The following is a 1,007,420-nucleotide window of genomic DNA, read 5'->3' on the forward strand; positions in this document are numbered from 1 at the left end:
GGCAAAGCATGTCTAAGGTATTAGAAGTCAAGATAATGGTATCTCTTGTCGAGGGTTGGGGAGCAGATTGTTACAGAGAAGGGGGCTCTGTCTGAATCTGAGCAGTGGTTCCATAGTACTAGTATGTTTACATTGTGAAGATCATCAAGCTGTATACATATGTGCCCTTTTTGGTATGAATGTATACATCAATATACAAGGGCAATGGAAACTAAAGAGAAAATAAACAAATGGGACTACATCAAAATAAAAAGCTTTTGCACAGCAAAGGAAACCATCAACAAAACAACAAGAAAGCCCACTGTATGGGAGAACATATTTGCAAATATGTTTTATCACTGATAAAAGTTTAATCTCCAACATCTACAGGGAACTTATACAACTTAATAAAAGGAAGATAAATGATCCAATTAAAAAAATGGGCAACGGACCTAAATAGAATCTTTTCTAAAGAAGACAGAAGGAAGGCCAAGAGACATATGAAAACATGCTCAAAGTCACTAATTATCTGAGAGATGCAAATCAAAACAACAATGCTGTACCATCTTACACCTGTCAGAATAGCAATCATCAACAAATCAACAAACAACAAGTGCTGGCGAGGATGCGGAGAAAAAGGAACCCTCGTGCACTGCTGGTGGGAATGTAGACTGGTGCAGCCACTGTGGAGAACGGTATGGAGTTTCCTCAAAAAACTAAAAATGGAACTCCCATTTGATCCAGTGATCCCACTTCTAGGAATATATCCCAAGAAACTAGAAACACCAACCAGAAAGGATATATGCACCCCTATGTTCATAGCAGCACAATTCACCATAGCTAAGATTTGAAAACAGCCTAAATGCCCATCAGCAGATGAGTGGATTAGAAAACTATGGTACATCTACACAATGGAATACTATGCTGCTATAAAAAAGAAGGAACTTTTACCATTTGAAGCAGCATGGATGGACCTGGAGAGCATTATGTTAAGTGAAATAAGCCAGGAAATGAAAGAAAAATACCACATGATCTCACTCATTTATGGAAAATAAAGAACATTATAACCTGATGAACAAAAAGGTAGATACAGAGGCAGTAAAGCACCAAACAGACTGTCAAATTACAGCAAGAAGGCTGGGGAGTGTTGGGGTGGTGGGGAAAGAGATCAACCAAAGGACTTGTATGCATGCATATAAGCACACCAATGGACACAAGACACTGGGGGGTTGGGATGAGGGCATGCGACAGGGGGTAGGGGAGGCTGGGGGAAAGTCAATGGGGGGGGGGGAAATGAGATATATGTACTACTATATGTAATACTTTAAACAATAAAAAAATAAAAATTTTAAAATAAATAAAATAAATAAATATATGTGTGTGTGTGTGTGTGTGTGTGTGTGTATACACACAAGGTTTTTAAGTCAAACACACCAGAGAATATCTGCAATCATCTTAGCTGTTAGAAATTATTTGAATCAAATGTTAGAATCCGGAACATAAAAAAATGTGAGTCCACAAATAAATATGCTTTTAGAAATAATAAATACACTTTGTGAATTCAAAACCATGCTATTAAATTCCAGCAGGACCCTGCTGCCTGCTACACCTGCCTGATCACTCTTGGTTAAAAGGGTAAATAAGGAAGTGTTCAAGAAGCGGTTAAGATTTACCACCACGCTGAGATTGCTTCTTGGTATATAATGAAAATAGGATTGAAAAAGAAATTGCTTTCTCAAAACGTAATAACATCCGTTACTATATATCACCTGAAATCTCTTGGCTAAGCACCAGGGCCCTCGCCCACACTGTGGGACACACTGGCTTATTTGATCCCAAAGTTCCTTTCGCGCTGACCATCTGTGACTTGCTGATAGAAGGCCGCAGTCAATGAAAGCTACAAATAGTACTAAACTTTGAAATAGTTTCACAAGGAAAATTGAGTCAAGTCCATTGGTTACAGGATTTATTAAAATCGGTGTGCATCTATCAATACCCACCATGACATCACCACCCCCTTCACATACAACAAGTCTAACCTTGAGGGGAGAGGAGCTCCATTCTAAAGGGTTCCCTCTCCTGCCCCACATCTGAGCTATCAGCTAAGCTGTCAGCTCTACCTTCAAAGTGCATCTGGAATCCAACTGCTTCTCGTCATCCTCCAAGTCACCATGACCCCTCACCTGGTGGCCTCCTGTCTCTCCGTTCTTACCTTTGTCCTTCTTCAATTTCTGTCAGACTCCAAGTCAGACTTTGGCATGCCTCTGCTCAGACCCGCCCATCTCACACACAACAAAAGCTAATATCCTTGCGGTGGCCCCCCAGGCCCTTCATGACCGAACAACTCATCACCTCCCTCAGGTCACCTCCTATTGGTCTTGCCCACCTCACCCTGACCCAGCCACAGGGCTCTCATGTGATCTCCAGCCATGCTAAACATGCTCCCACCTCAGGGCCGGGCACTTGCTGTTCCCTCTCCCTGGGACACTACCTTAGATGGCCCCTGGCTCGCTCCCTCACCACTTCGTATCTTTGCTCAAAGTCCACCTTATTAATGAATCCTTCTCTGACCTTTCACGCAAAACTGCACTTCCCCTCAATACTCCCACCCCCCTCCCTGCTTTATTTTTGTCTCAGATCCATCACCATCTAACATCCTATGCATTTATCTACTTACCTTATTTAGACCTTGTTGTCTCAACTCTTTACACCAGGAGATTTTGCAACAAGGAAATCAGATTCTGGGAATTGAAAGGCAAGAGATAGTTTAGACACAAACTTGAAAAGACACGAACCCCCCCTTCTAGCTTTGGAGCGGGAACTGCGCCATTGGGAATGGTCCGCTCGGGTAACAAAGCCCGTTTCTTTCCGTCTTTGGGGGCTGATAAAGCCAGAAGGAGAGGCAAACTGCTGACAGGAAGCTGCTGTTTACCCTTCAAACCATGACATTCTGTCCAATTCTTCTCCCTACTGATTCTGGAGGGCTTCCTGATTTACTGGGGGCGGGGGGGAGGGGGACAGTAATCCCTCACTCTCTCACTCCCTCCGGCTGGGGGAGCACAGTCGTTCATTCAGCAAATATTTATCAATTACTATTTATGCACCAAACAATGAGCTGCATGCCAAGAAGAGAAGAATCTGGCACAGCCTTTGCCCAAGGGAAGCTTGCCTTCCAGAAAGCAGGGGGGAGGGAGGGTCGGGCGGGGAGTGGTTATCGCAGCACCCTGGTTAAACCCACAGAGGCATGACATGCGGTGTCCTGCTGGGTCCCCACAGATGTCAGGCTGCTGCCAGGAATTCGCAGGTAATGATTATTCAAGCTTGCTATCATTCCATTTTTATTTATAATTGAGAGTGGTTTGAAGGTTGTGCCTATATCACTCTCTGATATGTTCCCTAACAGAAAATAAGGTACAGAAATTAAACACTGAGCCTGGGAATGCCCACGGAGGGGATGTGCCATGCACCAGGTCATCAGTGCGCAGACTGGAAGCAGGTTGAGAACCTCTGCCAGAAATTTTCCGCCTCGGTTTACCTCGCTTAAATTCATGGTGGCAATAGCAGTGGCAGCTGTTTGCTGCCTGGGCACTGGGACATGCAGGGGCGGGAACAGGCGATGGATTAAGTTAGCTCATTTAATCCTCACGGCAGTAATAGATGTAGGCGTTAATTTTTTTTTTACTTTCAGCTTTGTTGAGATATAATTGATGTACAGTACTGCATGCGTTTAAGGTGTTCAGTATAAAGACTTGACCTACATGTATTGCAAATTATCACCACAATAGTTTAGTTACCTTCCATTATCTCACATTGATATAAAAAAAAATACCTTTTCCCTAATGGTGAGCACTTTTAGGACCTACTCTCTTCGCATCTTTTAAATATACCATACAGCAGTGTTAACCATAGTTATCGTGTGGCACATGACACCCCCAGTTGTATGCCTTCCGGTTATAACTGGAAGTTTGTACCTTTTGACCACCTTCATCCAAATTCCCCCCACTGCCCCGCCCCCCCACCTCTGTTAACCACATCTGATCTCTTTTTCTATGAGTTTGGGTTTTTGGTTTGTTTGTTCATTCATTTGTTTTTTAGATTCCACATGTATATGATATCATACAGGATTTGTCTTTCTCTGACTTGTTTCCCTTAGCAAAATGCCCCAAGGCCCTTCCATGTTTTCCCGTGGCAAGATTTCCTTCTTTTTTATGGCTGAGGTGCGGGCATTATTTAACCCTCTTTTTATGTGCAATAACTGGCATTGGAGTTTGTGTTAATTCTTGTTTAATTTAGGGTGTTTTTCCTTAAAATGTAGGCCCACCTGCAATATCTTTTCCTAGTGGAGTCCCATTGTTACCGTTTTATTTGTTACGTAGCCATATTAAATTATTTGGGGTCTCATCGCTGTGAATAAGTAAGGCATCCAGAGCTCTGCTAAACAAGTAGTACCCATGTTCTCCCCACATCAAACCCCCTGCTAAAAAAATAAGGAAAAAAACCCTGCGGGGTCACACATTACTCAAGCCCCTGGCTTTGGACCCACCATGAACCTGGCCAAAATCTACCTTCTGTAACCTTGTCCCCAGCCACTAGTCCACATGCACCCTCCTTTAGGGCCCAAGCTTTCATGTCATCTGCAACCCTACATGCAATTGTATGTTCACCCTACTTTTGTACATGCTGTCTCTGCTGCTGGAATAAATGTCCGGGACACATGGGGATTGAGAATGGCCTCCACCTCTCTCCTCGTGCAGCTTACTGTCACTTTTAATGTCACTCTTACTGTCGCTCTTGTATGAAGCCACCCAACTTCTAAGTCTCTGCCTCTGCTCTGTCACCACAGCCGTGTGTAGGTATGTATATGTATGACTATACATATATATATGTATATATATGCATATATATATACACATACATCCACACACATACACACACATGCAAGGACACACATACTTTTTACAGCACAGACTACATTGGATTCTTCCATAAGCCTGTGATTCTTTACACTCAGGGATTACAGCTCATTATTCCATTATTGTAATTAGATCACTCAGTACTTTCCTTCTAGAGGAAATTCAAATGAGCATTTACGGAATAGACAAATGAGTGACCATCAGAAGGAAAAGGTGCTCTGGGAGGTGTTTACCTCCGTTCTCCATTTTGCAAACGAGAAACCTAAAACCTGACAGATTCAACTACTTATTGTGCCTATTCTGCCTCATGCGGGGAGCAGTGTGGTCCCCCGACTTCAGGATCAGAAGGGGGACTGTTTTACATTTTAAGTACAGTTTCTAGTTTTAGAAACTTTATTTTGCATTTCATAAAATTTTAACTGGGCAAAATACAGTACCTCAAAAGTGATTAGAAATTGGGCTTCTGAGCCAGACAGACTTGAGTAAAATTCAGGCACTGCTTGACCTTGGGCAAATTATTTTCACCTCTACAATAGAGCTGCCCATCAGTACCTGCCAGGACACGTTGGAAGACTTAAAAACCACAGGGCTTATGCCTTAAAAATGTGTAATACATGTAAGCTATTATTTTTATCATTATTATTTTGCTACTAATTTAAATGATACCTGGCAAATGGTATTAGCTAAATGTTTAGAGGTTCAAGTCTAACCATAGTTATATTTGAGGCGTCTTCACAATTGTTGCTATCTTAAGTTGGTTACAGCAAATCTCTCTGCAGTTATTAAAATGTTGAGTGTCTTTTTGTCAGAAATTTCTGATGGAGTACTGCTTTTTGCCACAGGATTTATGCCCAAGAATTAAAGCATTAGCATGGGCCCTGAACACAAGGAAACGAATGCATTGCAACGTCTGATGGCAAGCCCAGTATGGCAAAGAGAGTGATTCAGATGCTGTTGCTGGACTAGCTGAACCTGCTTTTAATGGCTGGAAGATGTTCATTTCCTGAGGCTTAGTTAGTACACTGCACAATCCTTTTTTCCACGCATAAAAATGGAAATGTAAAGGCCATAACACTATGGTTAAGGATAATTTTCAACAATATTTTGTGGCATGTGAAAGCAACCCTTTTATCTTTTGCATCTTCACTTTTTATTGTCTGGGCTTTTATGAGTTGTGTGCTTGAACGAGGCCCAAATCCTGGGTGCCACACTCAAAATCATATGGTACATCTGTTTCTGACTGAGGATGTGGTGGGATTCTGTATATCAAAATCTTCCTCCCACCCCGACATCAACACACTCACATTCGGTAGAAGGAAAGGAAAACATGGCATCCATGCCCTCTCTGGAAAGGGGGTGTCTTGTTCACAATCCAAGAGGGTATATATAGGACAGGGCATAGCCCGAGTCACCAGGACGACCCTTGAAGAGAGCGTCCTGTATGGATATTCACATCCAGGAGGAATCTTCAACACCCGTGAGCACCTGAGCCTTAGCTTTACCATAGGTATTTACATAGCACCCCTGTGTGGAGCTTGAACTTGGCTGGCACTCTCTGGGCAAAAGAAAATGCTCTGTCATCATTTCAGAAAGCAAGCAAATACCTTTTAGCATTTTTCCAAACACAGGATGGATTTCTGAGTAAAAACACTATTAATTGTTTTAAATTAATACAAAGTCATGTGTTGAAGCAAGAACTACAGTGGTAGGGGTCCCGCTGTTCTTTGTGGAATGAAGTGAACTTCATCTGGCAGACACAGTATTCTCTTCCAAAAGGAACTCATATTTATGAAAATGTGTGCCAAAAGTTGACTGAGAGCCATCAGTGTCTTCAGCCTGTGTTCAGTGGTGCTGTCCAGAAGGGACCCAAACCATCTCATGATGGCTGGATGAAATGTGAGAAACAAGAAGTTGAGGAATGCAAATGGCATCATTGAGAACAGTGTAGTTGGCACGTGGGGCCAGTGGAAAGATGTGGTTGGAAATTATACTAGAAAGGTATGTTACGGTGAAGCTATGAAAGGTTTAAATGTCAAGCTAAAAAAGTAAGAGTCTAGAATTAACACTCTGAACAATGGAGGGCCATTGAAGGTTTCCAGCGGATCACTTTAGAGTTCACAGGGGCCCCTGCCCCTTTTAACCTTACTGAAGGCCCTCACGATCACCTGCAGTGAGTGAGAGAAAGTCCTACCCCCAGTTTCAAATACTGTACCTGGACTGGCCAAGCATGTGGCCCAGTGCACACCTGTTGGGTGTTTTCAGATATTTCTGTTCTCAAGCCCATCAGATGCCCTGTTGCTACCCTCTCCTCTCTGCTGCATGGATGCTCAGACCAGGTGGGTCCTACAGCTCTTAATGGCTTATCCTTACTCCTTCCATTTGGGAGTTTGTAGAAATACCTCTCTTGGAGCAGGGGGTTAAAATACTTGCTTGTTTGTTAAGTTTTGACCACTTGCTTCAGGCTTTGCTGTCCAGTTTTTTTTGTACATAGTCCTTTCTGCATGTAGGAATGTGGAGAGATTTTAAAAGATTCATTTACTGCCATTTTTCCAGAACCTAGAATTGGGTTTTGTTCTGCTTTTAGGTAAAAATCAAAGAAATGGGTGAACTCTACATCTGGTCTGACCTAGAACAGAATGGGGTAAAAAGAAAATGTAGGACAGTAAGACAATACACTTTAAAAAAAATAAATTCAAAAGAAGAAATAGCTCAGGCCTAGAGGTGACCATGAGAAGGGTAGCCCCAGGGAAAACAGTGTCTGTGAGGGCTCCGGGCTTTCTCAAAAGGTGCCCTGGGAGCCGTCATCTGACTAGTCCAGGTAGGAGCTCCTGAGTCCTCACCCTCAGTGATAAGTGGCAGGGTTGATTATGTCTCCTTGGGATGTCCCACAATCTCCTGGTAAGAGTTCAGACTCAGCTCTAATGACCACATGAAGGCTAAAGACATGTGAATAGATGAAAAAATGGGAGTTTAAAGGGTCGGCCTAACTACTTGGAAATGAATTCCACAAGATGAAAATGGCTATGTTGGTAGGGCTGACTTGGGATGGAGTCCTAGTAGCAAGGTGACTACCTACCCATCATGGAAGGAGGTGTGCTCCCCTTCAGGGAAATATCTGCCCTAATGTCTGAGATGTGTGCTGAGGACCCTTGTTCCTCGAACTCTGGAGTCCCAGGCACTGAAATGAAGCATGGTGCCTCCAACCCGCCTTGGCAGTCTGTGACAAAAGCCTTTCTAAGACAGGAAGCAAGTCCTTCCCTTTCCCTTGTCTATGAAGCAAAGTCCAGAGAAAATTTCAAAACCTAACAACATGAGAGAAACCCTAAAGTACAATGTGAGCTATGTCAGAGACTAACCTTTGACCTGTGAGACAGAAAGGCAACTTCGTGGGAGGTCAAAGAATGCAAACCAAACCAGAGCTTTGGCCTCCTGGCAGGCCACACACTGCCAAAGGGTGGGACACGTTGTACCCAAGGATGTGATCTGACAGCTGGTGATGAGGCACATTTGAAGCAGTGGGTCAGTGGACTTTTTCAGCCATGAGCCTTACCCCAGATACCTTCCAGGCCAGAGTTGTTCCTGACAAAATCATTACATTAACAAAGTAGCATTGGGTTATTCCTTGTTCTATCCTCATTCAAGGCCTCTCCCACTCTTTCCTCAGTGACATCCCTATCCTGTTGACTTCAGGAGCCCAATGACTTTCTGCCATGAAGAGATATCAAAGCACAGACTTCGAAGCAAGGGACCTTGGGAATATTTCTTAACTTCTTTTAGCCTAAGTGTCTTCTTCTATCCGATGGGGAGGATACTTAGCTTATCATTGCTACAAACCTAGATAAGATAGATCCATACATGGGGAGACATGAAACCCTGTTAATGCAATCCACTCCCAGTGTTTGCCTATTGCCCTGGCACCCCATCAAATTGGCACCTCCTTTCACTCTCAAAAGCATCCTAGCTTGGAGGGTAAATTCTGTGGTTGCCCTATATACAAAGCTCCTAACACAAAACCCAGCAAAAATAGGCAACAGGCCATTTCAACCAAATGTGCTTTCATAACCTTCAGTCACAATGAATGGTAAATGTTTAATAGCATTTAAGTATTAGCCCACCAGAAATCTTACACTGAAAAGATATGTCTCTTGCAGTAGAATCGGAATTACCAGTTTATTTGCTGAGAAGATACTGGGGGAGGAGGGATGCTGGGGCCATCACACCTCCCATGCATAAGACTGACCCCCAGTGGTCATTCAGAGCTTTGTGAGTATTCTCAAGCCTTAACTATCACCCCCAACCCTACCACAAAAACTCCAGCATCAATGGCTAGACACCACCAGAAGGCAGAGGTCTCAGCTGAAAGGTGGTATCTCCTTGGCAAGTACTTCCTCCTCAAGGTGGTTCAGAGGCTTCTCTCTGAACAGGATTACTAATGCTCCAGACACCCTTGGAACATCATTTTTTTTTTTTTTTAAAAAAAAGTAGATCTAATAGAGCTTGAGTTTTTATCTCTCTTCTCCTTTATTCATGTAGGTCCTAAGGCAGAATCAAGCGCTTCATGGTCCCATGACCAGAGAACATTCTCTCTCCCCTCAACATGCACACAACCATCTTCCCACTCCAAGAACCACAAAGCTCTGGGAGAAAAATACCCTGTGTGGGGCTCTTATTTTGAAGAAATGCTCTAACTGCAATTGTCTATAGCTCTCTGTGCCATTTGCTTGCAGGAAAGTGCCAAATCCTGGAGACACTTGGCATTTTGAGTTATAGGACAAACTACCTGCAGAAGGCAGAAATCGACGGGAGCTGTAGCTCACTGTGAATTCTGACATCTGCTCACTGGTGATTAATGGCACCAGGGAAAACAAGCCAGCAGGCACCGATGTTAAGAGAGAAAGCTATTTTAAACATCCCCCAATTCTAATTAAATAGTCCTTCCTATAACACTTGCAACTTAAAAATAGGTTTGATCTGTCCATTGGGGGCCACTTCAAGTTGACAGGAGAAGTTTAATTAGATTGCCTCAAGCGGGAAGGCTATTCTCCAAGGTTTTAGAGACTGGCATTAACTCCAGGACTGAAGTCCCACTTACATGTGTATACGGTGCCTGCCAAAGTAGAAGATGGGATTTCCTACAAAATCCTGACACCAGAGGAGGCTAGAGGAAAGGTACATTCACATTTGATCTAGTAGGCCCAGAAAAATCTAGCAAATGGTGACAATAAATACGTTTAACGTTTAATACAGACAGTGTTGCATATGCTTGGGCTCCAACTCAGCATAGAAGCAACAACAACATACACAACATGAATACTTGAGGGAATAGAAACACTGCAATGATGCCTTAAGGCATCATTTTGATTGAACTAATGTCAACTTAGTCAAACAACTGGTAGGTAATTCATGAAACTGCTGGTCATTTGGCAACCTCAACTATTGACATATTTAAGAAACACACCATGGGTGAACATGGAGAATATCTCCAATATGTTGCTACTCAACACATTTTAATATCCTTGACATATATTTCTTCATATTCATTCAGTCATCCATTCTTTCTCCAGTTCCTATCAAGCACCTATTAGGAGCACACAAATGATGACTAAGTCAGACAAGGTTCCCATCCTTATAGTGATAAAAATCAAGGAAACTCTCCAAATACTGTGTGAATCTCAATTTCTAGAATAGCACTGTTGAGTTTGGGGTTTTGGATGCACATGGCCAAGTTGCTTCACCAACAATCAACCACACACCATCATTCATTTATACCTTTGCCAATTTGACAGACAGAACACAGTATCTCAGGGTTATTTTAGTTTTTTAAAAAATTACAAACTAGATTAAACAGTTTTTTCAATGTTTGTCAGCTATGAACTTATTTTGAGAGTTATCTGCTATGTCCTTTACTCATTTTTCTATTTACATCCTTTTATATACTCTACACACTTTTCAATTGGGTTTTTCCCTTCATGATTAAATAATTTTAAATGTTAAAGAAATAAACCCTGGAGAAACCAAGATGGCGGCATAGGTAAACACCTGAACTTGCTGCCTCACACAACAATTCAAAACTACAACTAAAAGACAAAACAGACATCATCCAGAACCACAGGAAGGCTGGCTAAGTGGAAATTCTACAACTAGAAGGGAAGAGAAAAGCACACTGAAACTCAGAGGAGCTGCAGAAGTAAAGTGCACAGGTACAGAGGCACGCGCTCAGAGAGGGCTGGCAACTGAGTACGCAGCTGGCTTTTTCAATCTGCAGAGAGACACAAGCTCCCAAATGCTCTGAACTCCAGTTCCCAGCGAGACTCTGGGGACCCAGACTCACACCAGGGAGAAACTGGACTGTCTGGCAGCGGGCGGAATTCGAGGGCAGCTTTCTCTCAGAGGTGCTTGCAGCCATTACCAAGGGACACTGAGACCTGGGGGCCTCTTAGGGCAGGGCTGATGGGAAGCCATTGCTGTTTGCTCCACCCTGAGACTCCGCCCCATCCAAGCTGTGTGCAGGGGCTTTTGCATATGAATGGCCTGGTCCTTTGAAATCTAAACTTACCTAACAGCTGAGTCAGAGAGACCCAGAACATCCAAAAGAAGGCCCAAGTCCCCACAGCAGCTTGCATTGCTTCACAGCTGGGCCTCATCTGGGCACCTCCAAAACCCAAACAAAGAAGAGGAATCTGCAGATCTCTCCATAGCTCCTGCTGGGTGGCCTCAGGCAGAGGCTAAATTAGCACCTCCTTGGATATCCAAGAGCCAGTGTACCCCAGGGGTCAGAGTAGGACCATCCAGATTACAACTCCTCAGATCCATAAGTGACACACTCAGGGGGCAGACTCAGTGAGCACCAAAGCCCCACTGAAGCAAGTCTTGCCTCATAAGGGTATCTCCAGCACAGAAGTTCTCCCATCGTAGACACAGCTGATCCTCACAGCCAATTGGCCTGGAGGTCAATTCCTCCCAGTGATACCAACAACAATCAGGGCTTAACTACAATAATACTGTGCACACAGCCCACAAAGGGGTGCACCAAGAGTGTCCACCTCAGGTAACTGGGGAGGCTGAGCCACTGGGCCCTATAGGACACCTAGCACACAAAGCCACTCTATCAACTCAGGGAAGCAGCCAAAATGCGGAGACAAAGAAACAGGTCACAAATGAAAGAAATGGAGGAAAGCAAACTAATGGATATAGAGTTCAAAACCACGGTTATAAGGTTTTTCAAGAATTTTCTAGAAAAGGCTGATAAACTTAGTGAGAACCTCGAGGATATGAAAAAGGACCAACTAGAAATTAAGCATACACTGAAATAAAAAATAATATACAGAGATCCAACAGCAGACTAGAGGATTGCAAGAATCAAGTCAAAGATGTGAAATACAAAGAAGCAAAAACACCCAAATGGAAAAGAAAAAAGAAAAAAGAATCCAAAAATATGAGGATAGAGTAAGAAGCCTCTGGGACAACTTCAAGCATACCAACATCCGAATTATGGGGGTGCCAGAAGAAGAGAGAGAGCAAGATACTGAAAACCTATTTGAAGAAATAATGTCAGAAAACTTCCCCCACCTGGTGAAAGAAATAGACTTACAAGTCCAGGAAGCGCACAGAACCCCAAACAAAAGGAATCCAAAGAGGACCACACCAAGTCACACCATAATTAAAATGACAAGAGCAAAAGACAAAGAGAGAATATTAAAAGCAGCAGGAGAAAATTAGTTAGTTACCTACAAGGGAGCACCCATATGATTGTCAGCTGATTTCTCAACAGAAACTATGCAGGCCAGACGTGAGTGGCAAGAAATATTCAAAGTGATGAATAGCAAGAACCTTCAACCAAGATTACTCTACCCAGCAAAGCTATCATTCAGAATTGAAGGTCAGATAAAGAGCTTCACAGTGGGGATGGGAATGGGGGGATAAGGACAAATATGTGACACCTTAATCAATAAAGAAATAAAAAATAAATAAATAAATAAAAATTAAAAAAAAAAGAGCTTCACAGATAAGTAAATGCTAAAGGAGTTCATCACCACCAAACCAGTATTATATGAAATACTAAAAGGTATTCTTTAAGAAGAGGAAGAAGAAAAAAGAGGTAAAGATAAAAATTATGAACAACAAATTCATATCTATCAACAAGTGAATCTAAAAATCAAGTGAATAAAAAAATCTGATGAACAGAATAAACTGGTGAATATAATAGAATCAGGGGCATAGAAAGGGAGTGGACTGACAATTCTCAGGGGGGGAAGGGGTGTGGGGGGTGCGGGAAGAGACTGAACAAAAATTGTACACCTATGGATGAAGACAGTGGGCGGGGGGGGGGTAAGGGCAGAGGGTAAGGTGGGAACTGGGTGGAGGGGAGCTGTGCAGGGGGGCGGGGGGAGAAGAACAATTGTAATAATCTGAACAATAAAGATTTATTTTTAAAAAAAGAAATAAACCCTGCTTAACATAACTAATCCTCAGGGAAGTACAAATAAAAACCATAATGAGATATCACCTCAAATCCATTGGAATGGCTGTTATCAAAAGATAAGAGATACAAATGCTGACTAGGATGGGGAGAACAGGGAACCCTGTATTATTGTTGATGGGAATGTAAACTGGTACCACCAATGTGGAAAACAGTATGGAGGAATTGAAACAGATCTAGGAATTAAAATAGAATTACCATATGATCCAGCAATCCCACTTCTGGGTATATACCCAAAGGAAATGAAACCATTATCTTGAAGAGATACCTATACTCCGATGTTCATTACAGCATTATTCACAATAGTTAAAGTATAGAAACAATGTAAGTGTTCATCAATGAATGAGTGGACCAAGAAAATATAGTACCTATGTATATGTGTGTATAGCTATAGATATTATTCTGACTTAAAAAGGAAAGAAATCCTGCCATTTGCAACAACATGTGTTAACCTGGAGGTCATTAAGCTAAGGGAAATAAGCCAGACAAAGACAAATATTGCATGGTATCACTTATATGAGAAATCTTTTTTTTTTTAAGTCAATTTTATAGAAACAGAGGGTAGAAAAGTGGTTACCACGGCCTAGGGTTTGGAGAAAATTAAGGGCAATTACTAAAGGGCAAAAACTTTCAGGTAAAAGATGAATAAGATCTGAGGATTTAACATATAACATGGTTGCTATAGTAAATAACACTGTATTGTATAATTGAAATGTAATAAAAGAGTACAATTTAAATATTCTCACACAAAAAAAATATAAATAAAATTTTAAAAATAAATTAACCCCTTTGTCACCAAGCAATTCTGTAAGGTTGTGGTTTCTCATTATTTTCTTTAAGAGATCTTGGATGCACTGAATTTTATTTAACTCAAATATAATTGTCTTGATAGTTGCTTCTGTCTTTGGTAACATGTCTAGAGACATTCACATCCCCAAAATTATGTGTTTTAAATGTTTATCCATATTCTCTCCTTGTTTAAATCTTTAACTCATCCAGGATTTTGATATGAGACAGAATCTAGTTATATTTTTCTCCAAATTCAACCAGTTGCCTGAGTTTTCTTTAAACTTGCCAAATGTTTCTACTGGTGTCCAGAGACACAGCCCAAAGGGGGCCTCAATCGGCAATCCAAAGCATCAAATGACCGCCAATGGAATGACCGCAAGGCAATAAACAGGTTCCATCAGAAATTATCGAGGAGAGAGCCAAATATTTTCCCTCTGAGAGTATTATGTTTTTAAAATGTATTTTGTCTCAAAGCGATAGCAGGGGGGACAAATGCTATTAGAAGAAAATCGGAGAAAGATTTATCCTGATCCAGTGGTCAAGAAAAGTGAACACTAAATGGGACATAAATGGTACAAATGTTAGGTGAAACTCAACAGTTGATTCTTGTTTTTAAAGATCAAGAATAACTTTTCTCATAAAAATACATAAATTTTAATTTATTCAGATGGCAACGCTCTGTGCCAGGACAAATGTCCATGACCTTTCCATGGGTTAGACTTCTGACAGCCTCGTCATGTTGCCAACTTCCTCGACTTGGAAGCTTCCCTGGACCTAGAAAACACGGACCATGGGTGCTCCATTGCTGCCCTGGTTGGGGGCAGAAAGACGGACTTAATGTCCTGAGCTTCCTGCAGCCAGGTCTTCAGACACCCATCTCTCAGACTGTCCTTCCTTTGTTTATTTCTTGTTTTCAAAAAATGATGGTCCAATTCGCTCCAGATATAGTCTCCCCTGCCTTCTTCTATTCCTCAAATGTTTAATAAGCACTTTCTACATGACAAGCACTGTTAGACCATCGGGATCCTGTGATAGACAAGACAGACAGACCCCTGGCCTCATGGGCCTCACATTCTAGAACGGGGTTGGCTGTCTGCAGCCTGCAGGCCAAATCGACCCCACTGCATATTCCCACAAGGTCCAAGAGCTAAAAATGGTTTTTACGTCCTCAAATATATCTTTAAGTTAAAAGGAGAATATTTGATTACACATAACAATTATATGGATTTCAAATTTCTGTGTTCACAAATAAAGCCCTGGAGCACAGCCACATCCACTCATTTACATCTTGTCTAACTGGGGTTGAATCATTGTGACAGAGGCTGTATGGCCACAAAGCTTAAAATACTTTCTATCGGGCCCTTTACTGAAAAAGTGTGCTGTTTAGAAGGCAGACTAAACAGGAAAATAGGATGATTACAGACTGAGGGAGACACTTGGGAGGACATCATTGGGGTGAGAGGCAGGGAGGCACTGGTGCCAGGACATCAGGGAAGGCATCACTGGGGAGATGTGATTTGAACTGAGACCCCAAGGAAGAAAAAAATTAGCTTGTGAAGGGCCACGGGGGTGGGGGGAGAATTCCAGGCAGTAGAAGTAGTAAATAAAGAGACACTGAGGCAGAAAGAGTCAAAACCAGCATGTGCTGGGGCAAGTGGGAATAGGAGGTGGGGAGGCCCAGGGGATGGGATGGGATGGGATGGGATGGGATGGGATGGGATGGGATGGGATGGGATGAGATGAGATGAGATGAGATGAGATGAGATGAGATGAGATGAGATGAGATGTCAGGCAAGACCTGATCACTCCAATCACAGGAAAAAGACTAGAAGCAGAGGGTAGCTGACTGCTCTAGAGGCTCCGAGAGAAATGAAGGTAGCTCAGACCAAAGCGGTTACATGGAAAAGCAGATACCAGAAAGAGTCAAGATATACAGGGGTGGGCAAAAGTATGTTTATAGTTGTGAGTGCACGAAACAGTTTATTCTTGTATTATTTATTACTGTATTTTATAATAATAATAATTGTTACCATCCCTGGGCATAATAATAATAACAATTATTATTATTATTATTATTATTATTATTACTAACCTGCTTTTGCCCACCCCCTGTATTTTGAATGTGAAGCCCACAAAACTTAGTGCTGGGTTGGATGTGAGGAAAGGAAAGAGTCAAGGGTGGGGCCCAGATGGGATGTGCAGCTCAAACTAGGCAGTTGAGTGCACCATCACTAAACTGAGGGGGGCGGGGAGGGGGGACTGGGAGTGACCATTTGTGGATTAGGGGGAGGAAAAGAGACCTTGTCTTTGAGATGCCCAAGGAAAGATGTCTGCGATTCAGGGGAAATGTTGGGGATAGAGACAGAAAACCTGATCAGCCCACCCTTTGAGGTTTTATGTTTACAGCGACTCACCCTGAAGATCCTACTCAGGAATTGGCCATTCCCTGCCCACAGGCCATGGGGCTTCAAGGGCCACCAGCAGCCAGATGCTCCACGCATGCCCCCCTTTTTCTCCTTCCCCCCTCCTCAGCCAGAAGAACGCTCTGTGCACATCCATTTGGCCATCTGACAAACATTTATGAGCATCTTTCTAGTCTTGTTATCTCCTGAAGTCACACATGTCAGTCACTGCCTACCATCCCTGGGCATGAAGCAGGCTTCCTGGGGGGAAGACGCGTTTTCATTACAAGAGGTCGCCACACCTCATTATCCGGGCTCATGAAAAATGTGGCCTGCTCGACTCAAAGTACATCTGGCCTGTGAAAATCTACCTCCTGCTCTCAGGGGGAGAGCTCGGCTTGGAAACGCCAGGGCGGGTAGGTAGACAAGAAGGCTCTGTGCACTTCTGCAGGCATTTCGACTCATCGGGGTCACTGCAAACCATCAGCAAGGTCACCTCTCAGGCAACACTGGCACCGGCTCCCACCGCCTTGGCAAGCCCCATCTTGTAAGTATGCAGGCATAAAATTACTCGATTTGCACCCCCGAGATCCCCTCTGAGTTCTTCCAGGCTACGAGGACCTCCCCAAATCAGTTCGACAGAAGTGGTTACCAGCCCCCTGGTGCTGAAGGCCAAGTGCAGACTCCAGGCACTCAATCTCCACCCCCACTCCATGGCCTTAAAGTAAAGACATTTCAAGGACAAGTGAAACCGTCCAGTGACTGTCTTGACAAAATGTAAGGTTTCGTGCAAACGTGCACTGCCATGGAAATACCACAGGCTCCATAATGTCAGTGGCTGCTGTGAGGGCGAGTGAGGCCACACACACACAAAGGGGTGAGCCCCATGCCTGGACACAGCAACCCCCCCTATTTACTGAGCACCTCCTATGTGCCAGGTACAATTCCAAGTGCTGTGATCCTCCTTAGCAACCTGCTGGCTTGGTGCTATTATCCCACTTTTCAGGCAAGCGAACTGTAGTAAGTCACTCGCCCCGACTGCTCAGCTGGGAGCTGGTGAAGCCAGGATTCCACCCATGCGGTCCAGCCCCAGATGCCTGAACTCTTCCTTGTCAAGCTCTGCTCCGGTCTGCACCTGGCCTCAGTGCTGTAGTAGAGCCAGCACCTGCGGGCACCACTGGCATGCCTTCTACCACACAGCAAGGAGTCCTTGGCAACAGCTGTGGGATGCGCAGGGAAAGAGGCCACGTGTTGGAAGGTCATTCTGTCCGGGAGGCGGGAAACAGTCATTCCAGGGCTGACAGCACTGAACGCATCCCAGCTGGGCAAGGTCCCAATAGCCCAGGGGCCAGGGAGAAAAGGCCTGGATCCCCATTCTTGCAATCCATCCTCAGGTGAACCCACTGGGGAAAAGGCCCGTTGGGTGGGCTTTGTGGTGTGGCCAATGTCTAGAGAGGGCCCTACCTTTGCAGATTCTGCAGAAGCAAGTGTCACCGCATCGGAAGGGCTGTGCCCAGTCCGGCCCTCCACAGCCCAGAGGCAGGCAGGGTTAGGAAGGTCTGTTCTCTTCACCGTGAGTGGCCTCTGTGTGCTCCGAAGCTACAGAACCAGCATCATTTAGAGCCACTGAGCTTGCCTACCATATCTGTGTCATGTGTCTCCTTTCTAGTGGCTTCCCACTCCTTCTGAGCTGGGTGATGTTATGGCCGTCCCTCTAGCTCACACCCTGTGCTCATCTGTGTGCTTCAGAGAACTAACCCATGGAGAACGGCAGGAGGGCACAAGTACATCACATTTTCCTAAAGTGGGAGAAAGGGGTACAGACCATAGATTTGCACTTTTCTGACTTTATTTTTCCCTTCTGGTTTCCTTACTAAGATTGAAGGATAATCCATTTGGGTAACTGTTCTTTCAACTCCAATTTCCCCATCACAGAGCATGTGTGAGCACAGCCCAACAGCTCCTCGTCCAGGATGCACAGAGGAGGGGTGATCCGGGTACAGACGGGTCAGTGGACATCTCCTGAATCACATGGGACTTTAAGCCAGATGAACCGCTAGGCCTGCTGCCAGTGCTAAGGTGCTAGGCTTCCCACGGCCTCAGCTGAAGTGCGGAGGGTGGGATCAGCATCCCTCTTGTGAATGAGGCATGTGTCAAGCCTTATAGTTAAGCCCTACAACTGCACATATGACTCATTGAATCCCTACAATAATCTTATGTGGTAGGTCCAAGGATTATTCCTATTATAGGGATGAGGAAACTAAGTCACAGAGAGGTTGAGTAACTGATCCAAGGTCACACAGGTTGTTTATAGCAGAGCTGAGATCTGAGCCCAAGCAGACAGGCTCCAGAACCTGTACTCTTTAAACTCTAGGCAGCACAGCCTCTTACAGTGATTCAAAATGATGAAGTGGTCTGCCCACAAGATAGAGGGAGGGAGAGAGAGAGATAGAAACATCCATGATGAGAGAAAATTATTTAATGGCTGCCTTCTTTCCACCCTCCACCGGGGATTGAGCCTACAACCCGGGCATGTGCCAGGACCAGGAATTGAATTGTGGCCTCCTGGTTCATAGGTCAATGTTCAACCACTGAGCCACACTGGTAGGGCCCATCCTTTGATCTTAACAACAAACCACAGTGGGTTAGAGCTCAGAGTCAACTGGTGTGATCCACCACTGCACTGGACAGCCAATCCCTTCCCAGCCTCCCAACTGTCCAAGTGCCCTCTTCCCACTCCCCCTAAGCCAGCGGTCCTCAAACTTTTTAAACAGGGGTCCAGTTCACTGTCCCTCAGACCGTTGGAGGGCCGGACTATAGTTTAAAAAAAACTATGAACAAATTCCTATGCACACTGCACATATCTTATTTTGAAGTAAAAAAAAAACAACACAAAACGGCAAAAACACTCGCATGTGGCCCGCAGGCCGTAGTTTGAGGACGCCTGCCCTAAGCCAAGAGGCCTCTTGCTTCCAGACCTTCAAGCCCCCTGGCCTTCAGCCTGGTACATACACCTTCTCCTGTGCTCAGAGGACCCCTGCTCATCATTCCATACTAAACTGAAACCTCCCTTTCCAAACCTGGCTTGTGTGCCCTCTTATATGAACACATATGAAACCCAACCCCCCCATCCCCACATCTGCCTATAATGCTGCTGGGGATGGCATGTGCTGTGCCATGGCAGACGGTCAGCGCCAAGAGAAAAGAGCTGGTGTCTTCACTTGGCATGCAACAGCATCTCAACAAGTTCTTAGTGGCAGGAATGTCAGGGGTGTGTGGAGCTTGTAGCTGCCCCAGTGTACCTGGGGCAGGCGACTCACGGGGTCTTCTTTCGGCTCCTCTAGGGTATCAGCACTCTCACACCACTGGGCCTTTGGACGTGCTCTGCCCACAGTTTAAACACTCTCTAATGTTCTTTCTTTCTAGTCACCTGACCCAAGACTGGGTTGAGTTGCCTTGTTTTAAGCTCTCATAGTCCCATGTGCTTTTCCTTTAAAGCAGTAATTCCCAAAGTGTGATCCCTGGACCCCTAAGGTCCCCAAGACCCTTTCAGGGCGTCCATGAGATCAAAAATACTTTTATAAACCACTAATCATTAACAAAATACAGTACACCTGAAACTAAAATAATGTTGTGTGTCAATTACATCTCAATTAAAAAAAAATACAAATCATAGTAGGTACTCAATAAATATTCAGAAAATGAGTGAACCAAAGCCTTCCTGAGGGGTCTGAGGGTCAACGCGTGTGCCCGAGGCAAGCCCCATCTCCTCAAGGGCAGCTCTAAATGCCACACGTGGGCAGGGGCTGCTGCACACTCCTCCTTGAGGAAAGAGAGGGAGGAGAAGGAGTAGAGGCAACCCCTCCCCTGGAACAGGGTGCCCCCTGGCAAAGCCTTCAGGCCCAACACGGTGCTATAAATGTGCGACTTCCCATTTGGCTCTGCGTTTTTCCAGTTTCTCGCAAATGCATCTGGAACACATTAGAAAGGGGTCAGACTGGTTTGGAAATGTCTGGGTAACACTGGACACGGGAGGTGGGGCTGGAAACCTGTGGGGAAGAGCATGACTCCCCAACAGAGTTCATGGTTAAGGCCGACTGCTGCTGCCGCCAGCCCAAAACAGCTCCCGGGCCTCCCCTTGCCTCTCCCACTCTCTCCCTACCTGTCTGGAGGCCTCTGACTCCACCTTCAACCCTCAGAAACCCCTTTCGGACTGGCTTTGTAAGGAGACAGCCCTCCCCCCATTATCCTCCCATTGGCTTTCCTGACCCAAACCACAGACTCAGCCCAGGCCCTTCCATGAATAATAATGGTAATGACAGTAATCGTAAGCCATACATCATTTCCCATCTATTGAGCCCTCATGACCCAGGTAGAGAGCTTTACACACAGTCACTCTTTTTGCCTTTGAATAAACCATCAAATCATGCATTTCTGTTCCCACTTCACAGATCAGGAAACTGAGGTTGAGTTGCCCTGTTTTAAGCTCTAAAGGCAACCTAACCCTCCTATGGTCATAAAGCTGAAATTCAAACCCAGAATTATCCAGCATTCAAGTTTGTTTAACTCCCATCCCACATTCATACCCCAGGAACAGAAAGGAACCGTCTAGCAGCTGATTCCTTTCTCCTGGATCCAGGAGCTACCCACAGCCAAGAGGAGCCTGGGGGCAGAGGGAATTCCCACGGGGGACCTGGTTACCTGTGCTGGCCAGCTCCTGTTTCACATTCGCCTCCTCCACCCTCAGCTGTAGCCAATTCAATGCTAGTTTCCAAATTAAATTGCCAGCACTATCCCCATGAGGTACCAGGACGTGAGCAGGTAACCCACTTCCTCAGCCCACCCACTCCCCAGAAGACAGGAGGACTGCAGAATAGAGAGAAGTTAATTTTCTCAAAATAAGTTCCTTCGCTCAGACTATCCTGGAGAAATCCAGGCTTGATGTTTAATTCCGGGCGCGGAGGCCAGCGCAGCCCACAGGCTCAGCATTGGAGAGCAGGAGGCCCCAGGGGCTGCCTTGCCATGGCTCTGGGCGGAGGACGCACAGCCCTCGAACCCTGCAGGACAGTCAGAAGGGAAACCTGGAGCAAGGGCGCTGCTGCTATCACCTTCGCACGGGCTTTTCCTGGATCCGGACCTGCGCTGGTCCATACAGCAGCCACGGCCAGCCGCGACTATCAGAACGTGGCTCATCCGAATCTAGAAGTCCTCTGTGAAATACACTCCGGGTCTCAAAGGTGTAGCACAAGAAAAATATGAATCATCTCAGTAACGATGTTCATATTGATCTCCCGTTGCAATGATAAATACTTTTGATATATCAGGTGAACTAAATTATCGAAATTCATTTCACCTCTTTCTTTTCGCTGTTTTTAATGGGCTATTGGAGGATTTTTGACTTACACAGGTGATGAGCATTACGTTTCGATCTGACAGCCGGGCCTGTGAGAGAAAGCGCCGTCACCCCCAAAGTCCAGGCCTGGGCACAGCCACCAGGGTGCTTCTTCCTCCCCCTACGGCCCACTGCTCAGTCACCAGCCGCACCTCCCTCCCCTTTGAAGCCCGCCCTTCCTTGTTCCAGAGCCCCCCAGGGCTACCATTACAGTTCCTTTCAACCCTAAGCCACCCTCCCAGCCTTTCAGGCTGCCCTGCTTGATTCACTGGCCCTGTCACCTAGCTAGTGACCCTGGAGGCCATCTCCCGCCTCCTTTCATCCCTCTGCCTGCCTGGCACAGCCATGGGCCCAGGTAGAGAACGCACGCCCTCCTGCGCCACCCTTCCTCGTGGTCATTACCTTCAGAAGTCTGCACATAATTGCTCCTTCCCCTCCTCTTTAATGAGCTCCTGGCTCCCAGGGCGCAGGGGACATGGGCCCCGACTTGCCCTTCCACTGGAGCTGGTTGCTGCCCGGCCACACCCACCTTACCTGTGTTCATGCCCAACAGGTGTGGGCCCACTGAGCCCAGGCTCTCACCCCGAGCTGCTTACCTGTTAGGAAGTGACAGGGACTGGATGCTCCCTGCTCCCAGGACTTCTCCCCAGGAGCTCCTTGCTGGCAGTGATCGCCCAGCCTGCCCTTCCTCCAAGAAGTCAGGCTCCACCCCCCGTGGAAGCCCCTCCCACCTCCCCAGACTTCCTTTCCATCCACTCAGTGAGTCCACCCGTCTGCTCTTATGAACCCCAAAAAACTTTCCTGGGGTGCAGAAGGAAGCCCCTGTTGTTTGCATCTTGTCCAGGCCTATGAAGAGCGAGCCCTTCTTTAAGATTCTCCCGGAACTGAGTTCAAGCTACAGTACTCTTCCATGTCCTGCCTCTCCCCTTCAATATTCCATCAGAACTCTTCCCCTTGTCATTGAAAATTTTTTTGTAAGCCACGTTGTAAGGATGGAATAATATTTCATCATCTGGTTGTATCATAATGTATTTAATAACGTCTCCATTGTTGAAATTTAGGTCATTTCTAATAGCACGCTACCATAAACACTGATGCGATGAACATGCTGTGACATACACTTTTGTTCACCTACCTGGCCCTGAGTATTTCCTTACAATGGATTCCTAGAGGCAGGATTACTGAGCTTGACTACATGAGCCCTTTTATGACTCAGGAGCCACACTGACTGGCATATATATGTGAATACCTGTCTCACCCCATACTTACCAGCATGGGGTATTATCTCTTTTTAATCATTTGATAATATATTATGCTACTTCTTTATACATTACTTTAAATACTAGTGAGGAATAATCAGCACAGGTTTAGATGATGTAGCTCTGGCAAAAACAAGTAGGAGAAATGTTCTACTGAATTTGACATCAGCTGGAATTAGATACTTGTTTTTGAGAAATGCAGTATGATTATGTTTAACCTGAAGTTTGTGATTCTAACTTGCGGCTAGCAAAATAATGCAGAGGCTTGAACAGCCCGGCTTTATGGAACAGGTAAGCAAAAGGGGAGGCAAATACCAGTATTTGAGTGGTTCCAAGTAACTTGTTCTTAACATGCAATACCATATGCCATCTTAAACCCCACAAAGGAGTATTAGTCCAAGTTCCGTAGATATGCAGACTGAGACTCAGAGAGGGTTTGTAAGTGACCTGGGTCACTCAAGCAGTAGCTGTGCAGCCAGGACTCAAACCCAAGTCTTTTTGCTCTAGACTTGGAAGTAAAGGTGGCTTAGTCTGAAGGTCAGTTCTCTTATATAGAATAAAATAGCCCCACTCCATCTGCTTATTTTACTAAATTCTTCAGCACACTTTTTCCCATAGGAGGGAAAACCTCATTTAGCAGTCACCTAAATTATCTTCTACTGAAAATCTAAACAACCTAACACATTTGCATGTGTGATATCCCTCAAAATGTAAATGTAAGAAAACAAAACAAAACAAAAACCCTAGCTGAGTTGATTCCGTTGATTGGAGTGTCATCCAATGCACCAGAAGGATGCAGGTTCGATTCCCAGTCAGGGCACATATGGGAGACAACTGATGTGTGTTTCTTGCTCCTCTCTCTGTCTCTCTCTTCCTCTCTCTCTCTCAAAACAATAAACCTGTCCTTAGGTGAAGATAAGATTAAATAAATAAATAAATAAATAAATAAATAAATAAATGTCCAACAAAGGATGAATATGTGTTAATGAGGAATTCCATTCACAGAGAACTAAAAACAAAACAAAAATGCCATATTTTAGAGTTGTAAATGGTTTGTGAAACCTCTCAGTGCTATGCAACACAGACAGGATTATTTACAATATACCAAAATATACAAAACCCTGGCCTGCAGAAAATAAAAATCAATTTCTCAGAACTGATTGGGTAGCACAAATTTGAGTTCAGTCATGTACTTTGAAGTTACGTTCAGAAGATGGAAAGCACTGATGATAGCGTGGGGAAGAGGGGCATTGGTGGTGGTTATTCAGGAAGGGAGCGAGAGGGAGCTCAGTGAAGAATGGAACAGATCAACGACACCGACTTTAATACGTTTCACCAACTACTTTGAAAAATTGGTCAAGAAAAAAGGTGGTTATCCGTTTTCTCCTCTTTTCATAAAGTGAATGCCTCAGACAGGGCGCTTAGGTATATTCCTGCCGAGTGTGAGCAGGACTTTTCTTTCGGCAATCAAGCCTGTCTGTCTGTCTGCCTTTCCTCCCTCCTCTCCTTCTTCAACTTCTCTACTATGAATTACAAATAGAAATATAGCATTTTGGTATAAAGCCAAAAATCTCCAACATAATTTGAAAGCTCTTAAAGGAGTGTATGAATAATTGTCCATTTTGTATCCAGAAAAACTTCCATTCAAGATTGATGGTCAAATAAGAAATATTTAATAAAATAAAAACTGAGACAATTCTCACCAACTCACTAAAGGAACTTCTAAAAGCTATACTTCCAGGCACTGGGGAAAATGCATTGAAATCATAAAAGGTCTAAGAGACAAGATGCTGGCAAATATGTTAGAAAATCTAAACTAACATTGACTATATAAAATAATTACAAAGTCTATTTTGGGGTTTCAAACAACTAATATACTAGTCAAATAAGAGCATATATACTAGGAGGAGGAAATGGAATTATGATCTAAGAACCTCACATTGTTTGAGAAGAGTATCAAGATCCTGATTAGACTTTATAAGCATAAATATTTAGGTAATCTAGGGTATCTACTTTTGAAAAAATACACAGAAATGTAGCTTCAAAAAAAAAAAAAAAGGAAGGAAAATGGAATGAGAAAAAAATCATCCAAAAAGAACAAGAAAGGCAGATAAACAGAAGAAAAAAAGAGCAGGACAAATACAAAGCTCAAAATATATCAATGATCATAATCAACATAATGAACTAAACTTTTCAAACTAAAAAAAATCCAACTCTGAATGTTTAAAACAACACTTAAAGCCTAAGGACTCAGAGCAGTTCAATAAAAGGATTGAAAGAGATAAATACCAACCAAAAAAAAGATGTAGCCATATTAATGCCACGCCCAATAGACTTCGAGGTGCAAATCATTATTAAGAACACTATGTAATAAAATTTCCCATTTGCAAGGAAGAGATCAAGTGAGGAAATGAGTGAGATGTCATCAATTTACTTTGCACCTTAACCACATCCACAGAAAGGGAGCAGTGCTCTCAAACCCGAGGGGCAAACTCACCCATTGGCTACGCATGCATCACCTCTGGGAGCACGTGATGCCTTGCCACCTGCCTCAAGCAGAAAGCTCTCCCCAAGCTCACCACGGCTTCATTTCCCTTGACTGCTGGCCAAGTAGACTGACTTCCAAACTGCTGTGTGGCACAGTTCCTCACGCGCCCCAACTCAGTGGCCCCTTGCTTTTCCAGCCCCAGGTGAGAAACCTAGAGGAGCACAGATGCTCTGTGTCAAATAAGCATCTTCCAATTCTCCCTCTCCCCCAAACCCCACCATGGGAGTCTTACTGAAATTCTTACTTCATTCATGTATTCAACACTTCTGCATACTTACTAGGTGCTGAGCACGGTCCCAGGTACACAGGGAAAACCCCCAGAGGCCCCAGTGTGACTCAGGAGCTGCTTCTATCACCTCCTGGGAGGGCAGTGTGTGGAACCCATTGACAAGCTGCTGAAAAGTCCTCCATCCTTGGAAACCACAATGCCTGAGCTTTAAGTGTGAAGGTAGCCCACAGAGACCCTTTTCCACAGTTCTTGCGAGAGGTAATTACACACGTGTCAACCATTATTTTATGTATCTATTTTTATATGTAAAAATGGCCTTCAATTATTGCAAAAGAAACTCATGTTCATCATAGAAATATTAGAACATGAAGATCTAGACCCTTGGATATCAACAAGCACCCCTTAACAGTCACAAGTTCCCAGGATTAACTATCCATTTTTCACTGAAAGTTGCAAAATTAACAGGACGCTAAATAGCTAGAGAAATACTTTCAAATGGTTTCCCCAACAGAAAAGAAAGCATAGCTCTTTGTATCAGTTATCTATGACTGTCTGACAAACGGCCGGCCGCCCCCCCCCCCCCCCAGATGTCACAAAAGAAAGCAATGAAAATGGCACCGTACCCTCACAGGAGATGTGTCTGAACTCTCTGAGCTCATCAGAATGGTCTCCTCTTTCTCTCTCTCTCTTTTTTTTAAATTTTGGCAAGAACACTTAACATGAAATCGACCCTCCTATCAAATTTTAAGTGTACAATCCAGTATATTGTTAGCTATAGGCGCAATGTTTTACCTTGGATCTCTAGAATTTCTTAGTCTCCCACGACTGAAGCTTTATACCCATTGAACAGCAACTCCCTGTCTACCCCTCCTTCCAGTCCCCTGACAACCACCATTCTACTCTCTGCTGCTAGGAGTTGGACTATGATGGATTTCTCAGGGCTAATTTCACGCAGTCTAACGTCCTCCATGTGACAACATCTGACGGGGTCTTCTTTTTAATTGAAGGCTGAATAATATTCCCTTGCATGCACATTCCACATTTACTTTATTCAGTCATCTGTTGAGGACCATTCTAGGTTGCTCCCATATCGTGACTCTTGTAAACAATGCTGCAAGGAGCATGGGAGAACAGAGATCTCGTCCTGCTCCTGATTTCAGTTCTTCGGCTCCATAGACCCAGAAGTGACATTGCTGGATCATATGGTGACTCTAGGAATCCAGACCCCAGGAGTCAGGCTTGAGCCAGTTGTGCTGATTGAGCAACGGACAACAGGTGGGTGAGTCGAGCCTCTCCCTTTGGATTTCGGCATTCGTTCTGATAACAAGATTACTAGGAATACAGGCCAGGAGAGCAGAGAGCACAGGTTGGCTGGACACAGGTTTCCAGATGGCCGCTTACTTCTCACCTGAGGAGCCTAGAAAAATACAGATTCCCAGGACTCACTCCAAGCACAGGGAATCTGAAAATCCAAGGGAGGGCCGGGAATCTGTACTTTACAACTATCCCAGCGGATTCTACAGCTCCGTCACACAGGGCAAACCCATGAATTTCTGTCTTGAGATTCCCCAGAGCCACCCTGATGGCTGGAGGCGTCCTTGGAGTCCAGGAGACATCTCAACATCTTCCAACAAGTTTGTGTCTGGTTTACTGCAGCTGGAGCTAGACTCTGTGACTGCAGTTAAAAAGAACCTTGACTAATGCGGCCCAGACAGCGGGCACCCGGAGTGCCTGCCGCACTGCAGCTGTCCATCTGCATTCTGTAGTCTCTGCTGTTCTTGTGTTGTACCTGCCTCTCTGTGGACTGTTTGCCCAGGTTTGGACACTACGTACTAGAAAAGGGGTCTCCAGAAAAAGACAGCTGATCTGCGAGTTTCAGACTCTAAACTCTGGGGAGTGTGCTCTAGGTAAGGTATTTTTCTGCTTTACTTCAGCCCCCTGTTGACCACAGGTGCTTGTGCTGTCACAGGGCGTGGAGGCCGCTGAGCAGGCGGGGTGCTGGGCCAGAGCTTCCGGGGAACGGCCCTCCACGTGGGAAAGTTCCATAGCTTCTGTCACTTCAGAGATGTGGCTACTGAAAGGTGGCTAGTGCAACTGAGGAACGGAATCCTTCATTTTATCCTAATGAACTCAAATTCCAATAGTCAATTGTGGCTAATGGCTCCTGGGTTCGACAGTGCCGTTCTAGATACTTCTCATAATTCGTTATGCAAGGCAAGAACGCCAGCTCAGTCTTACAGATGGGAAAAATGACATGCCTGAGGTCACCGAGGGAGACACGGCCAGGATTCAAACCCATATTCAACCCACCATGGAACTGCTTGCTGCACATACCCCCCCATACACACACACACACACACACACACACACACAGTGTGTAAAACATTGATAGGGTATAAAATAAAAATTAAAAAAACAAAACTGAACATCCCATCGCTGAGACTTCGGCTCTGTTTTAGTTACAAAACCAAAACAAAAAGGAAAGCCACGAAGCGGGACACACACTATCAATTCCGCCTAACCATGCATGTAGACGCCGGCCAACGGCCTTGGCTTTCTCCTCCCGCCGTCCTGGCTCAACACGGCCTTGTGGTCGAGTGTGTTTTATTGCAGGCCCAAAACTGCAGCTATCTCCGCCTCCAAGAACAAAAGTGATCGCGGGGTGAAGAGGGAAGGGGGCCAAGAGGCTGTCCCTCCAGGCTCCTGGGGTGGACACCACGTCCCACAAGCCCATCCCGGCCTTCCAAACCCGCACCGGTGCGCGGGCCCCACGCGGCCCTGGGCAGCGTCCCCAGTCGCCTCCTCCACTCGCTGCGCCCCGGGGGAACTCCATTTCTAACAGTTACGGTCAGCCATTTAAATCACATTACCCTGTAAGTGGATATACAAATTGTCAGCCTTAATGAAATTTAGGAGGAAGCAGTGGGAGAGGTGAAAACACTTAGAACTGGTTTCTTGGTTTTCGAGACCCAAATTCAAGTGGTTTCAAGTGCGCGCTGGGAACGTGCTTGGGTGCGGGTTCTCTGCCAGCGCGCCGAGGCTCCCCGGGAACTCACGGTTATCTTCTCCTGGTTTGCCCTTGACTGCACCACGTCGCCGACCTCCATGGAGCTCCTCGAGGCAGGAGAGGATCTTACTCATTACTCCACCGCACCAAAGGCCTGGCACTCAGGCGCATTTGGGAAATGTGGGAGGAAAGAGTAAGAGCTGGCAGCCCTGTGCACAGCCTGAATCATGAGAGTCCGAGGGGCCCTGGGAAAGGAAATCTACCTCCGAGATGCCAGAAATCCCTCCCTAGACTGTGGGGGGCAGGGAGGGGGCGTCATAATTGCCCCCTTTCAGTCCATTCCTCCAGGAAACATACTCAAGAGAATGTGCTGAACCCCCTAGTGGATTAACCAATGCCTTATCTGCCCCCATATAATGTATCAGGCCCCTCTCTCCAGAGCAGAAGGGGTCCCGCCGACATGTAGGCTTGTGGATTAGGATAATAATATAATAGCTTCCATTTCTTGAGTGGTTGCCATGTTCTTACACTGCACACTTTCCTGTGTAATCCACACCAAACCCCTGCACAGTGGACAGGGTTCACCCCATTGATAGATGAGGAAATAGAAGCTCAGAAGGGTCAAGGAAGTTGCCCAAGGTTGTGCTGGTGTTTCTGATTCCAAAGCTCATACTCTTTTTGTTCCCCACCCCCCACCGCCATGCTGGATGGGGCACCTGGACAGGAAGTGTTGGGTATGTGGGTGTGTACAGGACACAGCAGAGTTTTCCCTTCATCACCCTCTTCCTGGCCCAAAGCAGCATAGGCCAGTTTTTTTGGCATTCCTTTTATTGCCAAATATCAGGGCTCGGGGTCCTATTCTCCACCTCAATACAGCATCCATTTCTTGGGACACAATATTGCCGGACAGGAAATCAAACTCGTTAATGTGACCCTGCCCAAACCATTAAGCATGTGTCCAGGAAGGAGGCCCGGAGAAGAGAAGGGATTTTCCTGAAGTCACACAACAAAGTGGTGGCCAAAGTAGAGCCAGAATCCAGACAGAGAAAGTCCTGTTGGGCTGGTCAAAAATTCGGACCCGGGATTCTCCCAGCCCTGGTCCATGTGCAGAGGCAAGCCTGGCCTGACCCCCACCCAGGCTCTCCGACGGCACAGTTTCAGGACTTAGAGGAGGAGCTCTGAGGTGATCTCAACTTGAAAACTAGGACAAGTGACTGTGGGTCAGAAATGGAATATTAGGTTTCTACCATTTCCAGCCTTCATTTTTCTCTTCCCCGCAACCCTGGAACACAATTGTAGAGGGCCGCCTGGGAGGCACCTGGGCATTTCTTTTAATTATTGTCAGCTGGACTCAGGGTGTAGGCAGAGCCACGCCCTGGGAACATGCTTCCCCAATAAGGCTGGACATGTTAATCACTTCTGACTTCATAGCAGCCCAGGTGTCAGCAGGGGCGGGTCTAGATATGTAAATCCAGTAATGCTAGGGTCTAGTTAAGAATGCAAATAAGCTCCTTTGATCCTAAGTTTTGGTGTTACTTCCTAGATTTTGGGGATATAAAATAAACCTGCTGTGTGGCTCAGGGTCGTCGTCATGCTGCCTCTCCATCAGAGAAAATGGCGGCCCACCCAGCTCCCAGCTTCATGAATCTATTTCTGCCTCTTGGTCTCTTTCTTCCTTTAATTTCTTAATCCCCAGCTCCTCCACTCAGCAACCGGACCAGTGCCTTTTCTGTGATGACGCGGAAAAGAGAAATACCACTACATATCACCTAGTGCAGTGGTCGGCAAACCGCGGCTCGCGAGCCACATGCGGCTCTTTGGCCCCTTGAGTGTGGCTCTTCCACAAAATACCACGGCCTGGGCGAGTCTATTTTGAAGAAGTGGCGTTAGAAGAAGTTTAAGTTTAAAAAATTAGGCTCTCAAAAGAAATTTCAATCGTTGTACTGTTGATATTTGGCTCTGTTGACTAATGAGTTTGCCGACCACTGACCTAGTGGATGAAAACAAGGGCTCTCTAATCAGACACCTGGCTTTGCTTCTTACCAGCTCTGAGTTTGGGGAAAGATATTGATATTCTGGGGCTTCTCTTTCTTCTGTAAAACGGATGACATGAGATGAAACAAAATAATATAATTAAAAATACCCCAGTACATGCAAGTGCTTGGTAAATGGGACCACTTGTTAATAAATCTGTGTTTCTAGTTGCATGGGTCTTACTATTTCCACTTTATAGACGAGGAAACTGAGTCCCAAAGGAAGCTCGGAGGCTTGCCCAAAAGGCACTGCTTGCTACCCACAGGAAGCAAAATGGGGTGAAGGGTGTGCCTAGAATTCAGGAGCCCAGGCTGCTCTTCCCAGCCTCAGAAACTTACTCCATAAAGAGGAGGTGAGTCCCCACCTTGCTGGTGTCATCGGTCTCTCCTAAGACGTGGGAAAGCGTTCCTCAGAGTTTCCCAGGGGCAAGGGAGGATTTGGCATGTCTGAACTAAGGCTAAGTCCATCTTCTGACTCCCCACCCTCTGCTTCTTAGCCTGAACCTGATCAAGAACCTTTAGGAGCCCCCTCCCAGTACATCCAAGGGAGTGTACTGCAATTTGCTGAACGGGGAGGCTCATGAGTCATTGAAAGCTGGTGATGGAAATGTGACTGGTTTCTCCCAGGCCAGCAATCGCCACCACCACCATCATCTACATCTGCTTGAGTGCCTGCTCGGTCCTCACCATCACCCTATAACATTATCAGATCCTCATGATACACAGGAGAATACTGAATGAGTGCAGAGAGGTACGTAACTGGACAAAAGACACGTAACTAATAAGAACAAAGCTTGGAGGCAGGTTTTCTTGCCGTCAAATTCTTTGTCCTACCCTCTGAACCATGTTGACGGTGGGTTTTGGGGAGTGGGAGAAGGGTTTCCTCCTGCAGGTGCTGTCACAGGAGAGAGGAGAGGTGGGGTGCCACTCAGTCTTGTGGCATCTTTCCCATGGGAGAGGCTGCTTGCAAAGATGCTATACTACTTCTCCCACCCTTTCCAATGTGACTGCCAGTCCTGTCATTGAGAGGTGGAGTCTACCTTTCCACCTCTTTGAATCTGGGCTATCCTTGGGCTTGCTTTGAACAATAGAAGGCGGTGGGAGTGATATGGTAAAAATTCTGACTTCAGGCCTCAAGAGGCCTTGAAGCTTCCAATCGCACCTTCATGGAGTGTGGTGTCCTGAAAGATGAGAACTCGTCAAGAGAAAGGCCCAGCCAATAGCCAGAATCAACCATTGACTTGTGAGTGAAGCCACGTAGGATCATCCAGCCCCTAGCCTATTTGCCAGGTCCCAAGCAATAGCATCAGAACAACACACTCCCCATACCCCCTCCCCCACCTAACACAGCCCAAACTGTTGACCCACAGGATTATAAGCAATTACAAAAGTTATTGTTTTAAGCCACTTAGTTTTTGTTACTTGACAATAGACAACTGATCAAGTGACCTAATTTCTCCCAGCCTTGATTTCCTCATCTGGAAATAATGCTCACATTCTTGTTGATAACTTTGTTATGAAGAATAAATTGAGATGAAGCCTGTGAGTCATGGAGAAGTGGGTCTGGCATCAGGGTTTACCCTTGGCAGCTCTGGTTAGGGCCTCTGGGGCAAGTGACTGGAGGTGAGCCCTTCAGTGGGTGAGGCAGTGTGTACAGAGAGGGAAGCCCCGGGACAAGAGTATGAGGTCGACTTTAGAAGAAATCACACTGGCAGAGCAGAGGTGGGCATCTGGCTAGAATTGTCTCAGCAACAGGGACCTTAAGTTGTCTTGAATTAGGCAGGAAGCTCAGGATTGCAGGGGTTTGAGCCAAGGCAAAGCAACACCCAAATGTCCCCAAGATCATGGATGCCTTCAGGAATTAGGAACTAAGGGACTGAGGATACAAGTGTCTACAAGTTCATTTAGGTGGGTCCCGAACATGTCCCACCCATGCTGAATAATTTCCCATAGCTCCCCATTCCTCTAAGGGGGTGACTAGGACCTTCTTGACTGCAGCCTGGACTGCAATGCACCCCACCTCATCCCCCACTTTCCGCTTCACTTTCACATTCCAGCAGACCTCTGGACCCATTGTTCCTGGGGATGGACTACATCCTCTCCTACCTCTTGGCCTTTGCACAAGCTGTGCCCTATTTCTTAAATGCTATTACCTACCCACCGAACACCCCCCCCCCCACACACACACACACACACTTAACCTAGATAACCTCTACTTGTCTTTAAAAGCTCAGCGAAAACATCACTTTCTCTGGGGAGCATCCTTGATTCCCCAAGTGTGGGTTTGGCTCTCCTCTCCAGGGCTACAGTGGCACCCCATCCTTCCCCGATGCTCTGCCATTGTGACTGCTGGTTACTCCAGAAGGGCAGGGGCCCAGTTTGCTTTGCTCACCTCTGTAACTCCAACACCTAAATCAGTGCCCAGAACACAGCTGGTGGTCATTAAATACCCTTCCTACTCTTTAAATCAGGCGTCCTCAAACTACAGCCCGCAGGCCACATGTGGGTGTTTTTGCCGTTTTGTTTTTTTACTTCAAAATAAGATATGTGCAGTGTGCATAGGAATTTGTTCATAGTTTTTTTAAAACTATAGTCTGGCCCTCCAACGGTCTGAGGGACAGTGAACTGGCCTCCTGTTTAAAAAGTTTGAGAAACCCTGCTTTAAATGGTAAATCAGTAAATGAGTTGGATGAAAAAGCAACAACAACAGAAAGAAAATCAAAGGCTCAGAGAAGGAAGAGACTTACAAGAGACCTTCCAATCTGTTCATCCTCTGAGGAGGGGACCCTCCCCCCACCCCCACACACACACTTGTGTGTGGAAACTCAGTGATGGCCCTGGGCCTCACCATGGGAGCATGGCAAGTGGACTGAAGTGCCGGGAGAAGCAGTGTGCTGGGTAAAAGAACTAAGTGCTGCATCAAACTCCAAAATGCCAGTGACTTGACCCAATAGAAGTTCATAAGTTAGTCAAAGGAAGGAGTTTCTGATTAACTCACGGCTTTCCTCCACGTGGTGGGTGAAGGACTCACATTTCTCCCATATTATGGCTCCGTCAACCCCTAACACTTCAGAGTCCTCTGCTCCCAACTGGTGGATGGGAAAGATGCAACTGAGAACTCACCAGAGCTCCAAAACCGACATGACTTCCGGTCACCTTCCATTTATAGAAACTACTAAAGGGGCCATACCTGGATGCAAGGGAGCCTGGGAAATGTAGTCTTTGGTTAGGCAGCCATCTTCGAGTATGAATGCACAATAATAAAAGGAGATCCTGAATTTGGGGTGGAAAAAATGGGTTCTTGAGTCAGGTTAATGCTCTCCAAACTTGCATTTCTTCCTCTATAATATGCATATAACACTATTATCTCAGAAGATTCTTGGGAAGCTTACTTAAGTGGGTGAAAGATAAAACCCTTAGCAAGTAACCAGATGCATGATAAATGCTTATCAAATATTACCTTCCCATCCCACTTTCTTTTTAACTAGTGGAAATGAGATTTGTCTGAAGGTGTTGATCATCTCTGCTTTTCATACCTTCCTCTTTTCCTCTTTCAACCCTTTTCTGGTTTTCCTCCCTTTCTTTCTCATTCCCACCTCTGTAGTATCTTTATCTTTTTCAAAAATATATTTGAATTAATTTTAGAGAGAGAGGAAGGGAGAGGGAGAGAGAAACATCAATGGGCTGCCTCCTGCAACCCCGGCATATGCCCTGACTGGTGTATGGGACGATGCTCAATCCACTGAGCCACACCAGCTGGGCCTCTGTAGTATTTTTATACCTCAGGACTCCATGGTTGCCTCCCTGAGGGCCTCCTTTGCCATCCCAATCACCCAGGCTGCAAAGTGGATTATCTGCCACTTAGGGCCAGCCCCTCATTAGCGAGAGAAGCAATGCCAGCCTTCTAGACAGGACAAGTTACCAAGGAGCACCCCATCCCCTCTGCAGCCATAAAAAGGCAAGCCAGACAGCTCTTGACCTCATCCCCACACACCTGCCAGAGAGAGGGGAGCTCCATGCCAGGGCTCCCGGATTTGCCCGGAGGATAATAACAAGTGTTAAATGAACAGGAGTCAAACATTCCAAAGAACCGTGAGTTCAGCAGCAGCCTTCTTTCCTGCCGATCTTTGATTTTAGCGCTGCCAATATGCTAATGCACAGCACACATCTCTCAGCGCAGCCATGATCCGCCCTTCATCCTTTCCCAAACTTGTTTGGCAGTGAAACGCTTTCTGTTGAGCATCCCCTGGGTCTGTGAGTGATGGGATTGCAGCTCAATAACGAAGATGATAGAACGGAGCGCATCTTCATTTAGCTGTGTGGCAACAGGCTCACTAGGAAAATTTATTACTGTATATTCATTTTTAACACTAATTGCCCCTCTGACGTTGCTATTATTGTTAGGCTTCAGAGCCCCTTTCAGGTTATGTCAGATGCAGGAATGGTGGTGGGGCTGATGGAAATGGATGTTTTTATTCACTCATTAAATATTTATCAAGTTCCTGTGATGTGCCAGACGTTTCTTTACAGCAAGAGACTAATTTTTATTTATTTTACTTCTTTGTTTTAATCTCATAGGCTAGCTTATGAATACAGATCCTTTAGTTTAGACCAAGGGTTTGAACCAGGGTGATTCTGCCCCCCAGGGGACATTCAGCAAGGTCTGGAGACCTATGTTGTTGTCACAGATGGGAGGATGCTATTGGCATCTAGTGGATAGAAGCCTGGGCTATTGCTAAACATTCCATAATGCACTTGACAGCCCTTCAAAACAACGAATTATCGAGCCCCAAACATCAGCAATGGTGAGGTTGAAACTCGGACTCAGGGGCAAAACATCTTTAACAGCCATCACAAGTGCATGAGCCTGCAGGGGTCAGCTCAAGGACATAAATGGCTCACTAATCGGACATACTCAGCCCTGTCTCAAAGGGTCAATGCTGCCTGGACCAGCTGATTGCTGCCCCAGGGGACTCAGGATGCGATGCATTCAGGTGGCCAGCTCTTCCCAGTTTCCAAACCAGGAATCCACATTTGAAAAGTGAAAATACTGATCTTTTCTATGCTGGCAGCTAATTTGAGTGCTTTTAATACTTTGCCAGTCAAACAAAATACATCTGGAAATGTGATGTAGACCGGCCACAAGTCTGCAACCTCCCGGAACACTGGGGGTGCCTTCCTAGCATTGAGCTAACCACCGCTGGGTATGTTAAACAACACTGGCCCGCACTTCCTGGGTTTGGTCTTCAGACTGACTCTAGCCTTCCTAGCTACCATTTAGTGCGCTCTTACTGTGGACCAGAACCTCCTCTAAGCATTCAAAACACGTTAACTCATTGTATCTTTACAACAACCCAGGAGGTAGGTGCCATGTTCTCTCCCATTTTTAAAGACAAACGCTCAGAGAGGCTACACAATTTTCCCAAGATAACACAGCAAATGGCAGTACCAGGATTTGGCCCCAGGCAGACTGGCTCCAGAGCCCATGTTATTGATTGCTAAGCCAGTCTGCCCTGTGGAAGATGCTACATCTCCGCCTTCTACACAGGGAAACTCGCAAGGGACACCCCTAGCTTATTAGCCAACCTAGGCAAGTCGCAGTCCACCACTGGGGTTAGCCTGCATTCCCCGGGTGCACAGACCTCAGTCCCTCCATCTAAAGCAGTGACTCTCAACTGGGGGTGATTCTGCTCCCTGGGGCGTATTCTGCAATGCCTGGAGACATTTCTGGTTGTCACGAATCGGGGGTACTACTGGCATCTAGTGGGAAGAGACTAGAGATGCTGCTAAAAATCACGCAGGACAAACCCCCACAACAAAGAATTACCCAGCCCAAAGTGCCAGTGGTTCTGAGGCTGAGCAGCTCATCTAATTGAAACACCTGGCTGGCAACCCCTGCAACAAGTAAGAGACCACCTGCAGAATATTCCAGGTGGTTCTGTCCGTGTATCTAGAACCTTCTTTTCTCTCCTCACATCATTTTCTCCCCTTGCCCTCGAATGTCATCATCATCTCATGTCACTGTGCTAAATGTCCACACTGAATAGTAATCTCCTAACACAACTCTTCTATGTCAGCAGCAGCAAAACACATAAGAAATGGAAAGATTAGCAATAGCCAACAGGAAAATGAGCATTAAAATACAAAATAAATCCTGGAGATTCGACCATAATGATCAACTCCATGCCTGGAATGTGAATGTTCTCTTCTGGAGGCCCTAAACCATAATTGTGCTCCGTGCCCACACGCATCAGACTCCAATGGCCATGCACACCATCTCTGCTAAACACACACATGACTGCGCCGATTTCATAAAATGATTTTAATAGAAAAGTACAAGATGTGAACAAAAATAAATAATCTTTATCTCATTTCTAGCCCAGCAAATTGTACACTGCATATAAAACTGGTCTAAGATGCAATTTTCCTCGCTCCTTTTTTGCTTTTGAAATACTGAGACAGCATTTGAATTAAATCTTCTTGATTCAAATTGATACATTTTTGTCTTAAAAAATCATACCCAAGCTTTAATCATTCCATATCCATTTTTTAAAGTTGGCTAACAAGATGAGGTTTCCCTGAAATAAAATATCATCCAATCATCAGATTTAAGCTTAAAGTTTGTACGAACAGGTAAATTAGAAGATCCCTTTACTAAGCGGTAATTCCTGCATTGCTGAATGTTTCCTGTTTTAAAAACTTATTTCATCATCTTACTTCCAAAACATGGAATCTGTTTTTCACCATCCCATAGAGAGAGGGAAGACTAAAAAATACTTTCTAAAAAAATAAATATTTTAAAAGTACCATTTACAGTGATAAAGCAGTATTTTAGACCTATGCCTTGGTGCGTATTTGCATTACATGCGTGCTTCAAGTTCCAAGTACCTTCTCTATGTCGCTCTCTCCTTCTATTGAAACCACTCAGCCTTTGGGGGCTGTTTTTGCTAATGATCTCTTGGATTCGGCCAGTACCAGCTTCTCATTTGGAACAGTTATCCTGCAAAAGTGTCATATTGGATCATTCCAGTGGCTTGCAAAATGGTTTGCAAAAACAAATTGAAACTTGGTATTGGCAAAATTGTCTGAGCCAAGGGTTTGGGTAGGCTTCTAAAATATATTCAGTCAAGGAGGTCAGCAGTGAACAGATAAATTGAACCAAAACTTAAAGCAGTCTTCCTCTTACGTGAGTCCATAATTACTATTTTGAACATGGCTCTGCTTGCTGCTGCCTATAAATAATTTTTTTTGTTAATTTTCCTGTATTGGGAAGATCTTGAATGCGTTCCAGGATGCGAAGGAAAAAAAATATGCTGACGCTCCTAAATCAAGTATATGTTTTTGCAATAAAGAACACTGGTCAATATACAACTGAGGAAAAACTGAAACAGATGTGAGGCCTAGAACCACAAGTGTTTGAATTTGCCCAGAAATGCTATTTTAAACACTCTATATGTTGGTCTACTGTTTTTTTGTGGAATAATGCATTCTTGGCATCCTTAAAAGGTTTCAATATGTTACAAGGTTATCCAGAAAGAAAGAAAAAAAAAAAAGCAAAGGGCTAACGTATCAATCTGGGCAGCGCTGGCCAGACTTCAGCGTGCCCTTTTGGAAAGCACGAGAACCCGTATTAATTGCACTTCACACAACGAGCCTTTAGTTTCCCATGAGTTTTCATTCTCTGCAGACTGAGGCTTGCTTTTCACGAAATGACTTTCAAAGGGGAACAGAGACACTCAAGTCCACAGTCACTTCAACTAGCGAGGTGCAATCCTTGCAGTGGTAAACACAGATACCCTTCTGGGGACTAAAACTCTGGTCCTGGGGAAAGCATGTCCCTTTCCGTTCTCTGAGATGCTACAACAGCAACGCGCTCTACAACAATTAAGTTACATGCATAATGCTAAAAGAATGCGAGCAATCCTATACCCAGCTTTGCGCCATCTGCTTGATTTTTTGAGGAACATATATAGGAAAAGAGAATTCCCCTCTTGTTCTGTTACATATAGAAATCTTTTGAAGCTTCCAAATAGTTTGGTTTTTGGTTTAAAAAAAAAAAAATTCTCCGCTCTTCTGCTATGCTAACATGTAGTCACCCTAAACTCTCCCTCATGGTTTCTCAAAAAATCTCCACATGAATTATCTGAACGACAATTGAAGCCACTTACCAATATACAAGTAACGTTTTATTTTATATTCTATCTTCCATTTGGCATAAGCCTTTTGATGTTTGTTTTTTAAACCAGTGAAATATACAAATCACGCAAGACAGAAATATGTACATTAAAAGTACAGAATAAAGGCCATAGAAGATATACATAATATCTGAATGACAAGTAGAATATTTTACATTAAATAGTTTCTTTTAAAAACTAGGATTGTTAAACTTAACTCTCTTCATAAACATGAATCACTAAGAAGGAACAAAATCTGGTTTAGCAAATAAAAACTTCATGGTTTTTGTATAATAAAAACCAAAAAAGTGACATTTTAAACTAATTAGTGCTTTTAAATTTCAAGATCTTTTGCTTGCAATTCACTGCAACTGAGGGGAAGTGAATATCCTTGTGCAATAAATTAAGAGCCCCCTATGGCTGAGGTGATGTGAAGGCCACCAAGCCTATGACGGCTGTAGGAGATGTGTACCTTTCCAAACTCCTTAAATCATGCAAGTCTGAGATAAGAACACGTTGGATGGCACTTTGTGGAAAGAGGTGTCCGGTTTTAAAAATCAGTTGTCTGTGTCATGGGCTGGATTTTCCTTAGGGGCTCTAATAGGGACTACTAAATCTACCAGGCACCGGTTTCCACTCTGCAGAACGAACTAAGGAGAGAGAAATGATGACTATGCTTCCTAGTTTCGAATCTCTCTTCATTTCCAAGACTATGACGAACTAGTAATGCCCTTTCAGGAAAGTGTACAGAAATGGAGGTTGGAGAAAAGGGCGGGGGCGGGGAGGGAGAGAAAAGAAACCTTCAAACCAACATGCATTATCAGGGAGGAAGGCCTTCCGGATGCCTCAGACACGAGGCTGCTTCGTGATACTCAAGGTGGCATCACACCAGGGCCGCTGCCCATGCTCAACTCGAAAACCCCTTGTTAAAATCCCGATGGATCGCAACGAAGGACAACCATGTTCTAGACCGAGAAATACCCCCAGAGGAACGTGTAATTCTAAATCACTGGCTGCACTGATATAATAATATTTATATTTATATATACATATGTATGTATATATATATATATATATGTGTGTGTGTGTGTGTGTGTGTGTGTGTGTGTGTGTGTGCGTGTGTGTGCGCGCGTTATGTACAAAAGACTGAGATATCAGGCACCATTAAACCACATTCCCCAACCCCTCCCTTATACATGCAACTGCTCAGGTCCAGTAGGAACAGTTTTAGGGTTCACCTGCAGTGTCCCAGGAAAAGCTCGAGGGCAGAGCCTAAACACAGGATCGTAACAGTGACACGCTGCAACACCCCTGTGGACTCCATCAGCCAAGGAATGTCATCAAAACATAAAACTACGGCTCCTCGGAATCCAAGTTTTAGGGGGGACAATCCCTAAGTAGCAACTGTGTTCCAAGTGGAGCTCCTAACGGTGCATTTCCTATCCTGCAATCCAAGGGGACCCAGTGGAGGTGCCTTTGGATATGGCCGGCCTCACCTCCGCAGCGGGGCAAGGAGGGCTCAGGCAGGGCTGGGGGTCAAGTGGGAGGGCGGGTTTCACTCTTCCCCTGCAAACAGGTTTTCTGCTCTGGTGCAGCGCTGAACGGCATTCAATTACCTTGGTGTTTGGGCGGAGGGTCTGTGAATGGAATCCATTTATTATTTTGATTATTATCATTTATTAACCAAGTATCCCTAAGAAAATTACAGTATATTTTCCTTTAGATTCAAGCCAACCTCCCCCGCCCCTCTCCAAACAAAACGTCTACAACCCAGAGTCATTCGGGGATGCTTTCCCAATCTGATAACCTAATTCCTGTAACAGCTTCAAATCAGTCTTAATATAGGAGTTTTTAAGTTTTTTCTTTTTTTTCCTTTCTGAGGCTTTCCTCCCTGCTCCCCAAGTTTCAGTAGCTGTTAGAATGGGACCATCTGCGCATGGAATGTTGGAGAAGCATGAGATACATGGCATACTTTTTTTTTCTTTGAGGGAAATGAGATTCTCGCTCTTTAAGTTTTAAATTACCATTTTGAAAATGTTTCAGGCTGGTAGCCCCTGGAGAAAGGGGAGGGGGCCTCATTTTGTTTGTTTGTTTCTCAAGACCTTTCACCAGAGCATTTACAATTCATTCTGGCTGAATGGAGCATAGACTTGGACCAACCCCTTCCAGCTGGATGCTACCTGCCCTGTACAACCCCACGGTTGACAAAAAGAAAACGTATTTCCTTTACCCTCTTGATGTGCACACACCTAAGTCAGGGTATGTGTTATTTCCCCCTCATCCTACACCGTCAAAAAAGTCTTACCTTTTCAAAGATCCACAAAATAAATATTTTCTTGGTTCCCACCCTCCATTATTGCCAAATAATAATTATAATATTAATAATAAACCACAGAGTTCTTAGATGGGAACAGAAAAAAAAATGGTTCCGGTTGCAATTCTCGGGGGAAAATAAAACAATATTAAAAAAAAAAAAAAAAAGAACAAGAATCACTGTACTTTCTATAAATAAGTGGGTCCTGGGAACGGGGCTGGGTGACAGGCGAGCGGCGGGCGCCCACTATTTGCACACGAACTGGTCCACGATCTCCGTGCACTTCTTGCACTTGACGTAGCAGCACCAGTGGAACTTGCAGTGGCAGCGCTCGGTCTGCACGGTCTTGAACTGGTCATAGCCGCGGCCGCAGCACATGAGCTCGCAGCCGTCCATGCCCTCGGACGTCTTGTTGCACAGGCGGCCCTGCGTGCCCAGCGAGCCCGTGCTCTCGTTGCGCACGCAGTAGTCGGGGCTGGGGTCGATGTAGACCAGGTCCTGCGTGGTGGGCGAGTTGAAGCGGCTGTTCACCTGCACCAGCTTGCCTCGGCCGTTGAGCCGCATGGCCGCCGCGCTGTCATACTTCTCCTTCAGGGCGTCGCCCACCTTGCGGAAGTCGGCCAGCTGCAGCCAGCACGTCTTAAGGCTACAGGAGCCGGACACCCCGTGGCACTTGCAGGCCACATCGGCCAGGTTGTACACTGTCTGTGGGGACATGGGACAGTCAGTTGACAAACGCATGGAGGAGCCCGGGGGCAGGCAGGGCTATGTTAACAAAGCTCCCCTCCACCTTCTGGCTGGAGCCACGTTCCCCCCTAAACTAGGGGCTGGGCGGCTTCCTCCTCATTCTCCACTACCCAAAGTCTGTACTGCTTTCTTTAGACCTGGGGCGGGGAACCTTTTTTCTGCTATGGGCCATATGGCTCTTTATCACATCACTCGCAGGCCATGCAAAATTATCAACTGCTATATTTGGTCAAACATTTAATTAACTCACCCCTCGCAGGGCCAGACCAAATGATTTCGTGGGCCTTATATGGCCCCTGGGCCGGACGTTCCCCACCCCAGCTTTAAACAGTCAACAAAATAAATATGTTCTTAGCCCCTCATTATTACACATCATCATCATAAACAACCACAGCTCTTTAATAGGAACAGGAAAAATGTGTTCCAGTTGCCTCTGTTTTGTCGGGGAAAACAACATTAGCAGCAACTAATGCAGCCTGAACGCTCTTCCCAGAGATGGTGCGCAACTCTTTACCTGCGCCGCCGGGATTAATCCCCACAACCAGCCAATGAGGGCAGTGCTATTATCGTTCCCATGTCACAGAGAAGGAAAATGAGGCCCAGAGAGGTGAGTTACTTACCCAACCAATGGGAAGTAGGGGTACCAGGATTTGAACCCAGGCAGTTGGGCTCCAAGCTCATGCTCAGTGACTTGCCTATGGGTACCCAACTGATTAAGTGGTACGGCTGGGAGGGGTCCAGCCCAGGTGGGATTAGGGCTCAGACCTTGACTCACTATGACTATTAGTGCTGTGTACCACGCACCGTATTAAGAGCCTTTACATTCTTTTCTTTCATTTAATCCTCCCAGCAATGTGATCACACAGGCTGGATTAGATGGTGACACAGGGGCACAGAGAAGGAAAGTAGCCTGTGCAGGTCACACAGCTAGAGTGTGGGAGAATTGGGCCCGGATCTCAGATCTTCTCCCTCCTGCTTCCTGGACCATCCCTACCCCTCCCTCCACTGCCTAGGCTAAGAGCACCCACCTGGACCCAGGCAGACCTGGATTCTCTCCTGCCTCTGCCTCTGAATTCAAACTATGGGCATCCCCTCTCGGAGCCTCCACTTCCCATCTGTGTAGGGGACCGTGGTGGCACCAGCCTCACAGCACTGTCGTCAGGATAAAATTAGAGGATGCTCGGAAAGTACTTAGCGTGCAGGATGGAAGCAGTAAATCTGGTCTTTCTCCAGGGTGACAAGGGCATGGCATCCGGGCCCTTCCCAATCACCTTAGCCTCGGGTCTGGCCTCAGAGCACTGTGCCCAGCAGTCTGGGAGGTGGCGGCTGCCTATTTATAGCCCTGACAGCCCACCGTGCCTGGACCGGTTACCCTCCAGAGTCCCAGTGCTGTTGGCAGGAACTGGAGAGAGTGAGAAGGCTGCTTCCACCCAGCACAGCCACGACCTTCCTCCAGGGGGTCTGCAGGGGCTCTCTTAAAAAGGGGGCCAGGGTGTATCCCCTTGGCATAAAGAGTTTCAGGCACAGCTAGTCTAAGGAAGGGTTTTGCAAACATATTTAACCTTCACTCCCCCATGAGGAAAATAAAAAGCTATGTCCCGAGGAGATGCTAATGGGATTTCCTGGCACAGTGTCCAAATTCCCTGCCCCACCCCCACCATCCTGGAGAAAAACTGTCTTTTATGTAACCTCATCCGCCAGGATACACGCTCAGCTCACTGCTTGCATTAAAAAACTTAGGGCAGGGGGGAGAATCCCTCAATATTAAAAAATGCAGCTGTTAAATGAAATTATAATATTAAAGGTACTTTTTCAATTCTGCAAAATTCCCTCCCTTCACCTGGAAATCCCTTGACCTGTTCTCCTTGGTTGCTAAGCCCCTGATGACTTTTCTACGTGGGAGAAGTGTAGGGAATCTTCAAAGATGGACGGAAGCACCTAATATGGGCAGAATGGGCCCAGAGCAGCAGCCACATCTCTGTCCCAAGGGCATGTCCTGTCTGAGAGAGTCAAGGTGTACGTCTCTGATGAGCACAAGAGCAAGGTCTCTGGGCTCCCAGAGAGAGCAGGGTTGACATGCCCGTTGCACAACCTGGGGTGGGCCACCCTGGGGAGAGAGAGTTCAGACACCCTACGGTGGACGACCTGAGGCAGGAGAGGCCACACTCCCTCTGGAGCAATGATCTGACCCCTCAGGGCAGCACAGGCGAAAATCTGCAGAGTTCAGTCCTTCCCCGACACCACCAAATGTTTGGCATCAAATCCGAGTAGATAGGACAGCTGGCATGGTCTATGTCTTCTCCTTCCTAAGGTTTGGTATTTATCAAGCACTTTACTACTGGCCAACACTAAAGGAAGACCTTCGGTGGAACCAGAGGAAGTTGTGATTTTGTAGGTAAGAAAGAGTCACGTATTGGTATTTCACATGATCCCCCTTAGTGCGCAAGATAACCTCAAGCTAATGCCATGGCCATTTAACAGATGTGGAAGTGGGGAAACTGAGGCTCAGAAACAGAAAGGTACAGACAGAACTGGATTTTAGATTTCACTGTTTCCAAAAACTATATCCCTTCATCCCTAAGCTGTGATGCATGAGTTCAATTAAGAAAAAAAAAAAAAAAAAGCACAAAGCACAAAGCACCTGGTTTATATCTCACTCCATTAACTCTCTTCCACAGCCATGAAGTGTTTCTCTAGGCCTCAGTTTCCCAATCTCTAAAATGGGGGTGTGCAGACAAAGGGTCCTAAGGCTCCTTCCTTCCAGTTCTGGATATTTTACTTTGTGATTATCTTCCCTTCTCCTCACCCCAAAATACAGAAGGGTGAAATCTCTGACCAGAAAGTCCCTGGCACCTACCTTTCCCAGGGGCTCTGTGAAAAAAAATAATGACCCTGGTTTTCAATGCTGCCAAAGAGAAGTTTTCACCCCTTCATTTTAGAGCAGCCATAAAGTGCCATGTGCTTCCCCGCAGGGAAAAAGGGGTCCTTTTAACTGTTGTGGAGAAGCATTTCATGGCCCCACCAGGGGAAGGAGGGAGCAGAATGGGGACACTCAGGAGGGCCTGCAGATTCGGTCCCCTCTGGGCACTTCTGAGTGGCCCTCTCATCCCTCCAGGGGCACCCACAATGGGCCTGATGGTCAGACTAGAAAAAGGCTGTAGTTTTCCTATAAAAGCGCTCTCTCTCTCTCTCTCTTTTTAAGAAAAGCCTTCAGTCCATCAAGCTTGCTCTCTAATGACATACTAATGACATAGGGAAGAGGAAGAGAGGTAAGTCCTGGAGACTGGGGTGAGGGTTTCTCAGCTGGGCACTCCCTGGAGAAGGAACTCCCTCTCCCCAAGGTAAGCCCAGCCACAGGCCTGTTCCAGGGAGGAGGGCAGACACTGCTAACTGTTTTACTTCCAAGCCGGGCTGGCCAGTGGCCCTGGGGACTGATTAAAGGGCCGAGAAAGCTCTTTGTCTGGCTCCTGCAGAAGCACCTTGGCTGGAGGGGGCCAGGTAGCACTGACCCCCACGAGGCCTTTCTGGGGGGTGTGCCCCTCTCCAGAGAGGCCTGAGGTCTTGGGGTGGGGGGTGGGGGGTGGGGGAGTGGGAGAGAGCAGGAGGAAGGGGAGAGAAAAAAAGACAAACAGGGAGAGAGGGAAGGAGACCAGAAAAGATAGAAAGGGGGTTGGAGACAGAAAGAGGGAGACAGAGACACAGAGAGACAAAAAGACAGGAACCAGAGGCAGAGGGAGGGGTGGAGAGGCCGGAAGAGGCCCGGCTTGGTTGGGGGGAGACAAAGGGAAGCAGCGTGGACCCCACGGGCACTCACCCTGCGGCCGGCCTCGTTGTTGTGCAGGTTCATGAGGATGCGCGCGCTCTCGTAGGAGCCTTTGGCGTGGATGCGCTCCCGCTCGCGCGCGTCCACGAACTCCTTGGCGAAGCGGTAGCCGTAGTCGATGTTGTCGCCGCAGCCGCCCCACAGCCAGTCCCGGGGCAGGTCCTTGGGGCGCGCGGCGCGGCTGCAGCCGCAGGTGGACAGCTCGCCCTCGCGGCACGCGCGGCTCATGGCGTTGACCACCCCCGCGGCGCTCACCGCGTACGTGAAGGCCGTCTCGCGGCTGCCTGCGGGCGAGGACGCGGGTCACCGGGCGCTGCGGAGGGCCACCCCCCCCCCCCCCAACTCACAGCAGCCCCTGGCCCGGGAGGGTGTGGGCGGGGATGCTGTGGAGATGCTCGCACACGTGCCGCCCCTGGACGGGGACCACGGAGGGCCCCATCCCGAACACACGCTCAGGCCCTGCGCCCCCCCCCCCGCCCTGCTGCTTCCCCCCAAATAACAAAGAAGTAACCAATGACGCCGCAGCAACAAGTAACAAAGGAGTGGCACATCCCCGAGACCTGCGCTCTTGCCTTTCAGAGCCAAAGGCAGGATTCTAGGCCGTGCTGGCCTGATTTTCTCTCCAACTCTTTTTAAAATATTGGAAACTTCTTATTTCCAAAAATGCACAAGAAAGGAGTCATTGAGGGGAAACTCAGAATTTGGGTAGACTTCCTCACATACATTTTAGTGTTTGTATGATTTTCACATGGCGGGCGCACAGCAGTTGCCAGGCTTGGAGCCTCGGAAAGTTTGAGGCCCCAGTGGGTGGCGGCCACTGCAGCAGCCACACGGTGGCCACGCCGGTTCTAGCCAGGTCCCCTCCTCCTGCTGCTTGTCGCCTGGCCCTCCCGCAGCACTAAGTGTGTCCCAGGATGAGGCTCTAGGCTTTCCCAGTGGGCATTTTCTAAACCCATCCCTAGACCGTTATCACTGAGCTGCTTCTTTCTGAATCCCAAGCTGACTGGACTGAGACTTCTCATCTAGGTGAGTGTCTACTTTGAAAACAGCCTGCTGGTCTCGGGTGCCACTTCTGCGACTCCCTGCCATCCCGCGCCTCAGTGTGAGAATATGACAGCAAGAAGGCAAAAGCACAATCTCAAGGGAAAAGACAAAAAAAAGCTTCTTCCTCCCCAAGACTTGTAAAGAATACACAAACCTGAAACAGGTTTCCCCTTCCCTAAAGCTCGCAAAGACTGTCCCCCTGTAAAACAGGGGCCCTGTCTGTCAGGAGAAAAATGGAGGTCATCACAGACCGCCTTAATCTCCACTTGTACGTGAGGACATTTCTAGGCCTATCAGAAGCCACTCAATAAAAAGCTGTACTAGGAGGGAGAAAGGGTTAACACCAGCAGGCCAGCTGAAGCTGGGTCTGGGGGTGAGCTGAGGGGGGCTCACTTTCCTCAACTATAAAATCAGAGTATTGAACTTGAAACCTGGGGGGGGGGGGGGAGCCCCCTCAGACACTAGAATCCTTGCACCAGAATCAGTTTCTCCCGCACTGCAAGTGCTGGCTGATTGTTTTGTGAGGAGCAGAGAGGGGTGGCGATGCAACCCAGCCCCAACCAGAAGGGTCCTTCTGCAGGGGGACGGCTGTGCCCCTTCGAGGACCCTTCCTTTTCCTGGGACCTCTGCTCCAACCCCATCCATGGCCACTTCTGACCCCACCCCCACCCCTGCCAGGAATGGCGATGGTTCCCATTTACCACAGACCTTCCCTCCCACATTTTAAAAAATGAATAACTTGAGGCGTGTGCTGGTGGTTGGCAGGAGGATCCAGAAAGTTCCTGTGGGGTGTGACATCTATCTTGCTGGAATTAGTGAGGCAGAGAACATGGGAGGGAGTGGAGAGAAATGAGGAGGGAAGATAGATTCTAGGGAGTTATTTAAGGATGAGCACATAACACAGAAAATGCTGTGGCCCTGGATGGGAGGCTGATGGAATAAAGAGGTAGCTGGAGGAAGAGGAGATAAACAATCCTTCAGAGATACGGAAAATCAGACCCTGTCTTGTGAGTACACAAAGCATAAAAGGTCTTTCATACCAGACACAATCATGCTGCTTGTTTCAGAAGTCTATCTTGAGCAGTTCTTTTTTCGCCCCAGAATACGAACCTGGTAGAAGTCTCCGAGCTAATTGGTCACTGCAGGGGAAACGTGGGTTTGAAAGGGGCTCTTTGGCTAACAGCCTGTGGCTACAGTCATCCTGGAGGGAATACTGCTGCTTCCCCTGGGTTTCCCTCCCTGTGAACCTACCTCCTCTCCCATCCTCACACTCCTTAAAAATGGTGCCTTCCTGACATATCTTTTCACAGCGTGGAAACAAAGAAGGGACAGAGACAAAAGCTGGAAGAAAGGGTAGCGTGATGAAAAATGAGCAAGTTTCCCAAGTGAAGAGCGGGCCCTTCACCAGGCGATTGTGTACAGTGCCTCCGAGGCCATTGGTACCCTAGAAAAATGAGTTGGGGAGGGGGGTGGAAGTGGCAGCCCTGGGTTTCTCAGACACTGGCCCCATCACAGGGTCAGATTCTCACGGACAAGAATGGCTCTCCATGTCCCTGATGTCCCAAGTGCTTTGGACAAGAATGGCTCGCCATGTCCCTGATGTCCCAAGTGCTTTCGAGCAGGCAAGTGCGCGCACACACACACCTCTCATTCTTAAAGGTGTTCTGAACTTTCCCTCCCAAGGTACCCTTAAATGGAAAAGTGAACACGAAGCCACTTTCCCACGAATGGGGTTGGGTCCATGTTCCTCTTCTACCAAAAGCTATTCTGTTTTTTCTTCTCTCCAAATATATTTTAAATTTGAGAGAGAGAGAGAGAGAGAGAGAGAGAGAGAGAGAGAGAGAGAGAGGCGGCTCTGTTGGTGCTCCAACACAAGCCACCCAGCAGCAGCTTTCTGCCCTGAGACCCCAGGCACCTGGGGAACTGTTGGCAAGGGAGGCGCGGCATCTTCCCAGAACAGCAGCTGACTTGGAGATCCTATCGAGGAGGGCTCCCTCAGAGGCGGTCCCACCCACTTCCCATGGACCCAGACAGCCAGTACCACACAGCTGAGGACCAGAGAATGTACTTGCAAGGGACAATTAAATATAGGCCTTTGTACCAAGGGTTCTGCTTGTTCCCCGAGGAAGCAGGCTCTTTGAATCTTGGACCACATTTTAAATAAATCTCCAGCAGAACTCAAATCCACTTAGCAAATGATAGCTTATTCTGAACATGTTGGCCCAAAACAGGCTGCATATACAGACAAGAAGAGGATCTTAAATCAAAGCTGTGTTCCAGTGACTACACAGAAAAACAGTTCCAACTGCTGTTTCCCTGTCTGGTTACCATCAGAGGTGTGCGATTTTTGCTAACTCATATTCTTGTGAAAAAGTGGCCCCACAGCTGGAGAGGAAGGCAGTGTAGGGGCACGCTGTAAGCAAATGTAAGGGGGGAAGGCTGACAACAGGCCATTCTGCTATCACTTTAAAAAGAAGTGTCTAGTTCACCCACAATATCAAAATGCAGGGGAACCGAATCTCCACCACACCCCCTGTTACCTACATAAGGCAGCCTATATTCAGGGAAAACTGTGTTTCTGAGGCTGAACTCCCAGCTCCTGATCCAGTATATACATTAGCACATTTTAATCATTAACAGGAAGGACAAAGCCCTAGGAAACTTTGCAGGCTGGGGCTTCAGACCATTTTCCCATTCAATTAGAGGACTGGCTTCCAGACCTGTATTATTTTAGTTTATGAAGCCGCTTGGCTCAAACATCCACTGACAACTCTTTTTTGTTCTCAATGAATGCACTTTTCAGGGTTTTTTAAAAAAGCATTTTATCCATCCGTGACGGATATTAAGCCAACTTTTTATCTTCAGTCAGTATAAACAGTTAATTGCTTTGATAGATTGCTTCTTATTTTAGGAGTTACTGCAGTCATATTAATTATAAGGGCTTGTTTTGCATAAAAGAAAAGAGGCCTAAAATATTCACACCAGAAAACGGACACAGGACCTAGTCTGTCAGACAGTACCCTGTGCTATTAAACCAAACCAGAGGCAAACCGATGTTTCAAATTCTTTGCCTTTTGTCCAGTTTTAATGCCATCTCCTCCCTGAATGGAACAACAAGTTCAACAACATATTTAAAATAAAGAGTCGGATTGTGAGTGATACAATTAAACTTTTTCTTTTAAGTTGCTAGGTTGAGGTCTGAATGAAGGATGTGCTTTTATATCAATTGCCAAAATCGCAAATGTAAATTGAACCATTTCTAATTAAAATTCTTTCAGGGACTAAAAGGAAAGCTTTTAACTTATAGATCTCTATAGCCTCAGGGACTATCTATATTAGGAAAATTAGAACCTGATTCATTTCCAACACACCCAGCATTCTGAAAGATGACAACTTTTCGTTTGCTGCTTGGGCCATTTGAATTGCGGCTTAAGTGAGAAAACTGTGAACAGCTAAAAGAGTTTTGGAGCTTAAGAGAGTATAACTGACTCAGCTTTCCTCGTCTACTTTTGAGAAACCAAAATAAGTGTGCTGCTTCTATTGTAACCAAAATGTTTCTTAGAAAAATTACACGTTCAGAAAAAATAATGGCGTCTTAGATGCTCCCCTCCTGATTGGGTGAAGGAAGTCCAGAAGGTTAAAAAAAAAAGGAGTGTGGGAATGGGAATTAACACAGGCAGCAATAAGGACACAAATCCCTAAGCCACTATTCTGCTGGAAGATTCCCTGGGGATCAGGCTGGTTAGGAAACACGAAGGACTTTTTCTAGGAGAAAGGTTTATATATATATATATATTTAAAAATATGTGAAGTGGTCTCCTACCTATCTGCATAACCCTGCCAAACACGGAGGTGTTATCCACAGTGCTGCAGTTCCATCGCCGATGCCGGAACTGATACTGGCATTCCTTGATGCCCGTCTTCGCGCCTTCGCCAATGTACTGCATGTGGTCCTGGTACAAATGGCAGAGCTTCTTCTGTCCTTGAGAGAGTCCTGCCAGCTGGCTGCAGAGGGGCTGTGCTCCTATGATATATACTTCTGACATCTGAACAGGGTTATTCATACCTAGCGACCTGGAAAGGGGTGGGGGGAGATGTGCGTTTAAGATTTACGTGAACTCTCGAGGTGGGCCCCCAGAAAGCATGTCAGCAAGACATAGTTCTAAGCACACAGATGCTTTTCTCTCCTGCTTGTCCTCATGACAAAGTATGAGAAGGGCTTCATAAAACTCCTCTGTTTCAGCTCCACTCAGAAAACGGAGGTATTGTGTAGTCCCCATCCCGCCAGCTGGCCCCTCAGAGTTTTTAACTCCCGTCCTTGCCCCCACCCCTGCCGTATACCTGAACCAGTATTTCCGAAACCCACTCAGAAAAGAGGTCAACAGCGGTTTCGGGACAAATCTCTGACCTTAGAGAAAGTGACTCACTCACTTTGCCCCACAAATTGGACCGATCTGCCTTGAAAAACGTATGAATGCCGAGGAAAGTAGACACAATTAGACACGGGCGGCAGATAGCAGCTCCTTTTGACTGATGGAAGAACAGTGGGACAAGTATATGGACGGGAGAAACTTCACCAACGCTCTGGACAGTTTAAAAGGGCTCCTTATATATGATTGTGAAGGACCCAAGACAGGGTATCCAGTGAACAGCAGTCATGTTTGACAGTCAGAAAAACACTGCTCATTCACAGGGAAAAATATCCAGAACGCCGTCAAAAATAATCCTCTGGATATACTGCAGCCTATCTGCACGGGCCCTGCCAGAAAGAAACCCTCTCATTCAGGGACATTGGACTACTTCAAGTTCACCTTTTCTTGACCGAATTTCGAGCCCAAATACTTCTCGACTTGAAGTTCAGCTCTCTTCCTAGAACTCTCCCTACAGTAGACCCTGAAGGTTAATAACCTCAAGTGACAGAAAAATAAAAGTTGGAACTCACTTTGACTACCTAGAGGTGGCAAAAAGTAAAATGTAGAGATAGGCTTCCAGTGATTAGAGAAGAGACTTTTGGTTCCCTTTTATTATATGATGGACTACAAGCATACATCTGAACAAGGGCCTCACAGAAACAGGTCTAGATTTATAAGTTCTGATTCCCTAGGGAGCTAAAGATAAGCTTTACAATGTTAGCAACTTCAAAGAAAATTCTTATTTGAAAATACATGTAAATAAAAATGCATATGTGTCTTAGATAAATGCACCCAAGCTCGTGTTTTAGCTTTAAATATGGCAGCATCATACAAATGTATCTTTTTTAAAAAATAAAATAAAATATGCACATAGAATGAACTTACCACCAAGAATTGGCTTCTATTACAACCTGGGCGAAGGAGAAAAATATGGCCAAAGCCATTAGGAAGAACTTGGAAGACATTGCACTTCCAGCCGTCCCCAAAGCAACTCCTGGGCTTAATATTCCAATGGGCTTCTGGAGAGGGAAGAAAGGAGCAGATGTTTATTGCCTCTCAGATAATTTTCAAGCATACAAGTTTAAACAACGGAAGCATCCGGGTCTCTTAAGTTTACTGTTGATGGACTGCGCTTCTCCTCCGTGAGCTGTTTGATGAGAAGATATAGGCAGTTTCTTTTTCCAAATTAATCCACCCACGCAACCTCACCAGGAAACCTGATTTCTCTGGGATCCTGCGCGCGGGGCACGCCAGCGATTACAAACATGTCTCAATGCTGTTGAGTCAAAGCCCGGGTGCCAGGCGCTGCCTCCTTCCTGCTCGCTCGCTCGGGTCCCGCACCCCCTCGCTCCCCTCTAGCTCCCGCAGTGCTAGGTCCCTCCATGGGAATTCACTTGGGACCCCGCCGCCACCCTCGCCCTCTCCCCGACCTGGGCCGAGCAACAAGTGGAGCCGGAATTAATTCCAAGGGCGAGAGGAGCGCGAAGGAGAGTGGAGCGCGCCGCTGGCGGCTGCGGAGGAGGCGGGGTGGCCGGCGCGGGGGTGGGGGGTGGGGGCAGGACGCGGGAGGGAAGGGCAGGGGGTGGGGGGCGAGGCCCGGGGGAGCAGCGCGCGAGAAAGTGCCCAGCTGGGAAATGCAGCTCTGAATTAACATCGTATGTTTCATAATCAGTTTACGGGCCGCTTTGGGCGAAGCCACTTCCAGAAGGGGGAGGGCAGCCTGGTTTTCCTCAGGACGCTCCTCAGCCAGATTGGAGCTGGAGGAAGGAGATGGGGGCACAGGAGTCAATGGAGAGAGAGAGAGAGAGATCTGCTCTCCCAACCAAGGAATCCAGAAAACAGGGCGCTCCCTGGGGCTCAGCGTACTCTAGCGTAAGGATGGCACCCCAGAGGAAAGAAGGGATCTGGGTCCCGTTGTCCCCGGACAGGACCCCTTCCCTGCTCTCCCCACCACCCTCCTCCAAATTCCTTTTCACTCCCTCCCGACCCCACTCCTGGCAGCTGCCTGGGAGCAGGGGGAAAGGAAGCCAGGGGGGACTCCAGTTTCCTTTGGTCCTGATCTGGAGTTGTCCGCCACTTCGCCGTCGTCGCGGCACCGTGAGCCCGGCCTTGGAACACCGCCACCCCACCCTCCAGCCCAATTAAGACTCGGCTGGGTCCGTTCTGAACGGCGAGGGTGCAGGTGGAGGCCAGAGCTGGTTCCAGTGAGCCCCCCGACGGGGCCAGAGATGCGCAGGCTCGGGCGCCGCCGCCGCGGAGACCCTGGATTCCAGGGCGCAGAGGGCCTGGCGGCGAAGGTTCCAGTCGTCAAGAATTTCGGGGCGGGGGCGGCCTTGGAAGCTTCCGCTGCCCTTCCTCCCCACTGGTGACTTCTCCACCTGCAGGCGGCAGCGGAGCAAAGCGGCGGCGGCTGCGGGTGGGAGGAGCAGGTTTCCAAAGTCCCCGTTTACATCTCTGATAAGTTTAACCCGGACGCGCTGCGCCTCCCGCAGCTCCCAAGGGACCCCTTCCTCGGGAAAGGATAGGGGAGCCTCTTCCAGGCGACAGGAGGGCCTGGCCGGGAACCTTCGCCATAGAAGGGGCTGAGGGGACCTAGGCAGCTGTGGAAACACGCAGGGGCTCAGAAGCTTGCCACGGCTTTTCCTGGCCAGCCGCCCCTCTGGCCCGGACACCTCGGGGGGCTTCTTCGAGAGGAAATGCTTATGTGGTCCCCGGTGCCCGCTACCCAGGGCTCCGGCGCCCGTGGCACACTGGTCCTCAAAACGCCCGTTAAGCTGGGGGCGCATCCCAGAGAATAGAAACCTGGGGTTTCCCCGGCCGTGGAGAGAAGTCTTCCCTCCCCACCCCCGCCCGGAGTGTCAAGTTTCCTCCAGGGGAGGGGGGTGGGCTGCGAGGTCTGCCTTCGCGCGCGGCCCCTGATGCAAAGTCGGCTCTCGCCATAGGCGGCCGAGGCCGCGCGCATCCACTCCGGCACAATCACACTCACGCACGTTCACACACTCACACGCGTGCACAGATACACGGGCTCCGACGTGCTTCCCAGACGGCGGCGCTGGTCGCTGCTGGCCACGCGCACTTTCCGAGCTTCCCGACGGGCGGGGCGCGCGGGGCGGGGCGCGGGCAACGGAGAAATTGATAACAGATTCGGCGGATTACAGGGGATCTCTTTGTTAGAGGGGAAGCCACACAAACCGAACCCACTCTCGGCCGACGACCCCGAGAAAAGCCCACCTATTCCCAGAGCTGGGGCCAACTAGTAGTGGGTCACGGGGTCTCGGCACGCCGGGTCTCCCCAGCTCCAGGCTGGGGTCAGCCAAAGGTATCCCCAAGGGGCTCCGCAGGAGAGCCGGGCGAGTCGTGTCGCCACTTAACCCCGCGAGCTTGCCCGGAAACACCTTGGCCCTCTTCCCCCATCCAAACCCCGAGCAACCCAGAAAAGGCCCCACAAGTCTGAAATATTTAAGGAACCTACCGAGAACTCCCTAATAAATACATCGACTCTGTTGGGTAAACACCCCTGCCTTGTTTAGGAAGAGATCTGATCCGCAAAGACAGTACGAAAGGAGACCTCTCCGGAGACGGGGACACCGAGCCAGGGTGAATCAAAACTCCTAGGCAGAAGCTAAGTTTACCAAGAATGGACTAAAGGTTTTCAAAAGCTTTCAGAGCCCGGGAAAGCTGGCTTTGCAAGGACCTCGGAACCTGTTCCTTGTGTGGGATGGGAAGGAGGGTGCATTTGAGAGTTTCAAGCGCAGGGGAGGGGTGAGGTTGCGGGTGAGAACCTTAGCGCGCCCTTGTTTCCAGCCCAGAGCAGCTCATCGTAGCGACGGCTGATTCTGTCTCTCCTCCAAAGCTTTCACGTTAGATTAAAGGTGTCCCTAACCCTTCTTTTCAACTGGGTTGCGGGCGTGGAGTGATAGGAGGTAAGAGAAAGGAAACCATCAAGCTGTTTGTTAAACGTTCGCGTGCCACGGAAAGCACCGCAAGGCACTCGCAAACCTCCCCGAGTCCTCCGCCCGCCGCCCCTAAAAAGAAATTCCACAGAGGCAGGGCGAATAACCCCGACCCTGGCCGCTGGCGCTACCTCGCTCAGTTTGGGCAAGCCCTTCCACCAAGCTCTTTGCGTCCAGCACTCCCCCCTCACCCCCCCCCCCTCCACCCTGCGCCCGCCCGTCCGCAAGTCTCTGGAAGTGGAAATGATGAGGGAGACCAACTTGGAGGAAGTGAGTTGGACCTGGACTCACGGTGTCGAAAGGGGTAGGAAACTCCAAGAATCACAGCTCTTGGTGGGAAATAAACCTTGTTTTCCCCACTGCGATCTCTCCCCAAAGCAAGGAGAAAGATGGAGAAAACTGCGGGAGAAAAACTCGATTGTTGTGTTGGGCTGTCCTGCTTCAGGAACGCCAAGAAAGTGGGAGGGGAGGGGAGGATGAGCCGGTCAAGGCTGATAGGAGGTCTGCTTTGGGGGGGCAAACAAGGAGCCAGCGCTCCCCCTTGCCTCTAGCCTGGGTGCAGGGCGGGTGGGTGGGCTGCGGCCGCCCCGTGCTGCCGGGATGTATCCAAAGCGCTGTGGCGGGATGGGGGTGGGGGTGGGCGAGAGAGGGTGGAGGGAGCTTTCGGAGCCCAAATCATTGCAAGGAACGTGAGCAGCCTGTGATCGCCCTGACGCAAAACCAACAGCAGGTCCAGTAGCAAAGGGTCTCCAAGGGAGGACTAGTAGCCAAGTCTAGTTCTGTCTGCTCCCTGCCTTCCATTGTCCACCCCTGGGACAAGGCTCTCCAGACCGCACCCCCCCCCTCACACACACACACACACACACACACACACACCCCACTCCTACCTTCTCGCACGAAATGTCTAACTCTCAGCACAGGCTCTCAACTTTATCCAGAGGAAGAGCAGAGTCCGGAGGAAGGAGAAAGAAAATGAAACATCAGTTCAACCCCCACCACCTCCCTTCGGAGGCAGTTTCAACTGCACTTTTTAATAGACAAGAAGCTGAGGACCAGAGAAAGCAACACTTGTCCTCGATCACAGAGAAAATTGGTGAGAGCGCCAAGACCAGACCCGAGGCCTCCTAGAGGGCAGCGCTCTCGTTCCAACGCCTTGGAGAAGAGGTACCAACTCTTGCTCCACCCGCCCCAGCCCCGTTGGCTGGGTTGCGCCCTTGGCCTCTTCCGCATCGCGGTGGCGGCGCAGTGGAGCGGGTCCTCTGGGGGCCTCGGAGCGGCCCTCCCCGGAGAAGGTGGGGTAGAATGTGCGCAGCCAGAGGTGGGAGCTAGAGGCGAACCCACTCGCCCCATCGAACTGAATCTGAGGTGTCCTACCTCCAGGCAGCCAACAGGGGGCAGCCGGCACCGCGCGGCAGGGAAGAAAAGACTGCGGGGAAAAGCTGAGCTCCCGGCGCACGGTGCTAACCCCTTGTGCACTGGAGCGCTCCAATGAGGGGAGGGGAAATGGCAAGAGAGTCTTGGGTCGGCCTTCCGGAGGGGAGGGACGGTTCTCCTTGGTGGGGCGGTGCGGGACCAAGGCTTACTAGACCCAAGACCCAAGAACAACTGACCTTTTTACACGCAGGACACAAACCCACATACCCGGACACACAATTCCGCTGCCTCTCCATCGTCTGCGCGCTCTCAGCATTACCCTCTCGGAACTCCCCTGACAGAGGCGGTCCAGAAACGGAATCTCCGCATCTGGCTGAGCCACAGAGAGCGTTGGCGGCAGGGCAGGGGCCGAGGAGGTGCGATCGCACCGCTGGCTACAAGCGACTTCCAAACAGCGAGTTGTCCATTTAAAGAAAGACGAGAGGAGAGGGGGCCCCGTGCCGGACTAGGTTTAGAAAGTAAAACAAGGCCGCGGGGGTCTCCCGGTTAGCGGGTTTTTAAAAACCCTTTGGGGAGGGAGAATTTGCTTGCTTTTAGGAAACATCCTCATTCCAATTTCAACCTTATTTTCTGGAAGACTGAAAATGGGCGAGATCACCAAAAATGGGAAGGAGAGAAGCTTGGAGGGCAGCGAGAGGAAAAGTTATTTGAAAAGTAGCAAGTTATATTGCAGGAAGAAATGTTAACTTTTCCTAAAAGTGAACTCTCGGTGACCCTCGGGGTGTGTGACTCGGCTTTAACATACAACTGACAATTAAAACAAACAAGAGTTCACAAACTGCCCCCCGCCTGCTCTCCCAACGCAGACGCCCAAATGTTTCCAAAGGACTAGGCGGGTTCCGCTCAGGGGGCCTGGGCGCGATTTCCCCGCGGACAGGATTAGAGCCACCGCCGCCAGTCCTCCCCGCCCCCATCCCCGCCGCTAAGTGCCCAGCTCACCCAGTGGCGGCTAATAATGCTAATAACGCGACCCTGCTCCCTAAGCCGGGGTGCGCACTGGCCCCCCGCCAGGCACTCTTAAAGGTACAGGCCTGCAGCACTAGGGTTCCCTGGCCTGGACGAGCCTGCAACCTGGCCTCTCTGGCTACAGAGGGCGAGGGGTGCGCTTCTCTGGAGCAGCTGGCCCCTAGTCCAGCTGCCCAGCCTCCCAACCAAGGAGGCCACTTCCCCTTTCCAAGCCCTGGCCCACACACCTCCTCGGTGCCCGCGCAGTGGGCACTTGGTAAATATTTGTTGAATTGAATCATTATCCTGTTACTGAAATATACAGAGTAAGTACACTCGAGTTTCTCAGGGCCAAAGGGAAGTTAAGTCGTCTGTGAACCGCACTGTTTTTCTGCCTTGGCTCTTACTAACCTTTTCTCCAAAGTCGAAAAGGTTTACAGAACGTTTGGTGAGACAAGAAGAGGTCTCAGGGAGACAGAAGTAGTGCGCAGGGGGTGGGGGGCGGAGGGTAGGGGTCCCTGCGAGCCCCGCGGGAGTTCCATTCTCTGGAGGCGAAAGGAGAAATGGAGGAATAGGAAGGGGTATGGGGGTTGGGGAGGAGGGGGATTCAGTTAACTTCCATAAGAAAAAAAAAGGAAAGGTTAAAAAAAAAAAAAGTGGCGAGCGTCGGAGGAGCAAAGAACACCTACCTTCATGGCGAGGGGGAGGGGGCCCGAAGAGGAAGTCGCCACCAGAGCGAGGGCAGCAGAGAAATCCAAGCGGAGCGGCCGGTTAAGCCTGGGGGGACGATACGACACCGAGCTGCGGGATCCCACTGGGCGCGTCCCGCAGGCGCAGGGAATCGGAGCCGAAGCGGTTCCTGGAGCCCGGGTCTGGGGGCCCGAGCCTGAGCAGCGCTGGGATGCGCCCGGGATCCGAGGGGGCGCGGAAGCCCGGCGACCCGCAGCAGAGACAGGGCCGGGCCGAGGCGCAACAAGGGAGCCGCGGGTCCGGCGAGGGCGCGCAGGCGACTGCTCCGCGGCGAGGCGCTCCCTCTCCAACGTCCATCAGCGACGGCGGTAATTAGGGCTTTCCAACCCCAAATGTGGGCGTGATTGTGCAAAAGACTTTACAACAAATAATAAAAAAAAATTCTTCACAAGAGGGTGAAAAAAAAATGCCCCACTACTCAACTATGGCCTGAGGCGAAGGGGGGGGGGTGATCCGTGCGCCCAGGTGCCCCCAGTTCATTCACACCACGGATTCTGCAAACTCCTGGCGGCTCACGCCCTCCTGATCTCCAGCTCCTCCTCTCCAAGTCTGTGGCCGAAAAGTCTGCTTCCAGGCGCTGATCCTGGGGCCGCGAGTGTGCGGACGTCTGTGTACACACAGACACACACCCAAACACACACACACACACACACACACACACACACACACACTCACACACACACACACTCTGCAGCGCTGGGGCCCCAGAACAATCAGGCGCGCACGGCTTTTTCTCCGGGAGATGCCGCTGAAAACGCACAAGTCGCCATCCGAGCTGTAAGAGTCAGCGCCAACTTTTGTCCTTTCATTTTAGGGTTTGGCAAAAAGGGAGCGCAAAATGGGTAGTCGTCCCCGGACGTTCTGCCGTACGGTGGTTTCGGGGGGCGATCGCCCCAGGGGAGACACGGGCTCTCCCCTCCCCACCCCCTTCTTTCTCTCTTCGGGTTAATCCCCCTCGTTCCCCCGCCTTTCCAGGGCGAAGGGCGACGCGAAGCGAGGGCACCGAGGGCGTGGGGCTGGGGAGGGGCGAGGGGCTCCGCGGCGGCTGTTCAGCTCCGGAGGTCCATGGCCGGCGGGGCTGCCCACCTCCTCGTTTGGCGCCCGGGCCCGAGGGGCGGGAGAGCGGGCGGGCGGGCGGGCAGGGCGGCGGGCGGTCGAGGGCCCGGCGGCGGCGGCGGGAGGAGCTCGCTCGGCGGCGGCCGCACGGAACCGGACTCTGGACGGCGGAGGCGGCGTCGTGGAGCGTGCAGCAGCCTTCCACGCGATCCTGAGCCCCGCAGACAGGCTGACCGACCGCCGCGACCGCGTCCCCCCCACCCACCCCCGGCCCTTCTGGCCAACTGCCGCACGCTCTCCCTCCCTCTCCGCACTCCTTTCCCCTGGTGTTCTCAGAGAAGAAGAAAAAAAAATTTTTTTTTTTAAGTTGCAGAACCAAAGGCTGCTGAAAAGAGAGAGGGGAGGGGGGGGGGGAGAGAAAACTCAACTTTGCCTATGCGCATGCGTGGTGAGGCCGGCCTATGACAAACTCCGCAGGATTTTAAAGCCACACCACGGGCTGGGGTGCAGGGGGGCGGGATACAATCCCTGCTCGAGCCCCCTTCCCCGGGCTCCCCATCCCCCAGGCATCTGCTGAAAGAGAGAGGTCCGCTCCGCAGCCGCCGTCTGCCTGCAGCCGCTCTCTTCGCTCCTTCCAACACACCAAGGACCTGCAGGAGGCTGAACCCCAACTTCCCGGGCTGGACTCTTGGGCTTGCCTGTCCCAGGCCGCTTCCACGCGGGCTGCTGCCCTGGCACTGAACCTCTTGGAGGATTTCCTCTGCATTCTTGCCCTGGAGGGGTCCCTGAGACAAGGGTGGGGGCTGGAAAATCGGGTAGGTAGGCACACGCATCCTGCAACACGCTCAGGGGAGTAGATTTGTATGCTTGGGAGCGAGACTGAGCATCTGACTAGGACGCTGGAGCATCCTGATGTGATGCCTGGTCTTGCCAGGTGGATCTTGGTGAGCGTCCTAAGGTGACAAAGAAGCCTGCAAAGTTCAGCAAAACTGTGTTCCGGGCACTGGGACTTCTGAATACTTCCAGACACCTGGGCTCAGGCAGGGCAGGGTTGGTGGATGAGTGACCAGCACCTTAAGGCCTCCAAACAATGCCTCACACTGGAGCGCAATTCTTGTTCTCAATCCTCCCCATTCTCCAGACATCCCCGGTGGAACACACACACACACACACCTCAATGTCAGTCATCCATGTGGCATGCACTTGATCTAGGGGCAAAATCCATAGCCAGGGGTACTTGGGGTGGTGGCTGTTTTGTTTTTCTACTTCCCTGCCCTTGTCCTACCCCTGGCTGAGCATCCCAGCCTGTGCAGGGAGAGATTCTGGTGACCCGCCACACCCTTGGCTGGCCCTTCCTGCTCCTTACTTGTCTCTGCTGACTGGACCCCTCCACTGCCCTGGCCCAGGGCCACCCTGGCCTCCCTTGCTGGGCACATCAAAATGTCAAGTGTGGGCTTTCCACGAACTGCAAGAGATGCCCTTGCTCCCAGGGGCTGGCTTTCTTTCTCCAGGGAAGAGGGAACCCAAGGTTATCAAAGATCCCCTTGGGACCTCTCTCCACCTCCTGAGTCTACTTTCCTCTCATTCTCTCTAGGCCTTCACCGCTTACCCATCAGGTGGGCATTTTCCAGTTTTCCAGTCTTTCCTGAGATCTGCCCATGGGAGATGAAGGCTAAACAAGAGGGCTCTGTGCCTGGCAAATCCATCCTCCCCCAGTCCCTCTCCCCACTCGGTTTTGCCCAGCCACTGCCACCTGGGGTTCTCCTGGCTGGGGAAGCTCAGTGGCTCTGGGCAGGCCCCGCAGAGGATGCCTCTAGAATCCATTCCTTGGACCCAGTTCCTGGGCGGAGGCACTGAGAGGTGGCAGGAAATGAATTGGTTAAGAACGCAGCTCCCAGAGGGTGCTGAAGCCACTGGCACCTGAGTGCCTGGAGGCAGCACGCTCAGATGATCCTGTTCCTAAGAAGGAAAGGGCCCTTCATGTAAGAATTTGCTCCATTCATGCAATCAGCCCAGAAACACTGGCTACTGAACTGCAGACCTTTATTATTTGCTCTGATTCTGAATTATCTGGATAATTTTCTGTTTCTTTCCAATTGCTTTTGCTTGTTTGTGTTGACACAACCCCAACAGTTTCATTTCCTGCTTTGTTCTTTCCCTTTGCGAAGGTGGTGTTAGATAGTGGTGAAGAGTTTGAACTCTGACATCTGCAGTTGCAATCCCCTCTCCCTTACGTCCTAGCTGTGAAAGCTTGGACAAGGCATTCAGCCTCTAGGTGCCTCAGAACCCCCTTAAACACACACAACAACAATAACAACTCAACAAACAAAACCAGGGGGAGACAATGACCTGTCACACAACAAAGAAAAGCAGAAAGACAATGACCTCCCTGGTAGGGATAAAGTGATGCAAAGGAAGACCTTGAAAATCAGGGATGTGGGGAGAATGGACGGGCATGATCACGAAGCACTTAGGGTGGGTCGGGCACTAATACCTGCTCTTCTACAGAAAGCAGCTCTGACAACAGACGTTTTTGCCACTCCTTTGGTGGCAAAACTAGACCTCACGTGACAAGGCCATTTATAGTCTTAATTTACCCCAGTTGGCGTGAATGTTCGTACTGTTCACAGAAGAAATATGAACAGTGTTGGATTACTGGGTCCTTCCCCAGACCTCACGGAGGCTGTTTGCAAACGAAATAATCGTATGCCCTATTTTATCTTTCAAGAAAAAAAATCCCAAAATTTCTGACAAACCTATCGACCCCGAGGACTTCAGGTGGAGGGTTGTGAATTTGATCTGATGATATGAATAATGGGTGTGCTGAGACGACACGGTGAGAATGGAATGAGCTCTGTGGCCGTGTTTTCATGGCTGTAGCCCCATGCCTGGCACTTAGTAGTTGCTCAACAATATTGGTTGAATGACCAAATAAATGCATGCCTGGATGAAAAGGTTATTTCCAGAGAAAAATGTCAAGGGGAATCAACAGGAAACCCACTTTGACCCTTCAGTCGGGGGGGGGGGGGGGGAGGGGGCGGGCTACTTAGAAAGCCAGGCTCATTTGCAAAGCTCGTTCCAAGATGGGCCTTGACTGCTTTGGCCGGGCAATGGACAGTGCGAAGGAGGGGAATCCACGCCTCTCCATCTCCCTCCCCAGAGGCTCTCTTCCACAGATCTCCAGCTCCTGGATCCCCACCTTTCCCCATGCGCACCTCGTGTGTATCTGGGTGTATGTCCACAGATTGAGTCATCTGCAGACACACTAGCAAGGCATCACCACGCTCCCCTCATTAAAAATGCTTTTGAGTCTGTGGAACAAATAAATCAATATTTTTGGCTGCTCTCCCAACAGGGTTATTTCACAAAACAGAGTGCAAGATAAGGAATTTATGAACCATCTCATCCCTGTGCCGCCGTTCCCAGTGGGAGAAAGCAGAGCCGGGGTTGACATTCTGGGAAAATCCCCCCCCCCTCCTTTTTATGCCAGGCAAATAATATTTTATGGCCCTGGGTTTTATGGCGGTGTTTTAATGATCCGCTGTAGAAAGCGGGTTTTCTCTCCAGTCGCTAGAATTTGTCAAGAAGGGCTGGAGGCCATAAAAGTGGGACGGGCCCCAGGGACAAACAGGCTCCATCTTCTGAAATAAACTAATAAAGAGTCCCAAAATGTTTACTCCTTCACCTCAGAGTCAAGACCAGCCAGGCTGCCTGGGAGGGGCGCCCAGATGGAGCACTAAATGGGACAAAGAGGCCGGAAGGGGGACCACCACATGGCCACAGTCAAAGTAATACGGTCACATTGTGTTCTCACCGGCCACTGGCCTGGGAGGTACAGGGGCTCCCTGCGCTTCCGGGACATTTTTGGACACTGACTCAAGGAGGCTCCTTGAAAATCTCAAACTCTCCTGGCACTAGGCCTAATCACGGTGACCTCCTAACTCAGAGCCCTCTTTATTTGTGTAGTCAAGTGCTTTGGGGCTGCGGGGAGGGGGAGGGCCTGCATGGATACTAGAATTTTTTAGTTTTTTTAGTTTTAAGTAATTTCAAAGTCCAACAGAACTGAGTCTGAACCCCAGCTCAGCCTCATACTGACTGAGTGAGCCTAGCAGGGTCACATGCCCATCTAAGCCTTGATTTCCCCACCTGTGAGGTAGAGTATGTAGGGGTCTAACAATTGAGGTAACGTTCAGAAGGCCCTGGTGCAGCCTCCGCTCGTGGCAGCGGCTGCTGTGATTATTTCAACACTAGGCATGTTGGTCCCTGGGTCCTGGGCGAAATTCTGAGACAAATGAGTTGCCTGAGGAGGGAGGAGGCAGGGGTCCCAGGAAAATGGAGGGAAATGTGGGAGGCAGTTATGAGATTATCTGCCATGTCTGCATGAAAGAATTCAGTAAGGATGAGGCCAATCAGTGCTGAGATAATAATGAGTATTACTTCCAAATAAGAATCGCTGGTAATATTTACTGAGCTCTCACTATGTGCTAGAGGCCAGCCTACTGTTTAACTCTTCATGTCATTGCTATGTTTCATGCCTGCTCCTTCATAGGGTAAATCCTATTATTTGCACAATGTGGAGAAAAGGAAAGGTTCAAAGAGATCACAGTTTCTATAAGCCCAAGGTTTCTGTGCTCAAACCCAAGAGTTAGAACCCTGGTACTCCAACTCTAAGTAACAGAGGCTCAGCCCCCATCCTTTATCTACTTACTAGAGGCCTGGTGCATGGATTCATGCACCAGTCAGGTCCCTCGGCCTGGCCTGCGGGGATAGGACCAAAACCAGTCCAGTGCAAGAATTCGTGCATGAGGCCTCAGTATGCATATAGGATCCTCCCCCCTTCTCTCTGAGATTCATCAGTCTGTTCCATGTTTCCATGCCTGTGCATCGAGCATCTTCCCCCTGGTGGTCAGTGCACATCATAGCTACCGGTTGAACAGTCGCTTAGGCTTTTATGTATATAGATGACTGAAGACAAAACTATTTTGTAAAAGGTGTTTCCCTGGTTCCCAAATGCACCCACACTTTCCCCTTGGCCTCTCCTATGCAAAACTGATGTTAAGAGGAAAGAGTCTTTCTTGAAAGCTCTGATTTACTCCAGGAAACACCAAGCATGACACCCACCAGAATCGGCCCCACCAGGAAAGCCTGATTCAAGTCCAGTTCTGTGGGGCTGTTAAGATTTGTCCTGACTTCACTAACTGCCTTACCACGAAGCTATGACTTCCCTGCCCTCATTCCACCACCACCGTCAGGAACCACAGCTTCCATACTGAGCCACCCACCTGGATTCTGACCTTGTATGGGCAGTGTCCTTTGAATTCCCTGCTCTCTGAAAAGGGCTTGGTCTGGTGCTCCAGGGTTAGCCCTGATGAGGACAGGGGTCTCTCTCCCCCGTGCAGCTCAGATCATATCATTCCTCTGCTTAACGTCCTTCAAGGACGCCCCAGTGTACCAGATAAAGCCCAAACAAGCCAACCTGCCTGCCAGGCTCCTCAGAACGCATCCTTTGCCTCTGTGGCTCCCTCTGCCTGAAAAGCTGTTCTTCTGATCGGGGCCCCCTCACTCCATCAGGTCAGCACCTTCATGTACATACTAACTTAATGCAGCCCCCACCCCCCTGCCAGTGACTCTGTTTGATTCTCTTCTTTCATCCCAATCTAAAATTATCTTATTTGCATGCATGTTTATTTATTTACTAGAGACCTGATGCACAAAATTCGTGTAAGAGTAGGCCTTCCTTCCCCGGCTGCCGGCACCGGCTTCCGTCTGGCACCTGGGTCCCGGGCTTCCCTCCGGCTGCCCGCAGGCACCCGGGACCCAGGCTTCCCTCGCAGCCCGGCTTTGTCCAGAAGGTTGACCGGAAGGACATCGAGAAGGTTGTTCAGCTGTCGGGTCTAATTAGCATATTATGCTTTTATTATTGTAGATTTGTTTGTTTTATTTTTCCTCTCCTAAAATGGGGCCGGGGTTTCACCTTTCTTGTTCAAAGCTTTAACCTCCAATGACTGGCACAGAGAAAATGCTCAGAATGAATGAATGAATGATCATGCCCATAGCCAGATAATGGCTAAGCAAGGGTTTAAACTTCGGCACTTTGACTCTAAATAACTTAACCACCATAGTTTATTTACCTATAAATAAAGACAAAACTTTCCTAAAAGGTGCTTCCCTGGATCCCAGAATGTGTCCACATTTCCCCCCGGCCTCTCCCACACAAGGCTTACCTTAAGTGGACAGGGGCTGATAAGAGAAATAGTTTTCCTCTGAAGAAAGACAGTATCCCATTACTCTCCCCTCTTGTCATGTTGTTTTTTTCTGAAAAGTTGTTTTCCCTTCACTGGCCTTTTCTTATAAAATGGTCAGTTTCGTCAGTTCCATATTTTATGTGGGCCACTGGGCATCTAGATGCTAGATTTAGAATATCGATTTACCATTTTGGGGGAACACAAGTCCCTTTACTTACAGGAAAGAAGCTTTCTTATCCGAGGGACAGAAAAAAATGCTGGAATTTTTATTTTGTCCTATTTTATCCATTGTTTATAATTTTCAATATCTTGTGCCTAAATCTGTGTACCAGGATTTAGAAAGCTGCGTCAGGCATTCTCAATAATTACTTTTGTTCCCAAGCAACCCATTACACAGCCATCTCCTTTGGGTATGTAAGAGCAGGCTTTTAAAATTTTTAGTTAAGTTCCATTTTCTAGAAAGAGAATCCAGAAAACTGTAATATTTCTCCCAAATTTTGGACTTATACTTTGAAACCAGCTGGCAAAAGAATAAGATGTCGTTAGAAAGCAGCTGGGTAAAGCACATGTTTGGTTCTAGCTAGATTCTAAAACACATCAAATCGATCCCTTTCCAATAGGAAGTAAGGACAGGCCTCCTTGCATGACCTGGAAAGCCGACCTGGAGGACACGTTGGAATGAGGGCTACGATGGACTCGCCCTGAGAGAAAAAGTGACATCTCAAAACTGAGTAAGAATGTGACCATCCCTTCTGGTCAGTTTCAGCTATGAGACACTAAATTTTTAATATCAAACCAATAAGCGATAAACATTTTAAGTAAGAGAGAATCAGAATAGCCAAATAAAAAAGCCAGAGTTGAGCTATCTAGTCAATTACTTGGTCTGCCTGACACCAAACTGTGCACAAGAAGCTGATGGCATTTTTAAACTTTTCAAGAATGTTCTGACATCATAACAATTTCACATCTTATTGAATTTTAACTGGAGTGACTCTAATATGATATCACTCTTCTATGCAAATGGCCTCAGCCTACTTAAAAGGGACCACAAATAATTCTAAATAGCAGAATTAAATCCCAATTCTTTTTAATGTTGCATACTTTGCTGCTATAATCATCAATGCTCAGTAAAGTGACACTGTTATGATTTCCCAAACCTGTCTCAATAAATCAGTGAATTTTGGATAAAGGCTTTTTTTTTTTCTTCTCCACCCAGTTAAACCCTTGATTCGCTGTTCTGTAAGTGTCCATTAAGGTCCAGTGACAATTCATTGACTTTGAAAAACATGAGAAACACTCCCAGGGAAAAAGATCCCAATGTCACTGAATGTATTTAAAGTAAGTGGTTTTGACTTAAGCAAAGATTTCTACTTAACCCAGAAGAAAAGCAGTCATTCCTTGGAAATACCACAGAATTGAGGAAAGTGAAATGAATGATGGCAAAGGATTAAATTTACCTATTCCAGCCGGTACATATATCTACTGAGTATATACAGGAACACGATGGCTCCACTCACGTGTCATTTGTGGACAGCCCTCTTCTTCTCAACCCAGGAGCATGATCCTCTCAGTCATGCAGATATGTCATAACAGAGATTAGTTGGTACATAAGCGACATCCCTTCCTCGTTCTGCACGCTCATTTCAAGGATGTTTGAACATATCTCTTTGCTATTTAAAATAGGATTCAATCCATATGATAACAGCATCTATTTCAAAATTCAACAACAGAAAACAGAAACAAATCATAAATTTTGAGAGTCTGTTTATTGGGACTGAGTTATAGCTAAAGGAAATAAAGAGCAGTTTAACACACATGGAGGAAAAGCACATGAAAAGTAATAGCTGTAAGCTTAACTGATAGGCTACTAATTCATTCATTCATTGATTCATTCATTCATTGCATTGTTTGCTCATTCAACAAATATCCATCGATCATATACTATGGATCATCAACCACTCATTTAATAAGCATATGGTACACCCATTCATTCCTCAAATTAGTATTGTATATACCGGATCACGTAGGCTTTTTCATTTTAGTCAACAGATAATTATTGAGCACTTACTGGGTGCTAGACCTGAACAGGCTTCACAAGAAAGTCCCACATGGATGGGTGAGATGGGAGCCCCCGAAACGTTTTTGTCCACCATCCTGATGTTACTGCTGCTGGCTCAAGGTCACTGGGCCTGTGGCCTCTTGGTTCAGTGGGTTTAGAACAGGGCTTAAAGGGCTTCAGAACCAAGTTCAACATTAGGGATTTCTCCTTGTGCTGGCTAGCCACCCTAGAAGCCCCACGAGTGTTCAGCAAGAGAGAAGGGTTGCCTCAGAAGAATCATTTGCATATTGCCATATGCCTGATGCTTTTTTGTTTTGAACCTAGCTGTGCAGTCTCATAATGGTACATTCTTCAGTCTGCTTCCAAACTCACTGTTGTGATGGAGAGTTTTCACTTGGGCCATAAAACGGTGAACATGTGTTTGAATGGTGCCCCCCTCCCCCACAAGACAGGAGTTTGAATCACAGGTGGTTCATCTGTTTCTTCCTTTTTTTGTGTTAAACTTTCCTCAATTACCTACTATATGCCAGGAATTATGTAGATATGGAGAAGCAGAAATGAAGGAGCCATGGCTCCTGCTCTCAAGGGTTCACAGTGAAGCAGGACATCCAGGCACGTGCAATAGTGATGTGCAGTGTGGTGCTTATTAATGCCACACAATGAGTGTGTGTGAGTCACAGCAACAGAGGAAAGCAGGCCTGTTATTAAAGAAAGAAGATACAGGCCTGTGTCAGCTCTGGAGACAGGGCACCTCCTCTGAACGCTTAGAGCTGTTGCATGTCTAGCACTATTTTCTCCTTCCTCTGGTAGGAGCACCTAATTATCCTTTGAGGTTTCACCTACACTCGCCTAACAGGCCACGTGATTTAGCAGGGCTGGCTTCATCCCATGAGTCAAGGGTATGAGCATGTGACTCAGGCTTGGCCAATCAGAGAAGAGTCATGTGACACAGATCAGTTTTTTGTTTTGGCTATAGTAGGATAGAGGAACCAATTTTCCTTTGAGGACACTAACCTGGTTGGCTGTACATGTAGAGTTTCTGGGTGAGGGATTGGGAAGGACCACATTATATAAGCAATGTTTGAAGTGAAGGCAACAAAAATAAGCCGAGTCCCCAAAATGGAGGGGAAACAATACACTGGTCTTCTGACTTTGTTGGAGCCCTTGGATGAGGCCCATATTAACCAACCTTGCCAGTCTTCCAGGAAATCAGTCTGCATTGGTTTTATCACTTTCAGTTCAAAGAGTTTTGACAATATACAGCATTTGCTTGTTATAGAAAATTCATATTTAAGTAAAAGAGGCAAAGTTGGGCATTGGGTTAAGTGGCAGATAGCCTGTTCCCTGCTGGGTTTGGACCAGCTTCCAGAGACCAGAGACGAAAGGAGATGTGATCTGAGACCATCCTCAGTTACTGTGAGACAGAGCATCTAGTCAGGCCAGGAAGAAACATATGGGAGTGAACATTCAAGTATGAATGCTGTGGAGTGGGAGGAGATTCCATTGGCAAATCAAGCAGGGATTTGGGGAGCACTTTGAGGATACGCTGGTGAGGTCCAAGCCAGGAAGAGAGTATGTGAGGGGTTGGTTTCTCTTGGAGACAAAACACTCGGAAGCTGGGTGAAGGATGATGCAGCCCATGACCTGCTCCTATATCTATGGGACAGCTGGCTTGCATATATTGGAGACTATCAGTGGGAAAGTCAGCAACTACCTTGTAAAAGTAGACCTTGAATGCTGTGGTCTCTCCATACTGTTTCATTGGGAAACATAATTAAATAATTTAAATAAATTAAATCCATTAGGGTTGACTTTGAAACTTAAAATCCAAATATTCACGAGGGGAGAAAAAAAAAGACCATAGATTCACTATGCCCATTAGAAAAATAATATTAAATAACTACATTTTCAATGTGGATTCATCAATTATTCCAAAAAAATACTTCTTGCAAGCTCGTGTGCCTGGCACTGTGCTATGGGAAAGGCTACAGAGGTGGGCAAAGCTTAGATGAAGTTCTTGCCCTGATGCTGCTAACACACCTTCCCTGCCTAAGAGATCTCCCTCTTCCCTGGTAGTGAATATGTTCATTCATTTAGTCATCCATTCCATGGCTATTTATTTGCATCAAATTGTATAAATATACACATTTATATAACAAAGTAAAAGCTAAAATAGCAGAACATTTCAGGAAATAGCTATCCTTTCAGGTTAAATGAATTGTTTGGTAAATTGAGAAGGTAAAAATTAACATGCAAAACCCCTGCTGTGCTTCTAAAACTCCCATTTCATTACCTTCATTAAAAATGGAAAACCTGCTCATTTCTTCTTCAGTAAATACAGGGGTAAACCTGTTTGACACAGTCTTCAAAGAGTCAGCATGCTGGTGCAGTGGTTAGAGCAGTGGTTCTCAACCTTTCTAATGCCACGACCCTTTAATACAGTTCCTCATGTTGTGGTGACCCCCAACCATAAAATTATTTTCGTTGCTACTTCATAACTGTAATTTTGCTACTGTTAATGAATCATAATGTAAATATCTGTGTTTTCCAATGGTCTTAGGCTCTACAGCAGTGGTTATCAACCTGTGGGTCGCGACCCACAGGTTGAGAACTGCTAGCAGGGTCGCCTAAGACCATCGGAAAACACAGATATTTACATTACGATTCATAACAGTAGCAAAATTACAGTTATGAAGTAGTAACAAAAATAATTTTATGGTTGGGGGTCACCACAACATGAGGAACTGTATTAAAGGGTCGCGGCATTAGGAAGGTTGAGAACCACTGGTAGAGCGTCGCTGTCTAGTACCGGGGTCGTGAGCTGCATGTGGCTGTCGAGCACTCGAAATGTAGCCAGAAATGCAAAATATAAGCTGAATGTCAAAGCCTTAGGACAAAAAAGAGAGGATTCTAAAATACCTCATTAATAATTTCTATGTTGAAATGATAATATTTTTGATATATTGGATGAAAAATATATATTCTTGAAATTAATTTCTCCTGCTTCTTTTTACTCTTTAGAAAAATATGGGGCCTAGCAAATGTAAAATGACAGATGTGGCTTGCATTATGTTGGAAAGCACTGGGTTAGAACAGGACTCTGACGTCAGAGCGAGGATTGAGATCTGGCTTCTCTATTTAACAACTACATGGCCCTGGATGACATAACCTCCCCAAGCCCTGGCTCCCTGACCACCCTGTGCAGGGGCCCTAACAGTCCCTGCCTCGCTGGGCTGTTGCGACCACTAAATGAGAAAAGACATTTGCAGTGCTCAGCACAGGCTGGACACGTCCTTCCTTCTGAGTGAAGGTCAGCTCTTCAGAGCCACTGCAGGACTGCACCTGGGAAGCCAGGACACTGGGCCAGGTCACCAAAGACAGGAAAATATGCACGAGAATTTGCATACATCCCTGACACTGAGTTGTTTCCTTTGGATTTGCCATCTCCCTAAATCTCAAGTGCTGGAAAAATGAGGGCACTCTTAATGGACAGTCGTAGAGAGCTGGGTTCCGGGAAAGCACAAGGTCTGATGGTTAGGAGTGGGTTGATTAAGGGCTAGTACTCACTGGAACTCCTCGCGGTACTGGGAATGCATGAATCACTGTTAACAGAGGTGATGTCTCCTGAGAGCCGACTGTGTGCGGGACCCGTGCTAAGCATTTCACCTGAAGGTCGTGCTCCCAAGGCCCTGAAGCACAGGGAGGGGGAGAGGTTTGCTCAGGGTCCCCCAGCCACGGGTTGGCAGAGACAGAACTCAGCACAAGTTTATTTTACCCCCAAAGTCAATCTCTATATGACTGGAGCAGAAAATCCCGGGTGATGTTTCATTCCCTGTGACCACGAAGTCATGCAGCCTCTGTCAGAGCTCCGAGGACTGCTTAGAGGAGGAGGACTGGTTTACCTCAGAAGTTCCAGATGATTGCACCAACACAGGAGAACCTGAGATCCCCCAGTCATGCAACGGTCTGCTTTCAAAGGTTTCCAATCCTTAGTTATAAGGCAGCAAAGAGCATCCATCTATAATAACGGCCCCATTAAATGCAGCCCTTCTTCCCTACGATTCTACAACATTCCCGGCCAGAACTGCAAAAGTGGTAGAACTTTTCCTCTTGAGAATTTCCTAGGACCTTACAAACATGACCCCATTAATCCACTCAATACCCGGATGAGATAGGTAGTTGGAAGTTATTATTATTGCCACTTTCAAGATAGAAAACCTGAAGCCAAGAGAGATTAAGCAATTAGTCCAAGGTCAAATGGTGAGCTAAAGACAGACCTGGAAATGAAACAATTATCTTGTGAAATTCGACTCAAATGCACAAACTGATTGGCTAGTTACCACCACGTGCTACTATCCGGGTAGGTGCTCTCCGTGCGAAAGGACTGGCTTTTCAGCGAGATTTCTGCAGCTGCACTGGACTGACTTTGTATGGAGGGTTTTAATACCAATGTTCAAACTGACATCAGATTTTCCCAAAATATTGTCTGAAGGAAAATACAGCTCTTTGCTCCAAATGTGGTATCCATTTTACCTAGCTCTGCTACATTGAATCATACCTATGAGCACAGTTGGGAAGAATAAAGGGTGAATTGTTCTACCACGAACTCCTGCTTCTGCTTTCTTTCCTTCAGAGACAATCGGTGGCACATGAGAAGGTTTAGGTGCATCTTGTCATTTACTCTGATGTTGAGACTAAGGAAAGATGACCATAAACTATCTCTGAACTGTACAAAATCTGGAACCCAACTACTCACCTTTGAGCTTCCCATCACTTTACAGTCAAATATCCTTTACTCTTTCGAGCTGTACACGTTTGACACCCGGTGAATTGTTTGAACCCAAGTTGGGGAAAGAGAAGACTTCCTGGTGAGGAACCCATGCCTTAACAATTCCAAGGGCACGTGCACAGAAACACGGCGTACTAGACAAAATGCCACTAATGATTCCTCTCTTCCAACTTTGGAAAAGGCCCCGCCCCTCCAAACACCTGGAGCAAATTTTTATTTCTCTCGGCCCACCTGAGTCTTTGGTTATTTAAAGTCAACTGCTCCGTTATCAATGTTGACTGGTTTGGGGCAACATGAGATATAAAATGTTGGGAGGAAAATAAGGCCCATTTCGTGAACTCGGTAGGAGGGCATCTACCCTTTCAGAAATGCCACGTGCCATGCTCTGAGCTTGTTCCTTAAGAATTCACAGTCATCACTTTTGGACTTGTTGAATCCTGGCTTCTTCAACTAGTTAAATCAGACTCGTGGGCAAATTCTTCTGCCATGACTTGCCAATTTCTGCACGTCCAGGAGATTTGGAACAGATCATTCTAAGAAATTCCAGTTATGTCCCCTAACACAGCTTAACCTACTCAACCTTTCCTCAGCCCCCTTGGTCCTGTGCTGATGTGGACAGCTCCTTCCAGAAACAAACTCAACTCAAGCCTACGCCAGGAATGTTATGTTGCTAATGCACAGACACTGCTGCAGGGGCGGGAGGGGGCGGGGATTAAGCTTATCCATTTTCTTCTTTCCAAAAATCAACACTTCGGGGGAATCCAAAGGCAAGACAGTTCCTTCTCTGTCACGCATGTCCACCTCCTTTCTCACAAACTGAAAACATGATGCTCAGAAACCGAAGCATTTTCCATTAGAGTGTGGGGTCCAAGCCCAACATCTAGCAAAGGACTGTCTTGAGCATTTCCAACTGAAGTTATGGTGTCTTAATATTTCCTAGCTTGTTGCTGTCTTGGGATATTTGCATGGAGCCCGTGAAGCTGCCCTGTTTGAAGGCTGGTGAATAGCATGGCATTATTTGCAAACAACCATGCTGTAAAATAAACTACGAAAGGCAACTGCCTTACCCAAGGAACACTAAAGACTAAGGCCATGGATTTTGGCCACAGGCAAGGTCACCGATTCCCAACCAACCCCTGGCTAATTCTAATGTCTTATTCTTCTTCGAGACGTGTGCGGCATTTGGGAGGAAAGGGGAAATGAGCCTGTCCAATGCAAAGTCTTCCGATGGCAAACAAATGCTTTGCCAGGCCGGTATGAGTCCTTTTTCTGTTTTTCTCACCAGGCACACATTTCTTATCATACAAGTCAAGCAGGTCTTTCCTGCATTTTAAAAAGCCGGTGCTTTATTGTCCAAAACCCTTGCTCTTGAGTGCATGTGTTTTGTGGAAGTACAAGTGGTAATTACACAAGTCTTTCCTTCCCTGTCATTGGCAACAGTCACCAGGGAAATTTACAGCCCCCAATATCCAGATCTGGAAACTGGTTATTAAACGTGGTCGAGGAAAACCCTGACGTGGCAAATGGCCTCCGAGCAAGCAGCAGCTCGGCAGCAGTGCTTGCGAGCGTGGCTGGGAGTCGGCAAGGGACTGTCAGTTTTGTTTCATTGAACATTTTTGCTATTTATGATAATGTTACCACTACTTATCGTTATCATTTCCATTTGCTTAGAATACATTATGTGGATGGCATTACATTAAGTGGCCACTTGATCCTGGGGTGTTTTGTGTGTTTTTTAAACAATCTCCTGGGAATGTTTTATAATTTTAGAATGAGGAAACAAACACGGAGAGGCCACGTAACCAGCCCAGGGTTGTTGGTCTGGGACGTGGTGGGGTCAGGGTTTTAACACCTCCAGAGGCTTTGAACTCAGGTATGATCAAGAGTCAGGCAGGAACACACCGGGTGAAGCTGGCCAGGGGTAGCCTTTCAGAGAATAAGGAGGACAAGGGAGAAATGGCAAGTGTATCTAACACCTCCCCAGGCTCCCAGACTCCAAGCTTACCTCTGCTGTCCTGCCAAAACATTCGGAGGCCTAGTGCTGGCCAGAAATATCTGAAGCCCGAATTCATCCCACTAGCCCTTGAGTTCCAGTCTCTTTAATTTGAAATTTGATTCATGCTTAATGGCATTAAAAAAATCTCAGGATGCCTTAGCCGGTTTGGCTCGGTGGATAGAGCGTCGGCCTGTGGATCAAAGGGTCCCGGGTTCAATCCCAGTCAAGGGCACGTACCTCGGTTGCAGGCTCCTCTGGCCCAAGCCCTGCTCAGGGTGTGTGCAGGAGGCAACCAATCGATGTGTTTCTCTCACATCGATGTTTCTGTCTTTCCCTCTTTTTCACTCTCTCTAAAAATCAATGGAAAAATATCCTCATGTGAGGATTAAAAAAAATATATATCAGGATAACCTTTTAAAATGAGATATAACATACAGAGAGAAAAGTAAAGAAATCTTGAAAATATCACTTGATGAATTTTCCAGAACTGAACAAAGCCATGTAACCAACTTCCCAGGACAAGCATCACAATAGTGCCAGCATCCCAGACACTCTTTTCGCCTTTCCCAGGCATTAACATCCAGAAGGTTAGCCACTGTCCTCACTTCTAACCCAGCAGATGAACTTGGTCTGCTTCTGAGCCTTGTATGCATAGATTATATAGTATGTCCTCTTGTGTTCACCTGCTTTCACCTAACTTCATGGGAGATCCATCCATGTTGTGGCATGTGGCAACAGTCTTCTCAAATCTGTTGTTTGAGACATTCATGTTGATATGTTACACCTGAGTGCCTGAGGAGGAAGAGTTCCTTCTCTGAACACAGGTTCTAGAAAATGAAATAAGTCACTCTAGGACCTTGTTAGAGCTATGAAGGGACTTTGATAGTTAAAAGATTTTTTCTAAATATTTTCTCATTTTTCTCCTCTTATAGCCCATGTCAGGTAGTTAGGAGACAAAATTCCCATTGGTTAGATTGAGAAACAGAGGGTGCCTGCAGGTGTGCGAGCGCATGTGGTTATACAATTGAGATTTCAGCTGAGCTGCCTTGATTGCCAATGTGATGCTGAACGCACACCGTGGTGCTCCTCTCTGGGCCAAAGGCCTTTCAAAGGAAAAATGAACCGGTCTCTAAGGTTGTTTGCTGTGTGCATTCAACGTTTCCCTCCTCAGAATTCATTTTCTTTCTTATTCCAGGATCCACCTTTCCCCTTCTTGATTCCAAGATTGAGGTGGGGTCCATTCCTAGCAGCAAAGAGCACATGATTCCGCCCCTTGGCAGAGAAACATAGGTTGTGGGGTCTCACACGCAACCTTGAGGGAGCTCGGGAATGCATTACCATGAAGGGTGCAAAACCAAGAAAAAAGAGTGAGAAGTCATTTCAGTTTCTGGAACAAGCCACACCCGAAACCCACTACCTCTAAACTATTTATTGCACGAAGCCATGCATGTATATACTTATTTTTGCTCCAAGTATCTTGTGTTAGTTTTTTTTTATTATTATTCTTTTATTCTATGGCGGGGGGGGGGGAGCTTACAAAATAAAAAATCCTGAAAGATACATTTATTTAAATCCTCACATTTCTCCTCCCCAATTCAAGGAGCCGTAGCGTCCTTATCCAGTGAGTGGCAGCTATGTAGACATGGAGGTTTTGTCTTGAATTTATGCAAAGTTGCTCTCCTGAGTTCTCCCTAAGTGAAGTCACTGTGTTGACACAGACAACGTCTGTTTTGAAACCATAGAAATGTTGGCTTTGCCTTGTACTTGGGAAAGGGTCTATACCACCCACATCGACCATTCCTGCCATAGATGCTCACATAACCTAGCCCGGGAGGGCAAGGCTAAGGGAGGCAAAGATATTGTCAAGGGGTAGGGGAAACTCGTCCAAACAACAGAGCTCAAACAGTCTTCATCCAAAGGCTTTTGGAATTTCTTGCTCTCTAGCCAGTGTATCATCTACACTCTCCACAGAGTGACAGAGATTTATTCATTCATCTTTGCACGTTAGAAACCCATCATGGGGGTGGGGTGAGGGGGAGTAACTGCAGTGGAGACTCCTGACAGCATGCCTGAGCCAGGTGATCAAGGCCAGGACTCACGCTGAGAGTGCCGGCACCTGAGATGATGTGGTGAGAAGGGTGCTTTACCGCTGTGGTCCTCCTCCCGTAAACCAAACCCCAGTCTAATCACGAGAAAAAGATCAGACAAATCCCAGAAGATGGGCAACCTACGATAAACCAGACCCGTGCTCCTCAAAAATATCACGATCTTCAAAACAAGGGTGGTGTGAGAACCTCACAGCCTAGAGAGCCTACGGAGGTGTGAGTGGTCCCTGGGTGAGATCCTGGAACCGGAAGAGGACATTAGGTAAGACTCAGGGGATCTGAGTGAAGTGTGGACGTCAGTTAATGACCATGCATCAGCGGTGCTTTCATCTGTGAGCCCTTACTAACGAAAGGTCTAAATAACAGAGGGAACGGTACGTGTGGGCAGGGGGAGCTTATCTGAGAACTCTCTGCACTACCTGATGCATTTTTTGAAAATCTAAGACTGTTCTAAAAATAAAGTCTATTAAAAAATGAAGTTTATTGAAAAGTCCATCACTGGATTTCTATTGCTGCTGGAGGCTTTCCTAAAATTCAGAGACCCCAATGGGTCCTTGCAATGATTTTAGGTAGTTCACGTACAGTCTTCAACAACCCTGAACCACGTGGTAAATGTTCCTTCAGCGACCACTTCCGAGTCCTGATTCAGTAAGAAAGAGGGATTCCCCGTTTAGCCCTGGAAACACTCCTCCAACCATTGCCAGCCTCCCTTTCAGCAAAGAGAAAGCTTCAGGCTCCGAACTTTGTCCTCATTATTTTATTGTTCTTATATTTGGTGGTGCCTGTGTACTGAAAATGATCCTACTTTCTCATTTCTGATAGTGGTATTTCTTTACATAAAGTAAGCTTCTTAAAATAAAAATGTGAGCCCGTTTCGTTTTTTAAAATTACTTACCTCCAATGACATACTGTCTTCAGATACATAAAAAAACCAGGAAAGTGGTATTCTAATGACTGAGGATGGGACCCTGTGGCCAACAGCCCACACCCCTCAGCAGGGCACTCCAGCCCTCTCCCACCTGGGGACACCTGTCCAGTCTCTTGTCCCAGATGCTCCACCCTGCAAACCCAATGAGCTAGGAGGTCCGAGGTGCTGATGCCCAGGGCTCAGAAGAAATCAGAGGGATCCATGGATAGCAAGCTTAAATCCACGTACAGCTTTGTCTGGACTCTTTTTCACAGGTGGCTTCATTTCCATCGGGATCCCTGGCCATTGTCCCATCATATGGGTCAGCTGTGGTATTGATGAAGCAACCAATTCCTTTAGCCCCTGTGAGCTCTATAGGTGTGTTAAAGGCCAAACCTACTCCAGGGAAAACCTGCTGGGTGGGTGTGGCGAGCCTGCAAGGCCATGGCATACTCAGCCCCAGGGCGCCTTATGTGCCACACCAGCTCAGTCAGGTTCAGTGACCCTGAGAGGGGACGGTGAAAGATTAGAAAAGACAGATAAGAGAATGAAAGCTGGGTCTCAGTGGGACGCTGCCTCTCTGATGGAGGGACAGCACCACGGACTACAAGCTGTGTCTTTATTTTATAGCAGATGCCACCAGGCAAAGTAGGGGCGTGGTCAAGATGTTTACAACATTCTCCTGGGTTTCGATCCTACTCAATTACATGCACCTGATCAAGCTTTGTTTACTTGCAGCCCATATCACTTAGGCACGTGGGGTCACGTGTTCGGACCATAGGTTCAAGCTTACAACTACAGCTGTTGGCTATAATTGTGCTGGGAGGCTCTGCCCTCCAAGCTGGGACTTGCTCGTGGCCATGAGAGGACTGTGCCCTCTCATTAGTCCAAGGCTTGAACCTGTCCAAACTCTGTAGCCGCTCTCCACAGGTGGGTACCAGTGGGATCTGAACCCCAGCCCCATACGTCCCCTCCCATCTGAAGTGGGGCCCGATGCATCCCCGAAGCGGAGGAGCTTGCTGAGCTCTAGGTCCAAAACCTGACTCCTCCTCATCTAGGGCAGTGGTCGGCAAACTGCGGATCTGTTGACTAATGAGTTTGCAGGCCACTGACCTAGACTCTTGATTCCAATAATTACAGGCTGTTGTTGTTCCTTGTGATTAAGCCCATATCCCAGTGGTCGGCAAACTCATTAGTCAACAGAGCAGCAAACCGCGGCTCAAGAGTCGAATGTGGCTCGTGAGCCGCAGTTTGCCGACCACTGATCTAGAAGAACTTGGTGAGACATGTAAGCTCCCTGGACCCCCTCTTCCTTGTCTGTGAGAATAATAGTTCCTACCTCCTGGGGTTACTTTGAGGATAAATGAGTTCACGTAAGCACAGCACTTACCACAACGCTGGTTCCATGGAAGTCCTCTATAAACACCCACTGTTGCTGGTCATCTCTGTGGTCCCCACTCTCCTCACTGTCAAATGTGGGGCCTGGCAGTGCCCACCTCCTGGGACTGTTGTCAGGAATAAACGAGCCGGTGCACATTAGTCCTCAATGCTGTGGTCTGGCTCCTAGCAAATGCTCATGTTTGTTCATATTTACTTATTAGAGTAGGATTATTCACATGGATTAGTAATTCCAATAATTAGAATGTCTCTCCAGTCGTTTGCAACAGCAGTTCACAGATACTAGGAGTAGTCAAGGTTGATTTGCAAGGTCAGAACCTCGGGTGCACCCAAATCAAATCTGTATGGCAGGACTAGCTATTGCTTCTGCCTGCCCAGCGTTCCTCTAGAAGACAGCCCATTTCCCGCTTTGGAAACTGCCCCTCCCACATGCATTAGGCCTGTCAATCACTAGGCCTCACCCTCCAACTCCCTTATAAGGTGATTGGATGCATGCTCCAAATGAGCCAGTGAGAGTCTCTTTAGGGGCTGATAGGGATGTTGGGGAGAGAGGGGCTCTCCTCTAAAACCCAAAGCTGTTGGGAGTCAACTTTGCCACCAAGAGAGAACCTAGCAGAGTGGCGTCAAGCCCCTGGACAGTGCAGAGGACACAGGGAGAAGAGGAGGAATGGAGAGAGAGAGGGGCAGAGGGAGAGAGATGAAAAGGGAAGCATTGAGAGAGACAGGCAGAAAGGGAAGAGGGAGGGAAGGAAGACGGGAGACACCGTCAATGACTCATTTTTTTAACATGAACCTCTAGATCCAGCTATGCATAAAAGGGAAATTTATGCCTTGGCTGTTCATAACTCCCCTTTTCCTTTTTATATTTTTCTTCAAGTCCATAGGTTCTTCAAATGGGGTCCCAAGAAAATTAGAAACCACCACAACTGGAGCATTTATTAGAGATGGAATGAACTCACTTCAGAAAGAAACAAAGTTTATTTGATGAATATAAATAAGGCGATCAGCACAAAGTACTTCTCATACACATGGTAACAAATTTATGAACTGTACAGACCTTGTACGTTGTACTTCTACTAGACACGAGGTTACAATGACTGGCTAATACATGCCCACTGGTAGTTTCTGAGGGTTCCTTAGTTTTATTTATTTATTTATTTCATATCGAAGTCCATAATCACATGGTCAATATCACAACCCACATGCCACTCACTTGAAGAAATATTACAAGAAGCACTATCGAACGAGGGTCTCTGGGAAGCAGATACACTGACCCCTGGCAGCATTCAAACGCCACTCGACACAAAAACTTCTCAGATAGAACTTATGTCAACACATTGGAGGTCTCGTCATAAACACTGTTTAAAAGTAAATCGAAACCCGCTTTCAAATGAAAGTTGACACGCTGTTCACGTGCATACTGGATACACAAAAATCATTAAATACAAAAATTGAGACTGTACATGGAAATCAAATCAGGCATAAAGGACAAGTCTGCTTTTGCACAAAGCAAGAAGACCAACTTCTCCCAAATGGTAGCCTCAGCTTCTCTTTTTTCCAACTTCATTAGGATTAGGGGGGACCTGCTAAAGTTCGTGCAAAGGAAAGAGCTTCCCAACATCACAGTGTTTGTTGTAAACCCAGAGACTATTTTTAATATGTGAAAAGGGAAATTTTTTGTAACCCCCAAACATCAGGAATATTACAAGAAATGGGAAAAGATGCTATGTTAGAAAAATTAAAATTTTCAGGGACTAAATGACAGGCCCCCATCAATGTAGGCTCAATAATATCGTTAATTAACAAAAGTGGGGCAAAAAATGATCCCCCAAACAATAGCTGTGACAAAATTGGCACATACTTAGGAAGAGCTAACTCTACACGTTTGGTTGCTTTTTCTGTTTCAAGGACCCCATTTTCCGTCGTGGGTTTCCTGCTTCCTACTTCAAGTTTTCAGTTGCAGAGTTCAGGTCGGGACTTGGCTGTAAGAGACAGCGAGGACCTCCTGGGTGAGGACATCCACGCTGTTCATGGGGGCATGTTTGTGGCCTGGGCTCTCCGTGCAACATTGTGTGAACATGTGCTAAATACACTTGCGAAGAACTCTGCTCACTTTTCCAATCAAGACCTACATCCCTTTGATAAAGGACAGACTTTTTAAACATGAATGTATTTGGATGGTTTATGCAACACGGAAGCTTGACAGAGCTCACTATTACTTACAAGGACGAAGCCAGAAGCAAGAAACCGGCTTGAATCTATGACTCCTAATGCACCGAGAATGAACAGTGCAACCCAGTTTCATCTTTCCTGACAAACGGGGTAGCCTGTCTTTTAAATATCTCTATGGCTCACGGGAGAGGTCCAGTTAGTTGCACCAACATTTAAAAAAGTAATAATAACGACTAAATTCAATGCAAGATTCAGAAACATCGGTTTAGAATCCTTTTCACAGCAGCAAAGAAAGACAACTATATTTATTAAGGCCACTCATGCTTAAATTCACTGTTTGTCCTTTAAAAATGCAGATTTTAATCTTCCACTTGCATACACGTGGAAGGGTTTCTTCCATTGACAAAAAAAAAAAAAAAAAAGGATCAATACAAGAGCTGCACATGTTTGCCAGACTTGGTCATGAGCTTTATGAAGTTATAACACTTTATTTTTTTTATCTTCAGAGGAAACAGTAGGAGTTTAATTCTCCTTAGTACCATGTCACTGTATGTAAAAGACCTCAAAATTTGGTCTCTTTCCCTGGCATGTGCTTTAAATAATGACTGTACCCACAAACATGTTGTGTAGAGCTATATACAGATACACAGCTTTTGTGATTATTTCTCATTCATCAATGTTTCCATGTTTGATGCTGAAAATGCTTTGGAATCCATGTTGGAGACTTTTTTTTTTTTTTTTGAAAAATTGAGAAATGACCCTTCATTTACAGAAGATCTAAGCTTGTATTGTTTGCACAGCATTTGGATCTTGAAATGTGAATGAGTCCCAGCTTCTTCATGGAGACCTGCGCGTACGGGAATAGTAAGAGTCTGAGGCTCAGCCACACCCCGGCCACGGGATGCGTGGACCACGGCATAGAAATGTGCAGGTGCCTCAGGCTTTTGCCACTCTCCAGTACAGTGACAGGGCAGATAAAATCATGAATGACCAATTTAGATGTGCCATGCATTGTCAGAGACACACACCACATTCTCATAAGGCGATTTCTTGGCAAGTATTAGTGGTTTAAAAAATTGATTTCATTTCCAACCTGGCCCAGAGGTAACTACTGGTTTACACCATCAAAATGTGGTTCTTCGAACAGCGGATTAAAGAAATAGAGGAGGGTAAAGGCTCGCCATTTTTTGGTGTTTTGGTTTCTTTGTCAAACACTCCATGCACCTTGATATACAAACACTGCCAACACCACTCACTCACAGAACTCATCCTTTTTGATAATCCAATGCATTCCGAACGACCTCTCAGACTGAACAGGCAGAAAAGCTGGAGATGAAGCTTGTTGTCCGACAGAAGCTGCATCCACAGTTAGTAAAATCCCACGGAGTTGAAATTTATCCAATGATGTTGATGTAACAAATAAAAAGTTATCAAATAATGATATTCAGAAGAGATGATCACATATTTAATGCCCAAATCCTGACCAAAAAATAAAAATTAAAAAAAATGGAGGATCTACCCTTTTCCTCCTCTGCCACGTTCTTCCTTTCCAACATATGAAACGACATGGGATGATGAAGGGAAGATCATGTGGAACGGAACCGTGCTCAGCAATGGAAGGGAGACTCCTTTTCAGTCCTGATGAGCATTCCACGTGGTGATGGACGGGGGCGTGAGCCGCACGGCAATGGATTATCAGAATATTGCTGCAGAGCTGCGATTTCCCTTTAGTCAGCCCTTCTGATAGCTGCAACAAGAAAGCACATCACTTAGCATCCCGGGGACTGGCAGTGATATTGGAGACCATCCTGCCTGGGGCTCCCCACCTCCACCCCTGCACCGACCCTCCTCCACTCTCTAGGGTTGGGGTTGGTTGCGATTGGTGAGGAGAGGGGTTAGCAATGAGGAGGAAGCATATAGGAAGGACAAAGTGAACAGAAAGTTAAATTATGTCCTGCAAACACATCTGAGAAAGAGCCCCTTTCAAAACATGTCACACGTAGGTCTCAGCTATCTCCTGATACGCAAAAAGAAACGGAAAGGAAACGTTTCAGTGGTTATTTCGATGTGATCAAATTATGTGCCAGTTTTTCTCTCTCTACACTTGTCTACAATGAGTATGGTGCTTTTTTTTTGTTTTGTTATTTTTTTAACGGGACTTTATAGAGATTAGAGAGTTAAAGATGGTTAAGACCCCAGAAAACTTAACATTCACTTACAAACCATGTGCAACCACTTAAAAGAACACTGGACTCGGAGATTCCGCATCCAGGGATAGAGCCAGAACCCATACACCAATGTGCATAGCAGCATTCTTCACAAAAGGTGGAAACAACTTGCAAGTGTCCGTCAACAGATGAATGGCTAAACAGAAAGTGGTGATGTGGAATACTGTTCGGCCCTTAGAGGAAAAGAAGTTCTGACACATGCTACAGCATGGATGAACCTTGAAGACATGCTAAGTGAAATAAGCCGGCACCAAAGGACAGATACTGTATGATTCTACTTACATGAAATATCCGGAAGAGACAAAGTCACCGACGCAGAAAATAGAGGAGAGGGTCCCCGGGGCCCCAGGGGAGGGGCAGGAGGGGCTGTTGCTGAGTGGGTACAGGTTTTCTGTTTGGGGTAATAAGAAAGTGCTGGAGAGGGATGGTAGCGTTGGTTGTACAACTCGGCATGTGTACTTAATGCTACTGAATTGCCCACTTTCAATTGGTTAAAATGGTAAATTTTATGTATATTTTACCACGATAAAAACACATTTTAAAAAAGAATATTGAGCCCGGCCGGCGTGGCTCAGTGGTTGAGCGTCACGGTTTGATTCCCATTCAGGGCACATTCCCCGGGTTGTGGGATCGATCCCCAGTGTGGGGTGTGCAGGAGGCAGCCAATCAATGATTTTCTCTCTCCCTTTCCCTTACTTTCTGAAATCAATCTATATATATATTTTTAAAGAATATTGACATCTCCTTAAATAGAGCAGATTGTGGCACAGTTGGCTTTCATCCCCAGATCTCAAGGCCTGTGTGTAAGCTTAAACCCAGCCCTAAACGCCACCTGCCACCATGCGTTGGCACTGCTCATGCCCTGGGAGCAGGTATCCAGAGAACCTTAACTTTTCTCACTGTCCCCAGGAGAGGTCCTGAGTGTGGGATACACTGCAGCCGGGGAAGAAGCAGCGCAGGGGGGAGAGGAGAGGACCATCCCGCATCGACCCTTCAGATGATGGCTTTCTTCCCCGCTGATGCTCAGCTTTGTGTGCCTGCCTCATTATCATTCACATATGGCCTTTGAATACTTCGGGAGTTTCCGGGCATATGGCAATAGTGCAGCTATCTGGGGAATATGGCGGGGCGGGGAAAGATCAAACAGGCGCACACACTCACACACGTGTGAGCCATTCTTTATACGCGGCCTGAGCTGTCTGATTTGGTGGTGGATGCGCGGCGCTTCTCAGGCCACACTGACTAATGAGCGGCCAAAGGTGCCCGTGTCCACCCAGGTAGGCCGCTATCCCAAGCCACCGTTAAACGGTGCTAATGAAGTATGTGGCTTGGATGAACTCTGCTCATTCAGACTCTGAGGAGTTTGGTGGAACCCTTCTGGTTAAGAAACTTGAATCAGAGCAAAAAAAAAAAAAAAAAAAAATGACTTTTGCAGAGCCAGAAAGCTAGGGAGTTCCTAGAGCAGATCATATTACTCATTCTGGCACATAAAGTCTCTGCAAACTCCGTATGAAAATTGTAAGTCAGAGCACGCTTTCGGCTCCATGAGCTGTGCATAGCTCTAATTCTTTTGTGCATTAAGCATTTCTTAATCATCCCTTTAAAAGGCTGACCAATATATTAAAAGGGCAGGTGATTAAAAGGTGGAGAGAAACCCGAAGTAGTACGAAAATGCACCGCTACTATCTAACCGACGGGGAAATGAGTGAAAAATAATTACAGTGAATGTCCGATGTCCTTGATGTTTTTCCAAGATAAAGTAGCAAAGGACAATCATTTATTCAGTTGAGAGAAGATGTCCAGCTGGGTAGCAGGTCACAAGGCAGAACACAGTGCCTTGCAACCGCGGTGCAGTGTTTGGGGGTGCGGCTTGTGCTGCGGAAGAGGAGTCTCCAGCAGCGTTGCGCCTCCTTCAATCAGACAACCCGTTTGCCAGGAGGCCTAAATGGATTTGAGAGAAAAAGCTCCAGTGACGTCGCCAGCAGCTGGACACGCAGATGATCCCTGGTTGAGGGACAAACACGCATATGCTTTAAAAAGATGTTGAAAGGAGGTGAACTGGGCAGCCACCCACCGAGAGGCAATCTCCCTCACCTGGAGGGCCACACAGGCCCAACCTGTCCCCACGCATCCTCTTTTGCAGCGCCCAACTCTGCACCCTCCTCGGTGCAGCCGGCGGGGCTATTTCCATCATGGCACCGACTTCATCTTCATCCCAGGGCTACAGCCCTCATTTCCAATCCCGTTGCCTCGGGATGGAGGATGGAGGGTGGACTTGGACCATGCGGGCCAGGGCCACCTGGCCCCTCTCTCTCCAGCACCACCTCCATGTCCCACCTCTGCTGAACCTGCATCTGCAGGCCTAACGCTTCCCCTTCTCCCGCCTCACAATCTTTCCTTTCTGACATGCATTGACGCCAACCCTTGACCTGACCCATCCCTACTTTTGAGTCCACCTCAGTTTAGATGTTGCGTCTTCCCTAGAGGCCTTTCCTGACCCTCAGGAGTGTAGGATGCAGCACAGGAAGTCTCGCACATGCCGCGCTGTCCCCTTCTGGTGACTTGTCTAGACTTTTATTGACCAACATGACAGCCGCTGGCCACGTGCGGCGACTCCGCCCTTGGAACATGGCTAGTCCAAACTGAGATGTGCTGTAAGTGTAAAGTCACGCAGGGTTTGGAAGACTTAATATGAAATTAGTTTTTCATACTGATTTTGAATGAATATAAATCAACATTAAATTTTAGCTTTAGTATGAATATCATTTTTGTGTCAATTTCATGTTAAAATGGCATTTTGGATGTACTGGATCAAAGTAAATATCCTTATATAATAAAGAGATAATATGCAAATTGACCATCACTCCAACACACAAGATGGCTGCCACAAGATGGCCAGCAGGGAAGGGCAGTTGGGAGGGACCAGGCCTGCAAGGGAGGGCAGTTAGGGGTGACTAGGCCCGCAGGGGAGGGCAGTTAGGGGTGACCAGGCCAGCAGGGGAGGGCAGTTGGGGGGACCAGGCTGGCAAGGGAGGGCAGTTAGGGGTGACCGGGCCAGCAGGGGAGGGCAGTTGAGGGTGACCAGGCCGGCAGGGGAGGGCAGTTAGGGGCAATCAGGCCGGCAGGGGAGCAGTTAGGTGTCGATCAGGCTGGCAAGGGAGTGGTTAGGGGGTGATCAGGCCGGCAGGCAGAAGCGGTTAGAGGCAATCAGGCAGGCAGGCAAGTGGTTGGGAGCCAGCAGTCCTGAATTGTGAGAGGGATGTCCGACTGCCTGGCCTAAATGGGCAGTTGGACATCCCTTGAGGGGTCCCAGATTGGAGAGGGTGAAGGCTGGGCTGAGGGAAACAAACACACACCCCGTGCACGAATTTCGTGCACTGGGCCTCTAGTATTATTATAATTAATTGTAGCCCTTAGTACTCTTGTTAATGTGGCTGTCGTTTTGTGGCTCAGACGTGACTTGCATTATATTTCTATTGACAGCACTGGTCTGGGCTCGACCAGGGCCAGGGCGGGCCAGCCTCGCTCAGTTAGGGTCCCCCGTGCCTTGCAGTTCATGGACCGGAACAAGCCGATTCCCTCTTCCTTCCCCACGTATCAGAGAGCACCTAGAGTAGGCAGAATCCTAACATCAACCTCTGGCCAAAGACTTCCTGCTCTTTCCCCGGCATCCGGTCTGTGACCATCCCATACCAGGATCATGCCTCCTGACAAATGTCATTAAGGCTACTAATCACTTGACTAAATTAATCAAAAGAGAGGTGATCTGAGTGTGCCTCCTTCAATCACAGGAGCCCTGTAGTAGCAGAGACATTTCTCGCATTGGTAGCAGAAGGCAAAGTCAGAGCCTTTCCTGGAGGGACGTGCTGTGCCGAGATGGAGGGAGCCACGAGGCAAGGACTGGAGCGTGTCCTGCAGGAGCCGAGGGCAGCCCCCCCGCCCGCAGCCAGCGAGGAAACAGGACCTCAGTCCCACCACCACAAGGAACTGAGTTCTGCCAACAACCTGAATGGGCGTGGAGGCGGGCACTTCCCTGCAGCCTCCAGGTTCAAGTCCACCTGGCTAACACCTTGACTTTCACTTTGTGAGACTACGGAGACAACCCAGGGGAGCCTGGCTGGTCCTCTGACCTACAGAACTGTCAGATAACCCATGAGCATTCTTTTAAGCCACTCATTTTGTGGTGATGTTGTTATGCAGCAGCAAAAAGCTAACGTAGCTCTTCACTGTACTGGACAATGCCCGTGGTGCCAGGGACATAATGCTAAAAAAGACAAAATCTCTGCCCCCACGGAGCCTGTATTTTCGGGAGGAAGATAGACAACAAACAGATGCACAGATAAATAAAAGCACGAGGATTTTAAAAACTTGTGACTTGAAGGAAATGAATAGAGAGCTGTGATAGGGATGCTTAGAATTTATTCAGCGACTACATGACAATCACGAGGTAGATATCAATTTCATTATATGGAGAGATAGCCACCATTGTTTCAGTGAAAATAGATTACAATTCTACTTGTATAATTCCATCTTGCATCATCACACACATAAACACTTGCAAGTGTAGGTAGAAGGGTATTGTTAATAATGATCTCTGGGTGGTGTTTTTAAATTTTCTTCTTTAAATTGTTATTGTTGTTGTTGCACTGTTTGGATATTTTAAACCAAAGAATGTGTAACTGGTGTCACAGGAAAATAGAAAGCTATTTCCATTGTGAAAAAGCTTGACTTGGTTCTTCTGAAGGGAGCCCTGCAGTTGGTGTTCTGGGTGGGGGTGTGTATGGGGGTGGGGCGCGTGTGGGGGTGAAGGTGCCTGTGGGTGTAGGGTTGCATGTGGGGGTGGGGGTGGGGTTGGGGGTGGGGGTGGGGATGGGGGTGCGTGTGGGGGTAGGGGTGAGCTGAGCCCAGCAGTGAGATTCCGCCCCCGGACCAGCGCCCCCAGGAGACCAGGCTATAAATGTGTGGTGTCTCACAAATATGCCTTCAGACTGTTTTTCTTTGGAATAAAGACACCTGCCCGATTATGGCTTTCTTCTCCTGGCCATTCAGTAGTGATTTGCAGAAACAGGCTGGGAGAAAGGGGTCTTTGGTAAACACGGAGGGGTTAAAGGGGAAACTGTTTAATAACAGTAGTAAAACGCGGGCTATTTTTGACATCTGGGTTAATGTCCATTACGCTCCATGTGCTTTCCAAATGTGTGCACTGTGCCCCAGGTACAAAAACAGACACCCATTCACCATGGCCTGGACGCCCCGACCCTGCACATGGTGCCCACATAAAAGCGAGCCCCGGATAGGCTCATTAGCAGGGGTCTGAAGAGGCGCGCTCTCGCGCTGGGGCAGCGGGCATTGTGCAGAGCAACTCCACTAAGTGACTCCGCGCACAGGAAAACCCAATAGAGTCGTTTCTGCTAAAAAAAAAAAAATAAAAAAAATCTATAACTACATCTGTGTTATTACTTAACATCTTTTAAAACGGGCCGGAATGGGTTTCCCATTTTCCTCATGAAGATTTATTTATTATTGTTGTGATCAAAGTGGCAACAAATTATGTTAAATCATTTAATTTTCTTGATAGGAGCAACCACCTTGAAGCCATAATTCAAAAATATGAGTGGAGAGCAGCATTCTACCTTGCGAGTGGCCTCCTACAGCTCCACGGGGCAATAAAATGTAACACTTCAGAGCCCCATGCTTGGGGGCGGGGCGGCCCAGCAAGCCTGGGCTCGGAATTGCAAACTGCTGTTTGGGATGAGAGCCTGAGGGTGGGCAACTGAGGGACTCCAGACCTCATCTGTGGTTTCTGTCTGCTGCCGCAACTACTCACAGTATCTTATTTATTAATTTATAGATTTAAAAATTTTTACTTATTGATGAGAAAGAGGAAGAGAGGGAGAGAGAGAGAGAGAGAGAGAGAGAGAGAGAGAGAGAGAGAGAGAGAGAGAAACATGGACTTGTTTTTTGGCTTATTTATGCAGTCGTTGGTTGACTCTTACATGTGCCCTGATGGGGGATGGAACCCACAACCTTGGAGTATTTGGATGACACTCTAACCAACTGAGCTACCAGACCAGGGCCAGAATTTTAAATGAAGGAAATCAGAAGGGCACACACTGCCGAGTGTCCTTGGGATTGATTTTTGACATCACTGTGGTCAGAATTACTCGTGGCTAATGTTTAGCGCATGCTCTCTGCCACGGCGCTCTGTGCTTTTGCGTGAATTCTTTCAAACCAGCTGGACGATACCATGACACCAACCTTGTTGCTAGCCTGGAGCAGATATGGCAACTGCAGCTTAAGGGAACTGAATGCTTTGGGTCAAATTCCCACCTTCCTGGCATCTGACTGAACCCACATCTCCTCCATCCAGAGCCCATTCTCTCTACCACGAGGATTCTCGAAGCCTTGGTCTTTCGTGTTCTTTCCACAAAAGTACATTTCTTTAAAAAGCCTTGGTCTTTTGTAAGCTCTCCATAACACCTGCCACATTTAATTAATATTTTTCTTTAAAATACCTTTTCTAAAAACTGAAATTTCCTTTTTAAGAAAGATTTACTTAATACCGTAATGGTGCCAGTATTTGCCGACTAGACATTCTAATAATCGCACAGCTACTGAAATGAAAGTGCATGCCCACCTAACACCTAAAACTGTCCCCTGCGGGCGTGCGGCGCCCTGCCTGCCCTGGGCCCTGCCCCGGAGACCGTGCCCCTGCCCAGCGGTGCCCTTCTCCAGCGGGCTGCACCTGGCCCGTGTCAGCTGGGCTTGCCCATAACCTGGGCCGCCAGCCACCCCAGCAGCACCTCAGGAGACAGTTTCGGCTCGGCGAGTATGGACCGGGCTCTTTTCTTCTCGAAGACAGAGGCAGCAGAAGTGAAAATCGGAAGTCTGCCACCCAACATCAGCGTTAGGTATTTCATGTAACTTTGAAAACCTTGGTTGAGAGGAAATGTGCTTTTAGTTGTAATTTTTTTTCTTAAAATAACACCTTCGTTAGCCTGAGAGACTGCCCACAAGCCAAAGGTGTTTGTCATTCTACTCTCAGGTTTCTCATTCTTGGTCCTGTGGACCCTTGGGGCTGGACGGCTCTTTGTTGTGGGTGCTGGCCTGTGCATTATAGGATGTGTAGCAGCATCCCTGGCCTCTGCTCATTAGATGCCAGTAGCATCACCCTTTGCCCAATCATGACAATAAAAACTGTCTCCAAATATCCCCTGTGGGACAAAATCACACCCTGTTGAGAACCATTGTTCTAATCTATTTTATTTTTGTATTTAATTGGTTGATTGGGCTGTTTTAAATATAATTATATTTTAATAAGATGTATTTGCATACATGCCTCTACCAACCTGTATAAGATACAAATAATTTGCAGACAGAAAGCTCAATTTCCAAGCTGCCATCATATTATTTCAGACACGGCTGCAGAGATTTAAATGTCCTGTGGAAATGGTTACAACCTAAGCAATAAAAACAATAAAAATGTACAACGTATCTGACATAAAATAGAAATGCCACAATCCTGAGATAGCAAGACACCTAAGACACTTGCTGAGCTAAGTGAAAAGGTAAAATCTAGTTTAAATTTATAGCATTCCTTCAGTGTCCCTCCAGGAGTTTGGCATTTTGCCAGGGTTCCTTGTTAAAAATTTGTTAAACGTGTTTGGCATTAATGCAAACACAAAGTGGTCATTTGTTACAAATTCTATTGGAATGCATTCATTTAAGGCAATGAAGTAGTTACTAGAAAAGAAAAAAAAATGTTCATTAAGTACATTTTAAAAATACAATGATGTATGCAGTGTGTAACTGTGGCGCCCTCGTGGCTATATAAATCGCTGACAGAATAACCACACATTGTGTTTAGTTTGAAATTGGAATCTTTTAAACATAACTGATAGAACAAAAACTGGTTTTGTTTGTTGTCAAAACCGATGTTAGTCTTTCTTTTCTGAACTAGTTAAAATAACCAAAAGTTTGGCATACAATTTCTAACATCTCAAACCAGGGGAACGTATAGGTTAAAATAATGCTTTGGGGATCTTTGGGGGGTGCAGCGAATGACATGGGAGACAGGGCTGATTCAACAAACAGAACACCCGCGCCCCAGAGAGGGGAAAATGCCCGAGTCATCTGGGGGAACCCCCAGGAGAACCCCACTCGGGCGGGCCCACACCTCAGCGCTCTCATCTGTTGTCTCAGGTTATTAGGTTACCTGCAGAGGGAGGACCTTCTGCTTTCATCAAGGAGACAATGGAATCCTATGAGCAAATATCCTAAACCCGGTGTACAGAACATCCACCTTCCTGGCCCACCCTGAGTCCACACAAAGGAATTATTGCTGAGTCATGGTGACTCCTCAGCTCCTGACTCAAGGATTCTGAGCTCAGCTTTGGGAGAAAGGGGGCTATGTGACATCACCACAGGGCCCCTAACTGCTTGCTAAAAGCTGATCCTCAAGGTGAATAGGAAACTCACACTTCACAAGACTATTCAGAAATTACTCACAGCTTTCTCCTTACCCCTCCCGCCCCATTCAGACATACTTCTTGCCCTTACAATGTCCAGATAATAGAATCCCAGTGGCTTGGGAGCCCCCAGCCCAAATCCCCACAGCCCCTGAGCCTCTCTTAGGCTGGCCTCTTCTGCCATCTGAGGTGTGTATTACCAGGCTGCCCCGGAAGGGGATGGATGCAGGGTCTCTGGGTCCCAAGCTCTTGAAAACATTCTCTAGTTCAAGGGTAGAAACCTTCTCTAGTCAAACTTAGACAACACCTCGCACCCTGCACGTGGCCTGGAGGAGTTTGCCCTTTCCCTTCACCTATGCCATACAGAACCAAGAAGCAAGGAGTCAAAGACCAGGGAGAACATACTTAGCTCCGGAAGCAACGGGATACAAAAGGTGAGAAACACACCTGCGCATTGCAGAGCACACCCTGGTGTTCCACTAGAAGAGTGGTTGGCAAACTCATTAGTCAACAGAGCCAAATATCAATAGTACAACGATTGAAACTTCTTTTGAGAGCCAAATTTTTTAAACTTAAACTTCTTCTAACGCCACTTCTTCAAAATAGACTCGCCCAGGCCGTGGTATTTTGTGGACGAGCCACACTCAAGGGGCCAAAGAGCTGCATGTGGCTCGCGAGCCGCAGTTTGCCGACCACGGCACTAGAAGAGGGGTGGGCTCTCTTTGAGAAAAGGGATACAGAAATAGTTGGCTGTTCCAAATGTGACGAAAGTATACGGCCCCATGTACCCATCGATAGGGCCTTGCCCTTGTCTTGGGAAAGGTCTGTGTACTTGAGGGGTTCGAGGTGTAAGCCCCATTAGCTTCACGACAAACCTGTCTGCCTGAAATTAAAGCTGATTTTCCAGACAGCATTTTCACATTCCAGTGAGAATAACGTGGAACCCATTTCAGTTCCCTTAACTGGAAACCATTCAATGCTAGGATGAGCGCGCCAGACAAGGGCGTCTCTGAGGCCTGGGTGCTAAGAAAGCTTCCTGGGCCAGAGCGAGACGCCCCTCCTGGGAAAAGGAGCCGGCGAGGCGTTTTGGAGAATGCGAGACACGAAGGCACAAGCTGACATCTCAAGTGTGCCGACCAGAAGTGACTGGGAGGACAAGTGTTTACCACAGGATCTTCCTGGAGCCAATAATGGCAATTAGTCCCCAGGATTCGAAGGCGCCCTTCCCGCCTCACCTCGCTCGCTCGCTCGGTGGAATGCCATTTACTCTTGGGCCAGGGACTAATTAGGGGTCTCTTTTGAAGATCAAGGTTTTGCGATCCCTGCTTCTTAATAACATGGTGTGCCTGTCGGCCACCTGGGTCCAGGCGAGACCTCCCTTTCCCCCCTCCCCAAACAACAGGCACTGCCTTAGGCCAGGAGCAAGTGTGGGCAGGAAAGCACACATCCAGGCGGTGAGCAATTTAACCTCTTCCCCGCCAAGGTCCTGCAGCCCGGGGCTGGCTGGGCTGCCTAGAAATGGAGGCAGTTGGCCTGGCTTCTCAGGCAGGGCCGGCGGGCTGCGGGGCATGCAGAGGAACCGCGGGCAAGGGGCAAACGCCAGGCAGGCAGCTGTGTTCTTGTACGGAAGGGAGGCAGGAAGACCGCTTTTCCGGACGAGCGGTAAGTCAAGGGGCTCTTTGCCTTCGCTGCTTCACCTTGGGCCGTTTCCAGAACGAATGCTAAACGTGACTGGCTGAGGAAGGCTGCAGGCAGAGGGGGAGGACACTCAAGTGCACCTTCTGGAGCCCTGGCCTACCTGTCCCCAGACCAAGAGGCTGAGGCGCCGGCCTCTGTGGCCCTCTCGTCAGGGCCATGGCCTTGCTGGAAGGAGGCTGGGCTGGCTGCTATGCTCTTGAAGACATGGCGGCGGGGGCGGGGGGAGGAGGGGGCAGGCCAAAACAGCAGGAAAAGTAAGCTGCAAAGAATTAGAGTTGTAACAACTTGGGCAAAGTACAAACAGCCAGCGAGGTCGGTCCTTGGGCTGTTGACACACTCTGGCCTGGGTCGGTTGTGGTCACTAAACCCATTAGCGCTCCGATGTGGCAACAGCGAATGCAGCGAGTTCAATGTGTTTTTGTTTAATTTCTAAATGCTGGGTGCACGCCGGCAATGATGGCCGGGGAAGGCAGGCAACCTCCCTGCCATAAACACAGTCATCGTTGTCAGCAATCTGAAAATCATTGTTTAAACTATTTATTTCTGGCAGATAGGGGCTGCACGGAGTTTTGCATTTGATTAGCTGTGCTTTAATTTTAACATGCTTCAAACTTTTTTTGTGTGTTTTCTAAGCAACCACCAAATCAGAGTTTCCTGCAACAAAAGGAGGAACTGGCCTTGTTGGGGGAGGAGGAGACTCCCTGGGTAGGTGGGAAGGGAAAAGGAAAATGTACAAACTCAAGCCGGCAACCAGCTGAGGGAAGTCAGGCTCTTTAGAGAATCCAGGGCCTCTGAGTCCTATGAGCCCCAATTCACACACACCTGAAAACAAAGGCGTGGGAAAAGCTACCCCATTTTGCTCTGGAGAACTGGATGTGAAATGGGTTCTTAAAGGGACACAAAGGCAAATTCAGTTTAGGTTTATATTGTCTTCGAACTATGTTTTTTAAAAGTATGAGAATCAATCTTTCTTTCCTTCTTCCCTCTCTTCTTCTCTCCCTCCCACAATGTTTAAAGCATCTACCAGGAACCATGCTAAGTCCTCGGGACTGTGGTTGAATGAGGCAGGCACTGGCTCTGACTTCATGGAATACACGTCTAGTGAGCATGGAGGACAGGGGTGGGGAACCTTTTTTCTGCCGAGGGCCATTTGGATATTGATAACATCACTCCCAGGCCACACAAAATTATCAGCTTAACAATTAGCCTGCTATATTTGGTCAAACATTTCATTAACTCATCCCTAATGTCTTTGCAGGGCCAGGCCAAATGGTTTCGTGGGCCTTATACGTCCATAGGCTGGACGTTCCCCACCCTGATGTAGGACATTACATTCAACAAATAATTAATCTGCGCGTGTGATTAATTCATTAGAATTGTGCTAAGCACCGAGGAGAAGAATGACCTGTCAACATTCACTGAGCACCGACTCTTGTTTTATGGCAAAACTGGTCCTTACACTCCGAAGAGGTCGCTATTATGAACCCATTATGTCGCTCCAGAAACAGGCACAGAGAGTTCAAGATAGACACTCAAAGTCACACAGTTAGTATGTGGTGGGACACACGGAGATGTCAAATTTCCAGCTTATGGGAACACATTAGGGCCCTGGTCTGACAGGAGGGTTGGAAAGAATTTCCAAGGCAGTAACATCTCTGATGGTGTACAATGCCTACTGGACGAGAATCTCCCCTCCTCCTCCTTCCTTTTCCCCCTCTCCCTTTTCTCCTCCTCCTTCCCCTCCTCCGCATCCTGCTCCTGCTCCTCTTTTGCACAGTGCTAATTGAAAAGTAAGTCTGAGGATTTCTACGCATTCCTAGAGTTTTGTCCAGACTCTCTCCTTTCAAATGGGTTTTTAGCCTGTGCTTTGTGTCTTTCACCATGAGCTCACCTACAGCCTCCTTCAAAAGCCTCCACTTTAGAGCATCAAGGCACAGGCATCCTCCTTCCCCTCCAAGAGTCTGCACTGTGGCCTTCCAGCTTCACGGTATTTGGGATGATTAATCACTTTTAAATATGAAAAAAATTAACATGTCTGAAGCATTCTTCTCCACTGTCAAATGTTTCGCTATAACTTAGATCCAGAAGGTCTCCTTTTCCCAGTGATTCCAAGGCAATACATTTTCTGTTGAAAATTCAACGGCAGAAATCCCATCCAGAAGCCCCAAGCAATATATCTTAACATCTTAATTTCATTTAGGAGGAATGCAGTGATTGATCATGCATCATCCTGAGATTGAGTGAACTATCTGGAGGATTCCAATCTATTGCTTCTATCCAACTGATGGGATATTCACATGTCTTCTGGCTGCAGGAGGCCTTTGGGGTCCAAGTTGTCTTTGAAGGAGTGGGATGCTAAAGAGATTACTGAGGGAGGGTCTGCCTTTACCAGCAAAGTGTAACTCCAAGGCTTGACGTGCTCAAAATCAGAGCCTCCCCCAGTGATGACCAGGAGGTGTGCTGCTGAGTTATCTCCACTCCTCCATCCCTGCGCATGGAATCTTACGTCCCCGCCCTCACCTTTTCATCGGTAGCCTGGAGAGGCCTGGGAAAAACCTTGACATGAAATCTACTTGGCTCCTCATCCAGGAGAGTTCTAGTTAACCTCCAGCTGTTTTGTGAAAAAGGAATTTGTACTGCGGTATAAACAAAATGACGCCTTCCTGGGCCAGGTGGGCCAGGCCCTTGGCATTGTAGCTGCCATTTCGGTTTCCATACAGGACATCGTTATACCCTCTTCTTGTTGGGTAGGGTTGCGTGCTCAGCAGCATAACTGGCCAGAATGACACTGAACAAGATTCTTGGAGTGCCTACGGTACCACTGCTCTTGTGAGAGATGTGTGGGTGGGAGCAGGCAACAAACACATAGCCCTCGGACCCAATTGTCTGTCTCATAATGGTAGATCCCAATGAAGCACCTAGTCTGTGTGTTACACAGTTAGGTTTCACGAAACACACACAGAAGAAGATGCCTCTCACATGGCAACCAATCTCTGCAAACATGCACAGAGTTTCCTCAAGAAGCCCACGGACTAACGGATCACCTTAGCGGGACACAATGATGTCCCCTCCAAAGAATGGGGACTTGGAGCAAAGCAGAGGTCATTGCTAAGGGAACCTAAGACCAGTCACACTGGCACAGTGCTGAAAAGCAGGCTTGCCCTCTGGACTGAGCTGACATTTAAATCCCATGCAGAAGTCTGTACTTGTAGGTCTGCAGGAGGCACAGGGCCCCCCAGTCCTATCTCCAGCTCGGGCTTAGGGATATAAGCGAACTCCGTAACCTTCGTGGGGAATGATGGGCTCCACGTGTAACCGGGGGAGTAGCCATGGGCCGTCAGCTGGACCCATTCTCCCATCTGTTAGGAGGTTCCTGGCTATCACCCATGCTTCCCGCTCAGGTGTGGAGGCGCCCTCAGAGGAAGTGCCTGTGCTGCTTTTGTCAGTGGTCACTTTGAAGATTAAAGAGGGGGAAACTCATTTTCGTAATTCGTAACTGACTGGAGGTTTCCCTATTAAATCCCGAGGTCCTGGCAGGGGGCTAGCTTAACTCTTCTAAGACGGACCTGGCCTCCAGGATTGAGGACTAGGAAATGCCCTGGGGAAGAACTGGGTCCGAGATCAAGGAGCTAGGCCATGACAAAGTGGCCACCTGAGGCATGATAGCAGCAGGTTCCTGAGGCCCCCTCGGAGCCACTTCCAAAGCCCAGTGCAGGAGGACTGCCTATTTCGCTAGCAGTCACCACGTGACCCAGGACGCACCAGGGTTTCGGCTTTGCGGCAGAGGACTTCCTGGGGACCCAGCCCCCTCTGATTTGTTTGCTCCTGTTAGAGTTAAAAGACACACACACCACGCCAAGAGTGGTTAAGTATCCTGCCCAGAGACACATCTAAACTGGCAGAAGCTAAACCAGGTCAGAGGCAGTTCAGTTGTTCCATTTAAAGAAGTGTAGGAATGAGAAGGGACTGTCCCAAGGTCACTTAGGTAAGAGGTGACCAGCGTAAGAATGGGACCTTTACCCAGTGAGCTTCCTGGCCATGGCCTTGGGCTGCATTTCCAGACTCTTCCAAACCAGGGCTCTCACTGGGATGGGGCGGGGTTTCTGGAAGAACTCCCATGGATTGGCAGTCGCTTCTCTTTCCCTGGATCAGCGGCCAGTGCTGCCCAGACCCTCGGGGAGCAAGGCTATCAGAAATCAGCAAAGAGAGGTCAAGGGCACCTCACTCCTGGGCCTGGGGAAGCCTGGCTGGCATGTGCGGGGGCAGCTGGGACTCAGACCCCTGCAGGTCTCCCTACATCTCACCATGGCAGGGAGCCAGCTCCAGCCTGCAGCCCAGCTGGGTGGCAGTCCAAATTCAGGCACCACCTAACTTCTGCACTTGCTCAGGCGACTCCATTCCTGGGCCCTCAGACTGTCACCCAAGGATGGAGGGGAGGGATGACGCTGCCCACCTGCGAGGGTTGCCATGAGACAGGGCCTGACAGGAGCTCTGCACGTGAACACCCATCACTTCCCCCCTCCCAGGTGGGTGAGCTCCGGTAAATCATTTAACCTCCGAGCCTCATTTCATCTACAAGGAGAGGGAAATATGCTAACCTGTCCGGGCGGCGGAGAAGATAAAATACAGTGAGCTGAGCCTACAAAGCAGAGCAGCACGAGCACAGTGACATGCAATAGGTGTTCAATGACCATAGTTCTTATTACTCCTTCTCTATAGTAGCCCAGACAGAGCGGGCATCAGGACCGGCTTGATCCAGAGTGCAGAAAGCACCAGCCTAGGTTCTTGAGAGAGAACATCTCAGGGGCCTGGAAGGAAAAGAGGCCAAAGCACCCACACCTTCCCCCAAACTGCAAATTCCACGCGTCCGACCCGCGGCACGTCCGGCAGCCGGCCACCTCGGCAGCCTCCCCTTTCTCTCTGGGCCCTTCCTGCTGGCACAGCCCACCCGCTTTTACAAAGCCCCAGTCGGGGTTTTTCACGGCTCCAGCTGTTAGATAAACTTTCAAGGATATTTCTGTGGCAGGTACAAACCTGGACAGGAAGCCTCCGGAAGAAATCCTAAATTAATTATATGTCAACATTTAAGCCACAAGAAGGAGCAGTTGTCATAAATTTTGGGGAGGTTAGAATCCAATTTTAGTTGTAAATGCGAGCGAGCTCACTGACTCACTTGTGAGCGGTGCCAACAAAATGATATATTTTACATTCTTTCACAGCTTGTTTTGGCAAAACACAATGAAAAAAAAAAAGGGGGGGGGGAATTACCGTTTTTATTCTTCAGTGGGCCAAAATTCAATCATGCAAAAGAGCTACACCACACATGTGCCAAAGCAGAAGAAGTTAGCTCAGTTTACCCACGTTTCCCATTGCCTTCCGACTTGATTGAGAAGGCGGGGGGGCCGGCGGGGGGCTGAAAACTCCCCAGGAGGCCACAGGTCTGCAGTCCCCTTCAGCATGGCCCAAGGCTGGGCGCTCCCGACAGTGACAGCGAAGCAAGCCGGCCTCAGGCTGCCCTCCTGGTTTATCCCAGCCCTGACCAAACCCTGGCATAGCCACAGTGCCCTGGAGCACACTTCCCTGAGCTCTGGTTCCCGGTTGGGTTTGGTGGCAGGTGTCATTGACAGAAAGGCAGGAAAAAAATCTTCCATTTTCACAAAATTAGGAAGGCAGCTAAGCTCCTGTTATCCCTTTTGCTTTCTGCTTACTTTCTTTTATCCAATCAATTATTCAATTCAAAAAGCACTTATTTTTGCTGCCCATGAGCTGGGCCTATGAGGGGAGTAGGATACAGACCCTGATCTTAAAGTGCTGCAGCCAAGTCAGGGCCATGGAGGAGCAGACAGCTGCCACACAGTGATGTGTGAGTCCCGCGGGCGGGCGGGCGGGGAGGCAGAACAGGGAGCCGGGCACCTGCTCACGTGTCAGTGAGGCGCAGCAAGGACTCCTCCTAGGAGCTGCCTTCCAGGCTGAGAAGTGAGGAATAAGGAGGGGTTAGCAGAGGAAGAGGGGAGGGAGGAGCTTTCTGACTAGAGCAGCAGCTGATGTAAAGGCCTGAAGCATTCAGAACCGGAGGGAGGCCTCCTCAGAGAGCTGCCAGCGAGAAGGACAGCTGAGTGCAGAATGTGAACAGGGAAATGGTAGCCACAGGGCAACAGGAAGCAAGGCCCGGCCACACGGGACTTTGTGGCTACATGGAGGAGACTGGATGCTTCCCTGAGGTGGTGGGATAGCACCAAAGGGGAGTGATCGGGCCACACGTGATTGGGGAACATGGAGGCTGGATGGAGGCAGCTGAAGAGGCTGTGGGGCGGTGTATAACCTTGCCTTACGGGACAGACAACCCATGGGTGGGGTGTAGGTTGAAATGTATCCCCTAAAAAGATATACTCAAGCCCTAACCCCAAGTCCCCGTGAATGTGTCCTTATTTGGAAACAGTTTTTACAGATATAATCAAATTAAGATGAGGTTATACTGGATTAGGCTGGGCCTTAATCTAATGACCCATGTCCATGTAAGAAGAGGGAAATTTGGACACAGGGAGAATGCCACGTGGCAATGGAGGCAGAGATTGGAGTGGTACATCTACAAGTCAAGGAACACCAGGGGTTACCGACAAGCTAGGAGCTAGGAAGAGGCAAGGGAGGATCCCTCCTAGAGCCTGGGAAGAGAGTATGGCCCTGCTGATGCCTTGATTCTGGACTTCTGGACTGCAGAACGGTGGGGAATGCATCGCTGATGTTTTAAGCCACCCAGTCCATGGCACTTTGTTACAGTAGCCCCAGCAAGGAGGCAGGGTGGGCTGCTGTGTCAACACTCCCAACCCTCTCCCCACAACCCCAACACAAGCTGCCTGTTCACTGACACAGCGGGGTCATCTGAGATCCAAGGAGCATCGCCACTTGACGCTGGCTCCCTGGGACCTACCTGGTTGAGCAACCACTGCTCCGTAGCCTGACACGGGCCTCTCCCAAGGGTGGCCAAGCGTGAGAGTTAGCCCCAGAAGTCAATATTTGTCCACAGGCAACAGTTGTGTTTGCATTATGGAAGCCCCAACAGGTTGTTTTTGTTTTCCAGAAATTTCAGTCTGTGTGGTCTTCAAGCCAGGGAGTGACCTTGTCCTGAGGAGACCCCTGAAGATGAGCAGGTTCTGGCAGGCAGCGGCTCAGGAAGTGTGGGGACTGGCCCCAGGGCCGCGAACTTCGGGGGGCCCCTGCAGACAATCCCCCGCTTGTGCTGCTGGTGGGCTGGACTTCCTCATGCAGCTCAGCTGAGCCTCCCGGCCGGCCCTCGTGCTGACCCGCTGTTCCCAGCTGGAAGCGCTAATGTCATCCGCTTCCCAAGGACACCAGCTGACACAGCTGATGGGACTGAGGGCCAGCAGATGCACACATGGCCCCACGCCTCCTGCCGCCCTGGCTCTGCCTGAGGGGGGGTGGGGGTTCGGAAGGCACCTGCAGGGTGACTCAGAGCCTAGAACAGTGCCTGGCACTAGGAGCGGCTCAATACACAAACAAGTAAATGAATGAGGACCATGGGTTGTTTACTCCAATTGAATTGAGTTCAATCCTGGTCTGGCTCATGGGTAGCTGTGCAACCCTGAACAAGGGATTGTATGTTTCTGGGCCTCAACTGCCTCTCCTGTGAGATGGAGATATTAAAAATATAGAGGTACTGGGAGGATTAAATGAGATCATACACATACGAGCTTAGTGGAGTGCCTGACAGAAATCAGGGCTTAATAGATACTAGCCATCACAATTATCATTATGTTTCTTCATGGAATCATGTGCCAATATAACAGAAGTGCTAATATTTGCCAGTTCTAGACTCAAAGCTGGGGGGCAGGGGGAGGGGAGAGAGAAGAGACGGGGCAGAAATCCTCATAAGTACTGTTTGCAAACTCCCTCTATTGCCTTGACCACCGCTGGCTGTCGTGACAACTCTGTGACATAGGTCAAGGCTTGTCACCTGCACTTCCTATAAGAGAATCTGAAATTCCCGGCAATTAACTCAGGCAAATACTTCCTAGTGATGTGGCAGAACAAGACCCAAACGCAGTCTTCCCATCACATCCAGACAGAGCACAGAGGCACTCAGGGACTCTTTCCTGAATGAATGAGTGAGACCCAATTTCAAAATGACCTTCAGGAACAGGCAGGGACGCGAGGGCTGAAGAAGTTAAGATGGAAGCACCTTCTTGGCACCCCTTCCTGCGTGGGTTTGTACAAGTCAGCACCCTTCTCTGACCCCTGTCCTTAAATCTCATGGAGTTCTCAAACCCTAGGAGAAGGTGATAAAGAGGAACCAGAAGTTACTGACTAGCAGTTATTTAGTTTCTGGAGCCTCAGTTTCCCCACCTGTCCATGGATGAGCGCACAGGCCTGCTCTGAGGCTCCGCCGAGATCCATACATGAAAGGGCTCTGCTCTACCAGCAGGGCTGATACTAAAAAGGATGAAGCAAAATATGATGGCAGGTTGGAAAAGAGAATCGGAAGGAAATGGCCCAAGATAAGAATGCATTAATATTAACCAACAGGTTTCCTCAGAACAGAAAGCAATGAAACAATAATTTTAGGGAAACAAAACCCAGCCTTGGGAAAGTCTGCCAGAGGGAGCGGAAATGAAGGCACAACCAAGTGGCCCTTGGCTTACCTATCTGGAAAACACAAGATAAAAAAGATTCTTTGTAAACCAATATTTGTAAAAGCCCCACTGGGCTTTTTGCCTGCACAGACTGCCTATTATCTTGGCAAAGGATGAAAACAAGTGACTTCTTATTTAAAACAAGCGTGAGGCAAATTCAGGTAATCGTTATCGCATCATCATGAGCTACCATTTACTGAATACCTACTATGTGCTGGGCACTGTGCCAGGAGCTGTGCACAGCTACTTTATTTGGGAAATTATTTTAGCACTCTTATAAGTCAATCATACATAAAGTCACATATTTTTATAAATTTGATGAACAGCTATTTCTTAACATGTTCAGTATGTGCCAAATATGGCACTGTTTGGTACACATATGATGATAAACAAGGTCTGGTCCCTTTCTGTAAGTCAAGATTTCTCAATGTCAGAACTTCTCTAATTCTGGAGCCAACAATTATTTGTTTGAAAATTCTTTGTCATGAGGGAGTGTGCTGTGAATTGTAGGAGGTTTAGCAGCATCCCTGGCCTCTACCCACGTGGATGCCAGTAGCACCCTAGTTTGATGACCAAAATTGCCTTCAGATCTGGCCCTGTCCCGGGGGATGGGAGTGAGGGGACGGTTCCTAGTTGAGAACCACTGCCTTAACTAAAAAGATGAAGACAGTGAATCTCAGAGAGGCAAAGTCCAAGGCTGCCCCATTAGGAAGAGCGTCATAGCAAAGGCAGAGCCAGAGCTGATTTTTGGCACGGACATGACTTTGTCTCTGCATGCAGAGATGGGGAGGTGGGCGTTCCCAGGCCAGAGCCACCGTGATCTTGTCTTGTTTACTATCGGTGCATGTCCACCCTGCAGCTCTACCTGTGCATTTGTTGGCTTTTTCTCTCCCTATCTGCTAGATCACATCACAAACATTTAATTCTTCCAAGTTGGAGAAAACTCTAGGTAACCCACATTCTCCATCCAAGACATCCTTGAGTACTGCCGGGAACATAGATCAGTTCTCGAGTGAGCCCCCCCTGGATGGCCCTTTGGAACACAGTGCATGTTAGATTCCTTAAACAGTAACCCAGTGGGGGTGCGCAGAAAGTCTTAGAGAATTTTCAGACTTCAAAGTTTGTGTCTCTGTTCCAAGAGTAGCCTAACCTTTGCAAAGGTTACTCTGCAAATACATGCGAGTTAAGAATTCCCTGGGAGAATGTCTGCCAGGATCCTAAGCCTACATTCATATCTAATTTATAATCTCCCTGGAAAAAAAAATGGGTTCCTTTTACAAGGAGCTCACATTACCCCTGGTCTGGCGTTGTGCAGAGGAGTGACAGGTGCAATTTATGTGAATAATCACCGCAATCAGCCTCGCTTAAGAAGCAACCAGGGACTTATCTCCAGAGAGAGCAACAGTCAACCGTCGCTCTCCAGAATGCTTCCAAGGCTACTGGTCACGATTGACCCAGTTTAAGGAAACTTTCGGAGCAGCGGTCGCCAACCGGTGGTCCGTGGACCACTGGTGGTCCGTGAGGTCCGAAAGGTTGGCGACCGCTGGTTTAGAGGACTCAGCAGAAGTAATGCAGCTGTCTATTGAGATCTCGGATCCCTGGCTTGGGAGAGTAGCATTCTAGTTCCAACCTTGCCATGAACTCATCATGTCACTTTGGAACAAGACTTCCCCCTTCACTGAGCCTCGATTTCCTCATCTGTAAAATGAGGTCACTGAGCTAGATGAGAACAAAAGATCTGTCTTGCTTTAAGCATTTCACCATTTCCCACTGATTTGCCAGAAGTGTCCTCTTCTCCATAGTAGTCGTGGCCTATAGCCTGGGAGTTCCTCAGGGGAAGGACTATGGAGATGATGACATTGATAATAATATCTCAGGGCAAACATTCCTTGAATGAATGACTCAGCAGCGAATGTGTGTGGGAGTGCTTTTCCTGCAATTTGAGAACGGAGCTGCCTCTGCCATCTTATTTGATCCCAAACCAAGGATAACTTACTCTGGGGCATAAGGATTTACAGGTTTGTGAAAACCATCGTGTGGACCAGGGGTTGGCAAGTTAGTAAAGGGTCAGAGAGCATATACTTTAGGCTTTGTGGGTCTTATGGTCTCTGTCACAACTACTCACTTCTGCAATTGTGGCATGAAGGCAGCCATAGACAGTAAGTAAATGAATGGGTGTGGCTGTGATCCAATAAAACAAAAATAGGTGGCAGGCTGGATTTGGCCATGGCTGTCGTTGACTGGTCCCCGTGTGTGGCCAAAGCCTCTGACATGTGTCCTCTCCGTCTTGATCAGCCCTTGGTGCTCTGGGAGTGGAGAACAGCACAACCATCTCCTGAAATATCTGCAATAATAACAGCCTCCTCTCTCCCTCCGCTCATCTTCCTGTGCTCAGAGCTACCAACATATCCTTGCCCAAGATTATTGACATCAAAAGCCACCCTGTCTCCCTGCATTAGGCTGGGGCCTCAAGAGCAGGGGAATGAGATGGAAAGGATGGATAGAAGGGAGCACCCATGCTTGGCTTATCCTCCCTAGAAAATCAAACCCAAGTGTGAAAGGAGTGATGATGCCCAATTACTGCAGGCAGAGGTTGCAGGTGGGGTGGGCTCTGCTCCCACCAGAACACCTTTCTAGCTCACACGTGAGCAGCGTTTGGATTCTAACAGGACTACGAAGGAATAGTTTGATTGCGAGGTCATCACATGGGGCTCCAGAGCCCAAGTGACCTTTGAAGTCTGCTCAGGGAACCTCATTATGTTGCATTTCTGAGTCTATTTCTGCTCTGATTTTTTCCAAGTCTCTTTGCCCTTGCATTCCTTTGACTAGATTTTCGCCTCGATAGAGAGGCACAGGTGAGGGGAGGGGAGCTATGGAGGGAACCAGGAGGAAAGACCTGATTGTAAGTGAATAATCCACCCTGGGGCCGTGGCCTGCTACTCCTTGGGCTGGACGTGCTAGCCAGGGTATCTTTAAGGAGCACTAATTCTCCAGAAGGCAAGACTCCCATCGCTTACCAACACAATTTGGAATTAATTGATGCAACCCTCGAGTTGCAAGCAGGAACCCCTGCCAAAGCAAGCACAATGTTTCCCATCTTGTAAAGCAGTCACTGGGAGTAGCTTCTAGGGAAAGGAAGCCAATCCCTCCACATGACAAGCCACCCCTCCCTTGCCCCTTGAACATGAATGTGTTTGCTCAGCCCACGGCCTGCCCCTGATGTGCATTTGCGTCGCTGCTGCCATTTTTCATAGTAATGACTCTCGACTTCCTGCGAGCAGAATGTCAGAGCACAGCCAGGTCCCCAAAGATTCTCGGTTCCCTTTAAAAAGATGATAAAGGGGGGCTTGGCGTATAACCACACGCACAAATCACCCACGCTCATGATCTAGTCAGGAAAGGAGGTAATTCTCCCCCTGATTTCAACCTGCTGACGGGAACGCTCAGCCAGGCCCCCACTTCCCGCTCAGGGATAGAAACCGCTTCCCCTGCCTTTCCTAGAAAGCCCGGCTTTCCCCGAGCCACCGGCGACGACAGGACACAATGCCCCTCTTCTCTCTTTCTCCAGCATCAACGTATTGAAAGAGTTTTAAGGCACAAAGCAAACCTGCGGGGCTCCGCTCACTTGTTGAATGAGAGGCTTGGAAATTTCACAGTCATTAAACATGCTTGTAAAAAGGTTGGCAAATAAAGCCCAGGGCACTGTCCTCTGGGCTGCAGCCTCTGCATGCTGATGTCCCGTATCCAAGGCTGCTTCAGCCCAAGACTCCTGGGCCATTCCAGAGCACTGCTTGGGCCCAGCACCCCTCCATGGCAGCCCTTGATCTCTATGGGGTTTAAAGACAGTCGAGGCCATTTCAAAGTAACTGTGACTCCCAGGAGCTGCCACAGGAATGGAAGGACCACAGGGCTAGTGTCTAGTTGTTCCTGGACCTGCGTCCCTGTCCCAGCTTCAACATGAACACGTAGGGCGACCTGGGTTAAATTGCTCAACTTTTTAATGTGTTGATCCGGGCCCCTCCAGCTATACGGGTCACTCCCTCTGACTCAAGGACCAACCCAATATCATTACTTTCCCTTTATCATGACAAACATCACCTGCAATAGGGTGTCCTATTATGTCCTAGACATGAGCTAGTACTGAGTATAGAAGTCAGTAAGACCCATCCCTGCCCTCAAACAAGCAAACAAACCTCTCCGTCTACTCTCTTAAGTGTGATAGCGACGATGATGCTTACACTGAGCACAAACCAAACGCCAAGAACTCGTCAGTTCTTCCCAAGTTCCTTTTAAGGACGTGCTCTTCTCATCCTACTTTGAGATATTGGACCAAGGACCTAACAGGTCCAGACACAGGGTCACACAGGTGTTGAGTGATGGAGCCAGGACCAAACTTGGCCTGACTGTGGGTCCCTCCCAAGCTGCACTCCCTCCTCAAGGACACAGAGGTGGCATGCGTGCCTTCCTCTCCTGAGGGTGCTCTCAGGTCACCATTGCACCTTTGCATTCATTCCAGAACATTTTACTAACCCCCCCCCCCCCCCCAGGTGCCAGGTGCTGAGGTTATGGGGGCCCTGCTCTCACAGGGCTCACCATGGAGCAGGAAAGATGCTGCGCACACACACACACCTGACACCTTTCTTCCCAGCTGACAGGACTGGCTAGCCTGGTCAAGGTTGGAAGGAAGGCCCGTTTTCCCAAAGTACATTTCTCACCTGATGGGGGACTTTCTTGGTCAGCAAAAGATGTGTCCATCAGGGGACAGAGTGAAGTCTGGCAGGGGAGTCACAGACCGAAGTGGCCAGGCCTCCTAGGCATGGAGGCTGAGGCCACGTTCAAGCAGCAAGCCGAGGTGAGGGGCGGGGCCGAGGGGGAAGCACGGGACCGGAGATTCTAACCAGGCTCAGGACTCCTCAAATGTCCCCCATCTCCCCTCTATGTCCTTACTGATAATGGCAGTTTTCATGGGAGTCATATTAGGAACCACCAATGGTTCAGTGCCCTGGGCTAGACATCAGGCTGAGTGCAGGCTGTGTATTTTGGTATTTAACCCTCACCACCACCCTTTTTGGTGGGTGACCATATTCCCATCCCAATTCCGATCCTACTCTCTGCATGTTAACAAGAGGAGGCAAAGGAACCAAAGAGCAGAAGATAGGTGGTAAGGCGAGAAGTTGGGGGTGAGGGGAATAGAGAGGAGACCCAGAGGTAGTTTCTACCCTTTGCCTGGTGTGCAGAGCAGCTAACAATACAATGAATTGTGTGACCCTCCTGGGAGGAAGTGTGTCGCAGGACCTGGTTCTGCTTACCCTGGATGCTCATGTGCCCACATTCCCTCCAGAACAGCTCTGAATTTTCTCTCTTCTATGTTTTGAGGTTCCTTTTTACAATTTCCTAGGAACTAAAAGTTCCATATGATTTTGTTAATGTACAGAAAGTGAAACCCTGAGAGGGTAGGTCACCCAGAGGGTGAGTGGTGGTGCAGTGAGCTGGTCAAGAATATGGCCTTGCCCTGGCCGGCGTGGCTCAGTTGGTTGGGCATCTTCCATGCACCAAAAGGTTGCTGGTTCAATTCCTGATCAGGGCATATGCCTAGTAGAGGGTGTACAGGAGGCAGCCGATTGATGCTCTAATCTCACATTGATGTTTCTCTCTCTCTCTTCCTCTCCCTTTCTCTCTCTCTCAAAATCAATAAAAATATTTGTTTAAAAAAGAATGTAGCCTCTACAAGCAGTGGCACTGGGTTTGAACCCCAGCTCTGCCACTTCCCAGGTGCCTTGGGCAAGTTACACTGTCTCTCAAAGCCCAGTTTCTTCCTCCTCTGTACACAGAGAGGATGCACTGGGTGGGTGGGAGGATTTGCTGAAAACCTGAACTAGAGAACTTATCACAGAACCTGGCGCAAAGTCATAGCTCAACAGACAGTAGCAAGTATTATGTCCAGTCTCATTCAAATGCTCACTCTTATTCTTGGAGTCAGGCTACAACCTCAGGTTAGTGCCAAGCAATGACGTGAGGTTCCCAGTCCTTTGAGAACCAGGACCCAAACAGAATAGTGTGGCCCCCAAGCCTTTGGAGAGAAAACAGTTGAACATCAGGGTCAGTGGAAGACATAAGGGTGAAAATGTGCGTGTCCCCAAGGAATCCAGCGACTGCCGTCCAGCCTCTGAGTCAGCCTGGGGGAATGTAGCTTCATCATGTGTGATGTTGGCACATGAATGGGGCTGTCCATACCCTCTCCAGGCCCATGACCTGGGAAAGGGTTGGGACCATCTCCCCCATCCCACAGCCTCTCCATCCCTTGTTATTAAAAGAAAACAATAGCTTAAAGCCCCAAATTCCAATCCATTGTCCCCAGTGTGGCCAGAGTGAACGTACTAAAACGTGAAAGCCATGAAGCCCTCTCCTGTGTAAGAGCCTGCAGCGGTCCCCACTGTTCTCAGGAGAAAGGCCTGAGGCCAATTCACCCACTTCCTTCCCATCCCAGCTGCCTCCACTCTGCTCTGGCCTCGCCTTTCCTTAGCACCTGACAGACTACAACTCACCCTCCAGGTCTCCGGGTAGACAGTGGCTCCTCCTCCTGAGTCCCTGGTCTGAGTCAGGTGACCCTCATCCCTATTCCCAAGGCCCCCTTCCTCTCCTTCCCCTTCCTGGCACTGCCCACATGTATCTGCCTGCTCTTCCCAGCCCCACTGAGAGCCCCTGGGGACAGGGACCCGGTCTGCACAGCCCACCACTGCGTCCTAGCACTGTGCCCAATGCACAGATGTGCCCACTAAATGCTTGTTGATTGACTAAGCTGCCTTGTTGTAGGGTTTAGGGTAAGGTCTTACGGGATCCAGATGTTATCAGTCTTTGTCTAAGGCGCTGAAGTCATAAAGTGACACATTGTGAAATATAGAAAGTGAAAGAAGTTTATTCTAGTAGTCATGAATCTGAGCCTCCTGCCTCCTGTGAAGGGGCCACAAGGGTGTGGGCAATGGCTGGAGCTGGAGCCCCCCACTCTCCAGACTCGGGTGTCAGGAGACCCTGCTGGCAGCGAGGCAGGCCCTCCATTGCTCTGGCAGCAGCTGCTGGCTCCCGCCCCTTCTGCCCAGTGCCTCAGCCCGACCGGAAGGGACTGTGAAACCTCAAGCTTTTGCCTTGAAATTAGAGGCATCTAAACCTGTAGCTTAAGAACTTTTGCCACATGTAATTATTGACCTGAGACATCAGTCACCTTCAAAAATTCTGCGCTGACAGAGGGCAGAAGAAAAGCGTCTAGAATATCAAAAGGTAAAGAAAGGGTCCAGATTAAAAAGGGAGATGCTAGGATGGCTTTTCCCAAGCCCTAGCCTTTAATTGACTCCAGTCTCTGTGAGCACCTCGGCCTCCTTTGTCAGCATGCTGGGAGGTGGGCTCCCCACGGGTAAGTCGCTGCAGACCTGTGCGCCAGCAGTCACATGTCCCCGAGGAATCTCCCCCTCCCTGCCATGCTGGTGCCACGAGCAATCAACGTCTAGAATGACATGCGCTGAAAGAATACTCAGAGAGGCTGGGACAGGTTTGGAGCATGGAGGTGGAGGGCAGTTTCCCTCAGGAGCGATATCAGAGGGTGAAATGCCAGCCCTGAGACCCCACGAAGTCTGGGCCGAAGGGAGGTGCGGGTTGGACTGCATTTGTCATTCCAAGGTCAGTTGAGCAAACTTCCTAGTTGGCTCATTCCTTCAGGTTCTGGCTTAGCAATCTGTGAAGTGGTTCTAGAGACAATCATGTTAGAGCAGAGGCATATTTTAAATAGAACAAGGGCGCCTGCAGTTGGGTGAGCCTCCAGTTCAATAGGGATGCAGGTTGGGACTATTTCAGAGCTCAAGACAATTTGAAAGACAAAGCAGAGTACTTCCCGCAGAAAGCCTTAGAGACCAAAGTCCTGCTTCTTCTGAACAGAGAACACACGCAGTGGGGACAGACTTCACAATCTTTTTGTTATGTTTCATTCGCATTTTACTTTTCTGCAAAGGAGCCCCCAAAAACAAACCGATGGGCTTTTGAACCACAAATGCAGCCCTGCCTATTAGTCTAGCACCGTGGTCGGCAAACTGCGGCTCGCGAGCCACATGCGGCTCTTTGGACCCTTGAGTGTGGCTCTTCCACAAAATACCATGGCCTGGGCGAGTCTATGTTGAAGAAGTGGCGTTAGAAGTAGTTTAAGTTTAAAAAATTTGGCTCGCAAAAGAAATTTCAATCGTTGTCCTGTTGATATTTGGCTCTGTTGACTAATGAGTTTGCCGACCACTGGGCTAGCAGAACACTGCATGCCCCTCTTACATTGTGGGGGAGCCCAGCACCGTGGGTGTGTCCCTCTGGTAGGTGTGTGGGAGGCAGTAGGGAGGAGATGCCGTGTATGACCAGCCTGTCAAATCCTTGGAGTTCATTTAGTATAAAAACAGGTATCAAAAGGAATGTCAAGCAGAGAAATCTAAATACTAATTCAAATTTGTTTAGGGACTACAGACAGACCATCATCCCTTTCTCTTTGGGTTTCTGTCCCTAGCTCTTTCTTTTTTTCTGAATTCCCTACCAACCCGTGGGACTGCTGGGCAAAACCCAACTCTCCTCCGGTTGCTGGGCTGTGCTTATTAAATGTGGATGAATGTCAATGTCACCCAGCTCATTAATAATTGATTTCCAGCCCTGTCTCTATTTGCAGAGCAGAAGCCACTTACACAGTCTATTATTCCAACTCTGTGTGCGGGTCACGGGGCCAAAGAGGTTCCACCAGGGGTAACCTTTGTTGACAGCAATCACCATGGCAACCCCACACATCTCCAGCCTCAACTCAGACGCCCCAAAAGGTGCACCGTGGAGTCCTGTCTCGCACTGGGGACTGGGCTGGAGTTTGTGGAACTAAACAGCGATATGAGCAACTTTGCTGGCAAAGTGGGATTTTTCTCTTTCAATTTTTTATCTTTGTCAAGCAGAGTTAACAAACGCTTTTGGAAACCTTCACAGAAAAGGGCATTTTCAGATTTAAAAAACAAAACCCTGTTTTTCTTTCTGTCTCCTCGGGCAAAAAACAAAGACAAAGTAAACCCCCTCTGGCTGCTTTTAGGTCATTTTAAGTCAATGAAACCTATCTAATCCTGGAATAACCGAGTGTTTCTTTTCCACAGACCAAAGGCTGCAAGCTTAGACGGGAAGAATTACTGTTTTGCTTTTAACCGCCTATTAATATTTTGTCCTACCAGCCATGCTTCCTCTATCCCTCTACCTCTTCTTTGAAGATTTCCCCACTAAATTAATGTTTAACAATTAAATGAAGCCAGCGGAGAGTTTTGAAAGATCCACACAATTACGGATTGGGTGGGCAGGCAAAGCCTTTAATTTAAGTGGGAAATGTTTCCCAAATTATGGCCTGAGACCTCACAGCTAATTACATAATTTTCTGCATCTGAAAAAACATAAGCTGAGAAAACGCAAACAGAATCACACTGATAATGAGAGAGAAAAACCTGGAAGTGGGTCCATCTATTATTTTAGAAAACAGAGCTACTAGGCATATTGAGGAAGAGTGAAAAAAAGAAGCCCAGTGCTAGAACTCCGCAGGGTGGGCGAGATCGGCTATCCCGTGTCTGTCAAGTTGAGGCAGGGCACCTGATTTAACCAGGCTTGTGGCCAAATACATTTGAGAGATAGTGTGTATTTCATCTACACTTGGAGGTTTTCCAAGGCACATTTCCATATTTAAGGCTCTAATAAGTCCTGCAATAAAACAACATTTTATTTTATTCAGAATTGGCCAAATTGATGTGATTTTCTAAAAAGAATACTTAAGTGATGTTTATTGAGATAAATTAAAGATACTTAAAAATACTTATTTTTAATAAATAATACTGATTTAATACATCCCTGGGAAATTTGTGTGGTTTTTTTTTTTGTGTGTGTGTGTATGTTTAAGTAAAATTTTTGTGATTCTGTGGGACCTGTATTTCTCAGAATACACTCTCGGAAACGCTGATGGAGACCCATACCTTATAAATAAAGATACTGAGTCCCAGAAAGAGGAAAGGATTTGCTCAGGTCCCAAGGGCATCTTAGGGGTCTTGGAGGAAGAGGAGGGTGAGTGGCTGCCTTCCCAGCCAGTGCCCTGTGGACTGGCTCTCACTGATGCCCTACCCGAGAGAAGAGACTATAGCATCGAGACACAGGCCGGATGGCCTTCAAGTCCATGATCAGGGTAAGTCAGTGTGCCTTTCTGCGGCATCTTTAAAAGATGGCACTTTATAAGTGAGAAGGCAGGATGCACTTGGGGTGATGTGCACCTGGGAGACTGGGTGCCATTCATGAGAGGAGGGGCCCCGTGAGCACTCATGCCACTCACTGCACACTTTTCTCTTCTGCTCCGGCTGATGCTAGCTCCGTGTGGTAGGAACACTCCAGACAGCGCTAGGAGTAGGTTGGTGCCCTTTAAGGCTTATCCTTGCTACAAAGTATGAGCGCTGAGGAGGCTGGGGACTTGGGGTAAGAGGTAGCCACTCGGGAGAGGAAAATATAAGAGCTAATGAAAGCCTGGCCTCCGACGTGCTGTTTGGGCGCAGGACGTGCCTTCTTATCTGAGGGCTTAGATTTCCCGGCTGTAAGACGAGGGAGGTGAAGCCCCGTATCTGGAAGGTGCCTCCCAGCTTTAACATTCTTTATCCTATTCTCCTGGGAGTGACACTCAAAGCCACAGTCACACAAAGGCTGTGCCAATGAATAGCTGCTTTTAAAGTCAAAATCCTCTTCTCTGGGAAAGAATCCTCTTTGTTCCTGTAAAGAGCAAGGTCAGTTCAGACCAGCACCCCACAGACCAAATGCTTATGCAAAGCTCATGCTGTTTCTGGGAGGCACCTAGGCCCATCCTGGGAGGGGCTGGCTGCTCCTTGCTCCCCAGGGACTGGGAGACCTTCAGATAACAGCTTCTCTTCTTATAGTCTGGCTCCCACTCCCTACAAAGAAAGCAAGAGGTGCAGATATGCAGAAGCCAATAAATATATACATAATGATATATCTAAAGTTTTCCTTGGGAGGGAATTTCAGAAACTCAGATAAGTTAGGTCGCAAGTTTGGGTTCGGCTCAGGTCTCTCTCCTGATCAACAGTCCCCATTCCTGAAATGCTATCTGATAGAAAACAACTTCATTTAGGACATCAAGCGGTGAAGTCATCAACTTTTGAAAAATATCAACCTCCCAGACCACCATCTGTTATGCAAGCTACATGCAATGTACAAGGTTGCTAATTTTTTTGGCCAGAGCTTCAAATTCCATGCTTTTAAAAATTAAGATGACAAACAACTTACTTTTACAGACTTTACGCCAGCCAAAAATACTCCTGCTCCCCCTCAGGTCCCAGCGAAACCACAGCTGTGATGAGAGTCAGGCCAGGTGCTGGCTGGGGTTTGGACCCTGCATCCCCGCTGATAAGAGCCCTGGTGGTGGGGAGTCTAAAGGGTCAGTCATGCCTTTGCATTGTAAATAAAAGGTAGGCATGGTCATTCCCATTCTTGGTTCTTATCTGGCTTGTGCATCTATTATCTCTGGTAAGAAACATTCACAAGACAGTTTAATGATTCATCAAGAGGAGCTTTCACATCTTTATGTTGCCGTCTCCAACATGAGAATTGGACATTTCTCAGCACATACCATCGACAGAATGCAAGAATTGTGCAGCTAAGTGTCTACACAGAATGGGTTGTCTCGAAAACCAGACAAAGACTCTCATTAGATTCCAGATAATAATCCAAGCAGGAATGTTTTTGCCCTGATTCGTTTCACAAACATTGAAAATAGACAGGTCAATGTGCTCATGCGCCAAGCCAATGCTGTTTGAATCAGCCCAGTCCCAAACACACGAAGTCGAGAGGGTAGTCTTAAAAGACTTTTAAGGGTTTCCTCAATTTTTGTGCCAAGTACCCTTTGCTGAGCACCAACCATTTTGTAGGCACGGTGAAAAGCAATGACAAATACCAACTTTATTCCTCACAGCAATCCTGCATAAGTCAATAGTTTAGAGCCCATCTTATAGTTGGGGAAATTGAGAGTCAGAAAACCTAATTTATCCAAGATCACAGGGCTTGTATATGATGAAGCCAGCTTCTCTCCCCTACAGCCTGCAGGAGACGCCAATTCTGGTTCTTTTCAGTACAGCTAAACAGGGGTCACCACTCTCTTTGCCCCTTTACCGCTAAATCGAAGGCTGTGGAAGATTGCATTCAAGAGAGGACACTGCTGAAGATGGTAAATAGGTCTCATCTGAGAGTGCTCATCGAGAGATGAGCTGGCCCTGGCTGCCTAGTGAACTCTATTCACCACGGCTCAGTGAAAAGAGAGCTGGGAGGTATTGGTGACACCAGCTATGAGAGAGAAGAGTAATGGCATCTGTATCAAATATTTTCTGACTCCTAACTATAGATGATATCAGGACCAAAATTCATCTCCTTCTCTCTCTCTCTCTCTCTCTCTCTCTCTCTCTCTCTCTCTCTGTGTGTGTGTGTGTGTCATCCCTTGAAAACATGACACTCAGTGACTCCATGACATGCCTCCAAACTTTACTTCCCCAGGGACTTACTCTAGCAGTGACATAGCCAAGAACAGGAAAAAAAAAAAAAAGATGGTGCACCCAAATCATTTTCTCACTTGCCCCTTCTCACTGATAGCTGCTATGGGCCACCTTTTTCATCCAAATTGTTGTCAACTTCAAGGGGACCTACACCTTGCCTAACAGCAGACCAGATATCTCTTCCCTGACGCCAAAAGGAATGTTCAAAGACTTCTCCAAGTCTTCTAATGGATTCCACTGTGGCCAGTATTTATCTTCCTTTTGCATCCTATTTCCATCCAGAAAGGCAGCTGGTCTTCCTACTCAATCATATACAGTCACTCTCGGCTTCTGTCCCTTAGGAAAAACCCTCTAGAGGGGTCCCTCCTGGGCTTTGGCCACTGGGTGGTCTCCTAGGTCCCATATCGGCTCAAAGCGTCTATATCCCCAGTTACTAGTATACTTTGCAAGCTGGAGAGGGTCCCCCCTCTCTGGGCCTGCCTTGCTGACTTCCTGCGCCTGCTGTGTCTAATCTGTCCTTCCATCTGTCCCTGAACTCCATCAGACCTCCGTCTCTGGGAGGAATGGGGGAGCAAGGCTGAGAAAACAACAGAGGCTGTTGAGGAGTTGTTTGGGAGGAGAGAAATAGCAAAGGGCTGTCCACGCGTAAGCAGTCAAAAATCTGAACTCTGAGGGAGAGCTGCAGGGAGACAGGGTTCATATCAGCCAGAAACATCGAGGGCCAGAGCTTAGACTAATAGGAAGAAATAAAAGATGGGAATGCTTCGGCTGGACATCAAGAAAAACATCCTGATGAAAAGGGAAGGCTCCCATGTGGGGGACGTTCTCATAAAGATGAGTGAGTGGCCAGGTCACTGCTGCGCTCCCCGACTCAGCTCCAGAGCGGTATAAACAAGGCCGCCCTGCCTCGGCGGGCTGGAGGCTGGCCTCCCTCCAGCTTCCCTTCCCTTGGAGAAGACCAGGATGGTGGGGCATGTAGGTGATGCAGCTTGAGGTCAATTTTGGTTGGAAGAGTCAAGGAGGAACTTCAGCTAAATCGAGAAAAACAGGAGTTTGGGGAAGGACATTGCTGGTCCAGAGGGCCTGGAGAAGCACGGGGACTGAGGACTGTGGGGAAGGATGCTCTGGTCCAGAGGGCCTGGAGGAGCACGGGGACTGAGGACTGTGGGGAAGGACATTGCTGGTCCAGAGGGCCTGGAGGAGCATCGGCACTGAGGACTGTGGGGAAGGACATTGCTGGTCCAGAGGGCCTGGAGGAGCCTGGGGGACTGAGGACTGTGGGGAAGGACATTGCTGGTCCAGAGGGCCTGGAGGAGCCTGGGGGACTGAGGACTGTGGGGAAGGATGCTCTGGTCCAGAGGGCCTGGAGGAGCACGGGGACTGAGGACTATGGGGAAGGACATTGCTGGTCCAGAGGGCCTGGAGGAGCACGGGGACTGAGGACTATGGGGAAGGATGCAGCTGGTCCAGAGGGCCTGGAGAAGCGCCAGGAACCGGGATAGCATGAAACTCTTCTCTACTGCTGTGTCTCTGTGCCTTTTGGACGTCCCTGCTGACCCAGTTCTGGTGCCTCACTTGTTCTGCAACCTCATAACTTCAGCTTGCATGTCATGGCTGCCCTGGCCTCTCTTGCCTCGCCAACCTTTCAGCCTTACTTCTCACTGCGAATCCACTCTCTCTCCTCAATTCATATGCCCAAGGACAAGAACCTCACTGGCCCACTTCGTCAGTTCCCGGAAAGCCAGTTTGCAGGTCACTATCCCGGTGATAAGGTGGCCAACCCTCATCCAGTCAGCAATGGTTGGGCAAGGCTGGGTGGTGGGGTCTACACAAGACTGTCTACACAGCAGGAATTACGGGCAGGGAAGAGGTTTCTTTAGCAAGTGATGTGGGCCTTTGGTTACCACCAGACCCGTCTGGGACTCTCGGTCCTCCAAGCCCCAGGTTTCAGCCTCCCCATTAGATCCAGACCCCCTCCTGAGCTCCAAGGCTTTCTGGCTTGGGCTGGGCTAGTGCTCAGCAGATGGGAAAGAGGCCACCTTCCCACTCACACATCTGGCCTGGTGACCAGCTACTGGGTTTATTGGGCCTCAACGACAGCCTTTTATCAGTGACGGATGTGCCATTTGTTCCCCTCCCCCTGCCCAGTTCTACCACATCCACCCTTTGCTGCTGGCTGTGAAGAGGTCAGTCCTTCCCCACCTACCAGGTCCCCGACTTCCCCCACCCCCATACCAATCCCTCTATGAATTGTCCCCTAGGGGTTGTTTTCCTCTCACTATCAGAGTCATTCGGGTAACATCTGAATTCCAGAATGTTTGCCAAATGCTGGCTCCTTGCTTGATAGTCCTTGAATTTGTTAAAGAAGTCATTTTAAAGTCAAGGAATCACTTCTGAGACCCTTACTGGGGCAAGGAGAGTGGCGTAGTGGGTGGGGGGGAGACGATGCAATAATGACCATCACTCAACACAACAATGTACAAAGCATCTTAGTGCTGTGGCTATGCCCAGATCCGATCCTCAAAGGACCCTAGGAGATAGGACTCATTGTTATCTCCATCAAGCCAATGACGAGATACATCTCAGGAAGTGTAACTGCCTTGCCCAAGGGTGGGATTAGTTCCAGACGTTAATTGGACATCCATGCTAGTCTTTACGACAGGTATATACTTTTGCGGTTGTCATTGTTATATTTGAGCCAAACAGTCCAGGATAGCTCCTGCTTTTCTGGTCCGTTGTATTGCACCTTCGTTCGTTTGTATTGCTGGTTTCACTTTTATGGCTAAAGGAGTGTTTCCTCCAAAGGACTTCTCCTCTCTCACCTCACCAGTCACCAAGTCCGGCTGCTTTCATCTTCAGAATGTCCCCGGGAAGTGGTGCCTATTTCTCATGCTCACCGCTGCCACGTCTCTGTCCTAGTCTCCCACATAGCTTCCTCACGGGGCTCCTGTCCTCCAGTCTCACACCCTCCCGGTGCACACTCCAAACTCCAGATCCTATTCTGTAACTGCTGGGGAGGGACAAAGAGGGCATGGTGAGAAGCAGGGAGCTGGAGGACATGCTGTGGGCACGGATGTCCTGCTGCATTTCTGCAAAGCAGTGAAGGCTCGGGCTGCGTGCCTGGGGGCAGGCGGACAGGTCACGGAGAGCACCAGGCCTGAGCATCTGAGGAGCAGGACATCCTGTGGGTGGGAGTGCCAAGGACAACTTTCTCCCACTGGCAACTCTCTTCCCCAAGGAACACTCGGCATCAGCAAGTCGCTGCCTCCAGGAGGGAGTGTCTGTGTGTCACGTGGAACAGAAACGGTACAGAGAACGGGATGAAGAGGAGGAGTCCCATGGAGAACAGCGGATGCGAGATGGACTCATGCCCGCGGCGCCGAGGTAGGACCCACTAGGCGGGGCCCTCCTGTCATTCTTATAAGAAGCGTAGCCCCAGGTTCCGGGTTCTGGTTCAGAGCAGGGCTAGGGAGCTGGGAGCCACCTGTTCCCAGAGGAATCCATGGGGCAAGGGAGCTAGAGAACCCCATTTAGGGGGCCCCGAGTCTCCTCACCCCATTTCCAGTGCCTTTCTTAGGGTCTCCGAGCACGCACAGCGGCCCTCCTAATTCTTTCAGAAGGGGATGGAGAGAAGGAAGGTAGAGCAGAAGTGGGGACCCAGTGGGCTGGAGCCAGGCAACACCACCGCCTCCCTAGGGAAGGTGGCAGGAGAAGCTTCAGATGGGGTGGGGCTCCATTGTGAATTAATGCAATGAAAACAAGAACAACAAAGGCAGCAGGTACTCAGGGGCCAGGGGCTGTGCAGGGCGCTTCCCGGTCTCAGGGCTGCTCCTTCCAGACCAGGCTGGCTCCTCGGCCGGAGCACCCTTCCCTCACCTCTGCCCAGCCTCTGCTCTACGTAACATTTCGACGAGACCCTCCTGGTCACACTAGTAAGGCTGTTCCTCACTCCCACCCCCACCTCTTCTTCTGGGCTGCATTTTCCTCCATCGCTTACACCGTCTTCTGACATTCGGACGTCATTTCTTTATTTCTCATATTTAACTGTCTGTCTCCTCCATGAGATTCCAGGCCCCGTGAGGGCAGGGATGCTAGGCTATTTTGTTCACTGCTATATCTGGCGCCGACGTCTCTCAATGAACATTTTAGAATGAATCTTACTTAACCATCACAATGACACTCATCAAGCCAGGTGTTGGGGCTCTTCCCATTTTCTAGATGAGGAAACTGAGGCTCAGTGGGGGTTCGGAACCAGCGAAGCACAGACAGCCAGTGAGTGGAGAGAGAGGAAAGTGTGTGTGTGCCCAGGTCTCTGAAACCCGAGAGCAGTCTCCCCACCCCCAGCTCTGTCACTCCAACTTATATGGGACATGAGGACTTTGGGCTCGATTATTTCTCAGACTCTCTCTCCTGAGGCCTAAGAGCCAGTTTAAGTCCATACTTACTTCCTCAGAGGAGGCGGGCTCACAGGTGGTTGGGGCGCTCCCAATGGCATGAGAGTCCCGTGTTTTCCATTCAGTAATGGGACCTGGGGACACTTCTCAACATCTCTGAGCCTCTGTTCCTTCTACTGCGAAGGGAATGATAGTGCAGGTCTATCGGAGTCAGGAGGTGGCCGGACACAGGCAGAGGGCTCTCAGTGCCTGGCACCAAGCCAACGCTAGCTGTTCCTACCTCCGTCTGCTGCCACCCGGGACCCTTGCCCCACTCACCCGGCCCTGTTTCTGTACAGTCCCCCACCACTGACTGTCCTGCCATGGGGGAGCACCCCGGCTTTCCTATGCTCTAGGTCTGCCTGGTCCCAAGAGTTCAGTGTCCGAGAGGCAGGGCAGGGCCCAGCGGCTGTGTTTGCTGCCGGCAAATGTTCCTGGAGCCTTGTTTTTTGTTCTGTTGCTGGGCCATTTGTTTTTATAGCTTATCGTTTCTGCAGGGGGGCTTTGAAAGGCTGCCATTGCTCCAATGGATGTTTCCGGTTCGCCTCCATCAAGCCCCCTTTAATGAAAACCAGTTTAAGGTCTTCTTTCTCATAAAATGTCTCATTGTTGCCCCAGCAGCTCCTCTTTGGAAATAATGAAGATGAACGCTCCCTCCGCGGGTAGCACACCAACCCCTCCGCGGCAGGAGAGCCTCGCTCAGTCCCCAGGAACTTCCCGAGACGGAGAAAGGAGAAAAACCAGGCAGCGCAGCCTCCACTGGGAGCAGGCCTGGAGGCCGGCTGCTGCAGGCGCTGGGCATGGGGCGTGGGTCCTTGTCCAGCCACAGGAATGGTCAGACCAAAGGGTTTCTGCTGTGGAAGGAGGTCTCCTTTAAGCCCCTCTGCAAGCACGTGAGGCCGAGACCTCGAGTCACACACAGCGTTGGGCTCCTTGGGGCGCAGCTGGAAAGGACGCCAGTCCTTCTGGGTCCCCGCCCAGAGCTTTCTGTTCTGGAGGACTGGGCGAGACGAGGACCTTCAGGTTTGTGAGGCCTCGGCCAGGATGGGATGCCTGAGGAGGACCTGATGGGTCTGCAGTGGGGCCAGGGAAGCAGCTCGTGGCCAATTTCACAGACAGCAGGAGGCCCCGTCTGAATACAAAACGCAGGATTTCAGCTGCACGTGCCTGACCGCCCAGGCACTCCGGCAACCGGCGGATGTGAGCACCCACAGGAGACCGGTCCTCTGCAAGCAGGCCGCGTGGGGAGGGCCCTGCACGGCCAGTGGTGCCTCCTGGAAATACGCCCATTGTCCTCCTTTCGGTTACCCTTGTGCTAATAAGTCATTTGGAAGTACTCTGCCCATCAATAGCTTTGTTAATCGTTTCAGGAGATAAAGGCGTTAAATATTGTTGACTGACTTGGGTTCTCTGCATAAGTGACGTGGACTTCTCTCCCTTAACTGGGTCTCCACACTTACTCCTGATTTGCCCGTCCCTCCGTCTGCCACATGTGCGCCCTTCTCTTCCGGGCAGGAAAGCCAAGAACAGAAAAGGAATGGCCACGAGGGAGCCTTGCTCGTGTGCCAGCAAGGAGGTGACCTGGGGCTGAGCCAGGAGTGAAGGCACCCCAACTCTCTCTCTGTGCCAAGCCTCGCGTCCAAAAGCTGTGTGTCCTTTGATGGGTCACGTGGCCTCTCTGGGGTCAGTGTCCCCGCTGCTAAGTGAGGAAATCGGTTGAGATTAGGGTGACACACGTATGTGTTTACTTGGGCACCAGCGGTCCCATCGTGGACGTGGAAAGGCCAGTGGGAAGCTGGGAGAGTGCCTCACCCACTACAGGGCAGCCGCCGCCCTGTCCCAGCCAAAGTCGCTTCTCAGAAATGGGGATCCCCAGGGGCCAGACTGTCCATTTCTCAAGAGAAACTAAAAACCTCGATTTTTTAATATGAACCACCAAATTCTTAAATCTTGGCAATAAGATCACACGTTTAAGACACAGTGTATGCAGGCCAAAAAGAAGAAAAAAAAAATCCATTTGTTGATCTCTAACGGAGTCCCGGGTTTAAAACTCTATGATCCACACTTACTTGTTGTAAAACAGAGATCTCAATTTGGTTGCGCAAGACAGGAGCTGGGGCCTGGGCTCCCCACGATCGCCCCGGGGTTGGATCTCTTTGTCTGGGAAATGAGAATGCGATGTCTGGCCTGCCTCCAGCGTGGCCTGACTATCAAATGGGGTTCCTTTTGCAAAAGGACTCAGTGCTGGGTAGAGTGTCACTCCCCGGTTATCCTCATTATCTAAAGTTATTCTCCTTACCGCGGGGGACCCAGGCCTAACCCCGGAGCTCAGCAGCCGCCTTGGAGGCTGCACTCCCAGCGCAGAATGCCTGAGACAATGTGGGAGCCAGATGCGCAGCAAACACCGCCTTACCTTTCCCCCCAGCGCTTTTGTAACGTTTCAAAGTCATTCCACATTCATGAGCTCTGATATCACTAAACAGCTGCCCTGCAAGGCCCTTAGGTCAGGTACTCTTGCATTCCAGATGGGGAAACTGAGGCTCAGAGATAAGGGTGACTGGGCCAAGGGCCCAGAGGAAGTAAGTGGCATGAGATGGAGGTCCTGTGGGCTGCTGCCTGCTGGCCATGCTTTCTGGGGGGCCAGCTGCTTACAGATCATGCACCTTTCTAAATACAGGCTCAGTGCACGGGCCCTGGTCTGGGCGAGCAGCAAGACAGCTGAGGAAGCTTGGTAAAGACTACTTTTTGTGGCAGTAAGAACAATGGTAAAAGCAGCAGCTACTTCTAGCCACTATCAACACACACACACACACACACACACACACACACACACACACACACACAATGTTAGTAAAAAATCTTTTCCATGGCATTTTACTGTCACTCAACAGCTGCCCTGCAAGGCCCTTAGGTCAGGTACTCTTACATTCCAGATGGGGAAACTGAGGCTCAGAGATAAGGGTGACTGTCCTCAATAACAAGGGTGGGTTTCATCCAATCAGTTGAAGGCCTTAATGGAACACAGAAGGCCTTAATTCTTTCCGAGCAAGAAAGAATTCTGCCTGTGACTTCAGCCTACCGGCCTCTAATCAGATTTTAAACTCACATACTTTTCAACAGGACTTCCAGCCTGACCTGGCCCGGTCCCTGTGCGCCTCTGGCCTCTGTGATCTCACTGGCCTCATGCGCCCTCCCGCTCCCCAGGCCTTCTTGCCTCCTTCCCTCTGTCTTCAGGGCTTTGCACCACCTGTTCCCCCGCAGTTCAAGCATCACTGCCTCCAGGGTGCCCTCCCTGAAGACCCCGCTCTTGGTCATATTTCTTTGCTCTGAACTCTCGTAGAATCATGGTCTTTACATCAAACTCCTTATTCCAGTTGGTGCTTATATGTTTGGGAGTGTGATGATCCCACTTAGTTCCATCTCCTCCACGGAAATCTAAGTTGTTCGAGGGTAGGGGGTCTCATCATTTTGTATTCCGTGTCATAACTACAATACTAGGGATGGTGTACAGTAAATACTTGTTGGATCAGTGCATAAATAACTATGTGAATTAGATTATACCCATCGCCTCATGTAATTCTCTCCAAACTCCATGAAATAGGTACTATGAATGGTCCCTTGTTGCAGGTGGGGAGCCTGAGAGTCCGAAAGGTCAGTCATTTGCCCAAAGTAACACCTCTGGTGGGAAGAGGACAGGATTCGGCCACAGGTCCACCTGCTTTCCAAATGTCCAAGCACGCACTACTCAGCAAAATAAGATAGTGAGCCTCTGTATAGTCAAGGTTCTCCAGAGGAACAGAGCCAACCAGGTGTGTGTGTGTAGAGATTAATAAAGATAGGCAGAGAGATGGTTAGAAAGACATATTTTAAGGAATTTTCTCATATGATGATGGAGGCTTGGAGAGTTTAAAATCTGATGGCAGAGGCTGACAGGCTGGAGACTCAGGCAGAATTCCTTCTTGCTCAAGGGAGGTCAGTCTGTGTTCAATTAAGGCCTTCAACTGACTGGATGAGGCCCACCCTTGTTATGGAGGACAATCTGCTTTATTCAGAGTCCACTTATTTAAATGTTCATCTCACTTGCCCCCCCCCCCCCACAAAAAACAACAACAAAAAAACAAAGAAAATAGCAACAACAAAAATCACCACCTTCCCAGAAACATCCAGAATAATGTTGGAAAATACCTGGGCACCATGGTCCAGTCACGTTGACACATAAAATTAAGCATCACAATCTCCCTGTGCCCATCCCTATCCATTGTTATCAAGAAGTGGCTACACTTGCTTCACATACCCCGCCCCCCCCAACCCCGCCTCCTTCCTCTTCTCCCTCGTCTCCTACTTTTCCTTCTCCTTTGTCTTCTTTTTCCTGTTGGTGAAGTGTTTTGAAACATACCCCCTGGTCCTATATCTGTATACCCCAATCTACTTTTGCCCTCAAGCCTACCCAGCTTTAATGCATGCCCATGTTCTGTGCACCTCAAAGAGCGGGCTCCTGTCTTGGAGGAATCGGGCCTCTCAAAATATGGAGAAAAGGCATCATGGTGCTCAGGGCCCAGTCTCCACAGTCTGAAAGCGGAGCTCTGATGTGTGCACAATTTCCATGGTCTTAGCAAATCTGCATACAAGTTGACCTTGGCCAGGGGTGGCCTTGGGGGGCAGGTCTCAAGGCTTGCTCCTTCCACTCCAGAAAATCCCTCTCTGATTTTCCACAGCCACACATTGTTTTCATGCTCACATTACACCGTCCTGCTCCCCCGTCCGTTTATTGCTTTCTCCTCCCTCTTCCTCCCCCTCATTCTCCTCTTCTGGCTTTGAGGAGTCTGGACGTTTGCACACTAGAGAAAGGGACCCATTTAATCTACCGTTTTTACAAGCTTTGTAAACAAGGTACAGTGACTGAATCATGGAAAAATGCATTTTATGCGAAAAAGTTCATTATATGACTTTGTTCTATTAAAATAGCCTGGTGGAACCTACCCCACCCCCGAATGAGAGAGAGAGAGAGAGAGAGAGAGAGAGAGAGAGAGAGAGAGAGAGAGAGAGAGAGAGAGAGGAGAAAGGGACCTCTGCAATGCCTCATGGGCACGTATGTCCCATAATGCCACATCCACAGCCATATTTCTGTCGCTATAGAAACACTCGAGGGGAGTTTTCCTCTAGGCAGGGGCTTATTTTTTGTTGCTTTCTAAGAATCTCTTCCTTAAAAATTATTTTTTAATTGTCAAACAGATTTAGGAACTAAGGTTAAAAAGCGACCAACTGAATGAATTCTTGTATTGAGTGGTTGAATAATTTGCAATCATTCCTCTACTTTAGTGTCATTTGTTTTGACTTTTGTAACTTAATAATTCTGTGTTGTTATGATTGTGGGGCTTCCAGATTTTTTCTATTTTTCTTATGATGATAACAATGGCAAGTTATTAAAATGCACCGAGCGCGGTGCTGAACGCCCCACATTAATAATTCTGCTTAATCCTCATGAGAACCTGATGAGGACACAGGAACGGAGGCTGTTCGGGGTTAAGTAACTGGTCACAGCTAGAAAAGGATGGTGCGGAGACCCAAACCTCACAGCCAGGCCTCTGCAGCATTTAAAGTCTAATATTCTAAGTTTAAAAAAAAATGAGGACAGGAGACCAAAATATACTCATAGTCATGGGATTGTCTTTTTTAGGAGGTAGGAATCTGGATGACTTTTAGTTTCTACTTTAAAGTTATTAGCATTTTCACGAACCTCGTCCAGCACGGCCAGTGGTGAACCTGAGGGGGTTAGGGGTGGTGGTGAAGGATTAAAGAAAACATACAAGAGAATATAGCTGTTCTCGGTTGGAGAGACAATGACAAGCCTGCAAGCCGAGTATCTATTTTACAGTCAGATCCCACGAGGCAAAGCAAGGGCGTGGTCAAGATGTTTACAATGTTCTCCCCAGTTTCGAATCTACTTAATTACATGCACCTGAGAACTCTATCAAGCTTTGTTTTGGCAGCACTTGCTGCACCTCCCGCAGCCCACATCACTCCGCCACCTGGGACCACAGGTTCGGACCATAAGGTCAAGCTTACAACCATAGCCTTTGGCTATAATTGTGCAGGGAGGGCTTTGCCCTCCAAGCTGGGACCTGCACGTGGCTTTGCCACGAGAGGACTGTGCCCTCTCATTAGTCTGAGGCTTGAACCTGTCCAAACGCTGTAGCCGCTCTCCACATTTTCAGATTTTCTAAATCTGAAATCATGGAAGAGGGTTGTTATCACTGTTTTGTGGAGGAAATCATGTAATCCAGCCTAGCCTTTGGCAGGGAAGACTGAATGTCTTCCCAGAAGTGCCTCAATCGTTCCGAGAGGAGAGAACACAAATTATGCCAGAGTCTGTATACTGAGCGAGAATGCAGCCTTCTGGGCCTGGCTGAGCCAGCTGTCCACTCCTCACCTGTGATCCTGTGGGCGAGCTCCTCCCTTTTCCTCCTCAGTCATTCCATCTGTAAAATGGGACTGGTCTACTGAAGGACACTCTGGCTGTAAACTTCTTTGACCTCTTAAATTGCTTGTGAAACAACTTAGATGGCCTCTTGATCACCAAACATCCAAAAACACTGCTGCAGGGTAGCTGGCCATAACCTCATCAGTAGGAGGGAGTTTCAGGCACTTCCCACCCTTTTATTACGGTTTTGAAGCCAGAGGTTCAGAGCAGCAGGCCTGATGGGATGAGAGGGGCCTCTCAGGGCTGTGGCAGCGGACACGGGCCTGTGTTCAGGAGACACCGAATGGATGACACCCTCTCCCGGGTAGGAAGCATCTCAGGCTACTGTGATGGGCTCTTTCTTCTCCCGCTCCCGCCTGGGCAGCCTTGGAATCTCATCAGTGCAAAATAAAGGCACTTGCAAGCTGCACGGTTGTGATTTCCCCCCGCTGCTTCCCAGGAAGCTGGGTTTCCACACATGTGCTCCATGCTGCAGGCCGCCCTTGTTTTCAACCAAGACGTAGGGCTGCGCCCAGGGGCATGGCCAGCCTCCTCTCGGACAGCCTGGGTTCTCAAGGCCCGCAAACATCTCTCGGGGGGGTTGGGAGGTGGGGTGCAAGGAAGGCTGCAGCTCGCTACTCTGCCTCTAAGCCTTTAGCTCCCACAGCCCTGGACAGGAAGGGAGCCTGCGAGGCGGGGCCCCAAGCCAACCCAGAGCTCTGGCTCCCAGACAGAACCTTCACCAGCGACTCTGCGGGTCCCACTCCCCGCCACCACACCAGCCACCTTGGGGAAGTCGGTACCAGGCGCCACGGAAAACAATCACAACGCAGGCACAAATAATGGGAATAATCCTAATAATCTGAGACCCGCCGCCCTTGCTAACAGGACCGTAAAGGGCATTTGTTTCTAATTAAACACCAAAACCCTAAACCTTTCAACTCTGCATCCACAACTACTGTAAATGTTTATGAAAAACGGGAAATTCTCCTTTAATTCAAACCATGCCAGCAATGCGTTTTCATTGTCTCCACCGGTGCAGAAACCCTATCAGCTCCAGCTTGAGCACATCTGAGCTTTAAATTAAGGAAGGAACAGGCCTGCGCGTAGAGCGGAGCCGGGCAGGACCCGCGTGAGCAAGCCCCGTCCCCTCTCCACCGCCAGGCGCTCAGACGTGTCTCAGGCAAAAGCCAGAGCGCCTTCCGGAAAGAGAAGTGGGTACCAGAGGTGCTAACATTTTGATGGGAGGGTTAGGCTTCCCAGCCAAATGGCTGTGAGTGGAAGTCCCAGAACCCGACCAACTTCTGACCACCTGGGTGACCCCGGGCCACGTGGTCCCCACTTCCCAGTCTCGGGTTCTTCAAGGATCAGTGTGATCCCTGAGAGGAAGCCCTCAGCACAGCAGCCAGCAGACCGAGCAAGCGGCGCCTCTGGGCTCTCTGCACCTTGTCAGTGAATGCCTTAGAGGGGCCGAAACGTCCCCCGTCACGGAGAACATGGGTCGGGGAGGAAGGCTTCAGCAGGAGGGAGCAGTAATTCCCACATCACTGAGCCCAAGAGCCCTGGAACCTTGAAAGCCTCCCCACCCGATCTTACTCTGCAGGTCACAGCGCCCGGAAACTGTCACCTTGATGCCCACACTGGGCTGTGGAGTTCCCAGAGCAGGAAGAACCTCTGCCTCCTTGATCGGAGGGTGCCAGGCCGCCCTTGGAGACAAACATTGCACATCGGCAGAGAAAGACAGAGCAAGAGAGAGCCCGAAGGACTCACTCAACAGCATTTCCTAACTCTTCACCCAGCCTTAAACATTGCGGGGTCTCCTCTGCAGGTCTTTGAGAGGAAGGGTTAGGGCCTAAAATCTAGGGCTGAACCATCCTTTCTCTCACTCTGGATATTCCCACGCTTACAAAGCCAGCAGCAAGTCCAACACAGGGCACCTTGCTGCCCTCTAGGCTGATAAAGGGGCCTGGGTGTTCACCCCATAGCCTCCTGGGTGTTCACCCCATAGCCTCCAGTGACCTTACCTCCAGGAAGGTAGCCCGAATTCTCATCTCGCCTCTGTCCACATGCTCTAACCCCAGCACCTTCCACAGAGCATGTGACTCAGCTCAACCAATCACGGCATCACACACCCTGGCCCACAGTGACTCATTCAGATCCTATGAGGTGTACTGAGAGTTTTGCTGAACTATTGGAACAGAGGAGCCTTTTCTTTGCCAATGGACCTGAACCTGAAAGGATGATGCTGGTCGCCCTGGTGCTGCCAGGTGGAGCCTGGGGAAGTAATCAACACACAGGAAAGTAAGGCACAGAGTGGAGAGAAGTCAGGTCCTCACCGTATCAATCGAGCCCCTGGATCTCAGTGCCTGAAGGTGGCTCTCAATCATCCAATTCCACAAGCAAATACATTCTCTCGTTTGCATATGGGATTTCTGAGCTGTTTTTTTTTTCTTTCACTCACAACCGAGAGAGTTAAACAGAGCTGACTATGTGATGGAAGGAGGCAAAGCCCATCAGCCACATCCAGCAGTTAGTGGAAGCCCACTCTGTGCCAGGCACTGTGCTAGGTACACTGATTGCAGGATATAAACACACACAGACCCAGGGTTTACAGTCTTTCAGGGGAGATGAGACATGAGCTTGAGTGACGGAAAGACAAGAAAATATGTGAATGCTGCGAGAGGGGGACAAAAGTTCTGTGCACACGCGGCGAGCGAGAACTTTCCTCTGGCGAAGGGCCTGAGGCGGCTGCATGGAGACGGCACTGGAGCGCCACTGGGAAGAAAGTTGGGGTTTGACAAGCAGAATCTGGGGTGGGAAGTGACAGGTGGCACTCCTGGAGGGGAAAGTGTGAGCCAAGCTGAGGGAGACATGTTCTGGGATGGCAGGTGTCCACGCTGACAGGCAAGCAGCAGGGAGAACAGCGGGCGAACAATGGAAATTTGGGGGGCACAGCCAGGGCCTGCCTCCCTCTCAGGGCACCTCTCACGTCTTTGTCTCCATCCTGCAGCAATTCTGGCGGAAGTTCTGCCATCTTGGGCTGCTGAGGGCAAAGGTTTCTACAACAGACCACAGCCTGCAAAGGAACCTAGCTTTTGCTTATTTTAGCCGCTGCTGGAGGGAATACTTTATGCGTCGAGTAGTGGCCACTTGAGTTCTGCTATCTCTGAGAGGGAAACAGCTCACTCTGCACGCCCCAAAGGCTGCTTCCAGCTTAAAGGCACGCAAGGTGGAAAGGAAACCCATTTGGAAGAAGCCTGAGGGGAGGAGCACGCTAGTCAATGCCCTGTATGGTCTGGCCACTGCCAACTGCTTCTCACTCTACCATCCTCTTTGCTTTCTGCATTGGCTATGGCCTCCAGCCACAGGGCCTTTGCACAAGCTGTTCCCTCTGCCTGGCTCCAACTTATCCTTCAGACCATGATTCAATTGCTACTTCTTCACGAAGGCCCCCCCTCATGCTGCCCCCCCCCCCACCGGACCTCCAGGGCTCAATCCTCCTTCTGTATGGGTTAATGACCAGGATTTCAGAGTCAAAATGTCTCGATTTGAGTCCAGCTCTGGTGTTTACTATGCATGTGACCTTCCTGTGCCTCTTTTCCCTCCTCTGTAATATTGGCATAATAATGGAGAGGCTCTATAATGGCAACAGCGCTAACACATAAAACCACTAAACATGAACCATCATCATATGACCTCAGAGCACCACATCCTTCGACCTCTCTGCCTCTTCCCAGATGTAATTTAATATATTCATGTAATCCTTTGATTGACATCTGTCTCTGCCAACTGACTGAAGGCCCCACGAGGCAGGGGTAATGTCTGGTTTTGCCCACTGTTACACCTTTAACACTTAGTGCACTGCTGGGCACACAGTAGGTGCTGAATAAATATTGCAGGTACGAGTGAAAGAATTCAAGTGGAAAAAAGTTGGACCCCAAATCGTCTTATCATTTGCAGAGACCCTGATCTCAAGAAGTCCCTCCAAGTAACTCAGGAGTGATGTCTTAAAGTTGCAAACATCTGTGGTTACAAAAGATGAGGAAAACAGGTTCCAGAAGATGCTCCCGCCACTGAATTCCCCCTAAGCAATTCATTTCCTCCTTCACACTGGATACAAGGCTGCGAGTGAACATGGCCAGCCAAACAGATGCAACACTCCGAAGTCAGCAGAAGTCCGTCTGACGTTCATCAAGTGACTATAACTCCTTTGCTAGCATCCCTCACAGTTCCAGGGAAGTTTCTGTGTTTGCGACCTTTGGCCCAGATTTTAAATAATATTATGCTTTGCTCTGCAATGCTATTGTCTGAGAGTTTACATGTTTGGGGTATGTTTTTAATATGCGCCTCATACCACGGGATGGGCCAAAAATCTCTGAAGTATGGAATGTGTTAGAGATAGAGGGGTAAACAGTGGTTTACATGCCAAACTTTTGATCCATCCTTGCTCTGTGGTCCTCCAAACAGGCGGCTCAGATGGAAATGACCAAAAGTGGGCATGGCTTGCAGCGGGGACGTGAGCCTTTCCCCTGCAGAACCCCTCGCTTTAGTCCCGCAGCAAGGTCTGGAGAGGCAGATGCGCAGGGAGCACGGGCCGATGGAGGCAGAGGAGGCGGAGGCTGGAGCCTCACCTCTGGATCGCCCGCGGCACGCAGCTCCGTCTGGCACGGGTTTCCCCGCAGCAGGACTCTCCGACCCGCTTCCCCCTCGTCCCGAGTGTCTGAGCCAGCCCAGCTGTGCTCACTCCACGCATCCCTCTAGGTCTGAACCACATAAATGTTTCCCTTCCCGGATTGTTCTGCCTTCTGCAAGTTTTCTACATCTTCCTTCCTTCCTTCCCTGAAAGAAACCTTTCTCCAACTCAGGTTCCGATCGCAGGCAGCGTCCCTGGAGTGTAGTTCTGAGCCACAGTCTCCTCTCAGAACTATACTCCAGGGGGCTTACTGGGGGCACAAGGTGAAATGCATGCACACACCCAACGCCCACACACCACCCTGGGACTGAAGCCACAGCTCCGGGCGCCCGTAAAATCCAGCCCCCTCATATCTTACCAACCCGAACTCCCACCTCTCAGGGGGTCCTCCCTCAGTAGCTTATTTTAGGTCTCAATCGCCACCTGTTTAGCAACAAAGTTGTTGGAAATCAATGCTAGACATTTAAATTAGCCACGTCAGACAACACGTGTGTCCCGAGAGACCTGGCTGATGAGATGAGGCCCGTGAACGTCCCTGATGGATGGGCCTGAGCCCTGGTGGGCGAGGTCTTCAGGGTGCAGCCTAGATTCCTCCAAGCTCCACCCAGAGAGGCCTCTGAGGACAACACCCTCGGTCCATCCATCAACGTCCTCCTTGCCTTTGGCCTCTCTCCACTGGAGATGGCGAACAAAGAGAGAACAAGAGAGATTAATTTCTTTTTAATCCTTCCCTTCCAGCAAGGGCCTGACCCCAGACTTTGGCCTGTTTTAGCTCGGTCCCGGGCAAGGCCATATTTCATGCTGAATCATCAGTTTCTAGGGGAACAAGGCACTTACCCCATGGGGTATGGATGGCCATCCTATCTCCCAGGAGCTCACGGGGGCTGCTCAGACATGATCTCATCCATCCCCACCCTCTGGAGCAAGGTGGGGGCAAAGAGCCTTATCTCGGCTGGGCTGCTGAAGAAACGTTAGCCCAGGGGTGAGGCACCCCCTGGAGTCATGAAGTACCAGGAGCGATGCCCACGCCACCCCTCCTCAGCTCCGGCAAAGCCTCACCGCCCGGCTCTTCTCTGGCAGGAGGTCAGCATGGTGGTGACAAACTCATTGGACCTCCAAAGCCGCCACAGCTAAATGAATGGGTATGACTGTGTCCCAATAAAACTTTATTTACAAAAACAGACTGTGTTCAGCTCACAGAACAGTTTTGCCAACCTCTGTCTTAGTATAAAGTGTGACAGAGATAGAGTTCCCAGTAAAGAAACTACCTTAGAATGTCAGGCTGGATCTCACACTCAACGTGGATACTACTGACATTGGGCCCCATCGTTGCTGTGGGGCTGTCTTGTGCATTTGTTAGCAACTCCCTGGCCTCTAGCCCTGAGCTGCCAATAGCCCCCCCCTGGGGAGCAAGATTGCTCAGAAGTTGAGAACTACCGGGTGGAGAGAACTTAAAGAGATCCTGACATGTGAGTCCTTTCAACAGCTGTCCCTGCCCAGGGCTACCTAGCCTCGGTTTGCATACCTGGAGGCAGAGGGATGCTTGATGCTTGACACTCTCACCTGAACAACCGCTCCGCATGGAATCAGAATACTCAAAGGGGTGCCACAGCTCCCACTGACTGAGCACGTCCCAGAGCCCTGCTCTGCACTGCATGCCCTGCACGGGCCATCGCACCAACCCTATGCAATGGGCACTGCTTTCCCACCTCATCAGGGCAAAGCCAGGTGCCCCCAAGCTACACTCGTGCAGAGTCCACGCTGGTTCTGGCCGGTGCCCAGTCTTCCTGAGGTCTCAGGCTCCTGCTCAGGGACGTAGGAATGATGACAGCACTGCCCACGAAAGGCTGCTGGAGGCCCCAAGAGATGGCTATGGGGACATCAGTGCCGTACTGTCACTGGGGCTGACGGTCCCTTTCTATAGGGAGCCACTACTTCTGGGTGGCTGCCTCCCTAGCTTCCTCCTAAGTCTGCATTTTTTTATTTTGGGTTCTGGGATCCCTAAGTCCTTCTCTGAGGTTCTCTTGGGAGCCTTTGGAGGGTGGCAGTTAGCCAGATGCCAGGTCCCTGAGTGCCAGTCCCTTCATCCAGAGCACCTCTGCTTTTATCTTCTGGACACGGAGTCTCAGCATGCGATTCCTTTTGTAAAATGGGCTCAGCTGTTAAATGGTGCTAAAAACCATCACTCCAGGGCCTTCTTCTCTACTTGTGGGCCTTGAACCCACATGTTCTCAGGCTCACCTGGGAGACTGTCAGATATGCAGAATGTCAGGCCTCACTACAGACCTGCTGTGTCAAAGTCTGCATTTCCACAAGCTCCCCCGGGGAAGCACATGCCAGGGAAGTCCGAGCAGCTGTGCTCCAGGGGCCTCTGACGCAGAAATTCACCTTATTTACCCTCCTGGGAGCTCCTTCACTGGACAAGGGGCACTGCTTCAACCAAGTCAATCCAAAGCCGAAGTCCAGAAATCCTTTAAAAATGCACAGATTTCTGCAAACTGCAACAGAGGACAGGGCCCAGAGCAGAGCACCTTGTGGATGAAAGGTGGCCCTGAGAAGAGGAGGCCATTTGCCCTCCTGATTCTGCTCTGGCCTGTGACTGCTCTGACCAACCGAGTATGGTGAAAGGGATGCTCTGGTCCCGCCTCCATAGGACCAGCAGCTTCGGCCTTGGTTTCCTGGTGCCCTAAGTGACCACGCAAGGAACCAGACTACCCAGATGGAGAGCCACAGGGAAGGCTCTGCCAGGACATGGAGAAGCAGGGCCCTGTGAGACCAGTCTCCAGTGGTCCCCACCAGGGCACAAGCATGCACTGAAGCCTTCTTGGACTTCTTCCAGCCCAGCCACGTGCTGAATATCCTTCGGTGTGACCTCAGTCCACACCACACGGAGCCAAACTGCCCAGCTGAGCCCTGATGGAATTTCTGAGCCACAAAATTGTGAGACATAAGAAAATGGTTCTTTAAGTCACTAGCTTTGGGGTAGTTTGTTATGCAATAAGAGATAACTGGAAACATTTCAGAGAAAAAGCTATCATATGGTCAAGTCTTAGACGGACATTTGTTAGAAATATGATCAAAGAGGAAACGGATGATCAGAAAGCCATTGCTGTGGCAGGGCGCTTAGGCCATGGTCGTGGCAGACTGTTGACCCCTTAAGCCCTAAAGTCCCCTTTCTGAGACACTGAACCCTTTCCCCAAGCAAGACACAGGGAACCAAAGGTCAGAGGGTGTTCCAGACCGCTTCCCTATAGCTTAGGAAGCAAACTTGAAAGATTGGCTCATCAGTGTACCAATGGCTACAGTAAATATGACTTCATCAGTTCAGGCAGATAGGTTATCAGGCGTACTCAAACTACGGCCCGCGGGCCACATGCGGGTGTTTTTGCCGTTTTGTTTTTTTACTTCAAAATAAGATATGTGCAGTGTGCATAGGAATTTGTTTATAGTTTTTTTTAAACTATAGTCTGGCCTTCCAACGGTCTGAGGGACAATGAACTGGCCCCCTGTTTAAAAAGTTTGAGGACCCCTGGGTTAAGTGATATAAGCACATTCCCAGTAGAAAGTACACCAAACTATTGCTTCTTTTCTTAGAGAGAAAGGGCGAGAGGAGAAAAACATTGTGTTAGAAATCAGACATCTTGCTATTTAGAAGCAGCTCCGTCACCTTGGAAGGTGATACGCTTTTGTTCTTGGGCAAATTCCTTTACGTCCCTGATTTCTCATTTTTCCATCTGTCCATTATGGTTTTATATGAACTCAGAGATGATCATATATAGGTCTTGGGAGTTCGTGGAAGACCCTCCAAGATGGGTTGTGCTTATGTGGGTAGAGAGAGGTAAGAAGGAAGGTTCAGCGAACTGGGGCTGGGTCCTTCAGCTTCAACTCAACCAAAGGCATTTGGCAGAGTATTTAATTTGAAAACAAAAGCTAAAACCATTCCTGAATCTCACCAGTCTTCACGATTTGTGTGGGTTCTTCTAGAATCCTCACCCTGAAGTTCCTGGCTCCACATTTTGAGGGGGTGTGGTGTGGCCACTGCACCTTTACAAAAGGCAGGCAGAGCGGACCACTCTTCTTTTTTCCTGCACAGCATCCTCCACCTTCTTCTAAAAACAGCACCCCAAATGTGGGGGAAGAAAACCACCCATCCTCCATTCCCAGTCTATGCCCAATCGAAGAGGAAGCACGTGACCAGGCATGGTCAACCAAAATGCAGCATCCTCTTGGCTATGGCCTATTTTTCAGCAATAGATGGCACAGGTCCCGAACCACCCCCATGAGAGTTTGCCCTGGACTTGCCCTGGAACGGCTAGGAAAGCAGCCATCTCTTTATGGGGCTGTTGGAGGCCAGCCTGGTGCTGACAGCAGCCCATCTTGCCACCTCAGTGTGAAAGCCAGCCGAAGAAGGCATCCAACCCAGAGGAGAGCAGAGCAGAGCCACGAGATGGAGAGGAGCAGTATCTTGATGACATCCTATGTGCTTCTGGACCCAGCTATATCTGAAGTCAATCAGCCCCTGGACCTCATGGTTATTTAAGCTGAAAAATCCCCCCCCCCACCTTCCTTTTAAATTAAGCCATTTGAGTTGGCTATTTGTCTCTTGAAACCCAGAGTCTCAACTAACAGAGTACGTATATACAGCTTCACTGGGTCTGCGGATGTCATGTGAGAAAAGTGTAAGTGGCTGCACGCCCTGCCTGCGGAGAAAGCAGCCGCCCAGGCCGGTGGTGAGAGTGTAGGTGACACTGACCAATACCCAGCTCACTGGCCCAGTTGCCCTCCATCCCTTTTGTCCCATTTCTTCCCAGCTGCACCTTCACTTACCGAGCTCATCTTTCTCCAGCCAAGACATCCCAAATGACATGCTATTGAAAGACATTTCTGTCCATGCTAATACCTGCATTTAAAATTTTTTGTTGTGTTTTTTTTTTAAAAAAAAATGATCATGATGTGATAGCAAATGAATGTTGGCAAATTACCAACTGACAGGCGTAAAATTTTATGAACATGCACATTCCAAAGGAATGTGGAAATAAGCCATCTACTGTAGTCCAGTTTGGCAGAAATATTACAAAAATATAAGTTTGGCATATATTGTAATTCATTTAAAGATGCTTAAAAATACATCCATCAACCTTGCACGGAAGGTCAAAGAAACATATGAATCCCAAATAAACAGTAACTGATGTACAAGGAAACGGCCTGAATCTCAGGCCCGGATACCAGAGAGAATGCACACATGTGAAGAAGATGAGGTTTGCTTGGAAGGCTGAGCTTCTAAAACCTTCATCGATGTTTAGAAAAGAAATAATAATGACTTCTTAGCACTAAGTAGGGTGGACTGTTTCCCCCTAAGTGGCCATCTGAATTCTGCTCCTCAGAAAAAATTTGCTAACGGACTGCTGAGTTCCACCCTTAGAGTCTATATTTTTTACTTCAAGGACCTTATCTGTAAAAAAGAAGAAAACGAGCACAATAGATTGCTCTTGCATGTGTGGTATCCGGATCCCCTCCACCTCATCATGTACCTGGAGGGGCTCACCCAGCCCCAGGATGGATTCTTCACTGGGACCTTGCTAATCGAAATATTCAACCCCAAGTCATGGTGATGGGTTCAAGCATGGCAAGTGGGCCAGCTGAGTCTTCCAAAAGACCCTAAGGTGAGAGAAAGAGAGAGAGAGAGAGAGAGAGAGAGAGAGAGAGAGAGAGAGAGCTCTTTTACTCCAGAATCCAGAGCAGAAAGTACCGTGAGATTTGAGGAAATTGCTACCTTTCCCCCAGCCTTCTGTAGAAGAAGGAAGGGAATGAGGCCAACATGCTGAGAGAAGCAAAGAGGAGAGATAAATGCAACACGGGTGGGATATATATCAGATAAGTGAAGAGAGAGAGAGAGAGAGAGAGAGAGAGAGAGAGAGAGAGAGAGAGAGAGAGAACCTGAGATCCAGCTGTGCAGGCACACAGAATCACCCTTGCCTGGACTTCTCAGGAACGTTAGCCAATAAAGATTCTTTTCAGCTCCAGCCAGTTTGAGCTGGGCTCCTGCCACTTGGAACTGAACTAATTTTGACTGATACAGTTACCCACAATATTTGCAGCATGATCAAGACCATAAAAAAGTTGGATACAGGAGAAGGATGACACGGGTCTTACTTCAAAGGAACTCACAATCTAATTGTGCTCAGTTTGGTAATGGTTTGCTAAGCATCTATTCTGTTCCAAGGCCTGTGTGAGGTGCAGGCTGATCCTAAGATGAATATGACACAGGCCTCCTCCTAGAGGATCTCCCAGTGGAGCCAAGAGGTGGCTTTCTTCTTGGTGTTTTGAAGGTGGAGAGACCTGTGGCTATTTGGGACCAGGAAGGCACCGTTCCGCTCCTGAAGAAGGTGAGCGAAGTCTAGGGAAAGAAGGAAAGCTTGGGGGATATGGAGTAGAGTGTTTTAGTACAGTGGGAAAATATTCAAGAAAGATGCTTCCTTCATAGCTTCTAATCTCCCAATTGTATGTGGCCTATATTTGCACACATTTTAACCATTTGTGAAACTGGGGTGTGCCTCATAAATTGCTTCAGTGCTTGAGTCTCAGCTTCCCAACTGTCATGTGGGAATAACAATATCCACGTGCAGGATTCTGTGACAGAATCACTGCTGGTTGTCCACCTACTAAGTGTTAGACATTCTCCTTAGTCAAAGGCCCTCTGACTCTGAGATAGACACGTGGTGACTAAAATAATGGCTGTATTTCCCAGCCTCTCTGCAGCTGTGTGTGACCACTTGTCTAAATTCTGATTGACAAAATATAAGCAGAAGGGTTATTTATATGCAATGCCTAGGATGTGTCCGTAGGGGGAGAAGGAGAGTCCTTTCTTTCATCCTTCTTTATCCAGTTGCCCAGAATATAGCCCTGAAGGCTGAGCTTGAGTGGCCATTTTGCATCCAAAGGCAAAAACCTGTCCTGGGACAGGGATCAGCAAATGTTTTCCTTTCGGGGTCAGATAGTAAGTAGTTTGGGCTTTGTGGGCCATATGTTCTTCGTGGCAGCTACTCAACTCTGTTGTAGTGAGAATGCAGGCATAGACAATACGTAAATAAATGAGCATGGCCGCGTTCCAATAACACTTTATTTACAAAAACAGGCGGTGGGCTGCGGGCCAGTTTGCTAGGATGAAAGAGCAGCAAGTTAAAGAAACCAGGGTCTCTGATGACATCATGACACCCCTTACCTGAACACGGACTGCCTCCGACCAGACTTACTTTATATGAGAAAAAAATAAATTTCACGATTGTTTTAGAATGTCTGTCATTCTAAGCCAAACCTAATTCTAACTAACATAGTTGTTTAAGGAATGAATAAATGGTGCATGTAAAAGATTCAGGATAAACATTAAAAGACAAGTGGATATTAAATAAAATGGGTATTTCATAATAATAACCAGATAGCTCTGTTCCAAAGAGCTTTAACCCACCTCCAAGCTGAGGACTCCGTGGGAAGACAGGGAAGGAGTGCGGGCCACAGGCATTGTGCGCGGATTAACCCTTTCTGCCCTGGCGGTGTTCTCTGTTCCGCGGGGGTCAGGGAATGTACTCTCCTCTGCTCTCCCCAGCTGGGGTTCCTTCCCAGCCCGCTGAGATGCTGCCACCAGGACGACAATAAACCACTCAGACAAGAAAAAGTGCCCCAGTAGATTAAACATAATAAAAAAGATGTGACTGCTTAGGCCGTGTAAGCTCACTGGGTTAGAGCGCCCAAGCTTGGCCGTAAGTCACCCTCTGGCAACTGAAACCACATGAAGCACAGTGTTGAAAACTTGCTAAATCATTTGTCACTCAAAGGCTTTTAAAATAAAATCCTTTCAGAAATAATCATTGGATTTCAGGCTCTGAACCGCGGGCTGCCCTGAGCTGGATGGAAATGCTCAGCCTTCACGGGCACGTTCAACAGCGACTGAAATCAGGGCCAGGCAAAGACGTGCTGTCGAGTTTCAAATCCCAAAATACACTCCTTTCAAATTCCAAATTTTTTCCTCCTTATGACTCAAATGAAATCATGGCACCCGGTGAGGAGGCAGGCAGAGGTCTCTACATCTGGGGAAATGTCCTGGTGCTGAGTTTTCTGGCTCTGGATTTAGGTTTGGTTTTTGCTCCATGAAATGAACCTCCTACTGTGTGTCAAGAGCATCTGCTCTATTCTGACTGCGCGGGTCGAAATCCTGGCTTCCTCACTTACCAGCTGTGAGACTTCTCATCTGCAAAATGGGTGGCATGAAGAATTAAATTCACTCATTCACTCATTGTAAAACAAGAGTTTTGAGCACCTATTGTGCGCCAGGTACTGTGATATGTGCAGGGAACAAAGTGGACAAATGCCATGGGTGTATTATGCAAAGTAGCAACTACTCAGTTAAGGCTTGCTCTTACTATGCTAATAATCCACTCACATAAAAATATGTATGTATATATATTAGACCACATTCTAGGTGCTAGAAACCCAGAGAGCAATGAAAGAAGTCCTTCTTCTCATAGTACTTGCAATACGAGTGCGGAAATCAGACAATATATAAGCACATAGCCTAGCCCAGTGGTCGGCAAACTCATTAGTCAACAGAGCCAAATATCAACAGGACAACGATTGAAATTTCTTTTGAGAGCCAAATTTTTTTAAACTTAAACTTCTTCTAACGCCACTTCTTCAAAATAGACTCGCCCAGGCCGTGGTATTTTGTGGAAGAGCCACACTCAAGGGGCCAAAGAGCCGCATGTGACTCGCGAACCGCAGTTGGCCGACCACGGGCCTAGCCCATGTGCCTCAGTTGGTTGGGCATTATCCTGTGCATTGAAAGGTTGCCGGTTCAATTCCTGGTTGGGGCGCATGTCCGGGTTGTGGGTTTGTGCAGGGTGCATGCAGGAGGCAGCCGATGGATGTTTTGTTCTCACATTGATGTTTTTCTCTCTCTCCCTTCCTCTCTCTTTAAAAAGCAATGATATATCATATATGATATATAAGTACACATAAACAAGATCTTTTCCTATGGTTATAACTGCCATGAAGACAATGGAAAGTAACCAATGACAGTGTGGGCAGGGGGCACTCCAGGCAGTGGGCTGGGCGTGTGCAAAGGCCCTGAGGCCAGAAAGAGCTTGATGTGTGTGATGAACAGACAAAAGACTAATTAAGCAAATGGAAAGGTGGTCATAAGTGCAGTTGAAGAAGTGGGCAAGTCCCCCATTATGTGGGACTGGGAAGCCCTGAAAAGTTCTGGATTTTATCCAAATGAAGCAAGATCCACTGAAGGATTTAAATCTGATTTTCTCTTAAAATTCCGGTCTTTATGAATGTATAGAGACGAGACGGGGTAGAAAGAGGATGACCAGCTAGGAGACTGCTGTGGTCCAGCTGGGAGACGATGGACTGGTGGTAAATGGTGAGATGGTAAGAAATGGACAGTGGGAGGCCTGGCATACTGGGTGCAGGAGGTGAAAGAAAAGGAAGCGATAATAATGATTCCAAGGTTTTTCAGGAGGACTAGATCTGGAACGAGGGTGAGAAGACACTGAGATGGAGATTTCCCAGTGGGGTCTGGAGGCCTGCTCTGGGCTTTCGAGTCATCACCCATGGATGGAAGATGAAGGCAGGGGGACGGATGAGGTCACTCCGGTGATTAGTGGATCAACAGACAGCAGCCTGGAAAATCTCCTTCCGGCCTTTTCGCTCACAACTGTTTTATCGCTATCTGGTGAGTTTCACTCCTGGTGATGGCTTCCCTCTTTGGGCCCTTCTAATCTGTTTCCTTTTAGAAGGTGGCTGTTTTCAGTGGTTTTTCATTTCTTTCTCTGGACTAATTTTATTGCTCATAGCCTTCTCTTCAGCTGCCTTGGCAGGGAGATGCTGTATATTAAAATAGTTATTATTTTATTTTATAGTCCAGTCCAATCTCTATTCAGCTCATTACAAGTCTATGGGCCCCACTAGCCAAGTACATTTCATAACGGTGAGCTCTTCTTGAGAGGGAAATCTCATGTTCTCTTGGTATCTCCCAGAAGGCTGCCTTCTAAGTTGTGAAGAATCTCATGTGGACACAAGAGGCCCACAGTTTGGGTCAGTTCTACTCAAGCCATTGTCCTGTTCAGCTAAGCAAAGCTTATAAAGCTGGAACCCATGTGGTCTACGCTCAGAGTGTCAAGAAGGTGAGAGAAGAATCATCCAGCAAACAATGGTTAGGAGGCATCTCAAAATGAATGTTTCCCACACCTTGCTCCTGATCATCATCAACCGTCCCCTCCTGTAATCTTCCCTGTAGTCTGTGGTGGCAACTCCATTTTTCTAGCAGCTCAGGCCAAAATGTTGGAGCCTTCACTGACTTATGTCTTTCTCACTCCACATCAAATCTTTCAGCAGATATTGTCATTTCTCTCTTCAAAGCACATCGAAAATCCAACCACTTCCCTTTGCCTCCACTGTCACCACCTTGGTCCAAATCCTCAACATTTCTTTTCTGAATTTTTTTAAACTAACCTTCCTGCCGCTGCCTCCATCCTGTCTCTTCTAAAGTCAGCCAGAGAATTTCCATCAAAATGAAGTCAGATCATGACAAACTCTGCCCCAAACCTTCCAATGACTTGCCTTCTCACTCACAGCAAAATCAGGAGTCCTTACTGTGGCCTATGAGGTCTACACAGCCTGTCTTTCTTCCCTCTCTCACTCACCCTCCTGCTGCTCTCCCAATGCTCACCATACTCATATTGAGAGTCATGAACACACGGCAGACACACACCCACCTCAGCATGTACTGTCCCCAGCAGCAAAGCTCACTCCCTCACCTCCTTCAAGTCTTCACTCAAATTTGACATTCTCACTAAGGCCTTCCTAAGTATCCCTATCTACAATTGCAACTGTCCTGCATGTTTCATAGCTTCTGCGTTTGTGGCTCTATTCTACTTCTTCATGATATGAAGCAGAAGCACTTATCATCAACAGACAGCTCACATATTTATCTTTTTCAAATGGCCTGGCTTCCTGAACTGGGATATAGCGCATGGATTTTTATTTTGTTGGTTGCTGTACCTCCAGTGCCTGGCATACAGTAGGTGCTCAAAACAACCTTGTTGAATAAATAAATTAACTAAAAGACTCTCTTTAAAAATTAAAGTTTTTTTATTGGATTGTCTTTGCTACTAGGAAGGGCACTGATCAAATATAAGCCAGGACACACTATGCTGTGCTGCAGTAACAAAAAAATTGAAATCTCATTGGCTTTACACAGCAGAGTTTATTCTTCCTTCATGCTACGTGTCTACTGTGGGCCATCATGGGGTCCTGTGTGTGGTGGTGACTTGGGCCCCATTCTGGCACATGCTCCCACAGTCAGGAAGGCAGGAGGAAAGGGGCAAGGTGAATCACAAGAGGCCTGAAAGCTTCTGCCCAGAAGTGATACACATTCATTAGTCAGGGCAAGACACAAGTGCAAGGCTGACTTTAAGAGGAAGAGAGGAGGAATCCTGCCTCGTGCCCAGAGTGAGATTGGGGAAGGACCCGAATGACCACCCCAGTCCAGAAGGGCACAGTAAAATTCCCTCCATCTGCATTTACTTCCCCCATTCCCTACAGACTTCCCATTTCCTCCTGCCTCATCCCCCAAAGCTCCTCCAACACACAACTCTCCTTTTTTTTTCTCCAAGGACACCCCTCTCCAGCCCTAACTCTTCCCCTGGACACACACACATCATTGCCCAGATTTTGCATCACAGAAGCCAAGGGCTGGATTCAGCAGGGCTGGCCTCCCCAGAAGGTGAGCCTGGTGACTCAGCTGGCAAAGCCAGACCCTTTTAGGAGGCTGGCTGAAGGGCAGGTCTGGAAAAGCTCACGTTATTAAGCTTTGTCCAGTAGCTCGGGCCCATGGCACCCTGCCCACGAGCCAGAGCATAGTGCTGGCTGATTTCCACATGGCTGACACCAGGATCTTAAAGGGATTGAGGAAGATCCAGCCTTTTGGCATTATGTGCCTTAAAAATATATATATACCTCTTAAGATTATTTTTTAAATGCATGGAACCTGCGGTGGCTAACCAGACTATTTGACCAGCAGAAACACCTATATCCTTTCCTTTTCCTTTTAATAGAGATATTACTACATCAATAACTTCATGAACGCTTCAATCTCCATTCGCCATTTAACAAATTTCTGCTGACTGTCAACTCTGTGTCTGTGACATAGTGAAGAAGACAAGGACCCTTGTCTTCAGGAGATGAAATCCTCTCAGAGGTGACAGTGAGCAAGTGAGGAGATGGTAAGTGATATGGCAAGAGTAGAGGTGAAGCCGAGGGAGGGGCTGGAATATGGTGGGAGGCGGGTCTGTTGTCCCAGGCCATGGCCAGCGCAGTGGGCCTGCAGGAAGATTATGGCACCCTGTCAGGTCACCTGCGGCCCAAGCAAACAGGATGGAAAGCCAGTGTCCCAGGGACGCGGTGGGTGGCTCTCATCACCCCCTCCCCCAGGGACCACTTCTGTTTCTTATCCCCTTCTCTGCAGAGTGATGAAAAAGGCCTGGGTTCTCCATTTTCCTCACCTTTCATTCATCTCTCCTTGGGACCATTCCAGGAACTTCTGGGTAATGTGATTGAGGGAGAGGGGCTAGAAGTTGCCTCTGGACCCACTTCAAGGAAATGCCTGTGAAACCCCAGAATTCATCTCACTTCAGTGAGCAGGTACCCTTGTCTCCAAGGAACCGAGCAGGCAGCAACTTTCCAACCTATCTGATTAAACAAACACACAAGAAGACCACATTTGGCCGCAACAAAAGATTCCAACTCCCTCCATGATTACGGGGCCAAATCTGAAGAAGGAATCTGCACTCATTCCAATAACCTGTTAAAGTGCAGTGGCTGAAAAATCTGCGGAACAAGCCGGGTCCCGGCGTGGAAGGGGCAGGGAGGGAGCACGCGCTCACGCTGCCAACGGGGAGGGAAAAAATTTTAACGAGGGCGAGATAAGAGCCAGACGTGTGGAAATATTTCTCTTTGAGGATATTCTTTGTACCAATTACTCTTCAAAGATATCACGTTAGCGTTTTTGGCACAACTTGACAATTAAATTAGACGAATGGTTTTCAATGTTTTTGCATCTGATGGGCCTGAAACTCTTCTTAACGTTGACATGTTCAGCCTGTCACACACGTTTTAAGAACTTTGGCAAGTCGTATAAACACTGATTTCAATTAAGTAAAAAAATCTAAAAAAACATCTCACCATTCACCTTATTTTAAAAATGACACGACAAGTAATTAATTGGGCTTGATTATCATTATGTGGCGCCCGAAGTTTCGGGATAGAAAGAAACACAGCCGATACGTTTCTCCTGGGTGCCTTCCAAGATGGCACTGCTTCCGGCACTCCTTGACTCTCCTCTCCTCTCCTCACAAAGGTCCATGGTGCCCCGAGTCACCCCTCTTTCCATTTCACGCTCCAAAACGGTTCCTATCTGGTGCGTTTGGTCCCGACCCCATCGCAGGAGGAGGATGCTGTGCTGGACATCGGGAAGGAGAATGTGAACCTCAGCCGGAGGAAGAGCAAGTTCCAGGTCTTCTCTCTGGGGCTCTAGTTTCCTGGCTGCTGATGTGACAATGTCACTCGACAAGACGATGGTTTCCAGGCTGGTTCCAAAGGGCCTGGGATGGGAAGGTGCGTGTGGACAGAGGGCCAGGTGGAGCCGCAGCAGCCACAAGACGCAGGCACTGGAAGAGGTGGCTGACTCCGCAGGACATCTCTCCTGGGAGTTCAAAGAGCTCGGACCATATCCTCGAACGCATCGCTACCCACCCGGGGGAAGAACAGATGGCCTCTGGGCTGATAAGCCATCAAGGCTGGGATGTGATAAGGAAGTTCAAGGAGAACTCTGAAGCCCTGGAGCGTCCCTTTTCTTCTCTGCCTTCCCCTCACTTCCTGCCTTTCCCCTCACACAAGTCATTCTTCCCTTCTCACTCCTGACATGCCCCATTCTCAACCAGGTTAGTCAGTTCGACAACACCACTAAAGAGCAGCAGTGCTCCCGTCTGCACACCCACTGTCTGGGCAGAGGTGCTTCCGGGCCATCGTGATAATTGCTTGTGAAAAACCCCACAGAAGCCTGCTCTTACCCTCTTTCATCGCTCAGTGCATGTTATCATGATCAGTTATCTGATGTCTTGTTCCTCGCTGGATGGAAAATTCCATGAGGACAGGGATCAGGTACCCCCTCATCGCCCCAGAGCTGAGCTGCATTAAACATGTCCTTTTATTCGGATGTTTTGACATTGGTGCCTTATGACCCTAGGGGGACTGCTCCTCCCAGGGTTAGCCAATACCTAGAGATAGAAAATGACTTGTGTTCTTTTCACATGCAACCAACTAACCAAAGCCCATACCCCCAAAGACCTCCTTCATGGGGCATTCATAGGGCTCTTATATTCCAAGCCTAATCGCCGCAGGGCTAGACACCAGACAACCCTAGACAGCCTCTACCCACCCAGAGCCTGCCCGAATTATTCCAACTCACCAATCCTGAGCCAGTTTCCCTTCCTTTCCTTTCCTGTAGAAACCACAATAAAACCTCTTGCTCTCCCTCCCCAACTCCTACCACCACTCGACTAACCCTGGGGCTTCCCTCTGTGGCCCCGCAGGACATGGCATGCCTCCTCTTCTTGGGAACTGTGAATTGCCAATTATTTTTTAAATGACAGCTGCCTCCTGATCTGTTGGCCTCACCAGACCGCCATAATAATAAAGCTTGCATTTTAAAACACTAGCACAGTGCCTGACACATAGTAGGTGCTCAATTAATACTTCAGGGGGACTGACTAAAGTAGATGACTCTTCTGATCCTTCCTCCAAACGTTAAAAGTCCACAAAAATTCCTGTCTATTGTTTCCTCAGATTCCCTCACAAGATAATGTCAACACCAGGCCACCCACCTCGGCCAAAACTCAGCCGGTCCCTCCCAACGCAGGGAGTACTGTTCTTCCGGCCATCTGCAGGGCTTGGGTGGCTCAAGGAGGTGAGCCTGAGAGTGTTGCTGAAGGGAGACGCTGTTGGGACCTTGAAGGGCTGTCTCTGGCTGCCCGTCACCGTGAGACGTTCCAGCCTGCAAGGAGAACCAGGACCTCAGCCAGGGAGCCTTGCCTTTTACGGTTCCATCCTGGCAGCACTTCAGGAACAGCCAGAAAGCAGCCTGGGGCCAGGCAGGCTCTGTCACCCACTTATGTGTACCTGGGCCACCGGCCTCCAGCTAGAAAACCACTCCCCACAGCACGGGGATCTGACATAGGAATGTGGTTGTTGAGGGGACACAATGCCCAGCAATTAGCTTTCCTTACGTGCATCCCCAATCGTCTCCCATAAATGCTGTGTGGCATCGGAAAGAAAGGACTGAAGCAATTCCATGCTGCAGTAACACCAGAGACCATTTTTGACCCCTGGGGATATTTGGAATTTTCTAGAAAATAATAGGTAATGTTAATGAAGCAATTTGTATGGGTGACAACCAAACCTCACAATAACCCTGCAAAGGGGTCTCACTACCCCCATTTCCAGATGGGGACATGGAGTTTAACTGGGGTCAAAGGACTTGCCCAAGGTCACACAGTGAGGGGGCCAGGTTTAAGCTGGCGACATCTAGCTTTAAAGTCTGTCCAGTACCCTATGAGACCCCCTTCAAACAGCCAAATTCTAATAAATGTTAAAAGTGGGTGACTTCTCAGGGTCTCAGTTTCCCTCTCTCTACTGTTCCCCACTAAGGGGCTTTTTACCCTCTATTATTTTGACTCAACAAGTGGCGTGTTCACGCACTGAAGATTTTCCTAGCTGAGGAAGCTGAGAGGTGTTTGAAGCCCTGTGTGGTCTGTGTGACTTTGAGCAAGTTGCTTAACTTCCCTGAGACACATACACAGGAACAATTTGGTCCTCAAGAAGATGTGACCCCAGAACCCCAATTGCTTTCTAAGTATTTGCCACCTATACCACCTCCTTCCTCACCAGTATTCCTGTCTCAAAGTATTTCTGGAATGTTATGGAATTACAGGTTATGGCACATAGAGGTGTAGGTAAGAAAGGTCTTTGATGTTGGACAGATTGAATCTTACATCCAGTACTTAGCAGGGAATATTTAGCTTTTTTGGTGCCTCAGTTACAGAAAATGGGCACTGACAATAGTCATTGTTCCATAGAGTCATCTGAGAATTTTTAAAAATATATTTTTATTGATTTCAGAGAGGAAGGGAAAGGGAGAGAGATAGAAACATCAATGATGAGAGAGAACCATTGATCAGCTGCCTCCTGCATGCCCCACACTGGGGATCGAGCCCACAACCCGGGCATGTGCCCTGACTGAGAATTGAACCGTGACCTCCTGGTTCATAGGTCGATGTTCAACCTCTGAGCCATGCCAGCCAGGCTGAGAATTGCCTGAGGCATTTTGCATGGAGCTGGGCAACCAACAGTAAGCACTTCATAAATGTTGGCCATTAATATGATCTTTATGACTGCACTTCATGCTGACTCTATTCTTTGCATGCCTCCTACATCAAGAATGATGATGTGAAGAGCAATAAATGCAAGGGCAGTCAGCATGGTGGGGTCCACAGCAGCCATCTGGCAGTGAGCTGGAAGGCAGTGCCAAGAGCCAATGTCACGGCTAGTTGGAGGCAGGCTGTAAAAGGGAAGACTGGCAGCCAAGCTGGGTGACCCACTGGGCTACCCCCCATTGCAGTCCCTCACAGTTGCTATTATTTCTTCCTCCATTTGCTCAGCCAATGTCTGTCTGTCCCGTCTGTCTGTCCCTCTGTCATCTGCTTGCCAGAGTCAGCTGCCTGGCCCTTCCCGAGCCCATGTGTCCCTACCTTATCTTCATCCTGTAGGCACACACTTCAGTCACTGGCAAAGCCTGGCGTAGGTCATCAGCTTAAGTAAAATCCATCCTGTCTACAAACTCTTTTGGAGTGAACTGGAGCCAGGAATTTCCATAGTCCTAATGTGCACTGTTATTCTATCTTTAAACTTTTCTGAAATGAGAATAGTTTACATTTGATGAGTGCACCTGATATGGGGTTTCTTCTTATTACCAAAGAGCTGTTAATAAATGGGAGGGGCATTTAGAATTGAGGGAATATATTTGTTTGTCTTTGCATTTTGTGAAGAGATTAAATATTGTCCTGCTAGGGTTGGTAGTAGTAATGATCATCATTATTACCATTCTTAGCAGCTACTTTGTGTTGAGTTCTTACAAGGGCCCAGGGCTTTACATGTGATATTTTTAATCCCCATAAATCGAGCTCTGAAGTGTAGGTTCTGTTATTCCCATTTGACCAATGAGGAAATTGGAGTCCATAGAGGTGAAGTGACTTATCTCAGGCTTCATAACTGTATGGCCAAAGGGCTTGAGTTTGAACTTAGGCCCACTTGTATCCCAGATTTATCGTGTTTCATCTACACCATTTGGTAGTTACTGTTTGTCTCTCAAATCCCTCATCAAATTTTTGATAGGATCTTCCTTTGCCAAAGTCCCTTGAGGGAACATTGCAATAAAATAAACATTTATCTCCCAAGTAATCTGGCCAATGCATGAACCTAAATAAAAGGATGCAGAGAATAGATCGGTTTTTTGGTGATGAGCCCTCCACCACTAGATAATGTCTGAGAGGAGAAAGATGCCCCTGATGGGGTACCAAGTAAGATTCCTGCGGCCTGGGGTGAATCACTGGGCCTCTCTGAGCTTCCACTGGCTCTGTATTCAGCAAGTGTGCCATGAGAACTAGAGTCTCATAGAGCCATTGGGGGATTCCAGATGTTTGCAGGGATCCACATAGGAGAGCTCAAATGATGGTGGCTCTGGTATCACAACTGTCCCTTCGTCATGGCTGTCCCTTCAAGCTTCAAAGTCCCGTAACTTCTCCTCAGAGAGTCAGAGCCCAGATTAACTATCGCCAGTCCCCACCGGACACAGGTCACAATGGGACCTCTGTTTCCGTGGGGCCAGTTTTAAGACCTTCACTGATCCCCACTGCCACACAATCACCCACTGTCCATCATAGAGAAACCACACATGAAAGGAGTGGCAACTTGGGGGTCCCTCTTGTGAACTACTGGCTCACAGGGGGTCTATCTCCCTATCCCTTTCGTGGTCTGGGCAGCCCAGGGGTCTTCTGGTGGACAAAGCACAGTGGACTAATTGGGGTCCTGTGCTGGGTCCAAATCTCTGCTGCCTCACTCTGACTAGCCTATGTGACCGCTGGAAATCATGCAACCTCACAGTTACCACATCTGCGAAAGGGGATGATGGAAAGAAAACCACCCAGCAGGGCTGCTATAAGAAGTCTTTGGCAAGGATGTACATGCATTAAGTACACACGGATGTCACCACTGTTCTGATGCTCGCCAACCAGGATGCCACACCTGGGTCCTGGCCCCAGAGGCCTCCACCCACCTCCACCCCCCACCATGTGTTGGCTCAAGAGCTTCTCTAGCGCCACTAGGGGCCAAGGGCAAGGCAAGGAGAAGGAGCATGGGCGCCCTCAGAACATTTCCAGACTAAATTCTACCCCCAAGGCCCTTAGTTGAAAAGTCAAGCTTTAGAGGACAATCAGAATAGCAAGAGCAGCCAGGCTGTGCTGGAACTGTGCTCAGCCCGGGGCTGTGCATTCGACATGTCTGATTGCATTTAATCCTGACCGTAAACGTGCACACTGGTACTTATACTTGTCCATCTGACAGAGGAGCAAGCTGAGACTCAGACAAGCTCCTGAGTGGTCTGCTTAAGGTCACATGGCTAGTTAATAACAGCCAGAATTCAAGCCCAGGTCTGGGGGAGTCTCAAGGCCCATACCTTCACCTCTCTAGAGCCCTACTCTAACATATAGACATTGATGGAGTCCCTGCCATGCACCAGGAACTACTGGCTATTTACACCCATTACCATATTTAATGTCCTGCATGAGTGCCCTTGATGCAGCATTTTCCCTCATAGTCAAATTGCTGTTAATAAATGGAATGGGGCATTTTAAAATGGAGGGAATAGACTCACTTGTCTGTCAAAATTTTGTAGAGTTAAAGCCCTTCGAGGGAGAGATACATACTTTTACAGATGAGGAAACTGAGACTCAGAGCGGGGAAGGGACATGCCCAAGGGCAATGATACACCAGGACTGGAACCCAGGTGTGCTGGGCTCCAAGCGGGGGGCCTGAGGCATGCTGTGTGTTGCCACCCTGGGGCTTCTCCCGGTGTCCAGTGCAGAAACAGGAGCAGGAGCAGGAGCAGGAGCTGGGCTTGCCTTTCCAACTCTGAGCCAAGATGGGAGGCAGAGGACCGGCTTTGAAGAAAGCCTACCACCTTTTGGTCCTCCCACTGGCTGAGAGCCCTGTCAGTCGCGCTACAGCCTCCGCTCTCTGCTACTGGCCTCTTCCTGGCTCTTAGCTCTCAGCTCCTGTCCTACGAACCTTGTCGGAAAATTGTAGCTCCCATGTGATAACACATGTTAGCAACACAGCATCATGTGAGGCTCAGGCCAGAATCTCCTGGCGGGGGCCGGGGGTGGGGTGGGGTGGAGGGGTGGGGATGCCACATCCTCAGGGCCCCTGGCCTTTCCTGAGCCCCGTTTGGAGTCTAGGACCAAGGCTCTGGTCTCTCTCCAGAGGAGGGGCTTGCCACACTTGGTCCTAGACAGGTGGGTGATAAAAGATCAAAAGGCGAGCTCAGGCTTCTGGCTTGCCAACCACCTCTGTCTGCCCTCCCCAGAGCCGCCCTCCAGGCCTCAGAGGCCCAGAGCAGCCCCTCTCCACCGGCCACCTTCTCTTTCACAAATGATTAAAAAAAATCCCCTCCTGCTCTTAATTGCATGCTGTGTGTTCAGATTTCCTGAAGTTCATGAACTGCTGTGAAATTTAAGACAAGTCTGCCTTCCCGCTGCATTGCTACTTTTTAATTCTAAATTCCACCCACCCTCCCTAGGAAAAAAAGAAGAAGAAAAAAGTCAAGCTGATTCAAAGAAAATGCATGCCAGTTGAAAGGAGAAAGCCAGCCCCAAATAATTCTACTAAAAGAGCAGTGAGAGACAGGGTACAAATAATGAGGTTATATCTTCATAAAGTCCCTTTATTTATGATTCCCAAGGCATTGGAGGATGCTGGCCCATCAGGGCAGGGTCCCAACTAGAGCATCTCCGCCCAGTGGTTGCCTCCATTGCTCAGGGTGCTCCATAGACACCGGATCCCATGTTCGAGGGCCTTCGAGGTGGGTTGGTGGGCAGCGTAAGTTAGAGGGGTTTTATAGCAGGAGGAAGAGGCGCCAAACCCCTAAAGACTTCCTCATCATCCCCTGACGAGTCAGGCTGAACCTCAAGCAGAGCCCAGGCTCACACGGCACTCCTGGCCTTGGAGAGGAACCCACTGGGCGGTGGCCACAGGCCTTTAAAAGATGCTTTGTGATAACAAAGACCATGTCTGGGAGCTTTATGCGGCCTCCACAGTCCTGTGTAAGAGAAAGAGCTCCCCTCCCAAGCACCTCTCTGAAGCCAGGTGAAAGGAAAGGGGAGAGATTGGATAGGACATCATAGCAGGAGTTAGGGATCGAAAATTCTAAGAAGAGCTTTCCCAAGGCAGGCATTTACCAAGGCCTTGCTGGGTGTGAGGCAAGGGAGATGGGGAGACAAAGGAGCTGTGGTCTTCCCTCAGGGACCTCGCCATCACCTGATGAGAGCACAAGTGGGTCAACAGCAGGCTCTAACAAGGGAGTGTGTGCCGAGTGCTGTGGCAGGGATGCAGCGGGTCTGCCCATGTAGATCCTCCTCCTCTGAGTCGCCAGCATCTCTCATCCGACTTCTGCTGTGGTTAACAACTGGTTTCCTGCAGCCCCTCTGCCACGACACAACAGCCAGAGAGTGGGAAAAACAATACAGAGCCAGTCCCCTGTATCAAAGTCCTCACTGCCGTCTGCAGCCTCCACAGATCTGCCCCTGCCCCTCTTCCAGACATCTTCTCCTATCATTCCCTTCCTAGATCATTATCCCCAAACCCTGCCTGGGGCCTTCTTTGTTCCAGGAAAACCCTTGCCTCAATTGTTCCCACAGTCAGCGTCCTCTAATAGCTCAGATCTTGCCTTCCCTGTTTCCTTCTCAGAAAGGCCTTCACTCAGCTTATATGCAATAGCCTGTGCAAGTCTCTCTTTATCATGTGACCCTGTTTTAATTCCTTCAAGGCAGTTGTTCCATGTGAACTACTTATTCTCCCCGAATTTGTTAACTGATATATCGCCAGTCTCCCTGTATTAGTTAGCTATTGCTGAGTAACAAAATACCCCCCAAAAGTCAGTGGCTTAAAATAGCAACAATGTATTACTTTCATGAGTCTATAGGTCAACTGGGAGATTCATCTGGTTTTTGGTGGGTTCCTCATGTGTCTACAGGGGTTAGTCAGTTGGCTCTGCTGATCTTGGCTGGGCACTCTCACAGGGTTGGAGGTTGGCTGGTTGTGACCTGGTCTAGGTGTCTTGGTTGAGACAGCTCAGCTCTGCTGTACATAGCCTCTATTCTACCAGCAGGCTAGTGTGGGCTTGTTTCCATGTGGCTAGAGTTGAGAGAGAAAGCGGGGGAGGGGGGGGGTCACAGGATTTCACAAGGTTTTAGCTCAGAACTGGCATACTGGCATTTCCACTGCATTTTGATGGCCAAAGAAACTCTCAAGACTAGTCCAGATTCAAGAGGAGGCAAAACAGAATTCCACCTTTTTACCAGAGAAGCTGCAAACCACATTGTAGAGGGTGTGGATATATGGATCCTGAAGAAATGGGGACATTTTCACAGTCAATCTACCACATTCTCCTTCTCCAATGTAAGTCCCACAAGAGGGAAGGCCTCAGTGAGCACTTGCCATGCACCACACACAGCTTTAACCACTCCCTTACACAGTATACATAACTCATGATCTGTGTTTGTCAATTTCTTTAAAAATGGCACAAACCCCTTCACAGCACTGGATTCTGGGACAAGGTTGTGTTCCGGGTGAGACAAGTTACAACAGGCATCTGCTGTATGGGGCTGTGCTACGCTGGGAGACGTATTTGCCCCATGGGATATCAAAATCCACGTAATAACAGGTCATGTTATAATGAGGTTTCGCTGCACATGCTTGCTCTCAATTTAGACAGCAGGGCCTGCCAGGTCTTCCTCCAGCTGCTGGCTTCAGACCTCTCTTTCCAGAAGGATAAGAACTACCTGTCAAAATGCAAAGCTCTAACAATGAAATATACAGCGCATGCTGTGGGAAAGCCCTCGGTTTACTTCCACAGGCTACAGCTGGTGTGCGCGGCTGAGATGATTCATTCCTCCACCCAGCAAAACAAGTCCGTTTACAGGGTCTCCCCAACAGAACACATCCTCGGCCTTTCACAGGCTGTGCTTTCGGCTCATGATTTAACCTCCTCTGCGTCGAAGAGTGGCAGGCTCGGCAGACTCGTGCTGGAAAAGGAGGCTCCTTCCTGAATTGCTCTCTCTTCCAAGGCAATATACTGTTACATTTCTAGGAAACCAGAACTTCTTTTAAATCCTGCTTCAAGTATCTACACATTCCACGCTAAGCTGCAATGCTTAATTTAATATCTCCACAGCAGTGCTCACATTTTACACAATAGAGCCCACAGCCTGAGGGACCCAGGAAGAGAATGCAAAAGGTGATACAGTAGTTTGGGATGATTGTACATAAGATGAGGCAAAAAGACCGAAAAGCAAGAAGGGTTTTTGCCACAACTGTCAAAAGTGGATGTAAATGGCACTTGAGAGAAACCCCAAGGTCATCTTTTCTCCCAGGGAAGCTGGAATTGTACCGGGTTCCACTTCTGAGAGGCGGGTGCTGCCAGAGGCTAAAGAATAAAGACATCACTAAGCTGAGAACCTGAGGGCAAGAAACGATTTCAGCCACAAAAAGCAGCAAAGGCTTTTCAATGTCAGGAAATCTGGAAGAAAAGACAGAGGAAGGAGACTCTAAAGAGGCCAAGTTCATTTCCTTTGGAAGTCACTGCCTGGACCCGGGGTCCTCAGATTGTTACCTATTCCCAGGAGAGCCTTGAACGCATTTTTCCAAATCCAAGGTGCTAATGGCTTTCATAAGGGCGCTGGCTGCAGCGGAACCGAGAGCATGGCAAGTGTGATGTCCTCATTTCCCTGGGCCTGAGCAGTGTTGGAAGGTGAGCCTCTAGATTGACTACATACATACTCTGATCCCCGTGATGCTTGTCTTCCTCAAACCCACCCAGGAACATCACCGGTTTATTCATTCATTTAATGTAGATCGAATACCCCTAATATATGCTATGTATTGTTCTAGGCTGGCCTGCATGGGACTTCCAGATAAAATCAATAGTGAAATACAAGAGTATGTTAGAAGATGATGTGTCAAATAAACTAGCGAAGGGGGTGGGATTTATTTCTAAAGAGGGTAGTTAGAGGAGGCCTCCCTGAGTAGGTGATATTTGAACAAAGGCTTGAATGAGATGAGTGGTTATCTGGCGGAAGAGAATTCTAGGCAGAGAGAACAGGCAGTCGGCTGATTCTCATTTCAAGTGAGCTCTTGAGCAAGCCCAAACTACTGACTGCCTTTGTACCATATCTGTCTTCATAACGCCACATGATAGTCCTGAAGGGCTGCACGTGGAGCCTTCCCATGCCCGAAGGAGTAAATGCTGAGCCTGACCTTGAGAGTGTTTGCTAAAACAGACAGGATAGCATAGGTACCCTGAGTTCAAGTTTAGATTTTATTATAAACCAGCTGAGGGGACTTGGCAAGCTATCTAGCATCTCTGAGCCTCAGTTTCCTTGCCCTTGACCAACTCAATGTAGTACATGGTGGATAAGAAGTGTGTGAAGCTTCAGAGGCAAAGCTGAATTTGAAAAAGGACTAACACTTGTTTGCTGAGTGCACGTTACAGAGGTGCCTTAACTTTTGTGGGCTGTAGTTTTCTCATCTGATAAATAGGACTAATAAAGGCTCACTGCAAAACTATTAACTATCTATCCCAGAGACAGAACATAGTCAGTACCAACTAGCTATTGTGCTATTTTCATGGTTGCTGTTATGTTATATAGACCAGCACATAATGAGACAGATATTCTTTTACTAAGAATTACCCAGGGCCTTTAGAGTCAAAGCAAAATGGCCATATTCTTACCCACCAAATGCTGACCTTTAGTCTCGTTGCATTAGTGAATGTGAATCTAGAGAATTCATATGTGAAGTTAAGTATCTCATAGCTATTGGCTAGTGTCCAATGCAGAAGCATGCGTGTGTCCTTTGTTCATTCATTCATTCGCTCTGGAAAAAAGGCAAGGATGCACCACCTGATACCAGCTTCCCTAACAATTTGGTGAGTGCAATTCTGTCAGCTACTATGCCCGGTCCTAGACTGGTATCAGACAATATGCTATGGTGGAAGCTGGGGAACCTGCTCAGCACAGGTGACAGAACTAGCCAGGTGTAAGATGGGAATGTCCTGACTCTTCTACATATGCCGGGTCTCGTTGAGCTGCCTCTCCCCTATGGCCCTCAAAGGGCAGCAGAGGGCCTAGTAGTAGTCCTTGGCAGCGGGTCCACCTCACCCCTTCTCTCTAGCCTCCTATCCCAACACAGGCCCAGGGGTTGGGAGTCCGAGTTCCCAAGACTGCCTGGGCCAGAATCTCGGCTCTTCCACATAATTAGTTAAGCAATTCTGAGTAAGTCACTCCACTTCCCCAAGCCTTTGGTTTTTTATGTGTAAAAGAGTAGTCACCACTGTATCCACCTCGGAGAGGACTGCAAGGATTAAAGGAGATAATGCGGGGAAAGTGTTTCTTTAATCACGCCTGGCCCTGGGAAAGCGCTCAGTAGACAGCCAGTATTATTATTGTTGGCAATCATGGGAGCCTCAGAGACCCCACAGTGTAGCTCATGCTGGAGCCAGATGACCCGGGTTTGAAGCCTGGGTCTGCAGCTTCCTAGTTGTGAGCCCCTGGGACCAGGTGTTTAACTCCTTGCCGACTCAGCTTCGCCATCTGCAAAATGGGATCAATAGCAGCACCCACTTCCTGGAGCTTTGATGAGGACTCAATGAGTTTTAACAGGCACGAAGCTCTCAAGCCATGCCTGCGTTCCATCAATGTGCACTAAAGACAGCTGCTATTGCTGTCAGCTACTCATGCCAGGTGTTCTGGGCTCCGTTCCTGGCTCTACCCCATGTGTAGCTGAGACTCAGAGGAAAGGCAATTGCCGGCCTTGCGAGGAGGTTTTGAAACCACACCTCTCCTACCTTCCCATTCACTCCACTCAACGCGGAGACCCTGAACACAGAGCAGACTTGGGGGACTCTCCACTCTCTCGCCCACAGGTCACTTAAAGGAGCCTGCTACGGCCTCGCTCTTGACTGCCAAGAAGCAGCCCCAGTCCACATCTCACGGCGAAGCCTGCCTTTTTCCAGAGCCCCCGGAGTGGGGCTAGAAGGACATGTTCAAGGACAACATAAAACAGAGAGCAGCAATTCCTCACTGAGCTGGGGAGACTGACAGGGGACGCCACCTGCAAGTTGGAATCACCCACAGGGCACTTGGGCATTCCCGTCCGAAGAGGGAGTGTCCAAACAAATGGCTTATTTCAAGCTGAGCAGACCTTTGATTTTATCGCCAAGTCAATGGACTAGGAGAACCAGACTTGCCTGCGAACGCCCGGGGAGTTACAAATCCAAATACGGCCTTCTTTGCTGTTTCGGGAGCCTGATGTGTGTCAGTCCATTTGGTGGTGGGGGGTGGGGGTGGGGGGGGGGCGCGCAGGCAGACACTGGGCGCTTTTGAGCTGCCTGCACTGCTGAAGTCCCCGCAATCCGATGGAGCTCCCCCGTTTACTGTAAAATTCAAGTGGTGCCGTTTATTCAGCCCAGATTCCCTGGCTTGTTCTAAGTGGCATCCAGTAGTCTCCACAGCGGTCTGTGCTGTCTGCTGGGCAGCACTTAGCAAGTGGGGTAACAGCCTTAGAAAACTTTAAAAGGGGCCTCTATTCCGTTTCCTGTTTCTTCTCTGTCAGGGCTCAGGGTTTTGCACCAGTAACTGTCCTGGGGCATCCAGTGGCCTGGTCCAAGGCTAGGCCCCTGGGGCTCCGTTGAGCCCAGTGCTCCTCCAGCAAGCAACTCCACAGCCGTGACCTCAGGCCCTACATAATCCAACTAAGGGTCCAGTTATTAAGATATGAAGAAAATTCCCAGCATGCCCCTTTCCCTTACCCCTGCAACTGCTGGGGTTCTAGACTTTACAATGCGATCTTTGTCATATGGTGTTGCTGAAAATAACCAGCAAGATTTCTACCCAAATGCCCTTGTTAGAGAGCTCTTTGGGGGACTTCACCCTGGAAGACAACAAAACCCCAAGTCGTGTCAGTATGTTTAATTGTTCTTCCCAGCCATCCAGGCCCAGGGCAGGGCTACCGAGGGGCCACTGTGGGTTTGAGGTTTCTCTGACCCCAGTCCTTCCTCTGTGGCCATGTGAACCACCTTCTTGATTATTAAGAACACAGAGTGACCTAGAAAAACCCCCAGGTTTCATGGAAATGAAAGATCCGCAAACAAACACAGCTGGCTTGGGCTTTGATGCCGATAAACAAAGCGAGGCAGAGCAGAACCGCAGAACGAAAATCAAAAAACCAGACTGAAAACAAGACAAGAAAATCCTTTCCCCTCAGCCTGTAGTGGTGGGAGGCAAGGCGCAAGGAAGCTTTGAGAGAGCAGTGTTTGAGAGCAAGGCTTCCCCGAGGGGAGGCGGGAAGCCCCTGGGCTGCGTCCCCGGGTCACGCACAGGCCCCCCCCCCCCCCCCCCCCCCCCCGCTGCGGGCCTGACATTCTGGCACTGGTGCACCTGAGGTGACCCTGAGCTGGAGAAGAAACAGTGATTATGGGGGGTAGAGGAAGAACTAAGAGGAAACCAAGTGGGGGGTTGATATTTCCCCAAAGGGAGAGAATTGGCTGAGGGGACCACATTTCCAAAGGGAGAGCAGTGTGCTTGTAGGAGGGAAAAGCAGGCGCCCACAAGCTCTCCGCAGATGCAAGCAGAGGGCCCTGGTGTTACATGGCCCACAGACGCCCTGGAAAGATGTGTGGAGTGCCTCTTGGACTGCGCATCTCTCCCTGCCTTTCCAGGGCTAATTCCCAGCCATCCCAGGCCAGCCGGAAGGAGGATCCCAGCCACCATGCTTAGAGAAATGCTATTCATAGATCCCACGCTACTCTGGGAAAGATTTTATAATTAAAGTGTAACTGTATGTTACTGCATTTGAAATGCAACTATTACCAAATATATCCCCCCATTCTGCGTTTGCAGACAGAAACACAGTCATGGTTGTTAGCTATTTTTAAATATCCTAATGCTTCACATGTTTGTGACACAAAATGAAGTTCCTTAGCGCCCACCCCCTCCCCAATCACATTTTGCTGCAGGAAAAAGAGAGACAAACTCCTGGAGAGGAGTGTTGTTGTCACTGTATCATTTCTTCTCTTCCACAGACTTGATTTTGTTTATTACAATTTTTACCGTGAAATATTTTAAACATGTAGAAAATGAAGTATTTAAAACACGTATATTCCCACCATCCAGTGGAGTAAATAAATCTTAACATTTTGCCATCTTCCCTTTAAATCATTTTTCCAGGAACAAAAAATACAAATATAATTTAAGCCCCCCACATCCTTGATTTCCGTCTCCTACCTCCCCTAATCCCAAAGTAAACACTAATGGAAGTTGAGAGTATTATTCCTGTGTTTGTTATACATCTTATTGAATGCTATACATTTAATGCTGCTGTTCTCTATGTTTCCATTCATTAATATATGTAGAATAAATCTTCAAGTTTTGAAATTTTAAAGAAATGTTATCATACTATATTTATCACCCTTAAACTTGCTTCATTCATTCAACATGATGTTTTTGCTATTGATGCATGTGAATGCAATTGGTCCCAGTGCATTTTAATGCTGTGATGTCTCCCACTGCATAGATATACCAGAACTCCTACTAATGAACATTTAGATGAACATTTTGAGTGCCATCCAAATGTTTGCTAAAGCTTCAGTGACACTAATTGCACATGTCCCCTTGTACACAGATTCAAACAATTGCCTAGGGTATCTACCTAAAAGTAGAATTCTATGTCATAGCAAATGTCTACTTTCCACGTGACTAGATTTTGCCCAGTCATGCTCCAAAGTGGCTGTCAAATCCATAGCAGAGCCCTAACTGGTTTGGCTCAGTGGATAGAGTGTCGGCCTGTGGATTGAAGGGTCCCAGGTTCGATTCCGGTCAAGGGCATGTACCTTGGTTGCGGGCACATCCCCAGTAGAAGGTGTGCAGGAGGCAGCTGATGGATGTTTCTCTCTCATCGATGTTTCTAACTCTCTATCCCTCTCCCTTCCTCTCTGTAAAAAAATCAATAAAATATATATATATATATTTTAAAAAATCCATAGCAGAGCCAGGCCATCCACGTCCCCTGCGGTCACAGTGCCTTGTCTACTGCGCTGGTAAGAATACTGCTCAGTGGTTTCCATGTGCCAGGCCCTGGGCTAAGCTCTTCACACGTGTTATCCCATGGATTATCCCATGTAATCCTAGCAATGACCTTATAAAACAGGTCTTATCAACCCCATTCCACAGCCAGGAATCGCAGGGAGCCACTCACACAGGGTCAGCATGACAAGGAGTGCTGGTTGGTAATAGCAACCAGCTGTCTGGCTTCAGAACTCTTAAAAAGTAAATACTGTTGCCTTCAGACCTGCAAAAATGCCCCCTGTCACTGACCAGACACATGATTGGAAGCCACAGAGAGAATAAATTACCCATGGGACTAAAAACATGGTCTGCATTCCTAGCTGAACCCAGAGCTCTGACTCCTTACTCCCCACGTGAGCCTGGCACAAACATCGAGGTTGTTTCCTCAATGGTTTTCCTCAAGGAACCAGCACGAAGCTCCACGCTGAATGGCATTAAGGGAAGACATCCTTGTTTCTGGAGCCCGGCTGTGATGGCATTCACAGACCCCAGCCCCTCCTTCCAGGAACGTACCTCCAGCCAGGGCCTCCCCACCATCAATCAGGGTGCCTTGGAGCACATCAGTCATGCAAACCATTTGGAGCACTTTTCCAAGAGCGGGAACAACATCATAAAGCCTTGGCAATTGAGTCAGAACAAATGGATCCTAAAGACGACTTTCCACTTAGGCCCCAGTAAGCCGATGGAATATTAAAAAGACACATGAACTTCAGAAGTGAAAGCAGAGAACGAGAGGGAAATCCCTCCTCCTGATGAATCAGTTCCAGAAAAGCCCTTTCACCAGGTCCGGTCCCCATCCATCAGCACCATCGTCAGAAGATGGGAAATGTTGGCTCTCACTCTTAGCACCTCTGTGTTACTGTTACCCATACTCTGAGTGTGGTCAGAGAAAATGGGTCTTGGGACAGAGAGCAGGAAACCCTGACTGAGGAAGATGCACATCAAAAAAGGGGGCTCCTCCTTTCCAGGCGAGACCCAGAGGTGCTGACCTCCGGATGAGATTGCTGTGGGGCAGCAGCTGGGCCCTCAGGCTTCAGTGTTATTCACAGAAAGGCACCGTTGGGTCACCAAGGTCCCTGAGATAGTTTCAAGTTCACCCACTGGCCACACCGCCCTTCTAGAGAGTTGTAGAAAGAGAGTGGTGGACTAAAGCCAGTGCTGGTTCCATAACCATGGCTTGGGGTATTGCAGAGGACTCTTTGGAGGTAACAGGATCCTAATACAGAGGAAGGGCAGGCCAAGAGTTGAGCACAGACTTTGGGAAGAGTTGGACCCGAGTTCACTTATTAGCTGTGTGTCTTGAGAAAGTAACTTCACCTCTCTGAGGCTGTTTCTTCAGTTTTAGAGGGGGGAGGAGGTATAATGTCATCAACTTTAGCAGGCTATTGGAATGATTAAAAAAACGAATGTGTTTAGAGCACATAGCATGGTGCTTGGCACATCATTAACCTTGCTGCCCACTATTCTAGAGATTCTGTATAATTTTTTTAAAAGGCACCCTTCTTCAAGACACTTTATAGCCATCAGGCAGAAATAATTCTGCAAATCTTTAATGACTATGCAGTGAGTGGTAACCCCCTCGAGTTGTGCAATGGACTTGACCAACCATAGCATTGGCCTTGCACATGGTAAGTGCTCAAGAAACAGTAACTAATTTTTATTCATCAGAATAAAAACTACCATCACCCACGGGCCTCACGAGGAGTCTTTCAGATGGTACCAAATTACTAAAGGAGGTTGTAAAGGGTTCCCAGGACTCTAAGAAGTGTGCAGAGCTCATGTGGGATTTGGGAGGGGTGGTGTGCGCAGGGCAATGAAAGGTTGTCAGGCAATAGTCCCAGCAGGAGACAGGCAAGCAGAAGATTCGGAATTCTCAGGTCAGGCCCAAGAGGCAAGCCTCATCAGTCAGGGGCAAGGTGAAGGTCTGACAGCTAAGAGGTCATCCGGAGCTCAGCCTACCTCCCAGGACTGCACTGAGGAGCATATGGGGGCAATAATACATGTGAGAAAAAATGCCTGTGAACTACACAGCACACCGAAGGAGTTATTACTACCTTTCACTCACCCACTTCCACTCTACGAAACCCTCGTCCTCCCAGCAGCCATGGGAGGTCTTGCATTCTCAAAGCAGTTATCAAAAAACCACTTTATTCATTTCTTAATCAATTATAATGAGAGACAATACATATTTTTTAAAGACAATTTCACTTAAAAGGATACAAATGGGCAATTTTTAGGACAAAAATGGCCAGTGAAGACATGAAAAGAAATTAAATCTAAGTAAGAGAAATAAAATAGAAACAGTGAGACAGCTTTCCACTCAATAGCCTGGGAAAAAATTAAGATTGATGATGCCCAAAGCTGGCAATGTTATGGGGCAATGGGTGCTCCCCATCCTATCGGTGGGTGCATAAGGTACTTTCAAACGTTGTAGAAACCAATGTGGAAGTCTCTATTGGAATTTAAAGAGAGTATACCCTCTGACTCAGAAGCCATACTTCTAGGAGTTGATTCCACAGAAGTAAAACCGCCATAATACACAGCAAGTCATAAACGTCCATTTGCTGCAGCCTCCTTGGTACCAACAAAAAGACTGAAACAACCTATTGCCCATCGAAAGGGTGTGACTGAATAAATATGGCTTTCCCACACTATGAAACAGGATGCTGGTTAAACACAGGAGGGAGATTTACATATACTGACCTGAAAGGATGAACTCCATGTAGTATCAGTGAACTGCAATGACCCCAAAATGCAAATTGCGGACCACAGTCCTGTAAAAAGTATGTATCCAGGTCTGTATACATGTAAATAGGGAAATGTGTTTCAAACTGAGGGGGAGAGTGGGAAGGACAGACACCAAAATGCCAAAAGGAGCGGGTGCAGAAAACTGGCTTCCTGTTTTATATCTCTATGCATAACTAGAGGGGGTAGAATTGTGGTTGATTTTCACTTGTGTTTTTAGCATTTGCAAACAATTTTTTCAAAGCATGTGCTCTTTACAGAGCAGTATTTTCATTTCACTCTTGTGTTTTGTCCCTTCTCTTCCTTAGGATTGTGTTCTATCACACATGACCCCTTGTGTCCACCTCTGTGGGACCTCGCACTGTGATCAGGAGGGAGGTCTCAGATGTAGAAGGTCTAGAGGACAGTCTCCAGACATCGGGGCTGGAGTGGCACCCAGAGGGGGTTAAAATGAATCAACATCGAGTTTACACCCTTTGTTTTCCAACACAGACACAGAGATCCAGGGCCCAGGCAGAGCCTGCAGGATGTGGTTACTCATGCAGACTAGGAGCTATTTACAAAGAGAATCATCACTCAAAACATGAGCGTGTGTGTGGTTCTGATGGAAGAAGCAGCTGACTGAGGCCCAAACCAAACATCCCCAACAAGGATGAAAAGCTCATGTCTTGGCTGGGTTCTGGGGGTCTCTCCAGCCAGGTTCACTGCCAACACTGACCTTCTCTTGGCCAGACCATCTGTCAAACACCTCATCTTCATTATCCTCATCCTCTCCACAGCAACGGCACAGGTCCAATTTGTCCCATTTTACCAAGAAGGAAACTGAGGCTCCGAAAAGGTAACCCAGTTGCCTAAGGTCACACGGCACATAAGTGGCCGAAGAGGATTTTAAATCGAGTTATGCCTGTCTACTCCTCGGACACACAGGTTCTAAAGAAAAGATGACTTTCCTGTCTCAAAGGCTTTTTGTAAGAAATATTTGTGGGAAAGAGCAGTGCCCAAAAAGATGCCAGCCAAAAGCGGGCCTTGTGAGGAACATCTCTTCAATCATGCCAGGCTGACTGCCAATGAATGTCTGGGGAGGCTTCCCCGGGCGGTTCCAGAGGGTGGGCCGGGCAGGAAGCTGGGATTCTAAGTGACCCAGCAAAACCGGAAGGGTGGCCGGGCCAGACGCAGCCTTCCTAGAGCATATGACGGGCTCACTGGTGAATCCTGTGTCCTCAGAAGCTGCCGCCAGACCCAGGAGGACAAAAGCCACTCGTGCTGACTCAGGAGCCCGGGCCACTGAGGGCAGGCCCCCAAGCCCAGGCACAAGCTTTGCTCGTTCCCTTTTCCTCATCTGTTGAAAAATACCTGATCTGTAAGCTTTTGTTTTGAAAATAAACACCCTCTAGGATTCTGCACACTCTGGGCCAATCCCTTTAGCCTTTATTGATGCTTCCATCTCTCCCCTCTGCCCTCTCCTTCTGAAGACATATTTTTCTTTTATTCTTTGGGGATTTGGCTGACAATCGATTTCTCCATGCTGGTGGGGTCCTGGGGAAAGGTAGAAAAAGATCTTATTTAGCAGGGAGGGTGGAGAATGTAGAAAGAGTGGATGAGAAGGAAACGCTGCTTCTTTATTTAGAACCCATTTTCATCTCTTTTTGCCTTGCCCGGACCATAGCTCTGTCTATAATGACAGATCACTATATACTTTTAACATTAAAAATAAGAAATGACTAAATCACCTTGGATCAGATTACTGAAGAAGTAGGAGCTAATTTATCTGTAAGCCAAACCAATAGATGAAGACATTAGGTGGCTAAATCTAAGCCATTCTGTAAAGCCCTGCTAAAAGTATCTCCTTTCACTGGCCCACCAGCGGTAGCTGACATTCTACTATTAGAAAGTCATTCCTTGGAATGATATTGTGCTGCTAAAATGCACATCGGAGTAATGGTCCCTCAGACTTGCATAGAATAATGGGATATTTGAAGATCTTTATCTCTCTCTATTAACCCATTCAAATAAATTCTATGAGTACCTCCTATATACCACATAGTAGATAACAGGCTAATGATGGAATGGCAAGCAAGAAAGACATGACATCCTGTGCTATAGAAGGGCACAATAACAGGGTAACCAACTAGATAGACCTGGGACTACACTCCATGCCCTTGACTCTTGAGCCTGTGCTCCTTCCACTCAACTACCTGTCACACTAATGCCTGGGTGGGATGAGACATTACACCTTTGCAATCTTCCTCACCTTGGTGCAGATCATCCAGTGATTTATTTCTATGTAATAACCATCTGAAAGCTGGGCTGGGTATGGGGAGAAGGAAAGGGAGGGGCCCATGGGTGAAGTGGGAGCAGTATAGGGCCATCTGTGGGATTACAGGGTATTTATGGTACACAGAAGATCCTAGGGATAAAATCCTTGACCTTTAAGTGTAGGGGACAACACTCAACCCAAGTGAGCTATACCTGCCAAGGCTCACCTTGTATCAGAAGGTCAAGGTCATTTAACATGAGCCTCACAGATTACACTGTTCCTCACCCATCTGTTCACTGGGGATGTGTTGGATGCTTTTATGGGCCAATCAACTTCTCCTCCTCCTTTTCCCATTCCTCCCAGGACTAATATCTACTTGCTTTTGTATTTTCATACTCAGCTTCCCTTGGCTCCTTCCTCTTGGTCTAAACATATACTTTATTCTCTCTTATCTAAAAAAAAAAGTATTTCCACCCTGCAACCTCCTCTCTCTCTTCCATGTCTGTGGCCTCCATGCCCTCACCTCCCAGGTACTCCTCCATCCTTCTTCTTTCACTATCCCAGTGATTTTGTGTCCCAATACCAAAACGGAACCTTCACAGACAAAAGTATTGGTCTTGTTCAACCTTCCTCATCCTAACCATTTCTCTGATATTCAAAATTACTGACCTTCCCCCTCTACCTGGAACTTTACCTTTCTTTGCTTCTGTGACATTTCAATCAGCTTCTGCCCCAACCTCCCTGTTGGCCCTCTCTACACTTCCTTCTCTAAGTTCCACACTCATGTACCCAAATGACTAAAGAAAGAGAAGTTGGCAAAGAAATGGCAGAGAAATGTTCAAAGAAACAGAAGAACTCCAGGACATCTAATGCCATAGATGCCAAGGAGTGAGCAAGTTTTAGGAAGGAAATGGATGTCAAAAGGATCAGATGACTCAAAGTAACATTTCTTAGCCTTTTAAAAGACAGGTGCAGGCCTGAAAAGAACGTTGTATGAGTGAAGTAGGCATTTGTGATTTTCTGTCTATAATGGATTTTTATTCAAAAAGAACCTCCTAATGACTGAACGTATCCAAGTAGAAGCTGGGGAACTATAGGGCAGGTAATAAAAGATAATTCTGCCTTTTCTCAAATTATTTAATAAACGTCTCTCAGCCTTTTTCAAAGGACTCCTAACATCCAGTTATTCCCACTACCACCACCACCATCTTCACCACCATTATCACTACCATCATCAACATCCTCATCACCACCACCATCATCTCTATTACCATTGTCTGTACCAGCAGCATTGCAGCATCATCATCATCATCATCTTTATCATCTTCATCACCAAATGTCATTAAATGGTCCCCTACTATGTACCAGGTTTTGTATTAAACACTTTGCATATATTACTTTACTTGATGTTCATATCAACTCTGAAAAGTTGATTTATTATTTTAATTTTAAGGAAAAGAAAAACAGAGCTCAGAAAGGTTCATTAACTCATCCACTATCACACAGTTAGTAGATCCTAGAAGCAGAATTCAAATGCTGATCTGCCTGACTAGGGACTTTGCCTCCCATGTTAGGCTGCTTCTCTTGAAATGCAAAAGTAGACAAACCTGCCAATGACATATTCAAGGAGCTAATACAGAAAAGGAAGTTCCTTTAAAAATAAGCAAGAAATCTTGCCATAAATTGCAAACTTGTTGATTCCAGGAAAGTTAACATTCCCGGCCCTTTCAGCACACGCAGTTTCCAGCTTGTTAAAATGAGAAGACTCTACATTTGTTCATGAAGAATTTGGCATCTTCTGAAAAAATGTTGAAAATATAGTGCAATGATCAGAAGATAAAAGTCTTCTCTTTTCTTATTTGCTTAGAAGGACCCAGCCGTTTAAAATGTTTTCTCTGCTAATATACACAAGAGAGTGTATTAATCCCAAATCAAGATATCTGTTTAAATGTAGACCAAAAGATTGAGGTCAAAAAGACATAGATATAACTTGCTTATCTTTAACAGGATACACTGAAGCTAAATAGTGGTTTAATAGCAATTTCTAACATTTTGTCTCTTAATGGACTCTGCAGGATATTTTTACATTGAAATTTTTCCTGTCCAATTCTGAAGTTCTTCAAAGACTCTCTTCTCATCCCTTACCCCTTTGGGAGATGGCAGGGGGAGCTGTGCAGGGGGTAGGGGGGGCAGCGAAAAACAAGAAAAAAACCCTCTTCAAATCCTTTTCCAAAAATCTTTGGCTGAACAAAGACTTTCCCATTTAAGAGCAGGTGACAGTAAGATCTCTCTCATAGGCAGCACATTAAGACTCTCTGCAGAAGTAAACAAATCCATTATGATGAAAGCCGGACACTCCTCGGGGCCAGGATCTAATGAAAATGTCAGTGTTTTATGCAGTTTAAAACCTGACAATTCAACAGTTTTACAGGAGCCATTTAACGTTTATCATCACTTACAAGAGCTGAAATGCAGACAAGGAGAAGGGCAACAGAAGAGACTGTTTGCTTAGAAGCCACACTGTTACCCATAACCCATGAGGATTTTACAGTTTGTCAATGACCAGGACCCTCAAGTAACAGGGCACAGGTCTTAGCAAAGGCAAGTTGGAAATCCATACTCCAAGATATAATCTTCACACTGACCATGTTCTACACTTGCATTTACACCCGTGCCCATTAAAGAGAAAACCACTGGGAGTTAGGACACTAGAGAAAGCCATTAAACCAACTGAAGGAGGTGCATTTAAGGGCCTGTGAGTGTTTTCCAAAATCTGCAGAAGATAATATCGACACTATGAAGAGAAGACAAATAGAATATGTAACTTCCAAATCAGTAGAATAGAAAATAAAAAGAAATAGAGAAAGCACAGTCAATTCAAACAGAGCAGTAGAGGAAAGAAAAAGAAAAACACACCCATGATAATAGGACACACAAAATAAAAAAGACAAAGTTAAGTGCAGATGGATTAATTACAATAAACATAAACAGCTTAAATTCACTCAAAAGGCAGAGACACAAGATTTTCAAAAAGCTTTATGTTATTTATGAAATGGAAGAAAAATGCTGAAAAATAAAAGGATGGAAAAAAGCATAATCACACATATTAACCCAAAAGGTATTGCTACAGCAATATTAACAGATAAAATTAAAATTATTTCCCTTGCCTAGAAAATTGTCTTCATTTTCCAAGGCTTTTGTGTGTGTGTGTGTGTGTGTGTGTGTGTGTGTGTGTGTGTGTGACCTCCTCAGAGAAGCCCTCTCTGATTATCTTAGGTAGAGTACCTCCTCCTATCCCTATTCATTATTATACTGCTCTATTGCATATTCTTCATGCAATTAGCTGGTCTCTGAAATCACCTTGTTTGTTTGTTTACTGTTTTACTATCTCCCTCCCCCCGCCCCAAGTGAAATTTATCTGCAACCTCTCACTCCTAGAATGGAGCCTGACACATAGTAGGTACTCAATAAGCATTTGCTGGTGTCTGCCTGACTAGGCAGCCTGCAGTGCTCAGAGCCCCTCATAGAGGTAGAGATCTCTCTTCTACAACAGATCACATTACTTGAGGATTATTATTATATCTGCATATCTAACAGATGCCAAATAAATGGTTATTACATAAACTATGACCTGCTGTGTGCCAGAAGAAGTCTGAAACCCCGAGAAGCCATATGATCAGCTAAAAGCCACATCTTGTTAATGAAAGTGCCTGATTCTTGCCTGGAGGATCACTCTGGTTCCCTGCAAGTGACCGCTGTATCACATCCTATCATGCGTGGAGACTGCAAATGAGGAGAGAAGACAACTTGGAAATACTTTTCTCATCAAACTCAGTGTTTCTGTTACTGTTATATATATAGTAGCCTTTGCCAAATTTATTAAAATGAACTCGAATAATCATTTCTTCTAATAACTGTATATTTATAAGAAATGCATTTTTCCAGTTAAAAAAACAAGGGATAGAGATTAAAATAGTAGCTTGTTGACTCAAAACCAGCAGTGTGACTGTATTATCAGCCAAATGGTTAAAGAAGAAGGAATCACTGTGTGACTTTGGACAAGTTGCCTAGTGAGCCTCAGCCTTAGATTCTATCTCTATGAAATAGTCATAAGATCAGTACTGACTTCATAGCTTGCTCTGAAGACTAATTAGATTAATCCAATGAAGCACTGAATATAGTATGTGTCCCGATGAGCCTGATAAATGTCTCTAAGATTTCAGATTTGTGCACAGCCAACTCCATTACTTTGCGTTCGTCGTTTGCAAGATTTGCTCAAGAAACTGGTTTTCGATCATCTGCCTTCCGGAGCTCTTCCGGAGATGCAACACTGTTATGGAATGAGTCTTAAAGCTCCTTTGAATCTGATTAAATCCATTCCTTGTTAGAGCTGAGCTAGAACAATCCGGGCCGATGCCAGATGTATTTGTTGAATGGCCTTTTTACTGAAGATCTCAGGAAGACGAGGCTGCTGGAGGGGCAGCCAAGATGACAGCACTGATTAGCAAAAGGGGCATATTGTCTGGCACATTCTTCTCTGACCTAACCCTCCTCCTGCCTCTGAAGGAACTATTCTAGAGTGGAAAGTTTCCACCAGAAACATCTGCTCGCCAGATCTGCCCCGACACCGTAGCCACTGGTGAGAGCCATCAGGCATTCAGGGTTTTTTTTTCCTTTGGGTTGGGAGCTACTTGACAAAGGCACAACCGAACTTCACGTGTATCATGAACAACAGGAGCAGCACAATTTCGATGGGGACTCCTTTTCAAGATCAAACAATTTTGCATACCCCTCCCCCCAAGTAATAGTATTTCTCTTGTCATTTGATTCAGAAAAACACCTGATGATGAAAAGCTACTAGGAATTCAGTAATGTTTTAAAATGAATTGTTAATTTAGAAGTCTCAGTACTCTCTATACACATAATCAGAAATTGCCACACGTATATTTATGTGGCATTGTGTGGGTGGGGGGTGGGGGGCATTGAGCTGTTTAGCATGGTCCGTGGCCTCTGCCTTTTAGATACCAGTAGCACCCTCCTCACATCCGACCTGAAACAAAAAATGTCTAAGTCTCAGGGGTGAGGGGTGGGCAGAACTGCCCCCAACTGAAAATCACCGTGTTTCACTCTCTCCACATTCTACCTTGCTCTAAGGGAAGCTGTTTGGCAAGCTATGCTGGAGAAGAGGGGGTGGGGGGTGAATATGGGGCAAACAGTGCTTAGTTGGAATAGGTGCGAGATTTTGATTAGGTTGATGACAGTAATGATTTTTGTCTATGCAATTACTTTGTACCTCAGAGTTGATCTTGTAAGTGGAGTTTTGAGGATAAAAAGGGCCCTGGACTGTAGACCAGTGTTTGATTCTCACCCTCACCAGGAGCCAATCATGCAACCTTTTGGCAAGTCACTCCCTCCCCTGGCCTCAGTTTCCCTATCAGTCTAAAAGCTCACAGGGGGCACTGAGGCAGAGGATGGACAATGGAACGGGACGTCTACCACCCACCACCCCCTAAACATGTAATAATGGCCTCACAATGGGCAGCAGCAGCAGCTAAGAGCTCTGTCACCAACACCAAAAATACACCCGTGAAATAACGCACACAGTTGCGCGTTATCCCAGAATATAGAGATGTAATGTATGAAGGGCAGGATGATGGATATGGGCATTGGATAGTGAAGAACCTGAGGATAACAGATGCCCCAGAAGAAAAGGCTGAAACTATGAAAAGAAGCAATAAATTCATGTAGATGGAAAACATATGTAGCAGGTTAAAAGGGCTTAGTGAACACCAGGAACATGTAAAGGAGGCAAATACTAGATATAGTCTGGCAAAAGTATTGACTTGTCTACATAAAGAAAAACACAGTTCACAAGCATCCAGCAAGAAAATAGCAGGCTGCCTGGAGCAGCACCAACCTGACTGCCCCGGGACCCGGCAGACATAGCAGCGCCTCCCACTCCCGTGTCTGAGACAAGGCAAGCGTTTGTGTCTACCATCTTCCCCACCCAAGTCCCATTTTTTTGTTTGTATAGATGGGATTTCAAATCAAAATGCTTTTGGTCTTTGCACTTTACCCCTTTTATTTTACAAGCCACTTTGGCATGTGTGTTCTTTGAATCCGTGGTTTATGACCGTAGTTTGTGATGGTCAAGACCAATCCAGGAAGAGGACCTGGGCCAAGAAGAGTGCCGATGGGAGCAGAACACTTGTCCAGAGTGCAGGTGAGCTGGGCACAGACCACATGGAAAGCTTTCCAAAGTGCATGTGGCACAGCCCAGAGCAATTGAGTCAGAATCCCTGAGGTGGGGCCCGGGGGGGTGGTGCCCACTTGGTTCTCATGAGAAGCTCGGGTTGGGTGGGGACCCATTGACATTGACCCTACAGGCCCTGGCATGTGGCATCTGGACAGGCGACTGGAGAGGCAAACCTAGACATCATCCACGCTGCCGCTGACCACAGCCAGCCCACCACCTGGCCCTCCTCTGCAGGTCCCAGTCAGCGCTGCTCACTGTGCTGACGGTGGCCAGGCAGGTAACAGGAATGAGGGGCATGAGGGGTGTAAGCAATGCAGACATTAGTAAGCATAAACTGGAGAGGGCAGTTTACAAAGGGGATTGCTGTGGACTCGGGGAATATGGCCTTGTGTAGCTGGGTCACCTAATCCCTCCCCACCCCCAATCCAGAAAGCTAGAGTTAATGTGCTATTTGCAGGTTTTGAGGACCCTGTGGGGGCCAGCCAAACTGGCACCAGGGCCACAATTGACTTGTAGGTTCTGTTTTGCATCACAGGCGCAGATTTTTCAGGTCTGCAGAAATGGTCCATTCGCTTTACTCAAAGAAACCCTCTATCTTCTCAGAAACAGCAGATAGAAACCTAGATGTTTCAAATGACTTTCATCCTTAATTTGTTAAGTTTTTAAAAATCCCATCAGAACACCCAGAAATTGAATTGCTCCCTATCAGTTCTGTTCACCCAGGCTCTGTGAAGACGGCCAGTGAGCCGTGCTTGGGCACTCCACATGGCAGAGCACATGCCCTGAGTTTCCCCCTATGTGTCTGAAGAGAAGCAGACACACTCAGAACCTGGTACCTTGGAATGTCGCTTCTGAATGGCAGGAGAGGGTGGAACAATGGGACTCCGGCATGTTCAGTGGGACTAGAACATGAAGGGACCCAGACGCCAGAGCTGGTTTTGTACCTTCTCTCTGCTAATCACGATGGATGGTGAATTTACCATGTGCCAGGCATGGTGTTTCGGTACAGGGTTAAGCAGTAAGTCCTCCAGAACTGCCTCTGCATGGGCGGATGATAAATAGATGAATCAGGCATCGGTTCTATTTCACATTCTTGAAACCAAGCCTCTGCACTACAAGGGTATTTGGATTTGCAGAATCCCTTCTTTCATTTGTCAACTATTTCTGAGAGCCAGGTTTGTGCCAAGTCAGCGTGCTGGGCACCAAGAACAGACAGAGAGCCTACCCTCAAACTGTGCTCTGGCTGGGACAGATGCGACATGTGTAGTGACGACTCCCGGTCAAGAAGGCAATGGGCAGAGGCAGTTCCTTCCTTCTAGGAGCTGCTGGTCACACTCAGCAAGATTCTCTTAAGATGCTCAAATGCCTCGCCAAAAAGCCATGTTAGCTCCAGGGAATAATACATGCCCCCCCCCACCCCCACCCCAGTAAGCTATGCTCTCAAGAAGGAGACCAGCAGAGGCTCCCCCAAAAGGAGGGATCTCAGAGGGGAACCAACAAAAGGAAGAGAAATACATGCCCAGGTGCTGATGTCACACTTGGGAACCATGCACATGCTGATGTCACACTCGGGCAGGGTGCACGTGCTGATGTCACATTCGGGCATGGTGCACCTGCTGTTAGTGGACACGGGGAAATCGCAGTCCCTGCAGCTCATCCTGCAGGGAGACTGTGTGTTTTCACTGCAGACTTTCTGCTGTGGCAGCTTCTATGGACAGAGTCCTGCTAGTAAGGGAGGTGGTGCCAGCTCCCTGGGGACACTCTCACTTACCCACTCCCCTAATGCCACCAATCTAGACACATCCTCCAGTTCTCAACCTGAGCCCACAGAGAGAGCCTGCCCTCCTCTCTCCTGTCCCAGCTCCCTTAACCCTTCCAAGTGTGCAAATGCATTTGTGGTTGTTTGCTGAAGTCCTGGCCTACGGGCTGTGGGATCCTGGGGGCAGGGACAGGGCATGCCTGTCTTGTTCACAGCCACCCAGGGCAGACTAGCTGAGGGCTTCCTGGCAAGTCAGGGAGCTCCCGTGCTGAGGAGACCTCTCTGGTTTCCTGGAGGAACTGGACGAGGCAGGGGAAGCTGAGGCGCCGGGAGCCAGCACTTCTCACCGGCCTCCCTCCTGGATGGCTCCTTCACACCGGCCTCCCTCCTGGATGGCTCCTTCACACCGGCCTCCCTCCTGGATGGCTCCTTCACACCGGCCTTCCCTCCTCTGCTGACCATCTCAAATGAGAGGCCTCCTAAACAGCCGGTAATATCCCAAACTGCATATGCGACCCTCAAAAAATACTGCCGGGGACTGGGAAAGAGCTGTGGGTAGTCAAAACCAAATCCAGACCCAAACCCAAACCCAAACCATGGCCCCTGTTCTTGGCTCTACTCATCCTAAATCCTTAAGACACCCTCTGCCTCTATTTCAAGTTGGTTTTTCTTTAACAGATCCTATTTAAAATGTGTGTTCCCTTCTTATTGTAAAGAGAATCCCGAGGGACCATTTTTTTCACACTTAATACAGATCCAAACAGCTGCTTTGTTCCCAAATCACATGGCACATTTACTATCCCAAAGATCAAAACTGGCATTCATCAGTAAGTTTCTACAGAGCAAAAGCCTAACGAACACGGTTACTGTCTCCCCTAAAAGTAAGTGAAGATACCAGGAACCATGCATTTGCTCTGGGGATGTGCTGGTGCCACGCAGGGGAGTTCACCCTCAGCATCTCATGCCTCCAGCCACTTTACTCAGCTACATTGTGTGGCTGAGCACTGTGCCTGCGGGATTGACTCTCAACAAGAGAAATCAATACAAGGACATTATGCTAACACTCAACTACATTTAATAGTTCTTTCATGACCCGTAAGTCCTCTCAGATGGCTACACTATAAGATGAGGCCACTAATATTCATTATCACATTAACATATGATCCCAATATATGCAAGCATCAATATCCTATCTAATAAAGAGAGAATATGCTAATTGACCCTCATGCCGTCACAAAGATGGTGGTGCCCACAGCCAATAAGGCGGGAATATGCTAATTGACTGTCTCGCCCTCAAAGATGGCGGTGCCCACAGCCACAAGATGGCGGTGCCAAGTCCCTTCAGCCCCGCCGGGGGGGTAGGCGCACTGCATGGCCGGGCCTGTCCCCAGATGGGTCCAGCCACTCTGCGAGCCTGCCTCCGGAGTCCCCCAGTCTCCTCAGCCCCCCAGCCACCCAGGTCTGGCCCAAGGTACAGGCAAGCCTCGGATGGCAGCTGCCCAGCCACCCATGGCCGCCCGAGGCTCATGTAACCAGGCCCGGCCAAGGCTTGTACTGCCGGCAGCGGCAGCAGCAGAGGTGTGATGGGGCGTTGCCTTCCCCTTATCACTGGGTCGCCTCCTGTGCCTGAGGGCCCCCAGACTGTGAGAGGGGGCAGGCCGGGCTGAGGGAGCCCCCCTCCAGTGCATGAATTTTCATGCACTGGGCCTCTAGTAGTAATATATTAGCCAACAGGAACATTGGTTTAGAAATATTGTGCCATAGGAAAAAATACATCAGTGACCAAGCCTATTATTTAACCTTTGCAATTCTCTCTCTTGTTCTTCATCTTCCTCAACATAGATTCCTGCTGAAACCACAGTCAGTGGGGGTGTCTGGGGAGCAGAAAGGCCAGTGTGAGTGGCAGAGTGCCAGGGCAGGGAGGGAATGCACCAGCTGAGGGGGGCAGGTAGGCAGGGGATGGAGCATGTTAGGCCTTGTAAGCCTAAACCACACATTTACATTTATTCCCGTACAAAGGGAACTGCCTGGAGAGACTCAGGAAGTGAGTGTATGCAGTAATTCACATTTCGTAAAGGTCACTCTGCCCAACTGATGGATGATGCCCTCTGCCCTGACTGGATCACAAGCCCCTCTATGATGGGGATAGTGCACTCGCTTATTGCCCTCACCTCACACACTCACACAGGTTTCACACCACCAGTTCTCCAACTGTTGTGTGCAGCACAATCCCCGGGAAGCTCTTCCAAACCCAGCTTACTGGACCCCCCACCTGCAGAGTTTCTGATTCAGAAGGTCTGGGCGGGGCCTAAGAATCTGCATTTCTAACAAAGTCCCAAGTGATGCTCAGAAGCCCTTCCTGGTCCAGGCAGGGCACTTATCCAGAGACACAGAACCATAAACAGACTGATGAATTTCAGAGGGAAGGTGGGAGTGGGGAGAGGCAGGCGGGGAAGCAGGAGAGGGAGATATTAGCCGGGGAACTTGTATGCATATATGCAGAGCTCATGGACACAGACAAGGCCTGGGAGAGGTGGGTGCTGGGAGGAGGCGGGGGTCAATGGGAAAGAAAAAAATAAAGGGGACATCAGTAATACTTTCAACAATAAAGACAAATTTAAAAAGAAAGAAAGAAAACTCCATAAGTTAAAAAAAAACAACAACACACCAATCTGTTCGCTGAATAAGTAAATCAGTCAATGAAGGGACATGAAAGTGCTTTCTCCAACAAAACAATAGAAACGACCAGCGGTTTGAGTTCGACCTACGATGGCAATCATTGACTCTAATTTCCCTTCTTTTCTTAAATGAGTCCTTCACCAGGTGACAAGGGACTACGCTGCATGCAGAGGTACTCCGAGGGGAACTAGATGGCGATTACACAGGATGAGACGCTTCAGACACTGCATCACCAAGCTTAATCATAAATCAGATGTCACACAAGGATTTTTTTGTTTGGATGGTAATTTCTGTAGGCAGCAATCGCCTGCCTCAGTCCAGAAAGGATGTGAGATGGGAGGCATCCCTGGTGCTGTTCCAAACCGAAACGAAACGCACTTTGCCTGGAATTCATGGCCAAGCCCACCGTGGCCCATCCTGCCCTGGTCAAAGTGCACAGCGTTGGTGATCACACCTGCTCTAAGAAGAGGTCTCCTGTAACGTTTCGACAACTGTGGGTGGTGCAGATGGGTTACTGGGCATATCGGGGGAGCACTCTGTAAAGACTATGATTGTCTAACCACTCTTCTGTACACCTGAAACCAATGCAAAATAATATTGAAAGCAAACTGTAATGGAAAAATAAACATAAATAAATAAAGACATTGAAAAAAAAAAAGTGGTTGTTCAAGCTCTCCTTCTTGAAGGAACCCTCAAAGGTTCCAGTTTAGATGTTTATTACGCCAAAGCAGAGATGTTACTGATGGATGTAAAGTAAACAGAGACTCAGAACCAGCAGAGGAAGAAAATGCTTCAGATTGAGGAGAGACCACGCTGCAAGAAGCAGCCGGACTCTGAGAGCTCCCCCTGCCCACCACAGTGAGGCTGTGGTTGCCACATGCAAATGCCCACCCACCCAGAAATGACGATTGCGGCCCCACCGACAATGGGCAGTCCAAACTTAGGGATGGCTGGGGGTTGGGGGGCTCCTTAGGAAGCCCTCTTGCCTGAGGCCTTCACGGTCATCCTATCCTATCTAATAAATAGGGAATATGCTAATTGGCCCTCACCCCGTTGCAAAGATGGCAGCACCCACAGCCAATAAGGAGAGAATATGCTAATTGACTGCCACACCCTCAAATATGGGGGCACCCACAACCACAAGATGGCGGCGCCCAGTCCCCTCAGTCCCGCCAGGGCGGCAGGCATGCGGCAGGCATGTGGCAAGGCTGGGCCCACCCCCAGGAGGGCCCTTTTGCTCCACGCACCTGACTCCAGAGTCCCCCAGTCCCCTCAGCCCGCCTGGGCTGGCCCAAGGTGCAGGCAAGCCTCGGATGGCAGCTGCCAGTCGCCCAGGGCCACCCGAGGCTCAGGTAACTAGGGCCGGCCAAGGCTTGCGCTGCCGGCAGTGGCAGCAACAGAGGTGGGATGGGGGCGTCACCTTTCCTTCATCACCAGGTCGCCTCCTGCCCCTGAGGGCTCCCAGACTGTGAGAGGGGGCAGGCTGGGCTGAGGGGACCCCCCCCCCCTCCAGTGCATGAACTTTCATGCACTGGGCCTCTAGTAGGTTCATATTCTGCTTAGGAAAAAAGCTGGTTAGACATACCCCAGAATTGTGCAGAGCTATAATTAAACACCGAGGCATGGTCCTAAACAAAATCTCATCTATTCAGTAGTTATTCAGGATCTCATGGTCTAGGAAGTTGACCTGGGAGCGGGGATTCAAAACATCAAAAGCCAACGAACCAAAACAAGAAAGACCACTGAAAACGATAGATGTTAAAGAGCAAATAACAAATATAATAGTCATGAAGCAGGAACCAATGAATGAACCGTACTCTATGTCCACAAAGCAAGACACAAACAGCATAAGGCCCATGTGACAATTTACCTCATGTGGATGAGGAACCTGGATTCTTGTTCTATGCTGGTGGGAATCATGGAACAGTCTATGAATTAAATACAAAAATAGCAGTCCCTACACTCCAGGAAAAACTGCAGTGCGTGTGAGCCCCCGAATCCAAGGTCAGAGGCAGATTCTCTCCGAAAGCCCGTTCCCCACGGCATGTGCAGTTACCCACCTCCAAAAGGGTACAAGTAAACACTGGACCTGCTCTGGCGTTACACTGCCACGGCTCCTCCCGCTGGCTCCCTCCTCTTCTTCTTTAAGACAGGTAAAGGTGGATCTCTTGAAGGAACTGGGGGCTCCCACTCTAGGCAAAGGTTGGACAGGTGATCAATGTACAGCATGAGATTTGACTGTGCCTCCGTGCCTCCAACAGAGCTGGATCATCTGGGGCAATGAAAATTATAAGCAACAAGAGAGTGGTATTAACAGCCAGGGTAGGGAAGCCCACGCAGCACACACCACGATGCCCTACGACACCCAGTGACCATGCCTCTCCTAATTCAGTCATTCCAAACATACTCATCAAGCACTGTGCCAGGCTCCGGGGATATAGGAGTGACAGAGATAAACACAAGCACGGTCCTCATAGAGATCATGGGCCGTTTTAAACAAGGAGACAAGCAATTAAAGGACAAAGGAACTTAGAGGGAGTATAAAGCAAGGGCAGCCAACCCAGACTGGTGGTCAGTGATCATGGAAGGCTTCCTGGAAGAAGTGACATTTAACACGGAACCCAGAGGGCCCGTTTAGTTAGCCAGACAAGTCTGGGGTGTGTTCAAGAGTCTGAGAATGTGCAAGAATCTGAGATGAGAAAGCGTGGCTGGTGTGAGGGGCTGAAAGCCCTTTGTTCTCAGCCATTCTCCAGCCTGTAACCCTCCACCCAACCAGAGCACCAGGCCTGGGGTCTGCAGCTCTCATCACAGGCTGCTCCTCCAATCCCCATAATCCAGTTGTGTTTCGACCTCTTCAGTTGGGATCTCAGGAAAGGAAAGAACTTGGAAAATAGTTTGTTCTATAAGAAGATAGGAAAGCAACCACAATGCGGAGTTGAACACCACACAATGGACCCCGCCATCTGCTTTCTGCACACCAGCATGGCGGGTGAGTGGCCTGCCATGCTCATTCCAGGCAGTCCGAACAAGACCCTGGACTGCACTTTGGCTTCTTCCCTTCGGCTCTCACTTTGCCCTTCCCTTTCCTCCAAGTCCCCAGGAAATCGCAGAGGAGCACTTGGCCGCTCTTCCCCCTGGTGTGTTTAAGGCCACCACACACACAGGATACCTCCCCTGCGCCTGATGCCACGAAGGAAACCCAGAAAGCTGATGGAGCCAATCTTGTCAGGGGCTTCCATGCAGGAGGACACAGCAAAATAAACAAAAAACCCGTGAAAGTCCCAGTAGCTTGAGTGTTGCCCGGGGTTCTAGCTGCCTTTGCATGAAAGAGACCACGGAAGGGGGTGGTTTAAGACATAACAATAAGTACGCTGTCATTTTACCAAAATGCACAGTCCAAAGTAGCTTCCCTTTACATTTTCACATTATCATATCATTCAAGTCCTGCAAACACGGAGAGAAACAAAACCCTCACTTCTAAAACGCGGAGCACGCAGCTATTTTTCAGACAAAGAAAGGATGTCTTTTTTAACCGATGACAACACAAATTTGTTTAGGTTTTCCCTCCACTAAGCAAGTAAGCAATTAGGTTTTTTCCAATAAAAATATCCCCGTGCATGTGCAAACACCAGAGGCAATCATATAATTACCCTGCCCAATCAGATTCAATTGCTGACAGTTGAGTTCCCACTGCTCATTAACTTCAGATCACAATGGGGTCTTTACGGAAGCCCTTTCCCGTCTCTTTACAAAGGTCCCTGTGATGCTGTGAGCAGTCCCAGCACTACCTCATGTAGGATAATCATCCCAAAATGGCCAGGGCCAAGGCCAGCCTACTCTGACTTCCCTCTGAAAAAATAAAAAGAGAAACTCGAAGAAAGACTGGCTCAAACACCCTGGCTTCATTTGGGGATCCCACTTCTAAATATAATAGTAACCTTTCACCCCCACACTTTAAGTGCCGTAATTATATAATTAAAACCAATTATGTCATTTAACAGAGACTTTTTCAAGATCCACAGCAAGCCAATTACCTCACTCATTGACCTCAGAAGATTTCCCTCACTGACCTGCAACAATGAGGATTGGGATAAATTTAGAACCCGGCTTCCGAAGTGACAGCCATGGACCAGCTGGGTGGGTTGTAGCTGGTCTAGATTCTTCTGGATTCTAAAAGCTGAACTGAATTCATTGGCATCTAAAACAACTACTTGTGTGCACTTGATTTTCAGAACCACCCTAAAAGCATTACTACTTCCATGATGCAAATTATAAAAAGCAGGCAGGGAGAGAGTTGTGGGGTTATCTCAAACTATGCAACCAGTTCACGGCAAAGCCAGGCATTAAGGACGAAGTCAGGGCAAGGACTTCAGTCTTCCACTGCAGAATCCAAAGCCTCTTAACAGCAAGTAGTGTGGGGGTGGGGGGGTGGGGTCTGTGGGGTATGTGTTTATTGTCCTGGGCATCCATTCTTCCTATTCTGATGATCTCACCCCAATTTTTCTTTAAGGCAACACATCTGCCCCACTTCCAGCACACATGGGTCACAAGAGGCTCAGGGGTGTCACCTCAGCCTCAGCCAGTCAGCTCCTGGCACCCCCCTGGCCGCAGCATTGGTCAGGGATGAACAACTGACCCAATCAACACCAATGAGAGACACTGTGACTTTGCTGAGAATCCTGGGAAAGAGTCTCCCTCTTCCTCAGGGGGCTTGTACGCGAGAGGAGGTGAGATCGGCTGGTTGAACAGCCACCGAGTGAGGGAGAATGGAGCCGAGAGACGCAAAGAGAAACTGGTTCCAGGAAACTCCCTGAATCCTTTCGTGTGGACAGCAGCAAGCAGCATTTAGAACACGGGCAGCATACAGAGCACCACCACCGATAGCTCCATTGCAGGGACGGAATTCATTGACCAGGCTCTGAGTCCTGCCTCCTGCTCACCACACAGTCACATGCCTCCTATTTCTGAGTTATTTAAAGAACATACCATTTTATGGGCAAGAGGAAGCACTTTAATCTGCAAAATGATTTTTATCACAAACTAAACATCCTTGCAATGTTTTGGTCCTCTCTTTGGTCAAAGTTGTCTCTCCTCGGAGCTGAGACAGCTGTTGGTGCGGAGAAGGCCTGCCTCGACCTTGCACTTTGCCCTGCTCAGTGGTACTCTTCTCCTCTCCAATTCCTGGATCCATAGGGGATGTAAGACACCAGGGCGTGTGTACTCATCAAAACGGAGCACTTTCTTTCTTTATTCCCAGGCCTTGAGGAAAAAGAAGAACAAGAATTCCTCTAACGCAGGATTTGCAACCTTGGCTCTACTGAAGTTGGTCTTGGAGCTGCCTTATAGGATGTGCAGTAGAGTCCTCTGGCCTCTACACACCAGAGGCCAGTAGCACCCCTCTCCCCGAGTTGGGACAACTAGAAATGTCTCTCACATTGTCCAATGTCGAGGAGTCTGGCCCAGATCACCTCTGGTTGAGACCCACTGCTTTAATAGAACGTTTGAGGTCTGTATTGGATTTGCCTCGCAGCATCTTTGAAAATATAAGTCCCTGGAGTGCTGTGGTGCCTTCTACTTAAAGTGTGAGGAGTGAGGGAACCACACCCTCACTAGAGCTTTACAAGAGCATGTGGGGTACCCACGGAGGAGCGCTGAAGGAACAGGAGCTTCCACTATGGCAGCACTGCTTTCCATGGGGTCTCTGAAGCCACGTAAGACAGTTACCCCTTAAGGACCAGGGTGGGAGGAAGCTGTACCAATAGAAATACTTTTGCCTAAAGACCAGAAAGTGGAAAAGGAGAAAGTTAGAAATGAAGAACAGGCATTGATAGTGAGAGAGTTCCAAAGTGGGCATTTGAATTCTCATTTCCACAGGAAAGACAATAAAACCTTAAGACTGTTGCTGGGTTTCCTGGACTCAGGTTCACCCAAGAGAGGAAGAGGCTGGAGCCAAACAGAAACGACCCTCGAGCAAAGACCTAAAACTCACTCCGAAGAGAAAAAGCCCAAAATGGTACGGCCTCACTTATTTGGACAAATGTGGGTAAAGACACTTAAAATAAGCAACATTTAAGGATTTATAGATATTTCCCCCAGGAAAGGCATTCACTTTCTTTGCAGGGCTCCTTCCTTGGAGAAGTTAAGATAGAATTCAGTTAATTAGCATATGCATTGGCTAGCCTTCAGGAAGGCCTTTGAATTGGTTTGTCCTCTCCAATGAGCTAATTAGTTATATCCTCACCCAAGCAGCACCCAGGAACTCCACAGGGGACTCTGATGAGGCTCTGCTTCAAGGCACAGACTTCTGCACACCCCCGAGTACTGATTTCTGATCAAGTCTGTCTGAAGAATCAGGTTGGTTTGTGTGTGAAGACTGGTCTTCGGTGGGGCTTCACTGGAAAATGTTTGGGTTCTAGCAATTTCCCTCACCAGAAGTTCCAACGCCCTGGGGTTGGACATGTGAATTAGGGAAGTTAAGATGATTAGAGTTAGGTCAGCACAGCTTCCTCAGTTCCCAGGCAGCTCCCCCTCCAGCCAGCCGGCACCCTGTTCTGGCTGCCCTATCCTCTGGCCCTGCATTCTCCAACCACTCTCACTTCTCTCCTTCCACCAGTGAAATCTGGCTGCTAGGGTGTGACTATGTCTCAAATGGAGAAAGAACAAGAACAAAGGAGTCTCTGAGGAGACTTGGCCCTCTTCCCATTGTTATTTCAGGCTTATTAATTTTTGTTTTGGTGAAGAGGTAATGTTTAAAACAAACAATAACAGAAAAATAGAAGTATCCATCTGGAGGCTCTGTAGAGGTCAACAGGGACTCTTACAAGCTGAATAATGAGCTGTTCTTTGTAGAATTTAGTAAGTAAACCTGGAGGAGCTAGTCCTCAACTCTTGATACATAGAGAATGAGTTTCTCAGGGCATCTTCCTATGGCTAAGCACCCACAGCCCACCCCACTCTACTGGTTACTCATTCCGTGATCAAAGAGAAGAGCAGCCCCCTTCCAGTCCAGCTAGCACTAAAGCCACAGGATGGGTTCAGGGTGTTTTGATGGAAGTGCCTCCTGACTGAGTCCACCCACTACCCACTTACTTTTTTATTCTGAGTTGCAGACTAATTTGAGGATATGATAAAAACCATAAATCCACTCCTCAGAATAAAGCATGAAAGTGCCTAGATCAAATATTTTGTTTGTACCAAAGACATTAGTCAAGACAGGAACACGGATCTGCTTGAGCAGACATGTGCCATTATTTCCTAAAAAACAAACAAACAAACAAAATAACCCAAGGCTCTATATACAGCTTAAGACAAGTGCTGCCCTCCCCATGTCCTTCTCAACATGAAATATAACAATATAATAGTGTTAGGGTAGCAGGTGTCACCACAGGTCACCCTCATAGTCAGTGTCTGACCAAGATCACCAAGAGCAGCAACTCCTTCCTCCAAAGGTCCAGCAGAGGATTGTCACAGTGCTGGAATCCGGGTGCCCTGGGAGGTGGCATCTAGAGATGAGCTTCAGGAGATCTAGAAGGTTTGTGCATGATTTGATCTAGGCATTTTCATGCTTTATTCTGAGGAGTGGATTTATGGTTTTCATCATATCCTCAAATTAGTCTGCAACGCAGAATAAAAAAGTAAGCAATCGTTGTTATAAAGCTATCCCTTAATTTTTTAAAAAACAATTGTCTTAACTATAATTAACACATAATGAAGTTCATCCATTTTTCCGGGTGAAGTTCAATCTTGAGTAAATTGATAGAATTGTGCAACCATTACCACAAACCAATTTTAGAACAGGTCTATCACCTCTGATCCCATGCTTGTTTAGAGTAAATTTCCCTTAATTTTTGCAATAAAAGTTCCACGGTTGAAAGAAGGCTCTGCATATCTGCAGAGCTGATCCACTTCCCCTTCTCAAGAGCTGTACCAAAAAATGACTGGTTCTTGATCTGAAATTCAAATCTAAGTAGGTGTGCTGTATTTTTATTTGTGAAATCTGGCAACCCTAATCAAAGACCAAAGGCAAATTTAAGCAAGTAAATCAGTATTTGTATCTAAAAATAAATGCACTTTTTGGGAGCACTGTAAGTAGACATGCGTAATTGTATCGACTTTAAGCCTTCTGGGTTCAAAGATGGCTAGAACCTAGTTCCAGGGAGAGTTTAGACTGAGAACTAAAGCTGCAGGAACAACCTGAAGAATTCTGGGCCCGACTGCTGTTTCACAGCAAGCCTGGGCCTTGGGTCCTCATTAGGTTACGTGCTGCATTTGCCTTGAAAGGCTAAGAAAGTGAATGTACTGGTTAAACTTGTTAACCTAACCAGAACTTTAGGGGCACAAATTATAAGGAAATCATTTTTAACCCTTTGAAGGCTCACAAACCCCTTTGACAAAATAGGATAAAAGTGAGGAACTTTCTCCATAGAAAAATGCATGTATACACATTCTCAACATTTTGCATAGAATGTTTTTGTTGTGTTTTTTTTTTTTTGGGGGGGGGTGTCAAAAATTCTGTGACATTAGAAGGGTCTAAGAACTCCGCAAGGGCCTGGGCAAGTTGACTAAAGCCATCCCGAATCAAGCCTTGCTTTTCTTTTCCTTCCATCTGAGTGGGAAGGGAGGGGTCAGGGTGATGGGAAAGGAACTGGGGAAGGCAAGAACACTCAGACATCAGGGGTGAGAATTATAGCAACTCACGGAACGCCACAGGCTCCAGGTTCATCGTCCGTAAAATGAACAGATCAATGTTCATCGTCCGTAAAATGAACAGATCAACCAAGTCCGTTTTCACAGGTTATGCTGCTCACGCGGATCTAACTGGCAGGGATCCGAGAAGGGCCCTTTCAGATCCTGGAGCACTGCATGAGGTTTTGTACCAAAATCAGTTTCAAACCCACTGGACTATACGGTCCCCAAAGTCATCAAGGTTCTAAGTCATCAGGTTATCTGACTGCAGACTCTACAGAACAGAGGTCAGGAGACAGCTGGGGAGGAGCTGGGGGTTCTTCTTCTTGGAGCCCAAGGGGAAAGGCCTTTATTTGGCAGGGACAGCGGGAAGGACAGCCTGGTCCTTCCCGCTGCAGTTCTGCACCGTGTCTTTCCTCCTTTGTGCTGCTCCCCCTTCCTTCACGTGGAAAACGCAAACACTGCCCGTTTTTTTTTGTTTTTTTTTTTTGCAAAACAATAATTTTTCTCCAATTCCATGAACTTAATGTATTTAATATCCTATTGGGTAATAAAGATACCCAATGATCTCTTATATCATTATATTATAACACACCAACTACAATAGTACTCCAAATGGATAAAGGACATGGATGCCCAGCTCTGTGCTTTAAAAATAGTACCTTTTTTTTGTGTGCCTTGGAGCACTTACAAAGTAGGTCCCAGGAGGATCGTGCCCATTTTTCAGAAGAGAAAACTGAGGGGGGGAAGTTAAGTGACTTATACAACTCACCCAGCTAGCCAACGACAAAAAGGGATTTCAAGTCCTAATGTCTACACTCACGGCCACTCTACTATGTTGAAGAGATTATTTATGCAACTATGCCTTTAAAAAGACAAGGTTTTATTCATTTATTTTCTCTCAAAAACAAATAATCTACCACTTTAAGCAGATCTACCATGTGCATATTTATCACCTCAAAAGAAAAGATATTGAAGTTTGGTCTTTTTATCTTATCCACCCTTGGTCCTTGAAACAGCACAAGAAATGTGTACAGGCTGTTATTATTTGTTGTCATAAGATAGTAGTGACACGCTGGGAAAAGCACGCTGGGAAGTAATGCTCAGGACTCTGTGTTAAGACTTTTCTTTTTTAAACAGAGCTTGTTAAGTCACAGACAAAGTTGACAAATTTCATGGCTTAGTCATGGCTAACATATCAGATTTCACGGTTTGACGGAGATTAACAAGAAAATCATATTAGAGTTACAACTATTAGTAGATTCTTAAGATATTTGGTAAGGAAACTCCAAGCTCTCTAAACTCTCCAACTCCATTGCCCACTGCACACCACGGTCATCTTTCCTCCCCCCACTCCCAAAAAAGCTTCGGTGAATCCAGGGAGAGCAAGTGAGGCCCTCTAGTGCCCTCAGCCCCCTCCTGGCTCCCTTCCTCAGCGGTGAGCCAGTGCCTGATGGGCTCCAGGGACAGGTCTAGCCTCCGTGGAATAAAGCAAGGTTTGCACTTATGACTCAATCCCTAAGAGTGCTGGGAGAAAAACTCACACGCACCCTGTTTGTCCATAGCACAGGCAGCGTGCCCTACCATCGCATGCACTACGGAGAGGAATGAATGATCACAGTTGTTGAAACTAAGATATTTTAGGTAAAAATTAAGTCTTCACTTGTTCGGGAGGAGGCAGTTCAGCAGAGGCCTTGTTAAAAGGAGTGGCATGCAAGCCGACATCAAAAAGCCTGCTGCCTGCCCAGCCATTTGGCCGGAGGGCTCTGCATATCCTCTTTCAGGTAGGAGCCCCACTAGCCTGTCAACTTTGCATAAAAGACAGCCAATTTGTCAGCCATTTGCTTTAATTCTCTTTCCCAGTCTCCCTCATGATAAACTCCCCATACCTTCTGGTCTTCAATATCATATATCTGACTGGAGGATGGAAATTCACTGGCGGCTGGGACCGGTTTCCTCCCCCGGCGACCCTCCTGGGTCTTATAGGATGTCCTTAATCAGAACCACATTCCTGGGCTAGAGGAAGTCCTTGCACAGACACTATGGCAAATTAGTTTCAGAACCTGGAGGTCAGATTGGGAATAAAAGCTGCAGTTATCTATTGTGTTTTCTTTAGTTGAAACAATTAAGGCGGGTGCCTAATGCGCAGGGAGACAAAGGCCCGGGAAGTAGCAGCCCCTTAGGAAGGCGCTGCATGGACTGCGGGGCCCAACAGGCAGCTGTGGAAACGGAGAGGCTCCCGCTCCAGGCATTCTGGACTGGAGGAGGGATTTCCTCATTTACCCAGAGAGGCTTGTATAGTTCAGCAGCACCCTAGGTTGGTGAAATAAAAGGAACTTAAGTTTAGTCAAAAAATATAGTTGTCAACTAACTGTGTGTGTGTAGACATATATACAAATCTCTATTGCAATACATATGTGTGTTAGGTAAAAAAGCATATTTAATCATAATAACAGTCATAACAGCTACCATTTATGATCTTATGTGACAGGCACTGTGCTGAACACTCTCTATGCGCTATTCCATTGATGCTCTCAACAAACTAGCATGGCAAGGACTATTGTTCCTATCTTACTGATGAAAAACCCCTTCAATTAGCCACAAAGTTAACCACCACCGCGCCATCGTTTGAACCCTGAGCCGGGGTTTGGAACCACTGGGGCACACTGAGCCCTGGGCATTCTCAGCAGTTCCAAGGTGTCTCTGAGAAGAAAGACAAATTTCCTGGTGGGTGGGGATGAGCCGTACATGACTTCACTAACACGCGGGTGTGAAAGAGCTCTGCCTTCAAGACTGGGGGGTGGAGGGTGAGAAAAGAAGACCTTGTTGCAGATACCCAAGACCCACCTCCTTCCCAGCTCTGCCCAGGACTAGCCTGCCTGGGGACACGAAGAACCAGAAGGGCCAGGGCTTAGTGGAAATCTGTCTCCCAGCCAATTTCAAACGGACAGCCTGCCCTTCTCATGAATGGAATTGCCCTGGAGATTTGAGGCCAGAAACATTTCCAGTGTGCCTCTACCTTAACTAACACCGTGGGGGCAGTGGACAATTACAAAAGGAATGAACTTTTTCATCAAAAGCCCTTCCATAAAACCATTTCCCAGGAAATGTAACACAGCATGGAGCTAGCCGACTGCAATTTTCCACCAACAATGAGCATCGTGGGGCACAGGTACTATATTTAAACGATTTTCCTCCAGCTTTTTGGCAAGACTCCCTCTCAAGGAGACTCGGGGTTGGGCTGAGGTCTCCTTCCCCTCCAGCCAGCAGGATTGGAATGTTTAATACAGCCCTGTGTCTTCAACACCCATGTGTAAAACGCCAATAAACAAGCCGGCAAAGACCTGCAGGCCTAATTGCCTTTTAACTCCACCAAGATGATAAACTCCCAGAGCAAGGAAGGAAAGACTCCCAGGGATTTAACAAGTTTATCTGCCTGCCACTTGAACATTTTCTGTCTGCCTACACTTCAGTGAATTCGCCAATAAAAGGATAAAAGGGCCCCGAACCTCAGACCCCTCAATGGCCCAAAAGCCCCAGATTCAAAACGTATGGCCAGCAAAAACTAACCCAATAACGGAACCCTGTTCCACGTGTTTGTGAGGTCTGGAGCGGGGAGAGTGGGGCCGCTTGCCCGTTTCTAGCACCCGCCATTTCCTGTTTATTGACCACGGCCTACAAATCTTCACCGACAATAAAGAAAACTGTTCTCACAAGGAAACTGGGAAAAGCAAGTCATCCAGAAACCTCTAAAATTCAGGCCAGGGGACTGTACCAACCAGAGAGAAGCCATATGGGTCCCGGCGGTGAGGAGTGGAATGTGATCATTGATGTGATGAGCATCGAGTTCACTTGGGAGGGACATTTTTCATCTTTCCCTCCCTGAACTGCCGTTCAGGGTCAGCATTCTAGTTGCTTTTGTTGCTCTGCACCCTACCACCCAGAAGAGCAATCCTGAGAACTCTGTACCAGTTGGAATTAAACTGGAAAAGCAAAGGAAAACAAAACCAAAAGACTTGGGGGTAGCACAGCAAGATGGTGCCATTCAAGACATAAACATGGGGTGAATAGGCATAACCGCTCTGGGGCTACTTCAGGATATTTACCAGTATACATGTGCACCTTCCTTTGTGGGAATTTATTCTAAAGAAATTATAGGATAAGTGCATAACGGTAAAGCCCCAGGAGCTACAGCATCCTAACAGGAAACGTTTTAAAAGAACTAAATGCTCATCATTAAGGACTGGTGAAATAACACAAAACGGCTATGCTCTGCAGTTACAAAAATGATACTGTGGGTACATATCAATTAGTGTAAAAAGGTGTCCAACATACAATGTTAAGTTCAAAAAGCAAGTTTTAAAGGCATTTATAATATGGCATCATTTTTTTTTTTAAAGAGCCTAGATATAGGTAAAAGACTAGAAAGACATATAACCTCGTCAAAATCTCAGTATTTCTAGATGGTGGAATTCTGCAAAGACATTGTGGCATTTGAAATTTTTAGTAATAAAAATGTATTTCCTTTAAAATCAATGAGGGCACTAAAGCTAAAATATAAACTATCTCATCATCATAAACCACCACCATCACCACCACCACCACCACCACCACCACCATCACCACCACCACCACCACCACCACCACCACCACCACCACCATCATCACCACTCTCTTGATCAACTGGAAGAGAATTACAATTCAAATAACTTATGGAAAGGAAGATCCAGCTTTCCTTTCTCAAAGAACATTAAAAGATTTGATCTTGATTTATTGGCACATATAATTGTTGTTTAAGTGTATTGTCCGATGAGTTGAGAATGAATGGTAAAACTATAAGTGGGCTCAAAATTCCAAAGGGTGTATTTCCCAAGGTGGCCCAGGCTTCTCTCTTTCCTCAAATCAGGATACAAATGCCGAGAGCTCCTCTATTAAGCCGACCTGTTCCACTTAATAAAACAAGAGCAGCCCTAGAGTAGGGTGCTTGCCAAATGAAAAATCTGAAGCACTATTTTTCTATTAAAATCTCGTCCATGTTTTTCCTATTGGAACCTGGAAACTGGACAAATTCTGAAGGAATCCAAAGGAATTTCTTTAGAAAGGAATTCTGTTAACACCAAAAGCTCCCCAAGCACTACACAAAGCAAATGCTAGATTGCATTATGCTGAGATGTAAAAGCAGGGGTTCAAACCCAACATGACCCCAGAAGGCAGAATGTGTCCTTCGCACAGGCTTAGTGTGTATCGGGGCTTATGCGTCTGTACACTGATCCCCGTGCATTTCTGCATCTCCCTGCTTCATAATTTCATAATCAGTTCCAGATTTTTTATTTCTCTCACAGTGTAAGGCACGGAATTCTGGATTGGGGAGATGCAAGGTTTAAGGGTATGGAAGTGCAGTGGAAAATATGATAAAAATAAAACCAAAACTGCAGTTTTGTTTTGTATCCACTGAGAAATAACAAATTGAATGCACACCTCGGGACCCATTAGAAACTGTCAGAACACGGGATACATATTAGAACATGGACACATGTGCGAGCATTTCATGTGTAAAACTGTTAGAACATGGACTCATGTGCAAATATTAAAACATGGACACATATGTAAACATTTCATGTGTATAACACAGCCTTTTTGGGGGAGTCCTTACCAATGAATGGAGCTATGGGGAGCTAAAAGCCTTGCTATGTGCTGTAATACATCAATGATAGGTCCGACTGCCAAAGCACTATAATGCTTCTCTCAAAATTCACAACTCCGTCCCTGATACACAGAGTATGAAAGGTCAGGTTAATCCAGGGTAAGTTCATCTCTCCAGTTCAAAGACACTGGTCTCTCTATGGGTTTCAATCGGAGGTTTCTTTGAAGGATTGTTCTCAAATTCATTAAAGAAATTTCACAGACTTTGTCATTAAATAGATAACCTGAGCTCTTCATTGCCCTGCAAAATGACTGTTCACCTTTGAAGCTCTGCAAATTGGGATTAAGCTGGCTGCTTGCCTTTTACCCGGAAGATGACTCCACGCCATGGATTCCTGAGCCCTGGGCAATCACCTGGTTGATCAATGATATCAAATGTATCGCTTTAACGTGTCTCTTTCAAAATGCACACCCTTTCGTGGGTTGGCTTTGGTGTAATTGTTGCTTTGGATGTAGTAGTACTGTTGGATACTAATGCCCTCCCTCAGTAAAAATCTTCACAGAACTGCATCACGCTTTGAAAACCCAAGTCTAATTTTCAAGCACGTGGAATTATTCGATGCATCAGCTCCCCATTCAAAGGCCCAGAGGCTGAGGCATCTCATCAGACCCTGGCGGGCTCTTTGGAACAGCATTTACTTGCTTTTCCCAATGACTCTGCACATTCCAGAGAGGGCTCGGTATAAACAAATACCCCAGCCTTCAGCTTTCACCCTCTAACCCCACCGCCTGCTTCCTGCGCATCCCGTAATCTAAAACATCTCCTCTTCACAGGTATATGGTCTTGGATTTGTCACGGTGAACGGGAGACTTTACAAGACCAATAAAATGACAGCTGCACGGGGGGACGAGGTGGCTTTTACCGGCTCTGAAACACCACTGCCTTTAACTCCCAGGGATCAGGAACTTGAAAGCACTCGGATTCACTTAGCTCTGTGTTTGTCATAAAGTTAAGGCTAATCAGATTTCCCCCAACTTGCAGCCCTATCTTAAATCCCCAAGCTTCTCCTCTGCAAACTTAACTGATGGAAGATGTGATTATGCCTTCTCAGGCCGTAAATTCTAATATTTGCAACATAACTGTTGTCATTTAGGTCAATTAAGATGCTTTTACTGGCTCCGAACAACTACCTATGGGTCCTGCCCAATACCCTGACGGTGGTTTATGACCCCAGGGTGATTGTATCTCATAGGGATATGAAAGATGGCTGCACGGAAATGGTCACGAGGCGCTTGAAGCATTTGTCCCATATGACGGTCAACCCGTGCCCATTTCCAATCCATGTATCCCTGGAAGCTCAGAGCCCTTCCTTGGCCATAAAAAACACTGTTGGATCTAAGATTCCCCTTACAGTTGGTTTCTTTGATCACCTTTTCTCTCCCAGAGACCTGGGAGGGGGAGATACCGCCTGAGACACTCCGTGATAAAATTCCCCAGGGATGGGCTGGCCAGACCCAGCCGGGAAGCGCCAGGCTTTCGCACGTACGCATTATACCCCTAAGGACAAGTGGGCTTACTTTCACCTGGGGCAGACCGCTTCCTCGTGACAGGCAGAATAGGCTGACAGCGAAGAAAGAAAGGAATATATTTGGGGATTCCAAATAGACAGGTTGCAGCTTCTTTTCCCTGGAGGAATATCACTTATTTACCACCATCTTCCTCATGCTGTTTCTTCTTTCAACAAGGCCCCGGGACCCCCACTGCATCCCAGGCACTGTGCTAGGTGAGGATGCAGAGATCCGGGAATTCCCAGGCTAGCTGCAGACACAGAGGCACGTGAATAACGAAAACACAAAGTGCTCACAGACACAAAGTGCTTTACAGCCGATTCTGAAAGCACTGAGAAGTGGCATGTCCACGTTTGCGTGGGAGGGAGGTGGTCAGGGAAGGTTCCTTGGGAAAAAGGATTCCTAGCCTGAAGCTTAGAAAATGCATGAGCCCTGCCGGTGTGGCTCAGTGGGTGAGCGTCGACCTATGAACCAGGAGGTCATGATTCGATTCCCAGTCAGGGCACATGCCAGGTTGTGGGCTCCATCCCCAGTAGGGGATGTATAGGAGGCAGCCAATCGATGATTCTCTCTCCCTCTCCCTTCCTCTCTGAAATCAATAAAATATATATATTTTAAAAAGATGAAATGCAAGAGACATCTGGGCCCATTGGAGGAGAAGAGCATTGCCAGCAAGGAGAACAAGAGCAAAGCATGGGTCTGGGAAAGGCACGAATGGGTGCGAATGCAAGCAGGCGTGTGTTCCGGGGCCTCGCATACCTGACGGGCCATGGGGAGCTGAGGCTGGAAAGGAGAGCCAGGGCTAGACCTGGTAGGGCTTTGCATTCATGCTCCATAAGCTATTACCTTTCCTGTTCCAAGGAGACCTGGCATAATGGCACCCTTTTCACAAAACCAACTGATATAGTTGAGGAGGAACTTCTTTTTCCCACCCAAATATGTTTGCCCCATACCTCCAGTAGCAGCTAGCATCGTAAAATCCTCCAGTCTAACTTGACTGACATAACTCTTTGAACCTCCAGTCACACCTCCCTTGGTAGAGGACACTTTGCTTTTGATTAGTATTTGCAGGAGCCAGGTCAAATATCTCAAATTCTACCCGGCAAACACATACTAAGCGCTGACTCCAGACAAGGCTCAGTCCTTGGATGAGTCAGAAATGTGGAGGAGGAGGAGGGGTGACCTCAGCACGCAGTGTGATTTTGAGGTGCACAGCGACACACCTTGAGTCTTAAGATTTAAAGGGCTTTTATGAATTGGATTTTTTCCTTGCGTTTCTGATGATGATAATTTGGTTGGATTTGGCCAAAAACACCCAAAGAACACAACAGGAGGGTACCGGTGTGACAACTATGCTCCGGCAGCAGCCATTGAAAGTCTGCTGTTGGGAAAGTGCAAGCTATCAGCAATGCCCCGAAATTAGCTGCTTAAATGAACTGCAGGGACCCAGGGTCAGAAAGTGACCATGTGAGCCAGGCAGTCACAAGTTTCTCAAATCGATCCAATCTGTAGCTCATTTTCAAGAGGAGCAGTTTTTGCTGCTGTTGAAAATTTTAAATACTTGACTTTGCTTGTTTCTGCATAATATCTACCTTGTTCCCAAATGGATTTAGGTACCTAATACCCAATAGAAGAGGCTCTTATTACTGGAGAAGGGAGGAGTGAGGGCTTGAGTCACACACCCTCCCAACTCCCCCCCCCCCCCCCCGCCCCCGTGCAAAGATCCAACTTGTTCCAAGTGGGACTGGGATAGCGCTGATGAAATTTGTAACGCTTTTCTAAAATAGAATATTCTGACTCAACACATAACTCTCCAGGTGCTGTTGAGTGACAGGGGAGGAGCCGAGAACCCATTTCTAGAGGAAGTCTGGGAACCATGAGCTTCATGAGCTGCATAAAAGTCTCAGCTAAAGAATTCACGCTCGCTCATTTGTTCTCTGTGCCCAGAAGGGCGTTTACCGGTATCTGACCCACAGGATAGTGCCAGGCAGCACAGTGCAGTGTGGCCGAACTGGCCCTACTGTTGATTGGCATTTCAGTTTCAGCATTTGGGAAAGTCACCTGATCTTTCAATTCCTCAGTTTCTCCATCTGGATATATAATTAACAGCAGTCGTCACCTCAGAAGATTATTGTGAAGAGTACAAGAGTTAATACATGTAGACAGTGCTTGGTGCATTTTAAATGCTCAATACACATTAGCTATAATGATTAATTTCTGGACCTCTGTTAAGTACAGAGAGAACAAAAGAAATAAAGAGCATTACTTTGTCATAAGGAACTTATAGTCTAGATGGAAACAAAACCACCATAAAGGAAACCATTGTGATCAAGACAAGGAAATTCTGGGGTAAATTAAGTTAGGACTCTAAGAGCCCCCAGAGGTCAGGAGAGAGAGATAATGACATTTACAAAATTTAGAAGTGGCTGGATCCAATAGGTGGTTTAGACAGAAAATAGGGCATTTCAGATAACGGCAAACAATAGGCATGAAGACATGGAAAAAGAAATAAACAGTATATATTTTTAGAAGAGGAAAAAATACCTCATTATCTGGGAATAGTGGAAAATCCATAAAAACTGCCCAGGGGACCTTCGGGAGGAATAAGGGGACAGGGCAGAGGTATTGAGCCTCATGAGGTTGAAAACAGGAGGAGCTGGCCATCTGTCCTAGGAGAGGGACACAGAGAAGGTGGTGTTGCAGGTGAACCTGGCTGAGGCTTGCAGGTTAGATGAGCTGGGAGAGATCTGACTCAGGGAAACCACCGAGAGGCCGCTGGAGGGGTGAGGCGATGTGGCCCGCACCAGACCAGTGCTGAGAGGACAGACAGAAAGTGGAGGCAGAGAGAAGAACCGCTGGTCTTGGCCAGTGACCAGACATCTGGCCCTGAGGTATAAATGCACAGGACCTGGGGTTCCACGGGAGGGGTCTGAGGCCCAACACTGCTGCTCAGCAGGCCTGAGCTCAGGGCACCGACTCAGTGTGAGTTCAGCTTCCTCCTTTGCACAATGCATGCGAGTGCTTACTTCACATGAATGACTCCTGGCTCATCCCCAAGTGGTCAAAACATGGTAACCATTTCTTTGGTGTTGGTATAAAAAAGAAAGAAAAAACACAAAGCAAGAAAACAGACGTTCTTCTAAGCCACTGCCTGAGACCCAGGCCTGGTCGCTTCCTGGAGACCTCATTAACGTTTAACATCAGCCATTTAATGCCTCAGAGACAAACAGGTGTCCGTATGAATGAAGACTCGTTTATTGTAGCTCCTTCAACACATACCGAACTCACACTCATGTCCATTTGACGTGGAAACCACGTCTTTCCGAAATTATCAGACCAAAAGAACATGGCGATAACTTTGCTTCATTTAAAAGAAATAGCTCAAGATTAAAAAGGTAAGTACTTGGCACTTTGTTTCATAAGAAGAGGGAGGAAAAGGGATGACACATTGTACCAGTGATTACCTGCCCGTTTTAAGCCCTGTCAGCAACACAAAGACTTAAACCGAAGCTAAATCCAGGGCCCATTATCCCTCTAAGCCCCTGTGTTAACTCCAGGGACTGAGAGGCTTGTCTGCATTTCTACGGGAGGTTCGTGGTGGGTTCAGAAAACATTTAAAGAAGCGCCCTATTATCTCAGGTAGGTGTGTTCTGAAGAATCTAAACTGAAAGTTCTTTTGTTTTAGTTCCTGAAAATGTTTCTCATCCACCTAAGTTCCCGAAGTCCAACTTGCACAATGCAAATTGCAGAGGTGGGTTGTGTTTGACCTAATCAGCCTGGAATGAAACGCCAAGGAAGCGGGTAACACAGGGAAATTAAATTCTTCATCAGCATGCCCTTTTGACCCTCGCACCAGCGTCCTTGATGGCCCTGCGTGTGCCAGCCTTCGCTTCCCTGGTAAGCTGTGAGGTATTTGAAAACAAAGTTTTGAGAAAAGCCACAAAATCAAAGAAGAACAGGCAGAACGACCTGCTGCTGATTAGTGCTGATAATCAGCTCTGGTGGTCACCAATGGAAGGACTTGTGACCCTTCCAGGAACCAGCAGGAGAGGAATGATAGAGTAATGTCCCTATTTCTACTAAAGCATATCCCCTGAGGAAGGCCCCGCCAGTCCACAGACTCTCCTGAACTATGGCATGCCTGAGCAATTATTTTTTCCATCGTTTATACATGCAACTGACGAATACTATGACATAAATGAGCTTTTACAAGCCAGCCCTGCTTCCTTAATGAATAGCCCAAGCCAGCGATTGCTTTGATTGCGGAAGGAAATAAATGGCTTCTCAAGGTCCGTTGGATAAGGTGGCATTGGAAAAGGAACCCCTCAGATGCATGGAACAGAAGAATTGCTACTGCTCCCCAGAGGCATAAAACCCAACGAGAAATACCTTTAGCTACCACAGAAGTTCCACAAATACTCATAACGTGTTGCCTGTGCATAAGAGCACAGGTTGTAGGTTCTATGCATTATTTAAGACCCACGTGCCCTGGGGCAAGTAACATCTCTGAGTTTCAGTTCCTAGTCTAAAATGGAGCCAATATTTACCTACCTCACAGGACATCATACAGGTCTCCAGAATAATGCCCACGAAGCATTTAGATTTCGCCTGACATGTGAGAATAATTCTGGAATATTAGCTATTGCTATTAATGTAAAATCCAGAAAAGCACAACCTTTACCCACTGGACAGTGTTGTTACTCAGGCCCAGCAGTAAATTCTTTTCCGTGGAGAAATCCTCCCTGAATGAGGCAGGAACAAATCAAAATTGGGCTTCAGCTCCATAATAATGATGGGTCAACTGTTTCTTAAGAAAATTCTCTTTTCTCTGGCTCTATTTAACAATCATCTTTAGCACAGGAACTCAGACTGGCCACATGGGTGATCCAGTATTGTCACTTCAATACTTTAAATACTTTAAATGTGTAGACAAGAGTAGAGGGAAGACAATTGGGGCCAAGGAGCTGCCCAGGCCCTTGAAAACCTTTCAGTTTAACTTCCCCATAGTAAAGACACCAGGAGGGAAAATGTCTTGCCTTGGGACACAGGTCATGAAAGGGAGAGGAAGGACTAAAATCCTCAATCCAAGACTTTCTGGTCACTGCCACTTTCCATTAAGAGATGAGCTGTTCCTTGGAGGTCTAGTAGGAATTAACTGTAAAATCATGTGGACTTGGTGCCATTGTTTTTGGTGGTGAGGAAGATGGTGGGGCCATATTTTAGCTACTGATTCAGTTCTTTGGTTACTACTGTATTCAAACTTGCTTTCTATTTCGTTTTGCGTCAGTTTTGGAAATATTTATCTTGTCAGAAAACTGCCTATTGTATCTGGTTTTTAAGATGTATTGGCACGCCTGGCTGGTGTGGCTCAATGGTTGAGCACTGACTCATGAACCAAGAGGTCACTGGTTTGATTCCTGGTCAGGGCACATGCCTGGGTTCCAGGCTCCATCCCCCCACCCCGCCCCCGGTAAGGGGCATGCAGGAGGCAGCCAAAAGATGTTTCTCTTTCATTGATGTTTCTATCTCTTTCTCTCTCCCTTCCTCTCTCTAAAATCAATAAAAATATATTAAAAAATAAAATGTATTGGCACAGTTATTCATTACACCTTTTATAATAAAAATGTCCATATTGTATCTGTAGTTGTCCCTGGTTTTCTTCCTAACAAAACATTTTGTACCTTCTCTACTTTCTCTGGTTTATTAAACCTAGATGAAGGTTAGACTATGGAAGGCACACCCAACGGAACTTGCTGCCACAATGGAAACCTCACATCATCTGCTCTGTACAATATGGATGGACCTGCCCTGTCCACTAGCCATCAGCTCAAGTGAATCCTTCAAATATGACCAACAAGACTGAGGAACTCAAGTTAAAATTTAATTTGAATTCATTTAAATTTAAATAGTTACATGTGGTTGCCACATTGGATCTTTTCAAAAATCAGCTTCTTTTTCAGCTTTTTTGGTAGATCAGGTCTTATTATTTATTATTGTTGTTTTCAATTTTATTTATGTATGCCTTTGGCTTTGACAAAAAATGTCCTTCCTTTCACTTTGTTTACTCTGTTTTTATGAAGACCAGTCATTCGTCAAGAAACAGACTTGAAGCAGCGTTCTTTCAAGGCCCGAATTCCTTCTTCTTTGGATTCGAGTCCCAAAGGCTTGGTAGGAAAGGTCCGTGAAAAGGTGATTGAAGAGAGAAGATGAAAAGCTAAAGGCCTCCCAGATGAAAGCCAAGCCCGAAACCTGGCTGTTAAGAATATTTTCTCTCCTCCGAAAAATGAATGAGCTGAATCCAATGTGACACTAAAGGAAAATGAAAATGCTTGACGAGCAGGTTGTGGACCTGAACTCCCATGTAACTGGATTCCTCCTTGGGACTTCAGGCTCCGACACATGATCCTTTGTAGAGAGGGTCCTGCCAGCCCTGCTGAAATCTGGACACCATGGGCCTTTTTATTTGGGGAATTTTTAATATAAATGGAGTTGAGAACCAGGAACTTAGCTCTCTGGGGATTTCTGCCATTTGGGACGAAGAGGTGGGGATAGAAGCAACAGGAAAAAGAAGCAGATGAACCACTGTAAAGGGACAAAAAGAAATCTCCCTCTGCCTGGAGGGAGTCGGTCTCCAGGCCTGGAGATGAGAGCCCCCACCATAAAGCAAGAATTCATTACACTTCCCGTCCCCCCGGCCTCACAAGAGCTTGAGCCAGCATGCAATATGTATTGTGAAGCTCGGTATCAGAAGGGATGCCAGGGCGGGGGTGACGGCGAGGCCGCAGCTCCCAGAGATGACCAGAGCCACTGAGCGATGAACTCTGGAAGGCTTGGACTGCTGCTGCTTTGATGCCTGGGGTTGGGAGGAATGGGAGAGGCTTACTCCAAAGGGACTCTAAAATGCCAGAGATTAAGGGAATGAACCTGAAACACTCGGAAGCTTGTGGAGAGCACTTCAAGCAAAGTTAGTCTACCATTTGAAGTTTTCCTGGTGATTTTACTACAGTACTTCAAGGCTTAGAATATTCCTTGCCTCTTGCTACTTTGGATCGTACTCTAAATGGCCAAAGAATCCTAAAAACTCATGTTATGTAATTATACCCAGAAAGCTACAGACTCAGGTATTAGCTGTTCCATGATAATTTATCTCATTAAACAACCAATTACAGTTCCAGGCAGTAGGCCAGGGGTTGGGCTCACAATGGTAGCCCGTTTAGATAAAGGTACTTCTCATGAATGGATATTCTACTGAAGACAGGCAGACATGTTCGCAAATAAATAACATAATTCACATGGTGACAAGTGCTATCAAGAGTACAAAACCGAGGAATGTGATAGGGAGGGCCTGGAGGGCAGGGGGGAACTTGAGATTGTGGGGTCAGATAGGGACGCTTCCAACAGTCACAGCCTAGCTGAGACCTACATGAAGAGAAGGCATTAGTCTTCCACAAGGAGCGGGAAATGGGTTCCAGGCCCAGGAGACAGCAGGCTCAGAGGTCCTGGGGTGAAAATACAGTTGGGATGTTGGGGGACAGAAAGAGAGCCAGGGTTCCAGGAATGCAGTGAACCAGGGAATGTCGACAGGAGGGAGATACAGGGGCCAGACCAGAGGGTCTCTCAAGAGCCAAAGTAAGGGCTGTGGATTAATCAAGGCTCATGAAATATTTAAGGCCACTCTCCTAACACACATTGTGAGCTAAGACAGTTTTTATCCTTCCTTAGTGACTCCAAGTAGAATAGACCTTGATCTGGGCAAGATTTCCTCAAAGAAAGGGCAGATCACACGGGTGCTTTGCACTCAATTAGTTGGGCAAGAAACCAAGTTCTTCCAAGAACTCCCCATGTTCTCTGACCACCAAAGACACTAGTATCGGGGCTTCACAGAGCTCAGGGGCCTCCCTGGTGGGCTCACGGTCAACTCGGGGAGGCCCGAGCCCCTTGGCAATCATCCCTGCTTCCGCCTCTGGGTTTTGCACAAAGATTTTCCCCCTCCTCTGCCACTGGGAAAAGTACATAAAAATAGGTGTGCCACTTGAAAATTAAACAAAGAGTAAGTCTCCAGGCCAGCTGGGCTGTGATCTAGATAAAACTGGAGAATCTAACAGTGGGAAGTCACGTAACATAAAAATAAGAAAGCAAGAAAGAATCGTGGCAGTAATGATCGGTTTGGAAAAAAAAAAAAAGAGAGAGAGAGAGAGAGAGAGATGGAAAGAATTTGGAAGGTAACAACTTCCAGATGGTCCTGGTGGTGAAGATAGCTATATATAGAGAAAGAGGGGCTAATTAGTTCCTGGGCCGAGGCCCCAGTTTCTGTTAAGTGAGTGATTGTCTTGTGGTGGTTTAGTTCAATACTAGGGGACACACACCACATCGCGAGTAAATTAAGTATTTGGGTTTTTTTCTCTCTCTCAAGCAATAGGAATTGCCCAACCTTAATACAATTAATTAAGACTCAATGAATGTTTAATTTAGTTCTGGTGCTTGTACCGGGGACACAATGGGCTCTTTGTTTTGGTCAAGGCTCCTAAATATTGGAAAAAGGGAGACAGGCGGAAAGAGAGCAAGGGTTGTCAACAGCTTTTCCCCAAATGCTCGGATGCACAAGTTGGTTTCCAAACGTAACAGCCAATTCCATGAAACCCAAGAGAATGCCCTAGAAAGAGGCTGCGGGCCTTCCAGGAGAAAAGGAAAAATATTGCCTCACGCCTCTGGGTTGGCACCGAAAGTTACAAGCTAGTCTTTCAAACACCCTCTCCCAAACTCTCGCTCTGCCAACTAAATGGACCATCTTTACAGTGCATGCTCAACTACACTCTCACTTGGTTTCTTCCTGTTTTTGAGTCAGGAGCTCTTGGCAGCAAAAAGAAGGTTTGAGAAAATGTGGGCGGTAGGAAGAGTGGTTGGAATGCTCCTTCCAGAATACTCTGACCGAATGGGCGGCTTTGGGCCACCAACTATCAACTGACAGGCGGCTGGACAGCCATGTGGGGATTTTTATCACAATTGAATCCACACTATTGGCTCCTGAGAGAATTCCACAAAGAACAACAATAACAACATTAAAAAGCGCTTCTGTTATTTACTGTGTGTCTACTGTGCGTCAGCCCTGTGTGTGGTGTTCCATGTAGATTATCTCACTTAACTTTCGCAACAACGTTGAGCGGTCAGAGTTCTTATCATCCCCTACAGAACACTTGTGGAAGCTGAAGCTTTGAGATGTTAAGTCCTTTGCCCAAGATCTCATAGCTAGTGAGTGGAGGAACTGGGATTGCAACCAAGGAAGCTTGATCCTGGAGCCTGCACTAGCTCTTGCTCACGCCTGATACAGTGCTAAGTTACTCGCTGAGTGAACTCCCGCTGGGTGGATGAGTTAGAGGGGTTGCCAAACAGCTGGCTCTCTCTATGCACACCAGCAGAGGAAAGTTGGACATCTAAGCCAGAGGGCAAACGTGTGCTGTGTGCCATTTACATACCAACTTGCAGAGCTGGCAAGTGGTGAGAACTACTGATGGATCCACAGAACAATGGCTTCCCATCTTGGTCAAATTGGGCCAGAAAATTAACTGGTTGGAGAAGAGAAGCATATGAGGCTCAAGTCACTTTTTTCCTGGAATCTGGTCCTGTTTACTCTTAATCCACTGCTGGAAGGCTGTCAGGCTCTGGGAGACAGGGTGAGATGGAGATAAGGAAGCAAGGATTATTGTCCCAAATTCCCATCTCTCCTTCCTTTTAAGTTTGGTTTCAGTGAAAGCCCAAGGGGTGACCCAAAGACAACTGATTTGGCTGTGTTAATTGTCTCCAAGCCTCACCCTGTACTATAGGACCTTTGGTAGCCTGAGGTGATTGTAGTCAACCTAGAACTTGAAGTCTACTCAGAAGATGTAGCTCATCTAAACTATCATTACAATGTAGATCTCTTGGGGATAATTTAGACCAATATCTTCTTACTTCTAATTACCACCACCTATAGCCAAGACCCTCAATACCATTCTGTGGAAGAAAGGAACAGAAGAAAGGAAGTTGGTTAGCTAGCTAAGTTTCTAAGAAATTAAATGACTTATAAAGGGTCACCAGATTATCAGCAAAATCAGGACAAGAACAGAAGTATCCAAATTCCTAGTTGTGGTCTTTCCATTATAGCATCCTGAAAATCTACAAGCTGATCATATGTCCATCTATACATCCAGTAAGAGAATCCTTATTGCTTACTTTCTGCTAGGCATTGAAAAGTGCAATGATGAGCAACTCTCTTCTTTTATGGGCTTTAAGAAAAGAAACCAATTCCTGTACAGTGCCTGGCCTAGAGAAGCCCTCAATAAATGTTTGCTGCAGAGAAGGTACTCCATAATATTTGTTGAATGAATGAATGGATGGATGGATGAATTGGTGGGTAGATGAATGAATGGATCAACCAATCAATCAATCAGCAAGTAAAGGAACAAATAGAAGTGAGTCCAGCATAATCTGCACCGCTGGGCTTTAAGAACACTAGGCAATAGGGCCTGTGGAGGAATTACTCCTTCACGTGACCTTTCCTAGGGGGTCTTGTGTTAGTTCAGGAGCAAAGATCTCAGAACTCTGGAATCAGAAAGACTTAAATTAGAATCCTTCCCTGCCATTAATACATCATGTTCTCTTGGACAAATCAGTATTTTGTCCTCTCTGATTCTTGTTCTTTAAGAGGGCAAAATAATAGCACCTTCCTACCTTCCTTGTTAGGCTGCTGAGAAATGAACTTGGTAAAGTAAAATGCTCAAGAAATACAAGCAATTCCTACCAGGAGTTCCTATAGGTCCCAACTAATAGCTTCCCTATTTTATCCATCCATTCATCCATTCATTTCTGTATCAGCACTTCCTATTTACCAGGCATTATCTTCACACTCTGGAAATATAAACACCCTCAATCTTCAGAACAACCCTCCGAGTCAGGTACTATTATCTCTCATTTTACAGACAAGGAAAACAAAGAGCAAAGAGGATAAATGACATGGCAAAGTCACATAGATAGAAAGTGGCCGAGTTGGGATTCCCAGGGGAGCAAGCAGCCTGGCCCCGGAGTCCATGCACTTGGCCAACACGTGCCCCTCCCCCCAACAGTGGAAAGAGGCTCACTTCCTGTCCCCTGAAAACATGAACGGTCTTTTCACCACTATTCCCACGTGATTGGAAACTCGGGGACTGTAAGTTTCAAGAGATCAGCTCCTTATGCTTTTAAAAGAGTGTGATCACCAAAATGGTCACGTGAGACCGAGCGACAGGTTCATCAACATCAGGCCCCCGGCGACTGGACACGCACCACCTCAACCCGGCGCACCACCAGCTGTGCCAGTGTGCTTTCCCATACACAATACAGCTGGGTTGGTCTGCACCTGGATATGGTGCCAGGGAAAGCACAAGCTATCCAGATAATGCTGGTGGCATTTCTCGCCTTGGTAGGCCCAGTCCCTTCTGAATTCTTTCTTACACACTAATTCTTCATCATCATAATCATATTTTTAGGAATGATAAAAATAATAGTCTTTACATTTTAGCATGATAAGCCAGAAATTTCACGTTATCTCCCTTAGCCTTGTGACAAGCCCATGAGTTACGTGTTGCTGTCCACGTTTTAAAACAGCCTGGCTGGTGTTGCTCAGTGGTTGAGTGTTGACCTATGTACCTGGAGGTCACAGTTCAATTCCCAGTCAGGGCACATGCCTGGGTTGCGGGCTCAGTCCCTAGTGCGGGGCATGCAGGAGGCAGCCGATTAATGATTCTCTCTCTAAAAAAATAAAATAAACATATATATATAAAAAAAGATATACAGAGGGCTTCCTTTACTTCTCTATCTATCCATCTGCCCAGCACTCTGACATGCCAGGACTGTGTCTGGCACCGGGGCTATGCAGACAAGCAAAACCAACTGCCTGCTTTCATGAAGGTTAATTAACTAAATTCCACAAATTGTGGTAACATGACACAGGATATGAGGAGTAGGAAGGACAGGAGAGCACAGAGGAAGGGGACCGGCCCAGGCTGGGTCCAGGGAAAGTTTCCCTGGGGGAAGGCGAGGGGGGAATGGGTTGGAATGAACTGGGCCAAGGAGGTGGAGGTATAGATGGTAATACATGGAATGACCCAGGCCCGGGAAAGAGCATGTGCACAGGCTTGATGGGAAAGAGAATCATGAGACCTTCCCGGGCGGGCCCTTGCCTGCCTTGCCCATGGTTAAGCAGCTGGTCCGGCTGGGAGTGCAGCGCGGCCAGGTCGCTCCTTCCACCACACGTCTTCCTGCCCTTTATATAGCGCGCAGTCCCATGACCCTCTCGTGACAGTATTTTTAGAAATTACACAGTGACTAAAAGGATCAGGAACACATTAACCTTTGAAAATAAAATATAAAATAATATTTTTTCAGCCATACCAAATCTACATAAATCTGAAAAGTAGTCAACTGTACTATATTATTTATTTATCAATCCAGTGGACAGACTGGCGCATTTCAGATTTTATAAAATAGCTCCATTCCCTCGCCCACAGGTTCTGATAATGCAGAAGCCATTGGCTGGCATATGTGTCTCCCCCTGCTGGGCTGTGAGCTCCTTCGGGACTGGATCCTTACTTCAGTGCTTTGCATGTAATAGGTGTTTAACTTAACATGTGCTGATGCAGCAGATACACACGTGGGCACTCAGTGGCCTGTCACTCATTCAACAAATATTTATTGAGTGCCTATTGTGTGCCAAGCACTGGTCTAGAACCCGGGACTGCAGCGGTGAAAAAAATGGGTGAGGTTTCTCCTCTTTTGGAGCTTACATTCTACCGAGTCCACAAAGAATTAATCATTCATTTCTCCTTTGACCCTTCATGCAAAAGTAAAGCTAAACCTTAAATGATTTTGTCCTTGAGCCTTTTTAATTAAAATAAAGATAATTCAGATAATACACCTCTCGAGTCCCCTTTCCTTGGTGACTAAAGGCCTCACCATGAAATATACCACACCTGGGGTCAAAGGTCTCAAATGGGAAAGGCCACATGCTCTACCCGCCTCCCACGTGGCCCGTTAGAGGCTTCATTTGTGTTCCCAGACCAGGCACCCCTTCAGGCGTGGTGAGTTTGTCAGCATTTATCAAATGCAACAGAGATCTCTGCCGGCTTAGCACAAAGGGCCTGCTCCCTCCTCTCCCCAGGTATGTGGTTTTTACAGGGGATCTGAACGGGTGGCTAGGAACTCAGGTCATGACTGCTCCAGACACGCAGACCGTTTATAAGAATCTGCTCCTGCCATAAGTAACAGGCAGAAGTTGAGGTAATTTATTTTCTTTCAATATTCCAATTTATGTATCCATGCCTTCTCCCAGGGTATCCAATCCACAGACTGCCTTGAAGCTAGTTGGGATGTATGTACACCATACATCCACATTCTATTTATTGGGACCAGCTTGCTCCATTTCTACAATCCTCTCTGAATTCTACCTATTAAATATTGTCAGTCCCGGCTGTAACCTAATCCTGGCCGAGCTTCACATGCAAGATGTAATCTTGACAAGCCATTTGGAATCTCTTCTTAAAAAAAAAAAAAAAGTAAAAGCCTGCATTCTTCCAGAGGAATGAATCAGTCAGATAAAAATGTCTACAGGGGAAGCCTAATCAGTTCACATGAGAGCTTGTCAGTAGAACCTCTACTTGGACTGTGCGATTACACCGTCTCCATAAATTGTCATTAGCGGGAAGCGTGGTCCATTCAGCTAAGATGCTCCTCTCTTATTTCCAGTGAGAAGCTCGGGTTTGCATTTCTCGGATGAGGATGCTGGCAAAAGCCACCACTAGAATGAGCATCAAAAACAAATGTCACTTTTGCTCCCTGATAAGGGTTCATTATTAACCTGCAGGATGGCATCTCTTCTCTCTCCCACCACGGTGTGGGGAGTTCTGAAAAGGAAAACTTGCCTCACTTTATTCTTTCTTTCTTTCTTTCTTTCTTTTTTTTTTTTTTGAACATCCTTTCTCTGACCTCTTATCCAGATAATCACCGGCTGATTATTTTAAAGGTATGCTAATATTTAGACAAATCCTCCAAGATCTCTTTCAGGTTGGAACAGGAAATGCTTTATGTCATTTTAATGTTTATCAACATTAATGGTGAAATCATGTCATTACAAGGGAAAACATTTTCAGATGATTTTTTGATACCGTATAAAGCAATTAGTGTGTGAGCTCAGGACAGCGCACAAGGAAGAGCCATCTCAACAGAGGCTCTGCCAAGTCAGTAGTGACTCCATTCCCGCATCACGTTAAATAACAAGAGTTTCCATCAGCGATTTGTAAAATAAATTGTTTTCAGCATGTTTATCTTTCCTTCTCACAGCAATCCATACTAACGGGGGAGGATAAGAACCAATGTGATTCTAATCCTGGTTCTGCCACTTGCTGGCAGCATGACCTTGGGAAAGTCACTCGGCCTCCCCCAGCCTCGACTTCATCATCCGCAAAATGGGACGATGACCTCATCGACTCATACAGCTGTTACAGGGATTGGGCACAGCACCTGTGACATTTTGTGGGCCTAGCACAATGTATAGAGCACCTGAGATGAATACTTATTTGTTCCATGAATGGATTGATGAATGAATCTATTCCTACCAAAACTATAATGTTCAAGATCAGGGGCTGGCAAAAGTTTCCTGCAAAGGGCCAGAGAATAAATTTGTAAGGCTTTGGGGGCCATATGGTCTCTGTCACAATTACCCAACTCTGGGATGTAGCATGAAACCAGCCACAGACAATAAACAAATGGGCGTGGCTGTGTGCCAATGAAACTTGATTTGCAGAGGCAGGCAGGGGACTGGATTTGGCCTGCATGCCATAGTTTGCAGACCCGTGTTCTAAAGGCCTAGGCTGCTAATGACAAACCAGACTAACGCTCAAAATGAGGGCTCAGTCATGACTTACCAGCCCAGTGTTAGGTCAAGTCATTCAAAGGGAAGTAGGAGGCAGTGAGAAGTCAGTCCCTCCCAGCTTCACTCCAACCATTTGTTGGTCCCGTCACACTCTCCCTCCCCATGGTCAGAACCCTTCAGTTACCACAGGTATGCAGGGGTCCTTCCAGACATCTGGGGACTCTCCATCCTGTACACCAACCTGTTCCACCCAATTCCTCCTTGGGACCAGGCCTGTGGTGAGGCCCTGGCAGGTCAAAGGTCCTACTGGAATGCACCCCTTCTTTTCCTACCCAAACCAATGATGACCCTCTTTTGTCCCAAATCCTCAGAGCTGGAGATGGGAACTTTCTTGTCCACACCCAGGCAAAGAAATGGAAAGGATGGGCCACAGATGCCAGATGCTAAAAGAAGGGCTAGAGCCTTGTTAAGGTAACATTTCTACGTGCTGAGTGCCTACTGTGTTCCAGTCCCTGCTCAGAGTCTCCCACTGCCTACCCTCCTACCCCTGGGTATAGAGGGAGAATGAGAAGCTCAGAAAGCATGGATGAATTGCCCAAAGGCACAGGCTGGGCACAGGGACTGGCACCCAAGCAGGATGAACCGACTCAAAAGCCCAAGTTATGAAAAACCACTCTCTGCTCATGGGTACAGTGGCAGCTCTAACCCAGTGAGTTCTCACTGGAGCAGGCTTTCAAAGTCAGTCCGACTTGCAGGCATTTTACTTACTGATATCTTCACTCGCTTTTTGGCATTTCTCCCACTAGACTCTACATTGGAAAGAAACTGATCTGCACCCCAGCACAGTTTCTGGCACACTGTTCATCAGACATTTGCAGAATTAGTTAAGACAGAATAATAATGAGACCATTAGATAGTAGTTGCTACTATTAGAATTTCATGGGAGGGATCTCATGGCCAGGCACTGGGCTAAGAATTTGACATATTATCTCAACAAACCCTCCAAATCCACAAGTTATTTTTCCCAATTTATTGATGATAAAACTAAGGTTCTGAAAGGTTAACCCTTCTAGCTCAAGGTCAGAAAGCTAACAAATGGCAGAAGCAATAACTGAACCCAGGCTCTTAACTCAGATTCCTCTTACTCCATTCAGTTCCCCCCACACAATGATCGCCCTTGTCCCAACCCAGACAGCGAGCCCCTTGGCCCAGGGCCCTGTTCCTTCCACAACAAAAAGTCATCTTTTCCCTTTCTCCCCGACCATGTTTGTTTCTAGTGTCTGAGAATTGCCTTCACCTATAAAATCAGGATAATTTTCCATTGTCAACATACATCCTAACCTCCTCCATGGGGTTTTTGTGAGCATTAACTCCATTTGCAGCTATTAATTAAGTTGTTAAAAGTACAAGTAGCTTTTTCTCCATTTTTACATGGCTTCCCAAATGGTTAATGCTGATTTCTTTCTTGGTGCAAACACAAGGAGCTCATAACTTTTCAATGGATTATGAAAGTTCTCCCCGCAGGGGCTCTGCAAGGCAGTCATCACTGGGCATAGCTCTGACATGACGTCAGTGAGTTCAGTCCTTCCCGTGCTAATGGTGGTTCTTAATAATATTATTGGAATTATTATTACCTTCAATTAAAAGGTTGGCCATGAATGACTTACGACTTCAGAGAGATTCCCCAAAGAATCATGCTGGCCGTTGCTGTCTTTTTGCCAAAGGGCTCCATAAGAACGGGCACCAGAGTCCTCGCCCATCCCCCCAGTAAATATATTAATTAATAAATACACTGCATTCAAATATTTTATGATTTTTGGCTGGTTACCAGCTTTTAAATTGACTTCCTTAAAGGTGGATAGGGCTGGCTAATCACTACCACTTTGTTTTGAAAACTAAAAGGAAGTCAGGAAAACTTTAATTTTTTTTTTTCATTTTTACTCACCAAACAACATTAAAGTATATTAACAGTGCAGCTGCAGCCTTCACAGAAAGGCCCACCTCTTATCTTGCTGGAGACAGGGAAACACAGGAGTGAGTTTCAAAGACACTATGGTGAATGTCCCTGGTGAAAGCACTGCCTATCGCAACCCCCTGGACACTACCCGAGGCCTGGAGAAAGGCCTTCGCAGCCAGGAGAACTCTTCATTGGGTCCAGGATCGGGGAGCTTATCTGACACTGCAAATGAGCTTAGAGCGGGAGGTCCTTCTCAACAAAAAAAGCTGGAACATGTAGGTGAGGCCAAAGGAGGGCTTTGGCTGTGTCTAGAACCTGATGCTCAGACAGCATGGACACATGTCACCCAGATCTGGGAGACTAGGTCTAGGCGCCAGGACAGGAATACTTCCTTCATCTCTGGAGTAGTGTTAGCATCCCCTCAGCCCAAATGCACAGAGAGGAGAACAATCTCAAGGGTATGGGGACAAACACTGGGGACCCAGATGCAGAATTTCAGCGGAGGAATCTCTGTGTCCGGGAAAGATGGTGAATTATCCCCAGGAGAGAGAGCCAGGAAGCTGGGGTGCCCACAGAAGGGAGAGAAAGCACAAGCTGGGGCCAAAGAGGAGGAAGATGCTGGGACACAATGTCTGGTTTATCACAAGCACATAAGCGCTTGTTAGACTAATGAACAAATGAATGAATGACTGGGAGAGGCCTGACATCCTGCTGGGCCTGGAAGCTCTGTTGACTTACATCAGCGTCAGCCGAGAAAGATTGTCTGTGTGCAGCACGTACGCTAATCTCAACACATAGTCAAGAATGTGCTCCTTTGCTTTCAACCCAGCCAAACCCAAGGCAGTCAACTTGCATACATTATGGTACTTTTGTTCCTGTGGGGGGTGTGTGTGTTTAATCTTTGTTTCGAATAAAATATTTACTTAATCCCCTGGGCTGCTCATGAGTTTATCAAGAGCAGGGAGAGGTGTTTTGACCCCTGGGGCCAGGCTGGGAGAAGTGGCCCATCACTGGTGACCAGGCCCACCCACAGAGGGCGGTGCCCCAAGGACAGCTATGTCAAACCAGGAGGAAGCAACTTTGGGAGGGCTTCCCTGGGAAAGCCTGGTGGTAAAAGATGTCAGGATTCACCCAGCTTGTCTGGCTCAGTGGTTGAGCATCGACCTATGAACCAGGAGGTCATGGTTCAATTCCCAGTTAGGGCACATGCCGGGTTGCAGGCTTGATCCAGTGTGGGGTGTGCAGGAGGCAGCTCATCAATGATTGTCTCTCATCATTGATGATTCTATCACTCTCTCTTTCTCTCTCCCACTTCCTCTCTAAAATCAACATATATATATATTTAAAAAGATGCCAGGACTCACAAGTAAATCCCCTGGCTGCATTTTACCTCCCTGGGGGATGAAATCCATGGCTGTGTTGGAACAGCCAAGTCCCAGCCTTGATTCTCTGTATCCTTCATGACTAATATAGCCTCCTGCTTGCTTCCTTCATAGCCAGTCCTTGTCCATCCTCCCTTGTCAAGGAATGAGATTCCAGACTTTTCACCAAGACTCCCATTCCAGAAATGGCCTTGCAACCTGATCCTGTCCAAGTTTCTGTGTGTTCTCGACACTATTATTGCTTTCCCAAACATAAACCTCCCAAACAGCTTGATCTGCCCTAACTTGCTAGAGTTGACTGTACCCAGTGAGGTCTCCTACTTTAGGCAAATCTATACTAATAAAAGGATAATATGCTAATTAGACCAGACATCTTCTGGACGTCCTTCCTGACAAAGCCAGGGGTGTGGCTGGCCGGCAAACCCTGTGACCCCTGTCCTGGTGGCCCCGCCCCCCAGCAGGGACTCCCCACCCCGATCTCGGGCCCCCTTCAGGGTAGGCTAGCTGGCCTCCACCTGTGCACCAGGCCTCTATCCTATATAATAAAAGGGTAATATGCAAATTGACCCTAATGGTAGAATGACCAGAACAACCTCTGGACCAGTCCCTATGAGACACACTGACCACCTCTCGGTTCCTTCCCCCCGCCATCAGGCATTGATCACCCGATAGTGAATGGGGAACCAGGGGTGGGTGGCAGTGGGGGGTGGGGCCGGCTGTGGGCAGCTGGGAAAGATGGCCCTGATTGCAGGCTAGGCCTAGGGACTGTACCCGCACACGAATTTCGTGTGCCGGGCTTCTAGTATGTCTATAAGTCTGGCCAGAGACCTGTAGCTTGTGGCCTTGTTCTGAGATTGGCCAATGAACTTTGCTCCCCTAGGAATTGAGAAAGAGGGATTCCAACAGACTGAATCAGTCCTTGAAAAGGTTGTGGGGACATGCAGGCTATGGCAAGAGTATAATGAAGGTGGAGGAAGTTGGCTGACAGGGGAGAAAAGAACACACGAGAAACAGGAGACAAACATCCTGGTTTTCCCCTCTCCAGACCCAGTCCTGTGCAGCTCAGCTTTCTGGAGGCTTTTAACAAATTTCTGCAGGAGACACCCTTCTGCCTGCTCATCCTTCAGTACAGTTTATTTTTGTAGCAGTATCTTGACTTAGATCCTTCAGAGAATCATACTTTGCCCATTGACAGCCCCTGGTGACCAGGCCCATGAAACAGGCTTAATTAATAAAATATCCTACTTCTTAGCTCCATGGTGACTGGTTCATGGATGGGACTGTGGCAAAAGTTGGTGCAATGAGTTTCACTAGGGGACTTCTGCTGGAACTATTAGGGAGCAGGCTCCCATGCTTCTGGAGTATCTCTATTATCTATATATATAAAATCCTAATATGCAAATAGACCAAACAGTGGAACAATCGAACAACGGAACAACCAGTTGCTATGACGTTTGCTGACCACTAGGGGGTGCGCGGAACATGGCGGGCATTAGCTGTGGTGGGATGGTGGAGCAGGTGAGTGGGGGCGCCAGACCAAGGCGGGGTGCTGGTCGCTGTCACTGGGGCGAGCCTCTGGTAGCTACTGGAAATTCTTTGCTCCCGCATGCTGTGGTCCTGTCCAGCACTCGCACCTGCCATGGCGCCGGCCCTGCTTGCACCTGCTGCCAGCCCTGATCGCCCCTCAGGGCTTCTCCACCTCCCCCTGCTCCTGAGGGGTGATGGGGGCAGCAGCCACTGCTCGCACCTGCTGATGGTGCCAGCCCTGCTGGCACCCACTGCTGGCGCCGGCCCCAATTGCTCCACGCCATCAGCAGGTGCGAGCGGAGCTGGCGCAGTCAGCATGTGGGAGCAGCGGTGGCTGCGGGAGCGGGTCTGCTGGCAGACAGGGGACCAGGGGCCATGGTGGGAGGGGCCCAGCAGGGGCGCAGAGGATGGGCCGAGACCCTCCTCTGTGCCCACCGCAGCTTCGCGGCCCACAGTTCCTTTCAAGGTGCACGAATTTGTGCACTGGGCCCTTAGTCATATGAATATATAGGGATGTCAGCAGCTGTTTTTCTATCTTATGGGGAACCTTTTGGTAGAATTCTGTTAAAGAATAAAATATCTTTAGGAGAAAGCAAAGCCAAAAGGTGGTGAGAGACAGAGTCCTAATCCCCTGGATCCAGTGATACCTGAGGCCATTACACCTTGACTCTTCAGACATAAGAGCCAATATGTTATTCCCTCCCCTTTAAAAACTAGTTCGAGTTGCTGCCAGAGTCCTGACTACATCTATTCCTCTTGGATGCAGACAGCCTGGATAGGGCACTGTCTTGGCATCACAGAAACCTTCCCTCTCAGTCCTGTCCCCTTTCCCTTCCACTACTTAGCTTCTCAGGAAAAGGTGTTAAAAGAAGAGCAGACATTTCTGCCTTCAACTACCGTGGTGCCCTTGTAAGCTCCACACTCCCTATCTAGCCATCTTTCCTACCCATCTTGCTATCTCATGACATTTCTCAGTCTGATTCAAGTAGTCTTATAGGTCTTCTGAGAGCATAAAAGGATCATGAGGGATATTTTATAGTGAAGAATAGAAGTGTTGCCCCTTACTTCCACCCAAATTCCATTGGCCAGAACTGAGTTGCATGTTGGAGAAATGGAGTCTTCCCTTATCTCCAGGAAGAAGCAGCAGCGCAGGTGAGTAGCCACTTTCTGCTGCACTGAAACCCACTGGCCCATAGCAGGCCCTCACTATTCATTGAATGAATAACCAATGAGGAACATGTAGAGCTGGGGTTTGTGGGAGATTCAGAGACTCCTTCTCACACTATCAGGGAAAGAGGAAAACACGTGGAACCTGTTGGTTTTCACTGGTGAGCACTGTCTCCTGGGAGGAGCCTGCTAAGTTCCATGGCTGCACCTCAGACCTTCTGCAGACCAAAGCTTAACTGACTTATTTTGTTTCCTACTCTGTTATGTGCTCTTCTTGTAAGTACATTGTACCATTCCTACACCATCCCAGTGTGTCAGAGAGCCTGTCCGGTGCGGTGAAGAAAGGAAGGGAGGGGGGAATTCGCTTGTTACACATCCTGTATGGAATTAGAGGTGTTTGACTCTTAGGACTCAGCAGTTCAGAAATAGATGAGGCTCAATGTTTTCCTTGACTGGAAAAAAGATATTTTTACCCGGAAAGTCACGGACATACAGGAGCATGTATGCCTCTATGTGCTTACAAAGGAAATAATTATGAAATCTTGTTGCCACGTGATTTACCTGGGTTTCTATTTTTATGATAAAATATGGCACAGAAATGTACTCTTGGGGATTTTAGAGACATTTTCCTGCAGTGTTGGTCACTTGTGCTCGTGGGTGGGTCTCTGCACACACGTGCTGCTCACACTGTTATGGTGGGTCAGCAAGTGCACACGTTAAGCAAGAGGTTGTTTTTGTCATGGGTATAAGGCAGGTCTGAATGATAAAATTTTTATGCTTTTCCCTCCCATCAATGGATGTCTTTCAGTTACAGATTAAGCACTTCAGCCTTTTATTTTTATTTAATAATAATTTTCCCCAAAGTGACCCCCCCCTTTTTAATGGATTACCTTCTTGTAAAGTTAAATTTTTAAATTTCTCCCTAAATATCTTTTAGGTCAACAAAGAGATCAAAATTACATGTATATTGATACAGTAAACTATTTTCCGATAGAATCAAGGTGTTTTGTTTGAAGAGATATTATCAGACAAGTTTTATCAAGGCAAATAATGGGATTCGCGATCAGACTGAGAATGAGACTTTTTAAATACTTTTAATAACACATCCTAGATGATTGAGACGATTTCTCAAAATCTTATTCTGCCTTGAGGTAATCATTATGAGCATCAATCATCTTGTGGATTCAAAATTCTGGTAAATGCAATGTTAGATAAAAGAGGGTCTCTAAAGCCGGTTCTCAGATACGATTCTCTGCTCAAGGCACTTGAAACTATATCAGCAAGCTGAATTTTACTGAACTGGGAGGGGTTTGCACACATATTCCTTATTGGAGCTACAATCTTGAGCAAGTGACTCAACCTCTCTGTGCTTGCGTATCTTCATCTGCAAAATGAAGATAATAATAATTCCTACCTCTTATGTTTATCAGGAAGATCACACAAGTTAATACACAGAAGATACTTAATAGAGTACTTGGCATAGGGTCAGCTTTATTGCTATGATTATTTACTCATTAATTTTCACCATATTACAGGGCAGGCTGATCTTTCTAGAAATTTGTGGCTGCCATTCATAGTAAAATCAGATTTCAGTCACCATCTAATATTGAAAATAAAATATTTAGAGAAAAGTGAGTGTTACATTTTAAATAAAACGGGACTCTGAATTATGAATGCAAAGCAGTTTTTACTATAAATATTAGGTCTCTGGGTTTCAAGATATGTGGAAACAATAATGAAAGCCAAACTCGCTAATGCCCTCCAGACTCTGGGATGCTAGGGTAAGCAAAAAAGTGACTGTGGACATACAATGATAAAGGGGCCTTTGTGGACAGGATGAAGGGGGTCAAAGAGATGTCAAAAGTAGGGTGGGGTGTGAGAGGGCAGCATGGCCCCATGCACAGGCTCCAGGCCCAGGCCAGGCAACCTGCGTTAGAGCATCCGTGAGCTGCCAACAGGTCGGTTGATCTTGGCAGGTCATTTAAGTCACAGCACCTCCATTTTAGCATCTATAAAATGAGAAGAATAATAACACCTCCTCTCTCTTCAGTCTAACATGAAAAAAATGAAGAATGGGGAGCACTTCAAAAGTGAAGAGTTAAATGTGTAATTGTTTTACTACAAGTATGCATTTCTTGTGCAATAAGGAAAGACTTTGTAAAAGTTACTTCTTAAGAAAAAAAAAGTTAGTATAGTATGTGAACATACAGAGTTGACTTAATGTTACAGAAAAAGTGAGGGTTACACCTTGGGAAACCCCAGTGTTTGAAATGCAAGAGTAGGCACTTACTATGACCTTGAGTGCGTTTCCTAATTTTTCTCAATGCTCAGTTTTTCCTTATGTTAAAATTAGGATAAGCCCTAGCTGGTTTGGCTCAGGGGATAGAGCATCGGCCTGCGGACTGAAGGGTCCTAGGTTTGATTCCGGTCAAGGGCACATGCCTGGGTTATGGTCTTGCATGCAGGAAGCAGCCGATCAATGATTCTCTCTCATCATTGATGTTTCTATCTCCCTCTCCTTTCCTCTCTGAAATCAATAGAAATATATTTTAAAAAATTAGGACAATACCACATACCCCATAGGATCACAATCAGCAACAACAACAACAACAACAACAACAACAAAAGAAAACAAGATATAAACTGCTCTGGCTCTTAGTAGGAGTGTGTGTGTGTGTGAAATAAATAATATATGATTGGGAGGCAGGGGTACAGATCAAAGGTGGTTTATATCTATGATCTGATATCTATGATCCATGGATAGACATCTAAAGGGTAGATGAACCCCTTAAAATTTGATTTGTGCATTTTCTAGAGAGAGACTCCCCAGTTATCATGTTCCCCATCCAAGGGGTCCAGGACCTTGAGAAGATTACACATCGCCAGTGTAGACAGGGAGGTAGTTAGGCTGATGGATACTTGCTTCCCATGTTGCCCACTACTCCTACTCCAGAGCGCATGAACAGTGGTCATCTGGAGCAAATACACCAGTTACTCCTCACTGGAGGAAAACTGGGACCTGGAGAAGTGCACCCCTTTGCCAAGGACCAAAACATCATAGTAAATAGCGGAGAAGAGATTTGGGACTTTATCTTTAAAAATGAGACTGAAATTTTTGGAAATGCGTGTGTGTGTGTGTGTGTGTGTGTGTGTGTGTGTGTGTGTGATTTTTTAAAATAAAATGTGGGTTACAATTTCAACAACTCACTAGATTTTAGAAAGTAAGTGTTGATTTACTTGGCCTATTTTGTCTTAACCTGGTTGTATGAGTGCATGATATGACATCCTTCACTTTCAATCAGCAGAGTCATTAAGAAAGAGCATGACATTCACAAAACTACGGAACCTTGTACCACTTTCCCAAGGATCTGTCATAAGCCTCTAACATCCAATCATTCACTTTGAAGCCCCATCTCTTTTTAATGGATAACAAGTTATCTTTATTTGGTAATGAATTTGCATGTGACACAAACTGGATTTCAAACATCAACTTGATAAACTGATTGGGAGTCAGGGGTACAGATCAAAATTTGAAAAATTTGCTACTTCATTTTGTAAGTAATGTATATTTTCACTGTATTTCTGGGTGCTTGATCATTCAGAAAAGACAGAAGCACAAAGAATTGACTCTCAACATAGTGGGAGGCCCAGCATGAAATAGGGAAGGTGTCTAAGTGAGACTAACCTCATAGGTGGTCAATTAATTCCTGAATGTTTTCAGGTTATGACAACTTCGGCTTTTCTGCAATCTTTGAACCACCAGCCTCTGAGAGTGAATTTTCGGATAAGGGGAAACCCTACAAAATGAGTACAGACTGGCACTGGGTCGGTACAGGGACAATGGCCCCCCTCAGTGCATTCTCCCATCGTTGCCCTAGAGGCTGGGGAGGGGGAGGAATACAGTGTGTGTTAGTACACGTGAGGATCAGCCCATGCACTCCAGTCTAGTGGGAAATGAGGCCCACATTCCAAACCAACTTCACAACCCGCCTTTATCTTAATAACAACTCGTTTTTACGTAGGGGAGTGCCTATCCTGCACTTCTGTGAGAGTGAAGTTCCGCTTATTGTGCTTCTGGATAGCAAGGTGGGCCTGTGTCTCTCTCTTGCATATCAGTTTGCAGAAAGTAATTGCCCCGCGATTCTTAATCCAACCCCTTCACGCATTCCTTTCTGCGTTGTTCCAGTTTGTCATGTCTGAGCTGTCACCTGGGCGCTGACCTTCCTTTGCTAAAGTCCATTCAAGAAGCATCTTTATCCTTTGAGATGTCTGGGGCAAAGATGGACTGTTTTGACTGACCTGGCAAAACATACACAGATCATCTTTTCCCCAAGTACTCGCGTGTTACTTCCCAAAGAAAATCAATTTTTAAAATAAAATGGTGGAATTTAGACTCATGACTTGTTTTTTTTGGGGGGAGGGGGCGGGGGGAGGTGTTATTATTTTGTAAAAATAACCTAAAAAATAATAGCATTTGTTCTTTTTAACCAAAACCTTCTGTGCCAGATAGTGTGCTAAGCGTTTTCTATGCACAATCTATTTTAATCCTGATAATAAACCCTCCCTGTGAGTTTTGTGTTCCCCAGGGGAATGGAAGTTTCATAAGGGCAGGTACGTTTGTTTTTTGTTTCTTGCTGCATCCCTGGTGCCTAGAACGGTGCCTGGTAGAGTAGGCACCCAACCAATATCTGCTGAATAATGAAGTATTCTCCATTTTCAGAATGGGAAACCGAGGCACTGTGAGGCCAATTATAAGTACTGCGCCCAAAGCCACAGAGGCAATAAGTGACAAGTGATACCTCAAACACAATCTAACGCTAAAATGTACACTTGAAGATAGGCTTCCTCCCATCCAAGACACACACAGACACCCACACATTCACACTCCAATGCACGCAGCCGACACACACACACACACACACACACACACACACACACACACACACAGACACAGAGGCTGCCCCAGCTCATCTGCTTCCTCTACCTTCTGCTCAGCACTGGTCCATTCCTGAAGGAACCCCCTCCCCGGTCCCCCAACTTGTCCTCCTCCAACAACAGTCTCCGAGGATCCTTCTGTGGCACTGTTCACCAGCAGTTGGTGACCTCCCTGCCCAGTTCTCATCCCCCATGCTATACCCCCTGCCCCCCAAAGTCTTGTTAATTATAACCACCACACAGTCTACACCCGCCCGGGAGAGAGGCTGCTTGGCAGCAGCTGCGAAAGCTGAACTAAGTTATTTGGGGATTAATCCGCTGCTGAATGTAGTCTTACAAGTATGGCTTTGGGAGAAAAAAAAAAAAAGATAAAAGGAGCTAATGCTGTTCGTATAAATGTGAACTTATATACAACACAGACACAGGCACACCCACAAGTACGTTGACTAAAAGTTAAAATATGATTATCAAAGGATAAGAAGGACTTACAACTGTAATGTAAAACATTAAGAAATACGTCCTGGCTTTCTGTGTTCTGCAGGGATACGAGTGTGCTCTGAGCCAAGGAGAGGGGAAAAAAAGAAAGATAGCAAATTGAAATATCTTTAGGTAGACTTAAATATAGCTTCGGAGATTATAATTCAGATCAAGGCTAGAGCTTCATTTCAACATTCCTTTACTGCTAGTAATATAACAAAGGCCTGCAAATTGGGAGGTACGTCTGCTGGGGAAGAGATGCTTATCTGATCTCAGCCCATCTTTCTTCATGTTTCAATCCCCGAACAGCTGCCCTCCGCTTGGTGAGAATCCCAGCAGTGGCACATAAAACTCAACAGGCTGGGAGCCCGGCTGACTCAGATCCAGCTGAGCCGCCTCGCCCTGCGGTGTGCGAGGGGTGGATGGATGTGGGCTCCGGGCAGGAAGTTCCGGCGGCTGCTGGCAGGTAGCTGCCATGCTCCATAATTACACAGTGCCCCCTGTACCCTGATGGGGGTTGGGGGGTGGTGGCAAGACAGAGAGAGATAATGAGGCCCTAAGAAGGTGGTGGCCCAGGGCCAAGCATGCTTCTAGAAGCTGGGGGTTAGAGAGGGGTGTTCATTTGTTCATTCATTCATTTGTTCATTCATTCATTTAAATATCTATGGAGCCAGTGCAGTACAATCATCAAATGCACAGGCTTGGGGGACAGACTCGAGTGGGACTTCCAGCCTCCCCATGAACGGGCTGGAGACTTCTGGAAAGTTCCTAAGCCTGACCAAGCGTCAGTGTCCTTGTCTGCACAGAAGGAATGATAGAGAGTCCACACCGCATAGGGCTGCTGAGGGTGCTACCAGTTAGTGCAGGCAAGTCTCTTCATACACCGCCTGACTCACAGTAAGTGCTCAATAAATAGCAGACATTAGCATGATGGGAACAGTCCCGTGGAAGGCATTAGGGACGCATCACACTGGCTCCTGCCTCCTAGGTCACCTTGAAACAGTGTCCAGGGGAAGTTCCCAGGGAGAAGGAGGGACCACTGGGCGCGAGTTTGTCTACCAAAAGAGCATCGCGTGTCGGAGACCTGGCCGCTGCGGCCCAGGCACCAGGCAGAGGCTGGAGCACGCAAAGGGCTCCCAGTGGCTCCGACACCCAGAAGCCGTGTCTGTCCTCAGGCTCCTTCGGGAGGCAGCCCTTGTGGTCACTGGACGGGAGCAGCAGCTGGGGGTGAAAGTGGGCAGGGGAGGGGACACACGACCGACACACCGAACAACCTGCCGCTCTGAGCCGCTGATGAGGAAAGTGGATCAGAGACTTGAAGGGAGGTCCCTTTGATCTCAGTGTCTCAGGACCTCAGGCTTATGTCCGAGATCAGTTCCCTGAGGGTGTCCTGGGAGCACGGGTTTGGGAGGTGTCCGCCCTCAGAAGCATTCCAGGGCCATGTCCATCACTACACCTGTGACATGCATCAGACTGTTTCCCTCTTGGAGCCTGGCAGTGCTCATCAGCACAGTAAAGGCTCTGAGAAGTCCTGCAACAAACCATCTGTTTGACTTAGTTTGGTTCAAAATGATTCCAAGTAACTTTTTAGTAAGGCCTATGTCCCAATCCTCTCATTTCATACCCCAAAGAGTGCAGGTCCAGATCTCAGGATCATAGTCAGGGCACCCCTAAACCTAATCCTAGCTCTGGTGAGCAGCTCTTTGCCTTCCCCCTTTCCCCACGCAGCCAGGGCACCGCAGGCCTGTGCTGCTGCTCCTTGGAGTAGGTGGTGACAATACTGACACTTCTGTCAAGCAGAAGTCATTCAAGGTGACTGCCTTTTAACACACTACTAAAAACAAATCACAAAAGCCCTCTCTGAGATTCCTGATGGGGAACAGATTTTAAATGCAAGTTGTGGGAAGATATGCTTGTGGGTTAGGAGACAGAGGAGGTAGGCAGGCAAACACTCAGGATTCGGAGTCCCAGCTCCTGAGTCCGGGCCCAGCCCTCCCACTGCCCAAGCCGGCCACACGTGTTGACTCTCTGAGCCTCAGTTTCCTTATTGTAAAACAAAAGGATTGCTTTCTTTTAGTTCTGGCTGTCTACGTTCCTAAAAGCCTGGTGGAACCCACGTGGACTGCCTGGCATTCTGGGAGTCCATCCACCTCGGCAACTCCCATCCCTACCTGGGTGACGCTTATGCTTCTCTGCCTCCTCACTCTGGCCGCACGGCACTCTCCTGCTCAACAACTCCCCAAGGCGCCCTCGTTCTTTAAGAAGGACATTCAATACTGACCCTAGACAACCGGCCCTGTGCAAACGGCCTGCTGCCCACCTGTCCAACTTCTCCCACCGCCTTCCTCCATCCACCACCCGGGCCTTCTTTGTGCTGGCTCCTCGGCCCAGGGTCACATCCCACATCAGACCGTTCTATCTGAGGCCGCATCCTCACCCTTGGGCTTGTCCACCACATCACCTCATCTGCTTCTTTGCATATATCACTATCTAAAATCATCTTACTTATTCATTTATTTACCTGTTTAATTTCCGACCCCTCCCAAGAGAATGTAAAGTCCCCAAGGGCAGAGTATGTTTACAGCTCTATTTTTACTGCTTGTTTAGCCGCCACAAAGACAGGCAAGAAGTAAATTTTAATGGAATGAATGAATGAATGAATGCAGTGTCAAGTACAACCCTGCTTACCCCTTCAAGACCCAGGTCAAATAAATCTCTTTGAATTATTCCGGTAGAACTGAAAAGCCACCCTCTTTATAGTCCCAAATCCTTTGTCTGGGTCTCTCAGAGGACACTGAATGTGACACTGCCTCACCGCTTGGAGGGCAGGGACCTGTGTGTGCCGTTCTCTAAGTCCCTGGCCGTGGCTGGAGGCTGGCCATGCAGGTCCAGTGCACAGAATATTAATGGACTGTTCTTCTAGAACCCGAATGCCTCTCCCTATTCACACAACCAGGGGTCTGCTGCCTCTCCAAAGGAGATCAGTCACGGGAGGTTTAAAGGTTACCTTTCAACTGTTTACATGTGTGTCCCCCATGAGAAAGATCTGGAAGTCACGTGATCAGTCGAAGGAGCATTTAGCAGAAGCCTTGAATCCTGGGTTCTAGACACAGGCCTCGCTGAGGGACCTTGAGTCCCCTCTCACCTCCCTGAACCTTCCTTATCGCTTTATCATATGGAATGGATTGAAAAACATGGAGCCTGATTACCCTCCGGCCCTCACCTGTTCGACATTGAGGCTCAGCCCTCCGTATTCTCCCTCTGACAGCCCATCCACAAGATGGGATAAGGGCTCTGTCTCCTCAGGGTAGCACAGCAAGTATTTAGCCAAGAAAATCTTATGCTAAGAGAAACAGGAGATCATCCTTTGTGCTCTAACTGGCGTTTTAATTCAGACTCAATCTGCCAAGGACCAAGCAAAGTGATTTTCGTATCTGTTCAAGATTCAGACTTTTCACAGATTGCAAAAGAAGTCAAAATCACAGCGGCTCCCAACCCCATTGCATTTCATTGTACCCGCCCTTGCAGGTTAGCTTAAAAGCCTGCGTGGTCGGCAAACATTCCTGCTGGCCTGGAAAAGCTCTTCGTTTCCCCCAATCAATACCTACCAGCCTGTGAGACCACAGCTCTGAGCAGTGGGCGCGCCGTTCCCCACTCCTGTGAACGTTTCGGGGCGCGGAGCCTGCCTTCTTTCAGAGTCTGCGGGCCTTTGCTAATTTGTATGACAGCTTCAATGTAAATAGGACACATCTGCGTGGGTTAAAAAAATAGCCCCTCGTTGTAAAGGGCAGTGAACTGTGTTTATTTATCATCTACAACTGGAAATCGGGTTCTGTTTCTGGTCTAGAACAGATGATGGTTTGCGACAACCTCTGAGGCATTTTGGAATCGTTTTAGTTGACTATTGACTTTAAAAATAATTTTATACTCATTTTACTTTCCATGATTCTTTCTCCACTGCTTAGCTGGGGGAAGACAATGAGCATGCGTAAAGGGGGTATTTATGTGGATCTCATGTATCCCATAAGGTATACACACCTGCCAGCTGTCTGCTGGTGAGCACGCTCCTCTTCCTACTACTAACGACCCCGGTCTGCTGGGCAAGTACTTAGTGCCAGGCAAAGGCCCCCTACATTTTCTCTCCTTTGGTCCCGTCAAAGACACAAGGACATACTTGTCATTTGCTCTGAGAAATGAGGGAACTGAGACACAGAGAGAGTTAAGCACACTAAAACTGTAAGCACTGAAGTTGGTATCTGAGCCCACAGCCTATTTTCCTAATCATCTGCAATATCTTGCAGGAGTCTCACACTTAGCTACTGAGCTGGGCTGCCAGTCAAGGAATGCATACAAGCCTAACATTAAATCTTGGCTGGTGAGTGAAGGAATTCATTCAAGACAAGTAACTCAGGTATAGAAGTGACATCTAGTTTTACTTAGACAATTATCTATCTTAAATTTTATTACACTTTACACATACACATATTTCATATATATATATATATATATCCAAAAATCATATATATATGTATAAAATCACTATTTCTGTAACCATTTTTTCTGACTTCTTCAATTCTTCACTTTAATTCTCTTGAATTCAAGAGGTAAAATAATAAAACATTACTCCTGCTGGAAATAATAATATGAGCCATCAGCTGGCAGCATTTTCGATTGCTTACCACAGGCTGGCAAGTTTGGAAGCACTCTGGGAAGTCCCCTTGAAAAGTGTAACAAATTACTGTAATCTATCAAAAGAGCACCACAAGCAGCAACAAGGGTTATACTGGTGTGGAAAGATGTCCCAAATCCGTGAAGTGTAAAAGGGGGTAATTTACATAGTACAAGTTCCTTCCTTCCTTCCTTCCTTCCTTCCTTCCTTCCTTCCTTCCTTCCTTCCTTCCTTCCTTCCTTCCTTCCTTCCTTCCCCAATGATGCTTTATTGACTTTAGAGAGAGAGAGGAAGGGGGAGAGAGAGAGAGAGAGAGGAAGGGGGAGAGAGAGAGAGAGAGAGAGAGAGAGAGAGAGAGAGAGACCTTGATGTGAGAGAGAAACATCCATCTGTTGCCTCCCGTATGCACCCCAACATAGTTATGTGCACTGACCAGGAGTCAAAACCGCAACCTTTTGTGTATGGGGCGACACCCCAACTAACTGAGCTGGGGCAACAAGCTCATTTCTTGTAAAAACGTGTTGTGTTTGTGTGTGTGCAGACAAGTCTGGAAGAATCTCTGGAAGGACAAAGAGGGGCTGGATTGGGGGGCGTTGAAGAGGGTCCTTTCATTTTCACTTCATGAATCTCTAGCCTGTCTTTTTATGAGCATATACTTTTACTTTAAAAAAAGCAATAAAGATGACATTTACACACATTCCCAGCCAGCTGACATCGGCAGCCCCTACCATTGTGAGCCTTTGAGGTGACTCTGCCATTGAAGCCATATCTGCTTTCCTGGGTCACCCACCCGCTAGCTGCAGCTCTATCTCGGAATGCCATTCTGTCTCAGGCCTCAGGGCTGGCTAAGCAGCAGAAACACACAGAGCATCTTACTGTGATATTTTCGGTCACCCAGGTCTCCCTCCTCTTCCTGGCTACCTCCCCCCGTGGCCTCACCCTCTGCATGCAGCAAAGGACAACACAGGTGGAAACTGCTTGTGCCCCGGACAAGGGTGTGGCCTTAGCTGTCTTGATGAGGAAGGTTTGCTACGACCCAGCTGGTCAGGAGGAGATCAGGAGGAACACACAGATTGCAGCACCTGTGCTGAGCAACCCTCCAAGCTTGATTCCGCCTTGGCCCCTGGCCTGTCCAGCGAGCAGCCACACTACGCTCACGCACTGGAACGAAAAACTCACACGCCTGGCTTTTCAGAAGGCGCGCGGCCTGGCCTCGCTGCAGGACACACGTCGGGTGCTGGGTGGCAGCACCTGCCAATCAAACAACGTTTCCATGTAAGCCTCCTTCCCCCCAAACTTTGAGAATGTGGTTTTCAGTCTGACTTCCATGTTTCAGGGCTGAAGTTTCAAGGACGCATCTGGACAAAATATGCTTTCCATATAGGCCAACAATTTATTTATTTATTGCTTATGACATTGTACTTGGCAGCTAAGGAGATATAAAACAATTTGAACCACTCTGCAGAAAACGGTTGCAGAGTTGCCACTGGAGACCCCGGTGGAAGATAATGGGGGAGAACGGAATCTCGTAGATCTTTCTGTAATTGACAGGCAGATCCTCGAGAGGCGAGCGCGGTGAGCAGGCATTCCTGTCAGGAGCTCACATCTCTTTCCAGCCTCAACTCCTGCTTTGGCACAAGCAGGAGACCAGAGCCATGTGTTGGGAGCCTATTCTGATGGGACAAATGAAGCCAGGGTGAAGGTCTTCGCCATCCACCCCTGTTTGCGGGGGTAGAGGGGACATTTGAAGGGCCTCTTGCACTCTTGCTAGTGCAGTGGCTGGTACTGGCTGCTTCCTTCTGCCCCTCTCACACTGCCACTCTGGGGGCCCCACCCACCTCCAGCTGCTGACCATGGCCTGTCGCTGCCCGAGGGCTTCTCTGGCCCCCAGGGCCCACCCTGCACAGGCTCCCGGAGCAGCCCTCAGCCAGTGACTGACAGGAGGGTGTGCACACATACCCAGTTCCTCACCCTCGAGCAGGTGACTCTGTGGCGCGTGTCTGACACTGATAGCCCCCTGCAGGGGTAAGCTCCAGTCACCAGTCACCAGTGATGACTTGAGAACACCCCTTTATTGGCCTTCCCATCCCTATCCCACTCCCCTGTCCCACGCCCTATTGATGTTTTCTGGGGTCCCATCCCAAAGAATCTGCTTGTACTGCATCCTTGTTGTGGGACCTGCTCCTAGGGAGACCCAAACTCAGCCCCCAAATCCTGCGCAGATTTTAAGGCAGAGATGGTAAAGAAAGATCCAAGACAGTTTCTGTTACATAGGCTGGTTGTTTGGCCTGCTGAGTCTTTAAAAGAATTCAAATGAGTTGCTCTCATGTAAAAATGGGATGTTTCACAAAGAAATTGAGAGCACAAGCTTTGGAGCCTTAGTAGACCACACCCATAGCCTACCTCTTCAGTGACTAGCTATTTTTTATTCTTATTGTACTATTGGATGTATTTCTTAATCTTCCTGGGTCTAGGTTTCCTCCTCTGAAAAGTGCAAGTAATTCAAAGGTCTGCTCAAAGGATCAAATAATGCAATGTGCGTAAAGCCCTGAGGAGTGTCTGACAATGGGAAATGTCCAATAAATGGAACAATAATTATGGCTGTGATTATATCATGCCGTGTGTGTCCCCTGCAGCTCCGAGGTATAGCTCCCATCATAGATCTCAAATAATTGCTAAATTGACTTGAACCAGGACTCAATAATGGACACAATTTCTATTCACCAGGACTCAAACCGGCTTACTAAAAAAAACATTTATTAGTTCTTGTAACTGAATTATTCAGGACTAGTCTGGCTTTAGGCAAGATTGATTCAGGAAATCAAACAACGATTCCAAGGATCTGTCTTTCTCTCTCTCTCTCTCTCTCTCTCTCTCTCTCTCTCTCTCTCTCCCCTTTCCTCTCCTTTTTTACATCCTTCTCAGGCAGGCCTCTCCTCATGCTGTGGCTCAGGGCACCCCAAACATCACTATGCCAGCTTATGGCTCTACAGAACAAGCATTTCTTTCTCCAAACAGTCCTAACCCAGTCTCAGAGCTGAGACTCACTGGTCTAACTGGTCATGTGCCCATCCCTGAATCAATCATAGTGGCCCAAGGGATAACTCCCTCTGAGTGATCAAGTCTGGGGGTGGGGTAGAGGATGCTGATTGGCTGGCTTGAGTCATGTGTCCTTATCTGACACAGTGCTGGGCAAAAAGGTAAACTGCCCAGAACTGCAAAAACTGAAAGGAATTCACCAAAGAAAATCTGACTGCTGATATCAGAAAATAGGAAGGCAGATTATGTGCAGAACAAAGCAGTAGATGGTAGCTGGATTCCATTGCTAGGCATTGAATGCATTTCATATACTTGCTCAGGAAAATCTCCCTTCCTTGCTGCAGAGCCATAGTCATAAGAAATGGGCTGAAGGCCCATCACTGTGCAAGTGGATCTGTGTGGTCCTGACCCATCAGCCTGTGTCAGGGCTCAGCTGTGAGTTCATAGCAGCCACAGGTGTTTAACCAAGCACATGCCACTAAGCCCCAGGCTCGCTGGCTCTTCCCAGAGCCCAGTCCCAGCTGACTGGCAGTCCTGACGTGAAATGTCAATACCAAGAGTCAAGAGCCCTGTTAAGACATCACAGAGCCTTAGGGCACATGAGGTGGGCAGATGATAGCTGCACTGACCCCTCCCGGGGCCCACAGAGCAACCTGCACTGCACCTTCAATAGGAAAGGCATTCTTCTTGGCAGAAAACAAGGGCCGGGGACAGAAAGAGAACGTTTGAAACTGCGTGTCATTTCCTGTTTTGTTAAGGGATCGGGACTTTGTTTTCTTGAAAGCTTTTATCCTTCTGTCAGCATATTCCAAACAATCAGGAGGCATCATCTGCTCAGAAATCCCGACACCATCCTCACGGTGCTCGGCCCCAGGCAGCCGAGGAAGATGTGCTTCCTGGCTGATCCCCTCCTTCTCAGGCCTCCACACACGACGGACTTAATCCTCTCTCACCTCTGCAGACCACAGCTCGGGCCTGTCAGCCAGAATGATATTTGGATGATGATTCAGCCAAGGCAGGCCTGGCTGTCATCCTAGACTCCCTTTTCCTTCCACCCTGCCACCAAATCCCTTTGACTCTTTCCCAGATATCCATGGAATCTCGCTGCCTTTCTCCATCCTTAATCTCACTCTCCTTTACACATCCCACATTCTCTAGCCTCCCAGTGGTTTCCCTCACCCCTTTCTAACTCTTCCACCAGAGAGATCTGTCTAAAGCACCCACATCTGATCATGTCTGATCAGCTCCCCGCCCCCATTGCTTTCCAAGTTTACATATAATAAAGTTCAGCCCCCTTAAAATGATAGAAAGCCTTTCTAACCTCAGTCTCTACTGATATCTTCAGCCGAATCCTTTGTCATTCTGCCGCTTTGCCTTCTATACTCCAGATCAATTTATGGACCTATGCATGTTTCCAGATCAGACCTCCATTATGACATCCCTCCATCTGGGACAGTCTCATATTTATCTGGCTAACTCCTACTTTTCCTTTAGGCCCCAGTTTAGGAGCCACTACCTCTGGTTTCTGAATATGTGGTTGGCATTTCTCCCACATATTTTCATGGCATCCAGTACCTTCTCCACCACAGCATTTCTCATACCAGCCTGCAATTGCTTGCTTATGCATTCTTCTTTCTCTAGCCTGGAAGATTCATGGAAATCATCTTATTCATCAATGTATCTTCAGCTTCCAATGCAAACTCTGGCCCATGAGAAGCTTGGTTCATATTTGTTTAATGTTTGAATATGTGAGTGAATAAATGCAAGAAGGAATTTGTTGCATGCTTAGACTTTGCATTGACTGAGTTTGAGGTCATACTTTCTGTACAGACAACTGAGATCAAATCCCGCACACTGCCCTTCCCAGATAAACTGTCAGTTATGCACCACACTTGCTCCACTTGATACTCCTTTTGGCTCCTTATGTTTATGTTCAAGGTATAAAAATGTCTCCAGCACAACTTACACCTCTGGAATTGAGTGCCTGGTGCAGGGAAGAGAGTGCAATCTTTGATACAATCTAGAGCAAGTGGGACCTCCAAGGATTTGAAGAGAAATATAAGAGTGTGCACTATGCTTTGGCTTGAAGAACCCGGGGGCAGGGGAGAGGAGTCTCTTGTTTCCTTGACCGCCCAACTTTGATTTTTTTCCTCCTTGCTCAGCATCCGACAGGATAGGATTCCAAGGGCACCGAAACAAGGTCAGGGGGCCTTTATGTGACAAAAGGCATTCCTGGATGTGAACGTTTAGCAAGAGTTTAAATATCAGTGATTTAGCCCCATATTTTATGGGGGGAGGGGTGTCACAGTGGTGCACTGTGAAATAGTGTTGATGTGCATAAACTTGGGCGTATGCCCCATAGAGACGGGTTTGAGTCCCCCTGCCATGTATAAGCCATGTGACCCCTGCCTATGGTCCTAAGCTCTCTTAGGCTTGGCCTCTCATCTGTAAAATGTAGATGATGATAAAAGCACCAATCTTTGTAGGACTATTGTAAAAAATAAGGTAGCGAATGTACCTAAAACACCAAGCACAGCACCTCTCACGTGGTAAGCATTAAGGAAGTCTGAGCTCTTCTTCATATTATAACATTGGTCCCCACCCTACTTCAGATGCTAGGGAGTAAGCAATGCACCAGCCGCCCTACGGGCACATTTCTGCTGTTCAACGCATAGATGTCAGTTCAGAGAGGTTGGTTTTCTATTGTTGCCATGAAAAGTCACCACATATTTAGTCATTTTCTGATCTCTCTTCCCTGGGTCTCCCAAGACCAAAATCCATGTGTTGGCAGGTGGCAGTCTTTCCTGGCCCTCTGGGGATGGATCCACCTCCAAGCTCATTCGAGTCCTTGGCAGCATTCATTTCCTTGTAGCTGCAGGACTTTCCCCTGTGGACTGTTGGCTGGGAGTCAACCTAGGCGTCAGGAGGTCTCTTGCATTCTCTGGCTCGTGGACCCTTCCTCCATCTTCAAAAGCCTCTGCTTACACAGAGTGTCCCTCTGACCTCTCCTTCCGCCTCCCCTCCCATCCCGCTTTCCTATTCCTCCACAGGTCTCTGACTCTCCCGCTTCCCTCTTCCACTCCAAGGGCCCACTTCATTACACTGGGTCTGCCTGCATAATCCAGGATATGCTCATTAGTAACCTTAATTCACCCCACGCCTAGATTAGGTTTGACTCCCCGGGGATGGGAGTTTGGGGAGACATCCTTGAAACTCCGCCCACCACACCCTGTTAGTTACACTTTAAAACCTGCAGTAAAATTCATGTCAACACAGCACACTCACTAGGTTCTAAGTTTTGACTATTTTGTAGATTTGGCTTAGCAGGGAAGAAAAACATGAAAAAGTTACTTTCAAAAACAATGACCACCCTTTCCTAACAGATTCATCTTCTGTTCACTATCGAGGTGTTAAGCCATTTATCAGGGAAACTCCCCTGATTCTTCTCGTTTCCACTTTCTGCTCAGTGAAGTCCATACCATTTTAAGGCATTTAAATATTGTAACTCTAAGGTTTTTATCTACGAGGCTCAGCTCCAACTTTCAAAATCTGAGCCAGCAGTGTCCAAACATGGAAGGCTCTCAGGCAATCCTGAGTTATTCCAACAGGACAGCGTGGGCTCAGAAACTCGAGACGCAGGTTGGAATATATTTGCCAGTTGGCAATGAATCCTGTTCTCATCAGTTTATCAAATCCATCTGATGCAGAAAATTAAAACTCTGAGTCTCTAATCTACAGCAATACTGGCACATCTGCCCAAAGACATGTACACAACATTATTTACTGCAGTCTTATTTGTCATAGCAAAAAATGGCAAATAATATAAATATCCACCAACTGTGGTAGTTAAATGAACCTTGGCAGGGGAACGCCATGGAATACTCCTCTAGCTACTAGAAAAGAATGAAGTAGACTCATATATACTAAAATGGAAGGTTTACCAAGATACGCTGTTAAGTGAAAAATGCAAAGCACAGAAGCATCAGTTTTGCATGATCCCATGTGCGCTACAAAGGACACTTATAAATGTGCATATATTTATAAGTGCACACGAAAGGCACATCTATATTGTTCTGGGGAGAAGTGTGCAGTTGGGGAGCAGAGGGAGAGGGACATTTGGGTTTTACATTGTTTACTTCATTGTCTTACAGTGAGAACTGAATCATGAATTAAATGTAGACTAAATAATACATGGGACATACCACTGAAAAATGATCTTATTTTAAAGCATTTCATAAATTAAAGCGCACCAATGTGCTACAGTGAACAGCCTGTGAACATCTCAGCTGACAATGCCATGCTTACTCACGGCCGTAGTAGAGCTAAGCATAACACAGGCTAGACAAGAGAGGGCTATTTGTTCTCTAGTTTCTGAATGACTGTGGCATTCCACAGACCTGGCACATTATACTTGTAGAATAAAACTACTGGCACACTATTTAATTTGGGAAAGCATGGTGTCTGTCTTTGACGAATTAAAGCAAGCATACTAAAATCGTGGTAGAGATGGATACAAGATTCAACCCAGTCTCCAAAATTGATGGACAGAAGGGAAGTGGTTTCTGTTACAGAATACAGGCAAGGAGGATTTGGAATATAGATAATCCTGCTCTACTTTAAAATAGAACAAAACAAAGAAGCCCCTGAAAAACAGATCCTAAGAACCTGACTCCAACCCCATGCAGCCCCCTGGGATAAAGCTCTTACAGAGTGCAGCCCTGGGCAGCCAGAGAAGGAGAAAGGGGCTCAGAGGAGGGGAAGTTCCCCACAGCTCTGCCCCTCCATCAGTGGAATTCAGGGGCTGGAATACATGATTGCTAAGCTGCCTTTCAGGGCCAACCTTCCGGCAATCTGTAAGTGGCTGCTCAGGTGGCTCAGTGGCCTCAAAGGAGCTGGAACCAGTTCTCTGAGCTTCAAAGGAACAGAGAGCCTCGGGTTTGCATGTCAAATGTCAGAGTAAACCTAAGCCCCGGCCCCCACTTCCTCTGCAGATCACCTGTCAGGGGCTGAGCTGCAAGAGGAGTGGCCCCTCCATTGCGAAGGGCAGGCTCGGAAGGGAGGCAGAACGTGGCGAAACAAGCCATCCCCAGGTCAGCACACAACTGCATTGTCTTTAGCTCTCTCAGGCCCCGTTTTACTCCGAAAGCCACAACTGCACTTTGGATTTACCAACAGTAAATAAGTGACTAAGCAAATAAATACAAAAAGCAAACACGAGGACTCCGGGCCCGGGAATGCAGGGAACCCCGTTTCCAGAGCTGCATGTTCATTCTTAGCCGCTATTGGTCTGTTTCTGCCAATAACCGAGAAACATGCTGTAGTGTGACTATCCTGTGAACCATGAGCTTGTTTTTAAATTGTACCAGATGTGCATCCACTCACTCAGCCTGTGTTTTCATCCAATTTTTATGTTTTGATGATGTACACTCTTGCCACTCAAAGTGCGGTCCACACACCAGCAGCATTAACCTCGCCTGGGAGGAGGGTTGCCAGATAAAACAGAGGAAATTCAAAGTTAACTGGGCAAGCCAGCTTTTTCCTCTCCCTCTCTCAGTCTGGCAAGCCTACCTGGGAGCTTGTCAGAAATGCAGACTCTCCCGCTCCACCCAGACCTGAGGACTCAGATCCGCCTTTCATAGGATTCCGGGTGGTTGTAAAATTCAAGAGGCACCACTCTCCTGGATTCCTGCGATGTTAACCTTTTACTTTGAGGCACATTCTGAGCTCACATCTCCACCAAATGCAGATGAAAAGAGGAATCCGTCAACAACCACTTCGGCTTGTGTGTCTCCCTCATCGGAGAGTTTCATAATGCATTCTGTGTGCAGACGGGGGTGTCATTCCACCTGGGCACACATGGCCTCCCACTTTGCACCACTGATCAGCCAGAGCGGGTCCTGGGAGGGGAGGCCAGGCTGTGTTAATTGCTTGCTGGGTGGTGGGGAGGAGGGGCGGGGTTACCATCTCGCCTTTGATCAGGAGGGAGAAGTAATGGTTTTACTTACATCCTGCTTTGTCTCCACACAGGCCCAGCGCCCAGGATCCATTTCAGGCTCTCTCTTTCTTCCTAGTGTTCCCTTACTGCCTGCATACTGCAGCCCAGGGCCTGGGGGAGGGGGGAGGGAGGCGGGGGTAATAGGGGACACACCAAACGCTCTTTGTGGTACACCCACATGACAGCCTTCAAAATGGAAACAATATTTAAGTTAAACCTGAAAGATCACGTCTGCTCAGATCTCACAACACAGGCAGCTTTGGAAACAGCAGCAGGTCTGCGCTTGATGGGGAGAGGCGAGGCCCCGTTACCAGCCCGAATCCCCATGTGGGAATCAGCATTTCCCTTCATTCCTTAGGAATAATAAGGATCATGTAATGCACCCAGACAGAACCTGGAGAGTTTCAGTGTCTTTACAACCACATCCCTCTTCAATCTGCACAACCAGATGGGGTGAAGGTGTAGGAGGCGGTCATCGTAGACAAGGTCCAATCAAGTAGAGGCAATGGAAAAGTAAAATAAAACCAAGACACTTCCTTTGACTGGCACATTCCCCGACTCCTAAAACAGTGCTCTTTCCCCTGCTCATAGAGGTTCATGGATTTGGTCACCCCAAACCGCTCAGACCTCAATAACCCCTCGTGAGACTTCAGAGCTGGAAGAAACCTTAAAAAGATGCACAGAATCCTGTTATAAGTTCAACTGTGCCTCCTCGAATTTCATGTTGAAGTCCTAACCCCCAGTACCTCAGAATGGAAAACACGGTCATTCAGATGCAATTCGTTAAGATGAAGACCCTGATCCACCACGAATGGCATCCTTATAAAAACGAGAAATCTGGACACAGACACACCCGCTCAGGGAGGACCCCATGTGAAGACAAAGGCAGAGACTGGGGTCTTGCATCCACAAGCCTCGAAATGCCACGGCTTCCAGCCAACCAATAGGAGCCGAGGGGCAAGAACTGGATTCTCTGTCACAGCCCTCAGAAGGGACCAACCCTGCCGACCCCTTGACGTCTAGCCTCCGGAGCTGTGGGACAATCTATTTCTGTTGTTTAAGCCACTCCGTGGGTGACACTTGGCTGCAGCAGCCCTAACACACGAATACGCACAAAGCTTAAGGTGGGAAGACTCCACACTCTGTGTGCCCCGCTTCATGGCCCCCTCCCACTGAATCTGGGAGGTAGGAATGAGAAATGAAGCCGAGGCTCACAGAGACTGAGGCACTCAGTGGAGATGGCACAGCTAGCAGGTGGCCAAACTGGATTGACACCTGGGCAGTCTGAGTCCAGATCCTGTCTTCTTAACCACAAACGTCGCAGCCTCGGGTGCAGTGGCCAGGACAACCGATTAGCATCTACTGAGCCCTTTCTGTAAATCTGCCAGGCACTTTTAATAACTCATCACACAACCATGTGGTTTTGTAGAGGAGGAAACAGAGGCAACGAGGTTAAATGACTGGCCTGAGGTCACACAGCCCATCAGTGGAATAGAGGTTTGAACAAGGCCTGTGAACTCTAGCAGAGGCCCAGCAAACAGATTTTCTGGGTTCTCAGTGGTAGGTGTGTGTCCCTTCCCAGATCAGCATCCCTCTCTATGTCACCGGCAGCCATCACCTTTCTGAATCTCTACCTGCCACAAATGCACGCACAAGCCTTTCCGACATTCATTTCCGCCCCACCTCTATGAGAAAGCGTCGCTTCCCCCAAGTGGTGCAGAAAGTAGGTTCATGCGGCAAAGTCTATGAAATTGCTTCAGTCTGTGGGTCAAACTCTGATAATGTCCTAAGTCAGTTCCAGGAATTTTCCAGGGCCACACACTGAGAGCGTATCTGGGTGTGGAACAGAGGTTCTCAACCAGGGGCAATCCTGTCCCTCAGGGGACCTTCACCATTGCTGGAGGCATTTCTGGTTGTTACACCTGGGGTGCAGGGACGCTACTGGTCTCTAGAAGGCAGAGGCCAGGGGTGCTGCAAACATCCTGCAATGCACGTTTGCACAGCACAGACGTGTCCAGCCCCAAACGTCAATAATGTTGAGGTTGAGAAATCCTGACTCAGAGTGTGCCCAGCAGAGGCAAATTGCCCACGTGTGAATTCCAGCTCCATGGCTCACTATTCCACAACCTGCGGCAATTTTCTTAAACTCTCCAGGGTAACGAATTCTTATCTCCAAAACGAGACTCATAGTCCCCCCACCGTGCCTGACACAGTGTCACCCTCAGGATAGTCACCCTCATTATTTCCAAAGCTGGGAGCGAGGCACCTGGCCACGGGCTCCAGTAGCTGCTGCTCAGTTGTCCCAGCTGCAATTTTAGCTGAGGTCGGCATTCTCGGATTTATGAATGGCTGACTTAGGCACTTAGCACACGCACAAAAGGCAAGGTGCAATGTACAAGGAAACTCTTGTTTCAAAGTAAAATCATGCAGAAGAAGTAATTTAGGCCATCCCTCTCTAAAACCTTTTTAGAAGTATTTAAGAAACTCCTTTTGGAATCTTTTCCAAGGTCTCCATTTACCTATGCCGCTGGCATTTACACAGCGCTTACAGCAGGCCAGACACTGCATGCTTTGGTGGAATTAATCCTCAAAACAGCCTCGTGCGATGGGCACTTCCTTTCCTTGTTCTTTTTTAAACAAAACCACTTCTCCTGAAGCATCAGAACCCAAGATCAATCAATGCCTTGTTAAGTTTTCATTCTATATTACTGTTCTCCTTATTACATTATAGCTTTTATCTTCTAATGGATTCCCCAAACCTCCCCACGAACATTGGAACTTTAGCAATGTGACAAGCCTTGTGGTTCACCTTGGACACCTAACACATGGTTTAACATGGACAATATGCATTATACAGTATGTACAATCCATAATCAATCAGATATATAACCACTCTTTGATTTCTCAACCCTGAGTCAGCTGACGTATGAATTCTTGGAACTTAACCCACTTGGGGAGAGACTTCGGTGTGTGGTTTTAGGAGCTGGGTCTGAAGAGCGCTTTGCCACATGGCAGCCACATCATACTGAAACAAGAGCATGGCATGGCGGTGAAGGACAAAGGTGGGCTCCAGCCTGGACCCTCCACCTCCCAGCCCTATGACCTCGGGGCGTGACTTAGCCTCTTCTCTGTAAAGTGGGACACCTGAGACCTGCGTGTTAGGGTAGAACAAGACTAACCGGAGTTACATGAAGAAGGAGAAGACATTCGATAATGGCCGCTCTCCATCTCTGCTCCTTGTCTTGACTCGGATTCCATGGCCACAAGGCTCATAAGACTCCATTGGCATCTGTTAACTGACCACAACCCCACACTTAAATGTCATGGTGTCACTTTCCTATCTTCTTTTAGTTCCTTTGTGTGTTACCCATCTTGGCTCCTGACCCTGGTGTTCAGGCCTCATCATACAGCCCTATGTCAGCCAACTGAACTGCCCGTGCTAACCTGCTGCTATCCAGAATCAATGGCAATGTGGGTCATGCAAGGTCAAGTTGCCCTGGGCTAAAGTGCGGAGTCCTTGGACTCTTCTTAGATCCTCATATTGACAGATAATGAAGACTATATCTGACTTGGGTAAAATGACTCAGGAGAGCAGGGCCTGTTTCTGTCCAACTGCTGTGGAATTGTACATAGTAGATATTCGAGAAATATTTGTTGAACTAATTGCTAAACGGGTGAGCATTAGTTAAGTGCTACATAATGAGGTATGTGGCGCTCTTCCCTCCCAGTGTCTTCTTTCATTTCTTTTCAAATAATCGGAATAATTTGTAGGCAGGAGCACGAGAGCTTAGCTTTTAATCTCATCAACAAAGAACTTTTCCAAAGAGGAGACATTCCTTTGGCCTTGGTTGTTGGCATTTCAGATGTAATTACATTTTTCACCCTAAAATTTCCCAACAAGATTAAGCGTCACACACAAAGTTTCCTTAACCCTCTACTCAAAAGTTTGCAAAGGAGCTCTGCCCACTTTTCACGGACTTTCTGAAAGATGCCAGCTGCCGGCAACCATGAAACATGAAACACAAAGGCCTCGTAATCCCCTGGAACTGCGCCGCCTGCACATCTCTAGGCCTCTCTAAGAATGCGCCAGGGCCTACAAGTGTGTACACGCTTTTCTGCAGAAAGAAAGATGCAACCTTGCCTTTCTCAGCAAGCTGTTTCTGATATTTCCTTTATCTGTTCCGGATCAGACAAGATAAAATTGTACACATATCTAAGCAAAAAGGCAGCGTTAGCATTTCTTTGTACTGTCACTTGCTTTATGGCCTCTGTGGGAGTTCCTCCTGACTTCACATCATGGTGATGGTTCTGGTAACAGCTGAGAAGTTTTAAGCTTCTCCGGGTACCTGATTCCAATTGGCTATTCACCATACTAGTTTATTGGGACTGTACACGGAGGGCTTTTGAATTTGTGGGCGTAGATTTTTTGTTGCCTAGGCTGTTGCTGGCTCCCAGGAAAGTTAGGTCCAACCCCTTCTGCGAAGGGGGCTTTTGGTCCAAAGCATGAGAACCCCAAAGAGACCGATTGCATTTGTTTCTTTGAGGATGTGAATCCACGTAAAGTAGCGACAGTGGTCAGACTGGTGCTCAGTGACCCCCCCCCAACCCCCATCTCGGTTCAGGAGACAGTCACTGACCAAACGTTTACATCTTTATAATGAGCAGCACATACTTGATAAATAATTCCAGAAATCCTGATGCTGCAAGACTGTCAGAGGTGGTCAGTGAAGAAGGTATCAAAGGCGGGGGTAGCGGGAAGAAAATAAGACAACACGGGCCAGTATTTATTGAACGCTTACTCTGTACCAGCCCTGGGCTAGCATGTTAAGTCATTATTATTTGATCTTCACAAGAACCCCCACTTTGCAGATGAGAACTCTGAGGCTCAGAGAGAGTAAATAACGTGCCCGAAGTCACACAGCTACTAAGGGACAGATCTGGAGGCAGAGCTCCCACCCTCGCTCCATGAACTCCCATGTGCAAGATGGACATTTTATTCATGAAAAATGAAAGGACGAGAGGAGGAAGATGAGGTGAAAGAAGGTGTGAGGAAAGTGAAACATCCCGAGATGGAGAGGAGGCAAATGGAGCCCTTGTTGGCTGTCTTCATGATTTTTGGAAAACAGGCCCATCTTCTCTTTCCCATGAGAGGGTACTGAGTGGGGAGCTTGAAGACTGAAGCAGAGATCTGAAAGAGTCACCCTGGGGAATGCAGTGTGACTCAATACAGACAACCAAGAGTGCTGGAGAGGGGCTTTGGAGTCAGATGCACCTGCTTCAAATCCCAGCTTCGAAATCCCTGAGCTGTGCGACTTTAGACAAGGAACATCCCCTCTCTGTGCCTGTTTCCTCATCTGGCAGGACCTACCTAGTTATCACACTCGGAGAGAAAGAAAGGGTTGGCTGGGGTGGCTGCGCTTATTGTTCCTGGCCCGTTTCTTCCCAGACCCTCGTATAGAATTAGCGTCCCCAGAACATATTTGGGGACAGCTTTGCTGCCACCTGCATTCTCTGTGGTCTTTAAGATGGGCTATTGCCCTAGCAGGAGGAGCTACCACCACTGTTCGGGGTAGTTGACTAGGAGCCCCAGGACCCTATGCCAAAGGGATGAATGGCCTGAAAAGGAGAAGGCACGAGGCCCAGCACCACTGAAGCTCTCATTTCCCTTCCTATGTGCGGCAGCTATGTTTGCCCAGTGTTTACCTGAAACTTGATGGGCATCTGGTGCAGTATCTAATATGATGTACAAAGAGAAATTGGGACCTTTAGCCAGTTGCCTTCAGGAGGGAAATGGCGCTGGGGCTATGACGTCAGTAAAAGTGAGAGCTGCCCTCTCCTGTACCATGCTGCCTTCCTCACGCCAGCCACTTCCTAAGTCTGGGCTCAGCAATTTACTTCTATAATGGCCAGATAGTAAATCGTTTAGGTTGTGGGCCAAAAGGCAAAATCAAGAATATTACGTAAGTATTTATTTATATAACAAGAAAGAAAACACATTTTTACAACATTTTTTGTTGATGAAATTCAAAATCTAATGAGTGCATTTTTATTTTTGGTAATACATGTCTACTAACGAGAAGGATGGGATTTTTTGGGGGGGGAAAAATCCTTTTCATTTAATTGTTCTCTGTCATCAAGTCTATTGCAAATGTTGAGTGCTTACCATGTTCCAGCCCTGGGCTAGCATTTTAAGGCATTATCTTATTTCATCTTCACAAGAACCCGCACTCTGCAGATGAGGACCCTGAGGCTCAGAGAGTCGAAGTAATGTGCCCAAAGTCACACAGCTACGAAGGGACAGATCTGGGAGGCAGAGCTCCCACCCTCACTCCATGAACTCCCACGTGCAAGATGGACATTTTCCTCATGAGAAAGGAAAGGACAAGAGGCGGAAGATGAGGTGACAGAAGGTGTGAGGAGAAGGGGAGAAGTGAAACATCCTAAGATGGAGAGGAGGAAAATGGGGCCCTACTTGGCTGTCTTCATGATTTTGGAAAACATGAATCTGTCATCAAATCTATTGCAAATGTTCATGCGTTGCTATTGGCCTGGAGCGGTATTTTATGCATTTCACCTTTGAAATGTCTGTCCAGGGCTGGTACAGATGGGTGATACACATGGCGTGCGGCATGCTATCAGGTCTCCCTGCCCTGCTGCCGGCTGTACTGTGCTGAGCGAGGTACAAGGCTGTGAGCATGCCCCATGCTGCCTAGTCAGAGCCACTCAGCGGCCACTGCAGTCCAGAAGCAGCAAAAGGCAGCAAAGAAACTAGTGGACACGGCCATGCTCCAATATGAATCATATTGATAGACAAAGGAATTTCATAAAATATTTCACAAACTATTCTTTTGATGGTTTTCCCAACAGTTTAAAAAGATAAAGAGAATTTTAGCTTGTAGGTTGTACAAAAGCCGCTGGGGGTGAACAGGTGGGCCATCATTTGCCCAGCTCATCTATGCCTGAGGACACTGGCCTATCAAAGGCTCTGCGAAGGCCTGCAATGAAGAAACCTATTTCATTCTGCGTAATCCAGATGTTTTCAAACTGATTTGAACACAGAATGCTTTCATAATTTTTAAAAACGAGTGTCTCATCCAATACCATCAGCTCTCTAAGGAGCATCTTAAGGGAATTACTACTACAGGGGAAGGAGCAGCTGACCAAGAGTCAGATGTTTAAGGTCATGTCCTACCTTCCATATCCTATCTCTATATCTCTGGAAAAATCTCAACGGTTGGAATCTCACTTAAAAAAATATAATCCTCATCGAGGATATGTTTTTCATTAATTTTAGGGACAGGAAGGTAGATAGAGAGAGAAAAAAAACACACACATTGATCATTTGCCTCCCGCACGAGCCTCAGGGATTGAACCCACAACCTGGGTATGTGCCCTGACTGGGAATTGAACCTGCCACCTTTCAGTGTATGGGACGATGCTCCAACCAACTGAGCGACACTGGCTAGGGTGCAACCTCACTTTTTTACATTATAGAAAGGCATGGTGCTACCTGCCTGCCACCCTCACAGAGCTGAGGTGGGATCAGATGAAAATCGGGGGTGGACAAGGGTATTTTCTCTGAACTGCTAAGGGAGCTGTCAGTGACACAGAAGTGGGAGAAGCAGCAGTGTCAGCCCTCAGCGCTTTGAGGACATTCCCAGTGATGGTGGACTGGGCACAGAGCTACCGGCTGAGGGCTTCCCCTCAGCTGTCCCTGCCCTCAGTGTTGGTGGCATGGCAGTGACCAGCCGAGGGGAGATGGAGAGAGCCCACCCTTCCCTGTGCCCAGTCCCTGCCCAAGCTGAGAGGCCCACCAAGGAGAGGTACCCAGTTACATAAAGCTCCCCAGGGCCTCCAGGAGTGGGAGTCCGAGCCTCCAACCAGGTGCTCGCGCTCACCCACGAAGCGTGGAAACGGCTTAACAGTCTGGCCTCGGCAAACACGTTCGTGCATTTGCAATTTTCAAAAATCACAACATGGAGAAAATTCCTCCGGCGCGTCTGGGCTTGCGCCCTCACCCACAGTCACCGCCTTATCTGCCATATCGGGTTTCGCACCGGAGTGCTCTGGGCTCTGAACACTTCCTCGTTCTCCCTCGCTGTCCTCCACGTTCCCTCCGAGGGAAGGACCGCTCTTTCCTGCCACCGGTCCCACTGAACGGCCTGCGGGCTCAGCTGAGTCTGGGAGCTGCTGGTGGAGATGCTGTTAGCTGGGCCTGTCATTGAGTCATTTCTCTCTCAGGAGAAAACAGAGGTGCTTTCATTCCCTGGTGTGTCACCTGCCTGCAGACAGAGAGGGCGCGAAGGCTTTCCTCTGATGTGATTTCATCCTATCCCCAAGCCAGTGCCCGGCGCCAGGGGATACAACAAACACATGAATAAACCATACGTGCACCCAACGACGGCAGCAGGATGCTCTACCTGCAGACCCTCGCCAGGACCCAACACCACGGCCACGGGACTCCCCTTTTTAATCACGGCGGCCTTTCGTTGCAGTACAGGGATTTCTACAGAGACTCATCTCCAATAATGCAGTGACGTCAGAGGTCAAAGGGCACTGAAAGAAGAATGATGCTGGGGTCAGCAGGGCTGCTAATCCCACCGGCTGTCTGGGGGCAGCCACAGGCACCCGGCTCCCTTGCGGACACCTGAGTGGGAAACAAGCAGCCTCACACGCTGCCAAGAGCAGTCGCACTGGGGCAGCGTTCGCCACTCCCACCCTCCCCAAGGGCTGTGCTGTGCCCGCCCAGCCTGAGGCTCTCCGACTGGCCAGGGCAGAGCAGACATCAAAATCACACGCAGACGTCGGCATGTCCACATGGAAAGACAATCATGGGGCACTGAGTAAATAACAACAGTAACAGCCTTGAGCTTAGGCCAGCACATCCGAGTGGTGGAGCAGCCCTGGCCGGTGTGTCTAACTGGTTAGAGCAGCGGCCAGCACACCCAAGGGTTGCAGGTTCAATCCCGGGTCAAGGGCACATACCTAGGTTGCAGCCAATTAATGTGTCTCTCTCACATTGATGCCTCTCTCTCTCTTCGCCGCCCCCCCCCCCCCCCCCCCCCGCTATCCCTTCCTTCTACTGTCTCTAAAAATCAATGGGGAAAAATATCCTCGGGTGAGGATTAATTAAAAAAAGAAAGAAGCAGTGGTGGAACCAGTATGGGAACTGGGTCTGCTTGACTCCAGAGCCTGGTGCTCCCCACCCACTCAGCACCAGAAACCGTGCAAAGTCGGAGTCTGTGCCGTCAAGTATATATTGGCACGACCATCTCCGTATAGGAACATGTGCTTTAAAATGGTACTTTCTCTAAACGAGCATTATGAGACATGTTTTTTCTTGATTCCTCATCAAACTTTCTAAGTTTTCTAGAAAAGTAATAAATGGGGGAAACGAAGCGGTAGCTATGACATTTAGGTTTCCGGTGAAAGTGGTCTTTGTGATATTCATTTCAGACCTTGTCCTGTTTTCCTCTGAAGGATGAAGGTACAGTGTACACAGAGGGCTCTTTAGCCACATGTGGGCTTTTGCTTTTCATTCTAGGTCTAACAGGTTTCACTGAGAAATGATCTTCCTTCAAAGAGATGATAACACGCTTCCTTCTGTATCATTCCAGCAGTTCCGTTATCAAGCCCTGGGTGTGCACAGTGACCCAGGCACTAAGGAGATGCTTGGAGAAGGACCGGATCCTCAGCTGCCCAAGCCCTGCGACCACAGTCATTACTGGAGGAGCCTGACTCATGAGGACACACAGTGGGGTCACAAAGAGCCCAGCTGGCCCTCAGGCTCTGGAAAGCTCCTGAAGACGGAAAGAAACCACAGGCAGGGCTGTTCTTCATGCACAGAAGCATCCCAGAGATCCTGTCACCACGGGAACAGCCCTGTGCACTGCAAGGCAAGTGGGACCCAGTGCAGGAGCTGCATGGGAGAGCTGGGCAGCCTAGACCAGGACCTGGCAGATGTTTTCTGTTGTTGTGTGCTGCTAATCCCAGCATTTGCATTATATTTTCTGGAAAACATAGCTACAGGGAATGTATATTCCTGTCCCCAAATCTCTGATAGGCACATTCCTAGGAAGGGGCCTTTGGCCACCCCAGGCACAATGAGATTGTAGAACTGATTTCCTGGGGTCATCTGACAGCCAGGTGGGCCGGCAGGCTCCCTGCAGAGGTCATCTTACTCTGGGAAGGCATGGATGGGGAAGCCCTGAGGATAGAGTTAAGACGCATCTGGGCGTGACCAATGGCCTCCAGCCAATTGATGCCTCAGTGGCAGAGAGGAATACAGCCCTTCCAGTTGGTGGTGGCCATAAACATGCACTCTTACTTTGGATGTTGCTGTCTGGTTTCCCATTTTGTTGGGGCGACGGAGATGGTTGGAAAGAGACAGAGCTGGACTTCCTCTCTCTGTAACACCAAGGAAGTTCTGGCTCAGCTTGTTAACATCACCCATCAATGGATGGCTTCCCAAAGCCGGCCTCTGAGGAGTGTCTACTCTGGGTCCACTGGTCTAGGAAGGAGAACTGAGCCTTCGCCAACCCACATTGACATGACCCAGGAGGAATCTCTCACGCGCTCCCTGAACAGGCCTTGCTGCCCTATGTTGGAATGCTGGGTAGGAGGAGTTGTGAATCAACACCTGACACTGAACAGTGTCCTGACATCACTTAGTGGTTGAGTTCTTTAAAAACCCTCCCATCTTCCTGGTCACTGTGGGGATCCTCTGGAAAAGAGGGTGCATAACCTTGTGATGTCCCAGGTGCAGGACACAGGTTACGGGTGGGATTGTCACAGTGGGTGACGCATGTCCCGGCACCTGCTAACATCCAGACAGTGCTACCTCCCATTGGTGCTGTCTTCTCCCTGCTCTCACCCACGGCTGATGTCCCGAAGTCTACTTGGCTTACTATTTTTCTTCTAGCTTTCAGTTTTCCATACTCCTCCCACCCATAGCTATCTGATTAATTCTCACCAGATGGGAGTGTCTGGACTTCTCCAGATTTGTTATTTTCCCTCCATGTTCCTAACCTTCTTCGGGCCATTTGTGTGATTTCTCTGACCTCGCTAGTGTTTGCAACACCTCCCAAATTAGTGTCATCTGCGACGTTCCTTCACATGTCCTTTTCTCCCCTTTACAGATCATTAATAAAGAGGTTAAACAGGACCAGACCAGCACCACAGTGTAGAGCAAATGACAAAGGGGTGGGAGAGGCTGGGCTGCTCCCGGGGCGCCAGCCCTGGCACGGGGAGGACGCGATGCGATGCAACAGCCCTCGCTGGACTCCTCCCGCGTTCATTTATCACCACTGTTTGTTTATGAGTTCCCGGCCAGCTCTCAGGTCCTGAGAGTGTGGTCCCATCCAAGCCAACAGGCAGTGCTTTGCCAGGTAACTCTTCCAAGCTCCAGAAAAAACCCCACGAGAACTTATTTACTGTTCTTAATCCAGCTTAAACGCTTCTACCCAGCACCTGAGTCCATTGGACTTGAGAGCAGAAAAAGGTGGACTGAGACATTATTAATATTACTCTTTTCTCTCTTCCAATTCATCAGCTCACATTGTCTATTAAAATTTCGTTGGCTTTTCACTAGATTTTTTTTTTTTTTTTTTTTTTGGCCAAAAGAAACCCTCTGCTAGAGATACAGACTAATCTGAGGTCTCCAGGCGTCAAACCTGCCTTTGCTATTCCCAGGTGTCATAAAATTAAAGGTGACTGAAGAGGGTGTGCTTTTAGGGTACACATGCTTGCTTGCTCTATCAATCTATCTATCTATCTATCTATCTATCTATCTATCTATCTATCTATCCATCCATCCATCCATCTATCTTTCATCTTCACCCGAGGACATTGTTTCCAATGATTTTTAGAGAGAGTGGAACAGAGGGAGGGAGAGAGGGAGAGAGAGAGAGGAAGGGAGGGAGAGAGAGAGGGAGGGGGGGAGGGAGAGAGAGAGAGAGAGAGAGAGAGAGAGAGAGAGAGAGAGAGAGGTGAGAGAGTCACATCAATCGGTTGCATTGGGGATTGAACCTGCAGCCCAGGTACATTCCCTTGACTGGGAATTGAACCCACAACCTTTTAGTGTGTGGGCTGATGCTCTAACCACTGAGAAACACCAGCCATGGCAGGCTACACCTACTTTAAACCTGCTAGAAATTGTGTAGCTGGCTTATATAATTATGGTCCTAGGAATAAATTTCCCCTTTTTATTTTTCTTCCTTCTGACTTTTCTCTTACATCACCCCCCACCCCCATATTAAGATGCAAACATACAGATACCTTCCAGAGGAGCAGAGATGCCAAAGAAGAGGCACCAGTGGCAACAGGGGAAGGCAACAGAGCAAAAGCACGTACCCCAGCAAAGAATCCTGCCACTGGTGCTTCTGAAACAGCTCATGGCTACTTCTAGATCCTTCTCATTGTAACTCTCTAAAACAGGGTGCTGAGAGCCTCTCTTAGAGAAAATTAGCAGCTGATGCTTGAACAGCACAAGTTTGAACTGCACAGGTCCACTTATGTGAGCCCCAGCCGGGACTCCGTGGATGCAGAGGCCGCCTGTATGCATTGTTCTGCGCCATCTTATATAGGGAACTTGAGCATTCTCAGATGTGGGTATCCACAGGGGGTCTGGGGCCAATCCCCATGGACACCAAAGGACAACTGTAAAGTCTTGGGGGGGTCAAAACTTTTATGTAGATTTTTGACTGTGTGGGGAGTCAGTTACCCTCATCCCTACATTATAAAAGGGTTCACTGTACATTCAGAATTTCAAGATGGGTAGCTATTCATTATAAGCAGCCAAAATCTCACAAGGCTGCCCCTTAATTGACAGAATTCTTGATTCCTAGGTAGTTCAGGGGGTGCAAGATCCAATGGCACCGTCCTACTCTCTCGGTCCTTTCCAACCTCCTACAACTTCAGGAACATGGATTTTTATAGAACACTATGCCCCACACATCTCCGCAACCTATGATTTTCCTTTGCAATCTTTGATGCTCAAGCTCTCTCCTTTCCTTTGAGAGTCAGAGGAGCTGCACACTCTTGACGGTAGGCTTCATCTTTGCTGTAAACTCAACAGCCTGTATGTCACTGCAGTGAGAGGCCAGAGACACCCTCCTTCCTCCCCGCCCCGTGGGCAAACAGGCAACTGGAAAACAGGTTAAGTCAAAGTCTGCCTCTCCCTTGGCCAGGCCAACTGGACACAGTGGGAAAACTGGACTCTGGATTCCTTCCGAGGCCACACCCAATGGCCTGCTCTGGCTTTGACACCCATGGTCGAAATCTGGAGGCATTCTCAATGTAGTCCTTTCTCTTACCTCCCCACCCAAGTGCTCCTGGCTTCCTTTCCTAGTCTCATCTCCAGTTTATCCATTTGTCTGCATCTCTCCCACGGATACCCGGGTCAGCACCATCAGTTCTCTCACAAATGACGGAGCAGCTCCTACTTCTGCTCTTCCTGCCATGACCATTCATCTTCTACAAAGCAGCCAGGGTTTCTACAACATAAATCAAATCATGGCGTGTCCCTGCTTAAAAGCCAATGATTTCCTTTTCTTTTTTCTTTTTCTTAGGCTAAAACCCAAACTCTCTCCCTTGGTCTACATGATCTGACCCCTTCCCACTCCTTCATCTTCATCTACTGCTTTATTCTTTACCCAGAGTCATAGTCTTCAAGCTCTTTCAGTCCATAAAGCTCTTTCCACCTCCAGCCCTTTGCACATCTGCCTGGGACCATCTCCTGGGTGGTCCACATCCTGGCAGAGATACCTCCTGGCTCTCCTCCTTTCAGAGCCAACATAACACTCATTTCCTTGGAGAGATGCTCTACGAACAACCTTTTGGAAATAGGTTCCTTTTGTTAATCTCAATATCTTTCTGTCTTCCATGAAAGCAATCATAAAAATATAACAATTCCATTCATATTTTTAATTCTATATGATCTGTTTTCCTCAACCAGATTGTAAGAGTCACAGAGTAGCAATCACATCTTCTTCATCATTGTTTTCTCACTATCTAAACAAGAATTTAGCCATTTGATGCAAGAGTGGATGAGGAAGTAAAAATGATTGACTGGACGAGTAAATAAATGAAAGAAAAGTCTCAGTAGCCAATGGCAGGAGGAGGAGATGCTTAGTCATAGGAGGTGTAGGCTGAATTAAAAGCAGGAGGGGTAAAGGAAAGCCTCCACTCCGTAGACAAGCCAGGACTTTGGTGGAGAAGACTAAGAGCCCCGGGCTCCTTCCGAGACTTCCTTCACGGCCACAGGATTCCTCTTGCCCCAGGGCAAGCGCAAGCCCAGTGTCTAGACCCTGTCTATGAAAGCATCAACTTTCAGGCCACAATAACACACACCTCGTCCCAGTTCTCGCTGCGGGGAGGCACACAGGGAGTTCCCAGCCTCTAGCACTGCTCCCGTGTGCACAAACCCCTTCCGGGCCAAGCGCTCTGTGCCACACACTTGCCCTCGGTAACATGGGCCACGTGCTGGTGGCACGGAGCTACCATTTTTCATTTCGAACAGGATGTATCTACTGGCATGACAGCCCCATGCCAATACTTGTTAATGCCCACATTTGTATTTTTAGGAATCAGGACCAAAAAGTTTGCATGTGTTTTCAATCTAAAATGACGTTTTCCTTTCTAGTGATTTAAGAAATAAAAATGACCTTGTGCACTATGTCCACCCAATTACGAGAGTTCACAGTGAAAGCAGGAGCGTTCAAATGTCAAGGCCGACGTGGCACTAGGTCTCACAAGGTGACTTGGTTTGGTCCCTCACTGCCCCACCTCATTAAATGTTCATAATCAAGGTGCTCTTGGGGCCGGGGCGGGGGGGGGGGGGGAGGGGCGGGGGGCAAGGAAAGTGCCTCCATTCAATGGAAATGAAGAGTTATTTGCCCACACAAATAATTGCCACATCAAGTGGATTTTCCCAAATTAAAATCATGGAGAATTAAGTATCTGCTTTCCCGTATTTTGCGAAGCAAGACAGAAAAGGCAGTGAGGGCTCCAGGAGCACATTTTCACGCTCAGAAGTGGGGGGCAGAGGACAGTGTTTGAATATGCATCTCGGGGAGGCCCAAGAGGGAAATGTGATCCCCTGGGCTCTCTGTAGGAAAATCATGACAGCAATGCAGGCCAAAGGTCAATTCCAGCCTCCAGAAAAGAGGAGTAGGGATGAGCCAACAGGGCGGGGAATAGAGAGAATTTGGAGGCAGAGTATATGGTGGATCCACGCAGCACCGACTGTGTAATTAAGAGGACCCAGTGCAAAATGAGACTGTTGGCCCCCTTGGTCAAACATTATTAAGAATTTCACAGCAGTGACAATCTCACAGCAGCCAGCGTGGCGTCTCTCTGAGCTGGGGTTCTGTGGACTACATGGGTGACATGCAGATAACGCCCAGGTGGGGTGTGAGGTTGGGGTGGGGGAGGGAGGCCAGCTCTAGGGGCTGTCAGAACTCATTAGAAAAGCAAACTTTCCCCAGTCCACTTTGCTCTCGGAAAACAGCACCCCTGAATAATCACAGTGAGGGAAATAAATCATGTCTCAGCCCTAAGTGGCAAAAAAGGGAGGGGCTGGCAGGGTGGCTACACTAATTCTGATTTGTTGTCATTTTTGGAGCTACTTTTCCTAAATTATGATTCATTTTAGCACCAAAACACCAGATACTTCAGATACTATTATAAGCATATTGCTGATGCTTTAGCAAAGTAACGTCTTGTAATGTTTCCTTTATAAGGGCCATAAATCACAATGTTCAAAACAGTTAATTTTTAATGTGTCACTATTATCCATCCTCAGTTGTAAATTTAACGTCTCCTCGGGCCCCACAGATTGTAATGTGACTCAGAACGTGCAACGGCTGTTCAAAATAGAAGGTTCCCCAGCATCTCATTATTTCAGTCCCTAAGACACGGTTTTAAAAGCCTGAAGTTATCTGAGTAAACTTGTTTAAGGGAGCCATAAAGAAAGATAAGTAGTTTTCCTCAGAAGCCTATAAAGTTTATTACAACATATTTAAGGGGGATTACATATTGACTAATTTTCAGAAGACAGTAGTTTTTCTGGGGTTCAGGGTGTTGGGGGAAATGCATGAGCAGAGCTAGGTCTTCTATGGGCTTGGGCACGAGTCCCCCCTGAGGATGACAGCACAGGTCCCATCTCAAGGGATGGCAGGGTGGATGCCATGAATCTTACGAAAGAGCAATAAAAATCTTTACGATTCAGGAAAGACAGAAATGCAGCCTCGCGCCCTAACCTCTATGATGCAGAAGCAGCAGTATCATAGAAATGCTGCAAGTAGGACCCACACTTCTCACGCCAACCCCCCAAACTCATAGAGCCTTCCTCTGCCTACCCCATCCGTGCATGTGGTGGGCAGATTAGACACCTTTGTTTTTTAATATTACAAAACCTTTCCTTCTCATTTAATATTGTTTTAGGTCAATTTATTCTCTCTCTCTCTCTCTCTCTCTCTCTCTCTATATATATATATATATATATATATATATATATATATATATATTATTGATTTCAGAGAGGAAAGGAGAGGGAGACAGAGATAGAAACACCAATGATGAGAGAGAATCATTGATTGGCTGCTTCCTGCATGCCCCCCATTGGGGATCCAGCCCACAGCCTGGGCATGTGACCTGACCAGGAATGGAACCATAACCTACTGGTTCATAAGTCGACTTTCAACCTCTGAGCCATGCCAGCTAGGCCAATTTATTCTTTTATTAGCTTTTCTAGGTGCGTAAATGTGATATTTCTCTTAAAAATTTCCCTAGACACAGGGAGAATTTCTCTGGTTTCCCCAAGTACTCATACCTACAAGCTTTCCTTTGGAGCCACTTTGCATGGAAAAGACACAATTCTGGTACCATTCTTCCCTTTACCCGGGAAAAGGAGAAGCAAGGAGATACTACGAAGTCACCAGGAGGAAGGTTCTATTGGCGGCAAAAAGATCCAGAAGGTGTTACATCTTTACTTCCCAGAAAGCTATTGTTTCTGAAAATCAACCCCCATGCCTTTCCTGCCTTTCCTGCAGGACCAGAGGAGGGGGCCTGACTCATTGGTGGGACCTAAGACAGCTTCAAACCAAGCAATGAAACACACCCACAGGCAAAACACAGCAGCGATTGTTTTAAAATTCATCCCAAGCCCCACTGCCATGAAATAGGGAGCAAGACTTAAGGAAGGGACGCCTGTTAGCTTATGCAGAGAACTGCCTCTCTAATCACAGACCCGGTGGTGCTCCAGCTGTGACAGTTCATGTTTGTCCCGGAAAACGAACTACACATTCAGTACTCTGACCATAAAAAAAAATCACATGGCACACAGTCTAGCACAGGCCTACCATAGTCCATGTCACCATAGGTCTATGCAACTCCAGGGAGCTGTGGCTTGGGGTTAAGCAGCCTGCTGTGTCCCGGAGAGATGAGTCCCAGCAGCAAATGTCACTAGAGTTCAATGTCCCGTTTATAACTGTGGCAATACATGCACCACCATTCCATTATAATGCACATAGGACGGAAATAGAGGGTGGGTTCTTCACAGCTAAAAGCCAACCTTTAAAAGAGCAAAACATCCTAAACAATGCAATGCGTGACACTTATAATGCAAAGCTCGGTAGAAGTGCAATTGTAAAAAGGCAACAGATATGGCACTAATTAGATCTGTCAACATTAATATTTCTATTCTAATTCATTCAGAGAGGTCCAGTTACCCATCCACCATTACTATGCCTTGATCCTTGCGTTCTCTTCAGAACTGCCAGAGAAGAGGAAGCACAATCCATCAAATGGGCTTCTTAGAGATGACAATTTCAGCTCCATAAAAATGTACGTAGTTCTGTTTTCCTTATTCCTTGTCAAACATTTGACACAACCAGAGAGGTGTGAGAGTCACACCACACTGGCAGATCTGGCAAAAGCAAACAGTGCTGGAGAATGGTGACAATTTCTGAGCCCACGGCCACGCTTTTAAAAAGTGTATATAGATTCTAGCAAGGGCAGAGTTTACATCTTAAATAACACAGAAACATTGGAATCGTGCTTGACCCAGCCCCAACAAGGCAGAGCAATCACGTGGTTTCAGGGTGGCGGGGGGTGGGGGTGGGGAGGAAGGAGAGGGCTCTCAGGGATGGTCACAGAACACAGAAGCAAACACAGGGCACGGTCACAGGCATCAGCAAGCACGATCGATCACGCACACAATACAACACCAGAATGCAATCTTTTAAAGAAAAACGATATAAAAGATGGTTTCTCACCCCTCAAACAAAACTGGAACTTTGGTTTACAGGCCCGGCTATGCCCATATGCCCTCCTCGTCATCCTGCGGCCGGCCCGGGGGAGGTGCACGGAGAGGGGGGGAGCACGGAATGAAAGAAGAGAAGGTTAGTTACACCGTGATGCCCTGGAAAGGCACACCGATCTTCACTTTGCTTTTTCATCTGAAAGCACCAGAAAAAAAAAAAAAAAATCCATAGTAACTTCAGTTCCACATCACCGACTTGTCAAATACATAACTGAGTTTTGTATCTATGGCAACCCCCACACAAAAACATTCCGCCCACCCAGCTCTGACTCTGTGTCAAGATTGGATTAGGAGATTAAAATTAGTCTGCATTAGCAGATGATTATTTTTTGGGAAAGCATGCCATCCGAATTGCATATGCCTAAGAAGTAGATTAAACCTGTTAAGTAAGCAGAGAAGTAATTACAGTCATCAAATACCCTTAATTTCTCTTAAGCATAAAGTATCAATAAAGGCAGGAGAAGAATTTTTTATCAAAAAGATCTACTTGGGTGGAACAACTTTGGTAGCATGCGATAGTTCACACTGGCTCAGACCTGCTGTGGACTCCATTCCTCAGGTCTGTTTTGCTCTCAGCATGAAAGAGGAAGTGCATGCCACGGAATGATGATCCATTTGCAACCAAATAAGTTTCAAAGAGAAGAGTATCCTTCCAATTTGGTGCAATGCTTGCAGAAAGGCAATGCTGTTTAACTTAAAATTGTATTCAACTGTGGGTAAACGGAAACTTATTTGGTCTGCATTCTTGTTGTTGAAAACATTTCCAGAATGGCTCTGGCCACTTTCCCCACTTAGTGAAGTGGCAGATAGGCAGGGGAGTTTAATCTTTGAAGACAGAAGTGTTTTCACAATAAGACCAGCATCACAAGGTCTATTTTGAACAAGAGTGTTCACTGTTCCCTGCAAGGATCGAGAGTGTAGATGACCCAGTGGTTCAACTCCTGTCCCACACGCACTTTGGGGAGCTGTGTCTTTTAACAGGTCCCTGACGAAACCAGGTTTTGCCAGGGCGTGCTTCTTGGTTTTAAAAACCAGGACTAGAAAAAAAATAACTTGGAATATTTTCTCACTATTTGGAAACTTACTGCTTAGGTTGTTGCAATATTAGGTTGAATCATATGAAAATGCCAGTATTTGGCCATTTCTGATCTAGAAAAACAGCAATTTCATACAGTTCAATCTAATCTTGCCAATAGGCAAAGGTATTGTGCATCTATTAAAATATTTAAATCTGTGGTCTTGAACTGAATTTCACATAATTTATTTCCTTTCTATTTCTTCATATTTTATTTTATGTATTTAAAAATATTACTTGGAGAAGAGGTTCAGAGAGTTCACCAGACTGCCAAAATGGCCTATGGACCAAAAAGGGTTAAGAATCCCCACCTGATATGAGTCCATTAGGAGATTTGCACGCAGTCAGAACTGCATAATTTGGTATGGATTTGCACTGGACAGTTTAGAAAGGAATATTCTGGTAACAACAACAAAAAAAAGGTACAGTTGATAATTTTTGGCTGGGTCTTCTCATGTAAAATTGACCTTGCTTGTCACTGCCCAGTCTAGTAATTACTCTTGACAAAAAAAAAAAAAATTTCCTTTTTTCTACATAACTTGAGAAAAGTGTGTTTTTACATTCATTAAATGTCCTTTCAGTTCCTGGAGAAAAGCTAAGTTGGTCTCCCTTTCTTATGCTAATAAAGAAGGGAAACTCTACAGCACCTACAAATGGGTTGCCAGGGGTCTAGCAACCCCTTGAACTTCACTGCAGAACCTGTGGGGATGTGTGGAAGTGTAGTTCTCTGGATGGAGGCTTTCATCACAAGGTTCCTGAGCCCCGGAGTTACTGCTGTAGGGAAATTTCAGGCCCAGAGAGATGCTGCCGTTTGCCAAAGTCAGAAAAAGCAACGCTTTCCCTCTAAGGCAGCCTGCAGCCTCTCCTGACGGCTTCTCAAAGACTACAATCATTCTCCTTGCAGAGCAGTTTATTTCATTTTGCATTTAAAATCCAAGAGCACGTATACATTCAGTTTGTTTCAAATCCATCCCCACAGGGTTTCAAATTTTTAAAAAAGAAGAAAGGAATAAAAGGGGAAAGCCACTGTCACCAAAATCGACCACTATTTTCTTAACAGTGAAATGTGGTCGAATGCAAATCACTTTTAGCAAATTAAATGCATTAAAAAGTGGTAATTAATTATGATTGAATGAGACAGGAGCTGTAGCTTGAAAATATACACTGCCAATATCACTACTGTGCCTCGTCCACCGTAGGGATAAAAAGGAGCTCCCAGATGTCGAGGGTTATTAAAAACCAGATGTTGAGATCGACGTGTTGTATGCCGGTGAATAAAGTAAAGAAATATGACAGTCCAATATAAACTTTGCTAACATTTAACATGGCAGAAATGTGGATAAATTCCTTTACTGAACTTGTAATATTATGCTTTTTTTTCTCAAGTTTTTAGTGTCTAAGGTTTAAATGTTTTTTTTTTTAAAGAAAATACAAAGGGAAGTGGTGGCCATTTCTGCTCTCTCTAATCTTCAAAGCTTCAACATGAATTGACCCTAATCACCGAGTCATCTGGGTCAGAGCGAGTGTCTGCTTGGGGAATAAAAAAGAAAACGCAGGAGCTAATCAGAGAGGAAGCACCAAGGAGTTCCAAATGCTCGCAGCTGTTAGACTCCTGCACTGCCTGCATCTTGGGATGAAATATTAATTCGCTCAGCAACCTTATGGTATAGAAATGTAAATTCGGGGACCAAAAATAAGAAACAGATAGGTATCACTTGATCACTAACTTTATGTCAAGTTGTCTAGCAGTACTTGGAGTTTTAAAGTGTGCCTCCCAGGCCTGGGAGAGTCTGTCTCCTCTCCTTGCACTGGTTGTTCCAGATGCTGCCTGTGTCTGCTCCCTCGTGTGTCCTTCCTGAGTGATGGCTATGCCAGGAGCTGCCAAAGTTTCCGGATGGAAAGAGAGCCTCTAGTCCATCAGTCATCCAAGCGCCTTTGTCCACAGCATCTGGGATGGAAACATCCAAGATGGGCAGAAGCCCAGAGCGCAGTGACCACACAACAGCAAATTTTGAAGAGAGGAAGCTTAACTATCAAATAACCTCCGGATGTATCTATGGCTACAGAGGTGATATGAGGCCTTGATGGCCATCCTGCAGTCCCAAATGCTGGGCCCTAGAGGGATTCTCTAAATTCTGAGATAAAACAAAATTCCTCACCAGATGGGCCACTCACTGGGCCATGCTGATGACAAGATCTAAGGGCAAAGGACGGAGTCATCGCTGACAGGACAGGAGACTCACCATTATGGGGAGCATTTATTAGCCCCAGAAAAAAAAGAAAAAAAAAAGCTCGGGAAGGAACTCTATAATCTGGCATGATGAATAGCCTGGTGTAAACCTTTAATTGGTATCTATTTTGAAGCTTTAGGTACAACCAGCAGGCAAGCCCCAGCCATCACTGGATATTTAAAAAAACAAAAACAAAAACCACAACAACCCCCCCCCCAAAAAAAAAAAACAAAACAATAAACAAAACCTGGCAATTCTCTTTGACTTGATAGCCAGCCTTTTTTTCCTGAAATCAGAGGATGAGGTTCTTGATGGGGACCTTACTGTCACACCTGTTCTATATGGAAATGAGAGTGAAATTATGGCAGTATCACCTTCAAATCAGCCCACTGCCCCTATGAGAAGTCAGCCACTATTTCTGTCAGGAGGAGATGGGAAGAGATGCAAGGAGAGTGTCCTGGTTGTAACAGGGACAGTCACCGGGCCCACCCCTGCCCCCAGTTCAATTCAGGGCTTCTCTGACATTTCCTGAAAATTAAAAAACCCAGGACTCGGCAGACTTCAGCTGCATGAGTCATGAAAGCAGGACCATGGTGTGGGATTTATGATGTGCCCTGCTCCTGGGTGGGACCAACCCCTCTTGGCATATCCAACTGAAGGTGTGGCCAGAGCTGGGGAAGACGGGTGCATGTGAAAAGGAAAACAGGGGCCCTGAGACTCTTCAGGGCACTAGTAAGTTTTCCCTCAGGGTCAAGTTCAAACCTTCCCTTTGAAGACCTCCCATTTATGTCTGTCACCTCTCCTGCCTCCTAGAATGCTTAGCCCTTGGATGGGTGCCTTTGTTCAGGTGATAAGGTCAAGAATGGCCATGAACTCTTATAGGATTTGTATTTATTACAGCCTCTGGGGCCCATTTGCAGACAAAGTTCCCCCAAATAATAGGAAAATCCTGTCCAGGTTTAAATACCTGATGGGTGCTCTGTTTAAACATAACTGTTGCCTTATCTCTGACCTGGACTAGAAATGAGCCAGCAGGTATCAGAACCTGACCCAGGTTAGAGGCAGTGTGAGAGCTCTCTGTGCTGCTTCCCTGAGTCTCACCGCAGCCCCATGGCAGGCTCTCCGTGCAGACGTGGAAAGGAAGGCTCAGGAAGAAAGTTCTGGTAGCTTGCGACCAGACACCTGGAGCTGTGGAGCCAGGGTCAAACGCCAATCTGTCTGACCACAAAGCTCTACCCTCTCTTAGAGGGGGGCTGTGAAGATTGAGAAAGAAGAGCTCATTTTGACCTCGGGCATTTGCCGGTTCTCTGGGCTCAGCTCTCAAGTACTTTGTACTCTGCAGGTCTCTCTCCAAGCTGTTGAAGGTTGGGTTGGAGTTGGATGGTAGGACTTAGGGTGGGTCCCTCTGGCTCTTGGAAGAAAGGGCACATGACTCTTCAATGGGCATGTCACCAGCACCCCAGAGGTGCTTCCTCAATTTCTGGACCATCGTTGTAGGGTGACGAAAGAAGTGAGTTTTCTATTTCCTTCAAGCAAAGCAATCCTGACAAACCAGGGTTTGGTGCATGGCGCCAGCTCCCTCAGCTGAAAGATATCAGAGACCCAGCTGAGGTGGAAAGGCCAGAAGGTTCTATGTTGGCCAACAATACCATTCCGGCACCCAAAGTCAACATCTGCTCCACGCTGAGCCATTGCCAGATAGCCATAAAAAGGGGTAGCGGTGGACACAGGATTTACTTTCGCTCCCTCGTCCATCAGTCATTAGCGCTCGGTTTTGTTAAACACAGTGAACATTATGTTTTCACCATGAGTCTGGTTCTGCCATTTCCTGGCTAGTGGGCAACCAAATCCTCAGGCCCCTTGACCGTGGTTGCCTTAAGAAAGAACATGGGATCATATCCTGACCTGACACATCATTAGGCTGCCAGGTGAATTAAATTGGAAAATATAAATTAAAGCACTTTGTGGACGTTACAAGCGCATATAAATATAACTGGACACACCACCCCTGTTGGTAGCATTTGATAATTTGTTACTATCATAACAAGCTATTTGATTTTGCACTACGGTCAAGGGCAAAAGGGTGTGTGAGAAAAGACTCTGGTACTGTATAAAACCATCCTTAGACATTTGAGCATCGCTGGGCTGTGTGAAGCTAGAGTTTATTCAGGTCATTCTTTAGAAGCTGAAGCAATTTTTTGAATGCAGTTGTTCTGTAAGTGAGGCAGCTTTCCGAATCTGAGTGTGTGCAGGGTACATTCGAGAATGTTTCCAATCCCTCTTCCTCGGCTGTTCCCTTATCTTCGGAGTGTGGCGAGCGCCTGGAGTGTGTGATTCAAACATGATCCTTATTACATCAGTTCCAGAGAAGAAGAGAGGCAACGGTATTTAGCAATAGAAAATGGATTTCCCTGCTTTGAGATGTTTCAGGGTTGGCCACCTCCTTTCAATGGGGGAGCTGCGGCTCTGCCTCATAGACAAATGTGAGTGGATTAGAGCAGCGAGTTGAAAAGGCATCAAGCCGCCGATGTTGCCAAGATGAGGTACATCTACAAGCCGGGGAGTGCAGGCTGGGTCTGAACACCCCTGCTGACTCAGAAGATGCTGCAACAAATCTCTTAATGAGACCCTAATACTGCAAACTAGGTTTCAAACTAAGAGGAATCAGTAAAAGGGGGGAGAAACCTTTACCCCAAATAGAGTAAGACTGGAATTGTCAATAGGCTCAAATCTCCTGTAAGGAAATACCCTTTAACAGGAGGAGCCTGATGCATTAAGCAGCTCTGCCTCTTTCCCATCGGTGATGGCCCTACCTGGCAGGTTTTTCGAATCGTGCCCGCCTGTGCTTACAGGTGAGGAATTAACATCACACCCAGATTAAAGAGATTTGGCAATGACCTGCTCATCTGCAAATCCACCCTCCCAAAGGCTGTGTCACCCCCGCCGCCTGAATCCTCTTCTGTGGCTTGTAATGGTTGGGTGAGCATGTAACTGCTCTAGAGGAAGGAGCGGTTAAATAGCTCTCACAGCAGCTTAGACATTTGTCCTCATTTCCTTCTCTATCTGTGGCCTCACAGAAAGCCAGGGCAGGGCCACTCCAGAGTTTCCGCTCTTATACGCGGGCAAACAAATGCCTGCCGCCTCCTCCCCAATGCTCAGAATCACATAGGCCTTCTGGCTCGTGTCTGAGTAGCTTTGGGGATGTTTAGTAGTCTTCGAGGCATAAAGGAAAAAGTAACATCTGAGTTATCTTTCTATTTCAAGTACTTAAAAACATGTGTTGCGTTGGAAATGCAGCATCTCCCCATCAACTCTATGATTAAAAAAAGTCTCAGAAAAGGGGAAAGAAACAGGAAAATAACAACTTATAACAATGTGTGGTGATGGATGTTAACTAAACTTATTCTGGTGCTCATTTCACAATATATACACATATCAAATCATTACGTTGTAAAACTAAAACCAATTTAATGTTAAATGTCAGGTATAAATTAGCCCTGGCTTGTTTGGCTCAGTGGATAGAGCTTCAGCCTTGTAGACTGAAGGGTCCCAGGTTCAATTCCGGTCAAGGGCACACGCCCAGTTTTCAGGCTGGATCCCCAGTAGGGGGTGTGCAAGAGGCAGCCAATCAATGATTCTCTCTCATCATAGATGTTTCTATCTTTCTCTCCCTCCCCCTTCTTCTCTGAAATCAATAAAAATTTAAGAAAAAATAATTGATTTTTTTAAAGGAAAGAAAATAGGCAAATGGCTCACAATATTTATTTCAAAATGTACCCAGGATATCTTGGGTTCTAGTTGGCAGGACTGGCCCAGAATGGGAATGGGCGACATCTCTGAACCCTTCTCCCATCCGTAAGCATCAGCCCAACAAGAGGTCTCTTCATGGGCTTTTTACTTTGGCATCTGCACATGAAACCAAAGCCCAAGGCTTCTTCCAAGAAGTGGGTCAGGAAATTAGATTTGCAATGCAAAAACAAACAAACAAAAACCCCAAACAAAAACAAACTCCATTGTCCCTGTTGCTCTGAATGGGGCAAGCTTCAGCCATCCTAGCTTGGATGGGAAATGGATATTAAAAGCCTAACACATGTAATTTTTCTTATTAGGTTACTGGCATGGGGAGCTAACATTTTCTGAGTGTGTTTTTTTCCCCCCAGTTGTTCTGTAATGATACTGTAGTAAGCTCTGATACGTGGTAAGTTTTCTTATATTCAGGAAATGTGAAAATGTATTTACACATACACACACATATATGTGTATATATAATGTATATTCAAACATGCACTCCGGGGAAGTTAGGGAGAGAAATTTCTAGTTAAACATGATCTTGAGAAATTCTTCCATATGTGGAAAAGTCCTCAGTTCATCTGACATATAGCGATACATACATATACACACTCGGGACACTGTGTATACATTTATCCCACATTCATTTAACCTCAAAACATAAAATAAATTTTTTTCTTCCCGAAGCAAAAGCTAGGCATAACAATTCTATATACAGAATCCATCTTCTGGGGGCCATGAAGCAAGTGAAACCCCTCGTCTGCTTGTTAGAATTCAAAGGGCTGCACTTTGGCTAATCTGCGGTGCCCAGAGAGCAGGGCATCCATCACAAGCCCAGCCCAGCACTTCACGGAGGAGGGGTCTAGGGTGGGTGTGGAATCAGGGCCTGGAGTTGGCTTACTGAGAAGTAAGGGGTCCGGGGAGGGGCTGCTGTGACCCCTTCATTTTCCTGGTGGACCATGTGATTCCACCAACTCTTTGTTGACCAAACATAAAATGCAGGCCCCAGGGAGGAGGAGAAAAGCAGGGAAGTGGTTTACCTCACAGTCTGGGGCCAAAAAATACATGCGGCTTGCAAATATTGTCAGTCAACTCTAGCCACCACCTCACAGAGGCCCTGATTGTGGGCATGGCTGGGAATCCCCCTCGTCTGGGAATGCTCTGCAGGACACTGACAAATTCTACCCGAGAGCAGGTACCCGGACTCAGGTGTGTGCAGTGTGGACAAGGGTGGCAGAGAGAGAGGGCAAGAACCCTGAGTTGACTTTACCTTATGGCTCTTTTGTCTGTGGGAAGAGGGGAGAGGGTTTCAAACCAAGGTAACCAGGGAGAGGTGCGGGAAGCCACACTGTGTCTGGCACAAGGACAACAGGAATAGAGAAAAATAAAGGGGAACAGGTGAAATGGGGGGGGGGGGGAGTGAGAGGAATAAAGTCACAGAACAGACAAATGGAAACAAAGAAAATAAAAGTTGAGGCAAATGGAAAGAGAACTGACATGACATTTTAATTCAACTTTGAAAAACAAAAGAAACAGGATTAACATTTACTATAATTTAATGGGAAAGAGAAAGGACATTTGCACTAGAGGAAAACTTGCTATTACAGCCATGCAACCATATTAATACATTTGGTTGCACAAATGCATACATACTAACATCCAGAGAGGCTGGCCACCAGTGTACAGAACCCAGGGACTCGGGTCCTCATTTGGGGCCTGTTGATTTTCTGGGTGTGACCCTGGATAATAGACAACCTCTCTGAGCTCCAGGGTTTTGTGTGCTTTTTGTTTGTTTGTTTGTGTTTTTTTTAAATCTGGAAATCCTTTTCTTTACCTTGGAGATATTTCCATCTGCCCTTCCTAGTTACCAGAGGTGCTGAGGAAACAATGTACTCAACAGACATTTATGTTATATTACATGCCAGACAGGTGTGAATATGCTTTGCAATATGAAAAAAAAAGAATATGAATAACATATCAATTATCAATTTAAAAAAATACTATGCCTTCATGCTCCCAGACTTTAACTCTTCCTTAGAAGTAGGATTTCTGAAGTAAAATGTGAAACGTAACTTTTAAATGTGGTCCAAAAATCTCCTGGTAGTGAACATGTGTGGAGCTTCCCAACTCCCCTCAGGGAGCATTTCATTGGAAGGAAGGAGAAAGGAGAGGTGCGTTCTGGGCTTGTAAGTGACCACATGCTGGGGGTTTCTAGCCAGAAATGTTTAGGCTCTTTGCCAGGTAGGGCTCTACACATTAGATTCAGAAAGGCAGATGCTTTAGCAAGTGGAAGTGACACTGAGATCCAGGACCTAAAAGGCGCAATCTCCAACCCAAAACACAAGCACAGAAATGCAAGTCCTGGACCCAAAGGGGGACTGAACGAGACCTGGCATTGTGTGTTGGCTGGAGTGTGGGTTCACTCTGAGGGTCTGGTTTTTTTTTATCTACAGGTTAGCTCATACCTGGGAGCCACTGGAAGGAAATGAATGAAATATGACTTTTTTTTTTTTTAACAATGAAAATCATATAATGCCTGGAAAAAGGACTTGACATCATAGATAAGGCAAGGAAAGATACTACAGACAATAACAGGTGATACTGATGATGACAGGTACACAGGGCATTGAGAATTTAAGTTTCCACTTAGCTTTTCTAAAATCGGTCTTGGCACCTTCACTAAAAATAAAATCACTGTGTCCCCAGCCTGTTCCAGTGACCCTTTGGTCCTTACTGTTTCTCAAAGCTCACCAGCAGCTTGTCACAGGAAATATTTGTTGTCTGCCCTTGTGCTCACTTCTTGGTTGGAAGGACTTCCTGCAGGCATTACTGGGATTGTGTCAATGTTCTACTTGGACATATTCAATGACTATGGCCATCCTGGGGGTCACAGGGCACACCGATGGTTAACTGCTCCTTTCTCGGCCACTGGACTGCCACAGCCCCCCTGATTCCTCTTACATGTCCTCCAAACCCTCCTTACCCTCATCACACTCATTTCAAATCCCCGAGGGCTTGCCCATTTATTATTATCCTTGCTTTTCTGGGTCCTCATCCTTAGAGTGGCTTCCTTAGTTCAGCCCTATTGGGCTTTGGGTGGAATAACACATTCTCAGATGTTATACCTTTGAAAAAGGCATCCCAGGAAATAAATGAAAGGGGCACTCTCATTTTCTGCTATGCAAAGCATAGGGGAAATTGCTTCAAAACTCCACCTTAAGATGAAAAACACTGCTGGAAACTAGATCAGCCATGTTTTAAACTGGATAGTCTCCTTCTTCACCTGATACTCTGAGAACAGTATTTCTCAGAGCACAGATGTTACTAGAAAAGAAAAAAACAAGATTCTATGATCAAATAAATCTGGGAAATGCTGGATTAAATAAAATTGGAGAGCTTTCTTTCTTATATGACTTTTTCGATCCTTTGATCTGCTAATTGCACCAAGATTCTCCAAGATTGAGTTATAATATGCAGCACTTTCCCGAAATTCTCTGCCCAATGAATCTCTGTTTCAAGACTTTCCTCATGGGACTAATGTTCCAAAGTTACTTTGGGAAATGCTAGTCTAGACTTACAACCCTTGGATTCAGTTTCTCCCGAGGAGAAAGCAAAACCATAGTGAAGGAGAGAGGGACAGGGAAGAAATGGAAAAAGAATCTAATTCTGCAAACCTGGCAATACTTAAATTGAATTTCCTAAGGAAAAATGAATTTCTCTGGAAAAGTAGCAAAGTGACTGACTGTTTATAGTTCTTCATTTTCATGTTCTGATCTCTTAATAAATCTCAGAAGATAATGTCAACATTTGCAGGCCCTCTTCCCGAAGACAGTGACGGTCAACCTTCGGGGCACAGGAAAGTCGGGGCTACAAGATTGATGGGAAAGGAACTGGGAATCCTGGAAGCGATATCTTCCTGTTAAGTTAGTGCAGTGAACATGGGTCCATTATGGACATTTAGTTCAAATCTCATTCATATCATCCATTATTTAGACTCCAGTGTTGTCACACACTGATATAAGTCTGTCACATTCTCTGGAGAAGTAACTCCACTCCATGCATATTAGCATATATGCTTGAACAATTATGTGTAGAGTTCATAATCAATTGGGACAGGCTTCCCAGTCTTTTAAGACTGTTACACTCTGCTCTAACCGGTTTGGCTCAGTGGATAGAGCACTGTCCTGCAGAATGAAAGGTCCCAGGTTCGATTCTGGTCAAGTGCATGTACCTTGCTTGCAGGCACATCCCCAGTAGGAGGTGTGCAGGAGGCAGCTGATCGATGTTTCTCTCTCATTGATGTTTCTAACACTCTATCCCTCTCCCTTCCTCTCTGTAAAAAAAATCAATAAAAATATATTTCAAAAAAAGGACTGTTACACTCTGGGACTTGGATTTATAACAATGCATATATTGATATAAGAGTTTTTGATGATTCTGAATCTCAAATCTTCAGTATAGAGAGTCATTTCCCTAGACCTCAGACAGCTAGTCAAAAAGGGCAATATTGTCACTGGGGTCAGCCTCCTCATACCAGGTCCTTGCTTAGCTCTTCTCTTCTAACTGAAAATGTGCAAAAAAGGAGCCTACTGCTTTGCTGACTCATCTTCCTACCAGTAGCAATGAGAAAGGTGTGTCAGAGGTCCTGATGACATACCTTAGCCACACTCCTCAAGGAATGCTAGCTCTTCTGGAAAGGGCCCCCGACCCCGAGCCATGACCCTGCCCTATGACAACCTCTCATGTCAATGGACAAACATAAAAGGGTCAACCAAGCAGGCAAGTACTCTAGTTTATGATTAAAGACCTCTGGAAAAGTAGCAAGAGATAAGCTTTTGTAAGAAATATCATTCATAAGGCAGATAAATTTGATCTGGTGCCCTGCGGGTATCGGGACATATTAGCATGCAAGTCTCCATGATGAAACAAGCCTGTTTGCTATCCCACCAGGTCCTTGTGCAATCAACTCCCCCAGTTTGGCTCCAAGTTCTTCTTTATGCCCCTATGGTGCATTTTATTCCTGTCTTTCTCGGGGGAAGCCCATGTGGCCTTTTAGCACCAAATAAAGCCTCACACTCACCCCTCATGGGGGAAGGTTGAGGAGCAAAGTGTAGGGACCAGGAATCAGAATGAAGAGATGCGATTAGCAGGATGCCAGTTATACTGGGGCAGGTGAGGGTGGTGGTGGTTGTGAGGGATGAGAAATGAAGAAATAAAACCAAATCAAACTAAAACCACAGTCATACAAGATAATGACACAAAAATAATATCCCTTTCCACTTTGCTGGTCTCCAAATTGAGAACTATTTCTAGCTAATGACATGCACTCGTGCCTTTCTGTACTTGGCCTCAGAAACTGACATGTCCTGTGTGTGAACACCTTCTGCAGGTGTTCTGAAAAAGACATTCCAAAATAACCCGCCAGTAGACACTAAGCCAGCAATAGTGTGCATCTATGAAAGAAGAAAAGAGGGGAGGAAAGAACATGCATAACATAAATAAGAACAGACAAAACCTTGAGGTGTCTGAGGGCAAATGGTTCCTAGTACAAGGGTAGGGCCAAGCTTGGATTGGGGGTAGGGAACCTCCGGTTTGAGCTACCTCACTACAAGCCCTAGGGAGCCCTTTTTATGTTGTAGACTATACAAATGGCTCCCCCTGGAGTTGTGCTCCTGGTAAAATATATTGAAGACTTGTAATCTTAACTTCTCTTTTGGGATGCTAGTGGTATGAAGTGAGAATAAAACAGAGCCATCTGAAAAAAAAAAGCTTAGGAGCATATTAAGCACCCTTTCCTCCAACAAACAATTAAAAACCTCTTCACATAGGTCATTCCAACAAGTTCACCCCTCACATATTCAGAAATACATAACAAAGGCATTCATACTTAACAAGATGCTTCTATTCCATTACCTCTGTCTCTGTCCCTCTTGAAATTACCATCTAAGTTATGCCAGGATCATAAAGGGAAGGTCCTAATAGGCGGAAAAAATGCTAACATTGACTATCATCCTGCTAGCCTGCATCGAATTTAATCATTTCCATGAAACTCACCTTCGAGAGTTTTAATACTAAATGCTGTAAATAGTTTTTGCATTTGGTGGGTGAATGCAAAATAGTTAAAAAACCACAGGAGATTCTTGTGTTTGTCAATCCATCTTTTCACTGGCTTTACTGAGTCAAGGGAGAAGACAGGGTCCAAATCAAAGAAACCGGATCCCCTTGCCGTCACTGGGTGTGTTGTTTAGCCCCACTGCTACTTTGCATCACTAAGGAATTCTCTAGGAAAGTGCTCAGCAAACTCAAGGCCTCTCTGGTTGCCAAGCTCATGGAAACAAAGTGCTTTCTCTTAAAACTGAAAAAGACATTCCAAAGTAAGCCACCAGTAGATACGGAGCTGGCAATAGGCTGCCTATCTATGAAAGAAGAAAGGAGGGCAGGCAAGAAAATGCATAACATAAACAAGAACAGACAAAACCTTGAAGAGGAAGGAGAAAGGAAAACATTTAGATTCCTTGAGTGATGGAAATAAATACCAAAGCTATTAGTTTCAGTTCAAAGAACGTATCACTTTATGCTGTTTATTATTTCTTGAGGATGATTTATTTTATCTTAAAATATCCAAAGGGTAGAAGGGGTCCTGGAGGTAAGTATGAGGGAACTGACCTGGTCGGGAGAGGGCCTGTGATTGGAATGCTGCGACCTCCCAGGAGACCGGTGGTGGTGGTGGTGGTGGTGGTGGTGGTGGTAGTGGTGATCCTCGTCGTAGTTGTCTGCCATCAGCTTCATCCTGTTCTGGGTCTGTTCAGAGCAAAAGCCAGGGAAGACTCTGTCAGGAGTGAGAAGCCCAGCCAAAGACACCCAGGGCATCATTATAGAACCTAGAGGGCTCCCTTTGCTCCTAATCCACAAGTTTCCATTTGTAGGCACATCGAGACTTAAAAAGGAAAGCATCACGCTTTGGTGAAAGAGGCTTCACCACATCCTTGATGCTGCTTGGACCTTAGATCTGCATTTGTAGATGTAACTGTACTTTCCCACTTGGTTTAAAGGGGAAAGGATGGACTCATCCAAAGGTGCTTTGTTTTACATTGTCAAGCGATCACAGAGACCCAGAGTAAGCTTGCCACCATAGACTGCCAACAATCACATCCTATGCTCTAGAGCAAGCAAGACAAGGAAGCCCTGCATGAAAAGATGGGAGAGGACTGGGTGGAGACACGGAACCACAGACAAACAAGGGTCTTGCAGGACAAGGCAGGAAATCCACTGGAGAGCTGCCAAATGCAAAAACACTAATGGAGATGGTTTGTTGCCATGATGACTTATGGCGAAAGAGCACTCTGTGGACGTTTTAACTGATAGAGCTTTGGGGGGAATTGAGCAAAAGGGGCAGAGTCGATGGAGAAGAGCTGACCACTGTCATTTACTCCCCACTATGACTGGCACAGGAGGCAAGCCACAGGTGTCACAGTGAAACCCCCAGGGCCGTAGAATTGTTTTATTGTCTTGTTTCACTATGCAGGGCAATAACATACCAGCGGCGAATTGACCTAACAGGGTCACAGAATCTAGAATAATGCTTAAAAGGCAGATAAAATTATCCAACCCAGAAAGCTTTTAAAGATGGGTTTAGAGATAAGACTAACTGGATTCAAGTCCTGCTGCACTTCTTTGCTGGTTTATTTAACTATTTCTAAGACTCAGTTTCCTCAACTCTAAAATGGGAGGGAGAGTGCCTCCCTCTCTATGATGAACCTCACAAAATACGGGCTTGCAATAAAAGGCAAATGCTGTTGTTATTATTATTATTGTTATTTATTGTAAGGCACTTCTTGTTTTAAAACATTTTCTTATTGCTCTTTACAGAGAGAGAGGAAGGGAGAGGGAGAGAAAGAAAACCATCTGCCTGTTTCCACTGGGGATGGAGCCCATAACCCTGGCATGTGCCCTGACTGGGAATGGAACCAGCAACCTTTAGGTGCATGTGATGACGCCCAAGCAACTGAGCCGCACTGGCCAAGGCACCACTTCTCCTTCTTGATCCGTGTTTCCTTTGCCTGAGACAACTCCCACAGACATCTTCCCTCACCTCTAACCTGTGTGTCTGGCTAACTCACAGCCTTCTCCTGACCCCAACCTGGAGGCCAGGTGATGTGTGCCTCCTACTTACCACCACTCTGTACCCACAGACTTATCTATCCATCTGTTGGTAGACTCGCGGCTGTTTCTCTCATCTGCCTCTCCCCAGAATCCAGCCCAGGGTCTAGACAGTGTATTCTATGCCTGTTGCTGCAATGTCTGGCTGAAGGAAAGAAGGGACCGTGACTCTGAGGGATGCTGCCATTCTAGAGGCACGCTGCACCATTGTTTCAGCCAGAGGAGGTCACTGAGAGGGGAGGCTCTCTCATGAATCACGTAACAATCTCACTGGTAGCTTGAGATGACGACCAGCCATCAGCACTTTAGGAGAGCTGGACGTCAGAGGCGGGCAGAACCTCCAACTAGTGGGAATTTTATTATGTGATATAAATAATGCTCTGATAATAATTCTGGACCTCACACAGTGTATTCTTGTAGTATTTTCCACCCACAATCTAACTTACCCTCAAAACTTTCCTGGGACATATTATTACTCTCTCCTTCTGCAGCTAGAAAATTAAGGCATCGATTTCAACCCCCAGAGCCTCTTTCTTGACATAGGGCTTGGAGGTTTTCTGGGTCCTCCAATTCTGAATCGTTAGGCTTTCCCCCTTGCCCTGCTGTTAGCAAAAATGGCAAACAGCTGAACAGGTAGAAACCGCTTCCCATAAATGCTTCGATTCTGTTAAGTCTTGGAAACACCTCACATCCCAGTTCTACCTGCCAAAGAATGTCTCATGATTCACTCATTCCATTTTTTAAAATGTGTACAATATTTGAATGGCCCCAGAGTAGATGTAAAAAAATGCATTATATGGATGAAATCAATAAAATTAGAGGGAAAGATCCACCTAACAATTAAATTAAAAATCCCAGGAAACCTTTGGCAGCTGATAGCATGTCTGTCCTTCATTCACCCCCTGACAGTATCAGAAGACCCAATGGACAAGGTATGTCTTGGGAGAAACAGAAGGTCAGTTGCCGACTAAGTCCTGAGATCTCCCAGATGTCCCTTATTTGGCCAACCCTGGTACAGGAGATACTGAAATTCAGCGTTCACACCTAAAATTCCAGTATTGTCAGGAGCCTGTTACTTTTGAACTTGTGAACTAATAAATCTGGAATTGTGTCTTCCAATAGAATTCCTGGGCCTAAAGGGAGCTATAAAATCTGCTCTGGCCAATAAGGAAGGGACTTGCCCAAGAATGAACGATGGAGCCTAAATGAACAAATAATAATGGCTATTGTAAATATCATAATGTTCTTACCCTTTGGGGAAGCTCCTGTGATTTTATGAGATTATTTTCTTACCAGTGACAAGCCTAAAGTTCCCTACCTTTGAACTGTATCCCATAAAAGAATGTACAAGCTAAACAAGATGCTATATGCAGCCCTAAATGTGTCTGCTGAAATGAGGTGTTGGAGAGTAGGCATGTCATGGGATAAAGACTGTAAATGAATGATGTCATCTTTCCAATTTGGTGCTGAAATATAAATAAACCACATTGTTCATGTGAATACCAGATCTGGGGGAAATGTACACAGAGCAATTGTGAGCGGAAGAGGCTTCTTTTGATTAGTCTGGGCTGAAAGAGAAGAGTGTGAAACGGAGATGAAAAATGAGAGTTTGGCCTGATACTCTAGACTACTTTTATTTATCTTGCTTGTAACATATCCCCTAAACTGTGAGCGATTTCTTACAGGCTGGTTGCTAGTTTTTCTTCTATAAGAAAGTTTGACCAATCCTGCTTGCTTAATTGTCAGATTGGAAATAAACCTCCTTTAATTTTTTTTAATCTACACTTCCTATCCTCTTTACTACCCAACTGTATGTGTTTCCTAACACACCAAGAATGGTCGGGAAGGATAGGAAACCATGAATAAGACTCCCTAAAGGCTGATGGGGGGGTAGAACAAACAAACAAAACAACACTGAAGAAAATTGTAGCAAGCTTTGGTACAAGGATATTATTCATTCAAATAACTTCAGGCACGTTTATTGGGTGATTCCATGCATAATGGTTCATATCCCTGTAGCCATCACCTAACACGAGGTGCCTACCACAAAGCCTTAAACAGTAAATCTGGGCAGTCACAATTGCATTCCCAGGAAAACTAATATAAAGTTGGAGAGGGTAGCTTCCCCCTGCTCTGCACTTGGGAACTCATGGACTCACTTAGCAATCCACTGAAGCCCGTTTTTATTTCCTTTCCAGTGTCTACCAAATGGCTGACCTGACACTTTTGCTTTTGGCTAACAGTGTTTCATTGGTTTTACGATATTATGTCATGGCTGCTGAGACCAATGTAATCAGATTTCATTTTCTATTTCCCTTTTCTTCCAGGCACCACCTTATTTCTCCAGGGCAATAGGATCCTAACAGCTCTCCTGCTGTACTCTTGCCTTCCATGGAGCACAATCTGGAGCCAGAGTGACCTCAGACCCATGGACTCCCTGGCTTCAAGCTCCTCACAGGCTCCCACGGCCGCAGGAAAAGAGCCCAGCTCCTCCGCAGCTTACAAGGCTCTTGGGAGGTGACTGCCGTTCACCTCCCAGCCTCACCGCTCATCTCCTCTCCCCGGCCCTGGGACATGCGGTCTCTGTTCTGTCATGCTGTCATCCTCTACCTTTACTGAATTATACCCTTCAGTTCTTCTCCTCTTAGCTCTGACACCATCACTTCCAGCAATGCCTTCCCCAAACCCGCCTCAAAAGGGAGTGAGTGCTCATCCACTTGCCTTCCCAGAATCCTGAGCCCTCCTTCAACTTCTCACTCATCACGGCACTTACCTCAATGAATGGTAAATAATCATGTGCTTCCTTGGCTTCCTCCACCACTAGGTTGAAAATCTCTGGAGGCAAACACTACGTCCGAATTACCCTTGTACTCAACACCTAGCCCAGAGTCAGGTGTATTAGTAGTAACATGTGTGTGTTGAATAGATGTAGGAATGAATGAATGAATGAATGGAAAGGGAATAGGCTACTCGGGAACAAATGAAAGAAAAAATACACAATTAGGGCCTATGATGGGCCAGTTGACTATGTAACCCTCCATGTGATAGTTTAACTTTCCCTGTCGTATATTTGTTTTTGGTTGTTGTTGTTCTTAGACATGGGGAGAGCAAGATAAATGTTCTTTTTCAAGAAATATTCCATTCTTTAGGAAAATGGATCCAGTGAGATACTCCATGATGTCCCCGTTGTTTTTTTTCCCCTCATTAATAATGAAGGGGTTGGAGGTGTTATGGGTTAATTTCCTTACTATACCCTAGCCTTTGAAAAAGCAGGGGCCACTAGAATACTTTTGTTAGCACCAAAGTCAACCATGGAAAACTGAAACTTTCTCCATTAACGAAAATCCTGATGAACACCATCTGTGAAAAGGTGCCATATATTCCATCTCTCTTGACATTTCTGAAGAGTTTATCCAAGGAGCCCTTGAAACAGAATGAAAATCCTTGATTGACTAGTAATAGACTCAATAGCTTAATGGCAATATGTAGCTATAAAAGTGTAATATTAAAACTGCCTTTAAAAATATTTTAGCAAGGTGGCAATAACAAACTATGCTTTGATCAGTCATCTGGATCAAGTTAACAATAAAACCTTCATGAATGTGGTTTTAAATAAGAAAAAATATAAGATCTGTTGCTATGGGATATGGAGATAATACCATACAATAGCAATTACACTTTATTCTATCAGGTTTTCCTTTCTCCCTCTTTCTTTCCAGAAATATCCAAAATAGTCCAGAACTATTCTACTGATCTTATCTTTGCTAATTCAGAGCAAGGTCAACAGTTTTTATCTCTGAGTAAAAGATGGAGAAACCAGATAACAAGTGACAATGACGAAGGGAGGGATTTCCTGAACATCATCAGGCCCACAGGGCAAAGAATCATAACAGAGTGGGCCTGGGTTCCAATGCCTGAGTCACTCTTAGAGCAGTGATGGGCAACCTTTTGAGCTTGGTGTGTCAAACTTCGCCAAAAAACTGAGCATAACTCGGGTAGTGTGTCACTTTGAGAAAAAAAACATTATTTCGCAAATGTTTCATCCTCAGGAGCAGCAAATGTTTCATCCTCGGCATGCGGCCGCCTCAGCGGCCACGTGTCATCAGAAATGGCTACGCGTGTCAGTGCTGACACGCGTGTCATAGGTTCGCCATCACTGTCTTAGAGGATAAAGTGGGAGGATACAGCAGTTATCAGGAGATATGCTGCCTTGGGGGCTATATGAGAGTAGGAATCAGTAATGGAAAAGATTCTACTGAGGACCCTGCGCAGAAATTCATGCAACACTCACTGAACTTCTGCAACTACGAAGACAAGTGCAATGTGTGCCAGGCTAAGTGCTTGACCAGTATGCTTTCGTCAAATCCATGTCTTTGAGGTAGCCATTCTTATGAGGAAACCAAACCCATTATGGCTCAGCTAGTAAGGTAAAGGGCAGGACTTAAATCCAGATTTCTGACTGCACAGTCCTACAGTGTGATATGAATAATCAGAGGACTGACTACAACACGATATGGGAAGGAAATCGAGAGGGAAGGACTGTTTTGCATCAGGGGTGGGGAATGTCCGGCCCGTGGGCCGTATAAGGCCCGCAAAAGCATTTGGTCTGGCCCTGTCAAGGCAACCGTAGGTGGGACTCGAAATTCAATAAATCTAAGAGCTTTTTTGATAGCAACATAAATTTATATTAAGTGAACTATATTAAGCAAATGATGTTATAAATATCCAAATGGCCCTTGGCAGAAAAAGGGTTCCTCACCCCTAGTTTACATGAATGTCCAGAGGCAGGAGGAATCCCCTCCTAGCTGAGGACAGGGGATTCAGATAAGTCTCCATGGGTCAGGTGCCCCGTGAGCTAAAATTTGAAAGTTGGCGTGGATATGGGTATAAGGAAAAGTGGGCTGGGAAGATTCCATGGTAAACTCACCTTCTAATCGCCTTGAAAGGAAACACAGGTCAATATGGGGGGTGGGGGGTGCATACGCTGCATTCTTCATTGCTTTATTGGATGTGGAGAGAGTAGAAAACATATTTGAGATAATTCACTTTCTTACTTCTCAAAAGAACTTAAAAACTTGGGTCATTTTGGAAGGAATTTAGGACAGCCATAGTCATATACTCATATGCTCACACTTGTCAAACTATGACATTTCTGGGAAAAATGCACCAGTCTCTTGACATTTATGCTTTCACAGATATCTACACAATCCACTGCTTTTGCATCAGCCCCGTTTCAAAAATTCATCTGACCTCTCCCAAGTCATTCAGCCGATCAGTCCTATAACCAAACAGAACATTGATGAAACTCTGCCTCCCAACTTTGTTGAAGGCACCTCCCTTAGTCCTTATTTATAGACAGAAAATTAGTACTGGTAGGTCACCAAGGAGGGTTCAGCTGCTATTTTTGTACCTACTCTTTATGTAGCCTTATTTTATTTTAATTGTTACAGAGAATCTCAGTGCCTCTCCACAGCCCCTTGTTCTACCCTGGAGGCCACCTGCAGCTTGAACAGAGACTCTCACTGAACTTCTGCAACTGCAAATGTGCTGCTGTCTTCCCACCTCAGCACCCTACATCTCTCTCTGCCTGACATCTTCCTCTGGCCACAGGTGCAGGCTTGGCCAGGGAGCAGGGCAGACCAGAAGTGCTGGGGAGCTCATGTCCTCAGAACAACTCTCGATCTGTGAGGGAGGGAGGTAAGGAATAAATAACCAGCATCCTCGCACCTAGTGGGACAACACTACAGTGTGTTCTGGAATGTCCCAGTAGGTCCTCAACAGGGTGCAGGCCTGTTGGTGATAACAGAAAACTGCCCACAGTGTTCCTTTTTTTTTTTTTTTTTTTTTACCTTTACCCTTCCCTGTCTCACTTCTCCATTTTTTCACCATGCTTCTTGGGACCACTACCCAAATAAACCACCTGCTCTAAATTGTTGTCTCTGGATTTGTTTTTGTGGGAATCCCAGCTCAAACCCTTGTTGAATGATGGACAAGCATGTGCCTAAGTTTTGTATCGGACTAACGTTCCTGTGACCATCAGGCCTTTCCATGCTCAACTCCTGAGATTTCCCATCACCTACGGAGACAGATCTCTCGCTTTCCTTAGGGAAGTGACGCGGGCCTGGCACTAATTCTTTTTCTGCCAAATATTCATTCTGAGACTCAGAATGAACCACTTTTCCATGAGCCTCTGTCCCTGGAACAGAGGTAAATGGGAGAGGTAGGGCAGAGTGTCTTTAGCATGTACCAAGCTCCATATGGACAGATGCTGGTCTGCTGTTCTTATTCCTGACTTCACATTTTGTGGAGGTTTCCTTCCTCCCTTCCTCCCTCCCTCCCACCTTCCCTCCTTCCCTCCCTTCCTTCCTTCCTTCCTTCCTTCCTTCCTTCCTTCCTTCCTTCCTTCCTTCCTTCCTTCCTCCCTCCCTCCCTCCCTCCCTCCCTCCCTTTTCTTTTCTGATAAAATCAGGGGAAATACATTTTTCTGGTAAACAACATCCTGCTGTCACTTTAGAAACTTGAGGAATTCCACAAGGGGTGACGGACAACGCCTGTCGCCAGGGGCATCACCACTTCTGTTGTGCGATCAGCCAGTGCAAACCGTGGGGGGAAGTTATTTATAGAGAAAATTCTATGTACTCTGCCGATTAGTGTGGAGACTGGGATCCCGAATAGTGGCAGAAAGAAGACTGGCACTGTGAGAGGGAGCAACCTGCAAACATCAATGATAACAACCAATGCTTGCCTAGTCCTTCATCCTGTCATCTCAGGGAGTCAGTCCCACCAACTCCGTGATGTAGGCTGGAGAGGGCTGTAGTCGGAATCTTTAATAGCTGTTATGACAGAGGCAGAAACTCCTAAGAACCAAGAGTGACTCAAAAATACCTGCCCTGAATATGAGCCCTACACAGAGGCTGTTATTATCCCCAATGTAGAGATGAAGAAACTGAGGCTTGGAAAGACTAAGAAACATGCCAAAGATCACACTCCTAGCCAATTTGGGACTATCATTCCAAAGCTTCCAAATTAACCACTGCACTCTGCTCAGATCCATAAAGACTAACTCCTCATAAAATTAAGATTGATCTGGAAATGGGCCCTGACTCTCTGGACAGTGACCCCAGTCGAAGCTGAGAAGAGAAGCAGCTCACTTTGATTTTAAAATGCGATGTGAAAAGGATGGAACTCAGACACATTATAAATCTTGATCAAGTCCCAAGGGAGTCGAAGTTGGTGACCTCTCCTAATACAAACTCAATCGTCATTATCTACCATCCACGTTAATTCTGAATGCTCCAACCAAGGAGACAGTTTCGAACACATCAGCAATCACAGACAGACAAGGACTTTCTGACATCCTGCACACCTCATGATGGTGGGGTCTGGGGGAAGGGAAGGCCCCAGAAGTTTCCACCCCAAAGTTACTCAGTTAAGCACAGGTCTGTTTAATTAAGTAGTGGGCAGCACATGCTATACTTAGCTTTTAAACACTTGTAAAGTCCTCTTCATTCATTTATCTTACTTGTCACTGACAAGCTCTTCAAGGACTGTAACAGTATGCAGAGCATGAAGAGCCTGGGTAAACAACACATATTTTATGTGGAGTCTAAACTGTTTCAACTCGGAGAGTCAATAGCGGGTTTCTGAAAAAAATCCCAGACTCTCCCAACAACCGAGGGTGCGTTCTGAGCATGGTTTATGAGGCGCTTCTTTAGAAAGGGAGCTTCAAAACCAAATCCCAATTTTTTAGCTAAAAGGGAAAAAAAGAAAGGAAAAGGGGGAGGCCAAGAAGATAGAAAAGGAGGGACTAAGGAAGGAAGGAAAAAGAAAAGAGAGGAGGTAAGAGCTCAGCTGGCATGGCTCAGTGGTTAAGCATATTCCTATAAACCAAGAGGTCATGGTTCAATTCCCAGTCAAGGCACGTGCCTAGGTAGTGGGCCTGATCCCCAGAGTGGGGCATGCATTAGGTAGCCAATCAATGATTCTCTCTCATCATTGATGTTTCTATCTCCTTATCCCTCTCCCTTCCTCTCTGAAATCAATAAAAACATTTTTTTTTTTTTAAAAAAAGAGAAGAGATAAGAAAGAAAAAGAGAAGGCTGTTTGTAAGCATTGGAATTCAGCTCTAAAACTGGGCTGACAAGGGAAGGAAAGTTCTTCATTCCATTGGTACCTTCAACAAATGTTTACTACACTGGCCTAGCCAGAGCTGGGATCACCAAATCATCTCCCCAAACAATGAATTAAAACAAAACAAAACACCGCAGGGTATGGCCTAACAGAATGGGCTGCTGGACACTGACAGTGTGGCTGCCTATTCCATGGAGAACTTAAAGCGTTGGTAGCCCAGCAGCACCCCAGGAAGGGGCAGAGAGGGTCATGGCCAGGAAGAGGCGTGTCCACATACCTGAACTGATTCACAGGGAGTAAATGGACTTTCAATAGCTGTGGATTGACTATGCAATGTAATTGAATAAATTAGAATGAGCACATCTGAGAATGCATAGAAAGTACGTCATAGGGCATGGAAGGCATTGTGACGGTGGTTCTCAAAGTGACAGAAGCTTGAGACACTCATCAGAAGGAAGGAGCTAAGCAACTGGGAATGGCCTTGCAAACAGCAGAGACCGGACATTCAGAGCAGCCCAGGGAGAATGACTGGGCCTGAGCTGGAACGGTCCGAGGCCGGAGGACGTTCTCCCTCTGGGGCCAGTGAAACCTGGGCCTGCTCCCAGTTCTGAAGCCGAGTGGAAGGGCACACATCCAAGACCTCCTCGGCACCTCACCTCCCTCAAAACAAACAAATGACAACAAAAGAGGGAGAGACAGGAGGGTGTGAGCAATGCAAAACATGTGGTGGGGCTGCTGGCCCTGCAGTGCACTGAGAGAACCCCAGGGAGAGGGGCGGTGAGACCAAGAGCAGAGGTTTGGCAGGAAGGAGGGGGCCTGGCAGCTGGGGGAGTGAGAGGCAGACAGGAGAGACAGCTAGGGCCCTGGACAGAGAACAAACCCCTCTCCCAGCTGCTTTCACACTTGGGTGAAACAATTGGAGAAAATGTAAACACCCTCATTAGTCGGTTTCCAATCAGTTGAAAAACAAATGGGAAGAGAGACATGGCAGTGGAGTGTCCCAAATACCAAATCTATGAAACATTCCCCCAGGCGTCTATGTACCTTCTCCTCGGGCTGCTGGCCCTGCTGCCCTCCCTGTGTTTGCATTTCCGTGCCTTTACTGGCTTTCAATGGGATGACCTAGGACCAGTTTAGTTATACGGGGAAGGAAAGTCTGCCCACATATTCCACTCTGGATGGAAGATCTCCATGAACCCTCCGGAGACACACAAACAAGACAGATATATCATTACCACCACTTCTCCTGTGAAAACTCACCCCAAGAAGAGGCAAAGTGGGACTCGGGTGTGGGAAGCTGACAGAAATCCAAGTGTCAGAAAGGATGAAATTACATTCGAATTCCATCTGGAAATGCCCAGTGTGTTGAATCACACTGCTTTTTTACCCCTTCCCAACATATCAGATTAAATTCATCAATGGATACATATTGAAAATCAATTTCTCTTGGTTACCTGCTTAAGGTAGACTCCAAAACGCCTCATTTTCTATGACCCTGCAGTTGAAACAGCGTTAAGTACAAAACATCCAAATGTATTTACATTTGAATCTGCACAAAAACAGATATGAAAGCATATCACTAATGTTTCTTCAGAGCACTAGGAGAAGTTGAGGTGATTTTCTCAAAGACTCCTGAGGATTTCAGGGGCTATCTCAAGTTTCTCTCCTACAAATGAGGATTGGCTAGAATGACCCAGATGCACACCATGTTGGTTCTAGGCCACACCTTAAAGCAATGAATCCAAGCTCCCTATTTCACAGGAGAGCCTGAGACTCCAAGGGGCTGAAGGTTGGTCACAAAACCCAGGAGAAAACCCCAGATACCTGCCGATGAGTCAGGCCCGGCCCTCCCCTGCCCCGGGCTGTCTTCCGATTTGATTGGCATGCACAGACAAGTCCACCTGCCCACGACCAGGAACACCAACCCACCTCATGTCTTTCGCGTTGCATTCCAAAGCACTGTGGTATTCATTTCCATTCTTGCAGTCTGAACAGCATCAAACACCTAATCATTTTGGTCTCAATGCCTACAGATAAGTTACGGAATTTTCCATTTTCTTTCAGATAGAAGCCTTAGTTCTCTAGCAGAAGTACTGATTTAGCTTTATGTTTCTTCTTCTTTCTATTAACACCAGTAAGTTTTTCATTCTAAAAAGCATAATCCTATCTATGAAATATTAAATAGTACAAAAGACTTTATTTTAAAAAAGCTATTCCCTTTCCTTCCATCCCAATAGCCAGTCTCATTGTTAAGAATTTCTCCCAGTCTTTCTGGAAAATTTTATGCATAATGCAAGTACAGACACACGCAAATAACCTTTAAAAATGAAATGTCTAATATTTCTCAGACATCTTTCCATGTCATGATCATGTTTGACTACCTCATTTTTAATGGCAACATATTATTCCAGTCTATGCATATATTCTCTTTATTTACAAGTCTTCTGATGTACTAAAATAGTAGGCAGGAAACTTTGTTTATTTTTTGTTGATTTTAGAGAGAGAGGGAGAAAGAAAGAGAAAAACATTGATTTGTTGTTCCACTTATTTATGCATTCATTGGTTGTATGTGCCTTCACTGGGGATTGAACTCATAACCTTGGCATATTGGGGTGATGCTCTAACCAGCTGAACTAACTGGCGAGGGCCTCTTTGTTTGTTTTGTTCAAAGATGTATCCCAAGCACCTAAAACATTGTCTGGCACGTAGTTAATGTCTATTGAATGAATGAATGAATGAATGAGTGACTGAGTGAATGAATGATGGACACTTAGGTCATTTCCAATTTTCCATTATTCCAACAATGCTTCAGAGAACACTTTCCCAAAGGAAAGCTTTGCCTGTCCTCATGAACTTGTTTTCAACAAGGATGGATGCTTAAACATATAATAGCTGTTTCTATAATGTGCTAAATAAAGAGATTTGGGAGAGATCCCTGGAATAGAGTATACATATTTTAAACTTTGAAAGATATCACCAAATTTCCCTTCAAAAATGTTGGCCAACTTCCAGTCTGCGCCTCTTCCCTTATACTGTGCCAACACGGAGTCTTTTCAAATTCTTTAATCTTCAAAAATCCGATACATGGAATACTGCACCCCATTCACATTTCCCCAATTATAATTGGAGGCTGAGTAGCTTTTCAGTCATTTATTGGCCATTTCCATTTCAGTATCTGTGAGTCTCCTTTAATGTCCTTTAGTCCATCTGGGAGGGGGAAGGCGTGGAAGGCTTTTTTCTTACTGTGTGTGAGAATAATTGTATAGATAAAGAGAGCAGTGAGCTGCTTTGGGGAAGAGAAGAACCTGAGTAAAAGTGGGAAGAGAGCAAGTGAAGCAGGCTAAGTGGAAACAGGAAAATGTGCACAGACTGGACAGATTTGAAGAGGCCGCAATCAATGGAACACATTAACATCTGACATGTTCACTGCAGCAGGAGAGAGAAAGGGAGAAGCGGGAGCTAGTTGGTGTGCTGGGATGCAACAGAGCCAGCCCCTTCCTTTTGTGCCACAGCCCTAGCAGGTGGTGGTTATAGGTGAACCATTGGCAGGAGAAGTAAAATTATGCTTTACTTCTCTGCAAAAGATTTTCGTTCTTTTACAAAGCCTGGGTCATTCATGGGAGAGTACTGAGCATGTAATGCCACTCATCATGCGTTGTTGGTGGAAAGAACCTAGTGCAGCCTTCTTACCCAAACAGGACTTGCTGTGCAGCTGTCCTGGAGGATGCATGATCACAGGAGAAGGAAAACTTAACCGCTTATGAGACACGCGTTAAATGGCTTAAATGGGATGGCCCCTAACTGACACATTTTGAGCTGTGGCTGCAGTTTCAGTCTACCTGCCCTAATTCTGCCTTGTTGGAGGTGCCCAGGTTTTGAGACATTTAAGTACAGCTATGCCTATGGTCTCGAGCTTATCTAGCCTATCCTCTTGACTGGTCATTCTCCACTTTTCCTAGTCCCCGCTCTGGACCCCATCACATATGGGGTCATCGCAATGTGTCAGGGCTTTTCTTAGAGAATAATTCCCTGAACAGGGTCTGAATGCAAATCTTTACATGTATCCTTCCCTGCACTAAACACAACTTTAAAATAATTTACATACTCCGACACTGCATTGATTTCTTAGCATCTGCTGTGCCACGATGACTTGTTAGATTTTCAATTAATTAAATACATAACCTGGTGGCCAGTTTCCCTGCCATTCTGTCTCTCTCTCTCTCTCTCTCTCTCTCTCTCTCTCTCTCTCTCTCTCTCTCACACACACACACACACACCAGAATTTTAAGTTTAAATTTCATTCTTTTCCTTACGCATATTTACTTTAGACTTATCCTAACAAATCTGGGTTTATAGTTCCATTCTGTTGAGGTATTTCTCAGTTCTAATGATGTCTCCCATTGTTTTATAACCTCAGCTTTGAAGCATCACACTTTCAAAGGCTGCATATGTAGTTGACCTTTGAACAACACGGGTTTGAACTGCATGGGTTCACTTATATGCCGATTCCCCCCCAGTAAATATACAGGCATCCCTCCATATCTCTAAGTTTGGTGTCCATGAATTCAAATAAATGAGAATCAAAAAGAGTGTTTTCCATTCACGGTTGGAAATACCAGGATGCAGAGGGTCAGCTGTATGCATCCTTCTCTACACCATTTTATACAAGGGACTTCAGCATTCTTGCGTCTTGTTATTTGTGGGGGTCCTGGAACCAATTCCCTGTGGATACTGAGGGACAGATGTGGCTAAGTTTATAGGGGAGCCAAAAGTTCTACACAGATTTTCTACTGCCCTGGGGTCGGCACCGCTAACATCTGTGTTGTTCAACTGTAATCGGGTCTGTGCTCATTTTGGAAGGACAGAGCACAGTGCCTCTGGCAACCTCCCCAAGAGGTGACAGGATTCCCTATTCAACCTGCTGGGATGGAGGTGTTCAATCCACTATAAACCCATCTTGCTGACCCACCATTCAGTCCTAATTTCTCTGTTTGGTAAAAGGATAAATGAATAAAAAATCCGTGTGTGTGGGAGTTTGTTGTGTCAGATGCCTCACTGAAGCGCTGGTGCCTGGGCCTCCGTCACCCTCCCCTGCCCTGTCCTACATTAACCTTATGAAAAACAAAGTGAGTTCAGCATTGCTTCATTTTAGTGAACAAATAGAGGATCTCAGCAACTGCTGATTTTATTGCAACTTCATGAATGCACTTGTCATTTAGACATTTAGAGGCAAAGTTCCGGAGGCAGGTAAAATTCAGAAAAGCTAAGAAAATGGAAAGTTAATTTCCCTATTCTTCAGGTGCTTTCATCCTGTTGGCAGGATTGTGAACTGGAATAAGTTTTCTCAAGGGCAATTTGGCATTATGTACTAAAATTCAAACTATGCATGCCCTGGGGTCCAGCAATCTCCTCCTGAAAAGAAAGCTGGACAGGTACACAGGGATGAAAAAGATAAAAAGGTATTCACTGGGATGCCGATCCCAGTAGCAATTAATGAGAAGTAAATAAAATGTCCATACATCTGGATTTTATTTAACAAGTTACTAAATATCCATTATTCATATAAATAAAATCCCCAGGAGCCATTTGAGAGTGATAGATATTCTGCTCGGGCCGGGTGGCTCAGTTGGTTGGGCATCGACCAGAAAGGCTGACAGTTTGATTCCCAGTCAGGGCACATGCCCAGGTTGTGAGCACAATCTCCAGTAGGGGGTGTGCAGGAGGCAGCAGATCGATGTTTCACTCTAACATCGATATTTTTCTCTCTCCCTCTCTCTCTCTCTCTCAAAAAAAAAATCAATTAAAAAATCTTAAAAAAAGAGTGATGGATATTTATATTTATTAGTAGGAAAAAGTATCACATATAATTCCTGGAAGTAGTAGATGATAGTAAAACAACATGTTCATACAAAATAACATAAATATCTATACATAAACATATATAAATATCTGCATACACACACACACACACACACACACACGTATGTATACATGCATACGTGAATATGTGAGAAAGACCCAGAAAGATAAACACAAAATGTTGATGGTTATTGCTGGGTGCTTGGATTTCATGGAATTTACATTCTCCTTTATTCCCTTCCACATTTCTTGAATAGTCAAGAAAAGGAAATAATAACAAAACACTAAAAATGTTCTTGGCTCCATATATAAAAATCCTGAGCTAAAGATTATTTCTGAAATTAGAAGGAAATGGTGTTGAAATCCTTTCAGTTCAGGGCAGAGACTCCTGAGACTGGCCTTGGGGTGCTGGGACGCCCGCGGTCTTTCATGTTGACCTGCAGCAGCCCAGGATTAACCGAACCCTGCTTTAAGGCCACAGCTCTCCTCCCTCCAGCTTGATCCTCTAAAGTCCTTGGTACTCTGAACAACCAGAATCAACAATCTCTCTCTAGCCTAGCGAGCTAACACAGTAACTTCTTCCTCCAGAAGAGGCAGTTAACAAACCTGGGCCCTTTCAAATACTGAGGAATGCGAGTACCTCACACGGCAGTGAGAGCCGTGGCTGTGGCTGTGCACCACAGCTGGATGGAAACGGAGAGGCTCCCAAGTCCCTGTCAGGCTCAGAACCAATACATTGGTGCCAAATTCAAGTCCTCCCCCAGGAGCCTCAGGGCCCTCAGCTGGATCAAGTCACTGTCCATCTGAGTTTTGCATCATGGGCCAAAGATTGGGAGTATCTCTTTGCTGGGTCTTTTCAAGTTGAGAGAGTTAATAGTACAGCTTCAAGTTCAGGAAATATCTTGTAATAATACAGTGTTTGCAGTAATGTATAGGCTAAAGTCATGCAAAAAATATTTGTCTCATTCCCACACACTGAACTTGGTAATTATATAGGAGTTTGGACATTAAGGACCCAGACATAAAGGAGTAGGTTAAAAGCATAATTATGGCTCAGAAACAGCATGTGCCTGGGGACATTTCAGGCCTACTCCACAAAATAAGAAAATAGAAAATAGCACCCAAAATCAAATAGTAGTCTCTCTCTCTCTCTCTCTCTCTCTCTCTCTCTCTCTCTCTCTCTCGGAAATAACCCATTAAAAGAATAATGCACCATAATGATTATTTAGGAGTAGACATGAGTGCCTTTAGTTCTGGGATTCTGACATTAATGGCCCAAAGGACTTCCCAGTTCCTGAAGCTTTCAGGGCACTATTTGAAATGCGGGTCACAGAGGAAAGACTGCAGATCCCGATGTCTCACAGACTGTATAATTGAAGGAAGCTGTTATTTCATCCTTGGTATGGCCGGGGTGGAGGTGCATTAATGAAAGGCTTAGATCATCCCTGACCAACTACTCTTAAATATGCAGAAAACAAGAACAAGCCCTAAGAGGTGCCCACGACTCAGCCGACCCAGGGCAAGCTGCACGCGCAGAAATGACCTAGCCACCAAATCTCAGAAGCCATTTTGTCATTCATAAAACAGGTTGGTTCTAACTTGCTTCGTGTTGACAGTTTTCATATCATACTCCCCTTGAATACACAGTGGCTCCCCATGGTCTTGTGTGTCAGAGAGAAACAGTTCAGTCGCCAGGCAAGGCCAACCTCTACCTTTCCTTCTGAACAATCTACCTCCTTCCAGCCTCCTTCATAAAAACTCTCCCCAAACATGGCCTGTCTGTAACCCCATGTGCACACAGATCCATCTCTATCCTAGCCAGAAAGCATCCCTCCCTACTAAACCAGGCCCTACAGCGTCCATCACAGCTGGGCTCAAAATGGATCCCATTAAGATAAATTCCATAACTGAAAGTGTCCTGGAGAGTGAGGAAAACTAGAAGTGGGATCAGAGGGCCCGGGTCAAAGGGTCAAAGTTAGGCCACTTACCAGCTGTTTAACGACCAGCAAACTATTATCCAACCTCTCTGGTTTTGTGCACAGGGCACCTGCAGGCTGCTGGATATCAAGGGAGGTGCTCTAGGTACCTGAGCACAGTCTGTGGCTTCTGATTCCTTTTTATAGCCCTGGAATGCCTGGACCGGGGCTCGGACCCTCTTTGTGCTCAACAGGGCCTGTTGACCAACTGTCTCTCTTACCCGTTATCATTGTGTGCCCTGTGCTGACAGGCTTATCTCTACTCCAGCCCTCACCCTGCTACATGGTCCTGTGACCACCTTCTCTTGGCACAATTGCAGCCCAAAGACACCCCAATTCTTGCTATTTATTTCCAGTTGACATTTCTGAATTGCAAGGCTGTCTACATATATATAGAGAGAGAGAGCAGGCATTTGGTGACACAACGATTTCCACCTTTGGAGGTTGATCACTTCCTACATTAGATCAAAGCCTCCAAAATTCTGGGCTATCAATCAGATCCACTGACTTTTGGTGTTTCTCCCCTGAGATTCTGAACATGTAGAGGTGGAAAGGCTGGCCCTGGAGTTGGTATTTAATGAAGGTGGGAAGAAGCACACCAGGCCATTCAAACACAGGCAGGTTTAGCTGCAGTTGATACAACTATTTTGAAAATTAAGATACGTGTAAATTGCTTTTGCGAATTTTGCCATGGGATAGCCAGAAACACTAGAGAGAACTGGAAGTTAAAATAATAATCTCTATCCTCTTTACTATTCTTTTCTTCCCCCCCCCCGCCCCCTCCCCCCCCCCCCCCCCCTCTCATTTACGACCTTCCTTCTTCCTCTCTGAATGGATGAGGCATAGCACTAAGCCTTTTGGAGTTCTGAGCTGGGGATCACTAAAGCGGAGAAAGGGTCCCTGTTTCTCACCCTCCCCTCTCAGTAGCCCTTGCTGATCAGAAAAGGATCCCTTCTACCTCCTTTTCACATTTTCTCTCTTCCTCCTCAGCACTGGGAACCTTTCATGCCTATAAAGATCGTGGTGAGGTGGGTATGAAAACCAGCATGAGACAGACCAGCTCTGCCCCTGAATGAGTGTGTGGTTTTTGGTTGGTTTGTTCCAGAAGCTCTTTCTTTGTGATTTCAGCAGTGTGAAAGGTCTGAGAAACCCCCTCACCCCTGGCAATCCACCAGGAGGATATTGCTTTACCTGGAGGAAAAGACCCCTGCCTTCCCAGAACTTTCCTTTGCCGTCTCTGAGATCCACAGAAAACAAAATATAATAATTAAACAAACAAACGAGTGAATCAACAAATGAACACTAGAAGTGATACCCAAGACTTAACTTCAGCTGGTCCAAGGTAAGGAGAATGACCTCCTACCAATCAATCAGCAGACGGAGCAGATGCTGTGCTGCTTCCTTGATCCCTATCTGGATTCCCAGAGTTCCACGGAACATTCCAAAAGCAATTTGGCTTTCGTGAGCAGTGCACAGGGACTAACGTTTTTCAACAGAATTTCATAAGGAGACAGGGGGATGATTTGGGGCCCTGGTCTCGGCAGAAGCTGAACATTGGGTGTGGCTAAGAGGAGAGAACTGGGCTTTTTATATGAGCACTCTTCTGAAAACCACCCCGGAGATGAAAAATCACCTGCCCGAACCTCACGGAAAAGTAATGGTGGATCTGCCCAAGAGGGTTCCTGCTCATAAAACTGCAAAACAGACCTGTTAATGCAAACCTGCAATTACGACCAGAACTTGAATCTCACTTAAATAATTTTGCGGCTATAACACAACTGATTAATAACCCCTCACCTGATCAGACTTGACAAACTTGACAAGATTCGAGTCCCCTAAAGATGACTACAACCAAACTGTGTGGGAGGCTGAAAAAAGAATGGAGAACAGGACAATAGTTTTCAACCCAAGCAATTGAAAAGACAAGACAATGATTTTCAAGGAAAAACTGTTTGGCAGGGAGAAAAAAGAGAGAGAGAGAACCTATAGTCAAGAAGATTTTTGGACTAAATTCCAGAAATGGAAGTAAAAGGACAGGATGTGCCCAAGGTCATGTGGATGTGGATGTGGGTGACCCAGGAACGGAATGTGGAATGCCTGACTTCTAGCCAACACGTAGCTCCTTCCGCTTGGAGGAAGGAGGACCAAGATTGAGAAGGATGCTCAGTGAATGCTTGGGGCTGTACCTGAATCCTCGCTGACTCTTTCATGCTCAGTGGAGTTATTATTAAACTAAAGCATCACACATCACTCTAAAATTTTCCTCAGAGAGAAATTCTAGCTTTCGACTTCCTCAATTCTCTTGGTCTTGCTCAGAACATTAATATTTGTTGGACAGCCTGTTTTTTGTTGTTGTTTTTTTTAAGTGGGAAGATATTTCAAAAATCAAATATTCTGGTTTGTTTCAAAGAATATGTTCTCAGCTAAAGTCATGTTTTCTTCCTGTGGGGGTGAGCCACAGTTGGCCACGATTCACCAAAGTTTCCACCAGCTAACAATAAAAAATGATGTCCCATTCTCAAGAAATAAAAGAAAAATTACAGGAAAGTTGTGCATTTCCGTTCCAGTCCCCAAAGACAATCTGAAGAAGTGGTCAACATGCCAAATTAAGCCATGCGAATTTATCCATATCTAATAAGGATTAGCAAATGTCACAACACGGAACATGGCCTTGACATAATTTATATTCCAACTTCTAAGGCGCTGGGTTCAGCGTGGTCTTATTCCAGCCCGGACCTAGGAGGAGAGGTGTCTTTGGAGAGTCCCAATCATGTGTGTGACAAGCAGGAGGGCTCTTCACGTGACAAAAGAAGGTTTCTTGACACAGAAACAGCACCCTCACAACCAGAATGTGGTGACTGAGCTTAAAGAGCTAACCACCCAAGGGAGATGCAGGCGTTTCTCCCCTCCCGCCCAAGATAACTCTTCTGGAAGCTGCAGAACTGGTGATGGAAGCCGCTCTGCCTCTTGCCAAAGCTGGGTGTCCACCTGCAACTTGAACAGCTTTGGAAACAAGTCTACGTTACATATTTGGAGCGAGGAAGAGTAAGACTCCTGAACTTTGGGCTAGCCAGCTCTGATTGGGTCTCCTCCACCCCATTTCTCATCCATCCTTGCCAAAAGCACAAAGAGGCAACTGGGACTTTTGCTCAGAGTATCTGCTATTAAGATAAATCAGCAACACTTAAGTGTCTTTGGTTCATAAAAAATAGTCCCCTGGAGATGGCTCTTCCCCTCCAAAATATCAGCTTTTCGTTTCCCTGCCTCACCGAGGATTGCATCACGGGAAGGCTCAGGAACGCAGCTCTCCCTGAAAGCCCGGCCTCATCTGGGAAGCCTCAGAAGACCCTGGCCCCAGCAGACCCCCCAGGAGTCTGGACAAGCAAGACTGGGGCTGGGAGGTCTGGACGCTCCTTTCCTGGAAGGAAGCTTTCTGAACCCACTCTGAACTGGGTTCTTTCAAGGCAATGTTTGTACCTTCTTCACTATTTATTTTTCTCCAAGGATAAATCAGGGTCTGGCTCCCAGAGAAGCAGCAGAGGGGGGCCTGTTTATGAACATTGCCACTCAAGTTCTTTCTTCTTTGGCCTGGGGAACAAGTCCTGTAGAGCAGGTTTGTGTCAATGGATTGTCACCAGAGACAGTTTGGGACCATCACTCCTCAAAGCACAGTGCTACCCTGTGGGGAACCATAAGATGGCCCTGTCCTTGCACTTCAGAACTGAGGTCAACCTCCTGCACATTTGTGCAGCCCTCAGGGTAGATCCTTCATGATAATGCTTTTCTGTGAGTCAGGTAGAAAACAACATACCCATTTTAGAGGAAGGCATATTGACCAGCCACCATCATATATTAATAAGTGGAGATCAGTCAGGATTCATTACTTGAGCAAACTTCAGAGCCTTCCTTCCTCCCTGTCGCCTTTACAATCTAGAATTCTCAGATACTCCCTGGTGGGAAAGTGGGAAAACAAAGGGGCTCAGAGTGTGACTCCTACAGGCAGATGCACTGAGCATCTTTCTCGACCACTCACCAGCTCTGTGACTTGGTTTGTGAGGATTGTAATAAAACAACCAAACTATAAAATTGTGCTTAGAATATAATTTCTTCAAGAAATGATAGCTGTGTTAATGTCCTATTGAACAATGCACCCCTCTACTCAATGGCAGGCTCCATGAAAGCAAATACTGCCATTTGCTTGAGCATCCTCAAAGTCCTTGGTGTAGATCAAGTACTCAACATACTACTTGTGAATATGCTGGAATAGCCTGTGACTATGAAAACTAAAGGAGCTTAGAATTCTTAGTCCACTTCCTTCATTTTACAAATGGGGAAACTGAGTCTGTGAGAGAGAAGCCAAACGAGATACCCAAGGTTTCTTAGTGTTTTGGGGTCAGAGTTGAGCTGGAACTCTGACCCCCATATCCATTCTCAGACCCTGCACCTTTTACTGCCTGCACGGGCGTCCCTGCCGAGGCGAGCTGCCTTGTTTTGTTTAACGTTTAACATCCTACTTTCTACATGGCTGCTGTGTCAGACCGCAGAGCATCGGGCCCCCACACCAAAGACAGACAAGAGAAACTCTGCCTGGCCCTGTGGCCCCCACACCTGCTTCCTCCCCTGGCACCCAAAAGGGCTTTGGCACAGCCAATACAGCCCAAAGCAATAGGGTGTCTGGCTGGCTTCTGAGCTGGGTTTGTAATTTTAGGAGTGCTGGACCATGAGAGAGAGGAAATAAAGCAGCCTCGAGATGATCAGTGAATCGGAGGTTTCTGGGCATAAGAACCACCCTGGACTGAAACCTTCTGAGTTGCCGTTTGTGTTCAGTCGATTTTCATTGTTTTCTGAAATGACAGCCTCTCTGTCCAGTCTGAACTTGTAACCTCTTTGCACAATTCCGTTCCCAGACTGTGTCAGAGATCACCCGAATATAGATTTGCTAGCTGTGTCCGAACAGGCATTTCCCAATGGCCTATCAGGGCAGAGATAAGAGAGTGGGGTTTTGGTCCTTGTGTGTTTATTTTATTTTTTTTAATACTCGCATCTAAACATTGGTGTTGTGGGGTTCTGGCTCCCCCACCTTGTCAGCTCAGCAACTGCACTTGGGACTGGGCCCCGAGGACAGATGACAGCTCTCCTGGCTGGTCTGTCCTCACAAGGACTCCCTTCCTCCACAGTGCTCCCCCAGGCTCACCCCGGCAAGTCTTTGCTCACATGTCCCTTTCTCAGGGGGAGTCCCAGGGACACCCTATTCACAATTACTTCCAAGACACCTCACAGATCATTCAAATTTCCCCTCACACAAATGATTGCCATCCATCACACCAGGTATTTGATGTCATTGTTTCTCACATGTCCCTCATAGAACACATGCTCCCTTGGGACAGGGATATGTTCATTGCTTTGTCCCCAGTGTCCAGACAGTAGATGGCACATAGTATATGCTCAATAAAGATTTGCAGAATGGACTGCTCCTGTTTTCCCATGCCTACTCCCCTAAGAAGTTGTAAAAATCTCCCTCTGCCTTCTGCTCTCTCAGCTTACTGACCATTTACATTCCCTGTAGTAATACTCTGCCCCAAATCTGAGTGGCATGTTATCACACTATAGCTTCAATGAACTTAACACAAATAGGTGGCGTTTATGTAAAAACTTACAAATGTCAAGCACTTTGTAGGAGAGAGCTATTTCTTAGTTCTCTAAAATCCTCAAAATGCCCAGAACTCCAATATTTAAACTCTGGGGTATTAATCCTAAGAAAAATAATGAAAAAAATATTTATGTACAGAGATGTTTATCCAATGTGATTACAAAGGTGAAAAACCAGGAATTAACTGAAATCACAACAAAGAGAAGAATGATAAAATTAATTATGGCAATGATGGAAGTCATACAACCAAGATATATATTTTTGAAGACTTTTAAGGATGTGGGAAAATGCATACCACATTAAATGTTTATAAGGCTAAAAAATCTTTATTATGCAGTATGTCATGTCTTTGTGTAAATATGTATATAGACAACGGAATGTAGGAAACTATAAATCTTAATGACAGTTACTTCTGAGTGGCGGGAATATGGGGGATTTTAGTGTTTTATTTACATTTTCCGAAGATTCTTTAATGAACACATATTATTTTTATAATAAAGCATTTATTTATATGCTTTCAATTATGAAAAACTATCATTTACATAATAAGGATGGTTAAAATTAAGTCCTTCTTATTATTTTTTTAAATATATTTTATTGATTTCTTTACAGAGAGGAAGGGAGAGGGATAGAGAGTTAGAAACATTGATGAGAGAGAAACATCGATCAGCTGCCTCCTGCACACCTCCTTCCACGGATGTGCCCACAAACAAGGTACATGCCCTTGACCGGAATCGAACCTGGGACCTTTCAGTCTGCAGGCCGACGCTCTATCCACTGAGCCAAACCGGTTAGGGCCAGGCCTTCTTATTTTTTTAATATAGTTCATTATTATGGGTTGAATTAAAAAAATAAAACAAGAGTAAACATGGGAAATTCTGGAACTTTTAACTCTGCCGTTAGCATGTCACAGAGATGAAAAAAAAAAAAAAGTGGCATCTTCCCGAAAAGAATATGGATCTGAGTAAGAGTAAAGAAAGACTTGCCCTAGCTGGTTTGGCTCAGTGGATAGAGCATCGGCCTGTGGACCAAAGGGTCCTGGGTTCGATTCTAGTCAAGGGCACATATGTTGGTTGCAGGCTCCTCCCTGGCCCTGGTCAGAGTGCGTGCAGGATACAACCAATCGATGTGTCTCTCTCACATGGATGTTTTTCTCTGTCTTTCCCTCTCTTCCACTCGCCCTAAAAATCAGTGGAAAAATATCTTTGGGTGAGGAATAACCAAAAAAAAAAAAAAAAAAGAAAAGAAAAGAAGATAAACTACTGGCAATGTTAAATTCTGTGTTTGAGAACTATCTTCCTCTAATGAAAAATCCGTTTCCTGTTAAATTATTACTTGAAGAGAGAGAGAGAGAGAGAGAGAGAGAGAGAGAGAGAGAGAGAGAGAGAGAGAGAGAATTGTGAAGCTGGAAAGGGCGAACTGGGTTTGCAACTCTGCTGATCAACAACAAAATCACTCTGATTTGAACACAGCTATTCAAGGGCCAGGATGAAGTGAAGAGGGAGGGGGAAAAGGACTTTTCTTTCATTTTGAAATTCAGCATTAGGAAGACACAAGAGCAGGAAGTCGGATCTTTTTTCAATTCATTTGAAATGATAAGGTGAAGACAGCCTGGAAGGACTTTTAATTATATGATGAGAGGAAAGAAAGGAAGGAGAGAGAGAAAGGGACCAGGAGAAACCTGTTTTTATATGTTCAATGATGAAGAAGAAGATGGAAAACTAAAGGGAAAAATGACTTTCAAGCAGATATCTTGAGAATGAAATACAAAGGTTCCAAGAAGCAAGTGCCAACATTTCATGCTGGAAAACAGGAAATGCAGCACGCGGATCAGCTCCCAGCCCTTCTCCCCAAGGCAGCTGGAATGCCTGGCGATGCAGGAAGAGATAAGTCTCTCTCCCCAGCCTGCACATGTGACCTCAGGTCATGGCAGGAGCCTCGGGGCCCTGGGGAGGGGCTGGGAGTGGTGCTCAGGATCACAGAATAAAGCCTTCTTCTTATGCTACCTTTTAGCCCCATTTCATTGGGGCTATGACCTGAACAAGGTATTGCCCCAACTTGGGGGCATCTGCTGAGAAGAGCATGGGAGAGCCTTGGAGTGAGACCCCCCTCACTGGCTGTGGTATCAATTCCTGGACCTCAGTTTCCTCATCTCTGAAATGGGATTAATTACATCTAGTTTACAGAGCTGCTAGGATTGAGATAATATATTTAAAATCCCTACCTGTGGTCAGGTATGCAGTAAGAGTTTAAAAAATTGTTAGTCCCTCCCACTCTAAAATGTGAGTAGCAACATTATCATGAGGAGCAAGAACACTGGACATGTTACACTCACACTTGTCCTCATGAAGCTATGCCTATCTAAGATCCCCCAAATCTACCCCGTGCAACAGTGGGGTCCCTCTCTTTCCAGAATGAGATGGCTCTGGTGGTGGACACCTTGGGAACCTTCCCCATAGACACTCCCTGCTTTGGCGGTAGATCTGAATGTTCTCGGAGGCAGTCATGAACAGGTTAAAGTGGAGGGGATTTCAAACATGTCTAATCCAATAAGAGGCCTGGTAAAACATGCGTTATCACTTAAAGAATAAATGTTTAAAAATAGAGCACAGATGTGAAATTTGAATAAAAAAAAGAGAGAGAGAGAGAGAGAAAGAGAGACAGCGCGTGAGAGATCTTCTTGGCACTTGTACGCCCTTCTCTGTTTTGGTCACCTTCAGCTAAGCCTGCTATTCCGATGTGTTCTGCCAACTGCTGGATGCTGTGGGGGCGCCTCAAATCACCGAAGCGAAGTTGGCAAGTCGCGCTGTAGCTGAAAAGTCAGACCCACCTCTCCTTTTTCTGCAGTTCTGAAAGCAGGACAGCACAATGGTAAAGCTGGTCTTTCCAACATTTTCACTTAAAATGGTATGCTTGAAAAGCAAAGAGTAAGTTCTTCTAAAACCAGCACCATTTACGCTAGGGTTCTTGAAAACTTAAGAGAAAGTATCACAGTTCCACAAAAAGATAGGCTACGGATTGCCAATCATAAAATTCTTAAGAATACCTACTTCTGTATGAAGCATTCCCTGACCCCTGCGATGCAAAGACTTCTGAAAGCTGGTAACATTTCTGCAATCCCCAAACAGCAGTCTTCTGTTTCGTGAACTGTCTTTTACCGGTGGGAGAAATGATAAAAACTCAAGGCTCGAGAGCAAAGCCAATACCTCCTTCTATAGCCAAGAGTGCCCAGCACAGTCCCACCAAAGGTGCTCAGGGAAGAGAACAATTTGAATAAAAAAAAGATAGGTTTTAAAGGTAGGTTTTAAAACATGGCTTCATTCGATTGATAGACTCAGAAAGTAGTCCATCGGGGTCAGCCTGATGTTTTGGGAAGAAGGACTCCTAAAGGGATTTGAGAAACATGGAATTGCAGAGAAAATACTCTGCCTCTGAGATCTTTGAGTATTATTTTATGGAGCAACTAGCCAACTGAATGGATTCCCTGAGCAGCAGGGTTGAGGCACGAGCAGCCTGGAGTAAGTAAGGAGTGTCTCCAAGCTAAGAGAGCAGACAAGTGTCCTGACCAAGGACTCGGACACTCGGAGGACACTGTTTTCAGTAGCACAGAGTACCTTTACCTCCATGAGAAAGCCCTGTCCCTGGTCTGCCCAGGAGAGATGTAAGTATTTCTGTTTGCAAAGGGTATTCTCTACAACATACTGTAAATATCCTTGGCATTGAAGGCAATGATAAATAGAGATGTGGCTAGATTTTACCAGTGGGACATGAAAAGCTTAACCCAAAGTGAGTCTGCAGTGAAAACCAATGCATTTGCATTTCAGCAATTCGATCTGGGCAAGTCTGCGATGCATTACAATGCTGGGATCAAATCAAGCTTTTCTGGAGCTCATCCAAGGACAACACGAGGCTATGGGAACCCTACTTCATGGAGTTCCTCCACTGCTGTTTAATTGTGCTCACCCCCTGACTATCAGCGAAATTCAAAGTCATCTGCATACAATGCCATGGGCCTGTCAATAGGAAGCACAAGTAGTAGTGTGGCCTCCAGTAGAGGGGGAAAGAAATGCCTGACCAACCATCCCACTGGGGAGCTTCCCACCTCCCCTGACAGGATGGTTCTACCTCTGCCAAGATCCAGTTTTGACTAGGATCACACCCTTAACCACCAGCTGTCGTGAGCACTTTCAGGGTCAGCTCTGCCTTCTCCTTTTCTTGGCCACACCTGTCTGGATAATTCTTGGAGCCAGTCCTATGACCTCTGGACAACTTGGTGGTGGTGGTGGTGGGGGGGGGGGCGGCGGGGGGGTGGGTAGGAGACTACCCAAATAGATTTCACTATGCAGACCTGGCATAGCCTCCAGAATGTTGACCTGGACATAGGATTATTTTTTTTTTCCTCTGAAAACTCTGGGGGAAAACATAGAGAACCAGTGGCCTAGTCTCCCGGTCTTAACACTTTCCTGCTACCAACTGACCAGCGTTTTTACTGGTAGCCAAACTCAATGGCCAAAACTGGCAGGGAAGGAAAAAGAAAAGAAGTACAATTTATCTCTGATCACAAAAGTATTCTAACCAGTTCTGAGAAATAAGCTGGTTCTAATTTGAACTAAACAACAGTGTCTGGCCCTCATTTTAAAAAGGCATTTTCATCAAGGATGTGCGTATCACTCCTTCCACACACAGGGGAGCATTTGGGAATAAGGCTTAGGGGGTAAGATTTAGTTTTAAGCTTTCTTCAAAAACCCTTTAGCAGCAGGAAAATGCAATGATTTCAGAATTAATTATTTTGATGTCAGTCCTTTCTTCAAGGGTGGAGGAAGAGCTGGAGGGATTGGATCCAAGACACAAAAGAAGGAAAGATGGTAATTTTTAATAATATTTTTAGAACTACTCTCCCTAGAGCAAGAACGCAAACAAACAAAAAACTTCACTCGTTCTCAATTGAGACCCTCTCCAAAAACTGCAAAAATCTGGAAGCCAGATTTTTTTTTTTTAGAAAAAGGTGGAGTAAAAGCATCAGAGGTGTGTGCTTGTGAAGAAATGGGATTGGGAAGAAGAGAACAGATAGTCTTATCTGTCTACAAGAAACTATGATTAATGCTTTATCTTTTTTTATGCAACACGTAACCGAAAGTTAACCTGTACTGCTCTTACCTTTCCACTGTGCTCAGCCCACAACCGACGTTGGCGTCAACACGTGAAGAGTATCATAAAGATTCTTTTGTTGTTAGGCATAGTTGGAATTTCTGAGCTCATTTCATATCACCTTCTCTGGCTCTCCTGACAGATGCTTAACTGAGTGCAGGTATTTCTAGGCAAACTGATTTATGAGATGCTCAGTTTTCAGGGATAAGATGGAAGGGCTCCCTTCATAAAAGTAATCTCTGCCACATCCGGAAACTCACTGACAGTTTAGTCAAGAAGAACCCCCCAAATTGGAGAGGATTTGAACTAGAATATGATGAAGAAATTAAGAGAAAAGGTTGAAAATGGTCATGATTGCAAATAATTCATATGAAAAAAGGTGTTTCTGTAAAGTGTCTTGCGACATGGTAAGAAAGGACACGCACCATTCTGTGGTCATCATTTGGCAAACGGGTCTCATCTCTCCTACGACTCCTATAGGTTGGTGGTGGTGTCTGCCTAGAATACTGGGATAAGAAGAATTATGCAGTTAACTCTTGTTAAAAGTCATAATTGATCAATGATGTCTCTTATTTTAAAAATAAGCTGCCCTGGAAATTCATTCATTCATTCATTCATTTATACATTTCACAAATAATTCCTAAATGCCCACTATATGCTAGCAATTGTGCTAGGCCTGCGGATAAATGGTCAGCAGAAAAAGTCATGGGTCCTCATGAAGCTCATAAACTAGCAGGGTGAATAATTACTACGTAAGTACTCACAAAAACAAATGCAAAATTGTTTCTATTGCAGTGTAATTAAGTGATGTACATATGCTATAGGAGTGCCCCACTGGGGGTTTGACCCAATTGAGAAAGTCCCAGAAGGCTTCCCTGGAAAAGTGATGTTGAGCTAAGATTGAGAAGATGAGGGGGCATTGACTAGGTGAGAAAATGAAGGAAATGTGTGCCAGGCAGAGGGAATCACATGTGCCAAGCAGAGAGCCCATGGGTCTGAATTTGCCTTTATCCCAACAGCGAAGCAAGCCAGGGAAGGTTTTTCAGACGTGAGGGCTAGAGGGTGATGAGTATCATAAAATGTATCTTTAGATAAGATCATGCTTCTGTGGAGTGAGGTCTGAGAGCCTCCGGCTTATCCTGGAGGCTGGTTGCATTTCTCCAAGGCACAGCCATCACCTGAGTAGGCCAGGGCTTGGTGGTGGCCAGTACTGTCCACCTGCGTGCCTCCTACAGCACACGGCGTGCAGGATTTTGGAATCCAGTGGTGTGTTGTTGAGACTGCCAGAAAGTCCAGGAGGGCGTTTTGTCCTAGGGCCTGTTGCTACTCTATTTGAAAATCTCATCAGCGTGACAAGACACTCTGGCTTTAGCTCTTTGTGGCTCCAAAGAAAGTGGCAGTGCTTATAATAATAATTATTATTATTATTTTAATCTTCACCTGAAGATATACCCTTTTTATTGATTTTAGAGAGATAGGAAAGGGAAGGAGAGATAGATAGAGAGGAACATGATACATTGATGTGAGAGAGAAACATCGATTGGCTGCCTTCTGCACGCACTCCAACCTGGGATCAAACCCACATGAATCAAACCGTGACATTTTGGTGTACAGGAGGACTTTCCAACCAACTGAGCCACACCAGCCCGGGTGTGGCAATGTTTTTTAAAATGCAAGCTAAGCTCTGGGACTCCTTGGAGGCCGGAGCTGGGGGATTTGGAGAGTAGGCTCAGTTGGGCAGCCTTAAACAGGGCACTCAGAGTGGTACCCAAAAGAGACCCCCCTGTTCTAAGGCTGCATGGCTGGTGAATCCTGCTTTCTAACTGCAGAAATCATCTGCTCCAAAATATACCACGCTTAGAAGATTTTTGCACTGGCTATTCTCTCTGCCAGAACACTCTTCCCCTAGACAGCCACAGGGCTCACTCTCTCACCCACTTCAAGTTTTTGCTCAAATGACTCCTTCCCAAGGAGGCTCACCCTGTCTACCCTATTTTACAGTGTCACCAGCCCATCGGTCCTATTCTGGAATGCCTGTTCTCCCTTATACTGGTCTATACTCTTCTTTTTCTATCATATAATATACTTGTTAATTATGTTCATGATTTATTGCTTTTCTCCCCACCACCCATTAAAAATGAAACTCCATGAGAACGGGGACTTTGTTTTGTCACTGAGGTATTCCAGAAATGCCTAGCATGTTAACACAGAAAACACCCGTAATGAATAGCTGCAGCTACCCACCTCTGCTCATCCTCGTGCCCCTGGGCAGCTTGGGAGGCACAGGCTGATGCATTGGAAATAGGTTCCTCTGATGGCTTCTGTGAGGGGGCTAATCCATGGCTCACAGTGTTGCCACGGGGAGGTAGTATTTAGCCAGCTAAAAGCAAAGTATTGGCACTCCTACAGCAGTGGGGCACAACCCTGCACTGCTAGGTGTGAGTGGTATGATGGTAGTTGAGTCAGCTGGTCTCTCAGAGCCTTGGTTTGATCAACTCAAAAACGAGGGTGATGCTTTTCTCATTGGGGCAGGTAAAATATCTATGGGGATGAATCCCCAGCACCTGGCACAGACCTGACACATATAGGTATGCAATACATCGGTTGGTTGACTATGAGGAAAATGTGAGATAATGTTTGTAAAGTTACATATACATAAAGCACTTGACACAGAACCTGGCATGTGGGCATTCATTCACACAATAAATAGTTTCAAATCCTACTATGTGCTTGGCAAAGTGCAATAACTATGGGGATTATTGTATGAGCTACTCATGTCCAGTCACTGGGAATGCCATGGGCAGTGTAGAGGCCTGCATGAGATGAAACAAGCTCAAAAGGCAGTCTGAAGAGGGTGACACCTCTTGTGACCCAGTCTGCCTCAGCATGCTTGCAGAACATCAGGCAGATAATACCCACATCCATGGCTTTCTCTCCTGTTAGCCTGGGCGCCTAAAACAGCTCTGCTCACTCAAGCCAGTCACACAGGTGATGATAACTGAGGTTTGGGACCTTCCCTCCCAGAGACGCCCTCTCTTATTGATGTCTATGTGGGCTGGATACACAAACCAAGTAAATTTAATAATAAGCTTGTTCAGTGCAGGCCGGAAGCTGAGGTCTAGAATTCCTGACTTGCCTGCACACTGCTCCCCAAGTGCCTGGATTTGAGGGTTGGGAGGACACCTGTATGCTCTTTCTCCCACAGTTCCACAGTATATTCTCCTAACTGTGCTCTATGAGTGGTGACTCCCAGGCATGTAAAAAGCAGCGATAATGAGGTCAAAACCAAGCTGCCTCTGAGGGTTGGTAGTGATAAAATCAATTATTATTAGCAGTATTAATAGCAAGAACACCTCACAAATAAGCAGCACCTATTATGTGCTAGTCATACACAAAGCACTTCTATATTCATTACATCTCACAAAAACCCATTGCATTAGGTTATTAGCCCAGTTTACAGATGAGAAAACTGAAGTTCAGGGAGGTTTAGTATCTTGCCAGGATTGCTCAGGTAACAAGAGCTAGAAGCGAGATTCACTCCAGATAGCACCTGCAAGATCCATTTATGGTTGTGCAAATGGATCAGAAATGGCCTCTGGCAAGGGTCTCTTCAAGCATCACAGTGTGCCCAGCTGTAAAGCCTGAGCACGGCACCCGACCTCTTTGGACCTCTGGTCCCTTCTTGGTAAGAGCATCAGTCCTTCAGCTGTGTTGGGAGCTCATGAGTGTATGTATGTAAAGCTCTCAGATCCATACCTGGAGCATGGTAAGAGCCTAAAGTATTAGTAATTACTGATGTGATTAAAGAGCCTAAGTCTAAGAGCTCTGGGCAGAACCCACTCTTGGTGAATGGCTGGAGAACATTCTTAAGTGGGGATTTGGGCATCTAAATTCAGGTTTACAAAGGTAAAGGGACCTCACACTTTCTGCTATACCCTTCTGCTTGTCACTCTGAACTCTTTCCTGAACCTGGTGGGGCATGTGTGGACGGACTCAGGTGGGCCACCCCAAACCCGAGCTCTATTGCTTAAAGCTGTGTGTCCTGGGCTGGTTCTTCCACACTCAGAGTCTCAGTTATGCTCCTAGAAAAGGGATGTAATCCTGGTACCCACACCACAGGGCTACTGAGAGGATGGTAGGACAGCATCCTCTGGACACCGGACATATCCTGGCATTGAGTAAACACTCAGTAAAAAGAGGGTGCTTCATGCGCAAATGGATCATTATTCTTAGAATCATGACCATTTACAAGAAAACAATCACTGATGTGCTCTTCCTTGCTCTGTGGCGGGGAGGGTGTGGGAGGGTTTCAAACCTACATCACTGAGGAGCCCATCCTCCTCCTTTGCTGCCTCTTTTCCCACAGCAGCCTTTCAGACCTGCCTCAGCCCAGGCAGGAGCCTAATTCTGCATGGCTGGGGTTTCCCAAATGTGCCCCACAACACCCAAAACCAAGCCTGTCGTGAAGAATGAAGGCTTTGTGCGGTTTCCCAGGAGCACACTGAAGGCCTACACTCAACCCTTCCTGGAATCCTACACTCAGAATCATGCATTTCCATGATACTGAGCAAGAAAAAAAGGAGCCTTAAAAAAAATCCTTATTGGGAAAAGCACGGGGGTATGTGGGGGAGCAAAGTATCTAAGGGACAGAAAGAAAAACCTCGTCCGCTATGCCTGACAGGAGGCCTCTGGCAGCCTGGGCTCTGCAGTGATGCAGGACCATTTCAGAGGGGCTGGCCCTGTAGGGGACTCACCAAGTCTGGAACCCTGGGAAAATGTGTAATAAATGAAATTGCATTACAAATTAACACATAATGCTATCATTTATGGTTCCAGACTTTATGGCTACCAAGTCCTGGAAATCACCAGAAGAGGTGAAGGTCAAGATAGGATGTGGCTCTCACGCACCCCCACCCTCCATGGCGGGGGCAAATGTCTCCTTAGCCACTGACTGACCTGAGACCTTTGGATCATGTGTGCATCGTAGCTGGACCCGTGGTACTTGGCCGTAATATCTGGGCTGTAGCAAGCATCACAAGTGCATGGTATATTCGAGCTCAGGGGCTGTTTCCTAGGTCTATAAACCTGTGGGAGAAAGCTACAATGGTTAGGTGCAGGAGGGGAGGGTGCAGGGCGCACGGGGAAGGAACTAGGAGAAATTAAAGAAGGAGGCTCATCTTGACTTTCTGTGGCCAAGTGGGTGAAAACCCCAGAGTAGAAGATGCACAGCCCCAAACAAGAGGTCAGATGGAAGCGGCCCCCGAGCCCCGGGGCCAGCGCTAGCAAGGCATGCCGCTCTGTGGAATGACCCCCATGACTGGCAGTGCCTGGGGCCCTCCCTCTGCAGGAGAAGGTGCCCAGGCGTGGTGGTGGTCCCTCTCTTTCAGCAAGGCAGCCCCATGAGAAATGGCCTCTGGTTGAGGGCCAAAGGATGCCTTTTCCTTCCTGAGGAGGAAGGGTTGGCCCAATTGTGAGGAGAAGGGACTTATGCCTTTGGGCTTCCCTTCCATTCACCTTGCACCTTGTGCTCAGCCCAGATCAGCCTAGCAGGCAGCGGGCCAGTCCTGGGGGCTGAAATCAATGTGGACACACTCCGCGTGGTACCATGTGGCATTTAGAGGATTTCAGAGCCACATGGGGCCTGAGCTAAGATGTGGCAGCCACCTTGTGAGACCACAGAGCATTGAGCCATAACAGTTGCTAGGTTTCATAATGAAGCTAGGATCTGAGTGAACATTTGAACCATTGCTTCCAAAAGCTCCCGAGTTATATAGAGAGGAGAAATAATGCCTGAAGATTTCAGGGATGACTTTGCAATATGCTTCAGGTACAATTATTTCCAATGAAGCCACTTCCAGAAGACCCTCCAGAAAGCAAATAACTTATTGTTTGCACAAATTAGGACTTTGACCCTCCTTCCTTTTCCCTCAGAAGAAGTACAGTGGCCTAGTGAGGAGGAAAATCAGGATAATGAGGTAAACAGGTGATAAAAAAATATTAGACTAAATAATGGTCTGGGAGGGCTCCAAGCATAGCCTGGTGGTGCCAGGGGCTGGGAGATGTCCCTCCGCCAAAAGGTCCAGGAGGAAACAGTTAAAGAGCCAAAGCTGGAAGTCTGGTGAGAAAGAAATCTAAAGAACTGGATGAGGGAAGTTATTTATAGGCCCAGAGAGTGAGCAAGACAGAAGATAACGGGTCCAATGGGAGAGAATGTGCCCAGAATTTAATTAGTAGTTCCTAGGATTTAGTCAGAAGTCACACAAAGTCCACTGGAAGGAAGAGAGCTGAGAGCTATTTCTGGGGAGATGAGGCTAACACAAAAGAAAGGAAAACAGCGCTGCTTGCAAACCACACAAGCCCAGGCACATGCAGCCCACACAGAGAAGCAGTAAAATGGTGTTCCAGTGACAACTCAGGTCATTTCACTCCTACCTGCTTTCAGCTGCTTGAGCCTGCAGGATGGACATGGGAAAATGAAGAGCTGCTAAACCCACAGGAAGCATCCAACGGCCCAAACCCAGCAAAACACACCTGACGGGCAGGAGGCCCCACCTGCTGCTTTAGCTGGTGCACCAGTCGGTCTTTCTCCCGCTTGAGGGCCATCACTTCTTCCTGCGTCTTTTTCTTTTTGGAGGCAGACAGTTCCAGCAGGGCAATGTTTGCATCTTTCTCACTGATTGCCGCAAGCAGAGCTTCCTGTCTGGTAAAATAAAAATTATTGTGATGATGTGTATAAAGTGGGGAAAAAAACACCATTTGTCATTTATAACTGAAATGAGCCACGGAGTATTGTCTCAATGAGAAGGAATTATGGATAATGCTTAAGACAAACTACCTCCTTGACTCTCAGAATAGACAAAGTTGTGTGGGTCAGAATCCCTGAGACCCACACACTGTATCCTCTAAGAGGTCACTTTCAATGGCTTCACAGATAAAGCGGCATATAAGAAATGGAGGGAGTCCATATGAACATTTGCTTTTAAAACACCTTCATCCATCTACCCATCTATCCATCAAGTCATTCATCGATATGCCTGTCCATCCTTCCTTCCATACATCCATCTCTCCATCTACCTATCCATTCATCCATCCATCCATCCATCCATCCATCCATCCATCCATCCATCCATCTATTAGCCAGGTAATGTTCTAAGACAACTGGACAAAATTGGGCAGCAACTTCAATATCAAGTATAATTTTTTCCTGTAAGCTTTCCTTTTGAAGGCAGGCAGAGATATTTACTAGGGTTCCCTTCCCATTTTCAATGCAATTAGTGAGGCTTTCTTGCCATTCCACCAAAAATCATTTCTTCCTCGGTATTCCATATCTCAGTAATCACAGCACCATCTATCAAGTAGCCCAAGCCCCAAACCTAAAGTCGTCCTTGATTCCTTTCCTTCCTTCTCTACCCAGAGCCAATTAACAACCTCATACATTCCTTATCTAAACTAATCTATTGCTAGGAAATGTTTCCCAACCACCAGCATCTATTCACATTGCTCATTCACTAGTCTCCCTGGTACAGACAGAGGCCCAGTAACCTTTAAATACATTCTAAGTCCGGATTCCACCACCCAGTTGCATGAAAAATCCATTGCATCACTCTTTAGACTTCAAATCCAGAGCCTTTACTGATGCCTGCAACTCGTTACACCAACTGGCCCTAACCACCTCTGTGAGGTCATCTTTTTCCATTTCTTCCTCCTCAATCATTAGGCTCCAGCACATTTTGTTCCTGAACTCTTTTCTAGTCCTTGAAAATGTTACACTTGTTCTCACCTCATAAGCTTTGTCTTGCCATTGCCCCTGGCTGGAATGGCCTCACCTCGCAGCTCCCTATCCTTCAGGTCTCAGCTCCAATGTATCCACTTCAGATAAGCCATCTCCAGCTGCTTTCCTTGGCAGTGCCTCTCCACCTGGCACCTGGTGCCCAAGCCTCTGGCCGGCTACATTACCCTGGCATTTTTTGTTTTATTTCATACAACTTTTCACTATTAGAAAGGATCTTAGATATTGATGATTTTTCTCTACTTGACACTCCATGAAAGCGGAAGCTTCTTGGTCTTAGGCAGCACTAGTTCTCCAGCTTCTGGCAGAACACTGAGCACATAGTAGGTGTCTAAAATGTTTGCTCAAGCAATAGAAAAGTTCACTTTATACTTCTCAAAAACGTTGACGACACCATGTACAACTCTTCTCATGTAAAAATAATGACAATGAGTTGACTCCTGACTACTCTCTGGTCACTGCTTATTCAGAAAAGTATTAAAAGTTGACTCCTCTAATTTTAACAGTCCAATTTTATTGCAACATCTATTGCAGATTTTAATCTGGAATTTTCTGGGACCATTATTAACTAGGAAATGGTTCACCTGGTGTGTTTTATTGAGTTCTCCTTTCCACTGAGGGAAGTCTTGTCCCAGCCATTGTGTCATTTCAGCCATTGTTTAGATAATGACCCCACAATCCCAGGAAAGCCTCAATATTGGGTACTTTTTTTGCACACAAGTCCCAGGACTAAAACCTGTTTTGCCTTTCTTTAATCCCCACCACCAGACCAGACCCTCCCCAGATGACTGGACAATATGGTCATTATTTAGATCTCGGGTATCCCCCACCCCTGTTCACTGCAGGGATCTGTATGGACTTTTCTGGGCCCCACTAATGCCAGGCAGTAGAAGCTGCTGACTGAGGCTCAATCAGATGTGTGAGCAGCAGAAATGTCAGGAGATAGCCCTAACCAGTTTGGCTCAGTGGATAGAGCATCGGCCTGCGGACTGAAAGGTCCCAGGTTCAATTCCAGTCAAGGGCATGTACCTTGGTTGCGGGCACATCCCCAGGTGGGGGCGTGCAGGAGGCAGCTGATTGATGTTTCTCTCTCATCGATGTTTCTAACTCTCTATCCCTTTCCCTTCCTCTCTGTAAAAAATCAATAAAATATATATTTTTTAAAAAGAAATGTTAGGAGATATCTCCATTTTCCAGAAGAAAACCAGTGCAGGCTGGACTATGAATAGCAGCATTAATATCTAGCTTTACACAGCCAGTTTCTTTCTGGGTAGCATCCTTAGACAATAGACATGCTTGTTGTTGATGGCCAATGCATATTTATACATAAGGCCAAGCTGAAGAGTCTGCATGGACTTCAAATCTCTACTACAACTTAGCTACAACATACCCAAGGTGATTGCAATATTTTACCACACTCTGCCCCAAATGAAAATTTCCAAGTGAAATTTTTCAATGGAAAAAAACTTAAAAATAATTGGGAAAATTGGGAGTTGATAGCAAATTATGCTACATCCCTATGACTCACTCTTTACAGCTATATGCAGCCATGTAAAATGTTGATAAAAAATAACATAATATGTGAAAACAGTTATGTTTGTTGAGAGACAATTCTCCATGAGTCTCGTATTTTTGTACACTCTTTGTGAGCATAGGCACTATCTTCTTTTCTCACATTTTTTTAAAGGATGTTTGTATAACAAATAGCCTTGGAAGATAGAGGGAGTGTCTCTGTTAGGATCAAAGACTAGCCATGCTTACAGCCCTGTATAATAGTGTCTCCTTCCAGAGCAAGGGGCAGGCATGTTACTGCCTATTATAAAAGGTTTGGGCTCCCTAAGCTCAGGGTTGCCCTCCTTTAATGCAACCCACTGCAGGTGTAGCTATTCATCTGGCCCATCTGCCTTGCCTTCATGGAACTTGGGGAAAGGAGAATTGATATAAATGTGCTGATGTTGCTGTTTGCACCTTGAGCAATAAAGTCCTTTGTCTCTGACCTAAGTCTCTGGTTTGCTGCCTGAATCCATGACACTGAACCAGGCTGACCTGTTAGCATACCATAGGGAAAAACTCAGACCCTTCACAGTTCTTCACATGCAAATATCTACACAATAAGATCCCAAAACATAAAATTCTATTCCCAGGAAAAACAAAAACAGAAAGAAAATGCTAACAGTCATTATCTCATAGTGGTAAAATGAATAGGCTATTTTTAATTCTTTTTCTGTATGTACCTTTTTGCATTATTCTTCCCTTCCACAAAGTATCCTAAGAGTAAAGTCTAAAAAATTGTAAATGAAACTTACAAGATTGTGCCTTCTAAACTCCTTTTGCCCTATAATCCCATAATTTAATATTTTCAGAATTTAACATATATTTCCCCTGTTATAATACTATCAAAAGTTCCAATACATTAATTTCTAATATCAAATTTTTATTGATCATATAAAAACATATCAATTCCTAACTCTTTACAGATGTTATCACTAAATACAGCCCCAAATCTAGTTACATTTAAGTCATTTTTATAAAAGTACATTTAAAAACACTCATCAATATTAATATAAATATAAAAGAATCAATTTTGTTCTTCATAATCTTTTCCTCAGTGTCTTTTTTATTTTGTTTTATTTTGTCTGCTTTTGGGTAACAAATCTATTTATAAGCAACAAATCTACTTATAATGATAGAACTCTGTATAAAATTAGTGTAAGAAGGGCTACATCTATTTTGAAACCCTCATTTAAATATTGACCGTTATTAATGAAAATTTACCCTAAAAGACCTTGATTGAACTCTACATTTAATAATTCTAGTCTATTTAAATCAAAGAGTAATTGCCAGAAGGTAATAAAAGTATATAAAACTAGACAAAGATGATCATTTCACACTTAGAAAGAATTTACGATGCTTTTAAAGCTATGTCTGGCCATTACCTATTTCTACAGGAATGCCAGGTAGAGCAAACTCTTAATTCTAGGGTGGCAGAATCAATACATTAATTTTTTTTAAGCAACAAGCTTTATAAAATGAATTTTAAAAAACTCTTTATCAAGATGATACATTTTAACTAATAATTAAATCACTGAGAGCTAATTCTGAAGTTATGGACTTTCATTAGCTCTGCTATAAAAGTCAGGGTATTTTTTTGTTTGTTTGTTTGTTTGTTTTTAGGGTGAGGATTTCTGAACATCAGATTCTACACCTTTACAATTCCCATAAGCCACTTTGCTGATACATACTTAGAGCACCTAATGATGAAGACTTTACTGACAAAACACAGAGGTCTATTTTGAGAAAATGGCAAACACTGGAATAAATTAAGAAACGTAAATTGAATCTTCCTGCTTTTTCTTTTTCCAACAGGGAATTTTGATCCAGCCTTTCCCATATTGGGAAAATAAAAGAGGTGCCGTGTCAAAAGAATACCAGGGACAGGGCACTTGGATATAAATTGGAAACACAAAGAAAAATCCTCATTCTTTTCCCCAGCAGGTGAATCACCTTCTAGATCCAAGGCCAGATGGACATCACTTCAGAAATTGTTACTGTCCCGTCTACCTGAAGAAAGTGTCCCATGAGCCTGAAATCGCGTTAAGCACTTAATCTGCCCTCTTTGCTTATTCACAGACAATGCAGAGAGAACATACATACTCATCTTTAGAGTTAGTGAGGTTTAAGATATGCCAAAGGCTTGCCACCTTATCTTTAGAAACTGCAATGTTCCAGTGCACAACTACTAAGGTGATCTGTCTATGCCCAAAAATGCAGCTTAAAATATAAAAAGGGAGCCCAAATACGCTAGGAAGGAAGATAAGATAATGCAAAGAGAAATAAATCTATAACAGCCTGCTAAATGCCAAGCTAAGAAAGCGGACCATGGACAGCATTTTATCAAAGTGCAGCCTAAACAAATGTCAAGGGGAATAATTTCTTTAACAAATATGGGCAACAATGGAGTGAAACAGGGGGCAATTCTGTGCCCTTGCGTGCATTTAGTCAGGGCTAACAATGGATAAAAATATGTGCATGGACACATTTAATAACCCTAAACTGTCATTCAGTTTGTAGGAGGTAGTCAAGATATAGCTAATAAAACACCAAAAAAATGGTTTTAGCCACCCTGGGAAAAAAATCCTCTATGGAATAAAACAAAAGAGGGCTGAAAGGTGGCTCCCACTAAGATAAATGCCTTCTTTTGAGTGTTGGCGGTGGTTAACCTTCTCAAAGAGAACTCCAGAATCCGGATGGTAATACATCGCTACTTCACTTATCACAGTCAATTTAAAAGGGAGCTTTATAAACATTTCTATTTCACTCCCTGTTGCTGTCTTTCTATTAATGATGACTTGGGTTGGGGGGGGGGGGAGGGCATCTAAAATTAATTTTCCAATTTGTAAATGAGGCAGGCTAATTAGGAAGTTATAAATTGGTTGGGGGGAGAGGCATTAGCACATTTTTTTTTCTGGTGGGATTTTGTTTTAGTTAGCTGACCCATCTTTAGGAACGCATTCAATTACAAAAGCAGATGCCGAAAAAAACGCACTCCATTAAGAAATGTTTGGATAATGACATACGAGGGAGAACCTACATTATGTATGGTGCTCAGCCCACAGTCATGTTCTAATCATACTGTGGGGAAAAAAAAAATTCCGCTCAATCAACTTTGCCAGTTAATTACTGTTTTCTTTCCCTCATGACCCTGAATCTTCCACCATAAGTTCAGTAGGAGGTGACTTAAGACAGCCGGTGACGAAAGATCCTGTTCAAAACAGCCTCTGTCTCACCCCTGGGGTGAGGGTAGGTGAAGGTTTGCTGCGATCAACCCTGGAGAAAGATGCTCATTTGCCCACATGTTCAAAGCTGTATTTTCACATGGCATCTTGAGAACGAAAAGGCTTTCGATATCAATTCAGATCAACACTCGCCACCAGTAAAACGATGCATTGTGCAAGCAGAGGGGGCCATGCAGAAAATGAAGCCGCTCTCCTAAGGTGGGGCCCACGGGGGAGATGCAGTGGAACAATCATGAGTTTTAGCAAGGACAAAGAACAGACCAGACTTGTAAAGGCCAGGCTTTGGCAGCCCAGACTTCTTAATGCGGTTTGCTCTCTGTCGCCCACCTAAAACTGACCTCAAGAAATAGTTTACTCCAATTACGCAGAATTTTGTCTTTGAAACCTAATAGCACATGACTGGAATTTCCTCACACGGGGGCCAAAGAGTCTTGTGGAAGCTCTTTGCTCCATGCACTAGCCCCGGCATGACTCGGGGAGGCAGCTAGCCCACCCTAGGGTTCCTCTAAGTGCAACTGGAACCAGAAACTCAAAAAGGCCTTCAGGGCACTAAGATGCAAATGCTAGCGCCACTTGGCATTCTGCTACAAAGGGGTGTTGGTGAGAGTGAGGCCACAGGGAAAGGCCCCAGGCCGGAGGAGGGCAAGTGCCAGGAAGAGCTACTGCTCCATCCTGAAGTGCTCTCTCCATTCCCATCCCTTCGGTCAGTGGTCAGCAAACTGCGGCTCGCAAGCCACATGCGGCTCTTTGGCCCCTTGAGTTTTTAGCCAAGGCCAGCTTAGGAGTACCCTAATTAAGTTAATAACAATGTACCTATCTATATAGTTTAAGTTCAAAAAATTTGGCTCTCAAAAGAAATTTCAATCGTTGTACTGTTGATATTTGGCTCTGTTGACTAATGAGTTTGCCGACCACTGCCTTCGGTGAATTGATGGAAAGGCAATGAGAGATGAAGTGACCACTGCCCAGGTCCAGGCAGAGGACATGTGCGAGGTAGTACTGTTACTGTGTGCCCGATGACCAAAAAACTTAATTTTAAAAATAGAGGAAGATAAAATACTTCCTTTGATTATGTTAGCCTATATAATTTCTGCTTAACTACACAAATAAAATATCATTCAAGTCCTAGACGGTTTTGCTTAGTGGATAGAGCATTGGCTTTTGGACTGAAGGCTCCTGGGTTCAAATCTGGCCAAGGGTACATGCTCGGGTTGTGGGCTCGATCCCCAGTCTGGGGCGTGCAGGAGGCAGCCGATCGATGATTCTCTCTTATCACTGATGTTTCTATCTCTCTCTCCCTCTCCCTTCCTCTCTGAAATCAATAAAGAAATACACACACACACACACACACACACACACACACAAACAAACATATATATATATTAAAAGCGTAACATGCTAATTAGACCGGACGTCCTTCCAGACGACCTTCAGGATGAAGCAGGGGCTGCCAAGGGAAGCCCAGGTCCTAGGTGCCAGAGGGAAGCTGGTGCAGGCAGCCGGCGGAAGGAAGGCCTACTCTTGCATGAGTTTCGTGCATCAGGCCCCTAGTACATATATATGTATCATTCAAGTCCTTCCTTAAGAGGAAAAGGTCCTGGTTTAGTGTCTCAGCATTGGAGTTGAATATACCTGCGTTTGAATCTCCTCAATACCTTTTGTTTCTATGACCCTGAGCAAGTGACTTAATGTCTCTGCAACACAAATTTGCTCTTAAATGGACTAAGAAGGATAACAGGAACTCTCTCTTAGATTCTTGTGAGATTTAGATGTGATAATGCATGCAAAGATTTTGTTCAGTGCTTGACATAACTATACAAAGGTTAGCAATTATTATTTCATCATATGGGCACCACCAAATGTAAAGATTCAAAAGTTTTGTATTATTTTCTACCGGACTCCCCTCTGTAAATGTAAATGTGCCAGTGGGTCTCTTAATTTAAAGACAGACTCTCAGAGAAGCCTCTGAAATTGGTTTCTGTTAAGCTGCACATATGACTTCCATGAGCTGATGTCTGTTATGCAAACAAACTTAAAGAAGAAAACAGAGTTTGCGTGTGAAGAAGAATCTGTCTATCATAAAAGCATCCCCTACCAGCCAGGTCCAACTTGATCAATAGCTGTTCAACATCATTCCATCCAAACTGCTAGGAAAGGCCACTCACAGAAGTGGGCAAGGCGTGATTTCATGCAGTATGGGAAATGGAAACATGTTCTAAAAGGTGACCCTTTAAAAGTCAAGGTCAAGTGCAAAATCTAACCAAAGTCAAACAACTTCAAAACAAAAATTCTTCCATTATAAAAAACTTTTTAAAAAGTTGGTGAATTTGGAAGGCAGGGAGGGCAAGTGAAATGAAGGGGCTCCGTGATCCATCAGCAAACCTGGCTGCGGTGTGTGCTGTGCTGATGCACATTCATTCTTGTTAATTCCTGCTCAGTGACAAGAAGACTTCCCTGTTGACCAGTGAACTCTGCCAAGGTAGCTGTCTATGTAAAATACACCCAGCAGCCAGACTGCCTGGGAGGGTTATTGATGATTGATAATAAGAAACCAAATTCATCTGGGCTTCACTGTGAGCCGGAGCTTTGCCCAACATTCCCCTAACTAAACCTACTGGCCATGGATAATCAGTTAGTATCAGGAGACTTGCCGCATCACATTAAATTTTTCACTGGAAATGAACAACTGTCAGAAAACAGGTCACTGACTTCAAGGTTTAGCCCCCGAGCCATCTGATCGATTATTTTTTTTCCTTATCGGTGAGATGAATGTGCATGTATGCAAGTGTGTGTTTAAGTTTCCAAAAGAGAGTATATTTTAATTTTCTCTCTAGTATATATTGAGGCGACTAAGATTTGCTAGTAAGTCTCTGCACAGAACAGCAAATTGCCCTCCTGTATCTTGAACTAAAAACTCCCCCTCTTAATTTGACATTTTTGTGCTAAATCAAACCTCCCTTTGTTTATGTTTACATGAAATAGAATATTGCCATCGGCTAAATTATAATGAAAAACACAACAGATTGTCATGTCATTGCTGCAAGAGGGATACGAGCAGAAGGGGGCACATTCCAGAATTTCGTTAACACAACATTTGAAGAAAATCAAATTAGGGTTCTGTGAAGCAGATCTTTGCTGAGAGAAATACAAAAAATTGAGTTCGTTGGAAGCGGCTCCTCTGAGCGAGTTCCTGTTCCTGGGGAGAAAAAAGGCCGTGTGCTCCTGCTCCGGGGAAGGAAGCAGAGTGGCGTGTCTGCATGCTCCGTGGGGATGGCAGTGGCCAGGCAAAGCAGGCTTTTAGCAGGGTCAGGAAGGCATGATACTGCTAACCAGATTCCCATCGACCTGACACTGTTCTTCCTGGCTGTGCCTGCCACAGAATTGAACCACAATTCCGGGAAACCAACAGGAGTCTTCCTTTGGGATGCTGATGGCTTTTTGAGCATCCTGGGCCATGCAATTCCTCACCTCAATGTCTTAGTGACTTTGAGAAGTCTAGCCTTTAGGTCTGCCATCTCGTGGCCATTGCAATAAATACCGCCCTTTGCTATTTTTCCCAAAGTAGTTACACCTCCATAATCTATATTCTAAAAAGTTGCCACAAAGGGTGCTTATTAAACAAATGAACTTTAGCCACAGGAGGGCTCCACAAGGCAGAGGGAGCTAGGGCATTTCACATTCCAATTGCCTTTCTGCTCTAATTTTTCATTCCTGATGAAAGCCTTGATTCAAATGATCATTTATCAAATTACTAAATAATCATTTGGCACAGGGTTGGGCCTGCTAAGAAATCGGGTATGAGGTAATAGGCATGTTTTAGGTGCCTTTTTTTTTTTTTAATGGACACATAGCTGTTTCCAAATGAGTGAGTCTCTGCATCTCTGTACTTGCCATAGACTTGCTAAGAGAATATTCAGAATAAAACAGATTATAAATGCAAAGGGGCTTATTGCCTGAAAATTAGGAGGGTATGTTTTCCTGGCAGTAACTTAAAGTCCAAATGACAGAGTTCAAAAATACACACATCAACCTTCTGAGGACAAGAAGTAAGACCAAATTTGTCACAGATCCAGGTTAGAAAGAAATTGCTAAAATGCCCCCAGGAAAACACACTGAGCCAGCCTAATGCGCACTCAGCACTGCACGTGGCCATCTACTCAGCAAGGCTTCCCAAATGTACCATAACCCCTACACCAGCAGGAGGTGCAAGAGCAGATTTAATGACCTTAAATTAATTTCAGTATAGAACTATACACTTGATGTATTGCATTGCTAAGCAACTGATTAAAAAATCATATATATATATATATATATATATATATATATATATATATATGAAAAAATCAGCTAGTGAACCCAGAAATAACAAGGTATATCTGTTAGTTACCTGAAATTTCTGGATTCCTTAAGACAGTACGTGGGACACTACCAGCGTGTTTCTTCTCAGAGGGTGAGGGAATGTGAAACCAGACAGCGGATGCAGAATGAAAGAGTCTGGTAAACTACCTGAACGCACTCCACATCTGGAAAGAATCGTGGGGGAACCAACCCGAGACACAATGGTATAGAAAGCAGTCTCAGATTTACAGTATGGGTGGCCTTGTGGCTCATGGAAGCGAAATTTCCACTCTGGGAGGAGCAGTCGCCAGAACATTTCTGGAGTGAAATTAGGAAGTCCAACCGGAACCAACTGAACTGTGCGTGTTCCTTTGGGTGGCTGTTCACTGGCCATATAAGCAAATCAACCAGATGCGCAGAGCCCAGATCTCCAATGCCTTCAACACACATTTACTACGCACCCACTGTATGCCAGGTCCCAGGGACAAAAGCACAAACCAGACAGGCACCACTCCTGCTTCTGCGGAGCTTATAACACAGAGGACTCCAGAGACTCTCCAAGGTCATGAGCTGGCTGATCCTGATCCTACAATGACACCGCCCCCCCCCTCCCACCACCACCACCACCACCACACACACACACACACACACACACACACACACAATAAAAATAAAAAAGAGAAAGAAAGAAATACCCTTCTATTTCCATCAGGAACACATATCAGATCATCAGCAGTAGCATGTAAAGAAGATACTCATGAATCCCGTTTACCAATCCAAAGTCTTGGCCTAAGAATCCACACAGCATTTCCACCGATATGTATCAGATCCTGGGATAACTGATTCAAAAGCTCCCTCCTATCCCTTCCTCTTCCTTCTGAATGTCTAGTGCAAGCCAGCTGCAATCCAGAAGCTCAAACACCAATAAATACATAGAAACACGAGACCTCATATTCATAGCGATTAGGCTGAATGATAAGTGCACTTTTTGTGTGAATCAGAAGCAAACGAATGTCAGTGATTTCATACAGTTCAACCTTCCATAATAATAGCAACTTTACTGGTTTCTTTGTTTGTTTATAATATATGCCCATAGATAATTTTAATTATTTATCACTTCCATGGGCAAAGATTTAAAAAGTTGAGGTAATTTCCTCTCAATATCCAACTATTATCCCCCATGTACCCAAGACAAATCACTCAAGGCAATTAACCCAGGAGAGAGCCTGCTACACAGATCACAGGGGAAGGAGGTCCCAGCAGCCCAGGATGGTAACAGGGGCCCCCAGACCTGGAAAACCACTTAGTGAGACGCTTCCTGGTGACCAGACTCCAATCTGACACTGATTACCACTCCCCAAGATACTGACCTGTTGACTGATTGCTTTGAGATCAGATCATCGATCTCCCAGGACAGCCTTGAGGCTGCCCAGCCCCACTGAGCAGCTATGGAGCCTCTTCCTTTAGATTTGAACTTCAAGTCACAGGACATAAGGCAGAAGTCAAAGCAGAATGGGGCTGCAGAATTCCTAAAGGGTTTTTCCGAAGTCTCATTGATGAGAGGCTCAATAACAAAAGCATTCTTGAGGACAGCAACACACTCATGGTGGCAGCCTAAAAGAGCAGTCGAATGTCAACCAGCGTCTTAATATCCCCCCATATCTGAAGAGACTTTACTCTGGACAAAATACTGTGCTAGGTGCTATGAGGGATTACAAACTTTTCTGGTAACGAAAGCAAATGCAAAGGAAAACTTTAATCACAAAACAAAGATAAACAATTGTTGATTAATGACTCCATTGTTAGAAGGGAGGATAAACAATTATTAATAGTTATCACTTTGTTTGTTATAGGCATATGTGAGGCCTGAGTAGAGCACATTGTTTCATTTAGTCCTCTCAAATTATCCCCCAAGGAGACAGCTGTTATTATTCCTATTGTGAAATTGAGTGAACTGATGCTGTGAGATTTAAGCAGATTGAACAGTCACATTGCTTTTAAACGGTGGGACAGGAATTTGGATCCAAATCTGTGTGAACTGGTCAGTTCACAAACATGCTTGGTTGGAGGAAGGAAGAGACATCAGTTTGGTCTGGGATGACAGGGCTGGGCGTCTCAGAGGACAGAAGAGATGGCTGGGGGTGAGGGAGGGCTGGACTGGCGGGGTTCTGGAAGGACAAGAGAGACTTCCTGGTGGGGATAAGTGTCTGAGGAAAAGCTAAGAAGATTCAGTCATTTAAAATTATTTCTGTCTTCCTTATTTACATCCTCATTTCCAGCCGCATAACTTCCATGGATTAGTTAAGAGACACTGTGGCCAAATTAAGTAATTCCTAAGTGCCAACCCAAGGACTGGTACTAGCTTGTGCTGAAGTCTTCATACACACATACACACGTACTTACACACATACACACTCATTGACACATTCATTCACATACATGAAAACATAGATAAATATTGTAGGAATAAGACTGCCAACACACCCTTTCTAGGTATCAGCAATTGAATAGCCTTATGTAACTTAATAGCTTAATTAGGTTGTCAAGCTTTATGTTGTTTTCAAAAATGTTTTTTCATATTATTGGCCCATTATATCCAAAGTCTAGAAAGCACGCATTTGATTGCCAAATAGTATTATACTTGGGGTGTGTCTGAGGAACACCTGGGGCATCCCCTTTGGTCCTTTACTGAGCACAGGTGGGGGCTTACTTGTCTTTTGGAAAGTGCTTGATGTTTCCCTACTGCTGAGGCTCCCAGGCAGGCTGTCCCATCAATGTCATGCCGCACCCCAGTTCTTCCTGCGAAGTGACCATTCCTTTGGCATCTGTATGAGATAGCCTATGTCCTTGGGATCTAGGTGGAGCGTCATCTTTAATTTCACAAACAGGCCCTGTTAGGTCTTTCTGGGGCCTTCAGTGCCCAGAGAAGAAGAAGAAAAGCTGAGTTGGTCAACAGGCATCCTTCGGAGAACCACACCTACAGGTGACCAGAGGATCCAGTGGGAACTATGACATACTCTGCCTCTCCTTCCACTGTCCCTTTTGTTGGGATGTGATGCAATCCTTATATGGATAGAGCCCGTGAATGTGGGAATAATCAGTGTCTGGGAAGACTTGGGAATATGGTAGTTATTCCTTTAACTATCTGCTGAGAATATAGGTGAGAAGTGCTCCAGGAGAAGCCGAAGATTTGAACTAGGACCTAAGGATGGAAGTCACAGGTAGTCATACGGCAAATGCCAGTCCCATAACAGGAAGGACTCGAGCCAAGTCACAGCTGTCAAACAATAGAGCGGGCTGCCTCGTTCGCATCTCCGAAGGCACTGGTGCAGACAACAGAAGACGGTGCTGAGCAATTCCCAGAGAAAGAATTCTCACAAACAATAAGTGGTGAGACTAAACACATGTTTTGGTTAGGTTTCTTTGAATTGCAAGTAACAGAAACTGATTCTGGCTAACTTAGCAAAGAGAGGAAGTATTACAAGGATACTTGGATAGATCAAAGGAAAAAAAGAGCTAACAAGTGAACTTTGGGAAGGTCAGTAAGCAAGTCGCTCCAGGACGCTCATAGCAGGAAATCCCAAATTTTTCATGGGAAGACATACCATTTATGTAATAACTCTGCTACAACCTTCAGGCCTAATGTAAAAAGAATGATGTTTGACCTTCCTGGAAAGAAACAGATTGACCCAATCCAGGTTATTCAGTTATGGCCTGGGGTCCCCGTCACTGGGAACCCACCCTAAATAATGAAGTCACATTAAAAAAAACAGGGGGGGGGGGGGGCGATAGCTATGATTTGAGGGCTATCCTAACTGGCAATTACGCTAATGATCTATAGCCTGAAGGGTCTGTTTCAATGGTGTGCTGGAATTGGTTTTTACTGGCTAGTGAAAGTCAATTATATGCATCTCTTTCCAACTCCAGGGCAGTCTGTACCTTGGCCATGGTAGAAGAATTTATACCATAGAAATTGGCAAACACTATGGATCAGAGTTTTTTCTTTTCATTGACCTGGTTTATCAGCACACCATTGGCCTATTTCAAGATTGGACAGTCTTTCCAAGACTGTTATACACCCCAGAGGACATGCCATAGATCCCACGATAGGGAATATATAGCTAACACTCACCAGCACTTTTTCTATGCCAAACACTATTCTATAGCACTACTATAGTAACATAACACTATACTATATGCTATACTGTTCTAACTCCTTTATGAATATTAACTCATTCAGTCTGCACAAAAATCGTATGAGGCTGGTACTATTATTTCCCCAGTTGACAGGTAAGGAAATAGAGGCAGAATGGAGTAAATTAATGAAGTGCAGATTTGAACCCAGGCAGTCTATATATAATAAGTCCTCAAAATAAAATAGACAATGCGTGGCTGTTGTTCTGAGTTGTGATACCTGTGACCCAGAAAAATACAAGCAACTCAACCACTTTGAACCCTCGGCTGGATTCCAATAAGAGGATCACCCCTCAGTCTCAAAGCTGATGTCAGCGAGAACGGCCCGGGATAGCTCTACTATTAGTGCTTGGATGTTCGTTCCTTTCATTACCTGGGATGCTGGGAGACTGTATCCAAATCCAAAAGCTACACAAATCCAGGGCGATGAGAGTGGCTCATAGCATTCAGTGCCAGAATCCCCCACGTGAGTGACAGCAGCATTTGAGGACTCAGTGGGAAGTGCACATCCCATCAGTGTTCCCCAATGGGCCATGATGCCACCACCGCAATGAGAAAGGACAGAAAGTCTGAACTTCCCACCTACCGCTCCCACTAGTCCGACTGGGAGGCAGACATGGAAAACTGCAAGCAGGGGCCTAATAGAAAGGTCGCCACCTGACTGTAGATGTGTGCCTTGGACAAGTCACTTGACTTTACGCATCTTAGCTGTGGGACCTGTGAAATGGAAATTATGTTATCTACCCCTAAGGTCACTGAGAGCTTCAAATGAGCTGGCCCCCAGGAAAGCATCTGGTAAGCTGTGCCATGTCACCACTGGGGTGAGCATTGCTATCAGCAGTATCCCTACTCACATGGCAAGTGGGCTCTGAAGCCCGGGCTGCGACAATGCAATTTGATTCATCTCAAACAAAATGTGATATGATCCCACTATTAATTAACCCAAACTAGCCGAGCCGCTGTCAAATCATCAGTCCAAATGGCTGATGGGAGTTGCAGCTGGGACAATGGTAAGTTCGTGAAGGGAAAATGACGATCAGAAGGAAATACAAGCCAGCTTTCCTCTTCCAATGATTCCTTGAGAGAAGTGACCATAGTCCATTGGCAGGCAAGACAATCGCTGTTTCTAAACAGACTTTAAAAATTATTCATTTTGTGTGGTGAAGGCCTGGGGGAGGAGTGGTGCGGGTGCAGGGTGGAGGGTGTCAATGGAGGGAAAAGAGGACATCTGTAATACTTTCAGCAATGAAAATAAATTTAAAAAATTATTAATTCCCATAATGAGAATTTCCATAAAACGAGAATACCCACTGAAGATTTGTTGAGTTAGTGAATGTGATATAAACCCTAGTTCTGCAGCACTATCTGTTGTGTGATTTTGTGAGGTCAATCGACTCTGCGAATCTCCGTTTCTTAACCCATAAAATGCGAATAATAACCCTCACTACCTGGGGCAAATGGGGAAGTATTTTGGACTTATGTTCCTGAGAATTATATGAGATAAAATATGTAAACCATTTAACACATTTAGTTGGACACAGCAGTTATTATGGTAAATGTAAGCTGTAGTTATTATGACTATTATTATTCATTTACTTCATTAATTTACTATTATTATCAGCTACAAGATAAATATGTTCAAATCACCAATTGCCAAGGGAGTAATATGAGTATTCCCAGCTGCTAGAGACAAGAAGAGAGAGCTTTTGACTTATTTATTTTTTTAACAAAAAGGAATGTTGAGTAACGATTGTCTCAATTTTCTGTATTTGTAGCGAAAGACTCAATATGTTCCCAGTGTTTACCATGGTCTCACAAGTCCACTTCCACACACTTAAGCAAATGTAAATTGGAAAGTGGAAATGCATTTTTCTGATAAGTACAAGAAGAACTGCATTATAAAACTGACAGTATTCCAGACGGCATTTCCACTCTCGATTTGGCTTTCTTTTTTTTAATCACTTAGCAACTCTTTTGAATATCCAAATCCAATATTTCAATGGATCTTCAGAGCCAAAAAGCTTTCTGCAAAGGATTAAAGAAGTAGCAAAGTGTCATGAAGAACATGAATTCGATTCCCTTGAAGGAAAAATAAAAGTTGTGGCTATTGCCAGGCCGGTGTGGCTCAGTGGTTGAGCATCAACCTATGAACCAGGAGGTCAAGTTTGATTCCAGGTCAGGTAGGGCACATGCCCAGGTTGTGGGCTCAATCCCCAGGTTGGGGGGTAGGGGAGGCAGCCGAATAATAATTCTCTCTCATCACTGATGTTTCTATCTCTCTCTCCCTCTCCCTTTCTCTATGAAATCAACGAAAATAAATAGTTTTTAAAAAGTCATGGCTATGACAGTTCCCCGTTTTTATGTAAAGCATTTTTTAAAAATTCCACAAAATTATAACAGGAAAAATATTAACAAACTTCTATGGTCAAATAAACGAAAGTCCCATCAATTTATTTGTAGTCTCTTTGAATCTCAGATAGTCACAGGTGCTAAATGTCTTTCTTTGTCCTGTTAAAGAAGTCTGAAATTCTTAGAAGTTTCTATGGTAAACAACTCAACATAAGCCAGGACAATTCTTTGCTCAAATGGGATGAATTTAACTTCTAGCTTAAAACGTATATAAAGTATCTATAACCCACAAACTGTAATAATATAGCAAAATAACTTGTATTCTTAAGTGACAGCTGCATTCTTTAAGTCATTCCTTCCTCTTAAAAAGGGAGGATGAAGGAGATACAGCAAATGTTCTGATATGAAGACCAACTCTCCACTTTTACTTTAAAAAACTAATTAGGAACAAAATGCTCAGCTAATAATTGGCTATTCATCCTCTTTTTTTTTTTTCTTCAACTTAACCATTTCCTCAAAGATCAATCTGCACTTCATTTATTTATTTCCACATAAAGACGGCTTATAATTCGCTTAACCCAAGTTTGAAATACTGGGTTGTCTGTAAATATGGAAGCGCCTGGAAGAAGCCCCGGTAATTGGTGCTTTTAGCCGCCCACTTAATCTTGCTTAAATTACCAGCCATTCACCATGAGGAATGACCGAGAGGCACAGGTTGAGTAACCACCAGGATGGCAAATGCAGGGGAGGAGGTTAATAAAGATTATTGTCAGGAATCTGAACTGCTATTCCAAATCGCGGGAACCAGCAAGTCACAAATTAAGAGCACTTGCTAACTAGCAGCGAGGTGACGGCCAACTGCGGTAGTTAAGATATTATTGCTTCTGTAAATGCTAAACTCCAGTATAAAGTAGACGTGTAATCTTCAACTCCCCAAACACCCCAATTTGGCCACTAAAGATGCTGTTTTACATTTCCAAACATTTTCCCCTGTCACTACTTTTTATACTTCAGTTCTCAGGTTGTAAGTATTTGTTACTTGCAAAGAAGCCACCTTTGAACACTGAATCATGGGAGGCATTTGTAACGAACCGCCAGTGCCGCCTGCCAAACAAAAACTCCCCGCTGGTGACATGACCACCTAGTGACCTCTAAAAATGTTGTAACAATGTGAAAAATAGCTCCCTCTTGTAGGAAACAGCAATTTTTTAAATTAAACGTACATCGAACGTTCGCTTACATACAGATAAATGGTGTTCAGAGTCACCTTCTCTGTTTCCAATTTCAATCTTTTGAAACCCAGCCCAAACCTAAATAAATAAACGTTGATACTAAGAAGAAACTAAGAGCTCAAGAGCCTTGTGATTTTGCAAACAGCTTTTTTCCATTTTTGAAAATCTAAACTCTGGGCCAGACACTGAACAGGTAATGAAAAGGAACAGGCCTGGCAGTCCCTCTGTGCTTCTAAGCTGAAAACTACGTCAGGCAGAAATAAGTGGCTATAATTTGGCAGGCTTAATGTCTTTAAAAGTTTGCAGCTTGCTAGAGAGAGAAAAAAAGTTTTTTTATAAAACAGTTATAACATTTACAAATTGAAACACAATCACTAAGCTAAAAAGCCACCTTGACATAATTTCATTATGCTCAGACTTTTAAACATATTTTTATCATCTTCAAGTGTTTTGTTTTGTGTTGTTTTTTTTTGCACCTAATAAAATAGCAGGCACTGATAATTATTAAAACTGGGGCACCAGGAGGCTTTTTGATGCGAACATAATCTTAGGTGACTGTAATATTGGAGAATTCCGTTTATACTGTTTGACATCCAAATATTCAGGGCTGGTCTCACTTTAAAAGGTGCAACGGAGCTTCCCATACACGCCCAATGGGACACAAGGAATGGGAAATTGGACTTGACAGTAAGGATTTTTAAGGCTGAGGATCACTGTTTTTCCGGTTAGCTTATCTTTCTAAAATTTCAAAATTAAAAGTCTCAGAGCAGCAGGAGTACGACATGTCAAAGGCTGTTTGACTATAATGTGTCTGTTGTTCATCCTGACATCTCCGTCTGATGAATTATTTCCAAACACTGGCCCAGGCCACGAAAAATCAGATCAGCTTGAAAGCAAAGTGGCACCAGCAACTGTTTGTTTCCAAGCCATTAAAATCCTGGGAGATCACTCATGTTAGAAAGGGTCTAGCCCTTGCCTCTTTGAATCTCTCTCACCTAGCCCCACACTGCACCCTGCTCCTCTCTTGGTTCCGAACCCCTCAAAGCAAGTGGACCTACTTTTAACTGTGATTTTAAAAAATAATAAAATGCATAGAAGAAAGGGAAAAAATGCATACCCCAATCTATGTTAAAATATGCTTCTACCTTTCCAAACGTTAGCTTAAAACCCACTTTGTTTACATGTGAGCACACCGAACTTAATACTCTGGGTGAAGTGCTCCACTCTGAACTGAAAACGATGCCCCTTGAAACTAAGTGCATCTTGGCAATCAGGAAAGAACACCGAGTGATGTGAGTGTGGAGCAGGCTGAAGTATTGCCTTTTCCCACAGAGGGCGGCTTCTCCTTATTTTGTGACTCTTTCCCTAGCTCTAATTAGCAACTCCATCATATGCAAGTTGTTCTAGAAAACTTATTCTACAAAAGAGCACTGTGATGTTACTGAGCACAAAGCAAATCAGATTTCTGAAGAATCCCGGAGGTAGCAGACGACCTGCCTTGCGGACCGACCGCTCTGTCCCAGGCTTTGGGGTGAGGCAGTTCACACCAGCAGTGTGATTCGAGCAGAGATAAATCCGAATTCATCTGCTAATCACAATCATGAATATAAGGTCAGTGTAATGAAATTGTAATAGGTGGATCTACAAAAAAAAAATTCTAGTGTCGGGGAATGTTCACCCCACAAAAGTGACAATATCAAAGGATTCAACCGAATAATAAAGTGCCTTACTTTCTTTTTTTTTTTCCTTACTTTCTTTATCTGTGAAATGAGTCTCATAATAAGGATCTCACAGGGTTGTTGTGGGACGTCAATGAATACTGTAAGCCAGGGACTTAACACAATGCCTGGCACATGGTGCGCATTCAGTGACAGTAGGAGGAGGAATTATAAACTATAAACAGTGCTCATTTTGAACATTCTAATAGTTTTCGGTGATTGCCACTTACATAAGCAAGCACTTCTTATGAAATAGCTTACAATTTAAGAAATGGAACCACTCCTCTTAGTTGATATTAACTAAGTGTTTCCAGTCAGTTTAATATCTTTAAAAGTCAATTTTATTCTAAGTTCAGATAACACTTCTCTTTTGTAAAGGACAATTCTATTAAATCAAGGTAAATGTATGTATGCCAATTTTATGTCGTTTTTATTTTCTGTATTCAAATAAAAATAGGGACCCTTGTTTATCATCTGCAGAGAATGACATCTGATCACTACCAGTGTGGCTAAAATATTAACTCTTTTCCAATCTCTTGGCTATCCAATATTTCCCAGCAAGTCCCTGAACTGTGCCAGGTGACTCTAGGAATCTGCCATTGTCCCCCAAACTAACATGGACTGTTCTAAATTCATGAGGAAGAGACAGAGCTCCAAAGTTTGTTTCATCTTCAAACCTTCCATGCAAAAACTGCATCGCACTAACTTATGCAGTTGTGAAAACGGAAGGGATTGGAATCTACGGCTGAGACGGTCTAGGGCTCTGACATGGGTGGAAGCCAAGTCCTGGAGCTTGGACTCCCCACTTCCAAACTACGCACACCACAGGCACGCCGCTCACACCCAGGAAAATCACAGAAACCTGTCTCCTCTTTCAAGCTTTTCCTAGAGATCCATCATTCCCGAAACCGCCCTTCTCGGATTGGTCTGTGACAGAACCCGTCAGTGGCAACAGGACCTTCAGGAATCCTTGGACTTTAAGATCCCTGCCCCCATTTTACAACTTTCTGAGTTAGATTCCCTTGTCACCCAGGACATTGCCAGCAGCACACTGTGGGCTGGCACTCAGACAACGTGGGCCATGTCTTTTGCCAAAAGAAATTCAGCCATTGAATCTAAGAAATTGTGGATATTGGATCTTTCTACTCTTCGTCTTATACATTGAAAGGCAAACCAACACCCTTGCAAAAAGCTCAAACTATGTAGTAACATTTTCCAAAAAGGTTACAGTGGGTTTATGTCAATGAAGGTGAATGGATGAAATATATTCTTCAGCGGGGTTGCTACCAACAAATAAGGTTTATGTATATTAAAAGAGAGTCCATTTTGGAAATTCAAAACACTTGGCTTGCCAAGGTGAGGGCTAACCACCGAATTCCACCAGATAAGGTGGTTTTATATTTTTCTTTTTAGATTATAGACTCTGACTAATTCTTGATATTTTTAGCTCTTTGCAGTGGAATTTCAATTTGGAATACGATTTTACTCCCTAACAATTAAGCCGAACCTCAAAAGCAACTCTGTTTTACGACATTTCAGGCTCCCCCAGTTACCTATCAGTGGAATGCCTCCTTTTATACCAATCCAGCAAAGCATAAATTATGAACAGTGTTCTAACAGAAACAGGCTCCCAGTTGGTACACGGTTGTGCCATTTCTCCTTCTCATTTTGAAAATTACAATCACATTGCAATTTTAAGAAATAGCTTTCTACCATCTTTATGAATATAGGATGACTACTTCCCCAGTTCACCTACATCCCGGATGTCCCACTCCATCCTTGGACATTCCCTCCATCTCCTCCCCCTCCCTGGCAGTCCGACCAGCTGGGACATTTTAGTCTCTTTCATTAAAAAAAGAAGGTTAAGGTCAAAATAAGTATGATAAACATGGTAGTATCTATTCTCAATACTCAAGGACGAAAGACTAAACAACAAAAAATTGTAACATTCAAATTCACTAAATGTATGACGAAGATTGTGTTTTCTTCCCTTGCAACATAATCATGAAGGAAGAAGGGGTTTTTGGAAAACAGCAGACTTTACCTTCAGTAAATCTAGTCTTTTAAATGAATCCAATCATTCATTTTACAGCCCGCATTCCTTAAATTTATGTTTCCAATTATCTGAGTGACTGACACTTTCAAGTTTTACAGTTGGCTTTGGAGAGCAGCGCACGTAAACTTACATAAAGAATATTTCCATATACTAGTACACCCACAAAGAGTAAGGAAATTGGGCTCTACTGTAACGAGTTCATCTTTGAAGTTTTAGCATTTTGGTGGAAGGTTCTTTAAAAGTAAATTCCAACACTGAGACTTTCCACAGCGCAAGCTTCATTATGGGGTGTAGCTTCTTTCCCGACGATGTCAGCACCCTTCCCTGACATCAGCCCCTGCCAAACAGTAGTCTAGTGTCAAGGTTATCACATGAAAACAGACCGTGGGCTTCAGTGTCATCCTTTTCTAATCGCTGATAAAGGCACATTCACAGCACCCACAGGGTAACGCATGGACCGCAGAGAGCCTGTGACAGCACAGGTAAATTAATGTGCCTCCCACCGCCCCGAGTCAGGGAGCAGCCCGGACTCTTCAGCAACACATTCGGAAGCCCTTTTATCTTCCAATCGCCTTCTTCCTCGAAGGTAACAGTCTACTGTCTGTAATGTAAGCAAATATCTCAGGTTGTAAAAAATTGATTGGGGGCCCTTTGCAGACCTCAACCCAGTGTTTTTCATAATAGTCACATGGATCAGCGCTTTGATAATTCTGCATACAGCTGCAGAAATGCTTTCTTCTTTACTTAGCTCAGAAACACTTGACGAATGAGTAGCAAAACTTAGTTGCTATGCAAAACATTATTAAAGTATTTTCACATATCTGCTGGGAAGAAAAGCGAGTGAACTGTGATGCACAATTAATACATCGCTTCACAGTTAGAGGACTGGATCACAGTAGCAGGTAAGGTTGGGAAGACTGCCCCGAGAATATCCCTACTAAATGCTCGTTCCCATCAAATCTGGCTTCACACAGTGTGTCTGCGTGAGAATGTGCCAGGTAAAAACAACTATCACATAAAATAATCCAGAAACAACACCACTATTATTTGACACATATAATAAGCAAATGGCATCAGTTAACGGAGGAATGAAATACAGCAAAGGATAGTGGTTTGGGGGTGCCTTGACTTGTTTCTGGAACAACAGAGGCTAAAGAATGGGAAAAGAATGATGGCAAGTCATAAACCCGCCCCTGAAAGAGAGTCCGTGGGCCCAGGGTGCACGGACATGCCAAATGAGGAGACAGGTGATGCAGATTAAGCACCCCACATGCTCACTGTGTGACCCAGAGACTCTGCCAACATTAAGGAAGATGCTGTGAGGATCAAAAAGATAATGCACTGACACCGATAATGCAAATAAGAGAGTTCGCTGCTATCACTACTGCGATTGTTCTTATTCCTGCTATGCCCTTGCTATTATTGTTATTTATTACTATAACTGGGTGTCAGCCAACTTATTCTGTAAAGTTCAGTAAATATTTTAGGTTTTACAAGCAGGAGTGTCAGATTCCTCAAATAAAAGTATAAGAGTCCCTTGAAATTTTAATTTCAGATAAACAGTAAATATGCATCCACTGTTTATTTGATTCTTTAATAATGGAGGCTCCTTATTTTGTCTGGCAACCTGGTTTACAGGCCATGGGTTCTCCACGGCGACTTCTTGGTTCTGCTGTTGTGGTTTGAAAGCAGCCCTGAGAAGACATAGACAAATGGGTGTGGCTGTGTTCTAATAAAACTTTATTTATAAACACAGATGGGATGATGGTATGAGTTGGCTCATGGGAAATAGTTTTCCAACCCAGAACACAGTTCAAAATTGAGCCTATACTTAGTGAAATGATCAGATGTTAAGAAAAGGATGGACTACCCTAAACATGATAAATGGAACCTTTTTTATTATTATTATTCATATAAACAGTATATGCCTTTGCCACTGTCTGGATACAATTCCTAGGTTTTTCCATTTGCTACTGTGTCCAGGAAAACATTTCTAACATTGCAATGCACCTAAGAATGTAATTATTGGAAACCAATTACATGTCCCCAAATCCTATCAAGTATAATAGATACACACATGAATGAGATCTTGTCCCTGACTTTAAGGGTCTCTAACCCAGATCATGAGAATCCTTTTCTTTTCTTTTTGAGTCGTATTAAAGGCCATTAGTATTATAAGCTAGTTGGGTCAAGCACTCCTTCCAAGGGGCCAAGATTGGTAGAAGAAACTAAGGGGCCTCAGCTGGCTCAAACCTCAGCAGGCAATGTGGCTTATGCAGACAAATGGCATCTACTCAGGTCATTCACCTAACTGTGGCAGAAAAACATAATCCAACTGGGATGCTTAGTGAAAGAAGAAAAGGCTATAGCCCTGGCCAGTATTGCTAAGTGGTTAGAGAGGGTCTCGGGTTCGAATCCCAGCCAGTGGCATGTAGCTGAGTTGCAGGTTCAATGCCCAGCCCCAGTTCCAGTGCATGCGGGAGGCAACCAAGCAATGTATCTCTCTCACATTGATGTTTCTCTCTCTTTCCCCCTACTTACCTCTCTGCCCCTTCTAAATATCAATGGAAAAGATATCCTCCGGTGAGGATTACCAACAACAACAAATAAAACAGAAAAGAAAAAGTTACAATAAAGGGAAGCAGAAAAGAGTGGCTGAATATTCAAAGGGCTATTGTGTGGGGGAGAGACTCAGTTTATTCCATATAGATTCCAAGGGACCTGAATTATTTCATGTAGCTTGAAGTGGCAGAACCAGAGGCCAATTCAGTTCAACATCATAATTTTCTACTGAACAAATACTAAGGCAGCCAGCTGGAACCTGACCACAGGTAGGTTACAGTCTATCTAGGAAGATAGAGGTAAATGCACAATTAAAGAGGGCATCAGGGAGGGGACTGCTAAGGAAATGGCAATATCGGGGGATTTCAGGAATGACCAGGATTTGGCCAGAAGAAAGGGTGGCAGACAGTCTGCAGGCCGATGGGAAAGCACTGGCAAGTGATAAAAGTATAGAGACAGCTTGGGAAATAGAAGGAACAACAAGAAGTCGGTGTGTCTAGGGTGTGAGGTAGGGAATCAGAGGAAAAATTAACTGTCTCCTAAAGATGCTGATGAGACACTACAGAGTGCAAACTAATTAGCAGGTAGGTATTACTTTTACGGAATTAATTTGGCCCAACTTAAGGAAGAGATGCTTACTGTTGAGGGAATGCTGCCCACCCATCGAATTCTCCCAGAAAGGGAAGAATGGACATCTTGACAGAGACTGTGGAGAGAATTCCTGCTCTCGGCAGGGGACTGCACTCACAATGAAGATATATTGTGTGTGTCTGGCATTAAACAAACCAGATTCAGAGTCAGACTCTGCCTCCTACCAACTGGGTGACCCTGGGCTTCAGTTCTGCCATGTTTAAAGGAGGATGGTTTTATTGTCCTTGCAGGGTTGTTGTGAAATTTAGACATGATGGATATCCAGTACCCAGCGGAACTGTCTGGCACATAAAAGGCAGTCAGTAAATAATATAGATTTTCTGACTGTAAATTATGGACAATTTTAAACATACAGAAAAGGAGTGGAGAAAAGTATACTAGACACCCACAAGCCCCTCACCAAGACTTCACAGATATGCCATATTTTCCCATCTTTTATTCCTGAAATATTTTAAAGTAGTAACTTGTACAGCAAGACATTTCTCTCCTACACATATCAGTGTGTGCTTCTGAAAAATAAGAACGTTTTCCTATAGAACAGCATCCAATAAAATAAAGAATAATATTACAGTTTAAGCCTCTCCATTTTTAAATGTTGGGTTTCTCATGATACAATTTTATGAAAATTATTTTTGTGAATTCACGGACTTATACACGAGACCTGCCCCATTCGATCCTTTAGAGTCACCAAAACAAGTTATAAATGTTAACATTCTCAGAAACACTTTCCCCATTCCCTTATCCTTTTAGTTCAGAATAAGGTTTTTCGAATCTTACTTTTGAGCCCCACAACGTTCCCCAAATTTAGAGAAAGTGTTTACCTCTCTGAAGACCAACTATTTTAACTGAAATTATGTCTCTGCAATAGCCTCATAACAGATTATGAAACACCGTTGTAATTACTGGCCCCATTTACAAGCAATTTCTCTTTCTTCTTAGGCAATTATCACTTCCTAAGCCACTCCCTCCGTTCTGCCTGCACCACTCCTGGGGAGAGAATTGCCCTCTGTCACATCCGCCATGACCTTGAGTTGTGTCTACTTGTTCATGGATCCTTCTCCCCTGGACTGTGTACACAGGGCCTGCACTCACAGTCTCCAAGACCTTGCCCAGAGCCTAGCTGGTGCTAACCCCACAGTAAGTATTGGCTGAATGACTACATGAATGAGTAGATGCCTTGCGGCTCTAGTCATGCTGTTATTTTGCACGTCAAACTTTCCTAGACAGATCAAAAGCAAACTCATATGATCTGAAAGTCTGGATTAATTGTTTCTAAACTAATAAGGTTTCCTGATAGTATCTTAGGCAACCCTAAGTCATGTTGGCAATCATCGAATGAATCCCCACTTGTACTTATTCACATATCTTCAGAGGACTCATCTAAGACCGCTAACACCCAACAAAAACCGGGGGCCTACAAACAGAGGTGCGGGGCCTCCTTTTCCCGTCTTTTATGCGAAGAGAGTCTTCTCCACTGTATGTAGCTGAATGTGACTCTGAACAATGGAACACAAGCCAACCAGGCCCATTTTTGGTGGGGCGTTTCTCCCTTTTGGCAACATGTAGGGTTAGAACACGGCTGCCAAATTCTAGAGCCCTTCAACTCTGGGCCAAACTGTCAATTCCAAGAGTTACCTATTAGAGCAATTTCTAGGAGATGGGTTTTAATCCAACTCAAAATAGCTTCTTAGAAGTTGTCAACAGACTACTGGTTCTTCCAATGGCCATAAAAGTAAGTCTTAGTCAAGTCTCCCTACAAGTCCACATGATCTATTTCTTGCTGCTGCTTCTTTTTTGACTGAATGAAGCTGAAATTCCTAAGATAGAGAATTCAGATCAGGACACACATGTGATGGTAGTATCCGCATAAATCAAATTATGCAAAACACATGCAATTACCCACATTACCTGCTAGAAGAAGAAGAAGAAAAAAAGGCTTTTATTTGCCCCCCAAGACACAAGAATGATCTGAAATCTACTTTTCTTGGCAGATTAAGTTGCCCATCCATCTCCGGCCCTTGGTGCCTGTTCCAGCTGGTATAGGTTCTGCAAAGGCCGATCCCAAAGGTCCCAGATTCACATTTAATCTAGAGGTAAACGCAGCAATCAATCTTGCCCAGGGTCTAAGAGAGCTATTGTTCTCTCCTCCGTGACGTAGCACGTGCAGCTATTGTTATGGCTTCCTGCCCTAATGACTCAAAATGGACATTTTTAGACAATCTAAACTGGCAGAGGCATCCTCAACAGAGGGAGACACATCAGCGAGCGGGCTGTTACTTGAGGATTTCCCCTAAGGTTTAGGGAGCAGCTGTCACTGGCGCTATGACATCATGCAGACAGTGCATTAATGCAAAACACTGCGCACGCTGCTTTCAATAGGGGCAGCGGTCTAAACTCCAGGCTTTAGGAAACCTTGCCGGCATCAGTACAGCTACTATTCAGTTTGGTTTTAGTGTATTTTGCTAAATAAAATGATTTAGTGGCCCCACTGTCTCTGTTTTATTTTTCATAAATCTCAGAAAAAAAGTGTGAGAGGGCAGCAGAGTCGGATGTGGTCTTTGAATGACTCCAAACTGGAGGACAAATTTGCTTGGAGGCTCAGACCCCACACAGGGATTGCCCACATTCTGCATCCTGGACACAAAGGGAACTGTGGGAACCTGCTGCCCAAGGAGGAGAGACTCACTTCAAGGTCCAGTCTATTCACAGCAGCGCGGAATCCCAGCCGGTCCCCGAGATGACCACTGTCACTGAGGGCTGGCAACAGCAAAGCTAATATGGGCTTGGAGAGGTGGCATCTGCTCCACTTAATGTTAGAACATGCCTCCTGGCTCTCTCCCCAAGGAAGGGGAACAGAGACCCAAACAAAACACAAGCGGAAGGGATGTAGTGTTTGGGTGGATGACTTTAATTGAATCAACAACAGTGTGAGAGCTCTCCTTGTTTAGCCTTGGAAATGACCCAAGGTGGCCGGGCAGTGTTGGCATTTTGAGTGGATGTGGAGGGGAGCAGGCTGACGCTCACCCCAGAAATAGTGAGGGTGCTGAGCAAGGTGTGGTACAAGGGCTGAGAACCCTCAAAGGAGGTTCTTAGAGGGCACTGCTCTCTCTTTGGCCCCACCTCTCATGTCTGGCACAGGCTGGGAAGGGCTGATGATCCTCTCAGAGCCCCCAGGCATGCTGGGAGCTGGTTATGTGCAGAACTCTGGGACTATAAGCCAGAACTCACCTTCTCTGAAAGCCCAATATTTGGGGAGAAAGGGCTGTCAAAATGCACGCTGTATTCCTACTTTGCCTTCCCACCTCCTCTTCCTAAAACAGGAGACCTGAGTATGCTCACCTGCCTGCTCCCCCACATCGTAGCCCAGTTCACCGCCTCCTCCTACCACGTTCTTTCCATTACCGATGTCCCACAGGTCATATAAGCTTGGGGTTTAGAACGTCTTCATTTATTCCCTCATTCATTCAGGCACAAATACTTATTGAGTACCTACTGTGTGCCATGACCTGTGCTGGACATCAGAGATAAAGTGGTGAGCAAAACCAGGCAAGTGTCCTGCTGCCTTCATGGAGTTATGGCTTAATGGGGGGGCAGGGGGAACATTAACAAGTGGGGAAGTGCTAATTAAATAGTTATATAAATAAAATGTAAACTTTGGAGTTCCAGCAGCATAATCAATTAGCATGCAGTGTTTATAAAATGTAAACTTCTCAGAGGGCTTTGGTGTTTTGCCAGGGGTGCTAGCTTCCAATTCACTACCACCTTCTTCCGTTACTAACAGATCTGCCAGCTCCAGAGCGGCTGGTTCCAGGGGCTGTCGAAGGCCCCAGAGGCTTCAGCAAGGCAGTCCATTCCATTTTTGCTGGCTGTCCTTGACTTCAGGCCAGTGCGAGGGAAGTAAAGCAGAAAAATCCCCGTGTGACAGATGCCCAGCTCCTCTCAGTCATGCCTCCACTCTCAGCCTAGCTTTCCTTAGGATGCTCTGAACTCGCAGGAGATAAGGCGGCCCTTCATGGGTTAGACCTCTAAGGAGCGTGCCTAATCAGACATGCCTGGATCCATGAAGACTCAGCTTAAACCAGGGATGGCAAATAGTCTTACTCTGATCCATGAGTGATGCCCACCAGGAATACTAGGTCGAAGAGGGTTTTAAAGCTGAGCAAGAAATGATTGCTTTGAGTGATAGGGATGCCTGCAATAGACATGAAAGTGAAATGTCCTCCCTATGGCATTCAGCCTGTGAACACACTCACTATTCATTCAACAAATATTTGAGTGCCCACTATGTACCAAATGTAAAAGAATGACAAAAAGGCTAATTTACAAATCGAAACACAGCTGGTATGAGCTGTAGAACTTAGTCCTTCGTGTTCACTACTATGTCCCCAGCACCAAGCACAGTGCCTATCACAGAATTGGTGTTCTTTAACTCGTTGAATGAATGAGTAAATGAATGAGTGAGCGAATGAATGAATGAGTAGTGGGAAGAGGCTGGCTTATGGATACCCAGATGGAGAAATGGGGTTATCCATGAGCAGATCAGAGGGAAGAGCACACCCAGCAGGGGAAACAAAAAGAATAAAACTGTGAGGCAAGAATGACCTTAGAAAAAGTAAGTCAGTGGGGCTGGAGCTTACAAGTGGGAGGGAGGTTGTTTAGGGAGGCAGGCAGTAGGCAAAGGCAGGTTGCATGTACTAGCACTGTATGGGGTCAAAGCTATTCTTAGAATTATCATTTATTTTTATTATTGAAAAGGCTATTTCCCTTCGTTTCTCTCACCTACGAATTGCCACTCATCAGAACTGAGCCCAGCACACTGGAATTGTAAAATCTGCCAAGATGGAAAGGGCCCTGGCCTGAACCAGATCCAGCTAGGTCATCCTCATTTTCATTCTGAGCGACCCCCTTCTTCCCACTGCTCAGCCCCCAAACCTTAGTGCCTACTTTCACACCCAACTTTGGATCTTTCAGCAGTTCTGCTGGCTCTGCCTTCTAGATAAATCCAGAAGTGGGCCACCACACCCCACCTGCTGCTGCCACCTGGAGTGGCTCACCATTATCTCTTCCCAGATTGTTGTGATGGCCTTCTAATTGGTGCCCCCACTTCTGCCCTTGCCCCTGCAGCCTCTGCTCAACTCAGTCGCAAATGATCCTCCTGAAATATTACACTGAGCAAGAAACACGCTTCACAAAGGGCTCCCCTTTTACTCAGAGTCAAGCCGAAGGTATCCTGATGCTTCTACTCATCCTTCACCCACTTCCTCGGCCTCCTTGATGGTCCCACCTCAGGGCCGTTGCATACACTGTTCATTCTGCCTGGAATGTTCTTTTCCCCAGATATGCATTTGGCTGGCATCCAACCCCCTGCAACCTTTGCTCAAATCTTACCTTCTCTGTGAAGGCTTTCCTTAACGAAGAACTCCTAAACTCAACATTTCATATTCCCTTTATTACTTTACTTTTTTTCTCCTTAGCACTTAACACCATCAAAATACCATATAAGTTCAACACTATGAAACTGCCAATTTTTGAAATTGCTTATACAAATGGCAACGTCATAGGGGTCAATCTAGTATTTTTCTTCTTTGTCTTGTTGGTTGTTTCTCTCCCCCTCTAGAACATGAGAGCAGAGATGCTGGGTTTTGTTTACTATAATCCCAGAACCTTAACGGAAAGCTTGGTACAAAGCTGGTACCAGTCAACAGTCAATACAAAGACGATGACTTGGTGTTTCTGTTTCAGTAAAAATCAAACAAACAAATAAATAAATAAATCAAACTGCTGACAGGTGTTTCGGGAAGAGGAAATTTTGGTTAAAAGTATCCTGGGCTCCTTGAAAGTGCACTGGGAAAAGCTCTAAGGGTATTTTTCGGTTCACTAAACACTTGGGATATACTGCAACAAACAGAGATTACAGAGGGAAAGAAGGCGACCTCTGTATATATACTTATCCAATTTGAGATTCTTGTCATTTTATTCTCCTCTCCCCCAAATTTGGGCTGCTAACCCTGCCTGATGCCCAAAGGACTCTAACCAGAAGCCCCATAATCATAATCTTTTTGCAAAACATCCTTCTGGCTGCCCTGCTTCAGTTAAAGCAGTAATTAACCCCACAGCCTTTTGAGGCATGGAGCACCCTCTTTTAACACACTTTCAATATGACACACTCGGTCTCAAACCAGGCTGGGTGAAACACGGCCCTTACTTCAGGGAAGAGGACACAATGGGACATAACCACAAAGCTCCCAGTAATCCAAGAACCACCTAGATGGGTTGGGAAGAAAGCTCGTGCAGGGAGGCTTATGTCAACATCGGTTCTTCTAGCAAGTTCATATGAATTCCACAACCCAAGCTCAGGGCCAAGTGTGCATTTAGACCCTGGGGAAGGGAAGTTCTGGAGCTGTGGCTTGGAGCAGGACAACAAAGCGCTCGGGGACTCCCCGACGCCATGGTCCTTTGTCAATGTTAGGACGCTGCGGAACCCCCTGTGCTCGGCTCTCCTGCCCCTGGGCTTGGTTCTCCCAGTCCTGCTCCTTAGGTGCCCCCGTGGTCTCTCACAGGCTCGGTTCCCAGATGGTGACATTGGCCCTCACTCTGCAGGCTTGGCTTTGCCAGGCCAGGCCTTGGGAGGCGCTCGTCTCCCCCACCCTCTGCCGTCAGCCTGGGAGCTGCCACAGGTAAACAGCACGGTCTGGCTCAGCCAGGAGGAACCTAATATGTTTTTCCAGTCAATTTGCTTTGTTTTCCATTTAAAAAGAAAGTCCCTCACCAGAATATCAAGCCATTAATATTAACTAATTACTAATATTTGTTTTAGCCTGGTTAAGAGAATGGCATGTTTTATACGTTTTAGAGACATAAAACACAAGCCAAATTTGGTTCTCGCCTCATTACATTTTAAATTGCTATAGGTCACTGCTTAACACCAACACTAATTCTAACTCCCTGCTCTAACCAGAGAAAATGTTTCAGTTCAGCGGGCATTTTACGAACGTCACCAGCCTTTACATAGCTGAAGCAGGAGTCCGCCTTGTCTCAAAACTCCCCACATTTGTCCTCTGTCTTTAACCTCCTTCCACAGCTTTTAACCTACCAAACTTCAGGGAACATAACTTCTCTGTCTTTAATTTACGATGCCCTCCCTCCCTCCCTCTCTCCCTCCCTCCCTCCCTCCCTCCCTCCCTCCCTCCCTCCCTCCCTCTCTCCCTCCCTCCCTTCCTCTCAATAATAAAGCTGAGAGAGAGGGAAAGAGAGAAATAAGTGGAGAGATGGGACACAGAGAGAGAATATAATGAGAATGCCCTCCCCACACTTGACTAGAAACATCTGATCAGAAAAATATTTTCCCTTCTTGACCTTCTGACAGTCATAGTAGCAGAATATTAGTTACAAGCCCAAACCAACGTTTTTCTGACAGTCTGTGCCAGTTTGCAGATAATTTGCTTTGTTCTGTGTGAGGTAGGGGCATCCCGGAGGAAAAGTCTGTGTGTCAGTTGATTCAGATAATCCATCTGCCTTTCAGTTTTAAAGGACAGGACACAGGTCCAGTCTGTGGATCAGAGGGGAAGAGGATTAGGAAGGCAGCTCGGTGTTGGCCCCGGAGTCCAGTCTCACCAGTGGATAGAGAGGGACTAAGCCTTGTTCTACCCGGAGACTGGGCAAGAGAGTCCCCTTGCCCAGGCTCCTGCTCTGAGGACCTGCTTATATTATAACATCGACACCCAGCCCCCAGCCCCCCTACACACACACTTTTTTTCTTTGCTGGCTCCTTAAAAAAGTATTTTATTGTTGAAATTTTAGTAGCTGACCAAGTAAACTGAAGTTACAAAGAAGGACACACCAGCCAAACTGGGTCTCCATCTGTCCTCCTGTCTTAGGCTCTGACTATGTCAGAAGCAGGCCTGTCTGTGCCCAGTGAGAGAGGAGAGGGTGGAAACTGAAGGAGACGGTGTCATGAAGAGGGCTAAGGGGCAGGCACATACTGAGGCTTTAAGTCCTCAGGCACCAAATGTGACGGAGGGGCACAGGCCTAAGTGGAAGAGAAGGCAGACACCTTCTCAGGGATGCGGCTGAGAGGATACAAGAGGATCCAAAAGGAGATGGTCCAGGGCCTCGCTAGGACTATCAACTTGGGATTCTTGAAACCTGAGGAACCTAGGAACAGAGGGGAAGCCCTACACAAAGAATGACGTGAGTCTCCGCTGTACTTCCTGAGGGACAGAAGGGGCCGGTTCAGGGGCCTGCTGTGAGCCAGCTAGTCCGGGGCGTGCATTCTGGGAAATATGGGCTGGGGCTAGTGACCTCAGACGTCCCACTCAGGTTAGAATTACCATCAGTATTAGTTTCAGTATTAGTGCTAATAGTAGCTTTTCTGATGTATTTCATTTGGCTGCTGGGTCTTGGAGAAACGCTGTGGACATTGGTACCTACTCAGTCACATCTTTTCTGGAATCTCTTGCAAAGATTGACCTCTTGTTTACAGGCCTAAGTGTCTTCCTTCTCTCCTTCCCCCCTCTCATTCCAAAAGACAGTGTTTTCTCCCCCCAAACAAATGGCCTTGCCAGGCAGAAGCACGTGGCCGCGTATGGTTCCCATCTGGTGTCAGCGGTTCAGTGCCAGGGGCATAGGGCTTTCGGGTGGCATCTGAAGGCCCAGGCATCACCCTGGCAACGGGGAGGCAGAAGGCACCCAGCCAGCGCAGGAAACAGCTGCTGCTGCATCACGGTGAAAACGAAATTTCTTGTGGTGTGCTACTGACAGGGCTAAATGGGGGTGTCCTTAACCTACACCCCAGGACACACCCTCCAGGCCACCTCTGGATGGAAGGCCAGCAACAGCATCAAGCGCAGACTCCCTCCTAGAGCAGCAGAAGGAGGAGGAAGCCAGGCTTTGTGTCTAATCTGAATTTATTTACGATAGGCTTCCAGCTCCGCTGGAAATGTTGCTCATTACCCAGAAAGCCAACTCTGTGCAAGAGAATTTACAACTTGAAGACGTAATGTGATGGAGTAATCTAGATGTTGATTTATAGTAAATTTCCTACTGGCATGAATTTTTATACAGCAGGCTTAGCCAATCCCCCTAACCGACAAATAATGCTCAGCAATTATACACTATCAGGCAAACATGTTGTAATGTACACTTTTACCCTTAATCCTGTATATAAATTTTACTTCTTACACTGTGTGGTTCTCGTCCACATGTGAATTTCAGAATACTGTGCCCATTGAGTGTACTGTTTACCATGGCCAAATGCGACATAATTGACTATTTCCTATTTGAGGCGATTTTTCAAAATTCAGCTTTGTAGGGTTTCTTTACTTATGTTTTTTGAAAGAAACAAAACTTTCAGGACATAGGACATTTCTTTGATGATGGTCTCCATCCCATTAGGTAAGACTGTTAGTGCTCACTGATGGTCAATGTGATCCTTTTTCAATGGAATAAATAAATCCAAATAAATACAAATATTTTATAATTTTTAAAAAGGGATCTTAGTACACTGCACCGATGTATACATGTGCATATGCTTATACATAACTACCCGACTACATGAAGCAAGTATGTACTAGTATATACCTGCACACAGGACTAGACAGTGTAGGTGTTTCTTCAATGTTGCCGCTAGTGGTAACTGTGGAGGAAATCAGGTCCTCGGGAAATATGGTCTGGCCAGTATGGCTGTTGCTAAAACTCTACTTTTGGCACTTTTACTCTCCATGCAGAGTGGTCTGATGAGAAGGAGGAGGGCAGAGGAGGAGGAGAAGGCTGAGGAGGAACATTTGTTGAGTATCAACTGTGTTTCATGTACCTAGCCAGACATAATGCCAAGTTATTTTATTTCCCAATTTTATTTTCAAAATCTTGGCCTTGGGAGCACTTTTGAAAAGACATGAAATCCAGACAGTATAAAAAAAGACTGAAATTCATATAATTATAAAACTTCTATGGAGCAAAAAAAATGAACAACCACAATAAGAAACCAAAACAAATAGCAGCGAAAGACCTCACACAAGCAAAGGTGTAAGATAAATGACAATTAGGTAAGCACATTTCAGATAAAGAATCTGTATTCACAATATGACTAAGGAAAAGGTCCAATAAATAGCCCAGCAGAAATATGGACAAAGATATGACTAGACAAATCACTGAAGAGAGACAAGCAAATGACTCATTGATGGAAAGATGTTTACACACACCAATAATTAGGAACACAAAAAAATGAAAACAACAAAAGACATCCTTCTTGGGAAGATTAATCAAGAAAAAAATGGGGGGTGGGGGGAGACATCAAAATAATAATTATAGACTGAACAAAAGATAAGAGAATATAACAGATAAAGAAGAGATTGTATGTAATAAGGACAATGGAGATATATGTGAATAAAATTCATAACACTCTGGTAAAATAAAAATAAAATTTATTGGGGGAAAGGAAGCTAATCTAAATGGACTAACACCCTTAAAAAAATCACAAAATAAATGAAAAATGTTGTCAAATAATTATCACCAATAATGGCCCTAGTTTTGAGTCACTTAACAGGAGAGCATTTTTATACTTTCAAGAAGACCAATTTTTTGACTGCTTAAAGAGTTCTGAAAATATAGATTGCCTCACAATTTAATTTTCAAAGCGCCATAGCTTGGATACATAACAGAAGAAAATACAGGCCAGTTCCATTTGCGACTATGACATAACAACCATAAGTCATAATACTTACAAAGAAAACCCAGCAGCACACTAAAGGAATAATACTAATATGGCCACGTGGAGTAAATTCAAAGAAAGTAAGGATAGTCTAATCTTAAGAGTTCTATAAGGTAACTCATCATATTAATAAGTCAAATACACATGGAATCATCTGGATTGATGCCTCCTAGGCAGGGTATACCTCAGAATCCTGGGTCTGGGTTCTAACCATGGCAAATTTTCCTGCAGTATATTTGGAGCAAGTCCTGGTCTTTTTACTTTTTAAAAATGCTCTTTGGAAATTCTTACATATCTTTTGAGAACCACTTATTCAGAAAAATGCTTAAGAGACATGTGATAAAAATGAAGCAATTCCTAATATAAAATCATTGATAACTAAGAATAACAGTATAGCTCTTAATAAGAATGATCTCACCTGAATAGTAAACATAATAATAGTGAATTACTGGCAAGAGTCACATGAAAACCAGGTACAAGACAAGGGTATCCACTATAGTCACTAGTACTTAGTATTAATTGTTCCAGATATTCTAACTAAGCAATAAGATAAAAAAGGATATTAAACCATAGGTATTGTGAAAGTGAAGTCCAATTGTGATTATTTACAGTTCATATGATTATCTATTCAGAAAGTGCCAGTCAACTAAAAGCAACTGGAACTAATAAAAATAATTCAGGAAGGTGACAGGCTAAAGAAATTCACTAAGCTCTCCTATAACTTGGAACTGCCAGTTGAAAAAGACACTGGGAGTACTTTCCATCCAGTATAGTCAATAGGTATGTAAACCACCAATAAATAAACAAAAAATCAATTATGAGTTCCACTTTGAAAAATATCAAAATGGAAAAAAAATTGCATCTTAGAATTAAACCCATACAATAAGTAAATACATATAACATACAACATTTAAGAACATCTCAATCATAACAACTACTATTTACTGAATGTGTAATATGTGCCAGTAATTTTATGGAAATGAGTGATTTACATGCATTATTTCATTTCCTACTCAGAATTCACTCCTAGTGGGGACATGCCAATACTAGACTAATTTTACCCTTGCACCTTTTGCCCAAGGTCACAAAGCTAGTAGGTGGCCTAGCCAGCCAAACCTCCCATGCTCCTGACCATATGCTCTCTGGCAAATATCTCTCCCCAAGGGTCTGGGAGTATCCTGTTCAGTAGTCCTAGGTTGTGGGTCAGTAAATGATATGCCAAGAAGCACTCATAAGAGTCCAGATCTTTCCACATCACTATTTAATAAACCTTCCTACGTGTGGAATAGCAACAAAGGGCTATGAAGGAAACCGCTGGTGAAGCACAGGGCCCCGGCTTGTGGTATGTCACCCAAACACATTTGGACACTTTGTCATGGCTGTTGTTTTGGGCTGTTGCCCAAGACTTCGTATTAGACTTTAGACAAGGAAGTTTGCCTTTGCTAAGCTGAGTACTTTGTCAACATTCAAAATAATGCCTAGGCAGCCACAGCACAGCCCAGGAAGGGATGGCCGAAGCCGTGACATTTTGTGGAGGACATCCCACATTCATCCCCGCGTTTCAAGTTCAGACCTGCCCTTGGGAACTCTTCCAGAGTCCTTCATGTGAGGCTGAAAGCCAGAGGAGCATTGGGAAGGGAGTGAGACCCTCTATCCCCAAAACCAAGGCCCTCCCCACCAGCCCTTCTCTCCTGGGTAAGTGCTGAGAAAACATTCCCGGACTTCATATGATCCTAACGGAGGTCTGGGGGAAGGGCCATTTGTTGTCTGCAAATTTTCAAGTTTATATAATGCATTCATTGAATTTTTAAAAAATCCTTCTGTCATGCCTCAGCTCCTGGCTCCCTTATCTTCTCTGGAAAAGTCTGAGGAGAGAAACAGCCCTTATATATTAAAATAATAAGAAGAAGAAAAAGAAAAAGAAGAAGAAGAAGGAAGAGGCATAGGAGGGGTAAAAGACCATATTGGTAATGCAGCCTTCATTCAGCTACTGCCCTATAGAATGGGAATGGTTGACTGTAAGAGAAGGGACCTGAGGGGCCATCTCACTGCTCCTCTCCGCTCAGGCTCCCACACAGATTTACTGGGACTATCGGACAGGGGCATCCCATATTGGTTCCCACTGTGCACCTGAGACATCCTCTCATAATTGTGAGGCTTCCTCACACCTCAGCTGGAATTCCTTTTCCTCCCACCTCTCCAGGGGACACAGCCTACCGAGAGAAGTCTGCCTGTGTCAGGCAGACCCTCGTACTGCTATCAAAGACCATAGGAGCCTTACCTTAGGGTAATGCCAGCATCTTCCTGGGTTCCTTGAGTTGCTCAGTCCCATTACTTTTTCTGCTTATCCTCAACTCCTACATCCTCACCCCTTCCCGCTGCATCCTTTTGCCTTTCAGCAAAAGGTACCGCTATCTGGCTATTTAATCAGGCCAGATGCCCTTGCTCTCCTCCCTTCTGACCCACCATTCATCCATTTACTCACCCTGAATCAGTACTTTTCTCTCTATTTCCATAGAGAAGACCGCCACCATATCACAGGTCACAACCCCAATAAGTTCCTTACCGAATATCCCACTTACAAATACCTAGTCCCTACTATGTCCCAGGAACTCGTCTAATTCCTGGAAACACAGCAGTAGAAAAATAAAAACAAACCCAGCAAACCAAAAACATCAGGGAACATGGAGCAAGGAGTATTGTGTTACTGATAAGCAAAGGATATATCTCCTGGGAAGATATGGGCATAGAGGCTCTCCTGCTCCCACCCTCCCTCCCACCCAGTGGCCCTCCCTCACCCACTCCCAGCAGCCAGAGCCATCTTTTCCAGATGCAAATCAGATTAAGTGACCTTTCTACTTGAAACATCCACTGACATTTGGAATGATGTTCATCACCACCACCCCCACCATCAGTTTTTGTCACTGCAAGTAAGATGCATCAAATGAGTATTTGACAAATAAATAGTTTTACCATCACAGTGAATGTTTACTCTGTGCCTACTGTATGCTTGGTAATCCATCTGCTTCTTTGATTGCAAAATACTGAAGGAATCTGTAAGGCACACTTGTTACCTCCAGGTCATACAATCCAGTTATTGAGGCAACAACTTCTTAAGCACTTACTGTGTACCAGGAGTTTGATGGCAAAATACAAGCAAAGTTCCATTTTCCTCCTGAATTCTGTCTTCCCACAGGCTCTCTCTTAGGCTTCCAATCTTCCCACAGCTATTCTTGTGCTGTTTTATGTACAGTGGGTACTCAATAGGCATAATGAGCAGACTAACATTGTGTATGTTAGCTTGACAGCATTTTTGTTGCCAAGACAGGTAAAATATCCCATATTGATATCATTATGACAACAGTATCAACAACAATAAATACTGCCATCCACTGAGCACTAGATTAACTGCTTTCTTCACTGTTTTCTCATGTAATGGGCACTGATTTACTGCAGCTCTATGAGGTGCGGCTGTTTCATTCCCATTTTACTAAAGAGTAAAGTGAGGCCCAACAGATAGCAAATAGCAGAACAGGGATTGACGTCTCAGACTCCAAAGCCAGAAACAGCTAGTGTGGCCACACACCAGAGGCCCCAGAACGGGGCACTTTCCTGCAGTTACCCTACAGTGTCCCGCACAGAGAGCCCCAGTGTGCTTTCTCGCCCACAAATAATTCTCACCCAGTAGCACCTGCAGGGATGCAGTGAATACTCACCGAAGCCTGGAATGAAGGATTTATGTTTTTACCAACGCCTGCACTTCACATGGAAGAAACACATGTGCTCAAAAGGAAGGCATGTGGGCTCTGCCTGGGTTCCAATGCCAGCTTGGCCACTCCCTGGTTGGGTAACCAACCCGGGCCTCAGTTTCCCCCGGGGTAAAAAGGAGTATTTCTAGTACCAGCAGGTACCTTAGCATGGTGCCTGAAATAATTGTTATCTTAAAACTATTTTATGAACAAAGGTAATTTTTCTTTTTGTCTTTTAACTGTTTACATTTTTTTTAAAATTACTGATTTCAGAGTGGAAGGGAGAGGGAGAGAGAGATAGAAACACCAATGATGAGAGAGAATCATTGATCAGTTGCTTCCTGCACACCCTGTCCTGGGGACCGAGCCCACGACCTGGACATGTGCCCTGACAGGGAATTGAACTGTGACCTCAACCAACTGAAGTGTGATGCTCAACCACTGAGCCATGCCGGCCGGGCCAAATGTCACTTTTCTTAATCTGACAGTCCACCTATCAGATTACATTTACTAATGCTGAACTGGTTCAATTGCAAGTAATGAGAAATGTAACTTCTACCTTTTGAAATATTTTGCTCTTTGCCCTGGAATGTTAGCCCTAAAGAAAAATATTTCTGCTGACTCCACTTAAAAATATTATTATGGTCTGCAAGGTGAATTCAGAGGTAGATTGGTGGCATGTTGTCAATATGCCCATCACGTAGGGTTTCCAAGTTTGGAGAGCGCGCATCCTTGAGAATATAGTAAAAACAGTCATCTACCTTGCATCATAGCTTACTCCTACAGGTGACAACATGAAGATCACCAAACACCCATTCCCAAGGCAGGGTCCCAACAATGAAGCCACAGGTAACCGAGAGGACATAGGATAATAATCAGGAAATTAGGGTCAGCTGTCCAATATTCAACATGGTTTGGCTTCCTTGGCAGTGCTATAGCTTTCATCCCTGACTGCTATAGGTTATCACATTTCATATCCTTAAATGTAAAGATTTTTTTAAAAAAATTAATTTCATGTTATTAAGATATTATCTTAAACTAGGATGTTTTCATTCTGGAGGGGAAAAGCACTGGTTATAGCAGATAAAATTTACTGTGAACAGACACACACGGAACATGGTGTTTGGGGAGTAATTTCTCAAAGGTTCCGTAAGAGGCTGAGTCCTTTGTCTTCTGGATGTCTGCGTACGTTCTGTTTTAGAGAACTCTGACTTGTTTCTCCCGTCCTTGTGATTTTCCCTTTATATTCACAGAGGAATGGAATGACGGCTGAGAGGAAACTGTGATTCGTTTTACAGGAGATTTAAAATTTATGAATATGTCACAGAAGTTCATCATTCCCATCTTTGCTGAAAAACAAAGAGTTTCAAGGGAGTTTCTATAGAGCTTGTCAAGATTCTTCATTTCGGTTACCAATTTATGGAACTGTGTAAAAAAGGCTGCCTGGTGAGGTCATAGGGCCCAAACCAGTCAGATCAACAACAGGACTCTGGGAGACTCTGAAACACTTTGTAGGAACTCATCAATTACGTCCCAAGGGGAAAAGCCTCCCATGGTCTGTTCACTGTTTCAAATCCCTCTCCAAGCATGGGAGCATGATTGGGAGAGTTTTCTTCACCCTTTTTACATTTTACCATCCTACTATTCCCTTTTCCTCCCACATTTTTTTTTTAGGTTTTGTGGATTCTACTCAAAGTAAATCTACACAAATCACAGTAACGTGGGTGAAAATCTTCCCTGATTTTCAAATTATGCTTCACTCATCATCCACAGGAAGCCAACTGGAAAACATCCCTTTGTCTCTCAGTATTTATCAGGAGTTAGTTCTTTGCATGTGGCTGGGGGAGTTGCTGCCTAAAGCTAGAGTTTCCACAAGTGCCAACGAAGGAAAGAGTTGCTCATACGGGCTTTCATTATATATTACTTAGAATTTCATACATGTGGGTAACTCTGGATTAGAAGGAACTCTGGACAGGACAAAACTTCTGTGCCAGAAAGCATCACAAGGGATGGAGTCAGAGTACAATGCTGGGTGGGGTGCAGAAAGGGTAAAGGTCACTTCCAGCTTCCGGAAAGACTTCTTGGAGAAGGTGTCATTTGAGCTAGGCCTTGAAGGGATGGTAGGATTGTTATGCAGGAATAGAAAAAAAAAAAAAAAAAGGAGCATTTGGCCTAAATAGAAAGACTGAAAGAACTACCTGGAGGTGGGATCATTCAGGGTACACAGGGAGAACCTTAAAATAGTCCCAATCAGAAGACTTTCTTAATATTTCTGCTTAACCTTTGAGTGTTTAGAGACAGAGAGGGACTTCATAAATTAACCACCACCATCCTTTGACTTTTCACCAAATCTCACTTCAAATTATGCTAAAAAGGGGATGCTATTAAACTTGTAAAGTTTTAAGGTTTCCATCACCACTTTTTCTCAGTTTCTTTTTGTAGCTAACATCTGTTCCTTTGCTGTAATTTTGAACTGGTGTCTTCTTCCTGTCTCCATGGGCAATGGTGGCTTTCCCTGTCTTTACACCAACTGTCTTTCCTCCCGTCCCAAGTCCCCAATGTCCTGCATTCCTCAACCTCAACTGTGAACCTCACATGGCATTGAAGGGTACTGTGCCTTGTTTCAATGTAAAGGCAGTGAGATATGCCTTCTGAGACCTGTGCAGTCCACATCTTCCCATCGATGCTGCCTGGAAATGCTCTTGACTTTCAGCAATGCCTCTACTTGGGGTTGGATCCTTGACTGGGTCTCCACAAAGCCAGCTCTGCACCACCTTCTGCTCACAGCTTGTTTGCTCCTGCGCCACTGAGTTCAGTCTGATCGTTTCTGATCACGTCTTTAACGTATCAAGGACACAAAGAATTCTAATCCTTTCCTCCAAGGTGCCAGCTACTTCTGAGTGGGTTGAGTTCCAACTCAGTGGTTACAGCGACTTTGAAATCAGCCATGTGTTTAAAATATTGAACAAAGACTTAGATCTTGAAATGTGCATTTATCCTTTCACTTATTTTCTTAATTCATGAACTGACTACCACTTATGGATCCTGCCTGTACATCTGTTTTAAATGTGGGAATTTTTTTAAAATTCCTTCATCATTTGAGTTAAACTCTCCATGGTATGTCACACACGGCTTGCAATATGCCAACATACAGTGGAACAATTATCTTTTCTTTTGCAAATCTGATCGAAAAGGAGCCAAGTCTTGTCCTTCTGTGGAATGTGTATGAATAGTAGTAGGGTGGAGGGGTAGGGGGACCTTTAGAGAGAGCCAGTGTCTGGTTTACCTTATATTTTGGAAGGGATTACGGAGCCCTCTACACACTGAATCTAATGCCATGGTAATTATTCAAGTGCCCTCTGGGTGCCAAGGCCCATGCCCATTGAGTTCATTCCAGAGGGACAAGAGTCTAGTCTCTGCCTTTCCATGCTAGAATTAGGCCACACAGTTAATTTCATGTATGTGACTATGAATGTGGATGTGTGCATGAGGCTCTTCTGTGCTGTTGCTGATTATCTATATATATAAAAACCTAAGTGATCATTATGACCGGTCGCTATGACGATGCACTGACCACCAGAGGGCAGACGCTCTACGTAGGAGCTGCTCCCTGGTGGTCAGTGCACTCCCACAGCCAACTTTCCGTGGTCGGCCAACCTCTCGAGGTCCCTCCTCCCAGCCCACCAGCCACGATGCGTTCCGATCACTGCCCAGGCCAAGGGACTCCACCCCGTGCACGAATTCTTGCACCGGGCCTCTAGTATATCCATAATTTTGTGATGCTTACTATGAGCCAGGCGCCATGTCAAGTATTTTGCATAAATCTCTCATTTAGCCTTCCCAATAAGTCAGTTATATTGGCTAAGTAATAACAGTTTATAGATGAATAAACTGAGTCTTGGAAAAGTAAACATCATGTGAACCAAATTGTGTCCACTGCAAAGTTTGAGTTCTTGACCAATACCCGCATTGCACTTCTGAATGTATGTAGCGAAGTCAGAGTCCTGGGAAATATTGATGCCAGATTTTGGCTGTGGCTGGAATGGAAGAAGAGTTGAATGAGCCCTACCCAAGGACAATGGTAACATCTCCCTCAAGATTGTGAATAATGCCCCTGGCCCATATCCTAAAGGAAATGTCTATTCATCTCCAGTCCTCAGCAATGCCACTCCCAGGACAAAGTATCATGCTTTGAGTCCCTGTGCTGGAGTACATATGGATGCAATATGAATTATGGGGTTAGATAGAACCTGGTTTTAATATAAGCTCCCCTAATCACTATCTTATTACCTTAGGCAAGGTACTTAGTGTCCTTGAGCATCAATTTCCTCATTTGTGAAAAAATGGGGATATGAATAGTGTCTATTAATACCTAGTAGTTGTTATGAAAAATATGTTAGATAAAGCCCAGTTCCCAATTGCTAAAAAATGACTTCAATTTTTATTGTTGTTAGCCATGCTCAGCCATCAGATAGAGGGCTTGCTTTGGCATCTTAATTGTTTCTTATGAGGCAGAATATTTCACCATTAACTTTTCATGCATTTTACCTCATATAAGATCTTTTTGTTACTAATATTTAATTTTATTTTAAATGGAAAATAGAAACAAGGGAAATAAGAATCATCAATCTCCCCAGTAAGTATACAAAGACCCAAAACAGATCTCCATTAATCATAAGAACTCACTGAAGAAAATTCACTCCACATCTGACAATACCACCCCTGCAGGCTCAAAAGAGTCTCAGGGTCAAATATTCAAGAACCCACAGCTCAATCCCAAAGAAGTCTCATGCTAATTTCAGAAACACAGAGGCTTCCTAATTCTTGGACATTTTAGTGTCTATGAAAAGAAATCCATGTCTGGATCACATCTCTCCAACCTTGAGAGATTTTTGATGTACACCCAGACCCCAGTCCCAAGAATTATTGACTAAGAAGCAAGAGCATATCCATTCTTGCAATCCTTTCATTATGTGAACCACACAAAATAGCCCAGTGCTTCCAGATCCTTCTACATTAGGCTTCATAACCCAGTGAAACCCATTTACCTCAAATACTGCTTATGCTGAATCTCACTACCTGCCTTCTCTCATCTGCAAGCCAAGGAGAATGTGGCAGGAGTTAGGCCAGCTGTAGGGATAAAGAGCCATGTATCTGCATTAAAATATGGTCCAGAATCTCCCCTAACAATCTCAGAGTCCCTTAAACACCAGGTAGAAGCCACTCCTCAAAGGGCATCTTGAATCCTAGTCGTGTACTGAGTAGGTGCCCACGAAAGTTTTGTTTTTCCCCAGAAGGATCATTAGCTAAATGGAAAGACAGGAGGCAATTCTAAACAACAACAAAAGCAATACAAAAGCATCTTGATCCTCTTGTCCTGTGGATTTTTGTCTTAGAAGTTATGTTCCTTAAGAATTCAAGCTTGTTCCTAATTCTCATCTAGATATACTGAGCCTGAATTCAGTCATCTAGATACACAGGAGCAATGGGCTAGGAGAGGGTCCATTTGGGTGGCATATCAATTCTGGAGCTGTGTAGTTATCTGGAGACCTTGAACACACGCCAACTCTTCCCTGGGCCTTGGTTTCCCAGATGTAAACATACACAGGCTAGAATGGATGGCCTACAGTTACTAGTAGCTCTGTTCACTTCTCAGGTCTAAAGTTTCCATTTTAATTTTTGCTTTGTTTTCAAATAAATGTATTTATTGGAGAATAACATGCACACAGAAAACTTCACATATCGTGAATGCACAGGTCCATGTATCTCACAAAATGATCATACGTGTGTAATACTGTCTATCTTCAGAAAGAGAACCAGTCAGCACTCAAAGCCTTCTTGTGCACTATCTGCCCCTCCTCAACCAAGGTAACCACAGTTGTGAGATCTAGCACCATAGTTTGCTCATTTGGATTTAATGGGATGACATGTTCTTTCTTCCTTCATGCCTAGCTTCCTTCACCCAACACGTTGGTGAGATTCATCTTTGTTGTGGAGATGTGTCATAGAAGCTCACTGTCATTGCTCTGGAGTACACCACTGCATACATAATACCACCAGCTTAAGGTTTAATAGTTATGGTTACTACTAGATGTCCAACTTTGTCCTAACCCACAGCCCCCTGTGATTATCCTGAAACAAGAATCAGAAAAGCAGAAGAACTGCCTGGACCATCCTAGGAGAGACACTTTGTTTTCTGCATCTTTGGGCCATGGATGCTGTGTTCCTTCTAAGTCCTCAGGGGCCCATGCCCATAGAAGCTGAAAGCAAAGTGTGAACAGCACCAGACTCATTTAAGCAATACCTTTATGTGCTTGCTACTATTCCATGAGTCTTATACAGATAAAAACCCAGACCCCTTAGCAGTTTCCACGCTAAAAAGACAACAGTGATGCATAAAGAGATTAAAGACACAGGCAAGAAACCCAATACACAATCTAGTTTAGAGAAAATCCTTTCAGTATAAATGAAAGAAAATAACATGTGCAAGAAGAATGATGCAGGCATTTTGTGGGGTTATATCAGGTAAAAGTGCTATTGTTTTTCCAAACAATTAGTCTGAGAAGAACTCACAAGGAACACTAGACGAAAAGGCACAGGCCTGTTGTAATCTGGGGATAATAAACTGGAAAGAGTTTAAAAAACTAGCCACATTTTTAAAAAAGCAAATAAAATCCTTCCCACTTAATCAAATGATCAAACATTAAGGGTAATGATCCTGCTGGTGATGCTGAAAGGCTAGAGAAGTTCCAGAGCCATTGTCCACATCCCTTGACAAGGCCAGGAGACCTTGGCATCCATGTGATTTGATTTGGCAGCCAACACTGACACTGTTGGGACGTGTCCGCCTGAAGGGAGGCTGTTCTATTAGCCAGATTTGAGGCAATGACTTAACCTCACAAGCCTGGACTATTGCAACATAATCTTAACTGAGCTTCCAGTCTCCAACTGTGACCCCTTCCCTCCATTCTCTGAACTGAAGCCTGAAGGATGGTCCCCAAGCACAAACCTAATCATGAAATGCCTCCATTTAAAACCCTCCTAGGAGTCTCCAGTGGCCGCAGGATAAAGTCCAAATTCTCCATTGGCTTTCAGTGCTCTTGGGATCTCACCTCTGCCTACCTTGCCTTGCTCACCTTTCATCACACTCCAACCACATGAACTTCTTATTGCTCCCTCCACTAGAACTCTTCCCCCTACCCCACCGCCAGCCTTCACCAGGCTAATTCTGCTGCACGGGTCTCAGGGAACTCCCAGTTTCTCATGAAAGGCTTCCTTGATGGCCCCTCACTGCCCATGTCCCTCCCACAACACACTGATCACGGATTGCTGCCTGGCTCCCCGCTGAAGCAGCCCTGGCCAGTGCTGTACCCTCACCCCTCAGCACTTGCAGAATTTGCCAACTGTCAGTCCTATTGTGGACGCCTGCAACTCCACCTGCGGGCTTCTTCTTGGCCTGGCCTGCACATACAGGGGCTTCTGGGCGCATCCTCAGCTAATGGTGTATGAAGATGGAGGCGAATGCTCCAGGTGTCTCCCCCTCCAGATAAGCTGCTTGTACTCAAATCCTTTCCAAAAGCCTGATTCTGGGGAAACCCAATGGTCCTATTGCCCAGATAGACTGACAGCTCAGTAAAATGAGGGACGGAAGTCTCCCATTTATCAGTGGGCATCACCAGTGCTGAACACATGCCTGGCACATAGAAACCAGTTTATGGAATAAAAAGGGATGTGACACTCAGTGAACACCTATCTCACTGTTGGTTTTCTATTTAAAGGCAATATGGAGCCTAGCAAAAGCCACCAGCTCTGGAGTCAAAAGACCTGGGTTCAATGAAAAAAAAAAAAAAAAAAAAGGACTATTCCACTTCGGATTAGTGGCCTGGGGCAGGGGGGTGGATGCTGAGATGCCTGAGCCTTAGCATCTCTTCTGTCCAAAGAGGGGTCTTTTTAAGACTCACAGAGAGCTGTGTAAAAGTGGGGGGATGACACAAGTGTAAACATTTCTTATTTTAGGTGTTCAGATAATTCTTCGTGACTGAATTGGGAGAAAAATATATCATCCTAGCAACAATCAACACTTGTGGTGGGAAGAAAAAGTTGATGAAAATAGGGGCTGGGTAAACAGTTAATTTTACTTGGAGAGTAGAAGCTGACATCACTTTTTTGAAAAAGATCATTTACATTCCAAAATAAAAGGATTAAAACAGAGTAAAATAGGCTTTTAAAAGTCTAGGAATAATTGCTAAACATAAATAGGCATAGAAGAATATGTCTCTATCTATCTCTTTATATATATGACAGCAGACTTGTAATGAACCATATAATATGAACCATCTCAACATGTTTTCTTGAGTCACTGTTGACATACAATATTATGTTAGTTTCAGGTGTACAACATAGTGATTAGACATTTAGAGAACTTATGAAGTAACCACCCTGAAATGTATAGTACCCATCTTACACCACACTTAGTTGTTACAATATCAGTGACTCTATTCTCTATGCTGTTTTATATCCCACTGGCCAGTTTTAATAATGCGCTATTTGTACATCTTTTCCCTCCCCCCTTTTCACTTTGTTTTTCTCCTTCAATAGATCCAAAATTCCGAAACACAAACACATACATGCTGAGAATTTCTCAGCTCAAACTAAAACCAAATGTCATCTTCATAATGAGATCTTCATAAAATCAAGTATCTTCATAAATACTGCTTTTATTTTTAGAGACTTGCCAAAACCTATATTAATCCACCAAACTACATACAGGACTAAGTAAAATATAGGACTAAGTAAAATAATATCAGTGAAAAATTAGAATCTGGTCTAAAACAATGAAATTCTTAGTTGTGTCCAATATGAAACATTAATATGAAATTAATTAAACATCCTTTGACATCTTTTTAATTTAAAGGTCAACCTTTTATTTTATTTTATTTTTTAAATATATATTTATTGATTTCAGAAAGGAAGGGAGAGAGAAAGAGAGATAGAAACATCAATGATGAGAGAGAATCATTGATTGGCTGCCTCCTGCACATCCCCTACTAGGGATCAAGCCCGCAACCCAGACATGTGCCCTTGACTGGAATAGAACCTGGGACCCTTCAGTCTCCAGGCCAATGCTCTATCCACTGAGCAAAAACAGCTAGGGCTAAAGGTCAACTTTTTAAAAAGAGCCAAAATTTAGAAGAGAAGCATAAACTCATTTTCCTTCCCTTCGTTTAATGACTGTTCTGGAGGCAGGAGGAAAACGGAAAACTCTGATCCTTCATCATATTGATTAGCACTCTATAAGAGTGAAAAGTATGTGAAAATTTTTACCCCAATGTTCTCAAAGTCAGTGCTTCCAGGGCTGGGCTTTCTCTCCAGACCCTCACTCACGACTGTGTATCTTATGTATCCATGCACATGGAGGACATAAAATACATGTCAAACAAAATAAAGCAAGTTATTAAGTACAACGAAACCCTAAATCTTGGTGGAAGTCAACAGATAAACAGACTCTAACAGTAGAAAAGTCTAAATACACAATGCATAATTCATGGCTAACTCAAGGCTGGGCTTGTGCAATATTTCACCGGCTTTCCATTGCAGTCTTTGAGGTTAAGACTGGGTAAATTGCACTGCCTTTGCTAACTCAGCAAAACTCTAAACAATAAAAAGATGGGAACCCATCTTTTCCAATACGGAGAGTAGGCAAGAAGGCAGAGGGTGGAGAGGGTGTTATTTAACTCTTGAAGCCAGACATTTAAAACGGTGCTGTGTACTAGGCTACTCACTATCTTATTAACAGGTCACTTTATTGTTGGCAAATGTCTATATCTTTTTCAGGCTATTGTGCAACTAAAACGAAGAGAGCTGGCCAACCTCCTTCACCCTACTCCACTGCTCACCCTGTGCTCAGTACACAGTAGGCATCCAATAAACAGTCCTTGAAGGAAGTTCCTTTGCTTTCCATTTGTCATCTCCTAGATGCAGCAATGAAGTGCACATGTGAATATACAACGCCCAATACCAATAGTAACAAAGACCTAAAAAAAAGTCAACATCTTCATCCATATTGGGGCGAGGCAATATCTTATATTTATCATTTCCCAAATTGTAGGATGAGCTAACATGAGTGCACATGACAAAGCTGATGAGACAAAACCAAGACCTTGGCAGCTGCCCAACGGCCACAAGTGAGGCTCTGTGCCGCTAATAAGCACCATATATCCCAGAGACTAGAAAGCTGAATGGGTTGTGGGATACAGTGTAGACTACAGTGTCATTTTTTAGCAACTAAGAAATAAGCGAGGGAAGACAAATGTCAAGTCATCACCAGCAGAAAGTTCATGTGCTTCCTGATAATGGGAGAGGCTGCCTGGCGATGCTTACAAGCCTGAGCCTTGAGCAGGACATGGGTCTGTCCAGACAGCAGGATTGGTGCCGAGTTAACTGTGGATGCAATTACATTCCTTCAGGGAACTCTGCAAATATGTGTAATAATGGAATTGAAAAGAATGTCAAGAACAACAACAACAAAAAAGGTGAGAACTGCTAGTTTAGTCTTTCTAAGCTAATGGGTTCAACCAATTGTTAATGTCTTCTTTGGAATATGTTGTGGTTGATTCCTGATCAAAGATCCAGGTGAACATCCCAATTACAGAATGCTTGTGACAGACAGCGTCTGCAGGACTGGTTTTACCTACAAAAGCCAACCAACCTCCTTCCGCACACTCCATCGCCCCTCCCTGTGCTCCATTCACGTGGGCATCCACAGAGCAGAAGAGATACTGGGCCTGCTGTTTTGATTCAGTGCCACGAGAAGGTTCTCCCACATTTTCCATGTTTAAAGGGGTGGTAGAAGACAAAAAGATGTATTTTGATCATTACACAAGTCATGTTTGATATGTTGACTATGTAACTACAATAAAAAAAATATAGAAATTAATATTAAAAACAAGTAGTAAAACCTAGATGAAGCAGAAGTAATTCACACTGACTCTGTTTAAAGGGATAACATTATCCCTCCTACGAATAAGCATGTAATTCAGCACATCTGTCTACACTTAACCAAATTACCGAAAACCTTACTACCTTGCTAATGAATAAAGAGAGAGGCAGACCAATAGAAAAATGTGAGTGCTAGCTCAGAACTTTCCAAACATTTAGAAGGTGGTGGTGAGTGAAACTTTTTTAATGTGTGATATACGCATTTTCCCTTGGAAATGCCTAAATATAGAAACAGTGCCAGATCTCTGCACACAGGCACACAAATTTGAATTTTTCTTTGGACCTTTAAAATATGTACTGAAAGCAAAATCATGTACCTTTCACAATATGAAAAAAAATCCAGTGCTCTCACAATATGTGCCTTCTCTAAGCTGCACTCAGTGTTATGGCACCAGCTTTTATTGGGGGCTCTTACAGGAGACAGCTCTGTGAAAACCACATCTGCATTTGCTGGAAAGGGCTGTTGAGGGCATTATCCATTATGTGGTTCAATATTCCTATAGAAAATCACACACAAGAAACTCCTTTTAATATCTGGTGCCAGGAAAATCTCTATCTCCAGGAACTAGTCTGTTTCCTCCTTTCTAATAACAAAAATGGTACAATTTATCCTGTTTCCCTTTTTGCCCTGGCTGCCAGGGAGTTCAGGGCCAAATTTGATGATCAATCATAGTAATTAAAGTGGACTTTGTGGTTAGCAGAGTTACTTCCACCAGGTTTTCAAGGCTTTATTTTCAATTTGTATTTTTATTAATCATGGTGTGTGTGTGTGTGTGTGTGTGTGTGTGTGTGTGTGTGTGTATGTGTGTGTGTATTTGCAAACATGGCCTTTATTGTACTTCAATTCCTTTTTGGAAGACAATGGATTATGTTTACTGCATAAAAGTAAAAGATCCAGAAAGGTCAAACTATGCTTTCTCCTGGAACAAATAGTTTTCATTCACAAGTGTGTGAGCATGCATATCTTGTCTTTTTCTTTGGGAATAACCACTTTTATACACGTTAAGTGTGAGTCAATGTTATTACACCCAGACAAGTTTTATTCTGTTTATGGATTATTTCTTTTTGACAAAATAATATATCTTTATTTATAGTTGATGCTTTTCAGAAAATTAACCCCCTAATTCTGCAAAACGTAGTTACGCTCACAGTCCTTCACGAAGACCTTAAAGTTGGCGCTGATGGTTTGGCTGAACTTACAGAATCACTGCAGAGAATTCATTTATGTTACATTTACCAAATGTTTGAAATGGACCATCATGTCATTTTCCCTTTGCTTCAATGTTTTCTTTTTTTTCTTAAGTAATACATATAAAATTAATGGTTGATTTGCTTCAAATGGTCTATTTTCCTGCCCTGAGCCTGTTCTATTAGCCAGCTTACATTTAAACATATTTTAGTCATATGGATTTTCAACTAATAAGCAAAACACTGCTTTCCAAAAACCTAAGAAAAGTACATTAACTTTCTTTCAAAGTGTTGTTTTAAAAAAGCTCCACACTGAATTCCCAAGCTTGGGACAAACCGGAAAGATCCCATGAGTTTTTAAACCGTATTCATTTCCCTGAGCACGGGGGCTCTGCCTCCCGGATGGCACAGTGCATTCAGTCCTCCTGTCAGTAAGAATTTAGGAAGTCATTTCTCTTTAATGGTTGCCAGACCTCCTGGATAAGCGGGGGCACTTTGCTTTGCCCTGGATCTCCATTGAGAATGCAGCCTTCCTACTTACTTTCCCCTTCACCACCCTAAGAACACAGGAATCCTGCTGGCAAAAAACTGTTTTGACCCCTGAATCATAAAGCTGTACCCTAACAGTGGGATTGTTTGCAATTAAGTAACTGATCCTTTTCCTATTTAACTGGAGTCAGTTCACTTGATACTAACACCAGGCTTCTGCAAGCCCACCTCTCCACCCCCCACCTCCCACTCCCTTGACAGGTCTCCAAGAATAGCTGGTGGCTTTGTTCTTCAACTCTGCACATAACCAAGAGACCCAGAGGCCACGGAGGGACTGGAGATCAGCATAGGGCCTGGGATCACACAGACCCACCTCAGATTCACTCTGGGGTTTGCTACTCACTAGCTATACAACTTTAGGTAAGTTACTGAATTCTGTGGAACCTAAGACTCCTCATCTGTAAAGGGTGGATACTAATAATAGTACCAGACCTGCCTCAAAGGGTTGCTTCATTCATTAGTTAAATATTCAGAGTACCTACTATTTGCCAGGAACTATGTTAGGCACTCGGTTCACAGTCAGAATATACATGGATCCCTCCCTCATAGAACTTTCAGTCTGATTGAGGAGTGAGATACTGAATAAACAAATGAGAAATAGAAATTCTGATAAGTGCTCAAGATGACATGACAGAACTCTTTGGCAAGAAACAAAGAGAAGAGGGGGGGGAGGGGTGTGCGCACAGAAATGCCTTTATAGAGGGAAATCAAGGAAAGCATCTGAAGTGGGAAGTATTTAGGTTATGATTTAAAGGCTATAGTGGAAAAATCAGACACAGAACATGTGGAAGGGCAGTCCAGGAAGAGGAACTGACTGTGCAAAGGCACTAAGAAGGCAAAGCCTGGCTTTTTTTTTTTTTTTTTTGAGAAAGTGGTCCACTGTGTCTTTTTTTTCCCCCACTGTGTCTTTCTTTCAGTGGACTATGTGAAAAGGATATCCTCCAAAAAGAGGTTAGTGAATATCAATGTAGATTCAACATGCAAAAGGAAAAAAAAAAGTAATCCAGAGTTTAGAATAGATCAGGTATCAGGAAACTACTGCCTATTTCTGCAGTAAAAGTTTTATTGAAACACAGCCACATTCATTTGTGTACTCTCTATGGCTACTTTCACACTACAACAGCAGAGCTGAGTAGCTGGAACTGGAAAATCTAAAATATTTACTATCTGGCCCTTTAAGAAAACGTTTGACAACTCTGAAACAGAGCAACCCTCCATAAAATGTAAGTTAATACCGTATGATTCCAACTATATGACATTCTGGAAAAGGCAAAACTATGAAGAAAGATCAGTGGCTGCCAGAGGTTGGGGGACATAGGAATAAAAATGATGAGCACAGAGAATTTTTAAATCAGCAAAACTATTCTGTATGATACTATAATGGTGGATATATGTCATTATCAATTTATCCAAATCCAAAGGGTATATAACACCAAAAATGAGCCCTAATGTAAACTATGGACTATGGATGATAATAATGTGTCAATGCAGATTCATCAGCTGTAACAACTTTACCACTCTGGTGAGGGATGTTGATAGTAGGGGAGACTGCACGAGTGAGGGCAGGGGGTATATGGGAGTTCTCTACCACTCAATTTTGCTGTGAACCTAAAACTAACCTACAAAGAAAATCTATTTTCTTAAAACAAAATTTATATGATCATCAGCAGCAACATTTAATTGTAGCTTAAAATTTGGGGGGAGGGGGAAGGGAGGGAGAGGTAGAGAATTGAAGTACATTTCTCTATAAATCAGGCCCCAAACTTTACTTTTCTTTGATTCCACATAAAATACAGCAACTCAAACTGAAGTCTCCCCTGAATTTAAAGAAATCTGAGTTCTTAACAAAATTAGAATAAATGTAATTATTATTTTAAATATTTTTATTGATTTCAAAGAAAGGAACGGAGAGGGAGAGAGGGATATAAATATCAATGATGAGAGAGAATCATTCATTGGTTGCCTCCTGCACACCCTCTACTAGGGATCATGCCTGCAACTAGGGCAAATGTCCCTATCAGGAATCAAACTGCAACCTCCTGGTTCATGGGTCAACCCTCAACCAATGAGCAACACCAGCTTGGTTAAATGTAATTATTATGTTTAAAAAAAGATAAACCATCTTCTAATCAGTGGTGGGGAAATTTTTTTCTACCAAAAATAAATAAATAAATAACAACAACAACAACAAAAACTTTAAATAATCACAGAGGAATGCTAGTCACTTACAATTAGCCAGACATCAGACTTTTCCACAGCAACTATGAAAGCCAGAAGTTAGTGGAATAATATGTTGCTGAGAGAAAATAACTATCAACCTAAAATTTGGTGATACAAGGATGAAGATATGAAGACTGGAATAGCAATGACCAAGATGGATGCATAGGTAAATACTGGTACTTGTAGCTCCCACAGCCACATCAAAATTAAATCTAAAATATAGAACAACTATCATTCAGAACTATCTGAAATCTGGCTAAATGGAAGTCCTACAGCTAGAGAAGTAAAAAAGAAAGCATATCGAGACTGGTAGGAGGGGCGGAGGCATGGAACAGGCTGGTCCAACACCCATGTGTGATGTTTTTTCACTCAGGAGGGATATCACAGCTGCAGAGGTGGCCCATGAGAAGCAAAGGTCCTAGCCCCACACCAGACCCCAAGCCCAGGGTTCCAGAGCTTGGAAGAGAAGTCCCTGTAACTGTGGGTGATAAAAAGCAGCAGGGATTGTGGCTGAGTGACATGGAGGCTGCTGGAGTCCCAGGCAGTCCTCATAAAGGGCTGCCACACAAACTTACACAGTTCTACTGCCTCTGAGCTCCAGCACTGTGTGGTGGCATTGGGGGAACCAGGGACATACAGAGAAGAACTGAATTGTCTGTCATTTGGGCAAGAACTCAGAGGCAGCTTTCTCCCAGACAGGGGTGTTCACAGGGGTCACTGTTCTTGTGCTGGGACCTCCCCCTGATGCAGAGCTGACTGGTAGCCATATCTGAGTTTCCATCAGTGTGGTTCACACTGTTCGCTCAGCCCTGGTGGTTCCCTGAGACCCTATCCCATCCAACTTGCAGCCCCACCCAAGCAAAAAGAAAAAAGAATCCTAAAATATGAAGACAGTGTAAGGAGCCTCTGGGACAACTTTAAGCGTACTAACATTAGCATTATGGGGGTTTCAGAAGGAGAAGAGAAAGAGCAAGATATTGAAAACCTATTTGAAGAAATAATGACAGAAAACTTCCCTTGCCTGGTGAAAGAAATAGACTTACACGTCCTAGAAGCACAGAGAGTCCCAAACAAGAAGAACCCAAAGAGGTCCACACCAGACACAACATAATTAAAATGCCAAGGGCTAAAGACAAAGAGAGAATATTAAAAGCAGCAAGAGAAAAGCAGTTAGTTATCTACAAGGGCACACCCATATGACTGTCAGCTGATTTCTCAACAGAAACTTTGCAGGCCAGAAAGGAGTGGCAAGAAATATTCAAAATGATGAATAGCAAGGACCTACAACCAAGATTACTCTACCCAGCAAAGCTATCATTTAGAATTGAAGGTCAGATAAAGAGTTTCACAGGCAAGAAAAAGCTAAGGAGTTCATCATGACCAAACCAGTATTACATGTAATGTTGAAGAGTATTCTTTAAGAAGAAGAGGAGGCGGAGAATAATAATAAGAAGAAGAAATATTAACAATAAAATGGCAATAAATACATATCTATCAACAACTGAATCTAAAAATCAAATGCACAAAGAATCTAATGAACAAAGTAAACTGATGAATAAAATAGAATCAGAGGCATGGAACAGAATGACGAATCTCAGACGGAAGAGGGGAGAGGGGGAAGGAAGAGATTAACCAAAGATATTATATGCATATATGCATTACATATGGACACAGACAACAGGGTGATGAAGGCCTGTGGAGGAGTGGGAATGGGGTGGAGAAGGGTGGTGGTGGGGGACACAAGGACAGCTTTAATACTCTCAACAATAAAATTTTTTTAAAAATTAAAAACAAACAAACAAAAAAGAATGAAGGTGAAATAAAGAGAATTTCAGAGAAACAAAATTTTAACATGTTTATCACCAATAGATCTACACTAAAGTACTTGTAAGAACATTGAGGATTATAAGCTAAAAAGGAAAGTTTGACCTATAAAAAGAAATGGTAAACAAAGTAAATTCTTTTCAAAAATAATTTTAATGCAGCTTTGTTTAGAATTGCCTAAAATAATGTATGATTTGTTGATCAAAAAGAGAATAATCAAAGTACTGGACAAGAACATGTACGTAGGAGGATAATGAACAGATTTAACATGTTTTTTCATCTTTATATTGTCTAGAAGAGGGAATTAATTGGCCATGCACAGCTCAGTCATACATAGAGTCTTCTTCTCACCAAGGCTGATCCAACTATTACCACAGCCGAGTACCAAATCTGCCACAGCAAAGGCCAATTCTAAGACCTAAGTATTTGCTACCCAGGGACAGATTGATGACATTGGACTTCTCTGACTTTGAAGAGGTCAGTGTGTTGATTTAAAAATAATAGAAATTTCCTATTTATGGATTGTCCTTCTCTTCTTTAGCACTTCTGCCAGGGTAACAATTCCTGGACATACAAAATGCCTTACATATCACATGATAATTTATAGTATCACCTCCAACTATGGGACATATTTCACAGCAAAGAATGTGTATCAATGAGCCCAATAGCTCTAAATGCTGTTCTAGCTGAGGGAAAACACCCAAAGAGCTTGGGATACTGTCCTATAAAAATGCAGTATATGTCTTAAATCACAGGCCAATATGTAATGCCATCTCCCTCATAGTAAGAATACATAGATCAGGAATCTAAGAGAAGGTGGGAGTGTTTCATTAAAACATCTAATAACTCAGTAGGAGAATGTTTGCTTCCACCAAAGGACATTGTCATGGTGTGATGAATTAGAAGCTGAGATCATCCCTTGCCTATCATCCTCATTCCATTGAGCCAACAGTCAGGGGAGGAGGTTACCATTACTACTATGCAAACGGTATAAGAAAGCAGATAAATGTAAACCAAGGATTCACTGGGTCCAATGAAAATGTAAAACTGTAATAACCAATAAAATCAAGGTCATAAAAGACTTAGATATTGTAGGAATTAAGGTGTGGATCACCCTATTGAATGAAGAACCCTATCTAGCTGAAGTGCCAGCAGAGGAAAGAGGATCATAGAAGAGGTGATGGACGAAAACCATGGCCAGCTATAGAGATGGGGGCTCATTTTACTAAGTTGTTTCCTTTTAAACTTTCACCCTCCGCTATCTTACAAGACTGGTGGTAGATCAAGCTTTAGATAGGAATATGACTAAACTGACATTGCTTCAAAATGATACAGGAGACGTGGTGACTTCACACCTCTCCTATTTTGGGGACATTAACTTTACACTGGAAGGAAGGGTGAAAGTACATGCTACGAGGTCAATGGAGTAAACCATGATGGATTTTCTCCATTTGTCCCTCTACATCCATTTCCACTCATCTCCTCTTGCTTTCTTCCCCACATCAATGTGCTCTGTGCCCTCAGGCTTCCAGCAGAATTAAGCTAATTGCAAGAGATGGATATAAAAAGTGCATTTATCCCTTTGGTTTCCACCCTGTGAGTTAACTTCAGATTGGCTGTGTCTCTTGACAGAAGGTTATTATCCCTCTCAAAACAGCTTTATCTGATGCTTACTTCTTCCAGACTCTGGGAACCTCTCCTTCCCTTGTCCCTTTGGGCCTAGAAGTGGTGAGATCTCTGCTACTGTAGCCCTGGGTTCTGTATAAACCCTAATGGGTCCTCTACACCAAATCCACACCTTTGGAATGAATCCTTTTATACAATAAGTGTTGTTTAAATGATCTTTTATCAAATCATTTTGGTTTTGATACAATTAATATATAATATAGAGAAAACATTATAGCTGAGTGAATTTTTAAAAGTAGAGAATGCCTTATTTCAAATAAGAATAAGATATTAGATTTTTATGCTGACCTATAAAAGTTTGTTAAGAATTATTGTCCTGGCCAGTATGGTCAGTGGATAGAGAGTCTTCTGGTAGATGAAGGGTTATGGGTTTGATTCTCAGTCAAGGGCATGTACCTGGATTGCAGGTTTGTTCCCTTCCCTCTGTCAGGGTGAGAGCACTAGGCAACCTATCAATGTATCTCTCTCACATCTATGTCTGTCTTTCTGTCTGTCTGTCTCTCTCTGTGTCTGTCTCTCTCTCTCTTTTCCCCTCCCTCCCTTCCACTCTGGCTGAAAAGCAATGGAAAAAATATCCTCATGTGAGGAATAACAACAACAACAAAAGAATTATATACTTCTATCCTATATTTAAATACCTGGCCTATAAATAAAACTTTTAGAAATTTTTATATACTTAGAAAAAGTGAAGTATTTGTTGAGAAAATCACTGAGTCTAAGTGAATTTTGTCTGATGAATTAACAAAAAGTCAGGCACTTTATATGAAAAGTAACCTCCCCATTGTCACAGTCTCATGAAGCCACAGATAGTTTATTTCCACAAACATCTCCTGCATCACACCCTGTGGGAGTCCATTAACAGCTTCAGGGTCTGGTTTCTCCTCCTGGATATACAGTGTGGCTGGCTGCTAACTATTCATCATTATGATTTCAAAGGATGAAAAGTTTGCTCTTGTGGAATGTAGGTATTCTTGACCTCTGAACTCCATTGTTCTGAAGCCAGGGGAAAATATGAGAAGGCTGGCGATACTAAACAAATCTGATCAGGTCATGTCTGGCTTCAAAGAAAGATCAGCAACTCACTGCACAATAGTCTACAATTTCCAGTATATTCTTCTCTCTAACCCTGAAATGTTGATAATTAACTGCTTACTATTCTAAGTTGAATTTACTGCCTTTTTATTTTAATTTTAGTAAAATTAAATAATTGTTTTTGTAAAACATTTTCTAATGACATTGAAAATATAAAGTAAGTGATTTTTCCTATAATCTTCCCATTTTCCACTGAAACATGAAGATTAAAATATATGTTCCACATTACAAGAGTTTACTGGGAAGAATGTTAATGAAGAATGCCAACAAAACTTTATGCTAATTTCTAAAACATAATAATAAATAAGGGAATCTTCAAATCAAAAGTATTTTTAACAGATGAATATTTACTATGAGATTGTGGTAATGTTTTTTTGCAAGGGCATCCTTTTTTTTTATTTTTTGCACAATGCAAGGGATATTTTATATCTGGTCCCCTGTTGATTTATATCAGTTTAACTGCCAATATTTTTAAATTCATAATGAAACTGCACAGATCTCAACTTATAAATATTTATCTATACAGTTAACAACTGTGAACTGTGGTGGTGTGTCATACTGTAAACACAGTCATGGAATATTGGTTCATTTTGAGAACAGATGTTGGGCCATCACCATGATGGGGCTGATTGAAGGAGACACAGTAATGATTTAGTCCCTTTCTTTCTAGCAACTTTTAAAAGACATAAGTAAATCCAGGGAAAGCAAAACTTGAACTTGCCCAACTCTTCATTTCCGCCATCATGGCAGACATTATTAAACGCTCCTAGAACTCTTCTGCACTCTGACTAATCAGCATCAATTGATTGTAAGGCAAGAGCAAACTATTTGCTCTGTGTTTACTTTTTGTATTCTGCAATGGTTCCTATATACTTTCGTGTTCTTTAAAAAGAACATTTTGGCCAATGAACAGTCACCCAACTCAAGAGGCAGAGAGAATGAGGAGGAGTCTACTGGGTTTGCCAGGTGAACACAGTTAGTCTACCTGGTTTATCTGTCTTATCTCTTTCAATCCTCTCACCAGCTCTGGAGAAAAATGAGGCTAAGCAAGATTAGCTCCTTGCCCCACAATCCACAGTTGAGAAGTGACAGAGACACACTCCAACCAGGAGATGTGGCGGACTCCATGCCAGAGTGCTTAGCTCCTCTGCTACTCTGCCATCTGGTGACCAATGGAATCCAGTCACTTTCTGCAGCAGGAATGCATCTTAAAAATCAACAGCAACAACTGGCAAAATGAAGTCACTGCCATCACGCTTCCCACTGCCTCCATCAGGGTCTGTTCTATTGAGGGCAGGCACCCCCGTTCTGCGTGGACCTAGTGTCTGAAAGCACCAGTTCCTGCTGCTTCCTCCAGGAGGTCTTACCCTTGCAGGGTGATGACTTGTTGGAAATTAGGTGGATGATAGAGCTTTATGAATGTTAAAAGCCACAGTGCCAGACAATGTGATTTAGGATTACTTACATTTAGCCCCCCCAACAATCATACAGGAGCAATCTTTTTAGTCTTACTTAATAGGTGAAACAAATCAGGAAAGAAGAGAAGGACCCTACAAACCTTAATTAAGCACCTACATGTCAATTCTGTTCTAGACAGGTGACATACATGAGCTCATTTAACCTTCACAATAGATACCAAGTATATATATTTTAAATTCTCTGTGGCAATTTTTATTTCCATGTCATCTACTATGTGTTTAAAGTATTTAATTTGTTTATTATCTTTGTCCTGCCCCCCCCCATTAGATGCTTCATTCCATAATGGATTCAAATTTTGGTCTGTTTCATTTACTGCTTTATCCACAGTAGTGCCTGGCATAGTAGATGGGCAATAAATACTGGTTGAGTAGCTGAATGGAGGCTCAATAATTTGCCTGAGGTCACACAGCTTGGAACTGAGTCCTCTGTCATCTGAAACCAAACACCACATGAACACTCTTGTGTGACTCAGGGCTAGTAGAACGATAGAAGAGGCCCACAGCAGGCAGAGGGCTGGGGTTGTACAGTAAGGATATGACTTGGCAGTGCATTTCACAGGGATAATGGCATATTTTGACCAGGGGTATCTTGAAATTATTGCTTCTTCACAATAAAAAAAAAAAAAAAGAAAGAAGATTAGTCTAGAGATAGCAGCTCTATGACAAAATTTAGCAAATTCTTAAACTAATGGTCCTGATGGGATCATACCAGCAGGAGGCTCTACCCACAATTCCTCCTTGCTACTTCCCTCCTAGTCTCCAGCCCCTGTGTGGTTCAGATGGCTGCTATTCAACTCAACAAATACTGACTGAGGGCCACCCTGAATCACCTACAAGTGGAAGCTGGGAAAGATGCATCCCTAGTCCTAAGTAACTCACAGTCCACGATGCGGAGAAAGGCAGCGAAGGTTTAACATGCAGCATCATGAAAGTGATAACAGCAGCATACAGTAGGAGCATGTACAGAAGGAAAGACTGCCTATCTGAAGGCTGCATCAAGGAAGACTTCAGGAAGTAGGGGGCATGTGACCTGGGCTAAGAAGAGGGTCACTACCCCAAGAAAAGAATCATCCCAAAGTCGCCGCCAAGCTGAAGCAGGGAATCTCGGATTCCTGGAGCACTAGGCCAAACTGAGAGGTGACTGAACTCAGCCCAGTGGTTTTAATCGGGCCTAAACAAGGGGTAACATGTCTAAAGGGTCCCCTGTGTGCCAGGCACTATGCTAGGGGACATTTGACAATGTCTACAGACATTTGTTACAACTAGGGGGATGCCATTGACATCTAGTGGGTAGAAGCCAGGGAGGCTATCAATATCTTGCAATGTACAAAACAGACCCCCGCCCCAACCCCCAACAAAGAATTATCAGGTCCAAAATTCCAACAGTGGCAAGGGTCAGAAAGCTTGGCTTAGAGCAAAGAGCATGAGCATTGAAGGCAAACAGACCTGGGCTCTGCCCCAAGTAGCCAAATTACACAAGGTGACTTAGTAGCCAAGAGGTAAATGACTTACCCTCACTGAGCATCACTGTGCTCATCAGTTGGGAAAAGATAGGAGTCCTTACCTCACAACAGTTACTCTTTCATTCAGCAAACATGTTGAAAGGGTCCCCTACCAGCCAGGCACTATGCTAGGTCCCAAGACACTGCAGTGGGAAAGATTAATGCAATCCTCATCCTCATGGAGTTAGGCATGAAAATCAGGCATAGAGGTGAGCCATAATCACAAAATGTAGAGACGCTACTGCAGAGATGTGTTGGGGCTAAAGGAGCTCCAAGAAGGAACATCTACCCGAGACAAGAGGGATGCAGCCCAGACCCAACTGCAGCCATACAGATGTTCTGTAAAGGGTCAGACAGCAAACACGGTCAGCTTTGTGGGTTGGGACCTCTGCCACAATTACTCAGCTCTCCTGCTGTAGCACAAAAGTTGCCACAATATGCAACAGGTGGGCATGGCTGTGTTCCAATAAAACTTTACTTATCAAAACAAGCAGCAGGCCCAATCTGGCCTTCAGGTCATTGTTTGCCGACATCTGTGCGAAGGGATGCAGGAGCAGTAAGATGGAAAGAGCCTGGGTTCATGAGTGATGGCAAGGAACTGAACTTCCCTGGCCAGGGCACAAACACAATCTTGACATTAAAGAACACAATCTCTCCTTTCACAGAGCTTATATGTTCAACCCCTCAAGTGATCTGCACAATATCTTCTGAGCAAAAAAGGAGAGATATTATTTTCCACCCTTCTGCCCCTAGTTTGATATGATACAAAACTGGGAATGAGGGAGGTAAAATGCTTCACCCAGAGTATGTTAAGAGAGGAAAATGGGGCCCGAGTTCATGTCTAAGCTGAAAGTACTAGTAACTTTAAAAGTATGCAGTTCAGTCTGATTTTCCCATCTCACTGGTGAGAAAACTAAGGTCCAAAGAGGTTAACCTTTCAAGATCACAAAACTAAGTTAGAAGTAATGTACTTGTGTGGCTTGGGGGAGACAAACAATGGCTGTTGATATTTGTTTGTTTGAAATTGGGGAGGAAAACAACTCTACTGTCTGTTTTCCCTTTGTTTTCCCTCGTGAAAAGATCCAGAGGTAAATGTGCGCTTCGATTTTTAAATCAATTTTTATAATCAAATCACAAACTCCTATGAAACTTGGTGGTAATAAAATTTCCAGAATTTTGACTGATTTCTGGAACTTATTCAGTTTTCTAGAGAAAAAAAATGGAATGAGTAAGATATTTATATGTTCCTGTCAAATAATGGCAGCTGTGTTCCTCAATACAGCCCTTATTCTACTGAATCCTTTGGATTTTGGAAATAAGATGGGGGAGGGGACTGCTAATTATGTTTGAATTAAGATGCTAAAGGGGAGGCCTAAGCAAGATTCACCTTTCTGTTCTCAGTTTCCCCACATCTTGGCATAGGTTCATCTCTTTTTTCCAAAGCATCTCACGCCATACCCTGAATTTAGAAAGATGAACATTCCAACACAGCTCCCATGGCAGGGCTCTGGGCCAGGTTGCCACTCAGGGAGTTGCACATCTTGGGAGCCGTCATTCCCTGTCTTCCTCAGGCTGGCACACACACTCAAGTCAGGCTCCTAAATTCAGTAAGCCAACACGCCTCTCAAAAGACAGAACTAGGCCCGGCCAGCGTGGCTCAGTGGTTGAGCATCAACCCATGAACCAGGAGGTCACAGTTTGATTCCCAGTGTGGGCATATAGGAGGCAGCCCATCAATGATTCTCTCTCATCATTGATGTTTCTATCTCTCTCTCCTCCTTTCCTCTCCAAAATCAATATAAATATATTTTTTAAAAAAAGACAGAACTAGGACATGAAAATGTTAGATTTACATTTAAGCCATATATTTTACAGTACTTAGTGCAACTGTGTATAATATTCAGAAGCCTAGTATTCAAAAAAATATGGCTGACTGTGAAGTTCTGGGGTCGTAACCAAATACGTGAGAGCTCACCCCAGGACCATTTGTCTCTCGACACAACCAATGCATAAAAGTCCCACACTTAGCTGTCCTCCAAATAGGTTGGCATCCATGCCTCAAATCACAGGGGTTCTGTGGTACAATATTAGCTGGAATAACTGCTGGCCAAATTTTTGATCCTCAAAACTGCAGGGGAAATGTGCCTACAAACCTTTTCAACACAATTTCAGATACACCAAATATGTTACCACCAAGGGCATCTCAGGTGGAGAACACTTCTGCTGGCTTCCAAGCCTAGTGCCAAGGGGACCGGAAAGGCTTCTAGTGCAGGGATGTTTTTCACACTGAATAATCCATGATGACAAGATTTTAAGGAGGCAATCCATCTCCTCGCAAAACCTGTGTAACTCCCTTGCATGTCTGCAAATCATCAGGCAACAACTGTACGTTTAAAAAATCTGTCTTAATAGTCTGTTCATGCATGCATTTTCATATTCTGACATGTGCAAACATTTCTGCTCCTTTTTCTTTCTTGTTGGATTACACACACAGTTCATATCCTAAAATAAAATAAAAAAACTCAAAAGGAAAAAGAAAAACAACAAACTATGATCTCATCAACTAAAAGTAAACAATTTTTGGACCCTTGTAAATAACTCTCCAAATATTTGTTTCTCTCATGCACTCTTTTCCCCTCCCCTCTCCTGGGCAAACACAACACGCAGACATATGCATCCTAAAATGAATGTATATACTACACACACTAACCTGACTTTTTTTTCACTCAGTAATATGTGCAGAATGTATTTTAATGAAAATAAATGCATATCTGTATTACCCCTTTTAATGGCTATGTGGTATTCCATTATGAGCATGTATAAACATATGTATGTGAACAACACGTCATTATTTATTTAATTAACCCACACACAATCTTTCCTTTTACACAGCTTATATGTTCAACCCTTCAAGTGATCTTCACAATATCTTCTGAGAAAAATGGAATGTCTCTTTTCCCTCCCTCATCTTCATAAATGATTCTTTAATAAATGGGGACATTGATTACCCAGATCCCTACGTATTTGTCCAATTGTTTCCATGGGTTAAATTTCTAAAAGAATGGCCACAACAAAAAATATCAATATTTTAAATCTTCGGAAGCCCACGATTCCTGCATTTGGATGAGCGTTGGTCACAGCTCTTCAACAGAACTCTGTGATATAGAAATTTCTACATCTGCAGTAGTCACTAACCTCAAGTGGCTACTGAACATTTGAAATGTGACAAGGACAACTCCAGAACTGATTTATAATTTTCTTTAATTATAATTTAAACAACCACATGTAGCTAGTGGCTACCAAAATCATCACACAGATGTTAGATCACATCTAACATCTTGTACTCTTCAGAGGGAATTTGTCATATCAACCATATTTCTTCATGTCTCTTCTTATGGAATCCATATACAATCTTTTTTTTTTTAATGTTAGAGAGAAGGAAGGGAGAAAGAAACAGCATGAACCTAGGTATGTGCCCTGCCCGGGCATCAAACCCACAACCTTTTGGTGTACAGGATGATGCTCCAACCAACTGAGCCTTCTGGCCAGGGCCCATACACAATCTTGACATTAAAGAACACAATCTCTCCTTCCACAGAGCTTATATGTTCAACCCCTCAAGTGATCTTCACAGCATCTTCTGAGAAAAAAAGGACATTATTTTCCACCTCCCTTCCCCTAATTTGATATGATACAAAACTGGAAATGAGGGAGGTAACATGCTTCACCCACAGTAAGTTAAGAGAGGAAAATGGGGCCCAAATCCATGTTTCCTGCTCTTCTTCCATTGTTCTTTGCTTATAGAATTGGCTTGTGTCCCCTGAACCTCACACACGTGGAGTTCTGCCAAAACCTCAGCCTTTGCCGATGCTGTTCCACTGTCTGGGACACTGGTCTAGTTCTTTCCACGTTGTCTACCTACCTACACTTCATATTTCAGAAATCATCTCAGATGCCACCACCCTTCCTCCAGGAACCCTTCCCTGTATGCATCCCCAAGGCCTGGGTCATGCATGTGCCCCATTCCTCAGCTCCTACAGTATTCTCCCCTCACCCCAGGCATAACACTTCCCCTCATGCTCATAATTGCCTGTTCTGCAGAGGCAGGGGTCATGTCACTGTTGCTCACCTCAAGCACTCCCATCATCAGGCCATTAAGATAAGGTCCTATCTTAGGAAACCCGGACACTTGTCTGCAGACGAAACCTTAAGACTCCATTCTGTTCCTTCTGGCACCAGAGGTGTTTAGAAACCCCAATAACCCAGTTCCCACTGCCTGACCTTGGCTCTGAGGACCCCCAACTCTACTCCATAGGCAACCCACCCTAATGTGTTTGAACCATACTCTTTTGCTTATACTTGTTCCTATGAGTAATGTCATTACATGGATATGAACTAATTAATTTAGAAAAATGAAGTTATTCAATAGATCTCAATATGAATCTTACTTTTTTTTTTCATTCAGTGGGATGTAATTACAATCTAACCATGTAATGGATACATCTATATGATGTATCTAATCTGTGGCTTCTCGTCACAGTAGTCTGCTCTATGTATTCCATCACATGGGCCCATCAAGGTGCTAGAACCCTATGTTGGTCCTATTGTCCATTACGCCAGCAGCTTCACAGTTCCACTAGCCACATTGTAAGTGTTCAGTAGTCACCCAGAGCTAGTGGCTGCAGACCATTCTATTGGACAGCCTGGCGTGGATGGTTGCAGAACCAGGAATATAGCTCAGGTTGCCTCATCCCCTGGTTCTGTCCCACTATCCATGCTGTTTCCAGGACAAAGGCCCCTCCTGTCGCAGCCCCTGACAGAAGCTCAGCAGACAGGGAGGTTCTTTGACACTTCTGTGCACTGAGCTGAAAGGGCACTGGGGAGCCTGGGGCAGTCTGACGAGCTGGCCAGCTCTGGATGCTAACTAACCTTTTGCTCTGCACCGAACAGTTTTCTTAACAAATGAGAAACTAAGACTTATGGGAGGCAGAAATATTCAGCATGTGTAAATAGTTACATAAGAGAAAATAAAAACTTGCTACAACACCTTCAAAGAGCTGGCCTTATTATAAATGCCAAATTCTTACCATTCCTTCAAAATTATTTCCCCTATTAAATGTGAGACCCTCCATCAAAGCCACATTTGCTCATTTAGTCAACCGCTCGCCTAGCCTTGGGCAGCACACGCTTTTCCACTTCTTCTCATGTAACCCTCTTGGCTACTGTGAATGCTACAAAACCCACTTCAAAGCATGCGAGAGGCGGGGACAGGATCTACGAGACCAAGAAGAAAAGATTCCGGGGATGGGATAAGATATGAATGTTGGAGAGGAAGATAAAAGCATAGTTAGGACATCTTTGCAAATGCAGGAGCATGAGCAACTTGTAGATGAAACAGAATAAAAACAAAAATAAGATTGTATCCCTGGCATCCCAATCAAATGCCTTTTCCCAGAACCTGATTATCAAGAATCCTAAAATTCAGGCGATGCAAGTTAGAAAAATGCTCATTGGTTGTCAGACATGCATCATCAAATCCTCAAGATCACTTCATTTTCTCCTTTTGATTCTCTTGACAACCCTGCAAAGTACACAAAACTAGTAATAGTATGTTCATCTTGCAGGTGAGAAAACCATGACAATGCCAGCTTGCAAATCGCCAGAAATATGGTATCTACCAAAGATTTCCTGCTATCAATTCTGAAGTTTTTGCTATATGTTGTTGCGTTTTACTTTATTTTTCCTTTCTAAAGCATGAATCAGATTCGCTAGCTCTTCCCTTTCAACTTAAACCTAGAGTGGCCAGGCTTCAGAAAAGAAAGTCTTTCAAATCTGTAGCTTGGGCATGAGATAACAAAGAAAATAGAAAAACCCGCTGATGTGGTCCATCATTCTATCAAAGTAGTTAAGTAGCAGATGGCACGCTGTAAGATACAGGTGGGCTGTAAATGAGAGCCACCTACTTAGGAGCCTACGTGAAAGCTGGGTGAATATTAAGCTCTACTCATCTTTCTCCACGTCCCGCATGAGAGCATCTTTCCTGGCCTTCTCCTTCCCATCAAACTCACAAACTGCAACCCCACGCATACCTTGATCTGAGCCTGGTGAGACCCTGAACAGAGAATCCAGCTGTGGCATAGCAGAATCCTGAACTACAGAAACCGAGATAGTACAGGGGAGATGTGTGAAGCTGCCACATTTGTGGAATGTATTATGGCAACAATAGGAAACTAATACAGGAACTTCCTCCAGAAGCAGCAGGCCCTGAGACAGACTTCGACTCAAAGCTTTTAACTGGGTAGGTGATCCCCAGACACTGGTAAGAGAATGAGGAAGTGAGCCAATAAGGAAAGAAAATGCATTCCCTGAGCAGTTACTTCTGCGGGGGATGGATGGAGGCGCAATCCCACTGAACCTCTGGGAGACCTACAGAAAGTGCCTCAGGTGTCCTCTCTGAGGGGAAAGAGCCAGCGCACTGGCCCACCTGCTCCCACCTGGCCTTGGTGGGCCTGCGCCCAGGGGCATCCCCTCTCCAGCCCATTCTATAGGTCCTTCTCCCTTACAGCCTCTCCCCTGGGAAAGGAAAGCCATCTGATCAATTAACCCCTTGGAAAGCAGCAGAGACTGAAATCTTACTCCTTGAGTTGGCTATGCACTTACACCATGACTTATAGGGAATGAGGCATGTTTAACCTTCTCAACAGTACAGCTCAAATGGAGGAAGTTAGGATGGTGCTGATGGGAGAGGCTTTCCCAGGCTCCCGACTGCCTCATCTCCATCCTGCCCCCTTGTACATCTGCTGGCAAGATGTGTCTGACCCAAGCCCTTCTGCAGGTGCGCCTCGCCCAGTGCCACAGCTCTGTGCGAACAGGTGTGAGCCCCATCCAGCCTGTCTGTGTGGCCTCTCTCCACACCACTGTGTGCATCTAACCACGTGGGGCTTCTCCAGGGAAAGTCACATCCTATATAATAAAACCCTAATATGCAAATCGAACGAACTGCGGTGGTGTCTATGACTCGCACTGAGCACCAGGGGGCAGACGCTCAACACAGGAGCTTCCCCCTGGTGGTCAGTGCGCTCCCACAAGGGGAGCGCAGCTCAGCCAGAAGCCGGGCTCATGGCTGGCAAGAGCAGTGGTGGTGGCAGGAGCCTCTCCGGCCTCCGCTCCAGTTGGGTGGTAAGGAGTGAGGGGTCCCAGACTGCGAGAGCCCCGGGCTGCAAGCTGAGGACACCCCCGCCCCCAAGTGCACAAATGTCGTGCACTGGGTCTCTAGTTATCAATAAAAATCATTATTCTTGTTCACCAGTAATGATGACAATAAATCCAAAGGACAGGACTGAGTGCGAGTGCGTGGGGACATTCTGAGGATGTGGGAGACCCACGGAGGAACTGGTTTCTGAGCAGGGTCATGATGTGTCTCTCAGATAAGATCTCACTCCCACACAATTCCATTGTTTCAAGACAATTTGAATCTCACCTTTCTTCAGATAAGGCTGAGATTGCAAAACAAGGAGCCTTTTACAGAAAGAATAACCTGAATTGTTCTACAGAACATATTGCATCTGAAAACAGTATTCCAGGAGCAAGCAGAGCAGGCCTAAGGGAGAGGCCTATTAAGTTACCATGAAAGGAACCTGAAAACATGTTCTGGTGTCCAGTGTGTGTGGCAGTGCAGGGAAGGTCCTGGATGAGACCCTGCTTCTCAGAAATGGCAGATTACTCAGAATAGTAATATCTAAAGTCTCATATACCACTTAGCACCGAATGCTTCCAGTCCTACTTCTCAAAATTAAGTTTTGTAGGAAACACCCAGTTTCCACCCATGCCCAATACATGCTTGCTGTTTTCTATTTTCTAGACCCTGGGTGAGGCATTCTTTAGGTAATACTCATAACCATCTTCTGCTATTACTAATAAATCCATTTTACAAATGAGGAAAGTACAGGCTCCAAAAGATTGTCATTTGCCTAACTAAGGTCACAAAGAACTAAGATTTGAACCCGGACTGCCCTGCTACTCTGATCCCTGCTTCAAACATTTCCCAGATTCTAGTGTTCACACTCGAACATGTACAGATCAGGTACCAAGTGAGGTACCTGTGAGGTGAGAGGTTCTCTGCATCACACCAGCCCTGACTGAGCCGCGGCATCCACACCTGGACACTTCTGGAGCTCACCCAAGAAATGGCAGTCCTTGGGAAACATGTTATTATAAGAATAACCTTGAATCCAATCTCAGATACTTAGAGAAAAGTCAACTATTCCGAACCTTGGTTGAGGCACTATTGTGCAGAGGTTAAGACCTTGGCCTTAATACCTTTTGAGCTCACCTACTTGTTTCCACTGATTATTAGCCAAGTGGTGTGTGGAGCAAAGCAATCCCAGTTTCCCCATCTGTCAAGTGGACCCATGTATAGTATCTGCTCATGGGGCTGTTGTAAGGATCAAATGAAATCATGCACATAAAAAGCTCTGCACTCTGCTAACAAACCCTCAGTGCATGTTAGTCTCATCATCAGCGTTATCACCTTATAGATGCCCAGTTCTTTGTTTTAGTGGTGAGCCTCCAGGTGCTGAGGACTCAGCAATGCCAGCGAAGTCACAAGAACTGCCCTCCAGCTTTCTAACAGGACAAAGCCCCAGACCTGGCCTCTCCTTGCTGACCTTTGGCACCAGCCATTGATGGGCTTGTCACCACCTTTCTCATGGGGCACCACATGTCTGGGGATCATGAGTAAGGTTTAAATTCATGATGGGACTGTCGAGTGGAATTCCTTTTTTCTTTTGGCAAAACTGCCAAGGCCTTGCAGAGCTGCTCTGGAAGGACACCATACCCCGAATGTTTCCATTCATTCTAGTGACATTTGTGAAATACACACTCCTGGCTGGGGCCTCCCAGATGAATCAACCTGGTCCCCGCCCTGGAGGAAAGCACGGTGAAATGCCTTTCATCCCACCAGCGGAGAGCAGGACCTGGAAAGAGCAAACAAACTCTTAAAACCAGAATTCAAAACCAGTGCTATCACCTCCCATGCCTAGATGAATGCTGTCAGCGTTAAGTCTCTTTCTGGATTAAATATTGACCAATTGTGAGGTGTTGTTACACAGATAAGATTTCTATAAAACACACAGTACAACGGTACAACAATCGTTCTTCTTTCAAAGAAAAAGACAGGTACCCAGCAGCTGATCCTTGGCTCAGATAGATCCAGGTCTCACCGCTGCCTGGCTCCTGCAGGTGCTGGCAGGTGACCTAATCATCTAACCCAGTGGTTCTCAACCTTTCTAATGCCGCGAACCTTTAATACAGTTCCTCATGTTGTGGTGACCCCCAACCATAAAATTATTTTCGTTGCCACTTCATAACTGTAATTTTGCTACTGTTATGAATCGTAATGTAAATATCTGTGTTTTCCGATGGTCTTAGGCGACCCTGCTAGCTGTTCTCAACCTGTGGGTCGTCTAAGACCATCGGAAAATGCAGATATTTACATTACAATTCGTAACAGTAGCAAAATTACAGTTATGAAGTAGCAACGAAGATAATTTTATGATTGGGGGTCACCACAACATGAGGAACTGTATTAAAGGTTCGCGGCATTAGAAAGGTTGAGAACTACTAAATTCTAGCCTCATTCTCCTCATCTGCAAGGTGACAATGTCACAATCACCCACCTCAGAGGGCCACTGTGCGTGTGGAGTATGACAAGGTGGTTAAAACAGCACAGCACCTGGTATTCAAAAATTATTAGAAATACTTCTTCGTATTATTTATTTATTTATTAAATTGATTGGGGTGACATTGGTCAACATGAACATATAGATTTCAGGTGTGTGTTTCTATGTCACAAGATCTGTATATTGCACCGTGTGCCCACCACCCAAAGTCAAATCTTCTCCCACACCGTATATTAGGACCCCCTTCCCCCTACCCCTTCCATCTGGCAACCAGCACACTGCTGTTTTTGTTCATGAGTTTCATGTTTATATCCCACATATGGTTCTTAGCTTTCTGACTGACTTATGTCACTTAGCATAATGTTCTCAAGGCCCATCCATGTTGTTGCAAATGGCACTACTAGTATTTCGTCCTTTCTTATGGCCGAGTAGTATTCTGTTGTGTATATAGCTTCTTCTTATTAAAGTGCCTCAAACTCATTAAACAGATTCACTGGCAAAAATTCAGCAAAGAAGCTACTGATGGATTTAGAAAAGGAATAATAGGTTTCTATTTTCTAATGTAAAGCTTTCAAAGTTAACATGCATAACTTGTCTCTGCAAATCCTTAAGTGTCCCTGTGTCCACTTGGGCAGTGAGGAAGGGGTTCGTCTTTGCAGAGACCAGAATATACTTCAAGGCTGCCATTGGCGCGGGCTGATGTGGGTCGCCCCCTGGAAATTCACTTTCCTGCATTAACATTCAACGGTCCTCCTCTGCTGGGCACTTGGGGTTGTGGTTTGAAGTAAATGCATTCAAATAAACATCTTTTGGTGCCAGAACTGCCATAGGCACATACTTTTCCTTCGATAGTCCCGGGAAGTGGTTTGCTAAATGATTGTTCTCGATTAAAAACTCATGTGTTTTTTCAGTCCAATATGGGTCACTGCTTTGAGTGAAAGATCCCCTTGACATGGCAAAACCTCCACTTGTGACAAGCCAGTGCCAAGTATGTCTTAACCAGATGCAGCCACTGAATTCCATGTAAAATCAGATAATGATGGTTTTCCCCCTCTCTGCTGAGCAAATATCCTCGGCTTTTAATCAAGTCTCCATAGGAAAAACCTCTATGTAAATAACTCCACGCAGTACAATGGATTTAAAACTATGGTTCATCTCAACTTTCCTGACCTCTGACTGTTTAATCTGAGAAGGACCTGTGCAATACCAACTCAAAATAAAGCGACTACAATATTTATTTTGGCAGGTATCACACAGATATAATAGAAGGACATGTGGTGAGTGGAAATTCTCCACCACACACAGAGAGAAGAGAAAGGAGAGGATCTGGAGCCCGTTTCTGTTTTCCCACTTGTGGGACAGCATCTATTGGATAATGATGATATTAGGACTGCACAGACACGTGCCGCTCGGAAACGCTGCACCGGACCCCGGACTCGCACAGAGAGCTCCTGCCCTGCCCCTCTGGATGCCGAAAGGGTCCAACGGCAAACCTGGGAAACACGAGACTTTTCAGAAGGGCTGGAGCCTCAGCCTGGCTTCATTTCCTTTCTTGTGGGCACAATTTGGGTGTCTGCAGTTAATTATTTGCAGATGCATTTCTGCTGCATGCAATGGACTGAGTTCCCAATTAGGCTCTTGCAGGTGTAATTAGCAATTTCCCCCTCACTTTGAGGGGGCAAGTGGATAATTGTGCCCATGAGGTGGCAACGGTTCCTGACCAGGTTGAGCAGAACGCTCCATGGCTGATTGCTGGCTGGGTATCTAGCTTCATGAGGCGGTGAGCTGGGCACCAAGGAACAAGCGTTGGGTGTGCACCTGGGGTATAGAAGTCACGTGCTGCATAGAGGGCAGGTTAGGAGTCCTCCGGTTCTTCATGTCCCTAAGAGAGCGCGGAGCCACAAGACAGCACTGAGGAACAGGGACCACAGGTAGGTGCTCTGTGGCATATGGAAGTAACAGCTCTGGGCTGGTGACATTCTGCAGTTTTTAAAAACTAGCTCTAAGAGAGGAGTGGACCAGGACTACAGAATTAACCTTTTTAAATTATTATACCCATTTTAAAGAAGATAAATTGAGACACGTGGAAATGAAGGAACAGACCCAAGGTCACAAGGCTAGTAAGGACTAGAACCAGATCTCAAAGCCAGGCAGGCTGGCTCCAGGACATTAGCTAACTTGACATTAAAGGTGAGAAAACTTTCAAAGGAGAAGATAGAATCAGGCAGTTAAGGATTTGCTCTGCAGGACACAAGATCGTTCACTTATTCATTCATTTAACAATTCAAGGAGCATTGGTGAGTGCTGTGGTCTGGACACTCTGTGAGGCACCAACATACTAGTAAGAGGGAGGGCAACAGACTTCTTGGCACATATGTCAGGTAAGTGTTTTATAATCTAGAAGTTTCCCTGGCTGCTTGTTTAATGTGGGGAAGAACAACCGAGAGAGAGTAAGAAAGAAGGAAGGAAATAGAATGAGCAAAGGAGAGAGGGAGGAATGAAGTGAGAGAGAGAAGGGGGGCAAGAGCTAGAGAGAACGAAGAAAAGGGGGAAAGGAATCCTTTTAAATTAATTTGTCTTCTGAAAACAAATCCCTTCGTGAGAGAGGGAGAGAAGTCACATTAACCAACCAGTGTGATTATAGTGAGGAATGTTGAAGAGAAACCCTGCCGTACCTCCAGATGCGTAGTTCTTGTTTAACTGCAAGAGCAGGTGTTCCATGGGACTGCCAAAAATTATTCCCCACATTGAAATCTGAGCGCCAACATGGACCCAGGCTCCCTGGCCTGTGCGGCTGAGGAAGGGGTCAATGCTACTCAGCGTCAGAGTTCTGGGCTGTCGACCCAATGCACAGCAATGAGCTCAAAGGATCTCTAGATGTGAAGGGGCCAAGTGCTGCTGAGCCAAATTCCACGGACCCTTCCCCTTATTGATCAACCAACTACATTCTGTCGTCTCTACTGAAGCCCGTTTTAAGAGCATAATTGCACATTAACCTATTGTTAGCATGAGTGTCTTAGACTGAAACAGAGGATCAGCAGTAGTGTTTCCTATCTTGCCATTAAAGGTGAGAAAACTTTCAAATGAGAAGGTAAAATCAGGTAGTTTGGTCATTCCTAAAGGATGACCAAAACCCGACAGAGCTCCAGAACTGGAAGAGGCCTCCACTGCTGCCTGAGGAGGCTGGTGGTCACAGCGAGAGCTGGCCCAGGTGCGCGCTAAATTCTTCCTCTGGAACCGTCATTCAATGCTCACAACAAAAGTATGAACAGCTATGAATCTACAAACCTCCCAACAGCTGATATACAGGGTGTCCCCATATATGTATACACACTTTGAATAATTATAAATTCCAATGGGTTAAATCTGAATAAAAAGGAACATTGGAATTCATAATTATTCAAAGTGAGTATACATTTTGGGGACACCCTATATATTGGGAGCCTCCATGTGCCCTGCACTGTGCAAAGCTCCTTAAGGAAACTATATGACAATGGAGACTATTTCATATGAATCCTTTTAATCAATACAATTGGCTGGGGCTTACAGAAGTCTAGCACCCAGCCCAGTCACACAGCTGGGGGGAGCAGGGCAGAGAGAGAATACATGCATGCAGATACGTTCACTTTGCCGCAAGCGTGCACGTGGTTTAAAAATGATCTCTCCTTTGATGTTTTTAGGGCCTAACTTAAAAGCTTCAAACATATTTTCTTTTTTCTGAGAGGGTGTTAAGGACATTTCCACTGTAAACTTCCATTTTGCTTTACTGGTTCCATTACATAGCTGGACATTTATTCCACTGGCTTACTATAAAGCCAGGCAAGAGCACATTTTAGCTGTCATTTCTGAATTGTCCTGAGGTTTGAACTTGGTACAGTGCAGTCACCCAGAAGATTTTGAACTTGGCATGGTGATAGTCATTCAAAATAATTCCCTTTAAGATCCTCACTTATTCCACAAAGACTTTAAAAACAACTAACATCTAGGGCCTGTTCCTGAAATCTATGCTGTTATAACTTAATCTTCAAATCACTCCACTAGGGCCAAGACCTATTACATCCCTTTAGTTAATTCATCCTTGGGTGGGTGGGAAGAGAGCAACCAAAGAACTTGTATGTATATGTGCATAACCCATGGACACAGACAATGGGACGGTGAAGGCCTGGGGCGGGGGTAGAGGGCAGGCTATAAGGGGTCAATGGGATAAAAAAGGGGACATCTGTAATACTTTCAACAATAAAGATTTTTAAAAATCAAATAAATTACCCTGTCTTACTATGATGTGCATGGCAATAGGGGCTGAGAGACCCTTTTAGTGAGCCTGTTTGATTGTTTTTCTCCTCCTCATCACAGACTGTCATCAGCCAGACTGTTCTTGACTCAAAGGAATTGTTAATAGTCATGCTGCCCGGCATCTCCAGGGCGAACCCCTCCCTTCACTCACCAGTCAGGGATGGCTTTGCCAGTATCCACCTGGCCAAACTGATGAGGTCAGGTACAGTTAGTTCTTTCATTTCCATTTTAAAAGACACAAAGGGCTCACTTGGCCTCTTTGTGCTGAGTTAGCAGACCCAAACTGGGTCCATTCTAATGATACATTTTATGCCCACTGTAATAGAGCTGGCCTCGTAAGAAAGCTGGCATGGGCAATCACCCATCTGAGTGATCTGAAGTGACCCTGGAGAGTTCAGCTGCCCAGAGCCTTCATTTCCCAGCATTCAAGCTGGACCACATGTGATGTTCTTTGAAAATGCCAATATCCTCCCAGAGGAAGCACAGTGGACAGCTCTTGTCTTTGTTGGCCCAGTACCCTTCACATTTTGGCAAGTGGCCTCCTTGTTATGCCCTGTTGTCCTGGTGAATATCTCAAGCATGGATTCTATTCCTCCCCACTTCAGGGCGGGTATGTTACCCAGTCTGGGCCATAGTGCATGTCCCTTCTCCCCTTCACCCCTACCCCCCAGCAAATGACTAGTTCAGTGGTTTGTCTGAAGCCCAGCGGGGTCCAATGGAGATGAAGGCGAGTGGAGACTGCTGTTCATCCACTGCATGGAGAAAACCCATCACTAATAGAGCAGGGCATGGAATTAAAAAATAAACTCTTTTGGTACAACCTCTCTGAAAAATTGTTTTTGCAATATCTGGTAAGGCTGAAAATAAATATATCTATGACCAAACCATCCTATTCCCAAGAGAAATATACATCTATGCTCACAAAGGAAACATCACAAATAGCAACACTATTTGTTATTGCCTCAATCTGGAAACAGCCTAAATGCCCATCAAGAAGAGAATAAATAAGTGAATTATAATATAGCATGCCATGAAATACTGTACATCAATAAGAATAGATAAACTATTAAACCGTATACACACAACATGAATGAATCTCATAAACATATGTTGAGTCAAAGAAATAAACACAAAGCAGTACATACTGCATGATTCCATTTATGTAAAGCTCAACAGGTGAAACTAAACTGTGGAGTTAAAAGTCTGGATAGGGGTTACCCTTGGGAAGGTAGTGACTGGAAGAGTGTAAGCGGTTGCTACAGTGATAATCTTGTAGTTCATGATCTTGATGCTGTTTCATGGGTAAGTTGAGTTTGTATAAAACTCCTCAAGCTGTACACTTAGGATTTGTGTTCTTATTGCATGTATGTTCACCTTGAATTAAAATTTGGAAAAACTCCCTTACTTCACAATGTTGCAACTAATGGACTTGCTACTAAAACAATCCTTCCATTTTGGGCTTTGGACTGTGTAAATGGTTACCACTTTTGGCCTTCTCAGTTCCATCTGTCTTGCTCTCTTCTTTTTTGCCTTTTCTCATTTCCAACAACCATGTATTCAATGCTTCAGGTATTCAATGCTTCATGAGTCAGAATCTTCAGGTAATTCTCCTCATTGTTTTTGCTGGCACCTATGCACTCACCTTCCACCAAAGAAGGAGCTTTATTAGGGCTAGAGAAGGGAGTTGATGATATGGCCTACTAAAATTAATAAGCTTTCTTGAGACCCACAGATGTGTAGTCCAAATGCAAAAGATGAGGCAAAAGGCATGGCAGACACTATTTACGAAACTCAGTTTCTCTTCTCCCTGGATGTAGCCAGGTTGCATTTTCCAGACCTCACTGCACTTAAGGATCCATGTAACTAACTTCTAGTTAATGAAGTGTGAGTGAAAATCATGTAAAAATATTAGTTTGCTAGGGCTGCCAGAACAAAGCACCATAACAAAATACCACAGCCTGGGGGGCTTAAACAATAGATATTTATTTACTTACAGTTCTGGAGTCTAGAAGTCCAAGATCAAGATGTTGGCAGGTTTGGTTTCTTCAAAGACCTCTCCCCTCAGCACATTTTTTTTTTTTTAAATTATTGTTTAACTAGAGGCCTGGTGCACGCAATTCATGCGGGGGTGGGGGGGGTGGTCCCTCAGCCCTGCCTGCACCCTCTTGCAGTCCAGGAGCCCTCGGGGGATGTCTGACTGATGGGGGGCGGGCCTAAGCAGTCAGTCGGACATCCTTAGAGGCTCCCACAACCACCGCTGCACTCGCCAGCTATGAGCCCGGCTTCTGGTGCACTGACCACCAGGGGGCAGCTCCTGCATTGAGCGTCTGCCCCCTGGTGGTCAGTGCACATCATAGGGACCGGTCATTCTGCCGTTCAGTTGATTTGCATATTAGCCTTTTATTATATAGGATGTATTACATAAGTCTCCTTTTTCCCCCACTGACCTCTCCCCGGCTGCCCCCAACCCCCAGCACACATCCTCCTCCCCCTGCCCCGCCCCCCCCGGCTCTGTCCATTGGTTATGCTCATATTCATGCATACAAGTCCTTCGGTTGATCTCTTACTCCCTCACCACCCCCCCACCCCCCGCCTTCTCTCATAGTTTGGATAGTATGCTGTGTCTTCACCTGGTCTTTTCTCTGTGCACACACATCTCTAATGTCTCTCTATCCATCCAAATTTCTTCTTAAAAATGCCTCAGTACCAATACTGGGTCAGGGCCCAAAGTAAGGACTTCATTTTAATTTAATAACCTCTTTAAAGGCACTATCCCCAAACGGGGCCATATTCTGAAGTGTTGTGGTTAGAGCTTCAACATATGAATTGGGTGGAGGGGGTGACACAATTCAGCCCATAACAACACTCTTTGTGATTCTCCAGGCTCTCTCACCTCCCACCAACATCCTGGTCGTCAACATCCTAGTGCTGTTAGAAGCCATAAATTGAAGATGGCCAAGCCTCCATCTTCCTGGGTCCCCATCATGATTGTGTGGGAGCAAGACACTATTAACTTGGACCCTACTTAGACTATTTATGTGAGAGGAAAGAAATACTCCTGTATAAGCAAGAAAGAAAGTTCTATATGTTTGAGGATTTACATGTTCAATCTATGTGTTAAAGTATTAGTTGGTTCCAATTATTATAAAGGCCAATGCATTTTTTTTAATTTTTTTTTTAAATTTTTCCAAAAATCAGCCAGGGTGGAATGATTAGTTATGTTGAGGGTTCTGAGGGCGCCCACAATACTTTTATCATTTCCAGCATTATCACAAGGTTTACTTCAGTGTTTCTCGACATGTTATAAAAGTATAGTATCCTGGGCCTCAATTCACACCTGCTAATAAAAATCTCAGTGCGTCTGGAGCCCTGCATTTTAGTAAGCCTATACAGTATGTCACTCAGATGAACACTAGCATTTAGGAAGCATCACCTTATCCGGAAGCCCTCTTTCTAATTTTTAATGAACACTGAATGGGTATAGCAAAGCTGTTTTGCCTAAGTGTGGTTAGATATTGAGATAAGGCTTTAGATTTTCTCCATGGAATTACTGAACATGTTCATTTCTATTTCTTCTCTGTTCTAGATAAAACAAATAATTCTTTCTTCCCTTTAATCAACACTACTATATGATGATTTACCACTGGATGGAGGCTACAGCTGGAACTACCATTTGTTTACTATTATGACTTATCTTAGTAACTTTCCATTGAAATTACATTTACATGGGTAAGGAACTTCACTCAAAGAATTTTTCCTGACGTCCTCATTTCAGGCTGTGAGCAGGTTTGCTTAGCTTTCAATGTCAATTTCATGTTGAGTCAGAAAAGAAGTGAGTCACCCTGAAATATTCTTACTCCATTTTAGAAGCCATACATGTGAGTCTTAGGATGGGGCATTTCCCACATTAGTATTTTTGGATTTTAACAGTTGTTGACAAATAAAATGGGTCCATGGTCAAAGTTATTGGGAAATAGAACATAAAAATTTATCACCTATCTTTATCTAATGAGTATATTCTGAACCTTTAAATATCCAAGAGTAGGATATACTCTGTAAAATTTCCCAGACTTAATTTGTCCCCAACTGTTTGTGTATCTGTGTAACTACTTATAATATTGCTGTTCTTCAGAACACAACATCCATATAAAAAATCTCTAATAATTATTATTTAAGATTATATCATGCTGATTTTTTTTTTTTTACTAACATAGTAACTTCTAAATGTTCTTATATTAGGACCATAGGTATGTATAATGGTTCTTTCAGTCCTGTGATAATATAGGCCATCTCTGAAAAGATATTTAAAGAGAAGAGCTCTCCTCTACAAAACTAGTATTTTGTCTGTGGTGATATTACAGAACCCTAAAGTTAATGCAAAATTATGTAAACTGGAAAACTGTTATATTTGCTAAAGTTAGTGTCATTAACTACTGTGTTTAGTGTTTTTGTTGAAATGACCTTCGGTAACCACCTGGTGTGGATGGCAAGATGTGCCTTCACTTTGCCCTCCTGTGCCAGGGCAGGCCTGGGTAATCCATCAGGCACTATTCTAGCAACTTTAGCCAGTGTGAGCCTCAAAAGGACTACGAACACAGTGCTCCAGGAAGTCACTGCCAAACAACCTGAACATGACTCCAGTTGGCCTCTACTACTGAGTAGTTATAATTTTCAAGAGTCTAGAGTTAGAATGCACTAATTGGAAGACTAACTATTTAACTTTGGCAGGTTAGATAAACCTACTCTGAGCCTCAGTTCCCTCACCTGGAAAAATAAAACATCAACAGTATGTATATTAGAGTTGCTATGAGATTAAGTGAGCTAACCCATGATGTGCACACAACAAAAAGCCTGACAACACGACTGTTTAATAATTTTCTTTCTTTTTTTTTTAAAAGAATAGTTTATTGGTTTTTTAGAGAGAGAGAGGAAGGGGAAGGGAGAGTGAGAAACATCAATGTGAGAGCGCAACATTGATCTGCTGACTCCCGCATGCCCCCTACTGGGGATCGAGCCGGAAACCTCCTGGTGCATGGGAACACACCCAACCAACTGAGCCACAGCGGCCAGGGCTATTTAATAATTTTCATGTGTTGTGTGCTCTATTAATAAACACCCTCCCCCCATTATACAAAAGGCTGACCTGAGGCCCACAGAGTGTCTTAACCATGTCAAGTTACTAAGTACAAGATCCATGATTTCCATTTCGGTGGTCTCTCTCCTATGTTCATTGTGCAGGAAGCTTTTATTAAATGTATTTGTCAATTAGTAATGTACATCTTCCTATTTTATCTCTAACTACTTAGATCGTTTTAGGAAGATTTAAATAGCTTTCCAATAGAAGGGCTGGGAAGGCATGTTCTGGACTGGGAAGCGTTCCAACTCCTCTGCCCGATTCTCCTTGGCGCCAATGGCTGTCAGGGAAGACCCGGCTGTAGTGAGAGGTCACCGAGAAAAGCACAGCCTGTTTCACTTTAACAACAGCCTCACTTTCCTTGTTACTGACAATGCCCTCCTTTACATTAGCTATGACCCCCAGATGGCTGCCTTAACAAAAGGAAGTGACACGATCTAATTGTTCTGGATTCCTCTGCAACAATTCCCTCTTGGGTAGGGAGCATTCCTGGCCTTATGCCAATATATTTATTTATTCCCTCGGTGTGTTAAAAAAAGAAAGAAAAGATAAAGTCACATGGCCAAAATTAACCCGTCAGTGCTTCTACCAGTGCTATGTCTGATTATTCATAAATGCCAATGCACACGTGGGTTAAGACAGGGACTGAATAATCTCTACACAAATTTAATCAGTCAATCTATCATGGAAAAATCTTGAGCATAATATAACTCCAGTCCTTCTTTTAATATGTCCATTTCCATAAAATGAGCAGACACCCTCTCTGAAAACCCTAGTCTACCCCTCTCCTGGTACATGGGTTCCTGTTAATTCTGTATTTCTTTACCCCCAATACTGACCAAACCTGGACTTGAGACTGTGGGAAATGCCAGGCATCATTGGGAGCCAATGATAGGACCAAGAATAAAAACTCAGCTGCAGAGAGTTCCAGAATCTCTGATCAATGCAGAGCCCCTCATGAGAACTCATCATGTGTGACATTTACAAACCTGTTCCACGCAGAAGCAATGGTGGGAGCCACACAGCGTGGCCCGTGTTCGGTGCATCCATCACAGTGGTGGACGCGATTGAAACCAGCTGGAAGGCTGTCAGCCATTTTAAACACTCAGCTTGGATTACAGCTGTGCTACCAACTGAGACTATTTAGAAAAATCACTTAAACACTAAGAGGCATGAAAGAATAAATTCTGAACTGAACTTTTAAAGAACATGGGAGAAAACTGCATAATGGCAGGCAACATTTAACCCTTCCAATGATGCCCCAAAACTTCCATGGCTAGCCAGGATGGAGCAGCCACTACAGCTGCCCTCTCTCACTGATTACAACCAAACAATCCGGACAAAACATAAAAGCAACTTCCTGAAAGTGATGTGTCAATAGCAGCCTATGCAACTCTAACTCCAAGAGAAATCTTGTCTTTTTCTATAGAATTGGGGAAAGAGGCAGCTGAGCTCAAAGGAGCGCAGGGGAAATTCCCTGTTCCCCTCTTTTGTTCTCTCCCAGTTTTGCCCCAACGGGGGGAGGTGGGGTCCTAATTATAGAGCTGTGCTGCAAAGGCTGGGGCAGTGAATGCGTAAGACACCAAGAGAAATGCCATTTTTCTAACCAGGACACTGATAAAGAGGGCCCTGCACACTGCAGAATGTGGAGGAAATCCTGGAGAGGAGAGAGCTGAAGAAGAAAATCCCGCAATTCTGTGTGTGAATCAGGAACACTACCAGGCCTGTCCCTCAGCTATGTGTGTGTCATGTAGATCTAAAGGCTTTGACAATGGAACTTGCATTGGAAGCCCCACTCACAGAAGCTAAAACAGAACTTGCAGTGTGAACCTAACTAGACTGACTGCCTGCTAAGCAAACAAACAAATAAACAAACAAACAAAAAAAACCCACAATATTCTCCAGAGGATTTTAGCAGGACCCAAAGTCTGAACTACATAGAATTTAAAGTATTCAGGATACTTGACATACAGAAAAACAGGAAAATGTGACCAATTTGCAAAGAACATAACCGATAGATGCCAACACCAACATGATGGAGATTATCAGATAAAACTTTAAAGCAACTATTATAATTATTCTCCTTAAGATAAAGGTTAAAACACTTGAAGTAGAAAAATACAAATTCTCAGCAGCTATACAGATTATAAAAATAAAAGTAATTAAAAAGCATTCAATGTCCAATGGCAGAATAAAAATAACCTTGAAGATAAATCAATAGAAATCATTCAATCCAGAGAAAAGGGAGGAAAAAAAATGTGAGGAAATATAAACACTGCCTCAGAAACAATATCAAAATGTGTTAAATTTGTGCTAGGAGAGGCCAAGAAGAAGAGGAAGAGTCTAATGCTGGGGAAAAAAAATGAAGTTTTGTTTTTTTAATGGCAGAAACTTCTGAAATTTGGTAAAATATATAAATTTCAAGAAGCACAGCAAACTTCAAACAGGATTAACTCAAAGAAAAACCACAAACAGCTACATCAAAACCAAACCACTAAAAACCAAAGATTTTTTTTTTTTTAATTCTTGAAAAGAGCTAGAGAAGATGGCATCGTGTGAGGAAGAGAAGAATGAGTGGACTGGCTGTGTGGCTCTCATCAGAAGTCATGGAGAACAGAAGACAGTGGCGCAAGTTCTTACAAGTCCTGAGAGAAAAATAATGTGATCACTTCAGCAGAAACAGGAAGTGTCCAAATCATGAACAGGCCAGAGCTGTCTGCATGGACCATTTTAACACCGTGATGTAGGTTTCAGTCAGTACAAGAAGGGGGGGGGGGGGGGGGAGTTGAAAACATCTACATTTAAAGGAAAAAGTGAAATTATCATTTTCACAGACTACATGATAATTTCCATAAAAATCCTAGAGAATGTTAAAAAGAAAGGTACTAGAACTTGAGTGAGTTTAGCAAGTATATGGAGATAAGATCAATACATAAAACATTCAAAAATAAAGTGCATTTCTATGTACAATGTACAGTCAAACACTTTCTTTAAAAATTATAACAGAATAATAAAGGTAAAAGAGGGATCTATCTATCAAAGAAACCTATAAGACCTTACACTGAAAACTATAAAATGTTGCTCAAAGAAATTAAAGATCTAAATAAATTGAGAGGTAGACAGTGTTTTGGATTAAAAGGCTCAATATTATGAAGATGTCAATTCTCCCCAAATTGATCTATAGATTCAACCCAATCCAAACCAAAATTGAGATATATTTATAGGAATTGACAATTTGGTTTTAAAACTCATAAGGTAATGCAAAGGACCAAGAATAGGCAAACCACTTTGAAAAAGAAGAAAAAAGATGGAAGACTTACACTATATGATCTCAACACTTCATAAAAAACTATAGTAATTGAGATAGTGTGGTACTGGCATCGGCATAGATAAACAGATCAATGAAAAAGAAGTAAGTACAGAGTTCCAAACAAATATACACAATTTATGATCAACTGATATTCAACAAGTGCAAAGGCAATTCAGTGGAGAAAGGATAAATTTTTCAAAAAATATTTCTGGCCATAGCCAGTTTCGCTCAGTGGATAGAGCATCGGCTGGAGGACTAAAGGGTCTCCAGTTCGATTCTGGCAAAGGGCAAGTATCTCATATCTCGGTTGCATGTGTGGGAGGGAACTAATCAATGTGTCTCTCTCACATCGATGTTTCTCTCTGTGTGTCTCTTCCCTTCCCTTCCACTCTCTCTAAAAATCAATGAAAACATATCATTGGGTGAGAATTAAAAAAAATAGTTCTGGAACAATCTGATATATATATATATATGCAACCCTCCACCCCCACAAAAACTAATTTTTTATTCATACTTCACACCATATATATATATATATATATATATATATATATATATATATATATATAAAAGCCAAGAGACCAGAACGCTGGAACGACCGGAACAACCACTTGATTTGACATGCACTATGGCCCTGATCGGCCCACCCACCCCAATTGGGAGTGGGGCCAGCCTGCTGACCTCCTGCAGCCCCTCCCCCGTCCAACGGGCCCCAATCAGCCCCAATCAGGGCAGGCCGGCCAGAACCCACCCGTGCACAAATTCATGCACTGGGCCTCTAGTATACAATATTAACCCAAAATGGATATTAGACCCAACTGTGAAACCTAAAACTATAAAATGTCTAGGAGAAAACTTATGAGAAAAATATTTGGGTCCTTAAATTAGGCAACAATTTCTTAGCCATACTGAAAATAAAAGAAAAAATTTATAATTAGACTTCTAAAAATTAAGAATATCTGCTCTTCAAAAGACAGTTAAGAGAATAAAAAGACAAAGGTACACCAGAAGACAATATTTGTAAATCATACATGTAGTAAAGCAATCAAATACAGAATATATAAATAACTCTCAAAACTTAAAAATAAAGAAACAAACAACACAATACAAAACAGAAAAAAAATATCTTTAAAAACACTTTGCCAAAGAATCTACAGAGGTGGCAAATAAGCACATGAAAAGAAGCTCAACTTCATTGGTCATTAGGGAAAGAAATTAAAACCACAATTAGATGCCACTACATGCCAATTAAAATGGCTAAATTAAGAAGACTGAGCATACCAAGAGTTCATGAAATTTAGAAGAACAGAAGTTCTCATATACTGATGGTTGCAAAGTAAAGTGGTATAACCAGTTTTGAAAAGAGTCAGCAATTTCTTAAAAAGTCAAACATATACCACCATATGACCCAGCCCTTTAACTCTTAGGTATTTACCCTAGAGAAAAAGAAATACTTCTGCATACAAAGACATACACAGCAATGACCATAGTAACTTTGTTTGTAATCCCCCCCCAAATTGGAAACAACTCAAATGTCCAACAATAGGTAAATGAATGAATAATATGCCAAGATTACTGGCATACTAGTCAGCAATAAGAAGGCATGGCCTATTGATTCGTGTACTATGGACAAGTGAAAATAAACAAGTCACAAAAGAATACATATGCACCACATAATTCTATTTACATAAAATGCTAGAAATTACAAACTAATTTATAGTAACATAAAGCAGATCAGGGCAGTGGGATGGAGGGAGAATGGAGAGGAAGGACAGATGGATTACAAAGAAGCATAGGAAGTTTGGGGAAGTAAATGTCAAAATCAATAAAGTTTTACACACTAAAATACATGCAGTTTATTGTAAGTCAATCATACCTGAATAAAGCTGTTAAAATTTCAACTAATAAATTCTTAAATATAAAAAATCTGGCAGCAACCAAAACAATATAGCAGCTATATTTTACTGGGCACTTACTATGTTCCAGGTGCTACATTAAATACTTTTTATAGGTTATATCACCTAATTCTTTTAGAAACCCTAAGGCACATACTATTAAAGGGAATCTGAGATACAGAGAGAATATATTTGCCTGAGGTCACGTGATTAAAAAGAGGTACTGCTGGGATTTGTTCCAGAGTCAATTATCTCAGTGATAATACTATGAGGAAATTGAGATCCAGACAAGGCCACACAAAGCTGGGGACCCTTCCTAGATCTGTCTGACTTTAGAGCCCAAGCTATTCATTGTTCATCATACTGCATCCCTTGTTGTAAACATCCTGGCAAAGATGTACTCGTCACCCTAGAATGACTATGAAACTTGTGCTATGAAACGTGTGCTTTCTGGCCTGCATAGTCAGCCTAGATGGGGCCCATACTCACCCTCCCTCAGTGTTCAGATAGCCAACAACTCTTGCATGAGTGAAAGCTTATCAGCAACATTTTCTCGTGCTATAAAATGGAAGAAATTAAAGCTCAGAAGAAGGTTAAGAAATTTGCTGAAAGCCACACAACAAACAAATAGTGGTAAAACTGGCAGGCAAACTCCCGTGGGCTAACTCCAGAGCTAGATGACTTCGGACTCTCTGAAAGAGATGCTGAAAATCTGCCTGCCAGAAAATTACACCCTCTAAGACAACCACAAGTGACTCAGAGGTGTTGAAGGGCTGCAGATGAGCTGAGACAAGCTTACAAAGGAAGGCGGTTGTACTGTTCCAAGGACACACCATGAATGCTCAGGTCTCCTGGTCTCTGAAGACAATGCATTCCAAGTGCCCAGTCCTCTTGAAGAGTGGAAGGCCTCTACTGTTCAGCTGTCCAGCACCCCTGTTATCTCAAGGTTAACTAATTATTTTCCTTTATAATTCACTGGGGACTGATAACTATTATTTCCCTGTCTAACACATACTTACAAGTGCTTTGGTTAAATATAGGTTGCTAGGTATTGGGATCAACTTTTTTTTTTTTTTAGCTCAACTTTACCAAGGTCATTTGGACTCAGGATTCTATAACTAGCCCAATTACCTCAGAGAAATTAACATGTGAACTGAGTAACACAAAGAAAATTTTCTATTTTCTCAGGTTAAGATCTGGGAAAGGACAGGTATGATCACAGGGTTTGGATGGCCTTTTCCCTGATTAATGGGAACTTCCAGAGAACAGAAGTGAGTTGAAGAGCTTAAAGAGATGAGTTCCAGCAGAAAAAAAACATGTAAGAAAGACAAGTAGTGAGAGACAGAAGTAGAGATCAGAGCCCATGAATAAAAATATATGACATAGTTATAAGGCTCCAAAACCACATAGGACTGATAGTAGTTTTCTACTACCCATTACCCTCTTTTTCTTTAAACATATTTTTATTGATTTCAGAGAGGAAGGGAGAGGGGAAAGAGATAGAAACATCAATGATGAGAGAGAATCATGGATTGGGTGCCTCCTGCATGCCCCCCACTGGGGATCGAGCCTGCAACCCAGGCATGTGCCTTTGATGAGAATGGAACCCGGAACCCTTCAGTACGCAGGCCAATGCTCTATCCACTGAGCAAAACCAGCCAATTCTCTTCTATAGCTATGGAATTTTAGCTGGTCTCAGCTAAGGACTACATTTTTCAGCTTCCCTACCATGGGCTGTGGCCATGGGACTAAGTTTTGGCCAAGGGATGAGTGTGTTAGTGATGTACAGAGCACCCAGACTGTGCCCTTAAAAAGAAAAGGAATTTGTTGTTCCCCTGTCACTTATTCCACCTCTGGTGGTTAGAGCACAGACTGGAGAGAGGGAGCTAGAGAAGCCATCCTAAACCAGAAGCTGGAAACTGTCATGTGTTGAGGATGGCAGAGCAATACAATCAAAGGGGCTTGGGTCCCTTTCACTGTCAATCCACCAAGGCAATCCAAGGTGACCGAGACAGATTGATGTCAGGAATGAGTAAACTTCTCTTATATCACTGACTAGATTTGAGGATCCTTTTGGTATAGCAGCCTAACCCGACTCCTAATTAATATACCAGATCATACAAGACTGATAATTAGGATAATGATATCAAATTATTTTGATGGAAAGGAGGATTTAATTTTACTGCAGCAAACTCTTCTGGACCCACATCCTCTAACCACCAGTTCAAGAAGAGATCAAAAGTGTGATTTGTGGTCATAAACAAAAAATCTAGAAAGTATAATCAAGTCATAAAGCCAGCTCAATTTTCCCTTGCAGCTTCTTTCTGAAGGCTTGGAATAGTACAGGTTCAGCGTGGATTATTTGGGGGAGGACTCTTGATGCTGAAAAGCACAATTCTTCTGTTCCCTTAATCCCACTGCAAAAATGTGTGGCCCCGATGCTTTATGTCATACCTGTTGGCTCCTTCCTTTGCAAAGACTCTAGTTGTTACCTTAAAATCACACTGGATCATATTAGTTCTCTCCTCCCAATTTCCTTTCCTGAAAACTTGAAGCCTCCATAATATCACAATGAAGTATTGTAAAAATATAGGGTAACAAATGTTTTCCTCTGGGCTTGGTAAATTGGAATGGGGCAAGGATTGTGCATTTACACCCAATTTACTTCAGACCATATTACCTATAGAATAACTTGTGAGTTCTCAGATAAAAGCAAATCATGGAAACCAGGCCAAAGTAAATGAACATTTTTCAATTCCTTTCAAATATTAAATACTGATATATTCCTCCAGAAATATAAAAATATACAGCAGCACCGTCCATTTTCATGCAAAATGCAGTACACACACTCTCTACCACCACGTTTGAAAGGCTGTCCATATACATTTTGTATATGTCTCCTCCCAGAATTTCTACTCGTGAGTACATAAGCAACAGGAATATGCACAAATGCCCACTCAAACACCATTAGGAGAATGTCACAGCAGCCCTATTCATGGTAGTTCCAAAATGAAAACAGCCCAAACATCCATGAAAAATAGGATGCATTTAAAAAGCAAACAAACATGGTATACTCCAGCAAGGGTTTACTCAATTAGAATGAGAATCAATTGACTACAAGTGCACACAACCATATGGGTGAATCTCACAAATGAAATGTTATACAAAAGAATCCTGGGAGAAAAGAAAGCATACATTATGATTCTAAAAGCATACATTTCATAACCAAGCATACTCTACAGTGTTAGAAGTCAGAAGAGTTATTCTTGGAAGAAACAATGACTGGGAGGGTATGAACTCTTCTAGAGGGCACAGGTGTTCTGTGTTGTCAGCTAGGTGCTGGCTACATGTGTGTTCACTTGGTGAAAATTTACCAAGCTGAAATCATTTGACTTGTGCACTCTCATGCATGCATGCTGTGTATCAATTTTAAAACAATTTTTAAAGGAATACATCAATCCAAAATATCAGATTTGTTATAATACCAAAAGCAAAGGAAAGGGAAAAGGTTGTTGCTACTCTCCATCTAAAACAGTAACACTAAAGAATACTGTGAACATATCTATAAAAATGGATAGAATGGTAGAAATATCTGCTAATAATACTTGGTTTGATGCTAACAAAATGTAACTTCAATACCAATTGTTTTACTTACTTGTAGCAATTTTCACTCTTACACCTCACCATTAAAATTATTTAGACTCTACCTTTTACACTGGAAATCAAAAGATCACTTCAGAATATTTAAAATCTGGATTATTCATAGAAAACTAGAGTGTACTAGGCTTATAATGTCTAGAACACTGGGTTCAAGAAGCTTGTTGTGTGTAAAGGAGTGAGGGTAACTCAGCCTCTAGGTGTCCAACTTAATTTTTCAATAGAGCAGCCACCTGCACTAGAAGTTGTGCAAACAGAGCAAGCAGCATATGAAGTTCAGGCTGTCTCTTAAACACACATAAATTTGGCATAGAAATGTCAGCTAACACCAACCACCATTGTGAACAGAAAGGACTGAGGGAATGTCTCAGGGAAAAGGGCAGCCTCTGAATTGGAAATTATTTTTGTACCGATTTAAGTTCTGTCTATCCATCTACCCACCCACCTACCTACCTACCTACCTATCTCAGCACTGATTCTGATTTGGGGTTACGTTTGGATGATGTGTTTTGTTAGGAGAGGAGATTTCAGAGAGATGGAAGGCTTCCACTTCCAAGACAGTCAGAGCTCATCAAGACATGGTCGCCTGTCCTGCCACTGGGACACTTAGCAGAAAGCTTGTGCCATCTGTAGGGTAAATGGCAAAGCAATTAAGCAAGTGCCAGATCCACTGATTCAGACATCTATCTGCTCTTTTGGAGGTAATAGAAGATCTTTTCAGGCGTGAGCTAAAAGCCAGAAACCATGAAGAAACGATCGGTAGATGTGAAAACATGGATGTTTAAATGGCAAATGCACACACACACACACACACACACACACGATTAGAGGAAGTACACTGTAAAAAGACACATAACACATTTCAAGGAAATAACAAAATTTTCCTGGGTTTTGTGCAACCTAGAAACTCGAAGTTCATCAGAGTTCTACTTAGTTTGGTTCACACTGTTATTCAAGGCATGTTAATAATTGGACTCCAGAGCTTTAGTTTTTAGATACCTATTCCTTATCTCTCTTGTTTAGAGGCTTAAAAATAGCTTTTATGATAGTATTTTTTTAATTTTTAATTTTTTTGCTTTTCCTGCCAACCTAACTTTTTAAAACTCTAGGTAAGCCATCTGCTCTCATTGAAACGGACCACAACTAAACTGCATTTTAAAAAATGACTCCATTGGATCACACAGGTATCACACCAGTGTTGGCCATGGAAGCCTGTCCTATTAAAGAGAGGACATAACAGCAAAAACAGCCAGGGTCTCAGGCCCCTTGCAGAGAACACAGTACCTTTACCGGCAATCATCTTCAGGCTTAATCTGTTCTTTTATTACAAAAGCAATGTTTAGTTCTCACTTACAAATAAGTGATGGAGCAGGATGTGCTTTAAAATAATTACAGCATAAGAAAAAGTCACTTGCTATGAATTTTCTATTTTACTAATGCCCAACACGTGGATTTTTCATGGTAATTCAATCCCTTCATTTTATGGATGAGGGAAAGCTGGCCCAGGGAGATCATCAGAACTGTTAAATGTCACACAGCTACTTAGTGACAGAACAGGGACGAGAACAAGGTCTCCCAGCTCCAGCTCTATCCCTCACGACCTCCACGCAGCCACCCAGTGCCGTTACCAGATGGCCTGCACAGAAATGTAAAAAGTTCTACAAGGGCCGATAGCAGAATTAGCGAAGAGAAAGGCATATGGATGCTTTTGAACCCTCCCACTTTCATGACCCAAGTTCCTCCACAAAACCAGGATCTCACTCTGCATTTGCTTGTGCTGAAGCCCCAGTGTTTAATGTCTCACTAAATCAGAATAAATGGATGACAGCGTAGAAATTTATTTCAAAACTACTCAATAAAATATGTCCTGCGTTTTTCTCCAGATTTTTTTTCCCCGTAAGTGACTGGCAAGTTCATTAACCTTGACAAGATTTCTCAAACTTGGCACTTTTGACATTTGGGGCTGATAATTCCTCCTTGTGGGGCTTCCCTGGGCATTGTAGGGTGTTCAGAGCACGCCTGCCTGTGCATTATAGATGCCAGTGCCATTCCCTCCTTCCTACTCCCACCCCCTGCCTCAGTTGTGAGAACCAAAAATAATGTCTCCGGTTATTGTCAAATGTTCCCTGGGGTGCCCAGTAGTCCCTGATTGAGGACAACTGATCTACGGAGACAGCATACATCCGTGCCATTCATGAGACACAAAAGTTTGATGACTCAACCAGCTGCACGTTAACAGATACATACAGAAAGTGCTCGGGCAACACAAATTGGCTTGATATACTTTAATCTGCTGACATCAAACACACTCACTCTTGAAGACACTATGCTAAGTGAAATAAGCTCATCACAAAAGGACAAATACTGTAGAGTTCCACTCACATGAGGTACCTAAGTATGCAAATTCAGAGACAGAGAGCAGAATGCTGTTTCCCAGGGGCTGGGGAAGAGGAAATGGGGAATACTATTTAATGATTACAGAGTTTCAGCTGGGGAAGATGAAAGATTTCTGAAGATGGCTGGTGGTGACGAGTACACGACAATATGAATGTACTTGATGCCACAGACTGCACACTTCAAATGCTTACAGTGGTACCTTTTATGCTACGGATATATCTTACCACAATTTTTTAAAATGTTTATTTTTTTTGTCATTGCAAGCAAAGCCTAATTCCATAAAGCTAAAGTACCTTCACATGCTTTTAAACTCTCATACAAAGAACCCAGGGTTTTCTGTTGCTGTTTTATTTATTTATTTTGGTTTGCTTTGTTTTGAAAATAAACTCCATCGCTGAGGAATTCAAAGACTAAGAAAATCCCCCTCTTAATTCCTGGCCAGGCTTTCGTGGGCGGCAGCAGCAGCAGCAGCAGCAGCAGCAGTGAGAGGGCTGAGGTGCTCGGCAGAACAGCACGCACACACACACCAGGGCGCAGGCCCTTGGGGAGGCCCCCTGATTTAAGAGTCTCCCCTGTGTGAAACATAGCAAGTCCAGATCCCCCCAGGACCCGGCCTGTGGGCCATGTCGGCCCAGAGCCCTTCCAATTGCCAGGATGCTCTTGACAAAAGACGGTCTGGCACTGAGCGGCAAGGCCATTATTTTCATTTAAACCATACATGTCATGTCCTGTTTGTGAGAAACACGTTAAACAACTCAGAAACACATTCACACTGGGCTCCAAAGTGGGATTCACATTCCTATGGGCTGGCGTACTGTAAACTGCAGGGGGAGGCTGGTGGGGTGGTGGGCTGGCTCGTCCACCCTTGTTCTAACAGAGGGCCCCTCTCCGAAGCTCAGCTGACAATGGGGCCTTCTCTTTGTTGTTTGATGTGGGTCTTACTGTTTTCTTCAAGTGCCTAAAGCATGAGCCACATTATCCATGAGAGGCCAGAACCTTGAATTTCTTTAAGATTCTCTCTTAATAATTTGTATTTCCATTAAAAAAAAAAAAAGAGTAAGAATTCAGCCAAGGAAATACCCCGGAGGAAGATGACTGCCCCATTTCCACCAAATTGCAAGAGCAGATGATCTGTCTACCATGACTGAAAGGCATCTTGGAGACTGAAAGGCATCTTGGAGATGTAAACGACCCCCAATAAAACCAGAATCTGTTGTCCTGAGCCACCTTCTCACAAGACCATCGTGCATGGAAATATACTCACCTATAACACATAAGCTGAGAAAGTAATTCACTGATGGAAGAAATAACTACCAAACATAAAAACTAATTCAGTTAAGTGTAATTGCAACTTACTCTGCCGATCTCTTATTCAGCAAATAGATAGTATTTATATGCAAACCTTCAAGAAAAGTACATTCTCAAATATTAAAACTAGAACCCAAATCTAGGCCTTTGGCCAAGTCAAATAATAAACAGTGTGATAACTATGTCTGCTTTCGTGCTGTGACATTTCTTTAGGGGAGAAGATTTATCATTTAAACTGTACATATCACATCCTGTGGAAGTTTTTAAAAAATGGAACTATTTCCTCCAAATGCTAAAGGCAGATTAACTATAAAGAAAATGTGAATCAAACAGAATCAAAGTCCTGTAGAATCCATGAAGAGTATTTTTAAAGGAACCATATAATTAACTAGAAGCCCGGTGCATGAAATTTGTGCACGGGGGGAGGGGGTGTGTCCCTCAGCCCAGCCTGCACCCTCTCCAACCTGGGACCCCTTGAGGAATGTCCAATCCCAGTGGGATCAGGCCTAAACGGGCAGTCGGACATCCCTCTCACAATCCAGGACTGCTGGCTCCCAACTGCTCGCCTGCCTGCCTTCCTGATTGCCCCTAACCGCTTCTGCCTGCCAGCCGCCTGATCACCCCCTAACCACTCCCCTGCCAGCCTAATTGATGCCTAACTGTTCCCCTTCCAGCCTGTTTGCCCCTAACTGCCCTCCCCTGCAGGCTTGATCGCCCCCAACTGCCCTCCCTTGCAGGCCTGGTCCCTCCCAAGTGCCCTCCCCTGCTGGCCATCTTGTGGTGGCCATCTTGTGTCTACACGGGGGCAGGATCTTTGACCACATGGGGGCAGCCATATTGTGTGTTGGAGTGATGGTCAACTTGCATATTACTTTTTTATTAGATAGGATAGAGGCCTGGTGCATGGGTGGGAGCCAGCTGGTTTGCCCTGAAGGGTGTCCCGGATCAGGGTGGGGGTTCCTTTGGGGTGTGGGGTGGCCTGGGCGAGGGGCCTGTGGTGGTTTGCAGGCTGGCCACGGCCCCTGGCGACCCAAACGGAGGCCCTGGTACCTGGGATTTATTTATCTTCTACAATTGAAACTTTGTAGCCTGGAGTGGAGCCAAGCCTCCTGCTTGCTCCATGGCAGCAGCCATTTGTGTTTGGATTTATGTATCTTCTATAACTGAAACTTTGTAGCCTAGAGTGGAGGCCAAGGCAGGCCAGGGCTTCAGAAGCTTGGCTTCCTCCATCACCAGGGGCAACCCTAGCCTCCTGCTCTTTCCAGCTCCGTGGCTGCCGCAATTTCTGTTTGGATTTATTTATCTACTATCATTGAAACTTTGTAGCCTTAAACGGAGGCCTGGGCCGGCAAGGGCAGGCGGAAAGCTTGGCTTCCTCCATTGCCTGGGAAGCCCAAGCCTCCCTCCTGCTCTCTGTGGCCACAGCCATCTTGGTTGGGTTTATTTGCATATTCACTCCTGATTGGCTGGTGGGCACGGCTTGTGGGTGTAGCAGAGGTACGGTCAATTTGCATATTACTCTTTTATTAGATGGGATTAGAACAAAAGTGTAGCCAGCAGAATTCCTAAAAGCCAAAATAATACCAACCAGGATTCACTGGAGAGGTGAAAGCAAATGATAGAACACTTCATTTCCCTTCCCTTGGGACTGTCACTTTCCTTGTTAAAGTATCCAAAGGTTCTGCAGTCATTTAAATTTTGCTTTGGCTTTGTGTAAAGAGATATCTCTGGCTCCTTAAATTCAACTGGTGAATCGTATTAAACTTGGCCATTACCCCCAGATCCTGTTCTTTCCTCTCCGGCATGTCTGTCAAAGAGGAGATGAGCATCCCGCCTCTGAGGAAGATGAAGATCATGTTCTTCCTGGAACGACTGAAAAAGAACTTTATCTTTGCGTTTACTACAAATCCAAGAGGATGTCTGTCACAGGCAGAATGGATTCTCCTGATATTAGTTACCAGCACCAAAACTAACCTTGGGCCTGGGGTTGGTTAAGAGATCCCAGTTTGGTGTCTTTGGACTCAGCCTGGCATGCTGGAGGCTATTTGGGTCTACCAATGCTCCTGTGACAGTGAGTGACAGCTCTCTGTCATATTCCACCCAAAGGATGGCTTAAAAGAAAGAAAGACGAAAGGAGATACTCTGGAGCCCAGGGAGAACTCTGGGGCTCATCATTCATTCTTCATCCACTAATTCATTCCATACACACACAAACACACACACACACACACACACACACACACACAGTGGTGGTAAGTGCAAGCACTATTTATAGTGGTGCTGATTACTGGGCGGGGGGCGGGGGTGGTGGGTGCGGGAGGTGAGGGATAGGGAAGCTATACCCTAGAGAAATGTAAATCTAAATCCACATAAAAACTTGTACCCATATATTCATAGCAGCATTACTCACAACAGCCAAAGAAAGGAAACAGCCAGAATGCCCTTCAACTGATAAATGAATAAACAAAATGTGGTATATCAACTCAATAGAACATTATTTGGCAATAAAAAGAAATGCAGGGATACATGCTGTAAAATGCAGGAACCTTAAAAACACTATGCCACATGACAGAAGCAAAACACAAAAGTTCACAAACAGATTTTGTTTATGAGATACCCAGAATCAGCAAATCCTCTGAGACAGAAAGTAGATTAGTGGTTGCTTTAGGCTGGGAAAAGAGGAAAGAGAAATGACTGCTTAATGAGTATAGGGCCCTGGTCAGGTGGCTCAGTTGGTTGGAATGTCTCCCTGTACACCAAAGGTTGCGGGTTCCATTTTTGGTCAGAGTATGTACCGGGTTGCAAATATTCTGTGTTAATTTTATTTGTTTTTAAAATATTTTTTAAAAAATAATAATATATTAGCATAAGAGGACATAGAGTAGCAGTGGAGGTACTATTTTAATGAATGTGATCAGAAATGCCCTCTCAGATAGGGCAACACTGACATACAAACCTGAACAACCAAATAGCTATCTTTCTTTTCTCTCTCTCTCTCTCTCTCTCTCTCTCTCTCTCTCTCTCTCTCTCTATTTCTCTCCCCTCCCCCCACTATACCATCAAAGCCCTCATATTACCATCATCTTTTCATTGTGGCAAAATATATATAACAAAAAATTTGTCATTTAACTATTTTTATTTACAATATTGTGCAATTATCACCACCACCTATTCCAAATACTTTCAATGCCTCTAATAGAAAACCTACATCCCTCTTTTAATGCTACAATTAGTTCATTAATACAGAAGACAAAGCAAGAAAAAGAATAGGCAATTTATAAAAGAAAAGGTGACTGGGGAGTGTACTTATATCACTGTTTGGTTCTCTCCTGTTCAATAAAAGGCAGAGGATGACAATGGCAATAATTGTGTTACACAGGCTACTCGGCCTCTGTGTCCACAGACAGTGGAGGTTGGGGAGGCCCAGGTAGGGAGAAAGAGGTGTCTGGCAAGATTAGCCTTTTGTGAGCAAAGTCCTTCCCTCATCACGAAACATTTGTTTTTCACATAGTTTTTGACTCCTGGGGAGAGTGAGAAATGGCTAGGACCTCCCCCATCCAAGTATTCTACAGAATGAACAGCTATCCAACCAAATCCGGATCTAAACATCCCAACTTCTGTGCCGTGAATAGTACAAAACTTCAAAACAGAGGTATTTTTCCATATCTTGACATCAAACCTTAATAATTCACAGAAAGAACAGTGCTTTTTATTTCATTTTAACTTGTAATATATGTATGTATGGATACACACACATAACTAAACCTCTGCTTTAAAAAGGAAATGTACTCCACTTAAAGACAAAGAAATGCAAAGATGGCTAAAATTTTATTGGTTTGAAATAATCAGCGTTGGTTCCTATTAAACACAGAGTTCTCAGCTTTATTTTCTCATAATGTCATTCTTATTCTGACTACAACCTGGTTTATATATTACATGTCTTTGGTATTTGTAAGAAGGACTTTAAATTTACAATGCTGGCAAAAGAAAAAGATTTATACACTCTAAGACGTAAGCCTTTATTCAACATACCTAAACATACTTAAAACACTACTGATAGGAAGCTGCCATAAGGCAAATGTGTGATCTAAGCAACTATTTGAGCAAAAATACTAAAAGGAGCCCTCGCCAGTTTGGCTCAGTGGCTAGAGCATCATCCTGTGCACCGAAGGGTCCCGGGTTTGATTCCAGTCCCTCCATTGCAGGCTCCTCCCTGGCCCGGGGCCCTGGTCGGGTTGGGTGCAGGAGGCAACCAATTGATGTGTTTCTCTCACATCTATGTTTCTGTTTTCCCTCTCTTTCACTCTCTCTGGAAAAGCAAGGAAAAAAAATATCCTCGGGTGAGGATTACAACATAAAAAATACTGAAAGGAGGTTCTGATGTGTGCTGTAGAGGCACCCTGATGCTCAGATGAAACTGAAGGTAGGAGTAGGGGCCCTGCTGAAAGGCAGCCCATCTCCAGCGGTAGGTGTGTCCGATCTGAAAGCATTCTGATGCCAAGGTGAGAAGGAACTTTTTGATTCAAAACACATGTCTCCATGCTAAGCAGCAATACAAAAAATACTCTGCAATACAACTAGGCTGAAAATACCGAAAACGCAATTCCTGCACGTTCTCTTTGAAACCAGTAACACCGTAGAGCTGACCGGGCAGGTAGAATTTAGGCCACCTCTCTGGGCTTCAGAGATGGAGCTGGATCCTGTTTCCCTGGCATGCACGGCCTACATTCTCCATCTGCCCACTTGCTGAAGTCCAAGCAGCCGGCCTCCCCAGCACCCTTACTTCCCTCTGCCCAGCCCAGCTCCCCTCCTCAAGGCACTGGCCTGCTCCTCTTGCAGCTCCACGTACCCTCAGTGTCTGCCACATTGCACCCAGCAACTTTTTGAGTGGGACACAGCCATGCACTTGTCTCAGCAAGCCCTCAAACACTGACCACTGAACACTCTCCAACCCTCTAGGCTCCTCACACACACCCTCTCCTGACTGCCCCTCTTTCTTTGGGGGCATCCTTTCTGGGCAGCTGGAGGGAGTTTGTGGGACTTCTCAGCTGGGGTTCACTGTGCTTAGGTGCTTGGAATCACTTTGCCCATTAAATAATCTCTTTCCTTCATTTTCCCCTCTTCTTGTTCTTCCTCTCCATCCCACCCTTGGTGTAACTCTAGACTCTTTAGAACACCTCCGCTCCTGCAGGGCAGCACACAGCAGTGCGGCGGAGTCTGGAAGTGCAGGGGCTGCTGAAGCTGTCTTCGCCGCTGTCCCAGCCACTGGGGCAGGGGTGTAGAATGACCTTAAGTCTCCAGGCTCCCTACCACGCCAGCCCAGCCGGGCTGCTCCTAATGAATAACAAATGGGCCTTCCCGATGCATTTGCTCAGGACAAGCTGCCATTACAAGCCGTTTTGTTTTTTTAGGATTGTGGTAATGTATCATCTTGCTTAGCTGGATGTCATCTCTGAGAAGGTCACCAAAGGTATGTGCGCCCTTCCCCTTCGCTTCCCTCCCACCCGCCTACACCCCCATGGCCACCCCTCCCTTAAAGGAAGGTGTAGCAAACACGGATCAAGGACTCAACACCTTTGTTTGAACCTAGGGAACCAGAACATCTAGGATCCACTCTTGCTGATCAGCGATACATGCTCCCCGTTTTTGGAAGAGAAATTCTGCAAAAGATGCTACATCTCCAGCACATAGAGAAGACAAGTCACCAGGGGGCCCCAGGGGATGGCATGGTGCCTTCAACACTGATTTAGGGAAGGGGGTGAGGGTGGGGGAGGGGAGTGCCCTTTAGAGTAGAACTTAAAAAATCAGATCTTGATTCACGGAGTAGAAAAGGTTTACTTTCCAAGCCTCCTACTATTCATCTTCATTTCACAGATATTTAAAGCATGTATTATGTTGCTATGGACAATTAGCCTTTTATCCAATTTTACTTGAGAATTTAATTCTCCCACCCGAAGGTTTTAATTATACCCTCAGCCCCATACTTAGGCTCGGTTCCTGCAGCTGGAAATCTGCCCCAGTGATGTTATAACCTTGTTAATGTAACAAAAGAGGAGTTTACTTAAAACTGGACTGACTATGGACTTAAGCCAAATTTACTTGAAAGAGGAAAGAGTCTGTCAAAAATCCTATAGTAAACACGGCAAAGCAGCTCTTTCATAGCCTTCCCTTAATTCATAGCGACAAGCAATTTACATGTAAGTGGATTCATATGCTCTACCAAGAGGCCGCCTCTCTCTAAACTGGGGTGGTGTGCTCTCCCCACCCCCCAGTGCAAACCCCCCCCCCACTTTCTTTTCTTTCCTCCCTTTTAGTTTTTCCCCCCCTCTTTCTTGGTATGTGGAATAGGCCATTCTCCTTAGTGGAAGAGCATAAATCCACAATGTTTTAATCACCCCAAGCACAATTAGGGCCTCTAAACATTTACCAAGCCAGTCGCTCTGAATAAAGGCAGCTGAGATTCTGAAAGCCACTCTTAGACCTGACTGTTGTCCTGTCAAACCCGCACTTCCTATTCCGTTGATGCCTGCTTAGAAACTCCCTGCTAACGAGGAAAGAGTGTGAGCCTTAGGTAGTTGTTGCTGATCAAATACCAGAACCCACGTTTTTCTCTGTTGCCAAAATCCTGCAGGGCTTCTTACCTTCTACTGTTAATTAGATTACCTTTTTCCATCCACACACTAACAGAAAACATACATTAGACTAAACAAGATATGACAACAAGGAAGGGTTGGAGAGAGAGCCTTCTGAGAAAGCATTAAAGAAAAACATCACTCTTAATATCACTGTATAAAGGCAAAAAAGAGGCTGCAGGTAATTTCAGCCTGCAAAAGGGGAAATCCCTAACATTTTAGAAGCAAAAATCAAAAAATTAATTGCCCCCAAGTAGAAAGCCAGGCCGGGGTTTGCTTTAGTTACATTATTTTCAACTATGCTCTTTGACAAAATCCATCCATAGCAAACAACTGGCCAGCACTCAAGTTTCTTTCATGCACATTGAAAATTTAATTAGTTCTAACTAGATCAAAAGTTGTTTTCCCCCCTTTTGGCATGTATCTGTATCATTTTTGTGCTGTTTGGAAGCTGCTAGACATCAAAGGCAGATCCATCATTCTTGGGGAACCTCCACTCCTCGGAGGCAATTCCCATCCACCTCTCCTTCCATGCTACCGGACCTCGAGGCAGCCAGGGGCCACTCTGGGGAGATGGGGGTGGGTTGCCCTCTCAGACAAGCACAGAGCTCCTTCTCACTCGGAGCAGCACCAGCACCAGTGACCTGACTGTTCCTGAGATGCCCCTAGACAACCCCAAATAAACCATTGCTATGTGCAATCATGATGAGTCCCCCAAGACACAGACCCCCTGAAACACAGGGTGGGGCAAAAGGCGGTTTACAGTTGTTCATATGGAAAATAATACAACAATTAAGAAACAATAATACAAGAACAAACTGTTTCACATACTCACAACTCTAAACCTCCTCTTGCCCCAGCCTGTATATGCTAAGATTGAGAGATTCCAGAACCTCCATGGCATGGAGACCTACTTCACCTACTCCAAAGTTAACCTAACTTTTTTGGCCTTTTAAAATTCATTCTAAGTTCTTTAGTTCTAAGCTTAGAACTGGGTTAGCAAATGACTGGGCCAGTCCACTATCCATGGAGAGCTTTCTTCTCACAGGAAAGCTTGGAGATCATAAAGGCACAGGCAGAAGGCAAGGGTGAGCACCCCAGGCCTGCTCCACATTAAGCCACATTAGCTGTGTGCTTTAGGGCAAGTTTACTTAGTTGCTCTCAGCCTCAGTTTCCAACTCTGCGACCTGGGAAGAACAGCTCCCTCATCGGGAGTAAGATGGAAGGCACCGAGCCTGTGCCATGTCCTACAGGCTGACCATGCCTGTAGGTCACCCTCGGGAGCTGCTGGACACTGTACTCTAATCAAAGGAACCACCGCCACTTCCAGAGGACACAGTTGTAGTGTTGCCTGCTCTGGCTTTTAACTACAAAGGTAACATTGTTCTAAGATCCATTTTCGTATGATATGCCGTGTGCCTAGAACTGAACTAGGAGCTATTTACATAGACTATATTTTCCTTCGTCAGAAGAGCAAGCTCTGTTGGCTCCACATTCTAGCTACTTCTTCACCCACTCAGAGTCCCTGGCACATGTGTGGGAGAAATCGTGTAACCCATATCAGGCAAATGAGTAGCAAAAGTCCTTGGAAGAAGCTGTCTCTTCCCATTAAAAAAGGATGTCCCGGCCCTGGCCGGGTAGCTCAGTTGGTGAAAGTATCATCAAAGTTGTGGGTTTGATTCCCGGGTTAGAGCACATACAAGAATCAATCAATGAATACATAAATAAGTAGAACAACAAATCAATGTTTCCTTCACTCTCCCTCTCTCATCAATTAAAAAAAAATAAAAATGCCCCTCCCCTCAGGTAAAGTTGTTTGGTGCTTACCCTTCCTTCTGCTAGAACGCAGAGGTGATTACTGAAAACTGCAGCAGCAATTTTGTGAAATAAAGACAAAAGCTGGCCATGGCAAAGGATAAAATAGGGTGGCAAAAGTAAAATACCCTACACACTAGGACTGTCCGCCTCCTGACTTATTGTTATGTAAGAAAACATATTATTCAACGTGGGGGTTTGCAGTTGGAACAGGCAAGTATATTCCTAGCTGATACCTCCCCTGACCTCTCTGTCGCCCAGAAGAGATGGCTACAGGGAAGAGAGCATTTCTGGACGCCCTGAAGGTCCGTCTGGGCCTGTTTAAGGAAGGACTGGATGGCAACTTGAGACGCACAATGTCTGCCGCCCAAACCCGTCACACTTCCCCTCTACAGCCTCACCACATGCTGCAGGATCACACAGCACAATTACTAAATCGTGGTTTTATCACTGTCTGTGATATTTTGGCTTCCCTTGGGTTCCAAAATATTATGTTTAAAAATCTCCATACTTGCCCTTGGTTGTGTTCCAAAAAGAAAAGACATTACTGGCGTGCATGTGCCTTCCTAAGAAGCACTGACAAGAGTACATCTTGAAGTGAGCACATTAATGGGTGTCCTTTAAACCCTCTACTTCCCATTTTCCCATTAGAGCCTCCTTAATTTAGCACCCCAGGATTCTACTTAAATTACCTTCTTAGTTGGGATTAGGGGAGCAAAAGGAGACCACAGGGCCCTGACCCTGACAGTTCAAATTGTCAGCGCCAGGAGACTGACACTTTTCTCCCCACTAATCCCGCGCTGCGTGGCATGGTCTCAATTTCGAAGAAATCCAAATGCTTATGCACTTAGCCAATCCCCAAGTGCTTCAGATAAACTCAGTACTGAGTAAGTGAGGCATTTATGGATCTTGAATATCTCTACTTGCTTGATGCCAGGGCCTCAATATTTTGATAAAGTGATGACAAGAAGAACACAGAGAACAAAAAGTAAGAGCAACAAAAATACTCTAAGTACTGTACATGGAAAAAGTAGGAGCCGCTGGAATTTATTTTATATATTAGAGAACGAATGTACGTCCATAATGCAATTTTAAAAATGTAGATTTTGGAAGCCAGATTGGTTTTCCTTCCTTTTTTGAGGAAAGTGAAGCAGATTTGGATTCAGAATATTCAAGGGCGATTTCTAAAAGCCACTTTGAATTGTCTTCCTTCTGAATTTGCCAAAAAGTACACTGAAAAGGACTTTAAAACCCTGCCTGTTGCAACATTGTCAAACAAAAGTATAATACATCTAAATTTTCTAATAACCACATTAAAAATGTAGAAAGTAACAAGTGAAGTTAATATTTTTATGTAGCCCAATATATCCAAAATATTTTAATATAGTTAATATAAAATTATTTTATACTACATTTTTATCCATTTTTTCATACTAACATAATTTATATTATTTTTTCATACTAAGTTTTTGAAATCAGGCATGCGTTTTATACTCACAGTTCACCTTAATTTGGACTAGCCCCATTTCAAATGCTCAATAGCCACATAAAGTTCATACCTACTGTACTGCATGGCACTGGTCCATAATACCAATCCTGCACATACACACACGCTCACATAGAGTCAGTGGCACAAAGGCTGTCAATAGCAGAATAACATGTATGTTTTTTGATCCCTTCTACCCATTCCACACACTTAGTGAAGGGTTGGGCTTATAAATCAGCTTCAGGTATCTTATAGTTTAATCTAGATAAAACTGCCGATAGCCAACTATTTTTGACCTACAAAAATGGCAATTTCGTGTGGGTCAATCTAATATTTTAATTTAAAGTTTTTATGAGAGGCAGAACGGCAAGATCCAGAACTTAGGCCCACAGTCGGCCTCCCCTCCAAAAAAAATCACTGATTTGAGTGGTTGCTGACTGCAAGAGTAGGGACCACTATAGTTCCGGTCCAAGAGCAGCAATTCAATAACTGCTAAAATGGTTAGCTTCTCTTTTATAGGCCAATGCACAGTTTCTACAAGCCTGGCTGAAAGGTAATATTTGATCAGAAAGCCAGACACTGGCAATGACAGGTGCTCCAGGCCACTGTATGCTTGCAGCTCAAGGCCGATGGCTGCAGATGCCTAGAAGCTCATCACTTAAAAGACTCAGAAGCTCCTCAGACTCAGTCTTTGCAAATGCATCACCTCCAAAACCTCCATTACCACCACCATCATCATTATTATCACTCTCATTGGTGCCATCATTGTATTTACCATGACCCCTATCTTTACCATGACCTTCATCATTGGGTCATCACCATCACCACCATTATCATCATCACTTGTCATCATCGTCACCCTGATCACTACCAACAGCAGTATCACCATCATCACCATACTTCCTATTTAATAAGTTCTTACTAAGATATTTTCATTCTTTCATCCATTGAACTCTTATGCAATCATTAAGACCTAGTTTAAATATTACCTTTCAAAGTTCTCCCACCTCACAGACCAAATGAAGTGCTATCTCGTTTCTGTGGAACCACTGTAAAAGTCCTTTGTACATGTCTAGGTTATAACATAATGACCCAATTATGCAATCTTCTCTCCCTGCTTTCAGCTCCTAGCACTCAGTCAGGCACCTATCGAAGGACTCAAAATAAATATCAATCAGTTTAATTCAAATGCATAGGTTTCATTTCAAGTGCATTCACTGGCTAGTACATTCCTTGGATGCTGAGATTTTAAAAAAAAATGATTTTGAGGATAACTGATATTTCTAATCAGTTTTATATATTCTGCTTTCAAACACATTATAAATAAATATGAACATAGACTATAACGTGTATATCTTTGTAGATTACACAGCACTATGCAGACCGCCCTTTAATAGCTTTATAGAGATAAAATTACCTTACCATACAATTTGCCCATTTAAAGAGTACAATTAAATGGGGTTTTGTATGTTCAATTTTAAAATCATCACCCCAATTGAATTTTAGAAAATGATAATTGTCCCAGCAGAACCCTATACCATTACCAGTCACCTTTCCCCTCCTTTTCCTCCTAGTCCTAGGCAAAGATTAATCTACTTTCTGTCTCTTTATATTTGCCTATTTGCATATGAACTGGATCCTATAATATGTGGTCTTTTATGACTGGCTTCTTTTACTTAGCATGATGTTTTCAGGGTTTTCCATGTTGTACTATCTATCAGTACTTCATTTCTTTTTAATGTCAAATAACATTCCATGTATGAATAGGTCTTGTTATATGTATCCATTCATCATCAATTCATCCATTTGAGTTGTTCCCACTTTGGGTTATTAATCATAATGTATCTGTGAACATTCATGTGTATATTTTTAGGTAGATATGTTTTCATTTCTTTTGGGTATGTACCTAGGAGTAGAATTGCTATATCATATGGGAGCTCTGTGTTTCACATTTTGAAGAACTACCAAACTGTTTGCCAAAGTGGCTGTATCATATTATATTCCCGTCAGCAATGTATGAGGGTTCCAATTTCTCCACATACTTGCCTTTTTATGTCTGTCTTTCTGATTATAGCCATCCTAGTGGGTGTAAAGTGGTATCTTATTGTGGCTTTGATTTATATTTCCCTACTGATGCCAAACATTTTTTCATGCACTTACTGGCCATTTGTACATCTTCTTTGGAGAGATGTCTATTCAAATCATTTGTCCTTTTATAATTTTTTTTTAATTTTATTATTGAGCTATAAGATTACTTTATATATCTGGATACAATCCCCTTATCAGATATGACTGCAAATATTCTCTCCCATTTTGTGGATTGTCTTTTCTTGATGGTATACCCTGAAGCATAGAAGTTTTTAATTTTTATGAAGTCTAACTTTTTTCTTTAATTTCTTGTGCTTTTGGTTTTATATCTTAAAAGGCTTTGTCCAACCCAACATCATAAAGATTTATACCTATGTTATATTGTCAGGGTACCATAGTTTTAACTCTCACATTTTGGCCTATGATACATTTTTATTTAATTTTTGTATATAGTGTGAGATAGCCCTTTACATAGCTTAGAGTTTTCAGAACTAAGTAGTCCACACATTTCTGTGTGACTCATATACACGTTACCAATAATTTCTTCTTCAATGGCAACAATACTCAAAGTATGCTATCTCATGAGCATTTTAGAGAGAGACCTAGTATTCTTGTCCTGAGAATTTTATACGGGGAGAATCTAGGAAAGCTAAAAAGACTGTTCCTCATCAAGACATTGTTAATATTGGCAATATTCTCAAAATTTGACTTTATGTTGTTCTGTGATATCTTTCATTGTCTTGATTTTTATATTCTAAATATTGAAAATTCAATAGGTGTTTATGGTTTCTTAGGTTTTTGTGTAATTTCTTCTTCCCTCCTTTCCTCTATCCCTTCCTCAGTTCCTCCCTTCTTCCTACCCTTCCTTCCTTCCTTCCCCTCCCTCCCTCCCTCCCTCCCTCCCTCCCTCCCTCCCTCCCTCCCTCCCTCCCTCTCTTCCTTCCTTCCTTCCTTCCTTCCTTCCTTCCTTCCTTCCTTCCTTCCTTCCTTCCTTCCTTCCTTCCTTCCTTCCTTCCTTCCTCTCTCCCTTCCTCCCTTCCCCCTGTTCAACTCTCCTCCTGCCTTTCTTCCTATATTCCTTCCTCCCTACCTTCCTCCCTTATTTACTTCTTAATTTCTTTTCCATTTCTCCTCCTAACTAAAGTGTAAGCTCACTGAAGGCACCCTCTAAGGTCTTGGTCATCTTGGAAACCACGCCCCACCACTGCCCACACACTGTGCCTAGAATAGGGCCTGGTATATGGTAGGTATTCGATACATGTTTTAGGGTTTAATGTGAATAGTCAAACTCTATCTATGAGTTCCAAACCTAAACAATAAGGATTCCCTTCTCCCACAGTGACTGTTCAGGCACTATTCTATCCATATTCAACTAAAAACATTTGTTATATAGTAACTGGGGAACAAGAAGCATTACTCCATGTAAAAGAAAAATATCAAGAGAAAAAACAGTAACAGTGCAATCACGACTATGTAAAATGTACTATGTATGGGAAAAGAGATTAAAAAGAACTCAAAATGTCAAGTCTTTTTCTTGGGTAAATTCTTTCTTCTTTCCTATATGACTCACTACTCTTATTCTGAATAACAATAACACAATGAATCAATTATCATCCAGTCTAAATACTATTAAAATATCTAGCACTCAGAAATTCTGAGCAACCAATGCAGATAATTTTCTATATTCATTTGGCCCTGTCATGATGATAACATAGCTTTTCCTCTTCTCTCCTGCCTTACTGGTCATGTGTCAGTATGTATTAAACATACACTTGTACATATTAAAGATGAATTTACTGGTTCCTTAATCTCTACATGAAGTAACCTCTATACCTCTGGGGTCATCAGGAAGCATGTGAGTGGGGTGGGGGGTAGGGGGTGGGGCATGCACAAACACAGTGCACAGGTAAGCCCTGCATCTCCACCAGGCAGGCTTTGCTCCTCAGGTGGGGCAACTGCTCAGAATATAACCTGGATCTAAGATGCAGGGACATCTGCTGGATTCCTGTAATCAGTTTGTTGGCTGGAGTTAAGAACCCTGAAGCCAGTACTTGATCAGTTCTGCTTTGGGTACAACTGTGGCCCAAGAGAATGATGCTAAGAGACTTTCAGGAGACAAGGGCATAATTCAGTCAGCTTATAAAAAAGGGCAGGAAAGCAATCCCTGGCAACAGAAATCAGCTCTCTCCCGACTGATTTTGGAGGGCCCCTGTTCTGAGGACTTCAACATCAGAGGCCAAGGCTCTCCTGCTCTTCCACTGGCTGCTGCTCAATAAAAACACCATCCTGTTCCATCGTTTTCATCATGATTATTTCCTCAGTTAATAAAACTTAAAGAAAGCATGTTTTCAGGGATGCTAAGGGGCAGAGGCCCATTTTGGCTGAGGTAAACCTTGGCAGGAGTCAACACTTTTTTCCTAAGGTTTTATATCCTTTTGGTAAAATTGTTGTATTATTTCAAAAATTAAAATAATAAAACATTAGGTTATGCAATGGAAAGTGGTTCAAGTTTGCCGCCACAGATTTTCGTGTGTGTACTTTCAGTTGCATTAAAAAGCTAAACTCCAAGCTGGAGTTTTAAAAAATTTCCAAGCTCAATATCTCCCTGAATAATTCCAGCCCACTTCTGGGAGCCTCTTTCATTGTGTACCTTATTTTTTTAGTCCTTTCTTATTATAAACATATAAATTATTTCTAATACCATCATGAAGGAAAGGTAATGCTGAAAATTTCATATCCAGTTACAGTTGACCAATATGAACGTAGACAGTGTTACTAGACATTGTGGAGATAGCATCTAATGGCAGCTTGGGGAAAAGGACTTGGGTTAGTAGTCAACTTTCAATGGCCATGTGTCAATAAGAATATGACAATGCAGTAAAATGGGGGTCCTATCCCTACTTGGAGGAAAATTATTTGTTTTAGGGCAAAGACAAGGTTAGGAGACAAGTATGTTGTGGTAGATTAGTTATTACTGCATAATTATGGGGGTGACATTTTTGAACCCTTGCCCCAAATCAATGGCCACTTTCAGTAGAATCTTCCAGAGCTGGTTTTGGCCTTTTAGCAGGACTCAATTTGTTCAATCATTGAATTATTTTATTGGCCATTTGAATATTGTATTTGATTGAGTCCCATTTGAATACTCCTCCTTTCTCCCTTTTACACTTGGCCCACTTCTCTCATCCCTTAGGTCTCACATGAGCTGTCCCTTCCTCCTGGAAGCGTCCCCCAACCCCCATGCTTCCTTCCCCTCTGGATCAGATGCCCTAATACCCCAAGCCCTCCCTTATCAGAGTTCTTACCCCATCTTCTTCATTAGTGCCTGAGCTCCACTAGGCAGGAACCATGTCACAATGCCCTGCCCACAGAAATGCCCTGTGACTATTTGTGCAGAAAAAGGTGCACTAATATCCAAAGGAGATGGGTTAAAATAGGGAGAGTCCTCTAAACATGTCACAAGAAGAAAAGAAACAAGAGAGTACTTTCAAATTAAGATGAGAAGGCTTTGCGTGTGGATAGTATGGGGAGAAGACAGGACAGGAGAACAGTCTTAAATACTCAAAGGTAATAAGAAGGACTAAATGCTTAAGGGGCCTCAAACAGAAAAATGTAAAAGAACTGAAGTATGAGAGGGTGAAATGATAAAGAAAGGTATCTTATATAATAAAAGGCTAATATGCAAATAGACCAAAGGGCGGAACAACCGAACAACTGGTCGCTATTACGTGTGCTGACCACCAGGGGGCATGTGTGGAACGTGGTGGGTGGCGGGCGTCAGCTGTGGTGGGTTGGTGGAGCAAGTGAGCAGGGGTGCCAGACCAAGGTGGGGCACTGGTCGCTATCATTGGGGCAAGCCTCTGGTGGTTACTGACAATTCTTTGCTCCCGTGTGCCCTGGTCCTGCCTGGTGCTTGTACCTGCTGCCAGCACTGGCCCCCTGCTGGCACCCGGTGCTGGCCCTGATCTCTTGGTGCTGTCAGCAGGTGCGAGCATCGGCTGCTGGCCCCAATTGTCCTTCAGTACTTCTCCACCTCCCCCTGCTCCTGAGAAGTGATCAGGGCCGGCAGCCACCTCTCGCACCCACTGCCGGCGCTGGAGCCATTGCTCACACCCACTGCCGGTGCCAGCCCTGCTCGCAACCACAGCCACCCAGTGCTGGTCCCTATTGCTCGGGGCCATCAGCAGCTGCTGGCCCTGATCATCCCTGAGGGCTTCTCCACGTCCCCGAGCTATTGAAGGTGATCAGGGCAGCAGCCACCGCTCGCACCCACTGATAGCAAGAGTCCCACTCACACCCGCTGCTGGCGCCGGCCCCAATCTCTCCGCGCCATCAGCAGGTGCGAGTGGGGCAGCAACATCAGCGATTGGGAGCAGCAGCAGGGGGAGCAGGACTGCCAGCAGACAGGGGACCAGGACTGCCAGCAGACAGGGGCTACAGTGGGAGGGGCTGGGCGGGGGCGCAGAGGATGGGCCAAGACCCGCCCCTATCCCCACTGCAGCCTCAAGGCCCACAGTTCCTTTCAAGGTGCATGAATTCGTACACTGGGCCCCTAGTTATAGTATAAAAAAACCACACAAATATTTTAAGAGAGGGTTTTCGGAAAAGAGAATGAGCTCCCCCAGAATGCTGCTGAGTACATTTACTAAGACTTACTAAGTAGCAGATCTGGGCTAAGTGTTTGATATGCATTAACTCATTTAATCCTCAGAGGATCCCCATAGGGAAGGGTATGTCATTTACATACTTGGCCAAGGTCACGATGCAAGTAGAATAAGTGGTAGTACTGAGATCCAAACCTAAGTCATGTGACCCCTCAAAGCCCAGGTGCTTGACCCTTATGCTAATACACTTCTCATCACCCTCAGTGCCAGGCAGAGGTTAAAGGACCCCTTCCCAGAGATGCTGTCAAGGAGTTAGGGAGCAGCACCAAATGAGAGGACAGGCTAGATGATATAAAAAACTAAGTTTCCAAGGTGACACTCAATCTTGCTTGGCTCAAGGGCAACTGTCAACTGAAATATAACAGACATAAAGTCTGTTTTGGTGTAGAACTCAAGCCTTCATATTTCCCTACCATTCTGAGGTACCTTCTCTCCCCATCTTCTATTGCAGTTAGGGCTAGAATGCTGCCCACCTTCTTGGCCCAGCTACTACAGCTTCTTGAGTCATTCTCCTCTAGAACAACTAGATTTGAAAGCCAAGCTCAAGGCAGTAATCTGGCTCAACCCAACTAATTCCCATGGTTACCTAGCTGAAGGAGAGAAGGGCACATAGGATATTTGGATATGGAAACCATTCCACTGCTCCCCCAAAGCACCAAGGTTGTATGTACAATGAACAATCAAGACTACAGTAAGCTTTGGGAAAGCAGGGACTATGTCTGAGCCATGACTATATCAGCATCTAGTGCAATGGGAGAACCCTAATTATTGCTCAATTAAACAACGGTTGAATTAATTAATGAGCAAATGCTCTAGAGTAACCCTGCATAAATTAATTTTATTTTCCAAATGAAATGGGAGTTGCTGGGGACAGCGGATATGATCATTAACAAAAATAGAGCAAACAACTGAGTGGATATGTTCTAGCTTCACAGAGATTTGGGAGTCTAATCTCATTACAAAGAGAGCTTAATCTCAGCTTCATTCTATGCAGAAAAGCTATCATTAGTCAAGCTTCCAAACCCTTAGGAGTAGAAGATGTGACAGGGTCACCGTTCATGGTCACATGTTGAAAGCGCTTTTTTGCTTTATTTCTTCAAAATCCTAAAGAATTCCTGTTCAGTCAAGAAGTAGAAAAGAGACCCATTAAGAAAAGGCTTTCACTTCCAGTTTTGTGTAGAAATGTCAAGGATCCCTAAGAGATAATAAAAACTCTACCCAAGATGTAATTATGCCAGTCCTGGGAACATTGACACCTAAGTGTAAGCAACAGAGAATAGAGCTGAATATCAATGAAGGAATGTGTCTAGTGGTGTTAATCCTTCTGATTCCTTTGTATAGTACTGCTGAATGCTCCATTTGGCTGTTTTATAACAAGATTTTTTTAAAAAAATTAAAATCTAAGCCTCTCCCAGGGAGTTTCAACTTTATGGGGAAAGACCTTCATTAGAATTTGCCTCCACTTTAAAGGATTTGCAATTTGTTGTCAAAATGTTTACCTGGAAAAAAATGTTTATATTGAAATATTTAAGGATGAAATGATATAATGAGTGGGATTTACTTCAAAATAACCTAGGGATAGGAATAGGAAAATGTGGGATAGAAAGGAAACAGGGTTGGCCATGAGTTGACTAATTACTAAAGTTGAGTGAAGGATATACAGGGGTTCATTTCACTTTTGTATATAATTGACATAAAAAAACAACAACATTTAACTGTAATTTATCCAAGCCCATTGGGGCACCATTAGGAAAGAGATGATCCTCATAGGAATCCTCCGCTCTATTCCATGGAGGTACCCCAGGCTTTTGAAGGAAGAGAAACCACCACACATCAATAGCAGACTTATAGTCATATCTCACTTGCTTGTGCATTTCTCCCCAGATATCTGCATGGATCCCAGGGCAGGCTTCTCAAGGTACTTTATAAAAAAAAAATATGCCCTAGTAGGGAATTTTCAATTGACCAAATTTCTTTCAAATTCTCTTCTCTTAATATGGGCATTTGATAAAGCCACCTTTCCAAGTGTAAAGCTTATCTAACCTTAATATATTTTTCATTGAAAGGCCTTCTAACCAAATAAGTCTCCATGGAAAAACTTTGGAACTAAATACAAAATAGTTGCTCCAGAAACATGAGGTGCAGGAAATGCTCAAATGTAAGAGTAGATTTCAGAAAGTTCATGTTGAAATCAGTTGTATAGAAATTAAGTGTCTATGTCCACAAGCCAAAGAAAATGGGTCTAAATGATGGCCAAGTGTCTATGTTAGCCCACTAAAGACTGTTATAAGGATACATCGTTGAATGCAGAAGAGACTTCTTTCTAGCTTTCTGGATCGACTTGGTCTGAGGTCATCTGTCTCCAGACTAGATAAGGCCTAGGTGCTAGGCATGAGCCAGTGTGCAAACTCGACTAGTGCCACTAACACACTGACTCAAGCAAGACCCATAGCATCCCAGGAAAGAGCTGGGCTGCTGGTCCAAGATGAGAAATTATAAACATACACAGGCTAGGTCTGGACCAGCTCTTTACAATCAGGGCTGATTTTGCCTTCTGGAGTATTTCTGGCAATATCTGGAGACATTGTTGATGGTTACAGCTGGAGGAGGGGATTGCTACTGGCATCTAGTAGGTAAAGGCTAGGGATGCTACTAAGCACAGGATAGTCGCCACAACAAATAATTGTCCATCTCAGTGTAAGTAGGGCTGCTGTTGAGAACCCCCAGACTAGAGCAAATAGTTGCCACAATTTCTTCGCAGGCTCCATGCATGGAGGAATGAAAGTGCTCAGGAGAGCAAAACGCAAGAAGAGGGGAAAAGGAGGGGCACACATCTCCACCAATCCCATGGCCAATCTAATTCCAGTCCTGTAAATTCAGCTTCCTACAGGTCTCCTGAAATCGTCCACTTCTTTCCATCTCCACTGTGAAAATCTCAAAACAATCTCTGCCTGGAAAACTGCAGCAGCTTCCTAACTAGTATGCTCACATCCGACTCTCCTCTGCCCGAAAGCCAGAGGCAGTGTGGGGCAGTGGTCAGAACAGTGGTCATGACAATCCAGAGGTTCAAATTTCACCTCTGCTATGTGACCTTGGGCTAGTTACTTAACCTTTTTTATCCCTGTTTCCTCAAATGTAAAATGGGAATGATAACAATACTTTGATTGTGAAGATTCAGTAAGTCAATGTTTACAAAGCACTTTAAAAGTTTCTCACACAGGATATGTATACTGTAATTGGTTTTTATTATTTTCAAATCATAATTCCATCATGTCACTCCATTTCAATGGGTTCCTGTTCTGCTTAGAATAAATATCAACAATCTGAGCACAGCCCCCAAGTCCTGGGTGGTCTGGCCACCCCTCCAGCCTCAACCTATCCCTTTGGTCTCTGTGCTCCAGCTACACGGGCCTCCTGTAAGCTAATGGAAGGCATGCCACTCCCTCCTGCCACAGGACCTTTGCACAGGCAGTCCCCTCCTCTTGAAGTATGGCCACCCACCTAACCCCTCTTCACCTAATGAACTTCACTCACCCAACACATCATGGCTCATAACCAGATCCCCAGGGAGCCCTTCTACTACCGTCTGGGTGTTCTCATTGCTGCTCAAGCCTTTCCTTTTGTGCACACCTATCCCAGCTGTAATTTTGCATTCAGATTTCTAATCCTTTGATCAGACATCAGATTGTTCACTCATTCTGTCAATAAATAGCTTTGACTGCCCGGAATGATTTGGTTTATGAGTGAACTAGTAGCCCTGTGCAGGAATCCGTGTGCCAGTAGCTCGCCAGTAGCTCGCCAGTAGCTCGCTGCCGCCCTCCAGTAGCTCCCCACCCGCTGTCCCGCCCTCCTGTAGCTCCCCCCACCAACCCTCCCCCTGCCCTCCCTCATAGTTTGCTGCCCTGCCCCCTCCTGTAGCTCTCTGCCGCCCGCTTGTAGCTCGCTGCCCCACCCTCCTGCTGATCTGTGATCTGGTCCTTACACAGTCTGTCATTACCATTTGCAAATTACATCTTTATTATATAGGACTAGAGCCCGGTGCACGAAATTCGTGCATGGAGGGGTGGGGGTCCGTCAGCCCAACCAGCACCCTCTCCAATCTGGGACCCCTTGAGGGATGTCTGACTGCCTGTTTACTGGGATCGGGCCTAAATGGGCAGTCAGACATCTCTCTCACAATCCAGGACTGCTGGTTCCCAACTGCCCTCCCCTGCAGGCTTGGTTCCCCCCAACTGCCCTCCACTGCTGGCCTGGTCTCCCCCAACTGCCCTCCTCTGCTGGTCCGGTCACCCCTAACTGCCCTCCTCCCTGCTGGCCTGATTGCCCACAACTGCCCTCCCCTGCAGGCCTGGCCTCCCCCAACTGCCCTCCCCTGCAGGCCTAGTCCCCCCCAACTACCCTCCCCTACAGGCCTGGGCCCCCCCCCCCAACTGCACTCCCCTGCAGGCCTGGTCCCCCCCCAACTGTCCTCCCCTGCAGGCCTGGGTCCCCCCCAACTGCACTCCCCTGCAGGCCTGTTCCCCCCCCCCAACTGCCCTCCTCTGCCGGCCTGGTCACCCCCAACTACCCTTCTCTGCTGGCCTGGTCACCCCTAACTTCCCACAACTGCCATCCCCTGCGGGCCATCTTGTGGCGGCCATCTTGTGTCCACATGGGGCAGCCATCTTTGACCACATGGGGGTGGCCATTTTGTGTCTTGGTGTGACAGTCAATTTGCATATTACTCTTTTATTAGATAGGATGAGTCAGTGACTGTCCAAATGATTGACTCAATGAGGAGTGCTTAGCTTGCACCTCAGTCGAGGGTGCTGCATTAGAGCAGTTGCTGCTGAATGCTGCAGCGCCTCTACTTCATGGAAACCCCAAGTGCTCTGAGCTTGGCTAAAAGGATGTCCCACAGCCTGGAGGCAGCTGACGTGTACTATAGCCAGGGCCCCTGAAAATGCTCTTTCCTTCCATCTCATGAACCTCTTCTTGACTCAGTCAAACCAACTCCTCCATGCCTACAGATAGGGAGGGATTATTTTTCCTTGTATGTGGTGGGAGCAGGGGGCTGTCTCCACTCATCCTAATCCTAGGGCCGAGGCTGACTCTAGGAACATCAGCCGCACAACGTTCTGGGGCCAGGCCACAGCAGTCATTCATGATGAAGGGTCATTTGGAAGCCAACTGTTTTCAGAAAACCACAGAATGGCAGTTTTGTTTTAGTGTTTTGATTTTAGCATCAAGTAATCTGCTTATTTTTCCAAATTTACTTAATATGGGAAATGTAAACACTTTCTAACAACACTTGCTCAAATAATCCTATTAACTTTCAGGCACGTGACCTTGGCACCAGGGCCTTCTGGCTGTTCCCATCTGGGGCTGGCAGGAAGCAGGATCCAGCACAGAAAGGCCCAGTGAGGAGACGTCAGTGAAGGGACTACACGAGCAGAGGTAACCAGGGCTCATGAAACAAATCAGACGGGTTGAGGCACCTAGAAAGTGGCAACGGAGGGCATTTGCTACTGCATTTCAGGCCCAAGGGGCAAAAGGAAACACGAGTTAATGTCCGTGCCAGTGGGCACCACGGGTGGAGCCCTGCCTAGAGGAGCTCTGGTCATGGAGAGAAGTCCCTCCTGCCCCAAAGCAAGAAGGGGACAGGGAGGAAATTCTCTAACCTTTTTCACATCCCAGCCTCCCACCTCTGACAGTGCCTCCTATGGGCCCTGGACCCAACCAAGTGTCAGCCAGCAAGGGAGCCCCAGGAATGCAGCACACGGGGGCAGCTTTCCTCCCAAAGAATGGCAGGGGCAGGAGGGAGCCAAGAATAACTGCTGGGCCTACCCAACCCCATCCTGCCTTAGAATAAAGCCTTAGCTGACAGGAGTCTTAGAAATGCATTAAAGGAAGATTTTTCCAAGAAAACTTCCAGAGATAGAGCCAGGAGGAGAAAGAAGCCCCAAGCTCAGGGCTGATGAAGTGCACACACCAACACCACGTTCAAAACCGAAGAGAAAGACAGCAGTTTCACTTTCCTCCTCACTGCACGCTGGCACCAGCCGCAGTGAGCTCTGCAAATCTCTTCAAGTAAGCGCAACGCTGGGGGCGAGGAATAACAGAGTCTCAAAGTTGGCCACGGCCTCCTGCGGGTTCAGTTAGATCCCAGGGATATTGGCTTAACCCAGAGATCAAGTCAAACGCTGCATTTCAATGTTCACAATCCGTTGGTTCCCAAATTCCATCACTGGAAAACAAAAGACTTGGCCATACTTGACTGGTGGCTTGGCTTCGGATGATAGTTCTCGATGGCTTTGCTCCTGGGAACTGAAGGGTCTCCCCTTCAACACCGCATTCTCCAGGCAAGGTTGCCAGAGCCAGCCGCCTCTCTGCCCCCAAACACGGGAGCATGCGCACACGTGCACACACACACTCCTTCTCAGGTGCTTGATCTGCCTCCTGCCCACTACTCAAAATTAGAACCTAGCAAAACAACCAGGATGTTGAGGAAATATATTGAACTCCACCCGAATATGTGTAGGAAAGGTGGAGGAAAGGAAGAAGAGTGGAGAGGAAGGTCAGGCAAAGTAAAGGGCAAGAGGAAAAGAGGAGAAAGAAGAAAGAGATTGGGTGGAAGAGAAGGTGGGGAGGGGGGAGGGGAAGAGGCAGCTAGAAAGAGAAAGAGTATTATTTTCATCAGCATTCTTTCACTCCTTCCACAAACTTTTATTAATTCTTCCCAGGAAGCAAGAACACTCAGAGCCTTCCCCACCTCTATGCTATGCTTCATCCTAAATTCTGTAAGTCTAATTGACCTGGAGGTTTTATGATGTCCCCTTCCAATGAGGACGCAGATCTTGATGTTTACCCTCTCCATTCTCAGGTTGAGGTGTCCCCTGATTATATATGCACTGTATTTTACCCAAGCTTAGGAGATATTATGGGGAGACAGAGACCACTGCCCCTCACCCAGGGATTTGCCCCAAGTCCCACCCTTCATAGTTCTGGCAGACAGCTGGCATCTGGGCAACAGTCTGCTCCCCACTGATGCCCCTGACCCCTGCTCTGGAATATATTCTCCCACCTCTGCAATGTCTTCATTTTTCTTCTATCCTTTCTGCTCTTACCAACCATGGTTCCCTAAGAAAAGACCAAGCTCCCCAGAGAGATGTGGTGAGAGAAGGGACAAATGGAATGGAGGAACAAAGGTGGAGAGAGAGTAAAATTTATAGGGCTGACTAGAGGACTGGCCCATTGAGGACTATCCCAATTTCATCCCCTTAGTTGACATTTGGGCAAACTGACGACCAGAGAGAGCCGCAGGTTAATGAGTAATGGAATACTGCAGCTGGAGAGGGTTGCTGATCTGCTAAGCTGTAGATATTAATGGATCAGGTATTCTGAATCTTAGCCAGGATTGATATCTTAAAGGGAGTACAGTCTCCTGGGAATTTGGATCTGAGACCAGTGCCAATTCCACTAGGGAGCTACCTGGGGAGCAGGTCTATAGTCCCAAGAAAGCAAGCCAATGTGAAGAGGTCAAAATCATCTACACAAAATGCAAGTCCCAGGCCACCAGGCCCTCTGGGATCACAATTCTGAATGTGAAAACCACATCCTGTGTGAGTTCTCTCTGAAAATAAATCAGGTTACATTAGAGATGAGATCCAACAAAGCTTTTCTCTCTTCCCTCATTAAATAAACACACATCATTAAAAAGGGAGGCTACTTATGATGGGTTTTTTTCACCCTGCCACCATTGGCAGTTGGGGCTGGGTAATTCTTTGATGTTGGGGAGGCTGTCCTGTGCATTGTAGGATGTTTAGCAGCATCTCTGGCCTCTATCCCTAGATACCAGTAGCATCTCCTCTCCAGTATAACAACCACAAATGTCTCTAGACTTTGCCAAATGTCCCTGGGGGCGGGGGTGGGGGGGCAAACACCACCCCGCCCCCTTTCTGGAGTAAGAACCACAGCTTTAGAGAATAATAGACTATTAACACGGTCATATGAGTCCAGGGCCCTGTTCACAATTAGAAATTCCAGGTCAGGCTGGCTGCGGCTCACTCAGCTACAGCTGCCAGACTCAGGCTGTGAACTCCAGTCCCAGGAGCCCTGCTCACTGCACCAGAGAATTCCTGTTTCAGGACTTGATGGATGACCCAGGCTATGCTGTCTGCTCCTTGGTTTCTCTTTGTGTGATGTAGCTGCCCCATTCCTTGCCTCCTGGGGCTAAACCTGACAGCACCCCCACAGCATACGAGCAAGTCCTTTACGAAATTCCTCGAGAGGATGTTGCTCTTGGATTAGAAGAAAGGACCATAACTGCCCCCTTGCCTTGCTATGTGTGAGGAGGGTGGAAGGCCATACATTTCTCTTTCTCTTTTTTAGTGGCTGACCTTCCCTACCCCATGGAGCTGCTGTGAGGGCGGAGATAACATGAAGTATGGCACTTGGAATTATTTAAGCTTTATGATTCACAGGCATTTAGATTATTTAACTACTGATTATGATTATTTAAGCTGAAAGATTATACTGCTCTAGCTCAGAAAATGTTTGTATTTCCATTAAAAACCACCAGGCCAAGGGCCCTTTTGACTGACATTTTTCACTATTAAAACTATACATACAGTGCATGCTTTTGGCCAGAAGACAGTGTGGCCCTTATTTTGTTTTAAGATAAGAAAGTTGACTTCAAAGGCTGCCTCCAGCCAAGTCTCTTTCTGCCCCCTCCCTCTGCCCCCACCCAGCTTGTTGTCCTGATCTCCCAGGCAAGTTGGAAGAACCACCTATGGGCCCACTGCCTTCAACTATTTAATCAAAACTGGCTCTGCCGTTCCCAGACTTAGAATTTCAAGAGGCAGTGCACTCAATGGTTAAGATCATGGACTATCATGTCAAACAGATGTGTATTTGAGTTTCAGGTGTCTGGGCCTCAGTTTCTGCATCTACACAGTGGGGCTAACAATACTAGCCATCTCACAGCAGTGGCAGGGATATGCTGGTGAAGAACTTAGCTTCTGCCTGACATGTCATAAGCATTTAGCAAATGTTATTAATATTAACATTAATTAATGGTAATATTAACCCCACCCCCCAAAGTCTCCATGCACTGGAGGGTATAGATGCCTGGGCTAGCTTAATTCTCTGCAGGCATTTTCATCAGAGATAGTCATCCATTCCTTAAGGCAGGGAGAGTGAAGGGCCCTTGATTCTACCTGACATGATATGTAACCACTGACTCCGTATCATTTTGTGAAACACATCTCTGCTTGGCTCATACAAACTCTTTATATCTAAAGAGTTTTTTGTGAAAAATAAATGCAATGTACAAAAAAAACCACAAAACGATAGATTTTATTATGGGCCCATTAGAGAGGGCAGTGTACTGAACCAAGCAGTCATTCTTGGCTTTTGGGGAAAGTTCCCGATTTCAAATAGCGTTACTCAAGAGAAAGAAAAAGATGATTCCAACATCTCCTAACGATGTCCATGTTTCAGGTCATTTATTTTATGGAGTTAGGAATACAATTCCACACTGGAAGGAATTGCGAAGACCACCCTGCCGTCTCCTCCCCAGATATGGGAATTACCTCTAGGGTACCCAGAACGGGTGATTTCCTCCCCACAGGATTTGCTGACAAAACTTCAGGAGCTGCCTCAAAAGGCTGCAGAGTTCCACAAAGCATCACAGGAGATTTTCCCCTCCAAATTCTAGATCCCACCTCTAGTGCAATCTTCCAAGGCAGCATACACTGAGTGGCCAGATTATTATGACCACATGACATCTGTAGGCAAATTAGCCATACACTGCATCAGATGGGATATGGAAGCCGAAGGCCTGTCTGAACACCTTTGCTGTCTGCAGTTACCAAGATAAAACGTCTCCAATTCGCACAGGAACACAAGGATTGGACAGTCGAGCATTGGAAAAAAGTCATGTGGTCCGATGAATCACGTTTCCAGTTGCATCATGCAGATGGCAGAGTGAGAATTTCACGGAAACAGCATGAAAGCATGCACCCCACATGCATGAGTACAACCCTTCAACCTGGTGGGGGCAGTGTTATGGTTTGGGGCATGTTTTCCTGGCATGATTTGGGCCCTTTAATTCATGTGGAACAACTTCTGAATAGCACAATATACCTAAGTATCGTTGCTGATCAAGTTCATCCTATCATGTTGATGGCGTATCCCAATGGAGATGGCTTCTTCCAACAAGACAATGCGCCATGCCATGGTGCTCATATTGTGCAGGAGTGGTTTCAAGAGCATGAGGGAGACTCTACCTTGCTTAGGTGGCCCCCACAAACACCAGATCTCAATCCAATTGAGCATTTGTGGGATGAAGTTAAAAGAGCCATCAGGCAGCTGGTTCCACAACCATCAAATATCACAGAACTGGACAGTGCTATTCATCAGGCATGGTGGCAGATTCCTCGCATCACCTTTCAACATCTCGTGGAGTCAATGTCAAGAAGAATCGCCGCAGTATTGAAGGAAAAAGGTGGCCCAACGAAGTACTGATGGGGTGGTCATAATAATCTGGCCACTCAGTGTAGATCAAGTCCAGTTCTTTTCTTACATGTCAGCCCTTTAATAGTTGATGGAAGCATCTGCCTCTTTGCCTTCTCTAGACCTAGAACCCTTCACCCATCAGCTATCCCAAGTGAGGCAAGATGTTCAGTTATCACTCAACCTGTTCACTCACTACATGACTTGCCCCTAGTGTACCAACCCTGGTACCAGAAATGAACTAAATATATACTGAACACACATGCATATGAGCAAATGTCTGTTAGAAATACTATCTCTAAAGTTGTCGTTTGCAAAGTTGCTTTTAAGTGCTCAGTGAGATATCATATCAGTTGGCACATATCTTTTCATATTTTATTTCAGCCAAGACTGCTACTTGTTCCCAACACCCTTTTCTCCCTTTCTCTTCCATTGGTACTGGGTCCCCTGAATGTTAACTGGACATAGAGTCACCCAGCTAAAGGCTGCATTTCCTTGCTAGTCTTGCAGCTAAGTGTTACTTGGTGACTTAAATGATGGCCCATGAACCCCTTTCCCCACCCTGGTTCTTGCACCTACTTAGAATGTAAGATCCAGGAATAAAGGGGTTTTTGTCCTTTCTGTTCACTTAGAACAGTGCTTACATAAGTGCCGAAGGCATAGGACAGTCCGTGCAGGTCATGGATGCTCAACAGCTATTTAATGAACGAGCTGTTCAGTGATTCAGCTGTTCATGGATGGTACGTGCCACCTAAAGGACAGAGAGGTTCCTTTCCCCTTCTGCCTTTCTGCTGGCTTGACTGTGGCTCTAAACCACCAGTTTCAGGGTTGCAAGAGAGAAACAAAAATCATGAGTGGTAAGCAACTCATGTGCATGTGTGTGACTGCCTGCAGCTCAACACAGCCGATGTTGAATGCGCAGTTCTTCGTGACCGTAATGCCCTTTCTCTGTGCCACCTGTCCTCCATCATTGCAGGCAACTGAGAAAGCTGCAACGAGCTTATCGGGGTCCTAGCTGACTCGGTTCATTTTTAGAACTGAGCAGGTGGTACATAGCAACAGACAGACTGTGCCATTCTAGGACATATTGCCATATTACTTAATATGTTTAAAAATTGCACACGTTGAAGTTCTTCTAAATAAACCACTGGTTAGAGAAAAAAATTGTATTGTAACCAAAAAAAAAAAGAAAGAAATGCTGAAAGCATAAGGCCAATTGGAATTTGAAGACAGAATCAGTGTATGCTAACTGTTTTGGGTTTACCTAACATATATTAACATGTAATATTTAAAAATAACTTTCTCATAAATGTGTAATTTCATCCAGTCCCCAGAACATCTCTGTAAGTTGGTATATCCTTCTAGCAACTAAGTTTATCAATTTTAAGTAATGATTGCCTTCAAAATTCCTCTCCCAGGCTCCATTTATCCTGTGTAAATTGCCAGGCACTTAGGATTCCTCCCTGAAGAAATGTGATTTGTCTTTTCTCATGTTGGCATGAAGTAAAGAATAAATTGATTATATTATTTTCTGCACCCTGCCTCTCCTTTGAAGGGTACTTACCTAATGAGTGGGTCTCTCAAAAAGGATCCTAGATCAAAGCGGCCAACAGGATAATGCCTTACCTCACTGTAAACTTCTTAAAATAACTCAATGTATACAAAGGCTTTTGAGGCTATCTGGAGAAGATGTCTAAAATGCATCAAAATCCAGTATATTAAGATGAATCTCACAACATCATCAGATAAGTTGAAAATGTAGAGGTCCCCTTAAAACCTTTCTATAACATAAACACAAGAAACCACCAAAAAAATCTAAAATACACACTTTGAATTATGTAACTATTAACCATCTCTCAAAACCCTTATTCACTCAGTATTTATTACTAAATGGAACATATCCGTCAGCTTGTCTGTCTGCCTATTAAATTACTGTGCAAGTTAAAACTGTCCGAGCAAATGCACATAGATTGTAAGTACTATATCTCATGGCCTTCAGCTCCTTTTAGGCACAGATATCAAATTCACCTGCCAGAAATTAAATAATCGAGCTTTGGTTACTGGAATGTAAGCTTATTAACCAGCATTAATAAAACCAAACATATAGAATGATGTTCTTAATGTTATTTTAATAAAATCCCTTTTAAATAGGAGCAAATGTAACAAAACTGAACCACTATGAAATGTTTTAGCAAGAGGTTTTAGATATTTCGAAGTAAAGGAATAATCTTATACACAAGGGAAAGCCAATATTATGCTCTTCTATGGCTGGAAACTGTTAGTACCTTCCAGTGTGAGAATAATGACTGGCAGTTAGAATGCCAACCACTAGAGACCAAACTGAAGAAAGAGGTCCTGGGGGAAGAACCCTACTTCCCCCAGCACCTTACTGAAACTGAGGCAAAGGCCCTCCTTTGTGGTCAGTTCCCAAAAGGGTTCTCAGGCTGTAGGAGGGCATTTTCCATGTCCCTCTCTACCCCAAATAACCATAAGGATCTTTACCGTTGGAAATAGCTTACGAAGTGGGATTCCAAGCTTTGGTTATACAAGAATCTACTTTATTAATCTATCTATTAATTTCTTTCAGTTATTTGTCTGTTCATTTCCTTCAGTCATTTTACTAAAATGCAAACTGGATAAGGTCATGGATTTGTCACTGTTCACTTAGAACAGTACCTACCACATGATATGAGCTCAATGAATATTATGAGTTTTTGAACTAATTTGTCCTTTTATTCCTTAAACACTTATTCGATCCTTACCACATAACAAGTTCTAGATATCCAATATTAAAAGGAAATTCCACTGTAAATAAAATGAAACTAACTCATGAGAAATCTTTAGAGGAATAAAGTAATATTTTCTAACTTTAAATTCAGTCTAAATTTAAACTAAGAGGATAATTCCCTGCCCTGCCAAAGAAGAATGGCAGGGAAAATGTATACTATCTGGCACTTGTCCCAAAATGATATAACACAAAACAAAACTCTGGCCCTGGACAGTTTGCTCAGTGGTTAGAGCGTTGGCCTACACACTGAAGAGTCACAGGTTTGATTCCCAGTCAAGGACACATACCTGGGTTGCAGATTTGATTCCCTGAGCCCAGACCAGGGTGTGTGGAGAGGCAAACAATAGATGTGTCTCTCTCACATTGATGTCTCTCTCACTTTGATGTCTCTCTCTCTCTCTCCCTCTCTCTTAAAATCAATGGAGGGAAAATAGCCTTGGGTGAGGATTAACAAAAAATAAAAATAAAAGGAAACAGTTGGTTGTGGGTGTAGCTATCAAAAGATGGCATGGGGGATCTTTATAATGATGGAACAATATTGTGTCTTGACTATGATGGTGGTTACATACATCTATACATGAGCTGAAATTGATATGTCTCAATTTCACACCCACTCACACATAAATGAGTGCATGTAAAACTGAGTAAATCTGAATTAAAGTTGATGACTGAACCAATATCAATTTTCTGCTGTGATATTGTGCTATAACTATGCAAAAGGTTACCATTGAGGGAAATGTTGGAAATGTACAAGAGACCTCTTTCTACTGCTTCTTGTAACTGCATATCAAGCTATAATTATTTTAAAAGAAATGGAACTATAGAGCAGAATGCTTATCAAAACATTCTTTATATTACCAAAACATTGGCACCAAGATAAATGTCCAATAAAGGAGCAAACCTATATGACAGTACATTGAGTAATTATAAATATAATTCTAGTTTGTGACAGGGAGGATATTCCCTATTCAGTAAACAAAAGAAGCAGGATTTACAACCTATAAAAATACGACCTACTTTTGTTAAAAAGTAAAGAGTATTTGTAAAGGTATATACCAAAATGTCACCAGTGTCTATCTTAATTTTGCTTCTTCATATTTCTTTTTCTGTTCTAAAATAAACACTATTGCTCAAACAAATATCTACACCGCTTTCTGTCCTCTGGGTGGGGTTCAGATAAAGTCTGTGGAGCTCTGGAACCAAAACCAAGACAAGTAGAAAGACTACATGGAAAGCCATTCTAGTTCCACATGAGGATGAGTGAGCTACCTGCAAGAGTCATGGGCATGACCATCACATTATGACCCCATGACTTCCACTGTGAATGCTGTTTCCCAGGACCTGGAGAATTCCTATCCGTAATTAAATGGATGGGAGTCTGGCTTATGCAGACTGGGATGCTGGACCCGCTGCTTTCCAGTTCTAAAACTCTGTGCCATTTGATTTTGCAATGGATTTAACAGACACCACCTTTCATTCCAAAAGCCCCTTTTTATATTTCAAAGCATTTTCACATATGCTGGTTTATATTAATTTCAGTTTAGTACTTTAAAAAAAAAAATCCCTACAACAATTCTATAGAGTAGAGACTATTATCACCTCCATGTTGCTGAAGAGAAAACAGAGGCAACCAGACAGTAATCTCCTGTTAGGGGTGAACGATGAGATCATATCTCCCGACTCTTGGCTTAGGGCTCCAGCTCTTTCCTCTAACACCACACAGCCTCTCCCTTCCCACCAGGGACTGGAAACTGGGTGGATTTGGCTGAAAGTTGCCTGCATGTTGCCTGCCAGTTGAAAGAAAATCAACAATACCTGGCACAGAGTGAAAGTAATTCTGCCAATGATACACACATCTGACTATTCCCACATACTTAGGTTGACTTGGGTTAATGTCGAGTAACCAATATGGCAACTCAGCTTAACAATCAAGAACAATCAAACCTGTTGGAGGACTTGAACAGCCCAGGAGGCTAATGATTCTAGTTGCTGTTCTCAGTCAATACAATTGCCCCGTACCTTTGTCCCCACAGTCCTAGAACGGAGCCATAAGTGGGGTTCTGGGCCAGTTAAATAGTCAATGGGGTTCATATTGGGCTTAGTGAAGCAGGGCTTTGTTACTTTTACCAAAGGAATTAACAGAGGAATTTTGTATTTATTTTGTAGTGGTAGCAGATTAAGCACTTCAGAAATAATGTGGCAATTCACCAAAAGAGGTCTTAGTTAGGTGCTATCTGAAATCATGAAATTAAGTGGGAAAACATACACATGGAAAAGGTTTATATGTTTTAGAAAAATAAATCCAAATTTTAGATAAATGATACTCTTCACAAAGTATACTAAACGAATGATATATTTTCATTGGCTGGTAGCACCATTTACACTCATATATTCTGTTCCATGTGCCAAGCCCTCCTCTGAGGACCTCAGAACCACCCCAGGAAAGTGGTTAGAGGAGGGAACTAGAGGGTCAGTGACGGGCAGGTCACTTTCCTTAAGTCACCAGCCACCAGGAAGAAGCAATAGGATTTCTAGGTCTAATGACTCCCAAACCAGCATGCTTCGCCATTATCTGTTTTCTCAAAATGTTGAAAGAATATGCTCTTTTTATGAAAAGGAAGGAATGAAAATTTCCATAAAATGGCATAATAAATCATTCCAGGAGATAGTTAACTTGGAAGCAATGAGAGAAACTAGGCTGCATATGACCCATAATAGCACACCAGGAGGCAGAAGTGAACAGATGAATGGAAAAGAATAAAGGCTGATGAAATCAATGTGCCCGTAGTGAATAGATTATTGATTGAGGCGATAATGTCAAAAATGCTTGAAATACTATGCTTCTTAGTTACACAAAATCCAGTCTCCGCATGCAATCTACTCACTTATTCAACAAACAAGTACTGAGCACCTACCACATGCCAGGCACAGTTCTAGGCAAAGTTCTGGGCTGGGTGGTGCTCACATGACTTCTTGAGAAAACGAGGTCATAGAAAGAAAGCTTGGGGTAGAAGGTTTGGTTTTAATCCTGGCCAGATGGACTTAAGCAAATTACTTGAAAGCTTTCTGAGTCTCAGTTCCCCCACCTCTAAACTGAGGATAAAAATATCTGTTTTCATTATATCATCTTTTATTAGGAAAAATTTGAGTTTATATGAGAGAAAAAACTACTTATTCTTTGGTCTTAGAGAAACTGAGGTAGTTGATGAGAAATAAAAGTTTTGTCCTCATTATTAAATCTTTCAAAATGTTTCACTCCACATTTTCCATGATCTAAGCTCTCGGGTCTAATGTTAACCATGTGTAAGGCGTGTGGGGTCAGGAGAAGGTCATTCTTCCATACCTAGCCACCAATTTCAAAATCTATGTTACAGGCTTAAGATGTCATCGTTATGTACATTTCCCCTGATTGTGGAAGGAAGGTGGATTGAAATTATTTCGTGGTGCTTATTTTATTTTAAAACTTATATAGAGACATGTTGCTTCTTTAGAAACAGATCCATAGCAATTGATTATTTCTAATATCTTTGAGTAATTTTCTCAGCTATGTTCTTCCATAATGATATTATTTCATTGTGAGGGCAAAATAAGATCTAGGTGGAGATGGATGTGCCATAGGCCCACAGGAATGACCACTGCCCAGCATGCAGCCGTACTTTATTGATTAAATCAAAGAAAAGAGATTGGATCCAGTCTCCCCCCCTTACCTAACCTTCCCCAGAAGGGATGGGGGTGCGGTAGGATTTCCAAGCCTGTTTTTATCAGCTCAGCAAATCAGAGTCCTGCTTTCTAAACAAAGAGGTGCCAACCTTGAGACTCTATGAAAGCCAACACAAGCCAGGCATTGTACACAAGTGAAAAGAATATAATTAGCAAAGTTATAGTCACAATTAGGAAATACCTCCTCAGAGAAGTTTCCACTTAACTCGGTGCCCTGCTCAAATTACTATTGTGCTTAACGAGCCTCGGTCTCTGGGCCAGTTCAGACCTTTGTAACAGACCTAAGCATGCCATCCATGAAACAGAAATACAAAATCGAATGCTCAATGCTTTGTTCTGAATCACAGATGTGAAAAATGTGCAAAATGGATCATGGGAAGCTATAATTTAAAAAAAAATAAGAAGTGTAGTCCCGGAAATGACTAGTCAGGTGTTAGCTAAATGATTCTTCCTCCAAGCTCTTTCTTCACCTCCTCCAGCCTTCCCTTCCCCATCCCTAAAGAGAGATCAGAAAAGAGAGACCAGGAGACAAAAATGGGTACTCACTTCATCTCCAGGATCTCCTCCAGCTGTTTCCTCCTTTCTATTCGGAGGTTGGCCAGGTGCGCTTCCTTTTCAGCCAGGGACTGCTGTGTGGAGGCCAGGCGTGCCTTGGTGGCGTCCAGCTCCTGTCTGGTCTTCTCCAGGGCGTTCATCAGCTCCTCTATCTGAAAGGCACATGCAACGGGCTGTTATTGCTCCTTCATTCAAACACAAGGCCTTGCTTGCCAGCCTGTGTTCAGAAATAGACACAAAGGAATCAGAGCCATCCCTGAACGGGACACTGTATCTTGTTTACTTTGTTCCTGGTTAAAAACAAATGTTGCAAACACCGGAAAAGTCCAAATTTCTCCAAGATCCTCATTCAACTGAATTGTCAAATAACCTTCATAGAAACCCATTGATATTTTTATTAGAAGTGGAAGGTGAGTGACTTGACCCAATTTCAACGGTGTCTGGCAAAAATCTAAGATATTGCCTCCCAGTGGGTGGAAGGCAACATTCAAAATGCACTGCGCCTGGCACAATATACTTCTGTGTGTATGCCCCAGAGTATTCTAACAGCAAGTTAATCTCCGTGTTTCAGAGGTATTCATGTTTGAACCTATCAAAGCCTTGTTTGGCAAAACTGACTTGATGTCCAAGGGGCCTCACCTCACCTCCCAGGCTCACAGTCAAGAAGCAAGATTTGGCCAAAGGTAAACAGAATTTCAGCCACAAAAGGTTCAAGTTTGGTTTGCCCCTGAAGTCTGAGAGGGCTCTAAACTTGAAATAAATGACATGTAACTTTTATAGGGAGCTAATACACCATAGAAATAAGCCAGACTATCAAATAGCCAGGGTTTTCAGCCAGGTTCCACCAAAATTGGACCAAGAAGCCCCAAAGCAAGGCCTTATCCTCCCAAACCACTGGGGGCTTTTAAACACCAATGCACAAGAAGCAGGGCTGGTGTGTATAGCTCTGGCCCAGGGGCTTCCGTGGAGAAGCTGGTGGCATGCCATCCCTTGCAGCCACCCTGATTTAAAACTATGGAAGTTCCAGGAAGTTTCTAGATTCCAGATCTGATGTTTGGGTTTCTAAGCCACCCCTTTCAGCTAAACTTGGCAGAATGGGACCATCCATCACTAAAGGCAAAGGAACACACTTCAGAATGTGTCAGTGACATGTTAAGTTCCAATTCATAAAGACTTTCTACAAAATTTCTGCAGCTTTACGTGGAATTTATTCAGAATAAGCCTTGTAGTTCACATCCAAGGTAAATTACAGGCTTTTAAGATCATCAAACTCTCCATTTTGCCCTGATAAAAAGAGGAAACTTGATGACCATGTAATGTAACTCAAAGCAAAACCCAAAAACAGCTTAAAAAGCAACGAATATAAAGGTTACCCTATTAAAGTCTCAGAACCACACCTGCTTAATTGGAGAATAACAAGCACTATTCTTTAACTTTACAAATATACAAAAATTGAAACACAACCACAAAGCTGTTTAGTTTCTCACCTAAGTTCAGAGAATGCCATACATATGACTAGAAGCCCTTCTACAAAGCAATATTTGGTGAGGCTGAAGCAGAGGTTTTATTTTTCTTCCTTCCTGCCTGTTTTTGATGCATTCAGTAGCTGTGTACAGAGATCAAGAGGGGTCCAAACAGTGGCACAGGAAGACGCTGAACTCACCTCCTCCCACTAATACACTGAATGGACACCCGCAGACAGAGCAATTCCACCTGAAGAAGAACTGGGGGCTGGCTGAACAGTGTCTGCACGAGAAATGACAGAGACCACATAGAAACAGGCAGGAGAGCTGTGGGAACCCACACCCACAAGTCAACCTGCAGTAGGGGTGGAGCACTGAGGACCCTCCTGCAGACACACTGGCCCTAGGGTACAGCACAAAAGCAGTCACTTAAAGGGCACCTAGACTAAATGGGAAAGAAATCAATCCACTGCTTAACTCTAGAGCATCTGCCAATTTGGAGTGGGGAGGCGGGAACTCTCTCTGGGGTTGGAGACTCCAGAGAGCACATTTGTTGTGTTCCCCCACCACCTTGAGTGCAGAGGCAGGAGGTCAATCAGGAGCTCTAGCCGGCTGGCCAAGGCCACCCCTAGTGCACCCCAGGCTCTAGGCTCCAGGTCCCAGGCCCACACTGGCTACACCACTTGCCCTGGGGCTCCAGCCATAGCTCCTGTCCCCTCCCCTAGCCCATGCTAGCTTCTGCTTCAGTTTCTGGCCCGTGCCCCTGACCCCCAAGACTCTCCACAGCCTGTCCCAACTACCATTTCCACCTCACCTGCCAAGACAGGCTCTGGTGTGGCTCATCCCTGGAAACCCTTGGGGGTCACCTGTTCTAGCTACAGTTTCAGGCCCTGGCACAGCTTGTCCCAGGAATTACCATGGCCCATGCCCACACCAGCTACAGATCCAGCCAGACGGCCAGACACCTGGCACACTCACTCTAGAAAGGGGAAGCTCCTACACAAGGCCATCCTTCCAGTCCAAGAGAGGCTGCTATTTTCACCGATTTCATAGATTAAAACTCAGAGAAACAACCGAAGTGTGGAGACATAGGAATATGTTCCTAACGAAAGAACAGAACAAAATTCCAGAAAAAAACCTAAATGAAAGAGACAAGATTACAAACCTAAATATAATCTACCAGGTAACAAATTCAAAACACTGGTGACAAAGATGCTCAACAAACTCAGGAGAAGAGCAGATGAATTTAGCAAGAATGTCAAGAAAGGGACAGAAAATATAAAAAAGAACCAAACAGAACTGATGAATACAATAACTAAAATGAAAAATATATTAGAGGAAATCAACAAAAGATTAGATAATACAGAAGGCTGAATTAACAACCTGTAAAACAGGTAGTGGAAATCACAGAATGGGAACAACAAAAATAAAAGAAAAAAAAAAAAAGAAGAAGAAAGAGGAGGAGGAGGAGGAAGAGATTTGGCTCAGTGGATAGAGCATCAGCCTGGGACCAAAGGGTCCTGGATTCGATTCCAGTCAAGGGCATGTACCTTGGTTGTAGGCTCCTACCCTGCCCGGGTCCTGGCTAGGGCTCCTGCAGGAGGCAACCAATTGATGTGTTTCTCCACATCGATGTTTCTCTCTGTCTTTCCCTCTCTCTTCCACTCTCCCTAAAAATCAATGGAAAAATATCCTCAGGTGAGGATTAAAAAAAAAAAAGAAAAAGAAAAGAAAGAAAGAAATGACAGTAAATTTAAGGAACCTGTGAGACAACATCAAGCATACCAACATTTGCATCCTAGTGGTCCCAGAAAGAGAAGAGAGAAGAAAAAAGGACAAAAAACCTATTTCAAGAAAAATGTTTGAAACCTTCTCTAACCTGGTGAAGGAAACAGACATCCAAGTCCAGGAAGTGCTGAGAGTCCCGTAGGTGTTTAACCCAGAAAGGCCCACATCAATACACATCATAATTAAAATACCAAGTTTCCCTGGCTGGGTAGCTGCATTGGTTAGAGCACTGTTCTGATACTCCAAGGTTGCAGGTTCAATCTCTGGTCAGGACACACATAGAAGAAGCAACCAATGAATGCATATATAAGTGGAACAACAAATTGATGTCTTTCTCACCCTTCCCCTCTCTCTCTAAAAAAATAATAAATCAATAAATAAAAATTTTAAAAATCCCAATAGTTAAGGATAAAGAAAGAATCTTAAAAGCAGCAAAAGAAAATCAGTTTGTTAAACAAAGAGGATACCCATAAGGACTATCAGCTAATTTTTCAGCAGAAACTTTTCAGAACAGAAGGAATGGCACAATATATTCAAGGTAATGAAAGAAAAAAACTAAAACCAAGAATATTCTTCGCAGAAAGGCTAGCTTTCAGAATTGAAGGAAAATAGTTCCTGAGACAAGCAAAAGCTAAAGGGGTCCATTACCACTAAACTGACACTATATGAAATGTTAAGGGGGCTTCTTTAAGTGGAAAAAAAAGGCTAAAAATAAAAAAATGTAAGAAAAAAATCTCACTGATAAAGGCAAACATTTAGTAAAAGTAGTAGATTAACCAAGTATGAAGCCACTATTAATGTTAAAAGAGAAAAGTAGTAAGATCATCTGTAACTATAATAATACATTAAAGGATACACACACACACAATGTGAAATATAATGCCAAAACACGTAAAAGTGGGGGAGGGGGTAAAAAATGTAGTACTTTTAGAATGTTTTTGATCTCAAGTGACCATCAACTTAAAATAGAATGCCATAAATATAGCTTGTTATAAATGGATCTCATGGTAACCACAAACCAAAAACCTATAATAGATACACAAAAAATAAAGGGAAAGGAACTCAAATTATTAAAGTCATCAGTCTACAAGAGAAGAGAGAAAACGAAAAGAACAGAAAAGAACTACAAAACAATTAATAAAATTGTAATAACTACATACCTATCAATGAACACTTTAAATATAAATGAACTAAATATTCCAATCAATAGATATATGGTGGCTGGATTAAAAAAAGAAGACATAAGCATATGCTGCCAACAAGAGACTCACTTCAGATGGAAAGACACACTCAGCCTGAAAATAAAGACTGGGAAAACACATTTCATGAAAATTGAAATGAAAAGAAATATGAGGTAGCTATACATATATCAGACAAAACAGACATTAAAAAAAAAGACTGGAACAACAGGGACAAAGAAGGGCATTACGGTACATAATGAAAAAAGGATCAATCCAACAAGAGGATATAGATGTCAACATCTATGCACTGTATATAGGAGCACCTAAATAAAGAAATAAATATTAACAGACATAAGTGAAGAGATCAGAGGTACTACAATAATATTAGGCAACTTCAACACTGCACTTACATCAATGGACAGATCTTCCATCTACAAAATTAACAAGGTAACAATGGCCTTAAATGAATGCCATTCAATCCAAAGGCCTTAATAGATATTTATAGAACATTCCACCCCCAAACAGCAGAATACACATTTCTTTTTCAAGTGCACATTCTTCAGGATAGACGGCAGTAGGTCACAAAACAAATCTCAATAAATTTGAGGGCTGAAATCATATCAAGCATCTTCTCCAGTCACAATGGTATGAAACTAGAAATCAATTACCAAAACCACTTAAAAAATACAAACACGGGGAGGCTAAATAACATGCTACCAAACAATCAATGGTTAATGAAAATATCAAGCAGGAAATAAAAAATAAAATTTCTTGAAACAAATGAAAACATAATGATACAAAAATCTATGAGACACAGCAAAAGTAGTTCTAATTCATAGTAATACAGGCCTACCTCAACAATCAAGAAAATCTCAAATAAACAGTCTAACTTTACATCTAAAGGAAAAAGAAAAAGAAGCACAAATAAGGCCCAACATGAGTGGAAGAAAATAATAAAGATTAAAGCAGAAATAAATAAAATAGAGAATAAAAATATGTATAAGATAGAAATTAAACTAAAAGCTGGTTCTTCATAAAGATAAAATGGATAAAACTATAGCCAGACTCATCAAGAAAAAGTAAAGAGAGGGCCCAAATAAATCCAACCAGAAATGAGTGGAGAGATGAGAACTGAAAACACAAAAAATACAAAGAATTATAAGAGAATACTATGAATAGATATCCGCTGACAAACTGGAAAACCTAGAAGAAGAAAAAACAGACTTCTAGAAACATATAATCTTCCAAGACTTAATCAGGAAGAAATTGAAAATCTGAACAGACCAATTACTAGTAACAAAAGTGAATCAGTAATCAAAAAACTCCCCGCCCCCCCGCAAAAAAAAATTATGACCAGATAGCTTCACAGGTGAATTCTACCAAACACTCATAAAGAATTAATACCTATTTGTCTGAAACTATTCCAAAAACTGGAAGAGGAGCAATAGCTTCCCAACTCATTCCACAAGCCAGCACTACCCTGGTCCTGAAACCAGACAGAGACATTGCTTTCACATTTATCAAATGTCTCAGTTTCCTCATCTGAAACAATAGCACTTCTCATAACAAGTACTAGTAAATGCAGGTGTTAAACGAAGCAGAAGCCAAAATAAAAACACTTAATACCTTTTTAAAAGAAGAGGCAGCATAGCCCAGTGGTCACGGACAAAACTCGGGGGCTATTGCACTACTAGTAGCAGGGTCACCCTCAGTGAGTTATGAAAGCTTTCTGAGCCTCAGGCATCTCTCTCGTAAAGTGGAAGTAAGAGCAGAACTTAGTTCAAAGGGGTCTGGGGAAGATTCAGTGGGCTGACATGTGTGATCCCCTGAGAACAATGCCTGGTACTTGGTGCCTAGTACCTGGTGTCAGCTTTGATTAATACAGTGCCTGGTAAGTATTCACCCCAGGTTACGTTTGCTTATGACTGAATTCAGGATTTTGTGCTTGCTGTCACCTACCCTAAACCAACCACAAACACATGCAAACACACCCCTGTGCTAACCCCATCGGTCAAGGCTCTGTCATGGAGCCTGGCCCGCTTCACTGGGTGCAGGGATTAAAAGAGGTGGGAGACCTGGGCCAAGTTCTGGCTCCACCAAGAGAATCTCTGTGGCCTTAAGCCAATCTTAGGCCAATACTTCCTAAATGTCGTTGCACATTAGAATCCATTGGAAAGCTTTGCAAAATCCTAATGCCATGGTCACACCTCTACCAATGAAATAAAAATACACGCGAGTGGGAGTGAGGCATCCGTATTTTCTTAAAGATACTGATGATTCCAATGTCACTGCAAAGAGCAGCCATGTCTGGGAACCCTGGACATTACTGACTTCTCTAAGTGGGAAGGAAACAGAGCCACATACAGGATTGGCAAAAGCATACAGGGAGATAATATACACAAAGTATCCAGCCCTGGGCAGGACACCCTGGGAGTGCCCGGTGCATGACAGTGACCATCGTCCCTAGAATGGCTGCTAACCAGGCTACCTCTACCCAACCCAAGTGCCTCCAGTTCTTACTGCCTGCACCTGACTGTCAACCACCTAATCAAATACACTTCCCACTTCTGCTCAACTATTTCATGTGTGTGCTTAGTTGCGACAACTGGATTGTAATCCCCTGGTGGGCTAGGACCATGGCTCTGTCTTCTCTGGAAGCCCCATAAATACCTGCCACAGCACCAGGGTCCACACTCAGTAAACACCTGAGGGAGGGCAGGAAGAGGAATGCAAAATCGTGACTCTGAAATACCCTCCTCCTTTGACCCAATGATGGATGAAGTGTAAGCTCGAACTTGAGACTTTCCTACCCTATAAATCAGTGGTCCCCTCGCCATCCTCTGTTTGCCGTCTCTTTTCTAGGGAGATAAGGAGGCCCAGTGACCCAGCTCCTCAGGACTTATGCCCATTGCCACCCCAGCAGCTGCCAAGCATACCCAGGAACCTGCAAGTTGCAGGATGGCACAATAACAAGGTTCCAGGTTGAGCTGGAGTAGAAGCAAGTAGCTCTCCCTCCTGCTATGCTTTCCACAGCGTCGCCACAGGGCCTGGGAGATGAGCGCTCCTTCCTCCCCTCATCCCCGCCTCAGCCTCGGCCTCAGCGGGCGTACCCTGTGTGCCCGGCACTCTGCCCGCACAGTGACAGACCTGTCCTCAGAAGCTGTCTGGCTTGGCAGGCAAGCTTAAATCAAACAACAATTTAATCACAGCTGTGATTTAAAAATTCATTAAAGTACTGAGTGATGAGCAAGAGGAAAACGGGAGCCAATCCTGCCCGAGGCCCATGGCCAGCCTCCCTGAAGCAGAGTGGCCTGCTGAAGAGGGGGGTGAGACACACCTGCTGGTGACCCCCCTGGGGGCGGGGGATCGGGTTCACAGGGACCTGTTGCTGGAGAATCCCAAGGATTATGAGCCAATAGACGCTTTGGAGAAACCCAGCAGGAAAGCAACCCATTTGTGTCCATTTGACACAGCATTTGCTTCTTTTAGAAGCACATCTCTGGGTAATTCACCAGACAGCATTTCCTGAGTGGGGGAAAAATTTTTAGAATGGCTGTTTAATTCCTAAAACACCAACCTCAATGAAAACAGAATTCACAGCAACCTCAGAAGTCTTCTATATATATGTAAGATATTCCATTTAAAATAATTTCATAATCATAATAATAATAATTTCCTAAAAGATCCCCAGATATGGCAAGACTAGTATTCTAATCTTACATCTATAAAGCTAAGATTACATTTTAAAATATGTTGGTTATAGAACATAATAATTAAAGGTTTCTTCAAGCTAGGTGTCTAGTTTCACCAGCTAAAAAGAAAAAAAGCAAACCTTTAAGTAACTATATGTCATTTCTGCCTTGATTAGTCATTCTATGTGGCAAATCATAAAAATTCTCTTGCAAAATGGCTAAGTTACCAGGACTACCCCGTTGTGTTTGAATAATGCATAGCTCTGTACCCTTCCAGAATAATGAAGCCATCAAGTGAATTTCTAAAGAGCCTCGCGCTTATAGCCAGCTCTGCAGAAACTGTCGGGACTTTTAAAGTGAGCAGCAGAGCCTTAAAACAATAAAATAAAAAACCTGTTTAAGACCTGAAATCATTAACATGTGTCGACTTACACTTACACATACATTTGTGTTGTTTAACTAAATATTTGAAAACCAGCTTCTCTCTCAGTTATCTGCCAAGAGCCACGCTCCGGGTTCTGTGTGTCTCTTCCCGACACGTGGCAATGGCCGGTGCTTTTCAGAGGCGTGCTTGGCAAGGGCTGATCTTCAAATATTTTGATAAAACGAATTTATTTTTCTTGAATTATACGTCAGTATTGAGTTAGTATCTATTTTGTGTTAATAATTTGGACTCTTTAAACAGCTTTTAAAGCTTTATTTTAAAAACAGATGGGCTCTCCGGGCCTCACCATCACCATCCCTCCTGGCTTTCTGTCTTCGCTCCATCCAAGGGGATGGCAGTCAGTTTGCACAGAGCCAATGAGATCCCTGCGTCTCAGGTCACAGCAAAACCGGAATGGGAACTGGTCTTGTGGGAAGAGCTGGGATTTGGCTCAGTTCAGCTCTGGACACCGAGAAGGTCACCCCGAGATCAGAAGGTGAAGGTAAATGCCAAGACCCTGCCTTCTTGACAGCAACAACTTCTCAGACAGAGGCTGTGGGCGAGAATCCTTAAAACAGGGACCACTAATCTTATTTTTCCAATTACTCTTATCTGACTTCTATCTCCAGCTCCTCCCCACCTCACCATGGCTGCCTTACAGTGACACCTTTTGGAAAAGGTTGAAACTGAAAATCCCCAGGCTGCTTTCTGCCTGGACCTGACCATCACCCTCAAGCCTGTGTTTGGGCTTTGTGTTCTCACTGAAGTTTAGGCATCCAGGAGCTTTGCTTAGATGTGTCACCTCTGATCCTTCAGCTGCAAACAAATACCGCATCAAGTGTTCGAGCTTAAGCTCTTAGATTCTGACTCCATTTTAAATTCTCCCTTTTCCCCATCTCTCTCCAGGCTCATGAAGGAAACTTCACACCATAATAAAAAACGGGGGGAGGAGAGATGTGCAAAATATGTGCATCTGATGTCACAGATGCGGTTAAATGGACAGTGTTGAGCCGCAGCGGAAAGGTGTCTGCAGGAAGCCTGAGCTCTCATTCAGGGCTGCGCTGTGGCACCTCCCTGGGAAAGGGCTGTGTGGGGCGTGCTCCTGTGTCCCATTGGTGTAGGTACTGCATGGGCAGCTGGGAGGGACTCTGTTTATGTGTGCACCGTCTGCAGCACGGCAAGGAGCTGGTCTTTTCTCTAACAGAGTCTGGAACATTCTTGAAAAGCAGTTGAGGGAGTGGTTGGTTAAGAATGTGGACTCTGAAGCCAGAGGGCTTAAGTCCAATCAGGAGCCAGCGTGCTGACCCTGTGATCCTGGGAAAGAAAGATACTTGCACTCTATGTACATCAGTTTCTTCCTGTAAAATGTGGTAAATAACTGTACCTCCTAACATCCTTGTGAAGTGACAACAGTTACAATAGTTATGAGCTTGGCACATAGTAAGCACGCAGTAACCTGCAATCATTACCAACAGTGATGTTAGTTTAAACACTGGCATTTCATTTTCAGCCTATTAGAGGGTAAGCAAGCAGGACAGAGGTTTGCGCTTTCTTACATTTTCAGAATGACACAGTATTTTTCATCTTCAATGGAATGGTGAAATGTTTACTACTAAGTCTATTTATAACAAACCAAATTACCATTTTGGTAATCACATGCAAAATGTGTGTTCATATTTTAGTTTTAGCTAAATTCCAAACACAGTCATGCAGGAACCCAGGAAGATATGAGAGCTGTGTTGTCCAACAGAACTCCCTGCTATGATGGGGGGGATTCTCGTCGGAGCTGTCAATACACATGCCACTAACTACCCATGGCTGCAGAACCCTGGAAATGTGACTATGCAACTGAGGAACGGAATTTTCAATTTAATTCCATTTTAATTTTAATGAACTGGAATTTAAATGTAAATAGTCATGTGTCTAGTAATTACTGTATAAGAAAGAGCCAGAACATCTAAGTTTTACCACTGTATTGTCCAAAGGTGATGTTTAGAAATCATTTCACTCTTTGTAGAAATTATGCCTTTTATGAACATATGAGATAAACTTGAAATTCAGTATAATTTACTAATTATACTGAATAAATTCATGAATTACTATTTGACTATGTAATTCCACTTTAGGAATTAATTATATGAACATAATAAGGGTTGTGCCCGGAGGAATTTATTCTTAGGATATAATAAACATGTTCATTATAATTTATATTTATTTCTTATATAAATCAGTGTAAAATTGCGTATGTATATATGTACATATGAGTGTGTGTGTGTGCGCGCGCGCACGTGTGTAAATGTTGCAAATAATTGGATACTAAATCACAGACATCCAGTTGTTATGTTGGTCAGACATTAAACACTAAGTAGAAAGATTTAATGTAAATGAAAGATGTTCAGGAAATCCTAAATGAGAAAAGCAGGTAAGTAAATAGTAAATACAATACAATGCAACTATGTGTGAGCTTTTAAATGCATATTCATAGAAAGAAAGATGAGAAGAAAATGTGCCAAAATATTTATGGCGGGTTTGTTTCTAGGCTTAGAGATTTCAGGTAATCTATTATATTCTTCTTGGTACTTACTGCAGCAAACATGAATTATCAATGTTAAAAAAAAAGTAAATTTTTTAAAAATTGCAACCAAGGAACATCTGCATAGAAAGTACTTCAGTTCTCATGAAAAAATTAATTGCTGGTAGACCATAGCTTCCCAAGGCCAGTGGTAAATAAAGCAGAACTGAGAGCAGGACGGGGCCCCCTGGTGGCAGTTATGGGGCAGCTACCCTCAGCCAAAAGGACCTCAAGACAGGCTACACTTTCAGGCATGGCTGCTTTGCCCCTGACAGTCACTTAGATTTATGCTGATTATAATCTGGGTTCACCAGGGAGTGCCGGAGTGTTAGTGACTCCAGAGCTGTCAACAGTCACTCCTGCCACCTCCACCCTGCCCACCATGTGCTTGAATGTGGCTCATTTCACCTTGCTCCCTACTAACATTCCTATGGGTTTTGGAAGTTCAGCATGGTTGTTTGCTTGTGATTTGTTGTTTGTTTGTTTTGTTTTGTGCCTGTTCAGCATTTTCTGATTTTGTTGTTGTTATCATTTTGTTTCTGCAGCACACAAAATACATTGTCAGGCCCTAGAAAATCAAAACCATTTGTCTATGCCACTGGGCCTCCTCTATTAGTAAGGTCTATTCATTCCCATTCAACAAGTCAGGGCGGTGTTGTCAAATAGACCTAAGTTTTTGCAATGCAAAGATCAATTCTGAGGCAATCCCAAGGAGGCCTGACAGAAGGAGGCCTCTTTGACTCTGCAGGAGATCCTGTTGGTGGTGACAAATTTTAATCAGCCCAAATCAAGCCTGGCTCCAGTCCCTTTCCTGATTCCTTCAGGATCCTCGCATCACAGTTCTCTCCTTAAGTAGTAGCTAGTGGCCTCCCTAGTGCCATCTTGGTGCTTGAATATATGTAGTCTAATGCATCTTTGTATCTTCACACTGGGCCCAGCATCGCAAACACACAGTAGCTGGTCCACAGATAGTAGTGGGAGGGGTGCCCAGATGGAGAAAAGAAGAGAAGGAACTATACCATGGAACAATAATCATTACCTCTGCTTTCATTAATATGGTTTCCGAGATCCCATTTGACCCTCATATATTCCCAAAGAAACAGGGCATTTAATTGATGGGTAACCCAAGCTCAGAAAGGTAAGGTATTTACCCAAGAACTGCAGGATGTGAGTCTGATTGTTGGGTTCGAATACAATGAAACAATTGTTAGAGGGGGCTACACTGAGAGAATCTGGGAAGAAACTCTGGAGCATGATTCCCTCAACAGCAAGGAAAGACATTGGCTCATTCTTCTAGTGCCCCCCTTCCTGAGCACAACATCTAACATACTGCCAGCACCCACAAATGCATGGATGAACATATTTAGTGAATGAACCTTGAGTCCCATTTGAGTCACTGGAGTAGAACATTCACTATGTGCTTTGATTTTAGCAATGTTCCAAGTTATCTTAGTTGACTTTTCTATTTTCTATTACTATGTAACACATTACCACAAATTTCACAGCTCATGGTTCTGTAGGTCGAAAGACTAGGCAGGAAGCACAATATGAGTAGGTTCTCTCACAAGAGTGAAATCAAGATATTGGCAGACTGCATTCTCACCTGGAGCTCCCATAAAACAAAATGAACATGACAAAATACTCTCCACTGTTTAGTTCCCTTTTGCTTTAAAGATATAAAATTGTGTTTCAGAATGCATATGCCAAAATCAGAGAACTTTCTTGATAAAGAGCAATTACCAAAAAAAAAAAAAATCTACAGATACCAATGGTGAAAGATCAGGAGGAAGGAAAGGAGACCTGCTCTCACCCTCTTCCTCAGCAGTGCTTAGAGTTCTAGTCACTACAATAAGGCAAGAAGAATAAACAAAAAGCATAAAAATTGAAAAGGAAATTATAAAAATGCTCTTCTTTGCAGATGACATAATTATCTCTGTAGAGAACACTAAAGAACCTACACAGAAAAGCCCAAAACTAATAAATGTATTCAGCAAAGTTGCAAGATACAAGATCAACATAACAAAAATCAATTGCATGTCTATATATTAACAATTAACATGGGAAATCCAAAATTAAAAACATACCTGAGTGGCTAAAATAAAAGTAGTAACAAACACCCTGGCCAATGTGGCTCAGTTGGTTGAGCGATGTCCTATGCACCGAAGGGTTGCCGGTTCAATTCCTGGTCAGGGCACATGCCCAGGTTGCAGGTTAAATCCCCAGTCAGGGTGCAGTATGGCAGGCAACCAATTGGTATCTTTCCCTCACATTGATGTTTCTCTCTCTCTTTCCCTCTCCCTTCCTCTCTCTCTAAAAATCAATAAAAACATATTTTTTAAAGTGGTGAAAGTAATGAATGCTGGTGAAGATACAGAAAAACTGGGTCCCTCTTACATTTTTGGTGGGAGTGTAAAATGGTCCAACTGCTCTGGAAAACAACCTGGGAGTTTCTTGTAAAACTCAGCATACAACTGCCATATAACACAGAACTGCACACTTTTTATCATTCATCTCAGAGAAATAAAAACTAATGTTCACACAAAAACCTGTACAAGAATGTTCATAACATCTTTGTTAGTAAAAGAAAAACAATGGAAACAACCTGATGTCCTTTAACTGGTGGACAGTTAAACTGCGGTACATCCATACCATGGAACACTACTCAGCAATCAAATGGAAGGAAGTATTGAGACACACAACTTGGAGGAATCGTCAGTGAATTATGCTAACTGGAAAAAAGCCAACCCATAAAAGTTGCATCCTATAGGATTCCATTTATATAATGTTCTTGAAATGACAAAATTGTAGAAATGAAGGACAGATTAATGGTTGCCAGGGGTAAGGGATAAGCATGGGGGAGGGGTTGGGTGCAGTTGGAAAAAAAAAGGCAACATGAGGGGTCCCTGGGGTGATGAAATGTTCTGTATCTTGACCTTATTGACATCAACATCCTGGTTGTGATAAACTGTAGTTTTCCAAGAATTACCACTGGGAGAAAGTGGGTTAAGATCTCTCTCTCTTTTCTTAAAACTGCACATAAAGCTACAATTATCTAAAAATAAACATACACATATATTAGGCATACACTTCTGCAGGGAAAAGAAAAGACGGGACAAATTCTGGGGGAGAAGAAGGCAGATGCTCACATATGGTCAATGAGGCCATTCCCATCCTCTGTAGGAAGAATCCTTCCCAAAATGTCACAGCTAGGAGGATTTCAGCAGAGAATGTTCACGCCATACATGCCTTTCATTCCCCAGAACAACTACATACCCATGTAATACCGTGAGCATTCAAATCAATGGCTATTAAATCAGGATGTGATGTCCTAATTAGTGATAAAAAGGTAAAGTGATAAAAATGTCATAATTGTAGTTCCCTTTTTTACAAAACAAACTATTGCACACACAAACAAGAAGACATTGTTAAGCACCATGTTCAATGATAGATACTAGTGCATCATAAGCTAACCCTTAAAGGCCACCAGCAGGTACTGGTTTCCTTAGTATTATAATCCAAATAAGTACAAAATCATAGTAAAGCTTCATTATCCTCAAACTAAATACACCCCTCAGACTGCTGGCATGGTTAGCGCCTCAGTGGGCAAAAAGCAAAAACCAGGCACAAAGTGCCAGAATGAACTCTTCTTCTTCAATGTCCCCTGTATTTAAAACACTTTATAGGGGCTTTATGTTGACCCTGTGGCTTCTGCAGAAGGAAATCCTCCCAAATGCCTCCCCAGGGCAGAGCACCCCCCACAGTGACCTGGCTCCCTCCTGGGACTGCAACATGGAAAAAACAAGGCTTAATTGGTGAACGTTGGGAAAATCGCTTCATACAGAGAAAACTCGGAACAAAGACTTCCACCCAGTCAGTTCTCCCTAAGCACAAAGCAACTGGCGATGAGTGTGAGACCTCAGACGCAAGGCGGACGGACAGAACCTGGATGCACTTTCCGGCTGAATAGAGGGTGACTCCCTCTGATTTCCTTCCAGCCTCCAAAGGAATAAGTAGGGCCCGGTCACAGCAGCAGTCTGCTCAATTCCAGTTCTGCCTCTCTTCCCATCTAAGGCATCCATGTGCTGCTCAGCATCCTCCTCCTGCTCCAGGGAACAGCCTGCTGAGCTGATGAGAACGGGGTTATGACACTGGGTTCCCAGGACCAGTTACTCTGCTTCTCACCTGCCTCTGCACCTGAGATTGTCTCCTACCCCTCTAAACCGCCCCCCCCCCCCCCCCCCCCCCGCGCACACACACACATTGGTCCTTAAAGGAGCCCGGAGGAGAGTGGATAGATGGTAAGGGTCGGTCAAGTCCAGCCCACTCCTATAAAAACAACTAAGACACACATCCCGCCCAGCATAATGTTCATGCTTAAGAGCAGCAACTTTTGTTTTTTCCCCGATTACCCTGACGCATGGGAGCACCGACTGTTAATCTGAGCAGAGACAAAAACTACTCTTATCTTAATGTGCGACACTTTGTTCTTCAAAACCCCACAATTGTGATGAAAGGTACTCTGTCGGATGGCATAAATTATACTCACACATTCAACCCCAGGCTTCACCAAATACTTGTATCATGATTTGGAAGTGCATGTCTATGTTTTCCCCAAGGGACATTTTCTACAATGTATGCCTCTGAACCCTTTTGAAAGTAAGTGGCTTTTTTGTTGTTGTTGTTAATCCCCATCTGAGGATATTTTTTTCCATTGATTTTTATAGAGAGTTGAAGGGAGGGAGGGGGGAAGAGAGAGAAACAAATATATGAGAGAGACACATTAATTGGTTGCCTCTGGCACATGCCCCAACCAGAGCAGGGGATCAACCTGCAACCCAGGCCTGTGCCCTTGACCAGGAATCAAACCTGCAACCCTTCAATACAGGGGTCAACGCTCTAACCACTTAGCAACACCAGCTAATGTAATGACTTTTTTTCCTAGTAGCTCTTTTTAGGTATATATTTCATTACCAATATGAGATTGCAGTCTAGTCCCAAACAAAGTGATTAAACATAACCCTGAATCAGACATAACCCTCATATTCAAACAGTCTCAAGACAAACATCAGTGAAAACACTGGGTTCCTGGCTTTAACGCCAAATATTCACTTAAAGATCTGATTTCCTCAGTTGGGACTTTTTTTCTCCCTTTACGACTTCTCAAATCTTTAAATCGCTTTGTTTTAAAATATTTCTCATTATTTCTCCCCTCTTTTCTTCAAGAATTAATACCGTCATAACCGGCTATCAGGAAATCATGGGAGCCAAGCTTCAACAGGGGAGGCAGTCTTGATGTTTAAAATAACTAACCACCATACTTATATGGAGATGAATACCCCATTTTGATGGGTCCCACTCAGTAACCTTAGAGGCGCCTCTATCTGGGCAATAGTTCCTTTTGGACGGAAAACAATTAGGCTGTGTAATGTGCTGAATCCCTTCAGATAAACTGAGCGCCCACGGCCCGGCCACTCTCGCGCTGGCTTCAAGGCCGGGGCTGTCAGGCCCACTCCTCTGGTTAATGTCAGTAGCACTATGTATAAAAGGTGACTCCAGTGTGTACAAATGTTGATCTTTGGAGAAGTCATGCCTAGACTCACACACACATCCACTCTTTCGTCCACTGGGTCACCGGCAGGAACAGAGGGCGACCCCGAAAGGGGCTTGCCAAGCGTGGAGTCTTACTTGTCAGGTTACCCTCCCTCCCCACCCCACCCCCGGGACTTCCCTGCCTGAGATTAATTCATAATCCTGTTTTGTGTTTAAAAAATCCAGGTTCTAAAAGCCCTGCCTTTGAGACGGTCTCAGAGGCGACAGGGAAATGTTCTAATAGACGGTAACAAATTAAGTGCCAATGCGAGTAAGCGCCGAGGAGAAAGGAACCGTGTGGAGGCGGTGGCACGGAACGGTTGCCCTTGTCCAAAATCATTTCTTTACGGTTTCCAAGTAGATACTGAAAACGTAATTTAATGGCTGGAGTACCTGCAGGTTCAAAGAAGCAACGCGGAACCCATCTCTGACTTTCCTGCACCAACTCAGCGAAACAAAGACGCCCCCGGAGCGAAAGCACAGCCGGGGCGCCGAAGAAGCACAATATTCGCCGGTGTGACTTCCAAACTGAATCTCATCTGCAGACCGAACAGTAAGAAAGAGCTCCTCTTGGCTCCGAACAACCCTATTTTAATGACAATAAAATTGTTTCTTCCCTTGCCAACCTCATTCTACCCCCTTTTGTGACAAAGTTAATGTCCAGAAATCTTCCTTGCACAACTCTAGCAGACCTGACCGAAAACAGGCAGCAATTCCCAACTCTGTAGAAACCATCACGGACATATTCTCATCGGAATTATTCTAAAGAGTGTAACTCGCCCCACCCCGCAGGGATGAAAAAGAACGCAGGGGGGACACAGTGCTGAACGAGGTGGCCACATGAACGTGTCGCCTGTGATCACCTAGTTGTGGACAGGGACAGCGGCCCTGGGGCATCCTCTGCTCAGAGTCAGAGAGAAAGAAAAGCCTGCCAGCTAATAATACAAGTTTCTGTTCAATTTGTGACTCAGACTGGGTTTGTAGTCATTCTGCTAAGATTTAATGTGCCTTCAGATAAACTGAGCGCACACAGCCCCACCCTACAGAGAAGAAAGAGAACATGGGGGGATTGAAGGGGGGCACAGGGAACATGCTCCATATCTACTGTTGGCAACGTGATGACCCATTCAAAGGCAAAGGTGAGCATGTAGGGAGCATTTCTACCCAGGTGCATGTCTCTAACAAAAGCAGCTCCAGTGACCAACTGTGAAAATGAGGAGGCGAATCCCCAACCTTGTTACTCAGAGTTTGAAGCTGCATGTGGGGTGTGTGTGTGTGTGTGTGTGTGTGTGTGTGTGTGTAGGACATCCTTTCTGTCCTCTCTCTCCAGGGCCCCCTCCCATGCTCCCACTCTCAGCGATAACTGGGGGTGAATTTGTATTTCCCGTGTTTTGTACTATGGGTGGAAGGAGCCAAAACCCTACAGTTGAGCAGACGAAGGTATTTTCACACCTATAAGGACTGACTTACAAAATCAAAATGTAGTTTTAAAAGAGGCAGTGTGGTTCCTATTGCCTTGCACATAAAAGCCCAACTCCTTCCCATGGCCAACAGGAGCCCCGTATCATCCAGCCCTTGCCTGCCTCCTCGACTACATCCCGTGCCACGCTGGTCCTTCCCTGGGCCTCGTAGGATCTTCCTCCTTTACCTTGCCTTGTTTCTCAGCCCCCTTCCAGGCCCTTTAAGCAGCAAGCATCTTCTCACCTGTCAGGCCTCAGCATAAATGCTACCACCTCCAAAAGGTCCCTCGAAACCTCTTAAAGCAGCTGCCTGCCGGCCACCTGTCGCTGGGATGCCTCATCTCAGCTCCAAGTGTGTTTCCTTCGTAGCATGTATCACAGTTTTAAATTACTCTACCCAATACTTTCTTTATATTCTATTCTCATTTCCCTCTCCAGGCTCTTTGCTCCAAGTCTAACACACCCACCCACTTATCTGTAATGCCCAACTGGGGCCTGGCACATGGCTGACACGTAGTAAATGCTCACCTAACTCATAACTAGAATCAGCCAAAACAATACCACCCGATGCTCACACCAGTGGTTCTCAAAGGGGGTCCCCCAACCACCAGCAGCACCTCCAGAATTTGCTGGAATGCACATTCTCAGCATCCTCTCTCCTGCCCCCAGGCCTCCACCTATTGAATCAGAAACTCGGGGGGGGGGGGGGGGTCCAGCCCAATGAGCTCTGTTTTAACAACCCTTCAGATGCACTCGGATGCAAGTTCAAGTTTGAGGACTACTGGTTCACATGCCATTCAAACTCCAGTGTCATAGACCTGCCTCTCTTAGGAAAGGAAGAGTGAGCACTCTCTCATAGGGAGTTATCTTTGCAAACAAAGGAACAGTGATCATTCAGCCCAGAAAGGATCCTAAATTCACAAATACATCTGCGTTTGGGGAAAGGACACCAATGTATGCCCAGGATACACTGGCTCATTTCTGCTCCTGCAGGCAGAGGGATCAGGCTGGGTCTGAACCTGCTGCAGCCAGACCATCGACGGGAGACTCCTGCCCTCTCCACAGGGATGGCCCAGAAAGGGCCCTCCCTTGCCTCCCCATCCCCACCCAGATGGTAAGGTTTCTGAGGAAGACTTGCCTTGCCGTCTTTGCTCCCTGGCCTGGACCAATACCTGCACAAAGCGGTCACTCAGAAGGCGTTTGCGTAAGAACCACTGGCTGAAGTACCTGTCCTATTCCCTGTACAGCTGCGAAGAAACAAACAGGGGGGTTTGCCTGCTGGTGTATTAATGGGCTTTAATATGAGAACAGGGGTTCGAAACATGAGAGAGCTGGTGGTGGGTGTAGGGCGCAGTCAAGAGGATCCAGGTTCAGATCCTGGCTGCTTGCTGCTGTATGTCTCTGGCCAAGGAACCTGACTCACTGAGCCTCCAATCCCTCCACTGCACACGGAGACGACATGCCCTGCCACATGGGGCAGCTGTGGGGGCTGCGTGAGATTGCGGGGCAACCTGCAGGCAAATGTGCAGCACAAACCAGGCATGTCGTGGGTGCTTAGGACACTGTCACAGACAATTGTAACATCGCTGAATTGTTCAACTGCAGAAAATGGACCAGAGTTCTGTGCCTCTGATATAGTGTGTGTCCTGGAAGCATTAAATGTAAGAAAGTGAGAGACATTCCTGCCCATCTCATAGCTTTCAATGTGATGGGAAATAATCAAATGGGAGGAAACACAGGCTCTGAGGCTAGGTAGCTGGTGGCTCAAATTCCTTCTCTGCCACTTACCAGCTGTGTGACCTTGAGGTAGCCACTTACACTCTCTGGGCTTCTGATTTGTTGACTAGAGATAATAATACACTTCACACAGGGTCATAGTGAGGCCCGGAGATTAAACTGTCTATGAAACACTCAGCCCTGTGCCCTGCCCTTGGTAAGCACTTGATAGATGATAAGTATTATTCACTAAAACCAACAAGAAGCAGAACAGAATTCCTTCTCTGCTTCACAAGAGGCAGAAGCCGAGTGTTAGAGGCAGAAACAAGGAGGAGATGATCCATTCAGACAGGGGGACCGACGCTTCTCAGAGGGATTGCATTGAAACAATGTCTTCAAATAGGGGTTGCAAACACTGGCAGGACGAAGAGGTCATCAAGGAGTGAGACTGGCCAGACAGGGAAAGTGCTCCTCACCTCCCACTATTTCTACCAGGCAACATGCAGGTTCCACGTGGCCAGATCCTCTTATCAAAAGAAGAAAAATGATCTGAATTTTTCCTGTGAAGTCTGATTTTTTTTTTAAATGATGCCTCCATTAAAAAGAAAATCCTACCTGAATTCACATAATACATTTGTGGGCCACGTCTGAATCATTGGCTACCAGTTTTGACCTCCTATTTTAAAGGACAGGTAGAATTTTGTCAATCAGGGATGGTGGGGAGAACATTCTAACAAAGAAACTGGATGGGTGAAGGCGGTGGGGGCAGGACAGGCCAGGACATGGTGGGAAAGAAGACAATTGCTCGGGGACGGAAAGGGAGAGGGTGAGGAGCAGAAGGCCAAGAAACAACAAACCCTTGGAGAGGGGTTTCAGGGCGAGGCTCAGGCTGGAGGGACAGGTAGATCCAGGAATGCTGACAGGGACCAGGAAGGCTTTGAAATGCCCGAGGAACACAAGCCTACCAAGCCACTCTCTCCCTCCCTGGGCCTCAGTTTCCCTCCTGTGAAGTGAACTCCTGAATTAGATGAGCACTAAGTTCCCTCCCAGCCCTTTCTGCACCACTCGGGGCACCACAGACATTTCCTCACAGGGGACCCCACATGCAGCTCCTGGGCTCTAGTCTGCGGGGGATGTGACTCTAGGTCACCATCAGGAGGGTCGGGAAGGAAAGGAGCCAAAGTCTGTCCCAAGGGCCACCTTTCCCAGCTGACCTTTGTAAGACAGAGGGAACTGGAGGCCTTCAGAGAAGACTAGATCCCTCAAGGAAGCAGCAGCTCAAATGCTAACAACCCCCTCCTCTGAATGTCTGCCTTGGGCCGGACTCTGGTCTATTTACTGGGCAGGATTCTTTCATCGAATGGGGCAGGTCCTACCCTTCCACACCAGGCACAGAACGGCTAAACAGGCCCGAAGTCAAATAGCGAGAAACTGCAGGATGCAGCCAGGCCAGGTTACCGCTCTGATCCAGCACCTCGACCCCAGCCACTCCATCAAGCCGCCTCCCCTGCTGGCTTTCACATCTGTGTTTTGGTTTGTGTTGCTTTCACAGTGCTGCCAAAATCACGTGGCAGGACAACCCAACTGGGAACATTCTTTGGCCATGGATGCGAGAAAGGCTAAGGACTAGGGCTCCCTCTCCTGCTCTGGAGGGTGGCCCAAGATTTGAGTCCTGGGGAGTTTTGTTCTCTTCTTGACAGGGAAGAGAAGTAAATGGACTTTGATTCCAAAAACGTGGAATTTTGGTCTGAGGAGTCAAATTGTCAGAATGAGTTTGGATGAGTGGGGAATGGCGGGACTTGTGAGATTTGGATTCTACCTGGTGGCTGAAGAGGTGGTGGATGCCACAGATGGCAGGGGCCTGCATCTCACTGTCAGCAGCCCCCAGAGAGTGAGGAGACAAGGAGCCAGGGACCCAGTGCTGAGGGCCAGGGCTTAGAAGTGTATTAGCAACTCTACGTTAGCAACCAAGCATCCCAGAGGTAGCCACCTGGACCAAAGACCAGAGGTCTTATCGCAAGCACTCTGGGTAAATAGCCTTAGGGTTCTTATAAGAACCCTGAGAGAGAGAAGGACTCCCCACACTGTCTGAGATTTGGTTTTCTGCCAAGCATGGCTGATGTGGAGGGGGTGTGTGATCTAACATTTGATTTGACTTAGAAAATATAAAATATTCTGTTTTTGCACCCAAATGTTGTGGAATTAATTTAGCCAATTATAACTACTTGCATGAAAAAATATTTATATTGAGAAGGCTTCATATGTTTGAGGAATTTTGTCCATCTGATTATGGAAAACCTTCTCTCTCTTATGCACATATGACTATGTATTCTAATTGTTTTCTCTTTAAATTCTCAATTTTTATGTTGAATCAGTAGCTAGTCTACAAGTTAAATATAAAACTAAAAAAATGTATATACCTTTATGTGGACACATAAAATATTTGTTTCTATTCCCACTTGAAATGAGAGACAAGGTAATAATATAAGGTTTTACTAAGCTCTAATATCAATACATACGAATCTATATCATAAAGGGCCTGTAGTCGTGACACAGTAATGGCAGAACGACCAAAGACTGGTCACCAGGAGGCTGCATGCGCGGCGAGGCACGGGCAGGTGAGCGGGGACTTGACTCTGGGTCCCGCGTCCCACCTGGCACAGTGGGAGTCAATTCTGGGTCCCACGTCCTGCCCAGCGCAGCGGGAGTCATTCTGGATCCCACCAGCGTGGCGGGTCTGGGTCTTGCGCGATATTGCATGCTGGGCCCCTAGTTAAATAATAAGTACTAATACTAATTAACAATTATATGGCATTTACTCTGTGCCAGACATTGATTTGCATGTGAACAATTGTTTATAATCCTATTTATTTCTTACAACACTCTTTTGAGTTGTAATTCCCATTTTATAGATGGGGAAACTGAGGCACAGAGAGGTTAAGTAAATTTGCCCACAGTCACACAACTAGGAAGTGGCAGAGCTGGGATTTGAACCCAGGCTGTGAGGCTCCAGTCGTTGGTGACCACTAGCACACTTTGCTTCCTAGCATTTATTGTAAGGATCAAAGGTGGGGCAGTTAGCATTTAAAGGTCTCTATATATTCATTCATAAATTCAACAAAATTTACTGTAGCACTATGCCAGGTATGCAGGATTCAGTCAGTGCCCACACTCATGGTATTCACAGTCTAGCAAGGAACTTGCTCTTAATTCCCCCTCGCTCGTTCTCTCACTCTCTCTATCCCAAGGAAATTACCCACATGAACAGAATTCATTTCACAACTTTATCCAAAAGCTCACATGCACATATCTTGGGGATACAGGTAAGTCTAATACACATATCTTGGTTATGCAGGTAAGTCTAATACACAACAGGTATGAAAATAAATATAAATTTTTTAAAGCTAAATTAAAAAAAATTCCCTTTATGGATTTTTAGAAAGAGAAAGAGAGGGATAGTGAGATAGAAACATCAATGAGAGGGGAACATCATCAATTGGCTGCCTCCTGCACGCCCCGCACTGAGGACTGAGCCAGAAACTGGGGCATGTACCTTGACCAGGAATCGAACCAGTGAGCTCTTGGTTCCTGGGCCAGCCCTCAACCACTAAGTGACACTGGCCAGACTTAAAAAGATTTTTAAACAAAAATCACAAATATTGATCTCACAACTCAAAGATAGTAGGTCATGGTCCAATTAGAAATAACCCCAAGTTGCTAAGACATGTAAGCATGAAAATCTAGAAGGCTGGAAAAATAACATTTGCTACTATTAAGAGATTTATTTTGTATTTATAGTTCACTGGTCGAATGTGATTCATAAACATCCTGGGGTCGGAGGTCCGTTTAAATGTAATATTCTCCTATGTAAGGAAAAGAGCATTGACTTCATCGCAAGGCAGGCCCTGCTGATGGCAGAGGAAGACTGGAATGTGCAGATAATTATCTTTAAGGCAGTCAGCGGCTATATGTCTCCTATAATATCACCTTTCAGATCAAGCCAAGACATTCCAGTCTGAATCAAGGTTTATTTATGAAAGGATTTAACACTTTTAGATCCTATATTGCTTGGAGGACCACCAATTTCATTCCCAAATATCCAATTTCTTCAATTTCACAGAACATGAATGAGATTTCAGGTTCCCATATGTGGAGGGAAAAGTTTAAGACACTAAAATTCCTTTTCTTCAATGACGTGAGTTTCTTTGCTAACACCTCCAAAAAACAAAATCACCACTAGGGACTGAAAGTAGAAAATGCCCTAAGTCATAAGGCCACATTCATGTAGATATGACCCAATTTTCAGGTAATTCTAGCTGAAGGGGCTCCCGTGTTCTCCTCAAACTTGAAAAGTCAAAAGAGCAATTTGATTGTGGGTGCTCCATATGGGCCACAGACAGGAGAGAGAACGGCCCTTCTCCCAGCAGGACCAGGAGAGACACAGAGATGTCCAAAGAAAGCAACAGAGTCCAAACGGACATGTTGGCATGATCTACTGGAGGGAACCGTTCATCTTGAAGATTATATAAGTTCCTTCATTGGTGCTGCTAGGGACTGATCAGATATCCTTTTTGAAGAACTGGCATAAACTAGCTTCAACTTGACCAGGACTGGCACAGGGAAGTGATAGTACCTGCTGAGGAGGAGAGAGATAAGCAATCGCAGAGGCAAGAGCCCGCAGCCCAATATTTCAATCCTGCAAAGTTGTCTGATAATAGCCCAGGCTAGTAAAAAGGATAATGATGACCAAGAGGACCAACATAGATATGAAATTCAATGTATTTTTTATAGAAAACATTGTATTAGTCATTTGATAACAGTAACTAATTTTAGTCATTTGATGATTTAAAATAATTTAGTAAGAATTAAGCAAGGGAAAAAAAAGAAAAATCATTTTTTGCTGAAGAATGATCAAATGCCTTAACTTTATTATTACCTATTAATAGGTATTATAATTACCTTTTAATTAATCATTAATATAACTTTAATATTATGTTAATTAAAAGAGTAATATGCATGCAGTGTGAGTATATATTTATTTATTTAATTATTGTTTTTCACTTTTGTATCTTTTAAGTTATTTTTGTAAAATTTTTAAATGACAGTTGCCATACAATATTATATTAGTTTCAGCTGTACAATGCAGTGTTTATACATTTTTATAACTTATGAAGGGACCACTCCAATAAGTCTAGTACCCATATAACATAATACATTGTTATTAAATTATTGACTATATTCCCTATATTGTACTCTATATTCCCATGACTATAATTATAACTGCTAATTTATACTTCTTAATACCTTCACCTTTTTTACATATCCTTCTAACCCCCCTCCCATTTGGCAACCATCAAACTGTTCTCTGTATCTATGAATTTGTTTCTGTTTTATTTGTTAACTAGAGGCCCAGTGCACAAAATTCATGCATGGGTAGGGTCCCTAGGCCTGGCCAGCGATCAGGGCTGATCGGGGCCTTCCAGCTGCCAGCTGGGGCCTCCCTTCATTTTGAGCCACCCCCTGATGGTCAGCACATGTCATAGCGAGCGATTGGTCTCCCGGTTGAAATCCCACAGGGACATTTGCATATTAGGCATATATATATATGGATGGACCTCCTCTAGGGTCCATCCGTGCTGTCATAAATAACATTGAAAAAAGAAATTGAAAATACAAATAAATCAATAGGAAGAATTAATATCACTAAAATGTCTATACTATGCAAAGCAATCTACAGATTCAATGCAATTCCTATCAAAATACCAATGGCATTTTTCACAGAACTAGAACAAATAATCCTAAAATTTATGTGGAACCACAACAGGCCCTAAATAGCCAAAACAATCTTGAGAAACAAAAACACAAGGCCAGGACCCAGAGAACCACTGGTGGCCATTTTATAGCCTTCCAGACTTCTTTCCATCTATGTCCATCACCCTAACAAGTGAATCTCACTATAAATACTGCTTTGTGGCCTTCCTTTTAACTTAAGCTCCAGGGATATTTTCCCTGTCAAAAATATTGATCTCATTCATTCTTTAATGGCCATAGTGTAATCTATAATAGCCCTCTCCCAACAGTCCTTACTTCCAAGTTTTTAAATTTTATAAATAACTGTACAAAAGTAATCTCTGAATATCTTATCTGATTTTGATCCAGTTATTACTTAAGGTAAGTTCCTGGAAAGGCAGTTGCTAGATCAAAGGGCACATATATCTTTAAAGAACAGAATACACACCAATAAACAGACCTCCTGAAAGATCATACAAATCCAGAGTGAAGGGCATACGTTATATTCTTCATTTGGTTTCTTTGTATTTTCAGGGGATATTTTCTCTAACTTACATTTTGCTTAAAATTGCATCTTTAAATGAGAAAATTATAGGTGGTTATAGAAAAATAAAAGGAAAAGAAAAGGGACAACTGGAAGGTAACTTTTTCCAACAGAGAATTCTAATCGACGGGACAGGTTTTGCCTGGAAAGAAGATGGGGACACAGGACTCTCTAACTTGATGCTACTGTCCATTACACTCACCCTCTCACTCCCCTTCATGCCCATCATGCTCCCTTCCCACACCTGGTCATCTATGGTGGAGAATGCAGTGATCAGCAAACTTGAGTGTCTCATCCTTTCAATGGTCATAGTCATCACTCTATTAATAAAAAGTCATTCTGGGTTTTCAAAAACAAAATAATGACTTCCTCTCTTTCTAGGAATAGCTCTCTTCAAGGCAGAGATTCAAAAGTATCCTCACTGGCTTGAGTTAGGACTTCCCAATTCCCTTCCCTCACCCTGAAACCAATAAAACACTCTTGCTTTTTCCTGTTACCACAAATAGTTGTTTATTTGTTTTTTGTTTTTGTTTTTATTTTTTAACGAAGACATAGCCATCAAGCTTAGGGGGAGAGGGGGGCAAAAGTGATACATTTAAAAAACATATTCAGTTAATATTTTGTCATGAAGTTCATTAACTATCATAGAGAGAAGATGCAGCATGAGATAATGCAGAAATTAGTCAACAACTGAGGGTCCTTTTTATGGACTAGCTTCCTACCAAACAGAACTTTGGGTTTCGAAATACCCTCTGTTCTAAGCCTCAATCCTTCTAATGTCAAACCTGGCTAATCTGGGGTGGAAGGGAGGGCGGGACTGGGTCTCTTTTCTTTAAATATTAAATTATTCTTAATGCTCTATTTTGGCTAAGAGTGAAATAAAAAAAATCAGAGAACTGATGCTAAAGAGATCAACTTTAACATTTGAGAATACTGCCAGTTTTTCTCTTTAAAACGTTTTTTAAAGAGTGAAACCTACCTTTACCAAAATCCTCTTTCTGCTGATATATACAAAAATCTCTTACCACTTCTAGAAAGCCATTGCCCTGTAGGTCTTCCTCTCCCTAGACACAGGTCTGATAAGCTCATGAATTCCTCTGATGCAAGTGACTCCTTGGCTAAGCATTCCCCCAGGCCAGGAAAAATGATTTGTCCATTTATTTTAGCGTCTGCCAACCTGCAGATGTACAAACATGAAAATCTAGACTCACGAAGGAAGCAACTCTTCTTAAGTTGATGTTGAGGACTTTTTTGAAGCTTATCCCACAGAACCAGACACCCACCGTTGGAAGGCAAAAGAAGAGAAACCAAAAACATGTTTCCTTTATAGATGTGCTTCTTTCTACGCACTAACTAAAACTGCCGTCTTTTATTTGGGCACAGGATTCAATTTTGGAAATGCATATGAAAGTCAAACAATGAATACAGAACCAAATATTATTAAAATGCGTTGTCTTTCAGATCCAGTCTTATATGAAACACTAGAGGCCCGGTGCACGAAATTTGTGTACTTCGGAGTGGGGGGGTATGAAGCACTCAGCTTGGCCTACGCCCTTTCGCAGTCCGGGTGCCCTCGGGGGATGTCAAACTGACGGCTTAGGCCCGCTCCCCACCACCGCCTCTACATTCGCCAGCCGTGAGCTGGCTTCTGGCTGAGAGGCGCTCCCCCTGTGAGAGCACACTGACCACCAGGGGGAAGCTCCTGCATTGAGCATCTGCCCCCTGGTGGTCAGTGTGTGTCATAGCAACCAGTCATTCTGCCATTAGGTTGATTTGCATATTAGCTTTTTATTATATAGGATATACAGTTGTCCCACATTTTGTACATGCTATTTATTTAATCAAGTCCACAGCTGAATAGCTTATATTCGAGTGTCCCTGATTAAGTCTCAGGATGGGCATTTGTCAAGACATTAGCAATTCCCATATTTTCCTTAACTATATTAAGTATATAAACCCTATGCTCTTTACCATTATTTTTAGCAGCTTTTAGAATAAAAAATAAAATTAAATTAAGCTTATTTAATTACACAATCATTTGTGTAGCAACTAAGATTGTGATGCTTACAAAAGACATTCTCATAGAATAGACAAAAAGGATCATATATCTGATCTAAAAGAAAAAAGTCTGAATGCAGTATATAAAAGGACATTGCCAAGGTATCTATATACACTGAGTGGCCAGATTATTATGATCTCTGACTGCATAATAATCTGGCCACTCAGGATATATCCTATATAATAAAAGGCTAATATGCAAATTATCCCCTCGACCAGGAGTTTGACCAGCAGGCAGGCCGGCCAACCGCCCATGTCCCCTCCCCCTGGCCAGCCTGGCCAGACCCCACCCATGCACGAATTCATGCACCGGGCCTCTAATACACACACACACACACACACACACACACACACACACACACACACACACTGAGTGGCCAGGTTATTATGCGTTCAGAGATCATAATAATCTGGCCACTCAGTGTATATAAAAAGCTAATATGCTAAGTGTCCAATTGCCCAACCGGTCGCTATGACGTGCACTGACCACCAGGGGGCAGTCACTCAATGCAGGAGCTGCCGTGACACGCACTGGCCATTTACAGAGAAATGGCACCACAGACATGATGCCCATAAAGCAACACTCAGCTTTCCCCGAGTGGGACATAGGCCCTGCCACCAACCCAGAGCGACACTGCACCAAATTGCAGATGATGCTTCTGAGACCCCATGGCACAAAATGCAGCCCACAGCCCAGCCCAGCCTGGAAACTGTGGCTGTGGACGCTGGGTAATGATGTCATGTAGCATAGCCTGGCTTCCTCTCCCTAGTGACTAGCCTCCTTGGAGTTTTTTCAGTCTAGGAACACGACTTGCTTTATAGCCAAGTGGAAACGTTTTACACTTTAACCAAATGTCTGTGAAGCGTTTTCCCATGCCTCATCTCATTTGATCCTCACAGAAGTCCTGGAGTAGGTAGACAGGAGACTTGGTGGAATCTTATTTTCATTAGCCAGAAAACGGAGATTTAGAAAGCTTAGAAACTTTACCCAACTGAAAAGAATTAAGAAATGGTGGACCTTGAAAATGACTTCAGGTTTTCTCACTGTGCAGAATATAGTCAAACACTGCTGCAGTTAAATACTTTACCCTTTGTTCTCCCTGCAGGATCTACAATAATAATCTGCTTCGTGTTGATATTTACTGCTGTGTTGCTGACAATTACCTGAAAGGTAAGTTGGGGTGCTTCACTAGGCTGGGAAAAGTTTAGCTTTATCAGAAAGCAGGTCTAATTAAGCAAGTTTATCTATCTATCTATCTAGAATGATAGATAGATAGATAGATAGATAGATAGATAGATAGATAGATAGATGATAGATAGATATAAAGTTCTCACTGGCGCCAATCGCACAAGTGTATTTTGATCTTTAATTGTTGATCATGAATTTGGTTGACACTTCTATTATAGAGAAAGGGCAAATAGCAATATTAAAATATTTCTTCTAATTAATTTCCTTTCAATGTGCATGATTTCATGTACAAGGCCACTAGTGCAGGATATAAAATCAAATACAAAAAAATAAGAACTACTTATATTAATGTATAACATGCCTTGGCTTCAGGAAATAAATCGCTGGGTCTTTAATATTTTAGGCCTATTGATTGTGAGAAGAGTTGAATTGGTTTGGATTCATAGGGGACACATAATATTTGAGCCAGCAGGGGTGTAATAAGATCCTATTATTCTTATTGATGTCAATCCACCTATCTACAAGTAATGTCTTTCCTGTTTCATTGGCTGAGGGGTTGGAAGCAAGATAACCACCCTCATTAGAAATATGTGTATATAGAAAGACAACAGGCTCTAATGAAGTTATTGGGGAGAACTGATTTTTATCTATTGGGTCTATCAAGAGGCTTGGGACTTACTTTATTCACTGCTGTGTTGCAGAGAGTGAAAATGCTAGATAAGTAAGTTCCTAAAAAGTTAGGAGCTACAGATTACTTCAAAAATTATTTGACTTAAAAAAAATCATGACTTTTTAGATTGTAAGACAAAAATAAAATATCACTAACATTTTTCTAATGGTTTATAGTTTATGTCTTCCAAATAGGATGTACATATTCACAGTATTTGTATAAGAACAACCCAACCCACACACAGCCTCTGCTGACCCAGAGCATGAACTCCACCTTGAGGTCAAGCCAGGTGATTCTGAAAAGAGGGCTAAATCCTTCAACCACTGCCAATCCATTCAACTCACTGTGGCAACAGAGTGGTGAGTATTTCGGTCTCAGTGACCTAAAGAATGAGTAATTCACAAAGCACCCAATTTATTCCCATAAAATGCTTAGCATGCCAGTTGACTTTGGGCTCAATTTACACAAAAATCCAGGTTTTTAGAAAGATTTACTCTAGGGTTTCCAAATGTTTATTGCCTTGCTGACAGATTTTTAGACTGATACTTGTAACAGGTCATTTTTCACACCACAAGGAATCCAGAATGTGATTCCAGAACATGGAGCAAAAATTGTCTCTGAGAGTCTAGTTGATATGAAATTACTAAATTCTAGACTCTATGCAAGCAAGTAAAAATACTTCTTATATGAATGATCATATGTGAGATAGTACAGCATCAGCAAAAGTTATATGTACCTACTACCCCTCCCACTCACCCTCACTCTATAAGGCTCATGCTTACTGGTATTTTCTCTGTTCCTCACACACACTGAGCTTGTTCCTACCTCAGTGACCTTGCCCTTGCTCCTGACACCTGGAGTCCATTCATCCCAGCGCTTTGCAAAGTTGGCTCCTGCTCATCATTCAGCTTCAAATTAGCCCTCCTACCTCTCCAAGCCACACAGTAAATACTATGGCCTACTGATTCCCTTCATAGCACATATTACAATCTCCACTTATCTTATTCATTTTTAGAAATATATTTCTTGTTACTGAGGGCTCGGCCTTTTCTCCCTTGTTCACAGTCACATCCCTAGTGCCCTGAACAATATCCAGAACAGAGAAGGTACTCAATAATGTTTCTAAGTAATTAAGTAAAAATCCTAATTAACCCAAAGTACTGGGGTTCTGCATTAAACTATAGTTCAAAGCTATTAGGTATGGCTTGCAGTGTATTCTAATTACTCCATTATTGTAAAAATAAGATACAGTTCAGATCAGACATATGAAGATCAGGTTCATGATCTACATAATGAAGGGGATTATATTAATTTACTAGTTCCAAAAGTTCCATCATGAAGATACCCTGTTGTTGTCGTTTTCCATGATGCCAATGTTTTAAAATAGTTTGTTTTTTATATTGGTAGTGTATCCTTATGAAGTTTCTATCAGAATTTTTGAAAGATAGCAAATAGCATATGGATAAAAAAAGTGTACAATGAATGTTCATAGCACTATACCTCATGATAGCCAACAAGTGGAAACAACCCAAAAGTCATCACCTAATAGATAGATAAAATGAGGCATCTCCAAATACCTATACAATGGAATAGTATCCATTCATAAAAATGAATGAAGTACTACGATGTGCTATAATATGAGGGAGGCTTGAAAACATTACCCTAAATAAAAGAAGTGAGACACAAAAGAGCACATATATGATTCCATTTATATGAAATGTACAGAATAAGCAAATCCTTAGAGATAGAAAGCAGATTAGTGGTTACCGAGGGCTAGGAATTGAGGCAACAGAGAAGGAGAGGGAAGGCAGAAATGGGGAGTAACTGCCTATCAGGTACAGAGTTTCCTTTGGGGGTGATGAAAATGTTCTAAAATTGATTGCAGTGATGGTTTCACAACTACATAAATATACTAAAAAACCATGGAAGGTGTACTTTAAATGAGTGAATTGGATGGTATATGAGTTATAGCTCAATAAAATTATCATGTACATATATTTTTAATGGCATGAAGATACCAATAATATCTTTTATGATTAAACTGGATGATTAAGTCTCATCCAGACCTAAAGTCTACAAATAAAGCTCCTCCAGGTTTACATTGCTTTAAGAAAATGTCAGCTGCTCTAACTCTGAAATCTTAGTGGCTTATGAGAAGTTTATTTCTAGCTAAAATAAATTCCAATCAACAGCATGATTGTGTATGGGGGAGAAGGGGTGGAGGCAGTGATGTTCACTCTGAGCAGCCATTTCCATTCTTTCCGTCTAATGGTGCCATCATTTTGGAGCCGGAGCCTCAGGGTTCCAGTGGATCTTCTGTATTTGGCCAGTAGACAGGGACAAGAGGGTTCAGTAAATTACACTTTGGTACTAGATTACCAAAGTAATTATATGCCAAATCAAAAATAGCAAAAATCACTTCCATTGACCCAAACTGAGTAATATGGCCACCCCTAACTACAACACAATCTGGGAAAAGGACTCTATTTGTGTGGAGGAGAAAGAGGAATCAGGTTTTGTTAAATGTATAGCAAGACTTAGCAAGGATTACTACCTAAAGAAAAGACACATTTAGGAGAGACTCAGGTGCACCTTTCTGTCACACACAGTTGCTCCAAAGACAGTCTGTCTTAGCAAGTAGTTGGTACCAACTGGAGAATGAATTGGTAAAACTAGTTATTAGAGAGAAATTTGGCAACAGCTAATAAAGTTGAAGACATGGTAGATTAGAAAACCTGGCCACAACATTTTGCAACTTCTCTTATCCCTTAAATCCGGGCCGGCCTTGTGACTTGCTTTGACCAATAGAATATGGAGGAGGTGTTGCCGTGGGCAATCCAGAGCCTAGGCCTTAAAAGGCCTTGCAGCTTGTGCTTGAAATGATGCCTCAGTAAGGCCATGCTGTGAGGTAGCATGTGCACCCTACAGGAGAATGAGAAGCCATATGGAAAAGATCTGAGGTAGCCTAGACTACAGACAGTCCCAGTGGTCAGACATGTGAGTGAGGCCACACTGACTATTCCGCCATGGCCACCGTCATCTGATTGCAGCCAGATGAGGAACACTAGCAGCAGCACACCGCCCACACACAGCACTGTGTAAATCATCACTTAGGCCAGGAAGTTTGGGGGGTGGGTGACACAGCCATAGATAACTGATACAGAAATTTGACCTCTGAGTATAGACTACAGAAAAACTCAGACATTAGCCCTAAGAGAACGTCTCAAAAATGTCCACTACAGTACCATTTGTACAAAGAAAAACACCACAAACAAAACTAATATGTCAACCATTACAACAAAAATGGATATTTCATAGAAGATTTAGGTAGCCAATGGAACACTACACAGCATGAAAATAAAAACAAAGCTACAGAGCCCTCGCCAGTGTTGCTAAGTGGTTAAAGTGTCTCCCCATGCACAGAAAGGTCATGGCTTCAGGTCGCAGGTTCAATCCCTAGCCCCGGTTGGGGCATATACAGGAGGCAACCAATCAATGTATCTCTTTCACATAGATGTCTCTCTCTCTCTTTCTCTCTCTCTCTCTCTCTCTCCTACTCCCTCTAAAAATCAATGGAAAAAATATCCTCCTAGGGTGAGGATTAACAAAACAAATAAACAAACAAAAAAAGCTACAGGTTTCAACTTTAAACTTAAAATACATACTCTTAAGAAAAGAAAGTGAATATCCCAATGATACATATTCAGTCATCAAATATTTATTGAACACTAGTAGGTGTCTGGGATAAAGCAGTCATGAAAACAGACCACAAAAAGAAAAACAAACTAAAAAACCCTGCCCTCAGTGAACTTGCATTCCAGTGCAGGGAGAAAGAAAATAAGTGTTCAGTCGTCACCTGGATGGTGAAAAGTAGGAGGAGGTAAAAATTACTAAATGGTTAAAAGTCCTAAGGAGAATAATGAAGAAGGGAAAGGAGATAAAGGATTGGGGGGATTTGCAATTTTAGACAGGGTAGCCCAGAAGGCCTTAGGCAGAGGCTTTTTAAATAAAGCCTGGAGGCAATGGGAACTACAAGTGCAATGTGCCCTGAAGCAGAAGGATGGCTGGCTTTTTCAAGAAACAGGGAAGAGGCCAAGGAGCAACTGGCCTAAAGAGTCATGAGAGAACTATGAAACCATGTACTGTGCATTTAAGAATGTAGAAACCAGCAGTACATATAACTTGATAAATATCTAGTTTTAAACGTCCATAGTGGTTGAGAACACATACAACATGTCAAGTAAGTATAAAAGTAAGCAGGAAATGATACACATTAATTTCAGGATAGGATTTCCTTTGGGGGAAATGGAGGTCACTGGCTCAAAATGGAGTATAACAGTTTCTTTAAAAAACGTCAAGCAAACATGGCAAATTTTATTATTTATTTACTTATTTAAGTAAAATTTGTTTAGGGTGGACAAATAGGTTTTAATTATAATACTCTCTGTATTTTCTAGTATGTTTGAAACATTTCTTAATTGGTTTTAAAATGAAATAAAGTAATAAATATTTAATCAACAGTCAGCAATTGTTGACATGAGGAGACATAGTTGGAACACACACACAGTGAGAAGGGAGTTTATTAATTGTCCAAAAGCTCAACTGGCATCTGGTTGGGCCACACTAAGAAGGACACCATCTCTCTTCTAGAGACAACAGCCACCACATTTCACACATCATATTATGTAGGATTTAGTCCATATGTAGTTACCATAATTCTATTTTGATAAAGGCAGACACCAACATCAGTTCTACTTTAAACCTGTAGTGCCTCTCTATCTGATTCTAATATAATTTCCAAGTTTTATATGTAAAACTAGAGGCCTGGTGCGTGAAAATTCATGCACTGGAGGGGGGGTCCCTCAGCCCAGCCTGCCCCCTCTCACAGTCCAGGAGCCCTCAGGGGTGGGAGGCGACCTGGAGATCAGGGGAAGGCGATGCCCCATTACACCTCTGCTGCTGCCACTGCTGGCAGCTCAAACCTCAGCCAGCCCTGGTTACCTGAGCCTTGGGCGGCCCTGGGCAGCTGGGAGGCCGACATTTGAGGCTTGCCTGCACCTTGGGCCCGCCCTAGGCAGGTGAACAGCCGCCATCTGAGGGTTGCCTGCACCTCGGGCCGGCCCTGGGTGGCTGGGGGGCTGAGGGCAGGTCCGGCTGCATCATGTGGTTGCCAACCCCCCAGCGGGGCTAAAAGGACTGGGGGACTTCAGCGGGACTGAGGGGACTGGGTGCCGCCGTCTTGTGGCTGTGGGTGTCGCCAGCTTTGTGATGGTGTGACAGTCAATTTGCATATTCCCTCTTTATTAGATAGGATTACATTCCAAATAAAAGAGCGCATGCTTCTGAAAACTGGACAGGAAGAGCGGTTAGTAATAATGACAGTAACACACTGCCTTGTTGAGTGCTCTGTATTTTCCAGTCCCCTTTGCAAGTTCCCATTTTGAGTATTAGGTCATTTAGTCTTTCTAAGAGTTCTGTGAGGTAGGCACTGCCATGACCCCCTCAGACCAATGAAGAACAGAGGTTCAGAGAGCTGAGTGACTTGCTGAGTTCACACAGCTGAGAAGTGATTAATCAGGCTTCATACCCAGGAGCCTATCTGGTGGCAGAGGCTGAACTTAAACCATTAGGTTCTGCTGGGAATGCAGAAACCTCTGAGCACATCCTAAACTGCTCCCACAATTCACCACTTGTATACTAAAGTCAAAACCAACTGTGGATATGTTTGTGTGACTGGGCAATAAATAATTAACTATATGTTTCATATTCACTTCAGCTCATGGGATTATAGGCTTCAGTAGAATCAATGTGAATCTTCATCGCCCACCAACATAAATTTGAAATTTTGATGTCTCTTACAAATAAAAAAATATAAATAAAACTGCATCCAAAATAGTTATGACTCTTTAAACTGTTTAAAATTTAAAAAAATTTTTTTGCACATCTGATTTTATTTTACTCTTTTTTAAAAATTATTGGATTTATTGGGGTGACATTGGTTAATAAAATTACATAGGTTTCAAGTGTACAATTCTATAATATACCACCCAAAGTCAACTTTTATAAACACTATCATCCTTAAGATGCTATTGGTATTTGGAGAGAAGGAGCAAGGTCCAATTTAGCTCTGAGAAATGCCTCCTGATTCTCATTGAAAACTGTATTTATTTCCCTAAAGGCTATATATTCCCACATATATTAGCCCTACAGAGTCATACAAAGCAAAGTTTGGGAACTGCTTCTCAACTGGGAATTCTCAACAAGGCAGGCCAAAATTCACTGCCATCACAAATGAAATGATCAAAACGAAACATGGTTTTAAAAGGAGAGAGATCTTAAGACCATATGAATATAATGCAAAAGCATCTAACATCACCAAAACCAAAGCTAAAAAATGTAAATAATCTTATCTTTAGCCACAAAAATTAAAAAGAACTAGCATGTCACTTTTCTCCTAGCTTTAGTTTAATAATAGGAGATTAAACATGTATGCAACCCATATAAGGAGAAACTAACCCTTATAACTGAAAAATCATGTTTGGTAGAAATTAGGTGCAATAGCAAACATAAAAAAGTCTATGGTGGTACATCTGAAAAACAAATTCACTGTTAATCACTTCTTTCAGATAATCTCTATTGCTAATATGCTTAATATTTTCCCTCATTTAAGCAAATGTTTGTTTTAAAAAACGAAAAAGATCAGACATGCATCTCTTTCTATGTCCTTGATAAATTCTAAGCTTTGTGTAGTATCAATCCAGAAGTACTGTCTCATCCTACACAGTAGCTCATACAGAGAACTTTGACCAGAAGCCTTCCCAAACATACTTCTTGCCATCATTTATTCTTTAAAATAAGAGGACTAGAATCTTCTGTCCACTGTCCCAGAATGTTTCTGATATATAGTTCAAATGAGTGACTTTAAGGAGATTAAAGCTTAATTTAAATTATTTCTATTACTGGAGTCAAAGTAAATTCAATGCTCCCAGAGTGATGTTTCTAACAAAACCAACTCAAATTTCGCTTCACTAAAATATAGCCAACAGAGGGAAAAACACCATAAACATAGTAATTATGGTGAAGTAATCAAAGGCCTCTACACTCAGAAAAAAAATGTCCTAAAAATGTCACTTGTGGGTTTTGAGGGTTTGGAGCCTTGAAAAGGACCTATTTTAAATAGAAGTCAAGAGGAAGCAACACAAGGTGGATCTCTCTGTCTCTCCTCCCCCTTCTCTCACTCTGGGGAAGGAGAAGACACAAGTTGAGAAATCAAGCAGCACTTCTCACCCCACCCCATTCTTTCTCTGTCTTCACTTCTACAGGAGCTTCAAAACACCCCACTTTACATAGAATTCCCTTCCCATCAGATTCCCTGGCTTGTAATTATCATCAAAGGGAGCTTCTATAGGTTGACTTGGAGAACTTTCGGGCCCAAAACAGGCGAATTCTTGGCTGAAAGTGGTTCTGTTGTATTCTCTTTAAAGAAACCAGCAGTGTGAATTATCTAGAAGAGTTGATTCAATCTGAATAGACATTTCTCCAGAGAAGATATACCGTAGGTGCATAGAAAGATGGTCAGCATCTCTAGTCATTAGGAAAATGCACATCAAAACCACAATCAAATGCTACTTCCCACAGACTGACTGGGATGGCTGTTTTCAAACGTGTTTGTAACAATGTGGAGATTTGAAGCCCTTTACGCACTGCTGGTGGGAATGTACAGTGGCAAAGCCACCGTGGAAAAAGTGTGTCAATTCCTTAAATCAATGATTGTAGAATTACCACTGGATCCAGAAATTCATCTTCCGGGTGTATGTTCAGAGGAATTGAAAGCAGACTCAAAGAGTGTACATAACAGCATTACTCACAATAGTCAAAAGGTAGAAACAACCCAAATGTCCATCAACCACTAAATGGATAAATAAAATGTAGTATAGACATGTAAAGGAATATAATTCATCTTTAAAAAGGAAGGAAATTCTGACACATACTAAAACATGGATGAACCCTGAAGACATTACCCTAAGTGAAATAAGTCAGACACAAAAAGACAAATATTGTCTGAGTGCCCTCATATGAGGTACTTAAGAGTACTCAAAATCATAGGGACAGAACATAGAACGGTGGTTGGCAGGAATTAAGGGGAGGAGGTGCTGAGTTTCAGTTCAGGTGATGAAAGAGTTCCGGAGGTGGACGGTGGTGACGGCTGCACCTCAACGTGGATGTACTTAATGCCACTGAAATGGACACTGGGAAATGGTTAAAACAGCACATTTTATGTTATGGGTATTTCACCACAATAAAAAAGTTGACTCACAGGATATAATGGTTTTCATTAAATCAGTAACCTGCCATTCTATAGCTCCACACCATTTAGTGTATAAATATGATGCTTTCTGGTTACACACGCTCTCCTCTTAGTGACCATCCGAGCCAAGGCCAGGCTGCCGGAGGCAGAGCACTTGTTCATGCCTTTAAACTTCCTCCTACTTTAGTAAGAAAGCACTAGCTTGAGACATGGACCCCCTTTCTCTAATGCATAGGCCCTGACAGACGGAGAATCATCCACATCTCTGCTTTGTGCTGAGGCCCCTGGGACTTCATAATCCTTCCCAACATAGGGTTCAGGCAGACACCAATTAATCAGAGCTGTCTGTCAAAATGAAATCTATTTGCCATAATGGTCTAGCTGGCAATCTAGTTATTTTTACACAAACTCAAATCTTACACATTAAAAAACAATTACAATTAAGCTGAATACACCAGATTATCGATGTAAGGAGACAGGTGTGTTTTGTCAATCTCTGTCCAAGCCTTTTCATTGTCTTGGATTCTGACAGGTACAGGGCCAGGGTACAAGAAAAACACCTTAGGTAATACAACTCGGGGGACCAGAGAGAGAGGTTCTCATAGCATAATAATAAAAAGGAGACATGCCCATCTAGTGAAATCTCTTGTTATGAAAGTCCTCATTGTCTTCCAGAGCAGGGGTGACAAATTGTTTCAGTAAGATGCTGGAGGGTAAATATTTTAGATTTTGTTGGCCACGCAGTCAGCCTCTGTTGCACTCAATGCTGCTCTATGAAAGGAACTATAGATGATACATAGACGAATGGGTGTGGTTGTGTTCAAATAAAACTATTTACAAAAACAGGTGGCACGTGGGACTTGGCCTGTGGGCCACAGTTTGCCAACCAGTGTGCTAGATGTTCCATCTTTAGTCCAGATCTCTCTGAAGGCCTCTTTCCCCTTTTCTTTCACCTCCTTCAGAATTTAAAAGCTATTTCTACCTACACTTAGCCCCCAATATTGCTGAATGAAAGGCAACTGGCAGAGCACCAAGCAGGAGGTGGAGAAGGGCAAAGACAGAGGATCCAAGAGGACTGATATCTTTGGCCGGGGGTGATGCAGGTAGAGTTGAGGAATAAAGCTGAGGGAGGATCTGTGTGGTAGGGGAGTCACTCCTGAATTTCCATCTACCCACAAGAGCTGGGTGCACTGGGTTCTGTTATTCCAATCTACCCAACATGAAGCCCATCTGCATGGATGTGCTCTTGGATCCTGTGTGTGAGCTCAATGTCGCTAGGAGCCAGTCTGGCTATGGGCTGTGCTATTTGGATAAGAGTAGTACAGGAAGTGATTTCCTTAGATCACTCTAGAAATGGGTGCAAGGCCTGTTCAAAGCTAACCCAAGGTTACGTCATCAGATAAATTCCGCTCAACAACAATTAGGTACACCAAGGTAAGTATGGAGCGAGGCATAGCCAGCCTGCCTCAGTCCTGGGCCGTCCGCTCTGACTCACTGACTCTGGGCAAGCCTTTCTGTTTCTTGTGTTGAGAGTGGGAATCCAAATGCTGATCCCACACAAGGATGAGCAAGGAGATCCATTCCAGGTGATCAGCCTTCAGACTGAAAGATAACAGCTAATAAAGGGAAGAAAACTCCCTCATCCCCACAAGGATTTGATGCTCAGCCTTCAATGAAACGTGGAACTGAAGGCACTGTAAGAGATAAAGGCACTTGGTGTGGAGAAACAGGAATGCAGAGAACTGATAGGGAGAAAAATTGTGACTTGAGAATGGAATTATAAAAGCCCCAAAGTCAACACCTAAGCCAGTCTGCAGGAACAACCTAGAGCTTCTTGGAGAAGTTGACACATACCTGAGGGACGTGAGAATAAGCAGGAGTTATCTGGGGAAGATAAGGGGCAGTGGGAGCATTCTAAACATGAAGTGAAGAACCCCAAGGACCAAGGCCCAGGGACAGGAAGTGTATGTAGGGAGTTGTTCTGTTCAGCGTTACCAGCCTCTAAAGCTGGAGGCAGGTTCTGGTGCAAAATGAGACTGAGGGTTAGGCCAGAGCAGAACAATAGAGGGTCTCAAATGTCCCAAGAAAGACCAGAGTTTATCCTGCATGGCGGCAGAGGTGTTGACGGTATTAGGTAGGGCAGTGATAAGGAAATGTAGACTCAATGAGAACAGAATCAGGCTGGAAGCAGAGGGGCCAGCAAGAAGCCAGGACCTAAACCGAGCAAGAAAGATCAGAACAAAGGCAGGTGACAGAAGGGATGGAGAGGAGGGTGTTGATTCAAGAAATATTCACAGGCTAAAGTCAGCGAGACCTGTTGAGCCATTAGATGTGGGGTAGGGGGATGCACGGGACAAGAAGGAACTAAGGGTGACTCTGAGATTTCTGGCCTGGACAGCTGGGCAAATGGCCAGGCTATGTCCCTGTGAGGCCAAACCACCACACACCCCAATATAATCTTTACAACTACAGAGAGAGTCACTCTCCCAGAAAACAGGCAATCTGGAAAAAGTTCCATAGATTAAAAGATGCAAAGACAAAACCAAGTTTTGAAATATCCCTGTAATAAGTACTGAAAATCATAATCACACACGTATAAATAAAAGACCAGCCGAGATGAACAGCTATCCGATGCTACCATTACACCAGGTTTCACTCCACAAGGTACTGTAATATTTCTACAATGTTTCAATGTCCTGCCTGCAAAATACACAAAGCTACAAAGTGTATATCACATGTATGTCTGGGTGTTTTACAACCACCCCGTACCTCAGATGAACACTGTCCTGTAGTATTTCATTAGAATATTTTAAACAATGGAGGAAATTTTAGTAAGTATACTAGTATATTTCAAATTACTCACCCAGAAAAAAGATTAGAGTGGCTGGGCATCCATTTACTGTTTAGGTTTATAAACTATTATTAATCCTATAACTTTTTAAATAGTTTCAAGTTGTCTTAAATGACAGTGGTAGGGGCTTTCAAAACCTGTTCCCTGAGGGGAATTCAGGTCCACAAAGCTGCGTCTAAATTCAAACCAAGATCCAGGATCCTGGCTTCTACATCCCAACTGCCGACCTAATGAAACATTTTATAAAAAACTAGAAGCCCGGTGCATGAAATTCGTGCACGGCGGGGGGTTGTCCCTCAGCCCAGCCTGTATCCTCTCCAATCTGGGACGCCTGGAGGGATGTCCGACTGCCCGTTTAGGCCCGACCCTGGGATCGGGCCTAAACGGGCAGTCAAGACATCCCTCTCACAATCCAGGACTGTTGGCTCCCAACTGCTTGCCTGCCTGCCTTCCTGATTGCCCCTAACCGCTTCTGCCTGCCAGCCTGATCACCCCCTAACCACTCCTCTGCCAGCCTGGTTGATGCTTAACTGCTCCCCTGCCAGCCTGTTTGCCCCCAACTTCCCTCCTCTGCCAGCCTGGTCACCCCTAACTGCCCTCTCCTGCAGGGTTGATCACCTCCAACTGCCCTCCCTTGCAAGCCTGGTCCCTCTCAACTGCCCTCCCTTGCAGGCCTGGTCCCTCACAACTGCCCTCCCTTGCAGGCCGGGTGCCTCCCAACTGCCCTCTCCTGCTGGCCATCTTGTGGTGGCCATCTTGTGTCCACATGGGGGCAGGATCTTTGACCACATGGGAGCAGCTATATTGTGTGTTGCAGTGATGATCAATCTGTATATTACTCTTTTATTAGATAGGATAGAGGCCTGGTGCACGGGTGGGGGCCAGCTGGTTTGCCCTGAAGGTTGTCACAGATAAGGGTGGGGGTTCCCTTGGGGTGTGGGGCGGCCTGAGCGAGGGGCCTGTGGTGGTTTGCAGGCCGGCCATGCCCCCTGGCAACCCAAGGGGAGGCCCTGGTATCTGGAATTTATTTTCCTTCTACAATTGAAACTTTGTAGCCTGGGGCGGCAGCCATTTCTGTGGCAGTTAATTCACCTTCTACAATTGAAACTTTGTAGCCTTAAGCGGGTGGGCCCGGCCAGAGTGTGCAGGAAAGCTTTGCTTCCCCTGTTGCCGCCGCCGGCAACCCTGGCCTGCTCTCTCAAGCTCCATTCTGCCGCCATTTGTTTGAATTTGTTTACCTTCTATAATTGAAACTTTGTAGCTTGAGTGGAGGCTTAGGCCTGCAACGGCTATGGAAAGCTTGGCTTCCTCTGTTACCTAGGAAACCTTGCTCTCTGTGGCTGTAGCCATCTTGGATTGGGGTTAATTTGCATACTCGCCCTGATTGGCTGGTGGGCGTGGCTTATGTAGCGAAGTGATGGTTAATTTGCATATTACCATTTTATTAGAGAGGATACCAGAGAAAGAGCCCTACACACTGAAGGGCACACTGGATCTCATGTAATTTATCAAGTGAGTTTCACAGACTCCTATCTCCCAGTTTTATGTTATGAAACATGCCCGTGTGCCCTTGACAGCAGGTTGGAGGAGATCTCCATGGGCCTGCAGAGGCAGACCCTCCAGCTGGGCTGTGGCGAGCCCTCCCACACCTTCTCCTCCATAGCACTCAGCAAGCTTATCATTAACTCCCTGTTGAAGGTCAGTCTTCACGTGTGGAAGGCAGCTGTGAGGGTGGGGGTCTTGTCATCTTGTTGATTTCTGTAGACCCAATGCTTAGGGCAGTGCCCAGCCCTACAGAGAAGCCCAGTAAGTATTTTCAAGTCATAAACTACCTCCAGGGAAGTTGGCAATACTTAAAAAAAATATACACACACACACACACACACACACACACACACACACACACACGTGTGTGTGTGTGTGTGTGTGTGTGTGTGTGTGTTTAAATTGATGTATAATCTATATAATAAAGAGCCAGGGTCGTAATGACCATTATGACAGAAGGCTCAACCAGACCGGAAGAGTCAGTGCTGGGTTGCTGTGCAACCCAATACTGACTGGGGCCACTGCCGGTGCCCCGACCCAGCACTGACTGCCTAGGGCAGTGGTCGGCAAACTCATTAGTCAACAGAGCCAAATATCAACAGTACAACGATTGAAATTTCTTTTGCGAGCCAAATTTTTTTAACTTAAACTTCTTCTAACGCCACTTCTTCAAAATGCTCACCCAGACCGTGGTATTTTGTGGAAGAGCCACACTCAAGGGGCCAAAGAGCTGCATGTGGCTCGCGAGCCACAGTTTGCTGACCACGGGCCGAGGGGCCTGCGGATCAAGCCCAGAGAGAGGCCTGCAGAGAGAGAGGCAGGGTCTGATCCATAGCCTCTGTGGCAGCCATTGATCAGAATTTGCCTTTCTTTCTCTCCTGGCCTGGCCAACAGCTGCGCCTCCATTTCTCTCCAGGCCTCCACCAGGGCTGCTGATCAGCCCCAACTTTCTGATCAGGCCCTATTGATAGGCCCAGAGATGCTGACTGGCATAGAAACTGACCAATCAGAACCAAATCTGGGTGAATGTAAGGAGACAATAACTGCCTACGGGGTGGAGCTTTTGACACTGACTGGCATAGAAACTGACCAATCAGAACCAAATCTGGGTCAACTGTGAGGAGCCAATGGCTGCCTAGGAGGCAGAGCTTTTAACACTGACTGGCATAGAAACTGACCAATCAGAACCATATCTGGGTGAATGTAAGGAGACAATAGCTGCCTAGGGGGTGGAGCTTTTGACACTGGCATAGAAACTGACCAATCAGAACCAAATCTGGGTCAACTGTGAGGAGCCAATGGCTGCCTAGGAAGAGGAGCTTTTGATGCTGACTGGAATAGAAACTGACCAATCAGAACCAAATTGCCTAGCAGAGGAGGGCAGTTGGGGGTGAGATCAGGCCTGCAGGGGAGGGCAGTTAGGGGTCATCAGGCAGGCAGAGGCAGTTAGGGGTGATCAGGCCAGCAGGGGAGAGCAGTTAGGGGCGATCAGGCAGGCAGGCACAGAGGTTAGGGGTGATCAAACAGGCAGGCAGAGGCAGTTAGGGGCTATCAGGCAGGCAGGCAGAGAGGTTAGGGGTGATCAGGCAGGCAGGCAGAGGGGTTACGGGCAATCAAGCAGGCAGGCAGGTGAGTGGTTAGGAGCCAGCGGTTCCAGATTGTGAGAGGGGTTTCCGACCGCCGGTTGGACATCCCCTGAGGGGTCTCCGATTGGAGTGGGTGCAGGCTGGGCTGAGGGAAGCCCCCGCCCCCTCCATGCACGAATTTCATGCACCGGGCCTCTAGTCTATATATATAAAACTGTAATATGCAAATAGACTGAACAGCCGAACAACCGGTCGCTATGACATAGGCTGACCACCACAGGGCATGTGCAGACTATGGCGGGCATCAGCAGCAGGCAGCAGAGCGCGTAACATGGTGGGCGTTGGCCACAGAGGGATGGTGGAGCAGGTGAGCGGGGCGCCAGACCAAGGTGGGGTGCCGGTGTCTGTAACTGGGGCGAGCCTCTGGTGGTTACTGAAAATTCTTTGCTCCCATGTGCCACAGTCCCACCCGGCGCTCACACCTGCTGCTGGTGTTGAAGCTGCTGCTCGCACCCGCTGCCAGCGACGACCCCACTCGCATCCACAGTCGGCGCTGGAGCCACCGCTTGTACCCGCTGCCAGTGCCCGGCGCTGGTCCTGATCACTTGGCAACATCAGTGGGTGCGAGCAGCAGTTGCCGGCCCTGATCAGCCCTCAGGGCTTCTCCACCTCCCCCTGCTCCTGAGGAGTTATCGGGACCGGCAGCCTCCTCTCGCACCCGCAGCCAGAACCAGAGCTACTGCTTGTACCCGCTGCCGGTGCCTGGCATCGGTTCTGATCACGCGGCACCATCAGCAGGTGCGAGCAGCAGCTGCCAACCCCAATCGCCCTCAGGGTTTCTCCACCTCCCCCTGCCTCTGAGGGGCGATCGGGGCCAGCACCCGCCTCTCGCACCCACTGCTAGCGACTACCCTGCTCACACCCACTGCCAGCGCTGAAGCCACCACTCACACCCACTGCTGGTGCCGGCCCTGCTCACACCCACAGCCGGGGCTGCGGCTCGCACCTGCTGCCAGCGCCCGGCGCTGGTCCTGATCGCTTGGTGCCATCAGTGGGTGCCAGTGGCAGCTGCTGGCCCCAATCACTCCTGAGGGCTTCTCCACTTCCCCCTGCTCCTGAGGGGCAATTGTGGCAGCAGCCACCACTCGCACCCACTGCTGGTGCCAGACCCAATCGCTCCACACCATCAGCAGGTACGAGCTGGGCCAGAGCCATCAGTGCGTGGGTGCGGAAGCGGGAGCAGGGCTGCCGGCAGACAGAGGACCGGGGCCGTGGTGGGAGGAGCTGGGCAAGGGCGCGGAGGATGGGCTGAGACCTGCCCCTGTGCCCACTGCAGTCTCGCGGCCCACAGTTCCTTTCAAGGTGCACGAATTCATGCACTGGGCCCCTAGTTGACATATAACATAATAGTTTCAGGTGTAAAAAACCTTTCTTTATGTAGTTCCTAACAATGTCATAATTGAAATCCAGATCTCCCAGTATACCCAGGGTGGGGAGGATCACTCAGTTCCGAGTTAGGTCCCTGTCCCTCCTTCTTAGCTGTCAGATTGTTTCGGGACCCATCTCATCCCAATTACTGGTTCCTCTCCCACCAGGCCCTGCAGAGCCAGGTTCCTAAGCTGTTCTCCAGAGCTTCCAGGCTCTTCTAAAAGGGAACAAAAATTCCATTTAGATTTGTCTCAGGTTTCATGTTAAGATCTATAGAGATTGAGCGTGGTGTTTTTAAATGGCACATAATAGGGAAGTTAAAAAGATAAGCACAACCTCAAAGTAACTTCTTAGAACTAAGCCTTGTCTCACCCAATTCCTTTCTCTTTAAGATCAGAGGGAATGACCCACCCCAGGGAGACCCACCATCCTTTTGTTCCCGGAGAGGCAACCTAGGGATTCTGCCATCTCCTGGTCCAGGGTCCCTCCTCCTCAGCCAGCAGATAGAGACTCTCACTCCTAACTTCCTCTTTGTATCTGTGGATCCACCTCCGTGGATTCAATAAACCACGCATCAAAATATTAAAAAATAAAAAACGTTATGTTTTGCTGACATGTACTAAGTAGTTAACCTACACTAACTGCATCTGTACTGAATGGATGCAAGTTTTTTCTTGTCATTTTCTCCTAGATAATACAGTATAACAACTACTTACATAGCCTTAACCTTGTATTGGGTATTACAAGTAATCTAGAGATGCTTTAAAGTACATGTCAGGATGTGTGTAGGTTATATGCAGATTCTCTGCCATCTATAATAATAAAAGCATAATATGCTAATTAGACCAGACAGCTGAATGACTTTCCGGATGTCCTTCCAGATGAAGCCGCAGTGGCTGGGGCCGAGGCAGAGGCAGTTAGGGGCAATCAGGCAGGCAGGCAAGTGGTTAGGGGCGATCAGGCAGGCAGGCAGAGGGGTTAGGGGCAATGAGGCAGGCAGGCGGGTGGTTAGGGGCAATCAGGCAGGCAGGCAGGCGAGTGGTTATGGGGTGATCAGGCAGGCAGGTGAGTGGTTAGGGGCGATCAGGCAGACAGGCAGAATGGTTAGGGGCAATCAGCCATGCAGGCCAGCGGTTAGGAGCCAGCAGTCCCGGATTACGAGAGGGTACAGGCCAGGCTGAGGGAACCACCTCCCGCCCCCCATACACGAATTTCATGCACTGGGCCTCTAGTTTTATATAAGGGACATGAGCATCCTGAAATTTTGGTTTCCTGGGGGGTCCTGGAACCAATCCCCCAGGATACTAGATACTGAAGGAGGGCTGTATTTCTGTCCACCAATTGTTGATATGCTTCCTGAGCCCTGGGCCCTGGGGAAATGGTTATGGCTTCTTCAAAGAAGGAACTCCCGACTCCCATAAACAAATAGCTCTCTTTAAAAGGGCCTGCTCAGAGCTGCCCCCTGCTGTGCAGTCTGAGTCTCCAAGGCAGGACTTCCTCCTGGTGCACAGGGGCCCTCCTGGTGCACAGGGGCCCTCCTGGTGCACAGGGGCTCTCCTGGGAAGGGCCCCTGAACCAGCCACACCCCTCCTTGGCCCCTTCCCTCCCTCATCAATTTCTTCCAGAATCTACCTCTGGCCACCAACCCAGGCTGAGTTCAAGTTTTGCATATTACTTTTCTGTTGACTTCCACTATTCCCTACATGGCCACTTTCATTTCATTTCAATGTGAATGGCTTAAAGCTTGCTTTCAAATAGACAAACACAAAAGTAGACAAAGCTAATACATAACTTGTAGGTATATGCAATTGGGTAAGAAAATGGACAACGGAAAGTGCAGTAGATTACCACAGAGGTCAGGCAAGCAGTTGTTTTTGGAGGGAGATGAGTTGGTTTGAGCAGGATCTCTCCGAGGGCTGCTGGGATCACTAGAAAGTTCTAGGTCCTTTCATGGGTGGTAGATTCAAAGATGTTATAAATTCATTAACGGGATATGTGTTTTAGATGTTTTCTGTATTTATATTATACTTAATAAAACATTTTGTTTTTTTAAGCTCTCATCCTCTTTGGCTCTACAACTTAACTCAGGAATAACAATCAACTGGATTTCTGTAAATAGAGAAAATATACAAGTCTCTTCCCATGTTTCTGCAAGTTCTCATCACTGCAAGAAATATTTCATATCCAACTTCCACTTGCTTGTCTCCATGAATCAAAGCAGATCTGCTTGAAGACAGAGAGTATGTGTAAGGAAAGCTGGACCCCAGAAAACTTTGGATGATGGACATCCTGGGGGATAAAAGGCCTGAGTAGTCACTAAAAATATAATACCTCTGTCCTTTCATGTCTGTTAAAGTCCTTGTAAGAATGGCTGAGTTCCGAGAAGAACTTTAAAGCAGATGAAAGCAAGAATGATATTATTATGACATCTCTTGTTCCACTGTGCCTGCAGCTAAGTATTTAATGGACTTTATCAAAGTTAATCTTTGAAACAACCAAAGGATATAGATGTTATTTTTCTTGATAATTCTATATGGTGTATATTGCTATTCCTCTGACAAGCCAATCCTATCCTCACCCCTGGATCTTTGCACACTCTGTTCTCTCTACAACTCTTTGTGGCTGGCTCCTATTTCTCCTTCCGGTTTTAGCTTACATGTCACACACTCCTCACTGCACAATTAGCCTTCTTCCCCATCCTGGTACCCATTAAAGAATAGTCCCCACACTTCCAGCACTCAGAAAAGCAACTGCCCAGCTCCTCATTTCCTGCTCACAGCTGTGGTTGAATCTTCTGAAAGTAACAGGTCACCCTGATGACTGAGCCATCCTAGACTTCTTTCCCATACATACACATACCATTTGGGAAAGAACCATGAAAGAGCAAGCAGTTAACACACAGGCCAACAAAAAAAAAGTTCTTGTTTAATTACTATTAAGAATAAAGGAAATAATGGTGCCCAGTCATAATCACCCATCTTCAGGCTGGGAAGGGAGAGAACCTGCCCTCTATGCAAAGATAAAGCTAAGGGAATTTCTCAGCAAAACAGCTATATATGGGTTGGTTAGGTCAAGTCTTAATTACAAACTTTCAGCAACAATAAAGATGGCAAATGAAATCCTTCAGACATTAGAAGAAGGAGTAATAAGAGCCTCATGCTTTCAGTCCAATAGGGGAGCATACAGTCTTTCTAAAATTTGTATCAGAGCTAAAATGCATGTTTAGCTTGGTTTTGTGGTTGCCTCTACAGCCTGTATGTGCCCAGCATTATAAAGACTCCTCAGGGGTCCGGCCTCCCTCCCACACCCTGTAGCATCAATCAAATTAACTAAGTAGCCTTTTGGAGGGTGCTCTGTGGCCCAAACCAACTGGAGGCAAACCGCTTGCCACCGGAGCCCTGCCATTTCCTCCCCGGTCTCCTTGCTCCTGTGGCCTCCAGCCTGAAGACGGTGTCCAGTCTCTCACTTTACGGGCACCCCCTGCCGACCGCCTGCGCATGGGTACGCAGGACCGTATTTAGCTCAACCTGCTCATGCTTCACTTGGCCAGGCCAGGTGAAGCCAGGCACCAGGTGAGCACAAAGAAGAAAGGCTTTCTGTGTCAAGTATCTGTCTGTGCGAAGGCAGTGGCTTTTTAAAGGCTACCGCTTTGGTGCTTACACGCCAAATTCTTTGGGTATTTAATTTAGAGGCAGAAAACATAGTCATTGAATGCCCGCAAGCAGAATTAAGGAAACTATGATGTTTCAAGGTAAGAGAAAGACAACGTGGGACTGGATATACATATGTGAGTATATGCATGTATGTACATCCATAGATACCACATGTGCATGTACATACATCCATATATACCATATGTGCATGTATGCTCAAACAATGAGGGTATGGCTTGCTGCCAAACATTAAGAAAAGCTTTAAAAATTTATGATTCTGGGAAAAAGTATATGAAGACATAAATCTTAGGTTTTTCTCCCAGTCAATGTTAAAGTACCAGAACAGGCGTGCAAATCATTAAAGTAGTATAATCCCCTAAATTGAGAGTTGAACCTAAAATTGAGGAAAGAACTAAAATTGACAATGGCCTCAACAATTGAGTCAGAAAATGACTGATTATTTGGTCAATGATAACTACAGTATCAGTGATGACGGCAAAGTAATTGTGCCCATCATTTCCTGAGCACGTCCCACGTGCAAAGAACTGTGTAATGACTTTACATTGAGGTGTCATTGATTCATACAAACCTAGGAGGAAGATAGTCTTCTTATCCCCATTTTAAAACTGAAAAAGCTGAGGCACAGCAAGGTTAAGAAATCTCAATGTCACACAGTTGTAAACTGGAAGAAGGGAATGGGTTCCAGGCCTATGCAACTCTAGATTAAAGAATTGAAAGTGAGACCTGGCCAGTGTGTGTCACAGGTTGAGCATCGTCCCATGAAACAAAAGGTCCCCCTGGTGGGATTCCTGGTTAGGGCACATGACTGGGTTGTGGGCTTGCTTCCCAGTATGGCGTCTGCAGGAGGCAGCCAATTGATGTTTCTCTCTCTCTTCCCCTCTCCCTTCCTCTCTGTCTCTCTCGCTAAAAAAAAATCAATAAAAACATATTTTAAAAAAGAAGATTTAAAAGTGATAGCCATTGATAGGCAGCTTCCCATAGGAAATGGGAAATGGGAAAGAAACAAAATCAAATCTAGATAAAGAAAGAAAATTATGAAAAACTCAGGGAACTTTCTGAATAATTTAGGCCTACAAGGAGTCAATGTCATCCACAATGTAACATAGAGTTTTTGTGTGGTTGTGACTCTGAGTCTTTCATGGTATAGAAGCAGTCATTTGAAAAGTTAGAAAGCCAATCAGTGTATTATTTAGATGATGCATAGAAACTGGCTTGCTTCATTTCAAATGAAATAGTGTGGTCTGAAAGAGAAAAGGCAAATTTACAAAATATGCCATAACTTTCCCATTACCGTGCACATCGTCTATTCTAAGTAATCACCATGGGGCAGCCTTTTCTCCAAGGCATTTTGGGAAGCCGGCCTTTGGAACCATCTCCAGAGGTTGGCACAGATCTGTGACACAGTATCATACCAGCAGCATCACTTTATAGTCACATGTATTCTAGAACCAAGTCTGGGAAAGAAGGCTGCTGATCAAAATAGGAAACTCTGGCTTTAGGAAAGAACGTTCTATGATTACAAAAGAGCAAGGTCTTTTGTGTGGCTTTTGGGGGCCAGAGAAGGGCCAGAAAGCTTTGAGTCACAGCTGCCATGCTGGGAATTGTGCACCCGTTCCACTGGGCGATGGGTAAGAAGGGAAACATTCCTTGGGAAATATGAGTGTCCAAAATGAGACTATTTGAGATGTTGGCAGCGACACAGCCATGTGCTCACACAGACTTGGTGCTCCCTACCCGGTGCCCAGCACGCAGCAAGTGCCCACTGCACATTGTCAATGACTCAATGACCCATCTGCCAATTAAACAGGCTCTTTACTAGTGAAAAAATTCTCTGTTCATACAACAGTTATCATGTCAAAGCCCTGACCACTCACAAAAGTATGACTTTGTTGGAGAACTGAAATACGAAGAAAGCCTGCTCTGAGGGTCTGACGCTCATTTCGCCACCTCTCTCCAGATGTTTCCATCTGCAGACCGTGTTTCCTAGATGTGTGCGAACAGGGTGCCTGCCACACAGGCGGTCGCCCTGAGGGCAGGTGGGATGGAGCTTCCCCTGGCCCCTCATTCTGCGGCCCCTCCCTGCTCACCTGACAGCCACTCCAAGCAGCTTCCACTGAGGACAGTGCCCCCTGCAGCTTAAAGGAGAAAGGACAACAACCAGGGCAGACCCCTAGAGATGGACATCTTCAAGGGCCAACAAGAAGGTCTCTTGCAGGAAAATCCTGTTCAAACAAACCTCATGACAAAAATCTAGATGGCACTTCCTCTATGTATGGTCAGCCACTCATTTATTCCCATATGTGTCAATAATAATTCATAAATTATTATTATCTTATTACCTATGGGCACTGAGATGACAGAGTTGAGTAAGACACAGGTCCTCACTGCCAAGGAGGTGGCCATGGAGTGCCAGTCAGAACATACCCCGCTGCTCTCTCCCGGGCCCAGCTGCCCTGCTGACCAGCGTGAGAACTCTTCCCTCCAGGTCCTTCTCCACGCTCTGCCAGGCTGCTGCTCCCAACCCACAGAAATGCTAGGAAAGCTCATTCTCCATTCTGCTTATTTATAATTCTTCATTACTCAGTTAGTCAAAAATATTTATTGAATGCCCACCACAGGCCAACCCTGCTCAGGACACATTTTAGTGAGGGAGATGGACGAAGTCCCTCGCGCTCATGGGAACGACAGCTGGGAAACAAGTACACAGATAACTGTGCATTATTATTTTTAGGCTGGATATGCAGGATAAAGAAAGATAAAGTAAGGTCGGGACATGAAGAATGACAAGAATAATTCATTAGAGCACTCAAAGAAAGCTCCTCTGAGGAGATAACATTTGAGCACAAAGTGAGGGAGTAATTCACGCACATATTTGAAGAAAGAATGTTCTAGTCAAGGGAAGAGTAAGTTGCAGGATCCAAGGGCAGGAGAGGCTGGGAGACTGGTGTGCTGGAGCAGTCGGTGACGGGGGCAGCAGGAGGAGAGGGGGATCTCAAAGAAAGCCAGGGCCAGTCACACAGGGCGCCGCAGCCTATGGGAAGGTCTCAGAGAAACCCTCACAGATATGAATGTTGACAACAACATGACATCATCAACACCCTCATTAGCTCCAGCCAACAGGTACTCCATGCTGCATGCTGTTTTCTGAGTGACCACAGCACTGGGAGGTGGGTACTAGCATCACCTGGGATTCAGGAACTTAACAATCTGGCACACATTACACAGCTGGAAAGTACCAACATCAGGGGTCACCAGGAGCCCATGATCTTAACCAGGGTGGTAAAAAAAAAACACTTTACAAAAAGCAGTTACAATTATGGATGAAAAAGAGAGAAAAAATATTTACCACTACCAAAAAGATTCTAAAACAAGCCCTTTTCATATTGTGTGAATGGATGTCAGTGGCCTCCAGTGGGTGGCTCACACACAGATTCCCAAAATCCTGGGTTAAACCCCTCAGAGGTGAAGGTGGCTAGACGGAAAGACTGCGTCTGGTGGTGGAAAAGCCCCTCTGGGTGGGGCGGGGTCACTGGCTCCAGGTGGAGGATGCCTGTGGAGAGTATGAGTGAGATTGGACCATTAAGTACAAGAGTGGCCAAAGAGTAATGTGATTGTAGATGTAACTAAATGGACAAAACAAACATTCTAAGTAGACATCTTGACTATTTGGTCTAAAGCCTTACTAAGTTTATATATTGACACTTGAGAGAAAATTGTTCAAATTTCTCTTTAAGAAGTAGGCGGTGGCTTTATAATCAGGGTAGCTTATATTTGGGGATATACAGTGCTACTTCCTGACTCATACATGATAGAAGAAAGGGTTCATCAGAACCAGAGACGGGCCCAACACTCAGCCTGGAAACGTTACAGGAAACCCCAACAAAGCTAGGGAGCGGCCCCGGGGGAAACTCAGGCTGCCCTGATCCACACAGTCATCTTCTGTATGTGCTGCTGCCTAGTCCCACCTACCAAAATGGTTTTCTTTGGGCCGTGTTCCCCTGTCTCCCAGTATGTCTTATATGATGCTTACGTCTCATGGTTTTGTCTGTCCAGCAGACAGGGTGAAGGGGAAACAAGACTCTCGTCTCAGAAACCCAAGAGGTCAGTACAGAGCCCTACACACATGGCTGCAGAATGAATGACTATATGAACAACACTTTTATTTCATAAGCATTTAAAGTGTAGAGATGTGACTTTATGTTTACATGGGGGGGGGGGGGGCGGGGAACAAACCATACGCATTGGAAACATTACAGAATCTGTTAGAACTGAAGAGGGCTCCCCCAGCACCTGTAACATTATCTCCCAGATTTCCTAGTCCCTGTAGATGCAACTCTATCCTGGCCTCAAATGGTGGGCTCTACGTGTATGTGGTAATTCCTGGGAGTGGAACTTTATCCAGGTGAACCAAGCCGCAGTCTGGTGCGGCCTTAACCGCCCATTTAGAGTAATGGGAAAACAGCCTTGTAAGATGAGTAAAAGAGTAAAGCCACCATTGAGCCAGGTTAAGAGAGGTGCAGTTCATTCAGAAATTATAGGCCCTTTTATGATCAGACTCGGGCATCCAGGAGACATACATTCAAGGTTTTATTGTTTCACTGTGAACATTTTCAAATGTGCGGTTTTCTAATTTCTCATAAAGATCCTTTCACAGCCAAAAAAGTACAACCAAAATAAAAACAAGCCTGCTGGTAATGACACAGGGACGCTCTGTACTTCATTTTCAAGCCGTATAATTGATTCTGACAGCAACACAGGAACCTCACGCACTATATTCCACACTGCCAATGAGCTGCTCAGCAGGAAGGGGTCCACACTGCACCCCAGTGAGAATTAACAATGGATACCTTAAAAAAGTCAATTTTGTGTTTTAAGCCTGGAATAGTTTCCACATCTTCCTCCAAAACATTCATCATCCGATTTGGATTGGGGGCACAGCATAATGTGAGCTTATAATCAGAAGTCAATGCAGACCCCCAGAGTCAAGGGTGACAGATGGAAATAGCACTATGCCTGCCACAAACATTTTTCAAGTTTGCTTCGCATGAACTTTTTAAATGAGGTGCAGTTTTTAAAAAGGCTATCAGAGGTAGAATTTTCTTGGCCATCGTTCTGACAGAACTGTTTTTTGAATCAAGTGGCAGGCGCAAAGCCATCCCGAGATGCCCAGGTGAGTTCTGACTCAGCGACGATGATATTATGTTAAATCAAAAGTATCACTGCAGAGCGTGTCCGACCTTAAGTTGTAATCAAAGAGCTGATTGCATAGCTCAGTTACCAGCACTGTGACTTGCTTAGCCCAAGTTCCATAAAATGCTAATTCTTTGCAATGTTAATAGATATTCCAGAAAAAAAAAAAAAGGATTTCTTTTGTCAAATGATTTGGAGAAATTTTGGATAAAGAGATATTGAACCCTTCTCTTGACTGCAGGACTTCTCCATGCCTTTAATATGCTAATATGCATGGTGGTTCCTTAAGAGAAGGACAGAGTCTGTACTGTTTCCCAAAGGCATTTGACAAATGGAACCCTTTTTTCTACAGGACTTCACTTTGATAAACATGCTTTGGGAAATGTGAACCTAGATCATATCAACTGGGTTTTTGTCAAATTAGTCTGTTCTATTTTCCCACAGCTCACTATGACCTACCCCCAGAGTCCAGGGGGAGAAAATAGCCCCTATTGACATAGTGGCTTATTAAAACAACTGTCTACATCACAAACAATGACATTTGAAAACCACATAGCTCCTGCCCTTGAGAAATAAGTCTGGAACCCAGGTGGTTCAATTCTGAGGAGTTCCTGCATTGTATATCTTATGTCCAGACTGTCACTGGTCTAACCTTTATCTTTTACCAAAAAAAAAAAAAATAACGATTGGTAGGTGTAATATTATAACTGACTACTCTAAAGAGAGAAAGTATAATGCTTTAGTACATAGTACAAGAGTCTCCTCAAAATGGTAGCTTTGCACTTTAAGTGGAGAACAGAAAGGGTTCCTAGAATATATTATATTTAAGCCAGATAGTGTATTACAGACTGGTCTTAAGGAGACCAGCTTCTCCCAGTTTCCGAACCTCCAGCGAGAGGGCCTCCTGCCACTAACCTGAATGCTCTGCATGGGCTGCAACATCCCCACTGGCCCATGAGCTGCCCTCTCAGATGCTTTTTTAAATCATCACATGTGTGCATCCTTCAGTGAGTCCCAGGACCCCAGGGATTGAGAGTTGAAAGAGGCCTTAGCCCACCATTTTGTACATAAGAAAACAGGCTCAAAGAGAAAAGGAAAATCACTCAAAGTCACACAGCTAATCAGTGACTGAGCCCAGATCGAGCGCAGAATTAACCTGCAGAGCTGAGGTTTGGAAGGCCTTCTGGAAGCTTCCGCTCTGACTCCAACTGCAGACACAACTCGTTGTAACCTCTTTTGAAAGGTCTTCATCCCAGAGGAAGCAGCAGCCCAGGAAAATACGTTCCAGAAAACTTACAGAAGCTGCTGCAAATCAGCTGCCTGGTAAGGACATTTTTGTTGGAAGAAAAGACCTTGAGATATTGGAGGGTAAAGAATCTTGACTTACTGTAAGTCCCAGCAGATAGCACAGAGTCCTCAAAAACCACCAGTGAGACTATGTGCTGAAAGACCGTACAAGCCTTTAAGAATCATTTCATTTTATCCCATTACGTAAAGGAGCTTATCCACTACCCCATAAAACCCATGCAAAGCCTCTTCACCCAAGTTTCCACCATCTAATTGTTCTATTTGTTTTTGAAGTAGCCTGACCATCACCTTCACTGTCGCTGTAGTCACTGGATGATCTAAAGCATATAAAGAAGCAGTTCTGCACAGGAGAGGGGGAGTGCCACGCTCGTGACTGAGACCTGGAAAGAAGGCCAGGTCTTTTTCCTGTTAAACATCACCAGGTCTCAATCCTCTCACTCACAAACTGGTTTCACAGACAGTAGCAACCTCATTAGCTTGTTGGGAAGATTAAACAAGTCAATGTGTGTACCGAGGAACTTGGCCAAGGAGGACTGGGTTTGTAATAGCTGCTTGTATTGAAAAGAAAGTTGAAGTTGGGTGGGCAAGAGGCCTGTGTGTGTTTGCTGTGGGCGTCAGAGGGGACAGTGTGACACATTGGGTGTTTGCTGTAAACACAGTGGTGCACTGCCCAGATCCTCTTTAGGACTGAGACACTCATTTCCAGATGCCAGGAATGTGCCTGCCTTGAGAGATGCCCTGCCCATTGGTATGCCTTCCTCAGGAGTTGACCGAATCCACTGACTTGCTGATGGGGGATTACAGAGGTACAGCCCTATTCTCTCATTTGGGGTCAACTCCTTTCAAATGGCCACCCCAACTGCAGACCAACGGATGGGACCTGCTGAGGCCTTTGTTGGAACATTACAATTCAAGTTCTCCAGGCCTATCCCTGCATCTCTCCTTTCCCAGGAACCTCCTGCATGTTAATCTCTGACTGTCAATTTCCCAGGGAACTCAACCAAAGACTAGCCCCCCTGGATTAGTTCATTGCCCAATAAAAAAATAGCAGCTATTATTCTTATTGTTGAATTGTCTAAGTAATCCACTTGTTTTCCATGACAAGAGACTTCCTGAGTCTCTTTATAGATGACATCCCTTTATGGATGAGAAAAAGAGGCAAAGATATAAATAACTTAAACCAATTTTTATTTATCATCTAAAGAGTCCTAAGCTCCATAGTTTGTTCTCACAGCAGTTTTCTCCACCACTCACTTGTCCCTCTTTAGTTACTCTAATTTTAAAGACATAGAAGAGACATACTAGATAAGAGAATACCATGTGTGTAAAAAATGCACAAAGCTTAGCTTATTGTGAAAGCATAATTTTAAATCATCTTAAAGGGTCAATCTATTATCCAGCATTAAGGAGTACAGGCTCAACCTTTGGGCTTGAAGGCTCAAGGTTCAAATCCACCTGAAAGCAGACACATTTTATGGAACCAGTGGGCTGCACAAATAGCACTGGACAAGGATGTGAAAGGGCCAGGATCTGGTCTCCCCTCTGCCAACAACTCCCTCTGGGGTATTGGGTAGGTTATTTGCCTTTGCAGGGCCCTACTTTCCTCATCAGCAAAACAAGGAGCTTGTATTAAATAAAGTCTAAGGTCTTTTCTAGTAAGAAAAACTTATGATTGCTTAACCTTGCAGAGTTTTTCCAGGCACCATAAAGAAATAAAATGCAAAGGGAAAGTGTAATAGCAGAGAAGAAATTAAAAGTATCATAAATTCAAATTACCAACTTCCCAAGTGTGTATTTCAGAAGAGACTATTAAGTGACTAGAAACAGATTTCATAGTTGAATTTACCTTTCACAAGATTTTTATCTAAATCATTGCCTATGTCATTGATTGTCATTTCCCTAATCTGGAGTGTCTGAATATACAGCTTAGCCATGCTCTGGACAAGCCATACGTCTGACTTAACATTTTAAAAAATTAACCATGCCCAGTTCTCTGCCTTGGGCAGCAATATGCTGCAACACCAGCATCTATGATGTCAGGATGACATGCACTGTGATTGGCAGGTGGCCCCGGACTAACCTCCAGTAGCTGTATCTGAGGGCAAACCTGCAGTAACTGCCCTGGCCAAAGAGAGCTGATTTAAACGGACTGGCTCTTTTGATGCATGTTGAACACAATTGCCCCCTAGGGATTACTGAGTCTCCTGTGTGAGTTATTGTGTAAATTCTACCTTTGAAAAAATTATAAGGTGTGCTGTCAGAATTGTTTTCTTCTTTCAGTCCGCTTGCCTTCCATGTGTGGGTTCTTCAGTAATGCCTTCACCATTTCTACTTTGAAGATTATACTGTACATGCTATGGATTCTAGTAGAATACAAGAATATTTAGATGATCCAAGCACACACCTCTGATGTCTCATTTCTCAGTGGCTTTTAAAGCATGACTTCTGGTTCAGAAACGTTTGCCTAAGAAAGCATTTTCTTCAGTGTCCAAAAGCTGACTGAGCCTTCACCTGACCTTCATAAGAAAAACTCTGAAGCCTTGGTTCCTCCTCAAAGCTTTGCCTTTTAGACCTATGATTACAGATGAGTCACTGAACAACTGCCTGAGGCTCAGTTTCCTCACCTATAAATGAAGATATACAAACTTGACCCACCCAATCCTCAAGGTCAATGGGAGGATCCCGCATGAAGCTCAGGCCCTGAAAGCCCTTTGTGAAGCTCACAGGGCTCAGCTGAGATGCACTGCTATTATTACTACTGACCAAACTGATCACCAGCAGTGAGTTTAATACATATATATATAAGCCTAAGCGACCATTCGACTGTTCAACCGGTAGCTATGAAGCACACTGACCACCAGGGGGCAGACACTCAATGCACAGGCATGGAAACATAGAAGAGACTGATGAATCTCAGAGGGAAGGGGGAGGGCAGGAAGAGATTAACCAAAGATCTTATATGCATACTAGAGGCCTAGTGCATGGATTTGTGCACCAGTGGGGTCCCTCGGCCTGGCCTGTGGGGATTGGGCCCAAACCGGCAGTCTGACATCCCCTGAGGGGTCCCAGATTGCAAGAGGGCACAGGCCGTGGGACCCCCACCAGTGCACAAATCTGTGCACTGGGCCTCTAGTAAACATATAAAAATGATGTCTCCAGTTTATAACCCAAACCTCCTTCAAAATAAACCCAGAGGTCAGAGTTAAAGGTAAATTGAACAAAAGCAGATGCTACAAGGCAAGCCCTCCATCCTCGCCCAATAGAGCTAATGCCCACCCTGTCCTGTAGCACCCCTCTATGTGCTGATTCTCCCTGGAGATCACAGGAACATGCATGCTGCCTTCCCCCTGACATTTCAGGAACCAAAGGGCACAAAATGGGATAACAATTAAAAAATAGTCTCATCTCCTAGTCACCTCTCTCAAAATGAATAAGAGATTACATATCATTCTACCAAGACTTCTTTTCCAGCCCCCAGCCCCCAGCTCCCAGCCCCTCCGGCTTTGTTATCCCAGAGCATTTACAACTCTGCTCCCATAATAACAGTGATTTCATTTGATAAATATGTTGCATTTCATTCGGCAGGATCTTCAGCCTTTGACAAACAAACATGCACTTTGCTGAGGACGGCTGAAGAGCCACTAATGGAGTGAAACCCGAAAACCCTTCAGGAAAGAATAATGAACTCCACTCCATCTCTAGGGGGTAATTTAGGAGGTCGATTAGGCAACACTTGATTAAGGGTAAACCTCTCTTTTCCATAGAAATATATTGTGTTTGTACAGAGGGGCTGTATGAAGTGGAGGATTAGTCACAAATCCTGAGGAAAAAGCAGGAGACGTTTCTCGAAGAAATACGCAAGTTACTGCATATTGGGGAAAACAAGTAATGCTTTATTGGGAAGAAAGGAGAAAAACTCCACATAGAACAATTTTATTTACTGGACTGTACTAGTACTTGGCTGCTTGGAACATTTCTAAGGAATGGTTAGTTCCCAAATACAGTGCACAGGAGGCCTGGTCTCCCTGACAGTCCTTGATTTCCTACAAAGAGTAGGGACTTCAATCCAAGGCTATTAGAAGCTGACTGTCAAGTAAGATTTTCTGAGGCTGCCTACAGAGATCTGCTACAACAAAAGTCATTCTGGACTCATGGGGAATGAAAGTGTGAAAGAAAAACAAATGCAAAAATGAATCCCCAAGAATAGAAAGCCCTTCTGTATTAATCTTCAGTCCTACTGGCCAATGTTTGGTGTCCTCTGCAGACTGGCGTATACCTGAGTACTTTTTGTCATCTGAAACTATGAACAGCCTGGAAACATCGGATGCCTCTCAGTCTACATTTCAACACCACCACAGACTTTATCCACAGTTTAATGGAACATCCCAATCTCTACCCATCACGGTAGAAAATCGCAGGACAAAGGAAACACATCACTGTGCTAAAAAGATCAGACTAAGTTAAAATGAAAATGTAAATAAATGTGGATTTTTCTTTTAAACTGGTGTTAAGACAACTTCTCTCACCTTTCCATATGTTGAACAAGATGGCTAAAATGGAGCCTCCCTAAATCACTCCACACCATGTCTACCCAACAGCCATGAAAACTCAGAACTAAATAAACGTGTGTTGACAGTGATGAATCTCCTAACTCTGCTGGTCAGGTTTCTTCTAATGGCAGTAGGCAGAAGTGCACCGTAACAGGCAAACATAGATCACCACTGGAGTATCCATTTTAAGCTTGGGGAATTGAAAGAGAAATTAACTCATTGACATGGAGAAATGAAAATATCGATATTAAGGCTTAAAAATTGCTTCTTAAAACATCAATGTCCCTCTGCAAAAAAACAACCTGGTGAAGCTTGGGAATTCCATAATGTTTTGCTGAAAGCTAGGTATGTGTAAGGGTTCTGTTGCTTGTTACACTTCCTCTGTTAGCTGATTCCAAATCTAATTGGAGCAAAGTCAAAGAAGTCTCCTTGGAAAAAAGATACGGATGTCCAGAGTTGCACAAATTGGAAAATAAAATTGTCTTTTGAGCTTTTTTGCTTTTTTTTAGAACTCTACTAAAAGGACAAGAATAAATGGGAACATTCATTTGCTTTTTAAACTGATCACACTTGGGCTTAACCACTAGCAGAAAAGAAACTTTACAGTTCCCTGGGAACCTATAATTTGGAAACGGAAGCACACAAGAACAGACTTTAGTTTTCAGGCAATAAATTGAAGAGAATTCTGCAGACATACAACAGAAAAGGAGTATAAAATATTGGCTTGTGCACTTCTTAGAATGTTAGTTCATTAACTTGATAAGCTGCACAAGGAAAAATGCAGCCAAAATCTACAAAGATTCCCACTGGGATTTCACATTGGCATATTTATTCAGCAAGAAATAGCTAGAGGTTGGAGGGGGAAATATGCATCCCGTCCTGGTAGAGACGATTTAGTGTGAATCTCCGGGAAGACACCTTGTTGAAAAATCTCCATGTGGCCTCTAAGGGGACACACGGAAGCCCAAAGCCCCAAGGACAGACGTAAATATCATGCTCCATCATCTGTGTCCTGGGGAACAGGTCTACGAAATTATACAAGAAAATTACAGTCTTTCACATCAACTTTTCACACATAATTCAGCATAAACTTGAAAAATATTTTAATTTTCCCTCCTTCTTGCCCAAAATGTTTTTGTAATGCTTTATTGGAAACTTTCATTCACTGGCGTGTGCTCAAGATCTGTATTACTCATCAGTATAAAATCGTTAACAAAGGATTTGTCAGGCGATACTTCCAATGGGCACTGTCTTCTATGGTTAGAAGCTCATTAGCTGTCTCTCTGGGAGAAAACGCTAATAACTGAACCTGTAGGTCAGGTACTGTGCTAGGCTCTTTCATAAACTTCATCTTATTTGAACCATCCAGGAAGGTACTAATTGTAATCCCCACTTATAGATTAAAAAGGTGAGGGTCAGAGAGATTCCCTGCCTTACTCAAGTAATTACATAGTCTTAAACTAAGGTATTTCAGACAAAAAAAGAACTCAGGACAAACGCACTAAACTGCCATCTCTCTTTGGTGAGTCGCGTTGGGCTAGCTCTTTATTTACAGTAGGAACAGTGTGCCAGGATGTGCAAGAGATGCTACACACCAGGGGTCAGTTCACCTGCATGTGTGCTTCACTGGACCCAAGAAGTGTTTAAAACCATTGAACCAACTTTCTAAAATCCACAGATTTCATATAAAGATTCACACGTTATGGCAACCAGAAGGCCCCTTGACTCTAGGTCCACCTTCATGGCAGCAGTCAGCCAAAACTTGGTGGTCCCCATGCCTTCTAATAAGGCATGGACTCACAGTTCCCACCACTCTCTATTACATCCACGCAAGCCATGCAGCAGCAATTTTTCATTAGGCTTATGTTCTTGTTTTCCTTATAAAGGAGAACCATTTCTTCAAACCGTGTCTCTTTTGACAGACTGAATGGCTGTCTTGCCCCTTTACTATGTCCTCTTTGTGGGTATAGTGCACTTCCACAATCCTGTGTCTCCAATTCTCATACCAACTGGTTGAATCTCTTCAATCTTCCTTTGGAACACGATCCAAAAGCCATTATTGTTTCTGGCAATGTTCGGCCTTAGATTTTTCTGGATGTAATCTCTATTTGGCTGAATCATGAAGTCAGAGTACCCAACCATTACAAAATACTGGTGTAGAAAAAAACAAATTTTGTAGGTGCCAATCACACAACCATCAGCTAATCAACCGACCAACCAACCAAGTAAACCAGATGCTAGGTGACTGAAACTTAAAGGGCTTAACAGGCTAACTTATAAACAGGAAGCACTTAAAACAACAGCAGTATAAAAAAAACAAGTGCCCCCAGAAAGGAAAGTTCTGCCTTCAGAAGGCAGTAATTGCTACATCTGAGGACATCTGCTTAACAATCCAGGAAAGTGGGAGTTTTACTCTCTATTAACCTTAACCAGAGACATTTTCATCAAAATTAATCGTGATTACTTTTTATTGCATTTCAAATGCTGTCCGTTATTTGGGGTGGTCAGGAATGCAACTAAGCAATTCCAGACCAGGCTATCTTTTATGAATAAGTCTATGAGGTAGTTACTAAGGCCCCTTATGAAAATATTGCTATACAAAAGTTCATGGGTCAAAACAAGACATTAATTTCCATAACTGGATGTGTCCTTAGAAAAGAAAAAAAATGACTATTTATAGAAAAAACAGAAACTTTGATGCTCAATGCATATCAGAGCAGAACTGCATAAATACCCATGTGCAGCATAGAAACTTTTAAAATGTTTCTTTTACCTTTTCTTTTTTATTATAATAACAATTAAAAAGAGAAAAAGAAAAACAAACTAACAACAACAAAAACACCCTATCATTAACACTTATTTTGAGTACAACTTGTATCAAGTACAATCCTAAATTTTTATATGCATTGACACTTTATTTTTATTTATTATTATTTTTTAATCCTCACCTGAGGATATGCTTATTGATTTCAGAGAGAGGAGAACAGAGAGAAAGAGGGAGTGAGAGAGAAGCATAATTTGAGTGAGTATATTGATTGGTTGCCTTCCATATGGGCCCTGACCAGGAATCAAACCCACAACCTAGGTATGTGCCCTGATGGGGAATGGACCCCACAACCTTTCAGTGTATGGATGATGCTCCAACCAACTGAGCCACCCGGGCTGGGGCTGCATTGACACTTTAATCCTCACAACTCTGGAGTAGGTGCAATTATTATTCCCATTTTACAGATAAACTAGTCTTAGGGAAGTTACGTAACCTGCCTAAGGACATTCAGCTAGTAAATTTTGAAACCTGGAATGAATCCTGGACATTCTAGCTACACAGTTAGATAAAGAAATATAGCAACAACACTTACCTCACTGTCACAACGATCAATTGGTCTGTTATGTTTTGTGCCCTGACTGTATCTTGCTCTGTGCAACCTCTGTACCTGCCTGAAGGGCCTTCCCTACTGCTCTCTTCCTACCATGTCAAACTCATTCCACCCCAATCCCACTTGTCCTGTGAAGACTCTCTCCAAAGTTTTCTCGGCCTCCTCTCTTAATTCTCCAGAACCCACACCATATCCATAATCTCCCTATATGACACTGATATGAAAAAAACAAATGTGGCTTTGGTTGCCCAGCACCCCTTTTGGTAACAGAACTCTCTTTCTTGTGGGAAATCACCTGTCCCCACTCAGCCAATGGGCTTTGGGTAAGGCTAACCCCTGTCCTCAGGATCAGGTCATGTGATTTATCAGCCTTTGAACTTTATCTAGAACTACTAAGAAAAGACTTTTCTCCTTCCCCTGGGCCAGTGGTCGGCAAACTGCGGCTCTTTGGCCCCTTGAGTGTGGCTCTTCCACAAAATACCACGGCCTGGGCGATCTATTTTGAAGAAGTGGCGTTAGAAGAAGTTTAAGTTTAAAAAATTTGGCTCTCAAAAGAAATTTCAATCGTTGTACTGTTGATATTTGGCTCTGTTGACTAATGAGTTTGCCGACCACTGCCCTGGGCTAACAGCGCTCACAGACTCTGTGTTGGCTGCTGGTGGCCATCGTTGGCATCACTGTGGACCACCTTCCTGCGAATCAAGGCAACGAAGAACAATGCACACCTGTGAGTAGGATAAAGTCGATTCCTGATGCCATAGTCTGCAACTAGGAGCCCCCACTAACCCAGTTGACGTAAGAATTAAACAGCTTCTATAAAGTAAACAACACAGAATCCAGCATATGGAAAAGTTTAATAAATGGTACCTAATCCTGTTAATACTTCTCTACATTAGTTTCTTGAAGGTGGAAGACCTGGAGTCAGGTTCATCTCTACTCCATACTAGGATGTCATTTCATTACTTTTCTGAGACTAGTTTTACCATATGTAGAATCACCATTTTTGTGAAGAATAAATGAGAATGTGTGCCTGGCAAGGCAATAAAATGTTCTACAAATTTAAGTTAACTGTTATCTCAGTCTGTAGGCTCCAATCTGACGTCTCATAACTCATAGGGAAAAGAATTACAAAACCCTGGGATGTAATTTGCCAAGAACATTGAGGAGGCTGTGGATTCAAACAAGTGACCAGTCCATGCTAACTAAGGTAGTCCCAGGGCTGAACAAAGGAGCTGATTCTAATATTGTGCTATCCAAATCAGGCATCAGTGCAAGGAGGCTTGACTGGCAACCTTCAGGAACCTCCTGGACACAGAGAGAAAAGAAACTACTACGAAGTCATCCCCTCATGCCAGGCTCAGTGCAGGGCATGTTCTTGCATTTCTTACTCTGGAATAATTTATTTCTCTTCGGTTCAATTAAAAAGAACAACTATGAGTACATATTGAAATTATCTAACTTCTTCTATCTCCAAGGAGGAAACCTAATATATAACTGGAGAAAGACACTAATTAATAAGCAAAATTTAAAATGAACTCAGGCCAACTTGAACTTGAACTGCTCTGTTTAAAGGCCCACAAATAAATAAAGGAACTTCAAAGCAAATGCCCTGGGCTAGCTTGAATGTTTTATTGAGCACATGGAGAGAGCCCCTTTGCCAAAAATAGGAATGGTTAATGAGGAAAAATGGGTGTCTTCAGTGGGTCCATGGGTTTCTGAGAGCCATCCATTCAGAGATAACTATATTCCACAGAGAAGACAGAATAATGATCTGTCTCAGACCCTCAGAGTTTTAAGCAAAACAAAACCAGTTTTATAAACTGTCTGAGATCAACTTCATGCATCTTTTCCCAAATACCTTCTGGGATAATAGGCACACATTTCCCTTCTCCTAAAACCAAAGCAACTTCCATAATTCTAAAAGGAAGACATTTCTATGTTTTAAGCTTCTTGCCAACTATATAAACGCAGCCCTTAGCTTTTAAGGTAAAGTGCAGGAACCAAGAGAACCTGTGAAGCATCAGTGGCCTCCCCCATAATCGGCTTTTCTTGGACACCATTTTGAAATGATGCTCCTCACTACAGAGACCTCCAGGTCCCCTGGGGGTACGTGGTTAGTGCTGGATTCAGAGCAGAGGTACGCCCACTGCTTCTGCGCATGTTTTCCCACAGTAGTGGCTACATGTCAGAGCAAGTCGACCTCCAACTATTCAGGCAAGAAGAGGAGAAGCTTGGGCTCACCTGCAGGTGCTGGGAGGTGTCAGTCATGCTATCTTCCCGCCTGCGCACTTCCTCCAAAAGCTGGGCATTCTTCTTCTTTTCCAGCTGCTGGTTGTGCTTGAGGTTGGCCACCTTCTTATTCTGATCCTTCATATGCCTGAGAAAAGTCAGCACAGCTGGGTTAAATTCAACCACTGCAAGGTCGTATGTGATCACAATGGAAGTGCTAAGTACAGACCCGTATTGATATGGGTTCAGGGAGAGTTGGGACTTCAGAATATTCTATTCATTCAAACACACAAAGGTATGGAGCACCTACTTCATGCCAGGGACCAGAAGGGCACTGGGGCTGCAGTGGTGAATAAAACAGGGATAGTCTCCACCCTCCTCATGGAGCTTGGAGTCCAGTAGAGGAAACAGACAAGCACCAAGGAGACACAACTTGGGTTTCCTAATGTTGAAGGAAACACATAGCATGTTGTGAGAGATGATGTGCCTTGCATGTGTGGAAAGGCGGTAGGTGGAGCAGATGGCTTTAGTCACTGTGTCTAGGAAACCTCCCTAAGGAAACAAGACTGTGGGTGAGACTCAGAAGAACCAGCCAAGAAAACACCTGGGAAGGAGCCCCCCAGGTAGAGAGAACAGCAAGTATAATTCCCAAGGCAGGAAAGGACCTGGCTACTTCTAAGAACTGGAAGACTGCAGGGAGGTAAGTAATGGGGTGGGGTGGGGTGGGGTAGGGTGGGGTGGGGTGGGGTGAGGTTGGGTGAGGTGGGGTCGGGTGGGGTCGGGTGGGGTAGGCGATAGAACTGCAAAGGTAGGTAGGACTCATGGTATGCTGGGCCCTAAGATCTGTGATGGAACATTTATTTTCTTCTAAGTAAGTGCTTGCTGTTCTAATTATTATTATTCTTTTGGATCAGGTTCTAGTCTGAGATCATAATCCATTACTTTGATTTTAAAATAACAATTACAAGGCTCCAATCAACTACATTGTCATCACTTAGCTCAAACAGAATAACACTTTGGCTAATCATCGTGCTAAATAAGTCCCAGTGCTTGGACCAAAAGTTCTCAATGAATCTATAGGATGTCAAAGTGCAAAATCATAAAGTGATCAAGTGAGTAAAAGATTAAGGATTAAGGGTTAAAACAAAGAAGGGGAGGGAGCAGTTACAGGCGTAATGTGGACTATTTCACCAGCAGCGTTTAACAAAACATTCCACAGGGTTAGGCAACCATGTCCACGGCAGCTGTTATAAATCTAATCCAACGTGTGAGGAGGCAGGAGGGCCCTCAGAGGGCTCAGGAGCAGTGATTCCAAAGTTGGAGAGCCATGGAGCAGAATCAGCAGGGGACCTTTTAATCCCTTCGCTCACTCTCCCCGGCCTTGCTAAGTGGGCCACTGTTACTGAGCCCCGAGTCCCAAACAAGTGTATTGAGAACCACTTCCCTTATGGAAGTATGGATGAGATGAGAACAAGGTGATAAACAACAAACAGGCCCAAATGAAACAACTAATAATCAAATGGAAGCATTCTCAACAAGAAACTCTAATTTCTAGTGCTCATTAAATTATAGACGTGTCTACTTCCTCCTACTCCAAGAAAAAGCAGCTCAAGGGAATTGTTTATTGAGCTGAAAAATCTTCTATTAGGGGCCCTGCTAATAAAAAATATTCTGAACCAACTAAATATTTGGCTCAGCTGGGTCAGAATATTTATAGAACCAACTGACTCAGTGATTTAAATATTTCTTGTGATAGCTATTAAGAGGATATAAGTATATAAGGTAAGACAGAATCACCATTATTTGGATTGGATTACTAGAATTTCGGTCTGATATTTATTTCTCTGCTTTAACCAGATACAATAATGTACACATATGATACTACCAGCAAAGTCTACTTGCTAACCTACTATTAGGAGAGTATTGTTTGGTTACTAGAGAGATGTTAAGAATGACCACTTGCTGCCTAATTGAACAGAGGTCTAGTAGTTCCAAAGTGCATACTAACTCAGGGCAAGTACAATTCCTAGTTCCTTGGAAGACAAGGCCAGTGAACGGTAATAGGACATGATGGAGAGGTCAGTATTACCGGTGAGATTGTTTAATTAGAGGACATGTCTTACAAAGAAATACTTTTTTTATTACTTTGAAGTACACCCTTAAGTAGAACTAACTGCTAAATGTACCCCCCCGCCCCAAGTACCAGTGATAAATAAGACAGATTATAATTGCAAACATCATTTTGCAAACATCACTTAAAGAACTCCCACAAAGTTCCCAAGCAGACCTTGTTTTCTGGGATACTGCAGGGTTTTTTCAATCCAAAAAGAAGAAAACATTCCAAATCCATGCACCCCTTAAAACTTTCCTGAATTAAGAATGAGCAGCAATCAACTCATGCTATATAATTTCATACAGGAAAATATGCAATTTTAGATGCACAGTTCAATGATCTCTGACAGATGTGTTATGCCCATGTAATTACCACCACAATCAAGATATGGAGCCTTTGCATCACCCCAGGAGTTCCCTTGCGCCCTTTCACAATTAATCCCCTGCCATGACCAAGGCTTGGCAACCACTAATCTGTTCCTATAGATAAATGGAACCACACCGTATAGACCAATTTGTGTCTGCCTTATTTCACTCAGAATGCTGTTTTGATTATTCCTTATTAACAATGGCAGTTGTCAGGATCAGTAGTTAGTCCATTTTTGTTGCTGAGTAGTATTCCATACATGGTTATTCTAAAGTTTGTTTAGCCATTCATATGTTGATCAATATTTGGGGGTGTTCCAGGTTTCTAGCTATGAAAGTAAAACTGCTATGTACATTAAAAAGAAAATAGAATGGGTGGCTAAGAACAATGGAAACTGAAGTTCAGACACTGTGATGGAGGCATATCTTCAGTCGTCTCCAACTATTCCTTCAAATACCACCTTATTTAAGACACTAGCAATTGGGAAAGAAAAGTAGGGTTTAGAATGGCACAACTTGGGATTTGGGCCAATAAGATCCATGCAAAATAAGGTGAGGAGGATGATCATCTTGTCTTTGTACATGTGAATATCAAGAGATACATGTAAAGTGTCCATAACTTCTTTGTAGGATTACTAGGGTTTTCATATATCTTTCTAGCAATAGAACCCTTCCTTCTAAGAAAAGCTTACTTGAAAGCCAAAAAGAGAAAGAAGAACTGCTCTGCCAGAGGTAGGTAGGAAGGAGGAAAGGAGTGGAGTGGGATGGGAAGAGATGGGCACCTCATCCACTGGACAGTTCCCCTCTCAGATGCTCCTCAGGGAAGCTAAGGCAAGCTGTGGGGTAGGAAGAGAGAGTAGGAGGCAGGTAGAAAAAGTCACATTTAAAAAATGTTAGATCCCTTGGAGAAGAGAAAATACCCACACACAAGCTCACTAGACACTTGTTGAAGGAATGACCACAGTGATTCTTGCTAGTAGTCACTTCAGCATTTCCAAGAATAAGATGTGTAAGTGGCCTATCAATCAGCACACTTTCCCCGCCTGCAGAAGTAAACACACACCGCGTAGGTCATGCTACACTCCGTATGGCTCTCAATGGTCTCTAAAACTCTGTGGGAGTGCAAACCACCAGCCCTCTGGCAGTGCTGCCTGAGAAGAAAGTGTCTCTGATACCAGCTTCCCAAATTCCCTCCCCTCCCCCACACCCCCCAGGCAACTCAGGTTCCAAGACCACCAGAGACTGACCTACTCCATGTCTGGGGGGGAAGTTATTTTCGAGTGATTTTTTTCTCCAGGAAAACAGAATTAAAATATATATAAAATGCAAGTTTTTTTTTAAAGCAATCATGGGGGTGCAGTTTGAGAGTACAGTGATATGGCCAGTTTTTAATGTTTGCCTTAAATTGACCAGTCTCATTAAGCAAGTCATGTCACTTTTCTTTTATTTTTAATGTTTTTATTGATTTTAGAGAGAGAAGAAGGAAGAGGGAGAGGTAGAAACAATGATGAGAGAGAAACATCCATTGGCTGACTCTTTCATGACCCTACTAGAGATTTCCCAAAACTTTGGCATGTGCCCTGACCAGGAATCAAACTGGTGACCTTTTGCTGCATGGGATGACACTCAACCACTGAACCACACCAGCCATGCAAGTCATGTCACTTTTCAAATTCAGCTATCATTAAGGAATTTGGATTAACTGAAAAAATTCCAGCAGGTATCTAGATCAACAATGGCTACTATAAAGAATGAATGTCGTTCATGGTTGGGTAACTAAGTTGGGTGGAGCATCAACCTGATATGCCAAGGTTGCAGGTTTGACCCCTGATCAGGGAACACACAAGAATCAACTGATAAATGCATAAATAAATGGAATGATAAAATGAATCTCTCTCTCTCTCTCTCTCTCTCTCTCTCTCTCTCTCTCTCTCTCTCTCAACTCAACAGATAAAAACGTCAGAGAGGACAGACTCCTGCTAGTTTCACTTGAATAATCCATCAAAGTAAAATCAGAACATGTTCTATAACTTGCTGGTGAGAGCTGGTCAGGCCTCTAGAATCACCTGGCTGGGAGTATGAGCTGGGAGTTAACTATGTTTCTCCAAGAACGTATGTTTATTTGTATAGAAAAGAGAAAACCAAACCTTTGCTTTCTTTAAAATCTCAGCAGAAATCAGATGCCATTTTTTACCCATCTGCTCTCAAAAACTTGAAATGATGGATAATGTCCATTGTTAGAGAGGAGGCCAGAATCCAGCGCTCTCATCTGTGGTCAGCAGGAGTGTAATTGACAAAGGCATTTTTGGAAACCAATTTGGCAGGATCCACCAAAGTGCACAGACACTTTGCCCAAGCAAACCCACTTCTAGGACAGTAGCCTATAAAAATGCTTGTCCAAATATATATCTACAAAAATTTTCATTATAGTGCTGCAGAAGTGAAAATTTGAAAACTGCCTCATCACCCACAAGGAACCTGGCTGAGACCAAGTACATGCGCACCATGGAACTCTGAGCTAGCTGAGGAGATGAAGGCAAACCTGAGGCGTGGAGATGGAAAAACCTTCAAGGCATAGTGTCAACTGAAAAAGAAAACAGGTAGTAGAATAATACCTATAGCTGATCTTGTTTATCATAAAACATGGAAGCCTGTTTGGATGGATATATACAAGCATGGCTGGACATGGAAACTCCTAGAAACCCCTCACCAGTCTGTAAACAATGGTTCCCTTTGAAGAAGGGAATGGGTTTGGGGGATTTGCGTGTGCGCGCATGCGTGTGTGTGTGTGTGTGTGTGTGTGTGTGTGTGTGTTACAAAATACATATAAGAAAATGCACAGATATCAATGATTTTGACCAATCAAAATGCAGAGCATTGCCATCACTGCCCAGAAGTGATCAAGGTTCTAACCTTTATTCACATGAATCTTTGACTGCTCTTGCACCGTGTACACATGGAACCAGAAGCACATGTTCTTTTCTGTCTGACTTCTTGGGCTCAGAATAAGGTTTCCGAGATGCATCTGTATTGTTGTGTATAAGTTCCATCTTATTGCTGAGCAGCATCCCAGTCCATGAATATACTACAGTTTCATTAGCTATTCCCTTTTTAAATGGATATTTGAGCTGTTTCCAATTTTTTTTAAGAATAAGATGGCCATGAACATTCCTGTACTAGTTTTGTGTGTGGACGTATGTTTTCTTCTCTCTTGTACACACAACTGGATGGGGGTTTAACTGGCAGTGTTACATGGAGCCAGCACGTGGAAGACAATTTCTGGGCTGCAGTTTTCTAGGGGCAGCCGCGGCAGGAGCTAGGAGTATAAACCGTGGAGCCGAGCCGCAAGGCTCACATCAGAAACCATGGCTTTCTAGCTGTGTGACCACGGGCAGGTCTCTTAGCCTCTGTTCTTCAGCTTCACTTATAAAATGGGAATAAGAATAACCCATGGGGGTTACTGTGAAGAGCTGACAAGTTAGAGCAGGTCAAATGCCTAGAACAGACTCCAGCACGCGCCCTGTTTCACGTTAGCTGGAGGCAGGAGTGTAATTGTGTCTTGTGCAATGTTGGGAACACACATTTAGGGTCTGCTTCCCACATCGGAACAGCAGGTACTCCAAAGGCCTCATTCAATGAACTTCGGAATGGGTTATTAAGCACTTTTTGTCAGACATTTCACTTCCACTTGTACTTTTCTTAATAATAAGATGAGTTACATTCCTGGAAGGTTATCTTAATGGAGGCATTGCCGGAAGGTCACAATGAGCATGGGTAAATGAGCTGGGATCCCGAGGCGCCTACACAAGCAGATGGGCCACACACACACAATGGAAGCTGACAATGAGTGCTGCGTGCAGAATTTCCAATAATGAAAGCTTCTACTTTTAACCACTGAGATGATCCCATTTTTGTAAAGCTTGTAAATACCATTCAGTACTTCAGCGTAGCTATAAATTTCAGAAACCTAGCATAAATAGCCCAGAGGTATTTTTACAGCACATACAAATATGCTAAATGTCAGGAGCATGATATTCCTTCCTGGAAGAGGAAGTATCTGGCCGGTTGTGGCTACTTGAATGCAGCCCTCCTCCCCGCAAAAAGTCACCAGGAGGGCCAAGGTCTTAGGACTTAGGTCCAGAAGGAACCAGTTCTCTTGGACTCTGAATTTGTCACAGCATCCCTAGCGACCAGCTTTGACAACTGCCTAAGTCCTTGCCAACACCCTTGAGCAGGTGCCCCCTTATCTCCCCAAGCTTTCCATCTCGGCTTTCCTCCTCAGTGGTCCCTCCTCTGCTCCTACCTGTGGTCCTTGCCCCTCTCACTCCCGGGAGGTGTACCCTCCCGTCTCCCATCTCCTGTATTCCTACCTCCCTATGGTGTTTGAGGCTTCCCAAGAACCCAGAGACAGGGCCACCTTCAGTTAAAGCACACAATGACAACACACCTCAAAGAGACACCATTTATCATTTACCAGGCCCGCAGGACATCCCAGAACCAGATAACAAAGCTAAAGAAAGAAGGTGTTAGAGGGGACCGAGTGTTCAGATATGAAACCTGAGAAATGAGCTTCCCCGAGGCAGAGACTCAGCCGTCCACCTTGTAGTCTCAGGTTCCACTGACAAAGAGCTCCTTGGGGAGATGATCCCAACAGGCTGTCCCTCATTGGGCCTGAAAAATGGTTAAATCATTTGAGACCAAGGTGGGACAGTGTTGCTAGACTGGCTGCATTGTCATTCCAGAAGCATCCCTTACCAAGTGTGGGACTCTGGGCAAGTTATCTCACTGATGTGTGTGTGTGTGTGTGTGTGTGTGTGTGTGTGAGAGAGAGAGAGAGAGAGAGAGAGAGAGAGAGAGAGAGAGAGAGAGAGAGGAGAGAGAGAGAGAGAGAGAGAGAGAGAGAGAGAGAGAGAGAGAGAGAGAAAGAATGATTTAATTAACCTAAGGCTCTGAAAACTGTACCCGGCACACAGTGAGTGAGTGCTTTCTACATGCCAGCCTACTCCCACTGCCCCAAACACTCCAGTGTACTTCTAGTCTCCCCCCTACCCCACCGGCTGACCTCTCACCCAAGCTAGGAAAACCCAGGCAGCAGGTTACACGGCAGAAGGTCAGCACAATTAACAAGAGATGGGCTTGTTTTTCTTGTAGATATTTCACTCCGGAGAAGCTTCTGAAGGGCTGACTTCTTTCAAATGTCCTCCCTCATTCTGGCCCTGAAGAACCTCCTCCCCCCAAATACCGATGCAGTGCCATCCCAGATGTGAATGGAACCCAATGACGGAGGCCTAAGCACGGAGAGCAGATGCTGGGCCTGTTAGGGAAGACTCAAGGCCAGGGAGCAGAGAGCCTGGCCCTCCTGACCTGCTCGCCCTCCAGATGCACCTGGCAGGAGGGGCATGCACCCTCAGGAAACTCGCAGGGGAAAGCAAGCCTGTTTGTAGCCTCCTCGGGACGCAGTGGTCTCTCCATGGGCATCTAATAACAATGTCCTCCTCCTGGTAAGCAGCCGTAACCAACTGACAGGCCTGGCCCTGATGTACTATTTACCAAATGAATTTCTTATCACGTGGCCTCCATGTAGGTGTGGTGATCCGGACAGCATGGGCTGCTCATATGCGTCTGAGAATGGTAGCTCTGGAATGATTAGTGTTCTCATTGTGGAACAATACACAGGCTGTGATGTTCTACATCCCCCCAGCACAGACTGGACTACAAATCCAGGCTTCTCCTCCATATGCTCAGTTAGCTCCCCACCAGGAGAGCCCAAAGCAGGGTACCCCTACATCTTCACTGACCAGCAAGTATCCTCTACTTCATTACATCACGGCTTCACATAGCTCATGGGGCCTCGATGCCCTGCCCAGGGAAACTGAGAACGAGTGGACCCCTTCTCTCCATCACCCTGGCTGCCACAGCTCAAGTCAGCATCGCTTCCTGCCTGAACCACGATGCTCTTCTCTCTTCACTGGTCTCCCTGCATCCACTCTTGGTCCCCTTTAAATTCATTTTCTGGCCAGCAGCAAGAGTGAGCATTTCAAATCAACTCAGATCACACACTGTTGACATATGAACCTCCAATGGTTTCCCATTTCCCAAAGAATAAAATCACACACCTGTGGGCCTCACCAGCCTCACCCCACACCATTCTCACCCTTCCCCCCAGACTCCAGAATCCAGTCTTCTTTCAGTTCCTGGTGCCCACTGCCTGTTCTCGCTGGCTGTGTCGCCAGAGCGAGTGAGTGGCAGAGGCAGGATTCTCATTCGGTCTGGCTCCAAAGGCCACCCATCCCCTCACCTCTGTGCTGTGCCACCCACCTGCGGAGAAGGTTGCAGAGTTCCTTCCCACCACTGTCCCACTTTCTCTTCTCCCACGCAACCCAGAAAGTCCTAGAGCAGAAACGGAAATCCTCGGATACAGTCTCTGTTCTGTAGCCCAACCACATTCAGGTCCATCACCCCAAACTTCACAGGGTGCCCTGACTATTAGTGAACTGGGCACCCGTGAGGAAATCACCGGAGAACATTAGCTTTCCACCTGCAGCGCCTGCAATGGAAGACGGCAGCTTTGCAGTTTCCAACCTCACGGGGCAGCAACACTCGCCCAAATGAAGACCCAGATACGAAGCAGGACACAAAGCCAAGGAGGACGCTGTGCAATTTCCCTGTTAATTTTGTTCTCTGGACCCATTAACCTCAGTGTGACCACTTTTCGAACAAATCATTAGGTTTCCTGGATGAATCTGCCACACAAGTAGACATGTGTAGTGTGTTTCAGATCCTGACACCTGAATGCATCATAATGAATGTGGTTCTCTTCTTTCCCTACAGACAGGGTTAATCAGAGATGAAAGTTTGAAGGTGATACAATGAGTGAAGATAAAAGTAGAAGCTCAACAAAAAAGGGGAAGTAAGAGATCAACAAAGGACAGTAACAGATAACAGGGAACTTAGGATGGGACTCCTGGGACCACCGGGGAACCCAAGACAGAGCCAAGACAGAAGATTCAAACTCCTGCCCTGCTCCCACCTCATATCTTTTCCTTGCACATCATTTACTTCTTTTCAAATAATAAAAAAGGGAATCCAAACACTTTAAAAACAAAACATTTGTCTAATTGCCACAATTCCATGGAGCATTGTATCATTCTAAAAGCCTACGACTCGGCTGTTGGACAGGGGCACATTAGGGCCAATTTGGTAGGGTGTCAGTTGTATTTACAGTTTGGGGTAATATAAAAACAGATGGAAACTGTGAAATTGACCCCTGGGGGGCTAATGTTGGAGGAAACCAACATTCCACAGTCTGGCCAGAGGTTGGGGGCGATTTGCCCAGACAATATACAGCCACAGCAACCTTTGAGCACAGGGGCACTTGGTATATGCAAGACCTGTTTTTATTGCTTCCAATCTGGAACTAGGCTGCAGCAGCCCAGACACAAATTGAAGCAAAGGCATAAGAAGATAAAAAGCTTACATGCTGATTTTCCAAATTAGAGTACAGAAGAAATGTGTCAGTGTTTATATTATTTCCTACCAGAAATCAATGCTAAAATATTACTAAGTAATAAAAAACACCCTCTTTTCTGGGTGTCATATTATGTGTCAGGCACTGTACTGAACACTGTAAAAATATAATCTCAGTTAAAATATCATTACATGGAGGATATTTTTATCCCCATTTTATAGATTAAGAGGCTTAGAGAGGTTAAGTAATTTGCCCAACATCCTACAGTTAATAAATAGTGGATCCAGACTTTGAAACATCATTGCTATGATGCCAAAGCTAATGGTGTTATCTATTATCCTATATAATAAAACCCTAATATGCAAATCGACTGAACAGCAGAATGACCGGTTGCTATGATGCACACTGACCACCAGGGGGCAGACGCTCAAAGCAGGAGCTGCCCCCTGGTGGTCAGTGCATTCCCACAGGGGGAGCACCACTCAGCCAGAAGCCAGGCTCAAGGCTGGTGAGTGCAGCTGTGGTGGCGGGAGCCTCTCCTGCCTCTGCGACAGCACCAAGAACCCCTGAGGGGTCCTAGACTTCGAGAGGGCGCAGGCCGGGCTGAGGGTACCCCCTCCCCCAGTGCACAAATGTTGTGCACTGGGCCTCTAGTGCTATATAAAAATAATAAAATCTTGTTAAACATTATTATGAGGTCTTTGCCTCAAAAAGAAATGGAGCATTCTAGCCAGGACTGGACATGCCTTTGTGAGAGTTACAATCTCTCTTCTCTAAGAGGGAGGCAAAGCACTACCCTCAGTACGCAAGCCACCCTCATTCAGGGTCTGGTCCATCTGCGGTATGGCTTATCGGAACATCCCAAAGAGAGACCAACACTGAATCTGTTTTCCACTGCTGCGTAACAAATTACCACACATTTAGCAGCCTAAAACAACACTCACTTATGATCTCACACTTTCTGTGAGTCCCAAGTCCAGGCACAGCTGGCTGGTCCCTCTGCTCCCAGGATTATCGGGCAAAAATCAAGATGTTTGCAGACTGCATTTCTCATCTGTAGGCTTAACTGGGGAAGAATAAACTTCCGGGCTCACTGGGGTTGTTAGGTCGAAGGATTCCTTTCCCTGCAGCCTTATGAATGAGGTTGCCTTGTTCACTGGCTGTTGGCAGGAGTGGAGGCTGCCCCGGGTCCCTCAGGAGGCCTGGCTACATGGCCCTCTCCATAGGCCATTAACAACATGGCAATCTGATTCTCCCAGGATGGCAGGAGCCCTCTCTCTGCAGTCTGCTAAGAAGACATCTGTATAATGCAAAGCAACCATGGGAGTGGCTCCATCACCTTTGCCTAATCTACTCCCCAGGTACAAGTCACAGGTCCTGCCCCTGCCACATGCACGCGGAGGGGACGGTGAAGGGTGTGGAACCGGGGCTCTGCTGGAATTCTATCAATGCGCTCCCCATAGAACTTGCTGCAATGGAAACGTCCACTTCTCTGCTGTCCAATGCAGCAGCCACTGGCCACATGTGGCTACTGAACACTGGATATGCAGCTAGTGCCACTGTGGGACCACAGTTTTCAATATTGTTTCCTCTTAATTAATTTAAATAGTTACATGTGGCTAGTGGTTACCATAATGAGCAGCACAGACGTGGACTTGAACCAATATCCAAATTATTCATTAATTGGTTTTGAAAACTTTTTAAACCTTTATTTTATTCTGTTTGTGCTAATCTTTCAAAATATTTCGCAATCTTTTTACTTCCAATTTCGAACATTTCTCGGGGACTATTTACTTCAGTACCTATCTGCCAGACTTCACTTTTCCATTTTCCAAGCCATTTTCACCAAAGCAGCTAAGGCATCTGGAAGGGCTAACTTATGGCCAGCGAGGGGTTATGGAAATTTATGCATCCTTGCACTTCCCCCAGTGCTTATCCCCATGGCAACACAGTGCAAAGCTAAATGCCTGTCCCTTCCACTCTTCTTCTCATAACTCAGACCTCTTCTAGCTCTTAGTCTAATGTCAATGAGTAAAACAGAATTGGAGGTGGGTAGAAAATCAATGAAGGAAAACAAAATTGCAGAATTATCGGCAAAAAGTGCACAAACCACTTCCCCCAATTACACGAGGAGACAGAGCAAACCACTTCCCACATGACTGCCTCAGCACAACCAACCACTCCCCAAACACAGCACTGTGACCACCTGTTCCAGTTTCACTGGCTGATGGTTTTCTTAACTCTGTGGTTTACAAACAGTGCTCTGGCGGGGCTGGCCCTGGGGGATGTTAATAACTGTTACCACAACAAAATAAAACAAAAAGAAGGGTTAGGCTCAAATAAGTTTTGAGAGCACAGGAAAAATAAATGTGAACACTGCAGGAGTTTTCAGAGCCTTTACTATTGTAAAGTGCACTGTGAATCTCCAATGTGGAACATGGTAGAATGTGTTTATTGGACTTATTTGATCTAACCCCTTTTCCCCCCAGAATCATGCTACTGAATTATTGCTCTAAGGTGTAAAATCTGAGGAATGATAGTTTTAATCAGGGTTTCCTAAACGTTGGTCATTAGTGTATCATCTCAATGATTTTTGCAATACCCTAACTACCTGTGCTACCTAATATTTTTTCTTTAAATGTTTTTACCTTACACACCTTTTAGTCTTAGATTCTTTCTAAGCAACAATTAGCGAAATCATGTTTGCTCTGCAAGTTACTGATGTTCTAGTACAAAAAGGCATAGCTAATAAAATTCATAAATGTTCATCTGTACCACCTAAACAGAACCTACGTATTAAACACATGTAACTAATGACAACAGAGATTCCCAGGTACCACTTAAGCCAGGGCTAGAAATGACAGAGACAGCATTTAAGAACAAGGAGGAAGCGGAACGCCTTTCCTTTGCTTTTCAAAAGCATTACCAACGGGCAATCCAGGCTGAATCAGGTGGCCCTGGATCAGCTCTAGTAACTTCACACTAGAGACAGGTCAAAAGTGACCGTGGGACAGGGTGAACTTAAGAGCTGGGACGCTGAGCCTGATTGCATGGGTTCAAATCTCAACCATTTCTTCACTGAAGAACCCAGGACAGGTGAATTCATTTTCTTGTAACAGTTTCCTTATATTTAAAACCAGACTTGAACAGTAAAATAATACTTACTCAAAGAAGAAATAAATGAGATAATGCTTGAAGAGTGCCTGGCAAATAATAAGGGATCTATGGATACCACCACATAGTAATTTTAATAGTAAGGAAAAGAATAATAAAAACAGTGGTGTCTTTCCTCCATGCATCCAGGCTGGCTTTCTGTGGGGGACAGACACCTTCCTTTACTCAGGGACACCTGTTCCAGGACACTGTGCTGGACAAGCTGCTGGAAAGAGGACTCCCATGCCCTCAACCCCTCAGACAGGGACTCACCACATATGGTGAATATGGCACCAATCTGGAGTCCTGGCTTATCCATGGTTTAAAGCTCAGATCTCAGGAGGCAGTGAGACCCGGTGATTGAGTCGATTCAGTGCTTCCAGACTCTGTGTCTGGGTCACAGGTTTGCCTCTGCCCTGACTGGTTGTGTGGCCTCAAGTCTGGGGTCTGACCTAAGTTGCTTTAAAGAATGCATATGCATATATGCATAACCCATGGACACAGACAATAGTGCTTTGAAGGCCTGGGAAAGGGGTGGTGGGGGTGGGGGTGGGGAGGGAGAAGACATCCATAATACTTTTAACAATAAAGATAAAAATAAAGCAATAAAGACATAAGTGTGTGGCTTTTCTTTGTCCTCCTGATTTTGTGGAGCAGAATTCAGCTCTGCTATGTAAGTTATGACAAGTCCCAGACACTTCCCAGCCATAAGATCTATTTGGGCAGCTCTTATTCCATCTGTCCTTCCTGGGACCCATGCACTCCTGCTCTCCCAACTGCTCCTATAGAACGGTCTTCTACTTGACAATGGTTACTCAAACCAAAGCGATCAGAGAATGCCAAGAGCCAGCCTAGACCTCTGTCCGTATCAGGAAGATTCTAAAAAACACAGTGATCTCTCAGGCTTCCTCCAGAGCCTGCCTGCAGATCCCAGACCCCAGGAACTCCAACCATCCCTTCACACTTCCTCCTTCTGACCCAGGCTATTTCCTCAAGGGACACAGCCCTCCACACTAGAGTCCTGATGGGATGTTCACTGGAAGGATGCAGGAGACCCCTGCCCATCCACAGTTTTTCCTGCTCTTTCTATCTTCTACCTGGGTGGCAATGCTTCTGGAGTTCCCAGGTGCAGAGTGGCCCAACTTTTAGGAATGTTGTCCCATCTAAAATCAACACAGTGGCCACCAGGACTCAGGTTCATAACTATGCATGCTACAGGAGGAAGCATTTTATCTACCTCTCTCTGGACTAGGACTCTTTTATGACCCCCATTATAGACCAGAAAAGTGAGGAAGAGCAGTAACAGGCTCTTCCAGTTAGTAGGAGGAAGAGCTGGGTTCATTCCAATCTGTGAGACTCCAAATCTCATGTCATGTTCCTAACCTCCCATTGCTATTTTTTGATTTATCACACTGGCTAATTTCCTATCAGAGCTAACCAGAATAATCCTTCCACTAAAACAACCCGCCATTACCTGGCTGCAAGATTGCTTTCCCAAAGCTATGTCACCACCACTCCCCATCAGCAGTTCCAATTATCATCTCTTATTCCCACCACAGAAAACCCTGCAGAATATTCCTACATCAGGAGATACACACACACACACACACACACACACACACACACACACACACACACAGGCAAACACATATTTAGTTCACACACACATCCTTCTTATCTTTATCTCACACACACAAACATAAGTACACACATATATATTCACATTTCTCTCTCTCTCTCTCTCTCTCTCTCTCTCTCTCTCTCTCTCTGTCCTTCCCTCCCTCTGTACCTCCCTCCCCCCTACACAGACACACCTGAGCGGTGCCTGTGAGGGCATCTCTCCTTTAGGCAAAGGCTCTATCCATTGTATAAAACCGACACCATGGGACACTAAGAGCCATCTGAGACTCTGTGAAGACAGATGGACAGACAGGAGGAAGCCTGATCTAAATTCCTCATACAGCATCCAAGGAACCCATTTACCCAGTGAATAGCTGATGTTTGGGGAGTCACTGAAGTTTTACAAAATTCCTGCAGAATAATGATATATAATTCAGAAATGAAAAATAACTTAAAGTCATACTGTATAGACTGATTTTTTATACCAGTAGGTAATAAGTCATATTAATTTTCTTACTTCTAGGAGAAAAACACCATTAATATTAATTAGGTGAATATGCAAAATATTTAAGATTCAAGATAAAGCAAAAAATGAAACTCATTTGCAAAAAGTGCCTGTTTTGCTCTGCTAACAGTGTCTCAATCTCATATTTTTCACCCTATTTAGTGATTCTTACTACTATCAAACCCACTTGCCGGCATCAATCTTAAATTCTTTCTTGTTACACCTTGTAAACTCAGAATTCTTCTTCATCCAATGAAGAGATCAGAAACAAGAAAGATTTTCCCCTTTCCCAACTGAAGAAACTTAAAACCCTATAAATTGAACATAGCCAAAGCCCAAACCAGATAAAAGCAACATTCTATTAAAAATAATCTGTCAAATTAATACTAAATTTCTGTGACATCGTGAACTCAAGTCCTATGTGGGATGTATTTTAATTAATTTTCTTTCTATTTGATCTTTTCTTTTTTTAAAAAAAAATTGCGTTTAATTTGGATCTTCTAGAAAACTAGGCTATTTGTTTACATCCTAAATGTAGACGTGAAATACTAGGGAGCCGTAGCTTCCCTAGCTGTTCGCGTTTCTGTAGTGTTGTTTGGTGAAAACTGTTTAAAGAAAAAATCCTGGCAACACCTGAACACATGATGGTTAAAAAAAATCAGACCTTTCTCACTGACTGAATTGTTGGGAATGGAATATTTTATGATACAGATTTACAAATTTCTATGAACTGGAAACATTTCCTGGGCAATTAATCAAGGGGAACTTTTATGTAGAAACACATCTCGATTGAGCTACTCACAAATGATCCCACAAGCTGCAATGACTAATTATAAGCCTCAGACCAGGGCAGTTTGCTGAAATGCTTTTCTGCAGGCCATTAAAAATACCATGACAACATACAAATTCAGCAAGAAGAATAAACTAACTACGGGAAGTTACAATTACAGAAAGGAATTATTCAAAGTATGTGACCTTTGCACAAAAACGATGCACGTTTATGTGATACTACAGGCTCTCCTCTCTTTTCCCCCTTTGATAGGTCTGGGTAATTCCCACTAACATTAATGAGAGATATGTGCTAAAAATGAATAGCTGCTAACTCCAGCCATCTGTGCATTCCTGGTACAAATAAAATTGAATGTCATCACTACCCTATTGGATTTCTCGGTAATGCTCTTTGCTGATAAGAACTTTGAAAAAATACCAATGGCTTTTTTTTTTCCTTCTTTTCCTTACTCATACAAAGCATGCCCATTCCCCCTGCTACATAAAGGAGTCTATTCTACTCTGAATCCAGGCAGCCACTGAGAGGTGGGGTGAGATAAATCCCTGCTTATCAAGATAACTGTTTCCCCACTCAGTATAAATGGAGACAAAGTATACCCAGACTCAAATGATTAAAATGGCCAAATTCTTAGCAGGTTAACTCATTACTTTTCATCCTTCCCCTGCCAGCCCTGAAAGCTAAGTAGCTGTCTTAACAGCCTGCAGCCATCACTTCCAAACAACTCTCTTGCCCTACAGCTATACTAAAATGGAGTTAATTCATCTTTCCTTTATGAATTACTGGCTGTCAAGAATTTGAGAAGGTCCCAGGCTTTAATGGAGACCTTTGGAAAGAGAGACCGTGTGCTGGAGAACCCAAAGGAGGCATGCTGGGGAGCCAGGAAAGCTGGGAGATGGGAAAGCCACTCACCGGTCGGGCATTAGAGCTCTCTCTATATTTTTAAAGGGAGAGGCTGGTGTGACCTCTCCAAGCACAGCTAAGTGTCTCCTCAGTGAGAACTGGGCATGTACAGCACACAGGGCCATGCAGTGCTAACCCCCTGAGCACCAGCCAGACCATCCTCAGCAAGCCCCACCTTTCCAGTGGCCCCTCGCCTACCCTCCTCAGGGGTGTGTGCTAAATCTTGCTTCTAGGAACCCAAGGCTGTAATGACCGGGTGGGTCACTTCTTTCTCCCAAGCTGCACAGAAGGCTGTGGTGCTTTGGACCCTCTCCTAGATGTGATCGTTAGACCTAGTTTTAAATGACACAGGATGACAGAACTGCGGAGAGTATGTATTAGCTTGGCTAACAACTAAAGAAACAATGGCAATCAGAGCTCACTGGAGCAGCGGCATAAATTTCCTTTTACAGCACTGTAAAATAAGGCCACACCTGAGCATGTACATGGGCAATCTATTTGGTTGGAAGTAGCTCAAATTTGGAAGTTCAGTCGTATCAATAGACAAAAGCTAAGCGAATGTTCAAGGTAAAGTCCATTGCAAAGGTAGCTAAGATATCACTAAAACATAGTAAGCATCTATCTACTTAATATCAGCGACCACATTTGTGTTTGTAGGAGTATGTTTGGGGTCAAGATTACATTTTGAAAAAGTTCTTAATATTTGGTAAACTGTTCTTAACCCTAGTTCAGGGCACCCTCAGAAAAGCAGTGCCAGTGTAAAACTTCCAACTGGTCACTTCACTGTAAGCAACATATTTAATAATAAATATAATAGTATACATGCATTTACTTTCCCTAAGAACACAGTTTTTTAAAGATATCCTTTCAACTTGTTAAAAAAATGTTAACTATTGTGTACTGGACTGCATTTTTTAAACAGAACACAGCAAATACTAAAATTATTAGCTCAAAAGAGAATATAAAAATGATATCCTATATAATAAAAAGCTAATATGGAAATCAACCAAACAGCAGAACAACCAGACCAGTCCCTATGATGTGCACTGAAGTGGCCAACCGCAGATCCGGCCCTGCCCGATTGCCTCACCCCCACCCCGGGCTCAGGCGTTGAGCGTCTGCCTCTCCCCCGCCACCCCCCACCCGCACTCCCACCTGTGGCTTGGTCACCCGAGGAGCCGAGGCCACTCTAGCGAGTGATGAGCTGCGTTCACACGTACAGCGCCCTGGACCAGACGCCCACAACATCAACCTGGCCAAGTTCACCCATGGCAAGTGCTCCACCCTCATGGTGACTGACCTGGCGGCGGGGGGCCTGGACATCCCGCTACTGGACAACATCATCAACTTCAGCTTCCCGGCTATGGGCAAGCTCTTCCTGCACCGCGTGGGTCATGTGGCCGGGCTGGCCGAAGTGGCACAGCCTACTCCTTGGTGGCCCCAGATGAGGCCCCCTACCTGCTGGATCTGCACCTGTTCCTGGGCCGTGCCCTCACCCTCGCCCGCCCCCACGAGGAGCCCTCAGGTGGGGTCAGCGTGGACGGCGTGCTGGGCTGGGTGCCACAGGCATGGTGGACGACGAGGACTGCGGCCTGCGGAACACCCCGGAGGCGTCGCTGGAGCTGCGGGGCCTGGGCCGCGTGGCCGACAACGCCCAGCCTCAGTACGTGCGCCCTCACCAGAGTCCATCAAACGGGCCAAGGAGCTGGACCTCGCGGGGCTGGGCCTGCGCCCCCTCTTCAGCTCGAGCTTCGAGGAGGAGGAGCTGTAGCGACTGAGGCTGGTGGACAGCATCAAGCAGTACCGCTCGCAGGCGACCATCTTTGAGGTCAACGCCTCCAGCCGGGACCTGAGCAGCCAGGTGACGTGGGCCAAGAGGCAGAAGGACTGCAGGGCCATCGCCAGCTTCCGGCAGGAGTGGCAGGAAGGTGGCTCGCCCAGCCCTGAGCTGCCCAGCACGGCAGGCGGCGCAGCCTGGGAAAGAGGAGGAGGAGGAGGCGGCGGGAGAGAGCGTGGAGGACGTCTTCACAGAGGCCGTGGCCGGAAACAGCAGCAGCCAGGACCCGAGCGGGGAGCCAAGAAGCGGAAGGAGGAGGCCCGGCCGCTGGGCCAGGATTTCTATGTCCCCTATCGGCCCAAGGACTTCCCGTGAACGGGCCTGAGCGTTGGAGGGGACAGGGGCGCCTCTGAGCAGCAGGTGGCTGGCGCTGTCCTGGACCTGATGGGGGCGAGGCCCAGAACCTGCCCAGGGGCCGGCGGCAGCTCAAGTGGGACCGGAAGAAGAAGCGGTTTGTGGGACAGTCAGGACAGGAGGACAGGAAGATCAAGACAGAAAGTGGCCGCTCCATCAGCAGCTCCTACAAGCGGGACCTCTACCAGAAGTGGAAGCAGAAACAGAAAATCACCACACGCTCAACGCCTGAGCCCCAGCGGGCCGCCAGCAGTCGGCCCTGTCGGCGGCGCTGTTTTGCCCCATCTGGTCGGGGCATGTGCAGGAGGCAACCAACTGATGTGTCTTTCTCACATCCATGTTTCTCTGTCTCTCACCTTCCCTTCTACTCTAAAAATCAATGAAAAATGTCCTCAGGTGAGGATTAAAAAAAAAAATATGTATACATACACACATATACAAAAATACATGAATATTGGGGGGCTGGGGGGCGGGGCCCCACAGGTGCACGAATGCAAACGGCCTCTAGTATCTATTAAATGTCTAGTATCTAAAATATATAAATAACTCTTACAGCTCAACAATAAACAAAACACAATTAAAAAGTAGCAAAGGGTCTAAATAGAAATGTCTCTAAAGAAGATCTATAGATGGCCAATAATCTCCTGAAAAGATGTTCAACATCACCAGTCATTAAGGAAATGCAAATATAAACCCCAATGGCATACCACTTCATACTACTAGGATGGCTATGATCAAAAGAGAAAACAATAACAAGTGGTTTGGTGAGAATGTAAAGAAATTGGCACAAATATATGGTGCTGGTGAGAATGTAAAATAACACAGTCACAATGGACAACAATTTGGCCATTCCTCAAAAAGTTAAACATAGAGTTACCATATGATACACAATTCCACTCCTAGGTGTATAGTCAAGAAAAAAAACATATGTTTAAACAACAACTTGCATATGAATTTTCATATCAGCATTATTTATAATAGCTATAAAATATAAATAGCCCTGAAGCTGATCAAATAGTGAATTGATAAACAAAATGTGGTATACCCTATAAAGAATATTATTTAGCATAGAAAGTAATGAAGTACAGATACAAGCTACAGTGTGAATGATCCCCAAATACATGATGCTAAGTGAAAAAAGCCACTCACAAAGGTGTTATATGAACCAATTTATGTGAAATGTTCCAATTATGCAAATCCATAGGGACAGAAAGTAGATTAGGGTTTGAGAGAAAGAGAGAAATGACTAGAGGAATGAGTTTGACTGCTAATGGGTGTGGGGTTTCTTTCTGGGCTGATAAAATTTAATTCTGGAATTAGATAGCAGTGATGGTTGCACAACTTTGTGAATAGACCAACAACCATTAAATTATAAGGGTGAATTTTATGGTATTTAAATTATATGTTAATAAAAATTACATATGCTAGTAACAAAAAATTAAATAGTACAGCAAGTTTATAAAAAGAAAAGATATATGTATTCCCCTTCCACCTCCCCCAATAACCACTTTCACTGTTCCAGGTTTTTTGTCAATCTTTTCAGACATTTTTTATGCATGATGCACAATTAGACACAACACCTCCCTTTAAAAACACAATGGAAACTGCTAGATGTTTTATAACATGTATTGGAAATCTTTCCATGTCAGGAACATATAGACTGGGGTGTGGATAAAGGGGCTGGCGAGAGATGTGGGGCTGAAGGAGGGAGTGCCAGGCAGCAACCTGAACTCCCACTCTCTGGAGGAGCCAGGCTCTAAGTTTCTACATTTTCAAATGTCTATGAACAACTCTGCCTGAATGTCCCCCAGAGAGCTCTATGTGTGCAAAACTAAATTCTCAACTGTCCCCTCTCCAGAGCCAAAGGCCCCCCTACCTCTTTGCAGCTTCTCTACCAAAGTCATCCTGGATGCGGAGTCAGGAGTAGGTCCGCCCTCTTCCTAACACTTCTGCACATGCAAGGGATCACCATGATCCACCTTTTAAATGTAATTTAGAGTATCTACCAACCCCGTTACCTCCTTTCTATTTGTATTGCTGCCATCTTGGCTCAGGCCTTTGTTTTCTTTGTCCAGACACTGAAACCTCTTATCTGGTTTGTATGTTGCTCATCTATCTGTCCTTCCATCCATTCTTCATCTACTCATCCAACAAACATATACGAAGTACTAACCATGCACCAGGAACTGAAGACACAAAGATGAAAAGAAAATTATCTTTAACATTAGAAAGTTCAAAGTTTAGAGGAAGGGAGAAACACTTAGCTGAAAAAATTCACAAAATACTTATTACAACATTCTACGTACTGTCAGAACACAAGGTGGAACTACTGTCCTTTGAGAAGAATCAGAGAGTGACATGTGAATTGAAACTTCAAGGATGAGTGGGACTTGCACAAAAAGAGGAGGAAAGGGGCATTTGATTAATGGGAAGAGTTTGCTTAAAGGCAGAGAGATGAAAATATCTAGCAAGTATAGGGAAGGGAAAAAAATTCAATGATGCAAACACAGGGTGGAAAATGAGGAGGTACAGGAGCTTTGTGTGTATATTGGGTTTTAAGATATGACTTGAGCCCTGGCTGGTGTGGCTCAGTTGGTTGGGCATCATCCAGTGCACCAAAGCGTTGCTAGTTCGATTCCCAATCAGGGCACAAGCTCGGGTTGCAGGCTCAATTCCCGGTAGGGAGTGTGCAGGAGGCAACGGATTGATGTACTGCTTTCACATCGATGTTTCTCTCTCTCTCCCTCTCCCTTCCTCTCTCATTAATAATCAGTAAAAATATTTTTTTTAAATGACTTGAAAACCACCTGGGGCCAGAGTGTGAAGAACTTTATAGATGAGGCACAGAGTTTGCTATTCTGTCCAATGTCTGAGGAGAAGGCAACAGGGTCCTTAGGCACAGGGGGTTGCCTCAGTGAATTTATCTGGAGTCAGAGACGAGGCGAACTGTGACTCTCTGGAAGCTACTGCAATAGACCAAACGACCAATGAGGACAATAGCACTGGAATGGGAAAGACCAAGACAGTGATACAAAGAAAATCCAGTGAGTCAGACACAGGGAGGGATGAGTCAAGGGCCACTTGGAGGTTTCTATCTTAGACACCCAGGTGGATGTGGACCAGTTCCTAAACCAACACCAAATGCACCGAGTAGTGATGAGTGAAGGAAAAGGTGGTGAGCCCAGTTTGGGCTATACTGGAAATACAAGGTAGGCATCGTCTAGAACACGATCAGCTCCCCCTTGCCTTCAGAATGAAAAAAATAATTATTTTTATTATGGCAGACAAGAAAGCATCACCTGTGCATGTATCCACGTGGCCCTTGCGATAATCTGGGTTTAAATCCAGAGTGACCTTGAGAAGGTTACCAATAACCTCCCTAAGCCACAGGTGACTCATCTGCCCATTTATTTTTACTCACACTACTCTCCGAACAGGGTTGTTGTGAGGATTAGAAAAAACATTGCCCACCATTGTTCTGCCCAGAACCTGGCCCATGGAAAGTGCTTAATGAATAGGAGCAGTTTCCAAAGAAAGGCACTTAGAATTACTTTTCCCCAAAATTAAGTTAAAAATATAGTGTCATTTGAAAGGTCTTGTGTGCTTTTAAACTTGACAAAAGTTAGTTGATGGCATGATAAAAACACAATAACCACCTACCCAGCAGATAACACTTAAAATATGGAAAAGTTAAAGAAAGCTATGTTACCCACTCTACCCAAAACATCTTCATTTTAGAGGACCGGAGAAAAGTAAAATATCAACGGGAGATATGAGGGTAAACCAAACAAGCTGACAAACAGAACAGAAACCCCACGCTCTTCAGCAGCTAAAACCGGGAGACGCACACTGAGCCATTCTACCGAGCATACAGACGCACTCACTCACATTTACAAGTTGAAAGCTTAAAGGTTTGTTTGCTTTTTAAAGCAGCTCTGTAGGAGGAAGACCCTGCATTTGGATGGCATGACACCTGCCCTTTGATCTAACATCATCATGAGAAAGAAATGATCCCACAGTCTGATTGCTGCCTGGACAGGGCACTGGCCCACGGGTTTGGATCCTCAGCCTTTGTTATTGCTGCCAACCCTCCCATTCGTCTCAGACAAGATCAAGGGAGATTCGGATATTATGCTCAGAGAAGACCATCCCTCTATCAGACAGTTGTTTTGTTTGGGCTGATTTTTTTTTTCCAGAAGGAAAATCATCATATATCACAACAAAGACCTTTTTTCTTTTCAACTTTTATGCTGCTGGACTTCTCTGATCCCACTGTGTGGGGCCATGAAGAGCAGTCTCAAGAATGATTCCTGGAAGAAGTAGAAACCCCTCCTGGAAATACATCTTTTTTCTTGGCTTCTTCCCCAGAATTCCCCACAGGGAGCTGTGGCAGGCAGGCAGGAGGATGGATGGCCTGGGGTCTTCCCCCATCTCTGCCGTCGAGGTTTCTTGAAGCCCATCCAGAGCTGATGACTGTCTCCAGTCTACAAAGCCGCGGCTGCCTCCACAGAGGCCCACTCACTGGCCCACTACTCAAACTCTCTTCGCAAAGAGAAACTCCACAGCCCCGCAAGAGAGGGCGCAGACTCGGACCAGCAGCTCCAAAACGGCTGCTGGCCCTGCCAACACAAACAGCTTCTCAACTTCCATTATAAGAGGTTTTCATCAACACGTGGAACCCTTTGTATTACAGAAATAGCTTCCCGCCCCAAAAGAAGCACATTAAAGAGGGGTCCCTGTGGTACCAGGAGTTCTTGGGCCAAATCAATTTAGCCTAGTACAGAAATCCTCACTGCGGAATAGGATGCAGTGGTTGATTCTGGGATGTGGAATCAGAACAGCGCGTTTTGAATCCTGGCTCCATTAATTAATAGCTGTGTGGTAGCGGGTGAGTTACTTAACTTCTCTGGGCCTTGTTGTCCTCAACTCACAAACAGGACTACTCATAGCAACTACTTGGAGTTACTATAAAGAAAATGTGAGAGAAAGCTTGAAGAACGAATAGCACCATGCCTAGCACCAAATCAGTACTCAACTCAGGCTTGTCTTACTTCTGGTGCTGTGACGGCAATAGTAACAACTACAGAGTACTTGGGCCAAGGATCTGCCTCCACACCTCTGTTTTCCCTGCCATTGCAGTCGCTAGGTTGTGTTTCTTTGTGTGTGTGTTTCTGTCTTGCTGGCTCTTGTTAAAACAAGTTTAGTTCTGGAAACTAAAGGATAAATACGCAGGCTGGTGAATTTTGTGTTTTGTCTGTTTGCTCGTTAATTATCCTTGCATCTCTTAAACTCGTTCCCTCCTTTTCACCTCTAGGGTCACCACCTTATTTCAGCACCACTGTTCCCTCTAGCCTGTGCTGCTGCCAACCCCTCTGGCACAGTGACGCTATCTAGTTAATCCTCCTAGACGATACTCCCCACTGTGCTCTTCCCAGGCTCAACCTTTAGCTAAGCACCTGACACCTTCCCTGTCCTGGCCAACCTTACTGCCCATCCTCCCCCAGCTCCGGAGCTGAACTACGGAACCCTACCCTCTCTTCTGAGAATGCCCTGTACCTTCCCACCTTTGTTGCCTTTGCCCATGCTCACACCTGGTTCCACATCTGATAAAATCTTTCCCTTTTTTTTTCTGCCCCAGTGGAAATAGCATCACATTCATGGAAACTTCCCCAACCACTCCCTCCTCTGAATGCCCATGACATTCATAGAGCGTTTGTCACACTCTGCCATGGGCAATGTCTCTTTGTCTGGTTCCTGACTTCCATTCCAATCTGCCTACTAGACAGGGACACCCAGCTATCCCAGAGCATCCAACACACAGCCTGGACCAAGCCTCTCTGGTCTGGTCTCCGGCCCTGTGTTCGATACCTCTTCCTACATCCCGTACCAGTGAGGCGGGAATCCCAATTGTGTAGGTGGGTTTCACTGAACCCAGGGGAAGCTGAGAAATTAGGCTTCCCAAGAAGAAACAAAAATGATATTCCTGCTGGGCCTCAGGACGGGAATGCTACCCAGGAGAACAAGGGATGCCCACCACACGGCTGTGCTATTGCCCGGGACAGCAGAGCTGGCTGATCTGCCACCACGTCCACCCTGTTGACTTGCCCCTCCTGTGAGCCTCAGTGGCTCACATTCCGCTCTGCATGCCTTTTCCGTAGCTTCTGCTCACTCATGATGTCTACCTTCTCATAACTTCAGTTCTTTAGAACTCACTTCACTAATTCATTCTATAAATATTAACCTCTACTCTTCATAGGCACTGGGTGGATAGGACAGGTCCTTTCTAGGTGGAAGTCCCACTCTAGACTGAAAGACAGATGTTAAACAAGAATTAAGATGGTGCTTCATGTTCTAATGGGAAATTAGAATTTATAGCAGACAAACCTAATCTGGGCTGGGCCAGCTCCAGTGAAAGGCACATGAAGGAAGTGACATTTAAACTTCACTTGACCTAGAAAAAAATAAAGTTATATCCATACTTCATACCTTACAGATAAATTCCAGATGGTTCAAAGACTAAATGCAGAAAATCAAACCATAAAAATACCAAAAAAAAGGATCCCTGGACAATTATTCTTATACTCCTGTAGTATAGAAGAGGTTTCTAACTATGACACAAAATTCAGAAGACCTAAAAGAAAAGACTGAATATGATTGATTAGATAAAAATAATTTTAAAAAATTTCTGTGTAGGAAGAACCAAGATGGCAGCATAGGTTAACCGCCTGTACTTGTTGCCTCCCACAACCACATCAAAATTGCAACTAAAATACAGATCAACCATCATCCAGAACTGCCTGAAAGCTGGCTGAGTGGATGTACTACAACTAGAGAGGTAAAGAAGAAAGCGCACTGAGACTGGTAGGAGGTGCGGAGGCACAAAACGGGCTGGTCGTGCACCATGTGTGCTGCATTTTAATTGGGAGAGAGGTCGCCTCTGCTGAGGCCTCCTGGACGAGTAAGGGGTCCCAGCCCCACACTAGACGACCAGCCCAGGGTCCCAGAGCTGGGGAAAGAAATCCCTACAGGCAGTAAGAACTACAGACTGTAAAAACCAGTACAGGTTGGGGCTGAGTGACACACAGGCTGCTGGAGACCCAGCTGCTCCTCTTAAAAGGCCAGCACCACGAACTGAATTTACAAACTCCCGCTTGCTCTGAGCTCCAGTGCCAGGCGAGGCTCTGGGGGACCCAGACACATACAGTGAGATACTGGACTGTCTGGCATTGGGGCAGGAATTCGGGGGCGGCTTTCTTCCAGACCTAGGTGCTTGTAGTGATCATTGTTCCCATGCTGGAACCTCCCCAGTACAGGGCTGACCGGCAGCCATTTCTGTTTGCTCCGCCCTGGTGATTTCCTGAGACCCCACCCTACCCAATTTACAACCCCACCCAAGCTGTGCACAGCAGCTTTTGCATATGAATGGTCTGTCCTTTCTTAAGCTAAAAACCTATCACACAAGCTGCAGCTGGGTCAGGGAGCCCCAAACCTAAAGGCCCAAGACCCAGCACCAGCACCAGTCCACCTTGCTTCACAGCTGGGCCTCATCTGGGCATTTCCAAGACTATAACAGATTACAACTCTTTACATCCATAAGCGACACACTCAAGGGGCAGACTCAGTGAACACCCCACTGAAGCAACTCCTGCTCCGTAAGGGTGTCTCCTACACAGCAGCTCTCCCACTGTAGTCTCAGCTGATCCCCACAGACAATTAGCCTGGAGTTCAATTCCTCCCAGTGACACCAACAGCAATCAAGGCTCAACTACAATAAAACTGTGCACACAGCCCACAAAGGGGTGCACCAAGAGTGTCCACCTCAGGTGATTGGGGAGGCTGAGCCACTGGGCCCTATAGGACACCTACTAAACAAGTCCACTCTATCAACTCAAGGAGACTTAGCAGCTACCCAATACATAGAAACAGACACAGGGAAGCAGCCAAAATGCAGAGACAAAGAAACATGTAAAAAATGAAAGAAATGGAACAAAGAAAACTACTGGATATAGAGTTCAAAACCAGTTATATGATTACTCAAGAATCTTCTAGAAACCTCCAAGGAACTACTTAGTGAGACTTTCAAGGACCTTAGTGAGAATGCAAAAAAAAAAAAAAAAAAAGGAAAAGGACCAGTCAGAAATTAAACATACACTGACTGAAATAAAGAATAATATACAGGGATTCAACAGTAGACTATAGGATCCTGAGAATCAAATCAATGATTTGAAATACAAGGAAGCAAAAAACACCCAACCAGAAAAGCAAAAAGAAAAAAGAATCCAAAAATATGAAGATAACGTAAGAAGCCTCTGGGACAACTTCAAGCACACCAACATTCAAATTATGGGGTGCAGAAGAAGAGAGAGATCTCTGCAAGATACTGAAAACCTATCTGAAGAAATAATGACAGAAAACTTCCCCTACCTGGTGAAAGAAATAGACTTACAAGTCCAGGAAGCACAGAGAACCCCAAACAAGAGGAATCCAAAGAGAACTACACCAAGACACAGCATAATTAAAATGCCAAGGGCAAAAGACAAAGAGAAAATCTTAAAAGCAGCAAGAGAAAAACAGTTAGTTACCTACAAGGGAGTGCCCATATGACTGTCAGATGATTTCTCAACAGAAATTATGCAGGCCAGAAGGGAATGGCAAGAGATATTCAAAGTGATGAATAGGAAGAACCTACAACCAAGATTGCTCTACCCAGCAAAGCTATCATTTAGAATTGAAGGTCAGATAAAGAACTTCACAGAAAGAAAAAGCTAAAGGAGTTCAACAGCACCAAACCAGTATTATTATGAAATGCTAAAGGGGATTCTTTAAGAAGAGGAAGAAGGAAAAGGTAAAGATAAAAAATATGAACAACAAAGTGACAACAAATACATATCTATCAACAACTGAATCTAAAAATCAAATGAATAAAAAATCTGATGGAATAGGATCAGGTGCATGGAAATGGAACAGACTGACAATTCTTAGAGGGAAGAGGGCGTGGGGGGGTGCAGGAAGAGATTAGACAAGATCTTATATGCATGTATGCATTACCTATGGACACAGACAATAGGGTGGCAAGGGCCTGGAGTAGGGTGGGAACCAGGTGGAGGTATAGGGGGGGAGATAGATATCTGTAATAATCTCAATAATAAAGATCAATTAAAAAATACCAAAAAAATTTCTGTGTAACAAAACAAACAAAAAGAAGACAAACTGGCAGGAGGAGTATTTCAAACTAAAACCAAAGATAAATGGGTGAAAGTAAATATAGAAAGAGCCTCTACAAATAAATAAGAAAAATACCAACAAAAAATATGATAACTTATACATGTACTTAAAGATGCCCATCTTCACTTGTAGTAAGATTAAAGCAAATGAAAACCACACTTAGAGGCCATTGCTCCCCTTCCATATTGACAAAAATCAAAAAAGTTTGAAACCCATACTGCATTGGCAGAGTTAATAAGATAAAAGACACTCTTACATATGGCTGACGGGACTGTAAATGGTTTAGTCTCTATAGGAGGCAACTAGCAAAATCTAGCAAATTTAGAAATGTATTAAGAGCAGTCTATGTGAGAGGAAAAGACATGAAACAACATAGAAGTCCTTCAGGGGATACTGGCAAATAGAACAGGATGCAGAGATAAAAGGAATGGAGAGCTTTCAGGTATGGGTATCGAAAGATTACACCACCTTCATAAATATCATGCTATAAGTCCTATTGCTTGCTTCCATCTCTCTAGTAGCTGCTTTGGGAGATAGTTCTAGTTACATCACGGTGCCTACTGCAGAGTAGACACACAATTACTATTTAGTGAAAGTAAATAAGCTAATACATGAAGGAAATAAATGGGTGAAGGAACACACTTGGATACTATTTGCATCCCCAATAAATTAGTTGCACCCCAAGCAAAAGCAGTCATTTTTCTGCCTTTGTATTCTATTCTATTTTTCACCCATAGAGTATTCATTGAGTTGGAGTAAATTAAGAAAGAGTGGCAAATATTAAAATCATCAGAATTCCTTACAAAGGAAATCTCCAAAGCCTTTATTAGATATACTGACAACATACTATTTTCTTTAGAGAAACACACACAGTACCCACTCATTTTTAAATAGGTCCCCAAAATGTAGATATACGTGGATACAAAAGGGCTGGGGCTGAGTCCTGGCTGTTCAAGACTACTTCTCAATGCGTATACTATGAATTTTCTAGGTTCACTTATTCATATTCCTCAAGAAAAAATAAAAAACATTCAACGGATCATATTGTTTCTAACCTTCCCTCAAAATCTCTCCATGGTTTAAGGGGAAAAACTCAATTGCTTTATTCTAGCCACTGCATTTTCCACAACTAGGAAAGCAAAGGAGGCGGCCTTGACAGGATCATCTCCCACTTCTCTTGTGCATGAACTCCCGACTCTCTCACCTGCTACTCTTGGCATGAAAACCTTCATCACAACGATCACCATAACAACCACAACCATCACCACTTAATGAACATCTATGATGTGCCAGACCATGCTCCACACTCAATGTGCATTCTGGTCACAAACTCATGAGAAATGAGGTATAACACAATTGTCTCCCAATTTACAAATACAGGGACAGGCTTATATGGACATAGGTGGGCGTGTGTCCAACATGACGCAGCTACGATGATGCTGCTTCTTAGGATGGAGTTTATTTCATTTTCTATATGTAATGTTCTGATGATGGATAGCTGTTTGCATAACCTGGATTACAAGTGTAATACTAATAGAAAGCAATAACAGGTCTAGGATAGATGCCACATGCACGATCCAAGAGCAGTGCTTCTTTATCTGCTCAGGAATCCTTAAAAAGCCCCTGCTTTGCATGTCGAGGTGGCAAAAGAGCACCCACACTCACCAAAGTGATAGGACACCTATGTGCCAATTGCCCAGAGAGTGTTTCTCACCAGGGCCCACTCATCGCAGGTTATCAGAAGATTCCCAGCTATTCATTATTATACCCAACTCATTCTCTCCACGGCAATTATCTGTGAGCAACATATCCTGCTGTCCTTGGAACCATCAAACTGACATATGATTAAATAACAGAGGGCCCCGAAGTTAAATTTAAAACCACTCTCTTACACTTCAACTCACACATCACATCAAGATCTGTCCGGCCATGGGAATATTCTAGCTGATCCACGGAGGGGCTACTCCATTCCTTCACGTGCCCCTCTGAGAAAGGTGATGGTTACATTCTCAAAACTTTCTAAAGATACTTTCCAGGAACTGAAGTAAAATTTTGTAAAAAAAAAACACAACTCCCTGTGTGAAGTCCTGCCCTCGCCCCACATGAAAGTATCTTAAGAGTTGCTTATGTTCACCGTTGTGTCTTCACAATTATGTGTGGGATATCTCTCTCTCTCTCTCTCTCTCTCTCTCTCTCTCTCTCTCTCTCTCTCACACACACACACACACAACACACACACAACAGTGTATTTATTCAGCACACTGAGAATCACAAGCCTGTCAATTTCCATTGTCAGAGTTACAGTAAAGCATAAGTTATTGCACACTCAGATATATTCAGAAAGACCAATAAGAATATGCTTATGTTAACAATGTTACCAGTTAGAAAACAAACTGCAAGAGAAGGTCAGTGGGCAAGCTGCAGTTAGAACGCAAGCATCCCTGCTGCTGGACTCAAAGAGCGGCAATCGTGGCTCTTCCAGGGGAGATTTGTTTTCATTCCCTGACATACTCTATAGTTCTAGAATTAATGCTTTTCTACAAAAATAATTCTGCACAACCCATTTTATTTTTGCAGAAGCTACATTAGGAAAAACAACGTTTTGCATCCCCAATAAATTAGTTGCACCCCAAGCAAAAGCAGTCACTGTTCTGCCTTTGTATGCTATTCTATTTTTCACCCATAGAGTATTCATTGAGTTTGGAGTAAATGAAGAAAGAGTGGCAAATACTAAAATCCATCAGAATTCCTTACAAAGAAAATCTCCAAAGCCTTTATTAGATATACTAACAACACAGTATTTTCTTTAGAGAAATACACACAGTACCCAGTCATTTTTAAATAGGTCCCCAAAATGTAGGCTTCGCAAAAATGCAACATTACTCAGTGTGAAAATTCCACACACCTTCACCCAACGCTGAAGAAAGTCCCAGCCACCAGTTGGATAGGTTTCCCTACAACGTGAGCTGGTATTGTGGATAATGAAGTGATAGAATTCACATTTCATAAGAAAAGCCATATAAAGGAAATAAGATATTATTTTTCTAGAAAGTGATTTATAATAATACTGAGAAACTATTTTTTTTACATTCCTTCCCCTTCTTAACATTTACAGAAAAGGCTAACATATCTTGAGAGATTTACTATTTGCTGATATTCATCCACATGGTAGTACCAACAAAAAGCCAGGAGTACGGGAGGAATGGGGGTAGGGGGGAGGTTTTGGAAAACCACAAAATGGTTAATTCTACCAACTTGGGTATCTCTTAGTCTGGAGCCAGGACTTTATTAGGCCAACCTGCCACTATCTCTTAATTGAGCTGCTGTTGTTCTTACTGTTGTCATTGTTTTAACAGAGTTGCACATTGAGAATGGCTTTTCTCATCTCTGAGGAACTTCAGAAACATACTGCATCACAAAACGTTTCAGCTACAATTGTGTTCCTTCATCTTCCTCGCCATCCTAGAGCAGCGCTCGCCAAATGGTGATCCGTGGACCACTGGTGGTCCGTGAGGTCCGAAAGGTTGGCAACCGCTATCCTAGAGGCAGGGATAGAGCATCAGAGTGGCAAGTCAAGCGAAGACTAAACAGCCGAAATAATACAGGGCACAAAGCCCTCGTTCTACAAACTGGAGCTGCCTCAGCAAAATGTCAGCCATGGCAAGTCCCACCAAGGCCAGGTCAGAAAGGTGCAAGGACCAAGCCCTGGATACACCTCAAAGGTTCAAAACCATGTCTAAATATAGAACCCACTTTATGTTTGCAGGAGCTGTAAATCAGGGAAAACAACTTTTTTCCATCCCCAATAAAATATTTGCACCCAAAGCAAAATCAACTGATTTCTGGCTTTCTACCAGTTCTGCTTGGGCATAAAATTTTCTGACACTTCACCAGAAATGTCAGCGTTAGTATAAGGCAGCTTTAAAGAGGGAAATGATTGTCTGACCTGTGGATAACCCCTCAATCCCAACAGGAAAAAGGAGTTTTCAAAAACACCTGAAACCCCGTTTTTCCAGTTATTAGTATAAATGGGAAAAACTATTTTTCTTAGTGGCCAAATCCTTCCTTATAGGAAGTGTTGGTCTTTGAATTCAGTGAGGGGAGAAGCCATGCCTTTTTACTGCGATATTCCCAAAGCCCAGCACAGACCCCGCCATGGAGAAGGAGTTCAGTGCATAGTCAGGAAAGGAGGGCAGGGGTGGGAGGGAGAGAGAGAAAAGGAAGGAAGGAGGGAGCACAGGAGAGGGGGAGAGAAGAAAGAAGGGAAGGAAGAAGGGGGAGAGGAAAGAAGGAAAGAAGGAAGAGAGAGTGGGAGAAATGGGTAACTTCAGGAGGATTTTCCCCTCCTTTTACTTGTGATTTGTTTTTCTTGAATTTTCAAGCATCCAGCTTCATAGAAAACCAATCATATCTTTTCTTAAGGCTTCCCGTCTGGAGCAAGAGAAGATATCCAGGGGAGTGAGCTTGGCCTCCAGAACCCACCACCAAATCTCAGTGGGGGCCCAACAAAGGGTGGCAGGAGGGAGAGGAGCTCATGCAGGGACCTTTCTTCAACAGTTTTTTTCAACAACATTCAGGAGTATGACTGGCCCCTCCAGTGGGTGGCACACACGCATCAAGCTAGAGACCCATCCAAATTCCAGGAGGAGCGTCTACTAGGGAGATGCTACATAGATTAACCACCTCAATTTGAGAGAAGGTGTGACAGCAGGAAAAGGGGTCAGAGAGCGCACTGAGGATACCAAGGAAGGGAGAGATTGCTTCTGCGGGGGGAGGGGGAATGGTTCGGAGAAGGCTTGGTGTTGGAGTGACACCAAACTGAGCTGGCCCTGGAGGGGCAGGATCTGTGTACAAGAGACCAGCTCTGGCCCTTGCCAATTTTTTCTCAGTGGTTTGAGCAACAGCCCAGAGACTGAAAGGTTGGGGGTTCAATACCACTCAAGGGCACGTACCTCTACCTCAGTTGCAGGCTCATCCCCGCCCCAGTCGGGCCATGTTTGGGGCATGTGTGGGAGGCAACCCAATCGATGTGTCTCTTTCACAATGGTATTTCTCTTTCTGTCTCTACTCCACCCCCCCCTCCTTTCACTCTCTCTAAAAAAACATAGGAAAAAGTATCCTCAGGGGAGAATTATCAACAGCAACAACAAAGAGAGACCAGCTCAGGCTGGGAGATGAGTTGGGGACAGGCATGAACCTCATGGCATCTCCACAAAGTGCCTCATGGGATCTAGTCTATGAACACAAACTTGGGAAACGCAGACTGAGCACACGGCACAGGCCTTGTCAGAGACTTTACTATGTAACTGGGGCTGAAGCGGCAAAATATTCAATCCCTAAATTAGGAAGAATGGCTTGGGGGGAGGGATCCCCAACACCTTCACTCACACGCTGTACTAACTTGAGCAAAATATTTAGCTTTCATAAATTTGTTTCCTCTTCTCTAATATGGAAGAAATGACATCCTAACTTCATGCAGTTGTCATGAGAAGCAAATGCTACATAAGAAGTGATGAGTTCAGTGCTGGCCCTTAGCTCATGCTCAGTGTAATGACTACTGCTGCCACTGCTGCTCTTTCTACCAGCAGCCGCTTCAGTGTGCATCGTGAACATAAAACAGAATGCAATGTGCAGCATTTCTTCACCAGCTCCATCAACTTCCCAGCAGCTAGTTTTTGGAAATGCCAGGCCAGCAGGTAGGGCTCAGCCTAGCACATAGTAGGGGCTCACTCCAAATTCGTGGAGGAAGTGGGGCCAAAAAAGACCCTAGGAAGAGCAAATCGCTGGGCAAGATGGTTTTCATTACTTCCTTGGGCAGCAGGCCTCTGAGGTCCGGGAGGAGTGACTTCATCTTTTGCTGGAAGAATGAGGGATTGAGAGCGCAGGGCTCAGCTTTGAGGAAGCATCACAAAGAGTTTATTTTGGTAGAAGTGTTTGAAGTGACTCTGTAACAATGAGCTCATGCCTGCTGCCAGGTGCCAGCCGTCAGCCGGAGCCTGCTCGCCAGGGGCATGCGCCAGGCCCATCAGACACGTGCACTGCGGATCCCAGAAGACCGGCTCCAGGGACAGCCCCTTCCTCTCCAAGAGGGGATACTGAGGCACAAACAGGAAGCAGCTGGCCCAGCACCCAAAGCACACTGCAGGCTGAGAGAGCCCTGGAGAGGCCCGAGCCTTCTGGTTTTACTTGCTTGATTCTCTGACAGGATTTTGAATGGATTCCCAAAGGATACTTTTCCTCCTTCTCCTTCTCTTCTCCTTCTCCTTCTCCTTCTCCCCTTCTCCTTCTCCCCTTCTCCTTCTCCTTCTCCTTCTTTTCTTTCTTTTTTTTTTTGTCAAGTGCTGCACACATTTATCTAGATAACTTCATTTGTCATAAGCCGCACACTAATCTCACAAGGAGTTCCTAGAAATGAGCACATGTCACACACACCTTCTCCCGAGCAGGGGCAGGAGCCGCTCAGCCTCTCGGGTTTCCCCTCGCTGCGTGGAAGGAGAGGCTGGGCTGCGGTGCCGTTTCCGCAGTGAGAACCTACGCAGGGTGAGAATATGACATTTGCATTTTACCACGCCCGATACCTAATAGCTGTCCACCCGGATCGAAGCGTGAGTGTCTACATAGAATTTGAAAAGGAAATGAGGCCATTTAACAAAAGTGGTTGGAGGGGAGACTTTCCCATGGAGCCCACGGCACACAGAAAAGATCCGGGAGGTAGTGAAGTTTTCAAACTTCAGATTGGGCGAGAGGGAGGTACCGGGCAGACTACAAACTTCTAGGGTAGGAAAGATCAGGCTTTATTTTTAAATATATGATGACTGTATACACACACACTATACACACACACACACACACACACTCACACGGATGGATCTCAGTTGTGAGCCACGTAAAGAAAGCACACAGGCTAGCGATGCCGTATTCACCCCTTGCTACACTTGGTTTTAGTTTAGCTGGTAAACCTGGAAGTGGTTGGAAAGAAAGCAGAGCTAACCCTGGAAACTTGTCAAAGCTCAAAAAGGCTTCCAGGACTCCACGGACTTTTTTCTTTCCAGGAGAGTAGGGCTGCCCGGACTCTCCCGCCACTAAAAATAAAACCAGAGGCTGTTTACAAGGGTTGTACCTTTCCTCCAGCCTGTGCATCTGGGGCAGGAGGTTAAACGATATCGAAATTATCTGAATCGTGATTCTCCCACTCCATACAGTCACCCGAGGCGCCTTGGCCTGAACCCTTCACCAAACCCACTCGGCACACCTGGCCCCTGGTCCACAGAATCCCCGTAGCCTACAACCTCTCGAGCCCTAACCCTGCATCCGGTCTTCTGAGAGGCAGAGTTCATTCACCAGGAAATAGGAAAGAGCTAAATACTGTGAAGTACGGTTGCTGGAGGAAAAAAGGCAAACAACTGCAGCAGAACGCCTATGGACACATCGCTGGGCCCAGGCAGGGAGCCTGATCTGTCACAGCGAAAGGGGTCCCCCGTCACGAGGGCCTCGATATCAACAGGCGCAGACTAGGGTAGCAAAGGGAAGGCAAAGGAGACAGAAAACAAAAAAGACAGGCAAGGAGGAGAGCGCAGAGCTTCATTACATGAGCGGATCCAAAACTTGGAGGCAAGGTTTGGATAGCCCGTGGCCGAGCCCCTCCCTCCCCGCCCACAGTGTGATGCCTGTTTCTGCACAGAGAGGCCCAGAAAGTGACCCAGCCGTCACTGGGTTTCCGGAGAGAGCAGCTCTGCAGGGCTGTGCTTTTAGTCCCTGTTTAGATCTCTGTTTGGGGGACGATGGAGACCCGGGTTCCTTCAGTGTGACTTAGTGCAATCAAGACAGTTTCCGGGGCCCACCCCATGTGGCATGTGGGGATAGCAGAGGAGGGGTTCATGTGCAAGGACTACAAGCTACAGGGGTTGGGAGCAGGCAACAGGACAAGATTGGTACGTGGGCAGGAGGCCTTGTTCTGAAATTGTTTGCTGCTGGTGTAAATGCATTGGTCCGGTGGCTTTGACGATGAGCGGTGGTGGACAGGATATAAAGAGGTGCATTTAGAGAAGAATAGAGAAGAAAATAATATAGCTTGCCTTTCAAAAGAGCAATTGTATCAGCTATCAACTTAATGTGACTCCTTTTTTAAAAGTAAAGTCTAGGTCGCACAAATCATACAATGAGCATCTTTTAGTAAACTCATCGATTCAATGATAAAGAAATCACTAGATAATTCTACATATTATCAAAAAGAGAAGTCTTGCCTCATTTAAAGGAGAACCAACTATTGACCCGGGCCCTCTTTCTTAGAGGAATCAAACCTGGGATGTGTGTTCAAACAAAATGTCCATTTTGGATCTTATTATTAGGGTGCACACAATCCACACTGAATCTAGTTTTACATTTGGGCCAATATGCTATTCCGTAGATAATTAAAGTATGTCTTATGGCTAATAAAAAGAAAGCTAAAAAGTTAAAAACCAAAACAATGACAGGAAATAACATGTGTGTACAATATGTTACTAACATACTGATAATTTTCAAAAGTGACTTTTAAAAAAAGTATTATAAATCTTTCAAAACACAGTGATTTATTAAGCGAAAAGTCTCAACTATTAAATCTGGCTTTTAAGTTGCTGTGTCACGGGCACATCTTTTGTTCTATTCTCCGAGGTTAAATTTAGCATCCTGCGTTTGTTTTTCCCACTGCTCCATGTTTTATCACCATGCAGTCAATTTTGCACTAGGGAGTTTTCCTGAGGATTCCTCTTATTGATTTTATAATCCAGGAACAGAATGTATCAAATAATCCAACAGTGATTTATTTCCATCTTCTTCCCCCACTTATACAGCCTTCTCGTAAAATAAACCTTCCCTAGGCATGGGATGAAAAAAAAAATGTGGTGGCCTGAGCAAAACCATTTCAGAAATGTGTTTGTTAAACAAGTGCAAGCAGTAAATTGAGCTTAGGAGGGAAAGGCAGTTAGAAGAAAAACTGAAAGTACTAACCTGAAAGTCAAGCTGATTGGAGCAAGGGTGAAAGCAGCAATTTGGAGGATAAGCAGAAAGAAAAAGGGATAGCAAAAGAGAATAAAAGGGAGGAAATGCATTAGTTTTAAACATACAGCCAACAGATGTTATATTAGCAGGTTTTATAACCAAATGAAGGACAATAAAGCAACTTTTATCAAGATATTACCACCACCACCCAAAAAAAAAGCTGTGGGCACACACCATAAGCTGTTATACTAAGTATAATACCTAGGACACAGGTACCTGCTCTCACACCCATCGTCACCACAGGCACTGATGTGAGCCAGAGGTGTGCTCTGGCAACCAGTGGCAGAGCCTGCTCTTTTCGGGAGGAATATTTTAAAAAGTTCCTATCTGTGTGCATGTACAATTCTTATTATTTAATAAAATGAAATGGAAATTGCTGAGGTATTAGAGTGGGCGGTAAGCACCGATGTCAGGAGGATTTTATTTGAACCAGTAAGTCGGATGGTTATACCCTATGAGATGGTTTTCCTTCCTCCCTGAAAAGGAAAAGGAGCCGAGCAATTTGGCTTTCTGTTCGAAGGTTTCCATCTGAGATGCTCGCAGAGCGCTGCACCTCACGATGATCAAAGACGCCACGAGGAAGGCTTCTGGTGAGGGGCCCTCAGCCTCCCAGGAAAGGACAGTCCCTTCCAAAGCTGAAAGCAATTTTGTTCGGTTGTGAAAAGGAGAATCGTACTTCATCACTGACAATATACATCCACACGCTTGATCACTTATTCGTACAAAAACATTTAGCATGCCCTTCTAATCAGTCAGAACAATAAAATCTCTAATGCCAAGCAAAATTTAAAAGGAAAAGATACCATGACCCCCATCAGACTCCCTCAGGTGCACACAGTGGGTGTTCATTTTGTTAACCTGTAAAATACCATCGGCAAAAAGCAGAGTGGGTTTACCAGCTATCTACTCAGTGGGACCCCACCATTCTCTACTACTAAGAAGTAGCTTTAAGCATTTTGCACAGGACGGAAAAACAAAACAAATCCTCAGGAGAAAGCTTAAACAAGAACATCTCCAGTGAAAACAGCATTGACTGTCATCATAAACATGAAAGAGAAAAATTCAAGATTATGCACGTGGTAAAAGCATCGATCTGGTAATTCCTGTAACTGAAATCCCCCTGCAGAGTATTCTGTAATTATGAACGCACAACTGCTCAAAACTAAGAGATGGGTCAGGCCATGGTCAGTGTGGGGATGCTGGGGATGCTGGCCCCAGCTGCTGTTTCAAATTCTTCTGGATCAGAGGTGTATCAAGCTGAGATTCATGGTCAAGCTGTAGGGAATGCTAAACTGAAATAGCAAGCCAACATTTAAGATTTAGTTGATTTTTCTAAGCGTTCCTACTTTTTATCAAATTCTCAGAGGATCCATGATATCCATGACCTTCCCCCAAAGGCTGTTAGGGATGGTGTAAAACCACCTGTCACTTAGTTTAAAGAAAGTTCTGCACATATAATAACAAACATAAATGGAAATTACTTAGGAAGACGAGTTTATATCAAAACAAATAGGATTGGTATCAAGTTTCTTCCATGTACCAGGAGATTTCAAAACACACTATCACAGTTAAAAATAAATAAATAAAGCTTAAGTTTACAATTTTGTGAAAAGAGTTCTGAAAGGAATCAGAGGAAGTATGTCAGCACATTATTAAAACAAATTTAGGAGAAAAAAAAATCATAGCCTACTCCTCAACCTTAGATAAGGCACTTGTGGGCATCTGAAATGATGCCTCGATGTCCAAACATCAGGTGGCACTGGTCCCGACCCAGGTAACGGCGTGCCGCCTGGGCTTCTGTTGTGATGTTCTGTCTTAGGAGTGGAACCGAGGGAGCCAGCCTCCTCTCCACAGTGGGGAGGGATGTGACTGATGGCTAGACTGGGGCAATCCCTGTCCTTTAGACAAATGCAGCAAAGCCCCTAACATATTTAAGATAATTACACGAAAGGGCACCTGTCTGATTCCTTCCCATGGGTCAGATGCCAGAAATCACCTGGCCCCGTGCTTGCTTGGCAGACTCTGTTCACCTCTCTCCTTCCCCTAAGGCACCAAAAGGATTAATTCGGAAACTAACTAAAATCGCAAGACCCTGATGGGCACCAATACAGAAAGGCCATCTATTTCACTGTCTCTAATGTTCAGTTAGCTACTCGATTGTGTAGGCTACCTGCTATCTAGCATTGGTGATTGAATAAGGACCTCAATTCTCAGGGGCTTGCTCAAGGCCTCCCGCCCACCTTGTGCCAAATTTCCCCAGAGCAGCCTGTGGTCCCAGACAGCAGCTCCCCGCTAGAACCATCGGGATCAAGAGCCCGGCGTACGGCAGAACTGCACGTGGGGACCACACTGGAGCAATATGCACTTTGAAAGGCAAAATCTTTAGTGGCTGATGAAAAACATCACTCACGTGGAATTTAAGAGGTAGAGGCATCCATGTAAGTGCCAGGCATGTGTTATTTGGAATGTATACATTATGGAGAAAATAAAAAGTGGGAAGATGAACGAAACAGAAAGCAAGCAGGAATTGCCCGTGGAGTGAGAAGCAGGCCAGTGTCAGAGTCGTTGAGTTACTCCTAACCCCATACCTCTTGCTGCACAGGACTGAAGTGCTGGGATGTTTTAGAAACTAGCTGCCTTGAAAAGGAGGCCTTTCCACTCTGGTAGGTCACATTACAGACCAGAGACCACAAATTTATTTCAAGTTCAATTTCTTGGTTTTCAAAATCACAAACTTAATTGCAAACACTCCTCCGTGACTCCAAAATGGAGATATATGTCACATTGCTAAGAAATCTTTAGTTCCCAACATTATGAGGTATGAATTTGGCAGCCTAAGCCAGCAAATGGAGATACTGCCCAATGTGAACAGGGCTGCCTGACGAGACGAGGAAGATGCGTGGTCGGAATTTACATGTAGCCCGTACAGCAGCAGATAAGGCTCCAGAGAGACAGGCCAAGGCTGCGCGCTCCTTTTCCCAAGATGTTTCCCCTCTTGATCTCCACCCCCAAACTCCTCAGGGGCCTGGGCTGAGGCTGGGGCTCAGACATTTCCCAGACTGTGCTCTGCTGCTGGACCCAAGACACAGGCAGGCAGAGAGCTGGGACGGAGTCAAGTCCCAGCACACGTTTTATGAATTACAGTGCCTGGGAGGCATCAGCTTTAAGGAGAGGCAAAGGCAGAGATAAAGAAAATGTGCAGAAAGTACATAAAGATAAATGCCTGTAAAATCACTGTTGTCTTAATGCATTCCATATTGAGGAAATAAAAATGTGAATATTCTTGATGATTTAATGGCCAGAGCGTCCAGCTAAGACCTGTTTGTCCACCACACAATGATGCTTTTTTATGCAAATATTTATAGTAGCTGATCCTGATTTTCAATTACAGTTCTGGAGAGCTGGTTTGGGGCAGAAAAATGCTTTCTAAATGTGGGGCACATCAGTTTCCCTCATGAAAGCTAATAAAGATGAGGCAGACCTCCCGAGTCCCAGCTGCAGTGCCTCTCTGCTGGCTGCGTGACTATTTGGTGCTACACACAGTCAGTCCCTCATGTGTCAGACCTGGGTTCAAATCTAGCCTTTGATTCTTATAAACTCTGCCATCTTGAGGAAGTTACTTAATTTGTATAAAGTCATAGTTTTCTCATCTAGAAAAATGGGGATATGTTGTGGGTAAGATGTAGTGGTATGCAGTATTGCAGGTCAAGTGCTTAGCAGAGCGTCTAATACACGGTTAGCGTAACCTATTATTGAGATTCCAATTACTATTATTAATATCACCAGTATCACGATCTAAGGCATCTTCCCAATGGGGCTCTGCTTCCCAGAGCAGGGGACGCGGGGTCCGGAGACCTACATTACAATGATGTCTCTCTGGCCACCAGCCCAATCCAGAGGCTGCTCAACCTGCCAGGGCCCTGGGTTTTTCACCAGTGAAGGAGGCAGGACCATAACTTCCCTGTGATCTCATACCAGCTGGTTAAGAAAAATGTTGGTCCTAAAATGCAGTTCCAGAATAGCCACGTAGACGTATCTAAAATGAACAGTGTTTTTCAGAACCAGTAAACTGGCAGGACATTTCCACATTTTAACATTAAAATAAAGCCCTTTAAAAAATGTTTAATTTGTACACTTAACTCAGGATAATAAAGTTTTGGTTTAATTGCTAAAACTGGTCTCATTCAATAAAAATCAGATTATTACCAAACTAATGCTAAGATTTTTAAAAGGTTATTAACTGATTTGGAGTTCGAATATATGTAATACTATATTTGAAAATGTCAAAATTTTATTGAGAACTAATCTGTCCATTTAATACCAAGCCACGTAATATTGAGAATTTATTTAACATCCAGCTTTTCATAATGGTATAATCATCCTATCTTACACTGGGAATTGGTACCTACCAAGTATGATACTTTATTTATTTATTTATGTATTTATTTATTTATTTTTGTTTATCCTCATCTGAGACTATTTTTCCACTGATTTTTTGGGGAGAGTAGAAATGAGAGGGAAAGACAGAGAGAAACAGTGATGTGAGAGAAACACATCGATTGGTTGCTTCCTGCACGAGCCCCAACCAGGGCCCGGGCTGGGGAGGAGCCTGCAACCAAGGTACGTGCCCTTAACCAGACGTGAATCCGGGACCCTTAGGTCGGCAGGCTGGCGCTCTATCCACTGAGCCAAACTGGCTAGGGTGATACATTTTAATAAGTTATTAGAGATACACTTCTAACAAGATCCACGGTCACACAGCTGGCATGAAGCTGAGGCCAAATCTGAACCCAGGTCTTTCTGTTGCTAAAGCCCATGATCTTTCCACACCCCATAGAGAGCTGTTCTGCATACATCCTCAAGTCTGTCGGGCCCGCACGGGTGTCTTGGTCAGAGCTGGCAAACACTCAGGGATTTATTCAAAATTGGCTGATCTCTTCCATATGCACTGAATCTAGGAAAGACAAATTCTTCCTTATTACTGAACCAATAAGGAATCCTGAAAGGTTATGGAGTTACGTAAAATTCTTTCCTTATATGAAATACAGGAAAAAGCACGGATGGAAAGCTTATTTTTACAGTTCTTCCTATACATGCATACAATATGGACATGATTTATCTAAAAATCTAAATACTCTGGAACCCGGATATAACCGTCTTTGTTTTTAGACAGAATTTGCTATCAGGTAGGCCTGCCTTAGACCCTCTTCAAACGTATTTATTTACCAAATGTCATAAGGTCCTCTTAAAAGATAAACCCCAAGATGAACTTATCGTCGTGTGCCAAAAAACACTGTAACTCCTTTCCTTTCCCCAATCTTGAATGAATTCCCAACTACCATATAATCTTCCATATTCTTTGCTTGAGACGAACCTAAACCACAAATGTTTGTCTTTGATGGGGGAAAAAAACACACTGAGGTTTCAGGTAGTCAAAGCCTTAATTTCTTACACACTTTGCTGGCATCAATGCCAGACCACTATTTTCTTACACACTTCAGAAGTACATAAGCCATCAAAAGATAAGCCAAATGCCTTCTGAGTAGCCCACAGAAACCCAACATCATCCTAAATAGGCCAAATTCCTCAGACGTAACTTGTTTCTGACTCGAAATATGAACGTGCATTCTAAAGCCAGGTGCCCTGAGATGGTAACTAAGCGATCGACGCTCTCTCGCTGTGGGCAATTCACAACGGGACTGCAACATTTACCTCTCAAGTTCCGCGATCTTCTTGTCCTTGTCATTCTTTTCATTCTCCACCTCCTTGAGGATCTCCAGCAACCTGTCGACTTCAGCTTGGGCCTTGCCACACTCATCGCGATAGTAGGATGCCTCTTTATCAAGCTGTTTTATTCGGTCTGCAAATTCGGGGTTCATCCTGGAGTCATCTTCAATATTATGAGCCTTCAATATTATATTTTTAAAGAATGGAGTTAAGACAACAATTTAGAACAAGAGATAGTGCAGTCACCAATTGCCCAGAAATTACATTTGGAGAACAAAATAATAATCACCAAGAATTATGGGTATACTGTCAGTTGAAAGGCAAAACGGGAAAAATCACACACGTCAGCTATCTTAGAACAACGTTGATTTTAAATTATATTACAGTTTCAACAGAGAGTTTCTTTTATTGTTGATATTTTATTCCATTAAACATAGCTACTTTTTTGCTTTTTTGCCCACCAAACATCTCAGGGGAGGTGGGGGTAGGGACTGCGATGCTACCTGGTCATTTGTCAAGCAGAACTAAAACCATTGTCTCACAGTCAAGAAAGCGATTCATACCAACAGTTTCCTTTTCCAATACAGAGAAACCGAGATAAAACAGTATTAAACCATCAAGGGCATATGCAAAGCCAGGTAGCATAGAAGAGACTGGCTTCCTGATCACTGAGCACTTCATCCCACTGAGAAGTTTCAGCAGAAGACGCAGTTTGAAAGGAAGACTTGGACGTGAGGAAGGGCTTTCCAGCTAACAGTCATACCCATAAATTCTTGCTCTATTGGTTAAACTTAACCTGAACCAGGAGGAGGAGGAGCTAGTTCATGAACAAGCACACAGACGAGAATCGCAAACACATGCATGGATGGGTGGCAGCTTTACACACGAGCTTTACACACGAGAACAGACACGGCAACAACACAGCAACAACACTGCAGAATAATTTGCAGCCAAAGTATTTGTGGTTTTGTGTGTGTGTGAGACTGTGTTATGGCTTTTTTTTTTCCCCCCCAAAATAAACTTTTGGCTGAAATATTCCCGGACAGATGGAAGTAGCACTGCACTGCGATGTTTTGCCTACCCCTTGTTTCCCATTACTCCTAATTGGCTTCTTCAAAGAGCAGGCAGGGAAAAAACAAGTTGTGTAACAAAAGTGCACAGTCAACATAGAAAGTCATCTATGTATGTATCTCCAGCATCCATGTGTGAAATAAAATGTTAACAATTTATTTGGATGAAGTTGTTCTGCTGTCTTGCTATGGAGAGCAAGTGTTCATTGTGTTTTTGTACACCTTTTTTTTTTTTTTTTAGTTTTAGGGAAAAACAAGGCAAGCAAGCTACAGCTACTGTGGGGTCAAATGAATCATGCATGGTTAGAAAAATTAATACTAATACTACTGTTAAAAGGTTGACAGTCTTTGCAATGATTTAGTAGAAAAAAATTCAAAAATTAGTATACATAAAATAAATTTCTCATTTATGACAAAATAATCATTTTTAGAATAATATTTTGCATGTAACATATTATTTAAGCATGAGGATAGAAGGTGAATAATTTGCTTTGAATCTCCTTAAGATCGCCTTATTCAAGAAAAAACTTGACTATACAAAAGATCTTGGAAAAATATAACAATTCAACATACTATCATGTACTAGCTTACCCCCTTTTACCAACATTCCTCAGAAAACATTTATTTTTCATTTATTTAGTTTGTATACTGGGTTTTGTTGTAATATATTAGTAAATAGTTCAATATAATTAAAATAATCTGAAAAGGAATATTAAGCAAATTTATCTTCAGGAGTTTATTCATCTAATAATTTTATTTTAAATTACAGCAATGAATATTTTCATTTGTTAATCTCCCCTTTTAAAAGTAGAATAGATAAAAGAAAATACTCCATATAACTACTTCTATTTGTGATATTAAGAATCAACTCATTAGTCTTATAACAAAAAATATTTATAATACAGTTTTTAAATTTTTCATGTTAATTCTCTTCTACTTCTATAGTATTTTACCATTATTGTTCAGCAGCTAAAAACCTTTTCATGACATTTTTTCTCAAACTACCCAAATAATAACATTAAATCTTTACAAAATAATTAATAAACTGAGTAATGAGCAGCTAGAAACATTCAAATAAATGAATAAGTACGTTTTGATGGCTTACTTCTGACAAGTTAAAATTCCTTTTTGACTCAGATTTAAAGATACACAAAGAGCTAGAAGTCAGCCACTGTGATTTATTTTGGTTGCTTTTATTCTTAAGATTATTATTATCACTATTTTTAATAAGTGGGTACAGGATTACTAGTTGTAAGACCTAGATTCTAAGTCTGGCCCTGTATCTTATGACGGTAGGTAAATGAATTAGCCTCTCTTGGGACAGTGAAAGCTATAAAAAGGTAAACATGTGAAAGGCATTATTCATTTGTTTTTATTATGATGATTATTTTATGCTATGTATCCCATCAAATAGGGCTTGTTACAAGCTAAATTAATAGGTTTGTTTAATTTTCACTGACAAGATATTACATATGCCTTAGAGAAGCTTTGCTGCCAGGTTCACAGAGGAAGCTGCTGGCAACAGGATTATGAACACATTCCTAATTTTAGTTCCTTGAAGAGAAGAAAATGATCCAAGGCTAGCTTTCAGCATGGGTGTGAAATTAGATGGGCTGGTAGTCTTTTCAACCCCAAAAGTAGGTATGGTGAGAGGACTCATGGGAGGTTTAGAGGTACTGAAACCCAAGGGGAAAACATGCCTAAATCTAGACCAGTGTTGACCTCGTGTGGTACTAAAGTTAGGTCATGTTATTAAAATGAAACCTACGCCAAGTTGACAGCTGGCTGGGTGTCTGTGAGATAATACCTGTGGGTGCTAATGATTCTCCCTTTTAAAAGGAATGGATAACCTCAAAAATACCTTTGAGTTAAATACATCTATCCATCTCTATCAATATCTACTGATTTCTGGGCAAAATGATTTATGTCAAGCCACCTTCAATACTGGTGCCAGAATTTTTGGAAGGGTTATTAAATAAAGGTGCAAACTGATAGCATTTAAAACTGCTTTAAGCCAGTAGAAAGCTGTAAGAAAGAGTCCCATAGAGATGGGAGAGGAACAGCTGCTCCTGGGTCACCACCAGGGTCTATGCAAACACAAAAGGGAAGAGAGGGGTCCATATGACTGAAGCCTGGTGAGTGCCCAACCCAACCTGAGTGTTGGATCCAAAAGTCTCTATGGGATTTACAGCAGATACTTCAGGTAATCGGCTCTATTTAGCCCGAATCACAGCATCTTAGAGGATGGGCTGGAATTGTTAACCAGGATAGCATGAGTGTATTATGCTGTGGCCTACAGACCCGGGGGTGATATTATACTAAATAAACACAGGAGAACTTGAGCTTAGAAAGCCAATGCTTTCTTCAAAGTTGTAAGGCCAGAGCCTTCATCAAAAAGGGGGTGAAGAAAGGAGTTACTTGCATTTAGGTAATACTCTTGCCTCCTCACATTGTGGCATGGGTTGTCTAATCTGGACTGGCAGCCCCTGGTGGGGATCTAAAGTAGATAACAGATATGGGCCCTAATGTACTTTAGACACTGACAGGGGGGAAATAATAGATCTATTTGAATAAAGCATTACCTGAGCAATTCCTACCATGGCATTCTGACCCGTTCAAGGTTTAGAATGAAAATGTACAGTATTTATTTCCCCACTGAATCTGTTGGCTTGAAATTAGCTCCCCCAAAAGGCCAGGGAGCTATTGCCCATTCCATGCTTCCGAGGCATAACATTAGCCAGGAATCTAGCTCTTGAAAATGCAAATTGGTGTGGCTTTTCCTTTAATGATCTCAGGACTTATTTATCATAAATATAGCCAAGTACATTATCACTTTCAAAGCTACCCAACAGTCATTAAAACCAAAGGAATGCCAATGAGCATTCTTTTCTAACTGTAGAGATTTTATTTTGCTGAAGACACAGCTCAGTTTAAGAGCAGATCCAGGTACACAGTTCTGCCTCAGAATATTTCTGGTAACTTCTAGAGCCACTTTCCAGGATTGTATAGAAACAGAGAAAATTCGGGGAAGAACACCACAGAAATGTCTATATAATATATTAAACCAGTAAGCTTAGCGGGTCCCCCAATTATGTTTCTTGGATTTCCACAAGGAAGGAAATTTCCCCATAAGCGGGAATAACCAAGATACAGGCTGCTGTAGCCTTGGCATGTGGGTGTGAGCTGATTCTGAAAGCTCGAATCAAGCACAGAGGAGAAATCTAGTCATGACTTACTAGTAAAACAGGTGGTGCATAACAATACCCAGGGGTTCTATTCATGAAAGAATTTAGAACTATTTCAGGGAATAGAGCAAAATTTCAGATAAATGCTATATCGAAATCAAAGTTAGGAGCAAAAAGTGGCTGAAGCCAAACCAGGGATTGATAGTATCAATTCGACAAATTACAAGATTATTGACACTCCTCATGTATCGTTTGGCCATTGATTATTTTCAATAAAAGTGGTAGTTCATCATTCCAAGTGCACGGAAAGGGAAGCATTAACTTTGGTCCAGAAACCTGCTGTGAAACCAGGCAGGGAATATTCAATTATAATATTATATAACATTCTCTCTTTGAAATGAGCCCCAACAATTTTCATAAAAAAAACCCTTTCTTTCAAACAAATGATTAGTCCTGACCATAAAGTGCAAGCAGAACAGTAACTCGTGTGTCTTCCCTGCGGTTTATGGGTTGTAGCAATAATTTGCTAAATGTATGCGCTGTGAAAATATGATTCCCAACTGTGGGACCTCCAGGGGTTTAGTGTCTGGTAACAGCGCTTTAACACTCTGTTCATATCCTAACAGCGAAGCAGGGCGTACAAACTACTTTAAACATATTTGATTTCACTCTTCTAAAAGAAATTATAATGTTCACTTAACTCTGAGTTAGGAACAAAATATTACTTTTTTAAATAAAGTTTTAAGGGTTATTATATAGCTCTAACATAAATTTTAAATTTTAAGTCTAATCAATTAATAGCATATAGCTGAGATTAAATAATACATTTGGAAACTAATAACAATGAGTCTTACACTATTTACTTCTATGGAAAAGTATTCTTTCACAAATCCAGCTAAATACACCCAGAATGTTCACAATTTGCACTTTATAACTATTCCTAAAAGACATTTCTTTTTATAGATGGGACAAATAGGATATTTATAAATAAACATAAACAAATGTTCAAAATAATGTTTCTGATGTCACATACAGAAAATAAAAAGACTCAACTGTATGCTTACTACTTTTTACACCTTTCAATCAAACAAAAAAAAATAATTATTAAGGTAATACCTCTAACTAAGAAATCACTTAAAAATAGCAACATAGAGAACTGAGGTAATTGCCTAGATATTCTAAAACAAAACATGTAACTTCAAATCTTAAGTGTCACTTCAAATGTTACTTGAGTTCTTCAGATATTGAAAGCCTGGATCAAGTGTGAGGTGTGTGTGTGTGTGTGTACATGCTATGAGTATGTCCTGAATCATCTCTTAAGTAGTTGTGATTTGCGATTTGCCAGTCTATGAGTGAATAAACTAAATTTCAAAAATAGACTAAAAGTCATAAAAAGAAACTACTGTACTAGACAAAGACTGTGAAAATATATATAATTCAGCCCAGCATGTTCCTGGGATTACACAGTCCTATAATGACAAATAAATCAGAAAGACTTCACTGAATATTAAGATTTCCCCCACACACACACACTGGACTAGCAAAATGCTTGATCTTTTTCTTTTAAACCCTCCTGTAAAATGTGAGCCCTGCAAAAGATGCATTTACAGAAGAGACAGGATTTCAATGGCTAGTGACCAGGCAGGGGACTCACATGCATGTGGGAACATCAGAGGCGTCACAGGTGAGCCCTGGCCAGTGACAAGGTTGCCCCAGTGTCTCCAGATCAGTCACTTGCCTGGTAGCAGTGAGGGTATTATACAAAGCATTAAACTTAGGACTGAGAGATCTAAAGGTGTGTTAAACATTTGTAAGAGAACTCAGGATACCATCGCTGGGCACAACAGCCTCTGGGACTACCGCAAAGAAGGTATTCCAGACTGATAAAAACACACACACACATATTATCTGTCTAGAATTAAGAACTAAGGGAAGAAAACAACTCAACTGAAGATAACCTACAGTGTTCATAATAACAAGACAAAACTACTTTGGGAGTAGAGACTGGTAGTTAAGCTACAGAAAGGTTATTATTATAAGAAATAATAAAGATACAAAGGCAAAGTTTTAGATTCCTAAGAAATGGCATTAGAGTATCACTTAGTACAAAGGTTTTTAAAAGTAGGCTTATTGCTACTTTAAGAAAACATTACTCCTAGGAGGACTTCAAAAAGCTTATTTAACTCTGATTTAGTTTAGACTGATGGACATAGGACTGACTGTAAAATTATCTTATTTAACAAAAACAACTAAGTTATAATTCACCAAATTTATAGGCGGCCATATTAAAAAGAAACAGAAAAGAATAAAATTAATTCCATAGATACCAATAACTGGTTAGAAAATAAAAGGATAACTATAGCATTCACAGCAGTAACCTAAAAATTATATATATGGAAATGCTTAAGACTATACTTTAAAAGTAATACCACAGGCCAATAATAAAAAAATATCAAAACTTTACTATAAAAGATCACTGAAATAAATAAAAGTTGTATTGAATTCATGAATGGGGAGAGATAATATTGAAAAGATATCAAACATTCTAAAATTACTTTATAGGTTAATTAGTATTCAAATTAAAATCACCAATATGTGTGCTTTTTAATTGAAAGGTGAGCCTAAAGTTTACTTGGAACAATAGAAAATTAAAAGCTAAGAGCATTAAAACAAAACAAGACAAAATGAAAAGCAGAAAGCAATAGGGTGGAATTTGTTTCACTAGATGTTTAAAAATACTATAATGACACAATAATTAAAATTCTGACCCAACAAGCAATGAACATTGATAAAAATGAACAGAAGTTCAGAATCTAAGATATTTGTCCATACGAAAATTTATTATACAATAAAATAGTGTCAAGGTCAGAAGATAAAGAAAGATTATTTTTTGTTTAATGGCACTGAGATAATTAGTTGATCCATTGAGAAAAATATAAAGTTGAAACCTCATCATTCACCATGCATCAAAATAAAATAAAGGTAAGTAAAGGGGTTAAATTGATATAAAAATTAACATTAAATTTTTTAAAATATAACTGAGAATCTATTCTTAAAATCAGAAATGACTTCTAAGTATAAAGGCAATGAGGAAATCTCAAAGGGAAACACAGGTCAAAAACCTAAAAATACTTCTCTATGTTAAAAAAAAAAGTTAAATAAAATTTTGTCACAAATTTAACAAAGGTTCTATTCAAAGCATAGGATAACTCATACAAACTAATGAACAAAACAGTAAACTGAAAAGCAAATGCTTAAATGATTTAAAGGAACACTTTACAGAAAAAAGTACAAATAATGTGTTAAAAATCTCAACCACACTAGTAATTTTAAAAAGGAAAGTAGAAATGAAAAAAAATGCACATATACATTTGTCAGAGTTATGTAAAATGATGGTTCTTAGTGTTGGTTGAATGTGGCAGAAAAGGCTGCCTTGATTCAGTGCGGGAAGAAATGTTTCTTGGTAGAACTTTTCTAAAATGCAAAAAGCAAGAACTATTGGGAGTTTTTTAAATCACTGGCCAGGAATTTATTCTATGGAAAAAAAACACACACACACAGAAATGTTGGAAAATTAACATAAAAAGATGTTCTGCAGAACATTGTTTATATTGGCAAACGAGAGAGAGAGAGAGAGAGAGAGAGAGAGAGAGAGAGAGAGAGAGAGAGAGAGAAAGAGAGAGAGAAGGAAAGAAACGAACAACATTTGGTAAATGAGAAAATAGAGTGGAATAAGTTTTAAAGTAGTGTTTTGGAAGAACAGTGAATAATATGAGAAAATTCTGATATGTTAATAAAAATTTAGGATATAAAACTCAATAAACACTGAGACAATTTTGTGAAAAGAAATACAGTATTAGATTTTTTTTAAATGAAAGGATATAGGGAAGTAGAAAGAAAAGAAAGAGGGGAAGAAGGAAGAAAGAAGGGAGGGAAGGAGAGAGAAAGGAAAGGAAAAAGGAGAAAAGGTGAAAGGGAGAGAGGAGAGAAGAGAACAGTAACACCGAAAAGATGTCTGGGTTGGGAACAAATCAAATGTTCCTAGTGATTATCTGTGTGTAGTGAGATGTCTTGTTATTTTTATTTTTCTCCTATGTCCTTCCATACTTTTGCAAATTCTCCACTGTGACCATATATTATTTTTATAACCAGAAAAACAGTCATTTTTTAAAAGACTATTAAGGATAGGAAATTCATCATGCTGCAGCATCCCTATCAGTCCAAAAAAGAATTGGACCCTGAGAATATGTGCAGACAGGGAGTTAAAATAAGGAGAGCCTGGCTATATTCCCAGGATGCCAAAACAATGGGTTAGCTTAATTAACTCAGGGGGGAGAAAAGGCAGTCAATGACTTTTGAATTAGTCACCTAAAGGACTTAAAAGTTCACTTTTGCATCTTGGGGACCCATCACTGCGGTGAAAAGAAAGGCAAAGTCCAGTAAGTGCCACGTCATCAACATTTCTGGAAATGGTCTAAAAGTCCACAGAGCTATTTCTTTGGCCCAACCTACCCCACCAGGGGATGGTGAACTCCTACCCTGCTCCTGTTAAATCTGGGCTCCTACAGAGACAAAGCCCTCCCCATGTGTCTAGCACACCCCCAAAATGTGACATACTTAGGTTTTCTTACTATCCTTAACTAGCCAGAATGAGACAATTTCAGGGGGATTCCTTTGTATAGTTTTTTTAATGATCTAAGGAAAACGCTCATTTTTCCCAGGGTCAGTTTTCAGGCTTGAAGATGTTCCAGTCTCATTTGTCTTTCCTCACCTCCACCCTGTCTTGGGCCTGCATATTAAAACTTCCATTCAAATGTTAAGGGACAGGAAATTTGGATTTTTTTGCTGCTCTGCTAAAAATTGTATTTGGGCAAAGAGGTTAATAAAGATGCCCCAACAGGGCATGAGGAATTCAGTTTGCAAAAATAAAAGAGTGGAGGGTGGAGCCTGAATCTGATTACAGACACCCAGCATCCTGGGGGTCACGTCTTGGTTTCTGGAGCAGCGGCTTAACAAAAAAGTGGTGGGCTGAGGTGTTTCCTTTATCCATCCCACCCCTTTCCCTTGGGATGGGCATTTATAAGTAGGAGGTCATTGGAATGCGTGATGGCACAGATCACATCTGCCAAATGACAAAGTCTGGTCACCTTCAGGTAATATGTCTCTCCCAGTAAGCCACTTGAGCTGACAAAGCAAGAAAAGCCCTTCTTGAAACTATGTTAAAGAAACAAACTGCTTCACATAAATGCATCCCTGTCGTTAGGATAAAGGAAATCAGTGATGGCATCTTGACCATTTTACACATATTTTTACTAGTCACCTGTTTGTGTACCATTAAGCTATAATCAGAACTGTTACTATCTGTTGTTATTAGGAGGCTCTGTTTTAATTTGTCCTCAGACAAATGACATGTTTTTAACTCTTATAAAACCCACAATAATGTTAGGCATTTACCAGTCTCAAAGAGTATAGCCCTATTTTTAGATCTAAACCTATTTTAACTTCTATCGTTTGAATGTAGCACACATTGGCTTGTTTGCTACATGAGTATGCATTTAAGGATCTAAGAAATAATTCCTTGAGCCTAGATCTGCGGCTGACCTCTGCTTTTCTATAGCCTTGGCTTGAAGAAGGTAATATCAAAGCTGGCAACATTTCCCTGAATTCTTAGTTTTTAAATTTCACATTCAAAAGAAATGGCAGTGGACTACGCACAGGTCATTTCTTCTGACAAAACGGAAATGGGAAGAGACTCATAAATATTTTCCAAACCTCCCCAGTATGACACACTGTGACATGTGATCAATGGATCCTCATGCTTTGATATGTTACAGCAGGAACTTTCAGAAATGACTTACTGGGTTGTACATCTGATTGAACAACTGCTCAGCTTGCTACATTGCAAAGTTGGGGAGGCATTGAAGCACAGACAGGGAAAGAAGGAAAGATCCAGAAAAACAGCATTAGCTCAACAAATTCAGTGCATTTGCACAGACAAACTGGTCGTTAAAAAAGAAGAAATTTCAGTTTCTAAACATTCCACAGTGAAAGTGAGAGGCTCTGGGGAAATAGAAATGTTGACTTTGGCTCCTAGAAAAGAATAGCTGGAATAAGAAATTTAAGGTTTGTGTTACTTTCCCTTTCTCAAGTTAAATAACCCATGAAATAAAGAAAGCTGTCCACTTTTGATGATACATGAAGTGCTGGCCTCTAGCAATGAATCAGGAGAAGTACTTTTGGCCAAGCTTGCAATTTATTACCTGAACTTCAAAGATGGTAATAATAAAAGATTAATTAAATCTTATCATTGAATTTATAGCTCTTCTTTTATATTAACACAAGCCTGAATTTTCTATTCAGTCTAACTTTAGAAAAACATAGATCAGCAAACAGCAGGTTAGCAATAGCAAAATATCAGTAAGCAAGACTTTACAGGATTAAGAGTAAATGGGAGAAGTAAAAATTTCAGTCAGCAGGAAGAATAGAGGGAACCAAAATACATTGTTCATTACCAATTTCTACTGTTAGTTTGTAATTAATAAAAAATATCATTTTTAGTGACTATCCTACTGTGATCCAAGTGTTTAAGAATTTGCAATGCTCTCCTTTCTATGTTGTGTAGAGCGTTCAATGTTTGCGGACTTACATGTACAAAACATTATTTTAAATAGTATTGTCAAGTTCTATTTCTCAAATACCTGCATCATTAACTTGGGGACCAACAGCAAGGTGCAGAAGGTAAAATACTGCAGGAAATTTTTACTTTGCTTTACACTAAGACATGTGCCTTTGAAGAGCCTGAATTTTTTTGTTTCTTCAACTTTAATAAAGTAAATGATAACTTTACCATGGTTAAAAAAATACCCTCCTCAGAAATTAACAAAGAGTGCAAATAATAACATTTCACATTGCTATTGCTTCTCAATTGATTTCTAGTCATCTAAGGTAAATTTGCTTCCACAAATAAAACATCAAATACTCTTTTGAAAGACAAATCGATCCATGTGTCCCTGACCAGTTCTTCTCCATCCCTAGGTGTCTATTTAAGATGAATGAATGCACTAGTTTATAAAGCACACACATAACTAGTAGTTATGCATTATTTGGTTAGTACCATTTTATCAGCCTATCAGTAGAGATTTCCTCACATGAGAACATTTGATTGCATTGTTTTTAAGACCTGGGATGGAATGTGTAAGAAATAGTTCCTTTTCTGCCTGTAACCATTTTTCATCACAAAGTATTTAATTAACACAGTACAGTAAAGGGTTAAAAGCAACTATGTATGTGGAATGTTTTCCACAAACTTTTATATAATCACTCACTTTACTAATTTCAAGAATTGTTTATAAGACAAAAAAACAAATTTAAATCACCATTTGGATTCCATTGTCACTAGCAGACAAGGTTTCTGTTCAGCTAAACACATCTACGTTGTGTAGATTTTTATGGCAAAAATACCTGGACACTCACAAATCGTGAGCAAAATTCCATTGGGAATTCATGGTTTATTTATGACATAATAAAACTATTATGTTTTCAGCTTTCATTTAGTAACCCTTTATATTTTATTCACAAGTCACATACCCTTTTATTTAAAGGGAGGCCCAGACACTCCTTAAGCTTTTATAGCTGCTTATTTTTCCATGAGTAAATGATGTGTTTATATGTATATTCACATACTGTTGGCTTATATTTTCAAATATTTCATGTAGATCTCAATTCTTTTTAAGGTGATGGGTACTTGAGGTTTTTACGGAACTATTTATTAGCAGAAATTAAAGACTACTAGAAAAAGTATTTTAAACTTTTGAATTTAGTTGATGCTAGAGAGCCAAAAATAACAAAATAGCATCTGCAGGTTAGGTATGAAAATATTTAAATTATAATTAACTTATTTAATCTTACTATACTATGCATTTAGGAGATACTATAAGCAAGGATTATTTATATACTTAGAAATAAGTTATACTTTCATAAATAAAGTCCTTTAGAGCAAGACAACCATATTTGCTACTTTAATTCTAGTGATGTGGCAGAATATTAAAATATTGTCAGGAATAATGCTAAAATGTTTACAGAGCTTGATTTGTGAATTTCAGTATATGGCATCTTCTTGTATGTTAAAGGAAACCACATGCTCTAAATGATTTCTCGGTCTAACCATAGCTATGTTGAAAGAAACAAAATTGAATTGCATAGATGCTGATTTATTAAACTAGTCAAGTCATATATACACGGAAACCATAAGCATCAATATGTGAACTTCTCCCTTTTAATTCATTACTAGAGGATTTCAAATCTCATAGATGACTTACACTAAAAGGGAGGGTGTCTAGAGAAATAACTTGCAGAAATAATGTATGGCGTGCCCTCATCTCCATAATGGCTCCTCAGAGTTGATGAAGGTGAGATAACACGAAGGACCATCAAAGAGAGCCAATGACATCCCCTCTTTCACAGAGTTATCTTAGAGCCTGCTTTATGATCACAAAAAAGCTCGGTAAATAAAAAGTACATTTCTTGGTATGCACGTGCATGTATAACATATTGCAGAACACATGTATATATGTGTCAAGAATGTATATTTACACCCACTGCATGAATAGCCAAGTCAATCTCCATTTAAACACCCTCAAATGGGCAATTTAAATTCTTCTATTTATTGTTCAAGATTTCTGCTTAACTGGAAATTGCTTGGAAAAAAAAGTGAGATGTTGAGTAGATTGGGAAACAGATTTTGCAATATAGAGATTTCCTTGCTGTTTTGTTACAAGGGGATTTGATCTGTATATTTATCTTTTCTGTATTGGTAAGGAGACTTTTTTTTAGTAAGAAATTTCTCATGACAATTTCCTAAAATTCCATGGTAAAGTGAACATTGTATAATCAATCACATTTCAGTTACATATCGCATCATACAAAATAGTCTATTAAATTTTAAGATATCCAGAATAAATTCTTCACAGATATATAATGCTTTCACATCCCTATCACCCATATCATAGTTTCATAACTTCAGCAAATAAATCCCCATCCAATGTGCTGTGAATTATACGCAGTCAAATTTTTATATGCTTTGTTTCATTTTTTTTAGATTCTTCTCATCTCCTTTGAATAAGTCTATATGTTGTCAAAGGGAAACAAAATGCTTAAACTCATAATGTTATGAGTTTGTGAACAATGAATGCAGACGCACCAAACAACACAGGGAAAGAGTCAAAGGCACGATGCATGACTGGGAATGTGCTCCACAGAAATGTCCAGCCCAGGGAAAACATGGGAACGCTGCAATATAAAGACCCTGCATTCTTTCCCAAAGCCTCACATAAAACAAGCTTCCTCAGAAAGCAGGGCCAGTTTAGGTCAAATAGAAATAGTCATCCCACAGATATTCCAGGGACTTGACTATTTTGGTGAACTTCTAGAAATTTAATGTTGTCAGGTAAACTTGCAAAGTTCCAATAGAAAAACTGACCTGTTCCTAAAAGTAGTAAAAGTTTATCAAAGTATAACCGGGCCCCTGGATTCTTTGGTTGGTTGCAAATATTTCCATTTATCTCTTTTGGTAGTTGAGATTTGCCCAGAGAGTAATGGCTGGCTTTTATATTTTGTTTTTACTTCCACTACTATTTTCATGTATTTTTCAATTTTTTTTTTCCAGACAGGAAACCTAAGATAATTTTTCAGGTTCACAGACAGATTTGATGCAGACTTCTTAGGAATAAAGTTAAGAGTGTTTAATTCTTTTATCAGCAGACAGCGGAAGATAAGGGGTTTGTTTTTTTTCCTTTCCCATTTTATAAATTCATTGCAAAATGAACATGTCTTTTTCTTCGGCCTCACTTACCTTTTTTAACTGCGCTTCCAATTTGCTACATTCTTCTTTCTTTTGTTCGATGGCTATTTCTAGAGATTTTAATTTCGAGTCCCTTTTCAGCCCTGCTGAGGCTAATGAAGATGCGTGCTCCTTGAGGTCAATTAAACTAGACTGCAAGAAAAAGAACACCAGTAAGGAAGGAAAACACTGCCATTTCTACCAGCGATGCCTTCTATTTGAATACATTGATTCTATACATAGCAATAAAGTGTGCGTTAGGCAGAAAGAGTAAATATAGTCTTACTAACGTAACAATAGTCTGCTCTGGCCAGGAAATTAAAGTTGGCCAGCTTACAGAACCAAGCAGGATCTAATTGCAACAGAATCAAATGTGACCGAATGGTGTGGTCAGTAAATGCATGTTTCACGTCTCCAAGTCCTGCTAATGATGTAAGTCCCGAGGTGGTCTTTACATGTCATGGCAAAACAGACACCCTGAACCTCCATTTACATTTATTGCTGTCAGGTCGTGCAGACTCTAAGACAAATAGGAAAGAAAATACGCACTTTAGTGCTTTCCCACCCTCCCTCTCTCAGGGAAAACCACGTATAAAAGAAACACCCTATTAAGTTGTGATAAAATTCCATTTCTTTAACAGACAAATGGCCAATGGGTTTTCAAACATCTTCTGTGTAATCGAAGATACAATTATTTTAAAATGTAGAGTAGACTTTCTGTTCCAGTCCTCTGTAAATCCAGATTCAGCAGATAGAATGAATCTCTCCAACTCGGACACGGGGTCACCTAAATTGTTTCATTCATCATTCACACCCAGAAACCAAGGGCTTCCCTGTACAGTCTAAATTCTAAAAAAACTAAAGAAAGAAGTAGTTGCCAATATATATATATATATATATATATATATATATATATATATATATATATATATATATATATATATCACAGGACATAACATTGCTGGCTGGGAGGGCAATGTCCATCACTAAATATGAAATCATTAGCAACATCTCACTATGTGACTAAAATGTTCATGTTTCACCCAAATCAGACAGTGTGCATTTTCTATACACCCCTTTGCAACACATAGGTAGATACTAAGCACTCAATGCTCTCTCAGTAAATGATGTTGATACTTTAATTCTGGGCTGCTTCCCAGGCACTGGCATCAACACCTTGTTGATGAAAATACTACCACCATTACCCAGCCATCAGCCTAGCTCCTAGTAACCCTCTGAGGGGCAGGTTAGCCATTCTTATTCTTCAGGTCCGGAAACTGAAGCTCACATGAGCTACGTGTCTTTTCCAATTGTCACCAGGCTATGAAAGGGAGATGCAGGTCTCAAACCCAGGTCTCCATCTCAAATAGCAATACTCTTTATCATATCACTCCACCAGAAATAATAAAGGACCTTATACTCCACACATCCTGTCCTGGGACTGTTACCATCCCATCTCAATTATAAGCTCCCTGCTGACAACAATTACCTGTTGTTTTCCAGATAACTTTTAAACTGCTGGGTGTAACAGCTTTGCATGTCAACTTGGCTAGGCTGTCGTCCCCAGTTCTTCAATCAGACACTAATCTGGGTGTTGCTGTGAAGGGATTTTGTAGATGTGACTAACATCTATAGTCAGCTGACGCTAAGTAAAGGATATTATTCTCCATCACCTGGGTGGGCCTGATCCTAAACGTTGAAAGGTCTGAAGAGCAGAACTGAGGCTTCCCTGAGACAGAAGGAATTCCACCTGTGGACTGCAGCGTCACCTACCCTCTGAGGGTCTCCAGTCTGCCCTTCCTAATGAATGATGGACTTGCCTCTACATTTTAAAATGAGCCAGCCCCCCTAAGTATGTAAGCCAATTCCCTGCAACACATTGCTTAATATGGTTAAATTTCTTAATACAGTTCTGTTTCTCTGGTGCAAGCTTGACTGACTCTCCCAGCCCGGTGGCAGGCACATTATTATACAGGAACAATAAATGTTTGCTAAAATGCCTGTCTGAAATTCATACAGAGTAGGCACTGTTTACAAAATTATTTTCATTTAAAACTTATGCTCTGCCATGTCATCAAGATCTCGTTTCAAATAGGTGTGTGTGTGTGTGTGTGTGTGTGTGTGTGTGTGTGTGCATGTGTATTTCAGGGTGCAAACCCATGAAGAACACTTGCCATTGGTGAAGAATGCTGCAAAGCTCTGTGCTTCCGTCACATATCAACTACAGTAGTTATAGATCCCCAGGTTGGATGATCAGGAAATAGAGTAGGAAGAGGATTTATGTTCTTTATTTTCATATACAAACCGTAGTCTCCTCTCTAAAAACTTAAATTTTCAGTTTAAATTTTAGGGAGCATAAATTTTGCTTCTGAGTTTCTTCCAAACTCCTATTACTCATCCATTCTTCCCTTCTTGGATTCCAAATTTAGACTGTACTTTGACTCATACAGAATTATCAGAACCCATTGGTTGAGGTAACAGTTTGCAGCTGGGAAATGGGCAACTCTGCAGTGATGGAGCCCAGCAGAGCGAAAGGTCTGGAACAGCCCTTCAGGAGAGGGTCAAGGGACCATGAATAATGGCGCATGTCTCAAGAGTTTTGGAGATTGAATAATGCGCATTGCTGCTTCTCAAACCTCTTCCCCAAAGCACCCCTAAGTAAACTGAAAAGTATTGGGTTATAGTCCAAAGCATCCTCTCCATAACCCCCAACAAGAAATTTCTTTAGCCGAAACCGGTTTGGCTCAGTGGATAGAGCGTCGGTCTGCGGACTGAAAGGTTCCAGGTTCGATTCCGGTCAAGGGCATGTACATTGGTTGCGGTCACGTCCCCAGTGGGGGATGTGCAGGAGGCAGCTGGTCGATGTTTCTCTCTCATCGATGTTTCTAGCTTTCTATCCCTCTCCCTTCCTCTCTGTAAAAAATCAATAAAATATATTTAAAAAAAAAAAGAAAAAAGAAATTTCTTTAAAGTATATTGTTTTACTGTAAAAATGCAGGTGAGATCTGTTTTCTGTTTCCATGTTTGCTCCAACATAAAAATATTATTTTAAATTATTTACCACCATGTGAAAATGATGTCTCAGAAGAGCAGCCACATTTAACCTACACCTTTGTGTCCAGCCTGGCACCATAACCTGGGGATTGAGTGATCCATTTGAGATGAATGTAAATCACCCAGCCCCAGGATAAGCACACAAAAGGCCTTCAATAAAACGGAGCTGTCATTATTATTATTGATGTTTCTGTTGTTCTCTCAAACAAAAAATATCATGGGACAGTGACATCCAGGCCAAGGCATCAAGAAGAATTTCAAGGAGCTACACCACATGCAGCTAGTAGAGAAGGTCTGCATTGAGCATCACCAATGAAGAGAGTTACAGTATATATTTTCCTTTGAATTCAGACAGTTTTACAAATAAGGGTAACGATGTTCCCCAAGCCTTCACAGAGGCCCTCAAACTTAGTCTTTAGTCTCTTGAGGCTGCCATGAATAGGGGTTTATGAGGACTATCAACACGGTTCGTTTGTTTCTCCAGACTCACCTCTTTCTCAGTCAGCTCAGCTTGCAAAGCATTGACCTTCTCTTTCAGGTCTTTGTTCTCTTTTCGGAAAGATTCTATCTCTTCTAGTCTTTCCCGATCATCTCTTTCCCGCTGTTCTTTCAAGCGCTCAATAATTCTTTCCTGGGAAGCAATTGTGTAAAAAAAAAAAAGTGAAACCTCATCAGTATAATATGGCAAGACATGCTACCAAAAGAAATGAGGCAATAAATGTAAGAAATTCTCTACAAGAATCAATACACAAGATTAAAAACTGGGTGTGCGAAGAGAGGCATAACAGACGATCAATACAGCTTTTGACTTGTTGATGAAAATTAGCATCATAGAGTCACAAGAGATATTGATGTTCAAACTCTGAGGCTGTTTTGGTTCATGGTGGTGCTTGGAAAATGTCAAGAGCAATTCCAGCAGAGAGAGGTTCAGGCACCAAGATCCCAGACCTGCCAAAGCCTTGCCGGCCCCACCCTCTCTGCTGGCCTTCCCATCTAACAGCAGAGAACTTTCCTTGGTTTCTGAAGACTCTTCTCTGACCAGAAAGTGGATTGAAATGGGGCAGGACTTCGGACTAACTCAAGTGAAAACTTGAAACAAAATTAAGAATTAGCTGATTGTATACGTGATTGTCCAATGTGTCTTAGAGATGTTCATTTACTTTCAGATTTTTTCAGTGTTTTATTGGCAATCAGTAGAGACTCCAAAACATCACTTAAATTTGAGCAAAGTTCACATTGCAGCTTTCCTTTACTGAGAGCTTACTATGTGTTAGGTACTATAACCTGCCTGCTTACCTAGTCCTCAGCACAACAGCGAGATCTGAACCACGGCTACTAGGAACAGTGCAGAAATGAGGAAACCCAGGCACAGAAAGGTCAACTGACTCATCCAAGGTGGCTCAGCTCACAAACAGAAGGCCCAGGCTGACATCCAGGGATCTCTTAGTCTTAGCTAAGCGCATGAAAACAGACTGACAGCAACATACGCATGGAGCCATTCAAGGAGATCTGAGGACCTGTCTGCCCATGACTTTCATACTGAAATAAAAATACTATGCTGGCCCGACAGGTGTGGATCAGTTGGTTGAGCATCATCCTGTGCACCAAGAGGTCGCTGGTTTGATTCCCGGTCAGGTTACATGCCCAGGTTGCAGGCTTAATTGTCGGTAGGGGGCATGCAGGAGGTAGCCAATAGATGTTTCCCTCTCCCCCTCTCCCTTCCTCTCTCTCTCTAAAATCAATAAAAACATATTTAAAAAAAATACTACTCTGGTAGGCAATGTCTCCCAAACTGAGCAACTTTACTGATATCAAAATAAGAAACTTTTTTCTTTTAAGGAAAGTTCCACTTGAGAAAAGTTTGAGTTAGATTTCTAAAATTGGTTTCAAATTACTCAACACATATCTGAACTTCCTTTTTGAAAGCATCATTAAAAATTATTGGTGTGGCCCTGGCTGGTTTGGCTCAGTGGATAGAGTGTCAGCCTGCAGACTGAAGGGTCCCAGGTTCCATTCTGGTCAAGGGCACATGCCCAGTTTGTGGGCTTGATCCCCAGTAGGGGGCATGCAGGAGGCAGCCGATCAATGATTCTCTCTCATCATTGATGTTTCTATCTCTCTCTCCCTCTCCCTTCCTCTCTGAAATCAATAAAAAATATGTTTTTAAAAATATTGGTGTGGCAATGACACTTAAATATCCTGCTATTATCTTTTATATTCTTGTAAGTACATAGTACAAGACAATTCCTGATGCATAAGACAATGTAAACTGGTGTTTAATGCAGAGGGAAGTTAGTTGGAACACTGAGTCTGTGATTTAAGATCCCCCAGGGAAGCAACTGTTCTACCTCAATGACAATAATTTATGTATCTAATGCTTTCAAGGGGGTAAAAAACTACCATTATTGTTTTACAATTATTTAAAAATACTTTAAAATGAAGTATATTATTACAATAGTGGGGGTAGAAATAGAAAAAATGAGTCATTAATAGCCTATATTTGTTTCTTCTTGATTCCAGTTACAGTCCTATTTTACTCTGTCTGTGACACTGGTAAGTGGATGATTATGTGATCTACAAAAGAAGGAAATGTCCTCAGTGTATGGGGAGTCTCTCAAGGGCTTTTAACAATTTCAGCAACCGTGCCCTTGCTGCCTTTTGCCTACACTTAATGCAAAAGCCTTCGAGCCGGTCACCTGGCCACCAGGCCCTCTCCATCTCATCACGTCCACCGCATGGCTGTTGGAGTGACATTTTTAAAGCCCCAAACTGATGGTGTCACCTCACTATTTGGAAACCTTCCCAAGAATCACTCTGGCCTGGTCATGTGGCATTTATTCCCACTCAGCACCCTTCACGTGGCTTCCAGCATGCCCATCCTCCCAGGCCAGCTTCTCAAAGGGCAGTGCTCACATCCAAAGGGCTGGGCAAACTGTCTGGCATGCACCAGGCAATTAAAAAGGCTGGTGGAAGAAATAAGGACTCAAATGAGGGATCATCTTGTCTTCAAAGGAAGGGAAATAAAACGAAGTATGTGTGTTAACATCCGGAAGGTGTCCGAGTCATTTGGAGAGCAGGTTGATTTGCTCTAAGCACTTGTACTATTGACTGGGCATTGATGACAAAAAAAATCAGCAAGCAGTATAACGTTTTTAAGTGTTATTGATGATTCAATACTCCAAAATATTTCTCCGTCAATCACAAAACTAATTTAACTGTCAGCCGCACAGGGCCAGATGTCAAAAACATGTGTTAAAAAGCCCTAATGTGCCATGATCTACTTGATTAACAGCTAACTTGTAGAAATTCCAACAATGTGTTCTTGTTTTAGTCTTATTTGCATTGGCAAGTGTTCCTGGTGCACTCCTCTGGCTCTGCGCGGTCTAATCTATTTGTGCTTTATCACTGGGTGGAACTGAACTGCAGTGGCCTCCGGCCCTGCTATCTGCTTTTCTCCGCCGCTTATCTACCATGTGGCCACAGCAAGGCTTGGGAGACCACTTTACAAACACCAGGGGTTCTGTCTGCTGAGCTTCTGTGTGTCAATCCTCGGACTAAGTCATACTCAATCTTAACTTGCTAAGTGGCATTATTTTTTTCACACTCCGAATATTTGAGTAAGTTCCTGGAAATGAAAAGGAACCACACACTCCCTGGGATGTAATAATCCAAGTGGAATGGTGAATAATGCCTACCAGGTTCTATTCAATGGCCAAAAGACAGCGAATAATTCAATGTTCTTATGACTCGATAATGTTTAATTAATCGTTTTATTTTTTGCACTGTGTCCGCGTTCCAGAGGATCTATTCAATTCTGTGTGGATAAAATTAGAACTTATGAGGGAAAGGCCATTAAGGACATGGTAATGTCAAAAGCACAAATATCAGAATGGTTGAGATTAAGTCCTATTCCATCACCTGTGAGCTGAGTGGCCTTAGGATCCTAATATGGGGTAGGCAACAAAGTCCCAACCACGGGCCAGCTGAGAACCTAAGGGACTTCCTGGAGTGCTGGTTCAGGAGTTAGTTTGTGCCACAGTTGATTAATGATGTCTGCCCAGGGCTCAGAAATGGCCAATAGTGCTGCACATGCACCAAATTTTTAATTTCTGGGTCAAGTCATTTTCCCTCACTAAGCCCTCTGCCCATCTTACAATGGAAGAACATAGATTTAGTGTTTCTCAAAGTGTGGTCACTGACCATGTGCATCAGAATCACTGGGCGTGCTTGTTAAAAATCACCAGTTCCTGGCCCCACGGAAGAGCGATTAAATCAGAATCGCTAGGAAATGGAACCCTGGAAACTATTTTTTAAAGAAGCTCCTAAGTGATAAGATTATTTGAATGCACACCTAAGTTTGATACCCACTGGGATAAATACTTAAATCTACTATTCTTTGCCCCATGATCGAGGACCTTACCATTTCCTATTCAGTGTTTTTGTCTGTGCTTTTCAAATATGCTAGCATTGTGGCTGTGGCACCATCTGAAAATTCCCTCTAAATAAATCTCTCTGTTTGCTTTTATTCTTCATTACTGTGAAAAGCAAAAGAGTCGATGCAAATAAGGTTTGCAAGCTAACAGCTCACAGGTCAAAGCTGGCCCACAAAGCTATTTGGTTTGGCTTGAGCATTGTAATTTTTAAAAATCTGAACGTGAATGTTATGAGACAGGTCAAGGACTCTCCAGCTCACCACAGTTACCAATAGTCCCTACTGCATCACACCAAACCCACTTCCCTCATTTTAGTTCCCTGCCAGGCCCTCTGAGACATCTAAGCTCTCAACTCCTCATCTATGGTGCAATTCAGCTTTCATGTGCCTGAGACTGAGGCCCAGCACACTGAACAATTACGGTCCAGGCAGGGCCCCAAAGGGACCGGAACTTAGCGATCAGCTCATTTAGACGTGCATTTTGAAAATACAGTACTAGCAGACACAGAAGAAGGTAGCCCCTCTTGGTGCTATTATCAGGTAGTGGAGGCAGTTTGAGGGGCCAGACTCCCACAGACCTCAGCTTCCTTCCCAGTCATCCCCTCGGCCTCAAAGGAAGTGCTTAAGGAAGGGAGTAGTTTCAGATTTGGGAATTCTTTGGGATTTAAACTAGAATAAATCAAATCTTAATAGAGCCGGGGGGAAAAAATGATAAAATCCTGCCAAGAATTCACGACATGGAAAATTATATGGTATATGTTTACTTCTGTAAATTTGGAGAAAGAAAACAAGTAGGCTGACATCCTATCGCTCAAAAACTGCAAAAGGGAGACATAATCACTAATAGTTTTGAACCAGCATTCCCTCATTCAGATTTTACAAACAAAACTACTGCAGAGAGCTTTGGCAATACAGTCTCAAAGCTAAAAATAGAAGAATATCTTTCCCTGAAAAGCCATTATATTTAATCTTCTTAAAAGTCTTCAAATAAAATCGTCTATCTTATAACTTAACCTAAAGTTATAATATTATCATTTTAATAAGGAACATGAAAGCTAGCTAGCCATAGAATATGACTATATTTTTCAGCCCCTGTATTTCTAACATAGATCAGTGGCTCTCAGACTAGTGAACATAAAGATGACCTGGGCGCTGGCTAAAGTGCAGACTCCCAGGCTCTACTTGAACTTCCAATTCAGTCGGCATAGGTGGTGCCTAATAACAGATTTTCAACATGCACCTCCTGGTAATTCTGAAGTAGAAGTCAAAGAAGACTTCTTTAAGATACACTGGTTTACAGAACCGGGGGCCATTTAATCGAATTTTCCCATCCCACAAATGGGAAATTTGAGGCCCTGGGAGAGAGAGTGACTTGACCTCTGCAATCCCATGTATTTACTTATTGATTGTCTGTCTCTCCTTCACCCTCATTAGAATCTAACCTCCATGACAGCCAGGATTTTCACCCATATTCTCTGCAGCAACTCCATTGCCCACAGCAATGCCTGTCATCTGGCGGGGTCTCACTCAATCCAACTCCGCTGAGCACTCCCCCATGCACATATTATTATACTAGGCAGGGGGAAGGCGAGCTAACCACACATAAATAACACCCAAATATGGGTGCACTTCTTGGGCTTGGAGTCTAGCAGAGAAGACGGATTAATCACATAGGCATAGATAAAAGCACAATTAAGATTGTGGCATGAGTTCTGGGAAGTTCACGCTATCCATGAGAACACAGTGAAGGATTTTACCGATGAGGCTGCCCTGAGAAAGTAAGTAGTAAAATAATAACAACAGCTGTCATTTATTATACCTATCATTCTAAACAAGAACGGAGAAAGAAACTGAGGACGTGCAAGGTGAAGTAACTTGCCCAGAGTATAAATGGCACACCTAGGATTTGAAGCCAGGCAGTCTGACTCCAATGTCCACATTCTTAACTACTATGTGATATAGCTTCTCAGGAAACTGAGCTCTCAGAAGAAAAGGAATCAAGTGTGCAGAGAGTAAAGAACATGCTAGGATCAGTGACAGCATGTGCAAAGGGTCTGAGGCAGGAGGGAACATGGTACACTTGAACATCGAGAAGGCCAGTAAAGCTAGCACATAGGGGAAAAAAGGGAAGAGAGATAGGGGGTGAGGCTGGAAAGGAAGGAAAGAAGGAAGAAAGAAAAGGAGGAAGGAAGTGGGGGACAATAAGAGGGAGAAAAGGAGAGGGAAAGAGAAAGTGGAGTAAGACAGACAGATCAGATGGAGGGATGCACCCTATGGACCAGGTTAAGGGTTTTACTTTTTATCATCCAAGAACAAGGACAAGCAGGGCCAAAGGTGAGGTGCTCAGGTTTGCATTTCCAAAGGACACCCTTGGCTTCCGTGAGCCGAGTCTACTGAAGGGGGCTAGCAGGGGAGTGGGCGGCCCAGCTGGGCCTGGGGGCAGTGTGAGTGCATGGAGAAAAGAGGGTACATTTAAATGCATTTGCAACATCTCCTCCCAACCATGTTTCCCTGAACCCTGATACCCCTGCTTAGTCCAAGCTCACCTTCTCTGACAAGGCCTCCTCGAGCGTCGCCAGGGCAGTGTCGGTGTTACTGGAATCTGTCTGCAAGGACTTCACTCTGTCCTTCAGATTGGTCAGTTGCTTGTCTTTATCCCTAAGTTGTTCTTGCAAGTTTTCAATCTGAAAATAAAGATCACCATATTTAATGCATGGGTTATTACACATCCAGGGCCAAGACTCCTGAAGTGAAGTTGTTTAAAAATATAGATTTGAGATCACGGGAATTGACCGCATTACGAGGTTACACTCTGACTTAGAATGAATGCTGTTTGAATGAATGAGGCCTTCCTTCTCCCACATAATTCAAGCTTGCATTTAAAGGGTGCTAGATGAGCAGAATACCAACCTCCATACAAATGCAAGCCCTCCAGACATGTAAGCACTATTATTTCTATCTGTTTCTATCCCCTCCACCAGCCCTCTAAGTCTCTCATCCAGAGACCTCACCGTGGTGCAGCGAATCAGAGAAACACACACACAGGATTTATTCACTCCGTGAACAGAATGGGTGCCCAGTCTGCACCCAGCAGCGTATCAGTGTATAGCAGAACCCATGTAGTCATTCACTCACTCCTGTATTCAGTATTAAACCTTGTGATATGCCAAATGTTGTCAAGTGGCTGTTTCAAAGAAACCACATGAAAAGCCAAGTAGGTTATCACCAGGAGACTGTTAATGGGAAGAATTTGTGATATAAATCAAATGTAACAAGTACTAAACACTCCATTTGGCAACTAAGTCATGTGCTGGCAACCTACCAGGCACTTTCATCCACTATCTGCAGCCTGAAATAAACACGCCGAATACCGGCTATAACGCCTGCCCGGGAGCGGCAGCCAGGACCTTGCAGCGGGCATTGGGAACATTATCATTCATGCTTTTATTCTCTGCTTTCAAACCATGTATTCCTTATCTAAGGATTAAAAAAAAAAAAAGCTCCACTGTACAAACAATTTATTCGTATTAAGGGTTTTAAAATGACAAGGAAAAATAGCAGTACAACTCTAAAGATAAGTCCATTCAAAATATTTGTATTCTGCACCCAGGCTTTCTCAGGAAATCATTCCAAAGGCATGTTTCACAATGTGTGACTCAAACAAATTTTTGGATTACTTGATCCATTTAGCATGAATCTGGAATGGCGCTACACATAATGACCGTCGTAGCAGCAATAAGGAGGCGGCAGCAGTAGCAGCATCAAAATAGTTCTGAAAACAAAGACGGTTATCCTGCAGGGTGAGACTTGGCGAACTTTTCCAATGGTCACAAGGGTAGTGGGAGAGCAGAAATGGACTTTGTCTCCTTCCATTCTCCCTTCCCTCCTTCCTACATGCCTTTCTCCCTTCTTTCCTACTTTCCTTCTTTTTTTTTTTCCATTTTCCAATGTATCTTCAGTAAGACATGTTTTCTGCCTTGAGACACATATCCTGGAAACTCAGGTTATAGATCAAATAATTAAGCTTCTCCTTCATCAAAATGCAATGTGTTCCTATCCAGCCACCACTGTGAGAATTCACTGTCCCTCCATGGAAAACAAGAAAAAGGCATCATCATCTGCAGTCAGAACCGAGGCTTCCTCCATGCCAGACAAGTGCTCCGAGTTATACACCATAAGCAAATATCTGAGTGAGCAAGAATATGGACGGTTACATGTCAAACTGATGGTGGTTATATAGAAGAAGCCAGAGACCGAGCGGCCTGACTCTTCCCACAGTGCATGTTACTTGTGGGAAGTAACATTTGTGTAAACATGTATGTGCAAATACATGGTGGTTCTGAGCAAACCGATTAGACACACCTTGTCCAACCTGCAAGACAGTGCCCCGGACTGGGTGGAGAGGACCTTCTCTCAGGACACTAGCCCTGGGGCAGTGGGAGGCACAGATTTCAAGGGGCTTTGAGCACTGGAAACGCAGGCTAATGGAGTCTGGCTGCGAGCCTCTGTGGGAACGCTGGGGCCTCCCCCAGATTACCAGAAAAACAAAGGAGGTTGAGGATTAGAGGTCCTCCCGGTATGCAGGTGGGAGGTAAGAGGTGAAGAAATGTGGGCGGGTGAGGCCTGGGACATTCAGCTGACTTATCTATTTATCTCACACCTAAGAACCAACAGAAGAGCCGATGTTATCGCACGCCAGCCTGCGTAGCAGATGCGGAATTTGTAGAGCAAGGGGCGCACACTGTAAGACATGAGGCACAAAGACTCCAAGAATGATCTTAATAGAGAAGCACATAGTACAGAACAGTGTGGGAAATCCAGTCTCTGTGTAAAAAAAAAAAAAAGTAAATCTTTAAGTACACAGTTATATAGCTACTGAAATTAAAATATTTCGGGGGGGGGGGGGCGGGAACATAAGAAGCTTTACAGTGCTTAACTTTGGGGAAAAGGATCTAGGGTGCAGAAAGTAGAAGGGAGTTTCTGTTTCTCATTTTTGTGCACCTCTATAGTTTTCGGCTTGAATTTTCTAACCATGTGGGTTTTATTAATTTTTAATGCCAAGAGCGTCGGCCTGCGGACTGAAAGGTCCCAGGTTCGATTCCGGTCAAGGGCATGTGCCTTGGTTGCGGGCACATCCCCAGTAGGGGGTGTGCGGGAGGCAGCTGGTCGATGTTTCTCTCTCATCGATGTTTCTAGCTCTCTATCCCTCTCCCTTCCTCTCTGTAAAAAATCAATAAAATATATTTTAAAAAATAAAACAAAAATAATTTTTAATGCCAACTGAGATTATCTGACTGGTGAGATCATGGGTTATCTTTAGTTGATATTTGTATATAAAAATAACATTATATACAAAAGTAAATAATAAATAATTATGTAAATAACAAATGCCTACTTAAAATTAAATTGTCCAAGTTACTAACAATTACAGATTGTTGGTACATTTAAGACATGATGCACATATTTAAAATCACATTTGCATACATATTTAAAATCACATTTGCATACTAAATAGAAATAGTAGGATGCAAAGGGGGAGGGGGGAAGCAGAATGTAAAATAACATGTTTGTTAAAAAAAAGTTTTTACATAGAAAAAATACATATATAAAAGAAACTCGCTAAAATGTTACTTTTTGGTAATGGTGTGACTAATGAATTCACTGTTCTTCTTTATACTTTGCTACATCTGCCTTGAACATAGTAAACAGGAGGCTGGGAAGCCAGGGTGAGGGGAAAAAGCCCAGAATGATGCCCAAAGTTTTGCTGTAAATGCTAAATGTAGACACTGTTGCCTCAGCTGCTGAATACTAGAAACTGAACACAAACCCAGCTGTCACTGACCACTGGACACCACCACAAGCCCTGCAGTCATGCAGCCCATGGCCCAGACCTTGCAATCGCTGCAGCAGAGAGTCCCTCACACTACCAACCTCCCAGCAACTCTGGGGCAGATACACGTAAGAAACAGAATGAAGGTAAGGCACAGCCCACCTGCAAAGGAATCTGAGAAACCAAGTGTTGCCATTTTCAAGTCCAGCATGAGAGCCCCTTCATAAGCTCAGGGGGAAATGCGAGTATAGATAGCCAAAAAAAGACCCATATCCACAACAGCAGGGGAGGGCCCCAGTGTTAGCTCCTGAACCCACAAACTACATCACCCAGGAGGAATTACCATATTTTTCCGTGTATAAGACAACCCCCACTTTTCCAATCCAAAATTAAGAAATCAATATTTTAAACATTTTGCTGGTTTTCCTCTTAAGGCCTTCTTCTTTTTTGACATCTTAGGGAGTTGTTCTTCCTGTTTTCTCCACTGTCTGATCACACAGTGGGAGGAGGTCCAAATTGTCTCTTTGCAGCTCTATTTCCATGCTCTTCTGCATAGCTGATTACATTCAGTTTGAATTTTGCAGAGTAGGACAATTGCATACCTGTATTTATCTTTTTGTTTTTTGACATCTTTATTGGCTCAAAACACTCCAGTCCCTGTTGCATCTGTGCACTCTCCGCCTCCACCTCCAATTACGGCATTAGCTGATGTCAGTTACAATAAGGCTCGTGATTGGAGGAAGCCTGTTTGACAAGGTATGGGCAGCTACACACCCATGAGGCTCCCTCCTTGGCTGACTTCCATGTATAAGACGCCCCTCGATTTTCAGTGTAATGATTTTAGAAAAAAAAAAAGAGCACCTTATACACAGAAAAATACGGTATTCTGAACTCTCTCTCTATGAAGCTCTCAAAGGGCTATACATCTAAGCTTTGATTCAGACATTTGGCCAAATGTGGTCCATGCGACCCTTTGTTACCAGACTGTGATAAGAAAACTACTACAGACACAGAGTGTCTGAATATCACTCCAATATTCAAGAACTTGGGGGATGGACTTTTCACTTTGAGCAATATATAGACCAGGTGAGATGTTTTTTAACACGTGTCACATGTGGCCAGAACCACACAGTGATCATACACAGTAGGACCACATATTGTTACATGACAGATTGGAAATTTAAAAAAAAAAAAATAGGTTGCTTGGTAAGCACAAATATGTAGGCCTACTAATCTCCCAATGCTTCTGAAATACCTTCCTATTCCCTTTTTTAAAAAATTGTGGTAAAAGACACATAACAAAATTCACCATTTTATTTTTTTTCAATTTTTTTATTAAGGTATTATATGTGTACATATCTTACCATTGCCCCCCCCACCCCACTCCCATATATGCCCTCACCCCCCAGAGTTTTGCATCCATTGGTTATGCTTATATGCATGCATACAAGTCCTTTGATTGATCTCTTATCTCCCCCACCTCTCCCTAACCTTCCCCCTGTAATTTGACAGTCTGTTTGATGCTTTACTGTCTCTGTATCTATCTTTTTGTTCAAGTTTATAATGTTCTTTATTATCCATAAATGAGTGAGATCATGTGGTATTTTTCTTTCATTGACTGACTTATTTCACTTAACATAATGTTCTCCAATTCCATCCAGGTTGCTGCAAATGATGAGAATTCCTTCTTTTTATGGCAGCATAGTATTCCATTGTGTAGATGTACCACAGTTTTCTGATCCAGTCATCTGCTGACGGGCACCTAGGCTGTTTCCAAATCTTAGCTATGGTGAATTGTGCTGCTATGAACATAGGGGTGCATATATCCTTTCTGATTGGCGTTTCTAGTTTCTTCAGATATATTCCCAGGAGTGGGATTACTGGGTCAAATGGGAGTTCCATTTTTAGTTTTTTGAGGAAACTTCATACTGTTCTCCACAGTGGCTGCACCAGTCTGCATTCCCACCAGCAGTGCACGAGGGTTCCTTTTTCTCCGCATCCTCGCCAACACTTGTCGTTTGTTGATTTGTTGATGATAGCCATTCTGACCGGTGTGAGATGGTACCGCATTGTTGTTTTGATTTGCATCTCTCGGATAATTAGTGACGTTGAGCATGTTTTCAAAATTCACCATTTTAAACATACAGTTTAGTAACATTAAATACCTTCATGATGTGTAGCCATCACCACATCCATCTCTCTGGTCTGCATTTGGTTCTACACAGTTGTATCTCAGGTATAGAACCAGCAAAGTCAAGGAACAGAACAATCCCATCACCACACAGATGCCCTGTGCTGCCCTTTTTTAACTGCACCCACTCATCTCCTGTCTCTGCCCTATCCCCAACCCCTGGCAACCATGACTCTGTTCTCCATTTCTATAATGTTGTTATCCCACAAATGTTACATAAATGACCTGTGGGACTGGCTTTTTTTTCACTCAGCACGATTCTCTGGAGATCCATCCAAGTTGTTATGTTTACAAATAACTTGGTCCTCTTCATTGCTAAGTAATATTCCATGATATGGATATACCAGCTTGTTGAAGGATTCACCTATTAAAGCATACTGTTGTTTTGAGTTGGGGCTATTACAAATCAGCTACTATGAACATTCACGTAGAAGTTTTTTTCTATGAATGCAAGTCTTCATTTTTCTGGGATAATGCCAGAGAGCCACTGCCAGGTCATGTGGGAACTGAGCAATTTTAGTTGTATAAGAAACTGCCAAACTTCTCCAGCGTGGCCACACCATTTTACATTCTCGCCAGCTACGTGTGAATGTGCTGGTCTCCCTACATTCTCACCACCTTCTGGTGTTGTCGCTATTTTTTATGTTAGTAATTCTACATATCACTGTAGTTTTCTTTGCATTTCTCTAATGACTAGAGATTGTGAGCATCTCTTCATATACTTAGTTGCCATCTGTAGATCCTCTTCAGTAAATTTGCTCGTGTCTTTCGTGCATTTTCATTGGATGCTTTTACTGCTGACTTTTGACAGATCTTTATATGTTCCAGATACCAATTCCTTGTCAGATATAAGACTTACAATTATTTTCTGTATTATTTCCCAGACTGTAGCTTGTCTTTTATCCTTTTAACGGATATTTCACAGCACAGAAAAGTCCAGTTTGTCATCCTTTGCTTTGTGGATCATGCTTTTTATGTCAATTCTATGAAATCGTTATCAAGCCCTAGATTCTGAAGATTTTATCCTATATTTTTTTCTAATAAGTGTATAGTTTTCTGTTTTACATTTAAGTCCATGATCTACTTTGAGTTCATTTTCATTAGGTGTGAAGTTTAGGCCAATATTCAAAATAATCAATTAGGCATATTTGCATGGGTGTGCTCCTGAATTCTCCACTTTTTCTATTGATCCATGTTTCTATCTCTCTAACAATACCACACTGTCTTGCTTATGGTAGATATATAGTAAAGGTTAATACGAGTATAGTGATACATACCATCTTATTCTCTCTTTTTTTAAAAGATTGTTTTAGTTAAACTTGGGCTTGTGCTTTTCCAAAAAAAAATTTATAATAAGCTTGTCTATGTAAATAAAAACCTTTGTCAAAATTTTGATTGGAACTTCATTAAACCTAGTCAATTTTTTGAGAGTTGACACCTTTACTATGTTGAGTCTTCCAAACCATGATTACAGTACATTTCAATTTGCTTAAGTCTTTTCTGATTTCTTTCATTAATATTTTGTAAATCTCAGAATAAAGATGCTGTACATGCTTTGGTACTTTGGTGTTATAATGAATGGTATTATATTTTTAATTTTAGCCTCTACATATTCATTGTAGAAATAGAATTAATTTTTGTAAGTGATCTTGTATCCTGAGAATTTAGTGAACTCATTTATTCATTGTAGGAAGGTTTTTCTGTTTTTCCTTTTCAATTATACCATGGGATTTTCTATGTATACAATCATGTCATCTGCAAAAAAGGAGAAAACTTTGGAGTGCATGTTGGATAAAAGTGATGAGAGTAGATATCTTTGCTTTGTCCTAAACTTAGGGGAAGCATATTTAGTCTTAATGATGAGTGATAGATATTAGGTATAAGGTTTTTTTGCAGATATTCTTTATCAAGTTGATGTGGTTTCCCTCTATTCCTAACTTGCTAAGAGTTTTTATCATGAATAGGTGTTGAATTTTGTAAAATGCTTTTTTCTATGTTAGTTAATATGACCATATATTTTTCTTTAACCTGTTCATATGTTGGATTATAATGATTGACTTTTGAATATTGAACCAGCCTTGCCATACCTGGGATAAATCTCACTTTATCACAGTATATATTATTATTTTAACAAATGTTTGCTTTTTATTTCTAATATTTTGTTGAGAATTTCTGCATCTCAGTTTATGAGAGATAGTGGTCAATACTTTTAGATTGTGGGGGTTTGTAGGTTGTTGTTTTGTATTGTCTTTTTCTATTGTTAGTATAGAGGATATCCTGGCCTCAAAAATTAGCTGGAAAATATTCCCTCTCCCCTTTTCAGTATAAGACTGAGTAAAATTAGTGTTAATTCTGTCTGGCAATGATCTCCAGTGAAGCTATCTAGGCCTAGAAGTTGCTTTTTCATGAACCTTTAAATTAAACATTCAATTCATTTAATGGGTATAAAACTATTCAGGTTGTTTATTTCATCTTTTTTGAGTTTTGATAGACAATTTCTGGATTGCTGAGAAATTAGGCCATTTCTAATAAGCTGTCAAATATATGAGTATAAAGTTGTCTATAATATACTCCTACTTGTCAATGACTACGGAATCATAATATCTTCTATTTCTGATATTGAGGATTTATATTTTCTTTTATCTTTGTCAGTGTTGCTACTGGTTTATCAATTTTGCTGATTTTTCTCTCCAAAACAGCAGTTTTTAATCTTATTGAGTTTCTCTATTATTTATGTTTTTAATTTTATGTATTTCTGCTCTATTTTTATTATTTACTTCCTTTAGATCCATTTTTTCTTCCTTTTTTAGTTTATTGAGGTAAGAACTTTGATTATTCATTTGTGATCTTTCCTCTTTTCTAATATAAGCATTTGATGCTATAAACTTTCCTGTCAACACTGCTATAGCTGCATCCCCAACATTTCGATATTGTATTTTCATTTCCACTCAGTTATATGTATATTTTTCCCATGAAACTTCATATTCAAAACATGGATTATGTATTTAGTTTCTTTGACCCATGAATTATTTCTACATTCTTATGTCTTTCTATTATTGCCTTCTAGTTTGATTCCATTATGGTCATAGAACATATTCTAGGAATTCAATTCTTCTAAATATGTTGAGGTTTGTTTTACAACCCAGAGTATGATCTATCTTGGTAAATGTTACATGTGCACTTGAAAAAAATGTAGTCTGCAATTGTTGGGTGGAGTGTTCTATAAATGTCAATTAGCTCTTGTTAGTTGGTAAGAGTTCAGTTCTTCTGTATCTTTGCTAATTTTCTGTAATTAGCTTATCAATTACTGATTTTGGGGTGGTGAAGTCCCAAACTATAATTTTTTGTCTATTTCTCCTTTCAGTTCTATCAATTTTTATCTCATATATTTTGAAGCTATTCTGTTTGCTCCATACACATTTAGGATTGCTATGTCATCCTGGTGGATTGCTTCTTTTATTATGTCATAATGTCACCCATTGTCTCTAGTAATTTTCTTTGCTATGAAGTCTACCTTATCTGATATTAACTTAGCCACTCCTCCTTTTTTAAATTAGTGTAAACATGACATACTTTTTTATTATTTTTACTTTCAACCTATGTCAGTGTGTTTGAAGTGAATTTCTTATAGACCTCATATAGCTGTGTCATATGCTTTAAAAAGTCCACTCTGACAATGTATGTATTTTAATTGTTATATTTTGACCATTGATGTGTCGGGGCTTAAGTCTGCTATTTTATTTTTTATTTTTTTCTGTTTATTTCCTCTGTAGTTCACTCCTCCATTTCTCTTACATTCCTGAGGGTTACTTGAAATATTTTTAGGATTTCCTCTTCATTTATTTATTGAGTTTTACATTTTTTAAGCAATCGCTGTGTGCAATAGAGTTTACATATGCAACATGTCACAACCTACTGCTATAAATATCTTAGCAATCCAAATGGAGTATTGGAATTGAACTTCATTTAAGACCTTAGTACCTTCCCCCATTTTCCATACAATTGTCCATTATTTCCTCTACATACATTGAGCACCACAAAACAAACTGTTACGATTTTTGCTTCAACCATCAACTATGATTTAAAAAACTTACAAGAATAAGGATACAATATATTATATTTACCCACATTGTTTTCCATTCCACTGTTCTTTTTTCCTTTCTGGAGTTCTAATTGTTCTTCTGTTAGAATTTCCTTTCTGCTTAGAGAACTTTTTTTAGTCCTCCTTTAAGGACAGATGTCCTTGTGACAAATACTCTTGGTTTCCCTTTGCCTGAAAATGTCTTTATTTCTTCTTAACTCCTGAGGGATACTTTCACCAGCTAGACAGTTGTGGCTGACAATTTTTTTTCCTTTCTGCATTTGAAAAATGTGCCAAATCGTTCTGGCCTCAATGGTTTCAGATGAAAAATCCACTGCTATTTGAATTGGTATTCAGTCTCCTATAAATATTGAGTAGTTTCTCTCTAGCTGCTTTCAGATTTTTATTTCAGTTTTTTGTTTTTAGAGGTTTGATTATGATGTGTCTTGGCATAGATTTCTTTGGGTTTATCCTAGCTGGGATTCACTCCTCTTTTTGAATCTGTAGGTTTATATTGCTTGCCAATTTTGGAAGTTTACAGCTATTACTTCTTCAAATACTTTTCAGCCCTTTATTCTTTCTCCTCTCCTTCTGGAACTCTGACGATATGCTAGGTATTTTGCTATTGTCCCACAGGTCCGTGAGCTCTGTTCATTTATTTTCCAGTCCACGTTCCCTCTGTTTCTCAGCTTGAGTAAGTTCCATTGATCTGTCCTTAGTCCACTGATTCTATCTTCTGTCATTCCCACCCTATGGAATCCTTCCAGTGAGGATTTCCAATTTCTTTCAAGGGAATTTGTAATTACTTGTTCAATCAATTTTATAATAATTGCTATACATTTTTTTTTGTCAGAAAACTAATATCTGATTCATCCTGGTGTTGGCATTAGTTGTCTTTTCTCATTCACATGGTGATTTTTCTGGTTCTTGCTATGACAAGTGTTTTCAATTATAGGCTGGACATTTGGGATCTATGTTAGAAGGCTTGTTTTGTTTTCCTATGTACATCTATATCTATTTTAGCAGTCAGTCGCCCTGCTGCAGTTCAGTATGACGTTCTGGCTGACCTCCCTGGTTTGCTGACACTCCTGCTAGGTGCAGAATGGCTGCTGCTCCCGGGACTTGGGGCTGTGGAGAGCGGGGCCTGTCCTGGTGCTGCTGAGGAAGCTGCTGTGGGCAGCTCGGGCCCACTGCTGCTGGGAGATGGGAGAAGGGCGATGGGTTGGCTAGCAAAGCTGTCATGAGCAGACTTGGCCACTGTGAAGTCCTAGCAGGCTTTTCCTTTCCCAGTCCTTTGGCCTGGAGAGCAAGCACTCCCTTCTTTTCCTCATTCCCTTTTACCTTCCCTTCCTCTGCCCTCCCTCTTCCCGTCTGCCCCCTATTTCTGAGGACAGCTCAGGGTTGCAGGGCTCTCCAGCCCCAATCTTGGGTATGTGGGAGATGAGAAGAAAACCCAGAAAACTTGCCAAGGTGCTCATCAATTCCTGAGGCCCCCTCGTGAGTCCTCCTTCTTCTTTCCCACCTTTCAGACAATTAATGATTGTCTATTGAATTAGTTCTAGAGAACCTGAATTAAATTGTATTTAGAGAGAAGGAGCAAGGACAAGTGGAGGCTACTCTATCTTCTCCCGTGATTGGAAGACACTCAATGCTTCTTAGAAATTGTTCGTTTAATTTGTTTTCAAAATCCCATCCTGATTTAAAATGAAAAGAAGCAAATAGCTTTTTTTTAAGTGACCCAGAAAACTAGTGGTGATGGAAGGATTCAGAGTCAGACTGTCTGACTCCAGAGATCCCCCCAGCCCTGCACTTGGGCCTCCCCTGAGCTACCCAGCCCCTCCGGCACCAGCACACCTGGGGCTCTGTTCCCACCAGAGAATGGAGGAAGAGAACCAGAGTCGAGCTGGGCGGTTGAGTAGTTTCCAAGTCTCGCTCCTCCGTTTGAGATTCACTCCAAAGTAGCATGAAGCTACATGGCAAACAAACGCAAGCAAACTCTGTGTTGGTGGATATGTTCTCCACCAAAATACAGAACACAAAATAAAGACAGGACTGGCATGACACCACTAAGAGCTACATTTCCTATCATGAGGCCGGCACATAGTAGGCCCTCACTAAATATTCCTTGACTGTAACCAAAATGAAAGGGCCCTTTGAAATACTGCATGAGCCTTGGCTCAAATTACATTCCACCAGACAGTCCTTCAGAGAACAACCAACCACATCATGACACCCTGTGGAATATTTGAGACACTGCACTCTGCAAATTCTACCAAAGTCCAAATTCAAATGGATGGGGGTGGGGAGCCGGGGGGAGAGGTAGAGCAGGAAAGGAAACGGCTCCCCAAAGTGCATAATCAACACTTAAAAGTCTAGAATGCTCTTTTATCGTCGGCAGTCTGACCCCAATGGATAAGCACTCTCAACTAAAAGTGCCTGCTTCCCAAGCTCGGTGCTTATCTGAATTCCAGAACATTTATATGATTTCCTTTCTTTTAAAACTAATTTTAAAATATAATCCAAGCCCTAACCAAGACAGCATGTTCCCAAATAGTATGGAATTTTGTGTAATTTTTCCTTTAGACATAAAATGAATAGGCAGCAAATTTAAAACATCCCCAAATTGTTATAAAATAGAACATCCTGAAAATGTCCAGTGATAAAACGACAGGCAAGGTCCAAGGGAGCTTCTAGAATTCTCATGATGTAAAAATATTAACAAGCGGTTGTTGTAGAAAAGATCTTCATGGCTTGCTAACCATGGATAAGCATACAGACAGGATAGGGGGCGGGGGGTAAGAGGTCTGGATCCTCCTAATGGGGAAAACTCCTAGTGTCAGACAAACTCATTTCTGCTGACTTGATAGTCAGAAAGATGATTTTACTTTTATTTTTTGCATAAAAAACTAAAAACCCATCAAATATATAAATTCAAAACATTTCAATTGCCATATTTTGAACTCCCCAAAATAACCGAAAAATAGCAATGTATACACAAGGAAATCACTATATGCAACAAATATACATTTGCGCACACATTGAACAGTAAATAATTATATAATTTTTATGACACTGATTTTATCTGAAAGTCATAGCTTTCAGATTTCAGATATATTACATAGTTTTTGTATCAAGTTTCAACAATACAGGGATTGGGGGGCTGGGTGAAAAAGGTGAAGGGATTAAGCAAAAACATACAGACAACACTATAGTGATTACCAGCAGGAAAGGGGGGTAGCGGGAGGTAGAAGAGGATACGGGGGAGATAAATGGTGATAGAAGGAGACTTGACTTGGGATAGTGAACACACAATACAATATACAGATGATGTATTATAGGAATGTACACCTGACACCTATACAATTTTATATATAATCAATGTCACCCCAATAAATTCAATAAAAAATTCAAGCATGCACACACCTGTCATTATTATAGACATGTTTACTTATTCCAATAGTATCTGATATCAGAAAAATTGGTTTGCTTATTGGAACACACAAAACACTATAGAAAAGAAGAATTAAAAAAAATAATAAAACAAACAGGAAAATCTTATAACATCTTTAAAATTTCATGAAAACCGCATCTAGATGATTCTGAAATTCAGATACACCTGATCTTCTGCAGACTTTTGTTTATGTATTTTCTTTTAATATTTACACATTTATTTTCTACTCCCTAATTCTATTCTAAACTTGAAACTGAGTTAGCAAGTTACTACCTGGCTTTCATACTTGTTTTGTTCCTATTTAAGTCCTACGCTGCATTTCAATTGCAGCTAATTTGAAATTTTAAGAACATCGACTAATCTTTGACCATTTAAATAATGTATATTTTAGTAATTTAAAAATTGCCATTAAGATCACCAAAAAAAAAAAAAAATCATTAAGCTCTTCAGAATAAAAGCCTTTTCTTGTCCACACACTGCCAAGAAACAGAGTGCTAATCGTGTCAGTTTTTTGGCCACTGTCTCCAGAATGCTTCTTAAGTTCTCAAAGGATTAAATTAAATCTCACCTGCAGACAGGCTTTACAATTCCGCCAAAAACCTAGTTCTCAAAGGAAAATTACTTTCATTATCTTAAGTTAAAACCAAAGATTCTGTCCTTTGGAATTTGCAAGAAAATAGCAGCATCAAAGAAAACAATTCACTTCAAGAGCATTTACTCCTCAAGACCCTGCCTAAAAGAATTCTTTAATAGAGAGTTCATTTGGAGAAATATTTTCTCAAGGTCATTCCAAGACAGCCATAAAACTGTGTCATTTAAATTACTTCCAGTTGATGTTTTTTCACAATTTTGACTGTCTTCGTGAGGTTTTAAGAGGATTTTTATTTTTTTTTAAATTATTTATCGTCCTTGTTTTGAATTATAATTTTGGCTTATGCTCTCTTGCTTTTCTAAGAGATTATTAATCTTATGAACTAAACATTTAAAACGCATGGAGGGAATAAAAATTAAAAATTTATTTCTCTTGCGTTCAAAAGTGAAATAATAAAAGAAAATGAATTTGAGAGTAAAAGTATGTATGCATTTTTTTTAAATGACAGCACACTAACTAGTATTCAAGGAACTATTTTCCACCAAGATATATAAAAAAAAAGAAACTATTTTCCAACTTAAAGTATTCTGTGCTCTTTAATTTAATTTAAGAAATACTTAATAGGATAAAATACTCACATTGCAGAAAATTTCCTCCTAAGAAGAGATAGCATTTCAAATAGGTTCCCCCACCGGTCCCCCACCGTGTTGTTATAAGAGCCACTGGGGGGAGAATTAGGACCTGGTTCATTTTTAGACTCTTGCATCTACTTCCTAAATAAATAAATCCTGGCTCTTTCTCCTCAAATCAAATACAAACCCAGAGGAAGGCCGGGGAGATGAACTACTAGACTGAAAACTAGAAACGTTATGTCAAAGCACCCTACTTCATTATTTGCAGACAATTTATTTTGTTATTGGTTAGTATCCTTCATGCTAAATGTTCTGTCCCCTACAGCAAATGTTCCATTGCAAAAACATAGTAACATGTGCTGGGAACAGAAACCACCAAAGCAACCGTTCTGGTGGCTACAGAATGCCTTTGTGGTAGATTAGAAAAAGGCATATTATTACCGAAGCTCAGAATGCATGAATTTCACTGACAATATAATTTGTAAATAACAATGAAAATTAAATTCTGTTCCCGTTGGAATAAAAACTGTGAAATGGAGATTAAAAGTATATTCTACCACCATCAGGCTATATCTAAAAGAAGGCTCTGTATTAAAGGCAATATTTGCAAATTCACTTTTTATTTTCATCTTGGAAACAATAAGTGTAAATGAAGACTAACATGGCTTCATTGAGGTACATGAGCATAACCTGTTGGAGGATCATTCTGTAACTTAATATTTTTTTCTTTTAACTTTTACATTTGATTCTTCAAACAATGTGCTTTATGTACACTTATAAGTCTTGCCCAATTCCAGTCCAGAATGGCCCTGACAGGACCTCAAAGATAGGTCTAACCTGTGCCCTAACTCCTTTTACTTCCGATGGCTTTCCTTAGGGACATCTCATCTTAAGTGACATTCTAACTAAAGCCGTGGTGTGCTGTCGGAGCTTCACAAATGTTACACAGTCATTCTGAGCATATGTAACATTTTTCTCAAATATTTTGGAAACTAAGCATGAAAGGATCTCTGGATATGAAGAGATTGTATGAGGCTAAGGCCGAATGTCTTCTCAAGAATTTTTGTGACACAATGAGTTATGTTCTTTATTGGAACAAAGTGGTGAGTAGACAGAAAGCCCACAAGAACGTCCTTCAGCAACCCTTGAGAGACTCCAGCATCCAAATGACTTACACAACTAATACAGGCAGGAGCCCACAGGGCTGGCCTGTTCCTATCACTCACTGTGTTGTGATGAATCGCACATCTGCAATATACTCCCTTATCAAAATACTAAAATTATCCAAAATAGTATGTCTTCCAACTTGACCACATATAAGAATTATCTGGGCGCCTAATAATGCAGGTCCCTGGGCCCCAGGACCAGAGGTGCTGGTTTATTAGGCACTGGGGGAGGTTTGGTAATCTGCATATTTAACAAACGCTACAAGTGATTTTGATAGAACAATCCATGAATCAGTTAAAAACAAAACACTGGAACTGAGCACCTATATATATAAAAAGCTTAGTGACCGACCATACGTCCAGCCCATTGGCCGGCCGGTACATATGATGCACACTGGCAACTTAAAAATAAATGTTGACTCGCGCAAGCACGATATTTGTCCCCTCTGACACTGGCCTCCCATTTAAATTAACTCGAAGACAGTTGCCCGTGATGCCAGCATTTGCAATGACTATTAATAAATCACAAGGGCAAACTCTAGACAGAGTAGGAATATTCCTACCTGAACCCGTTTCGGACACGGTCAGTTGTATGTTGCTTTCTCTCGAGTTCAAAGAGCATGTGATGTTAAAGTTGTAAATCCTTCATCACAAGGGAAATTAGTCAAGCACTCTGAAAGTGTTTTTACTCTTAATGTGGTATACAGGGAGATATTAGAATGAGTTTAATCAATTTATCAGTCATTGTATCAATGTTGTTTTTATATCATATTTTTGTTGTTTCTATATTATGTCTTTGTTGTTGTTATATCATGTTGTTATTGTTTATTTGTTAATCAATTTATATATTGTTTTCATGTACATTTTACTAATTTTCTTTCATGGCTGACACTTCTATTATAGAGAAAGGGTGAATAGTGATATTAAAATATTTCTTCTAATTAATTTCCTTTCAATGTGCATGAATACGTGCACCGGGCTACTAGTCTTCAATGAGAAAACAGGGACTGGCCTGAGGAGATCCAATCTCCCTGAATAGCTCTGTAAGTGGGAAGTCACCAGTTACTTATGACAAATCCTATATCCACTGCCAAAACCACTGGAGGTCTGAGATATAACCAAGAGGCTGAAGGTAAAACGAACACCCATAAAAAGAACAAAACCTGGTAGATAGAGCTGTAACATAAATGAAACAGATTTTGTATAGTCTCTGCCTCTCAAGTTCCTGAGAAAAGAACTTCATGGAATTTCATATGGATTGGAAGGAAAGGAGCACAAAGAGACGGTGAACATCAAGCCGGCAGGCCTATGATTTAAACCCTGAAGCTGGACAGAGGAGCTGAAATGGTTAAAGGGGCCTTTCCTTGTCTTCCTTTCACAGTTTAACATCGTTCATTCCTTCCAGCAGTACCCATCTGCCTTTGAGAGGTCTGATTACAGCACATGCAGCATTTACAAAATAAAACAATGGCACAGTCTCCGGGTTCATTCGGTTAATGGAAAGGAGTCTGTCTTCTGCAAAGTGTCAAAAATTCAATCTCATCTGCTAGCTCAACACTGAAGAAAACGGAAACCCGCTTTTTCCCTCAATTAAATTCCTTAAGCTTTCCCGCGAGGCTTGTCTCATTCTGAAATCGGATATTTAAAGAAGCAGTCTGCTTTTGTTTATGCACTTTTGTTTCCTATTAAGATCTAGAATGTGTTTTGTTCTTTTCTTGTCCAACGCAGCTTCCCACCTGTAATTTCTGAATCTCATGGATCGATGTTTCAAGGTGGCCATCAACAACTTCTGTCCTTTGACAATGAACTCTGGCCCCCTAATATCGACTAAATGAAAAAGTAGGACTTGAACCCAGGTCTACCCGATTCTAAGCACTATGCTTTCTTTAAAAACAACAACACAGTCACCTAGCCACAACTTCAATATTTATTTTTAATTTTTTAACATGGATGGAACACAGAATGACCAAGAACAGCTCTTCTATAGGCATTTATTCTGGAATGATATGACTACATACTGTTAACATGTCCCCTTGCCCCTCCCACAGATAGGCTCATAAAGATCAAAAGTTACAAGACAGTGCATAGTAAACTACTCATTAGTAAGAAAATCAAGGAATCTTTTCCCCCAATATTGAGCTGATATTTGAATGTCGGGTATCTTTGCAGACATAGAGAAGAAGCCAGACAAGCTCTCTGCCCCCATAGAGCTTATGTATATTAGGGGGGCAGAGTTAGTAAACAAGTCAACAAATGTTCATAAAGCACTAACTTCAGACAGTGGTAAGTACAACGTCTATGAAGAAAATAAGCCAGATCAGGGAATAGAGAGTGATGGAGTTGGAACAGAGTCATGTCAGATGGGGCGCTCAAGAAGACTTCTGGGTAGAGGTGACATCTGAACTGAGACATGGATGCTATGAAGAACCTAATAGGGAGCATGACAGTGCAAAGGCCCTGGGGTACAAAGGAGATGGTGGAGTTCAGAACATCAAGAAAGCTTCACAAACACAGCTGGCAGATGGCATCCGCCTGGTAACCAAGCTTTCAATCTCCCAAGAGATGTGATGGATATCTCTGCAAAAGCAGAGGCAGTCACCCATTCTTTTGTTATTTACTTATTCCCTCATTAATTTAACATATAATTGTTGAGTCTCTGCTACATGAGGGCTGGCTAGTTAAATGATTTACAGAGACTTGTTCCCTGCCACAGGACTCCTAACCTAAGTCAGTTCACCCACAGTTTATCAGAACAGTCACCCCAGAGACAAAAGAGGAGCAAATTCTGATGCCTGGAAACCCAAACGGAACCTCCGGCTGATCGCGCCGAGGTGAGCTCAGGGTTAGACTGGCAAGCCTCCGGGGTCAAGCAGAGTGAGTGGTGCTCAGTCTCAGACCTTCTGGGTGGGATGCAGGGATACATTCGTGAACCTCAAAGAGAAGCCAGGATTCTATTTTGAGGGGCTCTACTTCAATCAAAGTTGTAAGAGGGAGGAAAGAACCTGCAGCACCAAGGTATTTTGTGGTGCAGAAACCCGGCGAGACTCCCAGCATTCCAGAGCCGTGTCCTGATGGCAGCACAAGCAGGCCCGAGAGAAGCAGGAATCTCCCAGGAGCAACGTGAAGCCACTCTTTTAAAGGCCCCAGGCTCTAATCTCTGTGACTGGCATGATAGTAGTTTCCCTAGATACAGTCATTTAGTCAACAGATACCAGTTGAGCACTGGGCACGCACCAAGTCCCATGAAATCATTTGGTCTGTCCCTGCCAAGGCATTAGGGTGAGTTAATTAAATGCTTGACCAAACATAGCCGGCTAATTTTTAAGTTGATAATTTTGTACGGCTCTGGAATGATCTTTTTTTTTTTAATATATTTTATTGATTTTTTACAGAGAGGAAGAGAGAGGGATAGAGAGTTAGAAACATCGATGAGAGAGAAACATCGATCAGCTGCCTCTTGCACACCCCCTACTGGGGATGTGCCCACAACCAAGGTACATGCCCTTGACCGGAATCGAACCTGGGACCCTTGAGTCCGAAGGCTGACGCTCTATCCACTGAGCCAAACCGGTTTCGGCTTGAATGATCTTATAAATATCCAAATGGCCCTTGGCAGCAAAAAGGTTCCCCATCCCTGTATTAGGTACTGGGACATAGCAGTGAACAACATAGCCCCTGTCTCCAGGAGAAAGCCCAGAAATAAACAGGGAATTGCAATCTGGTGGGATAGTGTCAATAAGCATAGGGCCATGGTGGCACCTAAGAAAAGCACCTACCTCATTCTGTAGGGTCAAGAGAGAGCTACTGGAAAAAGGGACACCTAAGCTGAGAACCAAGGGACAAGTAGGAGTCAGCAAGGTGGGAGATGAGGTGGCAGGAGAGGAGAAAGTCTCAGTCTGAGGGAAGAACAGTGCCAAGTATCAGAAGCAAAAGGAACAAATGTTTGTTCTAGCGTTTGGAAGAAGTTCTGAATGGCTGGAGAGAGTGATAGGGGCAGTGGTTGTACCATAGAGAAGTAGCCTATGGCCTCCAGATGAGACCCGGATGTTAAACGGTGTTGTGGGGGTGCTCAGGACCTTTATTCTCAGGGCAACGGGCACCTTTAAAGTTTGGAGCAGGGGATGGCATGACATGACTTGTGTTTGGTGAAGATGGCGCTGGCTGCTGTAGGTGACTATGGGAGGGCAGAGTGAAAGGAGGAAGAGCAGGGAGCCCCACAGCCATGCAGACAAGATTACTATAAAGGGTGCATGTGGCAGTGACTGGACAACATCACCAGGTGAATGGACAAGCAACGGCAGCTCATCCATGCAAGGAATCCTACTGGGCAATGAAAAGGACCAGATCTCTGATACCCACAACCGCGTGGATGAAGCGCAAATGCATTATGTCAAGTAAGAGAAGCCAGACCCAAAGTCTACATATGCATGAATCCATTGATACAATATTCAGCAAAGGGCAAAGTAGGCCCTGACCAGTTTGGCTCAGTGGATAGAGCGTCGGCCTGTAGACTGAAGGGTCCCAGGTTCGATTCCGGTCAAGGGCATGTACCTTGGTTGCGGGCACATCCCCAGTAGGGAGTGTGCAGGAGGCAGCTGAATCGATGTTTCTCTCTCATTGATGTTTCTAACTCTCTATCCCTCTCCCTTCCTCTCTGTAAAAAATCAATAAAATTTATTTATTTTTTTTAAAAAAGGGGGCAAAGATAGGACAAAGCAGCAGACCAATGGTTGCCAGAGATAAGGCCCACTGCAAAGAGACGCCAGGGAATTTTGCAAGAGGATCAAATTGTGGTATATCCTGATTGCTGTGGTGGTCACATGACTATGTGCAATTTTTACAGGTTTTATTTTTAATTTAAGGCACTTTTTAGAGAAGTTTTAGGTTCACAGCAAAATTGAGAGGAGATACAGAGATTTCCCATATGCTATCTGCCCACACACAGGCATAGCCTCCTCCATTATCAACACCACTCACCAGACTGGGACATTTGTTACAATTGAACCTACATTGATCATTGTAATCACCCAAAGTCCAGACTGTACACTACAGCTCACTCTTGGTGTTGTACATTGTATGAGTTTGGACAAATGTGTGATATCTATCATTACAGTATCATACAATTCCCTGTCCTAAATATCCTCTGAGCTCTGCCTATTCATCCCTTGGCAGCCTCTGATCTAATCTATTCAATGTATCCATATTTTCACTGGATGCATTTTTTAATGCATCCCTCTGCTCCAACCAACTTCTGCCGTCTATGCTCTCAGCACTTACAACTCTTCATGACACTCCCTTCAATTAGTCAGGTCATTAACTCCATAATCACAATTGAGACCCGCCTTTTGTTTTGACTGTCATTTTCCACTGAGATCAGGGACTCCTTCTCACTCACCCCCTGCTATTCCAGACTCTAGCACATAGTAGGTCCTCAATACATGTGCTAAATTAATTTCAACAAATTGCTCATTAAAATTATTAGATCTTTAGAAGATGCTCTGGGAAATCTTCATGGTTCTTCTAAATTAGTCGTTATTGGGAAGCAAGTGAAAAACTCCTACACAGCTTTTGCAACGAGAAGTAAGTGCCTTCCCCACCCATTTCCCTGATGCCCGCAGCTGAAGTAGTGAAGACAAGACACACCAGCCCGGACCTACTTAGAGTTCAGGATGAGAGGCTATAAGCTTCATGAGAACTTTGCTCTCCTTGTTCTAGAATGAATGCAACTCATGATTAATAGATACAATAAGAGACCTAGGAATCCTTTTCCAAGGCCTCTTGGAACTCAGATAAGTACTAGAATAAAAACATTTACCAACAGATTAAGGTGGTTTCAACATTTCCATTATAAACCCCTATTTTCAAAGACTTACATGATAAGCCAGCTGTAAAACTTAATTCTAAACTGAAACTTGCCAAATAATGGTGAACTATCTTCACGGATTTTTTTCCTTTCTTTTCTCTTCTTTTCTTTTCGTGTCTTTCTTTTTTATTTTATTTTTTATTATTTTTTTTAAGAGAGAGAGAAAGAGAGAGAGACATCCAACCTTGGGCCATATGTAAGTTACTAAATTGTCAAAAGAGAGAAACTGAAAGGCAGTTTTCAGTGTTTCTTTAAATAATCCTTGTAGAGAGAAAATATCTTTGTTTTCAACCTTAATCTTGAGAACTGGTGATCAGGATGAGACCACTGCACAAGCATGAGAAATGTTTTCATGGGAAAGTTGACTCAGGCAAAATAGGACAACTTCCATCAACACAGCACACTGGGTAGCCAGTTAAAAACAAAACAAAACACAAATTTAACCTGGTCACATTTATTTGTTAGAGTTAGTGTCCCAAGATGTAGGAAGACGGGACCCCTGCTGTTCTTTAGACACAATAAATGGAGCATAAACTATGCTCTCTTAGGTCCCTGACAGCCCCAGAGAGGAAAGGAGACTTTGAGAAATGTCGGCAATGCATGCACTGTCCATTTTGCTTAAAAGAAAGTATACCGGTAAGTAACAGTCACACAATCCCAGCAATGTGCCCGGGGCCCAGACTGTAAAATCTCAGCATGGCTCCAGCCAAGTTTGGAGGCAGCACCATCCTGCCCTATGGCTAGTTTAACGATCATTACACACTTGTTTGCTCTGTGCAAAGCCACAGATTGCTCTCAGCAAGAAAAAGAGAAGGAGCTTGAGATGATGTGGCCACGTGGATTCTGTTCTCACTCCACCTTAGGCCTTAAATTAGAGACATTAAATAGAGAGCCGACATTATGGAGAAAGGCAGCACAGTGAAGTACAAGGTTGGCTAACTAGCCAACCACCTGTTTTTGTAAACAAAATTTACTGAAACCCAGCCATATCCATTTGTGTACAAATGGCAGAACTGAGGAGTGCAATGGAGACCATCTGGCCCTTTAAGAAGCTATCTGATGATCTCTGATGCAGGGGAGATGAAGAGATTAGATCTCTGTGTGACCTTAGGCAGGCTAGCTAATCTCCTGAGCCTCCTCCTCTTAGTCAACTGTAAAATGGGATCTAAAATATAATGATACCTATCACCTGGGGCACTTGTGGTGGCTACCGGAGTTAATGCCTCTGTAGAAAGTTAGGGGGAATGTGATTTTAAAAGCTGGCACCTGAATTTCATTTGGGGATAAAATCGCCCTTGCTTCAGGAAATGTGAAATATTACACAGTCCTTTTCACATGAGAAGGATGAAGGCTGCAGGGATGGTCTGCAGGGAGGCAGGAGAGCATACAGAGACCTAAAGTCCACTATACTCAGCAGGGGTAGGGCGGAGGTGTGAAGGAACATAGACAGATGGACCAGGGAGAGAAGCAGGCAAGAAACAGGGCCGAGCACCTGGGTAAGGTGCTGGACTGAGCAGACATGGGTGAGCCAGGAGCAACTCCTGGCGAGGAGTCGGGTATCCTGAGCCTCCCCATCCTCACGGCTGCCCCAGTGTGACCTGCTCTCCCCCTCAACATTTCAGGAACGGCTCCTCACCCCACGTGGCTGTGTGAGTGGGCAGAGTGGACATGAGGGGATTGGGCTGTGTTCATGACTGGGTAAGTACAACAACCAGACCCTCTGCAGGAAGGAGGTGTAGGAAAGCTCAACAGAGCAACAGGGGTGGAAAGTCACACAACTGAAGGGCATCCTGAGAACAGGCTCTGAGGGATGGCAAGGACCCCTGGGGAGGGGTGGGCATCGGATTGGGTGTGAAATAGGACAAACCAGCTGTATTTACTCATCTCAAAGGACAGGTGAGCTCAGCTGGCACCTTAGCGGCACATCAGGAACTCAGCTTAGACTCTGTCACATAAAACGCCGTCCCGATCTTTCATACGTACTTGCCTTTATAATTACTGTTGTTATTATCTGCCGGGAGTCAGAAAGCATGACTCCCATTGCTTTTCTATCTCAGGATCTCAATAAAACCATGTAACCACTTCTGGACCTCAGCTTCCTCATCTGCAAAAATGGGAATCACTACAGCTGCCCTGATGACCCCGTAGGGTTATGGAGAGAATCAAATGGCACAGCCTGTGTCCTATGAAAATGGCAAAGTCCCATCCCAATCTAATGTCGCATCATTGAGAAGAAGTTGACTTTTTTTGGTAAAACATTAACCAGTCTAACCCCTTAAAACCAACACTTCAGAGATCGTGAAGCAGTTTACATTCCCCCCCTCTTAATTCCAGGCAATAAAACTGGTAACCTCTTTCAAGTGGCACTGGGAGATAACCAGGAGGCAGACGGGCCTTTGCCGCTCAGGGTCTCCTCTCCCATAGGCTGAGACCATTTACTCAAAAGTGCACCTTTGAACCATCTGTGAACTCTTCCATCTCTCCCAGTTCCCACTAAGTTAAACTTTGCTCACAGCATTCAAGTGCATGGCAGTCATTATATCCACTTTGTTTTCGGATTATGGCCATACTCTTGGGAAAACAAATGAGAACAATATAAAGCATCCTTTTAATAAAACTGTGTACAATACCTGCGTCCTGACCGAGGGCTATAGACAGGGCTGTTTTTTTAGGGGATGTCAGGTGGTGCTTACAGAGAAAGAGCAGGACTGTGCCCACACATGGCCCCAAGGGGTGCATCTGCTCTGAACTGGAATAGGGAAGAGCAAACTTCGCTGAGCAGAGGACAGCAGGTTCAAGGGTTTCCAAATAAAAACTCTGGAGAAACTCCATTGTATACCACTATAGCCAATGTTATTGTGAGATAATATATGAGTGAAGTGTAGACACCGAACGTGATGGGCGTACAATATTACTGAATATAACTGGACAAATGCCATTTGCATAAATGATAGGAGGAAGAAATATGATCAGCTATTATGTACTCAGTGTTTATTATGTCCATGTGCTCTGCTGGGTACTTTGAACAGTCATCACCACAATTCAGTCTCACAACAATCCTATGGCAAAGAGATTCTGTGTTCTTATTTTATTGATAAGGAAACTGAGGGTTCAAGGGGAAAATAAATTGAGTAAGTCCACACAGTTAGTAGGTCACTCAAGATACCATCTTTCTATAAAAACACAGGTCACCTTTTTATTTATTTTACTTATTTATTGATAGTTTTTATTTTTTAAAATAGTTTATTGACTTTTTTTTTTAAGAGAGAGAGAGAGGAGAATGAAGAGGGAGAGAGAGAGAGAGAGAGAGAAACATCAACGTGAGAGGGAAACAGGGATCAGGTGCCTTCTGCACACCCCCTACTGGGATTAAGCCAGCAACCCAAGCACGTGCCCTGACCGGGAATCGAACCAGCAACCCTTCAGTGCATAGGATGATGCCCAAACAACTGAGCCACACTGGCCAGGGCACAGGTCACATCTTTTAAAACAATGGTTAAAATCAAGTGGTTTTGTCAATACTCAAACAAGTTGGAAAAACTGGTGCAGTAACATAATCAAAAACTTGTTTTCAAAATGCTCCCATTTTGATTAAGCCATTCAAAATTGCCTTCATGCTCAGTATATGTACTTTTATATCAAAAAGCAATTAAGATCTGACATAGGCCAAATGTTGGTCTTCAGAAGGTCACAGCCTTCCTGGCAGTCGAAGTAATCCAATATTCCAACACAGGGGCTCCGAAAGACAATGCTAGTGTTGGGTTGCAGCCCTGGTGACGTCAGGCTAGACATAGGTCCTCTGTGTATAAGCTATCAAAGCCTCACTAAACTTGAACTGAAATGCTGAACACTGAGACCTGGGCCCCTTTAATCAACATCTGCTCAACAGTTTGCCTCTTTCCACCAGCCAGCAGAGGGAATGTGATGCAGCCTTCCTGCTATAAAGCCTGGGCAGGCCCCAGGAACAACCTGCGCATGGGTGCAGGCTGCGCGATGGCAGTGCTCCCTGAGGGGAGGGCAGACTTGGGGAGGAAAGATAGGCACCGGTTGCCTTCAAGTTTCAGGGATTTTCTCTCCCAGAAGAATAGCAATTGAAGCAAGTCATTTTCCTCCCTTCCAAGGGATGATATCATTTTTTTCAGACAATAAAATTCATGGAAAGTGAAATGATTTGATTATCTTTAGCACCAGTAAATTTTATTGTAATCCACGGCCAAATATATTTATGTCTGGTTCTGATATACAACCTTAGCATCTATTGTTCAGGAGAAATTTGACTTAAAAGACGTTAGTCATCAAGTCTGCCGCAAAGAGTTCAAGTACTTTTTCTACTAGACTGTCCCGTGTAAGAGGCGAGACAAACAGACTGCAGCGGCAATGGAGGCTGGCTTCCAAATCGGCCACTCTCCAGAGGCCTGGAGGCCCAGAGGCCCGGAGGCCCCGTCACTAGCACAAGTGGGCTGCAGAGACTCTTCTTGTCTCCAGCGAATTCATCCCACCTCCACCTCTGGGCCCAGCCCACTCCGAGTTTCTCCTCCTACCTGCACTGCCCTCTATGTTGAGTTGCCATGCTGTGATTAGTGCTGTCTGACCACATTTCAACAACAATAACAACAGTGGTGGATCCAGATTCTGAACTGGGGGGGGGGGGGGGGGGGGGGTTGAATTGGGGATGAGTGGGTAGGAGAGGTTCTTTAAAAAAAAATAGAGAAATACCTTAATTTTGCAAAATTTACAAAAATATATAAACACGAGACCACATTGCCAGGGCTTTGGAAGAGACCTGCACGAGGGAGGGGCATAAACTTGAGCACCATTAGCTTCCCAGAGAACTCACCTTTGCTAAGGAATCGTGAGTGCTCAGTAAGCAATGCCCAGAAAGCCCTCAGAGAGCCTGCCTGCCAGGCCCAGGCCTTAACCATTTGCCATGTGACAAGCCTTTCTTCATCTGGAGACAAATACTTTTGAAAACCTGTCCTTGGAGGACACTAGGTTTGGTCTTTTCCATTCCTGAGATAATCCCCATTGGTCCCCAAAATGAGAGGGAAGGAAAACATGAAATGTCATTGAGTCTTCACAGCTTTCTCAGTGTCAAACAATGGTCACACACTTGCTATGACTTTGTGATGTTTCTCTTTGGAAAGAGGAGAAACCTACCACTCGAAGCCCCAAATAAGAGAGGGAGAGTTACAATTCAGTGGCCCCAATGTCAACCACCTCATATAGTAAAGAAGCAAATCAACCACACTGACTGGTCATGTCCTTGAAACCAATCTGGGGTAGATGTGTTTCTTGTCTAGGACTCGTCCGAGAGTGAGGCTCTGCAGGCCCTGCCCAGACGTAGGAAGCACTCATGTGAAAAAGGCCTCAACCTTCAGGAGCCGAGCAATCAGTGTTGGCCATAACTGATCGTTTCTTGATGTCATCTGAGCAGAAAATAAAGGGTCACGTGGAAAGCACTTTCTGGAGTTTGTCTTTAGAGCTCTTACTCCTGCACTCAACTGCCTTACTAAAAGAATCAAAAAATAGAGGAAGAGTTTGGCAAGAATAAAAGTGTCTACCCTGATCATGTGGTTAAAAATTCTTAACAAAGAGCCAGGCACTGTGCTGGGCCCTTGTCACTCATTCTCTCATGCATTGTCACAACTTCTCTATGGGGTTGGTACTGTATGTTTATTGTTGAGACTGGGGAAACTGAGGCTGAAAGAGGCTTAAGAATTGATCTAAGCCACTGAGTCAGGAAAGCAAGAAGCCAAAATTTAACTCCAGGTGCTTTTTGCTTCCCATTAAAAATATTTTCATTTCTCATCTTCCCCTCCTTCCTTCACACATACACACACATCATGAACAATGGCTAATAAATCTTAACACTTATTTATTTTATAAACTTTTCTATTTTCATTTTAATTGTGATAAAACATAAAATTTACCAACTTAACCATTTTAAGTGAACAGTTCAGTAGCATTGAGTACATTCACATTGTTGTGTGATTATCACCACCATCCATACCTAGTACTCCTTTCATCTTGCAAAACTATAATTCTGTACCTATTAACAATAATTCCCCGTCGTAACACTTTTTGACTGTTGTGTGTTTTTTTAATTTGTCAGCATCGTGCCCCACAGCTTCTCGGCTTGGCTTTGCACCTGTGGGATCTTCAGAACTGCTGGATTCTTCTCAACTGCAAAGCCTATGGCAAGACCCCAGCTGATTCTGGTTCTTGACTTAGCTGTGTGGTTCTTCAGCCTAAGGTGTGTCTAAAATGCAGCACCAAATTAACTTCTAAGAACCTGGTTTCCTTCTGTTCAATTGGGGTAAGTACAGGACTACCTAACTGTCATGAGGGTGTCATGAGGATCAAGTCAATATTCCACACATATTTGTTCAGCTCCTACTTCATGGCTAAGGCTGGTCTGTGCACTTGGGCTCCATCAGTACACAAAACCGACAGCCATCCCTGCCATTGTGAAGCTTAGATTCCATCAAAGGGAGACAGATGAAAGACAATAAACAGAATTAATAGGTGATACAGTCTATTGAAAGGTAAAATATTCTGGGGAATAAAACAAGTAGAGCAAGGTAAGAAGGGTAAAGAGTGGTGGGTTAGAGGCAAAAGGCCACACTACTGCAGAATAGTCAGGTCAGGGATCCAGGTGAGCTTCATTGAGAAGGTGACAGTGGAGGAGAGACCTGGAGCTGGTGAGGAAGTTACCTAACACGTAACATGTAATAGCACGTAAAGTAGATAACATAGTGCCTGGCCCACAGGAAATGCTCAGTAAATACTAGCTATTATAAAATAAAATAATAATTACAATGATGTCAGCAATCATAAATACCCTCTTGATCTTGCCCTCAGAAGGGCTGATAAAGCTACAGAAGGGACATTCTTTTACTGTCTCCACCCTGCTGCCTCTTCCATCAGATGACGGACTCCTTACATTAAATCTACACGCACACGTGCACACACACACACCCACACACACGTCCTATACTTCATATATCTATGGAAAGGCAGAACATTACAAGGCTTCTTTGGCTAAGGAGGTCGGTGACTTTGTGCAACTTCCTTCAGCTCTGAAGGCCTCCCTCAGATTCCCCATCTGAAAAACGAGATGCCCTCAGGCTCCCCTTTGCCTAGAAGGCCTTGCTGAGCAATTTGGGAATGCTGGACTTATTCTCTGCATTTAACTCTTTTACCCCAAATCACACCCTATAGTGTCACATCACAATTCTCTCTGTAGTCCTGTAGGAAAAAAAACTGTGTTTCAATAGAAAGCTATTATTTTTATCAGACTCTTTCAGGTTATCTCAGTCTAATCCTTCATTGTCTTTGAGCTATTTTACAACTAGATAAATCAAAGATAATTCATAGCAATGAAAATAATTCTTGTCTATGAACATTCAAATTCTGATCTGTCCAGTAGGTTATACTGACTTCCCGCTGCTCTTGGAGAAAAATCAGGTTTGCTGCCATTTGCACATCCATTTCAATATTTCTGATGTATAAAGGTTTCTGTTCTATGGGTTCTCTCTCCAGTTCTAACATCTGCCTGTTTCCTTCACGAATTAATGAGTTAACGAAAATCTTTAACACATGTTCATTTTATATGTGTATCAGAGTCATGATTTTACCGTTTTTTAAAAATTACCTTTAATAGCTCTATTTCCTCTGCTATCCCAGGAACATCTTAGTATGTTTGTACATTTAAGGATGTTTGCTGAGTGAATGAACAGTGAATGAATGAATAAACAAATGAACAAACTCTCTCCAAGAGCATATAGGGATACTATGTGCACAGAGATTAAGAGGAAAAATCAGATTACCGCCTGGCCAGCATGGCTCAGTCGTTAAGCACTGACCTATGGACCAGGAGGTCATGGTTCAATTCCTGGTCAGAGCACATGCCTGGGTTGCAGGCTCCATTCCCAGTAGGGGGCGTGCAGGAGGCAGCTGATCGATGATTCTCTCTCATCACTGATGTTTCTATCTCTCTCTCTCCCTCTCCCTTCCTCTCTGAGATCAATAAATATATATACATTTTTAAAAATCAGACAACCTCAGTTCATAACCTATTGCTGCTACTTACCAGGTGCATTGTGCACAGTGATTCCCTATACCTCACTTTTCTCATCTAAAAAAATGGAGAGAAAAAACTCAGGTGGGGTCAATAGGATTAAAAGAAAGAATCCGTGAAAAGGGCTTAGCATTACGCATGGCAGCCTTGAAAGTATTCAGCAAATTGTACCTATTATCATCATTTTTAAACAGGTTGACCATTTGGGCAATTGTACACATTCTATCTTTCTTCAAGCATCCCCCAGAGTGGCCCATACCCAACAGGTGCTTCATAAAGGCTAATGACAGTGGTGGGGACCACAACAGGACCAAAACCTCCCGGCCTGCCAAGCTTAATAAAGTGTGCTATCCATTCTTCCAGACCACTGCTGGGGATGTTACAGCCTGACCTTCTATTGATCCCAACATCGTCCCAATGGACCTTGTTCCATTGTAATTTATTACAAGAGCCAAATTGAATCCACATGACAGTGCTCAGAGCCAATTCTCATTGAGGTTCTCCCCATCCCCCGCCCCACCCCCCACAGCCCCCAAAGATTTGTGGAGACACTGAATTAGATGATTTACTCAATTCCAGATATTACAGCTATTGAATTCCTTTCTTTAATCTTGCACGTCCACCTAGAAAACAATAAAGATGGCCTGGCATGATTTGTTCTGTACTCTCGTAAATTTATTATTAATGTGGAGTCTGTAACCTTCACTTGCCTGCTCAATTCTTCCCAACCATGGTCTTTATCTTGAGGAATTCAAGTTGGTTGTTGCTACTGACATCTCCTATATTCCTCAAGGCTGAAATCTCAGTTAGAAAGAGGCAAGTCCAGAAAGATAGCTCTCTGGCTGCAGGCATCACTGCACATAAATAACAACAGGACCGAGCAGAGTCTACATGCACATTTGCCAAAAGATGTCTGAGCAAATTAGCGCCTCCCATGCACTGTAAGGCAATTCAATAGCTAAAATTGACGTTCTTGATTTTTCCCTTCAATTCAACACAGGGTTGGTGTCTCGGGCCTTTTCCCTTGTCACAGCTCATTGCTTTTGTAAGCATTTTGGACATTACTTTCTAGCTTCTTCTTCTCTCCATGGGCTAGACTAATCCGCGCTGACACTCCAATTGGGAGACTTATCTAACCGAACTAGTTTGTCAACTACCATAATACTTATCACAGTCTCTGCTTAGTTTCCAGGTCCTTGATTGTAGAGACTCCACAAAAGCAGGAAGGGGACTTTAATGGATGAATTATTCAAAGAAAAAAAAATGTAGCTTAAAAATTTTAAGTAAAGGCCATGTGACACTGATGTGTAAAAATATATAAACCACACAGAAATGTACAACAAATGTTTAAACTGTAAAGGGAAATGAAATACCAAACCAAAGACACAATTAGAGTTCTTCACGAGGCCCATAAGAACTCTTCCTAAGGGTTTAAATTGTTACATGACAAGTAGCATATATTTCCTTACAAAAAATTGCCATTTTTATCAGAGATTTAAGCTAGTTATTGTAAGCAGAGCAAATATATAAGTTACCTTGGATGCTTAACTAGGTCTGTATCCAAGACATTCAGTCAACTGACATAAAATTATTTTAAAGGGGAAGTTTGAAATAAGGCAGAGGAAGATGAGCTGATACAGACATGGATGTACTGGTAAACATGCATTACTATGACCAACTTAAATTAGTGAATACTGGTAAATGCCTCATATCACTTATAGGAATATTTTTCATATTATAAACCATAAGTCTGTCCTTAAGGTTAAATTTTTATTTTGGTCACTGCATTATGTAATAAAAATGGGTAAATATTCCAATATAAGAGATTCCATTTTTAAAAAAATATTTACTGTTGAAAGTATCACATAGTCCATTCTCCCCCCACCCCCCATTGATCTCTTCTAGCCCACCCCCACCACCAAGCCTTCACCACTCTATTGTCTGTGTCCATGGGTTATGCATATACTGGTATGCATACAAGATCTTTGGTTCCATTTTTAAAATCCTAATTTGAGTTTTTAAAAAGAAAAAGCCATTTTATTATTTCTTTTTTAAAAAGAAGATAAAATATGGTACTCACACATAAACTAATTATTTTAAAATAAAGTACTTATGCATTTAGAAATAAAATAAAAATAGGATAAATAATAAACAATAAGAGGATACTGTCTAGCCTGGCCGGTGTGGCTCAGAGGTTGAGCATCGCGACCTATGAACCAGGAGGTCATGATTTGGTTCCCAGTCAGGGCACATGCCTGGGTTGCAGGTTCCATCCCCAGTGGCAGGGGCCGGGGGAGTGCAGGAGGCAGCCAATCGATTCTCTCTCATCAATGATGTTTCATCTATCTCCCTCCCTCTCCCTTCCTTTCTGAAATCAATAAAAATATATTTTAAAACATAAAAATAAATTTAAAAAAGAAAACTTGCTTTAAAAAAAAAATACACCGTCTAATTCAGGCTTCAGAGCAAGACTATACACCTCGGTGCACTCGAGGCCTGCCCTGAACTTTGCTGTGGGGAACCTGGTGTACACTGGACCAACCTTACAGGTTTAGAAGACTTGGCCAGTTACCATATACCTGCTCCAGGGGCAAAAGCAACATCTATGATATCTGCTGGCCACTCTCCAAACCAGTGCTTACTATGAATGCTAGAAAATAGAGGTGGATTTATACAAACTCACCCCTATTGCAAAATAATGATAGAAAGTCCTTTCTGCTTATTCTAAACACACACAAAAGTGCTGGTTTGTTATCTATTTAAAATAATTTAATGTCATCATTTCAACACATTACACACACACACACACACACACACACACACACACACACACACACATCACACATACACGCCTCTCCCTGCTCTTCAGGACTTTCCCACTAGTCCATCGCCAGAACGCTTTACCCTCTCTGACTTCCTATAGAACTTTGCTAGTGTAGCATTAAGGCTGTGGATTCTGGCCTCAACTCCGACGTGTGCTCACCTGGGGGAAGGCATTTGCTTTCTGGCTCTGAGGCCCCTCCACTTCTCAACAGGCTGAGTGAAAGGAGGCTGTTTCTCAAGCCTTCTTCAGCGCTAACTCTACACTGTAACAACTGGCTTCGGAACATCCTCAGGGATGAAAGAACTACATGGTTATGACCCAGAACATTTCAGATACTACGAGTTATCTTTCAAGTATTATCTTTAGAATGAACTATTGATAAAGACTGCAACATGGATGGATTTCAAATGCATTATGCTAAGCCAGATGTTAAGACTCGATATTATATGATTCCATTTCTATGACATTCTGGAAAAGGCACAACTATAGGGATGGGAAACAAATAGGTGATTGCCAGGAATGGGGGCTGGGGCGAGGGACTGACTGCACAGGAGGCAGCACGAGGTGCTGCGACTGTCTGGTGTTATGGTTATGGAGCTACTTACACAAGTCTACGCTTTTGTCAAAACCCACAGAACTGTACAACACAAAGACTGAATTTTACTGTATGTAAATTTAAAAATCAACTTAAAATTATCTTTATGAAGTAATTCCATTTTCTTTCCAAGTTCAACAGGTCTAGCACATAAAAACTGATTTTTAATATAATTTGCTAAGCACCAATGGTGATAGACACTTTGTTCACTCAACAAATACTTCTTAAACACCTACTATGTTGAGAAGAATTGAGACTGAAAGTGAGATGTGAGCTTATCCTCATCCTAAAGGTAGGGAAAATGAGGCAGAAAAAAAATGTAAGGAACTTGCCTCAGGGTAAAAGCAATTTGAGATTCATAATTTGAGATTCTAAGCCAGGCTGTCAGTCCCTGCTCCAAACAAACAAATTATACTGAGGCATGCATATAGGTACGTATAGAGGGTGTTCCAAAGAATGTATGCACATGTTAACAGCTGACAACTCACTTAATGTTCACTCCTTTTTAGGTTTAACTGATTTAAAATAATGAGAGAAGCCAGATTAAGCTTTGAACAAAGAAAATTTATCCTAAAGTACAACTAGACTTTTTTTTAATGGGGATACATAAAAGATAAAAGTTTACGGTACAAAACTAGTAACAGTCGACGAATTGAGGGCACACAAATACCGAAGTGATTCTTGATGTTTGGTTCATGTTATCAGCAGTTCCTGGACCAGAACGGTCATCAGTTTGAAAAAACAGGCATTGACCAAAAAATTATTCACTTCTGTAGATTCTTTAAAATGTTGAAAATGAACTGTATGTTAATAAACACTGACTTCATAATCATTCAAAGTGTATATACATTTTTGAAGCACTCTGTATGTGTGCTTGCATATGCTTTTGAAGCAAAAATAAGGTCAGACTATGGTGGTGAGAGTGTGAGAAAATGCATCCTCTGACCCTTTTCTGTACATACATATCATAAGGAGTTTATTTCAGTTCATGGAATAACAGGAATGTCTTTCTATCACTAAATATTCTTCTATAACATCATTTCTATTGGCTGAATTTCCCTGGAGGAATATACCATCATTTATTTAGTCGCTCCTCTACTTTATAATACTTTCACTGATCAGACCAAAAAAATAAAAAACCATGCTATGAACAAGACAACAATCTATGACTACAACCCCAGTTGTTCCTTAGGATGAGTTCCTTTATGAAGAATGGGTAGACATAGCATCTTTGGTCGACAGCCTGCATCTGTCTTCTACCCAGCTACCTGACACATTATACCTCCCATCTGTCCCTCTTAAAGAAGGCTCCCGGACAGGCTCTAGTGAAGTGTTGTTTACAGGGAACAGCAGCAAAGGATCTGCATATCCATACCTACCTCTCCCCTAACCGCCCCCCCACCCACCCACCTCTTCATCTCTGCCTCTAGCTGTTCACAAGTTCACAAGCATTATGCTACCCTTCATTGGTGGTTTCATAAGTCAAAGTATCATATATGACCTACAGAATTTAACTTCATGTTTCAAAATTAAAGAAAGCAATATCTCCACGTCAAGTCAATTGGTGCTATCCATTGGAGCATATCCTGTTTGCCTAGCTTTGCTTCATCCAGACTTTAGTCACAAGAAAGCTACAGAATACAACAGAAACTTGGAAAGACCTCACCTGTGGGAGAAAGTGACTTACTTCCCATTATACCAGCAGGAATGTCTGATGCAAACAGTAAATAAATACACCTCCTTCCCCTCAAAAAAAGAAGTACACCTTGTTCAACTCTATCAAATATTTTGAGTACATAAAAAGAAATCTCAAACTTTCCCTGAAGGTTGTTTATGTTAAAATCTGAACAGTGTGTTACTACTGAACAGTCACTTTAATATGCACTGTATAAGTTTGGTCTTGCTCTGTACAAAATACCACCAACAACTTAATGGCTTAAAACAGCGTCCACTTATCAGCTCGCAGTTTTGTAGGTCAGAGTCCAGCATAGGTGGGGGGGGGGTCTCTGTTCAAGATGAAATCAGTGTCAGAACGAGTGCTTGTCTGGAGGCTCTAAAGAAATATCTGCTTCTAAGTTATTCCTGCTATTGGCAAAGTTCAGCCTCTGGTGGTTTTAGGGCTGAGGTCCTTGCTGCTGCTGCTGGCTTTCAGTGGGAGCCACTTCCAGCCCCCGCCCCCGGGGCTGCCCGAATTCCTGGCCATGTGGCCCTCTCCAACTTCAAGTCAACAGTGGAGACTTCCTCCTGCAGCAAACCCCCTCAAATTTCATCCTCTGAATTCCCTGTTTCTGACCTTAGGATCCAGATTTAAAGGGATCCTGTGATTAGGTCAAACCATCAAAGATGATCTCCCTTTCTTAAAGTCAGCTGTGCCACAGGGCACCATCCAGTCATGGGTGTTAATACACCACAGTCAAGGTCCTGAGCATTATTCAGGGAATGTATACCAGGGAGGTGGGAAATCTTGGGGTGATCTTAGAATTCTACCTACCACAGCATTTTTGTTAGAATTGTAAATTACTTTTATAAACTACAATTATGTTATCCAAGGGCTGATTACAAGTTGGTGCTATTGCTGGTTCTCAAAAAATCAGCAACCTGAAAAGGAGGTAAATGTGCTAAAATGCCATGATGGAGGCACCGTATACTCTGTACCATTAATTTAGAGTTTGACTTCTGTGGAAGTAGTCTGTTTGGAGCAATTACAACTTTGACTTTGCAAAGCGTACAGTATAATCAGGTAAGTATAAAGGGGGAAATGGCAATGAGACTGCAATATCAGAACAGTACGAAGGTGCCCCTTAGCCACAATAACTGTGGGTTATAAGCCCCAATAACACATTACCCCTAATTGACACTTATTCTTATGGAAAACTTAGACACATATGATTAAAGTTTTGAATTATGGACTTCTCGTGCAATACAACATGATAAATCTAATATAGATATGTGTAAACTCTTCACAGCAAAATAGAGTTCATTGCCAAGTACAGGATAAGTAAAAAAGACAGAAATTTTTCCTTCCCTGATAAATAAGGGTGATTTAAATCAAATGGCCTGGGAAGAATGTGGGAAGAAAAATGGAATCATCTCCAGACTGAAATAGGTAAAGGCTCAACCACCTCTAATCCCATCACATGAAACGACATCTACTGGCAGCTGGGATACACAGGTATGTCAAGATGCCTGTACCCATTAGGATAGCAGCCACAGTCAGTGCACTCTGGCCATTTTTAATCTAAATCTTCAAGGGACTTGCAGGTGGTTATAAACAAAGCTTTTTAAAAATCCATCATGCTATGCCAAAGCAATTTCTTCACAGATACAGCTCCTAGGGCAATGGAAACTAATGAGAAAATAAACAAATGGGATTACATCAAAATAAAAAGCTTCTGCACAGCAAAAGAAACCATCAACAAAACAACAAGAAAGCCCACTGCATGGGAGAACATATTTGCCAATGTTATCACTGATAAGGGTTTAATCTCCAACATTTACAGGGAACTCAAACAACTTAACAAAAGGAAGATAAACAACCCAATCAAAAAATGGGCAACGGACCTAAATAGATACTTTTCGAAGGAGGACAGAAGGAAGGCCAAGAGACATATGAAAACATGCTCAAAGTCACTATTTATCCGAGAGATGCAAATCGAAACGACAATGCGGTACCATCTCACACCTGTCAGAATGGCTATCATCAACAAATCAACAAACGACAAGGGCTGGCGAGGATGCAGAGGAAAAGGAACCCTCGTGCACTGCTGGTGGGAATGCAGACTGTGCAGACTGGTGCAGCCACTGTAGAGAACAGTATGGAATTTCATCAAAAAATTAAAAATAGAACTCCCATTTGACCCAGTGATCCCACTTCTAGGAATATATCCGAAGAAACTAGAAACATCAATCAGAAAGGATATATGCACCCCCATGTTCATAGTTTACAATATCTAAGATTTGGAACCAGCCTAAGTGCCCATCAGCAGATGAGTGGATTAAAAAACTTTGGTACATCTACACAATGGAATACTATGCTCTGTAAAATGGAAGGAACTCCTACCATTTGCAACAGCATGTATGGAACTGGAGAGCATTATGCTAAGTGAAGTAAGTCACTCAAATATCACATATTCTCACTCATTTGTGGGGAATATAATGAACAACATAAACCGATGAACAAAAACAGATCCAGAGACAGAGAAGCATCAATCAGATGCTCAAACCTCAGAGGGAAGGTAGGGGAGGGTGGGGGTAAGGGGGAGAGATCAACCAAAGGACTTGTATGCATGCATATAAGCCTAACCAATGGACGCAAGACAACAGGGGGTGAGGGTGAGGGCTGGATTGGGGGAGTAGGGGGGTAATGGGGGGATAAGCACACATTTGTAATACCTTAATCAATAAAAGGGGGGGGGGGAGAACAGCAGGACTCATTTTATTAGTATTAACCCCAAATAAATTTCACACCATGGGGCCAAAAAAAAATATAAAATCCATCATGCTGAAAGTGAGTATAGAATCTAAGGTCTTAGAAGCAAATGCTTAAAAGAGATTTTTTCCTCCCAGCTCAGAACTAGCTCTGTCACTGCATAAGGATCAGTTCTCGGAATGGCACAGCCCTGAACTGCATTCTGAATTAACTCAGATAGTCCCCACTGCCACTTGTAAGTCACAAGGGACTGGAAGAGGATACTCATAATATGGAAGTCAAAATGATTCTCAAACCTTAATAACAAAATACATTTGATTGCTAGAAGACATAAAGAATACAAAAACTTCTAACTGTGATATTCATTTCCTAAATGGGGCAGGGAAGTGTGGTCCATCCATATGAAATTGCTTCTAAATCCACCAAATGCACTGTACTGCCTCTTCTTTGCAAATGCTATTCTCACTGCTTTGACTGGGCAACACCTCCTAGTCCCTGAGATCTTGGTTTAGTCCTCAACTATTGCAGAAGCCCTCCTTCACCACCCCACTCTCCAGAAGGATGAGATTCCCCTCCTGTGTGCACCAAGGACCTGGCTGGCATAGCGCACACCACACACTGCCCTGTAATTGCCTGTTTAGTGGATTTTTTCCATGAGTATGAGCTCCCAGAGGACAGAAACTATAACCTCTTCAATAGCCTATGGATCCCCTAGTGCGCAAAGAGCAACCAGATCATTACAGATGCTTAACATGTATTGTTGGTTCACTGGATGGGAGGAAGGAAGGAAGGCATGCTGACCAGAATAGGGGAATGGTGCTCCAGGCCTCAGAGGCCAGAGGGGCATGGAGAGAAGAAAAAGGAAAGTGTAATCAGAGCCCATGTTCTGTCTCTAATGATCTTTGTGACTCTAAACAAGTCATTTCATCTGTCAGGACCCCTGTGTCCTGAGTGGAAAATGAAAAGGTTGGACGCAGAGGGTCCATCAAGCCTCTTCCCGATATACTCTTCTCACATCTTTCTGTCTTCAGGATCGCCCACGCTTCATCAGCATTCCCATTTTAAAATGTCTTTTAAAGTCCAATAGGATTGGGTTGCATTCCGTAGAGCCAAGGGGTTGAAAGAGGCAGCTGAGGATGCCTGAAGAGGCTGAATAAAGGACAGTGCCCAAACCTCGTTCACTGCTCTAACAGAAGGGGAAATTTTTAGCCTTGATTCTTTGGATAATAAAATTTCATTTCATCAATGTCATCTCTAAAAGAAGGGCAACTTCAAAGACTTTAGAAAAAAAACAATATACACGAAGGAGAATGGTAAATTCAATGCTTCACAAAGAAGCTTCCATTTACCAAGGAAGCCACATCTTCTACTCAAGAGACACAAAGTGACCTTCGAAATATCACTTCACCAGGGCTAAATGGACTTCTGACCAATAGGATCAACTGATAAAACAACCAAACTGTTTGTTTTTTCCCAAGGAATAATTTCAGCCAAGATTATTCCAGGCTTGGTGATTGCTTGTCCTGTGGAATCTAATTGGCACTAGAACTCTTGCATCAACTTCCTGCCATGATAAAGAAGGTGTTAAAGTTGCCACAACAAAGACCCATCTGCTTAGACCAATGACATACTTCTACCTAGAATACATAAAGACAATCCTCTCTAATAAAATGGTAATATGCAAATTAACCATCACTCCGCTACATAAGTCACGCCCACCAGCCAGGCCACACCCACCAACCAATCAGGGCGAGTATGCAAATTAACCCCAATCCAAGATGGCTACAGCCACAGAGAGCAAGGTTTCCCAGGTAACAGAGCAAGCCAAGCTTTCCATAGCCGTTGCAGGCCTAAGCCTCCACTCAAGCTACAAAGTTTCAATTATAGAAGGTAAACAAATTCAAACAAATGGCGGCAGAATGGAGCTTGAGAGAGTAGGCCAGGGTTGCCGGCGGCAACAGGGGAAGCAAAGCTTTCCGCACACCCTGGCCGGGCTCACCCACTTAAGGCTACAAAGTTTCAATTGTAGAAGGAAAATAAATTCCAGATACCAGGGCCTCCCCTTGGGTTGCCAGGGGGCGTGGCCGGCCTGCAAACCACCACAGGCCCCTCGCTCAGGCCGCCCCACACCCCAAGGGAACCCCCACCCTTATCTGTGACACCCTTCAGGGCAAACCAGCTGGCCCCCACCTGTGTACCAGGCCTCTATCCTATCTAATAAAAGAGTAATATACAGATTGGTCATCACTGCAACACACAATATAGCTGCCCCCATGTGGTCAAAGATCCTGCCCCCATGTGGACACAAGATGGCCACTACAAGATGGCCATTACAAGATGGCCAGCAGGAGAGGGCAGTTGGGAGGCACCTGGCCTACAAAGGAGGGCAATTGAGAGGGACCAGGCTTGCAAGGAAGGGCAGTTGGAGGTGATCAACCCTGCAGGAGAGGGCAGTTAGGGGTGACCAGGCTGGCAGAGGAGGGAAGTTGGGGGCAAACAGGCTGGCAGGGGAGCAGTTAAGCATCAACCAGGCTGGCAGCGGAGTGGTTAGGGGGTGATCAGGCTGGCAGGCAGAAGCGGTTAGGGGCAATCAGGAAGGCAGGCAGGCAAGCAGTTGGGAGCCAGCAGTCCTGGATTGTGAGAGGGATGTCCGACTGCCCGTTTAGGCCCGATCCTACCAGGATCGGGCCTAAACGGGCAGTCGGACATCCCTCCAGGAGTCCCAGATTGGAGAGGGTACAGGCTGGGCTGAGGGACAACCCCCCGCCGTGCACGAATTTCGTGCACCGGGCTTCTAGTCCTATCTAATAAAAGAGTACTATGCAGATTGGTCATCACTGCAACACACAATATAGTTGCCCCCATGTGGTCAAAGACCCTGCCCCCATGTGGACACAAGATGGCCACCACAAGATGACCAGCAGGAGAGGGCAGTTGGGAGGCACCCGGCCTGCAAGGGAGGGCAGTTGAGAGGGACCAAGCCTGCAAGGGAGGGCAGTTGGAGGTGATCAACCCTGCAGGAGAGGGCAGTTAGGGGTGACCAGGCCGGCAGAGGAGAGAAGCTGGGGGCAAACAGGCTGGCAGGGGAGCAGTTAAGCATCAACCAGGCTGGCAGCGGAGTGGTTAGGGGGTGATCAGGCTGTCAGGCAGAAGCGGTTAGGGACAATCAGGAAGGCAGGCAGGCAAGCAGTTGGGAGCCAGCAGTCCTGGATTGTGAGAGGGATGTCCGACTGCCCGTTTAGGCCCGGCAGTCGGACATCCCTCCAGGAGTCCCAGATTGGAGAGGGTACAGGCTGGGCTGAGGGACAACCCCCCCGCCGTGCACGAATTTCGTGCACCGGGCTTCTAGTTTGTTAAATAATATAGTAAGTTAGCCCTCTCACAGTCCGGGAGCCCGCATCAATGGCCCCAAAGAGGTAAGCCACACCCACCGGGCTGGGGCTCTGCTATGGATGCCCCAAAGAGGTAGGCCCTGCCAACCCAGCCAAGGCTTTGGCAATGGATCGCCCCTCACAGAGGGAGGCCCCGCCCACCCGCCAGTCAGTGGCCTGGGCCTCCCTCTTTGGAAGGCAGCTATGCTAACCACTATACCACCAACGCCCCAAGGGCCTCCCTCTTTGGGGCGATCGTGGAGCCCCCCAATTGATCGATCACCCTGCTGGCCGGTGGCCTAGGCCCCCTCTGCAGGGTGATCGTGGGGCGATGGCCAGGCCCCTGACCAATAGCATCGCACCTGCCTTGGCTGGCCTGGTGCCAGTGGGTGTCATAGCGTGGTCCTGGATGGTCGTCCAGATAGTCGTTCAGCAGTTCGGTAGATTTGCATGTTGCACTTTTATTATTATAGATATTTAAGTAACTGCATTCAGTCTACATTGAACAAATGTTACCATATCACAAGTGACTAGATAAAATATATAAAAATAAATATTAGCCCTAGCCCATTTGGCTCAGTGGATAGAGCGTCAGCCTGTGGACCGAAGGGTCCCAGGTTCGATTCCAATCAAGGGCAGTACCTCAATAGTAGGTTCCTCCCCAGCCTGGGCCACATGCAGGAGGCAACCAATTGATGTGTTTCCCTCACATCAATGTTTCTCTGTCTTTCCCCCTCTCTACCACTCTTTCTAAATCAATGGGAAAATTCCTTGGGTGAGGATTAAAAAAAATAAAAATCTTCATTTGAAAAATAAATAAATAAATATTAAATGTAAATATAGGAATCACATTTTCAGCCCTAAAGCTGACCAGCACCCTCTCTAAATTAGTTGATATAATTAGTGTGATCAGTTTAATATTCTAATAATTCAAATGTGTTATGTATATACCCTTTATGGATAATTATATGTGAAAATTATGAAATAGATATAGTTCAAAAACATCTCTCTCTCTCTCTCTCTCTCTCTCTCTCTCTCACACACACACACACACACACACACACACACACACACACACACAATGTGTACACCTCTGTAAACTGCCTCTAATGGTGCTAGAGAAAAAGTGTAGCTAGAATTGTTAATCATATCAGCTGTAAAAATTATTTTAAGAACTTACTTTTTAAAATACTATCTAGAGGCTGGGAGCAGGAAGAGCCAACCTGAGTAGAGCAGTCCATACACGGGAAGAAAAGGACGCCTGCAGACAAGGGTTCGGTCTGGATAATTATTTGCTTGGCAGGGAGGGGTCTCTTGTACATTGTAGGCTGATAGCAGCATCTGTGAGTCTAGCCACCAGATGCTGAAGCAATTCTCAGTTGTGACAACTCAGACTATCTCCAGACATTGTCAAATGTGCCTGGGGAGAAGGTAGTGGGTTGTACAGTGTTCCCTGGTTGGGAACCCATGGCCGCCCTGGTTGCGCTCTGACCCCTAGATGCCATCCCAGTTCCTGCCTGCAGATGCAGAGGGAGTTGGCCTACACCAAGGTCAGACATCAGGTGACAGCTCACTGCAAAGTGGAGCGGCTTCCCAGACAAGGTGGGGAGTCCCCTGAATCGTGTGTTCATCTGTGACCAGTCCAGGAAAGCTATGTAGATTTCCCAAATCATCTGTTGAGGTCTCAGTCCTTTAAGCCAAAAAATCAAAACAAACCAAAACAACTATGACAACAAAAATGATGTAATCCTCTGAAAATGAGGCAGCAAAACAATCTAATGGCTTAGAATATTACAGGCAGAATCTCGTGGGGGGGAAGATAAACAGAAACTGAAGGTTACAATGATCTTTACTTTTTCTTAATATGGCTTAGCATATGCTTTTTAAAATTCAGAACTGGTGTTGTAGTTTACTAATTTAATTGCTTTCCTATTTTTTTTATCACATTATATAGTAAAGGCATCTCTGCTTGCTTAGTATTAAAAATAGACAGCCTGTGTATCAACCTTAGGTATGTTGCTCAAATTATAGTTTAGTTAATTCCTAAAAGTTAATGACCTCACTTGTCTGAGGGAGGCAAGATCATAAAGTGGAAAAATAGCAGAATAGTGTGGTGGTTACAAAGAGCTCCATCCAGAGTCATCCCTACCCTGTGACTCTGGGAAGTTACTCTCTAAATCACAGCCTCCAATTATAAAAATAGGAATTATGACAGTGCCTACATGCCATTAGGTTTGTTATAAGGACTCATAACCTAAGGCTGCTAAGCCCTGAGCACAGTGTCTGATAAATAGTAAAGGTTCAATCAACAGTAGATAATCCTCTTGCTATAAAAATTATCATTTGCATGCTTGTAATTGGAAATGACCATGGATAATCAGCAATTTCATTGTGTCACTCTTAGAAGTGAGAACTGGATGAGAAAACATTCTCTTTGCAGAACATGACAGTATTCTCAATAAACGCTACATTTTCTTTTATTAAAAAGGAAAATGAGGGAAGAATGACCAAGCTCCCTTACTCAAGGTTTCATCCCTTTTTACCTTTCCAGTGTAGTGGAACCGAGACTGGAGGTATAGATGTGGGTAGAGCAATAGCCATTCCCTCATCTGTGTTTTATTATTCATTGGATGGTTCCCTCCTGCAGCCTACACAGAACATACTGTCCTGGGAACAATGAGTTTGATTTGACATTTCACTGGGGCAAATGGCTCTTCTCATAGCTAACAATATTCTGGGGCCAAGAGTGGATCTCCAAGTGATTTCCCTTCTTCCAAGTTCTCATTCATTCAAAATTTGCTGATATAATTTATTCACCCAATGCAAACTGATTGAGGATCATCACCTGCCAAGAATTTCGCAAGGAGCTGGAGGTATCTTGATGATCACAGTTGGGGCACTCAAGGAACTTAGCCTGGGAGGAAAGCCAACATTAGCTAGAGGGATGCATAATCTCCAACTGAGCCAGGAAGTAGTTCTTGAAGAGTGTAAAGCCTCCCTCAGCCTGCAGCATCAGCAAAGACTTCCCTGAGTAAGTGACACAAGAACCGAGTGGAAAGCTCGGATGGGAAGCTTGGAACCGCGTTGCCCAGATTCCTTCTAGAAAGGGACTGGTTTCATATGTGTGAAATTTTGAACTCTGTGTCAGGACTTCCAATCTTGGACCAACAGCATGATGTAAGGGCAGAGTGAAGAGGGGAAGAGGGCAGCTGTCACCCGACCAGACACCCCTGTTTATAAGATCATGGCACTGTCTGCCTTTTCTTGGTCTCAGAGAGCTGTCCTGGTTTTTGATCATCACTTTAATCTGGTTCTACGAGCCAGACACTGGGGCTCTGGATGATCTTTCAAAAAATTCCCTTTTGCTTAAGGTAGCCAGAATTAGCATCTGCCGTTTGCACCCATCAAGCTATTTGCATGCCACATTGCTTTCCTCCACACTTATAGTTAGGATTATGCGTGTCTATCTCCGCAACCAGACTGTCAGCTTCTTGAGTTATTTCTCTTTGAACCTCCAGGACCCAGAGAAGTGACTGACTGACACTCAGCAAATGCAAAATGAATTTGATTTTGCACATGTTCAAAAAATTAGGTTTGCCAATAATAAATACAAAAGTTCAAGTGGATGATTAAACACCGAGAAAAAGCTTGATTGAGTAAAAAAAAAAAAAATACCTTACATCAATTTCACACTAATGTGGAAATCTCTATGCTCTGTAGTTATCTTCTCAGATATTACTTTTTTAAATAAACTGCATGGAGAAACCCAGTGTGCTAATAACCATACTCCTGCAGCATCCTTGCCTCTGAACTTATCATCATTCAGCACTTTTACCACCGCGCTTCCAAATGGGTAAAGCTCCTGAGGTGGGCAGGTCCACAGCATCACTCCCAGGAGCCAACCTCACTCACCTCTCTTTGCCCTTTTCAACCCTTGGGGCAATCCGGGAAGCCCAGTAGACAGCAAGTGAACTTGGCTTCCAGAGAAATCAACATCTGTTTTTCTACCCCTAATAAATAAAGTGCCTCTGCTCTATAGATTCGCAGTGCTGTGGAACTGCGACCTAGAATGAAAATGGAGATAGGTTGTTTGGTATTTTTTGTCCAGTTTAATGGCTTTTTATAAAAGATCTTGGTTAGTAGGTTTATGCTGCAAGAATCTATGGCCTGCGTAAATTTTATCTGGTTCAAATAATACTACAATGTCCTAAAACTTGGGTATTATACACTTCCAAAATGTACAATGTCGTCAAGGTTTTATGGCATTTCCTACAAAAATGACTCCACAGTCAGGTAGCACTTCATCAGCTGCAGTGTGAATTCAGGTATCGGAGCAGAATGCAGCAGGAAAACGGTGCTGCTCCCTGACTTCACTATCTCAGCCACAGGGGGGTTATTCCACGGAACAGTTTTCATCCATGCATCTTTCTATTCCCCCATAAAAAGAATTCCATATCTTGGATTATGGAGTAGAACCAAAACTATGGTGGTAGGACCAAAAATCCATTACTGATGACTTCTATTTTCCTACAAAAGCTTGATCAGAGATATTCTGCCATGTGGGGGGAGTAGGGCCAGCGTCTATTCAACTTCACTTCCTTCTTCAAGTAGCAAAACCGTTAGAGTACCAGGTCCGTGCCTGCTGCGCAAACATGTGACCCCATTCGTGTGGCTTATGGAGTACACAAGACTTCTGAGACCCAGAGCTCTGAAGGCGAAGCTGACAGATACGAGGTGCAAGTCTAGCCTCACCAGGTTAAACGTGGCTATGAAAGGAGCATACCTAGTTCTACTGGCATCAAAACACAGCGCTCACTGCCAAAGAGTCTATGAGGAAGAAATATTAAGTAATACGGCACCTCTGACATTGACATGTGTTTGTTATTCTTCTATGCCAATCCATCCTAACCCAAAGCTTATGCTGTCCCAATCCAGGCCTGCCCTAACCCAGCTAATTATGCTTGAATTTAGGCAAAACACTAAGGAGTATTCCGTCCCAAAGACAATGTTTCAATGGCCCATTAGCTTCTGTATTATTTCCATATTCTGAATTGGGTCCTGAACGGTGTTCATCACTGTAGGGATTGTTTCTCTTTCTCATCGCAGGTATAATAGAACTCCCGCCCACTCACTGTGTTGCCAGTGGTATTAGTTCCTCCCCAAATGTACTGGGAAACACTCAGTGAAAAAGACTTGAAGCAGAACAACCTCTTCAATTATACATGAAATATTTCTTCATTATCTACATGGTTTAAGTAAGTGGACTTGTGATCATGTTGCCCAAGGAGCCATGGTATAACCAAGGGCTTTTGTTTTAGGGCTTTCATACTGGTTGCCAAACCTTTGAGTCTGTGGAGAAAAGTTTAAAATTTCATAAACTATGCACATCGGCAAAAGTGGACATTTGTCCCTTCAGCATGAAAAGTGCCTTTCCCAAATCTTTACTGAGATTATTTTTTATTTCTCAAGAATGAGAGTGCTCAGTCTCACCTCCTGGTAAAACGAACACTTGCGATGTTCTTCCTAGATTCATTCCCACATAGGGTGTCATCGTCAGAAAACTAGAGGAAATGAGGCGTATTCCCTTAATTTGTAATAACCATCTTATCGTATTTTCCCAGAGACAAAAAAAACTTGTATCTAGATTGTATGACCTTGGGTTACCCTACCATAAGCCTCAGTTTCCCTCAGTTTCTTGGCTGAATAACTGTACCTGCTTCACAGAGTCCCAGTCAAGAGTAAGTGAAGAAAAGAAAAAGAAAAAAAAAGAACAACAAAAAGTGAAAAAAATAAAAGAGTAAGTGAACAGTGCATGTGTATCCAGCACACAGCATTCAACAAAAGTCCGTACAATGAAGGTCACTTTTGTCCTCATTCTCTGCTTGGTATTTAAATGAAAAGAATTCTTTTGAATCCTCAGCACATGTTCCAAGAACTTCCACTTAACTGTTTCTCTGTTAGTCCCGCCTGCCCTAGACAGCCCCTTTGATTCAGAGGTCCTTGGTGGTCCCTTCCCGGCGATCTTCTAATTATCTGTACCAATTAGCTGGGACTTCAAAAGGGGGATCCAATGACCAGGGCCTTGACTTTAAAGATCTTGCCAGAAATGAATTAATAATGTGATCTATCTGATCACCAATATCCTGAGAGTGCGGTGGGCACAGCTACACGGGCTTGCGACTTGTGCAGTTGCACAGGACCCGCACTCAGAAGGTTTTGATGCTCTGCTATTACCCCATCCTGAAATTCACAGTCAAGTTTGAAAAAGGGAGCCCCACGTTTTCATTTTTCACTGGGCCCCACAGATTATGTAGCTGGTTGTGACTGGAGAGTTTTGATTAGTGGGCTGTGGACTATTTTAAGTTAAAGGGATTGCTCTAGCTTCTGTTTTAAGAATAGGCTGTAGGAGCCCCTTGCTGGTTTGGCTCAGTGGATAGAGCATCAGCCCTAGGACTGAAGCATCCTGGGTTCGATTCCCGTCAAGGGCAAGGACAAGTTCCTCAGCTGCAGGCTCATCCATGGACGAGGTGCGTGCAGGAGGCAACCAATCGATGTGTCTCTCTCACATCAGTGTTTCTCTCTGTGTGCCTCTCCCCCTTCCTTCCATTCTCTCTAAAAATCAATGGAAAAATATATCCTCGGTGATGATTAACAAACAAAAAAAGAATAGGCTGTAGGAAAGGAAAGGGTAGGAGCAGGAAAAACAGCTAGGATGCTGTTGATATATACAAGGTGAGAGATGATGATGGCAAATGACACCAAAGAAGAGACCAGTTAGACTCCATTTACCTGATGCTACGGCACAGGTCACCAGCCACAGGCCTATCTATGGCAGTGTCCTTGCCAGCTGGCTCTGTGCTCACCACTGGTTCCTGCCCAGTTTCCATGCTGGCTGCCTGCTTTGTACTATATTTTCTTACAAGAGCAGGTGTTTTCTCTTCTTGCCTACCTTTTTCCTATGGTCCCCCCCCGCCCCCCGCCGCCAAAACTGCATACAGTAGCAAATGGGATTCTCCAAAAGAAAATCAGATGTTGTCACAAAATCTGGATCCCCCCAAAGGAGAAAATGAGCTGCTGAAAGAAGGAAGGAAAGAAGGGCCCTACCCAGGTCATGCATCTCCTGTGTTAGGTCACTGTAGTCGGGGCTCACTACACACTCCCTATGGTCTCTAATTAAGTAATGGATGTGAACGTTGACCCCCTCCTAAAATCTGTATGGGTGTGCAGGATAAAATCTACTGAAGTTTTTGTATATACAAAATGCATCTAAAATATCTTTAAAACCAATAAAATACTTTGCTCAACTCTCCATAAGGAAAAAGGAAAGACTAATTTTTTGAACTTGTTTTTAGACTTACATCTAAATTTGTACAATTCTCTCTATGGTTAAGCTGGCAAATGAAAAGAAAATACCATCACTGTTTAGTTTCCAGGTAATCAAATAGAAAACTCAACAGGCCTTGCTTAGAAAGACACGATACAATCACGGGTGAGTGCCATACCAGTCAGTTACAAGCTTGTACTGCCTAATCTAAATTTCTCGAAGAATACTCTCTGCTTCTCAACATGCTCAGAAATGTCTCTGCCGTGACAGAGCATGGATGATACCCATCCCCAGCCTGAAGGGCACTGCCAGCTACTCACCTTTTTCTGAAGAACATTGATTTTCCTTTCCTTCACTTCTAACATATCCTTCATGTCACGAATCTCCCCGGCCAGCGTCCCCTTCTCTTCTGTGAGATCCTGCAGCTGTTTTGTTTTTTTATTGAGAAAGGATTCTTTCTCTTCCAGGCGTAATCTCAGCGCATCTACCTGAAACCAGGAAGAAGAAAGAAGGTAGTGGTCTCGGGGCGGAGTCATCAGGAGGCATCAGTCAAGCCCGGGGAGGGGGTGGGACGCAGCAGGCCTTCTGAGCACAGCGTGGTCACACCACTGCTCAGGAGCATCTCGATGCCACGCGTCTGTCAGTCTGTCTCTACCTTAAAGCCCCACTGCCTGTGTATCTGAACAGTGATACATTTTTTAATGTAGACTTTTTTATGAAAGAAGATGTTATGAAAGAGTAGTGTGTCTCCGCGATGCCCAGGGAGGGCACAGCACTCACACAGCAGCATCTGCCAGGAACCCGGAGAAGAGCCCGACACCGTGAAGGAACACTGACATGGAGAAAAACACTCCTAAATTAGAAGAATACAGCCCTGCCAACGTGGCTCAGTGGATGAGCCTTGATCTATAAACCAGGAGGTCATGGTTCGATTCCTGGTCAGGGCACATGCCCAGGTTGCAGGCTCAATCCTCAATATAGGGCTTGCAGGAGGCAGCCGATCAATGATTCTCTCTCATCATTGATGTTTCTGTATCTCCCTCTCCCTTCCTCTCTTTGAAATAAATAAAAATATATTTTTAAAAAATACATTTGCCAAAAGGAAGTAAATGCTGCTAGAGGGAGAAAATGTGGAAATGACACCCACTCGCCAGCTTTATGGAAGACTACTTTCCAAAGAATAAGAATAAAAAGAGACGAAGCATCCCCAAAGTGCCTGTTTCTACCTTACCTCAAAAATTAGATTATTACAATCCCTGCTTTTCAAAGGTCAGTAATAAAATGAAGAAATGTAAGCTTTATTTTTTTCCAAAGACCACATGTAAAAAAATTACATGGGTGCTGTGGGGTGTTTGAGTGAAGGAAGATTTTAATCCTCACTCATACCTGGAATTTGATAGGTAGGAACTACATCGACAATCAGGAAATAGTGCTAAAGCCTGTTAGTTATATTATCAAAATAACCAGGCAAAACGAGTAAAAGTTTGTCTCGGGGAAGAAGAAATGGGACAGGGATAAGTAGGGGCTGCTGCATCTCACAGCAAATTGTGCTCACTACACTAAGAGCAAGAAAACGTTGATGAAAAGGGGAAAAAAGACAAATTTTAAAAAAAGATGCAGGAATGACATAATGAGACACAATAAACAGCAACGTAAATACTATGAGGACAGAGTCAAAGGCCTCACTTGGAACAATGAAAAGAGAGCATGAGGTGTCAGGCTGGGGTCTGCCCCTATCTGGCTGTGAGGATGGGGACAAACAACTCACTCCCCCCACCCAGCCTTTGAGCCTCAGTTTCTTCCTTCATAAAACCAAAAGATCGGAACAGAGTGCCTGACATTTTAGGATTTTAAAGACAGCAATCAATCTTGGGTAGAATACATCATGAAAAGTTGATGATACTAGAAAGAAAACAATTATTAGGGTAGAATCTCCATTTCTTACACACATTCCATGAAAGGGGTGCCCAAGTTTGACCTTCCTAAAGGTCAAAAGTGATGAGGAGGTGGGTGAGTAGAGTTTTCCCAGTTTCTGTCCCTGAGAGGAGGATGACGCTGGGAGGTCCCAGCAAAGGAAGGGGTGACAACAAGAGCCTGAAGTCCAGTGGGCAGAAGGACCCTGACTGCAGTGTGGACAGGACGGGTATCAGTGACTGCAGAGGTAAGAACTGCAGACTCTTCAAACATCTGCTCTTCTCACATAATTACCATAGAGATCTAGGGGCCAGGAAGGTGGAGGGGATGCTCATGTCTGGGGATCTTCCCTCCCCTAAACGAAAATTGATTCCAGTTGCACTGCAGTTTAAACATAGAGATTCTCGAGTGACCTGTCTTTGTTTAAAGTTATCTTCACCTACCAATCTGGAATAAAATCAATACTTGTCTTTGGATTTTCATCGTGTCAGGTAGAAAATGAATATTTTTTATACGTAAAGAATGGCATCTGTGGGTTCCTTGTAAATTGGCAGGACATGCTGAGCAGATTAGGGCACTGGTTACAGGTAAGGGCTCACACTCCGTTGTGGAGACTTGAACACAGGCTGACCAGGACTCAGTGTGACTCTAAGAGGAAACTGTGGTCCCATTAGCCCTACATTCCAGCTATGAAAGATGGGTGGTCTCTACCAGGACTAAAGAAAATACCCAATATCCCAAACTGTGATATAAATCAATTGCAAAATGGGAGGTAGTGCGTGGTGCTGACGAGGGTTTAGAAAAGAGACTCTGTATTGATGAAGAATACACGTAGCATGTGTAGGGCCTTCTCGCCATGCATGACTTACCAGTGCCCAGCTGCATCTTCCTGAGCCCAGAAGAGATAAAAATAAACAACCCTGGCTGGAAGAATTTTCCTCCAAGAATAAAACAGACAGCAGGGATGGTCGTGATCAACACACTACTCTTAACACCCAAATTCTACATGGCAGGAGACTCTGTGCCAGCTCAGGTCTTCGGCTTAGGAGTTTATTTTCCATGCGCCCAAAAGCATGTACTTAGCTTCAAAGGAATTTGAATCGTGCCCTTCAATCACCTTCACTCTATCTTTACAGCTTTGCACAGTCTCCTACAATCAAGAAACAAAGCTTAAGGGCCTTTTTTTTTTTCTTTAAGACAAAACTTTGACCTGAACTGCATCCAATTCTCAACCAACATTAGCCCCGTTTGCAGTAAGCAAGTATGACATCATTTCTAAAGTCAAATTTTGACTTCCAGATGGTGCAAAACCGCAAGCAGGCGCATGGGCCTTCTGATGCACAGAAGTTTAAATACAGGGAAGATCAAGCAAGAAAGAATAGAGTCTATTAAAAATTGGAATATGTAGTTTCAAACTGGGTATCAATGAGTAGGATTAAAGTCGCCCTCACTAATATTTGGACTTCACTCAACAGTGTACATCGGTCAAAAAGAATCAGAAAGGCCTTGAAGTTTAGATTATAGTCCAACATCAGGTAGAGACATAAAAGTTAAAATGTTAGAGAATATGAAATACTTTTCTTTGCCTCTTCACTCAACACCAAATAATTTTAAGGGCCCTTGACTCTCTCTCTTAAACTTTGGCAGTTGACTCAATAATAAAACTTGGCAAAGCAAAAAGCACTATTATTTCCCAGAAAAAAAGAAAGAAAAGAAAAGAAAATTAGAACTGTATGATATAGTCAGTGCATAAAGACCCATCGGTTGAGTTTCCAATTTTTACATCTGACTCAACTGCATGGGAACTAGTCACCTCATGTTAAAAGTAGGACAATCTTTTCATTTTAGGAGAATTACTCATTTCCTTCTGATCCAATCATGTGTGTATTTGTGTATGTGTGTGTGTGTGTGTGCGTGCGTGTGTGCACGCGCGCCTGCGCGCTTAAGCCCATATAACATATGAAAATTTAACCTTTTATCTGGCAGTATAAAACACAAAACATTTGTTATCACTTCAGTTCCAGGTAATAACTTGAAAGAGAAGGACCATGGCAACGAAATTGGCAAAAATTGCCAAAATCGGAGTTAAACATTATTAATCTTCATGTCAGCACCCAGGAATTATAACCAGCTCCAATGGTGAGGTATGTTTGGAGAAGTTCTGTACATCAGGCTCCCGACCTTGCTGCCATATTTCACACGGGCCTTCAGAAACAGCTTTAATGTTGTGACAAAACACTAAGTGCTACTCGATGTGTCATAAATAATTTTTTTAAAATCAAATGGTTCATTCCAATGTTACAATGACTGCAGCAACACTTGAGAGAGAAAAAGAAACACTTGAGAGAGAAAAGGGGGCACTTGAAATTTTTCACGGATTAAGTACCACTCACTTGACAACGCTTCGGGAAGTGAACAAACAGGGTATCGCAAAGAACAACTTTCAAAGAAAATGAAGCTGGAGCCCTCACAAAAGCTCCTGATACAGTTTTCTTTCACATTCAAAGTTGAGCGTGTTTGTTTTTCCTAATAGGAGACTTGGGTTCAGGGTGTATTTGAAGTTGATTCAACTTGCAATCATTCAAATGGGAGTCAGCCTCGAGGTTGGAAGGCTGCACAGTGGACACAGCCTCCAAAGACACAAACACTAAAAATACCCTCAAATGTAAAACTTGCTGTGGGAGTAACCACTGCTTCTCACTCGCATCCAGTTTTCCTCTCCTTCCTGAACACAGGGAAGGTCTCCCTTGCAGGAAGATGGGGCCATTTGTCTTATTCAAGAAGTAGAAAACAGAAGCGGCACACATCTCTTCTCCATGCTTCCCCCTCCCCGCTCTGCCCCTTCCTCAGAGACCGCGGAGGCTACATGTTCAGGATGGCGGAGCTACAAGACAGCAGAACCTCCATAAATCTGGATCCTCGGGAGACCGCAAGAAGGAGGAGCATCCCCTACCTTCCGCCCACCAATCCCCAACACCCAACCTGGGTTGTACTTACAATACGATGCACTCAACTACTCAAAAATTATTATAATAATTTCCCCTGTTTTTGTTAAGAGGTGGGCACCTTACAAGTAGAAAGATTTGATTGTCTTTGAGATTATCACAAACCTGAAAGAAATAGGGCTGCTGTACCTCCCCCTACTCCTTCTGTGTGTCCAATCTCAGCATCTACTTTCTCCTATACTTTCCCCCCAAATCCAAAGAGAAGGGAAAGGACAGAGAGCCAAGGGCAGAGCTAAAAGGAAGAGGTAGCAGAACCCTGGGGAATGGACTCAGAGGTTAAAGTTCAAGACCTTAGGGAGAAGAGAGAAAGAGATTGAAGAGGAAGCGTCCCCTTAGGCCCACTGGCTTACACTTCAGTTTGTATAGATAAGTGGCTCAAGGGGACAACTCTGTTTTGCAAAAGTCTCTGCATTATAAATATATGTGTTCAAGCAACTCGTGGAAATGACCAGGGACTTACCCACAGGCCTTCCAAAGGTTGAGAACAAAACTAAGGTGTTATGAGCAAAATGAGGATAATAACAGTACCTCCTTCATCAAGTTATTTTGGGGACTAAATTGAATAACATGTAATGCACTTAACACAGTGCCTGGCACCCAGAAACACTCAATAAATTTTTGCTATTGTTATTATATTTTATTATTCCACTTTCCACAGCCTCCAAGCCAGTGATTTATATACTGTAGGAATGCAATAAAGGCTGCTAATCAACAGCCCTCAGGAAAAGTGGAGAGCCAGCAAATAAGGTTTTGTGCTCTAACATGTACCAGGGTGTTATATTGTCTGTCATTTACTTTAAATTATTTCAGCATACCTTGTATGATATGTGTGTCTGTGTGGAGGGGTGTCTGGGTGTGTGTGTGTATTTCTCAACAGGGAATAAATCCTCCAGGGTAGTTAATTAGCCTTTGAAAGACTTCAATTAAAAGCTGGCATGCCAGAGTCAGCTACCAAAAGTGCCTCGATATTCTTTATATTGATGAACACCTGAAATTTGGTCAATTAGCATAATTGGTGTGAGGAGAGATTTTTCCTTGTTGTAGTGAGTGGTGTTTGAGATGTGTGGATTGCCTGGAAATGTTGCACAGGCACTTGACTCTTACAGGAACGAGATTTCAGGCAGTGTGTCCAATGGCATATGATGCAAGCCACATCCGTAATTTTAAACTTTGTAATAGCCACATTAGAAAAGTTAAAATGAGGTAAAATTAATTTTAAGTATATTTAATCTACACTATCTCCAAAATGTTATTATTTAGGATGTAATGAATATGAAAACAATTACTGACATTTTATTTTGAATATTGTCTTCAAAATGCAGCATTCATGTTACACTTTCAGCATATCCCAATTAGAACTAGCCATCGTTCAGATGCTCAGTGGCCTCATGCAGCTCAGGGCTACCATATTGGACAGTGCAGGTCCATGGTTAGTAAGCCCAAAAGTTTCAATCCTTCGATTTCTCTCTCCTCTGCATAAAGATGCTTTCGGGAGGATTCTGGCCCAACAGCAAACAAGACTGTCTGAGACCTGCCATAGGAAGTATCATCACACTGGCCTAATGGGAACCTTCTGTGGCCTCAAAAGGACAGAGAGCTTCAAGGAGCACAGCTGAACAACTGTGATATAAAACCAAGAGTCCCACAGCCTTCCTTTCTCCAACCATCAGAGGCCAATGACCTCGACCAAAGAAAACCACATTAAGTGTCAATGACCTAATGGGCTTGGTAACTCAGCTAGCATGGTCTCTTAGGAGTCTTGTTGAAAAGAAGAGTTCAGAATAATCATTGCTTTTTAAAAGTTCCTGCACCTAATCTCAAATTATAGCAAAAGTTGCCTTTCAGAAAAAAAAAATGTCCTTCAGTTGCTGTTTCATAAAAAAAGTGCTATTAGGTGAGGGTGTGTCCGACTCTTATCTTATGCTTGGGTTATGGCCTTCTATTCTTTAACATTTGCAGCTATTTTTATTTCAGAGTTCTCTTCTCTGTAGGTACTCTTGTCTCACCAATAACTAGAATTATTTACTTACTCATTTAAAGAATATAAAGACTAGATTTTGTGTAAGGCATTGTTCTAGTTAGAGATACAGTCTTTTAGCAGGACCGTCAAGTCTATGACTTACTGAACACACGTTTGTAAAGTTGGGAGTGGGGTACAGCAAGTTTTTCTTATGTCAATATCATTAGTAAACAAGATTTTTAGGACATGATGAAAGTAATACAAATATAAAATCTAAAAACTTATGCAAAATCCTTGTAAAAAACTGTACTGACAAAAGGCTAATTTGTAGATGTCTGTGTTTATTAGTGAAAATGTATATGTGCATGTTTGTGTGCGTATAAAATAATAAAATTCATGATTTAATGGATATCTATCAGCTAAAAGCTAACCTGGTATTCAACAAAATGGTTTAGTTAACTGAGGGCTACTCTTGACTGTGTGATCTTGGAACACTAAATGTCTTTATTGAGCTTTAAATAAGTTTGCTTTATACCTGCTCCACTGTGTTCAGCATCATTTTGGATTCTAATAAATTTGGGCCTAAAAAAGCTTTTTAATACTAATAAGTATAAACACATGATTTTTTTTTCTTTTAAAAAATGTTTTCTAGCTTTGCCTAATAAAAAGCCTTAGAAAAAAGTGACCAATAGCAATGAGGAGCCGTGCCAAACACAAAATTTTAGGTCAATGGCAAGAAATATAGAAACGAGTATAGAATACCTCAGTGAACCAGACCGCAAGGAAATAATAAGGACCAAGTCTTCTTACTGGCCAAGGACCAGAGAATTTGATGCTGTTCTATGGACAGACACTAGGGGGCAGGAATGAAGGCTGGGACAGATAGGGAGCTACTGCAGCCTACCATGGTGGAGGCCCTGATAGCCACAACTAGGATGCAGGCGCTGCAGAGGGAGAATGTGGCTATGTTTGAGACACATTTTGAGATACAATCAAGATGCTGGTGGCAGGACGGAGAGTTTATATGTACAGGGATAAACGGAAGGAAGGAATCAGAGATAACTCCTGGGATACTGGCTGAAGTAACTCCACAGGTAGTGGAATTATTGCCTGTGCTAGTAAAGACTGGGAGAATCAGACTTGGTGGTAGGAAATCAAGAGTTCAGTATTAGGTACATATAGTTTGAGATGCTAGAAAACATCCAAAGGGCAAACGGCTACATGACTTGGAATCTCCCGAGACAACAGAACTTAGGCTAGAGTCTCACCTACATGTGAATGAGCAGTCCTGTGATTATATCAATATTCCTCCGGCAGATGAATTAGGACAACTACTCCGTGTTTACAGACTGATTCCCACTTAGATGCAGCTGCCTGAGATCAAGTTTGAAATCTATGGTAGTTGAATACAAGAGAATCCCTCTCCTAAAAGGGTCCCTGATTTTCAATCTTTAGTTTACAAGGTCTCTTCCCTCATAGTCCAGAGAAACAAGAGATTTGGTCATTTCAATCATTCCCTTAAGCTCTTCCAGGCGGCTAGTTAATGCCAATGACGTGTTTATCCTCCTGGGGATCAATGCAGTCAGGAGAGGGATACTGACTGGAGGAAAAAAGGATTGTAGGATCCCACTTCTGGGTGCTGGCTTTCACCTAGCAACCACAAGCTTATACATTTGACCAGGGGGGAAAAAACCTAACTTATATTTTTAAAATATAAAATTTAGATAGCACAAATAGAAAGAATAATGCCTGTATTATAGAGTGCTCCATAATTTACAATATACCTTTCGGTTAAATTACAAATCTGTTCTCTTACACAATTTCAATTCAAAAAGTAAAATTCAGGGATATTTAGCATTGTATAGCCTCATGCTGTGCTTATGAAAGTTAAGTTACAATCACCAGCTTGTTAATAACACAGTTGAGATTTTCAGGTTGTAAAGATTCATTTTGTCTTACCTGCCTGTCAAAAAATTATACCCATGTCCCACATGCCACCTACTTGAGGCAAACAATGCTGGGTTATGAGTGCTTTGTATCACCTACAGGGAAGAATTCATATCATATGTGGGTTAATAATCCAGCCAACTTTATAAAGCCTGTTTTCATACTTAAGTTTTTGGCTACTCCTTACACTAAAATTAGGTGGTTTTAAGTGACTAGTCCAAAGTTCAAAATTTAATGTTCAGTTCTGTTCCAGCAAATTTCTGAAAACACATGGGAATTGTAACTCATGTGTTAATACTTAAAGTTTTTGTTAATAAAACTTCCAACACTAACCTTACCTCATTGAACTTACCTCACTGGTTTTTATGCTTACTATAAAACTATAGCTGTCATAATATTTTTGAATTACTACAAAAGGAAGTAAGCCATTCCAAAGTCAATGTTATTTTGCAACATGATGATAGTTATAAATTCAAAATACTTAAAACCAATTTGCAAAGCTATCAATCTTAGTGCCTCCTAACATTTGAAGAGCCCATCTTCAAGACATTTACTATTACAAAAAAACAAGTTTAAGAAAACACTATGTATCATTCATATTGCACTTTCACTTCAAGTAAGCACATTGAATTTAAACATGAACACTCATTTTAACATAAAATTTTTAAATATTGGTCCTGCTTAGATATTCCATGAACTTTCTAAACTATCACTGAAGGCCAAAGAACTGAAATCACTGATAATTTAGCACCAAGATTAAGTAATAATTTTGTGATCTCAAGGTCAGTGCTTTCCAATAAATCCAAATAAGTAACCTCCACCCAGGTATGCTTGACATATGTGTAAATGACTAACACGTTAGGAGCTGTGGTCATTTTATTTTCAAAGAGAATTAAACCCATATTTTAGTCGTGTCTCCCAAATCAGGGCCGGTACTCCTGGAGGATGGGGAGCAGTGTTCAAAGATCCTTGAGTTTGCTACAAGGATTGCTTTATGTTGTCTTTTCTTTTGGATGATGAGCTCAAATTTAAAAAGGACTTATTCTGGATGATGTAAATAACTCCTTAGAACCAAAGATCGTTAAGAGATTTCAATATCTGCCTTTGTGTTTGCACGTAAATTTATTTTGGGGTGAAATGGAAAAAGCACAGGACTTCTTATTTCTCTCCAAATATTATATTCCCTCCAATATACTGGCCATGGGACATCATGCTGACCATGAAACAAGGGTTCGACAGCACCATGGAAACCACAATCAGTGAGGAAACGAGGTCACCACACAGCACACCACTATGCAGACCTCCTGCGCTGGCACCTGTGCCGAGCGGTTGGCTCCATATTCATATCAAGTGTAAATTTACGTCCAGCAAACACAGCTCTTTTCCATAGAAAGTTAATACCATTAACTTAAATTTTATAGGCTTTGACATCATATTTTCACTGAGTGTGTAATTTTTATTTGGTTTCATGGTTCTGTGAGGCCTACAAGCATGCCTACTCTTATCTTCGTACCTAATTAAGTACCACAAGTAATAATTATTACATAAAGCAATCCTGGCTGTCTACAATGTTCTTTTTATTCTTTTTTCTTCTAAAAGGAATTTCTCCCCACGTGTGAGACATATAGCCCTAAAATAAACAGTATGTGTCCTTTAAAGACCCTCCTGAGTGTTGTGCAAAAATGAAATGCAGGGTGACAATGTGTTCCTTGATCAAGCTGACTTGGGAAACGCAGCTTGCTCTCCTGATTCATGGTACACATCAGCATACTAAAGCAAAGATCTTACTTAACTTGATTTAACCACAGACCCCATATTTTTAAAGAACACATAATAATAACCTGCAAAGGTAGTTATGAAAGATTGTTCTCAAGTATCTGTTAGTCACAGCATAGATATGAAATGTTTGCGTATGGTGAAATGTGGACACACCACGGGATTAGATTCAGAAGACCTTGACTCAAAGTAAACTACATTCAGTCAAGCTGTCCTCCATGGCTATCTGTGTGTTAAGTGGTGTGCAGCGTGTCTTCTGTAATTCTCAGGGCCCCCTGTGAGGTAGGTTTTGTTTACAAGTAAAAACCGTAAAGCTCTGAGAGCTTATAGGTAGATTGCGCTAAAGCCCCATCTTCTAGTTCAAGATCTATTCCACCAGCTTACAACCCAGTTCACTTTTGGCTCTGTGGGCACCTGGGGTTGAGACCTTTGGGGAAGTCACTTGCTTCTTAAGGACTCAGCTATCTCCTCTATAAATTAACAATATTTTGTTCAATGACCTCTAAGGTATTCACCTACCCCAAACTTACATGATGTCAGGAGGTGAGTGATCCAGATACTAAAACATATTTTAAAGCTTTGTTAATTAAAGCATTTTGGTATGGATACAGTAAAAATAAATAAATAAATAAAAATAAAATAAAATAAAAGCAGACAAAGTCCAAAATAGATTCACATACTTAAGGAAATAAGGAAATTTGGTATAGGATAAAAGTGGCATTTAGATTCAGTAGAGAAAATACAGATTATTCAATTAATAATGGCTCAAAACTGACTAGTTATTTTAAAAATAATAATAAAGGTTATAATAATAAAGGTAACCTTACTTAATTCCTTATGACAAAAATAAATTCCTAATAAAGAGTTAGATATATAAAAAAAACATAAAAACTGTAAAAGAAACTATGGAGTACATCTTACTTTTGAAACACAGAAGTCCTACCTAAGCAAGAGAAAGGCTTGGCTAGCATAAAAGAAAAAATAGACAAAATTAAATAGAAAATAAAATAATCTTCATGAAAAAAAGACAAAGGCAAATTGCAGGAAATTGTTGCAAATGTTACAGTATCTATAATATGTATCTAAGTGGGAATAAGAAAAGAATGTTTGCTGAGTGTGCATAGAATATTTCTGAAAAAACAAATAGTCAAATAACAGTTTATTAAATATCTACTACATGCTCAGTTGTTAAGTGATAAAAACAAGAATTAAATTAACAGGCTAGTTAATTTCCCTTGTAAGCTAACTACAGCATCACACCAACTACTACAGGGATCTAAGAGTAAGATAAATCCAGTCAGACCCAGGGCTCCCAGAAAATGAACTGATGAGCTGCATCTCCAAAGGACCCCTCCGCAGGGCAAACAGGCAGCTGGTGGAGGAAACCTTCTGTCCTGGAAGAGTTACTTATGGTGACACATATTACAGCTGCTATGGTTTTTCATCTAGTATATTAATACATTGTTGGAAGGCAAGAAAGAAAAATAGCTACAAGTAGGGGCTCTTAGCTAGACTCCTCAAGTGTTCCATCATTTACTGAGCATGATTTAGAGAAAGATACAATCTCTCAAAAACTTCAGTTCCCCCCTCAATGAAATGAAGATAATAATAGTATCAATGCCACAGGAATAACTGAAGCAAGGCTTGCAAGGTGCTTTATAGAAATGTATTAAGAAATAGAGTAGAATAAATCAATAAACAGTGGCTGTTCTTCAATAGTAAACAGTGATATACTAGTAATTTATGATTACCATGATAAATTATATATTGCATCAGACATATATGAGTAAATTTAGTCATTGGTATACTATATGTTAATATTCTACCAGCTACCATAAAAACCTAGTCACACTGATAACTAGGATAACATAAGCTAACACCTATGGAGGAGTTTCATGTGGACCATCAGCCCAATAACTTTGGACAAGTTATTGCTTTCCATTCTACAAGACCCAGAGCTACACAGCTTATATGCAGCAAAGCCTAGACTTGAGCACATGTCTGTCAAAATCCAAAGGGCCTGCTTGGAATATCAAGCTCAGAAAGAGAAAAGCATGGATGACAAACACAAGAGTGAAGAGGAACATGGGATAAAACAACAAAAAAGGTAAAGTTGCTAAAATTATAAGCAGTATCGTACCCTTTCTGGTATACTGGTAGTTATTATTTATAGTGAAAACATTAAGCCTTTGAGCAGTCTTCAGGCTATCATGGTAGAACTCTAATTTATCCTATCTAATAAAAGAGTAATATGCAAATTGACCGTCACTCCAACACACAAGATGGCCGCCCCCTTGTGGTCAAAGATGGCCGGCAGGGGAGGGCAGTTGTAGGCGATCAGGCCAGCAGGGGAGGGCAGTTGGGGGGGACCAGGCCTGCAGGGAAGGGCAGTTGGGGGTGACCAGGCATGCAGGGAGGGCAGTTGGGGGGAACCAGGCCGGCAGGGGAGGGCAGTTAGGGGCAACCAGGCTGGCAAGGGATGGCAGTTAGGGGTTACCGGGCCAGCAGGGGAGGGAAGTTAGGGGTGACCAGGCTGGCAGGGGAGGGCAGTTAAGGGCAATTGGGCCAGCAGGGGAGCAGTTAGGCATCTATCAGCCTGGCAGGGGAGTGGTTAGGGGGTGATCAGGCTGGCAGGCAGAAGCGGTTAGGGGCAATCATGCAGGCAGGCAGGCGAGCGGTTGGGAGCCAGTAGTCCTGGATTGTGAGAGGGAGAGAGGGACGTCCGACTGCCCATGGGATCGGGCCTAAACGGGCAGTCGGCTGGACTGTGGGACACACCCCGCTGTGCACGAATTTTGTGCACCGGGCCTCTAATATATATATAATATAATACACACACACACACACACACACATATATATATATATATATATATATATATATATATATATATGTTTATTATGTGTGTTTATTATATATAAAATATTATGTTTATGAATATATATTAAATTATATATGCTATAAATTATATATTAAATTATATATTAAAGTATATATAATACATTGTACTTATATGTAATACATTGTATATAATATATATTATATTATTATTTCTATATCATATTATTTCTATGTTATATTATTATAGCATATTACAATAATACTAGAGGCCCAATGCATGAAATTCGTGCAAGAGTAGGCCTTCCTTCCTCTGGCTGCCAGTACCGGCTTCCCTCTGGCACCGGCCACCAACAGGCACCCAGGACCCGGGCTTCCCTCCAGCTGCTGGCAGGCACCCAGGACCCAGGCTTCCCTCGCAGCCTCGGCTTCGTCTGGAAGGTTGTCCAGAAGGATGTCCAGTCTAATTAGCATATTACGCTTTTATTATTATAGATAATATATAAAAAATAACATATAATATATACTACCAAATTAAATCATATATTGTTGCTGCCATATATTATATGCACAGTTGACCCTTGAACAACACAGATTTGGCAAGTCCAGTCTGCACTGCCCTCCCTCTGCTGAAGCCCAGGGTGAGTGGCTGTGAACAAAAATCCTGTGTCTGGCCCTTTAAAAAGAAAAGTGGCTTTGTCTCCAGCAGGTTCCTCTCTCCCTGGTGGATAAAAGCCCGGCCACCTTTCACCTCTGGATGCTATGTGGGCCGCTGATCCTGGCTCTGACGCTCTGGGCTGGGAAGCCCAGCCTGGAGTCCAGGCCTCACTCCTCTCAGGAGAGACTCCCCTGCCCCCTGCAGCTGAGACATCCCTCCCTCCACAGCCATGCCTGCCCCCTGTGGGAGCGGGCCAGACCCTCTGGCCACCCCACCCTTCCTACCAGTCTTGAGGTGGTTTCTGCCCTTCCTTGTTTGTAAGTCTCTTCTTCAGCTAGTCTTCAGCTGGTAATTCAGGGTGAATGTTTCCCAGTTTCGTTTTGTTGCCAATTTGGTTCTGGGAGGAGGTGCAAGAAAGATCCACCTGCTCCACCACCATCCTGAAACTTGCCCTTAATAACATTTTCTTCTCTCTAGCCTCCTTTATGTTAATAATACATCACATAATGCAGGTAACATACAAAATATGTGTTAATCAACCGTTGGTTATTGGTAAGGCTTCTGGTTAACAAGTTAAGATTTTGAGGAGCCGAAGTTACATGCAGATTTTCAATTCCACAGGGAGTTGGTGTCCCCCATCGAGTCTACCATATGTAATATATGACCACACATATCAGCTCTGTCCTCCATTCATGTCTAAAATTCCCTGAACAAAAAGTTATCAACAAGAAAACCCTGCAAAATTCTTCCTACAGGGTATATACCATTCCCTCTATATAGTCTTACAATGTGAGCTTTCAACTTGGGCCAAGTATAAGGTGACCAGATGTCCCGATTTTGGCGGGACAGTCCCGGTTTTTAACAATTTGTCCCGCGTCCCGCGGCGTTTTAAAAAATTCCCGATTTTTGGAAAGAATGCACGACAAGCTAGGGAACGGCGGGAGAACGGGAAGGGAAGTTCTATGAAAATTTTTGTTGCTCCATATAGACCAAATTTTTAATCAAGAACCCCCACCCCCACCCCCCAGTCAATGGTGTCCTGCTTTACCAATGTTAAAATCTGGTCACCTTAGCCAAGTATTTACTACTGAAATGATTTTTGCAGATTTGATTTTTTAAATAATGAAAATACTCCGCCTATCCTAAGATATTCAGAAACCTCTTTTACACACACAAATAGCTGAAGGAAAGAAAAACTTACCACTAAAGTTCCATTGCAACACACCCCACCAGGGTTTGTGTTAAATTTAGGAACACACTTTTGTTTTAAGCCAAGTTGAGGCTTCACATCACTGGCTTTAGGAGGAGCATAAACGATTCTGAAATGGGTGGTAACACTAAACCCTGTGCAAATTTACCTTGGCCAAAGCAAGCAATTGTTTCTCTGTTGGGACTTGTTACAGACTCTTCCAACTTGGAAGCATTTTGTTACTAAGGAATAAACATGGAGCTGAAAATAAAATAAGCTCTAGGAGTGAAAACCAATTAAGGCAGAAGCAAGAACTGCTATGAAGTTTTTAAAATATTAAAGTCATGCTACATACATTCTTTGGTTCTTTCTTTTTTTTTTCTTAAAGAAAAATGAACAGCCATCCCTTTCTGGTTCACTATCATTACTCCTAAAAATATTTACTGTGATCACAGCACTATTATGCCATAGAATATTTTGGTAGGGAAAATCTGTTTCATCTTGCAAGTTTCCTGTGCATAAGTAAATCTATTTTCTGCGTAATGATTCAACAATATTCTATTGTGTTATTCTTGCAGCAGTGGTTTCTTTGTTTAGAGTCCTACAACTTTATGAGAGAAATCACAAGCAAACTGCTTGAAGAGTAACAATTAGTGATTGGGAGTTCCCACCATTTTCACATCTGAAAATAAGGAGGCTGAATTCACTAATTTAGTTCCAAATTTATTATTCTACTAGAGGCCCGGTGCACTAGATTTGTGCACTGGGGTGGGGGGTGGGGGTGTCCCTCAGCCCAGCCTGCACCCTCTCGCAGTCCAGGACCCCTCGATTCCCCCCAGGGATCGGGCCTAAGCCGGCAGTCAGACATCCCTCTCACAGTCCAGGGCTCTTGTAGTCCAGGACCCCTCGCTCCTTACCACCCGCCTGCAGCAGGGGCAGGAGAGGCTCCCACCACCGCTGCTCCACTCAACAGCCATGAGCCGGGCTTCTGGCTGAGCAGCGCCCCCCCTGTGGGAGCGCAATGACCACCAGGGGCAGCTCCTGTATTGAGCGTCTGCTCCTTGGTGGTCAGTGTGCATCATAACGACCGGTCATTCCGCCGTTCAGCTGATTTGCATATTATGCTTTTATTATTTAGGATTTGGTTAGTTCATATTCTACAACACTGGAACCATCAAGCCACCCACAAATGAAGGGACTGTTGTTTCTGAGCAGCTTGATATCCTTTAATCAAACCTGTTCTCTAGGCATTTACCCATCTACACTAATAAAAGAAAAATATGCAAATTGACCATCATTCTGCTACTTCTAATATGCAAATTAGAAGGCCAAAGATGGTGGCCGCCCAGCTGCTCCAGGCACGGAGTGGCCGGGCAGGGCAGGACACCTGCTATGAGAGGCAGGGCGGGAGGCAAAGGGATCTACAGGAGCGACACTCCGGCCGCAGCAAAGAGGAAGATGGCAGACTCTGGCCGGAGTCTGCAGCAAAGACGGCAGACTCCGGCCGGAGTGAAGGCCTGGGTCCCGGGTGCCGGAGGAAAACCGGTGCTGGAAGCCAAGGGAAGGATGGCTTATTGCACGAATCTCTTCATGCAATGGGCCTCTAGTTTAAATAATAAGCATTTCAGTTCAATTTAAGAGGAGACATAGACCGCACATTGCATTGCATTAAGTCTTACAAACTGAGTGTCTTGGATAGAAAATAACTAAAAATCATAGCCCCACCTTTTACAATTACCCACTTTACAGAGAAGGGGGGAATGTGCTGACAGCATCCTATCTAGCTGAAATGCAAGAAAAACCCAGAAATGAGAGAAGTCATCAAAAAGGAAGTACTGTCTGAGCCAGAGGGGCGAAATATGTCTAGAGACTACAACTTTCTGATGATGGAGAAACCAAATGCACCAAGCAAGCTCTATTGGGGATTCTTAGGAGTATGGCACTCTATTGCATTTCAAATACAAGCCAGTTTTCACAAAAGACAAGGTGAGTAGGGATGTTGGGAGGGCAAATATGGACAGACTCCTTTATATCCCCGTAGAATTGGAGTCTTTTAGAAACTGTCATAGTAACCAAGCTGTCCCAATAGCTTCTGTAGATTTAGAAGCAGAGCCTGAGGAAGTGTTTCTTCCCTCCTGAGGAAGACTTCTGAAGCTGCTTCAATGCCAACACCCCACTTCCCTTTTCTCCAGCTGCCCTGCTGTGCCCTTTACTTAATTGCCCAGACTTACTCTCCTTTCCTCCTCCCTCTTCCCTCTCTTCTACACCGCAGCCCCCTACTGACCTAGGGGACAGGCGAAATGCAAAGTCAGACCAAGATAGACCAGAAAAATATTCTGAAATTCTGATAGCTTCCTCTGGAGTAAAGATGGTCTCAAGCAGAAGGGAACCAGCAATTATAAACATTTCTTGGATTAGAACAAAATTAAGGAATCTACCTAAAGATTTCTCCAACTTCTTCCAGGACCCTGATGGGTTCACAAATGAATTTAATTTAACCATTAGAACATGTGATCCTGGCTATTCTAACCTACTCCAAATAATATAAATACAGGTTGCTGGGAGCAAAACAACAGAATTACTAAATAGGATTGTCTGGGAAATAACTGTAGAGGCGTTTATTTTTATTGTGGAAAGCCAGGTCACCTTAAGAAAGGCTATAGAAAACTAAAATGGGGTTTACAAAGAGAAAGGATCAGTAATAAGCATGGGGATGCTTTGAGGACTATGAGAGGGCATTTGCCCTTCTCCTTACTAATAAATACTTTAGGAGAAATTGAAATTATCATCTAAGGTTCTTGTAGATACTGGGAATGCTTTACCTGTTTTTAAACATACCAAACTAAGCTGGCTTCTCCCTTGGAGTAAAGCTTCTGCACAAATGGTGGGGATATCTAATCAACCAATGTCTGTTGGTCAATTTGTTGTTGTTTGGATCTTCACCCAAGGATATGTTTTTACTGATTTTTAGAGAGAGAGGAAAGGAGAGGGAGAGGGAGAGGGAGAGGGAGAGGGAGAGGGAGAGGGAGAGGGAGAGGGAGAGGGAGAGGGAGAGGGAGAGGGAGAGGGAGAGAGAGAGAGAGAGAGAGAGAGAGAGAGAGAGAGAGAGAGAGAGAAAGAAAGTAAGAAAGAAAGAAAGAAAGAAAGAAAGAAAGAAAGAAAGAAAGAAAGAAAGAAAGAAAGATTAATTTGTTGCCTCCCATACACTCCCCAACCAGGAATCGAACCTGCAACCTAGGTATATTCCCTGATCAGGAATCAAAACCATGACTCTTTGGTGCACGGAATGGTGCTCTAACCAACTGAGCCAAACTGGCCAAGGCCAATGTCTGTTTTTAGGTCAACACCTGTTCTCTTCCAACTCAGGAATGTTACAAAGCAATATATAATTTTGCTAATCAAAGCTGCCCCAATTCACCTGATAGGGTGAGATCTTCTTGAATCCAATGATGTCCACATATCCCTTTTCTAGAAGGGTGACATTTATTTAGAACTAAATAAGTCAGATACTGAACCAATTGGGAAAATAACTATTGTAAAGGAACCTCCACCAGAGGAAATTCATCTTAAGACTGACTAAACATTTGTTACAAGATGTTCCAATGCAACTTCTTTTTTCCAGTCACCAATATCCTTTATGCATGAACTGGAATTAAGCCCTTTATACAAGATTACACTATAAAGGGGCTTTTAATTCCATGTACAAGTCCCTGTAACTCTCCTATCCTTCCAGTAGAGAAACCCAAAGGGAAACAATGGAGATTTCTACAAAATCTTTTAGCTATAAATAATATAGTTAGTTATCCCCAGACATCCTGTGGTTCCAAATCCACATAACTTATTATCAGCTATTCCTGTGGACTGTCAATGTTTTTCAGTGATAGATTTATGTAGTGCCTTTTTTTCCCAGTGTTCCTGTAAAAAAAAAAAAAAAAAGACAAATAATTCTTTGCTTTCCCCTAGGAAGATCACAAGTTTACCTGGACAGTAATGCCTCAAAGATATACAGAGAGTCCCATCTATTTCTCATAAATACTAAAAGCAGATTTGAATGGTGTTGAATTTTCCAGAGATTTCACTCCAATCCAATATATTTACTTTACTTTTATGCTCTAGAACAGGCGTCCTCAAACTACGGCCCGTGGGCCACATGCCGGTGTTTTTGCCGTTTTGTTTTTTTACTTCAAAATAAGATATGTGTAGTGTGCATAGGAATTTGTTCATAGTTTTTTTTAAACTATAGTCCGGCCCTCCAACAGTCTGAGGGACAGTGAACTGGCCCCCTGTTTAAAAATTTTGAGGACCCCTGCTCTAGAACATATTAGACTCTCAAGAGGACACAATTAACCTATTACAACAGCTCTCCAGAAAGGGACATAGGGTATTAAAAGACAAGCTTCGAATCTGTTTACCCCAGCTAAAATACCTTGGTTATTTAATATCTAAAGAGGGGTTGCTAATTAACCCTGAAAGTCTAAGAGAAATAATATCCTTTCCTCTTCTAAAAACAAACAAACAACAAATAGCTTAGAGGGTTCCTGGTCTGACAGTAACCAGTCAGACCCAGGAACCCTCTAAGCTTTGCTACCTTCTTTGTAGAATAAATATATCCATGATTGCATTTTGCTTTACTGACAATGTTCTTGTTTCTAGAAATGGTTTATAGAAGACTCCTATAGATAATGCTGGCTTAATTTGGTTTACAGATGGATCTTTGCAAGATGAACAGGGATGTTTCTGAGCTGGATATGCAATAAGTTCCATGATGGACATAAGTGATGATTCTTATTCATCTGAATAAGATTTGATCAACAAGCTGAATTAATATTTCTAACTCAGGCTTGTCAATTGGCCAAAAATCAAATAGGCGATATTTGCACTAATAGTCAGCTATGCAATTGGTATAACTCACAACTTTAGAATGTTATAGAAGCAGTGAGGCTTCTTGACTTTCTCGGGGAAGCCCATAAAGAATGAAAAGTAGGTTGCAGAATTATTAGATGTCATACAAAAATTGAAACAATTAGCAATTATCAACATTCCAGAACATTCTAAAGCTGCCACCATGAAAGCAAAAGGAAATCATATAGCTGATGCAGCAGCTATACAGGCAGCATTAAACTGCCAAATTATCCATTCCCGAGAATGATCCTTGCTTGTTATTGATTTCATAAGTTACTCTCTTTTACAGTTCCAACAGACAGCTACAGAAGAAGAAAAGTGAATATGGCAACAAAAAGGGGGACCTTTGACAATAAGATATGATTTGGACCCAATCAGAAACCAATCTTACCTATAGGGGCTTAATTACCTATATGTGAACATGTACATGAGCTAGCATATTATGGGTCCTAAACGGATGATTTCATGGAGTAAACAATATTACTGGAAACCTTCTCCTGCTGTAGCTCATAAAGTGTATAGCAGATGTTCTATCTGTCCAAAATATTACCCTGGAAAATCACTCCACAGGTCCCAAAGACATTTCACACTTCCTTTACATCCATTTGAGGTATGATAATTGGATTTTATGTCACCATCTCAAAAATACAAATATGTGTTAGTTATGAATTGTATAGGTTGCATCATTCCCTTGCAAGAGAGCAACAGCCTTAATGGCAGGTAAATTATTATTGGAAAAAATTAATATCCAATTGGGGAATTCTCTCTGAGTTATGTTGACTTAGGGACTCATTTCACTGGGCAAATAATGCAATTTGTAATGTTTGATCTATTTTATAGCATTTTAATTGTGCCTATCACCCCAGTCCTCTATGGATTGATGAAAGGTACAAATCGTACAATTAAAACCCAACTAGGTAAATTCTCAGAAGCTTTTAATCCCCTTTTGTCCAAAGTTTTCCCTATAGTGCTCCTCAATCTGAAATCTACTTATTTTAATAAACACATAGCTTTTTCCACATTAAATAATCATTGGTCACCCTATGCATCTGGATATGCACATGAACCAATCTTACTAAAGGAGACATTCTGTATTATTATCAAGGACTTATTAACCAGCTTAAATAAATTGGTAAATTAGCTGATTCATTTCACAGTGTGTTCGTGGGAGAGGAAAACTTCAAATACCACTTCAAAGAGATTTTGTCAACTGGAAAAGACAAAAATTAAAGACTCTCCCCAACACTGTTGGAAGGACCTTATCAGGTTCCCAACTGTGAATGGACATCTGCCCTTATCTCTGACATTCACCTTTGCCTACAGCAATCAAAAACTTCTTGAGGATGAGAAGCTGCCGAGATCAGAAATAGACAGCTATCCCAATGGACAAGGCCTGTATACCTACAAATTGTTATTGAACTAAAAAAAAAACAAAAAACATTTGTCTGATTGTCTTTACCTGTCTGCTGATAACATTAGTCATAATGATGATTATATTTGATCTTTGTCTTTTCTCAAACCTTGTGTATATAACCCGACTGTTAATAATTGCTGACCGTATATAAGTTTTGTATTAATAATAATACTCTTTTTATGGGTTTTCCATTGAAATTTAGAAGGAATATTATTGCAAAGAAAAGGGGTGTGTGTGTGTGTGTGTGTGTGTGTGTGTGTGTGTGTTGGTTTATTTTAAATTTATTTTTATTTAGTTTATTTATTTTTCTATAAAAGTAAGTAGTTTGTCCTAATAAATTGGTTAATTCTGAATGTGTAAAAAGAGACAAACTAAGAAGAACAAGGGAAGTTATAGAATGTTAATAGAAAAAGAATATTGAAAATGGAATTGTATGTATAAATGCTAGAATCCAATTATGGGAATGTGCTTACCCCCTAACCTAGGACTACTGATTGTATTAATTCAGATGGAAGCTGAGTGGCTATGAAAATATGGCCTCTAGAACTGCTACTGAGGCACAGGAAATTTACTTATGAGACTCTTACTGTGTTCCTGGCCTTGGAAGTTTTAGATAGTAATTTTAATTTACAGCATTATGTTCTAACAGCCTTGTCCTCAAATAAACCCTAAGGTTACAGTTCTCAATTGCACAACTAGCAGGAATCAGATTAATAATGAATGGCACTTGAGTGCTTCCAATGGAAAGTAGATGGTCCATAGTAAATGGGAGCCCATCTCATGGTCAGACTGTGAAAACTAAAGAGGTAAACCATAGGACGTGTATGCATATAAGCATTGCCAATGGACACAGTCACTAGGGGGTGAGGGCATTTACTGGGGGTGGGAGTGGCCAGAGAGAGGTCAATGGAATAAAAATAATAATATTGTAATAGCTATGTACAGGCTAGGCAGGATTCTTGAAATATTAGGGGACCACTCTATAAAGTATATGATTGTCTAACCATTATGTTGTGAACCTGAAACTAATACAGAATAATATTGAATGTGAATTATAATGGGAAAAAATTGTATGTTGTATGTTTTTCATCCTTATAATAAAAACAATAAAAAATAGTAGCATTAATAAAATATACAAATTTAAAAAAAAACTAAAGAGGTAAATGATGTGCTCTCAAACTATAAGTAAATGTTATGCTAGATGCAAAATACAAAACGTGAGACAGACAGCAAAACTTGGATCATGATAGCTTTATGTTAGAAATAACCCAGAGTGTTTTTCTTAATAAAAGCCTCCCATTCACCTGCTCTTCACTTTCGAGAAAAATTTGGCCTTGACTTCCATCGAAGGTTATGGTCTTGCCCCGTTCCCAATGGTCCATCACTCAGCAAGACAATCATTAACACTAAGGCCTCCTAGTAATGAGCCTTTCTAGCACCAAAGGACCACGTTATCCAACCAAAAGTTGGTCATCAATGCATCCTTCTGGGTTGATTTATGTTGAAAAGGGGGACGTGATGAAAAGGAGCCACAGACTAAACCTGACAAGCTCAGGGTAGGCCTGCATGGTAGCCATACAAAAGCAGAGACCTAAAGTAATGACAAAGGATGGTCTGAAATTAAAACTTAACTAAAAGTGAGTCATGGCAGGTACTCATGTCCTAGGCCACTATCATCCTTGGCAAAGGTCAATCTTTATCCGTAACGGAGCCTGTCTAGTGTATTTCTTGCATCTAAGATAACATACTTTTGGAATGTCAGAGTAATCGCTTTTTCCCATACCCCACAGGGCACAATCTCCCACCAGCACAAGACCAGGAAACCCCTCATTGTTTTGTCTCCCCCCCATACCATCTCTATTCTCTATGTGCTGTAAATGTTCATTGTTAACTATCCTGTACCCACCAATGTGAAAGAAGTATGTGTCTCTCCATTTCACTTTTTATCCAATTCCAGAGATTTCCCCTATTTGCTTTCTCCTGCCTCCCTAATCTACCACCAATGAATTTCATGTAACCCTCCTTATGCCTCCTCCTCTGATTGTAATGTATGAAATAAACTGCAAAACTGCCATTCTCTGGAGCATTTTATCAATCCGTTGAGATTTTGCTTCCTGGAAATTGTCATCAGTTTGGCTTTAATAAAGTCTTACATATTTGGAAATTTCTTTCGCCGACAGTGTCCTTGCTCTCAGAAGCTTACCTGGCCACACACTGCAGTATAATTTAATCCTACACTTGACAAACTACACTTCGCATACACAAAATGGATGGAGATTTTTTTGTTTTGATTGCTAACAACTGGACGTATTGTTTAGGCCAGCGATTTTCAACCATTTTCATCTCAAGGCACATCTAAGCTATTTAGTAAAATTCTGCAGCACAAAAAAAATATATGTTTACCAACCTGACAAAAAAAAAAAATAGGTATAATTTTGATTCATTCACCCCAGACAGCTAAAGTTGTGTTGGCTATTGTCATGTTTGTTTGTTTTTAATTTGACAATTGAAGGGAAAACTGGTCAGTGCCCCTGACTAAATAGTTAGGTATTGCATGTTTTAAAAATTCTTGCGGCACAACGGCCAAAAATCACTGGTTTATGCAAAGGAGCAAAATACAGTACCTAAAAAAATTCACCTTTATCAAATGCTATATTTTGCCATACTCATAAGAATCCCCATGAACTTGGCAGAAACAAAAGCATTTAATGAAATATCGTCCCTCAGAAGATCAGGGCTAAGGCATACTCCCATGCCATTCCTTTCTAGTTCATCACTAGTTACTTGATTAACATTAAGTTTAATATATTTATGGTTGTACCACAGTACACTAAAGGCTATAAAAATGAACTCTTGGTTATTTCATGACTACACATGCTATAAAAATTACAAGGAAGATGGAATCACAAGGGAAGGAGCCTAAAAACTCATTCTCTTACCTCTGATAACTGTCCTCAACACAGAAATTTCAGGGTAAATCAAATTAAGGAGAAAACACACACACACACACACACACACACACATTCTTCCTCTGTTTTTCTCTTCTTGGTACAGTTCTAAATGCAAAGTTATTTTCCAGGCAAAGAGAAAAGAAATTCTGCTCTCTCCAGCCTCTGTAAAGACTGTGAAAGTAAAGATCCATTTCATTGGATAGGACGAGGCCTGCTCTGAAAAGCAGCCACTCTCTGATGTGAACGGCCATGAGTGGGCAGGACCTGCTCTCTGAGCTGTGGGCATGGGGCCTGCAGCCCGCACCTCCATAATCCCCTTCACACATCAGGAAAACAGACTCCACAGAGCTGCTGACACCACGTACTGTAAGAGCACTTCCAAGGTGAACAATAACAACAAAGTTATAATTGTAAAAAGAGAGACTGTTTTCCTTCAAGTTCACCTTCACATACATGTCTTTGCTGTTTTTTGAGGGGCTTCATTGTTGTCTCTCTTTAACATTATGCTAAGTGAAATAAGCCAGTCAATGAAAGAAAAATACCACATGATCTCACTCATTTGTGGATAAAAAAGAGCATTATAAACTGTGAACAAAAAGATAGATACAGAGGCAGTAAAGCATCAAACAGACTGTCAAATTACAGCGGGAAGGTTAGGGAGAGGTGGGGGAGATAAGAGATCAACCGAAGGACCTGTATGCATGCATATAAGCATAACCAATGGACGCAAAACACTGTGGGGTAAGGGCATGTATGGGAGTGGGTTGGGGGGGAGGTAATGGTAAGATATGTACACATATAACACCTTAATAAAAAAATAAAAAAATAAAATAAAATAAAAAAAAATATATATATATATATATAAATAAAAAATAAAAACAACGTTGTAATTAATACTAACAAAACCTCTTGCTATTTAGTCAAAGCATTAAGTGCTACATGGCAGCCTGAGGGGATGATGATGAACTAGAGGAGTATTTCCTCCAGTTTTCAGAGGACAGTGAGCATCAGGAAAATGAAGAACTTAGCCTGTGAGCCCACATCCACTAAAAGGCAGAACCGAGCCTCCTCTGCCCATCAGAAGAGCCTGGACACTAGGGGGCTGGAGGACATAGGTAACAGACAAGCGAGATCCAACAGCTCAGCTCTGTGCCTCCCAAATCAGACCCAGAGAAGCCATCATAGTTTTAGTGTCCCAATAATGTAAAGGAGGAAGTCATTCGTTAGAGAAGAAAATGTACAGGGCAGGAAACACTCCTCCCAGCGAAAGGAAATGGGATTGATCTGCCTCAGAGGAGAGGATGCATGCTCAGACCAGCTGACCCCAGGCAGGTAGGCTGGAGTGTTTGGTCCAAGAAGCATCACAGCTTCCCCTGTTCCTCTGTAGCCTGTGTGGGTGTTGGGAGCATAACAATGGATTTTGAGCCTTTTTTTTTTCAGAATTAAATTTTAAATCCAGTAAAACAGGGCACTTTCAATAACAGTTGTTACTGGATCTCTATCACCTGGATGTTCTTACACTCATATTTTATTCAGATGTTCCCTGACTAACCTTTCCCTCCCTTAACTTCACTTACAAAGCAGACTAAACACTGGAGTCACAAATGAAGTGCCAAGGAGGTCAGGCCAGTGACAATAAGGAGTAACTCTGGCAGAGTGGGGACAGGGCAACCTGGGGGCACGCACATCATCCCAGGCAGCAGCCAGCCAAGGCCTCGCCCACCCAGGCTCGCCAGAGGATGCCATGGCAAGGCTACGGAGCTTCCGCCTATTCAAGAGAAACTAGAAATCTATGTTATTATGTGACAGGTTGTGATTTGTTCATTTCTAACATTTTTTTTAATCAAGAAAAAAATTAAAGCCAAATAAAAAAATTGGGTGAACACAGAAAACTAAGTCTGTGGATTGGGTTCACTTTGTGGGTTTCCAGCTTGTAAAACTTCTAAACATAAGACAGTTAAAGAATAAAAAGTAAGTTAAGATCATTTCATGTATAAGAACCCCCAGAGAAAACTTCTTAACAGTTTTATGTTTTCCTAAGAAAAGATTTACTTTGAATTTACAATCGGACAGGAAAAATATGCAATTCTGTGTCCCTTCTATCGACATTTTGATATTCTAAAATTAAATGTTTGAAGGGGGAAAGTTAAGTTGAATTTCTTCCAATGAACCCATTCATACTGATAAGCCGGTATTTTGGAAAGGGGGAGTCAGGGTGAGGACTTTGAAAACTTGTCTAAAAACATATGCATTATTCACCAAATTGATACTTTAACACTATTTTCAGAATTTTATTTTAATTATTTTCTTTGCTGTCAATATTGACCAAGTGCCAGGTTTTATGCTGAGTTCAGAGGAAATAGTGGTGAATGGCATAGCCTGTCCTTCTCACTGAGCGGATAATCTGGCAGGAAAGACAGGCAATTGTATAAGCAATCCCCATAAAGCCTGGCTCCCTGTTATAACAGGGAAAGTGGAGAGTGTTGTGAGAGCACCTACATGAGTCTAGGATGAATGAGGGAGAACTGCCTGAAGGAGGAGGCATTAAAACTGAGACTCGAGGAGATAGAGATCAGTGAAAGAGAATCCGAGATAGAAAAGACCTCAAATCTGTAGGCAGGAGATAGTGCTCTGTATGGAACCTGCAAAGAGTTTGAGGCACCTGCAGACTTTAACTGACAGGGTTGGGTGGGGGACAGGAGGGGGAAGGGGAAGAGAGTCCAAAAAGCTGCCAGACCTTGGGATCAAAAAGAGCTTGAAGGGATTTAAGAGGTGAGAAGATACAGAGTAACTGAGTGTTAAACAAGGAACCTGAGCTAAAAGGAAAGGATGTTTGAAACTGCAAAACTAGCCTGGTGTCCACTCCCTGTAGGAAACCAATAAGTACTTTTCAGATGAATGAATAAATAAACAGAGGAATGAATGAACCGGATCTCCTTTATTGAGTCACAAGTAAAGAATTGAGAATTGAGACCATCTTTGTCACTATGACTTCAATACGACTGTTGACTCCCATGTCAACATCTTACTTCTTTGTCCCAGGAAATCTTTGCCCAGAAAACACAAGGCTGTAAACGAATAAATAAATTTACTATTAGCGTCAGAAAATTCTCATTGATTATTTTATTGGTGACAATAATCTATTCATCTGGTCAAACCATTCACTTATCTTCAACTTTTGCTATGTCCACCAAACCTAAAATTTTATATCACAAACTTTGGCCAATTCCAACTAGTTCTGTCTGAAAGGTCCATTTTCAGCCTCTTCAGCCAAACCTCAAAGCCCTATAAATATTCCACTTCTAATTTCCCCTTCGGAGAAACTGCGGAAGCTTTGTCCAGGTAGTGTGCTCCCTCACTAAGATTGTGATAAATTTAGCTGGTGATATTTTGGGAAGCGCAACAGAATGGAACTACTTTTTAATTTCTTTAGTGACTGGGCTATGTGCCTTTGAATGTGACAGGGCTGAATCACATGAGATCCCAGATTTTTTTCAGTTATATTTTAGGATCTGTCTAGGATTTTGAACTAAAGCTAAAATACCACATGCACTATGTCTTTTTTTTTTTTTAACATATTTTATTGATTTTTTTACAGAGAGGAAGGGCGAGGGATAGAGAGCTAGAAACATCGATGAGAGAGAAACATCGACCAGCTGCCTCCTGCACACCCCCTACCGGGGTTGTGCCCGCAACCAATGTACATGCCCTTAACCCGAATCGAACCCGGGACCTTTCAGTCCGCAGACCGACGCTCTATCCACTGAGCCAAACAGGTTTCGGCCACATGCACTATGTCTTAAACCATCCCCACAGAACTTCATTTGTTTATTTAAAAACTAGAGACCCGGTGCACAAAATTCATGCACGTGGGCGGGGGGGGCTCAGCCCGGCCTGCACCCTCTTGTAATTCAGGACCCCTCGGGGGATGTTCAACTGCTGGTTTAGGGTTAAAACCGGCGGTCAGACATCCCTCTCACAATCCAGGACTGCTGGCTCCTAACCACTGGCCTGCCTGCCTGCCTGATCACCCCTAACCACTCTACCTGCCTGCCTGATCGCCCCTAACCACTCTGCCTGCCTGCCTGATCACCCCTAACCACTCGCCTGCCTACCTGATCACCCCTAATTGCTCGCCTTCCTGCCTGATCACCCCTAACTGCCTCTGCCTTGGCCCCTGCTGCTGTGGCTTCGTCTGGAAGGACGTCTGGAATGACATTTGGAAGGTCATTTGGCTGTCCGGTCTAATTAGCATATTACGCTTTTATTATTATAGATATTCATAAGGTACCTACTGTGTTCTACTGTTTCCTGTACCCTAGGAATAACAGTGAATAAAACAGCTTCCTGTCTAACAGGAAGAGGGAAGAGGAAAGAACAAAGACCTCAGGCCTCATGAAAAGGTGAAGGAGGTGAAAAGAGTTGGCAATGTGGCAAGACAGTGGAAAATGTTCCTGGTAGAGAGAACTGGTACAAAAAAACAAGGGAGGACACACACCTGGCATGCTGGCGCAACAGCAGGGAGTGGAGTGGTTGGAGTGGAGTGAGCCAGGAGGACAAGAGGTCAGGAGGTGGAGTCATGAGGTAATGGGGTGAGGGGAAGGGTTAGGAGAGATCATATCAACCTGATGTCACTTTACCTAAATAAAAATGTAATTTATTGGGGAAAATTAAATACTTACTGAAAAAGTAACTGTTCAAACTTCTCATTCTAACAAAATAAGTGAGAAACATAAGACATGATCCCACCCAAAAAGAAAAAAATTTCTATCTAAATTGATAAAGTTATTCCTTCTAAAATGGCAACTAGTGAATTTTGTCAAACTTTAAAAGAACAAATAATTTCCATATTAAATAAACTACTCAAGAACATAGGGGAGAATATTAATTTATGCTACTAAGAAATATAATTCTGATCTCAAAACCAATCTAGCTATATGTGTATAAAATTGTTCTTATTAGTATAGATAGAAAAGTCCTAAATAAAACTAGCATATGAAATGTAATATACTTTAAAAATAACACTACAGTAAATAGGCTCTCACCTGGGATATGGCAATAAATAAATTTTTGTTAATGGGAACACCGTAAAAAAAGCAAAGTAGGAAAGCCAATAAGCACTTGATTTGATTTAAAACATCATGTAATAAAATGCAACTTTCATTCCAATAACATTTTAAAAGGAAAATAGAAGCTCTCTCAACATTAAGAAAACTATCTCCATAGCGAAGAACCATAGTGCCATTATTGGAGAAACTCCTTAAACATCCCTACATCAAATGGAAACATAAATGATTTAATATCTTTTTAAAGTTTGACTACTACATAAGAACCCACAAAAAAAGTTTTCCAAGTAATAGACAACAAAGGAATAAAAACATTATTTGCCTTAATATATTATGAAAATTGAAATGACTAAGAAGTTTTCATAATTCTTACAATAAAAGAGTAAATGAACAAGAATACACACACATCCTATCTAATAAAAGAGTAATATGCAAATTGACCATCACTCCAATACACAAGATGGCAACCTCCATGTGGTCAAAGATAGCTGCCCCCATGTAGACACAAGATGGCCACCACAAGATGTGGACACAAGATGGCCACCACAAGATGGCTGGCAGGGGAGGGCAGTTGTGGGCAGTTGGGGGTGACCAGGCCGGCAGAGGAGGGCAGTTGGGGGAGACCAGGCCTGCAGGGGAGGGCAGTTGGGGGGACCAGGCCCGCAGGGGAAGGTAGTTGTGGGGGACCAGGCTTACAGGGGAGGGAAGTTGGGTGGGGGGGGGAACCAGGCCTGCAGGGGAGGGCAGTTGTAGAAGATCAGGCCAGCAGGGAGGGCAGTTAGGGGTGACCGGGGTGGCAGAGGAGGGCAGTTGGGGGAGACCAGGTCTGCAGGGGAGGGCAATTGTGGGCAATCAGGCCAGCAGGGAGGGTAGTTAGGGGTGACCGGGCCAGCAGAGGAGGGCAGTTGGAGGTGATCAGGCCAGCAGGGGAGGACATTTTGGGGGGACCCAGGCCTGCAGGGGAGGGCAGTTTGAGGGGACCAGGCCTGCAGGGGAGGACATTTGGGGGGGACCCAGGCCTGCAGGGGAGCGCAGTTGGGGGCGGGGGGGACCAGGCCTGCAGGGGAGTGCAGTTGGGGGCGGGGGGGACCAGGCCTGCAGGGGAGGACAGTTGCGGGGGACCCAGGCCTACAGGGGAGGGCAGTTAGGGGTGACCGGGCCAGCAGGGGAGGGCAGTTAGGGGTGACCGGGCCAGCAGGGGAGGGCAGTTGGGGGCAACCAGGCCTGCAGGGGAGGACAGTGAGGGGCGACCAGACTGGCAGGGGATGGCAGTTAGGGGCAATCAGGCCAGCCGGAGAGCAGGCTGGGCTGAGGGACACACACACACCCATGCACGAATTTCATGCACCGGGCCACTAGTATGTATATAAGTGTACTATACACTGTATACTTCATATAAACATAAATTTCATAAGAACATCACAAAGATACAGCACATAGGAATAAACTTAAGGGTCATAAAGTGACCGAAAGTCAATATCTAAGATTTTATTGCCTATGCATTCTTCTCAGATTTTTATGGTTTCATGACTTATATTTAAGCCTTTAATCCATTTTAAGTTTGTTCTTTTATATGGTGTAAGTTGGTGGTCTAGTTTCATTTTTCTCCTAGTCCTGTCCAATTTTCTCAGCACCATTTATTGAAGAGACTGACTTCACTCCATAGTATGCCCTGGCCTCCTTTGTCAATATTAATTGACAAAAAAAAATATTAATTGACCATATTGGTGTAGGTCAATTTCTGGGTTCTCTGTTCTGTGCCATTGATCTATATGCCTGTTCTTGTGCCAGTACCAGGCTGTTTGGTTACAAGAGCTTTGTAGTATAGTTTGATATCCGGTATTGTGATTCCCTCCAACTTTGTTCTTCTTTCTCAAGATTGCTGCAGATTTTTGAGGACTTTTCTGGTTCCATATAAATTTTTGGAATATTTGTTCTATATGTGTAAAATATGCCAATGGTACTTTAACAGGGATTGCTTTGAACCTATAGATTGCTTTGGGTAGTATGAAAATTTTAATTATGTTAATTCTTCCAAGCCGTAAACACATTATATGCTTCCTCAGTTTATTTCTAGAACCGTTTTTCTTTCATTCATTTCTAAAAATAATTATCCATGGGGTACACTTGATCTACAAACTAGCTTAGGGAGAATTGATTAATTTAAAATAAATAAATTAATTAAATAACTAATATATTCTGAAAGGGAAGTAGAGGGGCAGATGACAGCGGATTTCCTCCCACTTCCTCCCAAAATCTAAGGTCAACTGAACTAAACTGGGGAATATTCACCCTGAAATACCAGCTGAAGAGTGGCTGAAAAGGAGACTTTTAAACAAGGAAGGACAGAAACCACCTCAAGATAGGGTGGGGACCCAAGAGGCACTTGATGAGCTTTAAGCAGCCACAGGCCAAGAATGAGGAGGGTTCCCCCGGGAGAAGATTGAGACCAGGACCCCAGACAGCGTACCTCAGCCAGGACAGCCAGAGTTGGCAACAGCTGCCCAGGCAGCAACCAACAGTGTTGTTTAGTAGCCAGAGAGGTGAACTGCCCGGAGGCAAAGCCACTTTTTTAAAGGACTGGCGCACAGGATTTTTATTCCTAGACACTCACCCTAGATTTTGGCAGAGGGAGGGTGGTGTGGACTGAAGTCACTTGAGGAGAGTCAGGTGTGGAAGGAGTTGGGGAGAGTGGTGGGAGGATGGCTGCTGGAAAAGGAAATTTTGTACTGAGGGGAGCAGTCTACCTTCCTATCTAGAACACAGAGTAGGGAAGCCTGGTGCTAGATACTGCACGAATATTTTATTGTTTTGACTGACAAAAGAGAGAGCCCCAAAATAGAGCCAATTATTTATGGGAAACAGATGAAGAGTGGTTCAAAATCAAGGAAGAAAAACAATTCAATTGCATCAGGATAAATTAGTCAAATGGAAAATTTTAACTTAGATTTATACTTTGCAACATATGACAAAAGTAGACTCTGGTTGGATGCTAAAGAGCAAGGTTTTTCAAATAAAGTCTAACTGGCTACATAATTATACTCCAGCCACCTAATGGAATATGGTGTAGGAGTGAAGGCACAGGTCAGCTATCTCTTTTGGGTGGAATGAGTCCTTACGCATCATGCTAATTGAAAAACATGAACTATGGACATGGGACACTTAAACTTCAGTGTTTAAGTTATTATGATCTTGGACATGGACCATGTTTTCAAAAAGAAAAAAGTAAACTACAAGCATACTGGATGAGGCAAAAGTAGGTTTATAGTTGTGAGTATGTGAAACACAGCGTTTATTCTTACATTATTACTTATTACTTATTGTATTATTTTCCATACAAACAACTGTAAACCTACTTTTGCCCCACCCTGTATTTAAAACTGCTCAAATGCCAAGGTATAAGACAACAAGCTGAAATTAGAACAGAGTACTTCTCTGATCTTTGGAAGAACCAAAAAAGTGAAGACAGAAATGGATGACAGATCCAACTATATTTATAGCCAAAAACTTAATGAAAACCTACAAAACCAAAATTCCAAAGGCAAACAATAAAATGGGGTAAATAGTTGCATCAACGGGGACAAAGAGTTAGTATCTCTAATGTACAATTATTCTAAGTAAGAAAGAATCCACCATGGAGAAAATATACATAGTAAACACAGCATGAACATATACATAATCCTGTAAAGTAATTAAAGTAGTAACCAAGCACAATAATGTTATGCTAAACATTTTAACAGAGCCAGTGCTACCACGGTTGTGGAGAATTTCATATCAGTCTTTTGCTAAGGCATTATATTTGGTACATAAGTTTAAAAAAGCAATTTAGAAATATGGTTATATTCTTTGACCCAGCAATCCAACTGTTCAAACACATTTACACTGAAATTTATCTACAATAGTGAAAAATTGTAGAAACAACTGCAAGAATCAAAAGTAGGAATGTGGCTAGGGAAAGCACACCACCCAGTGTGATTAAGAATAAAAATAAGGAAGCTTATAATCATATGAGCACACTGTTAATGACATTATCTTAAGTTAAAAATCACAATACCCTAAATTGTAGGTATATTATAAAAGTAATCATGTCAAAAATAATGTGAACACAGCATAACAAAGATGAGAAGGGAACATGGAAACAATTTTGAAAATTCTGTCATAATGTTAAGACTGTGATTGACTTAAACATTAATAATGTCACCAGAGCACATTAATAATACATTAAAAGTGGGAGAAATGAGGATTTTTGAAACGTGGCCTATAGGCAGCACAGAAACAGGTTAGCATGTAGAATGATTGACACTAAATGCAGGCTTATTAGATTCTACAAATCTAAGTGGATAATCAGAGACTTATCCAGAATGAAAAGCTATGGAAAGCCTTTGAACTCATTAATCTCATATCTACCAAGGTCACCTCTGGAGTCCAGGATGCACATCTGCTCTTATTAGGATTCCCACCCGTTCCTGTGGAATATCCCTGCCTCTTCTGATTATTGAGCTGATCATTCCCTACCAGATGCTTTCACAGGGCTGTGGGGGGAAGCCCACAGCCTGACAATGGCTCAAGGACTCCAATTCGCTCTCCAGTTGAGGGCATGAGACCTTGACATCCTCATTACAGACCCAGGAGTGTAACCCTTCACACCCTTTACAGTAGGAGAAAAATCAGCAGAGTCAAGGTAGGAATGTGCCATTCTAACATCACAGACTTCCAAAATGTCCAACAAAGAAATATTGGTACTCCACTTGAAAAAATATGTTTAAAGGGAAAATATGTTTTCAAGCATGAATTGCAACCCAGAGCTTATGCTGAAGGAAATTGCCCCTGGGGGTCCGTGAGGGTTAGGGTTAGGGTTAGTTCTATGAACTGGCGCCCTGCCCTTCAGTTCTGGTGTCTGCTGGAGATTCGCTTTCTATCAGCCAAGACCAGTAGATGGTTTTGACAAAAACAAGAAGACAAGCAACCAGCTCACTCTCTCTTTCTCTCCCAGCCTCTCTCATCAACTCCTAGAATGTGCCTTCTGATTTTGGTGTTAATGAAGTCTGAAAGAACCAAAAGGCAAAATCTGCCAAATAAGGGGAAATCAGAAAAACAGCGGCTTGTTCAGAAAGAGAAGCAGAGGGCCTTACGGAGCAAACACTCTCAGCAGCACCTGCACAAGAAGACATTTCGTTAGTTGTTCATACTCATCATTAAACCATCTAAGCCCGGGAGAAAACAAAGATGATGGTCTGAAATTCATTCATAGGATTTCAAGACAAAGCCGGTTTTACCTAACTTTACAACAGCCAGATTCCAGTGAACCATGTCCCGGCTCCGCAAGAAAGGCCAAATGGCTCATTATGTGAAAAGTTCCAAAGACTGTTTTTTAATGTTTAGCAGTGGTTTGCTTGGCTCGGCCACTGCAACAAATATTGCTGAACTGTTTAACTTAACGAGAGACGTTTAAAAGCTAAAAAGCCCAAATTCTAAATATGTAATTCATAAAACAGCATATTTTCTTTAATTCATTTTCTCAAAAGTTTACAATATCTGTACTAATTCTCTGTAACCAGATATGTTCTGGATACATTCTCAGAGAATCTGTGCAGAATAAAAATTTGAAACATCTTAAAACTAACTAAAAACATCTTTCTAGTATGCTGCGAGGCAAATGCTTTTTAGATGTTTTGCATTTTTATGCTAAACAGTGCAGCTGCGATTGATAAAAAGCAATCAAGCTAATTTAAGTCAATCAATTCCAGGAGGTTCTCATCACTTGGATAAAAATGCTCTCTCACTCCTTAGAAAATAAATAAAGATTTAACAGAGTGAATGTATTTCCCTGACTCTGCTTTCTTGCCATTCCAAACGCAGCATACAGCCAAGAAATCGTGGTAAGCAATTTCTGTCACTAGGTTAAAGCATTAAGGCAAACTTTTGAGTCATGTTTAATTAAGTAATCCTGGCCAATAGCACATTAGTAGAGAGTAATAAGCCTTGAATGAGAGAAACACACACACTCATACACACAGGTACCAAACTGCTGTTAGAGAGGCTATCGATTTCTCTTTAATCACTAAGGGGAGTATCATGTTAAACAATGTAGTTCTGGCTGGTTGTCATTATTAAAAGATGATCCTGGAGTTTTAAAGTCACAATTTAAAATATGTAAGTTCAGGGATAAACTGGAAAGCAGAGTTCATGCATTTAGCTAACTTCTTACATTATGAGAAAACCAGTAGGAATGGTTACAAAGTACTTTACCATGATGAAGATAATGCATGTTTGATATTTGGGGTGGGGCGGGGAGGGGAGGGGAGGAGAGAGCCTAAATTTACTATTTCCACTACCAGGTCAGCACTCCATTCCTCCTGACTGCAGAATTCTAAGATGCCCGCACACATGACCTAACAACGAAACCTGAGCAGCATCTTATAAAAACCCATCAGCAGAGATTTTAGCTACCTGGGCAGGAAAAATAGACCAAAGCCATTTGGTTTTCCAGGGAAGTGATCCCCAAGAGGCATCCATGAAAAGTCATTAAATGCTTTTCCGCCTCTCTTGGTATAAAACCCTGGTTGAGTTATGAAGCAACTCCAAATATTCACTTCTCCATCTTATAGATGGGGATGTTAATATCCATTTTGAGAATTAAACTATAGTACCTGACAGGGCTCAGCATACAAGCTCTATTAGTAGTTGAGACTTCATAGTGTTCTGTCTTTGACGGGCACTGTGCTAAATGTTTTACCTGCATCCTATCATGGAATACGGAGGCTAATGTTGGAGGCAGGTATTCCTATCATCCCTGTTTTGCTATTGAGAAAACTAAGGTTATGAAAAATTGGGCAAATTTCCAGAAATCACAACATTTGTCTAGTGATAGAGCCTGGATTAGAACCTGGGTTCCTCACACACAAAGTCTTTGCTCTTAATAGGGGGTTGCCTCTTCCTGGAGTGGACGATGCACTGCCAAGGAGGGTAGGACTGCCTCGGGCATTTGCCCTCGCTATGCTCAGCTCAGTGCGCACTCACAGTGGATAGCGGGTGCTCAATGCCTGGTAAATGGAATTGATAATTCTGGTTATGTTTGAAAATTATGCATTGCAATTGTCCATCCATTGTGCTTTGTCACTCATTTGGTAATGGGCCATTGCCTGGATTCTCCAGGTCAATGTGAATTTGACATAATCCTTAGAATGGACCCATTTGGACTCCATTCCATATAAGTAGCTGCTAAGACAAAGACAACTGGCCCCATGGACAGCTTTGTCCTCAATGGCTGTCCTCAGCAATCACGAGGTGAACCAGTGAAGAGCTTGGCCCTGGTGGACACTCCGGTACTGCACACCCACGTCACCCTCCCTAGTCCACTGACCTTGGCCAGCCTCAGTTTCTGCAAATGTAAATCAGGATGATAAGAGGATCCCTTCAAAAGGGTGCTGTGAAAGTGGTACCATGTGTGTGGCATAAGGCCTGCCACATATAAAGTGCTCAGTAAGATATTCGAAATAAGGAGGAAGACAAGAAATCATAGTTGCAGATCACGAAATACACGGGAAAAACCACACCAAATGAACGCCTGCTCCGTGCAAGGAGCTCATCCTAGTCTACAATGTATTGTCATTTCAGCACCCAATGAGCAGTGCAAAATGTTCAAAACAGGCTGGGACCAGTCACTATGGCAACAAGAAGCAGCTTCTCTAAGATACAGGAGTTTAGAGGTGAGCAGATTTGACAGTGGGAAGGAAAAGTCAAGACTGCTCTGAGCAGAAAAAAATGCAACAGAGATGCTGTCCCAGGAAAAAGGAATGGGCTACCCTGGCCACAGTGGTGACTGAGGCAGTCACTTTACCCACTCTACCTGGATTAACCATGGGACATGGTGTGGCATAGTGATCGACAGTATGTGCAAGGGCTTTGGTGTTAGGCAGGCAGGAGTTAGAATCTCAGCTCTACCACTTCAGAGTGTGTGGCCCAGAGCAAGTTACTCACCTCTGGGCCTCAGCTTTCTTGTCTAGAAAATAAAATCGTTTTATAAGGACCTATGACTGACGTGAGCAACATGTTTGGGCACAGAGTAAATGCTCAGCCAATGGAGTGGTAGTGTCTGTTACTAATATGAGCAGGGCCCATAAAATGGGGATACCTCTCCTTCAGAGGACTTTTGTAAGGGTTCAAGGAGATGACACACAAAGCTCCCAGCATAATGTGTAAAACACCATAGGTGAGTAATACATGTGAAGCATTATTGTTAGTAATGGCAGTAATAATACTGACATAAGACATACTAGCATAAGGCTTAGCAATTAGAACAGGGGTTTCTAAGAAGATAACAAAAAGAAAGAAGATAACATTAGGAATAACAATAAATAGCAGCAGCAGCATATTATATGCAGGTACCAAGCTAGGTCTTTTCCATGCATTAAAGTGTTCCCTTCCATAGCCCCATGCGAAGGTCATGTGATTTCGAGTTTTTCATTGAGAAGGCTCCTACCACACTATTAAGAAGGGACTGCAAAGTTTTTGGTAAAGAGCCAGGAAGTAAATAGTTTTGGCTTTGCGGGCTCTATAGTCTCTGTCCCAACTAATCAATTCTGCCATCGTAGTAGGAAAGCAGCCCTAGACAGTATGTAAATGAATTGGCATGGCCGTGCTCCAATAAAAATTTATTTACAAAAGGAGGCAGCAGCAGAATCTGGCCTGTGGGTCATAGTTGTTGACCTCTACTTTAAACCATTAAAATGTTGCGGTTGTTACCTCAGCAAAACCTAGACCAGCGGTCGCCAACATTTTGGACCTCACAGACCACCAGTGGTCTGCGAACCACAGGTTGATGACCACTGACCTAGACTATACCATCCTATATAATAAAAGGGTAATATGCAAATTGACTGATCCGAACGGTAGAAAGATCAGTCTCATGACATGCACTGAACACCAGGGGGGCAGATGCTCAATGCAGGAGCTGCTCCCCTGGTGGTCAGTGGGCTTCCACGGAGGGTGGGGGGGGGCGGGGGGGGGCGGGGGGGCGCACTGCTCAGCCACAAGCTGGGCTGACGGCTGGCGAGCGCAGTGGCCCGCCTCTGTGACAGCACTAAGGATGTCAGTCGGACATCCCCCGAGGGTTCCCAGACTGCAAAATGGTGCAGGCCTGGCTGAGGGACCCCCAACCCTCAGTACACGAATATCGTGCACTGGGCCTCTAGCCTGATATAATTACTATTGCACTTGACAAAGGAATCCTGATAGAGAGCTACAGAGCAGAAACAGCACGTTTATGCTTCTCTATGAGTATGCAGTATTCATCAAAATGGGACCATGTAAAATTGCCCTGGATTCAGATCGTGATTTAATCAGGTTGCATAATATCAGGGTGCTTTCACTGCCTTGGAAAGAAAGCATACACTGGACCATTTGGCCAGAAATGCTAGTCCATCTTTTTCTCCCGGGGTTTACTCCCACTCATCTTTCGGATTTCAGATCTTGTATCTCTTCCTTCAGGAAACCCAGCCTAGAACCACCTTTCGTTTGGGCAGAGCACCTAACCTACTTTTTCATCGTAATTATATTACTGAGATTATTTGATTAATATATTTATCTTCTACTGGGTAATGAACTCCAGAAATGCCGAAGCCATGTCTGTTTTTATTAACTGTGGCATCCCCAATGCATAACCCAGTGCCTGGTACATAGTTGATATTCAATAAATATTTGTTGTGCCATAAAGCATTTAAGACAGATCATTAGTAGTTCCTTTTATTGGTGACTCACACAGCTGCAATGACCCATCCAAGGTAACAGAATTATTATGCAATAGAGCTCTAATTTAACCCAGATTTGGCTGATATTCAAGCCTTGATCTTGAGCAGAACACCCCACTGCCTCCTAGGGATCTAGGGATAATATCTGTGGGAAATAAAAGTACAAGACTGCTTTAGCTGAAAGTCAGAAAGTATGGAGGGAGTTGAGCAATTACTTCACAATAAGAAAGCTCAATTTTTTTCTTTGATTTACAAAGAGATTCCAAGTGATATCTAACAGATGTCTTTTGGATGTCTTTTGTTTGGCTGCACACTATTGCAAAATAATTTTTAATTAGTTTTCAGCATTGGAAAAATAGAGGTTTCCCGCCCCCCCCCCCCAAAAAAAGTCTAGATTTCTTGCTTCTCTTAAAGTCAAAATATCTGGCAACACTGGAACTCTAGTTCCTGAGGGCAAGAATCAGCCTTAGATTGAGTGTCTGTTCTCCAATTACAACCGTCTCCATTCAGCTGACTTCTCTGAGTTAAGAAACCTGCCTGGACCTTGTCACATTGATATGGGAACCACAGGTTACATGGAGGTTCAGTGGAGGCAATTTGGGGGAAGCAAGCTACAAGCTGAGTAGAAAAAGAAGAGAACTTGGTTATTTAGTTTCTTCTGGAAAGGATATCAAAAGTAAAGAAGGAAGGAATGGAGATGGAAGGAGGGAGGGAGAGAGGAAGGAAGGAGAGAAATTGCAGTGTTGAAATTAGAAGCCAAGATAGAAATATTGGGGAGGTGAAAAATTTTTCACCTTGGTTGTAATTTTGTAACTGTGTAAGTAAGGAATCAGGGCGGGAAGAGGAAGCAGTCCTGGAGCACATGGCAGTGATGGAGGGAACATTCACAGTGGCTCCTGGGAGAATGACCTTAGTATCATATGCTGGAAGGAGTTCTGCAGACTTGAGGAGTTGTCCATGTGCAAAACTCTTAGCAACTATTTCATCCAAATCCTCCACATTTGGGAGCTATATTGAAGAGCAGGGGTCAGCAGACTGCTCAGGAAAAATCTGCCATTTTGCTTGCCCAGACCTCTGATAACCTTAAGAATTAACCTTCAGAATTGTTAAAGTCTGTTTTAGAGCACAGTTGGCCAGTGAATCCTATCTAATAAAAGAGAAACATGCAAATTGACCATACCTCCGCTATGCCCGCAAGCCACACCCACCAGCCAATCAGGAGCGAGTATGCAAATTAACCCAACCAAGATGGCGGTGGCCACAGAGCTGGAGCGAGCAGGAGGCTTAGGTTGCCCCGGCGATGGAGGAAGCCAAGCTTCCTGCCCGCCCTGGCTGGCTTTGGCCTCCGCTCAAGGCTACAAAGTTTTAATTATACAAGATAAATAAATCCCAGATACCTGATTCCAGCCGGCCCTGGCCTCCACTCAAGGAGGCGCTGAAAAAAAAAAAAAGCAAAAAAGGAGGGGCTGGGAGCTTGGGTCACAGGGGGCCATGGCCAGCCTGCAAACAGCCCTCAGCCCCTCACCCGAGCTGGCCAAAACCCCCATGGGGTGAGGGTCCCCACTGGGGGGCTTGGCCAGCCTGCCAACAGCCATCAGCCCCTCACCCAGGCTGGCCAGGCACCCCAGCAGGACCCCCGCACCCTGATCCGGGACACCCTTCAGGGCAAACCAGCCAGCCCCCACCTGTGCACCAGGCCTCTATCTATACTAATAAAAGGGTAATATGCTAATTAGACTGGGAGACCTTCCAGGAGACCTTCCGGATGTTCTTCTGGGCAAAGCCATAGTGGCAGGGCCAAGGTAGAGGCGGTTAGAGGCCAAAAGGGGAGGGCAGTTGTGGGTGATCAGGCCAGGATGGGACGGCAGTTGTGGGTGATCAGGCTGGTGGGGGGAGGGGCCGTTGGGGTAAGCAGACCAGCAGGGGGGCCAGTTGGGGGTGAGCAGGCCGTCAGTAGGGGTCAGTTGGAGGTGATCAGGACAGCGGGGGGGGGCAGTTTGGAGTGAGCAGGCCAGCAGGGGGGCAGTTGGGGGCAAGCAGGCCAGTGGGGAGGGAAGGTAGAGGCAAGCAGGCCAGCAGGGGGGAGCAGTTGGGGTTGAGCAGGCTGGCAGGGGAGGCAGTTGGGGGTGATCAGGCTGGTGGGGGGGGGAAGTTGGGGGTGATCAGGCTGGTGGCGGAGGGGGGCATTTGGGGCAAGCAGGCTGGTGGCAGGGGGAAGTTGGGGGCGAGCAGGCCGGTAGGCAGACTGGTTAGGAGCAATCAGGCAGGCAGGCAGGTGAGCAGTTAGGAGCCAGCAGTCCCGAACTGCGAGAGGGATGTCCGACTGCCGGTTTAGGCCCGATCCCTGTAAACCGGCAGTAGGACATCCTTCGAGGGGTCCTAGATTGGAGAGGGTGCAGGCCAGGCTGAGGAACACCCCCCCCCCCCCCAGTGCAAGAATTTCATGCATCGGGCCACTAATCTACATATATATATAAAAATCCTAATAAGCAAATTGTCCCCACAGGAGATCGATCGCTTGCTATGACATGCACCGACCACCAGGGGGTGGCGTGGAATGAAGGAAGGCCACAGCTGGCAGCCAGAAGGCCCCGATTGGCCCTGCTCGCCGGCCAGGCCTATGGACCCTACCTGTACACAAATTTCATACACCAGGCCTCTAGTTTAATAATATAAATCATGATACTTTATCTACCATAAGGAAGGAAGGTTGTTTTAGTTCCTGGTAGTAAAAGTTCTGATAAATTTAAAAAAGAAAACAAACAAAAATGAGGCTAGAATTTTCCATGCATTAAATTGTTCCCTTCCACAGCCCCATGCATAGGTCACGTTATTTCAAGTTTTTCATTGAGGAGGCTCCTACCATACTATTAAACAAAACAAACAAACAAACATAGCCAAAGGAGCAGCGAGGTCAGGCCAGACTGGGGTTGAAATCCTGCACTACGACTTCTTAGCTACATCTTTCAGATATTTACTGTACTTCTTGAGGCCTCAGTTTTCTCACATGTCAAAGCAACATCTATATTGCAGGATTGCTAATCACAATTTACTAAAACAAGGTTTTTAAAGAGTGTAGCCCACACATGCTGCTTTCCCAGCCTTCCATCTTCCTGGAACAGAAAGGTTAACCATTTTCATCCAGTCTTCCTGTCCCACTCTTGAGAGTATTAGTGAACCATACAGTTATGACATGATACGGGCAATTATAACACCCCTGATTTTCAGCAAGTACAAATGGCTTTCCCTAAAGCCAAGAGTATTACTTCAGAGATACCCATGCCTCCTGTGAACCTACCTATACGTAGAAAGCATACAAATTATGCCTTTATGACCTAAATAACTTTGGGGATTTTTAATTCATTTTTTAAAATATTTTTTATTGATTTCAGAGAGGAAGAGAGAGAGAGAGAGAGAGAGAGAGAGAGAGAGAGAGAGAGAGAGAGAGAAACATCGATGATAAGAAAGTATCATTGATCAGCTGCTTCTTGCACACCCCACACTGGTGATCGAGCCCACAACCCAGGCATGTGCCCCAACTGGGAATCAAACCATGACCTCCTGGTTCATAGGTCGATGCTCAAACACTGAGCCATGCCAGCTGGGCAATTCATTTTCAAAAATACAAATGCTCCAACTTGCAAAGATCACAAGCCCAGGCAGCCAGTGTATTTAAATACTTTTCCTTCTCAAAAAATAGTTATTGCTTCTTAAGGCTGAACTTTGAAGATACTGTTTATCCTCTGCATGTTTAATTAAAACTTAAATTTCACTCAGAAATTCTCATTAAAGCTGTCTCTTTAGAAGATTATTTTGGGAACGTTAGTATTTTCTTTTACTAGGTGTTAATGTAAACAGGGTAGTTTACTTCAAGTTTTTCTAGGGGAGACCACAACGCTCACCCTGCCCTGCATTTCTGATTCCTCCCTGCAGCAACAGAAACCAGGGAAAATTACTGCCACGTGTGCCTAGCCTGCAACCCACACAGCCGCATGGGCTCACCTGCAGCTCCGCCAGCCCCAGGGCTGACACCCTCCACAGCCGCCAAATAACACAGGACTTGACCAAGACTGCTTTGGTTTTGCCCAAATAGGTGAAGGCCACACGGTAACACAGCCCGGCTCTTTAAGACAAGTCTGTAATAGCCCTAGCTGGTTAACTCAATGGGTAGAGCATCGGCCCGCAGACTGAAGGGTCCCGGATTCGATTCCGGTCAAGGACATGTATCTGGGTTGCAGGCTTGATTCCAGGCCCTGGCCGGGGTGCATGAGGGAAGCAACTAATCCATGTGTCTCTCTCACATGGATGTCTCTCTCTGTCTCTCCCCCTCCTCCCTCCCTTCCACTCTCTCTAAAAAGTCAATGGGAAAATATCCTTGGGTGAGGATTAACAAACAAACACACAAACAAAAACCCAAGTTTGTAATAGAAACATTGGAAACAGGAGAATGATTGACTAAAAGCATGTGAGAGGAGTGAGCAGCAGCTGTGGACAGTGACGCAGGTCTGTGTGGACCAACATAGAAGAATCTCTAAGAAACTGTAATAGAAAAAAGGAAGTTATTGTTTTTCATACCCAATATGATCTCATTTATGTTTGTAAAATCCCCACTTAATACTATGTGTAAAGTATACAAACACACAGAAAATTATATGAAAGGACACCCCCGCCCCCAAATGGCAAGGGTGGTTACCCCTGGAAAGGGGACATAACTTCAGTGTGTTCAGGAAGATAAAAGAGAAATGTGTTCTACATTTTAAAAAAAATTTTTATTCTAAGAATTTTATAAAAATCGACAATACAAATATATTCTTGCATTACTTTATAATTTAAAAATAAATAAAAGTCTATTTTAACTATGCCACTTTGCACATATACAGATTTTGTAAAATAAGACAGCCCATCAAGAGGTGAGCCCAGAGACCCGAGATCTAGCAACTGGAGCAGCATGGCCAAGCCTTGTGGGGTGCGCCTGAGCGGGGAAGCCCGCAAACAGGTGGATGTCTTCAGGCAAAATCTTTTCCAGGAGGCTGAGGAATTCCTCTACAGATTCTTGCCACAGAAGATCATACACCTGAATCAGCTCTTGCAAGAGGAGTCCCTCAATGTGGCTGACCTGACCTCTCTCCGAGCCTTACTGGACATCCTTATTCCAGACCCTCCACCCAAAGATGATGAGATGGAAACAGATAAGCAGGAGAAGAAAGAAGTCCCTAAGTGCGGCTTTCTCCCTGGGAATGAGAAGCTCCTGGCCCTGCTTGCCTTGGTTAAGCCAGAAGTCTAGACTCTCAAAGAAAAATGTATTCTGGTGATCACGTGGATCCAGCACCTAATCCCCAAGATTGCGGATGGAAATGACTTTGGGGTGGCAATCCAGGAGAAGGTGCTGGAGAGGGTGAATGCAGTCAAGGCCAAAGTAGAAGCCTTCCAGACAACCATTTCCAAGTACTTCTCAGAACGTGGGAATGCTGTGGCCAAGGCCTCTAAGGAGACCCTTGTAATGGATTACCGGGCCTTGGTGCAGGAGTGAGATGAGGCAGCCGATAGGGAGCTTGGATCCATGGTGCTGGACCTAAGGGCCTTCTATGCTGAGCTTTATCATATCATTAGCAGCAACCTGGAGAAAATTGTCAACCCAAAGGGTGAAGAGAAGCCATCTATATACTGACCCCAGGGCAAGAAGAAAAATAAATTACCAATACTTTGTGTGGGGGGAAAAAAAAAGAGAAAAGAAAGCCCATCAAAATCAGGTATCACCAACCTCATAGGACTCATATGAGGATAATTTGACATCACAAATGGGCTTGGCATGTGGTAAATGTTTAATAAACATGATCTGCCACCACTGTGTCAGCTAGTGATATATAAGACGTCCTGTTGGCAAAATGTGTCAAATTGCATTAATGCCATTAGTAATTTCATTCCACTAATTTTTTCACTTGCAAGTACCTAAGGGGGTAAAACAACACTTCAATTATATTAACCATCTATACAGTATATATAAAAGCCTAAGTGACTGGTCGACTGGCCTGTAGCTATGGCACACACTGACCACCAGGGGGCAGACGCTCAATGCAGAAGTGGAAACCACAGGCATGGAAACATGGAACAGACTGATGAATCTCAGAGAGAAGAGGGGAGGGAGGAGGGAGGGAAGAGATTAACCAAAGATCTTATATGCATACTAGAGGCCCGGTGCACGGATTCATGCCCTGGTGGGGTCTCTCGGCCTGGCCTGCAGGGATTAGGCCAATACCAGCTCTCTGACATCCCCTGAGGGGTCCCAAATTGCTAGAAGGCACAGGCCAGGCCAAGGGACCCCACCAGTGCACCGGGCCTCTAGTCAGTAACAAAGTATTAGTTTGCCAAAAGAAATACATAAGACCTGTGAGCTTTAGAAATGCTCCTAAGTTGAATTACAAATTTCATCCTGGAGATAATCAAAGGCCAGAATAAGGTTTTGTGTAATAATTTATCTCTAAAAGACTGGCATCATAGCAAAGTATTATGAAATGAAAGTAAGTGTAAAACTACATTCACTTTCCCATAGTGGTCAGTCAATGGGGCACCTTCCTGGGCTCTGAAACGTTCCCAGAAGATAAATGGTGATGGAAGGAGACCTGACTTGGGGTGGTGAACACCCACAATAGTAGATAGATGAAGTGTTATAGAATTATAAACCTGAATCTTATATAATGTCACTAACAAATGTCACCCCAATAACAAAGAAAAAAGATTCCTTGATATAAAGCAGGAGTGGGGAACATCCAGCCTGCGGGCCGTAGAAGGCCCACTAAATCATTTGCTCTGGCCCTGCCAAGGCATTAGTGGTGAGTTAATTAAATGTTGGGCCAAATATAGCAGGCTAATTTTTAAGCTGATAATTTTGTATGGCACCCGAATGATGTTATAAATGTTCAAATGGCCCTTGGCAGGAAAAAGGTTCTCCAACCCTGACATAAACCCACACCTTCAACAGCTAAAGAGAGTAAATGGAGCAACAACTAGACGTTGCAGAAGTAGGAAAAATGGAAGACAAGATGGCTCCACCTCAAGAAATGTACAGCCAAGTTCGAGAACAATTCTGGAAACTCAATGTTAACGACTATGCTGAGAGAGAGCAGAAAAAGTGACGGAGGCCACGTCATCCTGGGATTATGAACACAAATAAATGTCTACGAGGACCTAAAGATATGTGGAGAAATGAACAAAAATATATACCCAAAGCAAAGAAAGAATTGGAAATAAGCTTGCCAAAAATGTATCTGTTCAAGTTCTACAACTGAACAAAAGTATTTTCAAATCGCCCATGTCTTAATTCTCCCTCAAATCTCACATAATTTAATGGGAATACCTTCCTTTTTTATGTTTTCAAATACACTCTACAGTACATTAAGACATTTTGATAAAGATCTTAGTTCTATTGTATTTCATCCAATATGTGGCATTACTTTGAAATTCACTTTCTAAAGAAAACTGGCTTAGTTCATCTAGACTGGGATTTAAATGAACTCAATTTACAAAACACACACTGACACATTCTAACAAGTCCACATCGAATATGCTTCACCTTTTATAGCATTTAAGAGGCCTCAAAAAAATTAGCATGGAAAAGTAATAAAATTAACAAGATTTTACTACCTGTATTTCATCTTTTACATTCTTTCTTTCTAAAGTATGGAAGGAAAATATTTAGGATTCCTTGAGTCAAAGTTACGTTTTACTAATCAGAAAACACCCAGATTGTAAGATTAATAGAAGAATCCAAGCAGGCAAAATAAGGTTTTCTAAACCTCTAGACTGAGAGTAAAATAGAAATTAGATACTCCGATGACTGATACCAACCAATGTGGGTAAAAGAAATGATGTCAAGCAAAAATCATGTGGCCAATGTCTGCGCCTGGCAGCCCAAGCCATTTCCAGGGAAGTTGCTGTGAACTGACCCTGCCTAAATGGAATGAATCATCAGCAGGTCCCTGACATCAGCCAGCTGCAAAGTCTTAGAGTGACTGACTAGATTGAAAAAAGATTTCCAAAAGCTTCGACATAAAAAGCCCAACTGATTCAGTTTCCCTATCGGATTTCCCAGTGCTTTCTCCTAGGTCATTTATATCCAAATTACGCCCACCCCCTCCATAAAACAAAGACTACAGAAAGTTAAAACAGCACTTTTTCCTTCTGAAAAGTGTAAGTTAGCTGGCTCGATAAAAGGCCTGAAATCATCTTCAGGGTCACCATCAAGATTAGAATAATTTAGCAACAACAGCATCTGTGAAAATGAAGACATAAATTCCAAAGGTAGGTGGGAGACATCTTATGGCATATCCATGTCACTGATAAAGAATTTCAAAGAATCCATGCAAGCCACTGAGTCGTTTTATTTTTATTTTGTGTTTAATGTTTTCTTGTATAAATATCAAACACATATAAAAGTACAGAAAAGAATATAATACATCTTCATGTACTCATTCCCCTTCTTCAACAATTTTCCACCCTGGCTACTCTTGCCTTTTCTAGGACCCCAATCACTCTCCTTCCGGCTAGCTCCCTAATTATTTTAAATCAAATCCAAGATATTATATAATTTCATCTGTGAATATTTTAGTATGCATCTTTAAAAGATATTTTTCTATACTAAAGGGAAAAAGTCCATCAACACACCTTAGAAAAATTTACCAATGATTGCTTACTGTCATCAGTTCAACCTTCAAATTTCCCCAGCTGGCTCACAATTTTACTACTTGCTTATTTGAATCAGGACCCTAAGATTCATGCATTATGATTGGTTAATATGTCTCTGAAGTTTTTAATCTTCAGTTTCCCTCTCTATCTCTCTCTCTTTTTCCTTGAAAGAAGAAGAAAAAAAAGGGTCATCTGTACTGGAAGAGTATCCCATGGTAGAGAGCTTGCTCACTGCAACCTTTGGAGTTGTTTGCCAATTTTCTCTTTATCTTCTGTATTTCTGGTAAGATTCTGGTTTTGTTTTCCGGCAACAGAGTGTGCATCTATCAGGAGGCATTTAATATTTGATGTGATAGCCATTGATAGCTCTATCCTCAGAGTTACAAAATAGTGAGAGTCTAGTATTCTTTCTTCATTTGTTAGCTATAAAGAGAATCTTCTCTTTGTCAACTCTTTGACTACCCTGAAATACAATTTATGTGAAAGAATTACAATGATTACTCATTTCTTTCCCTTATTTATCAGTCTACAAAATAATGTGTTGATTCCCTAGTATCTACAAAAGAGGTTTTATATTAGTTATTTTATGTGTTGTTAATACTCAAATTCTTTGTCCAGTGGGCAAATTTTTTTATTTGCTCATAAGCCTACAGTAATTTTACTTAACTTCAGCAATTATATATCTGTATTTCCTTTCCCCCAAGCTCTGAAAATCCAAGCTCTTACTAACACCAACAGAAAAAGTCATTCGTTTTATCCCACTCTTCACACACACCCTTCTATTATGCCTTAGAATAATAATACTCAAACTATATATAACCAATAATATAATACTGAAAAATTTTTCAGATTTTTTGCCGATTTTTTTTGTTCTGGATTATGTCGCAATAGAATTGTACACTCAAAAGTACTGTGTTTTAAAGTCACTTGGAATAGAACTGCTCTGTGTGGTTATACCACCACTCAGATATGCAGATAGGTTAATTTTCCTTTTAACTTTCTAGCGATTGCCTTTTTAGATTTAATTTTACTTTATAATTATGCAAAACATTTATGTGGTTCCAAAGTCAAACCTACAAAACAAAATATTCAAAGAAGCCTAGGTTCTCTCCATGTCTACTCATTTTACTGCAAAACAAGTAACTTCTTTGTCCATCAATTTTTAAAATAATATAAACAAATATATATATTCATATATATATATACATATACGCAAATCTCTTAGGTAGCATATCCTATGCACTTCAACCACGTCCTATTTTTTTCACTTAACAATATATTCTAGAAGTCATGCCATATCAGTATATAGAGAGATATTCTTCATCTTTCGCACCGCTACATATTAATCCATTTTGTGGATCACAGTGATTTGTTCAATCAGACCCTTCCTGGTAACCATCTTGGATGTTTCCAGTCTTTTACTATTACAGATAGTGTTGCAATGAACAGTCTTGGATATTCTGTGTTTTTGCTGTATCTTTGGGATCTATTTCTAGAATTGGGATTGCTGAGTCAAAGGTAAACATGTGTAACTTGCCAGATGTTGCCAAAATTCTCTTCTGAAAGGGGATATACCATTTTGCATTCCTACCAGCATTGTTATTAGAGGGCTAGTTTTCCCCAGTCTTACCAATAAATAGAATACATTTCAAATCTTTGGATTTTTGACAATCTAATAAGTGAAAATTATTTTTCAATGTAGTTTTAATATGCATTTCTCTTATGTGTTAGGTTGAGTATTATAAATTAAGCACCTTTTACATTTATTTTTCTGTATGCTACCTATATATCAGGCACATTATTCCATAGGATTGTTGGCCCTTTGTTTAACAACTATATATGGGGGCTATGAACTCTTTATTTGCAGCATAACTTATAAGTATATTGCCCAAGTTATTTGTCTTTTACTCTGCCTATAATAATTTTTGCCATGCAAAAATTCTTTATTTTATGACATCAAATTTATCAATCTTATACATTATTGGAACCAGATGTTGATTCATAGTAGAAAAGTTTTCCCCAGACCTAAGTTATAAAGGAGTTAATTCATGTTTTCTCCTAATACTAGTATTAAAGCATCGCCTAAGACTGGATATTTCTATTGCTACCATGATGCAATATCTCATGTAATTCTCTCACTACACCTCTAGTGATACAGGAAAGCAACAATAAATCCAATAGATATTTTTGGAGTTCCTATATTATGTTAGGCATTGCTCTCAGAGATCATATACCCCAGTGAAAATGCCAAAAGGTCATTTTCTTTAAGAAGCTTATATTGTGATGATGTTTTCCTTCAATGTAAATACTAGGTTTATAAAGGGTTAAAATGAATACTCAGGTGCAGTACAGTAAAGAAAACCCCAATGAGGCCACAATGACCCATAATATCAGAGACATTTTATCCAAGAAAGTTGTGATTGAAACTTTAAGGATTTATAAATGAAAAGAGCTCCAAGCATTAAAATAAGTTGTCCTTTGGTTAGGTACTTTCACACCCTCACTCAGAGGCATGGTTATATACCCACGGTCTTTGTGGGGTTGCTCTGTCAAGCAACCAACATTCCACTAGATTGAATCCTTCATGAATCAATCCCAGTGGATACTCAAGGACAAAAAGAACTACAAAGAATCCTTAAACATTTTTCAATAATCATATTATGGATGATAATGTTGGCAACATTTATCTCTTGTTTACTTCGATATTCCTGGCACCTGGAACCATGCCTAACACACAGTATATAGTAACAAAGAAGGTTACCAAAATAATGCTGCATACCTAATTTCCATATTTTAGTGCTCTGTCTCTTTCTGTCTTCACACACACACACACACACACACACACACACACACACACACACACACACACACAGTGCAAATATGATTATATGTTTACAAATTAAATCTGTAACACTCATGTACATCTTTCTGCAAATGTTCCTTTTGACCTAGGGTGGGATTGAGGTTGAAGAGTTGACAAATCCTGAGGTCTAGCACTCTGGCAGTCCCTAGCACTTCTAGGCAAGCATTTTGCTCTGCCTGTACAGCATCCAAAAGAGCAGCCAAAGGCGGTTCCCCATGGAGAGAGCAGACCCTTCAGGCCCCGGCGTGGCTGGCACGAGGCTAAGGAGTCACACTCAGTAACAAGAAGTAGGACCTTCTCTTTCCCTTCGCATTTGGCCAGATCCTAATGGCACAACTTACGATGTGTACAGTTTCAAATTAGGAACTGCCAAGTAGTATTTCAGAGGGCAAACATCATTCTGTTATAATTATAAGAATTTAAAAAATCACCTACATTTGAAAATAAAATAATAAAATAAAAATAATAAAAGATGCAAGAAAAATTTCCCACACTTCAAGATAGAAACACTTGCAATGAAAACAAACTTGTAGGGTTAAAATGATCTTCATCCACACAACTTATGACCCCAAGTTGTATTCTCTCCCTCTTTTTTTCCTAATAAAATAAGAGAAAGAAACTATACGTCTGTATGGAATAAATATCTGTGTTTAATTTTAAAAAGAATAAAGTCCACTGAAAATGGGTAAAGGATTCTTGCAGAAGCCCTGCAATTTAACTTCACTCTTCAGACTTTGGTTTGGTATGTAAACAAGCACATAAAGAAACCCAACCACAGCGACTGTGAGCCTTTTTCCAGACGAGTGGGGCAAGTGTTACAAATGTGGGTCCAGTGTCAGGAGAACATAATCACAGTGTAAACTGGCTATTTCCAAATGGTGCCCCCCAGAAGGAAAAAAAAAATGAATGGAAGTACTTAATAAATCCTGTTTTCCATAAAATTCATACCCTCACCCCCAAAAAAAGAAAGAATGTGAGCTCAGGGGTCAGGGAGAGTTTTGTTGGAATTCCCTCCTTCTAAATTCTGTCATCTCCTTTTTAAAGTGGAAATTCAGCTTCCCACAGATATGACAGATATACATCCTTGCTTTTCCTGCAAACCATTCACCAGTGAGCAACACTAACCAGTGGACATGTAGTTTTTCACGGACCATTTGCTAATTGGATACTGTCACTTCCAGTAATAGCTTAATACAGTATAGAATATGCCTTTTTCAAACAGAAGTAAAACCAAATAAAAATACCAATGGTCTATTTCTTTTCTGTCAAGGAATATAAAGGGCTCTGGATCCATCTCTACACACCAAAACAATGGGTGCAGATTATGACAGGATTCAATATTTAGCCACACAGGTCAAATAACATCCCATGGAGCTCAAAGAGAAGGGCCAAATTCTTTTGTTTCACTAGAAAAAATAAGTTGCTCAAAATAAATTGACAATAGGCTAAGGATTGGAAAGTTTTTGATTAAAAAGGGATTTTTGTTGGAACACTTATAATGAGATTTGAGCTACAGTAACAATATAAAATTGAAAGCAGAATTACATACAAAACGAGTACTGTAAAATATCATTATTTTAGTACAATGGAAAATAAGGTGTTTGTGGTTTTACTCTATAAATTCTGTGTTGTCTGCTCATATGTATTTCTTCTTGGCTGTCTTCTGAATAGCCATTCTGACTTCCGAGGCCTCTGCACCAGCCTTCATTTGTGGCGGTGAGGAGGGTGAAGGGGACCCACACAATCAACATCTCCCAGGCTCAACGTTTCCCCTGCATTTTATTGACTTTTCAGGACTAATTCTCGTCCACGCATCGCATTGGTGTTCAATTACAGGGCAGACAATGAATGTTCCTAATCCATTTAGTGTGCTGACAGCCATGTTCACAATTTATAGGATTTCCTTTTAGACATCTACCTATTTCACAGTTCATTAAGATTCAAACTGAACACCTGTGTTTATGAAGTCAAAAGCAATTTTATACTAACAAGATGTTAAATAAGGCATTCTCTGAAAAGCCTGAACAACAATAACAACAACAAAAGGACGTGACACTAGGCCTGTGGAACAGACTAATGTCCGTAGCTACCTGCATCATCCTTTAATAGACAAAGCATCGCATGGACCCGCAGCCAACAAGCACCACACAGCTGAATTCCTCCACCAGAAGTCTTTCAGGTTTTACCTTAAGAAAGCAAGAGCATGAGGCTGCCGTACAAAGTTCACCCGGGTATCTAAAATCTGCACAACAGCTAAAAATTTCAGGAAGGAAAAATGTGGCCCCTTTAAACAATGTCTTCACTAGCTGGAGAGAAGGACAATTTCAGCATTCTGGGGCCCACAACGCCTAACCCTGGCTCATTTTTATGTGACCCCAAAGTTTTCACATCATTAATAAAGAGAGAATCAAAACAAAGCCCACCGACATCAGGGGAGGGGGAAGTGTGTAGTTTGGCACTGCCATCGTACATACCCTCAAAATGAAAAAGGGGAAAAGGGAAATGCACGTAGCAGAGGTGGTGACCCCTATAACGACTGTGGTTCCCAAGGCTTTTTTTCTACTGGTAATAAACCATTTTGCAGACCTCCCAATTGTGGCCACCATGATAGTTACAGCTTGCAGGTTTATGTCTTTTTCTTGCAGCTAAGAGTGTTATCAATAAAAATTGCAAATGATGCTTTTCCTGGTCAAATAAAAACATTTTAAAATGTGAAGCCAGCGACAGGATTAGAATGGAAAAACACAAGTGACACCAGGATGTTGTTTTGTCTATTTTTTTTTCCAGCAAGCCCCTTAATGTATTAATTTTAAAGGCATCCCTTGCAAGTCTTGAGAGGGAGACAACACCCCCCAATGAGGTACTGGGTGATTTGACAGTCTTCAAAGTCGGTTGTGTCGGATGCTACCGACTCTCTTAAAAAGCACCTCACTGTTAAATGCCGTGATTATGAAGAGCATTAAACAAAAGTCTATCTCGGAAAGCACGTTTGATGTAATATTCTTTGAAGGCTGGGCTGAAGGGTTAAAAGGGGCTTTTCTGCTTGCTAGTCAACCAAGGCAGGAGGTAAAAAGGGAAACTGAAATGACAGAGGAAGTAAAGGAGACTCCTGGGAAATCCACCTTATGTATGTGACAAATATTGTTTCATTCACTAAAAAACCCTCTTGCTCAAAACATGTGAATTCAGAAGAGAGGTGTTCCTTAGTATCTGGAATAGTTTGCAAAGCCCTGTGTGAATGCAGCTGGCCCCACAGTCCCAAGAGGCCACAAAGCATTCAGACCCCTTGGCATGGTAACCTTTATGCCCAGGAGTCTAGCCTCACCAGAAAGTGAGGCAGAGGGTTCATCTCAATATGAGCAAACCAGGAAACAAGGACTCATGAAATTTGTCTTCTCCATGGAACAACAACATTTTGCTTGGCTTTTATTCTTCAGCTTGAAAACTGACAGCTCAAGCCTGCTCTCTGGCTGTGTTATGACACTGAATCAAGCGTGACTCAGAGACCAAAAATCGCTGCCACCTCCTCCTCCACCAGCACCTTGCACAACCTCCCTGAAGAAATGACCATCACCACTTCTGTTAAAAATGCACTTAATAATTTTTTCATTACAAATGTATAATATCTGTATCATAGACAATTTAAAGATCACCTTAGTCTCCAACATAAAGAGAAAATACAGTAAGATAATGTTTTCCATCCTTTTACTATTTTTACAAAGTGTGCATGTATGTGTGAATATATGTAAATGTACATAATTGTAACATCTTTAAAGAAATAAAAATTAAATATTACACAATGAATTCTTCTTAATGCACTAGGATTCTAGACTTCAGGAAAAATGTCACCATCTCTTGAGTTTGGCCAATATCCTCCAATATTTTGGCCACAGTGTTATTGTTATTATAGCCATATGTTACTATGAGGAGTTAAACCCCTGAGTTATTCATTCTTATCTCTCTTCATAGCCAGTTTACTAAGCATTCTTGCAATCCCAATGAACTCACCTATTAAGACATAATTATAAAACTTACAATAAACTTTGACATGAACATTAAATGTGATAATGTATGTCAGTCCCTTGACACAAAGGGACTCATGGAAGGCCTAGATTTAGGGTTAAAAGTTCAGGATTTGAGAGCTGAGGCCCTATCACTCATCATTCTGTAACCTTGAGTAAGTTACACATCCTCTCTGAACCTCTATTTTCTCATCTTAAAAACAAACAAACAAAAAAACGAGTCAACAATACCAACTTCACAAGTTGAAAGTCAGGGGTAAAATAAAGTATTGCATGGGACACACTTAGCCACAGTTCCTGGAACTCAGAATGGCAGCCACAAGACACTTGGTGGACATTTGGGCAATACAATTAAATTTAAAAGTCTAAGACCAATAGCTCCTGAGATTATGGGTCCAACCTTATCCAATGCTCAATAAAATATTGTCAAGTGATACCTCCCTCATTTAGACAAGATGAGAGAAGGGTCTTTCTGAAGTACAGCCTACTGAAGCATTTCTGAGTAGATGAGGTAACATCTGAAAGAATCAAGCCAGCAGAGTGTCTGTAACACGATAAATAGCATCCCCTCTCTCAATGAGAGCCAAGTTGCTTGAGTGTGGACTCAAAATAAATCGGCTCTCATCAAAACACAGAAAGAGTACCAGAGTAACCACCTTAGCAATATGAACCTTCCAGTATGAGCGATATGAATGGATATTTCATACAGCTTGCCTACTTTAGTTTTCAAAGGAGCTAAACATTTATCTCTTTTTATTTCCTCTCCTTCTTTTACTTACCCACTTTTAAACAACACAAAGAAGGTAGTATATAATTAACATATTGTGTGAAATGATTAATAACCAGAAATTCCTGAGCATTTATGGTACTATAAATCAGTTATCTATCATACATCCATATACCCAATAGAATGTTGGCTGGATGAGGGCTGAAACCATAGTTCGTACACAGTAGCCATTCAGAAACTATGTGTTGCATGAAATCTATAGGGCAGGAATCGTTCATGTGAAATTCTCAGAAATGCTTCAGGGCATCTATAAACTGCCTGAAATTACATTCATTATTGCATGTGAATATGAGTGTGTATGTGCTGAGGTGAATGTTCCTAGGGAATAAGCCTATAAATTGCATGAGAGTCTCTTCTATATGGATTTCATTTAAAAAACAAAAACAAAAATGCTATGGACCCTTGTTATGGAGCTGCCACTAACCTAACCTGCATGTCTTCAAGAACACAAAACCCTTATATTCTGTCTCCATTAATGGGCTCTCAAGTAGATCTCTTCCCTGACCTATTTGGAACAGCAGTGAGTATAAAAGCAAGCATCACACCACTGTCATATAACACATCTCCCAGAAAACATGCAAAGGAGTTGTCACATCTGGCTGTTACAAAACATGCTGGGCTGGTGAAAAGTTGCCGGAAAACCCAAAGAAACCTCTTAAATTGGGTCTAGAACCAATAGATGGCACTTTTATAGTAACTTCATTAAAAAGTGACTCCATTGAAATGTAAAAGTCTGAGTTCCATATCTGTGGACACCAAAATCGCAAAGGAGACCCACAAAGGCATAACACACAGAATGGATGATGAAAGAGAAGTGAGCTGGAGCATTCCCCAAACACCCGTGAGATACAATAAAAATAATAACAGCAATGATGATAATCAATACAATTTCTAGCTAAAACCTTTTACCAGAGTTAAAGCACTTTTCACACAGATGCATCAGGTTGACACAAAGACTGCCATTTTATAGGTCAAGACATGGAGGCTCAGAGAAGTTCAAGTCTTATCCACGTCACAGTTATCCAATGGGAAGGCTGAAGTATGTCCACACACCTCCCACTTCTAAATGCTGTGTTCTTCACACAACATTTTACTTCAGACCATAGAATAATATCTAGGCCTCTCTTCTAAATTTCTGGATATATTAGTAATTATTTTTAAATATTTAATGATCTCACTCATCTAGGAGAAATAATGAACAACATAGACTGATGAACAAGGACAGACCCAGAAACAAGGAGGCATGGATCAGACTTTCGGGCCTCGGGGGGAGGGTAGGGAAGGGTGGGGGTAAAGGGGGAGATCAATCAAAGGACTTGTGTGTAGGCATATGAGCCTAACCGGTGGTTAAGGACAACAGGAGGGTGGGGGCATGTGTGGGGAGGGGTGTGGGATGGGAATGGGGGGACGAGGACAAATATGTGATACCTTAATCAATAAAGAAATTAAAATAAATAAATAAAAAATAAAAAAAATAAATATTTAATGATTTGAGAGAGGGGGGGAAGGAGAGAGATCGAGAGATAGAAACATTGATGAGATAGAAACATCATAGATCAGCTGCCTCCTGTACTCCCCCAACTGGGGATCAAGCCAGCAACCCAAGTTGTGCCCTTGCCGGGAATCAAATCAGTGAGCACTTGGTTCAGGGGTCAACACTCAACCACTGAGCGACACCACCAGGCAGGTAATTATGTGTTGAAATCTAGAAAAAGCGAGGTGCTAAAGAAAACTAATTTATTACCTCTATTGCCATGTAATTAATGTGTTGGAGGATGGGGATAAGTTGGTACATAAAAAGCATCCAGGAAAGTAGCAAAATAAGAAACGTGGCTTTGGGGTCCTTTGAAGCTATTTTAAAAAGTAAAATGTTATGTTAAGAGCTATGTGGTGTATCCCTCTGTGTGCATAATTATTACTCCATTGATTTATTGCTCACATGTCAGAGCATCTGGGCATTTATGCAAGTTAAAACAACCAACCCAAGAGCCAAGCCACACAGCCTCAAACCCAGACAACTTGCCTCCCACCCCTTGCCCCACTCTTCATCCTGCCACCTCCCAAACGAATATTCTCTGATAGTAAGAATCTTCCTGGCAGAGATGAACTGTTAAACCAGTGACATCTATCATGCACACCATATTCTAAAAGAGTAGCTAAAACCAGTTGATAGCACAAGTTTTCCAGAGAAACCAGCAAATTTCTTCTACTTCTAGAAAGAACCCTCTTCTGTTTTGGCAAAAGCTTTTAAGGAGTGACTCAGGAATCAAAGTGGAAGGAGCTATCACATGTAACCTCCTGCAAGGATGAGCCCTGATCTGTCATATGGGCATAATGACACATAACGTATCTACTGAATACTCATCCTCTAAGGTAGGGAGACTCTTTAGAGGTGGGAAAATCACTTTAATATATTGCACCCTGTTGCCAAAAATCCTTTGCCCATGATCCAACAATTAGAGCAAATTTTAACTGAAACTGCTTCCCCTAAGAGATGGACATTACTGGGTAACTGTCTCCATTTTTATTTACAGAGATCTTAAAAGAAGAAAAAAGGCAAAAAAGAAAATTCCTCTGATGTCTCCAGCTGATAAAATCATTAATCACACGCTCTGAACTTCAAAGTAGAAGACGAGAAAATCACCTCACTTTCTCTGCACATGGAGAATAATTTTTCTACTTCAAAGAACCATCCTTTTTATTGGGTCATTTTAATTATTGAACGTGGGATGGAAGCTATCCGCATAATGTCACCACTGTCTTTTTCATGAAATATACATAGGTCTAATTTGACTACATTCATTCAAGAGGGAAAACACCAAGGAGAGAATAAGAAAAGGGATATGGGCTGAGGATACAGCTCTCCTCAGTGCAAGGGAGCAGGAGAAAGGAAGTAAGCCTTTCGGGGCTGACTTTTCTCATTCCTTCCTCTTGGAGAGAAACCATCAAGAAGCGGACTGCCTATTTGGGCAATTCCTCAACGCACTGCCTTGCTTCTCAATTCTCCTCCTACCCAACACATGGCAACACAATCACACTACCTTTATTAGTAACTAGAGGCCCGGTACACAAATTCATGCATGGGTGGGGGTCCCTCCGCCTGGCTAGCCATCAGGGCGGATCGGGGCCGATCAGGGCGGGCCAGCCAGGGGGAGGGACCACCGGAGGTTGGCTGGCCTAGGGAAGTTGGCTGTGAGAGCGCACTGACCACCAGGGGGCAGCTCCTGCATTGAGCATCTGCCCTGTTGGTCAGTGAGCATCATAGCGACCGATTGACCTGTTGTAACCATTGCTTAGGCTTTTATATATACTAGTATGGATGCTGGCATTATTGTCAACTTCAGACAACTGTGGGAACAATCAGTTGATTTGTGAATAACGAGTGTCAAGAAAACCTTGTGCTCCAGAACGAGGGTCAGCAAACTAGCTGGCCCTGTTCAGAATAAGACTGCTAGAGAGAGGTCAAGTCAGGCATTCCAATCCCCACTCGGCCCTTTTCCCACAAAATCACAATGCCAAGAATTGGCAAATTTCTTCTGTAAAGGGCCAAAGAGTAAATATTTTTAGCTTCATGGGCTATACAATCTCTGCAGCTACTCAATTCTGCAGTTATAGCCAAGCACAACACTTAGATACTAGTAAATGAGTATGGCTGTGTCCTAGCAAAACAGTACTTCCAAAAATAGACTGAGGGTGGGATTTGTCCACAAGCCATAGTTTTCAACTCCTATTCTAGACAAGTGCTAGATACTAGAAACATTCTAGCACTGTGCTAGCCAATACAGCACTCATTAGCCATAGCTGACCAATAAATACTTGAAATGTGGCTAGTGTAACTAAGGAACTCCTTTTTAAATTTTACAGAATTTTTTTTTTTTTTTTTTAGTTTTTATTAAATTTACTAGAGGCCGGTTGCATGATATTCGTTCAAGAATAGGCCTTCCTTCCCCTGGCTTCGCTCCTGGTCACCCGGGAGCCTGCAAGTCCTCGCTCCCGGCGGTGCACCACTCCTGTAGCTCCCTCCGCCACCCTCCTCCCCCTCATAGCAGGTGTCCCGCCTCTCCCTGCCACTCCACGCCTGCATATGCAAATTAACCTGCCACCTTTGTCTGGTTAATTTGCATACTCACTCCTGATTGGCTGTGGGCGTAGCAGAGGTACGGTCAATTTACATGTTTGTCTATTATTAGGTAAGATTGGGTGATATTCATTTAATAGGATAATATAGGTTTCAAGAATATATAGGTTTCTATGATACATGATCTGTATATATAGCATTTTGTAGCCAACACCCAAAGTAAAATCATCTTCTGTCACCATGCATTTGGCCTCTTTACCCAGGAACTGCATTTTAAATGTTACTGACTTTTAATCATTTAAATTTTAATAGACATAAGGTGGCTAGTGGCTCCAGTATTCGATAGCACAGTGGTAGATTCTTCTCACTGCTCCTCTTCAAAGCAGATTTAAGCCACCTTCCAATCAATGGCATAGTTTAAAAATTTTCCTTAAAAAAGAAAATATCCATGCTTCCACATTCAGAATGAAACCACATACAACTGAAAATTGTATTTCTTAAGTGTGGAATATCTACATCATTGAAGCTAAAATAAGTGTTTGGTTTTAATCAATCAAATAACAGCAATTTAGACAATGTGAAGTGCATAGGGGCTAAGTCGGATCCATGCCAAGACTTATCCAATCCGGAACCTGTTTCCTGTCTTCTCTGAACAATGTCCTGCACCTCCACTGAGGGCACAGACTTACTGAATGGCCCCACGAACTCCTAAGGCAAGTCCAAATCTCCCCACAGACCCAAAAATGTATACATTCAAAGACATGGTTCAAGAGCACAAGAGGGAACATGCATCTCAGTTAGGCTGCCTTCTCCCAAAGTGATCACATCATACGCTGCCTCTACACAGAAATCGGGCATTCACCACATCCTTCGCTACTGCCCACACAAATAATTTATTTTCTGCCAACTGTTTTATTTACACAATAAGTAGCTTGTGTCCTGCATTCCTTAGCCATCCCCGAAATATAATTCAATGGGGAGAAGCAAGGAAATAGGACAGTAATATGTTTGTTTGTTTTTTCTAGGTGTGAATAAGAAATAACAAACCAGCTTTTCCTTTAAGAAACTTGTATAATACCAACTTTCTTCAATGGGTAAAAGAATATTGAAAATTAAGGAGACTCTTTAGAAAGTAAGAAACCTTTGGAATCATAGGTGCCAGGAGGGGGAACTATATAAATATACAACAAAGGAAGGTAAAGGACATTCTGACTTTTTCAAATGGTTTCTGATAAAATAAAAACCATTCCAGATCTGATTATTTATTTTATCTATGGTTCCCAAATCTGAAAAGCTCTGAAAAAATGAAAGAAAAAAAATCCAAGTATGAAGCAAACTCCCTTTACTGGCACAACCTGAAGCAAACTGGCAGAGTGTTACTTATATAGTCTTTATTTATCTACTTTAGGGTGAGAATTTCTTTTTCTGCAGAAATATCCATGTGTTTGTATAACACTCCCAGCAACCTCACTGGGAGTGTTACACAGTCTATGATACATGCAGTAGGTCTTACCTTTCCAAAATCCACCCAAATATCCGATATCCAAAACACCTCTTGCCCCAGGGTTTGGATAAGGAATCTTCTAAAGAAAGCTGTTCAGGTAGAACATTTTCTATCAACTCAGCATCTGCTGCCCAGAATCCTGAGACAGTGCCTTACCTCGGTTTGAAGAATGGCAGCCCGCTGTTCTTTGGCAGTAAGCGACTCTTTAAGCACTTCAATGTGTTGCTTGCAATCTGAATTTTGATTGCTAAGGGTTTCAAGCTTTGTTTGTAAGGCAAGAAGTTCTGATTCCTTCTTTGAAAGTTCCTGCTTCAGCTGATCAATCTGTAAAAGAACAAAATTGCAAGAAATTAGAAGCCACAGATACTACTCTCTATTTGAAAACTACTAATTTCTCTTATATTCCTTTCGTGTGTGTGTGTGTGTGTGTGTGTGTGTGTGTGTGTGTGTGTGTGTGTGTGTTTTCTTTAAATGACTTATTTCTTTTTCTTTTTCACAGTTGGTGATTATTATTCCAACAATGCAGGTTTGATGATAAAGATGGTCCTGGGAGTCACGCAGTCTTGGGTTCTGGGGAGGCTCTGCAAATGTGGCGGAGAGTGTAGGAAGCCAGAAAGGTAAGGTCAGCAGACAGCCTTCCATCTTCCACCCCACTGAGAACCAAGGTTCACAGTGGAAAGAAGGCTTCCTGGCCAAACCGACTATTCATCTATGAAACCAAAGACAATTCACCAAGATCCTCAGAAGGGAAAACAGGGAGCTAATAAAGGTACTTAACCTAAGACATAACCTGGACCTTCTCTACTATTCCATGGTGGAAACAATCATTCAAGGGCATTATTTGACAAAAGAGAATTCTCACACCCTCCCCCCCCCAAAAAAAAAGTATTGGGGGTGTTTCTTTTGCTTATATTAAATACTGAGGAAATACAAAAGAAATAAAATATATATAAAGTATAAGGGAAAATAACACAATAGCCATCATTCAATTCACCAAAAAAGGTTATTAGAATTATCTGTGCTCCAGCCCATTTCAATCTGCTTCTTTCCCCCTTCAGAAATAATTCCCACTCTAAATTTTATGCTGATCATTTTCTTGCTTGTCTTTTCAGTTCACCATGTGGTGTTTTTTTTCCATCTGTAAATGATATACCATTTAGTTTTGGATACTATTTAGGTTTTTAATTTTGTTTGCAGTGTATGTTTTGTGGGATTTTTTTTTTTACACGTTAGGCTTTTTTTTACTCAATCTTATGTCCTGGAGATTAAATCGTGTACTGTACAAGCAATTTGTTTGTTTTCATTGAAGAACAGTATTCCATTGTAAAACTTCACCGCGGTTTATTTGTCCATTCTGCTGCTGATAGACATTTGGGTTTGTTTCCAGGTGTTGTTGGTGTTTTTTTTTTCCCTATTAAAGTGCTATTCTGGCCTGTCCAATGTGGCTCAGTGGTTGACTGTCGACCTAGGAACCAAGAGACCACAGTTTCATTCTAGATCTGGGCATATGCCCAGGTTTCAGGCTCGAACCCCAGTGGGGGAACTGCAAGAGGCAGCCGATCAGTGATTCTCTCTCATCATTGATGTTTCTCTCTCTCTCTCCCTCTCCCTTCCTCTCTGAAATCAATAAAAATATTTTTTTTAAAGTGTTATTCTGAACATTCTTCTATATATCACCTGGTACATACTGGTATAGTAAAAATAATCTAAAAGTTACATTGCTGGACCACATAGTATACACACCTTCAACTTCACTAGACAAACAAATGTTTTCCAAAGCAGTTACATTAATATTCATAGTCACAGGCACGGTGTGTTCATCACTCCACAGCTTTGCCAATCTTATGTCACCAGCGTTCTACCTTTCTGCCTGCGGAAGGAATGGCAGCCTCGGCCTCCTCCTGCTGGCAGCCAGCCACCATGCTAGAAGTCAGCTACCCTACAGCCGCTGTGCTCCGAGGAAGCCATACCAAACACACAGCGGGCAAAGAAAGACAGAGAAGCTGGTGGAAATGATAATTCCTTTTGTCTTGTTCCTGATCATAAAGGGGAGAATTTCAATGTTTCACCATGAACGTTCGTTCATGTTTGTTTTAGTTTTTTATAGGCCCTCTTAGGTTTCAGAAAGTTCCATTTTATTACAACTTTGGAAAGAGTTTTGTTTTGTTTTTTAATCCTCACCCAAGGATATGTTTACTGATTTGAGAGAGAGGAAGGAAGGGAGATGGATGAGTAGTTTCAGTCTTCCATATTTTGATCTTTGAATCTGCCTCATCTGTTAATCACTTAGAGGTGGGTTAAAAACACCTACTTAATGGTGAAATAATAAATTCTTCCCTATAGTTCTACCAATGTTTAGCTCTAAAAATGGTTTCTTTGTCTTAATGTCTACAAATTCATTCCTTTAAATGTTATGAAATCTTTCATTAGCTGCATTTTTGATAGCTTTATTGAAATATAATTTACATACCATAAATTCACCTCACTAAAGTGTACTATTGATGGTTTTTAGTATTTTCACATCATCATCATGGTTGTACATGTGAATCATCTCAAAATAAAAACCTTTCCTCATCTCAAAATGAAAGCTTGAAACCATTAGCTGTCCTTTTCCATTCCCCACCCTCGACCCACAGCTGTAGGCAAACAATCATCTACTTTCTGTCTCTATAGATTGGCGTATTCTGGGAATTTTGTATAAATGGAATCACATAATATATGTACTTTGTGACTGGCTTCTTTCACGTAGCACAGTGTTTCAAGATTCATCCTTTTTATTGCTGAGTAATATTCCCGAGAATGAATACAGCACATTTTGTCTATCAACTCACCAGTTGATGGGCACTCATGTTGTATCTATATTTTGGCTATTATGAATAATGCTAATATGAATATTCATGCACCAGCCTGGGTGGGCATGTCTTCATTTCTCTTGGGTATATACATAGGTGTAGAATTGCTAGGCCATGTGGCAACCGTATGTTTAGTATTTTGAAGAAATCCAAAATCATTTGCCAAAGTAACTGTAGCATTTCACATTCCCACCAGCAATATATGAGGGCTCTAACTTTTTCATACTCTTACCAGAATTTGTTATTGTCTGTCTTTTTCATTATAGCCATTATGATGGGTATAAAGTGGTATCTCATTATGGTTTTCACTTGCATTTCTCTAACTAATGACACTTAGCATATTTTCACATACTTATTAGCCACTCATATATCTCTTTCGGACAAATATTATGCTTTCTAAAACTGTTTCTTTGTCTTTTATGGCTTTTTTGATACAAATAGATAGGTTTCTTCCGATTTCTCCTTTTTGGGGTACTTTGAGCCTCCTGATTGTGGATTGATACCTGTCATCAGTTTTGGAAAAGTATCAGCTTTTATTTCTTCAAATATGAGTAGTGATCTACTACATCTTTCCTTCTGGAACTCTGATTATACTTTTAATTGACCTTCTTTTTCTATGTATCTTAACTTATCTTTCATGTATTGCATCTTTTTTATTTAATTTTTTCTGCTCTATTTTCTAGTTTATTAAGTCTCTCTTCTTCTGTGACCCTCCTCTGTGACAACTTTGTAGTGATTCATTGAGCTTTGAAATTTGCATTTTTATTTCCCATTTCTAGAAGTTCTCTTTAAATTTGCTTGGTATTTTAATTTATTTTTAAATATATATTTTATTGATTTCAGAGGGGAAAGGAGAGGTAGAGAGAGAGATAGAAACATCGATGAGAGAGAATCATTGATTAGCTGCCTCCTGAATACCTCCCACTGAGGACTGAGCCCACAACTCAGGCATGTGGCCTGACTGGAAATCAAACCATGACTTCTCGGTTCAAAGGTCGAGGCTCAACCACTGAGCCACACTGGTAGGGCTAAATTTTCTTGAAATTTTTATAGTCTCTCGACTTTTATTTGTATTCAAATACCTTCTTTTATTTATTTAAACATATTAATCACATTTATGTCATAGCGTTTGTCTTAAAAGTCCAAGTCCTAAAGTTCTTGCTACCTGGCTCTGCTATCTGTTCTTTCTACTGACTCACTTATGGTGGCTTGCTTTCTTGCAGGTTTTCTAATTTAAAAAAATATTGTGCCTTCATTTTTTTTGGTAACTTTATCTACAGAAATACTTTGCAGCTAAGTTAGCATGCAGCCTTCCAGAGCAGTTACCTCTGCCAATACCTGAGGCCCTACCAACCAAGGACCCCTTTAAACCACATCCTCTACTTGAAGATTCTGGATCACCTCACACTGTACATCCATGCAAGAGCCAGCTGTGGGTATAGATTCTCAGAGATGGTTTTTTCATCTTCCACTTGGCTCAAAGTTTTAAAATATATACTTTTCCCTGGAGTCCCCAGTCTGAGTGAGAGGAGAGTAGAATTGGGAGGTTATTTCTGGTTAAACCTCACACTGAAGGGTGATGCTGTCCAGGATCCCAGCCTTATGTGGTGTGGTAGCAGAACCCCTATTTAACTCTTCATCTTGAGCAGGCCCAGGCTTCTACCTCTTTTCTTAAATGTCCCTGTGACTGTGAAAATCAAAGCTCAAGTTCACCTGTCTAGCAAAGACTAACAGGAAGATATAACCAGTGCTCTACTGATCACTCCAGCTCCCTACTTTGGCTTAGTTTGGGCCCTTGTGATTCTTTCTAACTTGACAGTTCACAAGTACATTTTTATTTTATTTTCTGTATGTTTTAAATTTATCTTTATTGTTAAAAGTATTACTGATGTCCCCCTTTTTCCCTGTGTACCTCCTCGGGGGAAATATGTTCTAAAATACATTTCACCCAGCAATTTTTGTTGTTTTCGGCAACTAAAACTGGCATAAATAAGGACCAAGCTACTGACAATAACTGCTGAGCATGAACCAGAGTGAGATGCTTAAAAAGAAGTGAGACCACCTTCAGAAGTGTTCAGGTTGCACAATTTACTAGAAAGGTTTATATGGAAGGAGATTTCATTCTCAGGGAGAAGTCAGACTGATCGGGGGGCAAATAGGTTGCATCATTCTTGCCATATCGAGAGGTTTCGTAGTGGCTGGCCGAAAGGTAGTCTTGAGAATGGTTCCGAGTTTGCATGAACGTTCACTGGGAGAGAATCAATGATTGATTATCAACATACTGTGGCATGTGTAAGCAGGTGGTGGCACAGCTCAGGTATGTGCAACCCATGAACTACATTATTATTGTCATAATCTAATCATGTGAGTTGATCATTTTTATCTGGCATAGAGAAAGAAATTCTCTCTTGCTCGCTTTCTTACACACACACACACACACACACACACACACACACACACACACACCAGAGTGTAAGTAGAGGGGAAATCGGGGTTAGTATTACCTAAAATTACAAAAGAAAAAAATCTGTTGTGATCAGCAGTCTTCTCAGGGGATTTGGCTACAAATCACAGGCAGTTGACCTGACAGCACAGAATCTAGTTGATTCCACATATGAAATTTATTTATCTGAAAATAATGCTAAAAACAAAACTTTCAACTCTACATTGCCTATGCAAAGATGATGCTTATAGTGAAAAACCCAATCTGTGCTAACTTCCACAAATATTGGAGTAGAAATCCACTGTGAGAGGGGGCTATTGAGAGAGAAATGTGAATGAAATTAACTTGATCGACAAAATGGTATTTTGGTAATAGAAAGGAAGAAAATGGGAGGTTCTACATACACCTACTTTATTCAATAAAAACAGACTGATAATGATAAAACTCTTTCAGTCTATAAATATTAAATACACAGTTGCTTTAAATAGCTTTCAGACTATCACTGCCATGAGATGAATTTTAAATAAATATTATATGCAGACAATAACAGAAAAAGACTTTTCCAGAGGGAATATAGTTATGGGGTAAAAAAACACATTCTTCCATAAAAATATGCCTTTGGCTTCTTTTATAGCCATAAACTCAATAAAAATGGAAAGTGATGCAATCGAACATACATGAGAACGGAGGAGGGGGAAGGCTGTCTGGGTGATGGCAAGAAAAGCCCATCGGAATTACATCCGCGCTTTGTATGGAGTCCATGTGGACATCAGGCACACTTCATCTCGTCTGAAACTTCTTCCACCGCTTATATCTGTGACACAACCAACACCCTGAGAAAAGGACTCCGCCAAGGAAAACAGCTTCTTTGTCACTGCAGATATGGCCCTCATGTGTAGCAAGTGATATGCGTGTTATCATGCAGTTTGGGTTATGAGGATTGTAATCCATCAGAGATTAATAAGAAAATGGGTTACAAATTCCAAATAAAGGAGGGGGGTGGAACACCACAGACTGGCGTCTTGGGCGAACTCTGAAAGCAGAGGGAGCGGCTAATATAGAAGCACTGGGATCGGTGGGTGAGAAATGTGTTAGATGAGGAACAAAGCCTTGTACAGAACGAGGGATGCCATCACTCTTTCCCTACCAGGAAAACGTTTATTTATGTTACTTTACATTGTTAAAGGCTTAACAGTGCTCCTGAAAGTAATTCATGCTTTTCACAGCCTCTTAGTTCTGCCCTCACAGTCTGATCCCTCCAAGCTCTCTGGGGAGGCCTGTTGGGACAAGGGGGAGTCAGGGGGGTGGGGGGAAGAAGGTGTAGAAATTGAAGTTTCCAACAGAAAAAGTGGTGCAGCCAGCAGGTATCTCAGAGCCTCGGTACTCAGGGATAATGTGCAAGTGCCAAAGGGCTTACAAGACGCCAGAATCTCTATCCAGGACTGTGGCCAGCATCCCTCTGCCTTCGCACAGCTGAGTTTCTGAGATCTGCTTTTACATTTTTGCAATTCACCTTCCAGCTTTCCAGAAATGTTACATCATAGTTTTTCTATGACATCACATTAACAAAAGGAATTTAGGTCTTCACTGCTGCTTAATTTAATCACTGAGCTTTCAAGGGTCCCTACCAGTCCCAGGATCTGCTCAGCATCAAAATAGAGGTGCACGCCCTTTCACGTGACTATTAAAATACTTCCTTTCCCTCCAGCCTACATGCTTGACTCATCTTAATAATTAAGCAGAAATTCCTTTTCATACCACAACATTGGAACATTGTTTCTATGTCAAATTTCACTGAAAAAGTATCTTCAATATCGTACTTCTATATCTAAAAATGCATTTGTATATAACAATTATTATTAGCTGCCTTTATTATCTATTTGGAGCAAATCATTACAGATTGAAATGGAGACTGATTTAAGATCCTGCACTGTTAATGAAAAAGAATCAAATGCTGAGTCAGTTTTATCAACAGTGAATCATAAAAACAATTTCCAGTTAAAGAGTATTTCAAAAATATCAGCAAATGAGAACATGGATATGTGAACAATATTAGGGGCTATTTTTTCATAATCAGGTTGAGTTTATCTTGTCATTGTTTTTTAAAAAATAGAAAACTCCTGCCCTGGCTGTTGTTGCTCAATGGTTAGAGCCTCGACCCACTCACTGAAGGGTTGTGGGTTCAATGCTGGTCAAGGGCACGTTCCTGGGTTGCAGGTTTGATCCCCCGCCCTGGTTGGGGCATGTGCAGGAGGCAACCAATCAATGGGTCTCTCTCACATAGATGTCTCTCTCTCTCTCTCTCTCTCTCTCTCTTCCTCTCTCTAATTCTCTCTCTGCCCTCTCTCCCTCCCTTCCACTCTCTCTTAAACAACAAACAAAAATAAATGGGGAAAAAAATCCCCTAGTGAGGATTAACAAAAAAATAAAAAATAGTAAACTTACAAGTAAGCGTGATAAAAGACGCTTTGACATCTGGTAACGAAATACTCAGGTCAGTCAGCACCTCTAAACCTGGTCTTGCACACAGTGGTTATTCTAGGTGCCTCTCCAAAAGCTCCTGGTAAAGGAGAACCTTTCTGGGCCACTTTTAAGTTTTCCACACATTCATTACCATCAGCAATAAGAAGGCACAATATTTAACTGCAATTTTAAGCTTGGTTTCCAAAGAATGTGAGTCCCCTCCTTATGCAGCATTTCATAAAGATGTCTGAAATATTCTACCATGACTCTTTGAATCTTTATAAACCATTAAAACAAAAGTTTGTAAAGTCAACACTCCTAGCCTCAAATCTAGCATTTTCTGTGAGTTGGGATCCAAAGTCCTTTTGTGATTTCCATTTCTATCACTGCCTCAGTAAACCCAGTGACCTTAACAATTACTTTTCTATTTCCCAAGTGAGTTTCAGAGCCTCGAGGATTTATAATTTAAAATTCTTTCCTGTTTTGGAAAACCTGTCATTTCACATAGATTTGAGTTCTTCCTACTTCCCTATCTGTGTGAAGTTGGGAGTGGGATGATATTTTCACTTATCCTTCTAGGTTTTCTCTAACATTGATTTAAGTCTGCATTCTTCACCAGACTTGTCATTGCTGTTTTGACAATCTGAATATTTAGACAAAAAAATACTAACACCTCTAAACCTAAACAACCTGCCTGCATTGCTCTAGCCAGAAGTGAATTCCCCTCCCATCAAATCTTCAGGGTAGTGTTGTTTTGTTTGTTTGTTTGTTTGTTTGTTTTATATTTTTATTTATTTCCAAGAGGAAGGATGAGGGAGAGAGAGAGAGAGAGAGAGAAACATCAGTGATGATAGAAAATCATTGATCGGCTGCCTCTTGCACACCCCCTACTGGGAATCGAGCCAGCAACCCGGGCATGTGCCCTTGATCAGAATAGAACCTGGGACCCTTTAGTCGCAGGCTGATGCTCTATCCACTGAGCCAAACCAGCTAGAGCATTCCGGGTAGTGTTTTGAGTATATTTCTTTACTAAGCGGTCAATATGAATGGACGGAAAATACTTTGAACATGCACTATTTTTAGTGGGCCTCAGTGGCTAGCTCAGTGCCATGTGCTAAAAACAATGTTTAACAAGTCTATGGGGACTGCAATACTCAGACTCCACCAATGACAGCTTTATCCATCCATACAACTCTTCAAAATTAAAGAGTTCAAGAGACCCCCAATGGTGACGCTAAATTGTTCTGTCAATGTGTGTAACCAACTATTGCAAAAATTAACTCCTCACATATCTGTGATGATTTGACAAGCAATAAATATAGTCATGTAAACTTTGTTAAAAAATTGTTCAAATAGGCAACAATGAACCATAAAATATGCTAATGATCTGATTTTAGACACTATCAGCCCATGCCTATCCAATTTCACAAATTCCGTGATAAATGGTTTAGCCACTGGAATCAGTGCACACAACCTAAGGGATCCCAAAAGCACAAGGCACAAGCACCCAGGACTACATGTTTAGCAATAGCTATGTCTTAACAGAACTGCTAGGCCATTCCTAGGTTAAGTAAGGAATCAAAGTAGAAGAAAAACAAGTAATTGAAGTAATGGTACGAAGTTTGAGCAATAACTGTTATGGTTCAACCCAATAAAAACATTCTTTCAATTGAGAAAATATAAAAAGATAACTCTTAGGGGTATTTTTTATCTAATTTTTATCAGTCTGTAAGGGATATCCTACCTTATAATAGACAAATATGCAAATTGACCACACCTTCGCTACGCCCAAGCCACGCCCACCAACCACGCCACGCCCACCAGGAAACCGTTGCAGGGACGTTGGGGTGTGGCGGAGCCCAAGGCCGGGAAAGCCTCAGGCGGAGGCTTTCCCGGCCTTGGGCACCAGCAGGGAGCCTGCACGGATCGCAGGCAACGACCAGGGGGTCGGCTCCTACGATCCGTAGCAGGGACACTGGGTGCGGCGGAGCCCAAGGCCGGGAAAGCCTGGGGCGGAGGCTTTCCCCGGCCTTGGGCACTAGCGGGGAGCCTGCTTGGATCGCAGGTAACCACGGGGGGTCGGCTCCTACGATCCATAGCAGGGAGGCTGGGGTGCAGCAGAGCCAAGGCCGCAGCCCGGGGCCAAGCCCCGACCCTGAAAGAAGGCAGAAGGCGGTGGCCACAGCCAAGGCCTGGGTCCCCGGTGCCGGCAGAAAATTGGTGCAGGCAGCCAGGTGAATGAAGGTCTATTGCACGAATCTTCGTGCAAACGGGCTACTAGTGACATTATAAGAACTCATTTTAATTTTATTTCTTAGAATCCCTTGTCCCCATTAATCAAATTAAATACAACATGTATTATTATTATGTTTGGTTATACTTCAATAATAATGGGTATAATTATGAACTGTGAAAATTAATAAACAAAACCTCATTTAAAATGGAGTCGGGAGACTAGAAAACTGTCATGCACGTGTAGACCAACTGACCCCGAGAAGAGGAGACGAGCCTTGCATCTCCGACAGGAAGCGATGCCACATTACTACCACAGCAGGAGGAAGGAAAGACTCCTCCTGGCCCTGGAGCAGCTCAGCCAATGGGAGGCTGCCATAGCTCAGCACTGAAAAGTCACTGTACTTTGAACTTGCAGTTTCCTCCAACAGCCCCTCCCAAGTCCACAAAACTCCTCTCTTTTGTTTCTCTGTATGTGTGTGTGGTTTACCATTAGACCGCATGTCCCGAATTGCAGTTCTTTGTTGTTCCTTAATAAACTATTTTGCTGGAGAAATACCAGGCAGTGGATTAAAAGTCAACAGCTTTTTTTTTTTTTTTAGCCAAGAACTTAAACTATTTCATGTAATCCTTTAGGACAACCTCGACAGTGGGTGGTGTTGCCCCATTTTATAGAAGAGAAAAGTGTGGTTGGGTGACTCTAGCCACTCCGCAAAGCCATGCTGCCAGCAAGGGCAGGCTAGAGACTCCCCAGTCTGCCTTCGCCCTCAGCCTGCACTCTTGCCACCCTACTCCATAACTCCCTACAATCATTCTTCTGGCCTCACCACATTGGGAACCAACCCTTCAAAGTAAGTCTCTCAGACAACTGTGGGCCAGTAACAGTCAGGACTTATTTGCTGAAGACCATAGAAATGCTTTATTTACCTGGACAGGAGTCCATGGTGTGAGTGAAGTTTACAAATTTCATGGCAGTTTTCGTTATAGTAGAGGCTTGCACTATCTCCCACCATGCAATGACAGGGAAGGGAGGAAAGGTTTTAGCTGAAACAATTGTTTCCCCCAAACTTCTTGTGTTCACTCAGATCTGTGCCACTGGTCTTCATTCCTAGAGAAATTTGGTCATCATCTGCAGGCCACCCTGCAACTGGGCTTGCTGCACCTCATCTTAATGAATGCTCTGAGAGCGAAGGACTGCAAAAATGAAACCAGAAGGCAGGGCTGAGCAGGAAAACCTATTCTGCATTTTGTGGTGGTCCCTGAAAGGAAGGGGTTAGATTCAAACCCACTGGACATTATCCTTCGCATATCTCCACGCCTTGATCCACATTTTTATTCATAATCTCAATGTCAACTTACAGGTGGAAAGTTGGCAGAATTAAGTACAGTTTTTGTTTTTTCTCTTGGAAAAAACACACATATGTACACACAAATACATATGAGGTGAAGCAGATGCTAGATATTATTATTTCCTCTCTATAATTTGCAAATGTTCTGCAATGAGTATGCATTTATTTCACAACTTATAAAAAGTCAATTATCATTTAAATACTTTTTCTCCCTACTCCCACTGCTTTCTCACAGAAATATGCATTATTCGTAAATCTGCTACATTTTATAAGGCAATAAAAAAGAGTAAAATCTAGATCAAGAGCAGGAGTATTTAAGAGCAAGTGGTTGAAAACAATTTTTTAATTGGTGCAGTTATTATTTTCAGAAGCAAAATGATTTAAAGACAGTAATAGATAAAAGCACCTCAAAGTCTTATTAGACTTATTTGGACTATTCATATAGTCAATAATTATATATATGTAAAAATAATAGATATTCAGATGCATGGTCCATTTGTAGCCCAGTTCAATTTTGAAAAATATAAGACAAATTTTTCAAAACTAGCAATATGAAATAAATTAATGAAACATGTTACTATAATAATACATAAATATTCCATAGCAACAGATAACAATAATAATAATGACCACTGTCAACAACAATGCCTGACATTTGTAGGGATCATACTAGGGACTATGTACTTTGAATGCATAATCTCTTGGGATCATTAAAAAAAAAACAAATGATAGAGGCATTTTTCTTTTTCTTATCCCTGTTTCATGGATGAGGAAACCGAGGCTTAGAGAAGTTGAATAATTTGTACAAATAGTAGCATTGGGACTCAAAGTCAACTTTTGTCTTAAACACTATACTAAAACCTAAATGTCTTCATATCATTCAAATCAGTTAAGTTGACTTCTAAGATCACCTTTTGAGAATCATCTTCTAGGGATGGACTCAAAATGTGGTAATGAAACTTTTTAAAATAGTTTTGGAAATTTAGAAAATTTGGAAGTGAGAGGACTATTAAAAAGTAATTTTAATTCCCAAGACAGAGCAACAACAAAGAAACTCATTAGAAAATCCTGAACCCCTGTGTAGGTAGAATTCTACCAAAGGTTTTCCCTGATTTCTTTTTGGAATCTATGCATCTGAACTAAAATTTTTGCATTCCTCTTTCTTGTCCATATATTTCATGATATCATATAAAGCAGATTATGTATTTGGGAAAAGAATGTAAGTAAACCATAACTTTCCAGTCACACTAAGAGTATAAAAGTTTGTAACTCTGGACCATACCTTAGTTTTCATGAACTTGGAGTGACTTTTGTAAACCTCTATTTGTTTGATCTCTTCTTCACGGTCCTCAGTGTTCAGCACACCATTGGCTTTTAACATCTGGATCTCATCCTCAAGATCCCTTATGTTTCGCTCCAATGAAGCAATTTTTGTGTCCTGTTTGTGAAATTTAAAAGAAAAGAGAAAGAAAGAATTGTTTTTAGTGTTATCAAAACAGAATTTCAGATAGGAATTTTAGTAGTAATACATTAACTATGATGTAGACATAGCTGTGAATTCAGAACATTTTTTTTCACTTCTAAGGAACATTTATGGGATTATTTTTTAAGCTCCTAATAAAGATCATGTCTCAATAGAATACAGAGCTACCTAGATACGTTTGCCTAATATCTGGGAATCAAATTACCAAAGCAATAGTGATAAAAGTGAAAATATCATTTAAAGTGGTCACATTTTTTAATTTAAGATATAGTTTACCACTGTATATTCTTAAGTCTACTTGTAAACATAAAAACGGTGTGTTCGTGTGTACATTCTGTGGCTGGTTTTATAAGGCATGCTTGGAATTTGACTGTGAGAGAAAAGGAAATTAAAATCTACTAATGGGAAAAAGGATTCTCATCTAAAATGCAGACATAAGTGAAATTAAATAACTGAAACTTGACTTAGTATGACTGATACACTAAATATTAAAAGTTTTATAGTAACTGGAAATAATATATCACAACGTCATGATTTATTTGGCAAGCTGTCAGCTCCTAGCATTGCAGACACATTACTACCTTGAAGGGTATTTCTAACCAATTGATTTACAGTAAAAAACAAAAACAAAAACAAACAAACCGAGAATGTAGGATTGAGAAAAAAAACAACCATAGAGAATTTTTTAAAGGAAATGACAATCTCTGTACACACTATAGAGCATAATAAGAAATTAAGCATTAGAAAGTAGAGAAGAGAAAGCTCTTATGGGGGGTGGAAATCATCCCTCAAACTTGATTATTAAACTCAAGTGAATCTTGTAAATGAAACATGTGGAAATTTTCACTTTAAGTTTTTCCACAATCACCATCTACCTGCCATTTAATTGTATAGATTCCAGGAGCCTATATACATTTACAACTGAATATTAATTTAAAACAAATCACCAACTCATTTCTTAACAATTCTTTAAGAATATAAAAAGTTAAAAGTTCCAAAATAAAGACGATGAATAAGCTATTCAATTCATAACTAATTCATTAAAAGGACTTATCAACATATGTGTCCATCCTTACTTTGTGACCATTTTATATTTTATTTCCCTATATTATATGCCCGAAACATGTCTCCTGTGGCAATATAATAATTGTTATTGTTGTTAACATTGTCATCATAGTTAAAAGGAAAACAAGGATCGGCAAGAATGACTTATTGAGCTCCACTGTCTATGTGCCAAGATCCAAGTGCTCGAAATGCTGGAGAAACTTCTATTAATTCTAAAAAAAAAAAAAAAAAAAAAAAATCCAAGAAGATGAAATAAAGAGATTCTGAAATTTGCAAGACTATTAAGGAATGGTACATTCCGCAGTATTCCATTTCCTTTAAAACGTATTTACTGCATTTTTTTTAGTCACAAAAATAATACACTTTAAACTCATTGAAAATGGAGAAAATCCCCTCTGACATCATTAATGTTTTTACATATAGCCTGCCAGGCTTTTTTATTTTAGATGCAATTTCTGGAAGTCTAGTATACTTCCAGTTTGAGTGAGGGGAGTGTTATGGACTGAACGTATGTGTGCCTCCAAAATTCATATGTTAAAGCCCTAACTAGTAATATGATGGTATTTGGAAATGAAGCCTTTGGAAGGTAGTCAAGGTTAGATGGGGTCATTAGAATGGGGCCCTTATGATGGGATTAATGCCCTCAGAAGACACACTAGAAAAGTTGTGTGTTGTGGTTTTTTTTTTTAAGAAAGGGTTCTCCCATGCAGGTGAGGATTAACAGAAAAAACAAAAACAAAAACAAAATAAATGGCAAAGGTTAAAGACAAAGAGAGAATCATAAAAGCAGCAATAGAAGAGCAGTTGGTTGCCTACAAGGGATCTCCCACAAGATTGTCAGCTGATTTCTCAACAGAAACTTCGTAGGCCAGAAGGAATTGGCACAAAAATATTCAAGTGATGAAAAACAAGGACCTATAACCAAGACCTCTAACCCAGCAAAGCTATTATTTAGAATCAAAGGACAGATAAAGAGCTTCCCCGACAAGAAAAGGCTAAAGGAATTCATCACTATCAAACCAGTATTACAAGAAATATTAAAGGATCTTCTTTAAGAAGAATAAGAAAAAATATAAATTAAAGATACGAATAATAAACTGGCAATAAATATATATCTATCAATAATTACTTTAGCCCTGCCCAGTGTGACTCAGTTGGTTAGAGCATCTTTCCATACACCAAATGGTTGTGAGTTCAATCCCTGGTCAGGGTGTGCATAGAAAGCAACTGATAGATGTTTATCTCTCACATCAATGTTTCTCTCTCTCTCCCTTTCCTTCCATCTCTTCCTTTCTCTTTTTCTAAAATCAATGGCCATGGCTCTAGCCAGTTTGGCTCAGTAGATACAGCGTCAGTCACATGGACTGAAGGGTCCTGGGTTAGATTCCAGTCAAGGGCATACACATGGGTTGCAGGCTCAATTCCCAGCCCTGGTCAGGACATGTGTTGGAGGCAACCAATTGATGTATCTCTCTCACATTGATGTTTCTCTCTATGTGTCTCTACCCCTTCCTTCCACTCTCTCTAAAAATCAATGAAAAAATATCCTTGGGTAAGGAGTAACAAAAAAATAAATAAAATCAATGGGCATGTTATCAGGTAAGGATTTAAACAAAATACAATTACTTTAAATGCAAGTAGATTAAATACTCTAATCAAAAGATATAGGGTACCTAAATGGATAAGAAAACAAGACCCTTCATATGCTCTCCACAAGAGACTTCAGATCAAAAGGCACACACACACTGAAAGCAAATGAATGGAAAAAGTTATTTTATGGGGGAGAAAAAACAAAACACCTGAGGTAGCAATACTTATACCAGACAAAATAGACTTTAAAAAAAAAAGGCTATAATAAGATATAAAGAAGGACCAATCAATTCCACTTCTGGGTATTTAACTGAAGAAACCCACATTACTAAATTGACAGTACATATGCATCCATATGTTCATTGTTGCATTATTTACAATAGCCAAGATATGTCAGCAACTTTAGTATCCACCAATAAATGAATGGGTAAAGAAGATGTGGTGCATATATACAATGGAATACAACTCAGCCATAAAAAAGAAAGAAACCTTGCCATCTGCCACAGTATAGATGGACCTAGGGGATATTGTGCTGAGTGAAATAAGTCAAACAGAGAAAGACAAATGCATATAATTTTACTTATATGTGGAATTTAAAAACCAAAATAAACAAACAAGCAGAATAGAAACAGACTCATAGTTACAGAGAACATTTGAAAACTTGCCAGATGTAAGGGCATTCAGGGGATGGTCAAAAAAGGTGAAAGGATTAAGAAGAACAAATTGGTAGTTACAAAATAGTCATGGAGATGTAAAGTACAGCATAGGGAATATAATCAATAATATTGTAATAACTATGTATGGTGTCAGATGGAAGCTAGATTTATCAGAGTTATCACTTTGTAAGTTATATAAATGTCTAATCACTGGGTTGTATACCTGAAACTAATCTATAATTTTTTTTAAAAGGGTGTAATATGCTAATTAGACTGGACATCATTCCAGACATCCTTCCGGACAAAGCAGAGGCCAGAGGGAAGCCCTGGTCCCAGGTGCCAGAAGGAAGCCGGTGCCGGCAGCCAGGGGAAGGAAGGCCTACTCTTGCATGAATTTTGTGCATTGGGCCTCTAGTATAATATAATTTATACATCAACTGCAATTGAAAAATAAAAAAATTATTTTTAAAACATTATGTTTTTAAGCCACCAGTCTGTGGTCATTTTGTTATGCCAGTCCAAGCTGACAGAGGTAAGGAGTCATCATTTGTTGACTCACTTGAGCTCTGAGACATGAGAACTCCACATATAAAAAGAGCAGCAATAAGAAAAAGGCTATTGAAAAAGAATCTCTAAAAGTTCACAAGGGTGTTGTTAAAAAACAAATCATTTTAAACATCCATGTTTTTTTCTGACTATAAAATTGAGACATGTCATTATAGAAAACTTAAAAAGCTATAGATAATTACAACTGTCCACAATCACATCATCCAGATACACCCATTAACATCTATATACCCTTGAAAGCCTCATTTTATTTTTACTTTAAAACATAGAAATGATAAATATCAATATGACATAGATTTCTTCCCTTTATTGAGATGTAAGTTGACTACTGATGAGATGTACAAATATCTAAGTAGAATATTTATGAGTTACTGTAAGTTAAGTGTGAAAGAAAGGGCCAGCGTTTCTGCTTTTCCTATATAAAATCTCCTGGAAATTCAGACCTGAGTCTGAAGTGACCAACCATATTCATATGTATGTATGTGTGTATGTATGTATGTATGTATGTACACATATACATGTGTAAATGTGGTGTGTGTGTTTGTGTGTATGTGTGCTATGATTCACTTTGTAGTCCTCACATCTTATACCTTATTTTTTGAATAACGCTTGGTAGTATTTCAGGGTTCGATCATGTAGACAAGGGAAGAAGACTCCTTCAGCCTTCCAGTCAATACTTGATGCTTTAGTTAGCAATGACCACAACTGCCAATTTCAAAATGGGTTAGAAGGAGCTTCCGCTGGACTTTAAAAAACCACACACTGCTAAAGAAAGATCAGACTGAGGTAAGATAGAAAATATCTTAACACAGAAAACCCTCTTGGCCTATAAACATCTGAGCTAAAATTTCATCAAATGGTGAATCACATTAACTTTTACTCATTTTCTTAAATTAACCAACAACTTTCCTTTTCCTTACAAACTTCTTTTTCCCTTTAAACTTAAGGTGTCCCAAAACAGAAGGAAGAGGAGAGGGAGGGGAGTGGGTATTGCAGAAGTTACTTTAATAAGGGTCTATTTTTTTCTGTTCTGACAAATATTGATATTGTTACATAAGAAGTCAATTTCAAGGGCTGTAGAACTCACACCTGAAATCATGAGCATATAGAAAAGGAGGTAGGAAAATATTATCAAGATCTAGAGAGAACAGGTACAACATACATAGATACATAAGATAGTGTATTGATGGTGCCCAAGAAGATAGTCAAAATTCTGAACCAGAGGAAGACAAAAAATAAAAGCAAGTGAAATATCAGCATCTCAACTGACTCACTTTGAGGAATTCAGGGAGAAGAAATGTTTTCTTTTTTAAAAATCTCTAAAACTAGGTAAATGACTAGAAAGATATTTATATTTAAGTAGGGCTATGAAAGATTGAAACTACTTCACAAGTCCTGATGGCTTAATGTGGCACATAGATGGATCCTGCCTTTCAGAATAGATACCAAACGCACATCCTATGTAATAAAAGGCTAATATGCAAATTGTCTCCTCGACAGGGCTTTCAACGGGGAGTTCGACCAAGGAGCGGGACCAACCAGCCAACCACCCGTGGCCCTTCCCCACAGCTGGACCCCACCCGTGCACGAATTAGTGCACTAGGCTTTCAGTGTTCAATAACCCCCCGCACTGATCTAGAATAGAGAGAGAAAATTAAATAAAGACATACTAGTAGGCTGTAACATCCTGAAAAGTAACATTTTAAAAGATAGAGCAACATTTTACTCCCAATTACCAAAGATTTCTTCATCTGAACATCTTCAAATATTATTTGTAACTGATATTTTTAAATTATATATTATGTAGTGATTTTCAAATACTCATCTTGATTAGGTTTCACAAGTAAGCAAGCTCTCGAGGCAGAGAATTGTGGGCCTTCCTTAGAAACGGGGAAAGTGAAATACAACACAGAATAGCCTCCACGGAATCCAAACACTCTGTGAAAAGGGGCTCCCCCAGGGTCAACTGCCTTGGAAATGCCTGTTGGGCATTCCCAATGCACATCAGCTCTGAAGTACTGAATGCTCTGGAAGTACTGCTGCCAATTATTCTTTTTTCCCAGTGTTACTCCTGTAGGAGTCAATTCTTGGGGAAGAAATTGGGACTTTAATGATCACATTAAGCTCATGGTTATATACAAAAGTGAACAATCAAAACAATCATTTGGATTCCTCAAGGGAAAACATGCCATGATGACCCCCAATTTAAAATAACTGGGGGGTTTCAATATGCAAATCACCTTGTCAGCATCTGTCACTCAAAAGTGGTTCACTGAGTTCCCACTCTGAGCCCCAGCAGGTGAGAGAACAGACTCCCTGCTCCTGGAACGCAGCGCTTCCTGTCTCAGGTGGCATTCTTCACAATCCTGCGATAAGACAACCATGCAATTGTTTTGCTTTTACACTATTTTATGGTTAAGGACTGTAAAACTGTGGGAAACAAAGTTTAAGGAGAAAAAAATGTGTTTGCTTCACTCCCCACTAGTTAGGTAAAAAATATCTGAATGGAGTGTCTCTTTCAAATAATTTCTTCCCACATATTCATAAAACATACTTGTAAAAATTTGATATATAAATTGCAGATCATAACTCCTACTTAAAGATTCATACCCAAGACTATTTTACATCTATCATTCCAAAACTAATTGATGGGAAACTAATAAATAAGCTACTGGAATTGAACCCCTAGTAATGAACTACCCAATGAGCCCAACTTGCTGATTCTTAAACCAGCCATGAATATTAGCACCAGCCCATGAGCACAGGAACTATAGCAAAGAGGATGGAAGTCAGGTGGGAAGGCTGAAGTAAGTTTCTCTCTGCTTTATCTTTCTGTCCAAAACAATCTCTGGATTTTTCTAGGACATGTCTGCTATAGTCGATAGTAAACTTAAACACAGGGAGTTCTCTCTTTCCTTCAACAAATATATATTGAGAATCTTTTGGGTACCCATCACTTTGCCAGGTGTGTGAGATCTCGACAAGATTCATAGGCATCCTTCTCTCTCTAACAGGGAATATAGTCTAGATCCCTGTTACTCAAAGTGTTGTCCACAGACCAGCGCCATTGACATCAGCTGAGAGGTTTGTAGAAAAGCAGAATATCAGGCCTCAACGAAGAACTACTGAATATGAATCTGCGTTTCCACAAGGTCTGAGGGTGAGCATGGCATTCTAAATAACTGCAGGCGTCCAGCGTATCCAAGGGGCAAGACTGACCAAAGCAGAAGAGACCAGGACAACTTTACTGCCCAAGTATATTTAGAAAAGTCTGAACCTAATCTCAAGAACTATCCACCTTAGCCTGAGTGTACAGAAACCCTGGGAGTAAGCTTTCTGGAGCATCTTTGCCAGTCAGGATGCCTTTATTGCCCTTTTCATGTTTGTCAAACATTACATTCCCCTTATACAGCAAGAAGCCGATTTCAATTCCTCTCAAGGAACTGTGAACACTGAAATGGTGAGTAGGGGGAACATCCAAAAAGCAACATCATTTAGTCACAAAAAGTAATAATTATGTTCTTGCTGAGTGTCACATTGCACTTTCCTTTCAAATACAGTAGGAATTACTGGTTTCACTTTAATATCAGGCCAAGAAAGAAAACACTAGCAGTTTTTACAAAGCATGGAACTCACTGTGATCACATATCGGTCTACGGACGTTGATCAACAAACTTAGGGCCAATTTGGTTTAAAGAAGAAGACGTGATCTAATGTTCAGGAAACGTCCCTACATAATTATATTACACTTTATTTAGAATAAAATTCTAGACTATTATTACTGGATACCACAGAGGTTCTTGAAGTCTTAAGCTTTAGAAATCATCTACTTGTAGTTGCAAACATAACTGAACAGCCCTTGGTCTTAGGCTATCTGAGTAATGCCCTTCCTTTGGAAGGATTTACTGTGTGGGATTAACCGCGGTTATGAGTATGTGAGGCCAAGTGAAGCACTGCAGGGAAAAGAAAAGTCGGCTTGGGCATAAGCCATGTTAAGAGAAACAACAGAAAACAGAAAAATCAAAATCGTGTCTTCTTGGGCCTTATCAAACTGTAAAGAGATGATGACCTAAGTTAGAAGATGACAGGGGACATGCTGTTTTTTGTTGTGGTGCTTTTGTGTTTGATTGTTCAGATGGCATCTAATGCTTTATAGCAAAATGCTAGTATACACACACGCGCAGTATCAGGATAGACTACTTCAAATGAAAAGCCATTAGGGTGCATTGGGGTTTCTTTTCATGGTCTCATTTTCCTACTGCTGACTCATTCTCAGGAAGCCCATACCCTGGGAATGTCCTTCCTGTCGGGCTGTTTCTGTGCACATTACTAATGACCCACGGGCAGAAGATGTGTCTCTAGTGGTTCTTGCTGGACACTATGTGACCTCTGAGGTTTTGGTCTCTGTGTGCAAATTTCTTGTTGCCAATGGACTCAAGCCTAACAAAAAAAGCTCGAGGTGAAACAATCCAGCAGACCCTTTGGAGAGTCACAAACCTGGATGCAAAACGAGGACCACGCTCAAGGGCATGTTAATAAAGTGACAAGTGAAATATAGCACATGAAACGTGCCTACTGCGGAGCCTCCTCCTAGAGAGTAAAGGGCCACCATTGTTATCATAAGCCCATTGGCCAGTTCTGTGGGGTACACATGTAGAAGACCACAGCGACTCATTTTAGTCCACCCTGTGTAACATCACAAGCACGTCCCTAATCTTGCTAACCTTGTAAGGTTGCTATGAGAACTTAGTAAGTGACATGTAAACCTTCCAGAATCTTAGTGAACACAGAGTAGGTACTCTATAAGGATTACCTTCCTTCCTATTTCCCATGGTAGCATATACCTATTACTTCTTTGTCAGTCTGTTCAGCTGCTTTTCCTTTGGGGGACCACATTTCCCCGATTCCCTGTGGTTTTCGTGGGGTTTTGATGTATGACTCTGCCCTGTGGCAAGTTCCGTGTACCCTCTGGACACAATGATTGATCCAGGAATGCATGCATGATGCCACCGGGCCAATAAGAGCCATTTTAAGGGACTGACATAAATCCTGGGGCCTCTCCTTTTCTGAGTTTATGCTTCTCCTTTGCTGAGATTATAGATGGTAAGGAAAACACAGGCCTGTGGCTGGTTGTAAGCTTCTTTGATTCATGAATTAAGAATCTGCCTGAATTATTGGGCCTCTATAACATCATTTGAATATCTAGATACAGCAACGTCTTAATCATCCACTTCCCAGAATACCAAAACACAACAGCAGTGTTTTGGCCATTTTTAACTGTATATTATAACATGCAAGTGATAGTGTGAAAGATAACACCAAAATATAATTAGATATAATATTCTGTAAGGCTACAGCTAGAGATGTCAAAAATGGATTAAGACCACTATAGCTGAGTCAAGAAAACTAGAGAAAGTACAGAAGCTTATTGTGGGGTTTGGAGATGGATAAGAATCTATACTAATAAAAGGGTAATATGCTAATTAGACAGGATAGACTGGACGTCCTTCCTGACAAAGCCAGGGCCTGGGTCCTGGGTGACTGTGGCCTGCCAGAGGGAGGGAAGCCCCAGTCCGGGTGCCTGCGGCCAGCCAGAGGAGTGCGGGGGCCGAGGCAGAGGCGGTTAGGGGTGATCAGGTAGGCAGGCAGGTGAGCAGTTAGGAGCCAGCGGTCCCAGATTGTGAGAGGGATGTCTGACTGTCCGTGATTGGGCCTAAACCGGCAGTCATACATCCCCTGAGGGGATCCCCGATTGCGAGAGGGAGCAGGCCAGGCTAAGGGACCCACCTCCACCCCCATGCATGAATTTCGTGCACCGGGCCTCTAGTCTATAATAAAAGTGTAAGATGTCCTTCTGGACCACCTTCCGGACAAAGCCAGGCCTGTGAGGGAAGCCCGAGTCCCAGGTGCCTGCCGGTGGCCAGAGGGAAGCCAGTGCCAGCAGCCGGGGGAAGGAAGGCCTACTCTTGCACAAATTTCATGCATCAGGCCTCTAGTAAGGTTATAACAGAGAAGATGAACTCTTTCCAGCCAGAAGTAATAATACACATGATGTACAGCACATATTATTTAGTAAATATAAATCGAAAGAATAAGAGAACAAGATTAGAGTATGTATCAAGGAGGGGGAAGGAGACAAGGCTAATTAAAAAGTATAGATCACTTTGTGTGCAGAGGAGTTAGAAATGAAAAGAAGGCGAGGCTGAATGATAGCCAGTCTTCAGAATCCAGCCAGGAGTTTGCACTTGGGTCTGTCTGGGCGTCATTTATAACTGGCTATAAAAAAAAAAAAAAAAAAGTCATATAATAGAATGGCCTTTGGGAAGTTAATAATAAAAACAGAAGCCAAAAAGGAAGTTGAGACAATAGGGATGATGGATCACCATTCGCCAACATGGTTGAGAATTAAGGATAGAGAAAACACTGCAGGAATCACCAAAGCAGAGGGTAAAATCATGAAAAAGTCACAGAAAATAAGAGAGTGACATTTCAAGAAGGCAGAGAAGTCAAAGAAAATGTTTGCAGAGATTAAAGGCTAAGAAAAAAATTAGGGTATCATTGGTGACATGAGGGCAGTTTCAATGGAGTTTTCTTATCGTCATTGGAAACTGAACCCCAGTGTTTTAAAAACCGTAGAGTGCGAGGAGATTGCTGAGTCTTTCAACAATCACTACAGCACAGGGCAGGAACCAAAGGAACAGACACCACCTGGAGCCCTGGAACCAGGTCTGGGAAGGGCCTGCAGGGCCAGGGTTTAACTCTTTAGTTGCTGGGTTGGGGGAATCCCAGGGTAAGGACTCTGGGGAGGAGGTGCTCTGAGGTAACCAGAGAAGTACTTCAATAGTTTAACAAGCAAGATAACTGCACCTGTGCCTCTCAGCTGAATAGCAGCCCTACACAGAAACCTGCTCCAACAAACACTGCAAGCTTTCTACATCCCCAGTGCATGGAAGGAAGCACTGACTAACCCAAATCATTTCCCTCTCCATGTGCCTGTGAGCCACACTAATGCCAGTGCCAGGCTGTGGACCTGGTGCTTCAGAGTCATCTAGGGAGTGAGTAAAAGCTAGCGATGATTTAGTCCCACTCCAAAATATTCCATTTCAGGAGAGGAGAGGGTGACACAAAATCTGTATTTGTCTGTTGGGACAAACACACACACACACACAAATTTACTTTTTATACATGTTTTTCCTTCTGTTTAAGTTAAATATATAAATATACTAGAGGCCTGGTGCACAAAATTCATGCACTGGGGAGGTGTGTCCCTCAGCCCAGCCTGCACCCTCTCCAATCTGGGACCCCTTGAGGGATGTCCAACTGCCTGTTTAGGCCCGATCCCACCGGGCAGTCGGACATCCCTCTCACAATCCAGGACTGCTGGCTCCCAACTACTTGCCTGCCTGCCTGCCTGTTTGCCCCTAACCGCTTCTGCCTGCCATCCTGATCACCCCCCAACCACTCCCCTGCCAGCCTGATTGACACCTAACTGCTCCCCTGCTGGCCTGATTGCCCCTAACTGCCCTCCCTTGCCAGCCTGGTCACTCCTAACTGTCCTCCCCTGCAGGCCTGGTCCCCCCAAAATGCCCTCCCCTGCAGGCCTGGTCACCCCTAACTGCCCTCCCCTGCTGTCCTGGTCGCCCCCAACTGCCCTCCCCTAAAGGCCTGGTTGCCCCCATCTGCCCTCCCCTGCTGGCCCGATCACCCCTAATTGCCCTCCCCTGCTGGCCTGGTTGCCCCTAACTGCTCTCTCCTGCTGGCCTGGTCCCCCCAACTGCCTTCTGTAGATTTCCTGATCCTAAAATGGATAAAGTAAGTACTTACTTCATAGGGTTTGGGGGAAGATTAATGAGATTTTTCTAGGCTTCCTGCCTTTGGTCCCATTTTGCAGTTGTCTAAATGGGAGACTGTCTGCTTCATGAAACATTAAATAACATGTGTTGGTATCACCTAAGTTGTCTTCTTTAATCATTTTTTAACACCTTTAATAATCTGGAATGGTTCCCTCCACAAAGCCTTCCCTTGAATAGGAGAGAGGAGTCCACATACTGGGCCCTTGCCATCTGTCCCCAGGCCAACCTCAGAGAGTCTGGCTTCTGAGAAGGTGCTCACCTAGAAGCTGGGGTGTTTGGGTCCTTTCTCCCACACAGCACCTTTACCCTTAAAGGTCACAGAGCAAGGTCCAAAGAAAATAGCCCAGAGCCTGGGGCAAGAGGAAAGGGAGGAAGAAGTTTCAGAAACTGCTTCTAGGTGAGAGCAGTCCTCAGTGTTCACAGCCCACCCTCCCCCAGGCCGGACGGACATCACCGTCCACATTCATCAGAATACAGTGAGGGTTTGACTTTCCAGAGGTTCCGGGAAATACTACTTTGCTATTTCAGGGAGTCCTAAAAAGATGGTCACGGACCACTCTTTCTCTTCCAATGCTCTTTAGGAAAAGGCTGGGTGAAGAAGCTCTCCTTCCTGACCGTCCAGCAATCTGAACCTGCTCTTCCCGCTCCTTTGAACCCCCTGCCCCAAAGCCCCCAACAGCCCAGGTTTGGGGCTTCATTCTTAGGATTTCTAAAACATACCACAAATCCTTCTATGTTCCACCAGTTTGTCTCATGGAAAAAAGCAACAGGCGGCGGAGGAATTCAGGCCACCCCAAGTCACCAGTGCGGCCTGATGGATGTGGAAACTGGACCATGCCTTAGGGATGAGACATGTGACGGCCGGCACACTGTCATTACTGAGCCTTGAAAGGGGAAGTTCACATGAGGCCTGTGGTAGACTTCTAAACCCTGCTGGCCAGGGCGCATGCCAACGAGGAAATTGCAATCCCTAAATAAACAATAGGCTGGGAACCTGAGCACCAGCAAGAGGAGGGCAGGGACTGCGGGCCGGAGCAAGGCTGGCCAAGATGGAGCAAACAAAGCAAAGATTTCAAGTTTGCAAGAATGTGATGTCAATTCAGACACCCCAGGCAGGCCCTTTGAGAATCCAAATAGCCAGTCGCCGAGCCTCCAGACTTGGAAAATTTTTGAAAGCAGGACACCAAGTCCAATCCTTCATATGCCAAATGAGAACAGCGAGAGCCAGAGGGGAAAGGACAAGTGACTTGCCAAAAGCCCAACAGCCAGAAAGCTTAGTCCCTAGGCCCACTGGGGGCTGCTATATTTTTTTCCACTGCTTTCCCCTTTCAAAGATGCTTTTAAAGTCTTTCCACAAGCAAACTGTGTGTGTATTCAGAGCTAAGACTGACTGAAGTAAGTTTGTGAAATTCCTTCTCTCTGGTGGTCCTTGCTCAAATGTACCACCTCTTTTTTACAGGGAAAACTAAATTTCCAGGCTGAAAGGGAAGGGATGGAGAAGAAAAGGATTCCTTGAGCATCTACTATGTGCTAGGGTTTTCCCATGTCTAACTCCACTTTAATCCCCACCACAACCCTGTGCAAGCTGGCATGGCATCATGGTCCCATTTCACAGATGGGAAGGCTGGAGCTCAGAGAGGCAGTAAACCAATTCTAATTTTCATAAATAACCTAACCTTCTCTCTTTTTGAGCCTTCTCAGTTCAGCAAAAGAAAACAATAATAGAAGAAATTGTGCATCTTAAAGTTTTTTTGAAAAATGGTTTTTCTTCTAATCAACTTATTGTTGTTGTTCCTGAATAATAATTCCTAATCATTCCTATACAATGAATGCACACTAGTGAAAACATAAAAATTTGGTGGGGCCCTAACCAGTTTGGCTCAGTGGATAGAGCGTCGGCCTGCAGACTCAAGGGTCCCAGGTTTGATTCCGGTCAAGGGCAAGTACCTTGGTTGCAGGCACATACCCAGTAGGGAGTGTGCAGGAGGCAGATGATCGATGTTTCTCTCTCATCGATGTTTCTAACTCTCTCTCCCTCTCCCTTCCTCTCTGTAAAAAATCAATAAAATATATATTTTTTTAAAATTTGGTGGGGAAAAAAAAGAGAAAAAAATCCTTTATAATCTCCCCATCCAGGATTAGTGGCAACATTTTGGTACATTTTCCTCCCCCCCACCAGCTTTTATTCCACATTGATAAATATATCTCCTTTATATATTAAGAATAATAAGTCTCTAACTGCTATAAACTTTAGGTATACATCTCTTAGTTGGTTATTTCATAGTTCTATTTTTATATTTTACTTTGTAAGTAATCAAAGTTATTGATCTTTTCCTTTGTAATATCTTTATTTTTACAACTTTATTGATATATAATACTCATACCATAAAATTCACCCTTTTAAAGTATATCATTCAGTGGCTTGTGCAACCATCACCACTGTCTAATTCCAGAATATTTTTATCACTCAAAAGCCATGTAACCTTTAGCAGTCACTATTTTTTCTCCTCTCTCCCTAGTTTCTAGAAACCACTAATCTATTTTCTATCTCCATGGATATGCCAATATTAGACATATAAATGGAAATGTATACATATGTGGCCTTTTGCAACTGGCTCTTTTTGCTTAACATATGTTTTTAAGGTCTATCCATGCTACAGCATTTCTTTTTATTGTTGAGTAATATTCCACTGTATGGATATAACATACTTTTATTTTTCATTCAAGATAATGGAAATTTGGGTTGTTTTGGCTTTGTGGCTATTATTAATAACTACAGCCCAGTGCATGAAATTCGTGCACTGGTAGAGTCCCTAGCGGCGACTGGCTGCCAGCCAGGGCCTCCCTCCCTTCCCCAGCCAGCCACGCCCACGGTTGAACTCCCAGATGATCTCCTGGTGGAGGGGACAATTTGCATACTACACTTTTATTATATAGAATGGTGATATGAGCATTTGTGTATAGGGTTTTGTTTGTAAAATTCAGTTAAGGTGTACACTTAAGAGTAGACTTGCTGGGTCACATGGTACCTCTACGTTTAACATTTTGAGGAATGGCTAGATAGTTTTCCAAAATGGACTGAACCATTTCACATTCCCACCATCAATATATGAGGTTTTTCCACATCTTCCCCAACATTTGTTGTCTTTCTTACTTTAGCCATCCTAGTAGAGGATAAATTGTATATAACTGTGGTTTTGATTTGCATTTCCCTAATGATAAATCTTGTTGGACATCTTTTCCTGTTCTTACGGGCCATTTGTATGTCTTCTTTAGAAACATGTCTATTCAGATTATTTGCCCAATTTTAATAGGATTATTTGCCTTTTATTGTTGTGGTGTTCTTCATTTCTAAATGAAATTTTAGATTAAAGTATATTACATATAAGAAGGTAGCCATGTCACAGATTCCCAGCATGATGAGTTATGACAAAATGCTTACACCTGGGCACATGGAAACCAGATCATGAAATAGAATATCACTTGTACCAAGAAGCTTCTTTCACACCCCCTCAACCTCCACACGTGCCTTCTTCCTCCAGATTAACCTCTACCCAACACATCTAACACCACTGATTACTTCTGCCTATTTTTAAAACACATATAAACAGAATCATGTTGTATATGTTCTTGTCTGGTTTCTTTCAACACTGTTTTGGGGGTATTCAATTATGTTATTACATGCAACAATGGTTTGGTACTTCTCATTGCCATACAGCATCTCATTGCATGAATATCCACTATTTATCCACTCAACTCTTAATAGCTATTTCATTTGTTTCAAGATTTTGGTTAGTCTGTATATAATTATGTTGTGTATCTTCTTTTTAAATGAGATCTTGAACAACCATCATTAGATTTGCTCTTAGATATTATAGGTGGTTTTTTTTAATACCATCAGAAATAATACAGTTTTCTAAATTTCTTTTTGTAATTGTTACTGGTAAGTAGAAATATGATTCATTTTAAAATACTGACAACCTATCCGGCTAAGTTCATTTATTAATCTAATAGTTTATACATGGATTCATTGAGACTTCTTACACACAAATTATGGTGCCTGTGAATAAAGGTGGTTTTATTTCTTCCTTTCTAATTCTTATACCATGGATATCCAGAATATTGTTCAATAGAAGTGAGAGCAATAGGCATTCTTGCCGTGATCTTTTTGTCATAAGGAAAGCTTTCAACATTTAATAATTAAATATTTTTTCTGTATCTTTCTTGTAGCTACCACTTATTAGATTAGGAAAATCCCTTTCTGATCTGTTTGCTAAAAGTTTTGAGTTTTGTTTTTTGTGTTTTTTTTTTTTTGGGGGGGGGGGTTGGGGGGGTGTTGGCATGGATGGATGTTTCACTTATCAAATGCTTTCTCTGCCTTTATTGAAATTATATTAATTTTGCTCCTTTATCCCATTAAATAACATGTGATATTTGGTAAATAACGTTAATTGATATCCAAAAGGTAGTCCTTGTGTTCCTGGAATAAGCACAATTTAGTCATGTGATTTAATTGTCATTGATTCAGTTCACCAGGATATTTTATATCAGGTTTAAAAGAGATAACTTGTACATCTCCTTTCTTGAAATGGCTTTGTGGGGTATTAATATCAAGGTTGTATTGGCCTCATAAATAAGATGGGAAGTGCTCCCCTTTTTAAATTCTCTAGAATAGTTTCTGCATGATTGTTGTCATTTTTTTTCTTTAGATGTTTAGCAAAATTCACTGAAAAAGCCATCTGGACCTGCATTTATTTTGTTTGGTTTGCTTTCTGAATTATGAAGAGTTTTGTTGTTGGTAATATTTTAAATTCTAGAATCCTTTTTAATATATGTAACTACTCAGATATTCTATTTCTTCACATGCAATTTTAACAAGTTGTTTCAAAAATAATTTTTCTAAAAATTTAACTCTATGATCATAATGTTGTCAATAAAATCCTCTCCTATTTTTAATGTCAATAATATTGATAGCAATGCCCCCTTTCATTCCTGATAATGATTACTTGTGCTATCTCTATTTTTTCAATTATAACCAGAATTCGCTTTTTTTTTTTTAATCCCTTAAAAGAAGCAGCATTTGGTTTAGGGGTTCTCCTCTAGTATATGTTTGGTTTTTATTTCATGAATTTCACCTTTTATCTTTATTTCTTGTTTTGAATATTGTAATTACAGTTGACATTCAATATTATTTTATAACTAGAGGCCCGGTGCACGAAATTCATGCACGGGGGTGGGGGGAGGGTGTCCCTCAGCCCAGCCTGCACCCTTTCCAATCTGGGACCCCTCGAGAGATGTCCGACTGCCCATTTAGGCCTGATCCCACCGGGCAGTCGGACATCCCTCTCACAATCCAGGTCCCTCCCCTGCTGGCCTGATCCAACTGCCCTCCCCTGCTGGTCTGATTGCCCACAACTGCCCTCCCTTGCAGGCCTGGTCCCTCCCAACTGCCCTCCCCTTCTGGCCATCTTGTGGTGGCCATCTTGTGTCCACATGGGGGCAGCCATATTGTGTGTTGGAGTGCTGGTCAATCTGCATATAACTCCTTTATTAGATATGATAGAGGCCTGGTGCATGGGTGGGGGCCAGCTGGTTTGCCCTGAAGGGTATCCCGGATCAGGGTGGGTGTTCCCTTGGGACGTGGGGCGGCCTGGGCGAGGGGCCTGTGGTGATTTGCAGGCCAGCCACGCCCCCTGGTGACCCAAGCAGAGGCCCTGGTATCTGGGGTTTATTTATCTTCTATAATTAAAATTTTGTAGCCTGGAGCAGAGCCAAGCCTTCTGCTTGCTCCTGGTGACAGCAGCCATTTGTGTTTGGATTTATGTATCTTCTATAATTGAAACTTTGTAGCCTTAAATGGAGGCCTGGGCCGGCCAGGGTGTGCAGAAAGCTTGGCTTCCTCCATCGCTGGGGGCAACCCTAGCCTCCTGCTCTTTCCAGCTCCGTGGCTGCCGCCATTTCTGTTTGGATTTATTGATCTTCTATCATTGAAACTTTGTATTCTTGAGTGGAGGCCTAGGACGGCAAGGGCAGGCGGAAAGCTTGGCTTCCTCCATTGCCGGGGAAACCCAAGCCTCCCTCCTGCGCTCTGTGGCCGCAGCCATCTTGGTTGGGTTTATTTGCATATTCACTCCTGATTGGCTGGTGGGCGTGGTTGATGGGCGTGGCTTGTGGGTGTAGTGGAGTGATGGTTAATTTACATATTACTCTTTTATTAGATAGGATAGTTTCAGGTGTACAGCATAGTGGTTGGACATCTATACAATTCACAAAGTTATCCCCCAATAAGTCTATTACCCACCTGGCACCACACATGGTTATTACATTAGTATTAACTATATTCCCTATGCTGTACTTTACCTCCTCAGGACTATTTTGTAGCTGTCAATTGGTTCTTCTTAATCCCTTCACCTTTTTCACTCAGGCCCCCAAGGCCTCTCCCCTCTGGTAACCTTCAGTTGGTTTTCTGTATCTATGAGTCTGTTTCTGTTGTCTGTTCATTTACTTTGTTCTTTAGATTACACACATAAGTGACCTAATATGGGATTTGTCTTTTTCTGCCTGACTTACTTCATGCACAATTAGTCTAGGTCTATCCATGCTGTAGCAAATGGTAAGATTTCATTCTTTATTGAGGCCAAGTAATATTCCATAGTATATATGTATCACATCAACAAAATGTAAAGACAACCTACTGAAAGAAAGAAAATATTTGCCAAAGATACATCAAATAAGGGGCTAATATCCAAAATTTATAAAGAACTCATATAACGTATTATAAAAAACAATCCAATTTAAAAATGGGCAGACCTGAACAGACTTCTCCAAAGAAGACTTACAGATAGCCAGCAGGCATATGAAAAGAAGCTCAGCATCAGTAATCATCAGAGAAATGCAAATAAAAACCACAATGAGATATCAATTCACACCTGTCAGAATGGCTACCATCAATAAATCAACAAACAGCAAGTGTTGGTGAGGATGTGGAGAAAAGGGCAACCTCTTGCACTGTTGGGGGGAATGCAAATTGGTGCAGTCACTGTGGAAAACAGTATGGAGCTTCCTCACAAAATTAAAAATAGAACAACCCTATCACTCAGCAATTTCACTTCTGGGTATTTATCCAAAGAAATCCAAGACACTAATTCAAAAAGATATATGTAACCCTATATTCATTGCAGCATTATTTACAATAGCCAAGATATGGAAGCAACCTAAGTGCCCATCAATAGACAACTGAATATCTTTATTATTTCTTTTCTCTAACTCTCTTATGGTTTAATTTAATCTTCCGCTGCTTTTTAAACTTAAAAAGTCTTCTCTCAACCAAACTGAATGACTTGCTCTTCCCAAGACACTCCTCATACTTTCCAGCCCCCTTGCCTTTGCTCATATACTTCCCACTGTTAATAAACCATCTCTCTCCACTTTATCAAGATCATGCCAATCTTTCAAGGCCTTCAAGTACTACCTCCTCCAAGAAGTATGCCCTGTCCCTCTCTCATTTGACATCCTCTAGCCCCTGCAGCCCATTTTGCCATTTTTATGTCTCTATTTGGACACTGGTTTATGTATTTCCTTCCACAAGCGCCTTAAAGACTGAGCACTCATTTTTTCTGAAAGGCTCTCCATGGTACTGGGCACAAAACAGATGCTTGATAAACACTCCTGTTTGTGACTCAACCTCAGGAGTTGAATTCACACCAACTAAACCTGTTTATTGAAGAAATAATCAACTGGCAACTCATTTAGAATCAAACACATCATAAGGAGCGTTTGGGCAAAGAAGAAAATAAGTCTCATTTTTAAAAAATCTTCCTTGCCTCTAAATGACAACTATATATCATACAGAGCTAACATTTAACTTGACATTTTGCTTTTTCTGGCTATCACTTCAAACCCACATTTCCCCCCTTATTTAAAGAAAATAGTTAAATAAGACAAAGTTTTTTTTAAGTTGAAAGATGAGAAGATGAAGAAATTTCTCAACAACAAAAAAAAAAACAAGCTAAAGGATAATTTTTGGTATTGTAAATGGATAGTGCACACCAAAAACACAAGGCTTTCCAAATTTGAATGAGTTATGCTCCACACTATTATAAAGATTTCAGGGCAAGACTTGAAAGTCAGGCGGGGAAACAGGACATGTATTGGCTCTAGCGCACATATTTGGAGCCTATTTGGAGGGCTGATAACACGTGTAAAAAGGGTGAATCTTGCCTTATGGCACAAAACACAACACCGGGCTTTTCCAAAAATACCAAATAAACCTCTCCAATTCTCATGAGCTGCCTCAACCTGTTCTATGATGCAAACCTCAGTGCATAATTTTCAAAGTAAGAGTCAAACGAAAAAATAGTTGAATGGGCAAAGGACCTAAATAGACACTACTCCAAAGAGGACATACAGATGGCCAAGAGACATATGAAAAAAACACTCAGAGTCAATGATCATCAGAGAGATGCAAATTAAAATGAAAATGAGGTATCACCTCACACCTGTCAGAATGTCTACCATCAACAAATGATAAGAGCTGGTGAGGATGTGGAGTAAAGGGAACCCTAGTGCACTGCTGGTGGGAATGCAGACTGGTGCAACCATTATGAAAAACAGTATGGAGTTTCCTCAAAAAATTAAATATGGAACTGTCATTTGACCCAGTGATCTCACTTCTAGAAATATATCCTAAGAAACCCAAAGCACCAATCAGAAAGGATATATGCACCCCTATGTTCATAGCAGCACAATTTACAATAGCTAAGATCTGGAAACAGCGCAAGTGCCCATCAGTAGATGAGTGGATAAAAAAAGCTGTGGTACATTTATACCATGGAATACTATGCAGCAGTAAAAAGAGAATATCTTACCCTTTGAGACAGCATGGAGGGACCTGGAGAATATCATGCTAAGTGAAATAAGTCAGTCAGAGAATGACAAGTGTCACATGATCACACTCATATGTGGAATCTAAGTAACAAAAATAAACTGATGATGGGAGTGGATCCAGAGACATGGAAGCATGGAACAGAGTTCGGAATCTCGGAGAGAAGGCGGGGGAGGGTGGGTGAGTGGAAGTTAATCAACCATAAACCTTGTATGCATTATGCATAACCCATGGACACAGACAATAGGGTGCTAAAGGCCTGGGGTGGGGGCAGGCTGGAGGGGGTCAATGGGGGGGAAAAGGGAAGTATATGTAATACTTTCAACAATAAAGAATTGCAAAAAAAAGAAAAAATAGTTGAATATATGGGCCATTTTCAGTAAAAGCAGACTGGAGGATTAGAGTGTGAGAACTTTGGAGGAGAAATCTGTGTTCAAATTTCAACTGCCAACCACTAGCTGTAGAACCTTGGGCAGGTTGCTTATCTCCTTTCAACCATGGCTTTCTCATCTGGCAAATGGGGCTAATTATGCCTATGCACGAGTTTTTATATGTCAGGTACCCTGCGCCTGTGTGGCCAGTGGTGTTCGAGCTGTAGCCTTTCACTGTGGTTGTTATTGTTGCTACTTTCCTTCATAGCCACAAAAGGAGACAGGCAACATTTAAATCCTAAAGGACATCATAATGGCTTGACTAGAAAAACTAGGCTTGACACAAATGTTATATGAACATATCATCCTGGGATAAGAAATTATTCTGAGTTCAGTGTTTAGACTCAAACAAGTAACAGTTCAAAAGATAGATGAAATAGACACCTAAACAAACAAAAAAATAAAAACACTTCAGCCATTACAGTTTTCTTTATTAGATCCTAAGACTGGAATTAAGTTCACACTGGAAATTGGGATGCATTCAGTGGCCTAGAACTGAAATGGCTGAATTTGATGAAGCACTGAGATCTCTTTTAGGGGAACTTAACCCAACTGCAGGTCAGCTCAACCACATGGAGAAGAGTAGTCTCCATGCCTGAGCACCAAGACAAGGCTGATTTTTAGTTTTAATAACAAAAATCAACCTCACCACTAGAGTTTAGAGTTTTGCATCTGAATGCAAGTCACACTTTTTCATCAACAGCAAAACTAGACGTGGACAATTCAGTCAAGCTCAGTCTTGAATTGCTTACAATGCAGCCCCCACCCCCCACCCCACCCCCTCTATGGTGGGGACAATTTTACTAAAGAAGAACCACACATGACACACAACATGTGCCCTAGTTGGTCATGTGACTGGAAAGCTAAACACCCACAATCCTCACTTCAATTGCCAGAGTCATTGTCACATGGGGACATTATGCCCCCAGCCTCTTTTTAAAAATATATATATTTTTATTGATTTCAGAGAGGAAGGAAGAGGGAGAGAGAGATAGAAACATCAATGATGAGAGAGAAACACTGATTGGCTGCCTCCTGCACGCCCCCCACTGGGGATTGAGCCCGCAACCCGGGCATGTGCCCTTGACCGAACCTGGGACCCTTCAGTATGCAGGCCGAAGCTCTATGCACCCAGCCAAACCGGCTAGTGTCCCCAGCCTCTTAATCCACTTTAAGAACAAGTTCACCAGATTAAGTATATTTTCTGCAACTTTCACTAAAACCATGACATCACTAATACATGTCCCATTTGATACATTTGATAAATTCTGCTGTTGTTAGTGCTAGAATAAGACTTGTTTTATTTGATGAATGAGTGCCATTTAATTCACAAGTAAAGGAGAACTAGGGAACTCCATGCATTTTATTTTCAGCCTGAGTTGTTAAGTGTGAGTGAGGTTCTATGCTTCTATGCCCTATCTCAGTAATTATTATTCTGGGGTTGACTGGGTTTTCTGCGTTTGTGGGTTTTTTTTAAACCCAGCTTTCTTCCTGTTCCTCCCCTCTCTGACTGTTGGAGCTACTGCAGCCACCTTGTTCAGACAGGCGAAGAGGTAGTCTGAAAATAGAGCTCACATGAAGGAAGCCAAAACAAGAGTGGAATGAGAGGAAATGAGATCTGTCAATATCTCTTGAGCCCCTGGATCAAGCTGTGCTTGAAGCAATACTTCTGTTGTTTTGTGTTGTGGGTTTTTTTCCCATTGATATGGGCCAATAAATTTCCTTTTGGCTTACGCCATTTTGAATTAGATTTTCATTCATTTACTAGTAAAAGTTCTGAGTAACAAAGAAAAAAATTTTGAGATTATCTGACAAGTACTGCCATTACTGTAATTCATTTCCCTTTTAAAAGAAAAAAAGGAAGGAAGAATAACACTGGATACAGCTTTAGGGATGAACCCAAGAAAATGAAACTTTTGGACATCATGTTTACGCCATGTAAAAATTGTAATAAAAGTAGATTAAAAACACATTCTTTCAAAAGACTTAGCATTAACAAAAGGAAAAAGAGGGTAAAAAGCCTTTCAGCTGCCCTTTTTATTGACAGTTCTCCATAACAGCAGAAAAGAGGATCTGAGTAAAAAAAAAATTTAGACACAAAAGCAAGGAAGAGAAAAGCACTGCAACATCCACAGGAAAACTGATTTTTCGGAGAAACACACAGTGTTCTAACAGTGCAAACCAGGAACATACCTGCCAGGCCAAATCGGGGCCAAAATTAAAACTTGGAGCTCCCTGCAAGAAGATAAATCACAAGTAACTTCAATGCATTTTGCTTCCCTTCACTTTCATTCAGGTGACCCTCCCTAGGCTCAGCTGCTGGTAATGGATGTGATGGCCCCCAATAGCCCTCCCCAGGGCTTGCCCCACAGAGACCTTCACAACTCCACAAGTGCGAAGGGCACACAGAGAGTCACTACACGGGTGAGATTGTGGTTCTCAAGTGCTTGACTTCACAGATTTTCACAATTAATACCTTTCTAGAGTTGATGCAAAGTACATGGGTGGTGAAGATGAGAAGTCAGAAAGTCTCCCTCAGATTCACTAAGGAGCAAGGGATAAGTAGGAATAACTTCTAAGCCCTTACTTCACATCACCTCCCTGAAACTACTCATCAACTTAACTCTTGGAAAGCTCCCTTTAACTCCAGATTTTGCCAAGGCGCTATAGATGACACTGATGTTTACCCAAAAGTGTTTAAGTTAAAACACAACAGGTTCTCAAATTCCACCCACCAGAATTAAGGGTCAGATCTATTTGATAGTCAACCCTATAGCTTATAAAGTATTGGTTGCCAATATTCCCTCCAATTTAAAAGGGATGTAATATATTAAAAAACACACACACACACACACACACACACACATAAGATCACAGCCTCTATCACAAGCTACACACATGGCTGAGGAAATGACCCTCTACCAGCTGCCTCTGTAATTCAATTTATGCATGCTGAGTAGATGCTAATGAGACTCAGACTTCTCCACTGACAAAACAGAAGGCCATACTTTGTAAATAAGCAGGCATCCAAAAGATAACAGAAAAACTCCAGGCCCAATTCCCTGACAAACACATTGGTCATCATTTGTCTTTAACCTTTTGCACTCGGATGTCAAGTGTGACTCCACACGGTTAGCATCGGTAGCAGCTCGAGAAAAAAGCAAGCAAGTGCAAAGGGTTAAAATGTGTTCTACGAATCAGGATCATTGGCATCATCAGAGGAAAACTCCAGACTCAATTTACTGATAATATATGGGTATAAATTTGCCCTAAAAAATCATGTTTTTATGCTTACCCACGTAGATAGCCTAAACAAGTGTTTTTATTTATTTTTTGTTTTCTATCAAAACTTATGATTTTGAAAACAGTAAGCTAGAATCAAACAGATTTTCTATTTATTAAAGTCACAAATAAGTACTAATTGTCTTTATAGTGACCTCTACTAGGAAAATGCCTACAGCACTGGGAGAGATGTCATTCCTGGCTTCTCCAAATAGTTCTGGGACACATTTATTCTTTTATTTTAAAAAAACATACAATACTTTGGAAATAGATTTTAGATGCACCCTCTTTCCCATTACTAATTGTGTGGATATAGGTGTGGAGGTGGGTAGAAAAGGGACTGAATGATTCTTTGCAATAAAATAAAATCTTTAAAATTAATTCTTTATCTTCTCTTTCTTTTTTTTCTTTCTCTCTTCCTTTAATTTTTTTTTAAACCTTATCAAAGTTTCAAGTTTGGTTCTAATGTGAAGTGAGGATGAAATCTCAGTTATGAACCAATCTCCCTCAGTTGTAGAATAAGTTTCGTTTCAAAATAAGTTAAAATTACATAAATTCAAAATGAATTGATAAGCCAAAATTAGCAATTATTTTTAATCTTACTGGCTGTTGTCGCTTTGATTATATTTTTCAAACCAATTTGCTGCAAATGCATTATGAGTGCCTTGACTCATGTAACCTTCGGGAGACATATAGTTTGAAAGCAAATGTTCTACATTATTTCCACAAAAATCTACTTGGATGAAGACACTGTCATTGACTAGAGAAAAAAAAACCAAAACAGATTTGTACATGCCAAAAACTCAATGGTTCATATTAATTTATTTTTCCCCAGAACATGGGAATTTTTGGCAGACAATTCAAAATTATGTGCTATAAGAAAGACAGAGAAGTCATTATCCTATCAGCAAACTTCAGGATTCTCTTGCAGGCTGTTGGTGACAGCAAACTCTTGAGTGTTAAGCTCAAGTGTAAAATTACTGAATTGCAGACATTGTTGTTGCGGTGTTGTCATGGAGCAATTTAAATCAAGAATTATTTATTCTTAAGATAAATACTCTGTTTTCTTCTGGCAAAAACTGGAAGTAACAAGACTTCAAATTTCTAGATATTGACCAAGCAATTGGTTTTCATTTAGATCTATTTCTTAATCGTAAGTCGTGATTTGGCCACCATCATTTACATCGTTATTCTTTAAATGCCCTCAATCCATCCAGGAGAATCTTTGATCCTTTTAAATAGCATATTTCTATGCTTCCACAGCTAAAGAGGATACCTGGAGAGGATTTTAAAAAGTTGTTACCTACAAGCTTGGCTAGGAGAAAATACTGGAGCAAAAAAAAAAGAAGGTATTATTCTTTGATAAGTAAATTTTGCTAACAGCATCATTTAAATTATTTAATGACTCTGTTGCATATAAAGCCAAATCTTAGTTCCTCTAGGTGTCTTTTCATTGCAATGTGAGTGTGAGGGAGAAATATTTTTTTCCAGGGTTAGAAATTTACTTTTAAAGCATACACAAAACCTCCCTTAAGGGAAAAAGCATCAGCAATGCCCTGGAAAGGAACCCAGCTCCTTTCAGCTCCTCTCAGCCAAGGGATACTTGAGCCCTTTATTCTTTTGCTCAGAAAAGGAATCTTAAAGGGCCGATAAATTAAATGTACCCAGGAAGGCAAAAGACCCAGCATAAAAGCACTTACCGGGGTGCCTAGAGAAAAACACAACATTCATTTCACATGTTTGTTAGGCACCATCAAGTTAGAACAAACTCCAGAGCCACGGCTTTTTTGACAAATGTGAACAGCTCCTACCTTCATCTCAATGACAGTCTGGAGAGCCTTCGTCTTGGCTGGCTCCGGCTGAAGTTGGCTTCTCCGGTGCAATTCCTGGGGAGGAACACGATAGAAATAAGCCTGACGGTTCATCCTCCTGTTACACCATGGCCTTTACACAGGTGCCACACAGCCCACCGGGTGCAGGTTTGCTGTGCACAGACATAAACAAGCCACAGGTGCCTCTCCCCCCACCCTCCTTAGCATCCCTCCTGCTTGGAGCCGGAGTTCCGGTGAAAGGCTCCTGGCACATGCGCTATTTCTGAAACTTCCATCAATAATTAATGTCAACTGTGACAAAGCCAGCAAGTAATTATAGTCCAAATACTGTTCAACACTGGGGCTGTTGCCCAGCCATCAAATCATAATTTACTAAATGACATTGCTCTGTGCTCCCAATACAAACACAGCAAGAAAAACGGAGGAAAGAAAATGACTAATGTGGTTGCAAATCTGTTGCACGCATGGCATTTAGCTACCGAGGTAAGTTTGAAATGAGCAATTTAAAACCTTTTCAGGACAACTATGGCACTTTTTGGAGTAAGTTGATCTGATGAAATCCTGTGAATCTCTTCCTTCCTAATTTACAGTTTCAGTCCTTGTTCAAAATCACATGTGTGTGTGTGATATGTTTATGCGCTTGTGATGCCAAGAAATTAAAATTGGCGTTAATATCAACAGTGTTAGTGGGGAGGCAAATGGTTAAAGCCAGATGTAGACACAAGAACTTCTGGAATATGATAGCTATTTCTTTAGATAAAAAGCAAACAATATAATTGCAATTTTAAGCTTGAAGGCCCGCTTTTTCCATGCCTCTTCTCAAAAGAACAGTTCTATTTAGACTAAAAGATTGTCTTGGCAGAGGAGAAGAAACGAACAAGGTTTTTTTCTTCATGCTTTGATTTTCTTAGTAATAATTATCAACAGTTTTATGAGAGTAGCCAATGACAGGTGTAAACAGAAGTGCTCACACATGCTGCTGATACAAGTTACCTATGAAGTAATTCCATTAAGAATCATTTGACTTGTAAGTCACATATGGACTAATTCCAAAAGTCTTATTTGCTTCCAGAAAACTCATTTAAAGTCAACATGGAATAGTTTTAGGCTTTTACATTCCATTGGTCCACAAACATTAAAAAAGAAAGAAAGAAAAGAAACAGCAACAACACATACACACACAAAAACAAAACAAAACAAAAAAAAAACCTTGGACATTAAAGAAAGAAGGTCAACATAATTTCCAGCTTTTTCCAAGTAAGGACATTAAAATTAAGTCTACCTGCACCACTACCATCTATTATCATTGTCACTTCATAAAGATAGAATATATTGTCGTAAAAATTGTCAGAAGAACAGAACCCACAATAAAAGATAGTCCTTCCCAGGTTAAGATAATACCTTATTACCTTTGTTCTTATTTGCCAGCAGCCCAAGAAAACCTGGTCATGCACCATCATGCACATGTCCAGGGACCAGCACTGCGGAACCACAGCTGCAGCTCTGGACCATAGCCGTGGGGGCAAGCAAGGGAGCATAATTTCTTCTCAAAGTCATCACTAGCACAAATCAGCAAACTTGTGCAAAACTGTTTCTCAACCTCTAATTTAAGAAGAATTGGAATAGAATCCGTGCTTCTTAATGATTCAAAATGGCCGGACATCAGTTAGGACATGTTTCCCCTCTAACATATCCCTAAAAGGGAGGGAGTCAAGTATTACTGAATCCACTTTAGGATGGAGTCAAGATCCTGTGTCCTTTTGAAGTCCCTGCACTGCAATGATCTGGCAACACTGGCCATTTGTAGGCTCCATGGTGATGGCAGAGATTTTCTGAAGGAATGACCTTAAAAGCTGCTTCCTTCACTGTGCATCTACAGTGTCCCTGGTCCTACTTGTCTCTTTCAAGCCTCAACACTACCTATGTGGAGTGTGATCTGTGTGGTGAGTCCTGTGGGCTGCTGGTAAACCTTTAACAAACAGCACCCACCAGGCCAACTTCATGCTACCTAAGTGGTGTCACTGAGTGCAGAATTGGGAAGAGAGGTGCAATAACACCCCATTGCATAGTATTTCCACCATATGGACTATGGACACAATGGAGAGAATAACCTCAAGAGCATGGAAAATAGTAAAATATAACAAAAATTAGGAAAATGTGAGCTCTTAATACAAGTTCTTTAATTGTGTGTTGGGATATTTAATTTGTAATATAGGTTGTTAAAACAAGTTTCCACTATTCAGTTATCATAGGCTAGCACAATCCAGTTTCCAGCACACCACTAAGTGAATCACATGGTCCATAAAAATCTACTTAGCCCTAAACATTAATTTCAAGATAACTGGAGAGATCACTGGATCAATAAAATCTCATTGATGAGAAAATGGAAAGTTAAGTCACTTGTCAGAATTGTTCCATAGTAAGTGGGAGAAGAAATATAATTCACAGGTCACTGATTCTTTTTTTTTTTAATATATTTTATTGATTTTTTTACAGAGAGGAAGGGAGAGGGATAGAGAGCTAGAAACATCGATGAGAGAGAAACATCGATCAGCTGCTTCCTGCACACGCCCTACTGGGGATGTGCCTGCAACCAAGGTACATGCCCTTGACCGGAATCGAACCTGGGACCTTTCAGTCCGCAGGCCGACGCTCTATCCACTGAGCCAAACCGGTTTCGGCAGGTCACTGATTCTGATACTGTTATGGGTAGGGAGCTGTCCATGTCCATACCAGTTGACAGTAGAGGTCGACCTCTTGCAGTGTCATGAGAAAAGGAATTTTCTGAAATTCACATGGGAGAATGAGTGACATTTATTTGCATCAAATTACATCCCTCAGTTTCCAAGTTCCCATTTCCCCTCCATCCCAAGGAAAAGGTACCATTTTGCTTTCAGCAGAGCTAGGATTAAAGCTGTTGTCCAGAGTTGCTGTTTCATGTTTGCATGGTCCAATCCAGCATCAAACTAGCTTAGCTTGTGGTTCCCACTGCAGTCCATCAGCCCATTGCATGTGGAGTTTGCAGGACCACAAGGCCATGAAGGGAACACAGGCAGGAGCAAAGCCAGAGGAACAAGAACGCCAAGAGAGAAAACTCCTTCATCTGAGGGATTATGCATTCCCAAATTTCCTTGGGCTCGCAGTGGCCCCACCCCCTTGGCCAATGATCTCTGTTCCAGGTTAGACTAACAGGCACCTTCCCCACATCTCCCCAACCTTAGAGCGAATGCACCCATCTCCCCTTTGTTGGACACCTTTCCCCCAGTGATTTTCGGGTAATAGACCAGTAGTTCCCTGAAGAGTGTGAAGTTGCAGCTTCCTGGTAAAGCTGCCCAGATGGCATGCTTACAATGTCTGGCCTCCCTTTTGCTCATTTCCTATCTATATATATAAAAAGCCAGCGACCATAATGACCAGAACGACTGGTCGCTATGACATCCATTGTGGCCAGCGAACCGGCCTGATCGGGGTGGGGCTGGCTGGCCAACACCCATGGCCCCTTCTCCCCGCCTCCCTATTCTCATAGGCCCGCCCCACCCTGATCAGCCCACAGCCCCTACCCCCAGCCAGCCCCACCCCAATCAGCGACCCCATTTCGATCAGGGGCAGGGCCAGCCAGCCAACCACCCATGGCCCTGCCCCCAGGCTGCTGGCCCCTGATAGGCCCCCTCACCCCATTTAGGGGTGGGGCTGGCCAGCACATCACCCACAGCCCCTCCCCCTAGCTGACCCCACCCCCAATTGGCCCACGGCCCCTCCCTCCAGCCAGCTCCACCACTGAGTGGCTCCACACACACACCAATCAGGGGTGGGGCTAGCCAGCCAACCTCCCCCAACCACATTTGGGGGCACATCTAGCCAGCCCACCACCCACAGCCCTTCCCCATGGCCAGCCCCGCTCCCAGTCAACCCCACCACCACAATCAGGGGTGGGGTCTGCAGGCCAATTGCCCACGGCTCCTTCCCCCAGCCAGCCCAGCCCTGATCTGGCCATAATCGGGGTGGGACAGCCGGCCAACCTCCCACCATCTCCTCCTCCCGACAGGCCCGGCTCTGTACCGCCAATTAGTGCCAGGCCGGCTGAACTTCACCCATGCACGAATTCGTGCATTGGACCTCTAGTTATTAATAATTACCTAATTACAATGGTAACAATACCATGTGGCATCAAAAGCATCTTAACAAAGAAACATGAAAATGAAATCCAGGATAATATCATATCATAGCCAATCCCAGTTTCAAAATAAAAATCATAAGATAATTTTGAGAGGTTAAGCTTGCATAAAACAAATAAAAATAACTAAGAAGCAACAAAGCACCACAACAAAAATAAAACCCATAAGGTAAAGGCATGTGCTGTTATAATTTCTGCCAAGCACCAAAATATTTTTAAGGGAAAATATGCACTAACAAAGCTAAACTTGTAGCAATAGTTTTACAAAAATGGAAACAGAGTTCTCTTTACTATAATTACACAAGTTGTGCTGTAATATAAACCAGCTCAGAATCCAGATTGGGCCCTTACCCTCTGTGTCACTCCATAACAAAGAAAATAACATCTCCAATTGCTGATGAATTATAATTTCCCTTTCTTAACTACACTACTTTTCAGTCAGTCCTGACTTCATGGTTTCTGAGGATCACCTTAATTCTGAAGATGTCAGGTAAGTGAAGATTGTAATCCACATGCAGACTTCATGGACTATATGTAAGTCCCACCTTAGACATTTCATTCATCTCTGAGATTTGGAAACCTTAAAATGCTCACTCTGACTGTAGCCAAGAGGACCAGCTGTCCACTAATAAAGATGCTCCTCTGAGTTAACGTAGACGAGCAATTCTCAACCTTTTTCATCTTATGGCACACATAAACTAACTATCAAAATTCTGCGGTATAAAATTATCCTATCTAATAAAAGAGAAATATGCAAATAAACTATCACTCTGCTACACATACAATACACGCCCACCAGCCAATCTGGAGTGAGTATGCAAGTTAACCCAACCAAGATGGCTGTGGCCACGGCGTGAGCAGGAGGCTTGGATTTCCGCGCACATCCTGGCTGGCTGTCGACTCCACTCAAGGTTACAAAGTTTCAATTATAGAAGATAAATAAATCCCAACAAAAATGGCTGCAGCCATGGAGCAAACAGGAGGCTTGGCTCCACTCAAGGCTACAAAGTTTCAATTATAGAAGATAAATAAATCCCAGATACCAGGGCCTCCGCTTGGGTCATGGGGGGGCATGGCCGGCCTGCAAACCAACACAGGCCCCTCCCACAGGCCGCCCCACACCCCAAGGGAACCCCTACCCTGATCCAGGACACCCTTCAGGGTAAACCATCTGGCTCCCACCCATGCACCAGGCCTCTATCCTATCTAATAAAAGAGTAATATGCAAATTGACCATCACTCCAACACACAAGATGGCTGCCCCCATATGGTCAAAGATGACTGCCCCCATGAGGACATAAGATGGCCAGCAGGGGAGGGCAGTTGGGAGGGACCAGGTCTGCAAAGGAGGGCAGTTGTGGGTGATCAGGCCAGCAGGGGAGGGCAATTGGGAGGGACCAGGCCTGCCAGGGAGGGCAGTTGGGGGCAATCAAGCCTGCAGGGGAGGGCAGTTAGGGGTGACCAGGCCAGCAGAGGAGGGAAGTTGGGGAAAAACAGGCTGGCAGGGGAGCAGTTAGGCATCAATCAGGCTGGCAGGGGAGTGGTTAGGGGGTGATCAGGCTGGCAGGCAGAAGCAGTTAGGGGCAATCAGGATGGCAGGCAGGTGAGCAGTTGGGAGCCAGCAGTCCTGGATTGTGAGAGGCCCAGTAGGGATCGGGCCTAAACGGGCAGTCGGACATCCCTCAAGGGGTCCCAGATTGGAGAGGGTGCAGGCTGGGCTGAGGTACACACCTCCCCTGCACAAATTTCATGCACCGGGCCTCTAGTATAGGTATAATTTTGAATCATTCACACTGGAAGGCTATTGTTGTGTTGGCTGTTGTCATTTTTTATTTGATAATCTGAGGGAAAAGAGTTCAGTGCCCCTGACTAAATAGTCAGGTATTGCATGTGTTAAATATTCTTACAGCACACTGGTTGAAAATCATTGGTGTAAAGTGGTTGTTAGGAAGCCTCATCACCACCACCCTTGTTTGGAGATGAGTTCTGTTAACTTACTTCTGGCCAGTGGAATGTGGGTAGAAATGAGAAACTCAACTTCCATAAATACCTCCTAGCACAAGCATGTCAAACTCACTTCTCGCAGGTTTGCTTAAATGAGGCTTATGGCCCACAGCCACGAGTTTGACATGCTTGTCCTAACCTATCTTCAACTTGCCCATTTCCCTGTCTGCTGGCTACAAGTAAAGGACTTCAAGACCCAAGAACCTGGCAGGACCCCAAGATTAAGGAGCCTGGGTTCTTGAAATGCCATCTGAAAAAGGTGCCAAACACCCACATTGGATGGTGGTGTACATGAAAAATACTCAGTTAGCTTCTGTGGAGATGTACCTGCAGAGATCACAGCTCTCTCTCCCTTAACTACTGCAATAGCTACAAAGAGACATCATGCCAAATTAGCCCTCCATTGTGTGTTGCTTTTGAATCACCAACTGATTGCAGTGTGTGAGTACTGGCCAAATTTTTCTAAAGAGACAGTAAGATAGTTGGTGCTCCAGCTATCCCTAACCATTGAAAGATGGGCCCACTATGTACTGAACTTAAACAACTAAAGAATTTCACCTGGGCAGCTGGTATAGGTATGGGGGGTGTACAAGATTTACATTATTGTGGTAGTTTTTAAGTGACAGTATTAAATCATCGAGAGTGGGGGTACTTATGGTTTTCTGAGTCACGGATCTCTGTAAGAATCAGATGGAAGATGTGGATTCGCTGCAGTAATGGGCACAGAAGCACACATAGACAAAACAGTGTATACCCTTCAGCTGGTCCACAGGGCCTGGTCCAGCACGTGAGAAGTTTGTCATTAAACCAGACTGCAGGCTAAAAACCATTTATTGAGAGAAAGGAGCACTGAACAGAGGATTGGGAATCAGGAGTCACAGTTCCAGACTGAGACCTTGGACACACACAGCCCTCTCTGATCTGTAGAATAAGGAGCTTTATGACTGGGCTGCTAATCGTCCTTCCAGCTCTGAGAACATCCAGACTTTGAATAGGCAGCTGCCTCTGAAATGCTGATTTATGCCTGGTATTTTTAGTCACATTCATTCTCAGTTTTAAAAATAGAGTAAAAATAAAAGAAGTAAATTGGCAGCATCACAAAATTTAATACCTCACTGTAACACTGATCCCCAGCTTATATATTTTCCTATAATTTCATGACTAGTTTGGCCTTAGCTGGTCTAAAACTGCCAGCTCCTCCAGGTGATCAGCATGGAAATATATCAAGAACCCAGAATTCTGAGCATGAAATCTCCGGTGGTCATTGGGATGACATTTCTTGGCATTAATGAGCATCTGGAGTCTAGTGAGTTAATGTGGATGGATACTAGCTCTCAAGATGAGCCTGGCAGAATAATGTTTGCATGCACCATACAGAGGCGGACAAATAGATTTATAGTTGTAACGATAACACAATAAATAATAAATAATAATACAAGAATACACTCTGTGTTTTGTGTTATCATAATTGTAAACCTACTTTGCTCATCTGTACATTTCTTCAGTAGACAAAAAAAAAAAATTAATACTTAACTCTGGCTTTTCCCTCTTACTTTTCTGGTAATCTGCCACTGTGTAACAAACCACCCCTAAACTTAGCATTGTCAAAGCACCTCCATTTTAATATGCTCATGAATTCTGCATCAGGAATTCACAAAGGACAGAGTAGGAAAAGCTTGTCTCTACTGCATGATGTCAGGAGGCTGGAATAGCGAGGACGGGTGGATCCATTTCCAAGATGGTTTCTTCACTCATTTGCCTGGTGCCTTGGATGGAAAATGTCTTGAAGGCTTGAATTAGCTGGAATTGTCAATCTAAATATAGCTGTCCCTGTGGCCTGGGCTTTCTCACAGCATGGCTGCCTCAGGATAATACAATCTCTTTGAGTGTACAGACTCCAAAAGCAAATGTTCCAGAAAATAAGCCAGACACTGCATGGCCTTTTATGACCTAACCTCAGAAGTCCCATAGCATCCACTTCCACAATGCTCTGCTGGTGGAAGCAGTCATCAGCCTGCACAGATTCCAGGGAAGAGTACCAAACAATTTGAAGACATATTTTAAAACTGTCACCATTAAGGAACAAAACCAACTGGAGAAACCAACAAGAATGTAATACTATAATCCCAAATATCAATTCACATCAATTTTAAGATATGGCAGATTCACATATTCAAATAATCATTTGATGCAGGGGGTACAGGAGATATAGCTGTGAACCATACAGACAAATATCCCAGCCCTCATGGGGTTTCATTTCAAATTCCAATGGGAGAAAGGCACAATAATTTTAAAAAGGAGACCAAACCAGTTTGTCGGAGTGTTATAAAGGAAAATAAATCAGGAAGGTGGAATGGAACATGTTGGGGGGTTGGGATAAATTGCAATTTTTAAATAGGGTGATTGGGGAAAGCTTCATAGAAAAGTGACATTTGAGCCAAGAGCTAAAGGAAATGAGGGAACCAGTTGTGCAGATATTCCAGGCAGAGGGAACAGCAAATGCTTAAGTGTCTGGCTAGAGCTGCATAAGGGATGGGAAAGTAGGTCAGAGAAGTTCAGGGGTGGGGAATAATGGGAAGAGGGGTCTTACACTTGGAGTCCATTGTAAGAATACTGGTTTCACCCTGAAAAAAATAGGAAGCTATTGGAAGGCTGTGAGCAAAACAAAACAAAAACAAAAACACCATGATATGATACACTATCTTAAATGATTATTCCAGCTGCTGAATTGCAATGTGGTCTGGGGTTGGGGATGGGAGGAAGAAGGGGGAGGTGGTAAGGACAGAACCACAGGGACTAGGAAGAAGCTATTGGAATAACCCCAATGATAGAATCTTGGACCAGGATGACAGTGGAGGCTATGAGAGGAGTTGAGTTTGGATATCTGTTGAAGGTGAGGCTGACTTGACTTCCTGACAGATTGCCTGCAGACTAAAGAAAGAGAAAAGTAAAGACTTCTAAACTTCCAGAAGTCTATTCCAAACAGGAAGAATGGAGGTGGAATACAAAGACAGGGAAGACTGGGGAGAAGTGGGAGTTATGGAAACCAAGAGTTTGGTTTTGCATGTGTGAAGTTTGTGATGCTATTAAGCATCGAAGTGGAGATGTTGAGTAGGAGGTTGAATAGATGAATCTTCATTTGAAGGGAGAAGAGCTACAATTGCAAATCTGAGATCAGTGAATAGATAGTACTTAAAGCAGAGAGCCTAGATAAGATCAACTAGGGACTGAGCATAGAGAGAAGTCAGAGGACTGAGCTCAGGGGCAATCCAACATGAGGGGTAGGAGAAGTGAGGAGGAAGCAGCAAAGGAAACTGAAAAGGAATAGCTAGTGAGGTATGAGGAGGACAGGACTGTAGCATCATGGAACTCAAGAGTGAAGATAATGAGTCTAGGATACACGAGTGACCACCTAATTGCTGCAGAGAGGTTAATAGAATGAGGCCAAAGGACTGACCACAGGACTTAGCAACATGCAGGTTATTAGTAACCTCATTAGTAACCTTGACTACAGCAATTTTGATAGATAGTATGAGTGAATGTTTGACTGGAATGTGCTGTGGGAAAATGGAAAAAGCATCAGGCTACTATATTTCCACAGATTTAATTGATCATTTCTTTTATCAAAATCCTTTAAGATTTGTATACCCATGTTCATAGTGTTAACCACAATAGCCATAAGATGGAAGAAAGTGAAATGTCTATGAACAGATGGACGGATAAATAGAATATTAGCCTTAAAAAGGAAAGAAATTCGAACATCTGCTACAATATGAATGCACCTTGCGGGCATTATGCTTAGTGATATAAAGCAGTCACAAAGCACACATAGTATATAATTTTACTTAACTGAGGTATATTGAGTCATCAAACTCATAGAAACAGAAAGTAGAATGGTCATTGCCAGGGACTGAGGTTTAGGGGAGAAATAGCAAGTTGTTGTTTAATGAACACGGAGTTTCATTTTGCAAGATGGAAAAAGTTCTAGAGATTGGTTGCAAAGCAATGTGAATATACTTAAGATTATTGAACTGCACTTAAAAATGGTTAAGATGGCAAATTTTATGTTTTGTGTGTTTTACCACAATTTAATTAAAAAAACACACACATGAACTTAACAGAAAGTGTTGAAGTTCAACAACTTTTTTCACTGCCATTCTTTTAGGGAGAGACCATCCTCTTAAAGTTGGTGTCTTTCCCGTACGTGTTTTGTGCTTTTTACATATGTATGTCCTTGTAAGTGGTATAAATCTAACAATAGAGTGCATTGTTTTTTCATTTACATAAATGTCAGCCACCCATATTGCACGAAGCTTTTGCATGTCGGTTTTGACCTCAACAATATTTATGTTTTTAGAATTTGTCTATGTAAATAAGTGTTTCCTACTCTTCTTTTTTTCCATTACAAACCATCTTACAATAAAACTCCTAGACATGGGAAAACCCTGTTTTTAGGTATCTTTATACTCTTAAATTCAAAAGAATTCTAATCTTTTCTAGAACAATCTGTTTCTTCTGTTTGGAATAATCCTCTACCCTTTTATTCTCTTTTGTCTACAGAGGTCAGCAAACCATAGCTCATGGGCCAGATCCAGCCTACCATCTGTTTTGGTAAATAAACTTTTATTGAAATAAACTGCTTGCCCATTCACTTACTTATTGTCTATGGTTGCTTCCATGCTACCATGGCAGAGTTGAATACTTTGACAGAGACCATATGGCCGCGCATATGGCCTTTTAGACAAACAGTTATCAATCCTGGTCTAGACAACCTTCAATACTCATCCTAGTCATCTCAGAAAAAACACCAGTTCCTAATGCGGTCGTTGAGCTATGTCCACAGATCCTCTGACATTCCCATTATAAGGTGAAGCCTAAATATCTTCTCCGTGGCCTGCACTTAACCGTGGCCTGCACTTAGTTACTTCTAATAAATAGAATACGGTCAGAGTGACATGTGTGACGTCTGAGACTTGGTCATAAAAGACATTATGGCTTCCTTCTTGATCACATTCTTGGATTACATGCTTTGGGGGAAGCCAGCTGCCCATCATGAGGACACTTAAGCTGCCATATGAAGAGGCCTAATGGCATGAAACTGAGGCCTCCTATGAACAGCTACGTGAATGAGCCATCATGGAAGTGGATCTTCCAGACCCAGCCAAGCCTCCAGGTGCTTGCAGCCCTGCCCAGCAGCGTGACTGCACCTCATGAGGGACTCTGGGCCAAAGCCATCCAGGTAAATGACTCCTTCTTTCCTGACCCACAGAATCTATAAGATAATAAGTTATCTTAAGCCACTAAGTGTTTGTGGTAACAGGTTATGAAGCAATAGATTACAAATATGTCGCAGAAAGGCTATTAGCTGATCCTCCCGACGAATCTACATGCCACACACTCATATACACTCATAGCATTGTGTACTCTCCTTCATGTCAATGGCTATGACTGTAATTTTACAATGACTTATAACATTAATGACTCAAGTCCATGTTTATCAGTGAGGGCAAACTTCATGAGCACAGGGACCCTGTATGTCTATTATATTCCCAGTAACCAATATAGTACCTGCCAAGCATAAGAACGCAATAAATGCCGATTAATTGAATGACACAGTACAAATAACATTGTACTTATAGGCCTAAAAGTTCATCGCTTTTGATTGAAAGGAGTCTGTTCTGAAGGATGATAATAGCTAATAGTTACTTATACACTGCTATGTTGTACTTAGCACTCTCCTAAGCACTTTATAAATATTAAAATATTTAATCCTCGCATTAAGCACCTTAGGGAGGTATTAATATCATCACCATTTTTCACTCACAGAAACAGAGGCAAGGAGAAGTTAGTAACTTGCCCAGTCCACTGCATTGCACTGCTGAGAATTATCCCAAGCAGTCTGGTTCCAAGGTCTCTGCTCCCAGCCACCATACTACACTGCCCATTTTCACCACTTGGCTTTCACTGGATATTTGAAGTTGACACCGACATCTCTATTGGTCTCTTTCATTATAGCCATCTCCTTATTTCTCCTTTAATTCAATCTTCCATTTCTCTAATCCCATCAGCTCTTTAAAAGCTCAGAACTTTCTCTGACTGGAGGCAGCAGGAGAGATTCGGCAGATGGGGAGTCAGAGAGATCCTAAGCATGAAAAGGATCTGCTGGATCTGCTGTGCCATTGCTGGTTCTGAGATGTAGGGGTCATGGGCAAGGTCCAGAGGAGGCCGCTAGGGGTTAGAGGTAATGGGGATCTCAGTCCTACAGATTCAAGGAACTGGATTCAACCAATAACCGAGGTGAGCTTGGAAGCAGATTGAAGTCTCTAGAAAGGAACACAGCCCTAACAACACCTTGATTCTGGCCTCAGGAGATTCAAAGCCAAGGAAACAATTAGCAGTGCTCTACCAGGACTTCTGGCCTGTGAGCTAATAAATCTGTGTTGTTCTACGCTGCTAAACGTGTGATCATTGGTTACGGCAGTAATAGAAAACTTTCATAGGTTGGTTAATCTTTCACTAACCTTTGGACTATGCTGTTAGACAGCTTTCTACACTGAAGCAAATACATGCCCTGAAGTTTCTATACGCTGACCTTTGTTCTACTCATTCAAGGGCAAAGGAACAAATCAGGTTTCTCTCCTCTGATGACAACTTCCTGGTCCAAAATCTTTCTTACTGGAGTCCAGCTCTGGCCACTGTCTTATATGACATGGTGCCAGCTACCTCAGCGGTATCCATGCCACTTACTTTAGTCCACCTCTATGACTTAGGTCAGATTCCTGAGAAGCAGAGCCTGACACAGGGCTTTTGTGCAGACAAGTTAAGCAAGGATGTTGTTGTATAGGAGACTGAGCCTGAGCCTGAGCCTGGGGGAAGCTCTAAGAAGTAAGCTGTGCTGCAGAGTCTGTCCCACTGAGTCAAGGAGCCAGACTTCTGTACCCCTGCTCCAGTCAGGCACCACCTGGGGGTGGCCCTGGCACTTCTTGTGGGGAGGGGGAAGTTTGGCATCTCCAGCTACCCAAAGGCACACCTCCAGTAAAGATCACAGGTGTGAGTCACTGGCAACAGCACCCACAACCACTGGAAGATGGGCTTACCTTCCCAGTGATGGGATGCCAGGGGGCCTGAGCCAGGCAAAATTAGCATCTGCGGGAGCTCATGGTTCAGAGGTTGTGCACAGAACTCCTGGTTTGGTCTAAACAGTCATGGAGTGGGGCAGGTTGGATTCCATTTTTCTTATTCTAGATAAGTGAATTTAAAACTTTTATTTTAGCAGTATAAGTTTGTTTTGTTCCCAAACAAAAGCTTACAACTCTCTCCCTCTCTCTCTCTCTCTCTCTCTCACACACACACACACACACACACACATACCTACTTGATAAAATTAATTGATCATCTATGCTGCAGACAGTGTGATAGCTCCTTTAGATAGGGAGGAAATAAAACAGATTGGTCCCTGTCTGGTAGGAAGGGCATCAGAAATACGTAAAGAAAGAAATTAAAAATTACAAATGTATATAGATGATAAATGCTGTGGATGCTGAATACTGAGATGGAGATAATGGGGTTAAATTTCTAATTCTCTAGTTCTGAACTGCAATATCAATTAAGGTACTTTATTTTTTCCTGTTATCATCCCCTTCACTTTAATTTTTAGGGATTTGACATTTATATTCCTTAAAATGTGGTCACCACAATAAGTCTAGTAACCATCTGCCACCATTCAAGGTTATTACAAAAATATTGACTATTTTCCCTATCTGTACATTATAGCCCTGCAACTTCTTTTTTTATCATTGGGGGTTTGTACTTCTTATTCCCCTTTATATACGGAGGAAATTTTCATCATCCCCCTTCCCTCTGGCAACGCTCAGTTTTTCTCTATATCTACGAGTCTGTTTCTGTTTCTGTTTTGTTTTATTTGTGCATTTGTTTGTTTCTCTAGATCCCACATATAAGTGAAATCATACAGTGTTTGTCTTTCTCCGACGTATTTCACTTAGCCCTGTAACTTTAATCTAGTGTTTGGGGAAGGCCTCCCAGAGAGTATGACATTCAGCCAAGGTCTGAACAATGAGCAGAAACTGGCCATGCGGACACTGTGGGGAGAGTGGTCCAGGAAGAGGGAACAAAGAAGTGGAAAAAAGTGGATCTGCTAGGGGAGGGAAGGGGAAGAAAGGCCTTGAGACCCACCACTCAGGCCACTGCAGACACCCCTGAGGTACCTCATGGGAATTCCAGGGTCCTCAGAAAACCATTTGAGAACCATCATCATAGGGGTCATACTTCTAGTTCCAGGTTCTAAAACCAGGTTGAAGAAAGTCACTGGTTTTCTGTCCAGTTGCCCTCAGGGCCACCCAACCATCATTCCATGTTTCTGGATCTTTACACACTTTTCCTCATGACCCTTTCTCTCTCAAAGCCTTGGAGAGGGTGTGGGAAAGAAAGTGCCCGGCAGCTTCACAGCTCCAGCCAGAGGGCCCACTTTGGAGATGCCAGCAGGGGGGTGGCATATGAATCAGCTACGTGTTCCCTGCACACCCCCACAGCCCAGATGGCTGCACATCGCAGGAGCAGAGGGCGGCGCCCACACAGATGACGCTCTGGCTGAAGACACACCACACTTTCGACCATGAGGGAACAAACACTCTGTGGCAGTGTGGTGACATTTTTACAGAAAAGGGCACGGTCTTCTTTTGCTCTCTTTACCATCTGCAGTGAAACCTCAGAGTGTAAAATACTGAGGGCTCACAGAAGTGGAAAGCAGCTCATGGGAATGAGCTGGTGCAGTGCCTCACTCACAGCAGAACGTCTTTCATATCCCTGATGTGGGGCACTGAGCTGAAGCTTGAGCAACTTCAGATCTGGAGGGTCACGCCTCCACAAAGCAATGCTGTGAGTTGGAAAGTTCTCTCCTTGACTCAAAAATCTGCTCCCTCTAACTCTCCTCCATTTGGTCTGCTTTTTTTGATTACACAGAATTTAATAATAATACTCACCTGATCATTCATGGAAGTCTGGCCATGTCTTAAACACTGTGCTAAGTACTTGACATGAAATATTTCATCTAATTCTCACCCTAAACTTGGGAGGCAAGCACAAATCTTATCTCCACTTGTCACGAGGAACCTAAACCCCAGGTCCCAGTCTGGGAGCAAGAGCAGGGGGATCTGAAGCCAGGTACTAGACCTGAGGAGCTGTCTGGGGATAGCTCTGAGTTGCTATCTAGCCCTGCAGCACAGGGCACATCCTCCAGCACATGGGTGAAACAAGAGCACCTAACATCCACTGCCAAGTGCCTCTCTATGCCTGAGCCAGTTTAGGTCCTCTTCATGGGCTCTCTCACACAATCCTCATTTTACAGATGAGAGGATTAAGTGACGTGAAATGATTCGGTGAAATGGATGGATGGATGAATAGATGGACAGATGAAATAAGTTCACATCATGGTCTCAAACCAAAGGCAGAAACCATTTCCTAAGAAGAAGCTTCATATCACCCTCCAATCTTTCCCCACACTAACTTCCCCAAATGCCCTTCATCCATCCACACTTGCCCAATACAGTCCCCATGCCGTCCATTCTACTGCATCTTTTCATTCACTGCAGTCTCTCAATGGCCCAGGTCAAATCCCATCTGCTGCAGCAGGCTATACATACACACATACACACACACACACACACACACACACACACACACACACACACACCCTTCCTTCTCCTCCTACTCTTTGCCTTTATTTCCATTAGAATGCTGATAACAATAGCCAACATTTTAGAGTAGTTTCCATGTACCAGGTACTATGCTAAAGTATAGACATTCTGTGTCCTTCAATCTTCCCAATTCTCTCCATTTCACAGGCAAGGAAACTGAGAACTAACTGGACTAAGATAATACAGTTCACATGTAATCACTAGCCTGTGTGCTTAGTCATTATTACCCAGTTCTTTCCAATATTATGCATGCATGACTATGTGTACATTTTCCATGGGGGCCCTGGGAGGGTGAGGCAGGATGTGGCATTCAATCCCTAACATATTCCACAGTGCCTGCCCACTGTTGACACTCACCCCCGCTTGCTAAGCCTGGTTGACTTCCTTAAACTCCTTCTGTGTTTAAAATGAGGTTAATATTGCCCAGCCAACGTGGCTCAGTGGTTGAGCATTGACCTATGAATCAGCAGTGTTGACCTATGACCAGCAGTGTTGAACCCCTGAACCAGGAGGTCATGGTTTGATTCACAGTCAGGGCACGTGACTGGGTTGCAGGCTCGATCCCCATTAGGGGGGTTGGGTTGGAGGGGGTGAAGGGAAGGCCATGCAAGAGGTAGCCGATGAATGATTCTCTTCATTGATGTTTCTATCTCTCTCTCCCTTTCCCTTCCTTTCTAAAATCAATAAAAATATATTTTAAATGAGTTAATATTTATAACAGGGCCTGGCACATGGTAAGCATGAAATAATATGCCTAAATAAACAAACAAACAAATTATGTGAGATGCTACACATAATCTCACTTGTCTTCTATCCATTTACGTCTACTCAATGTTGTTCTAGGAAGACTTAAGGCAATGTTATCCCTTATAGACTTAATGCTCAAGGGCACAATATTATCCCCATCTAAGAACTGAGGAAACTGAGGATCAGAGAATTCATGAACTTTTGCTCAAGTCAAGGAGCTAGTGAGCAGCTGAGACAATTTGAACTAAGGCCTCTCTGGATGCAAGAGACCATGCTTTTCTGTTATATGGGGTTCAGACTTGGGGCCAGACAGGAATGGAAATCACTTCAAGGTGGACTTGATACTGTGTTACCTGAATCTGGTGCATTCCCTTCAATGAAAGGGGCCATGGGGTCTTAACTTGGTGTGGAGCTGAGCCTGAAGAGGTGAGTCATTGGCTTTAGCGATGGCCCAGTGGGCAGTAAGAAAGCTTTAGAGACTGTGATACAGGCAGAGCCTAAACCTTTCTATAAGGACTCCCCACTAAGCAGTACAACCAAGGCCAGCAGCCACCTCCCAACAGAAGGGGCCCTAAGGGCAGGGGCATCCATTGAGCTGTCTCTGCTTATAAAACATGCCCATTTTTATTCTTCTCTGGGTATAATTGTTTACTTCATTTACAAAACAGGTATATGATGATTTGGGGGTAGAAAAATTTACTAATATTCACAATTAAAAGAGGTGTTTACAAAACAGTTTTAATAAAAAAAATATACACTACATGGAAAAAACATGACTGAAATAATATATGTAAAAATGCTACCAGAGATTAGTTACAGGCAATATCATGAGTGATTTTCATGTTTCTTTTTTACGAATCTACACTTTCTAAATTGCCTAAAGGGAACATGCATTAATCATAAAAATTTACACAGACTTGTCTTTTCTTTAAACTGCTAATGCATGATCTCATGTTAAATGCAACAAGAGCCCATGAGATACTATTATTATCTCCATCTTGTAGCTTAGGAAACTGACACTCAGAGTGGTTAAGTCACTTGCCCAAGCTCTCAAAACCTTGTGAGGGTGCAGTCAGAATGTGAATCTAGGAGCCAAAACCCAGACTCTGGGCCTTAGAAGGACAGCATGAGCAAAGTCGTGGCAATAAACTAGCTGGGTAAAGGACAATTCCTCACCTAAGGTCTTATTTGATCTTCATAATTTTCTTGTGAATTAGACAGAGCTATGACCTTGAGGCCAATTGTGTAAATCAATAAACTGAGATATGGGAAACTTAATTAGCTTGAGAAGATCACCCAACAAGGTAGCCATCAGTTCTGATCAAAGTATTCATTGCCTAGTGTCTACCAGGCCCATAAGGTCCCAACAGCAAGTGAAGCATCTGTCTTGGGCATTGATGTCTTGGTAATTCTAGCACATAGTAAGTACCCCCAAAACAGTAGGCACTCACAAATATTTGTTTGAAGAATGAAAGAATAATTTTCAAAAAAAAAATAACATGTTATAGGTTAAATGGTGCCCACCCCCCAAAAAAGGTATATCTCATCAGAAGCTGCAAGTGTTACCTTTTGTGGAAAAGGGGCTCAGTGGATAGAGCGCCAGCCTGCGGACTGAAGGGTCCCGTGTTTGATTCCGGTCAAAGGCATATGCCCAGATTTAGGGCTCAATCCCCAGTAGGGGGTGTGCCGGAGGCAGCTGATCAATGATTCTCTCTCATCATTGATGTTTTCTCTCTCTCTCCCTCTCCTTTCCTCTCTGAAATCAGTCCTACCTAATAAAAGAGAAACATGCAAATTGACCGTACCTTCGCTATGCCCACAGCCAATCAGAGCGAACAATATGGCGGTTAATTTGCATATGCGGGCGCTGAGTGGCCTGGGTCCCGGAAACATCCTCCGGATCCAGGCCTCTCCTAGCCTGTAGGCCCGCGCTTAGGTCCTGAGCGGCAGGGGTCCCAGAACGCCCCCTGGCCACTCGGAGCCTATGGGTGCAGGACCCAAGCCGCCTGGCAGGCGGGAACATCCCCCGTCGCTATAGTAATGCGGGGATGTTCCCGCCCTGCCCCCAGCAGCTTGCAAAGGCTCAGGCACAAAGCAGCAGTTTGGGGCCACGCCCCCAGCCAGGCGCCTAGGACCAGGGGCTTGCTTCTGGCCTCTGGGGTGTGCCAAGACCCTGGTGGCCACCGCTGCATGCTGCCCAGGGTCCCTGCATGCCCCGAGCCTGGGGCCCATGGTAGGGCTGGCTGCTGGCCTCTGGGGTGTGCCAATACCCTGGAGGCCACCGCTGTGTGCTGCCCAGGGTCCCTGCATGCCCCAGCCTGGGGCCCATGGTGGGGCTGGCTGTTGGCCCCGGGGCATTTGAAGACGGGGATGTTCCCATCCTGCCCCAGAGGCTTTCCAAGCTCCAGCACCAAGTGGCGGTTCATGTCCATGTCCCCAGCCCAGCGCCCACCACAGGGGGAGGGCTTCTGGCCTCTGGGGTGTGCGGAGACCCCAGCAGCCACCACTGGGTGGCAGGGACACGCCCCTAGCCCAGTGAACACAACCCAGGAGCTACATGAGCTGCAGAGGATACACCATTTTAAAAAAATATTTTATTGATTTTTTTTTTACAGAGAAGAGGGGAGAGGGATAGACAGTCGGAAATATCAATGAGAGAGAAACATGGATTTGCTGCCTCCTGCACACTCCCCACTGGGGATGTGCCTCCAACCAAGGTACATGCCCTTATCAGGAATCAAACCTGGGACCCTTCAGACTGCAGGCCCACGGTCTATCCACTGAGCCAAACCAGTTTGAGAGTAAATACCTTTTCTGACAACTCATTGGCTAAGCTTCCTGTAGGCCGCCACTTGCAGTGTTCTTGGTAATTTGGATTATAAGAATCCAAGAAGGTGATCTAGGGTTTTTCCACCACACTCCTGGAGGAAAAAAATGAAGGTCCCTTGAGGGGTCCCAGATTGGAGAGACTGCAGGCTGGACTGAGGGACAACACCCCCCTCCCGCCCTCCCCCCTCACCCGTGCATGAATTTTGTGCACCGGGCCTCTAGTTATATATATATTTGAAAAGGGAAGGGGTCCTTGCAGATGTAATTAAATTAGGATGTTGAGGTGACATCATCCTGGATTATTCAGCTGGATCTTAAATACAATGTAAAGTGTTCTTGTAAGAGAAAGACAGAAGGAGAGACAGACAGGAGAGGGGAAGACAGAGGAGGTGACATGGAGATGCAGGCAGAGACAGGAGGGAGTGCCACCGAAGCCAAGGAATGCCCGAAGCCACCAGAAGCTGAAAGAAGCAAAGAACAAAATCTCCCCTAAGGCCTCCCGGAGTGCGGTCCTGCTGAGGCCTTTACTTCAGACTTTGGACCCCCGGAACTGTGAGAGAATAAACTTCTGTCCTTTTAAGCTCCCAAGTCTGTGATAACTTGTTACAACAGCCCTAGGAATCTAATACACCCCCACTAACAGCAACACAGGTGTGGACTGCACTTTACAGTTTATAGCGCTTTCATAGACACCACTTTTCCTGACCTCAACAAAAGCCCCAGGGGAATGCAAGGTTATTTGATCCATTTCTTTCAGATCAGCACAGTGAACGAGTAACGGGATTTACCCCAGGACAGAGATAAATGCCGGGGTGCAATGCAGGTAAAGGGGTGGCCAATTCTCATGAGCTTTAAATGCTGGGCTGAGTCGCTTGAGCTTAGTTTATGTGCTTCAGGAATCACAAAACCAGAAATACACTCAGTGAAGATGAGTCAGACAGCAACCTGAAGGCTGGGGAGATCAGCAAAGGCAGAGACCATCGGGAGCTGTTCCAACACTGAGAAAATGGGGGCTGCAGAGGAGGCTGTGAGCAAGGGGAGGAGGGGGACCACTTGGAAGACAACCAGGCCACACTGACAACAGCTGCTGTTTACTGAACCCCTCCGCTAGGCCAGGCCCCACGCAACTGCTGAAGGGCATTACTATGCTGCATGTCTAATCCTCACGAGGTAACCATGGTTCCCATTTTAAAATGTGAATCTGCAGATTAAGGAGCTCACTTGAGGCCACCCAGCCTTGGAGCAGAGGAGGCCAGCCTTGAACTGACACCTGAAATGGGCACCCACATGTCCCACTGCAAGGTGTGGCTACAGAGACAGTAGTTGATATGCAGCTTTGGGTGGAGGAGACATACATTTTTTTAAAAATGCTGGTCATAGGAGCCACCACTGAAAATGGTAGCTGTGTTTTTTTGTTTGTTTGTTTTTCAAACAGTGCTGGTAAAAATGTGAAATTTACCTGTAATCCCTCTATCAGACATAACTGCTATCAACAGTCTGGCATAACATGCTTTCCAGCCCTTTTCTCCATGACTGTGTGCACACGTGTATATGCAAGGGATTGGAGGGTTGCATATATAGGTGTGTATATACGGAACCATACTATACATGCTATGGGGAAGTCTGCTATATGCACTTAACATGAAGTCATAACAATCTGGTCCTTTATTTGGGTTTGATCAGCAGGGCAACAGTGGGTGAAGGGCCAGGGGGAGCAGTAAGAGTGGTCCATGCCATGGGGAGAATTTTATTACTGGTATTGTTTAGAAAAACCAGAGCATTGTGAATAAAAGCGTGCCCATTTTTATACAGCTTGTTTCTAAATCCTCTACAGACAATCCACAGTTATCCCTGTGCCTAGAGAGGGCCACATCTACCTCTGCCCCCTTTGACAAGCCACTGGGCTAGGGAAATGGTGACTTCGGTGGGTGTGGGCAGACAATGGGGGCTGGTGTCAGAGATGGGTATGGCTCATCGGCTGGGCCACACAATGGGAGTTTCACACCATAATCTGTTAGACAATTGAGAAAACTGCCCCCACCTCCTTCTCACAGAAATCTTGAGAAAACATACAAGGCAATAACCACCATGTCTTTTGTGTACTTAAAAGGAAAAGTATCAGAAAAGGTAAATTTTAAGTATATTAAAAATACAGCCCATCTTCAATGGAGTCCAGGCAACTGCATCCATAGTCAGGAAGTTCCCCCCTAAACTCACTGCTGAGTGACAGAACAGAGGACGCTCTTCCTTCTTTTTTTCCTTCCTTCCTTCCTTCCTCATATCAAAGATCAAAACTTCTTGAGATGAGTTATTGAGAAAATATAAGGGAAATCGAACTCTAAAACTGCTCTAAAAACAATCAAGTTGTCCATAAAGACACGATCAGAGTTGAGCTTCTAAAAACTGTAATGGCATAATTTTCCTGTTGGCCATTCCCTTGAAATAATAATAGAACTGGCAAGTCCATTCCTCATAAACACTTTCATCATCTTTGGCTTGACAAGGCCTAGCTGCTGAGCCACAGATAAAAGTTTCTTCAAGATAGTAAATCATGAGCCATATGTCAGAAATTACCCTCCTCTCCTGTAAATGGGACTGTACCTCCTTTGTCCTTTCCAAAACAGTGGCGGGATTTGGGGCTTCCAGACTCCCATTAGAATCCCTGGAATAACACTGCTAATCCTCAACATGACACTTGGAAGACTCTGAGTCATGTTTCACAACAGTATTTTCAGTGTCTGCAGACACCACGTTTATAAAAACAGGTTCAAAACAATAAAAAAGATAGCTGAAAACTGAGTCCCAACTGCCTCAGGTGTGAGCAAAGCCCCAGGTGTTGGCTATGCCTGTGCCTGAGACAGGCATCATCATGAGAGACTGTCACCATGAAGAGAGAGCCTGGGCTCTGCAGACCAACGTCCTGGAATCAGATCCTGGCTCCACTAATTTCTAGCTCTGTGACCTTGAGCACGTAACTTAACTTCTCTGTGTCTCAAGTCAGTATCTATAGAATGGGAATGGAAATAGCATTTGCTTCACAGGGTTAAGAGAATTAAGTGTAATAATACAAAAGCTTCTAAACTTTCTGATGGACATTTTCTGAAATACACTTCAAAATAGATCTCTGACTATAGCAAACAATGTAAGTGACAAGTCCAGTCAAGGTTTTTAGAGGCCATGCCTGGAAATAGTATATTCACTTTTGCTCACATTCCATTGGCCAGAACTTAGTCATATGGCCAGAATGAAAAAGTAGCTGGGAAATGCAATCCAGTTGTGAACCCATGAAGAATAGGGGAGTGGGGTACTGGTGGCACCACAGCCCATAAAAATGGATGTAACGGAAATAAATTCCTCTACTTACTAACTAAACATGAGAAACTTGGCTATTTCTATTCCACTCCATTATAACTTTTTTTTTTTCATTTAAAACATGTTGGTCCTGACCCAATCAGCTGAATTTCACAATCCACTAATATTTTGCAATTCACCTTTGGCTCAGCAAGTGTTTGTTGCTGTTATTGACAATGGTGGTGGCAGTGGCAGTGAGTAAAAGGACAAACTAGATACTTTCAAATTTTTCAGAAAATTCTTGGTACTTGGGTTCACAAGACTACAGTGAGGACATGCTTGGGTCTTGACTTCAGGGACTAGGAGTCTGAAACATGTATCTAGAAACAATGATCAATACCTGGAGCCCAGACTGCCCTTGGAACACATCTAATTACAATCACACACTGTAGAAACTAATAGAAATAAACATGTACACACACAACACAAAAGTGTGTGCATAAAAATTTAAAATATCACTAAAAAGAGACCAGAGAAGAGATAGATGAGAAGAAACATGACAAGGAACAGGGAAGTTTGCCCTCTGTGAATACACAGCGGCAAGCACTGAGCCCAGAGGAAGCCCAGCTTCTGCTTTCCCAATGAGCACACAAGCGGCGCATCAGGTCTTGCTCTTCATGTCCTCGGCCTACAAATCCCTTACAACTTGTCCATAAGCTCATACAGTGTTCTTCCCTGGCATTCGTCGTGTGCTAAGGGAGTTGAACTTCCTCTCGATAGTCATGGGGAGGCTATGTAAGGATTCAAGAAGGTTATGGCGTGATCAGATGTACATTCTATATAGATAGCTTGGGGCATACGCGATCTGACCTGACTGGAAGCAGGGAGCTGGGTGAGGAGACTGCTGCAGTCATAGGTCAAAGAAGACAGTGGCCTGAGCTAAGGCAGAGATGGCAGGTAGAGAAAGAAGAGCCCTGAGTCAGAGGCTACACAAAGGTTCAAACTCATAGGTTTTGGTGACTGACCTGGAAATAAGAAAAATCCTCCAAGGAGGATGCACAGGTTTCTGACTTGAGCAACTGAGTAGATGAAAATGCTGTTTGTTGAGAGGAGAAACACAGAAAGGGAAACAGGAAATTTGATTAATTAAATCTTGTCCACACTATGGCTGAGGCACCTAGCACTCAGTCAAAAGATACCGAGTTTGCATTAGTTATATGGACTAGAGGTGAAGTAAGAGTGCTGTGGAGACCCAGATTTTAGGATCATCAGCAAATGAATCTTGGTTAAAATCAGGGGGTCACCCTGGGACTAGATCTAGAACTATGAAGACATCAAAGGCCAACCTCATAATCTCAGTGCTACCAGCTCACTGTACAACAGAAGGTGGAAGGTGGGAGAGGGAATAGGAATGAGCTTACATGCCCACTAAACAGAAGAGGCAATAGCATAAAACCCCAGTGACTTTGGTCTACGATTCAGTTTCTTTATTCATCAATAGGTATTTATTGAGCATCTATTACATGACAGGCACTGTGCCCGAGACTGAAGAAACCGTGGTAAACAAGAGAGACATGGTTACCCACCCGTGATCTAGTGGGTGAGGTAACTGAAAACAAGGAAGCAAATATAAAATAAAATAGGGAATATTATGAAGAAATTGGAGTGCTGAAACAGAGAATATCAGGGAAGTGGCAGGAGCAACTTAGATTCTACTCAGTGAAGTCATCTCTTGGTAAGTGGCATTTAAATGGAGACCTCAAGGAAGAGGGGAAGGGAACCCAATGGGGAGGGAAGCAGAGGAAACTAGATTTTAGTCAAAGGCAAAGGAAAATATTGGATGTTTGGAAAACTGACAGAGCAGTGCTCTGGAGCTTAGAAAGCAAGAGGCATGTTAAGTAAGGTTAGCTCATGGGAAGAAGTTTGGATTTCACTCTAAACATGAGAGCCATTGAAGGTGTTCTAGCAGGAGATTACATGATCTGACATGTACTTTGAACAGCATCACTCTGGCTGCCATGTAGAGAATGGATGAAAGAGGAACTCAGGGCCACCAGATAAGAAGTCAACGATGATGGTGGTCTAGACCAGAGAATTAATTAGGGACACGGAGAGGAGTTAAATGTTTCTGAAATATAACTGTAGGTATAATCATCAGGGCGTGATTATAAATAGGATGTGGTGGGTGAGAGGAACAATTACAGATGATTCCTATGTTCCCAGCTTGAGCAACTGAGTAATTTGAGTATCTCTCTCTCAAGGTGACTGTGGAGATGAAGAACATAACCAGAGTGCATCACTCAGCACCAAGGCCAGCACTTCAGGTGAGCAGCTATAAACAGGGCTTCGTCTTAGTTTTCTTCCCGCACAAGACCCCCACCAAAAGCAGGTTCTCCATTACACAGAACCATGGACTGCTCTCTGAACTTCTTTTCCACACATTTTGCCTACTCAAACAATCATGGGGAGGGGGGGACCCTAAAAAAAAACTATCATTTTGCTAAAATAAATCTTTCCTCCCACCTCAAACAAGTAACTCACATTAGCCAGTTGCTCCCACCAGTGCCACCCTCAACCAGCTGAAAGCATTCTTACCCTCATGCCTATGACTCCAAGTGGCTCTTGGCCAAAGATGCGAGTCTAGAAATTCCCCCAAGCAAAATTCACGTCCCAGAGCCAAGCAATCACTTCCAATAACATACTGCACACTAACACCATTTATGTTTTAGTGACTAAGCTAACTTCCTGCTGCTTTGGCGAGGGTGACGAGGAGAACATCCTGCAGATATCTCAGAGGGACTGCAAAGACCTCGAGCAGTACAAAAGGGAAGCAGTCGGGGACGGAGAGAGGGGGGCGGGGGCGGGGGGCGCGGAACCAGCTTATACCTATTCGGGGGGACTGCTCATGTCTTCCCAACCCAGTTCAAAGAGCCAGTTGTTCTACATTTACCAGCACACCAATGGAAGCAGCTTTTATTTTCAAGGTGCCACATAATGGGCACTTACTGTGTACCAGGCACTGTGCTAAGTACAGTACTCATGTCACCTCACTGTGTTCAGCAGCCCACAGACAGGATGCTAGGCCTGTCAGAGCACCCACCACTCATCTGGCCACCTCATTCCTCCTTGCCTAACACTCTAGTTTTCCCTTCTTGCCTCACCCACTTTCACTACCATCTCCCTTACATCCAGCTCAGTTCTCCTTATGAAATCTTTGCTGGGTCCCTCAAGAATTAAATCCAGCAAACTACCTACCATATACCAAGGAAAGAGAATGACCACTCCTTCGGTGTCCCATCTCTAACATGCACAGGCTTCTCTTGTGGACGTTTGTTACCTGGAAGCTTATCATTTGGTTTATCTGAAAACACTCATATTCATTTTTTTACTTTCAAAACATGAGATGCAATCATTTTGGGTCAGTTTGCTCTCCTTGGGAAAATTGTAAACCTAAATTTTATTCCTATTTATTTCTCTTAATTATCCAAAACACATTAAATACCCTTATAAAGAGAGAAAGGAAAATTAAAATTGCAAAATCTGATTATGTTTTTGTGTCTGTATAAACTCTCCTGAAATGTCCTAATTGAGGAATTCATATGAAATTGCATTGTGATCTAAAGCAAAGGACAGTTGGTAACCATAATGCAGACTTCTGAGTCCCCAAACTCAAGCTCTTAAGAGACAACCAAGCCCTAGCCGGTTTGGCTCAGTGCATAGAGTGTTGGCCTGCGGACTGAAAGGTCCCGGGTTTGATTCTGGTCAAGGGCACATGCCAGGTTGTGGGCTCGATCCCCAGTAGGGGGCTTGCAGGAGGCAGCCGATCAATGAATATCTCTCATCGTTGATGTTTCTATCTCTCTCTCCCTCTCCCTTCCTCTCTGAAATCAATAAAAACATATTTTTAAGAAGAAACAACAAAGCCTATGATATTAACTGCTTTAGAAAAATAAATTGCATTCCACAACCACTGACATTGAAATCACATGTCCTAGAGCCAAAGAATCTTGGGTCTTCAAGTTCAGCCAGCTCTTGAACAAAAGACAAAATGGCATTGCACCTGGGCTCATATTTACTGGAAGTCACTGTAGAAGTTTCTTTGTTTAGCTGAAACCTCAACCTTTTAAGGAAAACCTTTCGGCCCATTACCTGCTTATCAGAGTTCCTGAGGGAAGGACAGAGGCCTGACAGCTTCTTACGCTAAAGTAACTCTAAGAGCTGTGGAAGCCGGAGGAAGACAGATTTTCCTGGTCACTTTTGTAGTTCCTGACCTTTGGCTGAAAAGGAGTACAATTAAGTCCTACCCATCGTAATTAGAACAAAAGGGAGAATTATTTCTTACTTGAGCAAAAACCAATGACCAAGCTATGGTATTCTGTCTAATTATATATAATTTTACAGTATTTTCTTTAAAATCTGCATCAAGCCTTTTTTAATGACTCAACAAAATATCAACTGTACATATTCCAGATCCAATGAAAAGGCGCATTCCTCTAACTATATTGTGCTTATGACAGATCAGGGATTGAGCACCCCCTGAATCATCCCATTACTTGTTCACTATTCTCCCAAAAGGAAGTATATTAAAACCACAAACACAAAAAATAAACTGAAACCTTGGAAACAGGAATTATAATATTTGAAATTATAATAAAATGAAATTTGGAAGTGCTAAGTAAATGTTATACCATAATAAGCTCGTAGACTAACCCAAAAAAACAATTTTATGGAGATGATCCGGTGGGAGGTATTTTTTTATTGCCTTGGGGAAACACAATACAACCTTGAATGTATTAATCAAATAGCTCTAAATTTTATGAAGATGAGGTGAGGGTTGGGGGGATGTTGCCTTGCTCACACCACTGTACCCCATCTCCCAACATAAGCCTGGCATAGAGTAGGCACTCAAAAACATATTTGTGGACTGGATGCATGATTTCATTTTACTTTTGCTCTGCTATCTCTATTTAAGTTCTCATTTTTATTAAGAGACATACACAAACCCTAGCTGGGTAGCTCAGCTGGTTAGAGCATCACCCGATATTCTGAAGGTTGGGGATTCAATCCCAGGTCACAGCACATACAAGAAGCAACCAATGAATGCATAAACGAGTGGAACAAGGAATCCTTGAGTCAGCTCCTCTCTCTCTCTCTCTCTCTCTCTCTCTCTCAAATCAATAAATAAAATAAAAGCGATACATACACAAATATTTCAAATTAGTTTCCCTGAAAATTTTAATGTGATAGATACATTTAATTAGATGCATATTTAGAAAGCATTGAAAAATCTTCCTGTCACATCAATAAAGACATAGCAGTGCCCCCAACAGAGTCACTTATGCTCAGCATGAAAGGTTTTTTTTGAAGAATGGAGTGTGTGTGTCTCTCATTATGAAGCCACAAAGTTGGATTCAGGTTGAATTCTGTTTCTTCAAAAGTATTTTCACATAAACCCTTTTAACACCCCATAAAACTCTGCCCTTTCTTAACATAACTGCTTGTCCCATGTAGAATCGCCATTTCTTTGAACAAAAACAAAACAAAACACAAACTCTCAAACCCAATCCTTAGTATCTGCCACCCACGCATCAACATCTTCATCAAAGGAATTAGCAGGGAATATAGTAACCAGGTTTTGTCTGCCCTCAGATTATTTTCCCAGCCTCAGACACCAAATGTTTTATTTTATTCATAATTGTGTGTGACAATACATAGAATTGCTACAGAAAGGTCCTCCTTAAGCCCATCTCCAAATTGTCTCCAAGTCCAGGGTGCTCTCTTAGAAAAGGCGAGTATCTTCTTATAATTTGAGTCACTGGAGTACACTGCATTCTGACAGGACCCCAATTACTCTAGCATCTGATTAATGTCTGTCCAAACTCTTGTCCGGTGGCAAGACCCTCTGTAGCCAGCTAACTGTCTAATAGCCCACATCATCAAGACCCATTATCTTTTATAATGTTGATTCTTTGTGTCCAAGGACTGTGGTTCAGAAAAACTATTTAAAGGCCTTAAAAGAACAACAGCCTTGCCAGCTGTGGGCATGGCCACCAAAACTGCCATCAGGTCACAGGCCAGATGCATCAGATGCCAGGAGCAAGACTAAGACAGAGGGAACACCCAATTAAGAAAACAAATTCACTTGTGTTCCCAGAGGAGAGCACTGGGCAGCAAATCCCTCGGGTATGGAGAATTTCTAGATGGCAATATATATACATGGTGGCAACGCAACTTCCTTGCCGAACTCTATTTAGTTGATTTCTTAAATTGTATCTCCTTTCTTGTCAAATTTTGTCTCAAAATTTTTTAAATCTTAAACCAATTTTATCTCCTTTTTTCCCCATCCATGTGATTCAATTCTACAAAATCACATGTAGGGCTTCTTACAGCAACTGCCACTCACTGCTGTTCTTTTAACTTAATCCGTGACTATAAGCTCATTCGGGAACTGGGATCATTGTTGAGCACACTACTTGTCAGACAGTATTCCGGATTTTGCCTTGTAACCATATTTTTTCTTGTAACCATAATTTCTGTTTTACAAATGCAGAACAAGAACAAGAAACACTAAATAATTTTCTAAGAACCCAAGTCTCTAACACCAGGATTCAGGTTTTAACCATGATACACTCTACTGCCTCCAAAGCTTTTGGTTCTTAGAATTTATACAAGATGTTCTCAACTAGAAGTCCCCAACTTTCCAAGGATGAAGAGACCTTTCCTAAGATAAAACACTTTATAAATTGACATATAATGAAGAGCTTAGCATAGAGTCTGATACATACTAAACCCCCAAAAAATATTAGATGTGTTATCATCATTAGCATTGTTGTGAAGAACCTCAGAATAGTCACTATACTTTTTAGGATACACCGATGATGATGCTAATGAATGAATAAATTTCATATCCATTATAAGAGCCTACACCCTCATTTAAAAAATATTACAAAAAAATACTTACAGAACATACAAAATGGCTCCAAAGTAGGTTTACAGTTGTTTGTATGGAAAATAATACAATAATTAATAAATAATAGTACAAGAACAAACTTTCACTTACTCCCAACTGTAAACCTACTTTTGCCCCCCTGGGTTTGTGTGTGTGTGTGTGTAGACCTTGTAACACACAAACATGTATATGTGTACTTGCACATATACCCACATGCACACACACAAACACACACACACATCCCAGACTCAGAACTCCTCTTGAGGTCCCAACTTTTCACTGAGCGGTATGCCTGAACCCTCTAGCAGTCCTCTTCCTCTCATTCATGGATAGCATTCTTTTCCTCCAAAGACTCCCAAATGAATTTTCATATCATGCATGTCTTTATTTAATTTCACCACTTTTAACATATCTAAGTGTCCTCCTAGGCTGCTAGATAAGTCAGCCTATACCATAAATATAATAATTTCTCAAATACCAACAATAATTCAATTAAACAATAAAAAAAAACTTGATGGAGATAAGCAAAATGAAGGGCAGCTCCAAGGAGGGAAATAAAGCATTTAGAAGATGAGAAATAGCAGAGAGAATTATCATCAGCTGCTCTCCGGTTGCAAGAAAACCTTGAGATGTTGGTGCCGGTCTCTCTATGACAATAAAATGTCTATTTCATGGGGACTCAAGACTAGGGATTCTCTTTAATAATATTTCCCTGATTATAAAAGTAACATATGTTATTTTTGAAAATAGAAAAAATACAGAGTAGTTTAGAAAAAAAGAAATTACTATGTCTCTACCACACATAACTATGAACATTTTCCTGTACTTGCACCTGCCTCTTATCCATGTATTTATTTTTCAAACTATTTATAATCTGTTTATATTTCTATAGTTATTCACAAAATAAAAATGAATTATATACTAATATTCTATCTTTTTCACTTAGCATTATATCCTGAGGTATCTCCCACTAACTGAGTCTGGGATGTGTGTGTGTGTTTGTGTGTGTGCATGTGGGTAACTACCTTCAAAAACATTATATATAACTAGAGGCCTGATGCATGAAATTTGTGCAAGAGTAGGCCTTCCTTTCCCCGGCTGCCAGCACTGGCTTCCCTCTGGCACACAGAACCCGAGCTTCCCTCCAGCCACCAGCAGGCACCGGGGACCCGTGCTTCCTCGCAGCCCTGGCTTCATCTAGAAGTTCGTCCGGAAGAATATCTGGTCTAATTAGCATGTTACGCTTTTATTATTATAGATGGCATTAGAGTATTCCATCTCATGGGCTTAAAAGGATGTTAAAGATTACATCTACCTTTTATTTACATTTAGAAATTTGAACAAAGGGTTGGGAGAAGGTAAATTTTCTCAAAAGAAAAAAATGCTCTTGGAAATTATTTTTATGGGGTTCAGTTACTTGGTAAACAGCAAATAAAAGGATCTACCCCAACCCAGGCACCCTGAGATTGGGGACATATCTGTCTTGTCCACGCCATGATATCTTCAGAGCCTAAAATTTAGACTCCCTGACACAATAAGCATTTATTTCAAGGCAGGGACAACCTGGGTGGGTAGGCTTCGAGTTTGGCATTTTCAGAACACTCAGTTCCTCAATCACTGTGAGCCTCTGCCAGATGGCATGGAGATAAAGAACTAAAGGGATTGCACACATAATTGTATTTTATTGTCTCATAGATGGCATTTTTACTAAGTGTAAACTGCTTCCATTTTGCAGGCATGCAAACTAGTAGACAACACAGCAAAGTCAATTGTGGTAATTTCATCCCCCAAATGCATAAGGGTTTATCAGATCCAGACCATGTGGGAATAAACTGAAACATCTTCAGGCAGACTTTCCAATCACTCTCTTCTGGGACATGACTGAGCAGCGTAGAATTTCCATGATTCATTCTATCAAATCATAAAGATGTCAGGGGGACTGCCACAAATGTTGGCAGGGATACTAAGTTCATTCTATTTGACTGAAAAGACAGCAATTCCAAAATTCATAGAGAGATTCTGAACCAATATTTTAAAATGAGATTTTCTGCCCACAATTTAAATAAAGTTAATTCTACCAAGTTCTGTTTCAGTCAACAGGTCAGGAATTCAGGACACCTCCTCATTTTACCCATACTAGTCTTAAATTGTAGTTTTAAAGCAATGCTTTTCTATATTTTATTATTTTTTTTAGATGTAGCAACAAACTGTGCTAAGATGCTATAAATCCCCAATGCTCAGAGCAGCTAACAAGAAAGAGCAACCGACACCTGAGGAAGGGGGACATTTGTGCTGTTCTTCATACTTAAGATCTTTCTTGGCCCTAGACTGTGGCCAGGAGCTGATAACTTTGCAGAAGTTGACTCAGTGACAATGGACACCTAGTGCCCACACCAAACAGCATGAGATTCTAAGCTCTACAGCAGGAGAGAAAGTATGAGGTCTAAGGAAGTATAGCCAGGCTACTGACATGGAGTGAGGGGCTGCTCCACCGTTAATGGGCACATCCATTAGATAAAACAAAGAACTTGGATGTGAAAAACAACAATGGGCCCCTCTGCAAAAATGAAGTTGCCGGGGGAGCCAGGGGTCAGAGTAGGAGGCAGGCTAGAAAATTGTAGGGTGGCCACTGCTTTAGGAGCTCAGGCTCCGAAGTGGGAGCATGGGAATGGAGTTGAGCTCCCAAATCCACTCTCACCCTCTATCCACTTTCCATGGAGTAGCCACGGGGTCAAAACTGACCACCCCTTTCCTCTGCTGAAACCCTTCAAAGGCTCCCCACTGCCCAATGGGTCAAATTCAAGCACCTTAAAGTGGAATTGGCAACCCACTGCCTTTCTGCCCAGCCGCCTTTCACACCACGGCTCTCCCCCTCTCACTAGCCTTAGAGCTCAGCTGAGTTTGGCTTCTGCTGGAGACCATCACTCACACTTTTCCCGGCCTCCAATCTTCACCCCTGCTGGGCGTCCTTCCTAGTGCACTTCCTTCTGCCTGGCCTGCTTCTGGGCTCTATTCATGTCTCCAAGATGCCTGGCTTCACTTCCCAGACTAGGTGTGGTCCCCTCATAGACAGTGCACTTCTCCTTGGTTTGCTCCTCATTCTGGAAATGTCCTTTGAGGTGCCTTTTAGACGCTCAACTCCATGAAGGCGTAAAACACCTGCCGATCCACTGCTCTCTTTCCAATTCCTTGCAGAGTGTGCAGTAAATAAGCAGCACTCAGTAAATATTCGTTAAAAAGGTGAACAAATAAACTTTCAGAGGGTCTCAGAAGGAAGACCATTGGGTCTTCTGGTGCCCGAGGCCCAAAGACCTCTCACAGGTAGAGATAAAAGGAGGGTTTGTCTAAGGGCCCAGGTCCACCGTGGCTGCTGCCTCTCACTGTAACTGAAGGGTGTCAATAATCCCATGTATTGTCCTCCTCCTTTTTAACCTACACACAACCACCAGGTCCAGATGTCAGAGAATTCTCAAGCGAGCTGACAATGAAAAATACAACTGACATTTTAATTAAAAGAATGGCATTAGGCCCCTTCAGACAGAGCAGCACTGAGTTAGTTGAAGGGGAGTATAGTTCCCTTTTTACTTCACTCTGGACAACATACTACAGCATTAAAAACATACTTTAAACACAAATAAATCCCAAGCACTCACTTTAAGAGTACTTTTACAATCAGCAGACATTTTCCCAATATTATCAACAGGACATATGTAAACACATACTGTAGTAAATTAAAGAGCAAGTTCCTGATCTTATTGTCTTCCTCCTAATTAACTGACAATAGCTTTCTTTTGTTCCAGTGAACTGATAAATCAGACATATCAGTAGAGAACTTGGTAAGGGATTCTAGTCAGTTGCCATGGAGATGTGCAATTGTGGTGTTTCCTTTAATAAAAGTTAGTATCCACAGGAAAAATAATTTTTTGAGCTTATCTAATTGAAAAGAAGGAAACATGCCAAAAATGGTACATTTTAATATTTGTGACTCAAAATCTGTTTTTAAGCCTGGAGAATGCATATATAATAAGGCTAAACGGTTTTTACATAACTTAATTACTGTCCGATGGCACATTCTTCATGGAATCTATAGAGGTATTCTTTGTACTAAGAATTATATTCTATGCTCTAAAACAAATAATACATCCACTCTGTGGGTGTGGGCTTTTACCTTGAGCTTAAGTTAATTATCAGGCATTCCTTGGGAAATTCCACAACTGAAGATTCAAAACTGAATTAAGCTAAGTAAACTGTCAGGGCAAGAGATCTCCATTAATGAAGGAATCTTGGATAGTCCTCCGTGCCTTCTCAGTAAATGGTATTTCATTTATAGCTCATTGTTTAGATTTGCATGTTATAAAGACTGTAACATCAACATGAAAATTATTTGACCAAATGAAGTCATCCTTGATATTAAATTAATATTAATTCAATAGATGATACCTCCTACCCATATGAGCATCTACAATACAAGGACTACATACCGATGCTTTCATCTCACAGCAACCCTATGAATTACACATTCCCAGCTCCATTTTACAGAAGTTGGAACTAAAAAGTCAAAAATTCAACCTTTGCATTCTCAACAGGGATGGTATCACCACCGGGGGCGGGGGGGGGGGGGGGAATGGTTCTGATATGATGAGAAAACCTTAGATACTACAATGGTTGGTAGTCCTTCAAAGCCCAACCTACCCAATAAAATCTTCTTGCCTAGCATTTAATTTCTCCCATTAGGGTGAACTTAAATTAAATTTTTCTTCTTAGGTGGGGCAATAATAAAATAAGGTTGAGGAACATGGGCCTAACCTCTACTACATGGACCCATTTATTTATTTACTGATATTTAGGGCATTTCTATGGGTCAGACACTGTGTGGGGACTAGGTGTACAGTGGTGAACAAAACAGACATGGACCCTGAGGGTCCCAAATCTTCACACGTATACCAGGTAGCCACATACGTAAATGTACCATTCCAAACCATGGAGAGTGCTTTGATAGAAAAATGGGCGCTATGAACATGAAAGGTCAGAAACAGTCTCTTGACAGAAGTGGCCTTAGGCTGGAACTAAAGGGCAACAAAGCTCAAGGGCAGCAAAGAACAGCAAGAAATAGCACTGGGCTTAGAAAACCAGCCAGAAAGACCATGATGCCTTGAGAACAAGGAGTTAAAAAGAGTTTGTGCTCCCTGTTTTGAGACACTTAAATAGCTTAGTGGTCAAAGCTTTAATGCTGGTAATCTTAGGCAATTTATTTTACCATTTTGTGCCTCTATTTTGGCAATTGAAAAATAAGGATAACATTGCACACACAGAGCTGTTATGAGGTTTAAAATGGAAAGTGCCTGTCATGGTAAAAGCATAAAAAATTGGTTGTCTATTGTAATTGTTTATTATTAATACTAGAGGCCCGGTGCACGAAATTTGTGCACGGGGGGCGGGGGGATGAGGGGGAAGGTTATCTCTCAGCCCAGCCTGCACCCTCTCCAATCTGGGACCCCAGTGGGATCGGGCCTAAACGGGCAGTTAGACATCCCTTTCACAATCCAGGACTGCTGGCTCCCAACTTCTCACCTGCCTGCCTGCCTGATTTCCCCTAACCACTCCCCTGCCAGCCTGATTGACGCCTCACTGCTCCCCTGCCAGCCTGGTTGGCCCCAACTGCTCTCCCCTGCAGGCCTGGTCACTCCCAACTGCCCTCCCCTGCAGGTCTGGTCACCCCTAACTGCCATCCCCTGTAGGCCTGACTGCCCCCAACTACCCTCCCCTGCTGGCCTGATCACCCACAACTGCCCTCCCCTGCCAGCCATCTCATGGCAGACATCTTGTGTCCAAATGGAGGTGGCCATCTTTGACCACATGGAGCTGCCATCTTGTGTTGGAGTGATGGTCAATTTGCATATTACCTCTTTATTAGATAGGCTAGCAAATAGAAGCAGAAAATGGCACAAGGAACTAAACTAAGCCTGGCCTCAATGTGCAGGTGCTAGTGATTGCTTACTCACTTACTTCCTGCAATACCTTGGTTGGGATTATAAAACTCTCTGCAGAGAAGACTAGCTGCAGACACACACGGGGACTTTCTAGTCATGGTCATTTCCATAATTAGCACTCTCCCCAGGTCTCACTACAGCATGCCATTCTGCATTTTACAATGTAGGAATTCCATGAAATGTGCTATGAAAAACAGGTTGCATGGACAAATGGGTTTGGAGACACTGTCTTCAATGTAGAGAAGTGAGATTTGGGTTGCAAGCCAGAAATTGGCTGACTGAGGTGGACATATATCAAAAAGTTAGGATCACTGTGAAGGATGGAAAACCAGGCTGGGATGCCTCACAGCTAAGATCACAACACAAAGCACCAACAACACTCAACCTGGCATAAATGTCCCAACCATCACCACTGCACTGACCACGGCACACTGACCACTGTAATTGGCCCTAGAGCTTGGACGCTTTAGGTGGCACCACTGCCATAGATCGTGTCACTAGTGCCTACTCAAATTCCAGAACTACTGCATCTAATTGGCCAAGTCAAGGTCACCTGCTGGAGGGATGGATGGTTGCATGGGAATCTCGAAAGTAAGAATCTGATATTTCCATTTCTTTGAGGGAGTCAAGTTCTGTTTCCTACCAAGACTCCTAAGGTAAACATAGAAAGGATACTATGATGCTAAGAGCAAGAAAAACAAAAAAGATGGATGTCTACTATAACAACATGCTATAAACATTTTCTATCAGGACTCTTACCAATAAAAATTGAGTATGCACTCTTAATATCTACATGTATTTATGAATTAAGTATATGTAATATTCTAATACTATGTTAGATGAAGCAACCTGTTAAAGTCATACCCATACACAAATATGTTAGAGGCACACAGTGAAGAAAGGAATTTCAAATTCCATAATTTAATTTGATGATTTGGCAGCTGTCATTAAGATTCTCTTTTGTTCTCTAACTTTTGTCAGACTAACATTAGGTGCTGACTAATCATTAGCAAGTACGTGTCAATGACACAGAAGCCACCCACTTCTGCAAAACTGGAAAGTGAATTTAAGCAATGTTATTCTACTGGCTTTGGTTATAGAAATCAAGGGATGTCATTTCAGAGCCCAACAAAAAGTTATCAGCTCATGGAAAAGACAACCCTGGAGGACAGTAAGTACTTTACATAGAGATCTGCTCAGCTGCTTTGTAACCTTCTCCAAAAGAGAAAAACAAGGCAATAGCCCTGGCCAGTGTTGCGCAGCAGTAGAGCATCAGCCCTCGGACCAAAAAATCTCGGGTTCAATTCACAGTCAAGGGCACGTGCCTGGATTGCAGGTTCATTCACCAGTCGCATGCAGGAGGACACCAATCTCTCAATCTCTCTCTCTCTCTCTCTCTCTCTCTCTCTCTCTCTCTCTCCCCCCTCCCTCTTCCTCTCCCTCTCCCTCCCTCTTTCCCTCCCTCCTTCCTTTCCACTCTCTCTAAAATTCAATGGAAAAAATATCCTCAGGTGAGGATTAACAACAAACAAACAAACAAACAAAAATAAACAAACCCCAAGAAGCATACAGGTCTTGCCCAAAGGCATGGTACCTACCTCCATGGAAGTATCTGCCATTTTTACACAAAATCTAAGGAGCATTTCAAAATCCCTAAAACAATCTGTAAAACAGTACAATGAGAAACTCTGGCATCTTCTGACATAAGAAGGTAAGATGAATTATGAAGGAAGCTTAGATAATTCACTCACTGGCATAAGGAGGGTGCCATTTTACTATCATTTACTGTCAAGAGCATTAAAATGATTTTAGTAATCAAAGACAATGTTACTAACAATCCATCATGGGATTCCAGATGGTAAAAGATATTGAGGGTACTGAATAAAAATTAAGTGCTTAGAATGGCAGATAATACAAAAGGTATCCTTGTTTATTGAAAAGGCATAGCAGGTTATGGTCATAGATTATATTCTCTGTTTTCATATTTGTGAGAAATGTCCACAATGTACATTTGAACCCAGGGACCTGAGTTCGTTTAGCATCAACCATACCACTTTTTTCTCTTTTCCTGACTTTTTGCAGATGATGCCACTCTGCATGGAACACGATGGGCACGAATATACCACCAGCAGCAACACTACCTGATCCGTCTACCATCCACTGGCCAACTGCAGTCCCTCCCTCAGTTCTCAGCTACAACATCACTTGCTTGGGAAGGCCTGCCTAACTGTTTAAAATAATGTTAGGTGGGGGGTTTTTTGTGTTTTTGTTTGTTTGTTTGTTTCCTCACCTGAGGATATTTTTCCATTGATATTTAGGGAGAGTGGAAGAGAGAGGGAAAGACAGAGAGAAACACATCTGTTGGTTGCCTCCTGCATGTGCCCTGGGCTGGGGAGGAGCCTGCAAACATTGTATGTGCCTTTGACCAGAATCAAACCTGGGACCCTTCAGTCCGCAGGCTGATGCTCTACCCACTGAGCAAAACTGGCTAGGGCAGGTGCTTTATTTTTTTCTGACACTCCCCATATGCTACCCTCCACTTTCTGAACCATCACAACACTTTTAACTACTTATCTAGTTTGTTGCTCCCCTGGAACAGAAAGTTAGAGGACAGACACCACACTGATCTTCAGTAATGAATTCTCTATACCTTGCCCATAGTAAAGACTCAACAAATATTAAATAGATGAATGGTTGAATTAATTAATTAATTAAAATCTGCTATTGCTGGATGCAAAATATATCACTGTCACATTATTTCTATGGTTCAAGTAACCATACAAAAGCCTCCTGGTCATGACATGTCAAGATGGGAAAAATACATAAAAGACCCATATACAGACTCATTCAAGTCTGACCGAGCTTCAGGCAATGCCCAAACCTTTCCTCCATCTTGGGAACAACCAGTTCCCAGAACAAGTTGGCTTCTGATTGAAACCATCGTACTTTTCCTCTCTCTCAAGTCTTCCCAATAAGCAACCATCTCCCAGCTGGGTGCCTTCTGCCATGCCAGGAATGAAGACACACTGCACCACCACAGACCGAGCTCAGGAAAGGGAATTTAACCAGCTCCCTCTGAAACACAGGGCAGCCATCCATGTCTGTCAACAAACGGGGCTCTGTGGAATCTGGACTGTCCTCACCTCTTCATTCTTCAATGAATTTTTCAAAGGGATCTGTGTGCCGAAAATGAACATTTTGGAAACCAGAAATAGAGGACCCAAATAGGTCGACATGAATGGTCCCATTTGAGGAGATTCCTTTGCTGGGAGTACGAGGCTGTCAGCACTGTGGTGGGACCTGTTAACCACTGTCCCCATTCCACACACCAAATGAATTATGTCCCTTAGTTGGAAAAACATTTTCCCCTAAACCAAGACGGCATACAAATTGAAGGCAACATATGCTAGGAAATGGCAACCACGTTTGTCAAATAGAGAGGGGACAAATTAATAGAGGGAACAACAAACTCAAGGGTTACCCAAGAAAAATAGCGGAAAAGTGACAACCAGCAGCTGACTTGGAAGGATAACCATATTTCTGGGGACGTTTTAGCCCTGCAATTTCTGTACCTCTCCCCTTTTTTCAATTCACTGCTTCTTGGCACCTGCACCTGAGCTGCTGAAGCTTGCATTGGCACCTCTCCGTAGTAACTAATCATGTCCCAGCGCTGGTGGTCAGCCAGAGGGTGGACACTTTACCAACGGGTCCTTACTCCCGGAGTGACCATTTCTATGTGAGAATGTATTTGCAATTTTCTCTCCACCAAATACAATTCTTAAAATATTCTACAGTACATCATCTCTGATGGTTAAAAGCTGCCAAAAATGCATGTTATTACACCCACATCCTTCTTGTTATACTTTTAGATGAGGTTACATCAATATGTAAAGAGATATCTGTAGCCACTTAGAACATGAAGAACAAGAAAGTGATACGCAGATTTTAAGTTTTTGTATGTCTACCGTGTCAATTAGATTTACTAAGTAATATGTACATGTGTACATTCAGAGTTGCACATAAGCATAAGCTTATTTTTGGATTCAGATCAGCAAACAGGCTCAGGCTTAGCATAGCCAAGGCTGGCCAGAGTGTGGAAAAGCAAGCCCCCTCAAATGTCATCAGTGAGTGTCTGAACAGCACCATCATTTATAAGATCATGTGGCAAAATGTTAATTGACTGGCCCACCAATCCTACTGCTTGGAATTCACCCAATGAATTTATTTATACAAGGATCTTAGCATTTATGTAAAAGAATATATAAGGCAGCACTATTTATAACCAAAAGAAAAAAAAGCACCCAAATGTCCAAATCCAGAATAAAGAGAAAACAAGAAAGATAAAAAGTATCAGAAATTCTTAGAGGTATGGCTTGGGTGGGGGTGAAGGGTTTTTGATGGCAGTGGAATGGGGATGGCAAGGTGAGAGAAACACAAAGCAGGTGAGGAGTGTACCTGTTGATTATGACAAGGAAGTATTGTCCTAGTCTATTTATCCTGCTTCATGGTATTTGAGAAACTTAACACAGACCTTTGAGCTTCTTTGAAATTAGTGTGTGGTTGCTGGGCAGAGACACCATGTAAAGATGGACTAGGTGGGTCCAGGCTCTCTCAAAATACACACAACCACACACAGGTTTTAATATGCAAGTATACCCAAGGTTACAAGCCCTTTTCTACTCCACATACACACATGTGTTCTACAAATGAACAGTGTGCACTGAGCACCCTCACATGTCATTCTCTTCTACCCCTGGGAGGCCCAGAGATACAAACAAAAATAAGAGGCTCTGTGCACCCACCAGGAGCCAGGCACGTGCTAAGGGCTATACATGGCCACCAGGCAATGGCCCACAGGCCACCCAGGGAATTCCCCTCACTCAGCATGTATTTCCTGTCATCACCTCCTCTCTGGTGGGAGAGGACCTGCCTTCTCCCCTCTACTCTCTGCCCTTTTATTTTCCCTGCCTGACCATTCTTTATCCTGTTACTCTCCTCAGGTAACCCCTTTCTCATGAACACCATCATCTTTCACATTCTCCCAACCTCTCATTATCCTTCCTCCTCTACCTGGGTTCTTTAGTAAATCTCTCTCTTCAAAAAATTTCTTTTAAAAATTTCTATCATAAGATTTGGTCCCCCTGTCTTCACGCCTCCTCTTTTCTTCCATTTGTTAACTGCTCCAAGAGGAAGCCGAAACTCTCAGCATGCTAATAATGGAGGGGGCGGTATTTTCTGACATCGGGAGCTGGCCTGGCACTCATAGCTAGATCATATTTGGACATAAATGACCTCACAGAACAACAACTTCAGACAAGGTTACACTGAGACCATGATAAAGTGAGACAAAACAAGGCCGCATCATAATTTCATCTAAGCAGAGACAACCATAAAATCCCTGTGCCACCAACAAAATACCAAGCAACCCCTTCCCTTGGCTAATACCGGTGATTGCTGCTTCCTTACCAATGACGACTTGATCTTTGCTCTCGTCTGCCCTCCCTATAGGTAAGATATTTAGCTATTCAATCACAGAATTGCAGCCACTTTCTCATGGCTCCAATCTAGAGCAAAACCCCCTTCCCTGAATCAACCATCCCAAGTTCAAATCCCGTAAGAGATTTTGCTCCAACGCCCTCTCTCAAGTTTCACCACAGTGACTCCTCAAGTTTCACCATAGGGCGTGTGCACTCTCACTGCAACAAGTACAACAGGTACAACAAGTGTGTCCCTGGTGGCCACTGGCTGGACACTACATCAAGGGAAATGAAGCTCTATGTTCTGAAGGAAAATGGGGTGTCATCCTATTGATAATTCCACCCCATCAATAACCAGTCAGCCAGCTACTCATTCCCAACTTACAGGGCTCCTCCTCAGATCAAGCAAACCTGCCTCCCCACGCAGTAGCTTTATGAAAAATGAGAATGATGCCTCATGCAATTGCAGCATCCTTCTGTTTATTGCTCACTATTACAATTGAGATGCTTTCTACCATTTATCAATGAAAATATATAATATTTTAGCTATATTAATAGCAGTGAAAGGGCCTGAGGCTTTAATCAAGAAATATTATTGTAATTTGCTCCAAGATACAAATTACCAACCTACAAAATATTTCATTACCTGTATCTGATTGTTCCCTTGAGCAATTAAGTCTCCCACGGTAAATTAGAGAAAATGCCTCCAGCCTATACGCAAGAAGACTGTTTCTGATTGTGTGTGTGTGTGTGTGTGTGTGTGTGTGTGTGTGTGTGTGTGTGTTTTAACTAATCCTCTGCAGACTCTGTGGATCAGGAATTTTGTTTTGTTTGCCATCATCTCCCAAGCACCTAGCACCATGCTTATGACATAGCAGAGGCTCAAAATATTTGCTAACATTTTCTAGTTATATAAAATTTAAGGTACATGCAAAGGAATTATTATATTTTAAAAAGACAGGAAAGAGATGTGAAAAGGTGAAAGTTTACAGAGATGAGAAGACAGCCTCAGGTACCAAGGGAATGTGAAAAGGGTCTCCATCCCACCCCCAGGCTACTCTCCCAGCCAGTGGTCATGGAAGAAGAGTACACACAACAGTCGCACCGGAAAGTCCTAGGCTCACAGGCTCTCCTGAACATCCCAACTCCTAACATCCTTTCTGGTCACATGTACCTTCTTGTGGGGACTCATCCAGACTCCCTGGCCTCTTGTTTTTGACCTCCTCATCTACATAATCATTTCATTTGCTCTATTGCAGTATGCCCACAAGACCTTGTAAACACCAAAAACTAAATCCTGTTTAAAATCCTCATGCTAATATCCTGCCCTTTAACCTCATTTTTCACCCTCCATCTTCCTTGCTCAGCTACCTCCACCTCATCCTAATCCACAACCCATGGGTCCCATGACTTTATCATCAGCCCTCTGTGGTCATTTCCCCACCTGCCTTGCTTAGATTCCAAATCACTCATCACATGATTGGTGAATAGGTGAATACACTCAGTATAATGTGGAAGCTGTGTTGATGCATAAACAATTTTTCAGAGGCAATGGGGAATAAGAATACAGCAATAAATTTACAGCCTCCAACAGGAAAAAAAGGAAACAGCTCTCAGCTTGGCTGAAGTGTTTTCAGCTCTATATTTTTTTTAATTTTTAAAATACTTCCTGCATCTGGACTTCCTCCCCAGAGTCATGTCCCAGCCTTACCTGGCTCTCAGGTGGTAGCAAGCTGCACTTCTTTCTATGACCTCCTTAATGAAAGCCTTACTCAACTCTGTTTCCATTTGTACTGTCTCAGCTCTCAAAACCTAGCTCTTCCATCCTATTCTTTTTTGTGCTTTTTTACTATTTCCTGAGACCCCGACAACACCAAGAGTTGGTGAGGAGGCAGCTCAATTGGAACACTCGTACAATTTAGTGTAAGTGTAAATCACTACAACCACTTTGGAACACTATTTGGTGATATCTACTAAACTACGCTGTGATCCAGGAATCTACCCAAGTGAAATGAGTGAAGATGTCCACCAAAAGCTTCTGTCCACAGAAGCTTTACTTATAATCAACCAAAGCTGAAAACAACCCACACGTGATGAAGACAGACAAGCATACTCAAGCAATGCAATATTACACAGTAAAACACAACTGCTAATATGCATAGCAACATGAAAGAATTTCATATATATAAGAAGCCAAACATAAGAGTATATGCAATGTAAGTCCATTTATATGAATTTCAAGGACTGAAGGAATCGTGGTCACCTCAAGGGAGCATAACTAATTGGGTGGGGCATGAAGGGTCTGTTGGGGACAGGAAATGTCCTATTTCTATATTTGAGTGGTGATTATATGAGTGTAAACATTTCTTCCATTTTTGTGGGGGGTTTTCTTGGAATTTTTACTTGCAACAAAACATACATAGCATAAAGTTTCCCATCTTAACCATTTTAAGTGTATGGTTCAGTGGCATTAAGTACATTCACAATGTTGTGCAACCATCACCACCATCCATCTCCAGAATTTTTTTTATTTTCCCAAATTGAATTCTCTACTCATTAAATAGTAACTCCCCATACTCCTACACCCCTAACCCATGGCGGCTACCATTCTTACTTCTGTCTGTGTAAATTGGACTATTCTAGGCACCTCTTATAAGCAGAATCATATGGTATTTGTCCTTTAGTGATTGGCTAATTTCATTTAGCATAATGTATTCAAGGTCTATCAATGTAGAGGGCTGTCATATCTTCCTTACTTTTTAAGGCTGAATAATATTCATATATATCACATTTGTTTAACCATTCATCTGTTGGTACACACCTGTGTTGTTACCACCTTTTGGCTATTGTGAATAATGTTGCTATAAACATGATATTTAAATATATTTGAGACCCTGCCTGGTTTAAATTCTTTTGGGTGTATACACAAAGGGTAAAAAAAGTTAAAAATTCATCAAATTGAATGTTTAAGATGTGTACATTTTGCTGATTAGAGCACTACAAAGTAATAAAAGTGTAAAAAAAAACTAAACACACACACAAAAAAACATATCCCTGAAATAGCGTCTAGACAGACTTAGATGCCTGCTTGAGCTGTCTGTTTTCCTTGGTAAGAGGTAATATCAATTATTATTTTATTAGTGCTCTGGTTACAAATGTGCATAGGTATTGAATAGTCTATACCAATCCTATTTTTCTTATAAGTCCCAATATTTTATTTTTTAAATCCTCACCCAAGAGTATGTTTTTATTTATTTTATTTTTTTTTTAGAGAAAGAGGAAGGGAGAGAAAAAACATCAATGTGAAAGAGAAACATAGATTGATAGCCTCCCAGGTGCACCCTGACATGGGATCAAACCTGCCACCGAGGTATGTGCCCTGACTAGGAATCAGACCCACAACTGTTGGTGCAAGGGATGGTGCTCCAACTTACTGAGCCATCTGGCCAGGGCCCCAATATTTTTAATGCGTAACTTTAAAGAATGAATTTTTAACACTGCATATATTTTGTTTTAATACTTACTAATTTGTAATATAATTATTTAACATATATTTGACATTATTTATGTTTAGTGAAGATACAGCAATAAACAAAACAAATAAAAGTCTCTGCCTTACCTATGGGACAACAGCAAGCATACCAACATTTGCAACAGAGGGGTACCAGCAGGAGAAGCGAGACAGCAAGAACTGAGAACCTATTTGAAGAAAATAACGATGGAAAACATCCCTAACCTGGTAAAGAAAATGTACATATAAGTCCAGGAAGCACAGAGAGGCCCAAACAAGATGAACCCAAAGAAGCCAACACCAAGACACATCATAATTAAAATGGTCAAGGTTAAAAGACAAGGAGAGAATCTTAAAAGAAGCAAAAAAGACACTTAGTTGCCTACAAGGAAGCTCCCATAATACTTTCAGCAGATTTCTCAATAGAAACTTTGCAGGCCAGAAGGAATTGGCATAAAATATTCAAAATGATGATATGCAAGGATCTACAACCAAAACTACCCTACTCAGAAAAGCTGTCATTTAAAATTAAAGGAGAGATAAAGAGCTGCCCACACAAGAAAAAGCTAGAGGCGTTCATCACCATCAAACCAGTGCTACAAGAAATGTTAAAGGGACTTCCTTAAGAAGAATAAGGGGGGAAAGAACATAAATATAAATTAATAAAATGAAAATTACTATAAACCCATCAATAATAACTTTAAATGTAAATAGGTTAAATGCTTCAATCAAAAGATATAGGGTAGCTGAATGGATAAGAAAACAAGACCCATACATATGCTGTCCACAGGAGACTCACTTCAGATAGAAAGACACACATAGAAAAAGATTAGAAAAAGATATTTCATGCAAATGAAAACAAAAAAATGCTGGGGTAGCAATATTTATATAAAACAAAATAGACTTTAAAACAAAGGTTATAGTAAGAAACAAAGAAGAACATTTCATAATGATAAAGGGAACAATCCAACAGAGTACATAACTCTTGTAAATATTCATGCACCCAACATAGGAGCACCTAAACATATAAAGCAAATATTGATGGACATAAATGGAGATATCCACATAATACAATCATAGTAGGGGACTTTAATATGCTATTGACATCAATAGATAGATCTTCCAGATAGAAAATCAACAAGGAAATAGCGGCCTTAAATAGCACACTACATCAGATGGATTTAATTGATATCTTCAAAGATTTAACCCCAAAGCAGCAGAATATACATTCAAGTGCAAAGGGGACATTTTCCAGGATACATCACATTTTAGGCCACAAAACAAGTCTTAATAAACTTAAGTAGAGTGAAATCATATCGAGCATCTTCTCTGACCACAATTGTATGAAACTAGAAATAAATTATAAGAAAAAACTGAAAACCACACAAGCACATAGAAGCTATATAATATGCTACTAAACAATGAATGGGTTAACAATGAGATCAAGGAAGAAATAAGAAGATACCTTGAGGCAAATGAAAATGAAAACACAACAACCCAAAATCTATGGGACACAGCAAAAGCAGTCCTAAGAGGGAAATTCCTAACAACTGGTCTACCTCAAGAAACAAGAAAAATCTCAAATAACCAGTCTAACCTTACACCTAGAGCAACTAGAAGAACAGCAAACAAAACCCAAAGTAAGTAGAAGGAAGGAAATAAAAAAAAAATCAGAGCAGAAATAAATGAAATAGAGTCTAAAAAAATACAAAAGATCAATGAAAGCAAGAGCTGGCTCTTTGAAAAGATAAACAAGATTGATAGACCTCTAACCAAACTCATCAAGAAAAAAAGAGAGAAGACCCAAATAAATAAAATCAGAAATAAAATAGAAGTAACAACTGACACCAAAGCAATACAAAGAATTTTAAATATTACAAACGATTATATGGAACAAATTGCACCAACTGGAAGAAATGGATAAATTCCTAGAAACATACAATCTCCCAAGGCTGAATAAAAAAGAAAGAGAAAAATCTTAACAGACCAATTACTACCAATGAAATAGAATCAGTAATCAAAAAATAAAACCAAAAAACAACAACCTCCTAACAACAAACAAAAAGTCCTGAACCAAATGTCATCACAGGTGAATTTTACCAAACATTCAAAGAAGAATTAACACCTATCCTTCTCAAAGCATTCCAAAAAATTCAAAAGGAGGGAAAACTCCCAAGCTCATTTTACAAGACCAGTATTACCTTGATTCCAAAACAACATTATAATAACTTTAAAAAAGAAAAAAGAAAGAAAAGAAAATTATAGGCCAATAACCCTGTTGAACATAGATGCAAAAATCCTCAGTAAAAGCTTAACAAACCAAATTCAGTAATACTTTAAAGAGATCATACACCATGATCAAGTGGAATTCATTCCTGGGATACAAGGTTGGTTCAATATTCACAAATCAATTAATGTGATACACCACATAAACAAAATGAAGGATAAAAACCATATGGCCATATAAATAAATGCAAAAAAAAAAAAAAAAACATTGACAAAACCCAGCATCCATTCATCATAAAAACACATTTATTATGTTGAGATATTTTCTGTCTATTCCCACTGTATAAATTACTTATGTCATAGTTATGTATGTCAGAAAATATCTTCATTATAGAACTAAATAGAATTAATATTTGAGTTTTTTAAACATTTTATTGTAAAGTAGGAAAAAAAGGCAAACTAAAGATTGTGTCATAAAATTAAAATAGTACCAATGGCATTCAAATGTTATTTGCCATTTCTCCCTGCATCTCCAGGACATGTGCTACTTCTCATATAGATTATTGCAACAGCTTTTATTACAGCCAAGTGATCATAACAAAATTAAGATAACAACATGTGTCAGGTGCTGACTAAGGGCAAAGCATCATGACATGTGCTTTATCTTCTTTTAATCCTCACAACAACCCTAAGAAGTAGGAACTTTTATTACCCCCACTCCTTTTTTTTAAAATGTAGAAACTGAGGCTTAAGCATATTTAAGTTACTTGGAATTCAAATCAGGACAGTCTGATTCCAGGGCTTGTGACATTAAGCATCATACTATATACATACCTCAGCTCCTATTCTGAAATCAAATTAAGCTCTCTACAGCATGGTGCTCTAATACCTTGAGTGGCTCCTTAAGTACTACGAAAAATTTATTACACTCAGTGTTCAAAGCTGTTCCTGCCCTAACTTTCAAGACCTGTCCCTCACACTTCAATCATTGAACGGATTTCCTGAGCCCTTCACCCACCGACTCATCCCTTCCAGTAAAAAACCAACCCGTTACCCAAGACCTAGCTCAAAACCACCAGCCTTGTAGCATTCCCCCAACCAGCTGTGCACATGGTGCAGCATCTCCAACTGGCTGCCTTGTACAAGAGCATTCCAATCAGAATTCCGTGAGAGTCCGTGACATAACTGTCAATGCATTGTAAATTAAAGAGGTTGATTATGCAGGGGTTATAGTTATGACACATTTATCTGCACTAAATATATTTCTCTATCTTTTCTCTGTCCGCCACAGAGAAACAGGTCAGGCCTGACAGGCTGAATTTTAGCAATCAATCACTAACATTAGCTGTTCTCTTCAAGAACAATATTATTCAAATTGTCAACAGTGACTTCAGTAACAGACACATGGTCTAGTTACTGCCTATCAGACCATTTCCCTCATAGAATGTTTAAGTAAGAAAAGAAAATCATTCTAAATAAATCATCTCTTCAGTTGCCTCTAAAAATACTCTTTAGTCACACAAAATAAACATTATACAATTTACACTAAAAACATTTCTTTATAAAATATAAGATCAAGATATATTTCTTAACTGTAAAGTAAAACAACCCAAAATAAGGTCCTAGCTGGTTTGGCTCAGTGGATAGAATGTAGGCCCGATAATAAAGGGTCCCGGGTTCGATTCTGGTCAAGGGCTCGATCCCCCACCTGTAACCAATCAATGTGTCTCTCTCACATCAATATCTCTCTCTCTCTCTCTCTCTCTCTCTCTCTCTCTCTCTCTCTCTCTCTCTCTCTCTCTCTCTCTTTCCCCTCCCATTCCACTCTCTGTAAAAATCAATGGATCCCTAACCGGTTTGGCTCAGTGGATAGAGCACCGGCCTGCGGACTCAGGGGTCCCGGGTTCGATTCTGGTCAAGGGCGTGTACCCTAGTTATGGGCACATCCCCAGTGGGAGGTGTGCAGGAGGCAGCTGATCGATGTTTCTCTCATCGATGTTTCTAACTCTCTATTCCTCTCCCTTCCTCTCTGTAAAAAATCAATAAAATATATTAAAAATCAATGGAAAAATATTCTCCAGTGAGGATTAACAACAACAAAATAATAAGAAACAAAAATTAAAAAGACTAGTTTTGGGATAATCTCCCAAACCAAACAAGGGTCTCACTCAGAGGGCTTTCTCCTAACAATCTAGAATTTCCTTCCTTTTAAATATTTCAGAAAACATCCTCCCATGCTCCATTGGTCTCCAGAAGATCACGGGCAATTATTGGCTGTATCGATGTTTGTGACTTCACTCTATGCAACAGTCCCAATGCCAGTGGGGCACAAGCAGGGATAACATGCTCACCCAGCAACCCAAACAGAAAACTGAAAGCGGAATGGCCAGGCCAAGAAGTGACTGCATCTCTATCACACATCGCGAGGAGAGCCCTGCCCATCAGGAGTGAGTGGGGCTGTGACCAACACCTACACGGGGGAACAGAAAGCACGTGGGACAGACACTTGAAAACCAGAATGGGGAGGAAGCACTTAGGGAGAAAATGTACCCTGCAGAGGAAAACGGGAGTTTGTTGACGAAATTGGAAAGAAGGGAAAGAAACAAACCTATCTTGGCAGCGCTGCTGCCTGACAATGAGAGATGGTTATCCACGGACACACGAGATGGAGAAATCCCTCATGGTTGCAAATGCTACTTCTCTGAAATGCAGTGTGTACAGGCCTCACGTTGGCAGCAGTCTTGAGTTTGAAACCTGAATTACCGCCTGTGACCTTGGGAAACTTACTCTCCTTGACCTTCAAATCCCGTATCTAAAAAATAAAAATAGTGCCTACCTCAGGGATCTGAAGATTAAGAGAACACTTAGAAAGCAGACAGCACAGTGTCTGCCACATTGCAAAAGCCAATAAATTATAGTTGCTATTATTACCATTTTATTTTTATTAGCGGAAGGCATTAAAACAAAGATTTGTCGTCTAAAGCTGTGCTGCCAATACCACATTTTGTGACGATGGAAATGTTTCTAGCTGCTACTATGGTAGTTACCAGCCACACGTGGCTATCAGGCCCAAGAAATATGGCCTGTCCAATAGAGGAACTGTTTTTTTTTTATTTTAATTAATTTCAATATAAACAGCCACATGTGACTAGTGGCTAATGTACTGGATTGCATGAATTTAAAAGAACTAAAATACCACTTTCCTTTGAAGGAAGCATGACCTGGCACAATGGCTCTAAAACCCATCGGCAGACCAGTGCCAATCTGCCATCAAGTTTTCATTAGTCCACAGCAAACAAACCAAAATGTTCAATTTTATGAATTTTTCACAAAGCTGAACCAATTCCACTTAAAGCACTCCTGCTCCTTTTGAGATTGGATGTTCACTCTAAATTTTTATTAATTTATTCATTCATTCAACAAATGTCTATTATAAGTTCTCTCTCTATGCCAGGCGTTATTCTGTGGCTATGGAGTAAACAAAACATTTTCCTGCTTCATGGAGCTTACTTTGCAGTGGAGGGAGAAAGACCATAAACACACATATATACAAATAATTAATAATAATAAAGCAGGGTAGGGTAAGAAGAGGGGAAGGGGAAGATAAAGGATTAAGGAAACGCGCTCCCATACTGTGCATTGGAGCAAATACATGAAGGAGATGGAAGTGAAGGCGCTAGCCCTGCAATGCAGAAAGAGCACAAAGTTTATACTTTGAAGAGGAAGAGGAGGCACGAATTTCAGGCATAAGGCACAGCAAGTACAAAGGCCCAGAAACAAAAACAAAGGAGGCATGTCCAAGGGAGAGTTTAGTGTTGCTGAAGCAAGTGAATTGTAGAAGAAAAGGTTAGAGCATTTATCAGAACCAGACCACGCAGTGCCTGGTAGGCCACTCTAAAAACGTAGGCTTTTTTAAGATAAGATTGTGTTTTTTGAATAGTTTTAGGTTTTTAAAAGTCACAGAGATGGCTCAGAGAGTAGATCTCTCAGCCAGCTTCCCCAATTACTCAACATCTTACACAACTGTGGTGCACTTGTCAAAACTAAGAAAATAACATCAGTGCAATAGTATTAATTAAACTCCAGACTTTACTCAGCTTTCACCAGTTTTCCCACTAATGTCTTCTTCTGTTCCAGGACCCAATCCAGGATACCACGATGTATGAAGACACGTATGTCTTCTTAGTCTCTTCTGCTATGTGACAGTTTCCCAGTTCTTACTTATTTGTCATGCCCCTGCAGTTTTAAAGAGTACTGACCAGGTATTTTGTAGACTGCCATCAGTATGGATTCTCCAAGGTTTTCCTCATGTTTAGTCTGGGGTTATGGGTTTTGGGAAGAATACCACAGAGGTGAAGTGGTCTTGTCATCACACTCTATCAGATGATGATATGATATCCCCATGATTTATTACTGGTGAAGGACTCTGGCTTTTATTCCAAAAGAGATGGCAGCCACAGGAGAACTTTGACCAGACGACAGATATGGCCTCAGCTTTTAAAAGGATCATTCTGGAGCCCGGCCAGTGTGGCTCAGTAGTTGGGCATCAACCCATGAACCAGGAGGTCACAGTTCGATTCCAGGTCAGGGCACATGCTCAGGTTGTAGGCTCCATCCCCAGTTGGGGGCATGCAGAAGGCAGCCAATCAACGATTATCTCTCGTCTTTGATGTTGCTATCTCTCTCTCCCTCTCCCTTCCTCTCTCTGAAACCAATAAAAACATTTTTAAAAAGGATCATTTGGGAAACAGGCTATTGGAGGCAAGAACCATGGAGAGCAATAGGGAGGTTATTGAATGATTCAGGTGAGAGATGATCATGGTGCTTTAGGCTAGGATAGTGGCAGCTGAGGTGGTAAGAAAGGTTTGAATTCCAGGTATACACTGAAAATAGAACCAACAGGATTTGCTCATGAATTGGATGTGAGATGGGAGAGAAAAAGAGGCTAAAAGATAACAGTAAGATTTTTGCCCTGAGCATCAGATAGGAAACACACATACATACACACACACACACACACACACACACACACACAGGCCACGAGAATGGGGGGAGAGAAGAGATTAAGAATCTAATTGGATTGTTGGATTCTTTTCATTTGCAATGTCTATTAGACATACAAACAGAGAGGTGGAATAGCGATTGAACAGATGATTCTAAAATTCAAAGGTGAGGTTGAGGCCAAAGATATAAATTTAAGAATCATCAATAAATAGATGGTATCTGAGGCCATAAAATGGATGAGATCACCCAGAGACTGAATGCTGAGAAGAGAAAAAGTCTGAATTGAAAATGATGAAGGTAGTTGATGATAGCTGTGATTTTTTTTTTAATTTCCTAATTTGGAAAAATTAAAAAGCTGGCAACCCTATAGCAATCTTTGAAGGTTTGGTGGCATACATATAAATAAAGATAAATATACTCACTATTTTACTGTATCTTGTTTTGTTTCTTTTTACTCCAAATTTCCTGAGAACCATAAATAATATCGCCAGCTCCCTTTGCTATCTTTAGTAGTTTTTCAAAGGTTTTTCTGGAAGGCATTCTTTTTTTTTTTTTTTTTTTTTACTGTAAGTTTATACTTTAAAGAGGAAGAGGAGGCACGAATTTCAGGGCTTTGGGGGCATGGATGCCCTGACTGCAGCGAGGCTCGGAGAACAGCAATCACTTGGTGCTGTCTCATGGCCCAGTGACACTGGTGAGCAGTATGCAGTGGTGTTTAAGGGCAGAGACTTTGCAAGGGGGCGTGGGTGTGTCCCAGCTCAGCCACTTATCAGCTACAGGACCATAAATCAGTGCCTTCTCTCCTGGAGCCACTGCCTGCTTCTCAGCACAGCAGGGTTCTTCTTCTAACGCACTGGAGCCCTAAACAGTGTTAAGGCCCCAAACCTTTGACCAGCTGCAATTCTGCTGCAATGCTGTCCACGACAGAACCAGAATGAATCTTCCTCGAAGCAGTCCTCTTCCAGTTAGGGATGGAGGCGTGAGAAAACGAATTAATGTCACCAGCCACCATGTATAACCATGTGTTCAAACGCCTGAACCTCTACCAGCTGCCTTCCTAATAGAGAACAGCACTGAGGTTTGTGATTTTCAGATTAACAACCAATAAATTAACATCATCCCAGGATGATGACCTTCTTAGAGAAAGCTCAGAAAAGGAGCTAAAAGAAAACCAAGGTTTATTCCAGATCTTACATATCACGTGTATGCAGGAAGCAGGGCAATTGTAAATAGTATTTTCCCCCTGTCTTCTCACACAGTGGCTACCAAGCTTTACTGTGAACCAAAATCACCTGGAGGACTTGTTCAAAGGTATGTTGCTGGGCCAACCTCAGCATTTGTGATTCAGTAGGTCTGGGATGGGCCCTGAAACTTTGGATTTCGAACAAGTTCTCAAGCGATGCTGAGGAGGCTTGGCCGAGGACCACGCTTTGATAATCATTGCTCAAAAAAATGCCCAATATGGCCAAGCCACAGTGGAGAAGATTGGAGGGGACACTAATCTCTTATTTACTTCCAGCAGGGTCATGATTGATGGCCCAGGATGCCTGCAAGATTTTACCATAGGATTTGCAAATCCAGCCCCAGATAGTTACTGTATGAATCATTTTCCAGCCATGCAGAACTTCCAGGAATCCGTGGACACCAAACCACACACTTTTGAAAGCCTTCCCTAAAAGGAAAGCTTATGAGAAGCCCAGAGGATATGAAGTAAAGACACTCAAAAATAAATTCAACAATTACTTCATAGCAACACTGTCAAACTTTGACATAACCAAAAGCCATATGAAATATACTAGAAACTAACTACACAGCAAAACCTAAGTAATTAAAAAAAAAAAGTAAGAGGGCCTAGCCAAACTGTGGGGAAAAAATTAAAAATAAATAAATCTTAGTACTTCTTTAAAAAAAAAAAAACAACAACTATACCATAATTGCGGACAAATAAGAAAAGGGAGAAAATTTCAGTTAAAATTGCTCTACATTATAAAGTGCAAATAAAAACTCAGAATTATGATACCTACTCAACAAAATTTGCATTCCTAATTCAATGAAGCATGAGCTGGTGAGTGTCATAACAGGAAAACAAATATACTGAACACAGAGGGAAACAGACCATCATACTATACTGGGGAAATCCATATTGAGATGGACCTATAAGAATGGAAGGGAATCCCAGGTAGAAGCGCACAGCAAATACCAGGTTCTAAAAATAGACACAGTTCAGGGCACATGGGGGAAGGCTGTAAAATGTGATGAAAGTGGAAAATGCCCTTGGAAGTATAGTAAAGGGTAAGGCTATTAAAGCAGGATCATGTGAGAACCCCAAAGACAACCCATCAGAGTTTGGTCTTGCATCACAGTTAACAGGCAGTAAATGAATAAAGGTGCACCCTGTACTGGAACAAGAGTATCCATGTGAGAATGCAGAATTTAGGCATTGATATAGTAATAAGCAAGACCAGATGCCAAGTCTGAAAATTTTCTTGAGGTCCACACAAAATGGTAGGAAAGGAAGTGAGAGAGATCACGTGTTTGACTGCACATATTCTCACTCTTTCCCCATAATTAGGCACTAGGCTGAAGTGGGGGGATGATCCCAGTTGAGGCCCTACAAGAGATTCTAATCCAGCACCCTCTATTGGGAATCACTTCTAAAAACCAGAAAACTGTCCTCAATGTTCTCTAATATCAGTGGAAATGACAATGAAAACATAAGCAGAGGCTGAAGAAATCGCAGCTCAAACCCAGACAAACTAGGGTGTTGAGTTCCATGACATGACCTTTGTTGCCACTTGTGACCCCTGCTTGTACCTGGTATCTCTTCAGAGGTAAGATGGTGGGACAAAGGAGAGAGGTGTGGTGGAAACCGTCAAGCCTTTTTGCAGAGGCCAATGTACAAAGTAACTGGACCTATTTGAAATCATTTATGTACAGGTTTTATTCTGATACTAGAGGCTGGGTGCATGGATTCGTGCACCAGTAGGGTCCATTGGCCTGGCCTGCGGGGAGCAGGCTGAAACTGGCTCTCTGACATCCCCCTAGAGGTCCCAGATTGTGAAAGGGCACAGGCCAGGCCGAGGGACCCCACTGGTGCATGGATCCGTGCACCAGGCCTCGAGTATGCATATAAGATCTTCGGTTAATCTCTTCTTGCGCTCCCCCCTCCCCCTTTCCCTCTAAGATTCATCAGTCTGTTCCATGTTTCCATGCCTGTGGCTTCTGCTCCTGTTGAGCATCTTCCCCCTGGTGGTCTGCGTGTCATAGCTACCAGTCAGATGGTCAAGTGGTCGGCCGGTTGCTTAGGCTTTTATATATATAGGTTAAAATGAGTATAAACAGCCAAAGCGGGGGATGGGGGGGAGTCATCCGTGTACTCTAATGAAATTCTCAAAGAGCCATCTTCATGGCCACCATGTGGCCCAGGCTGCTACTATTCATGCTCACCTTGGAATACAATAACCTCCTAGTGTCCAGTTTGCTTAGGAGAGTCCCAGTTAATGTTGTCCCAGTAAGTATTACCACCCTCTTTCATTCTCAGAAATGCCCCAGTATGGATGATGTATAGTCACTCTACTTCTTATTTATTCTCACCTCACCTCAGTCCTTTCTCCACATCATAGAAAAATTATACTTATTACATTAGTACAGTCCCTGATTACTTCCCAGCTTAAAACCTCTCCTTGGCTTCCACTGTGTTGGCACCAAAGTCCTACACTGGCTCTTTCGTGCACCTTTCCTTCTATCCATACCAGAATTCTTTAGTTCCTCGAGGACACCAGAGACTTCTGCTCTGGGCCCTCACACATGCTGTTCCTACTACCGGGAATGCTCTTCCCCATCATCTCTCTTTCTCCACTAATTCTCACTCAGCATTTGGAACTCAATCCAAAAATCACTTCCACAGGAAAGCCCTCCTTGAACACCTCTTTGGACTATGCATATGCACTTCGATTTATAGCATCACATGTGTGACTAAATGCTTGTTTAATGTCTGCCATGGAACACAGCTCTCCGAGGACAGGGACTTTGATGGGGTTCATTCACCACTGAATACTCAGTGTCTAGAACAGTGTCCTCCACATAGTAGGTGCTCAATTAACATTACTGAATAATTTAATTCACTTAGATCACATGTTACAATTTCTTTTATGCAGAAAATAAAGTCACCATTTGTAAAAAGACTTCATTTCTTTCATCAGGGAAGTAATTTCCCATTGCTGCTGTTACAAATGACCACAAATTTAATGGCCAAAAATTACACAACTCTTCTATCTTATACCTCTAGAGGCAAAAAGTCCAAAATGGATCTCTCAGATTATAAGCAAGGTGTCAGCAGGACCATGTTCTGAAGGCTTTAGGGAAAATCAAAATCCTTTCCTTTACTTTTTCCTGCTTCCAATAGGTTGCCCGAATTCCTTGGCTTATGGGAACATTCACTGCCAAAGCCAGCAATCGTGTTACTCTGACATCTTCTTCCATTGCCACATCTGCTCTATGACTCTCTGCCTTCCCCCTTCACTCACGAGGACCCCTGTGATTACATTAGGGTCACCCAGATCATCTAGGCCCTAGATTCTAGGGTAATCACCCCATCTGAAGATCCTTAATTTAATTACACCTGCAAGCTCTTTTGCCATGTAATTTAACATAATCACAGGTTTCAGGGATTAGGATAGCCACATCGTTGGGGGGGGGGGGGTGTTATTCTGCCTACCATTTGTTTTTAATGCACCTCTCCCCTTACATGAATACTAATAAAAACAATAACATCACCCAGCTGGCTTGGCTCAGTGGTTGAGTGTCCACCTATAAACCAGGAGGTCATGGTTCCATTCTGGGTCAGTGCACATGCTCAGGTTGGGGCTCAATCCCCAGTGTGGGGCATGCAGGAGGCAGCCAATCAATGATTCTCTCTCACCATTGATTGTTTCTATCTCTTTCTCCCTCTCCCATCCTCTCTGAAATCAAGAAAAATGTATTTTTTTAAAAAAAAACAATAACAAAAATGAGAATCTATTATAGTTTTATGTCTTAGAGAATCACTCTGAAGGGATAGCAACATGAAAATAAACACCATTCACTCTTCTTGGAACAATTTCTCACGCACCAGACACCTCGGATGACTCGCTCAACTGAAAGCAACTGCTTTCATAGCCCAGGTGGAATTGTAGTAACATGGCATATACAACTGAAGAAAATGCTTTTCCTTTGAGTGAGCTTTATTTTTTTAAATAAGCTCAACTGTATATTTGGAGAACATAGAATTTAATTCCATTAAAATTCATGTTTTATACCAACACCCCAAAAATGCAATTCCATGAGCCAGACTATTACCAATGTCAAAAGTTTTGACCCACAGTTCTTAACAATTTATCGACCATGGACCCTGGAGTTTCTGGGACATACAGATAACCTGGGGTATTTTAACAGAATGGTTTCCATTGGAATGTAGACACCATGACTAACAGCAGCAGTAGCAGAAACATTTTCCTTATAGTCTTGAAACAATTCATTCTTCCTGGTTTCCTTCTGTTTACAGCTTTCAGAGCCTCCCCTGTCCAGAATCCCTTGGTCTCTGTCACCTCTTTTCCTTCTCAGGGAACCAGGTGTAACTCAAGGCCACATCATTTTTCCTCTAAAATCTGGAATCTTCCCTTAAACCCACCACCATGCACTGAGTTCTATCCAGAAGGGTTGTGCCAACCCGGCAACTGCTTACCCATGCAGAAAAGCAGGTTGGGTTTCATCCAAGGACCAAATTTCCTGTCTTATTTCTTGGGTTTGGCTTTTCTTCTTCCTCCTTTAATTCATTTCTGCCTTATCCATCCATAATCACAACAAATAACACTGAACGCCTGATCAATACCAACCTGAGTATTGAGCTGCAACAGTGAACCAGGCAGGTATGGCCCCTGTCCATATGGCGCTTACATTACATTGGGGAGAGAAAGTTAAACAAACAATTATACCAAGAATTGTAACCGTGATGCTTAACCATGCTAAGTCAAAGTATAAGTCACAAAATGGACTGCACATGGGTCAAGTCTGACCAAGAAGTTTAAACAGTTGCTGTTATTTTTTTTAAATAAGAAAATGTCACTATAAATAAAGGAATTTCTGCTACTCTTTTTTAAAAAGTGACTAGTAGCTTTCCCTTTTGGCCAGCACAGATGGTTTCTGGTTCCACAGTCCTCTTCGCTGCCTCCGTCTCCCTGACACTGAGCCACAGTTCAACCACCTGTCATCATGTGTATGCTGCTGTTTGTCCCACGGGCCTGTGCTACCGAATAAAGTATCCACTAGGCCCGTGGTCGGCAAACTGAGGCTCGCGAGCCACATGCGGCTCTTTGGCCCCTTGAGTGTGGCTCTTCCATAAAATACCATGGCCTGGGCGAGTCTATTTTGAAGAAGTGGCGTTAGAAGTAGTTTAAGTTTAAAAACTTTGGCTCTCAAAAGAAATTTCAGTCGTTGTACTGTTGATATTTGGCTCTGTTGACTAATGAGTTTGCCGACCACTGCTCTAGGCACATGTGACCATTTAAGCTTTTATTAATGAAAAGTGCAGGTCCTTAGTTGCACTAGCCACAGTTAGTGCTCAATAGCTACCATATTGGACTAGGCAATAGAGACCACTCCCGTCATCACAGAAGGCTTTACTATCAACAGCCCGTTTCATTCTCTACATCACACACGTCGCTCCTATAGGCATACCAGTTTACAAGCCCTGCTACAGGATGATATGTGATTGTTTAAAGAGGAGAACCAAACTGGATCTGGAAATTCAAGGAAGGCCCTCCGTGGATCTGGGTGTATGAAAGATGCCAATGTTCGCTGGTGGAAGGCAGCAGAAGGAAAAGTGATCCAGGCAGAGAGAACAGTGTATAAGGGAATCTAAAGTGGGACTTATGCTTATAGAAATCTTTCCTGATTATCTAAGCTCGCGTCCTATCTCCTTACTAAAAACCATCCCTGTTTAGCACATATCCAAGCGGCAGAAGGCTGCATATAAATTCAGATCTTCAGAGAACACTGCCCACTTTTTATTTTTCAAGTTTCACTTGAAAAACCATCCCCATTTGAAGGGCACATACTTTTCTTCCTCTCCAATTCAGGATGATAGTTTCCAAGCCTGAGACTATCAAGGCCCCAAATGTGAAGGCCATCTGCTGAGCAGACCGTTTCCCTGGGAACAGCACATGCTCTTCTGGAGTGAATTCCACTCAATAGTTCTCCTTTCTAAAGGACAGTGACTTCTCCGTAGAAGAAGGCTTTCTCAGATTTTTTTTTTTTTTTTTAGAATTCGCCTCCTCTGTGAAAATGATGTGACTGGGGAGTTGTTTTGGATCCAATGTTGCTAAAAGCCAAGCTTTTGCTAACAGCTTCTCAGGTGCTGGGCCTATTTATTATTTGATGCATTTTGGACCCTCGGTCATAAAAATATGGCAGCTGTTCTGATCTTTCCAATGAGGAGACTTTGCTTTTCCTGGTCCATGCAACCAAATGACAACTAACTCCATGCAACTCAATGACAACTACTTCTGAACCTTCCTTGGTTCTGTTGGAAATAGAGAGAAAAACAGGTGGCCTAAAAAGCGCACAGCTCAGGGGTAAAGCAAGACATGTAAATGAGTGTAATCCCTACAACCAATGCAAAAATAGTCATGTGATAGGTGTTAGAAGAACAACCAATGCATGTGTTGGGGAAAAACATCAAGGCGAGTGGACATATGCAGCCTCCAGGGAGGGGAACCAGCTCTCGGGCAATTCTTCCACTGACCTCTCAAAGGAAATCCAGGGGCAGCATTGGAGGCAAATACAAACCCAACTTCCCTGCCTAAGCCCTTCTGCCCAATTTCCTCTCACAGATCCTTGAGACCAACAGGATCGAAGGTTTTATTCCCATCATCAGACTCCCGCACCCACAAAATACCTGCCGGCACCTAAAGCAGTATCTTACACTTCACTGCCTGGTACTCTTCCAGCATCAGTGAGGATCTCCATCACGCCGCCGGATGACAGCATCACCCTTCCTGGACTCCACATGTGTTTATTGCAAGAAAAAATATAAAATCCTCCACGCTCGAGCCCTTCCAGTTGGCCTGTCTACTAGTTGCTTGTACTTTCATCTTTGCTGTGAAGCAACCTTGTTAAAAAATTTATTTTTCAGGTGCCACCCCAGATAAATCGGCCTTTTGATCAGGGAAATCGCATGGTGAAATTAAGAAAGGACACATTTTCCTTTTTCTGGGAAGGTTTTGGGGATGTCAGTCACTGTAAAAATCTTTTCCTGGGAATGCTGTCCACATCTGCAAACTGTTGCTGTAAGACCTATGCAGAAATCCATTTAAGAAGAGAGCTTTGCTCCATGATAAGCAGTCTTTCCTGGAAAATGCCAATCCGGCCTCCTCGGCTGAACTAGAAAGTCATGTTGCTTTCTTTTTTCCTATGATGGGACAGAAGGAAGTGATTCACACACCTGAATTCCCTAAGAAATGGAAAATTTCTCACAGGAGAATGTTTTGATAGCTTTTCTTTCTTTCAAAGTCACGATGTGCATGTGAGTTTTAAGGGTTCCTTAAACTTCAGGAACTTAAGATGGGAAAGAAAGAAAACTTAAAATGGGAAAACGATAATGTGAATAATACCTTACTTAAATGAGTTCTGTCTTTTCATTTCTTTCCTCTTCTTACATATTATCAGAAGCAAGCATGTTTGCAAATTACAATGTAGATGGGACAAGTTTGTAGTTTGTGACGAAGATATCACCATGCCTGCACAGTTAGTTGCATAATGTTGTCCAAGCCCCTCAACCTCTCAGACCTAGACCTGAGGGGCCCTTGCCCTGGGCCACACACATGACAAACTTCAAAATGATTTTTTTTTACTTCCAATCTCTAAGGAAGTTTTGTTTTTATTTGGTAATCGCCTGAGCCAATGGGAGGGACTCCTTAGCTGAATTTGGCCCCCAGGGCAGAGGGTGCTGATCTGAGAACCGTGGAGAAGATGAATACAGCCTCTGCCCTTACCAAGGACTAAATGGGTGTCTAGGTATACCAGACACCCCCGTAACGCTGCTCCCTCCTTTCCTCCCCCCAGCTCAGAGGATGTGGACCTAGAGGCACTTAGAACCCTCTGGAAGGCCCTGGTCAAACAAGGATGGCCTATAGGTGGAGAGCCTGCCAAACCCACCTCTCTGGGGAGCTGGGCAGGTCATTCCCATTTTGGGCTGGGGACTCAGAGGTCTGGGGCCTGGGCCAGCTCCCACCCTGCCCTGCTCCAGCACAACCAGGAGACCACAGGCCTGGCACTAGAGAGAGTGAGGCTCCTGCAGCCTCCAGGCACTGGCTGCAGCCCCAGGAGAGCAGGCAGGCAGAACTGGCTCACACAGCCCTCTAGCTCATTTAGATACTTGGTCTGTGGGTCTCCATTAGCGCTTGCACTGGCCCAGAAATGGTAGGGGCATCCTGCCTCAGGTTCCTTGTCTAAAATGTCACACTTTTCACTTAAATACCTTACTTAAGGTAAAGCAAGGGGAAAATTACAATTTAAGATGTCGGGGGGAAAAAATAAAATAAAATTTATTTTTCCAGTGTTATTCCAAGAAGAAATCTTTGAATGAATTGCAACTTCTGGCTTGCCCTTTCCTACCTCTCGGGTTGCATGCCCTATAAAAAGAATGCCATTAAGTAAAACCATGGTTTGAAATGCTTAGGGATACATACACACAAAATACCGCAAATACCACACTGTAAAATTCTCCATGTGGTATAAGAATCACAGTTTATCGCTCTCTAATGATCAATCGGCAATTAATATTTAACCACGTTCTTACACGGAAGACCTTCTCTAAAATACACAAGAGGAAAAGACTATGTTGAGATTATTTCAAGACTCAGCATTCAAACCATAACTTTAAAGAGAACAAATAAATAAAGCCATGCCAAAAGGAGCCCCATACGACACACACTGAGGACTATTTGCTATTATTACTTAGAAGCATTAACTTTAAAAATATCTAGAGATGTCAGTTGTGAAATACTAATCTGAATTTTTCATTTTTCCGATTCTTTATGCTAATTACAAAGACAGATGTGCTTACTATTCACAATGCCTAAACCATAAGCACAGTATAAGAAACAGCGTTCCCCTTCTGATCAGAAGCATAAATAATGTTTCTATATTATGTCGGATCCCTATATATCACGGGACTGGTTGAAATGTATCTCTGGCTACTGTAAATCATAACTACAGTTCAGCGGAACCTCCTCCCTGAACGCAGAAAACAAGCACATAGCAATGAAAGCTGGGGTTACACACAACTTGAGTGTGAGTTTCTTCATAGCCCATTTTAATTGATTTATATAGACAGGAAAGAGAGGGAACATTAAACCTTTTACAAACCTTCCCAAGCTCTCCTAATTAGGCCAGTCCTGCATAAAGGACTTCATAGTTTTAGAAAATCTGAGAGCAATGAAATGAAAATGAGATAAACTGGGGGAAAACACAAATATTCCAACACCTGTTCTCAAATTCTGTGCTTCTAACAAAGGGAAAGTTATAGGTAATAGACACAGAGGGCTCTGGCCAGGTTCCTCACTGGGCCACAAAATGGTATTTTTGTCCATAGTTTATCTTCATGAAGAAAATCTGTGAAACAAGCCAAAAGCATCAAAGAGCACAGAAAAAGCCATGCTTGACATGAGAAGTTTATTTAACAGAACATTAACTGGGACATGTAAAGTAACTAATCTCTGTCAGGACTTACGGTACTAAGTTTGGTGTTTTGTTTTGTTTTTAAAGCATTTGAATCTTTAGTTAAAATGTTCTCAAAATCTTTCTGTCTAGCAAGTGTACATGTAAAAACTAAAATATCTAAAGTAAATGGCACTGTTCTAGAAAATATGTAAGGCAGTACTAAAACATCTACCATATTTCTCCAGACTCTAAGCCACCATTGATTGTAAGGCATCTTAATTTATATCCAAAAAGAAAAACCGTGTAATAATTATACCATCAAGTGTGAGACGCATCCCAATTTCAGAGACGCTAAATGTGTAAAGTAAGTCATTAAAATATGAAAAACACATACAATTATGATACTTGAAAAAGCTAGAATGAGCATTTGTGTATAATGACCACTTAGCAAATACTTGTAGAATAAATGAAAGAGTGAATGACTTTACAAACAACTTTCTTGGTAGAAAAGTGGGATGAATAAAACTTCTACAAAGTTTTATGAATAAACTCTGTGATCACAGAGACAGATGGTTCTCCTTCATCAAGCCCCCTCCCCTGTGACTCTGGCCCGGCTTTCTCTCCCCATTAGCGCTTCCACAATGTTGCAGTAAAAAGCACACACTCCAACACTGGTTTTATACACATACCACATACATACACACTCAGCCACACTCTAGAGCAGGCGTCAACAAACTATGACACGCACTAAACCCTGCTGCCAATTTTGTAAAGAAAGTTTTATTGGAACAGAGTCATGCTTTATGTATTGTCTATGGCTGCTTCTATCATCCTACAATGACAGAATTGAATAATTGCAAGAGATTAAATGGCCCAAAAGCTTGAAATGTTTATTATCTGGTCCTTTTAGAAACAGTTTACCAGGCCACTAGAGCAGGGGTGGGGAACGTCCGGCCCGCGGGCCATATAAGGCCCATGAAATCATTTGGTCTGGCCCTGCCAAGGCAACTGCAGGCGAGACTAAAAATTCAAAAAATCTAGGAGCTTTTCTTCATAGCAACATAAGTTTATATTAAGCAAATGATGTTATAAATATCCAATGGCCCTTGGCAGAAAAAAGGTTCCCCATCCCTGCACTAGAGCATAAAGCCCTAAAGGGCAGGGGCCATATAGAAACTGGTCTTACTCTCCCAGCAGTACCTGGCATCAAGCACAGAGCAGATAATGTATGGTCAGTGGTAGATTTTAGTAATCTAAGGGCACCACACCACTAAGTTAACCTGAAAGGCCTTGTGACACACAGACCTTTTCCCACTTACCTTTATTCAGGCTACTTCCATTTCTAGAGGAATCGCTTTGCCCTCCATTTTACCTTTTTGTACTATTAGGATTTAGTATATATTTCAGTGACACACTTGCTGTCTGACTAATGCAAAGACTAACTCCATCTATCTTCCTGATTCGGTTCATTGAATAGATGCTTTAAAAAACAACAGATTTTAATGAGTTAAATGCTGACATCAATATTGAATTCATATGTCCAGACATTTATTTTTGCATCACTCACTGAATAGACGCTTTGAGGGTCATCGATTGATTATCGTTCACACAACAAACAATACATACAAAAAAGCATTAGCCTCCTAACAGCAAGTCAAGGCACCAATTATTTGCCAGTTAGGCATGCCCTTTGTGCTACTGTAGATAAAGACCTACTAAATAGAATCAGACACAACACCCACCCTCACTTAGACTTAATCTTCTTAGACTCATTTCAAAGTAAATAGCATGATAGTTAACAGAACCTCCAGTTGTTGACATGGGGAAGATCCATTAAGTCATTCAATCAGGACTTTTAGGTATTTACTGTGTGCAAAGGCCCTGGGGCAGCTGGAAGGATGTACAGTCATGGCTCCTTACCTTGAGCTTCGTACAAGACAGCAACAAGGGTACTGGTGTGACCAGCTCTAATGAAAGGCAAACCAAAGAACTCAGACCTTTGGGTTCCTGAAGAAGGAAAAATTCATTTTGAGAGGATTGGGGGTTGAAGAAGGAAAAAAAGATCTCATGAAGGAGGTTTTAGGGTAGATTTTTAAAAAGAGAATAACCCAGCCGCTGTGGCTCAGTGGTTGAGCGTTGACCCATGAACTAAGTGGTCAGATCTATTCCAGTCATGGCACATGCCCAAGTTGTGGGCTTGGTCCCCAATAGGGGGCGTGCAGAAGGCAGCCAGTTGATGTTTCTCTCTCATTGGTATTTCTACCTGTCTATCCCTCTCCTCTCCTCTCTCTCTAAAATCAATAAAAACATATTTAAAGCAGAACAAGAAGAACCTTCCTGTGTGAGGAAGGAATAAAGGCACAAAGATGGGGAGGCATCATGCCTGGTGCATCTGTACGTGCTCAACGAGGGGAGCTACTATGATACAATCACAAAATGTACCTATTCTGTGCCAGGCGATATATCTGGGAGCAAGACTCGTTCTCACTGAAGACAGAAAAACTTCCTCTAAAGCTGACTGCATATTGTCATCCCTCTAGTCTAAGGAGAACCCAGTGTGGGTGAGGAATATGGTGGGAGACAAGGCTCAACACACAGGTTGGGATGTAATTGTGAAGTGCCTGGGATGCCAGGACAAAGAGGTTGGATCCTATGCTAAAGAATATTGTCACGTTTTAAATATCTACATGATAAATTAAATGCATGTGTATTTAATATCTTGTGAGTTCTGCTCACATTTGAGGGCACTGGGATCATTTTAACACTAGTCTTCAAAACCAGTTGTCTTTACAGCAAAGTACAGGGCAAAACCTGAATTCAACTCACTATGAAAAGTACCACCACGCCTTCTCCAGCGCTCAAGCTGGCTCACTTTGAGCAATACAGAAGGGAACCCAGTGTACGTTAGCGCAGCAGCCGATGGACCGCTAGCTGTGGATTGGAGGTTATTTAATACACACTCTACCGTTTGCCAGACCTGTATTTTTGTGTGTTAATGAACACACACCTTTAGCTTTATTTTTAAAAGCAACAAAAGTTCCTCCACTACCTAAATGCTTCTTCATAAAGTAGCTTCAGAAGAGGTGGGAAGAACACGCTTTTAGCAACGTAATCCCCAAACAGCAGCCCCATGGCTTTCTCAGGCACGTCCCACCAACTCTTACATCCTAGGCGGACTGTTTCCCAAAAGCCAGCGTCCTTTGCGTCCTTTGCCTCTCCCAGAGTGGCACTTCTTCCCCCGTCATCACAGTAAGTCAATTCCCAGGTAAAATACTTACCCTCATGACTTGCCTTCCCCTGATATACTTGAGCAATTTAATATTTAAACATTATCTAAACATTCAATAAAATAAACAAAATATTTCTTGGCAAATTTATCTTCACTTACATATGCTTATTAGTCTAACCCAGGGCTTCTCAACCTTGACACACTGACATTGGAGACCAGATAGTTATTTGTCCTGCGGGCCGTCCTGGGCTTTGTGTAAGGTTTAGCCGCATCCCTGGCCTCTTACCCACTAATCGCCAGTGGGTAAGTTTGGTTGTCACACCACACTGTGACAACCGAAATTGTCTCCCGTCACTGCCAAATGTCCTCTGGAGTGACAGAATCATCCCCTGTTAATAATCACTGATCTAAACTCATTAGTTCCATTTTAGAGTAACAGTAAAAGGTAACCTGTATTGAGGTTTACAATTGGCTATCCACTATTACAATCATGTTTATAAGTTAACTCATTTAATCCTCACAATACCTCCTTTTAAAGATGAAGAATTACTCAGAGAAGATAAGTGTCTTATCTAAGGCCAGACAGAACCATTTATTGAATCCAAGCCCACTGATGTCAGAATCTTGGCTCTTAACTACTTCACCTGTTTGCCTTTCTTAAAGGCACAAAACTGACAGCAGTAGACCAGGTACAGTCTCTCTCTTTCTTCCCTGTTTTGTGACCCAACACACATTAAGGACATATCATTTGCATAGCAAGAGCTCTTACATCTTCCAAGGAGTAAAATTCAACTGTTTAACAACAGGTGCCGCTCAGGCATAAGCCAACCCATGGTCCTAAACAACACATCTGAGTATGCCCAGCCTCCTAATGGCTGAATGCCACCTGCATTTTCCTCAACTGAAGTTTTGTTTTGCTCAAGCGGGCACTGCCTGGTCAAAAGCACCCATTCATAGAGCACCTACAAGTCACAGAGCACCAAAACTGGACATGGATACTAAAAAAAGTAAGAGACCAGATCCCTGCTTTTAAGAAATTTGAAATCTCATGGGGCCAAAGCACCCAGCTATAAAATGACTCAGGAAGACTTATAGCACATCACAACGGCAATAACCTCAACTAAAGGTAAGGAGAACACAAGTTGACTGCATCAAAACTTAGAATCCTATATCATAAAAGGCTAATATGCAAATAGACCGAACGGCAGAACAACCGGAACAACACGGTCGCTATGACATGCGCTGGAGATAGAATCATCCCCTGTTAATAATCACTGATCTAAACTCATTAGTTCCATTTTATAGTAATAGTAAAAGATAACCTATATTGTGGTAACCACAGGGTGTGCATGGAACATGGCGGGCGTCGGCCACAGTGGGATGGTAGAGCAGGTGAGGGGGCGCCAGACCAAGGTGGGGTGCCAATCGCTGCCATCGAGGCGAGCCTCTGGTGGTTACTGAAAATTCTTTGCTCCCATGCACCGCGGTCCCACCTGGCGCTTGCACCTGCTGCCGGCACCAGCTCCACTCGCACCCACTGCCAGCACTGGAGCCGCCGCTTGCAACCAGTGCCGGCCCTGCTCGCACCCACAGCCAGTGCCTGGTGCCAGTCCTAATCCCTCAGCACCATCAGCAGGTTCGAGCAGTGGCTGCTGGCCCTGATCACCCCTGAGGGCTTCTCCACCTCCCCGGCTCCTGAGGGGCGATCAGGGCAACAGCCGCCACTCACACCCACTGCTGGCCCCGGTCCCAATCACTCCGTGCCTTCAGCGGGTGTGAGTGACGGCAGCAGGAGCAGGGCTGCCAGCAGACAGGGGACCAGGGGGAGGGGGAGACACAGGGAGGGGCCAGGCAGAGGCTCAGAGGATGAGTCAAGAACCCCCTCTGTGCCTATCGCAGCCTCGCGGCCCACATTTCCTTTCAAGGTACATGAATTCGTGCACTGGACCCCTAGTTAGAGAATATTTTTCTTAGAAACAATTTTTAAAAGCAAGTAATCAAGCAGGCTAATAAAACGTTGTGGATTAACAGTATTTAATGAGCTTATTTAATGGATGTGAAAATGACCTCCAAACAAATTCACCTATCAATTTGTTTAAATGAATATAGCTTTCTATGATGGCTGAAAGCTATTTGTGCTCTTTAGTAGGATAAACATTTCCCTTATGCTCCTGTGTAATATATTAATTTGCTTAGCAAATCCTCTGCAAAGGTAAACTTTGGCCCAGCCCATACAAACTGGCACAAATTTTAAATGAGTGGATTATTAATTAATTAAGCTTTTACTTCAGAAATAATTGACCTCACAACTATTAAAGCTGATCAGAAATAATGTGGGGCGGGGGGTTGGGGGAAAGGGGTTCTCAGCCAGTTTCTCTGCATAGTAGAATAACTTGGGCCTCATTTCCAGGTTATTGATCTGGGGAGGGACTTGATGTTTGCATTTTTTTTTTGGGTCCTTTAATCTTTTTTTCTTTTAATCCTTATTGTTTAAAGTATTAGATATGTCCCCTTTTTTCTCCCATTGACCACTTATAGACTGCCCCTGCCCCCACCCCTACGCCAGGCCTTCATCACCCTATTGTCTGTGTCCATGGATTATGCATATATGTATACAATTTCTTTGGTTGATCTCTTCCCACCCACCCACCCAACCCCACCTTTCCTCTGAGATTGGACAGTCTGTTCCATACTTCTATGTCTGTGGATCTATTTTGTTCATCAGTTTATCTTGTTCATTAGATTCAAAGCTCCTTGAATTTTTCTAATGAGCCCCAGGGTTGAGAACGAGACCAAAGGAATGTCAGTGCAAACTAGGTATCAGGAACTCTGCACACCCCACTGCAGACAGTAGGCTCTTGCAGCCCAAAATCAATCAGCTCTTCTACCAGCTCCTACACTATAACCTTAGGTAGGTTTACTTCTCTCTGGTCTTTGGCTTCTTCATCTGTAAAATGAAGATGTTTAGTGGAGTAAATGAGGAAAGCCATGTAAAGCTTAGCATATTGACTAAAAGTACTCATTATATTTTATTTTATTAATTTATGTTTATTGTGGAAAGTATTACAAGTGTCCCCTTTTTTTACCCTTTGACCCCCTCTCCCTTCTCCCTCCCCCTCCTCAGGTCTTTACTGCATTATTGTCAGTGTCCATGGGTTATGCATATAAGTTTTTTGATTAATCTCTTCCCTCCCCACTCCTCTCCCCCTCTCCGCCCCCACCTTCCCTCTGAGAATCATCAGTCTGTTTCGTGCTTCCATGTCTCTGGATCTATTCTATTTGTCAGTTTATTTTGTTCATTAAATTTCACATATAAGTGAGATCATATGATACTAGAGGCCCAGTGCATGAAAATTCATGCGCTGGAGGGGGGGGCCTCAGCTCAGCCTGCCCCCTCTCACAGTCTGGGAGCCCTCAGGGGCGGGAGGCAACCCAGCAATCAGGGGAAGGTGACGCCCCCATCACACCTCTGCTGCTGCCACTGCCGGCAGTGCAAGCCTCAGCCAGCCCTAATTACCTGAGCCTTGGGCAGCCCTGGGAGGCTGGGCAGCCAACATCTGAGGCTTGCCTGTGCCTTTGGCTGGCTTTGGGCAGCTGGGGGGCTGAGGAAACTGGGGGACTCTGGAGGTAGGCGCGCGGAGTGGCCGAACCTGCCTGGGGGCGGGCCCAGCCGTGCCATGGGCCTGCCACCCCTGTGGGGCTGAAGGGACTGGGCGCCGCCATCTTTGAGGGCATAGCAGTCAATTAGCATATTCCCTCCTTATTTGCTATGGGCGCTACCATCTTTGTGAGGGTATGACACTTAATTAGCATATTCCCTCCTTATTACATAGGATTTGTCTTTTTCTAACTGGCTTATTTAGCTTAGCATAATAAACTCTAGGTCCCTCCCAAAGGGTTAGAGGTCCTTCTTTTTTACTGTTGCAGAGTATTCCATGGTGTAAATGTACCACAGCTTTTTTATCCACTCACCTACTGATGGGCACTTGGGATGTTTCCAGATCTTAGCTATTGTAATTAACACTGCTATGAACATAGGGGTACATATTTTCTTTCTGATGGTGTTTCAGGATACTAAGGACATAGTCCCAGAAGTGGGATCACTAGGTCAAATGGTTACTACAGGCTTTTCAGAAGAGGTGACTTTTCAGTGGCATATTGGTCTTGATGGTAAAAATAAACCTATGTGCCTCTGTCTAATAATTTTTCATTTTACCAGTTAACTTCTTTTTAAAAGGGGGGGGGTCACAAAATTCAATGATATACTATATGGATTTTCTGTTTATAATTGACATGCAACCTGAAGAACAAATTCATTTGCCCATCAGGCATCCAAAATCCAACTGATGTGTTATTCTTTGCCACTTAAATCTTTGAGGTCCCTGAACTATTTCCGACAGCCCTCCTACCCTTTTCAACAATTACACAAACATTTGCACCAGCCCCGAATACTAAGGCAAAAATATGTTTTCATCTACATGGTTCCTTGCAATAACTAATCCTGCAAACACAATAAAGTCAATTCCAGGCGGAGCTGAATTTTTTTTACAGTATTAGTTATAAACCCCTAAAATAATTTATAATGGAAATTCTGAGATGTCCCCCACTATGGAGGATGTTGGTCCTGGGCCCAACGACAGAACATGTGTTCACAGGCGCACACAACTGTATGTGTGCAATACGCACACACAGAAAAGGGTTCCTTTCACTTAACTCAAATTTATTCAGAACAGTTTTATGTTATTTATTTTCATGAGTTTTAGACAAGATCTTTTTTAGCACATTACAGAGGCCTGGAGGGGCTTTCTGCATAAAAGACAAAGCCAACCACTGTTAATGCAAAGTATAGTAACTCAGTGTTTTGAGAAATACGGCCAAACAGATTTGAATATGAAGCCATTGGGCCAAGAAATCTTAGTGTCTAGAGCTGAGAGCAAAATTGGCAGTTGAGTTCTCGCTATCAGGAGATTTCTTGCTACCTTGTGGTCTCTTGGCGTAGCCTGACTCAACGTTACACAGATTCATATGCATGCTCCACAAAACATTTCGGGTGGAATATTTCATATCATTCGTGTGGTGATAAAACATAAGTCATGAAAGACTGGATCTGCAGTCTTTGCTGGGCCTCTGTGTGACATTACTTAACATTAATCCTTCTAACACTCAGTGTGTTCATCTGAAAATGCCATAGAAATAGCATCTGTGGTGCTCTTCCTCTTGGGAGCACGCCCACGCCTTTCCCATCCCCCTCTTCTTCCCCGCAGGTGTGTCCCCTTTACCTTGCTCTTTCTCCTAAGCTCCAGGGGCCCTCCCTTTACCTCTGAAACTTGTTTCCTGAAGCCACTTCTTCTGCAGCTCACTTCCTCTACCTCTGTGACTTTCTAAACTTTTGCTTATAGTTTGAAAGAAAAGGAAAACAATAGCATCTATCCCAACATTTAATCTGTGGAGATTAAATGAGCTAATACATGTAAAATGCTTGGAAAAATAAGTGCTCAACACATATTAACCATGATAATTATTATCTGTTTTACCTGACATTTCCATTATTAAACCACACTCACAAAATTTACATCAAAATTCTCAAACAGATATTCTAACACAAATTGTTTTATACTCTACTATGCTACAAGTCTAGCACCCCAAGGTGAACTAAAAACCAGGACCCGTGCCATGCTGAACATTATGGAAGAAGAAGCTAAAAGAAAACACACACGCACAGCAATTAAAGCAACAGATAGCAGCAGATCTGGTAGGCTAAGAAAATCACAATTCAGACAACCTACCTGTAGGAAGTCTGAGAATTTTAATGCCCGTGGGGTGCTATTTGAGGTTCATAAAGCATCTTTACTGGAATAAGATTTAAGAGGCCTTACGAAGATTTTTACCTTCAAAAACTCGCATTGAAAGAGCAAGATGAGACACTAGTCGCAGAGTTTGGCTTCTTATCCTCCCTCCCTCCCCCCACTCCCCCCCACCCCACCCCACACACACACTGACAGAACGACATGCATACACACATATTTCAGGTAATTCAGGAAGCTGTGCAGGAAGCCTTCTCGTTATGTTTTTAAAAGCTCCCTTTCCATCATTAAAAAGGCACACATTTCTAATAGGTAAACATCCTTCAGTTGGACAAGCTCGAAGTATGACTATTCCTAAGTAAAGTTGCCTTTATTTTCCAAAACTCCTGGGCACACTTAAACCAACGTGTGAAATTCCATGAACTCCAGGCAGGAGGTGAGGGGGTGCTAAAGTGCTTAAGCTCACAACAGTGAGACCCAGTGAAGGACAGACGGACTAACCCACAGAACAGCAAAATCTGAGTGCGTAATAGCAAATTATTTTTAATAAAGGGCCAATCAAAAGTTTACTAGAACATGAAGGAGGCTTTAAGAGACCACTTTACACAGCCTGCTGGAAAGCGAGACCTTCTGGAGGTGCACGGCCACCTGAATGTAACAGCATTTCAGTCCCCTAACAAAATCATACACACGCTGACGGCTGAAGACCCTGCTCACCCATCACGGAAAGTAAAGAGGGTCCCAAGGACCACCAGAGTCTCTCAAAGTCTCACAGTTCCACGTTTCAGGTTGATCAATAGAACAACGCAAATGTCTACTTAAATTTTGTCTGGCTAAAGTCTCATGTAAAACATTTTTTTAAAAAGAAGATATATTGGCATTGTTCAGATACTGGTAGTGTGTTTTTTAAAAAAGTTAGCTCTTGTGAGAAAAAATTAATATACTATTTCAATCTTGGCTGATATTTATCTCTACAGTTGACACAACTGTTTTATTTTTAAATGGCTTATAAAACACTACTAGAATGGCCTTAGAATCAATTTAATAACTGATCTGCATTCTCCCAGTGCATGGGAGACACAAGGTCCAAAAATGTCCAAAGAGAAACCCATCAAAAATAAAAAGTAAATCTCATTCAAGGGTGCCATCTAGTGGGGAAAATCGGGTGGCTGTAATGGTGCTAAGCAACATTTGGATCGTATGTTTAAAACCCCAGGATTTTGGATTTGGAAAAAACTTAGTTCAGTGTTTCCCAAAATATGTTCCTTGCTAACAGTATTCTGTCATCAAATACATTGAAGACACTGTGGAAACACTGGGTGAAACACTGTGGAAAATACGTCTTTGCTCCAGAATGTCTCACAACCTAGAATATGCTCACACACGTTGGGAATCTTCAAAGGGGGATGCGGCATTTCTCACATGTATTTGATCAGCGCAACTCTTTACTTGAGGATGCCTCTGAAGTCCTCACAGACCACTGGAGCTTCTCAGAACAATGTTTAGGCAATGCTGATCGACTCCAGCTCCTCCCTCCACACTTACCCAGGGGGGCTCCCGCAGTGTAAGTAACTTGCCCTGGTTCCCAGGACTGCCCAAAGCCAGTCAAGCCCCCTGCAGGTCTGTCTCTGTAACTGAGGGTGGATGGAGGTGACCTGAGGAAGGTCCACCACAGGACACTCTGCTTTGTCCCTCTTCTCTGGCATTCAAATTCTATTGTGCCTGTAAACTAGAAGGACACCCTATTGCACTTAGATTAGATAGACTTAAAACTAAAAATAATATTCCTCTTTCAAGTTCTGATGGTTATTATTTTCTAAATCTGGCTACAAATTGATCTTAATGTACATATCAACATGGGTGGTAGTTCACCTCTATAAACTGTGCTAACTGTAAAGTTCTACTTTCGCAGAAACACAATTTACGTGTGGGAACGTTATTTCTGATGCCTCCCATACATGTCCCATTTGAGTGTAAGCCAAAGGGACAACGACAATACCTAACAGTGATTATGCAAATCAAAAATCAAAGAAGTATGGGCTAAAATGATAAGCTTGAAGAAAGGCGGATCTTAGGTACCTCCCCTACCTACCTCAACTACATAGGATAATACATAGGATAATAACAATGGGATTACAATAGCAGCTTCCAAAGCTATTGCTACAAATTATCCTGAAAAACCAAAATACACTTTCATGTGGTTGTGTTCATGCACATCCCGAGGAACCTATGATGCACCAGCGACACAGTTCCTTTTGGAGAACTGAGTGCAGGTGGTGACGGCTAAGTGGCCTCAGGCTCCACATCCTCTAGGGATGGACGGCCAGAGCCAAAGTGTCCTGTTACCTGCCCTCTGTACCTTCTGAGCTGGCTCCATAGCCCACTCCCTTCTCTTAAGACTGAAAAATGGGATAATGGTAACGACAATGAAGATTAAAGAAATAAATGCAAGTAATAAAGTACCTTGTCACTTTTAAAATCATTTTGATGGTTACATAATATTCTGTCACTGCTACTTTCTATATTTGGAAATTTTTAAGTTTTCTCTTATTTAAAAGAATGTTCTCTTATTTAAAAAAAAAAAAAACTTAAGTTTTCCCTTATTTTTAAATGGGGGGAAATTGTTCTCAGTTTCTTTGGGCACAAAACTCTTTCTATTGTAAGAATTATCTCCAAAGGAGAGGTTCCAGAAGTATTATAAGAATCAAAGGTGAAGACTCATTTGTAGTGACAAGCTTTTTTCCTACCGTGGTTGTCCCAAGTTACATCCAATCTCCAATTTCTGATCCCTCGGTTCTAAAAGGGAAGCTTGAGAGTAACCGTAGGTGAGCAGACCTCTCTCATGTGGTCCAGGTCAGAATGCACAGCAACTGAAAGGCTCAGGTGTCTGCACACACATTTAGACTTGAATGTGAAGAACCGGCTCCCATATTCGAGATGCAAATTGTAAAGACTCCCAAAACTCTAAAGCCATACGTTTCCAAAAGGACTTGTACTTCTGATAGGAAAAGAAAGGGGGGAAGCCTGGCCAGCGTGGCACAGTGGTTGAGCATTGACCTATGAACCAGGAGGTCACGGTTTGATTCCCAGTCAGGGCACATGCCTGGGTTGCAGGCTTGATCCCAAGTGTGGGGCATGCAGGAGGCAGCCAATCGATGATTCTCTCTCATGATTGATATTTCATCTATCTCTTGCCCTCTTTCCTCTCCCTTTCTCTCTGAAATCAGTAAAAATATATTTTTTTTTAAAAAAAAGAAAGGGGGGAAGTTTTTAATTAGGACTCCAAGTCTCAAAACGCTAACAAGAGATTTAACACGTACATATAGGATTGGTGTTTTAATCAGATTAACAGAGACCCAAGTACAGAGTGTTAAGTATTATCAGTGAGATAAAAGTATTATCAGTGAGACTGGATGGGTTAGGAGAAGGCCAGTGTCCAAGTTTGAAATTGGCACTGCTTTGTACCAGAGAGCTGGCTGTGATTGCTTTAGATCTGCCCTGGAAGGCTATCTCTTATGCTGCTCGTGGATTCCAGCAACAGGACGGGGTGTTGTAAAGTGACTCTAAGAGGCAAGAACTGATCAGAAAGACTTAATGGTCCCTCCCACATCCCCCCAACTTCCACTATACTCAGCCCAAAAGTTAACTTTCCTCAGGAGTCCCTAAACCACACAACATTTTTTTTTACTTCTAAGACTTTTGCTTTCTGAGGATTTTCTGACAGGACCCACAAATGTTTTCAAAGGCTTGGCTCTGAGTTGGATGCACAGCACATTAGAGACAGCTAATCCACTGAGAGGAGGCTCAGCTCTGGTTTATTTTTCTTTCCTTACCTTGCTCAGAACCAGATTCCCAACATACCAAGTAGTCAGCTCATGCTGCCACACAATTGAGCAGTCATTCATTCATTCCAGTATTTACTGTGCTCTTATTATGTGTCAGGCTCCATGCCAGGTTCTGAGAACCCAAAATGGATGTTATGTCGATAACTCCAGCCTCATTCATTTACCAGTTGTGTGACCTTGGTCAGGTAAGCCAATTTCCCTGAGCCTCAGTTTCCTCAACTGTGACATGTGGGTTAATAATGGAACCTGCCTTAAACTATTAAATAATTGCCCAGCTGGTGTGGCTCAGTTGTTGAGCACTGACATATGAACCAGGAGTTCACGGTTCGATTCCCCATCAGGGCACATGCCCAGGTTGTGGGTTCCATCCCCAGCAGAGGGCGTGCAGGAGGCACCCAATCAATGATTCTCTCTCAACATCGTTGTTCTATCTTTCTCCCTCTCTCTTCTTCTCTGAAATCAATAAAAAATATATAAAAATATTAAATAATTATATATATCTCTCAAATTAAGTGAAATAATATACATAATAAACATGATTCCCAACACCTGTTAAATATTCAAAAAGTATACCTTAGTCACTAATATGAAAAAATAAGCAGCACAATTAATTTAGCTGCTTCTGGTCAAAAATTGTCAAAGCAATTGTTAATAGACAGTCTATGTAATACCTTAATCAATAAAGAAAATAAAAAGATTTCCATGAAATCCCTCCCCCCCAAAAAAATCCTGTATAAATTAAACTATCATGAGCTTATTATGGAAAACTGGTAAAATACAGAAAAGCAATAGAAAAGTGTCTATCATCCATCTTATCATATAATAATAATCACTCTTATCTCCTTCTATATCTATTATTTTCATTGTTGAAATCACACTATGTCTACAGTTGGTTTGTCTTATTGTGGTAAAATATACCAAACATAAAATTTAACATTTAAAAAAAATAGACAATGTGAACAATATAATCTTATATTTGATGTCCAAATATACCAGGTAGGGCAAAAGTAAGTTTACAGTTGTTCATATGAAAAATAATACAAGAATTAATTAATAATACAAGAATAAACTCTGTGTTTCGTGTACTCACAACTGTAAACCTACTTTTGCCCACCCTGTATAATGCTATAGCTCTATAACTGAATATCAATGTAGCCTACAAATTCCTAATTCTAACCCTAGTGGAGATTAAAGGTACAGGTGACTTAACCTTGCAAGTAAAAGTAACTCAGTCATCACTAGTTACTTAAAAGACCATCTTTTAAGATTCTTTTCTTTCCCCATTTCTCATCTACTCCTGACTTCCTGACACTAGAAAAGCAACTCTGGGGCATGCTTGCCATCTACAGGTGGTGTCATGTCAGAGTAGCTGGTGCACCTGGTTTGCATGTTGACTTCTGGCATCAACTACTGATGACAATAGCCCCACCATGGACTCCAACAAGGTCCACCAAGTCTTTTTGCTGCCCATCCAGGTCTCCCCAATCTTTCAACCCTCTCAGCATCTGCCACAGCTCCCCTTGAGGACTCAGGACCTCTCTGCTGCTGTTCCCATACCACACAGGAGCTTGGGTCCTCTATGGCTGTCCTCAGCTACCACCACTTCACTCACGAGGCCAGTTGAATGTGCATCTTCTAGTCTCCCCCGCTACCACCCCGAGCGCAAACTCAGTTCCCCGACTGCTCTAGATTCCTCCTGAATTATCTTGGGAGGTTTCTGGATCTGAGAAGAGCATACCTAATTCTCTCTTCCCTCATGTGAAATGGGGCAGGGTGAAGAGGGTCTCTTCCAGGTACCCACTTGCTTTGCAACTCCAACCACATCCCCTTTGGAAAAATAAATGGGTCAATATGCTTAAGTACTTAAATGGTTATGACCTTTTGAAGTGCTTCATTAACCAGTTTCCTTCTCTGTATAATAGGGGTAATAATTGCCCATCTCACAAGGACACAATGAGAATTAAATGAGAAAATATAAGTAAAACCTCTAGAATGAAGCAAAGTGCTACCCACCCCTTCTAGGTTTTCCCTTCCAGGTGACCTTCCAGTCACTGCATTCATATGTATAAAGTGTGCTTGTTCCAATAATAAAACCTATCCTCCCTGATCTTACACCCTGAAAATCCATTTGCAAATATGTGTCCCACATTTCTGCCCACAAAAATTAATAAAACTTTGCAATTCTTTTGGCATATAAAATACCTTAATGCATCATGGTTCAAAGTCTTCATCAAGCATAGCAAGCTTGACAACCATCTGCAGTTTAGGTGACTTAACCTGAACAGCCCCATCCTATCTCCCCAATCCCGAGGCTTTACTTCCCACCCTGGGTTACTCTTGCAACACACATTTAGATTTTCACTTAAGTTACAAAAATCAAAACACTTGAGGAAATTAGGTAAGTAAGAGGCCATTTTCCATGGCATCAGTTCAAGGCCAAATTAAAGTACTGATTTTTTAAAATTAGAGCATTTGGCACATTTTCAGCCATTATCTTGTGAATATGAACTTCTCCCCTTCAGCAACTCCAGTCATATCTTCCTTTTTAAATGTGATTGCACCACAGAAAGAAATTTAGCATCTTTGCCTACAAAGGGAGAAAATGGGCTGCCAGAGACCTAAAAGCAATTTCCAGCAAGTCAGTAATCGCAGAGGCCCATCTCAGCTTTCAAATTCACACTGCGGATTTTTTTTAAGTTGGAGACATCCTGTCAAGGTCACAACCCACTTTGGCTCACAATGAAGATGCACAATTAGACATCGCAGAGAGACCTTCTGCTTCAGAGCAGCAGCTCTGACAGTACTTTTCAAAGAGCACAATCCTTTCTTCCCTCTTCTCAAGTCATATTCAGAAGCCCAGCAGAGCCAACAGGGCAGCCAAAATGCTCTGCATGAAAACAGGATTAGGGGCTCAGGTGGCTCAGCGCGCCCCGCCGGGTCTCACCCGATGGCCTGCCGCACAGAATCCCTCAGCACTGCCTCAGATAATCTAAACCAGGGGCCGGCACTTTTTTTTTTTCTGTAAAGAGACAGATAACATGCACTTTCAGCTTTGCAGGCCATGTGGTCTCTGTTGCAACTGCTCAACTCTGCTGTTATAACGTGAAAGCAGCCAGAGACAATATGCAAACGAATGTTTGTGCCAGTCCCCCAATAAAACTTTAACAAAACAAGTAACCAGCTAGACTTGGCCTGGGGACTACTAGTGTAGTTCGCTGGCCCTGAATTAACTAATGACATAGCTTTTTATTGTCTCTTGGTTCACATGCTTTTTAAGATAGAGAAGCCGAATATCACAGAAAGCACCAGAAATTCTATATAGTACATCCTGAACTTTGATTTATTTTCATTTTACCCGCAATATTTACCAATGTTATGAAAATTGCACCTCATTCATTTACCAGGTGGCTGTTTAGGACCTTAAAACTATATTTTACTCCATAAATCATGATTATGTCAAATGTAATCTTTCATACACCGTGAATTTTAATTCTTGGTAGATGCACGTTCACTGCCATTCTATAGATTGATACCCCTTCTTCTAAAAAACTGCATTTCATAAGTATCACATAAAATTAGGTTTTCCCTTTCTCTCATATGTAAATAGCTGATACTATGAAACACAGAACAGAGTCCAAAGAGTTTCATTATAATAAGCATTATATCAGAGTAGCTGGAATGCAACACCTATAGGGGGAGAGACTTGGGTTTTAGAATAGTAATTTTTTATATAATGTCCTAGATACTGCTTAGTATATTCTATTTATAGATTTACATTATGCATTTATGCTATATGACATATGGCATGATATACCATTTGAACAACAACCAGGCAGAGTCCCTTCCCTATGGGGTCATGGAACAGAGGGCCCAGAAGGCATATTTGTTCCATGTGGTCATTCCCAGCAAGCCAGGCCTGGCTGGAGCAAGGATGAAAACTGACCCAACCCAGACCCTCTCCCAGACTCCAGATGGACCTATAAAGGGTAAATTCAAGAGCTTTGGGTTGGCTGATTGTATCACGTGATCCCTGATGCTCCACCGGTCAAGCCTGTCCTCAGAGGAGCCGGAACATTCCAGCAGCCCTGAGGTCCCCATCTCCAGCCTTCCTCGAGGCCAGCAGCATCCCGATTCCACAGCCGCCCTTCCAGGACAGACTCCTCTTCCCATTGTGCTGGCTGGGCTTCTCGCAAGCGGAGTCTTACTTCCACACGCCCTGCTCTGCTCCAGTTCTCATCTCCCCTTCCAGCCATGCCTCCCAGTCTTCTCCAGAGAGAAAGCAAATCCGGTTCATTCGTCTGTTTGGTCTGTGACTGGGGAAAATGAGTTCTATGTGAATGCTGCGGAAGACCCTGAGGAAACCACTCCTCTCCCCTAAGTCCTGGGACTCTCTGCCACTGCCAAACACTTTCTTATGGGAAGCAGATGAGAATAACAGACCTTCCATAAAAGTTTAGTGAGAAGCTGACCAAATAAGGTAAAAGAAGATTGAATGAGATGTCACCAAGGGCCCTTAATTTCTGCACCATGTGATACAAAAAACAGGAGAACATCACCTCCGTGTCCCACCCCAGAATGACAACCTACAGTGGCTCCCAGAGGCCTGGCTGCAACCCAGGCAGCCCTCTGTGGTCGCCCTGGAGCTGGGTGAGCCGAGCCAGCATGGGGGCCAACCTCTGCAAAGCAAAGATGGCAGACCCAGCTTTGGGCTCCGGCCATCAGACCCCAGAGCCTACATATTAACCAATGTGCTCGGCCTCTTCCCCTCTGACCTCTTCACCTCCTTTCACCCCAGTCCAGTCCATCTCACACCCCACTCCAGATCATTCTTCCTTAGGGACAGCTTTCTTACTGTCACTTTCTTGCTCAAATTCAGGCCAACTGCAGAACGCCATTTTGATTATGTCTCAATTTTTCACAAAACCCTTTAGTGGTTTCCTGAAGCTCTAGGATAAAGTCTTGACTGCTCACCAAGGTCTACCATATCTCATAAAATATCTCTCCAATGCTCCTCTTCGGCCTCATGAAAACCTCTCTCCCTGCTGTCCACTCTGTTGCAGGTACACAGACCTGTGCTGTCCCGTATGGCAGCCACCAGCCAGGTGTAACTAATTAATTCAGTCCTTTGCTTGCACCAGCCACATTTAAGTTCTCCAAGTCACATGTGGCTACGGCTACCACATTGGATGGCACAGCTCCAGACTTTTCCTGGTTCTTCCAATGGACCCAGCCCGCTATTGCTCCAGCCTTTGCCTCCACTCTCCGCACCGTCTCCTTCCCAGCCCTCCCCTTGAATTTCTTTTGATCCTTCAAGTCTCAGCTTACATACCACTGATCCAGGAAGCCTTTATTTTTTTTGGGGGGGGGGGGGTTGGGGGGGGCTGTGATTAGGTTAAGTAACTGTGTTAAACATTCCAAGGCATATTTAATAATTAAAATGATTTATCTACATACAATCTGTTGTTTCCCATAAGGACTGGCCATCCTATGAACAGTTTTATCTACAGTACCTGGTGGGCGACATCCTGAAATTGGCCCCCTCTCAAATGCCACTTACTACAGGGCTTCCCAACACTTAGTGGAAATTGTTCATTCCTTGCACCTTTCATAGACTAGTTTGACAGTACTGCTCTTCCCGGGTCTCTTCCCCCCTGCCCTCTGCTGTATGCCTAGAAGGGCAGCGGCCATGTCACCCCAGCACCTCACACCGTGTCTGGCACACGTCTTACACTCAGTGATGTGAGTTGGTGGGGAATCGCTGACTCTCAAACAGAGAATCTCAGACAGTGCCATCAACAAGTGAACTGGGAGGATTAACAAGGATGGTGGCAGGATAGAAAATCCAAAGGGAAATGATCTGAATAACATCAGATTAAAGAGGCTGCTGGGAGACCTGAAGAAGCTCTCCAGCACATTTCTGGCAAATGACACTTTTTTTAAAAAAATGGTAGTGCAAAGGCCAGACACTGAGCGGCATGCTAGCTGTCAATTTTCCCAGAAACATTTTGGCCAAATGGAAATTGATATCTGAGTTTCATTCTTTAATCTTTTTAAAAAGTAGCACATAGTTCTACTTCTCACCTGCATTTTGTAAGATTTGAAAACTTATTTAATACCAGTCCATTTCATTTTCAAGATGAACATCCAATCTAAACTTACCAACTTTATTCTCATTATTTACACAAATTTTGGTCCCCAATTTTGGTCCCGATTTGATCCCAATATGAATACCCTCACTTAAGGAAGACCTCCCTCTTGGGAATAAAGTCTAATTCCCTGTAACAAATTAACATGCCAAAGATGGACCCTTCTTTGGTCTCCCATTGGTGCTACAGAAGTTATCACCTTAGCTGTCTCACAGCACAAGCTAAGTCCTCTAAAACAGAATTATCCTCTTACCACCCACATGGAGACTGACCAAGGAAGGCACTTTGAGAAGAAGCTCACAGTAACAAGAAGAGAAATACAATACTAGCCCATTTCCATTCATTTTATGCCTGTTTGGGTAGAAGAGCCTGAAAGGACATAAAGAGCCTTTCACTCTCAGATTATTTAACTTACAAGGTTGTAACAAGTTTTATTTTTAGTCTATTCAATCAGCTTTTAATTGGCTCACAAATGCAATATAAAAGATTTCTAATATACATATTTGTTCCAGCCCCCTACACACTCATAGAAAGTAAAAGTTTGAGAACTTTTCAGTAGGCCAGAATAATACAGAATTTTTAGTTGGTAACACACAATTAAGAAACTGGTCATATTATATTAATCCTAACTGGTGTACATGACTTGCCTTTCGCACTTAATCCAAAGCAATTACTTTTAAATTTCAGTCAAACCTTCAAAGACCAGAACAGACAGGCTGGGAGTTTGATAAACTTTACTGTCACGATCTAACAAAACAGGCTGAGGGAAACATATTGCTTTCAAAGTTCTTATTCTTCTCCTGCCTTCTCCCAGACCTTTTCACACTATGCTCAGCTGACATCCTCCTGTATCAAGGAATAGGAATTTTAACCTGCTATGTGGCTTCTTCAAATATGGTTACTTAATGTGATGTCATTCCTACTTTCTAGTCACACATGGCTTGGTTGAGGTTAAAGACATGGTCAGGAGGCTAAGTTATAAAGGATTTTTAAAATTTCAGAATCCATCATTAGGGGGGAAAAAGAAAGGAAATATCATAAATACTAGTCCTTTGGCTAACATTATGAACATACAAGATCCAAGCAGATTAAATAAAACTATGTTACACGTTCAGAGGTAAGAAAGGGTATCTGGAAAGAATGCAGAGTTCCCAGCACCATCTCGACTTAAAAAGAAGTGAAGGCAACATTCTGAGGCAGGAGATCCCTCCTGGTCCTGATCTCTAGTCCTTCACAAGCCCTACTTCACCAAAGGAGACATCTCAACACACGCTCAGATGATCCAAGTTCTACACATTAGGACACATTCAATTTACTCAGAGATGGTCTGCTCAGACCCTCATTACTTTACACAATCCTGACAAGTTTGGCAACCTGATGCCCAATCTATGGTGCATTAGCAGTAAAACGCTGAAATGTGAGAGAAATACTAGAGACACCAATATGTCAACAGGGATAGGTGATCTCTAGCATTATGGGGGGAGACACACACACACACACACACACACACACACACACACACACACAACACCAAAGGTGGACATTAGAGGAGAAATCTGAGACCACTTAGGAGAGAGGCAACTAAGCTTATTTTCCCAAGACCATCCAAAGGCACCCACCCCGTCACTGGAAAGAATAACAGACACTTCTAATCTTGGACCTGAGCTATGAAGAAACAATTCCAATCTGCTCAGGACACACTCTGCGTAAGAAAGCCAGGAAGTATTCAAAAAGCTGTAATTTATAAAGATTTTCCTCAAAGTGGTTAATCATTTTTGCACGTGTTGACATGTAAAGAGCAAGGCTCTGGTTCCTGGGGAGCTGTCTTCTGAGGAAAGCTCCTTTCTCCCACACCCTCAGCTGACGAGGCACTGAATGGACAGTCCACGTTGGAAGCCGTTCCAAGGACAGCATTCCAAAGTCAGCTATAACAACAAACAGCAGATGTCCTGAAGAGGCACGGAGATCTCCTCCCCACACTCCAAACTGTTTGAGAAGGAAAACATAGACCACCCACCCACCCCCACCCCGAAAAAAAACAAAAACAAAAACGTGTGACCAGATAGGCAATTGATTTGAAAAAATAAATCGCTACGTTTCCAAAGAGTACACAAGAGCACCTTAAAAAGAATGCTTTTTTAAAAAAAAAGACAAATCATTCTCATTATTACAAAAAAGTAATCAAATAAAGTTCCCCTTGTACAACTGCCAGGCCCACAGGCAGTTCTTCCAACATGAGATAATCAAAACTAAAGAATTTCCTCCAGGGATTAGACACTTCCAAGTAGCAAATTTCCATTTTAAAATAAGCATATGTATTGCTGTTTTCTCTAGCGCAACAGTGTGGATGGCCCTTCAATATTAAATTCTAGTTTCTCAACTCCTATAATGGAGGGAAACAGTCCACATTCAGGGTGGGGTCATGCGAGAGTATGAACCTCCTACCCTCTTCCCCATCAGCACCAAAGTACTAAAATCCATCAACTTAGAGAAAAACAGGCCTGAGACATCTGGCTGAAATGCAACCAACGTGGCCAAATAACTGTGTTCCCACCATCATGGCGGGCTATTTATGCGCTTATTGATAACTTCTTCACCTGCTTCTAGAAAGATCCAGAGGATCCTGCCTGATGAGCTTCCTAAAAGACCCGCCCCGTACTTTCCTGAAAAAGTTTACTGGACAAACCACAAACGCATCCAAACGCTCCCGAATACACGCAATAGTAAGGAGAATGAAGCTACCCAGTGGTTCCTCCCTCATCCTTCCTTACCTCATCCCTAGCACAGCATGCAGCAGTTGGGTGGCCAACTCCTTCCAATTTGCCCAGCACTGTTCCAGTTTTTAAACTGAAAGTCCTATGTCCTGGAACTCCCTTATTCCAGGCAACTGGGACAGTCGATCATCCTACACAAAACAGTGGCATTCATATATCTCTGTGGATAGCGCCCAGAGATGTGGTTATGCACAAACCCTTGTCTTGAGTGGAAATCTGTTCGTCAGGCTTGGGTTCAAATCCCATTCCTTCCACTTCCTAGCAGTATAAAATTCACCTCTCTAAGCCTCTGTTTCTACATCTATAAGATAAAGATAACAGAACCTTCCTCGGGAAATTATATGAGAAACAAGTGAGATCATGGATCCAAACTAAGCTTTCTATTATATAAGCTATCTAATTTTGCACCTATTATTTCAATCATCATTATATTATAATCACATAATTCCATTTTAACACATTAGTTGAAAATTTCATAACTTTAACTCCTATTGAAAACTAATTGTTTCCCCGCATCTTATAACTTTAGGCTTGTAGTTGAGAACCCTAGCACTGAACAGCCATAAAAAATGACATCACCACACAGAAAAGAAATATATAGGTGGTATCCTTCTTTGCAAACCAGTGAAAATAACCAATTTGGGCACATCCAAATCCAAGAAAAACAGCCCCAAGAGTTTACCACTTGAAAGATAAAGCAGATTTCCCTGCCTGGTCCTGTCAGTCACTGCCTTCGGTCCCTCCTGCTCTGCCACCTAGAAGAGCACCTGTCACCTGTGTCACCAGCACTGCTGCATGTAAACAGGCCGAGTTGAAACAGGCATTCCCCTCCTCGGTGACTGTTCAGATGCAAGTCCATGAAAACTGCGGACTAGCTCTAGAAAGGCATGGAGGTAAAGTGGAATAACTACAAGAACATGTGTAAAGTGTGTCAACCCAAGGTATGACATATGACAAACGTGTGTGTCACATGACCAATGCTGCTAGGTGAAGAGCCCTCCAATCCAGGAAGCAAAGTCCTGAAGAAGAATGCACACGAGATGTAGTCTCATGTATGAAATGGGTATCGTTGTCCCCATCTCCCCAGCACAACCACTGGGTTACCCGTCTTCCTTCACATCAGCCGATCTTCAACCAATCTAAGCCAATGGGATTCTCCAGTATACCCTAACTAGCGCTTGCTGGACTTAATGTTGGTAAACCCCTTCAACTACTTAAGTTATTTATCCTTCACTTGTGGAAGATGGCAACACACAACCATCAGCAATAGTTCAAGATGAAAGTGATATTCAAAGACAGCCCTTTTATGCAGGATTTTTTTTCATATTCATCAAATGGAAATTAAACAAATTGTACTTTTCTATGGCTCTCGGTCCCATTCTGACTTCAAGGATAATGATCAGTACTGTTTTTGCATACTAGCATAGAAGCTCCCAAAGAAAAGAAAGATGGTGGGGCTACCACTAGCCGACATGGTGTGCTTGTGCAAATTAGAAAAGGAAGTCCCATCCTCAAGACACTTTACCTCCATCTGCCAGAAAACTTGCTATCTAGTGATTTTGTTAGAACAAGGGACTGTGTTGCCACATTCTAACAAACTGTCATAACAGATATGCAAATCCATGATGTCCACGTTACACAAGGTGCCCCAGAGGTTTGCAGTACCCAACCTACACCTGAACATTGGTCTGGACAACATCCCTTCATCTTCAAAGCCATAACATCACCACAACACCTCAGGTAAACTACTTGTGATTTGCCTAAAAATTATCTCCAAAAGTCAGGTTCATATATTGCTTGTGTGAGTGTGTGATTGCATGGACCTATTTTAGACACTATTTTTAAATGAATTTTGAAGAAAAAAAAAAAGAGAGAATTGTCTATGTTGAGTTAGATTACTGGCCCAAAGCCATGAGAACAGCTATTCTTGATATGTCTGAATGAGAAATTTAAAAATATGTATTTTATATGAAGGCAATGTCATAGTGGGAGAAAGAGAAAATGGGGGAATTTTGGAATTCTGGAAAAATCAGTTTATTCCAAGGCAAAAATATGTACCCTTATCTTGCATACTCTAAAATTTTAACAATAGTCATAAAAATAATTGCCCTATTTCAAAATCCACTTGACATAGGATAGGAATAAAGTTTACCAGCATGGACATCTTCCTTAAATCGTTTTACATTTAGCTGCCATCAATTTCACCCTTCCCACCTTTAGAATCTGGCCTCTAAATGAGACCATTAACAGTTCACAAGACCCAGGATAATGGGTTTTCCAGAAACAGGATCCCAGTTTCCCAAGCAATGGCAAGGCCAGACCACAAGAGCCACAGCTCGAAGAAAGTAGATAATTCAAAAATAAAAATTCGTAAACAAGCAGATTTTTTATGGCCCTCTGTACTGCAGAGCCCTGACTCAGACACATTGTTTTTCCTCGACCTCTTATATCATCACTACAAGTAACTGTGAGTGCAGCAGGGCCAAGTAAAACAGCTTTCCAAAGAGAGGAAAGCAGCCCAGCCCACTGGAGTGTCTAATAGGGGCCAGGTGTCCTTTTTGCTGCTTCAGCTGGAATTCCCCCTTTTTAATCTCACATCACGGAAGGTTTTCTTGATCCCATTTTATAGAGGAGGAGGCTGAGTCTCAGAGAGGTGGAACAACTTGCCGAGGTCACACAGCTATCCTTGGGAAGCCCTGTTTGGCTTCCAAGCTCTTGCCCTTCTGCTGCAGCACACTGCCCTGGGCGGAGCTTTAGGTGAGCACTTCCCCAGCCTTCATGTGCCCACAGGTTTCCTGCAGGTCTTGAGACAGTGCAGATTCTGGTTCCAGAGGCCGGGGTGGAGCCTGAGGTGCTGCACTTCTAACAAGCCCCCGAAGATACAGAAGACCTGCGGGTTGTTGGCCCACACTCAGCAGTAAGGCTTCTGACCAGTGGTTCTCAAATAGGGACAGTGTTGCCCCCTGGAGACATCTGGCAATGTGTGGAGACATTTTTGATTGCCACACTACTGGTGGTGAAGCTACTGGATGTTGTAGGTGGAGGTCAGTGATGTTGCTAAACGTCCTACAACTCCCAGGGCAGGCCCCCAACCCAAACAAACATTTATCCAGCCCAGAATGTCAACAGTGATGCAGTAAAGAAACCCTGTGTTGGAGGCCCCAAGTTCCTTTAAACTTCTTCCAAAGCTGCTGTAATTTTGCAAACTTGCACTGGGGTCAAAGGTAGCTCTATTCTCCTAAAAGCCCAATAGAAAATTTGATGTCATGCAACCGATGGCTAGAGCATGATAAAGTTTCATTTCCTTACAAATATTTTGCCTTTATTCTGAAGAAAATCAAATCAGCTGATCACAAAGAAGGGTTTCACACACTGCCCGAGTTTCTAGAAGGTCTTTGTTTCTTCACCCCCAAGGTCACAATGGAAAAGGCAAAGGATAAGATTATTTTTAGATACAAGTTTTATAATTTCCTGTTCTGGCAGCTCAGACATTTACCCGGTTGACAAGGATCACATGAAACCATCTTTTATTATTCAGCATTGGCCATTGCTGCCCACCATCAACACCATGCTGAGAAATTGCAGGGCTCGTACCCAGCATCCACTCAGTTCCTACAATTCAGTAAAGAAACCAGTCATTCATTTGAGTCTTTAATGTTCATAATACAAAAAAAAAAAAAAAGCCTAGTTCAATTTCAATATTTTTCACTGAAGTAACCATGCATTACAGCATTAAGAGAATCTTCAAATGTCATATTGTTTGATTATAGCACAGGCTTTAGGAAGAACACATTTGAATATAATGTGGGTAGCAAATTAAGGTGCGGTTAGAATTAGATGGCTTTTGGGAGGGTCTAAGAAAAAACAGCATATGTGCTAATGTACCAGACCCCCAGGCTGTACACATCTTTCTGTCTTTCCTATCATATCCATCAATGGACTTTTCCTGCTCCTAGCCCAAAGGCCCCACCCTAGTGCGGCCCCCAAAACAGGGTCTCTGTCATCTCAATGTCCCTCTCAAAATGCAGGCTAGATTTAAAGGCTCTGACTGAGTGAATGAATGAACTTTCATGCCCTTGAACACTCAGCTCTCTGGGGTCTCCCTCCTCTCTGGATATTTCCTTGTCAGTTTTTTCCACTGCTTCCCTTGCTCGTTCTTTGTCCTAAACACAGATAAACCCCAGCTCTAGCTTTGGGCCTCCTCCCTTTGTAGAGCTCTAAACCTTCCCTTTACAAACAGTTCCCAAACCTCCATCTCTAGCCCAGTTTTCTGCCCTAAAATACAAACCTGTATTTTCAAATGTTAAATTCATCTTCCCCTCTCCAAATCCTGCCTCCCTCATAACTATCGTAGGTATTATCAATGGCCCTATCCCCCAAGCGGAACGCTCCAGCTTCTGTCTGATAGCTTCCTCCTCCTCACCCTTTACATCCTTAGCTGCCATGCAATGTGGTTCCTACTTCAAGGCATCCTCTTCTATTCCTTTCCCAGTCTGTTCCCACTGTCATCACTCAATTCCACCTCACGAATGGTCTCCTACACTCCAAAACTAATTCGCAGGTACAGGATGAAGGAGACCAGCATAGGAGATGGTTGTAGACAGCGTACAGGTTGTAACTGCCCCATGAAAAGCCCTCATGACCCCAGATGCTGCACTAGACCCCACCACAGCTCTCTCCCACACACAAAGGAGGTAATGTACCTGACGGTTAGGAACACAGGCCCTGAGGCCACTGTGACTGTGACTCCCTATAAGGCTTTGGGAAGGGTAATCTACTTCCCTGCGACCCACTTTTTTCATCTGTAACAAAGGGAGGTTAATCCACTTAATAACATTCTGAAGAAATTAGAGTGAAACTGGGATGGTGAAGGGAAGGTCACTCTTGAGTTTGCATAACTCAGTACAAATATCTGTGCCCCAACAAGTGACCTGTAAAATGCCGCCAGGTGAGGTTTGATTCTGGAGAGAGAAATCAGTGGTTTGTAAAGGGAACGTGGACTTGCTTTACAAGGAGACCAACTGATGTGAAGGTAACTATAGGTTATCCCTTCCTCACCTTTCTTCAAAGAAACATCAGTGATATTTGTTGAGCCAGGCCTGTGCAAAGTGCTTTGCATAGGTCATTTCATTTGAGACCAAAGAATAAGCTCACGCAGGTGAATGAAAAGGTTTTGAAGGAGGCAAAGAAAACTGCAGATCAAAATTATATTAGGCCAGAAGTCTCCTATAAATTTCACTAGCATTCTTAGATCTCTTGCAAAACCTCAGAACTGCTCTTGGAATATAACAACAAAAACAATTAACCCCTTAAACAATGCAGATGAAAACACCAGGGGAAGAAAATAATTGAGGTTCAAAATAAAAGAGAAAAGAATGAACGTATTAGGAGAGAGAAAATGATTTTAAATAAAGCATAATATAAACCAGATGAGAAACCTAAATAGAAAAGAAAAGATTCAAAGAAAACAAATCAGAGAGGAGAGGGAGTGGGTGGGGGGAAAGGAGCTAGAAGTTATTTTGACTTTCTACAGATCAGTAGATGATACAATGGTTGTCATTTCTGAGAGCAAGTGCCCTGTGTGGTCTTAGGCAAGTTACTGAGCCACGCTGATTAAGTAATGGGACAATGTCAGCACCTACACCTCACGGGTTGCTCACAGGAGTATCTGAGGACAGCACTAAGTTCTGTACCTACACCAGAGCCTTCCATTTTAACAGCAGTGGTGAGAACGATGATGATTTATGCTAAAGACAGCACCCTGCCAGGACCTCCCAAGACGAGAATCTATGAACCTTCCTCTATTCCTGTGATAACCCTCAGACAATCCTTGCCACACAGATTGCTTGGGAGGCTGCTGCGATTTCGGGAAATGTGGTCATTTTGGACCATTCTCCTTGAGTCCTCTATGCAAGTAGCACATTTGTGTCTGGAAAGCAACAGAGCAAAGCATGCAAAGATAACCTCAGCCCAGAGAAGGGGGGAAAGATAATGAGTTCTTCCAAAAGATTGCATGTTCCCCGGAGAATCCTGTGTCATCACATGTCAGAAGTCTCCACGCAGCATAAGCATCCTCCTGTCCCCACTAAACTCCCGCAATCCCTCTACCTGTAACAGTTGCTCAAGAGGCAACCTAAGGATACCCACTGAGGTTAGCACCTGGCAGGTTTGTAAGGTGTATCAAGTTTCCAGTGTGGAACAAGGATCCAGCCATCACACAGCACGTTAGTCTGTCTTTTAAAGCAACTAAAGCTTGAGCCCTTACAATAGTCTAATACCTGACATGCATCATAAAGGCAGTACAACAGAGACCTTTGGCAGGAGCACCGCTGGCTATCATGAAGGTCCAGTGGAATATCTACATGAAGTGCTATTTCTACTGGCTAAGGTGCAATCAGGTTTTGCCTCTTCCTTCTTATACGAACTCTGCCAGGATGACAAAGACCTCCCCTGCCTTTTAAAAGAAAACCACCTTGCAATGCATTCCTATTTGGAAGTGGATAGACAAGGCAATGCTTTAAAGAATATTGTTGGTCTGAGCCAGGATAGTTTCCAGCACACGGAAACATATGCATCGGTGGCTAGGGAGCTCTTAATTCCAGGATCAAGTGATTAAGTTGAAAGAGGTTTGGGGGGGGGGGGAGCGGGTTAGCAACTATTTAGAAAAATATGTTTAAGTCTGGCCAAGAAATATAAGAAGAGAGCACCAATAAACCCACAGAAATGAAGGTTACAGTGGTAGCTAATCATCAATAGGGTTCTGAGTGGGGGGTATGCTGAGTGTTGATAAGACATTTCCTGGATATAGGACCACGGGCCCAGTGTGTGGCACTAGAAGAATGCAAACTCGGCCACGCATCTGTGGACTCTCTAAGAGAAGAGCACTTTCCCCTATTAATACCTTTTAAAAACATGCACCAATTCATGCTGGCAGTTCAAATCCTGCCATCAAATTTCAGTAGGTGATCAGGCTGAGTTGGAAAAGTATGCAGGATAAAGAGAAAAACTCGAGTCTAGAGAATATTTGGGGTAAGGGGAAGAATAGTGAACAGAATCCAATAGCCTCAACTTAAAGTTTAAAGAGTCAGGAAAAAGAGGCTAAAACTAGAGGACTTGGTTAAGTGGGTCAAAAAACAAAGGTTTTGGTTGCATAAAAAGCCAAATGTGAGTTCAGATTTTTCAGTGTGATATGCATAAATACTTGCTGCTATTTATACACACAAATATTTGCCTTTACTTGAGATTTAGTGGGACTCTGCTTGAGGCAAGATTTTTTAATAGTAATAATAAAAATAGTTAATAGTACTTAGAGCAAAGCATGTGTGGTCATGATGTTTTAAAGGGGAGAAAGAAAAGGTAATTCTGAACATCTGTACTACATTTCCACATGATAAAACCACCACACTCCCAAATTATTCTGAAGTTTGGGGGTAGGGCATAGTGTAGCAGTCCACGTAGAGAAATGTTTATTTAAAAAACAGAAAGGGAGACTCAAAGGCCATTTTGGAAAAGCAGGGACAATATTTATTGTAAAATAAAACTGCCGATTAATAGCGAGAGTCCAGTAGTCAAAAAGTGAAGTTTATGTGTCTACTCGGATCCATAATTATTACCTCTATAAATACTCCTGAGAATCAAGTCTTTTGTTTTCACAAAATCTCAACCTTCCCAAGTGGTATCTCAGATCAAAATACTACCCCCTAACCCCTCCCTTAGATTTCTTTTCCAGGGCTTTCCTCATTCCTAGCCTTAAATTTTCTAAGAGGGAAGGAGTAAGGGAGGGGTAGTCAAAGGCAGCTTCTCTCTCAATCTCTCTCAATCTCTCTCAATCCCACCCCATCTCTCTGTCTCTCCCTCACTTTCACCTGTACACACACACACACACACACACACACACACACACACACACACATTATTGATTTCAGAGAATAAGGGAGTGGGAGAGGGAGAATCATTGATCAGCTACCTCCTGCACACCCCCTACTGGGGACCAAGCCCGCAACCAGACATGTGCCTTGACCCAATATAGAACCCTGACCTCCTGGTCCATAGGTCTACCCTCAAGCACTGAGCCACATCAGCCAGGCTCTTCTGTTTTCTTTTTAGGCTCAAAGCCCCACCTCTCCTCAGCACATCTGTCTCCTAGTTCAATCCACTGTAGTCAGTCTTTGGGTCAAGGAGTATCAGGCTCCGGGCTGCCCTTCCTCAGTAAAACAGAGCTTCCAGCAAGTAGGGCTGGGAATCACTGCCTTTGCCACAGTCGCAAGAAAGATGTGTCAATCACCCTACACCAGCAGCTCACAGCCTGGAGAGTTTGTCCCCCAGGGAATATTATGCAATGTCTAGAGACATTTTTGGTTGTCACAAGCGGGAGAAGGAAAAAGGTGCGACTTGCTTCTAGCGAGTAGAGGCTCCGAATGCTGCTAAACATCCTACAAGGCACAGAACAGCCCCCACAACACAGAAGTATCCTGACCCAAATGCAGTCAGTGTCAGATTGCGAAACTCTGGGGTACAACCAAGGAAGCAAAATCCCAATGATATGCTGGGTCTTCCCCCAATACTAAAAATGCTATTGTTTCAAAAAAACAAAAACAAAACAGAACAAAATGCTCACACAGCTGGCAACCCAGGGTGCATGGTACCAGAAGAGATCTGACCACTTTGGGGGCTGAAAAAGGAGTGTTGGGTGGTGAGAGGACTTTCTCAGTTGTCAGGCCCTGGCTTTACTTGATTAGAACACTTTCCATAAGGAAGCCTAGCGATTCTTTGTCACACCCACAATTACTATCTGTAAAGACTTCTTCACTGGACTTGTATATATAGTGCACAAGTTCCTTTTTCAGGCCATTTCCTTCAAAGCAGCCACAAATTTTTAAAACACTAATTGTGCAGGCCTGAAAAGTACCAACAAACACGGGCATTAGAAATAAAATAAAAAGGAGTTGGAGGAGTTGGAAGTCTGTTTTAATTGTCAGGATTCCTAAATCTTTTGGAGGGTTAATGCAACCTCCGTTCCTCTGCTACCTTACAGGTTAGTGAAGACTTCACACACACAGTCCCTTTTTAATCCATGTGGGTTTTTCACCTACCACTCCTGAAAGTGCTGCAGACTTCTGTGATAAGGGGCACTACTCAATGTGCTGTGGCTCTGGAGATGAAATCATGGGTCCAATAATATTAAAGAAAAATGGGTAGAAATGACAGAAAAAGTATTGTCTCTTCATTTAAAAACAAAAAACAAAATACCTCAAAAGCTATACACCGAAGTAGCAAGATTTGATATTCATAAGTATAACTAATTGCACATAGGCTTCTAACCAAACATCTTAATTCAAAAAACCACTTACTTGCCCGGCCAGGGTGGCTCAGTAGTTGAGCATCGGCCCATAAACTAAGAGGTCACTGGTTCGGTTTTCGTTTGGGACACATGACTGAGTTGTGGGCTCAATCCCCACTGAGGGGCATACAGGAAGCAGCCGATCGATATTTCTCTCTCATTGATGTTTCTATCTCTCTACCCCTTTCCCTTTCCTCTCTCTAAAATCAATAAAAACAAAACACTTACTTATCATCTAAATCAGGAGTCACCACTCGATCTTAACGGGCCAAGGAAGTAAATACTTTAAGTCTTTGAGGCACATGAGGCAAAATAGAGGACATCATATTGGTTCTTACAAAACCATTTCAAATGTAACCATTAAAAACCCAGGCCATAAAAAATATATAAATACATAAATAAAATTGTAAAAACCATGGTGGGGACACATTTAGCCCAGAGGGTCTCATTTTGCCAACTCTTGTTCTAAAGCAGTGATTTTCAACCGGTGTGCCACAAGAATGTTTAAAACATGCAATCCCTGACTATTTGGTCAGGGGCACTGACCTCTTTTCCCTTAGATTATCAAATGAAAAATGACAAGAGCTAACACAATAGCCATCTGGTGTGAATGAATCAAAATTATACTTTTTTGTGAGATCGGCAAAAAATATATTTTTTGGTGTGCTGCAGAATTTTAGGAATTAGTTTATGTGTGCCATGAGAGGAAAAAGGTTGAAAAAAATCACTGATCTAAATGAATAGTAAGTCTCTATAATTTTCACTCTGAAGTCTCACTCATTTTTCTTTCTTTTTACTTTTTCCACAAACTACACATGTAGTATAATTATATTTTTCCTTTAATTAGAAGCATTCATATGTCCAACTGCTTTATATCCAACAACTTTATATCCAACTGCTGTAACCATAAGCCACACCGAGGAATCACCCAGCAACCATTCACCTATTTAATACTATTTAATACTACCCGAAACAATGAAGATGTCCTTTAATCTATATCCCAAACTGAAAACACAAATAAAATTCTCCTTTCACGTCCAAGCCATGGTGGATGGAAAAGTAGAGTTTGCTTTACCAAATTTTAGCCAATTGGAAGAGTAATGAAATGAGGCACCTGTCAGTAGGTTTTAAACACAATTTTAATGTCTCACAACACAGAAAGAAACTGAAAATACACATCAAAAAACTAGATTAAAAGGCCCAACTGGCGTGGCTCAGTGGTTGAGCATTGACCTATGAACCAGGAAGTCATGGTTCAATTCCTGGTCAAGGCACATGCCTGGGTTGCAGGCTAAATCCCTAGTGGGGGGGGGGGGGGGGGGGAGGGGGCATGCGGGCATCAGCTGATCAGTGAGTCTCTCTCATCACTGATGTTTCTATCTCTTCCTCTCCCTTCTTCTCGGAAATCAATAAAAGCATATTTTTTAAAAACTAGATAAAAAGGAAACTCAGTTTGGGGAGGCAAAGCATTTCTTTTAGGCAATGAGGTAAAGATGAAGGGGGAAAATGGAAAAGGCTGGCTTTGAACAGATGAAATGCGGAAGGTACAACGCTAACTCCAAACATGCAGGACTGCTACTTGCATTTCCACCAGCCACAGATGGGCTGAGAAGACTTAGCCCCAGTGCTGCCTTCGACATGGCACTGTCTGACCTTTTCACTGCCAGTTACAGGCCCTGAGGAGATGTGGCAAGAAAAAAAGAAAGAGGAAAAAATGGAGCCTTTTGGTACTTACAGAGAAAATATCCCTGAACAAGAAGTCAGAAGACCATAATTCTGGTCTCTGGTCTACTCTGTATCAAGTATCTGCAGATTATCTTGAGCTAAAGGCAATTTTAGTTTTAGGCTCAAGAGAGACTTGCTCATTCCTTGACTACCTAGAAGAACTTGAATTAGGGGCCTTGCCTGTAATGGGAGATTATCAGGTATCTCTTTTTGACTCGCCAAAATGACAGGGCAAACTTCTACTAGTGTTTATTAAACATCTGCTCTTATCATCCTGCAATGACCCTCTGAGGGCACGCAGGCACCTTACCTCATCATTAGCCCAGAGTGTCTTGCATACCTCTGAACCTCTCCTGCATGTAGGATCTCTTACTTTCTCACGTGTGCAAATTTCCGATACATATATATATATTAAATGTGGTTATTTTCTCCTGCTAAAAATAAAAAAAATAGAAACCCGTGGCAGTATCAAGGAGCGGCTAGGAACAGGTGCCTGGAACCAGCAGACCCAAATTAGAGCTCAGACTACCTACTTTGAGAACCTGGATCAGACACATCACCCCTCTGGGCCTCGGCCTCCTCATCTGAAAGGCAGGGGAAACCACTCCCACCACGGAGAATTGGAAGATTTAATGGCATTCCCAGGAAACTGATCATCAGAGATGTTCCTGAGTGCCAATCCGTGTTACATGTCATCACTACTTAATTCCCCTCACAGGTTAGGGGCAGCGTCAGAGGAAATCATGAAAATGGAACGTGTCCTGTAACATATAAAGCCTCCTCCATACATAAAGTATTAATTAATGTTCCCACCCAAGACACCAGGTCCTGACATAACTGACCCATCTCAGTGGCCATGGCTGCAGCTTGTGAAACACTGAGGAATCCGCAGTACTGCTGCCACAGGACTTTTCTCCGCTGAGGTTTCATTTGTGGTGCGCTTTTTACCAAAGATGATGGTAATAAATTAGGTCAGGTTAACGAAAGAATATTTTTCAAAGAGAAGCCGCACCCTCCAGGCAGAGCAGCAGGACAGAGCGATGAGGACAGTAATCAGTCTCTCCCAGCATAACCCCCGCCAGTCTCCCCACCTGCCTCTGCCCTCCGCTTTCTCTTTCTCAGCAGGTTCCGAAAGGCTTTGTGCCTAATGGCTCCCTGGGACTCCACCAGCCTCTGTGAGCTGTGAAAAGCAACCAACTACACTCATTAAAGTCAATAAAGGGTAAAACCTGAACCATTTCAAATTAGCATAGTGTTCAAACTTTAAAGAATGTATTAATATTTAAAGATAAGGCAAATGATGCTAAACAAAAACGAGAGCATTCCTTAAGTCTTCAGGAATGAGAGAGGAAAGGCTGTGAATCCTGCTTTGGGACCTGTGGTTAATCAGGGTCCAAAGAGCACTTTTCTGTTGAGATGCTTCATTGGCATCCACCCTGCACAGAGCCCTTGGAGAAAGGGAAACTCGGAGAGAACAAAGGGAATCTGTACCACGTTGGCATCAGTCAATGAAAATTCCATGTAATCTCAAAAGACATATCATCTTCAAAAGTAAATGTTACTCAGAAAGAGGCATGAAGGAGACTCTCATATGCCATTCCTCGGTCTCCTCCTAAATAACAAAAGGAATAAGAGACAAGGCAGCCTTCAGAAGGGTCACACAAGCTGGGGACTAGGTGGTCACAAATTGGTGGTGTGTGTGTAAACAACAAACAAGTGGCCTATAGTCAGAAACACCGTATGCACTTGTGCAGAACTTGATAATCACTTCCTCAGCCATACTCTCCACCTGGCTGGACAGCTCCACCAGTATTTCATCCAGCTCAGCACATCCAAAGAAGTTCCTCAATCCCAGCACCGCCTGCTGGTGACGCACCTGCCCACTGCCCTGCCATCAGCCCACATCTTGGCCCACAACAGTTGTCTGCTCCTTGCAGCTCCCAGCACACAGGTCCTGCCTGCAGGTGGACATGACCTTTCCCCTCAACTTCTGTGGCCACCACCCAGATTCAGACTCTTGGTCACCTGAACAACCACAGTATCCTTCTAACCTCTCTCCATGCCTTTAGTCCCTTCCTAGCCAATCCACTAGCAATTAGCACTAACAATCTTTTCTGATCATGCCATGGTCCAGGGAAAATTCCTTCACAGGCTGCCCAGAGCCTACCTAATAAAGGCCAACCCGCTGTGTCCCAGGGTCAGAGCCCTCAGTGACCTGACCTCAAACCACCTGCTCACCTTTATCTCCTTTTCCTTCTGACAGGTGGAATTTCAGCTGCTCCAAACTCACTGTGCCCCAAACCCACCACAGCCCCCCACCCACCCACGCATGCGTGGCTCAGCCATCGCTTTTCCAATCACACTTCCCCATCACCCATGTGCGTTGAAATCCTTCCTGCCTTTGAGGTCCAGCTGTCAGTTCTCCTACTCTAAGATGCAGAGCACTGAAGTGACATTCGAGGTCCTCTGGGCGCACCACCCTGAGAAGTGGTACCGTGCAGTGTGTCGAGTGTATTCTCTGGAGACAGACTTCCCAGGTTCTGGTCTTGGTTCCAGCACTTGCTGTGTATACTGGGGACAATTACTTACCTCTTTGTGCCTCAGTTTCCTTATTTGCATGTGAGAATGACAATGGCAATATTTACTTAGTACAGTACCCTGGCACAGAATAAGCTGCGCTAAGTGTGAGCTGTTTCTCTATTGCCCACCTGAGTCACCGAAGAAGACCGTAAACCTGCCAAGGGTGCTCCCACAGCATCCTACACATGGACATTCAACATGTGCCCAATGCTGTCCAACACACCTTGAAAAAAATGAAAGAAAACTTCCAATTAATGTTACCCACAAAGTTACTGCTCCGCTCCAAACACAGAGCAATGAGAGAGAAAAAAATAAAAGAGCATGGCACTTAAACAACCATTATAAACTTTTCCAATACTGGCAAAATACACCACAGAGCAATTCTCAAGGTATTTTTTAACTATTTTTTCACTTTCAAATATTTATTGAGCACCTGCAGGCTCAATATTTGAGGTCCAGGAATATTGATGGAATGTACAGATCAGATAAGAAACTTACTTTATTAAAATAAGGAGAAATTTTTAGGTTCTATAATATATTTATAGGAAACAGCTCTTGGAAAAGAAAGTATGTAAAATGATAAGTTTATGCAGTCACTTGTGTTTGGAGATGATTTTTCTGATAAGCTTTGTTGGTAGAAACAGAATATATGGAATCTGTAAGTCAGAATTAGAAATGCCTGCATCGGCAAAATCATGGCTCATCCAGCAAAATTGGAGACAAGTGTGTATTAAAGAGAACAAAGCCATATGGTTTTGAGAGAGGAGAGACTAGGGTGGAGTTTAGAAGTTTCGGCAAAGATTATATGGGGGAGGTTTGAGCTATAAGTAAAAGGTTTATGAGCTCAAGAACTTCTAGGTCACAAATTTCCCTTGGTGGATCTCCCACTGGCCTGGAGACAATCTGGATAAATAAAGTAGAAGATCAAGAATTCAGCTCTGAGCAGTTTGGTTCAGTGGATAGAGCATCAGCCTGCGAATTGAAGGGTCCCAGGTTTGAGTCCAGTCAAGGGCATGTACCTTGGTTGCGGGCACATCCCCAGTAGGGGGTGTGCAGGAGGCAGCTGATCGATATTTCTCTCTCATTGATGTTTCTAACTCTCTATCCCTCTCCCTTCCTCTCTGCAAAAAGATCAATAAAAAAATTTTTTTAAAAAAAAGAACTCATATTCCCTTGTCCTTCTCCTCCCTCCTTCCCCTTTCCTCCCCTCCCACACAGCATGGAGGGAAGCCCAGACCCGGTCTCATGGGGGGTTTTCTTGGGCTGGGTTAATAGCAATTGTGGCCACTGATGACTTGACAGCTCTTCTGCCCTTGCTCAAGGGGATGAACATGGGAGATCCACAGCGGAGCGTATATCCCTCCCTTTCAAACATCTTACAGGGCAATGCATCCAAAGACTCCTGACTCTCCTCTGAGGACCAGCCAAGAATACATTAAGGAGAGTGGATATAGGAGGATCCTGGTACATAAACCCACTTTATCTTTAATGAGATCAGTAGTATTTTGGGTCCTTGATTACTAAAACCTTTACATGGAACAATATGTTCTTTGCAGAAAAAGCTAGAGAACAAGGTAAACTATTACTACATCAAACAATGTCTGACCAAATCAACCTGGATCCAAAAGCATCAGACAACACCAGTGAGTAATGCTGCATTTCAGCCAACACTTCAGCTCACATTAGCACATCCGTTGTAGTTCTTGGGCAATCATCTTGGTCTTCCAAATAAGCTGAGATCATAATCTTTCTGTTGTTGTTTCCTGCCAGGCACAGAAGTGGTTTCACCCTCAGCCTTTTCCAGACCACCGAAACACAAGACACTAAAGCAATCTGACTCTCCCGTATGCAATTCCTGCCAACTCGAAATCTCCTGAAACAATAGGCTGCACAAGGCCAGTACTCCAGGAGGTGGGGTTTATACGAGGTCCAACACCTTTGCCTAAAAATGAATCATACCTGGTAAAACCTCTAGGTCTCTATTCCCCAGCATTACGCCATCTAGCCCCAACGGAGTCAAACCGAGCAAAATAAAAAATAAATCAGGAACACACTGAACTTAAAACTGCAAGTATATTTTAAATCCTATTTTAGATTCATTTAAATTAACGGAGGTCAGGCAACTTCTTTATTCATCTGGGTTACGCTTACTGGTTTAATATCAAAAGCAGTCAGCCACATTTTCCACCAAAAATAAAGAAATTCCCCAACATAAGAACACTCTAAAACTCAGTAGAGATGTGGAAACAGCTTACAATAAACTATCGTCTAGAACAACTAATGGAGAAAATTGTTGTTATTTGGCCATGGGAAACAACTCTTTGTATATTATTACATATTTTGCAGGTCACAGATTAAGAGCACAATTTTTATTTTCTAGCATAGCATTTTTCCAAGGTGTTTAACAAACAACACCAGTGCAACAGAGAAAAGCAAGTCAAACAAGGTAAGTGTGAGAAGTTCTGCCTTCCCTAGTCCCCTCCTTGGAATGACTGATGCATATTTGCAGTAAACTCTATGAATCCGGCATTTTCCCACATTTATTTGGCCCTGCAGTCTGTTTTCTCTTAGAGAAAGATTTTTCTAGAAAAGGGATATAATGAAATGGTCCAATAGCTAAGACTCTGAAGTCAGCCTGATTCAAATACCAGCATAACCACTTGTTAGTTATGGGCAAGCTTCATAACATCACTTTGCCCCTCAGTTTCCCCAGATAAAAATTGTCAAAACAATAGCAGCTACCTCTTAGGTGTGGGTCTTCCAATATGAATGCAACAGTCTGCTGAGAGCCTTACATGACTGGTTCCTTTTTGTCACTCAGATCTCAGTTCACAATGTCACCCCCTCCAAGAGGCCTTCCCTGACCACCAATATGAAGTTGGCCCCACCCAAGTCACTAGTTCTTCATCCTCTTCTTTTCTTCATGATACTTCTCTGTTTAACTGTTAAATAGATATTTGTATTCTAGTTGACCCCAATAGAATACAAGCACCATGTAGTCAAACGTTATCATTTATCATTGCTCTATCCCAAAACACATCCTCAAATAAGTATTCATTCAATGGATGGATGAATGAATGAGGTGGCTGTGAGAATTAGATGTGAATCACATAAATCATTCTTTATAATGCCTGACACATGAGCATCAATCTAGACACTGTTTTGAAAACTTTTGATGAATGATGTGGTTAATGCATTTGAAATTCTGACACTATTTAACTTGCCTCTTCTTGCTGTATCATGCGCAAATATTGAATGGCATTTATTTAGAGGTGTGTTGGTAAATGGGCTTTCAGGAATGGGGCAGGTGGGGGAGTGCAGGTAGCATTTTACTGATTTCCATGGTGTAAATACTCGCACCATGACCAATTTCAGTTATCAATTGTTTAAAAGCAGGCTCACAAAATTCCAGAAAATAAAACACATGGCTCTCATAAGACAGTACAAGTCTTCTCTGGGGAAGGGTCTTTTCAGGCCTCCAAGTTTTGTTTGTTGAGTTAAAGTTTAAAATTTATTTTTAAATTTAATTTTTTGCCCTAGCCGGTTTGGCTCAGTGAATAGAGAGTCGGCCTATGGACTGAAGGGTCCCAGGTTCGATTCCGGTCAAGGGCATGTACCTTGGTTGTGGGCACATCCCCAGTGGGGGTTGTGCAGGAGGCAGCTGATCAATGTTTCTCTCTCATCAATGTTTCTAACTCTCTGTTCCTTTCCCTTCCTTTCTGTAAAAAAATCAATAAAATATATTTTAAAAATATTTTTTTATTGATTTTAGAGAAAGGGAGAGAGAGGGGGAGAGAGAGAGAGAGAGAAAGAAACATCAATGATGAGAGAGAATCATTGACCAGCTGCCTCTAAAATAAATTTTTATAGAGAGATTATTTTTTCCACATTCTCCCTTTTTGATGAGTCAGAATAAGGACTACCCACTGCCTGGTCTGATACTCAAGCAAACTAGTTGGATGTGTTGGACTGCATTTTCTGTGAACTCTCAGACTGGTATTTAAGGCTCTAAGCATAATCTATATCCATATCAGACCATTGTGAGGACCAACTAACCTCATAAAACACAAACACAATTTAGTTTAGATTTATTTAAATGGAGGCATCCACACAAGAGAATCAAGGGATCATCTATTACGTGCCACCAATGAGCAGAATCTAATAACAGAGTAGGAGTGACTCTTATCCTGACCCCAAGATTCCAACATAGAGTGAAGGTCAATGCTGCAGATGGAGGTTTCTCTGGCACCACAGGCTTGCTGTACATGCAACATGACCCCTTGGCACCGAAAGCAAAGCATCTGTGTTTTTCAAGTACAGCAATCTACCAACCAGAATTTTGAGATGACACAACCAAAATTCAAAATCCACAGTTACTCAACATGCAAGTGATAACATGCCAATGATTCTTGCTTCTCCTCTGTAAACTATATGGAAAATCTATGGAGTAAGGCAGGAAGAGACTAGCTTCTAGTCCACTATATCAGCTATCTATTGCTATACAGCAATCACCCCCAAAATTCAGCAGCTTAAAACAACACACATTTATTACCTCACAGTTTGTGTGAATCAGGAAGCCAGGCACAGCTTAGCTGGGTACTCTGCTTCACAGTTTCTCACAAAGCTGCAGTCCAGGTGTCAGCCCACGGCCTCCCATCTCATCTGAAGGCTCAACTGGGGAAGGCTCCACTTCCAAGCCCACTAAGTGGTTATTGGCAGTTTTCAGTTCTTTGCGACTCTGCAGTGAGAGTCTCAGTTCCTCACTGGGTACTGGCTGAAGGCTGCCCCTAGTTCCTTATCACAAGGGCATCTCCCACATGGTAGCTTGCTTCATAAAAGCAAGCAAGTTGAGAAGGCAATAGAGTCTTTTAACAAGATGGACGTAACAGTCTTATGTAACTTAATCATGGGAGTGTCACTGGCATCCCATTACCTTTGCCATTCTCCACTGTTTAGAAACAAGTCACTAGGTTCAGCTTATACTCAAGGGGAGAGGATTACACAAGGGCATTAGGGATCATTGGGGCCATCTTAGAAGTCTGCTCACCACAACCAACCTTCTTGGAATATGAATAGGAAGACCAGGTCCAACAAAACACCTCTTTCAGCATCTCAATGTGAACCCAAGCCACGTAGTTTCCTAAGCAAATTGCTAAGGTCTCGTGAAAGCAAGAGAGAATGAACACTGAGGACATTAAGTCTGAAAACACAAAATTCGGTTCAAATGGTCTAAGCCAGTGGTCGGCAAACTCATTAGTCAACAGAGCGGCACACCGCAGCTCGCGAGTCGCAGTTTGCCGACCACTGGTCTAAGCAAACACAATCTACATCAGAGAAAACCCCTTCTCTGAGCTTCTGTATTAGTACGTCCCAACGTGAAAGCCATTTTTTCTGAACATTGAAATGAGTGACTCATGGGAAGGGCTGCCCATCTGAGCAGGAATAGAACACCAGGAAATCTAGTTGGGCCTAGAAGCAAATACATTTTGGAATTTTTATTTGTTGCTGTAGCATAATTTGAAAATTTACTTCATGCCATTTTACTGCCTACTATTTTCTGTGAGGTCTGTGTCTCCCACAGCAATACAAACCCATCAGAGTGGCAAAGATCTGCTGTAAAAATGTCAAGCCTTCGCTGTCACCCACCTTCTAGCTAAGCTCCATCCAAGCCACATATTCTCAGATACATGAGCATCCCAGCATTCAATGGCGGTGGCAGGCCGGAGAGGCTGCTTCTGAAAGACTTGGAATGATTTAATCCACTAAGTACACAACACATAGAAAACGTGGAACACTCAGTCCTAGATGAATGTAAGTGCAAACAACAAAGATCATCTTCAATCTAAACGTTCAAAAGTGCTCTGCACACATGTTACCATGCTTTCCAGAACTATCTATATGCTTTACTTTCTGAAAATTCTGCCCTTAATTCAGCTATAAAAGAAAATACTTAGGTGTACTGTTTTGCTAATCACCTATCCATTTTGCTCCTCCAGAGAGATGAGTTTTGGTAAACATCTAAAACGTAAACAGTACTGTACAAAGGCCCTGAAACCACCACCATCTGTGGGAAAGCAGCCGTGAACCACCTTAGAGCTGACATGTGCTGCACACGCCTGGACCCTGAATTCGTGTTGAATAATAATGGAACATATGTGTGGTGAGCAGCGACAATAAACTAATGCAAAAGTCCAGCTTGAAGGTGATAAGCAGACAGGAAGGTTATAAAACAGGTGACCAAGGGAATTTTAAGGCTGTAGATGTCTTCCAACCTGTGAAAAACAACTTGATAACATATTTTAACTCGTAAAGTATAACTTTGGGACAATAAAGGGAATGTTCTTACCTCTCTCAGATGTATGTTTTCCTTCTCTTTCTGGTCTAAAATCACCTCCAAGTGGCTGACTTGAGACTCGGCCTCTGCCACCCGCCGCGTCCGTTCATTGTCTTCCTCCAGACTTTTGGACGGCAAACCTTTACTTTGTAACATCTCCAGAAGCTTTTTAATGGACTCGTCTCGGGCATTGAGGGTCTGTTTCTGCGTCTCGATTCTCAGCTCCATTTCCTCCAAGGTCTTCCTCAGTAGGAACAGCTCCTTGGCCTGCCGGTCATGCTCCGCTTGCAGCCGCCGGAAGTTCTCCTCTGTCAGCTCGATGGTGAAGTGCTCGGCGCCGCGGTTGCCGCTCTCTTGCTGTAGGAGGTGGTTGAGGTCTCTCTGGGTTCGCAGCTCATCCTGAAGGGCCTGGATTGTCAACTGCAGGTGCTGTAGATGGAAAGACGGGGCAGGAGAGGAGACAGGAGAAAAGTCAATGGCAACGCCAAGTGCTGTGTGCTGGTCCCGCACCATGAAGATGGGATGTTAACCATGAGGTCCACGGGGCCAGCGTGAAGTCCTCCGGGGTGACTTCAGAAGCATGGGACAGCACATGGAGGGGGGGAGTTAATTCAATGAGGCTTTCTCAATGTCTTAGGAGAAAAGAAATGCACACATACACAGAAACAGTATATCAGTGTCAGTCACGAGGGAAATTGCAGTCTACGGTTTTAATTTAGGAAGTGGGAAGGGTTAGAGGGAAACTCACAACACACCTTCTTGATGCCCACAGTGCTCCAGACTCAGTATTCCTTGTTTCCTAAGGGGTTCTTTATTCTACTATCCGTTATTTTCCATGATAAATGCATGTCCATTTAAAAATAAAAATAATAGCATCCACTACAAGTAGACACAAACAAGGACTTTATTTTTACAAATAAAGCTGTGAGCAGGTTTAGTGAACAGGATTACTGCATCTGCAAGCAAAGGGAACAGAGGCAGACGGAGACAGACGCTCAAACACATGGGGACATGAGGCTGTGCGGAGTAAAACAAGCGAGCTGCAAAGAGTGGACAAACCTTGGTTCTTCTGGCATCCAGCAACTGAACAGCATGGGAAATGGAAGAAAAAAAAAATGAAGCAAGAAATCAACACAACGAAAAGTCCAGTGCAAGCAAAGGATATTTAACAGAAAGAACTTAATCAACATAAAGTACCTTCACAGAGAAAAAAAAAAGAAAAAGAAAAACAATATCTTCTTAGCAAAGACCCATAAGCTACACGGAATCTACAGTACTGATGCTTGATAAATGTGATTTTTTTTTTTAAGTGAGGTTTATTCCACCTTTTCTTTTCCTAAATCTCCCTGACACAGTGAGTCTTGGGTGTGTTACCATGGAGAAAAGCACAATACTCCAGAAGCACCCACACCTAATTCCAGGTCACCCTTTTAAACAAAGTTACAGGGAGAGCACCAGAGAAACAAAAGCATTACCAATGTGAGACGAGAACCCCTTGGAAGAATGAAATAATGATACATGTTATAACATAGATGAAAATGTGCTAAGTGAAAGAAACCAGTTACTAGTATTGCATGATTCCATTGATATTAAATGTTCAGAATAGGCAAATACATAGAGACAGAAAATAAATTAGTGGTTGCCAGGGCCTGGATAGGGAGGTGATAAGGAGTTACTGCTAAAGTGTATATGGTTTCTTTTTTGGGGTGATGATGATGTTCTAAACTTTATTATATGGATGGTTATATAACTTTGGGGATATACTAAAAAAAATACTCAATTTTATACTTTATATATTCCTCACCCAAGGATATGTTTATTGATTTTTAGGGAGAGAGGAGGGAAGAAAGAGAAACATCAATCAGTTGCCTCCTGTATGCACCCCAATCGGAGATTGAACCTCCTACCCACACATGTGCCCTGATCAGGAATCAAACCCACAACCTTTCGGTGTACGGGGTAACGCTCCAATCAACTGAGCCACCTGGGCAGGGAAGTGGTGCGTTATATTTTTAAAAAATAACTCATAATGGCCATCGTGAAATACGTACCAGTTGCTTATTCCCCCTCAGTACCCTGTGAGGCACTGTGGCACATGGATGCGAAAGTGAGTACTTGACCCCTGTGCTCTAGGAATTTCAGTGGAAATGTATAGATGAAGTGTATATCCGTGATAATTCCTACCACAAAGAGTTGTTGTGAGAATTAATACAGTACATATAAAGCTCTAGGAAGTACAGAGTAATCACTTATACTGCCTCAGTCAGGATAGGGTAGAATATGCTGCTATGACAATAGCAACAGAAACCCACATTCTGAAAGACATAACCCACCTGCCATGCTGAGGACACAGAATCAGAACTCTTAAAGCTCAAAAAGACCTTAAAGACTCACATGTTGACATCATTTTACAAATGAGAAAATCAGATCACACAGGTCAAATGTCAGGCGCAAGAGCACACAAACACTGCCAAAGCCAGAATCTCTGTTTCTGGGGTCCTGGGCTCCATCCTGGGGTGTATTCCAGTAACCCTGAGAGTAGACAAAAAGGGGGTGGCTCTCTACTTTAATGACTAAGGAAATGGCAGTCATGTGAGAGGCAGAATGAGCGATAACCTACATTGTTTCCCTTATACATTAGTGGGTCCTGTCCAATAGCTAAGTAGCATGGCACACAACAAGGACAAGGACAATTGATTGAGACCTCCTTTCTAAGTCCTTGGAATTAGACTGTTAGCTAATTAGAATTAGCTATTGGAACACAAACTCAATAAAAACCACCTCTAAAGATCATATACAATAAAGGGAAATCTCTCACAAAGCCAAAGCACCTTTTCCGAGGGTCAAAATTTAAGAAAAATGATGCACAGTTTTCAATTCCCCCTTCCCAGATTATTCAGTTCCTTCAGGCTGAATCACTCCCCTTCTCAACTGCGAAAGCACATTTCTCTTACGGCAGGCACCTGAGCCTCACTGGATCAATAAACAAGAGCATTCATTTCAGCTTATGACCTACATCAGGTGCTTGTTACCTAATCAGGTACCTACCTACAAACCAGCAACCTGCAAGGCTGGATTCTAGGGCCATCTCTTGGAATCTCCCAGTCATCACCACAGTCTCAACTTCCCAAAGCCTCGACCACTCCTGCTATGGCTTTCATTCCACTGCACAACTGGAAAGAGAAGCCCTTCACTGTCCATCTACACCACATGATCCGACCTCGTACCTGTGTCCCAGTCAAACTGCTGTCAACTCAGCACTTGTGGCACAGGTGAAACAGGTGGCAAAAACATTCTCTTCAGGTACAAAAGTGAGGCTGTGGTTGGATGAGTATTCAGAAAGCTTTTTACTCCCCACCCTGATTCTGGGATCATCTCCAGTGACTCTCAAAGAATCAAAGCTCAGAAAGCAAACCCCTTTCTCCGCAGCATGCCACCGAGGACATCACGGAGGGAAGCAAAGCAGGCGTGGCAATGGGCATCCGGGCTACTCCTTCCAGTCAGTCCACTGGGAGAACAAACAGATGCGTCACATTTATCAGGATACCTAGCCTTTGACCGGTTCTTTTTAACCTTTGCCCTCCACACTTCATCACACGCTTTGAACTCTGCCCTGAAGAGTACAGACTAGCCTCATCTCCAGTCCACAGAAGAAAAAAAGGTTTAAAATCATCGGTCTGCCCTTTAAACACAGGTAAACAAAATGGGAGCTGGAAAGATTAGTCTGTCCAATTGATTCCAAGTCTCAGACAGTAAAGGAGGTTACAATGACTTCTCTTTCTGGTATTATGGCAGGCTACATTTTCTGGTAGGCCCTTCCGGTATGCTACAGGTAGATAGAAGCAAATATGTCTTTCAAAGCATTGTTGTGCTTTAAAAAAAAAAAAAAAAAAGTAATCTCCAGGAGAAAGAGAAATGAGCTTCTCAAGGGCAGGTTCTGGGCCAAAATTGGATTATACCCCCAAATCTAGCACATAGTAGGTATTCAATAAATAGAGAGTGCAATATGGGCAGGAAGATGAAAGGACCAAAGGGGAAATTGTCTCCCCAGACAGTTGGCACAAGGGAACAATGTGAGGGAGAATGGGTTTCCATTCCTCTTTGCTTTGCTGTAGTTAGGTTGGGGGTGAGGAAAATGGTAGGGAGGGGGAGTGTGTCCTTGACCTCAGATTACTCTGTCCCGTTCTGTCCTCCAAAAGGAAAAATGCCTCACATCCACCAGGTCACTCGGCTGACAACACTGCTCCGAAGCTGCCAGCACTACGTCCACTCCACAAGGGGATTAACAGGGCAGGCTTACGGGATTGGACTGCAATCACATCATTAGCTGATACAGGCCAGTGTCTAAAATTGAGGTTTCCTCCAGCCAATTCTAAGAACTTCATTTTGCACAACGCTTAAAAGCTCAAGAAAAGGAGAAGAATGCAAATAAAAGAAACTAAGCCACACTTGAGTTTATATGAAAGAGGAGGAGGACTATCCTTTGCCTTAGCCAATGTTTAGGAGGGTGACCTCCAATTGCTACTGGAGTCAGAATCTAATCCAGATTTCAGAATATCTATAGCACAGAAAGGTAAATAGAATGAATATATATATATATATATATATATATATATATATATATATATATATATTCATATGATGTACATGGAACACACAATTATTTAAATAGGGACTAGCCAGATGTTTAGAATCTACTGTGTCTTATCCCCAAATATGGAAAATATGAGTTCCTGGCAGATTTGAAAAAAAAATCTGTGACCTTAAGCTCTTTTCCATACTATGAGGAAAAGACAAAAAAAAATGATAAAGTTTTGTACTATAAAGCAGTTTACGGTTTCATTGCTATGAAAACTGTCTCTGAGCTATATAAAAATATGAATTGGCTTATACCCAAAAGTCTTGAACTTTTTTTTAATAAATCCATACGGCTTCTCAAGCAAGGGTTTAACATAACTCTTTCAAAGAAAGCGGAATCTCTCTGCAGACAACTTGGCCTGCTCTACTTCTTCTGTGACTTTATTTTCCTATTTGTCATTTCCCAGTTTGTCTCTAATCAAATTTTAAGGGCAGGTTCTCTGATCCCTCTTTCCATAATCCCGTAGGCAGGACGCACAGAACTCCTCCTGGCTCCAAACCTTCATGTGTGTGAAAAGACGAACAGCAGACGTTGGCGGAAAACATATGGCCCCATGTGCTGTGGAAGAGTTGCTCTACTGAGAAAGGTATAAAAAATTAATATTTGGACATATGGTCCTAGGCATTCTCCTTTAGGATAGAGTAAGGACACTAGGTGAGTCTTAAAAGCACCAAAGTGCGGGGACCCTGGGTTCCTCGGGCAGACGTGCTGTCAGAGATAACTGTGGAACCCACTTAGGTTGATAACATGTGACATTGTGCCAAGATTCATAACACTGGGAACAGCATCCATGGGAAAGCCCTCTTGGCAGCTGCTTTCATAAGCAAGGAGTTCTGGTTTTCATTACAGACCAATACCATTAGGTGGCACCGTATCAAAATATTGCACTGAGCTGAGAGTTAAAGATTTATCCTCTAAGTCCAACTTTGCTACTAACCAATTATGTGATCTGGGGGAAATCACTAAAATTCTCAGAGATTCCAAGCACAGTGGTGAAGAGCTGGGTTTTGAGTCCTACATCTACCTATGACAGTCTGTGTCACCTTGGACAAATTACTTAAGTACTCTGAGCGTCAAATTATTCATCCTTAACTGGGAGATAATAATCATAACTAATGTACAGGGTTCACACAAAGACCACATGAGATGCTCATCAAGTAAGTGAACAAGTTCCCATAAAGCACAAAACCCAGGGTCCTGGCACATACAAGTGCTCAATAAATGTCCACCATAATCACCACTGTTGAGACAGAGGTGGTGGCTAGAGGCCTGCAATTAGAATTTTTCTCCCGTTTGAGCATAAAAACCAAATTAACATAAATTTTTGATCATCAAGTAAGTGCAATGGTGGGAAACTAAATGCTAAGCGCTTTGGCATTTTTTAAATAAGGGAAAACAAAAAACAGTTGTTTTAAGACAAACTCAAAGACAAATAAAATTGATTTCCCATTAACTTGTCTATAAATAACTCTATAAGGGGCTGCTGGAATACCAGACATTTCTGTTTTGAAGGTCAGGGTTCTTTCCCTACTATTAGTCAGTAATACATAAACAACTAAAGGATAGTAGCATCACCTGCCGTCAACTCTGCTCAACCGGGTTCAGGTTTAAAAAAAAGTTTCAGAAGTATTGATATTTTTCAATGTGTTCAGAGAAGCAACCCAAAACATGCAATCATAGAAATTATGTTTAAAGTTGGAATTTTTTGCATTATTAATAATCACAAGCAGTTGCTAGAAAACAAGCTCCTTTATTTGAATTGCTTAGCAAATCTTTAAATGGCATTTTAAAATCTTTACTACAGTTTCCTTCCCTATCACTTCCTCTTCCCTCTCCAACATGTTCATTACACAAAGCTGCTAATAATTTAAGTATTTTTTAAATATTCTTTATTGATTTCAGAGAGGAAGAGAGAGGGAAAGAGAGATAGAAACATCAGTGATGCGAATCATTGATCGGCTGACTCCTGCACACTCCCTACCAGGGTTAGAGCCCGCAACCTGGGCATGTGCCCTGACTGGGAATGGAACATTCACCTCCCGGTTCATAGGTCGACCTTCAACCACTGAGCTAATCTAAGTATTTTTAATACAGGTAAGAGGTTTTACCTAAACTAGTATCACTTCGAATAACTAAATGGCGGGCATTGAACTGCTAATTTTTCCTTGCTCTGATCTACCTGGTTTCCTTAACCAAACTCTAGGCCTTGCCATTCAAAGTTTTCATAAGAAGAGTTTTTTCCTAAGTACTCTCCTGCTTCTCCCTGCTTGATGGATCACTCCTCCCCTGGGAAGGGGGAATAACCTCCATTCTATTCAGAGCGTGGTCATTGGGCCAGCAGCATCAGTATCACCTGGGATCTTATAAGAAAGGTAGAATTCAGGTCCCACCTCAGACCTGCATTTTAACAAGTGGCCCATCAGAGAGGCACACAAAGGTTTAAGAAGCACTTCTCTAGATTTCAAAAAAAATTTCACTACAGATTCAATGCAATCCTTATCAAGATACCAATGGAATGTTTCACATAACTACAACAAATAATCCTAAAATTTATATTGAACCATCTGAATAGCCAAAGCAATCTTGAAAAAAAAACAACAAAGTTGTTTTCAAACTATACTACAAAGCTATAGAAATCAAAACAGACCCATAAGTCAAAGGAACAGAATAGAGAGCCCAGAAACAAAACCACAGTTATATGGTCAATTAATCTACAACAAAGGAGGAAAGAATATACAATGGAGAAAAGATGGTCTCTTCAATAAATAGTGTTGGGAAAACTGGACAGATACAAGCAAAAAATTATGAAACTAGACCACTTTCTTACACCAAACAATCCAATGGGCAGAGGACCTAAATAGACATTTCTCCAAAGAAGACAAACAGATGGCCAACATACACATGAAAAGATGCCCAGCATCACTAATCATCAGGGAAATGGAAATCAAAATTACAATGAGACACCAGCTCACATAGTCAGAATGGCTGTTATCAAAAAGCCAACCAATGACAAGTGTTGGCAAGGATGAAAGGGAGCCCTCGTGCACTGTTGGTGGGATTGTAAACTACTGTAGCCACTATGGAAAACAGTATAAAGATGCCTTAAAAAATTAAAAGTAGAACTACAATACAACCAAGCAATTCCACTTCTAATATTTACTTGAATACAAACAACACTAACTCAAAAAGATTAGTGTACACCTATGTTCATTGCAGCATTGTTTACAATAGCCAACATATGGAAGCGACCTGGGTGTCCATCAATAGATGAATGGATAAAGAAGATATTATAAAGTATAGTACTGTAGTAAAGTATATATACACACACACACACAAAATAAGATACTGGACTATCCTATCTAATAATAGAGTAATATGCAAATTGGGCGTCACTCCGCAACAAAAATGGCGACCCCCATACCCACAAGATGGCGGCGCCCAGTCCCCTCAGCCCCGCTGCTGGAGTGTCTGGCCTGTCCCACCAGCAAACAGAGCACTGAGAGCAGGGCATGTTTGCTTCCTTAGTGCTGCGGCAGCGGGAAGCCGCCAGGCCTTGCACACACAGAGCCAGCGGAGGAGCAGGGCCTGTCGCTGCGGCAGCGGGAAGCCACCAGGCCCTGCACACACGGAGCCGGCGGAGGAGCAGGGCATGGCGTCTTCCCGATGGTCGCCACGGCGATCGGGAAGACTCCAGGCCCTGTGCACATGGAGCCAGCAGAGGAGCAGGGCCTGTTGCCGCGGCGATCGGGAAGACACCAGGTCCTGCATACACGGAGCCGGCGGAGGAGCAGGGCATGGCGTCTTCCCGATGGTCGCTGAGGCGATTGGGAAGACTCCAGTGCCAGCAGAGCAGGGCATGGCGGCTTCCTGATCTTGGCAGCCGGGAAGCCGCCAGGCCCTGCAAAGCCGGGCATAGCGGCTTCCTTAGTGGGGCAGTGGCAGGGAAGTCCCCAGACATGGCAGACAGAGCCCAGACAGCAGGGTATGGGGGCTTCCTTAGTGTGTTCGTGTCTGGGAAGGCCCCAGGCCCAGCAGACAGAGCACACTGCAGGGCATTGGGGCTTCCTTCACATGGCACATGGCGGCAGCAGGCAGAGAGCGACAGCAGGGCATGGGGGTTTCATCTCCATGGCTGCAGGGAAACCTCCAGGCCCCGCAGAGAGCAGAGAACCATGGGGAGTGGGCCTAAGCCATCAGTAGGATATCCTCTGAGAGCTCCTGGATTGTAGAGGGTGCAGGTTAGGCTGAGGGACCCCCGTGCATGAATTTTGTGCACCGGGCCTCTAGTTACTTGGCCATAAAAAGGAATGAATGAAATATTGCCATTTGTGACATGAGTTGACCTAGAGAGATTATTATGTTAAGTGAAATAAGTTGGACAGAGAAAGACAAATACCATATGATTAAACTTAGATGGAATCTAAAAAATATACTAGAAAAACAATAACAAAGGAACAAACAAAACGAAACCGAAATAAACTGGTATATACAGAGAACAAACCGATGGTTGCCAGATGGGAGGAGAGTGCGGGGATGGGCACAAAAAGGAAAGTGGATTAAGAAGTACAAATTTCCAGTTATGAAATAAATCAGGGGGGTGTATTATAGGAATTACTCTGGAATAATTACTCTGGAATTACTCGGGCATAGGGAATATAGTTAATAAGACCATATTAACTGTATACAATGACAAATGGTTAACAGACTTATTGTGGTAGTCACTTCATGAAGTACATAAATGTTGAATCACTATATTGTACATCTGAAATTGTTTTTTAAAAGCTTCAGACTTACTACTACTTTAAGAAATGATTATTTGGTAATTGAAAGGTGGGGAATAAAAATAGTACTGTAGTAAACTACTAGTATAGTACTGAAATGTTGGTTTATGTGATTAAGAAAATCTGGGTAAACTGTGAGTAGTACCCCTCAATACAAGACACTATTAGATAAAGTAGTCAGAGGGTCATTTGGTCACTCATTCAACCATTACTGAGCTGTGTGCTATGTGATAGACATGTATACTATTTCCTCTCCAAGTCAAAAACGAAATCTTAAATATAAGTAAATAAATTTTATTACCTATAAAATATATTATCCTATATAATAAAAGCCAAATATGCAAATAGACTAAATGGCGGAATGACCAGTGGAACAACAGTTCGCTATGACGCATACTGACCACCAGAGGGCAGACGCCCTGCAGAGGAAGGTGACCAGTGGTGGCAGCGGGGGGGGGGGGGGGGGGGGGGGGGGAGAGGAGGAGGGCTGGCGAGTAGGCGGCACCAGGCCGGCTAAGGCAGGTGCCATTGAGAGCCCCCGATCACCCTGCCAGTCACCCCACAGATCAGCCCTGATCGCCAGCCAGGCCTAGGGACCCCACCCATGCCCGAATTTCATGTACCGGCCTCTAGTTATAAATAATATTGTAAATTATGTGTTAACATATATACTGTTTATTTTTAAGGGATACATAATACCTAAATTTGAATTCTAACTGTTATTGAATGTTATCATTATTTAAAGAATAGTTTCAGGGAAACCTAGCCAGGTAGCTCAGTTGATTAAAGCGTCATTCCAATATACCAAGGTTACAGGTTCGATCCCCGGTCAGGGCACATACAAGAATCAACCAATGAATGCATAAATAAGTGGAACAACAAATCAATGTGGCTTTCTCTCTCTCTCTCTCCTCCTCTCCAAAAACTCTCTCTAAAAAATCAATCAATAGGGAAAAAAAAGGCAGTCTGAGGGAAACTTTAAAAAGTCATCTGAAATGTTAGTACTAGGGTTTATGTTCAACTGTTTTATTCATTCCTTTTAGATACCATTTCTGTAAGTATGTCTGTGTTCCCAATGGAATTTTAAGTGACTGAGAAAACCAGTAAAATAGTCTGAGATGAAACTTCTTTTATAAATTATAACTTGAATAATGTATAGGGAAAACATGACCATACTGGTTCCTAAGATAACTAATCACTCAAACTCTGTCTTTCCATTTTATTAATAAACTAGGGGCCCGGTGCACGAAATTCGTGCACTGGGGTTGGGGGTCCCTCAGCCCAACCTGCCCCCTCTCACATACTGGGTGCCCTCAGGGGATGTCCTACTGATGGCTTAGGCCGCTCCCCACGCTCCTTTGTGGGAGGCAACCGGGCTGATCAGGGGAAGGCACCAGCCCCATCACCCCGCTGCTGCAGCCACTGCCAGTCACCACAGCCACCAAGGTGTTTTCATCAACACGGACTCCAGTCCCTTCACCAAGAAAAAATGACAACTTTCTTTAGGCATTTTCAAGATGTGTCTTTCATAGGATATGCTTTTTTTTTTTTTAATCCTCACCTGAGGGTATGTTCCCATTGATTTTTAGAGTGTGGAAGAGAGAGGGAGAGACAGAGAGAAACATCAATGTGAGAGGGACACTTTGATTGGTTGCCTCCTGTATGAGCCCTGACCATGGGTGCCAGGCTGGGGGGCATGCAGGGACCCCTGGGCCGCACGCAGCGGTGGCCGCCAAGGGTCTCCACACACCCCAGAGGCCAGCAGCCAGCCCCCCATCATGTGCGCCAGGCTGGGGGAGTGGACCCAAACTGCCTCTTGGTGCTGGAGCATTCCCAAGCGGCTGGGGGCACTATGGTGACAGGGGATGTTTCCGCCCCACCCCACCCCCAGCCACTTGGCGCCTGCACCCTTAGGCTCCAAGTGGCCAGGGGGCATTCTGGGACCCTGCCGCTCAGGACCTAAGCGCGGGCCTACAGGCTCTGATCGGCCTGGGTCCGGAGGATGTTTATGGGACCCAGGCCGCTCAGGACCTAAGCGCAGGCCTACAGGATCTGAGAGGCTTGGGTCTGAAGGATGTTTCCCAGACCCCAGACTGCTGCAAGTGTTTGGGGGGCGGGAACATTCCCGCGTCACTATGGCAACGCGGGAATGTTCCCGCCCCGCCAAGGCTCCCAGTGGCCAGGGGGCGTTCTGGGCCCCTGCCACTCAGGACCTAAGCGCGGGCCTACAGGCTCTGAGCGGCCTGGGTCCGGAGGATGTTTACGGGACCCAGGCTGCTCAGCGCCCGCATATGCAAATTAACCGCCATCTTCTTCGCTCTGATTGGCTGTGGGCGTAGCGAAGGTGCGGTCAATTTGCATGTTTGTTTATTATTAGGTTAGACTAGAATCAAAGCCCTATGCCAAACAAAAATATGGCCAACATACCATAGGAAAGGAAAGTAATACAAATAAACTAATAAACTAAAAAAAATATACACTGAAATGATAATTGCTGGGGGTCTGGGGGGTGGTAAATGACTGTTAAAGCATATGGATCCTTGGGAGGAAGTGATAGAAATGTTTTAAAATAGATAGTCACAATGGTTGTACAACTCTCTGAATATACTAAAAATTGCTAAATAGTACTTTGTTAAAGGTAAATTTTATTGTACATGAGTTATATCTCAATAAAGGTATTAAAAATGATGGGAGGTAGGAGCGTTATGAATGCCTTCTTTTCTATTTCCCTTTTCATTCAAATATTTTTCCAAAAATAATTTTTGAATGCATACTACTACAGACTGAATATTTATATCTCCCCCAAATTCATATGTTGAAACTTAACCCCCAATGTGATGGTAGTTATAGGCTGGGCTTTTTAAGGGGTGATTAGATCATAAAAGAGATTGGTGCCCTTATAAAAGGGGCCCCAGAGAACTCCCTTGCCCCTTTCTCCATGTGAGGACACAGTGAGAAACACCCCTCTCACCGGGAAGTTGGCCTTTAGCAGACACCAAATCTGCTAGCACCTTGGTTTGGGACTTCCCAGACTCCAAAACTGTGAGAAATAATTTTGTTTGTTCGATTATAAGAAAACCATAAGGATAGTCTAAGATGAAACTTCTTTTACAAAATAATCTTTGATTCAAAACAATCTTTATAATAGCAATGGTAGTAGATTCTTCTTGAGGGCTCTGCCCTAGCTGCTTTGGCTCAGTAGATAGAGCGTCGGCCTGCGGAATGAAGGGTCCCGGGTTTGATTCCAGTCAAGGCACATGTTCTGGTCACAGGCTCGGTCCCCAGCAGCCACTCAATGATTCTCTCTCATCATTGATGTTTCTATCTCTCTCTCCCTCTCCTTTCCTCTCTGAAATCAATAAAAAAAAAATTTTTTTTAAGTCTTCTTCCCTTTGTAGTGTCTCTAGATGGACAGGGTCAGCTGATGGATTCACGGTGGATGCCTGGCCCACGCCAGAACAATTCTAGATTCTGTCCTGGATATTTCCAGTTTGGAGCAAGAAGAATCTGAGATGAAACGTCTCTCTCTCCCTCATCCACTCAATCTCTAAAAAATTAATTAATTATTTCTTAGTTTATGGCAGGTGGGCAGAGGGAGGGGAGGAGAAAGCTTATGGCAGGTATCTCAGTCCATTTAGGATGCTAACAATACACCATCATCCTAAATAAACGTAACCATAGCACTAGGTGATGGTATATTGTGATAGCATCCTAAATGGACTGTGGCGCCTGCCATAAACTAATCACTGCTAGATTAGTTAAGATTCTTTGAGTTGCAAGCAACAAAAACCAACTGGGCCTAACTTAAGCTAAAGGAGGCAATGTATGGAAAAACATCAGAGTCTCTCCCTGAATCAAAGCAGAAAACAAAACCCAGGAAAAGAAGGAAGCTGGACATAGCAAGAATGGCTGGGAGAAGCTTATGACTTGGTCTTGAGGACTCCTTACTCCAAACTGGAAGTACCCGGGACAGAATCTGGAATTGTCCTGGCATGGGCCAGGTGTCCACCCTGAATCCATCAGCTGACCCTGCACATCTGGAGATACTACAAAGGGAAGATTTGTTTAAAGGTGTACAGAGACCCCAAGAAGAATCTAATACCATTACTGTTATAGTTAAAGATTGTTTTGAATCAAAGTGTGAATGATATAATAGTGCTATGGTTATGTTTATTCAGGGCAAGGAATTCCTAAAGGGCAATATATACAAGACTCAGGTGATCTTGATGGCAGAGACATAACCATGCCAGTTCAAGCTTCTGACCCAGCAACAGACATGATAGTTAAGAGAACTTGGAAAATTTCAAATTAATGTCAGATAATTAATAATGAGAGTTCTACAGATCTGACTGAGAATAATACATCCAATTAGAACCCTGTCTTTGATGCTAAACAGCCTTGTGTCAAGCGCCAACTGGATGACTCACTAGCTATGGGGTCAATCTGATCACTTGCTAGCTGCTGGGTCCCCCAGGCTTGGGTGGGCTGTGTTGACATTAACAGGTATTTCTATTCTCTAGAGTTTCTAGCTCTTTTTGAAGCTGCTAATAATACATCCATCTCACAAAACTGTGATGAGGTTAAACAGGTAGCACACATCAGATACTAAGCAAGCACCATTCCAGCCAACATTAACCTATCTTTAAAAAGCTGCTGTTATTAATAGACAAACCTTCCCAAAATGCAATGGAAAGAGATGAAAGTAGAGTGGGGGAAAGTAAGATTACGTTTGACTGTGTCATGTACAAATAAAACCTTTAACCCGGAAGAACTTTTTGGCTTGGCCACTTCAGATGCTAGCCTTTCCATACCAAATAAAATACTTTGAAAGAATGGCTTGGGTTTTGCTACAAGCTGGTATATGCATTTTAAAGAGTCAGCAAGTATTTAACAACAAAATCACTAAACATAAGTGAAGAAAAAGATCAGAAGGATAATCATCCTTGCTTCTTTTTATAAGGGGCCCAAAGAGGGGACCACTCCTCACCTGAAGTCACAGCGGAGATGGCACAACCGCTAGTTATAAAGCCCAAGTCACTGCTCTTTCCCTCCCAGCCCCATGCACCAGTCTGATTTGTCACGGGACTGCAGGAGGATCCTGTTACCACATCATTGGCGTCAAGGCATGTGCAACAGCTGCCACGAGCCAGGTTCCACACTGGAGTCAAACATCTTGGGCCCAGGCACATTCCTTCCACTGAGTACCCGCAGTGGTGCAGCTGCTGCAACCACACCCAGGGTGCCCATGGCTGCAAGCCTTCAGGAGCTGGAGCCCATGCTTAATTCCAACCAGTATGAGGTAACTCCCCTCTCAGAAAGCACTTCTTAAAGAGCACCTTTACCCCTAGTCGGTTTGGCTCAGTGGATAGAGTGTCAGCCTGCGGACTGAAGGGTCCCAGGTTGGATTCTGGTCAAGGGCACATGCCCCTGTTGTGAGCTCGATCCCCAGTAGGGGGCGTGCAGGAGGCAGCCGATCAATGATTCTCTCTCATCACTGATATTTACCTCTCTCTCTTCCTCTTCCTTCCTCTCTGAAATCAATAAAAATATTTTTTTTAAAAAAGAGCACCTGTAGGGACTTTTGAAAGATTTAGCATTTTTCCACCTGAGAGCTTAAAGACATTGAAAAGGGTTTATAGGATCTTCCCGCCAAAAAAATATGTGGGATAAATATCAAGAATAAAGGGGTCACTTAAGAACCTGAAAAAGACAATGGTAAGTCACAGAATACCCATGCTCTTATTGGGTAAGCCAAAGCAAAAAAATAAAGATAGTATCACCAAAAGAACATGTTATATCACTGAGAAATAAGATCTCTCGATACTACTCTTGAATAATATAAATTTGAGGTTATTCTTCTTTTATCTGGATAATTTCGTATGTATTATCAATAACAAAAGTTTTCCTTAGCAAAAACTCAGAAACTCAAGTATGCACTTATGAGCATAAACATATATTTCAGATGCTTTGAGATTCTTTTTCAAATCTTAAACCTGTGAAAGAGAATAGAATTTTCTCCAGAAGGACAGCAAAAAGTATGTTTAAAAAAGGCCTTGCAAAGTGCTTTTCTCATCCCTGGATATTTATTTTGTTTTATAATTCATTGGAGACTTTTAAAGTTGGAAAAGGAGGAAAAAATGGCTTTCCAATTTGAGTCTGGAACAGAGCTAACCTATCAAGTCCAACGGGGATATAAAGAAAGTATCTAACGGTGCAGACACTGCCGGGGCCCGGAACAAAAGCATTATTGAATGGAAGAAGAATTTAAATTGAAGCAAGCTCTAATGTAATACCTTATGAATTCCAGGTCCTACTGCCATTTTCCTAAATAAGATGAACTATTAGTCCTGGGTTACATAAATTTCAACATACCAGAGCCCTCAGCAAGTTACAGGGAGGCCAATGGCAGCTTGAATCCATTCATCTGTACACTATTTAAAATGCATGACTATCCCTCTCATCATTATTTGCATCCTTGCCTGTGGACTAGGAGAAGTTTATGAAACCAATGGAGATAAGGGCTTGCAAGTTAATTTTTTGCTGTATCTCTGAATGTTTCATTTCTTTAGTTTAAAAATGCAAAAGAAATAAGAATGGAAAGAATTGTGGGCTTTATGGTTTTTTTAGGTGGAAAAGAACATAGAATGAGTTTATAGTGTGCAGTGTCTGCACAAAGACTCTTCACTTATTTCTCGAAGTAAGCTTTGAAATCACCTTTTAAAGGGGCAAAGAAAACTCTATTATTATAGGAGTAACTGAAATCCAGAGCAGGAGAAAAGTTAGGAGCCTGAGTCCCGGGCTCAAGCAAGAACTGTTTCTACTATTATTTATGTCTATACTGTTTCAACTCTGCAAAGTTATTTGCCTCCAATTTCTTCTACTGTAAAATGAGGATGATACAGTTGTGGTGATGAGCACATTTAATTATACCTGGTATTTACATATATATAGCTTAGTACAGTCTATGAATTGAATAAGCAACTTCTCTTAATGTTATAATTAGCATTAATAGTGAAAACCACCATTATGCTGGAAAATATCTTTAAATGTTATTTAACAACTTATTCAATGAACTCTTAAGCAAGATAACACTTATTTTTCATCAGATAGAAAGCTTTTTTTTTTTTCTGTAAAGAAGTTTTTTGTAAGGATATGACAAACTCTTCCACCAAGCCCTCTATCTAACAACTATTTGCTACAAAGAATTCTTCCTTCATTTGAGTCGACTCAGAGAGTTAGAGTATAAGCTCATCATTCATTTCTGCCACAATCACGCCCAGGCGACATTCACTCAAATCACTTTACTGAGCATGTATTCAGTGTGCTAAGGACTATGCTAAGGCATTGAGGATCCAAGGACAGAGAAAGCATGACACATTTTCCTTGGCCTTGAGAAGCTCTTAGTCAAGAGAAAGTGATAAACGTGGAGACCAGTAATCACAACAGAAAGGGATGTGAGCAAAGGGAGCGTATACAAAGTGCTGAGGCAGTGCAGAGGAGGAGGCATCAGGAATGCCTCCTCCTGGTCTGAGCATCAGGAATCCACAAAGGAGGTGATCTGTGAGTGGAGCGTGGAACAAAGGAGAATTTCCCAGAGGCAAAAAGGGAAGGTGTTCTAGGTAGGGTGACAGGTATAAGCAAAGACATAGAAGTGTAAAGAAATCAAGGCATGTTGGACAGGAAAAGATTAGAGAGCTTGGAAGGCATGTATGAGCATCAAGAATGGCAGGAGGCAGCTACAAAGGTGATAGGTAATGCTCACCCGTGAAGGGCCCAAATGCCATAGAAATGATTCAAACTTCATAAAGCAGAAAGTAGTGTAAATGCAGTGTTACGTGCTGCATGTTGCTGGGCTTACCAATGCATTCTCAAAGGTCTGTGAGTTTTATAAAAAGTTAAATTTTCTTTGTTTTAATTTTAATGATAAAAAAATAAAATTACCTGAAAAGTTAAGGCATAACTTTTCTTTTTTTTTAATACATTTATACAAAAAGTATCTATTGAACATCTATTATGATCCAGGCACAATACCAGGACTGAGGCTATAACAATGAGCAAAAGAGACAGAGAACTTGACTTTGTGTGACTTAAAGTCTCATAAGGGGAGACAATCAACAATCAATAAACAAATAAAAGTATAGCATATTATGAAACGGTATTACATGAATAAATTAAACATGAACATGGTAAGAGGGTGTTGTGGACGAAAGGAGCCACATGCTAACCTGACAAGCTCAGGGGAGGCCTGCGTGGCAGTCTTGCAAACTCAGAGACCTGGAATAACCACAAAGGATGGTTTGAAAATTAAATATTTAACTACAAACAGGTTATAGTGGGCAGTCATTCCTAAGCTGATACCTTCCCTGACAAAGATCAACTTAGATCTTCTTTCCTGAGCCCATTTGCCTTTTTGCCTCTAAGATAACATATCTGTGAGATGTCTGGGTAACTTGTAACTTCCTTCTTTTGCTGGAGCCCCTGGGGCACAACCAAGTGTGGTAGGCGCCAGGACAGATGCCTCAAATTCCTTCATTATCCTGTTAATTGTTCCTGTACCCACCTAAGTATGTGTCCATCATTTTACTTATTGTCCAATCCCAGGGGTTTCCCACCGTTTGACTTTATCCAATGAATTTCATGTAGCCCACCTATGTCCCTCCTTTGATGGCAATGTATAAATACAGATGTAACCCACCATTCTTCGGAGCATAATCTCAATTCGTTGAGGTTCTGCTTCCCGGCATATGTCGACAGTTTGGCTCAAATAAACTCACTAAAATTCTTTACAGGTTTCAATGGTTTTTTTCGTTAACAGTGTTAATTTTAGGTAGGGTAGACAGGTAGTCTTATGCTTCTTCATTATCATGATATTTAAGCAAAGACCTGAAGGAAGGAAGATATTTGAAAGGTATTTTTAGAGAATAAGATTTTATTTCTCCACAGTGCCACAAACATTCTTAAGAGTGTACAAGAATGTTTTTACTTTTAAAAAATTGTACATGTATAGTCCTGGCCAGGTAGCTCAGTTGGTTAGAGTGTTATCCTGATATGCCAAGGTTACAGTTGCAGGTTCAGTCCCTGGTCAGGGCACATACCAGAATCAAACAAGTGGAACAATAAATCAATGTTTCTCTCTCCCTCTGTTTCTCTCTCTCTAATAACTAAACAAACAAACAAATAAAAGTATGGGGGAGAGGGGAGTATTTTAGAACTGGAACACAGCCTGAAAGGATGGGAGATTAGAGGCAGTGAGGAAGCTATTGAAATAATTCAAGGGAAAAGGGATAGTGGGGGCCTAGACTTCTGTTTTTAGCAACATGGCAGAACAGATAGCTATAAACACCTGGAAAAGCTAGAGAAAATACAAAAATATCACTTTGTATGCATAGATGAAAGAGCATACAAGAAAGTACGAGAGGTCTTCAAGGGCCAAAGCAAAGAGGAAAACTAAAAATCAGATTGGTGAGAGTTGCTGAGGATTTGGCTATCAAGGAGTCAGGCAGGGGTGGGGGAAGGTAAATTGGAAGGCAGGGGGAACAGCTGAGAGTCCTCCATGAAACTGGATCAGTGAGATGGTGAGCACCAGCACATGAAGATGATAGCCTGCCAGAGGCCAAAGCATAACAAACATTTACATGAAAGTGCAAAAGAGACCTTGGAAGGCCAATGGACCTTGATCCCAGCAGGGCTGAGTATCAGCACAAGTTTGCTCCTGCTGTGACTGCGATGGCTTGAGGGGATTTCCTGACCTGATAATCCTTACATTGTTTACCAAACTTTACCTTTGATCTGCCTGTATGCATTGCTAAAGGGAAAATGTGTACTCAAAGTGAATAAAAAGCTGATGGGACTGGACCCAGTCTCTTGGCGCCCCTTCACGAAAGAGGTTTCCACCTGGCCCCCTAATGCCTTCAAAATTTGTATTTGTCGTATAGTGTATTCATTGTGTCTTTGGCCCTCCTGCAAGTCATCCTAAACCCGCCATGAAGGTCATGGCAATAGCCTGAACTCTGAGATCAGGGCAAGATGAAAGTAACTTCTCCAAGGATTTACCTTAATGTGAATTTGGGGTTCATTTTACAGTCCCTGAAGGCCTTGGAACACCCAAATAGAGAATAAAATTAAATATGAAAATGATCCCAAGGTGATACTTGACTAAAACAGACATAAAAATGTTCTGGAGTAACAGTCTCTTAACCCACACCACATAGAATCTCAGAGGTCAAACACACTTCTAAGAAAAATTGAATAAAAAAAATTTCTATTACTCATTAAAGATTGAGAGGAGCAAAATCTTTCCAAGAGGGTAAGTAAAATTATATTCACACCCAAACATAGCCAAGCAAAACTACAGAACCTAAACACAAAGAAAAGATTTTAGAAGCAACCAACGAGAAAGAGCAGATTAACTACAAAAGAATAATGTAAGATGACCATAGACTTCTCAAGGGAGCAACAATAGTTTGAAAGTGGTAAAAAAAAAAAAAAAAAGTTGAGAAAATAACTCTCAACCTTAGAATTTTACTCCCAGTTAAACTGCCAATAATGAGGATGAAATAGAGATGTCTTCAGACAAACACATAGCTTACCACTAACATAATCCACCTGAAACAGTACTGGCTGGATAAGAGCCAATTTTCAAGAAATTTTGAGAGTCAGTTGACAACATGTTAATAACTTGAACTAGGCCATGGTGGGAGTTTTTACACCGTAGAAATGAGCAAACACTAAAGTTCAGGGGGGCGTTTTGCCCTCAGGGAACCAGTTATATATTTAACAGCACATCACTAACATTAAGGAACTTCTGGAATATGTTTTTCAAGAAAACAGAAAAACCTAGAAGGAAGACTTGACACGAGTATAAAACAATAATAACGATGATAGCTAATTTGGGGGGTTAGGAGATTATCTGTCAGGAAATCACCTTATGCTATGGTAATAATTTCAAAATCTCTAAGGCTTCAAAAAATAAATGTTTATTTCTCCCTCATGGTAAATATCCTTCAGGGGTTAGCTGGGAGTCTATAGCCTCTCAACAACCTCATCTCAAAACCTTCTTCAACAATTGCTACAGGTCACATGGTGAACTGCACACTGGCTCTTTAAGCTTTCCGTTTCTCATACTTCACTGGTGAAAGCCAGTCACATGGCTGTTCATAATTTCAAAGAATATAGGAAAGTACAATACTACCATATCCCCAGGAAGATGTCAAAAGAAAAACATGTAAGACCGGGGGCAAATGGTTGGTGTTAAAATGTTCCAAATTCTTCATAGATTATTTTTTTTTAGAAAACAGAATATAAAAAGGTTAACTATAGACTTTAATTCTAGTGTACATGTTACATTTTAAAGGTAATAGAATGAGAGTAGAAATATAACTTTCAAATATGTAGGAAAAGAGAATTTTTTAAATGCAAACAAAAGAGAAAACAGACCTCTAAAAGGCAGGGTAAATTGGAAGCACAAAATAAAACAGTAGAAATATATCCAAACACATCGGCAATTATAATAAATGTAAATGGAATAAACTTACCACCTAAAAGGACAGGAATCATCTGCTTGCATTGTTTTTAATGTCTGTAAGAACTACACCTAGCACTTAAGGACACAGAAAAGCTGCAAGTGTAAGAATGGATTCAAAGCACAGGCATGGAAGTCACACAATACCAGGTAAAACCTCAGGCAAATCACTTATCCTTTAAGGAGTGGCAGTTTCCTCATCTGGAAAATGATCTTTACAATGTTACACTTGTTCCATATGTGAATAATGTTACAAAGTTCACAACACTTCACAATGTTATTAGGATTAGATGAGCTGTGTGTAAAGGGCTTGGTTGATAGCAGCAGACTAGCAAATGATAGCTATCTCCTTATAAGTAACTCTGTCCATATACAGTGGAGTAGAGTGTTTGCTAACAGTGCTTCAAATATTCCTCCCATTAGCCAGACCCATCCCTACCCTCATGCCCCTTTGCAATGTGACTTTATCACACCTCCCATCAAAAAGTCCACTCTACTTCTCCACCTCTTGAGTCTGGGCTGCCCTTGGCCTTGTTTCAACTAATAAAATTCAGAGGTGATGTATGTGAATTCCAAGCCTAGGGCTCAAGATGGCTTACAACTTCTATTTATATTCTCTTGAGACTGCTATCTCTAGCCAAGATGGAGTTACAGAGATGGAATAACTTCCTTGCCTAAAACGGCTCAAAAACTGGACAGCATACATGAAACAATGGTTTCAACAACAGTAATCCCTGAGATGAGAATCCAATGAGGTGAGCACTATAACTGGCCCAGCCTAATGCCTGGAGACAGTGTCCAGGCTGCAGCATAATGGGGAGAATCTCAGGCAAAGACCTATGGTCTCTCTGATTTTAGAGAAATCTGGAAATATCAAGTCAACTAGAGTTCACAGGGAAGAGAGGTGCACAGGGTCCCCCTTGAGCTATTAATCATCACATGTGTGTGAAGAAACTGCCTGAGGCCAGGGAAAGAATCACAAAAGAACAGAGGAACTCAAACTTGGAGCTCCCACTTTAGCTCTCTAGGTGTGAAAAAGTTCAGGCTACCCTATTTGAGGATAAGAGATCATGAGAAGAGAGACCTAGCCAAAAGCTAACACCAACCACCAAGACAAAAAAAAAAACAAAAACAGGCCATCTTAACCCAAACAGATGACTGCAGCCTGATGAATAACTGACCCTTGAAGAGATCAGCAACAGAACCATCCTGCTGAGCCCAGCCAAGCCCAGACAAAACTAATGACCCTCAGAACTATGAACAAATAAAAGAGTTGTTTTTAGTCTCCATGTTTTGAGCTGGTTTACTACACAACAGTAGAGAATTTATACTCAAGATGTCTAAAGCAATGTTGTATATACAAAAAAGTGAGCCATAAATGTTCAGTAAATGGCCCTTCCCTGCTATCCATCAGCATAAACCAATACCTAAGGTCAGCCAGCCCCACTGCAGCAAGAGCCACAGTCTCCTTCACTTGCAGGAAGTTAAAACCATTATGGAAACACATGTTTTGAATCAAAGAACCCTGAAATATCAGAGCTCAAGTGTCACATCCATTGTGAAGCACTCTCAAGATTCTGCTGATAGAAATATCTACTCTTCCCTCTTGTTTCCATGCACCTCTGTCAGCATATTCTGTGGGCCTCCTATCCCCAGCAGCAGTGGATGTGGGATATAGCTAAGTAGTTCACCTCTTACTTGTGGTGAGTCACTCAGCACAGTTCCTGTCCCCAAACAATAACCACACTGGATACAGCATGCTGGGCTATTTCAATCCTGGAGAAAGAGGTCAGACACAGAGACAGGATTAAAGGATGACTAAGGAAGCAGCTCTGTGATAGTGATGATGGAGGGAACTTGCTTTAAATTTATCAGGACACCCCCCCACCACCACCACCACCCCAATGACTGTCCCTATCCTGGTGTGGAGAAATCCTAAGCAGTTTCAAAAGCCAAGAGTCCACAAATAGTTTAAAACTCTAATGAGCTCCCATGTATCTCACCAAGTCCATCTACTTCAAAATGGGCATCTGCTCGCTGCCCTTGGTCACTAAAAAGTTAGGAGTTCATGCTGATCTGAAAACCCCAGATGAGCCACAGGCACAAAATATAATTGAACCTGTAAGAAGGTTAAAATTTAAAATCAGCCCAGCTGGCATGGCTCAGTGGTTGAGCGTTGAGCTATGAACCAGGAGGTCACAGTTCCATTCCTGGTCAGGGCACATGCCCGGGTTGCAAGCTCAATCCCCAGTGTGGGGCATGCAGGAGGCAGCTGATTAATGATTCTTTCTCATCATTGATGTTTCTATCTCTCTCTCCCTCTCCCTTTCTCTCTCTGAAATCAATAAAAACATACATTTTTTAAAATTTTAAGTCACCCCCAACCCCTGTCTACCTCTGAGACTTCATTTTCCACTCTTCTCACCTTCACTCACTAAGGCTCCAGTGACCCCAGCCTCCTTATTGTTTCTTGGCATACCAAACATATACCTGCCTCAGGGCTGTTGCCTTTGCTCTTCCTTCTGCCTGAAATGCTCTTCCGCCAGATGCTATTTGGTTTAGTTCTCTTCTCAAATTGAATTCCTTAGGGAGACCCTCCTGGTCTACTCCATCTAAATTAGGCCCCCCACATACACCCTGGCATTCTCTATTCCCTTACCCCGCTTTTTCCCCTCATAGCACACAGCATCACCAGACCTTATCTATCTAGCTAGCTAGCTATCTAGCTATCTATAGTGTGTGTCTATCTTCTAACTATAATGTGAGCTCCATGAAGGCAGGGACTTGACTAATTGCTTAAAACTGTACACTCCATGCTGACCATAATGCCACACCTAGCAGATGGACAATAAATATTTGTTCAATGGATTAATTTACTAACTATAAGATATCTTCTATACATTGTTAATGTGTCACCACTAGTGCTCTAAGTTAATGGCCTATAAAAGGCATTTCCTTCTGAGACTACTAGTACATGCCCTATAAAGATAGGTGCCATCTTTTGTATTAATGACTTATAGCCTGCATATAAAAATAACTAACGTTTACAAAGTGCTTACTCTGCACTGAGCCCTATGCTAAGCTCTTGGTATGCATTTTCTCACATCTTCTTCTAAACAACTTTATGAAGTAAGTACAATTAGTATCACCTTTTTACATATGAGAAAAGTAAGCCTCAGAGAGAGGAAGTCACTTGCTCAAGGTCACAGCCCAGATTTGAGTCTAACTCTGGAACCCAAGCTCTTAAACCCAAATGCTATGCTTCCAGAGAGGAAATGAAATGAATGAATGCATGATTATGAACTAGAGGTGTCCAATGTGAGTTGCTCTGGTCATGGCCTATTCTAACAATTCTGTCCATCCATAGCCAAGCTCCATGTCACATGGCCCTGCTCCTGGCTCTCCCCATTCCAGCAGCAAAATGGACCAAGGATGTTCTCACCCATAGTCTGACGGGGCCATCAGATGCCTTTCTGAGGAAATTAGAATTGGAAATTGAGAACATGAGCCATTCAATAGAGGAAGCAGAGTTACAAAGAATTCCTCAGGAAGGTATGGGGACTTGGCGAACCAAAGCCCCTGGGAAGCCCCAGTTCTAAGGAAACAAAATGGACACAGAGAAGGCTTTGGAAGATAGAGGTGAAGTGGGCAGAACAGAGCAGGAAAGCCATAGAAATGCCCAAGAGAGCAGCAGACTTAGATCCCAATAATGCTTTAATTTCCGTTCCAGTGAAACCCTACCTATTTTTTCTTGAGGTAGCTAACAGTGTCAACCCACCCCAATCAACCATATTGCGATAAATTGGTCACACTAAAACAAACTACAGGACAAAATACAGCATTCTTGTCCAATAGCTCCTTCTCTGGAACTGTTCTCCAGAACTACCTTGAATGATATGCTAATCCTGAACACCCAGGAGTGAAAATGGGAATCGATCCAGATTTCAGATTTTCTCTCTACCACTGTGACCTTCTCAAGGTCACCAACTTCTGCAGCTCTTGGCCCTTTCTGACCAAAAGGGGGGCTCCTGAGGCCCCACATGGCTACGTTGTTCAAAAGGAGGTTCCCACAGGACAACTGATGGGCCTCTAGTGACTCATTCCTCTTTCTTTATACCAATGGCCCTCTCATTCTCAGAAAACAGCAGGCTAGAGACTCCATGAAGCCATAGTTAGGCACCTGCTGCACCAGTCCTCTGCTCCTTTGCTCTCTGTGAACTCTCCTCAGTTGCAATGATTTCTTTTCTCAAGGGTCCCATCTCTGGATCTGAACCCAAATGCTATGCTGCCAGAAAGGAAATGAAATTAATTAATTAATTAGTTAGTTAATTAGATAATTAATTAATTATTATCTCTGAAATCTGGCTTTCTTTGAGAATCCTCAGTCCATCAAACTTGGGCTACACATGTCTAGATTCCACCTATAGGAAGAGATCAAATTCTTTCTCAGAAATGTTCCATGATGCCTAGGAGGCATATGAGCCTACAAAGTGGGTGCTGCTGCCTAACTCCACCTGCTGAACAGTTTCAACTCGGTCCCAGTCAAAAACATTCCCTTAGAAGACCACTAAAAGATAATGGACCCATATTTACATATCACTCCTATAAGCACCCATCCATGCTGCCGTCCATGCAACACTTACCTCCCACCAGATTCTCTCAAGGGAATCACAGAAACCCTAACCAGAAGGACCCTAATTCAACCCTTACAGTTTGCATATGATAACTGAGTTATAGCAAGGCAAAGAGGAAGCTCAGGCCCAAATGAGCCAGGCATGAGAAAGAATTCCTTTGCAGGATCTACCCTCCTCAAAGCAAAATGTGGTTTACTTCAGAATGTAACTGAAGGCTGACTTGAACAGGGTTATCGTATGCAGGAAGCTATGACCATTAAAAGATCAGTAAGATCTAGTCTTCCTCTTCAAGGTGTTTGTAACTCAGTGGTATACCCACATATTTATAAAATAAATAGGCATTTGCACATGCTATATTTGAGGCAGAAATAAAGTGCTCCAGTAATTTAAATCAAGGGTGTAAAAGAATAAATGTGACCAGGAAGAGCTCCAAGGAAAAGAAGGAATTTGGTTCATCCTTGAAGGCTCTATTCATGCTTCCAGTCTCAGCTGAATGTTCCCTTGTCGCAGAGACTTCCATGACCTCACAGGCTGGGTTTGTGCCCAGGCTGTACAACTCCACAGCACCTTGATCTTTCTTTACTTTCACAACTGACTCATTATCTCCCATGTATTTCTCATTGGAGCAAATTCCATGAACTCTCATCCTCAGTATCTACCAGAGTATCTTCCACAGTATAGGTGCTCAGTAAATAAATGTATGTGTATGTGTGTGTGTGTGTGTATGTGTTAAATGAAATTACACCCATATTAGAAAAGAACATGCAAATGGGAATTTTCAGAATAGTTTATGCAAAGGCAGGGAAGTGAGAAAAGAGCAGAAGAGAGAAGTGTCAAAGACAGATAGTAACATAATAATAGTATCAACTAACATTTACGAACTCCTTACTATGAGTTCCGGATATGGATTCACTCATTTCATCCTACCAACAACTCAAAGAGGGAGGCAATATTATTATTTCTGTTCATAGACAATGTAACTGGGGTAGAGACAGGTCAAGTACTCACCCAAGGTCACACATCCCTAAGGTCACATATCCCAAGGTCATACACTAAAGAGCAACAGTTAGACTGGAATCCAGTGACTCTGATCTCAGAAGCTGAACTCTTCATCACCACCTGACACTGAATTCGGAAAAGAACTGCACACTTTGCGAAAAGAGAGAGAAGGAAGCCTAGCTTTGGTGTTTGAAAAAGTATAGGAGCATCTCCTCTTGAGAGCTAGCTTCTGGAAGGATGCAGCCCCATCTTAAAAGTAATTCAAGTAAAAGTGGTGGAACAGCAGAGCAATGGACAAGTCCATGGACATAGAAATTTAGGTAGTTCCCTATTTCTTCCCACTGTGCCTCACAACCTGTGGTCACCTTCTTTTATTCTCCAATAAAGGACACTTGTGGATCCTGAAAATAATTAAAAGCAAAATCTTTTTGCAAATTACAACATGGGAAGTAGACTTCTGATATTTAAAATATTTTGTTGTAAACAAACTGAAGTACAAATTCTGTTTTGGGGGAAGGTTAAGAATTTCTTAACTTTTCTCTTACTCTTTAACCTAACTTCATCTTTTACTCTTTAACCTTACATATATCAGGAAAAAATCCAGTTATAGAAAAGGTTCAACAACTAAAATCATTCAACAGTGGTACTTTTTAAAAACAGTTCAAAGGGCCTTCCAAAGCAATGTCTGCTTAAATAATTGTCTGATAGTAAAATAAGCCAATGACTTCTATGACTTTCTAGTTTCTGATAGATTTTGAAAGTCCACCATATTCTGAAGTGGACACAATTCACAATTGTTTGTTTTATAAAATATCATTCATTTTACTACCTGGCTTACTACAAAGGAACCAGAGTCGGGTGACTTATTCTTTTCATCTACTCCCCTTTTCCTTCAAACCACACACACGTGTTACACGCATCTGGTTGTAACCACAAGACAGTTATTCTTCTGCTGCCATCAATTCTTATTATTCTAAACAAATTCCTTAAATGCTTGCTAACCCTCTTCCTATGTCCAATCTATAGGATGATGGGAACAGAGCAAGAAAAATATGCTATTTTATTCCTTAATTTTTTATGAAACAACATCATAAAAACCTCAGGGGAACCCAGGGTTGGCAAGCTCCAAGACTACATGAATTTTACCTCCAGGAGCCCTACCAGATTCCTACAGTAAAGATGAGGGAAAATTCCTTGGTTCTTCCCTCAGGAGGCTACGGAAAGTAGTCATTTAGCAACACTCCCAGAGCTTTCTATTCTTCACAGGTCTTCCCTCAAAGGAAACCTAACTAACCGAGGAAAGGGAAATACCCAACTCAGGCTCCCTCTAGCCTTCCTATCTCTCCTAAGGGGGAAGATAAAACAAAGTTGAGAAGCACAGCCCAGGGCCACAGGATCACTAACGGACTGATTACTAAGAAATAACTTTAGACAAATTTTGATTAGATGCTAAATACAGTCCTTTCTAGTTTTCCAAGTACTTTCATGTATATTTTCTCACTTCAGAGGAGGTAGGGCTTTGGGAAGTGATTAGGCCATGAGGGTGGGCCACTCATTAATGGGATTAGTGCCCTGATAAAAGAGACCCCAGAGAGCTCTCTTGCTCTCTCTGCCAAGTGAGGCTACAATAGGAAAATGCCATCAGCAACCTGGAAGACAGCAGGCGCTAGAACTTGACCATGTTGACACCCAGATCTTGGACTTCTAGCCTCCATAACTGTGAGAAATAGATTTCTATTGTTTATTAATAATCAGTCTATGGTATTCTGTTATAGCAGCCTAAATTGACTAAGACACCCTTTAATACTATAATTGCCCTCCTAGGAATCATAACCAAGAGGATAGAGAGCCTCTTTTATTTTGAGAGAGAGAGAGAGAGAGAGAGAGAGAGAGAGAGAGAGAGAGAGAAAGAGAGAGAGAGAGAGAGAGAGAGAGAGAGAGAGGGAAAAGAAATGAAAAAACACACACAAAAAAATAACAACAATATGGACATTGCATTTTCCATTTACTTGGCCTTAATAGTAAGAATATGGTACTTTTGATCCAAGAAATTAATCCTTTGGAGAAAGCCATATATTCATTTCTCACTGAAAAGTTGAAATTTTTAGTCCATGCTTCCAGGTCCTTTTCCAGTATCCAACACGTGGTCCCACTAGGTTCACACATAGTAGCCCCTCACAGATAAGAAAAAATCAGTTAACTGTCATATGAGCAAATTGTCAGAGATGGTTCGTTAAATCCTTATGCTCTCCCTCCTTCATTGCTGGTAAGAATGTAAACCGAAATGACCTCTCAAAGGGCAGAGCGGCCATCTGGATCTAGAGATTTAAATGTGTATCTTCCCTTTGATCTCCTAGGAATGGCACCCAAGGAAACCATCCGAAAGGTAGACAAGGATTTGGGTGCCAGCATATTCTTTGCATTTCCCATGTTAATAAAGTTTAGCAAACAACTTTCATGTGTGATGCTGGAGGAATGGTCGACTATGAAGCAGAGAATATAAAAATCCTATCTCTAACGTATATTTCTTTGCAAGGGAAAATGCCCATGATAAAACACTAAATAAAAAGCCAGATTCAAAACTGTATAAACAGTATTAAAGCAATCTGTCTAAATATAATAATTAGATAAATTATTTTACCTTTACATATATGCATATAAAGACTATAAAGATATACTCCAAAATGCTAACTAACCAAGATGCTACCTCTGGCTAATAGAATTATTTTTTGTTTTCTTCTTTGTACTTTATCTCTTCCAAATGAACATATATTTTTTTTCACCAGAAGAAAAGAAATTTTCTCAATGAATAGATTTTAAAAAGCTATATTCACCTTTTAGGAAATTGATTTGCAATATCTATAATAGTCAAATCATCCCAGGGAAGTGCTAACTCCTTAAAACACAACAAAACAGAAAATTCTAATGAAACACATTCCAAAATATAATTCCAGTCACCTTCAGGAGGCTCTTCCTTACATTTAACCCATTCCCTCCCACTGTAATTTATGCCCATTTAACTTGCTTTGTAATCTTGTCATTTGCCTTTGAATACCTAGGGTGTAGTATAGTTTAGTGCCTGACATAGGAATACTCAATACATGTTTATGTAATCTCAAGTGCAACCATCCAGTGGGGTATGGGAGCCATGTTTCATTATTCCTTCAAATGTTCTTGTCCCCCTTCTTCTAGCAACTGTTCCGCTTTGGCTAACTCATGTTCCCTCCTCCTGGCTCAGCTGAGGCTATTGGTCATTTACAGCCCCTTCCCCCTCCCTGCCCCCTGGCTAGACAGAGAGACTATTCAGGGAGAGGGGCTATGGGCCACGCAGGGTCAAAGTCCTTCCCTAAAAATCAATCTGGTGATATCGGGGAAGAGAAGTACTTCCTCCCACTGCACCACAGATGCCAGGTATGAGAAGGGGCACAGAGCATCTGGGGACCATCTTCTCCAGCCACACGGAGGAGGCCGTGTCTGCAGGGTGACTAAAGGAAACCAACAGGCAGAGGGAAGAAGGGCATGAATGAAGAGAGACAAGGCAAGGGCTGGGGAATGATATCACAGGCCAGGAGAAGCATAGACCAATGAAGGCACAGAGAAAGTCCTAAAGCCCGAGACCACAGTTTTAGCCCTGATTACCCCCATCCCTGCCATTTAGCTTTCATTCTGTTCGTCCCAGCTATAGTGGGACAATAAATTCCCATTTATCTTAGGCTGATGTGATTTGGGTGTCTATATTTGTAACTAAAACTATCCTGACTTCTTTATGTCTATAACATGTGATAGTAAGTTAGAATCCTTAAGAAATGTAACATTTAAAAACCTATTTTGTTACTGAGAGTCTAGGGAAAGACCATGTCTGATAAACTTACTTATTAGTACATCTGACAACATTTGAAAAGTTGCAAAGCTGATTGATACTGATGATAAAGTTGACCCCAAAAATCTCTCATAAAAAAATTGAAAGTGAGGCAAAGTTTATAGGATCTATATATATAAAAAACCAGCGTCCATAGCGACCGGAACAACGGATGACCTGTCACTATGATGCCCACTGTGGCCAGCGAACTGGCCTGATCAGGGGGTAGGGCCAGCTGGCCAACCTCCTGTGGCCCCTCCCTCCGGCCAGCCCACCCCCAATGGACCCCACAACCCTGATGGTCCCACAGCCCCTCCCCTCACCCGGCCCCACCCCAGATTGGCCCCCCACCCCAATCAGGGGCAGGGCAGGCTGGTCAACCACCCATGGCCCCTCCCCCAGGCCGCTGGGCCCCAGTAAGCACCCCCACACCATTTGGGGGCAGGGCCGGCTGGCCCACTGCCCACAGCCCCTCCTCATGGCTGGCCCTGCTCCCAATCAGCCCCCCAACCTCAATCGGGGGTCAGGCCTGCCGGCCAATCACCTGCAGCCCCTCCCCTGAGCCGACCTGGCCCTGATCGGGCCCCAATTGGGGCAGGCCGGCTGGCCAACCTCCTGCCATCTCCTCCTCCTGACAGGCCCAGCCCTGATCTGCCCTGATTGGGGCCAGGCCAGCTGGACCCCACCCATGCACAAATTCGTGCACTGGGCCTCTAGTTGGAATATAAAAATGTATATATTTTTTGAAGGGTAGCTTCTAAAAGGTGGTAGATTCTCTGTTCAAATAGACAATGTAAGAAGACTATTTAACATGCTCACAATTAAAGAACCAACTCAAAGGTCATTTCATCTCAGGGTCTCACCTGCTCTCAAGTTAGTATATAAAGGGCCCATATGGGACACAGAGATGTCAGACACAATTTTTCCATGATTTCACAGATCCCTGACTAAAGTGATTGTTTTTTAATCAAATTAGAAAGTTGTAATTAAGAAAAGTGGGGGAATATTCTGATAGGCAGCCACTCCGGCATGCACTGTATGTAGACCAAAAAATTTTGCCTAAGCATTATTTTTTTTAAAATATATTTTGTATTGATTTCAGAGAGAAAAGAAAGGGAGAGAGAGTTAGAAACATCAATGAGAGAGAATCATTGATTGGCTGCCTTCTGCACCCCCTTACTGGGGAATGGAGCCCGCAACCTGGGCATGTGCCCTTGACTGGAATCAAACCTGGGACCTTTCAGTCCGAAGGCTGTCGCTCTAATCCACTGAGCCAAACCAGCTAGGGCGCCTAAGCATTACTGATGACCCATAAACCATAAGATGAAATGCAATACCATGGGCAGGACACCTTACGCTAACGGAGCTTTGTAAATTAGAAGGCAATGTCTCACAGAAAATAGATTGAGAACTAAAATTACATATTAAAAATCCAGATCAATCGGACAGCCAACCAAAAAAGCCACTTAAACAATAATTAGAAGCTGAGTTCATTTAAGTTAGGACTTACTTGAAAGCTATATCTGGGGATAGGAAAAAAACTCTGCATGTGTACTCCACTGTGAGCCATGCTTCCATTCACTCATTCACCAAAATAGCAAACACATGAGGTATGCAGCTGTGTGCCAACCGTGGAAGACCTGGGAATAAACAAGGTGGGAGGGCCTGCCCCCATGCAGCTTACAATCTACAAGGAAAAGCAAACAGTCCACAAGAACTTTAAAAAAAAATAACAGAAGTATCTACTTCAGCTGGTAGGTAGTTCAAGCAAGTACACTGAAGCTGGCTCTGAGGGGGAAGAAATGCTAATTGGACACGAAAATGGTGAGAGAAGAGCATCCCAGACAGAAGGAACAGCAAGTGCAAAATCCCTGAGGAGAGGAGTAGGGTGTATGAAAGGTACATAGAGAAGTCTAGGAGGAGAGACAGCACAGTGCAGCTGGGGAAAGCCTGGAGTCTGGGAGCCAGGGAAGCTGGTCTTGAATCCCAGCTCTGCCTGGCATTTACTAGCTGTGTGACCCTGAGCAAGTTAACTGACCTCTTTGTGCTTCCTATGTAAAATAGGAATAATCCTATATAATAATAGAAGAATATGCAAATTAGGCCAGGACATCAAGACCAGTTCAGGAGGCTGCGTCATGACCAGCTCAGAGCACGCCCCCAGCCCCAGCAGACACATACCAAACACCAGGGCTTAGGGTGGGCTCCAAGCAGCCGCAGCCCCAGCCCCAGCGTTGCCCAGCTCCAAGGCCACTCCCACCAGGGGTTCGAGGGCAGGCACACCCGTGCAGCCTGCCCTGGGAGCCTTCCTGCCTTGGGAGCAAGGCCCCAGCGGGAGGGCAGCACCGCCCAGCTCTGAGGCCACTCCCGCCAGAGGTTCGCGGGCAGACACCCCGCGCCACCTGCCCTGGGAGCAAGGCCCCCAGCAGACCCATGGACCCGCCCAGGGTGGCGTGCTCTGAGCTGCCCAGCGGACCTGCACACCCACCCAGGGGGGCATGCTCTGAGCCGCCGTGGCCAGACTGTGGCTTAGGCCCGCTACCCATGGGGAGCGGCCTAAGCTGTCAGTAGGACATCCCCTGAGGGCTCCCAGGGGCAGGCTGGGCTGAGGGACACCCACCCAGTGCATGAATTTCATGCACCGGGCCTCTAGTACTTTGTATAAAATGGGTTTATTAGAATAGTGCCTGGTACGTGGAAAAGTGTTTATTGATTATTGCGGTTGGAACACAGAGATAAGGGGAGAGTAGCATAAGGCTGGGGAAGGGCAGCTGGGGCCAATTGCACAGGGCCTTGGTGAGAAGACGTATATGCAGACATTTTTAAAAGGTCTTTTTAAAAGATCCCATTGGCTGTAATAAGAACAATTGACGGGGGTGTGGTAGTGAATGTAGACGTGCCAGCTAGCCAGTAAGAAAGCTTCTGTGGTGGGTGGCTGAAGAGGAAGAAAAGATCAATGTAAACAGTGCTGAGGCCATGGAAAAGGTTGATCTGACATCATTACTCTATATGTTTAAGATTTCAACTGCATCACTAATAAAAAAGCTTAAATAGGAAAGCCAAACACTGACCCAGTGATCATTCATTACTCTGATTCCTATTAGAAAAACAGAAGGATATTCTATAACCTCAGAATTTTAATGGGGGCACGGGAGATACTATAGTCCAGGCATAGTCTGTGACACTTTGAATGGATGAATACTTGAGGCAAAGGCTCAACACAAGGACCGGCTAAGCCTGACCTTAACGGGGCATAAACCAAAACGACTAAAGAGATGCTTCAAGCTCCCAGATAACCCATTTCTTCCAGGTCTTTCCTTCTGGAAAAAAGAATCTTTCTTTAAATGAATGGCTGCCAACAGGCCTGACCCACATCTGCAGCAGGAAGGCACCTGTCCACTGTGCCAAACCACAGTTCCCACGCTCTGCCGACCAGGTAAACCCAGCCTCTCTGCAAAGAGGTAAGAGCACAGGTTTGGGATTCAAGGAGCTCAGACCGAGGTTTAGGTCCTGGCTCTAGCACATGCTGGTTATGTGTCCCTGAGTAAGTTACCTAACCTCTCTCTAAACCCCAGGATCTGCATCTGGAAAGCAATTGAACCTGTCTCCACAGTTGTTTTGAGCAACACTTGATATACTATTTATAAAGCATGTCTCACAGATTCTCATACAGAGTAAGCACTTAGTAAGTGGCCATTGTGGTTACTATACATCTTTCGTTCCTGCAATGCCACCAGAACTGGGGATTAGACGAGGCAGAGATAGAAAACACTGCTGGTATATTGGTCACCTGTTTGGGGAAACTGGCATATCGACTAATAGTGAAGATACTCCTACCGCATGCCCGGGTACTTCCACTCCTAAGTGTACACCCAACTGAAGTGCACCCCAGGTGCACCAAGAGACAGGAATGAGAGAGCTCACAGGAGTATCACTCATAATAGCCCAAAACTGGAAACAACCCAAATGTCCATCAACAGTAGAATGGAAAACTAAATGATGAAATGATGGTATATTTATATAATGGAATAACACACGGTGCCAAAAATGAAGAAACCATGGCTACACTCAACAAAAGGGATAACTCTCAAACCCAATGCTGAATGAAAGAAATCAGACACAAAAGAACATACTAGATGATTCCATTTGCATAAAGTCCAGAAAATGGGAAAATTAACTCTGGTGTTTAAGGATGCATACTTAGGTGGTACAAGAGTAAAGAAACGAGACTGCCATGAAGTCAGGGGAGTGATTGGCTGTGGAGGGAAGAGTGGGGTTGTGAGTGGGATGGAGAACACAGGGGCTTCTGGGCTTCTGATTCTTGACCTGGATGATGGTCACATGTTTGTTATATAGATTAGTTCAGCTGTACGTGTTGGTTTTGTATACTGCCTGTATGTATGCCATAATCTTCAATAGTTGAAAAACTAATCATTCTACCTGCTCCCGCTAAACCGTGCCTCTTTTCAAGAGTGTCAGGGCCTTGGGGAATGTGGTCTCTGCAACTAGGACCTTTCTGAACCCTCTGTCTGCTCGAACTAATCCCCTTAGGGGGCTGTCAGGCAGGGAGGATGCGGGAGAGGTGAGGAGGTAGACCCACTACCTAGGACTGTCGTGCTAGCACTGTCTATCCCAGTCTCAAGGGATATTCCCGGAGTCAGCCCTTGTCTTGTGCCACTTCTGATACATGAAAATGAAAGGAAGTGAATGAAGAGGCTTGTAATTGGCACCAGCAACAAGTAAAGAACACGAGGAGAAATGCCACAGGGACTATTCACTCAACATATACAAAGTGCCAGGACACAGTGACTGTTCCAGGGATGGGTATATGACACAAGCAGGGCCAAAGTCCTTCCTAAAATCCATTCTCAGGGGAGAGAAGCCCTTTCCCCTGAGGCTGCCAACCTGCAGGATGAGTCAGGAGCTTCTGGAGGCCACTCTCCCCAGCCATGTGGAGTAAGCCACATCTGCAAGTGGACAAAAAAAAGCAGCCAGAGGGGGAAATAGGATTGAAAGTTGCAGAGAGGTGAGGCAAGGAGCTGAGAATGGTGCCTCGTGCCAAGAGGAACAGCGGCCAGCTGAGGCAGAGAGAGGGTTTGGAAACTTTGAGTGCCCAGTCCCACCACTGATGCCCTGATTTCGGCAGCCTGACCTCGATTCTGTCCTTACCTTCTGTGGTGAGACAATATGGGTCAGATTTGGTGCTCAATTCTAATAACACAAAGGCAAATAATATGCAGAACTTTCTCTTAAGGGTATCACAGTTTAATTAGGAAAACAAACATATCAAGAGATAGTCAAACAGCATCACGAGAGTATATGGAGGTGGCGCATCTTAACCAAACTAGAGGAGGAGAGGGAAGGGTGAGGGAAAGATTTTGGAGGAAGTAAGCTTGGGCTGAGCCCTATGGAATGCTTTGGATTCATCAGGGAAAAGGTGAGGCAAAAGTGTGGTCTACGAAATGAGTGGGGATGGCGGGGCAGCTAGAACAAAAGTGGGAGCGAGAGAAAGAATGTGTGGGACGCTGAGAAGGACCTTGGTATTGCTGGAGGGAGGTGTGGTTGTCAGGAGAAGCCAGAAAGGTGGGTCATAAAGGAGCCGAGAGCCAGCAGGTAGGCAAAGAGAGCCGCCTTTTGAAAGCTTTAATCAGGGGGAAACAGGGTCCAATTTCCCTTTTAGAAAAATCAAGGAGATGGATCCTAAGGCCATTGTCTAACAGAAGAAATACATTCTCTCTCTCTCCTCTCCTCTAATTCCAACAGCCTGAATCTCCAAAACTTGAATCAGCCTAAAGGTTTATTTCTTGCATTTGGCACCCTTCAGAATGTAAACAATAGGGACAGCTTATGATGAGAGCAGCAGACCAGCTGACCTGGAGATAGGTTCTAACCCTGCCCTGCCACCACAAGGCCTTGTGAGCTATCTTCTCCGTGGGCAAAATGAGGATTAACAATGTCAGTTCTGCATGCCTCAGAGGGCTGTCGTGAGAATGATGAAGTGGGTCCAAAATCACATCCCCAATATCTTTGAATCTGCTGAAGGACTTTGGTAAAAAGTAGCATCCCATTGTAAAATAGCATTACAGAGCACACATTATGCATTCTCTTATTAATCAAAAATATATTAATCCTACATTTGGTAAATATCTAAGTTTCATTTCAAATAAATTAACAAGGCTTTCTCATACCTGTACATGTCCAATATTATATTTGGGGCAATCTGTTTTGACTTGACTATGTTTTCTCTATTAAGGACAACATTAAATATTATCACTAAGAAGATATATATTGATAGACACCTAATGTTTAGCTCAAAATGAAAGAAATTAAAACACGCTAAAATATGTTGAAAACACAAAACTTAATAAAATAACACCGATACCCAGGAAAAGTTTTCTGCAGGTAATAAAGCACTGTTACCTCAGCAGGGTATCAAAATCCCTTAGGAAGAATAAAGTATTTCCTGAAATTAGGTAGCCATATTGCCTCTAAGATAAGGCTACACAAACCTAGTGGGAGAATTACTGAGGTTTGGGGGTTTTTTTAATCTAACTAATTTACAGAAGATATGTTTTGAGCATTTTAATTGCCTTGGGGAAAGTTTTCTCTTAATGGCATGCATAATAGTCTGACAACTGCCCACAAGGTGGCACCAAACTCATGCCCAGAAGACAACCAACAGATATTTTTTTAAATCCTAAAGCAGGCATTCCAAATACTCAACAGCTTCCTTTATAGCTTAGCCTCAACCATGAGCCAGATTTATTTATATTAGCTTCTCCTACCTCTAGATGATACAAAAGGTAAAACTTATTGCCGCCAACAAGAAAACTTTTAATGTAGACATACCTCCTCTCAAGATAGAACTGTTCTACTTCTGTACAAAGTTTTCAACTGGGAAAAAAAATAGTATATAAGACCTAAAAATAAATGTCCCATTTCTGGGGGGTAAAAATCCTGAAACTAATTTAACACACTGAATCACACCCAGAAGCTGGTCCCTCTTTCCTTGTTTTAAATTTTATTTAATTGAGCTTAGATGAGGCCATATAAATCTTTAAAGAACTGAATGTTATTTAAAAACTGAAACAAATCTGCAATTAATACTTAATGTAACAGGTCATGGTTATTTTAAAAGGAAAAGATCTATTATTGGAGACCTTTTCCCTTCCCCTCTACGCGCCCCCCCCCCCCCCCCCCCAGCCTCCCCCATCTTACAAAGGCTGTTCTACGGTGAACTGGTCTAGGCTGGCATGGCTCTCTGGGAACCGATAATGAAAGTCATTCTGGAAACAGGCACAATGTATCACCACTGGGTTAGGTGATATTTCTGCCAATTAAAAACAGAATGTGCCGGCCCAAGCCCCTGGGAGCCAAGGCTTCCATTTTGAAAAAGCAGAGGTTGTGATAGATGAATGAATCTCAAAGGGCCCAGCTTCCTGTTAGCATGAGAAGAGAGAGAGCTACCTGTTAGGAAGAAAAGTATCTGTTCCCATTTTCAACGCCCACCACAGATAAGAGTGACCATCTGTGAAGGCTTGTGGCACGAGCTCATCCGCCTCTTAGGGAAAAAACCTAAAAGAAAAGAACAAGGTAGTCCTGGCTGGTGCTCTCAGTGGTTAGAGCGTCAGCCCGCAGACCAGAGGGTTGTGCGTTTCATTCCTGGTCAAGGGCATGTACCTCGGTTGCAGGTCTGATCCCTGGCCATAGTTGGGGCACAGGTGGGAAGCAACCACTAGATGTGTCTCTCTGGCATCAATGCCTCTCTTTCTCTTTTATTTTTTTCTCTCTCTCTCTCTCCCTCACCCCCCCCCTCAAATATAGATAGATAGATAGATAGATAGATAGATAGATAGATAGATAGATAGATAGATATCCTTGAGTGAGGATTTAAATATATATACAAGAAAAGAACAAGGTAGATGAATCTCATTCTCAGACCACCAAGTTACCTATAACCAAGCATCATCCTGGGCATGCCTGAGAAGGTTCCCTAATCCTATTAGCAATCCTGAATCATTTGTTCAGCCTCCAGGTCATTGCTCCACTAAGGAAACACCCTTAACTGCAACCCCTTGGCCTCTATATATTTGTGATTTCTGAAAATATAAGGTGAAATTCCTGTTCACTTATTTCTGTTTCCTAAGCAAGGCATCACACATCCCTCGACCATGTGATCTCAGGGACAAGACATTCGGGGAGGTTAGTGAAGGTGCCTCCTGTAGCCCCTGCTGCCCAGCGGGGCAGACACTCCCCCAGGCTGGCTGGGAAGCCGGGCGGCAAAGGGAAGCCAGGATGTGGTTGCATTACCAATGCTCTTGGAGCTGCTCCCTTGTCACTCCGCATTCTGCAAACCTGCTGTGCCCACCCTGCCGCCCAGCTTCTCCTCCATGTGAGGAGTAGCAGAACTCCAGCTTCTCAAAACGCATCTCTCCTCCAAGCAGTCTAAGCTCGGGCAGCCTGGCAGACACTGTACCTCAAAGGTCCCAGACCTTTTGAAAAATGCTGCAGAAGCCCTTTCCTTACCTTGATTTTTAAACCAAAAATACTGCTTACTGACATCACAGAAGTGAGAACAAATGCATGCAGTAAAATGCTGCAATCACAAAAGGCGGTATCATTTCTCTTAATCCACTAAGCAATGTATGAAGTGTTAAGACTTTAACCAGGGAATGGCATAGAGTTTCAGCGTTAGAATCCATAATAAAAAATATCCCTAGTGATGCCGCTTTTCACTACCATTCACTAGACAATGGAGTTTCAAACTTTTTCCTCTCGTGGCACACACAAACTAATTACTAAAATTCTGCAGCACACCAAGAAATATATTTTTTGATGATTTGACAAAAACTAGGTACAATTTTGATTCATTCACACCGGATGGCTATTGTTGTTTTGGCTGTTGTTATTTATTTATTTTTCATTTGGCAATGTAAGGGAAAAGAGGTCAGTGCCCCTGACTAAATAGTCAGGTATCGCATGATTTAAAAACCCTGTGGCACACCGGTTGAAAATCGCTGCCCTAGACATTTTCCCTATGCCAGCTACTGTGTTAAGCATGTGTCAGTTTCCATTTTAAAATGTATTTCATAACTGCAAACTTCCAAAGGACCCATGGCAAATCCGTGAGTGTGCCCTTCTGTACCGTTCAACACACATTTGCCACCAGGCTGGGACAAGCACCATTAAGGACACAGAGATAAAGACGAAGCAGGGGACCTAGCCCCTGGGAGGTATGCACCAGGTACTGCCGAGAAGGGAGCAATGACACACCCATGGATTCTAGACCCCACCTTCAATAGAACAGTCCTTAACTGAAGAAAGAGGAGTAAAATGGAATACAAAATGGAATAGAGTGGAATAGAGAGAAGTCATGAAGAATTTGAGAAATGTTCTCTCATGGATATTCTCCTTTAGCTCACCAAGGAAAAATGAATTATCTAAGAAAGGGGGTGTTTACTCTGACGAAGTTCAAGCCCTTCAGCCTGTCTTTGTCCGATCTTCCCTTGGCGCAGCCCTCATAGAACTCTCTCCCCCTCTCCTCTCTCTCTCTCTCTCTCTCTCTCTCTCTCTCTCTCTCTCTCTCTCACACACACACACACACACACACACACAAACACACACACACACACACACCCTAGACTGTTACACACACACACACACACACCCTAGACTGTTACTTAGAAGCTCCACAGCCAACGTTTCCCCACTAAGCTGTAAATTCCATGAGGACAGGGGCAGGGACTTCACCCTGCTCATCACTGTGTCCCCAATGCCTGAAACATAATAAGCACCTGATAAATAATTGTCAAATTATAGACTTTCACTTTTTAGATAAATTGACTTTCTCCCCCAAAAGACGTTAAGCTCATCAAGGACCAAAAGTGGCTGGTGTCCAGGAGGTGCACCAGAAATGTTCGCTGAATAAACAGCAAACATTAGGCCACAAGACCAGTTGCCTAAATTAAATTATTGCTCCTTGTTGTAAAGTTGGGGTTTTTAATCAAACATTTCCTTCCTCCACAAGTCTTGTCCTCGTTAGCTTTGCAAATTCTGTTGTTTGCATTCCAAAGCCACAGTATAATGCCAGACTGAAGAATTCAATAACAACAAAGAAAGGATTACTTATTTCAATACCCTTATCTGTTGAAATTTAACATTCTTTTTCCCCCAGAGAATACACTGTCTGATCCCTGGCTCCTAACCCAGCTACACTTGTGTTACTAGGACTTATCAGAATAAACAGGCAGAGACAGGCAGATGGATATTTCAAATATCACGTAAAACAAAATATCCTTTTACATTTGTAAAATAAATATGATTTCATTGCTCATATCTCCAGGATAAAGCAGAAAAGAAAAAGCAAAGAAAACAAACGTAAGAAAAGGACCCAAGGCCCCTCAGAATGTCTAATAACCCAGGTCAGCGATTTTCAACCAGCATGCCGCAAGAATTTTAACAACATGCGATACCTGACTATTTAGTCAGGGGCTCTGACCTCTTTTCCCTTAGATTGTCAAATAAAAAAAATGACAACAGCCAACATAACAGCCTTCCAGTGTGAATGAATCAAAATTATACCAATATATTTTTTGGTGTGCCACAGAATTTTTAGTAATTAGTTTATGTGCGCCATGAGGTAAAAAAGGTTCAAAATTGCTGACCTGGATTAAGCTATCCACTTAAGCCCTGGAGCACAATCAAGGTTCTACAGTCCAGACAAGAGCCCTTCCCTAGCCTCATCCTCCCCTTCCCTCTCCCCCTGTCCCTCCCTCTCTCCTTTCTCTCTCCCTCCTCCTCTTCCTCTTCTCCACCCTCCCCATTAGCACACTGAGAGAGCCTGACAGCAACAGGCCTTTATAGCATGTGTTGAGCACAAAGCTCACAATCACTGTAACCAAGTGTCTGCCTCCAATGAATGCCTGCACCGTAGCTCAGAATGGAGAGCCAGGAGCTGTTCCCCACTCCACTCCCTACCCCACCCCTCCACACCAAAACCTCAAGAAGTGACAAGAAGAAAATGCTATCCTTTAATAAAAGATATACCCTAACACCAAATACAATGCATTTACTACAAAAAATGGATTTAAGTTATCCCCTCAGTAAAAAAAAAAAAAAAAAAAAAAAAAAAAAAGATTTTTTTTTTCCTTTTATTAAGCCACCCCATCACACCACTGACCTGAAGCAAAAATAAAACAAACAAGCAAAACAAACTCATAGACACAACACTATGGTGGTTACCAGAGGGGAAGGAGGGTGGGAGGAAAATGAAGAGGGTAAAGATGGTCAAATATATGAATGGAAGGAGACTAGACTTTGGGTGGTGGACATTCATTGTTGTTCTATAAAGTGGTACACCTGAAACTTATATGATGTTATTGGCCAATGTTACCCCAATAAATTTAATTTTTTAAAATAAATCAGAACTGGAGAATTTTCACTAAATTAGCTCATTCCATGATGCCCTGGTGAGATGGGTCGTTCACTCAACAATGACTGAGGGCCTGCTAGGTGCCAAAGGTCATTACACTTAATCTTCTCCTTATCTGTTAGGTATTTTCATGACAGGTCCATGTATTCCCAATTCTAAGCACAGTGCCTGTTACACGAAAGAAAAAGAGATGTACAACCGATCTTTGTTTGATGTGTCAGTGGAATCGTTATGGGATATGTCAATGAAAAACTAAGGTACCGCTTTCCAATGTGCATGCTCATTTTCATTGAGGCCACTTATAGCACCAAGTTATACTACCATGATTCAGTTTACATTCTCCCAAAACAATGAAGTTTGAATACAGGTTTTCCTAAATGTATTCTGTTCAATCATCTAGTCAATAACTTCTACTAAACATCTACTTTATGCCAGCCAGCCCTTGGAGGCATTAACAGTAAAAAAAAAAAAAAAAAAAAAAGCGAGCACAGCCCAACTCTCGTGGAGCTTACAGTGTATCCGGAAGAGCAAGCATTCAGCCAAACATCACCCATAAAAGTTGCAGTGGCTTGCCAAAGTAAAACACAACTAAGGTATTGATATGGTGTGACCAGGCCGGCAGGAGTCTGACTCCAAACTCAACATTCTCCTGCTCTACTGCAGATGCCTCTAGTACAGTGGTTTTCAACCTTTTTTATCTTATGGCACACATAAACTAATTCCTAAAATTCTGCAATCTGACCAAATAAAATAGGTATAACTTTGATTCATTCACACTGGACGCTATTATTGTGCTTGCTGTTGACGTTTTTTATTTGACAATCTAAAGGAAAAGAGGTCAGTTCCCCCTCACTAAATAGCCAGGTATTGCATGTTTTAAAATTTCTTACGACACACCGGTTGAAAATTGCTGCTCTAGTGGAATGTCCTATTTGGAAAGATTCTGTTAAAAACAGCTATCATCTGTTCAAGAAACATGGCATTATTCTGGTTTAATCAGCAAGTCAAAACAACTTCCCATATTTGCCCATTCTCCCAGAAAGCCAAGGTTCCTGGTACTCACTCACATTTGGACAATGCCTTTATTTTTTCAAATAAAGATCAGTCTTGTGTGTTTGGTTTTCAGAGTGTGAGAGTTAATTTTCTAAACTTCTGTGTCCTAGTCTTCTGTTTTAATATCAAAACTGAAGAGAAACTGAAATGTGCCTTATAGAAGAAGTCTGCACGTATTTTCTGGTAAACAAATGGGCATGGCTATATTCCAATAAAACTCAATTCATAAAAACAGACAGACAACCATATATGGCACACCGGTTGTAGTTTGTCAACCTCTTCACTAAAGGACAAAATCCATTAATAACAATACAGTAACTTTGAGGTATATTATAAAAGACCACATTGGAAACTAGTGTTGTACAAGCTGAAAACCTAGAGATCACAAGAAGGGAGGTGGGGCCTTTTCCTTCCCATTGGCTTCCTGCTCCTGTGGGTGTAGCCCAGCCATGCTTCCTCCCGTAGCAGCATTTCTTTCCTGTTGCAGCTGCTGAATCCAATAAACAGTCTTTTTGCGATCAGCCCCTCTGTGTCTCCTCAGAGACCACAATCCCAGCCTGCCTCTTCCTCAAGTCCAGGTCCCAGCTTCCTTCCCCTCACCTGAGCTCAGAGACTCCCAAGACTAACCAGGACACCAGCCAGGTGGTACCACCTCTCAGAGTTCTGGGTTGAGCTCAGAGGCCTCAGCACCAGCCATCATCTTGGAAATGTGAGTTCAGCCCCACAGGGTCCCTCTTCCAAGCTTCTAAATTTTAATAAGCCCAATACTAGGTGTGAAATGCCTCCTATAGTTGCTACTTCCATGATACATTAGTGTTCTTTTAATGCCTTTTCAGTTCTTCATTATCAAGTTGATAATTTTTTGTTGTTGTTGTTAATCCTTACCCAAGGATATTTTTTCCATTGCTTTTTAGAGAGAATGGAAGAGAGGGAAGGAGGGGAAGAGAGAGAGAGAAACTTCAATGTGAAAGCGACACATAAATTGGTTGCCTCTCACAGGAGCCCTGGTCAGGGCCGTGGATCCAACCTGCAACCCAGGTACTATGTGCCCTTGACCAGGAACCGAACCCTTCAGTGTGCAGGCCAATGCTCTGGCCAGGGCCAAGCTGATAATTTTTAATATTAAATTCTCTCTGTTAAAATAATTGGTGTAGCTTCTGTCTCCTGATTCAACCCAGACTAATTCAAACACAGTCCAGCAATTTCACAATAACTCACATCCTCATTTGTGTTTCTTGAGCACTATGAAGTGGACACAAAATTCTGTGTTTTACTTAAAATCTAATTGCTGCTCTCAAATACTCCAGCTGCTCCTGGGCCTGACTCTTCAAGAAACTTCTCTTCCCAAGAAATTCCTTCTACCCTTTGCTTCTCCTCCAGTCTCTTTAGTCTTCCTCCTCAACTCCTTTCCTCCTAATTCTCCATCACAAAATCCCAAGGACCCGTCTGCCAAAGAGGATGAGCCTCAGAGGGTAGCAGAGCCGAGTCTAGAGTCCAGAGCACTTGGGCTTCCTTCTTCCTGCCAAATATTATAAAATGAAACACTCACCCCAGACTGAAATGGGAAGCACAGGAGAGAAACCGGCCAGGCATGAGACTCTGGGACTCTAATATCACCAGACTCAGCGGGCAGTGTTGCAATTACCCTCACCGTTAGAGAGGAATAGGGAGCTGTGGGGACTGCAAAGTGTGTGCCCTGTCCAGATGTCAGAGCTTCAGCTTTGCAAGGGAGGCAAAAAAAAAAAAAAAGTAATATTTTTATGCAAATTCCCAGGTTTTAAACATTGGCTTAATATTATTTAATATTCTGTGCAGGTTAAATGAAATATGCCCCATCCTGCCTGTATGCCTTGTATGCCACTACTGCCCTGTAGCAGCCCTAAATCCATTCAATTTATTACATTTTCTTGACAAAGATTTGATGATTAACACTATTATTTTTTACCCTGGACGGGTAGCTCAGTTGGTTAAAGCATCGTCCTGATACACCAAGGTTGCGGGTTCGATCTCCAGTCAGGACACATACAAGAATCAACCAGTGAACGTATAAACAAGTAGAACAACAAATCGATGTTTCTTTCTCCTTTTCTCTCTCTCTAAAATCAATCAATAAATCGAAATTTCAAAATAAATAGTGTGTTTAAAAAAAAACAAAAACTATTTTTCAATAGTTACCTACAGGGCTCTGAATTATATCAGCAAACCAAAAACAGAATTTTTTTCCTGCCACTTTTCCAAATACCACCAAAGGAAAAAAAAAGCAAGAAAGAGTTGAGTAACAGAAGATACTACTTGATTTAAGCCTTTAGAAAATCTGGGATTCAGCTTTTAAAATATTAACAGAAGAAAATAGCTCTCTAAAGCAAAGCCTTTAGTTTATTTTAGCAGAAGGTGGTAGTGCTACATTATTTTTAAAGTAATATTTACAGAACAGTTTGTTCTAGAGTTCTAAATGACACAAATAGAGTAGGCCTGGTATATACACACCAAAATGGTGACAATGAAATTAGAGCTTAATCTGGTGGTAAATTACCCTCTGCTCATCTCACCAACACCTAAGGCTCCGAAATGGAGACGGCATCATATGAATAAGTAGACCATTTGGGTACCCATTAGGGCACACACCCACTTACCTCTCAACCCCCTCCCCCTCCATATACAATTACCCAATCTGTAAGAGAAAGACAAACACTAGCTCTATAATTACCAGATGTGAACTTAAAAATCATGCCCTTTTAAAAGCTAAGCTACATTTCCCAGCCACATTTTATCAGCCTCAGAGAAAACTCCATAGCATGATGCTTGCTGCCTAGAATGTCTACTAACACTGACAAAGTGAAATACACCAGCCTGGGGAACAAAGCAATGTCAGTACTGCTAGGGTCGGGGGTAGGTATGGAAAAAGGGGGTTACTTTCTTCTTTCTTATTACAAAATGCCCCTGTGTGTTATTACTACAGAAGGACTGAATTACAATTTCCCACAGCCAACTTGTTTTGCTTCACCTCCACAAAGTGCTTATTGTCAACTATAGCAAGAACTGGCCTACCTGAAACCCACAACCTCACTCTCCAAGAGCCAGCAAGGAGTCATAAAGGCCTCTGCAGAGTTTACACAGTTGGCCCAAAGGCCATGCCCTAAAGACGCCTTGGGGACCTATTGTATCTTTAGTCCACAGACTCTTACTTTTGATTTCAAAGTTGACAGATCAGACCCAGGAAATTTCAGTGTAGGGACAAATCAAAGGCACGCGGATAAGAAAAGGACATACTATCTACACTAATAAAAGAGAAATATGCAAACTGGCCATCACTTCGTGATGCCCACCAGCCAATCAGGAGTGAGTATGCAAATTAACCCTACAAAGCTGGTGGCGGCCCCACCCCCCAGCCACTCCGGGCCTCTGGGCAGCATGCATGCAGGCGCAGAGTGGCGGGGCAGGACGCCTGCTATGAGGGGAAGGGCAGGGGGCGGAGGGAGCTACAGGAGCAGCGCTCTGGCTGGAGCGAAGACTGAAGGCTCCGGCCAGAGTGAAGACGGAAGGTGGCAGCCAGAGCAAAGGCCTGGGTCCCGGGTGTCGGAGGAAAATTGGTGCTGGCAGCCAGGGGAAGGAAGACCTATTGCACGAATCTTTGTGCAACGGGCCTCTAGTATATTGTGAAATGCCAGAGCCTATGGTGGAGACACCATATGTTGGAGAGAAGGAGATGTGTTGAAGAAATGAAGAGCAATGTATGGGCCCGTTGCTCAAAGTGGGCCTTAAAGAGAGAGTGCTACTTGTTTGAAAGGTGGGAAGAGACTGAAGCCAAATAAAGATGGGTAGGACAGAAATAGGCCTCAATAGGAAAGGAACCAATCTGAAAGAGCCCAAAGGGGCAAAAATACCATGATTCTCATAGCTGTTAAAGTAGCATCTGATATGTACAGTGAACTTAGGCATTCAGGTTCAATGCCAAGTGCTTCACCTGATTTCTCTTATTCAATGCTCTCAACAACCCTGTAAGGTGGGTATTATTATGTCCATTTTACAAATGAAGCTATCTACAGAGGCTTAGAGAGTTCAAACCCAAGGTCACCTGGCTAGGAAAGGCATAGCCAGAATGGAATTTCAGGTTTGCCTACTTCCAGAGCCTGCCCTGGGGGGAGAAGTGGGAGAGGGAAAGGGAGAAAAGGGAAAACATGATACTATTCAATGATGGAAAGCACCACCATGCCCCTGACTCTCTGTACTCTGTATCCAGGACTTACGAGGGCAAGGACCATGCTTCTCTCGCACAGTGTCCGGTACATGGTCTGTGCGCTCTCTGCCTGATTCTTTCTATAGGGCAACCCTATAGTGTAGGTACTGATGTCCCCACCTAACAGCTGAAGAAACAGAGCAATTGTTTAAATCATTCATTCTAAAAGAGAAAAAGACTTTCCCAGTAAAAGGTAAAACCAGGTTATTGTAACAGCCAAACGACTACCCTTGTCAAACAACTGGCAGAATTCTGGGAAGGAAAATAAAGCAGAACTACAAAGGGATGCAAAATAAGACACCTCGTATTTATTCCCTTTTCTCTGATATGTGAGATAACATAACTTGCAATGACATCAGCAAAGAAAACAGCTCTCTTTGTAAAAAATATTTTACTTATAAGACCATACCCTTGAAAATAATGATGCAGGAGAGAGAGAGAGAGAGAGAGAGAGAGAGAGAAAGAAGAAGGAGAAGGTGAAGAAGGAGGAGGAGGAGGAGGAGAGGAAAAGAAAGAAGGTAAGAAAAAGAAAGAGAGAGAGATTGAGAGAGAAAGAAAAAGATTGAGGGATAACTAACAACCCAGAAAACTAGGCAGCTCATTACAAGTTCTCTTCCAAATTCTGCAGAATCACGCTTGAAGTGACAAATGTAAAGAGGAAGGAGCTTCACACCCAGAAAGTCAGGAGAACTATTTTGGTGAGGTTTGTTAAAGGAGGTGGCAGAGTGCCTGGAGGATGAGTGCACAGATGTAGCTCCAGCACATGTGAGTGCACAGATGTAGCTCCAGCACATGTATCCATTCATTCATGCATACATGTGTGTGTGCATGCATGCATGCATGCCACAAACATTTACCAAGTCCCTACTATGAGCCTGGCTCATCAACAGAAGCTGGAGGTACTTTAGGGAACTAGACATAGTCCTTGCCCTTAAGAAACTCACAATCTGCTAGAACATTTTGGGCAATAAATCAATTAATACTACCCATAATGGGGTATATCCCAGGGATTCTAGGAACTCAGCCTGGGGGAGGAAAGTTTCAGAAGTGACAAAGGAAAGAAGTGGAAGGAAGTTTGGAGAGGTTATCAGAGATAGGGTTTTACATGCTATGTCAAGAGTTTTATATGTTATCCTGAAGGGAATGTAAAGCCATTCAATGTTTCGTTATCAGGAGGATTACATACCTAGACTGACATTTAAAATAAAAATCAAGAGACACTGTGGACAACGGATTAGAAAAAACTTTAGACTGGAGGTAAGAAGGTGGTAAGTCAAGAGACTATCGCAGTCGTTCAGGCTAGAACTACTTAAACCTAAACTAAGGTCAAGATGGGAGAATGAAAAAATCAATAGGAATTTGGGACCAATATAGATAGGGGTTATGAAGAAGAAAAAAGGAGCCAATGATGGCTTCAAATTTTGTGGTTTGGTTGTGATGGGGTTGGGATACTGGAAGCATTCCCTAAGAAAAAGACACAGGATAAGATTGGGGGACAGTAGCAAGTTCATACCTGGACATGTTGAGTTGAAAATGCCTTTGCCTTGTGAAAGCTCCTAGTCATGTGTCTCTACATCACACTCACTGTATTCGCTGTCAATTGCTACAAAACAATATTAGCACAAATTTAGCAGCTTCAAACAACATGCATTTATCTCATAGTCTCTATGGGTCAGGAGCCCAAGTCTGACTAAGCGGGTTCTTCTGCAAGGCTGTGATCAATGGGTTAGCCAGAGCTGGGTTCTCATCTGAAGCTCAGCTGAAGACTCCACTTCTTCCATTTCCTAGCTCATGTGATTATTGGCATCATTCACTTCACTGCAGACTGCCAGAGTGACTGGAGTCCAATTACTGGCTGTTGATTGGAGTCTACCCTAGGCTGCTTGCCACATAGCCCTTTCCATAGGTATCTGACAAAAGTGCAGCACTCTTCTTTGAAGCAACCAAGAATAAGCATCTCTTTGCAATCTAATCATGTACAAGCAATTACGTACACACCATCACTTTCGCTGTCTTGACAGATTCAAGGGCAGAGGACCATACAAGGCATGAATCCAAGAAGTGGGAATCCTGAGGTATACCTTACAGTCTTCCCACCACACTCATGTTCATTTGGTCTCCAAAAGTTGAAAACCCTTGGACCTGCTTTCTTTTTTTAAAATATATTTTATTGATTTTTTTTAACAGAGAGGAAGGGAGAGGGATAGAGAGTTAGAAACATCGATGAGAACCATCGATCAGCTGCCTCCTGCAAACCCCTACTGGGGAAGTGCCTGAAACCAAGGTACATGCCCCTGGACTGGAATCGAACCTGGGACCCTTCAGTCCTCAGGCCGATGCTCTATCCACTGAGCCAAACCGGTTAGGGCTGGACCTGCTTTCTTTCCTCCTGTGGCCCCGCAGCCTAAGCAATTAGATACTGAGTGGTATGCAAATAGAGCCACAACCAATCTATCTCCCTCAATTCAATCTCTTTCATGAAACCTTCCCAAGGAGGCTCTCCCATCCCTCTCCCCCATTCTGGTCTCATAGCACTTAAAATCTAAACTAATGGTTTCTAGAACTTGAAGATCAAAAAACTGCATAACCTCCTAAAGAAATGGTAATACTGTATATTAAATGCTTACTATATCTCACTCACCATACTGGAAACTGTATATGCAGTATTTATTTAATCCTCACAATGATACTAAGTTAAGTGCAATATTATTCCTATTTTACAGATGGAAAAAAAATAAGACATGGAGAGGCTATCTGACCCAAAGTCAGATAACTAACTAAGTGGTGGGTTCTGGGCAGTCTGACTCCAGCGTCCACACTCAAAGCCAGTTCAGGCACCTAAACATCATCAGTTGCATTTTTAGGATCTTCTTATTGAGAAAATACAAAAATAGCGAAAAGCTACTCTGAGTTCAGTAACAGTTTTGCATGCATTTGTAGTTTCCCCCCCACAATAGAATCTACAAATATTTACAAAACACAGTCCATAAGTGTGCAAACACTTACTCCCTCCACAAACCGTGAGGACTGGCAACCATTTGCAGAGCCTCACAGCCCTCCCCACATGGCTCCTCAGCTGGGCACCAGTGGCTCCTGACACGTTCTTTTGGTACTTAAGATTAAGTATTTACCAGCTAAAGATATTGGGCTTCATTTTATGTACAGATTTGCTCAGAGTGTGAAAGAGCCTTAGTAAGCTGTAAGCTATTCAACACATTTTATTCCTTTTCAAACCTTTTTTCTGGGATCCTGACATTGTCTACAAATAAAATCGACATTATAGACTGCCAAAAAAAAAAAAAAAAGATTATAATCTACATCAGCGGTTCTCAACAAGAGGTGATTTTGCCCTCCAGGGGACATTGGGCAATGCCTGGAGACATTCTTGATTGTCATGACTAGGAAAAGGGTGCTACTGGCACCTGGCAGGTAAAGGCTGAGGATGCTGCTAACCTCTTCCAATGCACACGGCAGCCCCAACAACAAGGAATTGCCCTGCCCAACGTGTCAACAATGTCAATCTTGAGAAACACCCATGTATATCAATATAAAATTCTCTAATTATTTTATAAATAGTTGTCCTAACTCTCTGTAATAAACTTGCCTGACATCAGAACAGGGACTTCCTGAGTTCCTCGGATCACCCCACCTTTCCCAACCTACGCCTGAATTCCAAACATGGTGAGTATCCAAGAGATATGTGTGTTTTTTTAAGTTTATCTTTATTACTGAGAGTATTACTGATGTCCCCTTTTTTTCCACATTGACCCCCCTCCACCAAGTCCCTCCCCCCAGGCCTTCACACTGTTGTCTGTGTCCTTGAGTTATGCATATATGCATACAAGTTCTTTGGTTAATCTCTCCCCACCAACCCCACCCATACCCACCTTCCCTCTGAGATTCGTCAATCTGTTGCATGCTTCTATGCCTCTGGATCTATTTCATTCAACAGTTTATTTTGTTCATTAGATTCCACATATGAGTGAGATCATGTGATACCTGTCTTTCTCTGACTGGCTTATTTCTCTTAGCATAATACTCTCAAGGTCACTCCCTGCTGTCTCAAAGGGTAAGAGATCCTTCCTTTTTTACAGTAGCATAGTATTCCATTGTGTAAATGTATCACATCCTTTTTATCCACTCATCTACAGATGGACACTTGGGCTGTTTCTAGATCTTAGCAATTATAAATAATGCTGCTATGAACATAGGGGTGCATACATTCTTTCTCATTGGTTTTTGGAATGTACTAGAGTTCCCTTTTCTCCACATTCTCCCCAGCACTTATCATTTGTTGGTTTGTTGATGGTAGCCATTCTGATGAGTATGAGGTGATACCTCATTGTCATTTTAATTTGCATCTCTCTGATGATTAGTGACTTTGAGCATTTTTTCATATGTCTCTTTGTCATCTGTATGTCCACTTTGGAGAAGTGTCTATTTAGGTCCTTTGCCCACTTCTTAATTGAATATTTTGTCTTCATTTTGTTAAATTGTATGAGTTCTTTGAAATTTATTTCAAGCATACAGTAGGCTTTATTTCTACAAGAGTTATTTATTCAATGATGAATATGTTCTTTCCAAATTAAGAGCTTCTACATTGAATTTACTGAAGGCCAATTTACTTCAGGAATTAATATAGCCCTGCCCTGAGCAGCCTCTGGCACCTGTATAGTAAAATTAGCAAACAAATCCTTGGCTTAGAAAATAGATAAATGAAATATGCAAGGTTGAGACAAATAGGCCCGGAAGTACCATCAAATGCCAAGGACTGGAAGGTATTTATTTTCTTATGCAACTACTCACCCCTTAAGAAAGCCAAGGACATTCAAATAGACTAAGTTCCAAGAATTACCCTTTTATTTTTTTAATCACAAATCATTGTGAGGGAAGAGAAGGAAGAGAACATTGTACTAAAGCATGTTAGGTGTAGTTGCTGAATGATAAAAGAGCTCATCCTTTGTTAGCACAAGTAGACACCTTATAATTCTAGGAAGAAGAAGGAACTATTATTCCATTTTCAACATAAACAAATCTAAATTGCCAGACAATGAGTCAAATGACTATTCCAACAAATTTTCTACCAACTAGGGAAATGTCTGCTGTGGATTCCCATGCCCCTGTGACCCAGTCCCAGGGTACAATCTGGTTCCTAATTCCCTCTCAGGTAAACAAAAATCAAGTCCACTGAATCCAAAATAACCTAAAATCTTTGGGACCACGCACACACTGCTGAGCACCTCCATTGCTCGGTCGGCTCCAGCACTGTGCTACCCAAGGGGAGCTGATGAACAGACTGGACAGGAGTTGACTGTGGAGGAGCTAGAGTTTCTGAAGTTCCTCAGGAGCGTCTTGATTACACCCAATTAGTGAGGCTGTTCAGAAGCCCAGTGAATCAAACAGCCTGGCAACCCAGCACAGTCAGCTGGGCTGGAAACCAAGGCCATTAGCTCCCACTGTTTCCCACCTCTCAAAGAATCAAATCCAAGCTGGTTGTTAAAAGACAATGGCTGCTTTGTACAATCAGTAACAGATTATTTTTAATGGGAGCACCAGAGATTCAAAGCAGTTGGGAACCTCCAAATCACTAATAGTCACATTTGGGATTCTCTGGAGATTGTCCTTTTTAAATATATATATATTACTAGAGGCCCGTTGCATGAAGATTCATGCAAGAATAGGCCTTCCTAAAAAAAAAAAAAAAAAAGGAGATATATGTACCACTATGTGTAATACTTTAAACAATAAAATAAAATTAAAAAAAATAAATTAATTTAAAAAAATAAAGAATAGGCCTTCCTTCACCTGGCTGCTGGCACCGGTTTTCCTCCGGCACCCAGGACCCAGGGCTTCGCTCCGGCTGGCCAGGGAACCTGCAGTCTTCGTTCCCAGCCAGCCAGGAGTTTGCAGTCTTCACTCCTGGCCCGAGCGCTGCTCCTGTAGCTCCCCCTTCACCCGCTGCCCTCCTCCTCATAGCAGGCATCCCGCCCCGCCCAGCTGCTCCACGCCTGCAAATTAACCCACCATCATTGTTGGGTTAATTTGCATACTCACTCCTGATTGGCTTGTTGGAGTCACAGAGGTACAGTCAATTTGCATCTTTCTCTTTTATTAGTGTAGATATGTTTTTATTGATTTCAGAGAGAGGAAGGGAAAGGGAGAGAGAAATAAAAACATCCGTGATGAGAGAGAATCATTGATCAGCTGCCTCCTGCATGCCCACACTGGGGATAGAGCTCACAACCCAGGCATGTGCTCTTACCAGAAAATGAACTGTGACCTCATGGTTCATACTCAACTACTCAGCCACATGGGCCGGGCTGGAGGTTGTCTTTTAAAAGTAACAGATTTAACCCTCAAATAGAATTTTCCTAGGCTAATTGGAACTTTTTTCTTTGAGCTCCCTGACCACATGCCAAACAGCAACAGGAAACAACACAGGTATGTGCCAGGGACTAGGATAAAGTGGCCTGGGGGTAAAGATCACCTCAGCATTAGCCTAGTTCTACAAGGATCAATAAATAAGCTCACATGGGTAGATTGAGCCCGTGGCTACTAGCCCTCACTTTATTCATTCTACCTACACTGGCTGAGCATTTACTCTCACATGTAGCACCTTTATTCTGACGTTCCCTTCCTTTCCAGGTATCTGCTTACCCAGATCCTACACATTCTTCACAACTCTAAGAAGCCAGCCCTGACCGACTCCACCCAGCATAGTTTCACATGATTCTCTGAACACCAGGCATCAAGGCAGCAGTTTGTTGAGCTCTCATGATGTTCCACACAGGATGCCCAAATCTTTATACAACTGACCTAATTCAATTTTCCTTTGCCAGGACTATATCATTAACCTCAGTTTACCAGTGAGAAAACTGAGACTGAGAGAGGAAAAGTCACTTGCCCCAGATCACACCGCTAGTAAATGGTAGAGCTGGAGCTCAAGCCCATGACAGTCTTGGGCACTAAATCGAGGCTCAGGAAACTTTGCCATAAATGGCCAGATAGTAAATATTTTAGGCTTTGCACACCACATATTCTCTGTCGCAACCTCTCAACTCTGTCTTCAATTGTAGTGTGAAAGCAGCCTCAGACTATACATTTAAAAAGGAAAAAACCTGCCCGGCTGCCCAGCCGGCATGGCTCAGTGGTTGAGTGTCGACTTATGAACCAGGAGGTCACAGTTCAATTCCTGACAAGGGCACATGCCTGGGTTTCAGGCTCCATCCCCAGTGTGGGGTGTGCAGGAGGCAGCCGATCAATGATTCTCTCTCATCATTGATGTTTCTCTCTTTCTTCCTCTCCCTTCCTCTCTGAAATCAATGGGGGGGAAAAATTTTTTTTTTAATCTCCGGGCAGTATGCTGCAATGGTTGAGCATTGACATACACCAAGAGGTCGCCCGTTCAGTTAAATTCCTGCTCAGAGCACATGCCCAGGTTGCAGACTCGATCCCCAGCAGGGGGCATGCAGGAGGCAGCCAATCCATGTTGATGTTTCTTTCTCATGAATGTTTTTATCTCTCTCTCCCTCTCCCTTTCTCTTCCTCTAAAAAAAAAATCAATAAAAACATATTTACAAAAATAGGAAAAAAACATTCTTCACTCACCAACAGTATGAAAACAGGATGGCCCATCTGCCTATATGAAACATTCCCCTGTGTAAGTCAATGAGTGATAGCCATTCTGACAGGATGAGGTGGTTTCTCTGATGATTAGTGATGTTGAGCATCTTTTCATATGTCTATTGGCCATCTGTATGTCCTCTCTGAAGATACATAGATACAGAAAACAGTGTGGTGATAGCCAGAGGGAAAAGAGGGTTGGGGGAGGTTGAAGAGGGCAAAGGGGAGATACAGTAAATAGGGACAGAGAGAGACTTTACTTTGGACAATGAGCGCATGATGCAGTGTGCGGACGATGTTTGTTGAGTTGCACACTTGAAACCTGTATGGTTTTGCTCACCAATGTCATCCCAATTAAGTAAATAAAAAATAAGTAAGTAAATACAGTCAACAGCCTGCCAGGCCTTTGGCAATGCTGCCCCATCCCAGTGAACACAGCTCTAGATTTACCCACTTAGCCTGCACGAAGGGCGTGTTGAAGCCAGACTCTGTCTGTGTTTCCCGAAGACCTCACAAGTACCCTCCCAAAAAGCAGAGATTACTATTCCCGTTTGAGCGGATGTGCTTCGAGAAGTGAAGAAACTTCACAAGGCTACCTCACCGGTTAGGAGTGGGCTGAAATGTGAACCCAAGCAGCCTGACTCCAGAGCTGCCTTTCCCATTCCCACAGCCAGTATATGACCAGGCTGACTGAAGCTGGAACCGAGGCCTCTTCAGTGTGGAGTCCTGGCCGCTTGGATGCTCTGCTACCGTGTGTGTGTCCACAGGAGATATGTACAGGCCCACTGCAGCCTCTGGCCTCCGGCCGCTTCACCACTTTGACCAGGCAGAAAACATTTCTGCTAACTAAAGATCAAGGGTCATTTCAGAAAGCCTGATTTCATATTCCATTGTCAAACTGTAATGAATGATCTAAGGGATCAAATACATCATGTCCCAGAATGTGATTTTGTAAGTTATGAATAAATATTGCAACCACCAAGGAAATCACTTCCCAGAGCCCCTTTCGTTTCCAGTCCCCACTCCAGGTGTGCCTGTTTCCATTCTGAGACAACCGCCTGCCATAAGCTACGCCAGCATATAACACCTCCTCCTCCGTGAGACTTCCGCCCTAATTCTGCAAATAATGGATTAAAGACAAGCCCCATGCTGGCTGAGCAGATAAAAGGGGAAAACGAGTCCTGATTACCAAGTAATACATCCTTGTTCTCTGATAGATCCTCCCTTCCCCCAACTGATGGACGGAGTATGACGTAAACTCCACCTGCAGCCCAGCCGGACATTCCTGAACACCTTATATGGACTGTACATTGAACCACCAATCAGCACCTGCCAAATACCCTAAACCCACGATTCCTAAGTCCCTAGGTGCCTAATCATGTGCCTTACATGAAACCACCAATCAGCGTGTGCTGAGTGCCCTAAGCCCCGTCCCCTCTTTTCCCCCCCTTAAAAGGCACTCTCACCCCGGCAAGCTCTCTCTCTCTCTCTCTCTCTCTCTCTCTCTCTCTCTCTCTCTTCCCTTTCCCCCTCTGGAAGGCGGCCGGCAGGGTGATCTCCAATAAAGCCTGTGTCCTGGTATCCCATGGTCTCCGGCCTCTGTTTCATCTTTCATTCTCCCCATGGGCTGACATGTCATCTGGTGGTGCAGATCTGAGTTTTAGATCTAGAAAACTAGTTTATTGCTGGAGTGACCTTGAACCTCACCAATCCTCAAGTTCCTCATCCAGAACATAAGAACAAAGAGACTATGGCACAAGTTATCAATTAAATGAAACAGTATTTCTAAAGCGAATGACCCAGGTCTAGTCCCACTCTCTGCTCTTTCCTCTTAGGTGAGGATTTTATTTTCAAGCCACATGAAATAGAGTAACTGCCATAGTGCCTGTTGTTTTACTTCCCATACATGTCATATTAAACTTCCAAATAGTTATTAGCTTAAGGCAAACAGTTATTAGCACTGTGATACATTTAAATTAGAATTATCTAGATTTTTTTAGGTCTACAATGAAGTGTAAAAACGAGTTAATAGATCAAAAAAGCATATTTTGATTTACTTACACGCTCAGTGCAAGTAACAATACAATTATCACCCTCTTGGCCAAACACAACTCGGTTTACAAGAGGCAACTACATCCAAAACTGTGCGGTAGACGGCCACTCAGGCTGGTGGCTTAAGCCGTGAGAACCAAAGCCAGGCTCCTGGGTTCACATTTCAACTCTGATACTTAGTAACCGCAGATGTTGGCATATCCTTAGCCTTTCTGAGACTTGTTATCTACATCTGTAACATGGAATGATGGTGCCTGCCCCAGGAGCTTGTTACGACAGTGAAATGAGAAAATCCATGTAAATGCATATTAAATCGATATAAGTCCACATTAAATGTAAAACAATTAATACGCTTCCTGACTCCTTGTAAGGATTCAATATCTGCGGGTTATGATTATTAATTTTTAATTAATGTTGGCTCATTACTATCATTGAGGAGATTCTAAAGAAAATGCAGGTCTGCAAGAAGAGCTGAAAGAGAATGCTGAGCAATAAAATTACTGGGATGGGTGGATGATCTAAGGTGATACCTTGACATGAAACATACTTTAACATGTGTGCACATGTGCATGGATTTACAAAGATGTATATATGTACAAATTCAGACATGTTTGCTAAAAACTCCACCATATTATCATCGTGCCTCGAGAATCTAACCAGACTGGGGAGTCTATCACAGAACAACAGTCAAGTTAAAATTGGATCATCGCTGTCCAAATGAAGACACTTTCTCAATTTCCTTTTTTTCTTTCTCCACTTCTTGTCACCCTCCCACAAATGAACCTGCTTACCCATGCCAAGAATATACCACTCAGAATTGAGATCAGGAAAAAAATTTTTTAAGAAAAATGAAAAACCTAGGAGAGTAAGGATATCAGAGAAAGGAATCATAGAGCAGCACCATTTGGCCATTCACACAATAAGCACTGTGAGCTGCCTGCACAGACACTCTATACACCTCTGTGCTATTGTCTCTAATCCTTATAACCAACGTGCAAAGCACAGGTGCCCCTGAACAATGTGGGGGTCAGGAGCATGGACCCCCTGTGCAGTCAAAAATCTGTGTATAACATTTTATAATTGATGAAAGAGAGAGAGGGGGGGGGGAGAGAGAGATCAGTTTCTTGTTCCACTTATTTATGCATTCATTGGTTGTTTCTTGTAAGTGCCCTGACCGGGATCGAACCCACAACCTTGTTGTATTGGGACAACACTATAACCAACTGAGCCAACGGTCTATGGCCTGTGTATAACTTCTGACTCCCCAAAAACTTAACTACATTTGTCCCCCAGTATCTGAGGGGGATTGATTTAAGGACCCCTTGCAGATATCAAAATCCTACAAATGCTCAAATGCCTCATATAAAATGGCATAGAAAAATGCCTACAGTCAGCCATCCACATTATGAATTCCCAAACACCCATCTGCTGGTTGAATCCACAGATGGGAAACTCAGGAATATGGAGGGCCAACTGCATATTTATTGAAAAAATCCACGTGTAAGTGGACCTGCACAGCTCAAAACCATGTTGTTCAGGGTCCACTGTACATATTCTTATTCCCGTCTCATAGATCAGGAAATCAAGGCTTTTAAAGATGAAGTGACTTGCTCAAGGCCACACAGCTGGTAAGTGGTGTGTCAGCATTTGAATCCTACCCTCTCTGGTAACAAAAACTCTTCCTAATAGCCCCTGACACTTCTCCAAGTTCTGTGACAGGCATGGGGTCCTGTATATAAAAAAAAAAATTGTAAGTTAGCTCTTGCCCTCAAGGTGCATATAGTTTATCAGGAAGGAAAGATAGAAACAAGAAATGATGGTACAAGGTAAAATACATGCTCACCAGAGCTAAAAAATAACGTGTTATGAGAGCTCCCAGGTGGAAGGAACTCAATCCAGAGTGAAGTAGTAATGTGAGAGTTGGGTACTAAAGGATGAATAAGAGGATGACAGACAGAAAAGAGGGAAACAGGCATGCAGGCTTGGGATCATCATGCAAATGGAAGCACAGAGATAGGAAAGATCCTGGCATGTTGGAGGTAGTAAGATGAGAGGTATATGACTGAGTTGTGAGAGAAATGGAAATAGGCTAAAGAAGAAGACTAGAGGCTGGCCGTGAAAAGTCTTATGAGCCATGCTATAAAGTGTGGAGTGGATTCTGCTGACAAATAGCAGGCAGAAAAAGACCAGCAAGGCAGCTGCTGCACCAGGACAAAGTAAAGATGAAGAAGGACAACTTTTATGGCATAGAGATGTCCTGGGAGGCATGGATATCCAAGGCTGACATTAAACACATGGAAGAAAAGTGATGCCATCTCAAAGGAGGTCCTACCAGGCAAAAACAGCCCACAAGAGAAATAAGGGAAGTATTGAATCCTTGATATTTAAGACACACATTGAAAACAGAACAAGCCAATAGCATACTTTATTTAAAACAGTAAGAAATAAGAAAAGAAAGTTTCTAAAGTGAAAAAGTGATGTAGATTAGCCCAAGGTTTCCACAAGAAACCAGCAGAACTCAAAATGTTGAAGGTAAGATTCTGTTTTAAGAGGAACTTAATTAAAAGGAATAAGAAATTGAAAGCAACCAAATTATAAAAACAAACACACTAAGTCTGGCTTGGAGATGAGACCGCTGGACCATGGCATACTCTCAAGAACATCAAGAAGTGAACTAGACAAATAAATATGCTCTCCCATATTTATTCCCTTTTCATCTTGTTGATGGTTTCTTTTGCTGTGCAGAAGCTTTTTATTTTGATGTAGTCCCATTTGTTTATTTTCTCCTTTGTTTCCCTGGCAAATATCACATGATCTCACTCATATGTGGAATCTAAAGAACAAAGTAAACTGATGAACAAAATAAATCCAGAGACATAGAATTATGAAACAGACTGTCAAATCTCAGAGGAAGGTGGAGGTCGATGGGTGGGTAGAGATTAACCAAAGAACTTATATGCATACTAGAGGCCCGATGCACGAAATTCGTGCAAGGCTAGGGCCTTGCAGCCCTGGCTTCATCTGGAAGGTCCTCCGGAAGGTCGTTTGAATGGCTGTTCCACTGTTCGGCCATTTGGCCTATTTGCATATTATGCTTTTATTATTATAGATATGCATAACCCATGGACACAGACAATAGTGTGGTGATGGCCTGGGGTGGGGGTGGAGGTGGGTGGGGGCTCTAAGGGCTCAGTGGGGGAGGGGGGGAAGGAGGACATCTGTAATAATTTCAACAATAAAGACAATTTTTTTTAAGTGAACTAGGCTGAAAAAGGGTGAAGGGATTAAGAAGAAAAAAAAAAAAAAAAAAACCTCATATCATAGACCCAGACAACAGTATGGTGATTACCAGAGGGAATGGGGGGAGGGTGGGAAAAGTAGAAGAGGGTAAAGGGGGATAAATGGTGATGGAAAGAGACTTGACTTGGGGTGGCGAACACACAGTACAATATAGAGATGATATATTATAGAATTGTACACCTGAAACTTATACAATTTTATTAACCGATGTCATCCCAAAAAAATTCAATTAAAAAAGGAGAAAAAGTGAACGAGTACCATCAGAGTGGAGTTTAACCACCCGAGTAGTAGAGATGGTATACAGTATACTGCTATAGTGACTGGGGGTCACACCCACAGGGTCGGTTTTCTGCATTTTCCCTTAGGAGAAAAGCATATATAGATGGGGAGCGTGGGTGCGGGTACAACCCAGGAAACACAGAGACCTGAAATGACAGCACAACTTCCTTGTTATCCTCAATACCGCTCCCGTGATGCCGGCTGCAACGCGTGACTCACACTCAGGAATTAAAGGTTCTCCCGAAAAAGCTGTTTCAATCACACACACCCCTTCTACAGGAGGAAGGTGATATATTTCTATTGACGCAGGCAGAATTTTAAAGCCCAGCCAATCCTCTGTCTGGAGGATTCAGGAGCATTCCCAATAAGACAAGATAAAGACTAGACACTTTATGGCATGCCAAATGAAAGGAAGGACACTGGTCGCCAAAACAGGAAGAAAGGTCCATAGACCAAGCTGCCAGGAAATCATGGAGGAATGTTAAGTGTTAGAGATGCTAAGTTCCTTGGAGACTATCTAGTCCAACTTCCTGCTTTATAGATTTGAAAAATAAAGACCAAAGTAAGAAAGATACTCCCGCCTCATACAGCACATTGAGAGAGGAGAAATGGGGAAAGACAGAGAGAGAAGTAGAAAGGAGAGAAACCAGGGCTTCTCAAACCTTCCATTCCAAGATGCTGCTTTTCCCAGGGTCCAGAACCCAGTACCTCAAGAAAAGCAGCCACCAACCCTACAGATGGGCTCAAAACCCTCTGGAGGAAGGAAAGGGAGACCAGCAATAAGCCAGTCACACCTTGGAGCACTCTGAATTACTGATTTCAGTGATGGGTGTGGAGAGTCTCTTTCAGTTCACTCTGAGCCTGCTCCCTGTATTGTGAGCACCTCGCGTGCCTCAGATTACTTTTTTATTTCTCTATGAAAATGCAGGAACAATTACATATGAGTCTATTCAGAGGGGGCCGTTAGTTATTCACATCTGTAAGGCGGTAAGAGTGGGCGCTTCCTGACAGATGCCATCCTCATCCCACGAGAATGCTTGTCCCACTGGAGCAGAGGGACCCAGCTCTGGAAGCTCTGTCCAACAGCTGGGAGGGAGCTCCCCCTGACTCACAGCGTAGCCTCTCTAGAAGTTTCGAGCTTTCTAGGTTTCTTGAAAATCTGCCCAGCAAATGTCTAATAGACGATGTCGTCTCCTCATAGCCAGGCCTCCTTTGAGGGAGGTAAACAGGATGGCTACGATTCGTTTTAAGGACAGCCACATGCAGAAACGAGCCGTAGTCAATCTCTGTGGCAGTCTAATGACCATCATTTCTTCATAAGACTTTTATGAGACAGAGGCAAATAAAGAATTGAATCTGTGAATGGCAAGACATTAAAGAACAGACTAACAATAGAGCAGAACAGAGAAGACCATCATAAGAAAGATTAAATGTGTAATCAGACCTTAGGAATAAACTCCTGATGAATAAAAATGGCCTTAATTTAAAAACAAAAATAGATTTGCTGAATTTCAATTTGAAGAAGCCATCCACAGCATAAAAAAAAAGAAGAAGAAGAAGACAATATTTCAGCCTTAGGATTTAAGCCCCTGCTTCAAATCAATTAATCAGGTACTCATGACTGCTGGCTCTGGCCCCAGACACCATGGGACATAGGAGGGAAGGTATAGCAGGCTTCTTATCCAAGGTAGCTGGAGACCCAAGTTGGTGCAAGCAAGGTGTACAGGACTGAATTAGGGAAAAGGGAACTTATGCAGTGAGAGGCAGCCGTCTTTTAGGCTGTTACACAACATCCATGTGCTTCTTCCTATCAAAATATGTCCCAGGGTGTCAATTTTCTTTGTTGTTGTTGTTTTTTAAGGACAACCAGAGAGTGACTTGTGCTTCACTCTAAACAGAAAAAAGCATTTTTATCTATTAATGCCATTTTAAAAAATCAAACTAATCTTCCAACCTTTAGTCCAGTATTTCTCAAAATAAAGTCCAGGAGCTATCTGCGTAAGAACCAACCAGGACACAACTTTAGAATGCAGAGGCCTTAGCCTCCTCCAAGACCCAGTGAGGGAGGACCGCTGAGGCGAGGCCACGGAACTGGCACTTTTTATAAACGTCAAGGGCAGCTCTACTGTTTACGCAAGTTTGAGGACTAGAGCTTCCAAAATTGCCCTATCCTCTGCCTCTGCCATAACTGTGTTAGGGTGCTCTTTCTAAAACAGAAATTTCATGTCATTCTTCCGCATAAAACAAGAAAAAAAAATTGCTATTCCTTCATTGCCTACAAAACGAATCCAAACTCCTTGGAATGGTTTATAAAATTCGGCCCACCGCCACTGTCTAGACCCTGCCCAACTGAGAGCCTTTTCACAATATGCTGTTAAATTAAAAAGTTGGCCACAAAGCAATATGTGCATCTGATACACGCTACAACATGGATGAAACTTGAAAACATGATGCTAGCTGAATAAGCCAGACACAAAAGGACAAGTGTTGCATGATTCCACTTACCTGAAATATCTTCACCATGCAAATTCATAGACAGAAAGTGGATTGGAGGTTAGTAGGAGCTGGGGAGGTGAGGGGAGTGGGTATTTATTTATTTTTTTTAAATATATTTTATTGATTTTTTACAGAGAGGAAGGGAGAGGGATAGAGAGCTAGAAACATCGATGAGAGAGAAACATCGACCAGCTGCCTCCTGCACACCCCCTACCAGGGATGTGCCCGCAACCAATGTACATGCCCTTGACTGGAATCGAACCTGGGACCTTTCAGTCCGCAGGCCGACGCTCTATCCACTGAGCCAAACTCGCTTTGGCGGGAGTGGGTATTTACTGCTTAATGATTACATAGTTTCTGTTTGGGGGTAATGAAAAATTGGGGAAAATAGTAGTAACAGCTACATGACATTGTGAATGTAATTATCACCATTGAATGGTACATTTAAAAGTGATCAAAATGGCAAATTTTCTATTATATATATTTATCGTTATTTTTTAAAATAATGTAATATACCAAAAACCACGGAATTATACACTTTAAATGGGTGAATTACATTGTATGTAAATTATATCTCAATTTAAAAGTACATAAAATACTAGTGTGAGAGACAGGGAGGATATACTCCTAAACACTAACAGGGATTAATTCTGGATGGTAAGATGCAGGAGATTCTATTTTCTCAGCTTTTCTACATTTACCCAATTTTTCAGAATGAGCATGTGTTGTGTTGCCTTTATAACCAGAAGAGTAAATATAATTGTCATTTTTAAACTGCTAAAAGTTTAAGCAAAATAAAAATAAGACATAAGCCATGACCTTCTCTTGGGGTCAGGGCACAAGGTGCTGAAATGCCAGGGCAGACAACTGATGCTGCCTGTATTCTTCTTCACAGAGCAAGCCCCTGGCTACTTCCAGGTGCTTATGATGCTACTAGAGGCCCAGTGCATGAAATTCGTGTGTGTGGGGGCGGGGGTGTCCCTCAGCTCAGCCTGCACCCTCTCCAATCTGGGACCCCTCGAGTGATGTCCGACTGCCCGTTTAGGCCCGATAAATGGGCAGTTGGACATCCCTCTCACAATCCAGGACTGCTGGCTCCCAACTGCTCGCCTACCTGCCTTCCTGATTGCCCCTAACTGCTTCTGCCTGCCAGCCTGATCACCCCCTAACCACTCCCCTGCCAGCCTGTTTGCCCCTAACTGCCCTCCCCTGCAGGCCTGGTCACCCCTAACTGCCTTCCCCTGCAGGCCTGGTCCCCCCCAACTGCTCTCCCCTGCAGGCCTGGGTCCCTCCCAACTGCCCTACCCTGCAGGCCCGGTCATCCCCAACTTCTCTCCTCTGCCAGCCTGGTCACCCCTAACTGCCCTCCCCTGCAGGCTTGATCGCCCACAACTGCCCTCCCTTGCAAGCCTGGCCCCTCCCAACAGCCCTCCCCTGCTGGCCATCTTGTGGTGGCCATCTTGTGTCCACATGGGGGCAGGATCTTTGACCACATGAGGGCAGCCATCTTGTGTGTTGGAGTAATGGTCAATCTGCATATTACTCTTTTACTAGATAGGATAGAGGCCTGGTGCATGGGTAGGGGCCAGCTGGTTTGCCCTGAAAGGTGTCCCGGATCAGGGTGGAGGTTCCCTTGGGGCGTGGGGCGGCCTGGGTGAGAGGCCTGTGGTGGTTTGCAGGCCTGCCATGCCCCCCCGACGACCCAAGCGGAGGCCCTGGTATCTGAGGTTTATTTATCTTCTACAATTGAAACTTTGTAGCCTGGAGTGGAGGCCCGGGCTGGCCAGGGTGTGCAGAAAGCTTGGCTTCCTCCATCGCCGGGGAAACCCAAGCCTCCCTCCTGCTCTCTCCGTGGCCGCAGCCATCTTGGTTGGGTTAATTTGTATACTCGCTCCTGATTGGCTGGTGGGCATGGCTTGTGGGTGTAATGGAGTGATGGTTAATTTGCATATTACTCTTTTATTAGATAGGATGTCTTGGTGGCTAAAAGAACTTAATGCAGCCAGGGACTCTGGAGAAGACTGCCAGGATTCCACCACTAACAGAGCTCCTCTCAGAGCCTCTGTTTCCTCATCTGAGCAATGGGCATAATAATGGTACCTACTTCATGTTATCAAGAAACTAAATGAGCCCTAACTGGTTTGGCTCAGTGGATAGAGCGTTGGCCTGCGGACTCAAGGGTCCCAGGTTCGATTCTGGTCAAGGGCATGCACCTTAGTTGCGGGCACATTCCTAGTAGGGGGTGTGCAGGAGGCAGCTGATAGATGTTTCTAACTATCCCTCTCCCTTTCTCTCTGTAAAAAAATAATAAAATATATTTTTTTAAAAAGAAAGAAACTAAATGAGACAATTTACATGAAGTGCTTATAACAATGTCTGAATCCAGTACTTTGACCTAAATGTTTAGTCAACCATCAGCTGCTACTGTTTTTATTGCTGCTATTGCTCTATTATACTCATGTAAGTATGTGTTATCTGTCCCTACTAGAGCAGGGATTGGCAAACTATGGCCCCAGAGCTAATCCAACCCATCACACGTTTTTATATGGCCAAAAGCTAAAAAGAGTTTTTTACATTTTTAAATGCTTGGAAAAAATGAGAAGAATGATATTTCATGACATGTGAAAATTATATAAAATTCAAATTCCAGTGTCCATAAATAAGGTTTTATTGAAACACAGCCACTCCTATATATTTACATGGTATCTATGTCTGCTTTCAAGCAGTTACAACAAAGACTGTCTGGCCTGCAATGCCTAAAATATTTATTATCTGGCCCCTTGCAGAAAATGTTTACTGATCCAAAGACTCTTGCCCAAGGAGGCCTCTTGTACCTGCTGCTCGTGGTTCGTCAAGTCCGTTTCAGCATGGGGTCGGACCTGGGTTCCGTGGATGTTTATTCTCTGGTTGGTAGTACCCATGTTTTGCTATTGGTTCCCATTTATTTGGAGGAATCTGGACTTCCCTTTCCATCCCTCTTTGCCCTTTTTGTCCTTCTATTTAGTGTTGTGCTACCCAAAAGCATTGTCATCAAAAGAATCCCGGGGTAGAACACAGGCAATAGACCCGATGAGCCTGCTGGTTGAGCTAATTGCACAGATTAGTGATTTCGTGGTTCTCACCGGACCAGTGTCCATTTGGACAGGATTTTCTGTGGGTCACCAATAAAACTGGGTACGGTTCTCCTCCCACTTCTACTTTTTGACCTGAGAGTTTGGGAGTTTGGTTTTAATACAGAAGGAGCATTCTCTCTGGTCTTCCTGTGAGGAAGGCACAGGTTGTCAGGTCTGTGTTTGAAAGCAGCCAACTGTCAGGTTGAGGGTCCAAGCACAAGCATCACTTTCAACAGTCCCCAGCTCTCATGGGGTCAGCAAAGTCTAATTCCTCTCCTCCTCCAGGAAAAATTGCTGTGCTCTCATACAATCCTCACTGTACCTATGTCTACTAACTCTACCAAGGCTACATTCCTGGAGAGAGTTTGACTTAAAATTGTTTGAGAGATAAGGTATCATGGGGTGGGGGGGGGGGGGGGGGGGGCGGCGGGGTAGAGATTTCTCAGGCCTAATGGACAGCACTTTTGGGACAAAATTCTGATTCAAAACTTGTTTCACTAAAAGATTCTGTGATCAAAGTTGATAAACAATTTTAAGCAACAACAAACTGGACTCATTGCCCTTGTAAATCCTCACCCCCTTTATCCTCCAGTTGTCTCTCTACAGCCAGCTCTCCCTCTTTCCCCTTATCCTTCTATTCTCTCTCCTTCGGCACTTTCGTCAATTCCTCTTCCCTTATCCGTTTTCCAACGACTCTCTTAGGACCCTAAGATGCCAGTTGTATCTAAAGAATGACTATGGTATTCAGGCAACTATAGAATTTAAACCTTGGACCTGAGATAAATGAAGAACTATACAAAACAGTTTTCCTAAGTCTAGACAAGACCAGAAACTATTCATAGATCAATTTATAATTCTTGTGAGTGCATATGACCAGGTTTCGGACTTTTATCAATTTGTACACATGTCTCTTGGAATCCTGAAAAGTAGGGTAAAATTTTTCTTAAAGTCATACCCAAAACATTTCCAATAAAAATAGATTGGACTGGCCAGCCAGTGTTGTTCAATGGTTGAGCATCTACCCCTGAACCAGGAGGTCATGGTTCAATGCCCAGGTTGTGAACTCAGTCCCCAGTAGGGGGTGTGCAGGAGGCAGCCAATCGATGATTCTCTTTCATCATTGATGTTTCTATCTCTCTCTCCCTCTCCCTTCCTCTCTTTCTAAAATCAATTTTTAAAACATTTTTAAAAATAGGTTGGACCATAATTCAATCATGCTGAGAAATGACAAAACTATAAAATATTCTCAGGATAAGCTGAAAAATAACTTTCAACAACATTCAGCAGTTAAAGAAGGTGCAGGCCTAACAGCCGTTCTTTAATCTTGGCCAAACGTACTACTACTAGCCCTAATGACCATGTGGTCCACTCCCCTAGGGACACATTAGTTATTCTCCCATGAATGAGCAACTGAAAGGTCCATATGTTTAGGGATTTCATTTCAAATACTAGATTCTGTCCATAGACATGGCATACTATTGCAAAGGACTCATGTGCTACGCCCAGCCCTATCACCAAGTTAAGCGCCCCTTCCTACATCTTCCTAAACAGCCTCTTCATGATCTTCTGGATATTTGTCAATTGGAAGAAACAGCAGAGAAAATCTTCTTGAACCTTGTTGTAAGAGACATTGTCAAGTACTCTTAACAACAAATACAGTGGTGAAACTCCAAGGACTTGGTTCCTGGGCTCACCTTTCACAATTAGAGAAGCAGAATACCACAGAACTGAAAGGCTACTCCAATATGGAGAGCCTCTAGAATTAGTCAGTTTTCAGAAGTAGACAGCTGACCCAAGATATTTGGAACAAGCTGGTGACCTTGGATAAAGGACAGTTTCCACTCAAGGCATTGGACCAGATCTCCTATCTAATTCCTATTTCGTTTTTCATCTGCCTCCTTATAATTATTCTTCTCATTTTCTATAGATCCCTGATTGTTGTCCATCCAAAGTAGCCCTTTTTCTCTTTTCTTTTCTCTTAACATTGTTAGGTCAAAATATATTCATTCTTAGATTATCCAAAACAGTAGCCACTACTTTAATCTTACTGATTGCTGGATATCCCATCCATCACTGGATACCCATGATATAGTCCTGCAGGCAATTCCAGTCTCATCAAATGAGACCATAGGGAATTACGGTCAACGGCATTTCCATTCACATCTATATGGACAAATGACCTTAAATAAATTAATCTGTGACTGGTAGTGACCCTCTCTCCCAGAAAAAAAAAAAAAAAGATCTAATTGCTACAATCTGTTGTTCACATCCTCGGTAAATTCACATTTGAATTCAACAAATTTCCTAGAATAATGGTCAAAATATTTACCACCCAAAAGAGACTCTTAGAGATTCAAATATGCAACTGAGCTAATTTGAGGCTCTGGTTCTGATCTCATGTTCTGATCTCATAAACAACTACTTGTATCCAGTATGTGCCCATATCTGCATGAGCACATACTGGATACAACTCATTTTGTGGCCGAAATGCCTGATTGGCCTCAGACTAGTACCTCATGCCCTTTAGGGATAATATCCCAAGACCTGCCCATGCACAGACACTCTTAATTCTATAATTCACAAAGCTTGAGCATGAGCTCCAAATGAGGCCACCCTTGATTATTCCAGCACTCTACCTGGGGAAATGATTGAATCACTGTTTATGCAAATAATCAGAGCAATGTTCCCAAACTTACAAAAAGAAATATCTGCAAGAAATTAATAACTAACTCTGGCAAAAGTTATTAAAAAATACTTCTGCCCTAGATGAATACAGATCAGTCTCAATTCATTAGCAAAAACAGTGATGGACCATTGCATTGCTCTATTTCTGGTTGGCTAGTCATGGTGCTATCTGTGGCACTGCTAATACTGCTTGCTGCGTTTGGGTCAATGAAACAGGAAAGGTAGAATAAGCTAAACATTGCCTTAAAGAAATAATTACTTGGCTTTCTACAGTTAATCCTCATGGCCTGTAGAATTTGTTCTCTTGGCCTAGGTTGAACAGTTAGTGTCCCTGCTTCTGAAACAACTTAGGGAAACTATTAATTGTTCTCATTTTTGTCATAGTGGACAAATGACTGTCCTGATAATACAACAAAAAGTCAAGAAGATCTTGCAATACACTTGACAAGGGGATGCAGGTGAAGGTCTGGATTTCTGGCCTTTCCTGAATTGGTCAACCACTCACAAGCAAAATAATGATGAAAAGAGAGGACTGAAAGACTGAATATGCAAACGTACATGGCCAATAGAACTCTGACCCAAAAACTTTGTTGCAACCAGCCTTCAACAGTCAGGATCTGGTCAATTATTGTAAGCTTCCCTATTTTTTGTCCCTGCTTCTAACTCAGGACCAACCAGAAGAAGCCAAATATTCTCCCCAAAACCAATCACATAAGATGCCTTGCTTCTAGTTAGCCTACCTATAGCTTCCCATGCCCACATCCCCCAATCAAACCATATACTGGTATAACTGGAGGCTCCCCTTTTTCACTGTAGAGCTTTTCCACTGCCTCTAAGAGTCTCTGTCAAATGCAAGTGATGGTGGCTGCCTTCCTTGTTATATAAAGCAAGCTCTGAATAAATAGCATCCGTTTGTTCTCATTTAGATGATCTTTGTTTATTTCCATACTACATATAACTACACACACAAACAGCAGGGCCATGTGCAAGGCACTAGAAATCTCAGCAGGCATATACGGAGGGTTAATTTTCAATAAGGGAGCACATTCTCACCTCCACCCTACCCACCAAGAGCTCAGGTGCAATTGCTACCACCTACAAAGATGCCCTTCCCAAGCAGGTAAACTTTGCTTCTTTCGATAGCCTGACATTCTACCACTGCACCCAGACTCTGCTCAGAGATGGAGCTGTTTAACCATATGCCATGGCACAGCCCAAAATGGGTCACCAGTGTGCTGAGAAGTCATTGGTTCCCACACCACCCCCTGAGCCAGGCATCTCTAGCCATGGGCAACTTCATCTGCTCCCTCTAGACTGGCGCGGAAACATTACCATTTCCCGTACGTGCTATGGCTTGAGAAAACTGGAAAGGCACTACTAAGGAGGTTCCATGCCACCTGACCGTTGGATCTCCCGTGCTGTATGCCAGCCTTTGCCCTAGGGAGGAATTTGTATGAGCCTATGGCGCTTTGGCAAGATACACCAAATGAGAAGAACATGGATTTGATGCTTTTGATGGGTAAGAGAAGTAACTCCAAGGAAATGAGCTGAAGAGTTTTGTGATTAGGGGGTATTCCATGTTTTCAAATTCTGAGAACTGCATAAGCTACAAGCTGTAGCCTGGCTCCAAACAGATGGGGCCCATAATATTCTCACATCCCCACTGATGGCAGGACATCTAAATTACATTGATTCACATTATCAACATTAAGGAAGATTGCTAATTATATCATAACAATATATTTAACAGTCAATATAGCTCTCACTATATCCCAGGCACTATTACCAAGCATTTCACATGTTTTTTTCTCTATCCTCACAACAGCTCGGTGATACAGGCTCTATTAATGAACACTTTGTGTAGATAACACTTTCTTTGGCTAAGAAAACTGGAGCAAGGTCACAGAGCAGAACAGGAGCTAGAGTCTAGCTATCATCTGTTAGACTCCATACCCTAAGCTATTAGCCTGGAATTTACATCCCATATCTGACTGACCACGTGTTAGCAACGCTGGTGTGACAGATTAATATGAAGAAAAACAAATGTATACAAGGGAGAAATCAGTGTTACTCATCAAGTAAAAATGAAATTCTAATTTATATCAAGTCAGCTATTAATATTATGACAATTCTAATTAGTTACTTACATAGCACTTTTGACAAATATGGAATATAAATTCCTTTTAGTGGTTCATTTTATTGTGGCTTTAAAATTGACTTTGTGCCAGTAATTGTCTTGCAAATTATTTGAGATGACAATCACTGAGGTAATTTCATGTATTATAGGTCTATTTTATGCATCTGGCCAGCATTTCATCAGCATTTTCAGCTTAATTTTAATGGAAATTTAACTAATATATTTAATCATAATGATTCCATAAAGTTACATGGAAGCCAGGCTATTAACCAATCTCTAGATCATAATAATATTTGTATTATTTCAAAAAAAAAAGTAAATTCAGTAACTTGCTCTTTTTATACAGAGTTAATTTCTATAAACTAAAAAAAGAAAAAGAAAAGGGAATGTGAAAGTCATTTAGTCTATTCAACCTCCGGATATGTTACTTCCTAAATTTGAGTATAGGATGTAAATAATCTGGGGCCTCGCCATATCGTGAAAACATACTTAAGACTCCACAGAGGATTGGCTGAAGAGCTTTTTGCTCCCCTCTCTCACCATTCCCACCCCTCCCCACTTTATGCCGAAAATAGACAGCCGCATCTCGGTGTAAAGTAGCCATTTTCATCTTTTTTCATCTCATGGCACAGACAAACTAATTACTAAAATCCTGTGGCACAACAAAAAATATGTCCTATTTTCTGCCACTCTAACAAAAAAAAACAAAAAAAATAGGTATAACTTCGATTCAAGTATACCAGACAGCTACTGTTGTGCTGGCTATTGCCATTTTTTATTTGACAATCTAAAAGAAAAGTGGTCAGTGCCCCTGACTAGTTAGGTATTGTATGTTTTAAAAATTCTTGTGGCACGCTGGTTGAAAATCACTGGTCTAAAAAGTAGGGGTCAGCAAACTCATTTAAAGGGCTGGATAGTATATATTGTAGTCTTTGCTGACCAGATAGTCTCTGTCACAATTACCCAATTCTATCCCTGTAGCACGAAAGAGACAAAAGTTATCATATAAACTTAATTTTATTTATAAACAAATACCTGTATATCTAAATTTTATTTTTTAATTTATTTTATAAACTTTATTTATGAACATGGACATTTGATTTTTATGTGCTCTGAAATATTATTCTTTGGATTTTTTTCACCCATGTAAAAATGAAAATGCATTCTTGCTCATGGGTTATCCAAAAACAGGAGTGGAACTGACCTGGCCCTCAGGTCCTAGTTTGCTAACACCTGATCTAAAGCAGAGTCGCCCCGTTTGTTTTTTTATAATCACATCCTCAGTCAAGTTCACACCTTGCATTCCCACCTCCATGCAGAGAGGTCATCCAGTGTCTCTGTTTTCAAGCAATACATACAGCTAATTCTTATTAAGTGCTTACTGTATGCCAGGCCATGTGTGAAGGGCTTTGGTTATGTCACTTCATTCATTCCTTTCCATAACCTTAAAAGTGGGTTCCATCATTACCTCCATTTTATAGACGAGGAAACCGAGAGAGGTTAAGTCATGAAACTTCAATGTGGTAGAGCTAAGCAGCCTAAGTCCACAGCCCCTGTTAGTAGTAACCCTATTATGTGCCTTCCTAAAATTCTTCTGTGGGGCAGGAGGCAGGAGGGAAAAGTTAAAGTCAACCGGGAAGCTTAATATGAAGAATAACAAATAGGAGACATCAACAAAGCAAAAGTCACAACCACCAATGCAATAAGAAAAGTTCCCATGTCCACATTTATTTTGAAAATGACTAGTCTTGGTTATCTTCTTTATTTAATGCTGAAGTCTATCAGTGTTGATGTGATAATATTTACCACTGAATGTGAAAAACTGGTGTCTCCCCAAATCTAAGTGAGCATCTATTCAGTGTCCGGGAAGGATACCTTCATGTTTTACCTTTTCTGGAATGGATAAAACCAGGCACCCCTGTATGTTCTTCCTTGTACTTGCAGAGGACCCAGGATGCTCCCAAGCTTACCAGGTCATATCTGCCCATAACAAGGAAGTTACATAGTAATCTCTCACCCAAACCTTTCCCTCTGGGAGAGAGACTCCAAACACTCTTCTTGGAATTAGGAGGCCAGTACCCTGGAGGCAGAGCTAGGTGTGGGTGAGGGGCAGAAAAGAGAGAATGGAGGCAAGGGGAAGTGAACTCTGGTGCCAAAGAGGCTCCCAAAATATGGAGTCTAATGGGGTGGAAAGAGGCAAGAATTAGGTCTAAGGTCAAGGGTCCTTGGTTGGGGTCAGGCAAACAGAATGGGTCCAGGAAACCTAGTAGGAGGAAGAACTTGGCAACAAATATGCACTGAACACTACTTTATGTCACAGATTTAAGCCTTGGGGACACAGCTGTGGACAAGACAGACATGGTTCCTGCCCTCATTGGTTTTACTGGCTATTATAAGAAGGCAATCCACTAATGACAATAAAGGTAGAGGAACTTATAATGAGGAAATACTAAATCCTATGGAAATACCAATTGGGAGAGAACCACAGAGGAAGCTGTAATAGGCAGCCTTTAAAATGGTTCCCAATGATCCCCACCTCCTAAATATGCATGCCCTTGTATAATCCTCTCCCAAACCCACCTCCCCCACCTCCCAGCCTTGAGTGTGGGCTGGACCTAGCAACTTGCTTCTATTGAATAAAATATAGTAAAAGGGATGGGATGTCACTTCTGAAATTAGATTATTAAAGATGGTAACTTCTGCCTTGTTTGCATCCTCTCTTTTTTGCTCTCTCTTACACGTTCACTCTGAGGAAAGCCAGCTGCCATGTGTGAACTGATCTTTGGAGAAGCCCAAGTGGCAAGGAACTAAGGACATCCTCCAACAACAGTCCATGAGGAACTAAGACCCTCAGTCTCAAGCCTGCAAGGAACAGGATCCTACCAACAACTCATGGGTAAGCTTGGAAACAGATCCTCCCCCAGTCAAGCCTTCAGATGACACTGCAGCCCCAGCTGGCATATTGATTACAACTTGTTAGAGACCATAAGCCAGAGGAATCAGCTAAGCTGCTCCCAAACTCCTGACCCACAGAAACTATGAGAAAATAAATATTCTTTAAAGCCACTAAGTTTGGGGAAAATTTGTTATGTAGCAATAGATAAACTAATAGATAAACCAAACCAATATGCTCAGAAAATACACATAACTCTTTTTTTTTTTCCAAACTTCTCTTATTTCCCACAAAAGAAGCAGATTATATAGTATTCACTGCCAAAGTCCAGAAGCTCTGATAGGGTAACAGTGATATCACAAATGGAAACCATCCCCCACAATGGGTGAGACTGAGCAGGCCCTTACTGTTTGACAGAGAATCTCACTGGCTCCCAGAAAAGAAATGAGGTGAAAGAATAAAGTCCCTCTTTTACCCTGGGCTGGATGTAAGAGTGGGGCAGAGTAGGGGGATTCTAGTAGAACCAAAATGGCACAAAGGTGTAGTAAATAAAGAGGTCACCATAAACAGGGGGCTGTTTCTAAAATATAATTCAGGAGGCAGTAGATCAACTGGCTTCCTGTAGGTTTACTTGTTCAGGGGTAAGATGCACATATGGTTATAAGGGTTCTTCAGTGCTCCACAGCACCCTGTTTTCCGCCCCCATCAAATCTTTTAAGATGACGAACTGCAAATGAACTAATTACTATCTAGTTTCTCCTATTAGAGTGGTAGGACAGTGTTGGTCTCAGTCACCAAATAAGCAAAACATGATCCCACTGCTGTGACAGGAAATATGCACAGAAAAAAAAGAGCAGAAAGGAATGCATCAAAACATAAACAATGATGACCACTAAATGGAAGATTATAATCCTTTTGTTATTTGATTAATGTGTCAGTATTTTCCAGAAGTCTTTAATGCAGAAAGAAATACCAGAGACTATCATAAGACAGACTTTTTGGACCCTATGAAGTTTATGTTTACAATTTGATAATCTTGATATTGCTGCCATAACTTTCCATATTCAGACACTTATTTATAATAGGTTATCATCTCACTTGTCCATTTTTAACCTGAAAACTAAATTCTTAAGCGCCATGTAGAAACTTTCAAATATAAATTAAGAGATCAACACCTGCAGAACAATATTATGCGAACAGCTACCATAGACTTTCATCCTTAAATAGAATAAACAACTTCACACCTTGGGCCCCAAAAAAGATATCAAATGGGAGAACATATTGTATTAAAAATAACCACATGAGCATCTTTGGATTGTGCAGTACACATGGGCTCCAACCAGTCTTTAAAATGCATTGGAGCATCCAACCTACAAAACAAGATTACCCTCAAATGCAGTCAATTAAGAAGAAAGAGATTGTGTGTGTTTCTGTGTGTGTGTGTGTGTGTGTGTGAGTGTGTGTGTGTGTGTGTATGTGTGTGTGTAAACTTCACATTTTTATCATGAATCACTGGATACTGGATAGATCACAAAAGCAGCAGAAAACAGCAACTCTCCCAAAAGGTCACTACCTTCTATTTCGGGGGGGGGGGGGGGGGGGGAAGGGGGGGAGAAAGGCAGCCACCTGAAACTATCCTCCAAATGTACTCTAGATTTATACTGACAGAACATATTTCTTCCATATAATTCCAAGTTCCAAAGAGCTCAGTATCATCCACATGTCCCCAGTTTAGAATTTCATCAAGTAAGCCAGACAAATTGGGCTCGGAGACATGCTGCCATGCCTGCCTAGTCACGGCTATGCCCAGAGTGTGCCAGTAACAGTGATGGGCATGTGCACTGCAACAAGGCGCTCTGATTCTGGCAGAACACTTCCATGTGAGAAGCCCTGCCTCTTAGGTTAGCCCTGCACAGCCCAATGGAAATATAATGCAAGCTATCTATGTAATTTTACGTTTCCTAGTAGCCACGTTTAAAAAATGTAAAGTCAAACAAGTAAAATTAATTTTGATAATACATTTCATTTAACCCAATAAATATTAAAAACTGCTGAGATACTTTACAATTTTTTTGTGTGTGCTCAGTCTTTTAAATTCCGTGAGTATGTCATACTTTAAAACACATCTCAATTCGGACAGCCCACATTTCAAATGCTCAACAGCCACATGTGGCTCCTGGCTACTGTATTGTATTGGAGAGGTACAGTATTACTCACCTACCTGATTACTCAGTAGAGACCTTTTTGTGCTCCTTATAACGGATCAAGATAGTTAATCTCTCAAGACTTTAAACTAAATCCCAACACATAGAGATGCAAAACAACCTGGTGCAGCTTCTATTCACTCATGCGGTAATATATACTGAGCACCTTCCAATGTGCTAGGCATTGAATCAACAGCTTTCAATAGCTCATTTCATGTAATGCTTACAACAACCCTATAAGAAAATACAACACAATCCCCATTTTACAGGTAAGAAAACTGAGACACAGAAATTAATCTGCCTACTACACATGTCCAGCAGATTGTGGTGGGTGCTTGGATTTCAACCCAAGCAGGCTGATTCTAAAACATATATTCTTACCCACTGATCTTACTCAACAATGGGAGTAAAGTAAGGACAGGAGATAAAAGGTTAAGAAATCTTAGTCTGATGTGAATGTGCGTATCAGAAAAGATTCGGGGAAGTATTTGAAAAGGCTGGGACAAAAACGTAGGTTTGTGGTACAGAGATAAATTCACCTACAAGGTAAGAAAGGGAAGAGAGCAAGAAACATGCTCAAGGGGAAAAAAAGAATTGGCAACCAACTGAACATTTTTGTGTCAACAATTGATGATGATGGTGATGATGATGATGACGATGATGATTGACGACAAGAACTTACGTTTCTGTAGCCGTTGCTCCCAGTCAGGCATTGAACTAAGTCAGGGTTTCTCAACCCCAGTACTGTTAACATTTGGGGCCAAATTATGGTTGTAGATGTTGTTCTCGCATCATAGGATATGTTGCAGCATCCCTGGCCTCTACCCACCATCTGACAGTAACAAACCAGGTGTGCTGATAAAAAATGTCTTTAGACATTGCCATATGTCTCCTTGGGAGGCAAACTTTTTCATAATTGAGGAACTCCTGTACTAAGTGCGTCACATGCATTATCTCATGTATTCTTCACAGCAGCCCCACACGGAAGCAACCTTATAGCCCTCACTTTACTGATGAGAAAACTGGGGGTCTGCTTGGGCAGCTGACCTGAGGTCCCACCACTAATAAGTAAGAAAGCTAGGACTGGAATCCAGGTTTGTCTGATTCTAAAGCATATTTTTACTGCTGGTCAATATGAGTTTCCCTCTCATCTCAGATTCGCACACAGATTTGCAAGCCATCCCCATCTCTTCTGATCCCAGAGAGGAATAGAAACAAAACATCAGCTACACCGCCCATGGATGAGGAGGTCTCCGCCTCCCAAACCCTCTCTAGCTTTCCCTTTGGTCTTCTGCTCTTTTGGCTCTATTTGTACCCATGTTTTCAAGGTTAATTACCTTTCAGAAAATCAGTGTAGTATGAATGAACAAATAAGTGGTTAAAGCCTGAATACATACATATGGCGAGTATGTCCTCATGTTCTTAATATAAACATTTAACCGATTGCAATTAAAAAACACAAATATGTTTTTATGAGGAAATTAATCTACCAGCCCATCACCTTTGATATCCAGTGAGATGTGACTAAACATGTAAACTTCACAAATGGAGCTAAAGTTTAAACTGCTACAAGTTGTAAATTTATTCTTGAAATATTACACACATGGGAAACAGAAGCTAATTATTTTGTTCTATTTCAGTATGTGAAAATTACTTATAATCTGTCTGTTAAACAATTCAAAATTATTTTAAATTATAATTGACTATCAAACTAGGGCAATTTACACCTACAATCCCTCTGAGACTACCTGAAAATTGCAAAAGTAGCAGAAGAAAAACACTTCCATGTGTGTCAATTTCTTTCTGTTGCTCAGCCTCATTCCCCCAGGCTAAAAAGACAGAAAATCAGAAAAGTTTCACACAACTGACTAATAAGGAAACACTTTTCAAGCACTGGAAGTTTTACATTATTTGATTGGACGCTGCCAAGGAAAATTCCGTGACTCTCACACTTAAAACAAGCCAATATTCCAACATTGTTCGTGGGGAACTTTATTTCTTTAAAGAGGGGGAAAAGGGGGGGGGCGGGAATCTCTTGTAATCATCTCATTGTGCTTATTGACCATCTCCACTTCAATTCAACCGCAACAGAAATCCAAATGCAGTGGTCAAAACCAACAGGTCTTTGGTTTTCCTCACAAAATAAGAGGTCTGGAGTTAAGTGGTTGCTGACATCAGTTGTACCACTTAATGATGCCATCAAAGACCAGATTCTTTCACTCTTCGTATCTGTATCACGTAACAGAATGGCCACTTCAGCTCCAGTATGATGTCCATGGTCAAAGTATGAGGAAGCGGGGAAGGGAGAGGCATCAGCTTTCCCAGAAGCCTACCTCAAGCCATTTCCTCTTATGACTTAGTGGTCCATGGCTTACAATGTGGTTCTCAACCTTTCTAATGCCACGACCCTTTAATACAGTTCCTCATGTTGTGGTGACCCCCAACCATAAAATTATTTTCGTTGCTACTTCATAACTGTAATTTTGCTACTGTTAATGAATCGTAATATAAATATCTGTGTTTTCCGATGGTCTTAGGCTCTACAGCAGCGGTTCTCAACTTGTGGGTCGCGACTAGCAGGGTCGCCTAAGACCATCGGAAAACACAGATATTTACATTACGATTCATAACAGTAGCAAAATTACAGTTATGAAGTAGCAACGAAAATAATTTTATGGTTGGGGGTCACCACAACATGAGGAACTGTATTAAAGGGTCGCGGCATTAGAAAGGTTGAGAACCATGGTACATGATCACCCCAAACTACAAGGGTTGCTGGGAAATTAAAAATCTATAAAAGAAAATGGGATTACCTTGACCAGTTTATATCAATCATGTTTCATCTTCTGGGACTGGGCTTATGGCTGATCCAAACAAAATCAATTTCTGTTACCAAGAAAGAAAGTGAATAACAGTCGTTGGGTAGAAATAGCATCTACCACAACTTTCCTGCTTCAATTTATAAATGTAACAACAAACGCATGTTTTGCTTTCACAATTTTTGAAGAACTATGATGGGCCAGCCATTATGTAGGCACATTTTAGGGCCTAGAACTGGATCAGACAGTGGCTCAGTCTGAAACTTAACAATTAGGACTTATAGTTAAGCCAAGGAAATAAGGCTTGACTACAAACAACCAGAAGTGAGCCATGTTAAAAATGTTCAAATATATACTATTAAAAATGTGCCATAAAAGTAGTTTTATTGAAATGGCATTTTTAGGAATGTTGCTAATCTATAAGAATTTAAAACTTATATTGAGATTATGTTCAAATTTTAGCTAAATTATAATTAGAATACAGACATTAAGGAATAACAAATCAACCTAAAAATGCAAAAATGCCATGAATTGAAATCCTTTACATTTACTTTGAACGTATTTAACAATTTGCTATTATTACTATAGAGCTCCATACACACACACACACACACACACACACACACACACACACAATCTGTTATAAAATTCAACAGTTTGACCTTCATCGAATTTTGCCTAAGCCTCAAAGATTCTCATCACACCATGGGTATTCTTGGTTTCTCTTTAACCTGTGCAATGCAAAGTGATTTTCAAAAGCCTCTAAAATGAACACGCCAATAAAATGGGCAGTGGGCCACACAAAAGATTAACTCCCTGCTGCTCCTCCCTTGTTTATTTGACTCTTCAGAGCCTGCCATTTTGCGTCTGTGAAACCTGGGATTAGGTCGGGCAGGTGCGGGATAATGTTCTTTCACCATGACAACACCATTGCGTCCAGGCCATGGAGAATGACAAGGAGATTGTATAACCTCTCTAGTAGGGCTATTTTCATCGCCTGAGGAGAGGCTAATCAAATTCTATTTCAAAGAAGAATATTACTGCCCTTATATCACCTCTTTCTTTTCCAAAAGTGTCCTCCTAAGAAATGTATGATCCAGATATCAATGCTAAAGAGGTGTGATTGGATAAGGAGACAGAGCAAGTCCCACACCCCTATCTCTAGCTCTCATTTTCAACAAAGGCTCTCTGCCTGAGGCAGAATAATTTGGTGTGTAGGAAAAGCTAGAATTAACAGATGAATATTTTATTATCCATTTGTAGACAGATATGATTCTCACAGATGATTCCTGTTTTCACTTTCCATTCTACTCCTCCACATGATCACTCCTTTCCTTTATACTTTTCCAGGTGTCATATTTAAATATCCAAATCCCAACTAATCATTTTCATAATAATTATTTATGGAGCACAAACTGTGGGCTAAAACTATGCTCAGCCCTGAGCATACAATGGTATCCAAGAGAATCCACAGATCCTGCCCTCATGGAGCTTAAAGTCTAGCCTTCCTATGGCTATTTTAATGCTACCTCCTCCAGAAGGCCTTCCATGATTCCTTTCCTTAGTCTACACATGCTCACAGTGCTCCATCCTCACTGTACTTTTGGTCAGTATCATTTTCCACTCTGTATGGCAATTATGTACATATTTCATCTCCCCTGTCCATTCATTCATTTTTTAATCCCAACAGCACCTCACCCAATACCTTGCTAATAGGTGGCACACACCCCCAAAAAAATTTAGAAACTGAATAAAAAACACAAGAAATAAATGTGTCAGCCTTTAAAATCAGCACTAATTACATTTCCAGAGTCTAAGGAGGAAGAGAAATTTATGAAAATCATGCAACAGTAGAACATTCGTAGTACTAGAAGACAAAGAGTACAAAAATTATAGTGCACATATTATATAACTTTTTTTTGAAAAGAGGAACAAGTACTAGCCTACTTTCTAGACTGATGACACTCTAGCTAAATGGGAAAAGCAAAAAAGATATGCCAGTCAAGTAACAGCTCTTAGGTGGAAAGTATTGATCACAGGGGAAAAGTATTTCATGGGAGGAGGGAAATACACCAAGGAGTTAATAAATGCAAGAGAAACCCTGCGAGTCAGCCAGACCTGGAGGTGAGAGTCATACTTCATGAAGAAAGAGAGCAAAATGCAGAGAAAAAGCAGGTCTCACCATGGAATGAGCTGTATTGTTTTAACCACAAGAGAAAGACACATGCCCTAGCTGGTTTGGCTCAGTGGATAGAGTGTCAGCCTGCGACTAAAGAGTCCCAAGTTCGATTCCGGCCAAGGGCACATGCCTGGATTGAGGGCTTGATCCCCAGTAGGGGGTATGCAGGTGGCAGCCAATCAATGATTCTCTCTCATCATTGATGTTTCTATCTCTCTCTCCCTCTCCCTTCCTCTCTGAAATCAATAAAGAAAAATATTTTTTTAAAAAAAGAGTAAAACACACAGAAGAAAGTTGACTGAGTAGTGCTCATGATCTCCAGAGCTACCTACATAAGATTCAGTTCCCTGATAGGGTTACCCCAGTCCATGACAATGGCATGAGAATGAGAAAAGCCACCTCCACATGAAATGAAAACATCCCACCTACAATGGCAGGTGTGGTCCACACCTGGTCTTGTTAGTGCCACCTCAGGGGTTGTGCCAAGCAAGGAAGACCAGACATTAGGTGGAGCCTGTGTTCTCAAGAGAGCTGGCCTGTTGCTTCTCCAGCTGACCGGCTAGAGTCAGCAGAGGCAATAAATCATCATGTCCTTGTCTGGTTCCATTATCTCACTCAGTCTGCCCTACGATTCTGCTGCTTGGAAGGAAATCCCAGAAATCAGGAAGCCCACACTGAGAACCCGTAGATGTTATTCAGAGCATTCAAGAAGCCTACAGGAATCTGTCACTCCCTGACCTAAGAGGGTGAGACCCATCCACAAGGAGGCCAAGAACAGGAAGTGAACAACTAACAACAGCTCTGAAAATGCAACTTCACAAAGGTTGCTAAATTTTACTGGTTAAATGTACAGCTGACTCTGAAAGGGAGCCTAAAATAGGGCTGAAATTTTAACAATGAAAAATCATCTCAGTTAATAATTCCTTTTTGCATTCAAACCAATGACAGACAGTCCAAGAAAATAAATGACCATGTTGAATTCAGAAATGGAATAAAGTATTCTTACAAAGAAAAAAAATAATCCTTTTCTCAAAAACCTCTCTCAACAGGATAAAATGCCCTGATTAATAACTATTTACTAATTAGCTTTTCCATCAAGTGCATTTTACCTTCCACAAAAGATCTATCACTCAAATTCTTGGAAATCCTCCCACTGAGTTTCAAGGAAAATAATGACAACTAACTCAAACAATGGGTTTCTAACGATGTACTTATTCCTACAACAAAAATAGAATTTCATGACTTTCTTCTTGTAGCTTGCTTTTCAAACTAAACTAACTCCAGGTCATTTCCCCCTTCCCCTAAGTGATTAAGTAATGAGAATGTTATAAACTACATTAACAGTGAAAAGCAACACAGGACAGCACATGGTAGTGTCTGGTTGCCTGGTGCTTCGGGTTCAGAAGGATTCTAAAGCCAACACTAGCTTTAGTGGGGAAGTCTCATAATTGATTATTTGATTTCTGCCATTGGATGTAATCTACTGCTTTGGGTCTAGGTCACATCGAGGACTAACAGGAAGCACTGTTCATCAGGACCCCTCCCAGGTGAGAGGAGACGGCCCACGTAAGGTTGGATTCTGATAGCCTAACAGAGCTGTGAACAAAATGCTCTGAAGGAAAACCACTGAACTTAGAGCACCTGCTTCAGTTTCTAAATGTGATTCATGCTATGTCAGCCTGAGCTTTACTTTCATCATCCGTTAAATGGGGATAACGGCTCTTGCACTCATCTGAAAGGATGGTGCAGGGTTAAAATGAGAAGCTAAGTGAAGCATTCAGACCACAACATACCTGAGCACCTTTCAATCTCATACATAGGAGACATTCCAAAAATAAAAGCTAGTTTGGATTCCCAGATTCCAGCACTGCAAATTATTCCCCGCTGAAGATTGCCATAAGGAACAGGAGGCTGAGTTCCCGACTGGCCTCTGGACTGAGGAGGTCACAGTATCACTCCACCTTGTTTCCTGGTCACAGTTTTCAGGGTGCACCATTGACTACACCCCCCGCACCAGTGAAGAGGTAAGAACAAAATAATGTCAGCGATTAACTTCTATCTAGAACTTCAGAGTTCGTCAATCATTGACCAAGAGAAAACCCTCATATCAACTAGTGGTATCATCATTCCCATTTTAGGAATCAGGAGACTGAGAAAGAGAAAGAGTAAAGGAATGGGAAGCGGGGAACAGGGAGAAGACTGCAGCACTGATTCTAAGTGCAGTGTCATGTCTACTGTTTAAGGTGAGTATTATCAATTCAAGTAAGTAGGTAAATTATGACAGCCGAACGATGACCCTGTATTTTCCGTTATCACTTAGGAAAGGAATAAAGGAAATGAGCTTCAATTATAGAGGCAGAAATTAAGGTTTCATACAAGGGCGAGTGTACTGACAAGGCAACCACGTGCAGAAATGGGTTACTAATGAGATTTGTATAGAACATCTCTCCGGGGGGGAGGGGGGGGGGTGTTTGGGGGAAGGGGAGAAAAATGTGCCTGCAGTCGGATACAATTTTTTTATTTGCCAAATTAAAATAGGCCTATGGGCTTTAGGAAATTTCTAAAAATAACCTTCTCTGTCCCTTGGGCATCATACTATCCCAAACCATTATCTGATGAAAGATTAATTTTTCCATTCCATGGATACTATTCAATTTTAAGTCAAATAAAATACTTACCAGTTGCCTACTGTGTACAATGCACAGTATAGCGGATGACATGCTGTGCAATATATTCAAGTAAACATATTATAATCCTGTAGTGAGAATAATAACAAAGATACTATCCTCTGCTAGATAAAGGTGAAGAGACACTTCAAAGAGACAAACTAGTTTTTGAATTATAAAAAGTATTTCAAATATGAAATTATCAAGATGCAAGTGGATTTATCCAAGCAAAGGTATATATATATATATGCCCATATAACATTTAATGCCACCACAACAGTTTTATTTTTTTTACAATATTTTTGGCCCCTAGTTATGGAAATATCTCACATCTTTGGCTCTCCATCCTGAACCAAGGTAACTTCATGGAATAATTATTTCATCGTGATATTTGCTACCAACAAAAGTATCTGTCTATCTTCATGGGGCTTATAATAGGACAATTTGAAAATAAAGTAGTGGGCATGTGCACAGTGACTCAAAAATTCTTGTTTCTCTGGGGAGATGAAAAGGATTCACATTGACTCCCTTACTCAGATGCATTTCGCCCAAAGGTACTGACACTCATTAACTTCTATCTACCCCGCTTTTTGACCATTGTACTAGGATTCACCACAGCATAAAGTCCTCTTTCAGGACAAACCATCTGAATGGGGAAGCTAACTAGCTTTCCATCCCAGTAAAGAGGGGGAAAAAAAATCCTTGAGTATTTATCTTAAAGTATCACTTGCATTAAGGATTTTTAGACAAGGTACAGTAGGAAATGGTTTCCTGTAAAGATGGTGGTGGTTATGATCAAAGCATCTCAGTGAACAATCTGAGCTATTTCTAGCCTTCTCCATTCTCCTCACTGGCTACTTGCTATGGCAGGCAAAAAGCCCAAACAAGTTGCCACAGCCTAGGAAGTCTTGCCTGACATAGCAACCACCCACCTCCATAATCTCATCTGAAACTATTCTCCCTTCAACTCATTCTTGTCCATGATTCTTTCCTTGTTGCTCCCACTTGCCACTTCCACCTTGAAGGTCTTCACACCTGCCATTCCCATTGCCTGGAACGTTCTGTACTGCCACCCTCCCCTAGTCAACCTTCATAATACAGCTCAAATGTCAATCCATCAAAGAAGCGCTTTCTGCTCTACATGGGTGAAGCCTGTTATGACCCCCAATGATGTGCTCTTTCCATTACACTTAACACAATTCATTGTTTGTATAACTATCTAGTTAGGACAGATCATGCTAGACTATTAACTCTTGAAACCAAGGATTAAGTCTGCCTTTTTCACCTGTATATCGCTAGTAGTTAAGACAGTTTCTGGCATATAGTGGGACTTTAATATATTTATGGAATAAATGAATGAATCAATTGAATTAAACTATAAAGTTATCTAACCAAAAAACTTTCTCCTTTAATTATTTTCCCAAATCAAACATGGGCCCATTGACTGAAAGCCAGGATCAGCAAACCATCAGCTACACTACCATAAACCTCTGTGAAGGCTGCAAAAGTACCACAGTACAAAGTTTAGTGAGCCATCAACTGGAGTTTCTTTTTCCAGGTATTAAAATGTTCTAAACATGATTGTGGTGATCAACTCTGAATATACTAGATATTATGGGATTGTATATTTTAAATAGGTGAAGTGTATGGTATGTGAATTACTAGTATACCTCATTAAAACTGTTATTTTAAATTTTTCTGACTCTAAGATATAAAAACCAAAGTACTGAGGTCTTAAAGTACTTTGTTTCAAACTTTAAGTCGTTTAAGTTGTCTTTGGATTTGGCCTTCAATTATTAAAAAGGAAACTGGAGTTTTTTTGTGGCTTAAGAAAGTATTCGAGTGGATACTGCGATATTTTGAATGAGACGTTTGGGAAAGAATACTTCTCACCAGTGGGCTGGGATCTCTCCTTCTCACATGAACAGACAGCTCACCAAAGAGGAGCTCCAGAGTGGTGCTACCCTAACATGCTGACAAAGAACTCAAGAAATGCAAACTGAAATGAGACTTCATATTTTTTTGCTTATACTACTGATAAAAAGCTCAGAATTGGAAAATGTGTGGTTAAAGAGGAATTCATACTCACTGTTGGTGGGAGTGGAAATGTGCACAAGCATTGATGGAGGGCAACTTGGCAATAGCTATTAAAATTGTACATGTTTATATCATCTTACCTAGATATACCCTCCTAGTAGTTCATTCTTCAGAAACACTTGCTCTCTGGGTTGGGCAATTATTTATAACACTGAAAAACTAGAAACAAACCAGATATAGTCTGTCCACTCAATAAAATATTTGGTAATTGTTTTTTAAAATGAGGTGTTTTGCCTGGCCAGTTAGCTCACTTGGTTAGAGAATCGTCCCAATACACCAAGGTTTTTGGGTTCGGCCCCCCTTCAGGGCACATACAAATCAACAATCAACCAATGAATGCATAAATAAGTGGAACAACAGATGGATGGATGCCTCTCTCTCTCTCTCTCTCTCTCTCTCTCTCACTCTCGCTCTCTTCCTTTCTGTAAAATCTATTTTAAAAATCTATTGTTAATATGTGCATAGGAAAAATATAAAGGAATATACTCTGTATTTATATTTGATAAATAGTTATCAAATATATATATGATAGTTAATATACTAGTAGAGTGATGGGATTTCCATTTTTCATGTTAAATATTTCTTTCAACTTTGAATTTTTTGAAATTCAAGTTTGAATTGCATTGCTTCTGCAAGCAAAAAAAAAATTTTTTTTTAATGAAAGGTTTTTAAATATCTCCCTTTCCTTTGTTTGGCCCACTGAAGAATGGGGAAGGGGATCGCAGCAATAACAACTGTCTCCAATACTAGGAATAGGGGACAACTTTCTACCTTCCATTGTGAAAAGTCACTCCCCTCCGGTTTTCTTATCTCCCACAGCCCTGCCTTTCTTCTTTCTCTACTTTCAAACTTAGCCACTTTCTACCTCAAACTACTGAATGGCAATCAATCAATTCTTTAGGTTCCTGTTGGAGCACAAATTCCTAGAAGACAAAGGACTCAACTCACCGTATCTCTAGGTCCTTCACAGCACAAAGAACAATGCTTGTACATGGTGTTCTGGAGAGCTTCAGCAAGCATGTCAGAACTTTATAAACATACTATTTATTTCTTAAGTTTTTTATTGGTTTTGGCTTTAAAATACAACAGAAAGAAAAGATAAAAATGTCCTCCTCGCAGTCTGGATTCTCAGTTCCTCAGTGCTTGACAATGGCTGTTACCAGGGTCTTATCCAATCTTTCAGAGACAGTCTATATACATGCATGTAACCCTACAGCCTCTTTCTTTACACAAATGGTAAATACACTCTGTTCTGTAGCTTGTTTTTTTCACTTAAAAAATTATGCAAATGTTTCATACTGGTACATACAGATCGAATTAATGATGCCTTCTTTATCATGGTGAAGGCTTCCCAATATTGCATTTTATGGCTATCCCCTAACTAGGTTAGCCAGTCTCTCCCTGACATATTTAGTTAGTGTATTATTTAGGACTAGAAGCCCAGTGCATGAAATTCGTGCACGGTGGGGGGTTGTCCCTCAGCCCAGCCTGTACCCTCTCCAGTTTGGGACTCCTGGAGGGATGTCCAACAGCCCGTTTAGGCCCGATTCTGGTGGGATCGGGCCTAAACGGGCAGTTGGACATCCCTCTCACAATCCAGGACTGCTGGCTCCCAACTGCTTGCCTGCCTGCCTTCCTGATTGCCCCTAAAAGCTTCTGCCTGCCAGCCTGATCACCCCCTAACCACTCCGCTGCCAGCCTGGTTGATGCTTAACTGCTCCCCTGCCAGCCTGTTTGCCCCCAACTTCCCTCCTCTGCCAGCCTGGTCACCCCTAACTGCCCTCTCCTGCAGGGTTGATCACCTCCAACTGCCCTCCCTTGCAAGCCTGGTCCCTCACAACTGCCATCCCTTGCAGGCCGGGTGCCTCCCAACTGCCCTCCCCTGCTGGCCATCTTGTAGTGGCCATCTTGTGTACACATGGGGGCAAGATCTTTGACCACATGAGGGCAGCTATATTGTGTGTTGCAGTGATGATCAATCTGTATATTACTCTTTTATTAGATAGGATAGAGGCCTGGTAGGCCTGGTGCATGGGTGGGGGCCAGCTGGTTTGCCCTGAAGGGTGTTCCGGGTCAGGGTGGGGTTCCCTTGGGGCGTGGGGCGGCCTGAGCAAGGGGCCTGTGGTGGTTTGCAGGCCGGCCACGCCCCCTGGCAACCCAAGCAGAGGCCCTGGTATCTGGAATTTACTTTCCTTCTACAATTGAAACTTTGCAGCCTGGAGCGGAGCCAAGGCTGCTGCTCCCTCCAGGGCGGCAGCCATTTCTGTGGCAGTTAATTCACCTTCTACAATTGAAACTTTGTAGCCTTAAGCGGGTGAGCCCCGCCAGGGTGTGCGGAAAGCTTTGCTTCCCCTGTTGCCGCCGGCAACCCTGGCCTACTCTCTCAAGCTCCATTCTGCCGCCATTTGTTTGAATTTGTTTACCTTCTATAATTGAAACTTTGTAGCTTGAGTGGAGGCTTAGGCCTGCAACGGCTATGGAAAGCTTGGCTTCCTCTGTTACCTGGGAAACCTTGCTCTCTGTGGCTGTAGCCATCTTGGATGGGGTTAATTTGCATATTCACCCTGATTGGCTGGTGGGTGTGGCTTATGTAGCAGAGTGATGGTTAATTTGCATATTACCATTTTATTAGAAAGGATAAGATCTCGCTGTGCTCAGATAACAGTGCCTTTCTTTTTTATAAAAGTGTGGAAGTAGATAGTACAGGGCTGTTCTGTACCCTACAATGGAAGACATGCTTGTCCCTAACCTCTTATTATTCCACCAGGCACATCCTCCAAGTTCCCTTCATGGTCCAAGACAGCTGCTCACACCCTAACTACAATGTCCATATTCCAGCCAACAAAGAGAGGGAAAAAGGAGAAAGGCATGCCCCTCCCTCTAAGTGGACTTCCCAGAAGCTGTACAAGCTACCTCCACTTACAATTTAGTGACATGGTCACAAAGAAGGCTGGAAATGTAGTCTTCACTCCAGGCTAAATTAAGACTACATTTCCAGGCTGGAAATGTAGTCTTCACCCAACATAAATTAAGAATTCTTTTACTACAGAATATGGGAAGAAACCAAGTGTTGGAAATAATACCATCTCTACCACAGGTTTCTTCCAATCTTTTGCAAGTCAAAAAAAGAAAAAAAGAATATCCCTATGTATCTGCATTTGTACACTTGTATGAGAGTATTTTGGACAAATTATTATAAAAGGAATATGAGAGGTTTTAGAGATCCTACTCCAATTCCCTCATTTTACAGATGAGGATTGACACCTAAAGAGGTGAAGTAACTTACCAAAAATCACAAAATTAACTCCCACAGAGTAGGGTTGCCAGATAAACTAAAGGACATACAATAAATATGAATTTCAGGTAAACAAATAATTTTTTATTATAAGTATGTAACATGTAATATTAGGGAGATATTTATAATAAATAATTACCCCTTGTTTATCTGAAATTCAAATTTAACTAAGCATCCTGTGTTGTTGGGGGGGGGGGGGGGTTTGGTGGTGTGTTTTGTTTGTTTGTTTGTTTTTGCTAATTTTTGCAACTCACTTCAGCAGAGCTAGGTTTAGAATTTAAATGTCTTGACTTTCTATCCCACAGTGTTTCCCACGTAAATCATGGCCATGTCAAGTGGACACTCAGTTAATAAATGAGGTCTCATCAACAAAGCACACCAGCAATCCACAGACAAAGAAAATACCTTGCCAACAAAGATTACCTTTTATAAGGGCTCAGACATCATGCTTAACCAGGCCATATGCTTAAATTATTTGCATTTTTCAATGTCTTAGATACATGGGTTACAAACCAACCACTCCACAGTGGTTATAATCAATGCTACAATCCAAAAGCCATTAGAGCCCATGTGCTCCTCTTCAATAGAAAATGAACTTAAATCAAAGCCGACTCCCAGGGCCTGGAAGAAGGCAAACCTTGCCAGAGTTCTGGTTTATTATGCATGCAGAGCGGAACACAAGGATGCAATCTAGATATGATAAAGCAGTCAGAATTCCTTTGAAATTCAGTCACTTCACCATAGTGATAATCTCAGGAGAGGAACCAAGCTGGGAACCACAGTTACACCAGTAAGTACATTTCATTACATTCTGTATATATGGCTTAAAAAACTAAAAACTAACGAATTAGGACTTTCTCATATCCTTTCTTTGTGATCACAAATAAAGAGCTCTGCATAATTTTTCACATGAAAAGATTTTATAGACACACATATATTTTTTTTAATATATTTTATTGATTTTTTACAGAGAGGAAGAGAGAGGGATAGAGAGTTAGAAACATCGATGAGAGAGAAACATCGATCAGCTGCCTCTTGCACACCCCCTACTGGGGATGTGCCTGCAACTAAGGTACATGCCCTTGACCGGAATTGAACCCGGGACCCTTCAGTCCGCAGGCCGACGCTCTATCCACTGAGCCAAACCGGTTTCGGCGACACACATATTTTTTATAACAAAGAAATCAAGAACCTTAGTTCTAAGCACGGTTTTCATTCTAAGTAATATACATTATTCCCCTAAAAGAGAACTACCTTACGTCTTAATTTTCCAAAATTTAGCACACTAGGTCAAAAAAAATAAATAAATAAGAGAGCCTGATTATAATCCAGTCTCTGGGTTCAGCTACAAATTTCCAGGAAACATAAAGAACAAAACAACATTTTAAACTCCGCAGGAATATATTCAACGAAATCCAGGCTGCGGGAAATTCTACAGGGCAAATTATCTGGTCTCTTCAATAACTAAATAGCAAATGCGGGAGGGGGGGGGGGATCAATGACATTTTAAAAACACCAACCAAACACAATGTGTGGTTCTTATTTAAATCCTGATTCAAACAAATTGTTATAAAACAAAAAACAAAAACCAATGCACTTATGAGAAATGGGAAATTTGAACACTGCCTGAATAGCTGATAATATTTTTAAAGTATAGCTCATTTTTCAATGCATGAGATAATATTATTACATTTAGAACTTTTTAAAGGTCCTTACCTTTCAGAGATAGAGACTAAAATATTTACAAATGAACTGATAGGCTGTCTTGGCTCTGCATCAAAATAATAGAGGAGGAAGTGGGTGGGGTGTGGTTGGTGTAGGAGTGGCCACAGGTTGATGGATTGGGAAAGATGATGGGAACACAGGGAGAAATTACACTATTTTCTGTTCACGCTTCTGCATGTTTGAAATGCTCCACAATTTTTTAAATTTCTAGTACATGCCAAAAAATAAACTAAAGCCTATAGCATATTTATAAATATCTGAAGTATGGTAATATTCTATCAGAAAAAAATTAATGTAAACAAACCCCATTGCTTCGGATCCTATTATGAACATTACATTAATTTAGGTAAAACACTTTGTCTTGATTTTTTTCAGAAGCAAGAATTTTACTTCCCAGTTATGAATTAAAATGAGGAAAAACACTACATGCTACAGTTATTTAAAACATTTAATTTTCCTACAATCCAGCAACATTAAGACCTCTCTCCTAAAAGCCAATTACTATTTTCCACCAACAAATTATACACAAACCCCTAATGGATGATTTTGCTAATACCTCAAAAACCATACTGTGAAGCAATTTTTATCAGCTGCCCTTCCCTTGAATCCTCTTTTCGTTTACTTTCTTCCCCTAGCCCTTCACTATTCTGAAAAGCGGGAAGCAGCAAAGTCCCAAGGTTGCCCAATATAAACAAGCCTGTGGCAACAGCCTGTTAACTTTTCTAGCTCCGCTAAAATGTTTATATCACAAAAGCCCAAATAATTTTTCATTAGGCCCATTCAACCAGGAGGTATAAAATACAGAGTGTTTTTTGCAAGCAAAGCATCAGTTCAGTCTAGGCATCTTGTGAAGTGAATAAATTGCTCCAATGAAGAAACTGAGACTCTGAATTAACATCAAATGAGACAGTTGAGGAATAGTTGACTTGAACTCAAATCCTCCAACATCAGTCCCAATATTCACCCATGCCCTCAATATAAATACATATCCACATGCACAAATATTTTTCAACCTAAATTACTATATTGTAACCTAATCAAAATTTCTCTCACCAACATTCTTCCAAACATCAAAGCCCACCTTATTATGCAAATGGCTGCAGGATATTCTATGGCAGAAATGTGCCATAATTCATTTAGCTAATCCTTTAAATTGGCTCTTTAGGTTTTCTCCAATCTTTGCCTTAGTAAAAAATACAAAAGAAATGGATGGGCCCAGACTGGGGCAGTGGCCCTGAGCAAAGTCAAGGTCCACAAATTATCTAAGCCTGACTATTATCAAGGTTGACTAAAGCAAAATATCAATGATTATTTATTTACTACTGGCCCGGTGCACGAAATTCATGCACATTAAAAGGTAATTAATTAGAGGAAATATTTTAATATTGCTATTTGCCCTTTCTCTATAATAGAAATGTCAGAGATGAAAGAAAATTAGTAAAATGTATATGAAAATCTTCCTCCTGTCAGAGTCTGGGGCGTGCTGCGGAACCCAGAGTCAAGTCCCTGCTCACCCACGAGTGCCTTGAAATCATGTGAGACCCAGACCTGGCCAGACCCACCCCCATTGGGTGATATCCAGAACCGACTGGCCCCATCCCCATCAACCCCTACCGGGCGGGGAGCACAGCCTCAGGTCTCCCATCAAGCCCTGTCAGGTCGGGGGCGGGCAGCCTCAGGGCCCCCGTCAAGCCCTGCTGGGCTGGGGGCTCAGCCTCAGGTCCCCCGGCCTGGCACCGGGGCTGGGGACACAGCATCAGATCCCCTGGCCCGGTGCTGGGCAGGTGGAGCGGCCTGAGGTCCCCCAGCCCAGCGCCGGGGTGGGGAGTGCAGCCTGAGTTCCCCTGTCAAGCCCCGCCAGGCCTCTAGTATTAAGATAATATGGATATCCTACACTATTGGATATTTAGGTCAGTTTCCATGTTTTGCCAATACTCAAAATAGAATAACTATGATGAATATCTTTTTTACTTTGCGTGCACATAATTCCTAGAAGAGGAATTACTGCACCAGAGAAAAGAATATTTTTAAGTCTTGATACCTATTACCAATTTCATTCCAGGAAACAGGTACCCATTTAAACCTCCAAAAGCAGTATGTGTTTTTGCTCATTATATGTGAGCGGCTATGCCCATCTCACCACAAGAATGTGGGCTTCTAAGCACTCTATCTCCTCTCCCAATGGGTGGAGCCAGACCAGAGAGGAGATGCAAAAAGGGGCCGAGGGAGAGTTAATTTCACCCTCTCCCTGAAACTGTGACTCCTCACTGGCCACCCCAGTATCTCACATCCAGGCTGCCTTCACAGTTGTGAGCTGTGTAGCTTCATAGAGCCCCAGGCTAAGCAGAGCCCCATGATTGGCTTAATGTCCGTCATCAATAATTTCTGAACAAGGGTCCTGCATTTTCATTTTGTACTGAGTCACCAAAATGTTGTAGCCGGTCTTGCTCATACCCCGTAGTGCCCTGGAGAGTGTGACGCACATAAAACACACTCAAAACTTTCCCCAAGTAAAACAATATTATTGTACTTATAGGAAAGGGGGAGGAGAAAAATCAAACTAAATCCACATTAAATGCATTTTTAAAGACTATGCATTTTTTCCAAAAAAAAGTCATTATCAAATTACTGCTTAACATTGTTAGCTACACAGACATGGGGACAAACTGGAAGTCACAGAGATCCAAAAGAATCATGCAAAGAAAAAAGTAAACAAAAATTTTTAAAACATAGAGAGACAATAATTCAGACAAACACTAAGTTCAAAGTCAATGAGAATTTGGCTTTTTCCAAGACTATGTCATCTTCCCAGTGGGTTCTTGAACTGAATAAATGTGATTTCTGCTTGGAAATTTTCCTGAAGGCCATCTGGAAAATTGAGACAGACGGAATAAGTGTCTTTTTATTATTATGAGCCACATAAAACAATTGTTCTCAGGAGCCAATAAAAACTATTCCAGAGGAACACAGACCACTAATCTTGCTACCCCCAACCACTCACCAACCCTAAAATTTAATAGACTATTAGTATTCCTAGTGTGAACACTGCCCTTTTCCCAAGTTTTAGTTAAAGCTTAGAGGATCAAAAAGTATTAGAATTCTGCAGCTAGATTCTCAGGGGAGGCCCTAGACTTCATCAGGCCAAAATCATTTTCAGTCCAAGTCCAAGTCCATATCTTCCTCACGTTCCATGCAGACATTGTTGAGAATGTGTTTTAAATCTGGTCTTGAATAAACTGTTTCAGAATGACATAGGGTAGTTCTTAAGAATGGTGATTTCTGGGTGCCATGCTGGATCTTCTGAATCAATATATCTAAATAAAATTTCCAGGACTCAGAAATCTATATTTTTGACCAACATGGGGTGAACCAATGCAAAAAACAGAGTTTCTCACACTTCATTCAGCATCTGTGCACACTCATCAATGGGGGATTTTGTTAGAATGCAGATTCTGATTCACTAGCTGTAGGTGGGGGGTTAAAAGTGGACATTTCTTACAAGATGAGAGCAGTAGTTCCCACCCTGGCTGCAAATTAGAGTCACATGGGGAGCTTTTAAAAATGTATTGATTTTCAGAGAGAAAGGAAAGGAGATGGAAAGAAACATTGATGCGAGAGTAAAACATCAAAGCAAGAGCAAAACATCAATGGCTGCCTCACACACACACACACCCCCCCACCACCACCACTGAGGATCAAGTCTGCAACCTGGGCATGTGCCCTGACCAAGAATCCTTTTGGTGCAGGGGATGATGCCCAACCAACCTAGCCACACTGGCCAGGGCCATGGGGAGCTTTTTAAAATCCCAATTCTGGGGGTGGGTCTAAGATGGAGGAGTAGGTGGATGCTAAGCTCACTTCCTCCCAAGAACACATCTAATGTATATCTACATTTAGAGCAATCCCTCCTGAGAGACAACTGTACGCTAATTAAACAGCTCTGCACAACCAGTAAGAGAGAGAGAGGGAGGGAAGGAGAGAGAGAGAGAGAGAGAGAGAGAGAGAGAGAGAGAGAGAGAGAGACCTCATAGAGAAGGTTGGAGAACCACAAGAGCTTTCCAGAAGCTGAGGGAACCACCCAGGACAGAAGGAACTGGTGAGCACCACTGTTCATATTTCCCTTGCATATGGATAGCAGGTGGAAGCTCCATCCAGGTTCTCTGGCCAACCTGCAGGGCACTATAGCATGTCTCCAGCCACGCTGCCTGGAGCTAGATCCAGCAGAAACAGAAGGGCTCCAGAGCATGCATATAAGAGACCCTGCCACCCAGAGAATCATTCAGCGGGTAAGGAAGATTGCTGCTTCCGGAACCCACTGGGCTGCCCACACATGTGGGGCTTCCCTGGCTGGACAGTGTGAAGCCAGCAAAACACTGTGGTCCCCGCCTACAGGGCTACTCTGTGCAGAGAAAGTGTGGCGATAGTAAAGTGCTACGGTGTATTCATGTGGAGCTGCCCCACCTGAAGAGAGTGTGGAGCTAGCAAAATGCCATGGTACCTACAACAGGGGGCTGCCCCGTGTGGAGTGAGTGGTGTGCTGCTGTGCACATGTAGGGCTGTCCTGTCAGGAGAGGGTACAGAACTAGCAAAGTGCTACTGTGTATGCACACAACACTGCCCCATCTGGAGAAAGGGTGAAGTTGGCAGGATGTAAAGATGCAGGCTCTTAGAGCAGCCCCCGCAAGATCCCACTCTGATGGAGGACAATTAAAGCAACAGGGCACTCACACACAGAGCTACCCTACTGAGTGACTGGGGTGCAGCTGAGCAAGTGAGAATCTGCACTGCAAAAGAGGGTGCAGAACCAGTAGGGAGCAGCTGTACATGCATGCAAGACTGGGCCACCCAGAGAGGGGGTGGAGGTGGTGGGACATTGATATGCAAAGCAGCCCTGCCCAGAACCTCCTCTGACAACAGACAGTTAAAGCAACAGGGCATGCCAAGAACACACCAAGCAGCCCTGTCTACACCAGGCAGTCCCACCTGAGTTAGAAAGGCAAGGAAGTATGCATATACCAGAATACCTCACCTGGAACCCACTCCTTCAAGCCAGGCAACATACCAGGCACAGCACGCACCTGCCCCAACTACAACCAGCCAGCCAAAAGTGTTCAACACACAGTCTACACAGAGACCACTTTTTCAAGACTGGGAGCGTCAACTATCCCATCCAACTCAGAGGAACAATGACAGAAGATCAACAAAATTAGTAGACAGAAGAATATGCCCCAATAAAGAACAACAAAAAATGCAACAGAAAAACCCTAATGAAACAACTAAGTAATTCGCCTGATAAAGAATTCAAAGAAAGAGTCATAAAGATATTCAACAAACTTGAGAGTAGAATACGGGAACTCAGAGAGCACTTCAACAAAGAGATAGAAATGTAATTAAGAACCAATCAAAGATGAAGAATACAATAACTGAATAAATAATACATTACATGGAATCAACAGCATACAGTGGAACCTCGGTTCTTGAACTTAATTCATTCCAAAAGGCTGTTCAAAAAGTGATTTGTTCAAAAACCAAATCATTTTTTCCCATTAGAAATAATGTAAATTGAATTAATCCATTCCAGACCTACAAATGATTCCCTGTTTTAACCTTTCTTCTATAAGGTACATGTCTAATGTACTGTTTAGTCTATAAATAAACAATTCCTTTCTTAAACTTATTGAACCACCCTCTATTAGCCTTAAACAAATCACTTTCAGCACTCATTCTAGGGTTGTCTTTCAGGTCAGCATGTAGCATTTTCACTTTTGCACATATCACTGCCTCCAAAATGCTGTCACCACTACCTGCCTTGCATTTATCCAAATCAACAACTGTTTTTCTACCTCTTCAATTGCCTGTGATCACTGTTTCTGAGTACTTTCACACCCTTAGCAACATTAGCACTCTTGATGGCCTCTTTATGTTTTAAAATTATACTAATCGTCCATTTCACCAACAACAAAAGCATTCTCTCCTTTGTTGCCTGAGAGATGCCTTTTGTCATACTGAGGTATCAGGATGAAAGGGTTGTCAGGTGGAAAACCGAAGCTTGTTTGACAACCAAGACAATTTTTCTGTGAACAACTTAGTTGAGAACCGAATTATTTGAGGGAGGAGACATTCAAAAAACGAGTTTTGACTGTATTAGTTAATACAGGAGAACAGATTAGCAAGCTGGAACATGGAATCGTGGACTTCACCCAATCACAACAGCAAAACGAAAAAAGAAATTTAAAAATGTGGGTAGTATGACACCTCTGGGATAACATCAAGAGCTCTAACATTTGCATTATAAAAATTTCAGAAGGAGACGAGAGAGAGAGAGAAAGGGGTGAAAAGAATATTTTTAGAAATACTGACTGAAAACTTTCCTAATCTGGGGAAGGAAACCGACATCCAAGTCCAGGAAGCACACAGAGTCCCAAACAAGATAAACCCAAAAGACTCACACCAAGACATATTGTAATTAAAATGGCAAAAGTTAAGGATAAAGAGGCAACCTTAAATTCAGCAAGAATGAAACAAGTCACATACAAGGGAAACCCCATAGGGCATCACCTGATTTCTTAGAAGAAACTTTGGAGGCCAGAAGGGAATGGCAGAAAATAATTAAAGTACTGAAAAAAAGGAATCTACAACCTAGAATACTATATCTGACAAAGTTATCATTCAGAGCAGGAGGAGAAAGAATTTCCCAGATAAGCAAAAACTAAAGGAATCCACAATCACTGAACCAGCCTTACAAGAAATGTTAAAAGGTCTTCTTTATGCCAAAAAGGCCATAACCAGAAATAAGAAAATACAAGAAAGAAAAATAATCTCATTGGTAAGACAAATATGCAATAATCACAGTGAATCAACCACTTAAAAAGCTAATATGAAGGATAATAAACAATAGTATCAAAATTAATTATAACTACTATAAATAATCAGAGGATACACAAAACAAAAAGTATAAAACATAACATCAAAAACAAAGACTGGAGGAGGGAATAAGATGTAATGCTTTAGAATGTGATTGAACTGAAATGCCTATCAACTTAAAGTAGGCTATTATAGATGATAGATAGATAGATAGATAGATAGATAGATAGATAGATAGATAGATAGATAGATGATAGACAGACAGATAGATATGAATCTCATGGTAAACATAAAACAAAACACATTAAAAATACACAAGCCCTGCCCTAACTGGTTTGGCTCTGTGGATAGAGTGTTGGCCTGTGGACTAAAGGGTCCCGGGTTCGATTCTGGTCAAGGGCATGTACCTTGGTTTCGAGCTCAATCCCCAATAGGGGTTGTGCAAGAGGCACCTGATCGATGTTTCTCTCTCATTGATGTTTCTAACTCTCTATCCCTCTCCCTTCCTCTCTATAAAAAACAATAAAATATATTTTTTAAAAAATAATACACAAGCCCTGGCCTGTGTGGCTCAGTTGGTAGGAGCATCATCCAATACATCAAAAGGTCATGGGTATGATTCCCAGTCAGGGCACATATCCAGGCTGCAGGTTTGAGTACCGGTCAGGGTGCATACTGACTGATGTTTCTCTCTCACATTGATGTTTCTCTCCCGCTTTCCCTCTCCCATTCTCTCTCTCTAAAGTCAATTTAAAAAAATACACAAAAAATGAATAGAAAGAAATTCATGAAAACCAACAAATCAAAAGGAAAGAGATCAAGAGAACTAAGGAACAGAGAACAACCACAACCAAAAAAACAATTAACAAAATAGTAATAAGCGCATGCTATCAAAAATTATTTCAAATGTAAATGGGCCAGACAGGAAAAGATTAGACTTTGGGTAGTGGACACATGATGCAATATACAGATCTTGGAACATAGAAACTCACAACTGAAACCTACATGCTCATGTTGACCAATGTCATCCCAATAAATTTAAATTTTTTTTAAATGTAAGTGGCCTAAATGCTCCAATCAAAAGACAAAGGGTGGCAGAATGGACAAAAAATAAAAATAAAAACATGACCCATATACAGTATATCTATGGCTTACAAGAGACTCATTTTAGGTCAAAAGACACACAGACTAAAAGTAAAGGGATAAAAAAAGATAGTCTATGCAAGCAGAAACAAAAAGAAAGCTGGCATAGCAAAACTCCTATCAGACAAAATAGACTTTAAAACAAAAAATATAAAAAGACACAAAGGAGGACATTACATAATTTTAAAGAAGTTGATCTAAGAAGAGGGTATTTCAGCTGTAAATAACTGTGCACCCAGCATCGAAGCACCCAAGTATATAAAGCAAATATAAATGGACATAAAAGCAGAAATTAACAATGATATTATAATAGCTGTGCACTTTAATACTCCATTTACCTCAATGGTTAGATCATCCAGACAGAAAATTAAGGAGGGAATAATGGCCTTAAATGCCACACTAGAGCAGTTTGACTTGATAGACATCTATAGAACATTTCACCTCAAAACTGCAGATTACACATTTTTCTCAAATGCACATGGAACATTTTTCAGGGTAGATCACATACTAGGTCAAAAAACAAGCCTAAATAAATCAAGAACATTGAAATCATATCAAGCATATTTTCTGACCACAATGGCATAAACTAGAAATCAACTACAGAAAAAAAGAAAGAAAGAAAGAAAGAAAAACGTGGACAAAACCACAAATACGTGAAGATTAGATAACATGCTTTTAAATAACCAATTGATCAAAGAGAAAATCAAATAGGAAATCAAAAACTACCTTAACACAAATGAAAATGAAAACACAATCTTATAAAAATTATGAGATGCAGCAAAAGCAGTTTTAAGAGGAAAGGTTGTAGCTATACAGACCTAATTAAGAAACTGGAAAAATCCTAAATAAACAACCTAAATTTACACCCAAAGGAACCAGGAAAAAAAAAGAACAAACAAAACACAAAGTAAGTAGGAGAAAGGAAATGATAAAGATCAGAAAAGAAATGAGTGAAATAGAAAAGCAATAGAAAAGATCGATGAAACTAAGAGCTGGTTCTTTAAAAGGGAAAACTGAGCATCTCTAAAAATCTCACATAAAAATTATCTGTAAATAATGAGAAAGATGTTGAAATATTAACGCCTCCTCCATGAGCACATCAAAATGCTCCCCCAGCCACCTTCCATCTGCTCGCCCGCCTCTTCCAACATGAGCACAGCCTCACTCGGTTTTCAGCTCCGTTTTCAGTTTATTTAATGTCTAAAAAGATTAAGCCAAAAATTGTTTTAACATGCTGCAAAGTATAATCCTCACATTTCAGACACATTTGGACACCCTAATTTAAAATATGGTGGAAAAATAGCATATTTGTAGACTGTTTCTTGCCATATTTTAAATGCATCCTTCATAAAATTAATTTCTCTATCAAAATCATATACATGAACTTAACTTCTAAGTGAAGTCACAACAGCAACAATAATAGCAGCTAACACTAACATTGTTCTAAGCACTTTACACACTCATTCATTTAACCATCTTGTAATGTTATTATTATCAACTCCATTTTACAGAGTAGAAGACTGAGGCCCAGAGACACTCAGTGACTTTTTCAAGGTCACAGGGCTGATAGTAGCAGAGCCAATGCTTGAAACCAGGGCTCTGGCTCCACATTCTGTTTTTAGCCATTATGCCAAACTGCCCACTACCTAGTTTTAATCTTTCTTTTCCAATGTCTGTGGTCATTTTCATATTGCAGCATTAAAAAAGCTGGAGGGTGAATGTAGTGGGTTGAATAGTGGCCTCAAAAAAGATGTCTAAATCCTAACTCCCTGAACCTGTAAATCTGACCTTATCTGGAAAGAGTCTTTGCAGATGTAAATAAAGATCTCGAGATGACAAGTGTCCTCATAAGAGAAAGGCAGAGGGAGATTTGAGACACAGAGACATATGAGGGAGAGAGTGATATGAAACAGGCAGATATTGGAGTGATGCATCTGCAAGCCAAGGAATACCAAGGGTTGCTGGCAGCCAGCCACCAGAAGCCAGCAGAAAGGCATGGAATGTATTCTCCCTCAGAGCCTCTAAAAGGAACCAACTCTGCAGACACTTTGATTGCAGACTTCTAGCTTCCACTACACGAAGAATAAATTTCTGTTCTTTTAAGACACCAAGTTAGTGTTACTTTTGATGGCAGCCTCAGGAAGCTAAGGCAGTGAGTCACACAGTAGGCCCAAAAACCTTGAACAGAAATCACATCTTCATTTTACAGATCAGGACACTACGGCTCAAAGTGAGGCATTTATCAATGTGCTGTCAGTCACACAACAGGTGTGTCACAGCCAAGCCAGACTCTAAACCACATGCTGGTCTCCCAACCCTAGGCCAGCCCTTTGCTCAGTATCTCTTTCCCACCTCTTTGAGAGACAGAATTGTACATGCATTTTAGAACTTGACCACCCAGGTAGGTGTCCTGATGCCACAGTTTGCCAGCTGTAAACCTCCATTTTCTCATCTGTAAAGTGGGAACAGAAATGACACCTATCTTACAGTGTTATTTTGAGGAGTAAATAAAGCAATATATAAGCTTGATATATAGCCGCTCAATAAATGTTAGCTTTACTATTATTTTATTCCAATATCTATTTAGCTATTGATAAAGGGTTAATTATAAAGTCAGGAATATCACAGTGCCTAGCGGGGAAACTGATAGACACATTAGCAGCATTTATCTTTATGTTTGGAAATTGGTGACAAATCGTATCCCCCAATTTCTTATGAGGGGGGTGGATATCAAGATATAGTCCCAGTACCCTAAATGTGCACCTCTCTGACAGTCTTTATTGGCCCTACCCCCAAAAAAGGAGGGCCTAATCTGATTGGCCAGTGACCAGGACATTGACTGGAAGGTGTCTTGTTAGTGGACACAGTACTATAACGCAAAAGGAACACAATGCCCCACTTCCTCTCTCAGCCAGCCCCAGCAGGGCAAAGCTGGCCCTGAGCCTCCCATCTTTTTCTTGCTCTTCCATGATGACCATTCTTGGAAACACTGCTCTCTCAAGCAACTCTGCCATCCTCCCAGCTTCCCAGCCCTCGGACCAGTAAGTCAGTAAAGGCCTTTCCCTGCCTTACAGGAGTGGGCCCTGCCCGCTCTCTTTACCCTTTCACTCTGGGTATCCACGTGGTAAGCACACCAGAGCCTCCTCTTGCTAACTCTGATGTCCCCCAGAGCATGGTGGCTACATGGGGTCAGCATGCAGCAGGATGGTCATCTTGGGATCTGGTGGGGAGGGAATAGCATTTTCTGTCCCTAATCAAAAATCCCTGCATGGAGGGATACTGAGCTCATCCTCAAAGATTAATAAAGCCATACTCTGTCTCCCTGTGACTTCTGGACATCAGGTATATACCCGCCTTGGTCAGACACTGAAGAGAGGAAGAAAGAGCACTAGCTTTCAAACACCAGAACCCCACCCAAATTCCTAACAAAATCATATTATTTTCTGATGGTAAATGAGTGCAATAAGCTATGTTATCTCAAAGAATAATACTCATCATAAAGTGTCCCCTGATGTACTGAACTCCCTATTAATCATCTGAGTGATAATGCAGACTTGAAAAATACCAAGAAAATGAAACACTCGGGGAAATGAAAGCCATTTCTCCCCAAACCAAATAACCATCAATCTGTTTCAATGGTTATCCTGCTCTAATTATAGCACTGGATCTACACACATACACACCAGCATACACACCCCTCCCTTGTCATATCTCTCCCAATGTAAAATCCAAGCCAGCTGCTGGAATGAAGCTAAATACTATTGAAATTAACAGTGGCCTTAGGAAATGTGGGTCTGGGATACTGATTTCATCACAAACATAATTTCTCTGTTTGCCAGTACTTTTCCCAAGAAGTTCAAGAACCATGAGCAGCTGTAGAAATTGAAGTCATCAGAAAAATCAAACAAAGGATCTCCTCTCCTCCAAAGCAAATGCCCTAAAAGGACCTCAGCATCTGCCTTCTTAGCATCAGATGCCCGGCACCTTAATCTAAGGTGAATTTTTGAAAGTTCTCTCTTCCCTTCTGTTCCATTTATTTGTGAAACATGATCCCTTTCACTCCAGGCCAGCACCATACTTTCAGCATCACCCATAATCATGTCAATTGTTTTTGACTTTCAAGCATTAACCAATAAGCCTTACGCATTTCCCTTTCCCCAAATATCCAAAAGGAGGTCCTTTCCCATTTCCAATCCTGTGTCAGTGGCTCATAAATTCCTTGAGGTCAAGAAAATGATTAAGATGACACCACAACCTCCCTCCCCCGCCCCCTCCCCCGCCCGCCCCCCACACACAGGTAGAGTCAGGATTCTCACCCAAGACTTTAGGGCCAAAAGATGCACATATTTCTCTAACATCTGGAATTTGAAATTGTTCACCTTTTTTACCTTCAAACTAAGAATGAACATCTGTCAACCAAGAGGTGGACTAGAGCACCCGGACAGACAACATCCCACCAAATATCCAACAGGAGGTCCTAAGGCAAGCAACAGCTGCTTACTCCAGCTCACTGGGTTCAGGGCTACCATCTGGCTGGTGTTTAAGAAAATTCAGAAATCCAGGTTTTCACACGCTAATTCCCAAGGTCACGCAGCCAACTTGTGGCAGAGTGAGAATTAGATCTAGTCCTCCTGGCCTCATGAAGCCCAAGAGGCCTTGGCTTTATACATACTTGTGTGTTTCATGTCACAGCTATTTACCAACAACTGCTATATTCAGGGATATAATCTATAATAATAAAAGCATAATATGCTAATTAGGCCAGATGTCCTTCCGGAGGAAGCCGGGGCAGCGAGGGAAGCCCAGGTCCTGGGTGCCAGAGGGAAGCCAATGCCCGCAGCCAGGGGAAAGAAGGCCTACTCTTGCACGTATTTCATCCATCGCGTCTCTAGTTTTTAATAAGTGGATAGATGGATAGATGGATGGATGGATAGATGGCCAGATATTAATGAACTGAAGTAGAACGCAAGACATAATTCCCAAATTTACAAAATACCTTAAAAAACTGACACAACATTCAATGCATAACTATCATCTTCCTTTCTAAAATAATTTTTATTTGCAATTGACATTGAATAGGGAATAGATTAGTCTAAAAACAAAAAGTAAAGCAAACAAAGAATTTCTGTTTAAGCCAGAGCATCTTAGTCATAAGAAAGCCATGACTAAGGAAGCACTGTAGCTCTGGGATCCACAGGTAAAAGCCATTCTTGGATTACTTAAGAATCTCTTTCCCCTTCTGCACTCTTGGGAGCATGGAGTATATTTCTACAGTATTTCTATCAGGATGCTAATTAGCACAGCTGAGAAATGCCATCAACAGCAAAAGTAAAATTAGCCTTTACTTGTAAAATTTCTCCTGGGATATGCTGGTGGCTCCTGTCTCAACCAAACAGAATAACGGGCTAACTGTGTCATCCCACAGCAAGCAATGCACCCTATCAGCAACACCTGAATGAAATCACCAACACATCAAACTGGACTGCCAACATGTCGACCTTGGCCTGCTGCAACCACACCTGCCTCATTGTAGCCCCATGCCCCCATCAAATCGCACTCACGAGTCGCGTAACACTGACAGTTTTCACCATCAGGGCACTCTTAATTTCCTTAAAAAATTTAAGTAGCTTAGAGTTGTGGCATGTGTCAGCCAACATACACCTTTGAGACCATTTTATTCAGTGATGCAGCAGGAAAAACTGAGGTCCAGGAAAAAGAGGTAATTTGGCCAAAATCACATCGTGTTTGGCATCGAAGTCAAATCTAAGTTAATTCCTAGTCTGGGGTTTTCTCTTTTTGATAAACCAGTCTCCTTAGGTTAAAGGGTACTTCTTTCACTCCACAACTAGGAAGGTCTCTATCTGGACCTTTTCTAACTACCTCCTCCCTGGATCTGAGGAAGAGAAACCCCATCCCCAAGGTTGACCTTACCTTCTCCTTTCACTGTGACTTTTTTCCACCAATAACCCCTCTCTCTACCAGCCCATTCCCTACAAGTTAAAAATGTGGTCAAGTATGTCACACATTAGTGAAAGGATATTTCCTCAAACTCCGCATCCCCCTCCAGTTACCACTCTTTCAAGCTAAGCTCCTTGAAAGAAGAGTATAAAAATCAACATTACCACTTCCAACCCATTGCAGCCTAATATCCACCCTCTCCAGTCCATAATAATGTCCTGGCAGAGGCCATGAGAAAGCCCATTCCAGCAAACCCTACTTTGCCTCACCACCAGGATCAGTGAGACTTTGCAACAAAACATGACCAAAGAACCAAACTCCTGATCTCTCCCTTCCTGAGTCTCCCCAGTGTTCCAAGCTCAAATCCTTTGACTTCTTTTGTTTCCTCCCCCGCACTATAATGGAAGCTCCGCACAGGCAGGAATTTTTGTCTATTACCATACCCTCAGCACACACAGGGTCAATGTTTGTTGACTTAATCCACTTCAGCCATTCAGTCATTATCTTGTTTGAACCCCTTGGGGAGCACCAGTGATGTCTCCCGTGGAAAGTGGGAGGTACATCTAAAGGCCAGTGGAGAGATTAGAGTTAGAGAACTTAATTTGGGAGACCATTCTTTTGATATAAACTACTAAAGTGTCATTTATAAGAGTTTTAGCTAGACAGAGCTGATGCAACAGATGAATTCAGTAGGCACAGATGAGCAAAAAGGCCCCAGTCTACAAAAGCCAATTAATCAATAAATCACTTTCTCTGAGTCCTCAGGATTCTGGCTGGTTGGATCAGTCTATCTAGACCTGGAGGCCATGTGATCTTCTTTGGGCAACTGGAGAGTTTGTCTTTCCTGAGGGATCAGACAATAATATTTACTGGAATTTTTTTCCTATATTACTCCCTATAGAGAATAAAAAAATCTACAGTTTCCACCTTATGCCACAGAAAATATTTTAATGCAGCCTACCAGAAAATGTGAGTCTTCCCCTTTTTCTAGCTATGGCCCAAAGTTTTCCAGAGCAGCCATCTGCAAATCAGCATGAACTGGCTTGGATTCAGCTAAGGGGGTCTATACCTCAGTCAAGAAAACTCTCCTAGCCATCCCCAAGAAGTTCATCCAAATTTGGTTTCAAGAGAAGGATATTCTAATTGCACTGACTCTATAAAGGAGAGAGAACAACAAGACAATAAGGGAAAACTGTTCTCAAGATTGTGATATGGTACCTCCTTGGCATATCACAAAAATACTTGTGTATCCAACGATGACAGTTTGAAGATGACCTCTCTTCTCTCTTCTCTCTTCTCTCTTCTCTCTTCTCTCTTCTCTCTTCTCTCTTCTCTCTCTCTCTCTCTCTCTCTCCCTCTCCCTCTCCCTCTCCCTCTCTCCCTCTCTCCCTCTCTCCCTCCCTCCCTCTCTCCCTCTCTCCCTCTCTCCCTCTCTCCCTCTCTCCCTCTCTTCCTCTCTCCCTCTCTTCTAGAGTTAACCTGCATGGGCTCAACCCCAGCTCTGCCACTTGCTAACTATAACCTTGGAGAAGTGACTTCCCCTCTAGCATTGCCTTGCTCACATATAAAATAGTGATATCATTAATAGTATCTACTTCACAGTGTCATCATGTGGATTAAATGAGATACCATATGCAAGCCCTTCAGCACAGTATTTGAAAGATCATTATTTCACTTAGAGTACATGTAGGAAGTTTTTTATGGGCTATAGCCGCTATACTGATCATTTTTATTCTTATCAAGGAAACATACTTTAGTGACATGGGTGTGCTCAATGGGACAGTCTCACATGCTTTCCTGAGAAAGTCAGGAGCCCCAGCCTTCCTCAATCCCTTCCAGAAGCCCTACCCTGGCTGGTTCTGGGAGGATGCTGTATCTACTCTCCTGGACTCTGGCTAGGTTTCTACAGAAAAGAAAGCTCACATCAAGGGCTATTCTCAGAAAGGTAAGTAAAATTGGCAGGCTCAAACTTCATGCTCACGTAAAGTTCCAAGGTAGAGTCAATTGTTCATAAAAAACTAGGTATATCACTGCTGTGTTCCTTACTCATGTTCTATATAGAAAAAAGAAATGTGTCTCTAATGATTTTCACTAGACAGTAAGGGGACGACTCTTCAGAGTCTTCTTCAGCCCTTAGCATATAAATAGGAACACAGTAGGTACCAAATTAACCCAAAATCTTTTGTTCCTTGCTCTATCACAAATGCCTACAGCATAATTTCATTTACAATACTCAATTTCATTTGCAATTACAAAGAAGTAAAATGGAATTAACAGAGGTGAATTGGGAATTTAAGTTCCCCAAGACAAACACGATGAACTAGAAGTCCTTATTGAAAAAATTTAAACATGTACCTTACTATGACACCCAACACTATGCAAACTCTTTTAAGGTCACTTATTCTGGAGGGTGAACTAGAATCTACCACCTCTAGTAATTTCTACTTGAATACATTTAGTGAATGTGGTGCAGTATGTCTATAAGTTTTCACCGTACTGATGTACACACCCTTTAACTATCCCCAAAATCCTGGCACATGTCCCCTACTTCTCAGCATAAATTGAATAGTAGTGAGCTGAAGACATGTCTCATATTACCAAAAGCTCATTCATTTCATTAAGTACTAGGAACTACTTATTCCTACTACACATGCAATATTAATGCAATACCTAAATATTCTTAGATGCCCTTGGGATTCAGAACACGGGTAAGGAAGTGAAGTTACAATTCAGTTATACACACTTTTTTAGGGAAAATGACAAAGTTTTCATATGCTCAAAGAGCACATGATCCCCAAAATTAAAAACCACAGGCCGAAATTTTTAAAATCTGATAAAGCACATTTCATTTATTATTTGCTGCATTTATGAATTTGAGCAATTTCTAATTGATCAGCATGTGCATTGTTCAACTTTGTAACTTGTATATTTACTTATTTTTACTGGTTTCAGTATTCCTTGGGATCTTCAAAAATTTTATATCAATATTTCAGAAACATGCCTAGTTTTAAAAGTTGCAAATCCTAACTAGCACCATAATATCATCCATCATGGAGAACCAAGTCTAAGGGAGTTTATAAAAAGTGGGGATTTTAAGACTTTTATGGAGGATGCATTCAGACATATAGGCGAGCCATGTGGGGCCACTAAGATAAGACAGCATGAATTGATCCTGGTGTCAGTGAATACCACTTCCAGAATTTCTCCACTGGGCACAATCAGAGGTAGGGGTTGACAAGGTGGGTGTGAAAATCAAGAGATTCCAGAAGGCTCCTGAAGTTGCTGCTGAAATAGCTAGGTATAGACAGGTGAGAGCTGCTAACTTTCTTTGATTGACCTTGGTCTTCCTAATAAGTGAAATAAGGCAAGCTCCCAATTATGTGTGACACAAACATGTTTCCTGGCAATGGCTGCCCTTTCCTCCTACCCACCTACCCACAAGCTGTATTGCTAGAGATTCTACCCATCATGCCTCTTTTTCAGAGTCTCTTTCCATAGCTCTGCTGTGGGGGATGGAAGGGTGGAAAATGGATCCCATGACTCTCTTGGCCACAGCTAACTGGAACTAGAACAGACTTGGGATTCAAGCTGGCCAATCAGATTATTGGTTCTCTGAATTTGAAACTGAAAGAGAGCAACTCGAGGCAGACTCCAGTGAGCACTTGAATAGAGAAGACACATGCTTTCCTTGAGTGGCCACTTTTTCACAAGCCACATATAAACACATAGCAAGAGAGAAAACAGAGAGTGAGAGACTGATTTTGTCATAATTACTATTTTCCAAATGATTTTATTCTAGCCCCCCAAAACACCTGCCCTACCTACCCTTAAGGTCTGGGAGGAACTCTTATATGTTCTTAGTAAATCCCTTCTTTTCCTTCAACATGCTTGAATGGGTTTTTACTATTTGCAGTTACTATGTTCTCTCTTAAACAAAAAAGTAATTGAAGGATTTAGTAAATGAGTGAGTTGGACTCTCAAAGAGGACAAAGAGGTTTCATAGGGAAGTTGATGGGACAGAAGGAAATCAGGAATGCTGGCACCCAAGAGGGGAAGATCTGACTTTGAGACACAAGATTTGGAACAACCCAAAAGACAAATCCTGAATAGGTGTGACCACCCAGTGAGGTCAGAAACCACCTGAAGAGGAAGCTGAGAGGTGCCAGTTGAGGGACTCTTAGGCCAGGAGGCAATCTATGTGCCCTGAAGTTCCTGTGGATGGAGGCAAGGTCAGAAAGAATTCTAACTGAATTAATGAGATCATCTTCAATAAAGTCCAATAATCCATAATAAAGATCTTCCCCATCCTTAAAGCTCTGCTCTGTGAATCCAGTAAATTTATCAAAGTCATGACTACCTGAAGAATCTGCTGGATCTTTAATGAAGCATCCTGAGCAATAATCTCTCTCATTTCTCTGCTGTGGTTTTAATTTTCCAGTCAGTCATGAAGTTGCTCCTCCTGTCCTTCTGGACAGGTTTCCAAGAGAGGAGTGTTCATTTGGCATTCTCCTCTGCTCATTTACTTTACAAGAATGCATTTGCTCCTTCCTGCTTACCCTTTCTACTCTCCTGCTCCCAGCAATGTGCTTCCTTCCTCATTCTTGCTTTCCACCCTTTCTGCATATCAAAGAGACAGCATCTTGAAGATATTGTCAGGCAGCACTGCTACTTCCACTCTATACTAGGCCTTCCATTTTAGCACCAAATTCTCTGGTTTTCAAGTAAATCTGTGTGTTCCCTTCAAGACAGTGAAAAGAAAACAATTTTGGGGCTAAGCATACCTAGATTCAAATCCAACTCTACCTAATGGTGATACCTCAGGCAGGCCACTTAATCTCTCTGCCTTGTTTCTCATCGATAAACAGTGATGGTAAATGTCTTACAAGGCTGTTGTGCTCTCACACACAGAAAGCAACTAGTAAATTCCAGGCACATAGTAGGGGCTCAATAATGCTTATTCTCTTTAAGAAGAAAAAAAAAACAACTCATAGACACAGACAACAGTATGGTGATTACCAGAAGAAAAGGGAGTTAGGGAAACAAATGGTGATGGAAGACTTGACTTAGGGTGCTGAACGCATAATACAATATACAGATGATATCTTATAAAACTGTACACCTGAAACCTAAATAATTTTATTAACCAATGTCACCCCAATAAATTCAATAAATAAAAAACAAAATGTTTATTCTCCCCCCGCCTTTCAAGATCAATGTCAAACATGGACCAAAAAAATACACCATAAAAAATAAATGACAGTATAAACAAATAATAGGTTTAAAAACAGTTTTCATTTCCTTAAAGGTGTTGGAGAGTGGGAATTTTTGAGCACTACTGAGGCCGTGGACTATGCCCCAGATAGAGTCGTCAGTGCTGACACCAGGCCAGGCCTTGAGATAGGGTCTCATGGCCCCTTCCTAGCACGTAGGCCTTCTTTCACAGAACACTGTCAGCTTGCTGAAGAACAGATGACTCTGAATAACATGGTCGTCAATGGCATGATCCTGACGTTGCTTAGGAAAAACTGTTTTGTCTTGGGTTGCTTGTTCTGCAAAAACAGGATGTGGTTAATGGGCTTAAAAGTGGTCTTGCTCAAAGGGTCGCTGCTGCTCTCTGGTCCCCCTGAGTGGAGAAAGGCAGAGCAGTCGCCGGCCGCCTGGCCAGCCGGCTGGCCAACTAATAAAGGCTCCCTAAATTTTAATTTGGTCTGGACTCCAGTGGTCGTTCACCCACGTTCGCTCCACAACAAAGAGTTCTTCATTTCCTTGTAAGATTGATCCCTATTTACCAAATGTCTACTTCTAAAAGAATTCAAGGTGTTTGAAGACTCATGTGTAATAATCCAGGTCAAGATTTTTTTTTTAAGTCATTCACAATTAATTCCTTTCCTCAAAATCATGAAACAGGTTTTATCTTTTATGTCATTATTTTTAAATAAATGTATACATTTTTAATAATTTTTTTTAATTTTTCAATTACAGTTGGCATACAATATTATATTAGTTTTAGGTGTATAATCCAGTGATTGGACATTTATAACTTATGAAGTAATCACCCGATAAGTCTAGTACCCATCTGACCATATATAGTTATTACAATATTATTGACTATATTCCCTATGTTGTATTTTATATCCCTGTGGCTATTCTATAACTAACAATTTGTACTTCTTAATTCCTTCACCTTTTTCACCCATATCTCCCAACCCCTCTCCCATCTTTTGAAACCCTAGCCCCCCAACCCACCATATATACATTTTGATTATCATTTTACAAAGTGAAAGAATTGACTGCAGGCAAATTATCAACTCAAAACTTCTCAGCCTTGTACCTACTGACATTCTTGGCCAGATAATGTGAAGGGCTGTCCTATTATTCATTGTAGGATGTTTGCAGCATCCCTGGCTTCTACCCAGTAGATGCCAGTAGCATATCCCACCCAGTTTCAAAAAAACAAAAATGTGTCCAGACATTGCCAAATATTTCCTGATAGGCAAAATTGTCCCACTAATTGAGAAGTTAATTTGACCAATATACCTATAGTCAAACCAGATAGTACAAGCGCAACCATGGGTTTGTAAGATATAAAGTAGCTACTCAGTCTTTACTTCTCTACAGAACATTCCTGCTAAAAAAACAAAATGGCTGCATATCGCTTCCAAGATACAATCAAATGCTGGCTTCTCAGAGAAACGGGGGGAAAATGGCACGTGCCAGAATTCTGTTTGTCAGGCTGCCCCAGCTCTTGGCTGCATGCCCAAATTCTGCCTAAAGCCTACTTCCCAAACTTCTTAAAATGCTTTCCACAGCTTTTAGAACCTGACCTTTGCAGCAGCTTTGTGTGTGTGTGTGTGTGTGTGTGTGTGTGTGTGTGTGTGTGTGAAATAGATTTACAATTTTCTATATTCCTGCAAAGCCAAACCACTTATTGAGTCCAAATGCCAACTGGGGATGGTGGGAATTTGCACACAGATGTCAGCGGACTCCAAAACAACAACACAAGAGCTCCACCTGCAACTAATTATAGAAACCGAAATTGCACTCTGGCCAGAAGAGGCCAGGTTCAGAACCCACCCCATCTGCTCTGGCCGATAAAATCACTCTGTTACTCTTTCTCCTGTCAACATAGACTTGCTTCTTAAAATCCTCTGAGGATGCTGTCTGTAGGGAATTGTATCAGGCAGTGAATGCTTTGGGGGAGACCACTCCCTCTGCCTTCCCCTCCTGGAGCTAGGTTTCAATAAGTGTCTTTGGCACAAGTGAGACTAAAATCTCACTGAAATATTCCACAATGTTTTCTTTGGTTGTGAGCTGTTGCTCTCCCATAGCCAAAATAAAGTGATCCAGAGAGAAAATGGAACATGGAAGTCATTTAGCTCTCCCAAGGTCCAACATACAAGAATGTTTATTTTCCTCCCATTAGCCAAGTCTTTCGTAAGAAAACCTGGGAATAAAAATCTCTAAGGCTACTAATACAATGCACATGGCTGATCCTAGGGCTGACTGCAAGAGATTACTGAAGCAAAAACCAGCTGACATCTGTGACAAAGACGTATAGTTCACTTCAAATCATTCCCCTACACTCTGGCAAACAAAGAAATCAACTGTTGGCTCAGTGCCATCTCATCTATCTTCAGAACCAAAGGAAGTTTTTACCTCCCCATGGAAGGCATTACAATTGTGGTTTCAGTCTAAGTAGATCATTGCCTAAATCTGGACCAAAGTTTTTCCACCTTTCTGGAAAGGTAGACAAAAGCTACAGTTCTCTGAAAAGCTGAGGAAGACTATGTCAAGATGAGGAAGATGGACACTTTTTTTGCTCCTTCTAAGATTCAACATTCCAAGTTATATTATGGTGCTAAGTTAGTTCATAGTATCCAGTTCCGAATCCATGTGCCTATGTAACATTGGGAAAAATACACATAAGACACACACATTTCACACCAGAGTTTAAATGAAAACATATACACAGATACGACATGACCGAGTTCTTAATTTCTCAGGTCTCTTGACAGGACTTACAAGCCCTTAAACTATTTGGAGAAAGAGAGTGACCAAGCACAGCTCAAGTCAGTGCAGCAGACATCTGTGTTTGTCCCAGAGCATCCCTTCACCCCTCATCTCAGTCACTTTGAAATCTGCTCCTCTCCCAATGCCTGCTGTTCTAATAGGGTCACCAGTCATAGTAACCCCTTTTCACATACCTGTCCCCATCCCTGCCACATGCACTCACCAAGTCTGGAGGCAGGATATAACTAAGGCAGGACCAAATCCTTCCATAAATTATCCAAGCAGGAAGTGAAGACATGGGGATCTCTTAACCTTTCCGTTGTGGTACTGGCAGCCAAGACAATCCACCACGTGAAGGAGAAAACGAGGCTTGCACATAGAGGCAGACACTGAGAATCAGACATGAAGCCATGGGGAGACCATAGTCCTGCTACAGTTTGAGGCCCTGGGTCCAGTCAACCTCAAGCTCCACACCTGAGCCTTCCTGCAATTTAATTACAGGAACTAATAAAGTCCTTTTTTGCTTATTCAGGCTTTGAGTAGCATTTGTGTTGCTACTTTGGAATATTGCCTAATATCATTTAATATAATTAGTAAGTAGATTTCTTCATTCTAATGTGTAAAGTCCTTTAAGATCTCATTTCACCTCCTGAAATGCGCCTATTTTACGACCAGTAATTATTATCAGTAACACTTATCAATTAATGATTTTCTATGTTTTATCAGTTAGGAAGGTATTGAGCTGCAAGTAACAGAATATCCAACCAAAAGTAACTTAAACAATTAGGGGTTTATTTTCTCACATTACTAGAAGTCTGGAGGCAGTCACTCCAGGTGCTGGTGCACTGCTCATAGATAGCAGGGCACATGTATCCATGCTCATCTCTGTCTCTCTTCCATGGTTACTATATAGATGACACAGCTGCAAGCATCACATCGGCACTCAAGACAGGAAGAAGGGGATAGAAGCATTGCTGGTGACATTCCTTTTATCGGGAAAACAAAAGCTTTCCCAGAATCTCCCAGATTTCCACTTGGGTTTTATTTGAGTTTTATTTGCCACATACTTAATTATTCCACTCTCTGCTTTGGCAGGGAGTAGATTTCGCTGACCTCACTAACTTTGGCCTTGGTCACATAACATGCTTTAAGCAATAGAATGTTAGTGGATATGATGCCAACCAAGGCTTTAAATGTGTTTGGTTGGACACCTGATGTCTGCGATCCACCATGAGAATATGAAACCTTAAGCAGCTGCTGCTGTGAGAAGAAGACATTGTCATAACTGAAACCAACTTACAGACTAGAGCCTGGTGCCCTGAGTCCAGACCTACCCAGCTCAGTTGCCGCCAACCTGCAAATACGTGAGGGAGAGATCAATGCTTGTCTTTTTGAGCCAGTTAGTTTTGGGATGGCAAGTTCCACAGCATTCCTGCTTAAGATAACGTTTCATAGTCAAGTAAGTTTGGGAAATTACTGGCTTTAAAAAATGTAATAAACATTTTTTAACTGCAAGAGTCAGAGCATTTCACATGCTGATATGTTGTATTAGTTTTGCCATAACAAAGTGCCACAAACGGGGTGGCTTAAACAACAGAAATTTGTTGTCTCAGTTCTAGAGGCTAGAAGTTGGAGATCAAGATGTCAGCAGGGGTGATTCCCTCTGAGGACTCTGAGGGAAGGCTCTGTTCCAGGCCCCTCTCTTGGTGTGTAGATGACTGTCCTCAACCTGTCTCTGTATACTCTTCCCTCTGTGCATGTCTATGTCTGTGTCTAAATTCCCCTGAATTAGGGCCCACCCTAATGACCTCATTTGTACTTGGTTACCTCTGTGAAGAAAGACCCTAGCTCTAAATAAAGTCACATTCTGAGTTACTGGGGGTTAAGAATCTAACATATCTTTTGGGGGAGATACAATTTAACCCATAACATAATGCATTACGATTTTGTCCTTAGGATAGTCCTTAGGTCAGGACTATCGAGCCTATTACATCTCAGGTTTATTTGACCAGAGAATCCTCTTTGGAAAATGCTATTTCCTCAGACACACTTTGGAAATACTGGCGTTGAGGGATGCATGGATCTCAGACAGAGTAGTAGAAGGAATGGAGCCTGGAAGAAGGCACAGGGATAAGACAGGTCTATTAGAGCCGTGATTTATTTAAGTCCTACCTACACACCTGAGGGGACCTGACACTCAAGGGCGGAGCCCTTGGTTCCACAAACGTTCAGTGCTCAAGGTGACTTGCAGTGGCATTTCACTGTCTCCTGGCCCTTTACAAGACAGCTGCCTCACCACCTTCTCAACAGGAGAGAGAAGGGATTCTATCACCCATTTCCAATTGGTACAACTCTTCATATCTGTACACTCATAATAAAATAAATATTTTAAAACAGAATTGAATGACCCCTATTGAAATGACCCTGCAGTTATACAAATAAAAAGAGAAAATAATAATAAAGGAAACACAGAAATGTGATCTATCTTGACCTTTTCAAGTTACATGCTCAGAATGAGAATCAAATCATATATTGCAAATAGCTCAAAAACCCATATTAATATCAATTTAGAGTAGATTATTTCCTATTGTGTTAAGCCAGAAATAGAAATTATCATATAACCATTGCTTAAAAGCCGAAGCATTCCCCAGATGGGTTTACTTACACTTCTTAGGTTACGTTTCCCAATGACCTTGTCCCACTTCTGCACACATGAGACAGATAAATATTAAATCTAGTACAATCTCCCAGTGTGTGATGCTATTTATATTCATGCAGATCCTCAGCTAGCCATGCACAACTTAGGGAAATGTTTAAATATTGTTTTAGGTACACCTAATTTGGAAAAAATGATCCATTAAAAATACAAAACTAAAAATTGCATAAAATATCCAAGAATCTGAAAAGTCAGTAAGTTATATTCGTCAAGCTGTAAGATATAAGTTCCTATGAACTTTCTGTAAATTTATTCTCTACCATGTTTTCTCTCTCTGATCTCCATCAAACAGGTAAATAGAATGGAGCTGTCAAGGAAAAACAAACAACCATATAACCTTTTAAAGAAAATTGGGTCCCTTTACACCCATGTAGTTGCATTCTTCCACCCCTAACCCCACACAGGCCATTAAAATATTAAGGGGCTGCCTCAAGTGGCAGCCAAACATCCATTCTAAATTTTTTCTCCTCACTGCTCTCCAAATCAACCTACTGGTGTGACACTGAGAGCATGGACTATGTGTTCATGCCATTCCAAAGAATTAGCTGTCATAATACACCACCCTATTCTTCTTCCATTCAGGAAAGAACATCGTGAAGCAGAAAGCATAGGGATAACTCTGCATCCATGCACTCTGGTTCATACAAACAAGCCAATGATTCCAAATGTCAGTACTGTAACTCTTAGTAGTCACAAATGCATTTCTACTCATGCAGCTCTGTATGGCTGAGAAGTAGGGCCTTGGAGGGGGGTCTGGGGTATAATATCCATCCAGAAACCTGAGTAGTATCATCCCTTAGCACAGGAGAAATTTGGTCATAGCCACCTACCACTGGCTCCAAGATTTCAAACAGTCCAGTATTTCTTGTAACACAGGAAGGGCATGCAACATCCTACCTTAGATCTTGAGTTGGGTTCAGCTCCCTTGGTAAGAACCACTACAACTTCAAAATCTACTGCAAAAGAACATGTGAGGGGTAACCCCCAACAATACTGTGCATAAGGATAAAAGGTCTATGCTAATGAGCATTAAATTCACAGAACTATAAATACCATAAGCACGAGCATTCTAGCTTTCTCACCTTCACTCAGTAATGGACCTGCCTCTCATTTCTATTCACATAGTGCAATTCATATTGTCTTAGGTCATCTGAATTTAAGTTACTAAAATTCCAATTATCCAAATACTCTCTGGTAGAACTATTCGATTGTTGTAGATAATAATAATAAAAAAAAAACATAATCAAGTGTCCCCTATCTCTTATACATTCTTTTCTCCCTTGCAGAAAATGTTTCCATGTCTTTTCCTTTAAAGGGTAATTATAGTAAGTGATAGTAAATGGTAGAAATTCTAACCAGCACAAAAACCATTTATAGGAAAAACAAATAAAGTCCTAATTAAGAATGAAAGTACTGCCCAGCCAGCGTGGCTCAGTGGTTGAGCGTCGACCTAGGAACCAGGAGGTCAGGGTTCAATTCCCAGTCAGGGCACATGCCCAGGTTGTGGGCTCGATCCCCAGTATGGGGCGTGCAGGAGACAGCCGATCAATGAGTCTCTCTCATCATTGATGTTTCTCTCTTTCTCCCCCTCCCTTCCTTTCTGAAATCAATAAAAATATTTTTTTTAAAAAAAAGAATGAAAGTACTAAGTAAACTAAATCACATTCTTAATCATTCTATCAAAACTACAGATGCTCCTCAACTTACACTAGGGTTACATCCTAATAAACCAATCATAAGTTGAAAATATCACAATCTGAACATGCATTTCATATATCTAACCTACCATACATCATAGCTTAGCACAGCCTACCTTAAACATGCTCAGAACACTTACAATAGCCTACAGTTGAGCAAAAGCATCTAACACAGGAACACACGGTAGAGTATCAGTTATGACTGCGTGGCTGACTGTGAGGTGCAGCTCACTGCCACTGCCCAGCATCACAGCAGAGCATAATACCACATATTGGTAGCCCAAGAAAATATCAAAATTCTGAGTACACCTTCTGCTGAATGCATATTGCTTTTGCACCAATATACAGTCAAAAAACATAAGTTGAAATATCGTAAGTCCGGGACAGTCTATAGTCATTTTTTACATCTAATCAATATGAAGTATGCTCTTCCTATTATAGTAAGATTCTATTTACAGGTCAGTGATTCTATAAGAAGGTAGTGAACATAAAGTTAAGATTTAGATGTTGGCACGAAATAAACCAAAGCTTGAAATTGCAGCTCTGTCAATTATCAGCTGTATGAATTTGGGCAAACTGCTTATTCTCTCTACATTTATTTTTCATCTGTAAAATGAGACAAAGTCTAGCACCTACCTCAGATGACTGATGCAAATACTAAATAAGATAAGGTACACAAAGCTCTAAGCACAATGCCTAACACATAATGGCCCCCAACAGATGTCTGCTGGTAGCAGCAGCAGTAATAACAGAAACAGCAGCAAGAAGTCTGCATTGTTCCCCAAACTTTATTTCATCTAGCTCCACTTTTTGACAAACATAAAAATCCCACTGGTAGAAATTTCTAGTGCTCCTTCATATCTAGTTTCCTCATATCTAACTCTCTTTCCTGGAAAGAGGAGAGGACAACACCTCCCAGCCCCTTGCAATTGTGTCTCTTCCAATCCAAGGAATTGAGAAGCCAATATGCCATTTCTAGGCACTCTCGCTCTCCTGTAACCATGTACCAAAATGCAGAAAGCCTGGATCCGGAGTCACTGCCTGGAGGAGAGCTACTTGACTTGCTTCATACTTTAGGTGAATACAAAATAAATCTCTGATGTGTTAAGCCACTGAGATTTGAAGCTTGTTTATTATTGCATCAGGATCTACCCTATCGTGACCAATAGGTACTCATATACCCCTAAAAGGGATCCTAACAGACTTCCAAGAGGGGAAGAAGGGGCACTTCAATGGTTTTTTAAGTAACTTGCTTTTTGGCAATCTTAATATTCTTTACTTTGTAATACTACCTCATATTGCAAGTAAATTGACTTTTCAAACTCTCCATGCTTCTTCCTCCTTTTATATTTAACCTAAAAATAATAATTATATTATACTTATATTTAATATACAGGTTAATACTGGGGCTTTCACTGGGTCTATGTTACACAGTTATATATCACGCACAGCACCCAAGGTAGCCTCTGATCATATAGGTTCCAGAACAAGGAAGGGGTAATGGGAGCAGCCTAAATCAACTCTTCCCTTGTTTCCAGCTTAGGGTAACATGGGATAGTTAAATAGAATTGTGAATGTCACCTAGTTTAAACTGAACTAACCCTCATGAAATGAACAAGGGGTTTTAGATGTTTTTACTGCCCGGCTGGGATGGTTCAGTGATTTCGTGTTGACCTATGAACCAGGAGGTCATGATTCGATTCCTGGTCAGGCACATGCCTGGGTTGTAGGCTCGATCCCTAGTCCGGGTTGTGCAGGAGGCAGCCAATCAATGGTTCTCTCTCATCAGTGATGTCTTTATCTCTCCCTCCCTCTCTGAAATCAATAAAATATATATTTTAAGTGTTTTTAATAGGAGTTAAATGTTTCTTTGTGTCATTAAAATTTACTTCAATATACTATTTATTTTACTTTGCCTTTTCCATACTTAATTTTTGTGACTGTCATAGAAGACAATATATTAACATAGTAGCACATCATGCAATTTATAAATAAATATACATGTGTAAGTGGGAAATCTATGCTCAAAAACATTTAATGGTCGAAGCATAAAATAAAAGTAATTTTGGAACTGACAGTTTAGATAACAGCTTTCAATTTTGCCACTACATGCATTATTCCTAAGCTTCTGTAACCATTTCCCAAAACAACTAAAAAAGGAAGAAAACCAGTATAGGACTGGGGAAACACTCATAGCTGTAACAGGTTCACAGGATTTGCATGAACTAGCAAAGTCAGAAAAAATATAAATAACAGTGAAGAGCATTAATTTGAATTAGGAGTAAAGGACAAGGCTTTCTGTTCCAACTGAAAATCTCATTTGCACATCTGAAAACTAGCAGACTGTCAGATAACCAAAGGGATAAGATGATTGCTTTCCACACTCAGAACAAACAGCAGATTCTCCGACAGATTAGAAATGCTTCTATGGGTACTTGGACTCCACAGGCTGGAAGCCAGGGAGACAGACAGCAGGGTCCACAAATGACCCTAAGAAAGGCAGGGCACTACATTAGGCCAACACAAAGATCACTTACCGGAGAATCACGAGTTTAGCCAAATTTAAATTATCTCAAATATCTGGAAACATTTTTAGCCAAATGGCACAGCACCATCTATTCCACATCTCTTAGCACTTATCTCACTACCAATAAAAGGCGAGGCTGGGATTTAAACCCAGGAATGTCTGACTCCAAAGCCCTTATGAAAATAGCATCATATAAATGAGCCTCACAGAACAGGTAGGATGTGAAAATCAAGACTGGCTTGGGTTAAAAGGGAAGAGGCAGTGAGAGGAGGTGCTGTGACATCCTCTAGTAGAAGATAATGGAAAGAGCAAAGGTATGGAGGTGGGAAACCCTGAATATTTACAGGTAGTACCACATGGTGGTTCTGGTAGCCTAGGAGATGTGGAGGGAGGTGGTATGAGATAATGCTGGAAAGGCTAGTCAGGCTTTCCAGTGGAAGGCTCAGCCACAGAAGCAGACTTCATTCTGGAGGCAATGAGTAATGACTGAGGGCTTTAAAGCAGGGAATGGCATAACTTCAGGTAGATGCTAGGAAAACTAATCTTGCTATGACATGGAAGATGGATCAAAGAAAAGTATGAAGGTGCCTTGCACATAGTATGTGGTTAATATTGAATGGATGAGGCAAAAATGTGTTGTGTTTCTCTAACATATCAAGCCCATTCTACCCAACACCACTTAATATTGTTCACTTCGATATTTAGAAAAACAAACTCCACTCATTCTAGAAAGAAATAATGCTGCTGATACTTCAAAAAAATCAATTCACTGGTCAGATGTGGTCCTCTAAATGTTGCTATTAAAATGTCTACTTTTGCCCGGCCAGTGTGGCTCAGTGGTCGAGCATCAACCCATGAACCAGGAGGTCAGAGTTCGATTCTCAGTCAGGACACATGCCTGGGTGGCGGGCTCGATCCCCAGTGGGGAGCATTCAGGAGGCAGCCAATCAATGATTCTCTCTCAGCATTGATATTTCTGTCTCTCCTTCTCCCTTTCTCTCTGAAATCAATAAAAATATATTTTAAATGTCTACTCTTGCAAAAATTAACACTTTCCTCTTCTATTCAAAGGAAGTATATCTGAGTTGCTGTTGTAACTGCTGAAAAAGAAAACAAAATTAACCAAGTCTCAAAGTTAGGCAATGACAAGTGATTCTCCCTCTTCCACAACAGTGTGAAAATGTCATTGGAAAATAAGGAGGTCACAAGCTGTAATCTCATATTTCCTATGCCCTCTTGTAGCCTCCAAGTCAAACACATACTAAGTAGGAGCTTGTTTGATAATGCCGAACTTTCTTCTACACAGGTCATGGTACCATTTGCAAAGCAAAACACTGAGATGAGCCATAACCTACCTGATTTTCTTCATGGGAAACCCTCATCTGCTCCTTGAGGACAGACATCCGGGCTGCTTCTTCTTTCCTCAAGACTCTCTCCTTCTTGAGCTCAGGACTCCAGAAGGTCTTGATACTGTTCATGGAAGATCCCAACTTGCTATCCTTGATGTCCAGCTCTTTCCGAAGGAGTTCATTCTCTCTCTGCAGTTCCTTGAGCTGGGCCTGAAGGTCTAACATTGTGCTATCCCTTACCTGCCTCAACATGGAGGGGACCTGGTGGTGGTGATGATGGGATGAGCTGGTCAGACCTACATGTTGATCTGTGTAAGAAAGGACATCTGTGTGGGAAAGTCCAGCAGAAGCAATATTGGGACTACTCCCCATGGCTGTGACGCGACCTCCATATACAGCTCTATTTGTGGCCCTTCCCAGAGTCATGGTGCCCTTTGGGTAAGTTGTCGAAGCCACCCCCTCATGATCACTCAGATACATGGGTCCAGACGTAGCATAGGCTGCATTAAGGGACTGGATATTCTCCATGGACAGAGTCTTGCCCGCTCCTCCACCTCCCCCACTACTTGTTCTTCGGTGGCCCAAACGAGGAGACCTTGGCAAACGAGGAGATCTGGAAGGGCTCCCTTCCAGATTGGTGATTGTTCTTGCGCTTCCATACATTTTTCTTCTATTATGAGGTGCGACTGAAGAGAAGAAATGCTATACTAAGTTGAGGATAAAGCCAAAATTTTCACTGTTGGCCAGAATTTTCACTGCATCCCACTCATAGTCTGTACCAGAAAATTACTCCCATCAGAGATCTGAAAAATGAGAAAAAGGATCATCAAAAACAAACTTCTTTAGAACTCTCACTATAATTTCATTATGTTTTTAAATATATAGACAACCAAGATGTCCTCCAGTAGGTGAATGCACAAATAAACTGTGGTACATTCAGATAATGGAATATTATTCAATGCTAAAGAGAAATGAGCTATCAAATCATGAAAAGACATGGAGGAAATTTAAATGTATATTACTAAGTGAAAGAAGGCAATATGAAAAGGCTACATAATGTATGATTCCACCTAAAAGACATACTGGAAAAGGAAAAACTATGGACACAGTAAAAGAATCAGTAGTTGCTAGGGTTTAGGATCAGTGGTTGCTGGGAGAGGGATGAATAGGTGGAACACAGAGGATCTCTAAGGCAGTGAAACTACTCTGTTTGATACCATCATGGTGGATACATTTCTTTATACATTTGTCTAAACCTATAGAATGTACAACACCAAGAGTGAGCCCTAATGTAAAATATGGGCTTTGGATAATTATGACGTATCAATGTAGGTTCACTGTTTGTAATAAATGTACCACTCTGGTGCAGGATTGATAACCGGGGAGACTGTGTATATGTGGAAGCAAGAGCTCAGTGGGAACTCTGTTCTATTTTGCTGTGAACCTTAAACCACTCTAAAAAATAAAGTCTATTAAGGTAAATAATAGGTAGATATCAATGATGCTAATGACAGATGAACAATAGGTAGGTAGGTAGGTAGATAGATAGATAGATAGATAGATAGATAGATAGATACTGGTAGGTAGGTAGGTAGGTAGGTAGGTAGGTAGGTAGATAGATAGATAGATAGATAGATAGATAGATAGATAGATGATAGATAGACCGACCCATGTGTTTTTTTTTTTAAAAAAAGTGACCCCAAAATTTTACTTACTACATCTAAACATTTTGTAAATTCTCCCCACCTTGCTCCCAAGCAAGGTCAAAATTTCTCAGCGTAAAAAAAACACACTAATTGTTCCTTAGGAAAATGAAGCTCTGTGTTAAGTGACAGTTGGAACCTCCAGAAAATTGATCATAGGATGTCTCATTACAGAGACCTGAGTTATAAAATACCCTGTCCTGGAGGCATGACCCCTATACACAAATGGCTTGACAGTGACTCTGAGAAGCTGTTGTTTCCTAAGATGTCAAATAACTGTCAACCATGTTGTTACCTCCACTCTTGTACCCACTACAGAAATCACTAATCCATCACAGTCCTCTTTTCCATTAGGTTCAGAACTCTTCTCAACACAGCACTCTAGATGGTTTACCATCAATCAACTGGCATCGATATGTGATTTAGAACCTATAGGCCATCTTGGAAAAAGAGGTTGCTCAACTAATATAGGTGGCTCCCTACATATAGCCGGATCCTAAGTGCTATCATCAGAGATGACAGTCCTGTCTCTTTCCCCTTTCACATACATCTTTCAGACTAGCCTTTGGGAACTTTGGGGACTTCTTTTGCATTTCTGCTGATCTAAATATTCATATTAACCATTCCACACCTGTACAGAAATGGCACAGAACAGTGCACCATGTTAGAGTCCCTAGTTCCATAACCCCTAGAGAAAAGTAGTAGAAGCTCCGTGTCACCATTACTGAAGTACTTTGGTACAGAGTTTATGCAGCCAGGGCTACAAACTGTGATTATCCAGTCAGTGCTGGTATTCAAATGGCCTTAACAGGATGCATCACGGCCTCCTGCTCTTTCTCGTAGGGTGTGTTTGGTGTACACTCTTTTTCTTCAGCTTTAAGATAGTAACAGCACAGATTCTGGAAAGGGCCAAAGTGAGGTTCAACTCTCCACTCTAACAACTGACTAGCTGAGTGACCTTAGACAAATTATTTAACTGTTATGAGCTTCCTTTCTCCAATCAATAAAATATGGGTAATTTCATCTAACTCATAGTATCCTAAGAAAAAGATGATGTTTATAAACCACCTAGTTTGGTGCCTAGCAATAATTTCTGTTGGTAGTGTCAATAAATACATTAGTAGTATTATACAAGGCACCTTTTATTTTTACCTGCTTATCATTCATTTCTCTCCTCCCCATCCCTACTTTCTGGTAACACTATCTCTATTTTCCTTAGAGAAATTGTCCCAACCTTCTACTCACAGTCATTAGGTTATATAAGGCTGATTCCCTCTAATCCACCCTGGATAGGGTTGGAGTGAGAATATGAACCAGGCCTGGCCAGTCATCATAGTCCATCCCTCAAACATGGCAGATGGTTTAGGATGAACATGTGGCCCACCTTGGTCCAAAAGACTCCATACCATCATTTTAGATGAAACAACTAGGAAAAATAAGCTCTTTTTCAGCTGGAATTACTTGCTTTGAAGATGAACTTCTTAGTACTACCATGTAAAAAGGGCTTCCCTGAGACTGAAGCTAATGCAAAAAAAGTCAGAGCCAAACTTTTAATAGTGTGAAATCAGACCAGGTGACATCACTTGAAATCCTGGATCCAGCAGTCATTGAAACTATATCTATCCCTTGGCCATTTTAGTTACATATGCCAGGCAGACTGGCTGCATTAATGGCCCCAATTCCTGTATCTGTCCCCTTGGCAGTGCCCTCACAATCTGTCCCTGGGTTCTGTTGCATGGCTTGCTTTGGCCAATAAGGAGATAACGAATGTGAAGCAAGTGGAGGCCTGAAATAGCACTTGTGTATTTACTCGCTTGCTCATTTTCTTCTGCCATAGGAGTTAGAACATGCCCAGTCTAGCCTGCTGGAAAATAAAAACATAAAGCAGGGTCAGTGTGTCCTAGCCAATAGCCAGCCCCAAGACATCTGAGCAAGCCCAGCTAAGATCAGCAGAGGTGCCTAGTCAACCAGCAACTGACTATAGATGCAGGAGCAATCTATAATAGCCACTGAACTCCATACACTCATGGACTAAACAAATGCTTCTTAGTATGTCACTGATGTTTTGTGGTTGGCTGTTTTGCAACATTACTGGCTCAACAGGTAACTGATATGTTCACCCGTAAAATTTCTACATTCAATTCTAGTTGGGGTATCTGTCACTTGTACCTGAAAAAGTCCTTACGTATCGTATGAAGAAATATTTTCCATAAATGCTTCTGCTTTCCCTAAAAATTCCCTACAAAGAATTATATGCCTGTCTCTAACTAAAGAACTTAGTTTCAAATGTTTACTAGTACATTGCTCAGAGCTTAATTATGTTTTACTTGATAATAAACAAAAAATCATTGTATATCTAAGATTTTTGCAGAAATAACCTGTTGTGTTTTTTTAAAGGGGTAAATCAATAGTTCTACCCATTGGAATTCAGTTTACATAAATGATGAGAGACAGACAGTGAAATAATGTGATCTTTACATGAATATTTAATGAGATGAAAAGATGTTCATGCCTAATGGGGTTGGTGGGGGAGCAAAGAACAGGCTGCAAAACATTTCTATGGTTTACTCAAACTTTTGTTAAGACACATGCACACACACTAACTAGCAGAAGATTAAAACGACACACATCAAAATGTTAACAGTGGTGGGAATCCAAGGGATTTTCATTTTTTTCCTTTTGTTTACTTGCCTTAAATTTTCTATCTATATATATAAAAGGTAAGCGACCAAACGACTGAACGACCGGTCCACTGAACCGTCCACCGGTTGCTATAACGCACACTGACCACCAAGGAGCAGACGCTCAACGCAGGAGCTGCTCCATGGTGATCAGTGTGCTCCCACAGCCAACTTCCCGCAATCCCTCCCCCCAGCCGGCTGGCCCCAATGGCCCAAATTGGGGTGGCTGGCCAATCTCCTGCGGCCTTCCCGCGGCCCCTCCCCTTGGCCAGACAACCTCCCTCGGCCCCTCCCCACAGCCAGACAACCTCCCGCAGCACCTCCCCTCAGTCAACCTCTCGCACCCCTGATCACCAGGATCGCTGGGCAGGCCAAGGGACCCCACCCGTGCACAGATTCGTGCACCGGGCCTCTAGTACTATATAAAGATTTTTCTATTGTCTTTTCATTCTCTATTTCATATATTTCTGCTCTGAACTTTGTTATTTTCTTCCTTTAGTAACTTTGGGCTGCGTTTTTTCTTCTTTCACTTGTTCAAAAATAGACAACGGTAAGGGGTGTTTTTTTTTTGTTATTGTTACACAGCAAAGAACTGAAATAGTCACTTAATGTTTCATTGAAAGGTTACCTAATCATTTTTGACCAATCACCTGTTATTAGACACAGGTTATTTTTAATGGAAATATCATAATTAATATTCTGATTGATAAAACTCTATACACATCTCTTATTACTTCCCTAGGATAAAGTTATAGAGGTAGAATTATAAGATGGAAATTTAAAGGTTCTTGATACCCACTATCAAAATTCCCCCCAGAAATGTTGAAATAATTTACACTCACACCCTTACCATTTGGCTATTTTTCCTCCAATGCCTTTACTCTTTACTCTCAACATATCTTGGAAGCCACTAGCTTCTCCTGAGGCAACTAAAAATCCCTGAAATGCCCAAATCAGGATCACAGCTCTGCATCTTCAGTAAATACACCTTAATGAAGAATACCAATACTGTGCTAACCAGCTCTGCTTTGGGCCAGTGCTTCCGCGACAGTGTGGCCAATGTTCAGATAAACAAGGCTAATGGGGTTTTCTTTGTACACCAAGACTCCAAGGCACTGATGTGTACTGTGACTATTCCAAAATTGAGTATACAATGTAGCTTTTTCCAAATTTATTTGAGAGAACGCTTTTCCCTTCAAAACACCTGAAAACTTTTCCCTAACCATTCAAACTTATTTATTTAATTAATATTTTTTAAGCATCAGCTTCAGTCCCAGTGTTGAATGCTGAGGATAAAGCAGTGGCTGAGACAGACACAGGTCCTGCCTGTGGGAAGTTTAACCATGGGACAGACTTTATCAGAGTTTTCTTCATCACAAATCTAACATGATTTGAGGGGAAGGTGGTTACAGGAACTGGGCATTGCTTTAAGGACAAGGACATAAAATTGACCAAAAAGAATCAGAATTGAGCTCTAACAGAGTAATAGAGAAGACCAAAATGATGACTGGTTGGAATTTTAGCCTTACTAGGACAAGAAACAAATATAATTTTGTATTTATTTTTCAAACACCCCATATGGAAGACAGAACGTCAAAAGGAACACAAGTGAGTCATCAGCAGTCTGTGTGTCTAAGAGATGAGGAAACAGGTTGATGTTGCTTATTCCAACATCCCACCAGACAAGAGGTATTATGTACAATTCCACAGAATTTAGCAAATCAAATAAGAACTCAAGAGAACATTTAAATGGTAACAGAATAATTTCTTCACCACTATACATGTGCTTCTTAACAGTAAATTATAATTAGCAACCTAGGCCCAACACTTTACTTATTAGAAGTAGTTTCTTCTACCAAATTTACAAAGAGCAGGAATGGTTTACTGGAACAATTTCACCTGGAAAGCACATAGAGTGATGTGGTTTTTACAGATGGGGTAAAGGCCAGTTGATGTCCCACTGGCATGGCTCAGTGGTTGAGCGTCGAACTATGAACCAAGAGGTCTCAGTTCGATTCCCAGTCAGGGCACATGTCCAGGTTGTAGGCTTGATCTCCAGTGGGGGTCATGCAGAAGGCAGCCAATCAATGATTCTCTCTCATCATTGATGTTTTTATCTCTCTCTCCCTCTCCCTTTCTCTGAAATCAATACAAAGATTTAAAAAATTAAAAAGGCCAGTTGTCATGGTAAGCCAAAGGTGAGTTCCCATGGCTGTCGTGTCCCAAGTCTCAGGATTCCTACTTGTTCCACTGAGTCACCACAGCCCCTCCCCCTGCCCCAGCTGTGTTTAGTTGCCTGATACAGTTTTAGGCGCTTGTTTTGACAGTCGGGCTTTTTTGGTTGTCGTCTTCTAATTCTCGTCTATCCTGATTTGTTTTTTGTTGTGTGTTTTTTTAAGTTCTGTAAAATGAATCCCTGAGAAACAGCAAAAAGATCAACTTTATTCAGCAATCAATAATGCAATAATGTCTTCTATTTCCTATTACTGACTTCAAGAAAACCATTTCTGAGCTTTTCCCACCTATAAATGCATTGCAGGAAATTAGGTAGCAGTTAAGATCATACTGTTTTAAATATTATTATGAAGCCACGATAAGCTCAATCATTGAGCATTCTTGTAAACTCTTAAAAACACCTGCCTTCTTGTGTATTAGTGATGTACAATCCTCAGAAGGATACGTTATTAATAAGACCAAACTGTACACAGAAACAGAAATGTGTTGCTGAGAATGACCTCAAAGAAATTAAACTGCGCAACACCTTTCCCTTTAAAAGCACCTCATGAATAAAATTCGAAGTCCAAGAATTAGGTCCATTTAAGGCAACAATGCAAAATAAAATCAAAGACAGTTTTATGAACCTAAAAGAATACTTTCTCTAATTGAATATGGATTCATAAATAAAATATACACGCATCCACTCACTCTCTTAAATGGCTTAAGGACTCAACTGTAAGCTTAGAAGGAAAGAAGGTAGAGAGAGACTTGATTCCTCTCTACCTCAGGCATCTCAGACTATCATGGTCTAGAATCGTCTATTTTAAGACAAAAGCATTTCCTGCTATGTGCTCTAAATTAGGTTAAGTTTATTTCCACATATCTCAGTCTCAGTCCATCACCTGAGCCCTGCGGACAGGCCATGTGAGCTGAGATCATCAGTATCTCCCAAGATTTAGCCCAACTTAAAATATAATCTTTTTTTTTTTTCCTTACTGGCATCCTTAACACTTTTTAAAAGTTTGTGTAACAGACTCCAGTTAATTCTAAAACCGTTCCAGGGGAAGACATGGTGCTGAACAGATCTCAAGCAAGAAGTGGCTGTCTAGGAGCCAGATGCTGCCAGCAGATGTGTTGTATAGGACTATCCCAGTGCTCTTTAGAATTTTGATATAGTTGCCAACATAGAGAGATACGGACATTTCACATTGAAATCCAGATTCTAGCTCCTGAAAAACCTGAAAACTTGACAATGTCGGGCCTACTTCTCTACCTGGCAATGACTGGTGAGAGCCAATCAGCAGCTGCCCCTTCAAGAGAGAACATGCACCCTCCAGTCCCCTCCTCTCCTGTTACCTTACATTCAGTCTCACTTTCTCATGCTTGCCCCTTTAGGCATTTAAATTTTACTACTTCTACCCTTATAAAAGAACTTAGATAAGAATTCATCTACTCACCACCCACTTCAAGTCCATTACCAAATCCTACCAATTCTACCTCCAAACTTCTCAACCTGTTTCCTTGTTTTCTGCTTCTACTATCACTACCCAATTGCACCGGCATGACTTCCTTAAGCTATCCCTTACCCTCCTCAAGCATGGTCACGCCTCCAATCCTCCTCCTCTATTCCTCACACATCAGCAAAACTATTGTAAGGTAACAATTCTGATCACAAAATATCTCCCCTTACCCACTTAAAACTGTCTAGTACTTCCCAGTGCTCTTTGGACAAAGACCAAACTCCTTCCCGTGGCCAGAGGCCCTACGAGATCTGGCCAACAGTTCCAGCCCCTCTCCTGCCACTCTCTCCTTCACTGACTCAGCCCAGGTTTTCTTTCTGATGCTCAAATGCATCCAGTCACTTCCTATCTCAGAGCCTTCACCTGTGCTGTTCTCTGATGAGAACATCCTTTAGAATCTAAAGGATGATGAGAGCTGATTCCACTCATCCTTTAGAATCTAAACGGACCACCAGTTGCCGACCGCTGGTTTAGATCACAGCATCGACAGTACACCCTCCAAGGTCTATCACATCTCAGCTATGTTCTTTCAAAGCATAATGCCTTATTTTCATGGCATGAATGTATTTTTTAATAAGAGAAGCTGACTTCATCTGCCCTACAAGGGTCTTCAGAGTGGTTCTCTGATTTAGATGATAATAGGGGTGACCAGGTAGCCTGGGTCCTCTGGTGAAGGTGTAAGAAAATCTGTTGTAACCTGATCAAGGATGCCCCTCCTCAGATCCTTGGTTTGAAAAATGGAAAGCCCTGAAGAAGAGGAATTGATATGCACACAGGATTTTGGAGTCTTCAGGGAAGGAACACTGACACCCCAGTCATGATGCCCAGGATTCAGAGTGAGATCCGTGGGAGGAGATAAACATGGTTGCTAATAAGACTAACGTTTCCAGAAATAAAGTAAATACTTCAAAATAAGAGGAAGTCCATGTTGGTGACTGGGACTCAAGACAAGTGTCCCAGGCGCCATGGAGAAGCTTGTATGTACAGAGCACGTGAGTGAGGCAGGAAGCTAACAGAGGCCCACCACGCTGTGTAGAACCTGTGCAACAGGCACAACGTGTGCATGGACTGAACTCATAAGGAGGCCCATGTGTCCTAGCAGGGTTCCCCACAAGCAGACGCTGAGATGAGGGTTTAGGTGAAGGTGGTTCATTTTGAAGGTAATCCCAGGAAGTACGAAGGGGAGAATTTGTCACTAAGACAAGGAAGTAAAAAAAGTCCATCTAGGATATCTTTTAAGAAGATTTCTGTTGTGTTCAACTGGGCTCAGTCCTGCTGGAGGAGCTCTGACAGACAGTGTAAAACCTGCCTCGTAGTTATACCTCCATTCATCTCTGGCAGAGGGCCGCTCCCTGGCACCTCCAGCCTGCACTGCAGGAGGCCAAGATAAAGCTCTCATGTTTCCATACAGAGATGTGAGTGGGTCATTGATGGTATCTGCTGCACCACGCATGGCACACCTGTGGCTGAGACTGGCCACTGAGAGACCATATAGTAGTGACTAGGAAGGGCACCAGCATCTTTCAGTCCAGGAAGGCCAGCCTCAACAGTGACACCTTGTGGCAGAAAAATGCAATCAAGTGGCGGACTGGTTGATCCTCCTTACTTAGGAGCAGCATAATCTCAGGGGAGAGGATCAGGGGAGGAGACAGGGAGAGGTGGAGAGAGGTGAGAGGGAGCCCTAGTGAAAAAATCTGGATTCCAGCTAAGAGGGAAGGCAGGTTCCAGCATATTTGGTTTCATTTAAACAAATAAAACTGGGTGCAAGGTTGATGTTTTTTAATAGAAATCCATATATATATTTTTAATAGAAATCCATAAACCCAAAAGCTCTACCACACTTTATAACTCCATATTAATTTGTGTGCACATTTGTTGGGATCTCTCTTCCCTCCTACTTTAACTCATACACTGCATCCTCAGGGCTTAACATTCATTCTAACATTTGTGAGGTCCAGGCAAGAATACAAATGGAGGCACCAATACCATATGTCTGTACATTTTAAAGTTATAATCAAACTAACAAACTGGAAAAAAATACATTCTATCCTTCTACCTTGAAAAGGTAGCCAATAAAGATGTGGGTGTTGAAGTTTGAATTTTGAACTTAGAACTCTTGGGCTCTTCAGTTCTGGCCAAAACATGGTAGTAGGAGGCAGGCCCGCCCCAGCCAACATCCTTCTCTCCCCACCCCTGGCTCAACATGTGATTTCTGAAACCTGCACACCAGGCTAGCTCCATCTGCAGCAGGGGCCAGCAAACTTTTTCTATAAAAGACCAGGTAGTAAATATTTTAGGCTTTGTGGGCCATTTGGTCTCTGCCACAACTACTCAACTCTGCCATTTCAGCACAAATACAACCACACCATGTGTAACCAAATGAATGTGGCTGTGCTACAATAAAACTTTATTTAAAAAAACAGGCATGGATTCGGCCCCAGGCAGTAGTTTGCTGGCATCTGATCCATACTTTCACAAATAGGTACCCCTCAGCCATTCTAGGCTTATGGATATGCCCACTGCAGCATGGACTGGCCTCCGGAGAACGGACCTGGCAAAGAAGCCCAAGCAGACCGTGGAAGACAACTCAGGGTCATTTAGGCAGGGAGGTCCCAGGCCTGTGGGTACCCAAAGTGGACCCTGGAATGCCAGGCACAGGTTTCAGGTGGGCACCTCCACTTGTCCCCATGCAGGCAAATGAGGCCTTCTAGACTCAGCCTCTAAAGTCTGAGGCCCTGGCAGGGGCTCCTCCTGTTATTGTGACACTTTCATCATATCACTGAAATCACTCCCATGGCAGTTAATGCAACAATTCTGTAATTGTAGCCAGAGAGGTGAGACATAGCCTATATAATAAAGAGGTAATATACAAATTGACCCTCACACCCTCACAAGATGGCTGCCTACAACCAGGCCAGCAGGGGGGTTAGTGAGGGATGACCAAACAACTGAACAGCAGGCTGTGTGGGGAGACTAGGCCGGCAGGGGGTGGGGGGGGAGGGCGGGGGCAGTTGGGAGCAACCAGGCCAGCAGGGGGGGCCAATTGTGGGTGACCAGGCCAACAGGGGGGCAATTAGGGGTGACCAGGCAGGCAGGGAGGGGGCAGTTAGAGGCAACGAGGCTGGCAGAGGGGGGTAGTTGGGGGCGACCAGACCAGCAGGGGGGCAGTTAGGGGTGACCAGGCAGGCAGGGAGGGGACAGTTAGGAGCAACTAGGTGGGCAGGGAGGGGGCAGTTGGGGGCGACCTGGCCAGCAGTGAGGGGCAGTTAGGGGTGACTAGGCAGGCAGGCAGGTGAGCGATTAGGAGCCAGAGGTCCAGGATTGTGAGAGGGATGTCCGACTGCCCCCAAGGGGTCCCGGATTGGAGAGGGTGCAGGCTGGGCTGAGGGGAACCCCCCCTCCCCCCACCGTGCATGAATTTCGTGCACTGGGCCTCTAGTATTTTTATAAAATGAAAGAGGGGAGCTCAAAATCAGATCTGGTTAAAGTCATATCTCTACTTTTTTGACGTGTTGCCTTGAGCAAATTACTTCACTTCTCCAACCCCCACTTTTTTCATCTATAAAATGGAGATATTAGCAATACTTTTCACAGTGATTTGGGAAAGATTAAATAAAATGATAGAAGAAAAGTAATTAGTACAATGCCCAGTACACAGCTAATCTACACTAATAAAAGAGAAACATGCAAATTAACCATCACTCCACTATGCCCACCAGCCAATCAGGAGGGAATATGCAAATTAGAAGGACAAAGATGGCGGCTGCCCAGCTGCTCCAGGCGCAGAGTGGCCGGGCAGGGCAGAAGGCCTGCTATGAGAGGGAGGGCGGGGGACGAAGGGATCTACATGAGCGGCACTCTGGCCACATCGAAGATGAAAACTGCAGACTCCAGAGTCTGCAGCAAAGATGAAGATGGCAGACTCTGGCCTGAGTCTGCAGCGAAGATGGCAGACTCCAGGCAGAGTCTGCAGCAAAGACGAAGGAGGCAAAGACCAAGAAGGCGAAGGCCTGGGTCCCAGGTGCCGGAGGAAAACCAGTGCTGGAAGCCAAGGGAAGGATGGCTTATTGCACAAATCTCTTCATGCAACGGGCCTCTAGTGTTCAATAAAAGCTAATTTTGATCATTCCAACGCTACCAGAATAGGGCACAATGATTCTGAATCTCAAAATTGTCTTCCAATTCTCTCAGTTCACTAACTTGCCTTGTCTGATACTCCTGAGTCAAACTTATTCCTACTATTCAAAATGCTCAAGACATCGACCATTTTTTAAAACTGGAAAGAAAAATGGTCATCTTCCCATCATCTGCAGATTACATTATGCATCAATAGGTATTGAAAGTCCCAATAATAAGCTATTTCTTCTTCAAATGCTACAATGATATGAATCAGGAAAACAAAATAAAAAATGTCCAGCTTGACACAGCAGGGATTTTTTTAAAATGCTTTCCCATCATTCTCCAAGAAGCTGTCTGCAACTGAAGCACACTCATCCACACATCACTACTCTCTCCTTTAGTTCCTCCAAACTCGTTTTATAATTACTGTTTCCCATGTGCAGATCTAGAGTGATTACATATTTTATAGTAAGGTGCTTGAGTAAAGAGGCTGACTATATTCCATACTACAAGGTAAGGACTCTGTATATCCAAGTATTAGTTAACTGCACTTTCCATTAGCTACTTTCATTACTTTAATTTCAAACTCTAACAATTTATTCTAAAGGGTTAAATTTAAATTCTAAAACACCTAAAAATGTTGGTTAGACAGACCACTATCTAATACATAGCTAAACACAAGTTTAAAATATATATAGCAAAACCTCAAACAACAAACAGTAAGAATAAAAAATAATTTGAGATGCTAAATCAAATTATAAAATATTATGATTATTATAAAATGCTGATTATGACATTACTCATTATCTCATAAAGTTTTTTAAGTCTAACAAATTAAGCTTGTTACACTGAACAAATAAATAAGGTTTTTTTATTTGTGAATTTCTGTGAATTTCCTTTAATCTGCAAATGTAAAATGTCAGCTGGCAAAGCTTTCAGTTATAGTGTACTTACCAAAAAAAATTCAGGAATTATTGGGTTTTGCACAAATAATCCTCAATCTGTCAACTAGCAGATGTTTCAGAGAAAATGATAAAAAGGTAGGACAATAACAACATCTTGTCCCTAAAAATGCAATTACACAATTTTTCTACATTTAAAATCAACATGTAAGGATTGCATTTAAATAACCTTTTACTAGAAAAGAATATATACATAATCATAATCACATACTCAAGGGAAATTTTTAGCAAAAATTATAAGCAATTCCAAAGGGAAAAAAAAGACCACAATCAATAGCAAGGAATGGGAAATGGCTTAAATGTGCAAATTTCAGAGACAAGCATTTAGCTCTATATTCTGGAAAGATGATAAACAAAACAAAACAAATGTTATATCCTACTTCTGGGGTCTCTTAAAAATGACTGATCACCATGGAGGAATCACATGAGCCTTTACCAAGGGCCATGTTCAGGGGTCCAGCATAGTACTCAGAAACCCCTCTAAAAACTGAAATCATAGGGGATGAGAGTTAATAACTGCATTAAGTCATCAAGTAACTGAGTTAAGCCTTTTAATCAGTATACGGATAAGCGTAAGTTTAAGTAAGACAAAAATGTATTAGAAGAGAAATTATGGGACATGATTCAAATCTATTCAACAAATATTTCTAGAGAATGAGTCAGTAATATGATTTCCAACCTTCCAGAGACCCAAATTCCTCCATTTTTAAAGGGAGCCATAGCCCCCTTATTCAGGTTTACATGAGCAACTCTAGCTACTGTGCAAAGCTACCAGGTATGTGAACACTGGAAATAGATTAGAGCTTTTCTGGGAGGGGAGGGTGTGGTCTCAGATGGAAAGAGGCCTATGAAAGAGGAGTACTAGAGAGAGAAAATCGTTTTTCAACCTAGGCAAGAACTGAAGAAGACAGGAGAGACCCATAGTCATGTATATTAAAGAATTTACAAATATCATGAGAACTTAAGATTGCTTTTATTTCAATAATCTGAGAAAAAATAATGTAAGGATATTCAAGATCATCACCACAGCCATGCCCATTGAATTTGGACAATAAACCATACCCTAAAGAACCACTATGGGTCAATGAGAAAGGGGAAAAAAATGAACTTGGGAATCTAAATAATGTGTTCTCACCAACTGAAAGGTAAAACTATCAAGCTCCTCAGCATAGCATAAATAAAAGTTTCACAGAAGTTGAATATGGTAAATATGATGAGAGAATTGAGTCATCACCCAGCACACAGCAGGGTAGACCAGTTGACTGCCAAAGAAACCGCCTAGAATAGTAGGCATCATATTCCAGCTACAAGTAGCAATTTAGTTAATGTGGCTAAATTGATGTTATTAATTTGAATTAGTAGCATTAAGTGTACTTAATTTCTAAATTGATTTTGGTTTTATGTAGGTGTACGGGTGCCTGGCTGGGTAGTTCAGTTGGTTGGAGCATAATCCTGATGTGCCAAGGTTGCAGGTTCGATCCCTGGTCAGAGCACATACAAGAATCAACCAATGAATGCATAAATGAATAGAGCAGCAAGTAGATATTTATCTCTCTCTCTCTCTCTCTCTCTCTCTCTCTCTCTCTCTCTTTCTCTCTTTTCCTCTAAGAATCAATAAATAAAAATTTTAAGCGGTAGGAACCCTGGTCCATGTGGCCCAGTGGTTAGAATGTGGACCCAAAGACCAAAGACTCACAGGTTCAATTCCTCCAATCAAGGGCACATACATCAGTTCAATCCCTGGCCACTTGCAGGAGGCAACCAATCGATGTGTCACTCACATATCTATCTATCTATCTATCTATCTATCTATCTACCTACCTTTCTCTCTCCCCCTCACTCCCTTCACTCTCTAAAAAAAATTAATGGAAAGAATATCCTCAGATGAGGGTTAAAAAAAAAAAAAAAGCTGTAGAAGTTTTAAAAAAAATAAAGAACCTCTCTAACTTGATGTTTAATAATTAAAAGTATTCATTAAAATAGCAATAATATAAGTCAACCCTGGGGTTCTACAAGAAATTATCTTCTTTAAAAGGGGCCTCATCCAACTTGGAGAAACACTGGTTAAGTGATTAAACATACACTGGGTTTGAGTTCTGAATCTCACATTTATTATCTGAGAAAGCTAACAAACCTCTCCCGGCCTTGTAAGTACTTCAGTTAGTAACAATGGTCTCGGGAATAACAATGGGTACTACACAAATATAAGGTGAGTTGTGATTAAATCAGAGAAAGCCTAAGAGTTTAGCACAGTGCTTAAGGCTTAGTAAATAAATAACTCAGTACAACAACAACCCTCATCACCATCAATATTAACTACAACACCTGTGTTGTTTTCTTAACGTATGATCAGCCAGTTGTTAATAACCAGTTCTTTGTTCTCTACTAATTTCACATGACTATGAAAGCCATTCCATTCTGAGCCCTAATGTTCCCTTCGATCTCGATCAGTTCTTGAAAGACAGTACAATTGATTGATACTGTCTTTTAAGAAAACTAATACTAGCTATGTGGTTGATTTTACATGGATCCCAGGAAGGCAACTAGACTCGTAAGTACAATATGTTTTTCCTTATGAGTAAAAGAATGACAAAATTAAACATGTTGCACTGGGTCTAAAAAGGTTACCTGGTTTAAAAGTGTGCTAAGCAATTGGCACATGAGAGTAAAACTTTAGCCAGTGCAATAAATGGCACCATTTATTCAAAATATTCACTGTCCTCTCTCGTTGTCTCATTCCCTACAGTGTCCCTCCCACAGGAGGAGAACCCTCCCTGCCTCACTGGCATCTGGCTTGGCCATGTTCTGTCAAATGTAACATGAACTGAAGTGGCATGCCATATCCAGACAGACTTGGTAAAAGCCACCTGATGAGTAAACCACTGTGGGGACTTCTTCTTCTCTACCGTGAGAATGGCCCCTCCAAGAAAAGGACTCCTCTTCCTGCCTGAGTCCCAGAATCAAGACAAAATAGAGAAGAACCTTACACAGCCATGAGATAGATAGCCACTGAGATTTGGAGGCTACCTCAGCCTAACCTAGCAACATCTGACTAATACACCCAGCTCGCATGGATGCGGCACTGAAACGAAATATTCAACACTTGGCTAAAAATATAGGGCAGCATTTTCTCACTGATTTCTCGCATTTCTTTCCTCCTTTGCCAGAATACCAATCTAGGTAATGTCATCCTTTCAGGGACAAAATACCTCATGTTAGGTCTCTAGGTAAATGCAAATCACTTATAAATGATACCTTTTCAGACAAAGAAACACATAACCAAGCATTTTAATTATCTCCAAATGTGTATTTTCTTTATCATTCCTAGTCCCTGACTTCTTTCCTAACAAACTGCTGTTCCTGGTACTTGGACATCAAGATGAAGGCAATTGTTGGAAAGGCTCGAAGGAGGATAAATCCTGCTGATAACATAGTCGTGCAAACAGCTCAAGTGAAGGCCGGGAAGCAACAATGAGTGCAGGCTGGAACTCATGACTCAACCATCAGGACATGCGTGAGTGCCTGTCCTGGAGCACAGCCCCATAAAGAGTCCAGTGGTGGCTGGCCCAAGCATGCCTCCCACAGACTGTGAAGAGAAAAGGGGACCCATACACCTGTGATGCCATCGTATAAGGCTCCACGAATTCCAATTGCACCACGTGATGCCACTGTCTTCCCTTGAGCAGATCCAACCCTGAGAGGTCCCTGAAGGCAATAACTATGTCTCATTGATGTTTGCATCTCGCTGCTGTAACACTTGTAATTAAAGGCAGCTCAGTGTAGAACAGTGGAAAGCAGGGGCTTTGAGTCAAGAATCCAAGACTCAAATACCAGTTTCTCCATTTACCTGGGTAAGGCCCTTGGGAGCAGATGCTGTTAAGTGCCCAACTAATGGACTTCTTTTGAGTCTTGGAAAACTGCTCTGCTCTTGCAGGAGGTAAGATGAAAGTGCCAGGGAATACCTCTTTCTCTCCGAGCAGGCGGCGGGCGGGTTGTTCAGCCACGGCCAAGATTAAGGCGGCAAGAGGGAGCTGCTCAAACAGCTGGGAGGACTTGAAGGTGGAGCCGTCCCAGCCGCCTGTAGCTAAAGTGACAGGCGGCGCGGCTTCCAAGCTTTCTAAGATCCGAGTTGTTCGCAAGTCTATCGCTCGTGCTCTTCCCTTCATTAACCAGACTCAGAAAGAGAACCAGGAAATTCTACAAGGGCAAGAAGTACAAGCCCCCGGATCTGCGGCCCAAGAAAACACGCGCCATGAGCCACCGGCTCAACAAGCAAGAAGAAAACCTGAAGGCCCAGAAGCAGCGGAAGGAGTGGCTATACCCTCTGCGGAAGGACGCGGTCAAGACCTGAGCATCAATAAAGCACAAACTGGATGACACACAAAAAAAGAAGGTGCCATGGAATAAAGAACAACTGACAGATATAATTATACACCAATGTTCATGGAAGCATTGTTGACAACAGTCAAAAGGTAGAAACAAACCAAATGTTAATCGGCAGATAATTGGATAAACAAAATGTGGTATAGAAAGACAATGGAATATTATTCATCCTTAAAAAGAAACGAAATTCGCCCTGGCCGATGTTGCTCAGTGGCTAGAGTGTCGGCCTATCCACCAAAGGATTTTGGATTTGATGCCCAGTCAAGGGCATGTGCCTGAGTTGCAGGTTCGATCCATGGCCCCAGTTGAGGCAAGAACAGGAGGGCACCAATCAATGTCTCTCTCTCTCTCTCTCTCTCTCTCTCTCTCTCTCTCTCTCGGGCCATGGATCGAACCTTCCCTCCATCCCTTCCACACTCTCTCTAAAAAAAAACTATGGAAAAAATATCCTTGGGTGAGGGTTAACAAAACAAAACAAAAAAATTGAAATTCTAATTCATGCTACATCACGGATGAACCTTGAAAATGTTATGCTAAGTGAATTAAACCAGACATAAAAGAACAGATATTGTATGATTCCACTTATATGAGATACCTAAAAATATAGCAAATTCATAAAGAGAGGAAGTAAAATAGTGGTTGCCAAGGGCTTGGGGAAAAAGGGATTGGGGAGTCATTGTTTAATAGGTACAGAGCTTCAGTTTAGGGTGATGCAAAAATTTTGGAGATGTATAGTGGTGATGGTTACACCACGTTGTGAATGTACGTATTACCACAGAACTGTACACTTAAAACAGTTAAACTGGGCCTGGCCTATATGGCTCAGTGGTTGACCATCAACCCATGAACCATGAGGTCAGGGTTCAATCCCCAGTCAGGGCAGATGCCCAGGTTGCAGGCTCAATCCCCAAGTAGAGACAGTGCAGGAGGTAGTCAATCAATGATTCTCTCTCATCATTTGTGTTTCTGTCTCTCTCTCCCTCTCCCTTCTTTTTGCTGAAAGCAAGCAAGTAAGTAAGTAAGTAAATAAATAAATAAATAAATAAATAAATAAATAAATAAAATAGTTAAACTGATAAATATTATATTATGTATATTTTACCAAAAAAAAATAAATGTTTTCAAAAACAGCTGGCAGGAGCTGCTTCTTCATCCTTCATGTGAGGCCATCCTAAGGCAGGTGTTTTATGCTACATCCAGAGTTTCCTTGTGATATGAGCCTCTAGTCATGACTGCAATAATTTACTGAATAATGTGCCATCCACTGGCTGCCTTCTCCTCTCTGTCTCCTGTGCTTTGTTCACCTACTATTGTTCCCTGTAAATCCCATGTAATTACTTGCACTAGAACACTTGTCTTAGGGTCTGCTTCTGGGAAAACTAAACCAAGACACATAGGCAAGTTTCTTAACTTCTCTAAATGTTCATTTCCTCATCTTGAGAAATAATACCTGGATCGTGGAGTAATTGTTAAGATTAAATGAGATAATTCTTGACGTGCTTAGCACAATACCTGAAACATAGCAGGCACTTACTGAGTTCCTTGGATTTCTGGTCCAATAGTTATCTGCCTTTTTAATAAAAGCTAAACTATGTCTCTCCATTTCAAGAGCTATTGTGTACCATCTTCTATCTGATTAATATCTCCTATGATTTAACATTTATCATCTAACCACAACAGGCATCAAAAGGAACTGGAATTTTGCATCCAACTCAATCCTTGCCTTAGAAGTGGGTTGAGCCCATAAAGGATATAAGACAAGCTCCCATATATCAACAAGATCCTCCAAGTCAGACATACCACCACCATATCCTCCTGACCTGCGGAATTAATTGTACACAAAACTTAATTCTTATCCTTCTTTCTCTTTGGCTCTGAATCTACCATCGTAGCATAATCAAGGCTTATGATGAGGACTAAGATGCATTTAGTCTTTTCCTGTTCCATGGGGCACAACAAATGAAACCATAGAATCATAAAACTCCATTCAGGTGTATCCTTTGTGAAGCACCATTTTATGTGCTTTGGTTTCTCTTTACCTGTTTGCCAAAATACAGAGAGAATTTTGTTAGCACAATGATCACCCATGCCAATTAGCAAACCAAAGGAATAGGTTACTGACTCTGGTAGACGCTCCTAAGTAAGACTAGTGAGAAATCTAAATTTGATTCCTTACTTTTATAGAAAAGACCTTTTTAAATATGTGGTTTTTAAAAGTTGACTAGACTTACAAGTTAAAAAGGAAAGCTCTGTTCCCCAAAACAAATGAGTGACAAAATCCTAGATTACATATCGCCCTTTATCATAATCCCCAAAGCTTTTTTCCAATATTGCTTACCTCCATAGCATTTAACTCTGTTCTTATCCCTCACAACTATTTACAGTTGGCCAACCGAAGTCTAAAGCATGTCCATATTGGGCATGTCTAATGGTTTCCAACTTTGCCTCAATTACATTTACATTACATTTATGAGGCTCATACTACTCCCAATATCACTGCCTGCATCTTCCCATTTCCACTTACTTTTTATAAAATAATCAAAAGATTCAAGAAATATTCAAATTATTACACAAACTCTGATATACAAAAATGGTGACGCTAATGAAATAAAACTACTTGTTAGCAAGTAAGGCTATGATATAGTAGCTCCAAACATTGGCTCACAAGCTAAAGCACAGAAATCAAGATGAACATATGAAAGGCAATGTAACCATGTACCAACTAACATCAGAAAAGTGGTATAAGTCATACAAAAGTAGAGTCAGAGGCAGCTAATATGCATGGGGCATGGAATACGGTTCCAGTACATAACTCCCAATCTTGCACATTTCAGGGAATTATTAAACCATTTCCATTCATGAACTTTCTAACACCACTTTCAGAAGGTATACAATATGAATTACTCCAAGTATTTCCAATTCTATTAGTCTAACAAAGTCAGTTTAATTACATCCATTAACTGCAATCATTTGCAAAGATTTTAAAACAAGATCCACACTCTTTGTGCTCTACTCAAAACTCAGGAAAAAGAACTGGGCCCTGATGACATTCAGAGATTATCAAAACCAACAAGCAGTGTGGAGTTCCACTACAGATCTTTTATCAGGAGCAAGTTCACTTGGAAAATGGTTTTTAAAGTTATTAAGGCTAAATAAATTGTGTTTGGTCAATGAAATTAGAATGGGCACTGCTAGGATTCCTAAGGCCATATTCATAATCTTTCTATTGTTTTCCAGGTCATCCCGCCACTCTCTTGCCCCAATTTCAAAACCCCATGCTCCTACAAACACCAAAAAGCAGGTAGTCATTGCCATGAAATCCCTTGATGGTTAAGCTTGAACCTCATCTCCTTAGTGGATCACAGAATCTGCATGCTTGTCACTCCCTCTGGCTTCTCTCACCATCCCTCAAGCTACTCTCCAGTTCCACTGGTCCCCTTTCACCTCCTCAAACCCCAAATCTCCTATTCTCTTGCTGACCTTTGGACCTAGACCACTCCTTGTGTTATTTGCACCAAGAAAAACCAATCCCACCCCAGCTAACTCCACTTAGTGCTCCACCTCACCTTCTTTAAGAAGCCTTCTTTCATCCTTCATGCATTAATCTCCTAAGTCTTCCATGATAGCCTGGGTGCTCCCCTACAAGAGCTCCCATTACAACAGCCTTCTGATTTGTCTGGCTACAATCCCGAACCTTCCAGAATCACCTGCTCTGTTAATAGTTGCAGAGGGCTGGCATGAAGCAAGCACATGCACATACAGTAAATATATGATATAATGGCTTAACTCTTTGTCAATAAAATCCATGATGAAAGCACACCAGCCATTCTTATTTTCTAGGATAAAATAGATAATAAAATGATACTTAGTTGATCCTTTGCATGAGAAAAACTGTTGTAAAAATATATCATTTTAGCCCAGCCAGCATGGCTCGGTGGTTGAGCATCAACATATGAACCAGGAGGTCATAGTTTGATACCACTCAGGGCACATGCTCAGGTTGCGGGCTCAGTCCCCAATGGGGGGCATGAAGGAGGCAGCCAATCAATGATTCTTTCTCATCATTGATGTTTCTATCTCTCTCTCCCACTCCCTGCCTCTCTAAAAATCAACATATATATAAATTTAAATATATATATATATATATATATATATATATATATATATATACACATACACACACACACACACACACACACACACACATATATATATATGTATATAATTTTATATCTGGAAAAGGGTTAGATAATTTTGAAACATATCAAGAAACAAAGATTCCCCCAAATGAGAAGAAAGCTAGTGGTAAAGCCAGAAATGGAACTTGGGTCTCTTGACTCACAGATCAGTGCTCATATCTTTATATCCAAAAGAATCTGCTCTGAAGTTATTCTAAGCAACTATTCATGTTGCTGAATTCAAGGGGGCCCCTGCCAATGTATTCAAAGCCTGTGTATGAAAAGAGAGTTCTTTCTCAGACTTAACAAAAAAGGGGGAAATTTCCCTTGTGTATCCTGACTGACTGCTCCATGCTCACAAGCCTGGTGAACAGCAGTCACGGAAACTCAGTTGTCTTTGTACCCAGCATCATACAGAACCTATTTTCAACAAGCTCGTAAGAATGGCCAAGCTATCATCTCATTCACTACCCTACCTCCTACTTCTTCCCGTGAAGACGTTTCAAGAATAAGATAGCTAATGAACCAAAGTGGGAAACAAAGAAGAGGTAGGAGGAAATTTTACTTTAAAGGGAAGAAAAACACACATCACCAGAAGGAAAGAAAACACATCAAGAGCCCAATGCGAAAAGGAATCAGCAACACTGCTCCCCTAGCATCCTGCCCTTTGAACCACAGTCTTGCTCCTCCAGGGGATATTAGCTTGGAGCTGGCTGGCAGGAAGGCAGTATGAGTAATCTGCCTTAAACAAGGCATAAGAAAGCCATCTTGTGTCACCGAGAAAATAACCAAGGATCATGATAACAGCCCAACTTCACATCTTCCAAAGCCACTCAACCTTGTACCTTCAGAGCAGAATTCCCCAACCCCCGAGCAGGTCCCAGACCCCAAACCCACCCTCAATCACCTTTGGGCCCACAGAAGATGAACTTCCCACCTCAACCACACCCACCTTGTTTTAGAGAAATCCACGACCTAAGAACTAGTAACTACAGTGCATGACTAGATTCAATTTCTTATATAAATCCCTGCCCTTGTTTGCTATAATTAGCCATCCTGTTCTAGTGGAAAGCCTCTCACAGTTTGCATAAGGATCTGAGAGTATTCCGAAAGAACAGTCACATTACTCAATTCCCATTCAAGTTCTTGTCTTCTAAGCCACTAGGAAGTTGCCTTGAATTAATAGTTTGCTTTTAATACATTTACGGGGAATGCACTTTGCTGCCTGCAATTCATTCATACTCATATCACAGAATGACAACTACCTTTAGGGGTAGAAAGCTGTAAGGCAGGGGAAAAAGCAGGAACACTATCAGACAACCCCACACATACCACACGATACAAGATAATTAAGTGAGCAAAGTGTAAAATCTGAAGAACCAACCAAGACAAAGTCAAGTTTCTGGTATAAGGCATCTATGAACACTGCCACTGGCCTTCCCACTACAGGTATATCCCAGAGATGCCCTCTGACCCAATCCACATTCCTCACCCGCTGGAACAGCAATCTTACTGTTGACTTCCAGGAAAAAGTCATCACTTAGCTCCTTCCTGAAATTGCTGGCTCTCTCTCTCTCTCTCTCTCTCTCTCTCTCTCTCTCTTAATTTTGTTAAGTGCCCAGTAGGTGCCAGCAACTAGAGATTTCCTGGAACTTCAAAGCAACAAATCTGGAAGATGCAAATGGAGAAGGAATGCCCAAAAGGTTAAAAGCAGAATTTGAGGCACAGCCCTGGAAAACAGGGCTAAGAAAATCCACTAGGATAGAACTTGAACTTTCCCAAGAGAGGGTTGACCAATTATATCAGCAATTAAGTCAGTGAGGTAGTAGCTTTGCGTATAAATCACACAGAGGAATAGGCCCTAGTTGTGAAAGAAAGATAGCCTGGATCTTCTTGGTAGGTTTGTCATTGACACATAGGGCTCAGCTGTTGCTTCTGTTGTAATCATAGGGTCACACACTGCTCCTACTATGTCCAACAATAATTTAGCAGACTTGAGAGTCAGTTAGGACTCAAATTCTGGCTCTGCCATAGCATTAACTTTGAGCACATTCTTCTGTTCATTCATTCAACAAATATTTATTAAGCATCTATTATGTGTCAGATACTCTTCTAGACACTGGGGATTCAGCAAAAGGCAAAAGCTCTTGTCTTCATACAGCCTATCAAATTCTTTGAGCTTTAGTTTCCTCATCTATAAAATCTGAATAACCTACCTCTATGGACAATAAGAAATAAGGGCATAAAGCACCTAACATATAGTATACCCAATAAATGGTGTCCTTCACAGAATACAGAGCAAACCTATCCAGGACCCCAACTATAGTATAAGCTACAAATGAGGAACTATCTCTAATTCACTTCTGTATCCCAGTGCCTCTCACATAGTAGATGCTCAACAAATATTTCACAGAGCAATAAATAAGTACTCAATCAATAGTAGCCATTATTATGGTAACTGTTCATCATTACTCTTCCCCAAGCCACTGAGGTTCTATTACCTAAAAAGGCAACAGGGCATTAAAGACTTTTCTTAAAAAGAAAAGCAAGATGTGCCCTGGTCAGGTAGCTCAGCTGGTTAGGTTGTCATCCTGATATGCCAAGGTTGTGGGTTCGATCCCCAGTCAGGGCACATTCAAGAAGCAATCAATGAATACATAATAAGTGAACAACAAATCTCTCTCTCTCTCTCTCTCTCTCTCTCTCTCTCTCTCTCTCTCTCTCTCTCTCTCTCTCCCTCCCTCCCTCCTTCTTTCCCTCCCTCCTTCTCCCTTCCTCATGCTCTCTAAAATCAATCAATAAATAAAAAGAAAAGCAAGATGCACCCCACCATATATCTTCAGACTTCTACAACATGAAAACAAATGTTATCAAGCACAAGTATTCCAATTCAGAGACTCTATCAGTACAAAAACCTGCATGGACAGCTATTGTAGATGCCTGCCTTCTTCTTTCCTAAGCACAAAGTAAGGACAAGTTGGCTTGGCTTCAGGTTGATCCCAAAGACACTTAAAAAGTAAGTTAAATACAGTTTAGCAGATATGCTAAAAGATTATCATCAGTAAAGATAAGCTAAAGAAAAGTGCTACATAAACAATCATAAAATTCTGATGAATTCAAACAACAAAGGTTTATTTCTCAGTCACGTTTTAAGTCCGATGTCAGCTGACTGAAAGCTTTGCTCATTTAGTGACGCAGGGACCCAGGCAGACGGAGACTCCATTTCAACAGGTGCTTCCTCGACCATCATGCGGTAAAAGAGAGTGCTGGATGGTCTCACTCTGAAAATTAAGTGTTCTAGCATAGAAGTGACACAAGTCACTCCCAACATATGCCCGGAAAGACAGGAAAAGCGGCTGTGGGAACATTAACAGTCTCTACCACCGATGATACTAAAACACAAAAAGCTGTGGAATAATAAAAGGATTTATCCCAGAGAATGTTCTAATAAAACATCTGGACAGCTCTAAGGTTCACATAATCCTGGACCTGGGAGGCTGTGTCGGATCATTTTAGAACAGTGGCCTCAACATAAAGATACCTCAGACAACATAAACCTGGACCCTGAATTTCCAGAGCAACTCTGCTTTTTTCTATAAATATACTGAGGGTCCGGGTAAGCTTTCATTTAGGGAACAAAAAAGGGCCTACAGCTGAAAAACATTTGAAAAACCACAAATGTAAACCAAATCCTTTATTTTACAGATTAAAAAAGTAGAGAGAACAGAGGGGTAAAAAACAGGAAGTTAAAGTGACCCCCACCTCACCCGCAAAAAAGCTCCACAATGTTTAGCAGATGTAGAAATAAGTCCACTGACAGAATGTGTTGTTCCATTGCACCACCCTCTGGCTTTACCCTTCATCTCAGCTACCTTGAACTGGCACAAAGGAGCCAGACCTAGACCAAAATCATGTCACAGGGGCTCATCAAGGGTTCAATATATGATATGGATGATAAGTAGAAGTCCCCACCCTACTGCACTAAATAATGATTCACATCCTATTAGCAGTTCTCTATATTACCCATTCGCTGCTTTCTGGCAAACGTGAAGCCATTAGTAGAAGTTAATACTAACCTTCAGGAGACTTTCATTTTTGTTCTCAGATTACAGGTTAACAGCCAACTATGATATGTGTTCACTCAATTCCATTTCCTTATGGCCCCAGCTTTGCTTTATACCCAGCTTTTCCTCCACCTTCATTCACACTAAAGCATTGGGTACCACATACTTAAGCTCAATGGTCCCCACCTCCAGTCTCCATCATTTTCAAATTATCTTATACTTGCTAGTCCATGAAATAATACTCAAACTTTTCAACCTAGAATCCAGGTGTCTCTCAGTCTTAACCCAGCCTATTTTGGGAACATCATCTCCACTGTGGTACTTATCCTGTCCAGCCAAAAACAGGATGAGTCTCTTCTCTCTCTCATCCTTGGGTGAGGATTAAAAAAGGAAAAAGACATAGCAATGAATTCTAGATCTTATGATAGTTCCTTAATCTGAGTTTTTATGTTCTCACTGATAAAATAAGTTTGAGAACATCTACTTTGAGAGGCTCCTGAGAAAGTATGTATCAGTAAGGATTATGTTTGACTACAAGTAACAACTGGTAGTTTATAAGTAAGGAATTTGTTTTATGCAATAAGTACAGGAGAAGGCAGTTTAGGCTGGTGCTATGGCTCAACAATGTCATCGAGACCAAGATCCTTCAAGGTTCCCATTTTCTCATTCTAATACATGGTTTCATCTTGTTGTTGTAGTTGGCTGCTGCCCCTCCAGGCATTGCACCTATGTTCCCAAGAGCAATAAGCAGAAAGGGGCCAAAAGCTGTTGGGGCATATACCAGCCAAGCGTGTCCTCACTGAGCTTTCAGGAAAGCCCCCATCCAACAACACCCACTTACATTACTATAAGACCTGAGCCACTCTAGGCTATAAGGGAGTCAAGGAAAGGGAGATAGACATATTCCCATCTCAAACAAAGCTGGGGTTCTTTTAGTTAGAACAGAATAAATGTTGAATAGCCAATCAGCAAGGTTAAATTAGATATTTTATGTAAAGTGTTAAGCACAGTAACCTCACACATAGTTAACTGTTCAATAGAAGTTAAACTATAGCCTGACCAGCGTGACTCAGTGGTTGGGCATCAACCTCTGAACCACGAGGTCTCAGTTCAATTTTCGGTCAGGGCACATGCCCAGATTGCAGGCTTAATCCTGGTAGGGCATACAGGAGGTAGCCAATCAATGATTCTCTCTCATCATTGATGTTTCTCTCTCTCTCCCCCTCTCTCTTCCTCTCTGAAATCAATAAAAAAAAATATTTTATAAAAAAGTTAAACTATAATTGCTGCTATTATTATTATTATTATTATTCAACTATCTTACCCTCTAGCCAAACAGAATAACTTATTATATCCAGATGTGCTCCTTCCATGTCTATTATATCCACCCCTCTAACTGTATATCCAACACTATCCCTGGTTCAAGGTCCATGAAAATGCCATTTCATCCATGAAGTCTTTCCTGACACTCCTAAGAAGAAGTCCTATGGTGGCAGGACCCACATCAGATAAAAACTTCTTGGAATAATTTAAGAAATTCTTATACATTCTTATACCTGTTTTTACAGTCTAGAATCAAACATGGTATGTTTCTGAAATGCAAAAGCTAAACAATCAAGTTCATATGTCATAAAGCTAGGAGACTGAGGGGATAAAAACTGCACTCCCCAAGAATGAGAAGAAAAAAATTATAAAGTTCTCTAATAACACCATGCTTTTGTGGGAGTTCAGATTATAGTTCATCAAATATTCCTTCTCTACTATGGGCAGAATCTACTTTTACCTATGGATATTGGGGCTTCCCCATGTGACTTGCTCTAACCAAAAAGGTTGCTAATGGAAAAGACATTTGCTTGTGCAATTTGGCTTGCCACTTGAATCCAGTGATCTGCCCTAAGAAGAGCATGCCCCAAGTAGCTGCTATCCCTTCAGCTTGGGCCCCAGAACACAAGTGGAATAGACCGGAACCCAGCTTGCAGCCTACAGCAGAGACACCCCAAGGAGTCCAGCCTCCGACAGCCAAATCACATTCAACCTAAGACACATGAGTGTGAGAATAAATAGACCTGTTGCTGTCAGTCAGGGACTTTTGTTATGCCCCAAAAGTTGACTAATATATACTTTACCATTTGATATATTTTAGCACTTCTTACATATTCATTCATTTTTTTCTTCACATAAGAAAGAACAGGCTGAAGAATCTCTGCCTTTGGTACACGCAGTGATTTCTATCTTTGGATCAACCGATTTAAATTTATGAGACTACATTATCATTAATATCAGTGCTTTTTTTGCATTCCATTTGTTCTACTAGCTTTCAAAAATAAGGAAAATCACAATAAAGTATCACGGAATAATATAAACATTGCTAAAACTAAACTTGGTTAGCCAAGTAGGTCTCTCCTACAGACAGCCAAAATGTTAACTTCTTAGCTGTTGAAAGGGGTGAAAGGATGCCCTAGTAGATTGTACAAAGTCATCTCCACCAAAGTCAAAGATTATCTGTTAAGGTGAGTTTGTGGACTCCAACACCATTCATCGAAACACATTTTTCAAGATACCTGTTTTGGAAAACCATAACCACTGAATTTCGCCAGTAGGAAGACGTTGATAAAGCTTAAGTTTTGTGACTTTTCCAACATAGTAAAACAAGATGGTCATATTATTTTAATAAAATAATTTTAAATAAAATTATATTCAATCACTAATGAAAACCAGTCTCTTTGTAAGTGAAAGATAAAATAAAATTCCAATCCCTTCGTGAGAAAAGAGCCAGTTGAAAGATGTTAAGAGCATGTATTTGACCAAGACCTATTAAAAATTCCAATGGGGGAGGAGAAAGGGGAAATGGGAGATTATTTGTAATACTATCAACAATAAGAAATATATTCTTTTGAAATCCCAGTTGGAAATTTAAAGTATCAAGTAAAATGGAAGAGTGGATTTTGTTTTGTTTTACCTTCTTTTAAGTCATTATTAACTTGGGAACCAAATTTCCATTGGGCCAAAGCTGACACACTAGAAGTATATAAATCACAAAGTTACTAAATTTGCCTATTTAGTGGAAGCAGCAGCCTTCAAAGTGGCAAGGCAAAGAGGACAACACAAAGGCCATGGACATCGCAGTGGACTCTTAACAGAATAGGCCATATGTATGTTGAGATAGCTTACACTTCAGACTGGACACATGCAGATCACACTACCAAAATTTGAATTCAAGGCCATCGCCAAGGTCATCGACTCTGGGTCAGAGAAACCTGGGCTCAGATTCTCACTTTCACACTTAGCTGTATCAAGATACTTAATTCCTTTAGTGTCTTCTTATCTATAATTTGGGGATAATAATAATAGCTACCTCATAGAGGTTCTGCCAGATTTTAAAAAGATAATGCATATAAAGTACTCAGCAACGTGCTAGCACATGAAATAACAATAATAATGATAATAGTAATAACACTACCTTGACAAACCCGGCTCCTACATGAAGGCTGTCCTAATCAGTGAACTCTGGCTCATAATCTGCTCATGAAATGCTGAATGCACAGGTCTGTATTCACATCCAGGTACAGCTTCTATGAGGTGACAGCTCTCTGGATCAACCAGTAATTCTTCTACTGAATTCAGGCAGAAGAATGTTGAAAAATAAGCTTTTCACTAACAGAAAATTAAGAAGGATTTGGTCCTTCCACCCACAATCCATCCACCCATAAAAGTCTTGCTAGCGAAAGCCGCGTTTCCATCATTACCCACACACCACCCCTCCAAACTGTGCAAGGCTTTTGTTAAAGCACAGAAGCAGACGGACAAGATGGCTCACTTTCTAAGCAAACTCACCTCAAAGGCAAACTCTTCCACTCTCCAGAAAGGATCTGGCTTGACCCCACTGCCACCTCCAAACTGACATCCCAGCTGGAAGTGAAGAAGCCAGCCCTCACTTCCAGAAGTTGAGGTGCACTGTCAAAAACTAAAAGAATCCCTTCTGTCCGTGGTAATCCTAATAAAGCGTGCTTGTCTGCTTCAAAAATATCTCATAAATTCACCCATCAGCGCCAAGAGCCAAATACTGTAGGCTGAGAGACAATGCGACTTTACAAGGACAGGAGACCATCGGAGACAAAGTGCCACACCCTTCCCAAGACAGCTCAACAGTAAAGGGTGTCTCTTAGAAAGGAAGAAAAGTCTGACCCCCAACACCCTTCCCCCCACCCCCATTTCATTCTTTACACAGACCCATTTCCTTTTCGTTTTTAAATCAATGGCCTGAGCATCCCCAACTACTACAACTAATAAAGGGGGAGGGAGGGTGGAAGAAACAAACACAAGTCAAATTATACTTGCTTCTAAAGCCCATTTGGAAGAGTTTTCTTCCCGCTTGTCTGCCTTTCACAGCTGGAGCCTCATACCTGGTGGACACCAATGGTGAAGGAAAACCACTGATTTTAAAAAGCCAACCAGGAAACTAGCCATGACAAGTGGGGAACGGCCCTCCTCTCCCGAGCATTGATTGGCTCTTGGGGTTCCACGGTCCCTGTTCTGCCCACATAAATGGCAGGTGCGGCTGTCAATCACTCGGGGCGCTGACAATTCACCGCTCCGGGAGTAAATTGTCTTTCATCTCGCCGAGGCAGGTAGCCGCCTAAAATCGATCCGCTCACACGGCGCGGACCCTCCCTCTCTGGGGAGGAGAACAGAGACCCTCAAGTACAAAATAAATAAGACAGGGCCAATCGGAGAGTTTACGAGCGCACCAACGCGCTCGTAATCTCCACTGTCCTAACATGATCTTCCAAAGGCTTGGACAGTCATTTAAAGGGAAAAAAAATAGGCACAGCCCTCTAAGTACCCCTTTTCTTGTATAATCCCGAGAAGGTGAGGGGGAGGGAAGGAATGTCGTTCAGGTTAATGTCACATCGTATTCGTTTTCGTACACCACCACCCCCTCCCCTTCCCCAATTAACCCAGCTTCATTTTCCATGACACGGATTTTTTTTTTTTTTAACACGCTCCCCTCGGAGTCCAGGGAGGCAGCCTGGGACCCCACCCCCCCCCCCCCCGAGCTGGGGCTGCACCTTTCCCTACTTTGTTCTGCTTGCCGTTTCCCGAGACCCTTGCCCCGCGAACACCCCACCCCTTGAAGCAAGAGGGGGCAAGAGTGGGAGCTGGAGGGAAGAAAGGCGATGGCAGGGAGGGCGGCCGCCGGGAGGGACTGCGGGAGGTGGCCCGGCCGCCGGGACGAGCGCGCCGGGGAAGCCGTGCACTTGTTCCAACCCGGGGGCTTCTCCACGGAGGCAAACCCGCCTTTAGGCCGCCCCATCCTCTCCCCCGCCCCGGAGAGCCCCGGCCGAGGCGGGCGGCTCACCCCTCGGCTCCCCCCGATAACGCATTGCAGCTCCCCAAGAGTGAGGGGCGCCCGGCACGAGAGATGCCGGGGCACGGGCGCCCCGAGGGAGCCGGCGCCCATCGGCCCGGCCCGGCGTCGACGTCTCACCTTTCGGATGCTCGCCCGGGGCCGCCCCACATGGATTTTTACAACCTCACGTCGCCTCGGCCCCGGGCGGCCGGGAGGAGCCGGAGCCGGCGCTAGAGTGCGAGCAAAGCCGGAGCGGGAGGTGGAGGAGGAGGAGGAGCCGGCTGCAGGGAGGGAGGCAGCGGGGAGGGTGCGCTCCGAGGGCCCAGGCCCGCGCGGGGCCGGGCGGGGCTGGCGGCCGAGGGGGCGGCACCCACCGCAGTCCCGACACGCGCGCTCGCGCGGCGCTGAACTGCGCTCCGCGGGGCCACCCGCCGGCGCTCGGCGCTCTCTCCCGCCGCGGCCCTGACTCACATTCCCAGCATTCCCGGGGAGCGTGCGGGGGGGGGGGGGGGGGGGGGCGGGGACGCGGCGCCTCCGCAGGGGGCAGCGGGGAGCTCGGCCAGGGCGTGGTGCGCGCGGCGGGGGTCTTGGACGCGCCTTCTCCCCGGAGGCCGCTGCCTGGAAGCAGCTGGTCCCCGTCTTCTGTCCCTGACACCCCTTCCAAAAGCTGCCAGCCACTCCCGGACTAGTCAGGTGGCCTCGGCCACAGGGGCAGGGCTGGCACTCGGTGGAGAGGCTGCAACTATCTTGCAATTTAAGCTTTGGAGTTGGGGTCGAGGTTTCCATACCCCCGCACCCTCCCCTTAGCTTAATCTTCTTTAGGATGGATGAAGGGATTTCATAAGACTTTTTTTACTTGCTTGTACCCCCAAGGAAAGGAGAAATGGAATAAAGGAAGGGAGCAAGAAAAAATACATCATCATCATCGTTACCATCATTCATTGAGTACCTCCTCTATGCCCTGCAATGTGTGTGTCTTCCCATTTAAGGAAGAAAGATAGTGTCTTGAGTTCATTCATACACACACACACACACACACACACACACACACACACACACATCTCTAGGTCAGGCGCAGGAGGAGTTGGAGACGTTTTTCATTGGAAAAATCTCCCACCCAACAAGTCTGGAGCCCCACCTGCTACCATTTTATATTAGCCAGGGGATTCGAAATGTCATAGGTGTCTCCAGATTTGGTCTCTCACCGAGAGTCCATTCGCAGGCCTAGAGCAGTAATGTCCTTCCATTCCTGATGAGTCTGCTTCCAGCAATTTCAGTGGCCAGATAAGACTATCTCCTGCTGGGAAACTCAGACAAATGAAGCACATTTAGCCTGGGGATGTCTGGGCGAGCAGAGGTATGGAATCAGCACAGCGACTATGGATGACTCTGATGGGAATTCAAACATTAAAGGAAGGAAGTGGGTGCTGAAAGAGGAGGATGCCTTTCTGTTCCCGCCCAGATGCCCTGTCCCTTAAGCCTTCCTTTCACATTATTGGTATTTAAGGTTTTTCACAGATTCACGGCCCCAGAGGTCTCTGCGCTCACCCTCTTCTTTCCCTCGGTCACCAAGGAATCGGCACTCATTTTGTTGACCCGGATGCTCCCCGGAGAAACCCAAGCTACACTTGTTGTGTTTAGTTTCCCATGTACATCCTAGACAGCCTGGGCTGAAAAGGCTTGTTATATACTAAAGCCTTGTCAAGAGTCCTGTGACAAGTCCTAAAATCCCATATCTTTTGAAATGTGACCCGTGTTTATTGAGTACCTCCCTCTGTGCAGCACTTACATTTTCTCAACCACTCTCACAGAAACTCTATGTTTACTGTCTTTCAGGAAAGTCAGGTAACATAGCCAGCCGAAAATGTATTTAAATCTATGCCTACGGTCCACCAGTCTTGGCCACCCATTCTCTTAACCTTTGATGCATGGATTCTAAACAAGAATCCTTGCACTTCCTGGTGACCATTTCTTGTTTATATGCCTCTGTACATTTTCTCCCAGAGGAAAGACCTATGGTTCTCAACAGATTTCTTTCACATTTGGGTTCTTGAAAAAGGTAAGAATAATCACTTCAAGCAGAAAGCAACTGTATGTAGTAGAACAAGGATTAGAAATTTTAGTGATATAGGTCATCTTTACCCTCTCTAAGACTTAGTTTTCTCATCTGAAAATTAAAAAACTGAACTAAAGGATCTTAAGATCTCTTCCAGAGCCAACATTCTCTAACTGTGTGTGTGTGTGTGTGTGTGTGTGTGTGTGTGTGTGTCAAAATGCTTACAAGTAGCCACTGCAGATTCTCACCTTTGAGGACAAAAGATTATAAAACATGCTATGTTTTATTAAACCTGTTATATGGCTTCAGGTTTCCTGTTCGTGTTTTTTTTGTTCGTTTGTTTGTTTTACTTTGTTTTTCACATCTTCCTCCATTGTGGCAATCCCTTCTCCAGCAAGTCAGGGCGAAGCACACACTTTTATGGCAGATATTTTTTCTCACATATTTATTCATTATTCACCCAACAAATACTTACTGAGCATCTACTCTGTGTTGTCCTATAGGTTCAGAGCCCTCAAGGTCTGTCCAGTACAGTAAGAGAGAGAGACAAGAAAAACAGGCATTACAATACCTCTTATAAAGGGACAAAGCTCTGGAACTGTAGGAGCACACAGGAAGGACACCCAACCTTTTCCCTGAGGTTCAGAAAATGCTTCCCAAGGAAATGTCTTAAAATTTGCCTGCCACATCCAACTTTCCTGCGTTATCCTGTGTTCGGCCCAGACCAGCAAGCAGCTAGAAGAGATTGGATGTCTGGTGGACATCTGCCCCTGGGCGAGTCCACAGTATTTGAGACTGGGCCATGAGAATAAGTCAGCCAGTGGATACTGAATGGTGAGCTTGTAGACTGTGGTGGCCTACATCAGAACTATGGCACCCAAAACCATGATGCTAAAGTCATCAAGAAATGAGCTCTAAGACTTTTGCCAAGCAAGCTGGTCTAAGAGAGGAGAGTAGACAGCTATGTTAAACCTTATAACCTACCCACTGGGTTGACATGATAGCCAAGTGGCCCTGTAACTGAGCACTGGTTGAAAACAACTGTTTTAGTTGGACAATGATGCAGGGTCATAAAATAGCAGCAACTACTTGTCTCTCTTTTTCTTTTTTTATATTTTGTTCATTATGGATATTTTGCATTCATTCTTAATTCAGCAATTGCAAAGAAAAATATTTATATAGTCTATACTATGTGCTAGGCCCTGTTCTGAGCATTTTGTATGTATTACCTCACTTATTCCTCACAATCACCCTTTAAGATACCATTATTATTTCTATTTTACCAATAAAGACACTGATGCACAGAGAAGTAAAATAATTTAACAAGGCCACACAGCTAGAAAGTTGCAGGACTGAGATGCAAACCCAGGTGTTGGTTTGCAAACTGGCCCCCTTACAGGGAGGGACTGAAAAGAAAGGCAGGCCCCTGCAGATTGGTAGGTGGCAGACTTAATACATTCAAGGATTGCCGAAACCAGTTTGGCTCAGTGGATAGAGCGTCGGCCTGCGGACTGAAAGGTCCCAGGTTTGATTCCGGTCAAGGGCACGTACCTTGGTTGCGGGCACATCCCCAGTAGGGGGTGTGCAGGAGGCAGCTGATCGATGTTTCTCTCTCATCGATGTTTCTAACTCTCTATCTCTCTCCCTTCCTCTCTGTAAAAAATCAATAAAATATATTTTTTTAAAAATACATACAAGGCTTGTCTTGGGTAGCCAAAAGCCCCATAGATCTCCGCACCAGCCCACCAGAATCTAAAAAGTTTACGTAGAGGCCTGATTCTCCCAAGAAAATGCCCATGGCAGAACATACATTCCAAGGACAGGGAAGGGAGTGAGGAGCCCTGGATTCCCAGGTCTAGCTCCTGGGTAACTAGCAATCACTGTCCTCTCAATTACTTCCTCCAACATCAGGCAGTCTGGCTCCAAAATCAACAAGGCAAAATTAATTGGACTTGATGAGTGATTGGATGTGGGATATGAGAGAGGAGCCAGGACTGCTCCTAGGACTCTGATTTGGGCAACTGGATGGATAATGTGGCATTAACTAATACTGGAAATACAGGTGGGAGGCACGGGTTTATGGAAAATTTATAAACAACTTATGGGTTCAGTTGGGTCATTTCACATTTGAGGTGCCAGGAACCTCATGATGGAGATATCCAGAAGGTGACTATCTCATTGTGCTTTGAGGTCAGATGAGAGATATATGATGAAGACAGTGTATGGGAGTCATCACATTTGGCAATTAGAACCATGGGCATGTCTTAGTAACCCAGAACAGTCACTGGCCATGGAAAAAATACAGTTAGGTGAGAAACAAAACCCCTAAACAACTCACAATTATCTGTTCTTCGTAGGCATAAAGTCATTTGTACATGTCTCAGGGTAGATTTTAGTTCAAGAGAAACATCAATAATCTGCTATAAAAGTAAAAGGCCCAAATAACTACCCACAAACAACCCCCCAACAGGAAATAATCACCCGACACTTATAAAGCCAACCTATTGGCTTAACTAAACGAATTCTCTTTGCCAGGGATGTTTTAAGACCTTTGTAGCCATAAGCATCACAGCAAGCATTTCAAAATCCAGCATCATCGAAATATCTTTTTTTCTGTGGAAATTTTTGAAAGATTTTTAACATCACTTTTCATTATTTAACTAATTCATTTTATTCACTTTTGGCTATGATTTGTCCATAATTATTAAGCATACTCAAGAATTATTGTGAGAAGAGCCACAGCCAGTTTGCTCAGTGGTTAGAGCATTGGCCCTGGACTGAAGGGTCGCAGGTTCAATTCTAGGTACATCAGTCAGGGCATGTGGGAGACAACCAATTGATGTGTATGCCTCTCTCTCTGTCTCTCCCCCTCCCTTCCACCCTATCTAGAAATTAATGGGGAAAAATATCCTCAGGTGAGGATTAACAAATAATAATAATAATTTTTGTGAGAAGAGAAGAAAATTCAACCAACAATTGTTTTCAAATGGAATGAAATGTTTGTAAATATGAAAAACCTTAGTATTATGTTTTGCAGATATTTACAATTAAACATTTATTAATTCCCCACTTATAGTTTTCTGTAAATCTGCTAAAATGTTGATTAAATGTTCATACAACCTAAAATTACATCAACTTCATGAGTAGATATTGTTGCAGTCATTGGGGATTCCTTACTCTGCTCCTGGAAAGATGCGGCAGATGGCCATGTTCAGCCCTGAGCCTGGGCTGTGTCTATGTGGTGTTTTCCATGAGATACTGCCCATCCCGACGGCCTCCTCTTCCTCCCAGTTCCCTGTTGTGGCTATTTAAAGGTAGTTTATTAGCACATTTTAAATTAGGCTAAAAGCTGTAAAATTAAAAGGACTTTTTACCAGGCCGATTTTTCAAGAACAACTTCCAGATGGAAAAGGCCCTTTGGAAGCCCTCATGGAGAGGAAACACTACAGATGCAGGTTTTAAAACCTTCAAAATTCTGCGGGCTTGAATAGGCCTCACCCAGATCCTGGCTCTCTTAGACTTGTGCTTTTGGCTACTACAGCAGTTACATTCTAATATAGCCATGCTTTCTTTCTAAAGAGCTAAGGGCATTATAGAGAGTTAAGCTATTCTAGAAACCTCTGCAAAGTTCTTACCTTGAATCCATTTGCATTTCCATCCATGCAGATGCTGAAAGGACCTAGCAAAACTTTTAAGTGAGCTACTAATGGGATTCATTACGTGAGAGAAAAATAAAATTGGGAAGAGGATGTTGAAACATGAAAGATGTTTGAGATATCATTCACATAGCAAAACCAACCTTTTTTCAGTTTCCCTCCAGTGGCAAAAGTTTGGCACTTAATAGCTGTGTGTCTTCAGATAGTTCTTTACCTAGAAAATAAAAGTAGTTCATAATTTCTTCCTAATGTGGCTGCGATAAGGATAAACTAAAACCATGCAGGTAAAGTCACACATAGGAATGGTGGCTTCTGTGCCCAAAATGCTGATCATGTGAAGGTAGTGGTCGGCAAACTCATTAGTCAACAGAGCGGCAAACCAAGGCTCGCGAGCCGCATGTGGCTCGCGAGCCGCAGTTTGCCGACCACTGTGTTAAGGCAAAGAGTGACATTTTCATGTAACATTGTCAGGAATTTTCAATGAATCTAATGAAAGTCCATGCAAAAGGGTCAGGACTAGGGTTAAACTAGCCTTCAATGCAAATTTAAGGAGGAACCAAAACCTCAGTAATCAAGGTAAATCATACCTTAATATGATCGTTTTGGAAAACAAATCAGCAAACCACAGCCCGTAGCTGGCTGCTTGTTTTGTAAATAAAGTTTTATTGGAACTTCTAAGGAACAAAGGAACAAAATGAAAAAAAAAGAGCTGGAGCTTCAAAAGGGACTTTATGCCCTGAAGTTCCAATCAAAAATGTCATATATTAGGGCTGCTTACTCACAGCCCACTTCCTGATGATGCACTGGAAGCTGCTGAGCATGCCTGCATTCATCTATTGTCTGCACAGCCTGGAATCTCTCTGGGCAGGGGACAAATACCTGCCCAAAGGGTGGGTTCCTGTTTTGAGAGAACCGGTAATAAGCCACCTGGAAATGTTTCCTGGGGCCAAAATGGACTTATTTACCCAACTTAACCAAGAAGCCTAGGTCCACAAAATACCAGCTTTAGGCTACATATGTGACAAATCACTGAGATAAATGTCTAAATGCTCTCTGAGTACTCCATAAATATGAGCCATTTTATAATAATAGAAGAATCATTAATGTAACTTGAAGAGTGGAATCTGCAGTAGTACTGGAAAGATAAAAGTGATGGGCCCATTAATCAGCCTGTCTGGGGACAGGAGCCAATGCTAGATAAAGATAGAATGGGACCTGGGAAAGCAGGAGAGGGTGCTGGTTTTCTTTCCAAGCTTAGGTATATATCCTACCGCCTACAAAAGTGGCTCAGGTGAAGTTCTACCACTAAGCAATTCTGAGAGACAGTGCAAAGCTTCTTAACTTATGTTGCCAAAAATTCATCCATTTCTTGAAACAGGATTTGGATCAGGTCTGAGAAACAGGGGTTCTTTTTCCAAAACCACAGACTTAACTACACAATTAAATGAAAAGAAATGAACTTGCTTGGAAGAGAATAACAAAAGAAAACAAGTTATTTTAAATGATAAAAAAAAATATGTACCAAATTGGCCACAGCTTTAGAATGATTGTTCCTGGGTTTGATTAATGAGATACATTATCAGCAGAACAAACAAAGAGCTTACTGGTTTTGGACCTTTTTTTTACTTAATCTTTTAATAAAAACCTTTTTTAAAAAGTTTTAGCTTACAAAAACAAGAGGAGGGGTGTTGTAAAATAAAATTGAAGCATCCCAGAAAAAGGTGAAAATCGGCCCTCAGAGACAACCAATCACTTTCAGCGGCCTGGTATGTTATATTCCTTTGGATATTTTGAATGTATATTTTAACAATAACAAGGCCCAATTATGGTGGCTGTCTTTGGTATACCTTATCTCCTCCTTCTGGCTTTAGACCTGCCCTTCAGGCTTCAGAAGTTGTCACGTTGCCTTCTCTCCTAGGCCACATCCATTGCTTCAAGGGCTAGACACATGACCACAGCCAGGCCAATCAGAATCCTTTCCTACAATTTTCAACTGGAGCTCTGTTTTCTATTCCAGGAGCTCTGAAAATGTAATAACAGAGGTGGTGGCTTCCATGAGTCACTCTTATAGAAAAGTTGCAAACACTGAAAAGCAGAGATAAGAGGCAGAGAATCTTGGCCCTGAGAACATTCAGGTCCCTGACTCCATTGCTGAAGACTCTGATGCTAACCCCATAGTAAGCTCGGCTTTTCAGTGAAGTTATTCCCCATGGTTGTCTGCCACTTGCAGCCAAGAAAATCCTAATATACATACTTTTCTGCTATTTGATTTTATTCAGCTGAAGTTGTGTATATGGTGGGCAATTTCCATATCAGTGCACATCTCCCTCTTCCTTTCCCATGACTAAATAGCAGCCCATTGTATGCATGAATGTTTATGACCTTTTTCTAGAGCCAGGAACACAAGGAGGTTTGAAAAGAGATAAACAGAAGAAATTATATTCAGATTGAAGAGCTGCAGCCACACTGGAGTGGTGATGATTGTTATGTAAATGAGAGGCCAAGGCTGACAATGTTTAAGTAGCATTTATTCCCCAACCCAAAGGCAGTACTCATCATACCTGCCTGAGGGAGAGTAATCTGTGACATATATTATCACCTCTGCTAGATGACTAAGGACTATGACTATGTATCCATTTCTTCACCAGATCTAGCAGTAGTAAAGTTGACGTGATTCATTCATTCAAAGGGTCTTTAAATCTTTATTTGTTAGAGGAAGATTGTGAGTGACATTGAGAGGAGGTTACATTTGCATTGGTTGTTAAGGCCTGGAACCAAAATTCATTCTTTTGTGACCTTGTTCAAAAATAAAGTTTATTGGAGCATGATGCATGTCAGATGCTGCTCAGAGTGGCCTATGCCCTTCGACATATTGAACATATGCTGCGCGTCTGGATTCTTTTCTAGCAGGTGTTTCAGGATGAAGAGGGAAGAGGGTCATACGTTTGACCACAACATCCACAGCACTCAGGCTTGCCCTGGATCATGTTCTGTAAAGTACAAACAGGTAGAGAAAGGGTAATTTCCTAGATCCTTAAGGCAAATAGTTTGTGAAATAGAATTCGAGGGCCTTTTAAGGCCTCAGGAATTCAGACTAATGTTCATAGAAAATCCACAGGGGGAACTATTGCAACTTCCCAAGAAATGAGCTCCTTGCCATTGCTGCTGCATAACACCCTCCTCTCGCACCACTCTACCGAGTTAACTTTTATTTAACTTCAGCCTCAGCTCGCTTTGGCATTTCCTGCAGCAGCTCTCTCGGAGCCCTCTGTTAGGTGTCTGTACTAGCAAATCCCATTGCCTCCTGCACTTCTCTTTCATGGCTCTTGATGTTGCCGGTGGAAATGAGGTTCTTTCATGGAGTTGCAAGGAAAGCATTCTGGGAACCCACGTATGGGAGAATAAGGTATAGTGGTAAGGTTTATTGTAGAAGCAAAATCGAAGGACTGTCCCAGATTCAGCTTTGTCCCACTGTGAAAGAAGTCCAACCTTGTCTTCTTCAGGCCAAGAACAAAGGTCAAGATCCAGAAATTTCCTGCCATTGGTTCAGTCCATATGAAAGCTTCGTCCAGTCCAGTCTTTGTCCCCATCAGGCTCGCTTAATCTCTGTTCCCAGCTGCACTCCAGCAGGCGCTGTGCCCAGGCCTGCCCTTGGAGCCACAGGCACCAGGCAGCTGCTAGGGCCATGTGGCTGCTATGGAGAGAGAACATGTCAATGAATGGAGCAAGGGCATGGGGGTGGGGGACAAGAGAAAGAGAGCCCCTTTGTTGGGCTGATTATATTATCTTGGGCTTGGGAAGAACCAGGCATCCTTTCAAACTAACCAATTAACTTCTCAATCTTTCATGAGCTTCTGATGGGTCCTTCCCCTAACCAATCTAATCTCTTAGATCTTCCAGGGTTTTCTGTCCCTTATACAATCTGATCCTTTCCCCAGGCTAGATGGCGGGGCCCCTATGGTTGCCATCTTAGTTTCCATTGCACATGTCTCATAGTAGAAACACCTCCCTCTTGCCATATTGGCTTCTATTGGGCATGCACCTAACAGAGGAATTTCCCCTCCTCCTTTCCCCAAAAACCCCTTCGAGGTTGGCAGTTCTCTGGGGAGATTGCAAAGCTGGTCCTTTCTTCCTACATGGGAGAGGGAGGAGTCTTAATCCCCTTGGCAGGGCAATGTTGCAATCCCCTGGGAAGTGTGTGAAGCTGTAGCTTCCTAGTAGATTAGGCTTCTTAATGTCTGACTGCCCTTGCTCCCTTCCTTTATTAATATCTACCTATCTACACTAACATTATTATAACCACAATGGAATAACTGTTTGGTTCATGGTCTCAATGCTTTCCACTCACCTGTATGCCCCAGTCGCATCAGGAATAGGACCATTTCTGTTATGTTGACCCCACTGTCATGATATAATAAATATATGTTGAAAAATTGAGAAATAAAACTTTTATTCTATGAATTTCAACTCAAGAGTGGAACCTCTAAGAGTAGCTAATTTGCTATTAAGAAACTTTCCTTATGAAAATCAGAAGAATATCTTTAATCCATGTAACCAAAAAAAGCCATGTGATGTCATATCACCTATATTCTATGAAATTAATTAGTTATTGGTTTCAGGAAAGAAAGTGATAATTATAACAATTAGCACTAGTTGGATGTATAACTGGCTATATCCAAAAAGAAATTGGAAGAAGCTAAAAGTAGGTTTGCCTCTCTCACAGATGCACTTGAAAGTGAGGGTTCTAGTGATGTTCACCTTCTCAATGCACCTGCAACATTAGATTTTAGCACAACATTGAATAGAAGAAAATTCTGAGATAGCTTCCCCTTCCCAGAGCCAGCTGAGCCTTTACTTGGATCCTCTCTGTAAGAGAGGACTCACTTATACCACAAAGCAGTCCCTTCTATTTTTGAATGGTTCAAAGGGTTAGACCAAAGCATATCTGATTCTAATTCTACTTATCCAAACCAGAATGAATGGATGTATGAGTAAATTAATATTTACTAATTCGGAAACCAAAATGAAGTTTACTGCGCTACTTTGAAATATAACCTCTAAGTTTCTTCATTCTGTGTGTAAGTTGTGAGCAAGCATGTGTAAGCGTGTGTATGTGTGTGCACGTATATATGTGTAAATATAATTGTGTCTTGTTACATCAACATATGGTAGTGGGTTTATACAATTCTGGGTTATTTTTATAACCCTCACTAATACTCAAAGCCATTAAAAATCAACACACTTAAATATAGTAAAATTAATTATGGACTAAACCCATAGATAATTTTTAATATAGGACAAGAGATGAAAAGCCCAAAACCCTTCTTCTTGAGCACGGAAATACACCATAAGGAGTAATTCTTTAATTGCTTCTGATTAGAATAAATGCCCAGTGTGTCCTGGATCTCCAGGAACATGACTAACACTTGCCTCACCTTGCAATGGTTGCAGATGAAGTGTGGGTGGAGGTGTGAAAATGGTGGGTATCACCTCAACACCACCTCCTCCTCTAACCTTACAGTTGAAATCGGGCACCCATTAATATCCGTGGCCCTGGAGGCTTTTTTCAACATGTGTGTGAGAATATTAGAGAAGCTCAAATATTGAGTCATTCTTTTAATATTTATATATATGTATTTTTAAAAAATATACCTTTATTGATTTCAGAGAGAAAGGGAGAAAGGAGAGAGAGACAGAAGCATCAATGATGAGAGAGAATCATTAATTGGCTGCCTCCTGCATGTCCCCTACTGGGGATCAAGCCTGCAACCTGGGCATGTGCCCTTTACCGGAATTGAATCTGGAGCCCTTCAGTCCACAGGCTAATGCTCTATCCACTGAGCCAAACCGGCTAGGACTATTGAGTCTTTCTTGAAACAGATTTTGGGAACAAGTAGCTTGGTATTTAGGAGACTGTGGCTTTGGAGACCAAGAGACCCCCAAGTTCCATGAGGTCTACCTCTAACTCAGCCAGGTGAACCTGGGCAGTTTATTTGATCACTCAGTAGACGGGGATAACACCTCTTGTGATTGTTATGAGAATTCCATGAGATAATTCAGAGAAAGCTCTCAGCACAGTGCCTGGCACAAAGTAAACACTCAAAAGTGTTAGCTACATATATATCCAAGACCACCCCACGGACAGATTTAATCGCCAACAGTGTTCGTGTGTTCTAAAAACCACCCACCAGACAAATCTAACGTGTAGCCAGCATTGAGAGCCCTCATTCATTTTTGATCCAAACACTCACCAAGATTGAGAGGACACCTGCTATGTGTGACTAAGCTCTCCTAGCCAATCAATTACATGCTTCAGAAGGAGGACGAGTGAATTTTACCTAAGGGACTTCCTGATTTGCATGCTGGTTTGGAGGCAGTTGATGGGTGGTTGTTGAGAAGGCGAGGAAGAGGGTTACACTAGTCTTGGGAAAAGACTGAGATGGGTGAGGACAGCTTAGAGTCTGTTTCAGATACTGGGGATGGTCTCCACCCTCTGCCCTAGGAAGTCATATCTGAGTTTTGTGCAGAGGTAGCCTCTAAGCCAGACGTGATGGAGCCACTACCACTGGGTGAGGGTCTGTGAGACCAGGGGGCACAAGTAGGGCTGATTCAAGTTCCAAATCACAATAATAATGGTAACAGAAGCCACCATTAGTATACATACTCATGTCGAGCAATTTACATGCGTCAATAGCAATAGCTGATATCCACTGAGTGCTTACTGCCCACCAGACACTGGTCTAAGTGCTTTGCAGGCTTAATTTCATTTAACCTTCAGAACAGCCCTCTGAAACAGCTACCATTCCAGCCACACTATAAGAGAAAAGGGAAGCTCAGAGAGGTGATGTGACTTGCCCAAACTCACAGGGCTAGTAAGGTCAGACTCTGAATAGTCTACCTCCCAAGTCCAAGCTCCTGACCAACCACAGGACGACTGAGACTCTCCCCATCTGACACGTTTGAGACAGCTCCAGAATGTCTATCTATCCCAGCCTTCAATAAGCAACTGCCTCTGCAGGGGTGCTGCCACAGGATATAAACTTGTACCAGCCTCCTCAAAGCGGGCTATGCTTAGGTGTTCCCATTTTAATTGTCAAAAGCAGTGCTCAAATAGATCTGGCCATTCAATCCACTTTGTCAATCCGAAGCTGGCGGTCTGTCAAAGCAAACACTGCAAAAACACTTAAGGCAGGGATGGGGAGCAGGTTTAGTCTCCAGTGGGGATGAAGATTAAAGAACACATTTCTTCCCCTTAAAACATAAAATGACAAACGAACCTCTGCTCTTAGGCACTGGAAACTTTTCCCAGGTTATCAACAGTAATTGCAATGTGTTGAGATTTGCAGTATCTCCATGGTTCTTCTTTGTCTCCATCTATTGAGTTGAGAAAATGCATAATTAAAAATCACCCTTGTCAGCACCTTCACCTCAAGGGACTGAAGCACTTCCATGTCAGAAGTCAACCAGAGGACACAATGAGGTTTCTGGTTCATCTGCGCCTTCAAGATTTGCCTTTTGACCTGTTACCTTGCGTAAGTAATTGTGCCACAGGGAGTTCATTAGAGGAAACAGACAGCAGGATAACTGACCCTCTCACAGTGGCAGCCCACAGAGGAAGATCCAAAGATAAACAAATAAGGCTTTATGCTGTCCCTGGGTTTCATTATGGTCTGAGACTATTCCCTGCGATAGAACATATTCTTTGTGTCATTTACAACCCACTACAAGTTGACACTAATGACTGCTGGTAGCACATTTTAGCTTTCCATTTGTTGGATTTATCATCCTCCTAACAACTATTTGAGGAACAGAGTGCTGATTTTATCCCCATTGACAAATAAAGAGACTGAGGCATGGGACTTGCCTAGTTCTACATGTCTGGGACTAGAATTATGACTTCTGACCTCTCCAATAAATTCATAACCAACCTGCTTGTACAGAGATTGATTGAGGGCTTCTGTCTAAACAGTCTTTGAAAGTAGGAATAATAAATGAAGATGCAGCTATGGAATCCAGGATGGGGAAGATTAAACATGGGAGAACTCTTGAGCTAAACTTGAAGGACTCACTTAACTGTAATAGAACCAGCCACCACTCATTGAACACTTGCTGTGTGTGAGGCACTGGGCCAAGAGCTTTACGTAGATATATTTCCTCACTTAGCACTCACCACAATCCTGGGAGGTGGGATGTAGTATTCCTAATTTGCAAGATGAGACACCATGTCCCACAAAGTAACTCTCTCCAAATCTGGGCATTTCTCACACCAAGGCCATTACTGCTTACCAAAACACCATGCTGCCCTCTGAAATTAATGGGTTGGGGGAAGGAAAGGCATCTCTTAAAGTAATTCAGTGGTCTGAATAGTAATAGTCCATCAACTTAAGATTTTGCATGCCAAAAGGAAAAACCAGACAAGTGTTTAAGAGACATTGAAACCATTTCTACACTTGCCATTGCTATATATAGCATGGTGGAGTGGTGAAGCAGGCTGGCTGGCTTTGATGCAGGAGAAACTTTCTAAGCTTCAGTTTCCTCACCGGTAAAATGGAGATAATAATAGCACCGCATAGTGCAGTTGTGAGAACTCAATGATTATAATATATAAAGCATTTAGCACAGCTCTTGCTAAATTGTGAGCACTCAATGAAAGACTGCTGCTGTAACATCATAGCAAAGTAATGAAATAGTTAATAAAAAAGAGAGATGTAATAACTGTAATGAGCAAAATATTCTGACCTCAGATCATAACTTCGTATTTTCTTCTTTGCTCATAACCATTTCTCATTGATAGGTGTTTTGTTGGTGTGTTTTTCTGGAAGCTTATATTTGTGACTTTGTTTGGTAGGCAGGGTTTTGGAGTCATTATACAGTGATTGCTTCTGCTTGGAAAACAAAAAGCCAGAACAGCACCAACAGCAGGTGGAAAGATGTGATTTATTAGCTCTTCTCCTGTTGTGAAACCAGCAATGCAGATGCACCAGGTGAGGGCCATGCAGGAGATGAAAGTGATATTGGAACATCCACCAACCGGCATCCAATTATATACGGGGAATGGCCTTTCTTGTTTAAGGTGAGGAATATCAGCAATGGGCGGCAGCCCAAGTGTCTGAGTATGTTCTCTATGTGGGAAGAAACAGCAGCAGCTCCAGCTGACTGGCTCCCTGTCGGGGCTCAGTGCCATTGGAAGTGTCCTGAACCCCAAGAACTTACTGATACTCTTCAAGAAACCAGACCGAAAAATTCTGCATGCCTACATCCCAGAAAATCAATGTTATGCACCCATGTATCTTGTATGAGTTTAAGATTCCATTTTCACACCCATTATCTATATGACCTTGGGCAAGCTCTTGCCCTCTCTGATCTACTTGAGCACTTGATTTCCTTGTCTGCAAGTTGGTTATAATAACAGAAAACTCAGATTTAGTTTAGAAATAACATAACACTGCTCTGCTTCTAATTTAGAGCAGCGTTTCCCCAAGGGTTGAAGTGCATTCCATGGAATGCTAGTCCCACGAGATGCTACAGAAGAGGAAGTGGGTACCATAAACCTCTCTCAGAGATTCCCAATGCAAATTAGCAAATTAAAGGTTCTGAACAAACAAGATCCTGCAGTATAGAAACTCATCTGTATTTAACTAGGTGTTTCCCAGTTATTGGTCTATGCCATAGACTCTGTGGAATCCTTTTGTCCTTTAACCCTCATTTAAATCCCATGAAGCTAGTGTTCCAAGGAATATACTTTGGTTCTCAAATTTTCATGTTCATTGGGATCCCTTGGAAAGTTTGATAAAACAGATTTCTCAGCCAAGCCCCCAAAGTTTCTGATTCAGTAGGTCTTAGGTGGAACCCAAGAATTTGCATGTTTTACTATTTTCTAGGTGCTGCTTATGCTGCTGATTCAGGAACAATACTTTGAAAAATACTACTTTGAGATATATAGAATTAGAACCATTTTTTTTTACTGACGTTCAGGCTGTTTTGCTAATAACTGTGGGCTATAAAAATCCATATTAGTCGTAGACTATTAGATCTGAAACAGAACTTGCATCCATCTATTCAACCAATATTTATTGAGCACCAACTTGTGAGGCAGTGGGGTAGGATAAGTGAAGAAACACTGGCAGAGTGCTTTCAGAGGTCACAATATAGTAGATAAAAATTTTTTTAAAAATGAAGATAATTGTAATAAGAACTACAAAGGGCATGATGGGAGAGATTAGCATGGGTACTTAGTTTAGGCTGGTCTGATTAAATATGGCCACAGAGACACATAGCACTTCCTAACAAGAGGCGGAATCTATTTTCCTGCCCTTTGAATCTGAGCTGCCCTTGTGACTGGCTTTGACCAGTAGAAATATGGCAGAAGTGGTATTATGCATGTTCTACAGTGTAGGCATCAAGACGCCTTCGGCTTCCATTCTCACCCTCTTGGAACCCTGAAACCACCTTATTGTGGAAAAGCTGGCGTGAAAACCATGTAGAGAGCAAGAGACCCACTATCCCAGCTGAGCCCAGCCCCAGGTCAACCTGACTGCCGCTGCATGAATGAGCCCAGGCAAGACCAGAACCATTCCACCAACCCACAGAATTATGAGAAATGATAAGTGCTTGTGATTTTAAGCCACTGAGTTTTGTGATGCTTTGATATGAAGCAAAAGCAATAGGGGATCATGCAAGTGCTCTGGGAGAAAGATTATTTAGGCTGAAAAATGAGAAGGAGTTGGGAAGGCAACAGGCAGAGTAGGGAGAGAATTCCAGGCCAAGAATGATAAGGGTCCTGGCTCAGGGTGGGCAACTCAGCTTTTCCAATAGCTGAAGGGAAGGCCCCGCAGGAGGGGGTAGACTAGAGCATGTCGTAGATGCTGTGACAAGCCATCCAGATACTGCCCCCGCCCCCCTTCAAGACTGAAGCGCTGAATCCCCTGGCTTCTGCTGGCAGTGATGACTGACCACTCAGCCAATCCCTCTCTGGAAATTGATTCACTTTGGCTGAAGAGAGCTGCTTAGCCTAAGGTCTTAGGCCTCCCTGCGGGCAGTTGGCATTCAATGACTTCAATGACGAGTCTTCATGCCAAATGGAGAGGGTTTGGGGGGCTGGATAAAAATATGAAGGGAGGAAGAAGCACAAATTGGTAGCTACAAATAGTCATGGGGATATAAAGTACAGCTTAGGGAATACAGTCAATAATATTGTCATAACTATGTATGTTGCCAGGTGGGTACTAGACTTATGGGGCCATCACTTCATAAATCATATAAATGTCTACCACTATGCTGAACACCTGAAATAAATATAATATTGGATGTCAACTCTTTGAAAAACAATAAATAATAATAATTTTTTTGAGTCTACATGTGTATGTGGAGGAGAAACAGGCCTACCTAGTTCCTTGCCACAGCGATTCAGGATAACTCCAGAACTTTCTGTGGCATCAACTAAAGTTGTGCCTGCATCACAGTGTAACTTCTCCTTATGCCCAATCCTGCTTTCCTCATTCCCCCTCTCTATGGATCCCAAGCACACACCAACAAACTTCCATGCAAATCGCCATCTCAGAGTCAGCTTCCTGGAAAACCCAGAGTACAGGGGAAGGATATTGGGGGTTGGGGTAGGACATGGGAGGGTCAGGGAGAGAGACTATGTCAACAGCACAAGCGAAAGAAGATAGCTTGGACTAGTGTAGTGGTTTTGGGGATGGAAATAAGCAGACGAGTTTGGGATTAAGAGTTAATGAAAGATGAGGAAACAAACAAGACAGGATCACTTAATAATGCCATGGAGAGCCAAATAGGAGCCTGAGACAAAAGAAAAACCCATAATACTGATTTGGTGTTTATTTAAAATTTTGGTAGTTTGTTCATCATGGTCTTTGATTTTTTAAATATTATTTATTTTTGTGGGTTTTTTTGGCACCCCGTTGACTTTTGCACTGAAGGCCTGCCTCACAACAATGTCTATTGTTTTAAGACACAAAGTTTTGGAATAATTTGTTATACGGCAATAGATAACTAGTGTATTAACTATCAGTCCTCAAAGACTGTTTCTTAATCGGTGAAATAGGGATAATATATTTCACATGTTGTTTTTTTATCCACACCCAAGGATATGTTTTTATTGATTTGAGAGAGAAAGGAAGAGAAAGAGAATGAAAAAAATATCTATATGACACAGAAACATTGATCAGTTGCCTCTGAGACACGCCCTCTCTGGGGATCAAACCCACAACCAATTTCTGACTGGAAATTGAACCCACAACTTTTGGTATATGGCACAACACTCCAACCCACTGAGCCACCCAGCCAGGACCACATGGTTCTTTTGAAAGTTAATTGAAATATTTCAAGAAAGTCCTTAGCATGCTGACTGTCACAAAACATTTCAATGTATCCACAATTATAAATAAAATCATAAGTTACATCCAGATTTTAAAATCCCAGAGTAATATTGATTACTTTTTACAGAATTCTAATGAGAATTTCCTGTTCTGCTTCTTAAATAAGTTTCTAAATGTTCTCTATATAACTACCTTCCTTTTTAGAAGTTTAGACCCGAGGAGCAATGTCTAGTTGCTTAAGAGCAACTGGTAATGCTTACTGTTTCCAATGGAAACAAGGTACCAGGAGGTACTATCATCATTACTATGAACATTTATTGAGTACTCATGAAGTGTTAGGGCTTCTAAGCACATCATATACATTTTGTCATTTAATCCCCCACGTCACCTACAAAGCAAACATTCCCCATCCCCTCAAGTTATTCCCCCATTTTACAGGTAAGTAAACTGAGGGAGGCAGAGAGAAGATCAACCCTTTGGCTCAAAGGTACAGCCAGAAGGCACTTGCCTCCAGCCCCAGTGCTCTGGAGGGCTCCACAGCTTATGTACAATTTGCAAGTGAAAGTATTTCCCTCATTCCCAGCTGTGTCCTTGGTTGAGTAAGTCACCTTTCCATTGCCCACAGCAAAAAAAATCATATCTGAGTGTGCTCACCCAAACTAATCTGGGTGTTTCATCCCTCAGGAGTTAGCCATTTCAAGGATTTCTCTATTCATAATGTGAATTGTAGGCGGATGCAAAGTCAGCACGCTGAGTCTTACTGGTATCCTGGCTTCTGCATGAATAACAGCGTGTGCTGAGTAAGAGCTTTGGTGATGCTTTAATTCCCTCCCTGTGGCTTTCGCCTCAAGAATTGGCTTACTCCACTGCTGTGGCCTGATATGCCAGCACAACACAGCAGCCTTCTTGGGTTGCAGAACTCTAATTTTCTCGGTACCTTATGGTCTCTTTTGCCCTTGAACTACAGATATCGACTTTTCACTTTAATGCACATTACCTCGAGAAATTCAAGGCCAAAGGAAAACATTCCAACAGGCCTGCCTCTGTAGGGATTAGAATTGAGTAGGAAATGGAAGAGATTGTATGAGGGCCATATTTGTTCCCAGGGGTCCAGATGCCTGAGAATCACTGAGCAATTCCCTGCATGGCTGGAGGGCTTACCTTTGGGAGACTCAACCTGTTTGGAAATGTCTGATTTTTTTTTAACTTAAAAATAAAATCTGATGTTTGACATCCAAAAGGCATAGTATTATAGTTTCACTTTTTATAGTTACTAAAATAAGAAATGTTTTGGGAAAGGGGGTCATTGTTATTAGTGTACTAGCAGATTATTTTTTAGTGTTTGCTAAGCCCATATTAGATTGCTAAGCATCTATCATATACTTTTTAAAATATATATATATATATATATATATATATATATATATATATATATATATAGATTTCAGAGAGGAGGGGAGAGGAAGGCAGCCGATTAATGATGAGAGAGATTCATTGATTGGTTGCTTCCTGTAAGCCCCCAACTGGGGATTGAGCCACAACCCAGGAATGTGCATAGGTCGATGCTCAACCATTGGCAACACTGGCCATGCACCTATCATATATCTTTTATTCCAATGTTTCAAGACGTTTAAAATCATATCCAATTGAAAATGGATGCCCCTCTAAAGAAGGTATAAATATACTAATCTAAGAAAACAAAACTGTAGATCTTCTGGGTTATAGAAAGTGATAGAAGCTTATATACTACACTATCTGTATAAGAGGGGGAAAGGAATTCCTTATTCATGCACATTGAGGACCAATTTAGCTTCATCAGTCCATTCGACATGGTCTAGAGTGTTTATCAAGCACTCTTCTCGAAAGGTCCCTGCCAGCTGGAGAATTCTCTGAGCTAACATTCATAAAAATTTACACGTGAACGGGCTTTTGAGGTCGACTCATTAAACACTTTCTTAGTGCAGAGCTTCCTCCCTGACATTCCCGACAGATGGTTTGCAGATGCAGAACTAAGTCTAGAACTACCTCCCTTAGCAAGTCCCCTCCCCCCCGCCCCCTGCGCCCAACCTTGGTCAGAATTCACTGCTACTCCTAACATCACAGATGCTATCATTGTAAGGAACATAAAAATAATTGCAACTTACTGAGCACCTGCCATGCATCAGACACTGCAGTATCAGTACAATAACCGTGCATAATAGGTATGATCATGCCCGTATTTCAGATACAAAATGGGATAAACTTGTGCAGTAACTCATTCAAGGTCACAAAGCTAGAAAGTGGCAGAGACAAGTCAAATATGAGGGGGTCTCAAGCCTGTACTCTCACTGCCCTCTCCATGCCACCTCTATCTATTATATCTGCCATATAATAGCATGTCACATTGGAATTACTCTGTACTCATCTGTTTCCTCTCCATTGGTAGTAAACTTCTTGAAGACCAATATGGTGTCACTTGTCTTCTGTGCTCCAGTCTCTACCATTGTGCCCAATAGATAGCAGTCTCGCAATAGGCATTGCTCACTGTGTAGGTCATTTCCCTGTACCTCTGCTGCCCCAAAGCCTCAAACCCTGATTCCAGATCACTTCCTCTGTCCCTCTTGTATCACACTAATGGAAGCTAATAATCAGGAAACAAAATGTATTAATGTAGATTAAAATTCTTCAATCAAGTGACATGGATGAAAACTTAGACTTGGAAGAGATTCGGTGTGCAGAAAAGTGTGATTATGTGAACATGCATGTTTAGAACCGTTTTTATGTCTGTTGGTTAAAATAGAATCCACTAAGTCAATATGAGAATTCAGCCCAGTCAAGGAAGAGACATGATGAAGAAAGTGTGTGTGAGAAAAAGATTTTTGCTGTTTAAGCTACCCAATCTTCTGAGTTTTATTATACCAACCTGAGTGGACTAAGACACTTCCCTCTAAAGTTCCTTGGCCTCTTTGGTAGTTAACACTGCCTTGTTCTGTCTTTGTATCAGATTTAAGTCTATTCTTAATGCTCCCTTGTTCGCACAATGCTTCATCAATATGCAACTTATTTCCCAACACACAGTATCAACTAGGAAAAACTTAGGCTATGTAAGCCCATTTTATTCTAAAGTGCCTGAAAGGAAGATATAAATTCTGGGCATTCAATAAATCTGAATTGCTTAAATAAGCTAGTTACCAGGTGTATAACTTTGAATAAATTAATCCTCAGTTTTCACATCTTCAACAGTGAGAAAGATTCTATCTCTTAAATAAAATTTATCTCAGATTGTAGTGAGGATTAAATGAGATAAAACTACTTGGCACACAGTATGTGCTCCAATAAAAGAGAACTATTATCATTGTCATTTTGTTCTGAAAGCACATCTGGGAAAGGGGAAATGGTCTCATCCAGAAGGCACAAAAACCACTGCAGATTCACCTTTCCAGTGGACAAAGGAGTATATATATATATATATATATATATATATATATATATATATATACACACACACATTGTCTTTCATTATTTTCTTGTTTTGAGATGAGCCAAACAGAATTTTACTGATTGGAAAGAGATAAATAACAGAATCCTGATTCTCCTCTCCTCACTGGCATTCTAGAATGGAATGCTGCTTGGCTCATTAACATTTTCTAGTTCCTATGAGTTCTTACATTTCAGTTTAAATAGCAATTTGATGCAGCCAAAGAGGTTTGCATAACAATATATTCTATTTACTGACCATGCAAAATGTAAGGATAAAGAAACGTTCAAAGTTGGACTACCAGTCCCTGGATGTGAAGGCTCTGGTTTTGCTTTATTTTAACTTTTTAAAAATGTCAATGTTGCAAATGTGATTCTGAACAGACTCTACAGAAAGACACTTTAAGCATATTAACATCTTATTAGAAAACTTCTAATTCCCCACAAGTAGAAGGGGGTGTGACCTGTTACAGGATTGCAGCTTTTGCGATGATTCACCCCCTCGCACACACATATACTGACACATTAGAGGAATTATTTTGCAATTTTACTGTCTGCAAACATTGATAAATCTGGTACCTTAGATCATTTTTAAAAGAATCCGTTGCAATATTCACCCTTTAATTTAGACTCTACAAAGGATCCATTGTATGGCTGGCTCAAGATTTTTTCTCACTCCCCAAAACTTCACTCCCCCCGTAAAGTCAAGACTTTAATCAATACTAATTGAAGTTGGCATAAGGAAATTTTAAAATGACTCATAAATTAGCACAGGCCCATGATTTCTCAGATCGGTGGATTCCGCAGAGCAGCACCTGATACCTCACAGCCAAGAAGCCTTAGTGAGAATGAACATGTGAGCTGATCTATTGAGTTGCCAAGGAACTTTTGTGATTTGATTCCTAGTGAGAAACGTCTAGGGTAATATCCATCTCACTTGTTAAAAGGGCTTGTCATCATGTCCTTTGCTGGGGACCAAAAGGGAAAAACTTAAAGAAAATCAAATTTCCTGATGCCATTAATTACATAATGGAAAAGAATAAAAATTTTTAAAGGATGCAGACTCAGGGAATAGTAATACATCTTACCTCAATTTTTCAGTTTACATAATTCCTTCTTATCTTTTTAAAGGCATTGAATGGCACATGATCATTGCATGTATGAATAATAATACAAATGTGTATCAAACAGCAAGCGGAAGGTCCCTCACCTTTCCCATGACATCCCGTCTCTAAATAAAACCTCCCATTAATATTTTAGTGTATGGCCTCCTAGGTTCTTCTACCCAAACATATGCAAATTTCTTTACCTTGTGTTTTTTAATCCAACAAAAATGGTATGGATTTCTTTCCTTGCCTATTCATATAAATCAACCTTCTCACTGTCTGCATATTAATTGCTGAACCACAACTTAACCCACCTACTGCCAATAATATTTAGGTTGGTTCCAGTTTTTCACCACCACAAACAATGGTATATAATGTCTGCATGATTGCAATAAAAATATATTACGTACTTATTAATATTTCTCTAAGTCAAATTCTTAATGTGGAATTATTGAGCCAAAAAGGAAGTCATTGATACTTTGATAGATGCTACCAAATTGTCCTCTAAAGGGTTGTGACCATTTAAACTCTCAGTAACAGTACACATCCATACTTATTTCTTGAATCCTTAACCAATTTTAAACACTGTAGACAGTTTCATTTTTACAAAGTTTTTATTTCCACATTTGCATTTACAATATCTCATAAAATAGTAAACTGAGGATCCTGGCCATGTTTACAAACTATGTTACAAAAAAGTTTAAGGTTTGTGTTCTTCAAGTTAATTCAAGGCAATAAAATCTTTTTTTAAAAAGTATCTTCTTTTCCTAGGCCATATTCTCTCCCAATTATTTGAAAATAAGGTAGAAATTCCCTCTCTATTGTTAGTTGGAGCTTCCACCCCAGGTTTCCAAGTTGCCAATACCATCAAGATTCCTAATGGCAAAATGTCCTCTCTTTTCTTGGGTGAGGAGCATAATGAAATACTACCACTTGACTACTTTTCCCTGACATCCTAGAGCTGATACATTCTGGAATAACAGCGAGGACGAGAGAATTCAGGTCAGTCCCATACTTCAAATGATTCTCATCTACAAGGTTTGGCAGAGGAAGCTCCAAGAGGTTTTCTAGGTCCCCTCCAGTATGTTTCCCTCCAATGAGCTACTTACCCTACACACTTCAGCACCTGGACAGCTCTCTTGGCACCAACTCTAGGAGAGATCGTGGTAAGCAGCTGTTGAGCCCTCTAGTGGTAGCTTTAGTTGTTGCACAACTTGTCCTTTAATTACTTGAGTAATAGTACATTATTGTTATGAAAAACCCAACCTTTTTAAGAATATAGAGTAAATATGAAGTTTCCGTTACCTTCTCCACTTCCCCCTCCTCATAAGTAAGCACTGATAATATACAAATCACAAATACTTATCAACATCTTTTGTTTTGCGAACAGATTCATTCTAGACCCGTTTTGCTTTTATTTTCAGCTAATAAAATTCTTAAGAGTTTTTTTAATCCTAAGTCCTGGAAGACAGTATGGAAGAGTGGTTGAAAGTATGTGTGCTAGCAACAGTTAGGTTATGAATCCTAATTCTGCCACTTCCTCATTGTCTGACCTGGGCCAAATCACTTAACCTCTATTTACCTCAGTTCACTTATCTGTGAAGTAGGAATAGCAAAATTTCATACCTCAGAGGGTTTTTAGGGTAAATAAATGATAAAATATAGATCATTCAATAGCTCTTAGCTGCTATTATTAATATTAATTACACAGTAGCTGATACATAGAATTCCATAATATAGATGTATTATGAACACTTTAGCATATATGTCTTTATGCCTATGTAAAAAGTAAGTTTTTAAAATCTATTTCCAGCAAGAGAGTGAAAAACTTTTCAGTTAACTTCCAAAGACTCCTAGAGTCCACATTATTGGTTGACTTGCACAGTGCTGCTGAAAGGGCGGGGGAGAGAGAGAGAGAGAAAGAGAGAGAGAGAAAGAGAGAGAAAGATACTCCTCTGAGAGATTCATGTCACTATAGGGATACGTGCTATGAAGAAAAACAAATCAGAGAAAGTGCATAGAAGAGACTGGGGAACAATAGTAGATGAGGTAATTAGCAAAGGCTACCCCATCTATTCAGGACGAAATTAGCAAAAGGGACCTGAATGTAGTAAAGGACTAAACCTAGCAAATGGTTTGTAAATATATGGAACCAGGAAACAATCTTAACTTTTCTGGTTTCTTCCCCTCCTCCTACAATGAAAGCAAAACCTGTACTCATATATGGCCTATCCTTCCTACTTACCTATATATGACCTTTAATTATCTTGGAGTTTTTAGTCTCTGTCTTAATTTACCATGAACATAATCATTTTGCAGGCAGGACTTAATTCCTTATGCTTCATAGTCCCTCCAGCTTCCCACCAGACCGGGGTACTGGGCTGTGCATTTTATGGACTCTCAATTTTAACTGGCTGGGATGTGGCAGCTGCTCCAGTTAATCTTTTGAGGTTGCTATGCAACACAGTCCTTGGCCATGTGTACTCACTCTATTCAGTGACATGGGAACGTGAAAGAAGAGGCATTCAAATGTCTACTCCATGAGTGTCAATATTCTAAACAAAATGAGTCCTTCACTAGGGCCTTGGGCTGTAGCCAAAGAAAAGCTATTTTATGCTGGAGCAGTCTGTTAGATGTAGGAGTTGATGCTTTAGGTATGGGCCTAAAGGCATCCAAAGGTTTATAGAACCTATTTTGCTCTAATGTATTTTGTTCTAGGTTTCAATTGTTCCTATTAGGATGCTTTTGGCTGCAAGTAAGAGAAAACCAAACTTCAATTGGCTTAAAAATAAACTGTGTAATCTCATTAAACAAAGTATAGAGGTGCCTGACTCCAGGATGATTTCTTTGGGAGTTAAAAGGCATTATTAAGGATCCATATTCTTTCTATTTTTCTGCTTTTCTATCTTTAGCAAGGCAGGGTGAAACCTCAGGCTCCTCTCATAATCCCAAGATGGTTGCCACAGTTTCAGTTATCATTGCAGATACAATATCCAGCAAAATATAAACCAAACAGGGAATTGTGCCTTAGGGTGTGTCTCACCATCTAGGAAAACCTGAAAAGCCTCCAGAATTTTCACTTCTGATTGGCCAGAACTGAGTCACATGTGCGTACCTGGAATGAACCTATCTCTGTTTGCATGGGCATGAATAGGGCCATTTCTCACAGAGGAAGGTAGACACCTAAACCAAATTGGGGTTCTTCTATTAGACAGGAGTAAGAGGGTCAAGATTGTTGGGGATTGGGTCCTAGGTCACTGATCACCTTGTTAAGGCTGTTATAACAAAACAGCACAGATCACGTGGCTTAAACAACATAAATTTATTTTCTCACAGTCCTGGAAGCTGTAAGTCCAAGATCAAGGTATCAGCAGGGTCATTTTCTTCTAAGGCCTTTTTTTTTCTTGGCTTGTAGATGGCCATCTACTCCCTATGTCATCACATGGTCTTCCCTCTGTACATGTCTGTGTCCAAGTTTTGTCTTTTTATCTCATCATATATAATAAAAGGCTAATATGCAAATAGACCGAACAACGAAACAACTGGAATAACCGAACAACCAGTTGATATGATGTGTGCTGACCACCAGGGGACGTGTGCAGAACATGGTGGGCATTGGCCACAGTGGGATGGTGGAGCAGGTGAGCGGGGTCGCCGGACTAAGGCGGGGCACCGGTCGCTGTCATCAGGATGAGCCTCCGGTGGTTACTGAAAATTCTTTGCTCCCGCATGCCACAGTCCCGCCCAACACTCACACCTGTTGCCAGTGCTGGCCCTGCTCACACCACAGCTGGCGCCAGAGCCACCATTGCATCCGTTGCTGGTGCATGGTGCCTGTCCCCATCATTCGGCGCCATCAGTGGGTGTGAGCAGGGGCTGCTGGCCCTGATTGCCTGGGAGGGCTTCCCCACCTCCCCCTGCTCCTGAGGGGCAATTGGGTCATTAGCCACCACTTGCAACTGCTGATGACATTGGCCCCAATTGCTCTGTGCTGTCAGTGGTTTCGAGTGGGGCAGGCGCTGTCAATGCATGGGAGTGGTGGCAGAGGGAGTGGGACTGCCAGCAGACAGGATACCAGGGGCTATGGCAGGAGGGGCCAGACAGGGGCACAGAGGATGGGCTGAGACCCGCCTCTGTGCCTACCACAGCCTCATGGCCCACAGTTCCTTTCAAGGAGCACAAGTTTGTGCACTGGGCCCCTAGTTTAAATATATTTTCATTGGTTTCAGAGAGGAGGAAGAGAGAGATAGAAATATCAATGATGAGAGAGAATCATTGATCAGCTGCATCCTGCAGTCCCCCTATTGGGTATTGAGCCCACAACTCAGGCATGTGACATGACCGAGAATCAAGCTGTGACCTTCTGGTTCATTGGTTGATGCTCAACCACTGAGCCACATTGGCCAGGCAAGTTTACAAGGACACTAGCCAAATGGGATAAAAGCTTAACCCATTTTAACTTAACTATCATTTTAACTTAACTATCTTTAAAGATGCCTATCTCCAAATGCAATCACATTCTGAGGTATACTGGGACTTAGAATTTCAACATATGGGTGGGACACAATTCAGTCCATACAGTTCTCAACAATGACTTCCACTAGTTATTTGTAGAGTATACAGAGTTCAAAAGTAAAGAAATCCAGTCCTAGCCAGTGTTGCTCAGTGGATAGAGCATCAGCCCGTGACTGAAGGGTTCTGGATTCGATTCAGGTCAAGGACACATATCTCAGTTGCAGGCTCGATCGGGGGCACGTTTGGGAGGCAATCAATGAATGTGTCTCTCTCACATCGATGTTTCTCTCCATCTTTCCCCCTCCCTTCTACTCTCTCTCAAAATCAATAGAAAAATATCCTCAGGTGAGAATTAACAACAAAAAGGAAAGAAATCCAAATTACACATTATCACACTACCCACAGGGACCCACTCTACATATCCTTCCAGTCATTTCTTATGCCTATCCACCTAACATGGAGATATTTTCTTTTTATTAGAATGGCATTGTACTGTGCCTACTGCTTTGCAGTGTGTTGTCTTACCATACCTTGAACATCTTTCTATGTCTTTATTTTTTTAACAGCTGCAGAGTATTACACTCTGGATTTACCACTATTTTCTTACTTAATCTTGTGTTGTTGCATACTTAGGGAGTTTCCACTTTTTATTATAAATAGCACTGCGATGAACACCTTTTTAGTTGAATTGTGTTGCTTCCCTATCACTATTAAGGGCATTATGAACAATTTGTAATTAATTATAAGTTATATTTTAATGCCAATATTAATAATTAATGTAATTATTAATACAGTTACTAGAGGCCTGTTGCACAAAGAGATTTGTGCAATAGGCCTTCCTTCCCTTGGCTTCCAGCACCAGTTTTCCTCCTGCACCCAGGACCCAGGCCTTCGCTCCAGCCAGAGTCTGCCTTCTTTGTCTTTGTTGCAGACTCCGGAGTCTGCAGTCTTGTCTTCGTAGTGGCACTCCACTCCTGTAGATCCCTTCGCCCACCCCCCACTCGCCCTCCCTCTCATAGCAGGCATCCTGCCCCGCCTGCCACTCCACACCTGGAGCAGCTGGGTGGCCGCCATCTTTGGCCTTCTAATTTGCATACTCACTCTGATTGGCTGTGGGTGTAGCGGAGGTACAGTCAATTTACATGTTTGTCTATTATTAGGTAAGATTGTTAATAATTATACTTATTACTTTTTAATTATCTTAAAGAATTTTAAAGATCAGTTTCTAGTAGTGGAATTTCCCAGCTAATCTTTCCTAAATGCTGAGTCAGGAAGCCCTGGGCCTTACAGTTGTCATGTCACCAGGAGTCACCTTCATCGCGGAGTAGAGAAACAGCTCAGAGGAGGCAGAGAAGGCCCAGGGAGCTGCTTCTCTGCGCCACAGAATTCTTTCACCCCAGAGAGTGAGTGATCTGTCATTAATTCTTCCACTCCATGCTTTCCTTTCCTTTATAATCAATTTGGGGAAACATGTACAAAGATGTATGTGTTAGAGGCCAGGAAGCAAAGGGCTTCATGCTACTCGGTTCAGTCATAAAATGACCCCAATATTTATGAGCAAGAAATACAAATGTTTTGGAAATCTCCATCTATCACTCTGAAGTAAAACTGACAGAGAGAGAGAGAGAGAGAGAGAGAGAGAGAGAGAGAGAGAGAGAGAATTACCTCATCATCATGTTTTTGTAAGTTGGTTTCCAAGTCAAAACAGAAAATGAAATACAGACACAGCCTCATTGAAGGTCTCCTAGGCCAGGCTGTAACGTGAGCAGAGTGGGGTAGGAAGTACACAGGGCCGGGCACAGGGTGGTAAGGCCCTGGCCTGGCTCTGTGGTGCTGCGCACAGGTTCCCTCGGGTGTCCCTGCCAAGCCCGCAGACTGCGTTCCGTTGTCACAACAGTAAAAATGATATTTGATATGGGAGGCTTTCCAGAAGATTAAGACTCTGCATCCCTATCAGACATTCCCAAGCATTGAAAATAACCAGAGAATAACATCTGTTAATTTTTCAAGTCTCTTATTTGAATTCTTTGGTCAGTAATTTTTCCCACACGGCTTTTACCTCCACATAATCCAATGCCCTTTCCACACTGTCTACCTCACTCAAAATAATAAAAGCCAGACTGTAAGCTCCGTAAGGACAGGGCCATTTCTCCCCCCTCCCCCCAAACCTCTGTCTGAAGCACAGTGATGCTTGGTACCTTTGGAGAGGAAAAAAAATAATGATTGAGTCGCTAACATTTACTGTGCAGTTGACATGTGCCAGGGACTGTGCTAAGAGCCGTATAAACATTCTCTCATCACAGCCCTGTAAGGAAGGTGCTATTATTTCCTCCAGTTTACAGATAAACAAACTGAGGCTGAGAGAGATTTTTAATTTTTACCAAAGTCAAACTGCTAGTATGCAGCAAATTGAAACTAAATCATGGTCTGAATTCTAAACTTGTGCTCTTCACTATGACCTATGGAGAAGAAATTCAAACACTGGCAACGTCCAGCATCTTAACAGAGGATGACTTCAAAGAGAAACCAGAGAACTGGATCTTTTAAGTGCCATGATTTCCATCTGCATTTATCTATATCTATATCTATATCTATATCTATATCTATATCTATATCTATATCATCTATATCTATATTTATACTAGTATATATATATGTGTGTGTGTGTGCATATATATATATATATATATATATATATATATATATACACATTATTGATTTCAGAGAGGAAGGGAGAGGGAGAGAGAGAGAGAAACATCAATGATGAGAGAGAATCATTGATAGGCTGCCTCCTGCATGCCTCCCACTAGGGATTGAGCCAGCAACCCTGGCATATGCCCTGCCTGGGGAATCGAACCGTGACCTTCTGGCTCATAGGTTGATGCTCAACCACTGAGCCATGACGGCTGGCCCTAAGCTTAACTTTGTAGCATTTAACCTTTTGTCTTTTAAGTCATCTAAGGGCACCTTATTTATATTCTAAAGAATTGTAAATGATACATAGTGTTAAGAAAATTTCCACCTGAGGGTGTACAGCACAGAGCTATAACTATAGCAGTAACATTTTATTTCTTTTCAAAAGCAAAATCTGAAGCAAATTTGGCAAAATGTTAACATCTGTTAACTTTGGATGGTGGGTTCTTGGGTGTCTGTTATATTACTGTCTGTGCTTATGTATACTTGAAGTTTTTCATGATTAAAAAAAATGTGGGAAAGAAAGAAAAAGTCTTGTAGTTGATACCTTTGATTAGCATTTTTATTGGTACTTACAAATGTCATTTTTTTTAAAATTCTCACCCACAGATATATCTTCATTGTTTTTAGAAAGAGAGGAAGGCAGAGGGAGAGAGAGAGAGAGAAACACTGATGTGACAGTACACACCCCGACTGGGAATCAAACCCACAACCCTTTGGTGCAAGGGACAATGCCCCACCAACCAAGCCACACAAATTAAGGCTGTCTTTTTAAAAATTATTATTACAGAAGATACGTGACTATGTGCTCATTGTAAAAACTGTCCAACAGTTAAAAAAAAATAGAAATTCCTTTTATTCTTCTTCGATCCTTTTCTTTTTTTCCTAGTTAATACTCAATGTTAGTGTATTGTACATCCAGATTTTTTTTCTGTGCACATATAGAAAGGAAGGAGAGAGAGAGGGCGGGAGAGAGGGTGGGCTATATGTGGTTATCTAGATCTACAGGTCTATTCATCTGTCCTGTGTGGGACCACACCACTCATCTAACATGTTTTTCTTTTTTTTCTTTTTTTAAATATATTTTATTGATTTTTTACATAGAGGAAGGGAGAGTGATAGAGAGTTAGAAACACTGATGAGAGAGAAACATTGATCAGCTGCCTCCTGCACACTCCCTACTGGGTTTGTGCCCGCAACCAAGGTACATGTCCTTGACCAAAACCGAACCTGGGACCCTTGAGTCTGCAGGCCGACGCTCTATCCACTGAGCCAAAACAGTTAGGGCCTAACATGCTTTTCTTAGTAACACATCTTTCCATGTCAATTAATAAAGATCTACCTCTTTTTACCTATCCATAATATGTCATAGTGTGGATGTAACATACTTTTTTTTTTTTACGAAGATTGCTCTATGTTTAGGTTGATTCCAATGTTTTATCATTTAAAACAGTGCTTGAACATATCATTTTATGTTCATTTGTAAGGATTTCTGTAGGAGAGATTCTTAGAAATAGAATTTCTGAGTCAAAGATATGCATTTTTAAAATGTTGATATATAGCAAGAGTGCTCCCCAAAACAGTGTATGAGCTACCCATTTCCCTGAACCCTCACTGACCCTATAAGCAATCAACCTTTAGAAGTTTTGCTGCATTTATCAAAACTACATCTAGGAATCTACTACACAGATGTACTCACACATATGTTAAGTGATGTATGTACAGTGCAGTGTTAATGGGGAAATACTGACAAAATATTTCCACTGATAAGGAAACATTAAAATAGACTGTGGTATGTCTGCACAATGAAAAATATTTCCCCTGATAAGGAAGTATTAAAATAGACTGTGGTATGTCAGCTATAAAAAATATGAGCCCTAGCTGGTTTGGCTCAGTGGACAGAGTGTCGGCCTTCAGACTGAAGGGTCCCAGGTTCAATTCTGGTCAAGGGCACATGCCCGGGTTGCAGGTTCGATCCCCAGTAGGGGTGGTGCAGGAGGCAGCTGATCAATGATTCTCTCACATCATTGATGTTTCTATCTCTCCCTTTCCCTTCCTCTCTGAAATCAATAAAAGTACATTAAAAAAAATAATAATAATGAGTAAGCCCTCTAGGTACTCATAGGGGAGCTCTTGAAGGCAGAAGAGAACAACAATGTGCAGAGCAGTTATGCAGTGCCTGGCCATCTGTGCTAAAGTGGTGGTGGTAACTATACACGTTTCCTGTGTGTGTGCACTGAAAGTCTCTGGAAAACTGCAGAAGATACTGATAACACTGGCTGCACTGGCGGGGGGTGGAGGGGGGGGGAAGGAAACTAGAGATCTGAAAAGGATAGGTGGAGAGGGACCTTTCCCTGTACGTTTTTAGAGCCTTTTTCATTTTTATCGTTGAACCCTTTAAAAGTACTACCTAGTCAAAGAATTCATACAATTTGAATGAAAATATAAAATGTTTTCCAAATGGCAGATGAAAAATGCTCTTCTTGGTACTTTAGAGTGCCATTTTCTAATTGCTGGTGAAACTGAGCTTATTTTTTTGTTACTGGCCATCCACACACAATTTTTCTGTGAACTTTCTGCTTATATCTCTTTCCCATTTTGCTAGTGAGTTGTTGGGTTCCCCCCCCCCCCCCGCCACCCCCACAATTGTTTGGTAGCTCTTTATATATCAGGGGTTTTTTACAGTTTTATGGAGATATATTTTACATCATAAAATTCATCCATTATAAGTGTATAGTTCAAGGATTTTTAAAAATATATATTTTCATTGATTTCAGAGAGGAAGAAAGAGGAAGAGAGAGAGATAGAAACATCAATGATGAGAGAAAGTCATTGATCGGCTGCCTTCTGCATGCCCCCAACTAGAGGTAGAGTCAGCAACCCGGGCATGTGCCCTGACCCGGAATCCAACCATGACCTCCTGGTTCACAGGTCGACGCTCAACCACTGAGCCACACCAGCTGAGCTAATTCAAGGATTTTTACCCAATTTATAAATTTTTCAACTATCACTGTATTCCAAGGATGTTAATTCATTGTTCCAGAGTTCTTTGGTGCCTCTTGATGACATAACCCTTTGCAACATAAGTACTTGAGGAAATGCTTTCTCCCAATCTGATCATTGTCTTTTAGGTTAGACTGATATGGGTAGTCAAAATTTACCTAGTTAAATTTGAACAAAGGAAGACAGATGTGACAAAAACAAGAGACAAATATTAGTCTCTTATGGCTATCAAGAAAAATAAAAAGGCTTCACTATCAAACAGATCAGATAAAATATTATTTGACTTTGTCATTAATTTCATTTATGAAAAATAAATATGAACCATGGGTGTCTGAGTATATGTATCACTATTAAAGTAATTAATATATTAAAATCTAGTACATGAAGAAAGGAGCTACTTTTGAAAAGTTATAAAAGATACAGATAAGGCCATATGTAACTTATACAGCATAAGAATAATAAAACAAAACCTGTGTTCCTAAAACAGTACCTTGAAGTTACTTGTGAAAAAAAGGAACTTTTCTTTTTTTTTAATATATTTTTATTTCAGAGAGGAAGGGAGATGGAGAGAAAGATAGAAACATCAACGATGAGAATCATTGATTGGCTGCCTCCTGCATGCCCCACACTGGGGATTGAGCCCGCAACCCAGGTATGTGCCCCTGACCGGAATCAAACCCAGGACCCTTCAGTCTGCAGGCCAAGGGCTCTTTAGCCAGACTGGCTAGGGCAAAAAAGGGAACTTTTCAATAAGAGGATGACACCCTCCCCCACCTCCAATGCAGGAACCACCTGGGAAGTATTGATGCTTCTGCTCGGTGACAGCTCTGGGTCTCCTGTCAATTGCACCAGCCTCTGAATTTTAAAAATAACCAAAAACAAGATAACTGACCCCTCTATTCTGTACCAAACCCCATATCTGGCACTTTACAGTTAGTGTCTCAATTCTCACAGCAACAGTGTGGTGATGGCAGCATTTTGACAGATTTACAGATGGTGAACCCGAGACAGAGAGTGAACTACCTTCTCCAAGGCTGGAGGTTGCGAGGATTTGCACACAGGTCAGTTCACCTAGAAAGTCCAACTCCGCAACCACTGAACTCTACTGCCTCCCAAGCCTGCTAAGGCTAATAAATGATTCTTGAAATTTGTAAGTCTCACATTGGTAGGTAACTTTCTTTTCCCGGATGAACATGTACATCATTTCTCATCAATCAGCAGTGTGTGTGTGTGTGTGTGTGTGTGTGTGTGTGTGTGTGTGTGTTTTCTTTTTTACTTTCTCCATAATAAATCTTTTTTAAGTTGTCTAAATAACTCAAAACACAACAGGCCTATTCTGTCTTTTAGATCTTCCTGTACCCAAATGGATTTTTTTAAAAAGCAGCTTTGACCTTTGGAGCCCAGCTGGAATTTTTTTTATATATTTTAAAACTATGGACAAATGATAAAAGTTTCACCTGCTGCCACCTTTCTCTCCCTGTGAGTCAGAGGCAGGTATTTAGACGGCTTTTCTGCAGGCGAATAAATACAGATGAAATCTCTTGGTAGACATACCATTTTGGTAGTGATCATTTTCTACCTGAATTTTCATCTTTGAAGTTCAAAGGGGGGCTTAGAAAAACAGTTCAGCTCCATAAACAATGTTTGCATGGTTCTCCTGGCTAAGCCTAAATTGGATTAAAACAGCCACTTCCCTTAAAGAGATCTGTTTCTAAGAGCAGCCAAAACTGTGGGAGTCATGTGAAAGAGTTCCGAGAACACCCTCTTTCCCTGAATCCAGAGTCATACATCTATGCTGAGTTATTCATCTATTCTGGGTAATTTCTTCTGCTCTGTGTACTCGACTCCTATGGCAGCTAGAGCTGGTCAAGTTCATTTACCTGGGCAGTGCGAGCATTGATGGGCAGCTTGTCTACAGGAGAAAAACAAGCAGATTCAGATCAATGGGTAATTTATCTGAACCCAGAATACATCCGGTTGCCAGGTAAAATGCGTGCCAGCTACTGCATGGGAGTTGTGTTGCTTTATTCAAACATTCACAAGCAGTCAGTAGCTGACACACTCACTGATCTTTTAGAATAGAAACGTCCCCAGAGGCATGCTTGAAACAAACATGGTAAAACTAGTTTAAAGGACTATTTTCAAAGAAATCCAGCAATTGACACTTCTGTGGCCAAAAGAAAAGCCTATTGTTGGACTTGTTCTCGGTGACAGGCCCTTTTTAAATATATACTTATCCCCTGCAGAGCAAGTATTACTATTATCCATATCTTAGTGACGAGGACACAGTCCAGAGAAAGAGGCTGCACTGCCAGGGACACACAGCTGATGCCTAACCTGTGGTTATGTGGCACCACTTCCTGGGCTTTTTATCCCCACCAAGTTTATTAACCTTTTTTTTTTTTTTTTAGGTTCAGCAGACTCATCAGAGACTTCTTGGACTTCACAACTTTGAATTCATTTAGGTCTTCATCTTTCTAGCAAGGAACTGAACTCCCTCGATAATTTCATTTCAGGTCATTTGCCATCAAGATTACAAATGACTCCCTTTCAAAAATGAAACAATGTTCATGCATTTATAATCATTCCTCTGGTTTGCAGACCTTGCTGCATTTAATCTCCAGTCACAGAAGAGGTACTTCCGGTCTTGCGTTATGGTTTATAGAACTGTTAACATATGAAAACATTCAAGGCTGTAAAGAATTTTTGTGAGTTTATTGGAGCCAAATTGTGGACAATTGCCAGGAAGCAGAATCTCAACGTATTGGGATAATGCTCCGGAGATTGATGGCTTTTCACCTAATTTTATAAATTACCATTAAAGATGGAGACATAAGTGAGTTGCATGAAATCCACTGGTGATAGATTAGGGAGGTGGGAGAAAGCAAAGGGGGGAAACCTCTGGGATTGGATAAAAAGTAAAATGATGGACACCTGCTTCTTTTACCTTGGTGGGTACAGGATAGTTAACAGTCAACAATTAACAAGATAACAATAACAATGAGGGAATTTGTGGGCTCCACCCTGATGCCCTGGCGTCGTTTATTGTGCTCTGAGGGGTCTGGAAAAAGGGAAGTTATAAGTTACTCTGACATTCCACAGGTGCGTTATCTTAGATGCAAAAAGATAATAGGCTCAATGAAGATCAAAGTTGATCTTTGTCAGGGAAGGTACTGGCCTAGGATATGACTACTCACTATAAACTTCTTTTATATTAAATGTTTTAATTTTAGACCATCCTTTGTGGTTACGTTAGGTCTCTTGAGTTTGCAAGACCACCATGCAGGCCTCTCCCGAGCTTGTCAGGTTAGCATGTGGCCCCTTTTCATCCAAAGAACAAAAATGGAAATTATATGGAACATATGCTGCCCCCCTGCCTCTGTCAGCTGAGGAAGACATTGAAAAACAAAAGAGGTAGTGGTGAGAAAGCAAGCCAAGAACAGATAACCCTCCCCTTACTTGCTCTACTATAACCACACCCTTGGCTTCTGTAATCTCACTTGTTTCTTGCATCAGCCAACCACCCAGGCTGCCACATGTTTGGAAAGATCCCTAAATACCCAGAAGCTTATCTATATATATAAAAGCCTAAGTGGTTGGCAGACTGGCCCACCGGCCAGTAGCTATGACGAGCAATAATCACCAGGGGATAGACACTCAATGCACAGGCATAGAAACATGGAACAGACTGATGAATCTCAGAGGGAAGGGGAGGCGGGGGAGGGTGGGAAGAGATTAACCAAAGATCTTATATGCATACTAGAGGACTGGTGCATTTGTGCACCAGTGGGGTCCCTTGGCCTGGCCATGGGGATCAGGCCAAAACCAGCTCTCCAACATCACCCGAGGGGTCCTGGATTGCGAGAGGGCAAAGGCCAGGCCGAGGGACCCACCAGTGCACGAATCCGTCCACTGGGCCTCTAACCATGTATAAAATAGGATCAGAACCTGGACACGGTGCTCAGCCTCTGGAGGTGACTGCACTGAGCCAGCACCAGTGCAGAATAAACAGGTTTGTCGCTTCCCACCAACCTGATTTCTGCCATCAGTATGACCAGACAATCAATGGGTCCGGGCTGCCTGCACTACTTCAGCCAATTAAGCAGAAACAGAGTTGAAGCATATATGAGCATTTATTCTGCAGGTCATCCACAAAAATCTGCTCTGCCCTCTATGAGCCAGCTGCTTATATTGGGTAGAAGGAGGGAGATTACATGGGGAAATAGGCAAAAGGGATAAGAATGGGTATGCAAAATGGGCAGTTTACAGGTAATGTGGCTGGGGGTTTGCAAAGGCCTAAGGGTATGCAAAGAGCTGGGGTTTTTCAAAGAGCTGGTGCTTCTGCTTGCTACAACAAGGTTGTTGATCTTCCCATGATAATAGGCAGCTCCTGGATGTAGAGGATAGGCCTCATTTCCAGGTGAGCTCCCAGGTCCCACCCAGGTTAGAATGTGTTTTCTTTATTCAGAACAAAACACGGTTAACAGAGCATGATTAATCCTATATATTAAAAGGCTAATATGCAATTGACTGAACTATGTAACGACCAGTCACTATGACATGCACTGACCACCAGGGGGCAGACACTCAATGCAGGAGCTGCCCCTGGTGGTCAGTGCACTCCCACAGGAGCTGCCCCTGGCGGTCAGTGCACTCCCACTCCTGGTGAGTGGCACTCAGCCAAAACCCGGGCTCACACTGGCGAGCACAGCGGCGGTGGCGGGAGCCTCTCCCACCTCCGGGGCAGTGCTAAGGATGTCCGACTGCCAGCTTAGGCTTGCTCCTCAAGGGAAGCAGGCCTCAGCCATCAGTTAGACATCCCCCGAGGGCTCCCAGACTGCAAGAGGGTGCAGGCCAGGCTAAGGGACAAACGCCCCCCCCCCCCCACCCCGTGCACAAATTTCATGCACTGGGCCTCTAATATTTCTTATAATTATAGCTGGTCCTCAATATTCTATCTCTGTCCTTCCCTATAGGGTTCCCTACAGTAGCCTTCCCTATAGGGTTCAGGGCTGGCCTCACAATCCTTCTCAATCTGACATTTCAGGCAAATCAATCAATTAAAATTGGCAAGAGATGAAATTCCCTTGCTATCACTGACATAGGAAAACCTCCTTTAAGCTTATTATATGCAGAAACCTCTCTTAATTAGTAAAATGTCTGAAGTACCAAAAATTACCCAAAATAATAACTGCTAGTATACACATCTGAAATTCAAATTGTCTTATGTAAATCAAAATGTAGCCCATAATCAAGAAGAATTTGTAATTAAATCAGAGCCCTGGCCAAATAGGCTTTCAATGTAATCATAGAAGCACCTGGTGCTGCTTCCCAGAAAACTGAGGTCTCTGGACACCCAAAGTCCTTGTCTGCTTTTTACTGGGCGTTGGGATCTTTAGCATTTCAAATGCAATTCCCAGTCAACCAATCAAAGGAGCTGTAAAAATAATCTGATTAGAAATGCAGGGGGATTAAATTCCTCTTCTCTTTTTCTAAAAACCTTTTTTGTTTATTCATTCATGTAGCAAATACTTACTGAGTGCCGACTCTGCCGGCCAGTGCTCAGTGCTGGGGATGCAAATGAGACCATGGGCGGGGCAACTCTGCCTCCTGGTTGTGCTCCCCTGGCAGCAGCTTCACCTGTGGGCAGTCAAGAGGGGCATGGGGCACTGGGAAGGGAGAAGGAGGCCTACAAACTGCTGATGTTGCTCGTCGTAGATGCTGCTGCAAAGAGCTTCAGAAGCTTCCTGATACTTCTTTTTGAACCACATGAGCATTTAACAGCTGACATATCTCAAAGGGAAAAAACCCACAAAACCATAAGCACAAATATGGTCTTTCAAGCTGCCTTTTTCCATGGAGAACGCCAATGTAGTAATCCCTTGAAAGAATTACTCACTATAACTTGAGGATAGCGGACCCATAGCCAAATGTTTGAAGACTCCTTAATTTCTCCATCTTATTTTAAAGAGAAAGAAATGAAATTAGGGGAAATGGGCATGTGAGTTAAAGGTAGGAAAAAGAGAAATAAATGCTGTATATTAATTCCCATATGTGAAATAAGAATTCTTTTGGACTCTCCTGTGGACTTTGGCAAAGTTTTTTGACGTGGATATTTGAAATATTTGACTAGTCGAGCTATATATTTTCTTCTAAGTTAAGCTAACACAATGATCCTTGCTGGAGTGCTAATTCCACACGGGCAGGAATTGTCCCCATCCCCAGCACCTAGCACCCAGCTCCACACCTGGCACAGAGTAGATGCTTGATAAATAATTAAGGAATTAATAAGTGAATAAGCAGAAAACTGATCGGGAGAATGGTGAACTATAATCCACTTTCCATACTTATCATTTCCATTTTACCTTTGCGGCTGGCGTGGTTCAGTGGTTGAGCGTTGACCTATGAACCAGGAGGTCACAGTTCAATTCCGTGGTCAGGGCACATGCTTGGTTTGCGGGCTTGATCCCCAGTAGGAATCGTGGAGGAGACCACAGATCAATGATTCTCTTTCATCATTGATGTTTCTATCTCTCTCTTCCTCTCCCTTCCTCTCTGAAATCAATAAAAATATTTTTAAAATAAATAAATAAATAAATAAATAAAATCAGATTGCTCTAGTGCTTTCTCTAATACATCATGTGCATAGTCATTTCTCTGGGCATTACTGAGCTTGGGTGATTTCCTTCCTGACATATTCTCCTGCTTTGAACTGGGGAGGGAAATCTGCAGCTTTGAAGGGTGCTATAACTGTGGAAACAAATGTCAACTTATTGGTTTTACATTTCAGGCCTACCTGATATCTTTCCACTAAGTCCTAGCTTGTTTTGTTTTGTGTTTTGCTTAGATTGGCCAGAATCAGTTGTCTTGTTGCTTGCAACCCAAAAATCCTGGCACTAAGGCCCCTAGCCCTCTGAGTTCAAAGTTATTGAAACTTATCTGATAGTCTGGAGTTAAAAGAGGGCATGGTTAGGCCCACTGTGGGCCCACTGGCACAGGCCCAGGTTGGGGCTCAATCCCCAAGGGATGTCGGGGTCATACAGGAGGCAGCCGATCAATGATTCTCTCTCATCATTTTTGTTTTTATCTCTCTCTCCCTCTCCCTTCCTCTATGAAATCAATAAAAATACATATTTTTTTAAAAAGATGTAGAAGGAAAACTGGAAGCAAGTTATATCACAGAAGCCAAAGGCTTACATAGTAATTAACAACCATAAATGCCTAAGGTGTTGATTAAAATGAAAGTCATTGGTGAACTGAGAGCAGTCTTAATGGAATGATTGAGGATGGGCAACAGTCTCGTTGAATATCCATACAACAAATAAATAGTAAAAGAAATTCAAGAGATAGAAGGGATTGTTAAACTGGATGATCCTTTTCAGGTTCCTTCCAACCCTGAAACGATGTGATTCCAGATGCCCTCCAAGGAAGATCTTTCGAGATCCCTCAAGCCCTCCTGATCTGCTGGTGGCTCCCCACTTTGTTTACGTGTAAAACCAGCCAAGTCTCTGCTTGCCCTACTCATGTCACATGGAATAAAAATCCAGGGAACTACCAATTGCTATGTGGTCGGGACCCATGATGAAAACTAAATATCGCTTTCTTTATGTCATCACATAACCAACAGTTAAGCAATAAAAATTTGCCAGACTTTAAAGGAAGTGGTGGTTTAGAAAGAGGCTGAGTTCATAAGCGAATCTGCAAGTGTCAAGTTTAAAGTTAGCCTGAGAAGAAATGAGTGGAGTTAAAGTCACCCGAGGGCCTGTTGGAAAGATTGTGCATCGTCCAACTACTGTAGACTTCATCCCAGGGGCTGGCTCAGAAGAGGAGAGTCCTGTCCACAGGTCAAACCAGCGGGGGCTGACACACTCTGAGAGGGCCACGGGGAGCCGGCATGGCCAGCAGCCTACACAATTGCCAGCACTCTTCTCTGGGTTTTGAAAAATGAAATTAACTTGTCGAGTAAAAAAGAAATTGAAGGCTAAGATCAGGTTTTCCAACGAAGTCAGAAAGAAAGCATAGCAGAGATATTTTTTATATGCTGATTTAAGAAACAAGAGTTTTCGTCCTGGTTTAGTTACTATTAAAAAGTGAATCACAACCCTTCTCTGCACTCAGTGTCTACACCTATAAAATCGGGGGTTAGAACTAGATGGTAAGCAAAGCTTCTGCTTCTCTAGTGGGAGTAGGGCGTTCCTAGCATGGGTTTCTACTGTGGAGGTTCTTATTACACGTTACAGTCACAGAGTGGCTTGTTTAACAGCTGTCCTCCCACCAGACTGTCAGCCCCAGAGTAGGCACAAGCCTCTCTGTCCACCACTGGTACCCAGCCCCCTGCAATGCTTGATAGATGCCTGTTGGAGGAAGTGAGTACCAAGTGCCAGCTCCAGTGCCTGGAAAAGGCCGCTCCAGGAAAAGGTGACTGGGATTCAGTCTTTAAGAAGAGAGCCAAGAGCAGAGCCTCCCCCTTCACTTTGCCTCTACGTTTTTATAAAAGCCCAGCAATGGTGCATAATAAGTGGTGACATCTTAAAACATTCCCCACATCTCTGACACGGAGAGCACTACCATCCTGTCTTATGACTTCCAGGTAAACCAAAATTAGAAACTGCATCTCAAGTCAGTTACTTTGAAAAAAAAAATACTGTTATGTATGTTTCTGGCATGTTCCGAGGAGGTTAATTTGCCTTGGGGTGCTAGGAGGATGAACAAAAAAACAGAAAAGAAAATACTTTAAGATAAAACATTTTGTTTGTGATTTTCCCTATAGGATAGGTCACTAGGAGTGGGATTTCTAGACACTGAGAAACTCTGTAAGTTTCCAGAGTTACCCCCAAGGATTATTCACTTTAAAGTGATTAATTTGATATTATGTGAATTTCACCTCAACAAATTCTTTTATTTATTGATTGATTTGAGAGAGAGAGAGAGAGAGAGAGAGAGAGAGAGAGAGAGAGAGAAAGGAAAAGAGGGAGAAAAACGTCAATTTGTTGTTCCATATATTTATGTGTTCATTGGTTGATTCTTGTATGTGTCCTGACCAGGGATGGAACCTGCAACCTTAGCATATGGGGACTACTCTTTAACCAATTGAGCTACCCAGCAGGGGTCAATAAATTATTCTTTTAAAAAGATATCATCTTAAATATATTTTTTTCTTATGAATGTGCAGGTTTTTTTTTAAAAAAAAACACCCTCTGTATTAAACATTTAATTGAATACAAAAATTAATTCTAAATTAAATAATTCTTTTTGGAGAAAGGCCCAGAAAAAGAAGATAGAGCTGTTCATAACTCATTGTTAACTTGCAAAGGCTTCTGCATAATGAGGTTCAGTCAAGTGTTTGATAATGAGCAGTTCATTTGGAGCTATTTTTCCAAAATAGAGGATGCTATTTATGAAATGATTCTTCGGGTATTTATAGTCAAATGCTAATCTTTGGTTTTTTTATTATATGGGAAGACTCCCTTTTGAAAACCCCAAGTTGTGACCTGAGTAACTAAAGGAGCCTAAGGGTGCTTCTCACTGATGATGGATCCTTCCTCCTCCTCAGAGCCTATGCTTTTAGGCCAATGTAATACTTTGCTCGGGCCACCACAAAAGAAATGCATTTCCTCCCAGTTCTGGAGGCTAGAAGTCCGAGATCAAGGTGCCAGCAGGTTTGGTTTCCCTTGATGCCTCTCTCCTTGGCTTGCAGATGGCACATTCTCATTGTGTCTCCATTTGGTCTCTTTCCTGTGTGCACACATCCCTGGTGTCCCTCTGTGTGTCCAAGTTTCCTTTTCCTGTAAGGACACCAGTCACACTGTATGAGGGCCCACCCTGACAGCCTCACTTTAACGACTCACCTCTTCAAAGTCCCTGCTTCCAAATAGAGTCGCCTACCGAGGTACTGGGGTTAGGCCTTCAACCTGTGATTTGAAAGGTATTCCATTCAGTCCATAACAGGCAGTACCTAAACTGACCCAACAGATTACAAAAGTTTCAAATAATAGCACAATATTAAAATGGAATCAACCTTACCATTGGCAGAGACAGGCAGTTTCAAGATATTTTTCTTATTTTGCTCTGTCGCCAAAAGAAAAAAAAAATTATTTAAAATAGCATAAAGATGCTTTCCAAGAATCTAATTTTTTGCTAGGCAAGGCCTAGTAATCAATGAAGTAATGAATCCTAATCAAGTTCTGGATAATGTTAATACTCTTTTAAAGTAATGGCGCGTTGTAGATTTCACTAAATGAATATTAGAAGACAGAGGGACTTATTCCCATTGGGAAATGCATGACTTTTCTGAGCCTGATTCCCAATTTGTAAAGTAGGAGTGATACCCATCTTGTCTATACCCCTGGATAGTGTTGGAAAGACTTAGAAATAACATATAAGAACAGTAGTTCTAATCTATGAAATGCAACATTAATACAAGGTGAAACTATTAATAATGACATCCAGTGTAACAAATGGCAGGTAATGTGATAGTTTAAACAAGAAACATCCATGACTGTAAGCATATCTTAAAGAAAGGGTTTATTGATCCAAATTCTAGCTAGAAAAGACCAGGTTCTAGAGGCATGTAGTCTTTATGGCCAGCAGTAGGGCTAGGTGAAAAAGACAACCATATCCGAGGCCCACTTTCCGAAGCTGACAGGAGCTTTTACACATTATGTTTTGGAGAAGAACGATGTAAGTTGTTTTAAAAGAATTTACATTGGCTACTGATGAGGAAGGTAGGAAAAGTGAGGGCAGGGATATCCAATGATAGACACCCAATCTGTAAGGGAGAAATATTTACTA

General features: G+C 43.4%; 2 protein-coding genes and 1 pseudogene across 3 annotated transcripts; 1 reads left to right on the forward strand and 2 right to left on the reverse strand.

Moving 5' to 3' along the window:
• Positions 1 to 39,536: 39,536 nt before the first annotated feature.
• Positions 39,537 to 59,750, reverse strand: WNT5A (Wnt family member 5A). Its single transcript, XM_079794519.1, has 5 exons — positions 58,566 to 59,750; positions 52,430 to 52,563; positions 50,956 to 51,206; positions 46,080 to 46,372; positions 39,537 to 42,223 (listed from the first exon to the last, which is right to left on the reverse strand). The coding sequence occupies exons 1-5, from the start codon at positions 58,569 to 58,571 to the stop codon at positions 41,765 to 41,767; spliced, it is 1,143 nt and encodes a 380-aa protein (XP_079650645.1). The 5' UTR covers positions 58,572 to 59,750; the 3' UTR covers positions 39,537 to 41,764.
• Positions 59,751 to 82,818: 23,068 nt separating this feature from the next.
• Positions 82,819 to 963,985, reverse strand: ERC2 (ELKS/RAB6-interacting/CAST family member 2; the record flags this gene model as incomplete). The annotated part of the gene is made up of 17 exons (XM_079794619.1): positions 963,944 to 963,985; positions 932,635 to 933,431; positions 811,660 to 812,076; positions 707,237 to 707,311; positions 680,897 to 681,052; positions 668,432 to 668,599; positions 607,291 to 607,458; positions 559,088 to 559,225; positions 552,600 to 552,740; positions 549,068 to 549,208; positions 534,948 to 535,141; positions 491,879 to 492,014; positions 425,676 to 425,836; positions 297,642 to 297,789; positions 296,046 to 296,174; positions 262,833 to 262,967; positions 82,819 to 83,100 (listed from the first exon to the last, which is right to left on the reverse strand). The coding sequence occupies exons 2-17, from the start codon at positions 933,289 to 933,291 to the stop codon at positions 82,819 to 82,821; spliced, it is 3,246 nt and encodes a 1,081-aa protein (XP_079650745.1). The 5' UTR covers positions 933,292 to 933,431; positions 963,944 to 963,985.
• Positions 651,250 to 652,050, forward strand: LOC307113650 (proteasome activator complex subunit 2-like; annotated as a pseudogene). The gene has a single exon. The product of its transcript is annotated as a proteasome activator complex subunit 2-like (transcript).
• Positions 963,986 to 1,007,420: the final 43,435 nt, after the last annotated feature.

Source organism: Cnephaeus nilssonii (assembly GCF_951640355.1).
Source record: "Cnephaeus nilssonii genome assembly, chromosome: 17".
NCBI classification, from domain to species: domain Eukaryota; kingdom Metazoa; phylum Chordata; class Mammalia; order Chiroptera; family Vespertilionidae; genus Cnephaeus; species Cnephaeus nilssonii.

Coding starts and splice junctions, on each gene's coding strand:
- WNT5A (XM_079794519.1), bottom strand. Junction 46,373..50,955: donor TGGCAGGGTTATGCAGATAG/GTAGGAGACCAC, acceptor CCTCGCCCGCAG/GCAGCCGCGAGACGGCCTTC. Junction 42,224..46,079: donor ACAACGAGGCCGGCCGCAGG/GTGAGTGCCCGT, acceptor ATGTCCCCACAG/ACAGTGTACAACCTGGCCGA.